This window comes from Sminthopsis crassicaudata, chromosome 1, assembly GCF_048593235.1.
Source record: "Sminthopsis crassicaudata isolate SCR6 chromosome 1, ASM4859323v1, whole genome shotgun sequence".
NCBI lineage: Eukaryota > Metazoa > Chordata > Mammalia > Dasyuromorphia > Dasyuridae > Sminthopsis > Sminthopsis crassicaudata.
In genome coordinates this window covers 183381666-184500316 of record NC_133617.1, presented here as the reverse complement: position 1 = coordinate 184500316, position 1118651 = coordinate 183381666, and the positions used below count along the sequence as shown (strand labels likewise).

Below are 1118651 nucleotides of genomic sequence, written 5' to 3'. Positions count from 1 at the left end.
GAGGGCAAGCAATCTAATATATGTTAAACATATTAAAATATATGTTAAATCCAATATATGTAAACATATTTTTACAATTCTCTTGTTGTACAAGAAAAATCAGAACAAAAAGGAAAGAAAAAAAGGAATAAGAAAACAAAATACAAGTGAACAACATTAAAAAAGAGTGAGAATGTTATGTTGTGATCCATATTCCGTTTCCACAGTCCTCTCTCTAAATGTAGATGGCTCTATTTATCACAAGATCATTGGAATTGGCCCGAATCATCTCATTGTTGGAAAGAGTCACATTCATCAGAATTGATCGTTGTATAATATTGATGTTGCTGTGTACATTGATGTCCTGGTTCTGCTCATTTCACTTCGCATTAGTAAAATTTCATGATATTATAAAGGAAAAGTTTATTAAGAGGAGAAAAAAATAGCCTTAGAGCAATAATTAGTTTAAAATAGAGGTGATGATGATGATATTGTTAACATTATATATTATTTGTAAGCACTTTGTATATATTATACTATATGTATATGTACACATATCCATACACAACATACATTCTTTTAATTGAGAGGAGTGGAAGTGACTTATCCAGTGTCACACATCTGGGAAGTGTGAGAGGCAACATTAGAATTTAGATCTTCCTGACTTCTTCAAGTTCAACTCTCTAAAACTCCCACTCATACTTTGGAACACATTTCCTTAGAACTATACAAATCTCCTTAGAACTACTATCCTAAGTAGTTCTTTCTGACTGCTACTCCATGTCATCTAATGCTTTCCTCTAAGGGTTGCCACTGTATCTCAAGCTCACAATGAAGACGACTACCTGGGCTCAAGATAGAAGAAATCAGTTTTCTTTCCTTTTCTACTATCTTGCTCTTAGGCAAGAGCCAACTGGCCATAGTGGGGTTAAATGTATCAAGGCATATTTAGGAATATGCCAACCATGAGAAGGGCTCCATATATGTTTACTGAATTTGAACCAAGCAAATTAAAAGGGAGAAACTAAACTAAAAGTTCATTAATGCACTTCCACTTTGACATATCCCAGGAATTGCTATAAGGGTGTTGTATCCTTCTCCCTACCTTGTTGAAACCAATGGAAGCACCCCAGTAATCATATTAGCCTTAGAATTACTGAAGAAAATTTTCATTTTCCCAAGAGTTTTCTTCTGAATGTAACATTTAAAAAATAAACTTCTAAGTTATGAATAGCATCTAAATTTTACCCACTAGAATGCTAATTTCTTTTCCATTTCCTTTTTTTTTTTTTTTTTTTTTTTTTGGTGGGGGGGAGCAGGGAGGAGAAATGTCTGTCCTCTTGGATTTGCAGATAAGAATGGTGTCCAAAGGACCTTTTGGTTGAGTTAATTGGGAAAGTTTTCTAGGCTCCTGACTCACTTTAGTTAGGGGACAGCTTTCCTTTATGGGGGTGAGGGAACACGATAGGAAGGGATCTAATCAGGTCAGACAGGGAGTGTCAGGGGCAGCAGGTTCTTAGTGATGAAGTGAGCAGGGTCAGGAAATACGTCTTTTCCCTGCCCCAACCCCCTCAGGACTCAGAAAAGTTTCAATTAGACATCAGACAGGAAGGCATTTGTTTTTTTTTCTAATGAACAGGTATCCAGCTGGAAATGCCCAACAGACAAAAGTCTATGGCAGGAAAAGAATAGGCAGAGTTCCTACTGAAATGTTCCCAGAGGTCACTTCTCAACTTTCAGGAATCTAACACTGTATTTTTCCATTACAAAAAGAATACACAAGGGGACTAAAAAGGGAAAAAAAGTGAAAGACTAAAAGTTGGTGCCAGGACAAATCAATTGTACCAAAATTGTATTAAAGCAAGTCATTTTGCAGTACTCCCTCTCTAGCCTCCCAGTTGAACCACACTGCTTCATGTCAATTAACATATATATATATATATATATATATATATATATATATATATATATATATATATATATATATAGTATTATATATGGGAAGCTTGGTTTAAGGCCTGATCCTTAAGAAAGAAATCTAGCAAGTAAACCCCAAGATATCTTGGAAGGATTCAGAGGTGCAAAAAGAGAAAAAAAAAATGCTTTTAAGAGCATCTGGAAGTAACAGTATGATACTCTATGTGGAAAGAGAGAGGAAGAGGAGGAGAGATGAAGAGAAGGAAGGAAGAAAGGAAGGAAGGAAGGAAGGAAGGAAGGAAGGAAGGAAGGAAGGAAGGAAGGAAGGAAGGAAGGAAGGAAGGAAGGAAGGAAGGAAGGAAGGGAGGGAGGGAGGGAGGAAAGAAAAAAAGAGTCTTCCAACTAAACAATTCTAGGTCAGTTTTACTTATAGAGGTTGTTGTTTGTCCTTAGATTAGTTCTGGAAGAGAACCATGACTTCAAGAAGGTGATGCCATGGCATGCAAATGAATTGGATTTAAGTAAGAGAGGGCTGTGCAATGTCACCTGCCTCCCTTCATACACTTGAACACCTTCTGAAGTCCTACTAAATACCAAACAGGGATATTACATTCATATGCTACAATTTCTTTAGCCATTCTTAAATTGGCAACCTTCTTAGTTTGCATTTTTTTTGTTGTTGTTTAATAATTTCAATCTTCAGTAGTGTTAGACTCTTTGTGGCCCTATTTTGGAGTTTTCTTGGCAAAGATACTGGAATAGTTTATTTTTTTCTCCAGCTCATTTTACAGATGAAGAAACTAAGGCAAAATGGATTAAGTGACTTGCCTAGGGTCACATAGCTAGTAAGTGTTTTAGTCTGGATTTAAGATCACAAAGATAAAACTTCCTTATTTCAGGGTCAGCAGTCTATCCACCTAGTTGCTTTCCTACTACAAAAATAACTGTTAATTTTTTTTTACATTTAATTCTTTTTCTCTTAGTAGATTGTACAACCTTTCCTAATAATGTTCAACTGTCTAGAGTTAATTTCTTGGCCACTGGGAAAACATTGGCACATAACATTTTCTTCTCCCCACCAGGAAGAAGAGTAACCGTTGTGCTTCAGAGGGCATAGAAAATTCTTCTGTGCTTTAGCACAGAATTTTGTACATAGGAAGCACTTGATGAAAGTGTTTTCATTCATTCATTCAAAATCTTTATCTCATTGTGGACATGGACAGATGTGACTACCAACCTTCTATATTTTAAAGATGTGTTTCTTGCCCCCATTTATATTCCAGAGAAAGGAATAACGGTGGGACAAGTTTTTTCACTTCTATGTAATCACAGTTTGGGACTTAAAACAAAGGCTAGTAACACAGAATTAGACAATTCTTTAAGACTAGGATGCCCTGCTAAGACCCATGCTGGCAGGGGAACCCTAATCTTTCTCAACATTTGTTTCCCATTGCAATGAAAGCATTCCCATTCTAAATGTTTCATATAAAGGCAATCATTTGTTTCCAGCTGGTACAATTGTTTAATAAAATGCCTGCTGGGTCTCCAGAAATAATATTCTCTCTCCTCAGCAACAAGGGTAATTACCCAGGCTTTGGGGCCACCGGCTCACTCCATCCCCAAATGTTCTCAACTTTAAGCACAAGGTTTTCAATGACAGTAATTTGCCATATGGAGAAGTGAAAAAAAGTTTGGGAGACATTTAGCAAATAGGGAGATATCTTAGCAGAAGGCTGAAGCCCCTTCTCCATTGTAATAATTATTCTTCTAATGTTTTAATCAAAGAAACCAGCCTGTCTCTCGCCTCTCATCTATATTCAAGACACCACATTTTGTAGGTGTTAATCTCCACACCTCCAGGCGTAAGAGGGGAGAGAAAATTGGCAGCCCCTGAATTCCATGAGCCGGGAAGATAACGCTACCTGGCACTGCCCTTAATTATCTCGATTATGTAAATGCCTGTTGTTTGTCAACAGTAGGAAGAGATGAAATGGTCTGGTTGTATAGGGAGCCTTGGAGAAGCAAGCTTAGGAAGGGAAGATTTTTTTAAAAGCTTTTTGCCAAATAGAGATTTTGTATTTTTCTCACTTCCTCCCTTGAATGACCTATTAAAAGAATTATAATTAGCATCACTATTTATAACAGCAACATAGGGGAAGGGAAAGAGTTTCGTTGTGTACATACTTAAGAGATCTAACTGAATATGCTCTACAGATCAATCCACTGATAGTATAGACTTTTTAAATGCAATCAGGAAATACTTTTTATTGACCCAGTCTTGTCAATAGCACATTGTTTGTTAGTATTCAGAGTCCTTAAAGAGATATGTATGTTTTTGAGAGCATCATTAGTGTCTTTCATTTCCCCAGGTACATATAACAAATAGAATGGTTTTTGGCCATCTACTTAGGGATGTATCTAGAAGAAAATTTGGCCAATTGGGTCATGGATTCATTTGGCAACGCCTATGGACTCTTTCTTAGAATTGTTTTTAAATGCATAAAATGAAATACATAAGATTATAAAAGAAACCAGTTCTAACAAAATATAGTTGTCTCCAGGTATATTGGTACATGTCTATAAGCTGCAGTAAGCTAAAGTTGATTGGAAGGAAAGAAGGAAGGAAGGAAGAGAGGGAGGGAGGGAGGAAGAGAGGGAGGGAGAGAGGGAAGAAGTAGAAGGGAAGGAGAAAAGGAAAAAAAGAGAAAGAAAGGTAGGAAGAAAAATATCAAAACATTTATTTTAATTTTTTGTTATTATAGTTTTTTATTTTCCAGATACATGCATGGGTAATTTTACAGCACTGATAATTGCCAAGCCTTTTGTTCCAATTTTTCCCCTCCTTCCCCCCACCCCCCTCCCCCAGATGGCAGGTTGACCAATACATGTTACATATGCTAAAGTATAAATTAAATACAATATATGTATACATGACCAAACAGTTGTTTTGCTGTACAAAAAGAATCAGACTTTGAAATAGTGTACAATTAGCCTGTGAAGGAAATAAAAAATTCAGGCGGACAAAAATAGGAGTATTGGGAATTCTATGTAGTTGTTCATAGTCATCTCCCAGAGTTCTTTCGCTGGGTGTAGCTGGTTCAGTTCATTACTGCTCTATTGGAATTGATTTGGTTCATCTCATTGCTGAAGAGGGCCACGCCCATCAGAATTGATCATCATATAGTATTATTGTTGAAGTATATAATGATCTCCTGGTCCTGATCATTTCACTCAGCATCAGCTCATGTAAGTCTCTCCAGGCCTTTCTGAAATCATCCTGCTGGTCATTTCTTACAGAACAGTAATATTCCATAATATTCATATACCACAATTTATTCAGTCATTCTCCAATTGATGGGCATCCACTCAGTTTCCAGTTTCTAGACACCACAAAGAAGGCTGCCACAAACATCAAAACACTTTTTAAAACAAACCTAGATCTCCCAGGTTAAGAATTCCTGTGTCTAATGTCCTTTCCAAAAGAAAAACCAATAGTCCTTTGAAGTTATATATAATCACTCATCAAGCACATTTTTCCTCCCACATGAAAAACAGAAGGAAAAAAAATCATATTTTGGACACTTAATAGCTGTGTAACTCTAAACATGACTTTCCTTATAATCACAAGCGGTAAATACTAACAGCTGTAATTTATTTCAGCAATGAATATCCATTAATTTATTTAATCTTCACTCTGTGAGGTATTAGGAAACTAGGGTTCAATGATTTGCCCATGACCATGGAGCCAGACATTTACTAGGAAAGCCAAGAGTAGAATTTAGGAAAGGAAAGGGAAGAAACATTTATATAGTGCTAGGCATTCAGCTAAATACTTTATATATTTTATCTCATTTGAGATAATATGATCCTCACAACACCACTTCCTGATTTCTAGTAAGTAACATCCCAAAGCAAGATTTCATAATTTTGCATTCTCCATTTATCTTTAAGCTAGATTGAAGAGTGTTGGACCTGGAATCAGAAAAACCCAAGTTTAAATACTTTGTGATTCTGGGCAGATCACTTCTAACAGCCTCAATTTCTTCTTCTGTAAAATGGACATGATATTTCATAGAGTTGTTGTGAGTTTCTAATCAAATGATATATGAAATGCTTTGTAAACTTTAAAGTTCTATTTAAGTGCTAATTACTGTTATTACTGTTATAGTTATTGTTGATTATTAAGACATTCATTAGGAAACTACTTCTCTAAAGGATGCTTCCTCATAAAAAGATCATAGATTTATAGAATCATAGGATTACAGTTGAAAGAGACCTTGGAAATTATTGAGTCCAACTCATTTTTGCAGATGAGGATACTGAGAAGCTAAATGATTTTCCCAGAGCAACATAACTAGTGTGTATATAAGGCAAGATTGAACCTAGGTATTCCTGGCTCTGAATCCAAATGGTGAAGCAAAAAGGAAGTTGGCCCAAGACTTGACACATTCTAATGGTCCTCAAGCCCCAACAGACCATGGTATTGACCTTTTAAGTACCCCCACAGGGTCCACTAAAGAGGTGACTTGCCCATGCTTACACAGCCAGGGAGTGGCAGATGTGGGAGTAAAAGCCAGGTCTCCTCCTCCTCTTTTTCCTCCTCCTTCTCAGTGCACTGCCCAGGAAGTTTGAATTCTCTAGGGGAAAGTGTGAGAAGTTTTAGAAAAACCTTTGCTCACTGGAAATGGGGCCAAAACCAACACAATATTAAGCTTTTTCTCTCCAAATAAGGCTGAAGAGATTAGTTTGGCATTTCCTGAAACGAATGCACTTCACCCACTATGGAGAATTGCCCCACTCTTAAATTCTGTGAATCAATATACAGTAGAGAAGTCTCACCTGTCAGCCTCCTTTTGGCTTCCATCCTGCTCCCTGGGGGAAAAGGATGTCAGCTCTGCACATTAGAATATCTTTACTTTTTCTACTGAAATGAAAAGATTCACATGATTAATGATATTTTTGATATGGAAAGGACTATAGAGATCATTTGGTCATAGGATAATAGAGTTGGAAAGGATCTTATTGCTCACTTAATCCAACTCTTTTATTTTGCAGATTTAAAAATAGAGACCTAGACAGGCAAATTGATTTGTATACATGCTGTTAGGTAACAGATTGGAGATAGACCTGGGCTTGAAGACCAGAAAGACCAAATCTGGCCTCAGGCACTTACTAGCTAGTGGGTAAGCCATTTAACCTTTGCTTACTTCAATTTTCTCAACTGTAAAATGGGATAATAATAGCACTTCTCAGAGGTTTTTGAGGATCAAATAACATTTGCAGTATAACTAGTACATTGTAAGAGCTTTAGAAATGCTTATTTCCTTCCTTTCCTAAAGGCTCACAGGTTGTGTTTGTCTTTCCATTTTAAACAGGACTGATCACAAGGGTAATGTCTTGACTTGCTCATGAATTGAATTTAAGTGAAGCAAAGATGTGAAAAGTCTTCAATCTCCCTCTCTCCCCCAGATTCTTCCAAGTCCAATGGCAAAACAAAGGTCAAGACAACCAGGATACATTGAGTAACCTTGGCCTTTCTAAATTAAAGTCTTTCTCAGGCCTCAGTTTGTCTGAGGCAATACCCATTCAATGACTTAAATCCAGTCTCATAGGTAGCACATGGCAGAAGAAGGAACTGAACCTTGATCCAGTCCTGGAGTCAGGAAGACTACTCTTCATAAGTTCAAATTTGGCCTCAGATATTTACTAGCTGTATAACTCTGGGAAGTGACTTAATCCTGTGTGCCTCAGTTTCCTCTTGTGTAAAATGAGATGGAGAAGGAAATGTACTCCAATATCTTTTCCAAGGAAAACCCCAAATGAGGTTATGAAGAGTTGGACATGAATGAAAAACAGTTGAACAATAACTAAAAAGGAATATACCTTTAGCAAAAGAAAATAACTATATAATAAATCATTGGATTAAAAAATACATACCTCATAAAAACAAGGCAATTTAGGGGAAGGGAGAGTCACTGAAAGCATCAGGAAAAGCTACTGAAGGAGGTAAATATAAAAATGTCCTTTGAAAGGATCTGAGGATTCTCTGAAGCAGAAGTAAGACGAGATAGCATTCTAGATTTTGGGGAACAATCTATGCCAAGGCAAGAGATGGAATGTTGTACTTAAAGAATAGAAAATGGACTAATTTGATTGGAACACCGAGCAAATATCAAATGAGGAAGGATGGAAGATGAGGACATTTTGGGCAGTCAGGAAAAACTTTTACCTGAAAACTTAGAACTCCTTGGTAATCTTATTTTGACTTGACTATTCATCATAATATCAATACTTTCTGATTCACTCTCTGCCACTTGGGTGGAATGACATTGACTCATCACATGAAATGAATGACAAATGTACAACACAGCATGTAAGATGCTCTATTGCTTCATTGCAAAGACCAGGGACTGGAGAAAGTATAAGAAGCAGATTTCAACTCTTCTCATTTTGTTCACTTTTTACTAAATAAAAACTTAAAGTTTAAATGTGGTAGGATTTGAAAGGATCTCAAATTGTCACCTTCCCACATTTTTGGTGGATGCTGGAGGAAGAGGCTAAGAATGTACCTTCAGAGGGCCTGAGGACCATTCTCTCTCCCTCTCTCCCTTCTCTATTTCTTTCTTTTTGTTGCTCTGTTTCTATTTTTCTACCTCTTTCTATCTGTCTCTTTCTTGGTTTCTTCCTATCCATTTTAATATTGACTTGTGAGATACTTGGTACACACAATGTAACATAAAAAGGGTGCTAGGATACAAGTTTTGCCTTTTCAATTTTTTCCACACTTCAGAGTTAGCCAAGACACTCAGACTCCAAAATTGGCCAGCTTCATTGCTTGCAAAGTGTTTCTGGAACCAATGTTTATTGTACCCTATTCTGTACTTACCCTGCACAGCACACACAGCCCACCAAGGGACTTTCCCTTGCATGTTCAGCCGTTAGCACTGAATCTTCTTGGCAAAGTTCTTGGGTAACTGCATATTCTCACACCTGCCAGCACTGGAAAGTTCTAGAAATCAGGAATCTTTGCCAGGAATTCCTTTAGTGTTGTCTTCATATCATCCAGTTCCTCACTCTCCTGGCCGTTGGAGGCACAATCCAGTCTCTTGAACTTGGTTAAATCTAGTGAGGTAACAATGTGAGTGAAAATCACCTGGACCTAATACTAGTGAGAGGACAGGAAAGGAGAAAATTAGAGTGCTGGGTTCATATTTGGATCTCTCTCTGATTTTATTAATCCTTTACATTTGTAAAGCATTTCATTTTGAGCAAACTAGGATTCAGAATTTAAAAAGACCTAGTCCAGACACTGTATTTTCCATATGAGGAAACTGAGGTACAGAGAAGAAACATGTTTTATCTAAAGCCACACAAGTAACAACGAGCAAAGCCAGAATTAATATTCTCTGATTCACTCCAGAGTTTTTCCTATCGTGACACTTTTTCAAAATACCCTTTCATTCATCATTCTCTTTGATCCTCATAATAATCCTGTGAGGCACAGGAGCAGATAATAGTCATGGTACAGAGAACATGGTTTAGAGATTTATCCTAAAGAAAGGATAACTTCAATCCAAATCTTGCCCTTGTCTGGGTTTGGTTTTTAGAGTGGAGGGGCAGAAGAATAGGAACAGATTACTTCAGTTTTGGATTACTAATGTTTATAAAATTACATCTTTTTCTCTATCCCCTTTTTTGAAAAGAGAAAATGGGAGGGAAATATGAGAGAATATAATGGAAAGAAATAGATCAATAGCTATCATAATTGTGAATAAAAATTGAACGAACACATTAAATAGAAGAGAGCAATAAAATGGATTAAAAAGCAAAATCCAAATTTTTTTTAAATAAGAAGAACATGTAAAACAAAAATTATCACAGAGCTAAAATGAGTAGATAAAGCTGAATTTATCTAAACTTCAGGAAAATTTTAAAAAGCAGCTATAGCAATTTTCATGTTAGGCAAGGCAATAGTAAAAACAGACATGGTTTTTAAAATAATCAGAGAAATTACATTATTCTCTAAGGTACCACAGAAAATTAAATAATAACAGTATTTAATATACATGCACAGAAGGTAATAGAATCTAAATATTTAATGGAAAAGTTAATAGATTGCATTAGTTGGGGAATTCAATATGCTCCTTTCCAACCTAGACCAAACTAACCAAAAGGTAAAATGAAAGAAGTTAAGGCCTTAAAGGAATTTTTGAGAGTTTCAACATCATAGATCACTGCCAATTACAGAATGGAAATAGGAAAAATATGTGTATTATTTAGGTGTGCATGGCACCTTTATAAAAGCTCATGATGTGCTAGGGAATTAAAAACTTCATAAACAAATACAGAAAAGTAGCAATGGGATAAGTTTAAACAATATTTACTGCTCAATATTGTGTAAAAATCTAAACAATAAGAGCACTTAAAGAAAAGATTCAAATTCAAATGGAGACTAAATAATTTCATCCTAAAGAATATATGAATCAAAGAAAAAAACATAGAAATAAGAGATAATTTCATTTAAAAGATCAAATTAGTATATGTTAATCTTAAAACACTATTTTATATATATAAACTACTACTAGTATTGCTTCTACAAGAAGGTTAAAGTGGAGAAGAAAAAGAAGAACATAGCAAAAAGACAATATATCAAAAATATTATCAGCCAAAACAATCTTTAGGTGAAGTTTTATATTTCTAAATATTTTCCCCAACAAAAGAGAAAAAAAAACAAATGAAGGAATTTGGCATGACCAGTCAAAACTCCAAAATACTAATGATGAAACATGATTCTCACCTCTTAGTCCAGTGGCAACAAACTAAAAGTGAATAATGAAACGTACATTTTCAGACTACCAATGTAGGGATCTGTTTTGCTTGACTATACTTTTACTGTAAAAGAAGGCTCTTAATCTTGTGGAGTCAGAAAGAATTATGGGAAAGGATATAGTAATGATAGTGATAGCAAAAGAAAAAAAAACAAGAAAAGAAAATAATATAACAGAAACATTTAAAAATCTATAAAAGAAAGAAGGAAATTAAAAAATGGGCACAAACAAGGGAGTGGTCAATTTAATAAAACCTTATAAAATCCAGACTGTATATAATAATGTTACATAAAATCTTTTCCCATTTTTTTTGTATTTGTAAATGTCCATGTTTGTTGTTGCTTAAAAATATTTTAAAAGTTAATTCTCCCTCCAAAAAGGCTTCTTAGTTTGAAATGACCCTTAAAATCCAGTGACAATAACTATTCCAATGTTCTTGAATTCTTCTTTGGCAAGTCTTCCTCTTCCAAAGTCATTTATTCCCCAGAGATGAGATCAGGGATAAGCTATAGTCACATGGTGGAGTCAGTTCAAACTGACTCATGAGAATTGATTGTTAAATTTTCAGTGTGAGCATTTCTATTTCTTGCATTGGCAAAGGCTACAAATCAACACTTGACTTATTATTCTGTTGATTGTCCAGAATTAAAATAGTGATGGAAAAATATTAATAAGCAAGTTAAAGCTTGTCATGCATATTTTTCCCTTAGAGGGGCAGTTTTTTATGTTTATCAGCATCCCCTTGGTACACCAGCCTCATATATAAAATTACAGACTTTCCCCCAAAACATTTTAACTATATTATCTTACTTGTATCAAAAATAGTAATTCATATTATTATTCAGTAAGAAATGATGAGTAAGCCAATTTCAGAAAAACTTGGACAGACTTACATGAACTAATAGTAATAAGGTAAGTGAGTAGAACCAAGAGAATATTGTACATAGCAACAAGATTATATGATTAACTGTAATGGACTTGACTCTTTTCAACAATGAAGTGATTCAATGCAGTTCCAGTAGGCTTGTGATGGAAAGAGCCATCCACCTTGAGAGAGAGCTATGTAGATTGAATGTAGATCAAAGCATAGTATTTTCACCTTTTTGTTGTTGTTTGTTTGCTTGTGTTTTTTTTCTTTCTCATGTTTTTTCTCTTTGGATCTATTTTTTTTTTTTTGCACAGCATGACAAATGTGAAAATATGTTTAGAAGAATTGCACCTATATTGGATTACTTGCTATGTGGGGAGGGAAAAGGAGAAAGGAGAGAGAAAATTTTGGAATGCAAATTTTTGCAAGGGTGAATGTTGAAAACTATCTTTGCATGTATTTTGCAAAATAAAAAGCTATTATCATAAAAAGAATATTCCAAATAATAATGCCAACAAAAACAACAATAAGAAAAGCTGTTATTTATATGGTGCTTTAAAATGTATAAAGATAATATAGCATTTATATTACATTTTAATATAACTGATAGTCTTGACAATTTGCATTATAGAAGGGGCATTTTTATAATTTCTCAAGGAAGAAAGTTTACTTTTGCCCGAATCCTTTGAGACAATTACTGAAAAACATTTTCTAGGATAGCTTAGTGAATTGCACTGACTCTGAGCTAGGGCCTTACTCTTTTGGTTTTGTTTGAAAAGAAAGTTCCTTACAGAAGGATAGAACCAAGCCCAAAGGGATAAAGAGCTCTGCCCATACAAGTATGGAGTCAAGAAGTGTGACTAATAGTCCTGTTAATTAGAATGATACCACATTCTAGACTTGATGAAGAAAAAAATACAAATACAGCTTCAAATATATACATATATCTACATCCATATCTACCTATCTATCTATCCTATCTAATGTATCTAATGTATATACCTATCCTATCTAATGTATCTAATGTATCTACCTATCTATCTATCCTATCTAATGACTTTTCTGTTTCCTTGCCTATTTTTGGAAAACTGACCCCACAGAACACCAATACTATTTAAGGCTTATTAAAAATGCACTTATAGATTAAAAAAATATTCAGCCCACTAAATAGTTAACTGGTCATTTCATATTTTAAAAATATATTTTGTATTTGGTTATGACTAAGATTCATTTGCCTTTTAAGAAGGGTCACTACCCCAAAATAGCCCATTTTCTCCTGACATGATAAAGAATTGTAATGAGTCTCTAAAAGAAAACTGAATCTAGAAAATACCTAGGATTGAAATAACATACAGCATCAGCATGCTGACAGAATAGTATAGAGCAATAGGAGACAAGTGAAACTTGGGATTCCGTTCCCATTCCACAAATTAGCTCCTTAGGACACCAAGATTCTAGTACTAACTTTGCCATTAATTAGTTATATAGCAATTAGTCATTTATCCTCCCTGGATCTTCCTTTCAAATTTTCTTTCTTTTCCAAATGAAGGCTAGTCACTAAGGTCCTCTACCAGTAATATGAGTCTTCTCTTCAACAAATTTATCTTAGGTTTGCACATATTCATTCCTGTATAAAGAGATAGTCTCTGCCTATGTTTAAGTATTTATTTGACAATGCAAATTATACTTTCTGGCTTTAAATATTTCTAACTTGATAGTAATATAATTTCTTAGAATGGACCTTCATCTCATCACTTCCATCTCCTAAAATACTTAGTTTCCTTCAAGTTTCTATTCAGCTGCTATCTCCCATAGCAGTGGTTCTCAAACTTTTGTGCTCAGTATCTTTTATACTATTAAAATTATTAAGGATATTCCAAAGAGTTTTTGTTCACTTGAGTGACATTTATAGATATTTATTATATTTAAGATTAAAAACTAATTTTTAATTTGTAGACCCTATGAAAGGATTTCAAGGGACCCCCAGGATACTCTGGACCACATTTTAAGATCCACTGTCCAAAAAAAAAAAAAAAAAAGATATTTTTCTTGATTTCCCTTACTGTTCCTTTCTTCTTGAAATTATCAGGTATTATCTGTGTAAATGTAGCATCTCAGAGCAGAGTGTAAGACCTTTGAGGGAAGGGACTGTTTTTCATCATATTTTTGTACACCTGGCACCTAACACAGTGCCGGGCACAATTAATGCTTATTAAATGGAACTGACTTATAGAATATTGCAAAACTGACAAATTCATGCAGATTGCTGTCTGCCACTCTATCCCGGAGGAAATCAGCTAGGCCATCTGAAAACCAGGGGTCAGGAGCAGCCATAGACTGCTGTCCTTGGAAACCCTGCCTAGCATTCTGAGAATTTATGAAGGCAATCTCAAGCCTGCTCATGGGCCCCTCTCTCTGAGTGCCTTTATCTCTTGGCTGCATATAATCACTGCTCAAAACTGGTGACTCAGAGCAAATCAATTTCAGGGTTCAGCTGTGATTATTCAAGGCCTCATAGGAGCTTCAGCTTTTCAAAGTGAACCATGCAAATGAGCATCAATGCCAAAGCCTGAAGTGATTAAGCGAAGTCTAAAAGAACCCAGGCTGTCTGGAGTAGTAAGACAGATTCAAAATCCAAAATGAAATTCCCATGATGAGAACTATTTTACCACAGTGTGCTTGTTTACTGCCATCAGATGCAAGATCCTATTAAAATGACAAGTGTGGAAGAACTGAGAAAAATCTCTGCTTTTACAAGCTTTTCCAGATCTGTGCCCAAATCCCGACTTGTGTCTGTGGTAGAGCTTCTACATGCCCACATAGAACGTGCCCATACAGAAACATCACCCAGCTCTTCCACACTCCACCAAGCGTCCCCCGTGTGATTTCATCAACTCTGAATTGGGACATAAAATATCAAGAAAAATCTTTAAAGGTTTTCTCTAAAACAGCAACTCTTAAGAAAAAGCTGCCTGTAGTTTCCCCCATTTTCCTCTCAGCACCATGAGGGAAACAGCCTCAACCTTCTAACCTACTTACTTACTTGTCTAAAAATGTATAGAATGGTCTCCCTCCTTCAAAATCTTGGGATTCCCTCTAATTTTGTCCGCCTGCATTTTTGATTTCCTTCACAGGATAATTGTACACTATTTCAAAGTCCGATTCTTTTTGTACAGCAAAACAACTGTTTGGACATGTATACATATATTGTATTTAATTTAGACTCTAACATATTTAACATGTATTGATCAACCTGCCATCTGGGCAGGGGGGAGGAGGGAAAAATTAGAACAAAAGGTTTGGCAATTGTCAATGTTGTAAAATTACCCATGCAGATATCTGATAAATAAAAACTATAAAAATATATTTTTAAAAAATCTTGGGATTCCCTTAAAAGCTCAGCTACAATTCTACCTCCTTCAAGAGCCTTTTCTGATTTCTCCCAGTTATTAGTGCCTCTCCTCTATCTTTATTTTGTATTTGCATAATTCACATTTAGAGAAGTAGAATAGTATGATATATAGCCTTGAAGCCAAAAAGATCTCTATTCAAGTTCTATTTCTGACACATATCTGTTGTGACACCCTGAATAAGTCATGACTTCTTAGGCAACCCTCCATAAGTTTCTGAGTGCTATAGGCTCTATTTACTCAGACATGAATGTGCTGTATATAATGCTACATTTGTATCCCCAGTAGCACAGTGCCTGGAACACAATGGGAACTTAATAGATACTTATTGATCAGTATGCTAGGAACATCATTTGAATCCAAGTCTTCCTGACACCAAGATTAGCCTTCTAATCACAGCCATGCCTTAAGAAAAAAGATTCCATTTCTCACTTCCTGAGGCATATGTTTTCCTTGTGTTCCATATGTTTTCTCTCTCTATGACTTAGGTCATCAAAACTTTGCCACATATATTTTGACCTTAGGAGCAAAACAAAATACATACTTCAGAATATGATACAAATATTGCTTAATTTTTAGTGAGTTTTTTTGGGGGGGAGATTGTTTTCAGTTCCTACCTTTTGTAAAGAGCCATAGAATTTCCTGAAAGGTTTCAGGAAAAGAATAGCAAATGATTCAACAATTTTCCAAATATTTTAGGCTTTAGCCCTAGGCTATATTCGGCATTGTCTGGGTTACAACAATAATGAGGAATGGACACAAGAATGTCCAAAAATATTGAGTGATCATTTGGCAATTTCTTTTCTTCTTCTTCTTCTTCTTCTTCTTCTTCTTCTTCTTCTTCTTCTTCTTCTTCTTCTTCTTCTTCTTCTTCTTCTTCTTCTTCTTCTTCTTCTTCTTCTTTCTTCTTCTTCCTTCTTCTTCTTCTTCTTCTTCTTCTTCCTTCTTCTTCTTCTTCTTCTTCTTCTTCTTCTTCTTCTTCTTCTTCTTCTTCTTCTTCTTCTTCTTCTTCTTCTTCTTCTTCTTCTTCTTCTTCTTCTTCTTCTTCTTCTTCTTCTTCTTCTTCTTTCTTCTACTACTACCACTACTACTACTACTACTACTACTAAATCTACTACTTCTTCTTCTTCTACTACTACTACTTTCTTTTTTCTTCTTCCTTCTTTTTCTCCTCCTCCTTCACCTTCCCTTTCTTCTTCTCCTTTTCTTCCTCCTTCTCTCAGACATTTCTTACAGAATCTCTTAGACATTCTTTAATAATATTCCCAGGAGGAGAGATCCAAGTGGACAACAAACACATGACTAATTAAATAATTGGTAACACCAAAAAGCAGTTGAACTCTAAATGGATTGGGATGCACAATCTCCATCCTGGAGAACATGTCTTCTTTCTCTAAATAGAGAAGTAGTGACTAGGGATGTGGAATACAATATATGCTGCCAGAAATGGTTACCATGTTACTTGTCTGTGGTTAATGTTTTCCTCTGTTACAAGGCTCAGGATGGGTGGGGAGTGTCAATAGGAAATGACTTATGAAAACAAAAGGCACTAATAAATGGTTTAAATAATATCTGATCACTAAAGATAAAAATGGACAATATCCTTTACATAAAATTGAAAAGTTTTATACAAACAAATTCAATGAAGTTAGAAACCAAAGGTAAACAGTTATTGAAGGGGAAATCTTTATGCCAAATTTTTCTGATAAAGACCTGATATAGAAGAAAATTGATAAATATATAAGAATAAGAATACTCCCCAATAGATTAATGGTCAAAGAATATGATGACCATGTAGTTTTTAAAAAACATGCAAATTATCAATAATATTTTTTAATGTTCCACATAACTAGTGATGAGAAAAAAATGCAACTTTTGAGTTTCTATCCCAGATGACAAAAAGGAAAATCACAATTATTGGAGGAGCTATGGAAAAACAGGAAAACCAATATACTTGATGGAGCTGCAAATTGGTCCAATCATTCTAAAATTTATTGAGACAAAATTTTGTTTTGTCTCAACTATTTATTTCCATACTTTTTGTTAAAGAAAAAAAAGGAAACAGCGCAATCAAGTGGGGAATTCTGAAAAATTATGATGTATGACTATAATAATGAAAAATATTATATATAAATATAATAATAAGATATATGTGTGAATATGCCATATTAATAAATATATACTATATGAATATTTTGTACTATAAGAAATTATTTAAGCAACAGATTCAGGGAAACCTGGCAAGACTTGCATGAACTAATACAAGGTACAAGAAACAGAACGGGGAAAATTTATACAATATTGTAAAGGAAAGCAATACATTTTTTAAAGTCTTACTGAATTTATTGTTAGAGTTTTTCTTTCACTGACCAGCTTGTTATGTAGTTAATAATAGTTAATATTTAAATACATTTTATGATCATAAAGTATTTTACATATAGTATCTCCCTTGTTCATCACAACTCTGACAAAATAAGAAATATTATTATTCCCTGTTTTAAAGATGAGGAAAATGAGGTTAAATGACTTAATAGAATCATAGCTCTAGAGCTGAAAGGACATCAGAGACCATCTGGTCCAAACCCCCTTATGTGACTGCAGAAGGCTCTATGTCTCAAACTAACTGAAATGGGAAAACCTAGGTTTTGATGTCAAGGTATAACAAATCAATACTTAGCTTTCATTATTGTTAGTGTGTTCTGACAACAAGGAGAGCAAGTATTCTATTGTGCTACATAGTAGCACAGAACAAAATAAGTAATGAAGTATGATCAGTACACAGACTAAAGACATTGAGGAATCCAGTGCATCTGGATTGTTGAAGTATAAGTGGCAATAATTCATGGCAGATAAGAGCCAAGACCCAGGCTAGGCCAATTGGGAATGGTAGATAGTACACACATATGCTAGTTCCAGACCACCACAAAAGTGAATCATACAAGGTGTTTTTGTTTCCTAGTGAAAATAAAAGTTATGTTTATCAGTTACTATAGTCTAATAGGTATGCAATAATAGTATTTTTTAATGTCCATACCCTAGTAAAAATATTTTATTGCTTAAACTGGGAAAAACTTTTTACATTCAAGGGTTCTGATAAAAGCCTCATTTCTAAAATATATAGAGAATTGACTCATTTATAAGAATACAAGCCATTCTCTAATTGATGTCAAAAGATATGAATAATTTTCTAATGAAAAATTAAAACCATTTCTAATCATATGAAAATATGCTCTAAATAACTATTGATCAGAGAAATGCAAATTAAGACAACTCTCTCAGATTGGCTAAAAGGAAAAGATAATGATGAATTTTGGAGGGAATGTAGGACACTAATACATTGTTGATGGAGTTGTGAACTAATTCAACTATTCTGGAGAGCAATTTGGAACTATACTCAAAGGACTATCAAACTGTGCATACCCTTTGATCCAGCAGTGTTTCTACTTGGGCTTGTATCCCAAAGATATCATAAAGGAGACAAAAAGTCTCACATGTACAAAAATGTTTGTGGCAATGCATTCTGTAGTGGCAAGAAACTAGAAACTGAGTGGATGTCTATTAGTTGGAGAATGGGTGAACAAGTCATGGTATGTGAATGTTATAGAATATTATTGTTCTATAAGAAATTATCAGCAGGATGATTTCAGAGAGGTCTGGAGAGACTTTCATGAACTGATGCTGAGTGAAATGAGCAGAACCAGATCATTATACATGGCAACAGCAAGATTATATGATGTTCAGTTCTGATGGACCTGGCTCTCTTCAACAATGGGATGATTCAGACCAGTTCCAATGATCTTATGATGAGGAGAGCCATATGCACCCAGAGAGAGAACTGTGGGAACTTAGTGTGGATCATAACATAGTATTTCATTCTTTTTGTTGTTTGCTTGCATTTTGTTTTCTTTCTCATTTTTTTCTTTTTTGATCTGATTTTTCTTGTGCATCATGATATTTGAGAAAATATGTATAGAAGAATTGCACATGTTTAACATATATTGGATTACTTGCCATCTAGGGGAGGAAGATGGGGAAAAATTTGGAACACAAGGTTTTGCAAGGTTGAATGTTGAAGATTTTCCATGCATATCTTTTGAAAATAAAAAAGCTTTTAATTGAAAAAAGAAGAAAGAAAAATATTTTATTGCTAAAAATCATCTGAACCTTCATCATAATCTTTTTAGTGGTAGAGGATTTTGCCTTGGTGTTGATGGCTGCTGACTGATCTAGATGGTGATTGTGAAGGTTAGTTGTGGTAATTTCTTAAAGCAATAATGAAGTTTGCTACCTATGTTGACTCTTCCTTTCACATGAATAATTAGAGACCATTGTAGGGTTATTAATTGACCTAAATTCAATATTGTTGGGTCTCAGAGAATACTAAAAAGTAATAGAGCTTTGGGTTTTCTAAAACATGCAGATAATAACCAGTACCCCCTTTAGTAAAAATATAACTGAAGTCTATCCTCCTTACTCTCCCACTGAAATAAGGACCCTGCCTCTGAAATATCTGATAAGTAGTCTTTCATGCCATCCTTTCCAACTCAATCAGGAGATTTATGCATTAAAGTCATCTATTAAAATGCAAATTCTTTTATTATTATAAATCTGTGAGATAAGAAGGGAGAACTTAAAATGTAACCAAAAAATGCAGTTATCTCCTGTTGAGGGAGGGGGTAAAACATGGCACCTTGTGATCTGGAAAATCTCTGTAAAATTTTTGGTCCTCCATTCTTACCAGAGAAGAAGTATGATTTTATTTTATTTTATTTTATAAGCTGTTTATAGTAAATTACATTTAAAAAATTGGGTTAAATATTTGGTCGTAGGTTATTTGTAAGCCAATGTTAAGTAAAAATACTTTTTCTGTGTCATCTGCTGCCTTTCCCATTTAATTTATTATGCTGAACTGTAATATGTCAAAACTGTGATGAGAAAAGTCTCAATGTAGAAGGAATAATTGTCAATTTAATATCATTTTTTAAAAAATAATATTTTTTAAAAGAATGCAAGTTCTTGAGGATAGGGACTATATTGTTTGCTTGTATTTGTATATACAGTGCTTAGCATAGGGCTAGCACTGAGTAAAGACAATATATTTTTAAAAATATTCATTCATATATAGTATTCAAGGCTGTTTAGGATATCCCAACTTAGCTGCCCTGGTATTTAAAAAAACAGTTCAAAATACAATATTTATATTGTTGTATATGAGTGATTTTTATTAGGATAAGGTCTAGTCCATGAGTTTAGCAGGGTATAATTTCCAAAAGATAACTCTGATAGTTCCTGATATGACAAAATTCTAACTGTGCTCCTAGGAACCTCAGAGACTCACTGACAAGGGGACTCTGGGCTGACAGAGGCACCCTGATGATTATTCTAGCCCGGAGAGAAAAAAACGCAATTTAATTCAAAAATGGCTTGTTCTTGTCACGGTAAATCCTTAATGCTTTTAATGAAAATTCTTCTCCTCCATGAAGTATTTTTGACTTTAAAAGAGGACAGCAAATTAATACAGCATTTCAAATATTCTTAAAGTCAGGTTTAATTGGGGCAATTCCCTCCAGTGAATCGATAGATGACATTCGTCTTCATTGCCTGGGTGGAATGTTAAACTGGAAGCAGGGCTGAAATGTCAAGGTAAAATAATGCTAATAATTATTCTGGCTGTTACATTCTCCTTGACCTTGGAATTTAAAGGGCTGAGATGAAGGCTTTTTGTCAAAAGTCAAGAAGTCATCTGGAGACACTGCTGACATTTATGATTAATGTAATCTGGCAATATTGGGGAAGAAATACCGAATATGATTAGCTCCTACTATTGAGGTAATTCATTTTTCTATCATTATAGAACCCTATAGAGCACTGATATAAAAAGAAATGACATGCTATGTATAATCCTAATTTCTGGGATTTTAAAAAGAAGCTTCTAAAACTGAGCAAAAAATTTTAATTAAAATAGCTGTGGTCAAATAATTAAATTTAGAGTTTTGTTGTTAAAAAAAAAAAAAAAAGGAAAGTGTAGCTAGTCTTAGAAATGTGATTTCTTATGCATAACACCCCACATGCACACAAAAGAAATCAAGCGTTTATCATGCTCACTCCTGTCACTTTGGAGTATTTTCTGGTTCATTTACAATGACAAGAGAGAGTGGAAGCACTATATGGGGAAGGTTCTCAGGCACCATGGCCTGTACTTTCAAGTCACATAGCTTCTGAAAAAGCAGGCTCCTGGTGAGAGCAAATCCAGGCTCTAATTGGTAAAAAAAAAAAAAAAAAAAAAAAAAAAAAAAAAAACCTCTTTATTTTTTGAAATATACCATGGTTCTGGCCTGACAGTCCTACAAAATTGGGGATAGGTTGGGAGTAGTGCAGTGCCTTAGGAGAGAATCACAAGGATATTCCCACTCTTGGTTCCCATTTCTCTTCCCATCTTCAGCCTCCAGTACTCTCATAAAAGACATTGCCTTTTATTTTATTCTTCTAATTAGCTCCTTTACTGGATCATCTCAGTATATGATCTCACTCAAGTGAAGGTTTTGTTGTTGATTTTTAAACTAGAACTACTGATCTACACTAAATTTAGTTAAAAGCCAGGTACAATTTTAAAACAACTACTTTTGGGAGCAGAGAGAAATATGAAACAGCCCATCTACTTTTACTATTAAAAACAAGATAAAATTTTTCAATAAATAAATTGTCCTGTATATAACATGTGTGCATATGCATATATTGAGTATATACATATGGATTGTGTTTTATAATTTTATGTGTTTTATGTGGGAAAAGAGAAGAAAAAAAGAAAGAGAGAGAAAGGAGGAGGAAAAGGAGAAGGAAGAAAGAACTAAAGAAAAAAGGGAGGGGAGAGAGAAAAAATAGAAGGAAAAAGATCTAGGCAGAAAGAGGGTGTTATGAACTTTGCAAATATCACCTAAAATCCCAACTTCTGCAAGAGACTTTTCCTGGTCTATTTTAATGCTACTGATTTCCCTCTGAGATTGCTTATCTTGATTTAGGCCACATATTTACATCGCCTATGTTCTATTATATTCTTATTTTGTTTAATATTTCCTAATTATTTTTTTTAATCTGGTTTTGGCCCACCTAGAATGCACAGCATGCTGCATGAGGGATGAGAGGGAGTGTGTTGGACAGCTTTGCCCTATATCATTGCTGCAGCAAGAAGTAGCCTCTTGCTTTCTCTCATCTACAGAAGCAAATGGGTAGCACATAAACAGAAGACTGGATCCAGAGTCAGATGACTCAAAGTCCAGGCTCAGACACTTAGTTGTTGTGAACCTGGGTTAAATCTTTATTTGACCATGCTTCACAAGATTGTTATAAGGATAAAATGAAATAATATTTATGAAGTGTTTTACAAACTCTAATGTGTTTTATAAATGCTTTATTATTTTAATATATATATATATATTATAAAGCATTTAGCACAGTACCTGGTGCTTAATCAATGCTTGTTCTTTTGACTATCCTTTCATAACAGAGAAAAAGTCTGATTTATTTATTTATTTATTTAAGTCTTTTGCTGAGGCAATTGGGGATAAGTAACTTGCCTAGAAACACACAACTAAGAAGTGTTAAGTGTTTAAGATCAGATCTGAACTCAGGTCCTCCTGATTTCAGGGCTGGCGCTCTATCCATTGCTACACCTAGCTATCCCTTTTTTTCTTTATATTTTATAGGGTGTTGACAGTACCTGATTGTAAATTTTGAATTAAGTATTTGGTTATAAGCTCTCTTTCATCTGTTGGCTTTCATGTGTAGTTTCTGTAAAATTCCCCCACAAAGCCACGGTGGGGAAAGTCATGAATTAGAAAAGATAAATGTAGAGTTAAATTTTATTATGACACTAATCACTAGCTGTGAGTCATTTTTATTGAGGAGAAATAAACCAATATGGGTATTTGAACTGATACAATTAGAGGAATACTCCGCCCCTCAGGGGTACTTCTGGAATCTTCATAGAGAGATGTAGCCAGCTGTGCTCTAGGGATCTCATGGGTCAATGGCTTTTGAAGTTGAGGTAAGAAACATATCACTAAAATCATTGTTTCAATTAATTGTTAGTTGATTTTTTAGGGCTTCCTAAGCAGACCTTCATATCATCTGAAAAGTAATAATTTTACTTTCTTTTTCACTATGCTTATTCTCCAATTTAGTTTTCTTATCTTATTACAATAAGAACATTTTTAGAAGCATAAAAAACAATAGTGGTGATCATAGACATTTCTGTTTTACCCTTAATATTATTGGAAAAGCTTTCTTCATTCCAGATAATGCTGTCTTGGTCTTAGAAGTTATTTACAATTTCAGGAAAAGGTCCGTTTGCTCCTTTACTTTTTATGTTTTAATATGTGGGTTTCATTTCATCCAAAGAGTTTTCTCCATTTATTGATATAATCATTTGATAGTTGTTTCAAAGGGTTGCTAAAGATAGAAAGAATGACTGAAGGGAATAAGTATTATCAAAAAGAAAATAGAATTATTACTTTTTTGCAGATGAGAACAAGTACTCAAGAAGTACCCTTTATATGAACAACTAGCAACTATATGTGGAATTCATTCTAATCACCCAGATAAGCATGACAAACTGGTATTCAGCTTGATGTAGAGTTCAAAAGAGATGAGTGGGAAAGGCCATTATCAATACCTAACCTCTGATTGACATGATGTTGTATTGTTGTGGTTTTTGTTGTTAATGTTGTTGTTCCCAAGTTGGAAAGTAGCCCATTTAATCTTAGTGAAAAGTCCTAAAGTCCCATACACTTCTTTGGATATCAGTGTCATTAGGGAGACAAAACAAATATTCTGTAGATGAAGAAAGGCATTGATGGCTGCCAATAACTTTAATGGAGGCATATTTCTTTCCCACTCTTAGATAGTTACGAGCAATAAATAAAAGCAAGGAGGGGTTTGATCAGCTGATTTTCTTACAAAGATGAAAAACAATAAAGCCAAATGAATTCAGGTCAGAATAGTGAGACTTTATTGTCATATGTTTGTAGATGACTTATTTTTTATTTTGTGATTTTCTCTATGTTGCATTTGTCCCTTGGAGAAAATTAGTGTACCAGCTAAACAAGCTGTCTGAGATCCTGGGAATAGAGGCAATGAAAGAGTCAAGCATTTATGATTCCATTTTAAAAATCAGTTAAAGCTACATCTTTGACATCTTTAAAAAAACCTAATTTTTCCCAATTACAAGTAAAGACAATTTTAACCTTAATTTTTCAAATTTTTTGAGTGCTGAATTTTCTCCCTCTTTCCTTGCCCCCTCACAGAATGACTATATTAAAGACACGGTCCTCACAGCAATTCCTTGTCTTTAGAGGTACTTTGAATCTAAGTGAACCAAGAATGAGCCATTAGACATATTTTCCTCTGGTATTAAAAATATCCTGACTTTACAAAAATCTATTTGCAAAATACAGAATGTCAAAGTATTTCAGTTGTAACATTCAGAATACCAGGAATGTGTTCCAAGTAGTCTCTGCAGAAGACAGATATAATTCAATTTGTTCCACAATGATCAATTACTTAAAAGATTGTTAAGTCCTATTGGTCAGCTATGCCCCTTTCTACAAATCATTGACTTTATAGTAAGTATTAGTCCTCTGCAAAAAAAAAAAAAAAAAAAAAAAAAATTAAGAGACAGTAAGAGAAAGGAAACTGGCACAGAAAGGCTAATTTATAAATGTTTCTATCATGATCCTTCCCACACATCCTTTTCACTCTTTTCTTCCATCATTCCTTCCATTTGCCTCTCCTCCATGCATTTGTCTGCCAAATGGCCTGGAACCAGTGGAATATTTTGACCCTGGTGGACTCAGACATATGATATAAACATTAACAGGGATGATCTTTGACATTATTTTCTCAAGCTAGTTCCTAGAATATATCTTTTTGGTTGTAGAACTTTCTTTGTATAAAGATAGGATACTAAAATCTTTTTAAAGTAATACTTTCTCATTTGAACAACAACTATAGAATCTTAAGAGTTGGAGAGTATCTGGGAAGTTTTCTAATCCAACCCATACCTAAATAAGATTCCCTTCCATATCATCCCAGGCAAGTCATCGTCCACCTACCACTTAAGTATTCACTGATGGGAAACTCGGCAACAACCCAAGCAGACACTTCTACTTTGGGACAGTCCTGTTAGGAAGATTTTTCCTTTATATAAACTGAAATTTGTCTCTCTGCAACTTCTACCCACTGCTTCTCACTGTCTTGATTGTTCTCCACTGGAAAAGCTTTCCAGCTTTTCAAACTTTTTTTTTTAAATGAGTCACTTATATTCCAGCTATGGTCCAACCAGTGCAGAAACATATAACCTTCTACCTCAGAACTGTACAAAAAGTCAAGCAGAAACCCACTGACAAGGGGAAAGGGTGCTACCAACACTGCTAGCACCAATATAGGCAAATAAGCCTACCGGTATGACCAGCCGTGAGTCAGAGACCAGTTTGTAAGGCTCTGTGTCTAGAAGGAACAAAAGTGAAAGACAATCTCAGAAATCCCTATCGAGTTGCAGAATTATCAGAAAGTCTCAGGGTGGGGATATTGGAAATCCTGTTGAGTAATGACCCAGAGCAACCTCACCATTCCATTCTGAAATGTCATAAAGAACCCTGAAGGTTCTTTGCTCTGAACTGCAAAGATACAAAACATCTAATTCTAGAAGGTAGAAATCAGTGAAGATTACTTAGAGTGAGATCAAGCAGGACCAATCACTCCATAAAAAGTGCAGCAGGGGACAGAGCTAGGTCCTGGCACAAAGTTCCAATTTAGGAACTAAAGCTAAAAAAAGAGCAATTCAAAGAAAACACCAACTAGTGTTTTTTTGTGTGTGTGTGTGTTTTTTTTTTAATGGTAGATTTGAAGATATCCAAAAAGGATAAGTAACAGACAAACTAGACAAAAGAAATCAATAATTCCACGAGACAGCAACAAATATTGGAACAAAATAAAACTAATGGAAAAAGCAGAAAGATATATACAGTTAAGTTTAAGCTTAACCAAGAACACAAGTCAAGCAGAGTTGATTTAAAAACCATTGGATTCCCTGCAAACCCAACCCTAAGAGATGTTAGTAGCCATGGCAGTAGCAGAATTCCTGTAGAACCCCATGACAGAAGCAACATGTGTTTGCTTATTCTACCCAAGTAAGGAGCTCAAAGATGATATTCTTGAACCCCAATGTATATAGAAAATGAAATTTTTATTTTTTAGGCAGTATGATCCTAGAATTTAACCTAGACTGAGAAAGGGAATTTCTTGGACAATGCCAGCAATACAAGTTGCCTCAAGAATAATCCCAGGTAAAACATCTTTATAGCTAAAGGTTCTGATAAAGGCCTCATCTCCAAAATATATAGGAATTGACTCTAATTTATAAGAAATCAAGCCATTCTCCGATTGATAAATGGTTAAGATTTTTGGATGAAGAAATTGAAACTATTTCTAATCATATGAAATGGTGTTCCAAATTATTATTAATCAGAAAAATGCAAAATGAGACAACTCTGAGATACTACTACACACCTATCAGATTGGCTAAGATGACAGAAAAAGATAAAGATGAATGTTGGAGGGGATGCAGGAAAACTGGGACACTGATACATTGTTGGTAGAGTTCCAATGAATGGCTCCAACCATTCTGGAGAGCAATTTGGAACTATACTCAAAAACTTATCAAACTTTGCATACTCTTTGATCCACCCATATTACTTATATCTCAAAAAGATATTAAAGAAGGGAAAGGGACCCATATGTGCGAAAATGTTTGTGGCAGCCCTTTTCATAGTGGCAAGAAACTGGAAGATGAATGGATGTCCATCAATTGGAGAATGGCTGAGTAAATTGTGGTATATGAGTGTTATGGAATATTATTGCTCTGTAAGAAATGACCAGCAGGATGAATACAGAGAGAGTTGGAGAGACTTACATGAACTGATGCTGAGTGAAATGAACAGAACCAGGAGATCATTGTACACAGCAACAAAAAGAACATACGATGATCAATTCTGATGGAAGTGGCTCTCTTTAACAATGAGAGGATCCAAATCAGGTCCAACTGATTAGTAATGAACTGAATCAGCTATACCCAGAGAAAGAACACTGGGAAATGAGTATGGACCACAACATAATTTTTTCACTCTTTCTGTTATTGTTTGCTTGCATTTTTGTTTTTTCTTCTCAGGTTATTTTTATCTTCTTTCTAAATCAGATTTTTCTTGTGCAGCAAGATAACTGTATAAATATGTATACATATACTGTATTTAACATATACTTTAACATATTTAACATATGTTGGATTACCTGCTATCTAGGGGAAAGAGGGGAGGAGAAGGAGGGGAAAAGTTGAAACAGAGGTTTTTGCAAGGGTCAATGTTGAAAAATTACCCATGCATATGTTTTGTAATAAAAAGCTATAATTTAAAAATGTAATATAAAAAAGAGTAATTCCAGGTTCTGTAGTTCTAGAATCTCCTTCCAGTGAATAAGACTCTCCTGGCCCTACAACATGAAGTCAGAGAAAGAAGATTGTTTGGGGCTTCTTTCAAGTGTAATTTCCAGTTTAAGATTTTAGAGACCTAGAAATTCTAGAAAGTCTAGAAATTATGGGAATCCTTGGGGAATATACCTTTTATATAAAGGCACAATGAAAAATAGGCTGAATATAGAGTTACAGACCTGACTTTAAAACTATGCAATCTCAGGTGACCTTTTTTCTGGCCTCAGTTTCCTTTTCAGTAAAATGAAGGAGGTGAGACTCAATAATCTCCAAAGTCCCTTTCATCTCTAAATCTGTTAAGTCCTTTGATCAAAAAGAGGATTATCTATGTGACCCTTGCAGACTTGACTGACAAACACAGAAACTTTGAGTTAAAAGGAATTTCATCAAACCCAAATTATCCTTGGACAGAATCACTTTGCAAAAAACCCAGGCAAGAGCTCTTGTGGCCTCACATATATTGAACACATTGAAGAGCTGACTATCACTTCCAGCTGTAGCTTCCAGCCAGTTCCTAAACTGACATTTCCTCCCTCATATCTGAAAGATTGATGTATATTTAGCATATTCAAAGCAGATGCTGTCTTCCATATAGGCCATTCCATTGTGCAATCAAATTAGTATCAGAAGCCCCAATCTTGACCAGCTGGACTTAACTTGTTGAAAAGGCCAGAGGCAGCAGCTCTACTGGAACTACTGGAAATGGACCAGAAGAAGGAGTTAATCTGGCTTTCCATGTCTCTGGAGAGAGCCCTGAAGTTATTTGTTAAAAAAGTTGGGGGGAGAGGTTCATTAAATGACTATGACCCAAATATGAAAGGATCATCAGAGCCTCACTACTTCGGCACTTATTCCAAGAACATCCAAGTCAGAAAGAAGGGTACTAGGAATATTGAAATATTTATAAGCATCCTTTTTTTGAGGTAGGAAAAAAAATTTGGAAAGAACATATAGCTCTCTCATGCCAAAAAAAAAAAGTGCTTCTCCATTTGATTGAACAAATTCAAGCTTTGGAATATAATGGACTACTTTCACACTGAAAGAAATTCTGGGTATGAATTCAGAGAACTATGAGAAGAAATGAGCTGATGCAAAACAAAGTAAAAATTGTTCATAGCTACTATAATTATGGAGATGAAAACATTAAAAGACAGTTAACTCAGATTAACTAGGACTAGCATGGGTCCTAAAAAGCAAGTAATGAAATAGATTCCCCTCTTCTCAGTTTTGAAATGAGAGACTACATTTACAAAATATAATATGTGTTGTCAGGTGAAATTGCTTCATCATTCAGTTTTGCTGAAATGTTTTTATGTGTCACAAAGCAGGGTTTAATGTGAAGAATACAAAAGTAAATGACTGTGTTGTTTCCAAAAAAATCAACATGATTTTTTTCTTATAATATGGAATTATAGCCAACTACAGATCCTGAATACCATCATGGCTAGGTATCAGTATGTTTATATTTAAAACCTTATTGTATGGCAGGCAAGATAATAGTCATCAAATTGTTCTTCTAGGGAGCATGGGACCTGATCTAGATAAGAAGAGATGATAAAGAAAAGAAAGAATTTCAGAAGAGTTATGTCCTATAGGAATATTGTTCTATAAATGCATATGTGCTTCTTTGCACAGTGTTCATGAACATGTCTTGAGATTTGCTTGGGAAAGGTGTTATATAAGAAGCCCATAGAGAATGAATTAGAGAGGCAGCCCAATGAATAAGAGTATCTGACTTCAAATTGAGAAGATTTGAGTTCATTTCTTGCTTTAGATTCTTAAAAAGTATGTGTCCATGGGCAAGTCATTCTGAAATCCTCAGTTTTCTCACCTATAAAATAGGGATAATAATAGTACCTACTTCATAGTGCTACAAAGTTATTATAAAGCTCAAATAAGATTACAGATAGATGATCAATAGACGATCAATAGACCTACCAATAGATAGACCAATACATAGATAGGCGAATCAATAGACCAATATATAGATAGATAAATAGATAGATAGTTTTGCATGTTTTCAAAGTACTGTGAATGCTATATTATTATAAGTTAGATCATAGATTATTGACTGACATCAGAACCTTGCTCCTCACTACTTTTACATCTTGGAACAAAGGATATGCTAATCAAATCTGAGGAGAAAAGAAGTATGTTAGTTGCTTTATAATGCTGGGTTCAGTCTAGTAGAACTGGTGATCCTGGAAACCTAGAGAAGTGGGAATGGAACGAAGGGAGATTCAGAGTTGAATCTGTGAGTTTCTTAAATTAGTCACTATGTCATTTTAATGAATTAAATAGTTCATAAGATCTTAAATTCAGAGTGGAAACAAACTCCCTTTACAAATAAATAAAGTGAGATAAAAGGAGACTTAATCAAGGTCACAGAGATAGTCAATGACATGACTAGGATTGGAATCCAGGTTTAAAACAAAAATTCTTTCGTTTCCTGACATACAAATAGTCTGAATCTTCAAGAAAAGAGCAGTTTAATAGTTCCCATAAAAATAACTAATATCCCTTTGTTATTGGCAAAGAGAAAGCAATAGTTCAGAATTTATCAACCTTATCAGTTCCACCTAATTAAGGAGGAAGCCAGAGGGCATAGTAAACAAAACACTAATAACTCACTTTGGGGAGGCTGATCCCAGTGAGAGCTAATATCTTCCCTGAAATGGGCTTGGTAGTCTCAGTTCATCTTGACCTTTATCAAGCAGGCGACCACATAGAAACACTATGCTCTGTTGAAGCCCTGGGTGAAATTATTAAGAGATTAAATTCTTGTCTGCTCTCTTGTGAGAGACTGATATCTCTAGCACATTGCTAGAGGACATATGAAATTCATATCAACTATAGCTTAAAAAAACCACGGGTTGTGAGACTGGGTATATGATAGCTAGGAATTAGACCCTCAGATATTGCCTCATTCTCCCACACAATATTAAAAAGTGCCAAGTCTCTCTGATTTCCCCAGAAACCCTCCTCAGGGAACTGAGTTTCAGTTTTCCAATCTGTAAAATGGGGGTGATATATTATCTACCTCAAAGGTTTTCTTTGTGGAGAATCATTTATAAACCTTAAAGCTTTCCACTGAACTTGAAAAGGAATTTTCCTATAAGTGAAACTGTGCTTGGAGGATAATAATAACAATAGACAAGCAGTAACAACAGCTGGTATTTGCATAGTCCTTTAGGGTTTACAAAATGCTTTGCAACATAATTTTATTTGTTGGGAAAGAGGATCAAAAGGGTGAATTCCAGAAGAGTGAAACACACAGAAATCCCAATGTTATCATCTGATTTTTTACGATCCAAAATTTGTCTACTTTCAACAGATTTTCAAAGAAGAAAGATCCTACTCAAAAGAGATGATTCAAATCTAAAACAGGTCTGTGAATTAGGGTGATAGCCACAGGACAAGACTAGAACTGGGAGAGAGTCAAGTGAAGATTGGGGATGGGAAGAGTATTGGCAAATGTTACAGGTTAGAAAGGCTAACTGTGGATTTCTAGGAGGATTATACAGAACTGCAAAGAAATTATTATAATTAATATAGATGTGTATATGTGCTCATATATTCACACATATGTATATAGCATCAAGTCCATAGGAGTTTCACAGGAGTAAATTAGGGCAGGAAAAAAATTAGGGCAGAACAGTTATCCCTTCCACATGGAGACTTTCCCTAACTTGGTTTCAATAGATCATGGGTCACCATAAGAAATTAAGTGAAATTGGGGGAGAGGGGGAGTTTTACTGTAGATAACTTAGATAATATGTGAAAACCAGCAGACCACACAGAAAAAGTATTTTTACTTAACATTGACCTACGTATCACCTATGACCAAATGTTTAACCCAAATTTTACAATAACCATAAAAGAAAAAGAAAAAGGAAATCAGATTTCTTCTCTGGTACAAAGAGAAGGCCAAAAACTTTTACAGGGATTTTCTAGGTCATAGGGGTGCCTCATCCCTAACCCTGTGATGTAAAAGATATAACTGTACAAGAAGTCAGAGAATCAGAGACAGTGTTATTAGCAAAGGAGAAACATCTCAATAAGCCCTGCCTAATATGAATAACCATCTGTTCATTAGAGCCAGGAGGAGATAAAGTAGAAGAAAAGCTGATGCCATGGTACTTCTGAGAAACATACTCTCAGCCCAAACAAAATTGATAAGGTTGGTTTTTGTTTGCCATTTCTTTTTTCCAAATTCCTTACATCCTTTTCTGTAATACTTCCTCTTTTCTCACACTTAGCCCTTTTACTGTTCTCCAAATGTACCAGTATCCTCAACACTCAACATGCTCTAGAAATTCTGATTCTTCATCTAAACATGAGGGAGTTTGATTCTATGGTTTTTAAAATTCTTTCTGACTCTGAATCTATGTATGGGCCTGACTATTTTGCTCTCCCAATTTCAAATTCACATGTTCTGCATCTTTTTTTCCCTCAGCACATATATAAGTAATTTATTTATTTGATGAAGTAATTCTTCATAAGCATATTAATCACATATTAAGTGATAATGTAAAACTGTTTTCTATTTGCCTTTAAAAAAGATGATTCCATTAGAAATTATTTTATTATGCCATTATTGGGCCTGTATCTCAATGAAATCATAAAGGAGGGAAAAAGACCCACATGTGCAAAAAATGTTTGTAGCAGCTGTTCTTGTGGTAGTAAAGAACGGGAAAATGAGTGGATGCCCATCAAATGGGGAATTATATGAAGACAATTGAATATTATTGTTCTATAAAAATGATAAGCTGATTATAGAAAGAAACAGCAAGAATATGTGATGATCAGTTATGAAAGACTTGGTTCTTCTCAGTAGTTCAATGGCTTTGGATCAGAAAGTGCCATCTGCATCCAGAAAAAGAACTAAGGAGATTGAATATAAATCAATACATGCTATGTTCACTTCTTTTTTCTTGGTTTTTTTTTTTTTTATTGCTCCCATGATTTTTCCCTTTTGCTCTGCTTTTTCTCTCCCAACATAATTCATAAAGCAATGTGATTAAAAATAAATAAATTTACTACAACAAAAAAGAAATTATTTTATTGAATAAGGGCACAACACAGAGAAAGAATGCTGTAACTCAAAGAACTGTATCCCTAATGGTGAAAATTTTAGGCAATAGAAAAAGAGGGTAGTTATAGAGGAAAGAACTAGATCAACAAGCAAAAAAGCTGAGTTCTACTTACTCCAAGTTTGGTAGGACCCTATGGTTATGTTGTCTTGTCTAAGTGACTTAAAATTTCTTTGCTTCAGTTTCCTAATCCATAAAAGAAGGGGTTCACATCTTGCTCTCTAATTCTATATTTCTGATTTAGCCTACCACCAATACATTTTGACTTGTCCTATCTAAATGTATTTCACCTATAAGTAAAGTCAATCCTGAGCCCAGTGATTGAATTAATCAATCAATCCATCTGCAAGAATTTATTGCACCTAGTATATGCAACACAAAAAGATATAAAATATGGTCCCTGCCCTCAGAAAGCTGATACTTGAGAAGACAAGATATGATATTTAAAAAAAAAATCTCTGGTTTTTGGGAGTTCTCTCTTTATGAATTGTGTACAAAAGACTTCTGCTCTAGACATGTTATCTTATTACCTTACCTCAATATTCTTCTAAAATTTTCAATATCTGGTACCTTTCAGGATGGAAATGCCCCCATAAGTGACAGTGGGGGTCATGCCTGCCTACTGACTACTCCCAAGAATTTCCTTTCTTGTGATCTCAAATGTGGGAGAAAAATAGTCATATGCACACATGAGACTCTGCTCCTTCCTCTAAAAATCTTGGTCATTGCTTGTAGTCAAAGCAGCTCTGAAGTGTGAAAAGACAAAATACAGGCATCCTTACATTATATAAAGTGATGAAAGCTTGGAGGAACCTGGAATATCAAGTCTAGAGGTTAGACTCTAATAGGATTATTTACCCCCTTCTTTCCCTTGCTGTAGCCCAAAGAGCATTGCCCCTAATGCCCAGTGATTATAACCTAGTCTTATCTCTATGACCTGAATATTTTTTGACCCTGAACCAATTCGTTAGCCAGTCCCTGCTCCCTCATCCTAGAATGTCTTGAATTATGCTCTCCCTTGGGTCTTTAAAAAGGTTAAAAGACTTAATGGTTTTAGCATCATGGGCCTTTTGACCTCTCTTATAAAAGCCTTTAAGTCCCAAAAGTCCTCAAAGAGGCTGAGATGCAGGACATGAAAATGAAAAGGTAACCAGCATTACAAAATGTTCCTCCCCTCCCAATAGTTTGCCATGGATTCAGGAGTAGAATCTTGGATTAATCTAAGCATTTTATCATCCCCATATAGCCTTGGCTATCTATGGGGAGCACTCTTTCAGGACAATACTGGATGAATCCCAACTTTCCCATTCTCTTGGTCCTCCTAGCTTCCTTGATACTAAATCTGCTATGATACAAAAGACAAATTTTAGGGGACTGATACAGGTTCTCCTATTCTAAGGAGCCTTTTGCTGGTTTTGGAAGATTTCAGGAAGTCTCCTAATTTGGAAGAGGAAAACAAATCACGACTTCATTTTCACTAATCTGTACTTGAATTTGAGCATTTCCTTTATGAATTAAAAACACACACACACATGCACATGCACACACACACTAATCTGAGAATGAGAACAAAGGCTATGAGACTAAGGGATTCTATAAAACAACAAAAGTTAAGAATCCCAGTTGTAATAAAAAATCCACTATATTTGCAAGGAGTCCTGGGTGCAAATATGAGTCTTCTTAACTGTGTAGCTTTGTAGAGGCCTCTCTGCACTTCATTCTCCTCAACTAAAAAATGGGGCTTATTATAACTGAATTTGTGAGAAGAACAGAAAGTGTGTCTTATCTAAATTCCATTTTCCACAGGTTTATTACAAGTATTATAAATATTAATAAATATTTGTTGAATTGAATTAAATAATGCCTGTAAATGCTATTTATTGGGAACAGCCAGCAGACCAATTTAATTGGCATGTGAAGGGGAATAGTGTAACTGGAAAAGTATACTATGTAGCCCAACTGTGGAGGGTTTTCAGTGTCTAGTTGAGAATCTCTTGAATTAAATACAAATATTCAAGTACAAAATGGAATAAAAGAGAAGAATATAATAATAGCTACTATTATTTTTATTTAAAATCTCAAACATAATTTACTTTTTTGTGCTACATTTTTGTTTGTTTGGAATTGAGGCTATGACCTCTTTTCTATCTTCTTTGGTTGCAAAGAGTGCTTTTTGGTTTTATTTTGGCATACTCAGTACTTTTTAAGTGTTTAATAAGTGCATATTGAATTGACCTGAACTTTTTCCAGGTAACTTGCTGGTTTATAGCACTGAAACTCCAGTGTAGTTGTCACATCAATTATTGTCAAGGCACAACTCCTCCATCTTTGACTTCATTTTATCAATGAGCATTCTTTTCACCATGTTTGTAAATCACTGAAGGAGAACTGAATTAATAGATATCATCTACTGTTTTTGCTGGACTTAAAAAAATAATTCTCTTTATTACAAGGGAAGATCAAGGGGAAATATTCAGAAATGAATATGATATAAGAGTAAAAAAACAAAAAGCTTCAATAAAAGTGAAGGGTTGGGAGAGAAGAGAAATAGAGACAGAGAGAAAGAGACAGAAAAAACACAGAGAGAGAGATACAGAGACACAGAGAGAAAGAGAGACAGAGAAAGGGACAGAGACAGAAAGAAAGAGGGAGGGAAGAATGAAAAAGAAGAGAGAGAAAAAACCAGAGGGAGGGTCAGAAACAGAGACAGAAACAGAGACAGGCAGATAGACAGGGACAGAATCAGAGAGAAAGAGAGAATTGGTATTAATTATAATCATCAAAGTAGCTTCATGAAACAGTCTAAGATAACTAATGTTTCACCAATTCCATGCCAACATGTACTTACTTTTAGTTATCCTAATTTCCTTCTATATGAAGCTACAAAGAAAATCTCAGTCTCCATATAAAATAGTGTGCCATCTTAAAAATCAGATTCATTCTAATTCCCTATCAGGGTCTAGACAAGTGAAGGATCATTTTGCAATGTGGCTCTCATAAGCAACTTGAAGACCTGTATGTAGCCAAAGGGTTCTATTTTATAAAATTCAGGGCATTATTTTAAATACCTTTCACGCTATTTAGAGAAGTCTTTTCTTAATGCAAACCATACTACACAGTTCAGTAAATAGGAAACATAAAAAATATCTAATCCTTTTATAATATTATTTCTTCCTTGGATTTGAGAATAGAAACCAGGAAGTGCACTATCTAACCTTGGAGGAACCAAAAGAAAACTTTCTGTCCAGGCATGGGAGAAATCAGTCTCCAGCCTGATAGTCTTGAAAAAAGTGACAGAATTCTATCTTTTCTATCATTCTGGTAGAATTCTACTATCCCTAATTTCAATCTAACATGGCTACTTCCATTCTGCTTGGACTCTTGGAAGAAAATCCTGGCATGTGTGTGTGTGTGTGTGTGTGTGTGTGTGTGTGTGTGTGTGTGTGTGTATGTGTAACTAAGCTTACAGACATTTAGCACAACAGGAAATGTTTCCAAATTTTGAATCACATTAAACAGTTTGCTGTGGCAGTCTAATATATTCACCAAGTCATGTCACCAGAAACTCTGATACTCACTCAGCACTACTTTACTAGCTGCCTACCTTGGTCAGATAGGAGGTGCCCTCATTTAGATCAACTATGTTCTACTTTCTAATCATTCTTCTTGCTGTGTCTTTTTTTTTTTAAAGCATTCTCTTTTGAATTGAGGGTTTTGTTTTTCATATTTGTTCTACATCTGTAGATTAGTTGTATAACCTGGGACAGGGAACTCTACGAATTTCCAATCAATAATAGCTACTCTCTACCCAACAGGATTGTTGTAAGGATCAAATGAGATTATATCTACACTTTGAAAAGTATAAGATGCTCTTCCAATAAAAGATTTTTATAAGAATTCAAATTCAACAAATTCCAATAAAATTATTAAGTGCCTAGTATTTGCTGGGCAGTGTGATAAACAGTGGAGATACTTGATTCATGGAGAAATTGTCTTAATAACTAGAGATGTCCAAAAGTCGTGCAGGCTGCCCTACAACATGCTGCGTTTCCTCTCATTTTGAAGCTGGACAACCACTTATTAATGTCATTACCAGTGGGTGTTGCCAATTGCTTGGTCCTATCAGAAGATTTAGGGCAGCTGGTTGTCATTCACTCACTGACTCCTTCCCTTTGTTAGGGTGGAGGGTGGAGCAGGAAGAAATTCTAATATTAATCTAGAACAGGAGTTCTAAGCCTTCTTTGTAGCACTGACCATTTTGATATGATGAAGCTTATTGGTTTTTTCTCAGAAAAATGTTCTTGAAGGCATAAAAGAAAATGTATATGATAAGAAAAGGAAATCAATTATATTGAGATAAAGATGCAATTTTCCCCAACTTTAAGGACCCCTTGGAATTTATCCATTTTAAGAACCTCGGGTCTATGTGAGGTATATATCTGGCTATCAATAAATATCTTTAACATTCTTGTTTCATTGAGAAATTTTAAATAGAAATTTCTCCAATGGTCATAATGTTTTAGATTACTCTCAAGACAGTTTACATAGTACAGCATACTGTATTTCTCTCTAGGGAAGTATGGTGACTTTGCTTTTTGCATTTCTTAACTAAGGTGGGTATACATTTTAAAACTTATTGTGGCAGTTACTATACAATCTAAATAGAGATATGTGAATTGAGAAAATGGATTTCACATAACTCTTTTAAATGGATTTAATATACATATTTAAAAATAAAATGATTTGAAAAGTTAAACATCATACGTTAGTAAACAGGGAATTTGAATGCATTGTGTGACTATATGCTTGTATTGCAAGAAACATATTTTATAATTTCTTACTACTACCCTTAAATAGAATGCCACTGAGCTGTTTGACCTTGAAATAAACAAAATTCAATGAATATGAGAAGCAAATAGACTAAGAAAGCTATCAAAAAATTGTCCTGAGACTTCACATCATCTACTATATAATCATTTACCAAAGGGAGTGCACCAATCATCCTTCCCCTGCTTCCCAGCTGGGCATGAATTAATCAAAAGTGTGGCAAATTCCTCTGGGCAATCCCCTACTTTATTCTAATAACATTGAGAATTTGTGCAATGTTTATTCTTCCTCAAGTTGTAGCATTAAGTTGGGCTGGTAGCAGAGGAGAGGAAAAAGGTATGAAAAAAGGAGAAAAGAAAGAGAGAAGGAGCCATAACTAACATGAGGGAAATGGGGCTTTGTTCCAGAGTATCAACATCCATAATTTCCTCCCTGCAGAGACCACCATCCTACCATCTCATCTTCAAATCGCCACTTGGTCTATTCTACCACATGGTGCAATTGCCACCCTCTGAGTCTTATTACTGTGGCTTCTCTCTGCCTTCATTAAAAGCTGCTATTTCTTATTCTTTCAGTCAGACGGCTACCTCATCATTTTTCTATCTCATCTTTTTTTTTCAAGGTGGAAAAAATGTCTAGTTACAGCTCTAGGAAGGACATGTTACCAAACATTCTCTCTTGCTTTTTACTTACATCAACAAACTTGCTTAGAAGCAATAATCAGAAGCTAATTTTTATAGCAATGGACAAGCCAAGTGTAAGCATAAAGCCAAAATTCTGAGAACAGATCACTCTTAAAAGAAGCAGATTGACCAGAAGTTTGCCAAACCAGAGAACTATGGCAATAACCTTAAGAAAAAATTCTACCCTTCTGTGATTTAACTGGAGTCATGTCAACAGTAACAGTCTTGACCCTTTAAGTCAGAAAAATAAAGTTCTAATCACCACTTAACCTAGTTAAGAAAGAAGACAAATAAATAATTGGCCAGATTGGGTTCAGCCAGATGCAATATTTCTAACTTTGCAAACAGCAAGGGTTATGTTATGGGAAGTCTTCAGAGGTTAGGTCCCAAGGCTCTAGGTAAAATTATAAAGTATTGAGAACTGATCATGGCCCACCCCTCATTCAGTGGACCCTGCCCTCGGTCTTCTGGCACCATCTGAGGTCAATATCCCCTCCCCTTGTTATAAAAGAGCCGTACTCTCCCTGGAGTAGCCCATCTGGACCTGTCCCGGGAGAGTCTTGGAGGGGAGAAGCAGGTGTCCTTGTAATCATGGCACACAGACCAGAAATGAGGTGATCTGGCTGTGACATCTGTCACCCCATTGATCAGAAGGGTTAATTTATCTGAAATGGCTCAGGAGTCATCTTCTCACTCCCTCACCCTTGCACATGTGCCCATCCCAGAGCTTCATGGGAAAACATCAGAGTTATACCTTAATAGGATCCACAAGCAGCTGCACTCTCCCTCTAGAACTTCCAGATAATCTCATACTGTCCTTACTATGTTTGTGGACTTCACTTTCCCCTAAACTCAGGCTCTGTGCCAAAGGCTTCACTTAGAATAAATCCCATATTCAAATGGTTTGCCCTGCAATGACCAATCTGTTTCTGTACTTTGGAAGAAAAAGGTGAACAGAAGGCTTTGGATTCAGAATGACTGAATATTGTTCCTCTATTGAGAGTCAGTGTGAATTGAAGCCATGAAGTCAGTGGAGACTTGGGTTTGGACCTTGTCTCTAACACTTAGTGTGATTATGCGCATGTCATTTCACTCATTCGGAGGCTCAGTTTATTCATCTGTAAAATAGGCATTGTCAGATTAATGCAAAACATCCCATGCAATGGACCGATCTAATACAGTAAAAGAGCTTACCAAGATTAAGAGAAATGCCTATTAATACTTTTCCCAGTTGCAATAAAGTGAAACCATTTTCTTATTAGACTAATAGCATTTAAATCACAAATATATCTACACAGAAAGCAATTGTGCTAGCCCCTTCCCATTAGCAGCCAAATAGCATCTCCCCTTCCTGAAGTAACCCTGTGGAGTTTTCCCAAGAGCTTTGTTGGAACTACCTTTGCCATCTTTTTGGTTTCTCCAGCTCACTGACAAGTCTGAATACTAAGAAAAACCCTAACCTATACACACATACACACACACACACACACACACACACACACACACATACACACATACACACACGCACACATATATAATTAATATATTGATAATTTTTACACTAAAATATCAAAGACCTATAGAATTTGTTTGAGTTTAGAAAAAAAAAAAGAATCAAATTCAATTTGCAAGAAATACTTTATCCCTTCCTTACTTTGGTTAACAACCTGGGGCTTTGTTATAATGCACAGAGAACCTTCAGAAAATTTTTTTGTATTCAATCTGATTGTGAATAAGAAATTTAAAAGTGGAGGTTAGGTCACATGAATAAGAACCAGGAATTGGGATTAATAACTGAAAGACTAGAAGGATTAGGATGCTGGTATCCTTAATAGAAACAGAAAAACTTGAAGAGAGGTGGATTTGAGGGGGAAAAGTTGACAATAAGGTAACTAAAGAGCATCCAGGTGGAAATGGTAGTTAGTAATAGAACACTAAGACTGAAACTCAGGAGAAGAGATTTGTAATTCATTAGCATAGAGATGATAAGTAAACTCTTGTGAGCTAATGAGGTCACTAAGATAGAAAGGATAAAAGGATAAGAGAAAAAGTTTCAGGACTGCATCGTTGAATACATCTACAGTTTCAAGGTCTATATGATGATTGAGCAATGCAGACCACAAAAGAGATATGGAATCCATATATAGTTTTCATTAGAAACTCAAATAAATACACTGACAGATCCATAATCTCATCACAGTGTGCAATCTCTCCACTGGAAAAGATTGTAATCTCCATGTGCCTTCTGATCCTGTGTAATTCTTCTCTATAACTTTTAATAAATCTTCCATAAAAGGTCTACCTAACACATAAGAGGTCTTGCTAAAGGTTTTGTTTGTTTGTTTTAATATTCTGAGCACAGCAATTCCACACCTGGGCTGACTGTTATTCTTCATTCAAGCTGCATGACCAGCCATCTCTTTTTATGGTCATCTAGAGCTTTGATAATGTCTTTTATGCCACTTCTTTTGTGTGGGTTACATTTGATAATGCATTACAGCCTCTTTACCTTCCCCTCCTCCAGTACCTCTCCATTGCCCTTTGGGTCCCTCATTTTTTTCCTATTCTTTTTTTTAATTGCTTATTTTAGCAAAATTTTTTTGCTCCCAACTAAATGTTTTTTTTAAAATGTACAATACATTGGCAATAAGAGCCGAGAAAGAGATCCAAGGAATTAGAGTAGGAAATGAAGAAATCAAATTGTCACTTTTCGCAGATGACATGATGGTATACTTAGAGAACCCCAAAGACTCTGCTAAAAAGCTATTAGAAATAATTCAGAATTTTAGCAAAGTCGCAGGATACAAAATAAATCCACATAAATCCTCAGGATTTTTATACATTACCAACACAATCCAACAGCAAGAGATACAAAGAGAAATTCCATTCAAAATAACAGTCGATAGTATCAAATATTTGGGAATATATCTACCAAAGGAGAGTCAGGAATTATATGAGCAAAATTACAAAACACTTGCCACAAAAATAAAGTCAGATTTAAATAATTGGAAAGACATTCAATGTTCTTGGATAGGCCGAGCGAATATAATAAAGATGACAATACTCCCCAAACTAATCTATTTATTTAGTGCTATACCAATCAGACTCCCAAGAAACTATTTTAATGACCTAGAAAAAATAACAACAAAATTCATATGGAAGAATAAAAGGTCGAGAATTGCAAGGGAACTAATGAAAAAAAAGTCAGAGGAAGGTGGTCTAAGTGTACCTGATTTAAAGCTATATTATAAAGCAACAGTCACCAAAACCATTTGGTATTGGCTAAGAAATAGACTAGTTGATCAGTGGCATAGGTTAGGTTCACAGGACAAGATAGTGAATAAAAATAGCAATCTAATCTTTGACAAACCCAAAGATCCCAAATTTTGGGATAAGAATTCATTATTTGACAAAAACTGCTGGGAAAACTGGAAATTAGTATGGCAGAAACTAGGCATGGACCCACATTTAACACCACATACTAAGATTAGATCAAAATGGGTCCAAGATTTAGGCATAAAGAACGAAATCATAAATAAATTGGAGGAACATGGGATGGTTTACCTCTCAGACTTGTGGAGGAGGAAGGAGTTTGTGTCCAAGGGAGAACTAGAGACCATTATTGATCACAAAATAGAACATTTTGATTACACCAAATTAAAAAGTTTCTGCACAAACAAAACTAATGCAAACAAGATTAGAAGGGAAGTAACAAATTGGGAAAAAATTTTTACAGTTAAAGGTTCTGATAAAGGCCTCATCTCCAAAATATACAGAGAATTGACTTTAATTTATAAGAAATCAAGCCATTCTCCAATTGATAAATGGTCAAAGGATATGAACAGACAATTTTCAGATGATGAAATTAAAACTATTTCCACTCATATGAAAGAGTGTTCCAAATCACTATTGATCAGAGAAATGCAAATTAAGACAACTCTGAGGTATCATTACACACCTGTCAGATTGGCTAAAATGACAGGAAAAAATAACGATGAATGTTGGAGGGGGTGTGGGAAAACTGGGACACTGATGCATTGTTGGTGGAGTTGTGAAAGAATCCAACCATTCTGGAGAGCAATCTGGAATTATGCCCAAAAAGTTATCAAAATGTGCATACCCTTTGACCCAGCCATACTACTACTGGGCTTATACCCCAAGGAACTACTAGAGAAGGGAAAGCGTCCTGTATGTGCCAAAATGTTTGTGGCAGCCCTTTTCATAGTGGCTAGAAGCTGGAAGATGAATGGATGTCCATCAATTGGAGAATGGTTGGGTAAACTATGGTATATGAATGTTATGGAATATTACTGTTCTATAAGAAATGACCAACAGGAGAAATACAGAGAGGCTTGGAGAGACTTACATCAACTGATGCTGAGTGAAACGAGCAGAACCAGAAGATCATTATACACTTCAACAATGATACTGTATGAGGATGTATGCTGATGGAAGTGGATTTCTTCAACATAGAGAAGAGCTAATCCAATTCCAATTGATTAATGATGGACAGAACCAGCTACATCCAGAAAAGGAACACTGGGAAATGAATGTAAACTGTTATTTTTACCTTCTGAATCCAATTCTTCCTGTGCAACAAAAAATTCGGTTCTACACACATATATTGTATCTAAATTATACTGTAATATATTTAACATATATAAGACTGCTTGCCATCTGGGGGAGGGGGTTGGGGGAGGAAGGGAAAAAATCTGAATAGAAGTAAGTGCAAGGGATAATGTTGTAAAAAATTACCCATGCATATGTACTGTCAAAAAATGTTATAATTATAAAATAAAATAAAAAATTAAAAAAAAATGTACAATACAAATGATCCAGGAAAACAAATTCCCACATTGGCCATATCCAAAATCTGTAATTCTTTCTAGATTTTAAATCGATGACCATGCAGGGAAGCATGATTCTTCTTCCAAGCCCTGGACTTTTTTGACCCCACACTTTGAAGAGATCGTGGCATTCTACAATTCATAGAATCAGAAGAACAATATTGGTATTGAAAGATGGATATTTGTGCTAAGAAGTATCTATAGGTCTTTCAAATCACTTTTCAGTTTCCCAGATGCAATCCTGACCAAACAACTAGGTATAAAAATACCTACAGGGCTGGCAGAGTATCTTTTATGAGCCTATTTTCTATGATTTATAGGTTACCAATAGCTAATAAACAATAAATCACTTTTATAATTTTAGAGAACTAAGAAGCAAAAAATATAGAAGGAACTAAACCAATTCTTTATCCCTTGAAGAATATAAATGATCAAGACTAGAAACACAAATAATTCTATCATAAGGTTTGCTATTTCCCCATCCAAACCCATATCAAATGTCATCTCTTCATGAAGCCTTCCCTGATTCCTCAGCTATCAAAGATGTTTCTACATTATAACAAGTCATAATTTTCTTAAGCAATTATCACACTTTATTTTGTGATTTAATTGCTTTCATGTTGTTCATATAAGAGTCACACTATTCCCCATACTCCCCCATACATATTTCTTATCTGCCTCTACTATATTATAAACTACTTGAGGACAGATATTTAATATATATATATATATATATATATATATATATATATATATATATATATATATATATATATATATATATATATATGTTGCCTTTATATGCCCCCATCAAGGCTTGAAATAATATAGAAGAGGTCATCTAGCCTTTGCTTGAATACCTCCATTGAGATGGAAATGCTATCTTTCAAGGCAGCCCATTACAATTTTGAATAGCTTTTATCAGAAAGTTTTTATTGCCTTTGCCTAAATTTGCCCCCATAAAATTTTGATTCATTCTTAGTAGTTCTTTTCTTTGGGGTCAGGCCTTTCACCATCTTGTCACCCTATACTAAATAATCTTCTGCTTACCATGGCCTTCTTGAAATGTGAATATAATTCTCCAGATGTGGTCTAATGGGGCAGAGTATAATGGTTCTGTTACTTCTCTAATACTGTATGTCTTTCAATGTAGCCTAAGGTTACATTAAATTTCTTGGTTACTACATTATACTTTTGACTCATCTTGAGCTTTCAGTCCACTGAAACTCTTAAGGTCTTTTACAGATGAACTGCTGCCTAGCTTACCTTAAAAAACTAAGGTAAAGGGGTTAAATATATACGCAAGGGTTTAAACTCAAGGGTTTAATTGGAAATCAATATTACCAGAATATTGAAGATACACTTCTATCATTATTTTGAATTTATTGTACTCTGTAAAACATAGACCCTAAAACAAGAAATAAATTTTTTGATCTACAATTATTGTTCTCATTGTTCAGTCACTTCAGTTGTGTATGACTTCAGGACCCTGATCTTAAAGTAGAATCGCCTTATATTTGGCCAGAGTTGTCCTATTAATCAAAAGTATTAAGACTCCACATGGCACTTATTCACATTGGAGTAAATCCTTAGAAGCCTTCTGAAGTCATTTAATATATTTAACTGGATTAAATTAGTCCTTTGTTTTTATGTGGAATATGTAGAACCTATTTGTTAACACTTGTTAATATAGTTTAGGTTTTCAGATCAGTCACTTGGTACCATTTGATATCTAGCAAAGAATATGATCCCTGAGTATATAAAACACAGGGACTTTTGATTTGGGGAATAGAAGAGTAGCTGGGAAAAGAAAGATCTGTAGCATGTGCCCTTGGTCGCCGTGGGATGTTGCATTAAGGATTCCAGTACACACAAGGTTGGGGATGGGTATGCAAATAGTTATCCCTTCCACATCGTGACTTTCCCTATAATAGTTTTGATATATTGAGGGTCAGCATAATACATTAAATGGGAATTTTGGGAGAGTTTTGCAGACACTGGAGATAACATCCAAAGGTCAGTAGGTAACACAGAAAAAGTTTAGAAACTTAAAAATGCATAAAATATTTGTTTACTATTGTATAATATCAGCACATTTTATCTTTTTTGGACAATAATAATTCAGACTTCTCTGGTACAAAAGAGGGAAGATTTTGGAGATAGGGGAAGGGGTTCTCTGAACCTCTTACTCTTAGATATGAAAGAGAGAATTATAGTCTTCTCTTAATTCAGAGAAAATGATATTGTTTCAAAGGTCTTCTACAGACAAATATAAATAGATAAGCTAATAACAACAGCAATGATTCTTTTATATAGTCAAGCACTAATCAGGAAGAGCAAGGTTCAAATTCTGTCTTTTTTATATATTGGCTCTATGCCTAAAAAAAATCACAACATTTTAGTGCCTCCAGGCTATTTTCTAAGCACTATAATTTTGAAGAATAGTTGAAAATGGCATTGTTATAAATTTCTTTCTTGGGGTTATCCCTCCACCAAAGAAATCACCGGTCTAGACAATAACAATGGTCATAACTGAAATAAAATTTGACAAAATAACCAATTTGTCCATAAGTGCAGGCTTTAAGCTAGGCATGGTGCCAAATGCTGGGAGTACATAAAAATATATATGCAATATACTAAGGATGTTTATAGTCTAGTAGAGGGAAACTATGCATAATGGATGTAAAATAGATTTAAGATAATTTGGGGGAAAAGGCACTAGCCACCGAGAGGATCTAGAAGGGCTGCATGTAGGAGGTAGCCCTTAAGCTGAGCCTTGAAGAAAGCTAAGGATTTCAAAAAGTTCAAGTGAAGAGAAAGTGCATTCCAGGCATGTAGGCTGCTTTGTAAAGGCAAGAAAAAAAGGAAAAAAAAAAAAAGAAATGTAGTATATAAGTAACAATAATAGTAAGCAAGTGCTCACAATAAAAAGCACACCCCTTTCCTCCCCCCCCCAAAAAATCTCTGAATAGATAACTGATCTGAAAATAATGAAGGTTTGACTACATATATTTATATAAAATTATGATTGAACTAAGGCTGGTAAATACCACTTTTGGCTCTTTCTACATTATAATTCTTATAGAAAGTGAAGATACCTATATCATTTGCAGTTGCTGTTGATAACCTGTCATGTGTGGTAACTAGAACATTTATAAATTCTAGCTATCACACTTTAAGAAAAACATTGGCAAAATGAAGGAACAGCAAAATGGTAAAGAGGTGAAAGGTCTAGAAACTAAACCATATGATATGAAGAATTTTTAAGGAATTATGTTTATCTAAAAAAAAAAAAAAGATGGCTTTGGAGGGACACGATAACTGTCTTCATAGATGTGAAAGAGGAAGAAAAATTATTCTTTATAATTCCAAAGAATAAAATTAGGACCCATGGATAGAAATTGAAAAAAGAGATTTCAGCTCCATATAAGGAATTAGTTCTTTATAATTAGAACCGTCAAAAATGAAATGGCCCATATCAAAAAGCAGTGAGCTTCCTGTAACTGAAAATAGAAGCTGGATGGACCACCTGTCAGAGATTCGAAACCATATTTTAGCTGAATAGGAAGTTGTATTGAGTGCCCTCAGAGTAATAGTGGGGGGAAGTAGTACAGGGTTATAAGAGCTGTCTCTGAGTAGTAGGAGGATAGCAGAGGGATGATTCACTAGAATAGTTCTTCTTCATGATCTTAAAGGGAAGAACTAGTAGTAACAATATGTAGTTGCTAGGGAGACAAGTCAGAATTGATGTAGGAAAAGTTTTTCCTAACACAGCTATCCAAAATTGTAATGGCCTCCTAACACGAGGATCCTAGAGTATATGGTGGATTATACAGATTCACAGGTTTTTAGTATTATAAAACTATGGCAGTTTTTACTGGATTTGCAATTCATGATGTTTATTAGTTCCTTCTCATTTCACTTTCTGAGAGAATGCTGATAGGACCAAGCAGGAGCAACAGTTGGAACAGAGAAGCAGGAAGACAAATATGCCATATTACAGAGAAGCAAACCTGGACTTTGCTCTTTGTTTATAGCAGCTCCAAATATGAACCATATCTGGTGTTCCCTGGGGAAATCCTGGATGGGGATACAAGCCAAATAGAGCCATTTCTGGGACCTTCTCAAGATTGAATAGCTATGTAAATGTAGAGCAGGGGATCTGGGCCACAAGCTACAAGAATTAGTAAACAATCCATTTCAATATTACTTTACACTTTTCATATTTTCCAAAGCATGTTCACATGCATTATGTGAATAATCCCTTTAATTGTGTGTTCAAATATTTAGTATTTACTCATCTGTTTACTTATGGTGACTCTCCACAAAATATAAGTTCCTTAGGGCAGGAATTTTTTTTTCTTTTTTTTTTTTCTTTGTATTCTCAGCACCTGCATAGTACCTGGTACATAGTAGGCAATTAATAAAAGTTTGTGGAATTGAATTGAACGATGACTGCCAATATTAATTACCCTCCTACATACTGATTCAATTGTTTTCAAGTAAGGCACATGAGGTTTTTAGAACAAATGGAAGAGCGTGTAAAGTCCTTCCCAAACTTTAAAGCATCATAATAATACTGGTTAATATTATTATCACAAACACTCTTTATGAAAACCTCTGGGTTACATAGGCTATTCTGTGACATACCAAAGGCTAGAGATGCTACCACCACCAACATGCTTAGAGCCAGGATTGAGATGAGCTTTTAATACTTGATTCCCAGGAACTGAATTTTTCCTCATCTTTAATCCCTCAGCTGCTGGAAACCTGGTTATTTATAGATGCTGGTATAATCCTCATCATTACCAATGCCCTTCCCTCTTTGGAAATGGCATTTTATTGAGTTTCGGCTTTTACCTCAAGACTCCTGGGCTGAAAGTTCCTTGTCTGCCCCTCAGTGTCAGGGCTAGGACTGGTTTCTTTCCTTCCTCCCTACACTTATTACTGAGGTGCAAAGTAGAAATCCGCAGATGCCCATTCCACTTCCCTACTGCTAATGGCCTGTTCAATAATTTAGTTATCTTTCCCTCAAGGAAATTTGGTTGCTGTCACGTAAGACAGCTCAGAGATGAGGGCTGAGGATGTTCAGGATTCCAGCCCCCCACCCCTCCCCTCTCCCTTATTCCGTTCCTCCAATCTCTCACTTTCTCATTCCCTTGACGTCCCCTCTTTCTCTTCATCTCCCCTTCATCTTATTTCCTCCTTTCACCGCCCCCCTTTCGCTCACCCTAGTTTTCTCTCTTTGCCCCTTCTTCACTACCCCCTCCTTTCCCCTTGCTCCACCCCTTCTTCATTCTCCCTCCCTTTTTTCTTCCTCTCCTTCTTTCCCCTCTCCTTTCCCTCTTTCTTTCATTCTCCCCTAGTTCCTCCTCCTTTCCCTTTTCTTCTCTTTCCCCCTTCTGCCCCCCTTCCCTCCTCTCTCTTTCCCCCCTTCCCCCACTCTTCCTCCGCTCACTGGCTGCTAGCTTCCTCGCTGGGGGCCAGGGCAGGGGGCGGACTTCAGTGGGCCGATGGCTAGCAACAATCGCCGCGTCTGGGGCTCTTTAACTCTTTGGCACCCACAGTCCCTGTCTCTTTTCCTGAGACACCTCCGCATCGCATCCTCCCTTAGTCCTGGCTCCTCATAGATTATCACAGCAAATTGATGGTTATTTAAAAGAACTGACACAATAGGAGACAAAACACTGGCAACAGATAAAACAAAAGGAGGCTCAAAGCTCTTTAATTAAGCTCCATGAAGGGCTAGGAATGCGAGCTCCTCCTCGTTTCCCTGCTGAGCCTCCTCCTGATTAGCTCCCCCGCATCTGCTCCGTTTCCTAAACTCCATCTGCCCGGCCAGGCACTAACGGATTCCGGGGGCGCGGGTGCTCAGGGAAATGCCTCCAAGATAGCAGTTGTTGGAGGAAGATACTCGGGCTGGGCACGGCCGAAACGTGGTTGGGCTGGCAGGACGGATCTCTGGGTTCACTTGCCCCATACCTGTGCCCGGGGGACACCCACGCAGACTGCCCGACGACATGCCCTGATTTCCAGGAAGCGCAAAAAGGACTGGGTACGGGAAGCATCCCTCGGGGCAAAGAGCCGTCAGCTACATTTCTCCGACTCTCGCCTCCCTCACAGCAAAGACTGGGCACCCAGACATCTTCCCCATGTTTGAACAAAGGAGTGGGATCCCAGTCCACCATCTCTTAAATGTTACCATTTAAAGAAACAGGATGTTTTAAGAGTAGTTTAATAGGACATTAAGGGTGAGTGGGTGCCACTGGAGGCAAAGAAAGATTCTTTCGTATGTATAAATGTATATATGCATATATTATATATTTCAAGTATATATGAAATATATAAATAAATGTGTATAATATATGCATACACAAACTATATATATTTGAAAGGTATATAAATAAATACATATGTGTACATATAACACACATATACATGCAAAACAAAATAACACTAAACTTAATTCATGATAGTTTAGAGGATGGTGGAGGAAAGTCAAGGGGGAACAGGAAGAGGGAGGAACTCTCAGGGAAAGAAAGAACAGAAGAAATAAGGAAAATGGAGTTGCCAGAAAGGAAGGAAAGAAGAAAGGATTTGGTGTCAAATGAACACAGGCTTATTAAACACCTATTATATACAAGATAAAGAGACAATCATGATATAGTGGATAGAGTTGGCTTTAGAGTCAAGAAACCTTGGCTGGTTGCATCTCAAAGCTCTAGGCAATTCTCATAGAAAACTACCAATTGAAGAACAAGTCCAAATCTGCATTGGTAAAGGGAGTTTCCTCACCAGGAGAAGGTACTAAATAGGCACTGTCCTAAGTACTTTATAAATATTATTTAATTTAATTTTTACAAAATCCTGGGAGGTAAATGCTATTATCATTCCCATTTTACAGAGGAGAAAACTGAGGCAGATCTATTAGGTGACTTGCCTCGGGTCAAATTACTAGTAAGTCTCTGAGTCCAGATTTTAACATAGGTCTTCTGGATTCCAGGCCCATTCCTTTATACTCAGTCACCTGTCTATAACCAGGAGTATATACCTATTGCATTATATATGATAATAATACAACATAACTATAACATAATATATAATTACATATAATATAACCAAAAGTATATTATATACTATACCTATTAAACCAAGGTCCAATCCAAAAAAAACAAAAGTGTGCAAAGAAAAAGAGAACAGTGGCCTAAGTGGATAAAGGGCCTGCTTAAGGTCAGGATAGCCTGATCCATAGTAACTACATGACCAAAGATAAATCACTTAACCTTTCACTGCTCTTCAAGCAACACTTAAGACTATAAATTATAAAGGTGTTGTCTGTCCCAATGGATAGAGGGAATTTACACAACAAGAATTTTCTACATTGATGAAATCTCATACTTGGACCTAAAAATGGTCCTTATCTGCCAAATCAGGATAATATTTGTAGTACCTACCTGAATTATGAGAATCAAATGTAATTATGTATATAAAGGACTTGGCTAACTTTAATACACTATATACCCCTTCATCATTATTTCAAACTCTACAAAGTCCCACTCCATGCCTCATTTTTTGGTGAGAGTAAGCTTTTATTCTCAATGAATTAAAGCAGCCACATGGCCCAATCTACAGGTTACAGGGCCTGGAATCAGGGAGACAAGTTAGAAACTGGTTTCAGATACTAGTTATATGACCCTGGAAAAGATTCTTAATTTCTATCTCAGTTTCCTTATCTGTAATGGAGATAATAATAGCATCCACTTCCTGGGACTGATATGAGGATCAAATGAATTCTTTGACTAGTAAGAATGTAAGCTCCTTCTGGGGAAGGATAATTTATTTTTTTCTTTTTATCCCCCAAATGTATCACATAATAAGCATTTAATGAATGTTCAGTGACTTCTATTGAATTAAATGGTAATCCAGGAAACAAAACATTTCATATGGCCCTCACCTAGGTATACCTAGGTTTTTTTTTACTTCTACTTACTTCTACTGAGTAGTAGAATATAGGGCGGAGAATGCTGCCACTAAATGTGAGCTTATTGTTACTAACAAATCAATATACTATTAGGAGAATGGAAATGCTTCAACATTGAAAGCCAAGGATGTTGTAACTCATGTCAAGAATGACTAGTAGGTTCTCCTCAGAGAAGCAAAGAAGATGGTTGAATTCTGCACAAAAGTAAAAAAAATGGATTCAAGAAATAGTTATCTCTTCTAACAGTTTTTATGCTGAAAATTTTAAAAGACCACTATGATGATAAGAGTAGTTTATACATCAATGATGATGTAAGCATAAAGTGAGAAATTTTGCAAACGTGACATGATCTTCCAAAAAATTCAACATATACTTTGATATTCAGTGACTTCAGGTAGAGAATGGGTACAGAGGAAGATACTGAAGATATATCGACCAAAATGACTCTGAGAAACAAAGGTCAAAGGTTTGAAAACAAATCACAACTTTCATGTTTCTTCCAGAAACTATACAAAGGTGCTAGACATAGTGAACACTAAACAACATCACACTCAAAATAATTGAAATTAACCATACCTAATATCTAGGAAAAGTTTGGTTATGGATAAGAGAATCAGAAGGCAAAAAAGATTCAGTGGTTCCCTATTGCCTCCAGGATAAAATAAAGATTCCCATTTGTTAAATGAAGTCTTTCACAAACTGGTCCCATACTACCTATCCAAATTTATTTCAAAATATTCTCCTTTATATACTCTATTATCCAAACTAACCTGCTTATTGTTTCTGATATACAATATTCTGTTTTTCTCCTCTGTTCTTTTACCAACTGTTCCCTGTGCCTGGAATATTCTCGCTCCTTATTTTTGCTTTCTGAAATCCCTAGTTCCATTAAAGGCTTAGCTGAAGTTCTACATTCCCAGAAGCTTTTGCAGCCCTCCTCTATCGTTCACATTTTGTATTTACTTAGTATACATGCTTTAGGGGGCAGAAACTATTTTCAGTTTTGTCTTTGCCTCCCCTAGTCCCCTAGTACCTAGAACAGCACCTAGCAGGTGTTTAATTATAAACACTTGTTAAATGAAATCGAATATCATAATTGGTCATTCATGTGCATCAATGTGTTAGAGCAAAAGTCAAAATCAGCATCAAATTAAAAGAAATAAGATGAGAAGTTATTGTAAATAATTGTGACAACTTCAACTTAAGTTGTTAATGCCAGAAAATGGAAAAAAAAAAAAGACTAAGATCTTGATTATCACCCTTTTCTGCTGTTAGTGATTTTTGATGAATTATTTTTGGATAAAAAACAGTTGATAGAACAGAAAACTAAAATCTAAGGAGCAATCTTGGCCAGCAAATATTTGGTCTCTTTGCTCAAAGAAAAGACATAGCAACCAAGGGCAAAACACAGACTCCTTTGTAAAAATCTATCAAGAAGGAGGGTAGAAAACAATCACATAAAGTAGCCAAATTTGGTGAAATCAAAAACCAGTTCTGGAGAAAGCTAAGCGTGGCTCTAAATTGAACCACATTATCCCAAGAGAATTCAAAGACGAAACAGAAGACCTATAGATGTTTGGAAAGTGGAACAGATTTGTCAATGTTTCTATAACAATCTATTTTCCTCATTGGTAACAAAGAAACTAGCACAGTAGAGTATAAACACTTTATCCCTTTGGTCACTATAAAAAGCTGAAATGGTATTGAATGAAACCAAATTAGGAAGAGCATGTGGACTAGAATAAATAAATACCAAGAAATACAAAGCTGGAGGTGATGGGCTCTCAAAAGCATTGAAAGATAAACTATATCAAGGAAGGAAAGATGTGTATGACACATAAGTCTACTTTCTCATCTTTACAGAATCATAGATTTGCAGCTAGAAAAGTCAATCTAGTCCAAATAAACTGAGGCCCAGAGAAATTGAAGTTATTTTGAAAACTGTTTTTCTCTCACTACTTAATTGGGAAATGGACTTTAGTTTTCTACATTGCTATTAGTTGGATTTCAGGTCTTTATTAGAGATATTTCATAGGAAGATTTTCATAGAAATTTTTTTTCATAAAAGTACTGTTTTTTATCCTAACTGCATTATTTTTCTGACAAAACTTTTCTTATTTCACATAATCTAAGTTATATATTTTATAGTTTATAAATTATTCCATTCCCTATTTGATTACAGATTCAATCCTTGTCATAACTTGGATTAAATGATCTCTAACATCATCTGGCATAGTGGATAGGGTTCAAATCAGACCTTAGACATCCCTAACTGTGTGACTATAGGCAAATCATTTGACCTCAGTTTCCTCATTTGTAAACCATATTGGTCAAAAATGATGGAACCACTGATCTTTTATGATGCTGCTTTTCAGTAATAGTCAGAGCAGCAAGTGGAGAGCAGAACTGGGGAGAGCAGCAAAATTTAGAGTACATTCCTTTGAATTTGGTGAAACATTTTAACCTGAAATCAGTTTCCATCCCTCCTTCCTTCCTTCCTTTCCTTCCTTTCTTCCTTCCTTCATCCCTCCCTCTTTTTTCTTTCTTTTTTCTTTTTCTTTTCTTTTCTTTCTTTCTTCCTTTCCTTCCTCCTTTCCTCCCTCCTTCCTTCCTTCCTTTATTTATTTATTTATCTGTCTATCCATTTATCTCTTCATTCATTCATTTATCTATCTATCTAGTTAGATAGTTAATTGGTTCAATGACTTATAGGTGTCTGGTCTCTTTTGGGTGAGTTATTCAAGAAACAGAGGGCTTTTGTCCCGTAGCTTTGCTATCTTATCAGAGAAGAAAGAATGAACATCCAGTTTGAGATTTTTCAGGGACCTACAAGAAGCCTGGACATAAGGGTAAAAAGCCCTAACTTTGGACCTTGCCCAAGAAAAATCTGCCCCTAAGATTCAATGTCATATGAACATAAAAAATCAGTAGTTTCCTATTAAACTATAGCTCAGTCAGAGTCAGGAATTCCTAATTGAATATGAATGATTTATCGAGTACTTACTATAGCCTGAAAACCATGATAAGCACTGGGGATATAAATACAGACAAGGGAAAGAGAAGGAGGGAGGGAAGAAGGGAGGGGGAGAAAGAGACGAGAGAGAGAGAGAGAGAGAGAGAGAGAGAGAGAGAGAGAGAGAGAGAGAGAGAGAGAGAGAGAGAGAGAGAGAGAGAGAGAGAGAGAGGAAGAGAGAGAGAGAGAGAGAGAGAGAGAGAGAGAGAGAGAGAGAGAGAGAGAGAGAGAGAGAGAAACAGAGACAGAGACAGAGATAGAGACAAAGAGACACAAAGACAAAGAAAGACAGAGACAGACAGACAGAAAGAAAGAAAGAGAAGAGAGAGAGAGGGAGGGAGAGAAAGGGAGAAAGGGAGAGAGAGAGAAAGAGAAAGGAAGAGAGAGAGAGAGAAAGGGGAGAGAAAGAGGGAAAGAAGCAGAGACATAGAAATATATTATTTATTAAATATTTTGTCCCAAGCATTGTGCTAGGCATTGGAGACAGAAATTCAACGTTCTGTCCTCAACAACCTTAGCTTGTAATGAAGGAAAGTATAGTATGAGTAGGGATACACCCAGAACAGTCCAATTTGGAGATGACCAGAGAATGCTGTGGAGGCCTGAATCCAAACAAGATAAGGCCACAACTAGCTTATCAAAACCTAGAATGGCTCTCGGGATAGAGTCTAATTTTCCAGGGGGGAGAGACTGAGATGGTGGTCCTGATGAAAGCCAATGGAGGTAGATGAGCTTACTAACTAAAAAGGGAAAATAACATAATTCGAAGAAATAAAGTTTGTTATGCAAATTAACTGTCACCCTCCCCCAATTTCTCAGACTACTAGATATCAGCATCAACAAGTTTAGGCACAAGACTAGTGAATGCCCAAGGTTAAGAAGGAAAGGTAAACAGAAGTGGATCTCCACTTCAAAAACCTAACTGCTCCTTCCTAGGGCTAAAATAACCCCAAAAATTCATTAAGGGGGAACATACCTATTTAGTAGAAAAGATTGCCTCTATGTCTATACCTTATGAGATCCTTTCAAGTGGACAGACGGGCCCTGAAATGCTCACTACAATGGTGGACAGTGACTTTAGCTAAACACACACACACACACACACACACACACACACACACACACACACACGGTTTAAGCTACTCTGAAGAAGAGTAGAACATACTAGACTATATACAGAGCTGGCTGTTGAAAGTGGGTTTTTTTTTTAAACCATCTTGCCCTCCAGTGGCCAGTGGATTCTTCCCCTGGTGTCCACTTTGGCTTTGAAGCATGAGACAGAGAAAAAAGTGCTGGACTGGATATCAGGAGATATTTTTAGCTGGGTTTTCACTTTAATTAACTCTGTGACTTTAACTTCTCCTAAGTTCCAGGTTTCTTATCTGTAAAATGGAGCTAATAGTCACACTATTTAGTAAGCACAGTTGTTAGTGAGGAAAGAATTGTGTAAATAAAGTTCTGTGTAAATGTCCGCTGTGATTAGTAATAATAGAAGACAATACAATTCATGTGCTAACTTTAATCCAAAGCAATTTTTTTCCTATTCATACCATTTCTGAGTTAGAAAGGATAATAACCACCTGTGACAATAAACACAGGTGAGGAATAAAAAGGAGAGATGATTTGCCAAAAGTCTTTGACAATGAAGAATTCCAAAACAGAATCAAAATCTAAAAGTAATGTTCAATAAATAGTTAGGTCCTCCAGATACATCTGTTTGTGGATTACATCTCACTAATTAGATTAATTATCTGTCCATTTCAGAGCTTTCAGGAAGAACTTCATATTCATTCAGGAGAGTTTGGCCTGTCCATCCACACAGGAAAAACCAAATGGATGAAGAATGTCTGTTGTCCAGATTTTAGCATATATATGTGGATGAACTCACTAGAAAGCTTATCAAATAATATGTATATCTGGTATAGATAGTTAAAGTACATAAATTGGGCCCATATTAAAACAGGAAGAGGAAAATAGTTTGGGTTCCTTTCTGGAAGTTACAAAATTATTTTTCTATCCCCTAGATTTATTTTAAAACAGAAGTCCATATTTTTAAGGGTATATGACAGCAACTTATGCAACACCTCTTCCTCCAAACAACTAAAAATGAAGACATTGGAGAGGCACATGGTGGATAGACTAGGCTACTAAATCTAGCCAGTAAACAACTCCAAAGAAGAACTGGAGTTGTCATCAGGAATTGCATGATATGTCAAGTTATTTCAATTCAATTCAAGTCATCAAGAATTCACTAAATGTTTACTATGTGCCAGGTACTGTTCTATGCAATGAGAATACAAACAAAAAGAGTCAGCCTCTGCCTTCAAAGAACTTACATTCTAATGGGAAATGACAACACATAAAAGGAATAAAAAGAAAAAAAGAAATCTAGACAAGAGGGGAACCTAGGAAGGAATGAAGGAGTGATCAAGGCTAACCTGTTCACTTTCCTTAAAAATGAAGGATCTGGGAAGAATTGACTAATCACAGGGGCAGAATGATTTTCCAAAGATACAAACGTTGCTGGGAAAAAAATTGATCTTTCAGGGTGATCTTTCTTGGGCTATGATGAACAAAGATGTCTGGAGAGTTGGGTTTAGAGCTCAGAGGAATGAAGGAGTGATCCTAAAGGGTCACTACTGTGGGCATTTCCTCCAAGGAGGCAGAGTCTAAGCTTTCCTTAATTCAAGGAGTGGTTATTCTGAGTTGCTTCAGCTTGGCTCCTTGGAGATAATACTATGTAATGTAAAATCATGCTTGCTCCAATCTTTCCATTTCCAAACTCTGAGAATTTCTCCCAGAGGAAGATTTAACTCCATGGAATAGTAAATAGAGTTGTTTTAAGTTCTAACATCTTATGGTTGGACATTTCATTTAAGTTTTACTGAAATCTTCCTTTCCTCCCTCCCTCCCTCCTTCTTTCTCTCCCTATTTCCTTCCTTCCCTCTTTTCTTTCTTCTCTCCTTACTTCTTTCCTTTCATCTACCTGTCTGTCTCTGTGTGTTTTTGTCTCTGTATGTGTCTCTCTGTCTCTGTCTCTGGATTCTCTCTCTCTCTCTCTCTCTCTCTCTCTCTCTCTCTCTCTCTCTCTCTCTCTCTCTCTCTGTCTCTCTTTCTCTCTCTCTCTCTCTCTCTCTCTCTCTCTCTCTCTCTCTCTCTCTCTCTCTGTCTCTCTTTCTCTCTCTCTCTCTCTTTCTCTCTTTCTCTCTCTCTCTCTCTCTTTCTCTCTAACTCTGAATTTTCTCATATAAATTCACTTGTATACTTTCTTTGATTTCTGTTTTGCTATTGATTTCTGCTAATTGCTGTGTAGTCAATGAAGAACTGGTATTCAGTAAGAAAGGAGTCAAGCCTTGAATATAAAGCTTGGGGCCCTCTTTTTCTCCAATAATGAAATCAGAAGTTACCTTAACCTAAAAATCACATGCTTTAGATTAATAACATTTAAGAGAACAGATGTTATAATTCTAGCCTGGTGCTCCTGCTATGAGGAGCTCTGACCTCTCCCTCTCCCCCTCTAACTCCTGTTTCTACTCTTGGCAGGAATTAAAAGCTCCCTTGGAAAAGAAAGGGATGGGGGAAGAAAAGGCTAGAGTTGTATATTCCTTCATTTGAGCCATACAACATCCCCCATGCTACAGGCAGGGGACAGTCCCTCAAAGCACATGAAACCTAACCACACTCCATAGAGTCACAACTTTCCAGATAAGTAATAAGAGGACAAGTGAGATAACCTAAGAGCTCCAAGCCCAACATTCAAACCACTGAGCGTCCCAATAAGCTTAAGACCTTTCTTACTTTCTCCTGATTTTACATTGGGTGACTCAATGGTTAGAATGTTGGGCTTAGAATCAGGAGGACTTGATTTCAAATAATCTCAGATACTTATTGGCTATATGGGGAGTTCTTTTAATTTTTGCCTCAGTTTCTTCAACTATAAAATGGGGATAACAGTAGCATCTGCTTCCCAAGGTAGTAGTGAGAATCACATAAGATAATATTTGTAAAGCCTTTTAACAGTGTCTGGCACATAGACGACTCTATAGAAAAAAATCTTATTATTATAGCTGTTGTTATCATTATGTGGAACCCTTACATTGAACTTTTGGGAGAATATGAATATAGGTCACATTTAATACACACGCATACTGTGTTTTGATATTTATTATTGGAGGGAACTTTTAGATCATTGTGAATATGGATCTATTTGTGTGTTTGAGAAAGGAAATTGATATTGTTATTCATTTTTATTTCTTTTACTGGAGTTATAGATAACTCTTAGTAACAAAACTTATATTAGAGCAGATCTGCATCTGCTGCAATTTGAAAGTTTTAGAGAAAGTTTCCTGGGACACTGAGAAATTAACTGACTTATGCCAGTTCACACAGTCCCATTATGTGATGGAGGCAAACCTTGAAGCCAGGCATCCTTAAACCTAGGCTTTATCTATATCCCTATGCCTCTCATATTCCATTCATAAAGAAATGAAAAAAAATTGGTTTGAAACAGTTCAGTGGTGTGACTGGTGGGGTGATACTGGATTTAATCAGGGAAGAGGAAAGTCTAAGTTTCCTTCAGATAGCCTATGTAATAATGTAACAACATATAATATCTTACATACTTATGATGATTTATGGTTATAAACCAGTTTCACAGGCATTAATCTTTTTCAGCTTTCACAATGCAGTTGAATGAATAGTCCTCTAAGGTAGTCAAACAGAACAAATCTCTTGGACAGACACCAAAAGTAGATGAGGAGGAGGGTCCAGAAATGAATAAAAGGAGAGCAGGTTTTATTGAGTTTGAGAAATTATACAGCACTTTCAGTGATTACAAGCTTTTGAAAAAGCCCAACTTTCTCCTGATGATCCTACAAGACTGAGAATCACAGAATTCCACTGCTTTCAAAGAATCAAGATTGTATGACATCTAATGGTTATAGTAACAATAACTGTGGGTGAGAAATGATGTAAAAGACATTACTGAAAACATATATAGAATGTCCTAAAACTCTTAGGGCAGTTTTAATTCTTATTAGCTTAAAAGGTGGCTCAAAAGTCTTGGAGAAGTTTTAAGCCTTATTAACTTTTAATTTATACTATATTGTTGGAAAAAGAAGTGTGCCAGCTCTGTGATGATAGTAATAGGTAGCAGACCTAAGAATTTTGCTGGTGACTGGCTGTACAATATTAAAAGAATTGGAGGAAGATCTTCAAGGTATGGAATAGATCCTCTGTGGAAGATTTTTTATTTTTTGCTGAGGCAATTGGGGTTACGTGACTTGCCCAGGGTCACAGAGCCAGGAAGTATTAAGTGTCTGAGGCCAGATATGAACTCATCCTCCTGACTTCAAGGCTGGTGCTTCTATGAAAGATTTATAAAAGGGAATGGACAAGAATCACTTGGGATAAGAAGGTTCAGAAGGATTTATGATCAGCACCGAGGAAAATGCTACATGTATCAAGGAGATCATCGATTTGTGGAACTTTCCAATTAAGGTCTTGCAATAATTTTATTAAGTCCATGAAAGTAGTATTATTCTCATTTTATAAGAGAGAACACTGATACTCACTTCTCAAGGTTAAATAACTTTTCCATATTCACACAATTAGCCAGATGGTACACTTGGGTTATGAACCAAAGTTTTTATCATTTTCCCCAAATTTCTCCTATTCCCAACCCAGAATTATTGCCATTACTCTCTCTGCTATGAATGTTCTGGCTACTAAGAACTGAAATGACTAGCTGTGTGATCCTGGACAAGTCACTTAACCTCAATTGCTTCAGGAAGAAGAAAGAACTGAAATGAGCAACTGTTAGGATTACAATTACAGAAAGAGCATGGCTAATAAGAAGACTGTTAAATCAGCAGAAATCAATGGATTTCCTAACACAAGATGAAACTAATGGACAATGGACTTATGGACATTTATAAATTCCCAATTTATGATTATTTGTTACATACTTCTAGCATGTGTTATGTTTCCAAGTTACTATGTTACTATGTGTTTATGCAATCTATGTAATTATGTGTAATGCCTCCCATATTGATGGATTTATGTTTCAAGGTCATGAACACCCTATGTTCTAAATCAAAAGAAAGGGGGAGATGTTAGGATTACAAGGTGAGAACTCAGGTTGTCTGGATAGTTCTCTGCTTCATAATTCACACCTTTGGTTCTGGCCTTTAAAGGGAGTTTATACCTTTGGAATTCTGAGGGAGCAAGTTCATTGGTTGAAGTGTTTCTCACAAGCCTCGTTGAGTTCTCACTACAATCTCTGCTAGGATAAAAGAGGAGGGCAGGAGGGCAAGGAGTGAGTCTAGTCTGGGATTGAGTTGAGACGGCAGTCCCCAAGGACAACTTAGAGACGATCTTTACAATTCCTGACCTTTACACTTTGGCGCCCACAACATGGGGCAAGGACTTTTGCTTATCCTGACAAGGACTGATTCTGAGTCCTTCAGAGGAGCTAGCCTGGACCTTCACAAGCAATCTTCTATGATTAATCTTTTACTTAGAGGATACCCTACTAGTGTTCCTCTGAACCACCATTTATTAAGATCAAAATAATACTCTCATCCTCTTAGAATCCAAACTTGATATTCATAGCTTCCTTTGACTAATATGATATTAAGAAGTGATATTAGCCTTGTGATATTAGCCAAAATATTGTTTTCAGGTAATTTGTAGTATAGACATTTTCACTTGGAAATGAGGTTTATTAATGAAGGTGACATTATTTCTGTAAACCCCTCTCAAGACTCCAGTGCTTCTGCTATTGAAAGAACATATCCACTGTAAAAACTGATGATAAAATGGCCTACAGAAAAAAAGATCTCCCATGAGCTAGTCTAACCAATTGATGTTAGTACAAATCTATCTTAATTCTGAGCATACTTGGAGCAGACTGTGGGAAAAGTGAATCTCCCAAATGGCTTTTCTGATGTCTTGTTTATCATCATCATCATCATCATCATCATCATTGTTATTGTTATTGTTATGGCAGTCAGCTGGTACAATGAAGAGAATACTAGACCTTGAGTTAGTAAGACCTGAATTCTAATTTGATCTTACATACTTCTAGCTATGTGATCCTAGGTAAATAATTTTTTTCCCCCCTGAGGCTGGGGTTAAGTGACTTGCCCAGGGTCACACAGCTAGGAAGTGTCTGAGACCAGATTTGAACTTGGGTCCTCCTGAATTCAAGGCTGGTGCTCTATCCACTGCGCCACCTAGCTGTCCTCTAGGTAAATCATTTAACTGCTGTCTGCAGAACAAGACCTTTAGGTTCAATTGCATCATTTATAGATGAGGAAATTGATGACCAGACAGTCTAAATACTTTAATCAATGCCAAAATAATGCTATTTGGAAATGCTGTGCAGTCCTGCCCAATTCTTCATGACTGCATGTACTATAGCAAACCAATATTGTCAATGGGTTGTTTTTTTTTTAAAGATACTGGAGTAGTTTGTCATTTCCTTCTCCAGTGGATTCAGGCAAACAGAAGTTACATAACTCACCGTGCTAGCAAACATCTGAGGTCAGATTTGAACTCTGGTACTACCTGACTCTTGGCTCAGCCCTCTATCTACTGAGTTAACCGTCTCCATTCTGTGAGCCTGGGCAAGTCACTTAGTCCTGATTGCTTCATTCCACCAAAAAAAAAAAAAAAGTAAACTGAGAAAAGGTATCCATTTATTCCTAGAATAGAATGCTGTAGCCATTATAAGCTGCTGGTTGCAACAACTGAAAAGTAATTTTCCTAAATTAAGAGAAAATTGATTGGGAAACTGTTTGCTTTTGGAAATTTAATTCCCAGCTTAGTATTTATATGCTGATACTCTTCTAAAGAACACAAGAAATGAGCTGCTGTCATACCCAACCAAATCAATAAGAGGGAGAAAGAAGGTATTTTCTTCAAGAGTAATTTTTCTCCCTCTTTTCCTCATTCTTCCCCTTTTGCTCCCAGCATGGCCCTCTTCCTCCTTTAACAACAGAGTGATAGGATAATTGAGTTCCCAACAGAGTATCAACAAAAATCCACTATCATGAATGGAAATGGAGGAGTGAACATTTCATTTCTCATTTAAAATATTAAATTGGATGCTTATAATTCCCCTGATTTAGCTTTTTTTAATTAAAAATTTCAAACTTTATCCAACATTTGCATATTCATACCACCATAATATGCACTGATTGCATTATAGAAAATGCATGTAAGTGCAGCATAAATATAGTTACTCATCAAGTGTACCATCTATATATGCATAGATAAATATTTCCAAACAAATTAACATACGGCCTAGCACAGGTGCTCCTCACTGGCACCTCCATCTACAAATCCATCTCATTCCATCCATGGAGCCCTAAGTCAACTCAAATGTTACAGTTCTTGGATTCTGAGGCTTTAGTGCATTGTAGTGGAGAATGCACATATTTAGACTCATGAAAGCTGAGTTCAGGTCCCAGCTCTGTTCTTATGACAGACAGATGCAGAATCTGTTCTTTTGATCCTTCTACTTATTGTTAAATAACATCATTTATGTAACACTTGAAGGTTTACAGAGTGCTTTATATATGTTAATTCAATGGATCCTCATAGCTCTGGGAGGCAAGTGTTATTGTTATCTAAATGAGCAAACTGATAACAAAGAAAATTTAAGTGATTTGCCCCAACTCACACAGCTAAGTATCCAAAGTGAGATTGGAAGTCAACTCTAATGCTAGTCTTGCATTCCAGCCACTGTTCCAAGTAGGTTTCCAGCTTAGATTGCCCCAACTAATTTGATCATGTTGTAGTCTGAGGTTTGCAATATATTGCCAGAATTTATCATAGATCCAGGAATGTTAGTGACACCTGGGATAAATAGAGGTTGAAGGGGGGTAAAAATGAGGTAAAGAAAATTAAGTCTATTTTCATACTGAAAATTGTTGCATTACTTTATACATGCATAATTTCATAGTTCACGGTTCCATAATGATTGACTATTAATAATAGTGCATGTTTTAAGGCTTACACTTTCCATATTAGCAAAATGTTATCACTATATAAAAAATTTCTCATAGAAGTCATCCATTTTGCATCAAGCCATTATGGCTTGGAAGATGCTTAGGGATATAATCATTGCTAAGATCCTGCTCATTTCTCACATTCTATGACAGTCGTTTGTGGTTCCCTTGTCAGAGTTAACAACAACCTCTTTTATCAAAGAGATGCAAATTCTCCCCATCAATGATACCCAAATATTTAAGCCTAAAATTTAACTAGATTTTTCCCTTAAATTAGAAGGTGGATTAAATCCTTATATCCCCTTAAAACAGAAGCTCTACTCATACAAGTATCATAAGGAAGGTGGTAATCAGCTGACAAATGAAAAAATGTGTAATTCCTTTAACTAATCCATAGAAAATAGATCATAGGGATCAAGGGTGACCTTATGTCTAAGATGATGAAACTGTCACCAAGATAGTGGGATTTCTGGGGACTAAGAAAGAACTTCATGACTTTCTGCTCTCTCCAACACCTGAAACTCCATCATTTTTTATTTTGATCTCTACCATGCACAAAATACATTTTGGAATAGATAATACCTTGAGCGAAGGGAATAAGTATTTATATGGTACCTACTACGCTCCAGGCATTGTGCTAAATGCTTTACAGTTATTTCATTGATCCTCACAACAACCCTAAGAAGTAAGTCCTGTTTTTTATAGGTGAGAAAATTAAGGAAAATAATTCACACAATTAGTGTGCATCTGAGACCTGAATTAAACTCAGGTCCTCCTAACTTCAGGCTCAGTGTTCTATCTGTTGCACTAAATTGGTGCAACCTCAGTCAAACTGAGACCTGTTGAAGACCTTAGTTTAAAAAGTCCAAGGTTTCCAGGGCATCCAAGGCTCTCTCCAGTCATCCTAATCTACCTCTGGCCACTGGACCCAGATAACTCTGAAGGGGAAAGTGAAGCAGGCGACCTTGCACAGCCCTCCCTCACTTAAGTCCAACTCACTTATATGTCACAGCATCCCCGCCCTGATGCCATGGTTCTCTTCGAGAAAGAAGGACAAATAAATGAACAAGATATTAGTAACTGTGTCTTCCCAATGGCTCCAGAATGGGTTTGATCATGGGACAATGGGGAAAGCAGGAAAAGAGAAGAGGAAGCTTATCTTTGGTCTTGTAAAAGGAAAGCCCGTGCATTCTTAGACCAACTATTCTGTAACTAATGTGGTTTCTCTACCCTTCTGCAGAAAATATTGTTTTTAACGAAAGTTGTAAGATGCATGCTTTTACTTTTGAATAGAACTTCTTGTTAGAGAAAGATTTCAGAGGTATGTAAATTGTTCAGAACATGATTCTCTGTTGGGTTTTATCTTCCTCATTAGTTCTTTACAGTGATACCATTCTTAGTTACAAAGGGCTATAGCATTGCTTGGGCCATCAAATAGTAGAAGCTGAAGTTGGAAGGGATATCCTTAAAAAGTGGTCTTCTAGATTTTGCTTTAAAAATTTCCAAAATGGGAAACATTATCTCTTGAAGCAATTTTGTCAGGAAGAATGACCTCAAATCTGCCTCCTGGTAATTTCTACTCACTGGTCCTAGTTCATTCTTCTAGAATAGATCCAGTACCTCTTCCACATTCAAGACTTTAATGACTCCTTCTTCTCTAAGTCTTGTCATCATCAACCTTGAGGGTTAAGTAGAACCTGACTTGTTTCCAGGTTTAGAAAACTTTGCCCAGAGTTCTTCTGCGAATCCTATTTAGTCTGGTGTCAAGTTTGGAACCAACTGGGAACACAAGATTTCCTGAATATTTAGGGTCAAGCAAAGACTAGGCTGAATTTTCCATGGAAATCCATAGATGGACACATCCTTACTTTTCTCAAGTGCCTGTCCTATAAATCCTTTGTCACTCATGTATTTACTAATAACTAAGGCTCCATTCATTGATAAGGACCTGTGATTGTAAGGATCTGCTTCTCCTCTAAGAGTAATTAATTTTAATGAAACCATTAAAAACCTTTAAGACTCAAATGGGGGCAGCTAGGTGGCGTAGTGCATAGAGCACCAGCCTTGAATTCAGGAGGACCTGTGTTTAAATCTGGTCTCAGACACTTAATACTTCCTAGCTGTGTGACCCTGGGCAAGTCACTTAACCCCAGCCTCAGGGGAAAAAAAAAAAAAAAAAAAGACTCAAACGAATGAAACTAAAATTTGTGGAATGGCATATCATTGAGTGATAGAGGGAGGGGAATACTGAGAGATTTTTCCTATTTCCCTAATGTCATTTCTAGTCTTCAAATAAAATTCCTCCCCATCACACTGCCCATTCAGTCTGATGGCTCTGGAAGAAATATTATGTTTTTTATTTGAGATAAAATGGAGATCTGCCAGGTTCCTGGTGTTTCAATACAATTAGAAAACTGAACTGGAAGACGGAAGGTAGAGGTCCTTGGCCTGTTTTTAATCACATACTAACTGTGTTACCTTTGAACATGCCATTTTGACCATCTGAGTCTACTTTTCTCATCTGTAAAATTAGATAAAATGACTTCTATCTTGGAACCTTTTACATATGAAAAGTTTTAGCATTTTCCTCTTCCATTCTCCTTTTCTGAACTTCCTACTATTATCGGTCATAATACTTTGCCTTACCAGTGTTATAGTTAAAAGGCACTTTCCCAGGTATTATCTTGTTTGATCCTAACCACAATTCAGTGAGCTGGTAATGCAAATATTATCTCCATTTTAGAGATAAGGAGACTGAGGCACACAGGGCTGGTCACCTAACCAAGGTGACACTTTTTGTTAGTTGTGACTGAGTTGTGACTTTAACTGAAATCTCAATTTTTGTCAGTGTATCTCACCTTTCACTGTAGCTGCTGCCTGCTCCCAATCTTCCCTTTCCTGGCTTGTCCTCCATGATTTGCCCTTGGATTTTAACTAACCTCCTGCCTTTTGAAATAGTTGATCTACAATCCTTGTTTGGACTTTGGCTTCCAGCCCAGTCCATACAACGTCAGGCTGGTTTGACCTTTTTTTTTTTTTTTTGGTCTGGGCTTTCACCAACATTCAGGTTTTCACCTCTGAGTATTTTCAATCTATCAGCAATTTTGAAGGGTTGTTTTTATACTTCAGATTGGACATAGTAAATTTTGAACTAATTCCTCCCCCCCAAAAAATAATGGGAACCTACTGGAAGGGAAGTAATTGGGAAAAGGGTCATTCATCAAAAGGTCCTGGGAGGCAGGATGGATCATGAAGTTTGAGTTTCAATTTTGCCTCATATACTGACTGAGTGACCTCAGTTGCCTAAGTAATTGTCAGTTTTTTCATCTTCAAAATGGAAAGCTTGGACTCAACTATAAAATCTCTTTCTAGCCCCAAACCTGTGACTCCCAGTAACCTGGTATGACTATAACCTTTCTCTCGTTCATAAACCCCAGTCTATCTTCAGTGATATCACTTGTCCCCTCCTGTGACTTTAACTGAAATCTGAATTCTTGTCAATGCATCACACCTTCCACTGAAGTTGTTGCTTTGCTCCCAGTCTTCCCTTCCTGGGCGATCCCTTTGGATTCTGACCTCCTGCCTTCTGAAATGATTGGTACTGGCTTTATTCTTTCTCTATGATCACCTCATTAGGAGTATCAAAAACTGTTCTCTAACCTGCGGGTTTACACCTATTAAATGGAAAACAGCAACAAGAACAGCAAATCTTTCAAGAATGGTTCTTTTAATTTCAGTTGACTAGAAAATCTTTGAATTGCTCTCTCCATGCTGTAAAATATCTCTGACTACTACAGGATGATGAGCTTAGATCTGAATGGAAACAAAATGGATGAGTTGCATTTATCCCATCTTGATTTTCTCACCACATTTCTATGTTGTGTTTATTTAAAAATCAGAAATTCAATTTTATATGACTAGGGAAGAAATTCCTATCAAATACCGATGCTTTTCCCATATCATAACCTTTCAAAGGACTGACTTTCGACAATTCTCCAGGTATATATCAACTAGTATACTAAGGACTCTACTATTCATTTCCACTCTGTAATAGGTTCTAGAAAGAATTAAAAAGAAAAATAAAAGGTTCCAAAATAGGGATGTCCCAATATCTTATTATCATTCACAGGTCAGAATTATTCAATAAAAGACTCAGGTGCAGGGAGCAGACTTTTTGGCTGATCCAATGCATTAAAGTCTTCAGGTCTAACTTAATACCAGGGTTTAAGAAGTAGACTCTGATATATATAGTAGCTCTTTTGTGGTGGCAAAGAATTAGAAATTAAGGGAATGCTCATCAGTTGGGGAATGGCTAAACAAGTTGTGTATATGATTGTGGTGGAGTACCATTGTGCTGTAGTAAATGATGAGGGGAATAGTTTCAGGAAGAAAAAAAAATGTGGAAAGATCTACATGAATTAATGGAAAATTAAGTGAAAGAACTGGGAGACCATAGTAACAGCACTATTGTAATGATGACCAACTGTGAAAGACTTGGTTATTCTGATCAATATAATTCCAAAGGACACATGATAAAAAAAAATGTTTTTCATCTCCAGAGAGAGAAAAATGATAAACTATAAGTACAAACCATATTAGAATTTTCTTGCTTTCTTTATTCTATTTTGCTTTATTTTGTGATATAAGTAACATAGAAACATGTTTTACATCATTTCACATATATAATTAATATCATTTTGTTTCTCTTCTCAACAGGTGAAGGAGAGATGTGAGGGAAGGGGAAATTTGAAACTCAAAAAAAATTTTAAATGTTAAAAATAAAGTTTTAAAAAAAAGAAGTAGATTATGGGATCCTTATTGGAAATCACACAAGCCACATTTCTTTAGAGGTATCTAAGAAGTGAAATGGATAAAGAAGAATAGACCATAGAATCAGGAAGATATGAATTTAAATCCAGCATAAAGGATTTATTAGTTGTGTGATCCTGGGCAAGTCATTTATCTTTGTGTCTCAATTTCCTCCTTCATAAAATGGGGATAATAATAGATTTTACCTCCCAGGGTTATTGTAAGGATTAAATAAGTGGATATTTGTAAGCCACTTTGTAAACCTTAAGGCAAACCTTAAACCTTAAAGCTAACCATTATTAATATTATTCTCATCATACCCTGATATTTTTCAAGAATTGCCTAGGAAAACTGAATTAAGATGGATGCCAAAAGCCTCTAGGAGAATCCAAGGGCAGACTTTTCTTTTCAAAGAAGTAACTAAGGAGCTATGCCAATGAACATGGGGATGCTAGGCCAGGCCTGAAAGAAATCAAACTGTGAGTAAAGAAGAATTAAAATAAAAATTGACAGCATGGTCTACAGAACTGGCACTGGTCCCTACCTCCCTGACATTCTCTATCACCATGAAAAATTGTCTAGGTAGTTGTTGGAAAGAGGGTGTGAGAACCTGATTTTGTCTGCCTTTTATTAGGCTACTGCTTCTTTCAAGTATGAGAGGCAGATAAGAACACTGATCTTAGCATAATAGTCCTTTTAACAATTCAGAGGGCTTACAGTTTTTTTGTTTTAAAGTTCTTAACAGAATTTAAGGCTTGATATTTATATAAAATACTTTATGGGCATAGAAAGATTATTTGAAAGTATCCATTTCATATGAGGCCAGAGAGATCTGGGAAGACCTATGCAAACTGATGAAGATAGAAGTAAGCAGAACCAGGAGAACAATATATACAGAGCTTCAATAATGAAAAAAAAAAAAAGGAAAGAAGGAAGGAAGGCAAGAAGAAAGGCAGGAAGGAAGGGAGGGAAGGAAGGAAAGAAGGAAGGGAATAAAGGGGAAGGAAAGGAAGGAGGGAGGGAGGGAGGGAGAGAGAGAGAGAGAGAGAGAGAGAGAGAGAGAGAGAGAGAGAGAGAGAGAGAGAGAGAGAGAAAGAGAGAGAGAGAGAAGAGAAGAGAAGAGAAGAGAAGAGAAGAGAAGAGAAGAGAAGAGAAGAGAAGAGAAGAGAAGAGAGAGAAGAGAGAGAGAAAAGAGAGAGAGAGGGGGGGAGGGAGAAGGAAGGAAGCAGGAAGAAAATAAAAAATAAAGAGAGAGAGAGAAAGAGAGAGAGAGAGAGAGAGAGAGAGAGAGAGAGAGAGAGAGGAGGGGGAGGGAGAAGGAAGGAAGCAGGAAGAAAATAAAGAGAGAGAGAGAAAGAGAGAGAGAAGAGAGAGAGAGAGAGAGAGAGAGAGAGAGAGAGAGAGAGAGAGAGAGAGAGAGAGAGAGAGAGAAAAGATAGCTAAGTTCTGATTAAATTCAATGATCAATATTGGTCCTAGAGAACAGAGATTACAAAGCACACTCCTCCATATGACTGATGCCAGATCAAATTATTTTGTAAATTTGGGAAGTGGGCATTTATTAGGAAATGACTATGAATGTGAAAAACAAAATCCATTAATAAAACTTTAAAAATTTGATTAAAAACGTTGGATTTCAAATACTAAGACCTGGGTTCAAAACTTAGACCTGCTATTTATTATCTATGTGGTATCAGGCACTTAGAAAATTTCTTAACTTCATTTTCCTCATCTGTATTAAGATGAAGTAAGACTAAAAGAGTTCTAACATCTCTTCTAGCTCTAAATCCTAAGGCCTAAGGCCTGTATAATTTATATGTGATCTTAGACAAATCATTTAAACAAGTTTTTTTGGCCATCTTCTTCATCTATCAAAATAATAGCCTAGGTAACTTTTAAAGTTCTTTTAAGTTTTGATATCTTATGGTTGGACTTTTCATTTAAGTTTTATTGAAATCTTCCTCACTTCCCCCCTTTGTTCCTTCCTTTGTTCCTTTCTTCATTTCTTCCTTTTATCCTTCCCTTCCCTTCACTTCCCTTCCCTTCTCTTCCCTTCCTTGCTTCCTTCCATCCTCTCTTTGTCTATTTTCTTTCTTTTAAAAAAAAAAAAATAACTGTGTAATGAAATACAGATTGGGACTGTAACCAGAGATTCTATTTCAACATTTTTATAATGAGAAAAAAAAAAAGGTTAAGAAAACATCAATGACTAATTTTGATCCCAGAGCAAAAATGATGAGCCACATTTCCATTCTTTCAGTAGAGAGGTAGAAGGATAGGGGGAATGTTGTATATAATGTTAGATCAGTCATTTCACTGTATGTGTTTCAAGTAGGAGTGTTGTCCAAAAGCAACTGGAACCAGCTGATATTGGCTCTAAAGCCGATTGTTAAATTTCCAGTGTAAACATTAACACTCAGAAATCTGCAAAAGCCATAAATCAGGGTTGATTTATTATTTTGTTAATTGCCTAAACTTAAAAAAGTCATAGAGAAAATGCTAAAAATACAGATGAATTGCTGTTGAGTTGAGGTTTTAATTAGGGCCCAAATTCAGTATTGCTGGCAAATATGCATAATAAAAAAAGGAATGTTTAACTTAGCTTTTCTTCTTGTTCGATTTAACATGCATGCCATTTTGGGAGGTTCTTGGGACTGAGATAAATTCTATAAGCAGAACAACCCCATAGCTACGGTAAGCTATTTTGGGAATGCCCCCCACCAAATGAGTTTTGAGATCATCCTCTAGAATTGCAAGTAATTTTCTAAACCAAATTCAAATCTGGAGTCATAGACTTTAAATGAACATCAGACAGAAGCAGAGGGAAAAAATGACAAATTAACTTGAGGCTAATCCAGTTGACTGTTTTGAGATTTCCTTAACTAGATCAGCTTCAGCTATGAGCTGAAGAGCTATAAGCTGATCTTTGTTAGGGAGAAGCTTTCTAGTCTTCTTACCTTAGCAACCAGTAAATGGTATGGAATAGCTGAAACTTAAAAGATGGTAGCAAAGAAAAGCTTGATTATCATTAGTCCAATAGATAGCATATGATGCCCATCAGAGGTAAAAGGTCCAACACATAGTAGAGATATGGCCTATTGGAGAGTTATCCCAGATGTCCTGACTCGGAATCAAATCCCCTTTGCAGTATACTTTTGTTTATTTGTGATAGAATAAGGTAATAGGAGAAGAAAGCCAAATAGTAGCCTCTGGATGGCAAGGGGCAGTTCTGTCCAGGGTTCAGCTCAAGGTTGAGGACTTCTAAGAAGTAGTATTTGAATCAAGAATTGACTGAGCTAGAAGATGACTGAGATAGCCTAACAGACCAGGACATTATTAGGACTTCTATTTCCATAATCTTAGTTTAAACATTGTAATTTTATTTAATGGAACCACCTGGTGGATCATTAAATAGAGCTTGCTTTTCTTCCCTTGAGAAGAACCTAAAAAGTTAAAAAAAAATTAGAGCTGGAAAGGACCTTGGAAATGGCCTGATCCAACCCCCTCATCTATAAAATGATGAGGAAATTGTGATCTAGAGGAAGAGAGATTTTTATCAAGATCGTATAGCTAAGATAACTTTATCCTGTAATGAACATTTCAGTTTTACATGTTTATATTTTCTTTTTTTTCTTTTTTTTTTACTATTGTATAACATCAACATATTTATCTCTTAATACCATAATAATTCTTTTTTTTTTTCAGCAAAGCAAGCGTTTATTGGGCATTCTACATCTTCTGTTCACACACACCCCTCTCTAATGGTGCAGTTACAATTCTTTTATATCTCTTTTTTTTTTAACAAAGTTTACTTTATACTTTCTGAAATGTCCTATTTTTTTCTCATGTACAGCAGAAAAAAAGTGTTTAAAGATTCTAACTTTACATATAAAAATGAGGCACTAGTTAAGACACATTTTGGAATATTTTCTCACATCATAGATTCACTTTGATCCTTAGGTTTGTAATTCCTTGGTGTTTTCTGAACATTGTCTCTCTTACAAAAACAAATCTTCAGAAGGAGGTGCATAAGAGAAACCAACAAATGCATCATCTGCCTCCAGAACACTGGCATTCACTATAGAATAGTCAGAAGATATACAAACAGAATATGGAACCATTTCTTCTGTAAAGGCTGTATGAAAGTTCCTGATATCATCTGGTCCAACAGTTTACACTCATTTCCCAGTGTTCTCTGGGTGTAGTTATTTCTGTCCATCATTGATCAATTGGAATTGGATTAGCTCTTCTCTATGTTGAAGAAATCCACTTCCATCAGCATACATCCTCATACAGTATTGTTGTTGAAGTGTACAGCGATCTTCTGGTTCTGCTCATTTCACTCAGCAACAGTTGATGTAAGTCTCTCCAAGCCTCTCTGTATTCCGCCTGTTGGTCATTTCTTACAGAGCAATAATATTCCATAACATTCACATACCATAATTTACCCAACCATTCTCCAATTGATGGACATCCATTCATTTTCCAGTTTCTAGCCACTACAAAAAGATCTGCCACAAACATTTTGGCACATACAGGTCCCTTTCCCTTCTTTAGTATTTCCTTGGGATATAAGCCCAGTAGTAGTATGGCTGGGTCAAAGGGTATGATGTTTATATTTTCATAAATAAATCTCATAGTTTAAAAAGAAAAAGAATGAATGCGATGTACCAAATGCAGTGTTGGTATCTTCTCTTCAACTTGTAATCTTAAGGCATACTCTTCATCTGGGATCCATGGATTTGTTTTGTAAATAAACTATTTTGATACCTGTTTTAACAAAGTAAAAATTGGGAACAGCTAGGTGGCACAATGGATAGAGCACCAGTCCTGAAGTCAGGAGGACCTGAGTTCAAATCTGACCTCAGACACGTCCTAGCTATGTGATCCTAGGCAAGTCACTTAACCCCAATTGCCTCAGCAAAAAATAAAAAGATTGTATAATATTTAATATGTATGGGAATGCCTGCCATCTAGGGGAGGGGGTGGAAGGAAGGAGGGAAAAAATTTGGAACAGAAGGGAGTACAAGGGATAATGTTGTAAAAAATTACCTATGCATATGTACTGTCAAAAAATGTTATAATTATAAAATTAATTAAAAAAAAAAAAAAGAATGTATAGCCAGCTGATGACAATCAAGAATAAGCTCTGGGTCTCCTGAGATCTAGGCAAATAAATACTTTTTCACTTTAAAACCAACTTTAGCTCCCAACTTATTCATCAAATTACAAAAAAAGCTCTTCTTCCCAGCCTCATCAAATGTCATTTTATTCCCAGACCTCTGAGAAAAGTGTCAGGGCTAAGTCAACTGGTCGCTGGTGGCCCTGGCAAACTTTTCACAAGAAGCTTTATTTGAGGAAAGAAGCTGTCAAAGTGAGAAGGGCCAATAAGACATTCTTGCCATTTCCATCCTTTTCAGCTTTTTTTAGTTTCAAGGTACTTAAATAGCTTATACTCTCTTCAGTCTCTTTGTACTTTGGTAAGAAAAATTTATTAGGATGCACTATTGTTTTAACAAAGGAAAGTATGCTTTACCTTCCACCAGCAGATCTGAACTTTTTTACAGGAACAGTGCTAGTTTTCAGTTGCTTCAGCCACATTCTCTCATTTAGTTCCCCCCTTAGCATCCAAGTCAGGAATATATATGCAAAAAAAAGGAAAATACAAGCTCCTTAAATCAGAAATCTAGGTATAGAATTGGACTTTTCCCTGAGTTTAAAGTTTTTTATTTTTCAAAATACATGCAAAGATAGTTTTCAATATTCATCCTTAGAAAACCTTGTGTTCCAAATTTTTCTCCCTCCCTTCCTCTAATAAAATAGCAATACAATATAGGTTAAACATGAGCAATTCTTCTAAATATATTTTCACGTTTGTCATGCTGTACAAGCATGTATAAGCATGTGCATTTCAAGAGGAGGAAAAGCAAGAAAAAAAAAACCAAGCAAAAAACCACAAAAAGGTAAAAATACTATGCTTTGATCCACATTTAGTTTCTATCCAGTGACTCTTTCCATAACAAGTCTACTGGAAGATTTTAAATAAGAAAGACCTGAGTTCAAAAATCTACTTCTAATACATCTTATCTGAGTGACTCTGGACAAGTCACTTAATTGATGTTTCCTTATCTGTGAAATTGGGAAAAGAGCACCTACATCCAGGGTTGTTATGAGGATAAAAAGAGATAGTATTTATTTGTACAACACTTTTCAGTTCCTAAAACATCTTATAAATGATAACAATTGTTAATTGTCTTTACATTTCTGGTACCCAAAGCAAGACTGGTAAACAGTAGATACTTAATAAATGCACATTGATGTGATTTGAATTGAGTTAATAGAGTGTTAGGGATAAGGAAAAGTATCTTTTACCCAGTGGGTAGGACACTAAATGACCAAAAATATGAACGAATCCAGGAGATTGTATTATATTTGATGCAGCTAAAGTAGCACCAGTCAAGGATGTGCCATCAGTTCATAAGTCTTTCATTAAAAATAATTTTTGCTTCAATTACTGGAAATCACTGCCTCTGAAGATCAACCACAGAAAAAAACAAAAATATGTGTTCTTTGGGCAGATAGAGCAATATATTTGTAGCAGGTTTCCTGTTAGAGATGAGTGCTAAAGATTGCACCAATTCCTGGCTAAAGGAAAAGAGAATATTTAAGCTAGCTCTACCTTGTCTTTTGTTCTATTATATTTGTTATCCTGACACAACATTTTCAAGCTTCATAGTACAGTATAAAAGAAAATTAAGGAAATGAACATCTGGTAAAGGTTCAAGGAGTCTGTGAGAAGTCTGGGTTTTCCTTTCTTGCCTCCTTCAGAAGAGCCATAACTAAAAGAAATGACAATTAGGAATACATGTGTGTGTGTGTGTGTGTGTGTGTGTGTGTGTGTGCGCACTCCGCACTTTCTGTGGCTTGTTATGGGCTACGATGTTCCACAGCTGGAATAGATAGTATATCTGAGTGGTGATAATTTGTGAAGTTGGCTTTGGAGGATAACTGCTTTACCCCTTTATTTTTGCTTCTCTATTTTCATTTTGTGGTGATTTTTTTGTCTGTGTGTGGAAGAAATCTGGACAACCTGGAAATTTCTGACTTATTCCGCCATATTCCCCTATATAGGTGAACCCTGACTTACCTTATGTTGCATTATCGGATTTCAATTACTCTGGCCCTGGGGAAGATTGTCCACCAGTGGACATCGTCATGACAAAAGCTTCGTGATAGGCAAGACCACTACTAGAAACATATCCCATTGAAGTAGAAATATTGATGATGTAAAATGTTTCCTGCATTATAGCCACTTAACAAAGGGGGAAGGAAAGTTGTGGAAATTATTTAGGAACTCTTTTTTGTTTTGTTTTTGAATATTTATAGATGCAACCAATGGCATTAGCTGGCTAAGCATCAGGCCCATCAACAAAATATAATAACCAATTCATTTGGCTAGTTGGAATGATACAGTGACAGCTCAGTCACTTAATACCACTAGTGGAAAGAGGAACAGTGTTTTCATGCCCTGTATTTTTATGTCAGCAGATAGATGGCCCAATGGATAAAGTGCCAGCGTTGAACTCAGGGAGATTCATTATATTGTACAAATCTGATCTCAGTCACTTACTAGATGTTTGACTCAGGATAAGTTACTTAACCCTATTTGCCTCAGTTTCCTCATCTGTAAAATAAGCTGGAGAAGGAGATGGCAAACTACTCCAATATCTTTGCCAAGAGAATCCCAAATGAGGTCACAAAGAGTCAGACATGACAACAATAACAAATTTGTGTGTGTGTCATAATTATTTCCAGGACTTCATTAATACAAAATCCCTACCCACGATTCTAATTCTCACTGTTAATTGTCTATCCTGGTCCAGACTGGGGAGGGTAGATAAGCAAGAGTCCCATACTGTGAGCACATTAGCAAGCTACCAATTATTCAAATTGATAGGAGAGATCTATAGTCACTTAACAATTATCTCCTGTGTGCTTGATGCAATGGGAGAGAGTCAAGAAGATAAAGATACTTTAAAAAGAAAGGGAAAAAATGCGGTGAGAGAATGGCATTGGGATGAGAGTTGATGGTTAGCATTAATTTTGGACCAGTATAACATTAGCAAAATTTGGCAAGTGGAGAAATTCAATTCCATTCGCCTAAATGAGAATTTCTTAAGGCTCTGCTACATGTCACTCTGCTAGGAAATCCTCCTTTTCCTCAAGGATCTTGGGTGAGTTACAGAAAAGAGAATGGCCTAACTTGTACATAATAAACAAATACAAAATACATACAAGTAATTTCTGAGAGAAGGAAAAATGTACTATTTCTTCAAAGAATACTAGAACAATGCCATTTTAACCTGAATCCTACAATTGTGTATGTGGAGGACAAATTATGGCATGTCTTAGAATTGGTATTTTTGTAATGGCATTTTATCATTATTAGAATCTAGCTGATTGCATATGGCTCCAATCGGGGGATACTCTCAAGAGCTTAGAAGGTTTATTTCTTTCACTGTACAGAGAAATCTCTCTCTCTTTTTTTACTATACAGAAACATATCATGAGAGGATTTGCCCTATACCTCGTGAAGGCAGGATGAATCTTAGGTAGCAGTGACATTTCTCTGCCAGAGCAGAATCCTTTGTGGCTTTAAGAGTATTACTCAGACAAGGTGTCATTTCTATCAGAAATAAACTGTGCACCAATTAATAAAAGGCTGCTTTTCTGTGAGTTTTTGTCTGCCTTTCTCTAGGGCCCAGACATTTATTCATTCGGTCTGTCTGTCTTTGTGTCTGTCTGTCTCTCTTGGGCTATTTCTTTTCACCAACCTCTCCCACTGATTCTCTGTATGCACCCTGGATAGGGCCTTTAGAGATAATGAAAGCCAAGATGTTGACTTTTATGCTTCATAAAGCTGCCAGCAGATATCCAATTTAGTTCAATCTACTTCCATTACTGGTAAGACTTAACTCTCCCTCTACGCTGCTATTATCTGAAATGCTCAGTTTCCAGTGCTAAGATGAGAGGGGCAATATCTATAAGGATCACTCCTGTAAATCAAAGATTTTTTCTCCCAGACAGACCTGACATCTTTGGAAAATAGCCTAGAGACTCTTCCTTGGGTCATGTCAAATGCACAATAATATGCTTGATTTTATGAGGCACCCATCATATTAACCCAGGTGAGTGACTTTAGATTAGTCATTTTAACCTTTGGACCTCAGTTTCTCCATCTGGAAAAAGAGATAGAACTATAAGGCAGCTAGGTGAGACAGTGTCTAGAGTGCTAGATCCGAAGTAAAAAAGACAGAAATTCAAATCTGACCTTAGATACTATCTGTTTGATCCTGGGCAAAGCATTTAATTTGTTTGCCTCAGTTTCTCCATCATAAAATGGGGATAATAGTAATACCTACTTCCTCACAGAATCGTTTTGAGAGGGAAAAATGAGACAATATTTGAAAACTTAAAGCATTATATAAATTCTAACTATTATTATGATCACTAATGACCTTTCCTTAGCTCAGATTCTGCAATTATGCTTCAATTTGAGTTCTTGGCAAAAAATTACTTGTGGTTATAAAGTCCATTGCTTTTTTTTTCCTTCTTAAGGAAAGATATAGATAAGTCAACCCTCATTTATCAAGCACTTACCATGTATCAGCACTTATGCTAAGTGCTGGGGATGCAAATGCAACATGTGGTTGAATCTGGCCACATTTTCTCATGATCAGGCCTTTGCAATACCCTCCTCCACTAAGAATTCTTATAGAGCTCAGAAAGGACTGAACTTAATCCATCCTCTAAAGCTATCTTGAACCTACACCTATTGCAGTAGTCCAGGGACCAGCACACCAAGTCCATTTAACCACCCAACTTAAGTTCTACAAACAATAAGAGCTGAGAAAGAGATTCAAGGAATTAGAGTAGGAAATGAGGAAATCAAACTATCACTCTTTGGAGATGACATGATGGTATACTTAAAGAACCCCAAAGACTCTGCTAAAAAGCTATTAGAAATAATTCAGAATTTTAGCAAAGTTGCAGGATACAAAATAAATCCACATAAATCCTCAGCATTTTTATACATTACCAACATAATCCAAGAGCAAGAGATACAAAGAGAAATTCCATTCAAAATAACTGTCGATAGTATAAAATATTTGGGAATATATCTACCAAAGGAAAGTCAGGAATTATATGAGCAAAATTACAAAACACTTGCCACAAAAAGAAAGTCAGATTTAAATAATTGGAAAGACATTAAGTGCTCTTGGACAGGCTGAGTGAATATAATAAAGATGACAATACTTCCTAAACTAATCTATTTATTTAGTGCTATACCAATCAGACTCCCAAGAAACTATTTTAATGACCTAGAAAAGATAACAACAGAATTCATATGGAACAACAAAAGGTCGAGAATTTCAAGGGAAGTAATGAAAAAAAAATTAAATGAAGGTGGTCTAGCTGTACCTGATCTAGAACTATATTATAAAACAACAGTCACCAAAACCATTTGGTATTGGCTAAGAAATAGACTAGTTGATCAGTGGCATAGGTTAGGTTCACAGGGCAAGATAGTGAATAAAAATAGCAATCTAGTGTTTGACAAACCCAAAGATCCCAACTTTTGGGATAAGAATTCATTATTTCACAAAAAACTGATGGGAAAACTGGAAATTAGTATGGCAGAAACTAGGCATGGACCCACATTTAACACCACATACTAAGATAAGATCAAAATGGGTCCAAGATTTAGGCATAAAGAACGAGATCATAAATAAATTAGAGGAACATGGGATAGTTTACCTCTCAGACTTGTGAAGGAGGAAGGAATTTGTGTCCAAAGGAGAACTAGAGATCATTATTGATCACAAAATAAAAAATTTTAATTACACCAAATTCTACAAAAAATATTCATTTTAACTATATTACAAGTTATCTCCCTTTTAATCTGGCTAATATGGAAATGTTATATATGACTGCACTCACGTAGTCTGTATCCAATTGCTTTCTATATCAGGGAGGGGAAGAGGAAAAAGGAAGGGAGGGCCAGAATTTGAAACTCAAAACTTTTTAAAAAATGTTTAAATCTGTTTTAACATATTATTGGTGAAAATTAAATATTAAATTTTAAAAAGTAATCTCAGGGGCAGAATAATCCCTACACCATTTAAGTTGGAGAATGAACATGGGAATGGAGGCTCACAATTTAGCTAAGTTTCCACATAGAACATCCAAAGCTAGTTTTGCTTGTCTTTCACTGGGCCAGTATCCAGGAGCATGTTTTCTTATTTGTAGAATGAAGATAATAAAATCTTTAGTCTCTATAGGATTTGTGCGAAGCTTAAGTAACATATACACAAAGAATTTGCAAAATGTACTTGGACCTTAACATTCAAAGACAAAAATGAAACCTTCCTGCTCTCAAAAAGCTTAAATTCTATGAAATAAGACCACATGTGTGTATATGTACATATATGCAATGGGGGTCTGATGTAGAACAAGCCTGTCTGAGAGATTAGGACCAGAGTCAAACTTGTTATAAATGGGGCCTGAGCTAGGGTAAAATTCCTGTTGCAGGGAGGACATCTTCAATATTCACTATTCAAGACCTTAATTTTGTATACTCTGATTTTATAGGGCTTCTTAACTTTTCCATTCATGACTCCTTTTTACCCAAGACATTTTTAGGCATGTATAATAGGTATACAAATCAAATCATAATTTTGCCACCCATATATTCAGTTACAGGATCCCATACATGGTCACAAATCAGTTGAAGAAGCTGTGTCTTAAAGAAATTGGTCAAAAAAAATTTAGGCTGTAATTAATTATACAGTCATTTTTTTCTGGGATGTGTTCCCTCATGAGTCAATTTATTTGAAGCAATTTTGCAAATGTCAAATTTGTTGATTACTTGGGTGTTTAAATACTGATGCTCGCTGTGTTCCTGAATGCTGTATAAGTATTTATATAGACTAATATGAGACATATGGAGTTTACATCACTAAAATATTGGTGCCTCGCTGAGAAATTTTCATCTTTTTTTTCTATAAACAGCACTAGACTTATTGTTTTATTATGAGATAATAATGCCTTGCAACTGCCTAAGTTACTTTGCCTATGTGACCAGAAACACCTGGCATTTAACTTTTTTAAAGCTATTTTTCTGATGAATGTACATAAGTACTTTCCTATCCTATTGACTGAGTTTGTGATTTGACTTGTACTGATTTTTTAGGAGCCATGCTCCATTGGGGAAAATTTTGGTTACTTTACTGAAAGGAAATTTGCCTGGACCTTTAAGATCACCTGTGATATAGGGACCATTAGAGAAAATTAAGTATTCCCAAGCAAAAAGGACACCTAGAAAATTTTATCCAGATACCAGTTGAATGGCTTTTCACGAATAGAATCATGGGTGAGTTTTCACCCAGGATAAAAACTTTCTTGTCTACAAGAGAAAGAATGATACCTAGATGACCCCAAGTTCCAAATCTGTATATAATCTAGGAAGCTCAGTATGCATTAGGTTATCTTGTGAAATAGAAAAATGATTTTCTTTTGCCTTTTTTTTTTGCTTATAATTTCAGGAAGGCCACTCAATCATTAAGCTAAGAACCTGTTGAATATCAAGCAAACTATAATATGTATGGGGTCACTCAGTAGATGTGGGGGTCACCAAAAAACTGGCAACAGTAAAAGATATTAAATATTCTTCCAATATTTAATTATTTATGTAAAAATAAACAAGCACACCCAAATCAGTAAGTTCGCTTTCATCTTTAATAAATGGTAAAATTATATGTACACTTAAGAATTGTCTTTCATAGATTTTTATTTTTCTAAATACATGCAAAAATAGTTTCCAACATTTGCCTTTGTAAAACTTTGTGTTCCAAAATGTTTTTCCTTTTTCCTTCCCCATCTCCATCTTTAGACATCAAGCAATCTAATATAAGATAAACATGTGTGAAACATGTTTCAATATCAAAGAATTTTTAAAATAAATTTCTTGCAAATAAATAATAAAATAAATTTATTTATGATTTATTATCAGTAAATGTTTCATTTGTATATCTATTTTATATACTTATATACCCAGAATTGCTTTAAAATTTCTCGGGTGAAAGGAGGTCATGAGTGGAAAAAGTTTAGGAAGCCCTGCTTTAGGCCACTAACTCAGCAGAAATCAGAAACAGCACCAACCTTAGACTTAAATTTGGTGGAACGAATTGGAGAGATAGAAAAATTTAGGACAGGGAGAATGATTAGTTGGTAATTGAAAGAGTCCACACGAGGCTTGATGGGGGCAGGATCTAAGTTATTTGCTGAGTGAGAGAAGAGATTTGTGGAGCTAGAAATGACCAAACTTGGCAACAGATTGCACATGTGTTTTGGAGAGTGAGAAGTCAAGGATGAGACCAGCAATGAGAAGCTGGTATAGTGAACAGGATAGTGGTATCATTAAAAAGAAATAAAATTTGAAAGAGGTATGTATGGGTGTAGGGGTGGTTGGGGATTAGGAGAGATGTTAACTATGGGACATCTCATTAGAAATGTCCAGTAGGTAAATGATGATATAGGATCAAAGGTCAGGAGAGACATAAAAACTGCATATAAAATCATCTGCATAGAGATGATAATTAAATTCATGAGAGCTAATAAGATAGCCAAGAAAGAAAGTATAAAGAGAAAGAAGAAAAGAGTCTGAAATAGATAAGAATTCAGCAAAATAGGCTAAGAAAGAGTGGTTGATGGGTAGTAGGACCAGGAAAGAATGGTGTCAGAAAGTATTAGAGAAAAGTGAGTAGCCAGCAGAGTGTTCTTATTTAATCCTGTCTTGTGGAATTATATCAACAGTGAGATGACCTCAATCAGAAAATATAAAATTTGAGCCTAGTAGTAAAATTACACCTAAACATTTTTCTAAAAATGTCTAGGAATTAGGTGAAAATTTAACTTTTTTGAGGTATATTCAGAAGTTGGTTTCATATTCTGAACATATTTGTGGCTCATGATAATGCAGTCTTAAGGTTCATGTCCTCAAATCCCTTAGTAGGCAAAGCTCACACCAGGTTCCTGGGTATATTAGTAATTAAAACCTCTGAATAGGAACCAAAAGGGACCTGATTTAGAATGACATTCATCAGTATTCATCAGAAAATTCCCCACTTGCCACACATCAAAAAGTCTTGCTTCACCTTAGAGTATCTAGATCTATGTCCCTTAATGTTATTTTAAAACATCCAGTGAAATTTATCAGTGACTCACTGTTTTACTTTTTACCACAGCTGGTAGAAAAGATTATGTTCATAATCACAATGTCACCTTACTCACGTCCTCTGTTCTCAGCCAGACCTCTGACTTTTTGATGGGCTACTGAAAAATTTCTTAGAGCATTAAAAAAAAAGAAACAATAATATATCATGAGTTTTTCTTAAATTGTACCATTTGATATAGCAGAGGCCATATTAGTTCTGATTTAACTGAAGTGATACCAATAATGCTACTTATAATTAATTATTAGATAAATTATTTTCACTTTTGTCCTGACTTCCCTTCAGATGAAAAAAAGACAGGATGTAGCCATAGCATATCCTTCCCTGGCACTGAGTTTTAATAATCTCACTACTAACTAGGTAAACAAATGGGAAGCAGGTAGATTGAGGATAGAGGAAGTGTCTGTGAATCAGCCAGTATACAGATGCCTTCCTCATTTGTCTTGTTTTGTTTATTTTTCAAGGAGAAATTTAAAAGGTGATAATCTCATCCAGGTGAATAGGAAAGGAATAAATATTCATATAAGACCTACTATGTGCCAAATGCTTTTTTTCCTCTCCTTAACAAATATCTCAATTGATCATCTCAACAACTCTATGAGGTAGGTACTATTATTATCTTTATTTTTTAGTTGAGAAAACTGAATCTAAGGAATTTGCACAGGATCACACAATTAATAAATGTCTGAAACTAGATTTGAAATTAGGTCTTCCTCGCTTTAGGGCTAATGCTCTATAATGCCATCAACTACCTCTGTAGGTATGCTCTGCTTCTTTCTGATTTTGAAGGACTCTGACAAAGACAGGAGAAAATTGGGGAAGAGAATTTATTCATTCAACACACATATACTGAAGACTCATTGTGATTAAGATACCTATTACATGTTAAGGAGAAGCATGGTCCCTGCTTACAATATAACAGAAAGGATTCAGAGGTGTACAAGCAATCATAATATAAGAATTTAAGACTGCCAAGTGCATAAGCAGGGAACAGATGAAATGCTATAGAGTTAGAAGGAGTAGAAGTCATTTTTTAAATAGTTTAAAACAAAAAATATTTGTCTTATGCTATAAAGCTCTGCAAAGATATTTATGCTAATCAATATGCCTTAAAACAAAATAGAAGTTAGGTTTTTCATGTTAGTCTGTGTTCTTTGAATGGTTCCTTCCTCTCTGATCCTTCCACAGGATCCCAGTGACATCATCTCTGTACTCTTAATCATTGATGATAAAGCAAGGCAAGAGTTTTAGAATGGAATCAAGTAGTTCTCTCATTTTCTCTAGCAATTCCTCTTGTTTCATGAGTTGCTGTAGCTATAATTTTTCCTACCTAATGGCAGGATTGGTGGCCAACATCTCCATTCTAAATGTGCTGGATTGGACTTGTCTTAAATCTAATCTGTTGGTGGTTTATCAATATTGGAACAAAAAGAGAAACTCATAGTTTATTCAACCATTAATAAAAGCAGATTTAATTAGTCATAGTAAGGATATTCAGCAAGGATAAACATTGAGGACACCTCAAGCTGATTGCAGCTGAACAAACCTCCCTTGCCTGAATTGTCCATTAGGGTCTGTCAACTAAACAAGGATCAAAGCCCTCCAAGAACACAAAGTGACCAGGAAATAATGTCAACACCCTAGACTTTTAAACCCCTTAGCTAATCATCAAATCTCAAGGAGGGTTTCAAGGCCTTTTAAGGAAAAAGTAGCCTAATTTTCATGGGAAAAAGTTATGATATTGTTGCAATCATGCTTACATAGCTGATGCTTGGACAACAAACTCAGTCTGTTCACAAAGACTTTCCAATATAGAAGAACCAGTTAGAACTTTGTAAGAGAACTCAGGGTAATTTTTATAGTAGAATGAGGCACTGGAGGAGGACTTTGGTAGGCCACTCTAATCACTATTAATCAGTACTTCCTTATTTATGATTGAAGAGATAGGAAAATAAAAAGCGATAATTGGGCTCTCCCCCTGGATGTCTAGAGTGATAGAGGGATAAAAGGAGTGTGAGACTGAAAAGAGTGGGGACCTATCCAAGGGAAAAAATGCTATACAAAGGGAATACTACACTGTAGGGCTTGAGGAAAGAATTTCAAGTTATTATGCCATGTTAGAAAGATTTAAAATTACTACAAAGACAGAGAGCTGAAAGGAAAATAAAGGATAAGGTACTAAAAGGAGGCTGTAAAGAAAGGGCAGAGAAAGAGACAAACCATTATAGATAGGCGCATTTATTTTATGCTATGACAGTGTTTTAAGTGTCAAGATGTGAATGCAGAAAGACTCCTCTTTATGAGTTCAAATCCAGGTTCTGACACTTCCTAGCTGTCTGACTCTGGGCACGTTTCTTAAACCTGTTTGCCTCATCTGTAAAATGAGCTGGAGAAGGAAATGGAAAACTACCAGTATCTTTGCCAAGAAAACACCAAATGGAGTCATGAAGAATTATACACAACTAAACAACAAGTGTTTTAGGATTCATTAAAAATACTCCTGTAGGAAAGAGAAATGGTATAATTTGAACCGAGTGGGGTTTGGGGGTAGGGGAGGAAAAGGTGGTGGTGAGGTAGGTTGTGTTACTAGTGAGAACTGGGATGAAGATGAACTTCTGGAAAAATCTGCCTCCATCCTCCAACAGGTTTAAAATTATATACATAAACTTAATAATCATCAATTATTATCATCAGAAATCATGAACCAAGCAAACAAGGACAGACATTTGAATGAGACTAGGTCATCTGTCCAGCCACAGTATCAAGAACAAGCAAGTAGAGGAGCTGCGAGGAAGCACAGAAAGCAGGGAAAGATTATTTGTGCTTTCTATCTATTTTTGTTATTGACTCTACTCAAGAGAGATCACCAATAAGAGGATACGATAAAAATTCCCTTTCTAGACCCTCACATTTTGTTTGTTCTTGTTCAGTCATGTCCAACTTTTCATGACCCCATTTAGAGATTTCTTAATAAAGATATTGGATTGATTTGCCATTTCCTTCTCCAGCTCATTTTACAAATGAGGAAACTGAGGCAAATGGGGTTAAGTGATTTGCCCAGGGTCACCCAACTATTCTATGCAAAGGTGGGAGACTAGGTGGAGTACTACATATAACATCAGACTTTTCCCAATATGCTGGTTTGTTTTGTTGAACTATTAGTTTTTTCTCTTCTTTTAAAAACATTGTCCTAAGAGATGATTTTTAAGGAGAAAAGAGGGAAAAGGAAGGATTCACTTGGAAATCAAAGTGATATAAAAGCAAGATATATATAAGATTTTTTTAATTTGACTTTCCATTGCTAGTGCTCTTCTTCAGTTTTCTCTAAGAATTACCAGCAAAAATCATACCTTGTCCATGCCAAGTCCTATGGTAGCTATGATCATCACTAATTTCAATGGGAGAAGGATAACCTCTTTAAAGGGGCAAGTCAAATGAAAAAATAAAGACCCTCTTTATTCTGGCCCCTCATACGCTTGTCACTACCCCCCCTTGTGCCACAATAAGTAGAACACAGCTAAAACTGTGTTTTCCAAGAACTATACTACAAGGAGATCTCCATCAATAACAGCTCATATATAGAGATATTTATAATTTTAACACTTATAAAATACTTTATATATATTATACAACTTGATCCCCATAAAAGTTCTGTGTCGTTAGGGATATTATCACCCCAGTTTACAGATGAAGAAATTGAGCTTAAGAGTGATAAAGTGACCTTCTCAGGATCATATAACTAGTAAGTGGCTGAAGCAGTATATGAACTCAAATTTTGCTAATTCCAAATCCATCACTCAGTCTATCTCCTAATTGTCTCAACAATAACAATATTGTCGAGCTAAGCAAACAGGCTTCTAGCAGATTTTAAAAACAATTATCTAGGACAATGATTATTATATTTTTCATCATATGTTCTGCTACCTTTGGCTGGTTCTCTTTTTTTGAAGGTGTTTTGAGCTGGGCTCCCGTTCAAAGTCCATGCTTCTGGCAAGCAGTCTGCAAAAGATAACAGTGTTAGCTATTTGTGCAAGAGAGGTGAAAAACGGTTGATTGTGAAACCCAGACACATATAATGCTGGACAAATGCAGAGAAACAAACAAGAAATTATTTGCTGAGGAAAAATTTACTATTTTCAAGGAAATATTCCACAATGCACCTGTTTTCACTGAGAGAAAAATACAGGCAGCCTCCAATTTAGAAACAGTTTAGGTTTCAGAAGTTACAAGTCGGTTTGAAACTTGGAATATATTTGTCCACAGAAACAATTTTTAAATGTTGGGTAGGTTCTGACAGGCCCATAAAAGCCTGTTTATCTCACAATGGAATTGAAATGTTGGGTCTCTGCAAAGAAACATTGTACTAAAACCACAGGCAGAACTTGGCTCTCAAAACCGACTGTGTTCCAAAATCTCTATTGTTAAATCAGGGGTTTGGACCCCGAAATGAATTTTCCTACTGAACAGTATACACATGGTAGGTAGGTTCTCAGGTTAGCCTGCAAACATCTATTTATCCCATAATGTCGATAGAGTACTAACTATATTATAGAAAAAATCTTTCTTTAAAAATGTTTATATGGAAAATAATGAATTCAGAATTCCAGTGTAATACTAAAATCTTCTCTCTGCTTTGAAGCACAAAACAGGACTAGGACCCTAGCCCTTCCATTCTATCACTTACCAGAAAGTAAAAGCAACGATGTATTTCAATTCAATCTAATAAATACTTAATAAATTCTCAAAATAAATTCTCAAAAATAAAATTCTCATAGCTAAATACTATGAATAGAGAGTGATAAAAAGGAAACCTTCCCAGCCCTCAAGCTGACATTCTATAATGTAGAACTCCAAGAAGTTCTGAAGGGAGAACTAAAATGGTATATGGGGGATGAAGTCTGATAGAGAAGATAAGGGATTTCCAAATAAGACTCAAGAAGGATGAAACTCAGAATTAAGGTTTTTAGAGGGTTTGGTAGGATAAGGGAAGGGAGATGAGCTGTAGGGATGGAAGTAGATGAAGAAAAGCGGGAGGAGCAGAGGATAGAGACAGTAGCATTTTCCCTTTTTCTTTTCTCACTCTCCTCATTTTCACAAGATTTTGCCATCAATAAGAAGCTGGGACAGGAACTTTAATTGGGATATTGAGAGTAGTGTTGTGCAGTCATGGGACAAGATTTTTTTCTTCATCCTCTGGACTCTGGCATCAAGCAACACTGTATCTGAATGAGAAGAGGGAAGAGTGGCTAGAGGGAAAAGTGTTTCAGTTATTGATCAGATATTGATGGCAATAATGTCTTCAGAAGCAAATAGAAATGAAAAGAAGAAATACAGCTCCAGTAGAGAGAAAAATCTTGATATTGGCTCTCCCTGCAGTTTAAGGGAATATTTAAGGACTTAGAAGCATTCATGAATGAAAAAGAAAGATGATGAATGGCATTTGGTTTTATATGCATGTGTCTGTATCCATATGCTTCTTGAGTTGCTAGTTCTTGAGAAAAAAAAGAAGTTTAAATAGAAGAGAATAAGGAAGAAGGGAAATAACGCTATTTAATAAAGATGAGATAATGATAACAGATCAAAGAAAATTGTTAAGCCATTTCAGCTGTCTTAGTCTCTGTGACCCCATTGAGGGTTTTCTTGGCAAAGGTAAAGGAATGGTTTGCCATTTTTTTCTTCTGCACATTTTACAAATGAAGAACCAGGGCAAACAGGGTTAAATGGTTTGCCCAAGGTCATATAACTGAAGCCAGATTTGAATTTGGGTCTTCCTGACTCCAGAAGCAGTGCTATCTTTACTGTACCTCACAGAAAATTATTTTTTAATACAAAAATCACTATAATTTTTATTTTGCTTTGTCTTTTTCTACCAATGTGAAGGATATTTGGATTTGAAAGAATAAAACAAAATGCTTCACAAGGAGTTGAAACCCATAAGTGAAGAGCTGGTAAGAGATTTTTCCATCACCATCCCATGGTGAATTCAAGCCCAAGTGAATTCTAGGCCCAAATATCATGTAGGTAAATTTAAGAACTAATGGATAATTGATAATAATTATGATTATGACAGCATTTATATAGCATTTAAAGTTTGTAAAGCACTTACGTATATTTCATTTTATTCTCACATTCATGTTAGGTATACACTCATCTTTTTCCATTTTATAGATCTACATCTATAAACTGAGGCATGCAGAAGGGATTTGCCCAGAGTCACACAATAAGTGAATGTCTGAGAGCAGATCTGAACTCAGGTCTTATTGACATTAGGTCCAGTACTCTGTGTACCATAGCACCACCTAGCTGAAGTAAATGTTGTTATTGATCTCTGAAAGACTATGAAGGACAGAATGGGTGACAAAGGACTATAGAATGGGACTGTTATCCCAATGTTTATTTAAACAAAGATGTATGTATAAGGTTGGTCAGAAGCTATTACATTCTATTGGAAATAAACAAGCACAATTTTACTCCTTTTAGACTCCATAGGATCCACTGGATCCAGAAGTAAATTGTGTTTTCTCAAATTTGTACACTTAAAGTATAATTTTTAAAAACCCTTTTTAGCTTGGAAACAAAGCAACACATTCATGCTTATATGCTCCATTGTCTACTCTTAAATAAGGATAAGTCATGACTATCACCATCACTTCCAATTTATTTTTTCTATTTCTTTCTTATTCTTCCTAGAGGTCAAATCTTCCAGGCCTGTGTAGTTCCCTACACTGACAGAAAGCAAGGGTACCTGGGTGAAGAAAAGTGCACGAGGGTCCAATTTTTTGATATTTAATTCCTTAATTGTTTCCTTTTCTATTATGTTAACATATATTTTGATTCTCTGTGATTGAAGATACTGAAGTAATTTGGAATTTCTTTCTCTAGTTATTTTGCAGATGAGAAACTGAGGCAAACAGGGTTAAGTGACTTGCCCAAGACTGTATAGCTAATAAATGTCTGAGAGTAGATTTTTTTGCTTTTGCCTTTTATTTTGGTTGGCAAGTTTTGGTAAGTATGATTTTTTAAAATTATATGTAAAGATAGTTTTCAATATTCACTTTTTAAATAAATATTTGGCTTTCAATTTTTTTTCTTCCTTCCTCCCTCCTACCCTCCTTTTCTCCCTCCCCAAGATGGCAAGAAATCTGATATAGATTATATTATATTATATACACATACATATATACATATACATGTATATATACATATATATGTATATATATACATATATATGTATATATATATATATATATACATGTTATACATGTCTGAGGTCAGATTTGAACTCAGGAAGATGAGTCTTCTAACTATAATCATTCTATCCACTGCACTGCCTAACTGCCCTACATATTTCTAGAGATAATAGCTTTTCCACAAAGGACTGTATTAGTTGTCCTCCTTCTTTCATAGAGTTAAAGATCACCTAGTCAAAGAATTTGAAGCAGGTTTTCTGACTCTAAACCCAGTACTGCCTCCCATTTACTTTCACAGTTATTATTTTTATCACTTGACCTTTTATCCACTCATTATTTAGGTTGTCATTAATAAGTCTCCATCTGGGCCTATATCTTTTATTTGTGTTTGTAGAGGTACTTTCTGTGATGGCAAAGAATTGGATGCAAAGTAGATGCCCGTCAATTAAAGGAATAGTTAGACAAATTGTGTTACATGGATATAATGGAATATTACCATGTTCCCCCCCAAAAAAATAATGTGGAGAATGCAAAAAAGCATGGGAAGAGAAGTAATCATGCTAGAGTGGAGTAAACAGAATCAGGAGAACTACATAATTGATGATTATTCAACATAAATGAAAAGAACAAAAATGAAAATGAATACTATAAAAATTTAATGAACAACTGTGCCCCCACTTCCTGAGAAGGAATTTTTTGCAGAGAAGGGAAAACTATGAGAATGGAACACTGAGCATCATGTCAGACTCAAATGAAGTATTGGTTAGTTTTGCTGATTTGCTTCCTTCCCCATTATAAAACCTTGTTACAAAAGTGATGATTTACTATATTTATAAATAAGGGTGATGTAAAAAGCAAAATATAAGTAAAAATTTAAAATAAAATGTAAAATAAATCAGACATGCAAAAAGAGAAAACATAGCTAATAGAAAAACACTATCAAACTATGAATTTTACTAAAAAACACACAGAGTATAAAATATTTCTGATAAGAATATGATATCCAAGATAGGGAGATAACTAACAGAAACATGTAACTAAAAAGAGATTCTCCAATAAATAATTCATCAAGGATATGAAATGAAAATTAATAACAACAATGAGAAAGAATTCTCCAAATTCCCTAATAATAAGAGAGATATAAATATAATCAAATCAACTCTGAGGTTTGATCATCCATCTAACAAAGTGGCTAGTAATATACGTAATCAATATTGGAGAGTTTGGGAAAAGTGGGTACATTAGTGGTGCTGGCAGAATTATGAATTTTCCAATCATTCTAGAAAACAATTTGTAAATATTTAAAATATTAATTTTAATAATTTAGTAATAATTAATAAAATATTAAAAATAATTAGCTACAATGACCAAAGAGATTCCACTTCTAAAAATTAATTACAGAAGGCCAATGGCAAAAAGAAAGAATCCAGATACACCAAAATATTTGTAAAGCTAATGCCTATTGATTGGGAAGACAACTAATCAAGTTTTGGCAAATGAATCTAACAAGATATTGTTATTCTGTAAGAAACAAAGTATGAAATACAGAGACGTATAGGGAATTTACATGAACTCACATAAAACAGAAGTGGGAAAGCAATATACATGACTACAGCAATGTAATGAGAAAGAATAAAAACCACAAAACAATTGAAATTGAATACTGTGAAATTATAATAACAAAACTTAGCCACAAAGAAGAAATATAAGTTATTTCCTCCCACTTTTTTTTTTGCAGGAGTAGGGGACTCTGAGTATGGAATGTTACATATAATAGATTTTCTTTTTATCTGATGGTTAGTTTTGTTAAGCTGATTTTGTTCTCTTTTATTTTTTATTTTAAGGGATAGCTCTCTGAGTGAGTGAGAGAAAGTTCACTGAAAAATGAAGGCAATATAAAAGCAAAAAATATTCATAAAATGTATTTTTAAAAATTGCACCAAAGGAGAAACCCTCAAAGCTTTCCCAGGGGAAGAAGGATAAAACAAGAATGTTCCCTTTCTCTACTATTATTTGACACAGATCTAGAAATGCTAGCAACAGCAATAAGACAAGAGGGAGAAATTAAATGTATAAGCATCAGTGAAGAGGATCCAAAATTATCTCTATTTGCAGATGACACGATGGTTTCTTTAGAAAACCCCAGAGAATCAGTGAAGAAACTAATCAAGATGATTAATAGCTTTAGTAAAGTAGCAGGATACAAAATAAACCCATAAAATCATTAGCATTTCTATACAGTGTGAAAAATAGGAGGAAAAAAAGAGTAAGAAAAATTACATCGAAAATCATTACAAAATGCATAAAATATCTGAGAGTTAACCTTCCAAGAACTCTCAGAACTGACATAAATATGACTACAAAACACTTTTTCACAGAAATGAAGAAAGATGTAAATAATTGTAACAATCTCCTTCAGAGGGTAGCCAGTCCAACCCTTTCTAGGTCTGTTAACATTTGATAATATAATCTTCTATGCTACAGCAACAAAATACTAAGGTGGTACTTTATACAATTAAACAAAATAAGAAAAAAATTAATTTGGGAGGGAAAAAAATCTCCAAATGATAAAAGTAGAAATAAAGAGGGTGCAATGTTATCAGATCTTCAGATTATATTATAAAACCAATGCTTCAGACCTATCTGGCACTGGTTACAAAAGTAAAATAGATTATGTAAGCAAACTCAGAAACAATGGACCACAGTCAGTAAACTAACCTTAAAATATCCAATGTGTGCCAGGCATTGTGCTGAGTACTGAAGATATAAAGACAAAACTATATACATAAAGACACAAAAAAGTAAATGGATGATGGATGGATGGAGAAAGAGAGATAAAGAGACAGAGAAGCAATCCCTAATCTTAAGGATCTCACAGACTGAGGGGAAGAGACAATATGCCCCAAATATTCTCTGCCTCCTAGCTTTCCTGCTTTCATTCCATATATTATTTTATATAAATATACATACATAAAATGTGTTTATTTATCTATGCAAAATTATGTTTAGACCACATCCTTGCATTAATGCAATGATAAGTTCCAAATGGATAAATGGCTTAAATATAAAAAATTATATCATTAAAAACTGCAGAGAGAAGAATTGGAGATAATTTTCACAACTAAGTAGGGAGAAAATTCTTAATCATGGGATAGAGGAATTCCAACAGATACACAAAATTTAAATATCTTGCATAAATAAAATAGATGCAGCTTGAATAAGAAGAAAAACTACTAAGTTAAAAAAAATTTATACAAACTCACTGGCAAAAGCCTGATATTTAATATTTGTATAGAATTGACACAAAAATAAAAAACCAAAGGCTGTTCCCAATAGGTAAAAGATATAAGGATTTGAATAATTTAAAAAGAATTGCAAACTATCAACAACATGAAAGATTACATCAAATCATTCATAATAAAAAGAAATTAAAAGTAAAACCATTTCAAGGTTTCATCTCACACTTCTCAAATAAGCAAAGACAACCAAAGATGGAAATAGTAAATATTGGAAGGGCCCTAAGGAGATGGGCACTCGAGGATTCTGCTGGTAAAGCTATAAAGTGGGTCATTTGTAATGAAAAGCAATTTGGAATTATGTGAGAAAAATCACTGAACTGTTCATACACTGTAATCTGTAGATCTCCCTACTAAGCATATTCCTCAGAGATGTCAAAGCCAGCAAGGAAGACTCCATATACACGAAAATATTCATAATAGCACTTTTGTGATAGCGAAAAGCAGAAAATAAAGTGGACATTGGTTGATTGGAAAAAATGGCTGGAGTGTGTTAAATATGAACATATAAGAATGTAAATATAAATTAAAAATGAAATATCATTGCTATTAGAAACAACAAATAATGAAGAATTCAGACAAAGATAAGTCTTCTATAAATATGGACTATGGTAAGCCAAACTAAGAGGACAATATATATAATGATGACAAGAATGTATATGAAAAGAAGAGTAAAATGAACCTGAATACTTAGGAATTGCTGACTTCAGAGAAAAGATGAGGAAAGAATGTTTAATATATACATATACTATTTTCATATACTATTTTATATACTATTAACTTGGTCACTGGGATTGTTACAGACTTCCTCCCATTCACTAAGGCTTGAAACTTAGGTTTCACTTCTCATTCCCTCTCATGTACCATACTCAATCTGTTGGCAAGTCATGACAATTCTATATTGTCAACGCCTTTCATATGGGCCCCTCTTTTCTCCTTCTACATTGCCACCACTCTGATTCCACCACTTTGGCACCTCATATGGCAATAACCCACTGGTTGATGTCTGGTCTCTCCCCACTCCAATCCAAACTCCACTCAGCTGTCAAATTGATTTTCCTAAAGTATAAATCTGACCATATCACTCCCTATCTTCATTCAATAAACTCTAGTAGCTATTTAATTTTTAAATCAAATATAAAATTCTTTGGCTTTTAAAGTTTGTGCTTTTAAGAACATAACAATCTAGAGCCCATTTCCCCACATCTTATTCTCCTTCATGTAGTTTATTTTATTTATTTATTTTAGTAAGGCAATCAGGGTTAAATGCCTTGTGCAGGATCACATAGCTAGTAAGTGTTGTGTCTGAGGCCAGATTTGAATTCAGATCCTCCTGACTATTGATCTATCCACTATTCCAACAAACTACCCTGTTCACATACTTTTTCATCCTGATGACACTGGGCCTCCTTGTTCTTTCTCATTTCTCAAATCAGTTCATTTTCTTTTTTGTTGTTGTTATTTCATTTAAATTTTCAATTAACAAGGGCAGCCACCAGAAAGACTGTAAGCATAGAAACACAGGATAAAGTGTGCCTTCACACCTGAAGTAGGCTACTTGTTAAACTCTATACCCAGGAGAGGTCAATAGAGAAGCCTCATTACACAGTACAAACCAGAAGAGAAGCTTACCTTCCAAAGAAAGCAAGCAGTTAAGTCCTGAAATCCAGTGAAAACCAGAAGTAAGATTGCACAAAAAATTTGGGAAAGTGTAAGATCACAGTCCAACTCTCATATAAAACACCAAGTCTCCAAAAAGCCAGGGGAAAAAAGTGAAAACAAACAAACAACAAAAAGAACTTGACTGTAGAAAGTTAGTATAGTGACAGGGAGAATCAAGACAAGCTTAGAAGAGGACAATAGTGCCAAAGTGGCACTATGTAAAGCCTCAAAGAAAATTGTAATTTGGTCTCAGTTCTAAAAAGAATGCAAGGAAGAGCTTAAAAAGGATTTTAAAAAGCAAATTAGAGAAATAGAAGAAAAATTTGAAAAAGAAATGAGAGCAATGCAAGAAAACCATCAAAAAAAAGAGTCAATAGCATAAGAAAAGATAAATTTACCAAGGAAAATAACTCTCTAAAAAATTGAATTTATCATTTGGGAAAGGAAATGCAAAAGCTCATTGCAGAAAATAATTCCTTAAAAAAATTAGAATTGAATAAGTAGAAAGTAATGTTTCTATGAGACATCAAGAATGATAAAACCCCAAAAAAAGCTTTAAGCATGAATAAAATGTTAAATTTCTCATTGGAAGAACAACTAACTTAGAAAATAGATCCAGGAGAATTAATATTATTGGACAAACTGAAAGCCATGATTTTCAAAAAAGCCTAGGCAAAAGTTTTCAAGAAATTATCAAAGAAAACTGCCCTGATATGTTAGAACCAGAGGGCAAAATAGAAATTGAAAGAATCCAGTGATCAATTCTTGAAATAGATCCCAAAATGAAACTCCTGGGAACATCATAAGCAAGTTCCAGAGCTCACAGATCAAGAAACAAATATTGCAAGCAGCCAAAAAGAAACATTTCAAATATCATGGAGCTACAGTCAGTATTTCACAGGATTTGGTAGCTTCAACATTAAAGAACTGGAAAGCTTGGAATACAATATACTCAAAGGCAAAGGAATTAGGATTACAACAAAGAATCACCTACCCACTAAAAATGAATATAATTATTCAGGATAAAAAGTAGAGATTTAATGAATAGAGGACTTTCAAGCATCTCTAATTAAAAGATCAAATAAAAATTGTCCATCAAATACAATACTCAAAGGAAACAAAAGATTTTTTTAAAAAGAAACAAGAGAAGCATAAAAAATGCAATAAGGTTAAAATTGTTATATATTTTATATGGCAAAATAATATTTGTAACTTAACAATTTATTATCTTAAGAGAAACTGTACTATAGAGGTTGTGGATGTAAGTTTACTTGGATGATAGCCCCCCCCCCCATAAAAAAAGAAATAAGAAAAAAATTATACTGGAAGGAGAGGGGACATTGAATAGCATAAATTATTCCATATAAAAGAGCCATGAAAGAGCTGTTATAATGATGGAAAAGATGGGAATATAACTGGCAAAATTTAAACCTTATTCTCATCAAAATTGTCTCAAAGAGGGAATAATGTACACACTCAGCTAGATATAGAAATCTATTTTACCTTGTAAAGGTGTAAAAAATCATGGCGATAATAGAAGGGGAAGGGGGGGCTGATAAAAGGGAGGATATCTGGGGAAGGCAGTGATCAGAAATAAAACACTTGTGAGGAGGGAAAGGGTATGAAGTAAGATAGAGAGGAGGATAAGTGAAAAATAGTTTAGATGACAACACAGTAATCGTAACTCTAAATGTGAATGGAATGAATTCCCCCATAAAATGAAAATGGATAGAAGAATGGATTAAAAACTAGAATCCTACAATATATTCTTTACAAGAAAAACATTTGAAGTGAAGAAATATACACAGGATAAAGATAAGGGGCTAGAAGAGAATTCTTTAGCTGAAGCAAAGAAAGAAGGTCTAGTGATTTAGATCTCAGACAAAGCAAAAAAAAAATCTATCTAATTAAAAGATATAAAGAAGCAAATTATATCTTGATGAAAAATCACCATAGACAATGAAATCATATGAATCCTAAATATATATGCACCAAATGGCATAGCACCTAAATTTTTGAAGATGAAATTAAATGAATTACAGAAGAAAATAGTAAAACTACACTAGGCAGGATGTCCACTTTCTCCTGCAAGAATTAGATAAGTCTAAGCAAAAAACAAACAAAAAAACGTGAAGGAGGTAAATACATTTCTGGAAAAATTAGCTATGATAAATCTCTGGAGAAAATTGAATGAAAGAAAGGAATATACCTTTTTTTTCTCAGCAAATTCATGGCACCTACATAAAAACTGACCACGTATTAAGACATAAAAATCTCACAACCAAATGCAAAAAAGTAGAAATAGCAAATTCATCTTTTTCAGATCATAGTGCAATAAACATTATATTCAATAATAGATACTAAAGAGATTAAAAATGAATTGGAAATTTGTAAAGGGCTGAAACTGAGCAGATGCACTTGGATAACCAAGCACTTAAGGCTAATTACCAATTGGACAATACTCTATTAACATATGCTTGGAGAATATCCCTGACCAACTATTCTGTGCTGGCTAGATCTGTGGGTGTAGATAGAGAATTGTGAGAGGGATCAGAGGATGGAGTAAGACAAGTGGGAGTCACTTTTTGGCTATGGAGATAGAGAAAGAAGGTGTGGATATTCCTATGTCTACTCCCCATAACTGCTACCCCAAAAGACCAAGAATAAAGATCAAAGACTTTTGCTTATCCTGACTCTGGCTAATTCTAAGGGATCCAGGGTGCTAACTAGGTCTTCACAGAAATTAAGTAATCTAATTCTAAAAAACAAGGGGTCAAAGAACAAATGATAAAAACAATTGATGATTTCATTGAAAAAAATTACAACGAGACTGCATATCAGAATTTATGGAATACATTCAAAGCAATAAGGGAAAATTTATATCTTTATTTACATCAATAAAGTATAGAAAAAGCAGAATTAGGCATACAAATAAAAAAGCTAAAAAAAAAAAAAAACAACAACAACAACTTAAAAATTTTGAATTAAGCACCCAAGTTGAAAATCCTGAAAATCAAAGGAGAGATTAATAAAATTGTTAGAAAACCATAGAACTAATAAATAAAACTTGAAAGTTATTTTATGGGGAAGGAGAAAAATAAAATAAATAAATCATTAGTTAATTTTACTTAAAAAAAGGGAAAAACATTAAAGAGCATAGGAATAAAGGAAGCTTATATTAAAATAATAAGTAATATTTATCTAAAACCATCAGCAGGCATTATCTGTAATAGGATAAGCTATAACTCTTCTCAATACAATCAGGGATAAAGTAAGTATACCCATTATCACTCTATTATTTAATGTTGTATTAGAAATATTAGCTATAACAATAAGAGAAGAAAAAGAAATTAGAAGAAATAAAAATAGCACTCTTTGCAGATCATATGGTGTTATACATAGAAAATTCTAGAGAATCAATAAAAAACTATTTGAAATTATTAAGTTTAGCAAAATTTCAAGATATAAAATAAACCCACAAAACCACCAGCATTTCTATATATTAGCAACCAAGTCCAGCAGCAAGAGATAAAAAGAGAAATTTTATTTAAAATAACTGTTAAAAAAATATAAAATAATTGAGAACCCACCTGCCAACTTAAATCCAAGAATTATATGAATAAACTATAAAACATTTTTCACATAAATAACAGATTTAAACAATTAGGAAAAATATTTGTTTATGGGTAGGCTTGGCCAATATAATAATAATGACAATTCTACCTAAATTAATCTATTTATTGTGCCATACTATCCAAAAACTGGTTTATAGGGCTAAAGAAAGTAATAATAAAATTAATTTGAAAGGACAAATGCTCAAGAATATCAAGAGAATCAATGAAAACATGCAAAAGAATGTGGCCTAGTCATACCAGATCTCAAACTGTATTATAAAGTGAATAATAATCAAAAAACAATCTGGTAGTGGCTAAGAAATTGAGTAGTGGATCACTGGAATAGATTAAGTATAAATTACATTATCATAAATTACCATGGTTATTTAGCATATGATAATGCCACAGATTCAGACTTTTAGAACAAAAATGTATTATTTGACAAAAACTACTGGGAAAACTGGAAAATAGTATGACAGAAACTAAGTTTAAACCAATAGCTGAGACCATATACCAAGGTAAAGTCAAAATGGCTCCATGATTTATACCTAAAGATTAACCTAAGCAAATTAAGAGAGCATGGAATAGTTTATCTATCACATTTAGGAATAAAGGAATATTTTAGGACTAAAGAAGATATAGAGAGCATTACAAATTATAGAATAGATAATTTTTATTATATCAAATTAAAAAGGTTTTGTACAAACAAAACTAGTGCAACTAAAATTATAAAAAATTATAAAAAAAATTTTTGTAGCAAGTATCTGTGATAAAGGCCTAATTTCTGAAATATATAGAGGACTAATTCAAAGTTATTAAAATATAAGTCATTTCCCAACTGATAAATGGTCAAAGGATATGAGCAAGCAGTTTTTAGATAAAGAAATCAAAGCCAACTGCAGACATATGAAAAAAAAAATGCACTAAATCATCATTTATCATAGAAATACAAATTAAAACAACTCTGAGGTACCATCTCACCCCTATCATTGTGGCTACTATGGCAAAAAAGAAAGAAAGAAAAATGTTGGATGTCTAAAGGGATATAGGAAAACTGGGGCACTAATACACTGTTGGTGGAGTTGTGAACTGATCCAACCACTGTGGAAAGAAATTTGGAATTATACCCAAAGGACTATAAAAATGTGCATATCCCTTTATCCAGCTACACCATTGCTAGGTCTGTATTCCAAAAATATCTCAAAAAAGGACATCTTTGTCCAAAAAGATTTATAGCAGCTCTTTTTGTGGTGGCTAAAAATTGGAAATTAAAGGGATGTCTATCAATTGGGGAATGGTTAACCAAGGCATTGTCATAGACTACTATTCCATCCCAGGATGATTAAAAAAAAAATTCAATAAACTTACATGAACTGATGTAACAACATTAGTAACAGTAACATCATGTAACAATATGAACAATAACAATAATTTGTTCGATAAAGAATTGTGAATGACTTAGCTATTCTGATCAATACAATGATCTAAGATGATTCTAAAGATTCATGATTAAAACATGCTTCAGAGTAAGAAATGATATTAATTGAATATAGACTGAAGCATGCTATTTTCTACATTATTTCCTTCTTTTTATTGTACAATTTGAATATTTTTGTACAAAATGAGTAATATGGAAATGTTTGATATAATTGTACTTGTATAATCTTAAAAAATACCTACAATAAATAATTTTTGATATATTGGTCTTTTTTCTTGTTATTTTTTTCTCTTTGTGGTAAATGTCTGATAGAGGTATTGTTTGGCCATACACTATCCACAATTTAGTAATTTTCTCCATTTAAAAAAAAGTTATATTTTAATCTTTTTAACGATAATTTCATTTCTGAATCTATCCCAAATATTTTACTGCTCAGGGCATCCTTCTGTAGAAATGGAATTGCTAGGATTCTCTTCTTCACTATTACCTACACTGAATTTCCATCTTTACCCTGTCTCCTTGTGTATTTCTAGAAAGCAGTCTCTATCATTCTTTTGCTGTTGCTATCTTTTGCTGCTGCATTTATTCACTCCACCTGAATTTCTATCCTTTAGGATTTTTGAGAAGCAAATATTTTCTTCTTTTATTCCATTATCTTCTATGTTTTGTGGTGGATACAAAATAGTCTTGTGTTATTAGAATTTTCTTTCCTTTAAATATGAAGGTATTTCTCCTGTTTGTTTGCAGAACTGCTGGTTTCTGAATTGAGTTATTAAATTTAACTATTCTGCTTCTTGGAATTTATTGCCCTAGGTTTTGCTCTTTTTTCTGAATGTAAGCTATGAAATCTTTCAATAGATATTTCATTTTTTTGTTTTGAGAATTTCTGCACAAAATCAAAAGGTGCCAATAGAGCATTAGAAGAAAACATAACTACTAAAAATTCTATTAAATATAAGAATGCATATTGAACAGATGAAGAATGAAACAATCCTATCCAAACAGAACAGTATATAATAATTACTCCTAATTATACACATAATATAAACTAAAACATTAAATGGAAGCCAAACTGTTAATGATATAATGACCAGTCTTGGTCTTGGAAATAATATAATAAAATATACTCTTTCCTTTTCATAAAGAGATAGGAAATTATGATTGTGAAATGTTGTATACATTGTTATAGATAATCACTCCATACAGTATTTTACTTAATTGATTTACTTTGTTATAAGGAAGACTTCTGTGTTAGGGCTGAGGTGGAATAAGACTTAGATATGCCAGACTACATATAACAATAAAAGTTAACATTTCTATAATGTTTCACGATTTGCAAATTATTCCATGTGTGTGTGTGTGTGTGTGTGTATATATATATTTATACATGTATATGTTAATTTTGATCTTCTCAACAACCCTGTGAGGTAAATGCTGTTATTATTGTCAGTTTATAGATGAGGAAATTGAATGATTAGCACAAGGTTGTATACCTAATAAGCGTCTCAGGCAGAATTTGAATCTAGGTCTTCCTGGTTTCAAGTTCAGCATTCTAGATTCTAGTCCATGCTGGAAATAACTATGCTGAAAAAAATAAAAGGCATTAATGATTTTTTTAAAGAACACTTTAAGACATGTTCAAAGCAATTTCTTTTTTTAAGAAGAGGTAGGATTAATTCTGCAAGGAGGGCTGCCACAGAGTATTAATTTAAGAGAACTTCTGATAATGGTGTATGTGTATCAGATTCATTTCTCTCTTTTTTTCTCTTCTGCTTTTTTTACCTTTCCATATTCCCCAAAGAAAAATGGCACAGAAGATGATGGATGATAGTATTATGGTCAAATAGTATGGAAAAGAGGAGGCTAATGACAGCTGTGGGGATGACAGCCATAGAATATCATCATAAATGACAATTCAATTCTTCCAAACTCTCAGCTCCAGATGTGAGTGAACAACTAACTCAGAGTATTTTTTTTCTTAATTAATTCTTTGGGACTTATGACATCAGAAATTTGCACTGGACGACACTTAATAGAAACAGGCTAATGAATACAACTGATAAAAGAAGTTATTGTATAAATGTTATATAGTGGCTGTGAGATGGAATAAGCATCTTCCTGAGTTCTTACTTGGCATCCATTCTTTAATTTATTGAATAGTCACTTATTGACATATATTTCTACAACACTATAGTAGGTATAGTGAGGGATAGAATAATAAGGCAATAATTGGGTAAATTGAAATAGGTATCTTCACCTTCCTGAGCCTGAATATCTTTGTAAAATGAACACTTTATTTCTCTACCTCATGGAGTCACTGTGAAGATCAAATGAGACAATACCTATGAATAGGGACTGGGCCTATAATTTCATTGGTGTAGGGCAAAGGAGTCAAATTCCCAACCTGTAGGCAGAAACATGGCTGCAAAATTCCTCTTAAATGATGCTGAATCAGATTAAAATGTAATTGGAAAATGTTTAACAAAATAAAATGAAACACAATATAGATAATGTTAATTTGTGGTTTTCTAGGTCAATTTAGAATCTTTAGAGATTCATTTCAATTTGAGCTTGACATCTTTGGTACAGGGAACGGAGGATGAAGGAACTCACTTTATTCATGCAAAACAACATTTGTCCTGAGAATTAATCTTGGGAAAGGGAGAGGGGCCACTAAGAAGTTTTGTGATATGTCCAGGATCATATAGCCAGTATGTCAGAAGGAAGACTTCAACTCAAGTCTTTCTGTTTCTGTGGTCAGATCTCTATCCACTATATCACATTTGCCTTTTAAAAAAATGTAGTAAGTTTGTTTTTAATTGACGTTGCTTTATGAATCGTGTTGGGAAAGAAAAATTAGCAGAGCAAAAGGGAAAAACCTTGAGAAAGATTTAGAAAAAAAATAGAAAAAAGAAGTGAACCTGTGTTGATTTATGTTCAGTCTCCTTAGTTCTTTTTCTGTATGCAGATGGAATTTTCTGGCCAAAGTCTATTGGTATTGCTTTTGATCATTGAACCACTGAGAAGAACTGTCTTTCATAGTTGTTCATCACACGTTCTTGCTATTATTGTGAATAATATATTCTGGGTTCTGCTTGTTTTACTCAGTTATCAGTTCATGTAAATCTTTCCAGGCCTTTCTAAAATCAGCTTGTTCATCAATCATTCCCCAATTGGTGGGCATCCATTCATTTTCCAATTCTTTGCTACCACAAAAAAAAAGCTGTTATGAACATTTTTCCACATGTGGGTCCTTTTCCCTCCTTTATGATTTCATTGAGATACAGATCCAGTAATGGCACTGCTGGAACATCCGCATTTCAATATATGTCATAACCATCTCACTAAGATCCCAAAAACATTAGCACAGTGGAGTATTCATTTGGTATAGCTCTCTGCAAAAGTATTTCCATATACCCCATGGCTTTAGGATTTCACTGAGGCAGGCAGGCCCTCCAGAGATGCAAATTGCACCCCATCCTGTGTGTCTCTCTCTTTTTTCTCTCATGTGTAAATGTATACACATATATAAATATTCAATCCTAGGCAAATATTCAGTAGAATGATTTAATACTGCCAGAAATGTAATTTCTCATCTTCCTGCATCTTTTTTTTGCATCTTCTCTCTTCTTCTTCTTCTTCTTCTTCTTCTTCTTCTTCTTCTTCTTCTTCTTCTTCTTCTTCTTCTTCTTCTTCTTCTTCTTCTTCTTCTTCTTCTTCTTCTCCTTCTTCTCCTTCTTCTCCTCCTTCTTTTTCTCCTTCTCCTTCTTTTCCTCCTTCTTTTTCTCCTCCTTCTCCTCCTTCTCCTTCTTCTTCTTTGGCAATTGGGGTTAAGTGACTTGCCCAGAGTCACACAGCTGGGAAGTATTAAGTGGGTGAGATTAGATTTGAACTCAGGTCCTCCTGACTTCAGGGCTGGTGCTTTATCCACTGCGTCACCTAGCTGTCCCCTTCCTGCATCTTTTTAAGGAGTCTTAACTGACAGTTTTAGAAGTTGCCGAGACCAAAAATCCCCAAAACTCTCATACATGTTGATCGAATCAGTGTTATGCATTCCATCTATGTGACCCAATGTTTAGTTAGGGGCCCTCATATGACCCTGCAGCTTGGCTCCTAATCTGTCCTTGAAGTTTTTCCAGATTGGTAGGAACTGCCAGGTTGCCAGGAGTAGTCTTTGAGAACCCAAGGATTCTGATGGGGCACTGGACCAAGGCTTTTGTGGAGGTGTTATTTGTATTTCACATCCCAAATTTCTAATAATGATTGCATATGTTCCCACTGGATGCCAAACTTTGAACTCTAAGACACAAAGCTTACTTTGGAAGATCCTGTAAAACTTTTAGAGTTATTTGCAATAAAATCCCTCTCCAGAGAAATTACTCATGTACTCTATCCATAATCTAATGACTGTATCATAACATTTGCCAACCAAAGACCCCACTTAGCTCTTTCTCATTTTAATTGTCTTTCATTCATGTAAGACTAGAAGTCAAAGTCTCTTTTTCTGTTTATATTTGCTCTCACTAGTGCCTTTCATGAAGCTTTTCATTGCTCAAAGCATCATTAGCAACATGCTGTAATTTCCTGATATTTCCATGCATACTCCCATAGTCTTTATTCCCTTCCTCCTTCCCTCCCTGTCTCCCTCTCTCCCCTTTCATCCTTCTTCAGAATCTCACTCACTCTGCTATGGACCCATTTTACCTTGTCAATGTCCCACAAAAAATAGGTTGCACAGAACTAAACATAATACTATAGATGTAATTTGACCAGACCTCTCTCATTTTTGTCTTTGTGCACACTAAACTTCTCTTTACTCAGTGTACTTTTAAGTTTCCATGCTGACATCTCGTAAGGAGTCCACTTAAACTCCCAGATTTATTGGTTGTGCACCATCTCTGGTAATGTCTACTCTCTTCCTATAATTGACATTTTAATTCTCTGAGCTCCACTTAATACTTATCTGTATTCCATTATATCTTATTAGGTTGGACTAATTGTTCTCACCTTTCTCAATATTGAATGTTATTCAGTGCAATTTTATACTTGCCAGCTACAAATTTGGTATTCTGTATTCTCATTTGCACCACTGGTAAAAAACGTTTTTTTTCTTTTTCAAGAATTTGTTATTGTTGAGCATTTCAGTCATTTCTATTTTGACCCCATTTGGAGTTTTCTTGGGAAAGGCACCAGAGTGGTTTGCCATTTTCTTCTCCAGCTCATTTTATAGATGAGGAAACTGAGGCAAATAAGATCAAGTGACTTTCCCAAGGCCACACAGCTAGTAAGTGTCTGAAGCCACATCTGAACATCTGAAGATCATTTTCCTGACTCCCAGCCCAGCACTCTATCCATTGTGCCATCTAGTTACTCCATTTTTCGGAACAGAATGATATTAAAATAGCTAGCTGGTATGCTAGTTCAAGAATCGCCACTTCTCCCCAGTTTTCAAGATTGCAAAATAAGATATTTTTTGGAAATGGTCAATGAAGAAATATGTTTTGCTTAACTATATATATCTGCAACAGAAGTTTTATTATTTTTTTATTCCCAGTTGGTTGGGAAGTCAGATAAAAGGGAAAGAAGACAGATAATTGAAAATTAAGTATAATTTTCAAAAAGAGAAGATAGAAGCATGTGAAGAAATACAAGAAACAGAGGAAGAAAAACATGGTAGAGAACATTTGGATGAAGATCATTAAAGGGAAAAATAAAAGTGATACTGTCATGGATTTATACCACAGTTCACCTAGACAGAGGGAGGCAATAAATGAAGAACTCAGGTCACAAACCAAGAGCAGGGACATGTCCTCAAACTTTATCCCTGCCCAAAGCAGAAGAGGTGACACGCTCTTGACTTCCCTTAATGATAATTTTGTTCATTTGAAGAAATACAAAGCATTAAATGTAATTACTATTCTAGACTTGTTCCTGGTCACCAAATAGTTCTGGGTGCTGATTTGGAGATTAGTAATTAGGAGCTTAGTAATATTACTAAATGAAGCAGAAAGACAATTAGCAACCTGATTCTATGTTTTTCTTGAAATGCCAGTTTTTGAGGGAAAAAAGCTTAAATAGAAGAAAATTGTGAATATGGGACAGAGTACTGTTCAGGAAAGATGAAGTAATGATAAAAGACAAAAGAAATCTCTTTAATTCTTATCTTGTTTCTTTCACTTCTGCTAAGGAGAATGCTCTCTATACTAGGAAGAAAAAAAACCAAAAATAATTTACAAGGATTTGGAGCCCATGATTTCATGAGGAGCTGGTATCAAAGGATTTTGCTATCCTCAGTGAGGTCCAGTTACTAGTTCTCTGAACTAAAATAACCAAAAGATGCGGTTGCAGAGTCAGCATTGATTCTCTCTGAAAGATTTTGGAGAAAGGAAGTAATGCCATGGAATTAGAGATCAAATAAGCAAGCAAACAAGCATTTTTAAATCATCTATTGAACAAAGTTATTGACTTTGAAAACTGGGGCAAAGCTAGCCCTCTCAAACTAATATACTGGATGGTTGCTTTAATGGTCTATTCTTGAGAAATGGAATTATTATTATGTATACAGTTTTTATGTATACAACAATACATGAGTCAGTAAAGTAAAATTTCTGTGCATTTATAAAATGAAATTGGAATATTAAGTCTACATCCTTTACCTTCTGGGATACTGTAATTCCAAGCTTTCTATTTCTTTATAGTTATGACTACTTAATCAGATGTGATCTTAACTGTGATTTCTTGATATTTTTGACCTGGGAACTCTAAATTTTGGCTATAATGCTACTGGGAGTTTTCATTTGAGATTTCTTTCAGATGTAATCAGTAGATTACTTCTATTTTCACTTTCTTTCTGATTATATGAGAGTTGAGCAATTTTCTTTTGTGAATTTTTAAAAATATGATATCTAGGATCATTTTTCGTCATAGTGCTCATGTAATGAAATAGTTCTTAATTTTTTTTTATCCTCTGAACAATTTGGAACTATTCCCAAAAGGCTATATATAAAACTATGTATACCCTTTGAACCAACAATACCATTACTGTCTGTCTTTCAAAGAGATCAAAGAAAAGGGTCTATATGTACAAAAATATTTATAACAGCTCTTTTTGTTATATTAAAGAAATTGGAAAATGAAAGGATGCACCATAATCAGGGAATATCAAAACAAGTTCTGGCATGCAATTATGATTGAATAATATTGTGCTTAAGAAAGAAGATTGGCTCTAAAAAACCTGGGAAGACTTATATGAACTGATGCAAAGTGATGTGCAGGACCAGAACATTGTAAACAATAACAATCAATACTGTAACATGATCAACTATGAAAGACTTAGTTTAACTACTCTGATCAAGACAGTGATCCGAGACATTTCCAAAAGACTCATGATGAAAAGTGTTATCCACCTTCGGAGAGAAAACTGATGGACTCTAAGCATGATTGAAATATGGTTTTTTCCCCTTACTTTTTTATTTCCCTTGCTTTTAAAATTAAATGGAAATATGTTTTACATGACTTTACATGTATAATTAATATATTGCTTGTCTTTTCAATGGGTGAAGAAGGGATGACAAAAAGGGAGAGAATTTGGAACTAGAGATTTAAAAAAGATGAATTTTTAAAATAAATTAATTAAAATTTTTAAAAATTCCCTCCATCTTTTCTAGATCAATTTTTTTTGTATAAAAAATACTTTACAATTATAATCTATTTTCCAGTCTTTTGACTTTGTTTTTTAATACATCTTGCTGTCCCACAAAGTCATTAATTTCTATTTGGTCCATTCTAATTCCCAGGGCAAGGTTTTATACTTCTTACACCAAACTATTAATTTGTTTTTCAATTTTTTCCATATGTCTTATTTCTTTTCCATTTTTAATCTAGTATTACCATTTAATTGATTAAAAAAGAAGCAAAACATGTTTAACTCTTTAAAAAAATATCTTGCTTCATCTCCTCTAGAAATGTTAATTGAATTTATGCTCAAACTATCTTTGAAGCTTTGCTTTTTGATATTATGGAGTTTTTATCTTTTATGTTTGTGTCCTGAACATCTCTATAACCATAATAATTTTTTTAAATAGTAGGAGTTATTTTTGACTGCTCATTCTTCCTGACTTTTGATTTGATTTTATAACTAGAGTCTGCAAACTGCTGGAAAGAAGATCTGGACCAATTGCTACTTTTTTGCAGTTTTGAATTATTGATATATGTCTTATTCTAGCATCTTAGGGATAGTTCAGGCTGAGAAAATATAAATTTTCAGTGCTCCCAAAATGGTCTGATCCACTTGGTCCCCTAGCCTAAGTCCTATATGTTCTTGAAATTCTCCTCAGAATGCTTTCAGTCTGTGACCTGAATCCGAGTAATGGGTGACAAAGATACAGTTGGCACTGTGTCCATCATGGTGCTCCTATATGGGTCTGATACTTTCTCATACCCTGACTCACAGATTTTCCCTTGCATTAGAGTGCTCCACATAATATGTTCCTGGCCAGATCTTGTACCCAATATCCATTGGCCTGCTTGTTTCTCTCCCAAGACTGGCTAGAAAAATGACTCACTATAACTTCTTAGATTTCTCCATAAGAATTTGGTTTAGTGCTTTTTCTAGATTTGTGTAGAGGAGAATTTGGGCAGGGGAAAAAAAAACTTTCTGTGTTTTTCTGCTAATCCACCATCTTGATTTCCCTTTACACATATCTTCTTAATGTAATAATGCTATTCTACATTTTAATCTATTTTTTTTCTTTTTTTGCATATGCTAGTTCTATCTGAACTACATCTTCCCTTATATCAGTTTACCTATCAGACTGAATCTGCTTCTTTGTATCAAGATTTACAGATCACTTTATTAATCTTAATTATATATTTGTATTTAGACTATTGAAGTAATGGCTATTATTTTTAACTCTTTTATTGAATGATATTTCCTATATACCCCTATTGTTTTTAGTTGACTTCTGTCTTTTATTAAAAGGATAGTTGGTAAATCTAAAAGCCATTCTAGGACCTCATCTTATTAGCCAACAATTTACTTCTCAATCAGCAATAATTCTGTACAATACTCTAAATTTAGCTTTCTCATCCTGTTATTCCATTCTAGACTCAGCTCATCCCTCTGTAACACTTGTTCAGATACACATTTTGGTCTGCCCATCCAGATGCAAATGAGAGCATGGGGCCACATGTGGGACTCCATATTTTCCACAGTGCTTGCCAGAACCCTGACTATTGCTGGCTCCAATATGGAGTCAAGAATGAAAAGCAATCCACCAAATAATTAGTCTCAACTCTTGGCAAAGCACAGTTCTAAGAGCTGGGCAGAACATTGTGTAAGGGTCTTAAAACCTGAAAACATTTCCCCCTGCCCTCAAGGAACTTCATATTGGTCATATCAAATGGGGACTAAAATCACAGCAAATAGCCTTCTACAGTAACTTCTTTGGATGGTGGAATTTCTAGTTTTAAAATGCACTTGGCCATAGTTCAGTCATGTTAATAAATGATGTATGTTTTGTTGAAATCTTTTTCCTGCCCTCTCTACAACACCATACACTCCTTGTTTGGAGATGTAACTTTTGATGGATGAGTTTGTGCTGATTTCCTAGTACTGGAGAGACCACGGATTGTTGGCTTTCCTGGTTTCCCTTTTTTCCATTTCTTATTCCCTCTTCAGATGATCAGATGATTTGTACTCTAATTTCTCTAAGTGAGTCCACTCTTGAAAAAAATCTGTAGAACAGAGAACTGCCAGACCAGGCTCTTTTCACAGCAGCCCAATGTTTTTAGGTAGCTGTCTCAAAGATTTGTCAATTGTCATTTCACAAGAGATCTAGGATGGAAATTGCTGTGGAGAAAGGGTAAGGGCCTCCCTCTGAAATAATTTAGTGTGTCTACTGCAATCTGCAGTGTTGGAAATAGTTGAAATTAATTTTTTCTGTGGGCTACTAGCATAATTTTTTCTTTAAGAAAGTTTTTTGGCATTTCTATATTTATATATATCATTGTAATTTGTGAAATTTCTTGGTCAGTGACTACGAATGTCTCTGAGTAACATATGAGGAAATGTATGTGTTTGTTGTATGATAGTCATTTGTCTGTTTTATAAACAATATATAACAAAACTTTGAAAATTTGAGCTGGGGGCAGCTAGGTGGCTCAATGGATAGAGCACCAGCCCTGAAATCAGAAGGACCTGAGTTCAAATCTAAACTCAGACACTTAACACTTCCTATCTGTGTGACCCTGGGCAACTCACTTAACCTCAATTGCCTCAGCGAAAGAAAGAAAGAAAGAAAGAAAGAAAGAAAGAAAGAAAGAAAGAAAGAAAGAAAGAAAGAAAGAAAGAAAGAAAGAAAGAAAGAAAGAAAGAAAGAAAGAAAGAAAGAAAGAAAGAAAGAAAGAAAGAAAGAAAGAAAGAAAGAAAGAAAGAAAGAAACTAGGCATGGACCCACATTTAACACCACATACGAAGATAAGATCAAAATGGGTCCAAGATTTAGGCATAAAGAATGAGATCATAAATAAATTGGAGGAACATGGGATGGTTTACCTCTCAGACTTGTGGAGGAGGAAGGAATTTGTGTCCAAAGGAGAACTAGAGATCATTATTGATCACAAAATAGAAAATTTTGATTACATAAAATTAAAAAGGTTTTGCATAAACAAAACTAATGCAAATAAGATTAGAAGGGAAGTAATAAATTGGGAAAACATTTTTTACAGTTAAAGGTTCTGATAAAGGCCTCATCTCCAAAATATACAGAGAATTGACTTTAATTTATAAGAAATCAAGCCATTCTCCAATTGATAAATGGTCAAAGGCTATGAACAGACAATTTTCATATGATGAAATTAAAACTATTTCCACTCATATAAAAGAGTGTTACAAATCACTATTGATCAGAGAAATGCAAATTAAGACAACTCTGAGATACCTCTACACACCTGTCAGATTGGCTAAGATGACAGGAACTAATAATGACGAATGTTGGAGGGGCTGTGGGAAAACTGGGACACTGATGCATTGTTGGTGGAGTTGTGAAAGAATCCAACCATTCTGGAGAGCAATCCGGAATTATGCCCCAAAAGTTATCAAACTGTGCATATCCTTTGATCCAGCAGTACTACTACTGGGCTTATACCCCAAGGAAATACTAAAGAAGGGAAAGGGACCTGTATGTGCCAAAATGTTTGTGGCAGCCCTTTTTGTAGTGGCTAGAAACTGGAAGATGAATGGATGTCCATCAATTGGAGAATGGTTGGGTAAATTATGGTATATGAATGTTATGGAATATTATTGTTCTGTAAGAAATGACCAACAGGATGAATACAGAAAGGTTTGGAGAGACTTACATCAACTGATGCTGAGTGAAACGAGCAGAACTAGGAGATCATTATACATTTCAACAATAATACTGTATGAGGATGTATTCTGATGGAAGTGGATATCTTCAACATAGAGAAGAGCTAATCCAATTCCAATTGATCAATGATGGACAGAAAAGGAACACTGGGAAATGAGTGTAAACTGTGAGCATTTTTTTTGTTTTTCTTCCCAGATTATTTTTAGCTTCTTCCTTTGCAACAACAACAACAAAATTCAGTTCTGCACATATATATATTGTACCTAGGATATACTATAAGATATTTAATATGTATGGGAATGCCTGCCATCTAAGGGAGGGGGTGGAGGGAAGGAGGGGAAAAATTCAGAACAGAAGGTAGTACAAGGGATAATGTTGTAAAAAAAAAATTACCTATGCATATGTACTATCAAAAAAAAGTTATAATTATAAAATTAATAAAAAATAATATCACTCAAAAAAAAAAAAAAAAGAAAAAGAAAAAGAAAGAAATTTTGAGCTGCCAGAAAATAGATTAGATTTTCTTCCATCTTGTAAAGTAGTGAGATCTTCGTCATCAAAGGTATTGAAACAGATCCTGTAAGTCCATTTGTTGGGGAGCTCACTACCAAGAAAGTATAAGATAATCTATATGTGCTTCATGTAATAATAGGTGTAAATCAGAGACCTCAAACTCACTGTGGCTGCTCTCAAAACTTCCAAGTGCTCTTGAAGCAGATTAAAAGGTAACAGGGGAATAACTAGCAAAATAAATAAAAATACAAGTACTACAAAATATTCATATGTGGTTTTTTTAAAGTCAATATGGTGCCTGCAGAGATCCATTTCGATTTGAGTTTGATACCACTGGTCTTGAGTTCTGACAATCTTTCCAACTATGAGATTCTGTGATTTAATAAGCTGGTTTTTGTTTAGTAAAAGAAGAATCTTAGACTTGTTTTCTTTATTTTTAAAAAAAAAAAACAAAGAAGTGTGACAAAATGCATATCGTGTTACAAGAAGAAATGAGTATTCACCTCTCAGTTGAGAAAAAATGATTATTTCTCTCTCATATTAGTAACCAGTCATTTAAAATGGGGACATCCTAGGTTTTTTCCCCTGTCCTATTTCCATGTCCTGTCTTTCAAGGACAGGGATGATGGACGGTAGAGTTAATTTTTCCTTAACCTGGGTATTGCTACCCCACCCAACTTGTTTAGGCTTGGTAAAGGGATATACATCCTTCATCTAGATTGCCCAAGGCTGGGGGAATGTATAAGTATTGGCATAGTCTCTTAGGCCAAGAACAACATGATGTGACTCTCAGCCCCTCCTTGGAATGAGCTCCCTTCTCTTTGTAAAGTCCTCTTCTCATTAATTATTAACTAATCAGAGTTAGTTGTTACCTTCAGGAACACTCCTCTTCCAAAGGGCATTTAAGTCATGAGCCTACAGCCATAATTGTCTTTGGTATTCAGAAGTGTCACTGACCATTTATTAAAAATGCTGCCATTAAAATTGGAAACTAGTATGGCAGAAACTAGGCATTGACCTGCTCCTAACACCATATACCAAGATAAGGTCAAAATGGATTCATGATTTAGACATAAAGAGTGATACTGTAAACAAATTAGGAGAACATAGGATAGTTTACCTCTCAGATGTGTGGAGAAGGAAGGAATTTGTGACCAAAGAAGAACTAGAGATCATTATTGATCACAAAATAGATAATTTTGATTATATTAAGTTTGTACAAACAAAACCAATTGCAGACAAGAGTAGAAGGGAAGCAAGAAATTGGAAAAACATTTTTATATCCCAAAGATTCTGATAAAGGCCTCATTTCTAAAATATATAGATAATTGACTCAATTAATAATAGTTAAAAACCATTTTCCAATTGAAAAATGGTCAAAGGATATGAACAGACAGTTTTTAGATAAAGAAATTGAAATCATTTCTAGTCTTGTGAAAAGGTATTGATCAGAGAAATGCAAATTAAGACAACTTTGAGATATCACTATATACCTCTCAGATTGGCTAAAATGACAGTAAAAGATAATGACAAATGTTGAAAGGGATGTGGGAAAACTGGGACACTGATACAATGTTGGTGGAATTGTGAACTGATCCAACCATTCTGCAGAGTGATTTGGAACTATGCTCAAAAAGTTATCAAACTGTGCATACCTTTTGACCCAGCAGGTGAGTCTTAAAGAAGGGAAAGGGACCCACATGTGCAAAAATGTAGTGGCCAGAAACTGGAAACTGAGTGGATGCCCATCAATTGGAGAATGGCTGAATAGGTTATGGTATATGAATGCTATGGAATATTATTGTTCTATAAGGAACGATCAACAGGATGATTTCAGAGAGGCCTGGAGAGACTTACATGAACTGATGCTAAATGAAATAAGCAGAACCAGGGATAATTGTACATAGCAACAACAAGATTATGTGATGATCGATTCTGATGGATAGAGCTCTTCTCAATACTGAGATGATTCAGGCCAGTTTCAATGGTTTTGTGATGATGAGGGCTATCTGCAACCAAAGAGAGAGGACTGTGAGACCTAAGGATGGATTATAACATAGCATTTCACTCTTTTTGTTGTGGTTTGCTTGAATTTTATTTTCTTTCTCATTTTTTATCTGATTTTTCTCATGCAGTAAGATAATTGTATAAATATTTATGCCTATTTGGGATTTAACATATATTTTTGCCATGTTTAACATATATTGGATTAAATGCCATCTAAGGAAGGGTATGGGGAAAAGGGGTAAAAATTGAACACAAGGTTTTTCAAGGGTCAATGTTGAAAACATTATTCTAGTATATGTTTTTAAAATAAAAACTTCAATAATAAATGCTGCCATTATTAATAAAATGATTAATTACCCAGAAATTACATCTCTTGAACTTTTTAAATGTCACACGTGTATTTGTTGTTTCCCCTCAGTTGAGCCTAAGCTTAATAACGATAAGAACTTCATTTTCCATGCATCCCAAGCACAACACAGTGTCTGGCATATAATAGGAATTCAATAAATTTTTGTCAAATTTAATTTAATTATAACTTTCATGCCATCCAGAGCCCAGATACACTCTTTCCTCGTGGTTTTCACCTAGAAAACAACACATATGTTATAAATAAATACAGTTTTTAAAAATTTGGAGATATGATTTCATTGGTATAGAGAGCTCCCTGTTGATCAATATAGATAAGGCCCTTCTTATAAGCTGAAGTACAATGATAAGTTAAAGGTATTGCCCAGGGTCACATGGCCCAGTATTTGTCACTTTCACTTGTCCATGATGACTTTTAAATTTAAAAAAAAAACATATATTGGAAGCTCTAGATCCAGGAGGCAGAACCAGGTACTGGTTCTGGTTGAGACAGCCCTCCTTTAGGAGGAGGCATTTGAATCAAGGGAAGCTAAGGATTCTAGGAGGCTAAGGTTAGGAGGAAGTGTATTCCATGTATGGCCACAGCCTGGACAAGTGAACACAGATGGCATGAAATGTCATGGTTGAGGAACAGTCAGTTAGTCCATATGGCTTTACCATGAAGGACATGAAGTGGACTAATTGCGAAATCTGGAGAGAGAAATACCTAAAAAAAAGGAAGTTTGTATTTCATTCTAAAAGAAAGGAAGAAAACAAGCACTTTGTTAAATGCCCACTACAAGCCCAGCACTGTGCTGACCTTCTCCCTATAAAAGCTATTCAAGCCCTGGATCTTTTTTAGGGTAGGGAAATATTTGTTTTGCAGCTACAGACTTTCCTCTTGACATTTCAATGTTTTGGATCCTCCAGATTTAAAGCTTTTGCTGAAATCTCACCAAAGCAAGTCCTTTTATATAGAGTGGATTTCTGGCATTAGGGGAAAATATTGATGCCCTTGTGATAGAATACCCAGAATAATGATTGGTGAATTTACAGTGGAAGAGGTGGTTGTTTGTCCTTTGTTTTCAAAAAGGACCAATAACATCATGATGTTGGGGTAAAATAGAGGATGATGGAGTGATGTCTTGATTTATGTATGAATTGGATTTAAGTGAGACAAAGGTGCACAACATCATCAGCCTCACTGTTCTTTCCAGAGGTATTGAAATTCATTGGTAAGACAAAAGCCAGCATGGCTGGCAATGTCCATGACGCATGGATGGCCTGGCACCTTTGATGTTGTGACCAAGCTCTAAACACCCCACAGCATCTGGTTCAGCTGCTCTCATGGCCATTGGAACAAAGTATTCTCATCTACCTTCGCCAGGGGGTTTGAGACCTGTCAGGTACCTTCAACCTGGTTTAGCCCATCTGCTGGACTGGTTTTACCAGGATGTGGCTGCTGCACATGCTTCAGCTTCTTAGAGCCACAGGTAAGAATTGAGTGAAAGGTGGACACCAAATGGGGGTGACTAGTCTTGAAAAGGGCTTGGCAGGCCCTCCCATCAGAGGTGCTTCTTCTCCCTGAACACCCCATATACTTCTGGGGTAAAGGACTGATGCTGGCCATTTATTTGTACAAGACACTCCTTTCTGTTTGGCTCTCCAGAGAGACCTGATTTTAGCTCGGAAGTTACTTGGTAAATTTAGAAATGGAGCAAAGGGAGTGGGAAGTTCTTAAGAGATATTGCCTTCACATCTCACATAAGGCAAGAGTCAGAAAACTTTCTTCTTTATTCAGGGACACGATAAAACTAATTCTTAGTGCTTTCCTGACTTTTTTCCAGTCCTGATGGATCTTTACCATCTTCATATGACCTTTTCAAGAGTAGGAATTTTTCTGTCTTTGTATTCAAAGGGTCTAGCAAGGAGTCTGCTGTACTGAAGGTACTTAATAAATGCTTGCTAATCATCTTTAATTCATGATTATCACAAAGGGGAAAGGACAAGGAAGGGAATGAAAAGAAGAAGCAATTATTAAACACCTACTATGTAACAGGCACTGTGTTAAATCTTTTATAATAATTATCTCATTTGATCCTCACGACATCCCTGGGAGTTATGTCCCATTTCACAATTGAGAAAACTGAGGCAGACAAAGGTTATGTTTTACCCAGATTCACACAGCTAGTAAGTAATAAGTGTCTAAGGCTGCATTTGAATTCTTGATTCCAGGTCCAACACTCTATCCACCATACTACCTAGGTGTCTAATGAATCAGATTACAGTTTATCTTATATTAAAAATAATTGGTGGTTTCTTAAGAAAATTTTGGGTGATACTAAAAAAAATCACATGGCACAGGGGACACAGCATAGATGTGGAGTCAGTAGGCATGGGGTTCAAATCCTACCTCAGACACTAACTATGTAACCCAATTAGTTAAATATCTCTGTGCCCCAGCTTTCTCATTTGTAAAATGAGGGGATTGGACTTGATGATCTCCAAGATCTCTTCCAACTCTAAATCTATGACCCATTTATCCTAGTCATATATGTATACATATCTAGATAGATAGATGTATATATATATTTATCATATCCATATAAACATATATGATTATTCTTCAGAGTTTATAACTTTGTAAGGTTTGTAAAGTACTCTAAAATGTCCCAAAACTCTTATGCAGTTTTATGATTTGGTTCTTTTTTTAAAGAGCTCAAAACTACACAAAGACTTTTGGGACACCATGGATGGATAGATAGATAAGTAGATATATAAATAGGTAGATAGAAATAATCTATGTATAATTTTATTATAATAACATATTATAATTATGCATATTTAAAATCTCATCTGATCTGAGTCTCAAAACAACTCTTTGAGGTAGATATTATTATCAATATTTATGTATTATTATCTGTTTTGCAAATTAGCAGACTGAAAGTGAAATAAATTAAATGATTTATCCAACTTTTCATAGCTTGTAAATAAATGTCTAAGGCATGATCTGAATTCAGACCTTCTTGTTTCCATGTCATATACTTTATTCACTACAGTGAACCATTTACAACAAATCATCTTGAGGATGTATTCCATCTTCATCTGGTTGGTCTCATTTCACTGATGTTAATTCTTACTAGCTTCATTTTAGGGGGTGATTTTTTTTGCTGACCTTATCTTCAAAATCTGAGTACGTGCTTTGTTTGGATTCTGCAGTTTCTTAGGCACTGACCCCAGTGAACAAGTTCATTCCCAGAGCCCTTCCAACCATGCGCTATGATTTCTTACCAGTATTCCCCACTATCTCCATATCATGCCTTCTGCAGCTCCAGCTCCTACCAAAACTCAAGTTTTGTGATTGTGGGCTCTTATAATTCTTCCTGCTCTCAGGCCTGCAACAGTACTTAATGGCCATCTCTGTGTGATCCCACTATGCCTTCTCTTTCCTTTCCCCACCATACACCCTCTTTCTAACTCTGATTTTGAGAAGTATAATCTAGTCATTGTTAGCATTCTTGGAGAGAATATGCCAGATTCTTGCCCCATCTTTCTGATTTCCTGATTTTTCATGCAAAATATTCCTACCTAATCATTATTTCTTTTTTGCTCTCTATGAGATCCTTGAGGATATGGGCAGCTTTGTTGGCTTGTGTTTGTATTCCCATAATGCTTAGCATTATAGTCTGGGCATAGTAAGCACTCAATAAATGTGTTTACATTCATTCATTCATTCATTCACCTGCTTTCCATATAGATGAAGCCGTCGCTTGCATAAATGAACAAATACATATATCAATATTTCAAGATCAAGACATTTTATTAGAGAAGGTATTTCTTATTACCGCACTGATCACAACCCCCAACAGTTTTTATGCCTTTATATGGTAAAAAAAAAAAAAAAGTCATCACTTGGTTGCCAGCCTTCTGGTGATAGGGGCAGATGCATACTTCTTGATGAAATTTAATACCAATGATCTAGCCTGATTGCTTGAGAAGAGGGAGAGTTTTCTCTGGCATTAGACTAAATGAGTTTGCTAAGGTCCTTATTGGGGAAAAACTGGTGCTGAACTCTGATTGAATGAAAAGAATCAGAGGCCGAATTTGAATACCTTGTAGGTTATCACTGACAGCCTGCATTGTTTAAATAATTAGATTCTGGGCACATTCTGGAAAAGGGCAGCAGTAATTATCTGCACAGATGGCAATGGTATCCACAAAGACAAGTTTTTCTCACAGACCATTATGGAACAGACCTGCTTGTGATGAATTCAACAGAAGTTTGAAGGATGGGATTATGTTTATATGTTCATCAGTTGCCTGTGGTTGAGAGAAGTATAAAGTTGTCTTTCCATATAAATTAAGACATAAACATGGGCGTTAGTTGGCTCTTTGGATAGCATGCGGGATCTGAAGTCAGGAAGATTCATCTTTTTGAGTTAAAAATCTGATCTCAGATACTTAGTAGCTGTGTGACCCTGGGCAAGTCATTTAAACCTGTTTGCCTCTGTTTCCTTATCTGCAAAAATGAGTTGGAGAAGGAATTGGCAAAGCACTCCAGTATCCTTACCAAGAAAACCTAGAATGTGATTACAAAGAGATGGAGATGAGTGAAAAATGATTGAACAGCAACAAAAGAAACCAAAGTTTCCATTTCTTCCATTTTATATCTTTTTTTCCTCATGGTCAGACTTAATTTCAAATCCTGACCTAATGTTTTACTAGTGATGTCATTCTAAAGAAATCACTACTAAGACTCAGTTTCCTCATCTTAAAATGGGACTATCAAGAACACTTTCCTCACAGGGTGCTTGGTAGGATCAAATGAGATAATGTATTAAAGCACTTTGCAAACCTTGAAGGACTATATAAACTTCAGCTGTTATTATTGATGTTTCTTATTTTATCCTGTTACTCTATATTAGGAAAAGGATTTCTCGAAGGACAGCCCTGTCATACTTTCCTTTGCCTCCCTGTCCTCGATTCCTGGTTTTGCTTCACCATTACTGATCCTGGCATTCCTTTAATACATTTATTTTCCAGTCATGGGCCACAGTTGCTGCCAGTCAGACTAAGAGTGGGTAATGTACACCATGGATACAGAGGACAACATGTCTATAAAATCCTTCTCAGATTTCAGTCTCTCTGCTTTCCAAGGAATGATGCCTTTCCCAGAAACTCAGGAGCAGATGTGCTGTTTGGAAATACTGAAAAGTGATAGTCTAACTGAGATAGAGGAGGCAGTGATGGGAACTTTGGATTTCTCATTATTCAAACCCTTTTTACCCCAGGTGAACCTTCAGGTTGCTGCCACAGGGCTTCAACACTCCATAAACTTGTTTGGGTTTTCCAAAAATCTCTGCCCTTAGGTGTTCTTCCTTCCATCAAATATATATTTTTAAAAATACCACAAATTTCCTGTGAATGGCTTCTGGAGTTGTCGGTCCAGGGATGGAAATATCCTTAGTAGAATTTTCAGAAACACTAGGTGCGCTTCAAGAAAAAAAAAAAAAGTGAAGTTGTCTACGGGTATCACCAGTCTGTTTGACATTTGAGCTAGAAGGAGTTAGCATGGAGTGCTTGCTGAGGGCTTTGCCAGCTCTGAGAGTGCCATCTTGCTGCTAACTTTGAATCCTAGAGAAGGTGACAGAGATTTTCTGACCAAGATCCTTCTTTCCATTTTTGGTTCCTGGAAAAATTGGTTAGGGAGAATTAGGTTACAGGATGATAAGACTAGGAGATCAAGCTGGAAATAATCTAGGACACCTAATACTGTGGAAAAACTAGAGTTTTGAGGAAGCAGATCATCAAGTGGAATGAGCTCTGGGTCTGAAGTCAAAGGATCCTCAGTCCAAATCCTGCTTTTGCTACTTGTTGCAAGGCTAACCACTAAGCTTTTTCTATTAGATCATGAGCTCGTTGAGAACAGGGAATGAGATTTTTATTTTTACTTCTATTTGTATCCTTAGTACTTAGAACATTGCCTGGCCCAGAATAATTGATTGTTAACTTCTAACTCTAGATCCCATAGTAATTCAGGACTATGTAAATTGTTTACAGGATGCTTTCTTCCAAATAGAACCATGGAAATATGATTATCCCCATTTTAGAGGTGAAATTGAGGTACAGAAAACTCAAGGGATTTCATCATGTCCTGAATCAGGGTATCTTAATTACAAGCCAGTAGCTTTTCTATTCTAAATCACTCCCTAAATCTTTACCGAATGAATATTAAATGAATCAAAAGTCCAATGGAAATTGCCTCTCTGGCTTCAGGGAAATGACTTCATCTGTCTCTGTTTTCCTGATTGCTGAATAACTTGCAAGTTGACAAGTATGGTACTTCTTACCCTAATAATAATTGACATTTATGTGGCACTTTTCTGCTTTATGTTACCTTATTTATTTTTTATAACCAAGGTAGGAGGGATGGGAGAAGAAAAGAAAGGGGTTAGGATCAGTGCAGATAAAGGGACTGTAAAATTCATCATATATATACATATATATACATATATATACATATATATATATACACAAACACTACACATAACATATATATTAATATACATATGTGTATATTCATATACATATATGTATGCTTATATAGCATATACATATATTACATAAATATAATGAAAATATCCACCTTTAAAATAAGTGGGAAAACTCAGCTCAGATTATATGACTCGATCCAAATCACATAACTAGTGATTAGTAGCACCAGAATTTGAATCCAAGTCCCCTGATCCCAAGTCAGTATTTTTTCCACTATTATAGGTACGATATATGAGTGCCTGAAAAGTGGCTGAAGACAGGGGGGAAAATCATAAAAGGGAGATTTACACATGTTTTTCCTCTTGTAAAATCAAAACTAGCAGCCAAAGTGACAGAGAAACTCCCAGGAATTGGCTTGTGACTCTGCTTGAAGCTTCTTAATGTTTTCATATGAAAGACATTAATGGAAGTTCAGGAAATGAAATGAAAATTTAATGGAAAGTAATAGAAATACAAGAAATGGGGTAATGAGGAAGAGACTGGGGAACACTGTCTTTACACTTTGGGAGCAGGGCTTGGCCCTTGACTGGATAGCTGGGAATGCCATTGCTTACCCTGACTCTGCACAAAGCCTTATGAGCCTCACTCACAGAATGCAAGGAAAAGGATCTGCCTGTTTTATGATTTCAGGAAGGAAAATGTGCCCAGTCTCTTTCCTCTGTTTCTCTCCTCCAAAAGTTTCCCGGCCAATCAGGAGTCACATCCCCACGGGGTTTTCTTTTAGAAGCCTGCCAAGCCCATTGTAGGCTGGGGCTAAATCCATAAATAAAGCATTGAGAAGTCCAAGGAATTCCTGGATCCTTAAAGAACCTCAAAGCACCTCAAAAGACTGGCCACCCTTTCTCTGTCTCTTTCTGCCCTGAGCTCCAGCACAGCCCCTGCTAATGCATCTCTACTTTGTCCATTCCACCATAACCCTATTTTCCTTTCACTTCTCTCATTCCAGAAACACTTGCACCTTCCAAAAATGAGTGATTTAACAGGAATTGTAGTACGAAAGGGAATGTGTGTTTCTAACTCCTCAGACCTCGGTATCCATAAGGAGGAATTCTATTTTCCCTCAGACCACAGTCAGAGATTAGCAGCTGGAAATCACTTTGACAGTGCCCGTTGCTTGGATGCATACCACAGGGAATTTTAATTCCAGCCTGTGAAATTGTAATTGCTTCTCAAGACGAAGAGAGGCATCATGGGTAATGGCCACAGCCAGAGTCAATGTCAGAGTTGCCAGTTACTGCCACATCAGATGTTACTTGCTGTTTTTCAAAAATCATTCCAGCTTTCCATATGGGCGACTGAACTGGGGAGTGAAACTAAATTAATAGAAGCTGTCAGCTGTTCAGAACTGTGCAGACAGCAGTGTGCCAGGTGAGTGAACTCTCTCTTGCTTCTATCTCTTCTCTCTCTCTTTTTTTCTTGCTCTCATTCCCCTTCCCCCTTAAGATAAAGAGTTTCACAGACATGAGTTGACTTCTTCCCCCAGAATGTGAATAGCTGAACATTGTCATCATTAGGCAAGAAATGATCCGGACCACAGCATGATCAGATTAAACCTGCCAATTTCTTATTTTAAAACTGGCAGTCAAAAAAGAGTAATTAAAATAATGAAGATAGTGAGCCAGAGTGATGCTCAGAACGGACTGGAAATATATCTATCGGAGTTGTGCTGTCTCAGAAATTACTTCCCATCCATTTGAGAGAAAAAAATTTAGAGTGACTATGTCCGATTAGAAGACATTCGTAGATGCTGGATGATTATCTGGTCATAGAAGAAACTCTGATATTTGTCTTCCCGTAAAAGAAAAGAAAGAGAAGGGCTAAATAAAAATAAGAAATTACTAAATAGCTCTCAGATGTCATGGGTAATTGGTGACATTTTCTACCAAGAGTTTCTTTATCAATTTATTTTATTTTTTGGAAGGAATAGGATAAGTTGGGAAAGACAGGCCCTGTTGTGTTTGATTTGTTTTAGGGGATTACAAAGAAATTCAAACTGAAATTATCCTTGTACTGCCTGATGATTTTCAGGGTAGAACTCCCAGTTTAGAAGCTGCTGCTGCCAGTTATATTATCATAACTGCCCAAAGCAAAGAATCTTCTCTCCTCTTGTTTGACTGGCTTTATTCTTTTTTTTTTATATAATTAGGGGGGCGGGAGAAGAAAGGAGAGAGCCTGATGTGGGGAAGGAGGGAGAGAGGAAGAGGAGTTGTTTTTAGACATTTTTTTGCAGAGCCAGTTTGTCCCAGGAAAAATAACAGCGTGTTTTTATCAACACCCCACTTTTGTTTAATTTTTTATTGCTTTTATATTTAAACAACTAGACCAAAGGATTCAGAGTCGGTTTGTATTCAAACATCTTGCTGAACTGACTACACTTGTGTCCTATGATTTCTCTGGGGAATAATTTGGGATGGGTTGTTCTTGCTATAACCTCCTGTTTTCAGAGCTCATAACACTGAAGAAAATGTCCTCTGGGATGAAATTCTGCACACTCCATCTCTTTCCAAGAGTACTTTTTAAAAAATGAACAAAATCCCTCTACTAATTTTCGAATTAAACAAAAAGGAAATGCGATTTTCCTTTTCTTTTTAAAAAATTCATCACATAAAGATGATTCTGTAAAAACGAAATAGCTTGTGTGTGTCACTTCCACTGTGAGAAGTCTCACTGGCCCACTTTGGAGTAAATGATTAAAATGAGCAATGGAACTTTTGAAAAATCACTGAGGGGTTTCACAAACTATGGGAGTTTTGTTAGTTTCTTTACTGTGCAGAACCACACTGTAGGGGGGTGTGGGTGGCTTTAATAATTATTAGATTTTTCGTGTTGTACCAAATGTTTTTGTAGTTGCTGTGTTTCTCAATAAGGAAAGAACAAATGTGAATGTTTTCCCTCTTCCAAATTGGACTTCAGGAAATGAGAGACAAAAAAGCTCATAGCAATGGAAAATAAAAGGCACAAATGTTTTTTTATGCAATGTAAATGCTATGGCCACAGAGATGGAAGAGTTCTCATAGATTATCTAGTTTCTCAGAGACATTGCTGCAGTAAAAAGGGAACTAGTTTTAGAACCAAGGAAATTTCAATTTTAATCTCACCACTGACATACATTGACTGGATAAATCACTTGAGTTCTCTGCTCTAAGCATCTCTAAGATTATACATTGGCCACCCCGAAGGGGTAGAAAGATGTAAATCTTCGTTGTAGTGGGAGTTTCCTCACTTGGGAGTCCCCATATCAATAACATCGCATAATCAATCCCTATGTTTATTCCTTAATTTATTTAGGATTTAACAACCAATGAAACACAGGTAGAATAAAATCTATTTAACCACCAGGATAAATGCTCAGGTTGTAAAGGCTCTGTATTAGAGGAGTCTCCTGGGCAGGAATTCCCTACCAACCATTTGTGGTTGTTAGGGAAAATGATGGGTGAGAGGTGGGAGGAACATGTTGGTTCTGCTAAGGACTGCATCAGAAGAATTGAGAGTCCTATAGGTACAGATGAAATGAACTGGATAAAATTAGTTGCCCCTTCCCCTTAAGTATACCCTAAATAGGGGCAACTAAATGTAGTGAATAGAGCACTGCCCCTTGGGTCAGGAAGTTCTGAGTTCTAATATGACTTCAGACAGTTGTTAGCCATGAGGTCATTAGCCATAAGTTAATGGATCACTTAATCTTGATTGTTTCCTAATAAACAAACAAGCAAAGTATGCTCTGACTGCTCACTTAATGGTTGTGCTTATAAGATGAAGGATGCTAAAGACAAGATAAGAACACACTATGTCCAAACACCTGCGGGGTGGATGTGGGTCACTCTTACTTCTTTCTAGAAGTAAGTGCAGTTTCCAGTTGTTCATAGAATTTCAGTTTTCTCCTGTATAAAACATAAACTGAAGGAGATGGACAGGTTTTTGTATTTGGTTTTTTTTTTTTTTCCTAAGATGCTATGAATCTAAACTTTCTTACAAATTTTTATTTGGCTATGACTCTGGTTACCACTCCAGCCCAGGTCTGGACTTCAAATTCAATCCCAAATTTGGAGTAAAATGGGGTAATCCTGTGATGAGAATCATAATATGGCTCTAGGCTTAGACTCATCAAACCATCAAACTTCCACATAAACTCTAAATCTGGAAGTATGAGGAAGAGGTGGATAAATTTTGATGCAGGGATCAGATTTTTCTAAACTAGGGATTAAATCAGGTATCCCTATTCCTAGTCTATCCTGAATAAACTTTAGGATGATGGGGATATCTCAACCTCACTGGGCCTCATTGACTTCAATCACAAAAGAAGGGAATTGCATTAGAATAAATAACTAAAGAATTTCAGATTTGGAATATACATTAGAGGCCATCAAATTCTGGAAAAGAATCCCCATTAAAGCATATTTGATGAGTGGTCAAGTGGCTTAATTTAAAGCTTTCACCTAGAGTCAGCACATCACATCTCAAGTTGATTCATTTCATTTTGGAATAGATCTTTACTAACATCAAGCCTAAATAAGTTTTTTTCCGCCAACTTCTACCAGTGGATCCTCATTTGATTTTCTAAGGAAAACATGACAAGTCTAGTTCTTTCCTCCCATGACAGATATTCAAATACTTGAATACCTCTATGAGTCTTCTCTTCTCCAAATGAAAAATCCCTTTCCTATTTATTCAACTGACTTTTGACATGAACTTGAGAGCCTTTATCATTCCAGATGTTCTACAGGGACCTACTTTAGTTTATGAATGTCCTTCCTAATGAGATGCAATCCCTGGAATCAAACACAATAACCCTGATATGGTCTTGCCAGAACAAAATGCAGGAAAACAATCACTTGGCATTGCTAAAGTTCTGAAAATATAAAGAAAAGCAAAAAAGAAAGTCCCTGCTCTCAAGGAACTCACAGCCTAATGAAGGAGAAAATATGGAAATAACTACGTACAAAGAACTATGTATATCTCTGTGTTTATCTGTATATATGTAGATATAGATATATTTATATTTATATATCTATATTTATCTATACCTATCTATCTACTATTTATATGATAAATTGAAGATAGTTTCAGAGTGAAGACACTAAGATTAAGAAGGTAAGGGAAAGTTTCTTATGAAAAGGAAAAAGTCAGAGAAAGTGTGTGGAGCCAAGAAATGAGACTTGGACTTCATTTCAAGCCTAATCAATGACTTATAAGAATGCAGAGACAAGAGTTGGAATGTTAAGTACAGGAAATAGTTAATGGACCAAAAAGTATGTGCAGAAAAAGGAGTAGTAAGAAATAAGACTGGAAAAGTACCTTGGGCCTAGATTGTGAAAGGCTTTAATTGCAGGGGAATGAAATGATCAAATTATGCATTGGCGAAATTGTTTTGGTAACTGTGAAGGAAGAATTGCAGAGAAGAGACTGGAGGCTGAGAAACCATTTAGAAGGCTGTTACAATAGTTTATGTGAAACTTATGAAACTTTGAATTAGGAACATCACTACTGAAATTCCTTCATTCAAGGCTTAGCGTAGGTATTCCCTTTGTTTAGGAATTCTCTCTTGTTTCAAGTCCATTGATAAATATTCATGCTTCTCTTCTCTCTTTGTAAGAATTTGATTCATTTTATTTTGTTTTATGGTCATTAGATCACACACTACTAGACGGAAAGCTCCCGAGAGGTAGAGAATGTATTGTTTTTTTCTCCTTTGTTAAATCCTGTGTCTACTACAAAGTAGATGCTTAATAAATGGGATGTGAATTAATATTATCAAGAGAATAGAACTATATAAAACAACAGAAGTTGGGGTCATTGGAAGCCTAATATCACAATTATTTTTGTCAAAATTGTATTTTTACATGTAACTGATCCATGGAGGCCCAATCAATAGAATGCCTTCTGGCAACTGACATGAGAATTAGTCTACTATCTGGAGGAACAAGGTGACAGTGAATGGACCAGAGCATGAACTGGCTTTCTGTGACCATGTACTTTTTTCTTACTGAATGTTGAAGAAATACGTTGTAGAATTTGGCTTCTGAGTCAGAAGTGGGGGTGCATATATAGTCTAAAAATTCAGTCTTTTCTTCTTGCTGCCCACAAGATATAAGGATGACACTGACCTCCAGGAACGGAAAGAGAGAAGAAGAGAAAAGAGAAGAGGGTCTTTCCCCTGACCTATAGGGTCTGGTCCTAAGTCTTCAATTCAATCCAATACATATTTATTAAGCACCTACTAAGTACCAGGCACTGCTAAGTGCTAGAAATACAAAGAAAGAGGCCCAGACAATTCCTGCCCTCAGGAGTTTAGCTTCTAATGGAAAAGGCCACATGGAAATATTTACAAAGCAAACATGTGCAGGATAAATGGGAAATAAGAAAAAAGAGCAAAAGTCTTACAATTCAGAAGAGATAAAGAAGGTTTGCTGTAGAAAGTGGGATTATAGTTGGGATTTAAAGGAAGCCTTCCAGACTTAGGGGGCAGAAAAACTGGTGGGCAAGCCTGAGTTAGAGCTACCTCTTGTTTGTTTCTTCTTTCTTTGGGTCCAGAACTCCGTGAGATCTTGAAAGGTCAGTAGAACTCAGTAGAGTCCAGCAACTAAGAGCAGAAAGGAGCCAGTCCTGAAGAATGACTACTCCAATAGTGAATCTACCTAGCAATGGAGAAGTAAAAAATCAACTCATTTCCAGCAGGGTTGCACCTAGAAGTGAATTTTTTGGTGAAAATATTAGTAGCAGTTGGTTTAAATTGGAGTCCTCCTCCCTAGGGACCAAGGTGGTAAAAGAGAAAGTGTGTGCTGGTTTGAGGGAATGTTTTTGTACTTTGGTCCTTGCTGTATCTTTTCAATAAATATCCCTTTGTAAAAGCTAATTGGTGTTAATTAGTATATGGCAAGTGGGACAGTAATCACTGACAACTGATATTGGGGGTGTGAGAAACAATAAACAGTTATGTTCCCACAGAGAGGAAAAACTGGAAGTCTGGAACCAGAAGTAGTCCAGAGGAAGGAAGGAGAGGAGCTCCTGAAACCAATGGAAACGAAATAAAACTGGACAGAAGTAGTTGTAGAACTACATGAGAAGAGTTGGATGAATTGATGCAAAGTGAGCTGAGTCAAGAAAATGTACACAAGTATGTAAATGTTAAAAAAAAAAAAAAAAAAAAAAAAAAAAGGTAAATAGAATTCAAAAAAGCACCTAACTAAAACGATGGGTGATAATACGTTTTGGCCTCAGATAAAAATTGAGAAAGCATACCAACTTTCCTTCCTTTTAGAGTTGAGAGGCTATGAGTAGGTTGTCTAACATATCAGGATTGTTGGTTCATATGTTGGTTATTTTCGCTGAACTGATATTTTTCTCTACTTATCTTTGCCACAAGAGAATTTTTTTTAATGTTTGGAATAGCTACTGTGGGGCAGTATTCATCATAGTTTAAAAAAAAAAATGAGGGCTCATTTGAGGATATATAACATAATATTAATATAACATAATGTAACATAACATAGTGTAATGTAATGTAACGTAACATAATGAATTATTTTTTAATGATAGCTTTTTATTATTCAAAATCCTTGCAAAATCAAGCAAAACCTTTGATTCATATTTTTCTCCCTAGACAGCAAGTAATCTAATATAGATTAAACATGTGCAAATCTTTTAAACATATTTCCAAATTTATCATGCTGTAAGAGAAAAATTAGATCAAAAAGAAAAAATATGAGAGAAAAAACAAGCAAGCAAACAATGACAACAACAAAAAAGGTGAAAATACTATGTTGTGATCCACATTCAGTCCCCAGAATCCTCTCTGCCTGCAGATGGCTCTCTCCATCACAAGTCTATTGAACAGGCCTGAGTCATCTCATTGTTGAGAAGAGTCGTGATCCTAAGAATTGATCATCATATAATATTGTTCTTGCCATGTATGATGATCTCCTGGTTCTGCTCATTTCACTCAGCATCAGTTCACGTAGGCCTTTCTGAAATCATCCTGCTGGTCGTTTCTCATAAAACGATAATATTCCGTAACGTTCATATACCATAACTTATTCAGCCATTCTCCAGTTGATGGGCATCCACTCAGTTTCCAGTTTCTGGCCACTACAAAGAGAGCTGCCACAAACATTTTTGCCCACATAACATAAATTCTTATCAACTAGATTGGCTCATGAGTAAGAGGAGATAAAATGGATCCAAAAGGTGTAGAAGTGGGAATACATTCCAGGCATGGAAGGAGACAGGAAACATAGGATTGTATGGGAAGAACAAAAGCAAGAACAATTTGGCTGGACCTTAGGGTTGAAGAATGGGATTATTGTTTAATAGGATTAGAAAAGAATTTTGGAGGCATGGGGCATACCAAAGTTTTTTAAACTGTGGGTCCCAACCCCATACGGTGTCTCATAACTGCATGTAGGATCACAAAATTATGATTTATTAACAGTAAATGATGGATGGGTATACCTATTTTATATAACTATACCTGAGTTGCCTAAAAAGTTCTGAGATGAAAAAGGGTCACGAGTGGAAAAAGTTTAAGAAGCCTTGGTATATACCTTGGGGCTTAAAATGCTAGAAGATTTTGTAGTAACAGGGAGCCATTCCAATTTATTGAGGACAGTTAATATGGTCACAATTTGCTTTTGGAATATTTGGTAGCTGTATGGAAGTTTGAAGAAAGGAGAGTAAGACAGGGAAGCCAATTAGAAAGCTACTGTGCTAGGACAAATAAGAAGCCATCAAGCCATAAATAGGGAGATGGCTAAGTGAGTGGAGAGATGATGGAGATGAGATATTGAGAAGGGAGAATGAACAAGATCTGTAACTGATTGGGTATGTTCTATCATTACAGATGGTGATGTATCTCTAAGCACAGGAAAAGACACTAGATTTGAAAGCAGAGACTTAAGGTTCAAAATCTGATCATCACTTGCTATCTATCCCATAAAGACTTTAGTAAGTTAGATAATGTGTCTGGACCTGATTCCCCATCTGGAAAATGGTGATGGTGATAGGGTTAGATTCAAAAAAGTCTCTAAAATATCTTCCAGCTCTAGAGCTATGGTTCTATGAGTTCATTGGGGAAATTCTATAGCCATTAATGTCACTAGCTCTTAAGACACATAAATGCAGAGATTGGGCTGGAAAACACTTTCTTGAATTCTACAGTTGTGTGAACTCTTAGAATCTAATTAGGAAGTTTCATTTCTGGATTTGCTTGTTATTGTGGCTGACTTGCTAATGTGTAATGACTCTGCTAAATAACAAATTAGCTGGCATAAATGGAAACACTACCTGGGAAGGAGACTTGAGTGAGCAATGGCAGGACTATCTCCTCAGGTTGTTTCAAGGAATATATTTTTAATAAGCCAACAGTGATGAGTTCCTCTTATAAAGAATTCCATGAGATGAAAAAAACAAAACAAAACAAATATATTCATGCTCTTTTCCTTAAGTCTGAATATTTGCTCTTTGAAGAGAGAATTAGTGCATAACTTCAGAGTTCATCCCTCCATATTTTTCAACAGAGAAACTTCTCGGATTTCACCAACTAGCTCTTTACCGAGACACTACCTTCAGGCAGTTCTTAAGCCTTATGCTATTTGAGTTGATGAGAAATGAAAAATCCAAATAACCTAGCCTTTGTCTCATTTCACTGTCACGGCCCTGATTAGATTATCCAGACAGGAGGTCTATGCTTCAGTAACTAAATTGCTCATCAAAAAAACGAAGTAAAAGTAGAAACATTGGAACATAAGATCGCTTGGGTATTTCTGAGTCTTTGGTAAGATAATTTTTATCAAGGCTACCTACTATTCCTATGAAAATTAAAAAAAAAAAATAATAAGATCACCAATCACAAATCCTGGAATAAGCCTGCATGAAGGGAAGCTCAGCCAAACTGGACTGCTTTATAATGAACATATGTGTATGAAGATTGGAAGAATGGATAACTTCCAGTTAATAAAATAGGTGTTGGATAGTGGTAGAAAAAAAAGCAGATTCATGTAACGGCCATAACAATGAAATGTAATTATGGATGGCTTCAAAACAATTTTAGTCCACCAATCTAGGATATTCTTACAGAGTAGAGAAACTCTCTTGCTGAGCAAAAGTTTAGGACTAAACATGAAAGTAGGAGAAAAAGTCATAAATAATCGAAAGTTTTTTGAATAGAAGCTACAGACATTAAAGAGAATCACAGCCTGGGGCAGCGGGGGGGGGGGGGGGTGTGTGTGAGGGGGGGCAGGAGGGAAGGGAAGAGATACAGCATAAGCATTTACACAGCACTGCTATGTGCCAGACACTGTATTAAGTGCTTTATAAATATTTATAAATATGGAGGACGTCTGATCCTAATCAGATCAATAGGGATCTCATTTATAGCATCTCACTAATTTCTGTCAATTTTCCCACGTAATGGGTAACTTACTACTTCCTGAGATGGATCATTCCACTTCTACTTATGAACAACTCCAAATGTTAGGTTTTTTTCCCCCTGAACTGAGCCCAAATCTTCCCCTCTACTATTTCTCCGTTGCCCTGTGGGGAAAAGCTGAACAAGTGTATTGCTTCCACTTAGGGTTTTGCCCAAAAGGCCCTTCCCTCCAGAAGTTGAAGACAGCTATTTTGTCATCCCCTCCCCGTTTCCTCCAGTGTAAGATAAACATAGTTTCTTCGATGGTCCTTAAATATGGTTTCTGTTCTTTCACTGTTCTTGCTGTCCTCATTAGAATGCAGTTCAACGAGACATTTTTTCCTAGAAAGCGTTGGCTTGAACACAATACAGTACTGGCTCGAATACAATCTAGAGGATCCTTGTTATCGGTGTATTTAATTCCTGTGGTTAAGAGATGGTGTCTTGTTTTGTTCTGAGAGGTATTTGAATCCCGGGTTGTAGGGCACTTCCAACGAGGAAACTTCCTTTCTTACAATTTTTCCAGTTTTGCCTGCCTAAAGAAATATGGTTTGATAAGATCAGTGATTGAAAGATGTATAAGGTGAGCCTTCAGCCTCCTTAAGGTAGGGGAGAGAAATGGAAGGGGGGAGAGGAGAGGGAAATGTGTGTGTGTGTGTGTGTGTGTGTGTGTGTGTGTGTGTGTGTGTAAAGCAGAGGGATCTTGCTTTATTGGAGATTTAAGCTTGTCCTATCCCCTTTTCCCTCAGTGACTTCTGGGTCTTCCTGTTCATTGCTCTCTGTTTGTCTTTATTCCTGGCTGTGCAAAATCTCCTGCTGACTCTAAGATTGATTGTCCACATGTAGGCACCACACCATTTCCTCAGCTGATCTCAGTGCATACAGCTGCTGTCCATTCTGTTTTCAAGGTTTCATTCTTTGGCTCTACTTTGCTGGAAGTCAGACTCTAAGACCCTTCAGGCACTTAGATTTTTTTCCATATGTATTTGCTTTTGATGCTCACATGCGAACATCAGAGTATCACAGCTTTGCTATATCCATGTAGCCTTCTTTGAGCATTAAATGTTCAAAGGAACTCAGAACACAGAAAATAGTAAACTTAAAAGATTCATTCCAGTTAATTCAGTTATATAATCTCCTTTACAATTCTGATATTACAACAACAAAAAGTTAGGGAGGCTGCTGCAGATTCATCACATATGTGCTATTGGTAAGTAACTATTATCACCAGGAAAAATCTTTTTAAAAGTAATTATGAGTCCAAGTGAAATATAAGTTCATTTATACAGAAGTTCTGTAAATTAGGTTTTACCATAAAGATTTTTCCCTCCAGGCAATCCATGAAAAAAACTATCCCTTTCATCATGACAAAACCTTCTTCAAGCTTCGTTTGTAACTAATTCTCTCTCCATGACATAACATGCATTAAGATTTTCAATCCTGAGTGAAATCAATAAAAGTGGCATATGTTTGACTGAACTACATATGGAAAACTGATGTTTCAACATGCTTTCTTAGGAATAAAGCAAGTTGATAGCAAAGAACCTTTCTTATAACTTCCTCACACAGAACAAAGGTTCTTATGGCCACAAAGCATCTTTAAGTTTAAGTCAGAGAAGAGCTAGAAATACAATGCATCTTTGTGTCTTGAAGACAGAATGGGACGGTGCAGGCTTCCCCAATGCCCCAGTCTACACACCATGCACCCTTCTCCTCTCCTAGGTTAGGTGCATTGTTCCAGGCAGAAGGGAATGGGCTAGACAGTCAAGCAGAATACCATGTTCTGAGTCACTTACAGAAGGAGATGTCAACTGCCAGACCTATTCACAACACACAATACCTCAGTGTTCATAAAACTTAAAGTAATCCCAATACTCTGAGAGAAATGATTATTAATAGCGGATGATTTGGAGAGATCCAGAGTTCTCCCCTTTTTCAAAAATCCTCATTTCATAGTTTAGTTTCTAGAAGGACATTACAGATAATGAGATTAAATTAACTCTCCTCAGTCTTGGTCAGACCCTACCCAATCTTCTACTCAAATGAGTGGGAATAAATTCTCTTTTTGAATAGATTGCCCGAGGCTCAGGGTGAACTGAGTACGGGATGGTTTCTCTGTCTGAGAGTAACATCATTCTCAGCCCCTCATTGGAGTGAGCTTACTTCTCTGTAAAGTCCCACTCTCATTAATTATTACCCATCCAAGTGGATTGCCCTCTGCAGGGACAACCCTTTCTAAGGGCATATAAGCTCTGAGCTTGCTGCTATGATTGTCTTTGGCATTCAATAATAATAATATTATTAATAAAATGACTAATTACCCAGAAATTGTGTCTCTCGAACTTTTGATCACCATGTCTCTTGTCTAATCTTTCTCAGAGGAGCCAGTTCCACCCTCTCTGTTGGAATAACCTCATGCCTTTGGTGTAGCTTCAAGTGTTCAGTGGCTTTTTCTTTCTTCTGTACTTCTACTCTTTTTGATACTTCTAATTGTTAAGAAGTTTTTGTTTGTTTGCTTGATTGTTTTGGGGTTTTGTTTTTGTTTCCAGCAAACCTATGGCAATTTCCACCTACTGCTCTTTCCTGCTTCAGACATTTACTAGTTATATGACTTTGGGCAAATCAATTAACTTCTCAAAGGCTCAGTTCCCTTATCTGCAAATGGATCCCTTCTGGGTTTAAATCTACGATCCCATGACTCCAACATTTTCTTTATCAGAGATAAATGCAGCCTATAGGCCACAAGGTCCATAACACTCCTCCTTGAAGCTGGAACAAGATTAAAATATAAAAATAATAAAATGAGAAATATTTAACAAAATAAATAGGAATACAATAAAACACAGAATGCTAATACGGGGATTTAAATGCCTACAAGGCAAAGAGTATGGTTTATTGGTCCTATATTCTATTGCTTGACACTCCTGTTCTATATGAAAGTTCTTCAAAAACTTCTGGGAGTTCTCTAATGCTTAAGTTCTTTCTATACACCCCTGTCTTCAAGATCAATATGTTTTGCTTCTTTAGAGAACTTGTTTCTGACTATTGCTTTTTGCTTTTCTTCTTCCAGATTGTCCTTCTCTTCCATGTATATGCATTGCCAGCTTTGTATTCCTTTGATGGGATTTGTCATAGCAGATTCATATTTTTGTATTCTGCCAATCATTTCATCTCTATTCCTGAAACCTTTAGTTTTCACAATTCTTATTTCACTTTTAAAACATTCATTAGCAGAGTGGCCGAGTTCCACCCACTCTTCAAAATCCACAGGGTCCTTTGCCTAATCAGGTATTGAATCATTTTCCTTTGTTTTAAAATAATTATTCAAGTAAATTGTTAGCACTACTGTCTATCTACCCTTCGGAATCTAATACTTAATGTGCAACAAGAAAATTGGATTTACACACATATGTTGTATCTAGGTTATACTGTAACATATGTAAAATGTATGGGATTGCCTGTCATCTAGGGGAGGGGGTAGAGGGAGGGAGGGGAAAATCTGGAAAAATGAATACAAGGGATAATGTTATAAAAAAAAAATTACTCATGCATATATATTGTCAAAAAATTTAAAAATAAAATAAAATAAAATAATTATTCAAACTTTCTAGGAATCTTTTACTAGATCTGGAAAGCACATTCTTTCTCCTTTTAATGTCTGCCCTGCTAGTTTATCTGTTTGTGCTTAAAGTCTTTGAATTTCCTTCCTCCTGATGTCTTGGGTAATATCAGTCTTTCCCCTCTTACTTTTCATCTTCTTCCTCAATTTCTCCTCTGTCATGGCTGGATCTCAAAATGGCTCAGCTTTCTCGTACTGGGGAATTTAAGGTTAAACAGCCTACATTTGTTCTCCAAGTGAATTGGGGGGGGTGAGGGCAGTATGTGTGTGAGGTAGGACTGGCCACAGCTAGATGCTAGGCTCCTCCAGCTTAGGGTATTGCTATATCACACACACACACACACACACACACACACACACACACACACACACACACACACACACACACAATCTCTGTTCCAGTTTACCCATGCTATTATCATAATTTAGACAAATTTCTGTTGTTCAGAGTTTGGCACTGGGAGTGGGGGAGGTTGGAACAGAAAGTTGGGTTCTAATATAAGCCTGGATCTCTCTCCTGCCCTTTCCCCCCCTTTTCTTCCTTTGCATTGGCTGAATTCTGTTGAGACCTAGAATCCTACTACATGACTATTGTAGCCTGAGAAATTTTCTGCTGTTTGGATCTCTAGGACATAGGGAAGGTGAAAGTGGGAGGATGAAGGGTAGTGTGGTTGAGTTCTATTGCAAGTGTGTGGGTCAACTTCTGCCAGTATAGTAGGGGAAGGAACACTGAGGGAATACTTGTTAGATATTAGGGAATACTGACCTTCTCTGCTATTACTTCAAGTTAGTACCTTGTTTGGGTACTTGTGTCCCAGACAGTGGAGATAATTGAAATTGCATAGTTTCTGGTGTTTAATTCTTATTTCAGAGAGATTTGAGAGGCTATGAAGATGAGAGAAAATATTTGGTTCTCAAGCTTGTTGGTTACATGATTCTGAAGCCAGGACTATATAGAATACTATTTGAAGGCATTTATTATGTCCCCTCTAAATCTTTCCTTCTCCAGGTTAAACATTTCTAGTTTTCTCAAATAACCTTTACATAGCACAGTCTTGAAGCCCTTCACCATCCTGATTGCCAGCTTCTGGATATCCTTGAGCTTATCATTGTTCTTCCTAAAATGAGGGGTCTAGGATAGAACACAATACTCAAAAAATGATTTGATTAGAAGTCAGAAGCACTATGTTCTTAATATAGCCTAATAGTATCATTAACATTTTTGGCTGCTATAACACATCATGTTAAGCTTGTATCATTAATTCTTTAATAAATTTATTTATTTGGAGGCATCTCATTAATTTCTAAATTTCCTTCTTCTATGTCGCAAAACTTTATGAGAAAAATTTACAAAGTTAAAAAAAAACAGTTTGGCAAACTAATCAAGACAGTATATGCAATATTCTCTACCCATATTCCTCCACCTTTCCAATTTAAAGAAATATATTCATTCCCTCTCATCATCTTTTTCATGCAAGCTGTTATTTAGCCATCTCTGTCATTTTATAACTATGAAGTACATTTTGTGAATCCAAGTTTTAAACTTTAAACACCTCTATCTTAATGGATCTTTCCCCAACATCTTGGAGGAAGAAATTTTGGTGCTTTATTTCACTTTTCTCTTTAGTCCTTACCATCCTCAAAAGTACTTAAGCAACCCTTGAACATGTTCTAGGAATGCAGTTGTTGTGTAAACTAGATGCTTTCAGACAAAAGTATGTTTTAAAAAGTACATTCAACAGAATTTCTAGAAAATACAAATAAATTGCAATGACATTCATTTCTATTCTTAAAAGACTGAGCAGTAATAAATATATTTGTATTATAGGGTATGACATGACCTACATTATATGCCATTCTGAGTTTTCCTGTAAAACTGATGGACTCATCTATTTGTCTGATGGACTGCAACCAAAGGAAAGGAAGTTGTTCCAGTCTGCTAACAAAAAGGCAATTGTTCCTGCTCACAGTGTGTCCCATTAGTATATTAACAATTCCTTTAGCAACATGCTGACGGAGTCATCTAGGTTCTTGATTATGGTTGCAAAGAACTAGATAAAATCCTATACCAAATTTAGGGGAGATTTATTTATAAGATTATTTTTATTCATTCCCTTAACATTTCCCTGGGAAGGAGCTACAAAATGAACAAGGTCAAGAAGCAGATTGTTAACTCTTTGAGGGCAGGGATCTGATTTCTTTTTGTATCCCCAGAATATAGTGGGCCTTTATTAAATGCTTGTTGAATAAATGAAAAAATGAGGTTGATTGATTCCTTCAAAGTCAGCGTAACAGCAAATGGATAAAAAAATGCTTTTTACTGATTGATTATATATGGAGATGTCTTATTGGCAGTGTGTTGTATTGAAAAGAGGCTTGGATTTGAGTCCTAGGTTTGAAGCTCAGGTTAAGTCTTAGCTTTGCAACTTATTACCTAAGTGGCCTTTGGTAAACCATTTTAATGTCCCTGAACATCAATTTCTTTATCTTAAATTAATAATTGAATTATGTGATCTTGAAGGCTCCTGCTAGCTCCAATTCTTTTTTTTTTTTGTTTTTGCCCAAGTTGGAAGCACTCATCAACAGATCAATGATATAAGGAATGAATGGAAGAATTCGTCATCTATTAACCATGGAAATCACATTCTATTTTCTAGGATTATAGACTTGGACCTGGAAGAAATCTTAGAGATCATCTCATCTAAAGCCATAGCAAGTTTCTGAAGCAGGCATTGAACCCAGAACTTCAGCCTCTGAGTCTTTTTTTCTCCTGCATCATACTGCCTTATGTCCTTGAGATAAGACTTTGTAAAGTCGTTGTTGAAAGCTTAGGGCTATTGAAAGAATGAAAAGAAATATACTGTTACAACTTCCTTAAGGTTTGAAAAAAGTTCACACAAATGATACAGCTTGTCCAAATGATAAGGCTTAGCCACAGAATCAGTAAATTCAGGTTCAGATTTCAGCTCTGCTGCTTAATATAAGCATTTCATATTTTATCTTCCATTTAAAACTTCTCTGTGCATACCTTTTGATCCAGCAGTGTATTGGGTCTGTATCTTAAAAGAGATCATAAAAAAGGAAAAAGGACCCACATGTGTAAAAATGTTTGTGGCAGCCCTTTTTGTAGTTGCAATGAACTGGAAACTGAGCAGATGCCCATCAGTTGGAGTTGATTAAGTTATAACATATGAATGTATTGGAATATTATTGTTGTGTAAGAAAAGATCAGCAGCATGATTTCAGAGAAGCCTGGAGAGACTTAAGTGAACTGATACTAAATGAAGAGAGCAGAACTAAGAGAACATTGTATTCAGCAACAGTATTATGTGAAAATAAATTGTGATGGATTTAGCTCTTTACAACAATGAGGTGACTCAAGGCAATTGCAATAGACTTGTGATGGAAAGTACCATCTGTACCCAGAGGAAAAAAAACTATGGAAACTGGATGTGGATCAAAGCATAGTATTTTCACTTTTTTTTGTTGTTGTTGTTTGCTTTTTTTTTTCTTTTTTGTGTATTTGTGTATTTTCCCCTTTTGTTCAGATTTTTCCTGTGCAACATGACAAATATGGAAATATGTTTAGAAAAATTGCACATGTTTAATCTATATTGGATTGCTTACTGTCTTGGGGAAGAGAAGGGAGAAAAATTTGGAACACAAAGTTTTGCAAAATGAATGTTGAAAACTGTCTTTGAATGTATTTTGAAAAATAAAATACCATATGAATAAAAACCCAACCCTTTCTCTTTTTCTCATTTGCCCTCTTCCATCAAGGAACCTCCTAGGCAATCAGTTTTGCATGTGAATAAATCAAGGTGCCATGTTCCCATGGCATGATGTATTTGGAGACAAGAGACCTTTATTCAAATGCTTTTTCTGCTTAGTGCTCCTGTGTAACTGTGGACAGGTATGCAGGTCTTGGTTTCTCATCTGTAAAATGAAAAAGCTGGCCTCTAAGATCCCTTCCTGTTCTAAATCAATGAACCTATTTCTCTTCGATTTTGGAGTCAACATTGATGCTAACTGGTTAACTGCCAGATCACATCATTAATAACTTCACAACAGATTTTGAATCTGTCCCCGTCTATCCATTCCCACAGATACTATTCTAGGTCAGGCCCTTTTCATCTCTTGTCTGGACATCAGCTCCCTACTTTCTTTCCTTCCCTCAGGTCTCTAGCTTTGTGCATCCATCTATCACACAGCTGCCAAATTTCTAAAATGCAGATCTGATTGTGTCACTCCTGGTCATGATAAAGCGTTAGCTGCTTCTTGTGGTTCCTGGAGTCAAATATGAACCTCACTGTTTAGCCCATCTTTTTAGATTGATTTCACATTCTTCTTCACATATTTGATCTACCTTCTGGACAAATGAGTCCATTTGCTTTTCCTCTAGGTGACTTTTTTCTCCTTTCCTGAATGCCTCATACAGATTCCCTAAGTGAGAAGGCTCTTCTTTTTCATACATGGTTCAGAGTGATGAGTTTTTTCATTGACAGGCATTGATGCTCCCTCCAACAGAAAGCCTCTCTTGGTCTTTCTCCAGTTGTTAGTGATCTGTCCTTGAGATTCTGTTTGTATGTACTGATCTGTATAAATGTCCAAGCCCCAATAACATGTGAGTTCCTTTAGGAAATGGGGCTCTCACGTTTGTTTTTTTTTCTGGGGGCTTAGCATATCCCTAGGCCTAGCATGGTGGTAAGCTCTCAATAATTTCCTGTTGAATAAAACTGAATTACACAGGTAGTATCAATACTTTGGGCTCCTATTTATTCACTATATGAATTTTAAGGTCCAACTCTAAACCCTTGAATCTCCCATATTATCTGTCTAATAATAAAGATAGCTAATATCTATATAGTACTAAGCACTTTACATTTATTATCTTATATGATCCTAGTAAACCCTGGGAGGCAGGTACTATTATCATTCCCATTTTACAGATAAGGAAAATGAGGGAAAACACAGGAAAAGTGACTGAGATTGGACTCTAGGTCAGGCACATTACACTTAGAGGCCCCATGTGGAATGGATAATGGATTTGAAGACAGAAAGAATCTCAAAGGGCATCACTTCATTTTTCAAATGAGGAAACTGGACCCTAAGCAAGGAAGTGATTGGATTTAGACTTTTAAGAAAACAATCACTTTATTTAGTAAAGAACACCAATGTGAAACAAAATTGAAATTTTTTTAATTTAATTTTTAAAATAAATTTTGTAAAAAGTATTCTTGTATGGCAAGAGTTCCAGGATTTGTATAAAAGCTGTGTCCTCCAGGTCAGTGCCCTTTCCAGTATTCTACATTAGAGGGTTTCTAATAGCAGAGCAAATTCAATTTTAATATTATTATTTTGGGGGGGGTTAAGGGATTGTTTGCTATGGTATCAAAAAGACAGTTTCTATAGTGACATAACTAAAATATAAGATGTTTCCTCGAAGAGCACATAATAGATTGAAAGCTAGTGTTAGATAAGTGAGACTAGCATGAATGTATAAATATTCTCGAGAAAAAACTAAATATGCTTTTGAATTAAATTTACTGGTTTCCTTGTGAACATAATTAAACAACAAATTCCTTTTTTTTTTTTTTTTTTTTTAGCAAAACAACACAATTACTTTTACTTTAGAAAAACAATACCCTGTAAAGATCAAAAATGATCTTCTTATATTTATAAAAAGTACTGAAATTTTTAGGGCTTAAGTGCTTCCCTTACAATAGTCTTGTGTGATTTATACTATAAGCATAATTATCCCCATTTTACAAATAAGAAAACTGAGTTTCCTATAGATTAACTGAATTTAATATGATCTTATAACCTAATGAGTTACAAGATAAGTATATGCAGAGGGCTGGAACTCTGAAGAGGAGTACTTGAATCCAGAACAGCAGAGTGCATAAGGCTAATAAGTGTGATAATGGCTCTATAAACATATGCTTAGATAATATGGTGATGTGATGGCTCTCCTCAGGATGGGCACCTGCTGAATGTGTTGTGGTAAGGTAATAGGGTTGGAGGGCTGAGGGAGAGGGTCAGTTTCTCAGCCACAGCAAGCTCAGCAGGGAAGACTTCAGGATCCATCTATGATGAGCCTTGCCTGCCTCCTCCACTTCCCCTCCTAAAGGACTCTGACTGGTCCTGACTCTGACTGATCCTGAGAGCTAGCCGGGACATTACATATTGGCGCCCAACATGGACTATGGACCTGCACGCAGTTCGACTGACATGATCATAACTTCAGTGGAGAAGTGACCCAGAAATAGGGTGAATATAAAAACAGACAAGGAAACTTTGGTAAGGGCTAAACTAGTCACTTTCGTTTCTTAGCTGAAATGGCGCAAATACCAAGAAAAGAGTCTCCTCCACCCCAAGGGAAATGTGAAGAAAGCATAGTTAGATTAATGAAAAGCCAAGGTTTGTTGGTAACCAGGATCAGATCCTTGGACTTTTAGAAATATTAAAGTGCACGCCCCCTTGGTGTTCAAAGGAAGAAGGACCTGAACCAGGCAAGTGGAAACTAGTGATAGAGCAACTATTTCATATTATGAAAATAATGGTCGTGATTCAATCCCTGAAGAAACATTCTATATATAAAACATAATACAATTGGCTTTAAGGAACTGCATACGTTTTAGAATAAGGAAAAAGAAGAAAGAGCAGGAAGGGGAGGGTACTGATAAAACAGCTGAAAGGTTTGGAGAATTAGATTTTGGGTACCCTAAGCACAGCCAGACAAGGAAGTGTGAGGAGAAAGAGGAAAGGGGGGAAATGGGACTGACAACACAACTGGAGGGCATGGTCAGTCAGACAAAGTTGATACTATGCCCTGTCCCTGTCTCTTGTTTCACCTATACCGGAGCAGGCGCCCTTAGTGCATTCTCCATCTTCTGACCCTCCTCCATCAATTTCATCTTCGTGGGTGAAGGGAGGAGGAGGAGTGGAAAGGGCAGTGATACCATCAACACCATCCATACAGAAGCCCTGCCCACCCCATGACTCGAATACAAAAGGTGCTAATTAAAATCTAGAAATTCTCCTTACGGGTCTTCATCATCTTATGTTAAGATATTGTTAGAGAATTTGGCTTTTGAAGTTTTAACCCCTAATGATCGGAAATCTATAGTAAGGATATGTTTAGAACCTGGACAAAACTTGTTATGGCTTTCTGAGTATAGTGAACTCTGTAGAATACAAGAACAAAGAAATAGGCAACCTGGAATTAATAAAAAATCACTTTTGAACAACTAGCATGTATAGGTTATTATGCAGACACTTTAGCACAGATTAATTACCCCATAGCAGCATATGAGCAAATTGCTGCTGCTGCTATCAAAGCATGGAGCACACTCCTAGGAAGGCAAGATAGAGGGGAAGCCTTCACAAAAATAGCACAAAGTCCAAATGAACCCTTTGCTGATTTTGTGGGACATCTGCAGGCAGCTGTCATACGAACTATTGGTGAAAATGAAGTAACAGACACTTTGGTAAGGCAACTTGCTAAGAAAATGCTAATGAGGTTTGTAGAAGGATTATACTAGGACTATGCAAGGATGCTCCTTCACAGGAGCTCATAAGACGCTGTGCCACAGTGGGCACAAATATCTTTTATAGCCAGGCTATGGTGCTGACTTCCCAAGATCCCAACATGGGAAGACAGGGTCCCTTTTGGCAAGGGATTTCCAGAGAGACTCATCAATGCTTTCAATGAGGTAAAGTAGAGTATCTGAAAGCTCAATATTGGCTTAGAGACAGAGTGAGAAAGCAGGGTGGGAGAACAAGACCCAAAACCTCATGTCCAAAATGCAACAGAGGCTTCCATTGGGCATCAGATGAGGGGCCCAGCTCCAGGGCCCCAGGCAAAAAATACATGGGGCATGATGGCAGCCGATGCCACACCCAGAGAGTGTCTAGAAGTCCAATACCCAGACATGACCAATCAGCCAGGAAGACATCTGATGGGAGAAAGGGATTGTAACTGGGGAGGATAGAATTGTATGCAGCAGGGAATACTGAGATACCCCCTGGAGAGGTGAAATCTGTTCCTCTCCAGCCTATGGATCCCTTGCTTTCAGGCTTGACCATTTCACCTCCTGAAATGTGTGACTTATTAACCAGGAGAAGAAGTGGCATCAGGTTTACTGACACAGATTCTTAATAAGCAATCTGGTGATAGTCGCCCAGATTCTGACTCCCAACAACAAAATCCAGGAATATTCTGGACTGCAGCTGTGACAGCTGACCAACCTATGCTCACTTTCTACATAAATGACATACCATTACAAGGATTGGTAGACACTGGTGCAGATCGTACAATCATTAGAGGTGCCAACTGGCCCAGTCACTGGCCAAAGACTAAGGCAGACACCTACATGTCTGGGGTAGGAGGATCAATAGCTGCTGAAGTTCGTGCTACCCCTTTGAGATCGATATTTGAAGGTGAAACAGGAGTTTTTACTCCTTTTATAGATGAAAAAATCCCCATCAATCTGTGGGGAAGAGACATTTTACAACAATTAGGGTTGAAAATGAGTACTTTGGTTTTTTTAGGCAGGGCTGCTGTTGAAGGCCTGCCTGCACTCTCACCTGTTCCTATCCAATGGAAAACTGATACACCAGTGTGGATAGAACAGTAGCCCTTAGGTAGAGATAAAATTCAGGCCTTATTAGACATAGTACAGGAACAACTTGACCAAGGACACTTACAACCTTCTCTAAGTCCTTGGAATTCCCCAGTATTTGTTGTAAAAAAGAAATCTGGAAAATGGAGGATGTTGACTGATTTAAGAAAACTAAATGAACAGATGGAAACTATGGGAACTCTTCAACCTGGACTTCCATCTCCTACTCAGTTGCCTAGAGAATGGCCTCTGTGGGTTATAGACATTAAGGATTGTTTCTATTCTATCCCTCTAGATAAGGAGGATATGAAAAGATTTGCCTTTTCAGTGCCCAGCGTTAACTTAGCTGAGCCTTATAAAATATATGAATAAACAGATTTGCCACAGGGAATGAAAAACAGCCCTACTATGTGTCAAATGTATGTTGCTGCTGCTCTTATTCCAGTAAGAAAAGCATTTCCAAAAGTAATGTTATTACATTACATGGATGATATATTGGGATGTGCATCTGAGGAACAACTGTTAGAAGCATGTCTACAAAAAATCATAGAAACACTAAGGAGATAGATACAAATTGCATATGGCTCCAAAAAATTCAAAGACATGCTCCTTTTCAATATTTAGGATATGAAGTATACCCTAAAGTGCTTACACAAAAACTCTCCTTAAGAACAGAGAAGCTAAACACCTTAAATAACTTTCAGAAATTGATAGGAGATATCCAATGGATGTGTCCCGTGTTAGGCTTGACTACCTGTCAATTGCAACCATTATGTGACATTTTAAGGGGAGACAGTGCTTTAAATTCACCACGCCAGCTTACAAAAGAAGCTCAAGAGGCTTTGAGACAAGTTGAACTGGCTTTATCCAATGTGGTTGAAAGAGTCACTCAGAAACCCTTGGAAATATCATTTTTTGTTACACAAGAGGCCCCCACAGCAGTCCTCCATCAAGGAGACAGTGTGATAGAGTGGGTGAACCTCCCAGCACAACCAGAACAAAGGCTTACTCCTTACCCAGGGCTTGTGGCTAGAATTTTATTAAAGGCCATTAAGGGAACAGTACAATTATCTGGGATAAGACCTGACAAGATATACACCTTTTATACTAATGCACAAGTTAATGTGTGCTGTGAAACCATCCCAGAGTGGCAAATTTTATTAGCCATGGCTCCAAATTTTACACACGGGTCTCCATTAAAGATAACCTGACTGTTACATAATTGGCGATGGATTCTTGAAGAAAAGGTTTCTAAAGTTCCTCTTAAAGGACCAACTATCTTTACAGATGCATCCAAACATAATATTTGTGCTGTGTATTCTCGTGACTTAACTATAAAGAGAGTAGTCAGAACTCCTTTTCAGTCCACTCAGCAGAATGAATTGTATGCAATCATTCTAGCTCTTGCTTATTATCCGGGAGACATAAATATAATATCTGATTCGGCCCATTCAGTAGGTGTGGTACAAAGAATTGCCACCGCCCAAATTAAATTTGTAGCATATTGATGCAGAGGACTGGAACTCTGAAAAGGTGCACTTAAATCCAGAACAGAATGGGTACTTAAATCTAAGTACCCACTTAATGAGTGTTAATGGTTCTATAAACATATTCTTAGATGATATGGTGATGTGATGGCTCTTTGATTGGTGCTTGCTGAATGTGGTTAGGTAATCATAAGGAAGGACTGGAGGGCTGAGGGAGAGGGGCAGAGTCTCTCAGCCACAGCAAGCTCAGCAGGGGAGACTTCAGGCCACAGACTCAAGAGTCCAGGAGCCATCTTTGACAAGTCATGTGGCAGCTTGCCTGCTGTTAGGATTACAAGGTGAGAATTCAGGTTGTCTGGGCCATTCTCTAGCTCAGAATTCACACCTTTAGTTCCGGCCTTTAGGGGGAGTTTACACCTTTGAACTTCTGAAAAGGAGTTTACACAACCTTTAAAAGGAGCAAGTTCATTGGTTGAAGTGTTTCTCACAAGCCCCATTGAGTTCTCACTACAATCTCTGCTAGGATAAAAGAGGCGGGCCGGAGGGCAAGGAGTGAGTCTAGTCTGGGATTGAGTTGAGACGGCAGTCCCCAAGGACAACTTAGAGATGACCGGACCTTGACAATTTGGCGCCAACGTGGGGCAAGGGCTTATTCTGAGCCCTTCAGAGGAGCTAGCCTGGACCTTCACAATTTGGCACCTGAACAGGGACCGACACCCTACCTCCACTGAAGTCCTCCGATGACCAGGAGATTAGGTGAGTAGTTTAATAGACAAATAAGGAACTTACCTTGTTAAGGGCTAAACCAGCAATCTCTTATAGCTGAAATGGGGCAGATGTTAGCTAAAGACAATCCCTCGACCTCAGCTGACTCAGCCCCAGCCTCAGCTCCAGCCTCACCCAGGAGTGGTGCTATAGAGAGTATAATTAAGATGATTGAGGAGCAGAGTTTACTTGTAACCTGGGTACAGATTGCTAAACTCTTGGCTGCATTAAGACGCACATCCCCTTGGTTTTTAAGAGGAAGAAAAACTAAATGTAGATAACTGGAAGCTAGTGGGACTTCAATTGAAATAATTTCATACAAAAAATGGGCCTCATTCAATTTCCACAGAGGTATTTTATATTTATACAACGTAGTTCAATTAGCCTTAAACTATTGAGCAAGTTGTAGAAGGAAAAGTTTTAAAAATGAACAGAGGAGGAAGTGCGAGGAATAAAAGAAAGATCAAGATCTTGCCAAAGGGCAAGGGGGTTTAAATGAGGAATTAGGGTGTGATGACTCTGATTCTCTTGAAGAAGCTTCAACCCCGCCTAGAGAGCAGATTATTGACAGGCCCACATCAACCTCCACCTGTGACTGAAGGGATTGACTCTGTAGGTCAAAAAAGTAGAAAATATACACCTTTAGATTTGAATAAAATTAAAGATTTGAAAAAAAGTTGTACCCTTTATGGGGCTACATCACTTATGTTAAAATGTTACTAGATGGTTTGTCTTATGAAGTCCTAACCCAGAGTGATTGGAAATCCATAGCAAGGATACGTCTAGAACCTGGACAAAACTTATTGTGGCTTGTGGAGTTTCAGGAATTATGTAAGATCCAAGTCAGATGCAATTTGGAAACAGGAGTTAACACAAAATTCACTTTTGAGCACTTAGCTGGTGAAGGTCGGTATGGAAAGAATTCGGAACAGATTAATTATCCCATGACAATATATGAACAAATTGCTAAGGCTGCAATAAAAGCTTGGGGTGTCCTTCCTGGACAGAAAGATCATGGAGAGGCTTTCACTAAAATAGAGCAAGGTCCCAATGAACCTTTTGCAGATTTTGTGGGATACTTGCAAACTGCTGTCAAAAGAACTATTGGAGAAAATGCAGCTACAGAAATAATGACCAGACATCTGGCTAAGGAAAATGCCAATGAGATTTGCAAAAGAATTATATGGGGATTAGATAAAGATGCTCCTTTAGAGGAGATCATAAGACGCTGTGCTACAGTGAGAACAAATGCTTTTTACACCCGGACAATGATGAATGTGGAAAGACAGGGTCCCTCCTGGCAAGGGCCTTCTAGAGAAACTCGGCGATGTTTTCAATGTGGAAAAATTGGACATCTAAGAGCTCAGTGTAGGTATGGAGATAGAGTGAGAAGACAGGGTGAGAGAAGACCTAAAACCCCATGTCCAAAATGTCACAAGGGTCTCCACTGGGCCTCCGAATGTAGATTGACCCAGGGAAATGAGAGGCGGGGCCTAGCTTCAGCCCCCCCCAGGTGGGGCATGATGGCAGCCAAGAGAATTTTAAGACATGATCAATCAGCCAAAGGCAATCAGATGAAAGAAAGGGATTGAAATTAGGAAAAATAGAGTTGTGTGCAATAGAGACTACTGAGATACTCCCTAGAAAAGTGAAATCTGTTCCTATTGAGCCTATGGATCCTTTGCTTCCAGGCACAGTAGGCTTGACCATTTCACCTTCTGAGAGTACTTACAAAACAGTGTCCATCCATACACTGATGTGGGAGACTGGAGAACGTGTATCTAATATCCCAGTCACTAACACAGGCAGACAACGTGTGATTTATCAACCAGGAGAAGTAGTAGCATCAGGCTTATTGTTACGTACTCCTAATAAGCAACTTGGTGATTATCGCCTAGATTCTGACTCCAATGAACAAAATCCAGGAATATATATTGGACAGCAGCTGTGACAGCTGACCGACCTATGCTTACTATTTATATAAATAAATATATAATATATAATATAAATGTGTTTATATTTATAAAAATCCTTCCATTTGAAGGATTGGTAGACACGGGTGCAGATTGTACAGTTATTAGAGGTGCCAATTGGCCCAGTCATTTTGATGGAAATTCAAAAGCAGATAGCCTTCTAACCATGCCAGTACTCCTTTATTTCAGGAAGCACAAGAATCTCATTCTAAATATCATCAGGCTGCTCGAGCTTTATGTTTACAATTTGGAATAACAAGAGAAGAAGCTAGGAGCATAGTAAAAAGCTGTACAGCTTGTCTTCCTTTCCATGCTCCTACACTCCCTCCAGGGAAGAACCCTTGTGGTTTGAGACCCAGTGAAATCTGGCAAATGGATGTGACCCATTATAAATCTTTTGATCATCTCTCTTTTATCCACGTGGTGGTAGACACCTTTTCAGGATTCACATTTGCAATGCCAGCAGCAAAAGATACAGCCCAAGTGGTCACTGAATCCAAGAAATTGCAATTATGGGTGTGCCACAAGCAATAAAAACAGACAATAGACCTGCATATACTTCTAAACCTTTTTTCCACTTTTGTGCACAGTATAAGATTTTATACACCACTGGCAGGTAATAGTAGAGAGGGGAAACAGAGACATTAAATCACTCCTCCAAAAACAAAAGAAAGGAGGAGCCACAGGAAACCCTAGAGAACTTCTAAATCTAGCTCATTATAATATTACCTCTTGATTTTTGACAAAGATGCACTGGCTCTACCAGACAGGTTTTATAACCCACAGTGTGAAGAGCTCCACTATCTTTAGATAATCGCCAGATGATATGGAGAGACCCAGAAAGTGGTGAATGGAAGGGACCAAATAGGTTAACTGCTTGGGGGAGAGGGTTTTCTTGTATTTTTTCAGGTGGAGAAGAAATCAGATGGGTGCCAATGAGTCATATTCACTTTGTCCATCAGAGAGAGACAGAAAAAGAGAAAAACCTCAAAACAAAGGAGAAGATCTAAGAAACATCTGACACTGAAAGAGCATGGCTAATAAAAAGACTGTTAAAGATTCCCTAACACAAGATAAGACTGTTAAAAAAACTTTAAAACCAGCAGGAATTATTGGATTTCCTAACACAAGATGAGACGAATGGACAATGGACTTATGGACATGTATAAATTCTCAATTTATGATTATTTGATCATGTTATTTCTTACATACTTTTAGCATGTGTTATGTTACTATGTATTATGTAATTTATGTAATTATGTGTAATACCTCCTATATTGATGGATTTATGTTTCAAGGTCATGACCACCCTATGTTCTAAATCCAAAGAAAGGGAGAGATGTTAAGGACTACAAGATGAGAACTCAGGTTGTCTGGGCCATTCTCTAACTCAGAATTCACACCTTTAGTTTCCGGCCTTTAGGGGGAGTTTTACACCTTTGAACTTCTGAAAAAGGAGTTTTAAAACAACCTTTAAAAGGAGCAAGTTCATTGGTTGAAGTGTTTCTCACAAGCCCCCATTGAGTTTTCACTACAATCTCTGCTAGGATAAAAGAGGCGGGCCGGAGGGCAAGGAGTGAGTCCTAGTCTGGGATTGAGTTGAGACGGCAGTCCCCCAAGGACAACTTGGAGACGACCCTTTACAATTCCGGACCTTGACAGCCTGCCTCCTCTACTTCTTTTCCTAAAGACCAAGGATTTTGATTAGTCCTGACTCTGACTGATTCTGAGGCCCTCCAGGGAGCTAGCCTGGACATTACAATTATAAGAGCCAGAATTTGAATCCCAAACTCCCTGATTCAAATCTGGATCCTTTATTCATTATACCATCTTGCCTCAAATCATTTCATAAATGAGCCTCCCTCCCAAAAAGTCATAGACACACACACCCTCTTTTGAAAACATATTTACAAACTTATATTTACATAAGAAGTTAGGGAGGATTTTTTCCACTTTAAAAAAATGTTTCTTACTAGGCTCTTCAAAGAGCAAATACCTTAATTCTATTTAGAATGTGAAATCCAATAGCAAAACATTTACATTAAGCATTTCAAATAATATACTTTGGGTAAAAATGACGTATGGCTGTAGTTGCAGATGCCTAATTATGAAGTAACAATTATGACTCTTTGCAGTGTGATGAAGACAAAAGGACTAGCAACAAGGTTCATTAGAAAAGGTTTAATAAAGCTTCAGCATTTTTCATATACAAAGAAAGGCTTAGAATCATTTTTAGTATACTTTGTCTCAAAATTGAAGTCACAGAGATTATAAATCATAGACCCTCTGTATGTCTTGCTAAAAATAATCCCAAAGGATTTATTTAAAAAATAAGACATTGATAGACAAAGTAGTTCTATGCTCTGGGTCAGCTAACTGAGGGATTCCACTCAAAGTCAAGCAGTGCTGTCCTCATTACAACTGTGGGTGAAGAAGAGCCAGGAGACTGGGCACCAAGCACAGCCCTTGCAGGACAGATGGGGTCACATTTTCAAAGAGGCTTTTAATGAGAAGTTAATACCTCCCCAGAGATTATTTAGTTGTGTGTTCTACTTTATAAAAAAAGGCAATAAGAAGAGCTAGCAGAACCAAGCCCACTGACAATGTCTTTAGCCCACCATCTTGGAGTGCCCAGAGCACCCACAAGCCTATTCTGGAACCCAGTGGTTCGTCCAGAGTCTCTGCCGGCATGTTTCCTTTTGTTCTTGAGCCATTTTCAAGCATGTGTCTGAACTCCTGTGGAGAGACAAAAGACAGTTTTAAGCTGTCTATAAAGCACAGTCCATGACAAAAATCAAATACTAAATAACAGATCAGAATGCTTCCAATTTCTCTATCAACAATGCCTCCTTTTTGTTCTCACCCCATATTCCAGTTGCTAATATTTGAATCTAGAACAGTCTAAAGAATTTTTGCAATGACTCTTAAAACAGTCCTTCCAAAGACCTGCAAAATTGATAAAGCCGATACTAATAAGAGAACAAGTCTTTGCTACAGTACAATCCAAATGTTATTTTTTTCTCATAATCCTCAATGTCTGCACTGATATCCTGCTGGTTTCCCTGCCCTTTGATTCCTTAACACAGAGATACACAGCTGGAGAAAAAGGGGACCAATAGCACAGCAATCTTACCCACAGCAGGACACTGCCAATGTCAAGAACTTCTTTAGTAGCTCAGTGGTACTCCGTATCTGCCCATAGGGCTTTCTCCCCTGTTCTCAAACACTCACCTTCTTGTTGAGCGTTTTGGGTCTGAGAGTTGCCTGTTGGGGTGGCATTCTCAATTGATTTAAAAGTAGCCTTAAGTTTTTGTCACAAAATGGTTAGTCTTTGGACAGTATGGTGAAGCTGTACATCTTCTGTACATCTTCTGTACATCTACATAAATCATGTTATTAGTTTAAAACACACACACACACACACACACACACACACACACACACACACACACACACACACAATATTGGACCAGCTAAACAGATTTTTGTTTTCTCGTTAGCAACTTGGTATCTAATGTAAAAGGAGTTCTTGATCTCTATGATATTAAGAAGTAGAGAACTTACTCAGTTAGCATCATGGTATGTGAGTTAGAGTTTGAAGCCAGCTACTGGCTCCCTGTTCCACATGACACAAGTCACCTAATCTCTCTGGGTCTCAGTTTTCTCTTCTATAAACTGCCAGGTTAGACTAGATCTTCTTCAACTTTAAGTCACATTATCTCATATATAAATTTGTAAAACTTGCCCTATATATGTGTGTGTGTGTATATATATATATATATATATATATATATATATATATATATACACACACACACACACACACACACACACACACACACACACACACACCCACCCACTCTTAAATATAATACTTACAATCCAATTATCTGCCATGAGATCATTTATAATTGGCTAGACTTTCCCTAAGTTCTGCTAGCTACTTCTGAGAGCATTTAGGATATGCTTCAGTCAATTATGCTTAGTTTAAAAAAATAAAAAATAAAATACAATTCTTAAGATATAATTAATCTTTTTAAAGCCAGGTTTAAACAAATGACCTATAAATTAGAGTGAGATATAAAGACGTATAAATGTCTACGTAGGATCTTCTCCCAGGAAAACATAATTATTAAGCAAACATTATTTAATTAATTAATGTTGTTCCTCTCCCCATCCTCTTTTATGGTTTGGACCACTGATTTATCAGTGTGGTGAACTCCTGCATGGAAACTTCCTTTGCTGGCATGGATTGATTAGCCATTTCTCCATTATGTAGAAGTTGGCTGGAGCACTGAGACATTAGAGCGACCATGCTCAGAGAGGTAGTACATAACAGAGGAAAGACTTGAACCCAAGTTCAAGGGTATTTTTTAACTCCAAAGCCTATCCATTATACCATTATATCCATCTATTATGTCTCATCTTTTCTTTTTTATTTGGAGAAAAAACATCATTTTCTCTCACACATGCTATAAAAAGACCATAGATCTAGGCCTGCTTATGGATTTCTGGTACCAATTAGTTGTTTTTCCTCTGGACTTTCTAATTAAGCTAAAGCTCAGGAGAACTCGTTTATCTATAGAAGTTCAAAAACACTATTTTCTAGATCAAAAAGTAATTGGAAACTAAACAATATCATCTTAAAGAATGACTGGGTGAAACAGCAAATTATAGAGACAATTAATAATTTCACCCAAGATAATGACAATGATGAGACATCATACCAAAATTTGTGGGATGCATCTAAAGCGGTAATAAGGGGAAATTTTATATCTTTAGAGGCTTATTTGAACAAAATAGAGAAAGAGAAGATTAATGAATTGGGCCTGAAACTTAAAAAGCTAGAAAAAGACAAAATTAAAAACCCCCAACCAAAAACTAAACTTGAAATACTAAAATTAAAAGGAGAAATCAATAATATTGAAAGTAAAAAAAAAAAAAAAAAAAAAAAAAAAAAAAAAAACAAACTATTGAATTAATAAATAAAACCAAGAGTTGGTTTTATGAAAAAGCCAATAAAATAGATAAACCTTTGGTAGTAAATCTGATCAGAAAAAGGAAAGAGGAAAATCAAATTGTTAGTCTTACAAATGAAAAGGGAGATCTTTCTACCAATGAAGAGGAAATTAGAGAAATAATGAGTTACTTTGCCCAACTTTATGCCAATAAATTTGATAACTTAAGTGAAATGGATGACTTCCTCCAAAAATTTAGGCTTCCTAGATTAACAGAGGAGATAAATTGCTTAAATAGTCCCATTTCAGAAAAAGAAATAGAACAAGCTATTAATCAACTCCCCAGGTAAAAATCCCCAGGACCAGATGGATTCACATGTGAATTCTACCAAACATTTAAAGAACAACTAGTCCCAATGTTATATAAACTATTTGAAAAAATAGGGGATGAAGGAGTCCTGACAAACTCCTTTTATGACACAAAAACACTATTTTCTAAGCTCATGATTATTCCATTATCCCTCTTTTGCAGAAAACAGGAAAAGGTCAGAAAAACAAAATTTAAAGCTAAGCTAAAATTTGGAATTCATTTGCCCAATTTTTTCATTTAAAAATTTTAAAAATATGTATGGACAATTATTAACCTTCATTTAAAAAGATAAGAGTTCTAAATTTTCTCTCTTTTTCTCTTTCCCCTTCCCTAAGATGGTAGGCAATTTGAAATAGGTTATATATGTGCAATCATGTAAAACATGTTTCCATATTAGTTATGTTGTGAAAGAAGACACAGATCAAAAGAAGAAAAACCTGAAAAAATTAAGAAAATAAAAAAATAGAATTGCTTTGATCTGCATTTAGACTCCATCAGTTCTTTCTCTGGGAATGAATAGCATTTTGGAATTATCCTTTAGAATTATCTTGGATTACTGCATTCCTGAGAAGAGCTACACATTTCTCATTTTTGAAGAAAAAAACAAACTAAGGGGTTAGAGAATTTAAGTAACTTATTCAAAATCACAAAGCCAAACTGGGTCTAGCATATCAAGACCCTCAGGCTCTTAATTCAGTACTTTTTCCATTATATTTCCATTACATGACCTTGCCCTTAGAGTAAAAATTAATGATGAAGATAAATTGTCAGAGGAATCAAACACTTTTCAAAACAAGAACTATAAAATATTCATATCCACATGAAAAAATGCTACAAGTCAATGATAATAAGAGAAATACAAATCAAAACAGACCTGAAGTTTCATTTCACATGCAGCAAATTGGCAAAAACAAAAAATGGCAATAGTCAATGTTGGAGGGGTTGAAAGAAAAATAGGAAAATAAATTGTTGATGGAGCTGTGAAATGATGCAAGCATTTTGGAAAAGAATTTCTGAATTATGCAAATGAAATGAATAAAGTTTCCATGCCCTTTGAACCTTGGGCTTATACTACCAAGAAAGAAACAGAAGAATAGGAAGTTCCTATATGTTATAAAATGTTTTATAAAGGCAACATTTGAGATAGTTAAGAATTAGAAATGGCATAGATAGTCATTAACTTGGGACATGGATAAATAAAATGTAGTACATGAAAGTAATGGAATATTACTATGTTGTAAAAAATTATATATGTGATGAATACAGAGAAGGATGGAGAAGTTCTATATGAATGATACAGAATGAATTAAGCCTCAGAGACAAGGAAACAATGTATATAGTAATTCCAAAACATAAATGGAAAGAATTATATAAAAAAAAGCCTAAATTAAATACAACAAGATTATAAAGATCAAATGAGACTTGGAGCAAAGAAATAATGAGAAGATATCCTCAATTTGTTCCTTCATGAAGTGGGAGAGCCAAAAGTGTTACATGTTGCACACTTAAGGACTTTTTCAAGTTTATCAATCAGTTGCATTGAATCTTTTTCCTTTCTAGAAAAATACTATTTGTCATACAAAATGGTTCTCTGAGAGGGCAGAAGAAGGGATACTTGGGATTATTATGGTGTTTTAAGAAAAAAATCAATAAAAACATTAAAAAATTCATGACTATCTTTCCTAATCAGCAGATGCTTTTCTTGGCAACCAAATCACTTATTTCTTCCTTCCATATAAAATGTTTGACTTTAATTTAAGAGTTATTTTGTATAGACTACAAATAGTACAAATGCAAAGAATACAAATTCAAACCAGCAAATTAAAAACATTTTCAATCTAGCTTACTGTAAGAGTCTTTCTGGAGAGTCGAAAGTAAACCCTTCTTTTCCCTTCTATATTTGAAAATATTCTCAATTAAAAAATTTTTTTTTAAATAGAATTATATTGTGGATTCATTACAGTTTCTAACACATCCCAAACTCATTTGAGTTCATTTAAACTTTATATCCTGATCAACAGGTTAAAATCTGAAATGGGTACTAAAAGTAAGTTGTTGTACCAAGAGAAAGATGTATAGAAAGATGTATTTTGGGACAGGCCTCTTCTAGGGTTGGCTGAAGCACTATGTAGTTTCAATGGTCTCTCAACTCACCAAAAAGGTCTGGATTAAACTCAGTAATGATGATCATCTAAAAGCATTCAGTGACGTTGAATTTCAAGAGTACATAATTAATACAATTGTTTTTGATCAAAGAATAAACTATAGCCAATTAACTGTGGATATTTTGTTTGTTAGCACAGCTATGATACTAAGGAAAATATGGGTTAGAAAGTCTGGTCTACCAGTCTCAAAGGGTTAAATACAATGCCATGACAAAGTGATATTTTCATAGAATTAATAAGCACTTAATAGACAGAACTTCACTGAAGAAATAATGAGAACTTAATATTTGTATTATGAATGATAAAAGGTTAATTATATGGCCACATTTTTTTTTAAAGTAGAACTTGGGAAAAGGCAAATTTCAAAGAAAAACCAAGCTTGTGAAGCTTTTTAAAGGAAGATAATTAGAAACTACCTCTAAGGCATGTAAACATTAGCTATGGCTATTTCTTTCTAAAAATCAAGACTTGTTTGATAAAGCTTTACTTAACTAGGATTTTAGTTATTTGATGAAACCAACATTTCTAAAAGCCACAACTTTACTTCTGAAACTGATCAGAATCTTAGAAAAATTATAATTCACTAAGAAATGTCTTTTACTGATACAAATCTTTCAGCCTGGTGAAATATAAATGTAATAGATTTATTTAGGGGTTCATTCATCACATTATAGTAAATTTGTAGTGTACTATGACCACTCATATTACCCTTGGACAGTTAAATTTAAATTATTTTAGTTTTAATTTTCTTCTATTAAAAAATCACTCTAGTAGAGGACTATGGAACACTGGACATATCAGAATTGTTTGATGTGTTTTATTTTGTTGAACTGCTTCTCTTTCTTTCCTACTTCTTTAATTTATTCTTTGTTATCAGGGATAACTTAATGGGGATAGGAAGATTATATTCAAAAATGAAGGTGATATTAAAATAAAATAAAGAAAAATCCATGAGTATATTGATAATCTACTCCCTTATTTCTTTGGTCTTTAATATCATTTTGCAAGGCAGGGGAAACTGAAAAAAAATTACCTAAAATCAAGATACTAAGTGGGACCTACCTTTGACACAGTGCCCTATATAATTATCTCTGATAAGATAAGATCAATTAACTGTGTCTTTTTAGTTTCTTTATATTTTTTCAATTATGACTATGAAAAAATAGGGCTTTAGATTTTGTTGAGAGAAAGGATTATCTTATCAAATCTATAATACAAAAATAATTAAGAATCAATATCAGTTATGTTAAGCTAGATATATAATTTGGATTTAAATGAGCAAAACCATAATAATAGAAGCTCCAGGCTATTATTAAAAATACATCATCCCACAGATGAAGAAATTATTCCCTGGACACCAGGCCAGGACACTCTACACTAGTGCATAACTTAGGAGAAAAAAGGAACATAATAATAATCTCTAGAGGGTTTGATATTTTGGCCTAATGTTATATCTTGGAATAACAATGCAAAAGTGGAGAGCTCTCTTCACCTCAAATTAAATATATCTTTTATTCCTGCTCTACATATATATCATCTTTACTTTGTGAGAAAAATACTGGCTGGTAAGTTAATGTCCTCTAAGTAGGCAGAGCTCTTGAAATGTTCTCCTTTTTGAGAAAGGAAATGAGTTCAATAGACAACCTATTATAGAGATGTTCAGATCTGTAGCCTGTGGCTATTTCTAAGGGCAAGCTGGACTCAATTAAAATACAATTGAGAAATATTTAACAGAATAAGTAAAAATAAAGTAAAATATAGATATCATTGTATTTTAAAAACTAAGTTAATATAAGGCCTGCAGAGATCCTTAGGTATGGTTTAGTATCCTTATATATTACTTCTATTTGACTTTGACACCACTAGCCTAAGGCTTTTCACAGGCACTTTACCAAAGAAGAATGCAATAAATGTAAAAAATAAAATTTACATTTATTTTCCTTTGAATTTTTTTTAATGGAACTTTAATTAAAATGACAAGGAAACACAAGGAAGGAAGGTCACTGTGGGTTTCACCGATGCCCACATCCAAAGCACTGACTATATGGACTCAGAGTTCTATCTAGCCACTTCTCTGGCTCTTCATGATACTTCCATTCAATACTTTGAAAGCTTCAAGTTTTTATCTAGAGGGCTAACCCCCCACTGAAACACAGATCAAAAACTGTCTAGAGTAAATGGATGACAGAGAGGCTTTTGGGATGTGTCAGACTTAACCAGGAGGACACTTCTAAGGTCTCTCCCCACTCTAAAACTAATTCTCGTGTTCTGGAATCAGAGTTAGGGACAACAAGAAGTTGAGAAGAGGACTATACAGAAGTTGAAAAGGTGGGGGGCAGCTAGGTGGCGCAGTGGATAGAGCCCCAGCCTTGAATTCAGGAGGACCCGAGTTCAAATCTGGTCTCAGACACTTAACACTTCCTAGCTGTGTGACCCTGGACAAGTCACTTAACCCCAGCCTCAGCCAAAAAAAAAAAAAAAGAAGTTGAAAAGGTGAAGGTGTTCACATAAGGAATTGCTTCTTAAGAAACAAAGCTGTCCAAAAGTGAGATGAGTAGCTTGAGGAAGCAGTTCCACTTTAAAAGATCACTTCCATCTCGATAAAATGTATTCATGTTCAGAATCCAGTTTGGACTAAATGAATCCCCAACATCTTTCTCAACTTATGAGACTTTATAACTAGAGAGGTCCACCGACAGTAGAATTCCAGTAGGATATTAAGCCCATAATTATGTCTTTTTCTAGCTTGGGAAGTTGCATTCTGTCTGGCATAGCCTTCAAGAACCCTGGGAGATCATCTCTGTGCCTCAACTAGGCATTACAGTAGGGCTTTATTGAATAGTCTTAATCACCATAATAAAAGAGTAATTATTAAATATAATTTGTACTTAATTGTGACCAGTTCTGTGCAACTTAAGGATTAAGGAAAGGCAATATGAGAAGAGAGAACCTCTTTTTGTACTTTCCTTCTTCTATTTCACAGTCTGCAAAGCAGTAATAACATTTTTGTAGTTTACCAGTATTTTTCATTGCAAAATATACAAAACAAGAAAAAATATAGCATGGACACTAATAAGAAAATCGCCATGAAAATTGAGAATTTTGACATAGATTGTAGTCATTTTACTTATAGGCATCTCCATTTTATGGGACCAGCTTCTTCTTTTTCTTTCTTTCTTTTTTTTTTTTTTTTTTGTGCCACTCATTGCCAAACATATCATGCAATGACATTTATTTAATAATGCATGTCACATAAAGTCATTTCTTGTTGCTTCCCTTGAAATCTTTGGCTTAATCAGGCTTTGTAAGAACAATCTATGGATGGCACACACATGGAGTGGTATTTTTTGGAGGAGATGATGGGGGAGAGGTTGGGGAAAATATACTTGAACTTACATTATTGCAATATTGCAAAATGCATTTTAATGAGGAACAGTTGGTTTGGTTCTGCTCAAGTAAAAGATGTCCCTGGAAGAGAATTGCCACCTGTCCTCCCATCTTGCAATGCAGACTTTAAATGAGTGCTTCTGCCCCTGATACCTGCAGGTGGTTGCCACTGTCTTACAATAACATTCAGTTTGCCAGCTTGTATGAAGTTTGGCTGACAGATTCTCTTATATTCCATGTAACTGTCAGAGTAAGATAAAGGGAACTATTGCCAAACCATTTTTGTAGACGAATTTATTTTATATTATGTAATCAGGAATCCCCAATTACTCCCAGTCAAAATATCTTCATATTTTCTTTTGGACTTTTTACATGTGCTATATTTATGTTTATGAGTGTCAACACACACATATACACACATGTTCAAACCAATAAGAAACTGTAAAATCAGACTAGATCATGTCTTTCTATTATTTTTAACATTCCAACATCTACACATACATTAATATTGTACTATATATACATTATTGCCAATCTGCAACCATTACTTTAGGGCCAGAAACAACTTTAAAAAGTCATCCATAATTTTTCCTTCCGACAACAACAAAAAATTCCTATACCTTTAACATTGACAGCCTCATTAAAATTACAAGGAATATTTCTAGGTTCCAATACAATAAAACAGTCACCATGAACTTAGCATCATGGCCAGCTTTTCATCTTGTTTTGGTGGTAGCAGAGTAAACATAAGGTTTTGCTAATAAGGTATAGTATAAATTATTAAAGTATCTTCTGTATGATCAAATGCATTTCAGATTATATTCTGAATAATTCTGCCTTGACAACTGCCAGAGATATATATCTTATGTGCTCTTGCATAGTCTCATTGATCCCTATCTTTCTGATGCCCTAGTCTTAGACTTTTAACTCCACAGAATAAAAGAAATAACATAGTCACTTCAAAACCCAAGATCTGGCAACTGTCGATCATATCTTTCTATCAGATTTTTCTTCATGTTAGTCAACAAAGACATGAAGATAACTCTTTAGCTCTGAACTGAGATTTTAATGGATTCAAAATATTTCTTATATGTAAATTCATTTCATGGCTCAGAGGCACTGTTAGAGCAGTGAAAAACTACTTGATGGTACATTTTGTTGTTGTTGTTCAGTCATTTCTCAGTTATATCTGATTCTCTGTGACCCCATTTGGAATTTTCTAGGCAAAGATACTGGAGTGATTTGCCATTTCCTTCTCCAGCTCATTTTACAGAGAAGGAAACTGAGGAAAACACGGTTAAGTGATTATTCAAGGTAACATGGCTAGTTTTAGTGTCTGAGGCCAGATCTGAACTCATGATGATATATTCCTGACTCCAAGTCCAGTGCTTTTCCACTGTACCACTCAGCTGCTCTTAGATGGTACATTCCTCAAGATAAATTAGAGTTTTAGATATTTTTATTCAAGTACTGAGTACAATGATTATACTATACTACCAAGAATAAATTTGCTAATTTTTTTACAATTACAATTCAATTTAAATATAATGTACAATATGTTTTAGATAATACAAATTAAGTAATGCAACTGATCAAGATTTATAATCTCTTTCACTTCAGTCTACCATATTTTCAATTAATTATAAATTTGTGTTGAGTAGAATATAAGTTCATGGACAGTATAGGCTATTTCATATTTCCTTTAATAAGATTATTCTGGCAGTCATGAAGAAGATAGATTGAAGAGGAGAGTATGATTAAAAGCAGGAAGACCAACTGGGCAGTTTTTCCAATAGTTAAAATAGTTAAAAATATAGTTAAAAGCAAGAGATGACAAGGGATCAACTTTAAGAGGGCTTAGGTTCCAGTTGTAGCTCTGCTACTTACTACCAGTAATTTGGGGAACAAGTCACAGTTTCGTCATATCTAGAAGAAAGGATTTAGACTAAATAGCCTCTCCTGTTCTAAATTCATGATCTTATGTTTGTGAAAGAGAAGAAAAGAACATTTCTCTTATTTCTTATATTCCAAATCACTTTCCCCTACCCTTGGTTTTAATAGTCATTCTGGAAACAATTACAGACTGCTCTAAATCCTGGGAAGCCAGGCATTTTCAGGGAAATTTTACCTGGGGATATGAACACATATACATACACACAAATACCTTGAGCTGTAATAAGGAGGAAGAAAGTGACCAGTTTATATATTCTGTGGCTTGTATACTTATAGTGGCAGAAATCTGAATGACTATTCCCCAGCATGGACCAAGAGAACCATTAAAACAACCTAATATTTGTAGCACAGGTGAGGAGAGAGGAATGAAAAAAGAGTGAAGGGGGAATGATAATGAAACCCTTTTGATAAAATCGGAAACCACAACTAAAAGCAGTATTCATTCCACTGGTTGAACACAGGAAGTACTGCTCTTGGATGTTGCCGAACATGCAATTGCTAGTATTAAATTTAATCTTTAAGAAATCAATTCAATGCAAACTGATTACTCCTCAGGGTTTCCTCCAACAAGATAATCAGGGGAATGTGTTGGCAGATGTTTGGTTTGCATGTAAAATGAAAGAGAAGTCATGTGTGAGGTTAACTGTTATTATAGGAGTCCTCTCATCCCCTTCTAAGAGTCATTTTCAAAGGCACTTGCACTGTAACTATGAGTGAAATGAATGTGAGGTAGGGCTTTAGCATCATTAAGTTAGACATGGTGTACAAAATTGGAAAAGGAGATGACAGGTGCTTGCTTTTGTCTCTGTCACGTAATTAATTAGCTAAAAGGGAAACCCATTTCCTATAGACCACCATCATTGGTTTCCAACTTTGAAAATACAGCTAAAACAATTAAGATAGATTGTATGGCATGCATTTACCTATAATAATACTGAACTTTTTGTTTTTTAATTTAGCCTTCTGTGGTGGGCTCATTCACATCCCAGAGTGTTTTCATTACATAGCTTCCTACATGGCTCTATTATACTCTTTCAAATATCCATGATAGGGCATATATTGTAATTGTATCTGTATGTATTTATTTAGTTTTTTTTTTGTCTGTTTTTATTCTTCCCATGGAGATAAAACAGTCAAAATGATTCTGTCAAAGATATTCCTTTTAAAATGGGAGGGGGTTTATACAGAATTTAATGCTCAATGATTTAATTATTCACATCTATGTTTCGGATAAGTATGAAGTAATACATATTAATCACTATCTCTTAAACTTTGAAATAAAGAAAAAGTCTAAGATGTTTAAAAACAGCAGATTCCTACTCTATCAACAATCCTTAACAATGAGTTGTATTTCAAATCAGTTGTTTATTTTTTTCTTATAGAAATGGTGTTCTATATGGGATCAAATTTGTAGACTCACTAACAATGTCTTGGGAATTTCAAGGTGTTCACAACTTTTTTCTTTCTATCTTCCTAGTCTTACTCCCTTCTATGTATTCCATAACACAGGCACTGTTTTCTTACTGCTTCTTGCATATGAGGATGTATCTATGAACTTACTTTGTAATTTTTTAAACTTTTTTTTTCCTATTTTATTTTTCAATTAACTAGCATTTCATTCCCTTTTCACTTCAACCACAATTTAAAAGAAGTGGAAAAAAATAAACCCATGCCTACAATGCTTTCTCTTCTCATCTTTACCTCTAGCTTCCTCAAAGATTCAGATCAAAGACCTTGTCCCCACTTCATGCCCCTTAACCCTATCTCAAGTCATCTTTCTGAGGTTATACCTTTCATATGTAATATTTGCCTAGAATATGAACTCTTTAAAGGCAGGGGCTATGTTTTTGCCTTTGTTTACAGTATATCCAATATTTAGCATAGCATCCTGTACATGCTAAGCACTCACTAAATGCTTGTCAACTGACAAGAACTTATCTGACCCATACTGTAACCTTAGTATTGTGTTACATTGCATATCTAATACTGTTCTGGTGGTTAAAAACAAATTTCCAGTTTGGGCCTCTAGTAATAATCTTTATCCACGCCAAGTGGGAACAGAGACTACTAAATTTCTGCTTCCTACTAATTGCTGCTACAAGGACATGGATTTTCTTAAAAGTGGTGCAATAACATATCCCTCCCAAATTATGAAGAAGAATGGAGGGCTACTTGGGCTACATGAGGGTGTGGCAGGGTAGAAGAGAAATACAAAAAAGACAAAAGAAAAATGAAAAGAACATGTAAATAAGATTGCCTAATATAGGCTTATTTGCAATAGAGACATATTAAATTAAAAGGAGCTGTACTTCCAAAACTTCATCTACTTTAAAAAGTTGGATAATTAGTGTCCTAAAGAATTCTGCTGTTTGATTTCTTACCCTCATGTACAAATGGAAAATCATGAACCCATGAATAGGGACCTTTTCTTCAGCTTCAACTATGACTAACCTGTTTCAATCTGGTTTTAATTTAGAGTATCTTAGATCCCTCTTGCTTAATTAGTCTGAGAAAGTTAAAGAAGACTAGGGTTAGGACTGATTTCTAAAGGGTCACAGTGGTTACAGAACATGCTGAGAATTTGGACCTTTGAGCAAATTGTGGAAACTGAGTAGACTGGGATCACTTTGATGGGGTTGAGTGAAGAGTACAACATTTTGAATTAAAGGATCTGGGTGTGAATATTGGTTCTGTTGTTTGCTCCCTATGTGATCAGAAAGTTTTCCCATCTTTGGGGCCTTCATTTAATTTGTTAAAAAAAAAAAAAGAAGAAGAAGAAGAAGAAGAAGAAGAAGAAGATGCACTGAATGACTTTAAATCTGAAATCTCTGATTTTGTGAACTGTGATTTGTCCAAAGTCCCACAGGCTTTAGGTGTCTTAGATTTCCAAAGACTCTGGAAGAGAATGTCAAGCTAGAAAAGTACCAAGGATGGGCCTAGTTTTAAGTTGTAAGTCTACTCTCCAAAGTCTAGCCCAGCTAAGTTCTGAGAGAGGCTTATTATCATCATGCTGGCTTCAGTTCCATAAGAGGTTTTTTCCCCTACCATAACAAATCCCAAACACTATCTACACTAAGTCACTGAAAGCTTATGATTCACATTAGTAGAAAGAATATGTGATTTGGATATCACAAATTTTAAAATGTACTTTAATTAAGTACAAATGTAATATGTAGTAATATTTGCATTTCTTAAAATAGAAAAGGTACATTGACCAGTATCAGAAGTGGAAAGACATGTAAGGTCTTCTGATTTGCACTCAGTTGCTCTATTCACTAAAAGTTCTCTTCATTTAAGGAAAGCACATCTCAGGCATCTCATTTCTCTTCTACCTATACAACTTTGGGATTTCTCCACCATGTCCCCAAGAAGCTCATTACTGGGATGACCTTACCATCCTTTAAGATCTCAAAAGCCTAGGTCCTCTACTTCATCACTACCATCTGTTCTCTGACTGATCATGGGTGGAACCATGAACTCCCAACTTCCATTTTAGAAGGGAGCTTAGCTCATACTTGCTCATTTCTCATTTGATTGTACTACTTTTAAGACTTCTTTGCTTCACTGTACTTCTGTGCCAAATACCCTTTCCTTCCTCTCCTTCCCCTTTGCTAATTATGTTCTCCCTTAGTACTCCTGGGAGTCCCAGCATCTCCTGGGGTGGGTACAATTAGTAGCTCAATAGCTGCTGCCTTCACCAAGCCACTGACACAACCTTCAGGAAGAGGAAAATCACCTAAGGTAATTGCACAATTAGTGATGCAATTGTAATGCGTACTAATTATACTGCATCATACCACATATATGATACTTTGGTTGGTATTAAAATTGGTACCTGAAATATGTCCCAAATAAATTTAAAACTAATATACTAAGGCTGATAAGCACAAGAATCAATTCTTCTTTTTCATTACACCAAGTAAAATACAATTCTTCAGTATGAAACAAATATATAGAACTGTGTTAATTCATAGGAGAGGCCAATGAATGTTTAATTAGTAAAGAAGAGGGTCAATTAGATACAATTTGAAGAAAAGGCATGCCTAAAAACGAGTTTTATTTTTAGGACATAATTTTTAAAATGTGCAAAAACACCCTTTCTTAAATAAAATGCAAAAATCACCTCTAAAACAGGGGGTCTAGAATGTTTCTATAAAAGCCACCTGGGATCGGAGCCAATATCTTGGGGGGTGGAAGGAAAAATAGGAAGGAACACACCCTCATTTGCTTCTAACATGGTTAGTTGATCTGTTTGAAATTAGACCCACTTTCAACTGTTTTAACTTAATTATTAAGCCATTTCTTAACCTCATGAATGCAGTTTTCATTTGCTTTCAAAACTGGCACTGAACTAATAGACCCTCTCACTTCAGTGATTTGGGAAATGAATGTTAGATAGGAGAAAATTTTAACAGAGCTTTTCTAAGGGTCAGAGCTTCAAAAATACAGCAAAGAGTGTATACAAAACTCAGGACACCTGACTAGCCTGCTAACCTGGTAATAAGGAAAATTGGCACTCTTTAAAACTTCTGCCCCCTTTCCAAAACCAATCTGTTCTCCTGATGCTCCAGCATGAGGATCAAAGTGCCAGGAGATGAGAAATAGGTGGGAGCCATGCACCCTCAGGCTCCCTTCCTTTTCCCTTCCCTTCTATAATAAAGAAGGCTAAGCACAAAGTTCCAATTTACAACACTGTACTAAATAATGGGGCATGAAGTATTACAGAAACTCAATAAGGGTAGCCAGTGAATTGATCTTTTTATTGCTTCCTTTTTTGTACCTGCAAGAACTGTAAAGACAAAATTCACTCTGGTTTCTCCTTGTGCTTGTAAGAAACAATGGATTGATCATAATAGTAAAGTGAGAAAATGATTGACTGTTAAATGTTCATCTTTTATGCTAAAAGTTAATTACTATACATTATATACATTAAACAGGGATTGAATATAAAAACTTACAAAGATAGAAAATTAGAAATCCCTTTTCCATTTGTTTATAGATATTCAACCAGAAAACTGTTGTTATTTAATATTTTTTAAAAGTAATGCAAATATCTATTATTTACTAGAGTAGCTAGATTGCTCATGGGCAGCTAGGTAGTGCAACGAATAGAGTATACACAGGGGTTCTCAAACTACAGCCCGCAGGCCAGATGCAGCCCACTGAGGATGTTTATGCGGCCTGCCGGGTAATGGCAAATGGGCTGAGGGGCAGAGACAAAGTGTGAGGTTTTTTTTTTACTATAGTCCGGCCCTCCAACAGTCTGAGGGACAGTGAACTGGCCCCTATTTAAAAAGTTTGAGCACCACTGGCAGGATGCAGAATCAAAAAGATCTGAGTTCATATCTGGTCTTGGACATAAGCTGTGTGACGTTGGGACACTCTGATGGTCTCATTTGGTTCATCTGCAAAATGGAGATGATCATAGCACCTATCTCCCAAGGTATATTGTGAGGATGAAATGAGATATTTTTTCTAAAATTTTTCTAAAAAAATTTTTTTTCTAAAAAACAATGTTTGGTACATAGTAAGTGCCATATAATTATCAGTTACTATTACAACAACTAAATCAAAACAAGAATATATTTGCAGGAAATAGTTTTTATTATAATTAGAAAGAAGGTCTCCTCTTATCTTCATGCTACTAGAAGTAGAAGTTTTTGCCTTTGATAAGCCTTGGATATAGATACGGTTAATATTCAGATATTAAAGTGTGTTATAAAGGAAAAGCAAAGAGAAAAGGACAATAATAGTGAAACTAAAACAGAAAATTAGATATAACCTTTTAGTTTTCAAAATATCTAACAAATTATGTTTTCTCCTGCATTCAAAAGACAGACTTGTAGCTTTATCATCAAATCCGTGTGTAGATAGTAGGCACTTTAGAAGTACTTGCATATTATGGTGTCACCTGCCAGATGTTAAAGGTCTTCTTTGGGAATGAAGGATAAATGCTACCAACAACAATTTATGCAAATTAAGTTCATTAAACAAGAGGCCAACAATATCCTCCAGGAATTAAAATGCTATGGAATTACATTTGCTTGCTCTCTATCTCTCCTCATCCTTTTTCTCTTGATCATTTAGTTCCTAATAGAAGACTTTATTTTAGCTTTACTTGAGATGGAGCAGAAAAACCAGTATTTTTTCACTATGAAGTAATTCTCAGATTACTAAAAGGATGATCAAATAATATTTTGCATACTTCAGTAGAATGTAAGCAACACTTTAATACTATAAATACATTTTACATCCTTCAATATCTAATGTGACTTTAAAAATGGGTTTTACCATAGGTAAATAGAGAGGATCTTAATTTCTCTGTCTTGAGAAGTGGAAGTGTTAGATTTGATTCTTGAGATACTCCCACCTATAAAGTTTATTAAGTTTATGAGTCTGCTTAAAGAAATATGAAATATGGGAAGTTATAAATCTGGGAGCAATGGGATCATATAGAAAGGGACTCTGCAGAAAATGAACTTTCTTAGGAAGAAGGTATCTTTAAAACTTTTAATTTTCTGTGTGATAAAAGGGAAGTAAATGCATTGAATCATATTTACTAATTTAAAAAGAAATTAACTGGACATTATGTCATAGACTGATGATGGGAGGGCAATGTTTCACTTTTTGTAGTATGTTGTTCTTTAAGTCCTAATAACATTAGAAATGAGATTTAGGTTTATTACTCCTAAAAATAATCAGCATGATTTTTGTCATTCTTTCCTCTTCTCCCGTTTCCCTCTCTTTTCCTCTGTGGAATGAAAAATGTGTAGAAATAAGATTACATTGCTATTTATCTTTACACTTTGTCTCCTTTGGAGCCCAATTTCCTAGAGGTCAGTAAGCATGTACTTCTATCTCTGTAACAAACGCCACCATCACTCCTCCTACTCTTATTTATATAGAGTGGTATAAGGTTTACAAATACACATAATCTTGTACATAAACAGCACTTAATAAAGTTTTGTTGAACTAAATTTACTCGATATTGACACTCATGAAGTGTTCTCTGTTAACATTTTTAAATTTTAGAATCTTAGAAATGGAAGAACCCAGGTTTCCTAACGTACAATCTAGTTTTTCTTTCACTATATCATGATAATTGTAATAATTATTTCAGACATCCAAAATAGTCAAAAAAGTGAGGCTATGTCTCTGAGGTCTTTTCAATAAGAATAAAGTCTGCCCAAATAACTAAAGAAGACATTCTCATACTCTGCAGTAGTCTGCACTGATACGAATTTCTTGATCTATAATCTTTTATCACGAACAGGAATGAATTTCCACAGTATGACATTTTTGACTTGAAATATTTGGCAATAAGAAGCCCACTTACAAAGTGTCTTGTAAGAAGATAGCTTTTAAAAAGTCAAAAAAATCATCTGAAAATTCACCAACAATAAGGGAATTTTCTAGATTATAAATTCTCAGGGTTGGCTCTATAGGAATGAACATGGATTTCCCAGAGGAGTGATAAACTCTTTTATAAAACTTGTACCAAGGAAATCATAGAAAGGATTACTCTGGGATCCTTTTAAACTCTAGGATTCTCTTGTTTTCTGAAAGTGAAAAATGGAAAGCATTAAACCAGAAACAGCAACCATTTTTGTGGGCTCCTATGCCATCCACTAACTTAAGCTTCAATGAAGGACAACACAGTGCAGTGAAAAGGACAATAGATTTAAAGTCAGGGGATCTCATCTTGAATGCCAATTTTGCCATTCAATGGCTTAAGTAGTTTATGGGTCTCAGTTCCCAGTTATAGTGTGTGTGTGTGGGAGGTTTCAGGACCACCAGACACCATCAAGGAATGTCAAATGGGACTGATATTCTCTTAGATGATCCTAACTTTTTTATTTTTTTGCTTGTGCCTTGGCTCTCCTTAATCTATTTTTCTTTCACTAATATCACCAATCATTCCATCCATTCCTGCTTTCCCAGGGCATCTCCCAGAGTTCTTTCGCTGGGATTTTACACTGTTTTCTGCTCTGGAATGTGTCGCCCCCTCATCCTATCACATATCCCTATTTCTACTGAGGTTATCACCATATTTCACATCATCCATATTCAAAAAATGAATTATCTCTACTACTCCCTTTCTTACCTTTCTTAGATAATCCCTTGCTACTTTTATTTAGTCAATTTTATGTCCACAATATCTCTTGTATAAGAGTTCCCTTTTCTCTACTTACATAGGTGCTACTTTAGGTCAGGCCCTAATTATCTTTTTCCTGGATTATAGCAAAATCTTTGTAATCCAAAACCAAATCTTTCCTCTCTGCAATCTATTATAACACAATTACCAAAGTAATATTTCCAAATAATGTTTAGGATCTTTTATTCTCCAGCCAATTTTTAGTTTTGACTCCTCTCACCAGTAAATTTCAGGAACATATACTACATGTTATGATATTGCCTAGTTCCATTATCAGTCAAAGAAATTACTGAAAACATCAGATTTACTACATCCATGTGTTATCAAAGCATGAGTAATGTCATTCTTCAGCCCCCACCCAGATCCCATCGAATAGAAGGAATTCCATTAAAATCACCACGACAATAATAAGAAATGATAATCCTAATAATAGTACACTGTCACTGCCTAATACAAGCTATGTTTCCCCTCATTTTATGTTAATATACATTTACAATTTATTTCAGGAGAGAAAAATACAACACACAGATAGAAACAATTTTGGAATTACATGGCTGGATAAACCATCAGCTATCTTTCTTCCATATGTTAAACCATAGCTACATACTTTTTTTTGGAGTGCCTAACAATTGTGTTGGAGAAGGGACCTCAAATGATGCTTAGCAATGTGATACACATTTTCATTTCACACTCCATCAGCTTTTACAACTGAGGCTCAATGAAATGTAAGAGGGAGCTTGGCAAACAGCCATATTTACCAAGGTATAAAATAAGGGTCATGTAACTTGTTTTGTTTTTTTTTTTCTCCCATAGAAATAAAAAATGTTTAATTTTCACTCCATATGACTTAAGCAGATACCAAGCAAAGACTCTACTTAAAAGTACTGTAAACACACACACACACACACACACACACACACACACACACACACACACACACACACACACACACACACACACACTGATTTACTATCTGTTCAAAGGTATATTTGTATGCTGCCAAAACTAGCTTCATAAGGTATGAAATAACATCTGTTCCTCTACCACATCCTTGTCTTCTCCCCTTTCCCCAAGATCTATTAACTTAAGAGACATACTGGATTAGATTGTCTTTGCTGTTAAATCTTTCACCTGCAAATAATGGCTTTTGCCCTCCATGAATAGCCTGGAACCAGACACAACTTATTTTCTTTCCAGGCAGAGAAGCAAAGCTACAGGCATCAGCAGAAGCATCTCTCTAATACAGATTTCAATCTGTCAGAAAGGATTAAAGCTTCATGCATATAAAAAATGGGAACTATAAATGATAACAGAAGCATAGCCTGAAATTACTGTGCTTAAACAACTACTGTTTTTACTAGTCTAGTAAAAGAGAGAAATATATATTACTCACCTCTGTTAAACCCGAAACTTCTCCCTTTGCTAATGGTTTATTGATGGATGGGGTGTACACCTTGGCATTGGATACTGGCTGCCCCTTCATAAAATGTTTTCCTGATTCATAAATGTCTACTTCAACCATTTTCCCCATGAACATGGGGTTCTTTGGCACAAGCACCTGTAAAGAAATTATACCAAAGTGTAATCAAAAGTTATTCTTGTTTTTTTAATTATATGTTAGGATTTACAAAAGATAACATTTCAATAAAATGTTTTGAAATTGTTTTACAGAAATGAAATTTGGAATTCACTGCAGTATCTGAACAACTAGCATTTCAATTAGTTTCCTGTCTTACCATTTTCCTGAATGGTTATAGAAAATTTCACAATACCATAAATAAATGAGGGAAAACACATATTCTTTCAGGGTAGTAGCACTGCTGAAGTTCTATGTTACTCAATGTTGAGAAAAAGTATATAAAATAACTTCTGATTCTTCTGATAAGAAACAAGATGATTATACTTTTGGTGATGTGATAATTACTTTTGAGTACACCACTGCCATGTTCGTGAATTTAAAATTCCCTTATTTGGTAATCTTTCAACCTTCCAACATCCCTAGTGTCTCACAAGCCTTAACCACATTCTTTATCCTCATCCCTTCAGTTCTTTCCCAGGTAATTACCTCCACATGGGTTAAACTCTTCTACCTTCTCCATCTTCACCACTCCTTGGTGAACCAATTCAACTCTGTAGTATCTACTTTCTCATCTTCAAATCCCTTACTCCATTGCTCTATCACAGATCACACTTTCCCAAAATTCAAATCCAGGGCACTACTCTCATTTGCTCTTTTGTTCATATTTATATGCTGCTGAACAGAACTGGAGGAAATCTAGAAACTGCTAATTGGGGGCACTACAAATGTGTGTTATTTGATACTGTGAGAAGACAATTATTCTGTTCCTCTCAAATTAAGTAATTCACTAGCCTCCACTCCACAGCGGCTGTACTATACTACAACCCTTTCGCCCTCGGACCTTGCCTCACACTTCAGCAAAGTATTCAGGCCATTTGCCAAGAAGGCTTTCTTCTCCCCACTTTCTCATTTCATATCACTCACTCATCTCTACTATCTCTAACTTCTTTCTGGTCTGGGAAGAAGACTGTCAAAACTAATCTCTCTCTAAGTACTCCATCTCCTTCATGTTATTGTTTCCATTATCATCCTCTTTATCTTATCTTTAAACTCTTTAACTATTAAATTGTTCTCTATAGCCTACAGACATGCAAAAGTCTTCCCCAGCCTTAAAAAAACTACTCGCAGGGGCAGCTAGGTGGCACAGCAGATAAGAGCACCAGTCCGGAGGACCGGAGTTCAAATCTGATCTCAGACACTTCCTGGCTGTGTGATTCTGGGCAAGTCACTTAACCTCAATTGTCTCAGCAAAAAAACAAAACAAAACAACAACAACCAGCCCATTAGATCCTATTATCTCCACAAACTTCAATCCTAAACTATGAGATATAAAAATTCTATAAATGGGGCAGCTAGGTGGCTTAGTAGATAGAGCACCAGCCCTGAAGTCAGGAGGACCTGAGTTCGAATCTGGTCTCAGACACTTAACACTTCCTAGCTGTGTGACTCTGGGCAAGTCACTTAACCCCAGCCTCAGGGGGGAAAAAATTCTATAAATGTGAGATGTGCAAATTTAGAGATATCCCCACTCCAGATGTTCATATGGACTATTTATATATGACCAGTCTGTGGTAGAACCATCTGAGTGCACTAATCTGATGAGCCACAGTTGGACACACTGTGCCTTGATCCCAGCATGATGTCATTTTGGTCCTCTCTGAGAGTGAAGGCCAACCACCAATTCTACATTTCTCTTTTTCTAAGTTAAACTCTGTGAAAAAGTAATTTATACTAAATTCCTATACTTTTTTTCCATTTACTCTTTTAAACCTGCCAAAACTTCTCTTTCCAAAGTTACCAAAGATTTCTTACTTGCCAAAGCCAATAGCTTTTTCCCTCCCCCCCCCCCCCCCTCTCAATCCTTCTCTTATGGCCTTTCTGCAGTATCTGGCACTTGACCCTCTTCTCTTTCCTGAATACTCTCCTTGGTTTTCTTGAATTGTTTGTTCTCCTTCTAATTGTTTGACACTACTTCTTGGTTTTTTTTTAATGGATCTTCATCCATGTCACACCTGCTCTGGGTGTCCCATAAAGCTCTGTTCTGAGCTCTTATCTTTTTCCTGTACTAACTCAGTTGATCTTATCTGCTTTAACCTGTTTAATTATTATCCTTATGTATTATTCTCTATAGATCTAAAAATCAAATTCTAACATCTCTTTTGGCTCCCGTCTCATGCCATCAATGTCTTGAAATGGATGTCTTGGAAGCAACTGAAGGCAACAATTCATTAGACTATAAGCTCTTTGAGGGCAGGAGCTGTCACATCTTGCTGTATTCTCATGTTTAGCACAGTGTCTGGCACACAGAAGCTTTTTAATAAATGTTAATCGACCTGAAGATTACATGTCTAAAATAGATTTAATTCCATGTCCTCTGTATATATACCTTGTATATACCTGCTTATTTAAGTATGGCCTCCAATAATAGAATGTGAGTTTCTATAGAGTGAGAATTGTTTTTGTATTCCTAGAACTTAACAAAGTGCCTGACATATTGTGGTAGTAGTTGTAATATCCATTATTATTGTTAGCATTTATAAAAATGAGATTTTCAAAATACTGTAAATGTGTGATTTCATTTGATATTTTTAACACTGGATACTATTATTAATCGCATTTTTCCAGTTGAAGAAACTAAGGCAAACAGATTATATGACTTGCCAAGAGCCACTGGATATTAAATGCCTACACGATCTACCTGATTCCAGGCCCAGCACACTATCTCCTGTGACATCCTGCTTCCTCCATACAGGAAGGACTTTACAAATATTTGTTTACTGACTGCTATTTGAGAGATATAGCAGATGCTTTGTAGTGGAAGAAATAATGGATTTGGAGCTGGGAGAGGAATTGTGTTCAAAGTCTAGTCCTTAAGAGCTGTGTTACTTAACTAAGTAACTTAAATTCTCAATGAAATCAACTGAACTAATCCTAATGAAAAGCTATTTTTACTAGATATCTAGATATTAGATTTAATCGATAGTTTTAAGAATAACAATTTAAGATCATGTTTGAAACATAAAATATCTTTTTTTTTTTTTTTCCCAGAGATTGGATGGAGATGGAGGAAGAGCAGATAAAAGAAGAATTCTCCAAATTGATACTGGGGCAGATTGCTATTTAATTTTTTCCTTTTCTCATAAAATCAATTTGATTGTCAGTCCTACAGTTCTACTCTTAGAACAACAGCTTCTTGAAGTAGGACTTATTTTCACTAACTATAAAAATCTGTCAGAAGGATTCTTTTCACTAAAGTTTATGCTAAAAATATTTGTTTACTTTAAAACATTTCCTTCTCTGACTTTCTATTTTGCCTATTTTATTGTACTGCTTTTCTAGGTCAGAAGCTACTTAAGTTATTTCAAATGAGTAGATAGTATCAACTGACTGTACATTAAGTAAATATGCAGAACAAGTCTACTAACTCATAAACTGTGATACATTGCCCTCTAATGACATATTCACTTTTGTATCTTGGCCTATTTTACAAACAATAATTCTGATTCTATACCTGAAATGTTCAGTCAGGGGAAAAAAAAAGAAACAAGTGGGATTTATCAGATCTGCACCAAATCTATTTGAAGAAGACAACTAGAACTAGAATTTTCTCCTACCCAGCTTTATTTTGAGGAATACTGAGGATAATGATTCATGAAAAAAAAATGACCTCTTAGCTCTCCCTGTACAGGTTATAAAGTGAATTATATATCAGAAAAATTAATTAAAATGGTCTTCAATATCTGTAAATTAAATTTTGGATGCAATGGAAGAAGCTATTTATTAATCATATGAGTCTGGGAAATCACTCACCCTTTCTGGGCCTCAGTTTCCTTATATGAAAGCTGAGGGGAATAAGGAAAGAAGGCTGAAATGACTACATTATTGAATTCTGAAACTGGGTGTAAAGTTTCTTTCTGCTGTAAATCCTTCAGAGTTTACATAATTAAAAAAATCTTGATAGTAAATTTGAAGTTTAATAATCTTATAGGGTAAAATATTTGTTGCCAAATCCCTGATCTTGTGCCTTGAACTGAATAAACAGCAAAAAGGCTCCTTCTTTTCCTATTATTTAATAATTGGAAAAAAGCCCTTCCTCTTTAAATGGAAGGAAACAGTTAATGAGGCATGCCATTGCCTTTAAAATGAAAAAAGTTCCCTGCTGAGACAAAAGCCCAAGAGGGAAAAGAAATAAGGGGAAGAAAGAAGGAGCAGTAGTAGTAATACAGTCAGTCTTTTCCCTGTGGCTGAGCACCGTTCTTGCCTATAAAAGAACACTCTTCTCTGGGATGCATGGAGGAGATCTGGGGATGGTGATGTATCTTCAAGTTAAAACATGAAATGCTGAATCTGCAAGCTCTCCTTCCTTCTGAGTGTGCCATAGCACAGACTCACTGTGAAATTGAGCATAAAGCACTCAGGTTATATATACTTGAGAACAAGAAGAAAATTCTATCTTTTCTTTTCAGGGTTTCCTTTTGTGGTATGGAAAACAGGGTACCTAAATGACCATTAATGCTGGCTGAATGGCAGCTGCCTAATCTACCATATGAACTCATAGTAAAAATGAGAAAGTGGTGGTCGCAGTGGTAGTAGTAGCTGTAGAAACAGTAGTAGTAGTTGGAGTAGAAGTAACAATAATAGTAGCAGTGGTACTAGCAGCGGGAGTGGAGGTACCAGTGGCAGTAGTGGGAGCAGCAACAGTCGTGAAGTAGCAATAGAAGTAGTAGTAATAGCAGGGTTAATAATGGTAGTACAAGTAGTAGTAGAAATAGCAATAACTGCTATTGTTATTATTATTAGCTACTCCTAGAAGCGGTATGTAGAAAAATTGCACAAAAGGTTACATATTTTTATACATACATATGTATATGTGCATTACAAAAAATAATTAGATAAACATCATGTGTATGTAATTCCCACTGAAATGAACCTTTTCTTCTTTTGCCAGTACTTCTCCCAATCTCTACATCCATTTCTTTTTTCTTTTTTTTCCTTTTTTTTAATTATACCTTCTTATTTACAAGATATATGCTTGGGTAATTTTTCAGCATTGACAATTGCAAAACCTTTTGTTCCAACTTTTTCCCTTCTCCCCACCCCCTCCCCTAGATAGCAGGTAGACCAATATGTAAAGGGCTAGAACTGAGCAATGCACTTGGATAATGAAGCACGTGAGACTAATTGCCAATTGGATAGTTCCCTATTAACTTGTTTGAAGGTTGACCTTCCCTAGCTGTTCTGTGTTGACTTGATTGGTGGGACAAAGAATGGGAAGTGACATGTGTGGGAGGAGTAGGAGGAGGAAGAGGAATTGAGATGCTGATGCTGAGTCAGTCTCTCCTGGCCTTTGAGGGAGGAAGGTGTGTGTGAGGTTGTTAGGCCTAACCCCCTGACCTTGACTGTAAAAGATCAAGAATAAAGATGTTTAGTGATCCTGACTCCAGCTGATTTCTGGGAAGACAGAGTTCCAGCACCAATACATGTTAAATATATTAAAGGATAAATTAAATACAATCTATGTATACATGTCCAAACAGTTATTTTGCTGCACAAGAAGAATCGGACTTTGAAATAGTGAACAATTAGCCTGTGAAGGAAATTAAAAAATACAGGTGGACAAAAATAGAGGGATTGGGAATTCTATGTAGTGCTTCATAGTCATCTCCCAGAGTTCTTTCGCTGGGTGTAGCTGGTTCAGTTCATTATTGGGCAAATGGAGTGATTTGGTTCATCTCATTGTTGAAAAGAGCTACATCCATCAGAATACATCCTCATACATTATTGTTGTTGAAGGATATAATGATCTCTTGGTTCTGCTCATTTCACTCAGCATCAGTTGATGTAAGTCTCTCCAAGCCTCTCTGTATTCCTCCTGCTGGTCATTTTTTACAGAGCACTGATATTCCATAACCTTCATATACCATAATTTACTCAACCATTCTCCAATTGATGGACATCCACTCAGTTTCCTGCCACCACAAAGAGGGCTGCACAAACATTCTTGCACATACAGGTCACTTTCCCTTCTTTAAGATCTCTTTGGGATATAAGCCCAGTATCTACATCCATTTCTAAGCTACACCCTGATAGTTATATTCAATTGTTCTCAGAAAGCCCTTTGCATCTCTATATGGTTTATTTTAAAATTTTTAAAAAAGAACATATAAAAGACCTATTATCTCTATCTACTATCAGAGTAGATCATTCTTTGTAGTGGGAGAAAAATAGGCATGTTTAGAGACTCTATGATGCTGATTCCTGCCTCCAACTTATTGCTATTCTTAATGTAAAATCTTGTCTAGATCTTCTTGAATTGATCGAAGAAGTAGACCTCCTTTTATTCTCTGGCTTCTGCCATCAAAGCCAGGGTAGATTCTAGGAGAAGTGGAAGGCAACATGATGGTTGTTGTATGCATGTATGTATGCCAGTAAAGGATGTTGGGTATGGAGGCAGAGCACTCAGTTTCAAATTCTGTCTCTATCACCTGCTTATTGCATATCTTTGGGGGAGCCATTTCATCTTCCTGGGCCTCAGTTTTCTTAGCTTTAAAATGACAGAGTTGAAGTACCTGATTTCTAAGGTTCCCTCCAGCTCTAAATCTATGATCCTATGATAAAACTGGTAGCTAAAAAGGAAATGATAAGAAATCTCTGCTCTCTATAGAACACTTTTAATAAGTTTTCTCCAGTAAGTTGTATGAATTTTGCCAGTACCTCCAGTTCTACCTGCCATTCTACATTTACAACTGATTAGTCCCATAGTCAGAGGCTGGCCCTGGTATAGGATAATGTCAATTAAAAGGCACTTAACTATGTAAACTCTGCCATAAACATTTTAGAAGTAGAATAAAGCCCATAAAGATTTCTATGGCTCAGTCTAGTTGTCTAGAATTAGTCTTGATGCTATAGGTTCTTTTTTCTTCCATTGATTTTATGTGAATGATTTCACTTTCATTACTTATTATTTTTGTTTGGGGAAAGGTCAGATCTATAGCAGATTTTACAGTAGAGCTTATTACCTGCTCATAGAATTGATTGTGTGCAACATAAAACTTGGAATCAAAGGATTCTTCTGTTACCAGTACTTGCTGTCTTTCACCAATCTGTGGGGAGAAGAAAAAAAAATGAGAAAAGGAAGAAGGGAAGGAAACAAGCATTAAGTGCTTCCTATATAGTGTGCTAAGAGCTGTACAAATATCATATTATTTGATCCTCACAACAACCCTGAAAAATAAGTGATATTATCATCCTTATTTTACAGATGGGAAAACTGAGGCCAACAGAGATGATGCAATTTGCTCAGGGTTACCCACCTATTGAGTGTCTGAGGCTGCATTTGAATACAGGTCTTTCTGACTCCACATCTAGCACTCTATCCCCTGTACCATACAGCTGCTTCAGGAATGATAGCAATAGTTCTTGCAAATTCCAAATATAAATTATTAATAAAATAAACTTTTAATTAATTTGATCCAATTCATCAAGCATTTATCAAGTGCCTACTATCCTGCTTAATAATACCCCTTCTGCTTGAATTTAAGGCAGGCTAAAGTAATTATAAATGCTAATTACTATAATACTGCAGAAACAAGGATAGCTTTGTACCCATTCAAATGTCCCATGAGAAGTGAGAAGTATAACATGATGATTTAAAAATTAGAATAACTGAAAATCTTATCATTTTATTATATGACTGATCAGAAAATCTGATCTCAATTCCTATCTCAGCAAAGATAATGAACTCCTAAGATAAGAAACAACAAAATTCATCCAAACATTTTTTTCCTGTGTAATCAAGTTGCAAAATCAACCAGAACAAGATGCTTTCAGTACAAATTTGTGGAAATATTTTGGCAATATAAGAGTAGTAATAAACATTTGAGTGTTAAAAAATGTGTGCAACTAGTAGCAGATTAAGCACTTGCATTTAAACATTTTATGTACTGCATATATTTCTTAGCCTTGCTCAATTATTTCCAAAGTCATTTTCATCTTCTAATGTCAACCTCTGCACCAATCATTTATTTTTGTCATATATTTTTGTGACAGGCAAATAATAATTTCTCATGTGATCTTGGAACATTAAAAGTTTGAAGATGTCAGAAATACAGGACTAAGCTTCAATGCTAGATCAAAGAAACAGTGCAACTGAAATTTATGACTTTCATAGCTATAATGTGAATTCTATTAAAAAAAAAAAAACTGTCTCAAGAAATCTCTCCATACTAAAAATCATTATCATTTCCAAGTTTATCCCACTGTGAAAAGTATCCTTTAAAGTATCAGGGTTTTTTTGTTTTTTTTTTTAATGATACTGCCAAAATGTTTAACACAGTAAAACCAGCCTTACTATTTGGTTGTAGAAAGAATTCAATTTGGTTTCATTGCTTGAGAAACTCAACCTCTCAAAATTAAATCAGATTATCATGATGGCTGAATAAAATAAAATACTTTTTCTATTTATATAGAGACTTGTCAACATGTTTTGGCTATAGACATTTAGGAAATGTAAACAGCTATACTAAGGACCTTTCACTAGAAAAACACAAACCAAATCAAAACAAACCAAAACCAAACTAAAACAACCACCCAAAACCCCCCAAACCTAAAAAGCAAAACAAAAACAAAAAAACAATTCTATAAAAGCCAAATTGCCAAACTCAAAAAATTTTCCTGATTGTAGGGATGGCCGTTAGACAAAGGTTGCAAGATCTTGTAGGTGATAGTTACAAGAGGCTTATCCATGAAAGATAAGGAGAGTAAAACATTAGTTGTTCAAAAATCAAGATGCAGACAAAACTTTTTTCAACTTTCTGTTGGTGCTTCAATGACGATATTCATGAAATATGTTGGGCAAGACTGTATTGTATTGGAGCATATCTCTGTGAGAGAAAACTTAATGTTTGTACACAGTTCACAGTATGAACTGCTTATAACTTACAATAAGTATCTGTCAATGGTTCTTGAAGAAGTCTGCAATTATACTTCAGCTAACATTATTAAGTTTTCAGAAAATTAATCTAATATAATTGTAGAATATTGAGGAGTTGTGTTGTTTTCTCCTCAGTAAAAGAATTAATGCAGGTGGGTAGCTATACATATTTAACAATTCATATAATATGTATTGAATGTAGTGCTAATAATGATAGCAATAGATGATGTCTGCATTTTTATATTGTAAGGGAGAGTAACCTGTTTCCCAAGAACACTAAGTAATGCTAAGTAGATAGGTGTGATTTATGATAATTCTTATCCTGAATAATTGTCTTGTGAAATGTGGAAGACTATAGATGACTGTCTCCTTGTAGTTCTATTAATGGTAGGAAAATTGTATATAGAGGCAAGGATGCTTCTATTTCTAGGAAGGTCCTCATCAGATCATCACATCTAATCAACTCCTCATTTTCCAGTTAATCTCCTTCCTATGCCCCCAAAATGTACTGTTGATAACCATCTCTTTCTGTGTACTTTTCTTCTCACTTGGGAATCCCCTTTCCTCCCCTTTCCTCCAATTACATATCTTTTAAGAATTAGTTCAACATCTCCTATCTCCATGAAGCCTTCTATCTCCAAGACCTCCATCCTCTACTGACTCAGTTTCATTGGATTCAAAGGCTTCTGAGGTCTAGGTAGATAATCATATGATTCTAAGTTGTCACTTGCCTCTTACTCTGTCATGAGATTTTAATCTAAGACAATCTTTTAGGGAAAAAAATATTAGGAAGTTAAGACCGAGGGCAAAATACATAGATAATAAGCATTTGAGGGTCACTAGAAAGGCCCAACTGCAAAGGAGGTCCAGGGCAGATCATAATCTTTTCCCAATCTTTCTCCCAGTCAATTCAAATCAAGGGCAGTCTGATGAGTGCATGATAAGGGGAAAGGAATACTAAACTCAATTTAATTCGGTTTAACAAATGCTGCATCATACAAAACAATCTAGTTTTTGTTTTCTGAGACCAGGTTTCTATATTATCCTGGCAGGAAGTACAGTCGTCATTCAGAGTTCTGATACCATTTATGGATCATCCTGGTGTCTTTGAGCTGCTCCATTTCTGACTAGGGTATATTTCTCTCTCTTTGAATAGCCTCTGATGCCCTACTCCTCTACTAGTGATAGATTCAGTATGAATGCTTCATCAATTCATCAACTGATTCTCATAACTTTTAAGCTCAAAAGATCTACCAGGCTTCCCCAGTAGCCAGTATTACAAGTATGCATTACCAACCCTGGCTGATACTAGTAATCTTAAAGAACACAAAGAAGATCTCAGCATGTTGGGTGGATTATGGAGGATTTATGAGAGAACACAGTTACAAACTGTAATGGATAATCATGGAGGAGTTGTACTGGAAATACTGCTCACTCAGATCAAAAACATTACAGATCCATTAAAAAAAAATCCACCAACAAAGATATTCAAGGTATTTTGGCAGGTGTTAGACATATCAAAATGAAAGACCATTCCTGTCCTCAAGGAACATAAGAAGCTAATGGATGCCAGATGTAAACAAATATATATACTAGAAAACATACTGTGATAGGAGTAAAGAAGATACCAAGTATTGTGTAAGAAAACTGGACTGACCAAAGAAGAACTAGAGAATATTATAAAAGGCAAAATGGACAACTTTGATTACATTAAATTAAAAAAAGGTTTTGCACAAACAAAACCAACAGAAACAAGATTAAAAGGGAAGTGCAAAGCTGGGGAAAAAATCTTTATAGCCAGTGTTTCTGGCTATAAAGAACTGTGTCAAATTTATAAGAATACAAGTAATTTCCCAATTGATAAATAGTCAAAGGATATTAACAGATAATTTTCAGATGATGAAATTAAAGTCATCTATAATTATATGAAAAAATGCCCTAAATGCAAATTAAAACAACTCTGAGGTACCATCTCACACCTTCTCAGATTGACTAAGATGACAGAAAAAGCTAATGATAAATATTGGAGGGGATGTGAGAAAACTGAGACATTAATGCATTGTTGGTGGAATTGTGAATATATCCAGCCATTCTAGAAACAATCTGGGATTATGCCTAAAGGGTTATAAAACTATACATACCCTTTGACCCAGCAGTACCAATACTAGGTCTGTATCCCAAGGAAATCATAAAGGAGGGAAAAGGGCCTACGTATGTAAAAATGTTTGTAGCAGCTCTTTTTGTGGTAGCAAAGAATTGGAAAATGAGTAGATGCCCATCATTTGGGGAATGGATGAATAAGCTGTGATATATGAATTCTATAAAAATTATGAAGAAGCTGATTTCAGAAAGGTCTGGAAAGATTTACAGGAACTGATGCTGAGCAAAACAAACAGAACTAGGAATACATTATACATAATAATAGCAAGAATGTGCAATGGTCAACTATGAAAGACTTGGTTCTTCTCAGCGGTTCCAAAACAATTCCAATAGACTTTGGACAGAAAATGTCATCTGGATTCAGAAAAAGAAGTAGGGTCTTCTTAGCTAGCTGTGTGACCCTGAACAAGTCACTTAACCCCAACTGCCTCAGCAAAAATAAATAAGTAAGTAAGTAAATAAATAAATAAATAAAATTAAGAAATAGAAAGTATAAGGAGACTGAATGGAAATCAATACATGCTATGTTCATTTCTTTTTTCTGTTTTTAAAAATCTCTACCATGGTTTTCCCCTTTTTCTGTTTTTTTTTTCTCCAAACATGATTCATAAAACAATATGTATAAAAAATAAATTTACTATTTAAAAAATTGGATTAAAAAGTTATCACATTTTCTTAGGGGAGGGAGGTGTAGGGGTGGACAGTTAAAAGATGAGGAAGCTTGTATTTCAGGCTTGGGGGAAATTCCATACAAATAGGCAGGATATGGCAGAATACATGTACAAAAAGGAGTAATGTGAAAAAAAAGATTGGAAAGATATATTAGAACAAGATTGTGGATGACTTCACATCAGTTACATATAAACAAAAAAAAAAATTAACAAAATTTTTAAAAAATCTGAGTTCTAAATTCTTTTCTTGTCCTCTCTCTTCTCCTTAAAAAGATAAGCAATTATACATGTGCAAACATACAAAATATTTCCATATTATTCATGTTGTAAAACACAGACTAAAAAAACTCAAGAAAAAAAATTTTAAAGTATGCTTCAATCGATATTCAGACTATCGGCTTTTGTTTGGGAGGTAGATAGTATTTTTCATCATACATTCTTTGGAATTGTCTTAGATTATTGTATAATAAATATAACTAGGTCATTCACAGTTAAAATTGTACAATATTGCTGTTAACATGTAAATGTTCTCCTGATTCTGCATTTCACTTTGCTTTAGTCCATGTAAATCTTTTTTTTTTTTTTTTTTTTCTCCTGAGGCAATGGGGGTTACAAGGTCACACAGTTCAGAAGTGTGAAATGTCTGAGATTGGATTTGAACTCAGGTCCTCTTGACTTCAGGGCTGGTGCTCTATCCACTGCACCACCTAACTGCTCCAATCCATGTAAATCTTGTGGAGGACCTTAAATGATAGGTTAAGGAGTTTGGAATTTTTTGTAGAGTAGATTGTAAAATGAATATTTATTTTACAACATTTTCTATTTCATTTTCTTCAAATTGTTACCCAATCTTATTAATAGGTTTTGCTGAATAATTAAATCTTTCCCCAGTGTTTTACAATCTTGGATTGTGCATTTCTGCTATTAAGGAGGATCTTCATTTTCTTTTTCCATTACTCAGGGTTCAAGTTCATTTTAGTGATGCTTGAATTTTCAATGGTGTGTTCACTATATATTTATATGCATATATCTATATTTATATATATATATATCTATATTACTATTCTCTATTTTCAACTGATTTTTTTTTTGTTTATTTTAATCTTCCCACATCTCCTGAGTGCTGCATATTTACCTCTTTTTGTAACTATTCAATATTATTTGAATTGTGGGAAGATAGTACACTGTTGGACCTAGTAGAATCTTGTAAACAAACAAACAAACCATTAAAACTTTAAAAATGCACCAAGCCAAAAGTCACAATGATAAAGATTATCAGTGAGAATTGGCTATAAACTCTTCTATCCATTCCAGGACTGTGCAAGTCCTGTCAAAAATTCTGAGGAAGACTAAAGTGGAGATAACCAAAGTAGGTAGAAGGTTACCTGGTGCCACATCAGGAGAGATGGTCAGAGCAGCATCCAGTACACATGACTCTTATGCTCCATCCCTGGGAAGAAGCAGGGCCAGAACAGTGTCCAGGACTAGAATGTGGTAACTCAGAGCCCCAGTTATGGAAGGATATAAGGCCAGAGCAGCCTACAAGCATATAACCTGATCTAACATCTTGGGCAGCTCTGGTACAATCTATTACATAGGCAGACTGGATCTGAATCATGATAGGAAAAAGACCAGTAATTCCTGAAAGAAGAAACCACTGAACTTTGGATCAAACAGGGTCTACCCCGACTATCTATGAACACAGAAGTGGAGTTTGCCTGAAGCAGAAATCCTCAAATCAGAAACTGAGTCTGCGCGCGCGCGCGCGCACACACACACACACACACACACACACACACACACACACACATACCCCACACCCATAATGATGGAAATATCTTAGTCTGCACAAGTACAATAGGTAAAGAAGAAACTCCACAAAAAATCTACACAAAGCCTCGGAGACAATATCTTGGACTACAAAATCAATTAAGAGAAATTAGATAAGAGACATTTTTTAGGGAGGACAAAGTAGCAAGGAAAATCAATACCTTACTTAAGAACTAAATTCCTTTAAAATGAAGCCAAAAGAGAAAACAATAACCCATGGTAGAAAAAGAAATATCATAATGAAAAACAGAAGTTTGAAAAAACAGAAGAAAAGTAAGGTGTATCTTAACAAAGCAACTACTAACTTGGAAACCTGTTCAAGGAAAAATCTTCTAAGAATCACCAGATCACTTAAAAATCATGATACCCCCCAAAAAAAAAACCTTAGATAACATATTTGAAGAATTCACAAACTGCTCAGATCACAGAAATGGAGGACGAAGTGAAAATAAAATCTACCTTCTGAAAGAAACCTCAAAATGAAACCTTTTCCCTCAATAGTATTTTATTTTTCCCAATATTCATAATTCTCAACATTCATTTTTGTAAGATTTTTGTGTTCTAAATTTTTTTTAGCCATTCCCCCACTGATGGGCATCCATTTAATTTTCAGTTCCTTGTTACTACAAAAAGGACTGCTACAAACATTTTATACATATGAGTCCTTTTCCCTCTTTTATGATCTCTTTGGGATATAGGATTAGTAGTGACACTGCTGTATCAAAGGATATAGACAGTTTTATAGCCCTTGGGCATAGTTCCAAATTGCTCTCAAGAGTGGCTGGCTCATTTTACAATTCCACCAACAATGCATTAGTGTCCTAGTTTCCAAATGAATCTTTCCAGGAACATCATAACCCATTCCAGCAATTCCTGGTTAAAAAAAAAAAAAAAAAAAAAAAAAAAATTCAAAGTATCTACTAAGCTTTTTTTTTTTCTTTCTTATTTTTATTTCTTATAGAACAGTGCTTTCCAAGTTCTTTATTCCCTAAAAAGAGTGGCATCTGTCACTTTTAGGGAATAAAGAACTTTGAAAGCACTGTTCTGTAAGCAAATTATAAAGGCTTATAATCAAGAATAACTTCCTGTGAAAAACAGTAAAACCTTAATTGAAAAAAAAATGGATCTTTAATGAAATAAAGTATTTTTTAAAAGTATTTGATTAAAAAAAATCAGAGCTTAGTAGACACTTTGAAATGTTTTCAAAGGAAACAAGAAAAATATAAAAAGATACACAATTTTATCAATTAGAGGTGGCTATGTGAGAAAGAATTATGTACATGTTTAAATACAGGAAGAAACAAATGTTCTCTCAGATTCCTAAAATAGTCAAAAGTTAGAGAAAAAAATTGAATAAGACTGTCAGATGGCCTAGAGTGATTTTGTTCTTTTTGATATTCTTAGGAAAAGAAAGTGGGAAGGACTATACTAAGATAAAAAGGAGTTAGAAGGAAAGGGAACTATCACATACTAGGGGTGAATAAAGTAAAGAATATGCAAACATTAAGTAAGGAATATGGGAAAACAGGTATCCCTTGGATCTCAGTGACTTCTGAATTGAACAAAGGAAGAGACATATTTACACACACAGCACCCTCCCAAACACACACACACCCTGACCAAGAGTATAATGTAGAATAGCTAATAATAATTAACACTTATATAGCAACTTCTATGTGCTAAACAATGCTAAGTGCTTTATGATTATTGTCTTATTTAGTCCTCACAACAAATCTAGGAAATAGGTGCTATTATTAATCCCACTTCTCATAAGGAAACTGGATCTGACAAAAGTAACATGCCCAATGTCACATACTAAGTGTCTGAGATTGAATTTGAACTCAGGTCTTCCTGACTTAAGGTCTGATGATGTATCCACTGAACTACCTAGCTACTTTATAAATACATAACTCAATACAGAAATAGGATAGGAAGAGGAGTACAAGGTAAATAAAAGAGCAGTCACAAGTCAAAATATTTTTAGTGTTAAGAGAGGTATGAAGAAAGGAATAAAAAAGTTAAATTAAAAAACAACAACAACAACAACAATAACAAAAAACCTAGCAATTGAGGGGTGGGGAAATGGCAAAGAGAAAACAAAGAGACCGATTATATTATAAAAAGAGTATTAGGCAAACTTTTTTTAATCATCTTATTTACAAGTTAAGAAGAGGAGATAAAATACAAGTGGACAAGATAAATGTAAATATACATTAACAGTCATAACTGGAGATTTGTGCATCACATGACCAACAAGAAGAAAGTTTAGATAACTTCAGCATCTATGGTCTAGGAAGCCTGGAGCCCCAAAGAAGATAAAAAAACAAAGCAAAAACATAAACAATTAACTGATGCTTATCTTGATCTCCCTACAGAAGTCAACCCCAAAATACTGGTACCATAAAGTGCTAGTGCTAGTTCAGAGAACTGAGAAAGAGAAGGAGTGGGTCAGAACACTGGAATAAGACACCATGTATGAGGGGACTGTCTGGCACTCCACTAAGTCTGAGGGAAAGAGGCTGCCACCCAGTGGAAATCAGTTCTGTTTACCTGGAAGTCACCTGGCGCAAGGATCTATGTTGGTAAACAAATTTCCCAGAGTAGGAAAGAGACTGAGAAGCACCAGGAAAGGCACCATCAAAGATGAGGAAGTCAGAAAGCCAGCAAAAAAGACTAAAATTATCCAAGATCTGAGGAAGAAGAAAACTCAAAGACCTTGATAAGACCTTGAGGGCAAATAATCAACAGGGAAAACACCAACTGAAGATATGTCTTCAGATTCAGTAAAAGATTTCAGGTGCCTATGAAAAAATACTCCAAAATAAAAAGAAACCCTCCAACATGTGATGAGATAGATGATAGAGGAGAAATGGAACCAAAATACCTTATTATTAAGAGTTTTTAAAGGTGAAAAGAGAATTAGCAGAATTTATGTCCTGTTCTGCAAAAATAATTGGCAGAACAGAAAGGGGCATATTGAGGTTCCCCATATCTTTAATTTTACTATCTATTTCTATCTAAAATTTGATTAACTTTTCCTTCAGTTATTTAAATATGATCTTGACACTATGAAAGATCTGAAGAAGAAGAAATATGCGATGATAAGTCTCACCAAAGAAACGAAAGAAGAATAGATTAGGAATAAAAGTACTCAGGAGTGAAGGAAAATTCAGAAGTTACAAAAACAAAATAAAACAAAATATATCAGAAATTGGGATGAACTCCCTCATAAAACAGAAGCTTACATCAAAATGGATTAGAAAAAAATAATAATAACATTATATAGATACAAGAACTATGCTTGAAACATAAGAATTAACAAGGAGCTAAAATGAAGGCCTGAAATAGTACCTGTTATACTTCAGGTATAGTAATCCTGATTTCAAACAAAACTGCAATAAAAATGGACACAATAAGCATAATTGATACAACAAAATATCTATGTGGTATAAAGGCAACAAAGATAACACAGCAATATCAATACTTTATATATGCACTGAACAGCCTAATATTTAAATGCTTAAAGTAAAATTAATCAAATTGTACACAGAAATAGATAGTAAAACTATAATAGTGGGAAACCCCCAAATATTCCTTTCATGTCTTTTAATAGAAATACTAAATATTTATCTACTCTGTATGTACTACATTAAAAATTATATTTAAAAAAATGACCTTTGAAAAAAGAATTAAAACTTAGTTGGAGAGTAAATAACTTAATTCTAAAGAATTGTAGTATCAAAGTGCCACAGTTCTCTTTATTCTCCTGACTCGGTTTCCCTAATTATTCTGACTCAGTCCTGAAGCAGGTTCCCCTGCTTCTCAGTTCTGCAAAACCTCCCTTCCCTCTTTATCAGAATATTTGATAAGGATAAAAGATCTTATGTTTTAGAATATCAGAATGCTTCTCCCCATCCTAAGCTATTGAAATGTCAGATACTGTCTTATCAAGATACCTCTCTCCATCTTCAGGGTGCCTCCCCCTGATTATGTCATCTCGCTCTGGGGGCTCACCCTGACTCTGCCCCTACCTCAGTCTATGTCCTGCATCTGAGCCACATGTATATAGGTCTTTGAGAACTCTGATTATTGGATTCTTGGAGATGATAGTCTCATTCAACCCAGGGACCAAACCATGGACCCACTTGGACGTGGTCGACACTGTATGAAGCTTCCTAATACTCAGCAGACTACTTCCCATAAGGACGCTTATGCAGAAAACTCCTGCGAAATTGACAAAAATTAAGGTTTTTGTCATAACTTTCTCTCTCTTAGGAATGTCTATAGAGAATGAAAAACTATAGAAGTGGGGTGCTTGGGACCTATTCCACTACCTTTAGGCTATCTCTTAATGCAGAGACATATTCAGCTTGAAAAAATGCCTCATCCTCAAAATTTGAACACTGATTAGATTAGCTGAAAGGGATCCAATCTCCCTCCACCTACCAACTCTCTAGAGCCCTAGAAAGGAATAGATATCAAGGCTTCCAGCCCACCCAGACTCTCTGAGTCCACACCCTTAATCCCTGCCACCCTGACCCAACCCCAAGAGAAATTAGCTTTCCTGGAAATTAAGAGTGAAAGGGCTAAACTCTAGGCTACTTAACACCTTTTACTATAGACTAAGAATCTTTTGCTCCCAGCATTTTCTCCTACTTTTCTTGGATAGTTAAATGGGCCAGCAGCATTCTTCCAGGCAGCCCACAGAAGGGACCTGATGCATTTCCTCCTAAAGGCCCCATTCCTGAATGTTGCCATCTCCACCCTGGATGACACCCCACTTTTAATCTGCTTCTCTAGGCTTCAAACTTTGGATTCTCAACTGCCCTTCAGCTGGGAGAACATGGGATGACTGACTAGGGACGACTGACCAGGGCAAACACACCTTAGATGCCCTGCTGCCATCCTCAAACCTCATACCTCACGCCTCACCTCCTAGCATGAATCCCCCCTGAAATCTCTATGACCCTTGCCAGCTCGAAGCAGTTAAGAAGAGATCGTAGCTCCTTTATCCCAAATGCATTTGGAGGTAGCTGCTTGAGGGAGGAATGAAGAGGGGACCCTGGAACTCTGAAAATCCTTGAAGGAGAAAATCTCCTTCAACTCTGCCTCAATAAGGGACCCTGCTCCAAGTCCTTTTTCCCTTAAATGAATTTAAATTTTGACTGCTTGAGAGGGGAATGAAGAGGAGACCCCAAAACTCTGAAAATCCTTAAAGGAGAACTGCCTCAGTGAGGGACCCCTCCCCAAGGACAAACAGTTTCATCTTTGTTATCTGGGTGGGGTCGGCTCAGTCCTGAAACTCATTGAATTCAATTCAAATTCTAGCCCTTGCTGAAACCCAGCAAGGAGCCAACTTGGGACTCCACCCATGGGCCCTCTTAAGCTAAATCTCTCATTATAAAAAGAGCCAAACTAAAATCCTCTCTTTGCAGAGGTTCCAAACATGACAGCTATACCATGCTTGGCATCCCAAGGAGCCTCTGTCCACTGGAATACTCTTTCTAGTGCTACCCTCTTGTTATCCTCACCTATTTCCCTAACCAGACTTTAACCTTATTCCAATCCCCATAATAAACTTTTTTTTTTTTTTTTTAATCAATCTAGGTTTTCAGGTCTGTAAATTCCTTTACAGGGAGCCTCTGCATGTCAGAAACTCCCAAAACTTTTGTTCCCCAAAACTCCCTAACCTTGCGCTGAATCCGGAGGGGTTACAAGGGAGCCAAACCCCTCCATTTGAATTCCTTGAATCCCAAACCTGCCACTAGACCTCATTTAACTCCCTGACTACCAGAAGCCCTAATTTCATTTGAGTTCCCCAACCTCATCAAAAGGACAAATCAAAGAACATGACAATAATGAAAGACATACACACAAGAATATGGGATGCAGCTAAAGAAGTTTTAGGGGAAAATTTGTCTCTAAATTTAGCAAAATAATATTCCATTATATTCATTCATCATGGTATATATTAAAAGGTATTTCCTAATTAATAGATACTGTTTCCATTTCTTTCCTACTATAAAAAATACTACTAAGAATGCTTTGGTATATTTCTCTTTTCTTTTCTTTATCTTTCTTTAACTTCTTTGGAGTGTATATATGCAAAATTTAATTTATTTCCCCACATTTTTTTCTTTAGGTTTTGTCAAACTTATGTAGAAATATGTCTCAAATTACTCAGAAGAGTTTGAAATAACCATTTACAAGGAGAAAAATCCCAAGCAGCTAAAGATTGTTTATTATATGCAATTAAGGATTATGAAATACAGTTGAAGAGCTAATACTTAGAGTTCATAGGCAATGAACAAGGACTGAGATTTAAAAGGAAATAGCAAGAAGGCTGGATTGCTTTTGTCAGTCAATAATCATTTAATAATTGACAGGCACTGTGGTAAGTAATGGACCCAAAAAGAAAGGTAAAACACTCTATGTTCTATAGGAGCTCACAGTCAAAGGAGGTTTCTCCTTTGCCTATGCAAAAAATCCATGTACAAATGAAGAGAAGAGGGGAAGAGAACAATCATGTATATAGTGTCTGCTTCATTCAAAGTATTGTGCTAAATGCTTTACAAATATTCTCTCATTTGATCTTTGCAATAACCCAGCATGCTATTCTTTGTGCAATAGCACAAATAGTCAAATGTATATGATAATGATAAACTGAAGAAAGGTGGTAGGATTAAAGGTTTTTTTGCAGAAGATACAGCTTTGACTGAGATTTGAAGGAAGCCAAGGAAAATTTTGTAAAACTATTCCTTCACTAATTCCAAACTTTTCCTTGGAACAGAGGTCTATTTAATTAATTAAAACATAAATGTTTATTCAGCTATGTTACATGGCTACAATCACAACCACCATCCAGGGAAGTAACTCCTATGGAGAAGAGGCTAGCCATCCACACAAACTGTTAAACAATCGCTATCCACAGGGAAGGGAAGGTAGCCTCCTAGAAGCAGGGAGGCCCCCTGAGGCAGAGATAGGAGGCAGCCATGAGTTAGGCAAATCAAGCTACCACCATTACCTCTACTATAGTTCACCTTAGATTCTCTTGGGAGATACCCAAGATTGAATTTAAGACCTTTTAGGAAGCAATCAATTTGGAAAAAAGAATGGCAACTGCTCCCACAGATTTTCTTGAAGTTATCAGAAAGTACCATTCTTGGCCCCCTAATACTTGTTGCTATAAAACAGCTCAATGATATCTATTTAAAAGAGATGTGATTTTATTAGTGGAAATGACATTAAAGAATAGGTATTAACATCTGTTTGCTGCTGTAACCTAAAGACCATGAAATCTTTCCATCTGACTTGCTGCAAAAACCTTTCATATGTATTGTCTCCCCCTGAGAAGATGAGCTCCTTGAAAGTAGGGATTGCTTTATTTTGTTGTTTGTAACTTAGGAATTAGCACAGTGTTTTCCATTAGGTAACTGTTTAAAAAGTCTTTTATTCATTCATTCACTGGGCATTACCCTAAAACCATTGAAGAAGTAAGTACAAGATAGGTATATATAGGCAAAAAAGTATTACTTACCTTTTTCTTCTTGTAACTTTCTAATTGTCCTATTCTATTTATAAGCATAAAAATTAAATTTGGGAAAATATAAAATATACAGATGGGAAAATAGTTTTTCCACTATTATGTCTTTATAGATATGCATATCTATAGAAATAAATAGATTATTTTAAAAATTGTGTGACTGGTATTTTAGATTTAAATGAATAACTGTTTTTTTTGGGGGGGTGGGAAGGTTTTATCATCTGTAGCATAAATACATAAAATTGTAATAGAATGGATGTAATATTTGAGATCACCTTATAAGAAATCAAATACAAGTTCCTTGGTCAGGAATTTAAATCTTTTAAATACTGTTTCCATGGGAAATTCAGAGTTCATTAAAATAATTTCAAGTTACAGCCTAATTTCCAAGAATGTAAGCTGCCAAAAGTGTGAAGACTTCCTGAACCTGAATCCTGATTTTCTGAAGCAAGCATTTTCCATTCTCATTGTTTTTCTCCTTATTTAATCTAGATGTATATGAACCTTTGGGAGTATCTGTCAGTGTTGGGACCCTGGGTCAACAATTTTAGGTAAGTATATTTCATAATTGGATTTTAGTAGATGGGGATAAAGCGTGTGCACATGAATACATGTCTGTGTGTATACTCACATGCACACACATATTTGGAGCAATAGCTAATTACATTAATAGTCTGTATAATTTAAATTTGCTTTCTTAAATAGGTTTAATTTCTCAAAAACATCCTTTTAAAAAACAGCCTTTATTTTATAGATAGGGTTATTTTCCAAATAGATAAGTGAAGCAACGAATTCAGAGTCCAGGCAATCAAAGATGTTGCTTTTTAGATCAGTGTCATTAGGAGTTGAGAAATGTGACACTTGACAGAGAGATGGAGAAAAGATACCAATAATATTCTCATGCTTTTGAAGATGTATTTTTTAAAATGGAAATATATCATACTTGTTTTAGTGACAAAGAAAAAGGTTGGGTACTAAGTGTCTTTAGACACTGCAATATATATATTGATACACAGCTTTCAATATATCTATATATCTATATCTATATATTTGGCAATATGAAATAACTAAAATGATAACTGTAAGAAATCCAAAATAACCTAAGAATGAAATTCAGCCATAATCAGATTTAATGTAGGGTAATATTTGTGATTAATAAGAACTGATTTTTATATATTTTAGAACATTTTCACTTGGCTTACTTGTGACACATCATGCTCACATTCTCACATTTGGGAATAATATCCAATTTTAAGTAGATGGTCATTTACATAAAAAAAATACACAACTGGATAAAGAAGGATAAGTCTCCTGTAGTAATAAGTGACTGAATGAATGTCCTCTTTTTTCCCCTTACTTACTCATAAACAGAATTAAATGACCATTAGAAGGGGGGAAAAAAACAAACTCCAAACCCAAATCTATAAAGAGATCCAGGTCTAGAAAGCAATTATTATCCAAAACAAATGGCCTGGCTATTTGGCGTAATACCTCTTAGAGGTACTTAACTTGAAATCAAAGAGCTTGGTGTGTGTTTGTTAATTTAAAAAAAAAAAAAAACTGCATTTCTTAATCTGGGATCTAAGAGCTTTGTGTTTTTTGGTTTATTTAAAAAAATATATATATTGTGATAAGTGCACTTCAATATAATTTGTTTCCTTTGTAATCTTATGTATTTTATTTTATGCATTTAAAAACACTATTATGAGAAGGGTTCATCATAGTTTTTGTCAGCCACCAAAGGGACCCAAGGACATATACATACACACACTTTGTAAGAAAGGCTTCATCTTATTTAATGACTACATGGAATTAAGGTTCTTACTAGTAGGTTGGAAAGTAAATAAATTACATTCTAACTTTGGTTTACTCAAAAAAAAAAATGACTGAAAAAAGTTATTTTTTTCCAGTTTCTTTTTCATATTTTTCAATATAAAAATATAAACTCCAATTTTGAAAAATCATCTCCATCTTATTTGAGTTTATGTTTGAGGATTTTAGCATTTCCACTTTGTTGCTAAGGGTATGAATGTGACAATTTTTTTTAAAAGTGTGTGCATATTTGAGTAATTCTGTAATATAAACATTTATTTCTTAATAAAATATGCTAAAGTCACCAAAACCATTTGGTATTGGCTACGAAATAGACCGGTAGATCAGTGGAACAGATTAGATACAAAGGACAAAAAAGGGTACATCTATAGCAATCTAATCTTTGACAAACCCAAAGATTCCAACATTAGGGATAAAAATTCATTATTCGGAAAAAACTGTTGGGAAAACTGGAAATTAGTATGGCAGAAATTAGATATGGATCCACACTTAACACCATATACCAAGATAAGATCAAAATGGGTCCATGATTTAGGCATAAAGAGGGAGATAATAAATAGATTAGAGGAACAGAGGATAATCTACCTCTCAGACTTGTGGAGGAGGAAGGAATTTATGACCAGAGGAGAACTAGAGATCATTATTGATCACAAAATAGAAGATTTTGATTACATCAAACTAAAAAGTTTCTGTACAAATAATACTAATGCAAACAAGATTAGAAGGGAAGCAACACATTGGGAAAATATTTTTAAAAACAAAGGTTCTGACAAAGGTCTCATTTCCAAAATATATAGAGAACTGACCCTAATTTATAAGGAACCGAACCATTCTCCAATTGATAAATGGTCAAAGGATATGAACAGACAATTCTCAGAGGAAGAAATTGAAACTATATCCACTCACATGAAAAAGTGTTCCAAATCACTACTGATCAGAGAAATGCAAATTAAGACCACTCTGAGATACCACTACACACCTGTCAGATTGGCTAAGATGACAGGAACAAATAATGACAAATGTTGGAGGGGATGTGGGGAAATTGGGACACTAATACATTGCTGGTGGAGTTGTGAAAGAATCCAGCCATTCTGGAGAGCAATTTGGAACTATGCCCAAAAAGTTATCAAACTGTGCATACCCTTTGACCCAGCAGTGCTACTACTGGGATTATATCCCAAAGAAATACTAAAGAGCGGAAAGAGACATATATGTGCCAAAATGTTTGTGGCAGCTCTTTTTGTTGTAGCTAGAAACTGGAAGATGAATGGATGTCCATCAGTTGGAGAATGGTTGGGTAAATTGTGGTATATGAAGGTTATGGAATATTATTGTTCTGTAAGAAATGACCAGCAGGAGGAATATAGAGAGGCCTGGAGAGACTTAAATCAACTGATGCTGAGTGAAATGAGCAGAACCAGAAGATCACTGTACACTTCAACAACAATACTGTATGAGGATGTATTCTGATGGAAATGGAAATCTTCAACATAAAGAAGATCCAACTCACTTCCAGTTGATCAATGATGGACAGAGGTAGCTACACCCAGAGAAGAAACACTGGGAGGGGAATGAAAATTGTTAGCACTAATATCTGTCTGCCCAGGTTGCATGTACCTTCGGATTCTAATGTTTATTGTGCAACAAGAAAATGATATTCACACACATGTATTGTATCTAGACTATATTGTAACACATGTAAAATGTATGGTATTTCCTGTCGTCGGGGGGAGGGAATAGAGGGAGGGGGGGTAATTTGGAAAAATGAATACAAGGGATAATATTATAAAATATATATATATATATATATATATAATTAAAAAAAAATAAAAAAAAATAAAATATGCTAAGATAAAGAAACAAAATTTCTTTTATCGAAAGCAATTCTAACAATTAATTTTTCTGTCCATACTACTATCACTTGCCTCGGGGAAATGTAGAGATTAAAATACATAATCATAAAAAGCCCTCATAATTATTAACACATCCCAAATAAACTTGAATTTCATCTCTGTTTATCCTGCAAAAGAAAAAAAATACTGACATGATACTTCTGAAGCTAAGCTTTTTCTTTATTGTAGATAATAAAATACGATTTTTCTACCTGACTGGTTTCTGAATGCATGAACTCTGGGAAATGTCAAATGTCTTTCTTTAGCTCAGTCAAATTAGTTTTTTTTTTTTTTTTTTTTTTTTTTTAAGCTGCCTGGAACATGTTAAACACAAGGCTGTGACCTTAAACTCTGAAATAATATTTCTAGTGTCTGTGCAAAAGACTGACCTCACATACACCTTTAGACTAATTACTGCAGTGTAATGTTGCCAGTGAACCACTGTAATTACACTCGGAGAAAAGTATGGTCTTGTTCTTTCCTAGCTAATGAAAATGATAACCTTTCCATTTTGATTCATCATTCACAACAGGCAGAGCATGCGATGCAGGGTCTCCAGGGTATACAGTAATTTTCCTGACTGTTTATGCACACTTCTGTTTTCTGGCTGTAGAAAAGAAAGAATTAAAGAAGCAGGCATACTTGTGCTAAAAACAGTCAACAGGAATAGCAGCAATAACATTGAAATTTAATATTACTCTCACTCTAATATGCCATGCAAGGACACCTAGAATGCATCAAAAATGAAAAAGGCACAAAAAAACAAGTAATAAGTTGTAAATTTATCATGTTTAAGACCCTATCCACCAGCTTATGAAATAGTCCCCTTGGATACTAAAGATAGTTGAAAAAATGGTAGAACATTTTGTGCTGGGGGGGTGGTGGGGGGGTGGGGGGGATGGGGGGTGGGGGTGTTAGGCTTATATCCAGTTCTTACACAATCACGGACTGACTTTCCCACCTGTTCCCCCTCTCCCCCCCAGGCTAATAATTCTTCAATGTAAACATATGGATAATCTTTATATCATTTTATTAGAAGCACTAATAATATAATGTAAAAAAAAATTATCTAGTACCATAAGTGTTTTCTTGAAGTAAGATTTTTCTTACCCTCTGATGTGCTTATAATATTTAATTTGTGCTTGCATATTAACATATACTCATGCCTATCACTAGAATCCTCCCTTCCTTCCTTCCTTCCTTCCTTCCTTCCTTCCTTCCTTCCTTCCTTCCTTCCTTCCTTCCTTCCTTCCTTCCTCCCTCCCTCCCTTCCTTGTAGCAGGCTTTATTTTCTTTATCTAATTACAACATTTAGAGATTACAAAGAGAACAACTTATACTTCAATGTGTTCAATTGATTTCAAAAACTCTGAAAATTGTATATATTTTGGTACCAGGAAAATTTTAATGTGTTTTAAGACTAGCACCTCACTTAAGGTTTTGTTACATTAAATCAGACTTAATTTTTCCTTTCAGTTTGTTATAGCCAACCAACCTCTCCAATGGTTTTGCTTTTCTGTAGCTGCCCTCCATTTTCTTCTAGACCATGTCTCTTCCAGTTTTAGCAGAATGACAAGTCAGGGCTGCCTCTGTTTATCTGGAGGAAAAATTCCACTCTATTCAACAAAGCTATTTCCATATCCTGATAGATTGCCCATAATAGCAGTGCTTTATTGATCTGGTTGTAGCAATTATTTAAAACAAACAATTACATGTGAAAAATGATATTCTGATACTTGTTCAAAATAAGAATAGCTCAGTGTATCTGATGGAAAGCTATATAGTCAGTAAGGAGGGAGAGGAAGAAAGGAGCCAATTTCTAGATAGAGCGCTAGTGTTCTTCAGTAATTAACCTTTGACTGCTCACTCCTACTTACCTCAAACATTTCAATCCCAAAGCCCCTATGGAAACAACAAAATATATAAAGACAGAAGCAAGGAGGAGGAAAGGTATATGCAACACCTCCCAATTTCCCCTGATGGGTTTTTATTTAATAATTTATTACAAAGGTTTGGTATTAACTCTGTTTTGCCTTGCTCCTGCAGACTGAGAGTGTGCTTTCTAACCATGAACAGCACTCATTTTCAACAGGATTTCACTGTAATAAAACAATCATATGTCCCATGGAGTTTGTTATAATAAGACTTTATCCTGCCAATCTCTCAGGCAAGCAGTTAATTACAGTACCACCTCATTCTTTCTAGGAATTCAACACATATTTCTCTTCCTTTTAATTGAGAAGCAGTATCTCTGGAAAATCACTCTGTGGTTAATTCTTGTGGTCACTTTTCACATGTTTGTTTTTCACAATTCATGTTCACCTAGTGCAATTATCAGGATGAAATTATTTAATTTCAGCTAAAAGAAATCTTAGGGAAATACTTTTAAACTGCATCCAGAGATGCAAGTTTTGAATTTGTTCGATGTGGTTTTTTCATGTTTCCATTTTCTTGCCTCTCTGATGCTTACTGTTTGATCAACTTATTTCTAATAGGAAAATCCAGGTGATCAAAGAGACATTATCCAACTTTTCTCAATCAGTTACTTACTTCTCCTTTTGTAGGGTTGCACAAAAAGAAACTGTATTCAGAGACAGGAATCGATCCTTCTAGAAGCATTAGTTCAAATGAACATTACAAATAAAGACTGTGTTAACTAAGATAAATCTTAGCCTACCACAGCACCACTGTGGAGTACAAAATAGATGTGGCAATAAACAACATGTGCAGTATGAACCACCATCTTTCAACCATTTGCCAGCCTGGATGGAGGCTGAGCAAGCAGAAAGGATTAGGTAGAAGTCAAAGACAGCAAGTTTCTAATGGTGTCTAATTAGCATAACAAAAGATACTCCCTCAATCTTTCCACACTGGGCAATCCATCTCATTAAAGACAACAGAATAACAATTATTTTCTCCCACCCCCCCCCCATCTCACCCACAATACTAGGAGTCTAGATGGAAATAGAGAGATTGTGGAGGGAGGGAGGGAGAGAGAGGGAGAGGAAAAGAGTGGGGAGAGGGGAAGAGAGGAAGACAGGGAGATGGAGAGACAGGGAGAGAGCTGAGCCAGAGAGCCTGCTTTATTCACCAGGCACTCAGCTTCAGGGTAAATAGCCACTTCTATTCCTGTGCACCTGCATTTGAATGCTTCATTTTGATTTTGTCTCCTGCTGTGAAAATGTAGCTTCTTCAGGCGCATACAAGTTCTGCCATGCAGTATCTATGAATATAGTATTCAGAAATGTCAGTTGGTGACCTAAAAACAACTACTATTCCTCAAAGTAGCATGTTGTTCTAAAATAAAATCTGTTTACGATTTGTTTCTCTTTTCCTCTCTACGAGGTTTTCTTCCCCCTCCTTTTCTTTTCCCTTTAACATGACTTCATCGAGAAAGATCTAATGAAGCCTAACTGAAATTTTTCTAAATGTTGCTGTAGCCACTGATTAGTCACACTGGAAAAGAATAGAATTCCCATATCCCTGAACTCCTACAAGCTTTACAAATGAAATTTCTAATTTTTAAGGTTAGCTTATTTCAGACTCATCTTTTCCCCACAATTTTTTACTGATCACAGAAAATCAAGAAAATAGAACTACAATGCTGGAAAATTAAGGATTCAGGGCAATCAGGAGGCTGTTTATATAAGCAAAACTGGTGAAGGGGAAAAAAAAAACTTTCATGAGGGACAATTTGATTCTTTGGGGCTGATATGCAAGGGAGATGAAAGCTTTGAATGAGTCTTCATAGAATGCCAGTGGTTTCCTTTTTCAACCCAAGTCGGAGACAAGAGAGAAATAGAAGCAGATTTAACTTTAGAAAGCTCTAAATTCTTGATTCTGAGCTACTATTTTTCAAAAGGAACCTTAACTTAGATGTGATATTGTGTAAATTTTGAAATCAGGAATAAGTGTTTAAGACTATGTGACAATAATATCACATATGTGATAACTTTAGAATTAAACTTGAGATGATAACCATAGAATACTGACTCAAATATTTTAAACTGGACACACTCAAGCATTAAGGAAGCTGTGAAGAATGAAGTCTGATCAGACTGAGCTTGTTCTAGACAAAATTACTGGAACTGTTTCAGCATTTTGGGATTTCTCCTCTTGTGCCTTAAGCTCCACTGGAATGCCACTCCCAGCTACTCCTAGTGCTTTCCTGCAGTACAGGAAGATTTCTAGCTCAGTGCTCTATCTACTGGACCACCAAGCTGCCCCAGGCACTTAGTAGGTACTATATAAAGGTTTATTTTCTCTTAATCCTTTTTGTGTTAGTTTTTCTAGGAATAAAAGAGGCATCTTGAAAGAGTGGTTAAAAAAGTGATGGAATGGGAGCCCGAAAACTGGTTCTTTTCCCAGATTTGCCGGTTTAAGACTATGTGACCTGTAGTAATAGCCTGGATGAGCCTGGTTTCTCCTCTATAAAATAGGAATAACCTTTATGTGTCAGGAACAAATAAAATAAAGGATATCAAAGTGTGATGAACTATTAAGAAAGAATGCATAGTGGAGACAGAGAACCGAAGTTTGAATCTCAGCCCTGATACTTAATTTCATGTTTAATCTTGTACAAAATCACTTCAGTTTTTTAGGACAGAGTTCCTCATCTACAAAGAAAGGGTTGGATTAAATATCTACGAGTTCTTTTAGTTTTAGATCCTTTTATTAAATATACATTTTATTGCTATTTTTTAAAGAAGTCATGGGAACAATTAGCACAAAATAATGAAAGAAATGAATGGGGGAATCTCAGGCCCTAGAGGAAATGTTTAGGCATCTAGGGTGACTCCACAAGGCTAAAAACAAAAACTTCCACATTACATCCTTCATTCTCTTCTTTTTTTTACCCTATCTGATACTTGCCTTTTTTTTGGGGGGGGGAGCACTTGGGGTTAATTGCCCACAATCACAGTGTTAAATATTTAAGGCTAGATTTGAACTGGTTTTCTATTTAGTGCACCACCTAGCTGCCCCATCCAATTGTTTCTTATACATATTACCTTACTGCTTTTCCATTTCTGTAGACTGTTTTCTTTCTGTCAATCTGTCTCTTTCTCTCTCTCTCTGTCCATCTCTCTCTCTCTGTCCATCTCTCTCTCTCTCTCTCTCTCTCTCTCTCTCTCTCTCTCTCTCTCTCTCTCTCTCTCTCTCCCCCTCCCTCCCTTCCTCCCTCCCTCCTCTGTGCACGTGCGCACACGCACACACACAAACACAACTTGTAATATTTAGAGAATCTTGGGGTTAGAGTTTAAAAAAACCTCTGAAATAATCGAATCCAATCTTCACATTTTATAAATAAGACAACTGAAGTCCAGAGAGGCTAAGTGACTTTTAAACTCATTTTTTCAGACTAAGGTTAGTGTTCTTTAAATTGTAATAATTAGTCAAGAAAGTTTTGTGTCTTTGATGTACCACATATCATAGGAAACATAAAAGAAAAAACCTTGCTTTTCAGATATTTATTGTCTATTTGAAGATCAATGGATTAGTATCTTCATATGTCAGCCCTTTAGGGTGCACAATTCAGTTTGCCTTATTTACATACTAGCAACCATCCTAGGAAGTGAAGACACAAGGAAAAAGTAAAGTCAAAAGATAATTCCAAGAGTTTTATTCTGGGAGATTAAAGGGAGAGAAGTGAAATTGCTAGGAAGAGAAGCTGGTTTAGGGTTGAGTGATGGGAAAGAAGATAAAAGTAAATTTTGAGAATGCTGAGTTTGGGGAAGTAGCAAATCAATTGAGGTGAAAAGTTGATATAAGTAGCTAGAAGCACAAGATAGGAAACTAGCTCTTGTTAAAAACCTTAATTTCTACTTGAACAAGTTCTTCTATGGGTGTGGAAAACTGGATTTTGCTACCTCATCAATGGATTTTAAAATGCAATTTGCTTTTCAGCCACTACATGCTCTTTGACTTCTAAGCTGAGAAACTGGAATTTGACTCAGTCAGTGATAAGGAACTACTGACTATTTTTTAGCAAAAGCATGACATGATTGGATCTATTTGTCAGGAGAATTAAGTTGATGGTGATTTGAAAGATGGATTGAGGAAGAAAGAGAGTGGAGGTAGGAAGACTGGTTATAAGGCAATCATGATAGGGCTGCTTTGAAGAGATAACCTAAATCTAATAACTGTAGTGAACCCCCAATGGGAAAAGATTGACTGACAGTAGGGGGGACTCATTCATTTATTCAGTCATAAAACATCTAGTAGATACTCCCTGTGCAAAACACTATATAAGGCAATGGGGGAGACATAAGGGTTAGACAATAGTTTAAAGTCTTAGGGGGAATCAAACACAAACATAAATAATATTACTTGGGAAGTCTACTAGCAACGACTCAAGACAAAATGCTACATAAAGTCTGAGGAGGGAAAACTTTTTCTAACAGGAAAAAGTAAAAGAAGGCTTCATGGAGAGGTGGCAATTGACTTGTGTTTTAATAAATAAGTACAAATTTGACAGACATTGATGAGGGAAGAAATTCTAGCCACAAAGAATAGCATGATTTTATAAGTGTGAGAGCATAGAACACATTCAGAAGATAAAGAGTAGTCTAATGTAGTAGGTCACATTTGAAATTATGTCTTCCTGACTCTAGCTCTATCCGTAGGGAGTCATAGGACATTTTTAAATAGAGAAGTTCTGTAATTAGATCATTTTTTCAAAACCAATAACCCAGCCTCTAGCTTACCTAATATTGGTAATACTGACTCCAAGAAATATTGAATCCAGAGCTCCTGTTACCACTCTCTCTCTATTTAATTTTTTATTTTTCAGTTCATTTTAACTGTAATTCTAATGTCCTTATCTTCCACTTATTGTTACAACTAGAGAAGATAACTCCAAACTCCAAACTCAAACTCACATATCATAAAATAGCTATTGCATATATTCAAGGAGCCTAGAAATATTTTGATTTTAAATAGGAAACTGTCTTAGAGATCATACTAACTTGCTGCCTCAGGCCAACAATTCATTAAGAAGACAGTAAAAACTCCATGTGTCGTGGAATTAATCGATAATATACTAACCCAAATTCAGGATATTTCTTATGTAATACTTTCTAGAAATACTTTACTGACTCTCACTACTTAAATCACTGAGTAATTTGCTTCTTGCAAGTAAGTTTCACCCCCTTGTTGATTGATTAGACAAATAGGCATTTCTAAATACTTAAAGCTCAGATATACCAAACCTGATCAAAATTTAAAAGTGGTTAGAATAATTAGACTATAAAACATCAAATGGCAACTAAAGGCTTCCCCCTAGACAAGATGAAATTCTTCTTTTAGGAGGAAAAAAAGGATATTCCTAAAAGGGGTGTGGTTGGGGGAGGTTGTGGCATCTATTCTTGGGCTTTTCTGTCAAAAATATAGGAGAGTAGAATAAGAAAATTACTGAAGAGCATTATAGAAGTTAACAATCTTAAAACCAATAAATGTATAATTTACTTTTTTTACATCTCTTAGAAAAGAAAAAATGCTCTCCCAAATTTATCTGCAGTATAATGCTTTTAAGTCCTCTCATTTTAAAAACATGACTGCATAGCATCCTGAAAGAGTTAAAGCTATATAAATATTTATCATCCTTTTTTTTCAAAAGGAAAAGTAAAACTCCTTTTGCATACATGAATTTCAGATTGCTAACACAAACATGAGAACATGGTCAGGGGGCCCATCATCTTAATGAGAATATGGTAATGATAATGATTTTTAAGGCAGCTTATATATAATCAAAACCCAGAGATTTCAGTGTTGTTCTAAGACATGCTAAGACCTAGGAACAGCTAATGCTTTTAGAAGCATATGGTTGAATGACAGGAATACCATCAAGGGCTTATGGTGGTACCAAAGTGAAAGATTCATTAAAAGTGATAAATGGGATGTGCCTTTCTTAATGTTTTGCAATTGCATGTTCTATACCCAGGCCAGTGGCTATGCATTTTAACTGCCTTTTTTAAAAAGGAGAGCTGCCAGACCTTAATTATAGATTAAATAGTTATTTGCAAATTAGAACTTCTTCATTAACATACCAGAAAAATAATTATGAACAATTCTCTAGTACTAAACAAAACATACTAATGGAGGACAATAAGAAGTTTGAGAACGTTATGAAAGTATGAAGTGAAGGCAATGAAAAATCATTTAGGTCACAGTGAACAAGTTAATTGGCTTCCTTATACATTTTAAAGGGTACAAGAAATAATTAGTTCGCCATAATGCATATGCACAGTTACAGAAACTTCTACTATGTTGTCATGTGTATTATATAGCTTAGTGGTTTTTTGAGAAACTAAAATATAGCAAATTGGATTTTTCTTAAAGAATCTTTAATTTTGTAACTTCATTTTACCATCTCCAAATGAACCAAAATTTCTTGTTACAGCCTCTAACAGAGACACTTCATCAATAGTCAAATAAAATAACCATACCACTATTTTGAAAAAATATGAGAATTTTATACGTATATGTAGAGTAGTTTTATAGCTCTACTGAGTAAGTGATTCAATCATTCACCCAACAAACTTCTGTTAAGCACCTAATATGTATTAAGGGTTATATTAAATTGGGGATACAAAGAGACAATTTAAAAACAAACAAAACCACTACTATAACATGATATACTTTTACAATGATTCCTCAAGGTACAGCAAGTATTATAATTAATTTTGCAGAAAGGAAAATTTAAACAAAAGCAAGTTAAATGATTAATTCATGAAAAAAACTAGCAGTAGACCCATTAGAGGGTCTTCAGCTTTTTAACCTATTTTTTTACAGCCTATTATATAATGTTGTTCCATTGCTGATTCTCAGAAAACTTTGTTGTTCAGTTGTTTCAACTCTTTGTGACCCATTTGGGATAATCTTGGCAATGATACTGGAGTTGTTTATCATTGGCTTCTCTAGCTCATCTGATAGATGAGGAAACTGAGGTAAATAGGTTAAGTGGCTTATCTAGGATCACCCAGTTGATAAGTGTCTGAGGCTGAATTTGAACTCATAAAGATGAATCTTCCAGACTCTAGGCTGGGCTACTACTCCATGCCCTAACCAGGAACATAGGAGCATAAATTTTAAATTGGAAATGACCTTTGAGGTTGCTGAGTTCAACTGTCTCATTTTATAGATGAGGTAACAGGCTAAGACCAAGATTATGAACCTGGGAGACTGGAAGGATGGTGATATCTTAGATAGAAATAGGGAAATTTGGAGAAGGGAAATAGTGAAGCAAAGTGGAATAGGGGGGCACAAAGAAAGATAATGAATTCTGTTTTGTATGTGTTGAACTTGGAGAGACTGGCCTGTTGGACAGACAGTTGAAAATGTCTGATAGTAGTTGATAATATGGACTGGAAGTCAAGAGATTCATCATAAATCTTTTAGTGTTGTCTTGGATCATTATATTGCTGAGAATAGCTACGTCATTCATAGCTGATATTCTTATGATATTAATGTTACTATGTACACAGTGCATTTAAGTTTAAATCAGTTTATATATATAAAATCTGGCTTGGGCTATCTTTCAAATTTTACACATTATTCCTTTTCATGTATCCTACAATGCAGCTGCTCCCCATATATTTCCAGGTTTTTCTGAGAGCATCCTGTTCATTTTTTCTAACAATACAATAACAGGATTTTGTTTTTCACTCTTTCAATGCAAAATGCAGCTCACTATTGGTTAAAACCACAATTTGGACGAAGAAATATCAGCTTTTAATATTTTCTTTTTTATAATCATCTAAAAGTAAACAGGAAGAATTGGGGATTATAACTCATTTAATATTAATAAGAGCTGAAATTTGTATACACATTAAAGTTTAGAAAGTGCTTTAGATACATTTTTTCATTTGATCCTCATAAAAATTTCTGAGTCAATTAGCCAAGAGACATTTTTATTTTCCCTCTTTTATGAATGAAGAAAATGAGGTTGTGATAAGAATGACTTTGCCCATGATCAGAGCTAAAGGAACCAAGTCTCCTGATTCCATGTCTCCCTCTATCTGTTATATTAAAGTGTCTCTTATTTTGACTTCTGAAGGATGAACTATGTACTTGGGCTTTTCTACTCCAGAAATTACAATAGGAGAAACCACACAATCAGTAGTGATCTGCACTACTGGAAAGCCCATCTCCAGTGATGGGATCAGAGTCATGAAAGTATGGAGGTTTTGTACAGTATATTTTTAGTACAACACATTGCCTGAATAATCAGATGATAAGCTGCTCTATAATGAAGACAGTCACAATCTCTTAATAAAATGGATAATAAAAAGCATATGTGTTTTTTTTTCTTCAAATTAAAAACAGTAATAATGTAAAAGCATTTGCTATTTGCTTTCCCATTGCCTTTTCTCAGTCCACATCCTCTTGACTTTACTGCAGGACTAATTACTGGATGTTCTCCTCCTCTGTCTGAATTTTTGTGTTTTTGCTTTCTTTGTTTTCTTCCTATCTAACCGCTTCTTCTAAGTCACCTTTCCAGTATTATCATCAAAGTTTATGCTCTCACAGTGAGTGTACCTCAAGGATTTGCCCTCTTCTGTTATTTCTTTACACTACACTCTCTCAGTGAATCACTTAGTTTCCATTGAGTTCAGCTGGTCAGCAAACATTTGTTGAGTGTATATTACGTACCAGACACTATGCTAAGAACATGGGATATGGGAGAAAGAAAAAAACAAGGTTCATGGTAATGAATTCTTTTTTGGACACGGTAAGTTTGAGATGTTCACTATATATCTAGTACCTAGTTTCTCTTCTAAGTTTCATTATTACATCTCCAGACTCAAACTCAAAATGTTCAAAATAAATGTCATTATCTTTCCATCTAAACTCATCCTGCCTCTTAAGTTATTCATCCCTTTCATAAAATGCCACTTCTAGTTCAGCAGATTTATGACTTTGAAATCATTCTGAACTCTTCACCCAAACTTCATCCTACCTGATCGTCACTGATATTTTATCCCATTTCCTACACTAATTTTGCCACCATTGTAGTTAGAACCTCATTACTTTCTTGGATTACTACCAAAACATTGTAGTTGATCTTCCTGCCTCAAATCTCTCCTTTTGCTGATCTATCCTCCATATCTGCCAAAGTGATGTTCCTAAATCACAGGTCAGGTCAGATCAGATCACATCAGTGCTCAAAAAACTCCAGAGACCTCCCTTTTGCCTCTAGGAAAAAAATACAATCTCCTCTATTTGGCAATTAAAATCCTTATAATCTGGCTTGGGCTATCTTTCAAATTTTACACATTATTCCTTTTCATGTATCCTACAATGCAGCTGCTCCCCATATATGAAAATTCGTTTCACATTTGTGCTTCTGTCCAAGGTCTAATCTAGTTTTGGAATGTAGTCCCTTTTTAACTATGTGTCTTAAAATAACAGAACTGCTCTTAAATCTCATATCAAATTCTACCTTCTATGTGAGGCCTTTCCTGAACTCCCTAGTTGCTAAGTTTCCTAACCTGCAACCCAGAAATGTCTTGTCATTCCCTATGTGGGAGTTGTACTTACTGATGTGTATGTGTTCTTTCTTTCCAGTAGAATATAATTCCTGTGAGGATAATGCTGGCTCCATATCCTCAGAAACCATGTGGTCCCTAGCATGTTAAAGGTGATGAAAGATAAGTTAACACGTCGCTTCTTTCAAAAAGCTTATACTGTCCTGGAAGAGTTGCTGTTGCTCTACCAGAAAATAACACGTTGACAGAAAAGCAAATACAGAACTTGCAAATATATACAAAGTAAATACATAGAGAACAACTGAAATGGAGTAGGAAGAAGTAGAGCTTATCTCTTCCCTTACTCTATTAACATTTAGAAAATGCATCAGACTGTCTTGATCAGGAAATTCAAGACAAAAAAAAATTTAAGTGTCATTTTTCAAAGCTAGATCTGCATAGGGAGACAGAGATAGAGAGCTCTGTAAACAATGGCTAAGAGGTATAAGCAGGAACAGCCATGCAGAGCATTGCAGTGAAGAAACTGAAGGAGGAACCTCTTCATAGTTATTTGAACAAGGAAACTGGAGAAAATAGCATTTTCCTTGTAATGATCAAGTTGGTTGTTGTACTTTGAATAAGATGACACTGGCAATGGCAAAGCATGTATAGTCTCATCAAATTAATCTTATAGTAATTCTAGAGGAGAAACTCTGTTGCTTCATGATAAGGTTTAAAACATAGGGTTAGTGTAAACAAATAAGATGTTTGAGGCTTTGGCAAACTACAAATATTAGAAAACTTAAATGATAATAGTAGTGGATAAATGGTTGCCAAGAAACTTTTTCTGTTCTACTGAATTTCATTGCTTTGGCAATGATCTATAAAGGATTTCACAATTCAGTGATTAATCTTTTTTTTTTTTTTTTTTTTAATTAAAAATATATGGGTTAGGGCAGCTAGGTGGCACAGTGGATAGAGCACCAGCCCTGAATTCAGGAGGACCCGAGTTCAAATCTGATCTCAGACACTTAATACTTCCTAGCTGTGTGACCCTGGGCAAGTCACTTAACCCCAGCCCCGGGGGTGGGTGGATGGGGAAGTATATGGGTTAGTTGTAGGAAATTTATATTTTTATATTTAAAAACAAGTAAAAATTACTACTTCCACAATTTGAAGTAAATATTTATTCCTGGATTTGATTTGGGAGTTAAACAGAACATAAAATATTAGTAATATACTTAAAATTTGTTTTCATATCAGTGAAATGACACCACAAGCTATACTGTATTTACTAGGGAACTGTAATGTTCAGGCTTTGTGCAAATATTATACAATCCAGAGATATATTTCAGAATAATTTCAAACCTGTCATGCAATTTACAATACTGATGAAAAATGTAATTTTACTATTTCCTCCTTCCCCCCAATCTCATTTTTTAACATTCATACTACATTTTCCCTAACATACTGTGTAATTTCCCTTTAAGTGTCATCTGCTTTTGCCTATCCATGCAACACTGATTAGCATTTTCTTTTCAGTCACATTTCTTTGTCCTGTTGTTAGAACAGACAGGAAGAATGGTTCAATGGACTAAGCAATGGATTATAAAATGACAAAATTCCAGTGAGGCCCTGATTCTTGCTTGGCCAAGTTGTTTAATTTATATTTAAGTTTTGTCACCTGTAAAATGGGGTTAATGTGTATCTTTCCAGTTTTAAATGAAAAGAAATGAAATGTATAATACTGACCTATTAGAAAATTAATGTTTAATAAGATATTATTGTTCTGATACAAACTTATGCAAAACAGTACATATAGTATAACTTATCAAAAATATGCTACTACTTTATGTGTTTATTTTTTTTAATCTATGGTTTTTTTAAAGCCTTTAAAAAAAGGCAAATGTGTTAATAAAAGATGATCTTGTTTACTGATTATATAACTTGTTCTAGTAGTTGTTATTTAGACATTGTATCTTCAGCATAACACAGATGGGAGAAGGGATCAAATGGATACCTTAATGAATATTTACCACAGCTTACTCCAAATTCAGCTGTGTTGAATATCACAACATGTTCTTTAAATCAGGTCCTCTGGTTTTGTTCAAAACAGCTATTTTCTCATGTATTCATTTGCAATAGTTATAGAGAAGAGAGAATAAACTTTAACTTTTGTTTTCAAATAACACCAGGCTATGTAAAACAATACTCAATTTTTAGAAAACCATAACTTCTCCTTTTTTGTGCCTAATAACAAACATTCTTAAAGGCAATAAATGGTTTAAAAATTATAATGTCTTAAACATATTTATTGGATTTTATAATAATAGGACAAAAACATTCAATTTCCTAAATGAATAAGCACAATGCTCCATGACATATAAAAGATCATATTAACAAATAAAATAATACAGCATGGACATTATCAAAACTCACGGGAGAATTAAGAAATGCCATCTTTAAAAGCAGTATGGTATTTTAGAGATTTTAATTCTGTTTTAGTGTCACTAAACAATTTAAGCATGGAAAAAGACTATACAACATTTAAATAATATAAGACTTAAGGAAAAAGATATTTCATTATATTCATATAACATCTGTAATACAACATAACTTATCTAATAATAATTGAACTGTAATAGTCTGGGACTATGTTTTATAGGACACAGAGGAAGGTTTCAGGGATGTGCCCTTTCACCCAGTTGTTACATCAGATATACAATAGTAAAGTGAACTTTAGTTATAGGAATAGTAATATGATACTTCCTGAATTTTCATGTTAAAATATGGATGTATCCATGGCTATCCATATTCAATTTTCTGAGAGAGAATATGGTTCATAATCTGATTAGCAAATCCATTTGACATATTTGTATAACTTTTAAAATTATAATCTATTTACTCAGTCATTTTATTTTTAATTTAGGTCACTGTAAGGCCCTGCAATGGTAAAACTAAAATTAATCAGAAACCTACTTACCTTTTCAAAAGCCCTCATAAAATCTATCATATAAAATGAATTTATAATAAGAGAAAAGCTCTTGCATTTTAAGAATATACTTGCAACAATATAAATTCAAATCATATCTTTAAACCTATAATCTCTCCTCTGTAATACAGTCCTGAATGGAATATTTTAATGACAATTATTTTGTTTAAATTGACAGTAAAGAATTACATTAAAAAAATAATCTTACAAAAGCTAAATTCACCTTTTGGGTCCATTATTACTTTGAATGTTAAGTAGAATTAGAATTCCTTCTAGTAACAGGAAATATATTTTCAAAGCAGTGATATATGTTACCATCTCTAAAAAAATTAAACTAAAGAAATCCTTTGAAAATCATAAGGCATGAAGAAACAATGTGGTATACATAGGAACTGCCATAAGTTAGACACAATTCTAGTAATAGCCTGTACTTTATATGAGAAATGTAGTTCAATACATTTGTGAGCTTATTGACCTGGGTATTTACCTTCAACAGCAAATTCATGATTGTAAACAGCAACCTATCCATACCCTATCTTACATGAACATTATTCATGCCAGCTCATAAATTCTCTATAGAAGGGAATATCCAATATGTTGGAGGCCTCCCTCTAGTTAGGTCTTTTAACTTTATGTTAAACAGAACAGCACCTGGCTTATTATTTGTCCTGTCCATCTAACTGGTCAGATGAACAACCTGGCAGCAAATAGAAAAAAATCTGAATATTAATAGTTTGAGTTTTAAATTTTATGCCATTTTGAGCCATTTTCTTAAATTTGGTCTTTCACATTGGTATGACATAAAATTTATCAAGTCACACAATAATCAACAATTAAGTAAGTCAAGGATAGTCTATATTTAGAATTTTGCGAATGGAAGAGTATATAGCTAAATAGATTGTTATATTGTCTGTGGATTTTAACAATATTATTCTGACTATCAACTTTTAGCAATGAAATTCAATTTCAATTCACTTCCCCAATGAAGAGCAATTGGGCTGGCATTCATCACCATCAAGTGAACCAAGTAGTATTCTGTGCAAAAAGTCTACAGCAGCAGAATTTGGACTATTGGGATTATTCTTTTTACTTGCAGCATGATAATGGATTTTTAAGCTCCACCAGTCTTAGAAAGAAAGACCTTAAAGAATGGAAAAGCAGAAGATGCAAAGAAAACTGACTCTATTAGCTACTTATTCTTAAAGTTCACAAATGGAAAATGTATCTAGAATAACTAAGAATATCTCATAATAACTGTTAAGGAGTGTTTGAAAGTGTTTATTAACTTTCTTTTTAAAGAAAATTTAATTGATTTTAAAAATTTTCATTTTAAACATCACTATAACTAATAAATTAACTGGTTCTGATGAAATGAACAATTAATGAAATCCACAATTTACCTTACTTTATTAAATGAACTAACGATGACTTCATAACTCACCTTTAACCATTAATTAATGAACTTATTCATAATTAATTAATTATGAATTGTCATAACTAATGATTTGTTCTCTTTGGAAAAGCTTTCTATTTATTTACTGAGTTCTTACAGAAAGCCAGCATTGCACTAGGTTCTGTTTATACAAGGATGAAATAAGACAAAGTCTCTGCTTACAAATAATTTGGATTCTAGTGAAAAAGAAGAGTGAGAATATATATACAAATAACTATAATCCTTTAAATGCTTTAATAAGTTAATGATTATATTTCCTCCAACTATAAAGATTTTAATTTCTACAAACCTCACTTTGTACAAATATGCACACACATATATTCTAATCTACCCACATCCTCTATGAATCTTTTCTTGGGAAGCCTTCAAATTTAATTCTTTGGTGTCTATGACATAATGATTCACATATGATGTTACTGGAAACATACTGATGAGATTTGTTATAAGAAAATGCTTGGGTTCATTTAAATAATTAAGAAAGGTTTCTCAAAGCAATAGAAACTTCTCTGCTTTTATCTTTTTCAAATTTGGGTTCAATTCAGTGTCTAAACATCATCTATCTTTTATATATACATACATATGAAATATGGGCTGTCTATTCAATTGTACATTGTGTATTTTCAACTGTACATTGGACAATAGGCGTTCTTCATCCACTTTTTTATTATTGTTGTGTGTGTATGTAGACTGCTAGACTGAACTCTTATAAATTTCTATAGATCTTGTTTAGGAGACTTTTTAATGTACTAGGCCTTGATGAAATCTGAACAATGTCATTCAAAAACAAGAACAATGGAGGACATCAAATCTATAGGGTATTCTTCTACTATCTGGACTCAGAACAGGACATTCTCCATACTGATAAAAACCTTAAGCAAGAACCTATCTCCCTGTTTTATACTTTGATATTAGTAATCAGAGTGTTATTGAACAAAGTTATCTTTGTTATATCTTTTGAGAGATCTTGTATGATTTTTATATACAAATGCTCTGCCTTGTTGGAGTAGAATTTTAAAGACTTGTTCTCTCAAATCTCAAATTAAAGTGCTTTTTTTTTTTTTTTTAATAGTTAACAATCACAGTGGGATCGTTTCTTTACTTCCAGTCATCTGTATATGTATGGCAGAATTCCTGAACAGGGGTATGGGGTAGAATTCTATCGGGAGCTGAAGATAATATATGCAATTCCTTAAAACCATGGTCTTTCCTCTTGATTTCTCCATAGTGGATCATTTTTGTATTACTGCTGTTAGCCATCAGTTGTTAGGGTGAATTGCTCCTCTCCTCTAGTTTGGGGAAATCGCCTAGAATATACTACATACAAAGAAGTAATATACTGTTTGGAGGCAAATTTTGTCTCATGCCACTTTTTAGTACCAGTTTTAATTTAATATCTTATGTATATTAGAACATTCTCTCTACTGTTTCCTAAATAAGCAAGTGGTTCTGCCTAGTTTCTTGTATCTATTTTTATATAGGTTATCTCCTCTCTTAGAATATAAGTTCCCTGAGGCAGGTATCCCACATCTATTGTGCCTGCTATTTATTGAAGGAGGCTGAAGCTGACTGATCACTTGAGTTTAGCTCCAGTGAGGAAGGGAAATGTTGAAGAAAGATCCAGGAGATTATTAAATCAAAGATGATTGTTAAATTTTCAATGTAATATTTACACCGTGGAAATTTGCAAATACTACAAACCAGGGCTCAATTTATTGTTCTGTTAATTATCTAGACCTATAAGAGTGATGGAGAAAATGTTAATGATGTAGATTAAACTTGTGTTTGATCACATTCTTTTTTTTTTGGGGGGGGGGAAAGCCATTGAATATCAGCATTAAGTCTTTCACTAATATGGGAAGTTCCTGGGAGATAAGGATCATCATGCTCCCCAAAGATAGGAAAACTAGCTCAGGTCAGAAAAATGAAGCAGGTTTATACTTATGTAGTGAGCAGCTGCTACATTTCCATCCCAAGTTTTAAAATAAAAAAAATCCAATCTCAAAAAAACAAAACAAAAAACTCCAATCTCAAAAAGCAAAATAAAACAAAAAACAAAAAAGGGAATATAAACTTGTAAAGAAGAATTGCTTTTACTTTTTCTTTGTATGATTAGCATAGTGCTTGGAATATGATAAGTATGAATTAAGTCCTTATTGGATAACTCCTTGAACACAACATTGTACTTTCTCTATGTCTTAGCTCTTGCCATCCCCCACATCTATAATTCACTTCTTCTTCCTCCACTTCTCAAAGTTCCTCTTATTTTAAGATTCAGTTCATTTACCATCTTCTGGCTGAACATCTGTTGGTATCTTATCCAAACTACCTTGTGTTTTACTACTTTGTATTTATTTTATCCTGTGTGTGTGTATATGTATGTGTGTGTGCGTGCCGTTTCCCTCATTAGAATATAACTTGAGGTGGATTTTAGTATTAAATAAAGGCTGAAAGAAAGATATGGATTCTGATTAAGCAAAGATATAATCAGAAGATAATGGACTTAGAATTAAATGAGACCTTAGAGGTCATGAAGTTAACATGAGAAATTGGAGGTATTATCTATGCTAAGATTACATAAACTGTAAGTGACAGAACTGAGATTCAAACTCCAATTACTATGCTCTCCCCTTCCCTTATTTTTAGCATATCAAATTGTTGCAATGTTTTACAATGGCATACCTTCTTAAGTATAGCTTGAATTCTATGTGAATATACCATGAAGTTCTGTTAATACCCATAATAGCCAGACTGTTCTTCACAATTCATTAAGAAACTCTACTTGTTTTTGTTAGAATGAGACAAGTCCAAAGCATAACTGGTAGGATTTAAAGTTATCTAGTAAATTAGACTAATTTAAAATATGTATTTAGAGTATGAAACTACTCCCTTCCAACATCCAATTCTCTGCCTTCTGCAATTAACACTATTTCAAGAAAACATCATCATGAATTAATTCATGCATGCAACACTTGTGTGACTTATTAAAAGCCTCATGCTAGGCACAATAGACACTTGCATTCAAGTGCTCAATTAATGAAAATGGCATTTTGTTCTTTCCATTCAAAGATTTCTTTTCTTTGCACCGTAGTTTAGTTTCTCTCTAAATGTGGCTTTTAATATAAAATGACAATAATTATGAGCCCTTTGAGATTTCAAATCTGAATCTTAAATTATCAAGCCTTAATAAAAGCCTAATAAATTCCTTTATGTGCCATATTATGTCTGCTTAATTACTGCAGACACATAAAGAAAGCAATGCAAGACCACAGCTTTTATATTAAGCTTTATACACAGCTTTGTACAAGACTGGTTTTAAAGATTTTTTCTTCCAAATAGAAATTTTGGGTATGTAATATAAAATAAGATATTCAAAATTTTTCTTTTGAATCAGTAATTTGTGTCACTATATAAATATTCCAAATACAGAAGTTGAGAAGCATGATAGAGAGCTAGCTTCCAAGACAGATAGGTGTGGGTTCAAGTCTGGCTTTTGACACAACGCTGCTTTGACTCTGAGCATTTTGCATTAGAGCTCTAAATATTTTCAGCATTTCATTCAGCAAATCAAAAGACAAAATAGAGAATTTTGTAAAAACATTTATGTGCTATATGGCCCTATGGAGAGAGTGCTGGGCTGGGCCTGGAGTTTAGGCTTCAGGTAGCTGTGTGATCTTGGGCAAGTCACTAAATACCTCTGGCTTCCTCAGTTTCTTGAAATGGAAAATGGGAATTATAAGGGCACCTATTTGCAGAGTTGTTTTGAGGATCAAATGAGAAATCCATCAAGTGGTTAACACAGTGCCTGGCACATGGTAAACACTCAGTACAGACTTGTCTCCTCTTCTCTTCCTCAAAAAAGAAAAGCGGCAGAGAATGTGCAACAAACCTGCACTAATCACAAACTATGTATAGTTGTTATCCCAATATGATATTTTGCTTATATCTTTACCTAGGGAATTAAATAATTTGGGAATTCATTTAAATGTTGAATTATTGCCTGGTTTCTCTTAGAAACAAGAAATGCTACACTCAAGTTTTTGAATTAGCCTGAGATTATGAGCATGGACACAAGAACTTTAGAGGTGCACTGTTATTGGTCCTTACCCTCAAAATTTCCCTGACTCACAGATGTAAGCATGAAGTACAACATTAATAGTAGACACTAAATAACTGGAAAAATAATAATAATAATAACAGCCAACATTTATATGGTCCTTTAAGGTTTGCAAGTTATTGTTTGTATTATTATATGTTATTTCACTTGAGCCTTATAACAATCCTGTGAGTTGGTGCTATAATTATCTTTATTTTATAGATGAGAAAGCTGAAGCTGAGAAAAATTAAAAGACTTATTCAGTCACATTGCAGGTAGTTGGCTGAAGTAGAGTTAGGTAGTTGCTTGAAGTAGAGTTCAAATTCAGGATTTTGTGGCTCTAAATCCAGTGTTTGAGCCACCATGATACCCAGGTATTAATACATATTTCAAGACTTAATTCTAAATGTTTCTAGCTCCACACACATATAGACCCACGGAGGAATTTTATTTTCTTAAGGCAGTCCATAAACTTTTAAAATACATATCTTTGCATAAATGTATTTCAATATAAATGATTTTCCTTATAATCCTGTTGTCAGACAAAAAAAAAAAAACATTTATTTTAAAAATACTAAGAGAAGCAAAAGATAACTTCTGCCCTCAAGTTCCTTAGGACTTAATGGGAAACACAACAAATACTCTATATATAGAATAAATGGGTAATAATTAAAAGAGGAAATTTATAGGGATTAAGAAAGGTTTTCTTTGGAAGATGGGATTTTAATTGGGATGTGAAATCCAGGGAAGCCAATAGGTACAGATGTGGAGACACAGTATTCTAACTAAGCCTGGAGAACAAGAGGAACTGCCCAGAGCTAGGATGAGTGTGTGTCTTACTTTTAGAGTAACAAGGAGTCCACTGTCTCTTGACCAAAAAGGAGTTGACTCATCAAGTCACAAAAGACTGGAAAGGGGGAGGTAGGGCTTAAGGTGTGTCTTGAAAATCTCTCATTGCCAAAGAGAATATTTTATATATGATTCTAAAAGCAATAGGGAAAAGTTTACTGAACAGGGAGGAGGGTGACATGGTGGGATTTACACTTCAAGAAATTCACTTTGGTATCTGAATGGAGGATGGACTGCTGAGGGGAAAGACTTGAGGCAGGCAGACCCACTTGTAGGCTCTTGCAATGGTACTGGAGTGAAGGGATGAGGGCCTGTATCAGAGTAGTTTCAAGTGTCAGAGGAGAGAATGAGGCATAACAGAAATACTGGTTAGGGGAAATCAGCAGGTGATGGCAACAGATTGGATATGGAATGGGGACAGGTAGTGAGGAATTAAGGGTGTGAGCCTGAAAGACTGGGACTCACTAAAGAAAACTGAGAAGTTGGATAAGAGGAGAACCAGGAGGGAATGATGTCTCCAAAAACAAGGCAGAAGAGAGTTTCAGGAGGTAGAGGATAATCAGCAGTGTCAAAAGCTTGTAGGGAGATCTAGAAGAATGAGGATGAGGATCTAGCAAATTGAGGGTGGATACTGGTAATTCTGGTGGAATGAACAAGTTAATTAATAGGGGGTTAATGAGAGGGAGAGGAGAGGAAGTTGAAGGAACATAATAGAAATGCCCTTTTCAAAGAGTTTAGCCATAAACAGCATGAAAGATATAGAATAAAAGTTTTTAGGTTTTTTGAGGATGGGAGAGAAAAAAGTCTGTTTTTTTGGCAGTAGTGAAGGAGCTAGTAGACAGGGAGAGATTCAAGATAAGTGACAGTGGGAATAACAGAGAAGGCAATCTGTTGGAGATGGGATAGAATGGATTGTTTGTTTGGGAAATATGACTTGGCTAGGAGTAAGGTCACTTCTTTGTGTTAGTTATCATTCTCAATAAAGAGTCTCTATAATATCAAGAAAACAACATAGAGTAGGTGGACTTTAAAACAAGATTTATAGTCGATGTGATCAACTATCAACCTTTTAGATAATCCACAGTTCTAAGTATTTTCTAGCTATAATCAGTATGATTGCAAAAATAGATTTTCACATTTTATCCTTAGTTTATGTGTATGAAGGAAGTTATAATTTACCTCCAAATTTAATTTACTACATTGTCTATTTTTTTTATGATGCCATAGAAACTGCTTTTAAGTGACATCATTAGAGAATTTACGAATTTACACAAATCACATAAAAGAAATATTTTGATACCAACAACTGATAACTAATTAATGATTGAACATCGAAAAATCAAGAAATAGAATAAAGATAGTAATGAGTCCATTTTTGGGGGAAGTGATTTTTTTCCCTACCATATAATTTCAAATCTATGAATCCTATAAACACTGATAAAATGTCAACTTAAATATTTTCTCTGACTAAAATATGTAGGAATCAAATAATGAACAAAAAACCCTGAAATTTAAAACTGGGTGTAAAAATATTTTTAGGTATTTTGGATAAGTTTTAATGATAGTTAATATTCCAAATTCATTGTGAATAATATTTCTGTTCTTTCTTAGTTAAGTCAATGTTGAATATAACTTGTATTCAATGATGAATCTCACATTCAAACTTCAACTTACATTTCAGTACTTCTAGGAAAACTATCACTTCTACTTTTGCTCAGTCATTTTATTTTGAATGTCACAGGCAAAAAGAAGCAGACAGTCACAGGCAAAATCAGGCTTAAGAAATCAAAAGATAGCTTGGTAAGGTGAGAAATACTATTTCCAGGATAAGAAATTTCTAATAGTAGTAAGGTAGAAGTTACTAGTGCTTGCAGTTGTCTGGCTTGTAGCCTTCATCATGACTGTTTGACGTTTTTCCCCTGTGTAAAACAGGAGTAGCATATCAGATCCCTGCAGATGCTAAAGCTGAAGGCAATGGAGAGAAAAGCTTTGACATTCTGTCATGGAGATGACAGGACAGAATGGACTGCAATAAACAACAGCCTGAGCAAGATAATTTGATGCATTGGGTCCTTAAGCTTCTCCAGATGCTGAACTCAGCTTGGGATAGGAGATAAGAGGACAGCATTGACTGTGCTGAATAGAGTCTACTTGTGTGAAATCAGGAAAAAGAAACCCCTTTATGTAAATAAAAAATAGTTCACCGACATGCTAATTTTTTTTTCCCTGTTGTCCTAAAAGCCAATAATGAAGACTGAAAGGCAATACAAGTGTTAGATATCCTTAATATGGAAAACAACAATTCAACATTATAGCAATATTTCCATTCAGTTTAAAATCACTTAATACTATATTGCTCCACAACTATTAAACATAAATAAAATGATTTTGAATAACATTTCTTTTCTAAATAAATAAACACATGCAACTCACAGATTTTGACTGTGAAGATTTAATTCTCAACAGAAGGATGTTGCTTATGGAGTGAGAAGTGAAATCGCAGCCCCTCTGGGAACATCTAGGTGCTTTGCCAGCTTTCTATCAGAAGGCTGAATGATTTGCTTACATTTCTGGAAATCTGTTTTCTTTCAGAGGCCAGTTTAGGTGACTAGAAAATGTCATAATTAAACTGAACTACTACTAAATCTACTTATTTCAGTAAGATGTGACAGAAAAAAAAACTAAATTAATTCCCATTGTGACCCACTTAACTATGTTCTCTCCATTACTTAGGCTTTTTAAAGTATTATTAACACAAATAAATTCATTAAAAGAAAATAACAAAATGTAATATGCTTATGCAACTGAAAAATATGAAATAAAAAGTTTTATAATATCACCGAATTAACAAAGATCAAAATAGGGGAAAGGGTAGAGAAGGCAAAGAAATTCAGGTATAAATACAAAAGAAACTTAAAGATATTCATAAACCCTAAAATGAAAAAAAACGGTCCAGGTTTATTACGTATATTTTTGGGCAGATTCCCAGAAAGACAGACAAGGATTAATCATAGACTTGCTTTTATCCTTTTGCTTTGGCTAGTCTACTGGTCTAGAATGCTGTGTCCCTCCTTTCTACCTTTTCTGATTGTTGTTTGTTTTTCATTCTGGAAGAGGACCCGGACATTAAGGAGATGATGCCATGACATGAAAGTGAATTGGATTTATGTGAGGGAGGGCTACGCAAGGTCACCTGTTTTGCTTTCCACTCTAGTGCCACCTGGGACTAGTGGCAAGATATAGATTAAGATAACTAGAAATAGCCCTGGATGAAATGGAAGACCTTAGCTTTTTTAAGCTATCTTCAATAGGTCTCAGTTTGACTGAGGCCTCATCTATTTATTCATTGGTTAAGGGTAGGTAGCAATTGAGGCAAAGAATCTCCTCTTTTACCTAATCCAAAAAAAAAAAAAAAATCTAAACAAATAAAAAATATCTGGGAGAAGATTTGGGTTTCTAGTCAAAGCAGAAATAACTGCTATTTACATTCAATCTGAGTTGATCAAAGTCCAATGACCAAACAGGTCTTGGCCTAGGACCTATTGGTAGCCAATGAGAATCAGATTGGTTTTGGTTGAAGGCATGATCCTTAAGAAAGAAATCTATCCAGAAAATCCCAAGATATCTTGGGAGGGGTTCATAGGTGCAAAAGAAAAACAAAACAAAACAAAACAAAAAAACAAAACAAAAGATGTTTTTAGGACCATCTGTAGGTAAGGGCATGATACCCTATATGGACAGAAGGAGGGAAGCAGGGAAGGCCATCCACTGGACCCAAAAGACTAGAGGTAAAGTGAGGCAATGATCTTGCACAGCCCTCCCTCACTGAAATCCAATTCACTTGCATATCATGGCATCACCTCCCTGATGTCATGGTCCTCTTTCAGAATGAAGGACAAACAATAGCCTTTCCTGATGTTTTGGGGCTCAAGTTTGGGTTTCTAAGGAACTTCAGCCAGCACTGCTCTTTTCTCTAGTCCTCTCCATACACTCTGATCCAGTTATACTGCTTATTGTTTCTTAGAGGTCATTACATTTTCTATCTCTGTTCTTTTGCACTGGCTTACTCTCAGATTTGGAATGCTCACTCTATTTTTTCTTCTTAATTTTCCTGATTTTCTATAAAATATCCTGATATTTTCTATATCACTTTCTTCAGGAAGTTTTTCCTAGTTCCCCTAGCTACCCATATATAAGCACATAGTAAGTATTTAATAAATGTTTGTAGTCTACCTGCCTGATGCTGTTCTGTTTAAGTCTTGTACGTACTTAGTTATTCACATTCTGTTTTTTCTATTAGAATGTGAACTACTTGAGAATAGGATCTGTTTTTATTTCCTTTTATTGGAACTTGAGCACAATGCCTGGCATAAAGTATGTGCTTAATAGTTGCTTTTTGTTTTGATTGAATAGATTTACAAAGAACTTAGTATGCGCCAGACACTTAGAATAGCATTGGAGATACAAAAATAAGCAATCACTACAGTCCCTACCCTCAAGGAACTTATATTCTCATAAGGGAAGACAATATATATAGAGAGATTGAAGTGGAGAAGATAGATGTCTATGAATCCATGAAGTAGAGATAGCCAGAAGTACTACAGAATCATGTTAAGAACTAGATGGTATTTTGGAAACTTTATTGTTCAATCCTCTCATATTCTCAGATCTATTTGCCCAGCGCTACCTTCTCTCCAGACCCCCACAATCTTGTATCTTCAACTGGATGTCCTATAGACATCTTCAACCCAATATATCTAAAACTACACTCATTACCTATTCCCCTCAAACTTCTTCTTGTTCTAACTTCCCATTCCTGTTTAGGGTACCATGATTCTCTATGTCATTATAGTTTGAAACCTAGGTGCCAGTCCTTAACTTTTCCCTCCCGGTCCACAATAGCTTCTATTATCCAATTGTTTTCACATATTTTAACTTCTATTTTGGAAAGATTTCTTGCCCAGGCCCTCACCTCTTCTGACACTGCCACCATCTTGGTGCAAGCACATCACCTCATATCTGGACCACTGTAATCATCTGCTGGTTCTTCTCTTTACCATGTTTCTCCTCCATCTTCTACTTAAGTGCCAAAATTATTTTCCAAAATGCAGATTTAACAATGTCACCTTTCCTATTCAATAACTTTACTTTCAAACTCTTACTCAAACACTTCTGGAATCAAATATAAAATTTCTGTTTGGCTTTTAAAGGCCCTCATAATTTAAAATTTGGCTCCTTATAGCTTATTCCCCTTATTCACTGATTCTTCCTACAAGACAATTAGTCTCCTGAATCCAAGCCTTTCATTGGCTGTCCCTCATGATGCAAACTCTCTCCCTTCTCATTCCACCTCCTTTCAGCTTTCTTCAAGCTTCATATAAATTCTAGCCTTCTATAAGAACCCTTTTCTTGTCCTTAATCTAAGAGCCTTCTCTCAGAAACCACTCCCAACTTAACCTGTTTGAATCTTGTTTGTACATAGTTGTTTGTGTGTTGTCTACTGCATTACACCATAAATTCCTTGAAATCAGGGGCTATTTTTTTTGCTGCTGTTTTCTCAGAATTTAAGCCAGTGCCTGGCATAGAGCAGGCATTTAATAAATGCTTATTGACTGTCTCATTTTAGAAAGAATAAAACTGAACCCTAAGATCTTTTGGGGCCTATATTACTCTTTCCTCCTTTCTTTTTTTCTCTTTCTCTCTTGCTTTCTTTTCCCCCTTTCTTATCATTTTGTTTCCTTTCTCTTTTTCTTCCTTCCTTGTTCTTTCTTTCCTTTCTCCTCTTGTTCCTTCCTTCTTGTAGTTAGCATAGTAACTGGCACTTATTAAGTACTTAACAAATGGTTGCTGATTGACTGAAAACATGAGAGATTAAGCAATTTGAGGAAAGTCACACTGCTAGAAAGAAGCACTACCACACAAATTAGTTTTCTCACTTTAAGAGCAGTGTTCTTTCCATGACATAATTTTAACTGTCTAGAGTAAACATTTTGATGTTTATTATATTCAATTCAGCAAATTATAATATAGTTGTTTTTTTTTTTTTCTTGGTTATTTAAAAGAGACTGTAAGGTTCTTGAGGAGAAGAACTATAATATTACATATTTTCTTTTTCATTATTTATAGTACCTAGTACAACACTTAGGGCATAGTTGGTACTCAAATGTTTGTTAAATGCAATTAATCTCAAATTACCTAGAAATAAATATTCCCTTACCATGCTTCGAAAATAAGAAATAGTTTAACATCCTTGAATTATGAAGGAAGGAATCTATGAAGGAAGCATAGATAATACAGACAAGACAAATCAAGTAACATTCCAGATCATATTACTTTAATGGCCTAGACATGAAATCCTGCCTTCATGTACCCTTTGCTAGTTATACTTCCTCTAGTATTCTCAGCTTTTTAATAGAAATGCTGAAATAGAACAGAGTAGAAATAGAAATAGAAGGTTCAAAACTGCATGATAATAGATCTGATCTTGTTGCTTGTGAGAAGGCATTTATTTCTGAAAGCACTAATTTTTTTAGACAGTTTTCATCTGTTTTATAGATATTCTATTACCTAAATTTACTGAAAAAAAAAATATTATCTCTTTAAATGAATTGATTATTCTGCACTGACTCATGTGACATGAACTACTGCTAAGGGCCTGGGGCTACTTAGATTAAAGGAGCTACATAAGATCAAAGTCTTATTGTTTTCATGCCCTTGGAATAGATAAAAGTCTTATGTAAAATCTAAGCTTGGAAGAATAACTTTTTTTCCCTCTTATTGAAGGAATTGTCCCTAAAGATAGCTTCTTCTAAGCATAGGTGAGGAAAAAATGCCAATGAAAAATATACTTTAGATTACTTCTCCTAGAAAGAGAAATAAATGTAACAAAATAACTAGGAAAATTATTTTTTCCACTGAAAGACTGTTTTTACACTCACATTTTTAAAAAGCCTTCTGTATTGTTGTATCGAGATCTGAAATATAAACAACCACACTCCTTTATTACTTAAAAGACCACCAAGACTGGTCATCTGAAAAAATTAATATACAAATCATAATACACAATGACTAAACAACATTTTATATTCCAAAAATTGTTTTGGTTTTTGAAATATGAAGTTTTATATGGTTTAGTGCTTATCATCTGAATACTAATGACAGTTTTATATAAACCATTCTATAATTTCCTTTCTCTACAGAGATAGATCAAAGACACCAAAGTTTGGTTTTAACACAATGACCAGTTTTAATTTTAACATTAATTTTGAAATGTCACAAACCACTTACTTTATCTTAAAACTGCAAGAGGTAATCCATATAAAAATTCTTTTACATTTAAGTTTATTCTTAAACGGAAATCTGATCTTATCATTTGATTTGAAATATTAAGTCTAAGAGAATAAATTGCTTCCCCATCACATGTAGAATTTCACATATAGTAAAGGCATAGTAAATGGAGGACTATATTCAGAGTCAGGAAGCCAGACCTGCCTCTGACACTCAATCACTATATAACTTGTAGATTGTCAAGCACTTGACACAGTGCCTGGCACATAGCAGGCCCTTTCCCCTTTGGGAAAATAATTTTACTTTTTAGTCTTAAGAAACTCTAAGACAGGTACTAAAGAGACAAGATGGATTTGGCTGGTGGAAAGTGTCCTACATTTTAAAATTTAATTTAATTTAAAAATTAAGTGTTTAGTTTGAATGCATTTCATATCACATAAATTTTACGCAATCACTTAAGAATAGTAATATATGAAAATAATTCACATAGTCAGTAAACTGATCAAATTAGATAATATTTATAAATCACTTAGCAGAGTGTCTGACACATGGGTATTATACAAATACTTATTATCGATGTTATCATTAATGTTGTAATTATTATTATTATTATTATTTTTATTTATAATTTTTTTCCACAGTATATATGCATGAGCAATTTTTTAAATAACATTATCCCTTGTATTCATTTTTTCCAAATTATCCCCCCCCCTCCCTCTACTCCCTCCCCCCATGACAGGCAATCCCATACATTTTACATGTGTTACAATATAACCTAGATACAATATATGTGTGCAAATACCATTTTCTTGTTGCACAATAAGTATTAGCTTCCGAAGGTATAAGTAATCTGGGTAGATAGACAGTAGTGCTAAATGTTGTAATTATTAATAATATTATTAGATATTTACTAAGTGCCAAGCACTGTGCTAGATAGGTAAAAGAGATATAAATACAAAGAATAAAACATTTTCTTTTCACAAGGAGAGACAAAAGGAGACAATAACATAAATATAAAATGAATAAATATAAATAAATGGAGTCATTTAATACAAGATAGTTTGAGATGGAGGGTACCAGCAGTTGGAGATGATCAGAAAAAGCTTCATGCAAAAGATGATTCTAGAATTGTAGCTTAAGGAAGAAAGGGATCCCTGAGAAAGACAAATAGGGAATTTTCCAGGCAGCCAGAAAGATAGACAGTGCAAACACATAGAGATGCTGTTTCATGTGAAGAACAGAAAGAAGGTCAGTCTTCTTCGATTTCAGAGTGTGGGAGGAAAAAGGCTGGAAAGACAGTTAAACTAGGTTGCACAGAACTTTAAAAGCTAAACAGGAGAGTTTTTATTTTGGCATGACTTGAGCAAAGTAGCTGAGATAAGGAAAACTTGAGTCCAAAGTTGGCTGTCACTGCTGTGTGATTATGGACAAGTCAGTTAACTGTTATCTGCTTCAGTTTCTTCAATTGTAAAGTGAGGACAATAGCAACAACCTTCCATTGGTGTAAAAGTACAATAGATGATATTTGTAAAGATGTTTTCAAACCTTAAAGCAAAATATAAATGCTAGTTATTGTTGTTACTATTGATGAATTAATTTATTGCTAGAGGCAAAAGTACTTTATATTTAATCCTGAAGAAACCACTGGAATGGTCAGCATGCTATGGCCCTACCTTTGGAAAAAGCCCTTTGGCAGTTAATTGGAGGAAGAATTGGAATAGAAAGAAACTGTAGTCACCTAGACCAATATTAGAAAGCTACTGAAATAGCCCAAAGGAGAAATAAACTTGGAGTAGTAGCTGTCTTGTAGAGGGAAAGGACATATTGTGAGATACTATGAAGGAAGAAATGCTAAAACTTGCCAAATGACTTAGTATTCTCTCAGTGAGATGGTAAGCAGTTATTAAGTGCTTATTAGATTTCAAGAACTGTGTTAAAGTCTGTTTTTGATCCTGAAAGTGATAAGGAGTCACTTCAGTTAGGGAGTAATAATGTCAAAGCTCTGCATTAGGAAAAATCCTCTGGTTGGTGAATGGATAGATGGACTGGAGTTGGGAGGGAATTGCAACAGGCTGACCAATCAGCAGGCTATTATTGAAATAGGTCAGGCTTGAGGTGATGTGGGTTCTGTACCAGAGTGGCAGCAGTGTGGGGTGCATTGAAAAGATGTTATGAAGGTAAAATTGAGAGACTTTGGAAAAATATTGAACATTGATGATAAGGAACAATGAAGAGTTGAAGGTGACATCTAGATCACAAATCAGAATTGGGAGAATGAAGGGTGTACTTGACAAAAACTGAAATTTGGAAGGCAGAGAGATTTAAGGATGATGAGTTCAGTTTTAGACAAATCCAATTTAAGATGTCTACTGAACATCCAGTTCTAAATATCTTAAAGATAAGATAAATAAAAGATTGGAAATCAGCAGACAGGTCAAGGAGGATAGTTAGACTTGAGGGCCACCAGCAAAGAGATGATAATGAAATCCATGGGAGTTAATGAGATCACCAAGTGAAGTAGCACAGAAAGAAAACAAAAGACGACTCAGGACAGAACTCTGTGGGACACCTAGAAGATACAACCTGAATGAGGAATTAGGAAAAACTGAGGAGTTGTTAAAGACAGGAATAGAATCAGAAGAAAGTATTGCAAAAACCTAGAGAGAAGCCAGTATCATGGAAAATAGAATGAGCCATACTGTCAAAGGTTATAGGGAAAGTAAGAAGAAAGACGATTGAGAAAAGACCATTAGATTTGATAGTTACTGTAATTTTGGAGAGGGCAGCTTTGATGGAGTGATGAGGTCAAAAGTTGGCTTATGAGTGGTTATTAAGAGAGGAAAGAGGAAGGCAATCTGCTAGAGAAGGCAGGATAAAACGGGATTGCTTGTTGAGGTCAAAAGATTTGCCTTGGTAAGGAATAGGGCAATCTTTGATGAGAAAGGAGTGAAAGAAATGGTAGTAAAGGCATCTGAGTGATATGAGATGAGGAAGATGAGAGAAGATGAGAAAGAGATGGAGAATAGCCTCAATTTTTCCTGCAAGGATCTCAGAGGAGAGAGTAAAAGGAGAGGGAACCATAGGAAGCTTAAGGAAGGGTGAACAAGAAGAACTGCTGTAGAGAGTGGGATTGCAAATTAGAGAGAGGAGTACAGAACATATGCCTAGTGGCAGTGAAGGTCCTGTAGAAGCTGTGTAAAATAGATCTGTAGGGCCTCCAGTCAGAACAGTCTGATTTTCTCCACTTTGGGTCAGCAGCATGAGAGCAGGAAGATAGGCACAGGGTAGTGGGAATGATCCAAGGCTTCACAGGGTGCATTCAGAGATATGATAAAGGTGCAAAGTGCTCAAAAATAGGGGAGAGTGAACCAATTCATCAAGAGGCCAAGAAGGGGCAAAGAGGACAAAATGGCTCCAGTGGGTATAAAGGGCTGAAACTCTTAAAAGGTGTGCTTGAATAGAACAACCAAGCACTTACCTATTTGATATGAGACAATGACTCTATTAGCATTTGTTTGGAAAATTGGTCCTTCTCACAGTTCAGTGCTTACTCAATGTTTGGGGTAAACAGATAATAGGCAAGGATTAGAGGGTGGGGTAAAACAAGTCAAACTTCACCTTGCAGCAGGACCAGGAGAAGGGAGGTTGGTGGCAAGTTTGTGGCAGTTTGTCTGTCTCCTTCATTTCTCCCCCTGAAGACCAAGGACTTTTGCTTATCCTGACTCCTGCTGTTCCTGAGGCCTCCAGGGAGTTAGTTTGGACTTAATATGTAGGGGTGATGGTCTGGGAGAAAATTGAAAGGGTTCTGAGAAAGTCATAGTATGAAAGAAGTGGAGGGTTTGGTAAGAGGAGGCAGAGGGAGAGTTGAAAAGGAAGTTAAATTATAGCATGATAAAAGAATTATGTGAAATAGAAGTGAGTGATTAGTCAAAAATGACACTGAATTTAGACGACTGAGAGGACAACTGTGCTGCTCACAATAAAAGGAAAATTCAGAAAAAAAGGACAGATAATGAACAAAGATGTTTTATTCTGAGTTGAAGGTGCCTATGGTATAGACAGTTTAAAATATCCAATAGGCAACTGGTGATGTAGGTTTAAAGCTCAGAAGAAAGAGTATGGATCAATGCCTTTGTGGAAATCATTTGGATACAGATAAAAATTGAAAGCATGGTGGCTGATAAAATCACCAAGTGACAGAGTATGAAGAGAAAAGAGAAGAGGACCTGAGGCAAGACTTTGGGGTATACCCATGATTAGTAGGTGTGACACTGATAAAGATCCAACAAAAGAAACTGAGAAAGAATGGTCAGACAACCAAAAGACAACAGTGATATGAAAACCTTAAAGAATAAAGCATACTGAAGGAAGTGATTATCAATCTCAAATTCTAGAGAGGTCAAGTAAGATAAAGATGAAGATTGAGAAGAATCTATTACACAGTGAAATTAGATTACTGTCAACTTTGGAGAGATTGTTTTCAGTGAAATAATCAGAAATCAGAGTCACTGTTCTTAGGTAGGTGGAATGAATTTTTATTTTTGCACAACCATCTTCAATATAAATATAGGCATAGGTAAAAGTCATTACCAGGGTCTGCCCTCATGTTGGAATAGGGTTGGAGGGAGTTAAATTCAAAATCAAGTTACTATTCCTATAATTTTCTGGAGCTAGGCAGTTGACAGCATGGATTTTTATTGAAGAAATGCTATGACATTTGTTCTAAATGTCACATTTCTTCCCCACTGTCTAAAAATAGCACACCATCATGCCCCTACCCCTAATAAAATTGTTGGCTTAGAAATGACACCGATAAGCAAAATGAAGCATATAACCTTTTCTATTCCTTTTCTATAAATGTTTTATTTATCCCTGAGTCACATATGGTGTCTTTTGTAGATGTAGATCAAAGGGACAAATCAGTAAATTTTACTATAACAGTATGGGATGTGTCATTTCTAAAGCATGTTTCAGTCAGGCAAAGTTACCTGTCATTTGAGCAGTGATCTGGTGATGGACAGGAAATATGTAGAAACACTGGGAGCCCTCACAGTAATGTGACATTTTATGAGCAGTTTGACTGTTTTCATTACTTTGATTTTGGGTTTGTGAAGAACAAGTGAAAAAATCAGCGATGGAATACAAAAGCAGACTGACAGGATGAACATGATAGGACAGCCTTGAAATTGGGCTGTTGTATGTAATAAGATTTTATGACAATTACCTGAGAGCATTTTAAATATAAATTCTATTTGAATGTTCAATTTTATCAAGTCCAAGGTTTTATTGACAATGGTGTCTGGGCTCATTCAAAAGACAGAACAAAGTCTTCTATCAATGTTACAAATGTTTTGTTGATAAAGTAGGCTTGCAACTTATTTTTCTAAAATTTTATTTCTATAAATACTTTCATGATAATAATCCCTATATCCAAACACTGTTGTATTAGAGATATTGAATATAGACTTCAGTCTGTATTCAAACAGTATCAGTTTTGGAGGTGGATAGGCTTCATCATTAGAGCTTTAGGATCGTCTTCAATCATTGTAGTATTGAGAATAGCTAAGTAGGGTGAAGTCAAGATGGCAGAGTAAAGGCAGAGATTTGCCACTCCCCTCAATTCCTCCAGATTCATTAAATAACGACTCTAAATAAATTTTAGAGTATCAGAAGCCACACAGAGTAGAATAATTTTCTAGCTAAAGACAACTTAGAAAATCAGTAGGAAGGGTCTGTTGCCCCTTGGTGGGAGGTCAACACAGCTTTGGCCCAGTCCAGGTGCCAGGAAAGTAGGAGTGGACCTTGTGGTCTCTGACCCAGCAGCAGTAAGGGTGAGACCTTTTAGCCCAGAGACACCAAAAGAGGACTTGGGAGGTCGGCACTGTCACTGTTTGAGAGGGTCTTGGGAAACCAGCAGCCCAGCAGTGGGCACTGCTGAGGGGACAGCAGCAGCTGCTGGAGGCTTCGGCCCACAAGAGGTCTCGTTGCTAACACTGAGGAAGGACTTATTGCTTTATGACACTAAGATTCACAGCCACACTGGAGTGGGGACCCTCCTCACAGTTCTAGGGCAGAAAAGAGTGCTTGTGGTCAGATCCCTAGATGGATCTTTGAAAACAGTTGCACAAAACCCCTGAAGCTTGGGACATTATACCCTCCATCCTGGAAACAGGGACCTAATTTAACAAAGAAATAAAAGTCAATTAATAGACTGGGAAAATGAGCAAACAACTGAAAAAGATTCAGACCACAGAAAGTTACTATGGAGACAAGGAAAATCAAAACACACCCAGAAGAATATAGCAAAGTCAAATCTCCTGCACCTGAAGCTTTCAAGGAAAATAAGAATTAGTTTCAGGTCATGGAAAAGCTCAAAAGGGATTTTGAAAATTAAATAAGAGAGGTAGAGGAAAAATTGGGAAGAAAAATAAAAGTGAAAAGAAAGGGGGAAAAAACTAATGAGAAGACTGCATTAGAAAGCAAAATCGGACAAATAGGAAAGGAGGTACAAAAAAAAGTTCACTGAGGAAAATAATTCCTTAAAAATTAGAACTGAGTGGGGCAGAGCCAAGATGACAGAGAAGACACACCCTTCTTTCTGAGCTCTCCTGCTATCTTCACACTAATCATGAAATTCAGCCTTTGAATTAGTGCTAGACTGTCAGAATCCATGAATATATTGGGAGTGCAGCAAATTACCAGCAGAAGATAATTCTGAAGATGGCCATAAAAGATCTGTTTTGATTAGGCATGGAGGAAGGTGGGCCAAGTACAAGCAGATTAGGCACAGATGCCATTGCAGACAGCATAGACCAGGGTGGCGAGGGCTCCGCACTGTGGAGAATCTATGGGGAGGACTCTACCACAATGTTGGCTACTCTGCTCTGGTTGCAAGCCAGTAGATCAGCAGAGAAGTTATAAAACATCCAACACAAACACAGAGGGTAAAGAGTGAACCCCAAAGTGGCAGAATCTCACAGGACCTGGTCACACCCACCCAGCATCTGGAGTGACTCAGTGTAATCCCAGCATAGCCATTGACGCTTCTGAAAGTCTGTAGAGGAAGCTTGGAACCTCCTTGCCCAAAAAGCAGATCCCAATTTTTTTTTTTTTTTAAAGAGTAAAAGGGCAAAGCAAGCTCTTTAACAGCTTCTATAGTGAAAGAGAACAGATTTTAAATCCTGAGGAGACTAAAAGCAGATTGTCTCCAGATGAAGCCCCAAAATGTCATATAACCTGGTCCCCATCACACAAAGGTCTTCTAGATGAAATTAAAAAAAGATCTTAATAAAAGAGAGCTACAAGAAGAATGGGGAAAGGAAAGGAAAACTAGGCAAGAAAGTTTGGAAAAAGCATATAACTCATTAAAAGAAAGATTTGATAAAGTGGAAAATGAAAACAACTTCCTGAAATGTGAAATGGAAAAGGTAAACAACTCCCAGGAAAACAGAATTTGTGAACTGGAAAAAGAAAATAACTCCACAAAAAAACTGTAAATGGGAAAAAATTCCATAGAACAAAACAACTCTTTTAAAAACTCAATTGGACAAATATAAAAAGAAATAAAACAGTGAATGAAGAAATAATTCATTATAAATCAGATCTGAATAAACAGAAGTGAATGACTTGATGAGACATCAAGAATCAGTTAAGCAAAACCCAAAAAATGAAAATAATAGGGAAAAAATGTTAAATACCTACTTGGGAAAACAACTGACCTGGAAAATGGACCTAGAAGAGACAATCTAAGGATTATTGGACTCCTTGAAAACCATGATGGAAAAAAGAGTCTTTTTTTTTTTTTTTCCAGGAAATCATTAAAGAGAACTGACCAGATGTTATAGAAACAGAAGTTAAAAAAGCCATTGAAAGAATTTATCCAACACCTCCTAAAAGAAACCTCAAAATTAAAACTCCAGGGAATATTATAGCTAAATTTTAGAACTATCGGACCAATGAAAAAATATTACAAGCAGCCAGAAAAAAACAATTCAAATACCAAGGAGGCACAATAAGCATTACTCACAATCTAGCAGCTTCCACATTAAAAGGCCTGGAATCTGACATTTTGAAAGGTGAAGGAACTTGGAATGCAGGCAAGAATAAACTATCCAGCTAAACTGAGTATTTTCTTCCAGGGAGGAAGATGGACATTCAATGAAACAAGTGAATTCCATTAATTTCTGATGAAAAAACCAGAGCTAAACAAAAAATTTGACTGCCAAATATAGAACTCAAGAGAAGCATAAAAAGGTAAAAAGAACTCTTAAGAACTGTATTTCTGTTAGGGGTATATGTAGAATGTGCATGTATAATTTGATTTTACTGTTATAATATAAAAAAGAAACTAGAAGTGAAAAGGGGATTGTACCAGAAAAAAGGGAAAAGTGGAGGCAACAAGAGGGAAATTACACTTCACAAAGAGGCAAAAGAAACCTATTATATCTGAGGGAAAAAAGACAAAGGGATGAACATTGTGTGAATCTTACTCTCATCAAATTTGGCTCAAAGAGAAAATATTAGACATATTCGATTTACAGAGAAATTTCTCTTACTTCATTGAAAAGAAGGAGGGGAAAAGTGAAAAGGGAAGGGATAGACTAAACAGAAGGGAAAACAAGAAACAGTAGGGGAAAGTTATAAGAAAGGGGGAGGGACTCTAAGAAGGAGGGACTCCCAAGGGGGAGGGCTACTTGAGGCAAGTGGTGCCCATATATTAAATATTGGGAAAGGGGTAAGAGGGAAAAGAAAGAGAAAATAATAATCTGGGCATAATAAGATGGCCAGAAATACAGAATTAATATTTTTAATTGTAAATGTGAATGGGATAAATGCTCCCATAAAGCAGAGGCAGATAGCAGACTGGATTAAAAGCCAGAATTCTACAATTTGATGTTTGCAGGAAACACAATTAAAGCAGAGTGATACATACAGAGCAAAGGTAAAAGGCTGGAGCAGAATCTATTATGCTTCAGGTGAAGTAAAAAAAAAAAGGAGGGGTAGCAGCAAAAGAACTCTGGGAGATGACTATGAACCAATACATAGAATCCTCAATCCCTCTATTTTAGTCCACCTGCATTTTTGATTTGCTTCACAGGCTAATTGTATACTATTTCTAGTCCAATTCTTTTTGTACAGCAAAATAATTGTTTGGACATGTATACATATATTGTATTTAATTTATACTTTAACATATTTAACATGTATTGGTCAACCTGCCATCTGGGGGAGGAGATGGGGGGAAGGAGGGTAAAAATTGGAACAAAAGGTTAGGCAATTGTCAATGCTGTAAAATTACCCATGTATATATCTGGAATATAATTTAAAAAAAAAAGCAGGCGTAGCGATTCTTAGCTCAAGCAAAAGCAAAAATTGATCTGATTAAAAGAGATAAGGAAGGAAACTATTTCTTGCTAAAGAGTAACATAGATAATGAAGCAATATCAATACTAAACATATATGCGTCAAGTGGTATAGCATCTAAATTCCTAAAGAAGAAGTTAAAAGAGCTGTAAGAAGAAATAGACAGCAAAAGTATAATAGTGGGAGATCTCAGCCTTGCACTCTCAGAACTAGATAAAGCAAGCCACAAAATAAATAAGAAAGAAGATATAGAGGTAACTAGAATACTAGAAAAGTTAGGTATGATAGATGGATCGTTAGAGAAAACTGAACGGAGACAGAAAGGACTAAACTTTCTTCTCAGCAGTTCATGGAATCTATACAAAAATTGACCATATATTGGAACATAAAGACCACAAAATCAAACGCAGAAAGGCAGAAATAGTAAATTCATCCTTTTCAGATCATGATGCAATAAAAACTACATTCAATAAAAAGCCAGGAGAAAATAGATCAAAAAGTAATTGGAAACTAAACAATCTTATCCTAAAGAATGAAAGAAAAGAGGAAAATCAAATCGTTAGTCTTAAAAGCAAAAAGGGGGAACTTTCCACTAATGAAGAGGAAATTAAAACAATAATTAGGAATTACTTTGCTCAACTTTATGCCAATAAATTTGATAAACTAAGTGAAATGGATGAATAGCTATAAAAATATAGGTTGTATTAACCTATTAACACAGGAGGAATGAATTACTTAAATAGTCCCATTTTGGAAAAAGAAATAGAACAAACTATTAATCAACTCCCTAAGAAAAAATCCCCAGGACCAGATGGTTTTACATGTGAATTCTATCAAACACATAAAAAACAATTACTCAACACTATATAAACTATTTGAAAAAATAGGGAATGAAGGAGTCCTACACCAAATTCCTTTTATAACACAGACATGGTAATGATATCTAAACCAGGTAAGTTGAAAACAGAGAAAGAAAATTATAGACCAATCTTCCTAACGAATATTGATGCAAAAATCTTAAATAAAATATTAGCAAAGAGGTTACAAATAACCATCCCCCAGATAATATACACCATGACCAAATAGGATTTATACCAGAAATGCAGGGCTGGTTCAATATTAGGAAAACAATTAGCATAATTGACTACATCAATAACCAAATTAAAAAAATATATCAACTCAATAGATGCAGAAAAAGCATCTGATAAAATCTAACACCCATTCCTATTAAAAACACTAGAGAGTATAGGAATAAATGGATTTTTCCTGAAAACACTCAGTAGCATCTATTTAAAACCATCAGTAAGCATCATATGTAATGGTGATAAACTGGAACCATTCTCAATAAGATCAGGAGTCAAACGAGGTGTCCCACTATCACCATTACTATTCAATATTGTATTAGAAATGCTAGCTTTGGCAATAAGAGATGAAAAAGAGATCAAAGGAATTAGAGTAGATAATGAGGATACCAAATTATCACTCTTTGCAGATGATATGATAGTACACTTAAGAGAATCCCAAAGATTCTACTAAAAAGCTATTAGAAATAATCCACAACTTTAGCAAATTTTAGGATACAAAACAAATCCACAAAAATCATCAGCATTTTTATACATCACTAACAAAATTCAACAGCAATAGATACAAAGAGAAATTCCATTTAAAATAACTGTTATCAATCAGACTCCCAAGAAACTATTTTAATGACCTAGAAAAAAATAACAACAAAATTCATGTGGAAGAACAAAAGGTCAAGAATTTCAAGGGAACTAATGAAAAAAAAAAAATCAAATGAAGGTGGCTTAGCTGTACCAGATATAAAATTATATTATAAAGCAGCAGTCATCAAAACCATTTAGGTTAGGTTCACAAAACAAAATAGTCAATAACTATTAGCAATCTAGTGTTTGACAAGACCCCAGCTTTTGCGATAAGAATGCACTATTTGACAAAACTTGCTGGGAAAATTGAAACCTAGTATGGCAAAAATTAGGCAAATATGAATGATACTCCAAATTATTACTAAGAAAAGTGAAAGTTAAAAAAATTCTGAAATTGTATATCATGCTTACCAAAATGCCAGAGATAGTAAAATAATAATAATAATAGTAATTTAAAATAATATATCAGAAAAGCTTTGGGAACATAGGTACACTAATAACATGAATAGAGTTGGTAGAATTGCTGAATGGTCCAACTATGTAGAAAAATGACAATAACATGTCATTTGATGATTTGGAAAACCTTTTCATATGACTAGAAGTAGTTTCAATTTCATCATCTGAAAATTATCTGTTCATATCCTTTGACCATTTATCAATTGGAGAATGGCTTGATTTCTTAGAAATTTTGAGTCAATTCTCTATATATTTTGGATATGAGGCCTTGATCAGAACCTTTGATTATAAAAAATGCTTTCCCAGTTTATTGCTTCCCTTCTAATCTTATCTGCATTAGTTTTGTTTGTATAAATTTTTTAACTTAATATAACCAAAATTTTCTATTTTATGATCAATAATGATCTCTAGTTCTTCTTTGGTCACAAATTCCTTCCTCCTCCACAGGTTTGAGAGGTAAACTATCTTACGTTCTTCTAATTTATTTATAATCTCATTCTTCATGTCTACGTTATGAACACATTTTGATCTTATGTTGGTATATGCTGGTAAGTGTGGATCTATGCCTAATTTTTTAGGGTAAGAGGAATCTAATTTTTTTTTCATCACATGACTTTTCGGGAAATGTTTTGCTTACCTTCACATGTGCCTTCTCTGTGTCAGAGAGGGTTGAGGAGGAAGGGAGAGAATCTGAGATTCAGTTTTAAAACCAACTTTAAAAATGTTTTACTTGTAACTGGGGAAAATAAAAAATATTTTTCAAAAAAGGAAAAACTGAATTCTAAGTAGGGGTATCAAAATCCTTTAAACTATTAAGTGTCTACCTGTTAGCATTTTTACAAGATGCTAAGTCACTGGAATGAATAGAGACAATAATTATCTAATTCAGTATGATTGATCTGACCCTACAAGGAGATTCAGAATTAGAACTGACTATTCTCAGATGATGAAATTGAAAGAGTGTTCCAAATCACTACTGATCAGAGAAATGCAAATTAAGACAACTCTGAGATACCACTACACACCTGTCAGATTGGCTAAGATGACAGGAACAAATAATGATGAATGTTGGAGGGGATGTGGGAAAACTAGGACACTGATACATTGTTGGTGGAGTTGTGAAAGAATCCAGCCATTCTGGAGAGCAATTTGGAGCTATGCCCAAAAAGTTATCGGGCTGTGCATACCCTTTGACCCAGCAGTGTTACTACTGGGCTTATATCCCAAAGAAATACTAAAGAGCAGAAAGGGACCTGTATGTGCCAAAATGTTTGTGGCAGCTCTTTTTGTAGTATCTAGAAACTGGAAGCTGAATGGATGCCCATTAACTGGAGAATGGTTGGGTAAATTATGGTGTATGAAGGTTATGGAATATTATTGCTCTGTAAGAAATGACCAGCAGGATGAACACAGAGAGGCTTGGAGAGACTTACATCAACTGATGCTGAGTGAAATGAACAGAACCAGAAGATCACTATACACTTCAATGCTGTATGAAGAGGTATTCTGATGGAAGTGGCTATCTTCAATATAAAGAAGATCCAACTCAATTCCAGCTGATCAATGATGGACAGAAACAGCTACACCCAGAGAAGAAACACTGGGAGGGGAATGTAAATTGTTAGCACTACTGTCTATCTACCCAGGTTACTTATACCTTTGGAATCCAATACTTAACGTGCAACAAGAAAATTGGATTTACACATATATATTGTATCTAGGTTATATTGTAACACATGTAAAATGTATGGGATTGCCTGTTATCGGGGGGAGGGAGTGGAAGGAGGGGAGGGATAATTTGGAAAAATGAATACAAGGGATAATAGTATTAAAAAATTACTCATGCATATATACTGTGGGGAAAAAAAAATTCTAAATAAAAAAAAAAAAAAAGAAAGAAAAAAAAAAGAATTAGAACTGACTTCCGGAAGTTCCCACAAGCCCACTGTAACCCACAATACCACTCTCAGAGGCGGAGTCTGATTCATTCCATTTTCCGCCTTTGTGCTGGCTGGAGGCTTGGGATTCAGAGGGAGCTAGAGGCACAAGCTGGAAGAGACAAAGGACTAGCAGCAAGAGCTCTCGGGAACCAAGGAGAGAGGAAGGCCTCCAGAGAACTAGCTGAGCACCAAGTGAAGGAGATAAGATTTGGAAAGAGACTTGGACTTTAATTCCTGGCTGCATTTTGGGATTATTGAACTGACCTGAAACTAAGACTGCCTCTAGAAGCTCCCCAAGAAACCTGCCCCTAAGAGAACGATTATGACTTGGAGAACAGAACATTACATCTTCCAACAAGGAAGACAACAAAAATAATGACCTGCCTTATTACCTTTATTGAGAAGGGGGCAATAATAAGTTTTCAGAGTTGGCTCTACTCTTAATAAATAGGGGGGAGTCATGCAATATATTTTAAAATGTCGACTAATACAAGATAGAAAATTAAAAAATTAGAAATACGATAGGATTAACTCTGAGAAATATTAGTAGTAAGCTTTTCCAAGATCATAAAAAGGTACACAATAAACTCAACTACATAGGTAATTGTTCTATAACTCTTTGATTATTAATATCAAGCCAGTTGCAAACAAGAGAGTTATATATTTGTCAGTGTTAAGGACAATATTTTCCCCATGGTCCAAATGGAAGAGTTTGCCTACAGATGGTGAAGTTCTCTAAGATAATATTATTTGTGTATGATATTAGGCTTACAATATCAAACCCCCAAACATTGAATATCTTCAATGAGATTCACTATTACTTAAAAGACATTCACCTAACAATTCTTAAAGGAATAGTGAAATGGACAAAAAATGTCTATTAGTCAGATTGTGAAATATAGTTGAATTACCAGGTCACTGCAAAGGAAATAAAAAAAATAAAACAAATCTTCAGCATTAAAAATTACTAATTTATTATAATTTTCATTTAATTATTTGGGTCAAGTGTCTATCTTGACATACTGGGAATCTAGGGAAATTCCTGAAACCCTAAAGAGAGGCCTTGGAGGTGACAGCCACACCATGGTAAGCAAATCTGAAATTTCTTTACAATGTCTATTGTAGTCAAGGTTAGGCAGCCTGGTATAAAAAAATTGCAGGGATTTACATAAATATGTTTTATTGTAAACTTGTAGAAAGATTCAGGATCATCTTCTTTTTTCTTCCCTAAAACTAAATGGTAGAAAAGAATGTCTTCCATTTCCTTCTCTTTCCTCCAACTAAAAGTATTTGGAAAGGGTAGATTTGTATTAGCATTTTATTTGCATTGGAAGCCATTAAAAAAAAATAATAGGACAGGATGGTTTTGCTTATTAAGAGAAAGTTGTTGTTTTTTTATTATTAGTCTTAAAGGTAGTCATATTCATTCTCAGCAATTGTGTGTAAATGAGTAGTTGTAATCTTTCCCAAAGGGTAGTCCTTTAAAGAGAAAGAATGGCTCAGGAGTATAACAGGAAGTCTGTTGGATGGGACAGGATGGTTAGAAAGTTCATTGAAAAAACACCTCAAGCCACAGCAAATCGGGAGATTGAGTGGTCCGGAATTAATTTCTGTGGATATTAGGACTGCCCTTGGGCGGGACCCTGGCCATATTGAGATAGCTTCGTAATGGGTGACTCTCTCGCTGATTGGCTGTGTGTGTGACCCCACAGGCCCTATGTAAGCCCACTGCAGGCAGCAGGCGCTCTCTTTAACCTGGCGTTCTTCACCCTGGCTTCCCAGCCTGGGTGGCCAAGCCAAGATAGATAGCCAAAAGAGGTAAGGGTTTTGGTAGTGAACACGTGGGTCTTCTGACCAAGTGTTCACTCAGAAAGCAACAAGTCAGGGCATCAGTTAGGGCATTGTGTGAGTAGGTATAATAAAGGCATTTAAGATTAAAAAAAAAAAAACAAAACACCTCAAGGTACCCAACTAATGCAACTGTGTTTCCTTCCTTAACTCATTCATGTACTATCCTATCTCTCCCCCTTCTGCCTTCTCATTTCCCCTCCAAAACACATTTATTAACCGGTGTTTCCAACTGTGACAGAAATTACTGTCATTTTAATAGTACAGATGGTGCAAAAATGCAATCTAAAAACATGATTAGAAAACTCTGGAACTAGGTAACCCAAGTTCATATTGGGTATAGCTGGCCAGACATTTATAAAGAAGAAAACATAGATTTTTTTTTTTGTTAATTAGTGTTTTTTAAATCATCTCTCTAATTAGTACATGCTTTCTCTTCATTTAATCTTAAAGAAATCATTAGATTTAATAAACCACCTTAAATGACCATGAGAAAATGAATCACTTAAAAGTATTAAGTTAGCTTTAGTATTATGATTTTACTTACATCATCTAAAAGAAATGTGTTTGCATAAATATTAATATTTTGGATATTAAAGCAGTTCTGAGATTTTTCACTTTTTGGATTGTTAGTGAATATTTCATTGATCTGCTTTCCAAAGTTAGTTTATAAAATAATAAAAGAATCAACACTGTCAGAAGATTACAGAAGCATAGATTTAGAGCTGGAACCTTTTTTCACTTGTTTAACTATATAGAAATAGTTTGTCTAATTCTACTTTTTAAGGATTTCTTTTCTTCTATGAATTTTTTTTTTATACTATTAGGGCAGTTCTGTTTTTCAAGGTATTACTTTCTTCAAATACAGGGGCTGCACTAGGTAATTTCTTTTTTCTTGCTGAGATAATTGGGGTTAAGTGACTTGCCCAGGGTCACACAGTTAGGAAGTGTCTGAACTCAGGTCCTCCTGACGTCAAGGCTGTACCACCTAGCTGCCCTGGGTAATTTCTAAGAGCCATTCCAGTCTAAATGCTATTGTAGACCATGTAAGCTCTGAATATTTCTATCTCAAGTCCTAATTCAACCGATAAATTGGGTTCCAGAGCTAGAACAACTTTATCAACCCTTCAGGCAACAAAGTATAGCACTGACAGGTTGGAGGTAATTTGCTAATGCCAATAATGCTAGCTTCCATAGCTGTGCTTTTAAAAAATATGAGCTAACAATCATTTAGTCAGTCAGGTTTGATACATTAAAAAGGGTGGTCCAAGACAGACTTCCTAAATATATGTACATACAATGTTAAGGAAGAAGTGGGCTCAAGCCTAGAAAGCACATGGTAAAGGACTAACTCATACCTCTTGGCTGCTATAATTGTCTTTTCTTCCATTTGTAAGTGTTCTGAAAGTTCCTTTTAGGCACTATGTAGTCTGTTTAGTGAGTTACTTGTCAAGTGAAGAATTTCATTTGTCTTTTGTTCTGAATGAAGTAGACATAGCTCCCAGCTTATATGGGACACTTTTTATGATATAGATGAGAATGTGGGAAGTCTAACATTCCTTTCAGATTGGAAGACTGTCTTCTGGTCAAAGGGGAAGGGTTAGGGAAGAAGGTCCTAAAAAAGCTGAGGCTGAAGCTTCTCCTTCATCCTCAGGGATATACTGGAAAGCCATATGCTTCAATTTCTGGAAAAGCTTCCACTTACAACTCAATACGCTGTATTCAGGACCCAGATGATAGAACAAAATCTCACAGCCAATTGGAACTGGCCTCTTGTTAGGTGTCAGTTCATTACAACAAATGGTTTCAAAGACTTTTCACATTTGGTTTAAGCCTTTTGAATGGGTTTGAAACAAATGTGTTTTCACCTATTTAAGGTATCAAAGCTAAAATGGGGTAAGCTGTTTTTAATCCCATCCTTACACTTTCTCACTAATTTTAATATTTTCTATCTTCAGGGTATCTACTAAAATGTGTTTGGCAAAGATCAAATTGTGGATTCAGCTATAAAAGATTCTGCATTGTCTATTTTAAATGTCTTCTCCAGTATCTTCTACTAGAAAGTCTGAGAAAAAAAAACTACTATTAGAGAGTTGAAGAAAAACACTATTATGGAATAGATCATTAAAGAGAAGGTTGGTGGACACCCAGAAAGAGATTACAATAAGTAAGGATGGCTTCCTCAAGAACAGTATTCTAAACTGATCTCAATTTTTTTCTCATAGGATTCCCAAATTGCTAAATGAAGGAATATTGTAGATATAATTACCTAGCTGCTAACAAAACTTTTAATAAGATGTCTTGTACTATTTTTATGAGGAAATGAAAGAAGTGAACTAGATAATAATGCAATTAGAACTGGTTAGATGGATATATTTAAAATGCAGTTAAGAATTCCATATAAGCATGGCAGGAAATCTATAAGTGAGGACTACAGGTAACTGCTCTTTCTTTCATTGTTTAGGATTTTTTTTTTTTTTAATGACTCAAATAAAAGTATAAATGGCATTCCCATCAAATCTGTAGGTGACAAAGTTAGGGAGGATATTTAACACAATGGATGAGTCAGGATCCAAAAAGATTTTAATGGCTTAGACTAGAGCATTGGGCTGAATCTAGTACGATGAAATTTAATAAGGATAAAAGTAACAATCAATTTCATCAGCACAAATCAGAATAGGTATGGTTGGATAGCAGTTGTTTTGAAAAGAAAAATTTAGGAATTTCAGGGTACTGAAAATTCAATATAGGTGATCAAAATAACTACTAAAATTCAATCTTTGCCTGCATTGAGAAAGAGACAGTTATCAAGGATATGGAAATGATAGTCCAAAAATACTCTACCATCATCAAATCTCACCTAGAATTTACTGCAATCAGTTTTAGTACAGACATGGACAGTAAGGATGTTTTAGGTTTTGATTTAATATATTTAATATCATATTAGAATTGAATATTTGACCAAGAGAAGACTTAGAGTGATAATCTAGAATAGCTCTCATGTGGAGGAATTTAATTAGGTTTGTTTGGCCCACGAGAGAACTTGGAGCAGGTGGCGCAGTGGATAGAGCACCAGCCCTAAAATCAGGAAGACCTGAGTTCAAATCTGGTCTCAGACACTGAACACTATATAGCTGTGTGACCCTGGGCAAGTCAGTTAATAACCTCAAATGCCTCAGCAAAAAAAAAAAAAGAAAAAAAAAAAAACCCTTAGTGGATTATCTGGAGACATGGTCCTTTCCTCTTTCTTGGAAGTCTTCAAGCAGAGGCTAGAAAATTCGACGTCTTCTGTGCTGTAGAGGGGAGACCTCATTTGTATGAGTTGGCTACCAAATTTATTTCCAATTTTGAAAGGCTATGATTCTATGATCTCTATTTCATCTGTAAGCATATTTGAAATTGTGATGTTAAAAAATCAAGACAGGCTACATTATAGTTGATGGTTAAAAAAAAATTGTTATAAAAACTTTTTCAGTTCTTTTTATTTTTTCTTCTGTTTGTTGATCTTCTACTTTCATCACTAAATACCCAAAGGATAAATTTGCATAGTTGGGTCTCTTGACAAAAAGTAAATTTATCTTCCATTATTTCTCTTGTTTTATGAACTGGTGTTGCTTATAATTTTCCATTTTAATTTTCAGTAAAAATTCCTGATTACATGTGTTTTGATATACTTCATGCCATCTACTCATCTTTTTCTATATTTGCAAGGAAGTCACCAAATATCAAAGAATATACTTTTTTAGAAAATATTTATAAAAGTTATTAGTGAATAAACTGAAGTTATCTTCATGCTAGTATTTTTCAAGGATTTAAAATGACTATTACAATATGAAGTGATCAAATGTTCCACAAAATAATGCTTCTTGTCTTTGTAGGCAGGAATATAAAAAAATAAATTTTGTTAATTCCTTATTTGCCTAAGGATAATTTTTGAAATAATCTTCTATTAGGAGGAAGGAATTGTGTCCAAAAGAGAACTAGAGACCATTATTGATCACAAAATAGAAAATTTTGATTACACCAAATTAAAAAGTTTCTGCACAAACAAAACTAATCAAACAAGATTAGAAGGGAAGTAACAAATTGGGAAAACATTTTTACAGTTAAAGGTTCTGATAAAGGCCTCATCTCCAAAATATACAGAGAATTGACTTTAATTTATATAAGAAATCAAGCCATTCTCCAATTGATAAATGGTCAAAAGATATGAACAGACAATTTTCAGATGATGAAATTAAAACTATTTCCACTCATATGAAAGAGTGTTCCAAATCACTATTGATCAGAGAAATGCAAATTAAGACAACTCTGGGATATCATTACACACCTGTCAGATTGGCTAAGATGACAGAGACAAATAATGATGAATGTTGGAGGGGCTGTGGGAAAACTGGGACACTGATGCATTGTTGGTGGAGTTGTGAAAGAATCCAACCATTCTGGAGAGCAATCTGGAATTATGCTCAAAAAGTTATCAAAATGTGCATGCCCTCTGACCCAGCAGTGCTACTACTGGGCTTATATGTCCCAAGGAAATACTAAAGAAGGGAAAGGCACCTGTATGTGCCAAAATGTTTGTGGCAGATCTTTTTGTAGTGGCTAGAAACTGGAAAATGAATGGATGTCCATCAATTGGAGAATGGTTGGGTAAATTATGGTATATGAAGGTTATGGAATATTATTGCTCTGTAAGAAATGACCAACAGAGGTTTGGAGAGACTTATATCAACTGATGCTGAGTGAACCGAGCAGAACTAGGAGATCATTATACACTTCAACAAGGATACTGTATGAGGATGTATTCTGATGGAAGTGGATATCTTCAACATAGAGAAGAGCTAATCCAATTCCAATTGATCAATGATGGACAGAATCAGCTACATCCAGAAAAGGAATACTGGGAAATGACTGTAAATTGTGAGCATTTTTGTTTGTTTGTTTTTCTTCCCAGATTCTTTTTACCTTCCGAATAGAATTCTTCCTTTGCAACAACAACAACAACAAAATTTGGTTCTGCACATATATATATTGTACCTAGATACTATAAGATATTTAATATGTATGGGAATGCCTGCCATCTAGGGGAGGGGGTGGAGGGAAGGAGGGGAAAAATTCGGAACAGAAGGGAGTACAAGGGATAATGTTGTAAAAAAAAAAAATACCTATGTATATGTACTGTCAAAAAAAAGTTATAATTATAAAAATTAATTAAAAAAAAGAAATATCCTTCCATTTACAAATCTTTTTTTTTTCCTTTCCTTTATTCTGGGATATATATATATATATATTCCTTCAGATAATCAACAATTTACTCAGCTCCCATTATCTATTCTTCCACTCCAGTTCAGCTACATATTATACCTATAAGTATTGCACTTTTATCTTTAAGAATTCCAGTTTTCCTATTTTTGACTATAATCTTATCTTTACAATCTTTATGTCTCACTATTTTCATCCTCACCATGATCAACAATCTTTTCGTCCCTCAATATCATTCCAAGTCTTTATATTTGTTTTGACTAAATGCTCTTCCCTTCCTACTCTTGACTCCTTTGTGGAACTATCTACAATATTATGATATTACGATAGATAGTCCTTAGTGTAATATCTACGATATCTGCTTATTCTTGAGTCCCTTGTTTTTTTTGTCTTTTGGCTGAGCAAGTTTTGAAAAATCACAAATATGAATTACTCCCATTAGTTCTTTTGCTCCTAGTCATTTTCTCTTGAACAAAACTGGTGAAAATCACAGAGCAAAAATGACTGGATCCACTACACATTTATGCTATCTAATCTCAACTGGGTCCTATTATCATCTATATTACCCTTCAATTCCCATTCAATAAACTTCAGGGACATCTTATAACTACCAGGATCAAGCAATAATAAGTCTTTTGTCATTTAAAGATATGGCCCTTTCCTAGTTCCAAGTCTCCTTATACTTTTTACCCTCTTCTGATCCTCTATGACCTACTTGCTATTTCTCATACATAACAGAGATCTCCTATCTCTGTGTCATTACACTGGCTGTTACCAATGTCTAGAATAGCTTCCCTTTCAAAATGGATCTATTAGAATCCTTAATTTCCTTCAAAACTTAGTATTAGTGACAGTTATTCTAAGAGGACTTTCCTGACATTCCAAATTGCTAGGGCCATTCCATCACTCTGAATTTGTTTTGCATGTTCTGCTATATAATTATACATACACACACACACACTATATATATATATATATATATGTCATTAGAATGTATGGATCTTTTAAGGGAATAATTATTTTTATTTTTCCTTTGTATCCTCAACATTTAACAGCAGTGACTAAATCATAATAAGAGATCAATAAATAAGGTTTATTGGTTGATTCTAATTTTATTTATAGAATATAAAAATTCATACAGTTTAGTTACTCTGTAGTATGCCTACTTATTGGTCCCTGGACAAGTACTCATATTTAGAATAAACAAAAAAGTTAAAATTTATAAATGGTCTAATAATTCTATGATTCTGAGTATCTTCTATATGCTTTCCTAGTTACCTTACCTAACTGTAAAAATGGAATGAGGGAGTTTAAGCCCAAGATCAAGTATTTGTCTTTTTTGTGAGTTTCATGGGCTGCAATGATCAGAGAATTCATTAGCAATTGACCATTCTAATAGTCATGTGATTTTCTATATTTTGCTAGGCCAGTCCTTGGAAAGGATTTGTTAATAAGGCTTTATTTATATAAGCCTTTCCAACATAGTAAAAGCCTATCAGAGTTTGTACCTCACTGGCATAATTTTCAAGAATCTCTAAATCTCTATTCATGTAAATATAAGGTTGACTTTTGGTAAGGACTTTGTGGAGGATGATAAGATGATATGTTACAAAATAATGTAATCATTCTATGATACTATTAACTTTATGCTTAAAAGGCAAAAAAAAATGTAACAAATAAGGTTCTAAAACTTTTATTTTATCATTAATATATTTACAAACTTTCCTTTTTCTCTTTATAAATTTTTCTCTTTATAAATTTACAAACTTTCCTTTTTCTCTTTATAAAGAATATTCAATATGTGTCTAGCAGGCCTAAGAAAATATTCATGCTTTCCACTGTATATGAGAAAGTATGGAAATTTTTGTTGAGTTGTTTTTCAGTGGCATCTGACTCTGTGACTTCAATTTGGGGGTTTTCTTGCAAAGATAATGGGGTGTTTTGTCATCTTCTCCAGCTCCTTTTATAGATGAGGAAACTGAGGCAAAAATGGTCAAGTGACTTTCACGGGATCACACAGCTAATAAGTGTGTGAGAAGAAAGAAATTTACAAAAATAAGTCTTCCTGACTTCAGGCCTAGCACTCTCTCCACATTACCCCTAGCTTCCATGGCATGGAAACAGAGGCTGGGAATCAGGTATGTGATAATCAGTACCATGCAATGTGAAATGCTCCTAGCCCCCAAATAACTTTGGAAACATGACCGTCACCTAATGTTCTAGTCTACTAAACTGTAGAATACAAGAGCAAGTTTGAACATCTTTGAAGTAAAAAATATTAGCAAATCTCCATTTCTCCCACTTATACACAAACAAAAAAATGCAAAAAATACTAAAAATAATAATATTTTATTCCTAGATAGAAGTCTCATCTTCTTAATCTTTGGAAATTTAATTCTTTTGTCTTTTAATAATTCTTATTGTCTTTTAATTCAAATTGTGACATACAGTACTCTATATACATTGATCCTTAAAAAGTTGTCACTTTATAATTAAAACAGACAAAAAAAAAATTCACATAAAACACAATCTTTATCTTTTCTTGCACAACTATGAGCATCCCTAAGACTTGGCTTTTTGCTTTCAATCTTCCTTTTCTCTCAGTCACAAAAATGAATCGTATTCTTCATCTTTCCAAAAAAACTAGGTAAAATTTGCACCATGAAAAATAGCACTGTACCACTTTGATTAGTTTTATTTAAGCTAAAAAAGTTTTACTAAGGGAATGTAATAGAATATTATTTTATATAAGAAATGATGAATATGAGGTACATAGAGAAGGTACATTGGGAAGCTATATGAAATAATGTAAAGTAAAATACACAGAATTATAAGAATGATAATATACAATGAAAATAATGGTAGAAATTATCTAGAAAGTGCAATAACACACTGAAATTGAATGCTATAAAATTATAATGACCAAATTTGACCAACCAGAGATATGAGAAGGCATTCCCTTCTGTTCCTTTGGCAGAGTAGAGCCTCTGTGTATTAAAAGTGTATATATAATGTCATTTTTTAAGATAGTTGGTTAGTTTTATTGAACTGTTTTGTTTTTGTTTTATGCTTTTTTTTCTTTGTTATAAGGAATATGTCCCTAACAAAGGAAAAAGAGGAAGGAGAACATATTGGGAAATGTAGATGATATGAAACAAAAAGATATGATTACCAATTTATATTTTTAAAAAATATATATATATAATTATAAAAATTTAAAAAAATTAGACATTTTATTATTAGGTACTCTTAGAAATAATGAATAACATACACCTTCCTCTGAATATGTCCTCATGTAAAATATTTATTGAGTAGGTTGGTTTCAGGGATGGAACTGACAGAAATTATTTGTGTAAGGAAAATACTACTAACCAGTTATAAGATGGCAAATCAGAAATTCTGTATTTTGGTAGATAATTTGACCTTTTCAACTTTAATAGGACTTACTTTACTTTCTCTAGTATTGAATACAAATTATATTTGGTCAGATGTCAGTTCAGCAATGAACTCATTTCAGTGAAACTGAATAAATCTGAAAATTTTCAAAAGATAAATTACTTTTACTTTAAAAAGCATACTATTAATCTTACTTTTAATCTTATAAAATACTTTTGAGGAGTTACCAACTATTAATCCCTCAAGATGATGTTTACTTAAATAACTTTGGGAGTAATTTTGGAATTGTATTTATAATGCACAAACAATTTATCAAAACATTATTATAAGTTGTATAAAATGGTCAGAATTGTTTATGATACACTTTATACAAAAAGTGTTTATTTTGATCATTAATTATTTCAGTAAAACATAGGATATATTTTAAACAATTTTAAAACATAGCTTAAAAAAAAGTGGAGGCCAAGAGTGTTGCTAAGAAAATTTTGAAAGAAAGCCACATTCTAAGAAATGTAATATGCTTGCCATTTTGTCAGCCTTTCTAATTCAGTGTGCCTATATCATATTTTTCTCTTTTGGTTACAGTTGTGGGTTTAACTTGCAGCAAATAAGATATGACTGAATGAAATATGAACTTGCAGAATTCTATTTAGCTCTTTGAGATTAAGGATTAGGCAGAATCAGCAAATTAATTATGCTTTCTTCTTTTTTGAGAGTAGTGTAATGAATGTTTTTTTGAAACACAGTGCATATATCCTACATGGCAAATTGAATATTTACATCTCTCCTCCAAACAATGCAGATATAGTGTCTGGCAGGATTTTTATTTTCCACACTGGTTCTTAGCTAAGTAAAGCTTTTGAGTTACATTATGTGGCACTTCTACTTTGTTATGTATAAAGTATGTTTACTGAGGTCACAGTGCTTCTTTTAACACAGACAATAAATGTGTAATTACTATTACTGTCCCAATTGCTTCCAATGATTTGATTTTTTAAAAAAAATATTTTTCTCTATGAATTAAATGGAGTCAATATCTGCATAAATGAAGTGTTTTAAAACCTTAAAGTACTATACAAAAGTTATTAAGAACTTCTATTAAGTGCTTAAAATGTGGTAGGCTCTAGGATACAAACACAAGTGTCACAATTATTGTCTTCTGCCTTTGTAGAATCAAACTAGTTTTTCACTTGTTTTCTTTTGGGCTCAGGTTTTAAATCCTAGATAATGATGGTAGAGATTTAATTCTCAAAACAAAGAGAAAAAAAAAGAGACTAGCATAAAATATTTTAAAGTAAATGGTACATGGTACACCATGAATCAGAGTTGTGTTTTCTGGGGAAAAAGGAGAAAAAATTTATCTCAGTGGGCTCTACAATGTATTACTCAGATATAAAATTCAAATGTATAGGAAGTTTTCAGATAAACAAGCATGTAAATTTTAGCTTGTAGAACAGTAAAATACTTAAATGTGCCACACACACTAAGCTAAATGTTATGGGGGGGTGAGGGTGAGGATGGGGAGGGAGGTTAAAAAGTACAATCCGCCCTGAGTCAATTTACATAGGAAGTAGCAGAAATCAGGTATTTAAAGAAGTAAAAATAATAAATTAGATTATATACAATATATTACTTAGGTTTAAATATAGGCTAAAATATAGGTCACTCCTCAAAAAGGCAATCTCTTTGGAGAAAAATAACGTAAGCATCCAATGAAAAATAACATCAATTATAGGCCCAATGGTTTGAAAAAAAAATCATATTTAGGGGAGGATATATGGCCCATATTTGGAACAAATGAATAACATGGGCTGTTAGATTTCATTACACTTAAACAATAACATGGGCTATTAGACGCCATAATACTTAACCAGATCTCTCTCTCTCCTGCTTGTCAGCCATTATAATTGACCCAAATCACCAACTAGTAATATATAACAGAGAAAAACAAGATATATAGATCAGTGAAAAGTTGGGGCTAATGAAAATATTTGTTAGGTTATAAGCGGCTTCAAATCACAAACTGGAGAATATTTTTGAAAAACTGTCACAACTTAAAACTAGTTAATGACTTAGCTGACAAGCATAACAATTATCCTCCTATCTGCAAGAGGCCAGACAGTGATTCTGTCTTTCTTTCTTACCAGAGATTGTGGGAAAATTACTGTTTAAATGTATTCAATAAAAATGGAGAAGTTCTTGTCACCAATATACTTTGTAACAATTAGAAGTAGTGGAAATAACTTGTTTAAAAGTGTTTTAGGAAAGTCTATCTTGTGTATTTCAAAACGATGGAAGAAGCAAATATAGTACAGCAAATGCATTATAAAAATAATTAAAAAAAACAATTTTTGTCAGTAGTGAAGGCTAATTTTATGTGATATTTTATGTTTTTAGTTACAGTTTGCTGTCACTGTCTATATAAATTCCTCAAATGCATAATTGGGATTCATGATTTCACACTCTATGCTTTCATTATTCATATTTACTGCCTATGTTCAGGAGCACATATCACATTCTTAAAATAAAATCACTTAGAAATACAACCTTTCAAGCGAGGGATATTTTGGATCAAGAAACAATCTGATTTAACTTATAAAAAGAAGAAAAAATGGACATTTTGTCTCCAAAATTATATACATCAACAAGTTTTTAAAGATATTAATAAGCAGAAAAATTAAATAATATAGCAATAATTCATCATAGCAATAAAAATAAACAATTATTAACAAATGAAAATGTTAATTAGAATAGGGTGGCCCCAAATATTAATAACTTACTATTTATAGTATACATACTTGTCACAAGACATAGAGCAAGTAGATTTTTCTCACAAGGGAAATTATAATGCATCTATAGGCAACACATCACCTCTTAGCACTTCAAATAATCAGATAAATAATGATATTTATTTGAATAAGGCAAAAATGAAAATCTGATTGCCAAGAGGTTGATAGACAAGAGACAACCCAAGGGGGAAAAATGGCAGAAGATCTTATGAAACAGGCAAAAAATCTTTTTTCAAAGCTTGAAAGGACTAAATAAAAGTGTCACTATTATGATGAAAGAACTTTAAAAAAAAAATTGAATGAAACCCATTCCATAACTAGAGTGAAATCACCTAGTGCTTTGTTCCATGGAACTGAATTTAGAGCATATCAGTTCTTAGTTGCAGCTCTAAGTAAAGCCACAGAAGATTAAGAACACTTTAAACAACAACAAAAATTAATAACTGAACAGCCCTTTTCAGCTTACATTTTGCATTACATTTGTAATCTCCGTTGACCCTTACAACAATTCTGTGAAGCAGAGCAGCTACTATCATTATTTTACAATAAGAAATTGGGATTCAGAGAAATTTAAGTAACTTACAGCTAAGAAATGGGAATGAACTCCCGACCTTCTGATTTCAGATTCAGTGTTCCTTTCCTCTATCTAGAGCTAGCTATCCTATATCAGACTACCTCTTAAAACTTGGGACTCAATTTTCAAAAGAGTAAAGCTGATTTCTGAAATCACCCAAGTTATGAGTAGAAAAACTGTGGATTTGTTCAAGTCCAACAGTATTAAAATGTGAAAGAAAGAATGTATGTAGTTTTAGGAAAAGATATTCCCAATATTTTTTGGTTCCTATAACCTTTCCCTTTCAATAAACCTTCTTTTTTACTAACTTCTGGAATATTTCAATGTGATGGTATAATCATTTGCTGAATGTACTACTTACCTCCTTGACAAGTTTTTTTTTTTTTTTTTTTTTTTTTGGTACCTTCTGGGAATACATGTACTCCATGTTGGGAATTCTTACTTTAGAACAATTTAAAAAAATACTTTTACAAAGCAGGCAATATATTTAGAGATTTCATGAATCCCCTAGATATACTAGCTGAAAAAAATACAGATTTAAGAAAGTACCAGATAATTTCATGGATGATAGGTTAAGAATTTTTTAAAAAGAGATTTATGATCCTGGAGGAGATTGTTCTTCTATTATATCTGTTCCAAAAAGTTAGGCAATTAGGCCTTCCTACAAAATGATTCTGACATTGCTGTCAGAGACAAAAAAAAAAACTAGACTAGGTAGACCATTTATCCAAATCAGTAAGGCATTTTATATTTTCTTATTAGCACCAAAAATCTATTGGTATAGAAATGAGAGTGGGAGAAAGATCTGGAGCACTTAAATCCATGGAGGGAAATGAAATAATACATAATATTGTGTAAGATTTTTAAAAGCAACTGAAGTACAACTTGGAAGAAAATAGAAGCACAATGCATGAACAAAGTAATAAAGAGGAATGTCACAAAGATCACCTCTTGAATTGAAAAGTAAGGACAGAATTTATTTTATTATTTTTAAAAATTATTTTATTTTTTTTACTTATAATTTCAAATATCCTATGTATTTTCCTTATATGGATATAAAGGAAAAACATCAAATTTGAAAAAAAAAAACCAATTTGTATTCTCTTCATATATAAACCATGAAAGATTTATATATTTTTATGGTTATACATGCATATAACTAGAATCAAGATCTTAAGTTTCACAGATGATGGATTCATGTATAGAAAAAATTTATGTGAAATATATATTTTTATATATACACATACACAATGGAAATAAATATATTTAAAATAAAATAATCTAATAGCTATTATTTAACTGGGTTGTTAGTGGTTATTTTGTGAAAACAATTTGCACAGTTTTTGTAATTGATTTTTTAGCTGATTAGTTTGTTATTGAATAATTTAGATGAGAAAATACAGCATATTTCCTCTATTTAGTGCCAATGTTCTTTCTCCTCCAATCTGAATGCATTTATCACAGCTTTGAAATGGACAGGTCCTTGGGAATAAGTAGTAGCCTAAGTAGTTTGATTTTGGCTTTAAATACTCAGCTCCCCACTGGTTCTTTAACTTTCAAAAATTCAACAATACAAATTCTTTACTTTATTTCAAGATGTTTCCTTCTTTTAAAATATAAGGACTCTTGGAGACTTATCATAATAAGCCTAATCAGTTACTTGGACTTTAGTAGGTAAGCATATGAGTTAGAATCTGGAAAACTGAGTTAAGTAGTAAGCATACTACTGTAGATACAATGTTGAAAAGCTGGATTGTATACAGAGGGAAGGTTCACAAGTATGTAAGAGGTCCTCAGATTTACATTTGATATGAAAACTGATTGAATGAAGGAATTAAAGATTCCTAACTTGAAAAATTATGAGGTCTAGATATGGGGTACCTAAATGAAATTAGGGTTTAATTGAGGTCTAGTGGCAGGTTCAGGGTACAGGGAGTCAAATAGAGCTCCCCTGCAACCTCTTTGGATTCGGTGCAAAGATACAGAGTTAAATGAGGTCTAGTATCTGCGCAAGAGTCCCTAGTAAAGGAATTTACAGACTCGAAATTCCTGAGTTCAAATTAGATCTCAGACATTTACTAGCTGTTTGACAACAAGGCAAGACACTCAACTCCAGCTGCCTTGGTTTCCGGTTTCCTCACAGGTAAACATGAATTGAAGAAGGCAATGACAAATCACTTTAGGATCTTTGTCCAGAAAACCTCAAAATGGGGTCATGAAGAGTTGGAAGTAACTAAAAACAAATCAACAGGAACAATTAATCTGTCTAGAGTAAGATAAGTAAAGTATATATTATTATGTGCATTTAAAAATTGAGGCAACAAGTCAGGGAAATTATGAGAGTAATTTAAGACCATTCTGATGGAAGGACTCAAACACCAGACTTTCTGACTTCAAAACAGAATTATTTCCACATTCTTAGAACTTTCTTGTGCTGTTATTTTTACTCCAAGGTTTCATCTCCTTAATTTTCTAACTCACAATGTAAAACACCACTTGGGTTAGGAAAAAAAAAAAAGATTCATGTAGAAACATAACATTTGCACCACCACACACAGTCTTCTCTCAAACACTGAATATTTCATGATACTTCCAAATGTCTGGCATATTGTGAATACTAAATATTAATAAAGAGAATGATGACATAAACATCAAAGAACATACAAAGATGTTTTAGGAAGCTTTCATTGTACAAATATAAGGGATGAAGTAATGTTTAGTGATGGCTATGCTTTCAAAAACAAAAACAAAAACAAAAACTCTGGTTATGTGTTGAGGGTAGAGACTGTGCTGAGTTCCTGAGCTGAAACAATTAGACAGTGATTAAACAAGGACATTCATTCAATTCTACAACTGTCTATAAAAAGCCATGTACTATTTACTGAGGAAGCCATAAAGCTTTGAAAAGACACCATTTCAGACTTCATGCACCTTATAGTTCTAGTGGATAATTTAAAAAATTAAATCAATATAGCCATAAGAAAGATAATGTATAAAGGTTTAAGAGAGGTACATGCAAAATATAATGTGAGGTCTGAGGAGAAAAAAAACTATTAGCTTGCGAAGGAGAGAAGATGGATCTTATATGGTTTCTAGGAGATGACTTATAAATTGAACTTTAGGAGATAAATAGGAATTCAACAGACAAGAGTGGGAAAAGGGAAGTCGTTTCAGGCATAAGGAATATGATAAATAAAGGTATGAAGGAAGAGAAAGATAAGAGTATATAAAGCTGGAAGTTATTGATACAGTTTGGCTAGATGATATAAAGCTTAGTAGTATGAGATAAGATTGTAAAGGTAGGATATCACTAAATAGGATCCTGAATGTCAGGCTAAGGACTCTTAAGTTTTATTCAGTAGGAACTCACTGAAGGATTTTCAGAAATGTGACAATCAAAATTATGAAAAAGAAGTTTCAAAGTTACATGGAGGAAATGAAATGAGGAAAGAATAGATGAAGGAAGACAATGGCTGGTTACTGCAAAAATCCAGGAAGATAGTAATGAGGACATGTAATAAGGGGAATAGAAAAAGGAATGGACGATAACATTGCAAAGTTAATAGCAACAGGATTGGGTAATAATTTTGTGTATAAGAGAGAAACATAGAAGGAAAGGGAGAAGCCAAATAGAAAATGAATGTTTCAAACAATAAAGACAAGGCAAGTTGTCCCAAAGGAGGGAAAGAGACTAAGAAATGGCCAAAATTATAAAAAAAAACTTTGAATATGTCACGTCATCTATTTTTTCAATAAAAAGTTCAAATCAAAGGCAAAAACATTTTCTAAGAGAAGTTACTCCAACTGGTTGACAAAAGGGGAAACATCTTTTCAATAGGATGTCTGTAGGATACAGACAGACATTGATGGATCATTCCCCTACAGCCCAGGCAACTATCTCATTCAGTTCTTGGTCCTTATCTTAAGAGGGGAAAGGTCAGGGACTGTATTCTGGAGGAAGAGAAAAGTTTTTTTTTTTGGAAATCCTGATGTCTATCAGACAAAATCTTGAATTCTTTCTCCCTCTTACCATTCTCCCAAACCATTGAGAAGATAAACTATATGATGTCAATTACATATGTAAAATCATGAAAAAACATGTTTCCATATAACTTGTGATGAAAAAAAAAGTGAAAAATTATGTTTCAACTTTTAACCAAACGTTATCAGTTTTCTCTCTGACAGTGGACAGCCCTTTTCAACATAAATCTCAAGGAAAGTTTTTCAATTAATGTAGATCACTAACTTATTCTTAGAATGACATACGAAAATAAGAGTTAAGTGACTTGTCCAAGAAGAACATTTAGTTCAAATCCTAGCTACTTCATTTACAATCTGTGAGCAAGTCATTTAACTTTTCTATGCTGCAGTTTACTCAACTATAAAAAATGAAGAAGTTTAATTAGATCACTAGACTTCTCTTCCACATCTTCATCTCTGATTCTATGATTCTATGATAATGAATGGAGAATGATAATTAAAGTTATTTCTGCTATGTTAATTGTACATTTAAAAATTAAAAATTGTACATTTAGGGGCAGCTAGTTGGTGCAGTGGATAGAGCACCAGCCCTGAAGAGGATTTGAGTTTAAATCTGGCCTCATACACTTAACACTTCCTAGCTAGGTGATTCTGGGCAAGTCACTTAACCCCAATAGCCTCAGCAATAAATAAATAATTGTACATTTAAAAATCACATTTTGTGATTTTATAATAATGCTAATAAATTTATAATTTTGTTGGAATGAAATACCAGCTAAGAAAACTATTCATATTAATTGTTTTATGAAAGTATAGAGAGTGTGTGATCTTTTTTTTTTGTGTGTGTGGGAGGAAGTTGTGGAGAGGAGATTGTTCTATAAAGTTTGGAAACTATTGTCATAAGCAGTAGGTATAATATGTGCTGAAAGAGATAGACTTATAAATAGAGTTAGAAATGATGTTGGAGGTCATCATTTCTTCCAATGATTTAGAAAAATATGACAATGACTGCCTTCCCCAATTATTAGGTTCTGGTGACATATTATTATCCCTGATAATGCTTTATTTTTTCTTTTTTGTATCATTCTGAAACCTATATTCTTTCAAAAATAAAGGGTCTAAATACAAGCAAGAAAAATGCTGAAATTTTACAAAATGATTGGAGATTCTTAATGAAGAATTCCAATGGGCTCACTTCTTTTCAAAAGAAATCAATTTATATTTTTTTCACAAAAAGAATATCTAATTTCATAAAAATAGTGACTTTCTTAAGATATATACATTATATGGTTTGAGATTTATTCTAATTATTAATAGTATTTCAGGAATTTTTCATGCTTATAACTACCTTCTGAAAACCATAACAGGTTACAGAAAAGAATGACAAATTAAGAATAGCAGACTCCTTTCTTCTTAAGATAAGTCAGCCTCAAGCAATGAAGTATTAGCTCAGTCTATTCTCAACCAAAATACCTCTTAAGTAGTAATAGGTTGGTCCATCAAATGTTACAAAAGATAAATAGCTTTCCCAGCAAGAACAATATTTTAAAACATAGAACTGAATAATATACTGCTTTAACTATGACATGAATTCTGAATAGCCAAGAATGAAATTCTCTGCCTATTATATATTTCCTGTATCTTATTTTATTTTTTTTTACATAAACCTATACATTTTGTAGGATATACATTTCTGACACTGATTAAGAGACATATACACTTTTATTTAAATAATAGATTTAATAGGATGTGAAATATAAAGTAATTCTTTATTCTTTATAGTATATGTGAATGATTTTAAAAAAACTTAACAAAAATGGAAACCCTAATCAAGATTCAGACATCATTAGAACCTGTATGCTATAACTTTCAAAATTTAAGCTATATGTTAAACCTAACTAAAACTATAACAACTTTTATTGCTTTGTATATTCAAGTACTATTATAATGATATCAATAAGAATGAAGTGGGTTTGAAAACATATAATTCAAGAAACTGAATTCAATTAACATTTCTCTACCACTTATAATGTATAAATGCAAAGGTAAATGTCTATCACCATGAACATTGCAATTTGGTAGCTTAATTACTATGAAACTTCCTTATGATGTTAAATCAGGGGATAGGAAAATCAGCAGTCTTACAACAAGAAATGTCTACTGTCCATAACTATCTATGCACATAGCACACATGATTTCAACTATGATGAATTAATGCATACCCTAGTAAACCTGTGTAGTTGTGGTTAATATGGGCTGGCATACGAATCAAATTTAATCTTAGTTGAAAAACTCAATTATAAAGCATAAAGAAGTAAAGCAGTAATGTAGATGAACAAAATGGCAATAATTCAAAAATAATTTTTAGATTGGTATTTGTAATGTTGTGTTCATTTTCACACAGATATTTTTCAAGTGTTCTAGGAATTCATAATAATTCAGGCCAAATGATGAAATCAGATCAGAGATATCTTATTTAGGATAATCACAGATCACTCATTTCAATTCAATTCAGGTTAACAAACATTTATTAGGTTCCTATCATGTGCAAGACATTGTGCCAGGCACTGGAATAAAAAAAGCAAACCCTTCATAAATTTCCAAAGTTTTTGCATTCCACTGCAACATAAATGCAAGTAAATAAAGACAAAATAATTGGACAAAGAAGAGAATGCTTACCACTGGAGGAGTGGGAGATCTACTCACTGGAGGGTTATGCAGGAGATGGCAGTATAGTATAAGGAGTTAAAAAGGTCGTAGAATTAGTTTAAAAATCATTTTCTGGATGATTTATCCTGTGGCTAGGAGAAGTAAAACACTTTGCTCAAGGACCATCCTTGCCTTTTTGTCCTGTGTCAGGCTTGACTATGTTCTTCTACAAATGTTCCATAACAGTGTATCTAATATGTCAGAGGTACTTCTCTAGTTCTTTAAATATTTTATATATACTATCACACCACTTGGGCTGCTATATTTGTGCTTAGTACATATGTGGCTAATTGCCTTTTCAGTAATATGTACCCTTGATGTTGTCTTTTAAGCTACTATTTGCATTTAGTTATAACATGAAGCAAACCTACTTATATTCACTATTTCCCTTTGGGTCATCTGCAATTTTTATTTTATTTTATTATTTTATTTTATTTTTTTGCAGGGACAAAAAAGCACAATTATGAATTATGGAAGATACATGATCCTGCTGTGTTTTCCTTTATTTATTATAAACATTATAACATCTGACCAGCAGAATGTATATAAATTATATAAACCAAGGTAAACTGAATGTGGTCATACAGGAGACTGAAAGATTAAACATCAATATCTTTATATGTCAGTGAAATTTGATGGGAATAAATGGATCTAATTCAGGTGATCATTGCATATACTCCCTCGGGCAAGAACCTCTACAAGAAATAGAGTAACCCTCATATTCAATAAAAAGGTAAGAAAAGCATATTGGTATATTAATATTAAAAATGACAGAATAATATCTTTTCAAATCCAAGGCAAACCATTCAACATCACAGTAATACAAAGTCTGTGCTCCAACTACTAATACCAAAGATGCTTAAGTTGATCAGTTCTGTGTAAACATACACCTGAAAATAATACCAAAAAAAAAAAAAAAAAAAAGGAATGTGAAGTAGGAACTCAAAAGATAATTGGAATAACAGGCAAGTTTGGCCTTGGAGTACAAAGTGAAGCGGAGCAGAGGCTAATAGAATTTTGTCAGGACAACCTACTGGTCACAGCAAATACTCTTTTTCAACAACCCAAAAGACGACTTTACATCTGGATATCACCAAATGGTCAATTAATTACATGTCAGCATTATCATATATATAATTCTGCAAGTAGGGTTTCAGCAATATGTGAACTGAGAATTATCAGAAGAGCAGGATGGTTTTGAAGAAGCTGAAGAACTTACAAGTTGTCAACATTTATTGGATTAAGGTGAAAGTAAGGGTTTTTTTTTTTTTAAATCATCTATTTCTACTTCACTGATTATTACATTACAACCTTTGTGTGGATCACAAAAAATGTGGCAATTTCTCAAAGAGATAAGAGTACAAGATCATCCTGCTTGTCTTCTAAGAAACAGTCAGAACCAAACATGAAACAACTAATTGGTTTAAGATCAAAAGAGGAGTATGAGAAAGCTGTATATTGTAACCTCACAATATAACTTGTATGCGAATTACATAATGCAAGGGGCTAAGAGAAATATCAATCATCTCAGATATGTAGATGATACCACTTTGATGGCAAAAATTAAAGAATTAAAGTCTCTTGATGAGAGTAAAAGAAAAAATGTAAAAGCTGGCTTGAGCTTACCATCAAAAGACAAACAAACAAACAAAAAAATTATGATCATGGCAACTGGTCCCATCATTTCCTGGCAAACAAGGACTAAGAAATAATGTCTGTTTTTATATTCTTGGACTCAGAAATCATTCAAGATTATGACTACAAATATAAAATTAAAAGATGTTTGCTCCTTAAAAGGAAAGCTATCAGAAATTTGGAGAGCACACTAAAAATTAGAGACATCATTGTGTCTACAAAGGTCCAGATAGTTTCAACTATTGTTATTTTAGTAGCAATGTATGGCTGTAAGAATTGAACTATAAGAAAAGCTAAGCACCAAAGAATTGATATTTTCAAATTGTGATGCTGGATAAGACATCTGAGAGTCCCTTCTGCAGCAAGGGGATCATATTAGTCAATAATTAAATAAATTAATTCAGATAGTTCCCTGAAAAATCAAATACTGAAACTGAAGTGAAATATTTTGGCTACATAAAAAGAACCTAAGACTCAATGGAAAAAACCCTTATGATGAGAAAGACTGAAGGCAAAAGAAAAAGGGAATGGCAGAAAATGAAATGGATAAATAGCGTCATGGAAGTAAGAATATGAGCTTGGAGAGATTTTGAGAAATAGTGGAAGACAGAAGGACTTGGTGTTCTATGGTTCATAGGGTCATGAGGAATTGGACACAACGGAATGACACAACCACCATTATCACCACAACAATAACAACAAAAGAGTAAACTGGAATCCTCCAACAAGGTGTCTCCCTATGCTAGAGTTAAGCATACATATATATATATATATATATATATATATATATATATATATATATATATATATATATATATATATATATATATATATATATGCTTTTAGAAGATTCCTGGTAAAGTCTAAATGAAAGAGGAATTATCTAGAGATCAGTGATTCTTAATTTGGAGTCCACAAGTACCTCACTCCTCCTATACCCCCAAATCTATGGATAGATATGTAGCAGTTCATGAAACTTAAAAATTTTTTCTGGTAACTAAATTTCATTATAATTGGTTTCTACTGCAATCCTGCTTTTCTTTTATGCACTGCAAACATTATTTTGAGAAAGGGTCTCTAAACTCACTAGACTCCTCAACAGCTCTGTAGACAAAATAAAATTAAGAACCCCCTACTAAGAATGGTTTAGTTCTTCAAGTGTTCTTGTCTGTGAATTGGTTAATGTATCATTCCAAATCTCCCTTAATATCTTATGATGTTTTAGTCCACTGGAAAGGCTTCAGTCAATCTGCTCTGAAACATGACACTCAGCATTTAGAATCATTAAGAAGTCAAGATGAAAATTTCTAGGTATATAAGAACGTAGTTAGTATTATTTTTACTTAAATATCTATAAATTGTGTATTCTAAACCTATATTTAAACAGAGGAAAGTATTACCTTTAAAGCTGCCACTTTCTTTCTCTATTTCTCCTCCTTTAAAAATATCAGTAAAAGTCAAACTTTCAGATGATGGAGTTCACCAGTTCCTTCTATATGTTATGTAAATATCAGCTTAGAATCTATAAAAGCCTTTTTCACCAGTTTTTCTTCTGCATTTCATTCTTGCTTTCATTGTATTTATCTTTCTTAGTCCCCTCCCCCATTTTTCATTCTATTCCTTCTATTCTATTTCTAATTTCTCTCCCTTCATTGGAAATTAATTATATATATATATATATATTTTTTTGTTTTGTTTTGTTTTGAGGCTGGGGTTAAGTGACTTGCCCAGGGTCACACAGCTAGGAAGTGTTAAGTGTCTGAGACCGGATTTGAACTCAGGTCCTCCTGAATTCAGGGCTGGCGCTCCATCCACTGTGCTACCTAGCTGCCCCGGAAATTAATTATATTTTAAGTATTTGTTGGATACTCTTAGGTTTAAAAGCAATCTAGTTTAACATTTATGTTGCTTCAAGAAAAAACACACAAATTTTTTTTTTTTGGGGGGGGCAGTACAGTTCTTAGGTGCAGCTAGATGGTATAATAGATAAAGTACAAGACCTGAGTTTGAATGTGACCTCAGCTACTTACTAATTGTGTGATCCTGAGCAAGTCAATTAATCCTGTTTGCCTCTATTTCCTTATCAATAAAACGAGCAGGAGAAATAGTAAACCACTCTAGTATTTTCGCAAAGGAAACCACAAAGAGTTAAACATGTCTGAAATGACTGAACAACAACAATATAGTCCTTAGCTGATTTTATTCTGTGGGTAAGCAGTTTCTACTTAAAAAAAAAAAAAATCCTTTCACAAACTAGCAGAAACTTGGAAATAGAGTAACAGGAACTAAATGGTATCCTGTTCATGATTTCTCTGATTTGAACAATTTTTACTGAGGTAGATTGGCAGCTTTTATTGTCTCCAAGTTGGAATGGGTCACAGCAAATTTCTAAGTATTCAAAAAAATTTTTTTCAATGAAATATTAAAAGATCTCTATAACCCTCCAATGGTTTGTATAGTAGGTACCTAGCAGTTAGAAGGTGTCAGGGGTTTGGATTTCATATATATAAAACTTCCTTTTACAGATGAGGAAACACAGGATTTAACTCCTTCCAGAGGACTCACAGCCAGTAATAGACAAGAAATGCACAGGGAATGAGAAAGTGGTAGAGTTTTTAAAGTAATGAAGAGGGCTCCCACACTAAGGAAATCCAAATATTGAAGTCTTCAGGGAGATAAATTCTGGGTTTGGCTCTTGCCACTGATATTCCTATTTATGCTAGACTTGCTTAACTATATCATAATTAGCAATTCTAAACTTTAGGTTCATTTTTATTACCTGAAAGTAATAAGTTCTAAATGTAGGTGAAAAGTATATAGAAGGGTTTATATAATATAAAGAAAAAGAGGAGAAATCTTAACTTTCCTTTTAACAACATTTTTTTTGGTTTACTTTAATATGGTTATCTTTTTTTTTTTTACATTTGAGTATTTATTTATTTACCATTATAGCTTTTTATTTACAAAATATATGCATGAGTAATTTTTCAGTATTGACCCTTGCAAAACCTTCTGTTCCAACTTTTCCCCTTTCCCCCCCCCCTCCCCTAGATGGCAGGTAGTCCAATACATGTTAAATGTTAAAGTATATGTTAAATCCAATATACCTATACATATTTATACAGTTATCTTGCTGCACAAGAAAAATCAGATCTAGAAAGAAAGAAAAAAAACTGAGAAGGAAAACAAAAATACAAGCAAACAGTAACAGTGAAAATGCTACATTGTGGTCCACACTCATTTCCCATAGTTCTCTTTCTGGGTGTATATGGCTCTCTTCATTATTGGACAACTGGAACTGGTTTGAATCATCTCATTGCTGAAGAGAGTAATATGGTTATCTTAATATCCAATAAATGTATTCCTATTCTTACGGACTTTTGTTTGTGGCTACAGAATAAATTCTGTAACATTCCTATTACAATTGTTCAGTCTGATTATATAACTAATTAAGAATTACTATGATATTTCAAATACAAGCTGTAGTTTGTCTTACAAAAAGCTTTAAACATATGCCTTCTTTTCTATTGTTTCTCAAGCATTATTACATGATTGAACATTCTTAAAATGTACTTTGTATTTTGCATTCTGGAGCTAGCAACATTAATTTCCACTCATTTTAAAAATAATATATAAGTCATTAAAATACATATTTTAATTTAGGGCATGTACTAGAAGATTTAACTGTACAGAAATACAATGTAGTTATAGGTATAATAATTAATAAAACATAAAATTTGTTTTATGAAGCTGCAGTTTTAATTTACTAGCTCAAGAAATATGTTCTTGTAATTTTTTACCAGGTAACTTCCAAGGAGAATGTTAATTCCCCTTTCCCAGTCATCTCTCAGTACTGAATTGATTATGACTAACACATACCAAATGTCTCCAAGATGGAATGGGTCATAGCAAATTTATAATATTTACATTTAAGCTACTGTCAAAGCTTTTAGAACTAAATTGGGAACCAACTTTGTTTAGAGAGCTTTCTTTTCAAAACCTGTCTCTTTTTCTCTTGGTTATTAAAAAGTATGCATAGGATAGCATATGCTAAACAGAAGACCAGATAGTGACAGTAAGAAGAAATAGTGCAACATCTATACCTCTGATTGCAATGCAAACTGATGGCCTAATTCTGCTCTCAGCAATTCATATAAAAAAGTTAGCATATTTTACAGCTATATAGTTGAGAGCTAATTATAGAAATGTCAGACAAATAGGCAAGATAATTATTACATGCTTCTATCATTTAAAATACATATACAGAATAAATAAAAGTATATATATGTGCATACAGATGTGCTTATATTCTTCCTCCTCCCAATTCTTAGATTTTATAAACAAGACATACTGGCAAGAAGATAGTTCAAGTAAAAAAAAAGCATTAATAGGTTGCATATTAATATTTATGTACTTCTATATAAAGAATATGCATACATTACAACTCTGTTTTGCAAGCTGAATGAATAACTAATGTTACATTATGTATGGATACATATTAAACAGTCAAGTCTACACTTTCTTACTTCAGGATATGATTAATGCAGCCGATCAGAAGCCAGATGGTGCAGAACCAGAACCATCAATCAAAATGAAAAGACCATGAAGTGCTAGCCACAATGAGGTCCTCACAAATGGAGATTCTGTTCTTAGACCCTAACCTGTAATATGCAGAGAAAGCCATAAACAGAGAGAACTGCAGTCCCAAAGGAGGCAGAAGTCATGGCTCAAGCTTTGTTAGGTGAAAAATCTTGAGTTGTAATGCTCATTGCTATGGACATCAAATGGTGAATACCATGTAAACCAAATAGCTCGTATTTAAGATAAAAAAATTGGAAGTGAGCTTTTAAATTATTTTAATAATATTTTCATTGATGCCAGTATCTGTCAAACAGGATCTCTTTCCAATTTAATTTTATATAGGACAGTGCCATCCACTGCCACCTTCCACAGGATTGGCATCCTGTGACAGTGTCACATTGAGGGCATTATTTAGAGCTTCTTGAAAAACAAAGCTTAGCTTCAGTTTCTAACAATATTAGTGTTTTAAGAATAATGAAATCTCTTATTCCTATCACAGCTTATGTAAAAACAAATTTAGAAATACAACTGCATTTGTCTCTAGAAATGGATGTTTCAAAAAAAGTTAAATAATAACTATGGATAACACAAGCCTCTTAATAATAGTAATACATGGCTTTTATGAACTTAAAGAATTTATTTTGGTATAGTTAAGTCTTGTTGTGGGGAGCTTTTCTTATTCTGTAATTTAGGGAGAAATGAGGATAAAATTCCAATATATATAATATGAAATACTTTATTTTCCTAAAATAAATGACTCATAGATGGGAAGGATCTTTGAAAAGGTAAATGATGGGAACTTTTGAAATTATTTTTATTATTACTATTAGTATTATTAGTAATAGAAGTGATAGTAACAATAATTCACACTTCAAGGTCTGAAGAGTATAGCAATAATATGCATATAAATACCTCATCAATTAAGATTATTTCACTTCAGAATGTGACAGGGCATTCTTGAGACATGTGGATATGGGGGAGTGTAAGTTTAACTTGTACTATCTATGAAAAAAAGGAATGCTAAGACTCTGTGCTTTTTTCTCTTTAAGGTCTTTAGGGATCTTGTCTACTTTCTACAGTTTCATTATGAAGATGATGCAGATGTACTCCTCTCTCTCTTGAACACCAGATTTACATTTTCAACTACTTAATCTACTTGGATGTCCCATTAATATCTGAAATTCAACTTGTCCCAAAATGAACTTGGTATCTTCTCTACAAAACATGTTCCTCTTCCCAAATTTTTAATTTTAGTTGATAGCCCCATTATTTGCTCTGTTACCTAGACCTGAACCTTCTTCATTATTTTTGATTATTCTCTCTTTTTTATCTTCCATATCCAAGTGCCATATTCATATCTGCATCCATATCTTTTATCTATATCTATATCCTTATCCATATGTCTTACTTTCCATATCCAACTGCCATATCCAAACCCACTGCCAAGTCAATCAGTCAACAAGTGGGGGAGAAAAGGGAAAGAAGCCTATTATATGCCAGATACTGTGATAAGTACTGGAGATATAAAGAAATTCAAAAAATAAAAATAAAACATATATATACCTAGCATGCACACAAAAAGCCAAATTACAATAACAACAGTCAACCCTAACAGTGCCAAAATCTACAAAAAAACAAAATCAAAACCAAAACCCATTTCGTCTTCCTAAGGAACTTCCCATCTAAAGAGTGAAGACAATGTACAAACATCAATATACAAACAATACACATATATACAAGGGAATGTGTATGTGTGTGTAATAATTTAGAGATATTAATCAGAGAAAAGGCAGTAGGTTTTAAGGAGATTATAAAAATTTTCTTGTAGAAGGCAAGATTTTAGCTGTGATTTGAATGAAACTAAGGGAAGTCGGGCAACAGAGATGAGGTAGGAAAGAATTTCAGACATGAGAGGACAATCCAATAAAAATACAAAAAGACAGGAGATAGAAGTATCTTGTGAGAGAAACAGTCAGAAGGCCAGTATTACTCAATCAAAGAGTTCATTTGGGGGAATTAAAGTATAAGAAGGTTGGAAAGATATGAGATGGTTAAGTTACAAAGGACTTTGAATGCTACACAGACAGTTTTATATTAGATCCTGGAGGTCAAAGGGAGCCATTGGAGGTTAGGGTGATAACATTAACAGACCTCAACTTTAGAAAGATGAATTTGACAGATGAAAGGAGGATGGACTAGAGTGGAAAGTAAAGACAGGTGTTGCAATATTCAGGTTTGAGGAGACAAGGGCCTGAAACAGGGTGCTGGCAGTGTGAGAGGAGAAAAGAGAATACAGGAAAGATATTATGAAGGTAGAAATTTTAGGATTTGGCAACTGACAGGATATTAGGAATGAGAGACAAAAATGGGCAACTGAGGATGACATTTTAACTCTTAAGCCTTAATAACTAGGTGCTCATGACATTTATAGTAAAAAGACAATTAAGAAGGAAGCAAGTTTTGGGATAAAGACAAATGATTTCAGTTTTGGACATGCTGAATTTAAAATGTCTATAGAAGTTCCAATTTGAGATGTCCAATAGCAGTTAAAGATAAAAGACAGTATGTAAGAGCAGAGAAGTGGATTTGGGAATCATCAACAGAGAGATGAAAATGAATCTATGAGAAGTGATGAGTTCACCAAGCAAAGTAGTATATAAAGCCTTTAGTGGGTTCAGGACAGAACTTTGGGAAACATCAATATTAGTGGACATGAATGAATTAAGATCCAGCAAAGGAGACTAAGAAAGAGTGATCAGATAGGCAAGTGAAAAACCTTAAGAAGGTAATGTCATAAAAACCTAGAGAATAGAATAACAAGGGGAAAAAAAGGTGATTGACAGTTTCAAATGCTGCAGACATCAAGAAAGATGAAGACTGATAAAAAGGCAATTACATTTGGCAATTAGGAGATCAATGGTAACTTTGGGAAGAGTAGTTTCATCCAACTATGAGGTTGAAAGTCAGCCTGCAAAGAATTATGGAGAGTGAGAGAAATGTATGTGGAGTCATCAATTGCAGAATTCTTGACTATTTTCCCCTGATATTTCTCTCCTTCTAACTCCTCCTCCTATTTACAAGATGGTTCAGATTCTCATCTCCTCTAGCATGGATTACTCTTCTAAATCTGTCTCCCTTTGTTACAGTGCTTCCCTTCTTTTCAAGACCTTCAGCTAAAGGTCTATAGAGCTGTTGAGCTGACCTTATTGTAGTAAGCCTGTGAAACCTGGAGAATATACCAGCGCTATGACAGGAAACTGAATAGCTTCCATTTGAATTGTTTTAGAAATATTCTGAAGCTCACCAGATAGGACAAGGTACCAGATACTGGGTCTTTCTTCAAACTAAACTGCTAAGCATTCCAATTCTAGTGCAGAAAGCACAACTTCATTGGGCTGGCCACAATGCCAAATGTATACTTCCCCCAAAAAAATTACCATTCACCAAATGGTAAGAAAAGTGATACAAGGACAGTCTCAAGATGTCTCTTAAGAACTTTAGAATCAATTGTACAACATGGGAAACACAAGTACAGGACTTCACAGCATAACATGCCCTCATTATGTGCTCTATGAGCAAAGCAGAATTGAATTAGTCCAAAGGAAAAGCAAAATACACAAAATTAGAGAAGTCACTCTAAAAATTCATATGGACTATTTGTGTCCAAACTGTGGCAGAGCATTCTGAGTTCATACAAATCTGATCAGCCACAGCTGGACACATCGTAACTTGATTTTTTTTTAATTGTGAAAAGTTTATTTGTTTTAATACACATTGTTTTATGAATCATGTTTCTGAGAGAAAAATCAGAGCAAAAGGCAAAAACCATGGGAGAGATTAAAAAAAAAAAAAAGTGAACATAGCATGTGTTGATTTACATTTACATTTAGTTCTTTTTCTGGATACAGATGGCATTTTCTGTCCAAAGTCTATTGGGATTGCTTTGGATCACAGATTCACTGAGAAGAACCAAACCTTTCATAATTGATCATCGTACATTCTTGCTGTTATTGTGTACAATGTATTCCTGGTTCTTCTTGTTTTGCTCAAGATCAGTTCATGCAAATCTTTCCAGGCCTTTCTAAAATCAGCTTGTTCATCATTTTTTTTAATAGAACAATAATATTCCATTACCTTCACGTACCACAACTTGTTCATCCATTCCCCACTTGATAGGCATCCACTCACTTCAATTCTCTGCTACCACAAAAAGAGCCGCTATAAACATTTTTGTACATGTGGATCCTTTTTCCCTCCTTTATGATTTCCTTGAGATACAGACCCAGTAATGACACTGCTCAGGGAAAGGGAATGCAGAGTTTTATAGCCCTTTTTATTTAATCTATGACAATAAAAAGTGACAAAACTATTTTCCTTTAACAATGTTCTGTAATCAAACCTTTTCATTAGTTCAGACTAACCTTCCCAGAATGTCTTCACTGTTCATAATTATTTACTCTTAACAAATCAGTGTTGGGATGAATTCTAATCTTTGGTTATTTTCTGTCAAGTTTTTCCAGTGCTTAACTACATGTTCTCTAATTCTCTCATTTCCACCAAATGCATTTCAGGTGTATTGTTGTTGGGATTACTAGGTGAGAACTGAGGTTGTCTGGATGGTGACAAGGTGAGAATTCAGGTTTTCTGGACAATTACAAGGTGAGAACTCAGGTTGACTTGATAGAGGGGGCAAGCTCATTGGCTGAGGTGGTTCTTCCCAGAAGCCCTTGCATTATCCCACGCCCATTCTCTGGGAGAATAAAAGAGAGGACAGCACTGGGCGCAGAGCAGATCGGCCTGGAGAAGGATAAGAGCTGGAGGAGATTCAGAGCCAGGATTCAAGAAGAAGACTCAGAATTGCATCAGGCTTGACGGGGCTCTCTGTAGGAAAGGAAGTGAGTAGACACAGCAGATCTCTTCCCAGAGAGCGATCCAGCAGCTTCTAGAGACGACAGCGCATTACAATTGGCGTCCACACGTGGGGCAAGGACTTTTGCTTATCCTGACAAGAGGAGCTAGACCAGACCTTCGCATTTTGGCGCCCGAACAGGGACAGACACAGTCCTGATTCCAGTGGAAAAGCTTCCAATCTAGATCTCAGTCTCTCTGACCCAGAACCGTGAGTAACGAGGAAACTTTGTTAAAGATTAAGTGAGCGTGCTAATAGATAAACAAGGAACTTAACTTGTTAAGGGCTAAACGAGGAATCTCTTATAGCTGAAATGGGGCAGATGTTAGCTATATTCAATCCCTGGACTTCAGCCGATTCATCCCCAGCCCCAGAAGCAACCTCAGCTCCACCCCCATTCAGGAGTGGTACTATAGAGAGTATAATCAACATAATTGAGGAGCAGAGTTTACTTGTAACCTGGGTACAGATTGCTAAACTCTTGGCTGCATTAAGACGCACATCCCCTTGGTTCTTAGAGGAAGAAAAGATAGATGTAGATAAATGGAAGCTAGTGGGATATGAAATGAAAGAATTTCAAGCAAAAAATGGGCCTCGTTCAATTTCTGCAGAAGTATTTTATATCTACAACATAGTTCAATTAGCCTTAAACTATCAAGCAAGTTGTAGGAGAAGGAAAAGTTCTAAAAATGAACAGAGGAGGAAGTGTGAGGAAAAAAGGAAAGATCAAGATCTTTCCCTAGAGCAAGAGGATTTAAATGAGGAATTATGGTATGATTCTCTTGAAGAAGCTTCAACCCTGCCTAGAGAACAGATTATTGACAGGCCCACATCAACCCCACCTTCAGAGATGGAGGAAGAAAGAGGGGAAGAGGCAGAAACACAAACAGAATTGCCTGTGAAGAAGCCTAAGCCTATGACAAGATTAGAAAAAAGCATTGGTTAAAGCTAAGAGAGAAGGACAGGATATAAGTGATTTTATACATGCATATCCTGTGATTGAAAATACTGACTCTGTAGGTAAAAAAAGGAGAAGATATGCACCTTTAGATTTGAATAAAATTAAGGATTTGAAAAAAGGTTGTACCCTTTATGGGGCTACATCAGCTTATGTCAAAATGTTACTAGATGGTTTGTCTTATGAAGTCCTAACCCCGAATGATTGGAAATCCATAGCAAGGTCATGTCTGGAGCCTGGAGAAAATTTATTATGGCTTGCGGAATTTCATGAATTATGTAAAATTCAAGTCAGATGCAATTTGGAAATAGGAGTTAACACACAATTCACTTTTGAGCACTTAGCTGGTGAAGGTCAGTATGGAGAGAATTCGGAACAGATTCATTATACCATGACAATATATGAGCAAATTGCTAAGGCTGCAATAAAAGCTTGGGGTGTCCTTCCTGGACAGAAAGATCGTGGAGAGGCTTTCACTAAAATACATCAAGGTCCCAATGAACCTTTTGCAGATTTTGTGGGACGTTTGCAAACTGCTGTCAAAAGAACTATTGGAGAAAATGCAGCTACAGAAATAATGACCAGACATCTGGCTAAGGAAAATGCCAATGAGATTTGCAAAAGAATTATATGGGGATTAGATAAAGATGCTCCTTTAGAGGAGATCATAAGACGCTGTGCTACAGTGGGAACAAATGCTTTTTACACCCGGACAATGATGAATGTGGAAAGACAGGGTCCCTCCTGGCAAGGGACTTCTAGAGAAACTCGGCGATGTTTTCAATGTGGAAAAATTGGACATCTAAGAGCTCAGTGTAGGTATGGAGATACAGTGAGAAGACAGGGTGAAAGAAGACCTAAAACCCCATGTCCAAAATGCAACAGAGGATTCCATTGGGCATCAGAGTGTAGAATAATTCAGGGAAATGGGATGAGGGGCCCAGGTCCAGGGCCCCAGGCAAAAAAGACTTGGGGCATGATGGCAGCTGATGTTACACCTAAAGAGCCTTTAGAAGGTCAGGACTCTGATTTAATCAATCAGCAGAGAAGCAATCACATGGCAGAAAGGGATTACCTGATAAGTCAGTCAAAAGGCAATCAGATTGCAAAAATGGATTACACTTGGGGAGAATACAGGCCTTTTAAACCAACAGGGCTGTGCCCAGTGCAAACAACTCCAATGTAATTGTCAGATGATGAGAAGAGATTTAGAAAGCGGTTAACTGCCTGGGAGAGAGGGTTTGCTTGTATTTCTTCAGCAGGAGAAGGAATCAGATGGGTGCCAACGAGTCATATTCGCCTTGTCCATCAGAGAGAGAGAGAAAAAGAGAAAGACCTCAAAATAAAGGAGAAGATATAAGAAACATCTTACACCAAAAGAGAATGGCTAATAAGAAGACTTTTAAAGAACTTTAAAAACCAGCAGGAATCATTGGACTTCCTCACACAAGATGAGACTAATGGACAATGGACTTATGGACATTTATAAATTTTCAATTTATGATTATGTTATATACTTCTAGCATGTGTTACTATGTGCTTATGTAATTTATGTAATTATCTGTAATACTTCCCATATTGATGGATTTATGTTTCAAGGTCATTTATGTAATTATCTGTAATACTTCCCATATTGATGGATTTATGTTTCAAGGTCATGACTGTCCTATGTTCTAAATCAAAAGAAAGGGGGAGATGTTGGGATTACTAGGTGAGAACTGAGGTTGTCTGGATGGTGACAAGGTGAGAATTCAGGTTTTCTGGACAATTACAAGGTGAGAACTCAGGTTGACTTGATAGAGGGGGCAAGCTCATTGGCTGGGGTGGTTCTTCCCAGAAGCCCTTGCATTATCCCACGCCCATTCTCTGGGAGAATAAAAGAGAGGACAGCACTGGGCGCAGAGCAGATCGGCCTGGAGAAGGATAAGAGCTGGAGGAGATTCAGAGCCAGGATTCAAGAAGAAGACTCAGAATTGCATCAGGCTTGACGGGGCTCTCTGTAGGAAAGGAAGTGAGTAGACACAGCAGATCTCTTCCCAGAGAGCGATCCAGCAGCTTCTAGAGACGACAGCGCATTACATATTGTCATTACTAATGTACCAAATAGCTGCTATCACAATGGCTACTATAGAACTAAGTAACTTTTGACTTGAGGGTGACTTAAATGAACACCTACAGCATAAAAGACAGGTTAATGAACCCAAATGAACCAACAAGTACATTCAAATCAAAGTGGCACAGAAGTTATATTGAATTTTTAGAAAGATAGAGTAACTATGATTGTCAAACAATGATGAACAGAAGGTACCAACGTATGCCGAACAAACAGAAAGGCAACACAGCTGGGATAGCTGTTCTAACCATATACTTGCATAACATGAGGACTATTACAACCATATATGTGAATGGTGTACTTGATCAGAACAGCAGCTCCCAGAAGCAGTAAAGACCTTGGAGCCAGCATAGAGAGACCTGTCCTGGCTATGAGTAATTCCAGATGCACAGCTGGGGACCTGCTCTCATAAAAAAATACGTGTGGTCCTCTGACTCTTCCCTTCAAAGAATTCCCTTTATTGATACTCTGTTAAGAGTCAGCCACTACAAATCTGACCCTACAGTTGTGGGGCTGGTACAGAACAGGATCTGAAGGGATCAACCATTGGACTAGAGTGAGAATCTGAATATCTGAATTCTAGCCCCTGCTTTACTACCAATTAGCTAAATATTTTCCTTAACTCTTCTGGGACTCATAATATTGACAATTAACATTTCACATTAATACAATTTGTGGGATAGATTATGAAGTATTCTCATTTTACAAATGCAGTAATTGAAGCATAAAGAGTCCATCAATTGCTTCCAGTCACAAAAATAGTTAATAGTGCTGGGATTTGAACTCAGATCTTTTAATACCAAATCCAACACCATTTCTTTTTCCAAGCTCTAAATTTCTATGGTCCCAATACCATATGGTACCACCTCCAAACCCTGCCTCTGCAACTTCTAGATGAGCACATTGGTCTCTTAAATATTATAGGAGGTGGTTGGATTAGATGGACCTTCAGGTCATTTATAGCTTTAAATTTTATAAATTAAAGAAGTTCTTAACTACCACATACCAGACAATCAACTATATTCTTTCTAGTTAATCTTATTCTGGGGTCTTTCTAGGTTTTAAAAACTGCTTTTTTGAAAAGAATTTGAAAAGACTTCTTTATCATTTAGATTTATCAAACTAAAGGTCAGACTGTGCTTATAATATCCACTAAGAGAATACTATCTATATGTGATGTTCTGTTTTCTCTAAACTGTAATCATTGTCTGGGAGCAGGTTTCTTGGGGAGTTTCTGGAGGCAGCCTTGGCTTTAGTTCCAGTTCAGTAATCCCAAATCCAGCCAGGAGTTAAAGTCCAGATCCTATATTGTATCCTTCAAAGTCTTGAATCTTTTCCTGGGGCCCAGTTGGCTTTAGTAGAGGCCTCTCTCTCTCCTGGGTTCCCCAATGAGCTCTTGTCTGAGTGTCTCCAGCCAGCTTCAGTCTCTAGCTCCCTCTGAATCTGAAGCCTCCAGTCAGCACGAAGGTAGACTTGGCAATGAATCAGACTCTGCCTCCGAGAGTGTGGGATTGTGGGTTTCCCAAAATTCGATCCTAGTTGTGAATCTCTCAAAGTCCTCTCCTCCAAAGTCCCCTGAAGTTCTCCCAGGAAGTCTTCTCCTAGACTCAATCCAGATTCTCACCCTCCCCACTGAATCCTGACTCCTTATATCCTCCCAGAGAATGGGCTTGTGGGAGCTCCTTGTGGACCAATTAGCGAACTCCTTTAAAGTTGTAAACTCCTTTAAAGGTATGAACTCCTTTAAAGGTGTGAACTAAGTGCATAAGTACCTTGTAAGAATCCTAACATCTATATACATATAGTACATCTATATAATGTTAACCTGGATAATGCTTAATTCTTCTCTAGCCAAAAAAAAGTGAAGATATTTACTGATGATTCCCATTATAGGCAGAAATAGAACATGGAATGGGACTCTGTGAAGTTGTGAATTATGGGGTCTAACCTGAGTTCACACATGTTAGTTAGCTTTTTGACCTTTATCACCATAGGGGTTTTACTGTGTTATGATATCTTGCAGAGCTTTGGAGCTGTTCTAAAATGACTTGTTTAAAAAGATAACAAAAAAATTTCTAAAATGGGTTCACTGAGAGAACCACAACATATTTTCATTATTTCCTTTGCATTATCAGCTATAATAATCTCGTTAAAGAACTCTATTGAGAATTTTCAATAACCATTCATATTCTTATTTTTATCATAATAAAACAATTGGACTGTTATTGTAACATATTCAAAAGCCTCAAATTTGGGAATGGAAAGAAGTAATTATAGTAACAAATGCTTACTAATGGAATTACTTTTCAAAAATTCATAACTGATTTTGAAGTATTTCCAGTACAAATCAGGGTTTTACAAATTTATTGCCATACATTATTAACTTTTATAATACCAATGATATTTAATCTCTAATCATAATCTCTAATCTTTCAAACTGATGAAGTAATAAGTAACTTATTAACAAAAAATTAAATTAACATTTTAAAACATGACATTTAAAATAGGTTTAAGATATGACATTGATTCTTTATCAAGTTATTAAATTCTAACATCATTTAAAAATCAGATTATAGAGAAACATTTTTGAGATGATATATTTATTTTCCAGAAATACTTCACTCTGTAAACATATAGGACATTTCAAGAAAAACGAACAGGAATTTTTGTAAGATATTTATAAATCAAATAGAAATGATTATTTGTACTGTTGTATGACAACACCACTAATTGGCATTGGCAATGTGCTATATGATATCACTAATTTGTGCATTGACTTTTTTTTTATTTAGAATTTTTTTTCACAGTATATATGCATGAGTCATTTTTTTATAATATTATCCTTTGTATTCATTTTTCCAAATTATCCCTCCCCCCAATATCAGGCAATCCCATACATTTTACATGTGTTACAATAAAACCTAGATATGATATATGTGTGTAAATACCATTTTCTTGTTTTGTGCATTGACTTTTGAAAAATGTTTATTTTTAAATTTGCAGAATCATCTAAGAAATTAAGCAATGGAATTTAAAGTATTACTTGAGCATAGGAAATATTAATGATGCTGGTGACTTGAAATGAAAATATTAAAGCATGTAAACATTCCAAGGTTACATTGGAACATTTAAGACAGAGCTTTTTATTAATTTACTCGAAATTTGGATAGGATGACAAGAAATATAGAAACTTCTTGTCAGGTGTGTATTATTTTGCACAGGAGTTGATAAAAGATGTTGAATATTTCTTTAAATTATACTTCATAATAATCTCATGGTTTTTATCACCAATAAATACTACTTCCTGAATATATTTAACTGAAATGTCCCTGTGTATGTGACTTTCAGTTTCGCCTAAGAACTTTTCAACACAGTAGGATAAAATTATAGGGCATGTGCTGGTGTATTGGGACTATCCTTGCATTCTGAGGAGTATCCAATCATGTACAGTCATGAAAATAGAGGCCATATTAATTATGAACAGTGATTTTCCTCTCTTGATCTATGTATAGATATAGACTTTGAAATTATTCCTCAGTTTTAGTTTAATCTTTTTAACAAAATTAGAAATAATCTAATTTATCTCAGTAATAGATACATTTACATTATAAAACACAGAAACATTGTGGAGCTTTTGGCTTTCCATGTTTCTTTACATGGTGATCCTGAAATATCTCTAAAAATTTTCTGTGTGAGCAAAGAATACCAAGCAGTGACCTAAGATGGCACTGTGGGTAGTATGTTTGACTTGGAAATCATGAAGATCAGTTAGAGGCAGAATTTTGTCTCAGACATTTGTCTCATTAGGCAAGTCATTTAATTTCTCTGTGTCTCAGTTTCCTCAACTATAATACAGGGATGAGAACAGAACTTACTACAAAGAGCTGGAGTGAATATCAAATGACATAAATTGTGTAAAGTGATCTGTAAAGTTTAAATGACAACATAAATTTGGCTATAATTATTATTAATTACTTTTAGTCAAATATTCAAGTGCACCTGATAGCAAGAATAAGAAACTTAGAAAAATGTCATAGTAGCAATGCATTAAAAGTCTTCAATTTTTACTCCAAGTCCTATTGCTGGATAACTATTCTTTAAATAATTTACCTTTATATAAATACACTTTGGCACATACTATAAAATTTTTGTATCTGAACCATAAGTTAACATTTATTCTATTTTGCTTATTATATCATAAACCTATTACATGGATATTTTAGAATAAATGAACTTTGTTAAATGTTTGGTAGATTTTGAGGGAGCTTCTAAATAAATGTATTCACTTTATAGTATGAATAATGAATTTTCAGTGGAATTTTCTTTGATAAATGAACACAGATTTATTTTTTATTTAAAGTTATGCTAAAGCTACAAATAAAGTTTAACTTCCAGAAAAAATGTTAGCTATTTTCAAGAATAAATGAGAGGTTTGGCTCATTAATAAGAGGTACTATATCCACATGTGAATGCTAATAATTTTACTTCCTTCTGATGAGGCTAATTTAGGGATGATAGTCTTACAAAGCTCTGTTTGTTCTAAGTTACTCAAACAGTGGCATATTGATTTTGCCAAGTATCTCCATTTTTTTCTGGAAAGTAATTCAAGATTTATGATCTAAACTCTGCAAAAAATCAAAGTTCCAGAAGCCAATCTCTCTTACCTCTGAAGGAGGAGATGGAGACATATATAGATTCATTTATTCTTGGAACATTTACCAAATACCTATTATATGCAAGGCATTATGAATTGGGCTAAGTAATATACAAACATAAATATAAGACATACTTCTTGCCACTTAAGAAGTACACAAAGGAGTATGAAGAATAGTTTGTTCAAATGTAATTGATTAAAGACAGAATATGATTAAGAACACAAGTAAATTATAAGCCTCTAGTCTTTTATTAATTCAAAGGTAGTTCCCCTACCTTATCACAAATGAGGTTCTTTGCATAGTAAGAACAAAAGAAGTTATGTGAGGGGCAGTCACCAAGACAGTACCTTTCATTGTTACGTAGATGCTTATTTAGGGGGAAAAAAAAGTTCTTAGAGAAGTCTTGTGACCTGCTATGTGTTATTTCACAATTTTTCCCAGTGGATTCATAAACCAATGATTATTTGAGCTATTTTTAAAAAGCTGTGATGTTAAAAAAACAAAAACAAAAACAAAAAACCAAGCTAATGTAGCTATTAGTCATTAGAATTCAGATTTTAGTCATATCACATCTTTGGGCAGGACCAGTTGGGAAAAGCTGAAGTGGGTGTATACAAACCTTTGGGTACCTGTAGGAATAGTAATAAGATAATGAGATAAAAGGAACAGATTGTTGTTATAGAGGATGGGGAATAAGATAACCTTTGGAAACACTGATGCTAATGTAATTGCCTATCGCTCAGTGTGATCATGCCTCTCCTCTGGCCCAGTATTGAAGAAGCTCTGGCACCTGCCTCCAGCCACCCTTTCCACATACATGTCACACTCCTCTCCTTTGCCTGAAATAGATTTCCTTCCTTCTTCTTGGCAGCTATTCTTGTGACATTTTTTTTTTCCCCCTTGAAGGTCCAGATTTCGTACAGTAACCTTCAAGAAGCCTTTTTCATTAAAAGTGATCTCCTTTTTCTTGAATTTGTTAAAGAATCAATGAGGAGATAATGATAACTTTTAGGAAGTTGCCTATATAGGGATTTATGCTTTTATTTCACATTTAAACTTTATTTTCACTTTCCTTCTAGACTTATGTTCTCCAGTTGGCACTAATTCCCCTCCATCTCCCAGGCCCCACTTTTTTGTTGGTCTCAACCATTTATTTTCTCTAGATTTGGTGTTTTCTATTCTTTCTCTTATATTTTTAATTTGCTAATAATATTAAACCCATTGGCATATACACTTGATATAAATTTTTTTCAAATGAATTTATTGTTAATCTTTTAAAATAAAAAATGCTAGGGCATTAAGGTAGTGATAAATCAGATAGTTAAAATCCAGCCTCAAGATATTTACCCGCTCTGTGGCCCTGGGCAAGACTCTTGATCTCTGTCTGCTTTAGTTTCTTCATCTTTAAAAAGGGGATAATAATAGCACCTATTTCTTAGGGGTGTGAATATCAAATAAGATATTGTAGAAAAGGCTTAGCACTAGAGCTGGCACACAGTAGATTTTATATAAATGGTGATTCTCTTCCTTTCCCCTTCCTACTTGGATACTCAACACAGAAATTAACTCTATGAAGTTTAGAAATATTTAGATACACTTTATCTTATGTGTGGATTAAATGAATGATATATCTGAAAACCCTTTAAAAACATTTAAGTGATCTAGAAATGTAAGGAATTCTCGTTAACATGGGCACGAAATAAACAATGAGGAAAGGAGTATCATAAAATGTTATTTTTATATGATCCATAGTAAAACGAAGACTTTTTTAAAAAGTTCATATATCTTTTTGATCTTGACTAAATAAAAGTCTCACAGGAGCTCACTTTTAATAATGCCTATTTATGTTACTTTCAAGGGAAAAAAAAAAGGTCTCTTTTCTTTCCTTTTCCAATGGGAAAAAATATCATGAAACATCTGCAAAATAAGATCAGATATGAAGACAAAATTTTTTATTCCAAAAATGCAAACTGTAAACTAGAAGACTTATAAAAATCTGATATAGGGCTCTTACTGGCATTATGTGAAATATTTTGACTATTTTTTGGTTAATATCCTATACCAACAATATACTGAAGAGAATTCTGAATATGACATTTTTGGTTTCATATCTAGTTGCTTCAAGTGTTTAAATAAGTCAATTATTTAAAAAACTATGTTACATGTTTCTACTCCACAGAACTGTGATAAAGTTCAAAATTTTGAGCAAGCTGATATCAATAAACAAATAAACAAAAGTTAAATGCCCCAGTCCCCTAGGAAGATTAATTATGGTCCTACTTACTTGAGAACATTCCAAGTTTCTACACAAAGTTCTACTGAAATTCTGAGAGAGATAACAGGATAGTAACCATTCGTCTATTGTTATAAGGAGGGATGATACATGGAAGCAGTTTCAAAAACCAACAGCAAATCATTTACATATTTCTATAGACATATCCAAGTTTATTCAATATAATTGTGGGAAAGATTCCAGTATTAAATTCTGCTCTTTTAGAAGTGTCATAGTGGCAGTATGACAAATAATAGTATATCAGAAAGGAAGAGGGACATCTGAGATGCAAAGCATGACTGAATAGAAAGGGATATTAGTAGGGACTATAAGTAAAATCTATCAAGGAACATAAGAGAAAAATGAAGAATATTGACTGTCAGAATTGGAATCAAGCTTAGAGGTAAAGTATTTAGTCCAACTTTTGATTTAATGAAATCTCTTTTATCTGTTGCTCTCCTCTGGAAACTTCCTGACTTCTCAGCTTCTACTTAATGTCATTATCAATACTTAAATCTCTAAGGTTTGAAATTTGGTTTCTCTTTCCCACACCAAGATTCATTATCAAGTACTATGAATATTTTGCATGCTTTGTGTGTGTGTGTGTGTGATCATATGTGTGTGTTCACATATATCTATATCAGTATCCATATTTAATACTCCATTTGCTTTGCAGTGCCTTGATCCTACTTCAAAGCCTTCATTATGCCCTACTTTTCCCAATCCCACACACTGTTGTTCAGTAAATCCTCCAAAAACAACTCCTAAATCACCTCCCCACTTTATAATCTTCCAAAAAACCCTTTTCTTACCAAAAATTGAAATATTTTAATCTGACATTTGAAGTACTACATGATTTGATCCCAAGACATTTTTCTGACCTTATTTATAGTGTTCATCTTCACAAACCCTATACTTGAGAAAAACTATTTTCTAAATGTCTTCCAGATTTTTTCATTGCCATGCATTTCAACAATAGACATTTTAAGTGCTTATTATGTACAAAGCATTGATTTTACAAAGGTTAGGTAAGACTTCTTCAATAAACTTTCTCTATTACTTTCTCTACCTGAAATATCCCCCCTCTCTTTTCTTCTTTACTTATCTTTACTTTTCTTCTTTACTTATCTATCTTTTATGGCCTATACAGCACAAGTGACTTTTATGAAAATCTCTTTGATTTTCTTGGTCAAATATGTCATTGTAGTTATGTGTACAATTTAACTTTCCTATTGTATTATAAGTATTTTGAAAAAAAGAAAGTATATCTCTGTCTCCTACAACATTTTGCAGAGCAAGGTGCTCAATGAAAGGTACTGAATGAAGGGGAAAAAAAAGTATTCTAAGAGAACGATATAAGAAAGTAAGGATACAAAATACTAGGAAGATGAAGACATATACAGGATATATGGAGATAAAGTAGAACAGATGAACTGGAAGTATATTGGAGAAATAATAGAGCAAAGAGAAAAAAAAAGCAAAACTGAGCAGTCAGACAAAAATCCACTGCAAATAAAATGAATTTTCCCAGACTAGAACATTGGAGCTTTGAAAGGAAGAATAATTCAGAATAAAAGATTGTTCATCAGAATAAGAGTGTTCATGTTCATGAAACAAACTGAATTGAGAGAAAGAAAGTAGTAATCTTATATCATGATATAAGACATTATTTGTGTACACAGCCACTATAGGATTTTTTTTCTCGATATTTCTTATTAAGATTTTTTTTTCTCCCCAAATGGGAGAGTAGTCAGCTAGGAAGAGAGAGAAAGTGAATTTAAACTTCATTAAAAAAAAATAAACTTTAAAAAGATCCACTGTGCCTTCAATTTTCCAAATTCAAAAGGGACATTCTCATGTTTAATTTTAAAAATATATCATAAAATAGCAAAGACATGTAAGCCTCATTGATCTTTAAACCAACTGCCTAGCAAGTGAATCATTCGCCTTTGAAAATACTTTGGCTTTTCCTTTATAGTCAATATTCCTTACAAATAGATTACTGATTATTTTTTATAATTCACACTTATTAAAGATGTGTGTGTGTAAAAGAGCACAATGAGCTTTCAACTCTTGCTATGATTGGCTGTTGTAGATAAATGCCAGGCTTACAGATTTTTAAGTCATCAAGAGCAGACAGCATCATCCTACAAATCACAGCAATTTCAGCAGCAAGAGAAGTTGAGTAATGCAAATGAAGTAAAAAGACAAAGAGCAGTTGATAGCCTTTTCACCTCTCTAGTGGAAGGATATAAGCCCAATTTCTAGCAAAATGTTATGTAATATCATCTTACCATAATTTTATTAAAATAATTCTGTGAGGTGTTTAATGTCTGGCTGAGAAGCAAAGTTAAAGGTGCATGTGTGTATTCATGTTTTTTTCTTTGTAAAAAAATTATCTGAATTTTCCAAGTTTCTCTTTTATGCTTTATTTTCAAAACCTTTTCTAAATAGGCTTTCTGAGGTTAAATCCTTTCAGTAATAATTTAAGACACATCACATGAATAAATTATTCTGAATTATTATTTAATTAGAATAATTTCAAAAGTTTAAAATATTATACCAGACTCAAAGTTTTTTTCTTTGAACTATGAGCCAAAATTGCTATTGAAATAACCCAGCACAATCTGAGTATAGTTAAGGGTGGAAGATCACAGAACCACAGAATTGGAAGCGATCTGAGAGGTCATCCAGACCAACATATAACTGATAAAAGAAGTACTTCTACAATATCCCCAATAAATCTTTCCTTTTCCAGTCAAAATATCCTCAATTATTTTTCATTAATTATGCAGGAAACTTTCAATTTAATTCTCTTTTCACCTTAAACTAGTTATCTTTATCTTGTGTTTTTTTTCTCCATAGTCTATTTATAATATCAGAAATTTATGTTTGAATATGAATAATGAATAAAAAAGCACTGACTAAACAGTTAGTATGTGATGTGCATACTATTTCTTAAGTTCTGAGGATACAGATACATAAAGAAAGTTCTTCTTTATAAGGACTTTTCATTCTAAGAAGGAAAGCGAATATATAGAGAGCAGTTGTGCCCAGTGAAGGTTTTTGATATGGCAAGTCATAAGGATGGTAAAAAGAACCACAGAACACTCGACTTAGATGGCACAAAAAGAATGAAATGTACAGGAGACAGAGAGACATCTTGGTGTCAAGAAGATCTGAGTTCAAAATCTGCTTTTTAAATACATGCTACTTTCATGATCCTCTAGGGTCAATCACTTAACCTCTCAATATCTCAGGCAAATGTTTAATGAAGAGGAAACCCCCAAACTCTGAAAAATCCTTAAAGGAGAAAATCTTGGACTCTCCCTCAGGGAGGGGACTCCACCTTAAGTTATCTGGGTGGGGATGGCTCAGTCCCAAAACCCATTGAATTCAATTCAAATTCTAACCCTGGCTGAAACTCAGTCGGGAGCCAACCTGGGACTTCACCCATAAGCCCCCTTCAATTTGTAGCCAAAGCCCCCTATTATAAAAGAGCCAGACTAAAACCCTCTCTTTGGCAGCCTTATGCCTGGCACCAAGACTCTCTGTCCACTGGAACAGTGTTTCCGGTGCCCTCTTATCTCTACCTTCACCTTTTACTAACTAGACTTTAATCTTACTTCCAAACATCATAATAAACTCTTATCAATCTAGGTTTTCGTGTCTATAAATTCTTTTACATCCCCTCCTGGCAGTTACAATTACTAGTCTGTCCTAGACCCAACAGAGTACTGTTGACCGCTGACCTTTACAGTATCAACTCTACCCGGCTCGCCTCCTCTGAGGCCTTCAAAGGTCTCTGGCCACGATCTTTTGAATCTATAGTTTAATAACCGGTAGCACGCTCAAGAACAGCCACGTGTAATCTTAAAAGCCTTTATTATACCTACTCACATAATGCCCTGACTTGTCAGTTCCCTAGTGAACACCTGGTCTGAAGACCCATGTGTTTCTACCAAACTCCTTACCTCTCGGCTATCCATCAGCTTGGCTTGGCTTGGCTACCCTAGATACTGGACCTCATTTAACTCCGTATCCTTGCAGCGAATCCAAAGGGGTTTCAGGGGAGCTCTATATGACTCCCTGTACCCTGAACCTGCCACTAGACCTCAATTAAACCTAATTTCATTTAGGTACCCCTAATCTAGACCTCATCATTAATACTTAAGTTGTCTAGTAGGTAGTGATCTGTATTGCTAGAGGAAGTTTCCTTATTGGGAGTTCTTTACACCAATAATTTTTCATTTTTTAAAAAAATAATCTCATTTCCAAAGTACTTTTTGTAAGGTATCAGTACTATTGTGTTCTTCATAGATGTTCATTTTTCCTCAGACTGGTATCAAATAAGCTATTATATATTGAACAAATAATTTTTTTAAAAATGGCCACCATGACCCAATGTTTATTTAATTTAGGTCAAATAACTTTTGGACATTTGCCCACTTTCCACTATTCTCTTTGATTTTCCTTTTTATTATCCAAATCATCTCCATCTCCAGACTGTCTCCTATACCTATTATCACAATTCCGTTAATTTAAAAAAAAATCACCCAAACAGTCAAATTAATGGTGGGAAAAATCTTGGTTCTTGAGCTTTTTTTCAATCTTCTCTACTTTGCTTCTTTGAAATTTAGAAGTAAAGGTAAGCCACATTTTAAAAAGTTTATTTTGTAATAATGACATTGCAAAGGAAAAAATTAATTTTGCAGAAATCTATAGCAAACATTGAAAAGACACATACAAAAGAAGCTTATTACTATTTTCTTCTGTGAATAGTTAGAAATTGGAAGTAAGGAAGACAAGTTGCTGAGTCTAATCCTTATTTGGAACTAAAATTTCCACTCAAAAAATCAAACCCAATATATAAGATTTATGTTATTGTTTCTTACAAGCTTATTATCTCCTCTCTTAGTCTTTTCAAAAATCACACAACTGTAAAAGTACACAAAGGTCTTAAACAATCTGTTCAGAAGAACAATTCAAACATGGAAAAAAACATGCCAAATCAACATTTCATCTTACTAGCTGAACATGCCTTGAAAATCTGAATATTCAAGGAGTGCCTGGCCATTAAAAATTGAATTTGAAATCTATTTTCAAACAACAGATTACTATTACAAAGGCCAGCAGGCAATGATCCAAATTCACATCTTACTTTTATGTAAAAACAATTCAAAATCCTCTGTTGCTACATTATACTATTCAAAACATTGATGATAACAAAAGCATGTCAATAATATGGCAATATTTTGAATTAGTAGAGTATTATAGATCTTACATCCTGATACAAAACTGAGTTGTTTTTTTTTTTTCCTGAGAAAGTTAAAGAAATTAATAGTATTGGAAATGAAATGGCCTTCTTTCCTTAAGAGGTGCTCTAAGAATCATCAGAATATTAATTCATAAATACTACTTATCTTTTTGGAGGAAAAAAATTAATGAGAAACATCTGAATGTCGCACCTTAATCCAGGGTCTACCTGGTTTAGTTCTCTCCCTATTCCAAGGCATTCTCCATTCAGCCACTAAAATGATTTTTTATTAAAATTCAGATCTGATGATGCACTGCTTCCAAAACACTAATCACCTGTGTCCTCAATAGTTTTTCTCCTGCTGTTCTCCATATCTAGAACTGGTTTGCATGTTGTTTCCATTATAAACTCCTTGAGGGCAGAAAATGCCTTTCATCTCTTTTTATATTCCCGGTATTTAGCACACAGTAGGCATTTTAACATATTTACTGACCTGAATTGAAATGGTGAGACAAAAACTATTACTTCCAATTTTTCACAATGCACTACCTGGAGGTTTTCAAGGAAACAATACAGTGATATAATAGATAATTAACTCTTAAGCATGTCAACATTATAAGTAATACAGAAAGCAATGAGAGGGGACTTAAAAACAGTATAATATTTTACAAATTTTTATAACAGATATGATTTTTTAACATGAATAAAAATTTACTATTAATATAAGCTGCCTAGGATTATTTGTTTGAAAACTAACTTAAAATTGGGCAGCTAGGTGGCACAGTGGATAGAACACCACCCAAATTGAATCTGACCTCAGATATTTATCACTTGTGTTTATCCTGGGCAAGCCACTTAAACCTGTTTCCCTCAGTTTCCTCATTTGCCAAATGAGCTGGAGCAGGAAATGATAAACCACTATAGTATCTTTGTCAAGAAAATCCCAAATGGGGTCATGAAGAGTCAGCCATAACTGAAAAATGATTGAACACTTAACATTTTAATAAAAACTCCATTTATATTTGTGCTTTCTAGGATTTTTAATAGCAATGGTTGTATCTTATTGAAAAGCTTTTTCTGCATTCATTGACATAATACGATGTTTGTTTTTGTTATGAATACAGTTGATTATACTGATAGTTCTCTTAATATTGAATCAATATTTTCCTAAATATTGGGCATTAATCCCACCTGGACATAGTGAATGATCTTTGTGATATACTGCTTAATCTCTTTGATACTATTTTCTTCAAAATTTTATTCATTAGAGAAATCACCAGCCGTTTTCAGTCCCTCATTCAACAAACATTTTAAAGTACTTATTACATGCCAGGTACTTTTCCAGGTCTTTAGACTATAAAGACAAAAATGAGACACTTTTTGACTTCTATGAGCTAACATTTTAATATCTAGGAATACAAAGAACATGTACCTGCATCGGCACGCATACATGAGGCATTTAGCAGCTTGCATGGGTATGAGCTTTTCTGCTTCCTTTGAAGGCCAAGAGATAAGAGTGCACTATGTGAAGGACAGTGCCTGGGCCACAAAGGCATGAAAAGTACATATTTTATAAATCTGGAAAGGCAGGTTGGAGTCAAGGGACAAAGAGATACAAATGTCAGTGAACCCTTTCAGAATCCCAGAATAATTCCTTCTAGTCCCCAATGCAGTTTTTAGGTGATTCTGAGTGTAATAAGTAGCTGTTGGAATTTATTGGGTCGAGCTAAAAGCAATTACAACAGGACTTTAGGAAAATTACTTTGTAGTACTTATATGGAGGAATGGTGGCAAATAGAAAGAGACCAGAGGCAGGAACTACTAGGAATAGGAAACAGGTGATGGCAGTTTAAATTAGGGTGGTGGCTTTGTGAGTAGTGAGAAGGGGATAAACTTGAGAGAAAAAAAATGAGTTTTGGCAAGTGACTGGATTACAGTAAATAAAACTTTGAAAGTCGATGATAATATAGAAGTTAAGAATCTGAGTGAGTAGATAGTAGTGCTTTCAACAAAACCAGGTAGATTACATAAAGAAGTAGGTTTTGAGGTAAAGATAGGAGTTCAATTTTGGATATATTGATTAACTTAACAAACACTTTTAATCTTATGCTATCTAGCAAGCAAAGTACAAAGGCTGGAAATACTACCCTGAGTAAAAAGAGAACCTGTTCCCTTAAGGAGCTTATATTCTAGTTTTTGTTGAACTGAAAATGAATAATGGACTTTGACCTGAAGAACTGTGAGAAGTCATGTAATCAATATTATTAGAACTGTATGTAAATATACTTTAACATATTTAACATATATGGGTCTGCCTGACATCTAGGGGACGGGGTGGAGGGGAAAAGTTGAAAAACAGTGTTTTGCAAGGGTCAATGATGAAAAATTACCCATGCATATGTTTTATAAATAAAAATTTATTTAAAAAAGGAACTGTATGTAAAACAAAAATTAAAAAGTTTATAAATTTTAGGGTGGTCCTGTTTAATAAAACTGTAGTGCTTGTTTAAATGACATCAATTTTGTTTAGCTGCCTTTTGTGGGAAAACTAGTAAATTAATGCATGATTGCTTGTGTGCTGACACAATAGTTCTGGAGAACAATTTAGAACTAAAACCCAAAGAAATATAAAACTGTACATACCCTTTGATCCAGCAATAGAGATCATAAAAGAAGGAAAAGGAAATACATATACAAAAATACTTACAGTAGTTCTTTTTTGTGGTGGCAAAGAATTGTAAATTGAGGGGCTGCCCATCAGTTGGGGAATGGCTGAATAAGTGACAACTTATTCATTAAATAGGATACTATTTGATTTTTTATTTGATTTTTTAAAATTTATTTTTAAATTTTTTCATACTTTTTTTCACAGTACATATGCATGAGTAATTTTTTAAAAATAATATTATCCCTTGTATTCATTTTTCCAAATTATCCCCTCCCTCCCTCTACTCCCTTCCCTTGATGACAGGCAATCCCATACATTTTACATATGTTCCAATATAACCTAGATATCATATATGTGTGTAAATCCCATTTTCTTGTTGCACATTAAGTATTAGATTCCGAATGTATAAGTAACCTGGGTAGATAGACAGTAGTGCTAACAATTTACATTCACTTCCCAGTGTTCTTTCTCTGGGTGTAGCTGTTTCTGTCCATCATTGATCAACTGGAAGTGAGTTGGATCTTCTTTATAACATATAAGATTTCCACTTCCATCAGAATACATCTTCATACAGTATTGTTGTTGAAGTGTATAGTGATCTTCTGGTTCTGCTCATTTCACTCAGCATCAGTTGATTTAAGTCTCTCCAAGCCTCTCTCTATTCCTCCTGTTGGTCATTTCTTACAGAGCAATAATATTCCATAACCTTCATATACCATAATTTACTCAACCATTCTCCAATTGATGGACATCCATTCATTTTCCAGTTTCTAGCCACTACGAAAAGAGCTGCCACAAACATTTTGGCACATACAGGTCCCTTTCCCCTTCTCAGTATTTCTTTGGGATATAATCCCAATAGCAGCAATGCTGGGTCAAAGGGTATGCACAGTTTGACAACTTTTTGGGCATAATTCCAGATTGCTCTCCAGAATGGCCGGATTCTTTCACAACTCCACCAGCAATGTATTAGTGTCCCAGTTTTCCCACATCCCCTCCAACATTCATTGTTATTTGTTCCTGTCATCTTAGTCAATCTGACAGGTGTGTAGTGGTATCTCAGAGTTGTCTTAATTTGCATTTCTCTGATCAATAGTGATTTGGAACACTCATATGAGTGGAAATAGTTTCAATTTCATCATCTGAGAATTGTCTGTTCATATCCTTTGACCATTTATCAACTGGAGAATGGTTCGGTTTCTTATAAATTAGCGTCAGTTCTCTATATATTTTGGAAATGAGACCTTTGTCAGAATCTTTACTTTTAAAAATATTTTCCCAATTTGTTACTTCCCTTCTAATCTTGTCTGCATTAGTATTGTTTGTACAGAAACTTTTTAGTTTGATGTAATTAAAATCTTCTATTTTCTGATTGATAATGATCTCTAGTTCTCTTCTGGTCATAAATTCCTTCCTCCTCCACAGGTCTGAGAGGTAGACTATTCTCTGTTCCTCTAATCTATTTATGATCTCATTCTTTATGCCTAAGTCATGGACCCATTTTGATCTTATCCTGGTATATGGTGTTAAGTGTGGGTCCATATCTAATTTCTGCCATACTAATTTCCAGTTTTCCCAACAGTTTTTTTCAAATAATGAATTTTTATCCCTAATGTTGGTGTCTTTGGGTTTGTCAAAGACTAGATTGCTATAGATGTATCCTTTTTTGTCCTTTGTACCTAATCTGTTCCACTGATCAACTGGTCTATTTCTTAGCCAATACCAAATGGTTTTGGTGACTGCTGCTGTATAATATAGCTTTAGATCAGGTACACTTAGACCACCTTCCTCTGAGTTTTTTTTCATTAGTTCCCTTGCAATTCTTGACCTTTTATTCTTCCATATGAATTTTGTTGTTATTTTTCTAGGTCATTAAAATAGTTTCTTGGGAGTCTGATTGGTATAGCACTAAATAAATAGATTAGTTTGGGGAGTATTGTCATCTTTATTATATTCGCTCGGCCTATCCAAGAGCACTGAATGTCTTTCCAATTATTTAAATCTGACTTTATTTTTGTGGCAAGTGTTTCATAATTTTGTTCATATAATTCCTGACTATTCTTTGGTAGATGGATTCCCAAATACTTTATACTCTCAACATTTGTTTGGAATGGAATTTCTCTTTGTATCTCTTGCTGTTGCATTTTGTTGGTGATATATAAGAATGCTGAGGATTTATGTGGATTTATTTTGAGATACTATTTGATTTTAATAGAATAGTATTGGATTACAAGAAATGATAATCAGGATGTGTTCAGAAAAACCTGAAAAAAATGCTTTTCAGAAAAGTCTTATGTAAACTGATGCTAAGTGAAGTGAGCAGAATAGCAATAATAGAATGGTAAGAAGAATAGCAATATTGTATGATGATCAACTGAGAAAAACCTAGCTCATTAATATAAAAATTCAAGATAATTCTCAGTGCCATGATGATGATGAAAAATTCTATTTCCAGAGTGAGAACTGATAATTTCTTAATGCAGATCAAATAAAACAACTTTATTTATTTTTTTTTCTTTTTTTGGGGGGTGGGGGTGGGGATTGTATCTTCTTTCATAACATTACTAATATAGAAATATGTTTTGAATGACTGCACATGTATAATCTGTATCAAAAAGTTTACCTTCTCAATGGGGGGGGAATAAAGGAAAAGAGGGAGGGAGAGAATTTTAAACTAAAATAATTTGAAAAGAAATATTAAAAATTGTTTTATATGTAATTTGGAAAAAATAAATTAAAAATAAAATAAAACCAAACCTTCACTAAGAGACAGTCCAAGATCTTTTTTTTCCAATGAAAAAATTATTTTTTTGAAAATTGCTATAAATTTAAAACATTTAAAATAAATACATATTATTTAGCTATGTAAGCATTTATGCAGATAGGTAAAAAGAAATGGATCCATACATTTTTCCATCCTTCTAAAATTTCTCTATTGTCTTGGTGATATTTTTCAATGTCTCTACAACTTACTCTATTATAGTACTCTATATCATAACAAAGGGCAACTAGGGAGCACAGCAGATAGAATGTTGGGCCTGGAGTCAAGAAGATTTATCTTTGTAAGTTCAAATCTGGCCCTAGTTTCCTCATCTGTAAAATGATCTGGAGAAAGACAGAGCAAACCATTCCAGTATCTGCCATGAAAATCCCAAATGGAGTCATGGAGAATTGGGAATGACTAAAAAGTGACAACACATTGGAGCACAAGGCTACCATTCCCTTCAACTTCGCCCAAGCTGTTTAGCTCTCTTTGGATGGATAGATATGACATCCCCCTCTATCTCCTGATTGTCCAGAGATTATTCAAAGCTCTGATCCACTCTGATTTTGGGACAGAAAGAAGTGAGGGATTAGAAAAGGAACTTTGCATATAGTAATAACCTAACCTAAGGGCTCTTGGGCTTTGTCAGGTGTCCTGTCATTGGACCAGAAGGACTACTTGGTCTTTCCTTATGTTCTATAGCTAAACCCTTTCTTCTATACATATTATTATCATTCTTTCATTAGAATATTAATTTCTTATGAATAGTTGGAGAACTCTGTCCAACTATTGGGAGAGTTGGATTCCCAACACTCAGCACACAGTAATCACTTAATAAATGCTTTTCCATTTCTTTTTTTCCTCCCTACTTTTAGGATATAGGCCTAGATTCATTCACCAAATAAATATATTTTTCTCTAAGAAGTGAACAAAATTGAGTAAGCTGGGGAGGCAAATAAATCCATGTTGTCTGTCTCTATAGCACAATGAAGAATCCCTGTTGGACTTGTTTAGAATAAATACTTAAAGCAGAATAAATACAGTATAAAACTAAGTATAAAAACTCACAATTTTAATTGTGAATGAACAAATAAACATAGATGATGCACTTTGTATGTTCCAAAATCTGTGCTATTTAATTTAATATTCTGGGTTACTCATAGCACTACTCTCTTCCATTTTAACTTAGGCATTGCAGGTCACTTTGGTTAAAAACAAAAATAAACTCTTTGAGGTTTTTCATAATAATTCTTACCTTTCCTCCACAGCGTTATTAAATACACAAAGTCAGTGATGATTCTCAAAAATAATCTAAAGGAAGAATCATATGACTACATTTTTAACCACAGGCAATATGATTTTAAGAGCCTATCTAGGAAAGAATAAAGCTTACTTCTTTGCTCTTTCCTTCCCCCACCTCCAAGCCTACTGTTTCCAGAATCCACGCCTAAGAATGCTAACCAGAAGTGATTCTAGGCTGTAGCTTAGAGTAAATTACTCACAACTCGGGATTAAAATCTGATAATAATAATAAACTGCTAAAAAATAAAATTAAAATTAAAATGAGTAATCGAGGGAAAAAGAACCGGATCACAGAAGGCTACTTTGGGGTAAAAGAAGATTTGGGTTCATAATCAAAGGAAGATAGTGAGGTTAAAAAAAAATCACTTTTGTCCCAGAAAGTAATATCAAATAGTCACAAGTTTAAAAAGAGTTTTTAGAAGAACTTAAAAAGCAATTTAAAAGTCAAATAAGAGAAACTGAGGGAAAAGAGGACAAAATATAAAAACAATCCTATAAAATTATGAAAAGAATGTTAACCAACTGGAAAAAGAGATCCAAAATCTTAAGAAAATAACTCCTTGAAAAAGAACAATCAAATGATGTAAGACAACATGAAATAAAACTAGAAATATCAGAAAAGGATCTGAAATATCTCATTAGAAAAACAAGTGATCAGAAGAACATTTTGAGGAAAAACTGTTGAAGTATCTCAACACCATGATTAAAATCTGGATATAATATTACAAGAAATTATTAAGGATAATTGTCCCAAAGTCCTAGAATTACGAAAAAAAAAAAATAGAGAAAAAAATCTACTATTTACCACCTGAAAGAGATCTGAGGACAAAAACTTATAGGAATGTCACAGCCAAGTTTCAAAACCTCTACCTTAAGGAAAAAAATATTGTAAGCAACAATAAAAAAAAGAAAATATTGTGAAAATAGTCAGAATTTCATAAAATTTAGCAGCTTCTATTCTAACATTATATTTCAAAGAACAAAAAAGCTGGGGTTACATCCAAGAATAATTTACCCAGCAAAGTTGAATATACTCTGGAATGAAAAAATAAAAGAACATTTGACAAATTGAAAAACTATCAGGTATTTCTAACAAAAAGACCAGAATTCAATGGAAAATTCACTCTAAAAGATTCAGAAGAAATATGAGGAAAAAAATAAAGATTAATTATAAAGCACTCATTAAGATCAAACTACTTAATATTATATATGTGTTTATGTAAACACACACACACACATACACACATATGTGAAAATGCTATCACCATTCCTATAACTCATTATTACGGTAATTTGAAAGAAAGGTTGGGGCTGAGTTATATATTATGGGGAGATTCTAAGAAACTACAGTGGGTAGGACAAAGTAAAAGGGAGCAATTATGTTATAAAAATGAGGTGTGAAGGGAAGAACTAATACAGAGAATGCAGTTGGGGACAGAGGACTGATAATGTCAAAACCTTACTCTCATTTGAGTTGAAGAGAAAACAAATTCACAAATAGTGATTATAACTTTGAATGTAATTGGGATGTTTATAGCAGTTCTCTTTGTGGTGGCAAGAACTAGAAACTGCAGGGTCAACTGGGAATGGATAAACAAGTTGTAATGGAATGCTACAGTGCTATCAGAAATGATGAGCTCAATGATCTTAGAAAGTAATGGAAAGACTTGAAAAAAATGAAGATTGAAGTGAGCAGAACCAGCATTGTATACAGTAACAGCAATATTGTTTTAAAAATCACTTTGAGAGAACAAGTTATTTCCACTATTATAAAATCACAAATTACAAATAAAGGACATAAGTTGAAAGATCCATTCAGAGAAAAAACTGAAAAGTAGAAGTATATATAGAATAATTTTATATATGTATACCGATTTGTGTCTAATGGTAGCCATCTCTAGGGTAGGAGAAGGTGGGAGGAAGGAAAAAAAGAAAGAAATTTATATGACAATTTTATATTTAAAAGGAACAGCAAGTTGTATGCAAAAAAGATTTGCAGTTTTATATATAAACTTTATAATATTATGTTATAAAATGCTTGTTTATTCCATAAATTAAACACAAAATAAATTTTAAAAAATCAATATAGATGTTTTTTTGTTTTGTTTTCTGAGAGAAAAGAATTACATGTACAATTTAACCAGTAGAGTTTTAGGAAATTTTTGAAGGAGCACTTCTTAGGAGAAAAGAAAAATGTCAATTTCTGTCATAAATAGTGGCTTCAGAATAAGATGATAGAATTCATCTGGCCTCATTTAATCATCAACTATGTTTAATGTTATGAAGTTCCTCTGCCTGGTGACCAAATACACCTGGGAAGGAACACCGTTCTAGGAGAGAAAGAATTATAGCAAATTGGGCCTTTGAGCACAGTCAAACTGTCAAACTAAACTTTTATCATTATAAATGTTTTATTATTAGTCTTTAGCAGCTTAGTCCACTCTTGGATGGACAACCATAATTGGGGATGAAAACACCGTGGAAGTGGAATTCATGCCAGCTTCAAGAAGGAAATACATTTCAGAGTTTGCTTAACAGAATAAAGCCACTTGAAGTCCCAAGAGGCCCTATCATTATTATAAATGTATGTTGGGGAGAAATTATTAACAAAGAAAAGAATATCCTAGAGGGGAAAAGAATACCATAAACTTTTCCCACTGATAATCAGAGTTTGTTTCATTATAGATAGATAGATAAATTCAGTTGTATAATAATAATTACATTTCTTTTAAACATATGACAAAACAAGATATAAAATGTTTAAATTCATTATTTTAAATACTTTTAAAAATAGGATTAAACTATAAAAATACTGGACATCTAAAAAACCGAATCTGAACTCAACTAATTTATATAGGATTACAGGAAAAAATGAACAAAAAAGACAAATGCCTATTTCTTTTATTCATGTAAAAATGTTAGAAAAAAGACTGAGCACTTGGGATTCTGTTTCTTTGTAGAATTGCAAGTAGGAAAACAGACTGTTACAACTTACATGGTCAGACATGCCTACCATGTTTCAAGACATGAGGAGAGACAGCTACAGGGGCAAGGGAAGTGCCTATGATTAAATTTTTTTTTTCCCCTTCACCACACATACAGCATATCAAAAGAATGCCAAAAGACTACATCTTTGGAGCTTCAAAAATCACTCAGCAAGCAATCCAGCTACTTATAATAATTTATTAAAGGTCCTAAAACAAAGATCAAAAGAAAATATACCCAGCATTTATATTCAATCCCTCAGTGCCTGATGACTAATTTGTAAAGGAGTACAGAAATCTTCACAAGTGAAGCCAAAATCACTTGAGGACACTTTGATATAACGCCATAAAGGATATGAACAGGAAGGCAGCAGGAGCTGCAAATGGCTAAGTTCCATTAAATGTACTAATAAAAGAATAATGGAATTTCCTTTAACTATGAATAAAATTGCTAGGAATGGGAAAAATTTAGACAAGTGGCACAAAATCTTTCAGCTTGTCACATTTGCTCCTTATATTTTAACTTTATCAAATACTGCATTAATTAAGTGGGTCCATCTGTAAAATACAGTATTTTTCACCAGATATCCTGCCAATCACATTTACTTTTCTTCTTTTCATACTTTTCAGTCTAGACTCTACTGTTTGCACTGCTAGATACTGGGCATATCTTACAATGGGAAAAGCAGAATACTTTAAAATGACTGATTTGGTTTGAAAATGTAAATTGAAATGATATATTAAAAATATGAATCCATATTTCCATTGTTATACAAGAATAACATTAACTTGGATAAATTATTAGAATTCAAGTCAATTGGGTAACTATGGAAACATTAGAAGCTATCCAAACATTCATTTTTTATGAACGACTAAAAAATTATTCCCTGAACCAGATATTTGTGTTCCCAGTTGAATCTTAGGAGAAGAGCAGAGTACTTTTGATAGGCAGAAATTTCCGACATATCCTGCCCCACATAAATCTAGAGTTCATACCCATATTAGCATATCAAGCATCCAACATTTTTTGTTTTGCTTCTGAAAATTAAATGAACTGATCCTGTGGAACAATATAGTCTGTCATGATAGGTTTATTTTTAAAAAAGATGCACAAATCCTTTAACAGACAGAAGTTCTTAGAGTTGAAAGATACCACATTCTTTTTTCTAGCCCAACCTCTCATTTTACAAGTGAGAAAATTGTGTTATGATAATAAAATAACTTATCCAAGGTCACACAATTAATTGGTGGAAGAACAAGAATTAGAACTCACATTTATTGATTTTTAATCCAGTGCTTTTTTTTTTTTTATAATACTTGTTTAGCGAAGAATGGTACTAAAACATTCTTTCTAAAGCAATGATTACTAATAGTGATAAATATTTAGATAAAATTACTACCAAAGTACATTTCTTTTAATGTTTCTGTGTGTTGTTTCACTGAAGCCTTTTTTTCTTTTTTTTTTTTTTTAAGTAAACCCAAATTCTGTCTTTAACACTTAAGATCCAGTAGTTGACAATCAATGATTGATATTTCAAAACCATTCAGGGAAGCTAATATCACCCATTAGAGAAGTTTGAGATTTCAATAATAACCTGATTAGATTTCAGCTAAAAGACACTGATGGAACGCAACTGAGTTTCACATGCAGGGATCTAGATGTAGAGACAAATGACATGAGTTTCAGTCCTTACTCTGCCTTATCTGTCTCAGTCAAATCTCTCTGAGTTTGTTTCCCTATTTGTAAAATGAGGAGCTTAGAAAAGATGACCATTAAAGTTAATGCTGGTTCTAAATCTAGTTCTAGTTCTAAACACTAGTAGTAGCTTAAGCGCTATTACATTTTAATCTGGGGATAATGAAATTCAGCAATCATAATATTAGAATATTTTCTATTCACAATTTTACAAAGCACATTCATATATTATTTTCTTTAAACTACCTTGTGAGCCAAAATTGTTTTGCTCCCTTTTACAGATAAGGAAACTGAGTTTCAGAGAAGTCTTTGATTCCTGCCAAGGACTTCTGAGCTCAAATGCAATGATTTCACTATGACTGGCACCTTATGCCCCCTACATTACTGAACATTATACCGCAAGAGTTGCAGAAAAATTTATAACACTGAGAAGATGCTTTTCTTACCTTATGATCATATGGATTATATGAATGAAACAACTGGGAAAGGTCTTTTGTTCGTTGCTTTTTCTGTAAAATGAAAAAAAAATATTTTAGGCAGCAGGTGGTAAAAAAAAAAAGAGTAACTAGATTATAATATATATTTCATTTAGATGATGTGTGCATGTTGACATTTGAAAAGGGCTCCTGTAGAAATCCTGACATGACATCATCTAAGGGGCTTCAACCCCTAATCTGGTGAAATACTCCAAGACATTTTGTACAGTCAGTTCACAATCTTGTAGTGATACTTAACTTTTTCATCTCACTCATCGCCATATCCAATCAGACACCATCTTATTGATTCTACTTTCATGTTTATTCCTTTCTTTGAATTCACATGGCTACTATTTATCTTACTGAAAATAAAAATGAAGTCTAGAGAGATTAAATGATTCATTTATGGTTAAACAATGAGTAAATTTAAAGAAAAATTTGAATCCATGAGATTCATGACTCCAAGGCTAATGTTTCATATGACATTGACTCTCAAAATCTGAAGTTACTTCAATTTATAGTGTTGTTGAATATAAGTATATTTGAATTTTACATGTCATTAATTAGTCAAGGCATAAATTATGGAGTTCTAATGATTTAATTTTAAGTAAATATTTTTTGATGGACTGTATCATTTCAACCATTATATGTATCTATATATGTTAATACCTGTGAATTAAGAAAATAATACAAGCAATATGCAAATTCTAGTTTCATTACTTTAAAGTCACATGACTGAGTTAACAAGCATTTATTAAATGAAGAACAAAAATCCAAGTAGAGAAAAAGAATTTGTAAATTCATTAATGATAATCCTGAGCACTTTTACATTAAAATTAAGTACGTTTGAAATTCCATAAGCATATTCAAGGAAATAATTTACTCATGGTAAATCTTAGCCACTTATTTTTAGTTGCAATTTCCCTTCACATGTTCCTAAAATATTAAGGCATCAAAGTTAATTTGCATAATTATAAGACAAGGCTTGATAATGGAAATGGAAAACATCAATTCTTTATGAATTTATTGTTTTCTTCACTATTATTGATAATGTTTTCATTACCTGTACAACTCTGTTGGAAATACTCAAGACATTTCAGCATCTCAAACACAAAAGATCAGAAACCTCCATGTTTCTAAAGATGGTGTGATGAATTTCTCTGATAAAAGATATAGTCACGTGGTGGTCAAATTTAATAAGGCTTTTCACATTTAAGTAAGCTAGTCCTTATATAAAGTCTTATATAAGTATTACTGAGTCAACACTTAATGCTCATCATGTTGTTTTGCTAGGCTTGTAAGTTAATTTAATTCAACATGCATTTATATTAAATGCTTAATATGTGGTAGGTATTGTAGTTCTGAGGATACTAAGATGAAAATGAAAAGTAAAAGCTGCCTGGCCCTCAAATAGATCACCCTTTATTGGGGCAGAAAAGAGAATGAAGCCTTTAAATTGATATAATTCAAGGAGATATAAAGGGAACTCATAAAAAGGATCAGGAAAAGTGTTGTTATATTAGTTGAGTCTTAAAAGATACTGAGAATTCTTAATTGCTTTTATTCTGAAATTAAATACAGAAAAAAAGAAAAATAAGCAGAACACAATATAAATTTGATTTCATATTGTTTATTTTTAGTTTAAATATACATCCATAACAATTCCCCATGGGAGTGACAAAGGAATAAATTCCAAGCACTAAGGATCTGCTAAGGTAAACTTAAGAGAATTCAATTTCATCTCTACATCACAATGAGGTAATATAATATTATTTTAGGGATACCTGGATCAATAATATTACAAAATTAAGTATTCAAGGGAGTCAAAACCCTAAGATGAAATTCATTAATGGAATCTCAATTATAATAGTAAAAAAAAAAAAAAAAAAGTAAAATCCTATTTTCACATATTCCTGTTTTTTTTTTTTTAATATGCCAGTTTTGTTAAGTAACCAATCAAGCTTAAAACAAAACAAAACAAAACAAAAACTTAGAACCCATTAGGCACTATGATAGATATGATAAATACAAAGACAAAAAAAGAAAAAGTCTCTGTTATGAAGGTGCTTATATTTTATTGTAAGAGGAAAATATATGAACCTATAAAAATTTAGAAAATGAATACAAAGTCAATACAAAACAACTTGGGGTGAGGGGGATAGAAAAAGTAACTAAAAGATTAGGAAAGTCCTTGGGTAGAAAGTAGGGCTTGAGCTGACTATGAAGGTAAATAAAAATTCTAAGAAAATAAAACAAGAACTTCTTACTTATTCTCTTAATTGTGTAGAGGAGTTTGTGAGGGACCAACAAAAAGAACCAAAAAAGTAAAAAAAGAAATGGGCAGAGGGAAATACATAATTAATGATCATAATGGGAACATAAATGGAATGAACTTGCCCATAAAATGAAAGAGGAAAGCAAATTATATTAGAAAGCAGAATCCAACATTCTGTGGATTACAAGAAAAACACTTGAAAGATCGACACACATTTAAAATAAAAAGTTTGAGGAAAATATATTATGCTCCATCTGAATTTGAAAAAAAGTAGGATTATCAATTATCTCAGAAAAAAAGTAAATGTATACTTAGTTAAAAGGAAAAAAGTACATTTTGCTCAAACACATTATAGATAACAAATTAATATCAATTATGTCAATTATCAAATATCAGTTAATATATTTAGTTTATATGGACCATATTAGCATCAAAATAATTAAATGAAAATTTAATTTTAATTTAAAATCAATTTAAACAAATTGAAAGGAGAAATAGTAAAATTATAAGTGAAAGACTTTAGTGTACTTCTTTCAAATGTAGACATAACAAATTAAAAAAAAATAACAAAAAACAGAAAGGAATACATCTCCTAGCCATGGAAGCCAGCTTATGAAAAAATATGGAGGCCATTTACAGGAGAAAACAACTAGGTCAGTTTGGCTGCAAATAAGAGTTTGCATAGGGAGCAAAGGTATAAAAAACTTAGAAAGGAAGAAGGAAAGATCATGAAGGACTTAAGATGCTTAAAAGAAAAGGTTATATTTTATTCTAGAGGCAAGAATGAAAGACTTATTGATAAAGTGCAAATCATGAATGAGTCTGCAGTTTTTCATACATTTTATTCTCTTTTGTTCTTTGAATATGAAGGGAATAATATTTTTATCCCCTTTCATTATTTAAATACAAATTTCTTTTCCTTTATAAAAATCTTAGGCCAATTCTTCTTCTTTATTGATCTTAGACCCTCCATTGATCATTTGGAACCTGGAATTGGTTTGGATCTGGTTTTTATTTTTGGCTTATTTGCATCCTATCTCTCCTTCCTTTCTAAAGTCTGATATTGGAGTTTGGAGGCAAACTTCAGACTCATTTTCCAAAACAATTTAACTCCAGACCTTTGTCACACCTCATACCTTCCTCTAGATCAGGGGTTCTCAAACTACAGCCCGCAGGCCAGATGTGGCCACTAAGGACATTTATGCAGCCGCTGGGTTATGGCAAATGGGCTGAGGGGCAGAGACAGAGTGTGAGTTTTTGTTTTAACTATAGTACGGCCCTCCAACAGTCTGAGGGACAGTGAACTGGCCCCCTATTTAGAAAGTTTGAGGACCATTGGACTCTAAATCTCTTGTTCTTCCCTGGATGGACCTTTTTGCTTTGCTACTGCCATGCTTATCAGATTTGTCATTATGACAATCTAAATTCATCATTTCTCTGATCCTATTGAAAGACCAAAGGATATGGTCTTTAAAATAACTGGAACCCATTTTCCTGGCTAATAAAACTGTTTAAATCTGTGAGCATGGCAGCTTTGGAATGAGTTTCAAAGAAGCCACTTGCCCACAAAAGTTTTCATCAGCTAATAATTTTGCCCAACCTAGCTCTGCATGTACCACTTTGGTGCATCAGCTTCTGGCTTACACTTCAATCAGAAGGCTCATGATGAACACTAATACTCCCTTTGGTATAAGTACTAAGAAATGTTATAAGAAAAATCTTCAACATTTCCCCAAAGAAAAAACATTAGACACTAGAGAGAAAATAGACTCTCCTATGTTGATCAATATTCTTTAGGACAAAAGGTTGCAGAATCTACATTTTCTACACCCAGCAACAAATATTTGAGGTAGGCCTTGAATTGCTTAGAAAAACCTAGAATCTAGAAATGTTGTTCTTCTGGGGCTAGAGAAATGTCTTCAGGAATTATACCTAAATTATAGCATAAATATATCTGATATATCAATCTGCAGCTAACTTTGTAGTATCCATATTAAACTAATCAAAAGAAATGTTTAAAATCATAGATATACTAAAAATCTAGGTCCCAATACATGGTGGTGGTATTTTCTAAAATCTAGTATTTCTTTCCCCAAGCTGAATCAAGGCATCTTGCACAATGGCAGTCCCATAATTCCAAATCATGGAGTACCTGGTAATACAATGTTATTTGGGCTATATGCACATAATCAAAAAAACTACACCCCCACTTCTTCATATACTAGGAATAAAGAAAAAAGCAACTGGTAGCTTTTCATTGTAAATTTTAGTTAGAGATCTAGATGTATGAATTTTTATAAAATTTATTTCTTCCCACTTCATATTTTATTATTTTGTTGTAATTTTACATGTAAAGATAGGTTTCTGTATGTGCAAGAATGTTTGTGGCAGCCCTCTTTGTAGTGGCCAGAAACTGGAAACTGAGTGAATGCCCATCAACTGGAGAATGGCTGAATAAATTGTGGTATATGAGTATCATGGAATATTATTGTTCTGTAAGAAATGACCCACAGGATGATTTCAGAAAGGCCTGGAGAGACTTACATGAACTGATGCTGAGTGAAATGAACAGGACCAGGAGATCATTGTACACTTCAACAACAATACTATATGATGATCAATTCTGATGGGCGTGGCCCTCTTCAACAATGAAATGAACCAAATCAGTGCCAATAGAGCAGTAATGAACTGAACCAGCTACACCCAGCGAAAGAACTCTGGGAATTGACTATGAACCACTACATAGAATTCCCAATCCCTCTATTTTTGTCCGCCTACATTTTTGATGTCCTTCACAGGCTAATTGTACACTATTTCAAAGTCTGATTCTTTTTTGTACAGAAAAATAACTGTTTGGGAAGGTATAAATATATTGTATTTAACTTAAACTTTAACATATTTCACATGTATTGGTCAACCTGCCATCTGGGAGAAGGGGTGGGGGGAAGGAGGGGAAAAGTTGGAACAAAAGGTTTTGCAATTGTCAATGCTGATAAATTACCTATGCATAAAATTTTTGTAAAATTAATTAATCAATTAATTAAAAAGGAAAAAAAATTTAAAAGATAGGTTTCAACATTCATTTATGTAAGATTTTGAGTGCCATTTTTTTTCTCCTTCCTTTCCTTCCCATTATGATGGGATATATATGATGATATAGTTTATATATGCACAATCATTTTAAACATGTAATGAAAGAAAAATCAGAACAAAAGGAGAAAACCATGAAAAGGAAAAAAAAACAGCAAAAAAAGCGAAAATAATATGCTTCGATCTGCATTCAGTCTCCTTTGTACTTTCCTTGGATATGGATAGCATTTTCCATTTTGCATCTAGAAGTACAAAGGTCAAGAATATCAAGAGAAGTAATGAAAAAAATGCAAAGATAGGGGCCTAGGTGTACCAAATATTAAACTATATATATGGCAATTATCAAAACTGGTTGGTACTGGCAAATAAATGAGTAGTGGAGTGGTGGAATGAATTAAATACATAAGACATGCTAGTTAATGACTAAAATAATCTGTTTGATAAACCCAAAAACTAGCTTCTGGAATAAGAATTCACTATTTAACAAAAAATTTAGGAAAAGTGGAAAAGAATATGACAGAAACCTGGCATTGACTAATATCTTGCATTGTATATCAAGAAAAGGTCAACATAATTTAGACATAAATCATAATACTATAAGCAAATTAGGAGAGGAAGGAACAGTTTATTTATGGAGATTTATGGAGAAGGGAAGAATTTATGACCAAATAGGAGAACATTATAAAATGCAAGATAGATAATTTTGATTACACTAAATTAAAAAGGTTTTGTAAAAATAAAGCTAAAGCAAACAAGATTAGAAAGGAAGCAGAAAGCTGAGAAATGTTTTTTACAGCTAGTATTTCTGATAAAGGTCTCATATAAAATATGTAGAGAATACAAGTCATTCCCCAATGGCCAAATGATATGAAGAGGCAAATTTCAAAGAAATTAAATATACAATTATATGAAAAAAAATGCTCTAAATCACAATTAGAGACATGCAAATTGAAACAACCCTGAGGCACCACCTCACATCTATCAGATTGATTAATATGACAGAAAAGGAAAATGATAAATGTTGGAAAGCATGTGGTGGATCACTAATGCATTATTGGTGGAGTTGTGAAGCAATCTAATCCTTTTGGAGGGCAATTTGGAACTATGTTCAAAGAAAAAAATTGTGCATACTCTTTGATCTACCAAAACTACTATTAGCTTTGTATCCCAAAGAGATCAGAAAAAATGGAAAAGGACCCACATGTACAAAAATGATCACAGCAGCTCCATTTCTGATGCCCAAGAATTTGAAATTAAGGGGAAGCCCATCAATTGGGGAATGGTTGAAAGAAAATCATGATGGTATCTACATTCAGAGAAAGAATTGTGCAATCTGAATACAGAGCGAAGCATACTAATTTTCACTTTTTGGGTGCTTTTTCTTTCTTATGATTTCCCCCTTTTATTCACAATATGAATAATATGGAAATATGTTTAATGTGATTATACATGTATAACTTATATCAAACTGATTGTTAAAATGAGGTAATAGGAGGGAAGAGGAGAAAAAGGGAGAAAATAATGGAAATCAAAATGTTATAAAATTAAATACAGAGCAGCTAGGTAGAGCACTGGATAGAGCACCAGCCCTGAAGTGAGGAGGACCTGAGTTCAAATCTGTTCTTGGACACTTAACACTTCCTAGCTGTGAGACCTTGGGCAAGTCACTTAACCCCAATTGACTCAGAAAAAATTTTTTTTTAAAACAAATAAATTTTTAAAAAGAAGCAAGCATTAAAAAATAAAACAAGTCTTTTGGAATTGGCTTGGGTCATTGTATTGCTGAGCAGAACTAAGTCTATCAAAACTGATCCATCATACAATCTTGTTACTGTGTACAATATTCTCCTGGTTTTGCCCATTTCACTCAGAGTCAGTTCATGTAAGTTTCTCCAGGCTTTTCTGAAATCACCCTGCTCATCATTTCTTATAGAACTATAGTACTTCATTACATTCATTCATGTATCACAACTTATTCAGACATTCCCCAATTATGGGTATTCCTTCCCCCCCCCCCCAATTTCCAATTCCTCGCCACCACAAAAAAAAGCTGCTACAAACATTTTTGCATATGTGGATTCTTTTCCTTTTTTAATGATATCTTTGGAATACAGACCTAGTACTGGATCTGCAGGATCAAGGGATATGCATTGTGAATGATTTTACTGACAATGCAGTAGAACTAGTAACTCCTGATAAGGAGAGTAAGCTTTTAAGGTTTGCAGAAACTTCTTGATTTGGAGCTCTCAAAGTTTATAAAGATGTTTATTGCTGTTGATTAGAACCATGTAGTACTGAGGGGAGATTCAGTCTGAATACTCATGACAAGTAGATGGCATCAATTTCATACATATAGGTAAGATTAAAAACAATGTGTAAAACTTGTTGAGCCCTGCTATTAGCAATTTTAACTGAAACTAAAAGAAGAGCCAAAAAAAGGAATAATTAGGTATTTTCCTATTGCATCATAATGTAACTATAAATTACCTCCCACTTTTTAGCCTGTTAAAACAAACATCTCAGTCATACAATCACCTGTTAATTCTCTAAGTGTTTGAAATGTAAACATGTTAAACAAGTTATATGATGAACTTGTCTTGTTACTACAATGGCTAAAATACCTTCTGCAGAGAAAATACCTTTCACAGAGTGGTATAAGGTACCCTCAAGCCACTGTCTTCCATAATATAAAAGTTTGGTATATAGAGAAAAGAGGCTCTTTGAAATAAAGTACATGTTGAGTCCTGCTGTCTCTAGGCTATATTTCTGTATTAAAAAAGGAGAGAGCTACATTATGTAAGACTGAAGCAATCTTTAGATTCATGAGGCCTTAGAAAGCCTTCATATTCTCATCTTATTAGCACTCCTACAAGTGGCTTAGTGTTCTGCAATTGAGGGGCACAAAAAAAAAAAAAAGTAGTGAGTAAAGTTTCTTATATTCAAATATTTAATCTAGCCTAGGAACAAGAATATAAAATAAACCTAAGGTCCCACTCATAATAAGTCCTTATGTTTTTAAGAATATGCATTTTAAAGTAAAAATGGATTTTTGCAATCCCTCTCAAGTTTCTTTTTCCAAAATTTTATTTCACTCAGTAGTCACTATCAGTTCACACAGATTAATAAAAAAAATGGCTCAATTATGGTTTTGGCCAAGAAAAACATTTTATTTTAAAACCTTTTTTTTCCTGAGGCAACATTTGAATATAATAAACATTTATTAAGTGCCTACTTAGCACAAAACACTATGGTAGGGACTAGGGAAGCAATCATATTTAATTATCTTCAAGAAGCCTACAATTTGGTAGAAGCATAAGAGATAAACACAGATAATTTTCTTGGGAGCAAGCTAAAAATAGATTTTAAAATAATTGAGAAATGTATTCTTTGAGAAATTCAACTACTTTCAAGGTACAAATTTATTTCTTTCCTCTGGTGGATAATGGTATTAATTTTCTTTCAGGGCAGTGATTCCCATTTAGTGAGTTTAGTGAGACAATGGTCCAGAAGATTCCCACTAAAAAAAATTCTTCAATGGCACTTTAGGTAGTTAACAATCACCCACTTGTGTATAAATATATCAAGTCTCTGTGACAATAAGCAAGTAAATGTTTGAACCTTTACAGGTTTGTTTCTGCAACAAATTGAAACTATCATAATCCTGAGCATGATAACTTGAGTGTGTGTGTATTTATTGTGTGTACAGATTATATAAAATTCTAAATGTTTCTCACTTAGCAATTTCTCAATCTGTCATCAAATTGTTTCTAAACCACCACAAGGCTTTGACATTTGAGACTAAATTGATTTCAAAGGATGGTCAGACACATATGTATAGCCTCATTGTATTCTGTATACTGTACCAGAGTAGCTCCTTCATTCATCTCTATTACTGTCTTAATTGTGTGAATAAGGTATCATGAACATCTGTATTCTTGTAATATCCAGCCACTTGAAAACCATGATCTTATTACATGCATGTTACATGCCATCTTGAAACTATCATGGAATATCACAAATGTTCTGCAGAAACAAAATCTATTTGCTCTCATTGCAGTATTAAAGTTGTCTTTCAATTTAAACTTATCCATTTACATTACCATTTTTCTATATGATGGATTTCTAAATATACTGGTTGGCAACACTGATCAGTCATACAGTAGTTTCTGGAACAATGTAGCTGGTATCAGTGGAAAAAGAAAAAAATCATTTCTGAAGGAATTTTTTTCATATATTGAATAGTTTTCATATAAATATTATGAAAAATGAAGCAATACTAGCAGTCAGACTGTAAGTAGATTTGTCATTTAACAACACTTATCATTAGCATAAACAAGTCATTTTTGTCAATTGGTTAGGGGGATAAAAGTAATAATAAAAAAATTCCATTTCTTCTGAAAAGTTGTAAAATTGTTCTATCATTTCATATCACATATTTGTGTGAGCAAGCATTTTTACTTTAATCATGTTTGGAGCCAGAATTCTGGAATAAACTTGATGTAAGATCAATTTACAACTGTTTGGCACTGAGTCAAACATCGCCAACTTTCATTAAAGTTTAAAATTCCAATACTGAAATTAATACGATGTTATATTATGATAAAATAAGGATTTATAACATTAAGAAATTTAACAAAGTCTTACAATAACAGTAATGAATGGGACCAGGTGGAGATTTCTCAAAAAGTCTATGAGATAGAGTAGGTCAGACTAGGCCTAAGTCACATGATCCTTATTCTCACAGCCAGAAGAGATCAGGCCTTGGACCCCTAGTTGCAGGATCACATGATGTCTAAAGGTCAGATCTTAAGTCAGTGACAGGAAGTGACAGAAAGGGATGTAATCCATAGGAAGCAGACAACATTGGTGCCCATTGGTCAAGGATGTTTACTTCCTTTTAATCTATCCAATGAAAAGGCTTGGATCTTTTGCTACTTAACAAGCTGACAAGCTTCCATCTTGTCAGGTCACCAGCACATAGTGGGAGTTGAGATGGCTCCCAGGTGTGCTTGGGCCTCTCCCTGCAGGGACTAAATAAATGCTTTCTCTTTGTACCTGAAGATGTCTCTGATTGGTTAATTTGGGAAAAGTGGTCCAGCACCTATCCCACACAGCTAAGTTATAAAAGTAAGATAATAGTAGCATATAGTATTGCTTCATTACTTATTATTACATAATAGCCATAATTATTTTAAAATTTTATATTTAGAGATTTTATAATTATAAGCACAATAAAATTTTATATTTGATAATTCTAATTACATAAATTTTTAATTTGGAACTTTGAGGGCAAAGCTAGCATTATATTATAAGCACTTAATAAATCTTAAGGAATATTATGAGTAGTCTATTAAATTATTTTATAGGTTTCAAAACACAAATTTTTGTTGTTGCTAAATGCAGAACAAAATCATTTCTAAGGGACTTAGTATAGATTTCTTAGAAAAGTAAATGTATTTTTGACAAAATGCTTAAGGAATGGGTAAGTCAAAAAGCTTAGCCATCCCTGAAATTAATTTTAGGCCTCTTCATTGTTGCTGTGATAAGAACAGACAGTGATACCACTGGATGGCTACCTAGCTAATAAAAATGATTTTTTTTTGGTAGTATGTTTTGAATTAGGTGTTGAAAGTTATGAAGTTATGAAAGGAATTATGAAACCTATATTGTCAGTTTTGCCCTTCCAGGTAAGAGCCACAAAATTATAATAACGACTACTCACAGGCTTATGTAGAAACTCAATAATATCAAGCTCGTAACAATTTTGCAGCTTCTCTTCAAATCAGGTAACAATAGAAGTTAGCCAAGGTCAAGAAGGAGAGGTGTTGGGTTTGATCAAATTTTAGGTCTCTATGGTAACTTATTTGTGGATTACAGAGGTGGCTCAGCTTTTTGACTTATCTATTTCTTTAAGCAGTATGTCAAAAACACATTTACTTTTGTATTTTATACACACACACACACATTACACATATATATGTAATTATACATATATAAGTATAAGCATATGTAAATAGTCATAGATATAAGTAAAATCTATATATTACATATATGTATACAAACATATGTAATATGTATACATGTGTGTATACATATATATGCATATATGTATACACACATATATATTAAATCACACAAACATTAGTGTTTATTTTCAGTCTTTATGATAATAGATCCTTTATTTGATGGATAGGAAAATCATATAAAGTTCAATCTTCATTCTATATTTTCACTTCTAAAATCAGTTAAAGCCTTCCTCATGACCTATTTGCAAGCTTAATACAGTAATGGCCAGTGGTTGAAGATTTGAAATTGGTTGCTAGTCAGACCAAAAAAGTTTGAAAGAAGAGCCATCTCCTTTCACCTTTCCTTTCTAGGTATTCTTTCAACATTTGGAAGCTGGTTTAGGCTACATACACTGTACTGCCCTATCTGATGAATGGGTCCTATGGCACCAAATAAGGGCCTAGGCTAGTAGAGGTCATCCATGCCTCTGAAATTAATCCATGATGATCACTGCTGTTGTTCTGCTGTTTCCAGAATATCTGACTCTTCAAGACCCCATTTGAGGTCTATTTGTTTTTGTTTTTGTTTTTAAATGAGGAAACTCAGGCAAACCTTATTAAGTAACTTTCCTAGGGGCAGAAAACTGATCTTCTATTTGACACCAGATTTAAATTTAGGAAACTGAGTCTTCCTGACTCTAGGCCCAGCCACTCTAGCTATTGCACCATGGCAAATTGTACACAATTTGGAGAATAGGAATTCAAGAAGTTTTTATTTGAATTATCACCTAGATTCTTCTATTTTATAAGTTACAAGTGGAGCAGGCTAACATACAACCAACCTTTCTGCTTCAAATTAATTCCACAATGTCCAGAATCAACTTGCCGGACCTTTTTTTTACCCATCACTTGAGAAGTGAAGCAATTGTGGAAACATGAGAAAGTCATATTTTTATGTACTCTCCCCTAGAAGGCCATATTTCTATTCATGGCACGATACTACATTTTCACCCCTTTAATTATAGAATAAAGAAGCAACAGGACTATGCCATGTAGTGGACAAAACAACCTAGTTGTCAAAGTGAGATGTGTTATAACAGCTGGTAATGTTCATGGTAAATTTCAGGTTCTAGAAAAAGGAAGACTGGTTGGGAAAAGGACTAATTGTGTCATTTTGCCTTCTTCCTATTCTATATCCACCAATTCTGTTTTTTCTTGGCTTAAAAATAAACCTAACAAAATCTTAATCTGCTGAAAAACAGAGGAAAAAATATAGTCTTAACAATTAAGTGATCCACCTGATTGTAAAGACTTTGAAGGAAGCTTATGTAGAGAGCTCTTCATATAAAAGTAATTGTTGATGTCATTCAAAGACCAGGGGAGACCATATTGCTATACAATCTATTCTGCCAAGATGCTTTTGATTCTAGGGATATAAGTCACCCATTATTTTCATTTTTAAAAGCAGTGAAAGAAATTAGCAAATGCTAATGAGATATGAGTATACGGAGAACTGGTTGTTGAAATGGAAATGATGAAAAATCTAGTAGAAATTAAGCATTCCTTACTAGAATATGTGATAAAGAAAAATAAAATTCAAGCATAGTCTGATAGTCACCGTAGATATTGGAAAAGTAAATTTCACAGGGTTCAGAGGAAAGATAAGTAGAATCTCACAGACTACAAGGGAAATTAATGCAGGAAGGATGGGAGATGATCAAGAATGAAAACCTGAACACACAGAAAAAAAAAATTCCAATGAGGAGGAAAATTAGAATTTGTCTGAAAATAATGGGCTAGGTTGACAGAAATCTCAGTAACAAATGCAGATTTAAAAGATAAATGTACAGAATACAGAAGAATGGTCAGGTAACAGTCAATGAATATATAAATATTTCAGGTCTTGGAAAAATCGTGTCAGGAAAGCTAAAGTTTTATAGGATAGAAAACTGGGCTGAATCAAGGTGAAATTAAATAGAGATAAATTTCCCAACCTTGGAAATTTTCAAGCAGAAGCCAGATGAGTATTTGTTAGGTATGCTATAGTGGGTATTCTTTTTTGTTGATGTACTGAGCTCCAGATGTCTCCTAAGGTCTCTTCCACTGCTTAATCTGTTAGAAGGCAGAATGGTTTCCACATCCATTGTCTGGTTCTCTACAGATGACATAACCTATCTGAACTCATTCATTAATAATTAACCTAACATTTACACAGACATACCCTCACTCTCCCAGATAATTTGAATCTCTAACTATCACAGAACAAACTCCATTATAGTCTCCTACTGCCAACTCCTTTGTTCCCCTAAAATCAACTCCCCAAAGTGCCATCCAAGAACTACCCATCTCTTCCACTCTGCCCTATAGAATGTTCCATATGTAAGAAACTTCTTTTCATCTTAAACTTCTCTTTCCTCAATTGTCTCATAACTCTTTCTCTCATAACAACACAGACTCTCTGTACACTCTTTCTAGCACTGTTTGCACATACACTCATTACTAATTGATCATGGTGGAGTTAGAATCCCTGCTGCCTCCCACTGTCACTAACTCTCTTATCATTATCACCTTTTCTCAATTGAAGTTTACTGATACTGTATTTAGCATGCAATCAAGATTTTATTTACTAATCTCCAGAGTAATCCTAAATTCAGTACTTCACTCACAGTCTTTCTTCCTACTTAGTTGCTTTCACAGCAGGAGAATCCCTCAAAGAAACTTCCCAGTTTAACTTACTCATCCCATATCATACATACAGAGATGGTTCAATCTTGACACCAACGAACCCATGCATGTACTACATCATGTTCATGACCTTTGAAGTTCCTTTACTTGATCATAATGTTTTCATTTTACCTTTCACTCTTCCTTATAACATCTAACCCTACTTTTTTGTCCTCACTATGACCTCTAATTCCCCCCTAATCATTATTTTTTTCCCCAAGTTACCACCCCTGTACTGGCTATATTCTCTCTTCCCCATTGATGAATTAGGTCAATTTTACATTATCTTTCTGATAAAGTTCTTTGTTTTCCTATTAATATTATTGCCAGTCTTGCTGTGTTAAACTAAAGATAATTCTTACCATCTGTTGCTTTTATTCCTATGTGTTAGTGAATGAAGCCTGAGGAAACCAGTGTTGACTGGGTCCACTACAATACGTTATATAATTTCAACTGGGTTCTCTCTCACTGAAGCAAAACAAAACTTTTACACTTTGGAAACTATGTTGGAAATTCTTTTTTTCCCCTAAAGAAATTTAGCCCAAGAAAGGTGTGCCTTGACTAAGATCATAAAGCAGAGAAGTGGCAGATCCAACCTGGGAATCCAGGTCTTCTGACTATAAGTTTGATATTCTTTCTATTTTACTAGATACACCAGAGTATAAGTACTTTGAAGGATTAGATTGGAATGGGAATGCATTCATTTAGGACATTTTCTCTTGGGAAATACAGTGTGAGTTCCAAACAACTTATTTACAAGAAGTTAGAACCATAACCCATTGAGATACCTGGAGTTACCTGTGTTAACTTTCATGATGGGTACTACTGTTTTTCACAAGTTTTGATTTGTCTTCTTCCATTTCCTCCATCAAAAAAAACAACAACTCAAAAACATAATAATCATCACTTATCTTCCAAATTTCCTTATTTCTGTCAAGAGCACCACCATCCTTTCAGTTGGTCAGGTTCCAGAACAGAGTGTCATTCTACACTCTTCTCTTTAAGTCATTGTATATATCCAACCACTTGGCAAATCTTGTTGTCTTTACTTCCTTAGCATCTCTTCAGACTATTCCTTTCTTTCTAATCATACAACTAGCCCTTAGTTCAGGACCCAATCACCTTTCACCTAGATTACTGCAGTGGCATTGTCTAAGATTTTTCCCCCACATCAGGGTAGCATAGAAAGGAGAGTGATTTTCTTCAAACATAAATAAGATTCGTAAGTACTTAAGAAATTCCAGTGATTGAAGTATGGGAGGCAATATAAATTCCCATTTAAATGGTATATCTTTGTCCCCAGTCTCTTCCCAGACCCATTGAATATTATTTCCTTTCTTTAATATTGCCACACTTGTTCCTCTCAGACATTAAGCCAGCTCCTATTCCACTTGCTATCTCTAGAATCCTCATTTCTGTCTCAAGAGTATTCTTCTTTTTCCTTAAAGTTAATGGCCAAGTACCACTTTGCACATGAAGGCTTTCTTGTTGCCCCCAACTACTAATGTCCTTTTTTAAAAAATTATCTTATATTTTATCTCTTTATTGAACATGTAGCTAGCTGAGTAGACAGAGAGAGTACTGGACAAAATCAGACTCATCTTTCTAAAATTCAAATCTGGTCTCAAACACTAAGTGACCCTGGAAATGTCACATAATCCTGCTTCCTTATTTGTAAGATGAGCTAAAGAAGGAAATGGCAAACATCTCCATTATCTTGACTAAGAAAAGGTCAAATAGGATCACGAACTCAGATATAACTGAAACAACTGAAGAACAAACATTATCTTTATATTTATATATATATATCTTTTATATATATCTACATACATTCATCTTGTTTCCTGATTACAATACAAGGTCTTTGTGTATGGGGACTGTTTGTTTGGCTCTGTATTTGTATTCTCAACATTTGGTACAATGTCTGGCATATAAGAAGTAGGTATTTTCTAAATGCTTATTTACTGATTTATTGATTGAAACATACACTACCAAAGAGTCTTTCTTCCACACATATTGAATTGAAAATGTCTCTAGGGTATCTAGTTTAAAAATGTCCAACACGCAATATGTGGCTGAAGCTCAAAGGAGATCCTGGAGTTAGATGATAATTAAACTCATGGAAACTGAAAAGGACACTGAGAAAGAGTGTAGAGAAAGAGAAAAAAAATGAGGAACAGAGCCTTGGCGAACACCCCCAGTTAGAGGGTGTGAAAAGAATAATGAGGCAGCAGAGGAAATGGAGAAATGGCCAGACAAGTAGACAAGTGGAAGAGGGCCTTGGGAGAGAAGTATCTTAAAGCTCCTGAAAGGAGAATGTGTATCAATACTACAAAGAGATCATCCTATTTGATACCATTAGTTTGGAAATTAAGGGGTCATCGGTAACTTTGGAATTTAAGCAGAAATAAGATTGCAAAAGTTTGAGGTATAGCAGAGATGATGTGGAGGTAATAAGTACAGACAATTGAGAGGAGAAGTAAAGGATGAGAGTGGAGATTAGAGTGTATAATTTTTAAGAGTGGAGGAAACTTGGGCCTGTTTGATGGCAGTAAAGAAGGAACTAATAACAAGGGAGAGGTTGAAGATTTGAGAGAGGATGGTTGAGACTATAAGTTGCTGAATAAGGGAGGAAATGAGATCAATCACACATGTAGAAAGATTGGCCAAGGCAAGGGGAAGAACCACCTTATATTTAGATATTAGGATAAAGGAGGAGAGAGTAAAGAATGATGTCAAAATACTATAAGAGGAGAAATTGTAGCTCAATTTTAGCCTCAATTTTCTCAGTGACATTCCTTTTTGGTTTTTTCCCTGAGGCAGCTGGGATTAAGTGACTTGCCCAGGATCACACAGCTAGGAAGTGTGAAGTGTCTGAGACCAGATTTAAACTCAGGTCCTCCTGACTCAGGGCTGCTGCTCTATCCATTGCACCACCTAGCTGCTAATTTTCTCAATAACTTAAGAGGCAAGGCTCTCAGCTGAGGTCAGGAGGAATGAAGAAACTATGGGAAGCTTAGGGAGAGATGTTTTAAAACAGTATAAGGGGAAAGAGATAGGGAACCAATTATGGAGGAATTTTTTTAAAGGCTGCTTTGCTGAAGTGAAGGACTGGTTTAATTTGGATAACAAATTTATTATGCTGTCAGTTAGTATGATTGTGAGATATTTTCTTGCTCTTGCCAACAGTTTGAAAGTAGGAATGCAGGAGACAGATGGTAGGAGGAATTTGAAATTGAGCCTTGAGAAAGGAATAAGCAGCAACAAGACAAATAGGCACAGGTTCCTGGTGTCTTGGTTGACAAGTGTGCTTTTCTATCATTTAGTAGGAAGGTTGGGGTGCAGGGTGGTGTGTGCAGCTAGTTCCCTCTGGTAGAGGGTACTATTTGGGCTCTGAGTCAAGGTTACTATTGAAGGAGGAAAGAATGGAAGTATGCATGTTTAACTTAATTCAGTTCATCATACCTTTATTAAATATCTATTAAATATGTAAGATACTGAGAGTGGAATAGACTGTAGGGAGACACCAGGACAGAATGAAAGGTTGTCCTTTCCTTCAAAGAGTTTACAAGCTAATATAGAAGGTGTTTGTAACAGTCAAAACAGGTGGCAATGAGAAGTGATACTATGATTTATAATACTACATAGAGTCAGAGAAACAAAGGAAAATGCATTACTTAGTGTTCAACACATGAAAAATGTGACAAAAAGTAGTACCCATCATGAAAGTTAACACAGGTAATTCCCAGGTATCTGACTGAATCCCAGGTAAGCTTCTTTGTAAATAAGTTGTTTGGAACTCACACTATTTCACAAGAGAAAATGTCCTGAATGAGTGCATTCCCATTCCAATCTAATCCTACAGAGTACTTATACTCCACTGTTTCTAGTATAACAGAAAAATATTAGACTGATAGTCAGAAGACCTGGATTCCCAAGATGGATCTACCACTTATCTTCTTTATAATCTTAGTCAAGGCACACCTTTCTTGGGCTAAGTTTCTTTAGGGAAAAAAAGAAATTTCGAAGACAGTTTCCAAGAGCCTTCCCCACCTGAAAAATTCTAATTGGAGGTTTGGGTTGGTTAATATAATTATACATGTTCTTATTATATTTATTGATTTCTACCTACACAATGATTTTTTTCCTTTTCTCTACTGTGTATCACTAATTTATCCTTTGGGATCCCTGATTTTTCTCTTTACTGTTTCATATAGAGTTATAATTCAGGAAAGCCAAATGAGCTTTGCAATAGGGTGTAGAAAAGAGAGGATATTAACAGGAATATCACAAAGCATGTTTCTTCTTCTTTCTTGACCTGGGTAATGACGAGTTTATTCTATATATAACATTCTTATTTTTCCTTCCAAAAGTTCAGTAAGTGTTTTTTCCTGGAGACAAATGGGAGATAGTAAAACAAAGGCTAAATGACCCCTTGGTCAGATGTGGTATCAGAGTTTCTTTGTGGTTAGTGGTTGGACTAGATGTCCACTGAGGTCCTTGTAAGTAAGAAATTCTTTGATTTATCTTTGTAGAAACTTCCTAGTGTTTCAAAGTATAACTTCCGCTCTAGCAACCTTTATGTGACTCCAAATTGCTTGACCTGGGCATTGCTAGCTGTAAATTTAATAATGTCATTTGCTTCGGTCATGATTCTCATTAAATGTATTTTAATCCTGTCCTACCATTTTTCTAAGTCCCCTTTTCTATAACCTTTGAAGCCATCATTATCATCTAAACAAACTGTTAAATGTTTTAAATTTTCTCAACTCTATCATTTTAGTTCCTCTGACTGAAATGCAGTTTCTCCTAAGTATATCACATCCCCAGTAACATTCCATGATGGAAGCTATTTATCACTTTCTCCAAGATTCAGAGTCAGGAGGATGAAGTGTGTATATTTCATTGTCATTTTTGGAACAAAGCTATTTTCCCATCACCTGATTTTTTTTTCCCTCTGAGGTTTATATTATGATTATACCAGTCTCTCCCTATCCTTACTGTTACATACACATAACACTCCTCTTTTACTTTTTTTTTAATCTTTTTACCTTTAGCACCTACCTTAGTCTTTTTTCCCCCCTAAATCATTCCTAGCAATTCCAATATACAGAATGATGATCTTGATCTCTCACCTTCTCTTTACTTGAGTGACTTTACTTCAGGCCTACTCGGATCATTTCTCACTTCTATCCTCTGTAACTGAATCATTTTTAAGATTCCAAGTTCCTAGACTTCACTTCACTTATATAAGCTCCTGGACTTTTTACTTCTCTTATTCTAACTGATCCTCCTCAATATTTCTAGACTTTTGAATTTTTTCTATTCTTTCAGATTTAAGAAAGCCATATTAATGCATAGAACTGAGAAAGGAATGTATTGTTTTTGAAATGGCCAGAGGATTAGTATCACAGGATTGAGGAGTACATAGTGGGGCAACAGGGCCAAAGATGCTGGAAAGGTGGTAGAGGAATAGTTATGAAGTGGTTTGCATGACAGAAGAGTTCTGGAGGTAATGGGGAATCATTAGAGTTTATTGAGTGGGGAAAGGGGGTAACGTGGTCAGACCTATTGGGCTTTAGGATAATCATTTTGGTGGCAGAGTAGGGGAATGGATTGAGTGGGAAGAAATCTGTAAGTAGAGCCACCAGAAGGCTACTGTAGTAATCAAAGTGTGAATTGATGAAGGCATGCACTAGAGTAGTGTCAATGTCAGAGGAGAGACAGGGGTACATTTGAAAGATGTTGCAATGGTGAAATCAGAAAGCTTTGGAAACAGATTAGCTCTGGGAGGCAGTGATAGATAGTGAGGAATCCATAATGACTCCTCAGTTGTAAGTCTGAGGGATTGGGAGGATTGTGTTGTCCACTACAGCAATAGAGAAAGTAGGAGGGAACAGAGAATTTGGGGAGAAGATGAGTTCTGCTTTGGACAAAGTGAGTTTAAGACATCTATTAGATATCCAGTTTTAAGATGTTTGGAAGGCAGTTGGAGATGCAAGACTGGAAGTCAACAGAGAAGTTAGGGCTGCATAAACAGATTTGCGAATTATTAGCAAGGAGATGATAATCAAATCCATGGGAACGGATGGGATTATCTAAGGAAAATAGTATAGAGAAAGAAGAGAAGAAGGTCCAGGATAGAACCTTTAGGCATATCCACAAATAGGGGGTATGATCTGTATGAGTATCCAACAAAAGAAACAACTAAGGTACAGTCAGATAGATAGGAGATATTTTTGAAACCTAGAGAGAAAAGAACAGCAGTTTCAAAAGCTGCAGAGAAGTCAAGGAAAATGAAAACTGAGGAAGGCCAGTGGATTTGGCAATTAAGAGATCATTAGTAGCTTTGGATAGAGCAATTTCAGTTGTAATGGTAAAGTGGGAAGCCAGATTGTAAAGGGTTAAGAGAGTGAGAAGAGATAAAGTAGATGTCCTTTTAAGGAGATTTACTATAAAAGGCAAAAGAGATAGAGAATGATCGTTTTTAGCACTGCAACCATTGCCACCTTTTTAATCTTGGGTAAGGATTAGGTAATGTCTCCTATTCAAGTTCTTTGATCTTGCTCCAGAATTAATGACCATTGATAAAAAGTTCCTATCACAATTATTCTGAACATGATTTATCTCTATTTAATAAACTTCAACTAGTTCCTCTGTAATGCTTTGATTATGTTTATATAGGCTCTCTAACATTTCCCTAGGCACTACACTAACCTTTTTTTTTTCCTCAAAAGTTGACCTTAACTTTATTGTGAAAATTTACAATCTTAGGGACAAACCTTGTTAGTTCTGCTTTCCAATTTCTCTGGTCTGTTCTCTTATGTCCATTCACACAGCTACCACCCTAGTTTAGACCACCACTACCTGTCACCTACACTATAGCAGCAGCTCCATATTAGTCTCAATGACTCAGTTCTCTCTTTTCTTCATGTAATCTTCTGCATAATTTATTTTCATAAATCTCATATCTGACTGTACAGTAAATTCTAGGCACTCCCTAAAGGACAAAATTAGAACAAAAATGTTATTATTTTCTCTGTTTCACCCTTTAAATATTTCCATATTTCATGCATAATTGTTAGTGTAATAATTGGGAAAGAGAAGATAATAAGTATTTAAGTGTCTTTCATGCTCCAGGCACTGTGCTAAATGCATTACAAATAATTACTTTAATCGGTTCTCATAAGAATTCTAGGAAGTATGTATTTTTATTATTTCCAATTTATACATGAGGAAACTAAAGCAGATAAAAGTTATGTGGCTTGTCCAGTGTGATATAGCTAGTAACGGTCTGAGACTAGGTTTGAACTTACTCCACTGCATCTCTTGGCATTGGTAGAGGTCTAATCTCTTTACCAGTATACCAGTATATGTCAGCATATAGTCTTAGAGAAAATATCCCAGAGCCTTTAGTATCAGAAGCAGAACTGAAGTCAAAATCTTTTGGCTCTGAATTTTCTCTAAAAGTACAAGTATCAAAGAGATGGACTTTTGTTACAGTGGGAAAGCTGTGGTCTCTAAAGGGATAGCATAATTTCTCAAATATGATCTAGACTAATCTCTTCCTTCTACTTAATCATAAGCTGAATTTATGTCCATGACACAGATGTTTAAAACTTAGTTTCACCAATTGCCTTTTCCAGCTCCTTATTCATGAAGTGTTTTTGTTCCTCCTCTTTTTCTTCCTCCTTTGTCTTCATCATCTGGAGGTTTAGTCTTATTTCTTTTAGATTGCTTTGCACTTAAATGCAGAGTCAGATAGTATTCTAGCACAGTGCACTGTGATGCTGATATATGATTATTAATTAATCTGGGGATTCCCTATGATTAGAACAACACTAATTGTGACTAGGACCATTTATAGAAACTTCTTTTATCTGGACTGTGTGCAGGATATTTCCTTGACAATGACAAGCACCTTACATGAATATTTCTTCCTTTTACATGTTTTGATTAATATTGATACAGGCTGAATTGTTAAACAAAGTTGTCTCTATTCTCATATATGTTCTAGAATCTCATGATTTTAAAGTCTGTAGAAGAGACATCTTTTCTAAGAAGTAGATTCAAGGCTGCATCTTGTTACAGAGTCAAATGCTTGTTTAAAAATCAATAAGCACAGTGGGATTTTATATTCTGCATTCCTTACATTCTATTGTGTGACCTTAAAGATGTGGTCTCCTGTAGAAAATCATTTCCGAGGGCCTGCTTGTTCCCTAGGATATCCTTGATGTAAGCATAGACTGTTACTCATAAACATTTTATAAAGATGAGAAAGCAAGCATATGGGTCAATAGCTGCTAATATCTTCTTGTTCACCTTTAAAAAAAATTGCAAGAATATTTTCTATTTTTGAATCTTCTTCTCTTAGAGACAGTTTGATAATTAAATCCTGCATTAGAACTGGTGTTAATTCTAGGAGATATTTCTTCTTTTTTATATTTTATCAAGTACATTTATCTTCTGGAATGCATTATCTTACATGCCATTGTGCCTTCCTCACACAGCAACACTGAAGTGGCATTTTCAATTCTTAAATCCTTTTAATTACTACTTTATTTTTCATCAATGATTTATCAACTATGGAATTTTCTCAATTCTTTCTTAACCTACTTGTTCTTCTGACTGCATACTTCTCTGGGGATAACAAATTCCAGTTAATCAAAGAAGTGAGGCAGCTAGATGGCTCAGAGAATAGAACCTTTGACTTGGAATTAAGAAGATCTGAGTTCAAATAAAGTCTCAAAAATTAATTACATGTATGACCTTGGAAAAGTCCTTTAATTTCTGCCTTAATTTCCTGAAGAAAAGGGTAAGCCACTCCAGTATTTTTGTCAAGAAAACCCCCTTGGCAATTTGGTTCACAGGGTTACAAAGAGTCTGTCATGACTGGAAAACAACAAATATAAAGAAGTACATTTTTAATTTTTTCTAATAAATTATTTTAAATAAAATCCCTAATAAATTGCTTCAAAGTAGGTCCCTGAAAACCAGCATTTTATAATGCTAGATACAGCACTTTCAATTCTTCTTACTCATAGCTTTCACAGCAATTATTAACAACTAACAATTCCTGGCACATAGATGATACTTAATAGATGCTTGCTAATTGATTACTGAAATATAGTGCTTTATAGTTTATCAAGTTATTTACATATATAATTCCATTTGAATTTTGCAGACTTCATAACAGTTCCCTTCTCAGAGAACACTGTTTTAAATGAGCAGACTTGGGCTACTGATTAGCTGTGTAACCCTGGCCAAATAGCTTATCAGTGACTTGATTTGAGCACCTGTAAAATGAGGGTAATAAAAATAAGGTCAGAGACTAAACCTTTTAAACTTGATTGGTATTGAGAACTCTCAGGTAAAGAAATGCCCTCTATGGCACATTATTTCTAATTTATGGTTGAACAGATTGCCTCAATCACTGGAAAGTTGTGTCTAAGGTCACACAACCAGAATGTTATCAGAGATGGTACTTAAATTCAGGTCTTCCTGACTTCTACAACAGCTCTATGCACTAGGCAGTGTTCAGTTAAAAAAAAAGTGAACATAAATAATATATATAGATAGAGATATAGATATAGATATATAGATATAGATATAGCACTTTGGGCAATGCAAAGCCATGATATCATTTGCTCTGCACAACAGTCCTGTGAAGTGGGTTTATTTTCAATCTACAGATGAAGAAACTGAGGACAAAAACAGGATCACAAGAATATTTAAATAACTGTATTAACTACTTTGAGGGTTATCATGAGAAAAGCATTTTATAAATCTTAGTCCTATGAAATTTGAGCTGGCTATCCCCTCCACTTTTCTCTGTCTTTCTATCTCTATCTCTCACTGTCTGTCTCTATCTCACTATACTAGGAATAATAAAATAGCTCAAAAACATTTTTATGGGAAAGCAGTTAGTGAAAATGTCTGTCATTGAAAATATAGTGTCTAATCAATCATCTAATAAGCATTTATTAGAAGCCTACAATGTGCCAGGTACTCTGGTAAGCATGAGGATACAAAGAAAAAAAAAATTCAAGAAGCAACAAGAAGGCCAGTATCTCTACATCACGGAAAAAGAGGGTGACACAGTCACACTTACTCTTTACCTAGGTTGAAGATATCCTGGAATAGGGGATGATTTGTGATAAGAGACCAACCAGAAGGTTACTGAAATAGTCCAGATCTGAGATGAGAATTTTAAACCGGCACTGCCAATATTATAGGGAAGGGAACATATCTGAGAAACACTGCAAAAATGAGATCAACATGTCTTGGCAATAAGTTGCATATGAGGGATGAGAGAAAGATAGTGAGTTGCTGTGGATGACACCTAATCTACAGAATTGGGATGATGACGGTGCTCTGAACAGTAGAAAAACACAAAAATAAGAGAGAATATTTATTAGAGGGAGTGATTTTGAGGGAAATACAATAAGTTTAATTTTCAGACATGTTGAGTTTATGATGTCTATAGGACATCTAATTCAGTGCTAATTAATAGCAGTTAGAAACGCAAAGCTGGTGGTGAGAGAGGTTAGGGCTGGATAAGTAGATATGAGAATCATTAGCATGGAGATGATAATTGAAACCAAGGAAGTTTATAAGATCAAGGGAAATAGTAAAGAGGAAGAAAAGAAGATAGTCCAAGGCAGAACCCTATGGAGTACCCATGGTTCAAAGGCATGACTTAGATGAGGATGCAGCAAAAGAGACTGAGAAGGAATGGACAGAAGAGAAGAATAACAGGAGATAAGTTGTGTTAGGAAAATATATAGGGACTTATTTTAAAAAGTTTTACAATTCATTATCTGTTTGAAAAATGTGGGTGTACTATAAGCAGAGAGCAATCACAGCATTGTAGGTATGTGTATAGGAGAGAGAGAGAGAGAGAGAGAGAGAGAGAGAGAGAGAGAGAGAGAGAGAGAGAGAGAGAGAGAGAGAGAGAGAGTATATGAATGAGCAGGAATGTCATCATTTAGAATTTACTTCCTCCAAAAGCAGACCCATAATTAAAGTGATAATGATGATAGTACAAGTAATGTTAAACAAACAAGTTTAATGTTATATTAATGAGAAGTATAAATGACTTATGTGTATTTGTCTTCCATTTTTCTTTGCAGTTCATCTAGACTCTACCATAAAGGAAACAAAAATTGGTAGAGAAATGATAAAAATGAGTTTTCAAAAGAGAGGATTCATGTTCTCTTTGTCTAAGATAAGTCCAAGTAAACTTATCTCATATTCTTCTACTACCTTCTTCACTGTCTGGAGGGGAAACTTGTAATCTCAATGGTTTTCCTAGTGCATCAGATAATTAAAGAAAAACCCAGCATTCAATACAAAGGAAAGAAAAAGGCAAAAAAAAAGTTCAAAAACAAGCATCAAAGTGGAGTATCTTCCCCTGAAGGTTTTCTTTATACTTTTTTCAAAAACTCAGTCCAATTTAATTTACCATTTGAGATGCCCATCACTAAATGAAAATCATTTAAAGCACATATGATGTGGAGTCAGCACAGAAAGTGTTATCTCCATGTTCACTCTTTTCACTCTGAAACTGAATGCTTTATGAAAAGGTAGTATTCAGAAACACATAAGCACCATCTGTGGGTTCTAAAGTAGTGTTAACCTCTTTCTTTGAACTTGTTCTAGGAGTAGCTTGCTATTGCCTATTTGTAGCCCAGGGATTCTTGAATTGAGAAAAATCTATGATCTACCAGTTACTCATAAAAAAGCACAAACATTCAAAAGAAATGACTCCTAACAAAGTTACAATACCTGTATTGAGACAGAGAGGAGAGTAGGCAACAATGTATTTCTGGGAGAAATTAGAACAAAATGACAGTATTTTCAGTTTTCTCTACTTTTTATTCATATAGAATAAAGGGCCATGATAGAAAGAGGTTAACACAGTTTCATCATCATCATCATATCAGTTAGCTCCTTTGTTTTGTTTTGTTTAAGGAAATAGGGACCTGGAGATATTTGCCTAGTACAGGAGATATAAGACCCAAGAAGAGATTTGTGATCCTAATAGTATCAGATGAGGGAAAGTAAAAGAAAAATGAAATCACAGTTTAGAGAATAATTAAAAGTTCTAAAAAAATGTTCTACGAAGAGTTAGAATAGATGAAATCTTATCCTGATCTCTGTGATTTTCATAGTGAGACAAGCAAAGATAACAGAACAGAAGGAAGAAGTATGACCTAGATTCTACCCATAAAATTCCAACAAAAATATTAGGGGTGAAAAAAAACCTTACAATTAGTCTTCATTCCATCCCAAGAGATAGGAATTACAGAACACAAGTAGAAAACACTTTCAGACTCAGCTCTTTTATTCAGAAAAGATTCATAGGTTGTTCACTCTGATCCCAGAACTGGATTACCGTAAGATTCTAGAAGTGGATTACCTATGGAATACCTATGGGGAAGCCTGCAGCTGTGCTGCATAAAATAATAGGGTCTTGACCCTAGAAAGTCTCAATATGCAAATATAACCTCATGGTTGTAACTAGACCACAAAGAACATGTTGGAAATGAGTAGCTCTCTAGTCTAAATCTTTTCTGTGATCCTTGAAGAACAAAGTGCTCAATCCCCCCCAAAAAATAGTGGCAAGGACCCATTTGAAAACAGGGTTATAAAAAGCCACAAATGCATAGCATCTGTCCATAATTAAAAATTTTTTATTAAAGCTTTTTTATTTACAAAACATATGCATGGATAATTTTTCAACACTGATCCTTGCAAAACTTTCTGTTCCAAATTCTCTTATCCTTCCTCCTACCCCTTCCCCTAAATGGCAGTTAGTCCAATACATTCTAAATATGTTAAATCCAATATATGTATACATATTTATACAGTTATCTTGCTGCACAAGAAAAATGGGATCAAGAAGGAGAAAAAAAAAACAGGAAGAAAACAAAATGCAAGCAAACAACAACAGAGAATGAAAATACTATGTTATGGTTCACATTCTGTTCCCATGGTTCTCTCTCTGGGTATAGATAGCTCTCTTCATCACTGAACAATTTGAACTGGTTTGAATCATCTCAATGTTGAAGAGAACCACATCCATCAGAACTGATCATTGTATAGTTTTGTTGTTGCCGTGTACAATGCATTCCTGGTCCTGCTCATTTCACTTAGCATCAGTTCATGTAAGACTCTCCAGGCTTCTCCGAAATTATCCTGCTGATCGTTTCTTACAAAACAATAATGTTCTATAACATTCATATACCATAATTTATTCAGCCATTCTCCAACTGATGGGCATCCATTCAGTTTTCAATTTCTTGCCACTACAACAAGGGCTGTCACAAACATTTTTGCACATGTGGGTCCCTTTCCCTCTTTTAAGATCTCTATGGGATATAAGCCCAGTAGAAACACTGCTAGGTCAAAGGGTATGCACAGTTTGATAACTTTTTGAGCTCAGTATAACCTAAAATTCTAAAGTGGAAAGGAAGATCAGAAGAATGGTTAAAGAAAAAAACAAAACAAAACACAAAGAGGTATTTATGTTAACAGGGATGCTCAAGTCATACCTGAAAAAGGAAGAGAACTGAAAAACAAAACTTAAAAAAAAAAAAATCTACAAAGAAAGCCTCAAAAAAAAAAAAAAAATAGTTTAACCAGAAGATCATTTGGAATTCCTAGGGGAAATCAAAGAAGTTTTGTTTTGTTTTGTTTAAATTATAAAGAAAATTAAAATGGCCAGGAGAAAAAATTGGAAAAGAGAGCTTTGGAAGAAAGATTTGAAAAGTCAAATAACAGTTCAGTAACAGACACACTGAAAATTAGAGTGGACCAAGGATAAGTAAATTACTCTATAACATAATGTGAAATAAAAGAAGTAAAAGAAAATATAAGGTATCTTATATCAAAAAAACAACTCATCTGGAAGACATCTAAAAAAAAAGACAATAAAAGAATCATTAGACTACTTTAAAACTATCACCAACAAGTGTGAATATAATCTTTCAAGAAATCATGAAAGAAAACTACCCCTAAATATTAGAAACAGAAAAATTATTCCCCTGACTTCAGAACTGAATTGTGGACTGAGATTCTGGCCTCTGTAAACTTATAACTCTGACCTAAGAAGAAAACAATAAAATAGAAAGAATTCAGTTGTCTATTCCTGGAGAGAAAACAAACAAAAACAACAACAAAAAATTCCCAGTATTATCATAGCCATAATTTAGAACATCCAGTTAAAGGAGAAAATAGGCATAGCAAAATAGCCAGGAAAAAATAACTACCTAGTACCAAGGAACTAGAGTCAGGACTATACCAGATTAACAATAACTAATATAAAACAGCAAAAAGGATAAAATTTGATATTCCAATAAACAAAAAAGAAATAGATTTAAAATGAAAAATTTTATTTTATACCAGAAATTGATTTTTAAAAATTTCAATGGGGAAAAACAGACTTTTTAAAAAAATAAAATTGAAAGACCATAAGAATTACTTTTGAAAAGACCAAAATTGAGAACTTTTGAATACAAATATAAGAATTCAGACAAACATGAACTTTAAAAGATTTTGCTTACATTTTAATTGGGGAGGGGGAAAGGATTTAAGCATACCCTCAGCCTGTATTGTCCTCAGGGTTCATTAAGTGGAGTCAATTAAGATATGGCATGGGAGTGTTTTTGTTATATTTGGATGACCTCAAAAAAGGAAGGAAAGAAAGAGGAAAGGGGCTATCATACAGAAAGGGATTACACATAATGAGGATATGCAAGCAGAAGTATATACAAATGAAGAAGGCATGGGAGGAGCAGACATTACTTGAGCCTCACTTTCATGTAACTAGAAGAAAGGGGGATAATGCTTGCTTATGTGAACAGGTGTACTTGTATAGTGGATGCACACACACACTTCAGTATACAAATACATTCAGTATATCAAGGAAATAGGAATTAGGGAGAGAAAAGAGGTGAATTTTAGAAAGGGTTATGGAATTACTGAAATTCAGTGGGGAAGGAAGATTAGTTATAAGCAAAACACACTGTTTATAGAAGGAACATATATATATATATATATATATATATATTTGAATGAGATATTCATATACATACATATATATATGAATGAGATGAGGGAGAAAGTAGCAGACTGTATTAGAAAATAGAGTTTAATAATATATTGTTTACAAAAAAACTTAGATGAAATATAAAGGTATAAAGTAAAATAAAGAGCTGGAGAAAAAAAAATTATTGTGTTTCAGCTAAATTAAACAAAAAGCCAAAATATCAATCAAATTCTCAGATAAGGTAACCAAAAAACTTGAATAAAAAAGATTAAAAACCATTTCACTAAAAGGCTCTGTAGTCAATAAATACTTAAAATAGATAAACCAAATGGCACAATATTTAAATAAAGGAAAATCTAAGAGAGACACAGTAGAAATAGAAAGTAAAACTATAATAGTGGGAGGCCTCAATGTAATTCTATCAGATCTAGAAAGGGTTGACCAAAAAGAAAAGTAAACAAAAAATAATTTGAGAGATAATTTTAGAAAAGTAAAGATATGAGAGATGCCTGGAAATTTTTTGTTTAAGGGGAATAGGAAAGACAATACATGCAATAAATAATGACTGGCACCATTACAAAATCTGACAATGAGTTAGGGCATAAACACTTCACAAAGAAAATCAGTAATCTTACACATATGATTAACTGACCACAATGCAATAAAATTATTTAAAGATCTATGGAAGAAAGTATAAAAAGCAACTGAGAACTAAATAATCTATTCCAAAAGAATTTGTGGTTTAAAGAGAATGATATGGAGGGAAATGCTTAGTGATCACAACTGTGACTATGAATGCGAAGAACTATCATAGGAATATTAAATAAATCTCATTAAAGATAATGACAATTGGGAAAATGAGCAATATTTTGGAAATAAAGCTAAAGTAGTCCTTTGGGAAATATTTATATTTCTAAATACTTTGTCAGCAAAAGAAAAAAAGAAGCGATTAACACATTAGGTGTGTAATTAAAAAAGCAACAAACAAAAACCAAAAGAACAATTAAGTACAAAAACCTTGAAAATCAAAGAAAAGATCAATAATAATTCATTGAATTAATGAATAAAATTAAAAGCTTTTTTAAAAAATTATTTTAATTTTAAAAATAAAATAAAATAAACCATGAGCTAATTTAATTACAAAGGAGAAAACCAAATGACCAATAATTGCTATTATCCTTGACATAATGGTGGTGGTTTTCCTTGGTTCTCACGAGGATCAAAATGACATCACTATGTTAAGAGTCTAGTTACAGTGTGTCCAACTGTGGCTGATCAATATGAGCTTGGAATGTTCTACCACAGGCCAGTCACAAATAGTCCAACAGTCCATCCTATGAAATCTGGGGTAGCTTCTGTAATTTTGCGTATTTTTCATTTCCTTTGGGCTATTTCAATTCTATTTTGCTCGTAGAGCACAGCATTTTTTCTGATGAGGGCATGCTATGTTGAGCACTCCTATGTCTGTCTCCCATTTCATACATATTCTATTCCCTTTCTTTGCAGTAAGTATACTTGTAAAAGCTAATTGCTGTTAAGTGATTAAATGGAGTGCTAATCACAGAAGGTTAATAATAGGGAGACCATATACAGTAACTGAGCCAATGACATTAGAAAGGGGATACCCTAAATCCCTCAAGTTATCCTAGGATACTTCGGGGAAATACAACTGACTTTGCTCTGGGAAAGTAAAACCAAAGCATATTTGCTATCCATATATTTGTGAATATTAGAAGATATAGTGCTAGAAACATTCTAGTTTTAGTTTTGACAATTTCTTGGGGAAAAGGAAATAAAGCAAAACTGAAAAAAATTTCAGCATAACTAAAAATGAAAATAAAAAAAGAGAATTTCTCTACTATTCACAAGAGACTATTTCTGAAGCAATTTAGTGTCTCTATTAAGTGTAATTAATTACTGCTGATTCTATTTTTGGAACCTCTTTTCTATTGTCTACTTCTCTCCTTGGACACTCCAATAATCAAGGTACAGGTCTTTGTTCTCTTATACCTAGACTATTACAATAGCCTTCCAATTGTTTTTTCTGTCTTGAGCATTTCCTCATTCTGGTCTATCCTTCACTCAGCTACCAAAGTAATTTTCCTAAAGCTGAAATCTGATCACATCATCTCCCTAAACTTGAAAAATTCCACTAGTTTCCTTACCTCCAGGATTGAATAAAAAAAACTTTTCTTTGATTTTTAAAGTCGTTTGCAACCTGGTCCCTTTACACTTTTTCAGATTTCTTATACTTTTCTCCCCACATATCTTTCAATCCAGAAACATAGCTCCTTCTCCTTCTCAAACAAAATATTACATCTTCAGACTGTCTGCATTTTTACTGGCTATCCCCCCCATACCTGGAATGCTTTGTCTCATGGTTTCTCGGGTTTCTTTAAAATGTCAGCTAAAATGCTCCCTTTTGTAAGAGGTCTTCCCAAATCTGCCAGATGTTAGTTAGCATTCCTTCTCATATTTCCTCCAATTTACTTTACTTTTATTTTTATTTATTATATTATCTTATATACAATATATTATGTATTATCATAATATAGTATATTAATTATTAAATATTAATTATTTTATTGATTTTAAATTATACATGAATAAAATAAAAACCTCAAATTAATAAAATATTGATGATGGTTGTTAATATTAATTAATTATATTAATAGATATAATTGTAGTTATATAATATATTATATTATTTATCATATTTATTTTAATAATAAAATTATTATTTGCAAGTTGTCTTTCTCTTTAGAATGTGTGATTCTTTTTTTTTTTTTTTTTTTGAGGCTGGGGTTAAGTGACTTGCCCAGGGTCACACAGCTAGGAAGTATTAAGTGTCTGAGACCAGATTTGAACTCGGGTCCTCCTGAATTCAAGGCTGGTGCTCTATCCACTGCGCCACCTAGCTGCCCCTAGAATGTGTGATTCTTGATGGTAAGAATTATTTTTTGTATGTTTATGATTTAGTAGTGGGCCAAGTAGAGGATGGATTTTTAATAGATACTTACTGGCTTAATCAAACTAGTAAAAAAAAAAAAAAATTGGAGAAAAAAAGAATCTCTTTAGGTGTAGAGATAAATTACATAAGAAAATTGACCTAAAAGTGCTTCAGATAAAAGTTTTATTTGGAGATTCCTTGTCTCATCTTTCTTATATCTCACACAGTCCTCAGCTCCTAGGAACACAGCTTCTGATAGTGTTATTTAACTGAAACTGCATTCTGCAAGGTTACTAATGATTTCTTAGCTGTAAAATCCAATGGTCTTAGTCATCTTTCTTGAATTTTTACATCATTTGACATTGTTGAAAATATCCTATTTCTCAATATTCTCTCTTCCATTGTATTTTGTATTCTTTTTGACATCTCTTCTTAGCTATTTGTTTGTTCTCAGTCTTTTTTGAAAGATTATCATCCATATCCTGCCTGCCCCTCAGTGTGGTAAAGTTAAATGTTCTCATATGGATGCTCTCTATCCAGCTTCTTTCTTTCAGTTCCCATGGATTAAACTATCAGCTCTGTGTTAGTCACTCCCAAATGTACATATCTAACTTTCAGATAATCTTGATTCTTCTCCCCTCTCTCCACAAACCCAAATAATTATAAGATCTTGTAGACTTTATAACATCTCTCAGTTATATCCTTTTGAACTCTACTCATAACAATAGCATAGTAATTCATATCCTCCTTATTACTCACTGAAACTACTCCATTAAGTTTTTAAATGGGCTCCTTATCCCCAGTCACTCTTTTTTATCCATGTTTTTCACACATCTGTCAAACTAATATTCTTAAAGCATAGTTTTAATCAATCTCTTGCACAGAAACTTTCTGACTGCATTTAGTATAAAATACAACCATTACCATATCATACTTAAAACTCTTAATTATCTGCCTTGCTTTATTTTTCTAGACTAAGTTTATATTATTCTAGGGCAAACTAATTTATTTGCTGCTCCAATTTCATCTGTATTCACCTCTTGAAGGAGTAGGAAGAGGAAAGTTGATGGGGAATGGGCCATCATTTCCAGCTCTGCACATTTGATTTCTGTCTCTTACTGTGCAATATCTAACATAATTAAAGTCTTTGGAGGAAAAGCTTTAAGATGGGACTTTCCATCTTGTCTTGAATGCCTTCATTTTTACTCTGTGCATGTCTTCTATTTGCTCTCCAGGCTCCTTTATGAAGATGAGTGGAGCCTTCTACTCAATGATTAACATACTCATTCCTGATTATATCCTACACATTCCAGTGATTCCGAAAGCCTATAGCTCATCATTTAAATCTCCAATCCTACCAACAGATTTTTTTATGCCTATCACTCCCAATCTTCCAAACTCAAAAGTCCCAATCAAATGTTATACATGCCATTGTGTCCTCTGGAAATGTCTGTTCCATAGGCAACAAATTGATACCATCTTAAATCTTTCTTCTTTCACTCTTTCTGTCTTCTAATTATCATTAAGGCTTGCTTGGCTCCCGCTTGATGACACAGCCTCCCTGGTCATTCTTTTCATAATGTATTATTTCTTTATCTCATTCCCTGCAACTCACAGAACAAGGGAGAGAGTTGGAATACTACTTTCTTCCCACTGCCACTTGCATATTCTTCCTTCATTCTATTTCCATTACTATATAACCTCTTTTCTTTTGAGATTCATGCAACTTATATCTTTCATCCAATGAAAATCCAGTTAGCTATTGTCTACAAAAATCCAGGTCACTCTCCTTTCTTCCTCAATGAGTTTGGTACCTGGCTTACAATTTTTCTTTCCTCCCCAATTCCAGTTCTCATACTAGGGGATATATTGACTCTTCCTCAAATACTCTGATGATTCAATTACTCAATCTACTCATTTCCCATAATCTATTCCTCCAGGTCAACTCAGCAATAAACAAAGATGGTCTCTGGACTTTGTCATCATCTATAAATATCACCTCCATGTTCAAGAACTCTATGCCATAATCTATGCCTTTCTACTTCTTTCTTTGCTTTTTCTTAAAAAAATCTTCCTCTTCATTTCACATCATGATCTATAATCTCTTAACTCCTCAATTCTCTCCCAGTCCATCATCACTGCTCTAGCCATTCTCTTTCCCATCTTGATTCCCTATTCTATCCTTTTTTCTTGAGTCCCTGGTCCCTTTGTCATAACAGCATTTCCAAGCTTCAGCTTTCACCATCTGACACCTTTGCTCCTATATATAAACTACTGAACCAAGGTGGGGAAAATCAAAATACCATTTCAAATGTATCTACTACAAATTTATGTTGTATTATCTCAATTAGGTCCTCACTATTACTAAGTTATTCTTCTACAACTTTCTTATCAAATCACTACAGAACTTTTCTATAGAGGCTTTTTATACCTTTTAATTTGTCCTCAACGGCTCTCCCTTTCCCTCTCAGCTGAAAATCCTCCCTCATATTTTACAGGAAAAAAATAGGCCATTTGCCTTGATATCCCTCTTCTCCCCATTTCAAGATCTCATATCACTCAGTTTATTTTTGCCATAATCTCCTCTTTTAACTGTGTCTCACAGAAAAACATAGCCCTACTCTTCAAGGCAACAAACTCCTCTACTTACACAAGCAAGACCAACCCATACTGTCTTCTCCAAGAGAGAGCCAATTCTAATATCCCCATTTTCTCTATTGACTCCTTCACTGTTGCCAACATGCCCATGTTTTTCCCATCCTCAAATAAACAAAAACAAAACAAAACAAAACAAAAAAACTCTTGAGTAGATCCTTTCATCCCCATTAATGATTATCTTTCATCTCTTTTGTCCTTTGTGGTTAAACTCATTGAGAAGGTCAGGTGTGTTTTCATGTCTTCCTCTCTCACTTTCTTTTTAACCTCTACAATTCTGTTTCTAATCTCTTCATTCCATCAAAATTGTTCTCTCCAGATTTAATGATGATCTCTCAACTGCCAAATGCAATGGTCTTTTCTCAACTCTCATTCTTCTTGATCTCTTTGCTGCTTTTGACACTGTTGATGCACCTCTTATTTCTTCTCTCTAGGTTTTTTAAGACTGCTCTTTTTCCGTTTCTTTTGCTGGATCCTCATCCAGGTCCTGTCTGCTAATCATGAATGTCTCCCTGGGCTCTGTCCTGAGCAATCTTCTCTTCTCCCTCTACACTACATCATTTGGTGATCTCATCAGCTCCCATGGATTCCATTACTCCAGACCGATAATGATTTTCAAGTTTACCTATCTTGCCCTAACCTCTCTGCTAACCTCCAACCTTGCATCTCTAATTGCCTTTCAGACATCTGAAAATGGATGTCCAGCAGAAATCTCAAACTCATTATGTCCAAAACAAAACTCTTCTTCTTATTTCCGTATTCTGATAGAAAACAATCCCTCCTCATCTCAGGCCCTCAGGCTTGCAACCTTATCTCAACCTTAACTCCTCATTATCTTTTAAGCCCCATATGCAATCTTTGCCAAAGTCTATCCATTTCATCTTTGTAATATCTCTCAGATATGCCTCCTTTTCTTCTCTGATACAGTAATCATCCTGGTACAGGACCTCATCATCTCACACATATGTAATTTTTCTTAAAGCACAGAGCTAACCAGGTCACCCCTTTACTCAATAAATTCCAGTGGCTCCCTATCACCTCTGTTTAGCATTCACATACTTTCATAGGCCATTCTTCCTCTACATTTCCAGGCTTCTTACATGTTACACTTACATCCCCTACTCTTTAATCATACTCATCCGGCCAGTCATATAATCTCCTTGCTGTTTCATTAACAAGACAGTCAATCTCTTAGTTCTGGATATTTTCTGTGGCTGTAACCAATGTCGGATATGCTCTCCATCTTCATCTCCATCTCCTGGCTTTCCCAGTTGTGTTCAAGTCCCAACTGAAATCATACCTACTACAGAAAGTCTTTCCTAACCACTCTAAATTCTTTTCCTTCTGTTTATTTCCTAATTATCTTGTATAAATGTTTATTTATCTCATTATTATATGCCCCTGAAAACTGGTCTATATAAACCAGTACCAAGTGAATTACTTCTACTACATTGTCTTAGGAAGTTTCTGAACATCACTCAACATGATAAGATCCCAGATACTGAGGTCCTTTCTCAAGCTGAACTGCCAAGCATGCAAACTCCTTTGCAGAATGTTCAATTCTGGCAGACTAGTCATCTACATTTCCCTAAAAATGTACAGAGAATACACAAAAGACAAGTCCTCACATAGACGTCAAAAGAAGTGATACAAGGACACTCTCAAGGTCTCTCTGAAGAACTTTTTAATTGATTGTGAAACATCGGAGACATTGTCAATGGAACATCCAACATGGTATACCTGTGTCAAAGAAGGCACTGTGCTATAAGAGCAAAGCAGAATTGTGGTAGCACAAAAGAAATATGAGATACACAAACTTAGAGACATTTTCATTCCAAATGTTCATGTTGAGCATCTGTGCCCAACCTGAGACACAATTTCTGAATTTGTATTGGTCTGATCAACTACAGTCAGACTGACACTGACTTGTTGATTTATTTTGATTCTTTTTGACTGAGGAATGAGTAATCTTACATCTTATTCCTTTGTCCTTATGTAGAGACAATTGAATACTCTTCCTTCTCATTTTTCCTTTTTGTAACCTTAACTTTTTTTAAGATTGAATTCAAATACCACATATTATGTGAGCCTTCTTTTATCTCCTACTACTCTTAGTTGAATTCTCAACTCCCTCAAATTATTATATATTTAATCAATCATTAAATGATCAGTGTTATAGATTTTGAAGGGATATTAGAGGTCCCTGAGTTAAAACATCTCACTTTACATATGAAAAACTGAGGTCCAATGAAAGAAGTGAACAAATAAAAAGCCATTTATTAAATATTTACTAAATCTCTTGCCTTATGCTAAGTACTGAGAATGAAAGTACAAGTTATCAAGAAGGTCTCTGTTGTAAAGGACCTTACAACTGCAATTTTGGAGAAAGACAACACATGAAGGAAACTGTTATATGGCTTGGAAATGATAACTGAAAAGTGGCATAGCAGTTTGGTTCTGAGAGCACATTTCTCTGAGCGCAGGTCCCAGGCACAAAATGAGTTTCTGTATGAAGGAGATGAGGAGCACAGCATGAACCAAAGTGGCATGGTAATGGCTGGGTTGTGATTTATTCAAGGTCCCACAGATAATAAATAGCAGAGTTAGCATATGAAGTTATACCTTCAGACTTTAAATTGAGGACCATTTCCAGGGCACTATGCTTTTCCTCACATGTTCAAGTTTCTACAAATCTATGTTTTCTCCCAGAAAAATATGTTTCCTAAGAGTAAGCATTGCTTCATTTTTGTCTTCTTTTCCTCAGCAGGTAACAAATAAGGGATACTTTGCAAATGTTTGTTGAATTCAGAAGTTCTACAAATCTCAAACTCATAATGGTGATGGATTTATATTTGGGAACACAATGATTAAAACTAGTCAAGTCAATAAGTGTTTTATTAGGCAAATATTAGAAAAGACCCTGATGTTTAGAAAGATTGAAGGAAAAAGGAAAAGAAGGGAACAACAGAAGAAGGGATGGATACATAGTATCATGGAAGCAACAAACATGAGCTTGGGCAGGCTTTGGGAGATTGCAGAGGGAAGAAATCTGCCTTGCTATGATATTTGAGGGTCAGGACTGACAGAATGAATGAACAAGAATTACATATTCAACATAGTCCTAAACTCTAAGGATACAAAGAGAGGCAAAAAACAAAACACAACGCAACAAAACCCAAAACCAACCCAGTTTCTGTCCTCAGGGAGCTTTTAATCTAATAGAGGAAGACAGCACATGAGAAGAAACTGAGAAATGGATGAAGGATAGGCTTTATGGAGATCTGTAGCCAGGTATGAAATAATGAGATTGGTTTCATTGAACTCTGTCCTAAAATGGAGTATCCGAGAGGAGCTCTCTGATCAATCCTGTACCTTTTACAATCAGGAGGGACAAGTCACAGAGGAGAGGGGATACTGAGGGAGGTATGAGAATATCTCTTGCTTTAAATTAATCTCAAAGGGAAACAAAAAACACAACTTCTGCATTCCCTTCCACTGAAAGAACTACTTATTTTTAAGTTAAAGATCCATATGCTGGACTAAAAATATAAACCTTGACTTTAAACATCAACATTTCGAAGTTTTGCTTTTGGCATAATTGCTGAATGACAGAGAACTGAATGATTTAATTCTCAAAATGCCTTCTTGTTATTGTTTTATTCAGAACCAAAGAGTTCTCTTTCAATCTGTAAACTCCATGATACATACTTCATAAATTTGCTATTATAAATTCAGAAAAGTAGACAGTCTCAGTTACATTTTTGCAACTACTGGCAGAAAACATTTTAAAGAATGATTAAAAAAAAAAAAAGAAAGAAAGATATCTTACCACATGTGCTGGAACTTGTTGCATTTTTGCAGCAGGAGTCCCTGGTCGTGGATAAAATTGATTAATAAAAAGGCTGGGAAACTTATAGTCTTCAACTAGTTTCATTGTATCTTGAAAATCTTGATCTGTTTCTCCAGGAAAGCCACAAATGATATCTGTAGCAATGGTTATTCCTGGAACTCTAAAAAAATTAAAAAGGGAAAAAAAAAAAAAACAAAGAAAAATCTGTAAAATTCTTTTTAAGACATGCATTTTATTTCTTTTTTGTGTACATTGTATATATGTATATATTAAATATTATTTATTATTACTATATATTATTATATTAATACAAATGTTAAACATAAATATATATTAAAAGTCACCAAGAACAAAGAAAACACAGCAAGAATGAGATTGTGATGATCAGCTTGATAGATGTGGTTGGCTCTTTTCAACAATGAGATAGATAGTTCAAGGCAATTCCAATAAACTTGTGATATTAGAAATAGCCATTTGCATTCAGAGAAAGAATTATGGAGACTGAATATGGATCAAAGCATAGTATTTTCACCATTTTTTTGGTGATAGTGTTTGCTTATTTTTTTTTCCTCTTGTGTCTTTTTTTCCTTTTTATCGTGTGTGTGTGTGTGTGTGTGTGTGTGTGTGTGTGTGTGTGTGTGTACATACAGCATAATGAATATGGAAATAAGGTTAGAAGAATTTGTGTGTATTGCATTGTAACCTGTATTGCATTGATAGCTATCTAGGGGAAGGGGTGAGGGAAAGGGAAGGAGAGAAAATTTGAAACATAAAGTTTTGCAAAGGTGAATGTTGAAAACTATATTTGCATATATTCTGAAAAACAAAAAGCCATAGTTAAAAAAAAAAAAAAAGTCATCAATTGTAGAGAGCCTGAACTCCTGAGAAGTATACTTGAAACAAGGTGTTAACTCAGTGGAATTGAGGAGATAATGGTTCTCTAGTTCACATATATACTTAGTACTTAGCATGGTGATGTAATGGTTCTCTAAGTTCACACATAATCAGTATGCTGTAATGATGTAATTACAATAAGGTATATAAGGGCTAAGAAGGACTGGAAGAGAGACATTCCATCTTTAATCAGCCTCTGGTGGCTCTCCTGCCTCCTTCATTAAGATCAAGTGTAAAGGGCTAGAACTGAGCAAATGCACTTGGATAATGGAGCATGAGACTAATTGCCAATTGGACAATTCTCTAATAACATGTTTGAAGGATGACCCTCCCCAACTATTCTGTGCTGGCTCTATTGGTGGGACAAAGAAGGGGAAGTGACTTGTGTGGGTGGAGTAGGAGGAGGAAATTGAGGCATTCTCCCGGAGGTGGGGAGAGAGGAAGGTGGTGTGGAGATTGCTAGATTTAATCCCCTGGCAGCGACCCCAAAAGACCAAGAATAAAGATGTTTGGTAATCCTGACTCCAGCTAATTTCTGGGAAGACAGAGTTCCAGCAACCAAGGACTCTCACTGCTCCCAAGATCCTCCAGAAAGCTAGCCTGGACATTACAATCAATTATCCTAAATTCACAAGAAAACATCTCAAACTACAATAAAAGCCCTGAAACCTCAAGTTACATGTGTTTATTATATAGATAAATGAAACCATTCTAATAATGCAGAAAAAAAATTTTTATAAAGGGTCAAAGCAGTTTTTAGAAGGTGAGAATGCTTTCTAAAACTTCCCTTGACTACTGCTTTAATGTCTGCCAAGATGGAAGAATTACAAAGTAATCTTTCAAATACACTTAGGGTTTTCCCCTTCTCATCTTTGTACTAATTATAAACTAACCAGTACTATTATGCTAAGAATTGAAAAATTTGAGTCAAATAAATTCAAATTAGGAAGTATCTACTGTATGTCTTAACATTGTACTAAACAGGATGGTTTCAAAGAAAGGCAAAATCAGTCCCTGTTTTCAGGGAGGTCATTCTAAAAGGAAAGACAACATGAAAGCAACTATACACAAACAAGATATATATGTTAAATTGCAGGTAATCTCAGAGGAAAAAGGGTTAGGAGTAAGAGGGATCAGTTTTGGCTTCTTGTAGAAAATGGGATTTTAATTTGAAGACTAGAAACTTGAGAAGACAGGAAAACCATTAAAATAAAAGAAAAATGATTAGTAAAAGGATGAAAAAATATATTTGAAAATTAGACTTTTAATTCTATATCTGAACTGCTTTACATAAATATTTTAAATTCTTTACTGGATATTATCAAAGTTAAAATTTCAAAACCCTTCTGATTTAAAAACAAAAAATCACACATAAAAAAAAAAAAGTATTCTGGACTAAGGAAAATTGTGTAATAAGAGAAAATTATGTCAGCAAATTTCAATCAGTTTTATACACAGAGAAGTTATGACTAACAACAGTAAGGAAATAAAGAATAAAGGCTATGAAATAGTAGCAGATCAAGACAGGTAAGTGTTACAGGAGCAACCTGCTAGTGACTGCTGGGGATCTAATTCTGCCCAGCAGAATAGATCCCTTCATGTGAGAGGATGATAATGAGACTGAAAGGCAGTTGCATTCTCTGACCCTGCCCCTTGCCTCCAATTCATTTCTTTCCCAATTCCCAAGCAACATCTGTGTCAGTAAAAGCTGGTTTGCAATTCCTTCAAGTGTGTTATGAGTCACAGCTGTGAGGGTTTTTGGAGAACTGACCTGCTCCTTCACACTTAGGCATGGTCCCTACTAGGCAAGTACCCATTTTCATGTTTCCTAAAAGATTAAAAAAGTGTTTTTCAAAAGAATAACTCTCAGAAAATTCCTATGATATATTATGGGAGCAGAGACAATGAGTTTCTTGTCACTATCAATAACTAGAGTAAACTTGGCACAGCCTATAGGGTATTCCCAAAGGAAAGTCCCTCTATTACAATTTTTTGCTGTTCCCCCTCAATTATCCATGAGAATCCAACTTAGTATCTGAGTAACACATCCTCACTTTGTCCTTCAGGTAAAGTAAGTATTAATAAAATATACTTCTGTGGACTGAACAGATTTCAAATGTCATAGGTATCAATAGAGTAGAAAGAGACTTATTTATGACTTTTAAAATGAAGAATGAATACATTTGATAAGATTACAAATATTGATGGGGAAGCATGCTTGTATCCAGGAAAGTTATAAATTACTGAATTTTCTAAAAATAAAGTAAAAAAGTTTGGTTTTGGGGTAATAGTTTCATAACTGAAGTAATTACATTTAACTGTTCCTCCACTTGATTGTCAGCTCCAAGCAGCCAGGGACTGTCTTGGCTTTTTGTATTACTAGTGCTTAGCACAATACCCGGCAGTAATAGCAGGTACTTAATAATTATTTACTGACTGTTTGATTTTAGTGGAGACTTCAAGGAAGGCAAAATGTGCAGATGAGGAGGGAGAAAGTTCCAGGCATAGAGGATAATCATTAAAAATGACAAGAAATGAGAGATAAGTATCTTGTTTAAGGAACATCAAGGAAGCCAGGGTCACTGCATTGCAGTGAACAAGATAGGGATTAAGGTTGAAGAGGACCAGAAAAGCAGAAAGAGGGCAGATGAAATAAATTTTTTCTGACACCTTAGTATTAAAACAAACTAGTCTTCAAAATTCTATTCTGGAAAAATAAGGTTGAGAGGGAAAATATTCAAGATGTACAATTACAAATTATATGAAGACAGTGATCATGAGTTTGTTTTCAAATTCTAATACTCTCTAAAAATGAAGAATCACTTGAGGCCTGCAAGAGGTCAATTTAGAAAGTATTTAGGAACAAAATAGTGGTCTAGGTTGAAAACAGGTACTAAAAAGTCTGGAAGATGATAACAACTGACAAGTATGAATGACTGAATTATAACTGATTACTTAATAAAACTAAAGTATTTCAGAGTTACGCCTCTATTTATTTGAGGCTGAAGTCATTTTGTTCTCTTACACAAGATTTCTCTTACTACTTCTGTCAGAGACAAATTATTCTGTCAAAAAGTCACCTATGTATTCCAGGATAGCAGTTCACTAAAAGCAAAATACATAGATGTGATGTTAGTGCAAGGGGTTTTTACCAAATATATTCTTTATAGAACATATGTACATTCTTGTCAGCAATCACCTTATGTGGTACAATCACAGCATTGTTATGAAAGAATAAATTGCATTTGTGTTCAGAAAGTATACTGGGAGTCCTTTTATGAGGAATCATAAAGTAATCTTTCAAATACACTTAGGGTTTTCCCCTTCTCATCTTTGTACTAATTATAAACTAACCAGTACTATTATGCTAAGAATTGATACAGTGTTGTTTTTTCTATCGTGTTATATAGTACAGTGTCAAAATGGCAGAAGCTGGTGTGAGCTGTGGACATGTTCTGTGAAAGACATATGACATCTGCAGATCTCTACTCAAATATTTGGGTTGCTATGATAATCCATTGGTTTATTTCTGTAGCGAGCTTGACATACTTATTAGAAGAAAATGTTTTTACATGCTTAATAACACATACATCCACACTGGTAATTAATATGCTAGTTACAAATGAATAATTATTTGTTCCTGAAAAGAAATACAGTAGGGCAGCAAGGTGGCACAGTGAATAGAGTGCTGGGCTCTAGAATCAGGAAGACTCATCTTTGTGAGTTCAAAATAACTTTAGGCACTAATTTAGCTGTGTGATTCTGAGCAAGTCACTTAACCCTATTTGTTTTAGTTTCTTTATATGCAAAATGAGTTGGAGAAGGAAATGGCAAATTACTACAGTATTTTTGCCAAGAAAAGCCGAAATGAGGTCATGAAAAGTTAGACATGACTGAACAACAGCAAGGATCACTACTTAATCTCATTTTCCTTGCTACTACTTTGAGTTACTGTATATATTCTCATGTGACCAACTTTTGCTTTTTTAAAAAATAGCATTCAATTTATACTTTATATCAAGACTAAAATACAAAATAGAAAAAGAAAAAAAAAGTGCCATGTGTGCATAGCAGAACTTGAAGATTCAAAATATAAAGCAATGCATTTCCATTATGAGAAATATAACATATACATATATAGAACATGTCCTCTCTATATAAATATGTCATATATTTATAAAAAATGCTTCATATTGTGTTCAGAGCTTCCTCAGATTTTCTTTTGTATTCTGCTTTGTACTTTTAATTTTATTTTTTTCCCTCCCCAAAGAGGGCTACAATTAAGCAGATATATTTACATACACATATGCAGATATATACATACATACATATGAATAAACAATATCTATAATCATGCACATATTCATGCATAAACATTTATGTAAAACCATACTATCCTTGTTTGTTCTCTGTTTCTCTGAAGGTGGATAACACCTTCCTTCATAAAAACAAGTCTTTTCATATTTTTCTAAATCCACCAACTCATTATTTCCTAAAACACAGCAATCTTCCAACCTTATTCTGTCTATCTTACAAAATCTAAAGCAATACTGATTAATATGGCTGACATATACTGTAGTTTCCCTATTCTTTTTTGATTAAACCTATTTTAGCTTTAACTTCATCTAAAAATCATGGTTACTTCCCTGGCTTTTTTACCTAATAAATTCTATTCTGATCATTATTATTATGCTTATGTGTATCTCTTATTTCCTAACCCTCCTAACTCCTCTACTTCTATCTTACCTTCCTTTTACTTAACCTACTCTCCCCCTTTCCCCCACCTAGGATTCTCCATTTCCTCTCTTCCCACTCTAATCCCATTCCTATTAATCTACAGACCTATCTGTATCTGGTCCCCTTATCCTATTCCCTTACCTTCTGATTTCTTTATAAATTTGGAAGATTTTAAAATTCCCTTCTAAATGTATATGTTGTTCTCTCCTTTAATTCTGATCTGATGTGAATAGATTTCTAGAACTACCAGCCCTCATCCCTAATATAACCCTTGTTTCCTGCAAAGTTTTCCTTTTTAGAATCCCAACATACTCAGTCTATGCCAATTTTCCTTTCAAACTACTCGATCACTAATGACAATCTTAGACATATGGTTTACATTTCCACATATAAAACATAAACTATTTGTCTTTACTAAATCCCTTGTAGTCTTTCACCTTACATTTCTCTTGGATTTTGTAAGTCAGATTTTCTATTAAGTTCATGTCTTTTTGCAATGAAATCCTGAAATACTAGTCATTCATTTAATATCTTTTTTTTTTTTTCATTCAGTATTATGGTTAACTTTGTTGGGCTTGAAATTTTGATCTGCAATTGTGACTCCTCTGTATTTGAATTGCTTTTTTCTTGTTGCTTGTAAAATTTTCTCTTTGACTTAGGGATTTTGGGATTTAGCTACAATGCTCCTATATGATTTCATTGTATGATCTTTTCCAGGTGATAACTGGTATATTTACTTCTATTTCTACTTTCCCCCCCTTTTTTCTAACAAATCAGGACAATTTTCTTTATTTCTTGAAATATTACATCAATTCTTTTTTAAAATCTTTTTTTTTAGGTAGTTAATGATTTTTGTTTTCTCTTCTTGATCTGTTATCAGATCAGTTAATTTTCTAATGTCTCACCTTCTCTTCTAACTTTCTATTCCTTATATTTTGTTTTATTATTTTGGGGCTCTTATAATTTTGCTAAATTAGCCTTGCCCAATTCTAGTTTTCAAAGGGTCATTTTCTTCCTTAAGATTCGGGTTCTCAGGCAGTTAGGTGACGCAGTGGATAAAGTACCAGGCCTGTAGTCAGGAAGACCAGAGTTCAAATCTGACCTCAGACAATTAACACTTCCTAGCTGTGTGACCCTGGGCAAGTCATTTAACTGCAACTGCCTCAGCAAAAAAAAAATAAAAAAAAAAAAAAAGAAAGAAAGAAAGAAAAAAATTCCTTTAACTATGGTTACTACACCCTTAGGGGAAGCTAGGTGGCACAGTGGATACAGCACTAGCCTTGAAGTCAGGAGGATCTGAGTTCAAATCTGGTCTCAAATACTTCCTGGCTGTATGACCCTGGGCAAATCTCTTAACCCTAATTGCCTCAGCAAAAAAAAAAAAAAAAAAAAAAGAAAAAAGAAAAAGAAAGAAAGAAAAGAAAAAGAAAAGAGCAAAAAAATTCTTGTTCTTTCTTTCTAGTTGATTGATTTTCTTTTCATAATCCTTTTGCTTTTCTTGGATTAAAAAAAAAATCCCCTCAATTTTTGTCATTTGATTTTTAAAGTCTTTTTTGAGTCCTATTTTTTTCTTTTTTTTTTTTTCCCCTGGGGAAGGGGGGAGGAATGACTATTTGACATTACTCTTTGGGATAGGAGGGAGCATTTTTTACTTTGGTATCCTCCTCTGAAGGTGAACCCTGGTCTTCTCTATTCCCATAGTAACTTTCTATGGTTGGATTTCCTTTTTCTTTGCCTGCTCATTAAAAAAAAAAAAAAAAAAAAAAAAAATTATAGTGCCTTGTAAAGTAATCACTTCTAGTCTTGAGGTAAAGGGATGATTCCTCTGGCCTTAGGTTCTCCTTCAGTTCTCCCCAGTTACTGTAAACAAAACCAAGAACTAAACTCTTCTGTAATCATGCAATGTATGCTGGTCCCTTCTTGCCTAGGGCCTTATCTTCACAACCCCAGCTGGGCTGGGTGTATCTTATCAGCAGAGATATCCTTATCTTCCCCAATTCATTCATTCATTCATTTATTTATTAACATTTTCTTTTAAAAAAATATTTTATTAAAAACAAACAGAATTTTTAAAAAGGGAATAAACAGAAAAAGGAAAATGAAATAAAACAGAACAGAACATTGTCAAGTGTCCAGCAAGATATCAGGTAGTATTCAAAATATATAACAACAAATTACCAGTTCAAGAAAGGATATATAATAGCAGAAGAAATTATATTCATGAGTGTCCACCTGTTCTTTGCTTCCTTATTATTTTCTTTTTTGCTGCTTACTTTTTATTTTATTCTTTTTTCTTCTTTCATCCCCGTCCCACTTCCCCCTAGCAAGCTATACATAAGCACAGATATATATTATATACATATATATACACATACATATATATGTGTGTGTGTATATATATATTCACACACAAATACACATACACACTCACACACACATATATTCATATCCACACACAAATATATACATTCACATCTACCCACAGATCCACATCCACACACACACACACACACACACACACACACACGGCAACATGAATAAATATCTACATATACTTGGATACACATACAACATATATGCATGTAGATGCAAACATGCAATACAAACAATATCAGTATGGTTGGCACATAATGTAGATTTCTCTCAATTAAATCTTTAACTTTGATGCATCTCTTCTTTTCTATTCCTGCTAACTCCTCTGTTATAATTCTGCTACTTGCCTTGCTACTTAACAAGGATACCCACACCCACCCCGCCCTTGTCTTCTACCCTTTGCTTCCCCCTCCACCCATCTTTTCAACATTATTTCTTTACAGATTTTGGATGGCACTGTATCTTTGTGAAATATATGTTTACCATGCTTTTTTAACCCATTCCCTATGTGAGTAGGTTTTCAGAACTGCAAGCTCTTCTCCCTCTTCTACTACGCTGTGTCTATTTTTCTACCCCTCATTTGTGTAACACAGTTACTATTTTTATTCTTTTTCTAGATAGTTTTGCTTATTTAGAGTCTACTCAACTCTGCCCAGTCTTTCCTTTGAGCTTCCCAATTGCTGATGTCAATTTTAAACCTATCATATCCTTTTCAATGTAAACCACCTAAACAATTTGTCCATGTTAATTTCCTTGACATTGCTCTTTAACATTGGATCTTATATGTTTTCTACTGAATTCAGGTTTAGTTGAAAGTCCTGAAAATCTTCAAGTTCACTAAATGACCTTTTTTTTTCCCATTTAATATTATGGATAATTTTGCTGGATATGATATTTTTGGCCACAGGTCTAGTTTTTTTTGATTGTCAGGATATATGATATATGAGTCCAGGGCCTGTGGTCTTTTATTGTGGCTGCTAATAAATCCTGTACAATTGTATCTGTACATAACAATTTTTTTTATGTTAAATATATTACAGTATATTCTAGATACAATATATGTGTGTAGAACCGAATTTTTTGTTGCACAGGAAGAATTGGATTCAGAAGGTAAAAATAACAGTTTACATTCATTTCCCAGTGTTCCTTTTCTGGATGTAGCTGGTTCTGTCCATCATTAATCAATTGGAATTGGATTAGCTCTTCTCTATGTTGAAGATATCCACTTCCATCAGAATACATCCTCATACAGTATCCTTGTTGAAGTGTATAATGATCTTCTGGTTCTGCTCATTTCACTCAGCATCAGTTGATGTAAGTCTCTCCAAGCCTCTCTGTATTCTTCCTGCTGGTCATTTCTTATAGAACAATAATATTCCATAACCTTCATATACCATAGTTTACCCAACCATTCTCCAAATGATGGACATCCATTCATCTTCCAGCTTCTAGCCACTATGAAAAGGGCTGCCACAAACATTTTAGCACACACAGGTCCCTTTCCCTTCTTTAGTAGTTCCTTGGGGTATAATAAGCCCAGTAGTAGTATGGCTGGGTCAAAGGGTATGCACATTTTGATAACTTTTTGGGCATAGTTCCAGATTGCTCTCCAGAATGGTTGGATTCTTTCACAACTCCACCAACAATGCATCAGTGTCCCAGTTTTCCCACAACCCCTCCAACATTCATCGTTATTTGTTCCTGTCATTTTAGCCAATCTGACAGGTGTGTAGAGGTATCTCAGAGTTGTCTTAATTTGCATTTCTCTGATCAATAGTGATTTGGAACACTCTTTCATATGAGTGGAAATAGTTTTAATTTCATCATCTGAAAATTGTCTGTTCATATCCTTTGACTATTTATCAATTGGAGAATGGCTTGATTTCTTATAAATTAAAGTCAATTCTCTGTATATTTTGGAGATGAGGCCTTTATCAGAACCTTTAACTGTAAAAATGTTTTCCCAATTTGTTACTTCCCTTTTAATCTTGTTTGCATTAGTTTTGTTTGTGCAGAAACTTTTTAATTTGGTGTAATCAAAATGTTCTATTTTGTGATCAATAATGGTCTCTAGTTCTCCCTTGGACACAAACTCCTTCCTCCTCCACAAGTCTGAGAGGTAAACCATCCCATGTTCCTCCAATTTATTTATGATTTCGTTCTTTATGCATAAATCTTGGACCCATTTTGATCTAATCTTAGTATGTGGTGTTAAATGTGGGTCCATGCCTAGTTTCTGCCATACTAATTTCCAGTTTTCCCAGCAGTTTTTGTCAAATAATGAATTCTTATCCCAAAATTTGGGATCTTTGGGTTTGTCAAACACTAGATTGCTATTTTTATTCACTATCTTGCCCTGTGAACCTAACCTATGCCACTGATCAACTAGTCTATTTCTTAGCCAATACCAAATGGTTTTGGTGACTGTTGCTTTATAATATAGCTTTAAATCAGGTACACTTAGACCACCTTCCTCTGACTTTTTTTTCATTAGTTCCCTTGCAATTCTCGACCTTTTATTCTTCCATATGAATTTTGTTGTTATTTTTTCTAGCTCATTAAAATAGTTTCTTGGGAGTCTGATTGGTATAGCACTAAATAAATAGATTAGTTTGGGGAGTATTGTCATCTTTATTATATTCGCTCGGCCTATCCAAGAACACTGAATGTCTTTCCAATTATTTAAATCTGACTTTATTTTTGTGGCAAGTGTTTTGTAATTTTGCTCATATAATTCCTGACTCTCCTTTGGTAGATATATTCCCAAATATTTTATACTATAGACTGTTATTTTGAATGGAATTTCTCTTTGTATCTCTTGCTGTTGGATTGTGTTGGTAATGTATAAAAATGCTGAGGATTTATGTGGATTTATTTTGTATCCTGCCACTTTGCTAAAATTCTGAATTATTTCTAATAGCTTTTTACCAGAGTCTTTGGGGTTCTCTAAGTATACCATCATGTTATCTGCGAAAAGTGACAATTTGATTTCTTCATTTCCTACTCTAATTCCTTGAATCTCTTTCTCGGCTCTTATTGCCAAGGCTAGAGTTTCTAGTACTATATTGAATAGTAATGGTGATAGTGGACAACCTTGTTTCACTCCTGATCTTACAGGGAAAGGTTCTAGTTTATCACCATTACATATGATGATTACTGAAGGTTTTAAATATATGCTCCTTATTATTTTAAGGAATAGTCCATTTATTCCTATACTCTCAAGCGTTTTTAGTAGGAATGGATGTTGGATTTTATCAAATGCCTTTTCTGCATCTATTGAGATGATCATATGGTTTTTATTAATTTGATTATTAATATGGCCAATTATAATGATAGTTTTCCTAATATTGAAGCATCCCTGCATTCCTTGTATAAATCCTACTTGGTCATAGTGTATTAATAATCCTGGGGATGATTTTCTGAAGTCTATTTGCTAATATCTTATTTAAGATTTTAGCATCAATATTCATTAAGGAAATTGGTCTATAGTTTTCTTTCTCAGTTTTCGATCTACCTGGTTTAGGTATCAGTACCATGTCTGTGTCATAGAAGGAATTTGGTAGGACTCCTTCAATCCCTATTTTTTCAAATAGTTTACATAGCATTGGAGTTAGTTGTTCTTTAAATGTTTGGTAGAATTCACCTGTAAATCCATCTGGTCCTGGGGACTTTTTCTTAGGAAGTTGGTTAATAGCTTGGTCTCTTTCTTTTTCTGAGATGGGACTATTTAGACTACTTACTTCTTCCTCTGTTAATCTGGGCAAGCTATATTTTTGAAGGTATTCTTCCATTTCATTTAAGTTATCGAATTTATCGGCATAAAGTTGAGCAAAGTAGCTCCTAACTATTGTTCTAATTTCCTCTTCATTAGTGGTGAGTTCACCCTTTTCATTTTCAAGACTATCAATTTGCTTTTTCTCTTTCCTTTTTTTAATCAGGTTTACTAAGGGTTTGTCTATTTTGTTGGTTTTTTCATAAAACCAACTCTTAGTTTTATTAATTAATTCAATAGTTTTTTTACTTTCAATTTTATTAATCTCACCTTTTATTTTTTGAATTTTTTGCATAACAATTTTTTAAATTGTTTCTTTCTTCCCTTGATGCTTGCCAAATTTTCTCTTTGACCTAGAAGTTTCAAAATTTGACAATAATATTTCTATGTGTTTTTTACGAAGGATCTCTTTGAGGTGGTGATCAGTGGATTTTTTCTATTTCTACTTTCTCTTCATGTTTTATCACTCCAGGACAATTTTCTTGCATTATTTCTTGCAATTATTGTCAAGGTTCTTTTTTTGATCAGAGCTTTCCAATAGTCCAATTATTCTCATATTTTCTCTTCTTGATATGTTCTCAAAATGTTATTTTTCTTATAAGATTTTTTATATTCTCTTCTTTTTTTTCATTCTTTATATTCTATGTTGATACTTCTTGTCTCTTATAAGTTCAGTGGCTTTCCCTTGCCTAATTTTAATTTTCAACAAGCTATTTTTATCTTTAAGACTCTGTTATCTCTTTTTCTAGTTAACTTTTTCCCCCCACAATCTTTTTTTTTTTTTTTTTTCCTACAGTGGTTTTGGTTTTAATTTTGATTATTTTGAGTTTTTATTCAATGTCTCTCCTTTACTCTTTAGGGCAGAAGAAATTTTTACTTCAATATTGTCCTCTGAAGATCAACTCTGGTATTTCCTGTTCCCATAGTAAGTTTCTATAGTTGGGTTCTTTCTTCTTTGACAATGCATTTTTTAAACATGAAAACTATTAGTATAAGTACTTATAATTGTGGGCTGGAGAGAATGGTACTTCTAGCTTCACTTCAGCTCTCCCCTTTGACAAGGAAGCCCAAACAAAATGCTCTTCCCTCCTGCAAGTGCCTGCAGCCAGCAGCCCTGCCTCATTGCCTCTGCACTCACCTGTTGCACTAGTTCCTTCTCCCTTGGCCCTATTTCTGCAGCACAAATATGCCTGGCCTTCCTAATCAGCCAAGATTCCCTCAGTAATCCTGGGCTGAGACCCCAGTCTCCTCACATTATCTGTGGCTCCTACTGAGGTTACAGCCAAATCCAGGTCTTCCCAGGGTTCCCCAGTTGGTGTTTCTGTGGAACTAGCCCAAATGGATTGCTCTTCACATGGGTCTTTCTTCAGGATTGTGCTGGGAGAACTCCAGTTCTGCTCCAAGTCTTCATTGTGTTTCACCAGTCTTTGTTCACCCTGAGGCACAAATCTGTTCTGTTTATGAGGGAATCTGGCAAGCTTGACATTTTCTGGCCTACTCTGCCATCTTCCCAGAATCATCCAATATTCTCCAATTAGATGCCACAATCCCCATGTAGTCCACTCGAGTCCCCACAAAGGGGCCTGGGATACCTCCCAATCCATGTAGCCCTAAGGCTTATTGCTTACTGTTTCAGTGGAACTAGCCTGGCGGTATTTATACTTCTGGCCAAACCTCTGCTCTGAAGCTTCTTTCTTTCTGAACTTCTAGGAAGTTTTTCCCCAACCCCATTTGTTTATATTGCTTTATATCTGGCCTGAAGTGCTTTTACGTCTTATTTGTCAAGGATATCTGGAGTCATCTTCCCAGAATCTTCCCTCTGCTTTTCTTGAAATAAATTGTTTTAATTCAGATAGCGCTTTACTCTAATTAATACAAATTTAAGGAATTAACATAAAATTTTGTAGTAAAAACAGCAACTGGTATGAGGCAGAAAACTGGTATGAAGTACAAACAAATGTGAATACATACATCTACATGTGCATACATATGTCTATATAGCTATTAAAACTTAAAAATATGCTAAGACTTTTTGGATGCCCTATATATGAAGGAAAGTAAATGACATATGGTTATTTGTATCAATAGTTCTCTATGTGTTGAATTTTCATGTTTTTGAGAAGTAAAATCTGAAATATTGTTTCCAAAACAGACAATTTAATGATAAATATATTTCTTTAAGAAATATATAGAAATGTAGAAACTTTTAGAACAAATCAAAACAAATATGTGCATAAATACATACATATATAAAAATTAGATCAAAGAGGTTATTTCCTATGAAGTCAATGAACCCTTCTTGACTTCAATTTCTTCTTCATGTATAAAGTGAGGAAGTTAGGCAAGGTGATTTTTTTAAGGTCCTTTCCAAATCTAAAGATAACAGACCTTGTCCTTGTGGGACATTACACTTCTTGTTGTTGTTTAATCATTTCAGTCATGTCTGACTCTTTGTGACCTCATTTAGTATTTTCTTGACAAATTCACTGGATGGTTTGCTACCCCCTTCTCCAGATCATTTTACAGATGAGAAATACGGGCAAACTTATATATACATTTGTTTTTCATACAAACATACACACATGTGAATATATATATATATATATATATATATATATATATATATTATACACATACATGTATACATGCATAATGTATATGCATAATATAATGCCTATATGTACTATATATAGAGAGGGGGGGCAGGGTAGTGTATAATATTAAAATATTTATTTATAGTCATGAATTTACTAAGAGTTTACTGTGGGTCATATATTAAGGTAACAAAAACTCTTTCCCAAAGGAGTGTCTTTTTTTGTTGTTTTACTTTTTAAAGTACTATGAAATCCAGATTTTATAGATTATTAAAAAGCACCTCAGGAGAAGGACTTTGAAGTCTAAGGGAAATGCTAAAAGGTCTTCATGGTCACTTGGCTTAGCTAAGTCTATTTTTTTTTTTAAATTTTTTTTTTTTTTATCCTACCAATTAGCTAAGGTCAGAAAGAGAAGGAGCTTTAAATAGGAAGATAATTATCACATACAGCAGCTGGGTCTAAAAGGGGAAGGGAGGGGCCCTTTTATAATAACAAGAATAAGTAGGGGTTTATATAGTATTTTGAAGTTTAAAAAACTCAGAATAATTATTTTAATATAGATCTAGAATTAGAAGGGACCCTAAATACTGTTTTCATTTTAAATGAGTTGTCCAAAGTCATAAAGGCAATAAGTAGCAGAATTTGAACCTATGGCCTCTTGATTTTAAATCCAGTATGTTCTTTCCACTTTACCATAGTGTTTCTGCTGCCTTATCTGATGTTTCGAGACATACATGGTAACCCTTGGCAGAAATGCTCAGCTTGAGGGAGGGAGGGAGATGGACTGTCAGACTTAAAAGACTGTCTGACTTCAATAATTAGCATCAGGAACTTTAAGTGAAGCCAGAAAATAGTGTGCAGGATACCAAATAAGGGGTAATGAGAAACAGAAAAGATGGAAATATAAGGAAAAGTAAAGATCTTAGCAGGCATCTAAAATTGTGATCAAATAAGAAGACATGATAATTATTGTTTTAAAACTGAAAGCAATGCTGTTAGAAAATACATAGCATTAAAAGTGATAATCAATAAAATTTATCAACTATTACATACTAATTATTAAAATAATATTGTGTCTCCTAATTCAAATTTATAGAATTATTATACATTGATTAAGAAAATCATACCATGACAGCATGTAATAATCAAAATATCTTTACCTATAGTACTGGTAACATCATCCCCGTAGGAGTTTTTGTTTCTATGGCAACAAGAATTATAGGGTCCAATCAAATTAGATTTAAATAGTGTATTTTTCTCTTATTCAAGGTGAAAAGGAAATGAAGCATTTTTAACATTCATAAACCACAACAAATGACTGAATTCCACTTATCGATAAGGTGATAATTACTAGAGTAATTAGAATTCTTCCTGGATGGGCTTATTTATCACACAACTGAATTCAGATTTGGAAATGAGAGTAGGGGTAAGAGTGTATTCCCCCCATCAGTAATTAATTACAACCAAACCAATATGCCATTCCTATGACATGGCACAAAATTGTGGCCTTTTTCATCTGTTTTAAAATTTTTTACAATATTTTTAAAGCAGCAAGTTAAAAGTGAATGAAATTATCTTATTCAGGAAAAAATCCAATTATAGGAATAATCAACTTTGCCCATTTGCTTTATTTTTTTCCATATTTGAAAGGGAACTCATATTAGTAGAACCAATTAAATGAATAGAGGAAGAAACAACACAGTTGGGCGAATCTAAAATCTTTGAAAATTTAAAGAATTTTCACTAGTGATCAATAAAATTCACTTTATCAATACATACAAAATATATTTGCAAGATAAATGATTACCTTTCAGAGCAGTCAAATGTACAAAATTATGCAATTGTAAAATGCTGTCTCTGAAATTTAATCTGCCAATAAGGTTTTGGGATAAATGACCTAATGCCCAATTCAATCTCTGAAACTATTATCTTATAATTTGACCTTCAACCTCTTGGAAAGTTCAGTACATCAGCAGATTTGCGTTCTGTTTTATCAGTGTGAAAACTCTGTACTCTGGTACAGATTACTATCCATTCTTACCTTATTATTCTATGGTAATCTTATCCATATACTCCAATAAATCCCACACAGAAATCTACCATTTCTCTATCATAGATGCTTATTATTTTTTGTGCTACAGATCCCTTTGGTAATCTGGTGAAGCCTTTGAACCCCCTTTCAGAGTAATATTTTCATATGTTTAAATAAAATGCATGGTATTATAAAAGAAAATATGCATATTTATAGTGAATTGGAATTGAAGTTTATACTGAAATATACTTATAGCTAAATATAAAAAAGGTATTTTAATTTAAAAATAAATATAAAAAAGTATTAAAAATAAGTTAGTGGACACCAAGTTAAGAACTCTTATTCTATTTGTATATAGCAATAAGTACCAATTGAACTTGGGGGGGGGTCATACAATAAGACTAAGTTCTCTTTGCATCACATATTTCTTTGATGCCATTTCTGCTGCTGCTGCTCAAATTTTCATTGATGATATGTATTATCATATATTTATACTCATCGTGCACACCTCTATTGGTATTTGAGTGACACTCACTTTTATTTTTTTGGAGATTATAATTTCATAATGATGAACAGCTAGGTGGCACAGTGAGTAAGAGTGCTGATCTTGGAGTAAGGAGTTCCTGAGTTTAAATTCAACTTTAGACCGTTGATAGCTGTATGACTCGACTCTACACAAGTCATTTAACGTTGTTTGCCTCATTTTTCTCATCTGTAAAATGAGCTAGAGAAGGAAATGGCACATGGATCCAGTACCTTTGCCAAGAAAACCCCAAATGGAGTCATGAAGAGTTGGCTATAAATGAAAAACTACTGAACAAGAACAACAATTCCATAATAATATATAATGCTACTAGAAGAATATTGTTTCAAAAGATGGGTTTAAGATCATTAACAACAAACACTTACACACTTTTCCACCATTATGATCATGTACTTGAGGAAGCACCTCTTTGCACAATGGCAAAATTAAATATGAAAATTTAGGAACAATAATCTTTTTTATATCAAAGATAAATGAAATATATTCTTTGGTTAGCAACAGCAGCTATTACATAGAGGGTATAATTATGTAGATTTTAACCAGCTTGAATATTTAATTCAAAAAAGAACAACTCCATTCCCAACCCTGCATGTTGTGTTTGTCTGTTAGCTATAGTCGTTATTCATCCCTCAAGTAATGCTATACTGCTTGAGATAGGCTTCACTGAACCTGAAAACATTTCTGGGGCTTCTCTGATTGTAATTATCCCACTTGAGTTCACTATACAATAGCTGCTTCAGGTTCCTGCTGTTATCTATTATTCTTTTGTATACTCAATCCAATGTAGTTATGTTATGATAAGTATTGCATCAATGTTGTTAAGAGTCAATCCTAAACTAAGAAAAAATTTCAAAAGTCAACAATATAACTATTCAATCATTTAACACCAGAAATATTACAGACCAATTACCTTAACAACTACTCAAAGTAAAGAACAGCATTAATCACAGATGAACTGTCTTGAAACAGCACTCCTTGAAAACAGATGCAATGATTTCTCATTAGGAATGGTAATGGAATGGGATTTCCAGGAAAAAAGGTGGGGGGAAGGGGAAGAAATTAAGGAGACTCAAATATCTTACTTGCTTTTCAAAGAACAACAAAAACAAATATCAAAGAACTCAAGAGTTAGCCTTTTGCTCTTCAAAAGATTTTTACAATTTAAAATAGAAAATATGAAAAATAAAATAAATTATAAAGCAGCAGAAAAAAGTTCAAGTGTTAGGAGAGAAAAACTCAAATGGATAAAGAAAAATACAAATTTTTCCAAGAGATATTCTCAAATAGATAAGACATTTTTGGAAATTAAATAAATATATTAAATAATAAGAAAATCACAAGGCAAAATAATAGAATACATAAAGTTAGAAAAAAATTCAAATGAGGCACTCAGGCTAAAATTCTTTAAAAGATGGAAGAATAGTAAAAAAATGACCAGTGCTGCAAATATAATAAAAAATATCAAAGAACCTCCTAAATCAACTATGTGCTTTGACATACAACTATTGCAAAGTGTAGTTTAGACCAAAAATATCAATAAATTGTCCCCCCCAAAAAATGACAAAAGTTTGCAAAAACAAATACTGAAATTTGGGACAGGAAATTCAGCTTTATTAATGTGAAAGCCAAAGAATGAAGGCCTCACACTGTAGTCAAGTTGCATTGTAAATTTATTAGAAGAGAGTCACTAAAAAAGGATGAGCATGAACCAGAAATCCTTGTTCTGAGAATATAATAATAAATTACATAAACTTATGGGAGTGGTAATACACTCCTTTAAGTTTCTGCTCCTACAGAGTATAAAGCTGGTGGACCTCTTTATACTAGGAGTTCTGAGCTGCAGTTGCCTAAAACTATCACTTAAGTTCTCATTCCCACGTAGCACCAATGTTGTCCCCAGGAGTGATGGGGAAGCTATCTGAAGAGAAATGAACTAGCCCAAATCTAATGTGGAAAAGATTAAAGTGTAGAGGCTATTAGTTGTGGAACTGGTTGCTAACTCAGTCTGAATTTGTTAGGTAGAACAAGTATTAATAATAATAATAATAGTAAAACTGTTTAGAAATTTCAATTAATTTCTTGCCTATGGAGAGCCTTGAAATTAGATTCTGTCTTGTATTATTAATACTGAAAAAGAATCCTTGAGTTTATTCTTTGAACTAACCAATACAATTCTGATCTATAAAATTTTGATTACTCTGTAAATGCTTTATAATATATGCATCCTCATACATGTTGTTTTTCTGTCAATGCTAGGTGATACAATGGAGAGAAAAACAAACCTGAAGTCAAGAAGACTTGAGTTCAAATTCAGCCTTAAACATTAGCTATATGACTCTGGGCAAGTTATTTAAAGGCTGTTTGACTCAATTTCTTCAATTGTAAAATAGAGATTAATAGCAGCTAACAGGATTATTGTGAAGATCAAATGAGATTATAAAGTGATTGGAGTAGATGAATAATCCATTTCTTCTTTCCTTCCTAAAATCTATAATTGTGAGGGGAAATGTCTCTGTATTACTGGTGCCTAACATAGTATCTCACACATAGTAATTATAGAGTAAAGATTTGCTAAATTAAACTGAACTGAGTATATACTACTATATATGGAAGATACAAAAGAAAGGATTCCCATAATTGGTGATATTTTCACAAAAATTCATAGATATTTTTAGATGATAATCCATAAAAATTTTATTGTTTTTATTATGTGCTTATTGACACATATAGACCTTTCCAAAAAAAAAAAAAAAAAAAAAAAAAGACCCCAAAACCTAAACATCATTTACTAATTATAATGGAATTAAAATTATATTCAATAAAAGACCATTAATGAAAGAACTGAACATTTTGAGGCTCATAATATTAATCTAAGGAACTGGTGAGTTTAAAGAAAAAAATTACAAAAAAACTAGAAATTTCATCAGAGAAAATGACAATAATGTGACAGCATACTAAAGTTGATGGAATCCAGATAAATTGGTTCTTAGGGGATGAAAACAGAGAGAAATATACTAATTAATGGTCATACAACTGAAAAACCATTAAATACAACAAATCAAAAATCCCCAACTATGTAACAAGATGAAAATTCTAAAAATTAAAGAGATTGAAAAAGCTGAAAGAAAAAATGGAATTGATAAATAAAAATGAATACTATTTTATGAAAAGTCACAGTTAACTAATTCAACTTTAAAAGGGAAAACTAAATTGTGTCAAAAAGGAAAAAGAGAACTTATTGATTCAAAAATAGAAGTTGATCAGTGTAATAGTTTAGAATAGCTTTTGATGAACCCAAGAAGCTTAGATATTGAAGAACTTTATACAATGGCACCATAAAAATTTATTATTATAAAAATAATTATAAAATGCTTTAGAATACTGATCAATGCAATAGAAAACTGTGAATTCAGAACTTGAAGTTGAACTATAACACTCTATTACCTTCCAAAGAGATGTCTAACAATGCTGATTTAGAAGAATGTTTAAAATACAGAAGCCTCATGTAAAGGAATACAGAAAACTAAAAAAGACAATAAATAAAGTAAACTTTATTTAAATGATTTGTTTATATTAAGAAGGGAAGTCGGAGGAAATGGTGGAAACAGGTCTGGTCCACCAGCATCTGGGCAGTTTCCTGGGTGTACCTTGGGTCCTGTTGGGAATAGTGCACCCTCCTCAAATCAGGAAAGCTGGTTGGTTTTTAATAAGGTTTGTGGTACACAGCAAGCTCTTAATAAGTGCACATTGACTGACTGGATTTAGAAGGATCAAGAACTGGGGAAGAGAGTAAGTAGCCTGGATCTAAGGATTAGTTGATTCAAATTGGTGGGAAATGAAAATAAGATTCCTACAGAATTGGTGGATAGTTGATATTTGATTTCTAAGATTTTGATTTGGGGTCTTTTCTGCTAATATTCCTTTGAGTATGCAGGCGTTTTGACCTTCCCTTTGCTTAGCAGAATGGAAATGTTTCCACTGGTGTTATTACAATGATTAACTTAAAATGCAAAGAGACATAGATTTATAGGTCTGGCTATGGGAATTTGTTTTGAGGGACCACAAATGCTTATAATGAAGGCTTTACTTCATTTATTTCAGTGGGAAAGGACAGTGGGAGATAAATGGGGGGGAAATTCATAATGTATGTCAAGCACTGTAGCTATTTCCTGAATTCAGAATTTGATGTTGGATCTCCATGTTTTTCCTAAGATAACTCTTTGTTTGCAATGCAGGCTTCCCCTATTTCTTCATCTCAGAACCCTGAGCTTTCTTGACTCTACTAACAAGATAGAATCCAAAATATTTTCTGGACCCTTCCACCCCCAATAGATGATGGTCTCTGTTCTCTATTTCATATTTATTTGTATATTTGAGTCTACCAAGTAGAATGTAAGCTCCTTGAAGGCAGAGAAAAATTTTTATTTTTTCTTCTATGTCCAGAGTCAAGCAGAATGATTTACATAAATATCTCCTGATTTAAGTTGAATGAAGTAGTTATCAACATCAGTTATATGCATGAAGCCATCAGGAGCAGATCAATGAGTTTTATTATTCTGAAACTAAAAATCTTACACAGTGACACACTGTTGAAGTCATCTCAACTGTGAGCTCCTCATAACAGGCTAAGTTCTTGGTGTCAATAAATCAACCTATCAACAAACATTTGATCAACATATCCTATGTGACAAGCTCCATGTCCATACCAAGAAGTGGGGTAGAAAGAAAAAAAGGCAAAAACAGTCCTCAATGAACTTACATCATAAGAGATAACAAGGAAGTAAATAGGTGAACATACAATAACTACAGAAAGGAAAAAAAGTAAAATGTGTAAAGAGGCATAGGGGGAGGGTTTTCTAGGCATAGGAGACAATACAATGGCATGGAGAATGGCTATCCCATTTCTAAGAATTCTTTCCCTTTTCAGCTTTACCTCTAGGCTCTTCTGGCTTCTTTTTATTCTAGCTTTTCCTGATACTCCTTAATGCTACTGTTTAACCACTATTGATGATCTCTAATTTATCTTGGATATAGCTTATTTGTACATAGTTGTTTGCATGTAGTCTCTCCCATTAGCCAATGAACTTTTTGAAAGCAAGAGTTCTTTTTACTTTTCTCTAGCAAATGCTTAATCAGTTTTTTTTTTCCTTATTGAAGGAAGTGACCTGTGTGAGAAATAGCAAGGCATACTCACATTGTTGGACTATGGAGGAGGAACAGAGGATGGGAAGACTATAATGGTAGGAAAGGGCTAGATTGTAAAGAGGACAAATGAAGGACTTTCTGATTTTGGAGGTATTAGGGAAATTAAGGAGTTGACTGAACAAGGGCTGACAAAATCAGAACTATGCTTTAGGAAAAAAATTTTGCTAACTATAAAAGGCAGGTTAAATTGCAGAGAGATAAAGTAACAAGGTATTAGAAGGTAGGAGAAAGAAAAAGAGTTAAATAAAAAAGATAAGAACAGAAAGGGACTGAATGAAAAGAATTTGGAAGAACAATTCATGATGAAGGAAGAAAACAAAAAGGAGTTTTTATACTGCAAAATAATGTATCACTGTGTAAGTTATCATCCTTGGAAGTTTGCAGTTGCGATAACAGTATATTTAAAAAAAAAAAAAGCAAGCTTTAACAAATAACATTTCTAATCATTGACAGTAAATGAAGGAACATAGTAAAAAGTAATTGATGAAAATCTTTACCATGCTTTATGGCCTCCAATACTACTCTATTTGATGAATTCTGAGATGAATAAGCATTTATAGTTCTGAATTAGATTTTAAAAATTCATAAAAATTCTTCTACAAATTGTGAAAAATTGATGAACTAAAGACTAGCAGGATGGGAGGAAAGTAGGGGGACAGAAATAAACAAGAAAAATATAAAAGAAAGCAAACTTAAAATAGCATATATTACCACTTATGCAGGAAAAATAGGAATTAGACAGTGAATAATTTCCAGAAGAATGAATTTCCAAAAACAAATGGTAAAAAGCCATGGGTATCTGACAAATTCTTACTCCTACTCCTCCCTCATCATTGGACATGTTTTTTCCTGGGGAAAAAAACTATAATAATCATTTCCCAGTAGATCCTAGAAATTTGCCCTCAATTAATTCTAATTAATGGATTTTTTTTTAATTAAGTTTGGCATTTAAATGTATTCCTTTTGAATAAAGCAAAACAAGAAAACCAAAATATGTTCAAATTAAGGTATAATACCTTGTGATACATTTATTATCACTTGAAGATAAATTTATTTTTATCCTTATAAGCATTTTATAAGCTCAGAATGGGGTACATCTTGCCATCTGTTCCTGTGAAGTCCTTTTTTCCAGAATGACTAACTGGATACAGAAATTACTTCTGGAAAAGTTTTTCTTCTTTTGCTTTTAATTTTATTTTTTAAAATTAAAAATCTATTTTCCTTTCTTTTTAATTGAAAAAAAAGAAGAAAAACCCATGTAAATATTTAATTATGCAAAACAAATTTCTTAATTGACAATGCCTCAAAATATATGTCTTTCTATAATCTGAGTTCTCATTCTATAAAATCTGTCATGTTATGTTGTGGTCCATACTCATGTGGATAGTAGTATACTAGTAGTATACTAATCACTGGTCCTCTGAATTTGTAGTTGGTCATTATGTTGAAATCTCAGAAAATCTTAACATTATGAAATACAGAAATTAAAAGGTAATCTTAGGAATGTTTTTTAGAACTCGAAACTATTTCTACTCCAAAACACTGGTATGGCCAGTGCAGTTGTGATACAATACTACACACAGTTTAAAAAGGAAATAAAATTATAGAATTTAATTTTACAGATGTTGAAGACCAGAAAGGACTCAAAAAAACCATGTTGCACATTATCTCCCCACATTTTGGCCATGGAATATCTCAAATTCTTCAGGTGATGAGCTTCCTTTGCTTTTAAAATTCTCTAGAGGAGATTATTTCACTGTGGTAATTCATTTCAGGGTCATAAAACTTCATCATTTGGAGAAGTCCAATATTCCTTTTTTGCATTCTCTTCAATTGGTGAGTCACAATTTGTATTCACAACACCACAAATAAATGGAGAACATCTCAAAAAAAATTTTTACGTGTGTATGTGTGTGTGTGTGTGTGTGTGTGTGTGTGTGTGTGTGTGTGTTTAGGAGCAGTTTGAATTATTAAAATATCTATAAAATTTTTCCAAATATATTTAATATGCTTTCCATTCAAATCTTGCCCCACTGCCTGTCCACCTCTTGTGTCTGTCACAATACATGTATTACATCAGTAAATAATTCTTTAAAATTGGTCTTCCAAAATCATTCAACATTTTGAACAATAGACAGGCTTCATCTGGCTGGTATCTGCCATATAAATCAGTAGACTAACATCTTCTAACACGAAGGGGACTTCGTAATATATATTCTGATTCAACACAATATGATCCAGAAGCTAACACATCCAAAAAGTGCAACATGTTTAAAGATTATCAATATTCAAGATGATGAAGAGGATACACACATCTAAGCTATCCTTTACCCTCAGACTACATTTTAATGAAAGTCTTGGAATTACTGCTTGGCTGTCAGACAGCATGAATATCAAAAGTACGACATATTACCAACAGAAAATAATCTTAAAATTCACCAGAAAAGGTCCGTTTTTGCTTGCAGGTGGGGACTGGTAGGCCATGTGCAGCATCAGGCAAGTAGGCAGTGACAGAATAAGAAACAACTCATGCTGAGCAGACTAGAGTGGGGCGGGGTGTGGTCTCAGCCCTGGAAAATTTGTGGGGAGAACTGTACCACAGTGTGAACTACTTTGCCTTGGCAGCAAGCCAGTAGAATAGTATAGAAGCTATAAACACAGGGGGTAAAGACTTTAATCCTAAAACGTTACAGTGTCTCAGGACCTGACCACACCAACCTAACACCCCAAGTGACAAAGCACTGTCTCAGCATGCAACCACTGAGCACACCACGGATGCTACTCCCAGTGCAGACACTGATCCCAGCACAGCCATTACTGTCCCACTGCTGCTTCACTGTTACTTGCTGTTGTCTGTGGAGGAAGTGTGGTAATGCCACAACTGCTCCAAAAGCAGACTGTAGTTTGTTTTGTTTTGTTTTTCCCCAAAATGAGTAAAAAGTTAAAGTGGGCTCTAACTATTGACAGCTGGATAGAGAGCAGACTTCAAACCCTGAGGAGACTAAAAGCAGATCGTCTCCAGATGAAACCTCAAAGGGTGATATAACCTGGTCCCCATCACAAAAGGTTCTCATAGAAGAAATTAAAAAGGCTCTTTAAAAAGAGGTAGAAGAAAAATGGAGAAAGAAAAGGGAAGCTTTGCAAGAAGGTCTGGATAAGTCATGTTACTCATTAAAAGATAGAGTGGATAAAGAAATCAACTCCCTGAAGAACAGAATTATTGAAATGGAAAAAGAAAATAGCTCTCTAAAAAATAAAATTGGTGAAAGAGAAAAAAATTCCACAGAACAAAACAACTAGTTTAAAAATTAAATTGAACAATTACAAAAAGAAATGAAGAAAATAATTCATTAAAAATCAGAATTGAACAAATGGAAATGAATGATGTGAGAAGACACCAAGAATCCATCAAGCAAAACCAAAAAAGTGAAAAAATAGAAAAAAATGTTAAATACCGACTTAGAAAAACAACAGACCTGGAAAATAGATCTAAGAGAGATAATCCATTTTAAAAATTATTATTATAGTTTTTTATATACAAAATATATGCATGGGTATTTTGTCAATATTGATCCTTGCAAAAACCTCTGTTTCAACTTTTCCTCCTCCTTCAACTTTTCCTCCACCCCCTCCCTTAGATGGCAGGTAGTCCCATACATATTAAATATGTTGAAGTATATATTAAATATAATATGTGCATACATATTAATACAGTTATCTTGTTGCACAACAAAGATCAGATTTAGAAAGAAAATAAGAATACTCTGAGAAGAAAAACAAAAATGCAAACAAAAATAACAGAAAGAGTGGAAATGTTATGTTGTGGTCCATACTCATTTCCCAGTGTTCTTTCTCTAGGTGTAGCTGGTTCTGTTTATTACAAATCAATTGGAACTGATTTGGATCCTCTCATTGTTGAAGAGTCATATCTGTCAGAATTGATCATCATGTAGTATTGTTCTTGAAGTATACAATGATCTCCTGGTTCTGCTCATTTAACTTAGCATCAGTTCATGTAGATCTCTCCAGGCCTCTCTCAAATCATCCTACTAGTCATTTCTTATAGAAAAATAATATTCCATAACACTCATATGGCACAATTTATTCAGCCAGTCTCCAATTGATGAAGAATTCAATTTCCAGTTTCTAGCCACTATGAAAAGAGCTGCCACAAACATTTTTGCACATACAGGTCCCTTTCCCTTCTTTAATATCTCTTTGGAATATAAGCCCAGTAGTAACACTGCTGGTTCAAAAGGTATGCACAATTTGATAACTTTTTGAATACAGTTCAAATTGCTCTCCAGAATGGTTGGATCCGTTCACAACTCCACCAACAATGCATAAGTGATCTAGTTTTCCCACATCCCCTCCAACATTCATTTTTCAGGAAATCATCAAAGAGAACTGCTAAAATGTTACAGAAACAGAACATAAAATAGACATTGAAAGAATTCATTCACCTACAGAAAGAAATCCCAAAATCAAAACTCCAAGAAATATTATGTCTAAATTCCAGAACTATCAGACCAAGGAGAAAAAATACTACAAACAGCTAGAAAAAAAAAAATTCAAATACAGAGGAGCCACAATAAGGATTATTCAGGATCTAGCAGCATCCACATTAAAGAATAGAAAGGCCTGGAATCTGATATTCCAAAAGGCTAAGGAACTTGGTATGCAGCCAAAAATAACTTACCCAGCCAAAATGAGCATTTTCTTCCAGCAAAAAAGATGAACATTCTATAAAATAGATGAATTCCATCTATTTCTGATGAGAAACTGGAACTAAATCAAAAGTGTGACCTCCAAATATAGGAGTCAAGAGGAATATAAAAAGGTAAAAAAAAATTCTTGAGAACTATATTTTTGTTATGAGTATACATAAAGAATGTATGCATAATTTGGTTTTACTGTTATAATATAAAAAAGAAGCTAGAAGTGGGAAGGAAATTGTACAAGAAAAAGGGAAAAGTGAAGTTATTACATCTCACAAAGAAGCAAGGGAAACCTATTATATTTGAGGGAAAGAAGGGAGAGGGATGAACATAGTATAAATCTTACTCTCATCAGAATTGGTTCAAAGAGAAAATATTAGACATTCGATCTAGAGAGAAATTTCTCCCACCTCATTGAAAAGTGGGAGGGGAAAAGCAAAAAGGGAAGGAGTAAGCTAAATAGAAGGGAATACAGAAAATATATGGGAAAGGTTTAAGAAAAGGGGAGGGACTCTTGGGGGGAGGGGGTGTGAGGGATCCTGAAGAGGAAAGGCTGTGTGAACAAATGGTGCTCACAAATTCCATTTAAATGTCGATAGCAGAAAATATTTGGGAATCCCTCTGCCAAAGGAAAGTCAGGAACTATATGAGCAAAACCTACAAAACACTTTCCACACAAATAAAGTCACATCTAAACAATTGGAAAAATATTAAGTGCTCTTGGATAGGCCGAGCAAATATAATAAAGATGATAATATTATCTAAACTATTCTATTTATTTAGTGCTATACCAATCAGACTCCCAAGAAACTATTTTAATGACCTAGAAAAAATGACAACAAAATTCATATGGAAGGACAAAAGGTCAAGAATTTCAAGGAAATTAATGAAAAAAAATCAAATGAAGATGGCTAAGCTGTACCTGATTTAAAACTATATTATAAAGCAGCAGTCAGCAAGACCATTTGGTATTGGCCAAGAAACAGACTAGTTGATCAGTGGAATAGGTTAGGTTCTCAGGACAAAACAGTCAATAATTATAGCAATCTAGTATTTGACAAATCCAACGATCCCAACTTTTGGGACAAGAACTCACTATTTGACCAAAACTGCTGGTAGAATTGGAAATTAGCATAGCAGAAACTAGGCATGGACCTACACTTAACACTATACACCAAGATAAGATCTAAATGGATTCATGATTTAAGCATTTTTACACTTAAAGGTTCTGATAAAGGCCTCATTTTCGAAATATATAGAGAATTGACTATAATTTATAAGAAATCCAGCCATTATCTAATTGTTCAAAGGATAATGTCCTTGGTTCTTAGAGGAAGAAAAAATAGATGTAGATAACTGGAAGCTAGTGGGATTTGAAATGAAAGAATTTCATGCAAAAAATGGGCCTCATTCAATATCTGGAGAGGTATATTATATCTACAATAGTTCAATTAGCCTTAAACTATTGAGCAAGTTGTAGGAGAAAGAAAAGTTTTAAAAATAAACAGAGGAGGAAGTATGGTTAAGAGAGAAGGACAGGACATAAGTGATTTTATACATGCATATCCTGTGATTGAAGATATTGACTCTGTAGGTCATAAAAGGAGATACACCTTTAGATTTGAATAAAATTTAAGATTTGAAAAAAGGTTGTACCCTTTATGGGGCTACATCAGCTTATGTTAAAATGTTACTAGATGGTTTGTCTTATGAAGTCCTAACCCAGAGTGATTGGAAATCCATAGCAAGGACATGCCTGGAACCTGGACAAAATCTGTTGTGGCTTGCAGAGTTTCATGAATTATGTAAAATTCAAGTCAGATGCAATTTGGAAACAGGAGTTAACACAAAATTCACTTTTGAGCACTTAGCTGGTGAAGGTCAGTATGGAGAGAATTCAGAACAGATTAATTATTCCATGACAATATATGAGCAAATTGCTAAGGCTGCAATAAAAGCTTGGGGTGTCCTTCCTGGACAGAAAGATCATGGAGAGGCTTTCACTAAAAGAGAGCAAGATCCCAATGAACCTTTTGCAGATTTTGTGGGACGTTTGCAAACTGCTGTCAAAAGAACTATTGGAGAAAATGCAGCTACAGAAATAATGACCAGACATCTGGCTAAGGAAAATGCCAATGAGATTTGCAAAAGAATTATATGGGGATTAGACAAAGATGCTCCTTTAGAGGAGATCATAAGACGCTGTGCTACAGTGGGAACAAATGCTTTTTACACCTGGACAATGATGAACATGGAGACAGGGTCCCTCCTGGCAAGGGACTTCTAGAGAAACTCGACGATGTTTTCAATGTGGAAAAATTGGACATCTAAGAGCTCAGTGTAGATATGGAGATACAGTGAGAAGACAGGGTGAGAGAAGACCTAAAATTCCATGTCCAAAATGTCACAAGGGTCACAAATGTCACTGGGCCTCCGAATGTAGATTGACCCAGGGAAATGAGAGGCGGGGCCTAGCTTCAGCCCCCCCCAGGTGGGGCATGATGGCAGCCGAGGTTACATCCAGAGAATTTTAAGACATGATCAATCAGCCAAAGGCAATCAGATGAAAGAAAGGGATTGAAATTAGGAAAAATAGAGTTGTGTGCAATAGAGACTACTGAGATACTCCCTAGAAAAGTGAAATCTGTTCCTATTGAGCCTATGGATCCTTTGCTTCCAGGCACAGTAGGCTTGACCATTTCACCTTCTGAGAGTACTTACAAAACAGTGTCCATCCATACACTGATGTGGGAAACTGGAGAACATGTAGCTAATATCCCAGTCACCTACACAGGTAGACAACGTGTGATTTATCAACCAGGAGAAGTAGTAGCATCAGGCTTATTGTTACGTACCCCTAATAAGCAACCTAGTGATTATCGCCTAGATTCTGACTCCAATGAACAAAATCCAGGAATATATATTGGACAGCAGCTGTGACAGCTGACCGACCTATACTTACTATTTATATAAATGGAATACCATTTGAAGGACTGGTAGACACGGATGCAGATTGTACAGTTATTAGAGATGCCAATTGGCCCAGTCACTGGCCAAAGATTAAGGCAGACACCTACATGTCTGGGGTAGGAGGATCAATAGCAGCAGAAGTTAGTGCTAAGCCTTTGAGATGGATATTTGAAGGTGAAACAGGAGTTTTTCCTCCTTTTGTGGTTGAAAAAATCCCCATCAATCTGTGGGGAAGAGACATTTTACAGCAGATAGGATTACAAATAAGCACTTTGGCTTTTTAGGCAGGGCTGCTGTTGAAGGCCTACCTGCACTTTCACCAGTTCCTATTCAGTGGAAGACTGATTCACCAGTGTGGGTAGAACAGTGGCCCTTAAGAAGTGATAAAATTCAGGCCTTATTAGACATAATGAACGAACAACTTGACCAAGGACACTGGCGGCCTTCTCTAAGTCCTTGGAATTCCCCAGTATTTGTGGTGAAAAAGAAATCTGGAAAATGGAGGATGTTAACTGATCTAAGAAGAGTAAATGAACAGATGAAAACTATGGAAACTCTTCAGCCTGGACTTCCATCTCCTACTCAGTTGCCAAGAGAATGGCCTCTTTGGGTTATAGACATTAAGGATTGTTTCTATTCTATCCCTCTGGATAAGAAGGATATGAAAAGATTTGCTTTTTCAGTGCCTAGTGTAAATTTGGCTGAGCCTTATACAAGATATGAATGGACAGTTTTGCCACAGGGAATGAAAAACAGCCCTACTACGTGCCAAATGTATGTTGCTGCTGCTCTTCCTCTAATAAGAAAAGCATTTCCAAAAGTAATATTGTTATACTATATGGATGATATTTTGGGATGTGCACCTGAGGAACAAATGTTAGGAGCATGTCTATAAAAGACCATGGAAATACTAAAGTACTACAAACTTCATTTAGCTACAGAAAAAATTCAAAGACATGCTCCTTTTCAATATTTAGGATATGAAGTATATCATAAGATACTCTCACAGTACAAAAGCTTTCTTTAAGAACAGAGAAGTTGAACACCTTAAATGACTTTCAAAAATTAATAGGAGATATCCAATGGATATGTTCAGTGTTAGGCTTAACTACCAATCAACTACAACCTCTATATGACATTTTAAGGGGAGACAGTGCTTTAAATTCACCATGCCAGCTTACAAAAGAAGCACAAGAGGCTTTGAGAGAAGTTGAACTGGCTTTATCCAATGTGGTTGAAAGAGTCACTCAAAAACCCTTGGAAATATCAGTTTTTGCTATAAAAGAGGCACCCACAGCAGTCCTTCATCAAAGAGACAGTGTGATTGAGTGGGTGAACCTCCCAGCACAACCAGAACAAAGCCTTACTCCTTACCCAGTGCTTGTGGCTAGGATTTTATTAAAGGCTATTAAGAGAGTAATACAATTATCTGGAATAAGTCCTGAAAAAATATACACATTCTATACTCATGTACAAATTAATGTATGCTGTGAGACCATCCCAGAATGGCAAATTTTATTGGCCACCGCTCCAAATTTTGCACATGGATCTCCATTAAAGATAACCCGGCTACTACATAATTGGTGATGGATTTTTGAAGAAAAGGTTTCTAAGGTTCCTCTTAAAGGACCAACAATCTTTACAGACGCCTCCAAAGAAAATATTTGTGCTGTATACTCTCATGATTTAACCATAAAGAGAGTAGTCAGGACTCCTTTTCAGGCCACTCAGCAGAATGAATTATTTGCTATCATGGTAGCTCTTACTTATTACCCAGGAGACGTAAATATAATTACTGATTCAGCCTATTCAGTAGGTGTAGGACAAAGAATTGCCACAGCCCAAATAAAATTTGCAGCCTCTAATATTTATCAGCTCTTTAAGGAACTTCAAGAGCAAGTGAGAAAACATCCAGGCAAGATTTATATCTTGCATGTCCACTCACATAGTGGACTTCCAGGTCCCATTTTTGATGGAAATTCAAAGGCAGATAGCTTTCTAATCATGTTAGCCAGTAGTCCTTTATTTCAGGAAGCACAAGAATCTCATTCTAAATATCATCAGGCTGCTCGAGCTTTATGTTTACAATTTGGAATCACAAGAGAGGAAGCTAGGAGCATAGTAAAAACCTGTACAGATTGTCTTCCTTTCCATGCTCCTACACTCCCTCCAGGGAAGAATCCTCGTGGTTTGAGACCCAATGAAATCTGGCAAATGGATGTGACCCACTATAAATCTTTTGGTCATCTGTCTTTTATCCATGTGGTAGTAGATACCTTTTCAGGATTCACTTTTGCAGTGCCAACAGCAAAAGAGACAGCCCGAGTGGTCACTGAATCCCTTATCCAAGCATTTGCAATTATGGGTGTGCCACAAGCAATAAAAACAGACAATGGACCTGAATATAGTTCTAATCATTTTGCGCACTTCTGTGCACAGTATAAGATATTACACATTACTGGAATACCCCTTAATCCTCAAGGTCAGGCAATAGTAGAGAGAAGAAACAGAGACATTAAGACACGCCTCCAAAAACAAAAGAAAGGCGGAGCCACAGGTAGCCCTAGGGAACTTCTAAATTTAGTTCTTTATACCATTAATTTTCTAATTTTTGACAAAGATGCATTGGCTCCGGCAGACAGGTTTTATAACCCACTAGAAGGGCAGTGTCCAGTGTGAGCAGCTTTACTGTCCTTAGATAATCGCCAGATGATGTGGAGAGACCCAGAAAGTGGTGAATGGAAGGGACCAGATAGGTTAACTGCCTGGGGGAGAGGGTTTGCTTGTATTTCTTCAGATGGAGAAGGAATCAGATGGGTGCCAATGAGTCATATTCACTTTGTCCATCAGAGAGAGACAGAAAAAGAGAAAGACCTCAAAATAAAGGAGAAAATCTAAGAAACATCTGACACTGAAAGAGCATGGCTAATAAGAAGACAGTTAAAGAACTTTAAAAACCAGCAGGAATCAATGGATTTCCTAACACAAGATGAGACTAATGGACAATGGACTTATGGACATTTATAAATTCTTAATTTATGATTATTTGATCATGTTATTTGTTACATACTTCTAGCATGTATTATGTTACTATGTTTCTATGTGTTTATGTAATCTATGTAATTATGTGTAATGCCTCCCATATTGATGGATTTATGTTTCAAGGTCATGACCACCCTATGTTCTAAATCAAAAGAAAGGGGGAGGTGTTAGGTTGTTACTAAGTGCTAATGAGATAATGAAATATTAGGTTCTTACTAAGTGCTAAGTGGGTACTTGACAATTCTGTATTTCCGGCAGCTTGAATGCTTAGGAGGAGCAAGTTCATTGGTTGACGTAATTCTTCCCAGAAGTCCTTGCATTATCCCATGCCCATTCTCTGGGAGGATAAAGAGGGCAGCTCTGGAGGAAAAAGGGAGTCTCTGCTCTAGACCAGACTTGAGGCAGCTCTCTGCAGGAAGGGAAATCACTTCTCTGGACGAGAGTTAATGGCAACTGCCTGGAGACAATGGTTCTCTACAGAAAGAAGAATCTGTCCGAGAGATTTGAGTTGACACAGCAGATCTCCTCCCAGAGAGCAATTGGCAGCTTCTGGAGACAACAGCACGTTACAAAGGATGATGAAAATATGAAAAACAAGATATTAAGAAATAAAGACTATGAATGAAATGTTCAAATTGAAACACCAAGTGATGTTGAAAAAAATCTACTTTAATTGTGAAGCTATTACAATACAGTTACTATAAAAGACAAGAAAAAAAGACTATAAAAGAATAAAGAATCCATACCCTCATAAATTCAATGCTTTTCTATGGCAGAAATCTAGGCAGAATCCTAAAAACAATATTTACTCATTGTCTTTTTTTCCTCAAAACCTCCTCATTTATCAACCTTTTTGCCAGCCACTGTCTGAAGACACCATATTATTGAACTCAAAATTGTCTAACGATTTCTTAATCAGTGAGTTAAATGTCCATTTCACAGTCTTTGTACTCTATGATGTCCACAGGTTTTAATGACAGTTGACTAGCCCTTGATTTGAAGGCTCTCCAATATTGTTTTCCATGACAATTTTTTTTATGATTTTTTTTCCTATTTGCTTCCTTTGTTGAACTATCAACCATGCCACACTTTCTAAGTGTGTGTAACTCAAAAAATCCTGTTCTGTGTCTTATTTTCTTTTTTTCTGCATTATCTCCCATAGTAATATCAATGGCTTCCATGGTTTCAATAAATGTGCTGCTAGGGGCAGCTAGGTGGCGCAGTGGATAGAGCACCAGCCCTGAATTCAGGAGGACCCGAGTTCAAATCTGGTCTCATACACTTAACACTTCCTAGCTGTGTGACCCTGGACAAGTCACTTAACCCCAGCCTCAGAAGAAAAAAAAAAAAAGTGCTGCTGATAATTTCTAAATCTGAATACCTAATTATAATCTGTCTTCAGAATCAGTTCCTCAAAAAACATTTATGAAGTACTTAGAGGAAATTAACATTCTAATGGAGCAAATAGAATATATATAACTAGATACAAATTAATATATACAATAAGAAAGAAGTTAATCTGAGCTAAGGCACTAGAAGCTGAGGGGAGGAGAATAAAAAATAAAAACTAAAGAATTTTAAGTTGAAAAAGAAGGGGAAAGGAGGAAACAGTAATTTATGTGAAGGTATGTATGTGGGTTTTGGTGTATAGGGAACAATGACTACATCATTGCTGCAGAAATAATAAGCCTTACTTGAAAAGAACACAAGAGATTAGGGACTTTGGGTGACAAGGCGAAGAAATAGCAGCCTATATTCTAATGAGGAAATGCAGAAAAGAGTGGAGAAATGTAGTAAAGAAGAATACTTGGATGAATATCAATGAAAACAGTAAAAAATATACTGCAATAATATTACAAACAATCTGGATAGAAAAAGATAATACATATTATTGATCAATTCATATTTCAGGAAACAGAATGCAAGTATGTCACAGGTAGGTGGAATACAATAGTCATCACTATGCTGGAACTCTATCTTCCCAGAAATCAGCAGGAGTCAGGATCACTAAACGTCTTTATTCTAGATCTTTACTGTTGCCTCCAACGCCAGGTCACGAGTTCGAGAGAGTGTGAGTTCCACCACCCAAGTTTCTCCTACTCCTCCCACACAAGTCACTTCCCCCTCTTTGTCCCACCAATCAAGTCAGCACAGAACAGCTGGGCAGGGTCAACCCTCAAACAAGTTAATAGGGAACCGTCCAATTGGTAATTAGTCTCACGTGCTTCATTATCCAAGTGCATTGCTGATAATATGATAAAATTAAAATGATAAAATTTACTATCAGACATTTGATACCAGAATTTTCTGTGAAAAAGGAGATCAGAAAATAATTTCTTAGTTTTCTTTTATACTGTTATCCTTCAAAAAGCATAGTACATAATAAGGGAAAATGATAGTCTGAACTTGATTCTGGCCAACAAGGAAGCATTAATAATTGAAATAGATATGAAAAGAGTCTGGAGCATGGAGAAAGAAATTACTTCTTAGACAAGTGTAATAAAGAAGTGTTTGATACACGTTATAGACTTTAAAAAGGTCCATTTCAAAAGTACTGAGAAAGCATAGGTAGGATCGTACAAACTAAAGTTCTATAGGGAAATAAACCCAACAGAAATGGGCATTTACAGAAGATGGCTGCAAAGGAAACAAAAATGAATGAATGTAAAAAAGGCAGGATGACTCTATAATTATACTATCAATAATAGTAAAGCTTAAAATGAAAGGAGTCAAAAAGTAAAAAAAAAAAAAAAAAAAAAAAAAAAAAAAGCTATTTGTTTTTCAAATTATAAAAGAGAATGGGGAAGGATCACAAGAGCTGGGACCACCTTCTTGAGGTAGACAGAATGATATTAGCTGAAAAAAAAAAAAAAAGAAAAAAAAAAAAGAGATGTTTAAATCTTATTTGGTTTCTTTTGTCTTTTTTAAAGAGAGTGAAGACATAATAGAGAAAATGGAACATAAGTCCGGTCCTGATGTAAGAGGGTCTAGGCTACATCTACTGGCTTTTTCTCAATCCTCATCCTTGTAGACCTCTTTCAAGCTTTTAACACAGTCTTTCTTCTCTAGGTTTTCATTCTCATCCTAGGTACCTTTCTCAGTCTTCTTTGCTGCATCTTTATATAGATCACATCCACCAAATGTGAATGTGCCAAATCACTCTCTTTTTCAAAACTTTCCTACTATAGGAAATTGAAATTGAAAGCGTGATCATCTTGATATTCATCTGGCTCAAAATTTAGGGATCATCTTCAACTCCTCTCTCACTCCTCATATACTATTTGTTGCCAAGATCACATGGTTTTCCTTTTTTTACTATCTCTGCTATGTGCCCCCTTTTCTCTTGCTACCATTGCCAACACACTGGCACATGCTCTCATTATCTCATGCTTGGACTGCTGCTGACAGTCTCTGCACAAACCTCTGCTCTCAACAATCTGTCCTCCACTTAGCTGTGATTGTCTGTGGTCCAACCACGACACCCTGCCTGCAGGTGAATAAACTCCAGCAGCTCTTTTATCTTCAGGAAAAAATACAAAATCCTCCTTTTGGCTTTCAAAGAATTTCATAATCTGACCCCTTGCATGTATTGGCTGACCACTGGCACTGGCTTTCCAAGACACCTCCTGATTGCCTTTGTATCAGCAGTCCTCCATTCCATCAATTCTCCAGCTTGGTCTGTTTTCCCTGAGGAGTATCACTACTCCTTTAGCTCCAAGTTCTGGTTTCTTCACCTGGACTGCTCTTCTGAAAGAAAAGACTCTACCCATAGTCCATAATACTACTGACAGAAAAATTTCCCAAAATTTTCACTTAGTGATTAACAAACTCCTACTCACTCATACTCTTTCCACATCTCACTGATTCTAAACATCATTAGGAGTTCATTCAAATCCTATTCCTCATTTCCATTAACTGACTTCTTATGTCTATTCACCTAAACTTTTCCCTGTATAGAACTAATCAAATGTTAACTCATCCCTTCTGCTGTTCCCTCTGGAATGACTGTTCAAAGGTAAAAATACTTGTTTACATCTTAAATATTAGGGATCTTTCACCTTTGTACATTTGTTTATGTTAACTCCTCATCCTCTACATATAAAAATGAAAATTGATTTTTAATTTTATTCTGGTTAGGACAATTAAGTTAGATTTAATATTCTCCTTCCTGTTCCTCACCTTTGCAAATTTACTCAGATAATCTCAGTTACTTGGGTCAAGATTCTGATCTGGTGACTTTTATCTCCATGGTTATCTCCAGACTCTTTACTCTGCACTTTTGAGTAGTAACTCCACTCTTGCAATTCACCTAACACCATATTCCCTGAATCACATTTCTCACTTGCAGTAAAGGGGGTTCCGAAGAGAGGTCCCAAAGGAATTAAGATTAAGCTGATGTGAGAGGTTTTTACTTTCTAGCTAAATTAGAAGATAAACCTATGTTGCTGAAGATTTTGCTCTGTCATGTTGTTTATCCCTATGAAAAACCTTTGGCAGCCTCCATTTTGGGCTTTTGATCATTGAAAAGACATTTATCCTATTTATTGGCAATTGCTACTATTACAGCTTGGAACTTTCTTGTAAAGGGCTGACACTCTTAAAAGATGTGTTTGAATCAGACAACTAAGCACTTAAGGCTAATTACCGATTAGACAATACTCTATTAACATATGCTTGGAAAAATGGCCCTTCTCACTGTTCTGTGCTGGCTCCTTTTTTTGGTGTGTACAGAATCACAGGAGGGATTAGGGGTGGAATAAGACAAGACAAAGTCACTTTGGAGGAGGATGAACAAGGAGAAGGGAGGTTGGTAGAGAGCTTATGGCAGTTTGTCCATCTCCTTCACTCCTCCGCCTAAAGACTAAGGACTTTTGTTTATCCTGACTCTGGCTGATCCTGAGGCCTCCAGGGAGCTAACCTGGTGCCCAATGTGTGAACCAAGGACCCTACTTTCACTGAAGAAGTCCCAGGTGACCAGGGAATAGGATGAGTATTTTAATAGACAAACAGGGAAACTACTTTGTTAAGGGCAAAACTAGTGACCTTTTCTAGTTGAAATGGGGCAGATATTAGGAAAAGATTCTCCCCCACCCCCACCTCGAGGGGGCCCTATAGAAAGCATATTTAGGTTGATCAAGAGACAAGTTTTCTTGTAACTTGGGAGCAAACGAGTGGACTCTTAGACACATTAGAACTAGAACGCACGTCCCCTTGGTTCTTCAAGGAAGAAGAAATAGAGGCAGATAATTGGAAACTAATGGGAGATCATAACATAATACAACTGGCCTTAAAGAATCCTGTAAGTTGTAGAAAACAGATAAGTTTTAAGAACAGCCAGATGAGGAAGTGTGAGGAAAAAGAGGAAGACGAAGGACAGATTAATGACAATATCACCAGAGGGCTTGAGGACTTAAGTGAATTTGAAAGGCTCAGATTCAACCCTGCCTACACCAGAGCAAGTCCTTGACCCTCTCCCATCAACTTTACCTTCTGGAGCGGAGGGAGGAGGAAGAGTGGGAGGGGCAGTGATACCACTAGCACCTCCCTCCCAACAATCACCCCCCTCCTATAACTAGATTGCAAAAGGCACTACTTAGAGCCACAGAAGGGCAGGACTTAGCTGATTTGAGAATAGTATTTAGATGATTTGAAAATCACAATGTATCCTGTGATTCAACAGTTTAACTCTTCAGGTCAAAAAAGTAGAAGATACACTCCTTTTGATATAGAAATCCTCAAAGACCTAAAAAAGGCTTGAACTGGCTTTATCCAGTGTGGTTGAAAGAGCCACTCAAAAACCCTTGGAAATATCAGTTTTTGCTACACAAGAGACATCCACAGCAGTCCTTTATCAAGGAGACAGTGTGATAGAGTGGGTGAACCTCCCAGCACAACCAGAATAAAGCCTTATTCTTTACCCAGTGCTTGTGCCTAGAATTTTATTAAAGGCCATTAAATGAGCAGTACAATTATCTGGGATAAGACATGACAAGATATACACCTTTTATACTAATGCACAAGTTAATATATGCTGTGAAACCATCCCAGAGTGGCAAATTTTATTAGCCACAGCTCCAAATTTTACACACGGGTCTCCATTAAAGATAACCTGACTATTACATAATTGGCGATGGATTCTTGAAGAAAAAGTTTTTAAAGTTCCTCTTAAAGGACCAACTATCTTTACAGATGCACCCAAACATAATATTTGTGCTGTATACTCTCTTGACTTAGCTATAAATAGAGTAGTCAGAACTCCTTTTCAGTCCATCTAGCAGAATGAATTGTATGCAATCATTCTAGCTCTTACTTATTATCTGGGATACATAAATATAATATCTGATTTGGCCTATTCAGTAGGTGTGGTACAAAGAATTGCCACCGCCCAAATTAAATTTCTAGCTTCTAATATATATCAGCTCTTTAAGGAACTTCAAGAGCAAGTGAGAAAGCATCCAGGTAAGATTTATATTTTGCATGACCACTCCCATCGTGGACTTCCAGGTCCTATTTTTGATGGTAATTCAAAGGCAGATAGCCTTTTAACTATGTTAGCCAGTACTCCTTTATTTCAGGAAGCACAAGAATCTCATTCTAAATATCACCAGGCTGCTTGAGCTTTATATTTGCAACTTGGAATAACAAAAGAAGCTAGGAGCATAGTAAAAGCCTGTCCAGCTTGCCTTCCTTTCCACGCTCCTACTCCCTCCAGAGAAGAACCTTCGTGGTTTGAGACCCAATGAAATTTGGCAAATGTTTGTTTTGGTCGTCTATCTTTTATCCATGTCATGGTAGACACCTTTTCAGGATTCACATTTGTAATGCCAGCAGCAAAAGAGACAGCCCGAGTGGTCACCGAATTCCTTATACAAGCATTTGCAATTATGGGTGTGCCACAAGCAACAAAAACAGACAATGGACTTGCATATACGTCTAAACATTTTGCCCACTTCTGTGCACAGTATAAATATTACACATTACTGGAATACCTTTTAATCCTCAAAGACAGGTAATAGTAGAGAGGAGAAACAGAGACATCAAGACACTCCTCCAAAAACAAAAGAAAGGGGGAGCCACAGGTAAACCTAGAGAGCTTCTAAATCTAGCTCTTTTTACTATTAAATTCTTGATCTTTGACAAAGATGCACTGGCTCCAGCAGACAGGTTTTAAAACCTACCGGAAGGACAGTGTCTAGTGCGAGCAGCTCCACTGTCCTTAGATAATTGCCAGGTGATGTGGAGAGACCCAGAAAATAGTGAATGGAAGGGACCAGATAGGTTAACTGCTTGGGGGAGAGTGTTTGCTTGTATCTTCACAGATGGAGAAGGAATCATATGGGTACCAAGGAGCTGTATTCACCTTTTCCATTGGAGAGAGATGGAGCAGACCCTTGAAATGAAGGAGAAAACCCAAGAAACATTGGGTGGTTCCATTGCTGATTGTGCCCACCACTGAAAGAGCCTGGGATTTATGGGGTTTGACTCATGAACATCAAAAACTGTTGGACTTGAGAATCCTCAGAAATCATTGGATTCTCTGAGACATCATAAGACTGTTGTACAACTTGAAAACCCTCAGGAATCATTGGATTCTAAGATTGCTGCAAGACTTTAAAATCTGCAGGAATCATTGGATTCCCTGACACATGATGCAATGGACAATAGATTGGTTTTGGACTATCTCTTGGCTGCTGAAGAAGATGTATGTGTGACTGATGTTTACATACCCTCCTTCTAGGACTTCTGGAAATCTTTTACAACACTATGTTGAAATATATTGTTTGTTATATCACTACCAGTATGTACAATTCATGTTTGTTACACCACATTGAGCCTGCACCAGCTGTGGGGAGAGATCATTAACAGCCTGTGCGTTATTGCTATGTCCTTGTGTAAAACCCTTCATGCTGATGGGTTTGTGTGCATACCTATTTCTAGTAAGACCCTTCAGCCCAGAAACACACTAGCAATCCCCACTCCCCTTTGGTGCTTTTCATCTCCCTTCCTGAGATGTCAGGGAGGGCATGATCACCTCCTTTTTGGGGTTATCACCTCTCTGAGAAGTCAGGGATGATGTGACCACCTGTGTTCTAAAACAAAAGAAAGCAGGAGGTGTAAAGGACTGAAACTCTTAAAAGGTGTGCTTGAATCAGACAACGGAGCACTTAAGGCTAATTACCTATTGGACAATAACTCTATTAGCAGATGCTTGGAAAAATGGCCCTTCTCATTATTCCTTGCTGGCTAGATCTTTTGGTGTATACAGATAATCATATAAGAAGGACTGGGGGTGGAGTGAGACAAGCCAGACTCACTTTGCAGCAGCAGGAGGAGAAGAGAGATTGGTGGAGAGTTTGTGGCAGTTTTGTCCATCTCCTTCACTTCTTCCCCTAAAGACCAAGGACTTTTGCCGTCCTGACTCTGGTTGATCCTAAGGTCTCCAGGGAGCTAGCCTGGAACTTATACTCTCAAAATTTTTCTCCAAACACTCAACACCTCTGTTCTATCCTCAAATTTTTTTTAGTTTACTTTAATTTCACATCCTACTTAGCTCTTTTATTTCTCACCTGGGATTATCAATCAAGTCTAACAGTCCCCTGTATCATACATAGCTAATGAATATTTTCTAGTTTTTAATCACCAAATGCATACTTTCCTCTTTTCCAAGAATAGGAATTCTCTGAGGGCAGGGACAGTTTTGTTTTTATCTTCTAAGCCTAAATACCTAATCCAAATGCTGTTTTGAATACAACAGATTTAAGTGGAATTAATTGGTTGTTCTAGGGTTTCTTCAAAGCTGGGAAGGTTTAAATTGTTTGCTAGGGAAATTATACCTATCAGCCAAGAAAGTGTGAGAAAAGGCTTCATTAAAAACAAAAACAAAAACAGCAACAATTTAGTTGTCTTAATTCTCTTTTCTACCAAATGATGACATTGGGGGTCCCAGAAGCTCAGATATTATGAAAGGATAATGGTTTATTTCACTGAGAGGAATGCCTTTACTCACAAAATCAGGATTCTCTCACAATGTCAAATTACAAACATAAAAGCTATGTGGCAGTTCTTATCCTGGGTTATTCATAGTTTCTCTTTTAAAACATTTATTGGGGCAGCTAGTTGGTGGAGTGAATAGAGTAACAGCCCTGAAGTCAAGAGGACCTGAGTTCAAATCTGAACTTCAGATACTTAACACTTCCTAGCTGTATAACCCAGGGCAAGTCACTTAACCCCAACTGCCTCTGCAAAAGACAAAAAGAAAATAAATAAATAAATAAATAAAATTTTCTCAATATTACACAATACTATAATTCTACAAAAATGGGACCTCAAAAATATCTGTTCAATATTGTACTTGTTCTTTAGAAAGTATGAAACCTTTTAAGAATTGACATTAATATCTCAGTATATATTACCAATACTCAAACAGGATCTGTTGTAAATGCTTACTTGTCATATTATGTAATGGATAAGGCAAATATAAAGACAGAAATCTACTATAATGTGATGAAATTTTTTTTAAAAATTCACAACTTCTCAGATGGTTGTAGAAAATGGGAGCGGTGAAAGGAAGGGAGCAGAGTTTCTGTTTAAGAGTATGAGTGAAAAATGTAATACAAAAAGCATAGTTTGGTAGATAAATAATGAATGAATAAGCTAAATGAAAGATTTTGATTTTAAAAGTTATATAATTTTAATACTTCTAAGCTGCTTCATGTTCATTACTTAAGTCTTCTGTTTCCATTACTTTGTAACAAATTTCAATCTGCTGATAGTGTGCATATTTCTAATAAATATAACAGCATGAGATTCCATACTGGCAGGACACCTGCTAACATCTTTTATTCATGTACATGCTCCTGATGCAAAGCAATTATATTATTTCAAATATTTTAAAATGTTTTCTATTACTAATGTAACTATAGGCTGCAACAAACATTTTTACTTTACTTTTGCTTTTTCTTTGTCTAAATCAAAATGGAAGACTTACTTATAATGTTTGTAAAAGCCAGTATTAATTTAGAAGTTCTGCTATTTAATTAAATTTTATCATGAAGAAACAATAGACTTTCTAAATGTAAAAAGAATAAAATATTTATTCTCTTATACAAATAAGAATTTTTTTATTCTTGGTTTTTAACCCTTTTTCTAGTTAATTGATTAGATGTTCTAAGTCAGTTTTCAATATCAAACACGAGATTAGGCAATATGGGTGAATACTAAATGTTTTAGAAAAGGAAGATAGCTAATTACAAATTCTCCTAAGGGTTTTAAACATTCATTTTAAAATTTTCACTTCCAATTTTTTTCTCTCAAAACCTTTTCCCATCCATTGAGAAAGACTTGGTCCACTGATAAGCAATTAATATTTATCCTGTTATTTAGATCTGTATTTGTGTGAAAAGTGTTTGGTAACTGTGTTCACATAATGTTATGGGACAGAACTCTGATCTTGAAACAAAGGATTCTTACAAGGTACTAAGTCAGTGGAATTGATAGAGACAGTAGTTATCTAATTTAGCATAGTTCAGTATGAATGATCTGACCCTACAAGGAAATGTTATGGGCCAGAACTTGAAACAAGGTTCTAAGTGGAATTAAGGAGACAATGATTAAATCTAATTTAGCTTTGATTTAATCCTGCAACAAATAATGGTTTCTTAGTGAGATAATGATTTGTTTGTACTCAGTGTACAGTATATAAGCAAGAAGCTCTCAGAGGCTGAGACAAATTCATTGCATCTTCCACCTTTGTGGTGGCTGCAAGCTGAAACACAAACCTTTGGAGTCGGGGAGATTCAGAGGGCAGAGAAGGAGGCAGGAGCTCAAGCTCACGGAAGCAAGGAGAGAGACAGGCTTCTAAGAAAGCTAACCAGGCCCCAGGAAAGGAGACAAGACTTTGAAGGAGACAATAAAGGATTTGGACTTTAATGCCTGGATGTATTTGTGGTGATTACTGAACTGAAATGAAAGCTGCTCCTACAGACCCCAAGAAAACCTCAACAGAGAACATTACATTTACAGAAAATATTACAACATAATTCCTATATGTGACTTGGCAAGTAGACTATAAAGTATTTTATATTGTCTACAATTATTTTAAATGGAATTTCTCTTTAGCCCTACTCCTGCTGAATTTTGTTGTCAATACAAAGAAATGTTAATTTATGTGAGATTATCTTATGTCCTACAACCATGGTAAAGTTGTTGATTGTTTGACTTAATTTTTTATGATTCTCTAAGCATAGCATCCTATCTTGGTAAAGAGTGATAGTTTTCTTTCCTTGTTGTCTATTCTTATTCTTTCAATTTTTTTCTCCCTATTCTTATGGCTTTCAATGAAAGAGAAAACTGTTATAAATAACTGTTTGATATCTCTCTGATCATTAATATCATGTGAACCACAAAACAAGAAACCATATGCCTGTCCAAGATGTTCATCATGGTTAGTGATGTTAATAGTTAGTACTGATAAAAATTCAAGTTGATGGATTTCCTATGATTATCTCTCAGATGCTACAGTGTGCAGAAGGCTCTCAATAGTTATATCAAGACCTAGAATATTACAGTCTCCTGAACGAAATCCACAAACATTCAAAAGAATTTATTTAACCAGCCATAGGGAAAAAAAAAAAATCAAATGAACAGAGAACGCCTACTATTCAGACTATGCTATGCTATACTATGCATTTAGATGGATAACTTAAGAAGCTTGTAGTACTTTTTTTTTTTAATTTAATAATAGTGGAGGTGGAGCCAAGGTGGTGGAGAAGGCACACACGAGAATCTGATTCTTTTTGTACAGCAAAATAACTATTTGGACATGTATACATATATTGTATTTGATTTATACTATAACATATTTAACATGTATTGGTCAACCTGCTATCTGGGGCAGAGAGTGGGGAAGAAAGGAAAATTTGGATCAAAAGGTTTGGCAATTGTCAATGCTGTAAAATTACCCATGCATATATCTGGTAAATAAAAACTATAATTAAAAATAAATTTAATAATAGTCTTTTATTTTCAAAATATATGCAAAGATAGTTTTTAACATTCACTCTTGCAAAAAACTTGTATTACAAAATTTTCTTACACAGCAAGTAATCCAATATAGGTTAAACATGTGCTCTTCTAAACACATTTCCATGTTTATCGCAAGAAAAATCAGATCAAAGAGGAAAAAAATTAGAGAAAAAACAAGTAAACAACAATAAAAACAGGCGAAAATACTATGATATGATCCACACTCAATCTCTATAATCTTCTTTCTGGAAGCTGATGCTCATTCCATAACAAGTATATTGGAATTGGCCAGAATCACCTCATTGTTGAAAAGAGCTAAGTTCATTATGGTTGATCATCATATAATCTTGTTGCTGTGTATAATGTTCTCTTGGTTCCTATAGTAGTTTATTATAAATTCTTCCTTCCTTCCTTGCTCCCTCACTCCCTCCTTTCTTCCCTCCTTCTCTCTTTCCTTCCTTCCTTCTTTCGTCTCTTCCTCTTCATATGTAAAGTACTGTACTATGACATATAACAAGATGACAATGAAACAGTCTCTGCCCTTAGGGATACAACATGAAAAAAGAAAAGCTCATGAAAACATGAATAATTCAGGAGTATAGGAAAGACTTCTAATGGGACTTGTTAACTGAATATAACCTTAAAGAAAGCTAAGGACTCTAGGAAATTGAAACGAGGAAAAAATATATATGTATGTATGTATGTATGTGTTTGTGTGATAGAAGAAACAGAATGAAGAATAGAAGGAAAGCAAGTAGGTTAGTTTGGTGGAAATGTAGAGTATTTGAAGATATGGAATGAACATACGTTAATTATTATATATTACTTATTCACAATAATATAATAATTAGTAATCATAAAAGAGATAATTAACATAATAATTTGGGGTCTTCAGGTCTTAGCACAGTGATCTGGATAGATATTTAATAAAATATTTGTTCAAATGAATTTCATAGAAAAACCCGTAAAGTGGTAGAATAAGAGGTAGCAATATAGCAGAGTTCTATTCAACAATTATAATAAGATCTATTAATTTTCCTTCAAGTCCAAAAACACCATACCAAGTAATGATTGGAAACATCACAAAAAGCTCACAGTGAGTAATTTTTCTTAACCCAGATGAGCACAGAAAGATAGACAATGGTTTGTGGCTAAAGGGGAAGGGGATCCAGCTAGGAAAACTGTAGCCTTCAGCATAGAAAGTGAACTGAGGCAAAGATAAAGTGTTGAATTTAGTAGGGAATGGGCCTGACATTATGCAAGAAGCAGAAAAATTACTAAACTGGTAGCTGTGTCTGACACCAGACTTGTATTCAGTCCCTCATCATAATCTGAGGTTTGCCCTACAGCTGGGGCAAAGAACTCAGATTAAGGGGGAGCCTATAGTTTTGAAATGGGAGAGCCTTCTACCTAGATAAAAAGTAGGGACAGCAGTAATCTACTGGAGTTCTTTATCAAAAAACAAAAACAAACCAAAAACAAAAAATAACCTACCCCAAATCCAACAATACAACACAACACAACGTAGACAAGATAGGTAGAAATAAGACATTGTCCTAGTGAAGGCTACTTTGGGGATATGAAAGTTTGCACAGCCCTGGTCTGAATCACTCCTTTGATCCTAAAACTCAGAGCTCAATATTTGAAGAAAGCCCCAAAAAGCCCTTAACATTCCCTCTAGAGGGAAAAGATCCTGATTCCAGTACAAAACCATAATCTGGGTAGTAAAGTGTGATGAATAACTCATGAAGAAAAAAGAAAACAAAAAAAAAATACTTTAAGGCTGGTATTCTAGCCACTGTGCCACCTCGCTGCCTTTTCTTTTCTTTTTTTTTTCTTCTTTTAAAAGAGAGATGGAAGAGAGAAAAAAAAAAATTGTTAAATAAATATATGTAACTGCCCAGCAGCATTATAGATTTAGAGTTAAGAGGGTGCACAGGACATCTAGCTTAATACTCTCATGTTCCTAATGAGGAAATGGGAAAGATTAAATGGCTTATCCAAAAACACTAAAGTGATAAATGGCGGAAATAGAATTGGAATACATATTCTTTGAATCTATCATTCTTTTTACTGTGCTGTGCTGCTACCTATCAATAGCTGATATTCACACATAGTGCTTTACCATTTACAACTCCCTTCACATATATCATTTCCTGTTCTAATAATAATACTGTAAGCTATTTTTACAGGTGAGAAAAGTGGAAATTTTAAATGACTTGCTTTAAATGACATATTTGTTGCCCATCAAACAGAGTAGGGCTTGAAACCAAGTATATTAACTGTAAGTTTGACAACACAGTGGTCATCTGAACTTCATACATTAAAGGCAATGAAGTCTATGTGTTACAACCAGGATAACAAATTATAGATGAACTACAAATCAAGTGAAGCGTCAGTACTATGAAAAAGGTTTTTATTTGACTTGATGGCCAGTATATCTTACTTTGTCATTTACATTGTGATGTGAGGGCCTGAACATATTGCAAAATAAAAACAAATTTGATGTATGCTTAGAATAAATAACAGTATTTTGGTTAAAAAAATTAGTTTCCAACGTGTATGGCCCATCAATTGGAGAACGGCTGAATAAATTGTGGTATATGAATGTTACGGAATATTATTGTTCTGTAAAAAATGACCAACAGGAAGATTTCAGAAAGGCCTGGAGAGACTTACATGAACTGATGCTGAGTGAAATGAGCAGGACCAAGAAATCGTTGTATACTTCAAAAACAATACTGTATGATGATCAATTCTGATGGACGAGGCCATTTTCAACAATGAGAAGAACCAAATCAGTTCCAATAGAGCAGTAATGAACTGAACCAGCTACACCCAGCGAAAGAACTCTGGGAGACGACTATGAACCACTACATAGAATTCCCAATCCCTCTAATTTTGTCCACCTGTATTTTGGATTTTCTTCATAGGCTAATTGTACACTATTTAAAGTCTGATTCTGTTTGTACAGCAAAACAACTGTTTGGTTATGTATATATTGTATTTAATTTATACTCTAACATATTTAACATGTATTGGTCAACCTGCCATTTGGGGGGAGGGGAAAATTAGAACAAAAGGTTTGGCAATTATCAATGTTGTAAAATTATCCATACGTATATCTAGTAAATAAAAAATATTAAAATATTAAAAAAATTAGTTTCCAGAATTTAAATACACTACGTTTTGGCTACTTGCTAATAACAAATATCAAATGATTTCCCCTTCCCCTTTCTCATGATTTGTTTTCATAAGAAAATAAAACAAAAACATTAGGCCTGTGTTACAGTTAAGAGCTTATTTATTGTTCAATGAATACTCTCAAGAAATGAAATATTTTATAAAACATCATGAGGGCATATAACTTCAAATAATTATTGTTTTATGACTTAAAAAACAAGTGACTTAAGACAAAAAAAAAAGCTTAATATCCTTAAACTTCATTTCTATTCACTCTCTAATAAATACCATCTGGTGTGTACTTTAGGGATATAATACCCATCAAAAACTTAGTTGTATTATGAGAACCAGCACCAAGTTGATCTGAAATGCATATTTGAACAGATGTGTTTAAATTACATCTTTGACTATCCACATGCATAAATTCTGAGCAAGCGTGTGTTGATTTAAAATTCATAAAAAGGAGGATTTCAAGATGCATCAAAAGTGAACAACATCTCAGTGGATCAGGGCTCACATTACAAAAGGTTATTACTAAAAATAAAGTTTGCATTTATTAAGGACTGCACCTAGGAGCTGTTCATGGGAACTGACTTGCTGTTTGCTACAATGAGTCAACCACTAAAACTACACTAATCTTCTATAACCTTCCCATGTTAAACATTAAAACTGTCAGGCACTAGCAGAAACAATGGGATTTCAGACATTAAGAAATCATTATGTGGTATCTCTATTGGCTGACACTGGCCAATGTGGCCTACTTTTGGCCATGCTTCAATCATATTTTTATATTGTGAAGATTATCAATAAAAACAGCTAAATACATTTTTCTTTATAGAATTCTGCAAAAAAAATTCTGAGATGCTACCCCTAAAAGTATAATTTAAAATTATTTGAAAACTATAGTCCTATCAGTTATTATTCTTCTGCAAGCAGCATTAGAAATAAATATACTACATATGAATGTAAACACAATTGTTTTTCAGATTATAAGATGATATAAGGCAACCTGTTTTATATACTCTTTTAAGATTTACAAAGAGTTTTACACTTTACCTAATTTGGTCTTCACAGTAACTCTCAGAAACAGGTGCTACTATTATTATTTTATAGATGGAGAAACTGAGGCACAAAGAAGTTAATATCTTACCCATGGTCATACAGATAAGAATTAGCATTTTGATTTATACTCAGGTTTTCTTTACTTCAAAATCAGAATTCTCTTTAATACACTGATGAGATGCCTGCAAGATTAAGGTGTTACTTCCCATAATATATTTACAGAGATAATAAAAATTAATGATGAGGTGACTTTAGTAGTGATAATTTATGGTGAGCCATCCAATCTCTTGAATTTCTTCCTATATTCAAGAAGATCCAAAGCAGGAAAGAGGTTAGATACTAGCTGCTGAATTTTTACCATTTATATAATTTACATGTAAATAGAATTTGTAGTGTTACTTAACCCAGAAAAGCCTGTTACCTGTATAATGAATATTTTCAACCAGTAAGGCAAACAAGTAAACAATGACAGCACTGAGGAAAACTGGGGGGAGGGGAAAGGATGTGATAAGGAGGCAATCCTTAGTTTGATGGAAGCTGGATCCCTGGGAATGTTTCTTAAAACTATTCTTCTACTTTAAGGGCCCACCCATGGTAACATTATTATCAGTCAGAAGTCACAGACTCAGGGAATTTTAAATAGTGGAGTAGAGCCCAAGATTTATATTCCTACCTTGGGGAACATTTAAATCTAATACCTTCATTTTATAAATGAGGTCACTAAAGTTCTGAGATGCTAAATGACTCAGAGGTAGAGTCAGGCTTTAGCTAGGTAGTCTGACTCTAAATTGAGTGCCCTTTCTAGTATAACAAATGATCACTGAGAGACTGAATATAAAGGGATGCCCTCAATATTGCTAAAAAAGGTCCTGACTGCAAGATTTTCTGAGTTGCACAGCAATATCCTCAAGGATATTCCTTAAATACAGGAATAGTTCACATCCTGTCTTTCCAAGCTGGTTTCTTTCCTTTACATAGCCAGTGTCTGGTGCTTGCTAACTTGGTTAAATCATCTACAATTTTAGCTTCTTATCTCCAAATCTGAATCTAATCTAAAAATTTAAAGACTAAGATCCCCTTCCTCATTTGCCTAATCTGCTCAGCTTTTTAATTGAGAAAAAAAAAATCACTAACATGGATAGTTCAAAACAAATGTCAACATTGACTAGGTGCTAAAAATATGCCTCATTTAGATTATGAATCTTTCACCTGTCAGAAGATGAGTAGAAGATTTCATATTTAGGTCTCTGGAATTCTTGGTTAGTCATTCCTAAGTTTAGCATAACAGTATTTCATCACATTTATATAACAAAACATGTTCATTCATTCTTTAATTTATGGGCATCTCCTTAGATTTCCATTCTTTGCTACCCCAAAGGAGATATAATTTGTACATCCTCGGGAATTTATTTTTGTGTGAATGATCATAATAGCTAACTTACTATGTACTTAATATATCACTTACTATGTGCCAGGCATTGTGTTAAGTGCTTTATATATACTATTTAATTTGATCCTCACAATAACCCTGTGAGGTAGGTACAATTATTTTCTCCATTTTACAGATGAAATGGAAGTAACAGAGATGAAATGACTTTCTTCAGGATCAGAGAACAGGTAAGGGTCTACGGCCAAATCTGAACTTATTTCTTCCTGACTGTAGGCCCAGCATTCTGTCTACTACATCACTTAGCTAACTAACCAATCAATAAACAATTATTAAGTGCTGACTAAGTGCCAAGCACAGTTAAGTGCCCCTTGCTTCCTCAATTTACACTTCCCCTAATTTCCCTTTCTTTTCCCTTATTACCCTTTTGAATAAAGTTAGGTACTGTGATTTACTCAATTTACAATTGAGGAAAACAGAGGTTAAGTTATTTGCCTAGAGTCCCACAGGAATGTCTAAGGCTAGATTGAATTCAGATTTTTTTTTGGCTCTAGCACCACACCCTGTCCACTTTGTGCTGGAGACTGGAGAACAAAAAGCAGAGCCAGATTAGAACTGGTCAAAAAATGGAAGTTCTGGACAGGAATTCACCAAAGTGGAGGGCAAGGCAGCAGGGGTAAAGATATCTCCTTTTTGAAAAGACAGTTGAGACAGGATATAAATTAAATGAAAGGAATTCAATAAAACAAGAATAGAATCTGAGAGAAGAGGTATAAATTGGGAAGTAACTGAACAAATTGTGTTCATTACACATGGATATACATTATAAGAAATAATGAAAAAGATGATTTCAGAATATCTCAGTTAATATAAATTGATGCAGAATGAACTGACAAGAACAATTTATATATGTGCAATATTTTAAAAATAAGGACTGCTCAATGCAGGGACCAAATATGTTTTCAGAGAACCACTGATGAAACATATTATCATCCTCCTGACAGAAGGTGATGTATTCAAGATGTTGAGAGAAACATGCTTTTTGGACATGTCAACTCAAGTGAATTTGTTTTCCATTCACTAAGCTTATTTATTACAACGTTCTTTTCTCCCCCTCAATGCAGTTTCTATGCAAGAGGTTTAGAGTTGGCAGGGTAAGGAGTGGAAGGAATGGGATGAGTAATCATAATGCAAAAAAGAAAAAAAAAAAAAAAAAGAAAAAACCTTTCAAAATATTTTTAAATATATAGAACAGAAGGAAATTCAGAAAGAAAAAGAAAAATAGAATAGTTTTCAAAGTTACATATGGAATTTATACTATATCTTTTCAAAAATACTAAACTGGAAAATTACCAATTTATATACAACTCTGTCTTTATCCTGGTATGTTTATGAAATTGCTCATTCTTGGGGTAAGTTCAGAATTTCAAGAGAAATTAAAGAAATAAAATTCTAACAACTCTACTCACTTTCTACCAAAGAGAATTACAGACCAATATCACTAATGAATATTGATGCAAAAAAATGGCAAAAAGACTATACCAATGTAATGTAAGAGAACTAGAAAGGAAGTGTGTTTTCTTGAATTGTGCTATATAAATATAACAAAACATTGAACTGTATGAAATGAAGAACATAAAAAAATTCAAGGAAGTAAATGGAAAGAACTACAACAAAAGCATTAACAACAATGACAAATATTTATAATGACCACTTTTGGCCCTAGAGAAGAGGTGAGAAGATTCTCCTACCTTCCTTCATTATAGAACTGGAAGGTTACTGCTATGAAATATTACACACATCGTCAGACAAAGTGTAGACATTCATTAGTTTTGCTTATTGGCTTGTTTGTCAGGTAGGCGACTATTGTTAGAGATATCTTCAGAAATCAATGTGATGTGAAAACAAAAGACATCATTTAAAAACAGTATCTAACATTTAAATAATGTATGCCAGGCATTGTGCCAAATGCTTTACAATTATTAAATCATTTGTCCCTCATAATAACCTTGGAAGACAGGTACTATTATTATTATTTCTTTTGTATAAGTTAATGACCTGCCCAGGGTCTTATAGCTAGTTAGTGTCTGAGGCCAGATTTGAACATAGGTTTTTCTAAATGGCTGAGGCTCCCTGAGGAGGCAAGATGGAAACTTGTTTTCAACTTAATGCAAATTACTACTATTTGATAATTCATTGTATTTAGTAGTCTTGCCTGAAATGAATTGGCAGTATGGTTTATATCAGCCATACTTCCCCTGACAGGCTAGCACTCTATCCATTGTGCCACCTAGATAGAAATGTATGCCTGCTGTTAAGAATGTGTGTGTGTGTGTGTGTGTGTGTGTGTGTGTGTGTGTGTGTGTGTGTGTGTAATACACATGTACATTTGGGGAAAGGTCCAACATCATATCCCTCTTATTTGGGGCAGACTGAATAAAAAAAATTTTAAATGAATTAATAGCACAATTAATTATGAGTTTAAAACAGCTTTTAGAATATTCTATGACTATCCAAACCAATTCCAAAATTATGCCAGCACAGTAAGTGGAAAATAGTAATAAATGTTTGTTCACTGCTTGTCTGATAACTGAATTGAATAATGTCACCTCAGAGTGTTTTACATAACACCATAACTAGGTATACACAATCTCTCTTATTTTTATATAAAATGAAGGGAATTAAATTAGGTGAACTCTAAATTACCTCCTGACTCCAAAAAGGTCTTACTAGTACTATATCTTTAGTGGATATAAATGCTTTTATTATTCATCTGAAAACTAAACCTAATTTCTTACATGAGATACTATGGCAGTAAGATACATAATAGTATGAAATGCTCTATCCTTTGTTCCTCTGCACTGTGTCCTAAAAGAGCTGTATTTATATTGATGGAGGCTAACTTCCAACATCATAGATTGTAACCCAAACAAGTTCCTGCTCATCCTATGAAATTCTAGTCCATGTCCCTCATTATTAGCTAATCCATCAAACAAAAGAGAGTAGCTTTTCTTGCATTCTGACATTTCAAGGAAATCAGAATAACATATGAGCTGGTAATTAGTAATAGTCTCCTTTCTTTATATGAATAGGCTGGATATTGGACTTGAAGCTAGCAAGTCCTGAGCTGCTTCATACATTTACTATCTATGGGACCCTGGGAAGTCACTGAAACTTTTTTGACCCCAGTTCCCTCTTATATGAAATGTTGGATAACAGAACCTACTTCACAAATGTGTAGTGAATATTAAAATGAAGTAATATATGTGAACGGTTATTTAAACATTAGGTATTTTTAAACCCATAATTTACTCTGAGATCTTTTAAATTTCTTCCAATTTTCTTGATCATCATATTTGTTGAAATTCTTTCTCTATTAAAATTTTCCCTATTAATGAAAATAAATTTCATCAGTCACTATTTTTTTTTCTTCTTTTTAGGAATCTTATTTCACTTTGAGGATCTTATATTCCAAAAGACACTTTTTTTTTCCATTTCATCTACACAATTCTGAATTATTTCTCAAGTCCTAAGATGTCTAATGCAGACAGAAGAAATACATGAAACTTAAGATAGATATATGTTCATTTTGCCATGGCAAAAGTAAAACCAACATAAACTATATTTGGTGGAAATGCAGTGTTATATTCTGTTTTCTGTTAATATTCAGGACAAGTTTTAGTACTGCTCTAAGAAAAAGGAAAAAAAAATAATTAAATTTTAACCCAAAGTTAGGTAGAGTCACTTTCCAGAATTCATCTTGCTATCAGGAAAATGGAATCATTTTTTAAAAGATGGGGAAATTATTTAAAATAGACAAGGGTTAGTCAACATTTTGAAAGACAATTCAGAAATGATATTAAATGCTGGGATATTTGAAAATATCCTCATAAGGATATGGATGATGAAATTATGACTCATGAAATAGCAATAGTTTGAAGAAAAATCAAGATGGACAAAGAAGGTATAAACATTCAAGTTTTCTATTCTGAGAACACAAAGGTGATTCATTTAAAAATGTCAACCTCTAAGATTAATTCAAGGTTACTGAAAATAAGAACCAGGTATTAACAACAGAATGCAAGATTTTAGTCACTTTTGATTTCATTCTATGGCTCAGAGCCCATTATGGTACTTATACAATTATATATGCTCCCTTACACTTTCATTTGACCCATGACAGAAAGAAATAAAATCCAGACAGATATAAACACAAATGGTTAAGAATTGCTTGTTCATGTTTAAGTGTGGGTAGGGAAGGAGTCAATAGGTGTGTGGTTTGTAACTAAAGGTAAACACTGTGATAAATACATATTATATCCATAAGTGGAGATGCATTTATTTTTAAATCTTTAAAAAAAAAATAAGGTTAGAGAGTACTAATTCTAATGAGCTACATACTTAGGTAACACTGATAATCTTCACTTGGTATTCAAGGTCATTCTCTAACTAGTATTTAATAAAATAAACAAATGGGGATAATTATTAATGCTAATGCAAATGTAAACTATATTTTTGAAGAAGACAAGATCCTTGGAGAACACAGCCCATTTTATTACTCTCTTCATGTCTCCAAGGTATAACACATATTGGCACTTAATAAATGCTGATTGATTTAGATTCCCTGTTCTAAATATGTAGGCCAAAAAAATGCTCAAGTAAATGAATTTTTTGATAAATAATTCTAACTGAATTTTGAAACTTCATTATGAAATTAATAAAAAATACACAAAGCACAAATTGTGTTTTTAGAATTACTAGCAGCATCCTATGGCATATGGTTAGATAAAAAATAGTTATGAATGTACTAGAGAAGTAAAAAACTAATCACAAAAAAAGTAATGAAAAAAAAGATCCCAGTAGCATTATTGAGTCCAAAGTTCAATATTACTAAATGAAAAAGGAGGAAGCAGTATGATATCAGAGGAAGTGTCATAAAAATAGGCATAGTCTACAAACAACAGCATAAAATTAAGCTGGCTGGTGACCTAAACTGGTATTAGGATTAAGTATGAGTCAAGTTCTCTTGACAACTTAAATCAACAGTTTAGTTAACAGTTATCCCGCCAATGTACTGAGTTCCCGCCACAGTCTATTGTTTAGAATTAACTGAAACTGATTACATCTGTTAGTACTCTGGACAACAGCCAACCACTGAAAGTTTTTGAGAGATAATTTACCGCTAGCAAATAATGCTAAAAATTAACTTGGTGGCTAGGCATGAACCTGCAGAACAACTTCAGAAAAACAAACACTTTTTAAATCAAACAGTAAAACAAATTTATTTTTTTTTAAACTAAAGATCAGTGATTAATTCTGATGTTAAATGGAATTAAAATTTCATACTTGAAAAAACTAGAGAGGTTTTTATTAAAAAGTCATTGGATCACATTCCTAAATGATAAGAATAAGTTTTTCTTTTTCTTTTTTTCCCCTTTTTTTTGGGGGGGAGTTGGTTTTCCAACCCCTATAGCAACTTTCATCATGCAAACTCACTCCACTGATACAAATAACTGTCTGTAACTTTTGTTGTTAAAAAATTCCCTGCTTCACTGAGCGATTAAATAACTCAACTCACTATCAGAGATAATACCTGGAGTCATTAGCATTCTATCAGGGGTTATTTTATTGGAAGGTTCATATGTGGTGTTTGGGCTTCTGAGAAAATTCAAAATATTTCCATTTTAAATGACAGCCTTGGAGGGGGAAAGAACTTGGTTCAGGTCAGAATTTTACCTAGGCCTAGTACTGGCTACTACTACTGAAAACAACATTTATTTACTTTTTCTGTCAATGTGTGAAGAGATTAACATTTAACAACTGCTACACCTTGAACTTAACACTTCATTCTCATCAGTATGTCCAATCAGTTACCTAGGATATTATTATAAAAGGAAGGGAAAGGTACCAAAAAAAAAAAAAAATAGAGAAAAGATTTTCCCTCTCACTGGGTATTTAAAAATTTTTTTAAAATTAAATAGATTATGGGAACTAGTTTCCATTATATCTATCTATTAATCAAACATGAGCCCATCATGTTATCCAGAACTGTGTTAATTAGTCCTTGGAAACACAAAGGAAAAGTAAAAACTATCCTTTCTTTCAAGAAGCTTACATTCTAATAGCAAAGATAAACAAGAATGACCTCAGAAGGGGAGATATAAGTAGTTGAAAGCCACTCTTATCATTTTTGCTCTAGAATCACTTAGATTTCTGCAAAGGTCCGGGCTAGCTCCTCTGAAGGGCTCAGAATCAGTCCTTGTCAGGATACACAAAAGTCCTTGCCCCACGCTGTGGGCACCAAATTGTAAAGTTCTGTTGTCTCTCAATTATAATCCTTCTCTGGGAGGAGATCTCTTTTCTGTATAATCTTTTCCTCTGTGAGCAGGTTTCTTAGGAGGCTTCTGGAGCCTCCAGCCAGAGAGAAGGTAGAATCTCGAATCCTCTTCTTCCTGAATCCTGGCTCTGAATCTCCTCCAGCTTCCCTGAAGTTCTCCCGGGAAGTCTTGTCCTTCCCCAATCCAGACTCCTCCTCCAGGCTGCCGTCCAACTCTAGCCCAGAGTAGACTGACTCCAGGCTCAATGTTGTCTCCTTTTATCCTCCCAGAGAGTGGGCGTGTGAGAACTCAAGGGCTTGTGGGAAAATTACTTCAACCAATGAACTTGCTCCTCTTAAACATGTAAACTCCTCCTCAGAAGTTCAAAGGGGTAAACTCCCCTTTAAGGCCAGAACCAAAGATGTGAACTAGAGAATTGTTAAGTACCAACTTAGCACTTAGTAAGAACCTAACAGACTTCTATTTCCAATTAATTTTCTCAGAATTTTGGTCTTCCTTCCTTTTCCCTCTCCTTTCTTTTTTCCTTTCTTCCTCTCCTCTTCTTCCGTCCCTGTTAGGATTACTAAGTGAGAACTGAGGTTGTCTGGACAGTGACAAGGTGAGAATTCAGGTTTTCTGGACAATTACAAGGTGAGAACTCAGGTTGACTTGATAGAGGGGGCAAGCTCATTGGCTGGGGTGGTTCTTCCCAGAAGCCCTTGCATTATCCCACGCCCATTCTCTGGGAGGATAAAAAGAGACAGCACTGGGCGCAGAGAGCAGATCGGCCTGGAGAAGGATAAGAGTTGGAGGAGATTCAGAGCCAGGATTCAAGAGAAAGACTCTGCATTGCATCAGGCCTGACGGGGCTCTCTGCAGGAAGGGAAGTCACTTCTAAGGACAAGAGTTAACAGCAACTGCCTGGAGACAACGGTTCACTACAGGAAGAAGAATCTGTCTGAAAGATTTGAGTAGACACAGCAGATCTCTTTCCAGAGAGCGATCTGGCAGCTTCTGGAGACGACAGCTCGCTACATGTCCCTTCCTTCCTTCCTCTCCTACTTCCTTCCTTCCTTCCTTCCTTCCTTCCCTCCCTCTCTCCTTTCCTTCCTTCCTTCCCTCCCTCTCTCCCTTCCTTCCTTCCTTCCCTCTCTCTCTCTCTTCCTTCCTTCCTTCCTTCCTTCCTTCATCTCCTCCTTCCTTCCTTCCTTCATCTCCTCCTTCCCTCCCTCCCTTCCTTCCTTCCTTCCTTCCTTTCTTCCTTCATCTCCTCCTTCCTTCCCTCCCTCCCTCCCTCCCTCCCTCCCTTCCTTCCTTTCTTCCTTCATCTCCTCCTTCCTTCCCTCCCTCCCTCCCTCCCTCCCTCCCTTCCTTCCTTCCTTCATCTCCTCCTTCCTTCCTTCCTTCCTTCATCTCCTCCTCCCTCCCTCCCTTCCTTCCTTCCTTCCTTCCTTCCTTCATCTCCTCCTTCCTTCCTTCCTTCATCTCCTCCTCCCTCCCTCCCTTCCTTCCTTCCTTCCTTCCTTCATCTCCTCCTCCCTCCCTTCCTTCCTCCCTCCCTTCCTTCCTTCCTTCCTTCATCTCCTCCTCCCTCCCTTCCTTCCTTCCTTCCTTCCTTCCTTCCTTCCTTCCTTCATCTCCTCCTTCCTTCCTTCCTTCATCTCCTCCTTCCTTCCCTCCCTCCCTCCCTCCCTCCCTCCCTTCCTTCCTTCCTTCATCTCCTCCTTCCTTCCTTCCTTCATCTCCTCCTCCCTCCCTTCCTTCCTTCCTTCCTTCCTTCATCTCCTCCTTCCTTCCTTCCTTCATCTCCTCCTTCCTTCCTTCCTTCATCTCCTCCTTCCTTCCCTCCCTCCCTCCCTTCCTCCCTTCCTTCCTTCATCTCCTCCTTCCTTCCTTCCTTCATCTCCTCCTCCCTCCCTTCCTTCCTTCCTTCCTTCCTTCCTTCATCTCCTCCTTCCTTCATCTCCTCCTTCCTTCCCTCCCTCCCTCCCTCCCTCCCTCCCTTCCTTCCTTCCTTCCTTCCTTCCTTCATCTCCTCCTTCCTTCCTTCCTTCATCTCCTCCTTCCTTCCTTCCTTCATCTCCTCCTTCCTTCCCTCCCTCCCTCCCTTCCTCCCTTCCTTCCTTCCTTCATCTCCTCCTTCCTTCCTTCCTTCATCTCCTCCTCCCTCCCTTCCTTCCTTCCTTCCTTCCTTCCTTCATCTCCTCCTTCCTTCATCTCCTCCTTCCTTCCCTCCCTCCCTCCCTCCCTCCCTCCCTTCCTTCCTTCCTTCCTTCCTTTCTTCCTTCATCTCCTCCTTCCTTCCCTCCCTCCCTCCCTCCCTCCCTCCCTCCCCTCCTCCCTCCCTCTCTCCCTCCCTCCCCCCTCCCTCCCTCCCTCCTTCCCTCTCTCCCTCCCTTCCTTCCTCCCTCCCTCCCTCCCTTCCTTCCTTCCTTCCTTCCTTCCTTCCTTCCTTCCTTCCTTCCTTCCTTCCTTCCTTCCTTCCTTCCTTCCTTCCTTCCTTCCTTCCTTCCTTCCTTCTTTCCTTCCTTCTTTTTTGGAGATAATGTCACATTTGTGATGAAATGGATGATACCAACAAAGGTCACACCAGCATTCTATAGCCATTCTCTGTAGTACCCTGATCCATATTCCCATTGTTCAGCCCTCAATGTTTTACTCCTCAAAGACATGTGAGTAGAAGTCCTTTTCTAGTTTTTGAGGTAAACAAAAATGTGTAGGAGATAAAAAGTAATATTAGCATAAATTCCCCCTCTCCCCATAATGATTTTGGAGTTTAAGTTTTTTTGTGAAACTAAGAGAGGAAATGTAGTAGAGTGGAAAGAATCCTGGAGTGAATCTGGGAAGAACTGCAGTTGAATACATGGCAAGGCCACTAATTAGCTATATGACCTTATGTAGCTCACTGTTCAACCTTTCTGAGCCTTTGTTTTCTCTTTTTGAACTTCTAGTTGAACTTGAGAAAATTGTCTCGTTTGACAAGATACAGAAAATTCTTCACAGTTTGTAATTTACCAATCCTATATTCTGTAAGATTCCTTTCAGTTCTATGGTTTTATTAAATTATTGATTTGATTGAAGTGATCCACTGTATTTTTCATTTTTTAGGTAAATGAGAATGAAAAAATATAACAGGGAAGTGATAAATTTGTGCACACACTTTATCATTAGTTCCTAAGACTTTGAAAAAAGGACTCTGCACGGCCTTTCTGCTAAGGAAGCTGATTGAAAATGAACTGTTTGCCATGTAATAAAAAAACAAACAAAAAAAACCAATGAGAAGATAAGGATATTGATTGTATCATTGTGATGTGTCCAACACATGAAAAAATAGATTACTGAGCTGGAAATATTCCAATTTGGAAGCAAATACTATGCTAGTTGAGCTGGAATGTATTTCATGGCAAGACTTTCTTAGAGAACTACTGGCATATCAAATCCCTTTAAATATTGTCCGAATGTAAATTAATTTCTTCTTATTGCCATATAGATGACATGCATTATTTATATTCCTAGAAAATATTAAAGAATATTTGAAATAAAGAGCTGGGGAGGGAAACAAAAGCAAACTTTACAACAAAATAAAACAACTGTAAGATTTTAATATGGTGTCATCATTTTAATGTAGAAACAAAATAGCCTCTTAGGATACAGGCTCCTTTGACAATTCAGAGCAAATAATAAAGATGTAATGAAAGTAGCAATTACCACAGACTGGATAAGGCAAATAAAGATTATATAAGATTATAGAGGAAACCAATAAGGTTAAAGTCATCAAGAAAACAAATACAAGCACAAAGAAACAATTTTTTCTTGAGAAATATTTTCACTCAAATAATAAGCCACAATTTTCATGTTCTTCCCTAGACCTTCTTTTCTTCCAGAATTCCCTTGTTCATTCCAATGACCCTCAGAAAACATGTTTTTGATTCTCCTCATAATAAAAAGAACACATGTACAGGTTGTCATCATTTATTTTTACACCGAAAAAGAAGAAAGGCAAGAAGAAAAGCAAGTGTAATAATATAATTATCCTGAAATAGTAATTGATTCTTGAAAACTTATGGCTAATCACAAGTAAAAAACATAAGTTAATGCATTTCATATAATTGAAAATTATATCTATTCACTTCTATAGTGTTTCCCACTATTTCATATAAAATTACTATGAAAGGGGTTGAAAAAGCCAAGTAAACCTTATTTAATATACTTTGGTTAGCCAGTATTTAATGTTACTTTAATCATATGAGAAAGCTTTTTAAAGGTATCTGGGTGACATCTATTTCATTTCTTTGCAAAAGTATGAGTTATGGATTAGAATACTAAAGACAATGTAGGACTTTTTTCAACACAATTTTGTGGAACTTTTTTTTTCTTTGTTAAAAACAATGGCTCTCGAGAGCAGCTAGGTTGTGCAGTGGATACAGTACCAGTCCTGAAGTCAGGAGGACCTGAGTTCAAATCTGGCCTCAGACACTTAACACTTCCGAGCTGTGTGACCCTGGGCAAGTCACTTAACCCCAATTGGTAAAAATAGATGATATAAAAACCAATGTTAATAAAAAATTTAAATAGTTTAGATTTCTAATTTTGAAATTTGTATCAGTTAGGACTTATGTTAATTTAGCACCTGATATCACTTCTTATGGAATCAAATTTTCTTTATTCTTCCTTAATGCTCTTATAGCAACAAAAGGAAATATAAGAACTGGACAGAATAACTCTGACAACAGAGCAACTACAGCATGTATATATTTGGCTACACTGCACTGATTTTTTTTCTTAATTAAAAAAAGAAAGAATCATGTGATCAATTGTGATGAATTTGGTTCTTTTTAGGCCAGTTCCAAAAGGCTTATAATGGAGAGGGCCATTTGCATCCAGAAAGAGGAATGTGGGGACTGAATGTGGATCACAACAGTATTTTCATCTTTTTTTTGCTATTGTTGATTGCTTTTCCCCCCCTTTTTATGATCTGATTTTTCTTGCACAAATTTATAGTAGTTGTAACATTATTAATTTAAATCTCAAATTCCTTTTGTTAATCAGTCCCCAAAGTATAAGTAAAATCAAAGTACAGACTTGAAAGACACTATATTAGTGAACAGACATAAATTTCAAGAACAATAAGTCCTAAAATGAAGAATTCAGAATCTCTCTTCTATCTTATACTACAAGCAACAGGGTTCCTCAGCAAAAGCATTACTCCCACTGCTAAGCATACCAAATATGATATTAATAATAAGAGCATAATTATGGTTGTACCTCACTTAAATTCTACATTTAGACGAATATTGGATAAATCTAAGCAGAAGCACCTTCTCTCAAATCTCTTTGAACAGAGGAGACAATCACCCCACCCAAAAGAGCTTCTACTAACCTGCAGCCTGACATGAAAATAGGGATAAATAGTATAAGTTTTTTTTGCCACCAATTCCAACATTGACTTGTTTGTGCTTAGTTGTCAACAAACTTAAAAATAAAATAGGCACCAAATAATCCATAATGAATTAACGAATCAATGAAACCAATGAAAAAAAAATCAATTATATATATATGTAGATTATAGTTATAGACATATATACATATACTATAATTACACATATAGAGTGTTAAGAGCTGATAATTATAGATGCCTTAGAGGTCATCTAGTCTCTCATTTTATAGCGGAAGAAATTAAGGCCCAAAGAAGTAATTTTCCAAAGGTCTCAGAAATTATTTTTAACATAAAAGCATATCATCTTATTATGCCAGAAACATATGATATTGTAGTTAAGTTAAGTTCAAAGAGTTTTAATCAATATATAGTAATGTTTATTCAAGTAATTGCCATATATGACATTCTGATTTAAGATATTATTTTGCTGAAATACACTTCAATTATTTTCCTTTATCACCAGAGTAAATTTGCAGGGGATTAAGCTATAAAAGATCTAAAGACAAAGAAATTTGACTTCTTTATGACTAGGGAACATACTTCAAAAAGTTTAATTATAGTGTAATTCTTGAAGACATACATTATTTAAAGGAAAAAAAAAAAAACAACACAGTGAAACCCAATTAATAGAACTGTTGATTGAAGAATAAGAACAAACTAGCCACTGACATAAATTTCTTCAGCTTAAATCTCCAAGGAATCTATGCTTCTTGCAAATGTGTAAATCAACAGATTGATCCATAAACTAAGAGAAAAATATGTGTGAATAGTATTCATTATTAGACAGGCTGAATGAAAACAACATTTCCTCAAAGAATGAATATATCTGCATCTTATTTACACAATTTCACTCTGAAAATGAACTGTTCTGAATACCTAAGAAGGAGAGAAAATGAATTTGTATTTAAAAAGTGTTCATTTATGTTCAAGATACAATTAAAAGCTCCAGAAAATACAAAGGGAAAAGCTCCTTTAAGAACTATATATTTCTTTTAAAACACGAAAGGCACAATGGTGCTCTAATTAATAATTATTACCAGGATATCAAGTTTTTATAGAACATGGTGCAAATAACTGAAAGCAAAGTCACCCATATTCTGATTGGAGGAAACAATTCCTGAGGTAGAAACAAGCTGTTACAGACTACAGAGAAGGCTTCTGTGATTTACTCCCCTTTCTTCTTTTTCTTCTTCTTTTTTTTCCTCTATTCTAAACTGGAGAAGCAAGATTATGGCTAAAGTAGTACAATCCAAAAGTATGCTAGAAGGAAAAAACATAGAGCTTGCAAAAGAAGGAAAACTAATAGAAGGGATTTAACAAGCCAATCAGCATCCCAAGCTACTATCAATGCCATCAAAAGTAACATACGGGTCTTAGCCAATTTCTAACCAATAACTTCATGAGCTGAAAGTAACTATTTCTTGTCCTAAGAAGCATACCTAACAGTAAAGTTAGCAAAGCAGTGACTGAACAGTTTTTAGATACAAAAGAGAAAAACAAGCTAAGTTTGAACATGTTACTTTAAAATTTTCCATTATTTTATATTAATGTTAAGTGAAATTGAGTACGTGGTACTTAAAGCTTATATTTCAGTGAATTATAACAAAAAGGGCACAGGATTTGAGTCACAATCCTTGGCTTTGCCATTTAATTTCATATAAGTATTTTTACAGATGTAACCAATTGGATAAATAACTATTTTGGTATCAACATCAAGCACAGGAATGAAGGAGACATACTAATAAAGATATTTTGTCAAAATAATATTATAATATCCTGAGCAAAATCCATCTAAGTGGGAGATGCTGTGCAGGAGCTGATAGTCTTTCCAGAAAGGTTAAATCCAAACCTAGCAGAACCTAGGAAGGCACTGGAAAATGTCCAGGAGCAGAAAGGGACATGAGATGTGTTGCTCGATTTTTTCATTATATAGCTGAAAAACTTAGGCCCAGAGAAGTACATAGAAAGTAAATAGAAGAGGTAGGATCTGAACTCAGTTCCTTCCCTTCCCTTCCCACCTAAATTTTTCCATCTTCGTCTCTTGTACAACTAAAACATAGAGTAAATGATAAACAAAAATAAGCTATTTGGAAGGAGATGATATATACATAGAAAAACATTAAAGTGAATTTCTAAATATTTTAATTAAGTGTAGAGGGTGGAACTTTGGAGAAGTATACTTGAAACAAGGTGTTAACTCAGTGGAATTGAGGAGATAATGGTTCTCTAGTTCACATATATACTTAGTACTTAGCATGGTGATGTAATGGTTCTCTAAGTTCACACATAAACAGTATGCTGTAATGATGTAATTACAATAAGGTATATAAGGGCTAAGAAGGACTGGAAGAGAGACATTCTATCTTTGACCAGCCTCATGGGGCTCTCCTGCCTCCTGCACTATGGGGGAGACTGACAGACTGCTCGTGGAGACTGTGGAGCAGACTGGTTCAGACTAGGAAACTGAAGGAGACAATAAAGACTGGACTTTATTCCTGACTCCTGGTAATTATTCTGCTGAGACCAAGGCTGGTCCCAAGGGCCATCAAGAAAGTTAGCCTGGACATTATAGTTAAGGCTGTTTCCCGCAAGGATAAGTTTTAGGAGAAGGCATTAATCTGAAGGGCTACAAAGTAGCAGAGGAAATACCAAAAAGCATACATTTCAAAGTTAAGAAACTATTGTATAAATAATTTTAAGTGATTAAAAGGATAAGGAGAGCCACAGTTATATAAGGAGTAGTACAACTAATTAACCTTGAAGAAAAAAACACAGTAAGCAATGAAAGCAGAAAGTAGACAGTTTTTTAGCCTAACTTGGATTGGGCAAAATATTTTCTTAAATTTTTTTCAAAATATATGTTAATGCAATTGGTTTCTTTTATAATCTCATTTTATGGTATTCATTTCAAAATGTTATTCTGAAATGGAGTCCAAAGATTTGACCAAATTTCAAAAGGAGTCCATGACAAAAATTGGGGAAAGTGGAGGAAAAATGAGGGAAATTACATCTCAGGAAGAGGCAAAGAAAAACTATCAGACCAAGGGAAAAAATATTACAAGCAGCCAGAAAGAAGCAATTCAAATAGCAAGGAGCCACAATAAAGATTACTCAGGATCTAGCAGCTTCCACTTTAAAGGATCTAGGGGCCTGGAATCTGATATTCCAAAAGGTGAAGGAACTTAGAATGCAGCCAAGAATAAATTACCCTGCTAAACTGGGAATATTCTTTCATAGAAGAAGATGGAAATTCAATGAAACTGGTGAATTCCATCTATTTTTGATGAAAAGACCAGAAATAAACAAAAAGTTTGAGCTCCAAATACAGAAAATCAAGAGAAGCAAAAAAACCCAACTATTTCTTGAGAACTGTATTTCTGTTATGGGTATATATCGAGAGTACAAGTATAATATGATTGTATACTGTTATAATATAAAACAAAACTAGAGATGAAAAAAGGATTGTAACAGAAAAAAGGGGAAAGTGGAGGAAAAATGAGGGAAATTACATCTCAGGAAGAGGCAGAGAAAACATTATAATTGAGGGAAAGAAGGGAGGGTGATGAATATTGTGTGAATCTTACTCTCATCACATTTAGCCCAAAGAAAGAATATTAGATATATTTGGTTTCACCAAGAAACATCTGTCCTCTTACAAAAAGTGGGAGGGGAAAGGGGGAAAGGGAAGGTATAAGCTAAATAGAAGAGAAAAGAGAAATAGTAGGAGAAAGGTATAAGAAAGGACAAGGATCTCTAAAGGGGTAGAACTGCCTGAGGCAAGGAGTGCTCATAAGTAAAATACTGGGGAGGATGAAAAGGGGAAAAGGAAAGAGAAAACTATAATTTGGGGTTAACAAGATGGCAAAAAATACAGAATTAATAGTTTTAACTCTAAATGTGCAGGGGGTGAACTCTCCCATAAAGCGGAGGTAGATAACAGATTGGATTAAAAACCAGAATCCCTACAATATGTTTTTTTACAAAAACACATTTAAAGCAAAGTGACACATAGAGAGTAAAGGTAAAAGGCTGGAGCAGAATCTATTACGCTTCAGGTGAAGTAAAAAAAAAAAAAAAAAGGGGCAGCCATCCTGATCTCAGCTCAAGCAAAAGCAAAAATTGATCTAATTAAAAGAGATAAGGAAGGAAACTATATCTTGCTAAAGTGTACCACAGATAATGAAGCAATATCAATATGAAGCATATATGCATTAGGTGGTATAGCATCTAAATTCCTAAAGGAAAAGTTAAGAGAGTTGCAAGAAGAAACATTGAGAGATCTCAACCTTGCTCTCTCAGAAATAGATAAATCAAACCACAAAATAAGAAAGAAGTTAAAGAGATAAAAAAAATATGAGAAAAACTAAATATCATACATTTTTGAGGAGTGTGGAATGGAGACAGAAAAGAGTACCCTTTCTTCTTGGCAGTTCATGGAACCTATGCAAAAAGTGACCATATATTAGGACATAAAGACTTCAAAATCAAATGCAGAAAGGCAGAAATAGTGAATACATTTTTTTCAGGCCATGACACAATAAAAATTGCATTTAATAAAAGGCCAGGGGAAAACAGACCAAAAAGAAATTGGAAACTAAATAATCTCATCCTAAAGAATGAACCGGTGACAGATTGGCTAAGATGACAGGAACAAATAATGATGAATGTTGGAGAGGATGTGGGAAAACTGGGACACTGATACATTGTTGGTGGAGTTGTGAAAGAATCAGCCATTCTGGAGAGCAATCTGGAATTATGCCCAAAAAGTTATCAAAATGTGCATACCCTTTGACCCAGCAGTGCTGTTATTAGGATTATATCCCAAAGAAATACTAAAGAGCGGAAAGGGAGCTGTATGTGCCAAAATGTTTGTGGCAGCTCTTTTTGTTGTAGCTACAAACTGGAAGTTGAATGGATGTCCATCAATTGGAGAATGGTTGGGTAAATTATGGTATATGAAGGTTATGGAATATTATTGCTCTGTAAGAAATGACCAGCAGGAGGAATACAGAGAGGCTTGGAGAGACTTAAATCAACTGTTGCTGAGTGAAATGAGCAGAACCAGAAGATCACTATACACTTCAACAACAATACTATATGAGGATGTATTCTGATGGAAGTGGAAATCTTCAACATAAAGAAGATCCAACTCACTTCCAGTTGATCAATGATGGACAGAAATAACTACACCCAGAAAAGGAACACTAGGAAGTGAATATAAATTGTTAGCACTACTGTCTATCTACCCAGGTTACTTATACCTTCGGAAGCTAATAATTAATGTGCAACAAGAAAACGGTATTTACACACATATATTGTATCTAGGTTATATTGTACCACATGTAAAATGTATGGGATTGCCTGTCATCGGGGGGAGGGAGTGGAGGGAGGGAGAGGATAATTTGGAAAAATGAATTAAAAAAAAAAAAAAGAATGAACAGGTGAAACAGCAAATCACAGACACAAACAATAATTTCATCCAAGAGAATGACATTATTCTCATTATTATTTCTCATTATTATGAGACAACATACCAAAATTTGTGGGATGCAGCCAAAGCAATAATGAGGAGAAATTTTATATCACTAGATGCTTGCTTGCATAAAATAGAGAAAGAGAAGATCAATGAATTGGACTTGCACCTAAAAAAGCTAGAAAAAGAACATATTGCTCCCCCCAATCAAATATCAATCTTGAAATTCTAGAAATGAGAGATCAATAAAATTGAAACTAAAAAACTATTGAATCAATAAATAAAATGAAGAGTTGCTTTTATGAAAAACCCAACAAAATAAATCTTTAAATAATTTGATTAGAAAAAGGAAAGAGGAAAATCAAATTATTAGTCTCAAAAATGAAAAAGGACAACTGTCCACCAATGAGGAAGAAACTAGAGTGATCATCAGGAGTTACTTTGCCCAAATTTATGCCAATAAATTTGACAACCTAAGTAAAATGGAGCAATAGCTACAAAAATATTGATTGCCCAGATTAATAGAAGAGGAAATAAATTACTTAAATAGACTCATTTTAGAAAAAGAAATAGAACAAGCTATTAATCAACTCCCCATGAAAAAATCCCCAGGACCAGATGGATTTGTATGTGAATTCTACCAAACATTTAAAGAAGAATTAACTCCAATACTATGTAAACTATTTGAAAAAATAGGGAATGAAGTACTCTGACCAAATTCCTTTTATGACACAGACATGGTACTGAAACCAGGTGGGACAAAAACACAGAAAGAAAATTATAGACCAACCTCCATAATGAATATTGATGATAAAATCTTAAATAAAATATTAGTAAAGAGATTACAGATAATCATCACCATGACCAAGTAGAATTTATACCAGGAATACAGGGCTGATTCAATGTTAGGAAAACTATTAGCATAATTGCCTATATCAATGACCAAATTTAAAAAAATCATATGATTATCTCAAAAGATGCAGAAAAAGCATTTGATAAAATACAACATCCATTCCTACTAAAAACACTTGAGAGTATAGGAATAAATGGACTATTCCTTAAAATAGTCAGGAGCATATATTTAAAACCATCAGTAAGCATCATATGTAAACTGAAACCTTTCCCAGTAAGATCAGGAGTGAAACAAGGTTGCCCACTATCACCATTACTATTCAATATTGTATTAGAAATGCTAGCCTCGGCAATGAGTCGAGAAAGAGATTAAAGGAATTAGAGTAGGTAATGAGGAAACCAAACTATCATTCTTTGCAGATGATATGCTGATATACTTAGAGAATCCCAGAGATTCTACTAAAAAGCTATTAGAAATAATTCATAACTTTAGCAAAGTTGCTGGATACAAAAGAAATCACTAACATTATCAACAAAATCCAACAGCAAGAGATAGAAGGACAACTTCCATTCAAAATAACTGTCAAAGCATAAAATATTTGGGAATCTATCTACCACAGGAAAGTCAGGAAATATGAGTAAAATTACAAAACACTTTCCACACAAATTAAGTCAGATTTAAATAATTGGAAAAATATTAAGTGCTCTTAGATAGGCCAAGCGAATATAATAAAGATGACAATACACCCTAAAGTAATCTATTTATTTAGTGCCATACCAGACTCCCAAGAAACTATTTTAATAACCTAGAAAAAGTAACAACAAAATTCATATGGAAGAACAAAAGGTCGAGAATTTCAAGGGAATTAATGAAAAAAAAAATTAAATGAAGGTGGCCTAGCTGTACCTGAGAACTATATTATAAAGCAGCAGTCACCAAAACCATTTCTTATTGGCTAAGAAATGGATTAGTTTATCAGTGGAATAGGTTAGGTTCACAAGACATAATAGTCAATAACTATAGTAATCTAGTATTTGACAAACCCACAGATCCTAACTTTTGGGATAAGAATTCATTATTTGGCAAAAACTGCTGGGAAAACTGGAAATTAATATGGCAGAAATTAGGCATGGACCCACATTTAACACCACATACTAAGATAAGATCAAAATGGGTCCCTGATTTAGGCATAAAGAACGAGATCATAAATAAATTAGAGGAACAGAGAATAGTTTACCTCTCAGACTTGTGGAGGAGGAAGGAATTTGTGACTAAAGAAGAACTAGAGATCATTATTGATCACAAAATAGAAAATTTAGATTACATCAAATTAAAAAGCCTTTATACAAACAAAAACTAATGAAAACAAAATCAGAAGGGAAGCAACAAACTGGGAAAACATTTTTACAGTTAAAGGTTCTGATAAATGTCTCATGTCCAAAATATACAGAGAATTGACTCTAATTTATAAGAAATCAAACCATTCTCCAATTGATAAATGGTCAAAGGATATGAACAGACAATTCTCAGATGATGAAATTGAAACTAGTTCCACTCATATGAAAGAGTGTTCCAAATCACTACTGATCAGAGAAATGCAAATTAAGACAACTCTGAGATAACCACTACACACCTGTCAGATTGGCTAAGATTACAGGAACAAATAATGATGAATGTTGGAGGGGATGTGGGAAAACTGGGACATTGATAAGCATTGCTGGTGTAGTTGTGAATGAATCCAACCATTCTGGAGAACAATCTGGAATTATGCCCAAAAAGCTATCAAACTGTGCATACCCTTTGACCCAGCAGCACTACTACTGGGCTTACATCCCAAAGAAATACTAAAGAGGGAAAAGGGACCTGTATGTGCCAAAATGTTTGTGGCAGCTGTTTTTGTAGTGGCTAGAAACTGGAAGTTGAATGGATGTCCATCAATTGGAGAATGGTTGGGTAAATTATGGTATATGAAGGTTATGGAATATTATTGCTCTGTAAGAAATGACCAGCAGGAGGAATACAGAGAGGCTTGGAGAGATTTACATCAACTGATGCGGAGTGAAATGAGCAGAACCAGAAGATCATTATACACGACAACTACAAGACTAAACCATGATCCATTCTGACAGACGTGGCTCTCTTTAACACTGAGATGATTCAAACCAGTTCCACTTATTCAGTGATTAAGAGAGCCATCTACACCCAGAGAGAGAACCATAGGAACAGAGTGTGGACCACAACATAGCATTCTCACTCTCTTTGTTGTTAATGATTGCTGATGTTTCTCAGTCTTTCTTTTTCTTCCTTCTTGATCTGAGTTTTCTTGTGCAGCAATAACTGTATAAATATGTATACATATATTGAAGCTAAAATATATTTCAACATATTTAACAATTATTGGACTACCTGCCAACTAGGGGAGGAGGTGGGGGGAAAGAAAGGAAAATTTGGAACAAAAGGTTATAAAAGGGTAAATGTTGGAAAAGTTACCCATGCACATGATTTGTAAATTAAAATCTTTAATAAAAAAGAAATCTTTTGAACATCTTTCTTGCTGATATACTACATGGATGTGAATAAAGGAACACCATGCTCTTAGAAGAATAAAAAAAATTAAAAATGACTCACATAGAAACATATAGTAAATAAATGTATCCTGATAAAAGAGTATTACTTGTTCCTGAGAAGTATTAGTCATGCCTTGTAACATGCAGTTGTCCCCAGAAGCTGCCGATCGATCTCTGGGAGGAGATCTGCTGTGTCAACTCAAGTCTCTCGGACAGATTCTTCTTCCTGTAGAGAACCATTGTCTCCTGACAGTTGCCATCAACTCTCTTCCAGAGTAGTGACTTCCCTCTTTTATCCTCCCAGAGAATGGGTGGGGGATAATGCAAGGGCTTCTGGGAAAAATTACTTCAACCAATGAACTTGCTCCTCCTAAGCATGCAAGCTCTTCCCCATGAATTCACAAGTAAAACTCCCAGTCATGGCTGGAACTAGAGAATTGTCAAGTACCGACTTAGCACTTAGTAAGAAGCTAATATCTCATTATCTCATTAGCACTTAGTAAGAACCTAACAATGGCTCTCTCAGAAATGATAGTGGGCAGCCACATAGTATGAAAGGGAACCAATAGGTGGATAGAGTTTGTATTTGACTGGTATCTTTGAAGAATTAAAGAAACTTCAAGATGACCTAAAAAGTATTGGATATATTCTTTATGAAAGTCTTATCAAGGTTTATGGAAAAAAATTGTGGAGAATGATATATAGATGATGGTATACATCAATGGAGGGAAATTGATGAGATCATAGAACCATTTTAGTTATTAAGAACCAAACCAAAGGTAATACTGATGAGTTAGCTTTCTAGAGGTCTATTTTCTGCATTTTCTAGTTATTATTCTGGGAAGACAATATTTGAATTTTTTATTTCAAAATTTTCATATAAAAACATATATCATTTAATAGTTTATGATTAGAGGTACAGTGCTGGAACTCTGAAAAGGTGTCTATTATAACATGAATAAAAGACAGACGACCAAAAGATTTATAATGGGTTACATCCATTTCCCAAATTTCATTGGGTCTCAAATCACAAGGGATTTTCCTTAGAGGGAGTGTAGGAGCATGGAAAGGAAGACAAGCTGGACAGGCTTTTACTATGCTCCTAGTTTCCTCCTTTGTTATCCCAAATTGCAAATGTAAAGCTCAAGCAGCCTGATGATATTTAGAATGAGATTCTTGTGCTTCTTGAAATAATGGAATATTGGCCAACATAGTGAGAAGGCTATCTGCCTTTGAATTTCCATAAAAATAGGACCTGGAAGTCCACTATGAAAGTTGACTTGCAAGATGGATGCTTTCTTACTTGCTCTTGAAGATCTAAAGTAAGAGCTAATTTATATTGGAAGCTACAAATTTTATTTGGGCTCTGGCAATTCTTTGAATAAGCTGAATCAGATATTATATTTATATCTCCTGGATAATAAGAAAAGAGCTAGAATGATTGCATACAATTCATTCTCCTGAGTGGACTGAAAAGGAGTTCTGACTACTCTCTTTATAGTTAAGTCATGAGAGTATACAGCACAAATATTATGTTTGGATGCATCTGTAAAGATAGTTGGTCCTTTAAGAGGAACTTTAAAAACCTTTTCTTCAAGAATCCATCGCCAATTATGTAATAGTCAGGTTATCTTTAATGGAGACCCGTGTGTAAAATTTGGAGCCATGGCTAATAAAATTTGCCATTCTGGGATGGTTTCACAGCACACATTAACTTGTGCATTAGTATAAAAGGTGTATATCTTGTCAGGTCTTATTCCAAATAATTGTACTGTTCCCTTAATAGCCTTTAATAAAATTCCAGCCACAAGCCCTGGGTAAGGAGTAAGGCTTTGTTCTGGTTGTGCTGGGAGGTTCACCCACTCTATCACACTGTCTCCTTGATGAAGGACTTCTGTGGGTGCCTCTTGTGTAGCAAAAACTGATATTTCCAAGGGTGTTTGAGTGACTCTTTCAACCACATTGGATAAAGCCAGTTCAACTTCTCTCAAAGCCTCTTGAGCTTCTTTTGTAAGCTGGCGTGGTGAATTTAAAGCACTGTCTCCCCTTAAAATGTCACATAATGGTTGTAATTGATAGATAGTCAAGCCTAACAATGGATGCATCCATTGGATATCTCCTATCCATTTCTGGAAGTCATTTAATGTGTTCAACTTCTCTGTTCTTAAAGAAAGGTTTTGTAATGTGAGTGTCTTACGATATACTTCATATCCTACATGTTGGAAAGGAGAATGTCTTTGAATCATTGGATTCCCTGACACGTGAAGTAATGGACAATAGATTAGTTTTGGCCTTTCTCTTGGCTGCTGAAGGAGGTGTATGTGTGACTGTTATTTATGTACCCTTCTTCTTGGACTTATGGACTTGTATATTCGTATTGTTTGTTATATCATCATGTTGATTCATGTTATTTGTTACATCACTACTAGCCCCGGTTATATTACTATGTGCTTGTCTAATACTTCCCATGCTGATGGATTTATGTATACCTGTTTCAATTTTAGCCCAGTGGTAATCACTAACAATATCTGGTTTGACTCCCCATTTCCTTTTGGTGTTTTCACCTCACTTCCTGAGAAGTCAGAGAGGGCGTGACCACCTGTGTTCTAAAACAAAAGAAATCTAGAGATGTAGAGGGCTAGAACTCTGAAAAGAAGGTATACTTAAATCTAGGTCAGCAAGGTACTTATAATTAAGTATATACTTAGTATTGAGGTATTTAAGGAGCCTCAGACCCAGAATGTTCTCTTTCTGCCACATCTCTCAGCCATAGCTCTCAGTCACAGACACAAGACGACAAATTCCAGATTCCATCTTTGACCAGCTAGGTGGCCCTCCTGCCTCCTTCACTCCTCCAGTAAGACCAAGTTCTGGGGCTGATCCGGAGATCTTCCAAAGAGCTAGCCCAGGCTTCTGTACCTCAATATACCCTAATTGGAGAAATTTTGCAAAGGGATAAGCAAAAATGTTACTTTGCTCAGCAAATATACCAAAAATAAAATGGTTTTGAGATGCAATAAAGCATGAAATAGAAACAGAGCTTGGTGGCACTTCTATAATGACAGTAAAAAACTTTTTGGAAAAAGATAGCAGCACTTTCTTTGGATTTAATCACAAGAAGATATAATTGAATAGAAGCACCAAGATTCTTACATGTAATTACTTAATATAAGAATAAAATTTCTTAATAATTTATATAATGTTGTACAAATGCTTTAAAAGATTTGGAATATTTAGGACGTTAACATAATCTCATCTGTTTTTGTATGTAATAAAGTAGGTCCTAAATTCTCAAGAATCTATTGATTTCAAATTTCATATTAAAAAAGACATCAAATTAATTATTACATTCACTACTAAATTATCAATAGTCTGAAGGAAATGATTCAAGTCGGAGATGATTGTCTTCTTGTGACCAGCTGTTTCAAATTTGGATATTAAGTAATTCAGACATTGCTTTTTTTGCAAAGGTTGCATGATTTAATAAATTCCCATATGCCCCAACATGTGCCAGAACTACTAGGTTATCCGAAATCCAGCTGCTGTTATTACAATAGCTGCCAACTTTCAAACAACTGAAGAGATAATGAATCAGTTTCAAGTTGGTTCATATGTAAACCTGTAGTGCTCCTAGCAAAAACATGGGCCTATTTCAACTGTAAAGAAAATTAATTAAAAAGATTCCACTTCCACAAACTCTATCATAAATATTATTGAGCTGTTGAGTTTTAAAACCTTCAGCTTCAGGTAAGCAAGCACTCTTATCTGGATTTCAGTTCTAAATGATGTGGGTGGAGTTAAAATACTGAATCCTTTGAGGAAACCATGGCTTATTTATTTTTTTTTTTTGAGACAATTGTGGTTAAGTGACTTGCCCAGGGTCACATAGCTAGGAAGTGTAAAGTGTCTGAAGCCATATTTGAACTCAAAATCCTCCTGACTTCAGGGCTGGTGCTCTGTCCACTGCGCCACCTAACTGCCTCCTTCTTAAATTTTTTTTATGTAAAATTTTAGAAAGTTGAAACATATTAGTGAGAGAAAAAAATGAGACCTATTTCTAAATGACTTAATCATGACAGTAAAACTAAGGGGAAAGGAAAGGCATAGTTTTGGTCAAAATACACCAATATTTAAGACTGCAGAAATAGAAAAGCAAAGGAAATGACAATGTAAATAAATGTTAGGTTCTTACTAGGTGCTAAGTCTGTACTTAACAATTCTCTAGCTCAGGGTTCACACCTTTAGTTCACACCTTTAAAAGGAGCAAGTTCATTGGTTGTAAGTAGTTCCTGCAAGCCCCTGGAGTACCCACAAGCCCATTCTCTGGGAGGATAAAAGAAAAGGCAGTTGGGAAGGAAGCAGTCTGGATTGGGGAAGGACAACACTTCCCGAGCTCAAGGAGATTTAGAGCCAGGATTCAGGAAGAAGGATCTGAGAATTCTACCTTGGCTCTGGCTAGAGGCTCCAGAAGCCTCCAAAGAAACCTGCTCCCAAAAAAAAGGGATTTACAGAAAAGAAACTTCCTCCCAGAGAAGGATTACAATTGAGAGACAACAGTACACTACAAATAAATAACAATTTTATATATTATTACTCCATAATAAATTATAAAGCTTCTTTCACTTTGGTCCTGGTGCAAATGGGAAAACAGCACAATCAGCAGGTCCTTTCTATGTGATTAACAAAAATGTAATCCAATTCAATTACCGAAGTTAGTGCTAGGAAGGTAATGAATTAATTGTGAACTTCCTAAAACCGTGGGTCAGTTTACACACACACACACACACACACACACACACACACACACACACACACACACACATATGTATGTATGTGTATATATATATATATATACACAGAGAGAGAGAGAGAGAGAGAGAGAGAGAGAGAGAGAGAGAGGGAGAGGGAGGGAGGAAGCACAAAGCTTTGGGGACTGCAAGCACAAAGCTTTGGGGAACTGCAGAAAAAGCATTTTGAGGGATTAATCCATTCGACCAAATCCTGTTTCTTCCAAACAGAAAGAAAAAACCCCTCAATGATTGGAAAATATGTGTATGTGCCATAGAAATATAAGGAAGGCTAAAATTCAGTAACAAATACTCTCGTTAAGATCTTTTGAGTACATAATCTCTCTCTCCATCATAGCTGAAAATGATTTGAGGAAAAAGACTGCCTGGGATGAGAATAAACTCCCTTTCACTAGGAGATATTTTTGTGAAGCCTGTAGAAACAAGTATCAGGATGTCGTTGAGAGTATTTCACAATAGGTTGAAGCCCAACTGATTCAACCCTAAAGGCCTGATATCTTAAATTCAGAATTATTCAGTTCTATGATACTGCAATAAACATGGGTTAAAAAAATGAAAGATCAGCTGTGTCTTTTACCTTGTCTATAACTTTTTATTTTATTATCTTCTGTTGATATTTTAATTTTCAAATATATCCCTTTCACTTCTCTATTCAGGGATGGCTTAATGATGCTGATGAAACTACTCAAGATGTGACAGACAAAACACGTACATTGATCACAAACATCTATGAGGCTAAATCTTGTTTAGGACATCTGCTTAGTTAAGAATCAAAGTATCATATCTTAAAGAAATGAATCAACTTTATCTAAAAGTGAAAGGAAGAAATAGATATTGATTTCTGAACTTTTCTTTATTTCATTCCCACAAAGAACTATTTAATAAGTGTTTTCAGCTACTTTGGGTAATAAAAAGCATGCCTACACTTGGCAAGGATTGTGAAAGAATCATGAACTGTGTGCATTATTTGCTATTGCTTCAGTAGGTAAGAATCAAGAGACTTCACAGGTGCAGTACTTTATATGTACTTTTGAAACATTCCATTTATCAGTGCCAACAATTGCAAGAGGATTCTTTTATGCCAGATAGATTAGTTATTCAGAAATGGTGTAAATACAGAGAAGAGAAGATAATAAAAAAGTAAAATAATTAATCATAGACAATTGCAATTAAAAAAAAAACTTTCTATTCTTGATTAAAATTTACATTGTTGCTAGAAATTTGAAAGTATCATGGAAGCATTATTACCCTGTTTTCTACATTTGTAAGCTTCATAAATTCAACAATTTCATTTTCAGTAGAAATTATGAGTTTCTCCTGTAACTTTTTTTCAGCTCACTAGCATGCATATTCAAATAGTTATTTGTATTTCAATGAACATAAATACTACATTATCAGGATAATACAGAAATGTCTAAGGTTGAAATAAAGCAAAACAAAATATGAAGAAAAAAGAATAAAGGAATGTGGAATCTAAATAAATATGGGGGAAAAGTTTAAAAAATGAAAAATGGTCACCTAGGTGGAATGATTGGTTAAAGGAAAAAAAATACTTGATTTAGAGTACTCATAAAGGAGTTACATGATAATAGTATTTGAACAGATATGTAAAACTAATTTTAGGCAATCAAGTGGCTCAGTGGATAAAGCATTGGGCTTAGAATGAGGAAGACTTGACTTCAAGTCAACTGTTTGATCCTGGGCAAGTCATTTAAACTATGTTTACTTTAATTCACTGAAAAAGGAAGCCAAAAAAAAGAATGCCACGAAAGCCATTCCGGTAAAAAACCTCAGGGACAGTATTGGTGTAGTATGGTCCATAGGGTCACAGAGAGTTGAAAATAGCTAAACTGCAACAAAGAAATAATTTTTCTTAGGGAAATATGTTGGGGATAAAGAGGAATTCTGAGAAACTAACAAAGTCCTAGGTTTCAAAATATCCAAATGATGCTATACATTAACAAAGGCAGAAGGCTATACTAGGCTTGAAGTGAAGCTTGGTTACCTTGATAACTCATCTATTTACTAATTTCTAGAAACAGGCACTCAGTATTTTATGATGATGATTTCTGAGGAGCATAATTAGTGCTAGAGATTTTTTCTAAGGAAATAAAATGTGTTTTTGTGTCTTAGTGTAAATATCAATAGTAATTTTGCTTTGATAAAATAGACATCTGTAACTGTTAAATAAAAATCATAATTTTTTTGTAATGGAGGAATGTTTTTATTTTTTCCCAAATTTATTTTATTTGAAGAAACAGATTAAGAAAAACAAAACAAAACAGAAAAGCAATACAAAACAAGATGAAACGAAAGAAAAGAGAACATTATCATGTGCCCAGCAGAAAATCAGGGAAGATTCAAAATATATACCAACAAATATCAGTTTAAGAAAGTATATGTATTAATAGAAGAAATTATATTCACGAGTGTCTGTCTTTTCTTTACTTCCTCATAAATTATTCTTTTGTTCTCTGTTACACACCCTTTTATCCTCCCCACCCTGAAGCAGGTTATAGTTAAGAAAGGATATATTTATATATACATATATAGATATATACATACACATACATATACATGCACATGTATATCTCCCTTTCATCTCCATCACCACCACCGCCACGCTACAGTTAAAATATATTTATGTGTACATATGTTGACATATACATACATACACTCCTCCACATACATACAAACATCTTTCCTATCCCTGATAACTCTTTCATTAAATTCTGCTCCATAACTTGGCTTACTATTACTTAACTTTCTCTCACCCAGAGGTCCCTCCCTTGCCTTCTTCCTTTAGTTCCTCATTTGCCTATCTCTTCCTCCCCTTATTTTTTTAAATAGATTTTGAAGGGTGCTATAGCCTTCATGCTATATATGTAGAGTTGCCTATTGAACCCATTCCCAATGTGAGGTTTTCAGAACTATGAGCCCTCCTTCCCCCATAAATATCTCTCTGGGCAGAGAGCCATTTCACATTACTCTTTGGGGTAGAAGAAGCTATTTTTACTTCAGTATCTTCCTCTGAAGATGTACCCCGGTCTTCCCTGTCCCCAGAGTATGTTTCTATGGTGAGGTAGGTTCTTCTTTGCCAGCTTGTTGTTTTATTTGTTTTTTAAAATAAGAAGTATTAGTTAAAGCACCTCTGGATCCTAAGGTGGGGGGATGGTGTCTCTGGCTTCACTTTAGTTCTGCCCTCTGACCAAGAACCCCAAAGAAAGAGCTTCCCCGTCCAGCCAATGCCCACAGCCTGCAGCATCCCTGTTCCATTGCTCTATAGAGTGCTGGTTCCCTCTCACCCAGGGCTGCAGTTCAGCAGCACAGCTGGGCCTGTTGATCCTAATGGGCCAAGGTTCCCTCAATCTTGCTGGACTCAGACTGTGACTCAACAAACAATATGAAAGGTGAAAGTTTCTGTGGTTCCTGCTGACACCTAGCTCACCTGTGGGCTCCCCACTTAGTGCTTCTGTAGAGCTAGCTCTGAGGCTGTTTGTACTTCCCAGGGGTCAATTTTGGCCCCAGGTCTGTCTTCATATCTTCTTGGGTTGAATCAGGACTCTGGTTCTAAGTCCAAGTCCTCTTGATTTTTCTCCAAATCTATGTTCACCCTGAGAAGCAAACTTGTTCTATTTGTGGGGAATTGGGAGAGCTTGAAATTTACCAACCTACTGTGCCAGTTTCCTACAATCCTCCCTAAATCATAATTTTAAAAGAAAATTTTATGAATGAATGTATAAAAACAATTTTAGGTAATGGACAAAAAATACTTCTTTCTAAAATTTCTCCACTGCAAAGGTCATGATTGTGCTCCTGTAATAGTCATTATTAAGCATAAAATCTTAAAAAGCCACTTTAAAGGAGATTAAGCAAAATGAAATGAACTTGGTTTTTATCAAGCAGATCAAGCATTAAAAAGTCACAATTCTTATTGTTGTAGGAAGATTATCAATTCTGTGTAAATTAAGTTTTCATGAAAAGTTGTATATTGGCTTAAACTAAGGAAAAAGAATAAACCACATCAAAGGTCTATTTCTTAGAAAATACAGAGCTTTTGAAAGTTTCAAAAGATTCCCACATTTTCTCTTGTTTCTTTAATAATAAGGTTGCAAGTAAGTATATTCCTATCACATGTTCTTGACAAAAAGTATGAAATTATTATTTTCACAAGTACTTACTTTTCTTTCAGAAAATCCACTACTTGTTTGAAGTCTGCCACACAATATTCTCTTTTCATTTCCATTAGTACACTGTCAGAGGCAGATTGTACTGGTATATGCAGAAAAGCATAGACTCGTGGATGATTAAGGATTTTTGCCATTTCCTAAAAATTTGGAAGAAAACATGAATTTTTAAAAATGATAAATCAAGGCACATACACATCAAAATCAATCCTCCAAATGTGTACAAATATACACAATCTCAAAGAGAGTACCTAAAAGTTTTAAAAATATCTGTTAATTCATACTATTTTTTTCAGAAAAACAAAGGTTACACGAGACTTCACAAGCTATCAAGTGGGTAGCCCTATAAAGCAAGCATCCTACACAAGGCATTTGCTTAAAGTCATCTAATGAAATGGAAAGCCATAACTTCCCATTGTATCCAATTATACTTTCAGATAGCTTCTATTTGAGAACTACTAGAAATTTAAAATATATTTATTTCATTAAATAATGCCCCAATACACACATATATATATATATATATATATATATATATATATATATATATATATATATATATATATATATATATATATATATATATATATATATATATAAAAATTTTTAATTTGGAGTTCCAACTTCTTTCTCCTCATCCCTCCCTAAGCTCTTGAGAAGGCAAACAATATGATATCAATTATACGTGTGAAACATGCAAAATGTATTTCCATATTGTATTTCAATAACTTAGTCATGTCTAAGTCTTTGTGACCCTATGGATCATAGCATGTCACTATTGTTGATAAGGTTTTCTTGGCAAGGATACTGGAGTGGTTTGTCATTTCCTTCTCCAATGGATTAAGTCACACAGAGGTTAAAGACTTGTCCAAGAACATAAAGCCAGGAAATGACTAAGAATGGATTTAAACTCAAGTTCAATATTATCCATGTTGTAAAAGATATATATATATATATTTTAATTAAAGCTTTTTATTTACAAAACATATGTGTAAAGGGCTGGAACTGAGCAGATGTACTTGACCTAAATGCAAGGTAAGCTAGCACTTAGGGCTAATTACCAATTGGACAATTCTCTATTAACATGTTTGGAGGATGACCCTACTCAACTCTATGCTATCTGTGGGTGTGGTGAGAGAAGGGAGGAGAGATCATCCTGTGGAGTAGGAGGAGTAGGAGTAGGATCATTCTTTTGGCAGTGGAGAGAGAGGAAGGAGGTGTGGAGATTGCTAGATCTAATCCCTTGAAGAGGACCCCAAAAGACCAAGAATAAAGACTTTTGCTTATCCTGACTCCAGCTGATTCTAAGATATCCAGGGTCACAACACATATGCATGGGTAATTTTTCAACACTGACCCTTGCAAAGCCTTCTGTTCCAACTTTTCCCCTCCTTCTCCCCACCCCCTCCCTCAGATAGCAGGTAGTCTATCACATGTTAAATATGTTAAAATATATGCTAAATCCCAACATATGTATACATATTTATAAAGTTAAGATATACATTTTAAAAATAGAGGGAAAAATACGTTGATCTGTACTCAGAGTTTATCAATTCTCTCTCTGGAAGTAGATAGCTTTTTTTCCTTATGCCACCTTTGGAATTGTCTTGGATCACTGTCTTGATTGGGGTAGCTAAGTCCTTCCTACTTGATTATCATCACATTATTGTTACTACTGTGCACACTAGTTCTGCTCACTTCATTGTACCATCAAATCATGTGTCTTTCCAGGTTTTTCTGAAACCATCTTGCTTATAATTTCTTACAGACCAATAGTATTCCATCACAATCATAAGCCACAACTTGTTTAGCCATTCCCTGATCAATGGGCATCCTTGCAATTTTCAATTCTTTGCCACCACAAAAAGTTGCTATAAACATTTTTGTACAAATAGAGACTTTCCCCCTTTTTTTTTTATCTCTTTGGGATAGAGACTTAGATGTGGTATTATTGAGTCAAAATTGTGCAAGTTTTATAGCCTTTTAGGAATAGTTCCAAATTTTTTCTAGAATGGTTGGATCAACTATTATATATGATATTTAAGATATTCTTCATAGGTATCTAACTAAAAACTGAATACCCCACATATACCAATTGAAAGAGCAAGAGTTTGGAAATTTCTAATTATAACTGTCTTAGGTAAAACCAAAAACATAACAAACCCCCAGCAATATCTGAAGTCTTGCCATATGAAATGGCATAAATGTGAAATATCAGAGATGTCTAAGATGTGAAAAGAGCTTAGAAATAAGTTTCTGGGTTAAATTAATGTTTTTAGATTATCTTAAAGAAAGAAAACAGTAAAAGCCTAACTCAAGCTTCTAGAATAGGATCTCATAATTTGACAAAAATTTCTGGGAAAACTAGAAAATAGTATGTCAGAAACTCGGCTTAGATCCACATCTCACACCCCATATCAAAATATTATCAAAATGAGTATGTGATTTGGGCATAAAGTATGATACCATAAATAAATTGAAAAACAAGGGATAATTTACTTATAAAGATCTTTGGAGAAGGGAGGAATTTATGACCAAAGAAGAACTGGAGAATATTATGAAAGGCAAAATGGATGATTTTGATTACATTAAATTAAAAAGGTTTTGCACAAATGAAACCAGCAGAAACAAGATTAAAAGGGAAATACAAAGCTGGGGAAAAATCTTTACAGCCAATGTTTCTGATAAAAGTTGCATTTCTAAAATATGAAAAAAAAAAACTGTCATATTTATAAGAATACTAGTCATTCCCCAATTGCTAAGTGGTCAAAGGATAGAATCAGACAATGTTAAGATGACATTAAAGCCATATATAGCTATTTGAAAAAATGTTCTAAATCACTATTGATTAGAGAAATGCAAATGAAAACAACCACCAGTCAGGCTAAGATGACAGGAAAAGATAATGATAAATGTTGGAGGGGATGTGGGAAAACTGGGACACTGATACATTGTTGGTGGAGTTGTGAAATGATCCAACTTTTCTGGGAACAATTTGGAACAATGCTCAAAGGACAATCAAACTGTGTCTATATACCCTTTGACCCACCAGTGCCATTACTGTGTGTATATTCCAAGAAAATCATAAAGAAGGGAAAAGACCCACGTGTGCAAATATGTTTGTTGCACCTCTCTCTCTCTGGCAATCAAGGTTAAGTGACTTGCCCAGGGTAACACACCAAGGAAGTGTTTAGTGTCTGAGGCCAAATTTGAACTCAGGTCCTCCTAACTTCAGGAGTAGTACTCTATCCACTGTGCCACTTAGCTTCCCCCTTGGAGCAGCTCTCATTGTAGTAACAAAGAATTGGAAAAGGAGTGGATGCTCATTGATTGGGGAATGGCTGAACATGAAAATAATGGAATATTATTGTTCTATATGAACAAGCAGATTATAGAAAGGCCTGGAAATATTTACATGAACTCATACAGAGCAAAACATGCAGAACCAGAAATATTTTGTACACAATAACAGAAAGAATGTGCAATGATCAACTATGAAAGATTTGGTTCTTCTCAGGAGTTCAATGATCCGAAGCAATCCCAATAGACTTGTGACAGAAAACTCCATCTGCATCCAGGAAACAGAAATAAGGAGACTGAATGCAAACCAACACATGCCATGTTTACTTCTTTTTTCTGTTGTTTTTTTTTTTAACCTCTCCCATAGTTTTTCCATTTTGCTTGATTTTTCTCTCCCAACATGATTCATAAAGTAACATGTATTAAAAACAAATGAAATTATTAGGAAAAAAAGAAGTAAAGACAATTCATTGTCCGCTTAAATAAAGAGATGCCCCAACTTTGGGGGGAGCAGGACAATTTTTCTTTCATGAACAAGTTAACAATGAATTCAAAACACCTCTTCTTTTCCAGACTGAATCTTTTCTGAATAATATAATCAATCATGGAATCAATATTTATTGAGCTAATACTAATTTGGGCAAAGAAGATGGAAACCTAGCCAGCTAATTCACAGCTGATCAATGAAGACACCTCCTATCTTTAAGGAATATGCTTCCTATATAAAAGCCTTATACATTTACATACAAGACAAGTTAAAAGGAAGCAAATATAAAATGAAGCAAGCTATGACAGTGGCACTGTGGATGCTTAAGCAGTGCTCTCAGTAAGACTCCAAAGTTTAAGGAGGAAGATCAGAGAAGTTGGCAATGATTAGCAAAGTGAAGGGAAAGTCAGGTAATTGTTAATGCAATAGACTTTAAGTTGATGAACTTATTCCCTCCAAATCTGAGGGCATTTGAACCATCAATTTCAAGGCACAGAAGCACCAATACACAAGAAATAAAACATGTCAAGAAAGATTTTTTTTTCCTAAGAATGTTTTAAGTGTAAAAATTTATAGTGTAGTTTTATTTTTACCACATTGTCTAATTTGCTTATTGTTGTTAATTATGTCCTTACCAAAAACCACCTTATATCATTGCATTAAAATTAGTAAATTCCACAGAATAATTTCAAGAGTTGAAGAGGCATTTTCCACATACAAATTATTTCCACTGTTAAACCGCCAGTTCTCTTCTTTTCACTGACTAGTCTTTTGGAGAATCTATTATTTACAAAATTATTAATTTTAAAAGATAGATTTGTCTGAAAGGAAAAGGAAACAGTCAATTTTGTGGGCAGCTCATAATAATTCTTATGAAAACACCCAAAAGGAAGAGAAATTTTTAAAGCTTTTGAATAAAAATAAACATTTGTATAATTCCTGCACAATCATGCTATTCATTACTAAGAATAAATAATGGTTGTATGCTTTGTTATGGATAAGTCCAATATTGCAAAATTTGTTATTACAGAGTTTGAAAACTAGAGAACAGACTTAAAATACATTACATTTACTAAATTATACTTTATAAGATTTCAGCTATTTTAGCTAGGTTGTTTGGTCACTATACTTATTACTGTATTTATTGTTTTATATATTTACATAAATATTTTCTGCTGTTTTTTTCTCCTCCTTGTCTAGATGTGTATTTATATTTCTGTAGCTACACCAAGTACTATGAAAATAGTTTTATAAGGGAAAATTATAATAGTTGACATTTCTATTGCATTTCAAGGTTAACTAAGAGTTTTACATTAATTATTTTACAAATTTTTTTTGAGGTAACAAAAATATTCCCTATTCATAAATGTAACTTTCTATGCTAACCATTCTGTTGTCATCCATCTCTGGTTTGTCTTTTAAGAGGTAGAAGAAGCAGCCAATGTCTGCCACTCATTCAGAAGAATCATCAAGCAAAAATAATATAGCTAGGTTAGCTAGGAAAAATCTAAAGAGAATATTATGTCTCAGGTTTCAATCCGCAGGGCATTGATCTTAATTCACCTTTCAATCAACATAGTATACCTAATAATGGAGCAGTGAGGTGGTACAATGGATAAAGCTGTGCTCCTGCGGTCATAAATACCTGAGTTCAAATCTAGTCTCAAACACTTACTAGTTGGCCAAGTCACAATACTATTTGCCAATTTCTCTTCTGTATTAAAATAAGCTGTAAAAGAAAATGGCAGACCATTCCAGTATCATTGCCACAAAACAAAACAAAACAAAACAAAAACCAATGGAGTCACAAAGAATTGAACACACCTGGAATGACTGAGCAACAACAACAAAATCTGATGATATTTCATTTATGTGAAATATTAAGCTTTACAGGGGACAAGGCTATGAAGTAGGCTTCACTTACATACATTCACCTCATTTTACAAATGAGGAAATGAATATTTGGGAATTAAAGTGATTTGCCCATGGCCATATAAATGCATACATGGTAGAACTAGGCCTTTATTCTAGGCCACAGGATTATAGATATAAAGCCAAAAGCTACCTTACTACTCCTCTAGTCCAATCTCATCCCTTTAGTCATTCAGGCAATAAATATTTATGGTAGGTACCATGCTAAACACTGGGGACAGGAAAAGATGTGGGGTTTTTTTTTGTGTATATGTATGTGTGTGTACATATATATATAATAAAAAGGAAATAAAAATAATTTTAAAAATAATTAAAATTTGAAAATCAAGAATGTTAGGTACAAAAAGGTTATCATTCAGTCAGTTAAAACACACTGACTAAACATTTATTATGTGCTAGGCACTGAGCTGAATGAAATGCCCAAAGTCTATATATAGCCAGGAAGTATGCAAAGTAGGTTTTGAACTTGGGATTTCCTGATTCCACATCTAGTTAGAGTTTTCACTACAACCCAATGTTACATTTGAGGAGCTCATAGGCATAAATGTTACTTGTATCCAACTACTCAGTTATATTGTAAATTGTCCTCCATGTGTTAGCACTGTAATTATTAGGGGACCCTTATTAGCCCGTGTCATGTCCATGGTAAATTTTTGGATTGTCGAGTACCATTATTCCTGTAGTGTGCAGGGACAGCAATAATCATGACTTTTAAGAAAGAAAAAGGAGGTGTTCCTAGATGTCAATGAGGAGCTACACTGGCCCAATCTTTTTGACTCTAAATAATTTAAGTTTGCAGACTGAGAACATCACACAGATCTGCTTAGTTATTTCAGGCAATTTCCTTAATGTTCATGTCAGTGTGTTTAATCTTCCTTGCACTGACTCTCAGTCAGACAGTTGTGTTGCATGTCTGGGTATCCTATCCCCTGAAATTTTATATCTGTTATGGGTGGCTGTAGTGAGGTGAAGTTTTTTTGGTTAAGAGTTGAGTTTTTGGATATAAAGCCATTCCAATATTGACGTCTGGCTATATTTCTGAGTAATTACTCAGAGATTCTGGCTCATCACCTGAATAGCATGTTTTGGGAAACCCAAACATAATAGTGAATTATAATTCATTTTTCTTCCAAAAACATTATTAACTAATAAAGCAAGTATCATGAGTGGCAGTTCAATGCTTTTCTTTGAAGCATGAGATATAGGTAGCTGTTATAAAAAAGGATACCACACTGGATGAAAATAAATATACCTTGTAAAATTATTTAAGTATATAAATTACTCTTATTATCAAATATAAGACTGACAATATAAATCTAGAGGTTTTTCCTTCTACTCTTACATATGGCATATATCCTATACTTAAATTTATGATATGGTTACTTTTGGTTTCATGCTGTACAACTCTGCCATTCAACAATTTTGGTAGTAGTGCATAATTCAGCAACAAACTAACATGATAAGGGACTCAAGAGTGTAGGCATACTATAAGGGAAGGAAGGAAGGGTACAAGAATTTATTAAATGCTTTCCTATATACCAAGGACTCTGCCAAGCACTGTGTGTGTGTATGTATTTCCATTTTACAGTGGGGAAACCTTAAGCATTCAGAGGTTAAGTTACTTATCCAGGATCACAAAGCTAATTTCTAAGACTGGATTTGATCTCAGGAATACCTGAGTTCAAGCAGAGCAGTCACTCAATGTTCCACGCAGCTATTTCTGGATGGGAGGGAAAGCTCAAAGTTATTACTATTTTTGAAAAAAAATTCAAAAACTTAACTCCCCTTGAGTTTTCCTTTTTCCTACTTAGCAACATGATACGTGATGAGATACTGGCAATCACAAACTTATGAATGAGTTATGTACCAAAAGTTGGCTTATAAGTTAAGTTATAAGCTGATCTTCTGTTGGTTCTAGTATCCTTCCCTTTTCTACCAATTACATTTGATTTTACAGCATTAGAGACAGTGTAGTTCTATAGTGCTTCATTGGAATCAAGTAGCCCTAGGTATAATCCTGCTTCAGACATCAATCGGCTCTAGACTGTCTGACAGTCAGTTTCCTCATCTGCAAGATGACAAGTGGACATGATGGTCTTTATGGTCCCTTCCAATTCTAAATAAATGACAAATTCTTATAACCATTCTCTTAGCTTCAATTCTCTTTAGCTTTATTCTCATATCATAATAGCATTCTAACTTTTTTCCTTGCCTCCTTCTACAGCTAGGACAAAATAGATTCAAAATCCAAAGAGCAAATAAGCTGATATGGGTGTTACAGAAAAGTAAGGAAATATGAAGTGAAGAATCTTTTTTTGATCCTTAATCTTCTTTTTTTTTCTCCAGATATGCAATTTCATTAGGACTCCTATCAAATACAGAAAAAGAATTGATTTCAGACTCAGTCTTAAAATGAGTTACAGCACCCAGAAGTGAAGTGAGGATTGGTCTGGGGTCATACTGTCACATGTGCTAGAGGTCTCTACCTCTGAGAACTAGCTAATTCACTCTTCCAAACTGCCCCTAACACTGTAGAACAGACACTGTGAATAAATCAGTCTCATTTACATATGGCTTAGAATCAGCATTAATAAAGAGTTCTCATTCTAAAAATGAAAACTTACTGCTAAGACAAAGAACTAACATGGAATATATTTTCACAACTGGTAGTACAATATGTCAACTGATTTTCTCAATTTAATAGCTTTCAGGGAAAGTGTGAAAAGTTTCTAATTCTTATAATCACCAAATCTCATCCTTGTTTAAAAAATCAATAGCCAATATTTACAATATGAGGATATTTATTCAACAAGGGAATCTTTGGTCATTCATGTTTGGTTTGAAAACAGTGCAGTATTTTGTATTTTAATTATTTATATTTCTTTTAAAAATATATTTTTTGAACTGTTGGGAAAACTGGAAATTAGTATGGCAGAAATTAGATATGGATCCACACTTAACACCATATACCAAGATAAGATCAAAATGGGTCCATGATTTAGGCATAAAGAGTGGGATAATAAATAGATTAGAGGAACAGAGGATAATCTACCTCTCAGACTTGTGGAGGAGGAAGGAATTTATGACCAGAGGAGAACTAGAGATCATTATTGATCACAAAATAGGAGATTTTGATTACATCAAACTAAAAAGTTTCTGTACAAACAATACTAATGCAAACAAGATTAGAAGGGAAGTAACAAATTGGGAAAATATTTTTAAAAGCAAAGGTTCTGACAAAGGTCTCATTTCCAAAATATATAGAGAACTGACGCTAATTTATAAGAAACCGAACCATTCTCCAATTGATAAATGGTCAAAGGATATGAACAGACAATTCTCAGATGAAGAAATTGAAACTATTTCCACTCATATGAAAGAGTGTTCCAAATCACTATTGATCAGAGAAATGCAAATTAAGACAACTCTGAGATACCACTACACACCTGTCAGATTGGCTAAGATGACAGGAACAAATAATGATGAATGTTGGAGGGGATGTGGGGAAACTGGGACACTGATACATTGTTGGTGGAGTTGTGAAAGAATCCAGCCATTCTGGAGAGCAATCTGGAATTATGCCCAAAAAGTTATCAAACTGTGCATACCCTTTGACCCAGCAGCGCTACTACTGGGCTTATATCCCAAAGAAATACTAAAGAGCGGAAAGGGACCTGTATGTGCCAAAATGTTTGTGGCAGCTCTTTTTGTTGTAGCTAGAAACTGGAAGTTGAATGGATGTCCATCAGTTGGAGAATGGTTGGGTAAATTATGGTATATGAAGGTTATGGAATATTATTGCTCTGTAAGAAATGACCAGCAGGAGGAATACAGAGAGGCTTGGAGAGAATTACATCAACTGATGCTGAGTGAAATGAGCAGAACCAGAAGATCACTGTACACTTCAACAACAATACTGTATGAGGATGTATTCTGATGGAAGTGGAAATTTTCAACATAAAGAAGAGCCAACTCACTTCCAGTTGATCAATGATGGACAGATCAATGATGGACAGCTACACCCAGAGAAGAAACACTGGGAAGTGAATGTAAATTGTTAGCACGAATATCTGTCTGCCCAGGTTACTTATACCTTCGGAATCTAATGCTTATTGTGCAACAAGAAAATGGTATTTACACACATGTATTGTATCTAGGTTATATTGTAACACATGTAAAATGCATGGGATTGCCTGTCATCGGGGGGAGGGAGTAGAGAGAGGGGGGGATAATTTGGAAAAATGAATACAAGGGATAATATTATAAAAAATATATAATAGAAAAATATATATTTTTGACTTGTTACTTCAATGGTTTCTTTGCTCTTTGTGGGCTAAGGAGAAAAATGAAGAACTTAGGAATCAAGAAAAAAAGTTTGGTGGTAAAACTTGTGCATATTTTATCAGGATAGAAATCAGATTCCAAGTAGTGTTTGATCGCAAAGTATATCACATTAAATATATCTGAGACACATCTTTTTTTAAATAATCACATTATGAAATTAGTTTGTAACCTTTATGTTTGAAATTTTTGAAGGTTAGGCCTATAAAATGTCACAAGAAAGACTCAGTAACTACTCAAATCAGTTAAACCATTACTGGATTAAACCGACCATTTAACTTAGTCAAATCAATAGCTCCATTAAGATACTTATAATTAAGGAATAAAATAGAAAAAGAGTATTGAAGATGGATAATAAGAAATAATTACTTCTCAGCTGTCTGTTGCTAATTATCTGACTTTAAAGCATATCAGAGAGAATCTTGGTTTTATATTGCACATAGTAGAAAGTCACAAATAGAGCATTGTAGGTAATTACAGTTGTCACTAAATAGCTATGTTACTGTAGACAAAGTAGTCCTACTGTACTCTACTTTGTTCAGCCAAATCTATAGTAAATATGTTTAGGTGTAGATGTCACATTCTAGAAAGAACATGGAAAAACTGGAAAATGTCCGGAAAAGGGAGATGTTAAGGATATTTTAAAAAGCTGACAATCATCAACATTTATATTTATTTAAAATTCATGAAGAATTTTACTATAGCTGTTAGATATGTTTTCTATCAAAAAATATTTAGGCAGAGTAGTAGAATAAATATCCTTTTAGTTCTCATCTTCTCATATTTGATAAGTAGACATATGAAGAAAAATTAAACTTCTTTAATCCCAAAAATATAGAACAATTGGTAGATATTTTAAAGAAGCAAAATGAGAACAAATGTAAGGAAAAATTTGAGATTTAGAGCACTACTTAAAGTAGAACAGACTATACTGGTAGGTTGGACCATCCAACTCCAAGTTTTTGTGATTTTGCTCTGAATCATAATTTTTTCATCTGTAAAATTAGGGAGTTGCCATAGATGATTTAAAGGTCCTATAAGTTACCAAATCTCAGATTTCCATTATCATCCTATTCTGTGAAATTTCTCTTTCTGTTAAATAAACATAATTAAGATTGGTGCAGAGCCAAAAAAGGCAGAGTAGAATATGTTATGCTCTGTTTCTCTAGAAAGTACCAGACAACTGACTTAGTACCTAATAATAATCCTAACAGAGTAAGCAATCTAATTCTCTCATGCCTTTACTAACAAGGTTAGGGCAGATTTAGAGCCTACTTTGAAGCAACCCCAGCTGTGGGCCTTGGAGGTGGCAAAGCACCAGTGGCAGCTTCAGGAGACTTCAAGACAAAGGGACCAGTTGCTAGATCTGATCAAAAAGACATGATGGGGAAGTTTTTTACTGCACAGTAAGAAGTTTCCACATTCTTCCCCAAACAATAATAAATAGCATCCCCAAACAAATCCTGGAACAACAGAACCAAAAGACAAGGTGAAACAATCTTTTAGCCTACGAAATTTGGAACTTTCAGCAGGAAAGGTCTGATTCACCCAGGTAAAAGAGAATTGTTTTTCAGGACAGGAAGCATCCCAACAAGTCAGCAACAAGCCCAACCAGAGCAAATCAGTGGGAGATCTTGACCCACAGTGCAGTGGGGCAGGCAAATGTCAACATCAGGACCATTCATGTATCTCAGCATAGCCAAGGGAATGGCAAAATCCAGTCCTGAGAAGTGCTATGTGCTGCAGCCTAACTCTGGGCAAACAGGCAACCTCGAGGGGGCCTTATCTCCATGTGTTTCAATGTACCCTGTAAATGCAGAAACACCCCCCTGGCCTCAGCACATATCAAATACCAGCACTAAGGTCCTGGGTCAGTACCAGGTTAAGCTGAAAGACCACTATAGTCTTTCTATGGGCTAGCCAGCCTCACCCTCATCCCCTCAGCACAGTACCAGATACGAGAGGGCCCCTGTGGACCTCCAGGCAGTATCACTTTAGCACTAAGTAAATAGACACGGGCTGAAATCTCTGGCCCAAGAAGCCTGATACAGTGCCCCTTTCACTCTGGGAGTGTAGCTCAAATTTAAAAGATAGGAACAACATAGGAGGATAGATGATGGTCATCACTTGAACCTTCCGCTCATTGGTACTGGCTTAGAGAAGGAATAATATACACACAATCAGCAGAATATAGAAATCTACCTTAACTGATAGAAAGGAGGAAGAGGAAGAAATTAAGATGGGGAGGAAGAAAGGACAGACAGATAAGAGGGCAGACTGGGGAAGTGGCAGAAAGAAGCAAAACACTGTTAAGGAGGAAAAAGGTGAGAGGAGAGAGAGGACAAACAGAAGGAAAAATTGGATGGAGGAAAATAGAGTTAGTAGTCATAACTGTGAATGTGAATGGAATGAACTCTTCTACAACAGAAGCAGATAGCAGAATGGATCAAAACTCAGAATCCTACAACATGTTGTTTACAAGAAATACATCTATAACAACGACATATACAGAGTAAAGGAAAGGGGATAGAGAGAATCTACTCAGCTTCAGCTGAAGTTTAATAAACACACAAAAGGGATACAATCTGGATCTCTGACAAAGCAAAAGCAAAAATAGACCTAATTAACAGAGATAAGGGAAGCATGTCTTACTAAAAGTAAAAGGTGCTATAGACAATAAAGTAATATCAATATTAAACATATACATATCAACTGGTACAGTGCCTATATTTTTAAAGGCGAAGTTAAGTGAGTTACAGGAAGAAATAGACAGAAAAACTATAATGTAATGGTGTATGAGGAACTCTATAGAGGCTGTTGTTATCCATTCTTTCTTTTTGAGAAGGAACAAGGGATATCATATTATGATAATGGTCAATGTCTTGACTTGCCTATGAATTGCATTTAAGTGACAGTCAATAAATGGTAAATCCAGAATTCAGACCCAGGTCTTTTCCATGTGGAACATTTTCCATTGCACCACAGTGTTGTTCTTCATGAAACATGAAACCTTCATCATTTGAAAAGTAAGAGGATTGGATCACAACAAATTTAAGGTACTTGACATCTGGATCATAAAAGAGAAGTGAGATGAACTAGAAATTTACTCTGATCCTTATAACCTCTTATAACTAACTCTCAAAATTCTCCAAAACAGAAATTTGGTACAAAAAGAAAGTAACTTCAGCTTTCTCCTTGGTCTAGGACACTCAATTCAAAGCTCACACAGGATCTCACACAGGATCCCTTCTCTACACACCATAACTACCAACAGAGAAAGTGCAGCACCAGACCCAAGGACACAACAGAAGTTTGCAACAAAACCTTCCCTAAAAGTTCACAATCTCTCTTCTGAATGTTATGGACAACCCAGGCTCCAAATTTTACACATTTGCCCTGGTCAATGGATTCAGCTCCTGAAGCCACAATCCTGTAGTTCCGGACCTGAAAAGCTTTGAATTGTTATTTCAGAGACAAACAACCCAGTCACACTAATACAGCTGATGGTGAAGCAGGCAACCCTATAGCCCTAGCAGACCTGATGCCAGGCAAACAAGCCCATTATACTAACAGAGAATAGAAAACAACCCAGCAGCACCAGTACAACAGAGCCAAACTATGGGTGTCAGGCCAAAGTATTAAGGAAGGGAGACAATGGGATTGAACATCAGGATAGAAAAGTATGTGTTGAGGGTGGGGGGAGGTAGACAGAAGGTTTTAGGAGGTTATTGAAGGGCTGTGCAGCATTCCACCAAGTTTTAGGAAAGAGCAAAGTATAGAACTGTGATACCACAATTAAAGGAAAAGGAATCAAAAAGTGACTTCAAGAAAATCAGTCTCACTAACGTGAAAGGAGTGTTCCAGTCAGCACAGAGAGTTTGGGAAATCCAGTGAAGGGGTCTTAATCACAGCAGATCAACAACTAAGATTCTCAGTCCTGGTTGAGTAGCAAAGCAAACCAGTAGGCCTATCCTTAGTCCCAGCTCAGAAAACAAATTCTAGGACATCAAGCTGTTTCCTGGAAAGAGTAGATAAAGCTATCTACTCCCTGCAAACATAAGGGGCTCCTGTGATCAAAGCCAAGGCTCAGAGCTGCACACGAAGCTTGAATACAGCGCCACCTTTACCACAAGAGCAGAGCTCCAACTTAAAACTTAAAAGAGAGAGAGAGAGAGAGAGAGAGAGAGAGAGAGAGAGAGAGAGAGAGAGAGAGAGAGAGAGAGAGAGAGAGAATACCAAAAGAAAGGAAAGAAAATGAGCAATAAATAGAAGAGAACCTTGACCATAAAAAGTTAAGATGATGACAGGGAAGACCAAAACACCAATTCAGATGAGGACAAAATGTCCACATAGGAAATCTCAAGGAATCATATGGAATTGTTCTCAAGCCCAAAGAGACTTCTTAGAAGTGTTCATAAAAGCCTTAAAAAGGCAAATAAGAGAAATAGAAGAAAAAATGACAAAAAGTAATGGTATGCAAGAAAGAGTCAACAGCTTGGAAAAGGAAGGTGATTCCTTAAAATATACTATTGGCCAAATGCCAAAAAAAAAAAAAAGCACTGAGGTAAGCAACACTTTCAGAAGTAGAATTAACCAAATGGAAAAAGAGATATAAAAGCTAAATGAAGACAATCACATTAAAAACTAAAATAGAGTTATTAGCTTCTATGAGATATCACGAATCAGTCAAACAAACTAAAATACTTCAGTAAAAAAACAACTGACCTGGAAAATAGATCCAGAAGAGACAATTAAAAAATTATTGGCCTATTTGAAGGCCATGAACAAAAAAGAAAAAAAAAAATCCTGGATAACATTCTTCAAGAGATCATTAAGGAAAACTGCACCGATATTCTAGAAACAGAGGGGGAATATATATATATATATATATATATATATATATATATATATAAATGTGTGTGTGTGTTACATCCCTACGTTGGAGAACAATAGCTATAACTCTTGAGAACTATATGTATCACTAGGACAGACAGAAGAGAGCATCATATGGATGGAGGATGTAGGTTGTGAATGGACTCTGATGCAATGATATTTAAAAAAAGGAAAAAGACATTAAGGGGTAGGAAAAGGTCAGTACTGAAAAGAGGAAAAAGGTGGTATAATGGGACGAGTAGATCACATGAAGAGATGCAAGAGACGTATTACAATGCAGGGAAAGAAGGGAGGGAAATGGGCATTGTCTGAAATTTATCTTATATACTTATATACTTCAATAACAATATCATATGATGATCAATTCTGATGGACGTGGCCATCTTCAACAAGAAGATGAACCAAAGAAATTCCATTTGTTCAAAAAGGAATAGAACCAGCTATATCCAGAAAAACAAAAACAAAAACAAAAACAAACAAAAAAAAAAAAAAAAAAAAAAAAAACACGGCTCTGGGAGATGACTATGAACCACTACATAGAACTCCCAATCCCTCTTTTTTTGTCCACTTGCATTTTGGATTTCCTTCACAGGCTAATTGTACACTATTTCAAAGTCCGATTCTTCTTGTGCAGCAAAATAACTGTATGGACATGTATACATATATTGTATTTAATATATACTTTAACATATTTAACATGTATTGATCTATCTGCCATCTGGTGGAAGGGGTGGGGGGGAAGAAGGGAAAAAATTGGAACAAAAGTTTGGCAATTGTCAATGATGAAAAAAATTACCCATGCATATATCTTATAAATAAAAACATATATACATATACATACATACATACATACATATATATAATAAAAAGTAAATACAGAGGAGAAAAAAGAATGGAGGGAAATACAGAGCTGATAATGATAACTATGAATGTGAATGGGATGAATGCTCCCATAAAACAGAGGAGAATAGCAGAGTGGATTAAAAAAGAGAATTCTACAATGTTGTTTACAAGAAAAACACTTGACACCGAGAGACACATATAAAGTAAAAGGTACTTCATCTGAAGTAAAAAAAAAGAAAAAGAAAAAGAAAAAAAAAGCAGGGATATCAATTTTAATTCACATATATCAAAAGTAAAAGTAAAAATACATCTAATTAAAAAGAGAGAAGGACCTGGGAAAGAAAGACTAAAAACCAATCAGAAGTTAAATAATCTAATTCTAAAGAATGAGTGGATCAAACAACAAATCACAGAAAGAATCCATAATTTCATCCAAGAGAATGACAATGAAACAACATACAAAAACTTATGTAATGCAGTCAAAGCAGTTTTTAAGGGAAATTTTATATCTCTAAATAGTTAAATGAATAAAATACATCAAGAGCAGATCAATGAATTAGGCATGTGTTAGGATCCTTACTAAGTGGTAAATCGGTACTTAACAATTCTCTACCTCAGAATTCATACCTTTAAAAGAAGTTTACACCTTTAGACTTCTGAAAGGAATTAACACCTTTAAAAGAGCTAGCTCATTGGTTCTTGCTAAAAAGTACCATAGAAAATGAAGCACTCACTATCAATACTAAATATATATGCACCAGGTGGTATAGCAAAGGAAGAGAGCTGCAAGAAGACAGCAAAACTCTAATAGTGGGAGATCTCAACCTTGCTCTCTCAGAATTAGATAAATCAAACCATAAAATAAATAAGAAAGAAGTTAAACTGGTATATAGAATACTTGAAAAGTTAGGTATGATAGAAGGAGACAGAAAGGAGTACACTTTCTTCTTGGCAGTTCATGGAACCTATACAAAAACTGGCCATATATTAGGACATAAATACTTCAGAATCAAATGCAGAAAGTCAGAAATAATAAATGCATTTTTTTTCAGATCACGATGCAATAAAAATCATATAGAATAAAAGGCCAGAGAAAAATAGAACAAAAAGTAACTGGAAACTAAATAATCTTATCCTAAAGAATGAATGGGTGAAACAGCAAATCATAGGCACAATTAATAATTTCATCCAAAAGAATAACAATAATGAGACAACATACCAAAGTTTATGAAATGTAGCCAAAGGAGTAATAAGGGGAAATTTTGTATCTCTAGATGTTTACTTGCATAAAAAGAGAGAAAAAGGAGATCAATGAATTAGGCTTGCAACTAAAAAGACTAGAAAAAGAACAAATCAAAAAACCCCAATCAAATACAATTTTAAGTTTTGTAACTTAAACTTAAAATTGTAAAAATAAAAGGAAAGATTAATAAAATTGAAAGTAAAAAAAAAAAAAGATTGAATTAACAAATAAAACTAAGAGTTGGTTTTATGAAAAAACCAAAAAAGATAGGTAAACATTTATTAAGTAAAGGTTTAAGTGGAATTTCAGATTGTTAGTCTCAAAAATGAAAAGGGAGAACTTTCCACCAATGAAGAGGGAATTAGAACAATAATTAGGAGTTACTTTGTCTAACTTTATGCCAATAAATTTGATAATCTAGGTAGAATAGGTGAATACTTACAAAAATATAGATTGCCCAAATTAAGAGAAGAGGAAAGGAATCAAACAGTCCCATTTTAGAAAATGAAACAGAATAAGCTATTAATCAACTCCCTATGAAAAAAATCCCCTGGACCAAATATATTTACATGTGAATTCTACCAAACATTTAAAGAACAATTAACTCCAATACTATATAAACTATTTGGAAAAAATAGGGAATGGAGTACTCCTACCAAATTCCTTTTATGACACAGACATGGTACTGATACCTAAAACCAGATAGTACTAAAACAGAGAAAGAAAATTATAGACCAATCTGCCTAATGAATATTGATGCAAAAATCATAAATAAAATATTAGCAAAGAGATTGCAGAAAATCATTCCCCAGATAATATACAATGGCCATGTAGGATTTATACCAGGGATGCAGGGCTGGTTCAATATTAGGAAAACTATTAGCTTAACTGAGTATATCAATAACCAAATTAACAAAAAACATATGATTATCTCAATAGATGCAGAAAAACATTTGATAAAATCCAACATCCATTCCTATGAAACACAGTGGAGAGTATAAGAATAAATGGACTTTTCCTTAAAGTAGTTAGTAGCATCTATTTAAAACCATCAGAAAGCTTCATAGGTAATGAGGATAAATTGGAACCATTCCTAATAAGATTAGGGGTGAACCAAGGTTGCCCATTATCAACATTACTATTCAATATTGTATTAGAAATGATAACCTTGGCAATAAAAGAAAAAGAGATTAAAGAGATTAGAGTAGGTAAAGAGGAAACCAAATTGTCACACTTTGCATTTGATATGATGGTATACTTATAGAACCCCAGACTATCAACTAAAAACTATTAGAAACAATCCACTACCTTATTAAAGCTGCAGGATACAAAATAAATGCACATAAATCATCAGCATTTTTACATATTACTAACAAAATCCAACAGGAAGTGAAATTCAATTTAAAATAACTGTTGACAGTATAAAATATGTGGGAATGTCTGCCAAGGGAAAGTCAAGGAATTATATAAGCAAAATTACAAAACATTTTCCATATAAAGTCAGATCTAAACAACTGGAAAAATATCCAATTCTGTGGGATCGGTCAAGGGAATATGTTAAAGATGACAATACTACCTCAACTAATCTATTTATTTAGTGCTATACCAATCAAACTTTTACTGACCTAGAAAATATAACAATAAAATTCATCTGGAAGAAGAAAAGGTCAATAATTTCAAAGGAATTAATGAAGAGAAAAGCAAATAAAGGCGGCCTACCTATAGCAGACCTAAAATTATATTATAATGCAGCGATCATCAAAACCATTTGGTACTGGCTAGGAAATAGACTAACTGATCAGTAGAATAGATTAGGTTCAAAGGACAAAATAGTAACTATAGCAATCTAAATTTTGACAAACCCAGCTTTTGGGATAAGAATTCACTATTTGACAAAAACTGTTGGGAAAATTGGAAACTAGTATGGCAGAAACTAGGCATTGACTCATACTTAACACTGTATACCAAGATAAGGTCAAAATGGGTGCATGATCTAGACATAAAGAATAAGATTATAAATAAATTAGAAGAACATAGGATAATTTACCTCTCAGATCCATGGAAGAAGAAGGAATTTTTGACTAAAGAAGAACTAGAGATCATTATTGATCACAAAATAGATAATTCTGATTATATTAAATTAAAAAGATTTTGTATAAACAAAACTAATGCAGATAAGATTAGAAGGAAAGCAAAAAAATGGGAAAACATTTTTACATGCAAAGGTTCTGATAAAGGCCTTATTTCTAAAATATATAGAGAATTGACTCAAATGTCTAAGAATTTAGGACATTCTCCAATTGATAAATGGTCAATGGATATGAACAGACAATTTTCAGATGAAGAAATTGAAAGCCACATTTGTATTTGTAGCCACATGAAAAGTTGTTCCACATCATTGATTAGAGAAATACAAATTAAGACAATTCTAAGATACCACTACACATTTGTCAGATTGGCTAAGATGACAGGAAAAAAAATGATAAATGTTTGAAGGATGTGGGAAAATTGGGATACTGATACATTGTTGGTGGAACTGTGCACAAATCCAACCATTCTGGAGACCAATTTGGAACTATGCTCAAAAAGTTATCAAACTGTGCATGCCCAGTGTTTCTGCTGGGATAATATCCCAAAGAAATCTTAAAGGAGGGAAAGTGCAAAAATGTTTGTGGCAGCCCTTTTTGTAGTGGCATGAAACTGGAAACTGAACAGATGCCCATCAATTGGTGAATTTCTGAATAAATTATGGTGTATGAATGGTATGGAATATTATTGTTCTATAAGAAATGACCTGCAGGATGATTTCAGAGAGGTTTGGAGAGACTTACACAAACTGTTGCTAAGTGAAATGAGCAGAACCAGGAGATCGTTATACATGGCAACAACAAGACTATACAACAATCAATTCTGATGGACGTGGCCCTTTTCAACATTGAAATGATTCTAACCAGTTGCACTTGTGCAGTGATGAAGAGAGAACCATCTGCACTGAGAGAGAGAAACATGGGAACAGAATGTGGAACACAATATATATACATATATATATATATATATATATATGGACCCGAGTTCAAATGTGACCTCAGACACTTAACACTTCCTGGCTGTGTGTGACCCTGGGCAAGTCACTTAACCCCAGCCTCAAACACAGAATGTGGAACACAATATATATATATTTATATATTTATATATATATATATATATATATATATATATATATATATATATATATATATATATATATATATATATATATATATATATATATATATATATCATTCCCATTCTCTGTTCTTATTTGCTTGCATTTTTTTTCTCAGTTTTTTCTTTTTCTTTCTTCTTGATCTGATTTTTCTTGCACAATAAGATAACTATATAAATATGTATACACATATTGGATCTAACATATTTCAACATATTTAACTTGTATTGGACTCCCTGCCAGATAGGGGAGGAGGGAGGGGGAAGGAAAGGACAATTTGAAGGTTTTCAAGGGTCAATGTTGAAAAATTACACATGCATATGTTTTGTAAATAAACAGCTTTAAAAAACTAAAACTAAAATAAAATACAACAACTTCAATGAGATGGCCTTCATTTGCCAATCGTTTTATTCAGGGCTACTATTTTTTATGTGACATCTGCTGAATTCTCTCTTAACAAGAGTCGTCTGTCTTTCAGTTGCATTGAATTTTGTGTTACCCATAATGCACCAATAGTGAGTGGAATCATCTTCAAACAAATATTTTTAAATTTTTTTTATGTTTCTCATGTTTTGATAACAAAGTGAAATCTCTACCTACCATCGCAAGCAGGTCATGGTTGGGTGAAGCAGACAATTTTAGAGTAGCTTTTCCTGACATTTGCTCAGACCAGGAAGTAAGCAAGGTAGTCCTTAAAAACAGAGTTTTAAACACTTGGGAGGAGAAGAGGGGAACTGCTGAAGTCCAATGGGAAGATGGCCTAGATTCCCTGTGAAGTGATATAACTAGTTCCCAATGCTTCATCACTTGTCTGTCACCATAAGATGTTGAGGTGGTTAAATATAGTAAAATGGCATGGATAAAATCTTTTGACTCATGCATAAATTGGATTTTAGTGAAGCAGAGCTGTGTGAAGTTGTTGGCTTCTCTTTTCCAGAATCAAAAGGGTCCAGCGTAAAAACAAAACTCAACATGACTGGTCATAGCTCAGGATATAGTGAGTGGAATTGGCATTTTTAATGTCTGACCAAGATCTAATCACTACACAGTGCCTATCATCTGCCCTCATGGCCACTGGAACTAGTTCTCATCTCCCTATTTCATGGGAATCTTTACATTCTTAAGGTAGACACCTTTCCTCCCACTTACCAACAGATTGTTTTACCACCTTGGTTGCCCTCAATCTGAATTAGACCATCTGTCAAAATGGTTTACTAGGGTTCTACTTTAGTCACAAATTCATTTCCTCCTCACAAAAATGGAGAGGTAAACTATCCGATTTTCTTCTAGTTTGTTTATAGTGTCATTCTTTATATCTAGATCATGAATCCATTTTGACCTTATCTTGATATATGGTATGAAGATGTGATCAATGCCTAGACTCTGCCATTCTAGTTTCCAATTTTCCCAGCACTATTTGATAGTGAATTCTTATCCCAAAAGGTGGGGCCTTTGGGTTTTTCAAATACTAGATTGTTATAGTCACTGGATATTTTCTTCTATGAACCTAACCTATTTCACTGATCAACTTCTCTATTTCTTAGCCAGTACAAAATTGTTTTGATGACTGCTGGTTTATAATATAGTTTTAGATCTAGTACAGCTAGGTCATCTTCATTTGCTTTTCTCTTCATTAACTTCTTTGAAATTCTTGACCTTTTCTTCCTCCAGATGAATTTTGTTGTGATTTTTTCTAGGTCAGTAAAATAGTTTCTTGAGAGTTTGATTGGTATAGCACTAAATAAATAGATTAGTTTAAGGAGTATTGTCATCTTTATTATATTTGCTTGACCTATCTATAAGCACTTGATATTTTTCCAATTGCTTTATTAGTATGGAAAGTGTTTTGTACTTTCGCTCATATAGTTCCTGAATTTCCCTTGGCAGCTAAATTCCCAATTTTTAAATGATCAAGTTATTTTAAATGGAATTTCTCTTTTTATCTCTTACTGTTGGATTTTGTCAGTGATGTATAAGAATGTTAATGATTTATGTGAAATTATTTTGTATCTTACAACTTTGATAAAGTTGTAGATTATTTCTAATAGCTTTTTAGTTGATTCTCTGGGTTCTCTAAGTATGCTATCATATCATCTGTGAAGAGTGATAATTTGGTTTCCTTATTATCTACTCTAATTTCTTTAATTTTGTTTTCTTCTCTTAGTGCCAAGGCTAATATTTCCAATACAATATTAAATAGAAATGGTAATAGTGGACAACCTTGTTTTACCTCTGATCTTACTGGGAATGGTTCCAGTTTATCCCCATTACATATGATGGTTTTAAATAGATGCTACTGACTACTTTAAGGAAAAGTCCATTTAGTCTTATTCTCTCTATTGTTTTTCATAGGAATAGGTGTTAGATTTTATCAAATGCTTTTTCTGCATCTACTGAGATGATCATATGATTTTTGTTAATTTGGTTAATAATATAAACAATTATGCTAATAGTTTTCCTAATACTGAACCAGCCCTGCATTCCTGGTATAAATCCTACTTGGTCATAGTGTATTATCCTGGAGATGATTTTCTATAATATTTTGCTAATATTTTATTTAAGATTTTGCATCAATATTCATTAGGGAGATTGGTCTATAATTTTCTTTCTCTGTTTTTGTCCCATCTGGTTTAGGTATCAGTACCATGTCTGTGTTATAAAAAATATTTGGTAGGAGTCCTTCATTCCCTATTTTTTCAAATAGTTTATATAGTATTGGAGTTAATTGTTCTTTACATGTTTGGTAGAATTCACATGTAAATATATCTGGTCCAGAGGATTTTTTCATAGGGAGTTAATAGCTTGTCATAATTCTTTTTCTAAAATGGGGCTATTAGTATTTTATTAGTATTGTCATCTTGATTATATTCGCTCCGCCTATCCAAGAGCACTTAATGTCTTTCCAATTATTTAAATCTGACTTTATTTTTGTGGCAAGTGTTTTGTAATTTTGCTCATATAATTCCTGACTCTCCTTTGGTAGATATATTCCCAAATATTTTATACTATTGACCGTTATTTTGAATGGAATGTCTCTTTGTATCTCTTGCTGTTGGATTGTGTTGGTAATGTATAAAAATGCTGAGGATTTATGTGGATTTATTTTGTATCCTGCAACTTTGCTAAAACTCTGAATTATTTCTAAAGGCTGTCAAATTTATTGGCATAAAATTGGGCAAAGTAGCTCTTGATATTGCTCTAATTTCCTCTTCATTGGTGGATAGTTCTTCCTTTTTATTTTTGAGACTAACAATTTGATTTTCCGCTTTCATTTTTCTAATCAAATTAACTAAAGGTTTATTTATTTTGTTGGTTTTTCCATAAAACCAACTCTTAGTTTTATTTGTCAATTCAATAGTTTTTAGTTTCAGTTTTATTGATCTCCCTTTTTATTTTTAGAATTTCAAGTTTGGTATTTGGAGGTTTTTAATTTGTTCTTTTTCTATTTTAGTTGCCAGCCCAATTTATTGATCTCTTTATTTTATGCAAGTATATATCTAGAAATATATAATTTCTCCTTCTTACCGCTTTGGCTGCATCTCACAAATTTTGGTATGTTGTCTCATTATTGCCATTATCTTGGATATGAAATTATTGATTGTGTCTATGATTTGTTGTTTCACTTCTTCATTCTTTATGATGAGATTATTTAGTTTCCAATTTCTTTTTGGTCTACTTCCCCCTGGCCCTTTAATGAATGTAATTTTTATTGCATCATGATCAGGAAAAAATGCATTTACTATTTCTGCCTTTCCGCATTTGATTTTGAGGTCTTTATTTCCTAATATTTGGTCAACTTTTGTATAGGTTCCATGAACTCCCGAGAAGAAAGGGTACTCCTTTTACTTCTTTCTGTCTCCATTCGATTTTCTCTAAAGATCTATCATATCTAGGTTTTCTAGCATTCTATTTACCTCCTTAACTTCTTTCTTTTTTTGTGGTTTGATTTATCTAGTTCTGAGAGCGCAAAGTTGAGATCTCCCATTACTATAGTTTTGCTATCTAATTCTTCTTTCAACTCTCTTAACTTCTCCTGGAATTTAGATGCTATATCACCTGGTGTATATATGTTTAATATTGATATTGCTTCATTATTTATGGTACCCTTTAGCAAGTTAAAGTTTCATTCCTTATCTCTTTTAATTAGATCAATTTTTGCTTTTGCTTGATCTGAGATCAGGATGGCTACCTCAGCTTTTTTTTTTTTTTTTTTTTTTTAACTTCACCTGAAGCATAACAGATTCTGCTCTAGCCTTTTACCTTTACATTGTATCACTCTGCTTTAAATGTGTTTCTTCTAAATATATTATAAGATTCTGACTTTTAATCCAGTCTGCTATCTGCTTACATTTTATGGGAAGAGTTCACCCCATTCATATTTAGTTAAAACTACTAATTCAATATTTCTTACCATCTTATTAACCCCAAATTATACTTTTCTCTTTCCTTTTCCCCTTTCCCTCCTCCCCAGTATTTTACTTATGAGCACTATTTGTTTTAAGTAGTCCTCCCCCTTTAGAGACCCTCTGCCTTTCTTATACCTTTCCCCTACTATTTCTCTTTTACCTTCTATTTAGCCTATCCCTTCTCTTTTCCCCTTTCCTCTCCCACTTTTCGATAAGATGAGTGATTTTTCTCGGTGAAACCAAATATATCTAATACTCTTTCTTTGGGCCAAATGTGTTGAGACTAAGATTCACACAATATTTATCACTCTCCCTTTTTTCCCTCCATTATAATGTTTTCTTTGCTTCTTCCTGAGGTTTAATTTCTCTCATTTTATCTCCACTTCCCCTGTTTTTTTTCCTGTTACAATCCCCTTTCCATCTTTAGTTTCTTTTTTATATAACAGTAAAATGAGATTATACATGTATTATCGATTTATACCCAAAACAGAAATACAATTCTCAAGAGTTTCCCCGCCCCCCCCCCCCTTTTTAACCTTTTTATACTTCTCTTGAGTTCTATATTTGGAGGTCAAATTTTTTCTTTAGCTCTGGTCTTTTCATCAAAAATAATGGAATTTACCAGCCTCCCTGAAAGAAAATGCTCAGTTTAGCAAGGAAATTTACTCTTGGCTGCATTCTACGTTCCTGCGTGCCTTTTGGATCATCAGATTCCAGGCCCTTTGATCCTTTAAAGTGGAAGCCACTAGGTCCTGAATAATTCTTATTGTGGCTCCGTGGCATTTGAATTGTTTCTTTCTGGCTGCTTGTAATATTTTTTTCCTTGGTCTGATAGTTTTCAAATTTAGTCACAATATTCCTTGGGGTTATAATTTTAAGATCTCTTTCAAGAGGCGTTCTTTCAATGGTCATTTTACCTTCTGTTTCTATGATATCTGGGCAGTTCTCTTTGATGATTTCCTGAAAGATAGCACCTAGGCTCTTTTTTTTATCATCTTGTATTTCAGGGAGTCCAATAGTCCTTATATTGTCTCTCCTACATCTATTTTCCAGGTCGGTTGTTTTCCCAATTAGGTATTTTACATTTTTTTCTAATTTTTTTTCATTTTTTTGGTTTTGCTTGACTGATTCTTGTTGTCTCATTGAGTCATTCATTTGCAATTGTTCAATTCTGAATTTTAGTGAGTTATTTTCTTCCTTTACTTTTTAAACTTCTTTTTTATTTGTCCAATTGAATTTTTAAATGAGTTGTTTTGTTCTATGGATTTTCTTTTTCTATTTCACAAATGCTGTTTTTCTGGGAGTTGGTTTCTGTTTCCATTTTATCAAATCTATCTTTTAATTTTTTCATTTTACTAAGTCTGTTTTATAGTGAATGTTCTTCAGATAGTTTCTGTGTTGCCTTCGCCAGACTTCTGCAAAATTTTCATTTCCTTTCCCCATTTTTCTTCTAGTTCTCTTTGAAGATCCTTTTAAATTTCTTCTAAGAAAGCCTTGTGTAATGGGGGAACAGATTCTATCACCTTCTGGGGCTTCATCTGGAGACAATCTGCCTTTAGTCTTCTCAGGATTTGAAATCTGTTCTTCTCTTTTGCCATAAAAACTGTCTATCAATCAGAGTCTTCTTTACTTTTTTATTCATTTTTTTAAAGTTAAGGTCTGCCTTTAGGGTAGGGGAGATATTCTGAGTAGATGCAGCTGAGCTGGGTTAGTGCTGATTCACTTCCAGTGCTGGGTGGGCATGGCCAGGTCTCCTGAGTTTCTGGCGTTTTGGGGTTCACTATTGATCTTTTGCGTTTGTGTTGGATGCTTTACAACTTCTTTGCTGATTTACTAGCTTTCAAGCAGGGCAGAGTAGCCAACACTGCTGTAGATTCCTGTGGATTCCTCCCCATAGATTCTCTGCCCCACAGAATCAGCAAAGCCCTGGACTTTGCACTGTCTGCACTGGCATTTGTACTCAGCTGTTTGTGTTAGGTTGCCTCCCTCCAATTAAAACAGACTTTTTCTGGAGATCTTCAAAATTATCTTCTGCCGATAATTTGTTGCACTCCCAATATTTATGTTTCTGCCAGTATAGAGCTAATTCAGAGACTGGATTACATAATTAGTGTGAGGATTGCAGAGAAAGTCAGAGAGAAATATGTGTAGTCTCCACCATCTTGACTTCGCTCCCGGAAGTCCCATTTGCTCCTCTTTTTAAGTGTAATACAATCAATAGAGAAGTTTTAAACTGTCATAATTTGCATCTGATTCGTTCTAGTTTTCTGTCCTTTTCTCTGTATAAAAATATCATTAATGATTCTCCTTTTACAGGAGACTGAAGATCACACAATATAAGAAGTGAAATACCTTGCCCAGAATCACACAACCAGTATATGTCAGAAGGGGTTCTTGAAAACTAGGTTTTCCTGGCCAGTTCGCTATGTATAAAACCAAGAAACCATGTTAATTACTTTAAATTTCAAAAATCTTTTGAGACTAAAGTCCAAGTAATTTTCCTGTCATAAGTTCTGCATGTGAAGATGCTTTGAGAAACCACTTGTAAGATAGCAATTTTCATTCAAGGAAAAGAAAACAAGACTAAAATGACAGGAAGAACTAAAAGGAAAGACTAAAAGAATACTACATTAAATTTTAAATAGTATCCATATTTTCTAGGCCTACAAAGGAACAACAGACAAACAGATCTCTTTTTAAAGGTTTGAGTATCACTCAACTATTGAATTAATGAAGAAAATCAGGCTCACAAGTAGTACATCATGAATTTTGAACTGTATTAATTTTGAAAAGTGACAAGGAAAATTAGCTTTTTATCTGACTATGTGAAATTAAGCATTCAAGGGATTGTCAGATGAAAATTTGCTTTTAAAGATTCAGAATAAAGAGAATTAGTACATAGATCTCATTCCATTCAGGGTAAACTATGATGCATTCTGTCAAAAAGAAAAACAAAAAAAAATTATATGTTACAATAAAATATGTATACAAGTTTTTAAAATATTTTAGAATTTAGAATTTAGAAAATAAAACTTTTCCCCTTCTCCTCTCTCTTCTATTTGAAAAAGCCACTTATTATCAGTGAGAAATCTGCAAAATAAGGATAATAATAGCACCTACTACTGGATACTATTAGAATAATAATAGCACTTGGTTGGAGGATCAAATGAGATAATAGTCATAACACATTTAGCACCATGCCTGGCACATAGTTTACTGCACTATATATATATCATTCAATATGCTCTCACCTTCCAAAAAAACCTTTACTTGATCATGAGAGTTCTTCAAGCTATTGTCCTCAGTTTATTTATACCAAAATCATTAGAAAGGAATGCTTCCATTTCTTGAATTTCTGTATTTCTCAATCATTTGCAAGTTGACTTTAGACTTCAACACTCACCTAAAACTATTCTTTCCAAGTTTATCAATTTCCAATCCAGCTGCACTTTTGGACTTCACCGGCATCTTGTTATCCTGCAATATCAAATATATCCTGAAACTAAGAACTCCTTTGCCTCTGCAGTCTCTTCTTCCCTCTAGTCTTACTGGATGGAGAATGGAAAATAGAGAGTTGTTCCAACATCCTCCATTTCAAGGAAACCATTTCTCCTTACTTGCCACCTAGCTGCACTCCTGACTTTCCCTGCGTCCAGGTACTCTCTTCCTGCTTCATTTCTATCCCCAATCTTTTTGCTACTTTTTGCATGACTTTCCCCATCAGATTGTCAAATCTGGGGTATTCTTTTAGTCCTTCTTTTTGTCAGCAGTTCTTATCATGATGCATGGCATACAGTAGGTCTCTATTAATAAATGTTTACTGATTGAATGGTACTTTAATTGGTATCAATCTCACAAGTGGCTTAGTTAGTTACTAATGGTATTTTAGTTGCTTAATCGAAATGCTTTTTTCAAGTCTGAATGGGATAAACTAAGTGATGACCTCCAATGGGAATGTGGGCTCAACCTAAACCCTAATTGTGACTTGAGACTTTGCAAAAACAAGTAGAGCCATAGCTAAAAGCTGCAGGTGTTCAATTATCTTAGATAAACAAACAGTTCCCTCCAATTTCCTGCCCCCCCCCAACCCACACCTTTTCATTAGCATTTAAGTACCAAATACAGTAAAGAGTGTATTACTGGTTGTATTCTTTTTTTCTGGGCTGGATAAATTAGAACTCCCAGCCAATGGGAAAAAAGATTGGGGGGAGGGCAGGCACTTCTGTTTGGGGTCTATGGAATTTTGTGTTTCCCAGTTTTCACTTTGCCCTCCTCTACTGACACCTTGCCTACTGGGAGTTGACCTTACTCCAGATATTGAAAAAAAAATCCTTTTTTGCTTTACCATGAGAGTCTTTGATTTTAATTTGGGTAAGGATTGCTGTCCCACACAAATTTTATTCCACTTAATCCATCTACTATTATGTTCCTCCTAGACTTCCACTATACTGCTTTCTCTTGGTTCTCTTCCTACTCATCTGACTACTCTTCTGGAATACTGGCCTCTTTTACTGACCTAATTACCCATTAGATATTTAATGACTTCAATCATCACTTTTATGTAGATCATACTAGAAACTATATATCTAGTATTAATCTCTTGACCTCCAATCTTTCTTTACTAATGTCCTAGTAAGTCATCTCTAAGATATTACAGAGGCATCTCATGCTTAACATCAACAAAAATAATACTCGTTTCCCTGTGCTCAGCTTCATTCAAATTTCCTTATTTCTGCTGAGGGGAACACTATTCATTTCCTCTGGGAGTCAGTAGACAAGAATCTATTAAGTAACTACTAAATGAATGGCCCAATTCTAATTGTTGAGGATACAAAGAAAAACAAATAGCAGTCCCTGACTTCAAGGGGCTCACAATCTAATGGAGGAGACAAAATGCAAACTACATAAAAAAGCAATAAATATGTAAAGCAATATAATAATATAAGGATAAATAAAAAATAATACATGGATGAAAGGCACTAGAATTAGGAGGGACTGGGAGAATTTCTGTACAAATTGGAATTACAGTTGGGATAGGAAGGAAGCCAGGAAAGCTAGAAAAAAAAAAGTTATCAAAATGTGTATACCCTTTGACCCAGCAGTGCTACTACTGGGCTTATATCCCAAGGAAATACTAAAGAAGGGAAAGGGACCTGTATGTGCCAAAATGTTTGTGGCAGCCCTTTTTGTAGTGGCTAGAAACTGGAAAATTAATGGATGTCCATCAATTGGAGAATGGTTGGGTAAATATGGTATATGAAGGTTATGGAATATTATTGCTCTGTAAGAAATGACCAGCAGGATGAATTCAGAAAGGTTTGGAGAGACTTACATCAACTGATGCTGAGTGAAATGAGCAGAACTAGGAGATCATTATACACTTCAACAATGATACTGTGTGAGGATGGAAGTGGATATCTTCAACATAGAGAAGAGCTAATCCAATTCCAATTGATCAATGATGGACAGAATCAGCTACATCCAGAAAAGGAACACTGGGAAATGAGTGTAAACTTGTGAGCATCATTTTTTTTCTTTGTTTTTCTTCCCAGATTATTTTGACCTTCTGAATACAATTCTTCCTTTGCAACAATAACAACAACAAAATTCGCTTCTGCACATATATATTGTACCTAAGATATATTTTAGATATTTAATATGTATGGGAATGCCTGCCATCTAGGGGAGAGGGTGGAGGGAAGGAGGGGAAAAATTCAGAATAGAAGGGAGTACAAGGGATAATGTTGTAAAAAAAAAATTACCTATGCATATGTACTGTCAAAAAATGTTATAATTATAAAAATTAATTGTAACGAGCTGTCGTCTCCAGAAGCTGCTAGATCGCTCTCTGGGAAGAGATCTGCTGTGTCTACTCAAATCTTTCAGACAGATTCTTCTTCCTGTAGTGAACCGTTGTCTCCAGGCAGTTGCTGTTAACTCTTGTCCTTAGAAGTGACTTCCCTTCCTGCAGAGAGCCCCGTCAGGCCTGATGTAATGCAGAGAGTCTTTCTCTTGAATCCTGGCTCTGAATCTCCTCCAACTCTTATCCTTCTTCAGGCCGATCTGCCCTGCGCCCAGTGCTGTCCTCTCTTTTATTCTCCCAGAGAATGGGCGTGGGATAATGCAAGGGCTTCTGGGAAGAACCACCTCAGCCAATGAGCTTGCCCCCTCTATCAAGTCAACCTGAGTTCTCACCTTGTAACTATCCAGACAACCTCAGTTCTCACTTAGTAATCCTAACATCTCCCCCTTTCTTTTGATTTAGAACATAGGACAGTCATGACCTTGAAACATAAATCCATCAATATGGGAAGTATTACAGATAATTACATAAATTACATAAGCACATAGTAACATAGTAACATAACACATGCTAGAAGTATATAACATAATCATAATCATAAATTGAAAATTTATAAATGTCCATAAGTCCATTGTCCATTATTCTCATCTTGTGTGAGGAAGTCCAATGATTCCTGCTGGTTTTTAAGTTCTTTAACAGTCTTCTTATTATCCATGCTCTTTCAGTGTCAGATGTTTCTTAGATCTTCTCCTTTATTTTGAGGTCTTTCTCTTTTTCTGTCTCTCTCTGATGGACAAGGCGAATATGACTTGTTGGCACCCATCTGATTCCTTCTCCTGCTGAAGAAATACAAGCAAACCCTCTCTCCCAGGCAGTTAACCTATCTAATTTCCTTCTATTTACCACTTTCTAAATCTCTTCTCATCATCTGACAATTACATTGGAGTTGTTTGCACTGGGCACAGCCCTGTTGGTTTAAAAGGCCTGTATTCTCCCCAAGTGTAATCCATTTTTGCAATCTGATTGCCTTTTGACTGACTTATCAGGTAATCCCTTTCTGCCATGTGATTGCTTCTCTGCTGATTGATTAAATCAGAGTCCTGGCCTTCTAAAGGTTCTTTGGGTGTAACATCAGCTGCCATCATGCCCCAAGTCTTTTTTGCCAGGGGCCCTGGACCTGGGCCCCTCATCCCATTTCCCTGAATTATTCTACACTCTGATGCCCAATGGAGTCCTCTGTTGCATTTTGGACATGGGGTTTTAGGTCTTCTTTCACCCTGTCTTCTCACTGTATCTCCATACCTACACTGAGCTCTTAGATGTCCAATTTTTCCACATTGAAAACATCGCCGAGTTTCTCTAGAAGTCCCTTGCCAGGAGGGACCCTGCCTTTCCACATTCATCATTGTCCGGGTGTAAAAAGCATTTGTTCCCACTGTAGCACAGCGTCTTATGATCTCCTCTAAAGGAGCATCTTTGTCTAATCCCCATATAATTCTTTTGCAAATCTCATTGGCATTTTCCTTAGCCAGATGTCTGGTCATTATTTCTGTAGCTGAATTTTCTCCAATAGTTCTTTTGACAGCAGTTTGCAAACGTCCCACAAAATCTGCAAAAGGTTCATTGGGACCTTGCTGTATTTTAGTGAAAGCCTCTCCACGATCTTTCTGTCCAGGAAGGACACCCCAAGCTTTTATTGCAGCCTTAGCAATTTGTTCATATATTGTCATGGTATAATCAGTCTGTTCTGAATTCTCTCCATACCGACCTTCACCAGCCAAGTGCTCAAAAGTGAATTGTGTGTTAACTCCTATTTCCAAATTGCATCTGACTTGAATTTTACATAATTCATGAAATTCCGAAAGCCATAATAAATTTTCTCCAGGTTCCAGGCATATCCTTGCTATGGATTTCCAATCATTCGGGGTTAGGACTTCATAAGACAAACCATCTAGTAACATTTTGACATAAGCTGATGTAGTCCCATAAAGGGTACAACCTTTTTTCAAATCCTTAATTTTATTCAAATCTAAAGGTGCATATCTTCTCATTTTATGACCTACAGAATCAATATTTTCAATCACAGGATATGCATGTATAAAATCACTTATATCCTGTCCTTCTCTCTTAGCTTTAACCAATGCTTTTTCTAATCTTGTCATAGGCTTAGGCTGCTTCACAGGCAATTCTGTTTGTGTTTCTGCCTCTTCCTCTCCTTCTTCTTGCTCCACCCATGAAGGGTTAATTGAGGGAGGAGATGGGAGGTGCTCCTGTTGCTGTTGCTCAGAATTGTACTTAACTTCATTGTTATCTGATTCATCCTTTTCACCTAGTTTAGTTGACACCTCCCCATTTTGCTCCTTCATCTCTTCCTTTAGAATAACATTGTTTAAAGCCATTTGGATTACATTGTATATATGAATTGTATCTTTGGAAATTGAGTTTGGCCTGGAATTGTAGTGTTCACCTAATTGCTTTCCTACTAATTCCCATTCATCTGGATCCAATTCTTCTTCCAGAGAAAAAGAAGGACATATAACCTTCACAGTTCTTAAAAGTTCAGTAATCTCCTCTAAAATTATAATCAATCCTTGGCTTTTCATAACCTTGATGATGCTCTCTAAACATTTTCCTTGAACAGAAGGTGTTTGCCCCATTTCACTATAAGAGATTCCTGGTTTAGCCCTTAATAAGTTAAGTTCCTTATTTATCTATTAGCACGCTCACTTAATCTTTAACAAAGTTTCCTCGTTACTCACGGTTCTGGGTCAGAGAGACTGAGATCTAGATCGGAAGCTTTTCCACTGGAATCAGGACCGTGTCTGTCCCTGTTCGGACGCTAAATTGCAAAGGTCTGGTCTAGCTCCTCTTGTCAGGATAAGCAAAAGTCCTTGCCCCACGTTGGGCGCCAAATGTAACGAGCTGTCGTCTCCAGAAGCTGCTAGATCGCTCTCTGGGAAGAGATCTGCTGTGTCTACTCAAATCTTTCAGACAGATTCTTCTTCCTGTAGTGAACCGTTGTCTCCAGGCAGTTGCTGTTAACTCTTGTCCTTAGAAGTGACTTCCCTTCCTGCAGAGAGCCCCGTCAGGCCTGATGTAATGCAGAGAGTCTTTCTCTTGAATCCTGGCTCTGAATCTCCTCCAACTCTTATCCTTCTTCAGGCCGATCTGCCCTGCGCCCAGTGCTGTCCTCTCTTTTATTCTCCCAGAGAATGGGCGTGGGATAATGCAAGGGCTTCTGGGAAGAACCACCTCAGCCAATGAGCTTGCCCCCTCTATCAAGTCAACCTGAGTTCTCACCTTGTAACTATCCAGACAACCTCAGTTCTCACTTAGTAATCCTAACAATTAATAATAATAAAAAAAAGAATACAGTAAAAAGAAAAAAAAGAAAGAAAAACCCTGAATGTAAAAAAAACTTGATTGAGAAGAGATTCATGGCATGCAGTGCCATCAGCAGATTATTGCAATAGTAGAGGCATGAGGAGGTTTGCAAAGGGGCGGTGGGATACCAGAGCAGAGAAGAAGGTATACTGAAGAAATGTTGCAAAGGTGAAACTGAAAGGTGATGGCCACAAATTGCATATGAGAGTCAAGAGATAATGAGGAGCTAAATCTGACTGTGAACTTGGAGGATTGGGATTGATCTGATATAAACTGGAAAATTTGGAATAGAAAGAACTATGGAGAAAAGATGAGTCTGGTTTGAACACATTGAAATTAAGACAGTTACAGGGTTAAAAAGAATCTTTAAGATCACTCAGTCATACTCCCTTATTTTATATAGTAACACTGTATTTATATGAGGAAATTCTAGTACTAAGAGGTAAAGTCTTTTGCCAAAGTCACAAAGACAGTAAGTGGGGGAGGTGGGATTTGAACACAAAATTATTTGACTCCAAAAGTAGACCTTTCCAATTTGACTTCAACTTATTTTTCTTTCAGTCATATTTCAAATTACTTTCCTCCACATATTCAATTCCAGTCACATTAGCCTGCTCAATATGTCCAGCTTAACACTGTCTGACTTCTGCTTACATCCGCATATACTTCAGCATATACTAAAAAACTCATGTGATCACAGGTAAGCCTCTCAATCTACCTGACTTTTGGTTATATTCATCTACAAAAGAGAAAATGAGACTCTTCCTTTCAGTGATCTCACCATTTCCCCTAAGTTTTCATGATCAGGGTTAAATGGTCATCATCATTTAACCCTGGTTTATGTACCCAACACAGATTCTATCTTGTTTCCAAATCTATATAACTGTCTAGTAGATATCTTTACCTGCCTGTCCCAAAGACATATCAAATTCAACATGTTCAAGAAAAGATTAAAGACTAAAGAATGATTCAGAAAGGCTAAAATATCAATTCTGTCTACAATGCATGCAATATTCTGTTGTGCTACAGTTCCCTTTTATTATTCTGCCTTAGTTTTCCTAATTGTTTTACCTCGGTCCGCCTGGTTGCAACACCTCCCCCCCCCATTAGGACTGAGATAACTTAGGGCTGGCTACTCTAAGGTTATAAACGGTAAATATGTAATCTCTAGACAAGGGGGAGTTCAGACATATTGGGTCCTAAGTCCTCCTAAGTTATCAAGAATTTATGGTCCTACCCCCACACGTGTCAGAACCAGATTGATGGTCCCTTCTCTGAAATCCCCACTGTTTACCAGTGTTCAGACCTTCCCCTTTCTCCCTGACCTATGAACACATATAATTCATTGGAATCTCACATTCACTGTTGAATGCTGAATGCTTTGAGACATCAGTCCTGGAACCAAAATGGATTCTTTGATCTTGCCTCAGTTTCTCCGACATTACAATTCCACACTCACAGTCTTTTGTTTCTTCAAAGAACAATATTCATTGAGAATGGGTTTTGCATTCTATTTTTGAAATGCTTCTTGAATTGAACAGTTATTTTTGTTAAATTCTAGTGCATGAATCTGCATAAAAGTCACTAAAGAATGTTCTTTCATTCCACAGTATAAACATATTTTTAAAAATGAATCAACTAGAAAACATTTTAATAACATATATTTTGATTAGAAACAAAAAGGAATATTTATTGAAAAACAAATTCAAAGTTAATAAATATTCAATTAATTTTGGTTCTATTACTTATTATATGTGTAATCTTGGATAATAATCTAAACCCTTGTAGGGTCCCTCAGCTGAAAAGTATGTGGATTATCTTAAATAACCTATAGGGTCTGATTCAGTTCTAAGGTATCTTATGATCCCTATAAAGATTATTTGTTTACTCCTTTGGGAACAGATTGTAATTCAGCTGTATTAGATGAATAGTGACTAAAGTAAATACATTTAAGCACAATAAGTAGGTCCTATCCCTGATGTAAATAACTAAGAGAAATAGAAACAGCCAATAATCCATCAAACAATAATTTAAACATAAATTATTTTTCACTTCTTTCATTAAACTTCAGCTAAACTTTCAACTTCAATTCTATTCCTAGGGGAAAAATTGTTTTTATACCTTGAAATATAATAAATAAAATCACTAATTATCCATTGCCTGGCTAAAATCATAAAAGAGAAGCTAACTCAATTGCAAAGAGACATAGATTACAACATAGTAATTGTAGAATCCTTAAATGTTCTATTTTCAAGGGTAGACAAGTCTAAAAGTCAAAAAGTAAACCATAAAGAAAGACAAAGAGACAGATGGGAATTTTAGACAGAAAAGACTTATGGCATCTTACAAATGGGAATATTAATGAACATGCATATTTTTCAGGATTTCATAGTAACTTTATTAAAAATCATATACTAGGGAATGTGAAATATATGTGTGTATTTATACATGTATGTTTGTATATGTATGTAATTGTGTACATACAATATATATGTCAAGCCTTAAGTAGTAAACAATTTTTTTAAAGTTGATCATGATGCAATAAAAGCTAAAAATCATAGAACTCAAATGATAGATACATACAAGAAAAATTATGAAATGATATAATGAGTGAATTAAAAAACAAATCATATAATTGTGTAAACAAATCATGTAATTGTACACATTTAAGATATTGGATTACTTGCTGTCTAAGGAAGGTGGGGAGAAAGGAAGGAAAAAAAATTTGGAACACAAAGTTTTGCAAAAGTGAATGCTAAAAACTATCTATGCATATATTTTGAAAAGAAAAAAAAAAAGAAAGAAAGAAAGAAAAAGAAACAAACCAAAATATGGAAACAACTGATGATGACTGCATAAAGGGAAATGACAACAATGAGGAAATATTTTAAAAAAAAAGATTGTGAGTTGTGAGTGATAGTTATAAGGCCCCAGAAGGAAAAATCTATCCTTGAAAACAAATAATAATAAATTAGAGAAGATTAAAGAATAAAACAGAACTAAAAAAAAAAAAAAATCTAAAAAATTGAAAAGTGAATCCTTCCAAAAGAAAAAATGCCCGGTCAGATAAAAAATAAGCACAATTGGTTACATAAAGGCTATAGATAAGATTGATCTAGATATTTTTTTAAAAACACTAACATAATTGGCAAATCATTAGCTATTTTAATTTTTAGAAGGAAAATTTAGATTGTCAAAATAAATGAATAAGGCAAATTTATAAAGAACAGAGAATAAACAAAAGATTTATCAGAAACTTTGTAATTATATCCTATCAAAAGTCAACTCAATAATCATTTATCAAGCATTTACTTTATGCCAAGTTTAGACAAACTTGAGCCTGCTGAATCATGTGGTCACAAGACTGAACAACAATATGAATTATTCTGAAATGTTGGGAATACAAATATAAGCAAAAAGAACAATTGGCTTTGTCTTAAAGGAGTTTACATTCTAAAGGAAAAAGACAACGCGTAAAATTTTTTTTTACAAGTTAAATGTTTACTGAAGATGGTAGTAGTGAGTTTTGATTTTTTAACAGTGTTTTTTTGAATTGGATACAAAAGGTGAAAAATTACTAATAGATTCAACACATTTTATTGTTTTCTGAACATATATCATTAATATTAACAATAACAATCACTACAAACACATACATTCTTCCCAATAAAAACAGAAAATTTCAAAACAATTTCAGAAATTACAGATGGCATTATGTATTTCCTGCCAAAATAGACACATCTTGGTGTCTCAATGCCAAGCCTGAAGTCAGAAAAACTCATCTTCCGGAGTTCAAATTTGGCCTCAGGCACTTACTAGTTCTATGATCCTATGCAAATCATTTAACCTTATTTGCTTTAATTTCTTTATCTGTGAAATGAACTCAAGAAGGAAATGGCAAACCACCATATTTCAGTATTTTTGCCAAGAAAACCCTAAGTAGAAGTCACACAGAGTTAGACACAACTTAAAAATAACCAAACAACACTGCTATAATAGAATCATGGAAAGAAATAGCTATTAAGAAATAATTCTAATAACAGATGTCAAACAACATAATGGTCAGAACTACTTGAGTTGCAACTCATTGAAAATCTATGAAGAGGCACTGGAAGATTACCTTAATGCCTAGATGACTTACATCATACAAAATTACAATACCATATTGCCCAATTTAAGGAAAATTTAAAATGCAATAGAAAATTTGGAAAATATATTAAAATTATATATTTGTATTTTAATCAGAAATTTAAAGGAAAAAACGAAAGGATCAAAGCAATTAAAAAGAATTGAAGGCAGAACAAATAATAAAATAAACTCTATATAACTTTATTATAGAGATTTTAAGAAATGGGGGGAAAACAAAACTAGAGAAGAATGAAAGGAAGATGTAGAAAATATGAAGATCACTTCTATACAGTCCCAAGAAGCACAACTCAATGAAAATAAATATAAGTTAGATCAAAGGAAAAAATGAAACTTTTACATTCTCAATGTAACAAATGAAAAAAGAAACAATCACTTCCATGGAGATGACTGAAACTAACTTCTCTGTAGAACTGGATAGCAGTGAGTTTAGATAAAAACCATAATTATTGTCTCAAAGACTTTACAGTAGCTCATAAATAACTAGCAAAGTACTTTATAACTTCCTTTGAGAGGCAATTTTGATTTCATCTTTAAAAAAATATATATCTTGATGATTTATTTTCGAATATTACCTAGATTTCTCTGTTCCATAAATCTTCTCCTTCCCAAAAATATATTCCTTAAAAGAGAATTTATTGGAGGGATGCAGAGGGGGAAAAATCTGATATAATCTATTTTTTGGAGTAATTTTATTTTGCAGCAAGTAGCTTGCATAGTTACATTTCCTTGAATATTTTGAGAACAAGAAATATTTTTCCCAAAAGCAGAATGATTTTCCATCAAATGGTAAGAAATGTATTTTAATATATATATATATATATTAAATGTTTTTAAACTAATTTTTTCATTACAAAAATCTATTTCTTTTCTCTTCCATCTCTCTCAAAGGAAAAAAAAATAAAGAAATCCCTTGGGGGGGGCGGGAAATATATATATATATATATATATATATATATATATATATATATGGAGAGAGAGAGAGAGAGAGAGAGAGAGAGAGAGAGAGAGAGAAAATAAAGCCCCGCATTAGCAATGTCTAAAAAAGTTATATATCCTTTCATATATAGAATCCATCACTTCTCTTTTGGGAGGTGGGCAGCATGCTTCATTATGGACCCTCTGGAATGATGGTTGTTACTGCAATGATGAAGGTTCTGAACAGCATTCGTATTTCCTGGTTTTTACAATGTTATTGGTTTTGTATAAACTATTCTAATTTGACCCACTTTACTATGCATCAATTCATACAAGTATTCCCAGGTTGCCTTGAAACTATTCTTTTCATCATTACTTGTGGCACAGTAACATTCCATTGCATTTATATACTCTATTTTGTTTAATCATTACTAGATGGTCAGTTCCTTAGTTTCCAATTTTCGGTTACTGAAAAAGGGATGCTATAAATATTTTTGTATTTATAAATCCTTTCTCAGTTCCTTTGCAAGTGGGGGAATATGACTAATAGAAGTATTATTAAGTTCTTATTGATGTCTAGGGATTTTTTTAAATAATCATACTTTCTTCAATAAATCTTACCTTTCTACACAAAAGGTCCAACATGTTTACTAGCAAAAAGATGAAAATACTAATGCTCTTTCTAAATAAAAGGCAATTTATGTGACATATAAAAAAATTCACAGCATGTATCTCAAAAAATCGGCTTACAAATATTTACTTGAAAACAATATATTGGTTGAAAAACACAAAAGAATGGGCCAAGAAATATCAAGGGTAGAGAGCACAAATTATAATTGACTGGGTAGTTATTGAATATACCACCAGAAAGCAATATAACATTTATACTACTTTTAATAATTATTTCAAACCTGTTGACTCAATCTATCCCAATTGCTTTTATTAAGCACTCACCATATGCAATTCACTATACCAAGTGCTAGAGATATAAAGAAATGAAAATTAGTTAATAGACTATTAATGTACATATATAAAAGGATTTATATATAATATACATGCACATATGAACATAAATATAAAATAGATTCAAATATACTGGAGATGCTAGAATATTTAATATAAGTTGGAAAACTGATTACAATATTTAAAACAAACCTATACATAAATATCAATGATAAAAAACCCCAACATGCTTTTCAACGAGACAGTTTTAAGTACATTATGGTTCTTTATAGTCTTAAACCAACTATCATATCTTCTAAATAGAACTAAGTATGGTTTACAAGTTAAAGAGCAACATAACTAAAACATCTTAATAAACATATGATATAAAATGCAAAATCAATCTAAAACTGGGGTAAGAATGTCTGGTTTGCAGATTGTATAAGACCCACTAAATCATTTGATAAGGCAATCGCAGGTGATCATGAATTGAAAATTAGGTACAACTACCTCCCACTGCTTGAGTTCTAGAAATTGATAATTTTGTAAGGCCCTTGAATGGTGTTATAAATATCCAGATGCCCCTTGGCCAGAGGGTGAAAGGGCGGGGGGGAGATTTCCCGACCCTGAACTAAAAGGTTGCCATGGGAGAATGAAAATTGATTAGAATCTCTATCTTTTGGAAATCTTTCATAACTTAATATTATATACCTAAATCAAAGGGAGACTGAATGCTTCAAACTGGAAGAAGGTGATAAATACAAATTCTTTAGCCTCTTCAAGCCAGGATACATGGAACAGAACGATATGAAAAAGGAGAGACTTACTGATTAACTTAAGAGATTTACTGGTATTCCGAAACCAAAGCTTAACAAAAAGATCACATTAAAGCATTATTAATAATGCTAGTCTTAATGTACGCTTTTAGAACCTAATTTGTACTGGGGCAGATGTGGAAAACATCATTTAAACACTGAAGCACAGATTCCTTCTTAAAGCAGATACTGAAAGATGAATGTTTCCATGCCAAAAAGGAGGAAAATTACTGATGATGCACATAGTAGGTACTTAGTACATATTTACTGACTGATTGTCATTGTTATGAGAAGAGAAACCTGTCAAAAATGTCAGATACACTTGAGAATATCCAGATATCATTTGCCAGTAATAGTAAAAGCTACTAGATTTGTCTGGGAAGTGTTCCCAATCTTCAAAGCCTTGAAGAACATTCTCATCAATATACTCTTGCATTTAATGATTAACATAGCAAATTTTGGAAAGGTTGATCACCAGAAGGCTGTCCACTAGGTAATAAATTGTTTTGGTCATAGCAAGTTATGAAACAGTATGTGAAAACATTACAGAAATGAATATTCACTGTAAGGAAATTATGGACATAATGAGGAATAGAAGAATATTTAAAAACATCAATATATTAACACACCTAAAAGGGTAGAAAGGAAGGATAAAATTGGATATAATTTTTTTAAAAAGTATTGATTTTCATGAAATCTACTTGTTGCCTTTCTGGGTGTAGATGGTGTTTTCTATCCGAAGTTTATTAGGATTGCCTTTAATCACTGAGCCACTGAGAAAAATCAAGTTTTCATAGTTGATTATCACACAATATTGCTGTTACTGTGTACAATGTAGTACAGCTGTGTAAAATTCTCATCAAACATGATTAATACACAAAAAAGTAGTAGTTCTCATAAGTTAGTGACAAATACTTCTATCACTTGTTTTCTGTAAATAGTATCCTGTAATACAATGGGATTATTAGACACTAGTCTAGTAATTAAAAACTCCTTTCATTTTTGGTCAAATGAAATTATTTAATATGAAAAGATAATATCTTAAAAAATGATGAAATTAAGGAAGTGAGAGAGGAATATACTGGGAAAAGTTGGAAGGAGAAGTGGAATAGTGTAAATTATCTGCCATAATAAAGAAGCAAGAAAAAGTTTTTACAGTGGAAGCGAAGGGAATGAGTAAATGAATCTTATTCTCATCAGGAATTGGCTCAGAGAAATACTCAAAACACTCAAAATAGGTATAGAAATACAAAATACAAAAACATTCAAAATAGGTATAGAAAGCTATCTTACCCTGCAGGAAAACAGGAGGGGAAAAGAATGCTGAAAGTGGGGAGGATAATAAGAGAGGGCATATAAGAGGATGGAGTCAGTAGCAAAACATTTTTGAGGATGGATGGGGTGAAAGGAGAGAGAGAATAGAATAAATGCGGGAAAATAAAGTTAGCAATAATATTAGTAAAAAAGAATTTTGAGGCAAGTTTCAATGATAAAGCCTCATTTCTCAAACATAGAGGGAAGTGAGTCAAATTTATAAAAAATAAGAGCCATGATCAAATGATCAAAAGATATAATTTATGCCCAAAACTCTATAATTTCAGAAACATCCTTTGACCTAACAATACACTACTAGGCATGAATCCCAAAAGATACTTTTAAAAAATAAGGAAAAGGATCTATATGTACAAAAATATTTGTAGTAGCTCTCAGGGCAAAATATTGGAAACTGAGGGGATGTCCATCCCGTGGGGATGGCTGAATAAATCAAGGTATATGATTGTCATGGATTATTATTGTTCTATGAAAAATGATGAGCAGGATGCTCTCAGAAAAAAAAAAATTTGTGGAAAGTCCTCCATAAACTCTAGCAAAGTGAGATGTACACAAACAAAGTAATAACAATATTCTGGGGTGATCAGCTATATATGACTTTTCTATTCTCAGCTGTACAATGATCCACAACTACTCTGAAGGACTTATGATGAAAAAAAGCTAATCATATCCAAAGAAGAAATTAATAGTGTCTGAATAATGATTGAAGCACTTAAAAAAAATTAATAAAATTGATGAAAAAAAGCAAAAATAGGTTGCTGATTTGATTCATTTATTAATATAGTCTTCAATAAAAAAAATTTTTTTTGGATGGTCTAAGGCATTGGTGAATTTGCATTGATCTATATGTCCTTGCTTGGTTCTAGTTATGATAAATGATGGCTATTTTTAAGATAGTTGGTCAAGGAAATAAGGTCAAAAGGTACTTATAAAATCCGAGTAAGCTAAATAGACCACAAAAAGATCAGTGGCATTTTAACAAATCAAATATCTTCATCAATAATGACAAGATTAATATTTGGCAATAATATTCTTAAAACTGACTTTCTATTGAAGGCAGTTTCTGATTCTTCCAAGAACTGCTTATGAAATGAATTGCTGGTGGTAGGAGAGTTGATTATAGTGAGTATTGAATCCACATCTTCCAAAGCTGCATATGGAAAGAAAGGGGCATGCTCCCTATAAAGACAGATGGTTAATAGTTTAACTTTGAAAATTAGCACTCATGTGGAACCATAATGACAATGTATCCGATCCTTACTGTTTCAATTATTAAAAATACAAAACTTTTGTTAAGTATTGGAGACAAAATGACTTACTAGAGTCAAAGTTTTCCCCATCAATATGAGAAAATCTGAAGTTGACATGAACTGGAAGTAGTTAGCTATTAAAAACACACAGAATATCTTGGAGAAAAGATCATTGTTGATATCAACAAAATTGTGTCAGATTTTTTTCTTTGGGGAAAAAAAAAGCAACAAATGATAAATTTTAATGCATGGAGACAGATATTGTCTAACACACCAATCAGTAAATCATAAAATCATTGCCTTCACCTATAGAATTTCACTTCCATGTATATAAATATTGAAAAAATTTTCCAAACACACTAATTCTTCATATGTCTTACAAATCCTAACCCTGTTATTAATCCTTTCCTGTGAACTAATTTCCCCTTTAGTAAAGTTCTGTTGTCTCTCAATTATAATCCTCTGGGAGGAGATCTCTTTTCTGTATAATCTTTTCCTCTGAGTGCAGGTTTCTTGGGAGGCTTCTGGAGCCTCCAGCCAGAGAGAAGGTAGAATCTCGAATCCTCTTCTTCCTGAATCCTGGCTCTGAAACTCTTCAAGCTTCCCTGAAGTTCTCCCGGGAAGTCTTGTCCTTCCCCAATCCAGACTCCTCCTCCAGGCCACTGTCCAACTCTAGCCCAGAGTAGACTGACTCCAGGCTCAATGTTGTCTCCTTTTATCCTCCCAGAGAGTGGGCGTGTGAGAACTCAAGGGCTTGTGGGAAAATTACTTCAACCAATGAACTTGCTCCTTTTAAAGGTTGTGTAAACTCCTTTTCATATGTAAACTTCTCCTCAGAAGTTCAAAGGGGTAAACTCCCCTTCAAGGCTGGAACCAAAGATGTGAACTAGAGAATTGTTAAGTACAGACTTAAGACTTAATAACATGACCAAATAATCATAAATTGAGAATTTATACATGTCCATAAGTCCATTGTCCATCAGTCTCATCTTGTGTTAGGAAATCCAATGATTCCTACTGGTTTTAAAGTTCTTTAATAGTCTTCTTATTAGCCATGCTCTTTCAGTGCCAGATATTTCTTAGATTTTCACCTTTGTTTTGAGGTCTTTCTCTTTTTCTGTCTCTCTGAGTGCTTATTGCCACCTGTTTCCTTCTCCATCTGTTTCCTTCTCTGTCTGTAAAATACAAGCAAACCCTCTCTCCCAGGCAGCTAACCTATTTAATTTCCTCCTATTTACCACTTTTTAAATCTCTTCTCATCATCTGGCAATTACATTAGAGCTGTTTGCACTGGACACTGCCCTGTTGGTTTAAAAGGCCTGTATTTTCCCCAAGTGTAATCCCTTTCTTCCATTGCTTTTCGGCTGATAGATCACATCAGAGTCCTGACCTTCTAAAGGCTCTTTGGGTGTAACTTCAGTTGCAATCATGCCCCAAATATCCTTTTAATTGATATCTTGGAGCTGGGCCCCATTTCTCATTTACCTGGGTCAATCTGCATTCTGAGGCCCAGTGAAAGCCTTTGTGACATTTTGGACATAGGGTTTTAGGTCTTTTCTCATCCTGTCTTCTCACTCTATCTCCATATCTACACTGAGCTCTTAGATGTCCAATCTTTTCACATTGGAAACATCGACGAGTTTCTCTAGAAGTCCCTTCCCAAGAGGGATCCTGTCTTTCCATGTTCATTATAGTCCAGGTGTAAAAAGCATTTGTTCCCACTGTAGCACAGCATCTTATAATCTCCTCTAAAGGAGCATCTTTGTCTAATCCCCATATAATTCTTTTGCAAATCTCATTGGAATTTTCCTTAGCCAGATGTCTGGTCATTATTTCTGTAGCTGCATTTTTTCCAATAATTCTTTTGACAGCAGTTTACAGACGTCCCACAAAATCTGCAAAAGGTTCATTGGGACCTTGCTCTATTTTAGTGAAAGCCTCTCCGTGATCTTTCTGTCCGGGGAGGGAACCCCAAGCTTTTATTGCAGTCTTAGAAATTTGCTCATACACTGTCATGAATTCTCTCCATACCAACCTTCACCAGCTAAGTACTCAAAAGTGAATTGTGTGTTAACTCCTATTTCCAAATTGCATCTGACTTGGTTCTTACATAATTCATGAAACTCTGCAAGCCATAATAAATTTTTTTCCAGGTTCCAGGCATGTCCTTGCTATGGATTTCCAATCATTCGGGGTTAGGACTTCATAAGACAAACCATCTAGTAACATTTTAACATAAGCTGATGTAGCCCCATAAAGGGTACAACTTTTTTTTCAAATCTTTAATTTTATTCAAATCTAAAGGTGCATATTTTCTCCTTTTTTTGACCTACAGAGTCAATATCTTCAATCACAGGATATGTATGTATAAAATCACTTATGTCCTGTCCTTCTCTCTTAGCTTTAACCAATGTTTTTTCTAATCTTGTCATAGGCTTAGGCTGCCTCACAGGCGATTCTGTTTGTGTTTCTGCCTCTTCCCCTCCTCCTTCTTGCTCCACCCCTGAAGGGTTGAGGGAGGAGATGGGAGGTGCTCCTGTTGCTCAGAATTGTACTTAACTCCATTGTTATCTGATTCATCCTCTTCACCTAGTTTAGTTGACACCTCCCTGTTTTGCTCCTTCTTCTCTTCCTTTAGAATAACAATTTTTAAAGCCATTTGGATTAAATTGTAGGTATGAAGTGTACCTTTGGAAATTAAGTTTGATTTGGAATTGTAATATTCACCTAATTGCTCTCCTACTAATATCCATTCATCTAGATCCAATTCTTCTTCCAGAGAAAAACAAGGACATAGGACCTGCACAGTTTTTAAAAGTTCAGTAATTTCCTCCAAAATTATAATCAATCCTTGGCTTTTCATAACCTTGATAATGCTCTCCAAACATTTTCCTTGAACAGAAGGCGTTTGCCCCATTTCACTGAAATTCTACTTTAGCTCTTTAACCAAAGTTTAACAAAAGTTTAACAAAGTTTCCTTGTTACTCATGCTTCTGGGTCAGAGAGACTTTTCCACTGAGATCTGGATCAGAGGTTTTTCCACTGGAATCAGGATCTTGTCCGTCTGAGGACCCTGTTCAGGAGCCAAAATTGTGAAGGTCTGGGCTAGCTCCTCTGAAGAGCTCAGAATAAGTCCTTGCCCCATGTTGGGCACCAAAATGTAAAGTTCTGTCATCTCTCAATTATAATCCTTCTCTGGGAGGAGATCTCTTTTCTATAAAATCTTTTCCTCTGTGCACAGGTTTCTTAGGAGCTCTGAATCTCCTCCAGCTCTTGTCCTTCCCCAATCCAGACTCCTCCTCCAGGCCGCTGCCCAACTCTGGCCCAGACTCGACTAACTCCAGACCCAATGCCGTCCTCTTTTATCCTCCCAGAGAATGAGCGTGGGATAACTCAGGGGCTTGTGGGAAAAACACTTCAACCAATGAACTTGCTCCTCTTAAACATGTAAATTCCTCCCCAGAAGTTCAAAGGTGCAAACTCCCCCTAAAGGCCGGAACTAAAGGTGTGAATTCTGAGAATTGTTAAGTACCGACTTAGCACTTAGTAAGAACCTAACACCTTAATTCTTTAACAGACTGTCATGCCTATATTGATTTACATTCTCATCCCTTTTCTATCTTGTACCCTTTGGGAACTTATTCAAATATATACTACCTCCCACCTTCAATTTTTAAAAAATCTTGTCCAATCTTCAAAAACGTCATGCTAAGCTTTAATCATGGATTATTCACACCATAGCCCTCCATCACTCTTATATATATTTGTTGCTGAAGAAGATGAAAGAAATAAATTGAAAATGTTAGTATAATTTGGAATGGACCTGAGAGGGCTATGTGAATCAATGGAAAACGTGAGTTCAAGTCAGACTCAGCCACATAAAACCTGTGTGTCATAGGACAAATCACTTAATCTCTCAAGGCCTTAGTCTTCTCATCTATAAAATGAGGATAATAATAGTACCTGCCTCTCAGAATTTTTATGAGAATGAAATGAATGAATATTTGCAGAAGTGCTTAACAAAATGCTAACAACATAGAGCTGTTGTTTGTCCTTCACATTTGAAGAGGACCAATGAGGACACTGAATAAATGACAGTGTTTTAAGAAAGTCCTTAATAATCTTCTACTTCTAACTCACAGATGGATTTCAAGTTGTAGTGGTAAAAGGACTTCTGAGTTCTCGTACTTGGGAGTTTCCAGTGCTATCAAAATTATAGATGCTCCGAATATTAATTTAATCATATTTTTATGGATAAATAGGACTGACCACACAATAGTTATTAAGCTGCTTCTTGGCTTCTGATACAAATATATGGACAAATCCAAAATAATTTTATTTCTGTTATAATGGCTATGAAAACCAAACTTACTTTATCTATTCAAATATCCATTTATTTATTAACTAAAATGCAAAAACCAGAGAATGCCAAATGGATAAAAATTATCATGTTCAATCAGGACCGGCCACCATGTCCAATACCCTATATATATTAACAATACTTCTAGTAAGGGCAGATATGTAAAAAGGAGATATCCTGTACCCTGTTCCTGGAATTCCCTTCAGGTATTTTCAAAGATTCAAAGTACTTAAAAATTATTCCTCTTAAATTAAAATGTTGAAGACCTTTAATGCAAATTCTTTCCTTATTTTCTTGAATGCAGGAAAATATTTGATTATTAATTCCTTAATGGTAGATCTGTATTTTCTAGTCTAATAATATACAATTTTAGACAAAGCATATTGCCACATAGGCTTTTCATAAATGAAAAATATGATCCAAGAAATGAGATTTTCAACTAATTTTTTTATTTTTAAAACTTCCTCTGTAGTTTTGTGAAATTAAATTCATTAACTACTTATTGAATTATCACCATACATAATTCATCTGATTTTAGAAGATGAATTAAGAGAACTTTTCCTAGATGAGTAACTCCCAGTGCTTAAAGTTGGACCTATCTTAAAAAAAAAAAAGTCTTTGCACTCAAGGAAATTAGTTTCTAATGGAGGAGACAACATTTATCATGAAATGAATTCAAATGACTAGAAGCTTCTTTTGATAACTCAAAATGTAGGCATGAGGTCTAAACCACAAATAAAGCTGTGCAACTCTAAAGAATAAATTAAAAATGGGAGAAAATATTAATTAAAAAAAAAAACAAAAAACAAAAACACACACCTTGACATGTCCACTTTGAGAAAGCAAAAAATAAAATATTCAGTTGGATGGTGAATGGGGATTAGGAATTCCCTAAATTCCCAACTGGTAATCTAGGACTACACAATCGAAAAAGATTTTGTATGAAGCTTCTGCCAGTGTACTAAGGATGCCACATTGCCTTGAATGGTTAATGTCTGTGTCAGTATGCTAATGATTCCTTTTTCCTTACCTCCAGATGCTCTAAAATATAGGGAGGATTCGTCATGCCAACTCTCAGCATAGCTCCCTCGGGAATCACTTCAACTAATTTCCACAGCAGTGTAGGGAGGTCAGTGCCAATATCTCTGCCATAAGCCCCAGTGTCTTCACTGGTCAGCCATATCTCACAGACACCCTCTGTGAATAAAAGGAGATGATTAACAAATCTGTAACTGAGCTGTTACTTTATAATACAGCTGCTAATTCTTTTTTATTCAGTATTTCTCAAGACTATTATGCAGCCAGTCCAGATATTCAATTGCAGAGAATATGCAGCTAATCCCTTGGGTAGCCTTGGGTTATTAAATTCATTTTATGAACATCACAGTGCTACAACAATGCTATAAATTATCACCATGTTTTGTAGAGTGATTAACGTTCACAACCAATCAGTACAACTGTGCTTCTTCCACAGCATTTGGATCAGGACCAGTTCACTTCTGTGAAGACCTATAGTATTGAACTTCTGGAGTAAAGGTACTAAAGCTAATGGCCTAGAGAAACAGATATTATCAGGAGTTAACTGACTAATTGGTTAGTCAACAACTTTAGGAAAAATATCAAGAGTAGTTAAGATTCTAAAAAACCAACAGTTAAAAGTAAGGATACCCATTTGTCTTGTACTAACTATTCAAATGTGCATCCTTTATTCAATTAAGAACACTGTATTAAACTATTGCATTCAAAAGGTTGGTTACTGTGGCAAACTAAGTGACTATCTTGGAAAACCTGTTTCCTGATAGTTTACATCCTATTTTCCATCAATCAGAGTGTAGGAAATAGTATATTTGGTTTTTTTGTTATAAAGAATTCTGACCTTGAATACTGCAGCTTGAAATAACATCCTCCCATCAAATGGGGGGGTGAGGGAAAGAGTAGCCTACTCCTTAATCACATTTAAAATTATTAAAACAGCATTAACAAAAGGTGCCAAATAATATCTTGATTTCAAAATTTAAAACATACAAAATTTACAATGCAATGACTATCAAGAAAGTGGTATGGTATTATGAGATTTGTTCCTTTTTTAATATAGAAATATTCAGAAAATCTGCTTTAATTATTAAAGTTGCATGGGTATCCATGAACATTTTAATTATTTATGGTTTAAAAATAACTTCAACTGGATGAATCTCAAAAACACAAAGTTTAAATTTTCCTGGCCATTGATAATGGCAAACACAAACAAAGCACATAGCTCTTTATATGAGGCTTGAAAAGACGAACTGACAAGCAAAATGAAGGCATGCACATTCTTTAATTAGTTCCATAGTGGTGAGTGGAACAATACTGAACATAAGCTAAGATGTTACAATCACAATTCCTGGGGTGGGGAGAGGTGTAAGCGAATGGGGAGGAGGAGGACAACCAAAAATATTTACTTTACTAAAAACTTTCCATTTTCTTTTACCAGTTCATCCTCAGGAGCTGAATTTCAAGGTTAAAATGCCCTAAGATTGTCTGCCTTTGAACATTACAAATTAAAAAAAAAAAATCACTTTAAAACTTTTCATTAAATAGTACTTATCACATTCTAATTAAATATGCTCTTCATTTAATTGGTGAATAGAAATTCTGTGATTTCATTAAAATTACAAGCATAGTACAGACCTGATATTGAGAATAGAAGAGAATAAAAGCTAGTTTATAGAAACAACTGAGGGCCATTTTAAGCCTTGAAAAAAACAGCAACTTTCTTGAGGGCAGATTGCTTTTCACGGTAGAGTATTTAAGATTTAGAGGCAAAAGTCAGAACTTGAATTATCTCCATTCAAACTCTCATTCATCAAACTCTAACCTCCAAAGAATTATCTTGGCATGTCTATAGATTAATTCTGTAACAATTTAATCACAAATATTTTCTTTCACCTGAAAATTAATTTTAAGCCTGATTTCTGTTGAATATAACTTAAAAAATTACACAGGACAACATTAACAACACATGTACTGCCAGACACTGGAAACATACAAGACAATTTAAAAATGCTATCTATCACAAAGTCCATTCAATGGAAAAGTGATATCCAAGAAACAATAAAAATGAATTTTAAAACACTGAAAGAGGTTACAAAAACAGAACATTATCCACAATTTTCCAGTTACTGGCATTAGAGCAACACAATATGACTATTTTAAAAGAAACAGAATAATTTCAATTTATAATTTTTCCATCCAAATGTTTTTACGTTATGCCTTATGTAGAGACAGGACTGCTGGAATAGTGCCTTGCTACATGAATACAGAAGGGGGAAAATCACTATGAATAGGAATGGAAATAACATCTCAGAAAACAGCAGCCAGCTTTTAAAGCTGCCTAGGTGGGGACCAACAGCCCCCTGGTGGGCTGAAACTTCAAATTAAATCACATAAAGAGGAAGCAGCTGTAGTAGTAAATCAGCAACAACAGGAATAACTGTCTTGATGACTTTGAGATCAAGGCTGTTAAAGTGCTTGGTATATAGGAGGTAAGATGAAATAGGGCAGTGCATACACATTACAAAACCACTAGAATTTCAAGGGACCTGTCTCTTGCTGATTCCAGTCTAGCAGAAAAAGATAACCTTTTCCTTAGGCCATCTGGATAAGATCTAATTTGGTAACACTCTATTTCTGGTATCAAATCCAATAGCATCTTTAGAGAGATGTAAGAATGTATTGCTCTCCCTTCTTTGCAGAGTTAAGGGAACTCCAGGTATGGAACACTTCATATATCAGGCTTAGTTAAGGTGTTATCTAGTTTTGCTAAAAGTATATTTTTGGTTTCTTTAAATTTTTTTTTTTTTTTTTTTTTTGTTAGAAGAGTGGCTTTGTGTGAGGAGAGAAGGGATACCTTGGGAAATGTAGGTAATATAAAATCAAAAGATATTCTTATATAATTACTATTTGATAAATGTTATAGTACTTTTTATCCCTAATTTCTAATATGTTTTCTATCTAGTAGAGGACACAGCAAATACTGGCTCATTGAACTGTTGAAAGTTCAAAAAATGATCTAGAACATCAAAAATGACCAAAAGCTCTCATTCTGAGAAAATAGGAGAAAAGGTCCAAAAGAAAATATCTTAATTACATTTCTTATTGATCTGGACAGAGATATTAAACAGTGTTATTTATTTCACTTTGGTGAAGGTCACTTATCAATCAGGTACATAAAGGCAAAATCCAAAGAAAATAGATGAAACAAAAGCCATATATTGAAGCTCAAAAATTTTGCTTACAAAGAAGCAACTCAACATTACCACACAAAGCCTTTTGACTAATTTTGGACACAATTTTACAAATTTAGTTTTCAAATCTGCAGCAAGTTAGAAGCAGCAAATTAGAAAGGCCAGTGGAAATGGCATGAAGTGAATGAAGAAATGAATGAGATTTAATAAAGAGAAAGGAAAAAACAGCAGCTGGACCTGTCAAGATTGTCTAAGATGACAGGAAAAGATAATGATGGCTGTTGGAGGGGATGTGAGAAAACTGGGACACTGATACATTGTTGGTGGAATTGTGAACAGATCTGACCATTTGAGAGAGCAATTTGGAACTGTGCTCAAAAAATTATCAACTATTGGGCTTATATCACAAAGAGATCTTAAAGGAGGAAAAAGGACCCACATGTGCAAAAATGTTTGTGGCAGCCCTTTTTGTAATGGCTAGAAACTGAAACCTGGGTGGATGCCCATCAGTTGGAGTATAGATAAATAAGTTACAGTATCTGAATGTTATGGAATATTATTGTGCTATAAGAAACGATTAGCAGGCTGATTTCAGAGAGGCGTGGAGAGACTTATGTGAACTGATGCTAAGTGAAATGAGCAGAACCAGGAGATCATTATACATAGCAACAAGAAGAAGATTATACAACAATCAATTCTGATGGATGTGACTCTCTTCAACAATTCAGACCAGTTTTACTTGTTCAGTGATGAAGAGAGCTCTCCACTCAGGGAGAGGACTATGGGAAATGAGTGTGGACCACAATATAGAATTCTCACTCTCTCTGTTGTTATTTGCTTCCATTTTGTTTTCAATCTCAGTTTTTCTTTTTCTTCCTTCTTGATCTAATTTTTCTTGTGCAGCAAGATAACTGTATAAATATGTATACATATATTGTATCTAACAAGTATTTCAACATATGTAACATGTATTGGACTACCTGCCAGCTAGGGGAAAGATGGGGAGAGGGGAAAATTTGGAACAAAAGTTTTTTGAAAGGGTCAATGTTGGAAAAATTACCCATGCACATGATTTGTAAATTAAACAAACAAACAAACAAACAAAAGCAAAACAGCAGTTGGCTTTGAGTATACTTCTATAAGAAAAGCGGTAGAAAGAAATGATACTTGTAAGGGAGAAAATAATATCCAAATTCCTATTCAATATGTAGAGTAATTAGAATTTAGGTAACTGTAATTAGAGTAAGTTGATAGAATTTGTTTAAGGAGAACAAGGACTTGAAATCAATTCTTTCTCTCATTGTTAATTGTTTCTGCCACTCACCATGTTGCCATACAAGGGCAAAAAAAAGAAAAAAGGGCTAAAGAAGAAAAATTTCATAAGCCCTCAAAATCACTGTTTAATTGTTAAGAGGCAGATCAATTCTCTAAGAGCCTCCACAGCTGTGGATCATAGTATCTGAAGGAGTTGCAGGGCAACCTTTGCTGACACAGGTGTTACAGACTAGGAATGAGATAAATTGGATGCAGAGGGAAAGGGGGAGGAGGAGAAGAGGTCAGTGAACAACAACTGCCTCTCGGTCTCCTTGTCTATCCTCTCACACAAGGAGATCCATTCTGCAGGTCTGGGTTGGATCTCCAAGCAGCCACTGTTAGGTGGCTCCCATATATTCCAACATATGGCTCCTGAACGTGGGGCAAGACTTACAAGAAGAACCAGAGCTGTTCTTGAGAAGGATCCTTCCAGAGTTAAGGAAAAAGAGCTCTGGTAAGATATTTTTAGTCGGGGTATGACAATTACAAGGTGAAAACTCACCTTGTAATTGTCCAAACAACCTGAATTCTCACCTTGTCATTGTCCAGACAACCTGAGTTCTCACCTAGTAATCCTAACAGGGGTAATTAAATGGGTCAATACATAAAAGGGCCAAGCCAGGAGACTGATGAGAGGCTTAAATGCCTGTTCTAACTACAGTTCTCTTCTCCACTGCCTCGATCAACATCAATTGCATCCATCCAGAAGTGATAGTGCTGCTTGTATTCCTCAGTGTGTGGACCATGCTGTGGGGAGAAAATAAAAGCAAAAAACAAAAAATGGGGAATTGTTGAGTTACAGGTCACTTCTCCAAGAGCCTCCACAGCTATGAATTATAGCATGTGAAGGAGTTGCAGGGCAACCTTTGCTGACTGGAAATGAGATAAATTGGAGGCAGGGGAAGAGGAGAGAGGTCAGACAATGCAATGGCCTCTCAATCCCCTTGTATCATCCTCTCATAAGAGAAGATCTATTCTGGGTTAGATCTCCAGCAGCCACTGTCAGGTGGCTCCCATGTATTCCAACAGCTCTGTCGGGTTTTCCAACATCTAATAACTGATATTCACAATGGGTCACAAGGCAAAGATCAAAGAATTGTTACTGGAGTTTCAGCAATGATCCTCTAGAGGGGCTGAAAGAAATTCAACTGCATCCTCTCTCCAGTCTTGACTAAGATGCTGTGAAATCTGTCTTGCAACTGTGATCTGGACTTTTGCCCTGAGTGTCTCTTCCCTTGCCCCTCTTCCACAATACTGAATTAAGATTTATGCCTTACTTCGTATGGATTAAAATGAATCCAAAAGAGGTCTATCATTTGATTTAGTTAGCTAGGAAAGGTAGACAGATAAGAATCAAAGAATCACAGAAATGCAGAGTTAGAAAGAAATATACAGACAATTTAGTTCAATGCATGTTTGAAAAAATAAGTCCTTCTACAACATACCTGACAAACAGGCCATCTAACCTTTGCTTAAGGCCCTGCAATGTGAGAAAACCTTTGACTGGTACACATGACAGGTGATTTTTTTTTTTTTTTTTTTTTTTTAATTTAGGAAACAGGCCAGAGCCTATGTTTGTGCCTAATGGGTGCAATTCCCATAGTAAACATTTTATTTCGTATACTGTATTTAAAAGGAAGGGAAGTATGTGTAACATTTTTAAAAAGCTACCACTGAAAAAGTGAAAACAAAAATAAGAAAAAGCTAGATGACCCAAAATAAGAAGAAAAAGCAAAAAATATGCAAATTAGAGTTGGAAAACAAAAAAGATCATAGAATTGATAAATAAAAATAAAAGTCCTTTGACAAGACTAACAAAACGGTAAATGTTTAACAAATTTGATTAAAGAGAGAAGAATTAAAGTAACAAAATAAAAATTAACACAATACATGAAAAATAAAAAATTATAAACAGTTATAAGCCAAGAAAATTGAGAACTGAAATGGCATTATATCCCAAAGTATAAGATTGCTTTAAATTAAAAGAATGTTAAGTAGAAACCAAACTCTAAATTAAAGAGGACCAAGAGAAAGTAAAGAATAGATCCCTGAAGCAAGCAAGCGGGCAGAAAACTCTGATAGAGATCAGTTTAGTTCCATGATCCCACACTCTGGGGAGGTCATCCAGTCTGAAATCCAAGTTATGTCAGACAGCTGAAACCTATCCCCTATAGAGGTCTTGAGCAGTTTTCACCTGCCATGTTCTGTCAGAAATCCCAGTCATGTCTTTAAGGTTAATTTTTCCCTATAAAATCTACTCTATGAGCCATCCCATGGTAGTTCTTTGGATCAGTCCCCCATGGCACTCTGCCTTGCGGAATCTTTGCCTTCCCTCTTCTTGTCCCATGCCACATGATATCTCTCCTAACTCTACTATGCTTCCCAACCCACTTCTCTTCATAGCTAGCTAACTCTTTTAGATGTGCTATGAACCTTTCAGGAACTAAACTTTTTTTTAAATTTGATTTAGCCATAGTATTCCTTGGGGTTTTAATTTTGGGGTCTTTTTCAGGAAGTGTACGGTGAATTCTTTCAATGGCCATTTTACTTTCTGTTTCCATGATATCCGGACAGTTCTCTTTGATGATTTCCTGAAAGATAGTCTCTAGTCTCTTTTTTTCATCATGTATTTCAGGGAGTCCAATAGTCCTCAGATTGTCTTCTCCTGGATCTATTTTCCATGTTGATTGTTTTTGCAATTAGGTATTTTACATTTTTTCTATTTTTTTTTTTTTAAATTTTGCTTGACTGATTCTTATTGTCTCTCTGAGTCATTTATTTCCATGTGTTCAATACTGAATTTTAGTGAGTTATTTTCGTCCTTTACTTTTCTTCTCCTTTTTGTATTTGTCCAATTGAAATTTTAAATGAGTTGTTTGGTTCTATGGAATTTTTTTTTTTTTCATTTCACAAATTCTTTTTTTTAAGGAGTAATTTTCTTCTTCTGTTTCACAAATTCTATTTTTCTGGGAGTAGTTTTCTTTTTTCATTTTATCAAATTTATCTTTGAATGAATTAAATATTTTTTGCATTTCACTAAGTCTTTATAATTTCATTTGTAATGAATTTTCTTCAGATAATTTCAGACCCTCTTGCAAATTTTTCATTTCCTTTCCCCATTTTTCTCCTAGCTCTCTTTGAAGATCCTTTTTAATTTCTTCTAGGAATGCCTTGTATAATGGGGGACAGGTTATATCACCTTTTGGGGCTTCATCTAGTCTTCTCAGGGTTTGAAAAGTGTTCTTCTCTTTCACTGTAAAAGTTGTCAATTGTTAAAGTACTCTTTACTTTTTTTTTTTTTTTTTTTTTTTAGTCAAAAGTTAAGGTCTGCTTTTAGGGTGAAGGAGATTTTCCAAATGGATGCAGCTGCACTTGGTCAGTGCTGATTCACTCCAGGTATTGGATGGGAGTGGCCTGTCCCCATGAGATTCTGGCATTTTGGGGTTCACTATTGATCTTTTGTGTTTGTGTTGGATGTTTTATAACTTCTCTGCTGATCTACTGGCTTACAATTAGGGCAGAATGGCCAACACTGCTGTAGATTCTTTTGGATTAATCCCTGTAGATTCTTTGCGGTGGAGTCAGCAACTCAGGCTGTTTACACCACCTCAGGACCCTGTGCTATCTGTGCTGACCTTTGTGATTGGCTGTTTGTGTTAGGCTGCCTCCCATTTCCCATTGAAACTGACCTCTTAAATTATCTTCTGCTGATAATTTGTTGCACTCCCAATATTTGTGGGTTCTGCTGGTTCAGAGACAATTCAGAATCTGGATTTCATAATTAGTGTGGGGTTGTAGAGATGGTCAGAGAGAAACGTGTGTTGTCTCCTCCATCTTGGCTCCATCCCCAGGAACTTGTCTTTGAAATGCTGTCCCAACTTTATTTCATTTTTACAATTCCCAATGTCTCTTATATCCCTTCGTTTTGTCTATAACCTATTCCCCTAAATAAATATACTCTTTGGCAAAAAAAATTACTATTGTGAGTTCTTCACATGACCGAACCCCACCTTTTGATGCCTACCAACATCTGATTTCTACATCATCTACATCATTTTGGTCCTCAAACTCCACATCATAATTTCAGAAAATAAAAAAATTTGAAATTTGAAAAAACATAGGGTAAAAGGGAACCTTGATTACAAAAATTACCTAAATGGGTGTTCTAACAACTCTACTTATGAGTAAATGATAATGTTAATATCTAAAAATGGGAAAATACAGAGAAAAATCAATATTAAAAAGAATATTAATAAAAACATAATAAAATTTGCCAAAATATTATAGCAAATTTATTAAAAACATTCACTCTAAAATTGGATTTATACCAAGAATATAAGGATGACTGAACATTAAAAAAATAATTAACATAATTAATCATAATGAAAACAAAAACATCCAAAAGCACATCAGGAGATTCATTTAAAAAAAAATCTTTTACAAAATATAATATTAATTTATATTTTTAAAAAATTCTACAAAGCATATGTAGAGAATGAATTTTTGAGCATTATAAAAAGTATGTATCTAAAACTAAAATCCAGGATCCTAACCATTGGGAAAAACTGGAAGCTTTCCCAATCAAAGAAACATAAAATAAAGAGGTCTTCTTTTAATAGTATTAGTCAAAAAGGAGACAAAATTGTGAAAAGATTTGATAATTTACTTAGACAATCCCAGAGAAGGAAAGAAACTAATATAATTAATAGCTTCAGTAAATAACAAGAATTACAATAAACTTGCAAAAACTGACAACATTCCTAAAAATCAAAAAAAATTCAAGAGGGGAATATTAAAGCCTGAGGTGTTATTGAAAATAATTACAAGCCATACTAAAAACAATCTATGATGGTAATTCCTTGAACAATGATGGATTTGGAAGAAGGACAAGATTCTTTTGGAAAAGAAAATGAATTTTATTTTGAACTTGAGGAATTTGCAATTAAAATGATACAAAATCGGAAATGACCAAAAGACAATGCATATGACTAGAGATGAATAGGATTCTTTCCAAAATAATTGGAAATACCAATATAATACCAAGTAACACTTATAGAGCATTTGAAGCTTTGTAAAGGGTTTTATAAATACAAGATAATCTCCATATCCTCACAAAAACCTTGGAAGATAGATGCTACAATTATCTCCACATTACAGATGAGGGAACTGAAGCAGAGAGGTTATGTGGCTTGTCCTGAATGACAAAGTCAGCAAGTGTCTTTGTCAAATGTAAGTCATACTGACTCCAAGTCCTTCAAATTTCTATCCACTGTGTCAATTAGCTATGCAACAGTGCTAATTGAACCCATAGAACTTTATGAGGTATCTGGGACAAGCTATACAGAGAAGAGAACCCAAGACACAGGTTTGGGATACATCTACAGTTAGTGTAATACAGTTACCGACTAACCATACCTTAAAAAGAATCCTTGTTGCAACATCACTGATCATCCATTTTCTATATATTCTATATAAAAGTCTTTCTGTGGTAGTACTATAAAGAATCAGAAATTTTTAAACTGGAAAAGATGCCCATTAAGGATCATTGAATTTCACATTTCACATACTGTATAAAGCCAAAGGCTATTCCTCAATAGACAAACAGCAAAAGGATATAAACAATTTTCAAAAGAAATATTACAATTTATAAATAACTATATTTGTAAATATAACTTTAATAGAATTCTAGAAACTAAATGTTGGAAGAATTCTCCTGAATCTTTCTATTACTCAAAGAAGTTCAACACATATATTCATGAACTTTGAAATCATCTTATTTGATTAGCTTGAAATCACTAGTAATGAGAGAAATGCAAACCAAAAGAACTCACACACAGCAAACTGGCAAAGATGATAAAGCACTGATGACAAAAAGAGTCAATGTTGGAGAAGTTACAGAATGATGAGTATTGCTTTGAAGCTGTGAATTTGGACAATCATTCTGGAAAATTCAAATTATAAAAAGATAATGTCTAAAATATTCATATCTTTGACTTAAAGGTACCACTGCTTGGCACATGCTGTAAATAGGTAAAATATAAAAAGAAAGACCCCATATTAATCAAAATTTTTGTAGCACTTTTTATTATAGCAAAGAATTAGAAACAACTTTGGTCAATGGCCAAATTATGGGACACTGAAGTAACAAATTTCTCATACCACAATTACTGTTCAATTAGAGAAAGACTGGAACTAAAGAAATGATGTAATTAAATCAAAGTGAAGTAAATGGAACTATACAAAGAATAGGATAAAAATGGAATTCTACAAAATAGTAATGAAAAAAATTTGCTCCAAAGAAGAGGTATGATGAAGTACCTCCCCATCTAATTTGCAGTGGCAAGAGACTCTGGAAGTGAACCAGAGAATAAAATACATGAATTTTTTTTGATGTGTTCATTGTATTTGATAAATGATATATTCCCCCCCCCCCCATTTCTCTTTCTCTCTCTCTTTTGAAATAGTTAGCTGTGAGGGAAGGAATAGAATTATTGGGAAATTTATAAATGATGTGACAGAAAATAAAAAAATTTTAAAAATCAGTTGATCTGTAATGTTAATTTTGTTTAGTTTTAAAATTTCTGATTATCTGTAGTATTTTTTTAGTACTATCATGGAAAGTTTCAACTTCAGGGAAATCTTTTATATAAAGTATATAGAGAATGGATGATCACTGATGTTTCAACAAGGATTCTTTTTAAAGTATGGTCAGACAGTAAACATTTATTAAGTTAAGCAACAGGGATATAAAAAAAAGTTTAAAAAAAACACGCTAATTTCTGCCCTCAAAGAAATAAGTTTGATGGGGGAGACAATATGCAAACTATTCACAAACAAGCTAAGTATAAGTATAAACTGAAAATAACCAGCAAAGGGAAGGAACCTTAATTAATTAGGTATCAAGAAAAGTCTACTATAGAAGACAGGATTTGACCTCACATTTAAAGAAAGTCAGGAAGCAAAAATGAAGAGAGATGAAGTGAAGGTCTTTTAAGAAAGATGGAGACATGGGCATGTTTGTAGGCAGTAGAGGAGCAGCAAGTAAAAAAAGGAGAAATTGAAAATTAGTGAGAAGGGGAATGATGATGGAGGGGGCAGTCTGCTGGAAGAGATATGAAGAAATGGGGATCACTTATGCAGGTAAAGAGGTTTGCTCTGGTTAAGAAGAGCAATCCCTTCTTGTGAGACAAAATTAAAAAAAAAGTGGTCAAAGTTATTTGAGTGATATAAGATGAGAAGAGGAAAAGGGGGGAAATCTTGACAAATAACTCCAATTTTTTCAGTAAAATGAGAAAGTTTTCAGCTGAGAAGGTCAAAAGAAGAAAAGCAATGGGAGAATTGAGGCAGAATGGAAGATTTGGAAGAGCTGCTACAGTGAGTGGGATAATACGTCAATCAGGATGTTATAAAAGAATTACCTTATAGCCAAGGGCGCAGTTGAGGTCATGTAAACATAAATCTATAGTAGATCTAGTTTCATGACTTTCTCACCTTTCATTCAGCAGCATATGTGTAGAAGCAAAGGAGAAGAGTAGCTAGTGTAGAGGTGATTGGCTGGAAGAGAACTGAGTGGTCTCAGTACTAGAGTTCAGGATAGAGTTAGAAGACCAAGGCAGAAGTAGAATCACAATAGATTATGATCGGAAAAGAAGATTGCAGAGTTCACAAATAAAGAAGCTTGAGAAACCTGAGAAGGAAAACAAAAATGCAAGCAAATAACAGAAAGAGTGGAAATGCTATGTTGTAGTCCACACTCAACTCAACTCCCATAGTTCTCTCTCTGGGTGTACCTGATTCTCTACTGAACAACTGGAACTGGTTTGAATCATCTTGGCCAATACTACTTTTTAAGGAGATTTTTTTCTTCAATGAATTTTTGTGCCTCTTTTTCCATTTGGCTAATTCTGGTTTTTAAGATGTTGTTCTCTGCAGTAAACTTTTGTAAATCTTTTTTCCATTTGGCCAATTCTGCTTTTCTAGGGCATTCTTCTCCTCACTGGATTTTTATACCTCTTGATCAGACCAGGATTTCTCAATTGAATGAGAACTCAGAATATCAAAAAGATTAATAGGAGTTGAATTGTCTCTGAACAGTGTTACTTCTCTCATCCTGGGCAGATGGACCCTCTCTAGACTCCTTGGAGATCCTGATCTCTCAGATCAAAAAAGGGGACACAATCTCAGAGTGATAATTTTAAAGGAAAAGGGAACACAGCTTCAAAATGATTATCTTAAAGGGAACACAGCTTCAGTAAAGGGAACAATTTCCCTCTCACTTCATGATGAATGTCTAGATATTTAGGAAAACAGTAGAGAAAGTACTACGTTAGAAATCAGATCTAGAGTCTATTTATGACTTGACCATAAATTATTTGTTCATTCTTCGAACAAGTCATTTAATCTGGGCTTATATTTTCTCGTCTTTAAGATGAAGATTTTGGATTTAAAAAACTCTAAGGTACATTCTGGCATTTAAATATTATATTTCTGTGGCTCAGTACCACTTGTTTACAAATTGGGTAGTGCCTTCATTGGAGAATATCCTAAATGACTAAATTCCTGGTTTGGCTTTTTAAAATTTCATCATCACAATGCTCAAACAGTTGGGTGAATCTGAAATAAATTATTTAAAGATAGTCTTTTTTTCTCTTTGACATGAAACATATGCTCTCCTTGGCATAAATGTTATGAAGTAAAAATGGAGGGAGGGGGAAACTGGCTAATATTTTTTTGTCCTCATTAAGCAAATAAAATGGTAAACTGATAGAGTGCTATAAAGGAACTCTCTTCTCAAAAATACATATATTCATTTACATGAATAATTTGGAAATCTAAGAGACTTGCCAAAAGTTAAGATAAATATCATGTAAGAAATAATGTGAAAGAAGTTTATTTATTCAATACTTTTAAAAATACAATCAAAACAAAAATAAAAGCAATTATTTCTGACTTCAATTGAATGTCATTCTATATATGGGGGAAAAAACACAGCAAAGGGAACCTATATTTCCTTTCTTTAAAACAAAAGAAAACAAAGTAATCCATGACTTCAAAAGTAACCTCTTGGCCAAAGTACGTAAAAGATTTAATTTTTCTATGTATTGTTACTACTATCACCAAAAAAAAAAAAAAAAAAAAAAAAAAGTAAAAAAGCTACGCTCATTATAAATTATTAAGAAGCAATACAACTAGATGTTTTTGTTCACTGTTCTTCACTGCCCTCATAAATGATTCGAAAATGGTAGTTGCTGAAGCATGAAGATTGTAAGAAGTCATTGCTTTTTGAAATCACAGTGCTGGGAATTGGTAGAATTCCTGCCTCCTTGGAATATTATCAGATACTATGAACTTTCTGTGAAAGCAGGCTATAATTCACAAGGGGTCCCCTGCTTTCAATCAAGGAAATGTTTAAAACTACCCCCATCTGCCATTTTAATGTATTCTTCCCAAAGATGGCCATAAATATTTAATATAAGAAAGGCACTGTTTAAACACAATGAATAGCTTGTGAAATTAAAGTTGGCTGACGGATTACACCATGTACATAAGCGCACTGTAAACAATGACAAAGAAAGCAGGAGCATTACAAATATGTTTGATTCTTGAGGCATTTCTTTAGAAACAGCCCAAAGAGTTTAACATAGAAAAAGTCAATTTAATTGATATCATAATTCATTGAGTTTATGGCTTATGAAGCTGGTCTATATAACACATATGCTTATATGTTTTCACATTCTAGCATGATATAGAAATGTAATTTTATAAGACTGTAGGGAAAAATGTAACATTTATTTCATAGAATTATAAGGAAAGAGCTATCTCAAATTTAACCTATGTTGCTTAACTAGAAATAATATTAAGACCAAATACAAAGTCTTGAAAAGAGAAACTCTGACAAATATTCTTCAAAGTCAAAATCCTTGAATGATCACTTATACATGGTTACATAATCAATTTATCAAGAATTCCATGGAAGGCAGTGTCATTACCTGTTTCTATGTCTTTGATTCAACCTAATGCCCAACTTTAATTTTAAATTTCTATATATTTCTATTGTTTCTTATGAAAAAGAAATGTAAACTAGCGGTATAGATATTCCTAATAATGACTCCCAAGAAATAATTGCTAATTAGCTGACCCTCAAAATCAAAGGATGGTTAAAAAAAAGTAGTAACGAAGGGAGTTTATAGAGACCTAGTAACATCCTCCAGGAATCTTCCTTCACATCAGTTGTATAACATCTTTCTCCTTTTAACTTCATGTAGCACTTTATTTTTACTACCTCTCTTCTGCACTCATTAAATACCAATATTATATACTTCTGTTTATTACTTATCAAGATAGCATTTTTATGAAAAATTTTATCTTAATTTGCATTTTTCTGATTAATAATGACTTGGAGCATCTTTTTATATGGCTAGAAATAGTTTCAATTTCTTCATCTGAAAATTGTCTGTTCATATCTTTGACATTTATCAATTGGAGAATGGCTTGATTTCTTAAATATTAGATTCAATTCTCTATATATTTTGGGGGGAAGGAGGTAAAGGGTTGGAACAAAAGTTTGGCAATTGTCAATGCTGAAAAAAATCACCCATGCATATATCTTGTAAATAAAAAGCTATATATAAAAAAAAAAGAAAATTTATACCTTCCCTTTATTATAGTAATGGGAAAACTTTTGAAGGCTAAATAAGTCAATGAATAATAAAAAAAATCTCATATAAAAAACTTCAAATCTCTTTAATATTTTTACTCAAGTCCTGTATTCCAAACCATTTCAAATGGATTTTCTCAAAATATAATAATTAGCTTGAAATCCTTATATGAGATAATATGAAGTTAATTTTTTAAATAGTAATATATTTTTATTACTGTCTCCTTTACTGCTTTATCATCCAGTTCTTATATTCTAAGCATGACATACTTCCAAGTTTTTGTCCCAGGAACACTTTTCTCGTAATTTCTTTTGGTGATCTTATGTGTTTTCAGCTATTAAATTATCCCCTCTGTACAGAAGCCTCTCAAACAAATCAAAGAACAAAGAAAAAAGACTAAGCAGGTTTTTCCCCCCAAGGAAATTATGTTCTGGATAAGGAAAAGATGAGGTGTGGAAAAAATGGATGCAAAGTAGATACAAGGTGATTTTGCAGGGATTGGAGAAGTGGGGAAGGGAGTAGGAAGAGATTAAATAAGACATATTATAGAACATGTCATGTGAGCTGAGTTTTGAAAAACATCTAAGTATTCTTAGAGATGGGAAGAAAGAATAAGGGTATTCAATACATGGTGGGGTAGGAAGGAAATGGGAAGAGAGGAGGTAGTTAGTTCAAAGATAGGAGATGGACTGCCAAGTATGAGAATTGGTAAGTAAATAAAACTGATCAACTGATTCCATATATGAAGATTATAATGAGTAATAAGGATGGAAAGGTAGTTAGGAATTAGGTTGTTAATGTAATGTAAATGACATAGAGAGTTTATATATGATTCTTGAGGTAAAAGGAAACCATCTGAATAAGGAAATAACATGGTCAGACTTATGCTACACACAGACACACACAAACATAATACACACAGATGCACACTACCTCACTTTGGAAACTAAATGAGGATGGATTGCAAATGGGTGACAAGTAGAGAGATGAGGCAAAAATTAATTGTCCTCCTATAATTTCTCATGAGGATTCTAGTATTACATCCTAACCTGCCCTTTGGACAGTTCCATGGCCATACCAAACTGACTAAGCCCAAAATGAAATTCATCATTTTACTCCATGATCTCAGTCTGTCTCCTAACCTTCCAATTTCTATGAAAGATATTAATATCACTCCAGCCACCCAGATTCAGAACCTCAGACTTATCTTTGACTTTTTCAATGATCTCTTCCATCATGTCTAATTAGTTGCCAAGTTCTATTGATTTGCCCTCCACAACATGTCTCATCCCACTTTCTCCACTCATACTACCATGACCCTTAGTCATGTTTCTCACTAATTAAGTTATATACTTTCAATTTCTCTCCTTGCCAATCTATCTCCACACAGCTTCAAAAATAATTTTCTCTGCTCCAAAACCTAAGACGGCTTCCACTTGTTTCTAGGATAAATAATGTTAATCATTTCAATAAGGAAAGAAGAAATTTGGCTATAATTTGGCTATTGTAACATGTCCTCCTGGCAGTTACTATTACCAGTCTGCCCTAAGCCCAACAGAGTACCTTTGACCACTGACCTTTGCAGGGTCAACTATACCCGGCTTGCCTCCTCTGAGGCCTTCAAAAGTCTCTGGCCACAATCTCTTGAATCTATAGTTTAATAACCAGTAGCGCGCTCAAGAACAGCCACGTATAATCTTAAAAGCCTTTATTATACCTACTCACATAATGCCCTAACTTGATGCCCTGACTTGTTGGTTCCTTAATGAACACCTGGTCTGAAGACCCACGTATTCACTACCAAACTTCTTACCTCTCTCAGCTAAGCTTGGCTTGGCTTGGCTATCCCAGGCTACAGAGCCAGGTTAAAGAGAGCCACTGCTGTCTGCAGTGGGCTTATAAAGGGCCTGTGAGGTCACACACACAGCCAATCAGCGAGAAAGTCACCCATTACAAATCTATCTCAACATGGCCAAGATCCCACCCACAGGGCAGTCCCATATCCACAGAGAATACTTCTGGAATAACAAGAGAGGAAGCTAGGAGCATAGTAAAAGCCTGTACAGCTTGCCTTCCTTTCCATGCTCCTACACTCCCTCCAGGGAAGAACCCTCGTGGTTTGAGACCTAATGAAATTTGGCAAATGGATGTGACCCATTATAAATCTTTTGGTTGTCTGTCTTTTATCCATGTCGTGGTAGACACCTTTTCAAGATTCACATTTGCAATGCCAGCAGCAAAAGAGACAGCCTGAGTGATCACTGAATTCCTTATACAAGCATTTGCAATTATGGGTGTGCCACAAGCAATAAAAACAGACAATGGACCTGCATATACTTCTAAACATTTTGCACACTTTTGTGCACAGCATAAGATTTTACATACCACCGGCATACCCTTTAATCCTCAAGGGCAGGCAATAGTAGAGAGAAGAAACAGAGATATTAAGACACTCCTCTAAAAACAAAAGAAAGGGGGAGCCACAGGTAGCCCTAGGGAACTTCTAAATTTAGTTCTCTATACCATTAATTTTTAAATTTTTGGACAAAGATGCACTGGCTCCGGCAGACAGGTTTTATAACTCACCGGAAGGGCAGTGTTCAGTGCGAGCAGCTCCATTGTCTTTAGATAATCACCAGGTGATGTAGAGAGACCCAGAAAGTGGACCAGATAGGTTAACTGCTTGGGGGAGAGGGTTTGCTTGTATCTCCACAGATGGAGAAGGAATCAGATGGGTGCCAATGAGCCATATTCACCTTGTCCATCAAAGAGAGACAGAGCAGACCCTTGAAATGAAGGAGAAGGCCCAAGAAACATCGGGTGGTTCCGTTGCTGACTGTGCCCACCACTGAAAGAGCCTGGCAGTTATGGCGTTTGACTCATGAACATCAAAAACTGTAGGACTTGAAAATCCTCAGGAATCATTGGATTCTCTGAGACATGATAAGACTATTGTAGGACTTGAAAATCCTCAGGAATCATTGGATTCTCTGAGGCATCATAAGACTATTGTAGGACTGAAATCCTCAGGAATCATTGGATTCTCTGAGACATCATAAGACTATTGTAGGACTTGAAAGCCCTCAGGAATCATTGGATTCTCTGAGGCATCATAAGACTATTGTAGGACTGAAATCCTCAGGAATCATTGGATTCTCTGAGGCATCATAAGACTGTTGCAGGACTTCAAAACCTGTAGGGATCATTGGATTCCCTAACATATAAAATGACTGATGTGAGACTTCAAAAACTTGTGGGGATCATTGGATTCCCTAACACGTGAAGCAATGGACAATAGATTGGTTTGGGGCTATCTCTTGGTTGCTGAAGAAGGCGTATGTGTGACTGATGTTTACATACCCTCCTTCTAGGACTTCTGGAAATCTTTTACAAAACCGTGTTGATTTATATTGTTTGTTATATCACTATTTGCATGTATAATTCCTGTTGTTACACCACATCGAGTCTGCACTGACTGTGGGGAGAGTCATCACTAATAGCCTCTGCGTTATTGCTATGTGCTTGTGTAATAACTCCCATGCTGATGGGTTTGTGCATACTTGTCTCTAATAAGGCCCTTCAACCCAGAAACCCACTAGCAATCCCCACTTCCCTTTGGTGCTTTTCATCTCCTTTCCTGAGATGTCAGGAAGGGCATGATTACCTCCTTTTTAGTGCTTTCATCTCCCCTCCTCAGAAGTCGGGGGGGGGGGCGTGATCACCTCCTTTTTGGGGTTCTCACCCCCCTGAAAAGTCAGGGATGGTGCAACCACTTGTGGTCTAAAACAAAAGAAAGTGGGAGATGTAAAGGGATAGAACTGAGCAATGCACTTGGATAATGAAGCACATGAGACTAATTGCCAATTGGACAGTTCCCTATTAACTTGTTTGAAGGTTGACCCTCCCCAGCTGTTCTGTGCTGACTTGATTGGTGGGACAAAGAGGGGGAAGTGACGTGTGTGGGAGGAATAGGAGGAGGAAGAGGAATTGAGACGCAGAAGCTGACTCAGTCTCTCCTGGCGTTTGAGGGAGGAAGGTGTGTGTGAGGTTGCTAGGCCTAAGCCCCTGACCTTGACCATAAAAGATCAAGAATAAAGATGTTTAGTGATTGTTAGGTTCTTACTAAGTGCTAATGAGATAATGAGATATTGGGTTTTTACTAAGTGCTCAGTCTGTACTTGACAATTTTCTAGTTCCAGCCTTTCCTGTAGCTTGACTTGTGAATTCCTGGGGAAGAGCTTGCGTGCTTGGGAGGAGCAACCTCATTGGTTGAAGTAGTTCTTCCAAGAAGCCCTTGCATTATCCCACACCCATTCTCTGGGAGGATAAAGAAGGCAGCACTCCAGAGACAGTCAATCTCTGCTTTAGACCAGGCTTGACAAGGCTCTCTGCAGGAAGGGAAGTCACTTCTCTGGACCACAGTTAACGGCAACTGTCTGGAAACAACGTTTCTCTACAGGAAGAAGAATCTGTGCGAGAGATTTGAGTTGACACAGCAGATCTCCTCCCAGAGAGCGATCGGCAGCTTCTAGGGACAACAGCATGCTACAAGTCATCCTGACTCCAGCTGATTTCTGGGAAGACAGAGTTCCAGCAGGCTATGACTTGGCTCATTCCTATGACTCAACTGCACCAAACCTTGTTAAGCAGCTCCTACATATATTAAATATACATTTTTTTCTGAATCAAATTGAATTTAATAGTGATCCATGGTTACGAGACACTTTATACACATTATTTAATTTACTGATCACATCATTTTGTGCCCTATCATTAAATATATAATTTAACTTCAATAGTTATCTTATGTCAAAATGATTTTGAATACTCTAAAGTTACTCTTAGAGGGCATATTTCAAAGAAGTAAATATCAAATTCATACGAAAATATAACAGGAAAAAGAGTCTAGAATTACATACATACAAACACACACATACATACATACATACACACTAACATATATATGTTCAAATACTTAGCATCAATTGCTTTGCTGATATGTAAATTTGTCCTAAGACGAAAACAACTCACAATTGTTTTGAAATAAGTCACATTAAGTTATTTTTCAAGATTTTTTTTAATGTTTACCCACATGTCATTTGGTTCATGTTTGATTATTTGTCCAGATACTGCAATTACTGTTACTGACAAGCTAGTTCCTTTTAGACTGTGAGAGCAGTTTGAGAGATGGGACAATCTGTTGTCCTTTTTTTTGGATATCATTTTTGTTTAGCACAGCACCTGGCACAGAATAGTTTCTTAATAAATGTTACTAATTAATTTTAAAAGTATGGGCATCAGGCTTTAACTTTTCTACTCTTACAGAAAATTTTAAACAATAAGTGTCACTTTAAATTTCTCTACTACAGTGAAAATATCTATAGTAGATTTGTATAGTTTTGATTTATGTTGTCTCTCATCTTTCATGTGAAAATTGTCCAGGGACTACCCTTTGAATAAGAGAAGTTGATATTCCTTAGGCTGTCATTCAAAGTCCTCTAGGATAATCTAGCCCCAATCCACCTTTCCAACATTCTCTTTCATTATTTATGTTGATTTGAAGCAGGTTGTGGTCCCTTTAAGAAACTGTATTTCCTTTTGATGTGTGATCCCTCTTCCCTAGACAAGTTATCTTTCCAGGATGCCAGAACCTTTGATTCAATTAGAAATGGTCAACAAGCACCCCTTTGAAGTGGTGTTAATTCCAATAGGAGATCTGGGCTGTCCCAGTTCCCCACCTGGTCTGATCTGTTCGGGCTGTTCCAATCCCCACCAAGATACCCAATATAACAGCTTCCTTCAACTAAGGTCTTTGCAGATGGATCTAGATAGCTCACTCAGCTGACAGGATCCTTCTGTCCACTGAGGAAGCATTCTCAGTGCCAAAACTCCATTTTCCCATAGATTTGCCACTATAGAAGTCAGTCTCTTAGTAAACTGGTTTCTATCCAACAATAAACTTTCATTTTGCAACTAATAATTCAGGAATGAGTGAATTCTTTAATTCCTAAAATCTGTGGCTGATTTAAAGGGGATTCTTAACAACTCTCTTATTGGCACTAACGGAATTGAGACCACTTAAACTGCATGAGATTCATTTAATAATACAAAGTCTATTAGTTACCATACTATATGCATATACTAAGCTTTTCTTCTTCAAATTGGTACTATTGTCCAGAATTCCCCATCTTGTTTCTTTTAATATATTTGAGTTCAAATTCATTGATCTGTCCAAGAAGATGCAATCTTTCCAACTCTGAAAATGAAATTTTCCTTATGCTGGTTCTCCTTTGGGATTTAACTCATTTGAAATACAAATATGAGACTTTAAACTACTTAATAGAAGAATAATATGTTCTTCAAATCTATATCTTCAAAAGGAACTAATAAATGGCCTTAGTAGGCCACATCAGACATTGAAGAAATGATTGTTGAATTTTTAAAAATAAATAGATCATTTTCTGTCTATGTTTAAGAAAGTTTACAATTTAAATAGAATTAAAACTGCAAGTAAGACAAATATAGTCAATTTTATTAAGTCAAATTTTTAAGATGATGTGTTAATCCCTTCATATTATCCATTTTCTTTATGTCTATTGACCCAAATGAATTTGAAAATTATTCTAAATCTTTATAATAGTTCACCATACAATTATCCCTCTCAAAAACTTACAAATATCTCCTTAATCCCTAGCTGAAGAACATGCTCCTGAATTAAATATTTAAGATTTTCTATAATTTACTCTCAAAACACACACACACACACACACACACACACACACACACACACACACACACACACACCCCTTTTGTTACCATTTCAATCCTTATGTGTTGGACATAAATTCTAAATTGTATCCAAGCCAATTTCTGCATTACACACTGCATATTTAGGATAGCCCATGAGCCCAAGAATCTTAAACCCATAAATTTATCCCACTAGTAAGAGTTTCACACTTAGCTCTTCCCTGGTTGATCTCTCTGTGAACTCAGTCTCCATTTACAAGTACTTGGGGACCTCCTGCCATGAGAAAGCTGGAAAACAACCATGCCTACTGCTCAATTACAGAAATGAAAGGGGGAAAAAACAACATCAGAAATTATTTTTATTGTCTTTACCATTTCTGTCTTACAAACTATAAAATATAAAACCTCTGACTAGTGCTTCTAAGACCAATGTTTCAGAAAATAATACAATGAAAGTCAGATATGTTGAAGTCCAACAAGTTCATGTCAATTCCATTTGGGTTGAAGGGGAAAAAAAAACAAATGTTGCCAAATGGAAAAGTACAAAATGCTGGAAACTATTGCTTTATGAATTCTAATAATAATGTTGTATAATAATAATAAAACCGCATAGCTTTTTCCCTTTCAAGTCAACATCCTAAACAGGAGTTTTTGTCCATTTTCATCCAAGGCAAAATGTCATTGGGTTAAATATGTATAGTAGGAAAATACAAGAACTATCAAACTATAGGGGGGGTCCTTCTCACAGGAAAGATGTCAAATCAATTTTACTTTGATCTCTTTCATAGAAACAGTCTAGGGAAACATCTCCACCCTATAAAAACAATAAATTGCAAGGTCACATAACTTTCCAGCCCAGAAATCATCTCTGATGAGAAACACTTACTTCAAATCTATCAAGTGAGCAAATTAACCTTCAAAATGCTAAACTAAAATTATAGCAGCAGTATAGGTTAATGGAAAGAATACTAGGCAAAAAATTGGGTGAGATTTGTCTCCAGGTTCAAATCCTAGCTGTGACAACTAATAGCTCTGTAATATTGATTAAGTTATTTAATAATAACTTAACCTATGTCATCCTCAATTGCCTCATGTGAGAATATGTAAAGTAATAATAATAACAAATTATCTACTTCTGAATTGCACAAAAAGCATTTTGTAGTTTTTGAAATACTTATGTGGCAACTATAATGGAATTATAAACAGGAAACAAAATGTTCATTAACATTCCAATTATATAATTAATTTAAAAGCCCCAATATATAAAATGAAGCAGTTTAGGTAGCACCAAAGGCAAAGAACAAGAGTCAGGAAAACCTGAGTTTAATTGGTTTTTCAGACCATTACTAGCTGTGTGGCCATGCCAAGTCATTTTACTTCTCTCTTCCTCAATTTCCTTATCTGCAAAATGGAGATTATAATGCCACCTGTCTCACAGGGTTATTGTGAGGATGAAATTCATTCACATATGCAAAGTGTCTTACAAATCTTAAAGTGCTTCATAAATACAATAATCATTAGCTATTAATAAGAGTTATCTTATTAATTAAATGCTTAATAGTAATTAATATTACTAATAATAATGTGGAGAAATCAGATATGCAATAAAAAGAAAAACTGTCACCAAAATAGTATTACATTTAAAAAGTAACTTTTCTTAAATCCAAAGAAAAATGTTACTTATTGAAGGAGGTAATAGAAAATAAACAATTTCCCCAAATAATTTATTAAAAAGCAACTGTTTGTCCAATAAGATGCTAAATTCAAAATATCTGATAGTAAATATTTTTTGTCTTTGCAGAGGCAGTTCTTTAAAAAATATATGCAAACATTGCAGTGAATCAAGACAAATCCAGTAGACTTGAGATAGAAAATGCCTTTTGCATCCAGGGAGAACAATGGAATTGAAAGTGGATGGAAACAGTATTTTCACTTTTTGTTTGTCTGCTTTCCTTTCTCATGTTTTTTTTTTTTTCCCTTTTTTCCACTACATACAAATAAAAGCAAAATCAGACAGGGAGTTTATAGCTCAGTCTCTCTCTTCTATTACTCTACCCAGGCACATAGACCCCTCAGGGTGAATCTATTATTTTCTGGAAAACTTTCTTCCCTTCTAAGGTTATCTTTCATGTGCATTTTACCCCGAATTCACTTGCAAAAAAAGGTTTCTGTTTGTCCATGTGATTTTGATTCACTCAGACTCTGCAATCCCCTAAGGTTTATCCTTTGTTTTTCACATATAATGAAAAACTTCAAAGAAATATTTTTCTCAAATTAACTATCTTGATCTCAAACTACATTCTGGAATAATGTTGTCAGTTACTAAAAAAACATTAAGCATAGCAAACAGCTATGCCTTAGTTTAAAACATTTTATATATGTATGTGTGCATATGTATATAGCATAAGATATATTATAAAACCAGTAATGAAAATTTTCATTTACTATGAAAACTATAAGAAGAGAAAAATATAATTTTAATTCATGTATGTTTTTTTTTCCTGATGATGGAAACTAGCATTTATTAAATGTCAGATATGTGCCAGTGAAAAGAGCACTTTTATAGAATGTTTTCTTGATGATTAATAGTGGGACAGTAACCTTTTGGCTGTTCAATTGTTTCAGTCATGTTCAACTCTTCATTTGGGGTTTTCTTGGCAAAGATACTTTCTTTAGCTCATTTTAGAGATGAGGAAACTGAAGTAAACATGGTTATATGACTTGCCTAGGATCACAGAGCTATATGAATATAAAATTTTTTTTCACAGCAAGAATCAAAATTCAATGTTAATTAGAAGTGTAAATTTGAACTGTAATTTCACCTTTTCTGAATATAATGAATTTGATGTTTTCCACTTTTTCATGAAGAGCTGCAAGAGATTTTAGAGTTCCTCTAGCTTGATCTCATGATTTTGCAAATGGAGCTCAGAAAGGTTCAATGATTTTTCTAAGTGATAGCATAGATTATAAAATAGGTATCACTCTTTAACATTTTTACATGGTATACCCTCATTAGAGAGGGTGCTATGCTCTATGACAAAGCAGAACAGAATTAGCCCAAAAGAAACATGATATGTAAAATTAGAGAAGCTATCTCAAATATTTATATGGACTATTTGTGTCTGATCTGTGGCAGAAAATCCCATGCCTGTATGGGACTGATCAGCGAGTCAGACATACTATAACTCGACTCTTAACATAGTGACGTCATTTGGGTCCTCTTCCAGTATAAAGGACAAGAACCAACAACATGCTATTAGATCTACATCATTTAAATGACCAGAAAGAATCCTCAGGCTAATGATAAAGTTAAAGACATTTAGTGTCATGTAAAAAGTTGAATCTAGAAGCACTATGAACCATCAGGTTTGCTTCTAGTTTGGTTGTTTTAAATTGGAAACTCCAGATTAAGGATAACTCAAGAATTCTACTTAATCAACATGATATTTCTCAAAATAGAAGACTAAAATAGACAAGAAGTCCAGCATGGACCGTGTTTCCAGACTTCATTGGAGAGAACAAAATGAATGTGGTATCATACTTCAGCCAATATTGAACTATATGAACAAATGGGAGTTGACCTCCAACATATAGCTACATAACTATCTGAAGAAATTACACTGGCTTCAGTCACTGGTATCTACAATACATACTACAAATTGAAATGAACTGAAATTACAGGTTTTTTAAAAAATTAAATTTAAATGAGACATTTAGAATATAAGCAAACTAGTTTTGAAGACAGTTGGGAGGTATAATTGTTTTGAGATGTGCAACAAAAGGATGAACAAAGTTTTTTGTATGATCAACAGTTTTTTTTTTTTTTTTTAATGAGGGAACATCAAAAGGGAGAAGAGAAAGGGAGACAGATTACTAATAATGTACCATATGACAGGTATTATGTTAAATACTTTTCTAATATTATCTTATATGAACCTCACAACAACACTGAGAGATAGATGCTATTATTATTATCATCATCATCTCCATTTCATAAGTGAGTTAATCAAAGCAGAAATAGATTAAGTCCACAGTCGCACACATGGCTAATAAAAGTCTGAGGCCAATTTTGAACTCAGGCCATCTTCTCTCTCGGGCCAACTCTATATCCAATAAACCACTTAGTTGCTGAAGGGAAAAGCAGAAGGAAATGTCAAGCTGATATGATCATTTAGATCTTGTAAGATACTTAAAAGTAGTTTGAATCCAAAGTCTTGGATTATCCAAAACTTGGATATTCAGTTGTATAGTCCAGTGCTACTAAAAATAATGGCACACAAACCAATAATCAATTACTTTAAAAGAAAAATATCAGCAAGTTCTCTTAACAAATATTTTGGAATGAGTTAAGAGCTAATTATTAAAAGAAAAAAAAACTAGAGCTCTATAAATACTATCAATAATCATGAAGTCATGAAACAAAGAACAATCTTCAGAGGTTAAAAAGTTAAAAGGATTCTTCAACTACTACAGATCTCTTAAACTAAAATCTCTCTATAAAGAAGACTATATAAAGGGTTTCAGAAAGAGCTGTATATTTTTCTTTAAATGAATGAGTTTTAAATAGCATCACTGTCATGAATGTGATGGTGCATACAGTTTCATAATTTTTATCTAACTTATAGAAACCACAACTTAGAGAATCCTATAAAGAGAATAAAGTTTTATTTTATTTTAGTATTAATATTAAAAAACCTCATGCAACATATGAAATATTCTTTTTATGTTCATAAAAAATTTCTTTAAGAAGATTTTCATTTGTTGGGGCAGCTAGGTAGAACAATGGGTAGAGCACCAGCCCTGAAGTCAGGAGGACCTGAGTTCAAATCTGGTCTAGCTGTATGGGGAAATATATGCATATATTTTCATTTGTTTAGACTCTGAAAACTGCTTACAAAGACATCTCAATAAGATTGAGGGAGAAAAGGAAAGAAAAAATTATGTACTTCCTCTCTTTTTCTAAGCTGTTTATCATATTCCAAGCATAAGTAGATAATGTGCTCAAGAAATGATATCTCTGACACTGACATATTATGAATGAAGTTATGTGACTAAGGATAAGCCAAAGCCAGTGTTACCACTGCCTCACATAATTCCTTCCACTAAGTTTTTAGATTACGTGGTACTAGCAGTCACCAGTTACTTATGACTTGTGCCTCAATCATTAAAGTATGCAAGAAAACAGAAAACATGCAGCATGAATCACAAGGACAAAGTTATTAAGCCAAAACTTCAATAATATACAAAACAGAGATCTATCTAAAAGAAAAAGAAAAAAAAAAAAAAACCCTTAGTATTCTATTCCAAATATATTTAATTTTCAAAAAATTTTATTTGTATCTTTTGTTTCTATCACTAATATTTCCCAGTGTATCCCTTCCCTTGTCTTCTCCCAGAAAGCTACCCTTGTAACAAAAATTAAAAATGAGAGATAAATTTTTTAAAAAATCTAACATTGAAAAGTCTAAGATATGCAGTGTACTACAACTACAGTTTCCCATCTCTTCATAGAACTGGAAGGAAGTACTTTTATCAAGTCCCCTTACAGAAGTGCCTCATTATGCCCCAAAAGTTATCAAATTGTGCATGCCCTTTGACCCAGCAGTGCTGCTACTGGGCTTATATCCCAAGGAAATACTAAAGAGCGGAAAGGGACCTGTATGTGCCAAAATGTTTGTGGCAGCCCTTTTTGTAGTGGCTAGAAACTGGAAAATGAATGGATGTCCATCAACTGGAGAATGGTTGGGTAAATTATGGTATATGAAGGTTATGGAATATTATTGCTCTAAAAGAAATGACCAACAGGATGAATACAGAGAGGTTTGGAGAGACTTACATCAACTGATGCTGAGTGAAATGGGCAGAACCAGGAGATCACTATACACTTCAACAACAATACTGTATGAGGATGTATTCTGATGGAAGTGGATATCTTTAACATAGAGAAGCTCTAATTCAGTTTTAGTTAATCAATAATGGACAGAGTCAGCTACACCCAGAGAAGGAACACTGGGAATTGAGTGTAAAATGTTTGCACTATTGTCTTTCTACCCAGGTTACTTATACCTTCGGGATCCAATTCTTACCGTGCAACAAGAAATTCGGTTTTGCACACATAGATTGTATCTAGGATATACTATAACATATTTAACATGTATGGGATTGCCTGTCATCTAGGGGACGGAGTAGAGGGAGGAAGGGGAAAATTTGGAAAAGTGAATACAAGGGATAATGTAAAAAAAAAAAAAAAAAAAATTACCCATGCATATGTACTGTCAAAAAAAATTATAATTATAAAATTAATGAAAAAAAAAGTGTCTCATGCTAAATCCAGCATCATTAAATGATGAGACCAGAAATGGATTCTACCCAATCTTCAGAAGGAATGAGAGAACAACTAAAGAGGGAAAAAAACAGGCAGTAGAGAGGAGATAGACCTATAACAAAGGAAAGAGAAATAGAAACCCAGGTGAGGTTTATTCTACCTCTCATCAAATTCTTCTAGGTAAAAATGCGTATGAAAGATTGGGAACAGCAGTGGTCCTAGGTTTCAAAATTCATCTCTGACATTTGCTACCTATTTGACCTTTAACAATGTATTTAACTATCCTGGGCCTGAGATTATTTATCTGTAAAATGAGAGGACTGAATTAAATGGCTTAACAATTAATTTTCAGTTTTAGATCACAGGTCTATGACACTAGCTAAACTCCAAACTCTACAAACAAAGGCTGAAGATAGCTAGCTAGCTTCTTGACAGACTGAGGAAAGGAGGAGATATGGATAAGGAGAATCTTTATAGCAGGGAAAGAGGAGATTGTAAGGAGAAGGAAAACCAAAAGGAAGCTTCCTGTGAATAAAGAAAAAAAAACAGAATTAGCCTACATTTAAAGAAAAAAAGCCTTAGCATTAGCCTGGTTCATAAACAGATCACACACCCATGCTGCCCCCCAACACACATCAAATAAACTAAAATTGATCAAAATAAAATTCTGCAGATTCACCAGATATTTTCCAATGAATAGTATGAAGCTCCAGAATGCTTTTTAAATTTTAAAAATAATAAAAATAAATTATTTTAGAATTAAATCAGAAATTAGAAGATTCAAGACAGAATTTAAAGTTACAAAAGATATAGAATTTAGAAGGCACAGAATCTTTACAAAAAAGTAAATAAGTGAAGAAAAGATTTAAAAACCATAATACAGAAGTGAGAGTAAATTTAGTATAAAGAATGCAAAAGGCAGTATGCTTTGAAGTAGGGCTCCTTAAATTTTTTGCACTAGCATTTTTCTTTCAATCTCAGAAACTTTGTGACTCTGGGAATTTAGGTAGGTAAAGTAGGTACATAAATCAAACATTTACTGACAATAAATCATAATTTTGCAACCCCAACATCCATTTACAAGACCCCATAAGGTATTATGATCCACAGTTTGAGAAACTTGCAGATGGTTAACAAAAAAAACCTCATACTTGAAACTCTTAGAAATGTGGTAGTTAAATGTCAAAATTTCAAGAAACAAATTTTGTAAACGCTTAGAGAAATATAATTAGTTCAGAAAAAATTCAATTCACACAATGTAAGACTAGTTCATACTTGTGAGAAATCAGGGTAAAGAAATACAATTCAGAAGTAACAAAAAAGGAAGAGAAATAAGGAGAACAAAATAATGGAAAAGTTATGGGGTAAAGGGTGTCACAAGAGAAAATAAACTAAGCTAATAGGTTGCAAAACAAGAGAGATTTTAAACTATATGTGTGTGTCAGGATAGAGAAAGGGCAAAAGAGGGAGCAATAGATTTAAAAAGGAAATAAATAAGTTAACAATGTAAATAGGATCTTTTCAGGGAATATAAATAAGAGTGGAGCACAGACTACAAAATCAATGCAAGGAAAACTAATCACAAGGACAAAGTATTATACTAAAAAGAAGAGTATAAAAATAAGCATAAAAGAAATAAATGGAGGAAAACTTAAGCCTGCAATCATCACAATCTTAAATCTGAACAACATATTTAAGATAAAATACTCCAATAAAAAAAAAAAGAAAGGCTAAATGAATATGAAAGCTAGAACAAAATTATTCATCAGGTGATTTCAAAAAAGCAAAAGTTACAATACTGCCATTAGGCAAAGAAAAAATAAAAATTCACAATATCAGGGGAATGAAAAACTGTAAAACAAAATTATGCTTAAAGGAATCAGACAATGAACCAATATCAGTGGTAAGCACATATGAATTAAATGGCATAGTATCAAAAGACATGAAACAATTTAGCTGAATTGCAAAAGACCATAAATAAAACACAAAAATTATAGAAGACTTTAGTATTCTTTTGCAGAACTAGAAAAATTTTAAAAATAAATAAATAAATAAAACTTTTTGAAAAGTTAAAACTAAAAGAAATGGCACCTTATTGGATATTTTAAAAATACTTATCTTTCAGTAATACATGTTATCGTAGCAAAAAGATGTAAGGACACATAAATTATAAATAAAATTAGCACTAGCTCTGAAGTCAGAAGGACACCTGAGTTCAAATCTGACCTGAGACTCTTAATATTAAGCAAAGCGCTTAACCCTAATTGTCTCAGCAAATAAATTTGAAAAGCAAAAATACTAAATGTTTTTCACATACTATAAACCCATAAAATGTAATTAGTGTGGTGTTTTATTTATAAATCAATTTAGATAAAATTGTCATTTTAATTGTATTGGTCTTACTCATCCATAAACAATTAGTATTTCTCCAATATTTAAATCTGATTTTATTTGTATAAAAAGATTTTTAAATATAATTTTGTTTAAATGGTTCTAGAGTTTGATAGAATCATTTTTTATTGAAGTAGGTTATAGAAATACTTGTTTTATTCCATTGAAATATAATAAAATAACATAAAAGGGGGAAAATAATTAGTTTAGTGACAGAAGCTAAGCTACACACCTGAAGACAATAATATAACATGTGAAATAGTAAGATAAATTAAAACAAACAAAAAAGTGAAACATTTAATAACTATATGAAAGAATGACACAACATGTAAATATTTTTGAAATACAATTACAGCAAAATTGAAACAGAAAGCATTAAAACAGATTTTTTTTGTGGAAAAAAAAAGTGGATCCTAAATACTCTAAACAGGAAATGATAAATTTAAGAGAACTACAGACCAAAATTAATAATAATTCATGTCGACACAAAAAATGGGTTGATAACTTTGCACTGCTCTCCCTTACTCAAATCCAATTCACAATCAAGAAACAATTCTATGTTCAGAATGCATTCTCACTTTGACTCTATCTTCTATTAGAATTTATAATTCAGCTCAATTCTAACCTTCTATAAATAAAGCTTCTTCTGACAGCTATTAGTGCCTTCTCCCAAATAAAATTTATCTTGTTTTTAATTTTGCATATATTTTATACACTTATTTATGTAAATGTTATTTTTTTCTTGGATATAATGTAAGCTCTTTGAGAGCAAGGATTATTGCATTTTTATCTTTGTGTTCACAGCATTTAGTGCCTAGCACAGAGCAGGTGTGTAATAAATTTAATAAAGCTGTTGATCGCTTCTGAATGATTCCTTAATTAAATCTCATGTTCTATTACCAGTTAATTTGCTTTTTAATTTAACTTATTTTTTTCTGAACTTAAGAAATAAAACAATCACTTTCACTGCACAGTAAAGTAGGCACACACACACACACACACAAAAAAGATAACTACATGAAATTGCAAATCTACTATACTGTACTATTCTTTTAAAATATATAATAGAGTTATCATGGAATTCTTTTTTAACCCTTCTTGCCCCCCCATGGAGATGGCTAGTATTAGACATAAATATGTTCCCTCTCTTGCTCTTTCTTCTTCCATTCCCCCCACTCTCATCTCTCTCTCTCTCTCTCTCTCTCTCTCTCTCTCTCTCTCTCTCTCTCTCTCTCTCTCTCTCTCTCTCTCACACACACACACACACACACACACACACACACACACACACACACACACACACACCCCCAAGTGATGTTTGTGAAGCACAGTCAAAACCATCAGCAATTTAAAAAAAAAAAAAAAAAAGGTGCACAAAGAACTGCATATTTGGGATCATTCCAGACCCACCTACTACAGGGTAATGCTATTCTATCTGCAACAGCTGTTTATACTTACCTGAGGTGAGGCAGGTGCAGGACAAAAGAATCAAAGAATTCTGCACCTGCTGCTTCAAATTCAACTCAGGTAAATCAGTAAAAATGACCTTTGTGTGCCTGTCACCGGAGCAGATGTTCAATAGAAGATGTAGAAGATCACTCTCACTTACCTTTGGCTCAGTATTCATTCTACTTGGCCAATCTGATTAGACTAGCCATACTAAGTGAAGTGCAGAATCAACAGCATAAGGCAAGTGTGCCTTGTTGGCTAAATTCTAGTCAGAAAAAAACCGTAATAAAACCTTGCCAGGGCAAACTGGAAGTGGCTACTTGGTTTAATTTCAATAGTTGTTCTTTTGGCACCAATAATGTTTCAGAAACAAAGATTTCTTTACTTTATAAGACCTTTTAAATGTACTTAATTCTACAGAAATAGAAGGTACATGCACATTTGTCTCAACTGGATTTTTGAGCATATTAGTAAAGTGACTGCTTTTCACAAGAGCTGCCAAAAGGCTAGAGAAGTGATAAAATAAGGATTTGGGGAGGGGGGGCAGTATTAGATAAATTACTATAATCCAAAGTTAGACTCTAATAGAAACAGACTAATCAATCAGCAAAATGTACAAAAAGTGGGAGACACTCACATATGAACAAAGATAGATAGCTCTAAATCAGAGGAAGAAATCAGACTCAAAACTGGTCAAATTAACAAGCAAAAAAAAAAAAAATGCAAATAAAAATCTAAACTATCTAACTTGTATTTCCCCAAAATGACAGGCTCATTAATACCTATAGGATATATGTCAAATTCATAGGTTTTCAAAGTTCATTTCTTGTATTACTAAAACAAAATACAAATCCATGTTAACAGTTTGAAGAGAGAAACAAAAATATATGAGACAACAGTGGGACAAAACAAATATTTTTATGCTGATATTAAATGAACATTTTCAGTATATAGCATTCTTTGAAGTCTCTTTTTGAAGGATTTATGGAAAATTACAGACGAGAATCCTAGAGGATTTAAAAAAAAATGTGAAGAGGCTGAAATCTGTTCTAACATTTACACAATGTTATAAAAAATACACTTATCCCTAAATTGCCCTCTGATGCTTGTCACTAACTTAAATTCTCTTATATTTTTCTTTTCCACCACTAAAACTGAAAGAGGATCCACACTCATAGCTTCTAGTTTCTCTTCAATCATTCATCCATCATTAACTCCTTGAAAAATGGTTGTGAAATTTATAATTATAGTGAAAATACTCTCAAAGATCACCTAGATCATCCTAATTTTCTATGACCTTTATGCAGTGAATACTATCTCTTCTTTGAAAGCACTTAGAAAGCATTTATTAAGTAGCTGCCATATGCCAGGAACTGAGCTAGATACTATGTATAACAAGACAAAATGAAAGTGTCTAAACTCTCATGGAATTCAAATTGTAATAAGGAAAATATGCTATAAATAAGTAAATATAAAATGTATAAAATATATAGAAAATAATTTCAGGAAGAAGAAAACACTGAAAGATGTATTTGGGAAAAAGAAAATAGGACAGTTTGTTTGAAATGTAAAATACAGGATAAAGTTGAGCAGAAAGCAATCTGGAAGATAGGCTCAAAGTCAGATTTGTAACACTTTAAATGCCAGACTGAAGAATTTGTATTTGATTTTAAAGTAGAATTACCCAGTTAAACCTGTATTTCTCTTACATTTTCCCTTTCCCTTTAATTTTAATGACATTGTTTTCTCCTGTATCTTCCGATACGTGTTCCTTCAGAATCTGCTTCAGTTTCATCTTCCTTCTATATCTAACAGTGAATGCTGCCTTCTACTACCAATTCTATACTAACCTTTTCCCCTTCTATCCTTATTCTTTTTCAGGTAGTAATTTTTATCCAGTCTTATCTCCTTTTCTATTCTGAAATCATGTAAATTGCCTTAATTTCTCCCCTAAATCCCTCTCTTACATCTCCTACTATGCATCTTTACCTGGATAAATTGAGTTTACTCAAAATTGAATTTATTGGGTTTTCCATAAACATGGCAGAGCTCTCATCGTCCCTGGTACTACAATCCTCCTAAGTCATGAATGGTCAAAACAGCAGACTTGACTCTTTTTGCTGCTTCCCTGACCACATCTCACCAGGAAAGATGTGGTATTGTTTCTACTTTCCAAACGTGTCATATCTATTCTTATCTCTAATGTACTCTTTGTTGCAGAAAAAGTAGACTTCTAACTCTTCAATGAATTTGGCATGGTTCATGCCAGTTGTTTCCCATGAGTGTAATAATATGCTTTATAATTTTTCCTGACTTATTAAATGCTTCATAGCTTTAAAACTTGGCTTAGATACAGCTTTCTACATGAAGCCTTCCCTGATACTCCCAATTCCCACTCAAATCCACTCCCCTCAGATGAAAGTTTTGTTTTTCTCCTCAAATTTTCGTGGCATAGTTCTGTATGTATGGTCCATGGACACTGAGGGAACAGGAGATGTGTGGGGGAAAGAGGGGAGAAATGTAAAATCAAAACTATTTTCACAATAATATAGAGAAAGTTTTGAAGAGGTTTATCTTTACAATATTATTGCCATAGCATGAATTATTTTGGTTCTGCTCATTTCACTTTTTTGGTTACTACAAGTTATTACAAGGTTTTTCTGGAAACATCATCTTCATTTCTTAAAGCACAATAGTACTCTATCATACCTCTAGACATTTTTCAGTTCATGGTACCAACTCAGTTTCCAATTATTTGCCACAATAAAATGAACTAATATAAATATTTTTGCATGAAGAGAATAAAAACATTGTTGATTCATTTATCTTCAATAAAACACATATTATGATGATCAGAATATTTGAAGATGGAAGGAACTTTAAGAAGCATCAAATGTATCACCTAAATAGATGAGAAAAGTGATTCCAAAACACATGAGTTGAGTTGTCTTTTTAAAGCTATTAAGTAGGAGGTTAAGTATCCTACTCTATGTCTTCTGACTGTAGGTTGTACTTGTTCTGGCCACTGCATGAGCAAACTAGAACTCTATTTAAACCTATTTAAAAATAATCCTATTTATATGAACTCTATTTAAAAATAATCAATGGCACTGGACAGTAAACTCCATTTTAAAATAATCGGCATAACACTAGACAACAGACCCCATTTAAAAATAACCAGTGGCATAGACTTCGCAAACAACCAAAGTCTTCACTTTTACTGCCAAGCACAAGGAAGTCTGAAACACGTGAGCCACTAGCACTTTTTTATTTCATTAAACCATTCATTTATTGTTCCATTCATTTAAGAAACATCCTTATATTTAATTAGCATTTTAAATGATCAAAAGAATATATTTGAATAGAGATTTTAAAAGTACTGCTGTATTAAAATGACTTCATTTTATCACTTAAAAAAAAAAACCAAAAAAACAAAAAACACCACCAAAAGGCCTATTTCTATTAGGTATTTGGGCAGAGAGAGAATTTACTCACACTGACAGCACTGGGATAGTTTGGTATTCATCTTTTCAAAAGTCAAACTTGTTAAGTATATAATTCTGTGGGATGGAAAAATGCACTGATTGAATAGTGATGGTGGGGAGCACTATTTAAGAAATACTGCAATATCTGATTTAAACCTGAAGATCATAATCATTTGAACTGTCAATATATGAAAATATTTAAATTTATGCAAAAGTAGAGTCCATTTGTTTTATAGCTTTTCGTTCCTCAGTATTTTCTAAGATGATTCATTAGCTGTTTTAACATTGCCTTCTGCCCTTTATAATTTCTGCTATATAATTAGCCAGTTCAACTCCACATTGGCCTCTTTTAATAAATCACTTAATTCCTTGTCTTATAATGTTTTCTCTAGCCACACTTTATGTGATCTCATTAGCTCAAGTAGGTGCAATCATTTTCTATATAGAAAAACCACAGATTTATACATCCAGTCATACTCTCTCAGCTCAATACTTTAGCCTACTAAATCATATTTCTCAAGGCTCCACAAATTTTTTCTAGTTTTCCAAGTTAGATGGGAAACTTCCATTTCCACCTTCTTAATAACTCTAGCATTTAACTGCTTTTCTAGACTGACATTGTGATCAATTAATTCCAGGCCATCAGTACCTCTCACTTATATTATGGCAATCATCCCCAAAATTGATCCTTCTGCCTCAATTCCTTTTCCATTCCAATTTATCATCCACTGCTATCAAAGTAATCTTTCTTATGTCCAGATCTAACCATGTCACTGTATTTATTGAGTATGCTCTGGTGAGTCCCTATTGACTCCAGAAACAAATATAATATATTCACAATATAATATTCAACATTAAAAGTCCTTCATAATCTCATTCTACCCTCTGAATGTATTAACTTTATCCTCCTGCACTTTGTAATCCAGGATAATTTACAATTTTTCTGTTGCTTATCCAAGACACATTCTTCTGCAATGTGTTTAGAATAGTGGTCCTCCATAACTGGAATATAATTTCTCCTCACATCCGTAAGTTCTCAAAAACTATATTTATAAAAAGCCTTTTCTATTCCCCTAAATGCTATTGCCTTCTACTTCCTAAACTACTATGTATTTAACTATTTATATTTATTTGTATTTCTTCTCCTTATATCTCTTCTGTATATATTTACATTATATTTGTATTCAATGTAGAAAAGTAAGATTATATAGATTAAATATGGATTGTTTCATTCTCTGCATTTCCATCCATAGGACCTAATATTGTACCTAGTCTAGGTACTTAATTAATGTTTGTTTATCGATTAAATGATGATTTATGTTAAGAGGAAGAAATGGGTCCTGAATTTAAATACCAAATACATATTTTCTCTGAATATAGTGAGAAAGAGGAAGAAAATTCAGGCTTAACAAGGATGATTTTGAGATTAATTTTGTTCTCCAACAGAATAAAATTTTTAAAAATAACATTAGAAGCTACTACTAAAGTAGAATTTCATACAGAATTTTAAGAATCATCAATGAGTGAAGCAAATAACGCAAATATAATATCAAAACAACCATCACACACTTTGTCTAGGTACATTTTTGTAGCATTTCTTTTTCTACAAATAATTACATTATTATTACCTGGAAATTTTAAAAAGTATAATTACCATTTATCTTTATCCCCAGAGAAGGAAAGGCCTGGGAAAATAAAGACTCCATAAAACCATTTGTCTATCTTGCTAAGACTCTGCAAATTGATGATAAAGCAATAAAACACATCAGGATGTATCTTATAAGTCTATTCTACTAAGGCACATGCTGAGTGACTGTAAAACATGAGGCCATAACTGCCCAAGGCAAGTGGTTAACAATCCTATAAAACATTCATACAATTGGTTTATGTCAGTTGTTGGTGAACACATACTAGCTGCTTACAACTTTACACTTTTGAAAGACATTTATGAGGATTATTTTTATTGTTTAAAAAATTCTGTATGACCCACTGGACGAAAAATACATATAACAAGTTACAACAATTACAAACTATTAGATACCCCAGTGTGACTGAATTTCAATGTCTTTTTTTTTTTTTAAATGGTGTTACTTTATACTTTTCTAGGGAGAAAGGAAAAAGATCTTAAATGGGAAGAAATAGGTATTTAAAATAAATCAAATTTACAGGAATTTCAACAAATCTAGAAGGATATAGAAAGGCTGAAGGTTGAAGAAAACAAAGTTTACAACACAGAATATTAGGTGGAGAAGACTGTCATATTGAGAAATGTAATGTGTCGTTGTCTCCAGAAGCTGCCGATCGCTTTCTGGGAGGAGATCTGCTTCTCAACTCAATCTCTCAGCCAGATTCTTCTTCCTGTAGAGAGTCCCCCCAACTCTGATCTAGAGTAGAGACCCCCCCCCTCCTCCAGAGTGCTGCCCTCTTTTATCCTCCCAGAGAATGGGCATGGGATAACGCAAGGGCTTGTGGGAAGATTACTTCTACCAATGAACTTGCTCCTCTTAAACATGTAATCTCCTCCCCAAAAGTTCAAAGGGGTAAAACTCCCCCAAAGGCCGGAACTAGAGAATTGTTAAGTACTGACTTAGCACTTAGTAAGAACCTGATATCTCATTATCTCATTAGCACTTAGTAAGAACCTAACAGAGAAAGAACATAAACTTGATCCCAAAAGAGAAGTTTCTGCTTTTTCACACTTTCTGCTGAACATAAGTGGCATAAGGCCTAGAAGTGAGTAACTGAGTCTAAATGAAATATGAAAAGAGTTAGCCTTAAAGAAGATAAGGTTTCCAAAAGGCCAGATGAAGAGATAATGCATTCTAAGAATGAATAATAGTATATGCAAAGACAGAAGGACAGGCTATAGAAGACTGAATTCTGGGAACAGCTAAAAATGTGAATGGTTGCAATTAGCATGCACAATTTTAAATATTGTGAAATAATCCCAGAAAGTAAACTTGGATGAGATACCACTACACACTTGTCAGATTGGCTAGAATGACAGGGAAAGTTAATGCAGAATGTTGGGGGGATGTGGGAAAACAGGGACAGTGATACATTGTTTGTGGAATTGTGAATACATCCAGCCATTCTGGAGAGCAATTTGGAACTATGCTCAAAAAGTTATCAAACTGAGCATACCCTTTGACCCAGCAGTGTTACTACTGGGCTTATATCCCAAAGAAATACTAAAGCCGGGAAAGGGACCACAAAAATGTTTGTGGGAGACCTTTTTGTAGTGGCCAGAAACTGGAAACTGAATGGATGCCCATCGATTGGAGAATGGCTGAATAAATTGTGGTATATGAATATTATGGAATGTTATTGCTCTGTAAGAAATGACCAACAGGATGATTTCAGAAAGGCCTGGAGAGACTTACATGAACTGATGCTGAGTGAAATGAGCAGGACCAGGAGATCATTGTATATTTCACAACAATACTATATGATGATCAATTCTGATGGACGTGGCCCTCTCCAACAATGAGATGAACCAAATCAGTCCCAATAGAGCAGTAATGAACTGGACCAGCTACACCCAGTGAAAGAACTCTGGGAGATGACTATGAACCACTACATAGAATTCCCAATCCCTCTATTTTTGTCTGCCTGCACTTTTTATTTCCTTCATAGCTAATTGTACACTATTTCAAAGTCTGACTTTTTGTACAGCAAAATAACCGTATGGACATGCATATATATAGTATTTAACTTATACTTTAACATATTTAACATGTATTGGTCAACCTGCCATCTGGGGGAAAGGGTGGGAGGAAGGAAAGGAAAAGTTGAAACAAAAAATTTTGCAATTGGCAATGCTGGAAAATTACCTATGCATAAAATTTTTGTAAAAATCAATCAATTAATTAATTAAATTTTTTAAAAATAAAATAAAAGACAGAAAAAGAAAGAAAGAAAGAAAAAAAAGAAAGTAAACTTGGAGACAGATTATGGAGAATTTTAAATTATGGGTTGAAGTTTCTATTTTATCCTAAAAGCAATATGGAAGCCACCAATTTGCATACCACATTATGGTTTTTAAAATACAAATAAATCTGGTCCATTTGACCAACAAGATATGGAAGGTTAGGCATTTTCACAATTCCCCTCTAACTACAAAGCAGTAGTAATATACTAGTAGTGGAGGTATTTCCTAAGGAAATAAAAATTAAAACAAGCAAACAAACAAAACAACCCACAATCAAATAAGCTACCTAGCCAAAACCTCATGAATTAACAGTAGGTAAAAAATATCCAGAAGACAGTAACTCATCTTCACCAACAATGTCTCTCAATGAGGCCACACCAGTACACCAGAAGTAGACTTAGATACAGATAGAAAGCTCAATCAATACCTGTTGAAGTATACAAACTTATACATTTCCAAAACATGATCTACTATTGTTCAACTTAGAAATAATGAATCTTAAGATGAGAAATTAGAAGGACTCAAAAGGAAGAGTTTATATCCTTTGCAGCAAGAATAATTAGCAAAACAGAAAGATCTGAAACCAAAGGATCAAATTTCTCCTAAGAATTTAGAGGAAAAATAAAATAATGGGAACACTAAGATGCTGAACTGAAAGACATTCTGGAAGAAGAAAAGCAAAAAGGAATAAAATCAAAAGAAACTGTGATTTCTATGAAAAAAAAAAAAAAACAAAAAAAAAAACACCAAATGATTTCAAGGGCAGGATCCATACAGACATACAGAAAATATACCAAAAGAAAATTAATAGTCAAAAAAACCTGATCATTATAATATAATAATACAAGAAAAGTTCTCAGAACTTCTGAATACAGAAAGTTACATCAATAGAAAACATTAACAGATAAACTACTTCCTGAAAAACAAAACCACTCAACCAAAAACTCCCTATTCTTGAAACAATTACTACTCACAGTTAAAGTCAACAACTGCAGTGACATACATCAAATCCTACAAGCAATCAGGAGGATGATTTTCAAATATAAAGGAAAGGCAAAGGCAGTGACAGAAGAGTATTTTGTACTCATAAAAAACCATGTAAGTGAATATTATAATATATTCCAAAAAGCAAAGGAGTTCAGAATAAAACTCAAGATAACAAATTTTTCAAAGTGAAGCCTAAACATTAAAAAAAAAAAAAAATATGGATGTTAGATTAAAAAGATAAATAAACATTGAAGCATTCCTGCCCAAAAACATATATTATACTCATTATTTTGTTTCATCTTCTCAACTACCCAGGGAATTATTACTTATTTCCATATTATAGGTAAAAATGCAATTTAGGGAGTTTAGGTCATTAATGAAATATCTAGTAGTCTTTCAGCCTCTAGGGGCTAGAGAGGAATATCAGGGAACATATTCAAATTTGCAGCTTTTACCTAAAAGTTGCAAATTTGAATTACACTGCAATAGTGGACTCACCCTTAATGCCTAAGTGGAACCCAGACTTTGTGACAGGTACAAATTGTAGCTATTCATGCATTCAATTATGAATATATCAAGCAGGCTATATTCAGTAGAATCATATTAAACATTGTAATTAAAAAAGCAAAACAGTTCAAACAAAAAAAAAATCATAATTCTTTAGTCATTTTGGTGATAAATTGTAGTGTTCCGGTTGGTTTTTTTGGATGTCTTGGACTAGCCTTCCTTTCAGCTCAGTAATCACCACAGGAGTAGCCAATAATTCCTGCAATTTCTGAAATCCTGTACCAGTCTTATGTCTCAGAGAATCCAATGATTCCTGTGGGTTTTAAAGTTCTGTAACAATCTCATTATCAGCTATGCTTTTTTAGCATCAGATGTTTCTTAGGTCTCCTTTGTTTCAAGGGCCTTCCCCATCTCTCTCCGATGGACAAGGCAATTATGGCTTATTAGCACCCATCTGTAGAGATATAAGCAAACCCTCTCCCCCAAGCAGTTAACCCATCTGGTCTCTTCCATTAGGCACTTTCTGTATCTCTCCATGTCACCTGGAGATTATATTGGAGCTGCTTGCACTAGACACTGCCCTTCTGTCAGGTGTAAAAGCCTATATTTTCCCCAATTGTAATCCCTTTCTCCCATCTGATTGCTTCTCTGCTGATTGATCATATCAGAGTCCTGAACTTCTAAAGACTTTCTGGGTGAAAGCTTGGCTGTCATCATGCCTCACCTGTCTTTTGTTTGAAGTCTTGGAGCTCGTGCTTGAGTCAATCTACATTCTGAGGCCCAGTGGAAGCCCTTGTTGCATTTTGGACATGGAATTTTAGGTCTTGTTCTCCCATCCTTGTCTTCTCTGCCAACACTGAGTTTTCAGATGCCCTACTTTACCACACTGAAAGCATTGATGAGTCTCTCTGGAAGTCCACAAGGGATCATGTCTTCCCATGTTCTGCATCATAGCCTGGGTATAAAAAGCATTTGTGTCCACTATAGCACAGCGTCTTATGATCTCCTCTAAAGGAGCATCTTTGTGTAGTCCTAGTATAATTCTTTTACAAACCTCATTAGCATTTTATCTAGCAAGTTGTCTTATAATTTCTGTTGCTGCAATTTCATCAATAGTTCATGACAGCTCTCTGCAGTTGTCCCACAAAATCAGCAAAGAGCTCATTTGGACATTGCTCTATTTTCCTGAAGGTTTCCCCTCTATCTTATTTTCCTGGGAGGGTGGCCCATGCTTTGTAGCAGCAGCAGCAATTTTCTCATATGCTATCAAAGGGTAATTAATCTGTGCTAAAGCATTTGTATGCTTACCTTTACCTGCTGGTTGATCAAAAGTGACTGGTATTTTAACTCCAGTTTGCCTATTTCACTGGGTTTGTATCTCACATAGTTCACTATATTCAGAAAGCCACAACAAGTTTTGTCCAGGTTCTAAACATAGTCTTGCTATAGATTTCCAATCATGAGAGTTTAAAACTTCATATGCAAAATTTTCTAATATCTTAGCATAAGACAATGTATCTCTATAAAGAGTGCAACCCTTTTCCAAATATTTTATAAATTCCAGGTTAAAAGGAGTGTATCTTTCCTTTTCTTGAGCTGAAGAGTCAAACTCTTGAATAACAGGATATGCATTTAATTTAAAATCAGATATAGCTGGTCCTTCTTTTTTAGATTTAATTAATGCCTTTTGTAATTGTGTCATAGGCTACTTCATAGGTGGTGCTGATTGTGTCATTGCCCCTCTCCGTCCTTCTCTCTCCACCCATTAAGAGTTAATTGAGGGGGCTAGATCAGGGGATGGGGAATGCCCTAATGGCTTCTTCTATGAAGCCCCACATTCCTTAATTTCATCAGAATTTTATGTAACTCCTTTCTTGTCTAATTCTTCAGGCTTTTCACCTAGTTTGTCAGTATCCTCCCCCTCCTGCACTTTCTTCTTTTTCCTTATTCTGTAATTAATGTAATTTCCTAAAACCAATTGTATTAAGTTATAGTTATAGAATGTTTCTTTAGGAATTTAATCAGGACCATTATCATTGTAATATTCACTTAATTGCTCTCCTACTAGTTTCCACTTGTCTGGCTCTAATTCTTCTTCCTTAGAGAACCAAGGAGACAAAAATTATTAATGTTTCTAAAAGCCCAATGATCTGCTCCCAAGTTACAATCAAACCTTGGTTTTTTATCAGTTTAACTATGCACTCTATATAAGAGAAGGCTCCTTTCTAAACATTTGACCCATTTCAGCTGAAACACTAATTTAGCCCTTTTAACAAAGTTTCCTTCTGTTTTTGTACTCACCCTAATTTCTGGGTCACAGATATAGGTCCTTAGTCCCTGTTCGGGGACTAAGTACATGTACTTAGTGTAATGTTCATATTGGTTTTCTGGAGATCTCTGGACCAGCCTTGGTTTAACCAAGACCAGCCAGGGACAAAGTCCAAATTCTTTATTATCTCTTTCAAAGTCTTGTTTCCTTGCCTGGAGCCCGGGCTAGCTTTCTTGAGGTTCTCCAGAATGTGTCTTGGTTTCTGTGGGGGATGCAGGAGGACCACCATAACTATCTCGGTCTTGAAGTCTGTCTCAGTCCAGGAGCTTGTGCTCCAGCCTCCAGCTACTGTCTTCCCCCAATCTATTCCAGTCCCCTTCTGAGTCTGTCTCTGGCCCTTCTGAATCTGTCAGGAGAGCCAGCAGGAGCCTCACCAAGGATGTAATCTCTGGCTGAGTTTGTCCCAGCTTATATGCTCTATTATAATTACATTATCACAGTTGTCAATCCTGTATAACTATATTAAGTAATAGTACTTAATATATTCATGTACTGAATATATTATGTATATATATGAATATATGAATGTAGTTCATGTACTGAACTAGAGAACTATTAATCACCACGCTAAACTAGATAACCATGGTCTTAACAATTCCACTGAGTTAAGCTCTTGTAAGAATTCTTGTTTCAAGTAGAGAGTTCTGATCCATTAAATGAACCTTTCTCAGTTTAGCTTGGTTGGATCTTAGACAACATATTTCATTGGTGGGCTCATATTCAAAGTTATTTCATATTGATAGAATCTGTCTAGTTTCTCATTAAGCTAGAGTCACAGAATGTGATCACAGTAACTTCTTTGCAACAATAAATTTCTAAAAAAAAGGACTTGAGTGAAGGATCAGTAAAAAAAACTGACTACTTAAGCTACTAATGTGTTGGCTTACTTTGGGTTTATGAGTACTGTATATATCAAGTAGATATGTTGGGGAATAAAGTCCCATTATAATCTACACTATATAAACCATATTTATAGAATATAAGCTTCTTGAAGGTAAGGACAGTTACATTTCATATAGAAAGTTTGAGCACCTTACTTAGTACAGTGCTTAGCGCACAGTAGGCACTTCATAAATATTTGACTGATATATGGTGTTATATTCAATTCCAGCCAGTGTAGACAAACTAAATTGTGGCCAAGGAAGTGAATAAAAATGAATAAATGGTCTGGAAATCAAGACAGAATTTAAACTGTTTAGCCTCAAGATGAGAAGTGAGACATAGTAACCATATCCAAATAAATAAAGAATTGTTAAATAGGACACCAATTAGAATAGTATGGAATAGTGTCAAAGAGATGGGCTAGGATCAATTGGTAAAAGTATATTACATAATTACTGAATAAGAAGAATATAACAATATAAGATTTGTCAATCTTTCTGAACTATTGGGCTAAATACAATAATTAAGAGGTTTTTTTAAATTATTAAATGAAATGGTTTGTTTAAGAAGGTAATATGTTCTCTATAGCTACAGTTCTTCAGGCAGGGATTGAGTGACAACTTCAGAAGAATGCTTCAAGAGAGGCATGATAAAATGATGGTTAAAGGATATCTTAAGGGTTTTTTTTTTACTTCTAAGATTCCATGATTATATGAAGTAAAAGATAAAGGCAGGGAAAAGGGGGTATAATGGAGTAGAGGACTTAACGAAAAAAAGCTGAATTACAGTAGCACAATATCATTAATTTTCTATTAAGGTAAATTGTTTTACTTTGGTGGAATTATGGGAGTATCCATAAATATAAAACATGAAAAATATTTGCTAAAATTTTATACTGGGCATTAACAAAGCTTGCGGAAAACTTTTTCATGATGAAACACCTAGAATTCCTCATAGAAATTCCAATATAATAATAATAATAATAAATTCCCAAGTGTTCCTCGAATGTGTATTGTCAGGAAGACCTAGATTTTACTTACAAAATGATGAAAAAAAAAATCATGTAACTGTAAAAGACATGACCTCAAAGAAAATTAGAATCACTCTTGATTAATAAAATGCAATTTTTGAAAAATAAGAGAATAATACTAAAACTATAGCAGACAATATTAATTCTCATAACATTGGGAGTAAAATTCTGTACCTCAGAACTACAACTATGAAAAATATGCAAAAAAGGACAAAAAGCGAACAGATGAAAAAAACTGTATTATAGTATACACAACTATTTTTTATTTTAAGTTTTTAAAGTTATTTTAAGAGTTTATTTTAATGTCACATCTCATAAAGTAGCAGTGACTAAGTTTTCACCTCTCATAAAATGATCAAGAATCATTTTTTAATAACTTTAACTACTTTCTCTTTAGGGAGCTGTGATTCTACCACTAAACAGAGAATATTCCAGAACATGGACAGCAGAAGATAGACATGAGGAGATTGTTTATTATTCCTTTCACTTTTACTACAGAGGCTAAAAGCATACTTTGTGGGATCTAGCGTACAGTGTCTAAGGGCACATGGTAATAGGAATATAATAAATGTTCAATGAACTAAAATTAATCCACAAGATATCCAAAGTTAGATTCAAATAGTGAGCAAGGTCCTGTTAGTATGGACAATAACAAGCTTGCATATTTGCAATGCATTCAGAATAACTGGCAGAGATGACAAGAATACTCAAACTTTGGATTAAAAAAGAGATGGAGGATCTGTCATTGCTAGGTACTTATTATCAGTTTCTGAATAGTTTTCTTCAATGTAGCATGTGACAATTTATCCTCCATGGTTTGTATCAGGGATTCTCAAACTACATACTGCCCAGGCCAGATGCAGCCCACTGGGTTATGGCCAATGGGCTGAGGGGCAGAGACAGAGTATGAATTTTTGTTTTTACTATAGTCCAGCCCTCCCACAGTCTCAGGGACAGTGAACTGGCCCCCTATTTAAAGTTTGAGGATCACTGATATGATGTGAGCTAGTTTTGCAAAAGAACAATTAATTTTTTGATAAAAACAGTCATTCTTCACACAATCACATAAAATTGTTACATGTTATTTACTTTTAATACAAAAACCTTTCAAATTAGCATTTCATAAAAGGGCTTACATATTTGAAATAACAATTCCAAAAATATAAATCCCTAATGACTTTCTTTCTCAATCAAGACCCTTCATTTTAAGTGACTTAAAAAGGCCACAAAACTAGTAATTATTTCTAAAATGCTGAATTCAACCTATTGTAAGGAATGAAGTTTGTGTAAACCTAATTTTGTCCTTGCAAAATAAGAAAATGCCAAGTTCAAGATTATAGCTTTTACTTTACTTCTTTAAACCGGAATATAAATAGCTAAGTTATATGATTCTGGTATTTATAATAAGCCCCTGTTTGCCTGTGTAATATGAGCTGGAGAAGGGAATGTCAAGTATCTTTGCCAAGAAATCCCCAAATGGGGATAACAGAGTCACTGTGACTGTGAACGATTGAACAACAACAAAAACAACAAAGTAATACATTAATAAAAGTTAAGATCAACTGGATTCAATCAATCAAACAATATTGATTGTTGAGGAAAGCAACAGGTAAATAAATACAGGTAAAGTAAGCTATATACAGAATAACAAATAATTTCCAGAGCAAAGGCCCTAAATTAAAGGTTTGAGAAGGCCTTCCTTATTTTAGGTGACACTTAAAGAAAGGAAGATCAGCATCTAGAGTAGAAATAAATAAGAGAATTTTCCGTTCATGGTAGACAACCTAAAAGAATGCTTGGAGTTCAAAGATGGAGTGTTTTTGTTCATGGAATAGCCAGGAAACCAGTGTTACTGGATAGAAGAAGAGTATATATTAGAGTAAAGTTTAAGACTACAAAGGTAAGAAAGAGGACCAGGGGCGCAGCCAAGATGGCAGAGAGGACACTCATTTCTTTCTGACCTCTCCTACTATCCTTACTTGAAATAAGAAATACAGCCTCTAATGGTACTACGCTATTTCTAAGACCGATTTTTTTTTTTTGGTACAGAAAAATAACTTTGGACATGTACACACATACTATATTTAACTTATATTTTAACATATTTAACATGTATTGGTCAACCTGCCATCTGGGGGAGGGGGGAAGTGAGAGGAAGGAGGGGAAAAATTAGAACAAAAGGCTTGGCAATTGTCAGTGTTGTAAAATTACCCATGCATATATCTTGTAAATAAAAAGCTATTAAAAAAAAATTTTTAAAGAGTTCAAAGACAGTAGTTATATAATTTACCAAATAATATTATAAAAATAAAACTATCTTCAAAATTGGGAAAAAATGTTATAAACTTGTAAATTGTAAAGTCAAAAAAGAAAAAAAAAGAAAAAGAAAAGAAATATAGCCTCTTAATTAGCTCTGGACTGTCAGAATCCACGAATATTGGGGATACACCAAATTACCAGCAGAAGACAATTTCAAAGATAGCCAGAAAAGGTCTGTTTTGGTAAGGCATAGAGGAGGTGGCTAGGCACAGGAAGGCAGACCTGGGTCTACAGCAGTGTTGGCCACTCTGTCTTGATTGTAAGCCAGTAGATCAGCAGAGAAGTTATAAAACATCCAACACAGATTAATAATGAACCCCAAAGTGCCAGAATCTCACAGAACCAGGTCAGTGAGTCAGCACTGACCCAGCCCAGCCTTATCTCAATTATAGAGGAAGCTTCTGCTTGTAGAGGAAGCTTGGAAAACCTGCCCTGCCCTAAAAGCAGACCTTAACTTTTTTCTTTTTTTTTAAATGAGTAAAAAAATAAAGGGAACTCTAACCAGATAATTTTTATGGTGAAAGAGAAGAACAGATTTCAAACCCTGAGGAAACTAAAAGCAGATTTTCTCCAGATGATGATGAAAAGGGTGAAATAACCGGATCCCTACCACAAGGTTTTCCTAGAAGAAATTAAAAAGGATCTTAAAAGAGAAGTACAAGAAAAATAGGGAAAGGAAAGGGAAACTTTGGAAGAGGGTTTGGAAAAGGTATATAATTCATTAAAAGATAAATTTGACAAAGTGGAAAAAGAAAACAACTCCCTGAAAAACAGAATTTGTGAAATGGAAAAAGAAAATAACTTTTTAAAAAACAAAATTTGTGAAATGAAAAAAAAAAATTCCATAGAACAAAACAACTCATTTCAAAACTCAATTGGACAAATACAAAAATAAATAAATAAATAAACAAATAAATGAACTAAAAATCAGAACTGAACAAAAGGAAATGAAGGACTCAATGGGATATCAAGAATTAGTCAACCAAAACCAAAAAAAAAAAAATAATAATAATAAAATAAAATAAAATATCTACTTGGGAAAACAACTGACTAGAAAATAGATCTAGGAGAGACAATCTAAGGATTATTGGACTCCTGAAAACCATGATAACAAAAAAGAGCCTAGACACTATTTTTCAGGAAATCATTAAAGAAAACTGCCCTGATGTTATAGAATTAGAAGGTAAAATGACCATTGAAAGAAGTCACTGAACACCTCCCCCCCAAATTAAAACTCCAAAGAATATTCTGGCTAACTTTCAGAACTACTATACTAAGAACTATTACAAGCAGCCAGAAAAACAAAAAACAAAAAACAAAAAAACAATTCAAATACTAAGGAGCCACAAGAAGGATTACTCAGGACCTAGCAGCTTCCACATTAAAGGATTAAAGGGCCTGGAATCGGATATTCCAAAAGGCAAAGGAACTTGAAATGCAGCCAAGAATAAATTGCATGCTAAACTGAACATTTTATTTCAGGGAAAAAGATGGACATTGAATAAAGCAGATGAATTCCATTTATTTCTGATGAATAAAGCAGAACTAAACAAACAAACAAACAAACAAACAAAAAAAACAACTGACTTCCAAATATAGGACTCAAAAGAAGCATAAAAAGGTAAAAAGAACTCTTGAGAACTGTATGTTTGTTAGGTGTATACGTAAAAAGTGCATGTACAATTTGATTTTACTCTTATAAAAAAGCAACTAGAGGTAGGAGTGTAACAAAAAGAAAGGGGGAAATAGAAGTAAAAAAGAGGGAAATTACATCTCATGAAGAGGCAAAGGAAATCAATTACATTTTTTTTGTCTCAACTTTATTTTTTTTTTTCTTTTTAAAAAAAAAATTTAATAGTTTTTATTTACCAGATATATACATGTGTAATTTTACAACATTGACAATTGCCAAACCTTTTGTTCTAATTTTTCCCCTTGCCCCCCCTCAAGATGGCAGGTTGACCAATACATGTTAAATATGTTAAAGTATAAATTAAATGCAATATATGTGTACACATTTAAACAGTTTTTTTGCTGTACAAAAAGAATTGGACTTTGAAATAGTATACAATTAGCCTGTGAAGGAAATCCAAAATGCAGGCAGATAAAATTAGAGGGATTGGGAATTCTATGTAGTGGTTCACAGTCATCCCTTAGAGTTCTTTTGCTGGGTGTAGCTGGTTTACTTCATTACTGCTCTAGGAAATCTATTACATTTGAGGGAAAGAAGGGAGAGAGATGAACATAGTATGAATCTTACTCTCATCAGATTTGGCTCAAAGAAAAAATATTAGATATATCTGGTTTACAGAGAAACTTCTCCCACCTCATTGAACAGTGAGAGGGAAAAGGTAAAAAGGGAAGAGGTAGGGTAAATAGAAAGGAAAACAGAAATAGTAAGGAAAGGTATAAAAGAGAGGAACTATAAAGGGGAGGGATTTTAAAGGAGGAAGTCTCCTTGAAGCAAGTGGTGCTCATAAGTTAAATACTGGGAAGAGGGAAAGGAAAAAAGGAAAGAAAAAAGTATAATCTGTGGATAACAAAATGGCAGGAAACACAAAATTAGTAGTTTTAATTGTAAGTATGAATGGGGTGAATGCTCCCATAAAACGTAAGCGGACAGTAGACTGGATTAAAAGCCAGAATACAACAATAATACATTTAAAATACAGTGATACAAACAGAACAAAGGTAAAAGGCTGGAGCAGAATCTATTATGCTTCAGGTGAAGTCAAAAACACAGGGAGACCCATCTTGATCTCAGATAAAGCAAAAGCAAAAATTCATCTAATTAAAAGAAAGAAGGAAGGAAACTATATTTTGCTAAAGACAATGAAGCAATATCAATTCTAAATATATATGTGCCAAGTGGTATAGCATCTAACTTCCTAAAGGAGAAGTTAAGAGAGCAGCAAGAAGAAATAGACAGCAAAACTATAATAGTGGGAGATCTTAACCTTGCACTCTCAGAATTAGATAAATGAAACCACAAAATAAATAAGAAAGAAGTTGTAGAGGTAAATAGAATACTAGAAAAGTTAAGTATGATATTTGGAGAAAATTAAATGGAAACAGAAAGGACTATACTTTCTTCTCAGCAGTTCATTGAAACTATACAAAAATTGACCATATGTTAGAACACAAAGACTCCAAAATCAAATGCAGAAATAGTAAATGCATTTTTTTCACATCATGGTGCAATAAAAATCATATTCAATAAAAATCCAGGAGAAAATAGACCAAAAAGTAATTAGAAACTAAATAATATCATAAAAAATGAATGGGTGAAACAGCAAATCGTAGACCAATAATGTCACCCAACAGAATGATAATAATGAGTCAACATACCAAAATTTGTGGGATACAGCCAAAGCGGTAATAAGGAGAAATTTTATATCTCTAGAGGCTTACTTGCATAAAATAGAGAAAGAGAAGATCAATGAATTGGGCTTGCAACTAAAAAAAGCAAGAAAATAGCAAATTTGAAATTCTAAAAATAAAAGGAGAAATTAATAAAATTGAAAGTTAAAAAAACTATTGAATTAATAAAAAATCAAACTAAGAGTTGGCTTTATGAAAAAATCAGTAAAATAGATAAACCTTTAGTAAATTTGATTAGAAAAAGGAAAGAGGAAAATCAAATTGTTAGTCTTAAAAATGAAAAGGGGGAACTTTCCATTAATAAAGAGGAAATTAAAGACTAATTAGGAGTTACTTTGCCAAACTTTATGCCAATAAATTTGACAATCTAAGTGAAATGGAATAACTACTACAAAAATATAGATTGCCCAGATTAACAGAAGAGGAAATACCAAATTCCTTTTATGACACAGACATGGCACTGACATCTAAACCAAGTAGGATGAAAACAGAGTAAGAAAATTATAGGCCAATTTCCCTAATGAATATTGATGCAAAAATCTTAAATAAAATATTAGCAAAGAAATTACAGAAAATCATTCCCCAGATAATATACCATGACCACATAGGATTTATACCAGGAATGCAGGGCTGATTCAATATTAGGAAAACTATTAGTGTAATTGACTATACCAACTACCAAATTAACAAAAAAAAAAAAAAAAAAAAAAGTATTTCAATAGATGCAAAAAAAGCATTTGATTAAATCCAGCACCGATTCCTATTAAAAACACTAGAGTATAAGAATAAATGAACTTTTCCTTAAAATAGTCAGTATGATCTACTTACGTAGCATGATGATAAACATCGTGTTGTCTTGTTGTTGCCATGTAAGCATAATAGGTAATGGTAATAAACTTGAACCATTCCCAATAATATCAGGAATGAAAAAAGGTTGTCCACTATCACCATTACTATTCAATATTGTATTAGAAATGCTAGCTTTGGCAATAAGAGTCAAGAAAGAGATTAAAGCTATTAGAATAGATAATGAGGAAACCAAATTATCACTTTTTGCAGATGATATGATGGTATACTTAGAGAACTCCAGAGAATGTACTAAAAAGCTATTAGAAAAATCTAAACTTTAGCAAAGTTGCAGGATACAAAATAAATCCCCATAATTCCTCAGCAGTTTTATATATCACTAACAAAATCCAACAGCAAGAGATACAAAGAGAAATTCCATTTAAAATAACTTCCCATAGTATAAAATATTTGGGAATCTATCTGCCAAGGGAAAGTCAGAAACTATATGAAGAAAATTACAAAAACACTTTCCACAGAAATAAAATCAGATCTAAACAACTGGAAAAATCTTAAGTGCTCATGCATAGATCAAGTTAATATAATAAAGATGACAAATACTATCTAAACTAATCTCTATTTAGTGCTATACCAATGAAACTCTCAAGAAACTATTTTACTGACCCAGAAAAAATAACAACAAAATCAGTTGGAAGAACAAAAGAGCAAGAATTTCCAAGGAATTAATGAAGAGAAAAGCAAATGAAGGTGGCCTAGCTGTACCAGATCTAAATATTATAAAGCTTCTATAATCAAAACCATTTGGTATTGGCAAAGAATTAGGATTACAGAACAAAATAGTCAATGACTATAGCAATCTAGTATTTCAATATCCAAAGGCCCACTCTTTTGGGATAAGAATTCACTATTCAAGAAAAACTGCTGGAAAATTGGAAACTAGTATGGCAGAAACTAGGTATTGACCCACACTTAAACAGCATAAACCAAGTTAAGGACAAAATAGGTTCATGATCTAGGCATAAAGAATGAGATTACAAATAAATTAGAAGAACATAGGATAGTTTACCTCTCAGACCTATGGAAGAGGAAGGAATTTGCGACCAAAGAAGAACTAGGGATCATTACAGATCACAAAATAGATAATTTTGATTATATTAAATTTAAAAGATTTTGTACCAATGAAACTAATGCAGACAAGATTAGAAGAGAAGCAATAAACTGGGGAAAACATTTTTATATTCTGGAGTTCTGATAAAGACCTCATTTCCAAAATGTATAGAGAACTGACTCAAATTTATAAGAAATCAAGCCATTCTTCAATTGATAAATGGTCAAAGGATATGAACAAACAATTTTCAGATGAAGAAATTGAAACTATTTCTAGTCATATGAAAAGGTGCTCCAAATCACTACTGATGAGAAAAATGCAAATTAAGACAACTCTGAGATACCACTACAAACTTCTCAGATTGGCTAAGATGATAGGAAAAAATAATGCTAATTGTTGGAGGGGATGTGGGAAAATTGGGACACTGATGCATTGTTGATGGAACTGTGAAGGGATCCAAACATTTTGGAGAGCAATTTGGAACAATGCTCAAGAAGTACTCAAACTGTGCATACCCTTTAACCCAGCAGTGTTTCTACTTATATCCCAAAGAGATCTTAAAGTAGGAAAAGTGACCCACATGTGCAAAAATGTTTAGACCAGCCCTTTTTGCAGTGGTTAGAAATTGGAAACTGAATAGATGCCTATCAAGTGGATAATGGCTGAATAAATTGTGGTATATAAATGTTATAGAATATTATTGTTTTGTAAGAAATGACCAACAGGATGATTTCAGAGAGGCCTGGTGAGACTTACATGAACTGATACTATGTGAAATGAGCAGAACCAGGAGATCATTATACATGGCAACAACAAGACTACACGATGTTCAACTCTGATGGATGTGGCTCTCTTCAACCAGTTCCAACTGTCCAGTAACTTTTTTCATCTACACCCAGCGAGAGAACTATGGGAAATGAGTGTGGACCACAGCATAGCATTTTCACTCTTTCTGTTATTGTTTACTTGCATTTTTGTTATCCTTCTCAGGTTATTTTCTATTTTTTTTTTAGATCTGATTTTTCTTGTGCAACAAGATAACTGGAGAAATACGTATACATATATTGGATTTAACATATTTTAATACATTTAACATATATTGGACTACCTGCCAAGTAGGGGAAGGGATGGGGGGAAGGAGGGGAAAATCTGGAGCAGAAGGTTTTGCAAGTGTCAATGTTGACAAATTACCCATGCAATATGTTTTTTAAATAAAAAGCTATAATAAAAACAAAAAAGAAAATTACACATATTTTGAAGATAAAAATATTTAAATTAAAAAAAGAAGAAAGAGTACCAGATTATGAAGATCTTTACATGCTTCTGAAGGCAAGGAAGTCATAGGAATTTATTGTGTAGGGGGAAGCCATAAATGATTGTACATGTACTTTAGGAAAATGACTTTAGTGGCTGAATGAAGAATGAATTGAAGAAGGGGGGGATTGAGACAGGCAGACTCATCAGGAGACAATACCAATTCAGGGATGAGATGATAAGGGCCTGCACCAGACTGGTGGCTGTGTCAGAGAAGGAGCATATTTGGGAGATATTAACAAACATGAGATCAACAGGCCTTTGGTAAGAAAATCTATTTAGGGGTTGAGAAAAAGCTCTAGTAGGACTACAAGTTGTGAGCCTGTGGGACAGGGAGAATGATGCTGCCCTCCACAGTAGTAGGAAGGTAGAGAGTTGTTCAGGGGGAAAGATAAATTCTATTTCAAGACATATTATGGTTAAGATATAAATTAGACAACCAGTTCAAGATGTCTGAAAGGCAGTTTGGAAATGTTATATGGGAAGTCAGCAAAGAGTCTGGGCAAGATAGGTGGATTTGAGAATCATTGGCAAAGAGATCATAATTAAATTCAGGGGAGCCTATGACATCATCAAGTAAAGAAGCATAGAATAAAAAAAAGAAGGCCTGAGACTGAACTCTGAGGAATACATAAGAGGGCATGATTGGAAAGAAGATCCAATAAGGGAGACAGAAGGAAAGGTTAGATAAGGAGGAGAACCAGGATAGACAGATGCTCTGAAACCAAACGATATAGTGAAAAGGGAGAAAATAATTTAAACATCACAAATAGAATTCCAAATTATTTTATTCTTATTTGTGAAAACAAAGAATGGATTCTATACAATCATTTAACGTGATAGTGAATATATTCATACATTATATATATATATATGATATATATATGCACACACTGAATACATCATTGAACATCAGAAAATGTTTGATACCAATAGCCAAGAGAAGGCATTTACTAAAAATTTGTCCTTTTAGTAACAATATATCTGGTCCTAAAAATTACATGTTCAGCATAAAGCTATTACATATCTGTGAAAAATGTTATTCAACTAAATGAACAAATTTAGTACTTTCTAACTAGCACATGCTAAAAGAAATGAATTATAAACACAATAAATGGGACAGCTAGGTGGCACAGTGTCTACAGTACCAGCCCTGAAGTAAGGAGGAGCTTCAGATACTTAACACTTCCTAGCTGTGTGACCCCAGGCAAGTCACTTAACCACCATTGCCCCAGCAAAAAACAAACAAATAAATGAATGAATAAATGAAAACAACAAATACTAAACTTTCAAGTGTTACTTTACAAAATTGAAAATTTTCTTTCATTATTCACATAATTAAGAGTTTTTAGGTCTGAAGAAAACAAGTATTCTTTTGTTACAAACCAATGCCATCATAAAGATTCTGAGATGACTGGAGATTCTGAGAACTTATGCTATTTTCTTACATTAATCAGTTCTATAGGAGAAATTAAAATTTCCTTCACCAAAATTATAATTCAACTGAAATTCTTCTTTTCTTTTTAATAAAACTTTGAAATATTGTAACAATTTTTTTTTAAATTTTGAATTCGGGCGATGTGATGGATTGCTACTTTAGAGACTCACATAAGAGACAGTCTCTTATCCTAAAAAAGGGTTTTGGTATAGAAGCTTGCTATAAACAAGAAAAAGATTTAATAACAGCTTTAATCAAGGTGTGAAACTCATGTCCCACATTCATTAGCTTGGCTCTCCAAGTCATCAAGTCAATTCAAGTGGAGGCCATAGATAAAAAGAATACACTTGCCTCTTTTTATTCTTTTGTAGTTTTAGAAGTACAGCAGCAGTATCCATATTGTTATGACAAGAGAGCAGCAGGTGTGTGCCCACCCTCCTCATTAATCTCATAGCCTAAAGCACTATCTGCACCAAAAGCTACACCTTTGCATTTTGCCCCAAGTGGAAAAAGCTGATTCTTATAATTGCAGGGACTTCTCCAGTCAGCAATTCTACCTTGCCAGTTTAAAGCAGAATTTCTAAGACGTATCAGGAGCAACCCACTAGTGTCTTTAGATCCTGAGTCAGCTTCAAAATCCCCAGCAGCAGCTGGTAAAAATGAAATGCTAATTCATTACAAATGGAAACATTGTCTACATTTTAATTTATTTACATTTTTTACATTTTTTGGTGAAATTTGGACCCTGCTTTCAAATTTCTAAATTATTTTAAGGTGCAAGTTAACCTTTTTCAAATCAGTCCCATCTTTTAAAAAATTAATGGCAAGTGTGGAAATTACATTCTAAAAGCCAAATTAGTCCAATGGCTCCACTCTTTACACTTTAAAAACACCATAGGCTGATAAACAAAAAAGAATTATTATTAAGTGATACAGTGAGCTAGAGCAACAATAGATCTAAGTCAGTCAACTTATTTGTAAAAAACTATTACATTTGCAGAAAATCTGTTTTGCCAGCGTCCATCTTCTACAACTTTGACATCTTATAACAAGGAGAATGGTAAAGTTAATGAAATACATAGACTTCTAATGTCAAATGTTAAGCAGCTAACTAGATGTGACTCATTTTTGAAACCAAATAAAAGTATACAGGCAACTCAACATTATTTAACGCTACTTAATAGAGAGAAATAAAAGAGGAAGATGTTTATTGCTCTGCTGCCCTCTTCTGGTCCCTCTTCTGTCTTCCACAGCTATCATTATTACCATTATACCCTTGTATTATAAATCACTACATTATGTAACCTGTTTAAGATTATTTTAGGATCCTTCAATATTTTATATACATTATTCTAAATGTCTAGAGGAGCACCAATGCCTGTGAAGAAAATTGTAAATCAAAGAAGAAAGCTTCATGGCTGAGTGGCAACATGATGCCAATAGATTGTTATAGATTTTGATTCTTGATTAAGGCAAAGTAAGGGGTGGTTTCCAATTTGGGATGAATGGGCAAGGCCAAACACATGATAATAGTCAAACATCAAAATAAAAAGAAGGGAAATAGATATTTTTGCTGGCGAGATCATAGCATTTTTATTTAATTTTTTTATATTTAAAAATTTTACGTGGAATTGCTGATGTCAATTATCCTTAAGGAAAGGGATGCTATTGAGAGAAATTCAACAATTGTTATTTTTTGTTCTTGAAGAGGACCAAAATGACAAAGCAATATTAGAGTCAAGTTAAAGGATATCCCACTGACTGACCATGCTAATATGAGCTCGGAATGTTTTATAACAGTTTGGGCACAAATAGTCCATATGAACAACTGAGGTGGATTCTTTAACTTTGTGTATCTTGATTGGGGGGGAGGGTGTCTACATTAATTCTGCTTTACTCATATACCATAGTACCTTCTCTGATGAGGGAAGTACCAGTATCTTCTATGGCACATAATCAATTCTAAAGTTCTTAAAAGAAACCTTGATAGGATTCCTGTATTGCTTTTTCTGATCACTTTGTGAGCAAGCACATGTTTGACATTCAAATAATGTGGCCATCCAATAAAGTCACACAATTCAGCAACAAATATTTGGGGAAAATTAGTTTTTTTTAAAACTTAAAAAAAATTTAATTCTTTAAAAAATGTATATTTTAAAATGTATATTCCAAATATACATTTGGAATAATGTATATAAAATATTTGGAATAGACATCTTAAATGTATATTTTTAAATATTTAGAAAAATCACTTCAATCTTAAAATGTAACTATGTATAAAAAGTCACAACATTCAAAATATTAAGGACATTCCTAAATTTCAGAGAGAGAGAGAGAGAACCACACACACACACACACACACACACACACACAGAAAGAATGTCTCCTAAAGAGACATACTCTCATATAAATATGTCAATACAATACTTAAAGAAAACTTTTTTGAGTTTCTAGTGAGGTGAACCAATTATAAAAGCATAGTCCTTTGAGAAATCAATTCTAGTTTTATTAAGCCTTTTCTCCTTAAAGATAAATGGACAGATACTTTGCAAACTAATTGAATTTTAGGGGACTTTATAATACAGAATTCTGAAGAAACAATTTTAATTTCATGGAAAAATTTGATTTGTGTACAAGCAAGGTAGCAATTGCATTTGAAATTACTTGAAACTCATTTATATGCCAGATGCCATTAGCCTGTTAAAAAGGGAAGCACGAATCCCTATCTTCTTAATATGGCAGAGTTGCTTAGTGTTCTATGGTTTCATCAAGCAAATGTATCAGTCTCAAAGTATATCCAGTGAGAAAGCTGCGGATTGCTGCGACAGAATTAAATATGGCCTAAACCCAAGTAATGGATTATCTTAAAAAAAAAAAAAAATCTGCTGCTTCTTATTGAGAAGACATTTAGCTATACTTTTCTCAACAGTTAATTTTCATGAAAATCATCGATTTATTCCTTAGTAAATGGGGAAATATACAAAGCAACTTGAAGGTTAACTCATTTCTATGATTTCTTAGTGTTTAATATTGGTTGCAAAGACTATGATCTAAAATTAAACTGGGACTAAAGGATTAATTGTACTATAACATTTACTAGAATGAAAATTGCCAGACCAAATCTATACTTTCCTTAAAAGGGATGCTAAATTGTGGCAGTGGGAGAAAGGGGGAGGATAGAACGTACAGTTTGGGACAGGAAAAAGGAAACTAATTCTAGTGGAATTGGGCAAAATACTTCATTTGCATTGTCTAGTCAAGTGGCAAACACCATACTACTTCTACTTCTTTACCTTCCCTTCTCCTCACATTATTCTCATTTTCTCCCAGAGGAGGTAAATCCAATTGTAGATTTCTTATAAGTCTAAGAATATGAATGACTTTGAACTAGGGATTCTTCAGTATATTAGGCGGAAAGTTCTATGACAATTTTAAGAGTAAACTTTTAAAATTTTGCATAATTTCTATCATGTTGCTCAAAATGTTAAGACTAAATTGACTGCCTGAAATTCTTTCCCCTCTCATCTCTATCTCCTGGTTTTCTTCAAGGTCCAGCTAAAATTCTACCCTTCAGTAACAGGGGTCAGCAAATTATTCCTACTCTGTCTATATGGCTTTTATAATTTTAATTAAGTTTTATTGCATTTTAAAATGTAAAAACCATTCTGAATTCACAAGTCTTTGTGGCAGATTTTGCTAGTCTGTGGGCAGCAGTTGACCTTGAGAAGTCTTTCCCAAACTCCTTTAATGCTAGTAATTTCTTTGTTGGTTATCTATAATTTATACTGTCTGTATCTTGTTTTTATGTGGTTATTTGTATGCTATTCATTAGGCTCCTTGAGAGGAAGGTTTTGTGTTTGTGTATATGTTTCTATATATGTATGTATTTGCTTTTCCTTGTATCCACTGCATTTAGAAGTGTCTGGTACACAGTAGGCACTTAATAAATGTTTATTTGACTTTAAAAAATGCATCTCAATTACCTATTCTTGCAGTGATTGAATCTTTGAGATAATCTTAATATCAGTCCTCCAATTTGCTCCAGCACAAACAGGCCTCATTCCCTTAGTATTTTACTCCTCCAATACTTTCTTGAACCCATTCCAGACTCTTCAACCCTTCCTTCTCCTTACTACAACATGCTTACTTTCTTGGTTCATATTTTAGATTCTGAAAGGAAGCATTAAGTACAAGATTACATCATTGTGTGATTACCCTTGACCTTTCATTTACCTAAGAAAGTATAAGAGAACTGAATACTCAAGACTTTTCAATGTCTTATGAGAATAACGCAACAGATACTTTAACATATTTAACATGTATTGGTCAACCTGCCATGGGAGGGGGAGGGGGGGGAGAGAGAGGAAAAATTGGAACAGAAGTTTTGGCAATTGTCAATGTTGTAAAATTACTCATGCATATATCTGGTAAATAAAAACTATTAAAAAAAAAAAAAAGATTAATCCAATGGATATATACTCCAAAATTAAAACTCTGAACATTGAAAAACTGAACTAAATGGGAATAAGGATTGGATTTGAAGAGGGTCCATTTAAACTCTCTTCCTCTTTTATTTCTATTAAGTAGCGTTAAATAATGTTAAGTTGGCCTGTATACTTTTATTTAGTTTCAAAAATGAGTCACATCTAGTTAACATTTTGACATTAGAAGTCTAGGTATTTTATTAACTTTACCATTCTCCTTTTCATAATTTCAGAATATTTTCCAATCTGGATATAAAAATGTTACATTTTAGTGATATTTTTAAACATATGGCCAATTATTTAAAGGAAATATTTTTGGGGAAAAAAATTGGAAATAGAAAAAAAAACCTCTACAGGTTACCTCCCTGAGCTTACTTACAGTACATTTTCTTTTCTTTATTTGTTTTTTGCTGGGGCAATTGGGGTTAAGTGACTTGCCCAGGATCACACAGCTAGGAAGTGGAAAGTGGCCAAGATTAATTTGTACTCAGGTATTCATGACTTCAGGGCTGGTGGTCTATCCACTGTGCCACCTAGTTGCCCTACTTTTTCCTTTCAATATGTTTAAAATAATCATTGAGCCATTTATAAATTATAATTTTAGAAACGTATGCATTTTTATATATTATCTTTTCATTTACCTTTATTTAACCGCACTGTAATTGGAAAGAGTAATTAATGTAACCACGATAGAATAGTAAAATTATTTATACATACTTCTACTTATCAGTTCTTTCTCTGCATACAGATAGTGTCTTTCTTCATATGTTCTTTATAGATAATTTGGATATTTATAATAATCAAAATAACATTCAATCAAGTTGTAATTAAAATATTGATGTTATTGTATATCGATATAATATTGTCTTAGTTCTGCTCATTTCATTCTTTATTATTTTGTGCAAATTTTTCCGTGTTTTTCTAAGGTCCTTCCAAAAGCACTATAGTATTCCATCACAATTATAAATCATAACTTGTTAAGCCATTCCCCAATTAATGGGCATCTCCATAGGTCTTTGCCACCACAATAAAAGCTGATAAAAACCATTTTAGAAATATGTTCGGGTGTTTTTTTTCCCTTTTTTCCAAATCATGTTTGGAAACAGAAGTAGTAGTAGTATTGCTGAGTCAAAGGGCAGAAGTACTTTAATAACCCTTTGGGTATAATTCTAGATTGCTCTTCCAATTGGTTGTATGTGCCCAAATTTTTCTACAACCTGGCTGGACTACTTGATGTCTTAGACCTCTTCTAGTTCTAAATCTTTGACTGTATGATCTTATTAGTCCTTGAAATGGAGCAGCAAGAGAAAAATGGAAATGCTGTTCCATGGAAAACATTTTAGGCTGGAGCCCTTGATATTCTTATACATCTCTTTTATTCAGATTTCCTTCAGTCAAACATAATTAAAAATGATTCACTTATCAACCTTAACAACACTGGTTCCTGTCACCTTTCTGCAGGAGTCTCCTATGATTCTGTGATAAGAAGGGTGGTAGGAAAGTACACATTCTCAAAAAAAATTTTCTACCATCCAAAACATCATTTAAAAAAATAAAAGTAATTCCTATATTAGTTCCCCCTGACAATTTAGAAATGGGCAAATAAATATAAGTTAGGGTCATATAAGAAATGCTGAGAACTTTCTGTTACTAGAATCGTTTATCAAACAATTTAAAATTAAGATGTTCTGTGGAAGAAAATAAAATCTATACGAAAATGCTGTATGTTTTATGATAGAATTTTAAAATTATTGTATGATCCTAAGTAAAAGGAAAAATATGGTTGATTCAATAGTTTTTTTTAATATTGATAAATATTAGCGAAAGAAAAACTCTATACTAGATATGTGGGAAGCATTCAATAGATGTTCTAATGAATTTAATGTATATATTAATTTGGAACAAACAATAAAACTCAAAATTAGGAAAAATAATGACATTGTTATAGAGTATAGCATTAATTTTCATAAAGTTGCTCTTCGAATGAAGATTGGGGAGCTTTATGAGAGTTGTGCGATTATGTGTAAAACTCCATTTTATAGATGAAGAAATTAAGGTCCAGGAAGTTTAAATGATTTTCTTAAGGTCAGATATTAAAGATTAAAGCCAGGATTCAAACCCAGGTCCCCTGACTCAAAGTTTAAGTCCTTTCCACTATACTATGCTTTGTCAATGAGAAATAATTGAAATAAATGAGCATATTGTTGCAAACATTCATGTAATTCTTGGAAGATATTATAGCATTTTTCTCCAATCTACCATAGCATTAAAATTCTAAGAAATGAAATGTCAAAATGCTTGCAAAAACTGTTTTATAGAAATTTTCATGGAAGAAAAAAATATATCTGTAATTGGTAGCCTGGATGTAAAAAGACAAATATTATAGAAGTTAAATCCTATTACAATATATTCTAGGGAACTACTCGATTGAAAAAAGATATTCTGTAATGTTCTTGAGTAAAAATAGACCTTGAAATGAACCAATCATCAGCAGAAATTTGGTTATAGGAAAAGTATTGTTTTGGGGTTCACAAGAAAATGAGAGGAAAAAAAAATCTAGTGGAGGGAGAGGTGGCCTTGAATTCATAAAGACCCTTGGTTCAAGTTTGCCCTGTGACTTACTTGACTATATGATGGAGCAAATCACTTAACCCCTGGTTTCTGGCAGCAATTATTGCCATTTATATTGTGCAGAATGGGGTATAGATCTGCATCAGTAAAGGAAACTATAAACAATGTGCTCTATAGCCCTGATGAAAACAAGAGGTATACTTAATGGGCTAGAAAAAGAAGTAAATGACGTTGTTAACTTCTTATTACCTGTGCATTTAACATAATTATTAGCAACATTATAATTAATGTCTTATGAAAACATAAACTGACCACTTAAAATATTTGTTGAATAAATGCTACACATTATGTGATATTTATATTGTATTATGGATTATATGTATATAAACATATTATATATGTAGATGCATTTTCCATTCCAGATGGGACAGAATATATTGCTCAAGTAAAAATTCAATTCAATAAAAAGAATTTACTATGTGCCATTATTTTAAAATTTTAATGAACAAATCTGAAAAATTTCTTAATGTGCCAATTTTTTCTTTTAAATTAATTTAATTGTTAATTGTTCATCAAGCTTTTTAGCCAGAGTATAAATCTGGTCAAATAAAAGTAACCATTTAAATAGTAAACTTATTAGAATCAAATGATGATAATGAGAAAGGTGATTAGATTTGTTGAATTTCATTCAAAGATGTCATAAAAGTCATGTTATAGAAGACTTTGTTACATCATAACAGTGCCTCTATTTAGGGCTACACCCACTAGAATGAAATGAGATATAGAACAGATGAAGAGCTGTTCAAAGTCAATGTAGCCCCGACTTAGGGGAGAAAAGGATTAATGAGAAAATGAGAATGTACCAGATGGTGCTGCAATACTCCTCACTGCACATCCGCCACCTCAAGCACTTTCTATACATGCAAAGCCCCAGGGCCCCACCTGGTAGCAGCTTAATTACCCTAAATGTGCACTTATGTTTCATTACACCTTAGCTATTACTATGTGCACTGATTACAAGTATCAATCCCTTTCATTTTCCTACACCTCTGCAGTTCTACAGCATTCAACTGTGAAAACTCAGCCCTCTCGTCCCTCCCCATACCAGGCCTGTGCTGATAAACTGCAGAGGGCAAATTATTCTTCACTCTACAGGGAGCCAACTAGATTTGATAAGGATGACATCAGCCCCATTTTAGTGATAACAATGGCACCCTCAAGAACTGGTCATCAACAAACCTCAGTGCTCTGCTAGCTCTGGCAGGTGCAACTAACTATGCTAAAAATAAGCGAACATTAGCTCCCAGCACAAAACTATTTCTTTTATCACAATGCTAAGCAGAAGTTGGCTTCCATAAGGCACTGCAGCTGCTGTGGTGGCGGCGGCGGCTTCTGCAGATGCTTTCATTAATTTTATCAAGGACATACTGAAATAAGTGCTTATTCAGCACAATGACTATTTGGGAGCAGCTGGAGACACAAAACAAACTGTCTTGGGGAGACAGTATTACAATCCAACATGTAAATTATAATAATGCAATATTAAAGAACCAAGGTGTCTAAGTTTAAAGGTCTAATATAACTGCAAAAAAGCAACATTTTCTTATACACAGAAGCCCCAGTCAAACAGTTCTCTAAAAAGAAGCGTCTCTTGCTAGTCCTAACATAAAAGGAACTGGTGTTATTGGTATGGAAGCATATTTAGTTTCCTTTCCAGCCAAAAGTTAAGAGTCATAAAGAATAGCTTAAAACAAACAAAACCCCCAAAGAATAATAGCTTTCTGATTTTCCTGATTTTTCAATGCTATTGCAAAGTTCATTTGAGAGACACATATCATACCCTAAATAATATATGTGTGTGTATCCAAACACATAGATAGATAGATAGATAGATAGATAGATAGATAGATAGATAGATAGATATTTAGATAGATAGATAGATAGATAGATAGATAGATAGATAGATAGGTAGATAGATAGATAGATAGATAGATAGATAGATAGATAGATAGATAGATAGGTAGATAGATAGATAGATAGATAGATAGGTAGATAGATAGATAGATATTTCAAGATTTGCCCAGGAGTCACATAGCTAGTAAGTACCTGAATCTGGATTTGAACTTAGGTCTTCCTGCCTAGTGTTCCCATCCAATGTGCTATGTAGCTGCCCATATATACCTTCCTTTTTAGAAAAGGAAGGATAATCACAAGGAGGAACACAGCTTAGTTCAGCAAAGAAATTCTCTCATGGTATTTTTGTGAAAAAGATAGTGTGTTTAGACAGACTTAAAACTAATTGGGTAAGAAGTCATCTAGACCAATTTGGACTTATACCAGTGAAGTAAGAATAATTAAATATCAGGGAAAAAAATCAAAATAATCATAATAAAAAACATCCAAAACCATATAGTTATCACAATAATGTAGAAAAACCTGACAAAATGCAATGCTGTTTCATGTTTAAAACCCTAAAAAAAAAGTTTTATGTTAAAACTCCTAAAAAATATATCATAGTATCTATTTAAAGCCAAAAGCTTCACATGTAATGGAGATGCATCAGAAACTGTCCCAATAAAGATGGAAGTAAAGAATGAACGCCAATTAGCAATATCAATAAAACAAAAGAAGAAATTGAAGACAAAAAAAGATAAATAGGAGATAAAAAGCATTCCTATTTCATGATGATATAATGTTCTACTTAGAAAACCCTAGGAAATCAGTAAAATATTGAGATTTCAGCAATGTTGCAGACCTTCAAAAATCAAAAGGATTTCCATGAAATAACAAAGTCGAAGATACAGTAAAAGAAAGGGAAATTCCAGTTAGTAACTAACAATATTCTTGAATAATGAATGTGTATAAAATTACTAATCATGCAATACCCTATTTGAAAAGGAATGTGAAAGAACAAATGCACTTGAAATAATATAGAGAGAAAGTGAAAGAGGAAGGAAGGAAGGAAGGAAGGAAGGAAGGAAGGAAGGAAGGAAGGAAGGAAGGAAGGAAGGAAGGAAGGAAGGAAGGAAGGAAGAAAGGAAGGAAGGAAGGAAGGAAGGAAGGAAGGAAGGAAGGAAGGAAGGAAGGAAGGAAGGAAGGAAGGAAGGAAGGAAGGAAGGAAGGAAGGAAGGAAGGAAGGAAGGAAGGAAGGAAGGAAGGAAGGAAGGAAGGCACTAATCCCACAAAAAGTATATGTGTTATTGAGGGAACAATTATAATCCCAGTGTCAAAGTAAAACTCAAACACCTAGCTCAAATCCACTCTGATAATACCATCTCTGCAAAGAACTAGCCTTTCTATATATATTCTATGGTGAACTTATGCAAAATATGGCTAAAAGAAACTCAAGTTTACATGAATTACTAAGGCATTGCTGGAAGGAAAAATCTCCAACACAGGGAACAAAGATCAATTTGAGAATTTAATACATGGCTTTTAAAAGTCTGCAAAGTGCTTTCATTCAAGTGGCTCATCTGAGCTTCACAACAATAAACTGAGGAAGGTCATTCCAGTAATAATATCCCTATTTTAGAGTTAAGGACACTGAGACTCAAATGTTAAATGACATATCCAGTATTAAGAAGCTTTTAGCTGCGAGTAGTGATCTTGAATCTAGGTTTTCCTAGACTTCAATTTCAGTACCTGGACATTACATCATGCCAACTCAATATCACTCTGAGAACAAACACAGACATGAAATAGAAACAACATAATTATTTTGAATTGGGCTTGACATGAATTCTCTATTCATAGGGCCAAAAAAAATTAAATAAAATAAAGGCTGAGTAAGATAACAACTTATAGTTTCACTGAGTAGCTTTAAATACTAAGAGGTAAAGTAAATTGAACATAACTATGAAGTCAGTATGTGCCAGAAGCCAATTTTATTTAGAACTCACTTTGATGCCTCCTTGTAGAAGACAACAGCAAAAGAGGCAATTCTACATCCCCAGGAAAGGGAGAGAGAGAAAGAGAGAGAGAGAGAGAGTGTGTGTGTGTGTGTGTGTGTGTGTGTGTGTGTGTGTGTGTGTGTGTGTGTGTATATGAGTGTGAAGGATACTTACGTTTCATCAGAACTATAATATGCCCCAAATCCAACAATATCCTCTGAGTCCCATCCAAATGTAAGCCTACTTTCAAAACAGACAACAAGCATTAAATGTTTATTATGTGCTAGGCACGGTGCAAGAACCAGGGACACAAAAATACTAAAAAAACAAAAACAAAACAAAAAAGAAACTCAATCTCTGTCCCCAAGGACCTCACATTTTAATAGAGATGCTACAAAAACAACTATGTATGTATATTCAGTAATCTGAATTTCAGTAGCACCTGAAAAACTTGGCGGGGGGGGGGGGGGGGGGGAGAGGGAGTGAATTTTGAACTGTTTTGAATAAACTCAGGAAATCCAGGAGGTAGAGGAAAAAAGGAAGAACACTTCAGTGATGAGAAGTCAGTCAAAAGTCACAAAATAGCTGGATAGTGCATTGGACAAGAAAACTGGAAAAGAAAAAAGAGACCAGACAATGAAATACTTTAGCCAAAAAATAATTTTATATGTGATCCTGAATTTACAGAGAACCACTAGAATGCTTTTACTTTTGTTTGGTTTGGTTTCTTTGTCTGTCTGTCTATTTTTAGTAAAGAAGTACTATGTTCATACTTGGAGAGGCAGATTCAAGATGCCAGAGTAAAAGGCAGGGATTTGCCTGACCTCTCCCCCAAATCTCTCCAAATATCTTTAAATAACAGACTATAAACAAATTTCAGAGCAGCAAAAACCACAAAAGCATGCAGTGAAGCAAGTTTCCAGGCCAAGACAACCCAGAAGATGGGCAGGAAAGGTCTGTTGCACTGGGGTAATAATGGTGTGTTCAGTAGGAGCTGGCCTTGGGAGTGACTGAAGCAGCAGCAGCAGCTTTTGGTAGAGTTGTGAACTGATTCAACCATTCTATAGAGCAATTTGAAAGCATGTCTAAAGAGAAATAATAAAGTAATAATAAAATAATAAAACCATGCATACCCTTTGACCTTGTGATACCACTATTAGCTCTATATCCCAAGAGATTTAAAAACAAACAAACAAACAAAAATGAAAAGGACATGTTATGTACAAAATTATTTATGGCAGCTCTTTTCTGAAGGCCAAAAATTACAAATTGAGGGGATGCCTATCACTTCGAGAATGCTGAACAAATTATAATTTGCAATTATGAAGGAATACTATTGTGCTATAGGAAATGATGAGGAGGATCCTTAAAAAAAAAAAAAAAAAACAGGGGCAGCTAGGTGGTGCAGTGGATCGAGTACCAGTCTTGAATTCAGGAGGACCCAAGTTCAAATCTGGACTCAGACACTTAACACTTCCTAGCTGTGTGACCCTGAGCAAGTCACTTAATCCCAGCCTCCAAAACAAAACAAAACAAAACAAAACAAAACAAAACAAAAACCCCTAAAAATATTCACATGAGCTGCTGCAAAGTGAAAATGTACTGTGTACAAAGTAACAGCAATATTTAAATGATCAACTATGAATGACTTAGGTCTCAGCAACACAATGATCCAAGATAGCTGTGAAACTCTTAGGATAATAAATGTGAATCCCTACCTAGAGAAAGAGAATCCATACCTAGAGAAAGAATAATCTTTGTCTCAATACAAACTGAATTTTACTGAAAAAAAACAAAAAACAAAAAACGCTTTTTCTTGTTTGTTTTGGCGGGGGTATCTTTTACAATATAATCACCATGGAAATGTCTGGCATGATTACAGATGGTATACAGCCTGTATTGATTCTTAGTCTTCTCAATAAGGGGAAGGGGGATAGAGGAAAGGAAAGAATTTGGAACTCAAAGTTTTGTCCGTCCGTCCCCCCCCCCTCCCCCCCCCCCCTGTCTTGAACCTTTATTTATTTATTTATTTATTTGTTTGTTTGTTTGTTTGTTTGTTTATTTATTTATTTATTTGTTTGTTTGTTTGTTTATTTATTTATTCATTTATTTATTTTTATTCTATATTTTTTATAATATTATCCCCTGTATTCATTTTTCCAAATTATCCCCCCCTCCCTCTACTCCCTCCCCCCGATGACAGGCAATCCCATACATTTTACATGTGTTACAATATAACCTAGATACAATACATGTGTATAAATACATTTTCTTGTTGCACAATAAGCATTAGATTCCGAAGGTACATGTAACCTGGGCAGACAGATATTAGTGCTAGCAATTTACATTCACTTCCCAGTGTTCCTTCTCTGGGTGTAGTTATTTCTGTCCATCATTGATCAACTGGAAGTGAGTTGGATCTTCTTTATGTTGAAGATTTCCACTTCCATCAGAATACATCCTCATACAGTATTGTTGTTGAAGTGTATAGTGATCTTCTGGTTCTGCTCATTTCACTCCGCATCAGTTGATGTAAGTCTCTCCAGGCCTCTCTGTATTCCTCCTGCTGGTCATTTCTTACAGAGCAATAATATTCCATAACCTTCATATACCACAATTTACCCAACCATTCTCCAACTGGTGGACATCCATTCATCTTCCAGCTTCTAGCTACAACAAAAAGAGCTGCCACAAACATTTTGGCACATATATGACTCTTTCCGCTCTTTAGTATTTCTTTGGGATATAAGCCCAGTAGTAGCGCTGCTGGGTCAAAGGGTATGCACAGTTTGATAGCTTTTTGGGCATAGGAACTCAAAGTTTTAAAAATGAAGGTTAAAATTGTTTTTATATGTAACTGAGGGGAAAAGTACTAAATAAATTTAATGGAAGAAAGATTATTTTGGCAGTTGAGCAGAAAATTATTAAAATGGGGAGTTGTTTGAGGGAGGGAGATCCACCAGAAGGCTACAGAAATCATCTAGGCTTAAGGTGATAAGGCCTAGTTTCAGAGTAAAATCTATGAGTAGATTGGTCTAAAAAGCATAAGACTTGGCTAACTGATTACAAATGCTGAATGTGAGGAATCAAAAATAGCTCTTAAGAAGTGAGGATGGTGGAAAGAACGGGAGGATTTACGGGGAAAGGTAATGAGTTCTGTTTGGGACAGGTTGAATTTGAGATATACCCAGGATATCCCTTTAGATATATTCAATAGGCAATTGGTGATATAAATTAAAAGTTGGGAAAAAGAATAGAATCAGTATAGCCTATTTCTGGTAGATGCTTAAAGAAAATACTTATCAAACACAAGTCAGGATCTATTAGAAAAAGGCAACAATACGGTCAAAAAACCATATCACATGATACAAAAAAGTTACTGGGTTACTCACTGAGGAAGAATAAATAATTAATGGCAATGTCCAGAAGAGGAGGTTTGCTTCCTAGATCCTAACATTTTTATTTTACAAGGATTTTATAGGAAATAACTATTTTACGGGAAGCACTAAATTATTTATATTATTTGAATTCATGAGACTGGATTCCATTATGTATTATACTTTCATTAGGTTAATATATCATACTAGCTGCTGGAAATGATATTAACAGTAAGAGTACTTTCAAAGAATCAGGGAATAGGAGAAATATAAAACAATAAAATAGACCAGAATTCATGTACAGAAATACAAAGAGCTAAAAGGAGGAGATCACATTCAGATGCAAGAAAGCTTCACAGGTAGCTTGTGCTGAAATTTAAAGGATAAAGAAGGCAAAAAATTTTGATAGGGAATAGCCAACGGGCATTCCAAGAAGAGAGAATTGGCAAAAACTGAACTGCATTCAAGAAACCCTCCACATTCTAGTTTGGCTAGAGTGCAAAGTATATGTAGCAAGGCAATGTATGGTAAGATTGAAGAGTTTATTCTCATCCCTATCAAAAATATTTAGATATATTTCTTAGTTACTTAATGTGCAAGATTAGATCCTTAAAACTTTGAAGTTGAGATATGAAAGTTGTCTATTTCAAAATAATATAAAAACTTTCAAATAAGGCAGGATACAAAATTATCCTAAGTCATTAAAAAATGACAAGTATACCTTGTTTTTATCTTAAAGGTATAAAGCAAAATGATGAGTTCTGAGAAAAGGCAGAACTGAATCAATCCAAAGAGTAGAAACAGGACTTGAAAATGAATTGTGATGCATCCAGGAAACATGAAAAACTATTGCCTTAGTAATTATTTCTACATATATATAACCTTATGTCCATATAAAAAGCAAAAAATGATAAAATTAGTCTTATTTAAAATTGTTGTCTGAAACAGTTTATCATTTTCAAATGACCCAATCTAATGAATAATTTCTAAATATTCCCTGTCCTTGAATAAATAAAGCCACACTTTTGTAAACTTAATTTACCATTAAAGGTAGTTGGGAAAGAGAGAAAATGTTTTTGGTCTAGGGCTTTAAACAAAATGATTATACTCTAAAGGAGTTTAACACTTTCTTCTGAAATAGTTTTCTCTTTATTTGATATTTCATATATATTTGATATTAAACAGCTGCCCAAGATGTCAATCTTCTTTTCATTGAACTTTTGTGAATATTTGAAATAACTACTTATTAATAGCTACACATTTATTTAATGATGGCTCTGCTTGAAAGCTGGGATTAGCTTTCTCCCCCCTCCCCACATTTTTTAGCTAGAACACAGAAATTCTTCTGTTTGGGTTCAATCTGTCAAGGTTCAAATTATGCTATATCTAAGACCTAATCAAAGATATCTGACCTACTCTGCAAATAAACCAAGAATGAGAAAATATTATTTATTTATTTTGTTTTTTTTTGGGGGGGGAACTGAACCTTCAAAACTAGAGCAAATACACTTCACAAATAAAATTACCTTAAATTGAACACAGACTCAATGTTCAGTGAAAAAACAACAACAACAACAACAACAACAACAACAACAACAACAACAACAACAACAACAACTAGATTTCTTTAAAAAACAGACCAAAAAAATAATGTTATTATCCATGCATTTTCCTTTTAATAGGAAAAAATATTCAACTGGCTTATAAAATGCATTTCAAATGAAAATGTGTATGTATATGAAATAAGTATATGTCAGAAGAATATGCATTTTAGACAATCAAGAAAATCTGAGAGGTGCACCAGAGACTTCAAGTACCCATATAAACCTCAGACCTCATTTTAATAGGTATATGTAGCAGAACTATCTTCAACATTATTAACAACATAAGTGTATTTGTTTTATATATTTCCATATATATGTTTGTAGGCATTTGTTTTTACATCAGAAACGGTTTCCTTCTCCAAACTTGAAGACAATAAGTACTGATTGAAGTGCTTAATTACCATATCTTAATAACTACATAAAAATGAATAATGGAGGATTCTGGGAATATGGATGAGTAGAATAGTAAATTCCAAGTTCTCCCGATTTTCATACAAACGGAACAAATTTGGGCCTCAGGATGAACATAGACTGATGAAGAATCAAGACGACTTGGGGCAGAGCAGGAATCCTCCTGATATAACCCGAGAAGATATGAAAAAAGATTTCCAGGACAGGATTAACTTGTCTGAAGTACTAATATTTCCAGGCTAGCCGCACAACAAGTGGGGACCCCTCAGACTAGCTGTGCGAGGCTGGAGCCTTAGAAAGAACCACATTCCCTCCCAGACTGTGGAGTTTGAGTCCAAGAAGACAGAGTGAACCTGGCCCAGAGTGACCACCAGGCCCAGGTATGGTGGTAAGGGAACGAGTACCTGGTGAGTTCAGAATCAGCGGACCAGGGGCACTTGCAGGAAGGTGGAGTTCTTGGTTGGGGGTTCCTGGTCAGAGTGAAGAACTGAAGAGAAGGTTGAAGCACCATCACCTCCACCCCCTAATTAGAGGTGCTTACACTAATATTTCTTATTGAAAAAAAAATAAAATAAAGAATGACAAAGAAGAAAGAAGCCTATCATTAAAAACATATTATTAGAACAGGGAAAACTAGGATTCATCTTCCGAGAAGGACACTTTAGTAATAAAACTTTTTACCCCAAAGAGTAATGTGAAATGGCTCCCTGCCCAGAGAGAATGTATGGAGACATAGAGGATTAACTAAGAAAACAAAAATTAAAACCACCCAAGTAAAACAAGAAGATTATGGGGGGAAAAAGGTAGCCAATTAGAAAAAGAGGTACAGAGTCTCAAAGATGAAAACAACTCTGAAAATTGTGCCAAGGGGAAATTAGTGAAGCTATGAGACTAAGAAGAAAAAAAAAATTATAAAGAATTAAAAAGTAGAATAGATTGTGAAACATTGTTAGGATTCTTACAAGGTACTTATATGTACTTAGTTCATACTTTTAAAGGAATTCAAACCTTTAAAGGAGTTTACACCTTTTAAAGAGTTCACTCATTGGTCCAGACATGAGATTCACACCTTTAAGAGATCATACTTTTAAGGAGCTCCCAGAAGCCCAGGGAGTACCTATAAGCCCATTCTCTGGGAGGACATAAGGAGCCAGGATTCAGTGGGAGAGGAAAGAATCATTTTATATTCAACCTTCATGCTGGCTGGAGGCTTTGGATTCAGAGGGAGGTAGAGACTGAAGGAGGCTGGAAACATTCTGACAAGAGCTATTGGAAACGAGATGGAAAGTGGAAAAGAGAGAGAGGAGAGGGAGAGGAGAGGGAGAGGAGAGGGAGAGGAGAGGGAGAGGAGAGGGAGAGGAGAGGGAGAGGAGAGGGAGAGGAGAGAGGAGAGGGAGAGGAGAGAGGAGAGAGAGAGGAGAGGGAGAGGAGAGGGAGAGGAGAGGGAGAGGAGAGGGAGAGGAGAGGGAGAGGAGAGGGAGAGGAGAGGGAGAGGAGAGGGAGAGGAGAGAGGAGAGGGAGAGGAGAGAGGAGAGAGAGAGGAGAGTGAGAGGAGAGGGAGAGGAGAGGGAGAGGAGAGGGAGAGGAGAGGGAGAGGAGAGGGAGAGGAGCCTGTTAGTAGCCATGCTAATAATAATACCTTTAAGATTATCTAAAATTGGTGAAATGTAAAAACATTCCATAGAGGGAAGAGGAAGAGGAGAGGAAGAGGAAGAGGAAGAGGAAGAGGAAGAGGAAGAGGAAGAGGAAGAGGAAGAGGAAGAGGAAGAGGAAGAGGAAGAGGAAGAGGAAGAGGAAGAGGAAGAGGAAGAGGAAGAGGAAGAGGAAGAGGAAGAGGAAGAGGAAGAGGAAGAGGAAGAGGAAGAGGAAGAGGAAGAGGAAGAGGAAGAGGAAGAGGAAGAGGAAGAGGAAGAGGAAGAGGAAGAGGAAGAGGAAGAGGAAGAGGAAGAGGAAGAGGAAGAGGAAGAGGAAGAGGAAGAGGAAGAGGAAGAGGAAGAGGAAGAGGAAGAGGAAGAGGAAGAGGAAGAGGAAGAGGAAGAGGAAGAGGAAGAGGAAGAGGAAGAGGAAGAGGAAGAGGAAGAGGAAGAGGAAGAGGAAGAGGAAGAGGAAGAGGAAGAGGAAGAGGAAGAGGAAGAGGAAGAGGAAGAGGAAGAGGAAGAGGAAGAGGAAGAGGAAGAGGAAGAGGAAGAGGAAGAGGAAGAGGAAGAGGAGAGGGAGCTCTAAGAAAACTAGCAGAGCCCCAAGTGAAATAGATAAGATTTTGGAAGAGACAATATTTGAAGGACACAATAAAGGATCCGGATTTTAACTCCTGGTTGCATTATTGGAACTGAACTAAAGCCAAGGCTGCCTCCAGAAACTCGCAAGAACCTTGCCCCCGAGGGAACGACTACAATTTAGAGACAACCAAACTTTGCAAAACATCTTATAAAAAAAAAAATAACAGATATGGAGAACAGATAGAAAAAAGAAAATATAAAAATAACCAAATTACCAGAAAATTGCAACCAAAAAGAGAACGTGGACCCAAAAATGCAGGAAGGAAATGATCCTAGAAAATTATCCTGGAGTGAGAAGACATGACAGGAAAATAGAAATAGGAAAAAAAAAAAAATCCACTTATCACCAACTCAATGAGATCCTTTGTGGAAAACACACAGGAATATCATTGCCAAATTTCAAAACCCCTACATCAAAAAGAAAATATTGTAAGAAACAAACCAAATAGACAGCCTTGAGCAGAACTCGCTCGCTTGTGCTCTTGTGCTCTTGTGCTCCTGCTACCCCCACTGAGAGGATGATTGAATAAAGACAGAATGGTTGTAAAAAAAAAAAAAAAAAAAAAAGAAACAAACCAAAACCAAAAAAAGAAACCAAATAAGCTGAAGCAGCTACAATTAGAATTGTAGATTTATCAGCAGGTACAAGAACTCAGGTCCTGCAATCTTATCTACAGACAAGCAAAAAAAAAACTAGGCTTGGGGGCAAAAAATACCATATCTAGCAAAATTATCTATAATTTTGAATGAAAAAAAGTGGACATTCAACAAACTTGTAGATTTCTATGAGTTTCTATCAACCAAATCTGGACTTAAGAGAAAATTCTACATATGAATCAATATCAAAGATCAATTTTAAAGAACTCAACAGTGACAAACTATTTAAACATGAACAAATTTTTTTGTTTACATGGGAAATATATACTTCATATTTAGGATTTACATTAACAAAAGGGTAGCTCAAAAGAAAGATTGGCAGAGTAAAGGTTAAAATAGTAATAATGTTATATAAATGAGTTGCCGAAGAATAGACACAGAAGCATTAAAGGAGGGAGAAGGGCTGGTTGTTCTGAAAACCTACTAACACTTGGAATAGGTTCAATAGGCAACTCTACATATGTACCATGAAGGGAACAGCATCCTCCAAAATCTATAAAGAAATAAGGGGAGAGGGATGGGAACAGGGAAGCAAAGGGTGTGGGAAGAAGAAAAGGGAAGGTTCCTGGGAGGGGAGGTTAAGTAATAGTAAGCCAAGTTATGGAGAAGAATTTAATGAAAGAGTCAGCAGGGATAGGAAAGACATATGTATATGGGGTATGTGTGAACCTGTGTATATAAATATATATTTACATATGTATACATATTATATTTTCTTAACTAGCTAGGGGTGGTGGTGGGGATGAAAGGGAGATACATGTGTGTCTATGTGTGTATATATCTATGTATATATGCATATATAAATATATCCTTTCTTAACTATAGTGTGCTTGGGTATGGGATGAAAGGGAGATATGAGTGTGTGTGTGTGTGTGTATGTATACATCTACATATGTATCTATAAGTTTATCCTTTATTAACTGTAGCCTGCTTGGGGAAGAGGGATAAAACAGGAGGAAAAAAAGAATAAAGAAAAAAAAAAAAGGTATGCATCAGAGAACAAAAGAACAATTTACAAGGAAGAGAAGATGGGCACTCATGAATATAATTTCTTCTACTTATATATTTTGTCAAATTGGTATTTTTTATTATATATTTTGAATCCTCCCTGATGTTTGGGCATATAACAGTGTATTTTTTTGTTTCATTTTGTTTTTGTATTAATTTTCTATTTTTCTTTTTGCTCATTTTGTTTCTTCAAATAAAACAAATTGTAATTTTTACCTTCATAACAACTTTCACATATACCACCTTCTCTGACACTTGCCATCAGGTTGGTATAGGCCCTCATCACCTCATACTTATACTACTGCAGCTGCCTGTTGCTAGATCTCCTCCCCACATATTCTTACCTTTTCCTTAATATATTAGTACCTTATTCCCCTCCATTTTCTCAGTTATCTAGAGATAATATTTCCTTGTTAGGTTGTACACAAGATAATCCATCTCCTGATTCCATGCATTTCTATTTGCTGTACAGAAGCCAATTCATCTCCTTAGACCATGCATTTCTACTTGCTATTTGTTCTCAAGCCTAGAGTTATCTCCCTCATCACCTTTCTCCTTTCTTCCCTAGCTTATTTCATATCCTAGATAAAAATCTCTCCATCAAGAAGCCTGTTAGTAGCCATGCTAATAATAATACCTTTAAGATTATCTAAAATTGGTGAAATGTAAAAACATTCCATAGAACAAAACCACTCATTTAAAAACTCAATTGGACAATTACAAAAAGAAAAAAGTAAACGAAGAAAATAATTCATTAAAAATCAGAATTGAACAAATGAAAATGATTCAATCAAACAAGAATCCATCAAGCAACCCCCCCCAAAAAAAAGATGAAAACATAGAAAAAAATATTAAATACCTACTTGGGAAAACAACAAACCTGGAGAACAGATCTAGGAGAGATAATCTAAGGATTATTGGACTCCCTAAAAATCATGATTAAAAAAAAAAAAAAAAAAAAAAGAGCCTAGACACTCACTATTTTTCAGGAAATCATCAAAGAGAACTTCTGAAATGTTATAAAAACAGAAGAAGAGTATACATAAAGAACACATGTATAATTTGGTTTTAATATAATATAACAAAATGGCAGGAAATACCGAATTAGTAATTTTAACCATAAATGTGAATGGAGTAAACTCCCCTTAAAGAGGAGTCTGATAGCACACTGGATTAAAAAGCCAGAATTCTGAAATATGTTGTGTACAAGAAACACACTTGAAGCAGGGCAATACATACAGAGTGAAGGTAAAAAGCTGGAGCAGAATCTACTATGCTTCAGGTGAAATCAAAAAACCAGGGTTAGCCATCCTGATTTCAGATCCAGCAAAAGCAAAAATTGATCTAATTAAAAGAGATAAGGAAGGAAACGATATCTTGCTAAAGGGTAGCTTTTTTAAAGGCCTTCCAGAATCTTGGTTTCAGTGGTAAAGTAAAGGAGGAGAGCCTGCTACTATGGTGGTGTGAGATGGAGTGAGTGAAACTGAGTCCAAGGGCTTGTCCTTCAGCCTCCAATCCGCTTGACTTCCCTAGCTCTAAATCCTAGCTCTCTCAGTCCCCCAGGAGAGCCACCAGGAACCTGACTGAAGGTGAAAATGAATCTCTCTTCTTGGCTCTGAGAGCTTGGCTTATATGCTCTACACTGAGTATAAACCAATCATTATTTCACTAGGAAACCATTATTTGTTGTAAGATTAAATACATCATACTGAACTTAGAGAACTATTAATTAATAAACATGCTAAATTAGATAACCATTGTCTCATCAATTCCACTTAGTTACCTTGTAAGAATCCTTGTTTCAAATTCAAAGTTCTGGCCCATAACAACTACTGATCACAGAAATTAAGACCACTCTGAGATACCACTACATACCTCTCTGAATGGCTAAGATGACAGGAAAAGATAATGATGAATGTTGGAGGGGATGTGGGAAAATTGGGACACTAATGCATTGTTGGTGGAGTTGTGAAAGAATCCAACCATTCTGGAGAGCAATTTGGAACTATGCCCAAAAAGTTATCAAAATGTGCATGCCTTTTGATCCAGAAGTGTTACTACTGGGCTTATATCCCTAAGAGATCTTAAAGGAGGGAAAGGGACCTGTATGTGCAAAAATGTTTGTGGCAAAATATTTGTGGCAGCCCTTTTTGTAGTTGCTAGAAACTGGAAATTGAATGGATGCTCCTCAATTGGAGAATAGTTGGGTAAATTATGGTATATGAAGGTTATGGAGTATTATTGTTCTGTAAGAAACAATCAGCAGGATGATTTCAGAATGGCCTGATGCTAAGTGAAATGAGCAGAACCAGGAGATCATTATATACTTCAACAACAGTACTACATGAGAATCAATTCTGATGGAAGTGGCTCTTTTCAACAATGAGTGGATCCAAATAAGTTCAAATTGATCTGTAATGAATAGAACCAGCTACACCCAATGAAAGAACACTAGGAAATGAGGGTGTACCACAACATAGCATTTGTACTCTTTTTGTTGTTTGCTTACATTTTTATTTTTCTTCCAGGTTATTTTTACCTTCTTTCTAAATCCGATTTTTCTTGTGCAACAAGAAAACTGTATAAATATGCATACATATATTGTATTTAACATATACTTTAACATATTTAACATATATGAGACTGCCTGCCATCTAATGGAGGAGGTAGAGGGAAGAAGGGGAAAAGTAGGAACAGAAGTTTTTGCAAGGCTCAATGTTGAAAAATTATCCATGCATGTGCTTTGTCAATAAAAAGCTATAATAAAAAAAGATTATCTCCAATTGAGGATCTATATATCTTCTTACATACATAATTCTTTATATGTTGTTTGTCCATGGAAGCCCCTTTTAAAAAGACATCATTTTCTTTTTCTTTATATACACAGCAAACAGCATAGTGCCTGGCACATAGTAAGTGATTAATAAATGCTTCTTATCTTGAAAATATGATGGGTCTGCGGTAGAATCTGAAAGTTACTTTAATTTAGATTTGTTTAATTTTTAGTGAGTCAGAGGATTTTTGCACATGACTATTGATTGTCTCAGTTTCTTCCTTAGAGAATAGATTGGTGGGGAATGGCTCTTTATTTTCTTAATAAATTTGAATCACTTCTTTATATATCTTGGCAATAATTAGTTTTAAAAGAAACTTGTTTTACTAGTTACATCTTTACCTATTTATTTCAATTCTTTTGGCTTTGTTTATAAAAAACAACAATAATTATTGAGTTTTAGAAAATCAAAACTGTTCATTTTATCATCAGTGATTATCTCTAACCATTATTTGTTCATAAACTCTTTTCCCAAAAAAGAAATTTTATTCATTTTATTAACCCCAAAAGAATTTTCTTTCTCAATTCTTCTGCAGTTAAAAAATGTTAATGCTCTATAAATTACATTGAGCCTATCTAAATATTACACCCATTTCAAATTCACCTTGGTACGTAATTTCTGTTTACCAGCAATTCTTTTCAAATAATCAGGCCTTACCCCAAAATTTGGGTCTTTTGAATTTACTGAATGCTTTGTTACTGTGTTTCTCTATTTTATATACAATATATTCTATGGGCCAAAACCTGCATTTGATACTGATTTCACTATCAAATAACTTTGGTAATTGCTGATTTGAGATCGGGTATGAGCAAGCCTTTTGTTTTTCCAATTTGAAAATTTATTTCCCTCTTTGACCCTTTGTTCCTCTAAGAAAATTTTATTATTTTTTTCTAGCTCTATAAAATAACCTTGGAATGATATGATTGCTATGGAGTTGAATAAGTAAATTAAATTAGATAATACCATCATGCTTATAAAATTGTCAGACTTACCTATAAGCAATTAATATTTCTCCAATTACTCAGGTCTCTGTTGATTTATGTAAAGACTATTTTAAGGTTATATTCATAGGTCTTGGGTACTTTGGTAGATTATCTTCCAGATATTGTATATATTGCATAATGATTTTAATAGAATTTTTTTTCCTAGATTATCTTGTTAATTTTGTTGGCAATATACAGGAATGCTAAGGATCTCTCGGAATTTATTTTATATCATGTTGTTTCACTGAATTTCTTACTGTAATTTAGTGAACTGTTTAGGATTCTCAAGACAAACATAAGCAAAAACTGATTCTTCTTTGCTTATCTTTATTCAACTTTTTTCTTGTCTTATAGTTATAATTTAGACTGTGTTAAAGATAGTAGTTTTGCCCCTTATCTTAGTGAAAAAGTTGTCTGTTTTCTATTACATATAATATTTATTCTTGATTTCAGAGAGATTATTTTAAGGAAAAGTAAATTTCTCCTGTGCCTTCTAATAATTTTGGTAGAATAATTAAGCTTATAAGTACTAGTCTTCTTTATGCCGAAATAAATTTGCATCCCTGGCATACATGCAATCTGGTCAGTACATTTAAGATTTTCAATGTCTTATTGTGGTCAATTTGTTAATAATCTATTTATAATTTTGATGTCAATGTTTATTAGGAACTATAGGCTTCATAAGTTTTTCTCCTCTTTAATTTTGTCTCATACTGATATCAAAACTATATATACATATATATATATATATATTTTTTTTTAATTTTAATTTATTTACCAGATATATGCATGGGTAATTTTACAACAATGACAATTGCCAAACCTTTTGTTCTAATTTTTCCCCTCCCCCTCCCCCTCCCCCAGATGGCAGGTTGACTAATACATGTTCAATATGTTAAAGTATAAGTTAAATACAATATATGAATACATGTCCAAACAGTTGTTTTGCTGTACAAAAAGAATCGGACTTTGAAATAGTGTACAATTAGCCTCTTCACCTTTTACTAACTAGACTTTAACCTTACTTCCAAACCCCATAATAAACCTTTTTTATCAATCTTAAGTTTTCAGGTCTATAAATTCCTTTACAGGGGACTCTTGCGCCACCACTAGACCTCATTTAACTCTGTCCCATTGCGCTGAATCCAAAAGACTTGCAGGGGAGCTCTATTTGACTCTTTTGTACCCTGAACCTGCCACTCGACCTCAATTAACCCTAATTTCATTTAGGTACCCCAAATCTAGACCTCATCAATATGATTATCTAAATAGATAGAGAAAAAAGTTTTTGACAAAATGCAGCACCCATTCCTATTAATAACACTAGAAAACTAAAAAGAAAAACAGGAGAGAAATTCCCTTAAAATGATAAGCATCATCTAGCTAAAAACATCAGCAAGCATTATATATGTAATGGAGATAAATTAGAAGCCTTTCCAAAAAGGTCAGCATTGAAGCAAGAATGCGCAATTATACCACTGCCAGAAATGTTATCTTTAACAATATGAGAAGAAAAATAATTTGAAGGAATTATAATAAAGAACGAGAAAATAAAGCTATCACTTTGTACAGAAGACATGATGGTATACTTAGAAAATCCTTGAGAACCAACTGAAAAACTACTTGTAATAATTAACAGGGTATAAAATAAACCCATATAAATTATCAGCATATTTATACATTACCAACAAAGACAGCAGGAAGAGTTAGAAAGAAAAATTCCATTTAAAATAACTATAGACAATATAAAATATTTAGGACTCTACTTACAAACCCATTAAAACCACTTTTCACACAAGTAAGAATACTCATCACCACTATTATTCAACATTGAACTAGAAATGTTGGCTTAAACAATAATAAAAAGAAAGTAAAGGAATTAGAATAAGCAACGAGGAAATAAAGCTATGACTCTTTGCTGATATGATGAGATGCTTAGAGAATTTTAGAATATCATCCAAAAACCTACTGAAAACAATTCACAGCTTTTAACAAAGTTGCAGGATATAAAATAAACGCACACCGAATCATCACCATTCTGTATATACTACTGACAAAGCCCATCAGCAAGAGACAGAAAGAAAAATTCTATTTAAAATAGCTACAGACAAAATAAAATATTTGGGTATCTATCTGTCAAGAAAACCCAGGAACTACATGAACACAATTATAAAACACTTCTCACACAAAATCGGATCTCAACAATTGGAAAAATATTAATGGGTAGACTGAAGTAATATAATAAAAATGACAATTCTGCCTAAAACAATATACTTGTTCAGTGCCATACCAAACTGCCAAAAAATCATTTTATAGAACTAGAAAAAATAATAACAAAATTTATCTGGAAAAACAAAAGGTCAAGAATAATATCAAGGTAATTAATGAAAAAAAAATACAAAGAATAGTGTCAGTACCATACCTAAAACTAAATAAAGCAGCAGGCATCAAAACCATTTTATGCTGGTTAAGAAATAAGAGTGGTGGATCAATATAGTATATTAGATACATATGACACAATAATCAGGTCCGATAGTAATCTAGTATTTGATAAACCATTAACTCCAGCTCTAAAATAAGAACTTACCATCGCACAAAAATTGCTGGGAAAGCTAGAAAATAATGTCAGAAACAGAGCCTACATCTCACACGCCATACCAAAATAAGGTCAGAATGGGTACATGATTTGGGCATAAAGGATGATACCATGAACAAATTAGGAGAATAAGGGATAATTTACATATCACATCTTTGGAGAAGATAGTATTTATGACCAAAGAAAAATTAGAGAACATTATAAAAGGCAAAATGGACAACTTTGGTTACATTAAATTAAAAAGGTTTTCTATAAACAAAACCAACAGAAACAAGATTAAAAGGGAAGTACAAAGGTGGGGAAAAAAAATCTTTACACCCAGGGTTTCTGATAAAGGTCTAATTTCTAAAATACATAAAGAACTGTGACAAATTTATAAGAATACAAGTCATTTCCCAAATGATAAATGGTCACAAAGAATATGAACAGAAAATTTTCACATGATGAAATTAAAGTCATATTCTGAAAAAAATGCTCTAACTCACTATTGATTAGAGAAATGCAAATTAAAACAACTTTGAGACACCACCTCACACCTCTCAGATTTTGTGGTAACAAAAAATTAGAAAATAAGTTAGATGTTCACCAACTGAGATAATCTGTAGTATATGAAGGCAATGGAATATTATTGTCCTAATAAAAAATGATAAACAAGCTGATTATAGAAAGGCCTGGAAAGATTTATATGAATTGATTTTGAGCAAAACAAGTAGAACCAGGAATACATTGTATATAACAACAGCAATAATGTGAAATGATCAACTATGCAAGACTTGTTCTTCTCAGTGGTTTGGTGATCCAAAGCAATCCCAGTACACTTTGGATACAAAATACCATCTGCATCTAGAAAAATAACTAAAGAGATTGAATACAAATCAATACATGTTATGTTCACCTCTTTTTTTCTGTGTTTTTTTTCCTCTCCCATGGTTTTTCCCTTTTGTTCTGATTTTTCTCTCCCAAGATGATTCATAAAACAATGTGCATTAAATAATTAAATAAATTTAAGACTGGGGAAAAAACAAAAAAACTTACTTTTCACACAAATAAAGTCAAATCTAAATAATTGGAAAAATATCAGTTGCTTGTGGGTAAGCTGAGCTAATATAATAAAAATGACAATTCTACCTAAATTAATTTACTTATTCAGTGCCATACCATTGGAGCTACCAAAAATATTTTTAGAGTTAGAAAAAAATAATAGCAATATTCATCTGCAAGGACAAAAGGTCAAGATCAATAAGGGAAGCAATGAAAAAAAAAAAGAAATGGAAAGGAAGGTGGACTAGCTATAAATGATCTAAAACTATATCATAAAGGAACAATCATCAAAACTAATTTTTTTTTTTTTTCCGGCTAAGAAATAGAGAGGAAGATCAGTGGAATTTGTTAGGTATAAAAGACACTGAAGTCAATGACTACAGTAATCTACTATTTGATAAACCCAAAGATTCAGCTTCTTGGATAAGGACTCACTATTTGCCAAGAATAGCCAAGAAAACTGGAAAATAGTATGGTACAAATTAGGCATTAACCAACATCTCACACCATATATCAAGATTAGGTAAAAATGGATATATGATTTAGACATACAGGGTAATACCATACGCAAATTAGGAGAGCATAACCTTTCAGGTCTACTGAAAATAGAAGAACTTATGACGAAACAAGAGATTGAGAACATCATAAAATGCAAAGTGGATAATTTTGATAGCATTAAATTTTGCACAAAGCAAATGCAACCAAAGAAAGCAGAAAGCTAGGAAATAATTTATACAGTATTTCTGATAGAGGCCTCATCTCTCATATATATTGAGAACTGAGTCAAATGTATAAGAATGTAAATCATTCCTCGATTTATATATGGTCAAACCAGAAGTTTTTGGATGAGGAAATTAAAGCTACCTATAGTCATGTAAAAATGTTCTAAATCACTATTAATTATAGAAATGTAAATTAAAAGAACTTTGAGGTACCACCTCACACCCAGATTGGCTAATATGATTTTTAAAAATAAATAAATAAATAAATGTTGGAGAGGAAGTCAGAAAATTGGAACATTATTGCACTGTTGGTGGTGGTGTGAACTGATTCAACCATTTTGGAGTACAATTTGGAACCTAAACGACTACAAAACTGTTCATACTTTTGATCCAGCTACACCATATTAAGTCTGTATCTTAAATCATAAAAAAGAAAAAAAGACCCATATGTTAAAAAAAAAAATATATATATATATATATAGCAGCTCCCTTTGTAGTGGCAAAGAACTTGAAATTGAGAGGATATCCACTTAGAGGGGAATGACTGAACAAATAGTGCTATATGAATGTAATGGGAATACTATTGGTCTATAAGTAATGATCAGAGGACAGATTTCAGAAAAACCTAGAAAGACTTACATAGACATATGTGAAGTGAAGCAAACAGAAACAGAATTCTGTACATAGTAATAATATGGTAAAAATCAACTTTGACAGACATTGCTCTTCCCAGCAATATAATAATCTATGACAATTCCAAAATATAAATTATGAAAAATGCTATTCATATCCAGGAAAAAAACCAAACTATTTTGTCTGAATGCAAATTGCAACATACTATTTTCCCTTTTTTCCTTGTAGTTTCCCCTTTTGTTCTAATTCTTCTTTCACAATGACTAATGTGAAAATACGTTTAATATAATTGTATATGTATAACATATCAATTTGTTTACTGTCTTGGGAAGGAGAGAGCAGAAGGAAGAAGGGAAAAAAACTGGAAATCAAAATCTTATAAAAGTAAATGTTGGAAAATACATAAATGAATGAATGAATGGATGGATGAATAAATAAATAAATGGATGGATGAGTAGTTAAATAAATAAATAAATAATAAATAAATTACTATAAATAAGTAGGGAAAGAAAAAAAAGGAAGAACATTTTTTTTAAAAAAAGGAGAGGGAAAAAAAAAAAAAAACACAAGAAAATATCAGTTTATAGCCCAATCTAAAAAAGTGCAATGACAAAGAATATTCAAATTACCAAACAACTACATTCTTTTACATGACAATGAGGTTCTATGCCTAAGATTCTACAAACTAGGTTTCAGCAACATGTGAACCAAAAATTATCAGAAGACAAGGCTGGTTTTAAAGAGGAAGAAATACTAGAAACCACATTGACAACATTCACTAGATTATAGAGAAACCAGAAGAGTTACAGAAAAAACATCTACTACTACTTTACTGACTGACACTAAAGCCTTTCCCTATGTAGATCACAAGAAAATGTGGCAAGACCTCAAAGAAAGGTCATCTTACTTGTTTTCCTGACAAGTATACACGTCAAGAAGCAATAATTAAAAATAAACAATGAATTGATTGGTTTAAAAATTGGGAAAGGACGAGCAGCTATGTAGTGCAGTGGATAGAGCACATCCCTAAAGTCAGGAGGACCTGAGTTCAAATATGATCTCAGACATTTAACACTTCCTAGCTGTGTAACACTGAGCAAGTCACTTAACCCCAATTGCCTCAGCAAAAAAATAAAATAAAATAAAATAATAATAATAATAGAAAATAGAAAAAAATTGGGAAAGGAATCTGACAAAGATGTCTGCTGTTATTTTATTATTTAACAGAGTTCATTATGCAAAATGGCACCCTGGCAGTCAGTAATGGCAGGGAGGAATTGAAAGCCATAATTAGGTTGCCAGGAGAAATATCAACAATCTATGATATACAGATAACATCATTCTAATTTCAGAAATTTAATAAGAATTTAGAAGCTTCTTAGTGAGAGTGAAACAGAAAAGTATAAAAGCTGGTTTGAAGCTTAACATTAAAAATAAAACAAAAAAAAATAATAATAAAGATCTACATCCTGGCAAATAGAGGGCTCTGTAGATAATACCTATAGCCAAGAAATCAAAAGCTGTTACTCCTTTGAAATAAAGTAATGGCAAATCTGCATAGCATATCACCTTGCTGACTAAGATCTGTATGGTCAAAGCTACACTTACTTTAGTAACAAATAGGGCGATGAGAGTTGGACTATAAAGAAAACCAAATACCTCAGAATTAAGACTTTTGATCTATCGTGCTGAAGACCACTTTTGAGAATCACTGGACAACAAGGTCAAATCAGTCAAAACTTGAAATTAATTCAGATTAACTACTGGAAGGTCAAATACTAAAATTGTAGCTTATATACTTTGACCACATAATTAAAAGACAGAATTCAATAGAAAATGACCCTGATGTTGGAATTTTTAGATTTTAAAAGATAACATGAATAATAGGATAACATGAGGATAACATGAATAGATAGTGTCAGGGAAGCAATGAATGTGAGTTTGGACAGACTTCAGTGAAGGATTATAAAGGACTGAAACTCTTGAGTTAATGCACTGAGATCAGACAACAGAGCACTTAAAGGCTAATTATCAATTGGACAATTCTCTATCAGCATATGCTTGGAAAATGGCCCTTCCCACTATTCTGTGCTGGCCCAATCGTTTGGTGTATACAGAGAATTGTAGAAGGGACTAGGGAGTGGAGGTAATACTAGCCAGGGTCACTTCTGAGTGGGAGACGAGGAGGTGAGGTCATGGAGATCCTACGTGTCCATTCCCTTGACTTCTACTGCTAAAGAACAAGAATAAAGACTTTTGTTTATCCTGACTCCAGCTGATTCTAAGGTATTCAGGGTGCTAATGCAGTCATCACAAAGGACAGGGTGTGCTATGATCCATGGGATCATAACACAAAGAGGAGGTTATAATTGAACAACTGAACAACAACAATATGTTAGTTCTTGCTTTTTCCTCAGAAATTCTTGGAAATGTAATAAAGATCCATCCTCATTGCTTCCCTCCATGACATGATTACAGTTCATTTTTTTTCTGTTTAGGTCACTATTGATGCTAATATTTAGATTTGGCGTTTTATCCAAAGCTTTCCTCTTCTTAGAACTTATCAGCTGACAAATCTGGATATGTGTTCCTTTTGTGTTTCACTTCTACAGGAAATAAAGTTCCCCATGGTAGGACTTTGTCTATGTTGCTGATTCTGTAGTCTATTATTACTCTTTGCCCTCCCTAAGGTTACTTTGACCAATTTCCCAAGAAATCCAGAATAGCTATCAGTTGTCCATAGGGACTCTAAGGGTAGAATGAATGTATTCTCTAAGAAACTGCTGCATAGTGTGCATGTTATATGCTTCCAATCTAACTTGATACATATCTCTCTCCTCTTATTAGAGTATATATACATTATGGTTGATCTTTCCCATCACTGACACAAGATTTCTCCTTTTCTTCTATTTCAACTGTTGCTTTTCACCCAACTGTGCTTCATCACCCTTTCTTGTCTCAGATCCCTTATTCCTGAGAGACTACAGGTGATGTTTTCCCTTCGTTGTTAGTTTTAAAATAGAATATCTCACAGATTAAATAGATAGATAGATAGCTTCAGAAAAATATAGGTTTATCTGTAGGAGATATAACACATGCCAGTAATTAGAGATTGTCTTAAGATAATGATCTTAACAACACATATATATATACTTTTATGATTTACAAACTTTCACCAAAATAATGATGTGAGTTACAAAATACGCATACTATCACACCATAGGAGACGAAAAAACCAGTCCAGTAGACTTATTTCCTCATGTTACATGGGATATTTCAGAATATCATATGAAATCATGTCAGAATCATTTGAAGCTTTTTCCTGAATTCAACCCCAGTGTCCTTTTAATATTATATTTCATTAAGTTTTAATAACATATTGATTTGAGCTTTATACTTTTTTAGGTAAAATATATATTTTGGTCATTTTTCTAAAATGTACTTTTAGATATTCAGGCTTTTTTCTTTTTGTTTTGTTTTTCTTTCCTCCCTGTATTTTGGCTTTTTTTTTTTTTTTTTTTTTTTTTTTTGGCTTGGCTTGGCTTTGCTTTGCTATTTCAGTTGAATGGAGCTTTTTGATAATGCAGTCCAGAGATCAAAAGAACTTGCAACTTTCTATCAGTACAGTACAACTACCTTAGTAGCCACTATAATCAATAACATTTTTTAGGGTTGGCAACAAGTACATTAACAGATATTAGTTACAGTGCCTTAAAATAATATAGCTAATTTCTTCAAATTGTATTAAACCTATGTGGCAATATGTCAATAAGATCATGACTCTGAAAAACTAATTTAACAGAAAAAAAAAATTGAAACAAAAATGAAATAGTCCCAATCACTGAAATTTTACTAATGGTAGGTAGTGAAATGAGGGAGGGAAAACATAGGGACATAAGTGGATCACTAAATGTAAAGGAAATTCCTATCTAAATCCCAGTCATGAAAGACGGATATAGTTAGTTGCAAATTCCAGGCAAGCTACTAGACTACATTTTTCCATCTTTAAGGTATAAAGATATAGTATTAGTAGAACTCTGCAGAGTGCCATTTGTGTCAAAGACAGAATTTGCATGGCTAGTCTACCATCCTTTTAATATTATAATATGATCAATTCATCAATGTCCAGGCATGGGTTATCTACCTTGTGTATTATTCATGATAACCCAGGGGCTTTTTTTTCCCCCTGCCTCCCATCTGGGTCCCAGGTCATTGATAGTAGGGCTCATTCAAGAAAGGGTAAGGGCCAAGCACAGATGGGTATAAGTGGGTATACGGGTATGATAATCAAGAATTGATTATGGACAATGAAACTGCATATGTGACTTGAGTTTATAATGGGTAAACACCATAAAAGTGTCATCTAATGAGAGTACATTTCTAAAGCAACATTTAGGAAAAGAGAAAGATCTTAGTTTCAAGAGAATCCAAATCATAACTCTTCAAAGTGACTTGCACCACAATTTTACTTTTATATTACAATTTCTTAAAATTTGCAGTGAAAAATAAATTGCTTTGAGAAATTACTTCAAGTTAGCAAAGAATTATTTCTCATTCTCTTAAGGGTAAATATAAAGTTAAATCTTATATGTAGGAATCTATATTCTTTTGGATAACATTTTCATTTTATCAAAATAAATGCTAACAAAATTTATTTGGTAACATGGAGACAAAAGTTTAAATAAAATTTTCATTTAGATTTGGAAAAAAGCAGGCTAAGTCTTAGGGATAATTTTGGCTAACTTGAAAGTCAGTGCATTGGTTTTAGAAGACTATTTAATGGAATTTTAATAGTCTTGGAAATATGTGAATTTGATATTACTACTTGATGGTTTAAAACCCTGAGCTTAATGGGCAAAAATTCTGCTTTGTGATTCCCTCAGTTTTTATTGATTCTGTAGAACTTATTATACTTTTCTAAGTCAGTTCATTCTAGACAAAAATTTGTTAAATTTTTCTCACTTTTATGTAGAAATTAAATTGTAGTAAACAAACTCACATAGCATACAGCATCAGGCATGTCCCAAACATTTTACAAATGAAAAATAAAAGTTTCTAAAACTTATCTATTTAATTATTGGGGGTTATCAAAAATAAGATTCATGGCAAAAAGGAGGGGAAAATTCTGAAGATTACTGACTATTTAACAATATAAATATGATTATTTGAGGTAAAAGATGAGAAAGATAAAAAAAGACACTATCTGAATGTAAAGGACAAATACTTTTTAGAGAGTATAAGTAACAGGCAGGAAAAAAATCAGGTTATTCAGAGAACCAAAATGTATGATAGGCAATAGATGGAATGATTATAAGCTCCACACACAGATTTAGACCCTTATTTTCAGTTAAATGAGTTGAATGATATTCAGGAATATTAACCATCTGCTCATCACCAGAAGGTTGGGCATCAGGTGCTGAAGTTTTTTCAGCCACAGTAACTCAGAAAAATTGTCAACAAAGATTATGGAGTAGCTGTCATCTACATTAGTTGAGATAATACTTACTTATGAAATAATAAATCCTTGTAGTATTAAAGTATCCACCTTCAGGTTATTCACAATTTTGTTTCCTATGAAATTACATCAATATTTGCTTCATAAGAAGGAAATAATAGTGTAATACACACACACATAGATATGTATACACATACATATCAATAAATTGACTCATTTTTAATTTCTTATCTGTGAAATGATGTGGTTAGAGTAAATGTGAGTTTAATCCTAACACTGTCCCTATATCACCTATGGTTCCACTTCCATTCACATTTCAAGTTATGCTCTTCATAGTAGTTAGTTTATGTATATCAAAATCAAAAAGTACAACAAGCAACTATGTGGATGTATCCACTACAGCTGTAAAAGGGGTCCAAGAGCAAAGGCAAGGGATTAAGGAAAGGTATATTTATCATACTAATATTCTAACAATTTGAAGTAGTCTAATAAAAAATGGGCTACATTTAAAGACTTAAGAATTTTTTTTTTTTAATCTAAGAAGAAGAATGTAAAGATTGGCTAGAAGATCACTTGTTGAGGGTATTACTATAGGAAGATCATGCAGAGGAAAAGATTGAATCAGATGACTTTTAAACTCTTTCCCAACAATATATTATTATTATTATAATAAAGTAAGTTTCTTTTACATGCTTTCTGAACAAATCATTTCCTTATCCTATTTAATGAGTTATTCTAATAAAAAATAGAAAGTTAGGAAGGGGAATTTATAGACGGATACACCTATACAATCCATAATTACTGCAGAGAAGATAAAGAAGTCCATTTTCTCAATTCTTTTCCAGGGGCAAATTCAGTTACTAAAATTATACAACGGTCAGTTTTTTAAAAAAAAAATTTTTTTTCTTATTAAGATTGTTATAGTTAGTATAAATGGTTTCCCCAATTCTGCTTAGTTCACTTGACCTCAGTTTTTATTTTTATTTTTTATGGTAGAAATACATGGAGTATATGAAAACAGTGATCTCCTATCTCTATCCCAAACATCTGTAATTTGCAAGCTTTTCTTTGTTATTTGTAATGTATAATTGTGTTTATATTTCATTATGATTATTATATTTAACATGATTTGAATACAAATAATTTGGAGTCATCTTAATTATGTTTTCTACTCCTCAAGCAAGTATAAACTTAGATGCTAAGTATATGGTTAATTGTCATAGAATTACCATTTTCTTTCGTTATTTAAGTAATTAACAAGTACTTATTTTATTCATATCATTTATTTTTATATCACAATCACTTCTAATTCTATATCTCTCCGATTAGCAACCTAGAAAGTCATTATTTATACTCATATAGACATTACCCTAAAATCTGTTTACTTAAATGATCATAATACCCTCTTAACTGATTTTTCTGCTTCAAGTCAATCTATCTTCCATATAGATGATAAAAGTGATCTTCCTTAAGTAAAAATCTAACTATGTAATTTCCTTATTTTCCTTAGAATAAGATTCCTCTATCATTTAAAGCATTTCACAATAAAACTCAAACTTATCTTTCTAGTCTTACACATCCTTGTTACAGTCTATAGACCAGGCAACTTGATTCTCAACCTGGCATTACATCTCTTTTCATCTTGCTTTATGTACAGGAAAAAATTACTAACACTAATGCATTGTCCTTTGACTTGGCTATACTAGTGCGGGGCCTGTACCCAAAAGATTATTTTTTTTTAAAAGAGAAAGAAAAAGGTCCTATATTTCCAAAAATATTTCTAGCAGCTCTTCTTGTGGTGAAAAAGAAAAAAAGAAAAAAAAAAAAAAAAGGAAACTCATAGTAAAAAAAAAGGAAAGTACATAGTTGTGATAAACTACTATTGTGCTAAAAGAAACAAAGAAATTATTTCAAACACACAAAAAGGCTTATGTGAACTAATAGGGTAGAGTAAGAAAAGGCAGAATAATTTATACTTTAACATCAATATCAAAATAATGAACAATTTTGAAGACTTTTAAAAAGGAATAAAGAATGACATGAACAAAACAATAAAAAATTTTACAAAGCAATCACAATGAAAATGCAAAAACAAAAACAAATAATCTTTGAAAGCTAAAAGGACTTGGATCAATACAACTATACAAGATACCAGAGGGCACATGATAGAACATATGTTGTCTATGACAGAATGGAGAATGAGACAAGGAGAGTATGGAGGAGAGGGGGAATGGAGGGAGGTTAGGGAGCCCTGGAGTGTGATATTAAAGACATTAGGGAATTGCTTCACTATCTTATTATAAGCAGTTAGTTGATTTTTTTTTCTTCCTATTTTTAGGTGGTAGAAGGGAAGTAAAATAGATTTCTGTAACTTGTATTTAATTAGAGTGGAGGGAAGGTATTATAGATGTGGAATGTTACATCAACTGCATTATTAAAGCTCTCATGAAATATCAGTAATCTATATATGTTATGATGTTAAAAATCAATAAAACTTTTTTAAAGATAAAAAGTATTGTTCTACTAATGAGGCATAACCACGGGCGGTAAAATGGTACAATCTATAAAAGAAATGAATTTAAGTATTGCTTACAGGTCAATGGAGCCACATTTGGTGGGCTGAATAGACTATAATTGTTATAATTAAGAAATTATTTAAAGCAATGTAAAGGGTATAATAAAAATGTCTACCTGGAAAAAAAAAGGGGATATAATGTATCTAAAGTAAGCATAAAAGATGAATAATCTGTTAGTTACAGAAAAAAGTAATAGTTTTAGAATCAGAGGATCCAATTGCAAAACCTTTCTCTGGTATATAGCTACTTAAATCACTCAACCTCCCTAATCCTTAGTTTTCTCATCTATGAAACAAGAAAGTCCAACTATATAGTTAATTCTAGCTCTGGCTCTATGATCTATGATCCTCTAATCTCAAGAAAGCATGAGGAAGGGAAGGGGTGACACTATAGTGAAAATATGGGAAGATATGCCCAAGAATCACATGGGACTATCAGACATGGTTTGGCATGCATCATTTCAGGGTATACTTACACAAAGGAAATTACAGATCCACTGATTATTAGTTTTCATTAAAGAGGAAAACTTCAAAGAGATTCCTAGAACTTTTGTTTTGAAAAAGGGATCAGTAGTGTCAAACTTCTGGAGACTCTGCCAAAAACTCTTTAGCTGTCAGCACCCTCAGCTCTGAAACCTCTTTCTACCATTGGTGAGTTCCTCTCAAAACCTCAATTATGAGGAAGGGCCTAAACCAGTGACCGTTCATTCTCCATAAGAAAAAAATATAAATTTCACAAAAATGAGAGAGTGACAAAAGTTGTAACAGAATGCAATTTTAAAAGCTAATGAAGAAAATGAGAAAAACTACATTTAATAAATTATATTAAAAATGAGACAATTGTTGAAGTATAAACATGGATAATTTTGATTATTTTAAATTAAAATTTTCATATATAAATAAAACCTTGCAATCAAAAATATAAAAAATGAAAAAACTGGAAAAAAGTTACATAGAAAATTTTTCAAATAGAATGTGATTGGTAAGAATATTTCTGTGGTGCAGAAAATGATGAGCTGATTGATTTAGAAAAACATGGAAAGACTTGGACTTATGAAGGAAAATGCTATCTACTTTCAGAGGATTAACTGACAAGTGGAAATAAGCATAGTACAGTATTACATATATATGTATAAGTGTGTATGTGTATATATGTATATGCCTATAAATATTTATGTATAGATATGCATGCGTGTGTGTGTGTGTGTGTGTGTGTGTGTGTGTGTGTGTGTCTGTACATCCTTATAGCCTTCTTTGGGAGGGAGTAGTTAAGTGGGAAAACAAAAAATAAAAAGTGCACAGAGCATAGCAAAAGCAAACCTACAAGAAAATAAAGAAAAGCTTAATAGCACTGAAAATAATATGCAGTGTTTATTAAGTAGGTTTTCTTGAAATGGAAATTTATTATTTTATATTGAATCCTCTCTTATTCTCTGTATATCTATGCTAATTGTTTTTATTCTTATTTTGTATTTAAGGTTAAAATAAACAACACAAATTGATGAGAGAAAAATGAATGTTGAGAATTGTTTTTACATATAATTGGAGAAATTAAATATTAATTATTGTTTTTTAAAAGGCTATGATGAAAACAATAAGCATTAACAATTCTTCTATCAATTTTGGAAAATTTCTATGGCTCTATCTATGGATCTAACAACAAGCAAACAATAGATCAAAAGAAACTCACAACAACAATAGAGTCCATCCATCATTCCTATATTTTAATTTTACAGATATGGAATGAAAGATATGGTTTCCACACTACTCACCCAGCATACTTAAAAAGCTTTGTTTCATTACATACAGATCTGAAGCAGAGATTCATTAGCTGCTATTGAAAAATCAATATATATATTTATCCTCGAAAACCCTATCCTGCAAATTTGTTCTGACCTCAACCAAGTACTGGTTTTGATATTCTTCCTAGATATAAAAATGAAACCAAGTTATTAAACTTTTGATACTGAGATGTAGAGGCATTTTAAATGTTATGTTATCAAATAATTTTCAGTATTGGTTTAACTAAGAAATAAAACACAGCTAGATTTTAGCTGACTTATTTTAAGCTAATACATAAAGGTTGCATAATTAAAATTATAATCACAAAGTTAGATAAAGGTCAAAGAGCCAAACTGACAATATGAAAAGAGAATGAGAAAAAAATAAGTGTACCAAGTAACCAATGAATGAGGAAAGCTTGTTTACTTTAAAACTAAAAAAACTAAACGTATACATTTTCCAATGGGGTGTTGGAAAGAATGAGTTGTTTCTCTTCTCACCTCTTGACAGAGAAATATACATATAATCTATATTTTGAATACTTGAAGGGACTTTTATTTTCAAGGGTATTTGTTATTTAAGAACCTCTTCAGGAAGTGTTGGGGTTTTTTTTCTTCTTAAACTTCTGAATTAGAGACAAGATTAGTAGTTCCTTAAATTTATCAAAAAAGAAATTCTTTAAAATGTTGAGGTTTCAAAAATATGCAATTCAGAAATAGAATTTTAATTGAAATTCATAAGAAATTTTGGGTTCCAATTCCACAGTGGCAACTATCCTATGGAGTGTTAGGCAATGTCGAAATATATATGCTAAATATTAAATAATAACAAGAAAAAGATTAGAAACACAATTTAACCATAAGAAAAGGGGCAGCAAAAGCTGCTGTTGAAGCACCATATTTAAAATTTTCATGAGTAGTTTTTCATAAAACCTTAATATCTCCAATACTCACAGAATAAAAAAAAAAAAAAATGACACGGGGGTTAAATGTTTAAGGAATATTGACTCTTCCTCCCCCAAAAAGCTGCCAAATTATTTTCTTCAAAATAATAGGCAAAATTATAAAAAGCAGCTTTTTTATTCATATACTTATTTTTATAACTGAGTAATAATTCTAAAACACAAAGCAAGCTTACAAAAGAACTAGTTTTTACATACCAAAATAATGTACCCCACAATGCAAAGGGTACAAACTTTCTGAAGGATTTTTTTTTTTTTTGAAGAGTGGTGATATCTAGGAAGAAGTGATGAATACTATTTAGCTCTGTGCCTTTGTGAACAAAGGACATAAATTTATGTCAAGCATTTGAAAAATGACTTGCAGGAATTATATGATATAGTACACAAAGCTATTTTTAAAAAAAATATATTTATTGACACATATATGGTGTAGAGCCCCAGTTATGGGCACAGAATAGGAATTTAAATATTCTTTCTTTATCTTGGCCAATCAGGGAATTGCACTTGTCATTCCAGTCTCATGAGCACACCAGAATAGTTCAATAAGAAAAAAATAGGCATCAATAAGCCTTTATTTAAAAAAAATTACTATGTACAAGGACTATACTGAGTACCTAAAAAGACCTTACCTCAGGGAACACATACTTATTTGATAGGGGGTATCTCAAAATACATTGAGAAATAAATAGCTGACGAATTGGATCTGTGATGTCATCAATATTTGCAATCCCAGGTAAGGAAGCTCCCTCTCTAATTCAGGATGGAATCTCTTCGGCAGCTTATAGAATGTCAGGGCGTTGATTAGAGTACTGAGTTTTAAATGACAGACCCAATGTGTGCCAGTCAAGTAAAATCTCTACAACCACCATGTCTAACTACTGATCAGTTCAACCAAGCAGCCCATACTTGCTTCCTCAATAGAAACAGCCTACTGAAGAATTAAAACAAACAAAAAATACCAAAATCTTTGATAGTGCAAAATGGTTCAACATTAGAAACAATATAATTTTATCACTGAAAATGGACATTAAAAAAATTTTTTTTTTGCTGCTAAATTAGAACAACCACAGGACATTTCTATCTGATTGATGGCTAGTTGCATTTTGTTTCCACATTAAAGTATAAACTCCATGAGTACAGAGAATGTCTTTGGTTTTCTATTTATTGATTCAATTCTTAACACGCATATAGGGAAAGCATATTCACTCATTCCTTAGGAAATAGCAACTTTTTTCCCCACATATATATACCATAAGTTGCTCACTTTCCATGACTGAGGGATATCCATTCCATTTTGTTTCTAATTCTTTGCTCTAACAACAAAAATGTATTGCTAACAAATAGTTTTGTACATGTAATTCTTTTATCAATTTTAAGGTAAATTTCTAATAGTGCTAAGTCTCAGGGAATTCACAGTTTGTAAGTGCAAAGGTGTAAATTAAAACTTCTCTCCACAACTGTCTCGGTCAGCACAGCTTTACCAATAGGACATTAGTATGTATAGTCTTAAGATCTCCAACAACTGTTCTTATTTTTGGGGAGTTAGTTTTGTCAATCTGATTTATACAACATGAAATCTGAGTTATTTGAATTTTATTTTCTCTAATTACTAGTGACAAAGAACATTTTTATAAGGTTTTAACATTTTTACATTTGAGAACTACTTGTTCTCTGAACATTTATCTATTGTGAAATCTCATTTATTATATACTTTAATGAATTCTTTATATATCATGGATATCATACATTCATTGGGAAAAATATATGAAGGTTTGTTGTTCCCTCACCCTCCAATTAATTGATTCTATTTTTAAAAATTTGAAAATCATGCTCTAAAAACTACAGAGATGAGTAAAAGCATACTATAGGATATAGCACATGATTTGTGATTTGAAGGAAGAGTTATTCATTTTAAGGAGGAGGATAGACACGAGAATAGGGAGCTACAAAAACAGTATACCCAATACAATTATCAAAAGCACAAGCAAGGCTTGATCCATTGGCATAGGCTTCATTCTCTCTATCATGGCCCAGTGTAGCAGTTTCATTTTGTATAAATGTATCTGGAATAATATAGGCAACCACAATCAAGATACCACCAGCTGTCAATTGGGATAACATACTGATAAACCCTGAAGAATTGATGAAAAAGATAAGAAGACCAGAACCATTTTAACCACAATATACAGATCACAGAAAAAAGGGATGAAGTAAATTTGATAGTGAACTTTTATTCATATTCATCTATTTTAGTGTTGGTGAGCCAAATCTCACCAATTCAACTGTTGTCTGAGGCAACAATACCAGTTTTGTAAACCAGGAGATGAATTTGCCAAATCTCAAATAAGAAGAGATGAAAATGTTTCAAATATTGTTTTCCATCATAGACTCAACAAGTTATTGTAAAGTACATAGTAACAGCATATGGTACTGGATTCTTTGGTACATGATCCAAAAGGGATGAGTCATACTAAGATGTGGAAATGATGACATAAAATGAGTATTAATACTTGAAGAAGTTTAACTTACAAATAAAGTTTTGTAATCCAAATAAAAATCAGAATTGTAAAATAGATCAAATTGAATTATGAGAAATTTAGGAAAACTTTGTTCAGAATAAACACTAAATTAGAACCAAAAAATCCCTATATTTTAAAAAAACAAATAATTATATTAAAAATAACAAAATCCTTACCTTGAAAAGACTGTTTGGCTCTATCTACTAGTTCATCAATTGGATAACTGGCCAAATTTCCTCTGGCATGTTTGGTTTTGCAGTAGGTACAAGCATTGAGACACCTGTTCAAAAGTCATTAAAAAAATGCTGTTCAATAACTCTTAAAGAATATAGACTACTAGGAAAAAATGAGATTTGGAGAAATCAAATTAAGATGATAGTCTAATAACCTTTTCTCTCACACAATTTCCTTCAAGCCCCCCAGTCACTTTGCTAACTGTGGCAACAAGTACATCAACCTCATCATTCAAGTCAATGTGCCAGGAAAGAATACTTATCCACAGCAGTCAAAATTTCTCCATTTGCTGTAACCAATAGTAACCTATGAATGGCATAGTGGTAGCTGGTAGAAAACTTATGTTTTCTTGATAATATCTGCTAGGTCAAAATTGGCATAAGCAACAGAGAATTAATCCACACTTTATTATATGTATCTCATCCTGAGAGGCTGCTTTGAGTACACAATTAAAAACAATTAGAGGAAATTAGAAGGAAATTAGAGGAAAACAGAAAATATTTTTCAGATCTATGATTTAAGAAGAAATTCATTCATAAAGTATAACATCTATAAATGTCTTGCACAATAAAGGAATAGAAAAGTACAAAAAAAATTTTAATTACATTTAAATTTTTAAAAAGCTTTTGCACCTGGATGTCTATCAATTGAAGATTGGCTGAATAAATTATGGTATATGAATATTATGGAATATTATTGTTCTGTAAGAAATGACCAACAGGAAGATTTCAGAAAGGCCTGGAGAGATTTACATGAACTGATACTGAGTGAAATGATCGGAACCAGGAGATCATTATATACTTCAACAACAATACTATATGATGATCAATTCTGATGGACGTGGCCATTTTCAACAACAAGATGAACTAGATCAGTTCCAATAGAGCAGTAATGAACTGAACCAACTACACCCAGTGGAAGAACTCTAGGAAATGACTATGAACCACTGCATGGAATTCCCAATCCCTCTAATTTTGTCCGCCTGCATTTTGGATTTCCTTCACAGGCTAATTGTACACTATTTCAAAGTTCGATTCTTTTTGCATAGCAAAACAATTGTTTGGACATGTATACATATGTTGTATTTAATTTATACTTTAACATATTGAGCATGTATTGGTCAACCTGCCGGGGGAGGGGGGGGTTGGAGGGGATGGGAGGGGAAAAATTATAACAAAAGGTTTGGCTATTGTCAACATTGTGAAAATACCCATGCATATATCTGGTAAATAAAAACTATTTAAAAAAAAAAAAAAAAAAGCTTTTGCACCAACAAAGTCTCTGTACAATATTGACATTAAATATCTCTGATAACCAATATACATATGAAACTTTCAGTCAAATAAAACCAAGAATATTATTTCATGACAGAGGAATGGTCAAAGTACATGAATAAGTAATTTTCAAAAGAATTCTAAGGGACCAATATAAAAGTTCGTCTACAAATTTTTGTTAAGAGAAATATAAAGTAAAACAATTCTGAAATTTTATCTCACTCTTAAGACATGATTCAAAAAATGTAAATCTAGTTATACTCTGCTTGAATTCATTTTCAATTCAATTCAATTCAAATGAATTTCTACCCCTACCATGTCAATGATACTGAACCAGAAATTAATAAAGAACAAATTCACCTTTCTTAATTCTAGCTGTTTCTCCCCCTCCTTCATTCTCATCCATTTCAACTCTACCCCCCCAAAGTAAGTTTCATTCCCCATTTGACCACCTATTTCCACTGTGCCCTCTGTAACTCTAAATCTACAGTAGAGTATATTTTATCACAGATTTAATGTTTTCATGTTCCTTGCCTCTTAAGTTTTTTGGGGAAAAAAATCAGATCATTTTGCCATGAGTTCCCTATTCTCCCCAATTCCTCATCTTTCCCGATTATCAAGCTACCTATCTGACCTCTCCCTTTTTTGCCTCCTTTACTAGATCTTCTTCTAAATCATGCCCTCTAACTAAGGTATATCACAGAGTCCTGTCCTGGGTCCTCTTCTCTTCTCTATACTACTTCACTGCATGATCTCAGCAGTAACTATGGATTTAATATCATCTCTATGCTAGTGATTCTCAAACTACCTATCATGTCCTACCTACTAGTTTTTTTTTAATTTTCAAAAGAATTTTATTTTTCCAAATACATGTAAATATAGTTTTCAACATTCATTTTTGTAAGTCTTTTATATTCCAATTTTTTCTCCTTTCCACCCTTACAAGACTCCCCATTTCTTAGCTCTTGCCATTTTCTCTGGCTGGCTACACCCCATACTTGAAATATTCTTTCTCATCTCTACTTTTTTGACTTTCTTCAAGTATAAACTAAAATTCTAGATTCTATGGGAATTTTTCCAAATCCCTTTTACTTCTACTTCCTTCTTTTAATTATTTTCTGTTTTTTTTCTAAATGTACCTTATTGTATATAGTTGTTTGCTTGTTATCTCCCCTATTAGATTGTGAGCCCTCTGGGGACAAGGACTGTCATCTGCTCCTTTTTTTTTTTTTTTTTTTTTTTTGGATCCTTTGAACTTATCACAGAGCTCAGTATATAGAAGGCATTTAATAAATAGTTATTAACAATGGAAGTAGTAACACTATTCAAAATGCATCAAATATGTTATCTGACGAAATGTTAAACAGACCTCATGAAGATGAGTTATTTAAAATGTAGAATACACATTAAATTACTCATCATTTATGTGGGTTCAATGTTCTCTTCACAAGTCAAAAGCATCAAATAACAATTTCCAACATCAAATTTCTGCACATTGCAATATAACTACAATTATAAATAACTGTGAATTCTACTGTATGATTTAAAAAAAAAAATAAGGCAGTTATGACATTAAGGAAAACATACATTGCAAAAATCTAAAAAGTTTTTAAAAAGGGAAAGGATTGTGTTCTTTTCAGTACATTAAAGAACTTTTTAAAATCATCCAGAAATGATGACCAACATTTAGATATATTAAGATTCCCATAAAATACAGGGACTCAATAGCATTTCACAGAGTTTCATTTATTTATAAACAATTAACAAATTGTTTAAGAAAAGTAAAGCTGTGCCAATTTCTTCAACTGTCATAGAACAAAAGACCTTTCAAGGTTAACTACTAAGCCAAAACCAAAAATTGACAGCCGTTGAACACAGAGGAAGATGCAAAATCCTGAACAGAACATGACTGTTATGATGAATGCAGTTAAAGCATTTATACCACACCTACTCATCTTTGCACAGGTTCTTACACACATGCCAAGCAACAATTGAAAACCTCAAAGGATAAGAGTCAAACTTTGCATTATCTTTAAATATTTTATTCTGAAATTGTAGAGAAAAAGAATTGGCTTGCTCTAATTTTTTTAAAGTAATAGAAAAACAAGAAAATAATTTTAGATGAAAAAATAACTACTTAAATAGTTTTTAAAAAATCAATATTATCAATTTAATTTGTACATATTTATCAAATGCATCCAACTAAACTGAAACATAATGGATAAAAATTAATTACTTTTCACTCTACTAGGTTCTCTTCCCTCTCCAGTTCTAAGTTCATTCAAAGATTAAATGTTTTACTCATGTTAAACTCATTTAATAGGCCTGATAACTAACTTGATCCATATCTATTTTGAAACATTGACTATTTTTTTCAAAAATGTAAAATCCTAAGTCTCTCTAATAGTAAATAAAACTTAGAAAACCATCTAGCTATATTTCATCATATTGAAATGTGTGCATGTTACAAATGTAAAATTAGGAGACAATATACATGTATAAGTGGTATAAAACTTGTCTGTTGAACAGTCTACTCTGAAAATCACTCAATTTAATTTCCAAACTTTTTCACACAAATTAGATAACCTTTAAAAAAAAAAGTACAAGTTCTCTAACTAGAGTTTGATTAAACATGGAAATGATATATGACTATGTACCAACTTAGAGCAAAGTTAATATTTAGACATATTAAATGGAAGTACCAAAAGAAAATATATTAAAAAGCTAATAGCAAGTATAGCCTAAAAATTTAATGCATAAAAAGCTACCTAGGCAAGAAGAATATAGTGCAACTTTGTGGATTTAATTTTTTTTTATTATTACTTAGAGAACTAACTTATTCTTTAAATAGACATCTGAAACACTTCCAAGAGAGAACCAAACATTATTCTCATCATAGCCCTCAAATCATCAGATGACAACATACCACAAACTATATGAGTCAGCAATAATGGTGTTGCTATTTAAAAAAAAAAAAAAAAAAAAAGAATACTGGGCTATATTAATAAAGCATATGACATACAAAACTTAGAAAATGAGATTTCACATACACTTGGCATTAAGTTGAAGTTCTATATGCACAGAGTCCAGAGCAGTTCAAAATTTATTCAAGTTTTATATAAATTATACTCAAACTTAGCCTAAAGAAAGCTCATTTTTTGCCATGAATTCTACAATATTATATGGCACTAGTGGATACTTTCTTGATGGCATAGATAATTTAGTTAAGAAAGAGATATTTGTCATAGTGTGGCATGTAAAGCAGTGAGGGGAGATAAGCCAAGACTGGGAGTTCCCTCGGCATATTAATAATTAGCCACAGTAGGAGATGTATATGTAGGATCTTTCCACATCCAAAATTCCAGAGGACTACTGAAAAGGTACATTACACATTCCTGCAAGAGAGATGAGACATATTTTGGGGATAGAAATTTGTTTTGTTTGATCATGCTTACAGTTATAAAAGGTTTTTGTGGGTTTTTTTTTCTTTTTCACTTGAGATAGGCTAAATTTAAAGGGAATGGTGTTAAAATACGGATTTCCAAAAGAAGAAAGATACAAAAAACAAACAAAAAAAGGCCAGTGATGAATTTGTTTCAATCTTCAGAAAAGAACAGAAAGAAGAACTTAAGTAATTACTGACAAATATGTCAGGTTCCATGTCTAACTTATTAGTAACCTTAAAAATAAGTCGTACATGACAAATTTAACATTTCATGTATACATCCTATTTTTCTATTCTACTTAGAAGGTACTCGTTTCAATTAGTGTTTGAGTGAGTGTGTGTAAGTGTGTGTGTGTGTGTGTGTGTGTGTGTGTGTGTGTATGTGTGCGTGTGTGTGTGTAAGTAGATACACATCTACTTAAATACAAGTATATGTCTGTGTCTATATTTGAGATGATAAGTAGGTACTGAAAATCCAGGATAATAGAATGAGGATGCAAAATGTCAGGAAACCTAGAACAGGTTTGAGACAGAAAATTCAAAAGTGTAAGTCCAGTATGGGGGCAAAAAGTCTTTTTAGGTTCCAGCTACAGAGTGTTACTAATACAGAGTAAAAATCTCAAGAGGATACTTGACATTGATATCTCTGTTTTTGAGAAAAATTCCTTACCCTACAGTCTGAGCCCACACTGGATTCAAAGTATGGTGAAATTTCAATCCAATGGTGATGATGATTAAATCTATCTATTGAGACTAAGTAAGTTAAGAGAGGATAGGAAAACAAGTTATTTCTTGATAGGAAAGAAATTCTGGAACTCATATTTAAAAATGTCAACAATTAGGATAGAAAGAATCTGTTTTAGCTCTAGATCTACTTAGTGTCTAGGAATTATTCTAAAGAAATTTTGATAATTCCCTTTCAAATTGATTATCTCTTTTTTTTTCAAGTTGGATTGTATAAAAAGATTATCTTTTAAAAAACACTCCCCCACCCGATGTTAAATACATATTGAACTCTTAGAACTAAACAAGGTTCAAGAGAAGAGGTAATATTATGCCACCATATTCCTTTACAAAGATAGAAGGTCCACAAGTGCTGCACATTGCACATATTTTCAGAATATCAATATATTGATCATATATGGGAATTTCCTCCTATTTTATCTTTTGTTTTTATCTTTAAAAAAATCTATTTGTTATATTAAATGGCTCTCTGGGAAGAATACTAGAAAGACAATTGGCAATTTAAAAAAGAGTATCTCAACAAAAACTTATTTTAGGAAAAAAAATACAGGGAACACATGGTTAGATTCTGAATATTTTCTATTCTATTATATAACTAATGGTTTACCTTCCAAGAGACAATCACATATCCCAAATAGCAAAACCTTTTCTGTTTATCAAAATAGCATTATTTTAAATGAGGAACTCTGTAAAAGTGGGAAAATGTTTTTCTTAAAAGTATGTTGTCTTCCACATATTTAGTATTTTAATTATATATTTAGTTTTAATTATATAAATGACATTAGTCAACAAATTAAGCAAAAGAATTTGATGCTTATGTTCTAAATATACAGACCAGTCATATCTAAATGTCCCTTTTATATTAAGTCTAAAAAACGAAAGAGTACAAAAAATAGTTAATCATAAAAATGTAGAAAACAGCTTTAAATAATTTAAATTCTTTTATATAGTAATATGCTAAATTAGACACAAAATTTAAAACTGTGGTTTTTTTTAAGATTAAAAACTTTCTAAAACTTCTTAGAGTAGGGACCCTTTATTCATATTTTTTAAAATACAGTTAAAGCTTAAACTTACATCCATAGATAAATCTTGCTGAGGGATTCTGATCTTCTAGCCTGCAAAATACCTACAAAATTCTTCCTGTCTGCCAATTTTAATGAATCAACTTGTAATGCCTTTTCAGTTTAGAAGATTACAAAATTAAATTGAAAAAATTATACACAAGAAATCAGAGATGAAAGTGCCCTTGAATATTATATATGAATATCAAACTATGGATTTAAATGATTCTAAGATGTAACATTCCAAATTTTAGACAGTATCGTAACCGGAAAGTTAAACTGTCCTCTATTTCCTGTTAATCACTTGGTTTTTGAAATCTGCTTTTGATTTACAAGAATTTGACACATTCTTTCATGTGAAAACACATATTCATCACATTATTATTAAATATATTTTTGATGAACAGTTTAAGTTTCCAAATCTACCCTTAACTATAGTTCATAGATCTCACAAATTTTCAAAGAAGTGAAAATCAAGGGGATTTTTAGGAAACTTAAATCTGTTTCTCTAATCTATTTATTTATTAACCTTTCTTGATAGATAAAACAGTGCGTGATGATGCGGAAGTTTCATATCCATTTCAAAATTTCCTCAATTATAGAACAATTCCAATTCTTAACTTATCAATCTAGTCATCACTGTTCATCACTCCATCAATGGGGATAAAACTTCCAGGCTGACTAAAATAATCCTCAAAAGCAATTTTTAGGAATGAAAGTTTTAAAATCTGATGAATATACCTGGATTTTACAGAAATAAATTGACTCGGGTTTCTTTTGACAGTAATCCTAGTATATATGCTTGAATAGAAAAGTAATTTTCACCAATAAAAAATATTTTCCTCACCCCCCCCAATCTTATGTATCCCATTGTTTTCATTGCTCTGACCAAGTTAAGATTTTCTTTTCCTATAGAAACAATTATTTTGCCTTTAGTCTCGTGGATATACTCCCAACTTCAAGAAGTTTATAACAAAGTGTAATGAAATCAATAATAACCCCTGTAGATTTTGTCTTACTTCTGAGGATTAATTAGATTGTTTCAAATACAGCAAAAACTTGTCAGTTTTTTATGTTTTCATATCAATCTCAATTTCCTTGGTGCTTGTGTCTATCTGATCCTGTTTCACTGTAGATCTTAATGGATCTTAAAATGCTTTCTCTTCCTCTGGCAAGAGTCAATGCAATTTTTCTAATAGACATTGGAATGTGATCTTGTTATGCCTTTCCTGGAGTAATATCATTTAAAAAAAAAAAACAGACAAAATAAAATATAGCAAAACAAAGCACTGAAACACATGGATATGGCATGAAATCTAGCACTCAAATGACAGAGAACTAATTGAAAGTGAACAAATCAGGTCAATCAGATATTTTAAGTCAGTCTAACATCAGTAACCCAACCGCATGTCTTTTCACAAAAATGAAACTATATCAAAATTATTTCATGCCTCAATTAATTAGCACAATTTATGTAGCTGTGTAAGAATAATTACGCCACTCTGACCTTCCATTTCATCATTTCTAAAATAAGTGCGAGTGACTATTTCCTACACTTCACAGTGCAGGACAAAGTATCAATTGTGAAGATGTAATATAGAAGAGCTCTATAACTTTTAAAACACCATATAACTACTGGCAATGATTATGTGAATGAATAATTAAATAAATGAAAAAAGCATTTATTAAGTACATACTACGTGTAAAGTACTATGCTGAGTGTGTAGGATATAAATATACAAAGTCAGTCTCAAAAAGAGTTTTGACTTTCTAATGGAAGAATCAAAACACAAGGAAAATTTGAGTTAGAAGTTAGATAGATCTTTAAGACAAAGTGACAAAGTAGTTGATAATGCTTCTTAATAAGTCATTTCCACAGTATAATTATATAAGTTTCTGATACTGAACATCTTTCTTGGCAGTACCAAGAACTTTAGAGGCAGGAACTTTTCTTGGTGTTCAGTAGCTATGTCAAGAACATCCACAAAAATATTTGTGTTTGCATCAGCATTAGGTTTCTTCCCAGGATGACGGTTGTAGGTACAGGTTTGAAAGAAATGCCATTCCCAAGGCTCTAGGGTTTAAGATTCTAGGTTGTCTCCTTTGAAGTTTGAAGGGGAATAGTGGTGACAATAATCAGCTTGCCCATAATTATATGATTAAAAATTTAATTTCATCTAGTTTTTCATATAAGGATTAACTTTCTGAACTTGTAATCATTTAGGGCTCAGATTTTTTAAACTATCCAAGCTTTTTTTCTCTTATATGGAACCAGAGTTCCCATTTCTTCCCAATAGTGTGTACTTTTTCCTAAAAAGCAACAAGTGCGTCCTTGGGATGCAACTGATACTAGCCCCACTTTGACTACACCTTACTGATCATTTTAGTGTATCAAAAAATACCACTTAAGAGAAATAAAACAATCTCTCTTATTTGCTGAATGTCTGAAGTCCACAAAGTTAACATAATCTGACCTATCGATAAGACAAAGTTCTATATGAGGAAGATAGTATTTATTAGGAAGGGGACACTCTAAAAAAGCCTCATAAATATTTGCTATATCATGGCAAAGTAAATCTCATGTAGCTAATTGTTCCATGACTTACAACCTTTATTTCCTTGCTAAACTGAACTTAAAAAGGGTGAAAATGGAAGCCTCACTCCCTCAATCATAAGACACTCCAAGAAATATATTTTTTGAAAAATCTTAATCAGCAATCAGTCTTTATGTAGGATATTAATTACATAAGTCTACTCCTTTCCATGTAGAAATATTAGAAAAAAATGTTAGTTCTGTCATTATAAAATTTAAAATTTAACTTTAACATATATTTGTATTTAATTTTCTATGTTATATATAATTTAATTTATATGTACTTACTATGTATTTGCAATCACTGTTGCTGTGATGATAATTAAAAACTTTCAATTGCCATGTGCTTTGACCCATTATGTATCCTTAGGATTGCTTCCATAATATAGTTGTTAAAATACATATTCTCCTACTTCCTTTGCTCGAACCCTGATATCTAACTATATTTGATCCCTTCTGAACTTGATCCTACCAAGCTAGTCTCTGATATTGTGATTAACGGAAGATTTTATACTGTCACTTTATTCAGTGTATCAAAGGCTTATACCGATCACATTCTTCTTTACTCAAGGTGATGTAGTCAACTAGGAAATCTCCCTGAGCATTTTTTCCATTTCCTTAATACTCCAATCATGATAGCGACACAATGTGCTTCCCAGTGCTTAGGGATCCTTAGAACAAGGGTAAAATGGGCACATGTATAATTTAATAGACTTGGTCTGAAAATTTTAAAGAACCTATAACATTCACTGAAATACAGTGAACAAAGCAAACAGGGTTCAGTGATTTGTCCAGAGTCACACACTCAGCACATGCCTGAGGTTGGATTTGGACTCTGCTCTTCCTGATTCCAGACCCATTTCACTATCTACCCTTACTCTACTTATACAAAAACATATACCTACATGTGAGTATTATATATAGTGCTTTGCATATACTACTTCATTTGATCTTCACAGCAGCCTTGTGCAGTTAAGTATTATAAGGTATCAATGACTCAACCAGACTTTGTTAATGTTTTAATTTCAACGAGCTACAAAATTCATAGTAAAAATCTGGAGATCAAGGACAGGGCCACATATTTGATATTTTTATCAATAACTTAAATTAAACAAGGAATATTTAATATCTTTATCAGTGACTTAAATAAAACCATAAATGAGCATGCCAAAAACGGAGAGCAAACTAAAATACTAGATAATAGAGTTAATATTTTAAATGATCCTAAATAGAGCATTGGTGTCAAAACTACAACACTGGAGTGAATCAAATATGATGAAATTCAATAGTGATAAATGGAAATTCTTATCAGACTCAAAAGTGTAAGACAGAAGAGGGATAAAGTCAGATAGAACTTTATCTGAAGAAAGATCTGGGAATTGTGGTAAAATACCAACCTAAAGTAATTCAACAAGGAATAAGCAGTCAAAAAGAGTTAATGAGAGCAGACTGTATTAAAAGATTCCCATCTTCCAGGCATATCAAGGTAGTGATCCCTCTTTGCTTTGCCCCAGTGATATCTTATCTAGGCTAAAACTCACCTTTTTACTGTTTTTCATACATGCCACTCTCCTCTGTCTCCTGTCTACATACCTAGCTCTCCCCCCATACCTGGAATTCTCTGCCCTCAATCCCTTCTTGAAATCCCTAATTTCCTTTAACCCTGGCTCAAGTATGATCTTCTATACTAAGCCTTTTCTGCGCTATCTACTTTATATTTGCTTACTATAAATTTTGCATATACATATGAAGTTATGAATGTATAATTATGTAAGTATCTAAATGTTGTCTTGGACAAATTTTTTTTTTAAGTTTTATTAGCTTTACTGGAGAAGGAGGAATAAAATTAAGAGGTTGGTAGATGGAATGGTAATGGACAATAAAGAGAAGGAAGGACTAACTGATATTTTGGTTTTATTTTTTTCTAACGAAGAATAATATTTGAATTAGAAAGGTTATGCCAAAATGTTTAGTAGCTAAAACCCAAGGTAAGTGTGTTGCCCTTGTTTAATCCTAGTCACTAGTTTCAGAAAAACTCTCACAGAGAATACTGAAAGAACAAGCAAAAATGGTTACTGATCTACCACTGGTGATCTTTTAAAGACATTGAGAGAATTAGAAAAACAGAACAAGACCAAAAAAGGATAACTGCTAACCTAATTTTCAAAACAGGGGGAGGGAACTACAGACCAACAAAATTGATATAAATACTGGAAAATTCTAGTATGTTTTCAAAGGGTTAGCTTGGGAGTGTCTCGATAAGGAAGCTGCAGGGGAAAATTGTCTTGGCTTGATTATGAATAGGTCAGGCCAGAATTACTTATTTCCTTTTCTGACAGAATTATTAGACTGCAAAAGCAGAAAACTAGATTAGATATGGTTTACCTAAATTTGAATAAAGCACTTGAAAAAATCTTATGTTATTCTACCTTTAGAAAAAAAAAATCTTTATATATTAAGATATCTACTTAATAATCAGATTCAAAATATCAGCTTGGAAGAAGGCCCCAGGTAAGGCATCCCCCAGTCAGTCACTTGGACATATGGTATATGATATTCTTAACAAAATTGGGAGAAATAGCAGGATCTGGCACAAAAACATTGAAAAGATTGGACTAAATGTAGTAAGTTGAATATAATAGAGATAAAAGTAAAGTTTTTTTACCTGGTCTCAAAAAGTCTTACAAGAATAAGATGAAAAAGAGTTCTCTAGTAAAAAATAAAAATGGACTAGGTATGGGAGTGTGAGTGAACTGAAAATCAAATATAAATGAACTATAAAACATGTTAGCCTAACACTTCAAGGTAATCTGAGGTTGCATTTAAGAAAGAAACACAGGATAAAAGGATTATTCCTTCTCTTTCTCAAATTCAGACCACACAGATATTATGTATTGATTCTGACATATTTTAAGCAAGGCATGGATAGAATGGAGAGATATAGAAGAGGGCAAGGAAAATACTAAAAAAGCTTTTAAAATAACTTGAAGAAATAGGGAATGCTAAACCTAGAGAAGAAAAAGTTGAGTGGAACATGGTAGTTGTTTTCATGTAAATGAAAGATTTTCATTTATTCATTTATACATTTATTTCATTTATAAAATAAATTTAAAAGTTGTAGAAATGCAGATTTTTTACTCAACAAAACAAAAAACATGTGTTAACTGATTATTTGGGGACAGCCAATAAAATTTCCAACCATTTAGAGGCATATAAAAGTACAAAAGGCTGCTTTTGAAGGTAATTACTGCCCCCTTGCTGGAGTTCTTAGGGAAATATCTGCCCATTTATCAAATATTTTGTATATAGGATTGTTGGTAACAGAATTAGTTAAACTATGGCATTCCAGATTTCTGATTCTGTAATTCTGTATAAGTTCCAAAAAACAAAATTTTAATGTATTATCAATGATGCTCTCATATTTACTCAAAATATTTGTATATGTATGTAACAGTTTTACAGGCATCATTTGACTAGAATTTTTATACCCAACGCAGTATGCCCTACATATGATAGACAATAAGAGCAATGTTGACAGCAATGTTTTGATGTACATGGCCTTTTACATTTGAAATATATATTGAAATCAGTTTCAGGAAATGAATATAAAATTCTCAGGCCTTTATGAGATTTAGACTATTCATTTAGATTTAGTTTTTGGATTTAAATATTGCAGTCATATGACAGACCCATTTTTAAAGATAGTTCTAACAGGTCAACATCAGCATATTATTTATTTTACCTACCAAGCTTACAATCACTGATGTAACAGTGAATTACCTAAGTGCAAAGTTCCAAATGTTACAACATGTATTTAAAGAAAGTGGTCTTGTTATATTTTTATATCAGGAAAAGTTGGTATACTTTTTTTCTACTACAAGATAATGCATTCAAATTTTGGTAGTTCACAAAAATTAAATCCGTAAAACAGAAATGTTTACCAATCAACCTCAGTTTGAAACATGTTAACAAATTAAATGTACTTGGTTTTCTTCGTTTTTAGAGTTGTCTTTCCCATATAAAAATAAAGTAGCAAGCAATCCCACATGAGTTGTTTGTATTTCATAACTGTTTTCAGACAGGACAAGAAATGTACTGCCTACACACCATTTCTCAGCATCAACACCCATATTCTTATGCAATTTTAAATTTACTTGGCAGGTTGTAGACATTTTTTCCAACCACAAACAAAAACTTCTTTTGATACTCTCCAATGTGTGTTCAAGGAAATGTTCCCAATAAGAAAAATTCTATTTAAAACAATAAAATGAAAATGTAGCATCAGTCTCATGAAACCTGTGATAAGCCTATTCCTCTACCATCACTTCTTCTATTTAAGCTGCACTTTGTATCACGTATTACTAGGAAAAAAAAAAATCTCCACATCATGGAATGGCTCATGGAAGTGGGATACTAGGAGAAATTAATTTGTTTTCTTTGTTCAGATACTAGAAAATATCGTTGTATGATTTCTTGCATTGGGAGGTTCACATGTTTTGATTTCATATATTCTTCTGGGAGATCTATGATCATTAAGTTGACTCTAAGCATCAAGTCATGTTTTCTAGATTTCTTTTATTTGGTTATATTTTAAGTTCCAAACTGTCTTTCTCCCTTCCTCCCCACCCTATAAAAAAGATCACCATCTGACACAGACTTATAAATATATGTAAAATCACACTATGAACAATTCTATTCATCAGTTCTATTTCTAGAAGTTCACAGAATCTTCCTTTACACATCCTCTGCTAATCTGTAATATGGCCATTCTTAATTATTCTTTATACAATACTACTATTACTATATGCAAAGTTCTCTTGGTTCTGTTCTTTTCACTTTTCATTATTTCACACAAATCTTTATACAATTTTCCAAAATCAACCAGCTCATCATTTCTCACAGCACAGTAGTATTCCACCACAATCACATACCACAACTTGTTTAGCCATTCCTCAGCATTAAATCTTTTTTTAAAAAAGTTTTTTCTTATATGTAAACCATTTGTTTTCTGTACAAAATTATATTTTGCTTTTTTTCCTTTCCAATTTTCCTTGACTTCTGTGCATATTCTGAATCCCTACTTTAATGTAATATAATACTAGAATGAAAGCAACTCTAGTAAGACAATATGAAATTAAAATGTGGACATTAGCAAAAAGGAGACAAGAACTGTACCTGTTTACTAATAATAAAAAGAAAATTCTGCAGCCAGAAAAGATATAAAGTAAAATAAATAATAATTTCAGCAAAGATGTAGGCTACACAATATATCCCAAAATAAATAGCTTTTCCCCCACTACATTAGGGGGTAAAATGCTACACCTGGAGACAGAAAAACATGACTTCAAATGACATTTCAGACACTTACCATCTGTGTGATTTAGGTTAAGTTACATAACCTCATCTATAAATGAGGTTTCATCATATGTAAAATAAGGATAATAATAGCACTTATCTCCCAGGGTTGTTGTTTAGATAAAATGAGATAACATTTAAAAGAGTACTTTGCAATTTTTAAAATATTATTTAAATGCTCACATTAATTTTAATAAAATGTAATGATAGAAAGGGAAATCTCATGCCAAGTAACTATAAATACATAAAATATCTGGAGATGAATGTAGCCAAGTAAATAAAGCAGCTGTATAGAGTCACTTAGAGTATATCCTAAAGACATAAAGAATAACTGGATTAATGTTTAGTGCTCTTGGCTCAGCACTGTCAGGATAATGAAAAAGACAATACCACCAAAGGTAATAAAAATTTTGAATACTTCACCAATCAAATTATTAAAGTGATACTTTTCAGAAGTCAGATAATTATTCATTTGGACAAATAAAATATCAATAACATCTAGGGAAATAACAATAACAAAAAAAAAAAAAAAGGTAGAAATGAAGGGAGAAGAGAACTTTCAGACCACAACTTTTAACATAAAAAAAAAGTAATCATGAAAACCACATGTTATTGGCTAGAAAACAAGACAGTAGATTGAACAAGGGAGAATTGGAAACAATGGAACTCAATAATCCACTGTTTGGTAAACAAGAAAACAAATTACTTAGGGAAAAAATTGAAAAGTAAAATATGGCAGAAACTAGGCATTGACCCACACCCAATACCATATATCAAGATAAGGTCCAAATAGGTTCATGATCTAGACATAGAGAATGCTATTATAAACAAATTAGAAGAACATAGGATATTTTACCTCTCAGACCTGAGGAAGGAATTTGTGACCAAAGAAAACTAGAGATTATTATTGATCACAAAATAGATAATTTTGATTATATGATGTTAAAAAGGTTTTGTACAAACAAAACTAATGCAGATAAAAAGATTAGAAGGGAAGCAATAAACTGGGAAAACATTTTAACACTCAAAGGATCTGATAAAGGCCACATTTCTAAAAATTATATATAAGAATTGACTCAAATTTATAATAGTTCAAGCCATTCTCCAACTGATAAATGGTCAAAGGATATGAAAAGAACCATTTCCAGATAAAGAAATTGAAACTATTTGTAGCCACATAAAAAAAGGGACTTCCAGCCAAGATGGCAGCGTGGAGGCAGACAGCTGCTTGAGCTCCTCTTGTTCTCTCAGAACTTACTTCATGACAAGCCTCTGACTTAATGCTTGACCCAGAAAGAAATCCGCAAATAATCAAGAGAAGACATCCTTGAAAGTCGCCAGAAAAGGTCTGTGTTTGCTCGGGGGAGGGTCAATCAGACTGGGCGCAGACTGAGGGCAGGCAGCCAGAGCAAGACAGGCAGCTCACACAGCTCAGACCGGAGGGGGAGGGGTGTGATCTCTGCCGTTCTGTGAAAGGGCTTTTGCCCCAGTGTGGATGCTCCGTCTTGGCAGCAAGCCAGGAGCGGTGGAGAGGGTGTAAACACTGGAGGTGAAGATTGAAACCCCAGAAAGCCAGCATCTCTCAGAGCCCGGCCACCCCCAACGCCCACCTGGACTGACTCAGCGCATTCTCGGAGCCTCAGAGCTCAGGCTCAGTACAGTCATTGCTGTTCTGTTAGTGGCTCTCTGCTGCCCTACCCCCAGTCTGTAGAGGAAGCCCACTAATGCCATCCAGCCCCATCCCCCGCAAAACAGACCAATTATTTCTCTTGTCAGTTTGTTTTCTTCCATTCCTACTCTGACAAAATGAACCAAAAATTCAAAAGGGCTCTAACCATTGACAGCTTTTGTATGGAGAGAGAGCAGACTTCAAACACTGAGGAGAGTAAAAACAGACTGTCCCCAGATGTATCCCCTGGGAGGGATATAAGCTGCTCCTCAATACAAAAGAACCTCATAGAGGAAATCAAAAAGGCTCTCACAAGAGAGCTGGAAGAGAAATGGGAAAAGGAAAGGGAAGCTTGGCAAGAGAGCCTGGAGAAGTCATCCCATGCATTCAAAGACAGAGTGGATAAAGAAATCAAATCATTGAGAAACAAGATTAGTGAGCTGGAAAAGGTAAACAACTCCAAGGAGAACAGGATTAGTGAGCTGGAAAAGGTAAACAACTCCAAGGAAAACAGGATTAGAGAGCTGGAAAAAGAAATCAGCTCTCTAAAAAATAAAATGGATAAAATGGAAAAAAATTCCATAGAAGATAAAAACTCAATTGGACAATTACAAAGAGATATAAAAAAAATGAGTGAAGAAAATACATCATTGAAAATTAGACTGGAACAAGAAGAAATGAATGACTCAAGGAGAAACCAAGAGGGAGTCAAGCAAAACCAGAGAAATGAAACAATTGAAAAGACTGTCAAGTACCTTACCAGAAAGACAACAGACCTGGAAAACAGATCCAGGAGAGACAATTTGAGAATAATCGGACTCCCTGAAAAATGGGAGGAAAAAAAGAGCTTGGACACCATTTTCGAGGAAATTATCAAAGAGAACTGCCCAGACATTCTGGAAACAGAGGGTAAAATAGACATTGAGAAAATTCATCGATCACCTACTGAAAGGGACCCTAAAATCAAAACACCACGAAATATAGTGGCCAAGTTCAAGAACCATCAGACAAAGGAAAAGATATTGGAAGCTGCTAGAAAAAAGCAATTCAGGATAACCCAGGATCTAGCAGCATCCACATTAAAAGAACGAAGGGCCTGGAACATGATATTCCGAAAGGCTAAGGAACTTGGTATGCAGCCAAGAATAACTTACCCAGCAAGAATGAGCATCGTTTTCCAGGGAAGAAGATGGACATTTAACGAAATAAATGAATTCCATCTATTTTTGATGAAAAAAACCAGATCTACATAAAAGGTTTGATCTTCAAATACAGAACTCAAGAGATTTCTAAAAAGGTAAAAAGAAATCTTGAGAACTATACTTCTGCCAAAAAAAAAATATGTAAAGAACATATGTACAATTTGTCTTAGAAACTAGAGGTGGAAAGGAGATTATATCATAAAAAAGTGTAACGTGGTGGTACTACATCTCATGAAGAGGCAAAGGTAACCTATTACATCTGAGAGAAAGAAAGGAGGGAGATGAACATAGTGTGTATCAATAGACATATTCGATTTATGGTGAAATTTCTTCCACTTCATTGAAAAGTGAGAGGGAAGGAGTAAGCTAAGGGTAAGGGAATACAGAAATTTTGAGGACAAGGGGTTAAATAAGGGGAGGAACTTTAAGGTGGGGGAGGGATCCTGAAAAGGGAGGGCTGTGAAAAGCAAGTGGTGTTCACCAGTTTAATACTGGGTAGGGGGGTAAGAGGGAAGGAAAGGGGAAAAGCATAAGCAGGGGTTAATAGGATGGCAAGCAATATAGAATTAGTCCTTCTAACCATAAATGTGAATGGGGCAAACTGCCTCATAAAGAGGAAGCAGTTAGCAGACTGGATTAAAAGTCAGAATCCTACTATATGTTGTTTACAGGAAATACACCTGAAACTGGGTGAGACATTCAAACTAAAAGTAAAAGGGTGGAGCAGAATCTATTATGCTTCAAGCAAAACCAAAAAAGCAGGAGTAGCCATCCTCATCTCAGATCAAGCAAAAACAAAAATTGATCTAATTAAAAGAGATAAGGAAGGGCATTATATCCTGCTAAAGGGCAGCATCAATAATGAAGCAGTATCAATATTAAACATATATGCACCAAGTGGTGCAGCATCTAAATTCTTAAAAGAGAAATTAAGAGAGCTGCAAGAGGAAATAGATAGCAAAACTATAATAGTGGGAGATCTCAACCTTGCACTCTCAGAATTAGATAAATCAAACCACAAAATAAATAAGAAAGAAGTCAAAGAGGTAAATAGAATACTATTAAAGTTTGATATGATAGATCTTTGGCGAAAGCTAAATGGAGACAGAAAGGAGTATACTTTCTTCTCAGCAGTTCATGGAACCTATACAAAAATTGATCATATACTAGGGCATAAAAACCTCAAAATCAAATGCAGTAAGGCAAAAATAGTAAATGCATCCTTTTCAGACCATAATGCAATCAAAATTACATTTAATAAAAAGCCAGGGGAAGACAGACCAAAAAATAATTGGAAACTAAATAGTCTTTATACTAAAGAATGATTGGGTAAAACAGCAAATCATAGACATAATTAATAACTTCACCCAAGAAAATGACAATAATGAGACATCATACCAAAATGTGTGGGATACAGCTAAAGCAGTAATAAGGGGAAGTTTTATATCTCTACAGGCCTACTTGCATAAAATAGAGAAAGGGAGGGCCAACGAATTGGGCTTACAACTAAAATTGCTAGAAAAGGAACAAATTAAAACCCCCCCAGACAAACACAAAACTTGAAATTCAAAAAATAAAAGGTGAGATTAACAAAACTGAAAGTAAAAAAACTATTGAATTAATTAATAAAACTAAGAGTTGGTTCTATGAAATAAAACCAACAAAATAGACAAACCCTTAGTAAACCTGATTAAAAAAAGGAAAGAGAAAAAGCAAATTGTTAGTCTTGAAAATGAAAAGAGTGAACTCACCACTAATGAAGAGGAAATTAGAACAATAGTTAGGAGCTACTTTGCTCAACTTTATGCCGATAAATTCGATAACTTAAATGAAATGGAAGAATACCTTCAAAAATTTAGCTTGCCCAGATTAACAGAGGAAGAAGTAAGAAGTCTAAATAGTCCCATCTCAGAAAAAGAAATAGACCAAGCTATTAACCAACTTCCTAAGAAAAAGTCCCCAGGACCAGATGGATTTACAGGTGAATTCTACCAAACATTTAAAGAACAACTAACTCCAATGCTATGTAAACTATTTGAAAAAATAGGGATTGAAGGAGTCCTACCAAATTCCTTCTATGACACAGACATGGTACTGATACCTAAACCAGGTAGATCGAAAACTGAGAAAGAAAACTACAGACCAATTTCCTTAATGAATATTGATGCTAAAATCTTAAATAAGATATTAGCAAATAGACTTCAGAAAATCATCCCCAGGATAATACACTATGACCATGTGGGATTTATACCAGGAATGCAGGGCTGGTTTAATATTAGGAAAACTATTAGTATAATTGACCATATTAATAATCAAATTAATAAAAACCATATGATCATCTCAATAGATGCAGAAAAGGCATTTGATAAAATCCAACATCCATTCCTACTAAAAACGCTTGAGAGTATAGGAATAAATGGACTATTCCTTAAAATAATAAGGAGCATATATTTAAAACCTTCAGTAAACATCATATGTAATGGCAATAAACTGGAACCTTTCCCTGTAAGATCAGGAGTGAAACAAGGTTGCCCACTATCACCATTACTATTCAATATAGTACTAGAAACTCTAGCCTCAGCAATAAGAGCCGAGAAAAAGATTCAAGGAATTAGAGTAGGAAATGAGGAAATCAAACTATCAGTCTTTGCAGATGACATGATGGTATACTTAGAGAACCCCAAAGACTCTGCTAAAAAGCTATTAGAAATAATTCAGAATTTTAGCAAAGTTGCAGGATACAAAATAAATCCACATAAATCCTCAGCATTTTTATACATTACCAACACAATCCAACAGCAAGAGATACAAAGAGAAATTCCGTTCAAAATAACAGTCGATAGTATAAAATATTTGGGAATATATCTACCAAAGGAGAGTCAGGAATTATATGAGCAAAATTACAAAACACTTGCCACAAAAATAAAGTCAGATTTAAATAATTGGAAAGACATTCAATGCTCTTGGATAGGCTGAGCGAATATAATTAAGATGACAATACTCCCTAAACTAATCTATTTATTTAGTGCTATACCAATCAGACTTCCAAGAAACTATTTTAATAACCTAGAAAAAATAACAACAGAATTCATAAGGAACAACAAAAGGTTGAGAATTTCAAGGAAAGTAATGAAAAAAAAATTAAGTGAAGGTGGTCTAGCTGTACCTTATCTAGAACTGTATTATAAAGCAACAGTCACCAAAACCATTTGGTATTGGCTAAGAAATAGACTAGTTGATCAGTGGCATAGGTTAGGTTCACAGGGCAAGATAGTGAATAAAAATAGCAATCTAGTGTTTGACAAACCCAAAGATCCCAACTTTTGGGATAAGAATTCATTATTTCACAAAAACTGCTGGGAAAACTGGAAGTTAGTATGGCAGAAACTAGGCATGGACCCACATTTAACACCACATACTAAGATTAGATCAAAATGGGTCCAAGATTTAGACATAAAGAAAGAAATCATAAATAAATTAGAGGAACATAGGATAGTTTACCTCTCAGACTTGTGGAGGAGGAAGGAATTTGTGTCCAAAGGAGAACTAGAGACCATTATTGATCACAAAATAGAAAATTTTGATTACACCAAATTAAAAAGTTTCTGCACAAACAAAACTAATGCAAACAAGATTTACATGTTCTAATAAGTGAACTAAGCAGAAACAAGGAAAAAATATGAACATGACTATAACCACCACAAAATAAAAATGAATGTTGATAAATTGTAATAAATAAGTGATGTGAAGAGTTATTTCTCTACTTTGCAAAGATCAGAGTTCCATAACAGTCCTATGTTGAAATTATTCACAGAATTTTTAAATGTTTGTTCAATATTTTTCTTTTCTTTCTTTTAATATTTTGAAAAACTATTGGATGGCTCTTTGGGGGGAAAAAAGTAAAAAATACTGGGAGAATCCTAATGATTAAATAAAAAAATTATGATAGGAAGAAAGGAGGAAAGAAGGAAGAAAGGAAGGAAATGAAGGAGGAAAGAAAAGAGAGAGAAAGAGAGGGAGAAGGGGAGGGAGGAAGGGAGGAAAGCATAGAAGGAGGAAGGGAAGCAAGACAGGAGAAAAACTTTGAAGAGCAATGATCTTGACAAAGCTTCAGTTCTTGAAATTAATTAAATATTGGATTGAGAAAGTCACAAAGATGAGAACTAAACAAATTACTATCTAACTAAAAATAATCACAGAATTTTTAATTATATAAAACAAGAGAATTCAGTCTCCCAAATGAAAACTAATAAATCTATCTTCAAATATACTCTAGAAGTGCCATGGGGATATCACTGAGAAACTAAATGATTGGACATGCTCAGACCCAGTGATAAAAAATGGATAGACCAAATATACTGATGTTGTTCACATGCAATTCTCATTCATCCCATTGACCAAAGCACGCCAACATTGACCACGAGCATTTTTTGGCAAATCTTAAGGAGTGGTTTGCCTGGTAAATGCCAGGTAGATTAAGGCAAACAGAGGTCACAAAGTAAGGATTTGACACAGTATTTGTACTCAGATCTTCCTTAACTTCAGGCTCAGCTTTCTCTTCACTGAGCCACTTAATAAGTCACCCTTCCAGAATATAGGAAAACTAGAATACTAATGCATTGTTGGTGGAGTGTGAACTAATCCAGCCATTATAGAACAATTTGGAACTATGTCGAAAAGGCTATAAAACAGCATGCTCTTTGATCTAGAAGTGGAACTGCTGGATGTGTACATCAAAGAGATCATAAAAGAGGAGAAATGACTCACAGATGAAAAAAATGTTTGCAGCAGCTCTTTTTTTTAGGAGAAAGGAATTGGAAATTGAGGGAAATCCCATCAGTTGTTGAAATGGCTGAGTAAGTCATTGTATATGAATGTAATGGAATATTATTGTTCTATAAGAAATGATGAACAGGCTGATTTCAGTTGTTGAGCGAAATGAACAGAACCAGCAAAACACTGTACAAAGTAACAGAAAGATTATGTGGGGATCAACTGTGTTGGACTTAGCTTTTTTTAGCAAAGCAGTAATTCCAGACAATTCCAATAGATATGGGAAAGAAAATGCCATCTGCATTTAAAGAGAGAATTATGGAGCCTGAATGCAAATCAAGGCATATTATTTTCACTTTTTTTCTTTTTTTTTTCCCTTGTGTTTTTTCCCTTTTCTTCTGATTTGTCTTTCACAGTCTGAATAATATGGAAATGTTTAAAATGATTGTATCTGTATAACCTGTATCACATTAATAGCTGTCTTGGAGAGGGGGGAGGAAAGAGAGGGAGGAAGAAAAATCTTACAAAAACAATTTTGAAAACTATCTTCACATGTAATTGGAAAAATAAAATACTATTGAAATTTGTAAAAAGATATCACCCAGAAGGACAAACAACAATACTGAAATATAGCTTTGAAAAAAAGGGGTTTGGGGAAAAACCCACTGTGATTCAAATCCAGCTACTTGCTTATACTTTCAAACTCAAAATCACTCTGGTTTTCACTCTGTGGCTTAACATACCTCAGCCAAGCCTCATTTGTTCACTGTTTGGGTTTTGATGGCTCAGAGAGAGGGTAAATAGCATTTTTTTTTCTGTTCAGACCAGCCCTGAACAGAATCCTGAATCCCCAACCAGACTGATCCCTTTTGGAAAGGCAAAGAAGTCTTTGGTCTCAATTCTTATCTAGTCTCTAAACAGTGAAAAGGTATGACCTCAGAAAACTGAGACCAGGAAAAAATAACCTTAGCTTAAAAGGCCAAGGTCTTCCACGGCATCCTGGGCCATCAGCAGTCCTTGTGACTTATTACTGGACAAAACAAACTGGATATCACATAGAAATTTTAAACTCAATACGTCTAAAATGGAGCCCATCCCCTCTTCCTAAAGTAATTATAGTCATGGGGACATTATTTCTTTGATGTAGTAAAAATCCCAATTACTTTTTCATCCCCATGTAGTCCAGCCTTCAGACTATCTCACCTTAGGAACGGAGCTGCTGGGAGTCATGCTGCACAACCTTGGAGATGCATCTGAAACAAAGGGAGTTGAGTCTGATATATTTTCTCCACCAAGCTATCCTTCAAGAATGCCCGAGTTGTCATCTAAAAGTCTGGCCTGCTATCTCACACCTGGACTCAAGTAATGAGCACTTCTTCGTTTCATGAAAGAAGTAAAAGGGTCAGCCTGAGCCCCTTTTGCCAAACTTCCCATCAATCATGTTGACACCAATTCCATGATGTCATGTATCCTGCTCTGTTCTTTGTTCTGTATGCCTCAGATCCCTATAAATACCTGTTTCCTCTATCCTCTTAGCTATCTTCCTCTCCTGGAATTTAACACACTTTAATTAGCATTATAATTATAAAACAACATTGCCTCTTATATTAAAATTATCTAAGCTTCCAAATGCTTTTGGTATACCTGTGGCACCAGTCTAAATGTCAATATATTTGGAGTTTCCCCTGCACTCCAGCATTTCTAATCACCGAAGCTCATAACACAGGTGTGATCAGTCCCCATCTCTTGTCTTCAATACAATCAGTTGCTAAGTCAAACAAATTTTACCCTTATGTTATCTCTCATATATGATCCTTCACTCCTATGATGCAGCCTGGTATAGAGCCTCTTCGTCTACTGCCAAGATTAATTTCAACTTTCAACTGGCTGGTCTTCTGCCACAAGTCTCTTCCCACTTCATTTTTTACTCAAGTATTATATTTGATCTGCTAAAATGCAAGTCTTACCTTGTTTCTCTCCCCAACTCATTAAACTCCAGTGCCTACCTATTACTCTGGATCAAGGATGGGCTCTTTGGCTTGGCTGGTTCCTTCCTATCTTTCCCAGTCTAGGTATACATTACTGCCCTTAAGACACTCTGATCCAGTATAGGCCTCATTTCTGTCCCTTAGACACTCCATCTCCTGATTCTATAAAATCACAATGGCTATTCCCTAACTCATTTGCCTCCTAGCTTCCTTTAGGTCCCAGAAAAAGACCAACCTTCAGCAAGAAACTGTTCCTAGTCCTTAACCTTAGGGGATCAATGATCTGAGTGCCTTTCCTCTGAACGTATTTTTTTTCCAGCATAAATCTTGATTTTCCATAGTTTGTTTATACATTTTCTTCTTTTTTTAAAATTTTGTAGGTTTTTATTTACCAGATATATGCATGGGTAATTTTATAACACTGCCAATTGCCAAACCTTTTGTTCCAATTTTTACCCTCCTTCCCCCAGCCCCCTCCCTCAGATGGCAGGTTGACCAATACATATTAAATATTTTAAAGTATAAATTAAATAATATATGCACATATATTATTTAATTTATACTTTAACATATTTAGCATATTTATACATACACACACACACATTTTCTCCTTAACTGATCTGTAAGTTCTTTGACAGCAAAGAAGACTGTTTTACCTTTCATTTCATTCTCACAACTAAGTACCACAACAGTGTCATCTGTATAGGAAACATTTAATATATACATGTTGATTTAGAATAGCAAGGGAACTGAGGATTGTAGGAAACTGAGGCAGGTGGGTAGCACAAATCAATGTACCAAGCCTGAAAGAAAAGGGACTGGAATCCAAATGAGGTCAGTCAAACTAGCCCCATAATTACTTAGGATGGGAACTCAAGGCCTTTGAAAAATAAATTCCTCAATATCAAAGGAAGCCAAGAGAGCTGTGAGGTCCAGACCTAGTGGTAAACCCACCAAAAAGAGGCTGGAGTCAGAAAGTGGGCCAAAGGGAAAATATATAAAAAATAATTAAATGAATTAATAATAAAACCAAGATAAAACTCATGAAGAAAAGTAGTTTTAAAACTGCAAATTGATAGAAAAAGCAAAAATTTAAAGGTTAAATGAGTACTAAGGCATCAGGAAAACACAGAATTCCTTAAATAATTATGACAAGACAAAGGAAATTGAATGAAAAATTGATATAACATAAAAAAACTTTAATTTATAAAAGAGAATGGAAATGTAGCAAAATGTAACCAGATAATTCAAAAGAGTGAAGAGACTATTAAGAATAAGAAGTGGCAGAAATAATTAGCAAAAAAAGAACTTGAATCAAGGATAGCATGTCTCTCCAAAAAAGGGAATACAAATATACTGAAGTAAAGGACACTATGGAAGGAAAAAAAAAAAAAGCATAAAATAATAATGTAAATACATGCATGCATACATACATATTTAAGGGTGTGTGTGTGTGTGTGTGTGTGTGTGTGTGTGTGTGTGATCTTTACAAATAAAATACATTAATCTTAAAGGCAAGATACTAATCAAATCATGGATAATTGTTCTCCTGGAAGAACAGGACAAGTCAAAAGTAAGTAAATATCCTAATGCAAGAAAAATAGAAGAAACTCACCAGAATAGCTAAATCCATAAAACAAAATGCCAATTGAAAAAGAACAAAAACCACCTTCAAGGAAGGAAAAAGCCCTTAGCTACAAACTTTTACATGATGCTTAAATTTGAACAATAAATTTTGCAAGTGAATAAGGACTTTCAGATATAAAGGAAAGGCCATTTGAAAAACACTAGGCTACTCATCACTAACTGGAAACTCCTAAAAGAAATGGAATAAAATATTCAAAAAAAGCAGAGAAGCTGAAGATAGAATACAAAATTATATACGTGCAAAAGCGATATTATCAATGGGGGGAAAAAAAGATAGTTGTTCAATTAAAAAGATGTTTTCAAAATTAAAAAAAAAGAGATGTGAGATTGTTCAACTTGTAAATACCCCAAATAAGAGAAACATTTAAAAATGAAAGGCAAATAAATACAATAGCCAAAAAAACCCACAAGTGATTAAATAATTCCATCTATAAAGATTATTTTAAAAAAAAACTTAAAAGAAAAAGCATTGCATTTTAAAAAGGAAAAAATCTGAGAGCTTGTTTTTCAAAAACTACACCTTGTAAAAAAAAAAAAAAAAAAGTGAAAGGGGAATTTAAAGAAATAAGGGAAATGATTTAGGAGAAGCAGGCCTGAAAGGCCATGAATTAAAAACTCACAATCTCAAAAACTATTTCTTTAAGATGAATCAAAGTGTTTTGTGGGACTGAAATGCAAAATTAGGGGCACCTGAGAGAAGAAGAAATATGATGTATTCTAATCAAGACCATGAGTAAATAAAGGGAGGATAAATCCAGAGTCTTTCAGGATGAAGGTCTCCCTGAGAATGGTTGGTTGGTGTCTTTTGTTCTCAAAGGGGACTAAAATGACATCACTATGTTAAGAGTTAAATTCAATGTATACCAGTATGGTTAATCAAATCAATATCAGCTTGGAACCCTCTGCCATAGGTCGCACACAAATAGTCTCCATGAACATTTGAGGTGGCTTCTCTAATAGACAAGTTTCAAAGAGACTGAAAAGGTAAATTCTAATTCATAAGAGGTCTTACTGAAAAGCATTCCCATAGGTGGAAAGGTATGGTTCTGCAATGGAAGAGGAAATTTTAAAATGCTACAAATCTTCAGGGCATTGGTTCACCTGGAACTCATTTCCTCTTTCTCTTGGAATGAAAGAATGGGGAAAAGGATTTATTAAGCACTTACACTATGACAAGAACTGTGCTAAGTACTTAACAAATCTCAGCACCTTCATTGTTGACTTCCTAATAAGGAAATGGGAAACTGGCATTTGAAAGAGTGGGAAGACATGAACCCAGAACAATTGTCAAACTGGATAGAAAATTATAGTGGGGAGAGTAAGGTTTAGAATTGGACAACACAATTTGGGGACACAAGGAAATGTCTAACATGGAAGCAAATTCTTCTATTTCATCTTTTCATTTATGAATCCATACTTACAAAAAATAAAGCATAATGGAACAACAGTTGAGGGTGAAAGACCTTCAAGGTACTAACAGAAATGAATTAGAAGAGGGAAATCACTTGGAACTTTAAACGTTTTAACTCCCTGAAGCACTCAAAATGTTTTAAAAAAAATAGGTGGACAATGAATCATAGAATAAAATTTTAGAATAGATAAAAATGAAAAAGAATTAATGAAGAAAACAAGGTAAAGAAATCCTTTTTCAAAAAGGGTCAGAAAAAGGAAAAAAGTAACAAGCAAAAGAAAATGTAGGATAAACAAGAAGGGGGATTTTTGAATTAATAAAAACTGAGAAGAGGTAAAGGAGAAAGAGGGGAAAAAAGAGAATAGATATGAAATAAAAAGAAGTTATCTAAATAAAAGGAAGAAAATGAAACATAAGTAAAACTCCAAAACCAGGTTAAACTGACAAATGATTGGAGGTAGTAGGTGGAGGGCATCAAGAGTCTATGGGAATCAGGTTGTCTACAAGTAGATAAAGCAAAACTCATCACAGATAGAAAGAACTGACATAAAAGCCCAAGAGAAATCAAATATACATACAGACAGACAAGCAGATAAAACAATCCAATTCTGAATGAAATTTATTTTGGATCTTATGTTCAAGGTATATCACACTAAAAATGCTACTCCTAGGATCAATATCAATAGTAAAATCATATAAATGTACATATAAATATATGTACAAATAAAATACATATAAATGTACATATATGTGGAAATATGTACATGTGTATACATACATACATATAAACGTAAAGTATATTTTAACAAAATAATAAATTGCTATTTTCATAGAGCTTTTTAAAGTTTTATAAAGCTTCTTAACTTTATGTACACTTCATGTACATCATTAAATTTGATCCTCCTAATAATCCTTTAGGAAGGTAAAGCAGTTATTATTCTGCAGCAATTATTGTAGGTACTTCAGCCCACTTTTCTGATTGGTGGCCAAAACCACTATTTTATGAAGAGTCCCAACAATGTTTACTTCAGTCCTGACCAGATTTTTCTATACTTCACCAACATCCTTGCCTAACAGCACACTCTACCCAAAAACAGAGACTGACTTGTTTATGTTTACATTGCTCAATATGATAACTTGCACAAAGTAAGTGCTTAATTTTCTTTCTATTGATCCATCTAACTCTCTATCTTTTTCCATCTAAAAAATGTAATGGAATCTTATTACAGATGTTAAATGATTTGCTAATGGTCATAGTACATAGTTGAAGGCTGAAGTTAAACCAATTAATTCTCCTGATTCCAGTAGAAAATCCTTTCTTTCACTAAACCAAGCTAAATTTCAATGAAGCAGTTTACATAAGAAAACAGATAGGAAGGAATATGTTTAATTATTTAATAGTGAAGGAGGAAAATTCTTCTATAAATGGAGAGAGGTAGGTTTGTGCTCTCAGCAGAGTCCTGAGAACATAGAAAAGAGAATGAAGAAAAGGAAAGTTAAGTGGAAAAGGATACAGAAGAAGGAAAAGGAAGAGGAGGAGGAAAGGAAAAGAAAAGGAAAGGGGGAAAAGGAAAGGGAGTCAAAACAGAAAATTATGAGGTTCGGAAATGTACTGAAATGTTAGAAAATATTATCTGTTACTGTGGAGGAACAATAAATCACAGACATTAAGTAAGTCTTCCTTTTTTCTGATACAATTGACAATTTTATGCACCATTGCAAGTGTATTTATTTATGCAGAAGTAAAGAAATAAAAGAAATGCAGTTGACAAATCATATTTTCTGTAAATACACATAGTTTAGTCATAAATATAGCCAGATATCAAATTATAGTTACCATCTTCCCTCTTGAAAATAATTATAAGTTCAAAGGAAAAAATAGTACATAATGAGTATGACTCACATGCTTCTCACAACAAATGCAAAAATCACTAGTGATTTATTTCTTGAAAGCAAAAAGAAACCAAAAAACCACTGAGTCCAGAATTAGTCTATAAAGTAAGAAATGCCACATGCTCATCAGACACTTAAAAGTAATTTCAAAATAAAACCTGGTTAAGCATGTGATGAGTGATGATTTCTAAACTTGACCTTTGCTGAAATATACAATTTTTTTTTAATTTTAGGAAAATTATCAAGATGCTTAGAAAATGTCAAGTTTCAGGAGTGAGATGAAGAAAATAAGGCAAAAGAAATTTGAAATAAAGACATTTTACGAAAAAAAGAAAAACTGATGTACTGTATAATTTTGAAACTATCATGTTTTTTTAAATTAATAGTTTTTGCTTAGAAATAAAAAATTTCTGGGTTGGAGAGCACCTCATAAGTTATCAAGTTAAAGTTCATAGGAACAAAACCTCCTATATAAAAATACCCAATAAGTAATTAACAAACTTGTACTTAACATTCTCTAGAGGGGAGGAATGAATGATTTGCTGGCAAAAACAATTCAACTTCAGAGAGTTTCACTGTTAGGAAAATTTACCAGATATCAAGCCTATATGGTCCTGTATGACTCTTCTACCTATTGCTCCTAGCACAGGTCTTCTGCAGACAAACAAGATGAGGCAAAACCATCTTCCACATGGCAGCCCTTTAAATATATGAGAAGTAGTATATCCTCTTAAGTCTTTTCCACTCCAGATTAAACATGTCCAATTATCTTGAATTGGATCTCAGATGCTATGAACTCAATATATTTCATTATCTTGGTTCAATTCAATTCAATGTGACAAACATTTATGAAAAGTACCTATTATATGGAAGGCAACATAACATGACAGGCAATGGGAATATGTAGACAAAACAAAATTTAAAAGCAGTAACACAACAGTTCCTTATTTTAAAAATCTTATTTTCCACTAAATAAAGATGGAAAATACAACACTAATAACAAAGACATGTTAACTTCCTCAGTATACTGCATTTTAAAAGGTGGCCCCAAAACATAGATGATTCTATAGGTTCATAGTATAATAGAGAGTATTAGGAGACTAGCAATTCCCTAATCCTGGACACACTGCCGCTCTTAAAGCAGTTTAAGAATCCATTAGCTTTCTTGACAGGCAAAATAATACATATTGAGCTTATAGCTATTAAAAACAATCAGATCACTTTCAGATGACCTGTATAATCATAATATTTCAATTTAATACTTCAAACTTTACCTTGAAATGCTATGTCAGTAATGGAGACTACCCTTTCATGAAGAACTTCAGCAAAACATTTTTATTGAATTCCTGGGTCACTGGGTAGGAAGGAGTAAGCACTGATCTACTGAAAATTTTGCGCTATAAATAATTTTTTAGTATCAAGGAGAAAAAAATGACTAGAGATACATTCATCATTACTTTTCCTTCCTATACAACTTTTTCACACAGGTTTTTAATGAGAAAGATAAACTACTACCTACAACAGGACAAGAAACACCTTAATTTACCTATATATTCCCAAGCTACCTCGCATTTGTAAAGGAAGAAATGAAAAGCAATGAAAGCATCGATTAAAAATATTAAAGGAAAAGGTTGCTGCTAAATTTATCAATCTCTAAATACACCTAATGAATAAAAATAAACTATGGTATGTGAACCAAACCAAATCAAACCAAAATTCTTGCAGAAAAGAGATATAAAAGGAAATTCCATTCAAAACACCTGAAAATGTGTAAATACCTTGAAGTAAGACAAATTTAGGACTTATATTCATTATTATAAAGAAACATAATTTGGAAAGATTCATTTTATATTATGTTACTTGTTGAAGTTACTGTTTTGATAAATTTCGTTAAATGTTTTCATTCCAACTGTCACAACATTAGCTAGAGAAGTAATTTTGCCTTTACTCTGCCAAAATTTATTCTCTAAATTTCCTTTATTTTCTATTGTTATTATGGTCCATATATCTAGAATTATACCAAACAATAATTATGATATTAATAGGTAATATTTCCTTATTCTTGATGTTATTTGAAGAAACTATAGTATTTCTTTTTCCATTATGAATTACTTTAACTTTTATTTTTAAAAATATATATTCCAAAATGAGGCAAAGCCCATTTAAACTTGTGCCTTTCACTTTTTAACACGAGTCTGTAGTTTTCTAAAGACCTTTTCTATATTTATTGACAAAATATTACTTTCTAATTTTTCTTATTAATATGATCAATTATGCTTATTTTTTATGAGCTAAACCTATCCTGTCCATATAAATCCAAACAGATTATATTGAATAGCTTTTTGTATATATTTTTCTGGCTCTTTGCTAAAACTGTATAAGATACAGTTGTGCTGATCTTAATAATGATGCTAAGCTACAGTTTTCTTTTTTTGTCTAACATCTTATTTATTTTAAAACTACAACTTTATTTCTCTCATATAACCAGTTGGGTGAAGTGCCTAGCTTTTTGCCCCTGCAGGTAAGAATTGGGTGACTGGCAGGACACAAAGGTGGATGGATATGCAGCCCTGAAAAGGGTTCAGCAAGATCTCACATGAGGTGCTAGTCTTCCCGTAGCATCCCATAAATATGTATGGCCCATGAAATGACATTGAGAGGAATGAGATGGATAAGGTAGCAAAGCTGGTTGGTTAAGGGGCACATCTCTATATTAATAGTGTTTGGTATGGCAAAGGCAGTCTTTGATACATTTCAATTCAACTATGATTAGTTAAAGACTCAATATATAAACAGAAAAAAAAGAATAAATAAAATTGTCTTCTAAGTGATTTACTTAAGGAGACGACAAATAACTATATTCCTTGGGTATACTTATGATAAAGCCAAAAAACATACAAAATAATAAAGGCATACAAATGATCTATTAAAAACATATAATATTTATATAATTTTATATATAACTATATTACATGTTTACATATATAATATAATAATTATCATTTCTAGTTGTGAGGAAGAGAGAAATATTCATGGTAGAAATAGAACTGGATCTGGATTTTGATTAATAATTTTGCTCTTTGTGGGTGGTACAGTCAAATTTGGGAAAATTAACAGAAGCAATGATTTCAAGGATAGTAGCCAAAGAATTCAATAGTACCAATAAATCCAGATGGTTGGTGTTTTAAGTCTTGGCCAAATATGAGGACTGGGTAGAAGTTAAAGTGAAACCTGAAGATCAAATAACAGTGCAAAGGAAACAGAACTATTCATTGACATATAGAATCTGTCTCTCATCAAGACAGCAGACCACTGGTCAAATTCTCTTCAATCAGTTCTATCTCTGCTCCTATAGGCCTATAGGCATAAAGGATTTCAGCAGTTTGATATCTGAGATGGGGTACATTCAATAAGTTAAAGAGACAAAAAAAAAAAAAAAAAAAAAAAAAGCAATAAAAAAGTGAAAATACTATGTTGTGATCCACATTCAGTCCCTACAGTCCTCTCTCTGTGTACAGATGGCTCTATCACAAATCTGTTGGAATTGGCCTGAATCAACTTATTGTTGAAAAGAGCCATGTCCGATAATTATATAATCTTGCTGTTGCCATGTACATTGATCTTCTGGTTCTGCTCACTTCACTTAGCAGCAATTCGTGTAAATCTTTCTAGGACTCTCTGAAATCATCCTGCTGATCATTTCTTATAGAACAATAATATTGCATAACATTCATATACCACAACTTGTCCAGCCACTTTCCAACTGATGGACAGCCACCCAAGTTCGAGTTTCTTGCCATTACAAAAAAGAGCTGCCAAAAACATTTTTGCATATGTGGATCTCTTATTTTGAATTTTTTAAAGCAAAATAAGAGTCATAATAAAGCAATTATTTTTTAAATATGAAGAAGTACAATATGGATTATGACTACTAAAATAAGATAGTACTAATCCTTAGAAGATCCTACATATCCAGATGTGGTTTGGATTTTATTTGAACACAATAGAAAACAACTAAAAGATTTCAAGTAATAAGAAAATCACAAGAGACAAGTTAATGACAGCCTAAACATAATAAATATAAATCAAATATAAAAGATGTTGTAGAGGTTCAAATAAGATTTGTTACCTTGTAAGCCATGTCAGAATTCTTAAATCTAAATCTCACTCCTGAGTAAGTGGTTAGAAAAGAAAAAATGAAATAGATATGGGATTTTTAAAAGGACAGATGAAGAGTAAATCTAGAAAACCCTAAATCTTTAAAAAGGCATGATCCATGAGAAAAGCATTTCTGCATGCAACGTAAAAAAGGAATCCTCACTATAAACACTCAATACAATATGCTTCAACTTTTTCACAAATTCTTGTATGTATCATTATTTTAGTAATATTTACTAGCAAAACAGTGTGTTCATTTTTAAATCTTGCTAAATTTGATTTAGGTATTAGGACAAAAACCCAGATTCTTACAAATGCACACATAAAAATCTTTGCACTTTAAAATACTTGAAATCAAAGTCTGCCCTTGGGCAACAAATTCATAATTTTAAATATATACTCTATTATAGAAGGAATGCTTAAATGAGGGATTACTGTGTCATCAGAGCTCCAGCTGAATACTCTTAATTAGGAAATACCAATGCTAGATGTGTGTTACAGTAAGTTGTTTTGGAAAGTGTCCTCAGGCAGAAAAGATCACAGATTTTGTTATGCTTTCCACTGTAAACAATTTTTTGCCATCCCTCTGATAAAAAATTTGTAGTTTCTACAAACTATGGAATACCACTGTTTCCCTCAGATTTACAGATGCTGAAACTATTGATGAAGTATCAGCTGTTAAAATTATATTGTCTGTTAAAAATTTTAAAAACAAACATGCAAACACATTCACAAACTATTAAAAACAATCTTTCTTTACAAAGACTGAGAATTACAGCTAATGAATGAATGAATGAATATGGCAATAAAGGGGGAAAAGCTGGTATAGAGGTTCATCCCAGTACTTACATCTCATCTATGGTATCTTACTATCCCATCAAGAGAAAAAAATAAGTTTGGTATTTAAGGAGTTATTTACTTTGCATGACCTTAAGATCTGAACCTTTCATCTTCACTTTTTTCCCCTAGCTCCTTTCACCCACAGCACATTAATCAACAAAGCAATCAACAAATTTTTACAAGCAATAAGTATTTACTATACTATTGAGTACTATATCAGACACTGGGGTTTCAGGAAAAAAGAACAGAACGATCCCTGCTTATAAGACAAACATACATACAGGTATGCACTCAGATGTAATAATAGCTAGCATTTTTATGTAGGCCTACATATGTATTAGGCACTGTGTTAAGTGCTTTGCAAATAAATATTGCCTCAGTTGAGCCTCACAACTACTCTGAGAGGTAAGTAAGTGCTTATATCCTCATTTCATAGTTAAGGAAACTGAGAAAAACTGAAGTTCACTGACTTGCCATAGAACATGTGGTTAGCTAGATTTGAAGCAGATCTTCTTGAGTCCATGTCCAGTGATTTATGTAGCTGCCTCGCTACATATCAGTTTATCTGTCTGTATGTGTATAATGTATACATGTTTACATATGTTTAACATACACAGCATAAAGATAAAGTAAATAAATATAAATATGCAATATTAATAAAATAGAAAGAAGCTTCAGAAGGGGAGCCCTAGCATAGATCCACAAGAGTCTTCTGAACGCACATACACACACACATGCAATTTAGGATAAGATTATACTTATAAAGAAGACAAATGTTCAGAGAACAAATGATTTTAGTTAAATATTATGTAAGATAAAATATCAGGTTATTCAGAGTCAGAGTATTTAAGTACTCTCATTAAGACTTTCCAAGATACTTTTAAAATCTAATTCTAGACACCATTATGGCCTCTCAAGCAGTATTATGTAATTTCAAAATTAGACTAAAACTCTGCTAGCCCATACTTCTGATCCTCAAATGGTCATCTGACCTTTTCTAGCAAGCTTCCAATGAAGGGGAGACTACCATTCCCGGGCCTATTCCAGTTTTTTATTGTTGTTAGTCATTTCAGCATATCTGACTTTTTGAGACCCCTTTTGGAGGCTTTCTTGGCAAAGATATGGGAGTGATTTGCCATTTTCTCCTCCAACTTATTTCCCATAGGAGAAAACTGAGGCAAACAGTTGTGTGACTTGCCTAGGGTCACACTGTTATTAAGTGTCAGGGTCAGATTTGAATTCATTAAAAGGAGTCTTCCTGACTCTAGGCCCTGTTATCCACTGTACCAGCTAGCTTTCTGTTCCAGTTTGAGATAATTCATATTATTAGGAAGTTTTCTCTTACAACAAGCCTAAAGTGCTTCTTTGAAACTTTGCATCCACTGTAGCTGGCTCTTCCCTTTGGTAATAAATAAAAGAAAAAATGAGCCTTTTCTTCCCCACAATGTTTACGTAAAGAGAACTATCAACTCTGCTCTATGAATGTTTTCTTTTTCTAAGCTAAATTCACTGCTTTCTTCAAACAATCCTCTTATGGCATGAACTTAAAGCCTTTAAACCTCCCTAGTTACAATTCTCTCTGTGATATCTTATGTTTTTATACATATTTTCCATATTACAGGGCATCATTCCTCTAATCCCAGCAGTGGGGAAGGGATAACTACACTTCAAAAGTTCAGCATTGATTAGTCATTGAACCATAGGTGCTGGTCATATGAAACCTGGGGAGAGATATAAGGAGACTAATAATGATATAATTAGCAAGACTTAGCAACTGATTAAATATAGGGGTTGAAAATATAAATAATAAAAATCATAGAAAAGAAGAAAATATTTTAACTTAGATATAAGTTAATAAAGCAATAGATTCTAAATACTGTCCAATGTTTTTCACAATAGTTTTTGTTTTAATATTACTTCAGATTTAATTGGTTTTCTTATTCTTAAGTTTCATCTTAAATGAATACTAAATTACTGCTAAACTGATCACATGTCAAAATATATGTCTATGGTAGAAAATAAAAGACTAACAGTGATAACAGTGGAAATCAAACTATCTCTGCATAAAGATCACACAGGAATGAATGGTAATCTAGTATACTGTCTGTAAATGTCATGAGAAATAAAATAAATTGCACTTTGAATGAGTCTATATACTGATACTAATGATATTAAAAAATGTCAACATTTTCAAAAAGCAAGCTAAGAATCTATGCTAACAACACAGAAGTATTGTGAAAAATATCTAGGAATTTGTGGTCCATCATTTTAAATGTAACCAAAGAAAGAAAACCTTTAGTACTGAGAAGTAATGCTAGGAAAAAAGGAATCACCAAAGAACAAAGAAAAGAATTAGTTCTTATGTGGGAAATTAAAAACAGAAAAGGTACAAAGAAAGATTTTAAAGGCAAAATAATGTTGTTTAGAGAAAGAAAAGTAGAGGAAATCTGAGTACAAACATGGGGTGAAATGATTTTTGAACTGAATTGTAATAGTCAATGAAACTTTGAGAATATTTGTGGAAAGAAAAGAAGAGACACAAGAAAAAAAATGTGTGTGTGTGGGGAAAGGGGGAATCTTCCCCCTCAAATAGGAGGACAGGAGATGAGATGAAATGGAGAAGAAGCTATAAGAAGCAAGCTTGAAGACAGAAAATACTCCATAATTCCAGCAGGCAAGGGATATAGAGGACAGGGTAAAGATTAGTAGATTTGGAAATAAGAGGTCACTGGTTAAAGTTGCAATAGAAGGGTAGAGTCAGAAATAAATACAAGATAACTGAAGAGTAATTTCGTAATGAGAATTGTAGATAGTAAAATTCTCCTATATTTTCAATTAGTCTGATAACAAAAGAGATAAAGCAGTAATTTAAGGGAATATAAGAGTTTAAAATTTATAGGAAGATATCCTTTTTGAGGGGCTGACTAAACTTGGAATTTCTTCTGGAAAGATTTCAATGTGATGAATGATCCTAAACGGCTCATTATAGCCAAAGCCTCTTTTAAAGAAAATGATATTTCATATGTGCTAAATTACTACATATCAAAGTTACCTAATCCCTGAGGAATCAATCAGTTTAGGTAATGCCAGTGAAAGGCATAAGCAGACTTTCAGGATATTATCATAACTTGTGTATAAGCATATATTAATACTGATATATGTATCTGAAAAAGGGGCTAGGACTATTACAAAATAAGGATGAAGGCCAATAGTTGGTATCAAAATAATATTAAAAAGATCATGAGAAATTCTATAAAACACTGAGTAGTTAATCTATGGAATGTTTACAAGACAACATTAAAGAATTAAAAGGACATAGCTAGATTAATATCTGCCACTGAAGGAATACTCCTATTGATAAAATAATGTAACAACTAATGTAAATATAGACATATTTGTAAGTAAAGGGTCAAGATTGCCAAGGAGAACACAGTAGGAAAAGAAGTAGTGGGAAAAATAAAATAAATGGAAAAAGTAGAATTAATCATGAAAAAGATAAACCTATTTTCCTCTATTTTGCTTAAATTTATTGAAAGAAATATGTGACTCTTCTTCATCTTTACTATGCTCTCCATCCAGTCTTTCCATTCTCAGTTCTTTCCCAGAACTGTTTTAGAAAGTATTTATAGTTTCAGCTCCTCTCTAAATAAACTCTAGGGTGAATCAGTTCAACTGAACACTGTCCTCTATATTTGAATCTCTTTTGTGTATGGTCCTATCACCAATTATACCTTGATAAATAAAAATCTTGGTTTATTTCTTCTATCTCCTGTTTGTTGTTCTATTGTTTTTTAGTCAAGTCTGATTCTTTACAATCCTATTTGGTGTTTTCTTGGTGAAAATACTGGAGTGATTTGTCATTTCCCTCTCCAACTCATTTTACAGATGAAGAAACTAAGGCAGACAGGGTTAAATGATTTTCCCAAGATCACAGAGCTACTAAGTGCCTGAACTCAGTTTTGAATTCAGTCCTATGATTATTCTTGGCCCACGCCCTATACAATGCATCATCTATCTACCAGTTCCCGTTATCTAAGGGCTACAGGACTACTGATATAATGTTGACTGGAGCTATACAAAAATCATCAAACTCTGATAACTGGATCTACTACAAATTTATGTTATTTAATCTCAATTGACCTCTACTACAATTAGGAAATTATGTCATAACACCCATTCACCAAAACAATTATTCTGAAATTCCTCTAGCTTCTGCATGTAAAGTCTCACTTACCCTTGCAGCTGAAGTCCTAAGCTCATGCTTCGATTGAAAAAATTGAGATCATTCAAATGATATCTTTTCCTTTCCTGGTCATCTCACATTACTCCAACATCTTCTCCCACTACATGCTCCTCTATCCTTGTCTGCTATAGAGATGTACCCATCTTCTTTTGATCTCATCTCATTTCTCAAGCACATTGCCTGCTCTATCCAACCTATTGTCTCTCAAATGTTAAATCTCTTATATAAAATGGCTCCTCTCCTCTAATGCCTAAAAATATGCCCATGTTTCCCCATTCTTTAAAAAAAACTCTCTTAACCTTGCAATCTCTTATATCTATTTAAATATACATTAATTGCTGACTAATATTATTATAAAATTAAATAGAACCATTATAGAACACATGTTTTAAAATAAACATGCAAAATTAAATAAACCAGCATATTTACTTAAATACATTTATATAACCACAAAGGTATACTTCAAAGCCATTGGTAATTAACTAACCTAGACTGGCATTTTATAACAAAAAGCTTAATTGGGGGGGGGGGAACCCTCCAATTATGATGTTAGTGGTCCCAAAGCACAATATTCTATTCTCAGATCTTAAAAAAAAAAAAAAAGAAGATGGATAGGAAAATGACATTTGGAAGGGGAACAATGAAGAGTAGGGGGCTAACCATTTCCATATTGTAGTACTAAATCATGCCCATTCCAGAAAACTTATTCTTTCCCCAAGAAAAGTTAAACAAAAAAAAAAAAAAGTGTTTTGTAACAGAAATAAGTCTCCTATAAATAATACTTATTGGAACTGTACATGATACTTTTTAACAGTTCTGTCCATCAAATGACAAAGAAATGAAATGCAGATATCCAGTTAACATTATATGTAAGCTATGAATCTATAAGCAACATTAAAACCAGAAATTATTGACAAAATGCCCTTGGCTTTATAATTTTAATAACAGTACAAAAATACAGACATTCTACAGAGAATATTTAAATTACTAGTAGGAGATCCCATGCATGTATGGCCTTGTTATCCCTAAAATCAAACAAAACATTCTACTTTGTCACAATTACAAAAAATAAGGACAAATGATGATACCATTCTGAGCTATGCTAAAACTAAGCAAAAACTTTAAAAATAAAAGTTATATTTTTGCATATTATTCTTGTATTGGAAAAACTATGACACTAACAGGATTTCATCCACAAACGCATATGAATCCAATTATATTTAATTAAAGTCTGGGCAATAAACACATTTTTGTTTTTTGATGATAGGAATGGGATACAACTTTTTTTGAAGGCATAGAAAACTGACTCTCAGATTTTAACTATTCCATAATAAGTAAATTTTCCACTCCCACTGGACAGTTTAAGTACAATTGACTCCATAAGGCCATACCTAAATATGAGGACTGAAAAACTGGATAAGATAAATTTTAAAACTTTTCTAACTAGAAGTGATTTACACTAATTTAAGCAATTCTTTTAAAACTCACCTGTGAAAAACTTCAGTGAATTAATAAAAATATCTATGTGAAGTCACATAAAACATCTCCATGAAAGTCATGTTATTAAAGAAAACATAGTTTTCTACCCCACCCCCCAAAGCCTTAAGAAAAATAAAGGTTTTTTGGTTTTTTTAAAAGTATGCTTTAATCTATATTGAGATACCATCAGCTCCATTCCTGGGTATAGATAGCATTTTTCATCACAAGTCCTTCAAAGTAGTAGTCTTGGATTGCTAAACTGCTGAGCATAGCAAAATCATTCACAGCTGATCATCCCACAACACTGCCATTATTTTGTATATAACACATTTTGGGGAAATCAATTCTGGAAGATGAACTGATATGAGGAGAGCCTTGAGACAGAGAATCAGATAGAATACCACTACAATTATACAAGAGAGTAGTGAAAAGACTGAATGACAGTGGTCATTATATCAGTAGCAAAGAGTTGCACTATAAAAGATATGGTGGAGGTAGAAATGCAAATATGTAAGCAACTGAAAGGATATATGCTATGAAAGTTATGAGACAAGAATTATATATGGGTCAAAAATCTCAGAAATCAGAAATGTATCAGTCTTGCAACAACACAAAAAATAAGTTCAAAAGAGGAAGAAAAGATAAATGAGTTGTGTTACAAAAATGCTGACTTTGAGAAGTACCTTTAACATCCAATTTGAAATATCCATTAAGCAGGTGCTGATGTAGAACTACAACTCAGGAATGACATTGGGGCTAGGTATACTGATCTATAAGTCATCTGCATAAAAGTAATAATTAAACAGATAGGTGCTGATGAATTAACAATGTGAGTAGATAGAAAGGTGAGTAGTGAGTAGTAGAAAGGAATTAAAAAAAAAAATAAAGTTGATATATCCAAAGGGCATAGAGTTATAAATTCAAACAGCAGTATTTTAAAATATAAAAAATGTTTTCTACCTTGAAAGAGCTTATCATTATCAGGTCAACTCAAGTCAACAAATCTTTATTTACTACAACCTGCCAGGCACTATGTTAAGCCCTGGAGATATAAAAAAGAAAGACAAAAAACAAACAAACAAATAACAGCAAAACAAAACAAAACAAAACAAACAAACAAACAATCTATGCCATTAAAGAGTTCACTTTCTATTGAGGCAGGCAACTTTCAAACAACTATGCACAAATAACATATATAAGGGTGGATAGGGTGCTGAGTGGTATAATGGAGTCAGGAAGGGCTGATCAATGGGGCCTCAGCTAATTGTGTGACCAGGAGAAAAGTCACTTAATCCTATTTGTCTCAATTTCCTTATCTGTCAAATAAACCAGAGAAGGAAATAGCAGACCATTTTTGCCAAGAAAACCTCACCTAGGGTTAAATAGAGTCATATACAACTAAAATAAGACAACAACAAACAGTGGACAGAGATGAAGACAGTATCTCCAGCTGAAAGGAGAAAATATACAATAGGCTCAATAATTTCCCTGCATTGAAAACTATAATCCTAGCTGCCATAATTCTGAAGCAGAAAGATTTCTACTGCTAAAGCAAATCTTCAACCATAAGTATATTCCTACTATGTATTCTTCAAATGCTGGTCTTGATCTCATAATTAATTTTTTTTCTTTCTCTGTACAAATTCTTATCAAATAATTAAGGAAATTACTTATACGGATTCATAAATCTCAAATGTATTCCTGGCAATGATTTGTTTATATTTATATTTTTGTGTATTTGCGAATTAGGAGTGATTGCATGGTCATATGTTTTCTCTTCTATTTACAGGGGAAAACAATTTCCTTTACTATGGTTTGGTTTGGAATTTTTCTGGGTATTTTGAGGTTGTATATCAACTATGTATTTTAAATTTTTATTATTTAGAAATATAAATTAAATATGAATTACATATACAGTAATTTTATTTATAAACACCATCTCTGTTAACCCTGACCATCTGCATTTTTTAGACTAATTGTTTACTCAATTAGCCAGGCCAGAGTCATGTTTGAACTTTTCCACTACTTTCTTCCTGGTCCCACCCCAGAGATCTCCAGGAAAGGCTGTGGGTTTCTCAAAATAAAGGGGATATTGATCAAGAATGTTAAAACTCAAACAAGGACCAATTTTTCCATTAGAATGAATGGAAAAATAGATTAGAAACCACCACATCCTACTTTAAAGAAGCTAATTTTTTAATATGAAAAACATTTATTTCCTAAATGTTGTCATGGGATGTGAACAATTTTAAAAGCTTCTTCATCAACTGAGCTTCCACCCCCTCTTCCCCCCCCCCCAATTTTCCTCTATCTAAAAGGTGTGTGACTGTCATTATTTTTTTTTCCACACTATTCTGGATACTTATAAATTTTGAGTTTTGAAAAAGAAATAAGAAGCTGGTTAATAAAAAAACAGTATAAGAAACAGAGCTCTAATCTGGTTCCCTCCTTTTCTAGTCTCCTTTAGACCCTGAGGTCCAAAGATACTGCTCTTATTAATGTTTCTTTCACAAAACATTCCTTCTCTCCACTCCTTAGATTTTAACTTGTTAATGTTCACATCTGGACACTATCCTACTTCATCTTTTCCTCCTGGTTCCTTTAAGTTCTAGATAAAATCTCACCTTCTACAAGAATCCTTTCTCAACTTAAAGCTAATGCCTTCTTGCTAAAACTATTTCAAATTCTCCTATTTATATTGTTCATAGTTGTTTGAATATTTTCTCCCCCCATTAGAATGTGAGTTCCTTGAGAGTAAGGGCTATGCTTTTCCTCCTTTGTATCCTTAGCTATCCTTAGTATTTGACACATAGTTGGGATTTGATAAATGCTACTTGAGTTCCACTCCTAATAACCAGATTAATGGCCTGCATTTACACAATGCTTTATATGAACTACACATTCACATTATACAACTAGACACTCAAAAAAAGTCATATTAAATAGATAAATTAAATGTTATTTTTCCAATGTGTAGATGAGGAAACTAACTAGAAGATCACAGAGTAACAATTGGAGGTCTTTCTGCCTCAGGGTATTGCTTTCTCTTAATTTGGATCTTTGTTTACTTTGTAGATACACTTTTAATCTCATTGGTAGCAAGAAAGAATCTAATTTCCTTTTATTTTCTCCAACAAAAGTGAGAAGCTAATTTAATTGAGCTCAGTTATGTGATATAGTGAGGTCTACTTTCTATGGATTAGCTTCAATTTCATTTAGGTAGCACTAAATGCAATTGTTACTGTCCCTAGTTTTCTTTACTATAATTATTGTTCTAATATTTTGTTCTTATACTCCCAAAATAATTATGAAGAGATATTTTTTAGTCTTAGAAAAAAATAATTTTAATCACTGAGCTTCTAACAAAATTGTCACATGACAACTTTAAAAAATTTTTGATCACTCTCATCCACACTCAAAATTTTTCTTCCTTCTAAATTTAACCTAAGAAAAGGCCAATGTGGTAGTATCCACAGAACTTGAAGTCAGACAACAAGGTTGTGGTTCTGATTCACATTAAAACTCTAGAGAAATCACTAAACAACTTGGAGTATTATTGTTTTAACAACTGAAAGAAATAGTGAAGCAGCATAGAATGCAATTTAAGTCTCTACTCTGGTAAATACTACATATATAGCCCTGTATTTTCCGGCAATTCAATTCATGCAGCTTCCTAAAGACTATAAAGTACAGAATGACTGGTCATCTGCTTGGGGAGAGAGCATTTCCTCTTGAGCAGCTCCTCCAACAATAAAATCATAGATCAGCACCTTCCTGCCAAATCCCCTACAATTACTCTACAATGAAAGGAGTTGGGAGGTAACTACAATAAGACCTTAGATTTGGACCTGGAAGAGATAATAGTATTACAGACTTGGAAGGAATCCAAATCCAACACTTCCATGTATGGACATAAGGAAACTGAGACATAGTGAGGATCAGTGACTTGACAAGTTGTTTACATGTAGTGTAAACAGCAAGGCATAATTTGAACTCAGTTTCTAATTACTCTTCTAGTGTTCTTCTAGAAAATACTGCTTCTGGGACAGTTAAATGGCCCAATAGATAGATAGAACACCAGCCCTACAGTCAGGAGGATCTGAGTTCAAATCCAGCTTCAGACATTTAATGTTTCCTAGCTGTGTGACACTAGGGAGGTACTTAAATGCAATTACTCTGTCAAAAAAAAAAGAAAGGAAAGGAAAGGAAAGGAAAGGAAAGGAAAGGAAAGAGAGAGAGAGAGAGAGAGAGAGAGAGAGAGAGAGAGAGAGAGAGAGAGAGAGAGAGAGAGAGAGAGAGAGAGAAGGAAGGAAGGAAGGAAGGAAGGAAGGAAGGAAGGAAGGAAGGAAGGAAGGAAGGAAGGAAGGAAGGAAGGAAGGAAGGAAGGAAGGAAGGAAGGAAGGAAGGAAGGAAGGAAGGAAGGAAGGAAGGAAGGAAGGAAGGAAGGAAGGAAGGAAGGAAAAGAAAAGAAAATACTATTACTTCTAAGAATATAAGCATCAAAATATTTGAGTATACAAAGAAGAAAAAAGATTCATGACACTGAAATTCTATTAGTTTAAGCATCTATTAAATTCCACATGGTAGTAACAAAACTTTCTTCTTTGTAATCCCTTTGAATTATTTTATATGTTTTTGAAAAATATATATATAAATTTTTAATATATAAATGTATAAATATTATATAAATTAAATTAAATAAATATAAATTATATAAAATATTTTAGTTTAATTTATTTATTATTAATTTAATATTTAATTAATTATTTTATTTTATATTTATTTAAAATATATAAATATATAAAATATGTTATAAGTAACATCATACATAAATTTTTTTAATATAAAATATATAAGAAGTTTTTTTGTTCATTTTTTCCTATTTATTGCAATTCCATTACAACCTGTTGACAAACTACCTTATTCTTTCCAGGTAACTAACTATACAGAGAATACAAAAACAAAAAAAAAGTCTATATGGATCATGCTTTTCTACATTTGCTTTATTTCTTCATGATGACTTTATGTTGTACCACTGTCATACACATGTGCACACATATATATAACATATTTCTAAGATTAATATTTAATTCTTATACAAATGCAACAGCCCTGTAACCATACCCTGTGACAGACCATTTGAATGTTTTTAGATAAATATGATGACTGTTTGTTTGTATTTTGTTACCTAATAGGTCAAATGGTAGCTCAAATATTTATAAAGGAATTGATTAGATTAAGCACCTACCAAGTGCCAGCTACTAGACTAATCATTGGGGTTATGAAGAGATGAAAGTTTGTTCTTGCCCTCAAAGACTCATTTACTCATAAGTTTTGTAAGGCTCCAAATAGGCAACATATGCAATGCTTTACAAATTGTAAAGTCCTATAAAAGTACTATATAAGCTCTTTGAGGGCAAGGACTAGCTTATTATCACTGTATATATAATAGTAAAGTAGTAGTTCCTCACCTGTAAATATCTCCTCCTTTATAGTTGAGGAATTTAAGGTAAGGTTACTTATAGGCAACACTCCTTATATGTTTTACCTTTAATGGCATTAAGGGGAAAAAGAGACAGAGAGAGAGAGAAAGAGACAGAGAGAGAGACACACACAGAAAGAGAGAGAGAAACAGAGACATAGTGACAGAGACAGACAGAGAGACAGAGAAAGAGAGAGACAGAGAGAGGAAGAGAACATAACTATTTGACACTTCATGCATGCTTTAAGAATGGAATAACTGGGAGAACTGGAAGAAAAGAGACATTGATATTCCTCCTTGCTCTGACAGAAGACACAGTATTTATGAAGCATCTCCTGGGGATCAGGCAATGTGCTAAGTGCTGTGGACAAAAATAAATATTTTTTTTTTGTTGTTGTTGTCCTTGTTGTCAAGGAGCTCACAGTCTAATTAGGGAGTCAACATGCAAGCAATTAATAAAGCAAAACAACAACAAAGAAAGATGAAGTAGTGGGGAGATTAGGGAGGAACAAGAAAGTTCACTTCCAACAGGGAGGATATTATGTGAATCTTGAAGGGAGTCAGGGATGCTAGGAGAAAAAGACCAATAGGGAAAGATCTACAGGAATGAGGAACAGACTGCTTTGGAGGAGAAAGCTGAAGAGAGACCAAAGACAATTTGAAAGGCAGTCAATCTCTGCCTACTGACTCAACATATCCTGGTTTTCCTGTTGGGTGAGACTGGGAAACCAGGTAAGATACATCATTCACAGTAGGATAGCTCATTCCTATCTTGTATGATCTGGAATATTGAAATCTGTATAACTTCTCCGATTTCTATTTGCTATCTGCTTAAATAAATCTGTTGAATTGCTATTCACTACTTGTAATGGCATTTTATACATTTGGTTGGAAGGTATCAAACATTTGGATTATAAATTCAGAGTACTTTTTCATCTTTAATGAAAGCATGGTGAACCAAAAAAGAATTTATCTTAAACTAACAAAATTTAGGGTAATAGATACATTTAATTCAAGTCTAGTACTTCTTCTCAAAGGAAAACTGAGTGGCCAGTCTAATCATTCTAATTACTTTCTCCCCTAAAGGCAAATATCTTACTTGAAAAAAGGAGAACCAGATTACAGAGACAGCATTTTTCTACAAATTGCATTCAGATAAACTATGTCAACAATAAAATACAAATAAGCTACATGAGTAACTCATACATCTACATCGATTCATATTGGTTTTTCTAGTATTGTGAGAAGGACAAAAAAAGCTTGAGTCAGAAGAATGTGGAATTTATTTTTTTTCTTCTCAAAGCTAATATAAGACTAAAAAATTGACAGATGCTCCTATTGCTACGGCTATTTTGAATTAAATGCTAAATGCTGCTAAAATATTTAAAGTACTCTGTGGGAAAAATAAGTGTTTTTAGAATCCAAAACAAAATAAATTTTCCTTTAAAAGTTACCATGTAGAGAGAAGCACACAATTTTGTTTCCCTTTCTCATAGTTTTCCTTTTTGTTCTGATACTTCTTTCACAACATGACTAATGTGAAGATGTTTAATGTTTATTGCATATATTTAATCTATATCAGATTGCTTGCTATCTTGGGGGGGAGGGGATTTGGAACTCAAAATCTTATAAAAGTGAATGCTAATATGTCTAAAGGACTATCAAACTGTACAATCCCTTTGAACCAACAGTGTATCTTATATCCCAAAGGGATTGTCAGGGAGGAAAAGGGCTCCATATGTGCAAAAATGTTTGTAGCAGCACTTTTTGTAGTGGCAAAAAAACTGGAAACTGAATGGATGCCCATCAATTGGAGAATGGCTGAATAAGTTACAGTATATGAATGTTAGAGAATATTATTGTTCTGGAAGAAACAACCAACAGGATTATTTCAGAGAGGCCTGAAGGGACCTATATGAATTGATGCTGAATGAAATGAGCAGAACGAGGAGATCACTGCACACAGCACAGTAAGATTATACAATGATCAATTCTGATGGACATGGCTCTTTTCAACAATGAGATGATTCAGGCCAATTCCAATAGACTTGTGATGGAGACAGGCATTTGCATCCAGAGAGAGGAATGTGGGAATTGAGTTTGGATCACAACATAGCATTTTCCTTTTTCTTCTTGTTGTTTGCTTGCTTTTTGTTGTCATTTTTTTTTCCCTTTTTGATCTGATTTTTCTTGTGCAGCATGATAATTGTATAAATATTGTATAAATATGTAAACATATGTTGGATTTAACACGTTTTATAACATTTAACATATATTGAATAACTTGCCATATAGGAGAGGGTGTGAGAGGCAAGAAGGGAAATTTGGAACACAAGGTTTTGCAAAGGGTTAATGCTGAAAAATTATCCATGCATATGTTTTGAAAATAAAAAGCTTTAATAAAAAATGAACATTGAAAATTAAAATAAAATGTTTTTAAAAATGTTACCATGTTATACACTCAATATGAATATAGAAAACTATCTTACTCTGCAGGATAAAAGGAGGCAAATAGGATATGGGAAAGGGAGATAAAAGAGAGCAAAACACTTTTGAGGGTGGGCAGGGAGAAAGGCGAGAATAGAACAAATGGGAGAAAATATATCTAACAATAGTAATTATAAGAAAGCATTTTGAAACAAGCTTTTCTGATAAGGCCTTATTTCTCAAACACAGAGGGAAGTGAGTCAAATTTATAAAAAATAAGAGTCATGCCCCAATTGGCAAATGATCAAAAACTTATGCCCAAAAGGGTATAAATACATGAATATTTTTCATCTTAACAATACCGCTACTAGGTCTGAGTTCCAAAAGAAAGAAAGAAAAAAAAAAGCAAAAAGATCTATATGTACAAAAATATTTGTGGCAGCTTTCCTCTCAAGATAAAATATTAAAAATTGAGGAGATGTCGATCAATTGAGGTATGGCTGAATAAATTATAGTGTATGATTGTCATAGAATATTGTTGTTCAATGAGAAGTGATAAGCAGAACTTCTTAGGGAAAAAAACCTGGTAAATCCTCCGTAAACTGAAAACAAAGTAAAATGTTCTATATACAAAATAATAGCAATGTTATGGAATGATTAGGTGTAAATGACTTTGCTATTCTCAGCAGTACAATAATCTGAAGGACTTACAATGAAAAATCCTATCCATAACCAGAGAAGAAAATGATTGCGTCTGAATACAGATTGAATCATACTTTCTCTCTCTTTTTATTTATTTTTCATGAGTGTTTCTTTTATTGGGATGGAAGGTTTATGTTTTCTTTCACATCATGACTTTTATGGAAATGTTTTTGCATAATTTCACATATGAATTCTTAATGGGGGCTGGGACTGAGGATAAGGGAGATAATCTGGAACTTGAAAGTTTTTTTTAATTGTTTTAAATGTAATTAGAAAAAATATTAAATAAAAATTTGTCAGTAAAAGAAAAAAAGTTACCATGTTCACTTATTTTGTTTTAGTTAGCTGACAGTCAAAGAATACATAGATTTTTAAACAAGATGAAGTATAAGCAATCTGTCAAAGAGTCAAATAGTAAGCAACTGAATTGATAGATCAAAAACTTTATTTTACATAAGTCAAATCCAATGGCAGAAATCCCAGATTTGGTTCCAAAAAATCTGTATCAGGGAGACCATAGATGTCAAATGCCTTGGGTATGAGATTCATTAGAGAATGAAAACACAATAGTTTTCCTTTTTCACTGGGTCCCCTAGTCTTTCTTCTAGGCCCATCCCTCCAATATGTTTTCTCCTATTCAGAGCTGCCTTAGTTTTCCACATCATGTGATGCCGTAGCAGCACTATCCAAGCAAGTTGTCTTCTCCAGCAGATGTCACCAGCCCTGCAAATAACACTCTAGTCCAGACCCTCACCAACCTCATGCTTGAATTTATATAATAATCTCATGAAATCCTTCCTAATACTAGTCTTTCCTAGCACTAATAGATTAGGCATATGATACAGATATGACTACATAATGAAACTTAAAGATTACACATTCATGTAGTTTCCCTGATCAAGAAGTCAAAAATAATATCAATAATAAAAATGGAATTTTCTGTCCTCTTTTACTAAAATAAGCATTTCATCCTTGTTGTCATAATAACACAGAAATAAACATAAGTACTAATGCAAATTAAACATAATTTATTCAAAGCTTCATTAAATTTTCTTACTCAGCTTTGCAAAACTTAATTCATAACTTCATATCCTCAAAATAATATGGCAAATTTATCCAAAATATTTAAATGCAACATGTAAAAAAAATTATATTTGAACAACCTTAGGTTTTTATTAGAAAGATAATTGGAACTTTTACAACAAAGGTGATCACAGAAATAGGTATGATTACTTCAAAGGATTAAAATGTTAGTACCACCTAACAGTCAACTCACAGGCATTTAGCCTACTATATTGTCATTGACCTGTGCTAAATACAAGGGATGCAAAGAAAAACAAAACAGTCCCTGCACTCAAGGAGGTTATTCTTTTGTCAAGGCAGAAAACAGCCAGATACTGCCACACAAAAAATAAAGGGAAATACATAGAAGGTAATCTTACTGGGGAAGGCACTTAGGGGCCATGGAGAATCAGAAAAAATTTCCTGAAGAAATTCTGAGAGACAATAGATAAGAAAGGAATGCAAATTCTATCTGAGACAACAACTTCTATTTGTTTAATCCTAGGTGAAGAACTCTATTTGCCTCAATTTCTTCAATTGTAAAATGAGAATAGTAACACTAATCCCTACCTCCTAGTGTAGTTGGATCAAAAAAGATAACATCTGTAAGGTTCTTAACACTGGGCCTGACACCTAGTAAGAACTTCTCCAGGCATGAGGGTTAGCAAGAGGGTTAGCTTAGTCACATGAAGAGCAATGGGAAGGTCAGTTTGGCTGGACTGAAGAATATGAGGAGAGAAGTGATAAGGCAGAAATTTATACTGGAGCTAGAGTGTGAAAAGATTCAATTCAAGAATCAATTCAAAGTATGACAATAATAGGGCCAGAACTGCATGTTAGGGAAGAAACTCAGGAAATTGTGCGGAGGGTAGTCTGGAAGGAGACTCAAAGCAAGGAAATCAAATACGAGACTTTTGCAAAAGTTGAGGCAATTGTTAATGAAGGCATCACTGAGGGGAGTATTACTAAAGAGAAAAAAAGATGTAAAAGATATAATAATTATTATAATATCATTTATATAGCATTTTAAGGTTTGCATTGTTTTTTTTCACACGATCCTCATAATTATATTGTGAGGCAGGTACTAATAAAATCTCCATTTTATAGATAAAAAACCTGAGGCAGAAAAGCGTTAAAATACATTTTCCCAGGGTTCTCAGCAGCATAATTGTTTGAGGTAGGATTTGAACTAAGATTTTCTTCACTCCAGGCCTTATATTCTATCTACCTATCAAATGTTAGAACTAAATCTGGCAACTGATTAGATAAATGGGAGAAAGCAGAGTGAGAAACCAAGGATAATGTCATGATTATAAAAACTGGGGCACCAGTAGAATGAAGATATCATCAACAAACATGGAAGAACAGAAGGTTTTAGAAGATACCGAGGTCTGCTTTGAACATATTAGCTTTGAGATGACTAGAAAACAACCAGTGAGAAATATTCATTAAATATTTGGAGACATATGATTATTAGTGAGAATAAAAAGAAAGACTAGCAAAGGTGAGGCAGTTAAGAGAAAAACCAAGGGAAAAACAGGAACACGGTATTACAAAGACAAGAGTAAATATGAATGTGTATAAAGTACAAAGCTAATTGCAAGGGACTTTACTAGCAGCGGGACAGCTCAGAAAAGGCTCCATGCAGAAGATGGAGCTTACTAAGCTCTATGTAGGAGGGGGAGATAAACTTTGTGAAGTCCCACTATTCATCAAAGTTGCTACTCCAGGAATTAATCATTCTGCATGATAAAAGCAACATTCCCACCCTGCCTGCATGACTTCATCATGCCTTCACAAGGGAGAACTTTTCTTTCCACCACCAATCCCCCCTTTACAGCTTCCTTATAAATGTTGTGTTCCAATTAGATGGTGAGCTCTTTAAGGACAGGGACTCTCCCATTTCTTTCTTTGTCCACCTAGCATTTAGCACAATGTCTGGTACATAGCGGATGCTTAATAAATGTTTACTAATTATTGATAAGATAACAATAAAGAAGTGCAGTCCAAGCATGGGGGACAACCAATAAGAAAGGGAAAAGACAGAAGAGAGTGTGTTTCAAGTGAGAAACCAAGAGAAAACTTAAGTGGATTGTATGTTGTGGGAGAGTAAGTAATACCCATTAAGATTTTAAGTTAGAGTTGGATTGTGTATAGGGATTGTCTTTCAAGTATAGGGATACTCATAGTTTGATTTGCTCTTAAGGAAAAATCATTTAGCAGCATATGGAATGGGCTGAGTAGGAAGAATGCATGAAATAGGTAGGCCAATTAGGGAGTTATTACAATAATCTAGGCAAGAAATAATAAGAGCCTGAACTGAGGTACTAATTGTATGACTGGACAGAAGGGGACAGATATGAGAGCTACTGTCAAGATAGAAATGGGAAATTTTAGCAATTGACTGGATATGTGGAATAAAGGTTAGGGAGAAGTCCAAAACAAGGCCAAAGTCATAAATCTGAGACCCTGAGAGAAAGAAGAAAGAGGAAGACTAAGAAAAAATCATCAGGTTTGACAATTATAGATATTCCCTTTGGTTAATTCAAGATTAACAAAATCTAATTTTGTTTCAGTTCTTAAAGTTTAATATTCTAAAAGCAATTATTAATACAGGATAATTTCCTGCTTTGGAAATCACTGTGTAGTATTGTCTTTCTTTGATAATACAAGATTTTTTTTCATGCCTGCAGGGAGCTGCAAACATAAATTCTCATTATATAGTCTTGTTTTTCCAGAGTTTGTCTCAACCTCATAAAAAAAAAAGAGAGACACAGAAAGAGAGAGAGAGAAAGAGAGAGAGAGAGAGAGAGAGAGAGAGAGAGAGAGAGAGAGAGAGAAAATAAGGATAAATTACATATAAGAGTTTAAAAGAATGATGTTCTAATAATTTATGTTATATCATATTAATTTTACAAAAAGATGCTTGATTTACAAAATATTTCACTGAAGTAGTTTTTAAACTGTATTCTATAATCTTTTGGGAATCCCCAAGATTTTCAGTGGGTCTAAACAATCAAATAATTTTCATTATAATATTAAGATGTTATTTGACTTTTCTAGTAACAATTCTGTGTGAAGCTGGAGTTTCTTTATAAACTTCAATCTGAAAAACATCATGACAAATTTAGAAGTAGATATGATCTGTCTCATTTCATCTCTCATCCCTTCCCCAAGTTATCCCTCATGCACAGAATGTACTATCACTTTACAACATTTTTTTGATTCACCAGTTTCCTTCAAGATTCAATGCAAGTGCTAACTTTTATATTGTCTTTCCTACTCATCTCTCTACCAGCTAATGCCCTACCAAAAACTTTTTAAAAAAAACTTTAAAATTTAATCTTGTGTGTAATTCGTTGTGTATATATAGTCCCCCACAATAGAAATAGTCCCAGGAAGGCAGGAATTATTTCATATTTGTATTTGTATACAAAGTACAGTATCTGGCATATAAGAAGTACTTAATAACTACTTGTGGACTGGCTGCTGTTTGACAATGAGCTGGTCCCATATGTCAAAAAAATAAAATAAAATAAAATAGAAAGAGGTTAGGTAAGATATCTAAATATCCGAACAATAGACTTTCAAATTTAAAAGGAAATTCAGAAGACAGCTAATCTAAATTATCCAAGAGGCCTCTGTACAATTCTGCAAACAACTGATCTTTGAGTCTCTCATTGAGAATCTCTCGTAATTAATATATTTAACATGTATTGGTCTACCTGCCATCTAGAGGAGGGGGTGGGAAGGAGAGAAAAAATTTGAACAAAAAGTTTTGCAATTATCAATGCTGAAAAATTACCCATAATTATATCTTGTAAATAAAAAGCTATAATAAAAAAAAGAGAGAATCTCTAGTAAGAGGAAATATTCTAAGACTAATGATTTCAACATTAGATTGCTCTAATTGTTAGCAAGTTATTCTTTGTACCAAATAGAAGTATATTTTTTTGTAACTTCCTTCCATTCCTCCTACTTAAGTCCTTCAAAGTTAAGAAGAATGAATTGAATCCTACTTTTACAATGAAAAAATTTTAAAATTTGGAAGATGACAATGTTATCCCCAAATCACTTGTCTCAACTATTAGTATTTCTAATCAATCTTGTATAGGATGGTTCAGGATTCTTCAGCATTCTGGTTTTTGCCCTTGAATATGATAATAGCTTTCCAAAACATTTTATCGGATTTGAAGATAAGACTCCAGGTGTGTTTTCACAAGAGAAAAGTACAAACATCAGAAGAAGCACTAATATGACAGGATATTATACCTCTCAGATTAATTTAAGGTCACATTAACTTTCCTAACTGCTGTTATCAACACTGCTGAATCAGTTCAAGTGTGCAAGCTATTAAAATCCCTACATCATTTTCTAGCCAACATGAGAAATGTCAAAAGATTTGCTGAAATTTAGGTAGTATGTCTATACAGCATTATCCTGATTTATTAATTCAGTGATTCTATCAGTGAAGAAAAAGAAAAGTGGCTATTTTGCCATGTTTGTTTTTGATGAAGCTATTATTTATCAAATTTCTTCCTGTACTACAAATTTAATCCCCTTTGTTTTTCCTTTTTTTCTAATTGTAACCATCATGTTCCAAACACTGTACAGCTCTTGTATTCTGCTTCACCTTTCAAAGATCACTGTGGTTCAGAAATCCCCTACTACTTTTCTTTCTACTTCATATTTATCCTGTTCCATTTCCCCTGGTCAAAAGATCATTCTTCACCTTGGGAAAAAAAAAATGGAAGTAAAGTAAGAATTGAATAGTTCAACTTTCTCACCATCTTTTATTATAATACAATGCAATACAATACAGTAAACCTTTACTAAGTGCCTGCTATGTGTCAGATACTGTGGTAAGTGTGGGGGGATACAAACAAGAAACAGAAAGTTTCTAACCAGAAGGAGCAAACACTTTTCTACAAGGGGAAGACAATACAAAAAAGCTGAAAAGTAGAAGGTGGGCACGGGACACATGATGGATGGAGACAGTAGAGTTATGATCAAGATGGAATCAAATCCAAGGTGTAGAACTGGTGGGAAATGGCTCATCGGAGATTTTGAGAGAAATTTTTGTTCTACCCTCCAGCACTCCAATGAGAGGGGAAGAGGCAACTAAAGATACTAATGCAATCACTAGAGTAATGAGTTTCTTGGCAAGAACTTTTCCTGAAGGCATAATAAAGTGAAGTTTATTGCTATAACTATGTATAGTTATTATGGGATAGCTAATATTATTTTCATAATCTCCTGCATAATGAGGCAGTCTTAAACCTCCGTTAGTCTATCCTCTGTCCATGCACAGTGGAGGAAAAAAAGAAAGGTCTTGATGCTAAAATCTATATTTACCAATTGAATCAGATCTTTCTGCGCTTTGTTATTCCCGATGCTTCTTTTTCAGAAAGACTTTTCAGACTTGTGGGCAAGTCCTTTTCTACCTTACTAAAACTACTTCTATTTTTTTCTTTAAAACTCTATTCTTGAAAACACCCCACTGCTTTAATACTGCTTAACTATTTAAAATATTAGGCCACTGGCTCCCACTGAATATGGGACTTTGTATTTAAAGCAGGAGGCAATAGGAAACCATTGGAGTTTATTATTGAATAAGGGAATGGTAAGGCTAGATGAGTGTTTAAGGAATATCATTTTGGCAACTGTGTTGAGGATAGATGAGAGAAGGGACAGATTAAAATCAGGAACAAGTAATTAGTATTAGTAATTAGAACAAGTTATGAGTAATTAATAAGTTACTGTAATTATCCAGGTTAAGAGGTGTTGAGGGCCTAAACAAGAATTCACTTATGTGAGCCAAGAAAAAGGGGACAGGTACAAGACATGCAGTAGAATTAGAACTGGGAATACTTGGAAAGAAAACATATATGTGCACATACGCATGCAAGTGCATACACATGCACACACACGCAGCATGAAAAACAAAAAGTGGAGAATGACGCCAAAGTGAATGAAAGAACAATGGTAATCGCCAAACAAAACGAAGTTTGGAAAAGGAACGGGTTATGGAGGTAGGAATTGGGAAATAACATGAATTCTATTTTGGATTTGATTAATTTGAGAGAGTATATAGAATTGTTCTAAAACATAAGCTAGTAAGTTGATAATGATGGAATTGAGCTAGAAATATAATTCTTAGAGTCACTGACTTAGAGTAAATAAAGGCCCCAAGAAAATAGAGAGAAAGAAGAAATGAAGGGCTTAGGGAACACCTACCTTGTGTGAGGGACCTAAATGAAGATCGAGCAAAACAGAATGAGAAGTGGTCAGACAAGTAGAAAGAGAACCAGAAGAAAATAAGGTCATAAAAATTTACAAAAAGGAATATCAAGGAAGAGAAGATAAACAATAATGTCAATTTTACATAGAGGTGAAACAGGAAGAAATCTGAAACTAAGCCATCGGATTTAACAATCCAAAGATTACTGGACTGAGAAGTTTTAGCTAAACAAGATTGAAAAGCAAATCTTAAGATCCTGGGAAATGAATGATATATGTAGATGCATATTTTGCTAGGACTCTGGCTGTAAAAGACAGGAAAGATAGCAAAATAATAGCTTAAGAGTCAAGAAAAGGCTTCTTAAAGGAAGTGACACCCAGGAAAGTGGACTATAAAAGATCAATCAGGCAAGTAGGAGTTTAAAAAAAAAAAAAAAAAAAAAAAAAAAAAAGATAAATTCCACTGAATATATATTGCCTTAAAACCACACTACTCATCAGTAAGTTTTATTGAGTCACGGCTCAGTAAAAAGCACATTATAGCACTAATCATAATACTGGGGAACAGAAAAAGAGTATATAAGTCAAACCTTTATTGGTAAGAAGGAAGAGATGGAAGGAGAAGAAATAAAAGGGCAAGCAAAATGATTTTTCTACACTAGTAAGAGATAATGAAAGTGTTGTTCCAGTGAGTTGGCTATTCTTATGAAATGGGAAATTGTTTTCCTACTTTATGATACCAAGAACAAAGGCAAGAGATGAAACATTTTGAATAATGATTAAATTATGAAATGGATTATTTTCTCTTAGGTTCTACTTTCACGTTACACCTTCAAGGGATAGTAATAATTTTAAAATATTAACTAAAGTATTCTGAAATAAAACAAGGTATATTCTCAATAAGCAAAAGTGAGAATCTAACATTACTTCAGATGTACAGAACCAAAAGAATATTTTTATTCACTTATAATGCTTTCATTAATTCAAAACTCACATTAACTATATTTTTAAAAGCACACAATACTGCTAATCAATATTCAAAGCACAGTGAGAATAAATTGAATAATGTTTAATAGTAATATACAACAAATAGGCAAAAAAGAAGATGTATTCATATTTCATAAAAAAATAAAATGTTCAAACATTTTACTAGCAAAGATATTTGTTGTATCTATATTATAATAAATAGTAAATGACAATGATAATATTAGTTTCAAAACTGCAGACATTCACTATTTAGGTATAGTTTATGCTACAAAACAAAAATTTTCAAAGAGTATTATTAAATACTTTTAGTAATTTTGCAGATTTTTCCTTCCATAAAATATTCAATTACTATAATATTACATGCTTGGGAAAAAATGATATTGAATGCATGGATGGTTCTGAATATTATATGAGCAATGTTGAAAGGATCTTACCCTGTATTGATAGAAATTATTTCTATCAGTGGATTTTTTCTTATCTTAGGCAAATCCAAACGAGCTCCCCCCAAACGTTTTCCATTGGATTTCTTCTGACCCAGGAGTCTCACAGAGTGACCTTCAAAAGAAGCGCATAAAAAGATACTAAAATGAGACACATAACTTCACTTTAATTTACAATTCCTAACAAATATGTTGTGTTTGTAATTCTGTCAATACTTGTACATATGTTATGCTAATACATGTTTTAATGTTTGTAAGACTTTTAGGATACTCTGTATTTAACTATCTTTTTAAAAGAGGGAAAGACCATAGCAAAAATGTGATATATCATTTCCTTCATTATATTATTTAATGAAATATATCTTCCTTAAGCAAGACTCTGAATATGTATGATTGCCATAATTTCCATTTTGTATTGCTTAGACTGAAGGAAAAGACTGAGTAGTACCATCATTTATTTTTTTTTTTGAAAACGCAAGGAATTCTTTCTTTTATTTTTTAATTATTCACTTGGTATTCTATTTTTGTCCCCAGTTATATACTTAAAAACAACAACAACAACAACAACAACAACAACAACAACAACAACAACATCAATTTCTGGGCTCCAAATTTACTTGTTCCCTTCCCCCAACCCCATTGAGAAAGCAAGCAATTAGATATAAACAAAACATTTCCATATTAGTCATGTTGTAAAAAGAAAACAGACAAAGCATCAAACAAGAAAGACACAGAAAAAATATTTTTAAAAGTATGTTTCAATTTGCATTCATATTCTCTAACAAGTCTTTCTCTAGGGACGGATACCAATTTTCATCGTAAGTCCTTCAGAAGTGTTTTAGATCATAGTATGGCTGAAAAAAAGCTAAGTCATTCACAGTTGATCATCATATTTTATTGCTATTATTATTTACTACCTTTCCCAGGTTTTGCTCAACTCACTTTGCAAACGTTCATGTCAATTTTTCTAGATTTTTCTTATGACACAATAGTATTCCATCACAATCATATTCCATAACTTGTTTAGCTATTCCCTGATAGTCATCCTCTCAATTTCCAACTATTTGCCAGTAGAAAAAACCTGTTTGGAATATTTTTGTACATATAAATCCTTCCTGCCTTCCCTTCCTTCCCTTCCTTCCCTTCCTTCCCTTCCTTCCTTCCTTCCTTCCTTCCTTCCTTCCTTCCTTCCTTCCTTCCTTCCTTCCTTCCTTCCTTCCTTCCTTCCTTCCTTCCTTCCTTCCTTCCTTCCTTCCTTCCTTCCTTCCTTCCTTCCTTCCTTCCTTCCTTCCTTCCTTCCTTCCTTCCTTCCTTCCTTCCTTCCTTCCTTCCTTCCTTCCTTCCTTCCTTCCTTCCTTCCTTCCTTCCTTCCTTCCTTCCTTCCTTCCTTCCTTCCTTCCTTCTTTATAGACCTTTGAATTCTAGAATCTTCTGAACTCTTTGAGGAATTCTTTTTAGGGCCTGGGAACAATTCATTTTTTTCTTTGAAACTCTGAAGGTAGCTATTTTAATTTTTTTGTCTTCTACATTTGTGTCTCTATCTTCTCTGTCACCATTCTAACTTTCTATGGTTGGATTCTTCTTTTCAGTTTCCTCATTTTCTAGACTATGACTTGATGTGACTTTATGTTAAAGTTGGGCTCTGCATTATGCACCTATTCCCAAAAGGTTATCTATCTTTATATCCCTTTGATTCAGCTGTGTCTCTACTGGGCCAGTATCCCAAAAAGATCAGATAAAAGGGAAAACAAATCATATATACCAAAAATATTTGTAGCAGCTCTTGGAAATGGAGTGGATGACCACTGGTTAGGGAATGGTTAAGTAAGTTTTTGGTACATGTATATTATAGAATATACTGTTCCATAAGAAATGATCAGTAGGATGATTTTTAAAAAAATTTTTTTTAAATTTATTACAGCTTTTTATTTACAAGTTATATGCATGGGTAATTTTATAGCATTGACAATTACCAAACCTTTTGTTCCAATTTTTCCCCTAGTAGAATGATTTTAGAGAGGCCTGGAGAGAATTACATGAACTTATGCTAAGTGATGCGCGGCAACAACAAGACTACATGATGATCAATTCTGATGGATATGGTTCTTTTCAACAATGAGATGATTCAGGCCTGTTCCAATGATCTTGTGATGAAGAGACCCATCTGTACCCAGAGAGAGAACTGTGGGGCCTGAATATGGAGTCCCAACATAATATTTTCACTTTTTTTGTGGTTGATTGCCTGGCAAACGTTTGTTTTCCTTCTCATTTTTTTTTGTCCTTTCTGATCTAATTTTTCTTGTGTAGCATGATACTTGTGGAAATATGTATAGCAGAAATGCCCATGTATAACATATATTGGATTACTTGCCACCTAGGGTAAAGGGTAGGGAGAAGGGAGGAAAAGAAATTGGAACATAAGGTTTAAAAGGATAATTGTGTAAACTATCTATGCATATGTGTTGAAAATAAAAGCCTTTATAAAAATTAAAAATGAAAAAAATAAAGTAGGGTTCTGCTTCCAAGGTTAGGAGCACCATCCCTACTTCAGGCCTTACATACTGCTGTTTTCAGAACTAGCTTTTAGAATCTTTTAAGATATGTGTTTCTTCCAATGTGGAATGATCTAAGAAAATTATGCGCTCATTGCTCTCCTGACCTGTGTTTTAATGTAAGTGACTACATGTATTCTTTTCTGTCCTGAAACAGGGTCTCCACTTCCCTGTGGCCACAAGTTCTGGTGTGCTGACACTTCACCTTGCCCTTGAACTGTGACCCAGATCCTAGTGGGAGCAATGCAACAGAATCCTGCAGTCAGAACCAGCAAAGGGGACGTTCATCATCTCCTTCTGCTCAGTTGTCTGAATCCCTTTACATCTGTGAGCTCCAGAAAAAACGTGCTGCTCCAGTGCCTGCTCCTAGTTCCCTGAGGCACTGCCTCCTCAGGCATAGGCTTCACTCTATTCACACAGTGATAAATTAGAGCTCTTGTAACGACTTTCTTTAGTCTTAGGCTGGAAAACGGTTTCACTTTACCCTTTTGTTGGTTCTGCATTCTATTTTGAGGTATTATTTACAATTGTTTGAAGAGAAATTTGGGAGAGCTCAAGCAAGTACCTGCTTTTTTACTAACATTTTGGCTAATAACTTCATAATTCATTAGTGAATATTTCAAAAATGTAATAGATGAATAGAGGTTTCCGATTCAATTCAATATCAATATCAAATACCTATGGCTAGGTTCTCAATAAGGAAATTGAGGAATAAAGGAGGAAATGGTTCTTGCTCTCAAATAACTAACAGCCTTAAAGATTTTCATCACATCCATTATCCCTTTCTGTCTATAGTATGACAAAAAGAATTATGCAAAGTAAGCGCTCCCACCATTGCTATCCCCCCACCCAAGAAAATGATTCATGAAGTATGGATAAAATTACATTTGAGGGTAAGATTTTTTTTCATAAAGAAAATCGCTTGAGCAACTAGATGGCATAATGTATAGAGCACCAGCCCTGAAGTCAGGAGGACCTGAGTTCAAATCTGGTTTCAGACACTTAACACTTCCTAGTTGTGTGACCCTGGGCAAGTCACTTAACCACAACTTTGCCTCAGCAAAAAAAAAAAAAAAAAAAAAAAAAAGAAGGAAGGAAGGAAGGAAGGAAGGAAGGAAGGAAGGAAGGAAGGAAGGAAGGAAGGAAGGAAGGAAGGAAGGAAGGAAGGAAGGAAGGAAGGAAGGAAGGAAGGAAGGAAGGAAGGAAGGAAGGAAGGAAGGAAGGGAAGGAAGGAAGGGAAGGAAGGAAGGGAAGGAAGGGAAGGAAGGGAAGGAAGGGAAGGCAGGAAGGAAGGGAAGGAAAGGAAGGGAAGGAAGGGAAGGAAGGAAGGAAAGGAAGGAAGGAAAGGAAGGAAAGGAAGGAAGGGAGGGAGGAAGGAAAGGAAGGAAAGGAAGGAAGGAAGGAAGGAAGGAAGGAAGGAAGGAAGGAAGGAAGGAAGGAAGGAAGGAAGGAAGGAAGGAAGGAAGGAAGGAAGGAAGGAAGGAAGGAAGGAAGGAAGGAAGGAAGGAAGGAAGGAAGGAAGGAAGGAAGGAAGGAAGGAAGGAAGGAAGGAAGCAAAAGAAAATTACAAATTCAATAAGCTAATATTTAACCAGAGCTCACTCAGAATCTCCCAGGCTCATAATAAATGCTATCCCAAGAGTCAGCAACACATTAGTAGTATTCTGTGCTACAGAAAAATATCTATATAAGAATGGATAAACAGAGAAAAGGAACAGGACTGTGTCTCAACTCCATATAATAGCATTTGCCATCACCTCCTTTAGAGGATCAGAGATTTGAGCTCCAAATAAATCACCTCAGCTGCCACAACAGCAATAATTGTGTGCACTGCTGGGATAGGGAACTGAGAAACACACAAAATAGGGGAAAGGAGATACTAATCAGGAGGAGGTGGTACTTTCCAAGCCTAAAGGGGAAAGTTCAGCAGAGATTTCAGAGTTTTTCCCCAAAGTTTTTCCCCAAAGAAGCTAGTGAACCTAGCAACTGCAGAGATTGACACCTTGCCGTCCAACCCCCAGGGAAACTATCATCAAAAGAGGGAGAGGGGGGAGCAAACTGAGCAATAAAGAAAAACAAGGGAGATAAGACTGAAATTATCAATGATTCCACGGAGAAGAAAATTCAAAAATCTTCAACTACAGACAGATCACCAGGAAAAACATTCACAGCAAAAGAAAATGTGGTCTCTAGCTCTATTAAATAAAGTCATATATGAATAAATCCTGCAAAACAAAGAAAAAGGATTCAATAACTGATGAGATTGAAGACTGAATTATTTTCAAAACATATGGACAATTTTTCCCCCTGCCAAAACCAAGTTCCCCCCCTTCCCTAGACAGCAAGCAATACAATATATGTTAAACATGCAATTCTTCTATACATGTTTCCATAATTACTGTGCTACACAAGAAAAATCCAGGAAAAAGGGGAAAAAATGAGAAAGAAAACAAAATGCAAACAACAAAATGAAAATACTATGTTATGATTCACACTCAGTCCCACAAAGACTCTGAATTTTGAGTAGTTTAAAAGAGCACTGACATATCACAGGAATGATTGAGTGCTTATCTCAAGCACTAAGACTTGAGAGAGAAGAATTTATGGCCTGCAAAGCAGAAATAATTTGTAAAATAGAATGAAATGTACTGACATATCAAGGGAATTTTATTAGTACTATCTATGTCCAAAGGGTTTTCTTTAAAATGGAAAGTCAAGGTATCACTAAAGAGATTTATAGTTTCTAGAAGTATAAAGGAGAGAGTCTTGACTACATTTGAAGGGAGCATCATATGATAGGGCTGATTTCTCTTGTACCAACCCTAATTTTGATATCAAGTTAGACCTTAATCTGAGGCCTACTGGTTTTGTCTATACTACTGGATATTTTTTTTTTCCTTTTGTTTTCTGAAGCAAGTCTTCCTTGTTATTGTCCTAAGGGCTGTCAAATTTACTTTGCATTCCCCAAGTTTTGGTGTGTTCCCATCTTGCTATTCCTAAACTGGCCTTTCTTGTAACAGAGTGATCGAACTTGATGTCACCAGAAACTGTTTCCCTGTTTGTTCAATTGGAACCATAGGAAAATTGGAGGGAGATGATTTGGATTTCTCAAAGGCAAAAGAAGAAGTGTAAAGTGTACTTAAGGGAGTGATTCCTTTTTTTTTTTAATTTTGTTTTTTATTAATTTTTATGATTATAACATTTTCTTTGACAGTACATATGCATAGGTAATTTTTTTTTTTAAACAACATTATCCCTTGTAAGGGAGTGATTCCTAAAAGTAGTTTAAAATTTTATGAGTAGGTGATATATTGACATTGAAATTGTCCTTTTCCTAACTATAAATGAATGGAAGTTTTTAATCCTAAAAAACAAAACAAAGAATTACAAAGCCAGGGAGAAAATCCTTAACAGGGAAATACTTGGAGGATAGAAACTAAAAGAAATCTCTGCTTCCTCTAGATTTGCGCCTCAAAAGAAGAGGCTTTTGTGAACTTGAGTAGTTGGAGAATTTCCATTTATCCAAGTTCTCAGGTCAGTAATGTCTGTACCTGGAACTTCTGTGCCCAATTAATCCAATTCTCCTATCCTCCAAAAGTCACAGAATCTTCAAGGAAGATGTAAATGTAATAATGTAATGCTGAAATACTTAAGTTTAGAGAAAGTTTGTTTACTTCAACTATTCAGAAAATAGTGAAAGAACTAATAAAACTAAACTTCAACATCATAAAGTAACTAATAAAAACATCAGTCACACAGCCTTTTCTAAAATAACTTTAATAATTACATGAAATTAAGTAATTTTTAAAATGTGCATTCAATATGAAAATTCCTATTCCAAAGTAACAACACAGCTCAGAGTCAAACAGACCATTTGGCATATCAGATCTCAGATTTTCAAATCAAGTTAAACTTTTCAATCAAAAGTCCAGTAAATGAATGTGTGACCAAGATTGGCATGATAACATAATAGTAAACTGAGAAATGCCAAAAGTTCGATAATGACTAAGCAAAGGCATACTTTTTCACACCAGCATGATATAAATTCCATTACTTCCTGCTGTGATTTTAGTAATATGCAGCTAGCACTAATAACATTTGATAAATTATTCATCTTCCCTATCTACATGCAAATAAAGGAACATATCTCTGCCTGATGATATAATGAATTATTTTCCAATCCAGTGGTTCATTAAAAAAAAAAAAAAAAAAAAAAAGCCAAAGACCTAACTTTAAAAAAAAAGAAACTAAAAATGATAAGGTAGTACAAATAGGAAAGAGAAATAATGAGAACATTTCTTTATACTTCACTAAAGATGAAAGAAAATTCAGAAAAAGAAATTAAGCTAACAGTCTGAAATTGTTATTTTAAACATGTGAGCTTCTATAATTTTACTCTAAGTGAAATTCTAATTATATGCTTAAATTTAATTGATGAAATACTTATAATTACTATATTGAAAAGTTATTCTACTAGTGATCATATTGAGTTCATTTCCTTATTATCACTATTTTCAACCTTGATAAATCATGACAGAGAACAATATAAAAAATCAAGGATGAAAAGTCATAAAGATATTCTTAGGGCTGGTATATCATTTTAGAAACTGAAAAGGCACACAGAGTTAAGCAGCATAGAAAAAAAAATTATTTTCATAAAAATGGCCAAAGAGGTCAAACAATTTTTGAAAGAGTAAAATAATTGGGGCATTGGATTCTCTGAAAGAATCCTTGAAGGCTGCTAAATGAAATGAAGTAGATATGGCCCACAAAATGGAGTGCAAAATATTTTCTCTAATGCTCAAAATCTCTCAAATGTCTCTAAAAGGAACACTATACACTAGATCAATTATGCAGACCCTTTTACAAAGTTCAAAGCTCAATTAGAATGATGTACATAGCACAAGATAATGTTTAGACTGAATATTAATAAGAAATATATCAATATTTAAAATGTAAACATTTAAGCTTTCACTGTTTTTTAAAGTTTTAGCATATATTTATGAAGTTATTAAAGCTTAAAATATCACCAAAACTTTTGGGATACAATATTCTGTGTGTGTAGAGATCCCTTAGAATGTAAACACATGGAGATAATAGATTCTTTTAGTCACTATTCTCAGCATCTACCATCCTGCCCCACAGTAGGTATTTCTTAGATAAATACTTATTGACTAGAAAACTAGCACTTATGTTAGACCTAGAAGGAAGTAAAAAATCAAAAGGCAAAAAAGTCATTGGAATAAAAGTCATCAACATAACAATCTCCATGAAAGGATATAAGTGAATAGGAAACAATGAAATTAGGTAACAGTCTGGTTTTCCTGAGAAATAGTAGATGAAAGTGAATATTATGAGAAAAGGTTACAGCAGTAAGTTGGAGTAAAACTGCAAAGGACTTAAATACTTAAACACCAGGCTATTAGTTTTTGTTGTTTTTTTTTTTTCTGTTCCTTAGAAAATAACAGCCAATGAATGCTTTTAGGCAAAGGATTTTTCACAATTACACAATTATTAAGAAGGTTATTCTACAGTGTGAAAAGCTGGAGAAAAATTAGGAGGTAATTATTACAACAGTAAAGGTTTTAAGAGTTTGAACTAATATGGTAGTGATGTGGGTTAAGATTCCTTTCTAATTCCCAATCCCCATGAATTCCAATGGGAGATATCCAGATTCTCCCAGCCCTCATATGAGCTGAGCCAAATGGGCCGCCATTTTAATGATCTGCTCAGGTTTCCTAATGCCCACAAACAGCTTCCTCCTTATCTAAAAACTCATTGAATTCTATTCAAATTCTAACCCTGGCTGAAACCCAGCCAGGAGCCAACCTGGGACTCCACCCAAGAGCCCCTTTAGATTAAAAGGAGAACCCTGGAGTCCACTCTTTGTAGGAGCCCTAAACATGGCATCCTTATGCTGGCCATGTCAAGGGTTTCTGCCTGCCCAGTGCCAGCCCTGGCCCTGGTATCTTTCTACCTTTCAACCTTACTTCCAAACTCCATAATAAACCTCTTTTATCAATCTAGGTTTCCGGGTCTGTAAATTCCTTTGCAGAGAACTCTGTACCACTACTAGACCTCATTTTACTCCATATCCTTGCACCGAATCCTAAGGGGTTGCAGGGGAGCTCTATTTGACTCCCTGTACCCCGAACCTGCCACTAGACCTCAATTAAACCCTAATTTCATTTAGATACTCTTTACCTAATTCTCATCAATAGCAAAGTGAGTAAAAAGAAAGGACTAATACAAGAGAAATTATGGATCAATAAGACTTGTCAACTAAGTTTTATTTTTGGAAGTAAATTGCAGTATATGTACATATATATGCAAATGGTATATTCAATAGTAAAATGAAGAATAAATTTCAGGAACTTCACATCTCAAATACTATTATTCTTATCCCTAGATCATTCCAGTTTCAACAGAAAAAAAAGTTTAAAGAAGTAAAACAGCTAATAAAAAAAAGAAAAGAAAGCAACTAGAGAAAAAGGAGACCTTCTCTATTACTAGCCAGGACAAAGGAGATTCACTAATTCATACCCTAAACATGGTAAGACCAGAGACTTGTCATCAGCTTTTCCAACATGCATACACTTCCTCCTCACAGGGCCCTTTTGCATCTCTTTTTCAGAGACTAATAATAAAATCTACAGTAGTCTCACAACAGGGAAGGGCTTCATTAGGCATCCCTGTGATGCTGAGACAAGGTATCACTTCTCCTCTGTACACTTCTCCTAATTCCCTCATATCCCCCTGGTGTCAGAGCCATTCCCATTCTACTAACCTAATGTGGGATAGTAGAAAGAACACTCCCTTTACAGTCAAGGAATCTGAAATCAAATGCTTTCTCTGACTATACATATGACTTTGGACAAGATTCTCATTAGCGTCCTTGCTGGGCTGATAGAAAAATCTTTGCCATTTAATCAATATTCATTTATTCAAAAAGGATTTATTAAGTATTTAGTATATCCTAAGAACTATGCTAGAAACTAGAGACAAAAGTAAAAAATAAGACAAGTTCTTATATTCAAGAAATTAATAATTGACATTACAGCAGAAGTTTACATTGCTATACACATGTAGGCCTTAGAGAGGAATTATTTTACAACCTTTGAAGTTCCTAGTTTCATTCTATACAATAGTTTTCAAATATTTAAAAAGTAGATAAATGGCACCAAAAAAAAAAATCTATGAATAGAAATGCAATATAACCTTGCCTCATACAGAAATTTGTGTCAGTGACTGTGAGGATACATGTTAATTGAAGATTTCTTCCATGTGATTTGGAGATTTCACATGTGACTAGGATATCTGACTATAATTGTTCATAGTAGTCTTTAGTAAAAAATGATAACATAGCGAAGTTTGTTGTGTCTACATTTTTAAAAGGAATACAAAGATTTATTTCTACTGCAATCTTTTCATGATATAATAAAATCGTATCCTAATGTTTACTGAGTTTATGGCACATGGTAAGGCACACTGACTGGTTGATTGATATTCCTTTCAATGACCTAGTACTTAGGAACAGTACTTTCTTATCCCAAAAGGATCTCCAAAAATAAAGAAACATAAGGCAGACAACAAAGCAGAATGAAAAAGAGATTTGTCCCTGGAGATAGAAATCCTGTGCCACCTGTGTGACTTTGAATACATTACCAAATCTTCCTAGGTTTAAAGTTCCCTCATCTGTAAACAGAAAAGGGTGGATTAGATGCCTTAGAGTTCATTTCTATCCTAGACTACGACTCTATAAGATATTTTGTAATATCCTTAGATGAAACCTATTTTCTTTTTAAGAAATATATTAATTACTGCTATCTTCTAACCTTTGATGAATATGCACTTCAGATTATTCACAATTATCAGAATGGAAGGTTTTCTGATCTTTAAGCCATTATTAACCTTTTTCCTCATATTTCTTCCTTTTGCAATTTGTATTTTTTGTTTTTTACATACCTTTCCAGTCCACTCCTCCTTTCCAAAAATAATCAAGTCATAAATTGAATGTTTCCCACCACACATACATCTTTCTCATTTTCCTTACAGTTTATTTATTTATATGTCTCTCCACATGCTTTCCAATCTAGAGACAATGGCCTCCTTCCTGCTCCTCAAAGAAGAAAGTTAGGACTTTTTATTAGTTCTTCCTCATTCCCAAAATGTTCCCTCTCCTCATCTTTGTCTTTCTATTTATTGAAATAGAATTTTAGAGGCAAATTGTTCTATTCCACAGCAGATTATCTCAAATGAGAAGTGAAAAAGTAAGTTTGAATGTTTTCATATTTGTTTAAAAAAATGAAAATCTGGAAAACAATGATTTTTATTTGGAAAATTTAATGATTTTTATTTAAAAGACCTCTATCACGTCAGAATCAAATGGAATAAAAGTTGGCAACTTGAAATAAGAGACTTTCATATGTGGGTAGAAATTGATGATGGGTTCTAGCAAGAACACCACAGGTGAAGTGAGAGAGGTTATATATCAGGATAGAAGTGGATCTCAGATGTGTACAAGTATATATACCACGTGTCAAACAGCTCCTTTGTCAACCTCAATGCAATTTCAGGACACAAATGCAAGACAAACTAAAGAAGATACTTGCATCGAGGGGTGTTGTCCCTGGATAAAGAATCATCTCGGATCCTTGCCCAGTATAGCAATAAAAAAAGAACAAAATGAGAAGCAAGGAGCAGCATGGCTCAGTTCCAGTTTCTAACCCAATCTGAATGCTATGGAGGCAAAACAAAGACAGGAATCTCAGACTCAAGGGGAACTGCAGTTCTGTACTTATGAACTAGAAAGCCTTTCCAGTAAGCTAATATCGGATAAATTAAGCAACAATCTCTTACTGCTAAAACTCAAATCAAAGGCAGGAATTTGCAGGGTTCAGACCATGAGGACAACTACACACTGATCTAGACACTTTAATACTCCTGCCAGAGCTTACCCTGAGATCAAAAAAGCTAACAGTATGAAAGTGACAAATGAATCAACCTGGATCTTTCTACGAGAAATGTAGACGCTTTGTCCTAACATGAAGTGAGGAAGTCAGGAAATAAAATAAGCCCATACGAAAAAGCTATTTTAGTTAACCAAAATAAATTAATAATTATTATTCAGACATTAGTTTAAAAACAAAGTTGAAAGGGTATTTATTTGAACTGAATTACTATATGCAAATATAGAAAATGGATAAACATGGCAATAAATTGGGCTTTAGATAACACAGTAAGATACAAATCTAGAAAAAGAAAAAGATGACAAAATTTCTGTAATAAAGATTACCTCTGAGAACAAAGACAACTAGAATCTCAGAAGAGATAAAGCAAGAATTTTTTAAAAAAAGGTTTTATTATGAATGAAATGAGAATACTAGAGGGAAAATGGGAGGGGGGGGAAATTTAAAAAAAAAAAAAGAAAAGAAAAAAAGAAAGAGTTGGGAAAGGAATTAATACTGTGGCACAAGAGGTAAAAAACCCACCAAAGCAATAACTCTCTGAAAATCAGTATGGACCACAGAGATGCCAAAGTTCCAAGACAACAAGATATTTTAAAACAAGGTATAAAGACTGAGGAAAATAATAAAACAATAAAAATATCAGATCATTAATAGAACCTGTGGAATAGTTAAAAATTTGTCTAATTTTTAAAGTCAAATATTTATTAAAAACACATTTATAAAGTGGCCATAATATAATCAAAGAATATACTGAACTTGGAGTAAGAGAAAAAGGGCTCAAATTTAGTCTATGCTACTTGCTAGCTACCCAATCATGAGCATGTCACTAATGTCTCTGAGCCTCAGTTTCCTCATTTGTGGAATAAGGAGGGTAGATGAAATGACCTTAAAGAGTCCTTCCAGCCTTAAATCTATGAATATATGACTAATGGATTAGGCTGGGTGCTAGAACAAATGGGTGGCACAGGGATTAGATTGCTGGGCTGAAGATCCTGAGAAGGCCTGAGTTCAAATCCAGTCTCAGATTCTTACTAGCTTCTGACTCTGGAAAAGCCACTGAACTCTTGTCTCAATACATACCCTGAGGCATATAATATTCAAAATCAGCATATTCAATTTTAATGCGGACAAGAAGGATGTTCAGCATTTTGTGGCAAATATTATATAATAATATATATAATATAATATAATATAAATTTTATTACCTCATAGAAGCAAAGTTTTCAAACAGCAGAAATTTTTTAAGATTTATTTTTTAAAAGCTTCATTATTTGCAAAACATGGCAAATTTAAATCTATGAAAAAATTAATGAGACCACATAATCATGACATTTTAAGAAATCTAGTTTTTGAGAAAATTTCTAAGTTTCTTGGGGAAGGAATATGTAAATAATTTTGCTACTTAGTTCAGCTCTCTTGTCACTCTATCAGAACAAAGTACAACCACCAATCAATCAACTAATATTAGAGAATAAAATAAGTAAAGAAATACAGAAGACAGATATTATACAGGTTTCTCTAATAAACAAAAGTCTTTTCTAAAACAGACAAATTTTATGGCCAGTAATTTCAATCTAAAGTATAAAAAAAAAAATCCAATTTGAAAATCTGTTAGTAATATTTTCAGTACTGTAGATATGAGGAAATTGATCCAAATGTTTTTATAAGTATTATGATTTAAGAATACTGTACAGAAGGAAAATTCATAGAAATGGTTCAATCCAGTAGCATTGAATGCAGGAAAAATATAGTAAAATGATTCTTTATTTCACTGAAAAGAAAGTATAAGATTTCAAGTTCGATACTGAAAGGTCTCAAAATATAATATTTTCTAAACTAATCATACACATAAACCACACATAGAAATTGAAATGACTTGGCTGATTACCAAAATAAATTAATAATTATTATTCAGACATTAGTTAAAAACAAAGTTGAAAGGGCATTTATTTGAACTGAATTACTATATGCAGATGTGGAAAATGGATAAACATGGCAATAAATTCGCCTTTAGATAACATTATAGACAACAAAATATAACAAAGAAATTCCATTTCCACAACTAAGGCAGAAGCACAAAAAAATAGTATAAATACGGAGGCATTATAAAATTTTGCACTTCCAACTGAATTTGCCACTGACCACACCCCCTTGTTCTACACTCCTGAAATCATACTCTTACTATCAATACATAAGAAAAGTGAAATAAGAAGCTCACTATCAATTCAGAAAAAGAACCGAAAGAACATAAATATCAAATGTGGTAGGAGTAGACTGCTTTCCAAGTCACTGGACAAACAGGTTCAGATTTAGATTTCACTGAAGACTACTAACAAATTCCAGGTATGGAGGACAGTCAAAGAAAATAACCAGAGTGGAAATGGATCATCCAGCATCACTAGTGCAAAAATGATGTGCTGAACAGGTAGGAGGGTCAATGAAAAGGTCATGAAAGGCTTTGAATACCAAACAGAGGATTTTGCAATTGCTGTTGGAGACAATAGGAAGCTATTGGAGTTAATTAGAGTAGTAGGTGGTGATATAATTGCACTTAGGCATTAGGGGGAAAAAATCACTTTAGTGGCTGAATAGAAGGTAGATTCTAACTTACTGATCATATGACTGCAAGTTATATATTAATTTGGGAGAAGAGAAACTAGATGGCATAGCTGATAAGAGAATCAGGCCTAGAGACAAGAAAATTCATCTTCCTAGGGTCAAATCTGGCTTCAGACACTTAACATCGGTGTAAAGTTAAGTAAGTCACATGACCCTGTTCTTCCTATCCTATCACTACCTCAAAACCTCAAAGAATCTTCTTTTTCAGACAAGTTTGATCACTGTTAACTTAGCCTCATTCTTTTTCAACTGTTTCTCTCAAATTACATTTCTGTAATAATATTTATTTATTGTGCTGCTTATATTTACTTTATTTGACATTCATATGTCTTCCCATATTCATGAGATTCATCATTTCTTATAGCACAACAATAACATGTTACCCTTAGGTATAACAATTCATTTAGCTGTTCCCCAATGCCCTGGATATCTGCCTTTCCAATTCTTGGAAAATATTTCATTGTACATGGGACTTATCTTTTTAACACCAATTTCTAGGATATAAAAAATATAAATTTAGCAGTGGAATACCAGGGATAGAAAGATATATTCCTTTATAGTCACAAACTCCAGAATCATGCAGAAAAATAAGGTTTTTGACAAAAGAGAATTAATTTATGTTTAAAAATTCTAAAAAGCGCTAAAAAATGATTCTTATTTAAATAAACAAAGGACATATATTTAAAATAAGAGTTGGCATTATTTGAAAGAATGACATGCTAGGTCCTAGTAAAAAACAAATTAGGATATCTCCTCTCCACACTATTATTTGAAGTAGTCCTAGAAATGTTAGCTATAACAGTAAGTTGAGAACAAAATCAATAGAATAAACAAGAAAAGAGGAAATAAAATTACATATATTTAAGATAAAATGTTATAATTACAAAACCCCAGAGAATCAATGAAAAAATTCCTGATACAATTAATTTCAACTGCAAGATATAGCAAAATACAAAATTAATCTGCAAATTTCATCAATATTTTTATAATTAAAAAAACTAAGACAATGAAAAAAGAGAACTATCTTTCAATATGCTAAAAACACAAACTATGTTAGAATCAACCTACCAAAACAAACACAACATTTATAGTATCTGATCATTCCTTCTCAATCTCCTTTGCTGACTTTTGCTCCACTGTCATGCCTGCTAAATCTGGGTGTCTCCCCTCTTGGTGAACTTCTCAGCTCTCATGAATTCAGTTAACATTTCCATGCCAAAGATTCTATTTATCTAGCTCTAAATTCTCTCTTGATTTCTAATCCAGCATCTCTAATTATCAGACATCTTGAATTCAGCACATCCAAAATTGAGCTTATCGGCCCCTCCCAATCCCTTTTCTTTTCCTAACTTCCTTATTACTTTTGAAGATCTCAGAGTACTCACAATCTCTCATATACATGTCATCCTGAACTCTTTGCTCTCTTTCAGCAACACACAAATCCAACATGTCACCCCATCCTATGATTTCTACTTTCTGACACTGAAATCACATTGTTACTATCCATTTCAACTATTGCATCATCAAACTGAAAACTTTGTTGGAGAAAATTCTGATTCATTCTTCTCCTCAGCTCCCCAAATCCAAATCTAAATTCTATTCAATAAATAAAGTCTAGTCTGCTGCCATCTCTTCTGGGAGTGATTTCAATGATTTCTCCAAATCAGAGCAGTGGAATGCTTTTATGACTTTTTATAGAACTTATCATCTATACCATTAATTTAAACAAGCTATACAGAATATCCTGTCTCTTTACTTCTCATGATCACACCAGTTCTTGTCTCTGACCCCAAGCATATTGGATTCTTACAATCAGACAAGAGGTACATGGGCACATCAGTATTTAGTTTCAAGAACTAGAATATCTTTGTTCATTTCTATATCTAATTACCTTTAATGGTTTCCTCCACAACTTCAACTACACGATCTATTTGCTGAACCTAAAAAATAAAAGAAAATGAAATTTTAAAATGATTTACACAGTCAATGAAAATTTAAATGTAATGACATTTCTCTTTGAATCAATGTTAGAGATCCTAACAAATTCTTTTTATTGTAATCTTTGAAATTTATGCTGCAGAGTCAATGACATGAGAAATAGATGTAGATTTTTATGAGTTCCAACTATGATCATATGAATTGACATGATTCTCAAAATACCACTATTATTTAGCAAAACTTTTTTTCTAATTATTGCAATAATAAAGGTCTGGGAGAAAAAAAAGGATCTACTTCTATTCGAAAGAAAGCAGTATTAGACACAACAGAAGAGACACAGGAAAAAGGGAGTAAAGAAGAAAAAGCACAAGGAAGAGAGAACAAGAAAATACAAGAACTTGAAAGAGAGCAGGTCCAAGATTCACAAAATATAATATAACACTAATTCATTGTGAGAATACATGGAAAGATTTTCTTAATTAATACTATAAATTGTAGCTCTGATTACTCAAGAGCTCAGCAGTTGGCATAGAACTCAAACAAAATAAATAAAACAGTATCTTTCATCCTTAAGGCTTTTACTAATATATAGATATACATAAAAAGACATGCAATATGTTCTATTACTAACTCCATATGTTTTCTACAACGAAGAAAAGAAACCATAGAATAAACAATTCATAAATAACATCAATGACTCATTGTTCAGTAAAATTTCTTCAAAGCAAAGTTATTTTAGTAATTCAGTATGAGCACCAAATTTCTATTTGAATATATAAAGAAAACTATTACTATAACATACAAAAAGATATTACTGAGATACTACTTTGATACATTTAATGGATCAATAAAAGAATACATAAATATTATGTCATAGTACAATGCTCAATAAATACTATTTTGATGTAAAATTAGATTTTATTTTATATGCAAATATATTAGCTTTTAAAATCAGTATTAGTAAAAAGAAAAGTTTCATAAAAATATAGTCAGAATTGCCAACATACTCTTTGTAAAATTTGCTTTTTATTTTTAAAATAAATTTTATTACTACCTTCTGTTATCATATTGGCCTACATATCTTGGTAATTTTACCACCATTCACTTTTGACTGTTTTGAGGTAGTTGTTCATTTCATTTACATAACTATATTTGTCATCTAAATTTTCTTGGCTCTGCTTACTGCATTCAGAAATCAATTCATTTAAATCTTTCCGTGTTACTCCATTTAAGTAATATTCACTGCTTCTTATCTGATTATACTATTTTATTGTATTCAAGTGCTAGCTAACAGTTGTTTAGCCATTGCCCAAATGATTTATACACACACACACACACACACACACACCAGTAAACTCCTTGGGATACATGTCTAAGTAGTAGTATTGTTGGTCAAAGTGTATGGACATTTTAATCACTTTATCATTATAATTCTAAATTTTTTCCAAAATTATACTAAAGTACAATCATATAATATGATTGTCACACCTTCCACACTGTTCTCATAATTGGTCATTTTTGCCAATTTGCTGAATATGACCATACTTACAATCACATTCATATTCTCTATTACATTTCGTATTTTAGGAAGATAATCATATCAATTACTGTGGTTGATTAAGATGATCTGTTTTTTTTTTTAATTAAAGCTTTTTATTTTCAAAACACATGCATAATTTCAACATTCACCATTGTAAAATCTTGTGATCTAATTTTTTCCTCCCTTCCCTAGAGAGTAAGAAATCCAATATGTTAAATATGTGCAATTCTTCTATATACATTTCCACATTTATCATGCTGCACAAAAAATAATTAGATTAAAAAGGGGGAAAAAGAGAAAGAAAACAATACAAGCAAACAACAACAAAAATAGTGAAAATGCTATGTTGTGATTCATACTCAGGTAGCACAATCCTCTGGGTGCAGATGGTTCTCTTCATCATAAGATCCTTAGAACTGGCATCAATTATCTCATTGTTGAAAAGAGCCATATCCATCAGAATTGACTGTTGTATAATACTAATGTTGCTGTGTATAATGATCTTCTGGTTCTGCTCATTTCACTTAGTATCACTTCATGTAAGTCTCTCCAGGCCTCTTAGAAATCATCCTGCTAATCGTTTCTTACAGTACAATAATATTCCATAACATTCATATACTATAACTTATTTGGCAATTCTCCAACTAATGAGCAATCCATTTAGTTTCCAGTTCCTTGCCACTACAAAATGCTAGAAACAATTTTGCACATGCGGGTTCAAATCTGATCTCAGACACTTAACCCTTCCTAGCTGTGTGACCCTGGGCAAGTCACTTAACCCTAGCCTCAGGGAGAAAAAAAAAAAAAAAAGAAGAAGATCTCTTTGGGATACAGGCTCAGTAGAAATATTGCTGGATCAAAGAATATGCACTATTTAATAATAACCCTTTGAGCATAGTTCCAAATTGCTCTTCAGAATGATTGGATCAGTTCACAATTCCACCAGCAATGTATTAGTGTCCCACTTTTCCCACATCCCCTTCCAACATTTAGATGATATGTATTTTAAAGAATAAAAAAAAAAAAAAAAGTTATCAGAAATGTTTCATACAGAGTATTTTCATATAATTATGAAATAAATAATTACATAACTCTAAACACACTTAAAGTCACATAAGCTTGTTTGCTATATAGTTATATATATATATTTGCTATATAGTTATATATCAGTACTTAATACTATTTAAAGATATATACAGAATAATACTGCTTATGATTCTTTTGTCTTACTTTCATGGTCCTTACTTTTCATGGTCTGTCATGGCTCAAAAAAACATCAACTTGTCATAAATATCATAAATGAAAATAAGCTGCCACTAAGCCTCCCAATGGTTTATAAATATGCCTAATTTGTGCCAAAAAAGGGCACACTTGCAATTTGGAGTGACTTTTAGCACCAGAGTAGGCACAGTATATCAGATTTAGCAGAGAGTCCTTTATTCTTGGGAATTGGAAGTGGAATTGGAAACAGCAACATCAACAGTCATACACTTGTGAATCTCATGAACTCATCACCAAGAGAATTTTTTGCTTATCAAAGGATGGGCTCTCAGAGAAAACAATGGTATTTAATGACAATGCTATTGCAAGGAGAAGAAACAAAAAGCACATGAGTGATTAAGGTAATGTCTGGTATAAAATGTGAAATATTCACATTTAACAGAAGTGGTAGACCCCCCCCAAGGCAAGACAACTACCAAAAGACTTAATATCAATAAATAAGAGTGCTTCTCTGAGCATGAACAGTTTGTTGCTAATTTGAAGAGAAAGCTAAGTCAACACATGCTTGGCAACAATAAAACAGAAAAGGAATAGGCATCTTTCAAAAATTTCAAAGCATTGCATTTATTTGTCTGGCCAGAACACTCACAAACATGAGGACTGGTTTGATGAAAATGATGACAATGAAATGAAATTTCAAAGTCACAAAATTAAAAATAAGTTTTATATTTAAATGAATAAATTTTAAAATAAATGCCAGAGTTGGTTTGCCAGAGAGAGAGTTCAACTATCTCTAAGAAAGGCAGCATTTAACTCCATCAAAGTAAAGTAGAAGTTGAACTTAAGAGAGATACAGGGTTTTAGGTTCAGTAAAAAGGCAGGTGAAATTCAGTTTTACATTGATAGTAACTATCCAAAGCACTTTTAATGATATTCTTAAGGTTATTTATAGGCCAAAGATCATTAATGTATCTCAACTACTCAGTGCTGAGAGGAATCATATTGATTAGTGATAACGTCATGATACTAAAGAGATGGCCTGAACAATTCTATAGTATTCTCAACAGAAAATCATCAACCAGTGCCAAATCCATTGATTTGTCAATCAGATTAGTCAATCCTTCTCTATCCAAACTTTCAACTCAAGAACAGGTTTCTAGGGCCATTGGGCTTTTCTTATGTGGTAAAGTTCTAGCTGAGGTTTACAAGGCAGCAGGGTTCACTACTCATCCAAAAGCTGATTGAAATTTTCTAGGTTATATGGTAAGAGGTGGCTCAAGAATGACTCTGCTACTGATCTCTACAAAAGAAAGGGAAACAGGTTGTAATGCCAGCAAGATTCTTGCTAGCATCCTCCTTAATCAAATAATCCTTCACTTAAAAGAAGTGCAAATGTGGCTTCAGGAAGGGTTGAGAAATGATTGACAGGGTGTTTGTTACCTAACAACTTTAGGAAGAATACAAGGAGCAGAACAGAAGTTTGTACACAATGTTCATCTATCTGAACAAGGCTTTTGATACTGTCATTTATGAAAACCTATGTAAGATCACAACAAAAGTTGGTTGCCCAGAGAAATTCATGTGGACTATACCTAAATTTTATGATGGAATCCTGGAAGGGATTCTAGATAATGGACAATGCTTACTTTTTGAATTACCAATGGAGTGAATTAAAACTTGCTCCCATGTTTTCAGTGATGTAGTCAGATGCCTTCAATGAGGCATCTGAATGAAAACAGCATCAAGGTCAGCTACTATAGTGATGGCAGATTATTTAACTTGAAAAAGCAGTACTGAAATGAAGGGAGAAATGAAGTGTGCATCTTTTTGTGTGCAGATGTTTGCACACTCAGTGTAACCTATTCATTGCTGCTTGTGCTAATTTTGGTCTGATAATTAATAAGAAAAGAGAAGTTCTCCATCAGCCATCACACCATTCCTAAATGGAACCATCAGTTATAAGAAGCAGAGAAATTTTACTGTATGAATAAGTTCACTGACCCTGGGAGCACACACAGATGATGAGGTTGATGTACTACCAAGGGGGAGCATTGGCAGAACAAGCTTAGTGTCTGGAAAGCCCCAAAGGAAAGTGTGGGCAAGAAGGAGTGTTACATGGCCTACTAAACTGAAAGTTTACAAAGCTATTGTGCTGACCTCATTGCTGTATGTCCATGAAGGTCTATCAGCACCACCAATGCCCAGAAATTGAACCACTTCCATTTATACTGTCTTAGGAAGATTCTGAAGATCATCATCTGGCAAGATGGTACCAGATCCAGAAGTCCTTTCTCAAGGCAAACTGCAAAGCATTCAAACTCTCTGGACAGAACTTGAATAACAAAACGTCTGGCCAGCTGTTGGAATGCCAAACACAGTTTTGCTTCAGAGACAATTTTACAAAGAGCTCACACAAGACAAATACTTACACAGAGGTTAGAAGAAGCAATACAAGGACATTCTCAAGGTCTCTCTAAAGAACTTTGAAATCAATTGTGAGACTTGGGAAACAATAGCACAAGACCATGTAGCATGGTAAGCTTGCATCAAAGGCTTCTACAAAGCAGAATTCACTTAGTTCAAAAGAAACAGTAAATGTGAAAATTTAGAGACATCTCTTCTCCAAATGATCACATGGAATCTTTGTGCCCAACGCACAGCACAATCCAAGACAATTCCTCCTTCCAACCTGATAGTGGTCTGATCAGCCATATTCATACACAACACATTGACACTAACATAGTGATGTCATTTTGATATACTATGAGAGAAAACAATTAATCACAAATGTTTCATTTGAAATCAACATTTAATATCTAATCCTCCCAAAACTGATTTCTGAAACATTCTGTATATATAAAATTTCATTCAGCTAATATTTGATATTCAGTCTGCCTCAAAATAAGAGTCAACAATAAAAATGAATGTCTTCTATTTTTAATATATAAGTATGGATTAAAAAACAAAAAGATCCTTGCTTTTTAAAACAAAATAGATTCCCTACTACTCCTTAATGATGCCAGCAAAACAATAAGCCTTCGCTTTTAAATATTTGATCCAGTATAATAAATGACTATAAAATAGTACATGACATAATTACAATCAGAAAAAATTCAGATTGTGATTTTGCATACAAAACTTATTGGCAAAAACACAGGCAAATTCCCTAAACATTCTAAACCTTAGCTTTCTAATCTGTAATTTTTATATATCCTGCTTTGTTATTCCCTTTAACAAAGACTGACTGAATTATTTTCAGCAACAAAATGATCTAAGACAATTCCAAAGAACTTTTTATGGAAAAAAACCTGTCTGCCTCTAGAAGAAGAACTAAGGAAATCTGAATGCAGATTAAGGCTTTTTTTTTTTTTAACTTAATTTTTCTGGGTTTTTTTCTTTTGATCTGTATTTTTTCCCACAACATGAGTAATATGAAAATATGCACTGTTATCACTGCACATGTATAACATATCAAACTCCTTACTTTTTCAATGAGTAAGTAACAAAAGAAAGAGAAGATCTGGAATTCAAAAAGAAAAGTTTTTTTTAACAAATGTTAAAAATTGTTTCTATACATAATTTGAGGAAAATGTTTTTTAGAAAAGGGTGGGGGTTGTTTTTGCAATGAAATTATTCCGGTGGATGTTTATACTTAGCTTTTGCTATGTATTACAATAACATTCATAAACATAGCATCATTTAAATGCTTTTCCCCCCAACATTTTCTATGTGAAAGGTTTGCATTTAAAACACAATTATCATGCATGCTATTTGATGTTTTAAGATTAAAGCATCTCTAACCAAAAAAATTTTTATTCCAAAGCAAATCAACCAATGTATATTTCCTGAGATATGTGGATACCTGCTTAAAACCACTATTCTCTACATCACTGAGAAGAAAATGCACCTGTTTGTTGGGTTTATAACTGGCAAAATAGGATGGTTTATAATTTGAAATTTTTCAATAATTATGCTAAATTATATATTTCAAAATATTATAAATCATGTATCTAAAATGCCACCACCAATTTCTCCACCAAAATAATGCAAAACAAACCATAATTGAATGAAAAGAGACCAGATAGAAATAAATATACTCATAACCTGAGGGAAAAAGTATACTTATAGAGTTATAAATATAGGCCTTTTATAAATTTATAAATATAAACCTTTTAAAAATAATAGTTACTACACCTACAAGTTGATAATTAAAGGAATACAAATATTCAAACTTGATAACAATAATTTGTCCTATGGTAACCAGCAATACTGAATTCATATGCCTGTGCATATCAAAATCAAAGAAAACCTTCGGGCTTATACCGCCTTTAAAGTTCTCTATATGAAATCCAAAGAATTTCAAGTGATTTAGTCATAGTCACATATTTTTTTGTGTGTGAGAGCTAGGTCCTCAATAGTAGTCCAGTGCCTCCAAGACTGATACTATGTTTTAGTACCCATTAACACTTGTTAAAATACCTGACCCAACTTATAGCAGATTAACTGCTCCCTTCTAAGAAGACATTCTTCATGTGCTTGGTTACTATCAGTGAAAAAAATAAGCACTCCAATAATAAAGATTTAGTATATAAAATTAAAAGTATAAAAGAATGATAGTAGAATTTTGCTAAATTTATTTATTCTTAATATACTGTTAAAATGTAGGTAGGGTTATAAGACAAATTAATATATATGTATTAATTTAGATATACAATCAGCTACTTGTACAATTAAGATATGTCTACATGTACAAGAATAAGAAATGAGATGTCCATATGTAGACATATCTTAATTGTACAAGTAGCTGATTGTATACCTAAATTAATACATATATATTAATTTGTCTTATAACCCTATGGTATGTTTCTCCAGCATCTTAGAATTACAGAGTTATATCCAAGGATAAGAAATACACTGAATTACAGAGTTATATCCAAGGATAAGAAATACACTGTTTGGACAATGCAAATGGAAATTTACTATCTTCAATACTATGAAGAGCTGGCCATACTATTACACTGATGAGGTATATTTCAGCTCACTTTATGAGATTAGTCACAGAATAAGAGTTGTCTGTTTTATTTTTTAAAATTTAAGTTGCTAAATTAAATAACTTAAAGGAAATAAGAATTAATTCAGACCTGCTTTACTACAAATTCAATAATAAAGTGAGTCCAATGTTTGTAAATACACAATATTTTTAAAACTATATATTTGTAAAATGTAAATCCAGTTTACTCCTCAAACCAAGAGAAATGAAAATATATACAAATGATAAAGGCAAACTAAAGCTCTAAAATATGCTGAATTTTCTTTGTTTACAAGAACAGGTTTCTGCAATATTATTAATAAGGGTATGGAAATTAGAAATACAGAATAAATTATTCTTACAGATGTCAAAAGTCATGAACTTAATTTTATGCATAATTAAAATTAAATTTTAAGACCTGCTATAAGCATGGTATATACTTTGGGCACATAAGAGAAAAGAGAAGTAGTTATGCTGAAGTGACTTAAATTATCCATGTATCCATACATGTATTGTGATTACTTGTAAAATATTTCATTCTAGAAGCTTCTATTCAGCAGGAATGACATTGTAAAAAAGTCAGCATAGCTTTAGTTTCACCATCAGCACTAAATTACATTGAAATGTAAAACACAAAACAAAATAGAAGAAATTTTACAATATATAAAAATTCTTTTTTATTTTTGTCAAAATGGCTTACCCCTATGATACTCAGGCCTTTAAGGTAGTCCTGACGAGGCTGTGCTTGAGGAACACATCCAGCTAAAACCACTTTCTTGTCTTCCTCTTGAGCTTTTCTGAAAGAATTAAAAACAATTTATTATATTTTATTAATATGTGAACCTCGCCAAAAGCATGAAACAATTTCTTCTAATTACAGAAGAAAAAATTTGCATATTTTATTTCTTCCACTAAGTAACCTATGTAAACCAAACATTAATTCATTCTATTATCTTATTGTTAGACTAAAATATAAGCTACATAGAAACACCTCATAAATGGCCAAATTTTCCCAATTAACTGTGATTTAATCTTCTGAATGTCAGTATGTTACCTTTTCTTACCATACATTTAACAATCTTTTAAAACCAAATATATAAAACAAAATATTGCCTCTTCTCAATGATTCAGATTTATCAATAAAACCACTATCCTGAGATATGTAAGAAAAGGAGTTGCAATATAGTCATCAGACAGTCAACATGCATTTACTAAGCATTTACTATATGATAGGAATGTATTTAGACCTGAAAACACAAAGATAAAAACACTATACTCACTAGCAAGGATTATACATGCAACTATAGGAGACATCACATAAAAACTATATGCATTGCAATATATGAAATAATATACATTACAAATATAAAATAGAAGGTAATCAGGGAGGGGAACCACTAGTAGGATGGTGTTGGGTGAGGGAGACAAGGAAATATGTCCAGGAGGTGGGATTTGAGCTGGGTCCTGAAAGAAGCCAGAGAAGCTAAGAGGCAAAGATGAGGAGAAATGAGAATAAGGAAAACTAAGTACAAGTGCTTGGAGAATCAGGTTATAAGGAACAAATAGCATGCAGGCTGGATTGGAGTACGCATGGAGGAGAGAAAAGCTGAATGTCTCCTCTAAGACTAGTGATTCTTCTGGATGGTCCCTATGCAGTTTGACACATAGATGATTATTTAGACTATTCAATTTCAAAATGAGAGGATATGAGCTTCACATACATGCTCCACATACAAAAACATAAATCACATATTAAAAATGTCTTTGAAGTAAATACAGAGAATTGGGGATCCTATTGGCTAAAAATGTCATAAAGATGATTTATATCAGAGCTTGATATGACAGAATATAAATGTAATACTAGAATTAATGAAAATAATCAAACAGGTTAAAATTACAGAACAACTACTGGGAGTTATTAAAGTTGGCTGAAGAAAACAGGATTCAAAACTGATTATCTAAAGAATCATCAGATTCAAAAAATATCATACTCCAAGAAATGCTAGATCAAATACTATTTGTAAAAAATGTTTGGCAAAATATTTACTATATTTTGGTAATAAGGATATCCAGAGCACAAACTCCCAAAAGAATGAAGGGGATATGTTGACAGGAATAGCTTAAATGAATGAACTCAAAAGTATAATCTTAGTGTCACAAAAGAATTTTATCAACTCCTGTTTGCACATTTACCTACCTTACTCATGATTTGTATATACAAAGATACTTGCAATTTGATTACACTTTACTGGTAAACAGATAAAGAGCACCAGCTCTGCTCATTTAAGTCTGATTTTAAAGCAAGCTAAGTCCCAGTATTCAGGAGCCATTCTCAGTCAATCCTGCCAGAACCTACCTGCTCATGATTGACATTACAAAGTAATGAAAATTACTCAAACAAGTAAATATGAGTAAACTAAAAGGAGAGAGCACTAGTAACGGGGATAATGAAATAAGTTTACACACTTTACAATCACAACTTTACAACTGGACATGATCCAGCCTATCCTTTCTTATATATACTTATTTAAACTGTTCAATTTCAAAATTGGAACACAAAACTATATATAATACTATAGACATATAGTATAAAAAGCATAGTGGGATTATCATCACCAGCCTTATACACACAATGCAGAAGCATTTGAGGATGCAGGGGAGGAGGAGGACTAAAAGTGTCATGCTCAAGGTCATGCAAGTTAGTAAGTGTTAAGTGTCTGAGGCTGGTTTGAACTCAGGTTCCCCTGATTCCAGGGCTGATGCTCTATCCATTACACTATCTAATTGTCTTTTTTTTTTTTTTTTTTTTTTATGAAATTAAATCTATCTAAAATTATTCAATTCTCTTGCTGTCCATTTCTTTTGTCACATTGTTGATTCATTGAGCTTGAAGTTCACTTATAATTTCTAGGATTTTTCCACATAAATTTTCAACCAGGTTACTTGCACTCTCTGCTTGTACACACAATTTTTTCATTCTTTTGACTTTGTTTCTCATGGATTAATTCACTTCCACTTGCTCAAATCTAATTTTTAAGAAATTATTTTCTTTAGTGAACTTTTATACCTCTTTTTCCTTTTAGCCAATTCTTCTTTTTAAGAAGTTCTCCTCTGTGCATTTTTTAACCTTTTCTCCCAGGTTCATTCTGCTTTTTAAAAGTTAATTCTCTTCAGTGAATTTTTGTGCTTCTTATATTATTAGACCAATTCGGTTGTTTTTTTTTTTTTTAACATTAAATTGTTTACTATTCCCATATGGAGAGATGATATTTATATTTCTTAACAATTGCATTGTTAACAGGACAATTAAGAGTATACACAGACAGAGGGCACAGGTGGGATAATGTCAAAAAAAAAATTAAGAAGAAAGAGGAATGCTTTGGGAAGGGGGGGAGAAGGCAGAATGTGGTAAATTATTTCACATAAAAGAGGCATAAAAGAAAGAGTTTTCACAGTAGGGAGAAGATGCTTGAGAAAATAGGCAAAAAAATTCCACTAATGGATTATCTTGTATAAAAATTCCATTTTCAACTTAAATGAAACACTGAGAAGGATATGTTCTAGTGGTACACTTCATAATCAAAAGTTTGATGACAGGAGTTAGAAGTGATATAGATACGTACAGTTTTTCTATCTTGTGTTATTCAATATTATGCACATTATTTGCATTCAAATCCCTAGTAAAGGACTAATATACATCTTTAGGAAAAATTAAGTTATTTAAGGGCAAAAATTTATAAAGCCTATTTGCAGTAGGGCAACTAGACTGGTCACAAAATTCAACTTGTACCCACTGTCAAAAGAGAGAAGTGGACTAGCAAACTATTCATTTAACCTGGTATGATATTCTGTAAGTTATTATGTTTTTTGCCTGCTATTTCAAAGGCCATAAAGTGAATATGTCCTCGAAGGCATTTTTAAATTAACTAAAATAAATTTACTTATGTAGAAAGATATCTAAGTTCCTAATAACAGGTAATATTAATAAGTCTTCAAAAAGAAAGATAAAGCAGGAATGTATTAACAGTTATAATAAATCACATCCAAAAATATGGAATATAGTTGATATGAATTAAATTGAAGTTTTTGATGCTGATCAAATATTTATGATTTAGATCAATTCTAGGAGGCTTGCTTATTTAATAACTAAAATTGTTATTAAGCCTAAAGAACAAGTAAAAATTGATTTGATTTCTTCACAAATAGCAATTTGAAGGAAATTTTTTAAAATTTAACAATACATGTTAAATATGTTAAAGTATAAATTAAATACAATATATGTATACATGTCCAAACAAACAGTTGTTTTGCTGTACAAAAAGAATCGGACTTTGAAAAAGTGTACAATTATCCTGTGAAGAAAATAAAAAACGCAGGCCGACAAAAATAGAGGGATTGGGAATTCTATGTAGTGTGGTTCATAGTCATCTCCCAGAGTTCTTTTACTGGTGTAGCTGGTTCAGTAATTTGAAGGAAATTTTCAGGAAAATTCAAGGTCATTACTTTGTTCCTTCTTTAAGGAAGATAAATAATGTAGGGGAAAGAATATCAACTTGTCAGCCTGATAAAATAGAAGCTACAATGAATTTGCAACAATAAGTCATTCAAATGAATATTTGCTTTGCAACTTACTCTGATGTGACCCTGGCCAAGTCACTTAAATTAGAAGGTTATAATACATAATCAGTAAGGACTTTTCCAACTTTAAATCTATGATACTATAAACCACTGGGACTCATTTTTCTTCATATGTTAAATAAGAAAGTTGACTTGAATAATCACAAAGGTGATTTTTCAGCTCCAGACATGAACTCATTTTATCATATTTATTGTATAATATCCTGTATTGTCCTATCCTACTCTATCTAATTTAAGAGTTGTAGGTGAATGATAAAGGAAACAAATCCATTTTCTAATAGTCCCAGATATTTAATATATGTGCAAGAAGTTCAAAGGATGTGGAATTACATCTGATGTGGAATACAGAAAGACATATTACAATAATGGGAAATAGAACCTTTCTGCCCATTCCTTTACATAAAAAATTTGTGACCTGTATATTACTGTAATCACTTTTAAATAAATCAAAACCCTTTTAAGGTAGGTGCTCTGAAACATTAAGACATTTTTATTTTTTCTACTATGCAGAAATAATAGCTACCTGAATGTACTCTCTGATTAGTCATTTTAGCCAGGAGGCACAAATTAGATTGAGTCTCCTTGGAAATTAAATCCATTAAAAATTCTTAAATGAAGGAACTGTTCCACAGCTATTAATTCTATAGAGATATTAACTGCTCTCTCACTACATCCCTAGAAAATCTACAGAATTCTACATAAAAACTTTCTAATGAATTAATGTCATTCAATGTGATGAAACTAGTGCCAAAATTCATGTGACACTTTTCTGGACCAAAACAAATACACAATGACATTTTAGCTAGTCAGAGAACAAAATCTTTGTGAAACATTTCCACAAAGGACACACTTCATGCAGAAAGATAACTAATGTTCTAAGTCAATTATATACACTATAAGGATGTAAACTTAGAATGACTTTAGAAACTATCACAAATATGGTTAAAATTACCTAAAAAAGAATTAATATTATTCCACTTCAGAGGACACTCACTTTAGAAAGGCAACCTTTTCATTCTCTTATTGATTCTCTATCTCACGCCCCACAGAAACTACTACAAACTTCTTTCTTCAGGATTCCCATACCAACTTTTCCCTACTTTGTCTTAGTTGAGGATTTTGCCTCTTTAACACAAAAAATTGAGGTCATTCAGCTTGAGCTTCTCTTCTCCTATTCCCTTCATTTCAAACTCCACTGACATTTTCTCCCATTCTCTCTCTCTTTCCTCTGACTCTGATAAAGAAATGTTGTTTCTTGCCAAGGCTAGCTGGCATATATGTGCATATATCTTTCTCCCAAAGAATCCATCCTCAATCATTCCTTCTCTCTCTCTCTCAAATCATAAACAAGTTCTTTGATCTTACACTTTCTTTCCACTCACAAAATCACCATCTTAGTTTCTAATTGCTTCTCACCTGGATAATCTTCCACAGGATTTCTAAAGTAATTTTGCTTAAACAGAAATCCAGCTTCAGTGGATACTATCTCTCCTGGCTCACTCTTTAATTCAGATAAACTGGCCTTCTCTCAGTTCATCATAATGGACACTGCAACTCCCATTTTCATGATTTTGAATTAGCTGTCACCAATGCTGGAGCACAATTCCTCCTTACCTCTACCTCATAGAGTCTCCCCTCTTCCTTAATGACAATGTTCAGCAGAAAGAGAGAGTCTCTAATTCAACCTCCTGTTTGATTTGAAGAGGAACAGACATGAAAAATCAAGATGAGGCCCCTATAACTGTATTTTCTTATTTAATTTAGATTTTTCCTTATACTCTCTTTCCCTCTCTTCATGACCTAGAGCTTAATATTAACATTCATGAAACAGAAAATGGGATCATATCCTATGTAATCAGAGTGTATTTCATTATATAATCTTTCTATGACATCATAACTTTTATTTCCAGCTCTCTTTTATTAAACAAGTAGAGGATATCTCTCCTATGAAGTAGAAATAGAACCAAGAAGGGATAACAGTGTGGCCCAAGGAGAACCTTCACTTAAATCTTGGTTCTTGCATTTACAGTGACCTGTGTAACCCTGGTGAGGGATAAGATTAAAGACTGGATGTGATACTGTATTTAAGATATACTTTAACATGTTTAACATGTATGAGATTGCCTGCCATCTAGGGGAGGGGATTGAGGGAAGGAAAGGAAAAGTTGGAACAGAAGTGTTTGCAAGGGTCAATGTTGAAAAATTACCCATGCATATGTTCTGTCAATTATAACTATAATTAAACTATAATTAAAAAACTATAATTTAAAAAAAAAAAGACAAAGCTCAAGCACCATCTTCTGCACAAAGCCTATCCTGATTCCTCATAATTGTTAATTCCCTAAACTATCATATATTTAGACATATTTGTATTTATTCACTTTGTATTTTATATATACTTATTTTATATGTACCTTTTGTCTCCCTCATAATGAAAATTCATAGAACTATGAGAATAATTCATACAATGACACCATAATAGAAGAAAACATCTTTGAAAGATTTTAGAACTTTTATTAATGTGATGATAAACCATGAATTTAAAAGACTAAAGTTCAGTCAAATCATCACTTCTGGCCAGAAAAGTGAAGTTATGATGCAGAATGGCAGACATTCTTGGAAGTAATCAAGGTAGGAATCTGCTTTGCTAGAATATTTCTTTTATTTTATTATTCAGTTGGAAGTCTATGTTAGAAGTGGAAAGAGGAAACAGGAGGAAGAGATATTATTCACAGGGATTGTTAATTTGATATTATACAGCAACAATTATTTTCTTTTTTTATAATCCTATCTTCTTCACCTTGCACAATGACTGGCACAATGTATACATTTAAATATTTGCTGACTGACTGACTGAATACACTATGAATGAGAAATTGAGTGGACAACCAAATAATTACATGCATTATCTTTCCTGCAGGGAATATGGAATGCCATTTTTCATTAACCAAAGTACCTTTCTTTTATACTCACTTCTATGTTCTCATCTTCACTTTGGATAGCTAAAGTCACTATTTTAGTTCTGAATAAATCGGAAATCACTGGACTTCCCCATAATATTTTTTCTTCTTGTCTTTTTCCCATTCTCTTCTTGGTTATTCATTTAACTTTTGTCTTTTCTGTCTGTTCCCTGTCTCAGTAGAACTAGGACACAAAAACTATTCTGATTTTCTTATGGGATTTATAAGGACAAATCAAATCACTCACTCCCTTCACCAGAATATTTGAACCCTGAGTTATTCCTCATTCAAAAGCTATATCTGTTGCAAATATTTTCTCATTTGATCCTCATAAAGACACTCACAGTTGTTATTGTTGTCATTTTACAGATGAAGCAATTGAGATACAAAGATGTTAAGCTCCTCAATAAATAACGACAGCTAAAATAATCAACATTGCTTGATGGGGGAAAAAAAATAGACTTTTTAAAGTATATGATGAATCTTTTTTTAAAAGGGTATCGTTTCTTCATGTCTACACAGTTGTATGAGGAAAAATTTCCAAGAATTTATGGTTATTTAGATTATCCTAGTAAGTGAAAAATTAATTTTATTTAGATACAATTCACCCTGTTTTGCCTACACGATTAAGATCTGCTTGAAAAAACTCTTTCAAATGGTTAAACGGGGAAGAGAAAGAAAAACAGTCTTTGCTGCCCATCTTTGGGTATCTTTTTAATTTTTCTATATATCTTAGAAGCCATATGAGAGTGGTTTTAGTCGTTGAGATTGAAACAGGATGTTACAGTTAAGGAAGAAGCACTAATTATGAAAATACAAGGGTGGCTGAATTTGGGTCTGAAACTAACCTTGGGGAGTAAAAAAAGGAAGAAAAACCAAATACAAATTTCTGGAGATGACACTGAAGAAACTAAATAATTTTAAATATTAAAATATTAAAAGATGAATCAACAAAGAAATATATTTAAATTTTGTCTTTTAACATCTGGTAATATCATGGTATACTAATAAATCATATAAAAAAGAGAAAAGGTTAAAAAATTTAGAAGCATTCATCATCTCTTTTTATTGTTGTTGTTCAGTCATTTCAGTCACATCCAATTCTTTGTTCCCCATTTAGAGTTTCCCTGGCAAAGATAATGGAGTGATTTGCTATTTCTTTCATTTTACACATGAGGAAACAGAGGTAAACAGGACTAACTTACCTGCCCAGTTCACAGAGCTCAGTGTCTGAGACTAGGTTTGAACACAGCTATTCTTGATTCCAGACCCATAATTCTAGCCACTAAACCAATGGCCTGTCCACTATCATCTCTAATACTCCTGATTTATATTGATATCCTTCCACTTCTGTGAAAACATAATTTGAAACATGTGAGATGAAGAGGAAATAGTAAAAAAGCATCTGATTAGACTTTAAAGTGACCTAGTTATGCCTTTAATTGTGTAATCTTGAATCACTCATTGTATCATTGAGCTCAACTTAAAAGGGACTGCAGAGGATCTTTCTCCTTTTACACATATTAAGAATAGGAAATCAAAATGGTCAGATCTATGAATTAGTATTATTACTTTTATAGCTGCACACAGAATGGATTAAGGAAGAGAAAGACAGCTATTACAAGAAGCAATGAAGGCCAAGATTAATGTAGTCATGGTGCAAGATGAAAGAAAAGAATAAATCCTAAAGATGTTGAAGTGGAATCAATAACTGATTGTATATTTGAGGTGAATAAGAAAGAAAAGTTGCAGATGGCTCTTTATAAAGTTTCCTGGAAGAATTTTACAGAGAAAAAAAAAAAAAAAAAAAGGAAAGTTAAAAGAAAAAAGTTTTAGGAAAAAAGATATTTAGTTGTATTTCAGACATGCTACGCTTGAGATACTTATGAAAAATACTATTGAGTGTATACAGCAAGATACAGGAGTGGAACTAAGGAGAGAAAAAAGGGCTAGATATAGAAATCTTAGAATTAGTAATATAAAAAATTTAAAAAAAAAAAGAATTAGTAATATAGAGATCATAGTTGAGTATAGGAGATTTTATGAGACAGCTATGAAAGAAAGAAGAGGATAAGAGGCTCAGGAAAGACAAGTGGTGGAATACCTACATAGAAAGATTCTGTTTTGGATCTTGTCAAAAAAAAACAAAAAAGATCAGTCAGATAGCTAGGAAGAGAATCAAGACAATAATATCCTGAAATCTTAGGGAAGAAGGATTATCCGGGAGGAAGGAACTGTTAGCTGTACTGAGGAACAAAAAGGCTTGAACATTATGAAGGAGGATCATCCATAAAAATATCAAGCTGCAAGAAGAGATAAAAGCAAAAAGTGTAAGTAGAAAAAATAACAAGATGGGTCATTTCATCTCAAACTACAGACAGAAGCAGAAATATGAAAGTGATAGAATATTGTTGCTCCATAAGAAATGATGAACAAGCTGATTTTAGAAAGGCCTGAGAAGATTCACATGAACTTATGCTTAATGAAACAAGTATAATCAGGAATTCACTGTACGTAATAACAGCAAGATTGTATAATGATCTATTATGAAAGACTTGGTTCTTATAAGTGGGGTTTATTGATCCAAAGCAATCCCAATAGACTTTTTTTTTTTCCTCTGAGGCTGGGGTTAAGTGACTTTCCCAGGGTCACACAGCGTAAGTGTCTGAGACCAGATTTGAACTCGGGTCCTCCTGAATTCAGGGCTGGTGCTCTATCCACTGCGCCACCTAGCTGCCCCCAATCCCAATAGACTTTAGACAGAAAATTTTTGGGGTGAGGCAATTGGGATTAAGTGACTTGCCTAGGATCACATAACTAGTATTAAGTATTTGAGGCTGGATCTCAACTCAGTCCTCCTGAATCCAGGGCCAGTACTCTATCCACTGCGCCACCTAGCTGCCCCAAGATTCTATTTTTTTCAATGAAGAATGTGAAGGTCTCCTTTGCTAAGAGGAAAGGGGGAGATAATATTAAATTCTTTGAGAAAAAAAGATTTATAATAACATCTGTAAAAAGTACAATATGTCATTGAAAGGATGTATTACTATGCATCTTCAAGAGCCCAAATGAAACTATAAAATTTGCTGTATTATTACTTGCATGATTTCCTCTGGAAGTATCCAGCAGCATGTCAGAAGATCAGAAGTCAGATGAGAAGAATAATTCACTCATGTTTTAGAAAGCAAAGAGCAACAACAGGAAAATAAAGCAAGGGATTCAGGAATTGAAGGTGATGTAAAGTTAAAGATAACATGGAAGGTTCATTCAACCATTAAAATCAATAACTCCATTATGACATGTTTTAAGATTATCAAAATTCAGAAGAAGCCCTTTACTTCTCATTTATAGTAGGAAAAACAGGGAATTTCAATTGCTTCCAAATCCTTAAGGATACCCTTAAAGGTAAGCAGATTGTTAAAAGAATAATAATAATAAGTATACTGATTAATGTTAAATGTATCCAATAGATATAGAGGGCACACTGAACAGACTTTAAATTAGCAAAGAAAAAGTTACAAAATATAAGTGTCTTTTGGTGCTCAAATCTAATTGACTCTTATACACTTTCTTACTCCATATACAAAATCTGGAAAGCATATATAAATTAAGAGTATTTTTTAAATTAGAAGAGAAAACAAATTAATAAATAAAATCATTATCCACAAGAAAATTTAACAAACGGATAGTCAACAAATGACAAAAATTCTGAAGACTTTACTTAGTATAAGGAAATGACTAGCCTGACTTTATTAAAATAAAACAACAAAGCAATGTAACCATCTGGAATTAGTAGTCTTGTTTTGTTTGTCTTTTCATAATACCTGTTGACAAAAAACAGCCTTTTTTGATTTTTATCTTATATAAGTGTTTATAAATATTGGAGGAATGGGTTTGAAATTTGTCATGTCAAAATATTCTTTTGTATTTTTATCATCTTGTAGGAATTATAAACAGTGGTAGTACACGTTTGGAATTTGTCATCACCATAAACAATTGATTTTGCCATATTACAAAGGAAGAAATAACTTATATTTGGGTGGGAAAAGGAAGAAGGATGAGAGAAGGAAACAGTGAATAAAGAAAGTGTAAAAATATGTGAGGAAGAACAATACTTTTTTTAAAAGAAAATGTAATTTCAACAAAATTGAAGATAATCAGAGTACAACTAAAGAAGGAAATAAGAGAGCCTAGAAGAAATGGAGTAGTAGCAACTCAACTGGAAATTTTGACTCAAGGCCCAAAATCAGGAGGTATCTATAAAGACACACATCCCCTTCCCCCCCAAAAAAAAAATAAGAGAAATATATACACAAGAGAGAAGTGGGCTAAGAGAGGAATGTCACTGTACTAGGAGAGGTTAAAGATACAAGAAAGGTATCTGATAAATTGAAAAAGTGAAGCCTTAGAGTATGTCAGAAGAGATCAGAATCAAAGACACAAGTAGAAGGCATGTCATTAGAAAGAAAAGATACTTTGCTATGTCAGGAAAAAAAGATGATGAAGAAAGAATGAGTATATAAGTATTTCCAAAGAGGGAGTAAGATAGACACTTGATAATCTTCATCTTCCCAGTAAAGAAGACATGAGAAAAGAAAAAGTAAAAGGGATCAGAAGACAGTCATTGAAAACTTGACTGGAACAAGGAGAATTCCTGTTCATAACAGGTCTGGTGATGAAAGAAGATAATGCACAGTTAAATACATGTGGTAGTATTACAAAATTGGAGAATACATTTTAAGGCAAACAGTAGGTCAGGAAGAGGAACTGGGAGTTCCATACCAATGGGGTCATAAAAGGCTTTAGTGATTGGTGATTCAGTACCATGGATAGCTCACCAAGGCACATCAGAAAACTTTAATCTGGAGTTTTTCATCAGCTCTGTCCTTCAGAAATGTTGATTGTGAAGCCCTTTTCTGCTAGGCTTACTCCTTATAAACCTAGGGGACAATGCATAAAATCCTTTTTCTTCCTCTCCCCATTAAAAAATAAAATAAGTAAATTATCGCTTAAGATGCTATGATGACAATGATTTGGATGCACAGAACCTGAGTTCAAATGCTTGTTCTGCAACTTACTACTTCTGTGACTCTGAAGAAGTCTTTTAACTGCTAAATCAGTTTCTTTTTCTATACTATGAGGACACTGGATTAGATAAATAGATTTAACACTACAAGAGCTAAAATTTCAGAATACCCTTAAAGTATTCTTTAAAAGGACCAATGGAGATAATAGAAAAAAAAAATGTTTTCAGAAGGAAATATGAAATGGGCTTGTAAAAAAAATCTGTATTTAAAGCACATTTGCACTGATAAGAGAAATTATAGCAAATTATTTTTAAACTGCTTAAAACTTTTAGGAAAACATTTGCATTTATTAGTGCAATTAACAAGCCTATTCCTTCAGCACTTGCTAGGCACTATGCTTAGCATTTTAGATATTAATTTTTTTTCTTCAATGTACTTATATCATAACAAAAGAGAAAACATGACAACAACTACATTCATACAAGCTACACACAAAATTGGTTAAGGCAAGCTGAAAGGGAAAGGTATTTGTAACTGAAGAGAAAGGCTTCCTGAAGAATATAAAACGAACTAGGTTTGGAAGGAAGTCAGGAACAGTAAGACAGGTAAAAGGACAGCATTATAGGCATGGGGGACAATGAAAGGGCATGGAGTCAGGTGATAGAATGCAATATACAAGAAACTGCATTTGACAGAAAGGCTTTCGTGGCCTGACTAGAATATTTACTGCCATGGTCATGTCCAAGAGATTGGTTCAGCTAGGGGTAAATATATTCCTTACGAATAAAGCATCTATTCTTTCAAGGGAGCAGGTAGCAGCGGGGAGGAGGAGGGAATAGAAAGAAAGATGTTTATTATACTAGGTGGAAGAGAATTTACATTATAGTTTTCTCTTTGGAATTATTCCCTTAGTTTTCCACTCTTACTTGGTGCTATCAAAGTGGCCAAAACCCACCAACTCCATTATTTCTTCTAATAACTGCCTCTACATATACTGTGTCTAGCTATTATTCTCATAACTTTTAGATGTACTTCTTTAAACTGCTACCCTTTCTTGTCCCTTCTGTTTCTTGTTGAATTTCTATCAAGGTTTTTAGAATACACACCATTACAGTTATCACTAGCAAATGAGATCACTGTAGGCAAAATTCAACAGCAAAAAAAGTTAAATTTGTGAACATTTATTAAGCATTTAATATATGCAAGATAGTGTGCTTAAAATCTCAAATGGAGAAATATATAAGCACAACTTAAAGATAATGAAATAAATAAAAAGAATAGATCCAGGCAAAGTGTTATAAGCAATATGAGAAGAGAGATGAGTTTCTCCATCAGAACTTAACAGCAAATTTCACAGAATAGGGTTATAATATATTATAAATATTATATAGAATAGAATAGAAAGAATAAAAAAAGTATATATGGCAAGAGTATAACATTTTTTGGTTCCACTAATTCCTTTAAAAATATATTGTGAAATCCAAGGTAATTTAACACAATTATAGTAACTGCAGAGTAATATTCATTAAGTGCTTATAATAATAATCATTTTTGCTACAAATTGAAATTTACGTAATAATTACAAAATGTAAAATTTCATTCTACCTAAAAATATGAAAACATTGAAAAATTATGAAATGTGAAGTTATAAAGCACTCATAAAATTAATAGCGAAAATATTGCATAGGACATTTTGTAAGAAATTAAGGAAATAATACATCAAGACTTTAAAACATGCTAGCTATTCTCCACAATACTTCAAATCAAAACTGGTTTTGGTTTTCGGTTTTTTTGTGGGGTTTTTTTTGTTTTTTGTTTTTACAAATTTTGGTGAATATAAATATTTTTAATGAACTAAGTAACAACTTGGAAAAATTTTAACATAACATCAGTTCTATTTAAACAATGCCACTGTTAGACTTTTGTATTTTAACAAAAATTTGCAATATTTATCTCAACAACAAATACAGTATAAAATCTGGTTTGACATTGAGTTTCTGTATTTTGACTTAAAAAAGTAATAAAATTAAAATGTACTTCACACAAATATGTGGTAGATAATAATAAGAGAACTGGAGAATCTACCTTTCTAAGTAAAGAGAATTTTTTTTAATTTTTAGCCATCTAGACAATTAATGAAAATAAAGCAGTTATCTAAAATGTTTATGTTTCTATTGGCTAGTAAGAAGTACTATTTGAAAGTATAAATGTATTTAAAGTGCAACTATATATATTGTTTCAATTTGAACAATGTTTATACATAAACCAACCTTTGTAAGGAAAGAATCTCTTCAGCTGTGATTTTTTTCTCTTTTACCACTCGCACACCTGTTATACTGTCCCAGAAACTCTAATGAATGGCTTAACCAATGTTGCAAATCAGTTTGTTTGAAAATTCCCCCATAGAGAAGAATAGTAACATAAGTGGAGGATAAATTTAAATAGGAAAGCAGCTTTAATATTATGATGAGAGGAAATATAAAGTTTATTTTGGCTAACACTAGTGATGGTCCATTATAGTTTCTACAGAGCTGGTAATAGGCATGCCTAATAATCATAGTTTTCAGACAGTCTGACATTTGTGCTACAAGAACACAAATGTTTCTAGCATCTTGATTATGTGATTACACAGCTGATGAGGTACAATTATGGGATAATAGTGGAGAATGAAAATGCTGCTCTGTTGCAATATACAGAATTCAAATGAGGGTGCTGTGTAAAGAATGCAGATAGCCATTCATCTGACCATTCATTGAAAATGTGATGGCACTCCAATGTCAAACCCTTGTGAGTTTGGAAACAATTTAATGACAATTTGAGAAACTGCAAGAATACCTTGCACTCAGTCAAAAGTGGTCAGAATTTTTTTTGTAATTGCTGCACTTACACCAAAATTGTTGTGTACATAATGGTTTGGAATCATTGTAGAAGTCACTGGGTAGTTTTTCAGAAATGCTTCAAACATGTACATGCTTATTATTACAGAGGAAAAGTAAATTTGTAAAATAATTTTAAAGGGTACCTAAAAAGTTTTAGCACAAATTCCTTAGCCTACTGTCACAAATAGCCAAAGAGCTACTAATATATTATGAAATGTAGACAAAGAGAGGTAGAAGAAAGGAGTCCAAGACATCAATAGCCTTATTTTTTGCAAGATGGAACTATTTATTGTCTGTGATGTCTTCTTGTTTTCTTCATTACTTTCTTTCCTCTCTTTTTTTGAGGTTATAAGAAAACTTCCCTTTAGGTAAGTAACACATTATGTATGTCACCAAGAAATTCATATATATACACACATAGATAGATAGATAGATAGATAGATAGATAGATAGATAGATAGATATAAAATACATAAAATAATTTTTTGTCAGGAATCAAAATACCTCGGGGTGTTCAGCTAGAAAACAGAACTCTTATCTATTTTAAGGCGTTCATTTTTCTTCCTGTCACTTTTCAATAAACTTAGATCCATATGAATTCAATACTATTAGTCATATATTAGAGGGAAAAGAATACATTAATTGATAAAAGAAAAAACAGTTATAATCAATGAATAGAAATCATCTATTATAACTCACTCATTCAAATGATAAGGAAACAGTCTCAACATTTAAATTATCTATTAACATACATAGTTAAATAAAAGCACAGCTATATAAACAAACTTCAAATCCAGTATTTGTTTCACTATGCTCTGATGACTCTATGATATTCATTTATATAATATACTTCTTTACCATGATTCTCAAGAGAAAAATGAAAGCTTTTGATTATATATTTTATTAAAATGAATACGCAAAAGCTAAATTAGGCTGAAAAGTATGAATTATTTTTGAAGATTTATCCTTTTTAAGTGGACCAATTTAATGTGTATTGCTATTTTTTTTTCACAGTTTTGGTCAACACTGGTTTCATTTTATTGAGAGAAATTATGTATCTATTACCAGGAAAACAAAAGGAAACTAAAAATCTAATGTACTACTAATGAGCATGAATCTCAACTATAAAAACAGACTATATCCTAGATCATAGAAAATATTTTAAATTTAACTTTAAAGCAGAAGAAAACAATAAGTATGGTAGTTTTTCTGCCTGGTTTTGTTTATAAATGTCTTCTCAGCTAAAGGAGTTCAAGAATCCTAACATGACTCAGGAGAACAACAAAAATTCTCTGTCTACAATGATAAAACAGTTTGGAAACAAGTCATAGGGAAAGGAATGGATATGAGTCAGCAAAGTACAAAACACAAAAGCTTAAAGCCCTTTTAAATGTTGTTTCCCTGTAAAAGATGGAACAATAATTTATAGTTGAAAATTTTCAGCTTCAAAGTGATCACTTTCATTTGCAAAGAAACCCAAGAAGTCATCCTAAACTGAATCTGAATCACAAAAGAAATTGTAGGACCAATCTTATTCCTAATCCCTGCACAGCATGAATTACTTGGAGATATTTTTAATAGTAAAGGCTAGGAATCCTTTTTTAGTCCTGAGGACAATTCATACACACACAGACACACACAAAAATTCATTATTCTGAAATGACAAATGAGCTGCAGGACCGAATCACAATCTGATTCCTAAAATGATAAGCATTAAATACTAGCAAGAACAAAGAATTCTTTCTTTTGCAGTATGTGGTCAATATAGAAAAATAGAAGATATATGGGAATATGGTAAAAGAGCATATTATAAAAAATCTTTGTAAAATGAAAAAAGATGAAGACTACATATATGCAGAATATAAATCAACAACCATCAAACATTTACTAAGCACCCACTCTGGCCTAGGTACTTAGAAAAAAAGAAATACAAGACTCCTTGAACTAAAGGAAACTATATTCTATTGAGAAAAACAACACAGAGTTAAGTTTTCAAGCTATACAAAAGTAATGGGAGGTAGGGTATAAAAAGCCACAGTGAAAGTGCAGCCAAGAGATGTAACATGAATACAATAAAAAGAGAAGAGACTAGGTACAAGAATAAATACATAGTTAGTCCTTGAAATCAAAGTGGATATATACCCCTTTCTGTACTTAATTTAAATCCCTATTCAAAGTATTCTCATTGTTCATACAGTATAATATATTTTAAAGTTATGGTACTACTGGGTTTATGGTTAAACTACATGGATTCTACCTCTGGATCTGCCACTTATTATTTGTGTGACTGAATCACAGGGCTTAAGTTTCTCCATTTATATAAAATGAAAGGGTTAGAAGAAATGGTCTCTCAAATTGTATTTCCCCCTAGATTTGTGATAATTTCTCAAACTAATAACTTATAATAAGGACTAGAAACATGGTAAGAAGTTAACTTTCATAGAGGTAATGACCAAAAAGGAATCTTAGATAATTTGGGAAAAGTAGAACACAAATACATAGAGATGCACATGCATTCACACATACACAAACACACATGTACACCCACAGAATCTAATAAATGGATATTGGAGTTTAATAGGTTTGGAAGAAAGCTATGGGTTTGGAATATTAAAGATAACAAACATAATTTATTCAGCAAACAGCAATTTTGTGAAACAAGTCTAAGAAGACCCTAAGTGCATGGCAACTGGTTTTTAGCATTGAACAGCCTGCTTTAAAAGTAGAAAGCTCTCTTGTAAGTGTGGAGGAGATTTGGTAACTCACAATTATAGTGGATGGTGATCATGTGCCATAACCAACTACTGAGGCAATTATCACAGTGAAGAAGCAGACAGGTGTTAGACGGTAGCTAGTTACCATAATGCCAAATAATATCTGCACCTCTTTTTATGTTTTTTCAGCACAACAGATAAGAATAAGCTAACTCCCAGATAAAACTAAAATGTTCAGATGTTATATCAACATGATAAAAGCATTCTGTGATTAGTGAATAATAACTGTAAAAGAGATTTGTTTTCTTAATTCAACACCCAGTAGTCAAATATTCTATCGTTCTGCACTGAATTAATGGCTTGCAACTAACCCAGACAGTTCCAAACACGTGACAAACGAAAGAACCAAAACACTGCAGCCACTTGCCAGATTGCTACTAGAACAAAAGTACAGCAGGTGGTCAGTCATCAACTGCTCCAAATGAAATTATCCCGCACAGAACATTATCCCCATCATCATATAATGTTGTTTTTGTGTAATGCTATCCAACATATCCAATTTTCAAAATTAAGAGAAAATTGTTTTTAATGATAAACTACAATAGAAGACAACAATGATCCCAAATAATGTTGTTCAGTCCTGGGTAAAAAGAAGCTCTCCTAGAATTCCCACACCCCTATCCCCATATTTGTTAAATGAAGCACTGCTTTATCTGGAATAAATCCTGAGGCTGAGTATACTCAGCCAGGTGGTATACTAGGGTCATGTTTTTAAAGTAACAGATGGCCCAAACTTTCCATCATTATGAGAAGCCCTATAGGACTTTTATAAGTGAAACTGTCTTGAAAGTATTTTATACAATTACTCACATGACTCATCATTTCATTTTGTAAATATAGCAGCAGTGAGACAGCTGCTACATTCATGAGCTAGGCAATATTTAGAAATAGCAGGAAAATATATGTGTGTGTATGTGTGTGTACATAGACATAATTATTATTTAGTATATACCTTGACCCACCTATCTTATGCTCATGCAAACACAATAAAATGTTCCTAATTAAGGCACTAAAAGGGGAAAGTATATTCTGATTGGAAGTTGTATTAAAAGATTTGTAACTTGAAAATATTAGCACTGAGGAGATACAAAGATGAGTGAAACACAGACCACAGGACTAAAACGAAAGTGAGATTATATGAGAATAGTAATTTAAAAAGTCAAAACAATATAAGGGCCAATAATGAGATATAAATTAACATGCTATAAGAGTTCAGAGAACACCTGCTGGGTTGGTGTATACCTGTAATTCCTGGTAGAAAGGAAGCTGATTTCAGCAACACAGGGGTTCTAAGCTGGAGTTGATCAAGGGGGCTAACTCACTACTCCAGCCACAATATGGTAAGCCCTTGGAAGAGGAGGCCACTCAGGAAGGAGGTTGACTAAAGAGGAGCAAATAGGTCCAAATAGGAAACAGAATAGATGAAAGCTCTCAGTATCAAGCCTTCTAGAGGCTACTCTACTTCTAAGTAAGGATAAGGAACCCAGTCTCTCACCTCCTCCCTACCCCAATCCCAGTCCAAAAAAGTGCTCAAAGACTCAGGACACCATTTCTAATAAGGGAACTAATTCAAAGACAGCTTCATGGTGGAGAAAAAATTTGGCCTGGATCTTGCAAAATGATTAGAATTTCAAAAGGGGAAGGGAATGGCATATAGGCATGGAGAATAATATGGACAAAAACAGGTGAGAAGTGTAGAACTTATTTACAGGAAAAAGTGCAGAAGGTGATGAGGCAGAGAAGTAACTTTTAAGTCTGATACAGAGAGTCTTAAATGCCACCTTAGGGAATTTGATTTAGTAAGCAAGAAGCTTTTTGAACAGGGGGATAAGACACAGAATATTGTTAGAATAATTTAAGAACAGAAAGTATATGAAATTGAAAAAAATAAGGCCATTTAAGGACTTTAGATACCTAAATACTACCAAGGTGTATTCATTCCCTAAAACTTAAATGACATTTTCTAGGAAGTCCTATTAAATCTTCCTTGCATTTAAACCATTCTTTGTTCCACTTATATACAACATCTCATCAAAATTCAAGTCTCACAAAAGAGAGCTGGTGAGTAAAACTCAACTATCACCCATTCCTTATAGGTTAAAGGAAAATATGTAGAAATCTCCTTTGTGAAAAAGTGGCAAAGTAAAAGAAATAAATAAGGCATAAAGCCACTATTAAAGATTTTAAAGAAACAGATCAACCTATCCTGTCTACTCTAAATACACTGGTAGCCATACTCATAATTCAAATGTACACATACAGAAATACAGAGCTCCCGTCTTTTCATGACCACAATTTCTAATGACAAGGGATCTTGGTTTAATGTACTTAAAAATACTGTGTTCTTTAAAGGATTGGTCATTATATGTGGCAGGGACAATGGCAGCTGCAACAGAAGAGTTAATCCAAAAAGCATCATATTCAAGAATACCATATACTTGTTCAACATTACCTGGGAAAATGCTAATTAAAATATGGTGATTACAGCAGACAGAAAGCACTGGTAATAGCTGGTAAATCTAAAAAGTATGGTAGTAATATAAATCTACAACAGGGAAAAGGAAAGCTATGTGATTTTTAACATATTTTTTATTTTTGAAAATTTATTTTTAAGCAGTTCCTTTATTTAAAAAATCCTTACAACAAATAAATACATTCAAGAAAAATACACATATGTCATGATCAAGAATGTATGTCTCATTCAATCCCTTGAGTCTGTCCATCCTTCTCTGTCAGGAGGTAGGCAGAATGTTTTAATATCAGGATTTGGGAGTTAGTAATTCATTAGGGTTCCTAAATCTTTTGAAGTTGTTTTATCTTTACAATGAATTGTTCTACTCAAGTTTATTCAATAGAAAGTCCTTTCCACATATACGTCTGAAATTGCTCCTTTTGTTAGTTCTTACAGAGCAATAATATTACATTACATTCATATACCAGAACTTGTTCAGTCATACCCCAACTGGTAGGCACACCCTGTTTCCAGTTCTATGTTAAAACAAAAAGAAATGCTATACATATTTTTGTGCATAGTGTCCTTTTAAAATTCCTTTGATCTCTTTGAGACATGAGTTTAGGAGTGGTATTGATGTATTGCAAAGAATATGCACAATTTAGTGACATTGTGGGTTCAGTTCCAAACTGCTTAGCAAAAGTACTGGGGTATATCACAGCTTCACCAACAGTGCACCAGTGTGCCTGTCTTCCCACAATTTCTCTAATAAGTGCCATTTTCATCAATATTAATCTGATAGATGTCAAATGGTACTTTAAGTGTTTTAATTTACTTTTCCTCTATGTTTTTTTGTGATTTGCAGCTATTTTTATAAATTTGATGACAGTTTGATTTATTCCACTGAGAACTGCCTATCCTTATTCTCTAGTATTTATCTACAGGAAAACAACAATTGTTATACTCAGGGTGTCCCAAAAATCTTAATGCAGTTTAAAACTATTAAAGCTTAAATCAGTTCCTTATATATTGTAGATATTGGCCCTTTATTAAACTTATTGTAAAGATTTTTTTCTCCCAGTTAACTGTTTTCCTTCCCATTTTAATTGTAGTAATTTTGTCTGCATAAAAGTATCTCAATTTTACCTAACAAAAAATACTACATCTTATTTTCAGTGACCCTCTCTGTCCCTTCTCTGTGAAAGGATCTTCCATGATCTTCAAATTTCTTTATGATGTGAATTTTCTTATGTAGGACATTTAACTATTTAGAATTTATTATAGTATATGATGAAAGATATTAATTTACAACTGATGATTGTTTTTGAATTTTCTAAGCAAGTTTCCAAAACATAATTTTCCTTGTACATGTTGATTTTTTTTCTCCTCCAGATAAATATTATTACTTTTATAGTTTTCTAAAGTAAAACACTGGTAGTATAATGGGACTATAACTGAAGAATAAGTTAATCTTAACAGGAGTGTTGTTATTTACATTTTACATAATTGAGAAGACCTAGTTAGATTTTACCTTTATTTGTGTAAGAAAATAATATTTTGGAATTGTATTCTTATAGTTCCTATCTGTGTTGTGAGAGGTGAACTTCTATGTATATTTTCTGTAGCTATTTTAAATGGTATTGCATTTTGTACCTCTTCCTCTGGGTTTTGATGGTAATGGTTAGAAAGGATCATGATTGTTAGAAGTTGGTTCTATATCCTGTCATTTTACCGCAGTTACTAATTCTTTTAAATTAATTTTAAGCTCTAGGTTCTTCAGACAGGTAGCAACCTATTACCTGAAGGGAAAATATGATCCATTATCTGTTTCTGTAAAGCGTGCAAATTAATAATTTTAAAACAAATTTAAATATGTAAATTTCAGATTTGAACCAGTGGCCATAGTCTGCCAACCTCTGATATAAAGCATCATATCATCTACAAAAAGTGCTAATTCTGTTTGTTCTTTGCCTGTGCATATTCCCTTGATTTTTTTTTCTGCTCTTATTGCTATAGCTGATATATCTAGCACAATGTTAAATGATAATGGATATCCTTGTTTTACCTCTAATCTTATGGAAAAGGTCTCTAATTTATTCACAATACACACAATATTAGCTCTTGGTTTTTTGACAGATATGTATCTTTATCCTATTAAAGAAAAATCTACTTATTTCTATTCTTTTCAGTTTTTAATAGAAATTAATGTTCTATTTTGTCCAAAGTTTTATTTTTTATATCTATTTATAAAATCACATGATTTGGCCTGTTTTTCCTAGTAGTTTTATATTCCTGGAGTAAATATTATCTGATAAGCATACAATATTTTGGTGTGTAGCTCTAGCTTCTTTACTATTTCTTTAAAAGAAAATTTTCTGTATATTCATTAGGAAGATAATGATTTGTAACTTTCTCTGTTTTGACTCTTCCTGATTTAGATATTTAAAGCACATTTACTGCATTGGATCTAAAAAGAACATACTTAATATCTCTGGTATAAGGTTTTTATGTTCTAATCAATAGATTTAGGTAAAACTGCTATAAATGGCTGAGAAATATATGTGTTTCTTTCTATTCCCAGTAAGTAATCACTAGAGTTTTACCATAATAAACTTTTCTATAATTTTATTTAAGTACTTTTCCTGTTTTTGTTTTAGGTTTTTTTAATTAATCTAAAATAACACTAACATATAGAACTATCATATTTTTACTCTCTCTTCCTGTAAATCAATTAACTTTAACATTCAAATAGTATTCCATTCAGTATATGTATAAATATATGTAAATATTATCTGATTCTTTTCAGCATAATTCAGTATTTTTCTGTTTCTTTCTTTTAACCATGTCTATTTTTACAGTTGCTTTGTTCACATTAAGTATATTAATTTTCCAAGTCACCTAATTATAATTTGGTCAGTCTTTGTTTCCAGTGTATTTCTTATAAGTAACAATGCTAGATTCTGTCCTCTAATGTATTCCACTAATGTGAATTTATCCTCCATCCTATTCTCTAATGTTTTTTTCTTCTCCTTACCCCATTTTTTTTTTATAAAGAAGATGAGAAATAGAAAGTACTACTAAGAGCTACTTCCATTGTGCTGTTTTTCCTGCCTCACTCTCTTTAATCCTTCCTTCATACTCCACCCTTCAGAATAGCAGTCAGCTTTGTTTATGATAAATCCCTCCTTTATTCTAACCTCTTCTAATCTTCCCCCGTCCTTTTCCCTGCTCCACATTTTCCAGTCCAGTTTGATGAGTTTTCTATGTCAGGTTCTTTGTGTTTGTGTATATGCATATTTGTGTTCTCTGCTTATCAGGACTGTGAAAGTGTTCGGTCCTCTTTGTGTTCTTCCCTAGACCTTTCCAGATGCTGTACACAAAGTACTGGCCTAACCCAGGCTTATATCTGTCCTACCAGCACAGAATATGGAGCTCTTCATGACTGTGAGAGACTGCTGAGTTCTGCAGCTACAAACTTGGAATGCCCTCAAGGCCTGCAGACTAACCACTGCCTTCTCCAAAGGAGCTCATATATCAGTTGCCCTCTCCAGTGCTTAATCACCTTGGGGCTTTCTTGATGGAAGTTCTTATGCCAGGCTTTCTTTCTTTGGACAGGCAGGTTTCTGAATGTTCCCTTTTGCAAATCTGGGATAGACAAGGTATTTAATGTAATTTCTCTCTCTACTCTCTTCTCTTACTCTTTTTGTAAAATCTTTTTTGAAGGACATATATGGGATCTGGACCACGCTCATCCCATTTATCCTACCATCTTGATCAGAAGTCAAAAAGCTATGTTATGAAGGGAAATTAAATGCTTTTTTGGTTGCCTGGTGGCAAGAAGACCTTCCAATGACATGTTTCCTTTCAAGTATTATTCCTTAGCCATTTTATATAATGGCATAGTAAAGAATATCACCCTTAACCAAAAAAAGCAGCTATCAGTGCATCACACACCAAAAAGAACATCCAGAAATAAGTAACAACTTATGGTTCCTCTATATATGTGCAAACTTTTTCTTTCCTACTCTTTAGGATAAATGTATTTTTAGATCATATTCTTTATCAATTATATATTTTAAAAAATTTGTAATATCTTTATAGCATAATAAGGTCTATTATTTCAGATACATTTTGGGTAAACAAGAGTTGTGTGTAGATTGGAAAGTTAACCATCATTTATATATCTTTCTAGCAAAAAATGTTCCCCCCGCCCAAAATCAAAAATTTACAAATGAAATATTTTTGATGAATTTTTTTTTAATATAGAAAATCTATAGTTGGGTGAATTTCCAAATAAAATGTTATTGAATGTGGCACATGTTTCACTTTGTCTTACTTTCAACTGCCTATAGTTTTCTGTGAATTATATCACCAAGCAGTGAACTCATGGTTTCTTCTAAAGTGCCAAGAAGAAAATGAGCAATTAACAATTTGAGAATATTATTTGTTCTACCCCCAAAAGAAATATTCTATAAACCATAAAGTTATGAGATGAATATCCTTACAATATTGTTGATTTTTAAAAATTTCTTGATATTATCTTTACCTGGGAACACTTCAGAAATCTGTTCATTCTGAGATAATGAAACCTCACAAATAACATTGTTTTATAGGATGAAAAAACTACCAATTTATTTTTAAATATGTACTCACTTGAAAATAGATCACATTGGCCCTAAATTAATTAGTTCACAGTTAAGATCATCTACCTAAAAGTTAATTTTTTAATAGCATGCCCTCTAATTAAAGCATGATCTATGTTTCCACATTTTCAGGAACTCCACTATTTTGTATAATACTTCCAGGAAATATTAAAAGATTGAATAAAGCTAGCTTTTAAATTTATATCGATTAATTATCAACCTACTTCATCTCCCCTTTACCCTAGTACACTGAAAAGTTATTGCAGTCTATGCACATTTTAATTGAATGTGAATTGTTATTCTCATTTCAGTCAAGCTTTCTGACTCATTTAATCCAACCTCACACACACATACAAATTAACTTGATGACCACCCTATCATGGTTAATGGCACACCATAATTTCAGGCATTTATAACAGCCTCAGGGTACAAGGAATGTACCATCAAAAATTTCATTTCTTAAAATTAAAAAGTTCAGAAGATGCACTGAAGTGAGATTTAATTTGAGAAAGAATGAACAAATCAACTTTGTTAATTCCTGTCATCAGATGACAGACAGGTCCTCCATAGATATGATTCTTTTCTAGTCTTATATGGTTGGTATTCTATATGAGATACAAATCAATTTGATGTGAGTTCACTTCTGATACCTCTTTATAAGTTATGATTCCTAAGAGATGTCAAGGAATCAGTCAAAAACATTTATTAAGTTCCTAAGCATGTGCCAGTTTCTTAACATCAGGAATCAACTCTTGCTTTATGTCTATATTCCTACAATGCCCAGCAAAGTTATTTATTTCTTGATTTCACAGGTTTTAGTGCTGAAAGGGATCATGAAGATCTTCTATTCAAAATTCCTAATTTGAAAGATGAATAAATTCAAGCAGAGAGAAGTGAAATGACTTCTCAAAAATTACATAGTTAGCAAGTATCAAAATTAAGATTCTAATCCAGGGCATCTGACTTCAGATCCAAGTTATTTCTAATAAAACAAAGTCAACAATATTTATTAAACTGAATTTTTAAAAATGTCAAAATCTCAAAAAACTACAAAAAAGTATCTGATCAAAGATTTGAAAAGATTTTACTAATAGATGATTCCAAAATTTGGCATAATAAACAACCAAATATTTGACTAAATTAAACATAAGATTTTAAAATTCTATTATACTATCTCATAAGCTGGTACAAGACCAGATACACTTCACTTAGGCCAAACTATGTTAACTTTGAAAAAGTTATTGTATTTCTCTGACTATAACCTTGTAAATAAAGTAAAATGTCAGGATCACTAGAAGTACACATCAGGGGATGTCAAAGAGTCAATCCACTGATTTTTTGTTGTTGCCTGAAAGCAAAAAATAATTTTTACATTTTAAAAATATAATAAAACTTTTATTTCAAATGTAAAAACCATTCTTCAATTGTGGGTCATATGTCAATACATTAAATATGGTTCTGTATTGTTTAGCAAAGGAAAGATTGAAAAAGAATTCTGAAATCAATCATGTTTGTCTCTGGAATTCTCCCAATCAAGGGATTTTCAAGGATTATATATGCTGCTGGGATCTACATAATTTAGCATATTGCCCAAGATTACCCAAATAGCTAAGGTACTTTACTCCTAGAATTCCTCAGCTCTACATACTCATTCAGCACAATTATTTATATCAGATAGAAACTGTTGGAAAGAAAGTCATAGAACAGAACAAAATCACAAAAATATGTGAATATTCTGATACCTTTGAGGTGTTAGCTTTTTTAAATAGAATCACAAAAATCCAAATTTGAAAGAAATTCTCTGAATTATACTTAACTTCTAACTGAACAAGAAAGATTTTGACACCCTCTCAAAAAGTAGTCATCTGGCCATGGTTTGAACACCTCCATCAAAGAGGAATCCACTCTTCGGCAGTCCAAACAATTTAAAAATATATAGCTTTTATCAAAGTTTAAATCAGCTGCAATTTCCTAGATGAAATCTTTTCAGGTCTCCTAAGTTGTCTAGCAAAATTACTTTGTACTTGGTTACCTCTTCCTCAAATACTCCTTTCAATTTCTAGAATTCAAAATGTTATGATTCAGGATGAGAATGCATCCCTAAGCCAGTCTTTAGAATACAAATTGCACCTTCTCTGATCTCTCTCTGCCCTTGACTCTAGAGGCGGAATTAGAATACTTCTTGCTTGCACTGCCATATCCAGGTCTCATATTCACTCTATGAAAATTTATCATTTAATCTATCTTTTGTGAATTATTATACATATATCAACCACTTGGTTACTCTCCTTTCTTTCATAAGGAATTTAATACTTAGCTGACAATCTTCCTCTCTACTACTGTCCCATAACTGAAAACTTCCAAATATATGGTAATTTTCCTTGAACACATTCACTTCCCAGTTTGTCAATCTACTCAACTCATATGACCTATTCTTCTTTACCTTAACTATATACAAGAATGGTCTCACTGAGTCTTACTAATACAAGTATTCCAGGCTTATGAACAAAAACTCTGAAATACTTTTATCCAAATATAAACGATCACTCCATTTTTCTTTCTGCTTTGTTCCACTTAAGCCTATTGTATATTCTCACTTTATCCCTTAGTACTTTTCCAAGCCATCACCCATGACACAATGATATAGTCTGAGACCCCTAAAATGGTTTAAATATTTTTAAAATATGAACTTAATAAATATCTATGAATATGAATATTTCAATACACAAAAAACAAGAGGACAGCATACAAAGCTATTCACTTTTTCTTCTGTACATTTTAAAATTGAATGCAAAGTAAAAAATAATAATAATAATAATAAAATATACTTTATTTAATCTCAATTAGGCCTTTACAACAACTCTCATTCCCCAGAGCAACTGAAACATAATTGTTATCCACTTCCCATACCCTTCCTCATACTTTACTAACAAGCTATTCACTTTTGAATGCTCTCTTCTCTTCTAATCATCTTAAAGCACTTTGACATAGTATGCCATTCTTAAGTCTCTGTGATCCTTCTTACTAATGTAAACTGTTCTTTCTCTGTTTTTGTGTATGTGTAAGTGTATGTGTATCGCTTAAACCTAAGCTATCCTATTTTTAAAATTTTATTTAAAAAAAAAAGAAAAGAAAAAAGAAAAACCGAAAAGAAATGCACAACAAAATGAAACAAAACAAAAAAGAACATTGTCATGTGTCCAACAAAACATCAAGGTTTCCAAATATATAACAATAAATTACCAGTTTGAGAAAGTATGTGTATGTGTGGGTGAAGAAAAAATTATATTCATGAATATCCATCTTTTCTTTTCTTCCTTGTAAATTGTCTTTTTCTCTGTTGTGCATGTTTTTTACCTTATTCTTTTTCCCCCCTTTCATCCCCACCTCCCACCTCCAGCCTTAAACAGGCTAGAATTAAGAAAGGATATACACATACACATACACATACACATACACACACACCCCGCCCTCCAACCCAATTTTCTAGACCTGCTAAATATTTATTTTCACTCCTTAACTTTTCTTGCTATTATTTAACCTCACCCCACCCACAGATCTCTTCCTAGTCCTCCTCCCTTACTCTTTGCTTCCCTATCTGCCCCTTATTTGAGAGAGTGCTCTACCTTTCATAGTGTTGCCTATTTAACCCATTCTCAATGTGAGTAGGTTTTCAGAACTACAAGCCCTCATCTCCCCTCTAATGCCTCTGTGTCTATACTTCCTGTGCACCTCGTTTGTATAACAATTACTATTTTTACCTTAATTCTGTTCCAGTCTTTGTTTTGAGCTACTCTAATTGTTGATGTCAATCTTAAACATATGGTATACATTTTCCATAGAAAAAACAAACAAAAGATAAACAATTTGTCCATGTTGAGTTCCTTGAAATTGATCTTTGTTGTTGTTCTTCCATGTTAAATTTTCTACTACATTCAGATTTCATTGGTCCAAAGTCCTGAATTCAATATTATAATCTATCCTGTTCTAATTGGAAAATTATCTTTAAAACCATCTTCTCTCTTTATTTCATTTTCAATCTTTCCTGTTTTAATGATTCCTTTACAGCAGTGGTCCTCAAACTTTTTAAAGAGGGGACCAGTTCACTGTCCCTCAGACTGTGGGAGGGCCGGACTATAGTAAAAACAAAAGCTCACACTGTCTCCCCCGTCAGTCCATTTGCCATAGCCTGGCAGGCTGTAGTTTGAGAACCCCTGCTTTACAGCTTCCTGCATATACTCTGAAGATTCCAACATTCTTAAAACTGGATGCTAACTGTTGGATACTAATAGCTCCTCAAACTATAAAGATATACCTCTCCTTTCTCAGTCACCGCACCCACTTTTCCTTATTTATGAACCATCTCCATCTGACATCCAACAGTAGCACTCTACTGAAACTATCCTTTCCCAAGTTATCAGTGATAATTGCCAAATCTGATTCTTTTTTCTTTCTCAGGCTTCACCCTTCTCACCTTTCTGAAGCATTTGGCACTAATGGCCACTCCCCTCTGAGTATATTTTCTTATCTTTGGGTTTTCATGGCACAATCTTTTCCCTCCTACTTATCTGACTAATCCTCTGCCTCCTTCACTACAGTATCATCTATATCCCACTGTCCATATAGAGGCAAAACACAAGCCTCTATCTTGGACCCTATTCTCTTTTGTCTCTATTTTTTTCAGGACTAAATCCCTTTTCAATACTTTCACTTTCTTTATCATTTTCTTTTAAATGCTCTAAAATATCTTTGATCTTGTCACTCAAGGGAAGCTAATTTGTACAGTAACTAAGGATATCTTACTTGCCCAATCTAATAACCTTTTCTTAATCTTCATCCTTTTTGACCTTCATGAAGCCTCTGATATTGTTAAATTTGTTAAATCACCAAGTTCTCCCTAGGAGTTTCTCCCTAGATTTTCATGACATTTCTTTCTCTAATGGCTCCACAGTTATTTCTTTTTCAGGAGCTTCATATAACAACCCTGGGTTTTCCCCAAGGGTCTATCCTGAACTTTTTAAAAAAAAAATTTCCACCATACTGTTTCATTCAGTGATTTCATAAATTCCCCTGGATTTAATTAACATCTTTACATGTGATTCTCATATATATATATATGTATATATATATATATTAATCAGCCTTGGCCTCTCACCTGACCTCTAGTTTCATATCAACAACAGCCATCTTCAAATAAATATTGTAATATCTCAGCTCACATATATGAAACAGAATTCATTATCTTTTGCTCCAAACCCTCCCTCATCTAAATTTCTTTATTAATTTATTAATTAATTAATTTATTATTTAAGGATACCTCCATTCTCCCTCTTCACCTGGGCTCACAAGCTCAACTCTTTACTTTCATTCAGCTTGCACATCCAAACTGTTACCTCATCCTGTCACTTCTACCCTCACAACATTTTTTATACATGATTTTTGCTCTCCTCTGATGCTGCCATCACACCGGTGTAGGCCCTCATTCCCTCACACCGACAATTGCAGAAGTCTTCTGGTTCCAATTTATCCTCCACTCAGCTACTAAAATCATCAGCTACAGGTGGATGTGATCACTGCACGCGCGCGCTTGCGCGCGCGCACACACACACACACACACACACACACACACACACACCCTCTCATTCAATAAACAATGTAAAAATCTTCTCTTTGGCTTTTAAGATTTTTCACAACCTAATCCTTTCCTATCTTTCCAGTTTTACACTTCATTTCCCTCTATTGACCGATTCTAAGATCCACTGACACTGCCCTCGTGATGGCATACACAACACTCCCATCTCCCAGAAGTGCCTTTTTACTGGCACATTTTATATCATGCCTAGAAAACTCTCCCTCCACACATCAAATTAGGAGAGCAAGGGATAATTTACTTATTAGATCATTGGAGAAAGGAGAGATTTATGGCCAAAGAAGAATAGGAGAACATTATGAAATGTTACTGGACAACTTCAATTACATTATATTAAAATGCTTTTGCACAAACAAAACCAACACACACCTCATCTTCCTGGCTTCTCTGGCTCCCTTCAACTCAGCCCACACCAACCTCGGGCAAGAATCCTTCCTCAGAAGGCTCTCCCCTCATCCCTACTGCTAGTGTCTTCCCCCTGAGATTATCTCCCATTCACAGAATATATATAAAACATACATACACAGTATACATATGTGTACATATGTATGTATGCATGTGTAGTTGTGTGAATATTATTCCCCTTATTAGAATATGAGCTACTCAGGGGGAGACTGAATTTTTACCTCTCTTTGTATCACTTTGCACAGTCTGTCATACAGTAAGCACCTGCTACACTGATTGTCTACACTTGTTTACTTATCACTATCCATACTTATTATTGATTACTGTATTTACTCATTGTGGATTATAATGGATGAGATAGGAAGAGACAATAAACAGGCAGGTTAGTTAGGAGGCTATTACAATACACCAAGAGAGAGGAGATGAAGACTTGAACTCAGATAGTGGCAGTATGGAATTGAGAAGGGGTTTCTTTTGAGAAATCCTGTGATTTTAGAATCGAGGTGTTGTGGGGGGAAAAAAAGTCAAAAAATTACTAAGTTTTTGGCCAAAGTTATTGGAAGGATAAATAGAAAGAATAAAGGAGAGGGGGAAAAAAAGGCAAATTTCAGGGTCATGGTCATGAACTGAAAGATACAATGAGGTGAAGGTGTTAATGGATCATTCAAATGAAGTTGTCTAGTTGGAGGTAACCCTGTACTTCTGGGAAAAAATTGGGACTAAATAGTAGATTTAGGAATCATATACAGCAAGCTGACAATTAAATTTTATATTTTTATATTATTTCATATAAAATATTTATTTTATATTTTAAAAAATTATATAAAAAGAGAAGAGAGCATGACAAGGCCTAACAGATTATGGACCACAATTATGGAACAAGAGGAGGATGTTAGATCAGAAGACCACAAAAAAATCCTTACTGATTCATAGGACCTAAGAGGTCAAAGATTCTTAGTAACCATTCAGTAAATAGGCACAGAAAAACAGTACTTATAAGCCAGGGTCTCTAGCAACAGACTTGTACCATTTCTAATATAAAACTTATTTCTCCTTTCTAATTGACGTGTAGTTTGCCTTAATTTAAAAGACATCATTATGGATTTGTATGTGATTTTCACCCTGCAAGTAACCTTTAGAATGAAATGAAGCAGGCTTTTTAGATCAGGCCATACCTGTCATGGGTCAGGCCTACCAGCTGCTATGCAACTTCTGTTCTAGTCTCTGCCCAGACTTGTAATTATTTACAGCTTTGCACCTGTCAAAATAAGTAACAATGACCTTCCTTGTTTCTCAGATTTGTTCATAGTCAACCCTCTGTTTAACATTTGAGGAACACATTCAATCAGTTGTCATCCCAAGAAAGCTGGAAAACTATTCAAATAAATAGAAAAAAGAATGTATAACAACATAGGAATATATTAAAATCTTTAAAAAATATTAAAAATGTAAAAGTTCAAAGGAATAAATAAGAATGATTACAATTAGCTCTAAAAGATAAAAACTATAGCCATAATATTAAACGACTAAGTCCATTTAGTAGCATCAATTCACAATTTGAAGGATTTTTTTTAGCTAAGGGAAAGAAAACAGAAAAAAAACACCTGAATGTCTTTAGAAATTAGAAACCCCCCCAAAAAAAGTATGCCAGTTAATTATCAAGAGATTTTTAGCCCAATAATTTGTATATGTCAGGGAGGGACCCAAACTTAAATATGTTTTTAAATTGTAGTCTTTTAGATCTAGACCCATCAAGAAACCACAATTAGTCTTTAAGTTATAATTGAATTTACAAATGACAGCCATCTGAAAGATCTAGTTTAATAGGCTTTCATTCTCCTAAGTTATGCAACTCTGTCCAGAAGGTACATATTTCTTTAAGAAATCAGTAATATTAAATAAACAAAGTGCATCTGGTATGCACATGTCCACATATAGATAAATACATGATGATTTTCAATGATTACTTCCAACACCATCTGTCAAGTAGGTAGTTCAAAACCCATTTAGTAGGAAAGACAGTCACTTTGAAGAAATTTTAAAGTGAACATACCATACCTCTCACTTAATAATAATCAAAAGAGAAAAATAAAATGCAGAATTTTTACCAGAAAAAAAGGCATTTTGGTTCTATTAAGCTGTGTAATATGAAAAACATTACAGAAAAAATTCCCAACTGCAAATGTATTTTTCTTTATTGGGGTTTCGCTGTATATTAAGGGAATGAGATGCATAGAATTAGCCAAATAAATTCAAAGTTTTATGTACGATTGAATTTTAATTTTTGATTGTTTCCATATTCTTAAGGAAAATGAGAAAAAAGGGAAAGCTTCAATTTCCTCCTCTTTTGGTCCATGCATATACTCAGGACTATGCAAATATGCACAAACTCAGGTCCATACATATATAACTCAAGGCATTTCTGCCAAACAGTAAGTGAGATACTCAGCTTTTCAAATGGTTTAACTAAATATCTTCTCATTTTCCTACCTAAACATGCAACATAAACCTGCTTTTAATTATTTAAAAATATTATATTAAAAATTTCATAATATGTAATTTCAAAGACGATGTGATCACTTTACTTTCTTCTGCTACAAAAGAGAAAGAAAATTTAAAAAAAGGCTGAAAATTATTCAAAAGTAAGTAGAGGAAAACCAAAGCCTTAATAAAAAAAAAATTTAAGTTACAAGTTTCTGAAAAGAAAATTAGTCAACTGGTTTTTGTGAAACTTATTTAAATAAAAATGAATCAATTTCATCATTTTTACCTATAAAACATGATATTATTTTACATAAAAATGACAGGTTGGGTGGTACAGTTAACAGTGTTGCACCTGAAGTTAGGAAGACCTGAGTTAAGAACTCATTTCAGATACTTACTAGGTAGTGGTGTGATACAAGCCAAGTGACTTACTCTATCTGTTTCTGTTTCCTCATCTCTAGACTGCAGGCAAAAACAATACTGTTTAATATAAATCATGCACACTCATTAAAGATAAACTTGGTTTTGCATGACATAATACTCTCTATATAAATTTATTTTGATAGCTTTCATTTTATTATATTAACATATCCAACACAAGTTGTTAAATCTGTAAAAAATACAAGTAGTAAATATTTGTATGTTACATCATTTCTGTCAAAAGTGTTTATAGGGGCATTCCTGTATATCTTAGCAGAGTCTTGGTAAGTATACTCCCAGGCATTTTGAGTCTTTTGTAATTACTTATGAATGGAATTTTTTTTTTGCTTTATCTTTGTTGATAATATTTTGGTTGTTATTATTTAATAGGTTTATTTTTAACTTTTAGGAAAACTGGAAAGCAGTCTAGCAGAAATTAGATTTTGACCAGCAATTCACAATACATCACAATAAGCTCCAAATGCACACATGAACTAAATGTAAAAAGTTATGTCACAAACAAATGAAAGGAGAAGAGAACAACAAATTCTTAAAAACCATGCATGGGAGAAAGTTCTATAAAGTGGGTATTTTCAGTCACACAAACTGAACAACTTTTACCTCTGCAATAAGGCTATTAAAGGGAAAGTACAAGAAGGATTTTCAGAAAAACTGAGATATTCACCAAAGACCAATCCTGTCTTTAGAATTGAATTCTAAACTGAGATCCCAAAAAGAGGTTTTGCTTCTTTGACCCCAGAGATTAAAAAAAACTATGGAATGTTATATAAATTATCCTTACTGATCTTAGTATGTACAGAAAAAAAGCTGAAGCTGAAGAAAATCAGACCCATGAATATCATCATTATGTCATTTGCTGTTAGGAAATGAATTAAATGAATACAAACTTTTAGATTTTAAAGAGAAAATCTATTAAAAAAAAAACAACATATAACTACAACTGAATCTAGAGTCTGGAAGTCTGGAAATGGAAAACAGGAAACTAGGGATTATTTTTCTATCATTAAGTCTATGATTATTATGGCATTGTAACTGCATTTTTTTCTCTTTGCTCTTTTTCTAACTGCACTGTCTCATTTTCTTCTCCCCAACCTATTAATAAGTTGCATTAGTCAGGCCTATGTAATGTTCTGGTTAGTTTTCTGGAGGTCTCAGTGGATCAGCTTTGCTTTCAGCAGAATAATCAACACAGGAATAGTCAGGAATAAAGTCCAAAGTCTTTATTATCTCCTTCACAGTCTGACTCCTTTGCCTGGGGCCAGGCTAGCTTTCTGGGGGATGTTCAGATGGGCCTTGGTCTCAGTGGAGAAGTGAAAGAGGACAGGCCACCATGAAGGAAGACAGCCCCGTCTTCAAGTCTCTTCCAGTCCTCCTCTAGGTCTGACTCTGATCTCTTAAATACTCTAATAAAATTAAATTAATTAAATACTCTAATAAAATTAAATCCATTAAATCCATAATCATACTGAGTATAAGCTAATCATTATATCATGTTAGGATTCTTACAAGGTGCTAAGTCACTGGAATGAATAGAGACAATTGATTTGATCCTACAAGGAGATGTTATGGGCCAGAACTTGAAACAAGGTACTGAGTGGAATTGAGGAGACAGTGATTAAATCTAGTTTAGCATTGATTTAATCCTACAACAAATAATGGTTTCCTAGTGATGAAATGATTGCTGTATGCTCAGTGTGGAGCATATAAGCAAGAAACTCTCAGGGCCAAAGAAAGACACAGGAGCCCACAATCCCACACTCAGAGGCGGAGTCTGATTCGTTCTCACCTCTACCTTCCTGCTGGCTGGAGACGTTCTGACAAGAGCTCATTGGGGATCCAAGGAGAGAGATAGGCCTCTACTAAAGCTAACCAGGCCCAGGAAAAGATTCAGGATTTTGAAGGACACAACAAAGGATCCGGATTTTAACTCCGGGCTGCCTCTCAGAAAGCTAGCTGAGCCCCAAGTGAAGGAGACAAGACTTGAAGGAGACAATAAAGAATCTGGAGATAAGATTTGAAAAGAGACAGTAAAGGACTTTAACTCCTGGCTGCATTTTAGGATTATTGAACTGAACTGAAACTAAGGCTGCCTCCAGAAGCTCCCCAAGAAACCTGCTCCCAGAGAACAATTACAATCTAGAGAAACAGAACATTACAATATCACTAGGGAACCATTATATGTTGTAAGATTAAATCAATCATACTGAACTACAGAACTCACTTGCTAAACTAGATAACCATTGTCTTATCAGTTCCACTGAGTTAACACCTTGTTGTAGGAATCCTTGCCTCATATATATTTCTCCAAAGGTCTGGCCCATTACAGGCCTAGGTGAGCCAAGAAATATATACTGTTGTACAAACCACTAACAGATCAAGTTATATTGCTTACTGAACAAAAGGTGAAAAAGAGAATTCAGACTACTTTTGAAATATGGTCACTCCTCACAGAATCCTCATCTGTCATTAAAGCATGCATAAACTTGCACATGCAGTGACCATTTAGGTCCTGCACAGATAAGGTATTGGTAGAAGTGACTTTTTATACAATAATCTACATGAATCCCAGTAGATATATCAATCAATTCATAAACCTGAGAACTGTCCAATTAGGATTAAGCAGTGTAGCATAACAATAACAATAAGGAGATAAGAAAAGATAATGAAAAGTACACGAAAATTCAAATCCACAAAACCAAGTCTCAGTCACCAACAAATCTTCTAGATTTGTATCTATCCAAGTGTCTATTCTGTTCTTGGTTCTCTAATCTTTCACTCAATGCACTCCTCCCTTAGGAATTTTATCTATTCCCATTACTTCCAAAGTCATCTTTATACAAATCTTTATTTCTAATGCTGACATTTTGTCGGAGCTCCAGATTTGGATCTCCACAAACTGAACATAATCAAACCAAACCTTATAATTTTTCTCTCTGAGATCTACCTTTCTTTAAAATCCCCACTGACCAAGTTACCAGTTATGTTTAAAAAAAAAAAAAATCAGAATTACGGTCTTCTTTCTTCTACATCTATCCTAAACATTTTTAACCATATCCATTTGTTATATGTATATGAACTAATATAAAGTGAAGTATAGAGAATAAGGAAAACAATATGCATAATGACTACAATAATTTAAATGGAAACAGCAACAATAAAATATAAAAAACTTCAAAGTTGTTAAATTATAATGACCAGACTTAGCCAAATGCACCACCCTTCTTTGCAGATGCAGAAACAAATTTGGGTGTGTTTGTTTTACTGGTATGCTGGTTGATTTACAGAATGATATTCTCTTTTTATTTTTATTTTTTTTTGTATTGGTGAGATCAGTGAGAAGAAGAAGGGGAAGAGGCATAAGGGGATATAAAACTAAAATAAATCAATAATTTTATAGCAAAGAAAAATTTTAAATGGCAAAATTAACCTTGTCATCAATTGTTCACAAAATTTTCAAATTCTATGATATAAAATGTATCTTTTATACTACAAAGCACAATACTATGCAAAAAACTAGAGCTTAATTTTTGTATTTTGTATTTTTAAATGACAAATGCTCTACCTGTCATAATTCAGTTCCATTTTTCAGAAAGGAGTTGAGTTCATCTATTGGAAAGAATTCTTTAAATTTTAAAAATTCCTACAGACAATGTACTCGTTTTAAGTGATTTTTTATTCAATCACTAAATCAGGGAAAACATCTCTGAAAATCCAAATGTGATAACATACAATATGAAAAGAAGACATGCAGTATAAAGTAGGTGATGGGAAAAAAATCAGGGAAAAAAATTCCCTATTTTAATCAATTTCACCTTGTGCCTCCAAAATTGTAAGAAAAACTGATTTTAGCCATTTTCTCATTTAAAACTATTAAAGATCTTTCCATAATTATATTGATTATATATATTGTATATATTATATACATTATACTGATGTTTTTTTATCAAGGCACTAAAATAAACTTTCTAGTTTTGTAAAAAATACACTTAGCCATGAATCCACACTTAACACCACATACCAAGATAAGATCAAAATGGGTCCATGATTTAGGCATAAAGAATGAGATCATAAATAGATTAGAGGAATAGATTCCCTCTCAGACTTGTGCATAAGGAAGGAATTTGCGACCAAAGGAGAACTAGAGATCATTATTGATCACAAAGTAGAAAATTTTGATTACATCAAATTAAAAAGCTTTTGTACAAACAAAACTAATGCAAAAAAGATTAGAAGGGAAGTAACAAAGTGGGAAAATATTTTTACAGTTGTGATAAAGTTCTGATAAAGGCCTCATTTCCAAAATATATAGAGAACTGACTCTAATTTATAAGAAATCAAACCATTCTCCAATTTATAAATGGTCAAAGGATATGAACAGACAATTCTCAGATGATGAAATTGAAACTATTTCCACTCATATGAAAGAGTGTTCCAAATCACTATTGATCAGAGAAATGCAAATTAGGACAACTCTGAGATACCACTACACACCTGTCAGATTGGCTAAGATGACAGGAACAAATAACGATGAATGTTGGAGGGGCTGTGGGAAAACTGGGACACTGATGAATTGTTGGTGGAGTTGTGAAAGAATCCAGCCATTCTGGAGAGCAATCTGGCACTATGCCCAAAAAGTTATCAAAATGTGCATACCCTTTGACCCAGCCGTACAACTACGGGCTTATATCCCAAGGATATACTAAAGAAGGGAAAGGGACCTGTATGTGCCAAAATGTTTGTGGCAGCCCTTTTTGTAGTGGCCAGAAACTGGAAAATGAATGGATGCCCATCAATTGGAGAATGGTTGGGTAAATTATGGTATAGGAATGTTATGGAATATTATTGCTCTGTAAGAAATGACCAACAGGATGAATACAGAGAGGCCTGGAGAGACTTAAATCAACTGATGCTGAGTGAAACAAGCAGAACCAGGAGATCATTATACACTTCAACAATGATACTGTATGAGGATGTATTCTGATGGAAGTGGATATCTTCAACATAGAGAAGAGCTAATCCAATTCCAATTGATCAATGATGGACAGAATCAGCTATACCCAGAGAAGGAACACTGGAAATGAGTTTTACACTCATTTTTACACTGTTTTCATTTTTGTTTTTCTTCACAGGTTATTTTTACTTTCTGAATCCAATTCTTCCTATGCAACAAGAAATTTGGTTCTGCCCACATAGATTGTATCTAGGATATACTATAACATATTTAACATGTATGGGACTGTCTGTCATCTAGGGGAGGGGATGGAGGGAAAGAGGAAAATTCAGAACAGAAGTGAGTGCAAGGGATAAAAAAATTACCCATGCATATGTACTATCAAAAAAAATTTTTTTTAAATATTATAATTATAAAATTAATTTTAAATTTTTTAAAAATCAAAAAATAAATACACTTATCTGATTTTTTGTCTTTTATCATTTTTTGATTCTTGTATTTCATGAGTGAGAAGATGCACAGTTGGCAGGAAAATCTGAAATGTTTTCCAATTTAAGATAACCTTAGAAGGTTCAGATGAAAGGTTTCTCTCATTAAGATAAAGTGTGGGGGGAGGGAGAGGGGGAGCTAGGTGGTGAAGTGGATAAAGCACCAGTCCTAAAGTCAGGAGGACCTGAGTTCAAATTTGACCTTAGACACTTAACACTTCCTAGCTGTGTGACCCTGGGCAAGTCACTTAACTCCTATTGCCTCAGGGAAGAAGGAAGGAGGAAGGAGGAAGGAGGAAAGAGGAAAAGAAGAAATAATAACGGAAAACTGCTCCAATAAATTAGAAATAGCCCTACCAAATTATAGGTCAGCCAATTAACTTAAAATTGGGCCTATCTCTTGAAATCTTTTGCCAAAGCCAAGCCTCTGCAGAAAGAGACTGGAACACACTTGGTTGGGGGGGAGAGGGGGCAATCCCAAGTGGCCACCCTTCCCCCCACTCCACCTCCAAAGAGGCAGGGGGAGGAAAGGCAAGGATATTCTAAGTTTTAATTGATTATATTGGGTCATCCTGAGGTCATTTAAAGAGTCTCTGAAAATAATATTTTTTGTCCTTTTGAAAATCTTTCTGTTGTGGATAATATATAATTTGGGATATGTATCTATGTATTGAGTATTTTCATAAATAAAATGATGTGTATGTATAATGTTCACTTGTGAAACTGTGTACTTAGATACGAAAGAAGTGAACTTACAAAGAAATTCTTACTATTATAAATATAAGGTTATGGAAAACATCTGTTTAGAATTTATCTGAAACTTTAGTTAATGAGATTTGTTATTGGAAGTAAAATTCCTTGGGCTTATAGTTAATGCTATTTGAGAGTTGTAAAGCTCCATCCTCTGACAGTTAGTGGAAAAATTAACTGGAGTAAATATGAATTAAAGCTATTTTATCCTGTTTTGCTGAAACTTAAGTTTAAAGTGCTTATGTTATAATTGTGTCCCTTCATTTTTTTCCTCCTGTAACTAATTTCTATAATCAGAGGAATGGTCAATAAGAAACTGTAAATGCAATTCAATTACATCATACCTTGCTATTTCCAAGTTGGTTATATGTAATCATTACATCCTAAATATGAGGGCAAAAGTATTTAGTCTGATCATCTATCTGCTACTGGATATTGTGTCTGGATATTCAAGTTGTTTTTTTTTAAGGTTTCTAACTAATGAAAGGCAAAAGCATAATTGCTGTTTTATCTATTGGGACTATAGCTGACAGCCGTTTTGCCTACCTGTGAAGAAAACATATTAAGTTGCTGGCCAATTCATACTGGCCTCTTCACATTTTATATCAGTCTGTTCTAACCTTTACTGGTTAGATTTGTGCTTTTTTTGTTCTAAATTTTGGTCAAATTACAGGTATTGACTTGCTTTTGAGACATGGGTCAGCTTTGATCGTCAGTACGCCAGGCCACACCACATGTATCCTCTGCATGGACTGAGAGTCTCCTGCCAGTGCCCATCCTAAAGCAGTTTTGAATGAGGCTTTGTCCCTTACCCCTGATGGACTGATATGAGGGAATTTAGGAACCCTGATTGGATCATCTATTACTGTGTACTTAAAATTTGGGATGGATTTGTTAAAACTGTGTAACTATTGCTGTATGTTTGAGGTATTTTTAGGAACTTATTGTACTAATCTGTTATGTATAGGGATTTTGATTTACTCTTGGGATTTATATGTGGAATGGTTATTTGATAATTCCTTTCCATGAGAAAAAAAGGGAGGAAGAAACTGGTTAGGAAATTGGGAAACTGATATGTTTTTCTTAGGCACTTCTGCCCTACCCCCTATCTCATTAGTTCAGATTGAGTTGGAAATCCTTTAAACAGTCCTTTTCGTTTTTACTCCATGCTTAAAATTTACTGGACTATGATTTGCTGGTTATGTTTTAAATTTGAAATCCCTTATTCTGCTGGAATTGCTCTGGCAGACTCAGTTTTAGGATTATTTTTTAGAAACAACCACAAATCAGACACTTGTCTGGGGAATAGCAGTCTCTCTAATCTGTTTCTCCACTCCTGTTAGCTCAGTTACTTAATTACTATTTCAGCATTTTGATATCAGGTCTCTTATAGTTCAGGGTTGCCTGCCTTGGTCTAACTGCATAATCTGCTCAGACATCTGTCTCTTACCAGCAGCTCCTGTTCTACCAAGAGGGGGCAGGTGGAACTATTCCAGGACCCACTTTTTCCCTCTTTTGGAGTCCCTGACAGACTTAGAGTGCCCCTCTTAGGATGGGCAGCAGCACTGTCTTGAGCACTGCTACTCCCCGTATAAGCAGAGGCTGAGTGGAATGCACAAATAACCACAGACCTAACTCACAGTGAACTATCCATCTCAAACTGGATTATCTGGCTGAAATGCTCTCCAACTGGAGCAGACTTGCTATTTCTGCAACAGGGAGGCCTGTGTGCCTCCCTAAATGAGGAATGCTGTTTTTATGCTAATAAGTCTGGGATTATCAGGGAGAGACTTGTCCTTGCCATAAGTCCTTGCATTTTTCTAGTTTTATTTTGATTGATCAAAATTATGGTGCTAAGACCTTCTAGAGGAAGGTTATGCCACAGTTCTCTTTTATTATCCTGACTCAGTTTCCCTAATTGTTCTGCCTCAATTTATCATTGTTCTGATCAATCCTGAAAATCCTTCCCTCCCTGTTAATCAGAATATTTGATAAGGATAAAAGATATCATATTTTAGAATATCAGAATGCCTCTCTCCATCCCAAGCTATCAGAATATCAGATACTGACTTATCAAGATGTCCCTCCCCATCTCTGGGGTGCCTCCCCCGTTATGTTATCCCATCTTCCGTGGCTTGCCCCAACCTGTCAGACTCTGTTCCTGCTATTAGCACCATGACTCTGCCCCTGCCTCAGTCTACTGTGTCTGGGCCACATGTAAATATGTCATTGAGAACTCACATTGTTTGCTGGATTCTTGGAGACCATAGTCTCATTCAGCCCTGGAACCAAACCATGGATCCACTTGGTCCCAGTAAATCTCTCCTTTTTAAATAAATTATTAAATACTCTCTAATCTCTATCTTGCCGCAATTTCTCTGGCATTACAGCAGAACACTGGGGAAAATCTCAAATTTGAAGGAATACAAGTCATTCCCAATTGATATATGATATATGATATATGGTCAAAGGATATGAATAGGTGGTTTTCAGATGAAGAAATCAGAACTATCTACAAGCCTATGGAAAAATGCTGTAAATCACTAATAATCACAAAATTACAAATTAAAATAATTCTGAGGTACCACTCATACCTATCAGATGGATTAATATGACAAAAAAAAAAAAAAAAATGATAAGCATTGGAGGGGATATGGGAAAATTGGGACACTAATACAGTTGTAAACTGATCCAACTATTCTACAGAGCAATTTGGAACTATGCCCCAAAGGGGATAAAAAGCACCTAATAATACAAAAATACTAATAGCAATTCTTTTTTTATGGTGGCCAAGAATTGAAACAGAGGATGTCCATTAACTAGGGGAATGGCTGAACAAGTTGTATATGTTTGTAATGAATATTATTGTGCTATAAGAAATGATGAGCAGGTAGATTTCAGAGAAATGTGAAGTCACATTAACTGATGCAAAGTGAAATAAACAGAATCAAGAGAACATTGTGCATAGTCACAGCAATATTATTATTCTCAGATAGTGATCCAAAACAATTCCAAAAGACTTCTAATGGAAAATGCTATTCACCACCAGATAAAGAACTGAATGCAGTCTAAATACAGAAAGTATTCTATTATTCACTTTCTTATTTTTTTCCCATTTTTTTCCTTTTGGTTTGTTTTTTCTATCTCAACAAGACTAATATGGAAATGTTTTACAAGACTGAATAATGCAATCTAGGCTAAACTGCTTACTGTGTTAGGGAAAGTGGAGGCAAGAGAAGAAAAGAGAAAATGTGGAACTTAATTTTCCTATGAAAAACACTAGAGAACATAGGAATAAGTGGAGTATTTCTTAAAATGATCAGCAGCATCTATCTAAAATCAATATCATACATAATGAGGATAAACTTCAACCATTCCCTTTAAGACCAGGGGTGAAATAAGCTTATCCACTATTCACCACTACTATTCAATGTTGCATTAGAAATGTTAGCTTTGGCAATAAGAAAAGAAAAAGATTAAAGGAATTAGAGTAGATAAGAAGGAAACAAAATTATCACTCTTTGCAAATGATATGAAGGTATACTTAGAGAATCCAAGAGAATCAACTAAAAACTACTAGAAATCATTAACAACTTTAGCAAAGTTTCAGGATACAAAATAAATCCACATAAATCAGCAGCATTTCCATGTGCTATCAACAAAGTCCAGCAGCAAGAGATAAAGAGAAATTTCATTTTAAAAAACTATAGATAATATAAAATATTTGGGAATCTATCTGCCAAGACAAAGTCAGGAACTATATGAACACAATTACAAAACATTTGCTACACAAATAAAATCAGACATAAACAACTAGAAGAATATCCAGTGCTCATGGCTAAGCCAAGCTAATATAATAAAAATGACGATTTCTTCCTAAATTCATCTACTTATTCAGTGCCATACCAATCAAAATGCCAATAAATTACTTTACAGAGTTAGAAAAAATAATAACAAAGTTTATTTGGAAGAACAAAAGGTAAAGAATTTCAAGGAAATTAATAAAAATTTGCAAAGAAAGGTGGATATATCAGAGCTACCTAAAATTATATTATAAAGCAGCTGTCATCAAAACCATTTGGTACTGGCTAACTAACTGATCAGTGGAAAATTTAGGTTCACAAGACACAATAATCAGTTGACAAAGGGAGCCCTAAAACTCTAAAACTCCTTGAATCCTGCCTCTGTAAAAGACCCTTCCCGAGGACATTTGATTCCCTGACCATCAGGAACCCTAATCTCATCATTTGGTTCCCTGAATCTAATCTCATCACAATGACTATAGTAATCTAGTGTTTGATAACCCAAAGAATCCAGCTTCTAGGATCAGAACTCTCTATTTGACAAAAATTGTTGGGAAAATTAGAAAATAGTATGGCAGAAACTAGCCATTGACCAACACCTTTATACCCAGTTAAGAATAAGGTCAAAATGCGTTCATGATTTAGACATAAAAGAGTGATACTATAAGCAAAAATTAGAACAAAGGATAATCTACCTCTGATATCTGTGGAGAAGGAATTTATGGACAAAGAAAAACTAGAGTACAATACAAATACAAAGTGGATTGTTTTTATTATATTAAATTAAAAAGGTTTTGTACAAACAAAAACAATACAGACAAGATTAGAAGGGAAATAGAAAAATGGAACAACTTTTTTTTTTACATCCAAGGATTCTGATAAAGGTCTCATTGATACAGAGAGAACTGACTCTAATTTATAAGAAATCAAGCCATTCTCCAATTGATAAAAATTATCAAAGAATATGAACAGAAAATTTTCAGATGAAAAAATTAAAACCATTTCTAATCATATGAAAAAATGCTCTAAATCACTATTAATCAGAGAAATACAAATTAAGACAACTTTAAGGTACTACTATATATCTCTCAGATTGAATAAGATGAGAGGAAATGATAACGATAAATGTTGGAAGGGGATATGGGAAAACTGGGACACTAATACATTGTTGGTGGAGCTATGAACTGAGCTAACCATTCTGGAGAGCAATTTGGAACTATACCATAAAGACTATCGAACTATGCATACCCTTTGACCCAGCAGTGTTACTACTGGGCTTATATCCCAAAGAGATCTTAAAGAAGGGAAAATGTGCAAAAAATGTTTGTGGTAGCCTTATTTGTAGTGATAAGGAACTGGAAAGTAAATGGATACCCATCAGTTAGAGAATGGCCAAATAAGTTATAGTATATGAATGTTATGGAATATTATTATACTGTAAGAAACGACACACTGGATGATTTCAGAGAGGCCTGGAGAGACTTACATGAACTGATGCTAAGTGAAGTGAGTAGAACCAAGAGAACACTATATATAGCAACATCAACATTATATGATGATCAACTATGATGGACATGACTCTTTTTCAACAATGAGGTGATTCAAGTTAATTCCAATATACTTGTGATGGAGAAAGCCATCTGCATCCAGAAAGAGCTGTATCGGGATTGAATGTGGATTACAACATAGTATTTTCACCTTTTTTGTTGTTTTTTTGTTTGCTTTTTTGTTTTCTTTCTCTCTTTTTTTTTCCTTTTTGATCTGATTTTCCTTGTGTAGCATGATAAATGTGGAAACATGTATAGAAGAATTATACATGTTTAACATATATTGAATTTCTAACTCTTTAGGGAAAGGGATGGGGAAAAGGGAGAGAGAAAAATTTGGTACAAAAGGTTTTGTTTGCAAGGATGAATTCTGAAAATTATTTTTGCATAATTTTTATAATAAATTTAAATTTAAAATTTTAAATGATATAAAAAGTTATAATTATATATATGTATATATACAAGATTTTTTTTTTTATTCTGGACATAAAAACTTAAAAAGGATAATGAGAGAAAGGAAAAAAAGAGAGGATTCCCAATGAGACTATGAAACCATTAATTTCTATATGCTTTTGTAAAAGCATATAATAAACTCTATGATAATTCAAAATAGTCTGCTTGTTGCATCTTGCATATTCTTTTTTCTTCGCATTAAAACATACATATATATACATATATATATATATATACATATATATATACATATATATATATATTTCAATGGCCCCTCTTAAAAAAAAAAAAATCAGTATTTCTAGCCACATATCTCCCAGACCATGACCCCACTCCCCAATCCCTCCTCCACACCTGCCTTAAAAAAAAAAAAAAAAAAAAAAAAAAAAAAACTACTTCATTACATTACAAGAACAATTAAGGGGCCTACTAAGTGCCATCCACTGCACCAAGTGCTGGGGATACAAATAAGAAAAAGAAAGGACATTCTCTACCCTCAAGGAGCATACAACGTAATGAGGGAAGACAATATACAAAAGAAATCCAAAAGGGACTTGGATCACATTGGGTGGGGTACCTCATAGGAAATAGAAAGTGGAGTGAACTAGAAGTCCAATTTCTATCCTGAACAAAGGAAAACTTTCGGAGGGTTTTAAGTATCCCAACCTTTGGAACTTTAATCAGAGGGGAAAAAAGTTTGACGGAGAAGGTATGTAAGACTTAAGTGATTTAGCAGTATGACTATGAGATCAAAAGTGATCAGTTTATCAGCCATGTCATACAAAAAGATATTCCTGGAATTTTTTTTTAAGTTTCTGTAGAATAAAAGTTAGCAATTATAACTTTCTATCATATTTATACTTTAATAATATGTTGGAAGATCCTTTAAAAAAAAAAAAAAAGTAAACTTAAGCATTGTCTCATTCTGAATTGAGAAAAATTCATTTTCTCCTGTTAGGAACATCCAAATTTATAAAACTCTTCTGAAAATATGGAAATTAAAATTATACTACTCTGAGTCTGGTTCTGATTCTGGTTGCCTCCAGGCAAAATCTTGGTTCTGGTTATATGTAGGCATTCTCTATGAAGGCAGAGAAATGCACCAAATGGGTCTTGGAAGTTTAGAGAAGTTCCCTTTGGATTCTGGGAGGGAAGAATCTCAAACTGAAACAAACTTCTCTTGGAAAAGCCCCTACTCTGAATGTGTTAAATGTTTTGTTTAAGGCTGTAACTGTGCAGTCTATGTCTGTGTAATTTGTGTTTTGTGTGATTTGTCTGTCTTTTATTTAAGAGCTCTGTTAAGTTTTAAGAACAATGATTAAGAAATTTGGCAATTGATTATTTCAATATTGCAACTATGCTTAGTATAAAATTTGCTAATGATATTAAACTTTTTGACCTGGTGTATTAATCTGGAAGTAAAGGAACAAAAAATAGCAGCCTGTTAGTTAGAGAGGAGGAAAAAAGCAATAAAATTCAAGCCTGGCCTAGGTTGAGCTGAGCAGATAAGGCCTCTAGAGGACAAAGGAGTTTATGCTTGTGGAAAGGTTTTGAAAACTAGTTTAAATTAAACCTAAGTGGAAAAAAAAAAAAACCACACACACACACACAAAAAAACAAAACAAAACAAAAAGTATCCTTTTGGACAGTTTTAAAATAATTTTACTGTTGCCCTATGCAGGCCAGATCTGGTTATCTTTGAGTATAAGATTTAAGAACAATGGCTTGTTAAAAGAGTCATTTGTTAACATTATAAATTATGCTTTAAATCCAGCTCTGCTGGATATGTGGGTTTTGGAGTCACTTAGCTATTCACTATATTGTGAATCTTAAATTTTGAAGGAAAAAAGAATGAAAGTGATTTAGGAAGTAGGGAAAGACAGAAAAGTTTTTAATGGAAGGATTTCTATGTGGGGAAAATTGAGTGGGAAACATGAAGGAATGTTTTGACTAGGGATGCAGTCTAGCTCACCTTCTTTCCCCCTGCTTCTTTGGAGCTGGAGTGGAGGGAAGGGTAGTCATGTGGAATTTCTCTCCCCCCACACTGTGTTCCAGCCACTTTCTTGAAGAGGCTTATGAGACAAGCCCACTTTTAAGTTAATTGATTGAATATTTGTTTCTTTGATACATAAAGGTTTCCTTGGTTAAGGAATATGGTCATAAATGTGATCCATAAATTCTAAAAAAGTTTAATTGATATTTTTAAGAATCTTTCAGATGCTTTTATGTGGAATTAGATATTCTGTAAAAAAAAAAAAATTTCAATGAAGATGCTATCAAATTTCTATCTTTTCATCATTGTTCACCCAAATATTCTCTGTGAAAATATACTTTCTTTTTCTTTTCCATGAAAATAATTTTGATACTTCTACTCAATTTAATAAGTATTTATTTACCCAGTTCAATGTGATTTAAGAAGTGTCAATTATTAGTGAGTTAAATTGAATAGGATTAAGTTTGATGTACAGTCATCTCTTCCACATTGCAACTTTCCCCATCATGATTTTGATAAATATCATAGGTCAGCATAATAAATTAAATGAGAATTTGAGGGAAGTTTTATAGAAGGTGTAGATAACATGCAAAAGCCAACAGAAGTCACAGAAAAAAAAATTCAGAAAAGCATAAACTGTATGTATGATATTATATAATGTCACCCCAAATTTGACAATAAAGCACTATAAAGAAAAGAAAAGAAAAAAATTCATACATCTTCTCTGGTAGGAAGAGATGGCCAAAAAATTTTACACAGATTTTCAGATTCAGGGGGCACTCACTCCTAACCCTTATGATGTAGAAGAGATAACTCTAGTTAATGCTGGTTAAAGAGAATCCTATAAACTATAATTACTTAATCTATCATGTATTATATCACTTATATCTGGTTTATAAGATAGAATTATACTGTATTAGGCCTGTTATAAGGATTTATACTAATTTGTGTGAAGAATGTACTATGTTAATACCATTCCATCCCACCCTCCGACCCCACCCGTATTTCTATGAATGTATTTTGACTATACTTTAAAAAGCACAACTTATTCTAGTCTGTTAGGATTTTTACAAGGTGCTAAGTCACTGGAATGGATAGAGACAGTAGTTATCTAATTTAGCATGGTTCAGTATGATTGATCTGACCCTACAAGGAGATGTTAGGGGCCAGAACTTGAAACAAGGTACTGAGTGGAATTGAGGAGACAATAGTTAAATCTAGTTTAGCATTGATTTAATCCTACAACAAATAATGGTTTCCTAGTGATATAATAATTGGCAAATACTCTGTGGGGGGCATATAAGCAAGACGCTTTCAGGGCCAAGGAAGACTTCGGGCGATTCAAAGTCAGAGATTCATTCCAATTTCCATCTTTGTACTGGCTGGAAACATTGGGAGGATGAGAGGCTGAAGCTGGCTAGAGACATTTGGAGGGAGTTCTTGGAACCAAGGAGAGAGATAGACCGCTATTAAAGCTCACCAGGCCCAGAAAAAGATTCAGGACTTTGAAGGACACAATAAAAGATCTGGACTTTAACTCCTGGCTGCATTTGGGATTACTGAACTGAACTGAAAGGAAGGCTGCCTCCAGAAGCTCCCCAAGAAACCTGCACCAGAGAACGACTACAATTTAGACAAGAGAACATTACACTAGTCTATGAAAGTTATACTAGAAAATTGATAACAAATGACAGGCCCCAAGACTGTGCTGACATATGGCCTGTGGATGTTTCAAATAGTTTTATGGCCTGCAGAAATGTAGAAACAGGCCTCCCGAATGCCTGTTAACAAAAACAGTAGAGGTTGATGGCCAGTAGAAAACATTCTGACAAAGTAGCAGTGATTTACAGATATTTCCCTTAGCTAATTAAAGGAGTTAGGAGGGACCTTCTTAGGACTTCCCAAAAGCCCATGAGCAGAAGGATCCTTGACAGAGGGGGAAAGTCTTAGATTCAATAGTTTAGGAGCCCTGGTCTCCTTAATAAATAAATAATTGTGCTCCTAATACATTGTCTGTGGAGCTGTGAATGGATATAGCCATTCAGGAGAGCATTTTAGAACTATGCCCAAAGAGTTATCAAACTGTGCATACCCTTTGACCCAACTCTGGGCTTATATCTCAGAGATCTTAAAGGAGGGAAAGGGACCCACATGTGCAAAAATGTTTGTGGCAGCCTTTTTTGTTGTGGCCTAGAAACTAGAAACTGAGTGTATGCTCATCAATTGGAGAATGGCTGAATAAATTGTGGTATATGAATGTTATGGAATATTATTGTTCTATAAGAAATGACCAGCAGGATGATTTTAGAAAGGCCTGGAGAGACTTACATGAACTGATGCTGAGTGAAATGAGCAGAACCAGGACATCATTATGCATGGCAACAACAAGATAAGACAATGATCAATGAGATGATACAAATCAATTCTAATATACTTATGATAGAAAATGCCATCCACATTTAGAGAGAGAACTATGGAGACTGAATGTGATCCTAGTATTTTCACCTTTTTTGTTGCTGTTGTTTACTTGTATTTTTCTTTCTTGTGCATTTTTTTCCTTTTGATCTGATTTTTTTTTGTTCAGCATGACAAATATGAAAATATGTTGAGAGGAATTGTATACATTTAACCTCTATTAAGATTGCTTCCCTTGGTTGGGAAGGAGGAAGGGAGAGGAGAAGGAGACATCTAGAACATAAGGTTTTGTGAAAATGAATGATAAAAAAGTATCATTGCATGTATTTGGAAAAATAAAATACCATTAAAAACAAAACAAAAAAAGACGATTGTGCTTAGATCTCTGCTTTAGGTTCTCTTTTTTGCAGCTTCATTTTTTTTTTTTCTAAATCTTATTCTTCCTGAAATATCTGTCTCAATTTCCACATTTAGTTCTGACCTCAATGATCATTCTTTCCTCTAAACTCCAATAGGACTTACTGTCTAAAGCAATGGTCCTCAAACTTTTTAAACTGTCCCTCAGAGTGTGGGAGGACCGGACTATAGTAAAAACAAAAATTCACACTTTGTCTCTGCCCCTCAGCCCATTTGCCATAACCCGGCAGGCCACATCATAGTTTGAGAACCCCCTGGTCTAAAGTATGCCATCCAGCATACTTTACCTTTAATTCTGCTGACCTTTTTTGTGTATGCCCTACCCTCCCAATTAGATCTTAAGCTATTCTGGGAAAAGAAGCAGGATATCATACATCAATAGATGTCCACTACTTTATGTAACTTTAATCTTTTCTATTTGTCTTCTCAACTCCTGCCTAAATGCTCAAAATTTACCAAAGATTTGGCCAGAGGACTATTAACATATTGTCATAATTTCTACAAAAAAAATTTTTTTTCGTTTTTTCCATGCAACTTCATCATGTAGTCAGTCACTTCGTCAACAGCATTAGGGACAGTTTTACAAATTTCTAGCAAAGAATTCCATGAAAAAAATAATTAAAAGATAAAATTCTGGGGCAGCTAGATGGTATTGTGGATAGAACATCAACCCTAACTCTAGTCAGAGGACCCAAGTTCAAATCCAGCCTCAGACAATAACACAATCACCTATGAAAAGATTCACATTGTAAAGCAAGTCTTTTGATAGTGTACACATTTCAGTTCAAACCAGTGAACATTTATTGTGTTACTACTAAATGTAAGGCACTGGTTTTGCTATTCCTTTTTGGAGTTTGCTTCCCTTTAGAAGGAAAAAAAAAAAGAACAACTTTCACTTACTTAATTGAATTTCTAAAGTGATCTTCAGCTGGATTTTTTACTGTGCAACTATTTAACAGCCACAAATCAGCTTCCGATGGATTTTCTAAAAACAGAAGAAAACAAAGAAAAGAATTGTAACTTTAAATTATATGTGTTTTGGTGATCTTGGAAAAATCACTGGAAATGAATGAAGTACTAGAGGACTTGAAACAAGGAAACAGAGTTCAAACAAAAGAAGGCATATTATTCCAAATACAAGATAAAAACTACTTAAAATCCTGAAAAAACTACATATTAAAATCACAGTTCATACAGATTTCTTCTATTAAAGTACAATTGTGATGCCTCAATTTAGAATAAATTCTACCCAGTGTCCCAAGAAGTCTTTCAAAAGAAATCAAAGTTATAGTAGGCTCTACACTAAGTTACAAATAATTTGATTATGGTCTTATCTGACAAGAAACTGTATTAAATGTTATCACTAAAGGGTTGGCCACTAAGTGATTATTTGGCTCTGGAAACTTATCTCCACCTAAAAAATTGATGGACACCATAAACTTCTCATGCTCTAAACTAAATTAATCACAGTCTACTTAAATATTTAAATCTCTTCTTCCAACTTCCCCATTTCTGTATGCTATCATCTACTCTATTACTCAGATCTAAAAATCTCAGACTTATAAAGTAAAAGGCACAGAAAAAAAGTTAAGTGACTTGTTCAGTCAAAACTGGTCCAAACTGGTTAGAACTGTACAAAACTGGTCAAAACCAGTCAGAACCAGTTAAAACTAGCTAGAACCAGTATAGCTGGTGTGAACCAGCTCAGACTAATACAGATCATTTCAAAGTAGTCAGAACTCTGTTCTAATCAGAACAGAGCTGATCAGAAATAGTAAAAACCAGTTGGAACTGGTAAAACAGAATCTGATCAAACAGGTCAAAACTGCATCAAACCAATCAGAACCTGCTGAAACCAGATAAAGCTAATTGAACTATATTCAAATTAGTCAAAACAAAATAAAAAACAGTTAAAGCCAAATTAAATATGCCCAATAACTAATTACCCAACAATAATCTATGGATTCAATAATTCTATACCCAATAAATAATTATGTTCCCAATGACCCAAATATGACTCATTTACCTATATACCCAATGCCCTATGTATCCAATGACCTAATAACCTCTATAATTCCAATGCTCTATATTCAATGATTTAATAATCTCTATATCCAATGACTCAATTCTAGCCCCAATTATCCATGTACCCAACAATGGACTCAATGACCCAATTACAACTGAATTACCAATAGACCCGATGACTCAATTAACTATATCCCAAATGACCAATGACCCAATTATGATACAACTACCCATGTAACCAATTACCTATGAACCCAATTTTTAATCAGAACTAGAGTCAATGATTCAATTACCTAGATACCCAATGACTCAATTAACTTTGCCCAATGATCAATGACCAAATTATGATTCAATGTCATATATATCCAATTATGACCCAAGACATATATATCTAATAATAATTATGAATCATGTGAAGCCAATGACTCAATTACGTAGGAACCCAATGAATCGATTAACTATATCAGCAATGAAAATGACCTAATTTTGACTCCATATACCTATCAGAACAATGACCTATATAAGGAATTACATATGTTCCCAATGACCCAATTATCATCTAATTATTTATGTATTCAATGACCCAATGACCTATGGAAACAATCACCTAATTATGACCCAATTATCTATGGACCTAATGACCTATATTCAAAAAGCCAATTACCTATATAACGAACAACTCAATTATGAACCAATTACCTGTTTACTCAATGACCTAATTAGTTATATACCCAATCACCTACATACCCAATGATCTATTTTTATACCCAATGACTCAATTACTTACAGCCAATATCCTATGTGCCAAATGACCATTACAAGTGTTCACAATGATCCAATGATGAAGTCCCCAATGACCAACAATCCAATTATGACCCAATTACCTTTGTACCCAGAGAGCTACATCTGATGCTAAAGAAAAACAGAATAGACTCCTATTTTCCTGTGACTTACTAAAAGAAGTATCAGTGTCTCCTAATATATTCAAGGCTGCATTTAAACATAATAACTTCTAAAAACTATTTCCTCATTTTTCTTCCAGTCTAATTAAATCTTCTACAGCTTAAGCCAAAAATAATTTAAAAGAACAAAATTTAAATGACAATGCATTAAGGTTAAAAATGAAAATATAGTTGGATATCTCTGTAGGTAATTATTTTTAAATAAGAATTCTATCTTTCAGTTTTGCATGCAAATCACCAAACTTTATATAAAAGTTAACAATGCAAATGCCTTGTAAAAAAGGATTTTACCCCCAAATATCAATAAAGCTTTGTTTGTTTAAAATCACCATTTAATTTTTTTTCTTTATTCCAAGAGTGGAATAGGAACTATACTAACATCACATTCCAATATGGGAACTGCAATTATTTCAACTAAATTCCTTAACTTTTCCCCAAAATATAACTTTAAATAAGTTTGTTTTTTGTTTTTTTAAGTTGGAGTACTTTAGGTACTTTCTCTAGAATAATAAAAACACATGAAATAATACCTAACATCCACTTCTGCAAGAACTAACAGCCTTTTAAAAGTTCAAAACCAGGGGCAGCTAGGTGGTGCAAGGGATACAGCACCAGCCTTGAATTCAGGAGGACCCGAGTTCAAATCTGGTCTCAGACACTTAACACTTCCTAGCTGTGTGACCTGGGCAAGTCACTTAACTCCAGCCTCAGAAAAAAGAAAACAAACAAACAAACAAGAAAAGTTCAAAATAAATTAGATTCCTAGAAATACTTTCTGCTACATTGGATCATAATCACAGGACTTTTTTTTTTTAACTTAACTACCAAATATTACAGCATCTGTGACAAAAATCAAAGTAAAAAATATGCTCATGATTTTATAAAGTTCAAGGAAAGACTGATGCCTCAGTTTCCTTAGTCCTGAGTTTTCTGTATTCTTTATGGCCCAAATTATTATTATTTTAAATATCTTATGACAGGTATTGTCCTTCAGTTGTCAGTGGAAGACATTAAAGGAAGAATTAATATTACTCTTCTAAATGACAAACAATCTTCATTTTATCCTGAAGGCTTCTACATAAGGGTAGCATTGTAGGTCAATGAATAATCACAAAACAAAATATTTCACTTATATAATTGTCTAAACAAAAAAGAAACTCTAAAGCAAAAAAGAATGACAAAAAAAAAATAAAGTACATCCACTTCAAATAAGCTCAGAGAAGTGAAAAAAATTCTTTAAAAAATAAGTTTATTCCAATCTTGCCATCATCCATAAATGTACCACTTTCCTGTTCATCAGCTTTAAATTCTCCAATTTACTAATCTTCCAATACCAAACATGCTCTTCTGCCATACCTTTACTAATTCAGTGAGGAAGAAGTATTTAAAATCTTAGTCCCCTACTCAGGATAGAATGTAACTGACATTATTACAAGAGAAATGACTCTGCATATGGAACCCAAAGAGTAATACTCCATGCAGAAGTTTGTCACACCTATGACAGCAGAACAAAGAAGAGACCCTAGAATCTCTACCTAAAGGGTTGTGGCAAAAGAGGGGAAATGTGTAGTAAAGGTGAGAAAAGGACAAAACCCCAATCAAAGGGGAAGAACAGGTGGCTGCAAAAATCACATTCTTTTCCTTAAGAACTGCTAGATCATGAAGATATTTGGTCTCTTTAACTCTTAAGGGTCCCTGCCTAGTATAGACTGTCTGGCATCTGCATTAGAGCCCAATTTGGGACATAAGCAACAAATTCTATCGGCTGGGGCTTGGGGAAAGGGTGAGGAGGGGTAGGGGCCTTGTCCTAACATTAGAGACTCCTAGTGCTTTGGGTCCAGTGTTTTGAGTTTGACAACTCAAAAAGACAAGTTCAGAAATTCCTTAACAATTCTTAACATGTAACTACCCTGAGTAGAGAACAACGATTATAAATTCTTCTTCCATCCTAGTTCCTACACACACATTATGCCAGATTATAAGCAACTATATATATATAGTTATATATATATATGTTATATATGTATGTTATATATATATATATAGTTTTATATATATATATAACAACATAAGAAATGGAAATATTCCAATTATTATGTAAAACATGTGAAAAACTCTCAAATAGTCTAAAGAGGCTGGGGAGGAAGAGTGAGGCTGCCCACATAAAAAGGAACACACGATGACAAAAAGCTGGAGTGCACATGGCTTCTATGGGAAAAAAAATTCTCATTTGGTCCGTCCATTCCTATAGACTGTCCTCTACCTCACCAGCCTTTTGTGGCTAAGCTCCTTTACAAGGTCATCTCCAGCTGCTACTCCCACTCCTGTGACTCCTTTTTTCTTCTACAATCTTCTCCTCAAAGTTACCCAGAGTCCTCGCCAGTCTGGACTGCTCACCAGCTTCTGACCCCCTTAGGCATACTTTCTCCGTGACCTCCCCCCACAGGTACTCCCACAGGTACTCCTCCTTACTGCTCCCTCTCACTCCTCTGCCTCCGCTTCTTCATCCAGGTCATAGCCACTTACAGAGGGTGTTCCTTAGGCCCCTGAGGCCTCTGCTAAATGGCAGAGTTGGGGCAAGAATCACCACCCTAGCAAAGAAAGTAGCAACGAGAATGCAGTAAAAGGTAAAGAAATCAGGGACATCAAAAAGAAGCCACTGAATTTAATAAATGGAGATATACATCAGGTCAAGGTTGGCCAGGAAATTTCAAGCTAAATGACTGAGAAAAGGAAGCATTACCAGGATGAAGGTAAGAAGAGGATCTGATTTGTGGGGAGAAATGGTAAATTTCCTTGGATATGCCAGGTTTTATCATGACTCTAGAAAAAACTTCCCCCTCCCTAATGCTGACTGGAATTATAAATTACAAAAAATAATTAGTCTCCTCTCTCTCTCTCTCTCTCTCTCTCTCTCTCTCTCTCTCTCTCTCTCTCTCTCTCTCTCTCTCTCTCTCTCTGTCTCTCTCTGTCTCTCTATCTCTCTGTTTCTTTCTCTCTGTCTCTCCTCTCTTTCTGTCTCTCTCTGTCTCTGTCTCTCTCTCTCTGTATCTGTCTCTGTCTCTCTATCTCTGTCTCTGTCTGTCTGTCTCTCTCTTTCTCTCTGTCTCTCCTCTCTTTCTGTCTCTCTGTCTCTCTCTCTGTCTCTCCTCTCTTTCTCTCTCTCTCTGTCTCTCTCTCCTCTCTTTCTGTCTCTCTCTCTATCTCTGTCTCTCTCTTTGTCTGTGTGTGTCTCTCTCTGTCTCTTTCTCTCTCTGTCTCTCTGTCTCTCTCTCTGTCTCTTTCTCTCTCTGTCTCTCCTCTCTTTCTCTCTCTCTCTGTCTCTCTCTCCTCTCTTTCTGTCTCTCTCTCTATCTCTGTCTCTCTCTTTGTCTGTGTGTGTCTCTCTCTGTCTCTTTCTCTCTCTGTCTCTCTGTCTTTCTCTCCATCTCTCCTCTCTTTCTGTCTCTCTCTCTTTGCCTGTCTCTCTCTCTGTCTGTGTCTCTCTCTCTCTTTCTGTCTCTCTGTGTCTCTCTGTCTCTCCTCTCTTTCTGTCTCTCTGTGTGTGTGTGTGTCTCTCTCTCCTTGTCTCTCTATGTCTCTCTCATATATGTGTGTGTAAAATAATACATACACTTTTTTTAAATCATATGGAGATTTTAACTAAATTGAATGGGTTTTGTAATTTTTATGCATTGTTCTTTATTAGAGCTAACAACAAACCTGAAAAAAAAACAAAATGTGGCTTCTTCTTTGCTTGAGTTTCCCATAGTAATGAACACTGCTTCAATTGTCTGGTTAAAGCAATTGTAAAATACTGAACTGTAGGCAACTTCTGGAATATTCTCATTCATTCCATATTCACAAAGTGAAAAATTATAGGCTTTCTCTTTGCTGTTCTCTAATACAGTTTTAACAGATGGTGCAGTTAAATGAGGAAGGTGGCATAGAATATAACTAATGACTAACCATATGTTTGAGCAAAAGAGTATTCTTGTCAAGGATATAATATAAGGTTCTCTATTATTTATTTATCTATTTGTTCCTTTAAAATAGGCATATTGAACTACACTTAGACAAACTTACACTAAATTGGAATGAAAAACCTAAAGAAACAACACAGAAAACATTTATTTGACAAGGCTTTCAAGTTCATGCAAAAATATCAAAGATAATGAATTCAATTCAATAGCATTAATTAAAGACCTACAAGTCAGGTGTTCAGTATATATATGTAATCAAATAATTAAATAATACAAATGCTCTTTCACCCTTTTTTTTTGTTTATTTTTTTGCTGAAGCAGATGGGGTTAAATGACTTGCCCAGAGTCACACAGCTAAGAAGTGTTAAGTGTCTGAAGCCAGATTTAAACTCCAGTCCTCCTGACTGCAGGACTGGTGCTCTATCCACTACGCCACCTAGCTGCCTCAGCTTTTACCTTTTTATACTTTATCTTTGGCCAAAGACTTCTGATAAGATGTGCAACAATGTAATTCATATGCAGATGCTTTTTCCCTTAAAAGATCAGTGGATATAGACTTGATTATATAAAATTCTCTTTTTTCTCAATGATAACATCTAGCGTCTGATATATATTTCAAGTGAGGAAAGGAAGAAAAAGATGGAGACTCATTTCAATAATGAAGCCATTTCAGTTTAGTCAGAGGAATTAAAAATTTAAGGTTCTGTAGTCCTCTTAACATTTAACAATAGGCAAGATAACATAATGAAAAATGTCCAAATTTGGGACTACTAAATCTAAAGTGAAATATGGGCTCTAACATATCTAAAAAAAAGAAATTTGATAGAACTAGACAAAAAGATAAATTCATTTGGAAAAATAAAACATCTAAAATCTCAAAAGAAATAATGAAAAGCAAGGAAAGAAAAGGACATCATATTAGTATAGTTCAAGCTATAACACAACACAATAATCATGAAAACCACTTGGTATAAGTTAGCTAAAAGCAAGCAGAATAGTAGAACTGAGAGAATGGGAACTGGAAAAGGAAAGGTGGTAAACATTTATTAAGTAAGTACTAAGAGTCAAGCACTATGCTGAGTGTTTTACAATTATTATTTTCCTTCATTATCACAACACTGTTGGAAAGTAAGTACTACATTCCCACTTTACCTTAAGGAAGCTGAGACACACAAAAGTGAGATGGTTTGCTCAGGATCACACAACTAGTAAATATCAGAAGCCACATTTGAACTCAGGTCTTCTTTTAGATTTACATACCTTCTAGACCCAAGTCTATTGTGGTATCACCTAGCAGTCCTAAAAGAGCTAGAAACAATCAAAAGTTGTATCACAAATGTTTAATGAATCCCAAAACATAAATTACTGCAATGTTTTCCTTTTTTTGATAACTTCTGGAAAAACTTAACAATCTGGTAGAAAAACAGAGTTTACATACTGCAATAAACTCCAAAGGAAGACATCACCCAAAGATAAAAGATCATGGCATTAAAAAATTAGTAAACAGAAGAAGTAAACTTTCACAATGATGGCTAGAGGAAGATTTATTTTTTTTACTACAGTGATAGAGATGAGCAAAAAATGACAAAATGTAAATGTCTGAGGCAGGAATTGAAAACAGGTTTTCATCACTTTTAATCCAATATTATCCACTGTTCGACCTAGTTGCCTCTCATGAAATTATTATGAAATCAGCCTGAAAAGATAAATTTGATACAGATAAAAAGACAGACTGATAACAGAAACTAGTGAGGGGAAAATCTTTGCATCAAATATAAACTTTGAAAATAAATGGTCAAAGAATGTGGACAATTTTCAATAAGGAAACTATATAAATAGAACTGGCAAAGACGATTTTTTAAAAACCAACAAAAGAATTAGTCAATGTGGGAGGAGGTGCTATGAAAAAACAGACATATTAATATATTATTGATGGAGCTGTGAGTCACTCCAAATGTTTTGGAAAAAAAATATGTAAGTGCACATCCCTGTGTGCACCCCCCCAACCCTGACTAAATAGTTACTACTCTTGATCCAGAAATCCCACCATTGGGCACATACACCAAGGAGAACAAAGAGAAAAGTAGAAGTCCAATACATATCAATATATTCAAAGCATCATTCCCTATCTTAGCAAAGGATTGGAAACAATAGATTTTCCTCAACTGAGGCTAGTTAAATGCTATTGTACAATAAGTTATTAACATGAAAAATTCAGAAAAATGGGAAAATTGACAAAAGATACTGTATAAAAAAAAAACACCTAGTCGGAAGAAAAATATTAACAATTATTATAAGGACAGTTCCAGTTCAATGGGTAATGGTAAAATATTTGAAAGCCTGAATAAAAGTTATATCATTATCAAAGGAGAAGAAAGGATACATAAGAGAGTCATTGCAAAGATAATGATTAGATAAATGAGGGATAAGGAGACCCAAAAAAAAAAGAGGAGTCAAGAAGGGCATTTATGCAATGCTGGGTGACTGGGAGGACGGGAGCATCCTCAGCAGTAGTAAGGAAGTTTGGAAATGGGGGAAGAGTTTAGAGAGAACAGAGTTCAGTTTTGGATGTGAGGAGATAGGAGAGCCTCGAGGTCAGAAAAGAGGGAAGGGCTAGACACAGAGATCACCAAGCAGAGAAGGGGCCTAGCACAGAGTGGGCACAAGCTGGGTAAAAATTCTGCAAATAGACTGAGGAGTGTGGACAAAAAGAGAGATGGGAGACAAAGCAGAGTCAGGGATCACTCTGAAAAGAACTTTCAGTTGAATGTTGAGATCAGAAGCCAGACTGCAGAACTAAGAAGAAAAAAAGTTGCAATAGAGGACTTCATGCTATCCCAGTTTCTTAGAACTGAACTTCAGTATCTCATTTGACCGTCCAACAACTTTGGGAGAGAGAGACACTACCTCTATCTCTATAAGCAATATAGGAGCAAGGTACTGCATTGTTTCACTTTACAAATCTACATAAAGGGGTTTTTATGTAATGAAAATCATATGCCCTAGATGGGGGGAAGGGAGAGAGGAACGGAAGCAGGCAGCACCCCTGAGAGTTGGGGATCAGCACAGGATCTAAGGACATGTGGGGGCAAGGGAAAGAGGAAGAGGAAGAACATGCAAGAGGGTGGCCAGCCACGTGAGGCAGGGACAGACAGAACAGAACAACGAGGGGACAGATAGGCAGTGACCCAAGCACAAAGACACCCTGCCTTAAAAGAAAGCAGACAGGCAGCCCGAGCAGGGCAAAACCTCTTTTCTGGAGGTGAGAATTTGTCTGCAGTAGCAGCAGCACAGCTGTTCTCTCCACAAATCTGTGCTTCTGCTTTTAGTTGGAGGGTTTGGATTTTTGAGGATTTTTTTTTTTTTTAAACTAGGGGATAGGGTGGGAAGACGCAGAGTTCAAGAGAGGGCACAAGTACTGTAAAGCAAAATTAATACAGGGGATTTTAGGGGGATGTATATTTCTTTCAGTATTTTTTTTTTGGCCTTTCTATGTAGTAAGCTTATTTATGTTTAATCCCCATTGCTTTATGAATTATGTTGGGGGAAAAAAATCAGAGCAAAAAGAAAAAAACCACAGGAGAGATTAAAAAAACAGAAAAAAAGAGTGAACATAGCATATGGTTATTTACATTACGTCTCCTTACATCTTTTTCTGGATGCAGATGGCATTTTCTGTCCAGTCTATTGGGATTGCTTTGGATCACTGAAGCAGTGAAGAGAATCAATCTTTCATAGTTGATCACCACACATTTTTGCTGTTATTGTGTACAATGTATTCCTGGTTCTGCTTGTTTCACTCAGCATCAGTTCTTGTAAATCTTTCCAGACCTTTCTAAAATCAGCTTCTTTTAGAATTCTTTATGTAAAGTTTGCAGAATGTCAGTTTACTTAACATGACAACTGTTGCTGGTAGTGAGGAGGGATTGAAGATGAGGGAGAAGGTAAGAATGTCAGAGGGAGGAATCTGCTGAAGAAGCCGTGATGGAACAGAATCACTTGTACCCTGTAAGGGTACGGCCGTGGCTGGGCGAAGGGCCACCAATGACAGACAGGAACTAAGGAGGAGGGCAGAAGAGGAAGCTCCAGCAAATGGCCTCAAATGTTTCAATGAAAAACAAGGCAAGACTCTCAGCAAAGAGTCTCGGGGAAACAGGGTCCTACGGATTTTAAAGAGAATGAAAAAGGTTGGCAGAGTTGCTGTGATAAGTGGGTCAATGAGCCGTGTAAAAGGAGTGCCTTGATGCCGCGAGAGCTCGGATCACATCACCTAAAACCGTATGGCCCCTCCAACACCGTGCTAGAAGCCTTTCTCCAGCCTTGCTCAGCAGCCATAGTGCAGAGCCGAGGCTTGACAGGGCAAGGAGTCTCGGTGGGGGATTATGGCAAGGGATTCAAGAAATGAGGAGAATGCAGAGATGAACAACTGTGGAGTCAAGCTAGGGAAAGGGGTGTTGTACGGATGGTGGCCCGGGAGAGAACTACAGAATCAAGGAATTACGAGGTCCCAGGGAGAATGAAAGACAAGGTCCAGGGGTTCCCACATTAGACCTTTCTTTCCCTTCTCAACTAAACTCCATGAGGGCAGAGCCTTTTGGGTTTTTAAAATTTGTATCTCCACCACTTCAACACATGGTGCTTAATAAAGATTTCTTCATGAACTCATTCATTTGTAGAAAAGAGAGTCACCCACACAATCATGACATAATAAACAAATAAATGGCATGAATAAAATAAATAAAATTTCAGAACAGCTATCAAAACTAAAAAATTCTGGCCCCGAGTAAAGTAGAAAGGATCAGAAGTTTGTCCCTGGTGCTTTGTATCTCCTTAATATTTGCACCTAGTTTTCAGCTAATCATTACCAGTAATAATTGTAGACATATAACTTATTTAATTGCAAAATTCAGAGCAGAAGAGCTGAATTCCAATTCCACTCTTAACAAGCTATGTGACCTTCAGGGAGCCTAACTTTAACTGAGGAGACTGAACCAGACAATCCTTTGAAAGGTTGTCTCCAACTCTAAAATTGCATTTCATCTGCCATATTAACTGTGTTACAAGTTTTATCTGATTAACACCAAATTCGGTAATATATTTAACCACTACATTCTGATGTGCCTACAATTTAGAGGAAACACTGGCTCTGACAATGCTCTGAATGTCTTATTGTAAATGCTACATCTAATTTTAAACAAACTGGTACCTTCAGCTTATTTACTAAATACTAAGGGATTCCCTTTCCTAGAAATTAAGACTCTACTTCACAATTTAACTCTTGTCAATTCTCTTCTACTGGTTGAGAGCAAATGTCAAAAATTAAAATTCTAACGGGCTACTTCACAAATATAAATTCAGCTGTTTTGTTAGGGGAATTCCTACACCCTGGAGGGGGGAGGGGGAAAGATCTGATTTAAATAATCTTTTAACTGAAGAAACCTAGTAATGCAAAATAGAATGAGAAGGAAAAAAAAAAGTCTTCAGTTGTTCCTAAAGTTGTGCTGCCCCCAAGTGGCTACAGGTTGAATGAGTAGCTAATAATTCTACTGCATTCTTCCCAATAAAAACCACCATAGAAATATAATAAGCTATAATTTCATTTTATATCCAGGGTAATAGGAATTGGTTGAAAGATTTGGAGGAGACATTTGTCAGAAATCAGCCCTGTTCTCTTACAACAATGACCTAAGAACTGTATTTGAGAAATATGACAGAAAAATAAACAAAAACTAATACATGAAGAAATCAAATATTCTTGACTATTCTCACAAGGATCCTGGATGAAGAGTCAGTCACACAATAAGAATTTATGAAGAAACTTTACTATGTGCTACATTATCCCTGCTGTTGATGCTTTCTCTCTCCTCAAATTATCTTTTATTCATAGATATCTAGATATCTACCTATCATAGACAGAGAGATGGACAGGCAGATAGATCCTTGTAGGAAAGGGCCCGTGTCCTCACTGTGCCTTCCTCGAAGCAGGTACTTAATAAATGCTTACTGAATTGAACTGAATCAACATTCATTTGCCTCACAGAAATAATGAAGAAAAACCTGTAAAAACCATTTGTTAACCACAATGTTATACTTTTAAAAAATTTCTTCATGTAATTGAACTGGGAATTTAAGGAAACTTTTAAATATGATTTTTAACAAATAAATATGTTAACAAAATTAGTTAAGGCAGGGGATAAGGACTAAGGTTTTGCTTTCCTTGGTAGGAAAAACTCTTAAGATGAGGAAATTCTTCCATTGTGCAGACCCAAGTCAGCACCATACTCAAAATGTTGAATTACTGGCCCAGAATCACAAAGCTGGGATGTGTCAACATATCAGAGACAAGATTTGAACTTGCCTCTCAGATCTTACTAGATGCAAAGCCAACTATCCATTGTTCTACACTGCTTTTCACAAAATAATTGCCACTGTTTATAAATGTAGATTTTCATTTATTATCTGTGGTCAAGATAAAATTAGTGATATGGAGCCAGCAACTGAGAGATAGCCAGAAACACTGAGGTAGGGATAAAGAACATAAATTAACTCCTACAAAAATATAAAATATATTAGTATTTATTTAAATACTGATCATAAGCTAAATAATAAGATCCAAATTAGAATAGAACTTAAGAGATCATCTAACTCAATGCCCCTCCTAATAAGACAATTATCTGTGATAATCTGGATGCTACATTAAGTATATTTCAAATAATGGGGAGTTCATTATTTAGAAGAACTCAAATGTCTTAGAAGCAAAGATGAACACTGCCCATGTGATAAAAAAAAATTATATCATTTAATAATTTATATTTGAACAGATGTAGTATATTTATTCTAAATGTCACATTTATCCTGGGTTCAATGAATAATGTCAATGAAATTGATATTAATCAAGTTGTTCAAATAAAACATTATATCAATGTCCTTACCAACATATTTGCAGAAAGTTTAACAATAGGTGGAAGAACTATAACAGAGATGTGATTTTCATTTGCCTTTCCAAATTTTAGGCAAGCATAACTTTTTAAAAAATTAATCTATTATGACCCTGTGTAACAAGCAAATTATCTGAATAGTTAAAAAAAAATGTTAAGTGCTTAATAGAATTAAGTGCAAATGGAATTCCAGTGCAAACATAACACTCAAATAGAATTTCCAGAGGCATAGAAAGTAACCAACTAATGCCAGAGATAGAGTCAATAATAAGGAAGCAGCAAAACTTAGGATAACAGTAGTAGCAATGGTACTTTAAAATGGCCAACTTATTTCAAAACTAAGTATGTAAGTAACTAGGGAGAGAGAAAAGAATACAAGCCATAATTTCCACTCCCAGGTTTTGTATACTATGTTAAGATTTGTAAATAAAGACTGATTCAAGATGTATTATGAAAGACAGAAACTTCAAAAAGAGTTTTCCTTATTTTTCAAAAGCTTAATTAAAAAAAAAATAACTTAAAATATGATTAGTGGTTTTCCTTCTCATGAGAACTCATCTCTTTCTCAAATAACTAATATGTACAAAGAGTTAATATTTTTCTCATTACACATTAAGCTTTTAAGGAAGCCTATTTTATGCAAATTTTCCTCAACTGCAATTATTGTTGAGTTAATAATCATAGCAGTAGATTCAATATGCAAACTATATTTAAATGTCTGAAACAGACATCCTGGGAACATAACCTATCATGGGACTTTTATTATTTACTACACATTATATAATCTTTCATATCCAGAGCTTTTGAATGCTTAATCTATAAAAACTAAATGAACCAAGTCATTATGCAAATTATACTTAAAACTCCTTGGGAAACACAAATAAAAAATACAGGTGGTAATATTTGTAAAAAGCACCCAGTGTTTGCATGTGACTCAGTTTGCATAGGATGGGTCAAACACATAATTCCAAAAAGGGTAGGTCTTCCTGAGGATCTTAGGTTTTCTTAAGCAAACGCAAAGAACAACTTGAAATAATACAAAATACATGCTTAAAACCACTAAGCAAATTTATTTCAAACACAAAAATTAGATTAAAAACGCCAGCCTAACTTAAACTTCTTGGGACATTTTGGTAGATTGTTTTAATGAACCAGTAAAAAATAAAACACAAACAACAACAACAAAAATAAAACACATGTGGACTGCAGTAAATGGAAGAGAGAATGCTGGCCTTGGATAAATAGAAAAAATACTAAGCAGTATTAAGGTTGCAGTTTCATAATAAATTTTTCAAAGCTTTAACCAGTTAACAATTGTGTCCCCTCTCCCTTTAAATTCTATCTAATGAAAAAGCCTCACTTATGTACACTCCATGAACCTAAAACTGAGTTTCTTTGACAAAAACAAAACTTCCTAGAATAGTTAGAAACAAAATGCATATTTCAGCATTTGAAAAAAACAACTCATCTTCCAGAGAAAGACAGGAATCTACATTAACTCCTCAGAGGAAGACATCATCAAATCATATTGATTAAGAGCCAGAACAAACCTTAGAAATATATGCCAAATGCAGCTACTGCACCACAAATCACTCCTAAGAAAAACTTTGGTGAAAATTATTACTTTTTAATCTTTAGCTAATTTATTTCTGATTTTAAATACACATGTTAATGAAAACACTAAATATTTCCTATTAACCTAAGTAATTTATGAGTTTAAAACATTTATCTGTTCATTTATATATCATTAATGACTTTTTGTATTAATAATGTGTGTATACATCACAAAGCATGTTCTTTTAAAAAAAAAACCGATTATTTACTTTCAGTCACTGACAAACGATTATTATAGATAAAAGTCAAAACATAAAAACTGAAATTTTATCTAAGTATATCTTACATAGGTATAAGAAAAAATATTATTGTTTGGAAATGCAACTATTATGCAGCACACATTTTAATACAAAGCTAAAACACCCCATAATAAATACTTGAAAGATGCTAATATTTCCAAAGTAATGTGTGGATTATTTTGAAGATGTTTTTAATCAGAAGCACAGTAACTATACTTAATGATTTTCATTTGTCTTGCAAGATTTCTCAACCTTTTTCATTATCCTAAACCTCACTAAATTCTATGATATTTCCCAAATATGTCAACTCCTATCTCTAAGCAGCTATTCATTCCCCTGTAGCTAGTTTCCTTCTCAGCACTAAGATGGCTGGCAAAGGCAATACCAAGTCAGAATAAAAGCATGTTTACAAAATCTTATGAAGAAAGACAATGATTAAAAGAATCATCTTAACTTCAAATCTAATATTAAAGAAAGGAGAAGAAAGAGATATGGATAAAAGGTTTAGGAGCTACCAAAGTCTGGCTGATGACATTCACATACCTTGCAGTCAACACTAGCCACCTTTAAAGGGTTATCTTAAACTCAGCAATGTAATCTCAATGACAGCTGCTCTTTGAATTTTCCCCTCTGTCCCCTCATTGGAAAACATTGCTTAATTTTAATAGTATCACTATTGTGCAGAATCTTATTTCCTGAGAAACTGCTATTTCTATTTAAGTTTTCTGATATATTAGACAAAAAAAAAAAAAGACTAATTTTTCAAGATTATAGCTTGCCTATCACATTTGCCTATCAAATGAAGCACATGAAGGATTCAGTGAAGGACTGTATAATTATGAAACAAATTATTCATATTTCTCTAATAATTCAAGAAATTTTCTTTAGTTATTAATTATTAAATTATAAATAGGCATTTTTATATAATAATTATAAATTAAATTATTAAATTTAAAGGAACTTTGGAACCCATTTCTAAAATATTTCCAATGATCTGAACAGGCCACCTCCTCTACTGGGATAAATGAGAAATCAACAGAATAGAGTGGTAAGTAATTTGAAAATCTTCTTTATTCTAAAATAAATAACATATATAATAATTAACTAACACTGACAATAAACTTTTAAAACATAATCAAGCTAAGTAGTATTTAAGCCACAGTATTCATTTACAACTATATTTTTATAATACTAAGAATATTTGTAAATCTCATAAAACACATATGAAAATACTATGAAAATGAAAGCCCCCACATCAATGAAAGGTATTCCTACAAATGTATCTTTTTATTTCCCAGATAATCTAATTTAAACAAGGTGGACAGATTGCTAAATCTGGTGTCAGGAAAATCTGAGTTCAAATTCACCTTAGTATGCTGGCCAAATCATATTATTCTGCCTCAGTTTCCTCATCTGTAAAATAAGCTAGAGAAGGAATGGGTAAATCACCCCAGAATCTTTGATAAGAAAACCCCACAGAGGATCAAGTCAGACACAACTAGAACAAGTAAACTATCAACTGTAGTAACATCCATAGACATCCAAGCACACAGGAAGCCTGGACAATCTTCTCATATGTCAAAAAATTATCCAAGCAGTTTTTTTTTTTTTGAAGGAAGAGGAATTTCTCAATTCATTTAGGAAAAGTCAATCCCTTCTTAAGATATTTATCTGGAATATGAATAGCAAAGTAAAGTATAGTAGATGCAGAAAATGCTAATAATTCTATTCCAACAAAACTCCTTAATGACAAAGTAAACAAACATTTGTGCTTAAAAGCAAAAATTAAAACACAATTAACATATAACCTGAATTATTTTTTCTCTTTGAACTGTTCCATGACTGCCAAAGCTTCTGTTCCAAAAGAAAACAATTAAGATAGTCACTTCTACTCTGATATACCACTATATACCTCTCAGATTGGCTCATATGACAGGAAAAGATAATGATGAATGTTGGAGGGGATGTGGGAAAACTGGGACACTGATACATTGTTGGTGCAACTGTCCATGGATCCAATCATTCTGGAGGGCAATTTGGAACTATGCTCAAAAAGTTATCAGACTGTGCATACCCTTTGATCCAGTAGTGTTACTACTGGGAGTATATCCCAAAGAAATACTAAAGAGGGGAAAGGCACCCACATGAGCAAAAATGTCTGTGGCAGCCCTTTTTGTAGTGGCAAGGAACTGGAAATGTGGATGCCCATCAGTTGGAGAATGGTTGATTGTTTGAATGAATGTTTTAGAATATTATTTTTCTATAAGAAACGATAAACAGGATGATTTCATAGAGGCCTGGAGAGACTGATGCTAAGTGAAATGAGCAAAACCAGGAGATCATTATACACAGCAATAACAAGACAATATGATGATGGATGTGGCTCTCTTCAACAATGAGGTAATTCAGGTTCCAATGACCTTGTGATGGAGAAAACTGTCTGCACCCAGAGAGAGGATTGTGGAGACTGAATGTGGATCACAGTATAGTATTTTCACCATTTTTGTTCTTGTTTGCTTGCTTTTTTTTTCTCTCCATTTTTTTTTTTTGATCTGATTTTTCTTGTGCATCATGATAAATGTGGAAATATGTTTAGAAGAATTGCACATGTTTAACCTATACTGAATCACTTGCTGTCTGAGGGTGGGGAAAGGGTTAAGAAGGAAGAAAAACTGGGAACACAATGTTTTGCAAAAGTGAATGTTGAAAACTATATTTTGAAAATAAAATAATATTATTAAAATTTAAAAAAAAAAGTCACCTCCATGGCGATGAAGATAGGAGAAAAAATCAAACAGGAAAAAAAAAAAAACAAAACAAAAAAAAACACAACTGATTACAAAAATTTTATAATCTAAATTGCCTTGCATCTTAGATTTAAAAAATATATTTTTTTAAGTCTTCCCAGTAGATAAAAAAAAAGCAAATATGTATAAATCTGCTAGTCCTAAATTCAAAAACGGGCTTGCAAAAGAATTCACAGAAAGATAAGCAAGTAAAAACAATCTATAGTGATAGATTCTTGGAAAAACTGTGGGAGATTTAAAGAAGCTCTGAAGGATTAACTTTATAAGCTCTGGTTAAAAAAATAAAAAGCTGTGTTGATAAAAACTCACCTATCACCCAGAGTCAGGAAGACCAATTGCTTGCTAGTAAACTACAAAAGGGAGAACACTGCCCAAGATCATGGTGCTTATCCATAGCTAGAGAAGCTGACCCTGGAGTGACCAAAGCCCTGGGTTTGACTCCCACCCGCAGAAAGCCTTCTTCTAGCTCCATGTAACCAAAGGCAAGTCATCTAATTTCTTTGAGCCTCAGTTATCTCATATGTACAAAGGGGAATATAATACTCGAAGTATTTCCCTCTTAGAGGTGTTTTAAGGATAAAGTGAATAACCACATGTAAAACTCTTTGTAAACATTAAATACTATATAAATGTTAGCTGTCAAGTCCAGTCAATAAGCATTTATCCAGTGCTTATGCTGTACCTGTGAACAAATACAAGAATACACAGATTCACAAGCTCATGGAAAGGACTTTGGAGATCTTCTAATTCATTGTTCTTATTTTAAAGACGAGAAAAATGAGCCTCCGAGAAGTAGGTGACTTTCTAGGTCACAGAGACAGGTAATAAGAAAACTGTAGATCTTGGATTCAAACTGAGGTCTCTGTCTTCAATTCTAGAACTCTTTCCACTGTGCCATCCTCTGCTTCATAAATTCAATTCCTTAAGCATTTATACAGCTCCTACTAGGATAAAAAAACCAAACCACGTAAATGCAAACCGATCTTTACCAGAAAATAAGATCTCCTCTATTCAGGGTCCATTAACTTGGCATCACAAGCATCCGAAAATGGCCTCTTTTGTCTTGCCTCTCTTTTTACATGGAATGTTTTCTTTTGACTGAACCCAACAGGCAGCCTCATGTCTTGGAACATTAGGATCCAATGGGCCCACGCCCATTTATAACACACACACACACACACACACACACACACACACACACACACACACACACAGCTCTTCCTTTCTTTTGACTGTAACTTGTCATTATCAGATAATCTTCCTTAGCAGTTTAAATCAATCTACATTATTAACTAATACTATGTTATTATACAAGAGTTGAAAATGTAATTAGAACTCTCCAAAGGGTTAGAAAAAAGTAGTAGTAGTAAATATTATTATTATTGATGAAAAAATGAATAATGGAAATAAATTTTACCTTTAGAAGCATACAAATATTTCACATGTAATAAAAGAAATTTTGAGTTCAATGAGTCATCTTGTGACAAGCATGTTAAGCTGATTTTTTGGCTTTTATATACAAAAGCTTCAGATTAGAGAAGATAACATAATAACTTATTATATCTACTATAACAATTCCCTGCATGCCATTATAGTTAAGACTGTTAGCATTTCCATTATAAAAACCTGTTTTTCAACCTTGCCACCTGCCAGCCATTAAAAATTGTTCTGGCACAGGAGCCACGTGTTTATCCTAGAAACATTTTCTCCACTTCCATTCCACCTAAAATTCTCAGTCCTTTTGATTATTATGCAAATATTTTAATGGTATTTTTTTTTTTGGTCTTACAGTAATGTACCAATTTCATTTGAAATTCTAAAATACAGAAAAGGAGCATATGACACGGTCCCCAAATCAACAGCAAGTCTTCCAAAATAGTAATAAGTGCTGAAGGCCAATCTGCTAATTAAAAAAAAACACAAAACCTTGGTAGTTCATCACATTATCCCTTCTTCCTTATCCCCCAAATAACTGTCATAGATATCCACAATATTAATGACATTAGTAATAACAGGACTATGTTTTTACTCAAAAGAAAACTCTCACAGGGAGGGATGAATCAGGCACAGGTGATAATAAGGAAGGGTTATCAAAAATAAGGTCACAATCATATTATAGGAATAAAAGATAAAGCTAAAGACTTACAATAAACTGCTATACACAGGTCTAGCAACTGTCACTGACTCTTTAGAAATCCAAGGCCTTCCTTGAGCAGCAAATACTCTTGTCATGAAAACATTACCTTCAACCATGATTGGAACCCACTGCCTTGTTCTAAAGCAAAAAATTCTTTGAATATGTATTAACAGTAAAAAATTCACATCATTAGAGGCATTATTTTCTTTTATTTTGTGAAAATATTTTGCATTTTATGTTTCTGTTCACTTTTCTGAGATCAGTGTCTCCATAACTCTGATGTAAAAAGCAACCTTAACTTCTTTATAGACAAGATAGTGATAATTTTCTCTGTAAGCCAATCATCCAGCAGAGATTCCAAAAAAGCAAAGTTCAGTAATGAAATAAAATAATTACCAAAATAATCAGGATATGGGGACAACTTATTCAATTTGGGCTTAATTCACTATTAAACAGCATTCATGTAAGGAAAAGAAAAACTAACATTTAAATGGATGAATAAATAAATCATGTAGGTGCTATTATCATTACCCCTCTTTTAAAGATAAGGAAACTGAGACACACTTGTTAAAGGATTTGCCCAAAGTTATATAACTATCAAATATGAAATGCCATATTTGAACTTAGGACTTCCTGATTCCCAGACCAGCACTCTATTCATTTTATTCTATCTGTTTCTAAGAAACACACTTTACCAAAATTTATTCATTTTGACTCTTCTTGATTCTTTTTAATATTTTAAGAGTGATACCTTCATATCAAGAGTAGAGTTAAAATAAAGGCCAATGAAACTTTTAGTGACTTAGAAATTTTAAATTAGTTTACAGAATTTTTCATTCTCAGATAAACTATAACAGAATTAGACTGAATTCCCCAAGTGCTCTACACTTAAAAATCAAATTTTCCCCAAGGATAATGTAAGAGTGAACATTTCAAAGAAATGAAAATGCTTTAATTGCAGGTCTAACCATGTCACCCTCATGCCACTAGTTCCCTATCATTTTCAGAATCAAATATTAAAGCCTCTGTGGCCTTCAAAAACCTTCATAAATTGTATTTTTTCCACTTTTCCACTCTTCTTATACCTTACTCTTACACTTATTTCCATGTACTCTATAATCCAGTGACACTACTTTCCTCACTATTTCTTGAACAAAATACTCCACTCTCTTGACAAATTGCTCCCCATGCTTAAAATTCTCTTTCTTCTTGGTTCCCCTCCTCCTCCTACCTTTGGCTTCCTTCAAGTCACAGATAAGATACCACTGGCTTTAAGAAGGCATCCTCATAAACCAAATTATCACTCTTTGCAGATGACATGATGGCATACTTAGAGAACCCCAGAGATTCTACTAAAAAGCTATTAGGAAAAATCCACACCTTTAGCAAAGTTGCAGGATACAAAATAAACCCACATAAGTCATCAGCATTTTTATATGTCATTAACAAAATCCAATAGTTAGAATTACAAAGAGAAATTCCATTTAAAGTAACTACCGATAATATAAAATATTTAGAAATCTATCTGCCAAGGGAAAATCAGAAACTATATGAGCAAAACTACAAAACACTTTCCGTACAAATTAAGTCTGATCTAACCAATTGGAAAAATATTAAATACTCTTGGATAGGGTGAGCAAATATAATAAAGATGACAATACTACCTAAACTAATCTATTTATTAAGTGCTATACCAGACTCCCAAAAAACTATTTTGTTTTTAATTTTTTTTTTCTGAGGCTGGGGTTAAGTGACTTGCCCAGGATCACACAGCCAAAAAACTATTTTAATGACCTAGAAAAAATAACAACTAAGTTCATATGGAAAAACAAAAGGTCAAGAATCTCATGGGAATTAATGAAAAAAAAAAAAAAAAATGAAGGTGGCCTAGCTGTACCAGATCTAAAATTATATTATATTATAATTATATTTGGTATTGGCTAAGAAATAGACTAGTTGATCAGTAGAATAGATTAGGTTCAAAGGACAAAATAATCAATAACTTTAATAATCTGGTGTTTAACAAACCCAAAAACCCCAGCTTTTGGGATAATAACTCAATGTTTGACAAAAATTGCTGGGAAAATTGGAAATTATTATGGCAGAAACTAGGCACTGACCCACACTTAACACCATACACCAAGATAAGGTCAAAATGGGTTCATGACCTAGGCATAAAGAATGAGATTATAAATAAATTAGAGGAACATAGGGTAGTTTACCTCTCAGACCTGTGGAAGAGGAATGAATTTATGTCCAAAGAAGAACTAGAGATGATTATTGATCACAAAGTAGAAAATTTTAATTATATCAAATTGAAAAGTTTTTGTACAAACACAACTAATGCAGACAAGATTAGAAGGGAAACAATAAACTGGGAAAACATTTTTACAGTCAAAGGTTCCGATAAAGGCCTCATTTCCAAAATATATAGAGACCTGACTCAAAATTATAAGAATTCAAGCCATTCTCCAATTGATAAATGTTCAAAGGATATGAACAGACAATTTTCAGATGAAGAAATTGAAATTATTTCTAGCCATATGAAAAGATGCTCCAAGTCATTATTAATCAGAGAAATGCAAATTAAGACAACTCTGAGATAACACTACACACCTGTCAGATTGGTTAGAATGATAGGGAAAGATAATGCAGAATGTTGGAGGGGCTGTGGGAAAACAGGGACACTGATACATTGTTGGTGGAGTTGTGAATACATCCAGCCACTCTGGAGAGTGATTTGGAACTATGCTCAAAAAGTTATCAAAAGGTGCATATCCTTTGACCCAGCAGTGCTATTACTGGGCTTATATCCCAAGAAATCTTAAAGAAGGGAAAGGGACCCACATGTGCAAAAATGTTTGTGGCAGCCTTTTTTGTGGTGGCCAGAAAGTGGAAACTACATGGATGCCTATCAATTGGAGAATGGCTGAATAAATTGTGGCATATGAATATTATGGAATATTATTGTTCTGTAAGAAATAATCAGCAGGATAATTTCAGAAAGGCCTGGATTTACATGAACTGATGCTGAGTGAAATGAGCAGGACCAGGAGATCATTATATACTTCAACAACAATACTATATGATGGTCAATTCTGATGGACATGGCCCTCTTTAACAAGGAGATGAACCAAATCAGTTCCAACAGAACAGTAATGAACTGAACCAGCTACACCCAGTGAAAGAACTCTGGGAGATGACTATGAACCACTACATAGAATTCCCAATCTCTATTTTTGTCCGCCTGCATTTTTGATGTCCTTCACAGGCTAATTGTACACTATTTCAAAGTCTGATTCTATTTGTACATATATTGTATTTAATTTATACTTTGACATATTTAACAAGTATTGGTCAACCTGCCTTCTGAGGGAGGGGGTGGGGGGAAAGGGGAAAAATTGGAACAAAAGGTTTGGCAATTGTCAATGCTGAAAAATTACCCATCCATATATCTGGTAAATAAAAAGCCACATATAAAAAATAAAAATAATAATAAGTAAAGCATCCTCATCACTTTTAATTCTAGTGCTTTCCCTTTATTAATTATTTCCTCTTTATTACATAAATGACTTGTTTGTATATATTTGTTTGTTGTCTCCCTTATCATATTATGAACTCCTTCAAGAGAGTAGGGACTACCTTTAAGTCTGTTACTCCAGCTAAATTAGATATTCCCATCCTCTAGAATATGCCTAATGCTTTTCAAATTCTTCATTTTTGTTTGCTCTATTCTCTCAAGCTGATGAAACCTTGCCAGATTTCCTTCACCTGCTGTTCTTTTCTTTCTTTTATCTTTTTTTTTTTATTTTAAAGATAGTTTAAACATTTATTTTTATAGGATTTTGATTTCCAATGTTTTTTCCTTTCTCCTTCCCTCTTCCCCAAGACAGCAAAAAATCTGATATAGGTTATTCATGTACAATCATAGTAAACACATTTTCATATCACTCGTGCTCTGAAAGAAGAATCAGAGCAAAAGAGAAAAATCATCAGAAAGAAAAAAAATGACAAAAAAATAAAACTATAAATAACATACTTTAATCTGTATTAAAAATTCATAGTTCTTTCTCTGTATGTGGATATAATTTTCTACCATGAGTTTTTTGGAAGTGTGTTAGATCATCATATTGTTAAGAAGAGCTAATTCTATCAAAGTTAATCAAACAAAATTTTATTTTTATTGTGTAATTGTTCTTCTACTTCTGCTTATCTCACTCTGCCACAGTTCATGTTAAGTCTTTCCAGGTTTTTCTGAAATCTGCCTGCTCATCATTTCTTTTTATTTTTCCAAATAAATACAAAGATAGTTTTTAATATTGATATTTGCAAAACCTTGTATTCAAAATTTTTCTTCCTCTCTCCTATATAGGTTAAACATATGCAATTCTTCTAAACATATTTCCATATTCTTTCCATATACTGCCAAGAAAAAAATCAGATCAAAAGGGGGGGGAAAAAAACAAGAGAAAAAAACAAGCTAACAAACAACAACAACAACAAAAGGTGAAAATACTATGCTTTGATCCACATTTAGTCTCCATAGTTCTCAAACTGGCTCTCTCCATCACCAAGTCTATTGAAATTGCCTAAAATAGCCTTATTGTTATTGAATACAATGGCTTTTAGTCTTATAAATTCAAGTCAATTCTCTATATATTTTAGAAATGAGATCTTTATCAGAAATACTGGATTTAAATTTTCCCCCCAGCTTTCTGCTCAGCTTTGTATAAACATATTTAATTCAATATAATCAAAAGTATCCATTTTCTATTTCATAATGTTCTCTAGGTTTTTTTGGCCATAAATTCCTCTCTTTTTCATAGAAGTGAGAGATAGACTATCCTTTTTTTCTCCTAATTTGCTTACATTATCACCCTTTAGGTCTAAATAATGAACCCATTTTGACTTTATATTGGCAAAGGGTGTTCTGCTCATCATTACTTATAGAATAATATTTCATTACATTCATAAACCATAATCTGTTCAGCCATTCCACAACTGATAGGCATCCACTTAGTTTCCAATTCTTTGCCAGTATCAACATTTTTTTACATGTGGGTCCTTTCCCCTTTTTTATTATCTCTTTTTACAAATCTATAGTGATATTACTGGACCAATGGATATATACAGTTATAATCCTCAGGCATACTTTCAAATTACTCTCCAGAATGGAAAGGAACTCTACTAACAATGGATTAGTGTAACAATTTTCCCATATCCTCTCCATCATTTATTATTTTTCATTTCTGTCATCTTAGCCAATCTAATAAGTGTGAAGTGGTACCTCAGAGTTGTTTTAATTTGCACTTCTCTAATCAATAGTGATTTAGAGGATAGCTGTTATTTATTCATCTGAAAACTGCCTGTTTGACAATTTATCAATTGGGGAATGATTATATTCTTATGAATTTGACTCAGTTCTTTATATAGTTGAGAAATCAGACCTTTATCAGAAATAGTGGCTATTAAAAAATGGTTTCTCAGGTTTCCATTTCCATTCTAATCTTGGTTGCAGTGGCTTTGTGCAAACCCTTTTTAATTTAATATAATCAAAACCATCCATTTTGCAAGTCAAACCTATAAAATGACAAAAGAACTTGAATCAGAGCTTGCTTCTCTGCTTTAAATCAAGTAGTAGAAAGGGAGCAGAGAATGCTAATTATTCAATGAAAGATTGAATAAAAAATTGCTTAAATAGTATGCACTAGGTGTTGTGCTAAGCACTGCAGATACAAAAATGAATGAGAAAATTCCTAAATTTCCAGAAGCAAATATTCTAATATGGGAAGACAGCACAAACAGCATATTAGTGGTCAGGGAATGGAGTTTTGATCTAGGGAGATGACGAATTAATAATATATGACTGTCCTTATCAGAATGTATTACTGATTTGACAGAGATATGCTGGGGGAAAGGCACTCCGGGGAGGAGGAAGATTCACAGAGGATTATAGGCACCAGGAATGTCAGATGGAGAAATAGGTTGGTTGAATGGTACATATGATCTGGTATTGGGAACTGATGAATACATAGAATGGGCTAAGTAGTTGTTCTCCTTCATGCATAAAGATGACCAAAATGACCTCACTCTGTCAGGGTCAAAGAACAGTAGATGCAACTGTGGCTGATTAGACCAATACAAAGTTGTTATTATTTTTTTATTTTTTATTTATAATTTTTTTCCACAGTATATATGCATGAGTAATTTTTTTTTATAACATTATCCCTTGTATTCATTTTTCCAAATTATCCCCTCCTTCCCTCCACTCCCTCCCCCCGATGGCAGGTAATCTCATACATTTTACATGTGTTACAATATAACCTAGATACAATATATGTGTGTAAATACCATTTTCTTGTTGCACATTAAGTATTAGATTCCGAAGGTATAAGTAACCTGGGTAGATAGACAGTAGTACTAACAATTTACATTCACTTCCCAGTGTTTCTTCTCTGGGTGTAGTTGTTTCTGTCCATCATTGATCAACTGGAAGTGAGTTGGATCTTCTTTATGTTGAAGATATCCACTTCCACCAGAATACATCCTCATACAACATTGAAGTGTACAGTGATCTTCTGGTTCTATTCACTTCACTCAGCATCAGTTGATGTAAGTCTCTCCAAGCCTCTCTGTATTCCTCCTGCTGGTCATTTCTTACAGAGCAATAATATTCCATAACCTTCATATACCATAATTTACCTAACCATTCTCCAATTGATGGACATCCATTCATCTTCCAGTTTCTAGCTACAACAAAAAGAGCTGCCACAAACATTTTGGCACATATATGTCTCTTTCCGCTCTTTAGTATTTCTTTGGGATATAAGCCCAATAGCAGCAATGCTGGGTCAAAGGGTATGCACAGTTTGATAACTTTTGGGGCATAATTCCGGATTGCTCTCCAGAATGGCTGGATTCTTTCACAACTCCACCAACAATGCATCAGTGTCCCAGTTTTCCCACAGCCCCTCCAACATTCATCGTTATTTGTTCCTGTCATCTTAGCCAATCTGACAGGTGTGTAGTGGTATCTCAGAGTTGTCTTAATTTTCATTTCTCTGATCAGTAGTGATTTGGAACACTCTTTCATATGAGTGGATATAGTTTCAATTTCATCATCTGAGAATTGTCTGTTCATATCCTTTGACCATTTATCAATTGGAGAATGGTTTGATTTCTTATAAATTAGGGTCAGTTCTCTATATATTTTGGAAATGAGACCTTTGTCAGAACCTTTACTTTTAAAAATATTTTCCCAATTTGTTTACTTCCCTTCTAATCTTGTTTGCATTAGTATTGTTTGTACAAAAACTTTTTACTTTGATGTAATCAAAATCTTCTATTTTGTGATCGATAATGATCTCTAGTTCTCCTCTGGTCATAAATTCCTTCCTCCTCCACAGGTCTGAGAGGTAGACTATTCTCTGTTCCTCTAATCTATTTATTATCCCACTCTTTATGCCTAAGTCATGGACCCATTTTGATCTTATCTTGGTATACGGTGTTAAGTGTGGATCCATATCTAATTTCTGCCATACTAATTTCCAGTTTTCCCAACAGTTTTTTCCAAATAATGAATTTTTATCCCTAATGTTGGTATCTTTGGGTTTGTCAAAGACTAGATTGCTATAGATGTATCCTTTTTTGTCCTTTGTATCTAATCTGTTCCATTGATCGACCAGTCTATTTCTTAGCCAATACCAAATGGTTTTGGTGACTGCTGCTATATAATATAGCTTTAGATCAGGTACACTTAGACCACCTTCATCTGACTTTTTTTTTCATTACTTCCCTTGCAATTCTCGACCTTTTATTCTTCCATATGAATTTTGTTATTTTTTTCTAGGTCATTAAAAGTTTCTTGGGAGTCTGATTGGTATAGCACTAAATAAATAGATTAGTTTGGGGAGTATTGTCATCTTTATTATATTCGCTCGGCCTATCCAAGAGCACTGAATGTCTTTCCAATTATTTAAATCTGACTTTATTTTTGTGGCAAGTGTTTCGTAATTTTTCTCATATAATTCCTGACTATTCTTTGGTAGATGGATTCCCAAATACTTTATACTCTCAACATTTGTTTGGAATGGAATTTCTCTTTGTATCTCTTGCTGTTGCATTTTGTTGGTGATATATAAGAATGCTGAGGATTTATGTGGATTTATTTTGTATCCTGCCACTTTGCTAAAATTCTGAATTATTTCTAATAGCTTTTTAGCATAGTCTTTGGGGTTCTCTAAGTATACCATCATGTCATCTGCAAAGAGTGATAGTTTGATTTCCTCATTTCCTACTCTAATTCCTTGAATCTCTTTCTCGGCTCTTATTGCCAAGGCTAGCGTTTCTAGTACTATACTGAATAGTAATGGTGATAGTGGGCAACCTTGTTTCACTCCTGATTTACTGGGAAAGGTTGCAGTTTATTTCTATTGCATATTATGCTTACTGACAGTCGTAAATATATGCTCCTGATTATTCTAAGGAATAGTCCATTTATTCTTATACTCTCAAGCGTTTTTAGTTGGAATGGATGTTGGATTTTGTCAAATGCTTTTTCTGCATCTATGGAGATGATCATATGGTTTTTATTAATTTGATTATTAATATAGACCGATATAAACTTGGAAGTTTGTGCACAAGTAGGGCACAAATAGTCCATATGAACATTTGGAGTGGAGATGTCTCTAAATTCTCTTTTGCTCATAGAGTACAGCATCTTCTTTAATGAGGGCCTGACATGTTGTGCAGTCCCATCTCAGTATCTCCATTCCCTCACAATCAATTCCAAAATTCTTCAAAGAGACCTTAAGAATGTCTTTGTATAATTTCTTCTGACCTCCATGTGAGCACTTGTCTTAAGTGAGTTTTCCATAAAATAATCCTTAAGGCAACAATAGGTTTTGACATTCAGGCTATGTGGCCAGCCCATCTGAGTTTCATTCTCTACAATAGAGTTTGAATGCTTGAGAGTTCAGCACAAAAAAAGACCTCAATGTCTGATACTTTATCTTTCCAAGTAATCTTCAGAATCTCCCTGAGACAATTCAAATGGCAACAGTTTAATTTCCTGCCTTGGCACTGGTAGCCTGTCCTTTCTTTATTTGATGTAATGGACAGTTCCATATATGGATGGCACAGTGCTGGCTGGTAGAGAATTTCTATTTTCTAGTTATTGCCCTCACAAGTGACCGTATCAAAGATCCTGGTCAAATCAAGTGTACAAATCTCTGTTCTGCTCCTGGATTTTTTTGTAAGTGTATACATCAATGGTCCCTCAATCCTTTCTGAGGCCACACTGACTCTAAGGTAAAAGACCATCTTCAAGGTGAAGGATGAGCCAATTAAGAAGGACTCTGACAAGAATCTTGCCTGCAGTGACTAAAAGATAAATCCCCACTATGGTTGTCACAGGTCAACCTATTTCCTTTTCCTTTATGGAAATGAACAATGTAGGCATCTTTGAACTGGAATAGAAACACCACCAGGTTATTTGCCACATGAGAAGAATCAAATGGCATTCAAAACCTCTTCTTCAGTTGGATGTTTGGCTAGAAAGGGACTGACTTTTACCTGAGGCTTCAGCATGGAATGATGACAGTGAATTGAGAAGTATGAAAGTGTTCTGCCCATTTCTGCAGGATGATGTCTCATCACTGATCAATGTGACTTCACCAATACTGAGTGGTTGATATGTACCATAGGTCTTTGGCCCGTGAATGGCCTTCAGGGAATCCCAAAGTGATTTGGATTGTTATTTATAAATGCAAAATTGAATTTCATCTGTCTTCTCATTGAGCCAAGAATCCTGTTCTCTCTAAGCTTGCTTTTGAAGAACTTAAACACTGCTTTCTTAAAGGTGGACAAATTATCCTGTTGGTAAACTTTATGGAGTTCTCATTTTCTTTTATAATTTTCTAGATTTCCTCCTCATTTTCATTAAACCAATTTTTATGCTTTACTATCCTGGACCAAATTAGTAGTACTGTGCTATACAATAAAACCTCTGTCCACTTCTTTTCTGCTCCACTTTTGCCAACCATGTATTGGTTCAGCTTTCCCTCTAAGTAATACACTGTTTCCACATGAAGAAGCCCTCCAGTCTGTTGATATTGAGTCTTGTGTTAGTCATCTTGCCTTGGAAAAGCTTTTGTTGAGAGGAAATGTACAGTTTGGAGAACAGCAGTCTATGATTACTCCAACATTGTGTCTCACACACTCACTTCCTCACTCTGACATCCTGTCTGTCTCTGCTTAACATAATATAGCCTATTAAATGTCACTGTTTGCTTGCAAGGGTGTATCCACAAAGTTTCACTGCTTTTAAGTAAATGGAAGTTAGTGTTGGTGATGGGATCACAAGATGCCTGCCTTAAACAGTAAGAGATCATTGCTTTTCCTGTTTCAAACTCTATTGCTCCCAAAGACTCCCTGCTATATCCGACAGTTGGTGCCTAGAAGCATGTCCTCTTTCAGCACAATGACATCTCCAGGTCTTCATAAATTTTTCTTCAACTTCACCAGGGTTCAGCAGTCAGAATATAGGCCTGATGATGGAGGCATGCAAGTGGTAATCTCATTGTCATGAGTCTTTCTTTGGGGGCCATGAAGGCTTGTTAACTAAGTTGAGTGCAAAGGATACACTAATTGCACAGTGCTTCACATCACTGAGGCCATTCCTGTCAAACCTGACTTTGGTATGGTGGCCTTCATTTGCCAGTCGTATTTCAGCTCTACTGGATTCTGTATCATGCACACATTCCACATGCCAGAAGAGAGTGGAATCATTCATCTTCATAAAATTTTTGTACATTTTTTGTGTTTTGACACAAAGTAATATTCCCACCCGCCACAGTAACTAGGCCAGAACTAGGCTTGGTGAATCAGACAATTTCTAGGGCACCTTTTCTAACCTCTTGCTCACATTAGGAGGTAAGCAGTGTGATCCCTCAAAAAAAGCTGCTCAGATACCCAAGTAGCTGCCAAGTCCTACTTCTGCTTCCTATGGCCTCAGCCACTTGTGTGCAGGGTTGAGAATGTGCACCTACTGCTTCATCACCTGCCGGTTGTTACTACAGGACTCTGAGGTTGATAAAAACTATAAAATGTTGTAGGTAATATCGTTTGACCCACACATAAATTAGCCTTAAGTGAGCCAGAATTTCAGGAAGTCACAAGTGACAAGGCCAAAGTCAAGATGACTAGAAATAGCTTGGGATGCAACAGATGATCTTGGTGTCTTCAATGTCTAGCCAACTCAAAAAGCTCCACAGTGCCTGCTTCAGCTGCCTTCATGGCTATTAAAACAAAATGCTCTCAATTGCCTAATGGTGGGGATGGAGGGGAAATCTTCCCATGCTTGATTGAGGAAGCCATTCCCCTTACTCACAGAAGGCGTGACAGCCTTTGTTTACACTCCATCTGATTTAGCCCATCTGCCAAAATGGTGTACAGGGATGTGGTCCCAGATGAGAACTGGGCAAAGGTGGCCTTGACAGGGGCTCAAAGGCTCTATTCTTTCCTTAACACCTACACCCCTAGCAGGCAAAAAAAGGTAGTTTGGGTTCACTCATTCAACCATCAAATAGACTGGGCTCTAAGGAGAGAGCTACAAAGAAAAGTGTATCAGCTTTTAAATTTTTGGAAAACTGCAACTTTACTGTTCATAATCTAGACATGAAATCCTTTCTTCAATGATCAAAAAAGAGTGGGCATAATACCACAAAAACTCAAGCATATCAATCTGAATATCACTAGAAATAAAATCAGAAGAAGGAAGCTGCATCTAAAAGGAAAGTTGGCATACATGTAGTATGAACTAAAGTAGAGCTAAAGAAATTGGTAGGGTTGGGTTTATTATAAGCCCCAAAATAACTCTCCCCAAAAATCATTTCATGAAACCTTTGGTTACTACATATTGCATTGTATATATATATATATATATTTGCTAAAGGGCCATAATAAAAGCATTTTAAGTTTATGCAATAACACGGGTTTCAAAAAACAAGGTAGAAAAATTAGACAAGGCCTTTGATAAGACCTTCCAAATTAAATTAATATATGCTTTGGTTCTCAGAAGCTTCACTGCAAAGGTGGGAATAATTGAAGATGATGAGACATATGTTTGAGAACACAAGTCATGAATATGAAACAATAGAGGTTAGAGGTTAAAGATGTGTGAAATACATAAAAGCCTTTATTCCTTGACATTTTGAATATTTTCTGTGAAGAAATAACTGTTAAGGATTATTCATCTTGAGCACCAAATAATATCGATTACATATAGTAGACAATAAAAGATGTAGCAAACATCCCCAAATTCATGCACTATAGTCAGACCACCAATTTATTAAGGCAAAGATCAAAATTATTAAACAACTAGAAGAAAAAAAATAATAAAAAGATATAATATTTAAATGAGACAACTCAATCACAAACTAAAACAAAACACTGATCATAAAACATGGATAACAAACATGACATTGCCACCAATTATAATAATTTCAAATACACTTACTAGTCCATAAATGATCAAAATATTTTTTGAAGCACTTCAGTCATCAAATGCATAATTTATTTGCCAAATGGAACGATATGGCATCCAAAGACACCACCAATTTAGAGTATAAATTCATTTGTAAAGTCTTATACAAAAGATGAGAGAATGCCATGAGTAGTATTACCTCATAAATCAGTGAAGGATAAAATTAGTTTTTAAAATCTTGGCAAAAAAAATGTTTGTGGCAGCCCTTTTCATAGTGGCTAGAAGCTGGAAGATGAATGGATGTCCATCAATTGGAGAATGGTTGGGTAAATTATGGTATATGAATGTTATGGAATATTATTGTTCTATAAGAAATGACCAGCAGGATGAATACAGAGAGGCTTGGAGAGACTTACATCAACTGATGCTGAGTGAAATGAGCAGAACTAGGGGATCATTATACATTTCAACAACAATACTGTATGAAGATGTATTCTGATGGAAGTGGATATCTTCAACATAGAGAAGAGCTAATCCAATTCCAATTGATTAATGATGGACAGAATCAGCTACATCCAGAAAAGGAACACTGGGAAATGAGTGTAAACTGTTATTTTTACCTTCTGAATCCAATTCTTCCTGTGCAACAAGAAATTCGGTTCTATACACATATATTGTATCTAGAATATATTGTAATATATTTAACATGTGTAAGACTGCCTGCCATCTGGGGGAGGGGGTTGGGGGAGCAAGGGAAAAAATCTGAACAGAAGTAAGTGCAAGGGATAATGTTGTAAAAAATTACCCATGCATATGTACTGTAAAAAAAAAAAGTTATAATTATAAAATAAAAATTAAATAAACAATTGTTAAAAAAAAAAATCTTGGCAAAAGACTCAACTATGCAGTCATCCCACAGGTAATTAATAATAAAGCTAGAAGGAAGAATATACATGGAAGAAAATATTTTACAAGTCCAGTTAATATATCAACAGGAATGAGGACATATTCTGATGGAAGTGGATCCATCACTTTCATAAAGAAGATCCAACTCACTTCCAGTTGATCAATGATGGACAGAAACAACTACACTCAGAGAAGGAACACTGGGAAGTGAATGTAAATTGTTAGCACTACTGTCTATCTACCCAGGTTACTTATACATTCGGAATCTAATACTTAACATGAAACAAGAAAGTTGGATTTACACACATATATTGTAACTGGGTTATATTGTAACACATGTAAAATGCATGGGATTGCTTGTCATCTAGGGGAGGGAGTAGAGGGAGGGAAGGGAAAATTTGGAAAAATGAATACAAGGGATAATGTTATTTTTAAAAATTACTCATGCATATGTACTGTCAAAAAAATAAATTTATAATTATAAAACTAATTAAAAAAAGAAGAAGAAGAATATATAAACAGGAAAGATTATAGAGAGGCCCTGATTTCCCAACTAATCTTACCAGATATAAGAACTGAGTCTCAAATACAGCCGAGCTCTGATGATGAAAACACAAGAGAAACAGAAGAGATTGAACCACAGGACTTGAAATTCCAGCAACTCTTCTTACACCAACTATATCTTCTGAATGCAAAAAGAATTGGCATTCATAATGATGACTGGTGCCATCTGAATCAACAAAGATTCAGTTTTATGGAATCTAATTTGTGGATTAATTTTGTCTGTAATCTTGTAGTTTGTAAGAATTTGAAATGCATGTATGAGAAATATAATAACTCAATTGTTAATTAAACAGAACAAAAGCTTATATCCCTATAGTGATTTTAAGCAATTTGAAATTATGTTAAGAAAGTTACTAAAATGAACTTATTTACCCTTTGACCCAGAAATCCTGCTACTATACCAATTTAAAGAATTCATAGACTGCTTCCAGGAAAAAAAAAAAAAAGGTTGTAAACTCCCAGATATACAATGATTAAATTTACTAATTCAATTGAAAGACAAGGTTTTGCAGTAATCAGGAGGAAAAAAAAACCTTCAAATACAAAGGAAAACTACAAGATAATTCTGCATTTCCCAGAAAATATAGAAGGTAATGGAATAATATGTACCAAACAGCAGTGGAGTTCAGGATACAGACCACTGTGAACTACCCTATAAATCTGATTTCAATTAGATACAAGAAGAAATGGATGTTCAATAACAGAGGCTTACAAAATATTTTTAGAAAGAAAAACTGAAACTGAAAAGATTATTTGCTTCTCAAACACCACAAACAACAGAAGTGCAAGAGAAATGAATAAATGTAGCAGCCAAAGACAAGAGTGGCAACAGAGACAGCAGAGAGACCAGAAAAACTTTCTAAATAAACTAAAATGTCCATGCCCTTTGAACCAGATTTTCAACTGCCTGGTTTATATCCCAAGGAAGACATTAATAAGAAAAAAAGTCACCAAACATATACTCTAAAATATTTATAACACCACTTTTTGTGAAAGCTAAACAAAATAGATACCCATCAATTGGGGAATGACTAATCAACTTCTGGTACATGAATGTAATAGAATATTAATGTCCTCTAAGAAATGACTTGCTTGATGCATACAGCAAAGCATGAAAAGTGCTTTCTATATGTGAAATGATAAGAAAGCAGTCAAGAAAATAATATATACACTAATTACAACAGTAAAAAATCAACAAATTAAATAAGATCAAGCAGCACTCAAATAAAGAGATGAAAGGATGCCCCAAAATCATGCCTTTGTCGAAGTAGGAGGTTCACAGGTATTATATACCCTGCACTTCTGTGGAGAATTTTTCAATGAATCGGTTGGTTGTGATGATTATTTTCTTGTCTAAAAATAAGCATGATTCTGTGGGAGGGGAAAGGAATACTTGAGATAACTATAATGATATAAGAATCAGAAAATATCAAAGAATCAGAGGGGAAAAGATAAAATCAGCTGTAGCACTCTCATCTCATCAGTATCCTCTAATCCCAGGAATGGAGGGAAAAGCAAAGAGATGCTCCCCAAAATCTCCATTTAAACAGTTGTACCAGGCCAGCCATCTCTCTCATTTCCCACAGGTTATATTCCTTTATACTTCTCTATCAGGCTCCTACTTGAGCTATCTTCTTTCTTTCTATTTTTAGCTTCTGTTTCTGTGAAATCTTCCATTATTGAATTGTAAACTGCTTGAGGGCAGGTTTTGAGGGTTTTTTTTTTTATATATATACCTATAGTACTTCTGATGGTGTTTAGCAAATATTTATTGGCAATCTCAAATATTATCTCAATTTTTCCTCAAAACATTCTTGGAAAATAGATGCTGGTATTATATACATTTTACAAGTGAGGAAACTGAGGCAAATGAGTGATTTACTGATAATCATACAACACAATGTTTAAGAATAAAATTTGAACTTGGGTCTTTTTTTGACAAGTGCCATATTTGTAATCTCATGAATATGTTTAAGCCAAAATGAGAATTCTTAATAGTTATAAATATCTGCATATCAAGGAATCTCTATTATATATCCACTGTGCATACTTTTTAACTTGTCAAATTACATAATTTATGTTACAAGACTAATTTAGTGAAATTTCAACTAAGGATCATATTAGTAGTTGGAAATAACTGACATTTTTACAATATGTTATTTATTAAAGATGGCCATCAATCTTATTCTTGTTTCAGTAGGAAAAATAGTTGCCTATAAACATAATTTTAACATAATTCAAAATTTCATTTCTTAGAAGAATATATATATTTTTAGAATTCTTTAGAAGAACAATAAATCCAAAGGCAAAACAAAAATTTCTTAACTATTTTTTAACATTACTTTTTAGAATCTAGGTAAAAGATAATGTCCTGTCAAGAAAATCATTAACAGAAAATCAATCTTAGTCTTCAATACAGGATATTCCATCCTGTACAGTTTTAAGTTTCAATAGCTTAAAAATGCACTGATAGCTTTTACTTTTGAGCAAACACAAAGACTTTTGGAATACCATTTTTAAAAAAAAAACTTATCAGATATATAAAGTCTTTCCTTCTTTCAGCTTATCTGAGTATGAGGTTCTTTTTTATAATTACCTTTAGTCTATGGTGAAATGATTAGTTTCAAAGACAAGTATGACATGCTATAGTAAGTATTAGTGATATTACCACAGGAGAAGAAACTAGAAAACTAGGAGTATAGTAGATCACAAATTATAATTTCATAGGATAAAATCAGCCAAAAACAAAACAACCAAAAAATTTCATGAACAGTTTTATTGGGCTAACAAGGCATGTAAGCACAACATTCAGAAACTAACTCAGTCTCAACAGTCCCTACAAAGTAGAGTTGAACAGGACTACAGTTAACTTCTAGAAATTGGAAATGCAGCACCATTGTAAGAAAGTAGATAGTTTTATCAATAGCAATGACATAAAGGAATATACATTAATTTCTGTTTGACCCCTACACCTTGAGGTTAATGGGGCCTTTCCATTTGGCTTGCAGCTGAACTGTCCTATATGTGTTCTCTCCCCAATTAAGATATGAACTCCTGGAAGACTAGGTCTTCCTGGCTTTTCTACTATTTGGAACCCCAGTGCTTAGCATATAGTACATGGTTTCCATTCATCAACTCCAGAGCTTCAATCTGCCAAAAACAATTCAGAAATGAACAAAATATGAATCATGTAATTTTCAACCAAAATATTTTGCTCCTGATACTTTTTTCGTATTGAAATCTGGAAGATGACTATGATTGTAAGTCAAACAAACAGACAGGTAATAGAGGAAGGAGACCAGTTCATATGTTCAAATACTATTACTCAAAAGAACCACATTGTCCTTTATGTCTGGAACAAATTACTACATGTTCTGCAAAGTCCAGTTTTGGAATTTCTAAACAAAGAGACTGGAATAACAAGGTGAGAAAAGTCTATACAAATTTACAAAAGAGTTACCACCACATCCTCCCCTTTTCTGTAATACCTACTGCATAACACTATTGTGTGGCCCAAACAAGATAAAGTATATGAAAGCATTAAAAAACCATATAATTGTTAGTTGAAATTATTCCTTACCCTCTGTCCCACTACTGGGATTCAATCATTCAACAAGTGTCTATTATACATCACCTACTAGGTACTAAGTTAAGAATGAAAAAGATCAAAATGAAATATTCTCTGGCCTGAGAGAATATCAGTTGAGAATATTGTAAGTAAAGAATTTTGAAAGAATTCTACATTTCAAAAAAAAAAAAACCAAAAAAATCCATGATGTTAATTTTACTCTTCTGCACTGACCTTCCTTCTCTGCTTCTGCCCATTTAATTAGTATTTTGTGGCCTCCCAACTATAACACGCATGCCCCACTTCCAAGTGGATGCTAGGAGAGACCTTTGAGGGGCAAAGTGGCTTGAGACCTGCAGCTAAGAGAGAGGCGATCTTTGCCCATGCCCTGTCCTCCCCCTCTTCAGGGTCTGCATTCCTGCTCTGACACCATGTGGCTATCCCAGACTTCTGCCCTCCCTTCCCTGTCAAAGGTCCTTTGGAATCCCAGAGCCCCAGGAACAGCAGCTCCCCAGATCATTGGCCCTCCTTTCAGTCCAGGCCCCAAAGCCATCACCAACAGGGGCACAATCTCTGGAGAAGAAGCCAGTCTTCCTCACAACCACCACTATACCTACTGACCAAGTGCCCCAGCAATGGCAGAACCCAACAGAGCACCGATCCTATTTCCAGCCCATCCCTGCAGCCATCATCCTGGAAAGCAACCCCTTTGGGGATCTTTTAAACTGCCAAAATCCTTGGCTCTGGCAAGTAGTTTCTCATTAGAAGTTGCTATTAACTGATCAGTGAAAATGGCACTAAGGAAGATGTATTACCACTTGCTTTGCCACTGTGTGCTAACAACCAGGGGACCTGCTATCTGGCTTGCAGCTGAAACCTGCTCCATTTGTTGTCTCTCCCATTAGAATATTGGCTCCTCAATCATTATACACTTCAACAACAATACTATATGAGGATCAATTCTAATGGACGTGTCTCTCTTCAGCAATGAGAGTATCTAAATCAGTTCCAATTGATCAGTAATGAACAGAACCAGCTATACCCAGCAAAAGAATACTGGGAATGAGCGTGGACCACAACATAGCATTTATACTCTTTCTGTTATTGTTTACTTGCATTTTTGTTTTTCTTCTCAGGTTATTTTCACCTTCTTTCTAAATCCGATTTTTCTTATGCAGCAAGACAACTGTATAAATATGTATACATATATTGTATTTAAACTATGCTTTAACATATTTAACATGTATGGTACTACCTGCCATTTAGGGGAGGGGGGGGAGGGAAGGAGGGGAAAAGTTGGAACAGAAGTTTTTGCAAGGGTCAATGTTGAAAAATTATCTATGCATATGTTTTGAATAAAAAGCTTTAATTTTAAAAAAAGAAGAAAAAAAGAATATTGACTTCCAAAGCCAGAAGTTGTCTCACTTTTCTCTTTGTATCCCCAGAATTCCAAAAATTCTAAGGACTTAAAATAATGCTTTTTTCATTTATTTATTCATGAGAAACATTCAATGTATGGAGGAAAAATGCAAAGGTACACAGATAAGAGACTGAGTGTTGTGTATAAGGAAGAGCAAGGATAGTCTGACTCTGAACCACTGTGTGTATGAAGGGGAGTAAGGAATAATAAGTTTTGCAAGATAAAGTGGACTGAGTTGTGAAGAGCTTTAAATGCCCAGCAGGTTTATATTTGAGTCCAGAAACTATAATGAGCAAACAGTTTATTGAATAGGGGAGTGATATGCTTCAGCCTTGGAAATTAAGAAATTCATAGATGGATTGGACAAGGAAGAGATTTGTGACAAAAAAAAAAAAAAAAATCCCTAATGAATGAGAGAATATAGCATTTTACCATTTCCAATGACTACCATGAATAATCATCTCCCAATTTCTTCAAACTTTACCAACAAGGCAAGTCCTTCAACCTCAGTGCTCTCAAAATTTTAGGGAAATGAAAAATACTTGTACGTCTGAAAAAAAGTGGAATATGGTTCCCTCTCTTCCATCCATCCCAATTCTACTTTACCATTGGACTTTCTTCTTTTTTATCTTCTCCCATGTAACATATTGAGCTTACAAATTATACCCACATTAAGTTGCTTTTTCCTGAGTGGGTCATTTAACCACAGAAGTTAGGAACTCCTTTCAAATGCAAACATTAAACAGCTATGACCCTCATGCACAAAACATTTTCTACTATAGCATTTTTTTTTCCTCATAAGAAATAAAGCATGGAGCCTATTTCCTATAGAAGAATTTATGAATCAACAAGAGATCCGGAACAATGTATGATTTAAAATGGATAATTTTGATTACATGAAATTAAAAAGGTTTTCTATATATAAAACCAATGTAGTCAAGATTTTTATAGACAGATAAAGGTCTCATACCTAAAATATATAGAGAGAAATGAGTCAAATTTCTAAGAATCAGTCATTGCTCAACTGATATATTGTCAAAGAATATGAATAGGCAATTTTTCAATGAAAAACTTACATAATCATATGAAGAAAATATTCTAAATCATTACTGATTAGAGAAATTCAAATTAAAACTTTGAGGTACAATCTCACACCCTATCAGACTGACTAAAATGATAGGAGAAAATAACAAATGTTGGAGGTGATTTGGAAATACTAGAACACACTCTATAGAACTGTGAAGTGGTACAACTATTTTGATGAACAATTAAGAATTATGCCCAAAGAGTTATAACTCTCTGACCTCCCAATACCACTATTAGGTCTGTTTCTGAAGGAGATCAGGAAAAAAGAAAAAGAACCTATATTGTTAGGATTACAAGGTGAGAACTCAGGTTGTCTGGGCAATTCTCAAGCTCAGAATTCACACCTTTACTTCCGGCCTTTAGGGGGAGTTTACACCTTTGGACTTCTGAGGAGGAGTTTACATGTTTAAAGGAGTTTGCACCTTTAAGGAGCAAGTTCATTGGTTGAAGTATTTTCCCACAAGCCCCTGAGTTCTCACCCGCCCACTCTCTTCGAGGATAAAAGAGGCAACATTGAGCCTGGAGAACAGTCTGAGAGTCTAGACTAGGAATTTGAGTTTAGACGGTGGTCTGGAAGGAGAGTCTGGCTGGAGGCTCCAGAAGCTTCCTAAGAAACCTGCTCACAGAGGAAAAGATTTTACAGAAAAGAGATCTCCTCCCAGAGAAGGATTACAATTGAAGAGACGACAGGACCTTTACATTTTGGCGCCCAATATGGGGCAAGGACTTATTCTGAGCCTTTCAGAGGAGCTAGCCCGGACCTTAGCACTACATGTTCTAAAATATTTATTGCAGCTCTCTTTGTGGCAGCAAAGAACTGGAAAATGAAAGGATGCCATCAGTTAGGAAATGGCAGAAGAAGTTGTGGTATATGACTGTGTTAGAATACTATTGTTCTGTAAGAAATGACAAGCAGGTTGATTTTAGAAAAATGTGGGAAGACTTGCATGAAATAATGATGAGTAAAATAGGCAGAACGGAAACAACACTGTGTACAGTAAAAACAATGTTAATTGAAGAGTAACTGTGAATGACTAAGGTATTGAGTAATCTGAATATTCAAATCAACTATGAAAAACTTATGAAGAAAAATGCTATCCATCTCCAGAGAAGTGACCTATAGAAGTATGTATTGTGTGGTTCCACATAAATATCTCTATAAAACATAAAGTTGGGAAAGAAGAAAGAAGAAAACTCTCAACTCAAAATGTAACCAAAAAATTACTCAATTTTTTCTAAAATAAGGAACTTTTAGAGGTAGGTCATCTTTTCTTATCCTAGCACTAAGATGGAAGAAGCCTTGTGGAGAACAAGATGAAAACTTGCCAAATATTTGCAGCAGTTCATAATTCTAGTCTAATCTGAGGCTTCCATTAGCTTTATAAAATATGGACAACTACATTTAATGTATGAATTTTTCTCTGCTTCTGGGAGAGTCCTAAATATACAAACTGGAATGGGGTCGGGAAAGCTGACCAAGTCTTTGTTATCATTTTCAAACTCCAAAGTCTTACACAAATAACTTTCATTCAAACTTCTGCACTTAGTGGCCCTAATATATCATGTTAAAAACAAATATATCCCAAACCACATGTTTATATCAAGAGATGAAGAAAAATCCCTTAACAAATTAAGGCCTTAATTTTTGATGAAAAAGCATAGACACAGATGGTTTTTTTAATGACAAAAAAATAATTTTTAAAACCATAAACTAGCATTATTCACAATTGGGAAAAACTTGAAACCTTCCTACTAAAAATATAAGAAAAAGTAAGAATGTCACCTTTCCCTGCTATTATTTGGTAAATTGAAACTAGCAATGGCAATAAAACAAAAGAAAGAAAAGTAAAAGAAAAAACACATGTAAAAAAGAACAAAATTACCCTTGTTTGCTGACTTACTTATAGAAAACCAAAGAGAATCCACAAAGAATTAATATTCAAATAATTAATAGTTTCAAGTAAGTAATAGGATACAAAATGCATCCCAACAAGTATATCACATTTTCATATGACAATGATAAAATCTAGAAGGAAATTTTTTTTAAAAAGGAAAGCCCCATTCAAAATAAATATCAGAAGTTACTCAACCAAAGCACAATCAAGAATTATAAAAATACATTACAAAACATTTTTGTTGACTTGCTTTTATGATTTGGCTTGCTTTTTGAGTAGAAAAAAATAAAAAGCAACTTAAACAAGGGATATTCACTGTTTGCTGACTGGATCAGATATGTTATACAGATAGGCATAACGATGGCAAAATTCATTGGAAGGGACAAACAATTTTGAATCAAAAGAAAAAGGGCGGGGGGGGGGGAATGAGTATATCACTTCCGTATGTCAAACTCTATTAAAAATCTAGTCATCAAAATTATTTGTTACTACTTGCATAATAAATAAAGAAAATGAATTTTGTGAAGAACTCTCTGACAACTTCTGAAAAGAACAAAAACACTGGCAGAAATTAAATTTAGATCAACATTGTATACCACATACTTTAGCTAACTCAAAATGGTGGCAATCTAAATATTAAAGAACACATCATAAAATAATTAGAAGAAAAACAGATAATGGTTTTCAAGGTATAGTTGAACTATACCTCTCTCTCTGGTGAGTTGTAGACATCAAGAAATAAAAGTGATCATCACTAAAGAAAATCAACTAATTTTTATTATGTGTAACTGAAAGCTTTTACATTTACAAAATCAATGTAACTAAAATAAGGTATACTATTGCCTGAGGGGAGGGGACTCTGCATAAAATATCTTAAAGATTTGATACCAAATAATACAGAGGACTAACATAACAACAAGAGCCATTCCCCATTGGAAGAAGTTAGAGAATGCTAATAAGTAGTCCTCAAAAAAAAAAAAAAAAAAAAAAAAAACCCATATAAACTATTAACTATACAAAATACTGCTCTGAGTCACTAATAATAAAAGTATATGAGACTTAAAAGATTTTATGAAAATTTGCAACTGGGAAATATTACTTATTGCTTTTACTTTTAAAAATTATTTATTACTTTATTGGAGAAATTCATGATGAAATCTGAATTAGGCCTTAAATGGATAAAGGGGATAGAGCAGAAAAGAAGGGGAGTATAGACACAGGAAATAGCATGAAAAAGCAGAAAAGCAAGAGTTTGCCAAGAGTATCAAATGTAACAACTTTTATTAGGCAAGCATTTCATTTGTTTCTCTGTAAAAATTAGGTAAAACAGAAAAAAGTCTCTGCCCTCAAGAAGCTTATCATCTATGTTTAAGGCAGAAAAAAATGAGTTCTGTGCCCATCTGAAGTTGGAGGTGAAGTTCCCTGGGTAGAACAATGGATAAAGAAATGACAAATCCCAAAGTGGGTCACAAAGAGTGAGACATCATTACCTCCCAGCTGCTTACCTCAGCAGGGTATCAACTGGTTTCTCACCTTCACCAGGTCTTTGGACATCTCGGCTCTGATTATCCCAATCAGAGAGCTACCTCTTTAGAGGTTCCACCACAGAACATCCAAGTCACCTGCAGCAACAGGTCTTTATTCTAACTCTTTACATAGTATTCCCTAACATTCGCTCTAGCTCCCTCCAGAGTTCTCCTAGAGTTCCCTCTGAGTCCCCTCAAGTTCCCCCGAGTTCCATTGGAGTGCCCTCAGAATTCCCTCCCCCACCTTCTGCAACCCCCTTTTTATAATCCCCAGGTTACATGACTGAGAGTGCACAAGTTTGAGCATGATCAGCAAGAGCCAGAAGGCTTTTTCCTCCTTAATGAAACTTACTCAATACCTCAATGTCCTGTTATCAGGCTCAGGCAGAATAAGCCTCCAAGTACCTCTTATACTCTGCCCTTGAGATCTGCCCCTGATTGTAACAAGACATGACTGAAGCAACCAAACAACAAAAATGTATTTTGTACAAACTTATTTAAAGTTGCATCATCAAGTATAAATAAATTTGAAGAAATAGAATAGTGGAGGAGGAATTTGTGACCAAAGAAGAACTAGAGATCATTATTGATCACAAAATAGAAAATTTTGATTATATCAAATTGAAAAGCTTTTGTACAAACAAAATTAATGCAGACAAGATTAGAAGGAAAACAATAAACTGGGAAAACAGTTTTACAGTCAAAGATTCTGACAAAGGCCTCATTTACAAAATATATAGAGAATTGACTCTAATTTATAAGAAATCAAACTATTCTCCAATTGATAAATGGTCAAAAGATATGAACCGACAATTTTCAGATGAAGAAATTGAAACTATTTCTAGCCACATGAAAAGATGCCTCCAAGCCATTATTAATCAGAGAAATGCAAATTAAGACAACTCTGAGATGCTACTACACACCTGTCAGATTGGCTAGGATGAGGAAAGATAATGCGGAATGTTGGAGGGGATGTCGGGAAATTGGGACACTGATACATTGTTGGTGGAGTTGTGAATACATCCAGCCATTCTGGAGAATGATTTGGAACTATACTCAAAAAGTTATCAAACTGTGCATACCCTTTGACCCAGCAGTGTTTACTACTGGACTTATATCCCAAAGAGATCTTAAAGGAGGGAAAGGGACCTGTATGTGCAAGAATGTTTGTGGCAGCTCTATTTGTAGTGGCCAGAAACTGTAAACTAAGTGGATGCCCATCAATTGGAGAATGGCTGAATAAATTGTGGTATATGAATGTTATGGAATGTTATTGCTCTGTAAGAAATGACCAACAGGATGATTTCAGAAAGGCCTGGAGAGACTTACATGAACTGATGCTGAGTGAAATGAGCAGGACCAGGAGATCATTGTACACTTCAACAACAATACTATATGAAGATCAATTCTGATGGATGTGACTCTTTTCTTCAGCAATGAGATGAACCAAATCAGTTCCATTTGTTCAAAAATGAATAGAACCAGATTCACCCAGCGAAAGAACCCTGGGAAATGAGTGTGAACCACTACATAGCATTTCCAATCCCTCTATTTTTGTCTGCCTGCATTTTTGATTTCCTTCACAGGCTAATTGTTCCCTATTTCAAAGTCTGATTCTTTTTGTGCAACAAAATAACTGTATGGATATGTATGCATATATTGTATTTAACAAACACTTTAACATATTTAACATGTATTGGTCTACCTGCCATCTGGGGGAGAGAGCAGGGGAAAGGAGGGGAAAAATTGGAACAAAAGGTTTTGCAATTGTCAATGCTGAAAAATTACCCATGCATGTATCTTGTAAATAAAAAACTATTAAAAAAAAAAAAAACTATTGAATTAATAAATAAAAAAATAAAGATGAGGACAGAGACTGTTTGATTTTTGTCTCTCTGTCAATAGCACCTAAAACTGTTAAGGTTTTAAGCCTTTTCATAATCTGGCCCCAACCTTCAATTTTCTCACCCACCTTCCAATATTTTACGGTCCAGCCAAATAGGTCTTTTTACTCTTCCTCCCAAAGAATATTCTGTGTCCCTATACCAGCTATTCAACGGGGCTAAAACGAAATTCCATCTTACCACCACTTCTTGGAATTCCTTTTTTCCTTTAAAACTTCAAAACTCAAGCCAGCCTTTTTATACAAAATAGTTCCTGACTGTCCCCACCTCAGTTACTAGTGTCTACCCTCCTAAAAAAATTACCTTGTGTGTGTTTTATATACACATAATCACACATATATATGTATGTGTGTGTATATATATGTATATGTGTATTTTGTATGGATTTATTTATGGATATGTCTTCTGCTAAAGAATGTGATCTCTTCATTGGTAGGGACCATTTCACCTTGGACTCTGTATCCCAGGACCTACTGTATGTAAAACCATAGTTCTGACCCACAGAAAACACTTTTCAGTTAATGGATTAAAATATTACTAAGTTTAAAACAAAAAGAATGGTGAAAAAATTCTCGATGTCTTACACAATGAGATCGCATTAGCCTAGAGGAATGCATATTTATAAATAAATATATCTTCAAAATTGCTAAATGAAACTTAAGTTTACCCAAAACAAGTTTAATTACCTTACACCCCTCACTTTTCTATCCCAAATGAAAACAGCACTAAACAGGATATTCAAAATTAATCACTGCTGTGTAAATTCACATTAATGTATATCATAATACTGTTTTAAAATATTCTGAGGACAGGCTCTCTAATTAACTTCCTTCTTGAGCTTGAGCATTAAGGAAGAAAGAGAGCCTCAAACCTCTAATGTGTTTTGATAAGAGTTAGCTGCTATGGAAATGACCATGTTGTTCCTTATCAAGCACTATAAAACCTCAATGCTCATGAAGAAAGAAAATGAAGATTTCTAACCAACTCACAGATCTAAGAACGTTGAATTATAAATGATATTGGGGGAAAAAATTTCAATGTCAAAGGCTATAAAGGAATTTGCATAAAGAATTTTTTTAAAGCTATTCACTTTACAATCCCAAACTCAAGCTATGAAAATGATGCGAAGACAAACTATTCTAATAAATTGTTATTTTTTTTATTAAATACACTATGATCTAGATTCTGACAGCCTAAGAACAAAATCCTGTGACTTTCCATAGCTATTTTATCAAACTAAATCCAAATCATATTTTTCCCTCTATGACTCAAACTTGCTTTTTTTTCTTTTCTTTTCTTTCTTTCTTCTTCTTCTTTTTTTTTTTTTTTTTTTTTTTTTTTTTTTTTTTTTGCTGGTACCATTGTTTATACAGCTTATCCCTTATCATACTGACAAGACTGGGAACCACAGCAGATGGTCCCCCCAGACATAATTCTAACAGGTTTTTTGTGCAAACAAAAGATAAAAAAGGCTACAGCAATGATTTACTGATATCTAAAGTTGAAAACTGACAAAATACAAACTGCTTTTTTTCTTACTGTTTGAACTGTTTAACCTTTTAACTACTAAGTAAGCTAGATATGGAGAGAATTAAATAGGACTTCAGAATCAGCATAACTACAAAACCATATAGTCTCTTTCAACAACCCTTACTTATACTTTAACTGTTTAAGAGTCAACACAAAATTTAACATCCTGATGTCACCAAAAAAAAAAAAAAAAAAAAAAAAAAAAGGGAAAATTTAGTCATTTTTGTGACTTATAAAAACCTGTTCAATTGCTAATTTGTGAAATAAGCTGCCTTTTTCCTGACTGTGATTCTAAGAGTGCAAAGAAATGCTTTCTGGTCAACTCCAAAGCCCTTAAAAAAAAAAAAAAAAAAAAAAAAATTCAACAGAATAGAGAGTAATTGAACCATATCTAGAATGTTGACTGTGGAGCTAGTCTATTCTATTTCAAAAATAATTCAACTACAAGTTAACATAACAAAAACTGAGTGAAAAATGTCCCCTAAATTACTCATACCCAAAGATACATAGGTGTTAAAAGATCATAATTCAGCTCTCCCATTGCAGACCAGCTGAAAATTAGATTTAAAAACCCAAAGGACAACTAAAACCTGAAAATAATATGCAGAAAATGACAAACATCTGAAATAAATTACACAAAACTAAGCAAAGATGCACAAGAGTGTCCCACAGGGCTCTCTTAATGTAGGTCATGTTTGTCAAACCATAGCAAAATACAAAGACTCTTAACAAAAGTGAACATTTGTTATTTATAATTGTGCACACTGGTAACTCCAATCTGTATGGATTATCAAATTGGTCTTTTAGAACAAGTGCAAAATCCTTGGGAAAGAACATGTCAACTAGTCTTCTATTAATTATTTTGCAGCAAAGAGAGGTATGTTTTATGTCATTTAGCTCTACTAAGGCACCATCTAAGCCTGGAAATTTGGAGTACTAAACCAAATCAATTTATCAATCAATAAGAACTTATGTTCACATACCAAGAACTGTGCTAAGCATGATTAATACAAATACAAAGATAGAAGATCCAGGAGCCCTGAAACCATAGCTGAAGGGAAATCACAAGTGATTACTTAAAAGTAATTCCCTAATAAAGATGAAACTGTTACTGGCTACCTTAAAGTCAGTACAGAATACTTACATATTGTTTTGCATACAATAACTTCAACTAAACTTCCTAAATTAATCTTAGATAATAGATTAAATTGAATCTCACAGCTTAAATTTTTCTAGTCTGGTTGGGGAAAATACACAAGCTTTATATCATATGACAATGTCATTGCATTTTACTGACTGTGAAACATGTTAAGTGAAGAACTTTAGCAGCTTTGTGGAGGTTGGATTTGAGAAGGGGATCTGAAGCAATGGAGACAAATTAGAAGGCTACTATCATTATCCAGATGAGAAATTATCAGATTGGCAAAGGTGATAAAAAAGGAAAACCACTATTATTGAAAGGAATATTGAAATTAGGTACATTAATAATATCTATGAATTGGTACAAATATTCTGCAAAATAATTTAGAACTATATCAAAAAAAATCACTAAGTTGTATATAATCCAATGATACCACTACTTGGTTTACATTTCCAAAAAAATCAAAGAAAGAGACAAAGAAATAATATCAGTACTTTCTGTAACAGCACAGAACTGAAACTAAGAAACACCTACTAGGTAATAGCAGAACAAATTATACTAAATCAAATAATGAAAAATTCCTGTGCCAAAAGAAATGGCAAAAGAGAAAGACTCAAACTGTAGAAGATACAGATGAAGTAATGTAGCATCAAGGGAACAGAACCAAGATACCAATGAAAACTGACATTTTAATTAAACTACTGAAAATTTTAGGAATAAGTACAACCATTTTGGAAAGGCACTTGGAATTAAATTAAAGTGACTAAAATATTCACACTCTTTAACCCCAAGATTCTATTTATGGGGCATTTAGGAGGCCATTAATAAAAATAAAGTCCTCATGTAATACTGGAGAAACTAAGTCAAGATAGAGATTACAGAGCTTTTAATAATTTATTTAAAAAGGAGAGATTTACTGAGACAAAATGGATCCATAATTTGGTCCCAGGGCTAAATGAAACTATCGTCTCCAAGAATCAAGCCACAATGTGAGTTCTCAATGACATATATACCTGTAGCTCAGATACAGGGGGAAGACTGAGGCAAGGACGGACTCAGAGCACTGAGAGGGGGAACTAACAATCCAGTTCTGACAAGGTTGAGGGAGGCATTCTGATAAGTGGGGAAGGGCTGGGGTCATGATATCTAAGATAGAAGGTCTTTCTCTTTATCTGGATCATCAGATTAGAAGGGAGAGGTAGTGTTGCAAGATTGAGCAGAACAATTAGAAACTGAGGCAGAACAATTCAGGGAAACTGAGTCAGGACAATTAGGGAAAATGAGTCAGGATAATAAAAGAGAACTGTGGCACAACACTCATACAGATCAAAATGAATATACCAGTACTTTTTGTGATAACAAAGAATTAGAAACAAATTAAATGCCCACTGACTGGGAAATAGCAAGATAAACTAGTACATGAATCAGTAATATAACCTGCAAGAAAAGATGAATGTGATGAACTTAAGAAAAGGATGAAAAAAGCTACATGAATGGGTATAGTGTTAGGATTTTTATAAGGTGTTAAGTCACTGGAATGGATATAATTATCTAATTTAGCATGGTACTTAACAATTCTCTAGTTCAGAGTTCACACCTTTCACACCTTTAAGAGAGCATATTTTTAAGGAGCTCCCACAAGCCCATTCTCTGGGAGGAGATTCACAACTAGGATTGAGTTCTGGGAAACCCACAATCCCACACTCTCAGAGGAGGAGTCTGATTCCCACACTTTAGGAGATTCAGAGTCAAGAATCATTCGAGATTCAACCTTTGTGCTGGCTGGAGATACTCGGACAAGAGCTCTTGGGAATCAAAAAGAGAGAGAAGCCTCTAAGAAAGCTAGTCGAGCCCCAAGTGAAGGACAAGGATTGAAGGAAAAAATAAAAGATCTGGAGATAAGATTTGGAAAGAGGCAGTAAAGGATGTTAACTCCTGGCTGCATTTTGGGAAAGCCAAGGCTGCCTCCAGAAGCTCCCCAAGAAACCTGCCCCCAAGAAAACGATTACAATCTAGAGAAACAGAACATCACAGTATAGAGTAAAATAAGAAGTATCAAGAACAAAATACACAATATAAAAAGAAAGAACAGCTATGTGCACACACACAAAAAAAAGAAAAAACAAGTATGGCTCAAAAAATATGAGAAGATTCCCTCACTCCATTCCTTTACAAAGGCGAGAGGCCCACAAATGTTGCACAGTACACATATTTTCAGATTTCAAACCAGTTATGATTTTCTTTTTCTTCTTGTGTTAAAAAAAAAAAAATACTGATATGTGTGCTTGCTGGAGAGAAGGGAAAGAATACTAGAAGAAACTAATATAAGACAAAAGTCACCAGTTAAAAACTTATTTTTACTAAAACAGAGCACTCAAAACTGAACACAATAATCCAGATGTTGTTTGATCGAAGGGGAGTAGACTGAGACCCATATTTTCTTATTCCTGATGCTGTAATTCTCTTAATGTAGTTCAGAATTGTATTTGCTTTCTTGACAGCCATTATCACACAACCAACTCATACTGAACTTAAAGTCCACTAAAAACCCCAGATCATTATCAGACAAACAGCTAAGTCATTGGTCATCTCAACTTGTAATGATGAATCTGCTGTTCTGAAACCAAGTAAGACTTTGCATTTATCATATCAAATTTTATCTTATTTGATTGAGACCACTGTCCTGATCTGTCAAGTTCTTTCTGAATACTGATTCAAACATGTAGTGTATTATTCAAACATACAAAATATTAAGTATGCTTCTTTACTCATCATAACCCACAAATCTGATAATCATTCAATCTATCATTAACCAAGACCCAGATAAAAATGTTAAATAGGATTAAGCAAATGATCCTTGGGATACAACAACAGAAATCTTTAAAGATGACATCAAACCATCAATTCTTTGAACTCAAGTATTCTCTAGTTCTAAATACACCTAAAGGCACTACTGCTTGGGCCCCATTACTCTACCCTTACAAGGCTTTATCCAATATTTTGGTAAAATTCAGGTAAATTCCATCTATAGAATTCCTCTAATCTACAATTTCATATTACAGATACAGAAGCTAAAGTTCAAAATTAAACAGCATAGTCTTCTGATGAAAACAAATTTTTAACCCTATTAAATTTCTAACCCTATTAAACAAAGTCCACTAAGCAAAGTCCAATTAAGCAAAGAAAAAACAAAGAGAACCTGCCTTCTAGTGACTTACATACACTCTAATGAAGAAAATATGTAGAGAAAACAGTGCATCTGAGATATTATATAGTGAGTAGTTGAAAGATAACTATAGAAGAAAAGCAGGAACAAATACCTGATCTCCTACAGAGGGTAGCAGTTGAATTAAATCTTGAAGAAAGGAAATATGCCAAAAGGCAGGAGCACAAAAAGAAACCATAATAGGCATGGGCAACATGGAGATGACACAGCCTGGGAAAGGAGAAGCAAATAAACCAGTATGGGCCCAGAATATGTAAAGGGGAATGAGGTGTAAGATAGGAAGGGGCCAAGATATGAAGAGCATTAAGTGGCAAAGAATTTTATATTTGTTTTTAGAGCCACTAAAGTTCACTGAGAACGAAGTGACATTGTCAAGCCTATACTTTAGGAAAATCATTTTGGTAGAATATGTCAGGAATCAATTTTAAAAATGTTCTCCTAATTCTGTTTATTTCATATTGCATCAGTTCATTTAAGTCTTCCCATTTCTGAAACTACTGCCTTCAATTTTGATTGTAATAATATTCCATCACAAATATATACATACCACAATTTGTTTAGCCACACACAAATCAAATGTAGTAAAAATTAGAAGGAAAACAAATAACGGGGGGAAAAAATCTTTGTAACAAGTTTCCGTAACAAAAGCCTCACATCTAAGTTATGAATGAACAAGACACTCATCTCCCAACTCCAGCATGTTTTCTGCCATTCCCCCCATGAAAGGAACACTCCCATATGTGACCTTACTACTGACCTCCTTGGCTTCCTTTAAGCTCCAGTGAAAACCCCACCTACTACAGGAAGTTTTTCTCAACCTGCCCATGTCAGTGCCTTCCCACTTTTAATATTTCCTACTTCTCTTACAGTTTGCTTTGTACATATTCCTTTGCATGTTGTTCCCCCCACACACACACATAACTGTCTTTTGCCTCCTTTTACATCTACAGGAATTAGCACATATCCTAAACTTAAGATGCAGTAAGCACTTGATAAATGATTACTGATTGATTGCCCTAGTATTAGCCCTACCAGAGCAAAAACCCCAAAGAAATCAAAGAAAAAGGAAAAGTATCAATATGCACAAAAATACAGATAGCAAGCCAAAAAGGGAGTATCCTTCTATTTAGGGAAATACACATGCAAAGTGTGGTATATAAATGTAATATAATTTTTTTGGTCATAAGAAATGATGAAACAGACAACTTCAAAGGAAAGTGGGAAGGCTTCTATGATTTATTGCAGAAAGAAATAAAACTAGGAAAATAATCTATACAATAGTAACATTATAAAGAACTACTTTGACAAACTTTAGAACTGTGAAAAATGCAATGATAAAGCATAAGTCCAAAAGAATGAAATTGCTACATACCATTCACTCATTTCTTGACTGCAGAAAGAGACATTTTTGGAGAAAACTGAATTTTGCCAGACTATCCTACAGTCAGGTATTGAAGGCTTTATTTTTAAGTTTTTGGTTTTTGGTTTTTTTTTTAATTTGACAAAGGAGAGAAGACATTAATTTTTAAAATATTTGTTAACATAACATTTTATTTTTAAAGGAGAAAAAAAAGAACAGTCAAATAACCCATGCTTCCTAAATATGTCTGTTTTCTTCCATTAATGATAATTAAGGACACCATTTCTGAAATACTGGAAGAGAAACAATAATTGTAGATATCAACAAAACAAAGACTAATATATTCAATTGCAATTTGTATGTATACAATTTGGGCATAGCTGGTTAGTTTGCCTAGTTAGAATGAACATATAGCTAATGAAACCAAGGTCAGAAGTTGAATTTTACTATAACCCAATTAACTACACTCCCTTCTATAGTCACTCTATAAGACTCTATTCTTAACTATGCCCAACCACAACACAAATGCACAGGGGAGTCACAAAGGGGTGCAAATTAGCAATGGATCACTACAAATCTATCAGTACTGGAAAAGCTCTAAGTCACTCATATACAAAGGGTCATATTTATATACTTGGAGCAGCACATCAATCACTAGAAAGAATAAGGTCCTATGTAATAAGTATTCTCTCTACAATGTTTCTAAATTACATCTAAGTCTGTGATGCTGTAGAAAGCACATACTTTCTTTGGCATTAAGAATAGTTGGGAATCAATGATTGGAAGGGGGGGAACCATATAATTAATGTAACATCAATTTTCTAGACAATGAACAAAACACTATAGCTGAAATATTTTTAGGAGAAAAATTAATTGTCAAATTTACAAGTAATAAATTCAAGAGGAAGAGAGAGAGCATTTATTTTGCTGCTATATCTCTAGGGCAAAATATAAAACATCATGCTGACTTTAGTAAAAATTAATATTTAAAATAAGCCTAACATATTCTCTATAAACAGAAAATGGGTTTACTTCCATCTGCCATCTTATTGGAACATAAAATAGTTCCCAAGTCAAAATATGCTTGCTAATAAAGATAGCTTCAATTTCTTCTTTGAAATTTAAGTGCACAAAAATGTTATGAAAACTGTCTTGTTTTCATATGGCTTCAATCACATATTATCCTCATTATGGTCACTACACACAAATTTATGATAAGCAAGTAACGAACAATTACCAAGTAAAATAATAGGAACACTGAATTCCATGATAGAATTTTTTAGCCAGAAAAAGCTAATTCTGGTAACAAAAATACGACAAAACAGGAAATGGGTTGCAATGGCTGGTGCAGTGTGGTCTTGGACCATAAAAATTAATTTTAAAATTAGTTATTCTTTGTCTAAGCTAATTTATTATATAAATGTTAACACTATTTCCCCACTGTAACAGCTAGTATGATTTTTTTTTAAAATAATACATAAAAGGTGAGAAACTAGGAATGCCATTATGATCATGATATATTCTCAGTCATATCCTTTTACTTACATAATGGTATGGAGATGAGAGTATTTTTTCACTGTGATCAAAACACCTATTTTCATGGTCAAAATAATCAAAAAATTGTGATGTTACAGCTAAAATGAAAGCTCTAATAATTAATTAAAGTCTGAAAAAAATTTTTTTGTCTAAATTAAGCCACTAACTCCTTAAGAAGGGAGGTTACTCAGTAGATAAGAATGCTAAAACTGGAGTCAGAAACATCCAAATTTAAATATGGTTGTGGACATTTACTAGCTGTGTGACCTTGGGGAAGTCACTGAATCCTGTCTACTTCAGTTTCTTTATCTATAAAATGAGCTGGAGAAGGATTTGGCAAACCACTCCAGTATTTTGAAAGGAAAAATCCAAATGGGTCATAAAGAATTAAGACATGATTGAAACGAATTAACAAACCTTCCTAAGGAATTACCATTTTCAAATTAGAGTCACAAAATAAAATTATGAATTATATGAACTTAAATACCCAAAAATACTGCATAGTACATTTGTATCTTTTATAAATAAAGTATAAGAATTCAACATTTCAATGCAAACTGTATCTGAATGATTATTATGGAATGCACACACTGACTGAATTTAATGTGTTCAGGTTTTAAACATTAATTTACTTTGACTATGTACATGTCAGAATGAAATATTGCTGTCTGGATCCAGACATGCAGTATTAATACTGAACACATGCATTCACTTCAGGTCAGCAGTCACTCCAACTCTTCTTCAGCAGGTGGTAAAACTAGCATACTCATTAAAATGTATGTGTTACAAGGTTCAACATGGGTTATCTCCCCAAAACAGCTCTCCAATGGAGAGAGCCTTGAAACCTAAGTATTAGATGTGCTAGAATCAAGCTCTAATTGTTACACCTCTAGAGAAAATTGAACTTAACTCTCTCTGATAACTAACAAATTTAACTGCTTTCATCAGGACCTAGGGAAATGTCAGAGATTTGAAGTCTATGATTCCAGAAGCAGCTTGAAAGTCCCCTGAATTAACCATTCATAACACAGGGTATCATTTTGAATTAAAAGGTCTAGAAACGTATATTTTTCAACCAGAATGACTTATTACATTTCTTAATTAAATAAAATTGTGTTTCTGCTTAATTTTTATAAATACTCATTAGAATATTTTTCTCTTTTGTATAATAAATTTTACTTCTTGGAACTAAAGATATAAAACATTAAAAAATCAGAGTGTGATTTACTTCAAATAGTTTTCTTAAAGTAAATTCTATTAGATCCTCTACTCATATGAAATAAAGTATAACTTTCCCCCAAGAGCCCAGGCTCATTATCAAGGATTCTCTATTCAGGATCAAATAAATTAGAGCAATTCATATCTAGTAGTTAAATTGAAATAACTAATATTTATACAGATCTTTAATACTTATAAAGCTTTTTTCATAAAAATCCTGTAAGACAAAAAATGCAAGTAAAATGCTAAATTTTAAAGTCAAATAAATTGATTCTCAGAGATACTGAGTTAAATTTTAAGTGTCAAAGTCATGATATAAACAAGACTACTTTCTTATTTAATCACCTTTTTATTACTTCTATTTCTAAATCATCTATTAATTTATAATTTCTAAATATTCTATTCCTTGTTACTGTCCAAAAGTTCAATATTCACAATTCCACTGATATTTTTCATTTTTCAGAATCCTGATGATCTCATGGATGAAAGTTGCAAAAGAAAAAACCAATCTAATTGGGCATTTCACATTGCTCAATTTCAAGAATTACCTCACGTCCTCCATTCCCATAACAGATAAGGGGAAAACAAAATAACAAACAAAAGGGAAAGTCAATAGAAATGGAGAAAGAATGGTTTTTTCATTTATCTAGAATCAGAGCATTTTAAAGCTATACAGACTTTGAGATTAGTTAAAAGAGTCCACTCACTTTACAAATGAGAAAACTAAGACTCAAAGAAATTCAGTACCTCACTATCTTTATTTATATAACTGGGGATAACAAACACTTACTTGCTTCACAGGTTTTTGTTAGATAATCACTATGTAAACTTTAAAATACTGTTAAGGTGAACAACTGTTAGCCAACATTATACAGGTAATTAGTGTGCACAGGTCTCATTTTCTTGCTTATAACACAAGTCAAGAAAAGGCAATAGGATATCTAATGAGAACAGAAAGGAGATGAGCATAAACTAAGTCCCTTTTTCAAAAATTTACATCTTTATGTGTCCTTGCTACTGACATCCTTTTGTGCATCAGGTGAGATGTTTGCAAGCAAAAACTGACTATAAAAGTTATTTGTTTAAAAAACAAAAAAAAACAAAACAAAACAAAAAAAAAAAAAAAAACCATTGGATTTTGAGCCAAGAGGGTCAGAAGATAGAGTCATAAGATCAGAGACGAAGTGACTTCTCCAAATGCACACTGAAGTCACTGAGCTGGAATATGAACCAATATTCCTGACTCTAAGAACCATTGCTCTGGCAACTATAAGATGGTGTCTCCTTTCTCAATCTTTCTTTTTCCAATGGTTTCCATTTTAAAATCAAATTTTTGTTCATAGCAAACTATACCCAGTAGCTTGAATGACAGGCCAGGCTGTGGCACACTGGATACTGTGCACCCGTCCTGCTGAGCATTTAGGTGGACTTACATGGCTTACATCTCCTTATGAGAATAAAAGATGTAGTTTACAGTATCATCTTTTACCAGATATATTACTATGTAATGTATGACGAGATCTACCTTAAAATGTCTTCCTCTTCACTGGGTAAAGCTGTAGTCATTCATCATCACAGATAGCTAGGTGGACCATGAGTGGAATGCTTGACCTTCCAGTCAGAGGCCCTAACTTCAAATATGATCTCAGACATTGGCCCAATGAATAAGTCACACTTAACCTCCCTCAATCTCAATTATTCTCATCTGTAAAATAAGGAAAATAATACCACCTACCTCCCAGGGAGGCCATGAGGATAAAGTAATATATTTGTTAAGCATTTTACATATCTTAAAGTATTATTTTATGATACTTAGTTTTCATCAACCATCTCTTAGATACCTAATAGACAGAGGAAACTAGAATGTAAGGCTAATTAAGCTGCGGTTTATGTCTTCTTGAAACTCACAACCTAGAGAAAACATATAAAGCTTTCCCAAGGCCCATTCTATTTAACATTTTCATCAATGACTTAAAAATATTAAGCCATTGATAGCAAATTTATGTGATCACTGGATGACATCATACCAAGAGAGATATCTAGCATATTAATGAACAGAATTTATCTAAGAAGATTTAAATTATTTTACTATTTTATTCAAGTTGTATTTAATAAGTTGAATTTTAATGGGAACAAATGTAAAGCATAACACATTCAAGGGGTAGGAGGGTAGTTACAATGATCATGTGAAAAGCTCAGTATTAATCAATATCATACTATGGTAGCTGAGAGGAATAGTATCTAAAATGGGAGAAGTGATGACAAACCACATCCTGGATTAAAGGGCTAATGAGGTGGGTTCTCAGGGTTTCTACTGGCAAGAATAGGGAAAAAAAAGAAAACAGATTTAAAATATATTCTCAAGTTAGAATCAAAATATCTTAGTAATTAATTAAATATAGGAAGAGATTGCATTGCCTTGCTATTACTTAACCTCCCCCACTCATATATCCCCTTCTTTTATCTTCTCCCATCTTTTCCTTCTCCCTTTATCCCATTCCCATTAATCCTTATACCTTATTCCACTCCCATTAATCTAAACATTGTTGCTGTGATTTTGTATATTACCTTCCCTTTATCATAAAATGCTGGGAAAAAACCAAAACCCAGCAATACAGAGAATGAGAGAGAGCAAAAGAAAGTGAGAGAGAGTGCTCGTTTATTAAACGATTACTATGTGCACAGCAATTGTGCTAAGCACTGGGAATACAAATAGTAAGTTTATAAATAGAGAACAAGCTGAAGAAGTTGTGCAAGAAGTCACAGAATGAGCTCAGTAAGAATGCTGGCACAAGTACTTCCTCAAATGTAGAATCAAAGAAGGAATTCACAAATCTGAGGAGGCAATAAGGGTAGAGGCATTACCTGTGAAACAGAAGGTCACTGGGATAGAGCAAAATAAGTAATACAGGATGTCATAGGCTAAACCATTACCAAACATATACTCTGAAGAGATTTCTTAAAAACAGGGAAAGAATTTACATGTATAAAAATATTCAAATGAGTACTTTTTTTTCTGTAAAGAACTAGAAACAAAGGAGGGTATCCATTAACCCGGAGAACAGCTGAACAAATTGTGGTATAAATGTGATAGAATAATATCACATTGCAAGAAATGAAAAAAAGGAATAGATTCAGAAAAATTTAGGAAGATTCAAAGGAAAAGATATAGAATGAAAGGAGAAAAACCAAGAGACTTACTTAGGAAATTCACAACACTGAAAAGGAAAACAATTTTGAAAGACTAAAGGACTGATCAACAGCCAACTCTGGAAAACTGATGAAAGACACCTACCCATCTCTTGGTAGAAAAGTAACAGATTAAACTGCTAGAGATTATTTTCAGATACAATCATTAAAACACACAATTGTTTTGCTTGCAACTTTTTTTTTTTTTTTTGTTACAGAAGATGGCTTTTACGGATAAGGTATTAAGAGGAAAGAATGATATAGTAACAATGATGGACAAAGAAAAAATGTCAATGAACAATGCATTTATATTTTAAATATACAAAAGGAAGTTCATACTTATTTTTAAAAGCAAATTATTTATAACATTGTTTCACATTCAATCCTCTTTTTTTTTTTTAACTTTGTACATGGAAATATTCATGCTTAATGATTTTCTTGTTCATAATAAAAAACAAATTTTTAAATTTAAAAATTGAAAATAAGTAGATTTAAGTTGATAATTTAGCCATTAGTGACAAAACAATTTGTTTAAGTGATAATTGTCTCCATTACTTACTTATCCATTTGCAGAAGAGATTTCCCCATTTAGAGGCCCCCATTAGGCCTCTGCAATACTAGCATTTAAGAAACAAAATTCTACTTAACCCCAGAAATTAAGCAAGTATTCTTAATTAAACCAGGTAATCTATAATTTATACCTATAAGTATATCTAACATTCATATCTATATATTATTGATATAATAGAGGTATAAAATCTACATCATGATATATTCAAATTTTAAATATATAAAATAGAGATTAATATTTATACATTACATATTTACATCATATTTGTGTTTATATTTTATATCTATGTATTATATATCTATAATATAATTTAATGGCCTCTTGCAAGGCCATTTTTCCTGATAAAAGCAAAAAGCAGCTGAGAAACTGAGTCAGAAAATAAAGATTAAATATAAATCACAATCAGAGGCCTGGAGGAATTACCAATAGGAATAGCAAACTATCAAAGAAACTAACAAACAAGAGAGTAATTTCATTATTTCATTACTGTTTGTTTAGTTAATTTCACACGAATCCTAGAGAAAAACAGAAAGACAGAGACAGAGATTGATTCAAAACAGCCAAAAGCTAGATTCTCATAATTCTAGATGAAATATTATTATTAATCATGCTGTTTAAAATTTGTAGTTTCTTGTTTTGTTTTTTAAATACTCTTTTAAACTGTAGGGCAGCCATGGCAGAGGTATGATCTGTTTTCAAAGTCAAGTTACAATCTATGTGATGCTAGAAAAGTCTTAAGATTTCCCAGTATTCTAGATAACTCTATGATTAAAAATTATAGAAAAGAAATCGTATTGGGAATTTTCTCATCCAAGCAATAGGAAACCACAAGTCAAGTCTCTATCACTATTGTACAGGGGAAAAGTTCAAATAGATTTAGTTCCTTCTGTGTATAACAGCAAGTTTAATTCAAAAGCTGAACTGCTGATATCTATACCTAAAGTTAAGAGCAAGAGTACAAGCTAACAAATTTGTACTAACAAGTCTGGACTACAAGCCCTGCAATAGCAAGTCAACCTTGAGTCTCTCCACACCCCAATCCATCCTTCAGTCAGCTGTAAAAATTATTTTCCTACCATGCAAGTCCAACCCCGTCACCCTTTTATACAATAAACACTAGTAGCTCTCTCTTGCCTTCTCATTCAAAATCCTGTTTGACATTCAAAGTCCTTCACCATCTAGCCCTCTCCTACCTTGATAGCTTTCTTATACCTTATTCCTTACTCTACACATTTCAAACCAGTGACATGGGCCTATGGTTTCTGGCAAACAACAGAAATACATATTATATATCTCATACAATATTTTTGATAGTTATCTTTTCCACATGGTTGCAACACTCCCATGATCTGGAAAATCCAAGTAAAGTTTTTTGGCTCTCCCTTAATACCAGAGAAGAAGCCTGAATCTTTTTTTTTTTCTTATATGATATATTTACAGTATATTATTGCAAAATATGAAGTTGAGTCTTTGGTCATAGGCTCTGTGTTGTCTGCTGACCTTTATGTATCATCTGCTCTCTCCCCAAAACTCCCATCTAATTTTTTATGCTGCCCCATGATATATTGAAACCATGATAGGGAAAAATCATGATGCAGAAGGGAGGGATAACTATTGTCCTTTACTATCAAAGAACATAAATTTTGTTGAAATATACAGAGAGCTTTGGAAAAGAAAAATATAATAGGCATAGCCAGACTCCTATAAGTAAAAGATACATATTGTATGGCCCATTTTCAAAAAAGTAATAGGTGAATAGTGTAAGAGACAGCAGATAAAGCACCAAACAAATTTCTGAAAATCAACATATCTAAAGCTGATTTTCTGACAAAAAATCAAATTCTTCATTCTTCTGAATTATACAGACAAATTGCTAAATGCTAATGGTCATTAGCTGTCTAAAACACCTTTCAGTTTTCAATAGCTTTCCTTTTTAGGGAAGCTATTCTTTTGCTTAGTTTTGTGATATTCTCTCATTTATAGTGTTTTTTTTTTTAAAAGGCCCTTCTAAGTTTCAAAAAATGAGTTAGTAAGATCAATTATTCAATGCTCTCTGATTAATTAAAAGCTCATTGCACTTAAGAATGTTATTTTCAAAGAATGTTCGCATATAGCATTCATATAAAAATTGTCTATTTTATCATAATTTCCCTCACTATTAACACATTTAAAGAAATTGATTCTGTGACTCATATCTCTTGATCTTTTTCTAGTTCCTGATATGGGAAAGAGTTGCAAAATTTAAGGTGGATTACCAACTAAGAAGGGAATTGACTTTGAAATGGCATGTAACATATTACATTTCAGACACACAGTAAGTTTATGGCATGATGTGGAGTTAGCAACATAAATTATTAGCATATTATTATAATATGTAAGGTATCTATGAAAATTATAATCTGTATCTTCATTATATATTAATTATTATATGTTAACAATATACATTAGTCATTCTACATTAATATTATATTGCTTAAATGAAAATTATTCTAATAATAAATGCTTTAGTCACTTAATCCATATCCTGAGATCAAAGTCACAAAACAGGAGTAAAAAAGATTGCTAAATTAATTTTTAAGAAGCCATCCTGACTTTCTCTAATATAAAAAAACCTAAGCAAAAAAATAAAAATAATTCTAAAACTAATTCATTGCTTTTTCATTTACCTTATCTATGAGACCTTAACTGATTTAGAAAACTATATTATTTTACTGAATATGTAAGAGAGGCAATAACTCTCATTACAGATAAATGTGTTCTTTTTAACTAAAAAAGTTAGTAGTCCATGTCATTCATTTGAGGAATTAAAACTGCATTCCCAATATTTCCAAAGACACTATTCCATAATCTTAAACCCTTAATTGTTAATAATAAAATAAAATCTTACATTTAGTTTTCTTAAAATATGGCAAAATACCTAAGAAAACTTCCTTTCCAAAGATAGCTTTTAGATGCTTTAATTACTGATAAAAAAAAATTGGACTACTTTCACATGCAAACAATTCATTAAGGAAAAAAACTTAGAACTCAATTGTTTGAATAAAAGTTAATATTCTCAAGATATACACAACAAATTTTCTTGACATGAATATTTTCTTTCTCCAACAAAAGTATATGCATTTAATAATCCTAAAACTGCCAATTAATAGTTTTAAAAAAAGACTTTTTATAGATAAACCACACACACACACACACAATCCATGTCTTCACATTTGCAGAAATTGTATTTTTAAAATAATGAAAGTAGCAGCAACCAAACTGTATAAATCCTCTTGGCTAGACATGTCTACATAATAAATTAAAGACTCAAGAAAAATCCCTGAAAATTGACTTAGCTTTCCTAGCCTCATCACATCAAAACAGAAAGGTGAAGTTTTTGATAAAAATAACAGAACTCCTTGGAAATTTCTACTTCTGACACATTAGTAGGAACCACTAATTAATGCTATTTATAATGAAAAAACAACTACATAATCACTCTGATTGTACACAGAAAACCCTAATTGTATGCCATTGTGGGCAGCTAAGTACAACAGTGGATAGAGTAGAAGACTCATTTTTCTGAGTTCAAATCTGGCTTCAGAAAATCATCAGTTGCATGACAATAGGCAAGTCACTTAACCCTGTTTTCTTCAATTTCCTCAGCTATAAAATTAGCTGGAGAAAGCAAGGGCAAACCACTTCTGTATTTTTGCCAAGAAAATCCCAAATGGGAACACAAATAGCTGAACGAGTCTAAAAACAACTAAACAACATGGCAATGCAAACATCATTACATCAAGGAACTGTGCTTACACACTATCTATTCCATACATGGCCATTTAACAGTAGAAAAAGTATCATCTCCACATCTTCAAATGTAAATGATTTTTATATATACCTAAGTTTCACATTACCTGTTTTTCGGCATTCTTTAACTAAAAAAACTATTTAGAGACACTAGATATTAAATCTACACTTTTTATTTTGCCTTTGCCAATGAATAAAATTTCTGTCTGTAAATTTGCAGGTGTGCTTTTATATCTGGAAATAATAGTCCCATTATGATAAACCTTGCATGTGATATCAAAGTCATATAAATCTTCACTTATGGCTATTATCGTTTATTCATAGAATTGGTTTTAATGGCCTGAAAAGCCAACATTTTGAGCTACATGATATCAATTATGTTATCCTGAAACATAAGCTATCAAACTTAATACAAGGATTATGTTTTATTAATAATTATATGGGAATCATCCACAATACCGTGGATGCATTTAAATGCATTAATAATCCTAAAACTGCCAAATCTCTAATGTTGAATTGAATTCATGAATCATCTCAAATTCAAAGTCAAATACAATGACAATGTCTCCCTACATCATACCTAGTCTTAATAACAAAACAAAAAATTTGATGTTTTTTTTTTTAAAAATCATAATTTGGTAATAAAGAAATAAATAACCTATCAAGAGAACAGATTTCTCTAAGCTAACCTAAATTAGGCACTAAATGTTGGTAAACAGTGCCACCTCTTGGTCATTTTAGAAACTGATAGTTTTCATCAAAACAAAAATGTGTAGTTGTAAATACAAAAATATGAAAGGTATAGAACAGAAAACCCAAAAGTTGCCTTTAATAAATTATTACACATCTTTACTGCCTTATTATCCTTTTTTATCTATAAAATTTGAAACATCAAAATAAATGTATTCCAATACATTTAAATACTGAGAAATATACTGTTATTAAATACACAATAGGCCCCTTAAGCCACCTATTTTTCCACTAAAGGTTTTTTATGTGGGTATCATATAACCTTTGATATATAGTAATATCTACATACATATGTATAAACACATACATCTACGCACATCCACATTCATATAAAGGATATGTATTTATAATGTATAATACTTATATTTATATTATGTAGATACTAAAGAAAGCACCATGGATACATTTTAAATTCACATATCCTATACCAATGTAAAGGAGAAAATACAAATACTGTTGGGTTGGGGTTTTTTTAAGGAAATGACTTTTTTCATTTCTTGGACTGGAACTTTATCAAAGTATGAGTTACTACAAAATACTGTTCTGAAAAACTTTTCTTTCATTACCCACATTGAGGGAATGCATAACCATTATTTTCGTGAAATGTTACTATACTTTGGATAGTTTTAAATATCTAAGGGAAGGAAATCTCAAAAAGCTCTTAAATTACAAAGGAACTCAACCCACTATGCATCTTATTAAAAGCTAGCTAATAACTGAACAGAAGATGTTAGGATAAGCCTATTATAAAACAAGAAAAAAGGACAAAAGGGGGAAAAAGTCAGAAAAATGAGTCAGAAAAACTAAATGAATGAAATAGAGCAGATGCACTAAGTTAGAGGTGCATTCAATTTGTAGATCAGAATCATTTTTCCCTATCCACTTGTTTATTATTTTAAACTAAATTTGATATTAGATAGATAGATAGATAGACAGATAGATCTGATTTAGTGCATAATTGAAAACTAGAGGAAGTTTATTTTTTTGAGGATTCTATGGTCTCTTCAACATTTCCTTTCCCTATTACCAGGGATTGTTTTCCAGCAAAGGAGAACAGCATTTTTGGATTTTCTTTGGAAAACTTTAATACTACACTTCAAGTGCTGTCCAATTTTAAAGTTCTCGATTTTGTTATTCCACTTTTTACTCTAGAGGAAAAGGCAAAAGAAAAGATTTAAAGGGAAACATTATTGTTCCTTTTTCCTCCAGCTCAATTGTTTCAGCATAAGGATGGTTACCACTTGTAAGAAATAGGAAAATCCTATATTGATAGAGTCCAGTCATGAGACACTTCAATTCCTGCACTGCTTATTACTATAAAAAAATTAAGAATAAAATATTGTTTAGTCTTTGAACACAGATGAAAGCTCATGTTAACAATCTTAAAATTACTATATTTCATTCAAAAATCATTAAAATGGGATTGATGCAATAGTAGAAAAACAGAAAGCCATTTAAATAAATGTGTACATCTTTGTAAATAAGAGTAAGTAGAGGCAGACTCAGAAAAATGTTTTAACAATTTCAAGATAAGTGCTTTGTAATAAAGTGAATATTTTCTATAATTATATACATATTTAGATATAATATCTTCTATCAAATTTAACAAGTTTCCTAAAGTTGTATTAGTGATATTAGGGAGATTTACTGTATATACTGGGGTATGTCAATAAGCCTACTTTCTTTTAAATATTGTAGATATTACAAATGCCCATTTCTAGGCTAAACTAAGGTAGCTGCTACACAGTTGTTGAGAAAGCAATTTTCAATGCTTCAAGCAGTTGGCTGTCTGACAACAAATCTTCCCATAGTAATGCAGTACATTTCTGCCTCTACCCTATTTACTCTACAATCCAAATAACCAGCAACCAGGAAGCAAGCTCTATGTAATAACAAACAGAATAAATTATACCCTCTAAGATTACATTTTGAATTTTGAAAATACTTGCACTACATGTTTTCAGATGCAAGGGCTATACATACCTTTTAAAAAAAACCTCTTTACCCAGACACAGTGCTAAATGGACAGAGACTAATGAAAGTATCTATTATATAAGATTTCTCTTTCAACAGAATATGTAATATATACACATCAGCAAACATTATTATGGAACATGGAAATAGCTTCATTACATAGAACAGGATCTAACACTGATTAAAATGAGATTCTATAGCTATAAAGCAATGTCACTGCCATTTTATCTTTACATCTCTGACAGAGAAAGGTTACAGGTAGAAATACTGAAGTCCCAAGACCTAACTTACATGCTCAAAGGCAACATGGTACAATGGAAAGGACTTAGGTTTAAAGTCTCTTCTGTCATTTATTATGACTTTTGCAAGAACTTAGTCGCTTGCTTTGTATGATTATGGGCAAGGCCTATGAAGTAAGAAATAAGTGCTGCTAAGTCCCTTACAGCTAACTCTAAATCTATGGTCCAGCATCACATCATATTCAGTAATAGAATAGGAAAACACTCACCAATCCAGTAATATACTGTCTGCAAAGCCAGACGCAATACCTAACACACTTCTATCAGAGATGCGATTAAACAACCATGAGCAGCAGCAATGGCGGTACTTTTTATTAAAACAAAATTCATAATCTTAACCCAAACATGTCTTTAGTGACCAGAACAGGAAGAATAATCTGATTTGTCCTCTCAAATATAATCTGAGGGGTTGACATGTACATTAAATCATGCTGCTTCTAAAACAATTCAATTTGCTCAATTCTCCCATCAATAATTCTTTAAAAACATTAAAGTCAATATATCAGGACAAAATTAAACATGACCTACTTTAACGACTATTTTAGCAAATATTATTGGAAGTATATTTATAATGTGAAATTAACTCATGATACATTGCTATAATTTTACTAGATTATATAATGTAATGCTGCCATCTGTTGATACAAAAAGATGTAGCATATTCTCTGATATAGCTAGGAGGTGACAAAGAAAAAAAGTTCTCAGGTTTTTACTATTTCAGTAAAGTTATTTAAGAAAAAAATTCAAGGAAGCTCATTTTTAAAAAATTAATTAAGCTTTGCCATTCACTTCCAGTCACCAAATAAGCACTTATATGTAGAAAGAATCAAGAATATAGGTCCTACCACTAAAGAATTTTCTTACCTTCCATAATGTAACATATAGACAAAGAGCAAGAATAAATAAAAAAGTAATTTTAAGAGGAGGAAAACACTTATTGGAGAAATCATGAAAACCCAGAAGGCAGCAAAGAACTAGACCTAAGAGACATAATGTCATGTACCAAGTACAGTTCATAGAAAACTTTGATTGAAATATGTGAAGGGAAAAAGAAATGATAGGAAAGTTAGATGAGCATGGCTTTACAAAGGACTTTAAATGCAAGAGAATTTTGTAATTTTTTTCTGGAGACAATATAGAATCACTGAAGGAGGGGAGTGACATGGTCAGATATGTGTTTTAGGAATATCAATTTGGCAGCTATGTAAAGGATGGATTAGAAAACAAGTAAAGACAACTTAAGAGGCAACAAAGCTAAGGAGGAAAAGTACATAAAGAACTAGTGTTTTCAAGGAGCTCAAGAGCACAAGTGCATAATGCCAGACTAACAGACAATACAAAACAATGTGCATTAGCCAAATTTGGCAATACTTCTGAACTTTGCTAATGTCACTTCAATTGTTAAAAGAAATTTAGACACTGAGGAAGTTTTTTTGATCAAGTTATAAAATGCAACTTGTTAATGACACAACATCTTCACATTCAAGTCACAAATATGGAAGGGAAAAATTTACCAATGGTCAAAGTATAAAAGGAATGACTGAAAAATGAACTTTCTGTTCTACATCTTCATCAGGGAAACAGGAGAAATGTAATTTAAGTGCATCAGAATAGATGAAAATTTCATGACCATGAAAATTAATATTGGGATTATCAATTTACTGAATTATCACTATATCCTAAATACCATGCTAGGTACTGCATACTGAGAAATATTATTAAGTCTTCTATAAAACCCAGAAGATTTAATATTTATGAAGTTGAACTGCATTATTTCTTAATCCCTTTAGAAATTTATAATGCAAATATCTACATACAATGTTCATTTCAAGTAATAATGGCCACATCTGCTTGGTGTTTGTTTTTTTAAATTTTACTGTTTATTTTGTACGTTTTACAATTAGATATATAACATACAATTCAGTGCAAAGTAAAGAATAATGTTCCATGCTTTAAACATGTAGTTTCATGATCCACAGAATGATCAAAATGAGAAAAAAAATTCTAAGGCCAATAAAATGAAAAATTATATATTTAAATGTTTCACTCAAAATGTTAGGAATCTAGCATTAGATACATAATCTCAATTTAGTTTAGACGAGACTTCATGGTCCCTCATTATTTTTATTACACTGATGAAATATCTAAAATTCTTTAGAAGCATAACATCAATTAGATTAATTCACAAATATTTCCTAAAATAAAGGCAATACACACACACACACAAATCAATATGTAGAACAAAAGTATTTGTAAATTTGGATAACTGTAAATCAAACTGAATTTGAACTGTACATAAGAGCCATTGTTAAGGATTACTTCCTTCTATCTTCTCAGCTGCTAATTCAGTGTTCTGGGCTGAGTAAATGTTTTATGGATGTTTAATTGATTTTAGACCTCTTCATTCTTCCTTACAAAATCTTCTACAACAGCTTTTAAGAAAAAACTTAATTACAGAATAGGTTTATATGTCTCTCACACAGATGATGTAATTATTACTACTTGGGTTATTAAGTTTTATAAAAACAAAAATGGTCATAACTCCACTTTGGCTGGCATAACTATTAAGTATAAAAATATAAATGTGCACAGACAGGTAGTTAAGTCTATGTGACTGTCAATCTTAGATGGTGATTTTTTGGCAGGTAATATGCACAGAACCTTTGGGTACACAACTTTCAAAATGTGAAAGTATATTTTTAGGATCTTTTACAGTTAAATTATAACATCTATTTTTCCAACACCTTCCTTGATATAGAGTCATTTGTGTATTTGGACAATGAACTAATTACATTGTTATAATGAATTTGACCGCAACCTTTTATTTGCATTTGAAAAACCAAAGATTTATTTTTATGTAATATCCATTTTAAAAGCACATTTAACACCTGTAGTTGTTGCTCATAATCTGTAAGTTATAAGCAACCTGCATTTTACTGTACTTTCCATCATTCCCAATCTACTTTCCTCAACAACAGCGAAAGATGGTATGTAGAGCAGATCTTCTTTACTCAATTCCTCTAAGAGACCACAAAGGGAGTTTTCCTTGCTCAGGCTAGCCATTCCAGTATTCCAAGTGTACGATTCCCATCTCATTCATCTGTAATACAAGGTCTGGTGAAAAAGACCATCTAGTAAATGTATTTATTGTTTCTACCCCAACCCATACTATATATAAATGTATATTCTTTGGAGCAGACCTGAATCTGAAATTCCAATATATGCTCAAAATTTTCACCTTAAACCCCTCAATTCATTCATATTCTCTGTGTGTATGTATCTCTCTCTCTCTCTCTGTCTCTCTCTATATATCTTTTATGTGTATATATGTATACACACATGTACATTTACATATATGATAATGCTATAATTTACATGTGGTAATCTTGGTTTGAAATATATATTCTCTGCCAAAAGAAACAGCTGGGGGGGGGGGGAGAATCTATCATGAAGTTTCTTTTTATTGGGGGAGGGGTCAACATCTATAAAATTAGAAAGATAAATTTCTAATCATGTCTTCTTTTCAAACTTTCCTTATGAAATAAAAGTCAAAAAGTTAGCAGTCATATTTCATCTAAATATATCCCTAAAAGAAGCATTTTAATACTTCATCCCACAGGTAAAATAGATGAACAATTTTCATCAACAAACCTTTGGGCAGAAAGAGGTAAGTAAGAAAGGTTATCAAGAAGATAAATAAATTTTTAATTTCTGTCTTGGGTCAATAGCTATCAATTTTCCTGTACACAGGACACAGAAAGAGTAGCTATAATTTAATTATAATCTAAAGAAATGTCTCATTCTTTTTAGTCATCTCTTTGGTATTTATGTAAAATATCCACAGGTGAAGGCATAATTAAGATCATTAGATATCTCTAATGTACAAAAGAATGTATTTGTATTTATATAGCTCTATTTTTAGGCTTGGAATCAAACGAAATAAATTAATGCAAAACAATCTATAAACCCTAAAGCAATAAAGTTTAAAAAATATTACATATCCTTCATATACCTGCATAGATATATAAAAGATATATTATTATAATTGTAATAAGACCAGATTGGACCTTAAGACTCTTTTTAAATAGATGGTCATCATTTGATTCTACCTTATACAAATGTTTCAAGCCTCAAAACCCAGATCAGTATACCCAGATCAGTATTTATCTTCACTAGAATGTAGCAGAGCTTAGTGAAGTTAAAAATAAAATAAAATAAAAACTTAGTCAAGAAGGCTGGGAATAATAATACGTGACATGTATCTATTTCTTAAGGATGTAGTGAAACTCATGAAATAACATATGTAAAGACCTTTAAATGGTTTCTTTAACTACAAAGTAAGCTTGAGGTAGAAAAATGTCATCCTCAAAATAGTTAAACTAACATTTTATTATATATAGCTGTCTGATATATATGTATACACACAACCACAATTAATCTATCACACAAGAGAGAGACAGAGACAAAGAGAACACCTTAAAACATTCAGCCTACTTATACCTATGAATGACTTTTGGGCCCCATATAGCAAGATGGATAGAAAAAGCAAAATTGCTAGAGAAAGTAGAAGAGTATATGATATAAAGTAGATTAACAAATCTCCAAATTGCGTTCCTCCCTTCCTTCATCTCCACTAAAACCCCAAAAGAAATATAGCCTAAGAATGCTATATATCACCATATTATTAAGCCTGAATTTTAGTATGTGATAGGAAGAATAATTCCAGAAATTACACTATGATATTCAAATGTCTACTCTAGAACTAAAAGTAAGAAAGACAAAAGCAGCACTAAGCTACAAAAATGAACTTCATATGATGTGATCAACTAGAATATCTCAAAAAAACAAAAACAAAAACAAAAAAAAAACCCAAAAACACCTCAATGAATGTCAATATGATAAAAGAATATGAAATTAAATTGTTTAAAACTATACTAGTAATACTCAGTAATTTTAATACTAAGACATATATAGACAAAAATAAAATTTTAATCATCATTCCTTAAACAAAATCAAGAAGAGATATTTTCAGAAATAGAAAAATTAAATAAAGAACTGTATGTACATTTTGTAGCTGTATGCAACTAAAACACTTCTTTCAATATTACATTCTTTGTTATAGGAGATATCTCCTTCTGGAAACAGGTGGGAAAGAGATACAATAAGAAATGTAAATTAAAAAAAAAAAATCCTCAGAATGTAATTTTTTTTGAGTGGGGAAAAAAAGTGACTATTTCAACAGTCTACATCACAGATGATGTAGGTCTAAATTAAGAGTTATGGCAGTTTGAATGAAAAAATTAGAGATGATATGGAAATAAAATTCACATGACATGTGATAAATAAGAATGAAAGGAGGGAACAGGAATAGTCAAAGATGACTCTGAGGTTTCTGAGCCAGAGTTATAGAAGGACAATAATGTATTCAACAGGAATAAAGACACTAGAAATAGATACAGTATTTTTTGGGTAGAGATGTTTAGCAGGCATTTGGAAATATAGAAAATCAGAGAGAGAATGGAGCTTAGAGGTATAAATCTAGAACAAACCCTAAAAAAGACAACACCTTAATCTAAAGGGAACAAATGAAAAGACCGTGGAAGAAAGAAAAGGTCATAAGATAGTCACAAAGGAAGGCAATGAACCAATTAAACAACAAAGAGTACTCAAACAAAGATGAACAAAAAAAGAATTATGAGCTCAAATTAGTTTCTCTAATAGTATATACACATAATAAATGTATACACTCTCTTTAACTATCTAATTTATGCAGATTTGTCCACAAAGCTACCATACCATAAAATTAGATATGTATGTATTTTAAGAACTAGAATCTTAGATGGCCACCTGGTAAAATCTAAATTTTTTTCCCCAACAAAAACTATAGCTATGTTTATGATATGTAACTATTATCAGTAATATATAATCATATATATATAAATGGATATTATATTTATGTCATATATATCATATATACATATATCTTATATATAAATATATATCATATCTATAAATATATCAGCAACATATAAAGTAAATATACAAGGAAATCTACATCCAAAATAAGGGCTCCTTCAGTTACTTTAGAAGACAATATAGTCACTTCAGTGACAATGCCACAGGTTATAACATTTGTAAAATTTCTCCTTTAGAACAGCCTTATCAGATTACAAGCCAAAGAATAAAAGTGATCTCATTGCTTTATAATTATCCCTCATCTTTAACTAAAAATCAGTTACCTAACTTGACAAAAAAAGAAGCTTGACTTCATATAAATTTTAGCTATTTTAAAACATTAACTGTATCCCCAAAGGACAAATATTTACTACTATTGAAAAAAACAAAAACAAACAAAAAAAAACCCTATCATTCCAAAGGCTACCATTCCAAATGCAGTTTTCAATGTATTTTAAGGAATGACCAAATATTAGAATTAGTGTAAATATAGCTTTCTGAGTTGACCATTTTGAAAGAGACACTCAGAGATATAATAGTTACATCTCATACTTCACCTGTCTGTATAAACATTCATCAATTCCTCAATTTTAGGAATGACATATCTCCTAGAAGACTACATGGAGTGAAAACTGAATTGAGTTCAATAAAAACCACTAAAGATCCTGTTTCCTGAAAATAAACTAAGAGGACTTAGAAGAACTAGTACTGACATTAACTAATCTCTTGAAAGTCTTAAGCAGTTCTGCTAACGGGATAACTATCTTCCTAACTATTTAGATTTGAGAGCTTAACCTGTAAGAAGAAACAATTTAGTATTTTATCCACCTAATCCTTCCCAGTTTACCACCACCCTCACTTTAAAGTTGTAAAAATTTCTCCAATGTTATTAAATGAAATAGTTAAGTAGATATAGCTTTCAAAACAGTATATCTATGCATCATTACATGAAAAAAAATTAAGTATTTTATTTGTATTTTTGACTAGTACATCAAAAGCACTTAGATAAATTGGATGACTACTAAAATATTATAGTAAAATATATTCTAAAATACCTGCATTACAAAATAAAGTCAAGTTCCAATGATCCATTCTAATAAAGGGAATCAGTGGCATAGACAAGCCTAAATCATTTAAATTTAGTTTTAAAATATATTGCAATTTCTGTGAAGCTAATTTAATTTCCTAATTATGTTTATTTACTATTAGTCTTAGTTTGCATTCTTGGTATACATATCAGCTAGGCAGCTAAGAAAAATGACCCCAGAAAAAGGATGAATGAGAGAAGTTAATCTGAGATATGAATATGCATATGAATAATCCACAAAGCAGATAATCAAATCCAAACAATATTTTTTCCTTTTCACTTTTCTCAAAAGAATGCAAATCACACAATTAAAAATTAAACTTAGTTGTAAATCTCTGGTACTTAATAAGCATAGGAGAATGGAATATTTTATGTCAAACAACAGAATTAGGAGCATAAAATGCATGGGGCTGATTATTAGATTATAAATGAAAATAGATTAAATATTGTTTTAAGATAACATTTCAAAATTCTTAAAGAAAAAAATTCAAAAGGTACCCTCCTAAAGCTGAAATTAGACCATTAAAGTTGGACTGTAAATGCTTATTTATGAAAACAAATCTAAATAATTAGTCTATGTTTGCTGAATCAAATTAGAAAATAATATTTGATGTAAAAAAAGCATACCACAAGTTCAATTAAAGCCAATGCTAAGAGCTTTTGTTTTTTTCAAACTTATTAGTCATAAGCATTAAAAATATTTTTTGCTATCTAAGGGATGTTACCATAAATCTTAATACCAAACTAAATATGAGCAAACAACGATAAGCATTCAAAAACATAACAGTACTGTCTAATTACCTGTAATTTTGTATCCATAAGCAGCTAGTTGACCAGCCATATATTCGCCATCTGAATTATTGTGGGAACAACCCCATGTGCGTATCCAAATTTTCTGAATACCAGGAATAGTACTATGGAGTAATTAGAATGTAAAACAGTCAGATGAAGTAACTTCAAACCAAAATCCAATAGTCCCACATGAACCAAAATTGTATGTGTTCAGTTATATGTATTTCACTTCGTTTACCACTTGCCAATTCAGATAACATACATCAGCTATAGACATGAATATTCTTTCCTGAAGTCTTCTGCAAATAAAGATCATAAACTTCTAAAAAAAAAAATTTCATTTAAAATGTTCTCTGCTTTTTCCCTTCTGATATAAAAAATTATATATTTATTACCATTATCAAAGTATTACAATTAAGTTCAGGTCCTAAAACTTGAGGTTCATACAAATACTGATAGAGAACAAAATTATTTTAGCTGCCTAAAGAAAAAAAAAAAAAACAAAACACCTTACCTAGTATATTACGTAGCAAATGATATCAGCAATCAACAACATTAGAACTTACTAATAATTAAACATTACATAAATGGTAGAACTAAAAAAGAAAAATCCTACCAATAAAATTAAGGTTTCATGTTAACGAACTTTTTTCCTTAAATAAAATATTCTAAAAATGAAACTTTCATACTAGAACATTCATTCCCAAATTTAGATGGCACTAGACTAAACTTAGATATTAAAAACTGCTTTTCAAGATGATGTGAGTAATTTGGCAGTCATTAAAATTCAAGTAAATAAAATACAAATTAATACAAATGGAGAAATTTTTAAATTTGACTTAAGATGTAACTACTGCATAAAAAAAAGATAATTCCACAATACAAAACAAATTAACCTACATAATTCTAGTAAGAAATTATATGTTTTGTTGCTTGTTTTTTTGTTTCTCATGTTTTCTCTTTTGATTGGACTTTTCTTGCAGTTTGACAAATATGGAAATGTATTTACAAAAACCACACATATTTAACCTATACTGAATTGCTCGCCATTGGGAAGGAAGAAAAATTTGGAAAACAAGTTTTCTTAAGGTAAACATTGAAAACTACCTTTGCATGTATTTGAAAAAAGAAAATTATTAAAAAATAAAGAAATTATACTATGGACCCATCCATTTACTAAGTAGTTTCTTCTACTTTTCAGTGCAATTTTCTAAAAAAAACCTTTTTAAAGATCTAAAAAGATCTTTAAATACATCAAATTTGTCATTTTCCCAGTCCCTATATACCTTAAATTCAAAACAGAAATGGTCACAATATTATTTTAGCATTATTAATATACAATACCTACATCTTTCACAAAGACCTGAGTAATTTTTAGAACAACACTAACCTATCATTTGGTGGATCATCTTCCTCTTGCAAACATTTTTGGGTATTACGTATTCGCACTTTTGGAACAATACTTTTTCTTGAAAAATATCTATCACGAGGCTTTGAGTCTTCTCTTGACACAATATCTTCTATATCTTCAAGTGGTGAATCACAGGATGCAGCAGGCATCTTTCCCATAAGATAAAAAGAAAATATAATTCAGAAGCAGCAGATATTTTCTCTATAACAAAAATAGAATATATAATTCACAGATATAGTTAAATTTCCTTTCATTACACTGTGAGCTACCTGTATAACACCAGAAAAAACCATATATTCTCTTAGTGCAATAGGCCAGAGGTATCAAACATGCAGGCCACAATACTCCTGGGGATGGCTTGAACTACACTAAAATGCAGTTGAGAAAATTTAACCAAATAAATAAAAACAAAATGAAACATAGATAATATTACATTTTAAGACTAAGTCAGCATATGGCCCACAGGAATCTTATATATGATTTAGTGCACCTTACTTCTTTTTGAGTTTGACACCACAGCTCTAGGTAAATCTTTAGAGGTGATCCTAAGTAGCTATATTGTTAAATGACATTTTCTCAGTGAAGAGCTCCCTATACTACCGATGAAATCTCAGATCTAGGGTGGGGCATTGTGCTAAAAGATAGAGCTATAAAAAATGTTAAGATGGACATTGCTCTCAAAGAATTCACAATGCAATGGAAGAAACATGTAATTACAACAGTGTAACTATATGTACAAAATAAATGGAGAGAGATGACAAAGGTAAGGTGTTAGGTTCTTACTAAGTGCTAAATCCTTTCTTAGCAATTCTCTAGTCGGCCTTTCGGGGAGTTTTACCCCTGTGAACTCCTGGGGAGGAGCTTGCATGTTTAGGAGGAGCAAGTTCATTGGTTTTAGTATTTTTTCCCAGAAGCCCCTGAATTATTCCACGCCCATTCTCTGGGAGAATAAAAGAAGACACCATTGTTGGAGGAACAAGGTCAGTTTTACTGCGGATTTCCAAGTATATAGGAGGCTATAAAGTATAAAACTGAAAAAAAAGTAGGAAGAAATCAGATTAAAAAGGATTTTCTATTTGATCCTGGAAGTAATAGGTTGTTACTGGAGTTTACTGAATGGGGCAAGGGAGGGAGATGGGAGAGGGACAGACTTGCACTTCAGAAAAATCATTTTCAGGATCTATATCAGAGTAATAGCAGTGTCAGAGAAAAGGGAACCTATATTAGAAATATTCCAAAGGTAAGTGACAGACTTGGGCAGGATGGGGAAAGGGACAGTGAGAGAGTGAGGGGTCAAAGATGATACCCTACTTTCTAAGTCTGGGAGACTAAAAGTATGGTAGCACCCATGACAATAATAGGGAAATTAGGAAGAAGAAAGAGTTTGGGAAAAGACAAGGAGTTTGGTTTTGGATATGTTGAACTTAAGATGTCTAGGAGACATCTATTTTGAGACATCTAATAGGCAGCTGGAGATGAAATTCAGGAGGTCAATACAAAATGCAGTCCTGAGAGCACGGTTTACTCCATTGGAGCAGATGAGATTACCAAGTGAGAAGGGGAAGTGAAGAGGGGCTAAGACAGGTTCCTGTGGAACACCCATGACTAGTAGGCATGACCTAGATGAATATCTAACAAAAGACACTAAGAAGAAGCTCTCAGATGAGTAGAAGAACTAGAGTGTTATCATGGAAACCTAGAGGAAAAAAGAGTATCAAGAGAAGAGGGTGAGTGACAGTATCAAAAACTGCAGAGAGGGGCAGCTAGGTGGTGTAGTGGATAGAGCATCAGCCTTGAATTCAGAAGGACCCGAGTTCAAATCTGGTCTCAGACATTAACACTTCCTAGCTGTGTGGCCCTGGGCAAGTCACTTAACCCCAGCCTCAGGGAAAAAAAAAAAAAAAAAAAACTGCAGAGAAACACAAGAATAAGGACAGAGAAAAGACTATTAGTTTTTCCAACTGAGAGCTCATTAGTATAAGTTTCTTAAATAGTGACCTGATATACAGACCTATACACTTAGATGAGTCTCCATCTGACAATTTGAGAGAGGAGGGATGCATTTAGAAACATTTTGCTCCTTATTTATACTCATATAGATTTGTTGATTCTTCCTAATTCTCAATTCTGGATGTCTCTCTTCTAAGTGACTCCCATCTCCATCCCAGGTTTCTTTTATTAGTATGTTCTTTACTTCTCTTTCCTATTCTATCAAGTAAATGATTTCAATTAGATTCATAAAGTTCCTTTCCAGCTCTAAATCTATGATAATGATGATCCATACATGTTTATGTGACAAAACACAATCCACTTTGACTACTGAATAGTTCATGTGAAGGGTAGCAGAATGAGATATGTTGGTCAGGTAGGGTGGCAAAGGGTTTCAGAGGGACCTAAATGCTAGACAAAATAAAATGAACCTTATTTCATTCAAAATAAGGAGATACTAGAGATTTCTAACACAGACCTGTGCATATGAAATATTAGTCTAGTGGCAACACGAAGGATAAGTGAGCAGGGAGATGGAAGTAAGAGGGTAGAGAGATAAAGAGACAGAGAACACAGAATATGATGGAAGGATTCATCAATTCATAAACATCTAACAATGTATTAAAGATCTGGCTCAAGGTACTGTCAAGAGAAACAGAAGAGACATATCTGACAAGCAGCAATAAGATTGTAAGACTGAATATAATGACTAAAAAAAGGAAAGATAACCAAACAAAATACCTAAGAAATGAGAGAGGAGCAGTTTGGAGAGAAGATTACAGTTAGAATACACTGAATTTTAGGTTTTGACAGAAAAAGTGCAAAGTGTAAACAATTGAAGATATAGAACTTTATCTAGTTCTAGATGACAATACAGTGGATAGAAGAGTACACTGGAAATTACAAAGACATGGGTTCAAATCTAGTTTCAGAGACCTATTATCTGTGCTGAGCAAGTCACTTAACCATTGGTTGCTTTAGTATACTCATTTATAAAATTTATATACTTTATATACTGCTTTAGTATACTCATTTATAAAATGGGCATCACAGCACCTACTTCTCAGAGTTGTTCTGAATTGCAAATAACAGCTGCAAAGCATTTAATACGGTGCCTGGCCTATGGTAAGCACTATAACTATAAGCTATTATCATTATTAACATTACAATGAGGCCTTGAGAATTAAACCAGAATTTTGAAGTTAGAATGAAAGCAATGAAGATATGAAAGTCAACAACATAGTAATAACACCATCATGAGAACATATAATGTCTCAAAGGAGAACTTTGAATAAAACTTGAATTTCAGGGTTTTGCAAGCTAAATAGGCATCTGTTCTTTAACCATAAATTTTATGCCTATATTCCATCATTTCTTCTCATATCCCAGTGTTGGTGAAAGACACTCCAAGTCCCACAGGATGAGCAATGGTTGTAGGGGCAAGACATGAGCCAGGAAAAGGTGACTACAAGCACAGATTTACAAGGCAGGACTTCAAAACCTCTCACCCACTTCAGTTTGTTTACACACTGCCATAGCCTCAAAAAAGGGGGCCAGATAAGGAACTATACGATGGGGCTCAAATTCTGGCAAGTTTGGGCAAGTTATCTAATCTCTATGGGCCTCAAATCTCTCATCTAAGAAGTATAGAAGGAATAGAAAAGACAACCTCCAAAGTTCCTTTCATCTGTAAATCTATGACTCTATAGCCTTGTGCCTCTCAATCTTTTCCTGAAAAGCTTCACCTAAAAGCTTGAAGGTTTTTAAAATCCACATTAAAAAGGAAACTAGGAAAATAAAAGGAATTATGGGTATGTGCTAGATAAAATGGGCAGGGTGAAATCACATAATCCATAGAGGACAATTTTTCTTTTGATTATAATTTGATGGGGATATTCATTTTTAAGCAGCGTAATGCATAGGAAAGAGCAACAGATTTTGAAGGATTGTGGTGTTCAAATCTTGGGTCTATCACCATTCCCTATCATCTCCAGGATCAAAAATAAAATGCTCTAGCATTTAAAGCAGGGGTTCTCAAACTACGCTCTTCAGGCCAGAGTCGACCTGCTGAGAACATTTATGCGTCCCCACCTGGTTATGGCAAATGGGCTGAGTTTTTGTTTTTACTATAGTCTGGCCCTCCCACAGTCTGAGGGACAGTGAACTGGCCTCCTATTTAAAAGTTTGAGGACCACTGATTTAAAGTCCTTCATAACTTGGCCCCTTCCTACCTCTACAGTCTTCTTATAACTTACTTCCCTCTAAACACTCTGCAAGTGCTGTGACAATGGCCTCCTCACTATTTCTCATGCATGACAGCCAGGAATTTTCCCTGGCAGTTCTCCTATGTCTGGTCTGCTCTCCCTCTTCAACTCTGTATCCCGGCTTCCTTGGATTCCTTCAAATGTCAACTAAAATCTCACTTTTTCAAAGAAACCTTTCCTATGCTCCTTTAATTTTAGTGTCTTGCAGGTACACTCCCCCAGTTGTTTGTGTGTGTATGTATTTAGCAAAGTTTACATACATTTAGCACAGTGTGGCACTTAATAAATGTCAGCTGAATGACTTTTATAGCCTTAGGGACCCTCTCATTTCCTTCTCAAAACTACACTTGTCCATGGTAAATTTCACTATCAATCTACAAGTATTTAATAAGTTCCTATAACATGACAGTCATTGCTGGAGATGGAAGAACAAAAAGTAAATAATCTCTGACCTCAGGAAATTGACAGTCTTGGATGGAGATTATTTAGCACACTGCAAACCCTAAGGCATCATACAAATGCTAGCTACCATTAGCTATTATTACAAAACAATGCAAAGGAGACTAATGCCAGGTGTAGGTTTAGATGCAAGTCTTCTGACAGCAAGCCCTGATACATCATTGAACCAGAATCCTCCAAGCTCCCCTTGGAAGACAAAGGGGTTATTACAGAGGTAAGGGAGAGGGGAGGAACATTTCTTCTGCAAATGACTACACTCTAACATGGAATCTCTAACAAATACCAAAAAACAATTACCTTGAATTTCTGCAATTTGTCCACGTCCTCTTAATCACTAAGTTGAAGAAGACAAATCAGAAAAGGCATTATTATCATTTAATAATCGCGAAGCTGATATTGAAAAAAAAAAAAAAAACCTTAAAACAATTATCCAAAAAATTGCTTTCTTTGCAAAGGCAATAAACAGGATTCCCCACCTTTAGGGGTTGGCAACTCTCTGTCCTTTTGCAATAGAAAGCAATTGCTTTTTTTTTTTTTTTTTTGGTTCCTACTTGTCCCACAAAGTGCTAGGCATTCCTCTGCACCCCAGCCTCCTGCATTCATAACGCACTTCCATCTGCAAAGATAGATTTTAAAAATGCATGACTACGAGTCCCCGGAATCACACACACACACACACACACACGCACGCACACGCACCGTGAGCAGCCGGGGCCTCACAACGCTTTTCCCACGCCGAGAAGCGGGGGCACAAGACAGAAACAAACGCGCGTGCGGCCCCAGGCCACAAGAGGCCTGGTCTCTGTTAGAGGAAGAGAGTCTCCGGCCTCTGGGCAGGGCAGTTCCCATCCTCCCCCGCCCCAGCCCTCGCCTCCCCAGATGCTAGCCCCACGACTTATAACGCGAACTAAGAGAAAGAGATACCCAAAGTCTAAGATTCAGCAGCAGCGGGAGACTTCAGATGGAGCTCGCCATGACACATACGTCCACGTTCCGTTTTCGTCGCACGCACTACGACGGTGGCTCAGAGGAGCCAACTTACGTCACCTGCGAAAGCGTATCGCCTTTCGATGATTGGATATTTAAGGTAGGGGAAGCGCGGAAAAGAAACCGATGCTCGCTTCTTGGGCGTGCCTGCTACTGCGCACGCGCAGCTTTTGGCCCCTAGTGTAGCATTTGAGTATCTAGGGAATGTTCTTTTCCCCAGGCAGGACCTGCTGGCAGAATAGATCCGGCTTAATAGTGGGCGAGTTTTGTTTGAAGGTCTATACGTGAATCAGGCAGGGAGGCGCTGATTCATTCCGTGCGTGGGCAAATCATTTATCTTACTTAGCTCTTCATCTTAAATCCTGAAATAATGATATTAACTTTTATGTAGTACTTTAAGGTTTGCAACACTCTTTAGAAATATCCATCTCTACCTCCTATTATATACTCCAACTAAACATTTAAATTGTTGTTAAATTGTTGTTTGACTTAATAATCAAAGAATATGTTTTACCTATGCCCCCAGTTGGTATCGGTATCCACATCCTACCCCATCCATGCACCAGGCCATAGCACTAATCCCCCTCTGCAAAAGCTGATCACCAGGGACTACAGTAATTTGCTTAGCGTCATACTTCCTTAGAAGCTCTCTCTTCCAGTTTTATCAACAAAGAAACAGAACTAAACTAAAGGCCTCCAGCGAGTTTCCCAAGCACTAGCAGGTGACCGAACTGAGAGCTGAATGATTCTAAATCGTATTTTTTTTCTGCAATATCATTCTGATTCTACTTGTCGCTCCGGTTCATTTTAGCTTGGAATCCACAGGGATTCCAGTAGGAAAGTACAAATAAGTGCAAACTCCAGGTGGGATTTACTTAGCAAAGACACTGGAGTAACTGGCCATTTTCTTCTCCAGCTCATTTTGCAGATGAGGAAAATGATGCGAACAAAATTAAGTCACTCGCGCTGGCCAGGCACGAACAGCGGAGACCAGATTTGAACTCAAGAAAGTGAGTCATGCTGAGCCCAGTCCCAGCAAGCTGTTCACCACATCACCTTTTTTTTGCTTACGTACTACATTTCTGTTTTGTATTATTCTGTTTATGTCTATTACCTCTTCAGGGAGGCAAACAGGCAACATGCGTAGATGCCCCATTCTCTTCAGTTTCCTCCATTTCCTGGCACTGCTTCCATCTGGACCCCATGCACATAAGCACATAAATTCATCCTTTGCGATGCTCCTGAGGTATGGTCACGTAAATGATCTCTTTTAGAATGGCCAGTTTTTTGCAATCTGAATTTGTCCCCTCTCGTAAAATCTAAGCGTATTATTGATCTATTGCATCCAGATAATTCTGACTTCTATTTCTTTTTTTCTCAAATTACCCTACCTTGATTCAGTGTATCAGCTTTGTTGCTCATTAAGTTTGTCTAGAATTAAGTGACATAGTGTCATACAATAAAACCTATTTTTTTATTAAAGCTTTTTATTTTCAAAACATATGCATAGATAATTTTCAGCATTCACCCATGCAAAACCTTGTGTTCCAAATTTTTCCCTCCCATCTCTCCACTCATTCCCTAGACAGCAAGTAATCTAATATGTGTTAAACATGTGCAACTCTTCTATATATTTCCACTATTATCATGCTGCACAAGAAAAATCAGATCAAAAAGGAAAAAAATGAGAAAGAAAACAAAAGCAAACAACAAAAGTGAAAATACTATGCTGGGATCCATACTTGGTCCCACAATCCCCTCTCTAGGTAGAGATGGCTCTCCTCATCACAAGACTATTGGGTCTAGCTAAATCACCTCAGTGTTGAAGAGAGCCATCAGAATTGATCATTATGTTATATTGTTGATGTATACAATGATTCCCTGATTCTACTCATTTCACTCAGCATCAATTCATGTAAGTCTCTCCAGGCCTTTCTGAAATCATCCTGCAGGTTGTTTCTTACAGAACAGTAATATTCCATAACATCCATATACCACAATTTATTCAACCATTCTCCAACTGATCAACTCAGTTTCTAGTTTCTAGCCACTATAAAAAGAGCTGCTACAAACATTTTTGCATATGTGGGTCCCTTTCCCTCATTTATATTCTCTTTGGGATTCAGGCCCAGTAGAGACAATGCTGGATCAAAGACTATGCACAGTTTAATAGCTCTTTGGACATAGTTCCAAATTATTTTCCAGAATGGCTGAATCAGTTTGCAACTCTACCAACAATGTATCAGAGTCCCAGTTTTCCCACATCCCCTCCAACATTCATCATTATCTTTTCCTGTCATTTTAGCCAATGGAAGAGGTATGTAGTGGTACCTCAGAGTTGTCTTAATTCGCACTTCTCTGATCAATAGTGATGTAGAGCATTTTTTTCAAATGACTAGAAATGGCTTTAATTTGTTCATCTGAAAATTGTCTGTTCATATCCTTTGACCATTTATCAATTGAAGAAGAGCTTAAATTCTTATAAATTTGATTCAATTCTCTATATATTTTAGAAATGACAAGCGAGGCCTAATTTTAAATCAAGTCTTCCAGGCTTGGTGTTCCATCCACTGTACCACCTAACTGCAGAATAGCAATGAATGAACTGTAAAATCTAATTGTTGGTTTTTTTCTTAATAATAGCTTTTAATTTTTCCAAATACATGCAAAAATAGTTTTCAACATTCACCTTTGCAAAACCTTATGTTCCAAATTTTTTCTCCCTTCCTGCCCCCTTTTCCCTTTTTTATAATTTCTTCAGGATACAAGCCCAGTCTCTACAACAATCTAGTTGTTTTTTAAAAGTGAGAGACAGAAAGACAGATATTTGTAGAACATATAAATTAATACATATACTTAGTATATATGATATGTTTCCATATTTATATATTGTGTTTTTGTATATATGTGCATGTATATGTGTGTATGTATGTGTATGTATATATATATATGTATATATTTATACATTTGCATTTTTTTCACTGCATAGTCCAAAGTTATCTTATTTATTCCTTTCTCACCTTTTCCATGGCCACAACCACAGTTTATGGCTTTACCAACCTCCCTGACTTCCTTTAAGTCCTACCTAAAATTTCACCTCCTACACTAAACCATCTTGCTTTTCCTCTTTTCATTATTTCCTATTCCAAAATAGCTAGGTGGCAAAATAGAAAGAGCACAAAGCTTGGAATTAGAGAGATCTGAATTCAGATTTGGCCTCAGACGCTAGCTCTGTGCAAGTCACTTAACTGATTTCCTTGTTTTATCAGCTGTAAAATGAGCTGGAGAAGGAAAAGCAAGCCATTCGAGTATCTTTGCCAATAATACTCTAAATGAAATCATGAAGACTCAGATACAACTGAAAAATAACTGAATATATCTTATATACAATGTGCTTTATGTGTATTTTTGTAGGTATGTTGTCTCTCTTATTAAACTGTAAGCTCTTTAAGGGCAAGGACTGTCTTTTTGTTGTGGTGGTTGTATTCTTTATGCTTAACACAATAATGGCATGTAATAGGAGCTTAATAAATGCTAATTGATTATTACCTAAAGCCTACCTTATGAGGTTATATGATATTGTAAAAAGAGCTTTGGACTAAGAGTCAGGAAATCAGGGTTCTGGCTTTAGCTCTGCCATTAGCATAAGATAATTGTTTAGATTCTCCGAGTTTCAGTTTTCTTTTCTGGAAATAAAGGGTTGGACTAGATCAGACGTAGGGAATATCTAGCCCATGGGCCACATAAGGGCCTGGAAATCATTTGGTCTGCTCTGCCAAGGCAACTGCAGAGGATGATGACCTGAAAACTAGGTACAACAATTTCCCCCTTTTTGAATCTTATAAGTTGATAATTTTTGTATGATCTGCAAATGATATTATAAATATCCAAATAAGCCTTGGGGGAAAAAAAATGGTTCACCACCTCTGGACTTAGATGGCCACTGAGGTCTGTCTATAAATGTCAAGACTATAAATCATCAAACAAAATCAGACATTTTCATTTTAAGCCTAAGAAATAAGCAAAACTAAATAATAATAATAGCTTAAATGGATGCAAGGCTTTATAATCTGCAAAGTGGTGTTGTTTTTTTTTTTTTTCTCATAACAACCCAGTAAACTAGGTAGTTCCAAAACTATTACCGCTTTACAAATGTTTCCACTAAAGGCTTAGTGCTTCATCATGTCTAGATGACTCCAGGCTCTTAAAACCTGTGAAATCTGAAAACAAGTTCTGGCAAGTCTTACCATGCTGGGAAGGTTTTGGGTGCAGGCCCACACACTGTTTTTATTGTCTGAGGGCCTACCCATATATTTAGACAGGATCATCACCAGAAAGCCGACCACTGGATGATAAGCTGTTTTTGACTGGAGCAACGTTTAAGTTGTTCACTAAGACTGTCTTTTGAAATCACAGATCTGTGCCCTATCAAAATATTTTACAGAGGAGGACAAGTTTAAGGAATTTGGTTAAAGGACATAACCAAAGGTTTCTTAATGTCAAATTCAATAGGATTTCTGTCATACCACATTTTTTCTTGAGATACCATGCTAACATGTTTAAATTCTTGAAATACTGTATTTGTGCATAATATACAACTAGTTTGGGGAGTATATGTAGATGAATCCACTTGGAAAAAATGGAAATAAGTGCACTTGGAAATTTGCGTTTGTCACATTAAAAAAAAAAAAACAGTACACTGATAAGAGATTTCAAAAATAGGTCAATGCCTAAGAGATTAAAAAAAAAAAAAGAATGAACAAAGAATATGTTTAATTTTTAAAGTTAAGTCACCTGAATTCATTCAATTTGGATTAGATTTCTGTGTCATTATTTGAAATTAAAAGTAAATTGTTCAAAATGTAATGTTACAATTTCTAATGGTGGCCTACCATAATAATATTAGGTAGTTATATTTAAAATATTGATTAGTTGTTTGAAAGGGAAAGAAACAGTACATAAATGAAAAATCCAGCTGATGCTAACATGGAAGGTTTGTCAAGACAAATAGTGATATATAAATAATGCAAAGGGAGAATAAAAGTAGGAATTGAATTTTTTTTAAGGAGCACAAATAGAAAAATTTTAATGTGCTTTTTTTTTCTGCAGAAATAACAGACTGTATATATTCAATAGCAAAGACAGAAGAGCAATATAGATAACAAAACTTGACAAACTGATAAATTATAAGGACAAAAGGAAGTAAACAAGTAAATGAATAAATATAAGTATATTTTTAAGTATTCCTAACATAAGTGACTATCACTATACTTGGAAATGTAGAGATATAAAAGAAGTTAAAAAAAAAAAAAAAAACCTGCCCTCAAGTCTAGTTAGGGAAACACCACCTATGAAAAGAGCATTAGGATAAAATCTTTATTTTTTGATACATACAATAAAGGTAATGGTAATAGAGAAAATTCCTGTAGAAATCAGTCATTAGAAAAGTCTTAATAAGGATAACTTTTCCCTTTCCTTAAAAATAGAAAGGACTTGTATAGGTAGAAAAGAAAAGAGAAGATTTGGGAGTGGAAGAATACAATGAAGAAAGGTACATAGGTAGCATGGTGTACATGGAAACAGCAAGATTAACCTTATGTGATTTTTAAAATCCATGTTAGAGAATGAAAAGACTCTAAGGAATTGTTACAGATCTACTCATCTGGCAGCACCTGATGCATCAATCTCCTTACTAACGTTTCTGACAAGTGGTTATTCATTCTCCAGTCAAATATGACTGAAGTTTTAAACTTAGAAGAATGCTGGTATCATTCATTGAAAGAGGTAAATCAGGAAAAAGAATCTATTTTTGGAGGAAAAATAATAATTATGTCTGGCTTTTTGCATGTTAAATTTAAGGGAACCTAATAAAAGAATGTCAAGCAGATACTTAAGAATGCAAGCAGGGCTAGAGCTTGAAGAGATCTTACAGCCAGACATATAGTTTAGGAAATGTCTCCATGACAGTTATGGCTGAAGTTATGAAAATGGATGTAATTGCTAAGAGAAAAAAGAATGAGGAAACTTGGTGTAATAAGAGTGTTATCCAAGGACAAAAGAGAAACCTGGTTTAAATACCACTTTCAACAAATTGCCTCTCAGATTCTGAGTATGTCATAATCTCCCTGGGCCTTATCTTTCTTATCTGAAATAGCAAGAAGAAAAATACTAATTACTAGATAGCAATCTAAGGTTTTCAATGTGTTTTCACATATATGATCTCATTTGCTAGGGATCATAATAGTGTACGTAAAAGTCCTTTGTAAACATTAGAGTGTTATATAAATAGTAGCTATTATCGTTGCTGTTATTATTTAGAGCAAAAGTACCAAAAATTATCTGAGGACCAATCTGGGAGAAACAACCACATTTATGAAGACATAAGGAAAAATTTAAGTGAGAGAAAAAGAGTTGTTGGTGAAGTGGGAGGAGAACGAGAAATAAATAACTCAGAAGTCAATGCCAGAATTTAGGCAGGACATTGAGAAATTAAAGTGCATTCAAAGAGAGGATAATCAAGATGGTAACAAATGGATCAATGGAAGGAATGGAAACTTGGAACCTAGACAAGAAATGCTGTAGGAGACACATAATAGCTCTCCAAGTATTTAAAGAGTTGTAACATGGAAAAGTAATTGGATGATTCACTTAGCTCCAGAGAATAGAATTAGGAGCAAGAGGTAAAAGCTAGAAAAAAAACTGTAAATAAACTTAAGCCTTATGAATATTTTGTATATAACTATAAAGATGGACATTGCCCCTCTCCCCCCAGTAGATTGTATAATCTGTAAGGGCAAGAACTGCCTCTCATTTGTTTTTCTCTATTCCTTGCATCTATCTTCCTTACAAAGTACATGCTTAATGTCTGATTGATTTATTTATATTTTCTTAAGCCCATTTTTTTAACCTGTTTTTGACTCTTCCCAAATAGGTCTTTTATGAACAATAATTAATAGGAATTCCTTAAAAGATGGTCAGGCACCTTGTCTAAACTCTTTGGGCCTTCACTTTGTTCTTTCCAAAACTTACCTGATAGTTTAACTTCTGAATCTTCCTATTCTGTAAGCTTATTCCCACATTTCATCAATTTTGCTTCATTTACTTCTTAATTACCTCACTTTCTCCCATTATTCAAGTACACAATAGTTGGATGCATGGTACTGACATTTATTTACTCTTTTATTTCTACTGCCTGCTGCCATATGCCCATATCCCAGAGTAGGTACGATTTCTTTTCAAAGGAAAATAATGTTCAAGTTCAGAAATCTTCTCCAGCTCTTCTGAAATCTCAGAAAAGGATGGTACCTTCCAATCTCAGATATATCCCTGCTAGTTTTGCATTTGCTCATCTAGATGCTTTAAAACAGGTTAATTTATTCCAGGCTCCTGCTCAGCCAATTAGAAAGTTTGTACATCAGTTTGTATATGTTCACATTCCTTTGTAATCATTTGATACTTAAATTTCTTTATTTCCCTTCTTGCCTCCATCAGCCTAATCCCCTACCTGTACTTTCCTTCTGGGAAGGTAAGTGATAGTTCATCCTCACAAATACCATGCTTACCTATCCAAAATAAAATAAGTCACTACTCTGAAAGTGCAGAGAGCTGAATCACTATATCACACAAATATCCCAAAGAATTTGATCTGCTAAACAATAGTCAGATTTGCTGGGTTCTTGGGCAAAGCAATATTTTAAGAAAAATTATATGTCCATGATTTGCAGGCCTGGTTGGAGAGATAGAGAGACAGAGACAAGAGAGGCAGAGAGAGAGATAGAAAGATAGGGAGGGAGTCCATAACCTTGGGCCTATAAACTTTTTTTTTTAAATTAATAATTATTTCAATTTAAGTAGTTTGTTTCCTTTATAATCCTATGAATTTTGTGATGCATTTTAAAACATTATTCTCAATAGTGGTACATAGGTTTTATCAGACTGCCAAAGGGTTCCCTGGCATAAAAACTATTGAGAATTCCTGAAACATAAGATAGACAAGCTAAAAAGATATTCTTATAACTTAAGTGAGAGGCAGTGAGCAACTACATTAGAATGATACAGTAATGGAAGTTGAGAGAGATTAACTCAAGAGACATTTTGATGCATTAATTTATAAGAATTAGTAAATGATTGGATATGGGAATAGTGGAAGAGGAAAGAGTCAAAAATGGCTTAATGTGTTCAAGCCTTAAGAACTATTAGAGTGATGGTAGTGAGAAAATTGGAAAGGGGAATAAATTCTTTGGGGAAGAAAAAAAGGAGCAGTAATTTAGGGGAAAATGTATCTGTGATTTAATACATATACATAAACATACATGTATCCATATATATGGAGACACAGAGATGGAGAGAGAGAGACAGAGAAATAGAACATTTAACATAATTCAATGATATTCTTAAAAATATTTAAAATAGGAGCAGCTAGGTGGTGCAAGGGATACAGCACCAACTCTGAAGTCAGGAGGACCTGAGTTCAAATCTGTCTCAGACACTTAACACTTCCTAGCTGTGTGACCCTGGGCAAGTCACTTAAGCCCAATTACCTTAGCAAAAAACAAACAAAAAAAAATATCTAAAATGAGGAGAATGGACTCAATGGTCTCTAAGGTTCATCCTAACTATAAATTAATTAAGAGAAAGAAAAATGATATAAAGTTCATTATTTTATGAATAAAGACACCTGCAAAATTGGCAAATACATACACACAACACACACACACACATATATATATAAGTATATACACATTTATTGGCACAGTGGTCAGATTATGCTGTTTTATATGCTAATCTAGGTGGAAATAAGATTAAAAAGGTAAAGTACATCGATAAAGCTAGAGTTAGTTACATGACAAAATAAAATTTGTACTTTCTCTAAACTATTATAACCACTAGAGGTCAGATTAATAGATATTTGGAGGTACAGAGAGGACACATACATATATACTATTTTATCTCACTATGTTAAATGTGGCCTTTGATAATAGTTATTTTCCTTTTCAGAAAATTAAGAATCACAGTATGTTATCATGTAATAACAAAAATACTACATACTGCTAACGATATAACAATGTTCTCTTAATTCATGTGTATGCTGTCAATTTCACCTCTACAAAATATCTCTATTGGACATTTCAAACTGGTTATCCCATAAGCATCTGGAACTTAACATGTCAAAATTAGAAATTTTATTTCCCAAAAAATATATGAATTTTCCCAGTTTTCACATTTCTGTTGAAGATGCCACTATCCTTCCAGACTGCCAGATTCATAACTTCAGCATTATCCTCACTCCTTGCTTTCCCTCACCCCACATATTGACTTAGTTGCAGATGTCATCTGTACCTCCATATATATTTTATCTTAATGCTAACATGATCAATATCAAAGTTGAGGCCTTTATGAAAACTCACCTAAAGTATAACAATAATCTTATAATTTGTCCCCCTAACTGTAGGAGGTACTCTTTTAATATATATATATATATATATATATATATATATATATATATATAGAGAGAGAGAGAGAGAGAGAGAGAGAGAGAGAGAGAGAGAGAGAGAGAGAGAGAGGGAGAGAGAGAGCTTTTTATTTATATATGCATAGGTAATTTTTCAGCATTGACAATTGCAAAACCTTTTGTTCCAACTTTGCCCCTCCTTCCTCCCACCCCTTCCCCCTGATGGCAGATTGACCAATGCATGTTACATATGCTAAAGTATAAATTAAATACAATATATGTATACATGTCCAAACAGTTATTTTGCTATACAAAAAGAATTAGACTTTGAAATAGTGTACAATTAGTATGTGAAGGAAATAAAAAATGCAGACGGGCAAAAATAGAGAGATTGGGAATTCAATGTAGTGCTTCCTAGTTATCTCCTAGAGTTCTTTCACTGGGTGTAGCTGGTTCAGTTCATTACTGCTCTATTGGAACTGATTTGGTTCATCTGTAGGAGGTACTCTTAATGCCAGTACTCTCTAGTTCAAGTTTGATATTGGGATGAAATAAAGCACTTGCAAATCATTGAACAAGTAACAAAAGGAAGGTTACTTTTTCATAATTCAGCAAGGATATTCAACAAAGGCAATTATCTTCTCCCCAATCTCATTTCTATCTGGTCATATCATCAAGGAAGGAAATGGTAAAGGACATAGTAGCTGTTGTGGCTAACACTTTTTGTGCCTCTAGCATTGACACTCCAAGCATTCAAAGTCTACTGCAGAGCAACTCCAGTAGGTTGGTCCCATAGCCCAAATGACAAACATACATTTACCTAAACAACTATTTTGTGGAGAACTTGCACAAAACAAACACTCATACAAAGGTCAGAAGAAGCGATACAAGGACATTCTCAAATTCTCTGAAGAAACTTGGAATTGATTTGAGAAATGAAAGACACTGGCACAGTTTATGTGTGTATATATATATATATATATATATATATATATATATATATGTGTGTGTGTGTGTGTGTGTATGTATATATATATATATGCATACACACACACACACACACATATATATGTATATACCATATGTATTATAACTGCATCAAAGAAGGTGCTGTGCTCAAAGGAAACATGAGATGTGGAAGTTTGGAGACATCTCCAATCCAAATGTTCTTATGGTGGTAGAGCCTTCTGAGCTCATACTGATCGGCTACAGTTGGACACAATGTACTTTACTCCCAAGATTCTTATGTCATGGTCCTTTTGATTTTGAAGGACAAACAACAACCTGGGGGAAGGGGAATACAAAGAAGCTGCACCAGGGAAATGCTGGTCCTATCATATACCACCTCTTGGTGACAAAGTCATAAGAGTTTTAATAGAAGTCTTTACACTATTTAAAAGCTTCTAAGGATTTTATTTGACTTTTCTGAAGACATTGGCATTATTAAGGAGAAAAAAAGAAAAAAGAGAAAATATATTTCCTGTCCTCTAAACCATCTCCTCCCTTCCCCTCAATCATGGATTCATGATAATGAAAGAAGAGGGAATAAAATGGAAAATGAATGCCAAAAATCCTTAGCTTTTCATTTTTTTCCCTTAGGAGGATCAAATCTCAAGTCTTCCCAGTCGATCTGTTGAATGATGCCAAATCTTTTCAGTGCAGGGTGGGTCTCAGTACAAGAAGATAAACCAGATTACTACCATAAACTTTAGAACCACAAGACAGATGAAGACATTTCTAGTACAGTCAAGTATTTTTTCTCCTGATTAGAGGGCCTGAGGAGGAGGAGGAGCTCCAAGAATATTTGAGTCACAGTATTAAACTTCTGATACAATTGACAATTTTTCATTACATATTAAAGTCATCTAGAGCAAAGTGGCTCTTGTCTGCAACCTGTCCCTGGATCTAAATACCAAAGTCCTCTCTGCACTTCCAAACATTCAGTATTCCCCGCCCCACCTGCTAAAACCTCTTCCTTCACAAGAACCAAATCATGGGAATGACATAAAACCTTTGCTCTCTTAGACTCTATGGCTAAATAAGGATTCTCTCTCACACTAATCCCGACTCAGAATTATTACGTCAACTAAAGAATTCCCTTCCAAGTAAATAAATGCCTTCCATAGATTTTTATAGCAATAGTTTTACATGCCCCAGGAAAGCAAATAATACTATCCCTTGGTCTTTCAAGCTCTTTTTGGAAAGGAATTACAAATCCCAGACAAAAGGAAACCTGACAATAAGGTGGAACACGAGCTGTTTCTTCAAGTTTTATGGAGCTTTTTGAGAAAGCAAGGCCCTTAAGGTTAAGGTAATTTTATATTTAAGGAAGGGCCAAAGCGGGTCAGTTGAAATTATGTCCAAAACCAGTATAACTTTATTAGATAAATCTTCCTGAAGTTTGTATCCCAGAAATCACTGAACCAAACAGTCTTCTCCCTTCCTCCCTTATTGATTTGTCACAAATATGGCTTTTAAGGAGTTTAGACACTTGACCTTTGCGTTTATAAATATGCAGTTTATTAATTTTTCTCTGAAATGGGAAGGCATTTTGGATTTAGGAACAGGTTAAGAACCACTGGGGTTATATGGGTACTTTGAGTAACACAAGGAGCTTTCTGGGTTGGAAATAGCTGACTTGTGCTTTATTAGAGATTATAGTCCTATTCCCAGAAAAACATGACATACCTCATAACCATGTTCAGTGAGAGGCAATTACAAAATTCTTCCATTGGTCTTTCTATTGGACTCCAAAGGGGAGAACCCTCAATTGTCTTGTTCTCTCATCTACAATCCCCAGACTAATTTGCCATGGCTACTACCCAAGAATTAGTGTAGATAAAGATCTTTTTTTTTTTTTTTTTTTTTTTTCTGCCTCATTCCTCAAGGCTCTCTAAGCCATGAAGCTTGGCTCACTGGAAGGACTTACTAGGACCCTCATTCCCTAGGGTATTCCTGATACCAAATTAGTGGTTGCTGAATTCCAATTCTATAATATATCACTTTCATTGTGGATGGAATGAGGCAAAATAGCATTCCCCAGGAGCCCAATCCTTTGGGGTCTCATTGGGCTAGCAGAGAAGTCAGGATTCCAGAGCATGGATTGAAGGCTTCATTCTCTAGGATAGTTACAGTTGTTTGAGAAATGAATCTAGGGAAAGCCAGGCCAATGTAATTTTAAATGTACTATTTCCATTTAGAATTTTTTCTATTCCATTTAAAATATTTCCTTTGCTGTATCTGTCATGTTAGAGAGATCAGCTTGTATCATTCAAGCCATACTAAACAATACTGGAGAAAGGGCAATTATTTAACCTTATATTATCTGTTCAGTAGCAACTGAGGCCCAGCAATAGGCAAGCAAGCACTTTTCAAAGGTTTAACGATGTTTCTCCCCTGGGAAACTTGAAGCTCCAGAATCCTAACATTCACTTATTCCATGTACCTCTTGGTGGCTGCCAAAAATTCACTCAGCCTGGTCTCTATGCAGAAACACCTCAAAACAATAGATTTTCTATGTCACAACAGGAATGATGGCAGACTTGCTATCAAGACAAGAGGAGTGACTGCTAGAAAGTTAGGGCTGTAGCTTCTTTTGGGTCTCATTTGAAAGACATGGCTTTGTAGATGACTTGGTATACAGGGGTTAGCAGGAGACCTAAGCAGGGAATTTAGGTTCTCCAAAGCCTGAAGTTCAATAAGCCTCTGGGTTGCCTTAGGTAATGAGGAAGTAAGTATTAGCAGTTTTTTCTGGAGTATGCTTGGAATCTTCTATTTTTTTCCCCACCCACTGTATTCCCTAAAACTTGACTGTCTGGATTTTCTTTAAGTTGATTTTCCACTCCTTTGGGTCACTATCTGATCTGGGGTTTCTGCCACCTTGACCTCATCTGGATTATCAACATTATAACATCAATGTAGTAGTCTAGGGATATGTATCGATACTTTCAGGAAGGGAGGCCACTTTCAGGTGTCATACCACCATAAATGTGACAGTACAAGGAAGGATTTAGGTAGGCCTGGAAAAAATGAAGGTATCACATATCTTCCCCATCTATAAGCAAATTGCTCTTGACTAGGTTCAGTCACAGGGCTAGGGTTGATGACCCTCTGCCATTCATTCTGGGCTTGATGACATCCGAAATAGCTGTAGTAATAGCCATGACATCTTTATTCAGTTCCCTTCAGTCTCCTTGTAAACTTTCAGGTATCATCTTCCTTTTTTGCAGATTATATAGGTTGTTGAAAGGGAGTCTGGTATAAGGAAGTACTCTAGCTTCTTCATCGCCCTCACTAGAAAAGAAATACCTTTCCTGTTTCTGGGGATTTGATATTGTACAATGCTAACTACATGGGATGATTCAAGCAATTTTAAGGGTTTCTGTTTGACTCTATAATCAATATAACATTATTGGAAAGACCCACATAGATAACAAGCACATGATATTCCTGCCCTCCATGGTCTGTTTTCTGTAGCTTCTCCTGATGATCCAACTGGGATAGGGATATCCCATTTTAGAAGGTGCTTCAGCTTTATAATGCTCTGGTAGTGAATTCTCCTCTACAATATATTTAAGGCTTCTATGAGTGACAATTCATTACCTTCCAGAGTCACACCCAAAGGTCTTTGCCAGAAAAGGTGTCATAAATGCTTGATCATATTTCACCCATTAGCCCACACCTGTATGGTTTTGGGGTAGGGAAGACCCACTGCTAAAGTCTGAAATTGTTCAGGTGGAGCTGCACCCAGAAAACAGGATCTAATTGCTTTTCACAGGCTGAGCATAAGGAGTTACAGACTATGGGTGTGGCAAATAAATCCAATCTATCAAATCCATTTTCTTTAGGAACTTCATTTCCTCCTTTGCAAATCCTTATCTGATAACTGGCTACAAATTCATCTTTATGAATTCAGGGACAAGAAATTCCCAATGTCAGCCACCTTAAAAAGGACATAAAATAGTTTCCCAACTAGAGACTCTAATCAATTTAATTGACTTGTCTATAAAAGAACATTCTCAGGCATCTCACCTCAGCTATAGAAAGCAACTTCAGAGTGTCTCACATTTGATTCATTTAAAATATGTCCTCAGGGGACATTGGGGATTTATCAGAATTTCTATTTTAACTTCTGCAACCAACTCTATTCTTAGTGGAAAAGATCCAACTCTCTCTGTGGGCTTAGAGTCACCTTCCTCCTAAGAAATACAAAGGGATGTCTATAGTTTTGTTTTTTACTACAGGTGGAAGTTCCTCAATTTCTTTCTTCTTGTCTGCTGTCCTTTTCCTGTCTCATGAACCTCAAGGTCAAAGACTATTGCTCTGGATCCCTGTAGAGAGGACTTTCCATTTGGGATTAGGAAAGCTCTTATGCCTAGGAGCCATGCAGTGTCCCACCCTCCAAACAACTGTCCCTCCTCCATATTTGGGTAAATCAACCACAATGTGAACTATGGGATACCTCATCTCCTTCTAAACCTACTATGTAAGTATGCTAAATGTCAGAGGTGGCTTCAATACTAGCCTTTTCTTAGTTCAGGTTCAATGATAGGATGAAGGACAGCTAACAAAAGGGGTTTACTTTGCCCCCAAACAGTGAAAATATGCAACTAGATCACAATGGCCTCTCTGGATTCAGCTCTCCTTAGCATTTTTTGGAAATAAGCCTGGTTATTAGGACATAACACGGTAAAGGCTATGGTAACTCATGTGATCTTAGAAATCTACCAAGTCTAAGATGGGTGCCTAAAATCCAGTGACTGGAACTTTTTAAGCTTTTAGGTAGCCAGGAAGCTATATTAGGGAGACTGATCAATCAGGTTCCTTTTCTTCTTTTTTTTTTTTTTTTTGTTTTTTAAATTTTAAATTTTTTTTTAAAAATTATTTGCAGTTTTTCATTTTTTAAAATGAAAGCTTTTTCTTTTCAAAGCATATGCATAATTTTCAATATTCACCCTTGCAAAGCCTTGTGTTCCAAATTTTTTTCTCCCCCCTTCCTCACCTCCTCTATGACAAGTAATCCAATAAATGTTAAGCATATACAATTCTGATATATCTATTTCCACAGTTATCATGCTGCACAAGAAAAATCAGATCAAAAATGAAAAATATGAGAAAGAAAACAAAATGCAAGCTAAGAACAAAAAAAAAAATGAAAATACTATGTTGTGATCCACACTCAGTCTCCATAGTCCTATTACATCAATAGGTTGTGCTCCCTTTAAAAAACTAATCCTTTCAGGGAATGATGTGGGTTGTTGTAAGGATTAAAAAGCCTCTAGAAGCAAAGAATGCAGTTCAAGGCATGTGGGAGGACCTGAGGGATGAGAGGTTCTGAGGCACAGGTGAGTCCTATGTGGAGGTGGGGCATAGCCCCAAGAGGTGTGATTCCAGATACCCCGCCTCCCTCCTTAGAGTTCTCAAAGCCTAGCATGCCTCCCTCCTTCTTCTCGGGCCAATCCCATTATGCCAGGTTCCTAGAAGACCCCCCTTTTCCCCCATATCATCAGTGGGGTATAAATATGTGCTATCTCAGGATAAAGTTTTCTTTCTCTTCACCCTAGTCCTGGTGGTCTGTCTCTATGGGATCTGGGTTGGTGCCCAAAGACGGGTAAGCGTGGCCTAGCCGTGCGGTCGACAGACGGGCATTAAGAGTAGCTCTAAGGGGAGCTACCAGGTTAGAGTAGTCCATAGGGGTGTAACAGGTTGTGCTCCCTCTAGGAAACTAATCCTTTCTGATTGATTTATTCCTTTCTGATTCCCAGCCTCTCCTAGCTGATACATTATCAATTCAAGAAGCTAGGATCTTTGATTCACAAATCCTGTCAAAAACACCTTTTTGAATTCCAATAGGAAATCTGGGCCTGTCCCAGCCCCCAATGGATCTGAGCCAACTTGGGACTCCACCACCATCCCTTTAGCTAGCCAAACTGGAGCTCTCTCTTTGTAGAGGTTTCTAACATGGCAGACTTATGCCTAGCACCAAGGATCTCTGTCCCCTGGAGTCCTATTTCCAGTGTCCTTTTATCACTACCTTCACCTTTTACTAACTAGACTTTAACTTTACTTTCAAACCCCATAATAAACCTCCTTTATCAATCTAGGTGTTTCAGGTCTGTAAATTCCTTTATAGGGGACTCTACACCACCACTAGACCTCATTTAACTCTGTATTCCTGTGCCGAATCCAAAGGGGTTGCAGGGGAGCTCTATTTGACTCCCTGTGCCCCAAACTTGCCACTAGACCTCAATTAAACCTAATTTCATTTAATTACCCCAATTCTAAACCTCATCACTTTCTCTGTGTACAGATGGTTCTTTTCATCACAAGACCATTGGAATTAGTGCTAATCAGGTGTCTTTTAGGGAAAGATAATCTTGAAGTGTTCAGGAAAAAGAAAAGTTTGAGCCTCCTTATATTATAGGTGAGATGAAGAAGCTGCTTCAGGGAAATGCTTATCTTGTGTTTTCCCATTCCACTCCATCTTTCACACAATTGCCAATGTCATGTTCCTTAAGATCATATTTGATTATGTCATTCTCCTACATTGTAAACTCCAGTAGCTCCCTATTACCTCTACGATCAAATAACCTCTTTGGCTGGAATTTAAAGCCATTCACAATCCAGCCCTGACCTTCCTTTCTAGCCTCATATTATATTACTTCTCTTTCACAATCCAGCCTGAATGAATTTTCTTGCTATCCATTCTTCATATCTAGAATATAATCCTTCCTGACCTTTGTCTATTGGAATCCTTTTTTATTTTAAAACCAACATTATCTTCCATATGATGTGTTTCATAGTCTACCTTATCCCCCAAGTGCTGTTGCCCTTCCACAAATTGAAGGTAAATTTATTTTGTTTAAGTTCTGTATATGTTTATTTATGCATGCAGCTCATTTGTAGACTCTGAGTCTACACTCACACTGCCAAGTCACACTCACACTGATGAGCCAGGTCCCATAGAGCAAGGCTGGCTATATGGACTCAGACCTCTAAGGATTTCCTTGAGGGGTTGGAATGTCCTTCTAATGTCATTAGCCTAAAACCTTTTTTTCAGTGCATTCTCCCCTATATCAATCTTCAGAGCAGATAGCAGCCTGGATTAAAAGCCAGAATCCTACAATATGTTGTTTACAAGAAGCTTTTAAAGCAGAGTGATACATATGGAGTAAAGGTAAAGGGGTGGAGAAGAATCTATTATGCTTCAGGTGAAGTTAAAAAAGATGGGGTAGCCATCCTGATCTCAGATCAAGCAAAAACAAAAATAGATTTAATAAAAAGAAATAAGGAAGGAAACTACATCCTTCTAAAAAGTACCACCGATAATGAAATACTAAATGTAAATGCACCAAGTAATAGAAGATTCAAATTCCTTAGAGGAGAAGTTAAGAGAGCAGTAAGAAGAAATAGACAGCAAAACTATAATACTGGAAGATCTCAACCTTGCACTTTCAGAACTAGATAAATCAAACCACAAAATAAACAAAAAAAAGAAGTTAAGGAAGTAAATAGAATACTAGAAAAATTAGGTATGATAGATCTTTGGAGAAAATTGAATGGAGACAGAAAGGATTACACTTTCTTCTCGGCAGATCATGGAACCTATAAAAAAATTGACCACATATTAGGGCATAAAGACCTCAAAATCAAATTAGAAAGGCAGAAATAGTAAATATTTTTTTCAGATTATGATGAAATAAAAATTATATGCATTAAAAGGCCAGGGGAGAGACTTCCGGCCAAGATGGCAGCGTGGAGGCAGACAGCTGCTTGAGCTCCTCGTTTTCTCTCAGAACTTACTTCATGACAAGCCTCTGACTTAATGCTTGACCCAGAAAGAAATCCACAAATAATCACCAAGAGAAGACATCCTTGAAAGTCGCCAGAGAAGGTCTGTGTTTGCTCGGGGGAGGGTCAATCAGACTGGGCGCAGACTGAGGGCAGACAGCCAGAGCAAGACAGGCAGCTCACACAGCTCAGACCGGAGGGGGAGGGGTGTGATCTCTGCCGTTTCTGTGAAAGGGCTTTTGCCCCAGTGTGGATGCTCCGTCTTGGCAGCAAGCCAGGAGCAGCGGAGAGGGTGTAAACACCGGAGGTGAAGATTAAAAACCCAGAAAGCCAGCGTCTCTCAGAGCCCGGCCACCCCCAACCCCCACCTGGACTGACTCGGTGCGTTCTCGGAGCCTCAGAGCCCAGACTCAGTACAGTCATTGCTGTTCTGTTAGTGGCTCTCTGCTGCCCTACCCCCAGTCTGTAGAGGAAGCCCATTAATACCATCCAGCCCCATCCCCCGCAAAACAGACCAATTGTTTCTCTTGTCAGTTTGTTTTCTTGGATTCCTACTCTGACAAAATGAACAAAAAATTCAAAAGGGCTCTAGCCATTGACAGCTTCTGTGTGGAGAGGGAGCAGATTTCAAATGCTGAGGAGACTAGGAACAGACTGTCCCCAGATGTATCCCCTGGGAGGGATACAAGCTGCTCCTCAATACAAAAGAATCTCATAGAGGAAATCAAAAAGGCTCTCACAAGAGAGCTAGAAGAGAAATGGGAAAAGGTAAGGGAAGCTTGGCAAGAGAGCCTGGAGAAGTCATCCCATGCATTCAAAGACAGAGTGGATAAAGAAATCAAATCATTGAGAAACAAGATTAGTGAGCTGGAAAAGGTAAACAACTCCAAGGAAAACAGGATTAGTGAGCTGGAAAAGGTAAACAACTCCAAGGAAAACAGGATTAGAGAGCTGGAAAAAGAAATCAGCTCTCTAAAAAATAAAATGGATAAAATGGAAAAAAATTCCATAGAAGATAAAAACTCAATTGGACAATTACAAAGAGATATAAAAAAAGTGAGTGAAGAAAATACATCATTGAAAATTAGACTGGAACAAGTAGAAATGAATGACTCAAGGAGAAACCAAGAGGTAGTCAAGCAAAACCAGAGAAATGAAACAATTGAAAAGAATGTCGAGTACCTTATGAGAAAGACAACAGACCTGGAAAACAGATCCAGGAGAGACAATGTGAGAATAATCGGACTCCCTGAAAAATGTGAGGAAAAAAAGAGCTTGGACACTATTTTTGAGGAAATTATCAAAGAGAACTGCCCAGACATTCTGGAAACAGAGGGTAAAATAGACATTGAAAAAATTCATCGATCACCTACTGAAAGGGACCCTAAAATCAAAACGCCAAGAAATATAGTGGCCAAGTTCAAGAACCATCAGACAAAGGAAAAGATACTGGAAGCTGCTAGAAAAAAACAATTCAAATATGGAGGATCCACAATAAGGATAACCCAGGATCTAGCAGCGTCCACATTAAAAGAACGAAGGGCCTGGAACATGATATTCCGAAAGGCTAAGGAACTTGGTATGCAGCCAAGAATAACTTACCCAGCAAGAATGAGCATCGTTTTCCAGGGAAGAAGATGGACATTTAACGAAATAAATGAATTCCATCTATTTTTGATGAAAAAACCAGACCTACATAAAAGGTTTGATCTTCAAATACAGAACTCAAGAAATTTCTAAAAAGGTAAAAAGAAATCTTGAGAACTATACTTCTGTCAAAAAAATATGTAAAGAACATATGTACAATTTGTCTTAGAAACTAGAGGTGGAAAGGAGATTATGTCATAAAAAAGTGTAAAGTGGTGGTACTACATCTCATGAAGAGGCAAAGGTAACCTATTATATCTGAGAGAAAGAAAGGAGGGAGATGAACATAGCGTGTATCAATAGACAGATTCGATTTATGGTGAAACTTCTTCCACTTCATTGAAAAGTGAAAGGGAAGGAGTAAGCTAAGGGGAAGGGAATACAGTAATTTTGAGAAAAAGGGGTAAAATAAGGGGAGGATCTTTAAGGTGGGGGAGGGATCCTAAAAAGGGAGGGCTGTGAAAAGCAAGTGGTGTTCACCAGTTTAATACTGGGTAGGAGAGTAAAAGGGAAGGAAAGGGGAAAAGCATAACCAGGGGTTAATAGGATGGCAAGCAATATAGAATTAGTCCTTCTAACCATAAATGTGAATGGGGCAAACTGCCTCATAAAGAGGAAGCTGTTAGCAGACTGGATTAAAAGTCAGAATCCTACTATATGTTGTTTACAGGAAACACACCTGAAACAGGGTGAGACATTCAAACTAAAAGTAAAAGGGTGGAGCAGAATCTATTATGCTTCAGGCAAAACCAAAAAAGCAGGAGTAGCCATCCTCATCTCAGATCAAGCAAAAACAAAAATTGATCTAATTAAAAGAGATAAGGAAGGGCATTATATCCTGCTAAAGGGCAGCATCAATAGTGAAGCAGTATCAATATTAAACATGTATGCACCAAGTGGTGCAGCATCTAAATTCTTAAAAGAGAAATTAAGAGAGCTGCAAGAGGAAATAGATAGCAAAACTATAATAGCGGGAGATCTCAACCTTGCACTCTCAGAATTAGATAAATCAAACCACAAAATAAATAAGAAAGAAGTCAAAGAGGTAAATAGAATACTAGAAAAGTTTGATATGATAGATCTTTGGCGAAAGCTAAATGGAGACAGAAAGGAATATACTTTCTTCTCAGCAGTTCATGGAACCTATACAAAAATTGATCATATACTAGGGCATAAAAACCTCAAAATCAAATGCAGTAAGGCAGAAATAGTAAATGCATCCTTTTCAGACCATAATGCAATCAAAATAACATTTAATAAAAAGCCAGGGGAAAATAGACCAAAAAATAATTGGAAACTAAATAATCTTATACTAAAGAATGATTGGGTAAAACAGCACATCATAGACATAATTAATAACTTCACCCAAGAAAATGACAATAATGAGACATCATACCAAAATGTGTGGGATACAGCCAAAGCAGTAATAAGGGGAAGTTTTATATCTCTACAGGCCTACTTGCATAAAATAGAGAAAGAGAGGGCCAACGAATTGGGCTTACAACTAAAATTGCTAGAAAAGGAACAAATTAAAAACCCCCAGACAAACACAAAACTTGAAATTCAAAAAATAAAAGGTGAGATTAATAAAATTGAAAGTAAAAAAACTATTGAATTAATTAATAAAACTAAGAGTTGGTTTTATGAAAAAACCAACAAAATAGACAAACCCTTAGTAAACCTGATTAAAAAAAGGAAAGAGAAAAAGCAAATTGATAGTCTTGAAAATGAAAAGAGTGAACTCACCACTAATGAAGAGGAAATTAGAACAATAGTTAGGAGCTACTTTGCTCAACTTTATGCCGATAAATTCGATAACTTAAATGAAATGGAAGAATACCTTCAAAAATATAGCTTGCCCAGATTAACAGAGGAAGAAGTAAGTAGTCTAAATAGTCCTATCTCAGAAAAAGAAATAGACCAAGCTATTAACCAACTTCCTAAGAAAAAGTCCCCAGGACCAGATGGATTTACAGGTGAATTCTACCAAACATTTAAAGAACAACTAACTCCAATGCTATGTAAACTATTTGAAAAAATAGGGATTGAAGGAGTCCTACCAAATTCCTTCTATGACACAGACATGGTACTGATACCTAAACCAGGTAGATCGAAAACTGAGAAAGAAAACTATAGACCAATTTCCTTAATGAATATTGATGCTAAAATCTTAAATAAGATATTAGCAAATAGACTTCAGAAAATCATCCCCAGGATAATACACTATGACCAAGTGGGATTTATACCAGGAATGCAGGGCTGGTTTAATATTAGGAAGACTATTAGTATAATTGACCATATTAATAATCAAATTAATAAAAACCATATGATCATCTCAATAGATGCAGAAAAGGCATTTGATAAAATCCAACATCCATTCCTACTAAAAACGCTTGAGAGTATAGGAATAAGTGAACTATTCCTTAAAATAATAAGGAGCATATATTTAAAACCTTCAGTAAACATCATATGTAATGGTGATAAACTAGAACCTTTCCCTGTAAGATCAGGAGTGAAACAAGGTTGCCCACTATCACCATTACTATTCAATATAGTACTAGAAACTCTAGCCTTGGCAATAAGAGCCGAGAAAGAGATTCAAGGAATTAGAGTAGGAAATGAAGAAATCAAATTGTCACTTTTCGCAGATGACATGATGGTATACTTAGAGAACCCCAAAGACTCTGCTAAAAAGCTATTAGAAATAATTCAGAATTTTAGCAAAGTCGCAGGATACAAAATAAATCCACATAAATCCTCAGGATTTTTATACATTACCAACACAATCCAACAGCAAGAGATACAAAGAGAAATTCCATTCAAAATAACAGTCGATAGTATCAAATATTTGGGAATATATCTACCAAAGGAGAGTCAGGAATTATATGAGCAAAATTACAAAACACTTGCCAAAAAAATAAAGTCAGATTTAAATAATTGGAAAGACATTCAGTGTTCTTGGATAGGCCGAGCGAATATAATAAAGATGACAATACTCCCCAAACTAATCTATTTATTTAGTGCTATACCAATCAGACTCCCAAGAAACTATTTTAATGACCTAGAAAAAATAACAACAAAATTCATATGGAAGAATAAAAGGTCGAGAATTGCAAGGGAACTAATGAAAAAAAAGTTAGAGGAAGGTGGTCTAAGTGTACCTGATTTAAAGCTATATTATAAAGCAACAGTCACCAAAACCATTTGGTATTGGCTAAGAAATAGACTAGTTGATCAGTGGCATAGGTTAGGTTCACAGGGCAAGATAGTGAATAAAAATAGCAATCTAATCTTTGACAAACCCAAAGATCCCAAATTTTGGGATAAGAATTCATTATTTGACAAAAACTGCTGGGAAAACTGGAAATTAGTATGGCAGAAACTAGGCATGGACCCACATTTAACACCCCATACTAAGATTAGATCAAAATGGGTCCAAGATTTAGGCATAAAGAACGAAATCATAAATAAATTGGAGGAACATGGGATGGTTTACCTCTCAGACTTGTGGAGGAGGAAGGAGTTTGTGTCCAAGGGAGAACTAGAGACCATTATTGATCACAAAATAGAACATTTTGATTACACCAAATTAAAAAGTTTCTGCACAAACAAAACTAATGCAAACAAGATTAGAAGGGAAGTAACAAACTGGGAAAACATTTTTACAGTTAAAGGTTCTGATAAAGGCCTCATCTCCAAAATATACAGAGAATTGACTTTAATTTATAAGAAATCAAGCCATTCTCCAATTGATAAATGGTCAAAGGATATGAACAGACAATTTTCAGATGATGATATTAAAACTATTTCCACTCATATGAAAGAGTGTTCCAAATCACTATTGATCAGAGAAATGCAAATTAAGACAACTCTGAGGTATCATTACACACCTGTCAGATTGGCTAAGATGACAGGAACAAATAAGGATGAATGTTGGAGGGGCTGTGGGAAAACTGGGACACTGTTGCATTGTTGGTGGAGTTGTGAAAGAATCCAACCATTCTGGAGAGCAATCTGGAATTATGCCCAAAAAGTTATCAAAATGTGCATACCCTTTGACCCAGCCATACTACTACTGGGCTTATACCCCCAAGGAACTACTAAAGAAGGGAAAGGGACCTGTATGTGCCAAAATGTTTGTGGCAGCCCTTTTCATAGTGGCTAGAAGCTGGAAGATGAATGGATGTCCATCAATTGGAGAATGGTTGGGTAAACTATGGTATATGAATGTTATGGAATATTATTGTTCTATAAGAAATGACCAACAGGAGAAATACAGAGAGGCTTGGAGAGACTTACATCAACTGATGCTGAGTGAAACGAGCAGAACCAGAAGATCATTATACACTTCAATAATGATACTGTACGAGGATGTATGCTGATGGAAGTGGATATCTTCAACACAGAGAAGAGCTAATCCAATTCCAATTGATTAATGATGGACAGAATCAGCTACATCCAGAAAAGGAACACTGGGAAATGAATGTAAACTGTTATTTTTACCTTCTGAATCCAATTCTTCCTGTGCAACAAAAAAAATTCGGTTCTACACACATAAAAAAAAAAAAAAAAAAAAAAAAAGGCCAGGGGAAAATAAACCAAAAATTAATTGGAAATCAATAATCTAATCCTAATGAATGAATGGATGAAACAACAAATCGTAGACACAATTAATAATTTCATCCAAGAGAATGACAATAGTGAGACAACATACTAAAATTTGTAGGATGCAGCCAAAATAGTTAATAAGGGAAATTTCATATCTGCAAATACTCTCTTGCATAAAATAGAGAAAGAGATCAATGAATTGGGCTTGCAACTAAAAAAGCTAGATTAAACAACAAATTAAAACCTTTCAATAAAATACTAAATTTGAAATTCTGAAAATAAATGGGGAGATTAATAAAATTGAAAATAAGAAAACTATTGAATTAATAAAACTAAGAATTAGTTTTATCAAAAAAACACAACAAAATAGATAAACTTTTAGTTAATTTTATTTGAAAAAGGAAAGAAGAAAATCAAATTATTTGTCTCAAAAATGAAAAAGGAAAACTTTCCACCAAAAACAAGAAAATTAGAGCATAATTAGAAGTTGTTTTGCCCAACTATAACATATCAATAAATTTGACAACCTAGGTGAAATGGAGGAATAGCTACAAAAATATAGATTACCCAGATTGACAGAAGAGGAAATAAATTATTTAAATAGTCCCATTTTAGAAAAAGAAATAGAACAAGCTATTAATCAACTCACTAATAAAAAAATCTCCTGGGACAGATGGATTTACTTGTGAATTCTACCAAAGATTTAAAGAACAATTAATTCTAATACTATGCAAACTATTTGAAAAAATAGGAGAAAAGGAGTCCTACCAAATTCTTTATATGACACAGATATGGGACTGATATCTAAATCAGGTAAAATAAAAACAGAGAAAGAAAATTATAGACCAATTGCTCTAATAAATATTGATGCAAAAATCTTAAATAAAATATTAGGAAAGAGATTACAGAGAGTCATCCCCAGGATAATACACTATGAATTAGTAGGATTTAAACCAGGGATTCAGGGGTGGTTCAATATTAGAAAAACTATCAGCATAATTGACTATATCAATAACCAGACTAACATAAATTACATGATTATCTGAACAGATGCAGAAAAAGTATTTGACAAAATCCAACACCCATTCCTATTAAAAATACTGGAGAGTATAGGAACAAATTGACTTTTCCTTAAAATGATTAGTAGCATTTGTCTAAAACCATCAGCAAGTAGCTACATGTAATAGGGACATTTCCAATAAGATCAGGGGTGAAACAAGCTTGTCCACTATCATCATTTCTATTCAATAGTGTATTAGAAATATTAGCTTTGTTTAAAATAACCATCAATAGTATAAAATATTTGGGAATCTTTCTACCAAAAGAAAGTCAGGAACCATATGAGCAAAACTACAAAACACTTTCCACAGAAATAAAGTCATATCTAAACAATTTGAAAAATATCAAAAGCTCTTGGATATGTCAAGTGAATATAATAAAGATGACAATACTACCTAAACTAATCTATTTATGTAGTGCTACCAATCAAACTCCCAAGAAACTATTTTACTGACCTAGAAAAAATAACAACAAAATCCAGAAGAACAAAAGGTCAAGAATCTCAACTGAATTAATGAAAAAAAAGTTAAATAAAGGTGGCCTAGCTGTACCAGATCTAAAACTATATTATAAAGCAGTAATCATCAAAACCATTTGGTACTGGCTAAGAAATAGACTAGTTGATCAGTGGAATAGGTTAGGTTCACAGGACAAAATATATAACTATTGAAATTTAGTGTTTGGCAAACCCAAAGACCCCAGCTTTTGGGATAAGAACTCACTTATTTGACAAAAACTGCTGGGAAAATTGGAAACTAGTATGGCAGAAACTAGGCACTGACCCGCACTTAGCACCATATACCAAGATAAGATCAAAATGGGTTTATGATCTAGGCATAAAGATATTATAAATAAGTTAGAAGAACATAGGATAGTTTACCTCTCAGTCCTGTGGAGAAGGAAGGAATTTGTGACCAAAGAAGAACTAGAGATCATTATTGATCACAAAATAAATAATTTTGATTATATTAAGTTAAAAAGTTTTTGTAAAAACAAAACTAATGCAGACAAGATTAGAAGGAAAGCAATAAACTGGGAAAACATTTTTACATTCAAAGGTTCTAATAAAGTGCTCATTTCCAAAATATATAGAAAATTGACTCAAATATATAAGAATATCCAAATGATAAATGGTCAAAGGATGTGAACAATTTTCAGATGAAGAAATTGAAATTATTTCTAGTCATATGAAAAGGTCCTCCAAATAACTATTGATGAGAGAAATGCAAATTAAGACAACTCTGAGATACCACTACTTGGCTAAGATGACAAGAGAAGATAATGATGAATGTTGGAGGAAATATGGGAAAACTGGGATACTGATACATTGTTGGTGGAGTTGTGAATGGATCCAACCATTCTGGAGAGTAATTTGGAACTATAATCAAAAAGTTATCAAACTGTGCATACCCTTTGACCCAGCAGTGTTTCTACTGGGCTTATATCCCAAAGAGATCTTAAAGGAGAAAAAGGGACGTGCATGTGCAAAAATGTTTGTGGCAGCCCTCTTTGTAGTGGCAAGAAACTGGAAACTGAATGGATGCCATCAACTGGAGAATGGCTGAATAAATTATTGTATATGAATATTATAGAATATTATTGTTTTATAATAAACCATCAGCAGTATGATTTCAAAGAAGCCTGGAGAGATTTACCTGAATTGATACTAAGTGAAATGAGCAGAACCCAGGAGATCATTGTACATAGCAACAAGAACACTATACAATGATCAACTCTGATGGATGTGGCTCTGTTCAACAATGAATTGATTCAGACCAATTCCAATTGTTAAGTAATGAAGAGAGCCATCTACACTCAAAGAGAGAACCATGGGAACAGAGTGTGAACCACAGTGTAGCATTTTCACTTTTTCTGTTGTTGTTTGCTTGCATTTTTGTTGTCCTTCTAAATAAAAGAGTTTTTTTCTTTCTTTTTTCTTTCTAGATCTGATTTTTCTCATGCATCAAGATAACTATATGGATATGTATACATATATTGGATTTAATATATATTTTAACATGTATTAGAATACCTGCCATCTAGAGGGAGGGATGGGGAGGAGGGGAAATTTGGAAAAGGTTTTGCAAGGGTTAGTGTTGAAAAATTACCCATGCATAAGTTTTCTAAATAAAAAGCTATTTTAAAAAATTTGATTTCATGCTAGCCTCGGCAATAAGAGTTGAGAAAGAAATTAAAGAAATTAGAGTAGATAATGAGGAAATCAAACTATCACTCTTTGCAGATGATATGATGGTATACTTAGAGAACCCCAGAGATTCTAATAAAAAGTTATTAGAAATAATTCACAACTTTAGCAAAGTTGCTGGATACAAAATAAATCCACATAAATCCTCAGCATTTTTATACATCACCAACAAAATCCAAAAGCAAGAGATACAAAGAGAAATTCCATTCAAAACAACTGTCAAGAGTATAAAATATTTGGGAATCCATCTACCAAAGAAAAGTAAGGAATTATATGAGCAAAATTACAAAACACTTGCCACAAAAATAAAGTCAGATTTAAATAATTGTAAAGACATTAAGTGCTCTTAGATAGGTCGAGCAAATATAATAAAGATGACAATACTCTCCAAACTAATCTATTTATTTAGTGCTATACCAATTAGACTCCCAAGAAACTATTTTAATGACCTACAAAAAATAACAACAAAATTCATATGGAAGAACAAAAGGTCAAGAATTTCAAGGGAATTAATGAAAAAAAAAAAACTGCCAATGAAAGTGGTCTAGCTGTGCCTGACTTAAAACTATATTATAAAGCAGCAGTCATCAAAACCATTTGGTACAGCTTAAGAAGTAGAATAGTTGATCAGTTTCACCTGACAAAATAGTCAATAACTATAGCAAGCTAGTGTTTGACAAATCCAAAGACCCCAGTTTTGGAAATCAGAACTTACTAACAAAAACTGCTGGGAAAATTGGAAACTAGTATGGCAGAAACTAGGCATTGACTCACACCTAACACCATATACTAAGATAAGGTCAAAATGGGTTAATGATTTATACATAAAGAGGGATATAAACAAATTAGAAGAACATAGGATAGTTTGCCTTTCAGATCTGTGAAGAAGGTAGGAATTTTTGATCAAAGAACTGGAGATCATTACTGAACACAAATTAGATAATTTTATTATATTAAATTAAAAAAGGTTTTGCACAAATAAAACTAATACAGACAAGATTAGAAGGGAAGCAATGAATTGGCGAAACATTTTTTACATTCAAGGGTTCTGATAAAGGTCTCATTTCTCAAATATATAGAGAATTTACTCAAATTTATACTAGTTCAAGCCATTCTCCAATTGATAAATGGTCAAAGGCTATGAACACAATTTTCAGATGAAGAAATTGAAACAATCTCTAGTCATATGAAAAGGTTCTCCAAATCATTATTGATCAGAGAAATGCAAATTAAGACAACTCTGAGATACCACTACACACCTTTCAGATTGGCTAAGATGACAGGAAAAGATAGTGATGAATGTTGGAGGGAATGTGGAGGAGGATCCTCTCTCCTGTGCTACCTTAGGCTCTGTTGAGCAGGTTCAACATATAAAGTGGCTTCTACAAAACATTGTTGCACAAAGTTTTCTTCCAAATGGGGCAGAGCCATTGGACAAGTAGCTCCATTGCTTGAGAAACCAGAGACAAACTGAGACACTGCTACATTGTTGGTGGAGTTGTGAACAAATCCAGCCATCGTAGAGAGCAATTTGGAACTATGCTCAAAGGGCTTTCAAACTGTGCATGCCCTTTGATCCAGCAATGTTTCTACTGGGTTCATATCCCAAAGAGATCTTAAAGAAGGGAAAGGGATCTGTATGTGCCAAAATGTTTGTGGCAGCCCTCTTTGTAGTGGCTAGAAACTGGAAAATGAGTGGATGCCCATCAGCTGGAGAATGGCTGAATACATTATCAATGTTTTGGAATATTGTTCTATAAGAAACGACCAACAGGATGATTTCAGAGAGGACTGGTAAGTCTTATAGGAACTGATGCTGAGTGAAATGAGCAGAACCAGGAGATTGTTGTACACGTCAACAAGATTATATGATGATCATTTCTCAACAATGAGATGATTTTGGCCAGTTTCAATGATTTTGTGATGAAGAGAGTCATCTATACCCAGAGAGAGCTGTGGGAACTGAAGGTGGATTACAACATAGCATTTTCATTTTTTTTGTTGTTGTTTGCTTGCATTGTATTTTTTTTCTCATTTTTCTTCCTTTTTGATCAGATTTTTCTTGTGCAGCAAGATAATTGTATAAATATGCATGTCTATATTGAATTTACATATCTTTTTACCATGTTTAATATAAACATGAGAGTGGGGGAAAAAGGGGGGGAATTGGAATACAAGATTTTGCAAGGGTCAGTGCTGAAAAATTATCCTTGCATATGTTTTGAAAATGAAAAACTTCAATAAAAAAATCAGTCTCCAGTTTACAATTAGCATCTCAGTCAGCTAATAAATATTTATTCAGTGCTTGATGTAATCTAGGCACCTTGCTTAGTGTTAAATATATACTTTCTGCAGTCATTTCAGCCATATTGGACTCTTCGTGATCCCATTTGGGATTTTCTTGTCAAACATATAGTGTGCTTGCCAATTTCTTCCTCCAGTGCACCTCACAGATGAGGCAGACTTGCCAAGGATCACACACACAAGATTTGAATTCATGAAGGTGTGTCTTCTTGACTCCAAGTTCAGCACCCTATCTACCCTACCACCTAATTGCCTTCATCACCTGTATCATTGATTAACTCAGTGATTAATACCATGATGTAATTTTTAACATAATTAACTTTTACAAAAGGAAATTTACTGAGAAGTTAAAGCAAGACTAGAAGTATGAAACATCATCTCTCATGGAGGAGTCGAGGAAAAATACTGTCTTCTGTGCTATGTCAGGCTCTGTTGAATGGGTCCAGCATAAAGTGCCTTCCACAAAGCATCGTTGCACAAAGTTCTCTTCCAAATGGGATAGAGACACTGGACAAGTAGCTCCATTGCTTGAGAAACCAGAACAACTGACCCACTGCCTGGCAGGCATCTTAGGGCCTTGAGCATCAATGGGCTTATGAACCCTGACCCTGATTCCCATCACAGAACCACTGGCAGCTTGCTCTTCCAAATTTTCAAAGATTACAAGGTTATAGCATAGTCCATCTTACTTCTTTCCCTGAAGGTAGGAAACAATAGGGCAAAGACACACAGAAACAATAGGAGGGCCATGTGCTCATAGCTTCATGCAGGCCACTGGAACTGGCTTTCTCCCCAGCTAAAAACTTGCCTCCTCATTCAAATATAACCAGGGAGAGAACAGAGACTCAGATGACTTGTTTATGCCCTTGAAGTATACATTTAGTTGCAGCTCTGTGGCCAATTAAAACTCCATTTTTTAACCACATGAATTGGAGACTGGAAATAATCTGAAGTGGAGATCCAAACCCTCTCTTCCATATCATAGGCTCATGAAACACACATACTCCCAGGAATGAACTCTCATTGGGTCTTGTAGCATGTGCATAGTTACCCCCTCTCCAGTAGCATGTTAGCTCCTTGAGGGTTGAAATTTTATTTATTTTTTATTTGAATTTCAGTTGCTTAACATGAGGCATGGAACTTTATTAAGTGCTTAATAAAAGTTGCTTGATAGATTGATCTGTCCCCTCCTTATTATTGTCATTGCCAACCTAATTCAAACCTTCATTGCTACTTGACTAAATTATAACAAAGCCTCCTAAAAAATCTGTCTTTATTTCTCCCAATTTCCATCTATTCTTCCTATCTATCAGTATCATTTTTGAGAAAGTGTCAAAATTTTAGACATTGAAGGACTCTAATCCCCAACAGACATAGCAAAAGGAGATATCCTATCAAATTCCTTCTATGATACAAAGATGCTATTGATACCTAAACCAGAGAGATGCAAAATAGAAAAAGAAATTATATATCAATAATTCTAATAATGGGCAGCTAGGTATAGCTAGATATACTGATATACTATGATATACTAGATATACTATGATATACTATAGATATACTAGATATACTATGGATAGACAACTGGCCTCAGAGTCAAGAGGACTTCAGTTCATATCTGGCCTCATATACTTGCTAGCTATATGGCCCTGGGCAAGTCATTTACCCCTGTTTGCCTCATTTTCCTCAACTGTAAAGTGAACTGGAGAAGGAAATGGCAGTATCTTTGTCAAGAAAACTCCAAATAGGATCATGAAGAGTTAGACCCAACTGAAACTGATAAAACAACAATATCCCTAATGAACATTGGTGCAAATAAATTTAAATACAATATCATTAAAGGCTACAGCAACAAATTAAAAAATTATGCACAAGGACCAGGTTAGATTTATATCCAGAATGCAGGGTTAGGTTTACTAGCAAAAAATTCTTAATTTTAATTGGCTGTTTTAATAAGAAGAATAACAAAAATCATGTGATTATATCAATAGAAGCAGAAAACTTGATAAAATATAATGCTCACTTCTATAAAAAGCAAACTTGAAAACATGGAGATAAATATATAATTCTTTAATATGATAAATATTACATATCTCAAACCAAGAACCACCATTATTTGTAATGGGAACAAGTAAGTCCATTCCAGTAAGAATAATATTGGGATAGAACCAGGCTAGGTATTGGTTATCAACTCTAAAAGTGTTATCTATAGTAATAAAATAAAATAAAATAAATTGAGGGAATAGACATTGGTAAAGGAGAAATAAAATTATCATTTTTTAATAAATGATATGATGAAATACATAGAAAACTGCAGAAAGTCAACTAAAAATCAATTGAAACAATAACTTCATCAGAGTTGCAATATATAAAATAAATTCACATAAATCATAGACATTTCTGTAAAATACCAATAAAACATGGCAAAAGAAATAGGAGAAACTTTATTTAAAATAACTATGAAAATGACAAAATATCTAATAGTGTATCTACCAAGAAATTTACAAAAACTAAATAAATGCAACTATAAAAATTGTTTATAGAAATAAAGACTAAACTAAATAATTGGAGAAATATTCATTGTTTATGAGTAGACTAAACCAATATAATAAAAATGATAATATTACCTAATAGGTAATATACCATAGGGTGATCATGACCTTGAAACATAAATCCATCAATATGGGAGGTATTACAAATAATTATATAATTTACATAAATACATAGTAACATAACACATGCTAGAAGTATGTAACAAATAACATGATCAAATAATCATAAATTGAGAATTTATACATGTCCATAAGTCTATTGTCCATTAGTCTCATCTGGTGTTAGGAAAGCTAATGATTCCTGCTGGTTTTAAAGTTCTTTAACAGTCTTATCTTGTGTTAGGGAATCTTTAACAGTCTCCTTATCAGTCATGCTCTTTCAGTGTCAGATGTTTCTTAGATTTTCTCCTTTGTTTTGAGGTCTTTCTCTTTTTCTGTCTCTCTCTGATGGACAAAGTGAATACGACTCATTGGCACCCATCTGATTCCTTCTCCATCTGAAGAAATACAAGCAAACCCTCTCCCCCAAGCGGTCAACCTATCTGGTCCCTTCTATTCACCACTTTCTGAGTCTCTCCACATCACCACCTGGTGATTATTTAAGGACTGTGGAACTGCTCGCACTGGACACTGCCCTTCTGGTGGGTTATAAAACCAGTCTGCTGGAGCCAGTGCATCTTTGTCAAAAATTAGAAAATTAATGGTATAGAGAACTAAATTTAGAAGTTCACTAAGATTACCTGTGGCTCCCCCTTTCTTTTGTTTTTGGAGGAGTGTCTTAATGTCTCTGTTTCTTCTCCCTACTATTGCCTGACCTTGCGGATTAAAAGGTATGCCAGTGGTGTGTAAAATCTTATACTGCGCACAAAAGTGCTCAAAATGTTTAGAAATATATGCAGGTCCATTATTTGTTTTTATTTCTTGTGGCACACCCATAATTGCAAATGCTTGTATAAGGAATTCAGTGACCACTCGGGCTGTCTCTTTTGCTGTTGGCACTGCAAAAATGAATCCTGAAAAGGTATCTACTACCACATGGATAAAAGACAGACGACCAAAAGATTTATAGTGGGTCACATCCATTTGCCAAATTTCATTGGGTCTCAAATCACGAGGATTCTTCCATGGAGGGAGTGTAGGATCATGGAAAGGAAGGCAAGCTGTACAGCTTTTTACTATGCTCCTAACTTCCTCTCTTGTTATTCCAAATTGTAAATGTAAAGCTTGAGCAGCTTAATGATATTTAGAATGAGACTCTTGTCCTTCCTGAAATAAAGGAGTACTGGCTAACATAGTTAAAAGGCTTTCTGCCTTTGAATTTCCATCAAAAATAAACGTGGAAATCCACTATGTGAGTGGACATGCAAGATATAGATCTTGCCTGGATGCTTTCTCACTTGCTCTTAAAGTTCCTTAAAGAGCTGATAAATATTAGAGGCTACAAATTTTATTTGGGCTGTGGCAATTCTTTGTCCTACACCTACTGAATAGGCTGAATCAGTAATTATATTTACATCTCCTGGGTAACAAGTAAGAGCTACCATGATAGCAAATAATTCATTCTGCTGAGTGGACTAAAAAGGAGTTCTGACTACTCTCTGGTTAAATGGTTAAATCATGAGAGTATACAGTACAAATATTTTCTTTGGAGGTGTCTGTAAAGATTGTTGGTCCATTAAGAGGAACCTTTTTTTCAAAAATCCATCATCAATTATGTAGTAGCCAGGTTATCTTTAATGGAGATCCATGTGCAAAATTTGGAGCTGTGGCCAATAAAATTTGCCATTCTGGGATGGTCTCACAGCATACATTAATTTGTGCGTTAGTATAGAATGTGTATATTTTTTCAGGACTTATCCCAGATAATTGTACTACTCTCTTAATAGTCTTTAATAAAATTCTAGCCACAAGCCCTAAGTAAGGAGTAAGGCTTTGTTCTGGTTGTGCTGGGAGGTTCACCCACTCAATCACACTGTCTCCTTGATGAAGGACTGCTGTGGGTGCCTCTTTTGTAGCAAAAACTGATATTTCCAAGGGTTTTTTAGTGACTCTTTCAACCACATTGGATAAAGCCAGTTCAACTTCTCTCAAAGCCTCTTGAGCTTCTTTTGTAAGCTGGCGTGGTGAATTTAAAGCACTGTCTCCCCTTAAATGTCATGTAGAGGTTGCAGTTGATTGGTAGTTAAGCCTAACACTGGACGCATCCATTGGATATCTTCTATTAATTTTTGGAAATCATTTAAGGTGTCCAACTTCTTTGTTCTTAAAGAAAGCTTTTGTACTGTGAGTGTCTTAGGATATACTTCATATCCTAAATATTGAAAAGGAGCATGTCTTTGAATTTTTTCTGTAGCTATATGCAGTTTGTAGTACTTTAGTGTTTCCATGGTCTTTTGTAGACATGCTTCTAACATTTGTTCCTCAGGTGCACATCCCAATATATCATCCATATAATGTAACAATATTACTTTTGGAAAGGCTTTTCTTACTGGAGCAAGAGCAGTATAGCAACATACATTTGGCACATAGTAGGGCTGTTTTTCATTACCTGTGGCAAAACTGTCCGTTCTTATCCTTATCTTTTCATATCCTCCTTATCTAGAGGGATAGAATAGAAACAATCCTTAATGTCTATAACCCAAAGAGGTCATTCTCTTGGCAATTGAGTAGGAGATGAAAGTCCAGGTTGAAGAGTTCCCATAGTTTCCATCTGTTCATTTACTCTTCTTAGATCAGTTAACATCCTCCATTTTCCAGATTTTTTTTCCCCACCACAAATACTGGGGAATTCCAAGGACTTAGAGAAGGCTGCAAGTGTCCTTGGTCAAGTTGCTCTTGCAACTTTTTGCAAGTATTTTTCTTATGAATACTACAAAATAAAATAGAAATACTTAGTAGCAGAATTCTCTTTCCTATTCACAGATAGTATTTTAAGCCAGAATACAGCAGTTTTTAGTAGATGCAGAAAAATTTGATATTAAGACAGTTCTTATATTTAATAGTGTTGAATATTAGTTTGATCCAGCTGCTAGCTAAACTAATATGGCCCCACTTTGGGTGCCAAATTGTAAAGGTGTGGTCATCTCTAAGTTATCCTTGGGGACTTCCATCTCAACTTAATCTCCCAGCCAGACTCTCTCCTTCCAGCCTGCCATCCCAACTCTGTCCCACACTCGACTACTCTCCAGACCCAATGCTACCCTCTTTTATCCTTGACGAGATTGTAGTGAGAACTCATCAGGGCCTGGGGAAATACTTCAACCAATGAACTTACTCCTCTTAAAGGTGCAAACTTCTTTTAAACATGTAAACTCTACCTCAGAAGTTCAAAGGTGTAAACTCCCCCTAAAGGCTGGAACTAAAGGTGTGAATTCAGAGCTAGAGAATTGCCCAGACAACCTGAGTTCTCATCTTGTAATCCTAACAAGTAAGAAATTGCCTTTCAGATCTATGAATGGTGAAGAATTTATAGACAAAGTTATAGAGAAGATCACAAAAGATAAAATGGATAATTTTTATTGCATAAAATTAAGAAAAATGTTCATAAACATAGGATAAAGCCAAATTTTGAAGGGAGTCAGTTAATGGTAAAAAAAAAAAAAAAAAAAAAAAAATCTTGGCATCAAATTTCTCCAATAAACATCTCATTTTCAAGATATATAAGGAATAATTAATAAAAATTAATTAATTAATTACAATTAATTGGAAAACTGTTTCCACAATTGTTAAATGTTCTAAAGATATGAACAGACTGTTTTCAAGGAGAGAAATCCAAGCTATCTATTGCCATATGAAAATGCTCCAAATCACAAATAGTTAGAGAAATGAAATTTAAGGTAACTCTTAAAGCAATACCTCACACCCATCAGATTAACAAAAGGTGTCCAAAAAAGAAAGAAAGAAAATTGAAAACGAACGAGTTGTGGAAAAATGGGCACTATGATGCACTGTTGGTGTGGAGCTGGAAATTAGTCCAATCATTATAAAAAATAATTTACGAATTGTGCCCAAAAAATTAATTTAAAATGTAAACCTTTTGACCTTGCACAAGTAGGCTTAAACTCCAAAGAGATCAAAGAGAAAAAGCCTTATAAAATTGGTTGCAATATATTTTTTCATAATGACAAAGAACTAGAAAACAAGAGAATGAATATCAGTTGGGGAATAGCTGAACAAACTGTTGTATATAAATGTGATGCACTATTACTACTATTAATTACTACTAATAATTATTGCTATTAATATTAATATTATTGGGCTGTAAACAATAAAGAAATAGATAATTTCACAGAAAGATAGGAAGATATAAACTAATACAAAGTAAGTAAAAGCAGAAGAATAATTTATATCATTATTGTTATATTTAAAAATTCAAGAATATTTAAATACTCTGATCAATTAAATAAACAGCCATGAATTCTAGGAATGATAGCACACACTTAATAAAAGTACTGCTAGTACTAAAGGAGTACTGAGGAGGTAGAGGATAGTGAATTAGTTGAGGTCAGAAGTTCTGAATTGCAGTGAGGCTTAATTTGACCATACATTTTCATTAATTCTAGCATCAATATATTGACTGTTTAGAATTGTGGAGCTGCTAAATTGTCTAAGGAGGGGTAAATTCATTTATACTGGAAATAGAGCAGCTCAAAGCTTCTATGTCCATCAGTAATAGAACTGGACCCATAAGTGGCAAATGCCCTTCCATCCTGGGCTAGATAGACCCTGTCAAAACAAGTCCCCATTTAGAAAGTAAAGCTGGAAGTATGAATAAAATAATCAATAAAAAAAAAAAAATCTGTCCTCAGACACTTATGATGTGTCTTATGATATGATCCTGCACAAGTCATTTTACCTTTGCCTCAGTGTCCTCAACTGTTAAATAGTGATGATAATAATAATAATAATAATAATACCCATCACCCAAGATTGTGAGAATTAAATGACACAAAATCTGTAAAGTGCTAACACAGTGCTTAACACATAGCAGGAGCTTAATGTAGTAAATATCTATCTAAATCCAAGAGTAATTGAGTATCCCCAGAAGGTCTAATAGGCAGGAATAGCTAGATAGCATAGTGGAGAGAGCACTGGCTCTGAAGTCAGGAGAACCTAAGTTCCAATGCAGCCTCAGGCACTTAATACTAGCTGGGTGACCCTTAATCCCAAAAAAGAAGACATTATAAGCAAAGCCTCAGTTAAATATACAGCTTGCCAACAAAAATTCTTGGAAAAGATGAAATGAGATTTTTTTTTAAAAGGATATCTGTAAGGTTTTTAAAAGGATATCTATTGGTTTTCTGGAGGCTAATGAAGATGGAATGAACATCTCTTGTCCAGTCCTTGTTGGCTGTTATATACTCTATTATAATTACATCACTGTAGATGTGAATCTTGCAGAATAGGTGTCAATCTTGTAAAACCATATTAAGTACTAAGTACATGTACTGAACTAGAGAACTATTAAGCACCATGCTAAACTAGATAACCATTGTCCCATCAATTCCACTGAGTTAACACCTTGTAAGAATCCTTGTTTCAGAGTTCTGGTTCATTACAGTTATCCTAACTGAAAAAAAAAAGCTCCAAAAGAAAGAAAAGGGAATTTCCCTTTCACATTTGAGGAAACTGAAATAAACAGGGGTTAAGTGATTTTCTTGGATCTAAATAAATACATTTTTAAAATAAATAAATATTTTAGGTTGGATTTCCAACTTGGCCATTTAAATAAAAAATTTTACCCAAATAAAGAATTGTCTGAAAACATGAATGAACCAAATAGAAATAAATGATTGTGTGAGACAAGATATTTAAAACAAAGACTGGGGGAGAAAGAGATATATAAGACATCTCTTATAGAAACCAACTGATCTACAAAACAGAACAAGGAAGGATAATTTAAGAATATCAAAAACATGACTAAAAAAAGTATAGACAACATTTCAAGATTAAATTAAACATATTCCAAACCTATCAAAACCAGAAATAAAATAGAAATAATTCACTAGTCAAATCCTGAAAGAAGTGCTAAATTGGAAACTTTTTTTTCCCCTGAGGCAATTGGGGTTAAGTGACTTGCCCAGGGTCACATAGCTAGGAAGTGTTAAGTATCTGAATCACATTTTAACTTGGGTCCTCCTGACTTCAGGGCTGTTGCTCTATCCACTGTGCCACTTAGCTGCTCCCTAAAATGGAAATTCTTAAGAACCAAAAAATCTTTTTGACTTTCAGGGAGCAAAATGCAGAACTTCCAAGATTTAAAAAAAAAAAAAATAGGAAGAAGAAAGAAAGAGGGAAAAGAGAAAGGAAGAGATCAGAGAGAAAACAAAATTCTCTACTTTTTACTTTTGAATTCAACTACTGTTTGACTGTCTGGTTCTAAACATAGTTTACTTCTGATTAATTGATTAAATAGAGATATCAGGGCCTTCTGTGATTAATTGAATTGAAGGTAATCAATCTCCTCTTTCCCCCCTCACACCTTATATTTACATACTAATTCTATCATCAGAATAAAAGTTCCCTGAGGTAGGGCTTTTTTAAAAAACCTTTTTTTATATACATCCCCACACCTCCATCTAATAAATATATAATATATGTTTATTAACTGACAAATTGATCTTATAATTCTAGATCTATGATTCTATGAAAGCTGAAAACACTTGACTAATAGTAGCAAGGCAAGAAACATACAGCAGAAGCTCACTTTCCAAACTTAGCCAATTTAATTCATTAAGCATTTTAAAGCACCTATCACATGACAAACTACATTGTAGATGCCAGGGATACAGAAATAAAATCAGAACAGTCTGTGCCTTCATAATCTTATTGACCATTGGGAGAAAACAATTTTCATGTAGAAAATTAAGTTCAGAATATATAGTTATTTCTCAAAGAAAGGCATGAGTCTAATATGAATGAAATTTGTTTACAATAGAATTGGGGGATCAGAGGGCACAACAGACCGGTAGAAAAGAATGAGACAAGGACCTAGATAGATAAGACTGATATGATAGGCATGAAAGAGTGGGAAGTGAAGATGCTTTGATATTGACTATTCCCATCTTTTGTCATCTTTGCCAATTTGCTGAATATGAAATGAAAACTCAAAGATGTTTTTATTTCTAATGATTCATAATTTGAAGCAATCTTTCACAAAATTGTTTAGAACATGCAATTTTTAAAAAAGAACTATTTGTTAAGATATTTTGACCATTTATTGTAAAATGCTCTTGGTAGTATATTTCTGGGGTGTGTGTGTGTGTGTGGTGTGTATGTGTATAAAATGTTTATCAGAGAAGTCTTCTAGTTATTTATTTTTTAGGTTATGCATGTACATTCATTTTTTATAGATTTCCATATGAATCATGTTGGGAAAGAAAAAACAGAACATGATAAAGGCCTCAGTTCTAACATATATAGAGTATTGACTCAAATTTATAAGAAATCAAGCCATTCTCCAATTGATAAATGGTCAAAGGATATGAACAGGCAATTTTCAGATGAAGAAATTGAAACTATTTCTAGTCATATGAAAAGGTGCTCTAAATCACTATTAATCAGAGAAATGCAAATTAAGACAACTCTGAGATATCACGATATACCTGATTGGCTAAAATGACAAGAAAAGATAATGACGAATGTTGGAGGGGATGTGGGAAAACTGGGACACTGATGCATTGTTGGTGGAATTGTGAGTGAATGCAACCATTCAAAAAGTTATCAAACTGTGCATACCCTTTGAGCCAGCAGTGTTACCACTGGGCTTATATTCCAAAGAGATCTTAAAGGAGGGAAAGGGATCCACATGTGCAAAAATGTTTGTGGCAGACTTTTTGTAGTGGCTAGAAATTGGAAACTGAATGGATGCCCATCAATTGGAGAATGACTGAATAAATTGTAGTATATAAATATTATAGAATATTATTGTTCTGTAAGCAGTGACCAGCAGGATGAATACAGAGAGTCTTGGAGAGACTTTCATGAACTGATGCTGAGTGAAAGGAGCAAAACCAGGAAATCATTGTACATGGCAACACGATATTACCTATACATCTATACGATGATCAATTCTGATGGACATGGCTCTCTTCAACAATGAGATGATTCAAACCAATTCCAATTGTTCAGTAATGAAGAGAGTCATCTATACCCAGAGAAAGGACTGTGGGAACCGAGTGTGGGGCACCACATAGCATTCTCACTCTTTTTGTTGTGGATTGCTTGCATTTTGTTTTCTTTCTTTTTTTTTTTTTTCCTTTCTGATCTGATTTTTCTTTTGCAGCATGATAATTGTAAAAATATGTATAGAAGAATTGCATATGTTTAACATATATTGGATTACTTGCCACCTAGGGGAAGGGAGGGGGAAAAGGGGAGAGTTGGGACACAAGGTTGTGAAAGAGTCAGTGTTGAAAAATTATCCTTGCATATGTTTTGAAAATAAAAAGCTTTAACAAAAAAATTCTTTCTGAAAAAAAAATCAGAACAAAAGGAGAAAACCACAAGAAAAAAAAACAGGACAAAAAAAGGTGAAAATAATATGCTTCAATCTGCATACAATCTCTACAATTCTCTGGATATGAATTTTCCATCTCAAGTTCTTGGATCACTGAATTTCTGAGAAGAATTAAGTCTATCCAATTTGATCATCACACAATCTTGCTTTTGTGGCTTGCTTCACTCAGCATCAGTTCATGTAAATTTTCCCAGCCTTTTAAAAATCATCCTGTTCATCATTTCTCATTGAACAATAATATTCCATTACTTTTATACACCATAACTTATTTAGCCATTCCCCAATTGATAGACATCCACTCATTTTGCTATTCTTTGGAAGCTTCTATTTAAATAAAGATTCAGGAACTCTAGACCAGGACTAGATTCCTCATGGCATATGAGCTTATATTTTTTAGATTCAGGGTCCTAAAGTTGGCAGGGTCCTTTGATTTCAGGTTGCTCTGGGTAGCTTATCCCTCCTAGGTCAGGGGGAGTAGACTCAATGATAAGCCTGGTAAGGAAAGCCTGTCACTATTCCACTTTTGATATCTCTCTTGTTTTGACCTGAACTCTTAGTTCAGCTATCCAGGTGCCAAGAGAGATGTCACATTCTTCTGAGCCTTTTCCAATAAATAGTAGAATTTGACCTCTCCTTCCTTTCTGATTCCAGTTACAGAGAGGTTAGTGGTAGAGTGGGGGTATTTCAGCCTTCACAAGTTGGCATGAAGAATGTGTTTTGTGAACTATAAAAACGTGAACAATTATTATAAGTTAGGGACTGGCTGGACTCTTTATTGCTGTTTGGAAGTCGGTCTGTTTCTGTGCTCTGACAGTCTTTTCAGTGTAGTAACTTTTAATTTTAATTTTTCTAGTGGGACATTCCTCTTCTACTACCTCATCTCTTTCCCACTTCCCTTCCTTCTCAGCCTGATCCTGGCTTTAATTTGTTACCATATTACTTTGACACACAAAGAATTCTTAGACTGGTGATAGATGCTACCTCTGATTTCACTGAGGAAACACCACAATGTTTAGCTCAAGCATCCAGCCAAAGTCTGAATTTAATTTGTGCTTCTTACCTACCTTAGTTATCTTTGATAGGAATCAAAATTCTTCCTCTATGTCTGCTCCACATACTACAAATGGAGGGTGAGGGGATCTTATTTAAAGATTTCTTTTTAATCAAAATTCTTGTTATCATTATTTTGGATCTTGTCTATGAAACTATATGGATGTTTCTTCTCTGGTCCCCACATTTCCAAAGCATAACAAATAGCAGAATACTTTTCTGCTTCCCTTTACAGCGCAGTATACATGATATTGTCATTTTTATCTTCGTTTGGTCTCTTTACAGCCCCATTGCCATCACTTAAAAACTGCTTTAGATATAATGCACATCATGCTTCATTCTTGTACTACTCAAATTTTGAAATTTTGAGTGATGCAAATCATTTTTATTAGCTGTTCTAAAGCTTGCTGTACTCATGACAGGAAAAAAGAGTCTATGTACTAAAAGGGGAAGTAGAACATCCTGTTTAGGTACTGCTGCCAATTTCATCAAACTTGGGATTTGAGTTTTATTTGACTTAAATAGATCCATTTGTGAGGTTCAAAGGAAGGGTAAAAGGACAGTAGCTCAAGTGGCAGGGATTGTGATGTTGGTGCCTTCTTTATATTGATTATCTCCAATTTGTCCTGTATTCATCTTATTTGTACTTAGCTATTTTCAAATTATTTTCTCCATTAGCCTATAAGCCCAGATTGCCTTTGCCTTTCTTTGCAATCTCAGTCCTTAGCATAGTATGTGGAATATAGTACGCGGTTAACAAATGCTTATTGATTAGTTGATTGATTGATGATGTGATTTGTTTTAGATTGATGCAGTGGAAAGAAAGGGGATGAGATAGAAAGACTCCTGAGTTTGGAGGCCCAGGGTCTGAGTTCAAATGTTGGCTCTGCCATTTATGTGAGAAATTCAAACAAATCCCTTAAACTTTCTGAAATACACTTTCCTTATTTATGTGGGTTTTAGATTTTATTATCTTCAAGACCTGTTCTAGTTATTAATCTCTCATCCTATAATTTGAAAGGAGAGGAAACTGAGTAAAGGAAACTGAGGCAAATAGGGTTAAGCGATTTGCCCAGGATCACACAGCTAGTATCTGAATCAGATTTGAACTCTGCCCACTGTACCACCCAACTACCCTGTGCATATAGCATATCCCAAAAGTCTTAATGCTGTTTAATAATCTCAAGAATTAGATTGAAACTTGTTAGGTTCTTACTAAAATAAGTACTTAACAATTCTCTAGTTCACACCTTTGGTTTCGGCCTTTAAGGGGAGTTTACCCCTTTGAATTTCTGAGGAGGAGTTTACATATGAAAAGGAGTTTACCCAACCTTTAAAAGGAGCAAGTTCATTGGTTGAGATATTTATCCCACAAGCCCCTGAGTTATCCCACGCCCATTCTCTGGGAGGGCAGCATTGAGTCTGGAGTGAGTCTGGGCCACAGTTGGGACAGTGGTCTGGAGGAGGAGTCTGGATTGGGGAAGGACAAGAGCTGGAAGCTCCAGAAGCTTCCTAAGAAACCTGCTCACAGAGAAAAGATTTTACAGAAAAGAGATCTCCTCCCAGAGAAGGATTACAATTGAGAGACAACAGGACTTTGACAGAAACTGATATTAATATATGATATATAATAAAGATATTGGTAGATTTAATGCCTTAAAATTTCACTTAGAACCTTTGGACACTCTAATTGCATTTTTAAATTGTCAAGTGTACATCTGGCATGTACATAACAACACAGTCAATAACAACCTTTCACCTTTGACCTCACACAACACTTGGTTTTGTAATTATCTAATATACTTTTCAATTCAATTCAACAAACATTTATTAAGTTTTCTCCTACATTTCCTCACAGGCTTTGTGCTAGGCATGAAAAATAACAAATTCTTATTCCCAACTATCTTGAAGCCTACAAGCATGGATATATCATGTGCAATATAAGTATAATATAAGGTAAAATTTAAAAGGGTCAAAGGTGAAATTCAAAAATAGTACTCTGCAAAAATTTGAAGAGAAAGAGAAAACTGTCAAGTAGAGGGGAGAACTGGATTAATAAATAAAAGATCAGCCTTGGAAGAGGTGACTTTTTTTTCCCCCCTGAGGCTGGGGTTAAGTGACTTGCCCAGGGTCACACAGCTAGGAAGTGTTAAGTGTCTGAGATCAGATTTGATCAGGTCCTCCTGAATTCAGGGCTGGTGCTCTATCCACTGCGCTACCTAGCTGCCCCCAAGAGGTGACTTTTAAAAATAATTTCAATGTGTGGAAATGAGGGAGAAGTGAAACTGAAATGGAATATAAAAACAGTCTGTGTGTTTACTTGGAGAATGGATATCCCATGCTGAGACAAATGTTGTTACGGTCCTGCCTTCCATACATAATCATATAGACAAAAAGGGTATAGTTTTTCCATAAGTATCAAGGAAATTTTATAATTTAATGTAAGCACTTCATAGTTTTGTCTTCCAGGAGACCCAGTATTCCTAATACCAGCCCAGTGACCCCCTTAAAATCCCTTTGACAAAAAATTCCCTTTATACACATCTTTAAGTAACCAAATCTTTCCAAGCCACTGCCTTCCAAAAATTGAGCAGAGATCAATTTTTGCTGAATATTGCAGAATGAAAAAAAATGCCATAACCAATTAGAGCATCATGCAGATATATGCTAGAGAAATATAGGTTTAATAAACATAGTCATATATATCATAGATATAGCATCTATGACTTCATCTCCTCACCTTACCTCGGGGAAATTTCCTACTTTCTGTTGGCCAACTCACATGTTTCAGGCAAACAGCATTTAGTGGTCACTCTGTTTATATAACACATAGAAAATGCAGAAGTGTTATGATATATGCATATGAACATTCTGCTCAACTGGATACTCAAACTTCTTATACTTGTTGGTTGCAGGAAAGGCATAAGATGTTGGTACTAGAATCCAGAGCCTGGTTCTGGATCCTGGACTGAAGTTGTGTAAAAGAGAAAGAAATAGAATAGGGAATGGTTAAAAGTCATTCTTGCCAGCAATGAGATTTTTAAAAGCAGCTCTGACTTTCCACACAATTTTATATCATACATTATATTTTCAAACTGGCGACTATGGCTGCTCTAATTCAGCTCTTCTGTCACCAGACCTAGACTTCTCCACAGGAATGCAGGTCTTGACAAATTTATGGTAGAATGGTGGCCTCTTGCCTCACTCTTGTAGTTCCCCTTGACCCTCTGCACAAAAATTTAAAAATGTTTTACTAGACTATAATTACAGCAGCTACCATGATCCAGAAGTTTTGATTACAAAATTCTATTTTCACAAGTTAGCTAATCTGGCAATCAATCAGCTAGACCAGAAAGCTTATCTTACAAGTTCTTCCAGCATGGTGTGGAAAGGATGAGATGAATGGAAGGAAAGAAAGAGCAAAAAATCCTGTGTTTGAGAGTATGGCTGTTCTGACCACTGTCACCATCTCATGATTCCCTACAATTCTGTGAGGTGGGGGAAGCATACTCCCAAGTCTTCCAATTACAGAGTGGGAGGAGGGTCAGGGGAGAATGGTAATCATCAAAAGTGCTCCAGTCTTCCACCTTCTGCTCCCAAGTATCACAGGCTTGGGCTCTGAGGAAGATGATAGAAAGAAACAAATAAGTGAAGTGTCATGGATACTTTTACTGAGAAATGAAGGATGGACTGCATAAAGTGTGGAAGGAATTGAGGATAAGCTAGTAGTCCAGTTTGAATAGAATATAAAATGATTATGTCCATTCAGGGACTAGAAGGTGAGCTTATTAAATAACCCTCAAAAAAGATGCTTCTTTTTTTCCTTGGTTATACAATGAAACCAATTCTTCCTATTTCTTTAACTTTTCCTTGTCTCTTGGTTTTATTTCTCTTAGTTTTTATCAATTTTATTTAAAAAAAAATTATATCCCTTGTCTCCTATTCTATATGTTACTCCTGTAATAAAACATTTTTAAAAAGAAATAGAAATTTTTTTTAAAAAGCAGCTCAACAAAGCTAGCCAATTCTTTAGCTTAGCCTGACAATACATGCCAGTTTCACACCATCCATGAATTCACAGTTTTCTATGTCTTCAATGAAAGAAGAAAGAAGAAGAAATATATTTTCTCATCTTTTCTCCAGAGCCAGCCTTGGTCACGCGATTACACAGTATTTATTCTTGACTTTCTTTTGCTTTCCTTTTGTTTTGGTTGCAATCATTTTGTTTCCCTGGTTCTGCATACTTTGCTTCTATTAAAATAACTTTATTCATGATTATCAGAATTCTTCATGTTGTATCTTTACAATCCAATAATGTTCTATCACATTTGTATACTCCAATTTGTTTAGTCTTTTCCTAACTGGTGAACATTTACTTTGTTTCTAGTTTTTGATCACCACAAAAAAGTGCTGCTATGAACATTTTATAATCTTTAAGATTTCTAGTAGTGGAATCAAAAGTCAAACAAGGTTCACATTTTAGCCATTTTCTTAATGTAATTTCAAACTGTTTTCTAGAATGTTTGAACCAATTCTACCTATATTTCCTGCCTCTTCACAACCACTCCAATACTTATTCTCTTCTTTTGTCACCATTGCCAGTTTTCTGTGTTTAAAATGAAACATTAATTTTGTTCTGATTTATTTCTCTTCTGGTTTCATTTACAATGAGAATTCCAATATTCTTACAGTAATAAGTTAAATTATTGGGCATTATATAAAAGCTTCACATTTAGAATATCAATTGTTAAATTAATATTTATAGATGGTCTAAATATTGTATAATTCTTAATTGCCTCTGACACTCTACTATTGTCACTGTGGAAGAAAAAAAGTCTGTGTGAAACTGAAGAACATTTTGAATTTTTCATTGTTTAATGGATTGCTATGGCCAAATAATTCATCAGCTAATGGCTAATCTACTGATATTCAGCCTCTCAATACTTAATTCTTTCTCTATTTAAGATAGCACTACAGATCAGGTAGACTCCACAGGTTATTAGGAGAAGTAGGTAATTTGCTTGACTTGCCAATAACCCTTATTTTGCTTCCCTTGTGTTAATGATGGTGGGAATCACAACTTCTATATAAATCCTTAGAGATTATTTAGAGTCCCTATAACAAGGATAGGATTGTCTTTGGTATTTATAGACTAATATATGAATTTTAAGTGTTTTATTGCTATTTTAAAAGAAGTCCATTCTAAATTAGAATTTATGTTAATTTAAGGATTTAAAGATTTGGGAATAAAGGTACTTTTCTTATTTTGTGGTGCCCTAAACTAAAATTCAGATACTACAAAGGAAGCTCTGGATGAGCTGTGAAGCAAAGAATATATTTCACAAGAATCTTCCAAGATTAAACCTATAAATCCTAAGCTTCAGTGAGTCATGGGTACTTTTGATGATACTTTACCTTTTTCAGTGTAGTAGAACCTGCCAAAATTGGTTGAGTTTTGTTGGCATAGACTTTGAGAATCTAGGGTCATCCCCCTACATTTTGTTACATCTGAATTGGACTTTTGTGGAAGACTTAACAAAAAACATAAGCAAATAAGACTAAAATGAAGATAGTTATAACTTCTATGAAGATAGTTATAACTTCTATACCAAGATGAGGGAAATAAATTCTTTGAAGATTTTAATAAGATCCTACATCTTCAATATAAGGAGAGAGAATAGCAAAAATGGAAAACATGGCTCAAATATAGAAATAAGAGATTAAAAATTCATAGACTATTCTGTAGGACCCTCACCCATATGCCACAAATATTTTTCTCAGAAAAGATGGTGTCACATGTCACTGGACATGGCTAATACTAAACAACCTCATAAATATACATGTATGTATGTGTATATGTACATGTGTATATATGTGATATATGCAGATAGGAAATTTTTGATTACCTATATGAGTAATTTCTTAATCATTTGTCTGTGAGTATTTATGTCACTGACTAGTTAGATCATAAATCAAAATCAACACTGATTTAAAAGAAAGGAAAAAAGACATTATAGCCAATTATAATAGCTTTACCCTGAACTATTAAAACAAGCTATTTGCCCTAAAAATGGGAATGGATAAAGTAAAAGTTGTTGAAATATATCATTACAATTAACTAATGATATAAAGAAATTGTCACACAGAGGAGGCAGAAATAACCCAGAAACCACTTCAGTCAGCAAACACATGACCTACTTGACAGAAGGACATGCTGAGCAAAGGGCAGTACTGTTTTAGAACATAAACTCATTTGTACTAGTGGAAGATGAAGATGAAAGATTACAACCGGTATCATTTCATAAAACCTCTAAGAGTGGTAAAAGAAAAAATAAGGTTAACATAAAGTTCAACATGAGAATCATATAAGTTGGGTCATACAAAAAATTGTAGATGAAAATGGCAGGAGAAAAACTGGTAGAAATGGAACAAATCTGCTAGAATTTTTATAATGGCCTCTTTTTTTTTTTTTTACCATCTATGATAGTTGGGACTATTACATTTAGACTCTAAAACCTTTTCTTTGCTGTGAGGAGGAAAAGCAATGGAAAAAAAATTGAAATTAAGGAGAACAGCTGGACTGAATCTAGTACCAAACAGAGATTTGTGCTAGAAGTGACATAATTTTGAAAACATTGAAAGATTACCTTTTAAGATAGCTAAAAGAGGTAAGATACCAGATAACTGGGAAAAAATCACCCAATTCATTGTGCCATCTAGAAGCCCCAAATGGCAGTATAACTGACAAACATTTGATAGGTCTTCAATAGTTTCTCTCTATATATTTTAGAAACCTGATCTACACATCCATTTAGTAAATTCTTGTTGAAAATATAAAAAGAGCTCTCTTGGTTTGACTCTTTCCTATCTGGCAACATGGAATATCTTTAGCAAGCTTACATCTCTCCATTTTTTTTGCCATATTTAACATTGATAATTCTAGAGCAAATGATGGCAAACTTTGATCCAAGGGCCAAATTGGGCCTGCTGCCAATTTTTATACAATAGATACAACTGGATTTTTTATATCTTTCATTCAAATGCATGAATAATTACTTTGATGACTGTAGAAAATAATTTTCAAAAGTCTGTCCTCATATCTTCATTTTCTTTTATTTAGCTTTCACTGAAAGATAATTATTTCACAAATATAGCAAGAAAAGAAGTATAAACACGTCCTGTCTTTTATACTTGGGGTATATATTCTCTTCCCTATCAACTTGATACCAAATTGAGTTCAGCATTAATTTAGTTTTTACATAATATTTAACCCACTAATTTCATATGCAAATATGAAATAGCTGATAGATAAATTCCCATCTGAATTATCATCAGTGGGGAATATTCTAAATATTGCTCCTTGTGGCTTCAATGCTGGCCTGGCTGACTACTAACCCTGGCAAGGACTCTGTTCCCAAGGCTCTGGGTGGCTCATGACATTTTGAAGTGAGCAAGGCCATGGCCTTCTCCAATTTCCTTCACCTAAAACAAACAAACAAACAAATATATGTAAAGAGATCAAAAAAACAAAATCCTGTATTCCTGGGTCACATATTCATCTCAAAGTAGGCCTAAATCCCTAACTCTTACAGCGCTACACTCTTAAAAATTATTCATGACCCAAAAGATCTTTTGTTTATATGATTTATGTCTATTAATATTTATTGCTAGAAAGTAAAACTGATAAAGTTTTAAAATATTTATTGACTAAAAATAACAATAATATTTGGGTGAAAAATATTTTCTAAAAAAAAAACCTGAATAAAACACTGAAAAGAATGGCCTTGTTTTAGATATTTTTGCAAATCTCTTTAGTATCTAGCTTGACAGAAGACAGTTGGAGTCTCATATCTGCTTCTATATTCAATCTGTTGCAATATGTTGTTTTTCTTGAAGTATATGAAGAAAATCTACCTCAAACAGATATGTGGTCGGAAAAGGGAAGAACAGTATAATAGGCCTATAATGCCTTAGTATCTTATGAAAATAGCTTTGATTTTGCAGATCCCAAGAAAGAGTTTTTGACTATATCCCATACTTAGAGAACTGCTGATCTAGTCCAATTCACACATTTTTACAGATAAAAGAACTGAGACTCAGAGAGAGAGGTAAAGTGTCACACAAGTAGGACTCATCAGAGATGGTATTTAAATCCAAGTCTTACATTAAAAAAAAAAAACCTTTCAGCACAGCAAGAATTCTACAATATTTGATTTCTACAAAGAAAAGTGTTCTCTATTTAAAACATGACACCAACACAATATTTTTTTGAAAAATTGATCTAAAATGTGTCATCTTTCAGGGAGAAAATGTAAGCCCCTTATTGTTTCATTTAGTCTTAAATCCATTAGTATTTCCCCAAAATAGAACTGAATAACAGCTTACAAAGTTATAGAGAGAAGTGTATCAAATATTTTATTAAACATTTGTTGTACATAGATGACAATGTTAGATGGTTCTAACACAAAATATAATAAATATAATAAATAATCTCCATCTCATATGGAGGTTTCATATTAGAGACCTTCTTCTAAATATAAATTTCCCTAATGATATAAAGATGTTAATTGGATTTGAAAAATGTAACATTGCTAATGTAGAGCAAGGAAAGATAGATACCAAAGGCTTCAAGATTTAAGCCAGAGGTCAAATTGAACCAACAAATACTCCTTCAAGCAAAACACATCAAGCATGAAGTTATCCAAAAAATTGAAAATTTAAAAAGCTATTATCATTCATATAGTATTTGTCTTAACACATATTTTGGAACTGTAAAATTGACTACAACAGATTTGGAAAGTACTCTTACCAAAAAAAAAAAAAAAAAAAAAAAAAAGCAATATTTTTATGTACCCGGGCATGTGTATGTATATGCATAAGTCTATGTATGTGGATATATATATATATATATATCTGTGTATATCCATGTGTGTATCTGCATATGTATGTGTGTGTGTGTGTGTGTATATATATATATATATATATATAAATGTGTGTTTACATACATTTTAGTTTGTTTCCATCAGAATTGACTCCATTTGGGGTTTTCTTGGCAAAGGTACTTGCCATTCCCTTCTCCAGTTTATTTTACAGATGAAGAAGCTGAGGTAGATAGGGGTAAGTGACTTGCTGAAGGTCACTCGGGCAGTGCCTTAGGTGGCATTGAATTCACAAAGATGAGTCTTTTTGATTCTAGACTCAGTGCTCTACTCACTGTGCCATCTAGCTGCCCATTATAGGTATGTGTTTGTGTGTGTATATGTATGTATATGCACATAAACATGTTCATAAGTACTTTCCCTTTTTGTTTTTAAACAAAATTTTATTTGTGACTTTTCCTTTTTTATGTCACCAGATCTTTTTGTATTTCTCATCCATCCCATATAACAAATGAAATTTTTTAAGAAAAAAAAAGTTAACATCTCTCTCTTTGGAGCCAGTGAATGTACATTGTGGTAGTGATTGTAGCAAAAGTCAAAGTCATTATCATGGGAAGGAGGAGTTGCTGCTTAAACAGATGATTTAAAGGTGGAACTCACTAAGTTTTGAGTGGACAAGATTGCTGGAGAAGCTATATGCAAGCTATTTAAGATCCAAGCTGTATGAAAATCCATTGTCCAAGTCCCGACTAGCATTAACCAGACTCAGAAGGCCTCAGAAAATTCTATAAGGGCAAGAAATACAAGCTCCTATACCTTTGGTCCAAGAAGAATAGTGCTCTCTTCCATGGGTTTAATAAGCAGGAGGAAAGCCTGAAGACCAAAGAACAGTAGAGGAAAGAATGTCCTATGCCCTCTTTGGAAATCATCTATTAAGACATAATTGACAATAAAAAGACAAATTATTATTTAAAAGTGAACAAAACAGGTTAATGCATTAAAAAAATTCTGAAAATTTATGTAATAAACCACATCCATGAACTTCCCTTTTCTTACAGGAGTGAAGATAAGTGTTCTATATATCTTCTTTGATAAATATTTGTTCTTGGTAATTGTGTAACATTTGCTTTTGATTATTTTGATTGTCTTTCCATTCACATTATTGTAATCATTGTATATATAATTTTTTGGCTCTGATTATTTCACTCTGTATCAGTTCATGTAGATAATTTAATGCTTCTTGGTATTCATCACATTTTTCATTTCTTATAGCATAGTAATAATATTCCATCCTATTTATGTACCATTAATGTCCCCATTCATGAGCATGTATTTTGTTTCCAATTTATTGTTAATCACAATCATTGTTACTATAAATGTTTTGGTTTTGTCTACATAGAGACTTTCTGCTTATCAATGGCCTCCTTGGGGTCCTTTGGGTCAAATGATATGGAGTTTTAGTTACTTTATTTGTAAAATTCTAAATTTCCAAAACAGTATACTGATTTATAGTGCCACCAATGATGCATTAATGTGCCTATCTTCTCACAATCTTTTCAACATTAACTATCTCCATCTTTTACTGGAAAGAGATGGAACCTTAAGGCCATTCATTTTTCATTTCTCTTATCACTGATTTGGAGTACTCTTTTATGACATTGTAACTCTTGAAAATTGAAGGGATGTCGATCAATTGAAGAATGGCTACACAAATTGTAATATACGAATGTAATGGAATACTATTGTTCTATAAGAAATAATACATGAATTGAGTAAGCAACATTGTGCAGATGATCAACTTTGATAGACTTTGCTTTTTTTCAGCAATGCAAGGATCTAATGCAATTCCAAAAGACTTATGATGAAAAATGCTATCCACATTCAGAGAAAGAACTATGGAATCTGACTTCAGCATGCTATTTTCATTTTGGGGTGTTTTTTTCTAGTAGTTTTCTGATTCTTTTATTCTGATTTTTCTTTTACAACATGACTAATATTGAAGTATGTTTAATGTTTAATTTGATTGTACATATCAGATTTATTGCCATTTTGGGGAGGAGGAAGGGAAGAGAAGAAGGGAGAAAAATGGAAATCAAAATCTCAGTAAATGTTGAAAACTAATAAATAAAATATTAAAAATAGTTTGTAATTTTTTCAAGAACTTTTTTTATATTTTTTGAGTATTGAGAAATGGCTTTTGATATGTAGATGTAGAAATGTAAACAGATAACATGTATAAAAGACATGTATATATGCACATATAATAATACATGTGCAAATACACATATATTTGGAAGTTGTCTATATATCTTGGATACCAAATTCTTATATGAGAAATTTGATACCATAATTTTTTTCTCATTAGATTATTTCCTTTCTTAAGCTAGATTCATTAAGTTTGTTTTTATAGCTATTCAGTTTTATGTAATCAGTTATAAGTTTTATCTTTTGAAACTGCTTCTATCTCTTGTTTGGTTATGAATAGATTTTCTGTTCCAAACTTTGAAAAGTATATAATTTATTTCTTTTTTTAATTTTTAATTTTATGATTTTTAATAATATCACAAATTCATTTTGAACTTATTATGGAATATGATATAAGATGTTGATCTAAGACTAATTTCTGCCAGACTCCTATCTAGGTTTCCCTGCAGATTTTCTCAAATAAGGAATTCTTTCTTAAGTAATTTATGAAAAACCCATACAATATTAATGAAATACAGGACCCTTTGGCTTAAAGCAGCCTTGGAAAAAACTAACATTTCATTTTCAAAAAGGAGCAAGAAGATTCCATATTTCTTGGAGCTTAATGTAAATATGCTGATCATTTAAGGAATTTCTTTGGGGATAGCACATCATTTCTTCAAGATTGATAATGTCATGTCATTGCATTTGTTAAACATAAATGGAAGTGGTTTACCTCCAAATAAAGACTATGAAACAGTTGAGATCCAAGAGTAAAATAAAAAAACTGTTCGTGTGACATCCACATGTCCTCAAACAATAATATGTTCCACAGAGAAGAATCAAACAAATGGCTGATTTGTGAAGATTTATTTAGAGAAACAGAGGGTTAATAATGGCAATTTAGGACCAGATCATTCCTACTTAAATTAAGACAGATTATCCTTAAAAAGCATGGATTTATTCATCAATGTAGCTAATACAAGGAAATAATAGAAACTGTATAGTGAATTATATTCCTGTCTTAGTTAATAAATTGCCTCTGAAAAAAAAAAAACTTCAAAAGTGGAGTCAAGAGAGGAGTCATTTTCAAAAAAGAGTATCATTATTTCATTATCATCCTTCATAATCTTATCAGCCATAGAATGAGATCTTTTAATTTTGAAATTACATTTTATGGATAACATATAATACTATTATATAATCTTTGAGTTGATGGTCCTAATAATGTTAGTATACAGTTAATGTTTTGTGTTTTTTATTATTTTAGAAACTGCTAATATTTTTATAAGTAATTAATTTACATTGCTAGGTTCTGGTGTCTTTAAGATACCAGATGGAATTCATTTCTTTTTGAAATAAAAAAGGATACAGTATAAGTTTAGATCACTGACCTGAGTTATTTTTTTTTTTTTAAACCACAAATCAGATTACATAGTATTAATGCTACTACTTCCTCTCTTTCTAAAAGCCTTCCTTTTCTAATGGTTTTATTTCTCAATGTCTTTTGATGATGATGAGAGAATTTGATAATTGGATTCATAACATGATAAATATGGTAGTAGTTTTTCTCTATCATCAATTACAAAGATTTTATCTAATAAAAAGACTGGAAGATTGATGCCTTTTTGAGTTACTTCCTCACATTTCTAATGTTTTCTTATAACTAGACATCATGATGAGAGAAATAAAGCTAGATCTAGCATAAGACATATAAAATTATGTAATGGTTTATAGAAAATGAAGAAGTATTTTGTGTCTATAAGGAAAGCTGACATCTGAAATGAAATGAAACAAAAAATACAGGACAAATTGGTAACAAACTGGTAACAAATATATAAAACACAGAGAAAATGGTAAGAATAATTTGAGTAAAGGAACAAAATTCCCTGGAAATAAAATCCTTTCATTAGGTGGCAAAATAGTAAAAGATGCATCAAAATAAGCTCAAAATGCAGTTTAGTGAAAAAGAGTTGAATACTTTAATATCAAAAATGATGGAAATTGGCAACAAAGCTTGGAGAAATAATCTGAGTTATCAGATCACCTGAAAAAAATGTAGAAAGAGAATAATTATTTTCCAGGAAAACATTCAAGCAAAATTTCCAGATGTTGCAAGGTTAATTTACAGACTAAAAATTGATAGAATTCACTGAGCACCCTTGGAGATTTAATTCACCCAGATACATTACTATTCCTCTAGATCTTTATTGATGAAGAAAAGATTTTGCAGTTAAAGAGTTTGGTGAAATGAGAAGAATGATGGATTTAGAACTAGAGAAAAGGGGGTTCAAGCTCCAGCTTGTCATTTAATTTGTGACTTTGATCAAATCATTTAACCTCCTTTAGTTTACTAGACTGTAAAATGAAGTGATTGGATGCTTATGATTTCTAAGTTATCTTTCAATTCTAAATGTCTGGATTTTTGATCCTCTACATGTAACCTAGTTTAAATTAAATAGGCTTGCCTCTCTATTGCATGAAAACAAAAGCAGTAGCAACATGATTGGAAATTAAAACATTCTTTATTTACCACAATATTTCCAGGCATTTCTACAGGGAGAAAAATCCTGGCAGAAGATTTCAAAATATGAATGGATTCAGGAGGAAAAAAGAAATATCAAGTAATCCTTAGAAAACAAGGATATTTGATATGAAAATTGATTATGAATAAGAGTTAACATTGGTTCAAAATTCTGAAACACTAAAATAATAGAAGGGGATTCTATGTAGGTATTATACACAGCACAATAACTAGCAATTTTTGCTCCATGAGCAAGTACTACAAGCTACATCCAATGCAAATGAGCCCCTTAATGGGTCATTTGGGAGAGTACAAATAATTAAGATTGAAGACATCATAAAACTTGTGATGACTGCGTTATCACCCTGGAGTAGGATAAGCAAAAATCTTTGCTCTTTACTCTTGGTCTTTAGCAGCAGAAGTGAAGGGAATGGATGCACAGGATCTCTGCAACCTCTCCTCCTCGCCTTCCTCCCAGAAGTGACTTGGCTAGTCTTCCTCCACCCCCTAGTCCCTCCTACAATTCTCTGTATACCCCAAATGATTGAGCCAGCACAGAGTAGTGGGAAGGGCCATTTCCCAAGCATATGCTAATAAAGTATAGTCCAATCAGTAATTAGCCTTAAGTGCTGGATTGTTCCAACCTCAGTACATTAACTCAAGAGTTTCAGCCCTTTACATCTCCCTCTTTCTTTTGTTTTAGAATACAGGTGGTCATGCCATCCCTGACTTCTCACGGAAGTGAGAACCCCAAAAAAGAGGTGATCACCCCCTCCTTGACATCTCAGGAAGGGAGATGAAAAGCACCAAAAGGAAATGGGGATTGCTAGCGGGTTTCTGGGCTGAAGGGTCTTACTAGAACAGGTATGCACAAACCCATCAGCATGGGAGGTATTACACAAGCACATAGCAATAACACACAGGTTATTAGTGATGACTCCCCCACAGCCAGTGCAGGCTCAATGTGGTGTAACAAACATGAATTGTACATGCAAATAGTAATATAACAAACAATATAAATCAACATGGTATTGTAAAAGATTTCCAGAAGTCCTAGAAGAAGGATATGTAAACATCAGTCACACATATGCCTTCTTCAGTAGCCAAGAGATAGTCCAAAACCAATCTATTGTCCATTGCTTCACATGTCAGAGAGTCCAATGATCCCCACAAGCTGCAACAGTCTTTTTATATGTTAGGGAATCCAATGATTCCTGCAGATTTTGAAGTCCTGCAACAGTTTTATCATTTCTCAGAAAATCCAATGATTCCTGAGGGTTTTCAAGTCCTACAACAGTCTTATCATGTCTCAGAGAATCCAACGATTCCTGAGGGTTTTCAAGTACTACAACAATCTTTTCATGTCTCAGAGAATCCATTGATTCCTGAGAATTTAGAAGTCCTACAATTTTTTGATGTCCATGAGCCAAACACCATAACTGCCATGCTCTTTCAGTGGAGGGCAAAGTCAGCGACAGAACCACCTGATATTTCTTGGGTCTTCTCCTTTGTTTCAAGGGTCTGCTCCGTCTCTCTCTGATGGCAAATACAGCTCATTGGCACCCATCTGATTCCTTCTCCATCTGTAGAGATACAAGCAAACCCTCTCCCCCAAGCAGTTAGCCTATCAGGTCCATTCCATTCACCACTTTCTGGGTCTCTCCACATCACCTGGTGATTATCTAAAGACAGTGGAACTGCTCGCACTGGACACTGTCCTTCTGGTGGGTTATAAAGCCTGTCTGCCAGAGCCAGTGCATCTTTGTCCAAAAATCAAGAAGTTAATGGTATAAAGAGCTAGATTTCGAAGTTCTCTAGGGTTACCTGTGGCTCCCCCTTTCTTTTGTTTTTGGAGGAGCATCTTAATGTCTCTGTTTCTCCTCTCTACTATTGCCTGTCCTTGAGGATTAAAAGGTATGCCAGTGGTGTGTAAAATCTTGTACTGTGCACAAAAGTGTGCAAAATGTTTAGAAGTATATATGCAGGTCCATTGTCTGTTTTTATTGCTTGTGGCACACCCACAATTATAAAAGCTTGTATAAGGAATTCAGTGACCACTCAGGCTGTCTCTTTTGCTGCTGGCATTGAAAAAGTGAATACTGAAAAGGTGTCTACCACAATGTGAATAAAAGACGGACGACCAAAAGATTTATAATGGGTCACATCCATTTGTCAAATTTCATTGGGTCTCAAACCACGAGGATTCTTCCCTGGAGGGAGTGTAGGATCATGGAAAGGAAGTCAAGCTGGACATGCTTTTACTATGCTCCTAGCTTCCTCTCTTGTTATTCCAAAGTGTAAATGTAAAGCTTGAGCAGCTTGATGATATTTATTTATTTATTTTTTATTTTTTTCTGAGGCTGGGGTTAAGTGATTTGCCCAGGGTCACACAGCTAAGAAGTGTTAAGTGTCTGAGACCAGATTTGAACTTGGGTCCTCCTGAATTCAAGGCTGGTGCTCCATCCACTGCACTACCTTGCTGCCCCCTAGCCTGATGATATCTAAAATGAGATTTTTGGGCTTCTTGAAATATAGGAGTATTGGTCATCATGATTAGAAGGCCATCTTGCCTTTGAATTACTATCAAAAATAGGACCTGGAAGTCCACTATGAGAGTGGACATGCAAGATATAAATCTTACCTGAATGCGTTCTCACTTGTTCTTGAAGTTCCTTAAAGAGCTGATATATATTAGAGGCTAAAAATTTTATTTGGGCGGTGGCAATTCTTTGTACCACACCTACTGAATAGGCCGAATCAGATATTATATTTATATCTCCTGGATAATAAGTAAGAGCCAGAATGATTGCATACAATTCATTCTGCTGAGTGGACTGAAACTCTTTATAGTTAAGTCACGAGAGTATACAGTGCAAATATTATGTTTGGATGCATCTGTAAAGATGGTTGGTCCTTTAAGAGGAACTTTAGAAACCTTTTTTTCAAGAATCCATTGCCAATTATGTAACAGTCGGGTTATCTTTAATGGAGACCTGTGTGTAAAATTTGGAGCTATGGCTAATAAAAATTTTGCCACTCTGGGGATGGTTTCACAGCATATGTTAACTTGTGCATTAGTATAAAAGGTGTATATCTTGTCAGGTCTTATCCTAGATAATTGTACTGCTCGCTTAATGGCCTTTAATAAAATTCTAGCCACAAGCACTGGGGTAAGGAGTAAGGCTTTTGTTTCTGGTTGTGCTGGGAGGTTTCACCCCACTCTATCACACTGTCTCCTTGATGAAGGGAGTGCTGTGGGTGCCTCTTGTGTAGCAAAAAAAAAACTGATATTTTTCTAAGGGTTTTTTTGAGTGATTTCTTTCAACCACATTGGATAAAGCCTTAACCTTCAACTTCTCTCAAAGTCTCTTGAGCTTCTTTTGTAAGCTGGTGTGATGAGTTTAAAGCACTGTTTCCCCTTAAAATGTCACATAATGGTTGCAATTGATAGGTAGTCAAGCCAAACACTGGACACATCCATTGCATATCTCCTATCAATTTCTGGAAGTCATTGAAGGTGTTTAGCTTCTCTATTTTTAAGGAAAGTTTTTGTACTGTAAGAACCTTAGGGTATACTTCATATCTAAATATTTAAAAGGAGCATGTCTTTGAATTTTTTTTGGAACTATGTGCAATTTGTAGTTCCTTAGTGTTTCCATAGTGTTTTGTAGACATGCTTCTAGCATTTATTCCTCAGATGCACATCCTAATATATCATCCATATTACATTTGGAAATGCTTTTCTTACTGGAGTAAGAGCAACAGCAACATACATTTGACACATAGTAGGGTTGTTTTTCATTCCCTGTGGCAAAACTGTCCATTCATATCTTTTATAAGGCTCAGCTAAGTTAACGCTGGGCACTGAAAAGGCAAAATCTTTTCATATCCTCCCTTATCTAGAGGGATAGAAATAGAAAACAATCATTAATGTCTATAACCCACAGAGGACATTTTCTAGGCAACTGAGTAGGAGATGGAAGTCCAGGCTGAAGAGTCCCCCATAGTTTTCCATCTGTTCATTTACCTTTCTTTAATCAGTCAACATCCTCCATTTTTCCCAGATTTTCTTTTCTTACAACAAATATAGGGGGAATTCCAAGGACTTAGAGAAGGTTGTAAGTGTCCTTGATCAAGTTACTCCTGTACAATATCTAATAAGGCCTTAATTTTATCGCAACCTAACGTCCACTGTTCTACCCACACTGGGGTATCAGTTTTCCATTGGATAGGAACAGGTGAGAGTGTTGGGCAGGGCCCTTCAAACAGCAGCCCCTGCTTAAAATACAGAAGTACTCATTTTTAATCCTAACTATTGTAAAATGTCTCTTCCCCACAGATTGAGGGAAATAAACAGCAAAAGACCTAGACTATAAAGAAATATCAATCCCCTAATATTCAAGACACAAACCTAGAAGAAGAGAATGATTACAAAACATCTGCAAATAAAACCTCAAAATAAGTTCAGTTAATCCTAGAAAAGATTGTACAAAAGTTTAATGTTTTTCTAAATTAAATAAAGTTATTGGAGGAATATGAGTTCTGTGAAAGGAAGAACCAGAAAGAGAATTAATAGCTTGATCCAACAGGTGAAAAACCATACACAGAAAAATTCCCTGAAATTTAGAACAGATGAAATAATTTAAGAAATGAGACAACAAAAAATATTAAATCAGAGTCTAAAGACTTTTATGTAAGGTATCTCATGACAAAAAAATTCACCCTGACAATAGATTAAGGGAAAATAATATCATAATTATTAGACTACTGGAAAGACATGCCTCAAAAAGGTTTAAGAATTTATATTCTAAAAATATGGACACATATTCCTATGCTTTTTTAGAACCAGAGGGGGAAAATATGAAGAACCCACTAATGATCATCTTAGGAAATAAACCTCAAAGTGAAAATTCACAGCAACATTACAACCCAAATCCACAACTTCTAAGTAAGGTAAGAATTGTGGCAAGCAGCCAAAATGTTGTAGCCACAGTTAGGATATCATAAGACTTATCAGAGGCCACTAAAAGAGTTAAGAATGTTGGAAATGATATTCCTAAAAGCAAAGATACAGGTTTGCAATCCAGAATAACTTATTTAGCAAAACTGAGCATTATCCTATAGAGGAAAATATGGATCTGTAATGAAATAGAATTACAAATATTCCTGAAATAACCAGAACTGAGTATAAAATTTTAGCTCTGAACACAAGATTCAAGAGCAACATAAAAAAGTAAACACGAATGCTCATGAAGAACTAAACAAGGATATATTTTTTTACATTCTGCTAAAGGGAGTGAAAAAAACTGAAGTGATTCTGATCATTTCAGAATCTTAAATTTATTAAGGATCATAGAAAGAGTCTAATAAGACTAGGAACTGGGAGTGATATTTGTTATGTTTTGATTCTCTTGAAATAAAAATAAACAGTGAGGGTGAAAGAAATACACAGGGTAGAGGCAAGGGAGTGAAAAGAAGAAAAAGGGTGGGAAAATTATTTCACATACTCAAGTTGAGCAACCAAAATAATACATGAACAAGGAGAAACAGATGGAGGAAATAGGCAGCACTTAGATTTTTCTCTCTTCTGAACTGGTCAAAGGAGGCAAGAATACACAAACAGTTGAATAAAGAAATATTTTCTCTTGACAGGGAAAGAGGAGGCAGGGAGTGTGAGGGAAGGAAAAAAATAAGAGGGTGACTAAATTAAAAACTCATTCCTTCCTGTCTCCAGGCCTACCACTCTATTCACTGTACTACCTAGTTTTCTTTACTGTACCTTTAAGCATAATTTAATTTCTTTGTTTATTTCTCTTAACATTGTGAAATATATATGTTATATAAACATATATGCATATATATACATGTGTATATAATCTGATAAAATGACTAAAACTCCTATTTTGAAAAAAATGTTTAATACAAACTTTATTTTATATTCCTATCTTTACTTTGCATGTATTTTTATTATTTTAGATAGATTTTTTTATTTTTGAAATTTATTTTATTTTATAATTATAACTTTTTTTTTGACAGTACATATGCATGGGAAATTTTTTTACAACATCATCCCTTGCACTCACTTCTGTTTTGATTTTTCCCTTCCTTCCCTCCACCCCTTCCCCTAGATGGAAAGCAGTCTTATACATGTTAGATATGTTATAGTATATCCTAGATACAATATATGTGTGCAGAACCGAATTTCTTGTTGCACAGGGAGAATTGGATTCAGAAGGTAAAAATAACCTGGGAAGAAAAACAAAAATGCAAACAGTTTACACTCATTTCCCAGTGTTCCTTCTCTGGCTGTAGCTGATTCTGTCCATCATTGATCAATTAGAACTGAATTAGATCTTCTCTTTGTCGAAAATATCCACTTCCATCAGAATTGATCATCATATATTATTGTTGTTGAAATATATAATGATCTCTTGGTCCTGCTCATTTCACTCGGCATCAGTTCATGTAAATCTCTCCAGACCTTTCTAAAATCATCCTATTGATCATTTGTTACAGAACAATAATATTCCACAACATTAATGTACCACAATTTACCCAACCATTCTCCAATTGATGGGCATCCATTCATTTTCCAGTTTCTCTCCACTACAAAAAGGACTGCCACAAACATTTTGGCACATACAAATGTATGTGCCTTTCCCCTTTTTCATTATTTCTTTGGGATAATTTCAGATTACTCTCCAAAATGGCTGTGTATTCACAACTCCACCAACAATGCATCAGTTTCCCAGTTTTCCCACAGCTCCTCCAACATTCATCATTATTTTTTTCCTGTCATCTTATCCAATCTGACAGGTGTGCAGTGGTATCTCAAAGACAACCTATAGTTTTGAAGGCATCTTATAATCAATTTTAACTCATATGACTTTGCTATTGTTCTGTTCCCAGAGATTTCCACAGATGGTCCTAACCAACTCACCAACCTATTTTATGCCAAGTGTTTTAAATTTCAATAATAATATTAGCTACTGCTTATATAGTGCTTTACAAATACTATCTCATTTCATTCCTCTAAGAACCCTGAGAGGCAGGTACTACTATTATCATCATTTTACAGCTGAGGAATTGAATCAAGCAGAGACTTGACCAGAGCCACATAGTTTAGGAAGTATCAGAGGCCAGATTTGATTGATTCTGGGCCCAACATTCTAGCCATTGTGCTTCCCTTCATTTTGCTGATCTTTACCAATTTATCTATTTTACCATCAACTATTTCCTTTTTTTGGGGGGGGGGGGAGAAAGAGGAGTAGGCAATCAGGGTTAAATGTCTTGCCCAAAGTCACACGGCTAGTTAGTGTCAAGCATTTAAGGCTGGATTTGAAATCAAGTCCTTCTGATCCCAGAATTCTTTCCATTTGCCTCATAGCTGTCCACCAACTATCTCCTTTTGATCCATCCTTTTCTTTGCCCAGATGTTTTGGTGTTGAAAAATTTCCCTCCTCTACCCACTTCCTTAGTTTAAGAAACATACTTTTCATATGCCCTTTGCCAAGGAGTTTTCATTTACTTTGGCCTCCAGTTTACTTTTTTTTCTCTTTTAATCTATTTTGAATTTTATCTTTCAGTCCATGAACGCTACACTTATTTGTTCTTTCTTTATTCTTTGCCAAGAAAACCTCCCATGATGTAATGAACAGATGTGACTAAAAAGACTAAACAGCAACCACACAGAATCACTTTCCTAAGTCATTAAGTTACACATTCTGTGTGGTCAGGGATGGAGAAATAGGTACTATTCTTAACTAGATTAATAAAAGAAGGCTACCATTGTTATCTAATCATCACTTTAACCTATCTTCAAGGAGATCAGAATTCATTCCCTGAACTTGGCTCATTTTTCCTTTAAAAATTGGTAGGATACTTGAAAAAATGATTTTTGACATAATTGTATATTAATACTTTTGACACATCTAATGCTGATGTGGATATCTCAGTCTGTGATACTGTAAATTCACTTTTTTTCCTGTGTCATTTATAAAATGTCTCTTATTATGAACTTAAAAATCATCAATAAATGAGCATATCTATTTATAAGGAAAATACCAATGAAGATTGCATAATAAAAACCAATAAATTTCTGCTATATAATTTGATTTTTTAAAATTTTAAATTAAATTTCACAAAGTAGTAAAAAATTCTATTTGTGTCCTCTTCTGAATGTCTACATTGTTTTCTATTTGTATTTTAAAATATTTTATTTTGTTCTTTTCTTTCTTTTTTCCTCATCTCTACCAACATTTAGTTACTCACTAGCCCAAGAAATTACTTTTCCACTTCTGATTCTTTATTATTATTATCATATTTAAAACTGAATAAAAATAAAAAACAAAATAGAAAAAGAAAGACAGAAAAGAAAATGTTAAAAAACAAAACAAAACAAAACATTGTCATGTGCCTAGCAGAACATCAAGAATGATTCAAAACATATAACAATAAATTTATATTTCAGGAAAGCATATATAATAATAAAATATTATGTATTCACATCTCTCTCTCTCTCTCTCTCTCTATATATATATATATATATATATATATATAAATTTGTTTCCCTGTAGGTTATTCTTTGTTCTTTGCTGTGCACTTTTTAAAAAAATTTTCTTTTTCTTGAGGATTTTTATTTTCATTAAGGTGGGAGATCTATATTTTCTTTCACAGCATGACTTTTATGGAAATGGTGTGTATAACTTTATATTTATTTCTTAATTGTAGATAGGAATAAGGCACAGAACTTAGAACTCAAAAATTTCAAAAATAAATGTGAAAAAATTGTTTTAAATGTAACTGGGGCAAAATATTAAATAAATAAATTAAGGTTCTATTTCCTTTTCTAGTAGACTAATTGACTTTTTTTTTCATAATCTTTTCTTGGATGGTTCTTATTTTTTTCCCTTTGATCACTCTCATTTGATTTCTGAAGTCTTTTTTTTTTTAAGTTGTTGTATAAATTTTTTCTGGGCTTGAATTCGTCTATAAATTCTTTCTGGCCTCAGTTAACATTACTCTTTGGGGTAGAAAAGACTTTTTTTACTTCAATATCTTCTTCTAAAGATGAACTTTGGGCTTGCTGTTTCTGTGGAGCTATCCTGTAGGTATTGACACTTCACACTGGTCAATCCTTGGTCCTTGGATCTTTTTATTTTTTATTGAATCTTCTTGGGATGTCCCAGGAGAACCCCTGTTCAGCCCCACTCGTATTTGTTTTTCACCAGTGTACATTTGTCTTGAGGTGAAATTTTGCTTTGTGGGGGAAATCTGGAGAGCTTGTAATGTTCTGACCTATTCTGCCACCTTTCTAGAATCCTTCATTGCTTTTGATTCTTTAAGGTCCTCTTAAATTTTTCATTCACAAAATTCTCTCTATGACTTGATTCTTCTTTGTTCTATATTTTACCCCTTAGTTCAATTTCCCTTCTTTTTTCATTTTTAAAAATTAAATTAATTTTATTACATTTTAAGCTTCAAGCTGCCTCCTTTCTTTCCTCCCTACCCACCTCACACTATGAAGATCATTATTTGATGAAGATATAGATATCTGTCTCTATTTCTGTCTGTCTGTCTCTCTTTCATCTATCTATCTAAAATTATTCTATGTATATTTCTACTTGTGAATTCTTTTTCTACAGTTCTCTTGTAGTTGATTTGAATATTCACAATTATTTTTCAAACAGTATTGTTGTTATTATAAAAATGTTCTTTTGGTTCTGTTCATTTCACTTTTCATTATTTCATGCAAGTCTTTCCATGTTTTTCTACCTGCTCATCATATCTTACAGAAAATTAATATTCAGCTGCAATCATATACCACAAATTCTTCAACTATTCCCCAACTGATGAACATCTCTTCTCTTTCCAGTTCTTTGCTAATCATGAAGAGAGCTGCTATAAATATTTTAGAACATAAAAATTCTTTTCTCTTTTTTTCTGAGAAAACAGACCTATTATTAGTATTTTTAGGTCAAAGGTCATATGCAGTTTTATAACTCTGGATATAATTCTAGATTGCTCTCCAAAATGGTTGGATCAATTCATAGTTCCAGCAACAGTGTATCACTTTTCTATTTTTTTTTTTTTTACATCCTCTGCTATTTTCCCTTCTTTGGTTTTTGCCAAATCAAAAGAGTATGATATGGTATCAATAATGATTTTGAGCGTTTTATGTGACTATATATATAGCTTTGATTTTTTTCATCAAATAACTGCTTATTCCTATCTTTGATGATTCATCAATTGAATGACTTATATTCTTATAAATTTGACAGTTTATTTGTAAAACTATTTGTAAAACTTTCCCCCAAATTTTCTGCTTTTCTTCTAATCTAGGCTACATTGGTTTTATTTGGGAAAACTCTTGTGAAATATAAAATGGATAATTTTGATTACATTAAATTTAAAATGCTGATGATTTTTGTGTATTTATTTTATAGCCTGCTCTTTTGTTAATATTAATTGCTTTGACTATCTTTTTAGTAGAATCTCAAATATATCATCATATTGTCTGCAAAAAGACCTAGTTTTATTTTCTCATTGCCCATTCTTATTCCTTCAATTTTTTTTCTTCTGTTGTTGCTATTGCTTTTATTGCTAATGCAATATTGAATAATGTTAATGACAATGGGCATTCTTGTTTCACTACTCTTCTTATTGGGAAGACTTCTACTTATCCACATTAGAAATAATGCTTATTGATGGTTTTAGGTAACTGCTCCACATTATCCTTTCCTTTTAAAAAAATTGTTGATCATTATACTTATTCACTTTTCTTGTATCAACCTCATAATATTGAGATGATATAATAGTTTATTTGTGAATTTACTAGTTTAAATAGGGATTAGAAGAGTTAGTTCCAGAACATTTATTATATATATTGTGAACATATTCATTTGTATATGTGTTGTTTGCCCCATTAGAATATAAACTTTTTGAGAGAAAGGATTGTTTTATTATTACTTTTGACATCTCCATTGATTAGTACAAAGACTAGCACATAACAAATGCTTAATTATTGCTTGTTGATATTCTGATATTTTCAAATTATTATTATTAGTAGTAATATTAGCAATAGAGATTAGTATTAGATATTAGTAATAGAAACAAGCTACAAAGGGAAAAGAAAGGGAAAGCCTACTCAAACTACAAAATGCATGGCAATTATCGAGGATCAATCTATTATAGATATGAAGTATTCATATACATTTAGTTACAAAGTGATTTCTTTTAAAAGAACAATTTAAACAGTTGAAGAAAAACTCAATGCTCATGACTAGATAGTGCCAACATAATAAAAATGATAATACTACCAAAGTTAGTTCACAGCTTTAATTCTATTCCAAAATTATATCAAAATTCATTTGGAGGAATAAAAATTTTAACCTGTCAAGGTAAATATATAATCAAAGAAGGTAGAGGACAAATGGAACCTAGAACTTCCAGATCTATATAGGCTTTTCCAAAAGTCTTATTGAAGTTTTAAGCTTAAATACTTAAAAGTTTTGGTAGATTAAAATGGCACTAGGACTTTTGGAACACCCTACATCAAAAAGTAGTCATCAAAAGCATCTAGAATCAATTAAAAAATAAAGAAGTAAATCCACGAAATAAACTAGTCAGTCATTTGATATTTATTAAGTGTTCAAGACATTATAATACAGTTCCTAGAAAGGCAAATGGCTATCCTTGCCCTTGAGAAATAATATAATGGAGCAAACAACATCCAAACAACTATCATAAAAAAGTTATATATAGAATAAATAGGAAATAATCAGCAGAAGAAAGGTTTCCTATATAGATTAGATATAGAAAAATTGGAAACAATGGAACTCAATAATTCAGTGTTTGATAAACTGGAAAACAAAAATTACTTAGGAAAGAATTCCCTGTTTGTTAAAAACTGGAAAGCAGTCTGGTGGAAATTAGACTGAAAACAACTTCTTGCCATATGCTAAATAAATTCAGATATGACCATAATATTTAAAAGTATGCATAAAAAATTAGAAGAAAAGCAGATAATATACCTTTCTCAGTTATGAGTAAGAGATATGTCTTTAGTCAAAAACAGGATAGAAACAATTAAAAATATAAAATAGATAATATTCCTTGAAACTGACTTCTGAAAAAGCAAACTTACTACTACTAAGAAGAGAAACAATAAAATGGTAATCCATGTCTTTTTGACTAAAGACTATCTTTATTCTCTACAGTACTGTTTTGTATATTTCTTGGACAGTAGATTTTTATCAAAGATTTGATCAATTAAATTTTTCTTAGTCATTTTCTCTTCTTATTCCTAACTTATTTTATTTATTCTCTTAAAAATCTATTTATTTTCCCAACTGCATTTAAAAACAATTCCAAATTCTCTCCCACCCATCCTTCCCTGCCACAATGAGAAGGTAAGCAAACTGATATAGGTTATACATGTGTCATCATGCAAAACATAGTTCCATATTAGTCATATTATAAAAGAAAACATATAGGTGGCCCAGAAATCAGGAAGAGCTTGATTCACTACTGCCCCAGACACTTAATACTTTCTGGGCAAGTCAGTTAATTCCATTTGTCTCAGCAAAAATAAAAACAAAAATAAATAAAAAAGAAAACATAGATCAAACTCCCCCCTCTTCCCAAGAAAAATAAAGTTTAAAAAGTATGCTTCAGTCTGTATTTGGCCTCCATCAATTCTTTCTCTGAGGATGAATAGCAGAATAAGTCCTTTAGAGTTGGCTCATTATATTGCTGGAATAGCATCTACTATTTTTGTACTTCTTTTTCGATTTGGCCAATTTTTCAAGGAGTTCTATTTTCTTTTTTTCAGTGAATTTTAAAATATCTTTTTCCATTTGGTCAATTCTGTTTTTCAAGGCATTTTTCTCTTCATTGGATTTTTGTACCTCTGTTACTATTTGGCCTAGTCTGTTTTTTAAGGTATTATTCTCTTCAGTATTTTTTTGTGCCTCCTTTACCAGGCTAAATTGTCTTAGACTAAAAAATTGTTTCATCCCATCTTTTTGTGTGTTCTGCCACTCCAGAATTTGTTTTAGGACATTATTTAAAGGTGTCTGGGAGGAAGGGACTGGGGAGAGCCCAAAAGAGTCCCTGCCTTTCCTCCACAATCTTGGCTTTGTCCTCTATTTGTGCTTTTAAAAGCTTTTAAAATTTATTTATTTAACATTGTATTTTATCTTTTGTGTTCATCTTCACATCGTGTTTGGTTATATATTTTACTGTTAGTCATACTTATGAAAGGCAGTTCCTGTTCTTGAATTTTAAAAAATGATATTTAATTTGAATATGAGTTGGGAGATTAATGAGACATATAATGTAAAATGCTGGCCTAACTCTATTTGAGTTGATACCTAATGTTTTTTGCAACTCTTAATAGCTAGCATTTATATAGTGCCTTCTCTGTGTTGGGAATTATGATAAGCGGTTTACAAATATTATCTCATTTGATCTTTGTGACAACACTAGGAGGGTCAATACCATTTTTTAAAAATCATATGTATAGATGAGTAAATTGAAAGAAACAGAGATGAAGTGACATATCTAAGGTCATATAACTAGGAAACATCTGAAGCTATATCTGATTACAGACCCAGTGCTCTACCCACTGTACCACTTCTCTGCCTCCCTAAAATGTTATCTCATTTGGCTCTACCAACAATTATGGGAGGTAAGTGCTATTCAAACAAAGCTTTCTTTCTCAAGTAATTTGTGTTCTTGATAGTTTCGAACACTGAGCTATTGAGTTTGAGTGTTTATATTTTTCCCTATCTTATCAGTTTCATGAATTCAGTTTTCAAAAGTTTTTCAACCAGTATCAAATAATATTGATGCTACTTCTCTATAATATATTTTGAAATCTGGTAATTTATTCCTATTTTTGATCATTTACCTTGATATTTTAGCTCACAATGAATTATGCTTTCTTTTTATATTTTGATAAATCGATCCCTTGATAGTTTGATTCTGATAGAATTAAATCCATAAATTACTTTCAATAGCTTAATTTTTATTTCGATTTGACAAGGCCATTAGAGTTATTGCCTCCTGTTATATTTCTCTTATTTTCATTCTCAAAGATTGTTTTGTAGTTGTATTTATTATTGTTGTTTGTTCTTGTTTTCAAAGAGGACCACCACATTGGAGAGGAGGTGCCATGGCATGCAAGTGAGTTGGATTTAAGTGAGGTGGACCATGCAAAGTCATCAGCCTCACCTTCTCCTCCAGAGCCATTTGAGTCCAGTGGCAAGATAAAGATCAGAATAACTGGAGATGGCCCTGGATGAAGTGAACACCCAGATATTTATGTGTTCTATGAATGGAACTTCTCTATCACTTTTCAAAATTTGCCATAAAAATAAGCAGAAATACTGATAATGTTTGCATACTTATTTTGAATCTTCCAACATTTTAGAAGCTACTAATCTCTGATTACTTTGGTGATTTTTCTATAGTTTTCTAGGTAATGAATAATATCACCTATAAATGTGGATAATTTTGTTTTCTCTTTGCCAAAATTTATATCTTTAATTTCTTATTTTTCTTTTGCTATTGCTCATAGTGAGAATAGCAAGCATCTTTCTTTAACAGGATCCTGGGCAGGAAATTCTTTTTCTTCATTGCAAATAATAATTCCTGCCTTTAGATATATACTTTTAACTTTTATACATATTAAAGAAAGGTACTTTTGTGCTTATGTATTTTTGACTTTTAATATAAATAATGTCTTATTTTACAGAAAGGTCTTATGCATTAATGATAAAAAATAAAATGTTTTTGTTATTTATATGGTTATTATACTAATTTTAAAATAATATTTTATTCCTCCAATTATATGTATAAACAATTTTAAACGTTCATTTTTAAAAAGTTTTGAATTCCAAATTCTATCCCTCCCTTCCTACTCCCATATTAGTTGTTTAATGATGTGTTACATCATTTTTTCATCTCAGGTGCAACATGGAGAATTTTTTAGATGTCTTTCTGTAGTATTTGCTAAAAATTTATCATTACTATTTATTTGTGAAAGCAATCTATAATTATTCTTCTCTGGTTTATTCCTCCTTGGTGTGAGTACTGGAACCATATTTATCTTATCAAAGAAGTTTGATATATTGTCTTCTCTAATATTGAGCCTAATTATTTTAGCATAGTTGATAATTATTCTTTTTTGTTGTTGTTTATATTTTTATTTTTATGTAGGGAAAAATCAAACGTACATTTAACCCAATTTGGTTGCAAGTTCCTTAGCTTTTGCCTTTTCCAGCTTGGCAATACAAGCCACTGATTTTGGACCCAGGACATTGCCACTCCAGTGACGATGGATCTCATCATATCTGTCATTGTAATTGGTTTTGATGGCTTCTACCAGCTTAGCTAGGGCTCCTTTATCTTCAGGGTTAACCTGTGTGAAGGCAATGCTTGTGAAAGTCTTTCAGTGAACTAAGCGATCCAGTCTGGCTTTATCTTTGATAATACAGTAAGGAACCCCCATTTTTCTGCACAAGGCAGGTAGGAAGACCACCAGCTCAATGGGGTCCACATCATGTGCAATCACTACCAACTGTGCTTTCTTGTTTTCTACCAGGGTAGTAACAGTGTTAACAACTGCTCTGAGGACAGGTGGTCTCTTAATGGGGACATCTCCTTTGCCTGCAACTTTTTGTTCAGCCTTAGCCATCAGCCTTTGCTTCTTTTCTTGCTTTGTCTCAGGTCTGTGTTTGTGAGCTAGCTTAAGCAGTTGAGTAGCTGTCTGATGATCTAAAGCCTGGGAGAACTAGTTGATTGCTGGTAGCACTTTCAAACATTTGTAAAGGATAGACCTTTGACGCTGAAGTCTGAGGTATTGAGGCCATTTGACAAATTGAGTAAAGTTCCTTTAGGGCTGGATGTCCTGGCCAATGCCAAAGTTTTTGGGCCACTTCTCAAACAAAGGATTGACTACTTTCTTGGCTTCTTGCTTCTTCACAACAGCAGGGGACGGAGCCATCTTCTTCCCTTTGGCCTTCTTCCCTTTTGGCATCTTAGCCAGCAGAAGGAGAAAGGAGATAATTACTCTTAAAATATTTGACAAAATCTATCTTAACTATAGTCTAAGAGTTTTTAATTTGAATAGTTTATGACTTGATTTGTTTTTGAGATTGATTCACATAAGATCTCTTTAAAAAAAAAAGTGAGTTAATTTTTTGTGGATGATCTATTTCCTTTAGTTTAATATTTTTGCTGACATAAAATTATATATAGTTACTTATGGATTCTTATTTTCTTTAATTGTGTTAACCTTGTTACTATTTTATTTTGATTATTTGATATATAATCTGATTATTTTGATATATAATTTGATTATCTTGCCTTATTTTTAAGAAATAAAATCAAATTAACTTTATGCTTTCTTAACTTTTCTGAAACACCAGCACTTTTACTTTTTCCTGAGGCTGGGGTTAAGTGACTTGCCCAGGGTCACATAGCTAGGAAGTGTTAAGTGTCTGAGACCAGATTTGAACTCGGGTCCTCCTGAATTCAGGGCTGGTGCTCTATCCACTGTGCCACCTAGCTGCCCCGACCAGCTCTTTTAAAAAGAATGATTCATTCTATGTTCTTTTTCAATTCTATGTTCCATTTAAATCCAATTCAATTCAATCTAACAAACATTTGTAAATCATCTGTGAAAGTGATGAGAATTAGGTAAGGGGTACCTAAATGAAAATAGGCTTTAATTGAGGTCTAGTGGCAGGTTCAGGGTACAGAGCTCCCCTGCAACCTCATAGGATTCGGTGCAAGGATACAGAGTTAAATGAGGTCTAGTGGCAGCACAAGAGTCCTCTGTAAAGGAATTTATAGACCTGAAAAACCTAGAGTCATAAGTTTATTGTGGGGTTTGGAAGTAAGGTTAAAGATGGAAAGACACCAGAGCCAGGGCTGGCACCGGGCAGGCAGAAACCCTTGACATGGCCGATGCCATGTTTGGGGTTCCTGCAAAGAGTGGACTCCAGTTTTGCCCCATTTTATAACAGGGGGGCTTTTGATAATCTTGAAAGGGGCCCATGGGTGAAGTCCCAGGTTGGCTCCTGGCTGGTTTCAGCCAGGCTTAGAATTTGAATAGAATTCAATGGGTTTTTACATAAGGAACTGTTTGTGCTTGGGGTGGGGTTTGGGGAAACCTGAGCAGATCATTAGAGTGGGGACTGGAACAGCCCAAGTTAGCTCAGATCCCATGGGGGCTGGGAATTAGAGAGAAATCTTAATCCATATCAAAAGGAACTAGAAATATTAAAAAAAAATGCAGTCTCTTAAATAGCTTACATTCTACTGGGAGTGGAGGGAACAAACAATTAAATACAAAATATATGAAAAGTAATTAAGACTTCTTTACCCAGTAATGATGTGGATATTAATTTGGAATATGAACCAAATTTGTTGGTATAAGGTATTCTTTTTATATTTAAAATGGGAAATTATTTTTATATATTTAAAATACTTTGAAAAGAAACTTAGTTTTTAAGGAAGTGGAACTTATTCTGAGCCTTGAGGAGGCTAGAAATTTTATGACACTGACCGATATGGTGTGGCTCCTGATGTACTTAAGATTTTTTGTTTTGACTATTACTCATGAGAATCATCTTTCCTACATCCTTCTTTCTATTTTTTTCTCAATTTTTTCAACTTTATTTTGATTTTTAAAGGATCTTCTTTGAAAGATTTTTATTTCCAACAATATTTTACTTCCTGAAAAAGATCATGGAATGTCAGATAGGATATTCCACAAGATGCACTAAGGTTTTGTTCTCAATCCTTTTCTTTCCTTCCCTTTCATTTTAAGACCATGCTTTTCTCCTTCCTTCCTCTTCCTATTATGTCCCCTTTTTTCCCATCTCCTTGAGCAAGATGTGCCAGGGAGCCAGACATATTCTCCTCTGGATTGACAGGCAGTTATGAATGGGATGACCCCTTCTTCATATGTTTCCTGAAGTGTCCCTCTCTCTGGAATGGAATCTCTTATGGGATCCCTTCCACACTTCCTCATTTTCAAAAAGATATAATAATACTTTCTCCTGAACATTCCCCTTCCTTGGATAGAACTCCACTTTATTTTCCACTCTAGGAATATTCTCCTTTGCTCTATTCCCCGCTCCTGTCCCACTTCTCTTCCCCATTCCCCCATTGAAATCTAAAATTCTTTCCCTATTGCTATTCTCAAGATAGTTTAAGAACAAAAAACATGTTGTTTCCCTATATTCTCAAGTCCAGGTCATACAGCAATGTTAGTCTCCCTACTTCCCACCTTTTTTTTTTTTTTTTTTTTTTTTTTTTGAGATCAAACTTTTTATTTAGATCTGGGTTTGTTTGTTTGTTTTTTTTTTTTCATTAAGAATAGATAGAATTCACCCACCCCGCTGAATGTCCATCTTCCTCCCCGGAAAAAGACGCTCATCCTTGCTGGGCAATTCACTCTCGGCTGCACACCAAGCTCCCTAGCCCCCCAGAATATCATATTTCAGGCCCTTTGTTCCCCCAGTTTGGGCTCTGCTATATCCTGGGTTATCCTCATTGTGGGGACTTCTGGCCAAGCTGGCAGAGAGGAGGCATACAGCTAGTTGAGCACTGAAATTTCCCTCAGAATTTATTTCATGACAAGCTTGACCGGGGAAAAAAAATAATTACCAAAAGAAGACATCCTAGAAATTTGCCAGAAAAGGTCAGTTTTTATTCGGGGGAGGGGACAAACAGATCGAGGCAAATAGGGAGAACAAAGCAGCTCACACTTTGAAGATCAGAAAGGGGTACCACCTTTTTTTTTTTTTTTTTTGATCTTGTTGTCACCACTCAAGAGATTTTTTTTTCTATTGTCTTTCCTTCAAGAACATTAATTTACTAAAAAAGCAAATTAGCTTTTAATTCAATTTTTCCTTATTCTCTTCTCTGACATTTGACTACTTGAATTATTTTCCCTTCTGATTTTTTTTTCCTATGCCTCTCAAGTCATATGAAAGTTGTGTTCAATTAAAAAAAGTTACCAATATTATTTAACTCAAGTTAAATAAAAGCTTTGATTTCATTGCTTGGTTTCTTCTTCAAATAGTTTTTAAATTAAAATTTTATTAATATTTTTATTTTTACATCATCTAAATTCCACTTTCCTATCCTCTCAGAGCACTATCATCCATATATATATATATATATATGTAAAAATGAAAAAATATTCTTTAAAGCAAAAAAAAAAAAAGGAAGAGGACAAAAAAGACCCATAAAACTGATCAATACAAATGGTTTCTAAAGAATATATTTACTATTTCTACCTTTTAACATTCATTTGCGTCCTCTATACCTGGACAATTTTTGCAAAAGCTCCATCCAGTGCTAAGAATTTTGCATATTCTTAGGCAGTACCATTTAGAAGATGCCAAAAGTGTTTAGCTCATTTCTTCATCAATTTGTTTAATTCTAAATTTTTTGTGTGTATTTATCCAAAACTGAGAGGTATAGGAAAAAATTTTGTGACTAATAAATTTATTAGTATTTTTGTATTACTTTTTTATCTTTTCTTGTAATTCAGTTACTTTTTCCTTCATGAATTTAGGTGCTAGGATATTTGGAGTCTGTAAATTTAGTATTGATATTGGTTTCTTCTCTAGGATTCCTTTCAGGGTAATGTAATTTGTATCTTTTTTTTGCTGTGAATGTTTATTTTTGCTTTGTCTGGAAACATTGCATCCTGTACTTTTTAAGATTCACCTGGTGCATAATAAATTTTGTTCTAGGTTCTCATTTTTTTTTCCTGCAAATAACTGTTTTTTAAATGTGTTTCTTTTATGTAACAGATTGTGGGGTTTTGTTTTTTTATCCACTGTCACTACATTTTAGTGCATTCTTTAAAAATCTATTAACAGTTAAATTTGAATTAAGCTTATATTTTCTTCCATTTGTCTCTAGTATTATTTTCATTTTCTAAATTAGGATTTTGCTGTTATTGTTATTACTCCTCTCCTTGTGTGGAGTACTTTGTCTATCCAGTTATTTTTACTTAAGCTACTTTAAGGCAATTCTATTCCCACAGATTCTCTTTCCCTTACCTGCAATTTGTCACCCCTTTCTCTAGTTTTGGCATTAGCGTAATTTATATTTCACCCTTTGGTTCCTTTTAGTTAAATAGACAAATAAAATCTCTCCACCATTTTCCCCAAACTTGTTTTAATTAAAATTTTTTTTCTGAATCTTTGAGATTCTCTTTATCATTTCTCTGCTTTTACTAATCTGTACTTTTTCTCATGGCCTTTTAAGTCATTTATTCTTTCTTTAGACTATCTATTTTTCATGGAACTAAATCTTTCAAATTAAGTAGTTTGATTCATCTCTTCCAAAGTTTCAATAGTATTGCTTTGTAAATATTATCCTTTCCTCTATTCTTTTTTGTATCTCTATTTTTGGGTTTGTTTTTTTTTTAAAGAGATATCCTTTTTTAAAAGAGATATCCATTTCTGAAAGAGATAAAGGATAGAATTGCTCTATGGCAGAAATGTTTGCTCATCTCTGATTGTGCAGTTCATAACTGCTTGCTCTTATAATCATTCCACTCCTCCTACTTGCCATGAAATCTCTTCTCCCTTCCTACACATCACTTGTCCTTACAAGTGATTCCCTTTTTCTCAGGCAGGATGAACAGTCCAAGTATTAAATCCCTTAATACTATACCCATTTAAAGTCCTCATCTTCCATTATAAAACATCTCTCTCCATCATGAATGTGATTTCCTGTTACCTCTGAATCAAGATTTACTTTTCCGTATTTCCATCCTACCCTTTGCCACATCAGCCTTTTTCCTGATAGCCCTCTTCTTTCTGAAAGAACACAGTAATTATTTATTCTAAATCTTCTTTTACCATTGACTCAATTCAGGTATATCACACATTTCTCCCTTCTGTTCCTGATACCTCTTTCATGAACCTTCTCATTCCACACTTTAGTCTCACAAAAACCAGATTCCCTTGTAGTGAGTACTGTGAGGTTTAAGCCATGGAGATTCAAGTCTGCTTCTTCACCTTTAGCTTCCATTTATGTTTTGCTTTCATACTTGCCTGTGTATTTTTAGAAATAAATGACTTAATGGTTTGCTGTCTTTAAATCCAATAAATGTCTTCCCTAAATTTCCCCTGCAATCATTTATTTTCTTGGTCCTTCCTTGGTTGTTATATTTGTTTATCTTTCTTGTATTTCTCTAGTTCGGAGTATTTGCAAAGCAAATAATTTGTTCTTATCTGTTGAATGTTTCAGATGCCTTTCTTTTATTGAATGTCTACCTTTTCCCTGATAAAGCTGTTTAGCTCTTTACCTTTTTTGAACATTCCATTTTCTTCAGTTGTTTTTTGATTGGTGCAGAAATCTTTTGTTATTTTAATTTCCTTTCCTTTATATTTGAATCTTTCTGCAGTCTGTGGAATTGTTAAATGTAATTACTGCCTTGGACCTTGGAGTTTTCAGGATAGATTTGTCTCTATTTTCTGGAGGCAATCTGTGGATTTTAAAAAATTTAACATCCTCCCTTTTTTTTTTTTTGGAGTTCCAAATTCCCTCCCTCTCTCATTTTGAAGGCAAGCAGTTTGATAATCTATGGATTCTTTCAATTGGCACTTATTTTCTCTGTTCATAAGTTACTGGCAAAGTTTTTGTATTCTTCTATGATATACTCTGTTGTTTTTGACACTTAAGTTCCTTAAATTGTCTCTGTCTTTGAGGTCAATGTTTTGCTTAGAAATCACTTTTTTTTTTTTAAATGTTACTGCTTTTTGTTTCTTCATTCTTGAGTATTTATATTTCTAAACATTTGTGCTCTTTTGTTTCTTTGATAAAATTTGTTATTATGAATTTAAAGTTTTCTATTTTGCAAATTATTTTTGTGGTGCAAGCCATCCATTCTGCTCTCATTAGTCTCTCTAGTATCTTTCAGTTATTCTTTACTATGATTCTTGGGAACCCATAGGATCCTCTGCCTATCAAGTGTTGATTCATTTTCCTTCATCTGGCAATGTTTATTTAGATGCTCGTCCTAATAGGGCTCTTTGGTAACTTTGCCTCAGAAATAAGGGATAATTGAGAAGACACCTAGGTGGGACATAGGATCAATAGATAAGGATTAAGTTTTGTCTGGTGTAATGATATACTTAAGATGTTTTGGAGTGGGTGCTGCTTTGGGGCTTTGGCTATTCAGGAGGGTCTATTCAAGAGGTTAGAAGCCAGGAGCTTTGGCACATGGATGAAACCAAGGACTTAGAATATACCCAGAAAGCCATTGAGGATGTAAAGCACACAATAATGCTGTTAAAGATGAATCTTAATTGTCCTAAAGATAAAAGTTTTAAAAGACAAATCTATTCACAAATTTAAACTCTTAAAAAAAATTGTTTTATTGATTCTTTACCATACAAAATTTATTCAAATTACATCCATTTGAAGTGGTAAGATCACAGCTAGAGAACAGGTCATCCTGTAACAAATCTATTTACAAAACCCATCAGAAAAGCTTTTTTTTTTTAACTTTTTTTTTTTTACATTATTTTACATGTTACTTTTTTCTTTTTTAAACTAACATACAACACAAAGCTCAACTGATTAGTATTATTTTTGCCTATTCCTTCTTTGGGTGAAGGATTTACTTTGTACAAAATGGTATTTCCTCTGCAAAAAGAAAAAAAATGTCCACAACTTGACCATTTCTATTCTTTTTACTCTCTATTAAGCTCCCTATACATTCCTTTTTCCTCATTCACGTATTTATTTGGAACTCAAGTTTTCTTTTTCCACAGAGCTAAAGCTTTAAATACTGCAATTTTATTTACAGATCTACATCTTAAAAAAAAAACAAAAAAAAAAACAACAACAACAAACCAACAAACAAAACCAAACACTCTTATAAAATTACAAACCAGCTAGAAAATGTTTACAAATTACAAAGCAGTGTTTACAAATTAATTTCTATTATTATACAAAATGGCTAGATGACTAAAATGTGAGTAGACTACATTAGCAACTTAAATAAAACCTTCACTATGCACATATATGTACATATAAACACATACTTAATACTGTTTGACAGCTCATGTGTTGCCCTTTATACAATTTTATATTCTAAGGCTCACTCAGTCAGAATTTGCACTCAAGTAACTTAACTTTTAGCCATTTCAGATGTGAGCTTTTGTTTTTATAGCAGCAACTCAAGGGTACCAGAAAACCTGCAATATAGAGTACTCAAAAGTAAATAATACAAAATACTGTAGTATTAACCCACTTTTGTGCCAGATAGGATGATAAAGGTAAAACAACTTGCAAACAAAAATACAACATGGGACACCTAATTCATGTACAACAAATGAGCCCATGAATTGAAAAAAGAAAAAAACAAAACAAAACCTTACACACAAAGGAACTTTTAAGACGCATTAGGATTCCTCTCACTTTCAAAACAATAAATATGGTATTATATTACCAAAAGGATTAAAAAAATAAACAATCCAGTCAGGTGATACTCACTGTTTAAACTTTGGGAAAAGTCAGCTTTGCGCTGCTGGCAAAATTACACAAAGCTGGAAGCAGAGGCAGCTAACCAGATGAGATAAAAATGGTATATGGAAAAAAAGCTTGGCATAAATTGTTTCCTTTACAGGAAAAAAAAACCCCACAGTGCATTTCCAGTAGGCACTTAACACAAAGCTTCCCCTCCCCGTTCCCCCACCCTTCCCCTCTCTGTAGCAAGTACCACCACCAAACATTCTGTACCAAGTCCAGGGTGTGTGGGGGCAAGAACACACACCAAGCATCTTTGTTCTGCATTGTTTCTCCCTTTTCAAATATACACCCACACACACGTACACAAGTATTTTAAGGTGTTGGAGTCACTTTTATGACTCCCCCACCACTTTGCATATGGAATTCTGTCGACAGTCAACTCCAAGGTAAGATTCTTTTTGAAATTTACCAAGGGACTTTTGTTGTTTTTTTTGTTAAAGTGTTTATCAAGTGCCCATGTGCCCAAGCACTATGTCAGGCATCCAAACGATCAAACCTGCTGCTCATTCGGAGGTTCTTACTATCCACAATTCTCCCCCCTGCTCCATCTGTTGCTCTGCACGATGGGAGAATTCTCAGCATTCAGGGAATGGAGTTTGAGGTACAATGGAGCCAAGACAGACCAACTCCAACCTATGGGTCTGGCTGTAAAGAACACGTTTCCATCTGGAGATGGGAAAGCATACTTGGATATTCACCAAATGAAGCTAACCCAGCCCTTCACCCCCAAACTTGGATGCCATTCCCTGAGAAGAAATAGGGAGAATTCTACCACACCTTCACTAATACTGCCTTATTTGCCTCGACCCTCTTCAATCTGTGATCCTCCCTCACAAGATAAGAGGGAATGGGACTTGGGCCAGAGCTGCGACTGGACCTAATCCCTTTTGTGATTACTTACTAACTAAAGTAAATATTGTTCGGCCTCCTGGGATGGGAATGTCCTTCCTATAGGTCTCTTCCTGACCCATCCCTAGGAGTGGTGTCCCTGAGTGTGATGCAAGAGAGCCCTTTCCTGTGGTCATTGGCAGACAAAAGACCCCTACATGAAGCAGTTCTTCTCAACCTCCACCAAGACTGCCGTGCCCATGAACCTGGCACTCCCCTTCGAAGGCAGCGCCCAAGGCATTAGTATCCAATACTGACTCATCCCAGTTCCTCTGTTCCACAGAGAAAGGACCAATGTGAAACAAGGCCTCTACAGCACTGGGATCACACAGGTTTAGAAACTTTGCTCAGCAGCAGCAGTTCTTATCAGCTTTACCCCAAGCTGGAAGAAATTAGTAGAAACTGCTTCAAAGTAAACAATTAAATTGAAATGGTGATGGGTGCCACAGGAAGGCTTAAATGCTTAAAAAACAAAACAAAATAAAACAAAAAAACCCACCAAGAATTCCTAAGTGGCTATGTGCTACAAATAAACTTTAAAGATACAAATAAAATGGGGATTTTTATGGGAGCACCTGAAAATCCACAATTGCTTGGAGTGGCAGAAATTTGTCTCTATTTGCAACATATTATATGGAACACTTCAAACCAAAGGCATAATAGGGCATTAGTATTTCTTACCTCATACCAAACAAATAGTACATAGATTAAATCAAGTAAGGACCACAATTTAAATATTCCTAGGAAGAGCTGAAGAAATACATTTTCATACTTTTGCATGACTTCAAGTTTATGCTTCCTGCAGTTCCATTCCATATTAGCAGACCCCAAAGACATGCATTCTACAAAGAAGGCACGGCTTGAAATGCTATTAAGGAAGATTGCTGTTTGCAAGTGGACCACGTGGTTCTGGGCCTTCTCCACTAGCCCATCCATCAGGCAAAGTGGCCACCTGGAAAGGGAGGGAGGGCAGGCAGGCGAGAGGGCAAGGTTTAGCTACCTGATTGCACATGTTCCACCTGCTGTTTCATCCACAAGATTTTGGAGCCTAGGGCAAAGCAGGGCTTTCTCCCAAAGAAGCCTGCCACTGTGCGCTTATTCAATATTTAGAAGAAAAAAAAAACTTAGTAAAATGTCAGCTTTGTTGTGAAGTTGTAGTTTACTTCGTGATAATATTCTTGAAGGAAGACGGTCGCAAGGGACAACACTGAAGGACAGATGTTCTAGTTCCATGATAAAAAAATATTGGTTTATATATAGAGAGAATTCACACAAAACAATCAACTGCACATAAAGTCCTCCACCAATGGAAGTTTTTCTAAATCATAAGCATCGAAGAGATCACTGATGCCTTCTTCTTCCCCAAGGCTGAGTAGGTAGTCTTCTTGAATTAAGGGAGGCAATAAGTTCACAAATGGTCCTTCTAGGTTTGAAGGAATTTGGTCCTCAGTCTGCTGGAGCAGATTAGTTGGAGAAGCCAAGGGAGAAAGGTTTGCCATAGAAATGGAGCAGTCAGCATGTCCTGAGTTGGTTGAGGCCAAGTCTATGAAGTAAGATAGAAAGGAAAAGAGAAAAAAACAAGAAAAAATGAAGCCTGACCTTGGAAAGAAGGGCTGGGTTGCTCCCCTAGGTCATTCAGACGGCTGCCTGCAAAGCACTAAAACTATGACCTGTTCTGTTCTGCCTCATCTACTTTAAAGTAAACAAAATGCCCTACCAGAACTGAAGACAACTAGCTTTAAAGATTAGATACTTAAGTTCATTTCTTTTAACAATTAGTAATTTTAAAAATAAATGTGGGGCAAGCCAGCTGGTGTAGGGATATCACCAGGCCAAGTCTGATGTCAGTCAGGAAGATTCATCTTCCCGAGTTCAGATCCAGCCCCAGACACTTACAAGCTCTGTGACTCTGTGTGCCTCAATTACCTCATCTGTAAAATGAGTGGAGAAGGAAATTGTGAACTTCTCCATCATCTTTGCCAAGAAATCTCCAGATAGGGTCATGAAGAGACAGACATGACTGAACAACAATTAAAAACAGAAGCCAGTGCCTCCTCCTGCCCTGCAACACTTTAACCTCCAAATCATGTACTTTTGATTTGTTAGGGAAAAAATATATTTAAGTATTATTTAAAAGTCTAGATACTGTTTTTATGATAAAAAATGAATTAAAACTATTTAATAATAATGGTAGACATTTGCAAAGTGTTCTCTATGCAGTATCTCATTTGAGTTTCACAAAAAGTCTATAATGTAGATGTTAGATCACTCCCATTTTATAGACAAGAAAACTGAGATGGACAGATAAGTGATTTGCTGAGGGTCACACAGCTAGTAAATTATTTTAATTCAAATCTAGATGTCCTTGATTCCAAGTCTGCTTAGAGTATACCAAGTATAGTGTCTCTAATAAAATGAAATCATTCTTAATTGGAACTATTTGCCATAACCTCCCCTTTTCTATATCTCATCCTTCATTTTCCTCCTTATTCCAATCTCACAAAGACCAACTTGACTCTTTTCTTTTTTCCTACAAACATTCTTAGGCTATTGCAGCACTGCTCCCCTTGGTCCCCCAAATCCTAACTTGGTACCCTTCAAGATAAATTTTCCCCTAATCCCTTCTTCCCTTTGATATCCAGAGTTCTAGAAAAAGCTCTTCTTCTTTCATTATCTATATTTCCTTTCTTCTTACTTTTCAGATAATTTCAATATGGCTTTAGTAAATAAACAATTCCCTTTCATAGTTAATTTGATGGCCACTTCTTTTCTTCCCCAATGACCTCTCAGCAACCTTTAACACTGCCGACCATCATCTTTTCTTCAGCTTTTGTGATGCTGCTCTTTCTATTGTATGCTCTTCCCTTCAGTTTCCTTTGCTAAGAGCATCCTCCATACCAGACAGACACTTTTAACAGTGAATATACAGGTACATTTGTATGCTATTTCAGCTCATTGTCTTACAAAGAATTGATTAGATTTTCAGTGTGAGCATTTGTACTCAAAAATCAGCAAATGCTACAAATTAGGATTTAATTTGTTGTTTTGTCAATTATGTACAGTTAAGAGAGTGAAGGGAAAAATGTGAAGAATGATGATTAAACTTAAAAATGTGTTGAGTGTTCAGAAATCCAGTTATTAAATACTAGCACACCTAGTTGTGCTACCCAATATTCTGTCCTGGGTCTCCTTCTCTTCCTACACTCTTTCAATAATCCCTATGGATTTAATAATTACTTTTATGTAGATGGTTTCCAGATTAATCAATCTATTGTTCTATCCATCATTCTTTTTTTCCCTTCCTTCCTATCTCAAGGTCTAAGACCTGTACCACCAATTGCCTGGAAGACATTCCAAGCTGGATACCCCAGTTTTTCAGTTACTCAAGTTGTATAAAACAGAACTCATCACATTTTCCCCAAAGCTACTGCTTTTTCTGACTTCTCTATTTTTGTTGAGGGCATCATCAGTTGCAGAGATTCACAACTTCTGAGTCATCCCCGACTCCTCTTCTCCCCCCACTCCACACATTTAATCATCTGCTAAGTCTTGTCTTTTACCTCCACAATATTTTTTGTTTCTCTTCTCTACTCACACAATCAGTGAACAGTTTCAAGTCCTAATCATCCCTCACCTGTACTATTACAACAGTCTCTTAATTACCCTATTTGACTGTATAGCTAAAGTTATGGACCAAATCATGTTACTTCCCTCCTCCATAAAATTCAGTAGCTTCCTATGCCTTCTAGGATAGAACAGACTCCTCTGTTTCACATTTTATAACCAGGCCCAAGCTACCTTTCATTTTTACACATTACTTTCATTCATGTACTTTACAATCCAGATAAGCAAACTCTCTTTATAGCCAGTTCAAACCTAGCATAAGTGGATTGTACCACAGACTCCCTCTCTCCATCATGGTCCCTCTTCTGGCTCTGTGGCCTGTAGCTGGAGCAGCTTGAGTGCCTGGGGCTCTCACAGCTGGAGCAAAGGACTTCTGGTAAGGGGTCTATATTCCTAGCACATAGCAGAGCGTTTAACACTATGCTAGAACTTAGTAAATGTTTGTTTTCAGAGCAATCTTAATTTTAGTGCCAGCAGTTAGGGATGGGGAAAGGAAGGGAACCCCCCATAATTTCTTAGTTGTTGTTGTTGTTGCTGTATTGCACTTAAACCCCTTCAGGAATGGTCTGAATGGGCAGTGGTCTTGACCTTTTTAACTGTGACTAAAGTGGCAGCAAATTCAACTAAAGTCTATGTGAAGAAGTCCCACCATAGTTTTACATTACAAGCAAGAAGGTGGGACATTTGTTGCTCTTGGCCCAGGGACCTAAGGAAGATGTGTAAGACAAAGCATAAGGAATTACGCATATAGACAAAGGTTAATCTGCCACAGGCTTATGGTTAGATACACCAGTTTTATGGGGGGGAGGGGAGAAGCAAAGTACAGAATGTATTTTTCTTAAATATGATATAGGTAAAATTGTGTTATATATAAAATAGGGAGAAAGTAGTAAAAAAAAAAAGTTAAAGTTCAGCAGAAAAAGGAATAATTTAAAGAAATATTTATATTTATGAAGATTTTAAAAAATCTTTTGTACCCTTCTCATCTCTGCTGAAAAAAAAAAATTAAGTTACCAAAAAATAAGCATCTCCCTATATAGTTTTTCCGTTTTATTTTTCTTGTATCTTCTTTCTCTCTAGTACTGTAACAAATGGGGGTATGGTCAAATATAGCACAGAAATTGCTTTCAGTAGTGGTCAGTAGCAGAAAAATTTGGAAGGAGAGTTGGGAAATTTTATCCCCTCTATGCTCAAATCAGGAAGATTGAATTGATAATTCTGTAGACTAAATGAGAACAATAGTGTTAAAAAACAAAAAGAAACAAACCTCCAAAGGGTAATTTCCTCTCAAAATTTCTGATCTTAATCCTTAATTTTGCATTAATCTTCAGACCAAATTTCTAAATGATGCAAAACAAAGAATTTTACCTTTGGAACTGGATTTGGGAATATTCCCATTGTGGTCTTGGTTGTAGGATTTTACTGGACTGTGTGTTTCATTCTCTTCTGGACACAGGTAAACTTCAATAGGTCCTTGGTTACTTGATAAATGTATTTGTAGGCTCTACAAATATATATATATATATATATATTAAAAAAAATCTATAGTAGGAGGTGAGACTTTGGCAACTTTCCCTACTATTTCATTATGATTTCATCATAGAAGCAAAGTAACTGCCAAATAAGCATGTTTATGAGACCATCAACATTACTGAAAGATATTCTACCTCCTTCAGAGTTTATCAAGAATTTAGAAAAGAAACTTTAAAACAACTACCAACACCACCAAAAAAAACCAAACCCTCTTTTATGGGCCTTTGAATAGAATGCCACTAGTGAAGTTTTAGGAACTGTGTTTTTTAATCACCATCTCTTATCAGATACATATTAAAAGGTTCACCTTGCTAATGACAAATATTTTTTAATAGCATACACTTTGAAATGGACATCAACTGTACTGAAGGAGCAAAGGATGGTATTTCCAAGTAGCAAAAAAGAGAATGTAGCTCATACTTTCATTTGTCATTAATTTTTTTTTTAAATAAAATTTATTCCAAGAAATTTTAAAAAAATTATAAGATTATGTTACTTCCTTAATTGAAGTGCTCTTAGTTAAAGTGTAGACTTAGTTAATATAAGAAAAAAAAATCTATGAAGACAATTTATATGAAGGAAAAAACTCATATTTCTTCAAATATTTAATTCTACCTTTGAACTAAAAGTTGTTTAATAACAAAGATAACAATTTTTTTTCCATTTCTAATTTTAAAAAAATGAATCAAAAAACTATTTCCTTTACTTCCCACTTGTACCCTTCCCCCTAGAAAAAAAGAAAAACAAAACCCTTGTAATAAATATGCAGTGTTGAACAAAACAAATTGCTGCCTTGACTATGTCCCCCAAAAATATAGAAGACAGATTATTATTGGTTAACTCACAAAAGCCTCAAGACAAATTCACACCTCCTACCGCAAGCCAGGAGAAATAGCAAGTATTCAGGAGAAAATGATGTACTGATTTTCTCATTTCATGATAAGAAAATATTTATAGCTGAAAGCTTTGCAACAACAGGCATTTTTAGTCTTGTCCTTACCTCTAAAGGATCAGGCACTTCAAGTCTTGTTTCTGGAGGGGCTTTCACAACAATAACAGTTTGGTCTTTAAGGCCACTAATTTTTCGGATATCTTGATATGTAACATAAGCTAATGTGATTAGTGTTAAAGAAGCCTTACCATATAATTGACAAAAGTAACCATTAAAAGACAACAACAAATCACTATTGATACAAATTGTTTTACTTCAATTATATTGGCGAATCTTTCCTAGCCCTTTGATAATCAACATGATTGACTCCCTTGTGATTTTTTTTCTCCATCCAAAACTGTGTTAAGAACCATCTATTATTTTTCCAAGGAAAATGTTATCAAAAACTTGTGATTAAATCATCCTTTCTCAACTGCTAGAGGTGGAAAGTAAGATTATAAAAATCTCAAAGTCAGCACAGATTATCCATTTTTCCTGGGGAGGGGACAAAAAAATCCCTAAACAACCTTAATTACTAGGTGAAGTTGACAGCTGGGCTGGGGCAAGAGTGAACAGCTAATTGGACCTCAATGGGTATCACTGGCTCTAGGCTTTACAAATGGGCCAAGAGAAATGCAACCGAAGTTGAAACCTGGCGGGAGATGATAGTTGGGAGGGCCAAGTTTTGAAGTTAAGAAATAAAGGGACCGACTACAGGCCAAAATCTGGCAATGTCACAACCAATGGTGGCAGAGCAAAAGTTCATCTACCCAAGTTTTCTCCTGAGTCGTTCACTGTTCTTGTAGCCATCCTTCCCTTCCTTCTTACACTCCCAGCCCTACTTGTTCAAATTGTACTCGTCCAAAAGTCACCTTAAATGTCACCTCTTCCACAAAGGCCTCCCTGCTTCCCCCAAGTAGAAAATGATCTTTTCCACTTTGGGCCCCACCTAACATTTTGCATCCCTTTGATACTTTTATGATGTTTCAATTATATCACAGGTTACTTGTCTGTATATGTTAAATCCCTCACTACTAGCCAAAGGACGGCCTGCTGGTGGGGCTATCTACCACAATGCCAAGCACAAAGTGGACCCTTTAAAAGAAATTTGTGTTGAACTGAAGTGATAAGAAGATACTGAGGGTGGGTAAGGCTAAAGTAATAAGAAATCACTGGGAATTGTTCTGAATGTTGCTTAGGATTGGTTTGATTACTAATATGTTAGGATGAGACTTCAATTTATTGAATCTTCCCCAACTCAATTTAGAAATTCTACTCTTTAGTTTACTTTATCCTCGTTTGCCTTTTTTGGAGGGGAAGGAGGAAGAGGAGGAGAGAAATACAATCTCTGTCTCAGGATAGCTAAGGAGAAAAAAAAGCATATTATCCATGGTCATCAGTCATGCAAAGGTTACTTGAGAGAATTTTAAAGCCACATAAATACAGTGGAAATAAGATGGCAGAGGAGAAAAAGGAATCTCTGCCAAAATAGTTTTGTGACATGCCCTTAAAAAAAGGTGAAGGAAACCTCAAGAAAAGATTGTTTGGGGTTCAGTTATGAGTGCCATGCTGTTTCTGATGCGGGGTAATTTCTCTACATTGGCCAGTTCTGATTAGCATGAGAAAATCAAGGATTATCGATGCAGGCACACTTTTTTATTGCCACATGTGATAAAAGTTTATTAAAATAAATCTCATCCACAATTACTCAATATTGCTCTAGCAAAGGAAATTTCAACATATTTGTCAACAAATTGTACAAAATTGGCAAAAGAATAGAAAATTGAAGTGAATTGTGCAAACACACTTTAAACATATGAACCTGAAAGGTCTTTCTTTCTGGCTTGTTCCTGAATTTGTTCCATTAAGGTCAGCAACCTGCAGCGAGCCTTTTACATTTACAATAAAGTGCTGAGAAGGCTGATGTAGATGACAATGCAATTGCAGCTATCACATGTCCTGAAGGGCTGTTCATCAGGTACTAATAGCTCCTCTGGGATTTGGTACAAAAAAATGGAAGAACTAGAACAATCCTTTGTAGGGGGCTAGTCCATGCTGGTCATTATTGCCAATAGAACCAGCTCAGCTATTCTCTATTTCACTAATAATTATCCTTCCTTCTCAGCAGTCTGCCTTGTATGGAGTGGACACAAATGTTTAATTCAATTAGTGATGAGTAGCAGTACAAAAACCAAAAAACTACCAAAATCTTATCCAAAATTATTCTAGATTGGAAAAATAAATGATTCCCTAATTTCAATAAAAGGCAACTAAGATATATTTTGCTTCTTAAGCCCCAAAACATGGCAGGTCAATGCAACTATAACAAATAATGTTTGATTTCCCCACTGACAAAAGTTAAGTGTCAAATAATCAGAAAGTTTAGGTTGAAATAAATCTTGGGACAATTAAAGTCCCATTGAATTTGCTTTCTAATAATAAAGCATTAATTTTTTTTTTCTCTAATGATTTACAAAAAAAACTTCTTGGCTATGTTTTCAAAGCATAATTTGTTCTTTAAGATGCAAAAACATCAGGAATAAGTTTTCATGGGAAATGAGCTAAACTTTTTCTCTATGACATTCATGCCTTTTAAAAGACAATCCTTTGATTCCACTTTTAATGACATGATATCTGTTATTTCAGTCCTTTTATTCACCAATAAACATTGAGGATTATAATATTCTAATGGTTATAACATCTAGCAAAGAGAAATCCAGAATCTTAACAGTGTCAGGGGCTCACAAAAAATCTCTGAAACACACTAAAGTTAAATCTAATACAAAGTTGTCATCAAAATTAATGCTGCTGCATTAAGTAGTTAATAATACCAAAACTTTATACTGTTAAAAGTTTAGTGAAGTACCAATGTCCCAGCGACTTGTGTATACAGGTTGTTTCCAATAAGAATTCTTAATTTCTCTTAAAACACACACACACACACACACACACACACACACACACACACACGCACACACACAAATGTTAGATCTAAACTATCTCTTACTGAGATCACAAAAACATTTTTTACACATTTTCCTCATTTTCTAAATCAGATTAATTTTTGAACATGAAAACACACATCCCTCACTAGACCTCTGAGAACATAACACTTCTGCATTAAGCTAAAAGAAACCTTTAAGTCTGGAGATTGTTTTATTGGAGCTCTAGAATGGGCACAAGGCAATCCACTGCACTGCAGTAAAGGATATTTTTGATTTTCTGAATCTTCTGTTAACAGCTTAAGGTCTAGGGTGCAGCTTTGAATCAGTTCATCTAGCTTCTTCTCTTCCTGACTGAGCTCTGTCACCTCCTTTGACAAACCTTGACACTGAGCCAACATGCCCCCATCATCAGACAGACTGCAGCCCTAGAAATTAAAAGAGATTATTTTATACAACTATTCATAAAATTTCAGGAGAATAAGGAAGTGGGGGGGGGGGCTGAGAGCAGAAAAGAAGTGGGGATGGTTCATTTCATAAGCATCCCTGACAAGTAGAGTATAAAGAATAAAGCTTACACTTTGTAAGCCAAGTTTTAAAAAAAAAAATATACAAAATTTTTACATAAACGCAGTCCTACAGTTTTCACTGCAACATACAACAGAATAAAGATCATTATTTTTATTGTGGAATATTTTCCTTCAGAAGGCGGCCTGAATTAAAAGGAAAACAGAATAAACCAATTTGACTTAAAACTCATAACAGAAAAAAAAAGCAAAAGATTTTGATTAAGAAGTAGACAAAAAAAAAAAAAAAACTCAAATCAAAAGCTGGACGGTTCCAACTCTAAGTTAAATTATATAAAGAGTGATCTATCAAGAGAATCAGTGGAGCTTCATCACCAGTAATTAATAAAAAAAGGTAGGGTGAGGGGAACAGACACCAAGAAAGTCTAAAAACAGTTCTCTCCTCTCTGTGTCTGTTTCCCTCCTCTAGCCAAATGGATAAAAATGTTTCAACCCACCAACTTCTTTCAAACGACAGAAAGAGGACCAGCATTGCACTGCTGAAACTACCAGGTATGCAAAGCTACCAGGTACCCGTGCTTATGGTTAAAATAATTTAATGCTTTTCTCCTTTTTATTTAGGTATTCTATCAATAATTCACAAAGATTACCATCAACTTTTGTGATGACATAATTGTCAAATGGGTATATGTGAAGTGCTACTATACTTCTCATTTTACAGATAACAAAACTGAGAATCCTGGCTAAAATCATACAGATAATGAAGAAAGGCAAAGCTCAAACTAAGTCACAGAATTACTGAACAATGACATAAGTTTAGTTAATTTGCTGTACACATCAAAGTCACAATTTATTTCTTATTTTCATTTTTAGAAGATCAAAAGGACAAATATAGATATCTATCTCATGGATCACATATGCAAACATGCACATATGTACAATCAACTGTCACTCAAAAACAGATTCTGGTTGGTTGTTATTTGAGACAGCACTGTTTATTTCAAAATATTTCCCTACTCTAAGTTAATCAAACAGAAATTCTTCTATCTTTGATATTTTTCAAATAAAAAGCCCATTTATTTTTACCTTTAAGATTATTTGGGCTAAGGAACCAAGTAGATGAAGGGAGATGATGAATCAAGGGAATGGCAGATATGAGAATGGAGGGAAAGAAATGGGATGGGGAAGTTAGGTTTGAAAGAAAATATGCTGCATTTAAAAGCTATTCCCCCATTTTGAGAGGGACTGATACTCACATCCACTGTACGTTGTTTTTAGATTTCTTCTTAATGAGGTGGATGCCTTCCAGCACATTGGTGATATCATAGATTCTCCTCTTTTGCACTTTAAGCACTTCGGCTGCCTTGTTCAAATCCAAGACCCCATCTGGGGATTGGCTCAATAGCTGAATGAACTTCTTGGTGAGCAGACCAAGTGACGTATCATACCGTGTTTTTTCTGAGGGAGATTTTGGAGCTTGAAGAAAAACAAAAACCGAACGGGTAGGGGATGGGGGTGAAGGTAAAGAACTGAAGGGTTCCTTTGCAATGAAGCAAGCCTTCTTTCCCATTCCAGCACATGAGTTAGCATCCAAAGCACAGGCTTTTCTTTTTTCTTTTCTTTTCTTTTCTTTTTTTTTTTTGCAAGTTATACATAGTAAAGTTTTGGAATAAAAAAGACAGAGTAGCAAAAAGTTTCTAAAAGGGATTAACTCCTTACATTCAGGTTGTGTGTGTGTATGTGTGTGCTCTAAGATGCATGGTAATAGGTAAAACTATTCCAAGCAACTTTCTTATTTTTTTTAGTTAATAAATCACTTCCATCAGGGCCCAATACCACCTCATATTTTATTTAATTCTATACTATAGCAAGTTATATTATATCAGGCTTTAATGCATTTTTTTTCATATTTGCCAGTTTTTCAAACAAGACTTTATAGAGTCATCTAATGAACCTCAGACTCTAATCTAGAACTCTCATTTTACAGAGAGGAAGTATCAGATGGAATGGGTATCAGGCATGGATTTTGAACTGAGATTTTCTGACTCCAAATCCAGTGCGATTTCCACTTTCCCAGAAATTAAATTAGAAAACATTTATCATCTAAGAGCAAAGTTACCTGTCATGTCCCCAGGGACTTTTTATATGTTCAAGTAAAGAATTCTATCTTTCATTAAATATTACTTGACTTAGTAAGTCCTCATAAAGATGACAAGATCTTAGAGGTAAATACAGTAAGAAGGAACTTTAGGAGTGATAGAATCCAAAATTCTTATTTGGATCTGAACCCAAATCCTTATTCAAGAGAGAAAGAGAATACTCTTTCTATTCAACAAGACAGACCAATTTGGCTTCTCCAGTCAAATGACTCCCTTGAGTATCTCCCTAGTCTATACAATTTTTCTTTTTCCCATTTAAAGTGACTATGGGAAAAAGCTTAGACTTAGAAAGCAACTTAATCCAACTTCAACTTACAATGGAGGAAACTGAGTCCCAGACAACTTAAGTGACTGCCCACCATTACAGAGGTAGTCGTAACCACCATCATTTCACTGATCTTAATCAAGTCTAATGGTACCTAACTACAGAATCAATGTGTGGGGGAACTGCTCATCTGGATCTGGTTAGTCTCAACACCAATTGTGTAAAATTAAATTTGATTACAGAACAGTGTTAAACACATTTCATAATTTAGGTTAAAAATGTAACTGTACACTGCAGTAAAGATATCCCAATGACATAGCATCCATGCACAGACATACATTCAGCTGGTTTCACTTGGAAAATTGCGGATGCTTTCGGGGATGGGGTGGGAAAGAGGACAGAAACAGAAAAGAGATTAAAAAGAATGAATATGGGCCAAAATTATTACAAATTTTGCACTCTTTCAGCCACATGCCATGGAAATTGGGACTCCTACATCAAGAAGAATAATGAATATTTTCTTACTTTTTGGACTATCTGGACTTCTTACTGCGGCTCTTCCTTTGCCTTTTGGGGTTTTTAGACCATCTGAGAGAAACTGATGACCACTTTCTCCTAGCTCCAGCCTTCGCTTTGCCTATAAGAAAGTACAACCACATCCATCATTGATTACATCTAAAGAAATTTAAGTAATGAATGACAAAAATGTTGCCAGTTCCACAAAAATCACTGTGAAACTGGGAGGTGGCAAGGGGTACAGGGGCAGTGTCAATCATTAGAATTAAGATAAATTACAGAAACTAAAACTCAGGCTACAACCAGAGAAACACTGAATTAATACTCACTTCGCACCATCAAACCTGGTAAACTAGAATCCTAACAAATTCTTATTCAATTTAATATTATTTATGGAGTGACAATTGTTTCCAGTACTGTGCTGGATGTTAGCAGAAACCTAATTTAATAATACTATTGACAAATTTCATAGTGAGTGAATAAAATATATTCAATTAAATAAATCACATAAAGATATCCAGCTCTCACATTCAGCTGTGTTCTTAGTCTTCTTATAAAGGCCTATTCAATAAAACATCTGAGAACCACCACTGTTTAATCTAAAACAATGTCTAACATCTAATATTGGATCTGTGTTGAGGAGAACACACAAGACATTTATTAATAGCAGAGATATGTCATTCTAGCTTCAAATCTTACAACTGAGATTTCACCATGGGTCTTAAAATATGGGATTTTTAAAAATTTCAAATCAATTTAATTCAACAATCATTACGCACTTATGATGGAAGTATATACTATGCTGCATGAGAGACCTCCAATTTTTTTTTTTTTCCTTTTAAAGTAGTTTTGTCTTACAATCTAAGTCAGGTATATAAGTAACTATGTTTCAGGTGGTTTGAGAGATTGAAAGAGGGAGACAATAGCATTAATTTTTAGTGGGACCCTCAACAGGACCATGTTTGATTAATCGAAATCTATAATACAGAGTAGCAGATTTTTTCTTGTAATCAAGATCAGTACCGTTTGCTACTTTTATTATTATTTCAAGTATCAGAAAAGATGGTAGAATTTTAGCAGCATGTTTGGAAAGAGAATAAAATACCTTAACTCTTGGCTCAATCATCTACGCATCTGTTACCATAAACCCATTTTTAAATAAGTTTTCAAGGACAAGAATCTCATATCTTGAGTATCTTTTCCCACAGAAAATGCTAGCAAGTTCTGAATTCTAACACCTGTCAATTTAATCAACAACAAAGACTAACTTATGTTTACAATGAATTTGACAATCTTATAAGGAGACAATAATGTTAGGTAGTTGTATGGAGACATTGTCTCAATAATACTCATTATTTTTTTGGAAACAATTTTCTCTTTACAAAAGTGATTGTGAAATATTTACATAACCTTTAATATTTACAAGATTTTAGATTTTCAATAAATATTAAATATTTTATATCTACGACCAAATAACAAAAATAACAATTGTTTAATTAGAATGAAATACAGATTATCTTGCTGCACAAGAAAAATCAAATCAAACCAAAAAAAGAGAAAATAAAATGAAGCAAACAACAACAAAAAGAGTGAAAATGCTATGTTGTGAACCACACTCACTTCCCACAGTCCCCTCTTTGGGTGTAGATGGCTCTCTTCATCAACAAACCATTGGAATTGGTCTGAATCATATCATACAATTGTACTTTTAATGATTCCATTAATGATTTTCATTTACAGATTGATTTGTTTACAAAGAATCTGACATGTTTTCTCTTTTAATTCTTAAAGCTACCATACATTTTAATTGTCATTTTATAAATAAAAATTGATACAGATTCAATGAATTGTTAATAAATGCTATGAACTGGATTCAGGTCTCCTAACTTACAAATCAGTGGTTTCTTTGCAAAAACAAACAAAATTTAAGGTGCTATTTAAATGCTACTTATTGTTATTATTGATAATTATTATGATGCACATGGTTCCAAGTTGGTATTTGCAACATAACATTAGGTTAAGCAGACCCATGTCTTCTTGTACAAATGAATTAAAAGAGATCATTTTGTTCAACCTTTCAGTTTACACAGAAAGAAAACAACCAGAAGTGATTTGCCCAGTGTTATTTTTTAAAAGTCTTAATATTTTCAGGTTGAAAGACAAAAATAAAACATAAATTTTAGGGTGTCATTAACTAAACTCAAGTTAACTATCTATGTTCTAGACACTGCTAAAATAGAGCAAAAAAAAAAAAAAGTAAATTATAAATCAAATACAAATTCACACAGTAAGTGATAGCCAGGACTAGTTGGGTTCCTGACCTACCACATTATATTAATGTCCTAGAATCAAGTTCTGTTGAAATTTGCATGTTCGAGCCAAAGTTGGTGAAAACCCTGTAGAATTTCAATCTCAAAGAGCTGTGCATTCGGGTACAGATCTAAGAAGGAATTATTAATTTAATACCTGAACAGACAAGCCTGAAAGAGAACTGAGGAATGAAGCAGGTATGAGAGAAAAAGAGAAAGCAAAAACAAGTTTAACAGGTGCCAGCCATGACAGGCAAGAAGGCATTTTCCAGATGCGTGGGTGAATACATAGAGACAAAACTGTAGCAGAGAAAATTATATGGGGGGGGGGGGGGAAGAAAGATATTTACAGCTAGGTAGGAGAAAAAGAACTAAGCCACAATCAGACACTGGAGCAGAAAGGAGAAGAAAGGCCACTTCTTGCTGTATCTTAACAAACCCTAACAGTTTTGATGATCTAGTTAATCACTTAACAAGAAAGTGGATAGGGCAATCTAAAGGAGGCAAAATAAGGAAAAGTCAAAAGGGTACAAGATGAGATTTAATTTGAAAGTCTTTATTATGAACAGGTAATATTTCTATTTTTCTTTTTTCAAATTAAGAACTTAATTATAGATGTCAAAAATGTACATTTCAATATTAAAAAAAATCAAAAGGGGAAGATTATATATAAACAAAAAAAGATATGAGAGAAAAACACCCACACTGTAAGTTCTCTCCTCTCTTACTCTGGGTATGTGGATTCATTCTTTCGGCTGACTTTATAGAGTTTGGTGGGGCAGTGGATAAAGACCTGGGCCTGCACTCAGGAAGACCTGAATTCAAATCCATCCTCAGACACTTAACTATCTGTATGACTCTAGGGAAGTCACCTATTCTGCTTGCCTCAGTTTCCTCATCTATAAAATAAGCTAGAGAAGGAAATGGCAAATTATGCTACTATTTTTGCCAAGAAAATTCTAAAAGGGATCACAAGGAATCAGAAATGATTGAAAGAACAATTAAAACATTCCACTGATAACTGTTTCGTTATCTTTATGCTTTTAGTCTTTATTTTTTTCTCTGCCCCTCCAAATTATCACTGTTCATTCATTCATATATATGAAAAAGAGAAGAAAAAATCCTTTCAACAAATCTGGATAGTCAAACAAACAAATCCTGCATACTCCACTGCAGAGCCCATAACTCTCTCTCTGGTTGTAGGCCACCTGATCTTGGAACTGGGCTGGTAATTTTGCTGCTTGGAGTATTTAAGTCTTTCAATGCTGTGGTTACTGTTTAATTGCTCTTAGTTTTACTCTCCATTTGCTCACACAAATTTTCTTTCATCATTTTATCCAGTCATGCAATAATAGTCCATTATATTAGCATACTGTAATTTGTTCGATTATGTCCACATTGAAAGATAATCTCATAGTTTCCAGTATCTCCCTTGATTATTAGTAATTTAGAGCATTAAAAAAAAAAAAAAAAAAAAAAAAAAAAAAAAAAAAAAAGCAATTTCATTCACTACTGTTGCTGTGGTTACTTAATAGTAAATATTGCATGTTGTCCTTCAAAGCATTGTCAACTTGCTGCTTAATGTTAGATTTACATTGAATTAGACTTGTGTTTTCTTACAATACTTTTTTGTAAGATACATCACATCTTTTGGAGCTGATGAGGAGTGTAGATAACTGATTATTTTGTCTCTTTAGTTTTCAAGGTGATAACTGTTAGATACTGTAGCTGATGCTTCTGTGGTTTGTCTTTATCATCATGTTTCTTTGAACTATTTCATTTTAAACTGGCTTTACATAAAATAAATAAAAATGGAAAGTAACTTTAAAAAATAAAGCTATGGATTTATTTTTTTTGGAAAACAGCCTTTTCATCTTTTGACCACTTCTCAAATGGAGAATATAAAATTTACAAGAATATGAAAAAGTTCATTTTTGTCCTTTTTGTAACAAACTGTTATAAGTGTATCTGAAAATACTTTGTTCAATTTGTAATAATTTATGCTATTTTCCTGCCCCATCACATATCAAGTGTTCCATCTATGAAAGAAACTACACTTTACACACTTTATTACTTGGTTTAATTCCTGTTCTTTACAAAACATTATTTCTTTTGTCTCAACAAGCACCAAACTTTTATGCATGAAAGAGTAGCAATTTAAAAGTATATTACACATGAAACTGAACTTTTATTATATAGTATTTTCCTCCTACTATCCACAGTTTAAAAATATTTGTATGCCTCTGTATATATACACATATATATAAAATTCCAATTAAAAATAGTAGTAGTAGTTCCAACACTACTTTGTCTTTCTGAATTTTCTTTTGCTGCTTTATTTTTCTTCCATATATTTATTAAAATAAAAACTAAAACTGTTATTACTTTCACAATACCTTCTTGATGTTCCACTAAGAAAAAAAGGCCTTATAAGAAATATAATCATGAAAAATAATTTCATACATTAGTTAAATGTATGAATAACTTTCTCTCTAAAGCAACTTGGGATCCAAAGCTAAAAATTTCATAGCCTTATCACTTTGTGTCATTGATTTTAATATCCTAAAACAAAACCTAATGTTTTATGGTTTAAATCACAAAGGACAAAGACAAATGTAGTTAATTAAGAATTGCTAAAAATTCTAATTTTACTTCTTACATTTGTTCTATTGTTATTTCTATGTCTTTTAAAAGAATTATGTACTTAAATTTTGCTTTCTGTGTTAATCTCCTACATTTTCTGTTAAATTTCTGTATTATAATGTTTAGTCAATAAGCTCAAACATTATTTGATCACCTAAGAATGCCCTACACTGATGAAATCACCAGTCTAGGCTATTTCAAATTAATATGTCTCATATGGGATTATATCCTTAAATTATAAAAGATGTTAGTTTCTGGAGAAAGAGGTTTTAATAGAGAAATCTACTGGGTTTGTCTTAATTTCAAGAATGTAAACAAATACTAAAAAGAAAAATTAGACACTAGTCTTAATGTCTCAAGTTAACCTATCATAATCTCTATTTTTCCTCACATAGAAACATTTTGAAAGGAGTAATCAAGTCCTAAGAACAAATTTTTATCATAATACTAATTTTAGAGCCAATCCATGAAAAATTACCTTCTTAACTGAAGATATCTATTTTTTATTGCCTTTTAATTTGGCATTTGAAGATAATGTTCCTAACTATTTTATTAAAACTGGGTGTGCATTTTATCCAGTTGCAAAAGACTTCTGTTGATATCTGCTAAACAAAACACATTGTTTTCCCTTTTCAGAAAACATCTTATGAACCTTTTTTGGCTAGTAATCTTATGAACCTTCTTTAGCTAGTAAGCCTGATTTTGGGAAGTCTCAAGGTCAGACTCCTTTGGTTTCATGAAGGACTGTTTCCATCCATATGAATATAACTCAAGTTTGGGATAGTTTGTGCTGCTGGCACTTTAAATTCTCGTCAATTCAGTAACAAGGGGTAGCAGGCAGGATATTTGGTCCTAGTGGATACAGTTCCACAAAATACCCCATTGTGAAGTATCTCCGCTAATGAAATCCAGAAGAGTGCTTTTTGAATTTTTTTTTCAAGTGAACCTAGGAACTATTTGAACAACTTCCTCTTAAGTACTGAAATATTAATTTCAAAAATACAAATTATTTTTGTAATGGTTGGTATTCTGGTTGTAAAGCTTGACATCTGTTACTCATGTGTTTTTCAGGAGCATCCTATAATCTTTCACAAATGCCCTGAAAGCTGATGATCATGAAGAATGAGGTTTTCCTTTTTCCTTTTCTATTTCCTTCTTAGCAACAAACTCCATCACAAAACTATAAGACAGAAGATGTAGTGATAAAGACAGAGCATGCACCAACAATCAGTTAATTCTGGTCATTTTTGCTCTTAAGGAACCTTAGAAAAACACATGTTTAGTTTGTTCCCCTTCTCCAAGTAACTTTTCCAAGATCTATTCTCAACTCGAGGGTTACTAGGGAAGTATTCCTTTAGAACAGGGGTTCTCAAACTACAGCCTGCCGGGTTATGGCAAATGGGCTGAGGGGCGGAGACAGAGGGTGAGTTTTTGTTTTTACTATAGTCTGGCCTCCAACAGTTTGAGGGACTGTGAACTGGCCCCCTATTTAAAAAGTTTGAGGACCACTGCTCTAGAATATCTTAGCCCAATTTTATAGCACAATACTTTTGGCTAAATAGTAAAAGCAACAAAACTATATATCTTACATAGGGAGAGATATTTCTAAGTTCTTTAAATGAAAAGGTGGATAAAGTTAGGATTAGGGTAAATAATCAACAGCATAAGACAATACACTTTTTTTTTTTCCCCTGAGGCTGGAGTTAAGTGACCTGCCAGGGTCACACAGCTAGGAAGTGTTAAATGTCTGAGATTAGATTTGAACTCAGATCCTCTTGAGTTCAAGGCTGGTGCTCTATCCACTGCGCCACCTAGCTGCCTCTGACAATACACTTTTTTAAAATACAGAAAGCTGTAGGCTATGGCATCATTTTCAAATTAGCCTGATTTTCATGATTACTTTTCTGCCATTACCTTACACAGTTACTGTATAGTTAATTACTATGAAGAAATTAATGGCTTAAATTGATATAAATTAGATGCTAAAAAGTATATAGTCTCTGTGATTTTTTTTACACATAAAACAAATAGCAATGGGGCAGCTAGGTGGCACAGTGGATAGAGCACCAGCCCTGAACTCAGGAGGACCCGAATTCAAATCTGATCTCAGATACTTAATACTTCCTAGCTGTGTGACCCTGGGCAAATCATTAACCTCAATTGCCTCAGCAAATAAATAAACAAACAAACAAATAAATAAAATTAAAAAAAATAAAAAAAAATAGCAGGTTGCATATATACTAAAGATAACAATTGATTTTGGCTTTTTAAAAAGTTTTAACTACTTACTATTATAATTTAAAATAAAATTAAATTTGCATTGTTCTTCAGTCTTCACAGGGAATCTATGAACTAAGGGACGTTTAATATGTTACATTCAAAAGTACAGTTAAGCAACCCATAGTATAAGTAACATGGTATATTATAACCCATTTTGTTTGGCATCCTTGAGAAATCTTGAGTATTAATTAATGGCTTTAGATTGACTGGATGGGTCATTTTCAATGCTATCAATTCTGTTGCTGGGAAATTTATTTTCCTGTACTGTTAACATTGTTAGGAACTAAAAGGGGAAGCAATAATTATCCCTGTTAAAGGAATACTAAATTTGCTTTAAAAAAAAAAAAAAAAAGGGACACAACTTGAAAATTTGGCTTTTAACTCTTAGAAATGTTGTCCTTGTTTCCTAACTCATTAAGATATACTTGTTTCTTTTGGTATCATGTCCAGCTACTATAGACTCAGTGTTCTACTATAGAAACTCAATCTCTTTAATTCCAGTTTTCCCAACCTCTTGGGGGGAGAGGGGAAAGAAATCTCTTGAAATTTCACTCTTAGTAGTATTAAAAAAAACAACACAACTTATTTTCCCGGTTGAGCTTATTACCTCTCATGTGAATATATTTGCATTAATTATAGAGGCAAAGATTTCTGGGAGTCTGTGGATTAAAGAAGGAAAGGGAACTTAGATGAAGAAAAAAGGAAACAGGGGGTTTTCTTGGCCATTTGTAACTGTGAGTATCTTCTTATCCCATACTATACAAGTAGGAGGTCTTACACTTTGTTTAAAAAAACAAACAAACAAACAAAAAAACCGAATACAAACATAAATGGCTACCATAGAAAAAAGGGTAGTGAACATACTGTCAAAACTCAAGCTGACATCTTTGCCAAACCCTAAATTTGAATTTTTATCCTTCAAAAAATTTTTTTAAAAAATCTTTCATTGTTAGTAAGATCAAAGACATTCCTGCAGTTAAAGTCAAGATAAGGAAAATGACTGCAAAAATTTGATGTACTGATTATTAACAGAGATGGATAAAAGATCAAGTACACCAAGAGATGCTCTTTTTTTGTTTTGGATACAATATTCTTTTTTGGATACAGGTATGATTTCATTTCTGCAAAGAACAAAAGGTGAGTAAAAATTACCAATGCTAATCAGAATCTGCTTTGCAACTTAGTATAAGCAAGTTGACTTTGTGGACACTAAGAACTTCAAAGGGATATATCAATGGCAAGACTTGAATACAATCCTTGGATTTGAAGACAGCAATTTATTCACATTATCTAAAATGTGTTTTGATTTCATTTTCCATGCATATTACTATCTTATTGAAGATGGTGATTGAAATACACTTCTTTGAGAACAAAGAGCAAATGACAATTCCAAATCCCTTCAGTTTTTATGTGCATTCATTCTGTATTCATTTTCATCATGGTTTTCCTATAGGATGTTGAGTTTATTAGATATTCTTTGTAGCAGGTGTCATTTTCCTTGGGACTTTCAGGATGGCATTTAGAAAAAGATAGCTTATCAGTGAAAGTCAAGTACAAGGTGTTGATCATCAACTATGATCCCTTTCTCACTTTTTTCTTTTCCTGTCAAGGACCTGCAACACCACCTCCAAGGTAGCCACCAAGAGTTTGGGGCAGACAGTATACAGAACCAACTCCTTGGGAAGGATGATTTGGCCGAGTTCCACAAGTTAGATGCCAATTTTACATCTGGTGTTTATCTCCGTAATGATGTCAACAGAGGCTGGATCCACTTCATTACGATGTGGTGTGTTCAATGCTTACAGTATTGCTGAGTAGAAACATTTTAATCATTCACAAAAATAGAGCTTGTGAGGGCTTGAGATGCTCTTTATTTTTTCTATAGGTTGCTTGCATTGGTGGATGTGAGTGACTATTGAAAAGCCGGTACCTATTTGCGTACCTAGGTTTGTTTTAGGGTTTTTCCTGCCCCAGAGAACGAACAATTCTTTTTTATTTTGTGTTTTCTTTTCTTTTCTTTTTTTTAAATTAATTTTATAATTATAACATTTTTTTTTGACAGTACATATGCATAGGTATTTTTTTTTTACAACATTATCCCTTGTATTCCCTTCTGTCCCGAATTTTCCCCTCCTTCCCTCCACCCCTTCCCCTAGATGGCAGGCATTTCCATACATATTAAATATGTTATAGTATATCCTTGGTACAATATATATGTACAGAACCGAATTTTGTTGTCGTTGTTGTTGTTGCTAAGGAAGAAATGGAGTCAGAAGGTAAAAATAACCTGGGAAGAAAAACAAAAATGCAAACAGTTTACACTGATTTCCCAGTGTTCCTTTTCTGGGTGTAGCTGATTCTGTCCATTATTGATCAATTGGATCTGAGTTAGATCTTCTCTTTGTTGAAAATATCCACGAGAATGAACAATTCTTAAGAGCTATAGAGCAGAGAAAGGAGAGCAACGACCAACAAATGCCAAGATTTCCAGGGTGGTTTTTTCATGGAAATAGGACCCAGGATATTTTTATATCATTCTGAAAAGTAGGAAGTCACTTGTGAACCTCTACACAAAAACCTAAATCCAATGAATGAATCTTTACCTATAAGGACAATTTAGAAGAGATTACATTATTCTTAGCGAACTAAGGCAGGCATCGCTTTTTGAGGGCTGTCTCAGAATCCCCTCTGCTTTGTCTTCATTTATTATCTGTCCCTACTTCAACAGGAACAAAATAGAAATATCAGAAGTTTTATTTTGTTTGGGAGAGAATAGGGGAAGGGAAGGAAAGATAATAAAGGTTGGTGGTTCTTGGTGTACTAACTTTTCTATTTTAGTGGAAGACCTTTCTAATCAATGGTCAAATTTATTAAAGGTTTAACTAAGTGTTAAGCACAAGGGATACAAGTAAGAAAGAAAAAGTTATCCCTGCCATTAAAGATCTTACAATTTAATGGAGGAAGATAAAAAAAAGCTGAAAAAGTCAGGGAGAAGAGAGAGAAAAGCATGTATGACAGATGGCAGGGTAGGGGTAGGGTATAGGAGAGTCTAGGTGAAGGAGTACAGTTAATGGGGAAAAGTGAGTTTTTTTTCCTTTCTTTTTAAAACTTTTTATTTTCAAAATATATGCATAGATAATTTTCAACATTCACTCTTGTAAAACCTTGTATTCCAAATTTTTCCCCCACCCCTCCCCTAGACAGAAGTAATTCAATACATATTAAACATGCACCCATAATCATCATGTTACACAAGAAAAATCAGATCAATAAGGGGAAAAAATGAGAAAGAAAACAAAAAAATGAAAGCACTATGTTATGATCCCCACTCAGTCCCCACAGAACTCTGTGTACAGATGGTGAGCCTTTTTTAAAGGCTTTTACTCCACACTTCAATCAGAGGGCCAAGGGTCCTGAAAGGGGAAGCACCAAAAACTATTTCCTTTAAATTTTCGTTTCTCCTCAATATTACCCTTCAGGATGGTACTTTCTGAATCGCTGATTTCCCACCATTATCAACTTAAGCCTTTTTCCTCTCTCTTCAGCCTGTCTCCTTTTGCCATGTTTTGCTTCATTATCTCAGGGAGTATTCTCTCAAGCAAAGTTCTCATTTCAGTGTACCAGCCACTGCTTTTGGGATCAGATTTAGAGTCTGAAGGAGGAATTTTAAAGGTCATCTAAACTAACCCTGTCATTTTCCAAAGAAGACATTGAAGGCTTTATCATAGTTTGTCATTTCTTAAGAAACTTGATCAATAAAATGACAAACCAAATAAGCATGCAATCAACTCCTGGGGCTTGTTATTCTGTTTAGTATTTTTATTTTATTTTTAGCAGTCAGTAGTTTGAGGCACATCAGGACATTTAACTCTTCATAATATACTTTATACTGTTAAAGACCAATGAGTCATTCTCACTGAATCAATCAATCAACCAACATTTATTAAGCCTGAATAGTGCCAGACAAAGTGCTAACCCTGGGGATATAAAAAGGAGTTTGAACCAAGAGCATATTTTTATTGAGCAGAATAGCAGACCACCTGACCACTTGCTCTTCTTGATTAGACTGTTGAAAAGAGAATTTGACTGTGAAAAATCTTGGGTAGGATAAGACACATAATTGAAATATGGTTTTGGAAAACCATATATCTTATTTAAAAAACAGAATTAGTAAAGAGTGTATTGGACTTCAGGGAACAGATCACAAATCTATCACAGAGGCAAGATGAGAGACTTCAATTACCTGGATACCCACTGAGCTCCCTCACTGCCAAGAGTAGAAGAGTTAATACTTTCTTTCATTTAATGATTATCCTTCAAACAGAACAAGGGAAAAATCTATTCTGGATCTTATTCTCAACACACAATTCTGGTTATTAAGTAGCAACAATAGGAACGTGGAGGGAGGAGTGATCGGCCAATTCTTGAATTTGTGATAGAGAAAAATAAAGTCATAAACGGCTCACCTGACATTTGAACTAGATTTTGGAAGACAGTTGATTTCAAAAGGTTCATAGAAAGGCTAACTAGAATACAATCAACTAAAATTCTATGGTACTAATTAAATTTAAAAGGAATGAGGAAACTTAAGAATAAAATTCTGTAAAAGTAAATGGAAACAATTCTAATAGGAAAAAGAAGTTGTCTAAAGTGATGTGGGTATAAAGAGAACTTGAAAGCTGTGTCCAGAAGATGAAAGGGCAGGAAACAGAGGAATATAAAAGCATGACATAATCCTGTAAGGACAGTGTCAGAAGTGGTAAAATTCAGAATGAAGTGGGAGAACTAAGGGTAATAAAATATTTTTTCTTATCACCATATTGGAAAAAATAAAAGATTTTCCTAATTACTATATCACTACAAAGAGGAGAACTGAAGAATAGAGACTGATGTTTTGAGTGTATGATAATTTGAAAAATAACAAGACAGAAAAAAAGTTGCAGGTCCACTATTTTTAGTTTCTAATTTTTCCACCAAGCAGAATGACCTCGGAATTGAAAAGAACAGAACAAGAAATGGCCAATAAAGAATTCATACCAAAGATAGGGAAATAGTAATTGAGCAACTAGGTACTCTTGATGAGCTTGCCCAGATAAACTATTTCCTACAGTATTTAAAGGAACTGGCAGATGTAATGGATGGAACTATTTATTAGAGGAAACAAGTTATCAAACAGGTACTGGTCTGTATTTTTTTCATCTTTATAAAATCCTTGAGAATGATTTACAAATATGCTGACATGATTAACAAAAATAGAAGCAAGAATCAGGTAGCTTTCACAGACAATAATCGACAACAGACTTCATTATTATTTTCAAACAGCTGTTGAAGACAGCAAAGAATTAACGATTTCCAGTTTATATTGTTGTCCAGTCAGTCATGTCTAACTCTTTGTGACTCCATTTAGCAAAGATACTAGAATGGTTTGTCATTTCCTTTTTCAGCTCATTTCACAGATGAGGAAACTGAGGCAAATAGGGTTAAGTGGCTTTCCCCAGGTCATACCTAGGAAGTGTCTGAGTCCAGATCTCAACTCAAGTAGACAAGTCTTCCAGATTTCAAGCCTAATGCTTTATCCATTGCACAACTTAGCTGCCCCACAGTTTATTTATTGAATAACAAAAAGTATTTGATTCAGTAGAGCAAAATGTTGCTCTAACATTGCTCCTTAAACTTTTCATGCATAAATTAAAATCCCATGAGATTCATTGTTTGATGCAATAACAGGAATGAGTTTTTAAAAGCTGCTAACTCTAATTAGTAAATGCATGATAAAACAGAAAGACCTAGCCTTTTCAAAGGTGTTTGCAAATATCATGGAGTATTTCCAACAGAGTCCTAAAAAAACTAATACTCTTTGTAGATGACAACACCCACAAGCTTCTCATTTTTGCAGATTACAATGTACTTATTGTACCAATCCCCTAAAAACTAAAGTCATAAATGAGATTTTTAATCACTCAAAAGATCTCACAATCTATACAAGGAATAATGGGATGGATAAGAATTCTTGTTCTCTAGTCTACCTTTTGTACATGAATGGAAAGAGCCTTCTTGATAAAGCCTTCTCTGAACTCCCTCTTAATTAAATTCCTCTTGTATGTAGTATATAGAGATCCTCATATGTACAAACTGTCTCAGAATGCCTGGCACATACAAACATTATGAATGATTTCTGAAAGACAGCACCAATGTAGTTTACCTGGGCAAAGCATGACAAATTCTCTCATATTATAGACCATATATGAGGCTAGCTATAATGCAATCAGGTGGATCTGGAACATGGTGAATGGTTGGACCAAAAGTTATTTTAACACTAACATTGGTATATATACCATGATATTCAGTAGAATGTTCTTTGTATTTGTGCTTGGATCTAGGTTTAACATTTTTATTGGTAACTGAAAAAATGTAGACAGCACATCCATCAAATTTGTAGGTAATACAAATTTGGGAGGGTTAGGAAAAATGTATTAGATGACAAGAGTCAAGATTCAAAATGACTGGGGACTAAGACACTAGGCTGAACCTAGAAAGATGACATTTAACAGATAAATGTAAAGTCAAGTGGAAAAGAGCCAGACCATAACTAATCAATATCTCTGCCATCAAACCTAGACAATAGAGAGATAAAACTATTCTTTATGAAGTCTTATAAAATTTAAACCCATCTTCCTTCAAAATGCTTCTCTTCTTGTGCTTTTTAAAAAGAAATCTCAGTGGAATTCAGGTAAGCTCCTAAAACTGAAATGCCCTCTCTTGGGATTAGTTTATCTGCATATTAACAGGGAATTAAAAACAACAGCAACATATTTTTAGCTGATGAGTCCTATTATTACAATTTAGCACAGGAACACATTAGAAACTTCAAAACTAGCAAATATTACCTTTACACAAAAGCTTTTATATGGAGAAGAAAAAGCTCTATGATCTTATCAAATCTAAAACCATGCAGAAAAATATAAATATTTTTCTAAATCCATTGAGTTGGGAATACTTGAGTTATTTTTGTTCTCCCATGGATTCATTTCCCTATCTCCACTAATGTTCTCTATATTACCTCTTTTCAATCTCCTCAATCTTCTCTGCACTTTTCTGTATATTTGCATCCCCTAAAAAAGAAGGATAAAGATGCAAATCTATTACCTGGGCTATTTCCTAGCTTTTATACAATTAATCATTTCTTGGTTTCCTCATTTGATGAGTCCAATAAAATTAAGTGATTTCTAAAGTCCTTTCCAAATCTAAATTATCAATCATTACTTCTATTAATATATATATTAATAGAAGTAATGATTGATAATTTAGATTTGGAATATATATATTTAAAAGCCCCCAAATTATCTTCTTTTTTCCTTCGTTTCCATTATTCTTGGACCAGATGCTCTTTGCTAAAAATGGGATATGGAAAGGAAATTAGAAAGACCAAAGGTCACCAATTTTTTTTTTTTTTTTAAATTAGGCTGCAATGGATGGATGGAAGTGATAGAATACATATGCGGAAAAAGAGAAAACAATCTCAACACTGATCTATTTCCTGAAAAAACCAAGATTCAATTCCTGAACAACCTTTTTTTCACCTAGGTGGTATGGTTAATAGGGAGCAAGGCCAGAGACAGGAAGACCTAAATTCATATGCAGTTTTAGATGCTAGTGATACTACTCCGGATAAGTTCCTTAACTGTCTGCGTCTGTCTCCTTAATTAGAAAACAGGTCATAAAAATCACACATAGCAAAAAATCAAGTAAGATCATATTGGCAAAGCTCTTAGCACAGTGCCTGGTACATAGAAGATGTTTTTAAAAATGCATGTTCATTATTCCCAATTCCATATAAATATAATATTATTTTTCAGTTATGCCCAATTCACAAAGAATTGGACATGGACTTGACCATAGAGTTTTCTTGGCAAAAGTAATGGAATCATCTGCCATTTCTTTCTCCAGCATGTTCCCATTTTACAGATAAAAAACTGAGGTAAACCGGTTAAGTGACTTGCCCAGGATCACATAGCTAGTTGGTTAAATGAGGCTAGATGTTATTGGAAATGTTTGACTTTTGATATACTCCATTAATTTATTAGCTAATATTTAGATGCAATTTTAGAATGGCCTCACATGTTCAGATGACTTTTTATGACATATAATCACAGAATCATATCACAGAGTTATATGGAACCTCAGAAACCATCAAGCTCAGGACCTATAAGTGAAAATACTGCATCCAGAGAAAAGAGTTGACAAATAGAAATATGTTTAGAATGATTTTACAAACATACACATATTTGCGTCTAATGTAACCATGTCTAGTGTGAGGGAAAGAAAAAAAAGAAAATTATATGATAATTTATTTTACATTTAAGAGGAATAGCGAGCTGTATATTTTAGAAGTTTAGAACCTAAACAAAAATTTCTACAATATTCCTACCATTGAACATGCAATTGGAAAAATTATGGAGGCAGCTTATTATATTTTTGAAGTATTCTAAATGTTAGAAATTTTTTTCCTTACATCAAACTTAAATGTGCATCTCTTCAAGTGCCAGGCATTGCTCCTAGTTCTAGTCTCTGGAGTAAAGCTTGGCAATGTTGATCCCTCTTTCACATCACAGCCTTTCTGAAGACAACTATCATCAGCTGAGCTAATCTTCCACAGGATGGCCCTTGAAATGCTTGATGACAACTATCATGTACCATCCCCCTTTCTTCTCAGTCTCCTCTGTCAGGAGAATCATGTTAATTTCCTTCAAGGATCTTGAAAAGAGCATCTTCTCCTGTCCTTTCAACATCCTCCTCATACTCTTTTCAGTGTTCTTACAAGTGACAGAACTAAACTGAGAAATCAGATCATACCCAGGATACTGCATGACCAGGCCAGAAGAACACTGCGACTGTGACCTTCCTTACTCACTGCCTCTTTTAATTTAATTTAGGACAGTGAAAGGATATCCAAGCATCAACTATGTAAACATATAACATTTGATTCTTAGATAGATACAATATTTGTAAGTGATCTCTTAGGTGAAAATTCTGATCAACCACATCCAACCAAATTACAATATTTAAAAGCCCATTAGGGACCCACAGCCAAGATAGATCTAAGGAGTGAGAGTAGGACCAGTCTTAATTCAACTACTATTATTACTCTCAGAGCTTTTCATTCAGAGTCCTAAGGGCTTGGTCCCAGAATTGCTAGGAGTTTTTAAGAGGTATGAAAGCATATCTTTTAGCCTCCACCCTATTACTGCACCATTTATGACCAAATAGCACCCATGTCAAAGCATCCAAGGATGTACACCCTTGCCTCAGGATCATTGGGAAAGAATGCTTACTTTATTTTCTGTAAACTGTAATGTGTCTTGGGGGAGAAAAGGCACTTAAAAATCTTTGATTTAGTAAATGTTTTATACTTAAACACCAATTCTACATTCTTTTTTAAGTGAATAAGAAAATGTTTACTAGGATCTGTGTGTAGTGTGGTCACTTTCAAAACACAGAATTTTTCGGCAAGAGACCAACAACTGTTTGAAAAAAGCATTGTTTTTATCAAAACCTTCAGGATAGACTGAGGTTTTCCTAGGATCTCTTATAAAGAAAGAGAAGACTGGGCAGGTCCAATCCCCTAGATGAGAGTTTAAATTAATCTGTCGGATGCACTGAACCAGAAACAAGTGGGAAAGTCCATTACTGTTTGAATTACCAAGGCATACTGATTCATTAACATTTTATCATTATGAAGCCAATCAAAACACCAAAAATTAATTAAGACTCCTAGGGAGGGAAAAAGCAACTACAGTATACCACATTCTTCAAATGACTAAAAGCACACTTTGAAAAAAGAGGCGGGAGTCTTAATTATGTTGTTATTTGCTTTAGTAAATTATATGGTCATCATATGACACATCTTGTGTTTTTCCTATGGTTATCTTACATTTTGACATTCTCCATCCTTAACTCCAGCTACACAGGCACATTGGGGGAGGCATCTGTAGTCTACTCCTTAAATTCAGATTTACATGACAACAGAGGCACATCCTTAAGAGCTCTACTTCACTATTAAATTTGGGGAAGTATCCACCTTTCTGAGAATTCTAGTTTTAGAAGCCTGGGGATACACATATCTATAAAGGCTAACTGACTGAAGATGATCCAAGAGCCTTGCCTTCCCTCTGTTCTGATTTCAAATTCTTGTTACAGGTAGAAAGTAAAGAGATGAGAAGAAAACAATGATGTCCTTGTGGTGGCAAGACAAGTTTTCAATGGTGCAACACTTCCTAGCATTTTCCAAAAACCAGTTTTGCTGGTTCTTTATTATAGGACACTGATTTAACCTGCAGAAATTCTGAACAAAGATCTGCTACTAGTGAGGTAGTTCTGTGACTTCTGGAAGTATATGGAATAACTCTCTAGAGTTACAAATATCCAAGTGATTTTCTTTCTAGTTTTCAAAACCTATTTATGACTTGTCCACATTAGGAGAAGTAGGAGCAAGGAACAAACTGAAATCATTCACTACCAATCATAGCTTCCAAGGAAGGATCTCCTAAGAACCTACTTACTTCAGAGCTGGACCATAGGAACTACCAAGTCCAGATCTTTCATTTTACAAATGAGAAAACAAAGACACAGGAAAGTTAAATGATTTGTGCAGGATCATACAGCCATCAGTATGAAATGCAGTAGGTATCCAAATTTTCTTGATGTCAGCAGCGACTTAAATCTTACACCATAAAACCTCATCTCAGAAAAACTCTTCTTGAACTTAAATCCAAACAGGAAATGTTTATCGTGATGTAAGTTTCAGGAGGAAGATATGAGAAAGCCATCAATCTTTAGAAGAATGCTTTAGAATTTGAAAATAAGTGAACAATTTGTGGTACATCAAATATTATCGCACTGCAGAAGTGAGACATATCTAGAGGAACATGGGAAGACTTAAATGAACTGATGCAAAATCAAGCAAATGGAGCCAAGGGAATAATCCCTATAACAATGTGAATACTGATAAATCTCTAAGATGATAAAGCTCATGTCAAAATAGATGTCAGCACTATACTGTCAAGGAAAAAGCAATTATCTTTTGGTTCCCTTAAGGACCAGTAAATTGTAAAAGCGAAAAGGGATCTACTAAAGCTGTTAAGTTACAGGATCATAGATTTAAAGGTGAAAGAGATAGTCATCTAATTCAACATTTTAATTTTAATTTAATTTTTAATTTTAAAGACGAGAAACCAGGATCAAAATCTGCTGCTCTATCAGAAGTTTGTACATAAATGTTTTGGGAATCAATTTGTTGGGAGAGAAAAAAATTGTTTTGAAAGTTAGCTATTCTATCAAAACAATATATAAATAAAATCATTAAAACAAATTTTAATAAAGGCAAAATCCAGAAGATAATAAAGTCAACAAACTAACTTCATCTATTAGGGAACAGATCAGCCTTAGAGAAAAAAAAAAGGCTATGAGTCATGTAAACTGGGAAGTACCCCAGGAATTCTTTCGAAGTCCAAATTGGCTCTGACCAATGATCTTTTCTTTTACAAGGGGCAGGCAGCCACTTTTTAATTTATAAAATGTTTCCTTCACACTGCTAACTAAAATAAAAATTGCATAGCTATATAAAGGAATAAAGACGAGGAACTTTGAACTCTATTTAAAGTATGCATATGTCAAATGGTAATTAAAGATCAAAGTTGATGACTTTCAGAAGGTCAAAATATATTAGATAGGATTGCAAAATCTACTTTGCATGTAGGGAACTTTGTGGGAAAACAATGTGTCCTAAAGCAGATATACCTTCCTATTTTGAGCTAATCTTATAGAACATTCCAGGTATAGCATATTAAAATGTATGCATATGTATATACTATATATTTTATGTGTTCTAGATGTGTATTTATCTGTATGTATAACAGTATACTTTATGTGTACACACATACACACACACACACACACACACACACACACACACACACACTTTTAACTCTCTCTAACTAGAAAACCCCACTAAGTTCCTTATATGCAAAACAAATTTTGTAATCCTAATACAGTACAATATATGTCATATTCTCTCATATACAAACACACAGTGTGTCTCAATCATAAATGGGGATGGGGTGATTGTTGGTGTATCATACTTAAAAAAAAAACACTTTAATAACTAGGGTTATCAGAGAGGACTGTGGGAACCGAGTGTGGATCACAACATAGCATTTTCACTTGTTGTTGTTTGCTTGCATTTTGTTTTCTTTCTCATTTTTTCCCCTTTTGATCTTTCTTGAATAATACTATAATTGTAGAAATATGATAGACAAATTGTATATGTCCAATATATATTGGGATTACTTGCCATCTAGGGGAGGATGTGGGAGAAGGTGAGGGGGAACTGGATCACAAGGTTTTACAAGGGTCAGTGTTGAAAAATCATTCATGCATGTTTTGAAAATAAAGACCTTTAATAAAATAAAATAAAAAACTAGGATTATTAAACATCAAATAATCTTAAAGGAATTTAATATGGCATTTCTTTCCAAAGCTTTTCATATCAAGGCAGCAACTAAATATATAATTATATATCTGAGTAACTTACAAGTTGTCCTTCCATCTAGAATGAGTGAAAATAGCAAATCATGATGACTACAAAATTATACGGATCCTATAAGTGAGTATTCATACCTCACACCTGAGTATAAAGTTATAACAAGTTTCTATTTTTAGGGAGTATAATATAATGAAAAGTGAACTAGATGGATCAGGAGACCAGCAATCACTCCTATTTGCTAAACTGTAAAATGAAGGGATTATATTAGATAAGGAAAGATATGATGGAGAGAGGCCCCAAACTGGAGTTCCCATCTCAGCCAGGTAACAATTTGTGTGAAATCAGACTCTTCATACCTGGAGAGTAAGCTGCTTCTTCCTCTCATCTAATCCTTAATTTCTCCTTTCTAGAGCTGACTTGTACACAGTTGTTGGCATGGTATTTCTCAAGAACAAGGATTGCCTTTTGTGTTTCTTTGTACGCCCTGAGCTTAGCACCTGCTAACTGAATGATTATAAAATCAGGAGCTGGGACTAAGAAATGATCACTAAGGTCCAGTTCAACATTCCCTCTAATTACTAATAGTTTTTCTATTTCAGGGATTAGAAAGTCACAGAAACAGTTAAAGCTTCACAGTAGATCATGGCTGGGGAAGGTCCCTTGGCCTAGATTCAGGGAGAAAGAAGTCCTAGTTGTGGAGAGAAGCTAAATAGAATACTGTCTCAGTTATTACACTAGCCAATGACAGACACTTCACACCATTTCTGGTGGAAAAAGTATTGTCCTGAAAGAAGAGTAAAGTGGGGTAAATTATGTCACACGAAGAGGCACAGAAGGCCTATTATCATAAAGGCAAAGAAGGGAGGAGGAGGGGCACTGTTTGAACAATTCACATCATTTCAGATCAACGTACTGTTATTACTAGTAATATAACAGTGTCTTCCAAGTCTATTTCTTTTTTTCATTCCAAAGTAATGAAATGGAAAATTTGAAATAATGGTCATAGTATTATTTTAAAGATATTATTGATAAGATATAATTAAGCTAAATATTTTTTAATGCCTTTCACACTTGTTTATCTTTATAATATTTCTGTCACTGTATACAATGTTCTGGTTCTGCTCATCTCACTTTGTATCAGGTAATTTAAGTCTTCCCAGGTTTTTAAGAAAGCGCCCTGCTCATCATTTCTTCTAGCTCTTACAATTTTAGAGATAAGGAAAGAGTTGCCCATGAAAATTAAATTACTGTCCATGGTCACATAACTCATTAGTGATTGTTCCATAACCAGACTGGAGGACTCCAGACTTCTAGTCTAGCTTTTTTTTTTTTTTTTTTTTCAGAAGCTGGAAGGAATCTTTGTGGATATGTAGTATAATACTCATTCTATGGGTGAGAAACTGAAGTCTGGCCATAGAAATAGTAAATTAAAAATTCAGAATCTGGACCCAGGTCCACTGATACCAAATTCTGCATACTTTCTATTACATCTCTCTGCCAAGATTTGAAACTTTCATTCAGGATTTTAATCTATTTTGAATTTGTGCCTATAAAATTAATAAATCTAGATCTGCAAAGACTCTTGGAAATCCTCAAATTGAATCCTTTCATTTTTGCAATTAAGATCAAATATAAACTGAGGTGGTTTGATTACAAAGCCAGTGTTCTTTATCATGCTGCCTTCTTGAGGGAAGAATTTTATTTTTGCCTCTGATTCTTCAACATTTTATGCAGTACCTGGTAGAAGTATGCACTTCATAAATGTTTGTAAAATGAATGGTTCAAAAAATATCTTTGGGTTCAAGAACAAGTCTTGAGTTATTAACTAATAAAACATCTTGCTTAGTATAAGTATTTTCTTGAAATGAGTCTGAAGACTGCTCAATTTTGTATTTTAATTAAAAAGGTCTTGCTGTCTCTATGGTCAGGATGCAAATGACATTTTAACAGAAAATGAAGGAAGGTCAATAACCACATTAATAATGGAAGCAAGTTGCTTCCATATTTTTTTAAATTCACCCTTACCCCAGAAATTGTGTCTAAGAAACATCCCTTAAAAATTTTAATCATACCAGACTAAATTAGTCACTTTCCTTATCCTTTATCACACATTCAGTCGTTTCAAGATACAAAGTATGTAGTCACGTTAGAGATCTCAAATTTTTGGCAAAAGTATATTTAATGGCAGATGAAATTGTTGTGAATTTCAGTTAACTAAAATTAAAATTCCCTTTGTTTTAAGAATGCTGTATCAAATCAAATGAACTATATTCATTAAGTGCTTACTAGAAGCAAAGCCCCTGCATGATCTCAATTACTCATCTACAAACAACCATAGACAGCTGGTGGTTTCTTTCCATATATACCACCTTATTTTCCTTAAGACAGCACAATAAACAGGCCAAGAGAAGGAGAACCAATTTATATCTGTCATAATGGCTTTTTTAAATTACTGTAAAAAATTGTAATTTGTTTTTCTTAGCACCTACAGTAACTGTAAACTGTTTTAGGGAGTAAAACACACATTAGTTAAGATAACTGGTGAAATGACACATGAGAAGCCCTTCCCAAAAGAATACAGCACAAGATAAATTTTTCTTTAGATGAACAGCTAATTGAGAAAAACTGTTAAATGAATGAAAGGTAGACTGCCTGACCACCCTCCCTCCCCACCCCCAAAACTACCTCCTTTAAAGTAAATTGGGAAACCACAAGTTGAGGGCACACGAAGTACTGGGACACATCCTCTGGCCCCTGGAAAGCCTTTCTGATCATAAATAGGAAGAGTCCATCCAACCAGTTATAAAACAAATGGTTCCCTTTACATCCAGAGACTACATAAAGAAGCAAAGTTTTATAGGCTCAAAACATCTTAAACTAGGAAGAACAAAAAGGAATTTCTGTGGGAAGAGATTAATAACAAATAAGAAAGAATTATCAAGATAAGTGAAATTCAGGAGTTAGAAGAATGGATTCAATGATGTAATCAACACTTTCAAAGAGGGCAATACTAATGGTGGAATTTGCTTCTTTCAGGCCCTGATCTCTCTGCCATCAGGGAATGAGGGCAGATTTCTGTTTTCTTAGAAATTCCTTTCCCTCTTCCCAAAGTTTGGGTATTGCTGAGTTATAGGATACAGTTTGGGAATCAGAAATCCTAATTCTAGCTGCACAACTGGTCACTATTAAGAATGATATTTTCTGACCTCTGAAAAAACTCTAGTGTTGACAGAACCTGCAAAAAAAATGGAATAAAACAAAATTTCTTACTTAAGAAAACTTAAAAAGAAGTCAAGAAAAGTCTGTCTTACTAGGATAAACAGGGAATAGAGCCCAACACTAGTGATTGGAGAATGCAATTTAAAATTAAAAACGCAAATTGACTAATGACAGAAAAGGAAACTGATAAATGTTGGAGAGAATATGAGAAAATCAGAACACTAATATATTGTTGGTGGTGGTATGAACTGACTCAACTATTCTGGAGAACAATTTGGGTCTATGCTCAAAAGAGCTATAAAAGTACTGTATGCCTTCTGATCTAGAAATATCACTAATCTATATCCTAATGAGATCATAAAAAAGGGAAAAGGAACCACATACACAAAAATATTTAGAACCCTCTTTTTGTGATGGCAAAGAACTGAAAATTAAGGAGATGCCCATCATTTGAGGAATGGTTGAAGAAGTTGTGGTATATAAATGTAATGGAATACTACTGTGTTAATAAGAAATGATGAGCAGATAGGTTTATGTAGGTTTTAGAAAAATCTGGAAAAACTTACATGAATTGATGCTGACTATAATGAACAGAACCAGGAGAACATTGTACACAGTAACAGCAACACTTTGTGATGATGAACTATAAAAGACTTAGCTCTTCCTAACAATGCAATGACCCAAGACAATTCTGGAAGACTCATGATGGAAAATGCTGACCACATCCAGACAAAGAACTATGCTGGAGTCTGACCGAAGCAAACTTCTTTCGCTTTGTTTTTTTTCTTTCTTGTGGTTTTCTTTTTTTGGAGGCAATTGGGGTTAAGTGACTTGCCCAGGGTCACACAGATAGGAAGTGTTAAGTGTCTGAAGCCGGATTTGAACTTAGGTCCTCCTGAATTCAGAGCTGGTGCTCTCTCCACTGTACCACTAGCTGCCCCATGATTTTTCTTTTGTTTTAATTCTTCTTTCACAACATGAGTAATCTGGAAATATATTTAACATGATGGCACGTGCATAACCTATATCATATTTCTTGGTATCTTGGAAAGGAAGAAAAATTTGGAACTTAAAATCTTATAATAAAGAAAGTTGTATTTGGGAAAAAATACTATTGAGTGAAAACAAAAGAGAAAAAAATAGCTTTGCTGTGTGTGTAGTCAGATTTTTAAAAAATCCTTAAAAGTCCTTTTTATCTCTAAATTTTAAATTACATGGGTCTTTCTAATAAAAAATATCTACTAACCTTTAATATTCATCATAGGTTGAAAAGTTGATCTTAATTTTATCAACCCAGAAAAACAAAGTATTAATAAAGTATATTTTTTAAATCTAAAATTTTTAGAAAAGATTTTTATTAATATTTATTTACATTCATTCTTAAATATATTCCTTTCTCCTTTCCTCCTCAAAAAGCCTTCCCTTGCAACAAAAACATTAAAAGTTAAGGAAAAACAGTCTGCAAGAGCAACCCACACATCAACTAGGCCTGACAATACATGAAATATATCAAACTCATGGTAGGAACCACCTCTGCAATCAAAGGAGGAAAGTACATTTTCTTCATTCTTTCTTGGGATCAAGCTTGGTCATAAGCATACATTTTCATGTTATTATTTTTTTCTGCTTATATTGTTGCAGTTATAGTGTAGATTATTTTTCTGATTCTTACTTCACTCTGAATCAGCTCATTCATATAAATCTTCCTGTGTAGTTCTGATTTCTTCATATTCATCATTTCTAACAGCATTTCTATTACACGTCTTATATGCAATTTGTCTAGCTTTCCCCCATTGAGGGTCTATTTTTTCCTAGTTCTTTACTGCCACACACAAAAAAACAAAAACAAAAACAAAAACCTCTGTCTTTGACTTCCTTTTTATAAGTGGCATCTCTGGGTCCCAAAGGGTAACGATTCCTTTTTTTTTTTTAAAGCATAATTTCAGATTTCTTTTCAGAATGGTTAGATTTATTCATAGCTTGACCAACAGGGTATTGTTGATTATTCTATTACTCTTTAACACCTGCCTATTTCTATTTTTTATTATCTTTGCCAGTTACTTTAACTTGTATTTCCCTTATTATTACTGATGTAGAGCAATGGAATGTATTTAAACAGAAAAGGAAAGTCAGGGCCTTGGTTAATCAATCAACTTTAAAATAATCAAGAATTAATTCTATTTCAGTTTGCCCTTTCCTACAAGGAGGCTAAGACTAAATTTAACAGGAAGGACACAAGACCTCATTATCTTCTGTATCAAGGCTTCCTTATTAAGTGTTTACATGTATATGGGCTATGCTGAATGCTCTGTAGGTAGCATTTATAGTTTTTTACAGTTTTATACTTTAGAAACAGTCTTATCTGACCTTCACAACAATCTCAGGGAGGTAGGAAATATTATCATCATGCCCACTTTGTAAATGAGAAAGTCTAGGCAGATAAAGGTTAAATGAGTTGCCTAAAACTCATTTAGTGTTTAAAGCTGGATTAATACTCACCTAGGTTGAGAGCTTTATCCAACATGAACAAACGAGGAATACATGAAAACCTCAAGACTGAAAATAAGGGCTGAATATGAATATATAAAATATATTCATATAACATATGAATATCATTATGGATATACTTGTGTAGAGGTCTTTTAAGTTTTTGTATGCCTGGGGAGAACAATGAAAGGTTTAAGTTACAATAAAAACAAAACAAAACAAAACAAAACAGGCAGGGTAGAAGAATTCATTCTATCTTCTTTGAGATTATTCAAGAATATAGGTCAGTAGCACTACAACATTATTTTCAAAATGCCCAAACTTTGTCAAATTGAATAGGCAAAGAAATGTATGATTGTTTCACACTTCTACCAGACACTCATTTGCTCACCAATGAATTAGTAATATAGTCTAAGTTTTGGGAGTACCTCAAGATTTAGAACAATTTTGTCAAATATCCCAGAACACTGGATTTGAAGTCAGGGGATCTGGGACTCAAATCCCTCCTTTGCCTCTTATCCATATGACCCCTTGCAACTTAGTTTCACCTTTCAGTTTCTTCATGTATATAATAATAAAGGGCCTCCAAGTCTCTTCCAGAACTAAGTCTTATGATTTTGTGGCACAAAGAGCTCTGGCCTAGTTTGTAGTCCTAAAAACAAAGAAGTATTTTCAAACATTATACAGTTGGAGTTCCCACTTAGGAAAAATGAACAGAAATATATTCAGTCAAATATTAAACGAAATCTTGCTCCAACTTTCACAAGTCTCAAAAACTTTTAAGTTTTGAATCCTAAATTCCCTTCCCCCATCCATGTGGGTCTTCCAAAGAGCAACAAAGAAAGCTTCAAAGTAAAAGTTTCGATTCAGGGATTGACATGGCAGACATTTTTGGGGACAAACACCTCTGCAGTTAGCAACATGAATAAAGCACGTAGGGCTGCCATTTTAATATGCAGTTTTGTTGTTGGTTTTTTTTTTTGGTCTGAAAATGGAAACCAGTAACTTGTTTTACGATCAACAGTAGATATGATTTGAGCTGGGGGGGGGAGTCTGCAGAATACAACTCAAAGGAGACAGCTGGCAATTAACTGGCTAACTTAATCAGATAATCCAAGCCTAAAAATTTACTCTGATACAAGAACTGCCTAGATTGGCTGTCTTCATTGATTAAATGAACCATGTAATTACCAAATCTCCCTTTTACTTTGCTGTCTAGACAGCACTTTGGTGTGTGGAAAGTGAGCTCTTTAAAGACCCTTGGTTGTAGAGTAGTATAATCTGTGGTAGAATCTATTCATCAAATCCCAAATGGATCAGGCCAACTAAAGTTTTCAGAAGAACATTTTAAAATTTGTAAAAGAGCCACCTGGTTTCTAACTACAGGGCACAGGCTTTACCTAATGAGCAAATGAACAAAAACCTTTGAAATATACCAACTGCCGGAAAAATAGAAATTAAAATTATTCAAAATAAAAATGTGAAGAATATCTGAAACTACAAAATATTTTAAGAGTGTGAAAAAATCAGTTTAATAATATGAAGTCTTAAATGAATTTAATGAAAACTAAAAATGTAGTGTACATTAAATCCCTACCACAGACAGTCTCAGTCAACTCTTGATTAACATATTATATTACCACTATTTGAAAGTATACTAAAACATCACAAATTAAGGCAGCTTCTTGCCATTTGCAAAGGGTGAAATCTGAGGCAATTTACTTAACCTCAGCTTGTTTGTTTGTAAAATGAGGAAATTGGACAGGGTGATCGCTAAGGTCCCTTCTAGCTCTGAAAAAAAAATAAATAAATAAAAGTCTCAAATTCTTTCTGTATATGGTTTCTTTGTAAGTTTCCACTCATTATTCCAGTTTCAGAGAAGCACAGAATCATGGCACTGGCAAGCATCTTAGTGATTAGATTATTCAATTCTACATAAAGCATGGATTTCCTCTGATATTAATACTTATTCATGCTTAATGAATAAAAGCAAAGCACCTTACATACATTTTATTTGACCTGCACAAAATCTTGCAAGTAAGTGGTACAACTTTATTATACTCATTTTACATGAAGAATAGTTATATTCTATATATAGAATCCAAGTTTATGTAGTTAGTAAATGACAGAGCCTTGATTTGTACTCAAGCTTTCAGAGCTCCTTCTTCTACATCAGTGGTGTCAAGTGCAAACAGAACAGATCTCTGTAAGTTGCATGCTGAATGTTGTTATGGTGTATTTTTATTTCTTTTGTTTAACATTTCCAAATAACATTTTAATCTGGTTTGGGCTTCACTGGGGAGATGTTTTTCAGGCAGTCAAGTTGGCCCAGGATTTGATGTCTCCTCTCTCCACTCTAATTCTCCTCTTCCTTCTAACTATGTTAGTAGTACTAGCACTACTAACTCTTCCACTATATCCCAAGGAACAGGTCACCCATGCTCTGCTTAAAACCGTTCAGAAATGGGAAAAGCTTACTCATGAAGTACTGTGTTCCCTTTTTGTATAGGAAGTGTTCTCTTCCCCTATAAGAATGAAAGCTCCTTGAGGGCAGACTCTCTTGCTTATTTGTATTTTTATCCTTATCACAGGGCCTGGCACACAGTAAGTGCTTTACAAATCCTCTTTATTTGATTCATTCATTATTAATTCACTCATTTAGAGTCGAAAATTGTCTTAATATTCCCTACCTACTGATCCTATCTCTATCTTCTTGAACCCAACAGAGTAAAATTGAATTCCTTTCCCACATGATAACTCTTAAAATATCTTAGAACTGGAATCCCGGCAGTAAGCTGTTGAGCGGCTCCAGCCTGCCAATCCTCCCTCTGCACCATGATGCTCAGAACTGCACATTTCATTCCAGATTGGCAGATTTCAAGGTAACACCCTCTTCATTCAGAATGATAAGGGTATATATTTCCATATAATGCAGCTGGAAGGTTCATTAGCACAGGCCCTGGAATCAAAAGACCTTAGAATGGACTGAACAGGTAGATTACCTTGGGTAAATAACTAATCCAAGGAACTTTCTCATTTATAAAATGAGATTAATAAAGGTGATACGTAGGAATGCTCAAAAAAACCATATAGTTCTGGATTTATTAGCTATTTCCTAAACTCAACAATCCATTTTTTACCACAATGATTTTTTTTTCAAGCTGTATCTCACCCTGATGCTACTGTATCCCATCTCTTTTAAAATTTAAGGATTTTAAAGGTCTTTTCTCAAGGTTTTCTGTAACTTTATGAAGTCTTTGTTGATTCCTCCAGTTCTTAGCATTCTCTTCTTCCTTCACCAAATTACACTTAACTCACTTATCAAGACAGATTGCGAGGGATATCATGGATTAAAAAGGCCAGTCTTGGTTTCAGGACCTGGGATATATTAAATGTTTAATAAATGTTAGTTGGATTGAATTAGTAAATGAAAAAGCTGCCTTATCTTTTTCATTAGGTAGGAAAGAAATCAACAGAACTATAGATAAACCAAAAATAAAGAAAAGTAAAAAGCTAGTAAGAGCTGTGGACAGTAATCTAAACAAATCACAACTGTACTGCCCAGAATATGCCCACAAAAATGGCTTCACAGTAATATTTATATAGAAAAGAGAAACAGTGCTAGAGTAGAAACAGCTGGAGTTAAGAGGCAAGAAACCTAGATTTTCTAGCTGGCAGATCTTGGACAAAACCTTTGACTACTCTATGACTCAAGAGATTTCCCATGTTAAAAAAATAAAAAATAAAAACAGAATCGGGCCCTGCCAGCTCTAAGATCCTACATATGACTTATTTTTCATATGAACTTCCTAGTAAGAATGACAAGTATGACCCTAGAGAATCATCTAAAAATCTACTAGAAACAATTAACAACTTTAAGCAAAGTTGCAGGATATAAAACATCCACATAAATCATTTCTACATGTTACCAACAAAATCTAGCAGAGCAAGAGAAAGAAGGAGAAATCCCATTTAAATTAACTGTAGATAATATAAAATATTTGGAAGTCTACTTGCCAAAACAAAGTCAAGAACTATATGAACACAATTACAAAACCCTTTCTACACAAATAAAGTCAGATCTAAACAACTGGAAAAATATCAAGTGCTCATGGATAGCCTGAGCTAATATAATAAAAATGATAATTCTATCTAAATTAATCTATTTCAGTGACATATGAATTAAACTGCCAAGAAATTACTTTACTAAGCTAGAAAATAATAAGATGCATCTGGAAGAACATAAGGTCAAGAATCTTAAGGGAATTAATGAAAAAAAAAAAAAAAAAAAAAAAAAAAGCTAAGGAAGGTAGCCCACCTATATCAGACATAAAACTATATTATAAACTGTCAGTCATCAAAACCATTTGACTGGCTAAGAAATAAAATAGTGAATTGGTGGGATAGGTAAGGTTGACAAGACACAGTATTTAATGACTATAGTAATCTAGTATTTGATAAATCCAAAGACCTTAACATCTAGAGTAAGAAGTCACTATTTGACAAAAATTGTTGAAAAAACTGGAAAATAGTATGGCAGAAACTAGGCACTGACTAAGATCTAACACCCTATACCAACATTAAAAAAATGGATTCAAATTTAGACATAAAGGATGATACTATAAGCAAATCAAGAGAACAAAGGATAGTTTACCTCTCAGATTTGTGAGTAAGGAAAGAATTTATGGCCAAAGGAGACCTAGACAACATTATGAAATACAAAATGGATAATTTTCATGGCATTAAATTAAAAAGTTTTTGTACTCACAAAATCAATGCAGCCAAGATTAAAAGGGAAGCAGAAAGTTGGGAAAAATGTGTACATCCAGTGATTATCTGACAAAGGCCTCATTTCTAAAATATATAGAGAATTGACTCTTATTTACAAGAATATAAGCTATTCCCCAATTGATAAATGGCAAAGGATATGAATACACAATTTTTAGATGAAGAAATAAAAGCCATTTCTAGTTTTTTCATATAACTTTAAGTTACTATTGATTAGAGAAATACAAATTAAAACAGCACCACTATATACCTCTCAGATTGGCTGATAGGAAAAGATAATGATAAATGAAACTGGAGCATTAATACATTGTTGATGTGATCATGAATTGATCCAACAATTCTGAAGAGTAATTTGGAATTATGTCCAAAAGGCTATCAAACTGTGCATACCCAATATCTCTATTCTAAAGAGATTATTAAAAAGGGAAATGGACCCAAATGTGCAAAATATTAGTAGCCCTTTTTATAGTAGCAAGGAACTGGAAACAGTGGATGCCATCAATGGGGGAATGGCTGAACAAGTTATGATATGTGAATGTTAGGGAATATTATTGTTCTATAAGAAAGGATCAGCAGGATGATTTCAGAGAGGCCTGGAGACACTTATGTGAACTGATGCTCAGTGTTGGGATGGAGAGAATCATCTGCACCCACAGAGACTGAATGAGGATCACAACGATAGTATTTTTAACCATTTCTTGTTGATGTTATTTGTTTTCACCTTTTGATAGGATTTTTCTGGGACAGCATAATGAATATAAAAATATATTAAAAAGAAATATATATGTTTAACCTATAGTGAGTGGATGGCTTGTTGTCTATACAAGGGGGTGGGGAAGGAAGAAAAATTTGGAACACAAGGTTTTGCAAAGGTGAATATTGAAAACTATCTTTGCATGTATTTGGAAAAATAAAAAGCTATTAAAAAAAGAATGACAAAAATGATATTGATATATAACACAAATCATTTATATTTCTATTGTGCTTTGGGGTTTACAAAACTATTTCCCCCAAAACTATTCTGGAAAGTGTGTAGACAAGTATTATAGTCTCAGAGACTCTGAATGGTTAAATGACTTGGTTATTACAGAATTAGTGTCATTAAGTGTCAGATTGGAGGACTAGAATCTATGATCTCTTAATTCCAAAGCCTTTCCCCAATTTTAAGCTATTCTCCATGCCACAAAAATCTAATGAGGGTTTTTTTTTTTTTAACAGACCTGTAATGCTGCTTACTATCATTGCCAATTCTAGTTGGCAACTCCAGCTGATTATTAGACAACTTAAGAGCTGAGGAAAATTCTAGATACCAGTTCTTCATTGTTTAATATGCCTTTTAAGAGCTTCAATAAACCAAAAATGAAAGAATGCAATTGTCCCACTGCTTCACTTTTCTTGGTTAGAAGCTTCAACTTAAAATACTACTCCAAAATCTAACCAAAATTGCACAGTGAATTACTGATCAGTGCTAGTCACGAATGCCTACTATTTTACTTTTCAAGTAAGTTTGACAATTCATTCCTTTTTCTAAGTGGCACCTACCTGTCTTTGTTGATTTAGATGTTTTCAGAAGAATCTTTTTTTCTCAGATACTTCTGTGGACAATGGGGAGTTCAAATTCTGACTCCACCGGAAAGGAAGTATTCTAAAAATGACAATGATAAATTCAAGTGTGTCTCTTCTTCCCAGTATGATTACTTTTGTTTTTTGTATGTGTTGTGATTAGAGACCAACAGCCAGAAAAGTACATATAACATAAAGAAGAAGAGAGGTTGTCATTCTTATTCTACTATCAAAGAACTTAGAATGTTGAGCAAAAATGTCCAAAATCTCTAAACAAGGACAAAGTTTCCATGTCTGGCCTTAGTTTGGAAAAATAAATCTGCAGATTTATCTCTCTCCTCTTTCCCCTGTGGGCATTATTTATTTGCTTTACAGATATGTAATAATATGTTGGAGAGGGAGTGAAATGGTCCAAGACAATGAGAAGTTAAGGTAGTCAGATTTTTATATACTTTTCATATTTTTATGTACTTTATTCTATTTCAGTTTGGTTGCCTAGAATTTAAATGAATCACATTTAAAAAAAAGTTTAATAAATTGGCTCAATAAACTTTAGCAACTTAAAAAACAAAAACCATTACTCTACAGAGAGAGGTCTTACCTTAAGACCAAAATACACCAACTTACTTAACTTTTTATGCAACTTTAGGCAAGTTATAATCAACCCAGATATCCATTTTTCTCTTCTGTAAAATGGGTCTACTTAAAATATCTCAAAAAACTGAATGTGAAGAGCAAACTAAGAAGACTTTAGTTTTGCTTTCTTATCCAGGCCTCAAGTAAATGTCAGGGACTATGTTTCCCTTCTGTGGCTGCCATGCTGTTACTAGTCCTATTTCCAGGCCTCTCATGATGATTAGGGGAGAACAACAATGGAATTATAGCAAGAAGAACATCATACTCTAAAGGCAGAAGAACTGGGTTTGAATTTGGCTTTTGCCATTTACTAGTCACATGTGGCTTTGCCTGTCATTTAATTTCTCAATCTATGTCATCTCCCATGATGTAGAACTAATAGTCATACTCACAAATTGCAAATTAAAATGTAGTCTATTTTAATACTGCAAGGATTCAGGCTATTAATGGCACAGATATTCTCTCCATTAATACAGATCACAATTCCTTAATGCCTTAGCAGACGAATTATCACCCTACTACTAATGTAGGAATGAAACATATCTGAACTTAGGAAGGCCAGAAATATATTATCTCTCCTTATATATATATACAAATACCTTTATGTAATACATATATTAATTTGTATAAATATTATTATGAAGTGATCACAAATCTAAATATTTAATTTTACAGTATGTAAATTATTTATAATTTAAATATATGCCTAAATTATATATTGCATAAAATTGTAAATGTGTGTATATATCTACTACACACACAGGAGGAGGGGGGTGGGTGAGATGGGGATGGAAGCAGCACACATGCAAGAGCAAGCACAAAAGCACCAGAATCTGTTGCCAGGTCCCACTCTTAAAGGCTTTACCACTTGGTAGAATTTCAGTATTTCCAAGAATACAGGATAATTTTCACAAAAGGATGAGATATTGCAGCAGATCTTTGGTGGAAGAAAGTACTATGCAATTATTATCAACCTTCCCCAAATTACCTGTCCCTAAAGCATTTGATGGCCAAGTTTTTGCTATTTCTAATAATTCATAAGATTATAAAAGGATCACAGATCCTTTATAGAAGCTCCCTCAGAGGCCATCTAATCCAACCTCTTATAGATAAGGAAACTTCCTGAGTCTTAAGTACAAAGTCACATAGGTAACAAGTGAAGGGGTTAATGATTCTCCCACTGCACCACACAGTGAGATACATTGTCCATATATCATTTACTGCTGCTGTCCACAGACTGTATCTAATCCAGCAACATCTAAGGAAAGCATTAAATTAGAAGTAGTGAGTAGAACACTTTTTGGGAGAAGACAGCAGCAAATGCATATAACAGAATTCCCCAAACTGGATGGCTTCTGAGTACAATGGAGATATTTTGCTGTATGTTGTCACTAGATCAATGGAGACATTTTGCTACATATTGTTACTAGATCAATAAGGTCTTTTATCTCACTTATCCCTGTGGAATATACCTCTGAAGCTTAGAGAAGGGATGAAGAGACAATTGTGGCTGGGCACTTAAATGTCTTTCTAAGAATTGGGAATGACATAAATGACACTAAAATACAGATTTGGGAGCCACACCCTATGATAGCATAATCCTTTACTGTATATTTTATAATTATATAGAGTGGTGTGATGACAAGAATGCTAACTGTGGAGTTGGGAGACAAAGTCCAAGTCATTTAAACTCTCTAATTCATTTTCTTTATCTAGAAAATGAAGATAATACTTGCCCTCCCTACCTTAGGGAGGCTTATGGGGGAAGAGACTGTTTTTTAAACTTGAGGGTACAATGGAAATGTGAATTGTTATTGTCTGTCAAAATATTTACTTAGAACCTGCTATGGTCCAACATTGTGTGGCTAGATTCTGAATGATCAGAATACAATCACAAAAATCTGATCATGATGACCAAAATGATAAAACTACAATAAAATATGTCACATGACAATCAATTGACAATCAATAAAATGGAATCATTTAGCTTGGAAGAGAGAAGACTGGAGACGATGTGAGAGTTGTCTTTCAATATTTGTGGGTATCAAAGGATTGAACATACTCTGCTTAGTTCCTGAAGGCCAAAAAGAGGAACAATAGATGGAAGTCACATTTACAGAAAAAAATCTCAAAGTTTCAAAGTTCCTCCCCCAACTACTAATTCCTTTGAGGAGGTACTGAAACAGAGGTTGGTCAAAGGGCTATCAAACTGTGCATACCCCTTGATCCAGCTTGTATCCCAAAGAGATCAACAAGAAGGGAAAGGACCCACATGTGCAAAACTGTTTGTGGCAGCCCTTTTTGTAGTGGCAAGAAACTGGTTCCAAAATGGATGCCCTTCAATTGAAAAATGGCTGAATAAGTTATAGTATATGAATGTTATGGAATATCATTGCTCTATAAGAACTGATCAGAAGGATGAATTTAGAAAGGCTGGGAGAGACTTACATTAATTGATGCTAAGTGAAGTGAGCAGAACCAAAAGAACACTGTGCACAGTAACAAGATTATATGATGGACTTGGCTCATTTCATCAATAAGATGATTCAGGTCAATTCCAATAAACATGATGGAGAAACACATCTGCATCCAGAGGGAGGGCTGTGGGGATTGAATGTGGTTCACAACATAGTATTTTCACTTTTTTCTTTTTGTTGATGTTTGCATTTTGTTTTCTTTCTCATTTTTTTCTCTTTTGATCTGATTTTTCTTGTGCAGTATATTTGTGGAAATATGTATAGAAAAATTGCGCATGTTTAACCTATACTGGATTACCAACTGTTTAGGGGCGGGGGTAGGATGATGGAAGGCAGAAAAATTTGAAACACTAGGTTTTGCAAGGGTGAATGGTAAAAAGTATCTTTGCATGTATTTTGAAAATAAAAAGCCATCATTCATTTATTTATTTTTGCTGAGGCAACTACTAAGAAGTGTTAAGTGTCTGAGGACAGATTAAGTGTCCTCCTACCTGGAACTTTATCTACTATACCATCTGACTGCCCCTAAAAAGTTATTATTCTAAAAAAAAAAAAAAAAAAAAAAAAAAAAAGAGGCTGGATGACCATGTATATATTGGGGATGTATGCTGAGAGAAATTCTGTTTAGGTCTATCTTTGGATTTTAAGTCTTGATATGGTGATGTACACATCAGTTCTTTTTCTACCAAATAAAGTCCTTTCTTTATTTTACCATTCTAGGGCCATACTATCTGCCCTCTTTCCATCCCCCAATTTGCAATTTAATTTGCAATATGGGTAAATCAGACTGTCAGCTACTCACCTTCTCACAGGCTTTTCTGCTAATGGCATTTCCTAAGCTTGGAATGCTTACATGATTATATCTGGTGAATTCCTATCTGCCCTTTAAAAGACCAGTTCAAATCCTACCTTCTTCAAGACATCTCACTAGCACAGTGCCTACTATACAGTAGGCACTTGATAAATGTTTATTTGAATTGCACTCAATTGGTATAGGTCCTTCCTCTGCCTGAGTTCCGCAAACTTTATTTGTACCTCTTTTATGTGCATTATTTAGTATGACAATTAATTTGTTAAGCCTTGAAGCTGTAGGTTGGAGTTTCCTCCTCTAATACATACTGGTTATGTGATCTTGAACAAATCTCTTAGTATCTTAGTACTCAAGATTATAGGCTTCAGAGAAAGTGTTCTTCATGTAGGAGTTTCCTATGATAATGAAATTAGCTCTAGTTCCTGCCCATCTTCTTATTTGACTATGAACTCTATGATGGCAGTGGCCACATACTATATACATGGTATCTGTCTCCCAACACCTAAAATGTCTATCATGCAATAATTCAAGGATATAGGTTTTTATTCTATTATATAGAACACTCTACAACTTTAAAAAGATTCCTTAATAACTGCTGTGGCCAAAATATTGACTAACTGTATCCAACTGGTAATGAACTTCCTAGAACTTAAACTAGTCCTCAGGGGACAGACAATATATTCAGATCTTTTTGAGTGGTAGAAATTGTCGGACCTTTCTTGTATTGCATCACTCCATCTCACTGGGAGACAATGGACAATCACTGAAGTAGAGAAGCCAGCCCGTAGCTAGTGCCTAAGAGTGCTGAAAAGTTGGATATGGTCCCTGTCCTCAATCAGCCTGTAATCTAACCCAAGGGGAGGGACTACAAAAGAAACAGAGTTTCCTAAGGGGAAACCGGCTACCCTGGCAATATTTTCCAATTCCTTTGATTGGTTCTCATATGGCATGAGATCAAGGTCCTTTGCCATTCTGGTTCTCCTGCTCCAGATACTACCCAGTTTACCAAAATTCTTCTTTCTAAATGGAGCAACTACTGTTTAGTCAGGAAGATGGGGGGTGAAGTTGGAGGTGAGACAGAGCAGAGGTTTGGTCGGTATTACAGGATAAAATCATAGCTTTTAGACCAGCTGGGACCTTAGAATTCATCTAGTACACCCAGCCTCCTCCAATGGAGTTTGTGAGACCGAGGACAAATCCAAAAATTCCACAAACCCCTTATTAAGTGTTGAAGCGATGTATGTGGGGATGGGAGGAAAGGGGCTGAGCCTCAGGGCCAGGGAATGCAGTAAATGTTGTAGGAGTTACAAAGATTAATAGGACAAAGATACTACCCTCAAAGAATTTACAATCTAGGAGAGAAGGCACTAATGTAATGCACACGGTGACAAGTATAATGGAGGAGCTACAAAATGCACTGGGGATTCAGGAAGGCAAGGTCACTTCAGCTTAAGGGCGGCAGGAGGCAAAATGGAAAAGGCAAATGGAAAAAAAAAAAAAAGTGGCACAGCCAGGCTGGGAGCTGCAGGGTGGCTAAAATTTTAAAAGGCAAACTGGAGGGAAGGGGTAAAGTACCCTACGCAGTGAAAGTGAGCTCAGAGATGATAAATTCTAGGAATGGCCATTCAGTCTATAACTATTCTAGAAATAGGAGATTTGTGATGTCAAGGAGGATGTGTAAACAATTAAATTAAGTTCTATTCCGCATGACCAAGGAGTCAAAAGACCTGGGTTCAAATTTCAATGATACTATTTGGTTGATTTTGGACAAATTAAATATCCCTGGATTTCAACTTATTCAACTATAAATAAAGGTGTTAGATTAGAGGGTGTCTGAGATTCTTTTCAGCTCTGGATATGACTATGTATTGCTTATCATATAGAATGTGAATCAGGTTACCTACAAAGGTAGAAAGAAGCCATACAGAACAGTAAAAGAAACAATTTGGAGAGGATTATATTAACTAAGGGTTTTACACACACACACACACACACACACACACACACACACACACACACACACACACAATCAGCTAATCTATATGCACTTCTTAGAATAATACTTTAAAATGAACAAAATGCATGAGATTATAAAGGAAGTCAATTACATTGAATAGTTATCAAAATATTTTTCAAAAAAAAAAAAAAAACTAGACATCAAATTACAATGAACCTTCAAAACCCAACATATAGTAATTAAATTAAGGTAAGTTTGGAGGGGAAAAAAGAGAAAAATTCCCTATAGGAAGAGGAAGACTATGGAGGTCTACCCTCCAAGGATAATCATCTTAAGACAAAGAGATAGAAGACAAAAGTGAGAAGTAACTTTAGAATAAATCTTAGGGCCAGAGCAAAACTGGATATTTCACAGGACACAGGGGTGGCAAGAAAATAGTAGGTAAATATGTGGAAGCTTCAGCTACCCTAATGCCACAAAGCCTACAGGGCCACTTCTTTGATGGATGGAATTTTAAAGACCACAAATCTATATTCTTCCAACCCCACCAAATAAAAAAATACTCTATAGTTGTAAATAAATAGCATGATTCTGCTTTAGTAGATAAGCTGTTTAAGAAGGTCAAGACTTAACAACTAAGCAGATTAAACAGAATAAGATACTAGAGGTTACTGAGTCTATTAGAACAAATATTCTACAGAGGAGGAAATGGCCCTATTAATTTAATTGAGTGGAATTCCATGATACCAAATACTGTCTAAAAATAAGTGGTACACAGCAAATGTTTAGAGATGTTTTTCTCATTATAAGATTTTACATCAACAATGGCATTCGTTGCAATAAGATTTGGCCTGTAATATTTTTTAATGACTTTTTTTGCCCTAAAAGTAAAACTTAAAAATAGTTATTATGTCATTATGATTCTCAAAAAGATCAAAGGAAATCCTAGGGATAAAAACTACAAATAACACATTTCATATTTTACTTTAGCATAGCTCTGTATATGGTGCCTGTCTACTACTACAGGACACAGGTGTTCAACTGAGCCTTAGACTAGATCAGAGATGTGGGAGGTCCCCCAGTGATGACTTAAGCCAGTAGTGTCAAACTCAAATCTGTGGACCCTATGTTGACTTAGAAAACCACACAACAACTATTATATTTTTATTTCTTTTCTTAAACATTCCCCAATTACTTTTTAATCTGGTTCTTGGGCACTAGGAGAGAGCTGTGAATTTGACTCCTCAGAACCAATCCACCCTCCACATTTTATAGATAAAGAAATTGAAGGTAAAAGGTTAAAAACTTAATGAGGGGGGCAGCTAGGTGGCGCAGTGGATAGAGCACCAGCCTTGAATTCAGGAGGACCTGAGTTCAAATTTGGTCTCAGACACTTAACACTTCCTAGCTGTGTGACCCTGGGCAAGTCACTTAACCCCAGCCTCAGGGAAAAAAAAAAAAAAAAAAAAAAGAACTTAATAGGGCATCACAGAACTGGGGTTTGAACTCAGGTCCTTTGACTCTAAATTCAGTGCTTTCCACTACCTCCGATTAATCCTATCTAACGTAGTACCCAGTTCACTTAAAAAAAAAAAAAAAAAAAGTAAATTAGAAATATAGCATGCTGCTTTTTAAACACATCTAGTCTTTCCTATAATGGTTAGTTCTATAATACTTTGACTTTCTATAAAACTAGTTCTAACTGTAATTCTTTTCACTTGAGTGTGTCTAAAATTCTAGTAATCTCCAATCTCTGCCCCATCCACCCACTCACACACCTAACCTTTCCTAACCTCCCTCCAATTATTTGCAGCAGTAGCACCTTTCTAGTTATTGAGGTATGAGTCTTGGGAATTATCTTTGACCCTTCCCTTGCATTTCCCTCCTCCAATATATCCACTCAGTGACCATACGCCATCATTTCTGACAACTTTCATCAGTACCTTCCTGGTTCAGGTTTTATACGATTATAATAGCTTCTAAAATGGTGCTCCTCCTTCCATTCTTTATTTTCTTCCATTCATTATTTATACCACTTCCAAAATAAACTCTTTTGTGTACAGGTCTTCTCAGAACCCTTCTGTGGTTTCCTAAAGCCTATAGAATAAATTACAAACTCCTTAGTGTGGTCATCAAAGCCTAAATTATCTGGCTCCAACATATCTTTCAAACGATTTCCTGCCATGTACCCTGTAATAAGTTCTGTACATTGAAACCAGAGTTTATTAAGCATTTTCTATGTATGAGAGACAAAAATCCATTAGCTCATGCTCTCAAGGAACTTATATTCCACAGGAGTAAGTCAATGACACATCAAATAAATGCAAATATATATATATATATGTATATATATGTGTATATATATATATACATATATGTATATATATATATATACATATATGTATATATATATATACACACACACATACATATATATATAATAAGTTCAAGATGAGAAACAAAAGATGAGAAATTAGACAAGGACTCATGTTTGGAAGTGGTACATGGGCTAAATCTTGAAGTTAGAGGTTCAAAGGGGACAAAAGTGAGGGAGGAGGGCATTTTGGGCATGAAGCACAGACACAGGAGTCTGAATATTATATAATAAAACTGGTAAATAATAATAATGAATATTTACATAGTGCTTTAAGGTTTTCAAAGAGCTTGGTTGCAATTAAGCTTTAATAATTTACCTGATGTGATCACTAAAATAACCCAATGAACAGTAACATTTCCATTTTGCAGAGGAGGAAACTGAGACTGAACAATATATTGCCTGGAAGTCTAGAAAGATAAGTTGGAGCCAGATTGTGAAGGCAGTAAGGAACAATCTAAGCTTCCTGTTTGGGGAAGTGAAAAAGGTTAATCAGTTTGGTAGCAATATAGTGGATAAACTAGAAGCAGAAATAATAATTAGCCTGATTTAAGATGATCATGATCCTAGTGGAGGTAAGTGGATGATGAGTATGAGATATAGTGAACATAGAATCAACAAGTCTTGGTACCTGATATTGGGTATGAACTGTGAACATGGGCAAGAGACTGGGGATATTCGGGTACTTTAATCAATAGAAAAAAGGAAATTTAGAAGAGGTTGGGGGGGTAATATTTTTGGGGACTTTTTGGATATTTTACCTTTCTGACAAGAAAAATCCAAAATTAACTAACCCCGTGAGGAGTTAAAAGAGAAGAACAAAACAAGGCAAGTTAGATCTAAAGTGAAGTTGGGGGCCAGTTAGACAGTTCATCCAGTTGAGTCCTGAAAAACTATAACTGGATAAATCAATCTCTGATCCAAAGATATTCATTTGTATTCTTAAGTAATAGCTACCCTTCTCCAAAACTGGAGACATACCAACACACACATGCATGTCCAATTCTACAATCTGACTTGGATCTTCCCATAAATACAAACAATTAAGTTCACAATGACTTCAGACCCCTTCTCTTTTTGCTCAATGCAAGGGTTGCAAGCTCTACTTATTGCTACAAAGGGAGGACCATTAAGAACCATTAAGTAGTATGAATGTTGTGTGTGTGTGTGTGTGTTTGTATACCTATTAACACCTGTTCTGTATGCTTTATTCCTTTTTAAACAGTAAGCTAAATGCTTCTTCACCCATTTTTCCTTCAAATCCACTTGAGGCTAGAGTTACAAAAACCCATAATGGCTTCACAAATGATAAGGTCCCCAAAAGATCCCAATATGCTATACAACAAGTAAACTCATTAGGTATTAATATTTCATATCTGACAGTTGTCCAATAAAGGCAAGACTGGATTAAACCACAATAGCAGTAATACAACTTGCCAATGAAGTGGCAAGAAGGAAAGTAAAACACAAGTTTAAAAAGTGAGCATTAAGCAAAGTGGACTGAAAATATAAAAGAATGTGAGAAAACCGAAAAAAAAAAGAAAAAAAAAACCTTTTGAGGTAAATAGCATAAAATATTCTTTTGACACTGTAAGAGTACTCTATATAATTATAGATAGGTGGAATTATATCCTGCTCTTCTTTTGTAAGTTCTCATCAGGAATGAATGAAGACTGACTGCTTTAATTAAGATTTTGTCCAAAAGATTGCCATTTCCTTTCCACAGGGATGGACAAACCTTATTTTAACCAGCTGCCTTTAAGTAGCTGGTATTCAATCAATAGTGTTATTAAAATTCTCTTGTAATCTCTATGAAAGCTTTATTCTATAGTAAGAGAAAGACAAAAGAAGGTTGATGTTGAAAGGCAATCTAAATAATCCTTATATCAAATGAGGAGTTGAGGTGATCAATAAGGCAAAATGGTAGTTAATATACTTTTAATATAGCCTCAGGTCATAGGATCAAAGATCTTAGGGCCTCCAGATGACATTGTCTAAGCTAAGCATTTGTTTCACCTTGCTGTTAGGACATCTCTTTCTTCTGACTAGCAGGTGTGATCTACTCAAACTGCAAAATTTGTTCCAGATCCACTGGCCTAGCCTTTTACCTAGGTTACTTCTTAATTCCATGCTCTTTCTGTGTAGTTGACCAGTTGAATTTGGTAATTGTTCTTCAAGCCCATTCAAAGCTCCACCTCTTCCAAGGAAACCTGACTACTTCACCCTTAAATGAGCTCTCTCTTCTGAATGCCTCATCTTTATAGACATAAGAGCATAGAATTTTAGCACTAGAATGATGACTAAGAATCATCTAAATCCCTTCTTATAAATAAACTAATGATCAAAAGTTGAATGGCTTCACATGGTCATACTCTGTCTTCACCACATAATTTCGGACTTAATTATAAATACATTATATGTCTCTATAAAACATAAGCATATCTTGTGTGGAACATACACATTATCATGTCTCTAACCAGATATATAAGCTTTTTGAAGGCAGAGAGCACATCTTTTGTGTTAAAAAGAAAGTTTAGTAGTGTTTCTTATGGGCAATTATGTACGGTAGTGGACAGAGTGCGGGTCTGGAGTCATGAGGACTCATCTTCTTGAGTTCAAATCTGGCCTCAGAAATTACTGTGTGACCTTGGGCAAGTCACTTAATTGCCTTACTTTCCTCATTTATAAAGTGAGCTGGAGAAGGGAAATGGCACTCCATACTTTTATCAAAAACACTCCAAATGGACTCATGAAGTCAGACACAACTGAATATGATGCTTCTTATCCTTACATCAGTCACAATTCTACCTCTAGAAGGAATACTCTCTTATGACAAAGGAAAATCATTAAGAACCATACAATACCAAGACTGATTATTCAATGTTCTACCCTAGAAGACTCCCATATCTTATTGAAGATATGTGTTATCTATCCTTTCCTTTCTGATACCTTCATTGGTTTTTCCATCACTTAAGAGTTTAACTTCTTTGAAAAGGTTTATTTATTTACATTGTTGTACTCATTAGCTATATTATTCTCTTGATTCTGCTTATTTTATAGTTTCTATTTCAGTTCATATAAACTTCCATATTTCTTAAAATTCCTTATATTCATTATTTCTTACTGTCCAATGATATTCCCTTACATTTGTATACCATAGTTTTTTGGTTGATTTTAGTTTTTTAAAGTTTTTCTCTAATTAATTAATTAACTTTTGTTTCTAGCTTTCCACTACTAAGAACCCTGCTATGAAAATCTCAGCATATATGGATCTTTGATTTTGTTTTTGACTTCTTTCAAGTATATGCCTAATAGTAGGATTGCTAAATCAAAAGGTAAGACAGTTTATTCATTTTTCTTGCGTAATTCCAAGATAAAATCCAAAATGCTTGGATCACTTCTTACCCCTATCAAGAGGACTCACCAGCATTCTTTCCTCTCTTACTTAGCCCTTCCAATGTTCTCATATTTTGTTGTCTTTGCCAATCTGAATGGCAAGAGGTGAAATATTAGGATTGTTTTAATTTGAATTTTTCTTATTATTACTAATCTGAGACATTTTTAATGTGGTCATATATAGTTTGCAATTCATCTGAAAAATGTTCAACACTTCTTATCACATTATAGGTGAATGAATGGCTCTTAGCTTTGTTAATTGATGGAAATATTTTTTCTCACTTTATTACTTCTTTTTACCCTCATCTGTTTCTGAAAACAAACATGCTTGCAATAAGATAAAAAGAACAGAGTACTGAATTTGGAGTTCCTGGATCAGAACTAAATCCCAACTCTGCCACTTAAAACTCCATTGTATAAAATGTGAGCAAATCACTTAACCAGTCTAATGAAATATCCTCATTTGTTGAATGAGGCAATCAGTTAAGAGGTTTCCTATAGCTCTAAGATTCATAATTCTAAGTCTTCCTAGTTGTTAGGAGACAAGTGCTTTCTAAGTTTTGGAACAATATATAAGTTGATTAGTTGATTTCAGTTCATTTATCTGAGGCAAAGTATAACACTAATTTCAAGGCAAAGTAGAATTTTGTGAAAAGGCTAGGAACCCAGGCCAAAGAATAATATTAAGAGAAGAATTTTCATTCCCCACCCCACCCCCAAAGATAAATATGACCATTACTGTTTCTCATCCCATAGAAATTAGATGCTCACTTTTTGATAAGATTAGTATAGAAAGAATGTGCATACATTGTCCAGATAAGAATCCAGAAAGGTATATAAGATTGGTAGGTCAAAGGTATGTAAGATTGGTGTTCTCACTGAGTACTAATGATTTGGGCGTGACACACTTTTCTTTGGGAACCTCCACTTTCACCAGTGTTTTTTTTTTTTAAAAAGATCCAAATAATTTCCACCTCTACAAAACACGTTCAAAAGATTAATTTCATAATAGAGCTCCTTTCTCAATCTGAGTTACACCTTTATATCAAAGCATTACTTAGTCCAGATGTGGTATTGCAAAATGACATCTAAAATAAGCTACATGACCTGGTTTGAAATAAAACCACTCAATTAAGGTAAACTAATGTAACTGCAGAAGCAGGCTTTCTCAGTTCCCTTCCAAAAACTACAGCCTGCTGGATGGTAAACAGAATCAGACAGGAGGAGGTTTTCACATTTTAAAAAGTATGGCATCTGGAGATAAAATGTTATATTTAGATGACAAAATGGGTGGTGTTCCCTGGTATTTTCAAATTGCCCAAAGCCCTATCTCACCATTACAGAATGAAAATTTAGCAATTTACTAATTTAAAAGTGAATATTTATGTTCACCATCAAAGCTAAAACTCTTCACTGCTAATTTTGATAAAAAGCAAACATTAACCAAAAGCAGGTAGAATTCATTTTAGAACCAAAGGGGATAATCCTAAATATAAGGTGGCAAATCAGATTAATTTCAATAGGACTTAAAAAAAAAAAAGAGCCCCCTCCCCTCCTGTCCTCCCTAACAAATCAATGCTTAGAACCATTTTTAAAAAGTAATAAATTACCAGGTGTATAATCCTAATATTGATTTGTAAGAGAAAACTATCAACAATCCCAGAAAATGCTTGAATTTGTTTTGTACTGCTCCTTCAATAGAGCCAAAAGAAGACAAAATTATTGCCTCCATGACATTTTAATATATACCCTGAATATCACCAATGGAAATACTTCTTTGTAGGGTAATCTGAAAATTCAGAAGGTAGCTGAAGGTTGAAGAAAATGAACACTATTTCTAAGGCATGCCCCTTAAAAAGTGAATGCACACTGCTGGAATAGCTCATTGGAACAAGTGGACTCCTCTCACCAGGAGACAACTTGCCCAAAAAAATGAATTCCTCAGCTCTCCAGGAATTTTCAAAGATCCTTGCAACTTGCCTTAGCAAGCCAAAACAACTTTAGTAAATCTGTTCCTGTGAAACACTATCCAACAAAATTTAAAATCTTCTAATGTAATCTTTTTATAACCCATGTGAACCTGTGAGTTTGATATCTAGATGACAATTGTGCATTCTGATTCATATTAGGCAAAAGTCATAAAACCTCTCAGTGTCCCTGATAACTATAAGACTAAAATAGTCAGAAAGGTGGAGCCAAGATGGCGGAATAAAGGCAGGAACTTGCCCAAGCTCTTCTCCAAATTCCTTTAAAAAATGCCTCTAAACAAATCTTAGAGCATCAGAACATCCCAAAAGATGGAGTAGAACATTTCCCAGCCAAAAGCAATTTAGAAGCTCAGCAGAAAAGATCTGTGACACAGGGTGGGAATCCTGGGCAAGACATGCTGGGGCAGCCCCAGATCCATCCCCAGCAGCAGTACTAGAGGCTTCTAGACCTCTCAACTGAGAGCCTAAAATAGTCAACTATTCCAGGAGGAAGTTACTTCATCCAAAAAAATTATAGGTATAGACCAGATATATTTACAGTTGTATCATCCTGACCACCATTCGAGACAATCCGGGAGTCCAAGCCAAAGAGCCCTAGGAATAACATGTTCTTCTCCCTCTTCCCATTGACCCTTCTTCCAAGTCCAGCTCCTACAAAAATCATTCAGGCCATCAACCCTTATACAAAATGATTCCCGACACTGCTCCTGCAGGGTTATGAAATCCTTTCCACCTCTGAAACTACAGATAAGACACAGAAAGAAAAGTTCAATACAAAAGTCCTTGGCACTGGTCAAATAGTTCAACATCTGAAATGAACATAGTTCATCAGTGGAAATGACCCTAAGGAAGATGCATCCCTTTATGCTTTGCTACAGACCATAAGATCTTTCCATTTGAACTGAAAACACCTTTATTAGGATCTATGTTCCTTGAGAGAAGGGAACATTGTATCCTCAATGTCTATGTATCTATGTATCCTCAATGCTTACCCTAGAGCTTTGCACAGAGTAACTCATTTTGCATATAGTAACTCATATGTTTCTTCCATCTATATATAGCCAAGTAAGTCAAAATCACATTCAAAGAAGCCACTCAGAGCTTTGAAAGGCAGGTTAAGTAACAATAATGTATATACCAAAAGGGGGGAAAAAAATGAACTCAGATTTGCTTACAAGACTTGAAACCACACAAAACCATTTGATGATAGGTAGATTTTTGCCCTGTGTACAACATGTGAACATTTACTTATTGTGCATTTATTAAATGCCAGGCATTGCGCTAAGAGCTGAGAATTAAAACAACAAAACACACACTTTGCCTGTCTTTGAGGAGTTTGAAGTTAGAACTGAGCCAGAACATTGAGCCACTGCTTGACCACCTGTATTTTTGAAGGCGAACCACCAGCACTGATTGACTATAGCTTCTGTTCCCCAAATCACCAATCACTTTTACTGGATGATTCTAAAGTAGTTGCTTTTCAATTTAATCAGTCCCCAGTTATTTTGAGGGCATACTTATTTACATTCTATACACACACACACACACACACACACACACACACGTCCGTATATATGCATGTGTATATATGTATCTCTCCTCTTGTCTGTCTCTCTCTTAAGCTTTCAGTTCCCTCAAAGAGGATGTGCCAGAGACATTTTAAAACTAACATGTCTGAATTCCTTAAGGGAAAAGGACTAAATAGAATAGAAAATTGCTTGAATAACTCAAATCAATAGAAGATCATCAGGTTTTTAATGCTTGGCATTCAAACTGGTTTTTGGATAAGTAACACTGCACCATGAGCGTAAAGCCCTGATTCCTATTATTTGATAAGAAACTGAAATTAGATTCCAGTCTGTTGCATGTTGAAAATGGTGCTGATGGTAACAGCATCTAAATATTTACAATAGATATCTGAAAAATGGCTAAAATAACAAGTCTTTTATTGCATGTTAACTTCAAAAATCACTTTTCTCATTATCATGTTTTTACTTGAGATTCTGGTGAAATAGCTAAAGGTAGGTATTTTAGATGCCAATATAATATAGACTAGAGGAAAGGAAAAAATTTCTTGCCCATAGTTTCATTGAAGCTACATTTAGATTCTAGGTCCAATTTCAACAGATATCAGCACTGCTGGGCTACAGTTACAGGGTACAGATCATTTGTCAAGAATGGAAAAAGCCAGTACTCAGGAGGAATGCTACAGAAAGGAAAACAGTAAATTTTAGATGAAATACAAAGAAAACTAACCATTAATTAATACATTTTAAAAGTTATTTACTAGTCATTAGCCTCCTAGATAGAATTGACATAAGCACTACAATGGACATGAGACAATCAGAAGGGTTCCATTCAGATAAACCAGCACTCAGTCCTTGAAGCTAAGAACAATTATTACTAACAGTGACAGTTTTTGTAGGTAACTACTGCTGTCACATTCCCCAAAGCACTATTGCTGTACTCAACATGAAAAGTGGGTAATGAACCTAAAATTTTAGACACAATCAAAAACATAACAAAACAACATCACTGGTGACATTTTTAAAAAGGCAGATGAACAATACCAATAGCCCTATCCAAGAAGATTTTTCAATTTTTGCAACAATAGCTAAAATTTATGTAGTTTTTTCAGATTTGTAAAGGACTTTATATGTTATCCCATTTTATCCTCATGACAAACCTATGAAAATAGGTGTTTTTTATTAATAACCATCTCATGGATAAAGAAATTGAGGCTGTGAAAAGTACACACAACTAGTTTAAACTAATCTTCATGATTCCAAGCCTCTGCCCATAAAAGGCCAAAATAGTTTTTAATATAAAATTGTCCCTAGTGTCCTTGATCCCACTCCTATTTTGTAAGAGATTTGCTCCTTAATAACCCCCTTTTTTTCTGTAATTTTCAATTTCTCCATTTTCTTTTTTTATTGTCTAAAAACCTAGTAGTTTCCCCCATCTTTAAACTACTGCTAAACGCTACCATCCATCTAAACTGTTATCTCTCTCCTTCCTTTCCCAGCAAAACTACTAGAAAAGAAGCTCTCTGTGCGCAATGCCTCCACCTTCTCTGATCTCACTCACCTTTTAACTCTCTGCAACCTACCTTGCTACTTCATTACTCATTTGAAACTGTTTCCCAAATAAGGTTACCAAATAACCTCTTAATTGCCAAATCAATGTTTACTATTTTCTACATTTTTGTTCCCTGTGACATTAATGACCATCCTCTCTTCCTAAATACTCTTTCCTCTCTTGATTTCTATAACACTTCGTTCTCCTAGGACCACTCTATTGTCTCGATCTCCTTTTGCTGGATCGTCCATATCACTATACCAAGTTGTGGGTCTCTTTCTTATTGACCTCAGGCTCCACAGGTTTTTCATCTCTCTGCCTCTCTCCAACCACACACACAAAATGTATGTATATATGCATGTGTATATATGTAAACTTGTCTATGTCTCCTCCTTTGTCTCTCTTGAGCTTTTTAAAAGCCCACTCATTAATTGTCCACTGGTTATTTCAAAGTACATCCACTTTGTCCCAGAGACATTTTGAAATTAATGTATCTAAAACAGAATGCAATACTTACGTATTATATACACACACATAATGATTATTAGAGAACTCATGCAAATAAGTCAAATACAAGCTATGAACCTGAGACTGGAAGGATAATGGTACATTTAACAAAAACAGGGAAATTTGGGAAAGAGGTGGGCTTTGGAGGAAAAGACAATGAGTTCTAGACATGATGTGTTTGAGATGTCCAGTGCACTCTCAGGTTGAAACGTTTTAATATACTATAATATAATGTTTGCTGATGTGGAATTTTAAACCACCAAAGTCTGGGGATATATACAAACACATATACATAAACACACACACACACACACACACACACACACACACATCCCTTTCTAGAAGTCATCTGAATAGATGTAGTAGGCAAATCCATGGGAGCTAGTGAGGTCACTAAAAGAGAAAATAGAGTGACAAGTAGAGAATCCTGGAAAGCATTCCATTAAGTGGTACATAGATGAAAAAAAAAAAAAAAAATCAACAACCAAGAAACAGTGCTAAATCATCCAGGGTTGAGTTCTGCCATGAAAAGCAGGGAGAAGATTCAAGAGAAGACGTAGGGAACAGTGTGAGATGCAGTAGGGAGGAATACAAGGATGAGGACTGAGAAAAACCATTAGATGTGGCAACTGAGAGAAGAGTTTCAAATGAGCAAAGTACAAAGTTGGCTTTTAAAAGAAAGTGGGAAGAAAAGCAAAGGGTGTAGAAAACTTTCTGGGACTTTTGCTGAAAACGAGAGCAACAGAAAAGAGTTAGGATGAAGGCTTGATGAAACTGGGGAGGGTTACTGTTCAGTCATGTCTTTGTGATCCCACTTGGGGTTTTCTTGGCAATGATGCTAGAGTGGTTTGCCATTTCCTTCTCCAGTTCATTTTAAAAAGGAAAATAAGGCAAACACTGGGTTACACAGCTATTAAGTGTTGGAGGTGAGCTTTGAACTCAGGACTTCCTCACACAAGACCCAGCATTCTACCTGTTGAGTCACCTAAATGCTCCCTTCCTGGGAAGAGGGGAATGTAATGTTTTTAAAAGATGATTGTGTGGTTGCAATTCAGTGGGTAAGACAAAAGGAGAGAAGATTAAAAATGTATCTCCGTGTGTGTGTTATAGTTGATTTTAGAAGGGTCACCTTACTTGGGAAAAGGGAGAGTGAAAAATGATAAGAAGGAGGTTTTGAAATGAACAAAGAGGGACAACTGCTTCAATTTTCTCCATAAAGTAAAAGGCATGGTCCTCAGGTAAAATAGAGAAAGAGAAAGAGGTAGAGGAGGCATGAGGAGAGTTAAAAAAGTTTGGAAAAATGTATTTTGAGATAGGGAATCAATCAAAGAGGATGTTCTATAAAGTAACCACAAACACTGAATTTGCAGATGTTGAACCACTGCTTCTTGGGGAAAATATGAGATTAGGATGCTGTGAGCCTCTGGTTACAACATTTACTTAAGCACTTTCTAGAGCAGTCTCACATATAGATCATCTAATTTCCTTTTCCTTTGAATAGAGACTTTTATTCCCCCCCCTGAAATTCCAAGGACTCCAAGGCATATAATAGGCACTATAATTCATTTTTTGTTGATTATTTAGGGGTAGGAGGGACAAAAATGAATTGGACTGACAATATAAGTAAGATAATGACAAAGTTCAATCAGAATGAACCATCATGTTGGGACAACTGCTCGACAACTTTCTCATGTAGACTTTTCCAATAATTACTGAAGAAAAAAATAAATTTAACTTCACAGAAATGTCTTCTCAAATTTACCAATTTAATTGCACAAGATATTAATTTAACATCTAATCATTTATGCTGTTATTTTCCAAATAACTTCTGCTAAATATTTTAAACTATGGTTAAAATGTATTCTTTGCACGCTTCAAGTCTCTGGGCACATTTACATACAGAATTAATACATACTTATTAATAAATAAAATTAATTTTTGAAGACTCATGGCAGCAGTTTTGTTAAGAGTCACAAGGCAAAGTAAGTCTAATTTCATCTTCCCCTACTTAAATAACCCAAACCAAAACAAAGCCTACCCTGTCTTCAGACTCCAAACATCCAACAGATTCCAAATCTGAAATTACTTAAAAAGGTGTACTTAATAAGTCTTTTACTCGGTGCCCTTTTCACTGGCTATCAGCATTTAAAAAAAAAAAAAAAAAAGAAAGAAAGAAAAAGAAAAAGAAAAGAAAAAGAAAGGAGTATCCCTATTAAAGACTAAGTCAGGAAAGCATAAACAATATCATATCTACATTTAAATTTGGCAGAGTTCTCCTTTAATGTTGATTCACAGCCTTAATTCTGCAAATATTTACTAAAACAAAAGTTTTAACAATATACTGTAGTCCTGTCAGATTGGCTAAGATGACAGGAACAAATAATGATGAATGTTGGAGGGGATGTGGGAAAACTGGGACACTAATATATTGTTGGTGGAGTTGTGAAAGAATCCAGCCATTCTGGAGAGCAATTTGGAACTATGACCAAAAAGTTATCAAACTGTGCACACCCTTTGACCCAGCATTGCTGTTATTGGGATTATATCCCAAAGAAATACTAAAAAGCAGAAAGGGACCTGTATGTGCCAAAATGTTTGTGGCAGCTCTTTTTGTTGTAGCTAGAAACTGGAAGACGAATGGATGTCCATCAATTGGAAAATGGTTGGGTAAATTATGGTATATGAAGGTTATGGAATATTATTGCTCTGTAAGAAATGACCAGCAGGAGGAATACAGAGAGGCTTGGAGAGACTTACATCAACTGATGCTGAGTGAAATGAATAGAACCAGAAGATCGCTGTACACTTCAATGTTGTATGAAGATGTATTCTGATGGAAGTGGAAATCTTCAACATAAAGAAGATCCAACTCACTTCCAGTTGATCAATGATGGACAGAAATAACTACACCCAGAGAAGGAACACTGGGAAGTGAATGTAAATGGTTAGCACTACTGTCTATCTACCCAGGTTACTTATACCTTCGGAATCTAATACTTAATGTGCAATAAGAAAATGGTATTTACACACATATATTGTATCTAGGTTATATTGTAACATATGTAAAATGTATGGGATTACCTGTCATTGGGAGGAGGGAGTGGAGGGAGGGGGGGGATAATTTGGAAAAATGAATACAAGGGATAATATTATAAAAAAAAGATATTCATTCAAAAAAAATATATATATATATACACATACTGTAGTAAGTTGTAAGGTGGCAGGCAGTTGGGATAAAACGCTAGACCTGGAATCAAGAAATCTCATCTTTAATTTCAAATCCAGCCCCAAATACTTACAAACTGTGTGGCCCTAGCTACTTAATCCTGTTTGCTTCAGTTTCCTTAACTATAAAATGGGCTGAAAAAGGAAATGGCAAACCAAGTACCTGCCAAGAAAACCCCAAATGGGATCACAGAGTCAGACAGATTGAAACAAATGAAGAAAACCCCCCCCCAAAATTGAAAGGTTTTGAGCCCAGAAAGTATTTATCTTTTAATTCCTTTTAACAGTAGTCACTGAATAAATGCTATTGACTGACAGATGAGATTTTGTGGAGGATCCAGAACAATGTTTTCATTAGTGTAGAAACTTCCTCTACTAATATAGATCAGTAACTATTCATAACTTGACCCTTCCTACCTTTCTATTTTTTTACTTTTTTTTTTTTTTTTTTTTCTTTTTCTGAGGCAATTGGGACTTGCCCAGGTCACACAACTATGCTGTGGTAAGTGTTTGAAGATGAATTTGAACTGAAGTCCTCCTGACTTTAGAGCTGGTGCTCTATCTACTACACCAACTAGTTGCCCCCTTTCCTATCTTTCTAGACTTAAAATCTTACTCTTGTCCCCCCACTCTTTGATCTAATGACATATTTCTTTGGTGGTCACAAGCCTGTACTTCCAGACTCCAAGAATTTTTTTCAGCATTCCCCGCCATGGCAGGAATGTTCTTCTTTTTCTTTGCCTCCTGGCTTACCAAATTGCACAAGTCTCCTTTTTTGCACGAATAAGTCTTTCCCAGGCCTCTTTAATCTCAGGGCCTTTCCATTAAAATTACACCTAATTTATCCTGCATATATCTTGTTTATAGATAGTTGTTTGAATTTGGTCTTTTCCATTAGACTGAGCTGAGTTCCTTGAGTAAGAAATGAAAGGTCAGGTAACTTGTTTGGGGTCACACAAACTGCATGTGTAAGAGATAAAGCTTGAACCAACTCTAAGGCTGGCTTTCTATCCCTTACATTATGCTGCCTCTCATATACTGAACTGAATTACCATTCTCAAAGCTTGACTGTTTCTTCTCTCCTATCAGCAAAAAATATTAATATCCCTTTGAAGCATTTATTTTACTCTCTGGTCAGTACAACAAGGTCACAGAACCCAGTAAGGCACATATAACTTTCTTCAGAACTAATTATAGTCAACCTAAGATGGATAAGGTCATCCAGCCACCTATGGAAATCTGCCCAGTGCATAATGTACTACAAGTTATGGTTCCCAATTGTGTTTCTGAGACAAGATCAGCCCCTAATATAAGATAAGCTATAACCTTAGAGATTACAACAGTCAAGAGGACAAATATGGATAGAGAAGCTGCTGGTGTATTGAATCAAGAAAGCAGAACTAAGTGAGAAGATGCCCTGGATTTCAGTGTCCTGGCTTATGAGTCAGTTCTATCTCCACAGTAGAAATGGGTGTTTCAGACTACCTGAGCCAGACCACTCTCTTTCTCATATTCTCTTTTTTCCTCACTATCCACCAGAAGTTCCTTTTTAAAAAATTCCAGTTTCCCAAAACTTCTCTAATAAGGTGAGAGAGAATGCACTGACCAAATAAAAACATTCAAGTCTGCTTAGCAGTTATATTTCTCTATATAAATTAAAAAACTCTTGACTTGTCTGCTTTGTTAATCAAACTTTTGTGAATTAAGTCACTATCAATCCATCATCCCCTCAACCCCTGGGTAGAGTGATAAAATGGAGTCTCTAAGCAGGCAAAACTGAAAACCAAATACAAAATATATGATTTCCACAAGGTAAAGAGATGCTCCCTAGCCATGACTATATTAATTCCAAATTTATTAAAAAATAAGGAGATAGATCAAAGATAATCACGTGATAGTAGAGTCAAGAATCGAATCCTTAATTGTCAAAGATAATCATGTGATAGTAGAGCCAAGAATCAACACTGACAATTTTCCTATACCATACACCCATCCCAGGCCCCATTTGTCAAGTCTAGGTAACAGACCTGCAGCTACCATGTTCCAGATCCAACATGGCTACTCAAAAACGTTGGTTTTACTTCTATTAAAATGTTATCTAACTCAACCATGACAGTAGGGCTAAGGACAGGAGGGTGACTGCTGAGTCACGTTAGATCTTCTGCAGAGGTGGCCATAGTTCAAAAGCCACACCTTAACCAACCCAGCTTTACAGAGAAGCTGAAAATTTTGAAATTTACAGAAACAGAAAAGCTGATCCTTGAACACCAGGGCAAAGACAGGAAGGAAGAAATGAGCAGTGGTTTGCCTCATTCTCCCAACCTCTACAATACAATCAACCACAAATAGTATATTTAAAACTGTCACCACCACCACCAGATGTTGCCACAGTTAAAGGTGACTGGAAATAGAAAGAGATTCTCTCTGGGGACTCTGCAGACCATTTCAGAAGAACACCAAGGGAAAAGTGGGCAGTGTTGGATCTTTTCCACAAGCATCTTACAAGTAATGTAGCTTCTTGTCAAAAATAACTGGTGACTTACTGCATTTGTTTTCATATTATCCATCAAAAGTTTTCCTCCCAATGAAACTTGGAAATCAAAATAATCCAATACTTAAGTATTAGTAATGTTTCCAAAACCCAGCAAAATTGGTTTGCCTGGCTGACAATCTGATTATTTATATAAAGACACATGTAGCAAAGAAAATACTATTTCTAAGGTGATAGAGTAACAGCAGAAAAAGTAAGACTGAAACTATTAAAAAAAATTATCAGATAAACATGTCCTCTGATAGAAAAGTGGTAAAAAAATGCACCCGCATTTCTAGAGGCTAGACTGAAAAGGCTGAGGAAATTCTAAAACACAGATTTATTACCAGGTCCATTCTCTTTGTCCGCAAGTTCATTCCTGTGGATAGTTCCAGATGATGATGATGATAATGATAATAATTTATCCACTAAGTACTTTACAATTACTATTCAAACCCATTTTAATACATGGACAAATATACTATACTAGCCAGTTAGTTTAACCAATCAAAGAGGACTTTATAGGTTGGGGAAATGGTAGATCCAAACATCAAGCAAATTGTTATATTTAATAGTTAAGTGCTTTCAGTTTAACTACAGAACTATGAGATAAAATTAAGAATGCAAACCTCTTTGTTAAATAAAGTACATTTTAAAAATACTTTAAAAAAAAAAAAGTATTCTTTAATATGGACCTACCACCCCCTATAGGAGGAATCAAGACAGTGGGGGATAAAAATAATAATAGAGCACTGTTTGAAATAAAAGCCCTGGATTTCAAATACCGTCTATTGCACATAACCTGTGTGACATTGGACAAATCATTTAACCTCAGTTGGACAAGGTGGACTGAGGTCCCTTAAGAGTTCTCATTTTGTGAATGGAGGTATAAATCATTTGACATAGATTTTTTGATGAGCCAAGATATGCAGAAGTCCAATGCGATAGAAGTCCCCTGTGCTTAATGCTCCTTGTTTCTCCCATTACCAAAGTAGACATTGAATGAAACCAAGAAAATGTCCAAGAACCTGGGTTGCAGTTGTGAACAGTCAAGCTTGCCATAAGATTACATGGAGAATGCAGAAAGAGAATCTCACTTCCTAGAGTTGCGAAAGATCCTTCTACTAAACAAAGAACTTCTGCATTTATTTAATTAGTCAATAGTGTATGTTCAGTTTCCTGGGCCTTTTGAGGGTTATAGATATACATTTAGAAACCATAAAGTCTATATCTTATGTCACAGATGAGAAAAAAAGACAAAGGTCCCAATGCCTCTTCCATTGGACCAAATAGAAAGGAATCATTAGTTATCTGATCATAGGGAATAACTGGATTATAGACTGGGGAGGCAAACTAGCCCAATCTCCTCAATTTATTGATGAGGAGGAAACTGAGTTTAAGAGAGAGTAGATGATTTGCTCAGAATGATATAACCAGTAAGTGTCAGAAGCAAGGTTCACACCCAGGCCTTCCTAATTCCAAGGCCAGTGTCCTACCTACATATTGTTTGATGTAGTATTCTGAGTCATAAAATGAAGATACTAGTACCAATACTATCTCTGCTTTGCTGCACTTCTGTGAGGAAAGTGATTTATAATCGTAAAGCATAAATGTCAGTGGTTTTATTATTAGAGGTAACTGAAGTTCCACCAGAGATGTTTAAAAGCAAAAGTATTCTTGAGAGTTTACTTAACATTCATTGTGCCTACCATGTGTACTCTAAAGGTACCTACATGGCTTCCATAAAGTCATGGAAAATAGAAAAAATTGTTTAAAAAAAAAAAAAAAAAAGACTGGGTCTCCCCATCTCATCTGGGTTGCAAATACAAGTGTTACAGGTCTAATCCCATTCTGGTAGGAATGGAAGTTTTAACCTGTCCCATTCCAACCTGGGCCACTTTGCTCCTCTAAAGAAAACCTGGTGGCTACAACTCAATGGAGCTTGCCAGATACTGAAATCAGTGTGGATACCCCCCATCAGTATAGTTAACTTTCGTATAAAACTCCTGAGCTCAAGAGATTCACCAGTCTGGGATTACAGGCAAGTGCTACCATGCCTAGTTGTGGTTCTTAAAAGACTGAAAACCCTTTAGGCTGTTTCCCAGTGTCAAGATGATTGGAATATAAACACAGAAAAGGAAAACAAGGAAGCATGTGAAAATATGAAAGATAGCAAACTAAACATAGCATTAGTATGATCAGCTGCAGAAATTCTAAAACTTATCCTGCTTCCTAATTATAGAAACAAAATCAGTCACTTCAAGGAATGCTACAAATAGTCAAACATCAGTTATACATTCAAAACCAATTATAATAGATGCTTAGAATTCATACAACTTCTTCTTTCAGATGAGCTTGATACTTTCATTTTTAAACTAGAATATACCAGCACAGAATATAAATGTAACTTTATGGTTTTATAATCAGTAAAACTAGACATAAGAAAAAAGTAAAATAAAAAGGTGTGTCATACTTTAGAACATAATTATACAGCCTTTAAAAAAAAAAACGCAAACAAACAAACAACAAAAAACCCAAACCTGTGATTTCATCAGGGTAGAGAACTCCTGGTGAGGAACTTCCTAGACCAGTGTGGATTTGGTATCATCATATCCTGTCATGTGTAGTTTTTATTGTGTTATATAGTTTATGGAAAGAGTCTTCATTGTCATTAAGAACATATTTAGGGGAAAAGGAAATGGGACAAGTAGCTTTAAAAATAAGATCTTTTATTTCATCACTAAAAGAATTCTCAATAAAGAAGTTCCTCCTACTAATAAAAGATGAGTATTTCGACAACATATTATATGCTCAAAGAGTTTTGCAGGGATGGTAAAATCACTCATGTAAGATCATCTAAGTAGGAAATATTAAAGGTGAGACTTAAAACTAGGTCTTCCTGACTGAGAGGCCCATTCCAATCCCTATGCTACTAAGCATCTCCTCCCCTTGCCTTTCTTCAAAAACAATTCTCTCCAGCTGTCCCTTAGTTAGTGAGTGAGATTTCTTCAATGCAGCAGTAACAAGACATATCCACCATGCATACATGCAAAAAAACCAAAACAAAACAAATAAAAAAAAAAACAACCTCATAACATAATATATATTTGTATATTTAAGTTCAGAATAGAAAAAATATTAAAACAAAATACTCATGACATTTCCAACATTGTGGCTTCCTTCAAACAAACCTGATAATGTAGAAATAAATTATGAAATGTACCAATTTTTATAAAAGGGAACATTGTTCTTCACCTTCTGTTATATAAAGATTCTAAATACCTTGTATATTGTGCTTAATCTCAACCTCTCCTTGTTTTCAATAGCCTGATAGATATTCCTAAGTAAATGTTCTACTGTCCTCTCAAACTTAACATGTTCAAAACCAATTCACTGCATTTAATCTACCTGGCTTAGGTCTCCCCATCTCTCCCACAGAGAGTGGGAAGTTGGAAATGCGGCAACCACCCATTAGCCCAACCCTATTACTGATCAGCAGAGGAGCTTTAACCTATTGTTTCCAATCTGGACCAGGTAACCCCTCCTTGGGCTGCCTAGTGGCTCTCTACTCTGGGGGCTGACCATATTGGTAGCTGATGTAATCCAGACACTGGACTGACTTAGCCCACTGCAACCTAGAACTCCCAAATTCAAGAAATCCTCACCATCCTTAGCCTTCTTGGTAGTAATAAAAATATTAACTTTCACAATTTTATCAGCAACACTTGAATAGCCTCGAATGTTTAAAATGTAGCTCCAAACCCTTTTGGTTCCTCTAGTGCCTCCTGTTACTCATTCATTACTTTTAGTTCCTCCTTTCAAAGAACTCAAATTCACCTCTAACTTCATCATCTTCCCCTAATCCACATTTTACCATTCTTCATTCAGATGGCTCCAGCAATATCCCAAATGTTTTTGATCTTGGCAAGTCCTATACACTGTCACTATGCTATCCCAAACACTGCTTTCATCATGTTCTTGCTCTTCAAAAATAAAAAAAAAAAGGCCTATTATTGCCTATCAGCACAATTTAACACATTTTCTTAAAAACAATCCTAGCACTTTGGGATGGAAAGGTTGTGTGAAGAGTGTTTCATGTTAACTTAGAACTATATAGTCTAACTGGGCAACTAGGTAGTCCAATAGATAGAGCACCAGTTCTGAAGTCAGACCTGAGTTCCCATTTGACCTTAGTCTCCTACTAGCTGTATAACCTTGGACAAATCACTTAACCCTATTTGCCTCAGTTTCCTCATCTATAATATGGAAGGAAAAACCACCCCAGGGGCCTATGTTTCCCCATCTCTCACAAGCTGGAAATGCAGTGGCCACTCATCAGCCTACTACTGATCAGCAAGGGACCTACTCTTTTTCTAACAGAGTAAACCCCAATTGGGTCACAAAGATTCTGAAAGGAACAACATACAGTCTAATTATCTAGTTGACTGATTAGTACTTATTAAGTCTTGCTTATAAACTTCTAGAGGACAGAAGGGCTATATTTTATGCTTATTTCTATTCCCATAATGAAAGCACATAGAACATGCTCAGAACTTCCTCATGCCATTTAATGGTGATTTGTCCAGTCTCAAAGAGGGGCATCTTCTACCAGGTTATAAGAACTACTATCAATTCACAGGCTATTTTTACATCAAAGGTCGCACACGTCAGTGCTATATAGTTAAGTCAGTTCTGGCTGACAGAAAGATCACTGGTCAATAAGGAGTTCAGAAGAATCAATTCAAGTAGTAGCTCATCTTGTGACCCTGGTCAAGTCAAGTCAAGTCAGTGCTTGAAACCTCATTTTCCTCTTCTGTAAAATGGCAATAAGTTTCAATATCTATCCTATGAGAAATAAACATCTAAATTACCACAAAAATATATTATTATCACTAGAATAACAATAGGTCAACTATTCCATTTGTCCCTTGCCAAGCACTCTATTTGCTGCTTAATAAATGTTTGTTGATTGATTGGAGTTGGATGGTGTATATGATGATATGGAGGCCCTTGGGTTTAAAATAAGATTAAATCACTGTGTGTCACAATCCTCCCCTAATATTTTTAGATGAAATTAAACTTAGTAACTTACAAAAAAAGAATGAAAGTGATGCAGTCTCCCTCTTTAATATCTGCTCCCTTGAAAAGGAACCAATTAAAAGTATGTCCCAACACTAATTTTGCTTATATCTACACAGATAATTAAGATAGAAATTTGAGGTTATCCTTCAGGAGTAAAAGTACTACTACTATAACTTTACTTTGGTGGTAAAATCATAGGTTAATCTATGAATGAGTTCCCAAATTTAATACCATTGACTGAGCCAGATTTTTCTTGTCCAGTATTTACTCCTTTAAATTACTGCTCAATTGCCACCAATATATTTGTAAGGAAAGATATTGGGGACATGGAAAGGAAGAAAGGAACCACATTAGTAGAATGGCTCTGTGCATGACTACTTTGGTCATATACTCCTGTTACTCCATAGAAACCAAAGCAGGAAAAAATAGGAAAGGGAAAAGAAGTAGGAATACTCTTCTACAGTGGTTCTGTAGCAACTTTACTACATTTCTTTATGTAGAAAGTCAGCAAACACAGGTTTTTCCTAGTCAGTCATGACAATGTTTCAAAGCTATAGGACATGGGTTTTTGAATCAATGTTAAAACTACCTCTGAAACTTAACAAGGATTAGACTTTAGACAAGTCTACTCTAGGCCTCAGCTTTCCTATCTGTAAATTGAAGGGGTTAAATTAAATGGTCTTTAAGATCCTTCCTAAGGAATCTAAGAGTAAGGGGTTTTAGCCTTTTTTTGTGTTGTGGACCCCTTTGGAAGTCAGATGAAACCTACTAATCTTTTCTCAAGATGTCTTTAAATCCATAAATTGGTAAGATTACTCATCAATTCTACTATAAAAATATTTTTAAAAAATACAAGTTCATGGAGCCTAGGTAAGAATCTTTGCTCTGAAGGTCATCAGGCATAAACCATACCTGTGAGAAGGACATTATGTAGATTGTCCACTCCCAGGAAGGATCACTTATCACACTCTAGAAAACTTAAAAGGGTAGGGGAAAAAAAAAAGAGAGAATAACATGCTCACCATTATCAAACTGCTATTTGAGGCCCACAGGACCCTACAATAAAACTGTTACCTTGTACAGAACCATTCTCCCAATCTGTGGGTGGATGGCAATTTTCCCTTCTTTCTTTCTAAATTCCCAGCACTCTCACTTGCAATCGAAGCTGGCAGCTAAGTAATGACTTAGGGAAGTAGCTGCTAGAAGAAAACCTGGCTCAGGCAGTGATGCTAAAAAAGACTTAAGAATCAGACTCACTATCAATCAACCCCCAATTTTACCATTATGCTTTACCAATGAAATCAAAGAAACAGTCTCTAAAAGGTACCAAATAAATCAGAGGTACCAATACAGATATAATAATTAAATTTTACTTTCAAGTACAAGGACTAGAGTAAAATCATACTTTTGTTCACAGATCTATAGCTAGAAGGAACTTAGGGTCATTTAATTCAAACTCTTTTATACGTGAGTAAAATGAGGAATGACATTAAGTGGCCTGCCCAATCATGTAGGCAGTAAGTGGAAAATACAGGATTTGAATTCAAGGTGTGTGACTCCTTTTAACAATTCAATAATGTTTATTCTGTTTTTAAGGTCTCTCAGTTCTATAACTGAGGGAATTGATTAGCTTTATTTGTTAAGAATTAAACATGGACACTGACACCCTCAAAGATTTTCCCTGACCTGGCAGTGCTACCCAACACTACTGCAAAACTCTAGAAAAGAGGAGGATAGTTCAGGGCAAAGCCTCCAACCTTGAATTGAAAGTCTCACTCTTGTGAACAAAGTTTAAAAAACCCCACCACCATCCTAATTCTGTTTTTCATGGGATATGTTCTCCATTATTCCAGGATTATGAACTGCCAAGTTCACAGAAAATATTAGTATAAAACCTGCATATTACTCATCATGAACAACTTACTCAAGTTAGTCATTCCTCCCATTTTTAATCCCCTTTTACCTAACATCTAAGTAATAAGTAAATAGAACAATGCTTCGATAAGTTGGCATCCTTGGGGAATATGATGTTCCACAGAAGCAAGGTAGGTTTTTTGGAAACTTTATTCCCTTATGGCAATTAAGAACAATTTAATCGTTTTTGTTGGAAAATCCTCTAAAATTTCACATATTTCCCTACACTTAAGGGATATAACTGGTATTTATAACACTTCAGGGTTTGCAAAATGATGTATATCCATTATCAATTTCATTGGAAGAGCTCTGGATAAGTTTACTTGAGCACCTAAGAAGGAGTCTAAAGCCTGGGGTTCCAGGCTTGCTTTTATAACCAGCTCTAACTTTTTTTTTTTTTTGATCTGTAAGTTGGACTGTTTAGAGTCTCTCCTACCTTTAAAACTGTATTTTTAAAATGATGAAGATTGGTCTTTATACTTGTTAAGAGAGAGACTAGTTGCCTATCAGACTGCTCCCATAAGTATCTGAGTCCTCACTAAGTAGTTAGTGCTGAAATGAGCATTTTGAGAATATTAGGCACAGTGGGAGCCAAAAATGGACTCTCTACAAACTAAATTCTTTGATTTAACATCAAAAATTTCTCTAAGGTGACTCTCCTTAGCCATCTCATCAATGACTCTTTTTTGAGCTCCAATAAGATGTTTTCTGTTGCTGCCATACATACAAGCACATCTTGATAACTAATTTTGCTCTTTATGAAGTTATTAGTAGTTTAATATTAATACTAATTTAACTCTATTACTTTAGAGATGAGGAAACTAAGGGCCAGAAAAGTTAAATGACTTTCCTAGGTGAAAAAGTTACTTAAGTGGACATATTATGACAAATTTAGTGTTCTTGTCTACAAATCCAGTACTTACAATATTTTCAGAGATTAATATATTAGGTCAGTTTCCTTTAGTCTATATTTCTCCAATCACCATAACTTGTAATAGCTTGCATTGATATATCACTTTAAGGTTTGCAAAGCATTTCACAAATAATCTTAAGTCTAGCAGAAACCCTGATAGGTACTACTATTATCCTCATTTTACAGGTGAAGACACCAAGACAGAGGCTTAGCTACTTGTTTAGGACCACAAAGAATGGAACTCAGGCAATCCTGATTCCAGGTCCATCCTCATCCATCATCCATAGGGCTACACAGCAGCCATGACTACTTTATTTTATATCAGTAAGCAATTATTAAGCATTTATGGACACAATAAGAAAAAGTGAAAATCTCTGCCCTTAAGCTTTCATTTTAATTTATACTAGCATAAGTACATACATGCTATATACCAAATGTACAGTTTATCTTTATATTTATCTCTGGATTAGAATGGAAGTATTATGAGAAAGTAGTTGTTTATTTCAGAAGTATAGTGACAATTAGAAAGACCAGGAAAGATTTCATGCAGAAGAGACTGCCTGAACTAATTTACCTCTCTTCAGTCACTTGTTACTAAGTTGTCCCTTAGATTGTAAGCTCCTCAAGGGCAAGGCCTTTCTTTTGCCTCTTTGTATTCCAAGTATTTAGCCTCATGCCTAGAAATGGGAGGTATTAAACATAAACATATACTGACTTTACTATTAATTTCCTGCTTTAAAAATCTGTTCTTATACAAACAAATACATTTTGCTAAGATTTATATTTCATTGGTGTAGTAAACTCATGGCAATCCTTCACCAATTCAAATATAGCATCTTTTCTCACAACTTATAAGGTGGTTTGCTCAGCATATGTCAAGAAATAAAAACCCAATTCATGTCATTCTCACACTGATACATAGCCTTATATTTCATTCTGGCATATTCCCTTTTAATTTTATGTGAAATTGTCAATTATCTATATTAACAGACTCTAGACTTTTAAAATTAAACTTAAATTAAATTACCTTTATCACTAAAAAAAATTCTGATCATATAGTTCCAATGTATATAATTGGTTGTGAATAAATTCTATCATGTATTATGTACATTGTAAATGTACACAATTTAAAAAAGTGAGATGATGAAAAATTTGATTCTATAGTCAAAACAATCATTGGAGAGAGTAAGTAAAAGAGTAACATAGTTAGGTCTGCCTTCAGGAAAATCACTTCTACAACTGTGCACTAACTGGTAACAGGAAGAGATTAGCGGCAAGGGGACCAATTAGGAAGCTATGGAAACAATCCAGGTTAAGAGTTGGTGAGGACCTGAATTAGAATGTTAGCAGTGTGAGTAGAAAGGACAGAAGAGGCAAAACAAGATTTAGCAACTAATTGGGTATGTGGAATAAGAAAAAGTGAATTGAAGATACTAAAGTTAGAGATATGGGGTGTTTAGAATATTTATAAGGAAATTTGGAATATGGGAGGAGGGACTGGATTAAAGAGGGAAGATAATGTAATAGTCAGATTGTGACTCCATTGTTTCTACTCAGAAAAGGGTTAGAAATGGAGTTCTTATTGGTCACTGACTGGAGGCCTACCCTTTGGGTTCCTGTCAGTCATAAAGTAATCTAGTTATAAGGATTTTCCCAATGGCACTTGCAGAGTTGTAGATCAATTACGCCCGTCCTGAAGGGCAGATACCTGGCTTAGGAGACTGAGGGCTTGCTGGTGAAAAGGGCAGAATGGGGGAAATGTTGGGAGCATGAGTGGGAAGATATAATTGTTTTGGAGAGAAGATTTGCTGTTGTGCAGAGGATTGGATATGTTGACCCAGCTTCCCAAGTTTTGAAACGGAGACCACAGAGCCCCTGGAGTAGGGCCACAATCACTCCACAAGGGTTGTGACTATCACTTATCTAGACAAGGAAGATAGTACCTGAGCTTTGTAACATTTACTGGGTCAGCAATTCTTTCCCCTTGATAAGATGACAAACTAGAGTCTGAGAGGTTAAGGAATCCAACCTATCCATTGGTTGGATAACAGACTAAGACTCAAGGAGTGATTAAGTGACTTGCCCAAAATCACATAGTATGCACTCTGGAGTTGCAGTTGCATTCTCCATGACTAAGGTTAGAATAATAAGGCCTTCCAAGAGTAATGAGTCCTTACTATAATCATTAATTCCTTAAAGTTCTCATTCTCAAAGCACATTTTGTTTTTCCAGGAAACTGAATTTGAATGACTCTTCCAGAGAATATGGGTGGTATTTCCTTAAAGGAGTGAAATTTGTATTCTCTATACCATTTCTTCAACTAAAATCCAATGATCCTCCCCTCCCCATTCTGCACTGTTGGCTTATATAATCCCCCCCCCCCCAATAACTGTCTTCTTTGTTGAATTCTTCAGAGTCATTCCTTGATGTCTGAGGATCTAAATAGTGAGGAAATAGATATTATTAGTGGTTTCCTACATGAAATGTATTCCCACTTATTTTCCCTTTTTGGTCTCATGAATAATGACAATGTAATCTTCTCTGTTCATGCTTCTTGGAATTTTAAAATACTTTTTATGCTAATAGTCATACATATAAGCATTTAACCCTCATGACTTGTGCCTAAAAAGAAATAAGGGCAGATACAAGAATAAGGTAGAAGCTTTAAAAGGCCTAATAATTTATTTACTACACTGTTTGGAATGTAGCCTGTCTCCCAAATATGGCAAACCACTACAATGTATTTCTTTGGGGAAAAAAAAAGTACACAGAATAAATGCCATTTGGTGGAAAAGAAGGGCATTCTATAAATATAGGTCAATATAGTCATATATAGGCCAACACCATACTTGTTTTCTTTTGGTTTAGTTTTCATGGAAATCTGTGTGGTATCTAGTTATAGTTAAAGTCTTGTGTTCTTTGCTTCTTGGGGTGGTGGATGCAAAGATGGGAAGAGGAGATTAGGGAAGGAAAATGGGAAAACAATGAAACCATGCATGTGGCAATATGAAGCTAAATATAGGTTATGTGACCAATGACTGTGAAAACTATATAATAATGCTACTAACTTCCTGTGAAGATACTTGTCAAAGATACTCCAGGTTTAATGTATAAGCGGTGTACTTTTTTGGCAAAGGACTCCAAGTAAAATCCCTTGACTGGATAACTAAAGAAAAATTTCTAGCTTTTCCATCTCCAGGTGCTATTTCTTGTAAAGCTCCACCTTAGGACAATAATTTCTTCCTTGGGTTAGCTTTACACAGCATATTATTAATGTGAGCATCCACTCATGACCAAATACCATTCAGGGTAATGATTTAGAGAAAAACAAAACCAAATCAAACAATTGTTTCCTGCACACAAGCTGAGCCTCTTTTGCCCACACTAAAGCATTTATAAGTGTGCTTTGTTTTAGAAGATGATTACAGGGGTGCCATTTGTAATGATTACAGTGGTGCTGCTAAAGTCTGGGCAATGCATTATATTCCATTTTGGGGAATAAAGTGACTAAAATTCCTCTCCAATCTTAAATTTGGCATCACATACATATCTCAGCAGAAACAAGATTATTGAGTGCAGAACTCCAAGAGCCCACCATTTTTTCTTTTAAATTCTAGCAGGGGAGAAAACTCATTGAAATAGCACCTATGGTTCTTCTGCTCTAACACAGAAACTTCAAGAAAGGTTACTCCTCCCTCCCCATTGGTAGAATATAATCAGTAAATTGCTTTGCCTAACTACATCATGGTTGACAGATTATGTCTATGTTTGAAATTTTCAAAATTTCTAGAATAAAAAAAAAATCTCATTTTCTCCTTAGCAATAAAAACAAGTAACTTCGATTTTTTTTTTGAGTTGAACAGAGCTGAAGTTTCTTTTCTTGATTATTCAATATGGATATTGCGATTTATTTTCTCAGAATTCTTCCCCATCAATCCATTCAATATCCAAACCCAGAAAAATCTACTTTGTAGCTAAATAGCTCATTTGATTGCAAAGTTTGAAGGTGGGGAAGAATTAATTCTTATGAAGGCTAGGCAGCACAGATTTTTATATTAATAATCACTAGCTAACTAGGGTTTGTGAATGAGTGATTAAATCGATTAACATTTCTGGCAAAAATGATTCAGAGCAAATGCCTGAGGAGATCAACTTACCATTTCTGTGGACAAAGCTTCCTATGATAATATTCAACATTTCTCTCCCATCACAGATGACAGTTTAAAAACAAGAAAAAAAGCTAATTAGGTGTAATTATTAATCTCTTTACAATGCTATCATGTTTTGACCCAAATGTTTAAAAAAGATGTCTGGCATAAAAAGCTCATAATGTTTTTTCAAGTTGATAAGTTTCATAAATTTAGGGTTGGAAAGGATACAGGAGGCCATCTAGATTGACCCTCTTGCTGGATAGATGAAGACATTCAGTCACAGAGAGCTCATATAGCTAGCATCTGAGCTTGATTTTGAATCTAGGTCTTTTTGCTTGACTCCAAGTCTAGTATCCTATCCACTTCTACCTGCCAGTGAAAGAAGCAGATGTTTCTTTAAAGATTCCCAGTTCTCAAAACTAACAGGAATCAGAATTGGGGCTAGAAATAAATACATTCCCTCCTGTGGTTCCCTCTGAAAATAGTTCTCAAAATTTCTTCTTTATAACTGATGTATCATCTAACTCTCCATTCATCTCATCTTGATGATTGTTCTTTTCCTATTCTGGGGAAGAATGAGAAAGCCATCAAGAAAATTCTCACAGAATTATATAGTCAAATAAACACAAGACTTGCAGGAATCCTGATTTCTAGTCCAAAGTTTCTTCTACTACATCATACTTTCTCTCAAGAATTAAACCAGATAGTTCCAAAGATTTGGATTTTACCTTAACTAGTTACCAAGAGAGAAGCATATGCTTTATTTCCCCATTATCACACAAATCTCAAGTCAGATCTAAAAGAAGCATACATGTACTGGAGTTTATAGGTTAGCTTTGTAATACAATGACAGAATTATACATGGGCATATACTTAAAACATGTAGAAGCAAGTCGTGGTCAGGACAGTGATACAATGCTGCTCATAAAAGCATTGAACACTCAGGTGTGTATAAGAAAAGCAAGACAAACTAGGAATGCATCACAACTGCTTCTTGCTCCCCTTATAGATGGCTAACTTTAAACATTTACTGTGTCTATCTTTGGGCAGCACACAGGTTAAAACTCAATTGTAGGAAGGACTATAAAGTATAGAATGTTTTCTTTATTCCTAAATAGCTCATATTCCAGAGAAATAGCTCCCACCAATCATGGCCACCCCAAAGTTACCCCAATCTCTTTTTATACATATACTTTTATGTACTTTTATACATATACAAAATTTATTTCTGCACTCTTGTTCTCCACCTCCCCCCTCAAAATCCTTGAACAGACTGTTTCCATTTTTCTTTGTTTTCTTTAGCTTTATTTATTCCTAAGTAGCCCACATTCCAAGACTCAAATAGAGGAAGGAATATCAAGGTACATAGTCCTTTGTTTATTACTGACTAGCTTATATTCCCCAGAACCCAATTCTATACTTCTTTCATCAGATCCTACATCTTTCTCCCCTCTTCTCCCTCCAACCACAGACATCCCAATATCATCCACCTCCACCTCCTACCTTTAATAGTAATGGACTCAACAAATTATGCTGTTAACAATCACCTCCAATTGTGGCGGGCGGGCACAGCAAGGACTTAATCTTCACCTAACACAATGCCTGGCACATAGTTGGAGCGTAATACCTTTGCGTTAACTGTATTTCTATATTCTTATTGATGAGCGGTCCTCTCCTTCTCTCTAGAAGGGCTAGCTGAAGATCTGGCTTTGATACTTGGGAGCTGTGTGACCTTTGTGAAGTCACTTTTATTTAAACTGAGCTTTCTCATCTGTAAAATGGAGATAACAATCCTCTGCACTACCCACTTCAACCAGTTGTGAAGAATGCCCTATATAAAGTGGCCTACCGAGCTCCCCAGAGAGGGGAGGGGAGGTGTGAAGTAGTGATTGAGGGTGGAGGGAAGACTCTCTAAAAGTATTCAGATAAATTACTATCCCTCTTAAGCATCATTTCAAGAGACCCTTTATAGAGGGGAAAGCCGGAGGAAGGGTCCCCCACGGGGCACTTCACACACATACTCCCAGCCCGAGAAGACTAAAGAGCAAACCACGAGTTGGAAGCCCCCTCCCCCTTTTTTTCATTTGGGTACCCACACTCCCTTTGAAAAAAAAAAATGCCCACACCGTGCTACCCCCGCCCAATTCTTTCGGGCGAATACTCCGCGGGAGGCCAGGGCATTGAGTTAGTTAGATTTTTCTTGCTTACTCATTTCCCTCCCGCACCCAACGCGCTTCCCTCCCCCCGCCCAAGCACCACTCCACCTCCTCCCCTGGAGCTCCGGCCCAGCCCCGAGGGGGGCCCCGGCGGCGCGCTGCCCCGGCCTCGCTCGCCACTGACCTGCTGCTGGAGGGGCATTTCCGAAGCAGCCCCGGCCGCGCGGACGGCTGCGGGGGTTGCGGGGCACGGAGCGCTGCCCGGGTTGGGGGGCCCCGGGGAGCCGAGGAGGGCGCGCAGGGCACGGGGCGCCGGGGGCGGCGTTCGGGGCAGGCGGGAGGGGATCCCTGACTGTCCCAGGCCGGGGAGCAGAAGCAGCAGGAGGAAGTGGGTGCCCCCTCTCCCCCGCCAGCGCCCCCTCCCGCCGCCGCTGCCTCCTCCTCCTCCTCCTCCCCAGTCACAGGCGCGTCCTCGGCGCACGTGTGCGAAACGTCACCGGCGGGTCCCGGGGAGAGGGACAGACCGCGGCCGGCGGGACGGGAACCTCGGCTGCCCCCGCCCCCTCAGCAGCCAGGGAGGCGAAGGGGGGGGGACAGGGCGGGGAAGGAAGGGGCAAGGAGAAGGGGGGGGCAGGGTCAAGGGCAGGCCCAGGGCGCAACCAAGAAGGCCGGGGCCGCTGGGCCACGCGGGTGCTGCCACGATGTGCCCCAGCCGGCTGCACCAGCACCCCTCCTCCCCGCCCCCCAAACGCACATACCCCACCCCCACACGGCGCTATCCTGGCCTCGCCGCCTCCCCCAATCCCCGACTCTCCTCCTCCTCCTCCTCTTCCAGTTTCTTTGTTGCAGGGAGTTACGGATCCCAAAATGTCTAAAGCGCAAGGCAGCCAAGCCCGCGAGTGGCTGGCATTCACCTCCCCCCCACTTTCCACTAGGAGTTCCCCCCTCCACTCCAGGCCGCTCGCGGAACCACGGGTCACAAATGGGGCTATAGGCCAGAGGGCCGGACAGGGGTGGTGTGAGCTGGGCAACTGTCTTGTCAAAGTCTCAAATCTCCCATAGTTTTCCCTCTTGTAACAGCCCCTCTGCCCCCCCCCCCCCCACTTATCTGCTCCCTTCCCCCAACTTCTTCTTCATCCGGGGCGTGACCCCTTCCGACGCCCTGAGAAAGAGGAAGCTTCGGGTTTTTTTTGGGGGGGGCGTAAGGGAAAAAGTGAAGACAGAATAGATCTGGGGAGGAGGGGGCGCGAAAAGTTTTCCTGTGTTTCACGTCCTTGGTGCAAAAGCGATCCACGATGCTCCGAGGGCAATGGGAGCCAAGAGTGGGGTCGGGAGTGCAGGGGGACCAAGTCCCTAACAATAAATTCCTGCCTGTTTGAAGCGAGGGCAGAAGTCCCAACAATGCGGCCCCACAAGCCCCAGTAGTTTAGGGGGTCGGGGGAGCAGAGATGCCCCTGCACTCCACCCCAAGTCCTGGAAAAGCCCATATGCCTATCCCATCTCGGCCTGGGAAGGTAGTGGAGGGATGGGGGTAGGGAGGGGGGTTATTACCGGAGGGCCGCCACCGCCGCCTCGTCCTAAGGCTGGTTGCTGTTGCAGCAGCCCGGCTCGGCTGGAGGGTCCATGCGGGGTGGAGTAGAGGAGGCTGCTGGCGGTCTGTTCCACGCCGGGAATGTTAGTGTGCTGGGGGCCAGTGGCAGCACCCCCACTTTGAAGGGAGGAGGAACAGGAGGAGGTGGTAGTGTTCGTGGTGAGGATCTGGATGTAAGTGCCGGGGGCGGCGGTGGCGGGGAAGCCGGGGCTGGCCAGCAATGCCCTTTTGTCCATGGAGGCTGCAGCAGCAGCGGCGGCGGCGGCGACGGCGGCCGCCCCCTCCCCACCCCCGGCGGTCACCAGGAACTGCTCCAGGGCGGGTTGGATCCCCTTTCTCATCTCTTGCGCGTGCTCTTTTTTTATTGCTCTAATTATTTATAATGATTTTTTTTTCAATTTCTTTATTATTTTCAGTCGGAGTTTCCCGGTCTCTCCTCCGCCTTCTCCTCCCCGCCGGGGCGCTTCCAAGCCCCCTTTCTTTTTTTCTTTTTATTTCTCCGCAATGCACAGGGCCCAGGGGCCAAAAATAATCAGGGCTCCGGAGAGAGGAGGGTCCCGACAGCACAGATATCAGCCCGTGAGGGGGGATGGAGGCGGCGGGGGCGGCCGATGCAACGGATTGCGAGGAGGCGGCGGCAGCCCCGGTGCTGCGGCCGGCAGCTGAAAAATGGCTCCAGGAAGCTGCTGCTGACAATGAATGAAGGGATACGGTTTACGCGCCAAGGTCCTCCCGCGAAACTCGGATTTCCCGCCGGCTTTTCAAATCACATCTGCATACCCCCGCCCAGTAGCCAGCCCCTGGCAGTCTCCACAGCCCATTGGCTTCCTCACACCCCTCCCCGTCCCCAATCCCGGAGCCCAGCCAGGGCCTTCTCGGTTCTTATTGGCCGAGGTGCATCACGGTTACCGAGGCGACAGGGGTTTTATTTGCATATGTGGCTTCTATTGGTTGAAACCTAAGTAGGCTTTTTCCCTTTGCCTTTCCTGGCCTTAGTTCACCCCGCCCCGAAGACCCTCCCGGTCCAGGCCCCACCTCTTTCCCGCCCCGCCGCTCGGGCGCTGCTGACCTAGGATGAGATGTCGGGATTAGTGGATTGTATGTGCCTAGGAACAAGTTTCATTTTTGGCGATTTCCAAGGTGACCGTGAGGACAGTTCATACTCTTTTCACTGGAGACAGTAATAGCTGAGCAACAGCGGGAGTTTCATCCAACACAACACACGTGCTATTTGCAAGTTAGACCATGTGGACGATATATGACAGGTGGGAGTGAGAGCCCTTTAAACCCTGGGTCGCCTTTCTCCTTCCTGAAACCCAATCAATGCCGCAGCAGGAGTTGATCATGAGGCAGAAGCTGACAGACAGAAGCATGTGGGCATATAGAATCGTGGGGGCAGAAGGCTCAGCTGACACTATGCCGGCACTACTTACTTAATTTTCAAGATGCTTCCCGATAGCTTCGTTATTAACGCGAATTGTGTTTAAATTAGAACGACGTCTGAATATATTGCCAAATAAAAATGTAATTTGAATATTTCTTTCAGGATGGCAGACATTTTTTGACACATGAGCACATGTTGCAGTTAATCAGTACTAGACTTAAAAGGCTGATACTCAAGCTCCTAGCCAGGCAGTAATCTAAGGAAGTACTGTGCACACACCATTATGACGTTGTATTCCCAGAGAACACTGCACGCTGGGACGCCAACGTTTTGCAATTGTTTTATCTTCTAGGTATTAAGGGGAAGTTCTCAGTTTGAAAAGAGAGCTCTTGGAAAGATAAACTCCAAAGACCTCTTAGAATTATTTTAAAAAGAGCACTAAAACAAGAAAATGTCAGCCATAAATACCGATATTTTGTAATCAAAATAACTTCTGCATAAATAAAAATACCGGTAACAAAATTGAATATAATGATGCACCAAGTGCATGTCAGACCACTCTGCAGTAAATGGCATCTCAAAGATATGCTGGGAATATTTCTGCAATTAACATTTTATATTTCAGGTGTTGAGTGGTGCAAAAATTTAATTATGAACTTAATAGCACTAAATGCTATTTCATTATAATCAAGATGATGATACTCTTTCTTTGTTACTTTTAGACTGGAGTTGTAATTTCATTAGTAGATGAAACTTACTAGAAAAGAAAGTGCCTCTACCTTTGCAGATTAACACCGGAGCAGCAAGTTACAGCCTTAGAAACTTGCCTGACAGTAATTAGAGGTTAAGTGACAAGCCCAGAGTCATAGAGACTGAAATCCAGGTTTTTCTGATTACAAAGTGAGCTCTCTATCCAATTCATCGTGGCTACTTTTCAGATCTTTATAAAACTTTAAAAAAATGCTCCAGAACACAGGAAGCACACAAAACCTAAATATTTCCATCTCCTCGACTATAATTCTATGATCCTAAGAACACAGAACAGAACCCTGCTGATCCAAGTGTTGCTAACCTGAGTGTTATAATATTGCCTTCTGCTCAATAATCAGGTAATGGAATTAACTATCTCAGACTCAATCCTAACCTTCATTTTAGTCAAAAAGACACTGGCTTCTGCTTAGGCCTTTAAATTTTAAGATGTTTAGTATAGCTGTCATTATATTTTGTACAGGTGCACAGGGCAGAAGTCAAAAAACGGGCCATTCCTTTGCTTCTTTGTTGTCTCCTACATAACTGAGGCACCTTGTTGGAAAATTGATTGCTCAAATAGTGCAATCAATGGAACAAATTGTTCCAGTCTGGTACAAGTGAGAAGCAAGAGACCCTTGCAATAGCTCCTTTCTAAAAGTTAAAATATACCTGCAGTGGCAATCACAAAAAGATCAAAGCATTTTTTTCCTATCTGCTTCTTATTGGTTAACCATAGAAGCATAGAGTTATCATGTGAAATAAAATGACTCACAAACTATGTAGGGTAGGGAATAGTCAACCTTAGAACTAGGAAGAATAGGGTTCAAGTCCTGCTTCTGATACATATCACTGATCTGACCCTTGCCAGGTAATTTAATCTCTTAAATTATACTAATTTAAGCAACACTCTCAGACAATAAATAGCTGCCATATAGCTTTTTCTCCACAGCAAATTCCCTTGCAAGTTCACTCCTGATCCTAATAGAAATTTATCCAGGATCCAAATTAACATCCAGTTATCACTCAGAGGTGACTAGAGGACAGATAGGGAAAGTGAGTGATGCTAAAAATATGTGATGTACAAGTTATTGTTTTATCTACCTATTGCTGAGTTCGTATTATACAACCCTAACAATTACTTTGCCTTACTCTCTCTTCATGATATTGGACATATCTTTCTTTCACAGTTCTAGTGATACCCTTGAGGGTTTAATGTTTTTTTTTTTTCTTTAATGCCATTGGTTCAAATCCCCATTCTTAAGTGGTGCTTTTCCCAATGTTAATCTCTAGTGACTTGCATCCTAATTCTGTTTAACCAATCTACATCAATTAACTTTTACAAGCACACACACAGACTTTAAAGATATTTGAATAATTGAAATATAAATTTTCCCTCTCCCAGTTCTTTGAAGTAACATACACTCTCCCCTATGGGTCTTAGTCTACAGGTGATTTCTACAGAAATTTACAATTTCTACAAAACATTGTCCTGCCACATTCACATGTAAATACAACATTGAAGTTGGACGAGCAATTGTCTCCCCTACCAATGGGCTGGGTTCTAAAGGTAGTTCCCTGATTCTTGGTGCTAGACTAGTTGCAAAACCCAAAATGGACTACACCCATAGGATGTCTTGTTCTTCTAAACTCATCAAAACTCATAGCTTTCGATCTCTTTCACCTAAAATTAAAGAACAAATGTTGAGGCAAAGAACCATTGTCTTTTTGGCTTCAATGTGAAAGGCAGATAAGCATCTGTTACACAATTATATATGCATTTATGTGAATAAAAAATAAGTGAAAGTAAATTTTTATTTTTCAATATACAGGTAGCTGACAGTGCAGGACTTATAATAGGAAGGCCTGAATTTGTCCAGTACCTCAAACACTTAGTGGTGTGAATCTAGATGAGAAATATATCTGGCTAAGAATCTTCATCTGTAAAATGGCGATAATAGTAGTAGCATTTACTTCTTAGTATATATTGTTCAAGGATCAAATGAGAAAATAAAATGCTGCAAATCTTAAAGAACTACAGAAATGTTAACTATTATTATTCTTATTTACTTTTAGGATATACATTACCAAAACACATAATTAGTATATTGGACTATGTAACACTCAGAATATCAGTAATATAATATTGGTAACATATTGTTCACATTTCTGAATACATGGTTAAATTCACCATAGATGTTGCTTCTTTTTCATGGTATATATGATCATGTGCACACTTGATTTTATTCTGCCCCTTATTGACCATATTACTAAAATAGATTCTCATCTATAAAACCAAAATAATAATAGCATATATCTCACAAGATTATTGTTTATGTCAAGTGCTTTGCAAACCTTAAAATACCGTACAAAGGTCAATTTTTGTTATTAATGATACTTGAAGAGAAAAAAATTATATATCCTGAAAAAATTCCAATTATAGAAAATACCCAGGTTTTATAAAATTTAGCTTTGGAGTATAGGGGGAAGAACAGAACAAAGTAGCTTATGTTCAGTTATATGTTATAATTTGTTACACTTTTTGTTTTGTTTTGCTAAGAAGGGTTTTATATAGCCTTCCTTGACATGTCTGTTTAAATTGCAGAAATACCACCTTGCTTGGACCCACTAGTGATATACAAATGACTCTCAAGTAACAGCACAAGATTCCTATGGGGTTTTTTTCCCTATCAGTTTTTCAGATGGGTAGAACTGAGGTTCTAGAAAATAATGAGGTATAGCTATGATTTGATGACAGTAGAAAATCTAAAGGTAAAATTGAGTCCATACTAACTATTGAATCAGGATTTTTTTTTTACAGGATAAAGTTTCTTCACTTTGGTAAAGCAGATCATCTAGTATTAGTATATGAAAAAAAAAAAAGACCAGCAGACTCTCAGCATTTTAATTATATTTTCTACACATTTTGAATTTATGTAAAAGAAAGAATAAAGAGAAAAGAAATATCTCAAGTTTGACTTTTTCAAAATTGCCACTTTAGAATTCTAGTATACAGCGTTGTTTAAACAATGCTTATCTATACATTGATTTTTATATCAATTCAATTCTCAAATACCCTACTGCTCACATTTATAACAGAAAAATTAAAAAGTTAAGTATGAGGACTACCACTGAGAAGTATGTAACATTCTGCACTCATGGTCTGCCACCTCTCTACTAATGGAACTATTAAGTTCCGTTATCAGTCATATGATATTGATCATTTCATTTACTCTAAATTCTACTGTCTTTTAGCGTTGAATTCATTTATGTTGTTGTAACTGTGTATAGAACTCTCCTGGTTCTTTCTTCGTCCTATTTCAGTCTTACAGATTTTCTCAGGTGTCTCTGAATTTCTAGCTGACCTAGAAGCTAGAGAAGGACCTGGCTTCAAATTATACCTCTGACCCACACTGAACATGTGACCCTGGTTAAGTTATTTAGCTTCTAAGGGCCTTTAGGCAACTATCCAAAATTAAGTTGCAGAGATGGTGCTATGAAAGAAAGGCCCATATTATTAACCTTAATATTCTCATCGTGATATATGGCAGAGTCAGACAATATCATTATTTCTAAAAAGAATTGAAGTGGAATACCACCAAAAGGGCAATTCACATTTATTTGGTAGACAGTGGATATATGTGTAACACATACAAATGAGAAAGCAATCAAGAGAAGTTACATAAAAGATACTATGAAAGAAATATCTGGCCACATTTAAAAATGGACAGATTGGTCATATGGGGAAAAAAGGGATAACCATTTGAGAATCTTTTTGCTCCATTTGTATCCATGCAATGCCAGAAGATATAGAGGCTAATAGATTTATGGGAAACTTGGACAAGAGATACAAAGGATAGGAACGCTGGGATGATTTGTGATCTATTTCATTGGAGGGCAAAGCTACATCAATGAGATGATAATAATAGATTACAGTCACTGAAATGCAAAATGTATGAATTTCGCTTTGAGGTTTTGCTAGACCTTGTAAGGGCATTTGGAGTAGTGCTGTTTAAAATTTGTTAATTAATTTATGGCTTATTTTATTTCTCTTTCTGAGATTGAGTTGATGAAGGCTTCTATTTCTAGTTTTGTTCATTTGGACTCTCCAATCCTTCTCTTTCTCTCTCTCTCTATATGTGTGTGTAAAAAATTTATCTGTTTCCTTTAAATCAAGGATTCTTAACCTGGTTCTGTGAACTTGTTTTGTTTCTAAAAATGTTTTTTAATAACTACATTTCAATATAATTGTGTTGCCTTGTAATCCTATCAGTTTTATTTTATGCACTTAAGAAAATTAATCTGAGAAGGGGTCCATAGACTTCATCAAATTGACAAGGGATCCACAATACGTACATACAAAAAGAATTTCCAATTTAAATTCTCATTTTTGTTTATACATCATTGTGTTTTGATTTCTGATAATATTCTTTATTTTCTCTCCATTACACATTCATATGTTATTTCTTTTTTAAAATGTTGATAGTTTGATTCCCTGTCTCTCTCTTTCTCTATCTCTCTGTCTCTCGCTCTCACATAGACACACACACACACACACACACACAAACACATATACACACATACACACATACAAATGATTTATTGATTTTTTTTCTTTAAAATAGTCTTTTTATATCAGATCAACCTTTTATATATTTTTAAAATTTTATCTATTCTCTTTTCTAAATTTCTCCTTTTGTGTTTGGATTTTATTTCAGAAATTGTAAAACTGTTAAGATCCTCAAGCTTCCCAGAAATAGAGGACTATATCTATCTATCATCTATCTACATAGATATTTACAGATATATTTATTAACTTTCTACTACCGCTATTGCATGCCTGAAAGACAAAACAATTTTTTCATTTTTTTAATTAAAGCTTTTTATTTAAAAAGCTTATGCATGGGTAATTTTTCAACATTGACAGTTGAAAAACCTTTTGTTCCAAAATTTCCCCTCCTTCCCCCCACCCCTCCTCTAGCTGGCAGGTAGAGCAATACATGTTAAATATTTAAATACATATTAAATCCAATATATGTATACATATTTATAGTTATCTCACTGCACAAGAAAAATCAGATCAAAAAGGAAGAAAAAAGAAAAACTGAGAAAGAAAACAAAATGCAAGCAAATAACAACAGAGAGAATGAGAATGCTATGTTGCATTCCACACTCTGTTCCCATGGTTCTCTCTCTGGGTGTAGATGGCTCTCTTCTTTACTGAACAAGTGAAACTGGTTTGAATCATCTCATTGTTGAAGAGAGCCACGTCTGTCAGAATTGAGCGTCATATAGTCTAGTTGTTGTCTTGTATAATGATGTTATAGTTCTGCTCATTTCACTTTGCATCAGTTCATGTGGGTCTCTCCAGACCTCTCTGAAATATTCCTGCTGGTCGTTTCTTACAGAACAATAATATTCCATAATATTCATATACTACAATTTATTCAACCATTCTCCAACTGATGGTCATCCATTCAATTTCCAGTTTCTAGCCACTACAGAAAGGGCTGCCACAAACATTTTTGCACATGTGGGTCCCTTTCTCTCCTTTAAGATTTCTTTGGGATATAAGCCCAGTAGTAACACTGTTGGGTCAAAGGGTATGCACAGTTTGATAACTTTTTGAGCATAATGCCAAACTGCTCTCCAGAATGGTTGGATTCTTTCACAACTCCACCAACAATGTATCAGTGTCCTAGTTTTCCCACATCCTCTCCAACATTCATCATTATCTTTTCCTGTCACCTTAGCCAATCTGACAGATGTGTAGTGGTATCTCAGAGTTGTCTTGATTTGCATTTCTCTGATCAATAGTGATTTGGAACATCTTTTCATGTAACTAGAAATAGTTTCAATTTCTTCATCTGAAAATTATCTGTTCATATCCTTTGACCATTTATCAAATGGAGAATGGCTTGATTTCTTATAAATTTGAGTCAATTCTCTATATAGTTTAGAAATGAGGCTTTTATCAGAACCTTTGGATGTAAAAATGCAAAACAAGAATTTTTAAAGAAATAAATATCAAATAGAAGGTAATGAGAGATGAATAGTGAATATGAGAAGGTGGAAATATATGTAGAATCAGGAACTTTAAAGAGGAAAAGGAGAAAGAAATGTGATCAAGGAAGTGTATGATTGGAAAAGAAAATGTGCTAGTCATTTGATCTTAAAACCCTATGTGGTAAGGGCAAAACATGACAAATGAAGATGTTTTGCCCTTACCACATAGGGTTTTAAGATCAAGTTCTCTTCTGATATCAAATGAGTTCTACAGAAACCTCTAGCACCAAAGAGAAATCCTTGTGATACTTTAAGGGTTAACAATAACAAGATTCACTGTTGGTATGAATATTTGCAATCTTCTTCTATTGAGGGAATATCCAGATTCAATGAGATCACATATTAATTTGAGCACCTCAAGAGAGTATTTCTTTTATTTGAGATGTTTGTCTGTGAAATACTCCATTTGCTTAAAAAAATGGGTTAAACTCCTAATTTTTTTTTATTGAAAGTCTGTCTTTTTATTATTTAAGTTCATCTTTGAAGGATTTAGCATTTTAATATTCAAAAAAAGATATACTTTGCTTTTTACAACATCATAATTTAACTTTGTTTTTTATTTCCTATAATAGGAGGAGTCTTAAGGGATTTTAATTAATTTTGGGGGGATTATAAAGTTTTTTTTTTTTCTTTTTTCTTTTTCTTTTTCTTTTTTTTTTTTTTAGCAATAATTTTTTATTTTCAAAATACAGGCAAATACAGTTTTCAGCATTCACCCTTACAAAACCTTGAGTTGCAAATTTTTGTTCCTCCTTTCTCCCCACTGCCCTCCCCTAGATAGCAAATAATCCAATATAGGGTAAACATATTCTAAACATATTTCCCCATTTATAATGCTGCACAAGAAAAATCAGATCAAAAAAGGGAAAAAAAAGCAAGCAAACAACAACAAAAAAAGACGAAAATACTATGTTGTGATCCACATTCAGCCCCATAATTTTGTTTTTTTTTCTGGATGCAGATGGCTCTCTTCATCACAAGTCTATCGGAATTGCTATGAATCACCTCATTGTTGAAAAGTCCATCACAGTTGATCATCACATAATCTTGTTGTTGCTGTTTGGTTCTACTCACTTCACTTAGCATGAGTACATGTAAGTCTTTCCAGCCCTTTCTGAAGTCATCCTGCTGATCATTTCTTATAGAACAATAATATTCCATTATATTCATATGCCACAGCTTATTTAGCCATTCCCTACTTGATGAGCTATTTCCACTTCCCTACTACTACAAAAAGGGCTGTTATAAACATTTTTTGCACATATGGGACTTTTTCCCTTTTTTATACTTTCTTTGGAACATAGACACAGTAGAGACACTGTTAGATCAAAAATAATGTATGCATGGTTTAATAGCCCTTTGTGTATAGTCCCAAATTGCTCTTTAGAATGGCTAGATCAATTCACAACTCCACCAACAATGTATCAGTGTCCCAGTTTTCCCACATTCCCTCCAACATTTATCTTTATCTTTCCCTCATCTTAACCAATCTGAGAGGTACCTCAGAGTTGTCTTAATTTGCATTTCTCTGATCAATAATGATTTAGAGTATTTTTTCATGTGACTAGAAATGAGTTTAATTTCTTCATCTGGAAATTGTCTATTCATATCCTTTGATCACTTATCAATTGGAGAGTGGCTTATATTCTTATAAATTTGAGGCAATTCTCTATATATCTTAAAATTGAGGCCTTTTTCAGAGCCATGAAGGGCTTTTTTACTTGCAATATTTTACTTGCAATATTGTTGCTTGACAATACACTCTGACCACAGCATATCCTTATGATAAGGGTCTTTGTAAGTTGGATTATAGTAATCTAACCTTTGTCTTGTTTCCAATACTTCTTGGCTATTTTATGATATGATTTCCCAAAGTACAGTATTTGGGCTTTTTATTTCATAATGTTTTCCTAAAAGATGTATAATTTTAAAGTTATATCATAAAGGCCTATCTTCAAGCTTTTAAAGTTTTTAATGGGTCAAATATATTTTTTTAAAATTTCTTATCTTATGAGTTTATTAAATTATCATTAGGTTTTTTTTTTTTTTTTTTTTTTTTGCCTTTCTACTCTTTCATTTCCAAATTTGTGTCTCTTCCCCCAACCTTTTTTTTCCTTCCAGATAATTTACTGGCTTATTAAGTGCTTCCCAATGCTTTCTTCTTCACTCATCTATTTTATTAACTACTTCTCTGAAAACCTTAATTTCTGTCCTAATTTCCTCCCTTGTTTCTTTCATTTGTTGTTTTAATTTGTTCACTGAATACCTGAACCTTCTAAAATTTTTTGTGATTGTTCCAGTTTCATTTATAGAGACTTAATTTTTTTTTTCAGTTGCTTCTGACTCTTTGTAACTTCATTTAGGGTTTTCTTGGTAAAGATAATAGAGTGAAGGGGAAAAAAAAGATAAATGGAGTGGTTTGCCATTTTCTCCTATAATTCATTTTACAGATGAGGAACTAATGCAAACAGGATTAAATGACTTGTCCAGGGTCACAAAGCTAATAAGTATCTGAGGCCATATTTGAATTTATGAAGATTAATATTTCTGATTCCAAGTCTCATACTGTATCCACTTTACCATCTGACTCTTCCTTATAGAATTTACTGCAATATGTTCTTTCTTTGATAGTTTTTAGTCTACTTCTTCCAATCAATAATATTTATTTATTATATTAGCTCCTTTTTTTTTTTGATTGCTAATTTTTTTTCCTGTTTCAGCAATCTCTCTGAAAGCTTTTCTTTCAGGCTTTTTCTAGAATCAATCTTTTCAATGAAACTCTTCCCTTCTCCACTAAATCACAATGAAGCAGGTCTAGAACTTTTGAATTCCCTCCCTCTTTCTATCTACTACCACCTACTGTCTTTTGTCCATTATTGGAACTAGTTGCTTTTGTTTTTGTTGAAGATTATTTTAGGTGCTTAGTTCTTATATTTCAAAACAGTTATGTAGCTTTGCAAAAATAATATTCTTTCTTTATATTGGTTCGAGAAGCACATCTTTAAGTGAATCTCACATCAAATGTCTTCAGAGAGCTCTATCCACTGAGTATGGCATATTTCTTGCCAGACCACTACTAAATTGAGTATAAAAACAGACACTGCCATTGTTATATAGATCTCAGAACCCACGAAGTAGGAAGGTGGTACAATAGGAATATTAGGCATAGTTCAGAGATTTAGTAATTTGGTTTTTGTTGCTTTTTCTGTAGGAATTATCTCTAGAAGAACTGCTTCTCTTCTCCCCTTCTGATTGTTACCATTTTTGCTATTTTATTTGGTGCATTTCTTACCATTCTGGAGCAGTGAGAGGGAGAGAATCTTAAAAGCAACCTCCTACTCTCCCATCCTAGAGTCCCAATTGGTAAATAGCTTTCAAACATGGTCTGGGGAAAATTACTTACCATAGTTTGTCTTTAGGTTACAATCTAGTTTTGTGGCTATATAGAAATTTTTCTTCTTATTGGTTAAAAGAACATGTATTTTAGCTGCTCTCCCGTCTAACAGTGAATCAATCTGATTGTACTCAATCAGTATTATGGTGTATAACCTCAGCAGTCTCATCCAGCTATGGAGCCTTTCTTTGCCTTCTCTGCTTTTATTGACGACCTCTCCCCTTCACAGGTATTGTTGCAAGCGTTTCCTCCCCTGACACATTTCTATCCCTCTCCCCTACACTTATCACAGATGATTTAACTTCTTACTTCATTGAGCAAACTGAAACTGTTTGATTTGAGATCCCTCAAATTCAAATTTCACTCCCCAAAATTTCTTGTCACCATTACCCACTGTATATTCTTTTACATTTCAAATAAATAATGAGGGGAAGAGAATAAAACAAGCATTTATGTAAGTACCTACTACCTGCGAGGCACAATGCTTAGTGTTTTACAAATATTATTCCTTTTAACCCTCACACTTGTGAAGCAGGTGCTATGATTATCTATCTTTATTTTACAGTTAAGAAAAAAGCTGAGGTTTGTCTAGACAAATTTTATTTTATTTATTTATTTTTGCTGAAGTGATTTGGGTTAAGTGACTTGTCCAGAGTCACACAGTTAGGGAATGGAAAGTGTCTGAGACCACATTTGAACTCAGCATCCTAAATCTCTTTTCCAAAACCTCACTCCATTAATAATTCTTTCCCTTTCCTGATCTATCGGCTCTTTTCCCTCTCTTTACAAACTGCCAATCCTAAAGAAAAGTCTTCCCTTCTTCATTCAGTTACAATCTAATTTCTCACCTTTTTTTGTTAGCAACATGCTTCTTGAAAAAGTTGCCTATAATCGGTGTTTCTAGTTTACTTCCCATTATTTTCCTTCATCCTTTACCATTCTTCACATTTTGCTGTAAAAATGATCTTGATGTGGTTCATTCAGATGTCTGACTCTTCATGACTTGTGGACCATAATATGTTAACACCATGGGCACCTTCTGAGCTGAAGAACTTATTTTTCAAAATCATATCTTCTAACAATTTAATATTGTCCCTGGGATTTCTTGGCAAAGGTCCTAGAGCTCTATGCCATTTTTTTCTCTAGTGGATCACCTTTTGTCACAGTTTTCCACCGTGACCTATATGTCTTGGGTAACTGCTCATACTTTTGTTGAGCTATGCAAGCCCCTCTGCCATGACAAAACAGTGATTTGGGAGGCGGGAAATGATCTACTCATAACCAAGTAAAAAATTCCCCCCTCTTCCCCCACCCCTTTTCATCTACTTGTGTAAAATTTGATGCTCTAGCTCCTCTTCTCTAAAACTTGAGAAACAACATGCTCTTTTTTTCTTCTCCAACACATCATTTTCTGTCTCCTTTCCTAGTTCTTCATTCTCTTGCTGACCCATTAAAATGTGTGCTTCCCAGTGATATGTTTTTGTTTTTTCTTTTTGTATACTTTCTCCCTTGGTAATCTCATTTATTTTCAGGGAAGGTGCTTTTAGTTTAATTTTGTTTCCACTAGGGTCTCCACATAGCGAACTCCCAGATCTTTCACCAATTCTTACCTCTTTCTCAAGCTCTAGAATAATTTCTCTAATTGAATGCAGGACATGTCTACTTATATTTCACTAGCTCCTCAAATTCAGCATGTCTCCAACTATGTTCATTGTTTCCCCCTTGACTTGTTATTTTACTATTTATTTCAGTAGCATATCACTCCTTCAATGTTTAATTTAAGAAATTTTAGTGTTATCTTTTATTTTTTCCAGTAATTAGTCTCATCTATTCTACCTTTATAATATTGCTTCTTTTCATCCTGTCTTCTCTATTCTCACTGCCACTATTCTTGTACAGGACCTTATTACTACTTAGTGAGTTGGTTCCAGTAGCCTTTATAGCATATTTCCCTGACTCTTGTTTCCCTTTGAATCCATTTTTCACATAATAGCAAATCTCATTATTCTCCCCTATAAATCTACCTTTGCTCAGAACTCTTCAGTTGTTCTTAATTGTTTATTGAGTATAGTTCAAAATCTTTTGTCTAATCTTCAAGGATATCTGCAATCTAATGTCATTCTGTCTATTTAGCCTTAGTACATGTGACACTTCCCATGTATTCTTCCATCCAGCCAAAATAAACTAATTACCATCTTGTGCTGTCCCATCCCCTTTCCTTTGTTTATACTGTCCCTTTTGTTGGAATTTCCCTTTTCCTCCCCTCTCTCTTACTTGTTGAATTGCCATCTATTCTTTAAACCCCAATTCAAATGCCACTTCTTTGATTGAGTGATTCTTAGACTTTTTTTTGTTCTTTGGTAGTTTGCTGAAATATCAGAATAATATTCTTAAATGTACAAAATAAAACACATAGGATTGCAAAGAAAATCAATTATATTTTTTATAATAATAGCTTTTTATTTTTCAAAATACTTGCAAAGATAGTTTTCAATACTCATCCCTGAAAAATTTTATGTTCCAAATTTTTCTCCCTCCCTCTTCCTCCTTCCCCTAGATGGCAAGCAATCCATTATAAGTTAAACATATGCAATTTTTCTAAATGGATTCCCATGTTTATCACACTGTACAAGAAAAAAAACAGGTCAAAAAGGGAAAAAATGACAAAGAAAAAAGCAAACAACAACAATAATAAAAAGGTGAAAATAAATATTTTTATTCACATTCAGTCCCTATAGTCTTCCCTCTGGATGCAGATGTCTCTCTCCATCACAAGTTTATTGGAATTGGCCTGAATCATCTCATTGTTGAAAAGTCCATCACAGTTGATCATCACACAGGTTTGTTGCTATATATAATGTTCTTTTGATTCTACTCACTTCACTCAGCATCACTTCATCTAAGTCTCTCCAGGCCTCTGTGAAATCATCCTGCTGATTGTTTCTTATAGAACAATAAAATTCCATAACATTCATATACTACAACTTATTCACCCATTTCTCAATTGATGGTCATCCACTTAGTTTCCAGTTTCTTGCCATTACAAAAAGAGCTGCTATAAACATTTTTACCTATGTGGGTACTTTTCCCTTCTTTGGGATACAGGCCCAGTAGAGACACTGCTAGATCAAACGGTATGCACAGTTTGATAGCCCTTTAGGCATAGTTCCAAATGGCTCTCCAGAATGGTTAGATCAATTTACAACTCCAATGTATTAGTGTCCCAGTTTTCACATATCCCATCCAACAGTCATCACTACCTTTTCCTGTCATTTTAGCTAGTCTGAGAGAGAGTGAAAACCTTAGAGTTGTCTTACTTTGCATTTTTCTAATCAATAGTGATTTAGAGATTTTTTTTTCATATGATTAGAATTGGCTTAAATTTCTTTATCTGAAAATTTTCTGTTCATATCCTTTGACCATTTATCAATTAGAGAATGGCTTTCATTCTTATAAAGTTGGGTCAATTCCCTATACATTTTTAAAATGACGCATTTCTCAAGACACTTGGAAGTAAATTAATGTTCACCTGTTTTCTGCTCCCCTTCTAATCTTGTCTGCATTGGTTTTGTTTGTACAAAACCTTTTAATTTAATATAATCAAAATTATCCATTTTACATTTCATAATGTGCTCTAGTTCTTTTTTGGCTATAAATTCCTTCCTTCTCCACAGATCTGAGAGGTAGACAATCCTTTGTTCTCCTAAGTAACTTATAGTATTACCCTTTATATTTAAACCATGTACCCATTTTGACCTTATCTTGGTATAGGGTATTAGGTTATTGGTCAATGCCTAGTTTCTGCCATACTATTTTTCAATTTTCCCAGCAACTTTTGTCAAATATTGAATTCTTATACCAGAAGCTGGAGTCTTTAGAAAACCAATTATATTGAAATAATAGGTATCATTTTTTTATAAGTTAAAAACTCCTGCTTATAGACCCTTTCCTGATCCCTGACATGAACCTCAAATAGAAATTATCTTTCTTTCAAAGAATACAATATTGTTGATAACATCATAAAAATTTATAATGAATTTTTTTCTCTCTCTACAATGTTCTAAAAGTCTTAATGTAGTCAATCTATAAAAGCTATTAAAGTTTAAAACAGCACTAAGACTTTTGGTACACCCTGTACTTGTTTCAAGACTTCCACAAAGAGTCTGAAGTTATACAATAGTAATTCATTACATAAGCATTTCAAGGTTTTCCATGTTATTTCCTTATAACATCTTTATAAGAACAGTGGTACATGTATAATTATCCCAAATTGCAGATGAGGAGGACACTGAACTTCAGAGGAGTTAAGTGACTTGTTTAGGATCACACAAGTAATAAATACTCAGCCCTGGGTTCCAATATATTACTCACATCAAATTTTGCATGTAATTCTCATATGTATTCATTTGTTTTTTTATTACAGAAATTTATATATGTCCTTTTACTCTCTCTATGACAGATGAGTATGGAGATTAGGTTTTATCTAAACCTTTATCTCCTCCAACAGTCAGTCAACAGACATCTATTGACATAGTCAATTCTTAATAAATGGTTGTTGGGTTAAATTAACAGACATCTTATCTTATTACAGAACAGCATAGTTATTAAAAGATAATTTATGAGCACTTAATAAGGGAAATAGTTTTCAGTAGGAGTGACCATTCATTTACTTAGAACAAATCATGGAAAAATAATTTTCTTTCTTTTTTTTTTTTGAAAGTATTGTCAGACCAAATAAAGTATATCTGAATTTCAGCAAGACATTTGAAAAAAAAAAGCCTCATATGATATTCTTATGGATGAGATGGAGCAATGGGAGTTAGCTGGTTAGATGATTTCATAATTATTCAAACAATCATACCCAAAGAGAATTGAATGACTGACTGTGTAAAGGTAATTCTTTGGATGTAAAGATTTTTTGGGTCAGATTTTGTCCTTGAAAATGCTTTGTTCAATCTTTTTATTAACTACTCATGTGATTAATAATCAAATTGGAATTGTCCAAAAACTATACTTATTTTGTAGGTAAAAACTGTCTCCTGTCCTGTGATGGCTACTCATTGGCAGAAGTATGGTAGCTATGACCTTTTGATATTTGTTTACATTAAGGGAAATATGTAATGAAATTTACAGTGCTATCTTGCCTCATGCAAACAGTCTAGCTTTACCTAAGCTGCCTCCAGAAAAATGATAAGTGATATTGAGCCCCTTCCCCACTACAATATAAATAAGTATACTTTTCCAAAGGCAATCGATAGCTTGTAGCCTAATGACCCAAATAAAATATTTTTGCATCAAGAAATTCTTCCTAAGAAGAAGCCACTTGAGTCTGGATTCTGCCTCTACACAAGAATGAACCTACATTGAACTCCAGTTTCAGTGCCTTCCTCCCTCTCTTTGCCATGACATGCAAGTGAATTGGATTTAAGGGAGGAGAGCTGTGCAAGTTCACCTTCCTCACTTTTCCCTCAGAGCCACTGGATCCAGTGGCCAAATATAAATCAGCATGTCTGGAGATGGCTCTGAATGCAGTAGGAGACCTTAGATTTATTATCTATATATTAATGTATGAATGTGTCATCTCCCCCAATAGAAAATAAGCTCTTTGAGGGAAGGGACTATGTCATTTTTGTTTTCATATCCTCAATACCTAGGATAGTACCTATATTTATTAAGTTCTTAATAAATGTTTGGGTGTTGGCTGATTGATTAATAAGTATTCTTCAAAAGAATATACAATGTCATCTTCAACCTAATAGTTTTTGGTCTTAGTTTCAATGAACCTCTAGCTTCTTGTTAAAAAATTTCCAGTGTAAAGAAGGGGTGGATGTCATTAAATATTCCCTTGTGGAAGAATTCTCCTTTGATCTGCAAGAATGTAATATGTTGGAAAGCAGAATGAAAATTCAGAAAAAATTTAACAAGCTAGAAAAATGGACTGAAATTAAGGTGAAATTTAATAATATTAAATGTATAGCCATTCATTTAGGGTTAAATAAATAATCATTTAAGTATAAGAGGGAAAGAACTGATTAGTAATAGTTAAGGGAATAGTTTAAGGGACTGTAATGAAAATATTAATTAATTATTCAAACTTCCGAAACTATTTTGATCTTATTTTACAATTAATAAAATGTTAGTAATCAGAATATGAAATATTATGGGTACAGAATATGATTACTTCTTCTCTTACTCCCATTTCCCCAAACTTTTATATATCAAACAATAGCAATATTCTATGAGTTCAAATAGTAATTTGTAGTGTAGCTTGAAACCAACTTATACTCATATTGATACTCCCTCAAACATTCTCACCCTCCAGTTCCTTGGCATACTACTCAGCTAAGCTACCACAGCTACAGGTAGAGATTGTCATACCCTTGATCTTGTCAGCCCCCCCTCCCCAGTATTCTACTAACAACTTCGTGAACCCTGAAATTCTTTTTATAATAACAACCATAATAAAAGATCATAATCTTTTGTCATTTCACCTTTCTTTCTGGCTTACAATCTGTAGTCCTGCTCTTGATCTTTATCATGGATGCTTCCATTATCTCCTCCCTTTGGTTCTTTCCCAGGCTGTCACCTTTATACTAGTTATATTCTCTTCCTTTTTTATCTTGACCCTTTGGTGAACTGGTCCAGTTTTACACTGATCTCTACTTTTGAGTTCCTTTCCCCCTTATTATCCTCTCACTATTCTTGTCCTGCCAAGCCTCAGCCTTGCATCACTCTCACTACACACTGTCTTTGATCCTAATCAGGGAGAAATCCAAGACATTGTGTTGACTGGATCTACTACAAACTTATGTCCCATAATCTGACAGATGGCAGCCTTGACATTACAGAAAGAAAAGTAGGTAATAAGGAAAATAAACTCACAGTGAGTTACCATCAAATCTCAGATCACCCCCACCAGTAAAAGAATATGTAGAGCCTATGGACTCTTGATCAAGAAGATGCATAACATTTCATTAAGCAATGATGAAAGTTTCTAATAGATAAAAATTAAAACCTAGGATTAAGATCCTTATTTAAGGAAGGAATATGTAAACTCACACATTAAGGAGGTATAAAGTGGGGTCATTGGACATTGGGAAAAAAAGATTTCAGTGAGATCCATGAGTTTCACAGTAGAACATATGTCAGTGCATGAACCAACAAAAATTTCAGGGGGTTCTGAATTTCTGAGAGATAGATGAACACATCTGTCACTGTCCTGTCTCTTGGTGATTTATAGACTTATATATAGTGAAGGGCAAGATGGTCCAGTGAATAGAGATCCGGCCTCTGAGTCAGCCAGACCTGGGATCAAGTGTTACCTCTGACACATACTGTCTGTGTGACCCCAAAAAGTCACTTTCATTCAGTTCAGTCATTTCAGTCATGTCTGACTCTTTGTGACTCCATTTGGGGTTTTCTTGGCAAAGAAACACATCCTTCTCCAGCTTCTTAATACCCTGGGCAAATATCTAAGGTTATAAGTTGCTATTCTACATTGGTTGAGGAAAGTTTCTCACAGGGAGTTCTCACTAATGAAATCATAAGTTCCCAGGTCTGAACCTTCTTCTATCTCTTCCTATGTATGTAGTACATTTACTCTCTGGTTTTCCTCTCTGAGCACTGCTGTGTCTTCATCTGGGATGCTATAGCTGATAAAATTTTCAGTCTTCTGCAATAATCAAATGATATCTGGAGACTATATTTCATAGAAGAGTGCATATCATGTGGTGAAAAGCACTATAGAGTCAGGAGGTCTGGGTTCAAATCTTTATTGAGATGGATCCCATGCTAGCTTTGTGACTCTAAGTAACCCAGTTAACCCCTTTGGCTTTAGCTTTTCCATGAGATAAATTTTTAAATAGATAATATTAATAATAATAATAATAACTCACACATATAATTCTTTAACATTTTAATATCACTTTACAAATATCTCATTTGAGCTTCACAACAATCTTGGGAGATAGATGCTGTTATCTTCATTTACAGATGAGGTAACCAAAATAGAGCTTAAGTGATTTTCCAAGGGTCACACTTCTAGTGCTTGAGACCACTTTTGAACTTAGGTGCTCCTGATTCCAGGTCCAGAACTCTAGTCACTACTTCCTAGCCAGTTGCTTTTACTCTCCCTGTCAGTATATTGTTATAAGCAAAGTGTTTTGTACTCCTAAAAGTGCTATATAAATGTGAGCTATTGCTCAGTTGATAGCACTGCATCTTGTGAAGGCCTTTGACACGATCTTCTACTGAAGTTATGCCTACCCCTGACTTGGAGGTGAGCCTGAGTTCTTGGCAACTATGTCAGTAGAGCACAAGTTCCAATAGTTTTTCCCAAATGAGAAAATGTATTTACTATCTGTGTTTACTAGCCAAGGAAAGTTTGAAGTATCCCTAGGAGACCACTTGGAGTGATTTTTATTATTATTTTTATAGCAGCACACAAAATAGACAAAAACACAAAATGGTTTTCATTTGTGGCCATTTCCTTTCTGTAGCCATGGTGGAAGAATGTCAGAAGGAAATCAGAGCCAAGAATTACACAATTCTTAAACCATCTACTATCAGCGATTTAATTACTAGGTTCTGCCGTCTTTTTCTAATGACCAATAATTTGATACACTCCTGGTGAAATTGAAGCACATATTTCTTGATGATTCTTCCCAAAAATGCAAACTTAAGATAAAAAGAAATTGCAATGAATAGGAGAACCTAAGCTTTTTGCTCAGAGGGAAAAATAAAGGAATAGAGGAATTGCTTTCATTATGCAACAAAGAGAAACAAGAATTATTTCAAGGAACACTTGATCATTTCTACCCAAAGTGCTTATGATGAGTATAAGATGATGATAACAGCAGCTTATATTGCAAACATTTTTATCATAGTATGAGGAACTGTAGAAATTACTTATAAAACTGGTCAACCCTTATATAACAATTCATCACATCCTTGATTTTCAAAAACTTTGTGTGCAAATGAAACCAAGGAAGAACAGGAAAATTTTTGTTGGGAAATATGATTCAGAATTAAGAAATGAAAAAGCCCAAAGTATAAACTATTTAGAATTTTTAAAAATGTACAATAGGAAAACTTTTCCTAATAAGAGAGACACAATGTGTTAAACAGGCACTAAATGCTTCATAAAAATAATAATTTATTAAATTTGAGCAGACAGGATGCAACTCAGGTTACAGTTATTTTTTGAACCAGCTGTTTGTATGTATTTTATATAAGAGCAAAGGTAAAAGAAAACACCAAGAAGAAAGAATAAACATGAAAAGAAGACATTGTATGCAATTATTGTAGCTTCAGCTTGTTAAAACAAATTGATGACTCAAAAAAAAAAGGGGGGGGGAACACAAAAAAACACTGGCCATGATAATCTGACAGTATTTCTTACAGAATTTTAAACACCAAAAAAATAGTTACTATGAATAGAAGTCAGAAATTGCAAGTTCCAAAAATGTTTCTTTTTGTCAAGGGGAGATATATGGAAGCTAAAGTCAATACTAGTTTCAAGTGTAAGCTCATTTGCAAAATATTGAGGGGGAGGATAAAGGATGAAGGAATATTATGAGGAAATAAACTCATTTCATATTCTGGTAGATCTGTGAACTCATTGTATGGATATTCTTATAAAACAGATCAAAACCCATCTATGCCTGCCCTCCTATGCAACTGTTATCTATATTTATTATTATGGAATATTGGGGGGGTTAGGGGGCTTCTTACCTAATGTACTCATGGATTTCTTTTGTATTTCTTGACATTTCCTACTTAACAATAAGCAGATCAACTATCTGTCAATTAATCCTAAGTGACTGGCCCATCTTGTTCCACTTGTACTTCTCTGATGACATCCTTAATGTTGCTTTTCTTGGTAATTCATTGTAAAGTGTTACAACTTATTCAGACCCACCATAAACTTCTCCATTGGTCTTTGATTGATCTTCAACTTAAATTCTTTTGAGATTGTGGTATTACATGACTTGCAGTAATACATTACAAATGAAAGAATGTTAGATGGAATTTTGTATAAGGGTCATCACTATGCAATTACTTTAAAAACAAAAAACAAAAAACAAAAAACAAAAAACAATCTCTCCTACTTTTCTCCTTCTGTTTGACTCTGGACTCAACTTATTGTCCGTTTTCAGTGTTTGTCCAAGATATTTGTACTGATATAACAGCTCTGTGAGATTTTCCATTAAACAATATGCTATATTCTGGACATTAGCCATTCTTTGTTCATTTAGTTTCTTACATTAGGTTAAACCCTGAGTTATTATGTACCTTATCTAGGAGCAAAGTCATCTACAAAAAGGAACATTTGAAAGACCAACTCCATTCTTTCTTACCATTAGGCAAGACTTTCCATATAAGCTCTCCACTAGATATCTTCATAATAGTGGCTAATATGTCTCTTTGCTTTATATTTCATGTGATATATGTATAATCCTAAAATCAAGGATTTAGAGCTAGAAGAAACCCATCTAGTCTGTACCCTTCCCAATTTTACAAGTGAGGAATCTGAATATAGGCCCTAAGTTCCAGGGAGTTAGTTAAAGGCCCTAAGTTCTAGGGAGTTTAATGAGTTAGTTAATGATTCCATATATAATAAGCACCAGAAATAAGTTTTTATCTAAGACCTTTGAATCCAGTCACTATTCTGTCTATTTTAGTATGTAATTGATTATTGATTATACAGTTATTTTCATTATCTCTTTCAAGAAATGTGTTTGATCTATATATCATCTATCTATCTATCTATCTATCTATCTATCTATCTATCTATCTATCTATCTATCTATCAGAAACCTCTTGGAAGGGGACAGCAGGGTTTTGCTCCACTGAATCAAATACTTTAAAAAATAATCAATAAACATGAAGTGGGATTTTGTAGAATCTATATATTTTAGTCAATAGTATGACAATAAAAATTTGATATGTTATAGAATAGTGGTCCAGGGATCAATCCTTGGAGAGGTTCTGAGACCCTTTCAGAGACTCCATGAGGTCAAAACTTTTCAAAATAATACTAAGCTGCTTTAATTTTTATCTGATAGCTATTAATAGATACAACTCATATAAACAAAAATTCTTTTGTAGAGGTTCCACAATAATTTTAAAATTTTCAGTAGTATTTTATTTTTCCAAACACAAGTATTTTTCCAAATATGGTTTTCTTTTTTTTGTAAGACCTTTTCACAATAATTTTTAAAATTGTAAAGTATTCTTAAGACCAAAAAGTTTGAACCACTACTGTGGAATGTTATTTAGAAAGTTCTGCCTATAATCTTCTCAAATTTTTGTCAAAATTTCTTTAATGAGTATGTGGATTATTCTGAAAAATTTTTGAGGAGGTGGAAAAATTAATATATGGGTTGACAATTATTCTGTATTGATTTTATTCTTTCTGATTGCATTGTTGTTCTCTTGGTCAAACGTTTGGGTGATGGTAAAATTAAATTATTTTTTTCCCGAGACATTGAAATTATGTTCTTTTATCATATTCTTTTAGATTCCTTCCTTCCATTTCCCTAAATTGTTTAGCTTTCTGAATAGATGATCTCTGTTTTCTTCCTTCTTGTTACAATACAACTTCTCATTTCTTCTTTATTTCCTCAGAGCCATTTTCTCCTCTTCATGGAACACATCTGAAATCATGTTGTTACTATGGAGCCCTGGGTCATATTCTACCCTGACTCTTACTTGCCCTCATAGGCCAGGAATCTCAGAAGATAACCATTCAAGATTCTAAGAACTTTTTGTGTCTAGGCTCTTAAATGTATAGTTCATGAGCCTCTACTGATATAAATCAATAAAAATTTATTAAATGCCTGCCATGGGCCAGGCACTGTGTTAAGCTCTAGAGATACAAAAACAAAATTTAAAAAAGTAAGATAGTCCTTGTTCTCCAGGAATTAATGGGAGAAGAAAGCACGCAAAAAGAAACTAAAAGAGTGAGGGTGAGAGGGTGAAGGTACCTAATTCAGGGACATGATGGAAAATTGTCAGATCACAGAGTAGTGAAGCCATGTGAAAAATGAAATGTTCTGAACTAAGATCCCTCTTTAAGAAGAAGTTTTGGCACTATCATTCATTCTGAGAGGATGATTTCTAGTAATAATATGGAGTACCAAGGCTGATATTTACTTTTTGTTTTTTCATTAGCTAAGACCTGGCTTTTTTCCTGTGTAACTGCCATTTCTAGCACTGTTGTACTTTTCCACTAACATTCCTAAACTAATGGTCATGGTAAAGGCCTTAGAATACATTCTCCAGCAATTTCTCCCTTCTATCCCCCAGTATCTCACTCTTTTCTTCAGTTTCTCCCTGTCTAATGGCTACTTCTCTGCAGTCTACAAACATGGTTATATCAAATCCAAAATGCTCATTTTTGTCCTCCCAACTTTATTAGCTATCACCCTATTTTCTCCTCCCTTTTATTGACCAAAATCCTTAAGGAAGTGGTCTACAAATATTATCTTCATTTCCCTTCTTTTCCATCTCTTCCTAATTCTCTATAATTTAGCTGTCAACTTCATCATTAAACTGAAACTACTTTCCCCCAAAGTATCAATGATCTTTTAAAAATTTTTATTTATATATCTTGTTTCTTTTACATTACCATAATTTTCTCATACCCCTACCTTTTCTTTTCTCACAGACCCAACCTAAATAACCAATAGAATTTTTTAAGACAAAAAAATTAAAGAGGGAGGAAAATAGCAAAACTTATTAATACATAAAAAAAAGTTTGAAAATAAGTGCAGTGTTTTTAGACCTCCCACCTCTGCAGACAGGCGGGATAGAGGTTTTTTTCCATATCTCCTCTTTCAAACCATGTTTGTTCTTTATGATTTTGAAACATTAACTTTTGATTCTTTTCTTTGTGAATTGCTTTTTCTGATTATATTGTTGTAGTCACTGAGTATTTTATTTTCTTACCTCTGCTTCCTCACTCTGCACCAGTTCTTTTAGATCTTTCCATGCTTCTTCATATTCATCACATTAGTTATTTCTTTTATTTTTTTTAAAAAGTGAAGTCATTCATGGATAGATAAAGACAGTATAATAAAAAGGATAATTTTACTTATCCAATCTATTTATGTAAAGCCATCACAATTAAATTACCTTCCCCCCATTTATTTGATATTTCATTTTTTTCTAAGTTATGTGTAAAACAATTTTTAGCTTTTTAAAAAAATATTGACTTCCAGAATTTCTCCCATCTCTCCACCCTGCCCCTATTGAGAAGGTACATGGGAAGTTATGCAAAATATTTCCATAAAAAGACACGTTGCAAAGAAAACATAGATTCCTTCCCTCATCCCCCCCAAAAAAAATCTCAAGAAAAATAAAGTAACAAAAAAGTATGCTTCAAACTATATTCAAAAACAATCAATTCTTTCTGAGTATGGATAGCATTTTTTTTTTTATCACAAGTCCTTCAAAGTAATCTTGAATCACTGTATTATTGAAAATAACAAAGTTCACAGCTGATCATCCCACAACATTGCTGTTACTTTGAACACAGTACATGCCACTTTGCATGAACTCATGGAGGACTTTCCAGGTTTTTCTGAGAGCTTCCTGCTCATAATTTCCCATTGACAGAACAATAGTATTTCATCATAATAATATACCACAATTTTTTCAGCCATTCCCCAATTGATGGTCATCCCCTCAATTTCCTTCCCCCCCCCCCCAGAAGAGAGCTGCTAAAATATTTTTGCACACAAAGATCCTTTTTTTAAAATTTTTTTTGAGATGTATCCTTAGTAGTGGTATTTAGGTCAAAGGGTGTGCATAATTTTATAGCCTTCTGGGCATAGTTTCAAACTGCTCTACAGAGTGACTTAATCAGTTCACAATTCCACCAACAATGCATTACTATATCATTTTTCTCACATTCCCTCCAATATTTGTTATTCCCCGCCTCCCCCAGCCTATTAACCAATCTAATAGGTATGAGGTAGTACAACAGAATTGTTTTAATTTCTCCAATCAATAGTGAGTTAGAGCATTTTTATGTGTCTATAAATAGCTTGGTTAGTTCATCTGAAAACTGTTCATATCTTTTGTTCATTTATCAATTGGGAAATGGCTCTTATTTTTTATAAATTTGACTCAGTTTCCTATATATTTGAGAAATGAAACCTTCATCAGAGAAACTTGCTTCAAAATTCTTTTCATAATTACTATTGTTCACTATATTGCCCTCTTTATTCTATTCTCTCTTCTTTTACTCTGTTCCTCCTTAAAAGTATTTTGCTTCTGACTATCTTCTCCCTCCAAATTCTCTCCCTTCTATTCCAGTACCCCTTCTCTAATTCCCTTCTCTTATTGCATTCAGGTTAAGATAGATTTCTATACCCATATTGAGTGTGTATCTTATTTTCATTATGAGCCAATTTTGATGAGAGTAAGCTTCATTCATTTTCAATCACATCCCTCTTTTCCCCTTCACTTTGGAACTTTTCTCTTTTATGTCCAATAACCTATGCCATTCCACCTCTCCCTTTCCCTTTAGCCCAGTACATTCCTTTTACCCTTTTAATTTTACTTTTTTGATATTATTTTTTCATGTACAATTCTTGTGAATTTTATTTTCTTCATTTCTATCAACTTCTCTATTAACTGTCAAGAGTCCCACCCTTGTCTAAGTTTCCCTGTCTCACAACCTAGGTGTCATCTTCAACTCTTCAGTCTTACCCCCATTTTATATCCAATATATTGCCAAATACTATTAATTCTACCGCTGAAAAACTCTCAAACACATCTCCTCTCCTCTGGTATTGTCACTATTTTGATGGAGATCTCCATTACTTCAAATCCATTATAATAGTTTCCTGCTTGGTCTTCTTGCCTCAAATCTCTTCCTATTCTAGTTCATCCATTAGTAATTATCAAAATGACCATAATTATATTACTGAAGTGCAGGTCTGATCATGTCACCTGCCTTTCCGCACTGTCCCTTCCCAATCAATAAGACCCAATGCTTCTCTCTTGACTCTTTATATTGTTGTAGTCACTGAGTATTTTGTTTTCTTAGCTCTTACCATATGACAGGTATGAAAGCTAACTGCTTATCAAATACTCATTTGATCCTTACAATAAACTTAGGACCAAGGACGCATAGCTGTAAATGTCTGAGGTCAGATATGAATCTTATACAGTGTTGTGCCCTCAGCGAGAGATCTCAACCTAACTTATAGTGACTGTCCAACACACTTTTCACATCTATATCTCTATAGGCTTGATAAAGTTGTTTAAATAAGTCGACTTGGAATTGCTTCAATTGCATACCACTGTGTGCCATATATTTTGATTTTTCATCTTCTGATTTGATATTGGCTTTCATTTTTGTTCTAACAAGTCAGCAGTATGACTAAAATGATGATTCAGATTTGAATCCTACATCAATAATTAATTGATTCACTTCTATTTAAATATAATCTATTTCATTTTTGTGATGTCATTAAATGCTCAATATGTCCAATATGCTCATCCTACTCCTTTCCTAAGAAAGTACATAGGATATATAAATGAAAGCATTTTGTATTACAGATTTTCCTCTTCATCACTCCTGATTCATATTTTCAATGCAATTTTTATCATCTTACATTGTACACATTTTTGTGCTAAAGTCACTGAATATTAATGTATGTGGTGATTTAATTTTAATGCATCTTATCAAGGTTTTTATAAAATCTCTCCATTTATTCTAGACAACAAGTGATGCATAAATTGCAATTATTTTTGTGGTAATCTTTTTGTAAATACTTATCATGTAATATAACATGACCACATATCCCACAAAATTATATGTATTGTTATTTTTGGATGCAAAATCAAACAAACTCTTAACTCCTTTATTTATGTTTTCTAGGAAAAACTGGTGCATTTTTCCATTTATTTGAAACTTCACAAAATATAAAAAAATTGAAAAAATGAGTCTGCAGAAACTTTGGCATGAAACACAGCTAAGTCATATTGTCTTAATATCATCTGCAGATAAAACCAGATGAAGGACAAATAATACAAAAGTGGATTAAAGGTTAATTTTTTTTTTCTTTTTAAGGGTAGCTTGTTTTAAAAAATTTTATTGACTAATTTTTTTCTACTACAATGATTTCCCAATATGTTTCCCTCTCATTGAATCACCATATACAACCATACAGCACCATATACAACAAACTGATTAACAATTGAATTTGATATGAAATACTCTATGCCCTTAATACTTTACCTTGCTACTGAAAAGAAAGGAGTATTTTGTAGTCAATGACTATAGTAATCTAGTGTTTGACCAATCCAAAGACCCCAGCTTTTGGGATAAGAATTCACTATTTGATAAAAACTGCTGTGAAAACTGGAAACTAGTATGGCAGAAACTAGGCATTGACCCACATTTAACACCATATACCAAGAAAAGTCAAAATGGGTTCATGATCTAGATATAAAGAATGATATTATAAGCAAATTAGATGAACATAGGGTAGTTTACCTCTCAAATCTGTGGAGGAGGAAGGAATTTGTGATCAAAGAAGGACTAGAGATCATTATTGATCACAAAATAGATTATTTTGATTATATTAAATTAAAAAGGTTTGTACAAACAAAACTAATGCAGACAAGATTAGAAGGGAAGCAATAAACTGGGAAAACATTTTTACATTCAAAGGTTCTGATAAAGTCCTCATTTCTAAAATATGTAGAGACCTGACTCAAATTTATAAGAATTCAAGCCATTCTCCAATTGATAAATAGTCAAAGGATATGAACATAAACTTTTCAGATGAAGAAACTGAAACCATTTTTAGTCATATGAAAAGGTGTTTCAAATCATTACTGATCAGAGAAATGCAAATTAAGGGAAGTGTGAGATGCCATGACATACCTCTCAGATTGGCCAAAATAAAAGGAAAAGATAACAAAGAATGTTGGAGGGGATGTAGGAAAAGTGGGACACTGCTACATTGTTGATGGAACTGTGCAGCCATTCTGGAGAGCAGTTTGGAATTATGCTGAAAAAATTATCAAACTGTGCATACCCTTTGATCCAGCAGTGTTTCTACTAGGATTGTATCCCAAAGAGATCTTAAAGGAGGGAAAGAGATCCACATGTGCAAAAATGTTTGTGGCAGCCCTCTTTATAGTGGCAAGAAACTGGAAATTGATCATCAGTTGGAGAATGGTTGAATAAATTGTGATATATGAATGTTATGGAATATTATTGTTCTGTAAAAAAAGACCAACATGATGATTTCAGAGAGGCCTGGAGAGACTTACATAAATTGATGCTGAGTGAAATGAGTAGAACCAGGAGATCATTGTACACAGCAACAAGAAGATTATAAGATGATCAATTCTTATGGACATGGTTCTCTTCAACAATGAGATGATTCTAATCTAATGATCTTGTGATGAAGAGAGCCATCTGCACCCAGAGAGAGGACGGTGGGAACTGAGTGTGGACTACAACATAGTATTTTCACTCTTTCTGTTGTTGTTTACTTGCATTTTATTTTCTTTCTCATTTTTTTCCCTTCTTGATATGATTTTTCTTGTGGAGCAAGATAACTGTATAATTATGTATATATGTATATATACATACATATATATGCATATATATTGGATTTAACATATAACATATTTAACATGTATTGGACTGCCTGCTATCTAGGGGAAAGGTTTGGGGGAAGGAGGGGAAATTTGGAAAAGAAGGTTTGAAAGGGTCAATGTTGAAAAATTACCCATGCATATGTTTTTTAAATAAAAAACTTTAATAAAAAATGAAAAGGGTATTTTGTTATTTATTCTTCAGGACTAAATTGGTCATTTTAACAATCTGAGTTAATCTATCTTTTAGTGTTCTCATTTACATTATTGTAGTAATTGTTTATATTGTTCCCCTGATTCTGGTTTTTTTTTAATCTTACATTAGTTCATAGAATTCTTTGTGCATCTTTGTCATTTATTGTGACATTATAATTGCATTACATTAAATTTTTCTTATATTACTCAGGCATTGGACAACTATTTTCTTTCCAATATTTTGGTAGTATAAAAAGTATTAATATGAATATTTTGCTATAAATGACATTTTTGGTGCAATGGTCTTTGAATTTCTAGGAGCATATACCCAGTGGTGGTATAAACATTTTAAAGACTTTCCTCAGATTATTCTAAACTGTTTTCCAGAACAATTGGAGCAATTTATAGTTCTACCAATAGTGTAAGCATGTTTATTTTTCACATCTCCTTTAACATTTACTATTTCTATTCTTTGTTAATTTTGAAGTATATGAAATGATATCTAAGAAATGTTTGAGTTGGTAGTTTTCTTATTAATGACCAAGAACATTAAAATATGGTTGTTGTTAATTTGTATTTATTATTTTGATTTTTTAAAATTATAGAATTACATTATATTTTTCAATTTCCTTTATATTCTAGATTTCAGACAGGGATTACTTTAAAGATTTTTCTGATACAAAGTTTCTTTTTTCTATTTTAGTTTCTCTTATGTTAGTTGCATTTATTTTGTTGGTGTAAAAGTTTAAAATTTTATATAATAAAAACTGTCTTCCATTTATAAATTTTCTTTAACCAACGAGATGAAAGGTTCCTCATATTCTCCTCTAATTTTTTTTCATTGTTATGTGAACTTTAAAATTTTGGTGCTTTTTCCATTGGAAGCATATTATGACAAATATATAAAACAATGGCCTAAACCCATTTTTTTGCCAATCTGCTTTCCAGTTTTTTTGAGTTTTTGATGAATGAACTGCCCTTCTCCAGTACTTTATATCTTTGAATTTGATACTTACTAGTGAAATGTTCTCTCTAAAATGTAATATTCTCTGTTAAGGTTTGCTTGGGATCTCTGGAGGCAGTCTTCGTTTCAGTTCAGTAATCACCACACAAGTAATCAGGTGTTATCTTTATTATTATTATTTAAAATCTTTATTATTTCAAAGTCTTATCTCCTTCACTTGCAGCTTGGCTAGTTTTCTGGAGGCCTTCCTGAGTTTTGGTTTCAGTGGAAAAGTGAAGGAGGAGAGCCTGCCGCCAAGGTGGTGTGAGATGGGATGAATTTGTCTGAGTCCAAGGGTTTGTGCTTGTGCTCCAGCTTTCTTTCCACTTGTCTCTGAATCTTTGAATCTCCCTGGTTGAGGCTTCTAGCTTATATGCTACACACTTAGTACAAACCAATCATTGTATCACTAGGAAACCATTATTTGTTGTAGGATTAAATCAATGCTAAACTAGATTTAACCATTGTCTCCTCGATTCCACTTAGTACCTTGTTTCATGTTCTGGCCCATAACATCTCCTTGTAGGATCAGATCAGCCATGCTAAATTAGATAATTATTGTCTCTATTCATTCCAGTAACTTAGTACCTTGTAAGAATCCTTTGTTTCAAGTTCAGAGTTCTGGCCCATAACATGGTAGGCTACTGTTTTTCTGCATCTTGTTTACCTAGTTTAATCCTCAGATTTATTTTTCTATTTTTTTAAATCAGTGCCAAATAGTTCTGATTACTGCTTTATAATATAGTTTAAAATCAGACAGCTAGGTGATGTAGTGGAGAGTTCTGGACCTGGACTCAAGAAGATCTGAATACAAATGTTACTTCAGATACTAGTTATGTGATCTTGGCCAAGTCCTTTAACTTTATATTCATGGTTGAAATATTTATCAGATCATGGATCCCCCTCATTTATCTTTGTTCCTGGTTTTAAAAATGTTTCTTGCTCTGTCCTTGGTTTTGAAACATTGATTTAAAACTTTATTTTTAGGTTAATCTCACTCCCTTTTACTCATTCTATATTTTAGCCAAAATGGCTTATTTATTATTCTTTGACATTTCCCATGTGTATTCCTTTGCATAGGTTGTTCCCCACATCTGGATTGTGTTTACTCTTCTTCTCTACCTTTTAGAATATCTGGTTTCATTCAAGCCTTAGCTCAAATGCTTCCCCCCAAAAAAAATTCCCTTGATTGCCTTAGTTGTCAGAGGGATAGTTCTCACTTTTCCTTTTTCTAAACCTCTTCTACAAACTTTCAAAAAGTTAAGAAAGGAAAGTTATGGTTTCCATCACCCTCTCTTCCCCTCCCCTTATTATTGTATGCCTTTTCCTCATTAGTGTCACCTCCTTTTGTGAGAGAGCACTCAACAATAGTTTGTGTGGTGAGAAAAGCCATTGAAAGAAAGAAATTAGGGTAGTAATAGTAAATTGTTTTTAAGCTAAGTCTGGGAAATGAAATTTGGAATGGCAGAAAACAGAAGGTGAACTTTGTTAGAGAGAGCAATAGTTTGGCTTCATTTCTTTCTCTGGGGTTCTAAATAATGAATATTGGTGCCAATTGTCTTGAATAAACACATGAGCAGAAAATAACATTTCCTTTTTTCCCCACTTTAAGAGCAATTTATTTTATAGATTTTTACTGAAATGAGACCTAAGTGTGTGTATATATATATATATATATATATATATATATATATATATATATATATATATATATATATGTATACACACACACACACACACACACACACATATATATATATATATATGTTTTGTACCAGATCCTTCCAGGTTAAAATTAGCTATTCTTTATTAAGGGTCAGTATTCTTTTTAGCTCTTTATGCCATCAAGATCATGAGGCTATAGAATGAACTATGGATTTGAAATCAGAAGTCTTGGATTCATATTGTGCTTCTATCACTTATGACTTGAAAAATCTTAGGTGAGTGGATTGAACTCCTGGACCTCAGTTTTTTTAGATAATTTCAGACACTTTAAATAAATAAAGTTTTTTATTAAGTTCTCACTCTATAGTACGCATTGTGCTAGTCACTGAGATAAAGGCAAACATTATCCTCCCCAAAATCAATTCTAAACTCAAAAGATTTCTCTCAAGAGAAATAGCATGTATATATGCATAAGTAAATAAAAAGTGAGAGAAACAGCATGTATACATGTATAAGTAAATAGAAAGTGAAACAGCATGTATGCATGTATAAGTAAATAGAAAGTGAGAGAAACAGCATGTATACATGTATAAGTAAAATAGAAAGTGATGGGTATACTTGCTTTAGACTTTCCAGATCAACTGATTTTCTCTTTCTCTTTAGAGAGTAGAAAATAGAGGAGGCTATAGTAGAGATGAGTTGTTAAGGATTTAAATGACTCTCATTAGGAAGTGTGAGAAGCTTGATGAAAGGGAAGGGGAGATTACCACTGGATGACTGAGGATCAGCCTGTCTAGGTGATTTTTAAAAAGTCCACCTTCCCGGCTCTGGAGGCAGTCTGGTCCAGCAGCAGAGAGAGCAGTCTCTGGCCCACTAGAGAATATCTGACTTGAAAGGAGACTGCTCTTGGCTGTTCTACTTGTGCTTACACCAAGGCCAGGGATGGCTGGGCCCTAGGATGGGGAAATCCTCTCCCTGTATCAACCATGACATCTTCCCTTGGAATTGCTCAGCCAACAGAAAGCTCTGTACCTGCCCCTGGTTATCAATGGAGGCTGAGTCAGCTGGGGATTCAAGGGAGAATTTGCACTAGCAGTGGGCATTTAACCTGCAGAGAAAAACAAATTTAGGAATACAGCTAAACAGCCTGCCTATCAAAGTCATTGTGCCCAAGGTGAACTAAGTAAGGAAATTCTAAGAGAAGAAAGGAAGTTGGGGATGCAGTGTGGTAGGTGTGAGCTGCCTCCACCACAAGTTTCCTGTATGTGTGCTTTACTACCATTATATTCTAAATTTCCTACTGAGAATATCAGGCCTGGAGTCAGGAAACTCATTTTTGTGAGTACAAATCTGGCTTCAGGGACTAACTAGCTGTGTGACTCTGGGCAAGTTACTTAACCTATTACCTGTTTGCTTCAGTTTTCTCATCTGTAAAATAGACTGAAAAAAAGAAAATGGGGAACCACATTGATATCTTTACCAAGAAAATCTCAAATGGGGTTACAGAGAGTCAGATGTGATTGGACAATAAGAAGCAGCTTCATGTTTATGGAGGAAATGTTTTGTAGTTGCTCTCCTGTGTGATATGTCATTGTATCAAAGGTTTTTGTTTTGAGTGAATTGTGCCCTAGTTGCTTATGAAAGGTAAGTGCATCTGTGGGGGTTTCATAAGCTACATTTCTAGAAGTACAGACCCACAGACTACCTTTGAACCTAGTGATTCTCCCTCTTAATTAAATCTGTCCTCTGTGAATGTTGAGTTAAGGGATAGCTATAGTGGGGACACCACTGTAAAACATAAATAAATATACAGTTATTATGTGAGAGTGGGAGGCAGGGAGGTAGTAGTGACTGGGGAGATCAAGAAGGACCTCATGTGTGAGGTGGCATTTGTGCTGAACTTTTAAGGGAGCTAGGGGATCCAAGAAGCTGATATTAAAGGGGATTATTATGACATTCAAGTATTCCCAAGAGTTATTTGCATGCCATTCTAGGCATGGGGTATATTCTGTAAGCTTAAGATGTAGAGGGAGCAAAAGCAAACAATATTTGGAGATCAAGAGGAAAAAAAGAAGCAAGAGGTAAAAAATAACATGTATATATGATGAGGAGGAAGAAAATGTCTTAAGAAATCTCCCCAGGTATCTATATGACTATTTATTTCTTTGGGAATAGAAGCTATATCATTAATTCTTTCAGACGGGCTGCCATTTAATATGCATAAGAATGAATACTAACTCACTGAACTATGAGCAGCAAAAGTGTGTAAATGGAACCTTAATTAACTCTTGAGAGTACCTCAATCTTATTATAAGAATTCTTTAAGAGGGAAGTCATCCTGAAATGAAATAGTAGATCTAAATGCATGTATGTATTCATGTGTTAGCATGTTGTAAATGTTATACATTATAAAAATGAAGTAGTAGAACTGGGGGGGTCTTTGAGTGGCCTTCCAAATTTTGTGTCAAAAATCACGGTTTTTGAAAGATATAGATTCAGGTTAGGCTTAAAGATTTGCAAACATACTTTTTGATTCTTGTAACACAAAGGAAATGTTTCAGGAGTTATTTTAGGGAAAAGTTGCATTTTCTATGTTCCTACTACCTAATAGTGGCTAAAGAGCTTATATTTCATACTTCATAGAAAAATAATTTGCCCTTAGGTTAAGACCACCATTAGACAAATGTCTTGGGTTAGGAAAGCACAAGGGTAATACTTAAGAAGAGAAGTTTATAGGATGACCTTTGAGGCTTCAACTATGGTAGGAAGTTTATGGAGCATGAAAACTACTTCATGGCATATATGAAGTCTCATTTTCTCTTCTGAATAGAAAATTTGTAAGAAGTCCTGCAAAGGAATTTTTTAGTTACCAGGTCCCTAGTGGGGATAACTTGACACCTAGTTATACATGGCAGGGATTTATCTAAGGTGCAGACTTCCCTCTTATTACCTCTTCTCCAGTCTGCCATGATTTCACTAATCCCTATGGCTTCAATTATCATTTCCATATAGATGACTTCTAAATGTAAATATCTAAACCATTAAAAGGATAAGGATGATTTTTAACAAAGGAAACATGAACTGTTAGTCACCTTTAAAAAATGTTCAATCCAATTATTAATCAAAGAGATGTACATTTAAAAAAAAATCTTTGAGGTATCACCTTACACAAATCCAATTAAAATCAATGAAACTCAGGGATGTTGAGGCTAAGGAAGAACAGATACATTCATTTATAGCTGGGGAAATGCAAACTTGGAATCTTTTCTAGGGCTTAGAAAGCACATAGGAAAGTTATGAAAATAATCATTCTCTTTGATATAATAATTCTACTGTTAGGACTTTTCTCTGAAAGTTATCAAAACAAGCCAAAAAAAAGTTATCTGTGTTAAGAACTAGAAATACTTACAAAATGAGTTACATTTGACCTCATAGACATGAAGAATCTAGCACTAAGGTCTGATTTGTGTGGTAAAAAATGAAGCAAATTTTTTAAAAATTAAGAATTAACGAAAGATTAGTAACATGGTCTAATTTGAATCAAATATTTAATCTCCATTAAATAGAACACAGTTGATTTCCAGAGTGATTATTAAAGGATCTAGAGTGATCAAAAGTGGGAATATTTTATTATCTAATTGACAGGTATATTTTTTTGTTTACTACTCAAAAGAATGAATGAAAAATAATTATGTTGAAATACAGTTGTCAAATTATTAGCTAAAAACCCAAGAAGTTTACAGGCCTTCATCCTTGCTACAAAATATGTTGGAAGTTGCTTGGATCAGGGACATAGATTAAGTAGGAGGAGCTTTGACTATCTGTACTTTTTCCAAGTAAATGTTTGTATATTATTAAATTGTCTGTGACAGATTTTGGTTAAAATGCAGAATTGTTTGCTTCCATAAGTATCACTGAGATTTTGTTGGATAAAATCACTGACTGAAACATAAATCTGGATAGAAATTCCTTTTAAATAGAAGCAGGAGAGTTTAAAGGGGAAATTTAAGGTAGCATTGTATATTAAGAAGTTATAAGGAGAAATTTAGGAACCAGAGCAAAGAAGCATTGCTGAAAGTATTTTAGAGCAGATCAGTGGAGGGAGAAAGAGAAGTAACTTTGTCATTGTGATATACTACAGACTACTTAGAAAGAAAAAATAAATTGTTAGGAAACAGATCACAACCCTTTTTTAGAGGCATAATAAAACAGTGTTTGGGTACTTCAGTTATCCAGATATCTGGTTAAACTCTTCCTTTGTCAAAGGCAGAATTGCTAAGAGCCTCTTTACATTTCCTTTGTATTTGAAGGGCTTACTTCTGCTTACATGCAGAATTTGTTTATGAATTGAATTTTTAGATCTTCCTTCTCTTACACATATCCTGCCCCAGAACTCCTGCTTTTTTCTATGTTAAGAAGTTCTCGGCTGTTATCTTGTGTTATTTCTTGCATTATGGTGCTCAGGTTTTTTGATTTATCATATTCTCCTGAGAGATATACAATCCTTAAATTGTCTCTTTTCATCCTGTTTTTTAAAAAAGCTTTTTATTTTCAAAACATATGCATAGTTTCAACATCCACCCTTACAAAACCTCGTGTTCTAATTTTTTTCTTTCTTCTTTTCCCCTCTCCCCTCCCCTAGATGACAAGTAATACAATATTTCATCCTGTTTTCAAAAGCAATATATTTTGCTTGAAAAAAGAGCACATTTTCTTTTAATTATTGCTTTTTTCTTTTTCCTAGATTATCCTTCACGTCTGTGTTTCTTTGGTGAGACTTGCCACTGAAGATAAAAGTGTGTGTGTTTAAATTCTTCCAATTACTTATGTTGTGTGAACTGTAAATTCTGCTGTCATAATTTTCATTTCTCTTTTAAGCCACTCAGGAATAGTGTTTGTTGTTCTTCCGTGTTCTCTTTAAATTTCATAGGAGTTTCTAGTCCTGAGTCATTTTTCCTTTGTTTTGCAGTATTTATTTGCACAGATGTCTAAACTCATTTAATCTATTTGGAAGCCATATTTCTTTCTACAGTTAATATCTTCCTTGTTGATTTATTTTCTTATGTTCAACGTCTTTGTATTGTTTTCCCTTCTATAGTAATTTTAGTCTTTTTTCTCTTATTTTCCCCTATTGCTCAATTTCTGACTCCCTCCCCTCTCATTATGGTTTTTCCACAGGTTGGATTTCAAAGTTTCTTACTTTCTTTCCACACTAGGCAATTCATGGTTTACCATCCAAATTCTCACTCCAAATGACTTTTTGGAGGTCATAACTGGTCCCAGTTGGATAATAAGTTTTCTTCCTCAGGCTTGGTGGATTTACAACTCCTCCCATCCCCAACCTAGTAACTAAACTAAAGTTCCTCACTTTTCTAGTCTGATAGTTTAGAGTGCTGCTGTGATAGTGCTATTGCAGCCAGAATTGATTTCTGTCATTTTGAGTTTGGGTCTTAGACACTCTGAGAGGAACAGGGAGCATTGGAATTGAACTTTTTAAAAACCCAAATGTGTGTCCTTTCCCTTTCTCTCTATCTCTCCACTCTTTTGCAGAGATTTTCTGTAGCACAGAGCACCACTGGGGCTTGATTGTTATGGCCTCAGCAAATTCCAATAGTCTTGAGTTTGGATCTGCAGGACACTTGAAGGACAAAATTGCATTTTATTGCAAGCCTGAGATCAGTCTAGTGCAGCCTTACTATTAGTCATGAGGTGATTAGGAGGGGAAAGAATGCTGAGTGAGCTCAAGGTCAGCTTATTATTGTTGACCTTTCAGGGTCTTGTCCTAGATCATGGGGATACTAGAAGTTGCTTTATCTTTGGTACATAATTGTTGTGTTGGAAAGTTTGGGAGAGGTTATGAGCATCAGAGAAAGTATTCTATCCTCCACCTTTTATGTGATTCAGAAGTCAACTAATAACTTCTTGAATTGCCATGGTTAGAATTTCATCCTTCAAAAGGTAGAACCAACAATGACAAATTCTATTACATATATGATTCTCACTCATAGAGAGAACTAGGTTGTGGACATAATGATGAAAAGGATGGCAATGTTGGGGGAAAATGTCAATTCTCCTCTACAGTTTGTGTTGGAGGAGAGGAATCCAAGCAAAGTCTGACATACACCTTAGATTTTGGAAAAACCAATTTCAAATGATTCAAAGGAATCATTCAAAGGTTCAAAGGAAGGATCAGTATTTGGAAGAGAGATGCTTAGGAATGAAATTCTGGAGACACAAAGGTAATCAGTTCCATTGAGGAGGGAAAAGTAAAATGTATCTGAAAAGACTGATGATGGAAGTACAGAAAACTCATCATTTACTCATATTTTTTAGAAGATTGGTACAGAAGATGGAATAAGTCCAGGTAACAGATGATGACTCTAAGAGAACTGGCACAGTTCTATTAAAAGAGTGACAAGGCTGTTAAAGGTCACAGTGGGCTGAGGCTAGTGATAAAAGCTAAGGATAACAAAATATTTTTTTATAAAAGGATATATTGGGAGAAAAAGAGAAGATCAAGGAAAGAATAGGAACTCTTTGGGGGATATATGGAATGATGATAACTGACAACAGAGAAAAGGGAGGACTTCTCATTTCTTGTTGAGTTTAATTTTCTCTGCCAAAAGAAGGATTTTTTGCATTGGAAGTAACAGAAAAGAAATGTTTAACAAGGAATACATATCCAACATAAATAAGGGGATTGAAAATGGCCTTTATTACTCTTAACAAATACAAATCACCTGGCTCAAATGACCTATACTCACATTTACAAAAAATAATGGGAGATGCTACTTTTACTCTCAGTTAAGGATAGATGTTATGATTACTATCAGCAACATTTGAAAAACTGTGGGGGGAAAAAGGGAGAGGTACTAAATAAAGATTAGGGAAAGACACATGTCCCAAAGTTTCAAAAAGGAGAAGAAAACAGTCTGCATACCCTAGGCCAGTAAGCTTGATTTTGATTCCTGAGAAAATCTAAAGTATCAAAATATAACACAATTAAATGAATTCAATGATTTTGATGGTCTAGAGCTTTAGGTTAAATTGAATATGAGGAAATGCAATCGAGAAAAATGTAAAATCTTACATTTTGGTACAAAAAAATCAATCTCACTTGTTTATGATAGTGAAGCATGGTTAGATAGCATTGGTTCTGAAAATGAAATGGGATTTTTTTTTAATGGGCTTCAAACTCATAAGAATCAGCAATGTGATGTAGCAGTCAAAAATCTCATGTGATCTTGGATTGTACTAAGAAAAAAAAGTCTGGCTTCCAGGAAGAAAGGAATGATAGCCTTACTGCATTCTGCTCTTATCAGAACTTAGTTTTGGGGACTATGATTTAAGAATACTCTAAGCTAGAGAGTGTACAGAGGAAGCAGCCATATAGGTAAAAAGTCTCAAGACTAAGGCATGAGAATCAATTGAAGGAATTGGTCATGTTTAATTTTGAAGGGAAAAAAAAGACTCATGGACAGATAGTTGTCTTCAAGCTTGTACATGGAGGCATAGATTAGATTTGATTGTTTGAATCCAGAGGACAGAATCAGGAATAACAGGTAGAAAATACGATGAATTCAATCTAGACAATGTCAGGAAAAATAAAATTTAACAATTACAGCTTGTTCATAAATGGAATAGACTGCCTTGAGAAATGGTATGTTATTTTTCCTTAGAAATTTTCAAGCAAAAGCTGGATTATTACTTATAGTGTTTATATAATAGCAATTCCTTTCAGGTATGGACTGGACAAAATGGTAACTGAGTCTTTCCAATTCTTGGATTCTATGACTCTGTCTAAAGATTCGATAGCATTATAATATATATTTTTTCTTTTTCCTTCCACTTTACATACTACATACAGTAGCCCTGTAATGGTGTAAGGTGCTGAGTAAAACCTCTCAGGTGCTTAGGGACAAATACCATCAACTCCTTAGACCTTGACCTGCTCCTGTCCTCAGGTTCAAAGGAAATTATGGTCATATTATGATACTATCTCCTAAGTTATCACAAATACAGATACATTAATTAATAATCTGAGTTCCTGTCCCAGTTTATAAGAATTAAAGAAACCTCTTTTGCCATAAGCTTTCTTTCCTCTCTCAGGCTCAAATCCCAGTTTCATAGACTTAGGGAAACATAAGTATTATTCCATTTATGATTTATTAATAGTAAAAATAAAACTAAAACAAATTAATATTTCAAAAATGTGTTGGCTATGAGAAAGGTCAGATTCAAAATTATATATATCTGTTGCAAACACTGACTCATCTAAACCACAGTTCAACAATTTAGTTCTCTCAGGGTGGTTTTTCAGGACATTTTGACAGAATATTTTCACCACATAATAAGAATTAAATTAATTTTTCTCGGAATGTTTTTACCAGACTTTCTTAAAGATGGCAATTCACTTTTGCTGTCTCTCATAGACTCTTCATTCATGACAAATAACTCTTGAGCACTGATCCTCAGGAAAGGCTTTATGTTAATCTCTTTTCATTGGTTCTTTTCTTTCCAACCCTCCAATGATGATAGTAAACTGCCCTTCTTCCCAAAACTCATTCCTTTTCTTTTAAAGGTACAGTGACAATATCTCAAGAGTCCATCAGAGGGATTTTAAAGCTGGGGTTACATATGTAAACAGTAACCATACATAAGACATAGTTTGTATTTGGTAAAAACTTGTTGATTTATTGATTAAATAATATAATGCTATTAAGACTGAAGTATGGGCAATGTAAAGAGATTTGGAAAGTTCTTTATGAAATTATACAAAGTTTAAAAAAAAGAACTAGAAGAATGGATGTGCATATTGTGACCATAAAAAAGAAAAGTGAAAAAGAATGAATGGAAAAAAATCCTAATAAGGAATTTATGTAAGACATTGGATCATCAGTCCTGGTTTTCCTCATTTATAAAATGAAGAGGTTGAACTAGCCAATATTTAAATTTTCTTCTAGCTTTAAATCTATGGTCCTATAACTTGGAGGGACTAAAAATTATTTTGATATTTTATGTGTTAAAATTTATTAATATAAGTCAAAATTATTTTAAATATTTAAAGTGAAAATTTAGTTTGATGGCATTAATGTAAAAAATTTTAAAAACTGACTAGTTTTATTATTTATCTTGTAAGAAAGCATTATTATATATAATTATATTGTTTATAAATATATATTTATTTCTATAGTATTTTTATTTAAATAAATAAAAATACTATATAACATATAAGTATAATAATATAATATAATAATATGTAATTATAATTATAACATAATATAATAAATAAAAATAAAATAAAAAATAAATATTATATATTTATTTAAATAATATTTTCCCCAGATACATGTAAAGACAATTTTTAATATTCATTTTTGAAAACAATTTTGAGTTTCTATGCTCAACAGGCAATAAAACTGTGCATACCCTTTGATCCAGTAATATGAGATCAATATTCCAAAAAAAAAATAAAGTAAAAAGATCCACATGTACATAAGTATTTATAGCAGCTCTTTTTATAGTGGCAAAGAGTTGGAAATTGAGGGATTTCCCTTCAAATGGGAAATGGCTGAAAAAATTGTGATATATGAATGTAATGGAATATGATTGTGCTGTGAGAAATGAGAAGCAGGTAGATTTCAGAAAAAAACTGGAAAGATTTACATGTACTGATGCTGAGTGAAGTGAACAAAACCAGGAGAGTGTATTTAGTAATAGTAATGATCAAATGTGATAGATTAGCTATTTTCAACAAAACAGTGTTCCAAGACATTTCCAAAAGACTTGTGACAGAAAATTCTGTCTACATACTAAGAAAGAACTAAGGAGTCTGAATATAGATTGAAGCATACAGTTTTCACTCTAAAAATTTTTTTTTTGTTTTTACTTTCTTTTGGTTTTTCCCTTTTGTTCTGATTTTTCTTTTATAACATGAATGATACAGAAATATGTTTGATATGATTATACATGTATAGTCTATATTGTATTGCCTGCTGTTTTAGGGAGGAGGAGGGGAAAGAGGAAGGGAGAAAAAATTGGGACTCAACGTCTTAGAAAAAATAAAAGTTGAAAACTTTACATGTAACTAGAAAAAAATAAAATACTATCAAGTGCAAAAAACCCAACAAATTTTGAGTTCCAAAATTTTTTTCTTTCTTTCACCTCTACCCTCCCTGCAATTTGTTAAAGGTTATACATGTTCAGTCATGCAATACATATTAATCATATTATAAAAGATGACAAATAAACGTACAGAAAGTGAAAAATAGCATGCTTTGATTTGCAGTCAGACACATCACTTTTTCCTTTGGGACTGGTTATCATTTTTCATCATGAGTCTTTTGGAATTATCTTGCATTACTGTATTGTTGAGAATAACTAGGCTATTCATAGTTGATCATTCTATAGTATTGCTGTTACTATGTATAATGTTCTACTGGCTCTGCTGACTTCAATTTGCATCAGTACATGTCAGTCTTTCCAAGTTTTTTCTGAAATCTGCCTGCTCATCATTTCTTATAGCAAATAATATTTCATGACAATCATATACCAAAACTTTTTTTTAACCATTTTCCAAATGACGGGAATCCCCTCAATTTTCTACTTTATGCCACCAAAAAAATTGCTATAAATATTTTTGTATAATAAGTCCTTCCTTCCTTGCACTCACCTCCTCCACCAATTTTTAATCTCTTTGGGATGCAGATTTAGAGGAGATATGATGGATTGAAGATTATGCACAATTTGATTGTCCTTAGGATATAATTCAAAACTATGAACTATGTTCAAAGTTCAAATTGCTCTACAGAATAGTTGGATCAGTTCACAATTCCACTAACCATGCATTAGTATCCTAATTTTCCCACATCTTCCATCCTTTTCTGTTACATGAGCCAATCTGATAGGCGAAGTGGTACCTCAGAGTTGTTTTAATTTGCATTTTTCTAATCGATAGTGATTTAAAGCATTTTTTTCATAAGACTATAGATGTTTGATTTCTTTGTCTGAAAAGTTCCTGTTCATATCCTTTCACCATTTATTGATTAAGGAATGATTTCTATTCTTATAAATTTGAATCAGTTCCAGCTACATTTGAGAAATGAGGTCTCCATCAGAGACATTTTCTGTAAACATTTTTTTCCTGGCTTTCAGCTTTCCTCCTAATCTTGATTACACTGGCTTGGTTATAATCAAAATTGTTCATTTTATATTTAGTAATGATCTCTATCTCTTGTTTGGTCATAAATTATTCCTTCCTTCCTTCATAAATCTGACAGGAAAACTATTCCTCACTCTTTTAATTTGCTTATGACATCATCTTTTGTGTGTAAATCATGTACCCATTTTGGTTTTATTGTGGTATATAGAGTGAGATGTTAGTCTATACCTAGTTTCTGTTTTCCAGCTTTCTCAGCTTTCTTTTTGGTCAGATAGTGAGTTCTTGTCACAAAAGTTAGAATCTTTGAATTCATCAAACACTAGATTAGTATAGTCAGTTACCATTGAGGCTTATATACCTTATTTATCCTACTGATTTACCACTCTATTTCTTAGACATTACAGATTGTTTTGATACTTACTACTTTATAATACAGTGTGAGATCTAGGCTACTTTCTTTGACATTAGTTTTCATTAATTTCCTTCAATAAGTTCCTTTCCTTTTCTTGACCTTTTTTCTTTTAGATGAATTTTGTTATGATGTTTTCCTAACTCTATAAAATAATTTCTGGTAGCTTGATTGGTATATGACATTAAATAAGTAAATTAATTTAGGTAGAATTGTCATTTTTATCATTATTGGCTTGACCTGCCTATGAGTAATTAATATTTTCCCATTATGAAAAATTCATGTGAAAAATGTCTTATAATTGCATTCATATAGTTTCTGTGTTGTCTTCTCAGGTAGACTCCCCAAGATTTTATATTGTCTACAGTTTTTTTAAAGGATTTTCTCTATCTCTTGCTAAGGGATTTACTTGGAAATATATAGAAACATTGATGTGGATTTATTTTGTATCCTAGGACTTCACTAAAGTTATTAATTATTTCAACTAGTTTTTTAATTGTTTCTCTAGGATTGTCTAAATATGCTGTCATATCATGTAGAATGATAGTTTTATTTCCTCATTGCCTACTCTAATTCATTTATTTCCTTTTTTCTCTTATTGCTATAGTGAACATTTCTTGTGCAATATCAAATAATAGTTGTGATAGTATAATTAATTTTTATATAAACATTGATTTAAAAAAATCTATATACCCCACTCTAATCTTTCTCCTGAAATCCAGTCTTGTGGGTCTGATTCTGGACAATTCTATCTAATTGTCTTCCACACATCTCAAACATCGTGTACTCAAATTAATATTCTTTTTCTCCCAAATCTACCTTTTTAAAAAATTTTCCCATTTCTGTTGAAATCAATCAAATTACTTCGCTGCTATCTGCAAAACCTCTCTCATATCTGTCCCCATTTGTACTTCTTTTACCCGATTTTAGGCCTTCATTATCTCCTGCCTAGACCACAGTAATAGTTTCTTAATTGGTCTCTATGACTCAAGTTTTTCTTCTCTCCAATTCATCTTACATATAGTTTTCAGATTGATAGTTCTAAAAATGACCACATCTCTATATCCTACTCAAAAATCTTTAATAACATTCTATTGCTTCTAGGATAAAGTACAAACTTCTGACTGGAGTATAAGGCTCACCATTATCTGGCTCTCACCTGCCTTTCTAGACTTACATTGTATTAGTCCTATTCCCATATTTTCTATTCCAATCTAAGTAACTTGTCAACTCTTGGCCATATACAGCATTCTATTTTCTATTTCTTTGTCTTTGCAATAGAGCATCAAAAGGTGAGCATTAAATATGTGCATATACACATATATGTACAAATACAAATATACAAATATGCAGGTATATTTATACTCACACACATATGTGTATATGTATATCCACAGATACATTTTTGTAAAGCTGCCATACATAACTTTACAAAAAGCTGCCTTGCATAGCTGAGATATACATCTCAGCTATGCAAGGCAGCTTTACAAAAATTTGACCATGTGGTACGGTAAAAGTTCTTAAAGTGCTTTCAAAGTAGTTCTGGAGGTTCTCAAGATCCTATTAGGGGTCCACTCAGAACTATTTTGATAATAATATTAAGATGTTATTTGTCAATAAAACCACACAGCAGAGGTTAGATTTTCTTCATATGCTTTAAAAATAATATTTAAGAGCATAAATGAATCTTGAGACAAAAAGATTGAAAATCAGTGAGCTAGAACATAAAAATCTTATAAACAAATTCCCAAAATCAGAAATATCAAACATCTTTTACTGATCAGGAAGTAAGAAAAAATATAATCAATAATGGGCTTTTGAAAAGATTAAAGTTTATTTGGAGAATAAATAAATTTGTCCTAAAGAATTATTGATAGAAACAAAAGATAAAAATCATCAAAGAAAATTACATCAATCAAACAACATATTCAAACTTTGGGATGTAGCCAAAGAAATAGTTAGGAGAAATTTTGTTTCTTTTAAACTCTTTGGAAATGGAAAGAATAGATCAATGAGTTAGGCATATAGCTGAAAACAAAACAAAACATCTAAAACTAAGAAAACAACCAGTTGAAAACCTTATCTAAATACCAATATAGAAAAAGTAAAATTCAAAAAAAAAAAAAAAGAGTAGCAAAACTGAAAACAATTCTTCTCCCCTATTGGATTGACAAATCAACAAGTATATTTTTGAGAGGAAAAAATATTCTAAAATAGATAAATCATTACTCTTGTGATTTTTTTAAGAGAAAAAACAAATCACCAATATCAAAAATCAAAAAGGAGAAGTTACAATTGTAGAAGATATAAAATAAATTATTAAAAACTATCCAATTATATGCCAAGAAACTGTAAACTTAAAAGAAATAAATGAATTTTTATAAGTATAAAAACATCTTGATGAAGAGAACAAGAAATAGAAAATTTAAATAACCAAATCTTCTTAAAGGAAATTGAATAAGATATTAAGGAAATCATCAAAAAACAAATAATTCCAGGACCAGATAGGCATAATTGAATTCTATTAAATATTTAAAGAAAAATTAATTCTGATATTTCATAAGCTTTTTACTAAAGCAGAAAAAGAAAGAATCCTTCGTAGTTCCTTTTGTCATAGAAATGTGGTCTTTATACCTAACTCAGAGAAAGACAAGCAGAGAAAGAAAAATATAAACTGGTATTCCTGAAGAATATTAATACAAAATTTAAATTACTACAAATCCTGACTCCAGCTGATTCTAAGATATCCAGGGCACTAACATGGGTACAACAACAAATGATTAAAGAAATATCAAACAAAATATTAGCTAAGTGTATAGAGCAATATGTGAAAACATTGTACAGGTTGCATTTATGCTAGAAATGTAGGATGGTTCAATATTGGGAAAACTACAGATGTAATAGACTAAATTAATCACAAAACAAAAATTACTCTATCTGAAATAAATTATAAAGTAGAAATCATAAAAAATGGTATTGACTAAAAACTAGAAAAATCCATTAAGAGAATGTTAGCTGCTCAATCTTCAGAAATAACTGAATATAGGAGCTTTTATTTTATAATAAGAAGAGAACAAGTATTTATTATGTGCCTAGTGTATAACAGCAATTATACTAAATGATTTGTAAATAATATTTTATTTGATTTCCCCAAAGATTCCAATAACTGGAATTTACTATTCAATAAAGACTTCCATAAAAATTGGAAAGCAGTATGAAGAGTTCCAAAGATTCAACTAAAAAGTTAGTTGAAACAATTAATATAATAAAGTAACAGGATATAAAACAAATCCCTATGTATCACAAATAAAACTGTAAGAAGAGATAGTAAAAACATCCCATTTAAAATAACTTTAAATAGTCTAAAATGCTTAGGGATACACTTGCCAAAACAATGCTAGGAAGTGTATGAACAAAATTATAAGAAAAACTTTTTATACAAATTAAATCAGATTTAAATAATTAGAGAAATATTAGTTGTTCATGGGTAGGCAGGGCCAATATAATAAAAATGATAATTTTTACCCAAATTAATATATGTATCAATGTCATCCTAATTAAATTACTATTTTTTTTACGGAATTAGAAAAAAATAGCAAATTTAATTTGGAAAAATAAAAAGTCAAGAACCTCAAAAAATAATGAAAAAATATATAAAGGAAGGAAGCTTAGTAGGGCCAGATCTTAAACTATATTATAAAGCAGTAAATATTGAAATTATCAAACTGGTTAAGAAATAGATCAATAGAATAGACTAGACATACAATTTGCAATGGCAAATAAACATAATAATCTTTTATTTGGCCAATGTAAAGACTTTTGATTTTGATATAAGAATTTATTATTTGATAAAAATTGTTGGAAAAACTGGAAAATATGGTAAAAACTAGGCATAGACCAATATCTTACTCCATTTATCAAAAGAAGGTCAAAATGAATGTCACCTAGATACAGAAAGATTTTACAAAAAAAATTAGAACATGGAACATATTATCAGAATTATGGATATGCAAAGAATTTATGCATAAACAAGAGATGGAAGGCAAAATTAGGTATAAAATGAATAATTTAGATTACATTAAATTAAAAGAATTTGCACAAATAAAACAAGTATATCAAGATCAGAAGGAAAGCTGAAAATCAGGGGAAAATTTTATAGAGTATTTATCAGTTAAAGGTCTCATATAAAAATATGAAAGTCTATATTCAAATATATATATATATACAAATCTATATGCAAATACATACACACATACATATATATATATATGTACAAATATACAAATCTATAAGAATGGGTCATTTCTCAATTGATAAATGGTCAAAGGACATAACATGCAATTTTCCAATAAAGACATCAAGACAATTTATATAATCATATGAAAAAATGATCTAAATAATTTTTGATTAAAGAAATGCAAATTAAAAAAATCTTGAAATATCATTTTATACCTACCAGATTAAAAGATTGAAGACGAAAGAAACAATATTGGAGAAGATGTGAAAACAGTATGGAAAAAATTAAATTTAGACAAAGAACTGATACCATGTACTGCAATAAACTCTAAATGGATACCTGAAATATATAAAAGGTCACATGAAAAGTGTATTAAAGAATCAAGAAGAAAGATACCTTTCGAAAATAGGGATATGTGCCCAAAGGAGGGACAGAGGCACACAGAAGATAAAATAGACATTTTTAATGACTAATTTGGAAAAGCTTCTTTACAAACAAGATTAAAGCACTTAAAATGAGAAGAGTAACAATTACCTTGAAAAAATTGTTTGTAGTAAATTACTTTGGTAAAGGTTTGATTTCCGTGATATAGAAGAAATTGATTCAAATATCAAAAAATGTCATTTTCCAATAGACAATAGTTTGTAAAAGAATATAAATGATTAGTTCTTTAAAAAAAAAAGTTATTCAAGATATCAACAAATGCTCCAAAATAATGCTAATGAAAGAAACAAAAATCAAAACAATCCTGAGATTCCAATTCCAATTCTTGGTCGTGCTGAGGGAAAATAGGTGCACAAATACACTATTGATTAAATTGTGAATGAATAATTTTGGTGTTTTTTTGTTTGTTAGGCAATTAAGGTTAAATGTCAAGTGTCTGAGTTGAATTTGGACTCAGGTCCTCCTGGCTCTAGGGCTGGTATTCTATCTACTATGCTACCTAACTGCCCCTGAATGATTAATTTTAGAAAGCTAGTGGAAAAAATTTATTAAAGTTTTAAAATTTCAAAACATATGCATAATTTTCAACATTCACCCTTGCAAAACTTCATGTCCCAAATTTTTCCCTCACTTCCCCTCACGCTTCCTCTGGATGGTAAGTAATCCAATATATGTTAAACATGTGCAGTTCTTCTATACATATTTCCACAATTATCTGCAGCACAAGAAGAAAATGCAGGAAAACAACAACAACACAAAAGTGAAACTACTGTGTTGTGATCCATACTCAGTTCCCACAGTCTTCTCTCTGAGTGCAGATGGCGCTCTCCATCACAAGACCACTGGAGCTGGCCTGAATTACCTTACTGTTGAGAAGAGCCAAGCCTGTCAGAATTGATCATCACATAATTTTTCTGTTGTTGTTTACAATATTCTTTGGTCCTACTCACTTCACTCAGAATTAGTTCATGTAAGTCTCTCCAGACCTTTCTGAAATCATCCTACTGATTGTTTCTTATAAAACAATATTACATGACTATGTTTTTTGTTATGAGGAAGAGTTGTTTTGTTTTGTTTTAATTGAGAAAGGATTTTGGGAAGGAATGTCCAAAAAAAGGAAATAAAGGAGAAAAAAAAAGTCACTATAGCATTTTTTTTCTAATACAAAGAGAAAATGAGAGATTTAGGACAAGCATGACTATTCTGAAATTAACATTAAATGTATTATATTCTTTTGAAAAGGCAAGTGGTATGAAACAGATTCATGGTTTCAGATATAATCCTTTTTTCCATTCTTCTATGTATGTGGAAATGCTAACATTTTTAGGATGTTTATAAAATACGGGAAAACAAAAAAGATAAAATTGAAAAATGAAGATTAACTCTCAGAAAGAGACAATCTAGTATGGTAGAAAACACTTCAAACCTTTTTTGAGTCCCAGTTTCCCCATCTGTAAAATGGGGATTTTATGTACCTCTCCCATAATTTGTATTGATTTCTCTGTCTCTCCCATCTCTCTTTATTCTTCTCCTGTCTTGGAATAGCCTCCATAATGGGTTAGTATGAATAGTTAGGTTTCAATTACAAAGCTCAATAGATAAAAATAAACCCCATAAATGTTTACTGATTAGTTGATTTATTGGTTTCAGAGAAGAAAGGACAACAATTTTCACCTGTAGTTTTTTGCAATGCAGGAGCAATTAAACAGGTCAGTGTGCTGCCAAGGAAAGTATGGGTTTAAAGATCAGTCTTCAGTTTCCAGCACACATTATTTTCATCATCTTAAAAGACCATATTTGTCTCTGCTGCCTGCAGACAATGTGGGCCTGGTGAGGGGGGGTAGGGATGAAGCTTGGGGTAGGATTAGCTAGGTTGCAGTAGGAGGGGAGGGAACACAGAAATTGGGAACAGAAGTGGGCACACAAATAGTTCATTTCAGCTGTGTGTTCATTCAAATGCACACAGATTAAAATGTCCTTCCTTACATTTATGTCTAAGAAAGGCAAGAATATAAAGACTGTTTCATACTTAAAATATCTATGAGTTCAATTGTTAAACATTTATTATATGTAAATGAGCCATAAAGTGGTCCTCCCTGAATACTTAAAAAGCTGAACCAATCAACACTTATTAAAAATAAAATTTCTTAAATTGGTCATCTTTTTTTAAATTCATTTTTATAATTATAACATTTTCTTGGACAGTACGTATGCATAGGTAATTTTTTTTACAACATTATCCCTTGTATTCCCTTTTGTTCCGAATTTTTGCAGAACCAAATTTTGTTGTTGTTGTTGTTGTTGCAAAGAAAGGATTGTATTTGGATAAATTGGTCATCTTTGAAGTGATGGTGAACATAGAGGTGGTCAGGATTTCAGCATAGTGGACAGAGCTGGATTTGTGCTTACATGACCCTGGTTCAGTTTTTATGGCTATGGTTTACCACCTGTATGTCCTTCAAGTCATTCAACCTTTCTAGATATCAATTTTCTTATCTGAAAAATAGTTCTATTCTAGTTCTTTGTCCATGATCCTATTCTTCTAAAGATGTCTGAATTATTTTTAGACATTGATCTTACTTTTTTCTCTTATTTCTCTGTGGAGACGCTAGCGAAAGAGGAGATAAATTACAAAAGAAAAGAGTATGAAATGAGTAAAAATTTTCCTCAAAGTCACAAAATTACTCCCTTCATGGCTTTCTGCAACAAAAAAATGTCTTTCTTCTCCCAGGTAGTGCTACTTGTTACATTTGATTTCTTTGCTATGGTTGCAGAACTAAACTGAGAGAAGGCGAGTGTGGTGGAGTGCATGGGTGGAAGTGAGATGGTACTTGCTCATAGAGTGTAGTAAAGGGAAGATCTAGGTTTTATGAAAATATGATAATGCTGCATTTCCTTGGCCTTCTAGACAATGATGTCAAACTCAAATATCCATAATTATAACTAATCCACAGATAAGGAAAACTTTTGCCCACCTATTGACTTAGCTTTAAAATAATATTATGTCTGCTTGTTTTTTTTTAGTTATTTTGTTAAACATTTTCCAATTATATTTTCATCTTGTTTGGCCCCGACTTGGGAATGTTGTGGGCCTTATGTGATCCAGAGGCTGTACGTTGGACAACTTGGTCAAGACTCCTGTTGAAAAGCTTTTCTGGGTAATTGAGTTTTTGTACCTTTGTCAATCTGTAAAAGATAATGGCGGGATAGAGATAACAAAAGACTTCAGAGAACATCAGTAAGCACTTGTTAGTGCTTACTATGTTCTAGTCATTGTGTTAAGTATTGGTCTGTGAAGAAAAGGCAAAAACAGTCTTTATTCTTCCCCCTCCCTTACTCTTAAGGTAGATATTACATTCTAATTCTCTAGTCTAAGCCTTACTTGCAGCATAAATACCTTTTTCAACCATTTTGACAAATGATCATCTATTTTCTATTTGAATATTTCCAGTGAGAGAGAACTCAGAACTGGTTGGATGGCTGCATTCAAAGTGTAGCTATAAATCATTCAATGTTAAAGTAGCAGAAAATCTCCAATGGACTATCCCAGAAATCTTTGTTTGCCTCTGGGCTATCTAACATTTTTATTAATGATATGGCTAAAGACATAGATGGTATGCTCATTAAGTTTGTAGATGACACAAAGTTGAGAGGGAGTTGAGAGGGAGGGCTAAAACAATGGATGACAAAGTCAAGATCCAAAGTTTCTCATTGAGCTAGAATGAAAGACTAAATAGAGTGAGATAAAATTTAGTAGAGATAAAGGTCAATTCTTTCATTTATCTATAAAAAAATTAGTTTCATAAATATAAGATGTGGGAGGCATGAATAGGCAAAAACTGTTCTGAAAAAAATCTAGGCGGTTTTAGTCAGGGGTATGCTAGAGCCAATTGTTAAATTGTCATTGTGGTTATTTATACCTCATTAATCACCAACTGTTACAAATTAAGGCTTGATTTATTATTATGTTGATCATCTAAACTTAAAATAGTGCTAATAATGTCGATTAAACTTAAATGTGTGCATGCACATATTTTTCCTCTCAGAGAGCCCAGTTGTCAAACAACCATTTACTACCAAACCTCCATATCCCAATGCTCTATAAACATTGCATGAACTCAGTTCAGCAGAAGACTGAGAGGATGAAGTCATCACCAAACTGGAGGCCTGGTGACATGAATGATTAAAAATAATAATATAAAATGGGCATTTATATAGCACTTTAAGGTTTGCAAATGCCTTATATCCATTATCTTATTTGAGCTTCACAAAATTCCTGATTTTAGTGAACTACAGACATAATATGAGTCAACAAACTGATGCAGTGGCTAAAAAAGTTAATGTGATTATAAGTAACATTAAGAAGGGCAGAGCACTCCAGAATAAAGATAGTAATCTCACAATATTTTATCCTTAGATCTCTTTTGAAACATTGTGTTCAGTTTTTGAGTACCATAGTTTAAGAAGTACATTGATAAGTAGAGTTTCCAAAGAAGGGCAGATGAGGATGGTGAAGGGCTTTTACTCTATGACACATGAAAATTGGTTGAAATAACTAGGAATGGTTAACCTAGTCAAGTAAAAGTTCAGGGGCAAACAAAAGCTAACTTCAAGTAGTTGAAAGTTTTCCACATGAAGGAAGGAATTAGACTTTTCTGTTTGGCTTCTGAAGACGGAAATAGGAACAATAGATAGAAATTGCAAAGAGGAAAATTTAGACTTGATGTCAAGAAAAAACTTTCTTAAAATTAGAGCTAAATAGAATAAAATAGTAGTGGGTGGTGATTGCCCCCTCCTTGAGGTCATCAGAGTCTGACTAACTACAGTACTTGTCAATTATCTTATATAAATGATTTTTTTTTTCTGGGATGAAATAGGTTAGATGAACATTGAGATTATTTCTAACTCTCAAATTCAGAGATCCCCTAATTCTGTGACCTAATGAAGAAGATATATTCTCAATGGAGAATTATATTATCATTGGATGGCTTTAATTATTTGGAAGTTTTTGCTTATATTTAGCTGAAATCCAGCTCCCTGTAATGTCATCCCCATTGATCCTGATTGCCCTTTGGAGCTTCAGAGGATAAATATAATCCTTCTTCCATGAGTCAGTCCTTCAAAGAGTTGATTACAGTGATTATGTTACTTTCCCCAATCTCCCCACAAATATTCTCAGTTCTTTGAGTGCTCTTCCTATCACATGCTTTTGAGTACTTTCACCAACCTTTTGGCTGTCCTCTTGAGAGTGACTGGTAATAATAGTTAGATTAGAGAATCTGGAAACAGTATTAGCAAAAACAAAAAGAATAATGGATAGCTATATAATTCATTTAAACTTGTAAAGAGTTTTATATACTTTAACTCATCCAAACTTTCATAACAAATTTTACTATAGCTATTATTAGGCCTATTTTATAGAAGAGGAAACTGAGGCTTAGTAGGAGTTCATAGGAAATCCTCTATAGATAGCAAGAAGTGTTTACTAAATCTTACCTGTCTCAAAGTTAAAATGAATCTCAAAAATATATTTTTTCTATAGCTTCTCCATAAGGTGAGAAGGAAAAGACACAATTCTCACTTTAAAGACAGAGTGATAATGATGTTTAGTAAAATGTCCCATCTTGAAAAAAAATCAAGTCAGAGACAGATCAGGTCCTAGATCAAGATGAATACATTCACAGTAATTTGCTTTTATTAACCAACAAAAAGAAAATTCTATGCTCTAGAGGCTTCATTAAGATCAGTTCAAATATACATTTCTTCCATTGACAGAAAGACTGATTATACAGATTCATGATCATTGTGTGACTTTGTTGAGCAAGAAACGCTATATCACATTTTGCTTTATTTGAAAGATTATGAATAAAATATAGTATTTTTAATAAAAATAGTACTTTTATACACCTGAGGCTCTGTGTATACCAGCTGTAATCTTACCCATCTAGAGTATTTCTATGTTGTATTTCCTTTTTATTTTTGTCAAACATAGTACCCTCATAAATAATGTAGTTACTCTTCCCATAATTCCTATATCTCTGCCACAATACCTATTAAAGAATAGTACTCCCTCTGAAAAGAGTCACACTGAATGTATTAGCTTACGCTTTACTTCTTAGACCTTTCTAGATAACCTTGAAAAGGACATCAGCTCTCCATAGCTCTTTAATGAATGTCATCAGAACCTGCAGATTAAGACCCTGACCAATGCTATAATAATATAGTAACTGGTCAGGGAGGCCTCCCAGATGATGATCCTCAGATCACAGGAATGAACTTATTTATGAAAAATGTTCAGGTTAAAGTATTCTGTAAGAACACACAGGATTTCATTATTCCAAACACTGCCTCACTTTCAAGCATCTTTTCTCAATCTGAGCATAATTTCTTTCAGTTTTGATCAGGATGTGTGATGCATAAGTAATGGGCTTCCCACTGCCATCTGGCAATCGCTGTGAGTTCTCAGCTCCCACTACAGCAGAAGGAGCATCATAAGCCAAATTTAAAAGTAAAAGTAGGCTAAAGGACAGTTGTACCTGTGGAAATGATGACTGATTTAGCTTCATTAAATGCTTTTTGAGAATAACAGGACATCTATTAGTTTTTTATTTCTATCTCTGCAACAATTCAGGCAGGGTGAGTTGTAGTGACATGTTTGTAGCCTCTGGTGTTGGAAAGGATGAAATCTTGTGGATCACTTGGATTCAGGAGTTCTGAGCTGTAGAAGCAGTTGAGCTCTAAATCTGGCACAGATACATTGAACCTTAGGAGTTGAGGGGCACAAGGTGCCTAATGAGGGACAAACTTGCCCAAATTAGAAAAAAAAGAGTAGGTTAAAGCTTCTGTGCATATTTTCATTGGGATTGTAGTCTTTGAGTTATACCATCCTTTCAGCTTGAGATAGGTGATTAATATAGGGAGACTTAGGGTCCAGATGATTTTAAAGTTGTCCAAAACTCAAAATACATTTATCAAGCATTTACTATATACTAGGTGATAAATAAAAAACAATTGTACTTAGAGCTTCAATCATTCCTTTAATTTGAGCCATTCCTTTGTCATCATTGCTTGTAATACAATTAAGCTAAAATGAAGAATTTTGAGGATTTCCCCTATCTAAAAATAATCTTATTCTTATATGTGTCAATTCATCTACCATCTTCAAATCTTTTTGTTTCTCAAACAGGGGAAAAAGGTTTAAACAATTGTTTCATCTTGTATGTAGATATTATTGTATAAGATTTGTAGAATATTTAGAATGATTAGTCAGGTCCTGCACCAAGTGCATAAACAGACATACATATCTTAACATACATACTTAGAAAGATTTAATACCAAAAACCCAGTACAAGAAATTATGGAACTCATAAAAAGAGAGCGAAAAAGTCAGTTTTGTTGATAAGAGATATTAAAAATGCTGAAAGCCCATCAGAGAAAATAAGGGAAAAGGAAAAAAACAAGTCTACTATGCACCTATAGGGAATTGATAATTCTACTGGGTTTTTGGATGGTCTATGCTATCCCCCATCAGGAAGGTCTGGTAGAATTTTTATAGTGTTCTTGTCTTATCCTAGTAGGAACAGGGAGAGAAGCCTGGATTTGGAGACTCATTTTGATTCTTTGTGCTACTGGGGGGAAGAGAAGTCTCCTGAGGAACTGATGGCTAGTTGATATTCACACTTGTCTCCAGAGGGGAAAAAAAGGACTTTGGACCATTAGTAATGGTCTTACTCTGACAAGTTGACTCAACTTCTCTGACAGGGGTTTTGGAACTCTCCATTTAGTGGATCAGGGAAACTACTGTATTCTTTATAATATGCTTCTTCCTCTATAATGGAATCATTTATATTCTTTTCATAAGGAGATAGCCCCTAAGGACACTGGCAGTTTTCTTAGTGCCCTTTAGCTCAGGATTCTTAATAATATTCAGAATTCTTTCAGGAAGCAAATATTTTCTCTACCCCCTTCTTTCTAAATTGCTACCTAGTCAGTTAGCTACTTTCAGGATTATTCTTTTTTCAGCATCATACTTTAATATAGAAGACCACAGACAGTTAAATTGGAACTTAATATTAGAAAATGATTGACTCTCTTGGTTTTCTTTAGAATAACTCCTTAAAAGAAGCAAAAGGGACTTGGGGTAGCTAATATTTATTGGTACTTTAAGATTTGCAAAGCATTTTAGATTTCATGTAATGATGGATACCAGAAAGAAGGCAGCTTGCCCAGCTCCCACATACCTGATAGAGCAAAAACCTGAAATTTGTACCAGGCCAAAAATAAGTAAACTGTGCAATGGGAAACAGAGTAAGTAACTTCTTCAATTCCAGAAGTACCCCAATAGTTAGCCAGAAGTCCATAGGCAATAGGAGATGAGATGAAGAGAATAAGAATTTATGTATTACCTATTATGTACCAGGCATTGTGCTAAATGCTTTACAAATATTGTCTCATTTGATTCTCACAACATCCCTGAAAGGTAGCTACTGTTATTATTCCTATTGTATAGTTGAGGAAGCTGAGGTAAACATAGGTTAAGTTATTTTCCCAGGTTGACACAGCTGATATGTGTCTAAGGCCATATTTGAATTCAGGTCTTCCTGACTGCAGGACCAATATTCTAACCTATACCACCAAGTGTATCACCAAGTGACTGTAGGAAAAAGAATGATCAATAAGGCCAGTTACAGGTTATTCTTTCAACATGACCAGACATATGTAGCCCATAAGTTTGTGTCTAAAAGCACCATAAGGAAATCCCAAAAAAGGCTCAGAAAGCTTAGGAAGTTCCAGAGTGAAGAAACACCATAGCAGCAAACAAAGTTAGATGATAGCATCAGTATGTATAGTATTGGTTTACAGACTCTTGAGACATCTAGCATTCTATTCTGAGATGTCATAGAGGTCCTGAAGAGTGAAAGTTCTACACCTCAAAGATCCAGTGGAAAGTAATTGCAGGATTTAGAGGATAGCACAAGAACCCAAGAAACCCAAAATAAGACTAAAATGGAGTAATCTACTCAAAGGCATCACAGTGGCCATTACACAAAACCTCACTTCAGGAAACAAAGTGGAGAGATGAGTAAATCAAAGAAAATATGAACCAGTAAAAAAAAAGTTGTAGATCTAAAAAGTCTCCAACTGAAATGAATCATTCCAAATGAGTAATTATAGTGACTGAAAGGAAAAAAAATGAATTTCCACAATCACTACATGAATACTTAAAAGAAATAAAGCAAGAGATTAAAAAGTAAAACAATAGACCTTGAGGAAAGAATTAAAAGAGAATAAATAGGTTAGAAGAAAAAAGTAGTAAATTTCATGTAAATAATGTATTTTGTGAAAGCAAGAATGGATTACATAGAAATCAATGACTCCATGAGATATCAAAAATATGAAACAAAATTAAAAATTTGAAAATATAGAAAAAATGCATCATATCTGTTGTTACAAACAAAAAAGCATTTGAAAACAGGTCAAGGAAAGATAATTTAAGAATCACTGAATTCTCTGATAAACATGGTTAAAGATTACCTGGACAGAATATCATATATGAAAACTACACAGCTCTGTAAAAACCAGAAGACAAAGTAAATATAGAAAGAATTCAATGACTATTTCCTGAAAGACAAGTCTCAGGAATGTCATAACTTCTACTCAGAGCTTCCATATAAATGAGAAATATTGCAAGAATACCAAAAGAAGAGTTCTAGTAAGAAGAAGCCACAATTAGCATCATATAAACCCTGAAAGTGTCTTTGGTGTTTGAGATTATGGGGCACAATATTTTTTAAAATTTTTTTATTAAAGCTTTTTATTTTCAAAACATATGAATGGATCATTTTTTAGCATTTACCCTTGCAAAACCTTGTATTTCAGTTTCCTCCCCTTACTCCCATCCCTCCCCTAGATAGTAAGTAATCCAATTAAACATGGGAAGAATATATGTTAAATCCAATATATGCATACATATTTATACAATTAGCTTGCTGCACAAGAAAAATCAGATCAAAAAGGAAAAAGGTGGGAAAGAAAATAAAATGCAAGCAAACAACAATAAGAGTGAGATTGTTGTGTTGTGATCCACACTCGGTTCCCACAGTCCTCTCTCTGGATGTAGATGGCTCTCTTCATCACAAGATCATTGGAACTGGCCTGAATCATTGCATTGTTGAAAAGAGCCACTACATCAGAATTGATCATCATATAATCTTGTTGCTGTGTACAATTATCCCTGGTTCTGCTCATTTCACTCAGCATCAGTTCATGTAAGTTTCTCTAGGCCTTTCTAAAATCATCCTGCTAATAATTTCTTACAGAACAATAATATTCCATAACATTCATATGTCACAACTTATTCAGCCATTCTCCAATTGATGGGCATCCACTCAGTTTCCAATTTCTTGGCACTATAAAAGGGCTGCCACAAATATTTTTTTGCACATGAGAGTCCCTTTCCCTCCTGTAAGATCTCTTTGAGATATAAGCCAAGTAGAAACACTGCTGGATCAAAGGGTATGTACATTTTGATAGCCTTTTAGGAATAGTTCCAAATTGCTCTCCAGAATGGTTCACCAACAAATATATTAGTGTCCCAGTTTTCTCAAATCTCCTCCAATATTTGTCATCATCTTTTTATGTAATCTTAGCCAATCTGAGGTGTGTGTAATGATACCTCAGAATTGTCTTAATTTATATTTCTCTGATCAATAGTGATTTAGAGCACCTTTTCATATGACTAAAATGGTTTCAATTTCTTTATCTGAAAATTGTCTGTTTGTATCCTTTGGCCATTTATCAATAGCAGAATGGCTTGAATTCTTATAAATTTGAATCAATTCTCTATATATTTTAGAAATGAGGCTTTTATCAGAACTTTTGAATATAAAAATGTTTTCCCAGTGTATTGCTTCCCTTCTAATCTTATCTGCATTAGTTTTGTTTGTACAAAAACTTCAACTTAATATAATCAAAATTATTTATTTTGTGTTCAATAATGAAATTCAGTTCTTCTTTGGCCACAAATTTCTTCTTTCTCCACAGATCTGAGAGATAAACTATCCATTGTTCTTCTAATTTGCTTATAGTATCACTCTTTATGTCTAAATCATGAACTCATTTTGACCTTATCTTGGTATACAGTGTTAGGTATTGGGTCAATGGCTAGTTTTTGCCATACTAGTTTTTAATTTTCCCAGAAGCTTTTGTCAAAAAGTAAGTTCTTATCCCAAAAGTTGGGGTCTTTGGGTTTGTCAAACACTAGATTACTATAGTCATTGACTATTTTGTCCTGTGAACCTAACCTATTCCACTGACTATTCTATTTCTCAGCCAGTACCAAATTGTTTTTATAACTTTATAATATAGTTTTAGGTCTGGCACAGCTAAGCTACCTTCATTTGCATTTTTTTTCATTAATTCCCTTGAAATTCTTGACCTTTTGTTCTTACAGATGAACTTAGTTATTCTTTTTTTCTAGATCTGTAAAATAATTTCTTGGGAGTTTGATGAGTATGACACTAAGTATATTAGGTAGTAGAGTCATTTTTACTATATTCTCTTGGCCTACCCATGAGCACTTGACATTTTTCCAATTGACTAGATCTGACTTTATAGAAAGTGTTTTGTAGAATTCCTGACTTTGCCTTGACAGATAGACTCCCAAATATTTTATATTATCGACAGTTGTTTTAAATAGAATTTCTCTTTGTATTTCTTGCTGCTGGACTTTGTTGGTAATATATAAACAATGCTGATAATTTCTGTGAAAGTACTTTGTATCTTGCAACTTTGCTGAAATTGTAAATTGTTTCTAGAAGTTTTTTTTAGTTGATTCTTTAGGATTCTCTAAGTATACCATCATATCATCTGTAAAGAGTGATACTTTGGTTTCTTTATTATCTTCTCTAATTCCTTTTAATCTCTTTTTCTTTTATTGTCAATACAATAACAGTTCTAATACAATATTGAATAGTAATGGTGATAATGGGCAACCTTTTTTTCACTCCTGATCTTATTGGGAATGGTTCTAGTTTGTCACCATTACATGTCACTGCTTGCTGATAGTTTTAGGTAAATCTACTGACCATTTTATGGAAAACTCCATTTATTCCTAAACCCTCTAGTGTTTTTAATAGGAATGGATATTGAATTTTATCAAATGTTTTTTTCTGCATCTGTTGAAATAATCATGATTTTTGTTAATTTGGTTATTAATAGAGTCAATTATGCTGATAGTTTTCCTAATATTGAACCAGCCCTGAATCCCTGGTATAAATCTTACTTGCTCATAGTGTATTATTCTGGGGATGACTTTCTGAAATCTCTTTCCTAATATTTTATTTAAGATTTTTGCATCAATATTTATTAGGGTAATTTGTCTATAATTTTCCTTCTCTTTTTTCACTCTACCTGGTTTAGGTATCAGCACTATATTTGTGTCAGAAGAGGAATTTGGTAGGACTCCTTCTTTCCCTATTTTTTCAAATATTTTATATAGTATTGGAATTAATTGTTCTTTAAATTCTTGGTTGAATTCACATCTAAAGCCATCTGTTCCTGAGAGATTTTTTTTTTAGGGAGTTGATTAAATAGCTTGTTCTATTTCTTTTTTCTAAAATGGGACTATTTAAATAATTTATTTCTTCTTCTGTTAATCTGGGCAATCTATATTTTTGTAGGTATTCCTCCATTTCACTTAGATTATCAAATTTATTGACATATAGTTGGGCAATAACTCTTTATTTATTGCTCCAATTTCCTCTTCATTGGTGGAAAGTTCTCCCTTTTCATTTTTGAAACTAATAATTTAATTTTCTTCTTTCCTTTTTCAAATCAAATTAACAAAAGGTTTATCTATTTTATTGTTTTTTCATAAAACTCTTAGTTTTATTAATTCAATAGTTTTCTTACTTTCAATTTTATTAATTCCCCCTTATTTTCAGAATTTCAAATTTGATATTTAATTGGAGGTTTTTAATTTGTTCTTTTTATAGCCTTTTTTAGTTGCAAGCTCAGTTCATCGATCTCTTTCTCTATTTTATGCAAATAAGCATTGAGGGATATAAAATTTCCCCTATTAATTGCTTTGGCTGCATCCTACAAATTTTGGTATGTTGTTTCATTATTGTCATTCTCTTGGATGAAATTATTGATTGTGTCTATGATTTGTTGTTTCACCCATTCATTCTTTGGAATTAGATTATTTAGTCTATTTTTGGTCTATTTTCTCCTGGCCTTTTATTGCATATATTTTTTAATGCATCATGATCTGAAAAAAAATGCATTTTGTATTTTTGCCTTTCTGCATTTGATTTTGAAGTTTTTATGCCCTAATACATGGTCAAGTTTTGTATGAGTTCCATGTATTGCTCAGAAAAAAGTAAACTCTCTTCTGTCTACATTCAATTTTCTTCAAAGATCTACCATACCTAACTTTTTTTTTTTTAACATTCTGTTTACCTCCTTAACATCTTTCTTATTTATTTTGTAGTTCGATTTATCTAATTCTGAGAGAACAAGGTTGAGATCTCTCACTAGTATAGTTTTGCTATTTTTTCTCGCTGCTCTCTTAACTTCTCCTCTAGGAATTTGGATGCTATGTCACTTGGTGCATATATATTTTGTATTGATATTGCTTCATTATCTATGGTACTCTTTAGCAAGATATAGTTTCATTCCTAATCTCTTTTAATTAGATCTATTTGTGATTTTGCTTGATCTGAGATCAGGATTGCTACCCTTTTTTTTTTTTAACCTCAGCTGAAGCATAATAGATTCTGCTCTAGCCTTTTACCTTTATTCTAATGCATTACTCTGCTTTAAATGAGTTTCTTGTAAACAACAAATTGTAGGATTTTGGCTTTTAATCCAGTCTTCTATTTGCTTCCATTTTATAGGAGAGTTCATTCCATTCACATTCATAAATAAAATGACTAACTCTGTATTTCCTGCCATCTTGCTTGCCCCCAATTATACTTTTCTCTTCCTTTTCCCCCTTTTTCTCCTCCCCACTATTTTGTCAAACAGCCCTCCCCTTTTGCAGTCCCTCTCCCTTTCTTATTCCTTTTCCCATCTACTTCTGTTTTCCCTTCTATCAGCCTTGTCCGTTCCTTTTCCCTTTCCCCTCCTACTTTTCTGTAGGGTGAGAAAAACTTCTCTGTGAAGCTAAATGTGTCTGATATTCTCTCTTTGAGACAAATCTTATGAGACAATGATGAAACAAATCAATTGCATTACATCTTTTTTGCCTCCTCATGAGATGTAATTTACCCGATTTTAACTTCATTTTCTTCTTCCTGTATAATCACCTTTCCTCCTCTATTTTCTTTATAAAATCATAACTATAATATTAAATTATAACTGCACCTTCTAAGTATACCCATAACAGAGATACAGATCTCAAGAGTTGAATATATCATCTTCCCATATAGGGATATAAGGTTTTACCTTTTTATGCTTCTCTTAAGTTCTGTATTTGGAGATCAAATTTTCTATTCAGTGCTGGTCTTTTAATCAGAAATAGACGAAATTCACCTGCTTCATTGAATGTCCATCTTTTTCCTTGAAAGATGAGGCTCAGTTTTGCTGGATAGTTGATTCTTGGGCAACAGTCCAAGGTCCTTTGCCTTTAGGAATATCAGATTTCATGCTCTTTGATCTTTTAAAGTGAAAGCTGCTAGGTCCTGGGTATTAATGATTGTGGCTCCTTGATATTTAAATTGTTTCCTCCTAGTTGCTTGCAATATTTTCTTCTTGTTTTGATAATTCTGAAATTTATCTATGATGGTTCTTGGAGTTTTCATTTTGGGTTCTCTTTCAGGAGGTGATTGGTGGAGTCTTTCAATGGCTGTTTTAGCCTCTGGTTCTAGGACATCTGGCCAGTGTTCCTTGATGATTCCTGAAAGATGATGTCTAGGCTCCTTTTTTCAGCATGCTTTTCAGGAAGTCCAATAATTCTTAGATTGTCTCTTTTAGATCTATTTCCCAAATACAAGGATATAGAGAAACCTAGAAGGAGAAATTGATTTGAGCAATTATAAGAACGAAGAATGATAGTGTGGTGCTAATATTTGAATGGAGGTGGGGAGAAAAAACAAAAGTTACCTTTAGAAACTTAATGTTCTTTGTGTTAGCAAGAGCCATCTGTTTCCAGAAAAAGGACTGTGGGGACTGATTGTGGATCACAACATGGTAACCTTTGTTATTGTTTATTGCTTTTTTTTTTCCTTTTTCATTCTTTTTCCTTTTTGGTCTGATTTTTCTTGTACAGCATGATAAATGTGGAAATATGTATAAAAGAATTGCAATAGATTAGTTGCTATCTAGGGGAGGTGGAGAGAAGGGAAGGAGAAAAATGTGGAACACAAGATTTTGCAAAGGTGAAGGTTGAAAACTGTCTTTGTATATATTTTGAAAATAAAAAGCTATTATTAAAAAAGAAGCATAATGTTTTCAGAGGGTATTGTGGGAATTAAAGAAAAATGAGATCTGGGAAAGGTTACATCAGTTCTTTCTGAAGGCATTAAGAGAGGAAAGAAAAGGAGGATAAAAAGGAGAAATACATTGGTAGAGAAAGGAAGAAGAAATGGGTGGAACTTGCTAGTTCTCATAAGAAGCATATTAAAAAATGGAGGAAGGATAAGGCAGGAGAGCATCCAAAGGACTTCCATCATCTAAAACAGACAAGAAACAATTCCATATTTGAAACCAGAAGTCTTGGGCTCAGATTCTGGATCTTATCTACCTGCACAATAGTCTATAGGATGTTAAATATAAAATAAAAATAGAAGAAAAGTAACTTGTCCTGGGACAACTTTTTTTCTGAACTTCAGACTAGATGAAAAAAATGAACCAAACGAAATGACAACAGTGATATTCACGTTTTATATACAGCTCTAAGGTTTGTAAAGGTGAACAGGAAAATTAGGAGTTATTTTTAACTAAGAAGTTTCCATTGCACAAGATAGGAGTCTTTGGAAGTTTATAAATATTTTTTTTTAATTTATATGGGAAACAATATCCTGATTTTAATGTTATGTATCACTCAATAGTCATTTACAGTGACACACTTGCCTCATGCTCACACATGCTTTCCTCCCCTTCAGGTACTGTCTTTCCAAAACAGTCTAAGAAATGTCCATGAGTGGTGTCATTCTGAACCTATTTACCAGTCCCACATTACTGCCCTCTATGCTGGTAAATTTGCTATGTATTATGGAAGATGGAATCTGGCACACTATCTTTTCTAGATCAGGATTTATGGAACAATCAGGGTAATAATCACCTTCATAATTTAATTCCTTTTCCAGATACGGTCACTAAATTAATTTTTTAAATAAAATTATTGAATAATCTCCCCTGAATCCATTTTTCCAAAGGTCTGTTGACATCAATACTTAATCACTCTTATTCCAAACCAAGCTATCACACTACCTAACCTCCTCATGATTCAAACACCAACTCGGAATCCCTGACCACAAATGTTAACTTCCAGTTTATATTCCTTCATTCACGATGCCCAGGCTTGCTTCTAATGGTCAATTGTAACCCAGGGAGCATTTCTTCATGTTCTTAAATCAGGATTACCTGAATACTTCTGCCCTGATCACATTTATTCTTTTTTCCCCCAACTTTGCCAATAGTAAACTTTAAGAATGTAACAAAGAGTCCATCTGTAGGTAGTCTGAACTATTATTATGGTAGGGGCAATAGAAATTTTGACCGAGAGCACCAAAATTTAGGGAGTATTGATGATACTTATATTCTTTCAACAAATAGGACCAACTGATTTGATGTTTGGTGTTGACCCTTTGAACATCATGCTTTCCCCAGGTAATTCTCATTATTAAAAATTTCATCATCAGGCTTCAGCTTTGGTACTCAACACCTCCTTTGTACCCTTAGGTTTCTCCTCCCTCTGTTTGGAAAGCTGAAGGGCAGACCACAAGGTTCCCAAACCACCTCTTTATATAGGATTCAGAATTTCCAGTCATATTATCATTTACCACAAGCTACATTGCATGGGTTTGCCTTCAGAATATCATACCTCCACAGAGGGCACACTTTGTCTTCAACCTACAAGCTGAAGGATACTCAATTGGCTTTCCCTATTTCTTTGTTGATCTTTTTATACCCCTTTGTGTTGTGCTTGGCTGTCATTACCAATGTCAGCTTGTAATCAACTTTAGCATTTCTGATATTATTCTGATAGGATTATGACAGAATTTCATATTTCTCTTATCTTACCTTACTTTGTTCCTAATTTCTAAATATGCTTTTAAATATCTTCATTGTTTAATTAGTCCCTAGTGTATACACAGCAATCACTTTATAAATCTCTATCTCTTTTTTCCCTTGAACATCCTTTGGACTTGAATCTTCAGATTTTTCATTCTTGAGTTCTTTTTTATTTTCTTGACCAATATATTGTGGTCTACTAAGACAATATCCTAATTTTTTCCTTATATAAATATATGAAGGAAATTTGAGGATTTCTCATTTAATTATTTCTGCACATTTTTGTTATGAGCATGAAAAATTCATTTTTTTTATCAGAACTAAGTAACCTTCTTGGAATTTATGCTAGATTTGGAAGGATGATAAATGTACCCAGCCTCTATATTTTATCATGAAGAATGAAGGATTTCCAGTGTTTCCCAGGAACAGTGATTTTTTTTTTCTTTTACTGGTAATTCATTACAAGGCATTGAAATCTTAAAGCACTCTTGGACACAGTTGTTGCGGAAGTAATACAAATGATTTGAGTAATAGGATCTTTTCTGGCTTTGAAGAAAACTTTCTGGCTGTGCACTGTGTGTATATTGTATTTGGGAACATAAAAATATCTCAGGGGTGGAATTTGGGACAACCTCAACTCAAAATTTGTCAGAAAAAGAAGATTGAATCAAAGCCAAAAGCTGTTCACATCCCAGTAGTGCATTGGACCAGGAGCTATTTGCCGTCATGGCTGTCTCTAGGAATACCCACAGGAAAGAGCTAAGTACCTAGGTACAGCCTTAATAAACCACAAAATTTAGTTTATGCTGAGAAAGCCTGGATCTTATCTGAATGTCCTACCTGGTAGGCATTATTATTTTCCCAGTTGTTTTTCTCTTTCCTCTGAATGATTCATCTACCTGAATTGAGGGATATGTGAGGGAAACCCCTATTCTATGCACTATCAAAGAATAGTTTCAAATAGAGCTTTTCATTGCTTCAGGGGGATGTGCAGCTTTGATAAGGAAGTAGGAACAACCCTGGCTTTGATTTTTCTTGGGAGTGGATTGATGTAATGTCTCACCATTGAGAAGAGGTCATCTTGTGATGCCCTCTAAGTCAGTCAGCAATCAACATTTATTAATCCTAATATGTGCCAAGCACTGTTCTAAGTGCTAAGTATAGGGAGAAAGGCAAGAACAGTTCCTGCTTTCAAGGAAGTCACAATCTAATGGGAGAGATATAACAAGCAGGTACAAATAAGAAATATAGGATAAATCGGAGATAATCAGGGAAACAAAGGTATCAGAAAGATTTTTGTAGAAGGTGGGATTTTAACAAACTATTCAGGGTAGTTGAGCACTACTGGTAACCTGATTAGACACAAGGTGTTCAGCAGCATGTCTGAGGCTAAAACTGGTGCCATGTCAAAAGAGATTGGTGGAACTGACATATACTCTTGCAGCCATTGAAGTGCCTCTTGACTATGGTATTTGTTGGGAACTGATTTTATAAATCTGTGATGCTATGAACTTTAAGGATAGGAGATCATGCAAATGAGTCACTTGATCCTATTTCCCAAGGATGCATACTAAAGGAGATAATTCACTTACTTATAGGTCATCTTGTATAGGGACCCAAAGTTTGTAACCAAGTTCTAGAAAAGTCTGAAACATTGAGGGTTCAAGTAATGCCAGTCATCAGGTAAATAGGCAAACCATAACTTTAAACAGTATCTATGTTGTTACATAATATTCTTAGAGCAGTACTGGGTCTAGTTTCTGCTGATGATAGAAGCTGCCAAAAATAACTGATACACTATGCCTTTGGAAGCTCACCCTTTTTGAACATCCTATGAATACCCTTTGAACATCCTTTCCATGTGTGAGTGTGTGTGTGTGTGTGTGTGTGTGTACATAAAATCTCAGCAAATGCTGGTTTTTATGAACTGGTAACAACATCTGCAAGTCACTCTGCAAACAAAAAGATGGGCATGGGGACAAGGAAGGGAGAAGCAGGGCTGACATCCAATAGAGATTCCATTATAAGAACCCAGACACCAAGTCTGGCTAGGTCACATGCATTTCTGAATCTGTAGGCCCTTCCAGACTTGACATTCATACCTGTTTACTATCACTCAGTGAATGAAACTGGTGTCTTATGACCTAGGATTATACCCAAACCTAGAAATTTCACCCAGTTTTTTACATTTCATGCCTTGGCAACAATATAGAGCTACTGCAATGGGCTCAGTATGGCTGGAGTTCTTAGTCTCTTCTTAAGGAGCTCTTAGCACTGGAAGTATTAAGAAAAAAAACATGAAATTAACTGCATCATACTGTGCCATTTCCATTGATGGCTTTGTGTTTAGAATGGTGGCTGCCATTGGCAAATAATTAGGCTAACTGAAATTGAGGAGAGTGATCAAATCCATTTAAATCTCTAGAATTTGGGAAAAGTTTGGGCTATCTTGTCAGGTAGTAGTTCCTTATTAATGCAGATATTGAAGACAAGATTGAATGACCATACATTATGTCTTAGAAGGAATTCTTTTAAGGCAATTGGTCAGTTTGGGACTTAGCTAGCATTTAATAAAAAAACATGTTGGGTTAACTAAATCACTACCAACTCTGGATCAAGTCTTGTCCAATCTCCACTTCTGAAATTCTGTGAATCTATGAGAGGTATGGTTGCATTGACTGGGGCTCCCAGGTTGTGGGCTTCTTTCTGTGTATGAAGGTGATTAGGAAAGTAATGAGGAGATGTGACTTGATTGATCACTTGTCCTTCCTTTCTGCAACTGTACCTCCAAAACCTGTAGCTATAGAGTGACAGAGGTGAGGACAATTAATTATGGACCTGGGACAGATTCATGTGTGGAGTAGAGTTGGCATTGGGGTACCTGAGTCTTTCCTTTCTGTCTTTATTTGTGTACTTTAATAGTTGGCTGACCCTGTCAGTGAAGTGGCCAAGAAAACATACGGCATGTGTGTCCCCTTCAGGGTGCCTAGTGTCCCTGTGGCTGGGCTGAAGTGTGCCTGCCTTTTTCCTTCTCCTCTTGTGTTTTATATGCTCTACTCGCTTGGCCCTTTCCCCAGTGATTGAGGTTCAGTTTTTAAGCACAGGTGGGATTATTGTCTTTCTTTGTATTCCTAGCACTTAGCACAGTGCCTGGCATGTAGTAAGTACTTAATAAATGATCCCATGACTGACTGAATGATAATGTCTATCTTACTATTACTCACTATCATCTACTAGGCTACTAAAAGATTAGTGCAGGTTGTAGCAGTTGTGTCAGGACAGCCAAGCTGATGTTACCACAGAATCTTCCAATTCACTTTGTGGTTACATATGCCCTATTCCCACTGATGTTGGGAATAAGGATCAGTAACCCTCAGCCACATTGACTCTTAAATGACAATATTTCTTCCTTTACTCTTTTTTCTCTTTAATGAGAAATTTCTTGACATTTTAAGAATAGTGTAAACTAATACTTTGCTAACCTATTAGAATATGGAGATTTTCATTATAGAATATTTGAGCCTCTTTAAGATGAATTGAGCAGCATTATATATTTAACAAAAAGTCTTCTCTTGATTTCATCACTCTTTCCTAATTGAGGACTTGGGTATGAATATAATGGCTAAGGACCAAATAATGCCTTGAGAGGAAATTTGGGGAGAAGATCAGGGAAAGATTGAATTGCAGCTATGAACACCAACTAAGAAATTTCCTTGAGAGGACTTCTGGGAAATGTAGTTTATAGGACAAGGACAGAGTATTAATAAGACAGAAGAAAGGCCTGGAGTGGTCTAGAATAGTTTAAAGCGGGCAAATCAAAACACAAACAGGAGGAAGTTGTAGGATAAAGTCTACCAGAGAAACAAAGACAGAAAAGTTATACTGGTGCTCTAGTCCAGAGAAAGCAGCAAATCTAACAAATAGGAGAGAAGGTGCAAGTGCACAGAGAACAGGGAAATCATGGCAATGGGAAGGGAACAAGTATGATGTTTTAGGGTTTCATTGTTTCTACCTTTGTGGAGGTTCCCTGTAGCTGGTATGTTTAGGCAAGAGAAGAGAGAAATTATTTGCTCCTTCATTCTGAAACGAGACAGTTTGAAACCTCCAAATATGGAATAACAGAAGTGAGGAGAATAAAAAAGGTAGGACACAAGTGTGCGTCAGAGTAGAGCAGAGCTCTGGTGGTCCTGAGTACTGAGCAGCTCCATCCTGCCTGTGCTTGTATGCTCTAATGGTTGGTTGACCCCATTAGTGAGGTGGCCAAGGGGACATATGGCATGTGTGTCTCTCCCTCCGTGCCTACTGTGCCTGTGGCAAGGCCAATCTACAGTACCGGAGTCTGGGACAAAGCGGCCATTGGACCAGTCCGTGCTGGCTCTGGGCTTTCAGGTCTGGCAGCAGATGTGTGCCTGTTAAGTTCATTTGAGAGGACTCTCTTGTAGGGTGCCTTTCACCCCCATCTGGTCTTGGCCATGAATATAAGCGACAGGCAGATCTGCTTGTGTTCCTACAGCGATTGAGGACTCAACACTAAGATTGTGGGAGAGAGTTGGGTCCCATACTAAGGAGCAGGATGCAGCAGTCAGGTTATTGGTTCTCTACTAGGTTGGTCCCCAGATGCTCAAAGTATCATTCAGTGTTACATATAATCCTGCCAGTTTCACAGTCACAGGTGGGAGGGGCTGTCGTCCAGGAGATGTTTAAGTTGGGAGCAAATGAGGACTTCAAAGTGGGTGTGTTGAGCATCTGATATCATCTCCTAGTCTGGTGAAATACTCAAGTTGAGCGCTACTGTGTGGCAAGCTGTTCATATCCATGGCTGGCTAGTCTCTCTGATGCACTGCCACCTGTTGGTCCTCCACGGGGTGCTGCCATCTGCCGGTGTCTCCCCTGGACTAGTATCTCTGAATGCTCTGTTGCTCTTTTTCTGAGTAATTATTATTATTTGGCCTTGCCCTCTAAGGGAAGGTTCTCAGCTCTTCTATCAGTAGCCTCAGAGGCATCTCTGGAAGATCATCAGTTATATCTCATCAACCAACAATTATCAATCAATAAACAATGAATAAGCATTTATTAAGCATCTGCTAGATACTGGGGATGTAAGTACAAAAAATGAAACCTTCTTTTCTAACAAGAGGCTTACATTCTAATGGGGGAAACAAAATACCATAATAAAACACAAAGAATAAATGTAAAGATATTATGTATATACACTGCTAAATGAAAAGTGCTGCTCAATTTATCCTGAAGTAGCTCAAATATTCTATAATGAAAACACCATATTCTAATAGGTTAGCAAGATATTAGTTTGTACTATATATAATGTATATAAATATGCATATGCATATATATACTAATATCTAACTGCTATACATATGTATATACACACATTTGTATATATGCACATATGTGTTACATATAAATACATGCACATATGTAGCAGTTAAATACACAAGGTAATTATCCAAAAGACTCATCACGAAAAATGCTATCTACTTCCAGAAAAAGAATTAGTGGAGTCTAAATGAAAATTAAAGCACACAATTTTAAATTTTCTTTATTTTTTCATGTTTTTTCCCCTTTGGGTTTGTATCTTCTTTCATGGTAAACATGGTAATATTTTTTTCATGCTTGAACATGTATAACATATCAAATTGCTTACTGTTTCAGGGAGGGGGAAAGTAATGGAGGGACAAAGAAAACTTGAAATTTGAAAACTTTTAAAATAACTGTTAAAAATACCATTATATATAACTGAGAAAAAATAAAATTATTAAATTTATTAAAAATAAATTATTACAATTTATTTATTAAAATAAAAATAAATTATTTAAAATAAGTACAGTGTAATTAAGGAGAAAGGGCACTAGCAGTAAAGGAAATCAGGAAAGGCTTCATGCTGAAGATTGTGCTTGAGCATTATCTTTAAGGAAGAGACTATGAAGTAGAGGAAAGGAGGGAGTCAATTCCAGATAGATAGGGTTATCAGTGCAAAGACATGGAGATGGGAGATGCAGTATTGTGTGTAAGGAAGAGAAATAAGGCTAGTTTACCACAAAATATGGTAAGGAGAGTAATAGCCAATTAATTTGGAAAGAGAGTTTGAGGTCAGGCTGTGGAGGGCTTGTCAAAAGAAGAGATATATATTTTAATCTAAGAGACAAAAGTGATTGAGTATGGGATGATATAGTTAGATGTGTGCCTAAGTAAAATGACAATACTGGAGTGTTGAAAGATTTGAGGCAGAGGGAACCAAATGGGAAGATATGGAGAAAATTTAGGCAGAAGTTCATAAGGGCCTGGATAAGGTGGTAGCTATGTGAATGGGGAGAAGGGTAAGATGAGAAAATATCCTGTGGAGGTAAAAATAGCAAGATTTAGTAACTAACTATATTTATGATAAGAGAGAGTAAGAAGTTTGACATAAAGCTGGGGTTTACAAACTTGAGAGACTGGAAGGATGATGGTTCTTTTGACAGAAATGGGATAGTTTGGAAAAGATGAAGGTTTTTTGGGGAAAATAATGAGTTCAGTTTTGGTCATGTTGAATTTGAGATATCTTTGGAACATCAAGCTCTAAATGCCCAACAGGCAATATATATATAAAAGTCCAGGCAAGAATTGATCCGTGTCATCTGCAGAGAAGCAATAGTTAAACCATGAAAACTAATAAGGTACCAAGGGAGAAAGAGTAGAGAAGGAGATGAAGAAATAGGATGAAATGAAGGACTGTTATTTGGAGGACAAACCACATGTGCAAAACTGTTTGTGGCAGCCCTTTTTGTAGTGACAAGGAACTGGAAACTAAATGGATGACTGAATAAGCTATAGTATAATGAATATGATGGAATATTGTTGTTCTATCAAAAATGATGATCAAACTGATTTCAAAAAAGCCTGGAGAGACTTACATGAATGAATGTTGAGTGAAATGAGCAGAACCAAGAGAACATTGTACACAATAACAACAATATTGTGTGATGATAAACTAGAATAGTTCTAAGTGAGCTCTTTTTGGGGTACAGACCCAGTACTGGTGCTGCTGAATCAAAGGTTATGCAGTTTTATAGCCCTTTGGTGATAGCTCCAAATTGCTCTCCAGAATGGCTGGATCCCTTCACAAATCCACAAACTATGTATCAATGTCCTAGTTTTCCCATATTCTCTCCGACATTTATCTTTATCTTTTCCTGTCATTTTAACAAATCTGATAGGTGGGAGGTGTTATAATTTGTATTTTTCTAATCAATTCCCTGACGACTTTGAAGAAAACAATTTCCATTGAATGGGATAAGGGTTAAGGTTAGAGACAAGATTACAATGAGCTAAAAAATGAGTGAGATGTGTCAAATGTAGATAGCTTTTTTTTTTTTTTTTTTTTTTTTTTTTTTTTAAGGATGCACTGAGATAATCATAAAAGAATTTTCACTCAGGTCAGTTTAGTTTCTCTCTTGAGGGTGAGGGGGTAACTTTCAGATCACTTCAGATCTCTAATCCCCATAGGGAGAATTGCATCTGCCCTGAGTTAAGCTTTTCTTCTGAAATGGAAAACTTGTTTTTCTTTTTGTCTTAACATCAATATATCATTAAATCCTCTCTGTGAGAGTTGGTCCAGAGCAGAAGGAGAAGGTCCTTCTTGGTGGAAGAGTGAGAAGGAGAAATGCTTTTTTTTTTTTTTTTTTGAGAGTGAAGGAGTGACCTCCAATCTGCTGCAGGTCCTAAATTCCAATAAGGAAAGCTTCATGTGAACTGACAATTTCTACAGGTTTTCTTCTGAAGTAGGAAGTTCATTTTCTTTGTCTTTATCTTTATTGCCTTTTGATTGGGGAAAGCTATTCCCAGCACTAAAACAGACCTAGGCAAGAAGTAATCTATAATGAACCTTGAAAATATTTTTTGTTGTTTGTCAAATCTGCATAGCTCTGCATTTGTGGATAAGACTTTTCCTCTCTACTTTTGGAACTGTATAATATCCATTCTGTGTTGACTGTTTTGGCTTTTTTTCTATTTTTTTTCTTTATGGGATTGGGGAAGTATAATTTGCTTATAGTTCCCCAATACCACGGAAAAATGTTCTGGATTGTTGACGTGCAGGTAGTGTTCAAAATACTCCCCATCCAATTTGTAAAGAATTGTAAAATTCTTAAAGAAAAGGAAGAATGAAATAGAGACCAGACTTGGGAGCATATACATTTGATGGTCATATTTCTGTAAGTATCTGATGGTATGGAATGAAGGGGTCTCATTTATTCACTTCAGAGGATACATAGAAGTTTTATGATTGATTCTAGCTTTCTTACTGAAGAGCTATTTGGTGGGGGACTGATCTGGAACTGAGAATGTATACAAAATTTGCCCACCAGGGCCTCTCAGCCCTTTGAGTAAGGAGGAAGGGACTACTGTAAACTTCTGGGGGAGAGAGAGAACTAATATCAGTGGCCCATTCTTCCACTTCAATCAGCATGAAACCATAAGCAGATGTCCTTGCTGATGCATCTGTCCTTGTTGTATCTATTCTTATCTCCCTTAAGTTAAAGATTGGAAAAGGAACAGATTAGGCTATGATTTTGTCATCTTTGAAAGGTTTTGGGGAAAAAATGGCCTAACAGATATTCATTGATGGGATTCCAGGCCTGGATTTGTATACAGCTGAGCTTCAGTAAGAGTTCTACTTGACCCAGTATAGCAATGAATATAAGGCAGACAAAAGAGTGTTATTCATTCTTTTGGCTATTTAGAGGTGAACATATGGGATGAATGCTTTGTAGAAATCACTTAAAGTTTGAGCCCGCTTTCCATGGAGGCTGAAATGTTGGGGTAGAGTATGTCCCTGGGTACTGGGTGAAATGATTTGTATTTCTAATCTTTCTATATCTTCTTAGTAAATATCCCTTTGTAGAAGTTGGTTAAATCATAATGGATAATTAGCTCTAGTAATTGCCAAGAGATAATAACTAACTGGTGATTGATATTGAAGAAAATACAGTGAATAGGGGGGCTGGAGCTAAAAGCATTAGAGAAATTCCAAGACCTTCAGACTCCTGAACGAAAGGTATAGCTGGCTTTTCTCTGGGGGATTTGACTTGTCAGGGTGATGGGGAATTAAAGTAAGGACTCAAGCACTTAATGATGATGACATTTATTGATGGACGTTTACTGCCTTCTAGCTATTTATTAGATGGAGTGAGCTACATTCCTTGACTTCCTGTCTATTCCTATTAATGGTTGCTGAGCATCTTTAACTTATCCTCCTTTTTCCTCTATGAGTCCTGTCAGCACTCTAAGAGGCTCAAGACAATTTAGATACTTTTTGTACATTTCCTGGAGTTAAGAAAAGCCTATGGTGCTCAAGACAATTTAGATATTTTTTGTACATTTCCTGGAGTTAAGAAAAGCCTATGATATAAAGTAGGAAATTGGACTGCTGGAAAGGAAAGTTAAGGTTTTAAACTTAGCTTCTCCTCACAATATTTTCCACTTATCTAATGCTTTAGGGTTTAAAAATCACTTTTCTTATGACAGCCAAGTAAGGTAAATAGTAAAAGTCTAGCACAGGGGAGGTCAGATGAAAAGCTCAACTCACACAGAGATGGCTTTAACAAACTTTATTGCTGCTCATAAGGAAAGGAGGAAAACAGCTACCTGCAGGGACTATCTCAGTGGGCAGTACACAGTGTGTGTGTGTGTGTGTGTGTGTGTGTGTGTGTGTGTGTGTGTATGTGTTATGCACATTTTCAATTCAAGATGCCAGGATCCTCAGGGCTCAACCTTATATGTGATTTGAAACAAAGAGCCCGCACAATTCCAATCTGAGGTGACCCTATCATCTATTGTTAATTAAATGAAGGTATTTTAGAAGTTACCTAATAAGGAGAAAGAGCTTCAAGCAGGAAAATAGGAATTAGGAATATAGAAATAGGAAACTTAACCTTAATGATGCCATTCAGGGCCTTTTGGAGGCTGGGACCACAATATTCAAGCCATTTTTTGCTGACTCATTAAAAAGTATTCTCATTTTGCAATCAGAAAAATGCAAGGCAACAGCAGTGTTTAATATAATAATTAGTGTCAGGTCAGATCTGAGGTTCCAACCTCCATCTCACTTTCGTCTTGGTTCCTTTCATTAGGTTACATTGTTAGATCCTCTTATCCTTGTCCCCAATAGAATATAGATTTCTGAAATGTAGACATAAATCTATGAAACAAAACATTTATAGTTGTCAATTCTCTGGATTAAAGAAGAGTGGATTTCCTGAGGCAATATTTGAAGGACTATCCCTTATTACTATAATCATCTATCATTGATGTGTGTTCCCTGCTGGGCTTGGCACTTAGCAGAAAATACAAAAAGGTAGAAGCTGACCTCTAGGAACTATGTGCCTGGAGCATTTGGTGACTAGCACTTTAACATAATAACCACTTAACAAAAGCTTGTTTGATTACTCCAAAAATCTCGTATTCATTTTATGCCATATCCATATTTCCTCATTTAGTTTTGCCAGATTTTGTCTTTTTTTGAATGATGGCAGAAGCTCAATACAATCCATGCTTGTCTCACTTCTCTTGTGCTTTACATCCTAGCCTTGCTTAGTTATGAGTCATAATTATGGACATATTTAACTGCTGCTACAACCTGTGGACCCCAGTGGGTATGATTTATATGTGTGGAAGTTATTTATTTATATGTAGGAAGCTATAGCTTAGTATAGCTCTAGTAAGGAAATTTTTGGTTATTTGAAAACTCCTTCAGATTTCAAAAAGAACAAATGAATTTTGCCTATTTCTCCTAAATCCTAATATTCTTTGTCAGAAAGAAAACCAACTTGATACGATCATTGATAGATGTGTTTCTTTTCTCTCAGTTCTAATTCATTTGAATGTTCAGTCAACAAACATACACACTTTAATGGGGGAATCATCTTGTAAATAAATACTTGGATTCTTACAAAATATGGAGCTTATAAAAGTCTTCTGAAAGGGGAAGATATTAGCAGCCAAGGGAGGGTGGAGGATTACATTGGACTTCATGAATGTTTTAAGAAAATCAGGTAAGCTAAGAGGAAGAGGTATGGAAATACAGGTATAGCAGTTTAAGTATGAAGAAGAGCCACTGCAGAGGTCTAGAAATAAGCTAGTGCAAAGGTATGGAGGCAGGAGATTGTTAAAAGGAGTTTCATATTGGAAAAACTGAAAGTAATTTAGCATTAGTTAAGATAACTGGGTTGTAAAGTGTGGAGAGAGGAATAAAGTATAAAAAGACTGGAAAAGTAGGAAAGAGCCAGATTGTGAAGAGCTTTAAATGTCAAACAGAGGAGTTACCCTAGTCTTGACGAGTAGATCTAGTAAATAAATCCCAGTAGTAGTGATTTTTTTTTGCATTTTTCTTCAGGAGAAAGAACATTTTCCCTTGGTTTTATTATTGAAATTAAATTTTACTCTTTAAGATTATTAAGTATTTATATCCTCTCCAAACCACCTCCTCCTTCCTCTACCCAATGCTTTGAGAAAGTTTAAAAAAATAGAGAAAAACTAAAAGATCATAATAAATATTCATAGTCTTTCAACACTGTTTCATTTTTACCCTCAACAGCAAATTATTGACTAGAATAAAAATACCCATATTTAGGAAGGGTCAGTTAGAGGTTTAACAACTCCTTACCTATGAATAAAAGATAAATCATGAACTAGATTTTTTTTTAAAGTCATTCATGCTATTTTAACAAGGGCTTTAAACTTTTGTTTTGTTTTAAAAATAGTCTGTGATTTTTATCAGCATAGGAAGCTTCCTTTACCATTGGAAATTCTCAGAAATTTATAATCTTACAGAGTTTCCTGGGAGCATTGAGAATTTAAGTAACCTCACACAGGTTAATATGTGTCAAATGAGGACTTCAACTTGGGTCTTTCTAAGAGACCAGTTCCATATTCATTAGAGCATGTTGCCTTTTACAACAAAAACAAAAATAATTTGATTTAAACATGTGACCCTTGCCAGATTGTGAACTCCTTGAGCGCAAGGACCACATTAAAAATGTATTTTTGGGAAGTACATACCAGTGCATGTCACATATTAGTATTTTTTAAAAGACTATACCAAAAATGAGTAAATAAAAAGACCTCAAAAAAGAAGGAATTATATTAGGTTTTATATTTAATAAGCAGCACTCAAAACTAATTGATATTGAGCGGATTATTTCTATTTGGTATTATTGGATGAAAGTTGTAGAATGGAAAATTTAAGTTTGAGGGGAATATATATATATGTATATGTATATATGTATATATATATATGTATATGTATATATGTATATATATATATATATATATATATATATATATATATATATATATATATATATATATATATATATATATATATATATATATATATATATATATATATATATATATATATATATATATATGTGTATGTATGTATATACACACACAATTAGAGCTACACCTGAGCAGAATGGCTGTCTTGGGAGGCAGTGAGCTCCCCTTAATTGTAACTGTTCAAGCTAAGGTTAAATTGCCACTTTCTAAAGTATGAGAGGAGCAGTTTTTGTTAATGAAGGGAGAACAGTGTGTTTTCATACTGGCAAGACTATATTGCAAGACTGGTTTTCTGTTCTTAAGAGAGGTTCCTAACCAGGGCAGTAATGTGGACTGGGGTGGTGGTCTAAGGTGATGGTCTAATTTTCTTTAATTACCATTTTTTATGGCCCCTAGTTCATTTACATACTAAAGAGACTTTTGAGAATTGGATAACTCTCAGCAGCCAGCCTAGGCTTACCTGGCTTTTATGGGTTTGGGAGTATAACATAAAAATGTAGTTTTTGAAGATACAGGCTTATCATCTGGCATTTAACAGATATTATAAGGGATTTCTTAATACCAAGTCAAATAAAAGTCTGGGGCCAAACACTAGGAGTGTTTGGAGAGAAAGCAATGAGAAGGATAAACCTAGTCTTAGCTTGGTGCCATTTTGCTTGCTTTTGTTTTTAGGAAAGCAGAATTTATATGATGCTTTGAGGATATAAATACCTTTGTAACGTTAGAAATTTAAGGTACATTGACCACATAATTCCTTATCTATATATCCTTCAAATGTGTACTATAGCCTCATGCTTTCCTGACACATGTGCCTTCCATGTATGTGCTCTGTCTTTAGGAAATCCTGGAATATTTTATTAAATACTTTTAAAAACTATGTTTTCTGTCTGTCTCCAAAAAATGGATATAATGATACATGGGAACTATGGTTTTCAATGGAAGCTGATCTGTGGAGTACCTCAAACATGCTCTTTTACATGGTTTCACTGTGACAGGAGGGAGAGTGGTACAGAGAATAAAGCACCAGACCTGGAAGTGGGGAGACCTGAGTTCAAATTCAGACTTGAATATTAGCTATTAGCTTTGTATTAAATTAGACATTAATTTTATATTAATATATTCATTATTTATATTTATTTTAAATATTATAAAAACACAATATATTTGTATTAGATATTAGCTTTGTAACTCTGGACAAGGCACTTTTCTGTTCCCTTCCTGGGTTTTCTCAACTGTAAAATGGGAATAATAACACCTACCTCCCAGTGTTGCTGTGAAGATCAAATGAGATAAGATTTTGTAAAGGGCTTGGCACAGTGCCTACCACACAGCATGTACTATGAAAATGCTTATTCCCTCCCTGCCAATCATTTTTTTTCTTTTTCACGATGTAAATATTGTTTCTTCCTCTCCCTTTGATAACAAGGATATTTGGAAGCCTTTTGCTTTTATTGTGCCACCCATCCCAATCTGTCTGTATATAAATATTAGCTATTATTATCATTAGCTATTAATTATATTTAGGAAAATTTTGTTCAGATGACCTCTGAGGTCACTTCAAATTCAATTGTAAAGTACTTCACAAATTTTAAAGTGCTATATAAATACTTATTATTATTGTTATTGTTATTATCTTTGCCCACTGACCAGTATATGTAAATGGAGTCTGGAAGACCTGAGTTCAAAGTCAGACACCAGTCTTGTGATCCTGGCAGACCACTTAATTTCTATTTGTCTTATTGTTGATTCCTTTTCACATCTGCTTCCTGGTTCTTCTCATTTATATTAGTATCTTAAACATGGTAGATTCTTCATAAATAAGTGTTGAAGTAAAGTTAATACTTTAAATTATCAATAAAACTTCTGTTTGATTATTAGTTTGTGAGCAAGGCAAAATAAAAGAGTCTCATTGCCTCTAAAGGCCACTTCTTTAATACTGATATTCTTCTTTATGGTTGAAAATCATGGAATACTACACTCCTTAAGGAATTATATTTATCCTGATTTTGGACTTAGGAGAGACTTGGGTTTCCCCTGCTCTAATATTTATCACCTGCATGACCATCTCTAAAATTGGAATTAAAAATACTTACATATTTACAGAATAGGTATAAAAGAGAAGGATGGTTCTTGTGAAAACTTAAAATGTTATATCAAGATAGATTTTTATATTAAAGCAAGTTTTGTTTCATGTAGTCAGTACTGCCTGCTCTAGTTGGCTAAACCTGGGGCACAATGGCGTCAGTAGTTTTAACTTCATGTTACATATTTCCCATTTTCCTGCTTGATTTTGATTACATAAGCAAGGGATTTGGATGAAGGGCAAAGTGTGGACTGAGCTAGAAATGGAAATGTTTTATGATGTAACCTTTGACTATTACTGTTAAATCATTTGATCCTCTTAAAGGATTTGCATACTAGTGAAGACCATTTCCCATCCCATCCTAATTTCTACTGCTAAATAGCTTGTAAAAATAGAGTTAGAGATACTACTCAGAAGGAATTCATGTTTTGAGTTCTAGGTCTATAACTTGCTCTGGTATGCACTTTTAAATTTTGACCATTTAATTTGATCATTACTTGTCTCTTAGAAGAACTGGTTCTCTAAATGTCTTTCTATCCACAATAATAATGTTATTATATTAAAAGCTCTAGAAGAAGACCTCCAGGACATTTGATAGCTCCTCCACAAAAGACTTATGGTAGGGCATGGAAAAGTATCGTGGAAGAATTATAGTACAGAAGGACTCACTTAAGAACACAGATTCACAGAATCTGTAGTATCCCACAATGATATCCCGTATACACAGTACAAGAATATAGAGAAATATACTCACACAGGGTTTGCATATGTGTACGTAGGAAGGGAGAGAGAGAGAGATGACAGATGAAGGGATAAGAGGTTAGTAATTGGTTGGGTTGTAATTAGGATAGTGTTTCCCAACCATTTTCAATTTGTTACATGTCTGTTATTTCTTTAACCATATCTGAGTTGGAGAAGGAGTAGCAACTGAGGAAGCAGGAATCATTTCCCTTTCTCCAGTGGTAAATATGTATTACCCTTATGTATTCCTTTCTATATTTCGCACAACATACATACACACCCCCCCCCCAATTATTATCATTCCTCTTTCTACATGGTTACATAATTTCCATCCCTCAGCTCCATGATACAATGAAAAATTAGAATTATAAAACCTAGGGTCTCATGATATATCATAAACCTCATCATAATACACAAATGAGAGATCAGTTAGGAGATAGTGGGTTAGGATGTGAGAGAATTCATGATTTCTGTAGAAGTTCATGAACACATTAAATGGCTATTTTTACCAACCACAAAGGTGGCCAAGCCAGAGGTCAGGACAAGATGGGGAGAGATAAATTTTCTGAATCTAAAAGTTTAGGATTCCACATTAGGAAGAGTTGATGATGAGAAAGTATCAAAGATCAATTCCAAAAAGTCATTTTCAAGATCGAAATCTTGAATACCTTATATATGGTTTGCTTTAATTTTAAAATCCTCTGGCTCCTATAATAAATCACATTTTCTGCATTTCAGAAATTTATGATAATTCAGATAGGTTCTAGGATACACTAAGGGAAAAAGATTAATTTGGTAGTATAAATTCCATAATATTTTTTGAGATTTGTCTAACCATCTATTCTTGAAAAGTAATCTAGATGAAAAATGTGTAATGCTCATATTGATACGTTACTAAGGTTACTAAGTGGATATCCAATTAGTTCATCAAATCCATGTCTGTAGAGAAGCTTCATGTAGCTACATCTGACAGATGTGGTGGAGGGACAGTTAAAAAATCCTAGAATTAAGTCATGATGTGAAATTTAGGCTGGTCACACTTATGAAACTCCACAACATTTCCATTAATTCTCAGTGACTCAGTGTCTCTAAAGTATACTTCTCTAACACTAATATTCTTCTACATGGTTGCAAGTTATGAAATACTAGAATCCTAAAGGAACTACAATTGTAAGTGACCAAAGGAAAATATAAAGATATAGGCACATGAAAATATACTGTAATATAAATAACAATGATTTTTTTCTGGAGAAGTGGCATAAAACTCTTAAGGACACATACAATTAGAAAAGGTTAGAAAGTCATCTAATGAGAATGAGAATGAATAAAATTGTATACATTGAAGTTACCTTCAATAATGCAATGGTTCTATAACCTCCTAATAGTGGGTAATCCATCCAATGATTTGTTTCCAATCCTATCCATGCATCTTTATTCTGTACAACTTGTCCCTGGCCTACAAGGGAAAGTTTATCGAATATCTTGGAGATCTTCTCTATGTTTTTTTTTTTTCTTTATGAATACCATTATAACACTTGCATTGTCCATCTTTGTTCTTTCCTGTGCTTTGATCCTTATTTTATAGATGAGGAATCTAAGGCCTAAAGAAATCAAGTGACTAACCAAAACAAAGAAGCAGCAAAACTGAAATTTGAATCCTGGCCTTCTGTTTGTCCTTCATTTTCTTTTTTTTTATATTATTATTAAAGGGTTTTTTAAATTTTCAAAACATATGCAAAGATAATTTTCAACATTCACCCCTGCAAAATACTGTGTTCCAAATTTTTCCCTCCTTACCCCTACTCCCTTCCCTAAGTAGCAAGTAATCCAATATATGTCAAACTTGTAATCTTCTACACGTATTCCCACAAGAAATTTTTCATGAATACATTATTCTGTGCTTTTATGATACAAATGAAAGTATATATCACATGATCAGAATTTGGCGAATAAAGATCTACTTGAGAGGTCTACAGTCAAGAAGCATTGGCATCACAATCTTGGGGTGTCAGTGATGTCTTGACTTGCATGTGAATTGCATTAAGTGAGGCAGAGCTGCACAAAGCCATCAGTCTCACTCTCTCCAGAAACACAGAAGTCCAGTGGCAAGACAAAAGTCAAGATGAATGGTGATAGATAGCCCAAGATGCAGTGGATAACCTTAGCATCTTCAATGTCTGACCAAGCTCTAAATACTCCATAGTAACTACTTCATCCACTTTCTTGAATCATTGGAACAAATTTTTCTCCTTTACTTATTCTTCTGGAGGGAAGTCATCACATGCTTGGGGTAGACAGTTCTTCAACTCACCAAATGTTTAAGGCCCATTGATTACTTTCTTTTTTTCCCCCTGAGGCAATTGAGGTTAAGTGGCTTGCTCAGGGTCACACAAGCTAGGAAGTGTGAAGTGTCTGAGTCACACTTGAACTCAGGTCCTCCTGACTTCAGGGCTGATGCTCTATCCCACTAGCTGCCCCTCAATGATTACTTTCAACCTGGGTCAGCTCATCTTCCAAGACATTTTTACCGTTCATACTACAGCTTCTTGGAGCCACAGGTGAGAATTGGGTGAATCAGATGAGCCCTCAAAGGACTCACTAACCCTCCACCTTACTTTTCCTTAAATACCTCATACTCTCCTGATCTTCTACATCAACAAAGCAATAAATCAAGGCTTTGTTTGTAGTATTCACCAATTTCCAAGGTGTAAATGTTCATACTGCAACTTTTTGAGGAATCATTATTGCAAAGTAGTGACAAAATCACTCCTACTCAGTCCTGATTCACTGATCATGTGAACATCCATTTATTCACTAGATATGACCAAGGTACGACAGAAATTGTGTTCAATAAATTGAGGAATTTGGTCATACTCCCAGGTAAAACCAACAAGTATTAGGTGACAAAGAAGAAATATGAAGAATAAATTAGTACAGATAGAGAGGGGAGAGCACCTTGGTCTCAGGATAGGGCTCCTTTCCTATTATCTTTAACTCGGGGAGACTTTGTGAGTGATTTGGAGTCCATTCTAGCATCATTTCTGGGACAGCAGCAGCTGTGGGCAGTGTTGGCACTGGGAGCTGAGAACAGACCAGGTGTGATAAGGAAAACAATTTAAAGATTTTACATAGAGCCTGGCAGAAAAGCCATGCCATACCTTGAGGACTCACAGCAAAATGGCTTTGAGGATATATGAATCCCTCCTTTTGTCACATGAGATCTAAGCTTGAGCTTACTTTGGGGCTTGTTTTGTACCTGTTGTACTGTTCCATCTTAGTAGAGACACCTTTCTCAAAGCTAAACAAGTCGGGCTGACTGATATTTACTAATGATCATAATAGGTGGTCAGCTAGACGGCCAGGGAACAGAGTGGTGTAGAATCTGGAAGACTCATCTTCATGGGTTCAAGTCCTGGGCAAGTCATTTAATCCTGTTTGCTTCAGTGCCTTCACTTATAAAATGAGCTAGAGAAGGAAATGATAAACCATTCCAGCATCTCTGCCAAGAAAGTCTCAAAGAGTCAGACATGACTGAAAGTGACTGAATGATAACAATAACAACAAAATATCATAAGAGGAACCATAATTCTTGAGATTTATAGGTGAAAAAGCATCAACTTTTAGCATCCTTAAGAATAATACAATCAGCTTTGCTCTGGGGACCTCCTTGCGCATGAGAATGTAGTCATAGACATCCTAGCTTTAGAATATATATATATATATATATATATATATATATATATATATATATATATATATATATATATATATATATAGAATGTTTAGAATCGATATTATGATTATTTCATAATATTTCATAACTTTTTCATAATGAGGAATCTGAGGCTTAGAGAAATCAAATGACTCAAGTTAATAAGAGGCAAAGCCAAGATTGGAATCCTGATCTTCTAGTACCCTAAACTAACTTTATTATAGCAGTAGGGAGAATTCCACTTCAAAATGAACAAATGTAATAAAAGGACATGAAAAGAAATCAAAGGAACTACACTTAAGTGTTTATGAAACATATTCAAGAATCAGCCATGCCTTAGAAGTGGTGGTGGGTTTACCAGAGACAACACTGTGTCATGGAAAAACACACTGGGATGAGAAGAACTTTGAGAACTAGTCAAACCCTTGTCATTTTAATGATGTGACCTTGGACAAATCACCTAATCTATCTGGGCCTAGTTAAACTAATCTAAAATGATTAGCTGGACTAAATGATCTCTAAAGTTCTCTTCTAGTTTAGAAATATGATGGTTCTGAAACAATGTGTAGAAACAATATTTCCTTTATGGGACTATGTCCTAAGAATGTGTTAGTAAATGTTTAACAATAGACTCTCTAAAAAGCATGATATCTGCATTATTAATAATTCCTCCATCACTTTCTTAAGTCTACAAATACACAAAGAATAAATCAAGGTCTGATTGGTAGCATTTTCCATTTCCAAGGTGTAGATACTCACACTGGATAGTTTACCATCAGCTTTGAGGAGCTGGATCACATTAATTCCAGCACCCTCTTGCCTATGTCCACACTAGCTTGATCTTTTCTTCTGTTCTGTTCTAACTGATAATTGCAAAAAACACATAAAGATAGACATATCAAATAGAGAATATGTTCATGCTTTTTTGAATGGTGTTTTTATAATGTTTCACGACAAAACTGATAAGGGTGAGTGAATCTTGAACTAGTACAGAGACATTTTCATGACCAATTTAATTGCTCTCCTTTACATAATAATCCTGTGTAGAATGACAGCTTCAATGGCCTCTGTCTTTTTCTTCATTCAGGTATCATAATTCTAGATGGCAGAAGTCAGTCCAAGTTCATTCAAATTTATTCAGCTGCAACTCCATACTGTTACCAAGGAATAATATTAACTTCAAGACCTATCTTTCAGTGTCATTGTGAAGAAAAGTCTTTGTAAATCTTAAAGCACAATATTAAGTGTTGTAATATTATTATTATTTATCAATGATTTTATAACTACAAACTATGACGCTTATAACATCTATCAATTCCTTATTGCTGAATCTATATCCCCAATGTGCTTCTTGACTGTAGACCTCTCAAGTAGATCTTTACACTCCAAATTCTGATCATGTGATATATACTTTCATTTGTATCATAAAAGCACAGAACTTAAATTTCAAGAGATTTCAGCAGACATCTAATATATTCTGTTCTTGAAAATATGATGTCTTGATGTCACCTTCAGTGTAATATATCACAAAAATCTTCTTCCCTTCTAAACTAACCTCCTTTTCCCCTTCAATTTCTTTAAATAAATTACTATCATTATCTGAATCATGCAAGTTCAACCACTTTTCATTCCTTTCTTCAGATGGGCTGTATACTGGATGCTCATTTAACCATATGTTATAATGTGGGCATTATGCATTATCCATAAAATTTTTATAAAAATTTGGGTGATTAAACTGATCTGCCACATCATTTATAAAGTTGTAGTTTTCACCTTATCTTTGCTTAATGATGTGCTGTCGATTCTTCCTTCACTTTGGCTTCCATAATTCTCATTTTATCCTACTATCCTCCTATAATACTTCCTCATTACACCTGGGTGATTCTTTTTTTTTTTTTTTTTTTTTTTAGTTGTGTTTAGCCTAGAACTTTTTTTTTTGATGGATTTTATTTTATTTTATTTTTTTTTATTATTTTTTTTTTATTTTTGTATTCATTTTTCCAAATTACCCCCCCTCCCTCTATTCCCTCCCCCCGATGACAGGCAATCCCATACATTTTACATGTGTTACAATATAGTCTAGGTACAATACATGTGTGTGAATATCATTTTCTTGTTGCACAATAAACATTAGAATCCGAAGGTACATGCAACCTGGGCAGACAGATATTAGTGCTAACAATTTACATTCACTTCCCAGTGTTTCTTCTCTGGGTGCAGCTACCTCTGTCCATCATTGATCAACTGGAAGTGAGTTGGATCTTCTTTATGTTGAAGATTTCCACTTCCATCAGAATACATCCTCATACAGTATTGTTGTTGAAGTGTACAGTGATCTTCTGGTTCTGCTCATTTCACTCAGCATCAGTTGATTTAAGTCTCTCCAGGCCTCTCTGTATTCCTCCTGCTGGTCATTTCTTACAGAGCAATAATATTCCATAACCTTCATATACCACAATTTACTCAACCATTCTCCAACTGATGGACATCTATTCATCTTCCAGTTTCTAGCTACAACAAAAAGAGCTGCCACAAACATTTTGGCACATACAGGTCCCTTTCTGCTCTTTAGTATTTCTTTGGGATATAATCCCAGTAGTAGCGCTGCTGGGTCAAAGGGTATGCACAGTTTGATAACTTTTTGGGCATAATTCCAGATTGCTCTCCAGAATGGCTGGATTCTTTCGCAACTCCACCAGCAATGTATTAGTGTCCCAATTTCCCCACATCCCCTCCAACATTTATCATTATTTGTTCCTGTCATCTTAGCCAATCTGACAGGTGTGTAGTGGTATCTCAAAGTGGTCTTAATTTGCATTTCTCTGATCAGTAGTGATTTGGAACACTCTTTCATGTGAGTGGATATAGTTTCAATTTCTCCCTCTGAGAATTGTCTGTTCATATCCTTTGACCATTTATCAATTGGAGAATGGTTCGGTTTCTTATAAATTATGGTCAGTTCTCTATATATTTTGGAAATGAGACCTTTGTCAGAACCTTTGTTTTTAAAAATATTTTCCCAATTTGTTACTTCCCTTCTAATCTTGTTTGCATTAGTATTATTTGTACAGAAACTTTTTAGTTTGATGTAATCAAAATCTTCTATTTTGTGATCAATAATGATCTCTAGTTCTCCTCTGGTCATAAATTCCTTCCTCCTCCACAAGTCTGAGAGGTAGATTATCCTCTGTTCCTCTAATCTATTTATTATCTCCCTCTTTATGCCTAAATCATGGATCCATTTTGATCTTATCTTACACCTGGGTGATTCTTAACAGTTTTCTAAATAACTTTCCTAACTTGTCTCTTCTTAGAATAATCCATTCAATGTATTTAATCCATTAGCTAGTTTTAATTACAGAATAAGTATTGCCTCACTCAAACTGAGATCTGGGAAAGACCCTACTTTAAAAAGATCAAGGTCTCCCACTTCATCTGGAGCCATCTCCAGTGATTCTGATCTATATCTGACCACTGAGCTCACATGGCTTCTGAGGAGAAAGTGAGGCAGGTGACTGCACAGTGCTTCTTCATGTAAATCCAATTCACTTTCAAGTCACAGCATCATCTCCCTCTTTGAGAAAGAACGACAAATCACACCAACTGATTGTCTAATCTTAAAACACTGCTTTGGTGATATCATGACCCCACTTTATGCCTTCTGCACTTAAGAACCTATAACTGGGAGGGAAGAGAAAAGAAAAAGAAAAAAGGAAAAAAAGAAAGAAATTTACATAATAACTTTATTATATATTTAGAATGAAAAACAAATTGTAAATAATAGATATGCATTTTCATATGCAGTCTCTTAGGCCATGTTACGAAAAAATTCATTTTATTTCATAAATTAAAAAAAAAACAACTAAAAGATAAGAAACCTTTAAAAGAGTGACCAAAATTTCTTAACAGGAAGGAATCTCACCTACCATCTAGTATAATTAATGTTTAAAAAAAGCATTTTCTCCACTATGACCCAAACAACTGGTCATCTAGCCTTTGCTTGAATATTTATTCATGAGAGGGAATCTACCACCCGCAGAAATAGCACATTTCACTTTGGGATAGCCCTAATTGTTAAGCTGTCTGAGTACTTGTCCCCATTGCCCCTCATTCTACCTACTGTGGCGAAAGAAAACAATTTTGATCTTTCTTTCTATATGACAATTCTTCAATAAAAAATAGTTGTTGTTTCCCATGAGTACTCTTTTCTCCAAGCTAGATATCTCAGATTTCCTCAACTAATTTTCAGAGGGCATGAACTTGAGATCCTTCACAATTCCTGTTGCCTTTCTCTGGGTACTTCCCAGCTTGTCAATGTTCTTAGAATGTGGTGCCCAGAATTAAATATAGTATACTATGTATGGTCTGAACAGGGACCAGCTCACCTTCTAGTCATCATAATGCTTTTTTAGGGCAATTTAAGATTATATTAGCTTCTTGGTAGCCATTTAGTTCAATTCAATAAACACTGATTAAGTCCCTGTTATGTTCCAGGTCCTGTGGCTAAGCACTGGGAATACAAAAACAGGCAAAAGATAGCCCTTGCCCTCAAGAAGCTTACAATCTAATGGGAGATACCATATAAACAAATATATACAGTACAAGATTTGTGCAGAATAAATAAGAAATAATTAAAAGGGGGTAAGCATGGGGCTTAAAGGAAGCCAGGGAAGTCAGTAGTTGAAGATGGGAAGGGAGAGTGTGATAGGTATGGGAAACAGCCATCTGCACCATTAACTCAGGTTAAGTTTACAATCCTCCAAAATGCTAAAATCTCTTTCATATAAACTACTACCTGGCTATATCAACTTGAGCTTGAACTAAGGCAGTTGATTTTTTTTTGACACTATGTGCAATATGATATCTATTCCTATTAAACTTTGCCTTATTAGATGCATTCCAATATTCTAGACTGTCACTGGATCTTAATTTTGTATGACAGTTAGATGGTGCAGTGGATAAAGCCCTGTATCTGAAATCAGGAAAATTTGGGTTCAAATTTGTGTTCAGACACTTTCTAGCTGAATAAACCTGGGCAAATCACTTAACTGTAAAATGAGAGGAGGGAGAGAGGAAGCAGTAATAAAAGTACCTATCTGCAGGGTTGTTGTAAGGATCAAATGAAATCCTATTTGTTAAGCACTTAACACAGTAACTGGCATGTAGTAGATATTATAAATTAATATTCTATTCCCTTTTCCCATTAAATTAAACTCTCTCTTTAAAATTCATATCATCTGGATTGAATCATACTATTTTAACTTTATTTTTGGTAACTTTTCCCTTTTCTTCTGTTTCTTCTTTCCCAACATGACTAAAATGGAAATATGTTTTACATGATCGCACATATGTGACCTATATCATATATATTTCCTTTTAAGGAGGAAGGGTGGAGAGAGAGAAAGGGAGAAAAACTCAGAATTCAAAATCTCATAAAAATGAATTTTAAAATTGTCTTTATGTGTAAATGGAAAAAATAAAATTCTATTAAAAATAAAATTCATGTCAGATTTTAACAAATTTGGCAAAAATGCAATTCCCTCAATTTTTAATAAGTTTTTAATAATAGCACTTTAAGATTTACAAAGTAGTTTGCAAATATTAATTCATTTGATATTCACAACTCTGAGGTTATCATCATCTCCATTTTACAGAAGAGAAAACTGAGATACAGAAACATTAAATATCTTGCCCATAAGTGTTTGAGTCAGAATTTGAACTTGGGTCTTCCTAACTCCAAGTTCTTCTCTATAATATAAATATATATATATATATATATATATATATATATATATATGTGTGTGTGTGTGTGTGTGTGTGTACGTATACACACACACACACACACACACACACACACACATATATATATATACACATATTATAAATGTTCCCAATTCCTTATTAGATCAGAAATTCACTTGTCTTGCATTTAAGGTCCTTCTTCTTAAGGAAGGCTACACTTAAATCTAACCTGATCGTCCAGGATGTGCCATTTATTTCAATTAGGCTGCAGACTCATATCTGACCCTGGATCATTACTCATGTAAGTTTCCTGATCAGTAATAGCTTTCTCTTATTTTATTCATTTATATGAACAGCTCAAGCCCCTTCAGTTCTATGCATGAAACCTTCCTAAAGATTTCAACCCTTTTCTGTAAATTTGTAGTCAGAAGAATACTGAATATGCAGCTGGAAGATCTTATTTCTTTTTTCCTCTTCTAATCTCCAAAGACTCTTTAAATGATGATGGTGATTGATCTTGGTGATAACTAACACTGATAATGCATTTTAAGATTCATAAAATGCTTTTACTTATATTATCTCATTTGATTCATTCAAAAATACAGTGAAGCTCTTACACATGTATTATTATCTCTTTTTATAAATAAAGTTATTGAAGGTAAGAAAAGTTAAAGTGACTTGCTTAATTAAGATCACCCAAATATTAACTGTCAGAGGCAGTATTCAAACTAAAATCTCTCCTGACTAATAGGATTCTTTCAGCTCTAAATATTTCATCCCTATGTTTCTACTTACAACACCAACTCCTAGCAATGATGCTTCCAGTATAAATCACACAATTTAGCACTTCATTATAAGCTGATTTGTATTGATCTTCTATTGTTAAAAATCTCTGGTGGTTTGCTTAATTTGATTATAAGTTCCCTGAGGGCAAAAACTATGTTTTGTACTTCATCTATTGAACTGAATATCTTCTAAATCCATAGCCTACCTTCTAAGACCATAACCCTGTCCTTGGTGGTGTGGGGACTATAAAATATGGGAAATCCTAAAAATCTTTGTGCTACTTTAAACTTTAAGGTACCAAGATTTTTGAGAAACATTTGTAGAATTGTATATAAAATGCTAGAATTGGAAGAAATCTTGAAATTTATATAGTCCAACCCATTCTTTTTTGCAGATAAGGAAAGCAAGGCCCAGAGATAGTACGAATTTGCCGATTGTCATGTAACTAGTACATAACAGTAGAGATGGATTAGTGAGTTTTTTTAAATTCCCAATTCAGCATTTTCCCTACTATACCCTATTTTCTCTCCACTAAATTCTTGCAAAGAAACAAATAATTCTAGCTTTGGTTCAAGTCTATGAGGCAGATTTATATGACCCATCTTCTCATAGGATTTCTGTACTTAGAAACTGCTTATTACCCTAGTAAGAGAACAAAGCTTCTTAACAATGGGCAGAAGAGGGGTTGATGTCTCAGACCTGATCTAGGAAAGTTTTTTTTCTTTTATATGGCTCCCATTAATCTCTCATGTAGTAAACATAGAAATACCTAGCAAATAAGGGCAGGTTTAGGCCCAGGTATTTATGATAAAAATATTAAATCCAGAAAATTTATTGTTTAACAGAAAAAATTTTTTAAAAGTTACAATTAATCAGAATTAAGATTGGTATGAGTCGAGTTTCCTCTGCCTGACTTGTTTTTCTTAATGTTCATTCTATGAAAACAAGGGCCTATGATAAAAAAAAATACAGTCAACTTCCAGCTGGTTTATTTACAAGTAATCAATTATGATAGTAATGTATAACCATGGGACATTACTACTTCTTTATTTTCTTCTCCTTGAGGGTCTCCAAAATTCTCACTGTCTCTGTTTGTGGAAAGCCTGAAACTCCTTCTCTTCCCACCTTTTTCCTGGATCTCAACTAAGTTTCCTCTCTTTTCTTGGAAACATTATAAATCACAGGGATTTTTGTGGCTAGCCAACCCTTTGCTAGGGTTGCTACATAATTAAATATTAATCAAGGGAGTACAAAGAAGTACCACTGGAGTTCAGAAGAAAAAGAACATTCAGGGAAAGCTCCATGGAAATAAGTGGGACTTAAACTGGAATTTATAATTTAGAATTTTTTTTTATTCTCCATATCTAGCATACTGTGGTGAACCCTTCAAAACTTAAAGGATCTGTGATTTTATTGAGACATGTGCTGCTATTATTGCAGATAACAATCCATAATCTAGCATTTTTGAGTTGCTGTGACCTAAGAAATCCATCATCCTGTGATGAACCTCTCTGACCTTAACTGAGCTGGTCCTTGCATGACTGATTACACAGTCTATCACTTGTATTCAAAACTTTTCTATCCTAAAAGGACTCTTACAAATCTTGTACACTATTAGTTTTGTGGGTCACCTTCAGGACATGAAAAGGCTTTGGATTTATGAATTAATTTTTGATCAAAAAGTTGACATATATATATATGTTATATGTTCATATGCACACATACATATACATGTGTGTATATTTTAGATATGTGTGTGTATTTTAGAGTATAAAAGCTATGACCTAATAATAAAAAGACAAAATTATCTCACATTTATTTTGCCTCTCTTTGATCTTTAAATATTTTCCAGTACTTATCCAAAATTTACTTCTCTTGGGAAAGGCCTTTATCCACGCTAGCAGCTAGACAGTACAGTGGATAGAGTGTCAGGCTGGGAGTCAGAATAAGTGTGACCCTGAGCAAGCCATTTAACCTATTTGTCTCAGTTTCCCCATCTGCAAAATGAGCTGGAGAAGAAAATGGCAATCAGTCCAGTGTCCTTGCCAAGAAAACCCCAAATGGAGTCCCAAAGAGTCAGACTTGCTTGAAATGACTGAGCAACAATCTATCCCTATCCCCAACCAATCAATCAGCAAAGTAAATTACAGTTGATTCCCATTATTTGTGGTAGTTATGTTCTGTAAAGTCACTGTGAATCCTGAATTTTCTAATACTGGACCATTGCTGCTAGGATAATGTAGGGTTGGATTCCTGCAAGCCCCTAGTCTCAACATTTATGTTAGCACTTTCTAAAGCACCCTTACAAACAAGTTGAAGATCCTTATAGATAAGTCCTTTTTTTTTTTTTTTTCTGGATGTTGTTGATTTACTAATGTTGAACTGACAGCCAATATCCCTATAACTTATGCCTAAACAAAGTTTATCTAACACATGTATTTTCTCTGTAAGGCACATCACATAAACCTTTTTACAGAACACTGAACAGCATTCAGCAATATGCTTATGGACATTTTAAACAGTAAAACCACTAACAAAATGCTCAAAAAATATAAAATAAAATTATAACACCAAATAGACCTAGAGAACAATACTTATTTAAAATATGAGAACTGAAGTAAGAAAGTAGTTAATTTATTCAGTCTCAGTTGGGAATATGCCATCAGGTGATTCAATTTTTTGGTCACTCTTTGCACATCTGTAAATGACTGCCACAAGTATTGATTTTAGGGTTACAAATAAGTTTTAGTGGTAGGCAAATTCATAAATATAAAATCCTCAAATAAGAATGATGGAATTTGGCTAGAAATGAATTTTTCTATAACCTTATTACAATATGTAGATAATAACTTTGAAAAATGATTATAAAATTTTTAGCCATTAATTGTACACTATTTCAAAGTCCGATTCTTTTTTGTACAGCAAAACAACTGTTTGGACATGTATACATACATTGTATTTAATTTATACTTTAACATATTTAACATGTATTGGTCAATCTGCCATCTGGTGGGGGAAGGAGGGGAAAAATTAGAACAAAAGGTTTGGCAATTGTCAATGTTGTAAAATTACCCATGCATATATCTTGTAAATAAAAACTATTAAAATATTAAAAAAAATTTTAGCCATTGAATAAAAGGCAGGTGATGCTACATAGGAAACATCTTATGATTGTCTCCATAGAAAAAGAGTAGTTTGTCCAGAGGTGAACTCAGGTTATCAATGGGCTAATCTAACCATGGGGGTCTATACTTCAGAAAGCAGATGACTCCAGTTCTAGAGTTTAAGCCAAGCCTCTAATGGGAATTGTCCTGATTGAGGGGGAATGGAGAGAAATATCTCCTCTTTATTTTTCATCTTCTGCTTCCCCATTTATCTTGTTATTAAAAATGCTGTACCAGTAGAAGACAATACATTTAGTTAGGAGCAGAGAGAGTCACCTGAGAACTCAGATGGCTACCGAAAGATAACCACTTGAGGGATAAAAGCTGCTTCAGGGAGCATGAACTTGTGTGGTGAAAGAACTGCCAGTTATTGGCTCTACAAAGGCATCTATCCTTGCAGATCAACAAAGAGCTACCCATAAAGTTAATTTCATGAGGACTATACAAAGAAATTAGGAGTTAAAAAAGTTATTCTGCCACATTTATTCTTTGCACATGTGCTTTAGTATGTTTTTAGCTTTAATTTTATGGCTGGTCTCCCTACAGACCCTTCAGAGAATTGGAATGCTCACATTTAGCTAAATTTTGAAAGGTTAACATAGTTACCACCTGAATCAGGCAAATAAAATAAGATGGAGTTCTCAAATAATTTCCTGAAATCAGAGAAAAACAATTTGAAATATCCTAATAAATAAGGGGGAAATTGATATCATTACCTTTGTTTTAAAGTGTTTTTCACATTCTCATATTAAAGGCCTTATCATATACTGATTGTTCTTTTTTTTTTTTTCATTTTCTGTCACTCAAATTCGTGTTGTAGAGAGGCATAACATAGATACTTTTTCATGGAAGGAGTAAAGTCTAATTAAAATTTGTTCCCGTTAGAAATTTATATTTTACTTGGAAATCACCTGAAAATATAACCCAGTGATATCAAGGACAGAAAGGCTGTCCAAGGACACAAAATATTTATTCTTACACTTTCTGTGATAGCAAAAAAATTAGAAAGAGTGGGTGCTCATTCCCTGGGACAAATTCATATTCTGTGGCATATGAAGATACTATATAGTTTATCTGACAAAAATGGTAAATATGAAGAATAGAGAATCATGGGAAGACTTGTTTGAACTAATGCAAAATGAAGAAGGAAGCAACATGTACGATAACCAACATGATTTAAATGAAATAATATTGATCAAATTCAATAATTAAAAGTATCTTCTTCTTGGTGGGTGGGATTAGGTGTGGAGTATTAGATATGCTAGCTATCAACATGATCTTTGTTGGTTTTGCTTGACATTTTGCTTGTTTTTAGGAAGAGTTCTAAGGCATAGAGGAAAATGACTGGTACAAAAACTGGAGGATGTAAATAAAATTTTAAACAAATGAAAAAAGAAAATTAGTAATCTAAAATAATTTGGCAATTAATGGGGATTATGGGAAAAATTTAGAATTCAGTATCTTACTGGTTATGGAAGGCATATTTTATATCTCCAAATGATGATACCCATATTATGATGTTTGAGATTGTAAAGGTACTTTATCATCATATATAAATGATGTTCATATAATGGAGGGTTAATAATAACTTAATACGGGTTGGATAGTTTCAATCAGCTCCAACTCTGTGATCCCACTTGGGATTTTCTTGGCAAAGATACTGGAATGGTTTGCCATTTCCTTCTCCAGCTCATTTTGTAGTTGAGGAACTAAGACAAACAGAATTAAGTGACTTGCCCATGATCACAGTAAGCTAGTAAGTGTCTGAGGTCAGATTTGAATTTAGGAAGATGAGACTTCCTGACTTCAGCCCCAGCTCTCTATACATTGTGCCGCCTGGTTGCCTGTACTGGCAAATACTGGCAAAAAGAAAAAGAATAACATTTAAAATCAAGACAGTCAAGGGTAAGATAAATGTTTTTTACTACTTTTGTAGCAAAATCCACATTTAAGACTATAAAGCCACAAGTCTGCAATAAAATAATAAATCTCATTCTTCCCATTTTTTTTGGTAACTTTATGCTTTATTTCACCAATTTAAGATGACATTACAATTTCCAATACTAGGATATTGGCCTTTGTCTTGCAGTAAATAAAAGCAACACACTAATGAACCTCAGAGATGTAGGCAGGAAATTGATTTGAATTCATAAATAACTAAGGATTGGGAAAAAAAAAAACAACAAAACTTGGTGGTGGCAGACAGAGAATTGACATTTAGAAGAGTACATAAGGACTATATTTCAAGGATGATAGAATGAATAGCTGCATCCAGAGGAAAGGTTATATATACAGGCTCCAGAATCCTATAAATAGTGAATGGAATACTGATCTCCTAATTTAGGAACTGGATTGTATTTCCAGCCCAAACAATGATGTCTATGACACTGAAAAGGTAGTTTATTTGGTGCCTCAATTTCCCAGTCTGTAAAAAAAAGATAATTAAATTGTCAATCCATGGCATTGCGAAATTATAAGGATTAGCTTCTTAGGAATTACATAGCATTATAAATTGCTGTTTTTGTAAATTATTCTTTTCAATTTTTGTAATATTTGTTGGAAAAAATACATTATAGTTTCCTGACTTTGTATTAGTCGATGACTTCCTTTATCTTCTTTTTGTGAGGACTTGTAATGCATGAAAAATATTTGAGTACCATCAGCTTTATTTGCAAACTTGTGGAGTAGTAAATGGCAGCAAAATAATTACTTAGAAACATCTTCCTTAATGAAAATCAATACTAATTTTATCTTTGATACTTCCTTCTTTCTATTCTTCCATATTCAGTTGTCAAGGCCTCTAGATATATCCACTGTGTTTTGTGTCCTCTTCTGTTCTTCTTACCAAGATATAGCCTTAATTCCTCTCACTTGGATTATTTCAATAGTTTCCTAAATGGTTTTCCTGTCTCCATTCTCATATCTCTGCAATCCATCCTTCTTACTGCTGCTAGAATTATCTTTCTTATGCATAGATTTGGGTATGCAACTCTTCTCAAATATCACCTGAGGTTACCTACTTAACGAAGTCCAAACTAATTTTCTTGGTATCCAAAGGCCTTCTACAATCTGGTACTATCAAGTTATCCAAGATTATCTCATATTGTTCTCCTTCTTGCATTGAACAATCCAGTCAAAACAAACTATTCAGTCTCTCTCAAATTCATTCTACTTTTTCCTTTCTGTATATTTGCTTATACTCTTCCCTATATCTGAAATATTCTTCCTTAGATTTACTTTGCTGTTTGATTTACTTTTCACAGTTTAATTTTTTGTTGTTATTGAGTCATTTTAGTTGTGCCCATCTCTTCGTAACCCCATTTAGGGTTTTCTTGGCAAAGACATTGGAGTGGCTTGCCATTTCCTTTTCCAGGTCATTTTACACATGAGGAAAGTGAGACAAATGGTTAAGTGACTTATCCAAGGTCACACAGCTAGTAAGTGTCTGAAAACACATTTGATCTCAGATTTTCCTGCCTTCAGGGTTGGCACTTTATTCACTTCATCACTTAGCTGGCCCTATACATTAATACACAGCCTACTAGTTCTTCCAGGAAGCTTCTATGGTTACACAAATCATAAATATATTTTATTTTGCATTTCTCTGATAAACTTATTATGGATAGTTATATACCCCAGTTTGTTTATTCCTCTACTATGACATATTATTTAAACTTTGACTTTATGTCTCCTTTTTTGTTTAATAGAAAGCAGTATATTAATATAGTATTAAATAATAGTACTATATTATATTAATATATTGGGCTTATGATATATTTATACTATAATGTTAAGTAATATTAACAAGACATAATATAAATACTTAATAGTATTTATTAATTGAATTGAAAATATCCTTCCTTCAATATGCATGTGTAGCTAATGAGATGGTAGTAGAGCGTTCTAAGAGATATTCCTAGTAATTAATGAAATTTGTAAACATGTAAACGGCCTCTATTTTTTTTCTCTTAGAATAGGATTCAAATGGAAGTGCCAACAATTGTAGAACAGAGGCCATCATGTCAAGTGTCTTGGATAGAGGACAAAATTGGCGTTTAAGAGGATTAAATTTCAGCTCTGTTATTACACTCCAAGCCTTTCAGTTTATCCTCAGAGTCTATCCTTCAGTCCTTGTCTGGGAATAACATACCTGCCTCACTTTAAACCTGACATAGCATGCTGAAACTTGGATTTGCTTTTGAATCCCTCCAAGTAGAACAGAAGCTCATTGAAGGTAGATAACCATTACTAATTTTTTAAAAATATATCATTTTCTTCCTAGCTTTACTCCTGTATGTCCGGGTTTATTTACTTTTGAGACAGCAACTTTCTCACCTCAAAGATGTCACTATACCTGTAATTTCCTTCTTTAAGTAGTGGGTTTCAATCCAGGACCACTAATTTAGGAAGTATTCCCCACCATCCAGACAATCTTTCCTGACTCTCTGTTCTTCCTCACTTTTCTTCCTGAACCAGTATGCTTCTCCCCCTTTGTTAGCTTCCTTTTATGTATTATTTCCTATCATTAGAAAATAAGCTCTTTGGGAGTAGGGGCTATTTAAAATTTTTTTTTTACTTTTATCTCTATTTCTTTCTTTCTGTCTCTTTCTCTGTCTCCATGTCTGTCTCTTCTAGCATGTACTGCAGTACCTTATATAGAATTAGTGCTTAATAAAATGTCTCTTGAATGAATGGATGACCTTTCTTTTTGAGCAGCTTTTAATGGGTTAACAGAAAGAAGGATTAATGCAGTGTCCAGAAAATAAATGACCAAACCTGGGCAACAAGCAATTAGGAACCAAATTCAAATAACCATATTTTTATATTAAAAATAAAGTGGTCAGTTTCCAAGGATAAGAGAAATCCCAAATAGGAGAATGAAAACACACAACAGGCTGAGACAAATCACCAGTATACAATCCCTTAAATAACCGAGTGTTACCTGGCAGCACTTCCTTGTCACCCTGGTCTGGGGCCTGGCCAAAAGGCTTTTCCCCTGGCTGCAAGACTGATCTCCTCTCTTTATCTATTTTGAACCATCTAATTCTAGGTCAACCAGTTCTAAGCCAAGTTAGTTCCAGTTTTTTCCAAGCTGTTCCATAGGCCAGAAACATTTTTAGAGGCTTCCCTCCCCCTTATTTCCTTATTCTTCCCTGGCTATATTTTCTCTGTTGTATCATTAAGAGCTTATAGAAAAGGTCTTAATGAAAATGAACAGGTAAAAAAGAACAGAGAAATTAAAAATCAAAAAACTGATATTGTCAAGAAAGAAATAAAGGAACTTTAAAGGTAAAATTTGCATGAGTGTGGGGTGTATGGGACTTTGGTTTGTATTAATTATAGGTAGACAGATAAGAAACAAATGATTCTTATCTCCTAATGATTCTTTCCATTCTGTTCTATTTTTATAAACATATATTAAGAGGTGTGTCTATATGCAAAGCATTGTGCTAAATGCTGGGGATAGAGAGGAAATAAGAGACACACCGTGTTCACAGATTTTACAATCTAATTCAGGTTGCACAAATAGGAAATTTCTAACAGAGATCATTAACTGGTCTGTTCCTTTAATGGAGTACTGATTCATCCAAGTCTAGTCACATGAGACCTATTTTAGCTCACAACACCAGCCTTAAAATCTTTTCTGTTATTAAAAAGTATGGTTTTGCAAGCTCCACTTCTTAGGTTCATCGTTTCTCTTCAATACTACAACTATGCACTACTATGGATATAGCCTTCCCTAGTCTACAACTATGGAAGCTACTACCCTGTAAGCAGTGCTATCTATTAATATAGTGCTTGTTGTTAGTTATGTCTAATTCTTCATGACCTCTATGGGATTTTCTGGCAAAATGGATCACTATTTTCTTTTTCAGGTCATTTTACCAATAAAGAACGTGTGACTTGCCCAGTGTCAGACTGTTAGTACATGTCTGAGGCAGTATTTGAACTCATGAAGATAAATCTTCTTGCTTTCAAGCCCAATGTTCTATCCACAGTGCTACATAACAGCCCTTGATGTAGAATAGGAACAAATAATAAGTTTTTCCTAGGTGAAGAAAATCGAGAGAAGTAGCATATGAATCCGTCAGTTATGTCCATCTTTCTTAAAACAACATTATAAATTATTTCATTGATCATTAATTTCTGTTACTTGAAGACATCATGGGACAGCGGAAGAGGTAATTGTTGTTATTATTTGTCCTTTTTTCTCAAAGTGGACCATAACATCAGAGAAGGGATACCATGACATCAATTGATTTGGTTTTAAGTGAGGGAGGGCTGTGTAAAGTCACCAGCCTTACTTTCTCCTCCAGAGTCTTCTGAGTCAAATGGCCAGATACAGATCAGGATGACTGAAGATGGATATGCTATTTTTAAATGTTTTATCTATCCTTTTTTCCACATGAAAGTATAGAAAGATTATGAAAGTTGTTTAAGGTTCTGAAAAGATTCTGAAAAGTTGCTATATATGAAACTATTTGAAAATGTTATGTCTCCTCAACCGGTTTATGGCAATGTTCCTTAGACCAATGAGGGATGGGCTTTTAAATCATTTGATATTGGTACATAAGGCAATGATGAAATTTAATCTCATTCATCATTTTGATTTAAAGGTACAATAAGAGATAGTCTTAGGCTGAGTAGCCATGTGATCTGTCTTCAAATTCCACCTCCAATAGACAATCTTTGGATGATCTTGTCATGTAGAGTCTCTGTTTCTCTACCTTGTCTTATGTATATAATAAAATAATTGGACTAGGTGGATGCTGGAGTCCTTTATGGTCTTTTTAAATATTAGAATAAAAGAAAAAAATCACATAGGGAAAGATGGAGGCTTGTACCTTTCCTTTTATTGTTCACATAACATCAATCATCCTACCTAAATCTTGGTTTTTCTTTGTATTAATAGGGAAATCATCCTGCTTCTCTTAAGAGTCTATTCATAAGTTCTTAGGGTTTCCTGGCAAGCTGCTTCTAGCCAGTCCATGAAAAGCTTTTCTGGTGTTTTATCCTGCTGTGTGTATTCCTTGCCAGTCTGTGGTAGCACAGCCCTCTCACTGGGTGTCAGCTCTCGCTAATGAACTGGGACCTCTCCTGACAAAAAAGCTGCCTTGCTAATCTCAGGGGACATCTCAAGCTGCTTTCCCTCAATGTCTGATGTTCCATGATCCTTTTGATTTCAGGTTAAAAAACAAAAAAAGGTGGAGAAATTATCTAGTTAAGGAAAAGTTCCTTAGAAATCCAATTACTAATCCACTGGACATTGATCTTTTTTGAACTGGTAATCTTGTAATCTCTTAGAGCACTGCTATGTTTTGCTGTTATTCTATAGACTTTTACATTTCTTTGTTGGTATATTGTCATTTCAGTCAGGTCTAAACCTTCATAATCCCATTTGGGGTTTCCTGGGTATTGGAGTGGTTTGCCATTTCCTTCTTTAGCTCATTTTATACATAAGGCAAAAAGGGTCCCACAGCTAGGAAGTGTCTAAGGCCAGATTTGAACTCATGAAGATGAATCTTCCCGGCTTTATTACAATTTACCCCCACTTTAAATTCAGTATTTTTTTCCTTAAAGAATTGGAGAACTGAGTTTGTATCCCAAAGAGATCTTTAAAGAGGAAAAAGGGCCCACGTGTGCAAAAATTTTTATAGTAGTCCTTTTTGTAGTGGCAAGGAATTGGAAGCTGAGAGGATGTCCATCAGTTGGAGAATGGCTGAATAAATTATGGTATATGAATGTTATGGAATATTATTGTTCTGTAAGAAAAGACCAGCAGGATGATTTATTTCAGAAAAGCCTGGAAAAACTAACATGAACTGATGTAAATGAAGTGAGTACAACCAAGAGAACATAGCAACAACAAGGTTATGTGATGATCAATTCTGATGGACATGACTCTTCAACAATGAGGTTATTCAACACAATTCCAATATCATGGAAAGTATCTAGAGAGAGAACTATGAAGACTGAATGCAGATGGAAACATAGTATTTTCATCTTTTTTTTTGGTTGCTATTGTAGTTGGTTTGTCTGAGGTTTTTTCCTTTCTTGTATTTTCCCCCTTTTTATATGATTTTTTTTTTGGTTCAGCATGATGAATATGGAAATATGTTTAGAAGAATTGCACACACTTAACCTTTATTGGATTGCTTGCTATTTTGGGGAGAGAGAAGAGGAGAGAAGAGAGAGGAAAAATCTCGAACACAAGGTTTTGTGAAGGTGAAATGTTGAAAACTATTTTTCCATGTATTTGGAAAAATAAAATATTATTAAGAAAAGAAAAAAAACAAATTAGAAAAATAAAGAGAAAAAGAAAATTAAAAAAAATAGTCATTTTCATGTATAGCAGAACATCAGGGAGGATTCAAAATATGTAACAATAAATTTCCATTTCAAGAAAGCATATATAATCATAGAAGAGAGGGGGAGTATTCTGGGAAGATGGTGGAGTTGGCTGGTAGATTTCATGCTCCCCAGATTTCCCCCCCACAAATAAAATAGATTTGCACCTTAGGGCAAATATAGACTGTTGAAAAATCACAAAGACTTGGGGCAGAATGGGGGTCCTCCAGGTACAACCTGAGAAGAACTAAAGAGAGACACTCAAGATTAAGCCAAGTGAAGTGCAAGCAACTTCAGGTTGGCTCCACAGAAACACCAATGGGGTAGCCCTGGGGCTAGCTGAGTTAGACTGGAGCCTCAGCAGGAAATTTCATCTCCCTGACAGCTTGTAGAATCTAAGTCTGAGTCTGGGAAGACAGAGTGAACCTTGACGGATTAGGAATGCCAGGCCCAGCTGTGCTATAGAGACTCGGTCTTGGGCCAGAAAGAATCAGCACACTCAAGAGTGCAGAAGTAGTGCAGCTGGGATGCTTCTGGCTGTGGGTACTTGCTGGAAAATGGAGCTCTTGGTTTGTGGTTCCAGGTCAGAGGGGGGAGTTCAAGTGCAGCTAGAGGCACCAACCCACTACTCCACGATTAGAAGTACTTATATTAGTGTCTCTTATTTTTTAAAAAATGAACCTGCAAAAAATAAAGAATCTCACCATAGAAACATACTATGAGAACAGGGAAGACTGGGGTTCATCTTCAGAGGAGGACACTGAAGTAAAAAAAGCTTCTTCTATCCCAAAGAATAATGTGAAATGACTCCCCACCAAGAAAGAATTTATAAAAGAACTCAAAAAAGATTTTAAAAATCAAATAAGAGACAATGAGGAAAAATTTAAAACTTTTTAAAGTTTAAAATAAAAACCATTCAAGAAAAGCAAGATTATGAAAATAAAGTTAAGCAACTAGAAAAGGAGATACGGAGTCTCAAAGATGAAAATAACTCTTTGAAAATTAGAATTGGGCAAGGGGAAGCCAGGGAATCTATGAGAGACCAAAATATAACAAAACAGATTAGAAAGAATGAAAAAAATAGAACAGCATGTGAAGCATCTTGTAAGAAAATAATGCAGAAGAAGACTAGACACAAAGGCATTAGAGAGGAGAGGAGGGCTTGTAGTTCTCATTACACTTTTGGAATGAGTTAAATAGGCAACCCTACATATATACTATGAAGGATATAGTACCCTACAAAATCTCAAAGAAATAAGGGGGGGGGGAGGAGGAATGGGCAGATGGGGAAGCAAAGGGTAAGGGAAGAAGACTAGAGAGGGAACCATGGGTAGAGGAAGGTGAAGTAATAGCAAGGTGTGTTAAGGAGCAAAATTAAAGCAAAGAATCAGCAGAGATAGGAAGGATATGTGTGTGTGTGTGTGTATGTGTGTGTATACTTTCTTGAACTGGTAATTTGTTGTTTTATAACTTTTTAAAATAACATAGTTTTCACACCTGATCATCTTCCCCTGTTTCTCATCCCCTCAAAAAATCTGCTGTGGACTTTTAAGACTCCCTCAAATGCATAGCTAAACTATTTTACAATTGCACATATTTAACATATATTGGATTACTTGCCATCCCGGGGAGGAGGTGGAGGTAATGGAAGAAAAAATTTTGGAGCACAAGGTTTTGCAAGGGTGAAAGTTAAAAATTATCCATGCATATGTTTTGAAAATTAAAAGTTTTAATAAAAAACTATTTCATAGCAGCTGAACTGGTGTGAGGAAATATTGCTTACCCCTGGTTTTTATTCTTTCCAGAGGAACAATTGCTGAATCTTGAGGGGCAAGGAAGAAAGTAAGTCTTTTTTTCCCCAAGTAAATTTATTTTTTTTAATTATACACTGCTTTATGAAGCATGTTGGGAGAGAAAAAATCAGAGCAAAAGGGAAAAACCATGGGAGAGATAAAAAAAAAACCCAGAAAAAAGAAGTGAACATAGCCTGTGTTGATTTACATTTAGTCTCCTTAGTTCTTTTTCTGTATGCAGATGGAGTTTTCTGTCCAAAGTCTATTGGTATTGCTTTGGATCATTGAACCACTGAGAAGAACTAAGTCTTTCATAGTTGTTCATCACACATTCTTGCTATTATTGTGAATAATATGTTCCTGGTTCTGCTTGTTTCACTCAGCATCAATTCATGTAAATCTTTCCAGCTTTCTAAAATCAGCTTGTTCATCATTTTAAAAATAGAATAATAATATTCCATTACCTTCATAAAATACAACTTTTTCAGCCATTAATTTTTCATATAACTATAGATCACTTTAATTTCATAATCTGAAAATTGTCTCTTCATATTCTTTGACCATTTATCAGTTGGGGAATGACTTGTATTCTTATAAATTTGACATGTTTTTTGGTATATTTTAGAAATGAGACCTTATCAGAAAACTGGCTGTAAAGATTTTCCCCCAGCTTTGTACTTCCCTTTTAATATTGTTTCTGTTGGTTTTGTTTATGCAAAACCTTTTTAATTTAATGTAATCAAAGTTGTCCATTTTGACTTTCATAATGTTCTCTAGTTTTTCTTGGTCATAAAATTCTTTCTTCTCCAAAGATCTGATAGGTAAATTATCTCTTATTCTCCTAGTTTTTTATTACATCATCCTTTATGCCCAAATTATATATCAAGTTGATCTTATTTTTGTATGAAGTGAGATGTAGGTCTATGCCATGTTTCTGACATATTATTTTCCAGTTTTCCCAAGTAATTTTTGTTAAATAATGAGTTCTTATTCCAGAAGCTGGAGTTTAAGCGTTTATCAAATATTAGATTACTATAGGTCATGATTACTGTGTCATATGTATCTCATCTATTGCACAGATTCACCCCTCTATTTTTTAGGCGGTACCAAATGGTTTTGATGACCGCTGCTTTATGATATACTTTTAGGTTTGGTACCACTAAACCATCATTCTTTGTATTTTTTTTTCATTAATTCCCTTGATATTCTTGACCTTTTGTTCTTCCAGATGAATTTTGTTATTTTTTCTAGTTCTATAAAATAATGTTTTGACAATTTGATTGATATGACATTGAACAAGTAGATCATTTTAGGGAGAATTGTCATTTTATTATATTAGCTTAGTCTACCCATGAGCAATTGATATTTTTGCAATTGTTTAGGTCTGACTTTATTTGTGTGAGAATATTTTGTAATTGTGTTCACATAGTTTCTAGATTTGTCTTGACAGGTAGATAACCAAATATTTTATTTTGTCTAGAATAATTTTAAATGGAATTTCTCTTTATCTCTTGCTGGTGGGCTTTGTCATTAGTATATAGAAATGCTAATGATTTTGTGAATTTATTTTATACCCTGCAACTTTGCTAAATCTATGAATTGTTTCCAGTAGGTTTTTGGGTAATTTTCTAGGATTCTCTAAGTATATCATCAAATTATTTTTAAAGAATGACAGTTTTATTTACTTATTGCTTATTCTAATTCCTTTAATTTCTTTTTCTTTTTTATTGTTAAGAAAACATTTCTAGTACAATGTTAAATAATAGTAGTGATAATGAACATCCTTGTTTCATCCCTGACCTTACTGGGAATGCATACAGCTTCTCTTCAATATAAACTGTGTTTGCTGTTGATTTTAGATAGATACTGTTTATTATTTTATGGAAACCTCCCTTCATCCCTATGCTCTCCACTATTTTTAATAGGAATGGGTGCTATATTTTGTCAAAAGTTTTTTCTTCATCTATTGAGATTATCATATATTTCTGTTGGTTTTGTTATTGATATGGTCAATTATGGCAATAGTTTTCCTGATATTGAACCAGCCCTGCATTCCAGGTACAATTCCCATTTGATCATAGTGTATTATCCTGCTGATAAATTGCTGTAATCTCTTTGCCAATATTTTATTTAAAGTTTTTGTATCAATATTCATTAGGGAAATTGATCTATAATTTTCTTTTTCTGTTTTTGCTTTTCCTGGTTTAGGTATCAATGCCATATTTGTACAGAAGACATTTGGCAGTACTCCTTCTTCACCTATGTTTCCAAATAGTTTACACAGCATTGGAATTAATTGTTTTTTTAATGTGTTGTAGAATTCACTTATGAATCCATCTGGCCCTGGAGATTTTTTCTTAAGTAGTTCATTAATGATTTATTTATTTATTCTAAAATCAGACTACTTAAGTAATTTATTTCCTCTTCTTTTAACCTAAGAAATTTACATTTTTGTAAATATTCATCCTTTTCAGTTATATTGTCAGATTTGATGCCTTACAATTGGGCAAAATAGCCCCTAATTATTGTTTTATTTCTTTTTCATTGGTGGTGAGTTCACCCTTTTCATTTTTGATGCTAATGATTTGGTTTTTTTCTTTCCTTTTTCTGATCAAATTAACCAAAGGTTTATCCATTTTTTTTTTCATAAATCCAACTCTGTTTTATTAGATGAACAATTTTCTTAGTTTCAATTTTATTAATATTTCCTTTGAATTTCAGAATTTCTAATTTGTCTTTAATTGGGAGTTTTTAACTTATTATTTTTATTATTTTTCTAGCCTTTTTAGTTGCATGCCTAATTCATTGATCTCTTCTTTCTATATTTTATTCATATAGCTATTTATGATATAAAATTTCCCCTAAGAACTGCTTTGGCTTCATCCATAAATTTGGTATGTTGTTTGATTATTGTCATTCTCTTGGATGAAATTATGGATTGTTTCTGTGATTTGTTGTTTGGCCCATTCATTCTTTAAAATTGAATTATTTAATTTCCAATTGGTTTTTAGTCTGTCTTTCCCTAGCCATTTATTGAATATAATTTTTTTATTGCATTGTATTCTGAAAAGGAATCATTTACTATTTCTGCCTTTCTGCATTTGATCATGAATATTTTATGCCTAACATATGGGGGTTTGTGTCGGTATCATGTACTGCCGAGAAAAAGGCATATTCCTTTCTGTCCCTATTCAGTTTTCTCCAGAGGTCTATCATAATCTGTGTTTTCTAGGATCCTATTAAACTCCCTAGTTTCTTTCTTGTTTATTTTGTGATTAGATTTGTCTGATTCTGAGAGGGGAAAATTGAGGTCTCCCCCTATTATAGTTTTCTCCCTAGTATAGTTTTCCTATTTATTTCTTCTTATAATTGGCTTAAAATCTTCTCTAGGAATTTGGCAGCCTTACTACTTGGTGCATAAACATTTAGTATAGTTTTTACTTCATTGCTTATGGTAGACTTTATCAAGATGTACTTTCCTTCCTTATCTCTTTTAATAAGATTTATTTTTACTTTTGTTTCATCTGAAATAATCACAATTGCTACCTTTGCTTTTTTTTTTTTACTTCCACTGAAGAATAATAAATTCTGTTCCAGACTTTTACCTTTACTCTTATGTGTCTCAGTATGTCAGATGTATTTCCTGTAAACAATATATTGTAGGATTCTGTTTTTTTTTTTTTAAATCCACTATGCTATTTGCTTCCTTTTTATGGGAGAGTTCATCCCATTCACATTCACAGTTATGATTAACAAATCTGTATTTTCCTCCATTCTATTTTCTTTCCAGTATATAAAGTTATATACTTTTGTTCTCTCTTTCCACTCTGTTCTTAGTTGTGTTTTTTTTTTTTACTCATCCTACCCATACCTTATCTTCTATAATCTTTTCTTCCTTCTTTTAGTAATGATTTTTAACCCTCTTAACCCATTACCTTTTTTATCTGCCCTTTCCTCCTCTTACTTTTCCCTAGTGTTTCTGGCCTTTGTTCTCTCCTGTTTCTCTACATTTTCTCCATTTTCTTTGCTATTTCTCCTCCTATTTCTTTAGAGTTGGATAAATTTCTATACCCACTGAATGATTACATTATTCTCTCTTGGATTAATGAATAATGAGCCAAAACTGATGAAATGAAGCTTCAGATAATGCTCATCCCCCTCCCTTCTTTTTCTTGATTTTAATTTGTTCCTCTAAGAGCCACAACTGAGGGTCTTAGTTGATGATTTGCTGTGGTTAAGACCCTCTCACTAGCTTTCTAGAGCCTGAGCTGGTCTGAACACCCTTTTCATCCCAGTGAGACTGATATTTCTTGAAGTTTTTCCAGTATATATTGAGTTGGAGAGAGAGTTTCATTCTGTCAGACTGTTTAGAGGCTTGGTTCAACTGGTTTTTGAGGGTAAACTGGAAGAGCTTGAGCAGCTTCCTGGGTTTACTCTGCCATCTTGGCTCCATCCCCAGGAGTCCAGAAAGTAAGTCTTGTAGATAACTGATTCCTAAATATCCCTGCTCTATTGAAGTAATCATTCATTGAAGCAATGCCCAGGTTGATGTAGACATAAATACAAGTCCCTAGTAAAAGAAAATGCTCATCAAGGTTTCTAGCTTAGTGTCTGCTCTTTCATCTGCTAATTTTCCTTCTTTTATCTTAAAATTTAGCTCAGCCCTGACATTCACCTCCCCCCATATAGCAGGGTTTTGCCCTTTCCTCCCTTCCACCCCCAATTATATAAGATGGTATAAGTTCTAATTAAACTCACTATATTTTTCTGTCATCCCTGTAGCTCGGCTCTGTCCCATTTCATTTAGTGATGGGATGGGAACTAATCCATCTTACCTGGTTGTTAGCCAGGAACCTTCTTTGCCCCTCCTAGTTTTGATTACAGCAGCTGGCATCCTATAAAGACTTGGAGACCCACAGATTAAAACGTCTTCTGAGATGAAAAGGGAGATTATAGTAGCCTAATAAATTATTTGAAGATATGACTAATGTGGAAATATGTTTTAAATCTTTGTCTATATATAATTTATATCATATTACTTGTTTTAGGGAAAGGGGAGGGAGAAAAAAATTGGAAATCAAAATCTCACAAAACTGAATATTGAAAGCTATCTTTATATGTATTTGGCTAAAAATATTGTTAAGTGAAAAAATTATTTGAAGGAGCATATTTATTCTCTTCCTTTCTTTTCCCTCTCATCTTTCCCCTCTCTCTCCTTTCTGCTTTCTCCTCTCTCTTTTCTTTTATATAATGAGAGTGTTAATCTGGATGGTCTGTATGGGTCCTTTCAGCTATAAATCTGTGATTATATTATATTATTAAGATTATTATTAGAATTACTTAATATTTACATACCATCTTTTTATATATAAATTTTGTGTGTGTTATTTCATTTGTTATTTTCCCATTGGAGAGAGGCATGTGGGTTTTTGATTGACCAAATGGTCCTTCCCCAAATTCTGAGAATCAGTTAAGGTCATTAAGACAACTGTAGCTATCAGCTCAAATTTTAGCAGAACCGATTAAGCTAATCCATACCCAAGTGAACATTAGGTCAACTACCTCTCTCTATACACCAGTGCCATCAGGGTTTTTCCTTTTATAGCAAAGTCCTCAAACTTGACTAACCAAAGATTTATTAAGTACTTACTATTGCCAGGCCATGCTCTTTTATAATGTTTAATAAGTGACATCCTAAGAGCTTTGTTGTTGAGTTTATTTTGCTTAGTAGAAACCACAGAAAACTCTTTTGTCTGATTTTTGATCTTCTTTCGAAGTGTGTGCTAATATTGGGTCAATTCTGAATCACTTTATGTGGTTCTCGAAACAGAAGAACTTATGTTCTCTTTAGAATAGGAATGCTTATTTACACTGGATAGGTAATTTATGATGGTTCATAATTGATCTGGAAAGATATTTCAGGTTCATGCCACTAAATATATATGACTTCTCCAACTATTCTTCAGCAGACAGCAGCTTTCTTTTTATATTTCTTGAATTTTGTCATTAAATTTATGCTGAGACAAATTCTTCTCAGTTTATTGTGTCCTTATCACAGGGGAAATTGCTTTGCTTTCCTTTAGGGTGTGTCACTATCAATTTTGTTCTGTTTTAGTTCCAAGCTATCTCCCCAACACTCTCTCTCTAGTCTAGCCTTCATCTTCATTTTCCTCCATTTTGGAAATTTGAAGTCCACACCCGGGCACACTGGGCTTTGATAAGTAAAATTGTTGTCTATTTTGCTCCCAAATAGATTTCCATGCTACTTTCTGGCTATTTCCTCAACATGCTAACCCTCCAATCTCCCTTTTCTAACTCTCCGTTATGTGTCTTCTTTCCCCATTAAAATATAAATGACTTGATATATATATATGTACATATATATGTGTATATGACTATATATAAAATATAAATGCTCTTTTTTTTTGTATATGTGTCCCTAATGCTAAGCATGTAGTAAGTGCTTCCTAAATGAATCTTCTTTCTCCCTTTCCTTCCCTGTCTTCATTTCCTTTCCTTTTCTGTCTCCTCTCTCTCTCTTCCTCCCTCCTCCTCTTAATTTGTAATGAGCTTATATTATATTATCTCCTTATAAAATATATTTGTATATATTCATAAGATTATATTTAAGGAAAGCCCCTTGTTGACATCCATCTAAATAGAGAGAGAGGGCATACAGAAGAAATACAGAACACAAACCAAGCAGAAAGAAAATTTGGTCATCATTCCATCTGCTTTGTGGAAAATAATTGTGAGCCAGATGGAGGTAGTGGGACTAGAGAGACGGTGACAGGAACAGAGGAAGAGGCAGTGAAGGGGCAGAATCAGAAGGAGAGATTCCCTTCATATATTTCTATTTCTATCTTGGGTTTGTGGATACAAGCAGATAAATACTCCTTGCCAGGAATGCTTTCCTTCTTTACTTCTAACTACTAACCTCCCTTACTTTCTTCAAAACTCAAATCTATCTTTCCAAGAGACCTTTCACGGACCCCCTGCCACTGCTTTCCTTCTAAGATTTTATTCCATCTGCTTCCATCCATACTGTATGTATCTTGTACATAATTATTTGTATGCCATCTCACTTCCTCTCATTTGGCATGTGAGATCCCTAAGGGCAAGAAATGTGCTTTTCCCCTTTGTTTGCACCTGCCCAACCCCCTGTGCTTTGCATAGTACCTGGCACCTAGCTAGTGTTTAATAAATACTTGTTGACTTGACCCGACTATGGTGAATCTAACCTGGGAAATCTCTAGCTCTGCTTTGGCTTCACACATAAAATAGAAGAATGAGAAATATGGCCTGAGGAAATGAAACATTAATAAGACTAGCAAAATAATAGAAATAATTATGAGCAATTAAGTAGCTTTTCAATTGTTTCTAGCATGTAGCCCTCAGGGACAAAGACAACTTCAGAGGCAACATTTCCCAACTTCATAAGCCTGATGGTGTATTTTGTTCATTGGTTGACTTGTTTTTATCTTAGGAAAGAGTGGTGGAATGGGTTTGTAATAAATACTTCATAGGACAAGCTGCTATTTGCCTAAGGGATCTCTTTAGGTCTCTTCTGTCAAATAGCATCAAAGTTAAAGCCCATTTGGGGGATTCATGTGCTTGGTTTGCATAAGGGGCACTCCTTTTTAGTCATATTTCTGTGAAGGTGCTAGTCTGCTCTCCATTTTGACCCTGAATCAACTTCTAGTGTTCTACCACTTGTGAAGTACAGTTCACACCAGGCTATCAGTTTGCAAAATTAGCACCAATAATTCCCAGTGGCTGTTTCTACAAAGTAGAAAGCTTTTTTTCATAAATTATGTCGAACACAGTGGGCATGATGTTACAGATTTTTTAGCTGGCCCTAAAGGTTTGACTCAAACAAATAGAGAAAAATACTATTTGCAAAAATCTATAAAATTAGTTATGATATCAGTCTTAATAACCCTAACCAATACTATGAATACATAGTTTTTAAGTTTTTTATAAATATTTATTTATTTAGTAAACCATATTATCAGGGCAAAATTTTCTTGGGGATCATTTACCCTCATCTCCTTTTCTCAAGAGCCTGCCAAAACAAACAAACAAATAAAAAACATCAACAGAATTAGTAACAGGACTAGCACTGCTTTTAATGAAACAATAATCAGATGATATCTCATTTTTATTCAATGTCATAAATAATGAATTAATTCAAGAAGCACTTTTAATTTAAACAGACACCTTTAACCTACAAGAAACCAATCAGTCTGAAGTCTACCTTGGAAGTAGATGGATGGGAAACCCTTATGGATAGTCAGTTATTCCCAAATGATACTTTGAGAATCACTGTTTTAGAAGAAAAAAATAATAGAAGAATTTAGCAAAAGTTTTGTAATATACTGTCAACATCATTTTCATTGCAGGTAGACTGGTCCAATCAGCTTTTGATGTCACTCTGACGATGATTATGGACAAAGGTTTCTGAGATCATAGAGCTAGAGTTGGAAGGCACCAATTAGTCCCTTCAAGTTATATATGAGAAAATTGAGGCAGATGGAGGTAAAGGGATTAACCTAAGGTTTTGCAAGTAGTAAATATCAGAAGTTGGATTTGAACTCAGGTTCTTGGTTACTCAGAGCCAGCATTCTTTTCACACACTAGTTTTCTAAAGCATTAGAAACTATCTGCTTATTTTAAATTTAGCTGGCAGTAGGAAGAACACAAAACATTTACAGATTGTGTGTCTGCTTTTTGATGGTTCAAAAATAGTATGGTCCCTCATTTTATTATTTTCAAAGACTACAATAATCAGTGTCTCTAAGAAATGAAAAACTCCTAAATCTTCCTCTGAACTAATGCTAAACTCTTTGTATGTCTTTTGCTTTATTTTTGTTTTTATATAAATTTTATTTCCTAAGATAGTTCTCTTTCCTCCTACTTAAACAAATCATCTCTTGTAACAAAAAATAACAAGGAAAAAAGGAGGAAAATGAAAATCCTCAAAATCAACTGCCATATTAACCAAGCCTGACAATACATATCCTATTCCATGTCAATAGAGCCCCACCCTTGTGAAGAAAGGAGAGAAGTGTATATTCTTTCTTTTGAGAGGCTAAACTTGATTGCCATAATTGCATAGAGTTCAGTTTGAGGAATTTTGTTGTTTTTATTCTATTTATAGTGTTGTAGCCAATGAATGAATAAAAAATCATTTATTAAGCATCTAAAAAATTATTAATTAAGCATCTAGTACTGCTTACTTCATTCCGGATCAATTTATATAGTCTTTCTATATTTTTCTAAATTCTTCATATTTATAATTTTAATGGTACATTAGTAATAATCCATTACAATCATGTGTCAATGGCTTAGCCATTTTGTAAATCTCTTTACACTGTCATATTATGCTAACCAAATCTACCCTAATAAGCTACATGAGGGCAAAGACCATACTTCCTTTTTCTCATAAGACAATTTATTATTTCTTCAGTTTCAATTTCTCATTAATTGGTTATTTTTTTCCTCTATCTTTTCCAGTCCAAAGATTGTCCTTAGAAGAGAAAATGAAAATAAGAATTGATAATGTGATTATCTTAACTGATATTTTTGAAAACTACACATGCAAACATATCTTTTATCTATCATCACTTTATAAATGGATAGATGATAAAATGCTGAATTCTAAAAGAAATCTAAAGAGAAAGTGTATGTTGAAATATTGGCTATATTGTGAAAGATAGAATTGAGGTGGAAAAGGGCAGACAGTCTCCTTTTTCTGAATACATTATTGCCCTTGTAATTCTCTCAGCCAAAGAGAAAAAGGGGGTGAATTTGAACAGTAATTTCCATTGAGTGAATCACTTTTTCTTAGGTAGTGCACAGGGGTCATAAATGTGACTTTCCAAGCCCTCTCATAGCAAACACTGAGGACAGTTATTGATTTGACTTTGTGCACAATGATAATCAAAACCTGTGAGAACACATAAATTATAGATTAAAGTCTAGTATTGTATAATATTTAAACTGGTCAATAGGAAGAGAATCTTGCTATTTCTCCATTAATATTTGAAAGTTTGTGTTATTGCTCTACCAGTGAGCATAGAGATAAGTAACAATAATAACAATGGCTAGCTCACCCTCTTCCCTTCCCCTTCTCTTTAGTTTTCAGTTTGCCTTGAAAATATATTCATCAGGTTCTCCAGGTTGTAAATCACAAATCATAATATAATTGTGAGCTATCATTATTACTATTATTTGTGGCAGTGATAATGATAGTATGTAGAGATTTATGGCCCTATCTTGTGTTACCTACCTGCCCCCAAAGTAGTTTATATATGTTATCTCATTTGCTGTTTATTGATATCTTTTATCAAGTATAAGTGGGCCAGGGAAAATCAGCTAGGCTAATGCTGATACATGTAAGTTTCATTTTTGCCTTTGTATCCCTGTCACTTGGTACAAGTAGATGCATATGGTAAATAGTAAAGAAATATTTGTTGAATTGAATTGTGTATCTCTGGGCAAGTCACTTAATCTTGTTTGTCTCAGTTGCCCTCTGTAAAATGAGCTAGAGAAGGTAATGGCAAACCACTCCAGTATCTTGGCCAAGAAAAGCTTAAATTAAGACTCAAATGATTGAAAAACAAATGGCATTAAAAATGTAAATCTCTTAAGAGGGAAGTTTATGGTAATGAGGAGAAAGGCTGATAACAGGTCTATAGCCTGGGCCCTCCTCAAATGTAGACATCCAAAATCTGAACAGAATTCAAGTTATGTGTTAGGTTAACATCTTTTAACAATTATAACTCATGAGCCCCCACTAATATTTTCCTTTTATCAGACATGATTTCAAAACAAAAGGCATTTACTTAATAGCATAGCAAGAGATACAATAGGTGTACCTCATCCCTCCTCTCCCCACCGCACCCTCCACTTGGCACTTAAGACTCTTATGTTAGATATTATCTAAGGATATCTCTGAAAACCTTGAAGACAATGGGGCCCAGACTTCAATGAGCTATTTTTTTTTCTCCCTAGGTTACATGTTGGGTTTATTTTTCCTTTGAGGTACAAATGTATGTGGAAGGACCACAAGAATAGAATGGATGAAAAGATTTAAATCAAGATAATGCTGAATTGTTTTTTTCCTGATTGCACATCTGTGCCATTGATCTTCAAATAAAATGCAGATTTTTTTTAATGCGATATTCAAGACCTCTCAGAATCTGGCTCTAAAATAGATTTCTTGTTTCATCACATACTACTTTCTTTCATTCTCTAGGGTACCATTAAAACCAGATTTCTCATAAATTCTACCCCTTTTCTCTTTGGGTATGCCATTCATTATGCTTGCAAAGGTTTACATCATATATGTCTGATTTCCTTCAAAAACAAAGATCTGTTTTCTACTTGAAACTTTCCTTATCTTCTAGATGACACACACACACACATCTATATCTTGATAAATATACATATTTTCTTCAATTAAATATAAACTTCTTTAAAGCAGGGACACCCACTTTTATAGTCATGCTTCAAGTGACCAATGCAGTGCCCAACATATATGCAGACATTTTGTTGACTGATTGCTTGAATGCCTGTCAAACCCCTTTTGTTTCTTAAGGACTGAGCTCAGCTGTAACAATTTTAATAAAACTTGTAAGCTACTTGATCTTTCATGGTTTCAATCTTTCATACTAATCTGTTGGCACTTGCCATGTTATAATGTATATTATTGTTATTTCTTTACCTATCTTGTCCCTTCTCTAATAGATTGTAGTCTTCTAGAGGATTGGGAATATATCTTGTTCAATTTTTTTTTCTTTTTTGTCTATAGCACATAGTACAGCACATTCCACATTGAAATAGAAGCAAGGCAGTAGTTATTACACCTAGGATTTCTTCAGAATAGGGAATACCTGGAAAGTAAACTCCTTTTACCTAGACAGAACAACAATTTATAATCTTAAAGAGTTGCTTGGGGTCCCTGAGAGTTTAATATACTAGCCTAGAGTCAGTATGTGTCATTGTATTAAGAGGACCCAAACGTAGATCCTCTTGGATCCAAGGACAACCATTAAGCTTATGTCACATTACTTCCCCACATAGTTGTTCAGTTTTACTCCTAAAAAGACTTTCTTAAGATTTCCAACCTATTTAAAATTATTTTGTTTTAATGAGGTAATTCAGCTCAATTCTAATAGACTTGTGATGAAGAAAGCCACCTACACCCAAAAAGAGGACTATGGGGACCGAATATGGATCACAACATATCATTTTCACCTTTTTTATTGTTGTTTGCTTTCCTTTTTAATAATTTTTTCCCTTTTTGATATGATTTTTCATGATAAATGTGGAAATATGTTTAGAAGAATTGCACATGTTTAACCTACATTGGATTACCTGCTGTCTAGGGGAAGAAGTAGGAGGAAGGAAGGGAGAAAAATTTGGAACACAAGGTTTTGCAAGGGTGAAGGTTGAAAATTATTTATGTATGTTTTGAAAATAAAAAGCCTTAATAAAAACTGAAATCCCTTCTTGCTTTCTTTTATGCCATAGTATTTCTTTATTGAGAATAAATCAAAATTTGGCCTTGGAGTCAAGAAAAACAGAGATTCAAGTCTTTCATTTGAAACATACTACTGTGCTGGCTGTGTGATCCTGGACCACTCAGTTAACTCATCTATGCCTCTGGCAACTCTCTAATAATAAAAGTTACAAATGACTTGTTTATTTATATTGGTGAAAGAAGTTTCCATACTAAGACTTTCCCACACAAATGTAATCATAAATTTTAAAAAATATATTAGACTTCTTTCTTAGTAAATTTTTCAGTCTTTCTTTCTTTCTTTCTTTTTTTTTTTTAATGAAAGGTTTCCTTTGTAAGGATTTACTTCCTTTCCTCTCTTTTTGTTATTCTTTTATTTTCATCGCTGCATTCCTTATTTTGAGATCATAAGGTGTATCTGAACTTAGACAAAACCAATCACTAAGCAGGCCAGAGGTGCAGGTTTCTATAGTTTTTCTATTGCAAACTACATCTTCACACAAACTATTTAAAATGATTAAGGATGAAATAGTAACGAAAAGGTCAGTTGTAGTCAGAAAGTCTTGTGTGTAAGAATTAAAAATTTTGGTCAACAAAGTGAAGTTATTATAGGTCTTTGAGTAAAGAAATCATAATTGGGATTGTACATTAAATATGTATTAGGCACTGATGTAAAGATTAGAATTAACATAAGAAGGCTTATGTAACCATACAGGTTAGGACACTATTGCTATCATATAAGTGAGAATAGATGAGGGCCTAGACTATGGTTTCATTGGGAACAGAGAGAAAGAAATGACTGAAATTCATGGAATCAATTGGTCTAGGTAATCAGATATATGAGTGAGAGGAGGGAGGAGTAAAACTATTAACTCCAGGATAATGATCCTGATAGAGAAGGAACAATATATAGCATCTATAGGAATGGTCTTGAGTCAGAAAGACCTTAAGGGCACACTTTCCCACAGATTTCCAAGACATACAGAGTAGTGGGAACACGTCAGAAATAAATATAACCAGGGAAAATTATGTTCCCATAATTCTCGGTCTCTAAAACTGCCACTAACTAGTAGTGTGAAGCCCTGAGTGATAAGACTCAGTTGCTCTGAGCTAGCAGAATTCTTCATTGGGGAGAGTTCCTTGTGGGGGCAGAGAGGTGACAAAGTTGAAGTAAACAATTGGAAGGACAAAAACGTTAGAAACATATTAATAATTAACATTTATGTAGTTCTTACAATGTAGTAGGCACTGTGCTAAGTGCTTTACAAATATCTCATTTGTCTCTCACAAAAATCCTATTATTAGCAGGTGCTATTATTATCCTTATTTTCCAGGTGAGGAAACTGAGGCACACAGTAAGTGTCTGAGGCTAAATTTGAACTCAGGTCTTCCCAATTCTAGTCTTAGCACTCTTTTTACTACTGTACTTAATTGCTCACATACTGGTGATAAAGAAAGAGAAAACTGCAATTGCTCATTCTGCAGTATTGGACCAATTTGCTCCATGCTCCATTCCTCTGCAGTGAAATGCAGATGTCAGCTTGACCTTGCTGTAATCAGTGGAGTGAGGTAGCTAAAACAGATTGCAAGCAGGAGGCAGGGGAAGACAGGAAAGGAAGAAGTTTGGGAAACTCAGCTTTTGTGACCAGAGGAAAAAGAAAGAGAATTTCAAGATGAAGTGCTTGTTAGTGAAGTAACTTTTTTAAAATGACTCAAGAGTTCAATCTTTTTCTGATTTGGAAAACAGAATTATTTATCTATTTCCATCCTCCCATGATGTGGAGTAGGAAGCAGTCAGAAGAGATTAGACTTATAACCTTTAGAGGCAGGCATTGAAAGCATCCCAAGTGACTTGCTTGGGCCACAAGTTTCAGGAGCATCACTGCTGATTTATTTCTTTAGTTTTGTAATGCTTGTTATTTTAAGTAGGACTATATATTTTTGCTCTTTACTATTAATTTGAACTAATTTCAAATTTTTTTGTGGTTTTTGACATGATTGTATCAGACAAGAAAATTTCTAGTAGGATAGAGGCAAATAAAACTACAGCATGGGGCGACGTGAGGAAAAGTAGGTTCCCCCCACAGACTACACCCTATTACAGAAATGGGGAAGGAAATGGCCACAGAGGAAGGGAATCATCTTTTATCCTGCTGGAGTTTGTGGACATTGAAGCTTTCTCTTCCCCTCCTTCCACTGCCAGATTTTGGTCACTGATGCCATAGTACTGCTACAAACACTCCCATGCTTGATGATATCAGACATTAGATTTGATTTGCTCCCCTCCTGCCAGCCCTTTGAGATAGGAGCTTACTCTGATTGACTGCTCAGTGCTGAAAGTAGTGATTGCAAAATCCTGATTACTCACAGTTCCAGGGGTGAGACACAATGGTGGTCTAGACAATAAATTGTGATACCCATTGTGGTCACTGGAGGAGGAAATCACTAGCCTCTGTTGCCAGTTCTACTTGGTGGAAAGCAGTAGTGCAGGGCAAAGAATGAGAACAGGGCTAGACTTACAATCTTTCTGTCTTAGGGAATGGGGTGTGACTTGGTTTGAGAAAAAGTCTAATGTGGTTTTTTTTAAAATTCACTGAATTTCTAATTTAAATAAAGTATTCTTTATGTACTTCTATGATTTATGGTTGTTTGATTAATATTTGCCAGTTTAGAGAGTGATCAAACACAAAATTATCAAACTCATAGCCCATACAATTCAAGGCCATTAGCTCCAGATTAAAATGAAATTAGGAAATGTCTAACAAAACAAAAAAAATGATACAACATAAATAATATTCATTTGAGATTAAGTCAATATGCAGCCAGGAGATATCTATATGATTTTGATACCACTGAAACAGACACATAGATTAAAAATTTTTATTTATTTATTTATTTTTAAAATTTTTTTTGATTAAAAATTTTAAAATATGGTATCAATTTGTTCAAGTAGACTAGCAAGACTCAGGAGCTTTGGGATAGTGATGATAGCTTACATATATACTTTACATAGTGATGATAGCATATATAATATATATATATATATATATATATATATATATATATATAGTTTACATAGTGCCTGTCACTACTATATATATAAAATGTTTATGTAGTTTACATAGATGTAGCCTGTCACTAAATATAGTGCGTGTTACTATGTTGCTTTCCATTTATTATGTTATTTGATACTAACAATAACTTGAGGAAGCAAGTACTATTAATGTTAAAGATATTTGAATGTTCATTTAATATAAAAAAGTTTTTCTAACAATTAGAGCTATCCCAAAGTAGGACTTGCAAAAACTTCTATTTCAACTTTTCCCTTCCTTTCCTCCACCCCCTCTCCTAGATGGCAGGTAGACCAATACATGTTAAATATGTTAAAATATCATATAAGTACTTGTTGATGTAGGAGAGAAGGTTTTTGGCTAGATCAGAAGGCCTCTAACATGTCTTTGAACTCAGATTCTGATATTCTTTGAGTATATGCAGCAACCATCACTGAATACTCAGAAATTATCTTGGAATTGATCAGTGTGGTACAGAGAGAACATTAGGGGCAGATGAGACCTGGGTTTGACTACTGCCTTTGAGACTAATGAATTGTATGACTTTGGGTAAAGAGTGTTTTTACCTTTATGAACCTCAAATGAATCTTAAATTCCTTATAAGTAAAATGGGTATAATCATAATAGCTGTAGTACTTACCTTAAACAGTTGCTATGATATTCAAATGGGATAATGCATGTCAAACATTAAAAGATTCTATAAATGTCAGCTGTTGTTTAAGCAGAAATCTTGCCTGGTCTATGTCAATGAGAGTGAACTGCACAAAGTAGATGTTTAATAAATTTTAAATTTATTTTACATAGCAAATGTATACATAAACATAGTAAATGTTTAATAAACGCTATTGAGTAGGTGTGGTGATTCATATCTGCAATCTGTACTTTGAGGCTGGCAGGTCTCTTGAACTAGGAAACCCTTGACTATAGTGGGCTTTTGAGTATCTATATTAAAGTCTGGCATTGATATGATGGGTTGGGGGGGAGTCCCATGTTGTCTTAGGAAGGACAAACTGGGGAGGTCCAACCAAAATGGAGTAGATCAGTGCTTCTATGCCAGTCACAATGAGATCAATCCCTGTTCTTTTCTGCCTGGCTGAGATAGAGACCCAATCTTGTTGTTCATCCCTCACTTATAGAACTGAATTAGTAAACAACTGATATGCTAATATACCTAAAAATACATTTTCAAGCAGATAAAAAAATTCAAGACTTCCTGCAATTTAATGACAATATTGCTTTCCTTTTTAAAGCCTTTCTTCAGAGATTAACTTCACCATAATTTCTTTAGAATTGCAAATTTCAAACTTAATGGCACCTGAATTAATGAGGTCTAAGCTATAATTTTATCAATTTAGACAGTCAAGCTTCAATTTTCTGCCTATGGACTGTACACAGAAAATTATGCAGGCTCTGGAAGACTTCTGTCTGCTATGCGGTATGGCCATGGGCAGTAAATTGGAAATAAATAGGACTCCAATAATTATTAGATGGTACAGTAAAAATGCAAAGGAAAAAAAAATTCCCTTTCTTTCCAACAATATCACTAGCTGGCCTAATGTGGATTGACAGGTTATCCAGCCAATAACAGGGAATGAAGCAAACCAGTAGGTTTCATAACACACATTTTCTTGCATTCTTCTCTAGGGTGATTCTACATAAAGGCAAAGAAAGCAGATTGGATATATGTACAATGAGGTTGCTGTGGTTGTAGAAAAATAAACCAACCTGCAGACACTACTGATTACCAGACTGATGCTAGGTATCACCCTTCAGAAGAAATTTGTGTGTGTGTGTGTGTGTGTGTGTGTGTGTGTGTGTGTGTGTGTTTTGGCAAAATTTACATTTTTGGCCTAGAGTCCCCATATGTTCTATGTGCTAAGGTCTTATAAAGGCTATGCGCCTTTATAGTTTTCAGGCCTGCCTCTATCTTCCTCCTTTCTCTGCAGTCTCTGGGAAAGCTTGGCTGATCCACAGGTCTTCCCTTCTTTTCCCCAACAATTCTTTTTTTCCTTTTCTTTTTATATTCTTTTTGTACAATAGTCCAACAAACCTTTTAAAGTAGATTTCTCCCTACTACTTTCCTCATTTATTCATTTAGAGATATCTTGACACTATTTACTATTTCCATTTTCCCCCATTATTCTTTGTTCATCAAGAATGTTGTGCTTGCCTTCCCTATAATTTTATTCAACCATACAAAGCAAGAGAAAGAGACTGAATTCACTGCCCTCACTAACAAACTGTTCCTGATGATTACATTTGTAATTATCTGCCTCGTTTCTTACTTGATTTCTCAGATTTTGCTGTGGCTTTTAGTGAATGTGTTTGGCAGTTTATCTACCATTTTCTGTAATCTGCCAGAATGCCTGTCACTGTTTGCTCTGAAAATTGAGAGTTGGCTATGTTAACAGCAAAAACAAAATATATCCCCAAAGGTTTCTAAAGTAATTTTTCTTTTAAGTAAAAGTTATATATATAATTTAATCATCAAAATATTCTGTGAGAGACTTGTTCAGCTTTAAATCACTTACGAGGATTTACATTTAAAATGTTCTTTTCAAAAGAATTTTACCATGTCTGTGATACTAATAATGTATTTGTCAATCAAGAACAAATGGCAGTGGGATTTAGTGAAGAGTCTGGATTTAGCAACAGAGGACCTGGCTTCAAATTGTAGCTCTTCTGCTTACCACCTGGCTGACTAAAAAAACCATTCAGTTTCTCTATACATCAATTTCCTCATTGGCTTGGATTGGATGATCATTGAGGTGCTATTTACCAAAATAGGATTTAACTTATAATTTCTCTTTTCTGGATTTTTTTTTCTTTTTCAAATTTATTGTTTCATTTTATTTTTACACCATGCCCATTCCAAGATGGTTTCCAGGTTTTTTTTGGAAGTACTTAGGATCTAGAGGCAAAGAGAAGCTTACAGATTAGCTGTTCTTAACCTTTTGACATCAGCCTGGTGAAGCCTATTAAATTCTTCTCAGGGTTATGCTTTAATATATAAAATAAAACATATAAGATTATAAAGGAAATATAGTTAAATATTTTAAAAACAAATATGATAGAGTAATATGTTCTGCTTTTTAAAAAATACATTAAATAACAAAATAATACATTTAAAAATAGACTTCTGGGTGTGGAGTTGGGAAGATGTAAATTCAAATCCAGATACTTACTAGCTGTCATAACTCTGGGCAAGTCACTGAACCCCTGTTGCTTCAATAAATTTAAATGCAAAATGGGGAATAATGATAGTGCCTACTTCCCAGGATTGTAAGACTCAAATCAGAAAATATTTGTAAGATGCTTAGCATAGTGCCTGGCACATAGTAAGTGTTATATAAACATTAGTTATTATTATTAAAAATATATCAGTTTGAAGGCTGCAGTTACTTAGCTTAGAATAAAAACATGAAGTTGTGGTGTGATCTTTGACAAGATAACATATACATCTGTTGAAAATCCCAATTTGCCTAAATCACTAATATTGGAGAAATATAAATCAAGACAACTTTCAGGTTTCATGAATTCTACACCCTAAAAGTTAGCAGAGATCACAAAGCATGGCAATAATCAATGTTGGAAGGGTTGTGGGGAGAACATCACATTAGTAAATTTTTGGTAGAGCTGTGAATCCGTATAAGAGTTTTGAAAAACTATTTGGGATTATAGAAATAAAGCAACTAAGATATTCATGCCCTTTGTCCTGGAGATTTCACTACTAGGCTTATATCAAAAAGAGGCCAATGATAAAAGAATATCCCTCATTAAAACCAACATATTAATATTTTGCTTATTTTTAATATTAAGCATTAAAAACTTTACTAATAAATTTATTTATTTATTTTTAAACCAAAGATATTTATATTTTGTGATAGCAAAAAAATGGAAACAAAGTGAAAATCAAAAGTGAATGTTGAAAAACTTACAAAGAATAAGCATGAGCCCCCCAAAATATGAGAAGACACCCCATTCCTTTGCAGGAATGAGAGGTTTACAAGTGTGATACATTGTGTATATATTCATACTGTTTTGGGATGTATTGGTTAGGTATGATAATTTTTTTTCTCTATCTTTTTTTTTCTTTAAAAATATTGTTATAGGGGCAACTAAATGGTGCAGTGGATAGAGCATCAGCTCCATAATCAGGAGGACCTAAGTTTAACACTTCCTAGCAGTGTGACCCTCAGCAAAAATATATTATTATATAGGATGTATGGAAGGTTCAAGAAAGACTAGCACCACTGATGTGAGGTCTTTTCAGGGCTGCTCATCCAATTTTGATGGTCTGACATTCAACTCTTATCTGTGGCACCCAGCAGTTTTAGTATGCTCAGCAACCATGCACTGATAAACTGACTAGACAGAGGGCCTAAACTAGATTGAGAGTAACCATCAGACTCAAAAAAAATGGATAAAGTTAGGTGGATATCTGTCACAAGCTTGTGAAGACTTCTTGTGGCAGAATGTGGCCATGAAGGTTGTTGAAGTGTAGAGGGCCACAGATAGTGGGAGATTCTGGATGAGGTATAAGACCCTTTAGCCCAAAGGGAACCTGTTGACAATATCTGGTTTGGCTCCCCATCACCCCTAAGGGCTATCCACCTTCCTAAAAAGTCAAGGAGGGCATAACCACCTGTGTTCTATTTGAAGCAAGGGATACTTACAGCAGGGTGCTTATAGTAAATACTTATTCAGTGTGATTGATGAGATAATGGTTCTTTAATTCACAGATACTTAGTGTGATGTAATCACTCTAGTTGGCAAATAGTCTGATATAATGATGTAATCAGACAGGTATTTAAGGGTTGAGAGGAGTAGAAACTCAATCTCAGACACAGAAGAAACTCAGACTCAGACTCAAGCTCAGACAAAGACACAGAGGAGTCACAGAAGATGGAGACAGAAACAGATATCCTTCTGGTGGCTCTCCTGCCTTCATCACACCTCCACCTAAGACCATGGTTCATCCAGAGATCCTCCAGAGATCTAGTTTGGACTTTACATTTGACGCCCATTGTGGGGCCCTAGACGTGAGGCCCTACACACAGTAGCTTGATTGACACAATCAGCGAGTTCAGTGGAGAAGTCCTTGTGACCCAAAATAGGGTAAGTGCAAAAATAGACAAACTGGAAAGTTCGATAAGGACTAAAGTAGTCACTTTTGTTTTTCAGCTGAAATGGGGCAAAAACTTAAAAAAGAGCCTCCCCCACCTGAGGGGAGTTTGTAGCATGCATAGTTGGATTAATAAAGAAGCAAGGTAAGCAGATCACTGGACTCTTAAATATATTAGAGTGTACATCTGCTTGACTCTTTAAGGAAGCAAATTTCACCCTATCAGGCACCTTTAGGGCATTTCCCATCTCCTGACCATCCTTCCTCAACTTCGACTTTAGGGACAGAGGGAGGAGGAGGAGTGGGAGGGGCAGTGACACCATCAGCACCATCCATGTCCACCCCTTATGACACAATTATAAAAGTCACTAATTAAAACTAAAAATGAAGGACAGGATACATCTGGTTTGAGAATAGAAGCATACCCTGTAATTGAAGAGTTTTGACTCTTCAGGTTAAGAAAAAAGAAGATACACTCCTTTTGATCTGGAAATCATCAAAGATCTGAAAAAAAGGTTGCATTCTTTATGAGTCTATGTCATCTTATGTTAAGATGTTATTAGAGAATTTGGCTTATGAAATTTTAACCCTTTATGATTGGAAATCTATAGCAAAGACATGTTTAGAACCAGGTTTTCTACTATAATGAACTCTGTAGGATACAAGTCTAACAAAATAAGCAACCTGGAGTTAATATACTAATCACCTTTGAGCAACTAACATATATAGGTCCTTATGCAGATACTTTAGCACAGATTAATTAGTCTATGGCAGCATATGAGCAAATTGCTGCTGCTATCAAAGCATGGGGTACCCTCCCAGGAAAACAAGATAGAGGGGAAGCCTTCATGAAAATAGCACAAGGTCCAAATGAACCTTGTTGTCATACAAACTATTGGTGAAAATGAAACAACAAAAATTATGATAAGATGCCTTGCTAGGGAAAATGCTAATGAGGTTTGTAGAAGAATTGTACTGGGACTGCACAAGGATGTTCCTTTAGAAGAGATCATAAGATGCTATGCCACAGTGCCTTTTATACACTCAGGCTATGAGGCAGACTTGCCAAGATCTGAACATGGGAAGACAAGGTCCCTTTTGGGAAAGGACTTCCAGAGAGACTCATCAGTGCTTTCAATGTGGTAAAGTAGGGCATCTGAAAGCTCATTGTTGGCATAGATACAGAGTGAGAAACAGGATGGGAGAACAAGACCCAATAACCCATGTCCAAAATGCAACAGAGGCTTCCATTGGGTATCTGAATATATATTGATTCAGGGAAGTGGGAAATGGGGCTTGGTTTCAAGGCCCCAGGTAAAAAATACTTGGGGCATGATGGCAACCAATGCTACACCCAGAGAGTCTTTAGAAGTTCAGTCCTTAGACATAACCAATCAGCCAAGAGCAACCTAATGAAAGAAAGGGATTAAAATTGGGGAGATAGAGTTGTATGCAGCTGGGACTACTGAGATATCCTCTGGAGAGGTGAAATCTGTCCCTGTCTGGCCTATGGATCCCTTGCCTCCAGGCACAATAGGCTTGGCATTGTACTTCCTGAGAGTGCTTATAAGACAGTGTCCATCCATACACTGATGTGGGAAACCGGGGAATGTGTAGCTAATATCCCAGTTACTAATACAGGTAGACAATGTGTGACTTACCAACCAGAAGAAGTAGTAGCAACAGGTTTACTGATACATACTTCTGATTGATAATCTGGTGATATTTACCCAGATTTTGATTCCCAGTAACAGAATCCAGGAATATTCTAGACTACAACAGTTACAGCTGACCACTCCTATGCTCACTATCTATGTAAATGGTATACCATTGGAAGGGTTGGTAGACATAGATGCAGATTGTACAGTCATTAGAGATGCCAACTGGCCCAGTCACTGGTCAAAGATTAAGGTAGACACCTACATGTCTGGTGTAGGAAGATCAATGGTAGCTGAAGTTAGTGCTGCCCCTTTGAGATCTGAACCAAAACTTTTGAAGGTCAAACAAGAGTTTTTACTCCTTTTGTAGTAGAAAAAATTCTCTCAATTTGTGGGGAAGAGAAATTTTACAATAGTTAAGATTACAAATGAGTACTTCAGTTTTTTAGGCAGGGCTACTGTTGAAGGCCTGCCACCACTTTTACCTGTTCCTATCCAATGGAAAACTGATACACCAGTGTGGATAGAACAGTGGCCCTTAACTAGTGAAAAAATTCAGGCCTTATTAGATATAGTACAGGAACAATTTGATCAAGGATACTTACAACTTTCACTTACAACCTTCTCTAAGTCCTTGGAATTCCCCTGTATTTGTTGTAAGAAAAAAGTCTGGAAAATGGAGGATGTTGACTGATTTAAGAAAAGTAAATGAACAGATGGAAATTATGGGAATTCTTCAGCCTAGACTTTCATCTCTTACTTAATTGCCTAGGGAATGGACTCTTTGGGTTATAGACATTAAGGATTGTTTCTATTCTATCCCTCTGGATGAGAAAGATATGAAAAAATTAGCTTTTTCAGTGCCCAATGTTAACTTAGCTGAGCCTTGTAAAAGATATGAATGGACAGTTTTGCCACAGGAAATGAAAAATAGCCCTACTATGTGTCTGTCAAATGTATGTGGCTGCTGTTCTTACTCCTGAAAGAAAAGCATTTCCAAAAGTTGTGTTGTTACATTACATGGATGATATATTGGGATGTGTACCTGAGGAGCAAATGTTAGAAGCATGTCCACACTAAGGAACTACACATTGCATATAGTTCCAGAAAAATTCGAAGACATGCTCCTTTTCAATATGTAGGTTATGAAGTATATCCTAAAGTGCTTATAGTACAAAAGCTTTCTTTAAGAATAGAGAAGTTCAACATCTTAAATGGCTTTCAGATATTGATAGGAGATATCCAATGGATGTGTCCAGTGTTCGGCTTGACTACCTATCAGTTACAACCATTATATGACATTTTAAAGGGAGACAGTGCTTTAAACTCACCACATCAGCTTACAAAAGAAGCTCAAGAGGCTTTGAGAGAATTTGAACTGGCTTTATTGAATGTGATTGGAAAAGTTATTCAGAAACCCTTGGGAATATCAGTTTTTGCTATAAAAGAGGCACCCACAGCAGTCCTTCATCAAGGAGACAGTGTGATAGAATGGGTGAACCTCCCAGCAACAACCAGAACAAAGCCTTACTCCTTACCCAATGCTTGTGGCTAGAATTTTATTAAAGACCATTAAGCAAGTAGTACAATTACATAGGACAAGACCTGACAAGATATATACCTTTTTTTTTTTTTTTTTTTTTTTTTTTTTTTTTTTTTTTTTTTTTACCAATGCATAAATTAATGTATGCTGTGAAATCATTCCAGAGTGGCAAATTTTATTTGCCATGGCTCCAAATTTTACACACGGGTCTCCATTAAAGATAATTTGGATATTACATAATTGGCAGTAGATTTTTAAAGAAAAAGAAACCTTTAAGGTTCCCCTTAAAGGACCAACTATCTTTACAGATGCATCCAAATATAACATTTGTGCTATATACTCCCATGACTTAACTATAAAGAGAGCAGTCAGAACTCCTTTTCAGTCCAATTAGCAGAATGAATTATATGCAATCATTCTAGCTCTTGCTTTTTATCCAGATGTAAATATAATATTTGATTCAGCTTATTCAAAGAATTGCCACAGCCCAAATAAAATTTATAGCTTCTAATATATATCAGCTCTTTAAAGAGCAAGTGAGAAAGCATCCAGGTAAGATTTATATCTTTTTTTTTTTTTTTTTTGAGGCTGGGGTTAAGTGACTTGCCTAGGGTCACACAGCTAGGAAGTGTTAAGTGTCTAAGACCACATTTGAACTCCGGTCCTCCTGAATTCAGGGCTGGTGTTCTAATGACTGTGCCACCTAGCTGCCCTGATTTATATCTTGCATGTCCACTCTCATAGTCCTATTTTTGATGGTAATTCAAAGGCAGATAGCCTTTTAACTATGTTGACAATACTCCTTTATTTCAGGCAGACTAAGAATCTCATTCTAAATATTATCAGGCTGCTCGAGCTTTATATTTGTAATTTGGGATAACAAAGGAGGAAGCTAGGAACATAGTAAAAGCCTGTACAGCTTGCCTTCCTTTACATGCTCCTACACTCCCTCCAAGGAAGAACCTTTGTAATTTGAGACCCAATGAAATTTGGCAAATGGATGTGACCCATTACAAATCTTTTGGTCATCTGTCTTTTATTCATGTTGTGGTAGTCACGTCTTCAGGATTCACTTTTTCAATACCAGCAGCAAAAGAGACAGCCCGAGTGGTCGCTGAATTCCTTATACAAGCATTTGCAATTATGATGTGCAAAAGTGTGCAAAAAGTGTGTAAAAGTGTGTAAAATGTTTAGAAGTATAATCAGATAATGGAACTGCATATACTTCTAAATATTTTACACACTTTTGTGCACAGTATAAGATTTTACACGCCACTGGCATACCTTTAAATCCTCAAGGACAAGTAATAGTAGAGAGGAGAAACAGAGACATCAAGACACTCCTCCAAAAACAAAAGAAAGGGGGAGCCATAGGTAACCCTAGAGAACTTCTAAATTTAGCTCTTTATATTATTAATTTTTTGATTTTTTGACAAATATGCACTGGCTCCAGCAGACAGGTTTTATAACCCACTGGAAGGGCAGTGTCCAGTGTGAGCAGCTCCACTATCTTTAGATAATCGCCAGGTGATGTGGAGGGACCCAGAAAGTGGTGAATGGAAGGGACCAGATAGGTTAACTGCTTGGGGGAGAGGGTTTGCTTGTATCTCTACAGATGGAGAAGCAATCAGATGGGTGCCAATGAACCATATTCTCCTTGTCCATCAGAAAGATGGAAAAAATGAAGATCCTTGAAATGAAGCAGAAGACCTAGGAAACATCTGGTGGTTCCATCTCTGACTACGTGTGCCATTGAAAGAACATGACAGTGAACATCAAAAATTGTTAATGAGACTGTTGCAAGATTTCAAACTGTAGGAATCATTGGATTCCCTGATGCAATGTCTAGGCTAACTCTCTGGAGGACCCAGAGATTTTGGGATCAGCCCAAGTCCTTGGTCTTAGTGGAGAAGTGATAAAGGCAGGATGGCCACCATGAGGCTGGTCAAAAATGGAGTCTGGAATCTGGAGTCTGGATCCTGAAGTCTTCTCGGTGTCTGAGGCTGAGAGCTGTGGCTGAGAGAGACTTGTGTGTCTGAGATTCCCTTAAATACCTCAATATGATTACATCACTACAGCACACTGAGCAGTGCAACCATTACATCACCATAAGCACCATGCTGTCCTAGATTCAAGTATACCTCTTCTGAGTTCCACCTTGTACATCTCCCACTTCCTTTTGTTTTAGAACATAGGTGGTCATGTCTCCCTGACTTCTCAGGGAAGGAGGTGAAAACACCAAAGGGAAATGGGGAGTCAAACCAGATATTTTTAGCAGGTTTTCTCTGGGCTGAAATTGAAACAAGTATACATAAATCCATCAGCATGGGAGATATTACACAAGCACTTAGTAATATAACTCAGGCTAGTAGTGATGTAACAAACAGCATGAATATACATGTCCATAAGTCTTAGAAGGAGGGTATATAAATAACAATCACACATCTCCTTCAGCAGCCAAGGGATAGTCCAAAACCAACTTATTGTCCATTACTTCACATGTCAGGGAATCCAATAATCCCTACTGTTTTAAACTTCTGCAGCAGCCTTATTAACAATATTTGATGTTTATGAGTCAGTTGCCATAACTGCCATGCTCTTTCAGTGGTGGGCACAGTCAGAGATGGGACTATCTGATGTTTTCTTGGGTCTTCTCCTTTATATTTCAAGGGTTTGCTCCATCTCTCTCCAACGGACAAGGCAAATACAGCTTGTTGGCACCCATCTTATTCTTTTGTAAAGAAACAAGCAAACCTTTTCCCCCAAACAGTTAACCTTATACCTTCCATTCACCACTTTCTGGATCTCTCCATATCACCTGGTAATCAGTAAACTTGGTGCTACTACTTCTCCTGGGTGATAAGTCACACATTGTCTACCTGTATTAGTGAGTGGGATATTAGCTACACATTCCCCAGTTTCCCACATTAGTGTATACATGGACAATGTTTTGTAAGCACTCTCCAGGAGGTGAAATGATCAAGGCTACTGTGCCTGGAGGCAAGAGATCCATAGGCCGGAGAGGAACAGATTTCATCTCTTCAGGGGATATTTCAGTAGTCTTAGCTGCATACAACTCTATTCTCCCCAATTGTAATCCCTTTCTTTCATTAGGTTGCTTCTCAGCTGATTGGAGTAGTGAACTTCTAAAGACTTTCTGGGTGTAGCATTGGCTGACATCATGCCCAAAGAATTTTTTGTTTTGGGCCTAAGCTGAGCCCCACTTTCCATTTCCCTGAGTCAATCTACATTTCGATGCCTAATGGAAGCCTCTCTTGCATTTTGGACATAGAGTTTTCAGTCTTGTTCTCTCACCCTGTCTTCTCTGCCAACAGAACAACAAAGCATATGACTTTTCAGATGCCCTCACATTGAAAGTACTAATAAGTCTCTCTGGAAGTCCCTTCCCAAAAGGGACCCTATCTTCCCATGTTTAGATCTTGGTAAGTCTGCATCATAGCCTGAGTGTATAAAAGGTATTTGTTCCCACTGTGGCACAGTGTCTTATGATCTCCTCTAAAGGAGCATCTTTGTGCAGCCCTAGTATAATCTTCTACAAACCTCATTAGCATTTTCTCTAGCAGGGTGTCTTATCATAATTTCTGTTGTTTCATTTTCACCAATAGTTCATATGACAACAAGGTTCATTTGGACCTTGTGCTATTTTCATGAAGGCTTCCCCTTTATCTTGTTTTCCTGGGAGGGTACCCCATGCTTTGATAGCAGCAGCAATTTGCTCATATGCTGCTATAGACTAATTAATCTGTGCTAAAGTGTCTGCATAAGGACCTATATATGTTAGTTGCTCAAAGGTGACTGGCATATTAACTCCAGGTTGCCTATTTTGTTAAGCTTGTATCCTACAGAGTTCATTATACTCAGAAAGCTACAACAAATTTTGTCCAGATTCTAAACATGTCCTTGCTATAGATTTCCAATCATTAGGCGTTAAAATTTCAAAAGCCAAATTCTCTAATATCATCTTAATATGAGACAATATAGACCCATAAAGAGTGCAAGCCTTTTTAGATCTTTGATAATTTCCAGATTAACAGGAGTGTATCTTCTTTTTTCTTGACTTGAAGAGTCAAACTCTTCAACCACAGGGTACATTTCTATTTTTAAATCAGATATATTATGTCCTTCATTTTTAGCTTTACTTAGTGCCTTTTGTAATTGTGTCATAAAGGATGGACAAAGTTGCTGAATGTATGGTGCTGATGGTGTCACTGCCCTCCTCACTCCTCCTTCTCCATCCACCCATGAAGGTGAAATTGAGGGAGGATGGTCAGGAGATGGAGAATGCCCTAATGGTGCCTGCTGGAGTATGACTGAGCTGTGAAAGTGAGAAGCACCACATTCTTTATGTTTATCAGCATGGGACTCAAGATCCAAATCTTCATGCCTTTCAGCTGCTTTATTAGTACCATTCCCCTCCTCTCTTTCTCCTCACACTTCCTTGTCTGGATGTTCTCCTTAGAATTTTTCTTTTTTAAAGAATGTGTAGGATTCTTTAAAATCAAATGTATTATATTGTACATAAGGAATGTTTTCTCAGGAATTGAATCAGGACCCATAGCTTCGTAATATTCAATTAGTTGCTCTCCCACTAGTTCCCACATATCTAACTCTAATTTTTCTTCCTTAGAGAGCCAAGGAGTCGTGCACTCTAATATATTTAAGAGTCCAGTGACCTGCCTCTGAGTTAGCAACAAACCTTGCTTCTTTATTAACCTAACTATGCTTTCTTCACATTTCCCTTGGGGTCGAGGAGACTCTTTTCTTATTATTTGTCCCATTTCAGCTAAAAAACGCAAGTGACTAGTTTAGCCCTTACCAAAGTTTCCGGCTTGTCCATTTTTATACTCACCCTATTTCTGGGTCACAGGGACTTCTCCCCTGAGCTTACAATTGCATTAGTCGAACTGCTTTGTGCCCTTCTTTGCAAGGCCCTGCATTTCTGGGGCCCCATGCTTGGCTACCAAAATGTAATGTCCGGGATAGCTCTCTGGAGGACCCCGGGATCAACCTGAGTCCTTGGTCTTCAGGTGGAGAAGTGAAGGAGGCAGAACTGCTATCATGTGGCTGGTCAAAGATGAAATCTGGAATCTGGAGTCTGGAGTCTCAAGTCTTGATTCCAGACTCCATCTTTGAGTAGCCATGTGATAAGTAAGTTTTTTATCCTTTTGTTAATGAGCTCTTCTTAGCAAGAGAAGAGCTTTAATAAAGTTTAAATCAAAAGAAAAAAAGATTGTAAATCCATGAGTCACCTTTAAAGTCATTAGATTAGAAACCATTTTTCAAATAGTTCTAAAGTATTTATTTTTTAAAATTACATTTTATTTTTTTCAATAAGCATTTATTCTCCTCCTACCCACTCCCTGCATTGGAAAAAAAGTGAAAAGAAAAATCTTTAGAGAAGTGCTTCTTATATTTGATAAGCAAGACAAATTCCCATATTGATCATGTTTAAAAAACATTTTCATTCTTTGTATTCAGCACATCTCTTTTCTGTAAAGAGATAAATAGCAATCTTCATCTTCAGTTATAGGAAATCATAGTTGATCATTGCATTAATCAAAGTTTTAAAATTTTCAAAATGATTAATTTTTACAGTGTTGCTATTATAATATAAATTGTTCTCCAAATTCTGCTAACTTCCCTCTGAATTAGTTCTTATTAGTCTTTCAAAGTCTCTTGAAACTTGTCTCCATCATTTTTTATGGCATAATATTCTATCACATTCATATACCATAATTAGTTTGGTAATTTTTGTTTTTTTGCAGATTTCTCTTTTCTATGAAATTGACAAATGATTTTTAATCTCAACTCCATCTTGGTAAAGCACTTTATTCAACATTTGAAAACATTGCAAGAATGTTGACCTTTATTCTTCTACATAGGTACTTTAGTCTACAAAACTTGAAATTTTTTTAGTAGCTTCCATAATAGTGACTTCACCAGACTCTTGAATTAAAAGATTTATAATCTGTCAATAAGCCAACAATGTTAAAAAATCCTTTCTTTCAAAATTCTTTTAAGAGTAGTTTTCTTTTTCTTTTTTTAAAAGTGAAAATTCTTCTCTATCTTTAAACACTTGAAACCATCCTTTTGAAAGCCAATGAACTTTGGTGCGACAAAGATGTACTTCATATTCTATTCCTATTTCTCTACTTGTGATAACTACTTCTGATGTAATTGATTATTTTCATGACTATTGACAAAACTTCCAAGGTTTTCAGAAGAGTCTTTGTTGTCAGTGTATGTCTGCATTAAAAACAAACAAACAAACAAACAAAAACAATGAATGACAACAACCTGAAGTACTTCCTTTTTCACTAGAGAAACAAGTGTCTCAGGAGTTCCATTTGTGCAAAAAACATGAAATTTTTCTTTCCAGTCAGATTTTTTTTGACAAGAAAAATACTTTTAACTGTTCCTGAAACATTGACAGAGATTTTCATTTTTAAAAGGGATCACAAAATAAGAATTCGTTGATGGCATCAGCATGCACACAGTGAATAAAAACAAGGAGCTTTTAAGGAGATCTAAGTAGTTTCACCCACTTGCATAGAGAAAGGGAATTCTGAAGTTCCCAATTTCTTTGTGACCTGCTTCAAAATGTTAAAAAGATGTCATTTCTAAAATATATCATATCTTTTACGAGAATGGAGCAATTTTAAGGTTTTCTCCCCTTTTGGTTCCAGTATATATACCAGTGCAATTATTTCCAGTGCATATAAACAGTTTTAAACAGTTTCTCTAATAGTGTGAAGTGACAAACCAGTAATTGATTTTATAGGATAGACATATGTGAGGTGCTTATTATATTTCCATTTATAAGAATTTTTCCATTTTTGTGATTTTTGTGCCCTTTTATTAATTCAAGTGAAATCATATAACACACAGTCTTCATATATTTTTTACCATTTCAATTTCAATTTAGTTTGTAAAAATATAGAATAATGCTAAATTACAATATTTTGTTCAATTTGTATTTTTGAAACAATATTTTTGTATGTTTTATTTTTAATTTTTTCTAGTTAATATTTTCCCTCCAATTACATTTTAAAACAATTTTTAACATTCTTTGAAAAAATTTTGAGTTCCAAATTCTGTCCCTCCTCATTGGGAAAGCAAGCACTTTGATATAGGTTATGCATATGCAAATGTACAAAATAGATATTTCTGTATTTGTCATATTGGAAAAGAAAATAAAAAACCCAAGAAAAATAAAGTTGTTTTTTAAAAAAAGTATGATTTGATCTGCCTTCAGATTCTATGATTCTTTCTTTGGAGATGGGTTGCATTTTTTTCCCAAGTCCTTTGGAACTGTGATGAATCATTACATTGCTGAGAATAATTAATCATTCACTCAAGATCATTATTCAATATTGTGGTTACTGTGTATAATGTTGTGCTGGTTTTGCTTATTTCACTTTGCAACTGTTCATGTTAAGTCTTAGTAGGTTTTTCCTGAGAGCATTCAGCTTGTCATTTTTTATAATATAATAGTATTCCATCACAATCATATATCATAATTTGTTCAGCCATTTCCTAATTGGTGAGTGTCCCCTCAATTTTCAATTTTTTGCTGCCACAAAAGGAGCTGATATGAATATTTTTATAAATAAAAGTTCTTATCCCTTTTTTTTATAATATAGTAATATAATAATCTTTTATAATGTAATATAATTGGACATAGACCTACTAACTATTGCTGGGTTTTATAGTCTTCTGGCCACATGTCCAAATTGCTCTCCAGAATAGTTGGGTCAATTCACAACTCCACCAACAGTACATTAATGCTCCTATTTTTTTGCATGTCCCCTCCAACATTTGTCATTTCTGTTATATTAGCCAATAAGTTGGGTGTGGGGGTGGGATATCAGAGTTATATTAGTTTATATTTCTCTAATCAATAATAATTTAGAGCACTTTTTCATATAATTATCGATAGCATTTTCATCTAGTTATTTCATCTGTAAACTGTCTTATTAGTTGGGAAATGACTCTTCTTGATAGAAATTTGACTTAGTTCTCTATATATTTAAGAAATAAGGTCTTTATCAGAGAAACTGACTTTTTTTCACAGTTATGATTACTGTATATTTCCTTTCATCCTGTTTCCTCCTATTTATCCTAGGAATTTTTGACCCTCTTTTTAAAGTTTGTTTTTTAAGATATCAGGGAAGTTTTCCTTGGTAATTTCTTGAAATATGATGTGCATGTTCTTTATTGTTATTATTATTATTATTATAGCTATTAGGTATTCCAATAAATTCTTAAATTATCTCTCCTGGATTTATTTTCTAGGTCAGTTGTTTTTACAATGAGATATTTCATATTTTTCCTTTTTTATTCTTTTGATTTTGTTTGTTGTTTCTTGATGTCTTTTCTTTTACCAATTTTTTCTCTAGCTCTCTTATTTGAGTTTTAAAATCTTTTTTGATCTCTCCCAGAATTCTTTTTGAGCCTGAGACCAGATTTTTCTCTGAGGCTTTGAATAGAGCTCTAGAAGTCTTAGACACCTCTAAGAAGTGCTGCTAACTTACTGGGGTGCTTACAGCTACAGGCTTGCCCTTTACTTCATGCTCCACATTTATCTCCTTGTGACAGCCTTCTTAGTTGTCTTTGGTTGGGAAATTTTTTTATAGATTTTACTGCTCCAGAATTTTTTTGAGGTGCTATTTGAAGTTTTTTGGAAGGGAATTTGGGGGAGCTCAAATGAGTTCCGATTTTTCTCTATCTTGTATTTGTTTTTTTTTGTGTGTTCCAAAGTAATCTGTTTTATAAATCAACACAACAATAATTTATATATCAAGTACGGTATAAGATATTCCAGAAATTTGCATAACATAAAATAAGACAGATTTTACAATTTATCTAAAATTTTAACTTTTAATGGTTTTTAAATTTTAAATTCTTACACAGGCACTTAGATGTAGAGATTAAAGCAATAGCTCAAGAGCCATAACTTTCCTGAAATTTGTTACACATGAGACTCCATGAAACTTTCTGTTCCTTCCTAGAAAAAACTGAAAATTATTTCTGACAGTTTTCTTACAAAGTTATTTTTAAATGTGTAGTTTTTTATGAAATAATTGTACATAAACATCACTCATATAATACAACATATTGCATTTTTACTTGATACCAGAGATAGGGAATAAAAAGGGAGTACAAAGAAACAAAAGAAACAATCCTTTTATTCACAGAGTTTACCAACATATTCACTACCTGTATCATTCCTCTACTTAATAGCAATAATAAGCCATTATACTTCAACATATTTCAACTGTTATCTCAATCATCAATTCTAACTGTTTGGCTGTTCTAATTTAAAAGATCTATACTTGTAATCCAAGTTCCTTTCTACTTATAGAAGGTCTTGTTCACCTTATAGATTTAATAACTCATATTTGAACAGCTCAGTTGTGCAAAACTTCAATAAATTATGAAAACAACTGACCTTTTTCTAAACATTGACAATTGTAGAAAGGGAATACTTCAAAGCACTATAGATGTCTGGGCTATCAATGTGGGAACACACAATTTCACAGTTTGGCAGCTAAATGGCAACCAGGTGGAGAGTCGCTTGAGTTTTTGGCCAGGAACATAGTATGAACATCTATCAACAGGAAAATTGCAATCACATGTGATTTAGGACAACTAGATCTAACTCTTTAGAAATTTTGAAATACTAATGAACAACTATAATATGATATGAAATTATATGTAATTTTTTTTGATGATAGTCACAGGCACTGCTAATCTTATGAACATATTGTCTATACTTGTGATTGAAGGAAACCCTACATTTCACGTAGAACTTTGTGAAAATAAAGATATAATTTTGCTCCTGTTCATAACCCCCTGAAATCTGTGTACTTTTCTGGGAGGGTCTAGGATCTTTAGGGTAAGAGCCTTTGCTGTAGGAAATCAAGTTTTCCAGTGATGTTATATTGGTGGCAGCAAGCCCCACAACTTTGCATGATTTCCTCAAAAAGATTAATGATTACTCAAAAGAGATTGACTTAATCCACATAGGGAAAAAAAAACAAAAACAAAAACAAAACAAAAACTAAAGATTTAAAAAATTGTCCATTATTCTGACTATCACCAATACTTGAATGACCAATTCATTGAGTCAATATATTAATAATTATGGCTGGGACAGGCACTACAGACAGAAAATATATAGGGCCATGAATGGAACACGAAGAGAAAATTGTCTGGATTGCTTTTAGAAAATTGCTTTCAAATTTCCTAACTCAGCACAAAGCCCATTTATTTTCATTACCAAAGATTTTCTAGTGATGTTGGATCTTGGAACACTCCAATTTCAAAAGAATCAAATTTGTGGAAGGGCAAAAGTAAGACAAGTGGTTGGCACATGTAGGTTATAGGATATTTTCAGTTAAGATCTATGAAAGAACTGGTGTAAATCAAAGTGTCAAACTTACAGTTATCGAGTTGTTTGCAAATCACAAAATTCCCAGATCAGGCCAGAACAAGATAAAATATAATAGGGAAATACTTAGCAAACTAAATAAAAATATAATAAAATGCAGAAAATATTAACGTGGTTTTCTACATTAATAGTTACCCACAGAGATCCTTATTTTATGGTTTAGTGACCTTATTTCTTTATTTTTATGTAACTAGTGTAAGTCTTTCAATAAGGAAATGCATGATTGGAAAGTGTGTGGGTTAAATATGTAGTGTGAGCAAGATGGAATATAAGCATCCTGGGGTACCCATGAAGCAGGAGGAGGGAGGGAAAGACTACCAACATATTGAATAGGTCTCTTTTGGAATGTCTGTGAGAGAATATAGATAAGGGTCTGATCAGATGAGGTGTGGAATAGGATGTAAATGGCACCAAAGGAGGGAATGTTCACAACAATGAAATAAAAAATTTACTAAAAGATTGAAAAAGTAGTTTGAGTAACAATGGGACATTAATTATAGGCACCTGCAAGCAATTTGAAATAAATAGCTAACATTTGGTTGAGAAGTTAAGTTTGGAGATCCAGACAAGGAAATAGTATCATTATGGAAAGTGGAAGTCATAAGATTGTCAAATGAGATATTGCAGGAAAATTATTCAATTCACAATTTCTCTTTGAATAAATAAGTGTTCATAAATAAATTACCTTTAAAAATAGACCCACTTCATGATGCAATTCGATTGATGTGTTTGAAAAGAGTTGGTCATTCACTTTTTGCTTTGTTACCATAGATAGATGGGGGAGGGGAAATGGTCATTGTTCTCCCCATGTTGATTATTCAGAATTCATTATCAAAATAGTTTTTATGGCAGGGTAGACAATTCAAAATATGATTAGAGATAAGCATTTCAATTTAGATATCATTTTATCATTGCTAAAAGTAGTACCTGAATTCAAAGATATTTTCAATTCCATTATGTGAATTTACTCTTTGGTTTTTGTGTTTAGGCCATGATGACCTTCAATGCCTTTTGATTTCTGCCCTCTGGTGGTGACTTATTAACTATACACATCTATAGTAATTTTCTCTAAGAAAACATCACAGTCAATTTGGCCTGAACAGAATAACTTAGAATTATTGGGAAAGAATAATGCATGCTATACAATTTGTTGTCTCCTGTTCTTTGAAAACAAGACGTACTATATTGTTTATAGCTCTGGGACTTCTTTTTTGTCTGTGTAAACTTTATGTCAGCAGTTGTTAACACTTAAGGATAATTTTCATTTTATTTTAAAAAGTGTGTGTGTGTAGTTGTATATGTATGTGTAAGCATGCCTGTGTGTCTATATTGTGTATTTGTGGGTAGTATAAGTAACGAGTGAGATGAGAAATTTTAAAGTGGAAGTAAAAACAGGCTTTAAATTTTATATTTTATATATCATCACCTTACATAAACCGTTCTATTAAAAAAAATATCCTGGGCTAAGTATCACTTGGAATTAAAACTTCCTTAGCCAGATTTGCCTAGTCTCTAAAACAGTTGACTACTTAAGAAAATTGAATTAATATTGGGGAAAGGTAATGAGGATTGGAAAGATAGGAGAAGGAGATAATGATACATTGTTTTTTAGAACCTGCTTTACACATAAAGATTCTTCCTCATGTACCTACTTGAATTTAATAAGGAATAACTCTTTTCAATAGACATTAGGACACTCTTATCAGATTGTTCTTCTCTATGATACTTTGTCTTTCAGAAGTATGATGGAAAAGGTGGGGGAAGGAAAGAGCATAAAAATTTATACAGTATCTATTATGTGCTAGATACTGTGAAATATCAGTAATAGTAATAATAATAATAGACAACATTGTTACATTGTGTTTTGATAAGTGCTTTGCAATCAGATCAGATGTGTAGATGATATAAAACTGGACCAAATAAATAAAAACGGTTGATGGAGACAGTCCATGCTTTCCAACAACTTTCTCCTTGGGTCTCCTCACCAGAGGGCTCATTGCCTACACTAGGCCTGAGTAGACTTCAGATCTGGGACCCCACTTTTTTGACTGTGCTTGACCCATTCAGAACACTATTTCAGAAAAGTCTCTAATATAATTCATTTGATTCTGTCCTTATTTCTTCACAAACTCCTTTGTTGCTGAGCATGTGCCATTTCTTCTTTTTTATTATAGCTTTTTATTTACAAGATATATACATGGGTCATTTTTTAAAAAATAATTTTTATTTACAAGATATATGCATGGTAATTTTTCAGCATTGACAATTGCAAAACCTTTTGTTCCAATTTTTTCCCTCCTTCCCCCCATTCCCTAGATGGCAGGTTGATCAATACGTGTTAAATATGTTAAAGTATAAATTAAATACAATATATGTATATATGTCCAAACAGTTATTTTGCTGTACAAAAAGAATTGGACTTTGAAATACTGTACAATTAGCCTATGAAGGAAATCCAAAATGCAGATGGACAAAAATAGAAGGATTGGGAATTCTATGTAGTGGTTCATAATCATCTCCCAGATGCTGGGTGTAGCTGGTTCAATTCATTACTGCTCTATTGGAACTGCTCCGTTGGAACTCATTGTTGGAGAGGGCCACGTCCATCAGAATTGATCATCATATAGTATTGTTGTTGAAGTATATAATGATCTCCTGTTCCTGCTCATTTCACCCGGCATCAGTTCATGTAGACAAGTCTCTCCAGGCCTCTCTGAAATCATCCTGCTGATCATTTCTTACAGAACAATAATATTCCATAATATTCATATACCATAATTTATTCAGCCAATCTCCAATTGATAGGCATCCATTCACTTTCCAGTTTCTTAACCCCCTCTTGCTGTCTAGGTCTAGAACCATGAATCATGATCGAATCAACTCTGAATTGTTCTTGGATAGGGTGTATATTACTCTTTGTTTCCCCTCACTATCCCTGAAACTTTCCACATTAAAGTGTTCCTTACTGGCCACCACTTTGCTTATGTATATAATTTCCCCATTAGAACCTAAACACTTTAAAGGCAGAAACTGTTTTTTATTTAGTCTCATTCTTTCTATAAAAAAATTAAGACCCAGCCCATATTAATATTATTTCTAATTATCTATACCAGTCATCTTTAAAGTGGAGTTCATATGATGATACATTGGATTATAGGAAAAAGGCATTAGAAGCTCTGGCTATATTGATTTTTAATTAAAAAAATAAAAATTAAACTTTTGATATTGGTGCCCTCACTTGATGTGTATGTTAGTTAGTTACGTGTCACTATGACATGTGAGCTTTTTTAAGCCCAGTGAGGAAAGAGCCAACAACTTTAATATATTAAAGCATAAACTTGAGCATAGTTCAGCTTAGCAGTTAGGTAGTATGGTGGATAGAGTACTGGACTTTGAGACTGAAAGACTCATCTTCTTGAGTTCAAATCTGGTTTCAGATGCTTACTAGCTATGTGACTCTGAGCATGTCTGTTTGCTTTGTCTTGTCCTTTCTAAAAATCCTCTTCACCTCAGTTTCCTCAAGTTTAAGATGAGCTAGAAATGAAATGGCAAACCAGTCTAGTGTCTTTGCCAAGAAAATCCCAAATGGGCTTACAAAGAGTTCCACATGACTCAAACAACTGAATAGCAATAAATATTGTGACAATTTGAAGTTTACATGTGTCCATTTAAGTGGATTTGAGGATTATGTTGTCTAATTTTAACAAAACTAAGTCACAAAAATTATCCTCATGAGTGACTTTAAAATATTCTTGTATATAAACCAGATAGTGAAGATAGCATGAGAAATGAACAATAAGAAAAGGCAGAGCTTACTCTTCTCCTAGTCTTAATACAACTCTTCATTAGCCACTTTACAAGGAAAAACAATAATAACCTAAATTCAAAATTATGAGGGAGAATATTTAAAATATTAATTTGAAATATAAATAATGACAGATATCATTAACAGTGAAGTTTGCCTTGAGGCATTAATTAATGATAACATGAAGCCATTGTGATGTGGAAAACCATTTAAACAAGTTTTTGTTACTGAAAAAGTGTTCTTTATGGAAACTCTAATCTGTACTCTTCAATTGCTTAAACTGCTTTAAAATCTCCCAAATGAAGAATTTGGAAGAGTTTTGAGCCCTTTTCTTAAAAAAAAAAATAAGGCTCATTTTAGGAAATAGTGGAAAATAAAGTTAAATACATAATGGGACTATGTTATAGGGAGTGGAAGAGGTCTTGAAAATCAATTAGAAGAATTTAATAAGAAATATAAAGAAATAGGGAATTATTTGTAAGTTCTTCAGCAGGGAATGGTTGTGATGAAAACAATGTTTTTTAAAGATTAATTTAGCAACAATGTGAAGTGTGAATTAGAGGGGAGACTAGAAACATACAGGTTAGTTAGGAAAATGCTATTGTAATTTAGATGTGAGTTAATGAGGACTAGAATGTACCAGGATGATGGCAATGAAGTAGAAGAAACAAACTCAGGATGTTTTTTCAAAGAAAAAAAAAGAAAGGATTTGGTAACTGATTAAACTTAGTATATGAAATTCCCTATGAACAAGGGTCATATCCTGTGGTTTTAAGAGTAGTCAGGAAGAATTTGGAAAGTGTTTCTGTTTAAAAATACAGAAAAATTTCCTATTAGTGATAAAAATGAATCCCTTAAAGTGGTCACATGTATTTTAATTTGAACAGTTTGAAATTATAATTATGTAAAATATGGTAATTGGTTTGAGTTCAATGGAAATATGCAGTGCAAATTCAAATAATGCAAACAATTCAAAGGACTTATTATTCACATTAATCAGGGCCTAGATTATCTAATTCATGTTTTCAATCAATCAATCATTAGTTTTCGGTTGGCAAACTCCACTTTAAAAATGACAATGTCACCTGGAAGGATGAATCCTATCAATTTTTCATGCTTTAATACACATTATTTTATTAATTTTCCTCTTCTTAACACCTTGCTAAGATTATTTACATCAAGACACTGGTAATTTTGATTTGGGAGAGAAAGGCAAAATAATTTTGAGGGGCAAAAATGCTTGAGAGGGCCTTACAGTGCTCCCAGGGAAGATTTTGAACTGTCAAAAGATAGCATGGAGTCCTTGAGTACTTGGTAAGAAAAAACAGAAAGTCTGGAAGAAGTCTAGAAAGGTGCCAAAGAAAATCTTTTTCTATTTTGCAATTTTGTCCAGAGCCCTGTGGTTCCCACAACCTGTTTGTCACTGAAAACCATCTCTTCAGATGTCATTGACCCTAGAACTTAATAATATTGTGAACTACCCACAAGTGCATTTCATAGGAATGCTGATCGAGAATTGGGAAAGAAAACAGAAATAGTCTATTTCAATTCTTTCTTTTAACAAATGAGAAAAATGAGGGTTAAAGAGGTGAACTTTCTTGTTTAAGTTATTTAGTTATTAAGTAGAGAATTACATCAGAACTTACATTCTCTGACTCTTTTCACCTCATCATATGGTCTCCTGAAGTCATTGAGAAGTTGTTCTCTCTCCTGCCCCTCTTCAGTCCTTCAGAAAATTAACCAATAAGAGATAGACGTAGGAGTAATGGAGTCTTTATCATCTGTTGGGAAATACACCATTATGACTATAATAAGAGTTGTAATAAAACCCTGTGTACAAGATAGAAATTTTTTACAGGTGATCAAAAGTATGATACCTTATGTGTGTGTGTGTGTGTGTGTGTGTGTGTGTGTGTGTGTGTGTGTGTGTGTGTGTGAGAGAGAAAGAGAGAGAGAGAGAGAGAGAGAGAGAGAGAGAGAGAGAGAGAGAGAGAGAGAGAGAAACAGAGAGAGATTCAGAGAGAGACAGAGAGACAGAAAGACAGAGACCGAAAGAGAGAAACAGAGAGAAAGAGAGAAAGAGAAAGAGAGAGATCGATAGAGAGAAAGAGAGAGAGAGACAGAGAGAGAGAGACACAGAGAGAGACAGAGACAGAGACAGAGACAGAGACACACAGAGAGAGAGAGAGAGAGAGAGAGCTTTTACTAAGCACTACTCTGTGCTAGGAATTTTGCTAAATGCTAGTGATACAAATACAAGCAAAAAAAAGGGAGCTTACATTCTAAAGGAACAAGACAATACACAAAGGAGTATTGAAAATGTGGGGGAAGGGGAAACATGGCATTTAGAGTAGCATCCAGAGGAGATGGCAGGGAAGTAGCATGGAGTCTTGGGCCCCAGGTTAAAAAAAAATGAAAGCCCAGGTTCTGTTGGAAAGAAAAGGAGAAAAATAGGTAGTGTGCAATGGAAATAGGAGGAAAGTGATGATGAGATAAAATGATCATAAATCAGATAAGTTTATAATCTCAAAAGTATTTACTGAGGTCAAGAGCTAACATAGAACCACTATGTAATATTATAGTGATTATCAATTATTATTTTATAAATAATTGGTGCAAATAACATGTAAATAAATCACTTAAAAGTTTACAGAATGCTGCATCTCAATCACACAGCATCAAATGTTAGAGCTGGATGGAACTTCAGAGATCATCTGGTTCAACTTTTATTTTAAAGACACTTGATGCCCAGAGAAGTAAATGGATTTGTCTAAGTGGCAGAGTCCAAGTTTGAACTCTTTTCCTTTCCACTTCATTGTGATTGTTGCAACAAAGTTTAAAATAGAATTAGGAAAATTATGATACCTTGATGAACCAAACGGGTTCAAATGATAGGATGCACAACATGAGTCATGTTAAGAGATATGGTGGTAGAATAAAGCAACATCTATTGGAGAGAAACAGAGGAAGTGATATCAATCAGCAGCTCTTTGTGCTAGTGTCCACAGCCACAGCAGGTCCAATGCAACAGCTCCACTAGCTGTGTGTCATCAAGGACCAGATTCCTGATTACAGGAGGCATAATAAGTTCTGTTGATAAACAACCAGGAATGTATGGCCTCTGGTCAGCCCCATCGCACCCAAGACTTCTCGGAGCTGAAGGAATTTTACATTCATCAGGGGTTTGGTATCTGGCTTCTTCACGGTTGGACCCTTGTGACAGAAAGAATCCCATGGGATGGAAAACAAGATACAGCCTGGCTTTGTGGTCAGCTTTACGACTCACAGGGTAACATTCCTTTAGGCTGGTCTTGCAGAAAGTACAATTAAAGGTGGGTGTGGAGGTGTATGTCAGAACCCAAGGCAACTGGGACATGCCTTTCTTATCTGCTAGAGAAAGCCAGAGAGTGAGAGAGGCTAACCTTAATCAAAAAGACAAAACTTTAACAAATAACTAAACAAGCCAGCAAGCCAGCCACCAAACAAAATCATGAGGTAATACCCAAGGAATGGAAATCTAAGCAGAAACATCAACACTCAAAGCATAAGCTCATGCCTGTCAAATATATGTGGTTAATTGAGAAATTGAGAAAATTGAGAAAACATTTTCAGGTTCTGCTAAGTCCTATCAATTCAATTTGAACTGATGGCTAAATGTTCTTGATCACTTTTCTTGCAAAAATGAGTGCTTTATTATGTTGAGTAGTCTGGCTTGTATTATGTCTTTTCAATATAATATAATATAATAAACATAACATAATATAAATATATCATAACTTAATGTAATGTGATATAACAACATAATGTTATAATATAATGCATGAGCATATTATATTCAATATAATTTATAAGAATAAATCCTGAGTCATCAGGCATAGTTCTAGTGCAGGGGGTACTTAATCCTTTGGGGGTCAAAAGCCAAACTTGAAAGGGAAAAAATATCTTTATTTTCACCAGTCTCTAAATGAAATTCAGCATTTCCTTCAATTATTTTTCCTTAAATTATTTTAAAATAATTTTCTGAGAAGGGCCTATATATACTGCCAGCCCTGCCAAAAGTATCCATGACCCAGACAAAATGTCAAGAACCCTCTTTTAGCCATTGTTTTCATTTGAATAACTCTGAGATGTGCTTCATGTAGTGAAGCTCAGGTAGCATGATAACCATCTTCTAAAATAACACTGTTGGTTGCCCTCCTTCTTTGGGATCTTTTATGGACTGATGATCCACGTGAACAAGTAGAATTCCTCAGGCAGGATCTATTATTGAATCCCTCAAGATGGTCTCTTTTCCAAGTCAGCTTGAGATCCCATGTAGTTAATAATGTGGTCTGATCAGACTGAAAGGGTGGGCCAGAGAGGTGTTTTTTTTTTTTTTTTTTAAACATCAATGCTTTCTGTATAGAGGCATCAAAATAACTAGGAAATACAGAATTCTTGAATCAGAGTTAAAAAAGAACTTCATAGGACATCAAGAGGGAACTAAGTAACATAGTACCTAGATTAAAGCTTCTTAAACTGTGAGTTATGACCCCATATGGGGTTACATAACTGAATGTGGAGGTCATGAAAAATTTGGCAATAAAAAGAAGTTTCTGAATATTCTGCATCTTGCAGTTTCAAATATTCTGCCAAGATTTAATTTTTATGTAAAAATAAGCAAATATACCCATCTCATTAGTAAGCAAATTTGTTTTCATCTTTAATAAATGGTAAAAATTTTATGTACAGTAGAGAGGTTTCAAAATAAAATTCTTTATGATTTGTTATCAGTAAATGCTTGATTCATATACCTATTTTATATACCTATATACCTGGAGTTGTACACAAATTTCTCATTAGAAAAAGGGTCATAAGTGGAAAAAATTTAAGAAGCCTTGGCCTAGAGCATAGTATATTGTGTAAAGAATTAAGCTTTGTTTTCCTCAGTTTTCTCAACTGTTAAATGGGAATAATAATAGTACTTACCTCACAGGGTTGTTGTGAAGAACAAATAGACAATGTACTTGTGCATGTTAGTCATTATTATTATTATCATTTATCTAATTCAACCTATATCTCCTACCCAAAGTAGGTTTTTTTGTTTGCAGACTACCTATAAAGAGGAAGTTATAATGTCCTGAGGTAACCTATTTCAATTTGGAAGGGCTCTGAGTATTAATCAAGAAATTTACATCTGTTTCTTTTCTTCATTACTCCAAGTTCTATCTTCTGGGGCCAAACAGAACAAAATCCCTAGGGTTTTTAATAGCAAATTCTTAACAAATTCTATCACAAATTCTTATCAAAATATCAAAGCAGTCTTTTCTTCTAAATCTTCTCTTCTCCAGGCTAACCATTCCCATTTCTTCCAGTAGATCCTCCTATTGAATGATCTAAAAGATCTTCATTGTTATGTGTCCTGCTTCTAGAAAAGTCTTTCTAAAATATAACACCAGACCTAATACTTTAGATGTAGTCTGACTGGAGCAGGTATAGCAAGGCCATCACCCTTCTTGTTCTGAACTTCTCTTAATTTTGATATATTATTTTGATTATTATTTATCTACCATATCATACTGTTGAACCATACTAAGATTGAAGGTCTCTTAAATCCCTAGGTTTTTTTTTTTATACAAACTTCTCTACTCACAATTATTTAATCTTGTACCTGTGAAGATGGTTTTAAAATTCAAATGTAAGACCTTTTATTTATATCTATTAAATGTCATTTTTACTACTTTGTCAGATTCAACTCAGTGTTCTATTCCACGAAGACATTTTGGGGATTTTATCTTAATCCAGAGGGTTAGCTATCCCTCTTAGTCTTATGTCATTGACACATTTTACAGTCAAGTAACATATAATGTTTACTGGTGGCTGTGGCCCAAGGCATCAGCGCTGAATGCTGATTCACTATTATTTGGTCAAAAATTCTAGCACCATCTGTATCATGAAATAATTTACAAATTTATCCTTAGAAAAAGATCACAACAAGAGACTTGAAATGAAGACAAATTAAAAGGTAGTCATGCAGGTAGTTGTGGGTTTCCCTGACATCCCCTGCAAATAGCAAAAGCTTCTTAGATTAGTTCTGTTGTGGAGATAATGTTGCTCGCGAAGAATTCATTGCTTCTGGGCCATCTGGCAATTATGCTGCTAACCTGGCTCTAACAATATGAGATAAGTGTCAGGGAGAAGTAGAGCTTTATTTCCATGATATCATACTAAGAAAGGCATTTTTCTCCCAGCTCTCACTTGCGTTTCCCAAAAGCTGTAGCATGCACATCACATACCTCAGATTACCAGATTAAGGGTAATGAACGGATCTCTAGCCAGGGTGGTATCTACCCAAGCATGTAAACACGTTCCCTCCTCACAATATTTTGTTCCAGTGGTGATGAAGGTGGCCCAAGCTGGTGCAGGGGGGGAGCTTAGAGCTTGTTAGACTCTGCACCCCAGGCCATTATGGCTTGTCATTGATGATGAGCCTGAAAGAGAGAGTGAGGCTGTTGATTTTGTGTAACTCTTCCTATTTAAATCACATGTAAGTTAAGACATCAAGATATCATTGATCCTCTTTTAAAATTGAAAATGAAGAGCAGCAATTATCACAGACTCAGAACAACTGCCTGATATTCTTTAAAGCAAGCAGATCATTGATTATAGGACTTTGGAGAGGTGGCAGGGATCTCAGAGGTAGGGTAGGAAGTGTAAATCCTCATTTTATAAGTGAGAAAGTAAGGTCCAAAAAGTTTGGGTGATTTGTTCAGCTTCATCCAGCAATATAATAGTGGAGCTAGACTAGAGGCTAAGTCCTCAATCCTGCCTAGATTCAGTGAAGTGTCCAGAACATAGAGCTCTGGGCCTGGAGTCAGGAAGACCTGAACTTAGATAGTTCGTAACTCTGTGACCCTGTAAAAGACGTTTAACCCTACCTTAGTTTCCTCAACTGTAAAATAGAGATCCTAATAGCACCTACTTTTTCACAATGGTTGTGAGGACCAAATGATATAATTTATGTAAAACATCCTATACTTAATAAATGCTTGTTGTTGTTTAGTCATGTCTAAATCTCAATGATCCCATTTGGAATTTTATATATTGCAATAGTTTGTCATTTCCTTCTCCAGCTTATTTTACAATGAATAAAAGTAAGGTAAACAGGGATAAGGGACTTGCCAAGGGTCAAACAGGTAGGAAGAGATTTGAAATCAGGACGATGAAATTTTCTGATTCCAGGCCCAGAACTCTATTCACTATGCTAACTGCTAATTTGATAGAATTGTAAAATCATTTGAAGGATGTTTAGATGTAGTGGCAAGAAAGTGGAAATTGAGTGGATGACCATCAGCTGGAGAATGGCTGAATAAGTTATGGTATATGATTGTTAATGGAATACTATTGTTCTTTAAGAAACGACCAATAGGATGATTTCAGAAAGGCCTGGAGACACTTACATGAACTGATGCTAAATGAAACTAGCAGAACTAGGAGATCATTATACATAGCAACAAGACTATACTATGATCAATTCTGATGGACGTGGATCTCTTCAACAATGAGATGATTGATGCCAGTTCCAATGATCTTGTGATGAAGAGACCCATCTGCACCCAAAGAGAGTATTATGAGAACTGAGTATAGTTCACAACATAGTATTTCCCTCTTTTTGTTGTTGTTTACTTGCATTTTTTTCCTTTTTTGATCTGATTTTTCTTGTGCAACATGATATTTTTGGAAATACATATAGAAGAATTGCACATGTTTAACATATATTGGATTACTTGCCATCTAGGGGAGAGTGAGGGTAAAAGAGAGAAAGATTTAGAACATAAAATTTTATAAGGGTGAATGTTGAAAATTATCCATGTATATATCTTGAAAATAAAAGCTTTAATTTAAAAAAGGAATGTATATATATTGACATATATGACTTATAGAGATATAGCTTGAAATTTTGTATAAGCTAGGTTTTGTATTGGACAAAGATATAGAATCTAGAATGCCTGAGTTGAAAATCTAGACTCAGATACTATCTGTGAGACACTCAGAAAGTCATTTAATTCTGTCTGACTCGGCACACCTTTTCAGAGTTGTTGAGAGGATAAAGATATTGTAAGGCACTTTGCAAATCTTAAAGTACCAAGTAAAAACTATGATTATGATTAATGTTATTGGTACATCATGGGATCATATAGCTAGGGACAACTTCTTATTTGTCCTGATATTTATTTCTAGACAGATAATTGTTACTTTCATTAAAATAGAATCTATTAACCATCTATTTTCTTATGATATGCTGCATACTATATAGAGTAAGGACAGATGGTTAGCTATTCTCCAATTCCAGGCAAGGGATGAGGCCTGAAATAAATGTTTCTAAAAACACAGAAGAGATCAAGATAATTTTCAAGTAAAAAAGACACCTGTGAGATAACTAAGAAATATCCTGTAGATAGGATGCAATATAAAAACAAACAAAATCAATTAAAATGATATTTGAAAATGGACTAAAATCATCCCATTACTTTTGATATGGTCAAATGTCTTTGGACAACTTTATAACTTTAAAAATAGTATTTTAGTAATGGTAGCCATCTTCTGGGCAGAGGGAGGGGGAAAAGAAATTACACAATAACTTCAAAAGGAATGATAAATCATAAACAATAAATTTGTAGTATCATGTGCAATTAAAAAATATACTATGTTATGGAAATGCTTGTTTCATTCCATAAATTAAAAATAAAATTGATTAATTAAAAAAAATAATTGTATGTATTACAAGTGGTACACTGAGATATTCCCTAGCCCATCAGAAAGGGCAATCTTAGGATGATAATGGATCATAGTGCTAATTCTTTACTAATAATTAAAGGAGGGAAAGGAAAATTCATCAGTACCAGAGTCCTTGTTCCTACACTGATCTCAGAGCTTTCTATTCTTAGAAGATTTCCCTTATGGGTGCAGTTTTTGAAATGAGAACTATCTGGATATACTAGAGGGCACAGAAAATGTGAATAAAAATAAGTTTTCGTGATATTCAACTGCAAATACTGCAAATCTTTCTTTTCTACATTGAACACTTTGATCAGCTTTTTATCTTTATCATCATCCTTTTCTTAACTCCAGTTTTGCTCTTCGTCCATCTTTCTTCTCTATTAGAGCATGAGTCAGAGTAGGTGAGCCAAATAATCTTCTTTGGATGCTGATTCACCTATTTTCATTGCCTATCATTTTTTTGGCTTTTCAACATTACCTGCTTCATGCCTTCCTTGTGAGGAAGGATCTGTTGAAAGGTAATAGATACCTTCTCATTCTCATGTCATTTCAATTCTCATTTTTTCTGGTTGCTGGATGTTGCATGATTTATTTCAGAGGGTTGATCATACTTGAAAAATGTGTGTTTTGCATATTGGAGACTGGAAAGTTACTTCTTTTTTGTCTATTTCTGGCAAAATGATAGGAGATATGGAAATAAAGTTAGTCCAATTTTTTCTCTCAAAACTTTGCTGACCTTTTCTTACTTCCTACTTGAGAACAGAAAACTGGAAGAAAAAAATGTAGGTTGAATGCTTTGAAATCTCTGAAGCATACATTATTTCTTAAGTCTCAATAGGTAAATTTCAAGTTGGACTTTTTTAGATGAATGATTCATATTAGTGAATCAAGATCAGTGTTTGGGAAAATTTTTTATGACTATCTGAAGTCAAATTTAAAAGGAAATTTGGGATATGGTTCTGAAAACTGACACTAGACATTTGAGCAACCCTTTACTCCATTTGAAAACAACTGATTATGCATTATATCTGTGGGGAAAAAGGTTCTTTAAGAATTAAGAAAAATTCTTTAAAAAGAAAAAATTTTGGATTCTTCTATTTTATCAAATAATAAAAATTCTCAAGATATATTTGCTTTTATTTCCTCAAGGAGGCACATTTTGTAGAAAGTAAAGGAGACTCAATAATTCTATTGTTGGGTTCACATTCTTGTTCAGTTGTTTCAGTCTAACTCTTCATGACCTCATTCAGGATTTTTTTGGTAAAGATACAGAAGTGGTTTGCCACTTCCTTCTCCAGCTTATTTTAAGATGAGGAAACTGAGGCAAACAGGGTGAAGTGCCTTGCCCAGGGTCACACTACCAGAGAGTATTTAAGGAAGATTTGAACTCAAGTCTTCCTGATATAAGAATAAAGGAATGAGATTTGTAAGAAACCTTGGAAGTCCTCTTGTCCAATCCCTTTATTTTACAGATGAGGAAACTGAGGCCCGGAAAAGTTGTGTTGATTAAAGTCATACAGATATATTCAAGCAAACAGAATTCAAAGTCCTCAGACTCCAAATCAAGGGTTCTTTCTACTGCTAATACATGAAGGGCATAGGATCATCACTCCTATTAGAATGTTGGAAACCATTATGAATGGAGCCTTAGAAATTATTCAGTTTAATTCTTGTAATTGTAAAGATGGGGAAACAGTTGCTGTAAGAGGTTAAGAACCTTTCCCAGTGACACATTTATAATTTGGGGCAAAACTAGGCTAAATGCAGTTTTTCTGGCTCTCAGCCCAGTATACATTCTCCTTCACAATCCATCTTCCCATTCCTTACAGGTTGTCAATTTTTCTTTTTCAAACAGGAAAGTTCATGAGCCCAGAGTAGGCAAATAGATCAGTGTCTATGTTGAGGAAAAAATATAGTAAAACCAATAACTTCAGGGTTTTAATATTTCTGGAAAATATTTAATTTATGTATGAGTTGTTTTATGATTTCACCTCTAGGTGGTGAAAGAGACTAGACTAACATGATGTTTAGCTTCTTAAATCAAGCTGAGTACTAGAAAAAAAACATAATTCTTGGAATTCTAAGGAATCACAGAAAATTCTGATTCTTTAAAAGGATCTTTGTGCTAAAAACCTCTAATCTGTCATTGACCTTCAAAATACTGGCTCACAAATTAAATCTGGTGTGCTTTCATCTTGATTATTTTTTTTTTTTGGGGGGGGGCGGAAAGATTTGAAGATTTGGTTGAGAATAAAGCAAATAAAAATTAGATGGAAAATTTATTGGGAGCAGGAGAAGAGACATGATTGTGTAATGGTTAGTGGACTGGTCTTTGGAATCAGAAAGACCTTCAAGACCTTCCTTTAACTTATACTGGCTAGGTGACCATGAGGTAGAGGGAAAGGAGAAAGGGAAAAACTTTTATAGAGTGCCTACTCTGTACTGGTATTGTGTTGAGTAATTTTATAAATCTTATCTATTTGATCCTCACAATAAATTTGTGAGCTAAGTGCTATTATTATTTCCTTTGTCTACATGGGGAAACTGAAACGATCACATTTAAGTGACTTGCCCAGGATCTCCCAGCTAGTAAGTATGTGAAGTCACGTTTGAATACAGGTCCTCTTGACTCCCAGCTCTATCTACTATGCTAACAGCTGCATAGACAAATAGGCAAATCTTTTAACATCTTATTGCCCTCAGACTATCTGAGACCTTACATAATAAGGGAGTTTTCCATTTGTATCAGTGTTTCCATACAAATCACAGATTTGGACTAAAAAAACAAAAAGCATCAAATTTAAGAGATAGTTTTAAGAACTAAATATTTGGAAAATAAAACCTTAACAGAAGCAGTGAATGTTCTTTAACCCTTTCCTGAGTCACAGTTTCTCAGCAGACCTGAATATTCTTTTTTTTTTTCAGATGATGAAATTTTTTTAAAAAAATGTGTTTATTATAGCTTTTTATATACAAAACGTATGCATGGATAATTTTTCAACATTGACTTTTGCAAAAACTTCTGTTTCAACTTTTCCCCTCCTAGATGGCAGGCAGTTTCATACATGTAAAATATGTTAAAATATGTTAAATACAATATATGTATACATATTATTCAGTTATCTTGTTGCACAAGGAAGATCGTATTTAGAAAGAAGGTAAAAATAACCTGAAAAGAAAAAACAAAAATGCAAGGAAACAATAACAGAAAAAGTATAAATGTTATGTTGTGGTCCACGCTCATTCCCAGTGTTTTTTCTCTAGGTGTAGCTGGTTCTGTTCATTACAGATCAATTGGAACTGATTTGGATCTTCTCATTGTTGAAGAGAGCCACGTCCATCAGAATTGATCCTCATATAGTATTGTTGTTGAAGTGTATAATGATCTCCTGGTCCTGCTCATTTCACTTAGTATCAGTTCATGTAAGTCTCTCCAGGCCATCCTGCTGGTCATTTCTTATAGAACAATAATAATATTCCATAATATTCATATACCACAATTTATTCAGCCATTCTCCAATTGATGGATATTCATTCAGTTTCCAGTTTTTAGCCAGTACAAAAAGGGCTGCCACAAACATTTTTGCACATATGGGTCCCTTTCCCTCCTTTAAGATCTCTTTGGGATATAAACCCCTCTCTGAGTATTCTAGCCCTTAAACTCAGCTTGAGTGGCTAGGAGAACAAATTCTATCACCTCAGTTTGTCATTATGTGAGATGATATAAATTAATTAGTTCTACTGAGTGGTTACAAAGGCTTTTGATAGAGTCTATGTGTATAAGTTAGAAAAACATTAAATCAAATTTTATTAATAAGTTCAAAATATATATTTCCCAACTTTTAATTATGATCTCTCTCAACATTATTTCTAAAAATAGCTGTTAAAGGACCATATATCTAGGGCTGGAAGAAGTCTTAGAGGGGAAGTCTGACCTTCTCATTTTATAGTTAAGGAAACTTGAGGACAGGGATACCTTTGACTTGGCCAAGCTCACCCAGATAGTAATTGTCAGAGTTGCGATTTGAACCCAAGTCCTCTGACTCTATAGACAATATAGAGCCTGATTCAGTGACAAATGAAAAAATGGTTACTGTAGACAAGAAAGAACCTTTGGCTATTAGAACTGAAGTTCATATCAGCCTTGAAAAAATTCCAATTTACCTTTAAATGTCATTTATGTATTGTCTCCATGTTACTTAACAACCCAAGCTATTTTAAAGAACTGTGATTTCCTTGGTGTGGGCATTCCTTTCATCAACATACAATAGAAGCCCTTTGTAACTTAGTGTCTGGCACTGGAGACTTGCTGGGGCTCTACAATTCATCACTCTTCAGTAGTCCTGGTGATGAATTTTGAATTTAGCTTGACTGGTCCTCAGGCAACACATATGACAAAATTCCTTACCAATTCTTTATTTAAGCCATTCAAGCTTGGCAGGACTTTGAGTTTTGCTGACAGGTACAGAGACTGACAGATGACTTATGAAAGTCATTTCCCCACTGGGAAGTTCAATTTTCTCATATGTAAAATAAATGAGTTGGACTAGATGACCTTTAATGAATTCAAAACCTATGATTTCCTAATCTGATAACCCAGGATCATCTTTACACTGTGAAGAGATATCAGAACAGGACTTTAGAAATTTAAAAGCTTATAAATATCAAAAAGAAAATATGAAACGTGTCTCTATATGCAAACTAACATATATCAGCTACTTTATATTTTATATAAAATGCATTTTGATAATTATTATTAGTGAGTAAGATAATTTTCTTATTCACCAATGGAGAAATTGCACTTCAAAGGAGTAAACATAGAGTTTTGCTAGTGTTGCCAAACAATCACTAGAGATGGAGATGAGACATATGAGGGGGGTAGGAAGATAAAATAAGTAAGTTGAGGTTTAATAATGATGATAGTGATTGTGATAATAATAATATACAACTTAATAATTATAACAAGAAAAGATTATTTTATTTATCTATGCAATAGCTCATGGAACATTGAGTAAAAAAATAGCAGAATAGTGACTAGTCCAGGATTGTTTCCATTTGAACACTGATATGACATTTATGTAAGGTATTAAAGTTTATAAAGAAAACACTTTTCTTACAATAGTTCTGAGTGCAAATATTATCACCCCACTTCACAAATGGGAAATGAAACTCAGTGATGTTAAATGTTCTTCCCATAATCCCATAACTATTAAGTGAAGGCAATGAATAAACAGATAGAGAATTACATAAAGTTTAGAAAATATACAGTTGTGCTGATATCATCGAGTTTAGTCTTAGCCAATCAACGTTGAAGTTGCTGCTTAATTAGAATGGCTTTAAAAGAATCTTGACTTTGTAGCCACTAACTTCTTTTAATCTGTTTTTGAAACAGAACAGGGGAGATGATTGGGGGGAAAATATTGCAAGTTTCAAGTAACTCCTACTATGATTTAGAGAAATTGTAAAGTACTTCTTTGAATGATTGCACTAACAGTTTAGCTTAGGTTTCTAAGAACATTTTGACCAGATAATCAAAAACCAATAAGTCTATACTCTCTAACCAGTCTCTAGTCATCCAGGAATATTCTCATATGAAATGAAAACTATAGTTGTCTAGAAGTGAGTATGCTTTAAAAGATTTATTCTGTTGAATGCTAAATGCAAATATTAAAGAATACCTAACTCTTTGACATTCATAGCTAAAAATTTATATTACACAAATGTATGTTCCTGTACAGCTGAAATTTGTTAGTTACATAATCACAAGCTGTCATAGATGGAAGATTAGAGATGCTATGGAAAAAGTTCTGGAATTGAAGACAGGAAACTTAAAGGCAGAAAATCGAAAATCTCTGGCCATTAGTTTTCTTACTGGGAAAGTTAGAAGTTGGAATGGATGACCATCTTAATCTAAATCTATAATCCTAAAATTACCTAGTCCAAAACTTTCCCTCTACAGATGAAAAACCGAAAGGAAGAAAGGTGAAGAAGCATGGTATAATAGATAGGTTCCAGCTGGCCCTGAAATCTAAAAGATCTGTGTTCAAATTTAACCTCAGACACTTTGGTAAGTTACTTAATTTTTATTTGCCTCAGGTTCCTCCTCTGTAAAATGGGAATAATAATAACGCCTACTGTAATGTTCTTGGTTGGGTTTTCTGGAGGTCTCAGCTTCAGTGGAGAAGTGAAAGAGGAGAGCCTGCTACCAAGGTGGTGTGAGATGGGATGAATGTATCTGAGTCCAAGGGCTTGGGCTTCAGCCTCCAGTCCGCTTGTTTTCCCTAGCCCTGAATCCGAGCTCTCTCAGTCCCCCAGAAGAGCCATTAGTAGCCTGACTGAGGGAGGAAATTAATCCCTCTCTCCTTGGCTCGCAGAGTTTGGCTTATATGCTCTACACTGAGTATAAACCGATCATTAAATCACTAGGAAACCATTATTTGTTGTTAAATCAATCATACTGAACTTAGAGAACTATTAGTCACCATTCTAAGCTAGATAACCATTGTCTCATCAATTCCATTTAGTTGTACCTTGTAAGAATCCTTGTTCAGAGGTCTGTCCCATAACAACCTACCTTAGAAGCTTTTTGTGAAGATCAAATGAGCTGTTAGTGCAGTTTCTAGCACATAGTAAGCACTAAATAAAAGTTAGTTATCATCATTATTATTATTATTGCTTAAGGTTGCACATATGGTAAGTAGCATTTTGGGGACTCTATCTGGAATTCCTTCTTTCACCACTTTGTCCTTTGTCAATCACTTTGACTGGAACTTAAGAACACTACCATTCCATTTCATTTTTTCCACAAAACTTATTCACAGAATTACATCATCTCATAGGTGAAAGAGATTTCAGAAATAACTGAGCACATTCTGTACCTGAACAAAAATCCCCTTTATAATATTTTCAAGTGGCATCTGAGCTTTGTTTGAGGACATCTAGCAAGGATCAAGGATGAATGCAAGCTTCTAAAGCCCCATATTGCTCCTATTTCACTTTTGTTAAAAAATGTTTTTTACTTTTTTTTTTTTTTTTTTTACTCCCACTGTTAAAAGTGTTTTTTTTGAGGGCATCTAGGTGGTGCAGTGGATAGAGCACCAGCCCTGAAGTCAGGAGGACTGAGTTCAAATTTGATCTCACACACCACACTTCCTAGCTCTGTGACCCTGGGCAAGTCACTTAACCCCAATTACCTCAGGAGGGGAAATGTTTTCTCTTTCTTTTGCAATAAGTCTAAATTTGTATTTCTATCATTTTTCTCCATTACTTCTAATTCTGCCCACTGAAGCAAAGCAGAATAAGTATAATATCTCTTTGATAATCACAGTATTTCAAATTCCTTTTTTCCCCTGAGGCTGGGTTAAGTGACTTGACCAGGGTCACACAGCTAGGAAGTGTTAAGTGTCTGAGATCAGATTTGAATTCGGGTCCTCCTGAATTCAGGGCTGGTGCTTTATCCACTGCGCCACCTAGCTGCCCCACAGTATTTCAAATTCTTAAGGATAGCTATCATGTGGACCCTAAATTTTATCTTCTTTTGGCTAATAATTCCCAATTCTTTCAACAAATTATCAAATGGTGTGACATTGAGGCCTTTTGCTATCCTATTTTCCTTCTTAAAGCAATGGTCTTTCTAAAACATGTCACCCTGAATTGGATATATTATTCCACATGTTATCTGATCCTTTTTTAAGGGCTAATGTCAAAGGTTGGAGAAGTGATATCTCCAGCCCATTCTTCAACATTTATCAGTAAGTGCTCTCTAAGTGGACTTAAAAAAATCACAAACATTTATTGGTCAAAATTAAAGTATATTTTGAGTAATCAATTCAAAATAGCAGAGACTGAAGTTGACTGATTAATAAAAGAGTAAATCATCAAGAATTTTAATTCTCTTCCTCTTTACCTTTTGGTTCTTCATCTCTCAAAAAAAGATTCTGACAAAATAAAACAGGCAAATATTTTTTATTTCTTGTATTTTTTCATAAAGCTGAATTTTTATTTATCAAACATCCCCAAACCGACCTCCCTTTAAGAAATATATCTAAGAAAGAGAAAGACAGACAGACAGACAAAGAGACAAACACAGAGAGAGAGAAAGAGAGAGAGAGAGAGAGAGAGAGAGAGAGAGAGAGAGAGAGAGAGAGAGAGAGAAGAGAGAGAGAGAGAGAGAGAGAAAGAGAGAGAAAGAGAGAGAGACAGAGACAGAGACATAGAGAGAGACAGAGACAGAGAGAGAGAGAAAGAAACATAATTCAGATTTGAATCTGGAATAACAAAATCCTCAGAATTAACAAGAAATAACATTCCAGCATAATTCTTTCAATATGGTAAGTGTAGTTCAATACTTCCTTTACTATATACAGGTTGCTGTATAAAGTATGATAGATTGTTACATAAAATATCATAGAGATGAAGCAACTTATGAGAAATATATGATCTTTACAAAATTTAAAATGGTAAAATATATTTGTTAATGAAAAGTATCAACATTCCTGAAATAAGAATCAATATAAAACATTTTAAAACTTAAAAAAATCCCTCAATTTTCTAATGTCCATGGTATATAACATCCCTTGGAGAAGAATATTTTTCCAAAGCCAGAAGTTTTTAAATATAATACTTTTCTGTTATTGACACCTTTTCTTCAAAATGTGGTCAATTAGTATATAAATTTCAAGAGATTAGTGGTCAGGAAATTTTCTTTATTTCAATCTCTGTACATATTAATGTACGTCATAGACTTTTTTTTCCCCCAAGATAAGTAAAGATTTAAATGTTACCTTCTAAAGGTGTAGTCAATGATATTAATTTAAGTTGCTATCTTTTTCTTTCATTCATACAATTTGTGAATTGCATTTTTCTTTAATATTGATTCTAATATGTGCAAGGAAAGAGAAAAGAATCTTTTTTTTTTTTTCAAATCCAGGAAGTCACTAAGCTCTTTCAAAAAAATGGAAGACAATTTCTTTGTTTTGGAAAATTTACTCAAAATGAGATTTATATTTTTTCTATATAAAAGTTTCCTTCTAAGCACTGGGATATTGCCAGGTCTCAGCCTTCAGCTCAAGGCTACATCTCTCTTAATGGATTGTTATGTGGTTATCATAAATACCACATCATTAAAAAGTGAAATCAAAACACAACACATAATTCATGAATATTCTAGTATGGTTTATTGAAAATTATGTTCAAATGTCCAGATCTCAGATGGATCATGAGCACAGGTTTTGTTGAAAGCTGTTGGGGTCCTTGAGCACTTTCTCAGCAGTGGTATGCTCTTTGCTACTGGTGAGCTCTTGGTACTCAGCTATCTTGTGAAATGCTGATACAAGTTCCAGAATCCATATCAGAGTCATAGGACAAGTCTTTAGCAGCAATTAAATTTGAGGTTGACTTTTGTTTTTAATAGGGAAAAATTTCTTTCTAGATGTACTTTATAAATGATAGTCTTGTGTTTTGCTTAGTCTTGAACATTTGGGAATACTATTTGGTCAGGGCACACATTATTGCATGTGATTTATGTGAATTTATGATTCATCTTTCAAGCCAAATAAAAGTAAAGATCAATATGGGCTCATCAGTTTTAGATTGTGGGAACACTTAGGTTATCTCTAGGAGTCACCTTTAAATTTAAGTTAATTCATTAATTCCTGTGCATTCACATCCATCTCTTTAAATAGCTCGCCTTTTTTTCCCTGTAGTTTTCATTATCTTAAGAAAAAATTTCATTATTAGCGTTCCCTTTCATTCTTAACTTCCCTTTAGAATTTTTTGCCATAGAATTTAATCTATTCTTTTCCTGAATCCTTTGACATCTAAATTCCTAACATCTAGAACACTTATCTAGCTAATATTCTCTTTTTCTTTCTCTGAACCAAGATGGAATGGTTACTTTTCCTCAAGTTTTCCATCATCTCTAGTCCAGTAACTAGATCTTCCTTATTAATGAGAGTAAAGTCAGGGAACAACAATTTCCCTTATTGCTTCTTTCACTTTTACAGGATTAAATCATATATATATATATACATATATATATACATACATATATATATATATAAAATTTAATATTTAATAACATATTATATAACATTAAATGTCAATAATATTTAATAAAAATAAAATATAATAATTTATTTCTATATAAATTATAATTATGCAAACCCCAAAATGATTAACTGGAAATGATTAGTTAAAACATTAAACTAAAAAAGGCAGGTTCATTCAAATATAACCTGAACTGCTAGAAACTTTCCACACAAGGTTTATGGTAAATAAAATACATATTTGTCTTTACCAGACTACATTACTTTCTATTTTGGTTTTGTGACTTGGAATTAAACTTTATATTCAGGTAGTTTAAAAAATGAACTTTGATCTTCCATAAACCAAAATTTTGAAGAGGAGAAATTCCTCTCAAAATCATGGTGATTTTATACCCATCTCATAAAGTAATTACAAGAAAAGTCTTTTGAAGTCTTAAAGCAAAACCTATCATCTATCTATTTATATATATGTATATATATGTCTATCATCTATTTATGTATATCTTTATATACATATATAATCATCTATAATATGCACCATTTTTATTTGTACATATGTCTGGATCTAAGATTTCAATGGTATAGAGAGCTTCCATACCAATGCAAATTGACACAAATCTGTTATGCAACTTAAAATGCCCAGAGCACTGAGGGGTCAGGGTCATACAGTTTGTTTTAGACTTGGAATGTGAATCGAAGTTTCTCCTTCTAACTATACTTATTTAGCAACACTGCCTTTCCAAAGCATTGTGTAAGTATCCCTTATTATTAATTGAATCAATGATAATAATTTGTTAAGTATGTTCTTGCTGGGGAACCAGAAAGTGTTAACTGTTTCAAACTTTAAAGCATCTAATTGAGAGGCACTATGGTATAATATATATATATATATATATATATATATATATATATATATATATATATATATATATATATATATATATATATATATATATATATATATATATATATATATATGTATAGTGGAAGATCTAGGCTGAACCTTGACTCTGGTGCCTAGTAGCTGTATCACCTTAAATAATTTTATTATATTTTGGGGCAGTGATTTCTTTAACTGTATAAATGAATATATATATCTAAGATTCATTTTACCTCAATTCAGCCTGTTACTGAAAAGATACATAGATGTTCAGTCTATGGCTGTTTTTTTTAACCATTTATCAGAGGTAAATGGATCCCTCTTTCTTCATACCAAGTCAAATTGTGCAAACAATCTCTGAATCCAAATCATCTCCAAGGCTTCTTGGACTGTGAATAATTTGAGGACGTTTGGACCTACTGTTCTGGAGAAAACTGTTACCAACCCTTAATCCAGATACACTTAATCAGGATCTCCATATACTAGTGTTGAACTGGAAGTAAACAAATCTCTGAGAGTGGATTAGTGAAGCTCTCTGTGTGAGATCATTCTTCTTCCTATACTCCATAACATGTCAACATAATCCCATAGACTTCTATTTTCTTTATCTCTGGTTTGAAAGTCAACAAAGATTGCAGGATACCAGATTGCAAGCATACTGCAAGAGAGACATGAAACAGTGCCATGCATGTAGAATCACAGGATTAGGCAAGTTCAGATTTGTGCAGGACCTCCAAGCTCATCTAATCCAATCTTCCCTAGAAAAAGAACCATCTTTCTAATAAATCTAATAGGCACTCATTTAATTTTTGCTTAAGATAGTCCCTTGGCTTCCATATCCTTTTTAGTCTGATAGCATGGAGGATGAATTTCTTCATGGGCTTCTGTGGCCAAAGAATTCACTAAATGGACAATCTTTTAGAGACGGAGATTGAAGAGTACACAGGCTACTGTTAAGATAGAACCTTTTAACTTTGAATATTAAGAGATTGTGATATTAAAGTCATGTTATAAGACTGCAAATCATGGAGTACCACAAATTCTGAATCATCAAAATTTCAGAGTACCCCGAAGGATAGTGGACAATCGCTTTACCTTTTTGGGGCAATTATTTCATCAACTGTATAATAAAGATATCTAAGATTCATTCTAGGTTGAATTCCCATGGTCTTTTAAGGTATGAGCTTGTCACTGAAAAAAACAAAACAAAACAAAACTAGCCAAAAAAACAACCATGAAGAAATTCCATCTATATTCATTTTGTATTTTCCATAACTTCTGCCAAGCTTTATTGTGGAATTCTTCTCTCATTCCCAATCAAGTGATGTGATGTATCTAGGAATCTAAGGTTTCTCTGAAGTTTTCTAGATTATGAAAGATGCATAGTAAAATATTAGTAGATTACAAAATGTTATTAATGAAAAATTTTGTTCTAAAAGCTGAAAAGATATCAAAGAAATGTATGAACAGAAAAAAGGGCTGCTCATGAATGAATTAATTAAAAAGCATTTAAGCATATATTATATGCCAAATATTTTACTAAATATTGGAGATAGTAGCAAAAAAGCCAGAGGATCCTTGCTCTTAACAAACTTTTTTTTTGTAATTGGGGGAGACAACAAAGAAAGAAGGGTTCAGATGCAGAGCAAATGACAAGAGCCAAGACTTCTCAGCATATACTAGTAGGTCTAGTGGTAAGATTCAGTGATCCTTAGAGCACATTGACAAGGCAAATGACCTGATCATTCTCCATCTTTCTAAAAGGATTATAGATTGTGATATATTGCTTATCCAAGCAGAATAAGAATTTATCTCTGTTGGTTGTAAGGTAGGGAAAAGGCTGGAGAAGCCCAATTACATTGTGGGAAAGTGAGGAGTGAGCCTAATTGTCAGTGGATGAGGGATCTCTAGTTTCCCTCCTGCGGGAAGTGGAACAGCATACAGTTAGAAGAGGGAAAGGACAGAGTTAAAAAGATTGGGGTATAGAACTCCTTGCAGTACCTATTCATACAAGGTCCTCTTGCATCCATAGCATCTGAGTATCAGGTGGTGGGGCAAAGGAGTGAAAGGGCTTTTTAGAGCAATTTGTTCATGTTTGGTCCTCAGGTATTCATATATTGTCAGATAGACCAATCATTGCTACCATTGTAATGGTGTTAAGATTCCTAGGGAAAATCACCCATCATATTGAGTAGACCTTTGGATCGTTTATAGGAAGTCATATACAAGAATCATAAAGGACAAAAAAGAATAGATGAGTTATTATCTCTATTCCTGGAAGTAGTATAAAAATTTATGAGTTCACAGATCCTTGAAATATATATATTTGTATATATGTATATGTGACTATGTCTATGTAAAAATGGCATTTATCTCTGCTTCCTGCCTTTCTTGAAAGGTTTCAGAGCACTTTTTGTTTTCCCACAGATTCAAAATGTATGTTATTACTACTCAGAGCAAGTTCCAGGATGTATGGAAACCATAAGGATACCCCGTATCTGTCACAGAGGATAGCATCAGGAGAATGGCATCCATTGGAAAAGCATAGGAGTTCAGGCTACAGCATCAGGGGTAAAGCACGGGCACCCTACATTTTTTTTCTGTCTTTTGAGTATTATTCTAGGATGAAGTGGCTTGTCTAGCATCTTTCCTATTCTCCACTCCCTCCTTTACCTCTTCCCATAATGATAAGACTTTGGGGAAATCAGAATTAGTTCCTCATCTGGAATAGACTAGAGAACTTCTGTTAACTATGGATGGAGTGGTCATTCATTTCAAATACAAGAGGTTATCACTGAAAGGAAATGTATACTCCTGGTTTATCTCTTACTTTCAGCTGACTAGTCTGTAAACTTTGTCAGTATTTGTATTAGGTATTTGTCACCCTCCTATACTATACAAGTAGTAAAATAATATAAATATAGCTTTCAAAAGACAATGTGTCAGAATCATTGTGACAGGAAAAGCTTTGGGAGGACATTTTGACATATGAGTGATTTAGGTGGTAGATAATATAAATACTGGATTTTTAAAGTGCTGGTGTTTAGTTTGGATTAAAGTTTAAAAGTGACAGTATTTCAAAAAGATCAATAGCACAAGAGAATATGAATAATTTTACTTGAGCTTTTTTTGCTGATAATATTGATATTTCTTTCCAGCATTCTCTGCATGATATATTAATGTGCAATGTGAAAAGCCTGTGGGAAAGACTCTTGAAAATTCACCTTACCGTCTCTAGGGAGCTCTGAAAGATGACTTGAGGTGAAGAAACTGAGGAAGTTCAAGGTCCTCTTAGGACAGAAGGTAAAAGTGTCATTCCAATTGGATATTAAAACAGACATTTGAGTGTTTGTTAATGCAAAAAGAGTTAACTATGTGCCATAATGGATAAAGAGCCAGATCTGGAGTCACAAAGACTCTTCTTAGTAAGTTCAATTCCAACCTCAACTTAGTAGCTGTGTGACCCTGGTGAAGTCACTTAATCCTATTTGCCTCAGTTCCCTTGAACTGGAGAAGGAAATGGCAAACCACTTCAGTGTCTTTGCCAAGAGAATTCCAAATGGGTTACAAAGAGTTAGACATGACTGAAAAAATGACTCAACAACAAGGTTCCAGTTGTCAGGTCTACTCTTGAGAGCTCTATAGATATAGTTAGGGTGAATTTGTATGGATAAATTCTGGTAGAATTGTCAAATGTATTTTTATTTTCTAGTCACACCATGTGCTTCTATTGATTATGTTTGTCTAATTGTCTCTCCTGTTAAACAGAAAGCCTTTGCTTTGACTAGTCATGACTCTGTTCCCTTGCAGGTGTTTCAGTATTTTCTCTTTCAAAAGAATCACCTTACGAGCTATACTATTGTTGTAATGATACTATTGTATTGTGGAAAGGGGGAGTAAACAGTATGTCTTCTCATCTGTTCTAGTTGAAACAGATAATATCTTACTTTATTCTTTTCCCCAGTTCCCTTTGCTCCCCACTAATCACCAGTCATTGCTACAAACATGTTTGAAACTTCCCCTTTAAAATGACTTCCATTGCCTTCAGCACATTCTAGGAGAATAAGGATCAGGTCATATTTAAGTCTAGGAATAGAGCCTAGATATATAATTTCATTGAGACAGAGAAATTTGAGATTAAAAAAAGATCCCCAGCAACAACCAAGCCCTTTAACAATGCAGGTCAACTGACTTCTCTGCTCTTTAGTTTTAGAGATAGCCACTACCCAGAACACTGTGTACAGGACCACTTAGACTGTATAAATCATAGGCGGGACTTGAATACAGGTTCTCTGGCTCTCTGTCCACTGTGCAAAACTGCCTTATCTATATTTTGTACCTCCTCTTGTGCCAAACAAAATATATATCATGTAATAGGCACTTTGTACTGTTTGTGTGGTTAATTTGGTATACTCAATGGTGACAATTTTTCACTCTTTGAGGATATATTTAGTTTGGGGGACTAGCTAGATGTCATTCAGAGCTAAATCTCTTGAATTAGGTAGGGAATAAACATGGGAAATACTGTTTTCAGTTAAAGCTGAGGAGTGACTAAAATTAATTTGTCTTTGCTGTGGATGAAGCTCTGAAAGCCAGTTCCAAAGAGCATATCCATTATTATTTATCATCATGGCAGCATCCCCAGAGCAGGTATATATATATATATATATATATATATATATATATATATATATATATATATATATATATGCATAAATATGTATGTGGGCATGTATGTATACAATGCACATAACATCTATGTATGTGTGAACATACACATATATTTTGTGTGTATAGAAAGATACAGATCATGCTAGAAGACCAAGACTTTTGGTTATGTTTTAAGTCAGTGTTTTTTTCTTTATAGTAATATTAATTTTACAAATTTTTAAAAAGTTATAAGTAATTGATGTGAGGTGAAGTAAGTAGAATCAAGAGAACATTGTACAAAGAAACAAGATTATGTGATCAACTGTGTTGGACTTTGTTCTTTTCAACAATGAGGTGATTCAGGGCTATTTCAATAGTCTTATGATGGAGAGAGTCATCCACATTCAGAAAGAGGACTGTGGGGATTGAATGTGCATCACAACATAGTATTTTCACTTTTTTATTGTTGTTTTCTTGCTCTTTTTTTCTTTCTCATTTTTCTCTTCTTGATCTGATTTTTTCTTGTGCAGCATGATAAATATGGAAACATTTTTAGAAGAATTGTACATGTTTAACCTATATTGGAATGCTTGCTGTCTAGAGTAAGGAGATGGGGAAAGGAGGGAGAAAAATTTAATACTCAAGGTTTTACAAGGGTAAATGTTGAAAGCTATTTTTGTATGTATTTTGAAAAATGAAAATCTATTATTATAAAAAAGTTATAAGTAAAAAAATTCCACAAATCAAGCCAATTTTTACAAAATTAAAGAACTCTTGTGATTTATCTTTTTTGATAAAGAAAAGGAGTGACATAATGGAAAAAAGTGACTGAGCTAAGAGTTGAAAGATCTGGATTTTGTCTTAGCTTGGCCACTGTTTAAACTTGGAAAAAAACCTCTATGAGTCCTAATTTCTTACTCTATAAAATATTATTCACTTACCTCTCAGAGTGGTTGTGAAGATCAAGTGAATGAGTATATTTAAAAATACTTTAAAAATTGTTGTAAATCCTTTATAAATATAAACTATTATTAAACAAAGTGGCAACATTATGTTGAGATTGAAGTGAAATTTTTTGTAAGGAGTGTTCCCAAGGAAAATAGGAAAGTTTGCCATAGCTGGGCTGTATTGGCATTCACAATTATTCTGGATACACTAGAATGCTGACTAACATTAAATAACTTGCCCAGGCTCACAGTCATTTTAAGAGCTCCAGACCATAACAATTCAATATTGTTGACAATATTGTTAACAATTAAAAGCATAAAGACTGTACTTTCTTTTTTTATTTCACTAGAGATCCAAATGTAAATTATTCATGGGCTCTTAGTACTTAAATTATAGATTATCAATCAATTCATCAAGAAGCATTTTTAAACACCTACCATGCAATGGCTAGAAAGTTAACATTACAATATGAATGGTCCATTTATACTGTCATTGGTATCCCTCCAAGCCTGCAAGCAGTTGATACTGCATTGAGATTAATCTTTTTAAAAATCCCTGTTATTTTCAAATGACTACTCCCAACTACTGTAGGAGATAGAATGCTAAGTGTAGAGTCAGGAGCACCTAAATTTCAAATCTGACCTCAAATTTTTTTTTTCTTGTGCAGCTTTATGAGCTACGTCAGGTCAAGTCACTTCACTGTTTGCCTTACTTTTCTCATCTATAAAAGGGGGATAATAATAGCACTTACCTCCCAGAGTTGTTGTGAGGATCAAATGAGATAACAATTATGTAATGCTTAGAACAATTCCTGGCACATAATAGGTCCTACATAAAGTAGAGGCAGCTAGGTGGTGAAGTGGATAGAGTGTTAGCTTTGAAGTCACAAGGACTTAAGTACAAATGTAGCAACATATAGTAGCTATATGATCCTAGATAAGTCACTTAACCCTATTTGTCTCAGTTTCTTCATCTCTAAGATGAATAGGAGAAAGAAATAACAAATTACTCCACTATCTTTGACAAGAAAATCCCAGATGGGGTCATGGAGATTTGAAAATGATAAATAACAAAAATTATTAGTGTTATTCTCATTAAATAGAACTTTTCTTTGTAACACATAAGCAGTCAAGTAAAATAGATTATATGTATCAAGACTGATAATAAGTAATTCACTTTGTACTTATGTTTTTTCCTCTCCTCAAAAAGAGATTGTTTATTGCCACATGTCCTCAAGAGATAATGAGAGTGAATGCTGTTTTTTAATTTACCACTGTGCACCAGCATTTAAGACACAAGTTTGAGTTTCATGATAGGTCAGGTCCAAATGGCTTCGAGAAAATTAAGAGCATTTGCTCTTATTTAGGTAGTTCTTCTGATGAAAGAAAGTTCTTGTTGAGATGTTATAATCACATTAAGGATAAATTCTTAGTTATATTTGGATATTTCTTATGAAAACACAAAGCACCAATATTGATACTCACAAAATTGACACAAATGAGGTTCATTTGTTACTAGTGAAGATAACTGAATTCTTCCAGTAAGAAGTAATTTTTCATTAAAAGAGAATGTCAATGCAAGAAAAGTTGAAATGAAATATTAAAAGAACAAGGGAGGTTCTGATGTGAAGTACAGTCACAAAAACTCTATATTTGCAGTCAGAAGATGATAGGATTTATATCATGCCTTTGTTATTTAGTATCTATGTGATCATCTTTCTAGGTTTCAATTTCTTTATATAAAATTCCAGAATTGAAATGTTCACCCACTCTTCTATGTTTCATACTTTAAACTGGTATTTCCCCTGCTACATTACAACAATAACAGGAAATAAACTATATACCTTCAAGGATGAGATAATAAGAATACTTGATTGACTAGAAAGGATATAGCCTGGATGACAACATATAAAAGATTTTTTGAAGATGCTCATCTTTTCTCTTGGTAAGGAACTATCATCAGTGGAATCTAAGGAGACTCTGACTTTATTGGTAGAAAGTGGTACAGTAAAAAGAGTGCTGGACCTAGAGTCAGGAAGACTCATTTTCCTGAGTTCAAATCTAGCCTAAGACATTAGTCACTTACCCCTATTTGCCTCAATTTCCTCATCTGTAAAATGAGTTAGAGAAGGAAATAGCAAATCACTCTGGTATCTTTGCCAATAAAACTCCAAATGGGGTCATGAAGAATTGAACATGCTTGAACAAAATAGAAGGGTACTATCAGCACCATGGTCAGGGATAACTCTATAGCTATAGATGCAATATTTTTATGGCAGTTGTAGTGTTTGCTATTAATAATTAAATTAACTGTAATTGTGAAACTTTTGAAGATTTGGTTGTTTGTGGAGAGAAATTCAGGCTCATGTAAGCCTGTAAGGCACAAGACAGACATGGTTCAGTTGTGGAATCTCCAAGAGATTTCCCTGATTCGATAATTTCTGTGGTTTTTTTTCCCAGTATACTGACCTATGAAAAAGTCCACAAGGGAGCTATTTGTTGTGTCTGTTATACCCCCCTGGGTTTTTTGTAGACTGAGGTTATTGGAATATTTTTGATAGCTTCACTGGAACATGGCATGTGGGAGTTTGGGGGAACAGACAAGTTCTTAATGATGAAGTTTTCTTGAAACAGTTTATTCCCAATCTGATATGACAGCTATCTGAGACTCTCCTCATCAGTGTTGGACTGTATTTGAAAGTTCAGACTATGACACAGAATCTCCTTCTATAAAAGAAACATAATTTTCAATTATTTATTATTTTTGGTAAATTCATATTTCAATGTTTTGATTTTGCTTAAAGCACAATACACTTTAGAGATAAAATCTGATATAATGTATTGAAGATTGGGCTTGGAATCAAGAAGACCTGAATTCTTTTTTTTTTTTTTTTTTTTTTTGCTTGGTTGTTTTTATTTTTTCCCTCAATGTTTTTTTTTTAATTTTTTTTCCAAATACATATAAATATAGTATTCAGTATTCATTTATGTAAGATTTGAAATTCAAAAATTTTCTCTATCCTTGCCTTATTCCTTCCACCCTCAGACAGAAAGAAATCTGATATAGGTTAAACATATCTCCATATTTGCCATGTCAAAAATGAAAAAAAAAACATGAGAAAGAAAAAGCAAGCAAATAACAAAAAAGTGAAAAGATTGTGCTTCAATTCACATCCAGTCTCCATAGCTCTCTTTGTATGTGGATGGCATTTTCCATTTCAAGTCTATTGGAATCGGAAAACCTGAATTCTAATCCTTCTTGACATAGCATATAGCTGTGTGTATATGAACAAGTTGCTTCACCTCTTTCAGCCTCAGTTTTCTCATCCATGAAAGGTGATGATGATAATAGCACTTACTTCATAGGGTTGATGTGAGAAAATACATGAAATGTGATAATGTGCAAAAATAGTATCATATGTGATCTCATCATGTAAGATATGATGAAAGAGTATATATATATATATATATATATATATATATATATATATATATACATATATAAAAATCATTTAGAGCACAATTTAAATGTTAGCTATTTATTATATTTCTACTTGAAGATGCAGAATGGTAGAGTAAGATAGATTACTTGATCTATAGTAAGAAAAATTTTCTTCTTTTATTATTATTTTTATTTTTTCTTATTTATAGTATTTTATTTTTCTAAATATATGCAAATCAACATTCATCTTATGTTCCAGTTTTTCCCCTACTCTATTGCTCTCCTTCCCTAAGAGAGCAAATAATTCTATATATAAATATATTTAATTCTTCTAAAAGTATTTCTATATTTTTCATGTTGCACAAGAAAAATCAGATTAAAAATGAAAAAATGATAAAAGAAAAAAGCAAGCAAGTAAACAACAACTAAACAACAACAAAGTGAAAATATTATGCTTTAATCCACATTCAGTTCTCTCTCTGGATGTGGATGGCACTTTCCATCACAATTCTATTGGAGTTGCCTTGAATTACCTCATTGTTGAAAAGAGTCAAGTCCATCACAGTTGATTATTATATAATCTTGTTGTTACTATGTACAATGTTTTCAGGGGTTCTGCTCACTTAGCAATAATTCATGTAAGTTTTTTCAGGACTTTCTGAAATCAGCCTGCTCATCATTTCTTATAGAACAATAATATTCCATGATATTTATATACCATAATGTATTCAGACATTCCTCAACTGATAGGCATCCACTCAATTTCCGGTTCCTTGCCACTACAAAAAAGGGCTGCTACAAACATTTTTGCATATATGGATTATAAAGAAACCTTTCAATAGAGCTATGATGCTCATTAGCTGTGGTACCATCAATGAGGCATTTAATCTTTCTAAATCTTAGCTTACTAATTTGTATGAAAGGAAAAATAATATCTGTATAACCTACAGCACAAGGTTGTTATATATGTTTAAATATTTATTGGGCAGCTAGGTGGTGAAGTAGATAGAGCTCTTGGCCATGGAGTGAGAAAATCTCATTTTCCTGAATTCAAATCTGGTCTAAGACACTTATCAGCTATGTGATCCTGGGCAAGACATTTAATCCTATTTACATCAGTTTCCTCATCTGTAAAAATGAATTGTAGAAGGAAATGACAAAATTCCCCAGTATTTCTGCCAAGAAAATCCCCGAAGGATTATGAAGAGTAGGACATAACTGAAATGACTAAGCAACAGCAAATAGCTACTATTACTTCCTTTTGTTATTTGAGAGATTTTAAAAAATGTTTTTGAATGACTACTTATTATACTGACCTAGAAGAGAATACTCATAATTCCTTCTACTGGGTTATTCTTGTTAATTTCCTTTCATAAATTCCATGAATCTGAAAATTGTACACCTATATAATAGGTATAAAAGCTTATTTCGGGGAGAAAGATGAATCAGCTATTATGCTGACAGATTAAAGAATGGATATTCAAGGCAATGGGCCTTGAATAGTGCTTCTTTATAGAAAGGAAATGAAGTACTGTTCTTGAATGTAGGAGCAGGTATTTTCTTTTTTTAGTGAAGAAAGCCCTGAAAAGTCATGTCCATTATATGCACATCTAAGTCTTAGATCCAGATTCAAAGAGCATTCAATTTAATCTTTATTAAAAGCTCAGTGAATGGCTGAGCAGAGTCATTCTGACTTCAATCTCCTGCATTTCCATTTTGTATTTTATCCTACTGAGACAAGGCACTCTATTACCCTATGGAAAATGAGATTTAGATAATTTCGACCACACATATTAAAGGCAAAACACATCCTAGAGAGGTGTGGTGTGATTCAGTGAAGTGAGAAAATTGTGCTCAATATGCCCAGAGAGTGATGAAGGAGAGAAAGATATTTAAAAGGTTTAAAGAAAAGGAACCTGCTCAAGAGAAGATTTATATACTCTGCAACATTCTGAAGCCCACTTGGAATAAAGCCAGAAAGGACAGATGCACCTATGGCCTTCTAACTAAAAATCTTCACAGATGTTTCCCATCAGCGCTGCTGTTATTACTTTTCTTATAATTAGCACAGAAAATTATAGCAACTTTTGGTGGAACAGGTGAACATGTGTTGAAGGCATATTTGGTACATTTCAGATTGGGAAGCAGTTATTATTTTTCCTGATAAACAGAATTATAAAAATGGTAAAAGATATTTAGTAAAAATAAAATGTTTTTGGAGAAAAATAACATTTTAGATTGAGAAATAAAAAGTTAACTCTATTATATTCTAAATACTATAAGTATATGACAGTAAAAAAAAGCTTAGGTCAGAAAATAAAGTCCCTGAAATTGAAATGTTTGCTAGCAACTATATTGCTGGTATTGAGCTCTTTTCTCTTCCTATCTCTTTCCCCTATAGTGAATACAACTTATGCATTTATGGCAAAGGCTGTTCTTCCTTTGCCTTTTTCCTTTCTTCCCCTTCTTCCTTCTTGCTTATCTCCTCTTTCCTCTCTCTTTTCTCTCCCAACTTTTTTTTTTTAAAGAAATGTATAAAAAAGGGAAGCAAGGAAATGTAACAGAAATATAGATAACGCAATATAAATTTATGGCATGGTCCTATAAAACAACAGTAGAATGCTAGAGCTCAGAAGGAACTGAGACTGGAACAAAAGAGTAAGGGCAATAAAAAAGGATCATTTATTATTTTTTAAAAGTTATATTGGTTAGGGAAGATCAAAGAAGAATTAAGTACTTTGCACAAGATGAATGGGATGATAATGGCCGATAACAGAAAGAAGGTACACCTTGATTGTTATATTGTTTCTGTTTTTTTTTTTTTAATGTAAAGAACTATTTTTATGTTGTTTAGTAGAAAGATGATATTTATGATAAGTAAAGAGATAGACCGGCCTGAAGTTAGGAAGACTCAACTGGTGATCAATGAAATGGTTTATATTTTTATTTTAAGAAAGAAGGTAGAGAAGTAAAGCCAAGATTATGGAGCAAAGACAGAAACTCTCCCAAATTCTCCCCCAAACCTCTCCAAATCCTATTAAGTAATGACTAAACAAATTTTAGAACATCACAACGCCCCCAAAAGACAGACTAGAACATTTTCCAGCTGAAGGCAACGTTGAAAGTCAGCAGAGAAAATCTGTGATGCCAGGGTTTGATACCAGCATACAATCCTGGTGCAGCCTGCAGCAGTGCAGCCCCAGCTCCAGCCCTGGACATGGATCCGGCCCCAGCCAGACCTCTGAATCAGCAGCAGTACTGGTAACTTTCAGACCTCTCAGCTCAGAGACGCCAAAGAGGACTTGGAAGGTCAGCAGAAAAAGTCTGTGGAACCAGAGTGGGAGTCTAGTGCATAATCCCAGCAGAGGCTGCACCAGCATAACTCTAACCCTGGCCCTAGCCTGGACCCAGACCCAGACCCAGACCCAGACCCATTCCTGACCCAGCCTGGACCCAGACCCAGCCATAGCCGCAGCCCAGAACCAGACCCAGATCCATCCCTGATCCCAGCATTAGAAAGGCAGAACCTTTATATCAGCAGCAGTACTGGAGACTTCCTTATCTCTTGGCCTAGAAACACCAGGGAGGACTTGGAAGGCCAGTGGAGAGGGTCTGTGACAATGGGGTGGAAGTCTAGTGTGCAGTCCCAGTGCAGACCCTACCAGCGCAGCCCCAACCCCAACCCCAGGTTTGAGTATCAGCAAAGCAGAGATCTGTTGATTTAGAACACTAGATCTTACAGATACGGTGGGGTAGGGACACTCTTAAAAACTCCAAGGCAGGAAGATTGCTTATTCTAGAAGGATTTCTGAAAACAGCTGCACATAACCCCTAAAAGTTGAGACAATGCACCCTCCACCCTGGGAACAGAGCTCTACTTTAAGTAAGAGTTAAAAGCCAAGTAATAGACCTAGAAATGATGGAATATTATTGTTCTATGGTAAATGATGAACAGGAGGCTTTCAGGGAAAAAAACCCTGGAACTCAAGCAAAGTGAAATGTACTGTATACAAGGTAATAGCAATGTTTTGGGATGATCAGCTGTGAATGACTTTGCTATTCCCAATAGTACAATCATCCATGACTAGTCTGAAGGATTTATGATGAAAAATTCTATCCATACTCAGAGGAGGAATGGATTGTATCTGAATAAAAAAGTATTCTCTCTTTCTCTATCTCTATTTTTTAAACTTAAATTTTCTTGTGGGTTTTTATTTTCATTAGGGTGGGAAATCTATATTTTTCTCCCATAACTTGACTTTTATGGAAATATTTTGCATAACTTCACAAGTTGTTTCTTAATTGTGGGTAGGGATAAGGAAAAGAGCCTAAAACTCAAAAAAATTTAAAAACAATTGTAAAAAAGAAATTTTTGTTTTGAATGTAACTAGGGGAAATATTAAATAAATTAATTTAATTAAATATTAAAATAAAAGAAGGAAGAGGATTTTAAATAGTGAAAGCATAATTACCTGATTCACATCCTATTCTCTTTCAGTTTTCTTAATCAGTCTGTGCAAAGACATGGAAACTGGAGATGTATAATAATTCTGAAGAATAGCAAACAGCACAGTTTGACCGAAACATAGAGCATGTGAAAGGAAGAAATATGTACTAAACCTGGAAAGGTAGGCTGTTCCCAGATTAGAAAGGACTTTAAATTCCAAAGTGAGAAATTTGTATTTCATCCTAGACAGAGGAACTGTTGAAGTTTGTGGATCAGAGAAGTGACATTGTTCAGATTTTTGCTTATTTTGGCAGCTGCAAAAAGGATAAATTAGAGGGAATAGAGACTGGAAAGTAGGAAACCAATTAGGAGACTGTGTCAATAGTAGAGGCAGGAAGATGAAAAACCTATATGTACTCTGGCAGTGGTTATATTGATGTGAGAAATGCTGTAGAGGTATAGTTGGCCAGATTTAGTAACTGTTAAAATTTTATTTTGTTCTGATCCCCCTGACTCTTTCCCCCTTCTAGTTAGTATAGGAAGTTTACGAGTAGACAATGAAAAATGGCAATAGCAATGAATAATATTACAAAGAATATGCTGGAAGTTACATATGCACCATGCCCAACTATGAAATGATTTAGATATGTTAATAAACTAAACCCAAGGTGGCACAGATCAGAGTTGGTCTAATCTGCCCAAAATGCTCTAAAAATAAGACTTATAAAAATGAGAAGAGCATCCTTGAGTATTCTGGTCCATTGTGCTTAGTGCTCCTAATTTCAATCCATGATTACATGAATAATACTCTCTGCTTCTCTCCTTCCCCATCCTCTGTCCTCATGCTGTCTACCTCTGCCATTGCATCTGTTTTGTGTCTTTGTAATTTTTGTTCCTTTTTTTGTCCCTCACTTTCTGTGATTATTAAACTGTGATTATAGCCCTGTTTCCTACCACCAGTTATAGTCTTTCTTATGAGTACCCAAAAATTGGGTATGTCTGCCCCTATTTTGTAATTTCATAAATTATCAATTCAGTAACTTATTGGTAACGAGGGGGAAGCTTTAGATAGAAGGAAAGAACTTGTGGAGAAACATGGTAGGGAGCACTTAGGTGAAGATACATTGAGGGAGAAACAGAAGTCATTATGTTATCAGAATATACACCACAGAATATATACTACAGATCATCTGGACAGAAAGAGACAATAGGTAAGGAGTTTGCAAACAACATGAATTTGGCACAGAATGATGATACTGAAGTGATAAAAAATTTCAGTTATCTAGACATCTGCTAGTGGTTCTTCTTGGACTCAAGCAGAATTTGCCATAATAATAATTTCATCCTTCAAAAAATGGAAGAAATAATAGAGACTGGATTCTGAATCTGATTTACACAAACATGGAGGAACTGATTATTGATGTAGAAATAATGAGGAACTCTGGAGTTTGTGATAGATGAGGAAAGGAAATCCAGGTCTGACATACATTCTAGATTTTGGAAAACCAAAATAAATCTCAAGTAAGAAATTCATGGAGAGTTGGTACCTAAAAACATCTTAAAAGATTATAAAACTGAGCTGAATATAATCATATGAAACTTAACAGAGAAAAATGTAAAGCCAATAAGTTTCACAAATGAAGAACAGAAGAGATTAAGTGAGATAATAATTTGAAAATGATCTGGAGAGTTTGAATGGACTGCATACTCAATATGAATAGAAATGGGATATATTCAAAAACTTGTTCTTTCTACATTAAGAGAAATATCTTCTAGGAAGAAGGGAATACTGCTATTTAAAGTGATTAAAAGGATTTCACTTAAAAGTGAACGTTCCCCTTAATTGAAGGTCTTCTAGCAGAGAATGATGATTACTAAATGTTATACTATAGTTGCCTTTATGATATGATGAACTAGATGTCCTCTGGTCCCTGATTACTCTGATAATCTATGATTCTGCAAAGTATTCTGTAAGTTTAAACTCATTTTTGAGTTTAGACACAGATCGGTGAATGAGAAATGGAGAGGAGGGAAGGAGAGACTGAAACAAAGAGAGGAGAGAGAGAGAGAGAAAGAGAGATTTGTTAGGATTACCAGATTTCTAGATTTGTATTATATATCACAGATTCACTTCATTTTAAAAATGTGATGTCATGCAGTTTTAATAATCATTGTTTTATAGTACATTTTAAAACTCATAGGCAAATCTTTTAATTTCTTCATAGTTCTTTTTGAAATTTTTGGTTTTTTCATATATGTTTTTTATTGCTTTATATAATTATATAAAGCAGGCCATTTGTATTTTGATTGTTGTAAAATATAGACATATTATCCCATAAATCCCATAAAATCCCCTAAATCACTTAGGAATAATGATATGTTATATTGGTCCTTTAATATCACTTCTTTTTAAAATTTTCTTTTTATAATATATTTTATTTTAGTACAGCAGATATTTCCCAAGAAATCTCCTAAGAAACTTCCCACAAGTAAAATCTCTAAAGATAGTTAAGCAAAGTGCTTAAGGAAATGATTGAGACTCACAATATGATTCATTTTCCATTTTCATAGTACACTCATAATTAACAGAATTCCAATCCAGGAATATACTTACCCAAATTGTGCTGATATCTTTAATGATATGTGTGTGTGTGTGTGTGTGTGTGTGTGTGTGTGTGTGTGTGTGTATGTGTGTGTGTGTATAATATAATATAATATAATATAATATAATATAATATAATATAATATAATATAATATAATATAATGGATGTGCATGCGTGTGTGTGCATGCTTTTAAGTTTAATTTGCATCATTGATATTTTCTCCATCACTTTCTTAAGTTCAGTCAACAAAACAAAAAGTCTAGTGCTGGTTTGTAATATTTATCAATTTTTGAGATTTCTAAGGGCCAATTTGAGTGGTCTTTCATGCACTCTTGTTTCACCTATTCTTCCTTTGTCACTGTGCCTGATCCATCTTTGTGTGTGGTCTTGTCCCTACTTTCTCAAATCACATCATGAATGTATGTATTTGTTTAAAATATGGATCCTCTCAGGAGAATGTAAACACCTTGAGGAGTATCACTTTGTCATCTCACATGACAGTGGTCCCAATAGATACTCACAAAAATTATTATGAAAAGAACAGCTATTTTTTGTGTCAATGTAGATTGTAGAGGATTAAGATATAGTGAAATTCTACAAAGAAATTCTTAAGTCCCTCCAAATGAAATTATTTGATATTCAGTGAACTTAGTGCAAAGGTAGGAAGGAAAGAACAGTGATACATGTATTCTTAAAATATTTGGGGAATAATGAATGAGAGAGACTAAACATTTGTAAACTTTACAAGTCTAATGCTTTTTATGAATATTATTTTTAAGAAAAAATTTGAAATTATGTTATATATCACAAAACTCCAAAAAAAGATTTTGGTTATAATTTTAACAAATAGGAAATTATCTAGCTTATGTGAGGTTCATTCCTGAATTATGCTTTGTAGTACAGTCATTTATTTGTTATTTTTATTTTTGGTGTAGTTATAATATTAATAATAGTAGCTAACATTTATAATATGCTTACAATATGCCAGGAACTTTTCTCAGGGCTTTACAATTAAATCTCATTTGATTCTCACAACAACTCTGAGAGATAGGTGCTGTTATTAATACCATTTTGCAGATGAGGAAACTGAAGCAAACAAGTTACATGACTTATTTCAGGATCACACAGCTAGTAAGTTTTTTAACTCAATTCCTCTTGACTCCAAGTTCAGTGCTCTATCTATTGTATCACTAAACTGCCCTATGTTGTTAAAGAAAAGCTTAGATAAGATGGTGTCTATTCCTCATCTACTTTAGAGTATAATAGTGGGATAAAACATAGACTTCCTATGTCATCATTCAAGACTCAACTCAAATCTCCCTTAATGAAACCTTTCACTTTAGCTTACATGTTCCATTTGGTTCATTGCAGAGCACACATCCAACTATATGTCTCTTAATGAAGAAAACTCATGTAACATGCTTTACTGTCAAAGAATTTACTTACAAGCATAGAAATAACACAGGTGTCAAAGGGATGACTTCCAAAGTCTTTACCTTTCTCTGGGTGTCCAGTCGCTAAGACAGGTACTACTATTTCTTCCTCTTTAATATAACCGAATGTGGGGGTTGGGAAATTATGATTTATTATCAACAGATATTTGATTTGTACACTTTTTGCATACCTATATAGGGGTGAAGAGAGTTTGTGGGTAGAAAAAGTTAAAGGAGCCCTGCTTCTTTAATCAAGTATTTAATCAATTTTTAATCAAGGCTTGATACAACTGGTGATGAAGCCACTGCTCACAAACATATATTGAAATATTGTTAACTTAGGGAGAAAGCCAGAGATTTGTGTGGAGAGGCAGAGTGCAATTGAGTTGGGTGGAAAGAAATGATAACAGAGATGCAAATAGTCATTTCAGTGCCAGGGAAGCCACTGTCTGCAATAAACCCTACTAGATGGAGCAAGTAGCAAAAAATTTATTCACAAATCAAGTACATTATTTGAAAACAGTGCATAAAATTATTAAAATAAATTCAGTTGGACAGTGTAAGGGAAAAATTTCTGAGCTGAAAGGGACCTTGGAGATCATTTAATCTACCTCATGGGATTTAGAGCCCTATCCCTCCCATATTGCTTGTGAGAGGAAAGGTAATACTGGGGTTAATAACATTCTTTGATAGAGAAAGTGTTGTTGCTTTTGGAGGGGGCGGGCCTGAGAATGGTTCTCCTGGAAAGGACAAAAGGAGAGGAAAGCTTTCTGTTGGGGATGAGTGAGACATAGTGGAAGAAGAGAAAGAGTAAGTAAATAGGTTTCTACAACCATCCAGAATCTGAATCTTCTTTTCCTTGCTCTTTTGTCAATGTTTGAACTTAAAAGCTCCTTTCTCTTCCTTTAAAAAAGGAGTTTATGAGTTAAATTTTTGAACTATTCAAATGTCCTATCCCAAAGCAAAGCCCTTATTGCCCTTTCTTAGTTATACTCTGAGCAGGAAAATGGAGCAAAAGACAAAAAGGTTAGAAACAGAGCAGAGAACCTTAAAGGAACAACCAGACAGTCTGATGCAAATCAAAGATCAGCTAGGATAGTACTTTTTAATTTTTTATTCAAGATCTGTGATTTCATTAGTACAAAGAATTTCCTCTACCAAAAGAGAATGGCAATTCTTCAGCAATTTCTAATTTTAGAAAGTTGTCTATGGGTTCTGAGAGATTGAGTGACTTACCCACTTTCACAAACTGGATCAGAGATACTTAAAATTAGAACTTCCCGACTTATGTACACTCTGCTCTACATTGCCAGTCCTCTTATCTAATACTTTACAATATGAAAGTTATTTTACTGATATGTATAAATAAATGGAAAGACCTAGAAGCTAAGAAGAAGCTGTTCAATAAAACTTGACATCAGGCAACATCAGACTCAAAGATAACTACTTATAATCTGCATGCATTTAGTGTTCTTAGTTCTTGTCCTGAT

General features: G+C 34.2%; 2 protein-coding genes, 1 long non-coding RNA gene and 1 pseudogene across 7 annotated transcripts; 1 reads left to right on the top strand and 3 right to left on the bottom strand.

Annotated features, from left to right (window-relative positions):
* Window positions 1-120908: 120908 nt before the first annotated feature.
* Window positions 120909-137849, top strand: LOC141545504 (uncharacterized). The gene is made up of 4 exons (XR_012483038.1): window positions 120909-121458; window positions 127036-127204; window positions 135940-136036; window positions 136769-137849. It is a non-coding gene; the product is annotated as an uncharacterized LOC141545504 (long non-coding RNA).
* An 11277-nt stretch (window positions 137850-149126) lies between these two features.
* CDKAL1 (CDKAL1 threonylcarbamoyladenosine tRNA methylthiotransferase) lies at window positions 149127-774193 on the bottom strand. 3 transcript variants are annotated; one of them, XM_074272562.1, is made up of 16 exons: window positions 774061-774193; window positions 773434-773470; window positions 768404-768573; window positions 767023-767135; window positions 693460-693544; window positions 642090-642186; window positions 633553-633601; window positions 617516-617636; window positions 560346-560449; window positions 462190-462356; window positions 413554-413699; window positions 333360-333540; window positions 294750-294812; window positions 176547-176630; window positions 169342-169506; window positions 149127-149696 (listed from the first exon to the last, which is right to left on the bottom strand). In XM_074272562.1, the coding sequence occupies exons 3-16, from the start codon at window positions 768571-768573 to the stop codon at window positions 149493-149495; spliced, it is 1749 nt and encodes a 582-aa protein (XP_074128663.1). In that variant the 5' UTR covers window positions 773434-773470; window positions 774061-774193; the 3' UTR covers window positions 149127-149492. The 3 variants fall into 3 exon arrangements, with proteins under 3 accessions (XP_074128663.1, XP_074128680.1, XP_074128671.1); XM_074272579.1 differs by lacking the exon at window positions 774061-774193 and adding an exon at window positions 773836-773919; XM_074272570.1 differs by lacking the exon at window positions 774061-774193 and adding an exon at window positions 773613-773635.
* Window positions 774194-845097: 70904 nt separating this feature from the next.
* Window positions 845098-845952, bottom strand: LOC141553433 (large ribosomal subunit protein eL8 pseudogene; annotated as a pseudogene).
* Window positions 845953-852288: 6336 nt separating this feature from the next.
* Window positions 852289-938130, bottom strand: E2F3 (E2F transcription factor 3). Of its 3 annotated transcripts, none has more exons than XM_074272536.1 (7): window positions 937434-938130; window positions 866867-866978; window positions 865174-865393; window positions 863661-863819; window positions 860518-860632; window positions 859353-859488; window positions 852289-855903 (listed from the first exon to the last, which is right to left on the bottom strand). In XM_074272536.1, the coding sequence occupies exons 1-7, from the start codon at window positions 937812-937814 to the stop codon at window positions 855641-855643; spliced, it is 1386 nt and encodes a 461-aa protein (XP_074128637.1). In that variant the 5' UTR covers window positions 937815-938130; the 3' UTR covers window positions 852289-855640. The 3 variants fall into 3 exon arrangements, with proteins under 3 accessions (XP_074128637.1, XP_074128650.1, XP_074128646.1); XM_074272549.1 differs by lacking the exon at window positions 937434-938130 and adding an exon at window positions 936067-936351; XM_074272545.1 differs by lacking the exon at window positions 937434-938130 and adding an exon at window positions 933733-935902.
* Between the last annotated feature and the right edge of the window lie 180521 nt (window positions 938131-1118651).

Coding starts and splice junctions, on each gene's coding strand:
- CDKAL1 (XM_074272562.1), bottom strand. CDS start 768,573: ATGCCTGCTGCATCCTGTGATTCACCACTTGAAGATATAGAAGATATT. Junction 633,602..642,089: donor AAGGCCTGAGTATCATAGGG/GTAAGCCATTTT, acceptor TTTATTTTTTAG/GTTCAGCAAATAGATCGTGT. Junction 333,541..413,553: donor GTGGATTTTCTGAAAGAAAA/GTAAGTACTTGT, acceptor TAATTTTTTTAG/AGTTCCAGGAATAACCATTG.
- E2F3 (XM_074272536.1), bottom strand. CDS start 937,814: ATGAGAAAGGGGATCCAACCCGCCCTGGAGCAGTTCCTGGTGACCGCC. Junction 865,394..866,866: donor AAGTCCAGATAGTCCAAAAA/GTAAGAAAATAT, acceptor TTTTTCTTCAAG/CTCCAAAATCTCCCTCAGAA. Junction 855,904..859,352: donor TCCCAAATCCAGTTCCAAAG/GTAAAATTCTTT, acceptor CTTACTTCATAG/ACTTGGCCTCAACCAACTCA.